Source organism: Bos grunniens, chromosome 14 (assembly GCF_055505025.1).
Source record: "Bos grunniens cultivar Pamir isolate PY7600 chromosome 14, Bosgru_T2T1.0, whole genome shotgun sequence".
NCBI lineage: Eukaryota > Metazoa > Chordata > Mammalia > Artiodactyla > Bovidae > Bos > Bos grunniens.
The window spans coordinates 54,242,722-55,205,802 of NC_141178.1; the positions used below are offsets into that span (position 1 = coordinate 54,242,722).

Here is a 963,081-nt window from a genome sequence, read left to right on the forward strand (position 1 = left end):
CTGAACTCATCTCTCCTATTTCAATAGTTTTGACACTTTACCACAATAGTCTTAAAGTTTTCCTTACCATTAAAAAAAAATAGTTAAGGATGAAATGTTACATGTCTTGAGATTTGTATTTAATCCAGCTAGAGAGAAAGAAGGAGGAAACTGACTGGATCAGCTGTTATTGAGCCTGGGTCATAAGGCTCAAAAGGTCTGTTTATTATGGTCTCTCTTACACAGTTGAAATTTTCCATGATGAAAATTTAAAAGAAAAATTACCTTATTTTTGCTGTTGCTGCAGTCAGTTCTCATCAGTCTCGATGCAAGACCTGTTGCTCAGTCATGTCCAACTCTTTGTGACCTCATGGACTGTAGCCCACCAGGCTCCTCTGTCCATGGGATTTCCCAGGCAAGAATACTGGAGTGGGTTGCCATATTCCAGGGCATCTTCCCGACCCAGGGATCGAACCCGCATCTCCTGAGGCTCCTGTACTGGCAGCCAGATTCTTTACCACTGAGCCATCTAAGGAAGCCCCATAATTCTAGATAGTTGGGTTCTATAAAATCTCTGGGAGACTGAATCAGCAAATACTGAGCCATCTCTCTGGGGGAATCACAGGGTTAAGTTCCTGGCAAGCCTCTCATCCCAGCATGTTTCTCAATCAGAACATAACCTTGTTTTGTTTATGTTTTTGCTTTAAGGACGCTTTTTTAATATATATTCTTGATTCATTAACGTTGGATTCTGGGCCAAGAGCAATGGAACTCATGCCCGAACAGAGCTTACCTAAAACATGTGTTTTCTCCATAGGGCACGTCACAGCCTTCTTGCACTTGTGGACACCAGATAGCATTTCAGCACTACATGTGGGGGGCATTTTAAACAGAGAAATCAGCAACAGAACACATAAAAATGTGATAATTGGCATTTGATATAGACTATGAAAATGATGTAGATATACAGTATGAGTTGGAGAAGGAAGTGGTAACCCACTCCAGTATTCTTGCCTGGAGATTTCCATGGCCAGAGGAGCCTGGCAGGCTACAAACCATGGGTCTCAAAAACTTAGACGTGACTGGGTGACTAACACACACATACAGTATGAGAGCTGAAACAAGGCAGTGTGTGGCCATCAGTTCAGTTCAGTTCATTCGCTCAGTTGTGTCTGAATGTTTGCGACCCCATGAATCGCAGCACGCCAGGCCTCCCTGTCCATCACCAACTCCCGGAGTTCACCCAGACTCACATCCATTGAGTCAGTGATGCCATCCAGCCATCTCATCCTCTGTCGTCCCCTTGTCCTCCTTCCCCCAATCCCTCCCAGCATCAGAGTCTTTTCCAATGAGTCAACTCTTCGCATAAGGTGGCCAAAGTACTGGAGTTTCAGCTTTAGCATCATTCCTTCCAAAGAAATCCCAGAGCTGAGCTCCTTCAGAATGGACTGGTTGGGTCTCCTTGCAGTCTAAGGGACTCTCAAGAGTCTTCTCCAACACCACAGTTCAAAAGCATCAATTCTTCGGCACTCAGCCTTCTTCACAGTCCAACTCTCACATCCATATATGACCACAGGAAAAACCATAGCCTTGACTAGACGGGCCTTTGTTGGCAAAGTAATGTCTCTGCTTTTTAATATGCTATCTAGGTTGGTTGTAACTTTCCTTCCAAGGAGTAAGCGTCTTTTAATTTCATGGCTGCAGTCACCATCGGCAGTGCTTTTGGAGCCCCCAAAAATAAAGTCTGGCACTGTTTCCACTGTTTCCCCATCTATTTCCCAAGAAGTGATGGGACCAGATGCCATGATCTTCGTTTTCTGAATGTTGAGCTTTAAGCCAACTTTTTCACTCTCCACTTTTACTTTCATCAAGAGGCTTTTGAGTTCCTCTTCACTTTCTGCCATAAGGGTGGTGTCATCTGCATATCTGAGGTTATTGATATTTCTCCCGGCAATCTTGATTCCAGCTTGTGCTTCTTCCAGCCCAGTGTTTCTCATGATGTACTCTGCATATAAGTTAAATAAGCAGGGTGACAATATACAGCCTTGACGTACTCCTTTTCCTATTTGGAACCCAGTCTGTTGTTCCATGTCCAGTTCTAACCATTGCTTCCTGACCTGCATACAGCTTTCTCAAGAGGCAGGTCAGGTGGTCTGGTATTCCCATCTCTTTCAGAATTTTCCACAGTTGATTGTGATCCACACAGTCAAAGGCTTTGGCATAGTCAATAAAGCAGAAATAGATGTTTTTCTGGAACTCTGTTACTTTTTCCATGATCCAGCAGGTGTTGGCAATTTGATCTCTGATTCCTCTGCCTTTTGTAAAACCAGCTTGAACATCAGGAAGTTCACAGTTCACATATTGCTGAAGCCTGGCTTAGAGAATTTTGAGCATTACTTTACTAGCATGTGAGATGAGTGCAGTTGTGTGGTAGTCTGAGCATTCTTTGGGATTGGAATGAAAACTGACCTTCTGCAGTCCTGTGGCCACTGCTGAGTTTTCCAAATTTGCTGGCACATTGAGTACAGCACTTTCACAGCATCATTCAGGATTTGAAATAGCTCAACTGGAATTCCATCACCTCCACTAGCTTTGTTCGTAGTGATGCTTTCTATGGCCCACTTGACTTCCCATTCCAGGATGTCTGGCTCTAGGTCAGTGATCACACCATCGTGATTATTTGGGTCGTGAAGCTCTTTTTTGTACAGTTCTTCTGTGTATTCTTGCCATCTCTTCTTAATATCTTCTGCTTCTGTTAGGTCCATACCATTTCTGTCCTTTATCGAGCCCATCTTTGCATGAAATGTTCCCTTGGTATCTCTAATTTTCTTGAAGAGATCTCTAGTCTTTCCCATTCTGTTGTTTTCCTCTATTTCTTTGCAATGATCGCTGAAGAAGGCTTTCTTATCTCTTCTTGCTATTCTTTGGAACTCTGCATTCAGATGCTTATATCTTTCCTTTTCTCCTTTGCTTTTTGCTTCTCTTCTTTTCACAGCTATTTGTAAGGCCTCCCCAAACAGCCATTTTGCTTTTTTTCATTTCTTTTCCATGGGGGTGGTCTTGATCCCTGTCTCCTGTACAATGTCATGAACCTCATTCCATAGTTCATCAGGCACTCTATCAGATCTAGTCCCTTAAATCTATTTCTCACTTCCACTGTATAATCATAAGGGATTTGATTTAGGTCATACCTGAATGGTCTAGTGGTTTTCCCTACTTTCTTCAATTTGAGTATGAATTTGGCAATAAGGAGTTTATGGTCTTAGCCACAGTCAGCTCCTGGTCTTGTTTTTGCTGACTGTATAGAGCTTCTCCATCTTTGGCTGCAAAGAATATAATCAATCTGATTTTGGCGTTGACCATCTGGTGATGTCCATGTGTAGAATCTTCTCTTGTGTTATTGGAAGAGGGTGTTTGTTATGACCAGTGCGTTTTCTTGGCAAAACCATATCAGACCTCAATTAAGACTTGCACCTCCTTCAGCAACTCAGATTTTCCCCTAGTCTGCCCTTATATATCACTACCATCACTAAAGTGTTTGAATATTGATTTGAGGGTTATAAATAAATTTTAAGAAGTGTATTTGCAAATACAGAATTCATGAATAACAAAGTGATAGCATAGTGATTAACACAATGTAACTTACAAGTGTTCCTTTCTCTTTTTGTAGGTACAGACTGAGATGCTGAATTACTCAATAAAATTTTATATGAGTCCTGTGGTTCTCATATAAGTGAGTTATGTTAGCGAAATATATCAGACAGTAATGTGCAGGTGGGGCTTCTCTGGCAACTCAGTGGTAAAAAATCTGCCTGCAATTTAGGAGATGCAGGTTCGATCCCTGGGTCAGGAAATGGCACCTCACTCCAGTATTCTTGCCTGGAGAACCTGGTGAACAGAGGAGTCTGGTGGGCTACAGTCCCTGGGGTCACAAGAATCTGACATGATGTAACAACTACACCACCACCACCACAACCAATGTGCAAATGAAACAGGTGTCATTTGTAGTTGGTTATAAGTGGTGGTGGGGTTATAGAAAGTTGAACATAACTTCCTAGCCTGTGAGGAAATTAGATTTAACTTAATTGTTTTAAAATTTTGGGGTAGTTCCCTAGCGGTCTAGTGGTTAGAATTCCATTGCTGTGGACCAGGTTCAGTCTCTCAAAAAGAAGGAAATACTCTCTTAGACCAATACTATTCATGAGTCCAAAATTGTATGAGAGGCAACAAAAAATCTGGCTTCAAATTCTTGCCAACCCACCTAATACCTGTGTGAACTAAGGTTAAAACATGCTCAGTTTCCTCATTTTAAAAGTGGAGTCATCACACCCATGTCACAGAGTCGCTGAGAAACATTTTTCCAGCCCTGGGGCCAAGCAGGAACTCTTGTTGTTGTTTCGTTGATAAATCATTTCTGACTCTTTGCAACTCCATGGACCACCTCTGTCCGTGGGATTTCCCAGGCAAGAATACTAGAGTGGGTAACCATTTCTTTCTTCAGGGGATCTTCTTGACCCAGAGATTGAACCCACGACTCTTGCATTGCAGGTGGATTCTTTACCACCGAGTTAGCAGGGAAGAAGGGACTCTGTCAAAAGGTAATTCTCTCTGAGATGCAGGGGGATGTTGTATCCAACAGCCTGCTAATTGCACTTTACCTCAGTCTCAGATAAAGAATATGCAAATAGGACTTCCTTGGTGGTGCAGCAGATAAGAATCCACCTGCCAGTGCAGGGATGTGGGTTCAATCCCTGATCTGGAAGATCCCACATGCCTTGGAGCAACTAAGCCTGTGCACCACAACTATTGATTCTATGCTCTAGAGCCCGGGAGCTGAAACTACTGAGAGCCCCTGTGCTGAAACTAACTGAAGCCCATGCACCCAAAGCACAAGCTCTGCAACAGGAGAAGCCACCAGAGTGAGAAGCCTGTGCACCACAACTCGAGAGTAGCCCGCAATCTCTGAAACTAGAGAAAGCCTGCGCACAGCCATGAAGACCCAGGACAACCATAAATAGAGTGTACATGTCAAAAATAATTTTTTTAAGTACAAAAAACAGTATGCAAATCATCCTGAATTCCCCTTTAGTGATCCATCACAAATATTCCATTCAGGAGTCAAGGTTTTACTTGTGAACATGAAGCAGAACACTGATTCCACAGTATTTGTCAGCATTCATCCAACCCTTTCTCCTCTTTCCCAGCATTTCCATTTGTCTTCTTCGTCCTTTCTCCATATTAAGCAGCACTTTCGTTCTTCTGTTTGTGCACAGGGATGGGATGTAGCTACGATGTGGTGTCTGGTGTGCAGGGAGATGATTAAAGGATTTTCTTCCTGGCCTTTTAAGTTTAAAAGCACAGGTGCACACGTGCTCAGTCACTTCAGTGGTGTCCAACTTTGTGTGACCCTGTGGACTATAGCCCACAGGCTCCTCTGTCCATGGGATTCTCCTGGCAGGCATACTGGAGTGGGTTGCCATGCAATGAAATGACAGAACCTGGTGATAGTTTGGGGTATAAGGGACTTTATAGAGAGAAGAGTTAAAGGTTCTTTAGGGGATTCTAGCTTTGGAGATTAGAAGAAAGATGGTATTATGGGTAGACTTAGGAACATATTAAAAGGATGCTGGTTTGTAACAGGAAAATGTTGAGCACAGTTGCAAAGGTTAAATTTGAAATAATATTGGTACCTCTAGTTATGTTTTTTTTCCTCCTTTTTTATTAAAAAAGGTCATAGATTAGGGGGGAAATAGATGAATATCCCTAATGGATAATGAGAATGTACAAATAAAAAGAAAAATACATTTCCAATAGAAAAATGATCAACTCAATGGCCAGTGATTCACCAAAGAAGACACCTAAATGGCCAATCAATGTGAAAAACTTTCAACCACACAGACCATTAAAGAATTGTGAAATGTAATTAATAATTTAATATAGATGTTCAGGATAGACTTTAGCCATAATTATGTTGCTTCTTTGGAGAAATGGTTCTTTTCCCATACAAAATTAGAGCTGAATGTACTTAGAATGTACTTTGAAGCTGTGAGTCTGTGCTCTGGCTCATGGAAGTGAGAACCTGAGAGGGCAAAAGAGGCAGGGAGCCTGGCTGGAGCACAGTAGGCTGATGTGACTTAACAGCTGATCCAAAAATGTGATGACAAGAGCTGACAATTGGAGGAATTAACAATGACGATATCAAGTGAAAAAGATAGTCTTTTAAAATTGAAATAATAGATCTCATTTCTGAAAATGAAAAAAAAAGTGAAATATAAATCTTCTAAACCAGCTGGGCTTCCCAGGTGGTGCTAGTGGTAAAGAACCTGCCTGCCAGTGCAGGAGACATAAGAGATGTGGGTTTAATCGCTGGGTTGGGAAGATCCCCTGGAGGAGGGCATGGTGACTCACTACAGTATCTTGTCTGGAGGATCCCATGGAAAGAAGAGCCTGGTGGGCTACAGTGCAGAGGTTCGAAAAGAGTCAGACACAACTGAAGTGACTTAGCACCGTGCAAAAAATTCCTATAGCATGCTAGATTCCAATGAGCGACAGTTTTATTAACACGAACACAACATGAATGAAGTGATAATTCCTCGTGAGTAGAGGAGGGCTCCCCAGATGGTGCAGTAGTAAAGAATCTGTCTGCCAAGCAGGAAACGCAAGAGACGCAGGTTCAGCCCCTGGGTCAGGAAGATTCCCTGGAGAAGAAAACGGCAACCCACTCCAGTATTTTTTCCTGGAGAATCCCATGAACTGAGGAGTCTGGCGGCCTATAGCCCACGGGGTTGCAAAGAGTTGGACATGACTGAAGCGACTTAGCAGACACACACGCAAATCAATTAGCCAGGAATCCATTAGCGCAATAATCCAGCCAAGGAAAAGCCAAGGGAGCAACAGACAAATACAGAAAAGCTCCAAAGGTGCATGCTTTTAGGTACATGAGTGCAGAAGCGCTCATGTCTAGGAAATGGAATTTGGCTTGACAATCCTAGAGGACACCCTAGGGATACAGAAGAAAATGATAGACCCTGTTAAAGAAAAAGTGTCAGAAGAAACAGTAGAATTTCCCCAACTCTATTTGGAATTTAGTGGAAAAATTAAGAAACTGAATAATGAAGAAACTTCATTTCATCTGCTTTTTGACTCAGTGTATTTTATGAAAAATCTTAACTTTGCAATAGTAGTTGCAGTTAATTTTCTAGTCTCCATCTTATACTGCAGATTATTTTAGTGACTGAATAAAGCTTAGAATCCTCAGTGTTTCCTCATTTTGCAGACTGAAATTTCTGAAGCCATGTTACCATGTTACTACATGGAGTGAAATTACAGGGCCTAGAGCTCTCAATTATATATGCTTTTAACATAGAAATAATTTTTTTTTTTTTTTTTTAAGAATTCTAAGGAGAATCTAAGGGCTTCCCTGGTGGCTCAGTGATAAAGAATCTGCCTGTCAATGCAGGACATGCGGGTTCAACCTCTGGGTCAGGAAGATCCCCTGGAGAAGGAAATGGCAACCCACTTCAGTATTCTTGCCTGGAAAATTTCATGGACAGAGTAGCCTGGCAGGCTACAGTCCATGGGGTTGCAGAGTCGGCCATGACTGAGCACCCATGCATACGTTCGATGAAACCTAGTTCACTTTATATTTTCCCTTGTTCCCATGACTGATGGCAGAGGACTAGATGGTTGGATAACGTCACCAACTCAATGGATATGAATTTGAGCAAACTCTGAGAGACAGTGAAGGATAAGGGAGCCTGACTTGCTGCAATCCATGGGGTCACAAAGAGTCCAGCCCAATTTAGCTAGTGAACAAGACTGACGGAAAAAACCTATTGATTTCTTCTGAAGTTCCACTAGGTGGTGCTACAGTGAGATTAATCATGACTTTTTTTCTCTAATCAGTAGTTCTCAAACTTTAGTCTTATTTTGAAATTGCAAGCGCTGTTTATTTTCTCCAATTTCTTAATTATGTCATTACCAATTAACAAAAACAGGTCACCTCACTGCTTCTCTGGTGCTAATGTAATGTAATACTAAGGAGGTGAATGCGAAAATGTTAGTTGCCCAGTCGTGTTGCCTGTTTACAACCCGGTGAACTGTAGCCCACCAGGCTCCTCTGTCCCTGGGATTTCCCAGGCAAGAATACTGGAGTGGGCTGCATTTCCTCCTCCAGGGGATCTTCCTAATCCAGGGATCAAACCAGCATCCCCTGAATTTGCAGGTGGATTCTTTGCTACTCAGCCATTAGAAAATCCATTAATGTAAAATACTACTCAAAGCTTTGATTGGGTAGACTAAACATTCTAGTTTCTAAATTGATAATATTTTGGTGACATTAAGTGATCACAGAAATGTTATTAACTGGAAATGAGAAAAAAAAAATCTTCCAGGAGCAGAGGAAGAATTTCTAGTGGACATATTATAAAGTCATAGTGGGACACAGAAATAAAGGCTCCATTTGATTAACTTCTAGAACACTTCTATTCAAGGCATTCTTTACATATATTAAGTTTTTTCTATGATAAGTTTGTTTCTGAAATGTTGGCTTGCAGGATCTCAGTTCCCAACCAGGGGTTGAACCCAGGCCATGGCAGTGAAAGCCCAGGATTCTAACCATCATGCCACCAGGGAATTCCCACCCATTGTTTTATAGCAGTTTTATAGAGAGATAATGAGGGCTTCCATGGTGGCTTAATGGTAAAGAATCTTCCTGCAAGGAGGAGATTCAGGTTTGATCCCTGGGTCAGGAAGATCCCCTAGAGAAGGAAATAGTAACCTACTTCAGTGTTCTTGCCTGGGAAATCCCATGGGCAGAGGAGCCTGGCAAACTACAGTCCATGGGGTAGCAAAAGAGTCAGACACGACTGAGCAACTACACAACAACAACAATTTACATATAAAATCATTCACCCATTGAAAGTGTTCAATATGTTCAGCCTATTCACAGAGTTGTGCCCCACAGTCAAGGTTTGGCAAATGTTTCCTACTGAGTCTTTCCTTCTCTCTACATGATACGCACCAAGGTCTTCCAAACTTAGCATTTAACACTTGGGCCAAATAATCATCAGCTGTCCCATGCATCATAGGATGCTCAGCAGCACACCCAGCCTTTAACCACAGGCCAGTAACACACCACTCAACCCCAGTTGTGACAACGAAAAATCCTCAGACATTGCCAAATGTCCCCAGGGGTACAAACACATTCCAGGTTGAAAAACTACTGATACGGATGATGCATTCTCTTCCAGATGAACTTTGTCCCCTCAGTTCCTGGTTTTGTTTTCAATGGTCTGTTTAGACACAGCTCTCCAGTCCTCTTGCCTGGAAAATCCCCTGGGCGGAGGAGCCTGGTAGGCTGCAGTCCATGGGGTCGCTAAGAGTCGGACACGACAGAGCAACTTCACTTTCACTTTTCACTTTCACGCATTGGAGAAGGAAATGGCAACCCACTTCAGTGTTCTTGCCTGGAGAATCCCAGGGACGTGGGAGCCTGGTGGGCTGCCATCTATGGGGTCGCACAGAGTTGGACACAACTGAAGTGACTTAGCAGCAGCAGCAGCAGCAGCAGCACGTGACATGGTCTATTCCACACAGATTTTGGGGGGACCAGTGTCCCCAGGTGGCCCCCCGTGGACAGAATCTAACACAGTTCCAGGCCAGCTCTTTCTCACAGGTGCAGCCAAGATCTTGCCCTTGGAAGCGCTTGTCTGTTACCCTCGCAAATTCACAATGGGAACAGCCGCTCTCCTCTCTTCCTAGCCCAAGAGCGGGTAACCTGTAGGTCTCTGCCCAGTGTTCTCCAGTCAAGAGTCAGATAGCAGTCTACTAAGTTCCGCTAACCACAGGGATGTCCGTCACACCAGTTCTCGGGGGACCCCACTGAAGACTGACTTGCTTAAGTATGAAGTCATCTCCACTTTTGACCCTGTTACAGCCTAGATGAAAATAAAGCATTCCAAGTCAGGAGCCAGTTTTCACATAATGACGTCGATGTTACTGCAGAGCAGTTTGTCTCCCAATTCATTTTGGTATCTGCTATCTAAGAACCTCGGGAATCTAGTAAACTTCTACTTTTTCATTCTGTTCCACGTTTAACAATGTCACGAATCGTGACATAATTTATAGGGTATTTTACTGAATACAATATGTAACTGTTAAAAAAACTGCTCTTTGAAAAAATGCTCACAACAGAATAGTGATTGAAGAAAGAGCTATAGTAAAACTATGTATAGTTCTAGACAAAAGGCTAGTAGGAATTGTACTTAAATGTTATTTGTAACAGTCTATAGATGGCAGTCTATAGATGACTGATGCTGAAGCTGAATCTCCAATACTTTGGCCACCTGGTGCAAACAACTGACTCATTGGAAAAGACTCTGACGCTGGGAAAGATTGAAGGCAGGAGGAGAGGGGGACAACAGAGGATGAGATGGTTGGATGGCATTACCAACTCGATGGACATGAGTTTGAGCAAGCTCTGGGAATTGGTGATGGACAGGGAAGCCTGGTGTGCTGCAGTCCATGGGGTCCCAAAGAGTCAGACACAACTGAGTGACTGAACTGAACAGAACTGAAGACAGATGGCAGAATTATTTTCTGTTTTAAAATATTTACTTATTTATTTTTGGCTGTGCTGGATCTTCATGGCTGTGTGGGATTTCCTCTAGTTGCTGAGAGAGGGGGCTACTCTCCAGTGGTGGTGCTCGGGCTTATCATTGGGGTGGCTTCTCTTGTTGAAGAGCACAAACTCTAGAGCTTGGGCTCAGTAGTTTGTGGCCACAGGCTTAGTTGTCTGATGGCATATGGGATCTTCCCAGACCAGGAACTGAACCCATGTCTCTTGTGTCTCCTGCATTGGTATGCAGATTCTTGACACTGAGTCACCAGGGAAGCCCTATTTTCTTTTTCATATTTTTTTCTCTACAAATTTTCTACTGTAAGCCTGTGTTCATTCTTAATGGGAAAAAAATGTTATATGAAAATAAAACATGCAAAGTTTAGGCATATTCACATTTTCTTCCTCTTTTAAATATTTTTAAACTCCAGCACAGGCTTCCAGAAATTTTAATCGATTTCTTCTTTTTCAGAGAGCTTCTCTTTGTCTCAAAAATGAAGTTCAAATTCCTTTGTGTGATCTTCCAGGCCTGTCACCAGCCTCTTGTCTCCTCATGAGTCTTTCTGTTCCCTCTGTGCACTGATAGGTACTTCTGCAGTAGGGACCTTGAAAACTTTATTTACTAAACTTCCTTGGAAGCTAACTGGCTTCTAGTGCCTTCTAACAATGAGATACTAATGGAAGACCGGCAGATGGGAGCAGAGGAAAAGAGACTCCCTTATTCTTCATCATATCAATCTCCTGAGACTTCCCCAGTGGTCCAGTGGCTAAGACTCTGCGCTCCCAATGAAGGGAGGCCCAGGTTCAATTCCTGGTCAGGGAACTAGATCCCACATGCCACAACAAAGAGTTGGCAAGCTGCAACTTCAGATTCCACATGCTGCCACCAAAAGATCCCACATGCCACCCAGTGCAGCCAAATAAATAAATTAAGTGTTTTAAAAAAATATCCCTTAAACAGCAGCAGTCAGTGAAAGAGTGTCCTTGTTGTTTGTTGTTCAGTCAATCAATCATGTCTGATTCTTTTTGACCCCATGGACTTCAACACACCAGGCTTCCCTGTCCTTCACCAACTCCCAGAGCTTGCTCAAACTCATGTCCATTGGTGATGCCATCCAACCACCTCATCCTCTATCATCCCCTTCGCCTCCTGCCTTCAATCTTTCCCAGCATCAGGGTCTTTTCCAATGAGTCAGTTCTTCCCATCAGGTGGCCAAAGTATTGGAGCTTTAGCTTCAGCATGAGTCCTTCCAATGAATATTCAGGACTGATTTCCTTTAGAGATGACTGGTTTGATCTCCTTGCAGTCCAAGGGACTCTAAAGAGTCTTCTCCAGAACCACATTTGAAAGCATCGATTCTTCAGGGCTCAGCCTTCTTCATTGTCCAACACTTAACATCCATACGTGACAACTGGAAAAAACATAGCTTTGACTCTACAGACCTTTGTTGGCAAAGTGATATCTCTACTTTTTAATATGTTGTCTAGGTTTGTCATAGCTTTTCTTCCAAGGAGCAAGTGTCTTTTAATTTCATAGTGGCACTGTTACACACTGGGCACAGCCCCTTCTTCAGTCTCAGCACCAGGGCTCAGGCACCACTCCACAGGCCTAACAACTACCACCTACCACTGAAGGGACCATATGATTTTACCAGTGCACATGGAGCCCTCAGTCCCTCTGTAGTTTCAGCACCAGGACAGGGCTCCTCTGAGAACCAGCTAGGTGTCACATCCCCATAGATCTGTTATGTAGTGACACCACCTAGTCCCTTTATTCTTCCAGTCTTGGGGGCTGGTAGGTGCTTCCTGCAGTTACTAATTTTCTTTTCTATTTTTTTCAAGTTTTATTGAGATATGATTGACATATAGCACTGTGTATGTTTAAGGTGTGCAGCATGATGACTTGACTTACATATATTGTGACACAAGCACCACAATAGGTTTAAACATCTATCATCTCATATACATACAAGTGAAAGAAGAAAAGAATTCTTTTTCTGTTGTAATGAAAACTCTTAAAATCTACTCTCTTCAGTTCAGTTCAGTCTTTCAGTCGTGTTTGACTCTTTGAGACCCCATGAATCGCAGCACACCAGGCCTCCCTGTCCATCACCAACTCCCGGAGTTCACTGAGACTCATGTCCATCGAGTCAGTGATGCCATCCAGCCATCTCATCCTCTGTCATCCCTTTCTCCTCCTGACCCCAATCCCTCCCAGCATCAGAGTCTTTTCCAATGAGTCAACTCTTCTCATGAGGTAGCCAAAGTACTGGAGTTTCAGCTTTAGCATCATTCCTTCCAAAGAAATCCCAGGGCTGAGCTCCTTCAGAATGGATTGGGTAGATCTCTTTGCAGTCCAAGGGACTCCCAAGAGTCTTCTCCAACACCACAGTTCAAAAGCATCAATTCTTTGGCTCTCAGCTTTCTTCACAGTCCAACTCTCACATCCATACATGACCACAGGAAAAACCATAGCCTTGACTAGATGGACCTTTGTTGGCAAAGTAATGTCTCTGCTTTTGAATATGCTATCTAGGTTGGTCATAACTTTCCTTCCAAGGAGTAAGCGTCTTTTAATTTCATGGCTGCAGTCACCATCTGCAGTGATTTTGGAGCCCCCCAAAATAAAGTTTGACACTGTTTCCACTGTTTCTCCATCTATTTCCCATGAAGTGATGGGACCGGATGCCATGATCTTTGTTTTCTGAATGTTGAGCTTTAAGCCAACTTTTTCACTCTCCACTTTCACTTTCATCAAGAGGCTTTTGAGTTCCTCTTCACTTTGTGCCATAAGGGTGGTGTCATCTGCATATCTGAGGTTATTGATATTTCTCCCGGCAATCTTGATTCCAGTTTGTGTTTCTTCCAGTCCAGTGTTTCTCATGATGTACTCTGCATATAAGTTAAATAAGCACGGTGACAATATACAGCCTTAACGTACTCCTTTTCCTATTTGGAACCAGTCTATTGTTCCATGTCTAGTTCTAACCGTTGCTTCCTGACCTGCATACAGATTTCTCAAAGGCAGGTCAGGTGGTCTGGTATTCCCATCTCTTTCAGAATTTTCCACAGTTGATTGTGATCCACACAGTCAAAGGCTTTGGCATAGTCAATAAAGCAGAAATAGATGTTTTTCTCGAACTCTCTTGCTTTTTCCATGATCCAGTGGATGTTGGCAATTTGATCTCTGATTCCTCTGCCTTTTCTAAAACCAGCTTGAACATCAGGAAGATCACGGTTCATGTATTGCTGAAGCCTGGCTTAGAGAATTTTGAGCATTACTTTACTAGCATGTGAGATGAGTGCAATTGTGAGGTAGTTTGAGCGTTCTTTGGCATTGCCTTTCTTTAGGATTGGAATGAAAACTGACCTTTTCCAGTCCTGCAGCTTTCAAAATAATCACACAGCAGTATCAACCATAGTTATGATACCATACATTATGCCACTTCATTCTTTTCTTTTTTCTTTTTTTTTTACTCAGTTTTTTCAACACTCTTGCAAAGAAAAATCTGCATTAAATTGTCTATATTTTGGAATGCCCAGTGTCAATTTTCCTAACTGGTTCCTGACATCACTCATCGCAAATGCTTAAATTCTACTGGCCAGAAGTCAGTCATGAAGCACCCAACTCAAGAGGTATCCTGGGAGCTGTGACCTAACTGCTCCCATGTCCAGCAAGAACATAGATCAGGGTAGTACTGCTTCCAGCAGTCCTTACAGCATGCCTTCAGAGAGGCATGAAGTTAACTACCAGGCAAAACCAGACAATTGGGATATCTTTTAAAAAACCGAAAAAGGTACAATTATCTAAAGAAAATTTAGGTATTTATAACTGAATATCTGAAATTAGCTTGTTTTTGAACTGGATATTGACTGTAGCTCTAATTTCCTCAAGACTGAGACCTATAAAGGGAGTTTCCTGGTGAGCTCATTGTTAGGATGCCAGACTTTTACTCCTGCAGCCTGGGTTCAACCCCTGCTCGGGAAACTGAGATCCCACAAGTGGTGTGGCACAGTCAAATTAAAAAAAATATATTGAAAAAAATTAGGACCTATAAAGCAATACATTGGACCATAGTTTTCAAAGTATGTTCAACAGCCTAGATAAGGTTTGCCCTGAGACGAAACATAAGCATCATTTATCACACTGATCATCCTGTAGTGAATATTAGAATACAAAAAGATCATAATTTGAAACTGTAATAATATGTTAATACCTCTCTCTTCTGCTCAACTCTGACCATAAGTATTTTCATGGTAAAAATATCAATTTGGGGGGCAATAAATTTGCATTCTTATATTGCTTTCTAAAGTTCAAGGCATGTACTACATGTGTCTATAGGAATAATAAAATATTCAAAATGAGTACATGGTATTTTATTTACATAAACTTTTTCAAGAAAAACATTTGTCAATAGCTGGATTTGAAATTTTTAAATTGTTACTATTTCTATTAGCTTAAAAGTTTTTTCAAATCCCACATCTGTACAACAAAAGGCAATTTAATGTGTCATTAATTAAGAGTTAGTTTCTAAAAGTAGAATGACACATCTGTAATGCTTGTGGTCCTAGAGTCTAGAAGGATTTCTGGCACAAAGTAGGTGCTCAAAGTTGAGCTTCCCTAATGATTCAGATGGTAAAGAATCTGCTTGTAATTCAGGAGACCTGGTTCGATCTGGGTTGAGAATGCCTGGGTTGAGAAGGTCCCCTGGTGAAGGAAATGGCAACCCACTCCAGTACTCTTGCCTGGAGAATTCCATGGACAGAGGAGCCTGGCAGGCTATAGTCCATGGGGTCGTAAAGAGTCGGACATGACTGAGCAACTAACACACACACACACACACACACACACACACAGGTGCTCAAATATTTGTTGAATGAAAGATAGTTGAATCCAAAAATGTTAAATCTGTGATTGCCAGTTATATACTTAAAACTCCAAAATCCCCAAATCTGCCCTGTTCTTAGATAAAAATTAAGTCATGTTATATATATTTTTTCTTTTTGGCCACACCACGTTGCTTACAAGATTCGAATTCCCCAACCAGGGTTTGAACCTGGGCCCCCAGGTTTTTTGCAGTAGTATCCCAGATCATATCATATTATATTATAGCAGAATCTTCCCGTCTCTCAAAAAGTCCTCCCCCCACCCCAGGTATTTCAGAGAGGCCCAGGCAGGTGTTACACAGGCCCACAGATCAGCGGTGGGGTGTAGAGGGGCAGGACAGTGCCCTCACTGTGCCTCTATTGGTTCATCCAGACAATTGCCGCAGCGTCAGGTGGTCTGCCTGCCTGAGCATCTGTGCTCCTCCCACTCTCAGGTGTGCTCTGGGCCCACTCTCGTTTCCATGGTCCCGGGCTCCCATGTACAGCACAGTGCAGCCAGCTTCCCATGTCAGAGACAGGAAGACCCCTTCTCTCCCACTTGTTATGTCCAGTTAAGGAGACCCCCACAGCAGAGACTTTGGGCTTTTAAATATTTTTAATTATTTAATTAATTAAATAAATAAATATATTTAATTATTTAGACTTTTAAATATTTAGTGAGAAATCTTGGAGTTCACCATCCCCAAAAGGAACATTCTTCTATTCTTCTATGTAGATCTTTGTACTCTTCACTGATTATGTCCTCAGAATAAATCTCTGGGTTGAACTGCAGGTCTTTCCCTCCCCCGCAACTCCCCCACCCCTCTGCCCCGCCCAGGGCTTTTGACTGTGGATTACCAAAGAAATCTGCAAAGGTTGCCAGGTCATCATTCCACCTGGAAACTGGTGCTGATTTCCTAATGCATTTTTCAGCAACCATTTACATCTTCCTTTTTAATCAATTGCAATCTGATATACTAAAACAGCATTTCCTTGTTTCATCTTGTTTACTAGGATTTATGTAAGCTTCTTGGAGATGCATGAATGTCAGGTTTTTAAAAAATGTATTTTGGAAAACTTTATGAAAATTCTAATTTCATGTAGTAGAAACTTAAGCACATAATATGTGGAGTATTATTTGAACTTGGTTGATTTACATCACTGATTTTCAGCACTAACTCACAGGGCAAGGCCAAGTAAACACTTTCCAGAGTTGGTTTTGGTTATTTACAGTGCTGGGCAGTGTACTAAAGGTCAGCATTATGTAAACAGACTGTGGGCGCCTGATCACCTCCTTCCTTCTAAAAACTTCACATGCAGATATTTGTTCCTAGTCCCAGAATGAGACAACCTAAATAAATAGTTTTCATATAACAGGAATATTATGTATTAACATTTATCAATGAAAAAAGACAAATTGGCATATTTTCCTAGTCTTAAAAAAAAGTTAGTCACTCAGTCGTGTCTGACTCTTTGCAACCCCGTGGACTGCAGCTCACCAGGCTCCTCTATGCATGGGATTCTCCAGGCAAGAATATTGGCATAGGTAGCCATTCCCTTTTAATCAGATGTTAAATAATTTAGGTCAGGAAATGGCCTCCTTCATATAAAAATCCTTTCTCAATCATCACTCTGCAGTTGTCATTCTTCTTATTAGGGTCACTTAGGGAAGCAACTTTTCATCATGGTATGTACCACAGGTATGTATACATAGCAACATATGTTCATTTTACTTTTCTACCTTATACAAGCACTTTCATGACAAAGATTTTTGCATTTCCTAATGGATATAGTTAGCCATATGCTGCTGTCACAGAAAATATTACAGGAGAGAAAGCAAATTTTAAGGGGATGAAGCTTATACTTAAGATATTGTTGTTCAGTCGCTCAGTCTTGTCCCATTCTTTTGCCACCCCATGGACTTGCCAGGCTTCTCTGTTCATGGGATTTCCCGGGCAAGAATATTGGAGTGGGTTACCATTTCCTCCTCTGGGGATCTTTCCAACCCAGGAGTTGAACCTGCTTTGCATTTCCTAATGAATATACTGTTAGCCTTATAGTTGCCTGTATAGTCTCCTGCTTTGGAGGGTGGATTCTTTACCACTGAGCCACCAGGGAATTTTTAGGTAAGATAAATATCTCATTTTTAGGTAAGAAAAATAGATGGAAAGATTCTCTATAGTTTATGTTTTGAAATAAGCTGTTTTAGCTCCATGATTCCAAAATAAAGTTTCATGGGACCTTGCCCAGTGCCTAACACATAAAAGGCACTTTACAGTTATTTGTAAAATGAATTACTGCTGCTGGAAGGTGTTTAAATGATCTCTCTCAAAAGACTGGAGCAGACATAACATATGAAGAGCTTAGTATGATCTCTGTGACATGGTTAATGTGTGTGTATGTCTTTGTAATATAAAATCCCATCTAAGCTACATGGTGATCATCAGTTCTGCATTTCAACAGTATTTTTTTTTCTTGTTCAGTCGCTTTAGTCATGTCCAACTCTTTGTGAGACCATGAACTGTAGCCTACCAGGCTACCTTGTCCATGGAATTTTTCCAGCAAGAATACCAGAGTGGATTGCCAGGCCCTCCTCCAGGGGATCTTCCTGACCCAGGAATCGAATCCACATCTCCTGTGTTGCAGGTGGATTCTTTACTGCCGAGCCAATGGGGAAGCCAACAGTATTGAATCGAGGCAAATGATTTCTTGAGGAGAATGTGGGTTGAAGTTAGGATCTCAGTGTTAGCTTTTTATATTCTATATTATTTATAATACTTATAATTTGCAACTGAAATTGCAATTACTTTACTAAGTAGCAGAGACATGTGGTCCCAGGTTTTGAGCTAGTGTTCCTCAGAGATTTGATGACTCCTTCAACCCACTGCCATCTGCAAGACTTTTTTTGTAAGTCACTTTGATGAAATGAGGTTTAGGGCAATCTTAATAGCCTACAAATTCCAGTTATACATCCAGAGCCTCATAAAACAGGTCTGCATGCCTATGTGAACAAAATACAGGCTGCCAGATATTATGTTATCTGATGTGGACATGGACTATTGTTACAATCACTTCTTCCTTAACTAGAGTGTATTTTAATAGGACAGAACAAAAAACTACCTACTAAGGATGTGAATTCCTAAATTTAAGCTAAGCAGAACTTAACAGTATGGGTGCAGTTGCTCAGTCATGTCTGACTCTTTGCGACCCCATGGACTGCAACACACCAGACTTCCCTGTCCATCATCAACTCCCAGAGCTTATGAACACTCATGCCCATCGAGTCAGTGGTGCCATCAACCATCTCGTTCTCTGTCTTCCCCTTCTTCTCCTACCTTCATTTTTTTCTCAGCATCGGTGTCTTTTCCAATGAGTCAGGTCTTCACAACAGGTGGCCAAAGTATTGGAGCTTCAGCTTCAGCATCAGTTCTTCCAGTAATATTCAGGACAGATTTCCTTTTTTTTTTTTTTCCAAGAAACAAGATTATTTAGTAAATCTCTTTTGGTTGGTTTAGAGGGTCAGACAGCTCAGAGATCTCCTTGATCAACATGACAGCTCATCAGGATGGAAGGCAAAAATCATGCGAGTTTCAGAGTTATAAAATCTGTAGGTGAGGGAGATAAAATAGACTGGTTTCAGTCAGTGTTTCTCAAAATTGCATTATGCTAAGAATCCTCTGGAATGTCTGCTACAAACCCAGATTTACAGACTTCTTACAAGGAGATTCTGATTCACATCTCCTACAAGATTGGACATCTCACTAGGTAAATAATCTAATGTTTGGCCTAGTTTGGGAAATAACTGTTTTATTGTTTGTTGAGTAGAAAAGCTGGACAAAAACTCCTGTCTGGGTCAGTGATCATCAGAGCTTGCAAAAAATCAGTTCATGGGGCTTCCCTGATGGCTCAGTGGTAAAGAATCTGCCAGCGAATGCAGGAAACATGGGTTCGATCCCTGATCTGGGAAGATACCACATGCCATGGAACAATTAAGCCCGTGTGCCACAACTATTGAGCCTGTGCTCTGGAGCCCAGGGATTGCAACTACCAAAGCCCAAATACCCCACGGCCCATGCACCGAGATAAGAGAAGCCACCACAGTAAGAAGCCCGAGCACTGTAACAAAGAGTAGCTGCCACTCATGGCAACTAGAGAAAAGCCCGTGCAGCACACAAGACCCAAAACTAAATACATAATTAAAAAAAAAAATCAGTTCATGACTGCAAGTCAGCAGCAAAATATAGAACTTCTATAGCCACTCCCAACCACTATACATCTTTAAAGAAATATAATACTTATAAATATGTGTGTGTGTTAAGTCACTTCAGTTGTGTCCGACTCTTGTGACCTCAGGGACTGTAGCTCTCCAGGCTTCTTGTCCATGGAATTCTCCAGACAAGAATACTGGGGTGGGCTGTCATGACCTCCTCCAGGGGCTCTTCCTGACCCAGGGGTCACACCTGCACCCCTTATGTCTGACTGCATTGGCAGGAGGGTTCGTTACCACCTGTGCCACCTGGCAAGTCCTACTTATATATAAATATATATTAAACACACGCGATGTACATACTGAATCTGACAACGAACACATCTTGAATCAACATACTGATGCTTATCTGATACCCTGCACTTTTATTTACTACAACACCCTTTCACATATATTATCTCATTTTGACTTGACTCTAGAAACATCCCTTTGAGGTAACTGACAGATCCAGAAAGGAGCCAGGCAGGTGGTTAGAGTCACATCTGGTGACAAACAGAATCAGAGTCCAACTCTAGCTTTCTGACTCTGAAGTCTGGGGCCTTTTCCCTGATCACAAGAATGATTGTATCATTTGTTACCACTAACTGTGAGAAGCAGCATGTGATTGGGTTCTGTGAGTTCAGATGAGCCAAAGATGTGCACTTGAGTAAGGTGATGTATTCTAGGACTCGTTTCTGGCTGTTGGGCTTTCAATGTAATCAAGGTCAAATTCTGTGTCCCAGGGGGAGTGGTCAAGTGATCACAAGTTCCTAACATGCCAGCGGCTCAGGTAGGCAGATCCTTCAGGCAAGAATGGGGTTTGGTCATCTTGTCCAGCACTCAAGACCTGAGTGTCATTAGATATCACAGCAGTAATCTCAAAGATTACTTTGCCAACAAAGTCCATCTAGTCAAAGCTATGGTTTTTCCAGTAATCGTATATGAATGTGAGAGTTGGATCATAAAGGCAGCTGAGCACCAAAGAATTGATGCTTTTGAATTGTGGTATTGGAGAAGACTCTTGAGAGTCCCTTGGGCAGCAAGGATATCAAACCAGTCAATTCTAAAGGAAATCAGTCCTGAATATTCACTGGAATGACTGATGCTGAAGCTGAATCTCCAATACTTTGGCCACCTAATGTGAAGAACTGACTCCTTAGAAAAGACCCTGATGCTGGGAAAGATTGAAGGAAGAAGGAGAAGGGGTCAACAGAGGATGTGATGGTTGGATGGCATCACCAACTCAGTGGATGTGAATTTGAGCAAGCTCTGGGAGTTGGTGATGGACAGGGAAGCCTGGTGTGCTGCAGATCATGGGGTCGCAAATAGTTGGACATAAGTGAGAAACTGAACTGAATTTCTTGAGACCCAATTTCCTCATTTCTAAATAAGGTTAATAGTATCCACAGTGCAGCACTGTTGTGAAAGTAAAGTTAAGGTACATTAAAATATGGAGCAGAGTATCTAGGAAAGTGATATTATTAGTAGGATTTAATATTTTCTCAAAGACTTTATTTGTACTCATGATAACAGCTCATTGACCCAATCATTCAATGATAAATTAAGATAATCTGGTTTCCACAATTTAAATTCATATGAGAAATAAAGCTTCCCTGGTGGTTCAGTGGTAAAGAATCCACCTGATGATGAGGAGACATGGGTTCAATCCCTGATCCAAGAAGTCCGCACATGCTGCCGACCAACTAAGCCTGTGCATCACAACCACTGAAACTGTGACTACTAGCTGTGTGATTTTAGGCAAGTTACTTAACTCGTCTGTTCCTTGTTTTCCTCAATTATAACATGGAAGTGATAGAGTCTATCTTGTATGATTGTGGTGAAAATTAAATGAATTAATATTTGTAAAGAGCTTAGAATATTGTTTGCCAGACATAAGGATATATAAGTTCTTGTTTAAAGAAATGAGCTTTCATCTAGGTTTTAACACAGGTAATTTTCAAATGAATGATTGACACCAGTATAAGAGATAATATTCCTAACAAAAGGAACAAATATTTGCTTTTAGTAGGCCACATGATCCTTAATGTGCAGCCACAGACCTGTTTGTGTGGTTCAAAACCAGACCAAAACCTCCCAGTTTACACACCTCAGTCCACAGATGTGGCGATCCTAAAGTGCAGAGAGAAGCTAGGTCCTTCTCTTCATACTGTTCATGGGGTTCTTGAGGCATGAATATTGGAGTGGTTTGTCATTCCTTCCTCCAGTGAACCAAGTCTTGTTAGAACTCCCCACTATGACCCATCTGTCTTGGGGGGCCCTGCATGGTATGGCTTGTAGCTTTACTGTGTTACACAAGACCCTTTGCCACAACAAGTGTTCTCCAGTATTTTTGCCTGGAGAATCCCATGGACAGAGCGGCCTTGTGGGCAATGGTCCATAGAGTCGTGAGGAGTCCACACAACTGAAGTGACTTAGTGGGCACGCACGCACTCTAGAGGAGGAAGGAGGCAGCTGTTCTCCCTCCTGAAAGGGGCTTCTCCTTAGACCTCCATACCTTTGGTTTGTAAATAAAATCTCCCCAGGAGCCAAAGAGATCCAGTAGTCTCCCTTTGATTCTCAGCTTCTACTATTCAGAGCTGTCTCCTGGTTCACAGGTAAGCCATTCCAGTCTTCCTGGCACTTTGCGACCTCATGGACTACGGTGCGCCAGGCTTCCCTGCCTCCACTGTCTCCCAGAGTTTGCTCAAACTCATGTCCATTGAGTCAATGATGCCATACAACTGTCTCACGCTCTATTGCCCCCTTCTCCTCCTGCCTTCAGTCTTTCCCAGCATCAGGGTCTTTTCCAAAGAGTCAGCTCTTTGCATCACGTGGCCAAAGTATTGGAGCTTCAGTTTCAGCATCAGTCCTTCTAATGAATATTCAGAACTGTGATCTAGCTTTCTCCAGGAGATTAGCTTTCAGGTTAGAGTAATTAACTAGAACACAGTTACATATCTAATTCTCATGGTACGTGAAGATGTTTCTGTGAGTCTAGGGCTTTTTACAGGAATACTAAGCAATCTCAGAAAGTTTAATTTCCCCACAAACATATCCCCACTAAGGACAAAAAGTACCACAAAGAAATCTTCAACAGCATTCAGTCATCGTATTTTTAGCAGTATTATTGATACTGCCAATTTTAAACTTTTACATGTAAATTATGTGACTAAAACATCTAAGTCATTATGCTAATATCAATAAGTGGTAAGATTTCCAGTGTAAGAAAACAGAGTTGCAAATATAAAATCAAAGATCAGTAACAACAGGCCAATCTTAAGTTCCACTGGGAAAAATCAGTTTGAATTCATGATGTAGCTTCTGCTTTTTAAAAAATGCATTTTTGGGCTTCCATGGTGGGATAAAAGTCTACCTGCCAATGCAGGAGACAAGGATTCAATCCCTTATCCAGGAAGATCCCACATGCTGCGAAGCAGCTAAGCCCATGCGCTGCAACTACTGAAGCCCATTCTCCTACAGCCTGTGCCCTGCAACAGGAGTTGTTTGGTAGCTAAGTCGTGTCTGCCACTTTGCAATGCCATGGACTATAGCTCATATAGAGCTCCTGTGAACATTTTTCACATGTCTTTTGTTGAACACATGGTACATCTTTGTTGAACATATGTATTATACATGTATAGACACATATTTTGCTGTACCTGTGTTATACATATGTAAATATATGTAGGAGTGAAATGGCTGGTCATAAGGCATGAATATTTTTAGCTTTAGTAAATACTGACAACCAGTTAATGAGATAAATCAAGCATTTATTGTAACTTTCCCATAAAAACTGAACTTCAGGTTAACAAAATAGTTGAGAAGGGTAAGTTCCTATTCATAGAAAGGTGACTTCTAGTTAAGAAAATTAGAAAAACGACCATTTTATCATCCATAATAAAGTTATGGGCCTAAGCAAGGATTGTCTCAGCAAATGCTAAAACTCATTGGGTAAATGGAAAACTTTACAATAGATGGATCAGGGTGACAGCATGTAAGCAAACTGATCAGTATCAGTATACCAAAAGGACAGCATGGATATTACACAAAGATGCAATGATCCCAAGACGAGTCACCTCATGAAATGATCTTGCCAGAGGAAGATTGTACCTAGATCTAATCAAACATCTTGATCTACTTATGCTTAGGAAATGTAGGGAAAAGAGGAACAATTCAATGATACCACAAGGAGGCAATCAGTCACCTCATGAAATGATCTTGCCAGAGGAAGATTGTACCTAGATCTAATCAAACATCTTGATCTACTTATGCTTAGGAAATGTAGGGAAAAGAGGAACAATTCAATGATACCACAAGGAGGCAATCAGCCAAATCTAGAACATGGTAAATCCTAAGGAACATTGAACTGGTTACTCCAACAAACTAATGATATTTAATTAAAAAAAAACAAAACAGAAAGTACATATACACAATGGAATATTACTCAGCCATAACAAGGAATGCATTTGAGTCAGTTCTAGTGAGGTGGATGAACCTAGAGCTTATTATATAGAGTGAAGTAAGTCAGAAAGAGAAAGATAAATATCATATTGTAATGCATATATATGAAATCTAGAAAAATGGTACTGAAGAATTTATTCACAGGCAGCAATGGAGAAACAGACATAAAAAATAGACTTACGGACATGGGGAGAGAGGAGGAGAGGGTCAGATGTTTGGAAAGAGTAAGTGGAAACTGACATTACCATGTGTAAAATAGATAGCCAATAGGAGTCTGCTGTATGGCTCAGGAAACTCAAACAGGGTCTCTGTATCAACCTAGAGAGGTGGGATGGGGAGGGAGATGGGAGGGAAGTTCAAAAGGGAGGGGATATATGTATACCTATGGCTGATTCAACTTCGCTGGTGGTTCAGACGGTAAAGCGTCTACCTGCAATTTGGGAGACCTGGGTTAGATCACTGGGTCATGAAGATCTCCTGGAGAAAGAAATGGCAACCCACTCTAGTACTCTTGCCTGGAGAATTCCATGGATGCAGGAGCCTGGTAGGCTATAGTCCATGGGGTCCCAAAGAGTCAGACATGACTGAGCAACTTCACTGGGATGGCTGATTCATGTTGAGATTTGACAGAAAACAACAAAATTCTGTAAAGCAATTATCCTTTAATTAAAAAATAAATTTAAAAAATTAAAAAACAAAAAATCAGAAAAACAAAAAGAGAGGTACTTTTGACACTTAGGCTGACCAACCAAATGCAGGGCATATATTTATGCTGATCCTAATTTGAATAGCTTTAAAAAGATATTTTTGAGATAATTAGGGAAATTTAAATGCAGACTAGATATTAGATGGTATTGGGGAATTGTGGCTAATTTCCTTAGGTGTGAAAAAAATGGTATCTTGATCATGCATAAAAGAAAAAACTGCACATTTAAGTATTTACCAGGAAAATGATTCTTTAAAATATAGGAAACCTTTAAAATGTTACTGCTTATTTAAAAAGTGGAAGAGGCAGATAAAACAAGATTGGCAAGATATCTGTGATTGCTGAAACAAGTTGTTCATTAGTGTTCGTTAGTAGTCTATGTATGTTTAAAATTTTCCAGCATAAATATTACTTTAAATTTTTTAAGATAAATTTACATCAGAGAACAAATGTATGGATTCAAACATAAAAAGGAAAGGGGCAGTGGGATGAATTGGGAGACTGGGACTGACACATATACGCTAGTGATACTATGTGTAAAATGGACAACTAATGAGAACCTGATGTACAGTTCAGGGAACTCTACTTGGTGCTCTATGGCAACCTAAATGGGGAGGAAATCCGAAAAAAAGGGGATATATAATATATGTAGCTGATTCACTTTGCCATACAGCAGAAACTAACACAACATTGTAAAGCAGCTATGCTTCAATAAGCATTAATAATAAAATGAGTTTACATCATTCCAAGTGATATAGGATCAAATTGTGTGTCAGAGGAGAACTATGCATTGTGTCGACTCTAGAGCACTCCCTCTGGATTATCTGATTCTGATTCTATCTAGGTTATTTCTCAACATGGTAAATTATAGCTCTTTGGTGGCAATGGCAACTCTTGTTTAAGAGCACGCAAATGCTGCCCTACCTGGTACAGTTTCAACTGGTCTCCTGCCCTCATGGTGGAAGAAGTTAGTTTTGTCCCCAAACTTTGCATGTACACATGTGCTCAGCTGCTTAGTACTGTCTGACTCTGCAACCCCATGGACTGTAGCCTGCCAGGCTCCTCTGTCCATGGGATTCTCCAGGCAAGAATACTGGAGTGGGTTGCCATTTCCTTCTCCAGCGGATCTTCCCAACCCATTTCCATACCCTTCATTCCATATAAATGTGTGCTGTTTTGATTTGTCCTTTGAGTTTGATTTGTCTCTGTCTGGTTCTCTGCTTCTAAGTCAAATAAAAACTTCGTATCTGTATGAGAGTCATAATTTTACCCCCTTTTGAAAGCTATCTTTATTTATTTATGGCTGTGCTGGGTTTTCGTTGTTTTTGTGCGGGTTTTCTCTACTTGTGGCGAGTGGGGCTACTCTTTGTTATGGTGCACAGGCTTCTCATTGCTACAGCTTCTCTTGTTGAGGAGCATGGGCTCTAGAATGTGCGGGCTTTAATAGTTGTGGTGTATGGGCTTAGTTGCTCTGTGGCATGTAGGATCTTCCCAAACCAGGGATTGAACCCATGTCCCCTGCATTGCCATGTAGATTCTTATCCACTGCACTGCCAGGAAAGTCCTGAAGGTTATCTCTTAACAGTGATAATAAATAGTATTTATCTCTTTTTTGTGAAACTGAAAATAAAATAAATTCATTGGTATACTTATGAATTATTACATGTAAATAAATAGTTGCTAAATAATTTCAGAGTGAATTGTGAGTTAGTTGTACACATATTAACTGGCTTTTCCCTCCATGTTTGTTTTTATTTTCTCATGCCACTAGTTCCAGAAACACTGCTGGAATCTTTATATAGGAGGCCTGGATGCATGTGCGGTAAGCTCACCAGAGTAACATAGGAGCAAAGCAAAAGTGAAACCATTTCAAAATAAAGAGTGAGTAACTGACAGAAAATTTGTGGCAAAATTCTAAAATGTTTCTTCGGATCTAAGATACATGGTCGAAACACAGCTGGGTGGTCTGCATTACTTAGCAAAAAGTAAGCAAATTTTTCTGTAGGAGTCTACTCCACTGCTGCTGCTGCTGCTGCTGCTAAGTCACTTCAGTCATGTCTGACTCTGTGCGACCCCATAGACGGCAGTCCACCAGGCTCCCCCATCCCTGGGATTCTCCAGGCAAGAACACTGGAGTGGGTTGCCATTTCCTTCTCCAATGCATAAAAGTGAAAACTGAAAGGGAAGTCGCTCAGTCGTGTCTGACCCTCAGCGACCCCATGGACTCCAGCCTTCCCAGCTCCTCCATCCATGGGATTTTCCAGGCAAGAGTACTGGAGTGGGGTGCCATTGTCTACTCCACTACTCCTCCACATTTCTTTTCTTTTCTCTCTTAGTTTTTCTTCAAAGGCACTAACTGCAGGTGCTGGAATTGTTTCATATTTTGACCACAGAGATGCTCCACTACGTCTGTACCTCTGGGTTATTAGGAACCATGTCTCTTGGTCACCTGGGCTCCATGTTGCTTCCACTTTCACCAAATTTAATGGTTATCCATCAACATCAGTCAATAAAAATTCTTTTGGGTTTTTCCTATGAGAGTTCTACAAATACAAACCTAGCCAAATCAGACTCCATACACCACAAAGCTCAGTTTCAAAAACGGATGCTACAGCTATGATACTATAGCTATGTCCATGATCTCTTGGTGAATTTTTTTTGCAGTGCCACATGGCTTTAGGGACCTTAGTTCCTGACCAAGGATGGATCCCATACACCCTGCACTGGGCGCATGGCATCTTTTAACCCCTAGACCACTAGGGAAGTCCCTCTGAATGAACTTTCTGCCCTATTTCAAAACAGCAGATGCTAATTACTAGAAACAACTAAAAGAATGTATTTTTTTTTAATTGGAAGAGAAGAAAATATTCCATGTGTACATTATCTTGTTCGCTTACTTTTAAACTCTTTAAGCTCCCAGAGAAAACTGGCTTCCTTTGGATTTTTCATTATTCAGAGTTCCAAGTAAGGCTCTGCAAAGTCTACCCCTTTGGACTAGTACTTAACTTCCAGATTCCACCTCTTTCTCTCACCTGGCAAACCTTCCCAATGCCTCCATTAAGGCTAAGCAAAGACCCTCTCTTTATGAAGCCTTCCCAGATACCCTAAGCAGGGTCAGGAAGCCCTCCTCTGTGTTCTCTATGGTACTTTCTCTCTAACCCTTTCATGACAGTTTTCACATTGAATGGTAAACCTCTCCTCCAATAGCTTTCTATCTCACTCTAAATGAAAATCAAAGCTTGGCACCTCCAGCCCTCATTTACCATAGCTTACTCACTGAATTTTGATTATTTACTTCACTGACTTCCCAAGCCTGGCCCCCATCTGCATCTCAGGGACCTCTGGTCCAACTTCCTCCCCTCTTGCAGGTGTTATTCAAACATCACTGTGGGTTCAACCCTCCTTCAGAGCTTTATGTTTCCCCAAAACGCTTATCACCACCTCCCTGACTCTGTTTTACTGCTTATTTATCTCATTCCTCGTCTAATCTCCCTCCACAAAAATCAAAGCCCCCAAGACGAGGGTTGTATCTGTTTTGTTTGAGAATGGACCCTCAGTACCTGGAACAAGATCTGGACACAGAAGGTGCTCAATAACTAATTTTTTTCATGAATGAAATGGCAGTCTCTCTCACCTCCCATTGGACATCATAAAGGCAAAGATTTGGTTTTATTTGTTTGTGAGATTTTAGTATTTATCTGTCACATAGTATATATTCAATAAAAATTCAACTCATGAGTTCTCCCTCAGGGAGACGGGTCAGTTCTGGGATAGTTGCAAAAGACAAAGATCAAGGAAAGACCAATTTAATGGCCTTTCTGGTTTCCGCATCACTTCCCTGCTCCATCTTCATAAAGAGGGATCACTTAGATGAGGTCATATGAGGACTTTGGACTCTGTTGAGTGACCAGACATGATAATGGAGCATAACACAGGATGTATGTAGTGTTTACAAAGATTTTCCTTGGCACTTTCTAGTCCTTGATTATTAAAAATCAGAGACATCACTTTGCCCACAAAGGTCTGTATAGTCTAAGCTATGGTTTTTTCAGTAGTCATGTACGTATGTGAGAGTTCGACCATAAAGAAGGCTGAAGAACTGATGCTTTCAAATTGTAGTGCTGGAAAAGACTCAGAGTCCCTTGGACTGCAAAGAGATCAAATAAGCCCATCCTAAAGAAAATCAACCTTGAATATTCTATGGAAGCACTGATGCTGAAGTTGAAGCTCCAATACTTTGGCTACATAATGTGAAGAGCCAACTCACTGGAAAAGATCTTGATGCTGGAAAAGACTGAAGGCAAAAGAAGGGGGAAGCACAGGGTAAGATGGTTAGATACCATCACCAACTCAATGGACATGAATTTGGGTAAACTCCGGGAGATAGTGGAGGACAGGGAAGACTGGTGTGCTGCACTCCATGGCGCTCAGAGTCGGACACAACTTAGTGACTGAAAAAGGACAGTCATTTATTGGTGTATATCACTAACAGAGTAAGCCACCAAAGAACTCAGAAGACTTTGCCTGAAATGGGAGGAAGGGGAGGAGCAGTGAGTCAGTTAAGGTGCCCTTTGGGGATGTGTATTTTGGAAACTACTGATTCAACAACACACCTTGGAGAAGGGAATGACCGCCCACTCCAGTATTCTTGCCTGGAGAATTCCCATGGACAGAGGAGCCTGGGGGGCTACAGTCCGTGGGGTCGAAAGAGTCTGACACTACTGAAACCCCTTTAGCACGCACGCACGATGAAACACAGGTTGAGGTGAGGAGTCAGTGAGAAGCATTAATAGAAGGGTAGGGAGAAGGACTCCTCTGCGAGCCCGCCACTGAGACGCGAAGTGGTGGTTCTAAGGCTCCTTCCAGCTCTAGGACAAGGTAGGATTGTAAGACGGAAGGAAGGGAGGGAGGGAGTGAGAGAAGAAAGAAGGAAGGAATAATGGAGGGAAGAAGGGAGGAAGGAAGAAAGAAAAAGGAAAGGAAGGACGGAAGGGAGAGAGAGGTAGATGGGGGGTGGGGCGGAGGGAAAGAAGGAAGAAAATGGAAAAAATAAAGTTCTCTAGCTGACTAGTTTTAAAACATCGCCACCGATCACCATCAGCGGAGGCAAACACACTATGTCATCTTCTTGACGCTGAGCACCAGTGACTTCCTTTCTGGGAAGGCAGGGGTTACTACCTGGGGCTTGCAGAGCCCTGAGCCCCGCAGGGCACCACGTGGTTCGCTCTAAGAGACCGCGGGGCGCACCCCTCCGGGCGTGGCAGGCCGTCCGCGGAGGAGGGGCAGGAGGCCCGCGGGCGCTCTCCTTGGCTCCCCGGACCACCGCAGGAGAGGGCGGCGGGCATGGCGGAGGCGCGGCCGGGGCCGGCGGGGCTGCAACTCAGCGCGCTGCCCGACCACTCGCCGCTGCTGCAGCCCAGCCTGGCCGAGCTGCGGCGCCGGGCCGGGGCGGCGGGCGCTCCGCTGGCCGGGTGGCTGCTCAGCGACGCCTTCCTGCTGCGGTTCCTGCGCGCCCGGGACTTCGATCTGGACCTGGCCTGGCGGGTAAGGGGACCTTCCCGCCGAGCCCCATCCGGGTGACGCGCCGGGAAGCCGAGGCTGGGCCGGGACCCAGACCGATCCCTCGCCGGGACCCGTGCCGGGAGCCGGGGGCTGCGAGGGCCGTGTAACCTCGGCCCGGACGCTCCCGGGGCGCACCGGGCGGTGACAGCGGGTGTCCTGAGAAATCCCGCGCTGGTCCTTCCAGTTTCTCCAGGGTCGTGGAAACGGGAAACCTCTAAAAGAGTTGGCGCCCTCTGGGGTGAGGGCCTATTTGACCCCAAGCAGTGAAATTCTGCTCTTGGATGAGTCTCCCGAACCTATAAAGTTTTTCGGAAATGCCTTACTCTCCGCGGCAGAGCAGCAGAGATAAAAGATAATGACCTCTGAGATGTGGGAAGCCTAAATTTATTTCATCTCAGCAGATAACTCGACGTGTGGGAGAAATGAAATTGCCAGGAAAACTGAAGATCTGAAGCCAAATTCTAGCAAAAGAGTATTGGTAATAGTAATACTCAAGTCAAGGCATTAAAGCGGTGCAGAGTATTTTCAGCGGAAGGGTCGGGATGAGGCTTCTCCTTTGTGTTTCCAGGTGTGATACACCGGGTTGAGAGCAGGGTGGTGGGAAGACAGAAATCAGAAAGAGGGGTGCGACCTTGAGTTGTGTCACTTTGGACTTAGCATCCGCATTTGTTAAGTAACGGGTAAAAGGCGTCCAGAGATGGCTGGTTTCCAGGTCTGATCATTGACTGGTTTAACAGAACAGGACGTACCAGCGCAGTGACCGCTCAGCAGCTGAACTTGATGGAGCCCTTTCTCCAAGCTGCTAGCTCACCCACAGCGAGCTGGGAGGCAGAGAAGTGTTAAGTGCAGCGTCCCAGAGGTCTCAGTATGGGGATTTTTGCTGTTGATAACTAATTTTTAATTGAAAAAGTACAATAAGTACAGATGCTTTTATTTTAATCCACAAAGAGTAAGCAATGCAAAATAAGTTCCTAAAAGTAACTTTCTAAAGCACAAAATCCCTCACCCCAGACCTTAGTTTACAAACCATCTACCCAGTCGCATTTGTGTTTACCTACCTCTTACCTGTCCAGGTAGAATACAGTCCACAAGCATATGTAGGCTTCCCAGGTGGCCCTAGTGGTAAAGAACCCACCTGGCAATGCAAAAGACAAAAGAGTCCTGGGTTCGATCCCTGGGTCAGGAAGATCCTCTGGAAAAGGGAATGACTACCCACTCCAGTATTCTTCTTGGAAAATCCCATGGACAGAGGGAGCAACCTAGTGAGCTACAGTCCATGTGGTCACAACGAGTTGGATACAACGGAGTGACTAACACTTTTCAAGCATATGTATGTGTTTTACATTTTGCCTTTTTAACCTAACTTAAAAAGCAGAGACATTACTTTGCCAACAAAGGACCGTCTAGTCAAGGCTCTGGTTTTTCCAGTAGTCATGTATGGATGTGAGAGTTGGACTATAAAGAAAGCTGAGCACCGAAGAATTGATGCTTTTGAACTGTGGTGTTGGAGAAGACTCTTGAGAATGCCTTGGACTGCAAGGAGATCCAACCAGTCCATCCTAAAGGAAATCAGTCCTGAATATTCATTTGAAGGACTGATGTTGAAGCTGAAACTCCAATACTTTGGCCACCTGATGTGAAAAGCTGACATTTGAAAAAAGACCCTGATGCTGGGAAAGATTGAAGGTGGGAGGAGAAGGGGATGAGAGAGGATGAGATGGTTGGATGCCATCACTGACTTAGTGGAATGAGTTTGAGTAAACTCCAGGAGTTGGTGATGGACAGGGAGGCCTGGCGTGCTGCAGTCCATGGGGTCGCAAAGAGCTGGACATGACTGAGCAACTGAACTGATCTTAGAGATCACCCTATTTCAACATGTATATTATTCTTTTTGGGGCTGTGTACTGTTTCATTGTCTCAATTTATTCTATTAAAATGTATTAACCAGTCTCCTGTATTGGACATAGGATTTGTCGTCAGACATTGGCAGTGCTGTCATGCACATGCTGTTCATTTCTACATTCAGTGATTACTTTTTGAATTCCTACCGTTTGCTTGGCAGTTCACAAAAGACAGAAACCGAGACAAATGGGGCTTCTTCCGTCACCAACTGAGTCTGATAGTATGTGTCTGTCTTTGTATAAAAATAGGAAAATCCTTACAAGATAAGTTCAGAACTTGAACAGCTGATGTACTGTGTGCATTCTCAATGTTGATAAATAAACCAGTTGTCCTCCAAAGTGTTTCCATTATTTTATCACTTCTATATTACATAGTGGTGTCTTTCCTCATATTATCACCCGCTGTGTCATCATACTTTATGATCTGTGTGTCAACCTGCTAGGCGATTAACTGTTTCCCATTATTATTATAATATGTTTAATTATAATTTGTTTAATTATAAATGAGGTTAATCATCTTTCATATAGTTAACATTTTAAAATTCCTTTCTAATTAACTGCTTGTTTTGCTATTTGTTTTATTCCACTTCGCTTACATAAAATACAAAACATCTTATTCATAAAATATCTTCTTGTATTAAAGAAAATAGGCTGTTGGCCTAGTTTCTGTCTTTTGACATTGTTAGTGCTATTTTCTTTCTGTACAGAATTTTAAAGTTTTTATGTCATCAAATATATTGATTTCATTGTTCTGTGATTGCTTCTAGTTTCATAAGCTCTTCTGCAAAATTTTCTCTAGTAATTTATGGCTTCACTTTTTATGTTGGGGTTGTCGATCTACTGGGCTTTAGTTTGAACTTAGGAAGCAAATAAGAGCCTGCCTATTTCCTTTGTTTGTCAGATGGCTACCTAGGTGTCCTGATATTTACTCACTTGCTACTAAATATGAAGAAACAATCTCAGTTTCCATGATAAGTATAGTTCAAATGGTACATTAAACATGTATAGTAGCTAACAATTAAAAGTGTATGATTTACAGATTTCATTTTGGTCGCATTAAGAAAATAATTTTATTTATTTGTTTATTTTTGGCTGTGCTGGGTCTTTATTGTTGTGTGGGCTTTTCTCTATTTTGGGAAGCAGGGGCCACTCTCCAGTTGCAGTGTGTGGGCTTCTCACTGTGATGGCTTCTCTTGTTCTGGAGCACGGGCTCTAGGGCGCTCAGGCTTCAGTAGCTGCAGGGCAAGGGCTCAGTAGTTTCAGCTCCCATGCTTTAGAGCACAGGCTCGATAGTTGCGGCACACGGGCTTAGTAGCTCTGCAGCATGTGGGATCTTCCTGGACCAGGGATCAAACCCAGGTCTCCTGCACTGGCAGGTGGATTCTTTTTTTTTTTTTTTTTTTATTAATAGGAGCTGATTTTAAGTATTTTGGAATGAGTTCATCATTCTTAGGCTGAAGGCTTTGAAAATTGATGCCTCCTTTCTATAGAATTTTTGCTTTGTATGTACTTGAGGCTTTGTACATACTTATGTTATAGCACATGCTATGTTATAATCATTTACTTTCTTGTCTGTTTTACCTAATTTGTATAAAATACAAATTTGTGTTAAGATCAGCTGCTTTATCTTATTCATTTTACATCCTCAGCTCCAAAACAATTTATGACACATAGTAAGTACTCAAAAAAGGGCAGGTGGATTCTTTACCACTGAGCCACCAGCGAAGCCCTCATTTTGGTTGCTTTTTAAAAGTAACATCTAAATAGAAGATGAAATAAAATTATCTCCTGCCTCTGTGTTATGTTTTTCCCATATTATTTATTTTCCTGAATTGTTTTCATTGCATCATGTCCTTGAGGACCTGGCTAACTGGACCTTGTCCAAATTGACTGGAAAGGAATCAAGTTTCTGTGAACTCTTTGCCCTATTTTTCTGCCAACTTGAAAGGAAAGAGGGTTAGAGTGTGAAACTATTTCTTCATTTTCCTGCAGAAAAGCAGTTAATTCAATTCACATTGCTTTATTTAAAATATAAAAGCTGTATAGTTTTAGTGTTTGAAGAAAACAAGTTTTAATGAAGTTTCTCATTATTCTAGTTTTTGTATTTGAAGTTATAACAAATTAGTGATTATTTAGAATTCTAATAACTTCTAGAGTGCCAGTTACTTTAGTGAGGAGCATTTGTGTGGATTATCTCATTATTTTCCTATTTTAGAAGAAACTGAGGCATAAAGAGTAAGTAACTTGTCCAGAATAGCAGCTGTTGAGTGGTAGAGCAAGAATCTGAACTTGAGTTGAACTCAGGGTAGCCTGTACTCTTAAGTGCACTACACTTGCCTCATGTGTTTGAAACAACTAGCTGTTAACCTCTGTCTGTCTTGTATATTCTTGTGAATTCTTGTCTTTCACAAGTGAATATTCCTCTTTATATTTTTGTTTCATGTGACATGACTTTTTATTCTTTAATTATTTTTATAGTTTTCCCAAGACTTCAAAGTTTTCAGAATTCCATTGACTCTCCCTACTAATTTCCCACTAAATGCAGCTTCTTTTTTTTTAATTTTTATTTTTAAATATTAATTTATTTATTTTAATTGGAGGCTAACTACTTTACAATATTGTAGTGGTATTTGCCCTACATAGGCATGAATCAGCCATGGGTGTACATGTGTTCCCCATCCTGAACTCCACTCCCACCTCCCTCCCCATCCCTCAGGGTCATCCCAGTGCACCAGCCCTGAGCACCCTGTCCCATGCATTGAACCTGGACTGGTGATCTGTTTCATATATGATAATATACACATTTCAGTGCTATTCTCTCCTACCCTTGCCTTCTCCCACAGAGTCCAAAAGATTTTTCCTTACTTCTGTGTCTCTTTTGCTGTCTCGCATATAGGGTCATCGTTACCATCTTTCTAAATTAAATATATATGCATTAGTATACTGTATTGTTCTTTTTCTTTCTGACTTACTTCACTCTGTGTAATAGGCTCCAGTTTCATCCATCTCATTAGAACTGATTCAAATGCATTCTTTTTAATGGCTCAGTAATATTCCATTGTGTGTATGTACCACAACTATCTTATCCATTCATCTGCCAGTGGACATCTAGGTTGCTTCCGTGTCCTGACTGTTGTAAACAGTGCTGTGATGAACATTGAGGTACACATGTCTCTTTCAGTTCTGGTTTCCTTGGTGTGTATGCCCCACAGTGGGATTGCTGGGTCGTATGGTAGATGGAGAAGCTCTATATAGTCAGCAAAAACAAGACCAGGAGCTGACTGTGGCTCAGATCATGAACTCCTTATTGCCAAATTCAGACTTAAATTGAAGAAAGTAGAGAAAACCACTAGACCATTCAGGTATGACCTAAATCAAATCCCTTATGATTATACAGTGGAAGTGAGAAATAGATTTAAGGGCCTAGATCTGATAGATAGAGTGCCTGATGAACTATGGACAGAAGTTGATGACATTGTACAGGAGACAGGGATCAAGACCAACCCAAGGAAAAGAAATGCAAAAAAGCAAAATGGCTGTCTGGGGAGGCCTTACAAATAGCTGTGAAAAGAAGAGAAGTGAAAAGCAAAGGAGAAAAGGAAAGATATAAGCATCTGAATGCAGAGTTCCAAAGAATAGCAAGGAGAGATAAGAAAGCCTTCCTCAGCAATCATTGCAAAGAAATAGAGGAAAACAACAGAATGGGAAAGACTAGAGATCTCTTCAAGAAAACTAGAGATACCAAGGGGACATTTCATGCAAAGATGGGCTTGATAAAGGACAGAAATGGTATGGACCTAACAGAAGCAGAAGATATTAAGAAGAGGTGGCAAGAATACACAGAAGAACTGTACAAAAAAGATCTTCACGACCCAGATAATCACGATGGTGTGATCACTGACCTAGAGCCAGACATCCTGGAATGTGAAGTCAAGTGGGCCTTATAAAGCATGACTACGAACAAAGCTAGTGGAGGTGATGGAATTCCAGTTGAGCTATTTCAAATCCTGGAAGATGATGCTGTGAAAGTGCTGCACTCAATATGCCAGCAAATGTGGAAAACTCAGTAGTGGCCACAGGACTGGAAAAGGTCAGTTTTCATTCCAATCCCAAAGAAAGGCAATGCCAAAGAATGCTCAAACTACTGCACAATTGCACTTATCTCACATGCTAGTAAAGTAATGCTCAAAATTCTCCAAGCCAGGCTTCAGCAATACGTGAATCATGAACTTCCAGATGTTCAAACTGGTTTTAGAAAAGGCAGAGGAATCAGAGATCTAATTGCCAACATCCGCTGGATCATAGAAAAAGCAAGAGAGTTCCAGAAAAACATCTATTTCCGCTTTATTGACTATGCCAAAGCCTTTGACTGTGTGGATCACAATAAACTGTGGAAAATTCTGAAAGAGATGGGAGTACCAGACCACCTGACCTGCCTCTTGAGAAACCTGTATGAAGGTCAGGAAGCAACAGTTAGAACTGGACATGGAACAACAGACTGGTTCCAAACAGGAAAAGGAGTACGTTAAGGCTGTATATTGTCACCCTGCTTATTTAACTTATATGCAGAGTACATCATGAGAAACACTGGACTGGAAGAAGCACAAGCTGGAATCAAGATTGCCGGGAGAAATATCAATAACCTCAGATATGCAGATGACACCACCCTTAGGGCAGAAAGTGAAGAGGAACTAAAAAGCCTCTTGATGAAAGTGAAAGTGGAGAGTGAAAAAGTTAGCTTAAAGCTCAACATTCAGAAAATGAAGATTATGGCATCTGGTCCCATCACTTCATGGGAAATAGATGGGGAAACAGTGGAAACAGTGTCAGATTTTATTTTTTAGGCTCTAAAATCACTGCAGATGGTGACTGCAGCCATGAAATTAAAAGATGCTTACTCCTTGGAAAGAAAGTTATGACCAACCTAGATAGCATATTCAAAAGCAGAGACATTACTTTGCCAACAAAGGTCCATCTAGTCAAGGCTATGGTTTTTCCTGTGGTCATGTATGGATGTGAGAGTTGGACTATGAAGAAAGCTGAGCACTGAAGAATTGATGCTTTTGAACTGTGGTGTTGGAGAAGACTCTTGAGAGTCCCTTGGACTTCAAGGAGATCCAACCAGTCCATCCTAAGGGAGACCAGTCCTGGGTGTTCATTGGAAGGACTGATGCTGAAGCTGAAACTCCAATACTTTGGCCACCTCATGCCAAGAGTTGACTCATTGGAAAAGACTCTGATGCTGGGAGGGTTGGGGGCAGGAGGAGAAGGGGACGACAGAGGATGATATGGCTGGATGGCATCACCAAGTCAATGCACATGAGTCTGAGTGAACTCCAGGAGTTGGTGATGGACAGGGAGGCCTGGCGTGCTGCGATTCATGGGGTTGTAAAGAATCAGACACGACTGAGTGACTGAACTGAACTGATGGTAGTTCTATTTCCAGTTTTCTAAGGAATCTCCACACTCTTCTCCATAGTGGCTGTACTAGTTTGCATTCCCAGCAATAGTGTAAGAGGGTTCCCTTTTCTCCACACCCTCTCCAGCATTTATTGCTTGTAGACTTTTTGATAGCAGTCATTCTGACCGGTGTGAGATGGTACCTCATTCTGGTTTTGATTTGCATTTCTCTGATAATGAGTGATGTTGAGCATGTTTTCATGTGTTTGTTAGCCATCTGTATGTCTTTTTTGGAGAAATGTCTGTTTAGTTCTTTGGCCCATTTTTTTTATAGGATCATTTATTTTTCTGTAATTGAGCTGCAGGAGCTGCTTGTATATTTTGGAGATTAATTCTTTGTCAGTTGCTTTCTTTGCTATTATTTTCTCCCATTCTGAAGGCTGTCTTTTCACCTTGCTTATAGTTTCTTTCATTGTGCAAAAGCTTTTAGGTTTAATTAGGTCCCATTTGTTGATTTTTGCTTTTATTTCCATTACTCTGGGAGGTGGGTCATAGGGGATTCTGCTGTGATTTATGTTGGAGAGTGTTTTGCCTATGCTTTCCTCTAGGAGCTTTATCATTTCTGGTCTTACGTTTAGATCTTTAATCCATTTTGAGTTTATTTTTGTGTATGGTGTTAGAAAGTGTTTTAGTTTCATTCTTTTACAAGTGGTTGACCAGTTTTCCCAGCACCACTTGTTAAAGAGATTGTCTTTTCTCCATTGTATATTCTTGCCTCTTTTGTCAAAGATAAGGTGTCCATAGGTGTGTGGATTTATCTCTGGGCTTTCTATTTTGTTCCATTTGTTTTTTGTCTTTGTGCCTACTGTCTTGACTGTAGCTTTGTATTATAGTCTGAAGTCAGGCACGTTGATTCCTCCAGTTCCATTCTTTTTTCTCAAGATTGCTTTGGCTATTCGAGGTTTTTTGTATTTCCATACACATTGTGAAATTATTAGTTCTAGTTCTCTGAAAAATACTGTTGGTAGCTTGATAGGGATTGCATTGAATCTATAGTTTGCTTTGGGTGGTATACTCATTTTCACTATATTGACTCTTCTGATCCATGAACACGGTGTATTTCTCCATCTATTTGTGTCATCTTTGATTTCTTTCACCAGTGTTTTATGGTTTTCTATATATAGGTCTTTTGTTTGTTTAGGTAGATTTATTCCTAAGTATTTTATTCTTTTAGTTGCAATGGTAAATGGAATTGTTTCCTTAATTTCTCTTTCTGTTTTCTCATTGTTAGTGTATAGGAATGCAAGGGATTTCTGTGTGTTGATTTTATATCTTGCAATTTTACTATATTCATTGATTAGCTCTAGTAATTTTCTGGTGGAGTCTTTAGGGTTTTCTATGTAGAGGATCATGTCATCTGCAAATAGTGAGAGTTTTATTTTTCTTTTCCAATCTGGATTCCTTTTATTTCTTTTTCTTCTCTGACTGCTGTGCCCCAAACTTCCAAAACTATGTTGAATAGTAGTGGTGAGAATGGGCACCCTTGTCTTGTTCCTGACTTTAGGGGAAATGCTTTCAATTTTTCACCATTCAGGATAATGTTTGCTGTGGGTTTATCATATAAGGCTTTTATTATGTTGAAGTATGTTCCTTATATTCCTGCTTTCTGGAAGGTTTTTTTTTTTTTTTTTTTTTAAGTGGACGTTGAATTTTGTCAAAGGCTTTCTCTACATCTATTGAGATAATCATATGATTTTTATTTTTCAATTTGTTAATGTGGTGTATCACATTGATTGATTTGTGGATATTAAAGAATCCTTGCATCCTTGTGATAAAGCCCATTTGGTCGTGATACATGACCTTTTTAATATGTTGTTAGAATGTGTTTGCTTGAATTTTGTTAAGGATTTTTGCATCTATGTTCATCAATGATAATGGCCTGTAGTTTTCTTTTTTTGTTGCATCTTTGTCTGGTTTTGGTATTAGGGTAATGGTGGCTTCATAAAATGAGGTTGGCAGTTTACCTTCCTCTGCAATTTTCTGGAAGAGTTTAAGTAGTATAGGTGTTAGCTCTTCTCTAAACTTTTGGTAGAATTCAGCTGTGAAGCCATCTGGTGCTGGGCTTTTGTTTGCTGGAAGAGTTCTGATTACAGTTTTGATTTCTGTGCTTGTGATGGGTCTGTTAAGATTTTCCATTTCTTCCTGGTTCAGTTTTGGAAAGATACTTTTCTAAGAATTCATCCATTTCTTCCAAGTTGTCCATTTTGGGGGCATATAGTTGCTGGTAGTAGTCTCTTATGATCCTTTCTATTTCTGTGTTGTCTGTTGTGATTTCTCCATTTTCTTTTTTGATTTTGTTAATTTGATTCTTCTCCCTTTTTTTCTTGATGAGTCTGGTTAATGGTTTGTCTATTTTATTTATCTTCTCAAAGAACCAGCTTTTAGCTTTGTTGATTTTTGCTGTGGTCTCCTTTGTTTCTTTTTCATTTATTTCTGCCCTAACTTTTATGATATCTTTCCTTCTACTAACCCTGGTGTTCTTCTTTTCTTCCTTTTCCAGTTGCTTTAGGTGTACAGTTAGGTTATTTATTTGATTTTTTTCTTGTTTCTTGAGGTAAGCTTGTATTGCTATGAAGCTTCCCCTTAGCACTGCTTTTACTGAGTCCCATAGGTTTTGGGTTGTTGTGTTTTCATTTTAATTCATTTCCATGCATATTTTGATTTCTTTTTTGATTTCTTTCGTGATTTGTTGGTTATTCAGATGCGTGTTGTTTAGCTTCCATATGCTTCTATTTTTAATAGTTTCTGCCACCCCCCACCCCCAGTAGTTTACATCTAATCTTACTGCATTGTGATCAGTAAAGATGCTTGGAATGATTTCAATTTTTTTGAATTTACCAAGGCTAGATTTATGGCCCAGGATGTGATCTATCCTGGAGAAGGTTCCGTGTGCACTTGAGAAAAAGGTGAAACTCATTGTTTTGGGGTGAAATGTCCTATAGATACCAATTAGGTCGAAGTGGTCCATTGTATCATTTAAAGTTTGTGTTTCCTTGCTTATTTTCTGTTTAGTTGATCTATCCATAGGTGTGAGTGGGGTATTAAAGTCTCCCACTATTATTGTGTTACTGTTAATTTCCCCTTTCATACTTGTTAGCATTTGTCTTACATATTTCAGCGCTTCTGTGTTGGATGCATATATGTTTATAATTGTATCTTCTTCTTGGATTGATCGTTTGATCATTATGTAGTGTCCTTCTTTGTCTCTTTTCACAGCCTTTATTTCAAAGTCTATTTTATCTGATATGAGTATTGCTAGTTCTGCTTTCTTTTGGTCTCTATTTGAGTGAAATATCTTTTTTCCAGCCCTTCACTTTCAGTCTGTATGTGTCCCTTATTTTGAGGTGGATGTCTTATAGACAGCATATATAGGGTCTTGTTTTTGTGTCCATTTAGCCAGTCTTTGTCTTTTAGTTGGAGCATTCAACCCATTTACATTTAAGGTAATTATTGATAACTATGATCCTGTTGCCATTTACTTTGTTGTTTTGGGTTCGAGTTTATACACCTTTTCTGTGTTTCCTGTCTAGAGAAGATCCTTTAGCATTTGTTGAAGAGCTGGTTTGGTGGTGCTGAATTCTCTCAGCTTTTGCTTGTCTGTAAAGCTTGATTTCTCTTTCATATTTGAATGAGATCTTTGCTGGGTACAGTAATCTGGGTTGTAGGTTTTTCTCTTTCATCACTTTAAGTATGCCCTGCCATTCCCTTCTGCCCTGAAGAGTTTCTATTGAAAGATCAGCTGTTATCCTTATGGGAATCCCCATGTGTGTTATTTGTTGTTTTTCCCTTTCTGCTTTTGATATTTGTTCTTTGTGTTTGATCTTCATTAGTTTGATGAATATGTGTCTTGGGATGTTTCACCTTAGGTTTATCCTGTTTGGGACTCTCTGGGTTTCTTGGACTTGGGTGGCTATTTCCTTCCCCATTATAGGGAAGTTTTCAACTATTATCTCCTCAAGTATTTTCTCATGGCCTTTCTTTTTGTCTTCTTCTTCTGGGACTCCTATGATTCAAATGTTGGGGGGTTTGACATTGCCCCAGAGGTCTCTGAGGTTGTCCTGATTTCTTTTAAATCTTTTTTTCCTCTCTGCTTCATTTATTTCCACCTTTATATCTTCCACCTCACTTATCCTATCTTCTGCCTCAGTTATTCTACTGTTGGTTCCCTCCAGAGTGTTTTTGATCTCAGTTATTGCATTATTCACTATATATTGACTCTTTTTTATTTCTTCTAGGTCCTTGTTAAACTGTTCTTGCATCTTCTCAATCCTTGTCTCCAGACTATTTATCTGTAACTCCATTTTGTTTTCAAGATTTTGGATCATTTTTACTATCATTATTCTGAATTCTTTTTCAGGTAGACTCCCTATCTCTTCCTCTTTTCTTTGGTTTGGTGGGCGTTTATCATGTTCCTTTACCTGCTGAATTTTTCTCTGCCTTTTCATCTTGTTTGGATTTCTGTGTTTGGGGTGGCCTTTCTGTATGCTGGAAGTTTGTGGTTCCTCTTTATTGTGAAGGTTCCTCCCTGTGGGTGGGGTTGGACAAGTGGTTTGTCAAGGTTTCCTGGTAGGAATTTTGCATCAGTGTTCTGGTGGATGGAGCTGGATCTCTTCTCTCCGGAGTGCAATGAAGTGTCCAGTAGTGAGTTTTGAGGTGTCTATGGGTTTGGTGTGACTTTGGGCAGCCTGTATATTAATGCTAAGGGCTATGTTCCTGTGTTGCTGGAGAACTAGTGTGGTATGTCTTGCTCTGGAACTTGTTGGCTCTTGGGTAGAGCTTGGTTTCAATGTAGGTATGGAGGCTTTTGGATCAGCTCTTGTCGATTAATGTTCCCTGGAGTCAGGAGTTTTCTGGTATTCTCAAGTTTTGGATTTAAGCCTCCTGCCTCTGGTTCAGTCTTATTTTTACAGTAGCCTCAAGACTTCTCCATCCATACAGCACCAATGATAAAACATCTAGGTTAATGGAGAAAAGATTGTCCACAGTGAGGGACACCCAGAGAGGGTCACAGAGTTACATGGAGAAGAGAAGAGGGAGGAGGGAGATAGATGTGACCAGGAGGAGAAGAAGTGGAGTCAAAAGGGGAGAGAGCAAGCTAGCCAGTAATAATTTCCTTATGTGCTCTCCACAGTCTGGATCCCTCAGAGATGTTCACAGAGTTATACAGAGAAAAGAAGAGGGTGGAAGGAGACAGAGGTGGCCAGGAGGATAAAAAGGAGAATCCAAAGGAGAGAGACAGATCCAGCCAGTAATCAGTTCCCTAAGTGTTCTCCACAGCCTGGAATACCCAAAGAGATTCACAGAGTTAGGTAGAGAAGAGAAGCGGAAGGGAGGAGATAGAGGCGATTTGGGGGCAAAAACGGAGAGTCAAAAGGGGGAGAGGGCAATCAGGCCAGTAATCACACTCCAAAGTAAAAATGGGTACTGAAGATTTGATTCTTAAAGGTTCAAAATTGATAACAAATACCAAAAAGCAAAAATTAAAAATCTAGAGTAGAGGTTAAAGTCTCAAAAATACAATATTAAAAAAAAATCACAAAAATTATAAAAAATATATATGAAATTTGCTTTAAAATGAAAATTAAAGGAGTAATGAAAGACTTAAAAATATAAAAAGTTTAAAAAATGATAATAGTAAAATATATCTAGGAATTTTTCTGGTGCTGTTGCCGGCAGTGTGGGATCAGTTCAGTTTCAGATAGTTCCTTGTTCCAGCTTATACTTCTTCTTGAGGTCTATATGCCCCTTCCAATGTAGTCTGTGCTAACTACACGGTTTTAGTCTGTCACACCTGTCCCTTCTGAAGTGGTTCTCTCTGTTTATTTTGGCTTCTGTTAGCAAATCTCTTCAATGTCTAATTTCCACCCTGACACAAGGGGGCGAAGGTGGTCACTTATTTAGGCTCACTTGTTCAGTTGTGCTGTGGGGACGGAGGAACACTGCAAATATCACTGGTGTGTGTGGGGAGTGCTTGCAGTGTCTGGGCCACACTGCGTTTGCGCCCACTCCCAGTGTGGGCTTTCCCTGTCTGTACTGCTCAGGCTCCAGGTTGCTCTGCAAGGGAATTGTCTAAAGTGGGCTCTGGGTTGCGTGTACTTCCCAGGTCTAAGCTGCTCAGGTTCAGATTCTTGGGTACTCCATAAAGGCACAGACTCAGTTGGGCCTGGGTTTTGTGCCCTTCCCAGGTTCGAGCAGCTCAGGTGACCAGGTGCTTGGCGAGCGCACGCTCCCCAGGTGGGCGGTGCATCTTGTCACCTCCCCCATGCCAACCGCTCGGTTTCCTGAGTATGCAGTGGGAGCGCCGTCTCAGGTGTGCCATATGTCTCCTCTGGGGAGCTGATCTCTGGCTGTGACCCTCCTGGCAGATGTCCACCATCCGGGAGCCCAGGAAGACTTGGTTAGCAACTTGGGAGCCTGCTCACAGTTTGCTAGAGGATGCCATCTCTGGGGCCGAGATCGCCCCTTGCCTTCTGGCTCTGGCTGTCGCTTGCCTGCCTCTCTGCCTTCCGGCGAGGATGGGCCAGTCCACAGCCGGCTAGCTCTCCTCTGGTATTCGTTCAGTCCTTTGTTCTGTGAGTGAGCCCAGCAGTGCCTTAGGTTAGAGCTTTTTTCGGGAAGCTTCTCTCTCTCTCTCTTTCTTTTTCTCTCTCTCCAGCTATCCCACAGTTTGGATTGCTATCGCAGTTAGCTCCCTCAGATTGTCCTCAGGGCATTCAGACCCAGTCCTTACTCTAAGCAATGCAGCCCGTGCCTCCCTGTCCAGCCCCCACTTGCTGGTGGCTGACGCGAGCATCTGGGCTACTTCTACTCTGGGAGTTGTGGTTAGGTGTGTAATCTGTGGGTTTTATTTATTTATTTTCTCCTCCCAGTTATGTTTCCCTCTGAAATTCCAAAACTCCCCACAGACCCGCCAGTGAGAGGGTTTCCTGGTGTTTGGAAACTTCTTCTCTTTCATGACTCCCTCCCCGGGATGGGTCTCTGTCCCTAATTCTTTTGTCTCTCTTTTTATCTTTTATATTTTGTCCTACCTCCTTTCAAAGATAATGGGCTGCCTTTCTGGGTGCCTGGTGTCCTCCGCCAGCATTCAGAAGTTGTTTTGTGGAATTTACTCAGTATTCAAATGATCTTTCAACGAATTTGTGGGGGAGAAAGTGGTCTCCCAGTCCTATTCCTCTGCCGTCTTAGGGCCGCCCCCTAAATACAGCTTCTTTTGTAAAGTTTACCTTACAAGAGTCAGTTTCAGTCTCCACTCTGCTCCTGATAGTTACTGCCCTCCCATTAATGTGTAATTTCTTCAAACTTGGACGTGAGTCTGAGTGAACTCTGGGAGTTGGTGATGGACAGGGAAGCCTGGTGTGCTGCGATTCATGGGGTCGCAATGAGTCAGACACGACTGAGCGACTGAACTGAACTGAACCCACAAAATGGGGTAACCATAGTTACCTCTCAGAATGGTCATGAGCAAGAATTGAAATGATACTATTAAATGCTAGAAAAGTGGCACAAAGATGGTTGTAACTTTATTTGAAAGTGTGTACTCTGTTATGAAGCATGGTTAAGATAAGCTGTAACTTTTAAACTTATTTATTGCTAATGGTGGTACAAAACAGGCACCTTTGGGGAATAAATATTCACTTGCAGCTGGGTTTTTTTTTTGTTGCTGTAGACTTTATGTGGTTTGTTGGATAATTGCTGAGTAGCAGTTTACATAATTTTATGTAATTTATTTATGTAAGCTGGACCTTTGAATTTATCAGTGAAAAGGTAATAATCAAAGATCCAGGTGTAGAGCTGTCAGTTTGCAAAAATTAAGTGTCAAAAGGATGAGGGTGATTTGTACATCTTCCAACACATCTGGTTTAATCATATATTTATTTATTCTTTCACTCAATACATGTACCTATTTCCTGAGTGCCCAGCATTCTGCAGAGATCAATGAGCTGAAGAACCCACCTCTCTTACTTAAAAGAACGCTTTTAATAAAGCTATATTTTTTTTATTATTCCATGGGAAAATAAACATCTCTTTTAAAAAAAGTATTACTTTATTTTTGGCTTTGCTGCATCTTTGTTGCTACATGTGGGCTTTCTCTAGTTGTTGTAGGTGAGGCCTACTCTTCTTTGTGGGGCATGGGCTTCTCTTCGAGGTGCTTTCTCTTGTGGAGCATGGGCTCTGGTGCACGGGCTTCAGTATTTGCAGCACGAGGGCTCAGTAGTTGTGGCTCTTGGGCTTAGTTGCTCCACAGCATGCAGAATCTCCCCAGACCAGGGATCGAACCTGTGTCCCCTGCATTGGCAGGTGGATTCCTATCCACTGCGCCACCAGGGAAGTTCAAATTGTTATTTCTTTATTGGAGCTCCTACAGTGCTTCTGGTGTTTTGCTTGAGTCAAAGTTTAAAGAACTGTTTTTACATCCGAGGGAAGTATCAAAAAAGTGATGAGCATTGAAGATGCTATTAACACTTATTCCCATGCCCACTAAGACAGGAGGAGGAAGAGAAATTCATCTGGTGCATAGAATGAATGCATTAGGACCTACAATGTGTCTTTTGTTCTTGCTGCATTTGGAAACTTCTTTTTAGGTCACCAATTATTTCTTTGTTGGCAAATTTACTGACTTTTTTCCTTTCTAACCTCTCTGTTGCATTTAATTCTTAGTAACATTAAGGCAAGTTTATTAAATACAAACTTGACAGAGTGAGAGAAAGAAAGAGGGAAACAGAGAAGCAGAGCAAAACAGATGCTGTTTCCCTCCTGTCTGTGCATCATGACACCAGTTCTCCTGTGGTGCAACCAGATTCTCTTTTCCTCCAGCCATTCCCAGCCATTTACATCCCCCCAAGGCTTGGTTTTTTAAACTTGTAGGTTCTCCTTCAGATCATTGCTACTTTGTGAATACAGTTATCATGTTTATTCCAATGACTCAAAAGCAAAATTTGTCCTGTCTTATGATCTGAACTTTGATTCTACATTGCTAATAGATCTCTTTAAACTCAACACAAATATATTGTCATTTTAGAAAAACTGAAAATCATAAAGAGATCTATTGAAATATAGTACATTTTAAAAGTGTAATTTGAGGTAAATATTCTCTACCATGGACATCCCAGGTGGCAGTAGTGGTAAAAACACCCTGTCCCTGCCACCCCCACCACAATGAAAGAGACAGATGCAGCAGACTCTGGTTTGATCCCTGGGTCAGGAAGATTCCCTGGAGGTGCAAATGGCAACCCACTCCTTGCCTAGGAAATCCCATGGACAGAAGAGCCTGGCAGGCTACAGTCCATGGGGTTGCAAAGAGTTGGGCATGACTAAAGTGACTTAGCACGCACCTGGTATCTGGATCCCAAAAAGCAAAAAAAGAGGCTTCTTACCCTAGCACAGTGTCACTTCTGTCAAAGGGAGATGAGAGGCCAGCTCAGCTTCGAGAGGAAGGAATCACTGGACTCCACCACCTGGTGGAATTGGGACATATGTACACTGGATGGAGGGCATTTTAAAATATTTATTTATTTATTTTTGACTGTACCATGCAGCTTGTGAGATCAGTTCCCTACCAGGGTTCAAACCCGAGCCCCCTGCACTGGAAGCAGGGGGTCTTAACCAGTGGACCACCAGGGAAGTCCCTGAAGGAAGGCATTGTTGACAGCTGTCACTGGGAGTCTCTTTACCATAGGAGACAAATAAAAATTCCTCTCCTTTGAGTTTGTGACTAATTCCTATCACCCAATATTTTGGATGAAGAGTGCTTTTCGTTTTTGCAGCTAAATAGATACCCCAGGTTAAAATCCTATCATAATGGATTTTGTGATCTAGAGTTCTATTAGCTTGGCAAGGGCCCTACATGATGCCAAGACTTTCCTATCACTCTTATAAAAGGCTTACCAGGTGTGCTATCTGTAAACAATTTTTATTTTATTTTTTAGTTACTGAAAAACTACTTTAAGTGGAGAGCAGAATGTCCAGAAATAAGTGCAGATCTCCACCCTAGAAGCATCCTTGGCCTCCTGAAGTCAGGCTATGTCGGTGTCCTGAGAGCCCGAGACCCCACCGGCAGCAAAGTTCTGATTTATAGAATTGGTAAGTCACACACTTCTCCTCTTTTCTATTTTTCTTGACTGCCATATCAGAAGCTTCCATGAGTTTATATTTAAGAGTTTAGCTTTTTAACTTTTAACTTGGGTTTTGTTGTTGTTGCTTAGTCATTAGGTCATTAAGTCATTAAGCAAGGCTCTCTTGGTGGCTCAGTGGTAAAGAATCTGCCTGCTAATTCAGGAGACAGGGTTTTGATCCCTGATCTGGGAAGATTCTACATGCCTTGGAGCAACTGAGTCCATGTGCCACAACTACTGAACCTGTGCTCCTAAGCCCGGGAGATGCAACTACTGAGCTTAAGTGGTGTCCCAGTTACTGAATCCCGAAGGTTCTAGAGCCTGTGCTCAGCAACAAGAGAAGCCACCATAGCGAGAAGCCCACACAACACAACTAGAGAGCAGCCCCTGCTCACCACAAGTACAGAAAAGCCCAAGCAGCAACAAAGACTCAGCATAGCCAAATAAATAAATAAATAAAGTTGTAAAAAACAAAGAGCAATCCCATTGTGCCTTCCTAGGAATACCTCTGATTATTGCTTCTGTTTCTTTGTCTTCATAATTTTCCATGCTATTATACACTACCCATTAACATCTAAATCTGTTAGGGTCAGCCAAAATTCCCTCCTCAATCCCATGAGACCCTTTGGCCTCCAACCCAGCCACCTCCCCACACTTCCCATTCTCAGCCACACTTTTTAAGTTAGTCATGTTCACCACTCACATTTTCTCATAGCTCCTCTCAACATCCCCTGGACTAGTTCCACTCCCATCTTTCTGCTGAAATGACCTGAGCAAATCATCAGTGATCATCTTTTCACAGCAAACCTCTTCCTCTCTGATACCACAGTCTCCTGGTGTTTTCTCCCAACTTAACTGACTATTCTTAGTCTCCTTCACTGGCACTACATATTCTACTTCAAATTCTGAAATTCTTTTAGACATTGGCCCCAGCTTCCTCTTCTTAGCTATATATCTCTGTACTACAACAGAGAGAACCGTTAAGTCCACAATAATCACTGCCATAGGCCTAGATATAACCACAAAATCCCTGAGATTTGTATCTTCAGCCCATCCTCTCTTTGTTTCTCAAAGCTCCAGACAACCAGTTCCCTGTCTCAACTGTACCCGCCTGGACATTTCACCAGCACGATTTTAATGTGTTCAAAACTACCTATAATCTTTCCTTCCCCAAACACAACAAATGGTACCACCATTCTACCCGATTGTCCAAGCCAGAAACTTTGGTATTTTTAGAATTTTACCTTTCTTTAGTCATAAATCTTTTCCCTCCCTTCATCTTGTTAGGTATTGCATGAAACTTTTAATCTGAAGATTTGCATCTTTTTCCAGCTTTGGAAGAATTTTCCTTTCCCCTCTGTTGCCTATTATCTGTGTTTTTTGTCTTCCAGAACTCTGATGAGTTGGATTTTGAAACTTCTGTATCTAGCTGCCCATCTCGTACCTTTTTATTCATACATATTGACTTCTGGCTCTCCTATGCTAAAACTGAGAGAATTCCTCAGCTCGATATTCCAGACCTTTATTCACTTGTTGGCTGTGTGTTTTCTGACATTTGTCCTATTAACAGAGATTTGCTCAAATTGTCATTTTATTTCCAAGAACTCAATTGATTCTTTTTCATAATAGCCTCTTCTCATAGTAATAGCCTAGGGCTTCCCTGGTGGCTCTGACAGTAAAGAATCTGCCTGCAATGCAAGAGAGCCAAGTATGATCCCTGGGTCAGGAAGATCCCCTAGAGGAGGGCATGGCAACCCACTCCAGTATTCTTGCCTGGAGAATCCCATGGACAGAGGAGCCTGGGGGGCTACAGTCCATGGGGTCGCAGAGTCGGACATGACTGAGTGACTAACACACACACAGTAATAGCCTACAGTATCTTTATTTTTCCCCACTGAAACTATTTTGTTTCCTTTACCTTTTCTTGTTTTATTAGCTGTCTCCTTCTATTGTAATGCCTTTGTCTATTGAATTGGATCCTTTCTTCTTTTGTGTGTCAGTGTTTTTAAAAATGTTATAATTCGTAGTGGTTGCATATCTTTTTAATAGATCGCCTGCTTGCCTATCCATTACTGTCACTTTTGCCCACCATGGCCTCCCCCAGGACTAGTGGGGGAGGGGAGAGGATAAGAATTCAGCAACTCCTTAGCACAGGTATTCCTTGTTTTTCCTGGGTGGCTACCCTAGTGCTTCTTGACTTGACTTTCCAAGACCACACTCACTGTTCTAGCCTGTGTGGACATGACCGCTACACGCTGCTCATCATGGAGGGGTGTCAGAGAGAATCTACCTGCCTGTCTCACGCATTTCCCTTAGCAACAACCTCTGTGGTTACCATAGGACCCTGGCTACTCTTGGTAATCCAGAGCCTTGCTTTTCCCATTCTCAATACCTTTGAGTGTGGAGCATATCCAGAGGCATTCCCACCTTCAGCCACAGCTCCGTCCTGCATATTTTGTGCTGTAGTTTCATCTGGCCATCAGACACAGCCTGCATTCACTCTTTTATTTTCCCCATGCCCTTAGGAATCTGTTCTTCTTCTTCTTTTTTTAATGTGGACAAGGAGACACATGTGTGATCCCTAGGTCAGGAAGAGCTCCTGGTGAAGGGAACGGCAACCCTCTCCAATATTCTTGCCTGGAGAATCTCATGGACAGAGGCGCCTGGTGGACTATAGTCCATGGGGGTCACAAAAAAGTAGGACACAACTGAGTGACTAACACTTTCACTTTTTTTTTTAAAACGTCTTTATTGAATTTGTTACAATATGGTTTCTGTTTTATGTTTTGGCTTTTGGACCCCAACGCATGTGGGATCTTAGCTCCCAGGGATTGAACCCTCCCCTGCTACACTGGAAGGCAAAGTCCTAACCACTGGACAACCAGGGAAGTTGAAAGAATCTGTTTTTTACTAGGGATTTGAGGGAGGGAGGGAAAAGCAGGCTCATGTTCTTGGACCACCAATTTGATCTGTTATTCTATTCATGATCTTCGTATATGTATTATTTCTATTGATCTTGAAATCTAAAAAGAATCCATTTCCTTCTGTAAATCTTTCTGATCCTTTATTCTTCACACAGTACTGAGATATAAGTTTTTACATTTTTTTTTTTTTCAGCACACTGGGACCCAAAAGTTTTCACAGCTTATGATGCATTTCGTGTGAGTCTCATCACGTCGGAGCTTATTGTCCAGGAGGTAGAGACACAGCGAAATGGAATCAAGGCTGTCTTTGATTTGGAAGGCTGGCAGTTTGCTCATGCCTTTCAAATTACCCCCTCTGTAGCCAAGAAGATTGCTGCTGTTCTCACAGTAAGTGTGTAGTCTATTCAGGATTGTTTTGGTTCCATCGCTCACTCGTGTGACCTCATGAACTGCAAGCACACCAGGCTTTCCTGTCTTCACTGTCTCCTGGAGTTTGCTCAAACTCATGTCCATTGAGTCGGTGATGCCGTCCAACCATCCCATCCTCTGTCATCCCCTTCTCCTCCTGCCTTCAATCTTTCCCAGCATCAGAGTCTTTTCCAACGAGTCAGCTCTTCACATCAGGTGGATAAAATATTGGAGTTCCAACTTCAGCATCGGGTTGATTTCCTTTAGGATTGACTGGTTTGATCTCCTTGCTGTCCAAGGTACTGTCTTCAGGATAATGCTTCCAAATATTAAATATAAATTTAGTTGTGTGTTAAAGAGAAGGGATAGTATATTTATTGGGCTTCCTTGGTACCTCAGCTGGTAAGGAATCTGCTTGCAATGGAGGAGACCCTTGTTTGACTCCTGGGTCAGAAAGATCCCTGAAGAAGGGATAGGCTACCCACTCCAGTATTCTTGAGCTTCACTGGTGGCTCAGACAATAATGCAGGAGACCTGGGTTTGATCCCTGGGTTGGCAAGATCTCCTGGAGGAGGGCATGGCAATCCACTCCATTTATTGGGCTTCCCAGGTGATGCTAGTGGTAAAGTCTCTTTCTGCCAAGAGACTCGGGTTCAATTCCTGCATCAGGAAGATCCCCTGGAGTAGGAAGTGGTTCCCTACTCCAATATTCTTACCTGGGAAATCCCATGGACGGAGGAACCTGGTGACCTATAGTCCATGGGGCTGCAAAGAGTCAGACAAGACTGAGCGACTGAGCACAATCACACACATAACTACATTTATTAGAAAATTAAATAAAATTTTAGAAGAGATACATAGAATTCAATAATGGTAAGAGGAAGTAAAATTATTATTTCAAAAAGAAAGACTGTTGCAACAAACTGAAAATATGTTCAAAATTTCAAACCACAGAATTCATACATTTAAACAAGAATGTGATGACTTGATCTGTCATTAAAATTTTGTTCCTAAATTAAAAATTGACTCAAAAAATAATATTGATAACAATGATAATATACAACAAAGTGTCATATAGGTTTGGTTGGTATAGATTGAACAGTTCATTCCAGAAAATAAGTCTTAAAAATGGCCATCATCTTTGACCCAGTAATCCTACTGTGGAAATCTAGCCAAGGAATAATCTTAAATATAGCAAAGACTTTGTGTATAATAATGATGGTTTACTCTGTGCTGGATACTTTACTGAATGTTTTAAATGCATTACCGTTTAATGGCTACACCAAAAGCTTATGACATATGACTATTTTTTTCCATTTTACACATTATTTTACTATGTCAGAGAGGTGACATGCTGCTGCTACTGCTAAGTCACTTCAGTCGTGTCTGACTCTGTGTGACCCCATAGACGGCAGCTCACCAGGCTTCCCCGTCCCTGGGATTCTCCAGGCAAGAACACTGAAGTGGGTTGCCATTTCCTTCTCCAAAGCATGAAAGTGAAAAGTGAAAGGGAAGTCGCTCAGTCGTGTCCGACTCTTCGCGACCCCATGGACTGCAGCCTACCAGGCTCCTCTGTCCATGGGATTTTCCAGGCAAGAGTACTGAAGTGGAGTGCCAGTGCCTTCTCCGAGAAGAAAATTAGAAACAGCTTATTTATCCAGAAATAGGAAAAGGGTTACTTGGACGATGATACAGCCACTTGACAGATTATAGCTTCAATATTTAAAACCCACTATGTTTACAAAAATTGTGTTATGTCTGTGAAACAAAACAGGGTGTAAATTATTTAGAGAGCATAATGGAAATTATGTTTAAAATAAAATTATTCATAGAAAGAACCTGAAAGGAAAAGTGACAATTTGGTAACACATCTCTAAAAGCTGTGTGTTGAAAAAAAAAAAAGAAAAGAATTTTGCATAAAAGAACCTTGGCAGGAAAAAATTAACAACACATCTTTGGTTAGGGAAACTGCTGATAATGTTTTTCTGTCAATTCTTAACTTTGTAACCTTAGAAAAAAGCTGATATTACTTTGATATGAAAGACTTATACCTGTGTCAAAAGTTTAAAAGTGAAAAAAAAGTTTAAGTGTTTGTTTATTGTACTTTTTCTTTTGAAGGAAACTTTTATGAAAGTTTTTTTTCCTCAAAATAAAAATTTGAAGGGAAAAGTTAAATATAAATATACAAGCGACTCACTGATTTTTCAAAAGCACATTTATATGTGATTGGGGGAGACATGTTCTGTGTCTTATTTATGAAATATGCATGTATTTCTTTAAATACTTTGCCTAAGTTACATGGTGAAAACTTTTCTTACTCTAGGGACAGCAAACTATAAATTAGGCTATTGTGTTGATGGCATAATTTTGAAAATTAAATCACACTTTAGGTATTGCTGTACATTTAGCAAGTGTTCAAAAAAGGGGTTTGTTGATAGGATCACATATTGATTTATGTTTTGTTATTAATAAGACATTTTCTTTATTTTCAAAAGGATTCCTTTCCATTAAAAGTTCGTGGTATCCATTTGATAAATGAGCCAATAATTTTCCATGCTGTCTTTTCCATGATTAAACCATTTCTGACTGAAAAAATTAAGGAACGGGTGAGTAAAACATTTTCAAATCACAATTCTTCTGTATTATATGTTCCACTCCTTTTAAAATTTAAGAATAGCTCTCTTATTACCACCCTTCCCCTGACACACACAGAGCATTATCCAAGTGTTTTGAATATTTAATAATCCAACTACTTTTATAAATAAAAATTTCTTTTTAATTAAAATCAAATACCGGATCTCCCATACATGGTTGGTGAGACTGCAAAATGATATATTCCCTATAGAGGGAAGTGTGGCCATAGTTATAAAAATTACAACCTTCACATTTCTGAGATTTTTTTCCAAAGATATACTCATGGGGCTTCCCTAGTGGCTCAGATGGTAAAGAATTCACAGGCTAATGCAACAGACACTGGTATGATACCTGGGTCAGGAAGATCCCCTGGAGGAGGGCAGGGCAACACATTCCAGTATTCTTGCCTGGGAAATCCCATGGACAGAGGAGCCTAGTGGACTACAGTTCATGAGGTTGCAGAGTCAGACACTACTTAGCAATAAAACAACAACAAATACCTGCTCATAAACAAAATTATATATACAATTCATTGTAGCAAAAGATTGGAAACTATCAAGTGTATCATGAGGGAACTGGTTAAATAAGCTATGATACATCCACACAATGGAACACAGTACGACTTGCAGGATGTATTGGGAAGTGAAATAAGACCATGCAGAATAATGTTTATGTTATACTACCTTTTGTATAAAAAGGGAAGACATCAGAAACTATAGTTTTATTTGCATAAAAGTTATCCTCAAAAAGGATATACAACAACCAAATTGTTTACTCAGTATAGAACAGAAGCGAGTTATGGATGGAGTGGATGAGGTTAGGGTTGGGAGCAAGACACTGTCTTGCTGTCTTTTATCTTGTTTTGATTTCTAGCCATGTGAATGTATTATTTATGTAAATAATAAATGTACTTATATTAGACATGTGTAACTGAAAACCGCAGTACCCAAAGTGTGTGACTTAATGTCATGTTAGTTAAAGCAAAGAGATTTGATGTTTTATTACCTATCTTGTGGAGTCTTAGCTCAGGTGGTATCACTTGGAATTTTTCAAGTGTTCACGATAGAATCTGAGTTCCCCAAAATGGCAACCATTCTTCTGCATGAATCTGTAAAGGATAATTTTTTTTTTGTTTGGCCATGCCACATGGCTTGTGGGATCTTAGTTCTCCCACAAGAGATCAAACCTGTGCCTTCTCCAGTGGAAGTTCAGAGTCTAACCACTGGATCTTTCCAAGGAATTCCTTTAAAGGATAATTTTTAGAGCATAATATTTAGACAAATGTTGGCAACATCTAATGCAAGGACACAAACAGGTTTTAAAGGCTTTGATGATTTAAATCTCAAAAATTACTTAAATATAAGTACTGATAATGTGAGTAATAACATATTTGGAATTTTAGAAAGTATATTCTTTCGGATTCTGAAAATGTATTATCTTGCATCTTCTCAGAAAATTATGACCATAGAGCTTCATTTGAGGTTTTCCAGTAGGTATTTCTGTCTGTCTTTAAGAGGAACCACCCCTATTCTTTCATTTTTATAAAAGTCAATTTTTTGTTCATTTTTTCCTCTCTTCAATATAGTTTGATAATAGCTGGCCATCTCTGTAGAACTCTGAAAGACATAAAAATAAGTATTTCTATTTTGAGTTATATTTTGGATCACAAAAACCCCAAGATATAGCAATAAATTGAACCTAATAAACAGGATAATATGAGCAAGAAAAGAAGAAAAATTTAAAATTGAGAAGTTAAGTGGAGCATTTCAGTGGAAGTTAATTGACATGAAACAGATTTGCCAAAATGAGGAGGGTGAGGAAGACCAAATCTTGCCACTTTCTCCCTTTAAATGTTTTGGCAATACTCTGTGAATGATCTTATTTCCTCTTTCTTGAAGTGATAGTAGAATTTTTGAATTAAACATTTCTGAAAAAATCAAGAATTGGGACTGTGAGGTTCCTGAGTACAAGAAACTTGTTTCATTCCTCTTTCAGTCTTTGTATCCTAGCACATGAAGTGAAAGTGGAAGTCTTAGTTGCTCAGTCATGTCCTACTCTTTGCGACCCCCCTGGACTGTAGCCCGCCAGGCCCTTCTGTCCATGAAATTTGCCAGGCAAGAACACTGGAGTGGAGAGCCATTCCCTTCTTGAGGGGAACTTCCCGATCCAGGGATCGAATCCAGGTTTCCCATATCGCAGGCAGATTCTTTACCATCTGAGCCACCAGGGAAGCCTCAACCCTAGCACATCAGTTCAGTTCAGTTCAGTCCAGTCGCTCAGTCCTGTCCAACTCTTTGCGACCCCCATGAATCGCAGCACGCCAGGCCTCTCTGTCCATCACAAACTCCCGGAGTTCACTCAGACTCACGTCCATCGAGTCAGTGATGCCATCCAGCCATCTCATCCTCTGTCGTCCCCTTCTCCTCCTGCCCCCAATCCCTCCCAGCATCAGAGTCTTTTCCAATGAGTCAGCTCTTCGCATGAGGTAGCCAAAGTACTAGAGTTTCAGCTTCAGCATCATTCCCTCCAAAGAAATCCCAGGGCTGATCTCCTTCAGAATGGACTGGTTGGATCTCCTTGCAGTCCAAGGGACTCTCAAGAGTCTTCTCCAACACCACAGTTCAAAAGCATCAGTTCTTCAGTGCTCAGCCTTCTTCACAGTCCAACTCTCACATCCATACATGACCACAGGAAAAACCATAGCCTTGACTAGACGGACCTTTGTTGGCAAAGTAATGTCAACCCTAGCACATAGCAGGTGCTTATTAGAAGATTGAATTTACACATGAACCCTAGCAGATAAGTAAAGGTTGTTTATATATTTGTAACAAGATGTGCTTTTAATCAAAGTTTCCAAGTCTTTAACTTCAGGACATTATATGATGAATTTATATAGTTTAAAATGTTTGAAAATTTAAGTTCTCAACCATCATAATTACTCTTAATTTATTATCCAAAGACTATCTGTCAACTGTACCACATAAATTATTCCCCACATACCTAGTTGTGTGCTCAAATGTATGCTTTTGATAAGAACTAATAAAAAGAAATACACTTTTATCATCTACAGAACTATTTCAGGATATTCCACCTTTTGCTAAGAATCACCAATACATTAGTAGGGAACAGAAGGTATAAAATAATTTCCAAAAATTATTTATTATTTATTTCTGGCTGTGCTGGGCCTTTGTCGCTGCGCAGGCTTGTCTCTAGTTTCGGTGAGCAGGGGCTACTCTCTAGTTGTGGTGCATGGGCTTCTCACTGCAGTGGCTTCTCTTGCTGCAGAGCACAGGCTCTAGGGTGTGGGGGCTTCAGTAGTTGTGGCTCCTGGGCTCTGGAACACAGCTCAATAGTTGTGGCACATAGGGTTAGTTGCTCCTTGGCATGTGGCATCCTCGTGGACCAGAGATCAAACCCGTGTCTCCTGCATTGACAGGTAGATTCTTTACCACTGAGCCACCAGGGAAACCCCCTGATAAGAACTAATAAAAAGAAGTACACTTTAATCATCTACAGAACCATTCCAGGATATTCGATCTTTTGCTAAGAATCACCAATACATTAATAGGAAATAGAATGTATGAAATGATTTTATTTAGTTTTAAAAATCTACTTTTGAAAGAAAAAGTATCTTTTTATAAATTCTGAATAGTTATAAGGATGCAAATATAAGAAAATAGTAAGATGAGCAGCTTCATCAGCTGCTGCTGCTGCTGCTAAGTCGCTTCAGTTGTGTCTGACTCTGTGCAACCCCCTAGACAGCAGCCCACCAGGCTCCCCCGTCCCTGGGATTCTCCAGGCAAGAACACTGAAGTGGGTTGCCGTTTCCTTCTCCAATGCATGAACCTGAAAAGTGAAAGTGAAGTCGCTCAGTTCTGTCCGACTCTGAGCGACCCCATGGACTGCAGCCTACCAGGCTCCTCCGTCCATGGGATTTTCCAGGCAGAAGTACTGGAGTGGGGTGCCATTGCCTTTTCCGTCTAAACATAAGTAAAATTATTGGCTTCATAAGCAGAGGGACAAATGATGCAGATACTACATCATTTGTCCCGACATACTACATGTTCTTCTGTCTTAGATGTGATGAGAATACCTCGTTTTATGATGTTGAGTTTCTGCTGGAAATGCCTCTGCTATACTGGGAGGCAGAGGGCATATCTTCTAAAACATTTTGTCTGTTTCAGATTCATATGCATGGGGACAACTACAAGCAAAGCTTACTCCAGTATTTCCCAGACATTCTTCCACTGGAATACGGTGGTGAAGAGTACTCCATAGAGGACATCTGTCAGGAGTGGGCAAATTTTATAATGAAGTCGGAAAATTATCTCAGCAGCATTTCACAGACGGTTAAAGGAGAAGAAGTTACTTGATGTGAAAGGTTTCCTGATTAAAAATTCATGACTGAGATCCTATCTGGTTATATGAATGAAAGGAAGGGAATCTTTAAATTAATGCTTTTCTGATTTTTTTTTTTTAATGTAAAAATCTTTTAACTTGAGCAACGTGGGTATTTGGGAAACTTCTTTACTTTTTAAGTATCTTTTCTTTACCTTAGAAGTAATTAAATGTTAGTATACCTTAAAAGCATAGAAGAGGTTCCTTTTTTGGCATTTGAAAGAAAGTTATCTCTGAAGTACCGTCATGTGTACATTTGTGTTTACAGTTTTATTTTTAAAAACTTTTCTGGTTATATAGGTTTAATTATAAATGAATACATAGTCCACTGAAGAGAAATATTAGCACAAATCAACTGACTATAAAAATCTATTCACACTTTTTTAGGTGTGTCAGATGAGACTATAATTCAGATTGAAGTCTGAGTACAGTTTTACATAGTTATTTCCACGGGCCACCAAGCTAGTTCACCTCAGGGAAATTCTATTTAGCATATCTGCACAATAGAAACTTTTGAATGAAGTCCATATGCAATAAACTATTATACGCTGCATCAGGTCTCTATGAAATTATTCATGTTGATACAATTAACTCCATAGAAATTCAGAGATGGAATAATATTTGGTTGCCATATACATGGACTCTATTTTTAACTAAACAGTAACATGACTACACAAGGGGAAGGAAATGTTTACATTGTAAAACCAGTCAGTTACATCTGGAACTTTTCAGACTATGCATGAAATAATTTAGGTTTTACTATATTATCAGAACATTCTAGCCAAATCCTACAATTCATATTCACTTAAAAAAATCAGTAGTTAAAATGTGCTGTTTGTACTGTAGCTATGTTAATGCATATTTCATTTATTGAGAAAGATATGTCAATATAACTTTCAATTTATGACAATTTTTACAGTATAATTTTGAATTTTATTTTAAACCTAATGAAAGAACACAGGATACAAAATTTGTTAAACATGTTTTAGCTTAGTTGGGTTTCAACATTAATCATACAATATTAGCTTTGTGAAAGACTATGTAAAGGCTGTTTTTCTTTATAAGAAAATTATTCTAATCAGATGAGTTGGTACTTATGATTCTTTGTACATACATCTGTAAAAAATCAAATGATTATGAATGTTCTTTAGAGAACGTCTTTGTGATTTAGCATTGGGAAGCTAACTGTACATTATAATTTTTGTTAAAAAAATTAGATCATGCTTGTTTTCTAAAAAATGTAAAACTTTTATAAAATCATAAATTTAAAACTGTTTAATTAAAAATAACAGCAGAATAAAAACACTTAAAAAGTGTAAATAACAGCAACAACAAAAAGCTCTAGTTTACCCAACTTTTATTCTTACATGGTTTACATCACAAAGTTCCACTTCATTCACATTTTGGGAACTTAAACCACTTTCTTCTGACTCTATAAAGGAATGATTACTTTAGCACAATAGATAGTATTTTTAAATGTCTTTTAAATATTATTCATGGGTGATGTTATTAACAGTAAATAGAATTAAAGTAAGTCAATCAACAGAAGTACATTTCATGATAGGATTTTGAATTTTTTATGGAATGCAGTGATTCACTGAGGAACATTACAACAATGTAAAATAAACAAGCAGTTTTATAAGGTGGCACGATAAATCACTATTGAATTGTCTCTATTACTTTACAGTAATTGCACCAGAAGTGCCTTTTAAAAGACTAACATGTGCTCATTGTTACTGAACTGCAAGATAATGTTTGTTCGAATATTGTTCAAAACAAAATAAAGATTTTTCACTCAAACTATAGCTGTTGGTTGTCCATTTTTAAATAAGAATACTAGGTATTCTTTTTCAAAAACTGCTTTTCCTTACAGAAAAGCTTAAGAAAAAAGTATCATCCATCTAGTTGTCCTCAATTTCAATTGCAGACTGGTTCCCCCACTTCCACCACCGCTGCTCAGTTCAATACCACTTTCCCCGGTGTTGTTATGCTTAAAGGGACCACAGATTAATTTCATAAAATTAAGCCATGCATACTTTCAAAAGTTAAAACTTAAGTGATAAAAGCCAGAGTATATCACTTCATCAGATAATTTGATTTGGAAACTATCAGCCCAGATCATGATTTCAGATTATCAATATATTTCCCTTATGGAAATAACACAGAAGTCCTAGAGCAAGTAATAGTTTTGCTACCCACCTAAATCAAGCCAGCAGCTCACAAAACTGGTCAAACATACAAACCTCAAACTCAGCAAACTAGTAAGGTGATGTCTGAAATACTTTTGCTAAGTTGCTCAGGCTCCTCTGTCCATGGGATTCTCCAGGCAAGAATACTGTGGGTTGCCATTTCCTCCTCCAGGGGATCTTCCCAACCCAGGGAATCTTCCCAACCCAGGGATCAAACCTGCATCTCCTGCATTCCTAAGAGATACAAACCTCCACTTAGAAAATAAATAAGACATAGAGATGTCATATATAACATTTTATTGTAATAAATTTGTATGGAGTCAGATGGTTACTAGATGTATTGTGGTGAACATTTCCTAAGGTATGCAAATATCAAATCACTTTGATCACACTTAACATACTCTTGTACATCAATTGTATTTCAAGAAATAAAGGCCTTTTCTTCTAACTCCAGGATCAGGGTCATCTATGAGTCTATTTTATCTTTCTTATTAGATTACTAGTACATATTTCTGTTCCTTCATATTTTAAATAATATTTTATGTTGGACACTGTGTTTAGCTGTAGAGTAACATCTGTAGGTAATATCTCAGATCAGCGACAGCTCTTCCTTTCCTTGATTTGTCAGGTATCACGAGAGCCTAGTAAATCCATCAGGTCTTGAGCTGGGTTGTAGATTTGAGGATTCAGGCTATCTCAGGTTCATTCCCATTCTTCATGATTGATCCACTTGGGTTTTATGGTGTCTTGGATGTTCTCCTTTTTCTTAACAATTCCTTCAACAGATGTTTTAGTGGTGGCAACTGTGTGTATGTGGGGGTGAAGTGGGGTCACTGCCATGACTTATTTCTCTTTATTTCCCCCTTTATCTCCTTCTTTCCCTTCACTGTCCTCTCTTGAAGGGACACTACCCGCTTGTCAAAGCAGCTGTTTTGTCCTCAGAAACAATACTTACCTGAAGTTGCCATCTCTGGCTCCTTCCTGACAGCCAGTACTAACCCTTTAAGAGGGCTTCCCAGGGGTAGGGCTTCAGCCATAAAGAACCCACCTGCAAATGCAGGAGCTGCAGGAGACACAGGTTCCATCCCTGGGTGGGGAAGATCCCCTGGAGGAGGAAATGGCAACTCGCTCCACTATTCTTGTCTGGAGAATCCTCATGGACAGAGGAGCCTGGCGGGCCATGTTCATAGGGCTGCACAGTCAGACACTACTGAGCTCCTGAGCACAGGCATACACAGCCTTCCAAGACCTAGCCTGTGCTCAGTATCCTGGCATTTCATGTTTGACATTTTCTTTCAGGGCTTGGTTTTGCCTATGCTTTGTCTAAATTACTTGCTCCTCTTTCCTCCTTTTCAAAGAGGAAGCCTTGCATCCTCTGCTCTCAGCATCGGAGTCTTGCAGCAGTGGAGAAAACTTGCTGGAGTTTGCTACTTAGCAGTCTTTCTGTTAATTTGATGTTTGTGGTGCCCTCCATCTCCAAGTATTGTTAAAGGCGTATATCATGTGTAACTTTATTTTAAACTCCTTGTATATCTCATGGTTTTTCTTAAGATCTGTAGACAGATTCTGGCTTAGGCAGTTGACATAAGTCTCTGGACACCAGCATAACTTATCTGTTATTTCTTATTGGTATAAAATTAACTCTGTTGATGTGCCATATGCCAAGCTGCTTCAGTCATGTCCATCTCTTAGTGACATTATGGATTGTAGCCCACCAGGCTCCTCTCTCCATGGGATTCTCCAGGCAAGAATAATGCAGTGGGTTGCCATTTCCTCCTCCAGGGGATCATCTTGACCTAGGGATCGAACCTGCTCCTCCTCTCTTACAGCTCCTACATTGGCAGGTGGGTCCTTTACCATTAGCACCACCAACTCTGTTGATAACCAGCTCCAATTTATTAATTTTCATGCATTCTAAATATCAGTTAATTATACAATGTATTCATTCTTTTATTTATAATGATTTAAGTTGCACTTAATATTTCACTATTACAAGAGAATGCTACAAAGAACATACTTGTATATGTTTATTTATTCACACATGCAGGCATTTCTCTAGGGCAAATACTAAGTCTAAAAAACGCTGTGTTATACACTATGTGCACCTTCCCTTTTACCACATATTGCCTAATTGCTCCCAAAAACAGTTGTAATACTTTACAATTCTACCAGCAGTGTTGAGACTTCTTGTTTTTCTACACCCTTATTATCAAGGGTACACTTTTTTACACTTCTGTCATTCTGATGGATGTGACATACTATCTTGTTGTAATCTGCATTTCCCTGATGACTAGTGAACCTTTGTCTTTTCATATTATTTTCCTAGTTTTCTATTAGGTTGTTATTCTTTCTTGTTCATTTAGTTCTTTGTACATGCTAGAAATAAACATCTTTGAAATTCTGTATTTTGTAAATATATCTTCCAAATTTGTGCCTTATCTTCAATTCATTTAGTTAAACAGAAGTTTTAAAATTATAACATCATTTAATCTACCAATTTCTTCCACTAACATGTCGTTTTTTAGAAATATGTTTTCTGAAATTCCATCAACGTCATGGACACACAGTCCTATATTTTCTCATCAAAGTATAACAGTTTGCCTTTTATGTTTGTATCTTTACTCACCTAGAGTTTATTTTTGTGTATAATGAGAGGTAATACTTTTTTTCCTATGTGGACAGACAATTGCTCACAACTTCATACTGGTACAGTTTCCTCATCTGTTCATCTGAGTTCAAAACAAGCCAAATATGTAGGGCCTTTCACAAACACATCCATTCAGCTTATCGCTCACCACGCCCTTCCAGAGCAGCATTATTATCTTAACAAAGCATACGACATATTGCATTCTCTCTTGAAATACATTCTCTTCACAAATCCTGTTCTCTCTTTTCCTTACAAAACTGCAAACTTCTAAGACGAAAAAACAAGGCATTGCCCAATTAATCTTTGCATCCTCTATATTTGGCCTTGAGTTGATTATCAAATACTCTTCTATTCTGATTTTCACCCTTATAGGTGGGAACTCCCAGTATAAGCCATATCTTTATATTTTGGTTTTCACATAGAAAGAAAAAGCTTACCTTTCATCTACTAGCCCACCAAAACAAGTTCAGTGTTTCTAAATCTCTTTTCAAATTTGAAACAGAAACCTCAAAAAAACTTTTAGTGATTAGGAACCCAAGTCACCCTTTGTGCCCTGTTGGAGAACAGTCTGCTAAAGTTAGGAGGCACAGTGTGCGGGCCTGGCCTGGACTTGTTTTTGTCGTGATGCCAGGAGTGGGCCCCTCCTTGACCCAGTTCTGAGCTGAGGCGATGCTCGTGGGCGTGTTCACATCTATCCGGCTTTCCTCATCTTCTCTTCGTTTGGTCCAGAAGCCTCTACCTGCACGCAAATGGCAGGATGCGGAAACTACCTCCCAAGTCACCAACCATCCCTGATGGAAAGCGGGGGTGTCCAACTCCGCTGCCAGCATTCCTCAAGACGACTTTGGCACAAAGTTCTCAGGCGACTTCTAGAACCTCTCGCCAGCCTCCCCCGCTGCCTGGTTACCAATCAGGTCAGGCTGGAATCCAGCGCTCCCCACTCGACCGCGGGACCCTGCGCCCCAGTTAGTTCCGGGTGACTCCAGGTCACGTCGAGGAAACAGCTGAAAGGGCGGGCTCGAGTACGCGGATCCCACCGCACTTTCCTGAGCCCCCGCAGACGCCGCGGGGCGGGCTGGGGGCCAGGGGTCCGGGCGGCCGCGGAGCGATGGGGTAGGCGCGGCCTCTGCGTCCCCGGAGTCGCCCGCCCTTGCGGCCCCAGCGCACATGCGCCCGGACGGCCTTTCCCATAGGCCCCCGCGGCGGAGCACCGCCCCCGCCCGACGCCCTCGAGCGGCCGGGTGACAGCAGCTGCCTCACTCTGCTGCTCGCCGGTAGTGCCTTTGAAAGCCGGCGGGAGGCGGCGAGCGCAATGGCGAGACTGGGTCGCCTGCTGAGCGTGTTGGGTCTGGTTCTGTGCGGGGCGACGGGCCTCAGTCTGAGCGCCCCTCCCGCGCCTACCCCCAAGAAGCCCATCATCGGTAAGGAGGCGGCCAGGGCTGGGGCTGGGGCTGGTGAGCCGGGAGCGCGCCCTGGGCGCTTCCAGCTGCTGAGCTTCGGCAGGTGCGTCCGGTCCTGGAAACATCCAAGCCTAGGGATAGGATGTGTGACTTCCTAGCCCAGGGGTCAAACCCTCATTGAGATCCTGCTGAAATATACCTAGGTAATGCTCGTTGATTTCCCGCACATCCTTAACTCTTAAAATTGAAAGGGAGGAGCATGCACCGTGAAGAATCCTGAGGATGGTTTTTGTGTTTGTACTCATCTAGGAATTTCTGCGGAGAAGGCAATGGCAACCCACTCCAGTACTCTTACCTGGAAAATCCCAGGGACGGGGGAGCCTGATGGGCTGCTGTCTATGGGGTCGCACAGAGTCGGACACGACTGAAGCGACTTAGCAGCAGCAGCAGCAGCAGCAGCAGCAGCAGCAGGAATTTCTGCTAACTAAACCTTCTGTATTCATGCATTATCTTTATTAAAATTTCACTGGTTGAGGGCTCATTTCGAGGAAAAATGCAAAATCGAATTGACTAGATAATTGGGAAATTATGGTATACCTGGCCTTTGTCCTCTTTGGCAGCGGAGGGCAGCCGTGGCTCCTGTGATCCTAGTAGCAATTCTGTTTTGTGTTAAAGTAAAACAAGTCATTTTTCTTTTTCAACACACTTAATGTTCTATAAAGGGAGTAAAATCAATTTGAATCGCCAGAACAAACATTTAAGACTGGGGCAAGGGAAAGCAACCCTGGAGAAATCAGCTCGTATTTGAAATGTGCAAAAAAGTAATTTGTGGGCGAACAACTAGAATTGATTTCATTTTAGCTGGTAGTATTGTTATGCCTTTCATTCTGTTTTTTTTTTTTCCCTTTATTTCCCACGAAAATGGGCACTGTATTCTGTAACTAAATAGAAAGTAGTTGAGCATTTTTTTCATGGATATTGGTAGTGTCCATTTTTATGTATGTTGTATATCAATATTTGGAACTTGGGATGCATTATTTCATAATCTATGTAAAATAGTGGTTAAAATCTTCAAAGGGAATTAACTCAAAATGAAATCCTATGTAGGTTTACTGGGTGGCTCAGTGATAAAGAATCCGTCTGCCAATACAGGAGATGCAGGAGATTCAAATTTGATCTCTGGGTCAAGAAGATCCCCTGGAGGAGAAAATGGCAACCCACTCCATATTCTTGCCTGAAGAATCCCATGGACAGAGGAGCCTGGCAGGCTACAGTCCATGGGGTGGCAAAGGGTCAGACATGACTTAGCAACTGAGCACATTGCAAAACAAAACTACACAGGATGCTTTATATTTTGATTACAATGTTTGTTCCATGTTATCTGGTAAAATATATGTGCATTTTACTATATGTAATCTATACCTCAGTAAATCTGAGTAAAGGTCCTTCAAAAACAAAAAAACGGATGCAGAGAGACCTTTTAAAGGGCTATTAGAATAATCCAGGTTGGGGGAGGGGTAGGCAGGATGTTTGTTGCTTGGATTAAGATGGTGTTGATGGTGTTGGAGAAACATGCATAGAGAATTTTTTCACTCTTTTACTTTGTTGTCAAGGAAACTATGTGCGTGTGTGTGTGTGTGTGTGTGTGTGTGTGTGTGTGTGTGTAGGGAGGGGCCTTCTGCTGGATTTAAGGATCAGTACTCTGACATAGATTCTAGCTTGTGCCAAAGAACCTGGCTTTGGGGGCTTATTTGGCCTCCCTGATGTGGCAAGAAGGAAGCTACTTACAATTCAGATCAGCCTCCACTACTCCTTTCCCAAATCCTATAGATATCCTTTCAGGAGAAGCTTCATGTTTAATTCTGTGAATTAAATGAGTGAAGAAGTGACATTTCTAGGGTGATACGTTTCAGTTTCTAAGCAGGAAAAAAGGACATTACTTGAAATGGAAACTTTATTTTTTTTGTAATTTAGGAATATTAATGCAAAAGTGCCATAATAAGAACATGAGAGCCCTGGGAAAATACTACATTGCTGCATCCTACGTGAAGTTTCTAGAGTCAGCTGGTGCAAGAGTGGTACCAGTAAGGTACGATGCGATAGTTTTTACACTGAATTAAAAAAACTGCAACTGCTATTTCCTCTCTAAAGTTATCTTTTATCTCTAAAATGAATGCTTTCTCTCCTGCGATTGCATTATTCAAGCACATTAATGTTATACCTGGTTTTTGCCCTAAATCTAATGTTTAGAGTCTCTCATTAAGTTGTTCAAAGTGTGAAGCTACATGTTTCTATCATATCATTAGAGCTGTGTCATGTGTATTAGATAGAGAATGAAATAAGTTCCTTTACTCCAGAAAAGGTGATACTCATCAGATATTACAAAAGCAATGGAGTAAAAGCACTTCTAGATTCACCAGCTTCGTTCTATAATATTAGTGTAAAGAAACATGTAGGGAATCAAGGAATATTCTAGAAGAGGACTTTTCAGAGACCTTCCCACGCCACTTTAGAAGTTTGGAAATGACTAATACAGCACTATTGCTTTGATATTAATTGCAGGTATTGTGACTTTAAAGGAGCTACATTATTTTTGTGGTTTAATGATCTAAGGAACAATAAAATGACTCATGTCATATTTATGACATGATAAATGATTCATGTCATTTTGATTTGGAAAGACTTGAATTTTTTTTTTAACAAAAGCCTTGTTGTTGTATTGATATTATCTTATCACCCCAAAATAGTGTATTTGAGGGTCTTCTCGCACCCTCACCTAATCCATTATAAGTGGTTTCACACATAAAACACAACTGTTTGCTCAGGAAAACCTGTTACTGTAAATAATTTCACATGAAAAATGGTAACAAAAGTAGAACATTAATACTCAAAATGCAAATGCTACAATTTTGAGAATAGTATCACAAAATGGTTTTATGTTTAGATGAACATTTGCTTTTGACATTAGTCTTCAGTTTTTTCATAGCAGTCTAATTTTTTCAAATGAAATCTTCTTTGGAACTTAACAGCAGAGTTTTAGAGCTGAGTTGGAGGTTCTGGACAGTCCTCAAGACAACTTGCAAAGTTTTGATCCTGGAAGCTTTTTCTGTAAGCTGTTCTTTTAGAAAATAGGTTTAATAACATGGGTGGGAGGTGGGAGAGACAAAAGACAGGTAGGCCAGTTCAGAGATGTGAGTGGGTTAGGTGTGAAGCAAGGAAGGCTTGGCTTAGAGCAGTGGTTGTAGAATTGCTAGGTAAATGTCTTTAAAAAAAATCAATAAGACTTGATGACTACTAGGATGAAAAGGCACAGGGAGGAATAGACAAGAATGACAGAGGTTTTGAAACGGAAAGTGTTGAAACTGATGACTTGCAGAATACTGGGATTTATGACTGAGATGCTGAAAACATGGCATACAGGTTAATTTCCAGCTTGGATTCCCAAAGTTCATTTTAAGGTATATTGCTCAGAATTAGAATCATGTGATTCTATAAAAGCAGAGTAATACGTGGCAGCTAAATTCCCAGAGCAACCTGCAAAGGATTGCCTAATATGGAATGAGTCGTGATCACACTGATGATGTTGGTTGGTTTATTTCTGAATTTCGGGTGCTGGGCACTGACTGCTATAGTTCAGAGGGAAAGAGGAGGTGGACGAGAGGAGACCTCAGCAGAATCCTTGAGCAGGCGAAGGCATTTGTGTTTGGTGCCCTTCCTCCTGTCTGGCCTTCACCCTCTGGTGCCCGGTGCACTCAGGTTATTATAATCTCCTGCCCTAGAACTGGAGGGACCCAGAGGATGTCTGCCTCCTGAGAGGTGGCATGTGGCAGCCCACTGGCACTTTTGGTCAAAAATCTGTTTCATTGGTAGTGTTTAAGGTATGTACAAATCAGGAGACTTCATAAAAGTCTGAATTTTTGGCCTTTATTTTTTTTTAACACAGTTTTCTGGAGCTAATTTTGAACAGAGCACGAGCTGTCCATTAGCAGCAGTGCCTGTTGCTCCTTTTCATGCTCCGAACCTGTCATTTGCCATCATTCCTAGATGTATGTTGTTTTCTTTAAAGAGAATTTATTGAGGGAGTCTTGCATTTCAAGAAAGTCTGACAACATGCAAATGTCATCTGTGTTCAAAGAACGTGCCCTGGTCTGTTTTGCCTTCACGGTCTCTGAGACACCGAAGTTTGTGACCCCCGTCCCCAACCCACAGTTAAGCCCCTTAATAGTGATGCACTGGGCCCCCAAATTCAGGCATGGACAACGTGGGAACTGTTTTTTAGAATGAGTGAAATGACCAGAGCTCAGCTGCAAGGCTACCTGGCAGGAGTCCCTGGAGAGCAGCTGATTCATCTCAATCCGTTCGCGCTCCTGATGGTGGTAGTTGCCCATCCTGATTTAAATGTCCATGGGGAAGCTTCTGTGTCCCGACTGGTCCCCTCTTTGTTGACATAATCTGGGTAGTTTCACCTGGCAGAACACTGGGACTCAGCGGTTTCCCCGGTGGTCCCACAGCTAAGACTCCGTGCTCCCAGTGCAGGGGGTCTGGGTTCCATCCCCGATCAGGGAGCTAGATCTGATAATGCTGCAACTAAAACCTGATACAGCCAAATAAATAAATATTTTAAAAAAAAAGAATTATTTTCACCTGGCTTTTAAATATTAATGTGGTAGCTTCATTTAGAGACTTACTTTCTTCAGTTTTGGAAATGGATGTTTTGTAACTATTTTTATCATTTTCAGGCTTGATCTTAAAAATGAAGAGTATGAAAAGCTTTTCAAATCTATTAATGGGTAAGTTGTCAACATTGGTTTAAGACGGTATATGAGGTCTAAGTGATGCAAAAGAGTATGTATGAATACAATATATGTTTCTAGGTAACTGTTTTTCAGTGGTATAAATGTTAGTTTTCTGAGTTATTTTATAGAAATTATTTTGTTGAGCGATGCAAAAATCCTGCAGAGAGAAGGCAGGTTAGAAAATAAATGTTATATAGTAGATAACATTTTTTTTTAATGTGTAACATAATTTTTATTCTTTTAATGCTTGTCTTAAAGGCTTTGAAGCCACTTTGGAGGCCATGACATACTGCTTGCTTAGGGGATTTATGTCTGAAGACTGAAGATATTAATTGGTTATCTTTCAGAAGGTGATTTGAATAGAATTTGGTAAAAAGTTTTATATCCTCTAGCTTCATCACAAAAGATATGATTGCTTAGCTCACAGAAAAAAATCATATGAAAAAATGTAAGACGTATTCATAATTAAAGGAGAGCTAATTATAACAATTAAAAACCACCAGGTTGGCAGAAAGCAGAAAATGTGCTGATGTGCTAAGGTGAGGGTATGAGGAAATAGTGTTCTTGTACTTTATTTGTGGGAGTTGTTGATGCGAATAAGATACAAACAGTCTACATTAAGGAACAGAAGAAAGTTTTCTTTAAGCCATACTGAGGACTATAGCCCAGGAAGAAAGTGCTTCAGAAAAACACTGTGTTATATCTTGACGGATCAAAGAATGTACATCAAACATGACAGGGTTACATTCCTTCCAGGTTTCAACAGAGACGTGGCCAGCAAGTCAGCATGACCTTAATGTCTGGCAAGGGAACCTTATCTTGGAAGGACCACTAGCATGGGCATCATAGGAAGGGCAGCCATTTATCCCTATCTTCAGAGCGGACTTTTCTTTAACTTCTAGATAATGCATTCTTTTCTTAATGATTAAAGCAGAGGTACAGTACATGTTTGATGGGCCATAGACAGACTGTTCTTATTAGCATAAAGTTCAAGTCAAATCATGTATAAGTCAGAATGACTTCCCCATACTAGCTCATGCTAGCTCATAGTAGGTGAAAATTTCTTCTATCAGGGTGGAAGTTAGATAGTCTTTTGGGGGCAGTTTTATAATCTTTTGAAATTAAAAATACACATACCATGTGTCACAGGAAATGCTTCAGAAGCAATTTTATTTTACAAATATAATCCTCTCCTTTAACATGTACACACTACTATATGTGAAATAGGTTACCAACAAGGGTCTGCTGTACAGCCCAGGGATCATACTCAATATTTTATAATAATCTGTAAGGGAAAAGAATCTGGAAAAGAAAACCTAGTCACTTTGCTGTACATCTGAAACTAACACAGCATTGAAACTTGACTATATTTCAATAAAAAGTAAAGCAAAAAAGATATAGTCCTGTCTTACATGATGACCTGGGCCCAAACATATGTACTGTCGTATTGTTTGAAATACCCCTGATTTGGAACCCATCCACCCACCCCAGTTGGGAACTGGGTTAAAAATAAACTATACTCATATGATAGAATATGGTTAAAAATGAGGGTGTCTGTAGATGATGCCCTGAATCACTGTTGTAACCTGAATAGTGTGGTATTGTTACACGAAACAAGCAGGGTACACAGAGGTGTGTGTAGTGTACTCCCATTTGCTTTTGTTTTTGAAGTTGGGGTGAGGAGACATGCATAATATATATCAGATTAACCCAGCAAATCTTAATGATGGTTATTTCTGCTTGGGAGTGGAATAGAGGGAGTCTGTCTTACTGTAAAGCTTTTATTAAAAGAACTTTTAAAAATTAAAAATAATTGCTCATTTTTTTAAAAAGCTATGTTCAAAGTGGTCATTTGCATTCAGGTCAGTTTAGATCAATAAGTATTTAAAATCGGTTCAATTTAGTGAAATATTTACAATGCCTGTTACGTGCAGTGTACTTTGGCATGGACAAAGATAAGTCCAGGAGAGACCATGAGATAGAACCTCGAAAATAAAGTGAGCACGACTCTCCTCTCACTTTAAGAACCACTTTTACTGAGCCCTGTTATGCCATGAACCCTGTACTGTTTTGGGGGGACGGTGCAGAGATGAAAAGGTGGATCCTTGCTTTCAAGGTGTTTGCCAATCAGGAGGGACAGTCAAGTTTTACTTTTGAATGAACTGAGGTTAAACATGCCAAGTTCATTCAGAGGCAGCTTTTCAAATACCGACTCAGTAAAAAGGGGGAGCTGCTAATGAGTCTTCATTAAGGCACTTTCCTGCTCGGTTTTGTGACAGATGTTCTGCCTTATAGTTTTGGTGTTTCCTACCAGACCATGACCTTACCAACAGCAAGAATTGCCCATCTCTGACTCTCCAGGCTAATACCTATTACTGAGTGAACAACAGTCTCAAAAGTGATATTTCTTACATCTCAAATTCATATTTAAGTACTTTTTAAAAATTTTAATATATTTTGTCCAACTTTTGTAATCTGTTTAGAATGTCCTTAGTTACTTTAAGAGCTCTTTAACTTGAAAAGTTGAAATAAAAATATAAATACTTTTCTATATATCTCTTCTATTGGTAGAGTCCAGTAGTCAGATGTTTGTGACGCTCTTCTTTTTTTTCTGAGAAGTTTTTTAGAATTGTCATAAACATGTATAATATCATATAAGAAATGAATCGCCAGTCCAGGTTCGATGCAGGATACAGGATGCTGGGGGCTGGTGCACTGGGATGACCCAGAGGGATGGTATGGGGAGGGAGGTGAGAGGGGGGGTTCAGGATGGGGAACACATGTACCCCTGTGGTGGATTCATGTTGATGTATGGCAAAACCAATACAATATTGTAAAGTAATTAGCCTCCAATTAAAATAAATAAATTTAAATAAAAAAGAATTGTCATTGTGTTCTTTTTCAAAATTTTCTGATGCCATTCTTATTTCTGAAGAGAACTCAGGGAAATAATAATAAATGAAAATTTTCATGGATATTGAGTTCTAGCCTATTGTATTTTTATGACTATTTCATTCTTTATGGTTATAGCAATTTTTTTGTGTGTGTGTGAGCCAAGACTGACTCATGGCTGTGAACCTGCAGTTGATTTTGGCATCTCTGATCATCTTAATTTAAACCTATTAATAGCTACACTTAGAATTTTATTTCTACTTGATTGCTAGCTCTGCCTATTCTTCCCTTGCCCCCAATTTCTTTTACTTTAACTTATCCATACTCTATTTCAAAAATAGACTTGTTTATCCAAGAAGTCTGGTAGAATATGCACAAATGCACTGTTAACTGCAGTAGTTTACACATAGGTGAGATTGTAAGTGTTTTATATTTTTTTGCCAATTTTTTCTCACTTTCTGTAGTGCTCTGGCTGCTTGTGTAATCAGGAAAGGTTGTTTTAAAATAAAAAAAGTGTTGATTTTCTGGGAGGGAGGAGAGGTTGAAATGCACCCTCTTTGATGTTGTTTCAGAGTCCTTTTCCCTGGAGGAAGCGTTAACCTCATGAGGTCCGGTTATGCTCGCGTGGCCAAAATGTTTTACAACTTGTCCATAAAGGTAAGTCTCAGTTATTTCTTATTATTCCAGGTGAGTTTTTGTAATTTTCCAAAAGGGTAATTGTTTTTTAAAGCACGTGGTGATACTTCCTTCACCACTCTGTAGTCTCATCACCCCTTTAACATTTGAGGTGCTGGTTCTTTTCCACCCTGTGGCAGCTCTCACCTATTTTCTGTGTGTTTCATTTAATTCTGGACTCCAGGGAACCCTCCAGTTCTGCTGACCAGCCCTCTGTACTCAGGCTCATTAACGTGAACCAGGCACTCACAGTGGCTGAGTAAGCAGTGTCTATTATGTACTGGGCGTTGTTCATAGGTCGTTAATTCTCATCTCCCCTCGCAAGCTGCCCTCAACTCATCCAGTCCTGTTTGACCTTGGACCCTAAGGCTCCACATGCAGTGACTTGTGGAGCCTCTCAGCTTCTCTGTAACCTCACATTGCACTTGCCTTTGCATCATACCTCAAATTCTTGGGATTTCTCCCTGGAACTGTTAGCAGCAATTTTCTAATTAATCTTGCTGGCCCTGCCATCTACCCAACCTTAAATAATTCCCTTAAGAAACTGCCTTTGGCATGTGAGATACTTGATGGAAAATGTTGACTGGCTTGGCTCAATGACCTGTAGCCTTTTATGGTCTTTGAGTGAAGAGTGTGCCCACAGCCCACCTTTTGCAGCCTTTGTTTGTGCAGGTACCTGCAGTCAGACTGGTGTTTCTAGAACATATCCTATGTCCTACTTTCAAATCTGCTTTGTCTGTTTCTTTCTATCTCGTCTTGGCATTTGTGCCTTAGCCAGCTTTCAGGGCTAAGGGTTGTGCGCCTTATGGGGAGGTGTCCCTCTAGCCCTGCTGGAATGGCATCCTTCTGCTCAACTTTTAGTGTATTTTGTGGCTGTTGATCAGTCACTAAGTCATGTCCACCTCTTTGTGACCACATGGACTATAGCCCGCCAGGCTCCTCTGTCTGTGGGATTTCCCAGGCAAGAATACTGGAGTGGGTTGCCATTTCCTTCTCCAGGGGATCTTCCCGACCCAGGGATTGAACCCTCATCTCCTGCATTCTTTACCACTGAGCTACCAAGGAAGCTCTCTGAGATTAAAGGGCTTTTATCTCAGAGACTCAAGATCTTGGAGTTAGCTGTTGATGTCTCATCAGATTGCATGGTTCTAATACCCTTCGAGGCATTCCTCGTTTTATACCATATGGTTCTGTGTACTTAGTACCTGCTCAGTGGACATTTTTTGAAAAAACTAATGAGCAAAATTGAAATTTAACAAAATTATAAGAAGAATGACTTAAAAATGCATTTGGGAAGCATATATATGAATATTATAAAGTAACTCTTCCTTTCGTAAATAGAGACTTGTGTAACCTGGTTTGTTCAATTAAAAAAAAACAAAGGAGTCACCTAACTGCCCAACCCATAAGACACAAAAGGTCTATTTGACAACTTGAAGATTTCAAAGCAAAGGAAAAAGCTTAGCAATCTTGAACTTCCATTTAGGTGTAGCCACTGGGGTCCACAAGCCCTCAGAAGAAGCAGCCTTCAGAAGTGATTTCTGTTAGATCTGTATGGTTCCACTCTGTGTCTTTTGTTCTGCTGATCACAACAAATAAAAGATGTGGTCCCAGCAAGTGGGGATATAACATGTAGTCCAGAAATCCAGTTTGGTACCTATGGAAACAGCAGTTCTGTCTTCTTTTGTGTTTATTGTTAACTGAATGTCGTAAGACCTTTCAACATAGCATATGCAATTCTAACTTCTACAAGTAAAAACTTCCTAGATTTGTATATGAAGGATAAAAATCATATCTTGAAGTAGAAAATATAAGAATTAATATTGTTCTATATTTTTCTTACTGAGGAACAGAAAAAAATTCCTTAACATTTTCTGGAGTTACTGGAGTAGGAAGTGGCAACCCACTCTAGTATTCTTGCCTGGAAAATCCCATGGACAGAAGAGCCTGGTGGGCTACAGTCTATGGGGTTGCAAACAGTCGGACATGACTGAGAGAATGAGCGCACACACACACACACACACACACACACAGTTAGGTTATATTTTACAGTCTATGCAGGAAAACCACGGTTTTTAAGGAAGTTACAAAACCCATTTTTGTAACTATAAGTACATATGGGTTTAATCTTTAATCAGAAAATTCAGTCACCAGAATACTTTTTTCCCAGTCACACTAGTTGTTTCAGTTCCCTCTGAGAACCCTAGTATGCTTGTACTTCTTTGTTTACTGTGTGAAAAGTCGTTAACTTTTGCTTGCTGACTGTTCCCTTCCTTCCAAATTATGGCTTTCATCAGATTAAACCTGATTGGCCGAAGGCTGTTACTATAAATTCTGAGATAATGGAGGGAAAGGAAAACCTCCATTCAGAGTAGTTTCAAACCTGGACAGTCATTTAAAACAATAGGATTTGTACAAAATGTATAAGTAGGCATTTATCTAGCATCATCTTCCATATTTACAGTCCCTAAAGTATAACATGTGTTGTTTGGTAGTTGACTGGCAGATGTCTGTCTCTTTCCCAGCACAACTGAGTCTGGATAGTTTGGTAAATTAAACCTTAAGTGTTATGAGGGTGCTTGGTCTACAGACAGATGAAGTGATAACCAGCTGATAGAAAAGAAAATGCTGGCCTACTACTACTGATCTTGGAAATTCCTTAGAAATCTATGTGTGACTTAGGTGCCCATCTTGTTAGGACAAACTGAATGTATAAATTTTATTATGAAAAGTTTGAATAAGCTTAGTTTTTATCTTTACTCTGCAAAGAGTTTTGGCGAAGGAGACTATTTTCCTGTGTGGGGCACCTGCCTTGGATTTGAAGAGCTTATTTATCTGGTCAGTGGAGAGAGCTTATTAACCCTTACAGATACTGTTGGAATTAAACTGCCACTGAACTTCTCTAGAGGTAAGAATTTTTTTTTTCTGCTCCTTCAAAAGGGTAGTAACTGGGTATGATTAGTAAGTTGCAAATATCCAAGTCAAAAAATAATTGTAACATTTGTTAATTTTTAACTTATTTACACAGGCTTAAGGTGTAACTCTTTGTACTAAGTTATAAAGATGGCTTAAGGGATTTTGCATGTTTATAACTTACTGCTTCTAGTGATATCAGGACCATGCATGATGAAAAACTCTAAACCAAGACCTGGCTTTGAGTTCTAACTTTGTTACTTTGCCTCGGGGAATCATTTAACCTGTCTTAACTTTTACAAATTATTTCTAAAAGCATTTACTTTTTGTGTTTTTTGTTTTTTGTGAGGGTTAAATAAGACAGTGTTTTCCAGGTACTATGCTCAGCACTTTAAACATAACTCTCATAAATGTTAGCTTCAGTCATATCTAACTCTTTTCAACCCTATGGACCATAGCCCACCAGACTCCTCTTTCCATGGGATTTTCTAGGCAAGAATCCTGGCGTAGGTTGCTAGGCCCTCCTCCAGGGGATCTTCCTGAGCCAGGGGTTGAACCTGCATTTCCCCCTTGGCTGTGTACTGTGTTTTGACCCCAACTGGGGTGTACTCCATTCTAGTATACCATCTGGAGGCAGCTCAGGCTCCAGGTAAAGGTCATCTCCCTGACCAGACTACCCTTACATCAGGGACCAGCCTCTAGTCATGCCCCAAGGCTACTCACACTTCTGATCAACTGGCCATGAGTTTGGGGATACCCATGGGTTTAGTGAAGCTTCCCGGGTGGCTTCCCAAGTGGGAAGCTTTTTTTTTTTTTTGAAAGTGGGCTAGGCTCAGGGCTGGGTGGGGTTGGGGTTCAGGGGCTGTGATGTAACTAAGGCCAAGAGAGGGTGCCTGGGCAGGGGGCTGTAGGTGCTCTCCCTCTCCTCCTGGGTGGATAGTCCTCACTTGTGCCAACTGCCGAGGCACCTGGGGCCCTGGCCTCAAGTGCAGCGGCACTGGAAGTGAGGGCGGCGGGCCCGAGTTCAAGGAGGAGGTGGCCAACAGCCCATGTTCAACTGAGTTCAAAATACGCATGTTTCCTGGGAGAAACCACTGTAATTGGTGAAATCCTCGATGGGGGAGGGGCATGGGGCAGCAGAATGGAGGAGGCAGTGAAATAATCTAATTATCATACCAATAAAATGTTCTTATAAGGAAACATCGGCCTGTAAGTGATGACAGCAGTGAATTATAAAGCAGCGTGTCTCCGTGGGTAGGGCTGATCTCTGTACTCTTCATTGAGTACGGAGAGCTTTCCAGGTAGCTCTAGTGCTAAAGAACCCACCTGCCAATGCAGGAGATGTAAGAGACGCGGGTTCAATCCCTAGGTTAGAAAGATTCCCCTGGAGGAGGGCCTGGCAACCCACTTCAGTATTTTTGCCTGCAGAATCCCCATGGACAGAGGAACCTTGGCGGGCTACGGTCCATAGGATTGCAAAGAGTCAGATGTGACTGAAGCAACTTAGCACACACTCACACACAGGTTTAATAATGCACTGGAATGACTGACAGAGCTCAGAAAGGGCCGTGTTTGCAATAAGAGTTTTGCTGTAAAGGATTCACATGGGCTGAGGTCTGGAGGGAATGCAGAACCTCCTGCCCTCTTTCTGTTGACTCAGGGCACGTCACCCTCCTGGCACATCAATATTTCACCAGCCAAGTGGCTCCAGGGAGCTTCGGTGCTCACAGTTTTTATTGGAGGTTCATTGTGAAGGCATGATTGATTACATCACTGGCCATGTTATTGAACTGAGTCTCTAGTCCCTGTCTGTCCCATCCCTGGAGATCAGGCTGGCTCAAAGTCAGATTTACTCTTGAAGTCCATTTCATATCCATATCCATATGCTGCAGATTCAGGTAAAGCCAGACCTGCTGTAATCACGTGGTCAGTCTTTCTGGTCACCAGCCTCATCCCAAAGCTGTCCAGGGGCCACCTTATGCCACCTCATGAGCATCACAAAGACATGCCCATCCTTCGCGAATTTCCTTAAAATTTCCAAGGGTTTTAAAAGCTCCCATTCGGGAACCCAGGACAAAGACCAGACAAATTTCTTTATTTGCCAGTTTGTGTAAATAGATACTGATTCTTGGGAGTTCCCTGGTGGTCCAGTGTTGAAGAATCCACCTGCCAATACAGGAGACACAGGTTTGATCCCTGGTCTGGGAAGATCCCACACGTCACGGAGCAGCTAAGCCTGTCCTCCACAGCCACTGAAACCCGTGTGCTGTAGAGCCTGTTCTCCACAATGAGAGAATCCACCCACAATGCAAAGTCTGCGCACAACAACCAGAAAGTAGCAAGCCCACCCCACCCCAGGCTCCTGCCCACCGTGTATCCAGAGAAAGCCCACCCCACCCCGGGCTCCTGCCCACTGTGTATCCAGAGAAAGCCCACCCCCACCCCTGCTCCCGCCCACCGTGTATCCAGAGAAAGCCCTCAGGCAGCAGCAAAGATGCTGCACAGCCAAAAAATAAAACTAAAAACAAAAAAGATGATTCTTGTAGGTTACTTGATCTCAGAATCATCAGAATTGAATTCTACCAACCTTTCTTGTTCTCTTACAGATTTTGGTTGGAAAGCAGTAGTTGTTATTCCCAGAACTTATAAAATGCTCTATACTTTTCACAGGTCTTTCTCACATTCAAATAGTGCAAAAATCATATGGGAAATATATGTCTTGGGTCAGTTTCTTTGGGTTGTGTGTGTTTGAAACCGAGTTTATACAAACCAGGAATGAAATTCACTGAAATAAGGAACCAGCAGATTTTGATGATCTGGGGCATGTGCCCAACATGATGCCCAGCATGATGATCTGGGGTTCTCACGGACCGTTAGCATCCTGAATGACAGGCTCATTTGAGGACAGCTGACGCTGGGGCCTTGATTACCATCAGGAGTTTCTTATCCTTTTGCTGCTGTATGTCTGTGTCAGACTCCAGAGTTTTCAGGGAAGTAAAATGCTTCTTTTGATCTGCTAGTGGTTCGTGACCTGGTTTGTGTTCTTTTCCACATTGTTGGTATTTTTAACCATTTAAGTCCCAGATACTTTGAAAATGTATTGGAAGTTCTAGATCCTTTCCTGAGCAAACAAATATATACACATGTGGACAATTTTACCTATTTTTCAGCCCTGTCTAGAGAACTCAAGTTAAAATCCTGCTCATTATCATGTCCAAAGAATTTTAGTTATTTATGTTGCAATTCTAGAAGAAAGGTACGTAAGTATGGAACATATTTGGAACTGTGTGTTGAACTTATTTTGTGCCTGACTAGAATACTCCTGTGGAAATGATGTGTTTGCAAATCATTTCGTCATCTTGATTGTGTCTTCACAGTGGCCTCTCTCTGGCTCTGACTTCAGTGGATTTTATTTTTTTCCTGCGTTTGAATAATTTCTCTTGGGCTTAAATTTTTTCAGGTACATTGCAGAGCAGAATGTTCCAGAATTTTCCTGCTGACTTGCTGTTGTCATTAGCAGTAGAACCTCTGACCGCACATTTCCACAAGTGGAGCCTCTCCGTGATGGTATCTCATTTATTATGCAGTGAAATCCATGCTAAATTTAGATTTACTGCAGAAGTAATCATTTTGGTTCTATTTTTACACTTTAGAATTTTACGAAGAATGAAAAGTTAAAGGCGTTTTTCAGTATATTAACTACAAATACAGATGGCAATATTGACTTTATTTCAACCATGGAAGGTATGTATCACTGCACATGTACACTTTGTTTTATTATATTTATGAATTTTGATTTTATATTTCTCTTATGAATAAAATCATTTAAAATCTCTCTTAAAAATAAAATCATGAATAAAACTTTGGGGACTGAAGTTGGAAGTTCGAGCATTATTGGAGAAAAGAGGCCCATGTTTTGCTCAGGTTCCAAATCAGTTGTGGTTTACCTGGGTCACCTTCTAGGTCAAGGTGATGAAATGGAAGGGAGGTGAAGACTATGGGGAGGATCAATGAAGCTAAATGGAGAAGATGACTTCTGTTTCTAGCAACATTGCAGATTAAGTACATGCTCCAGACAACAACAAAAAATGTGATTGGCATGCAGAAAAAAATCTCCCTAAATGCATTGATGAAAGGACAGTAAGGGTATTTAGGTCCTAAACTCCAGGAGTTAAATGGAGCATTTAAACCAGCATTGTTACTGAATCAGGAGAACTTGAGGTGAAGCTCAGGAGCGCCCTCTCTGGAGAGTACCCCCACGGAGCAGGACCCGAAAGGCTGGACCCTCAACGAATCCTGCGTGCAGAACTGCTCAGAGCTAAGAGCTCATTGAGAGCTGAGACTGTGTCTTATTCTTTGTGTTTCTAGGAGATGTTGAATGGATGACTAATTATGTAAATGGAGGAGATTTGGCTTGGAAATTAGGGCGTCAGTTTTCCGTGTTGGTTGTGTTTCTGGCTGTGTCATTATACCAGGCTCATTTGAAAATTTTATCTTCTGAACACTTCCTGATACCTGCTAGATAGAAACACTGAAACACTGGAGGTGCTCTTATTTGCATATTTCCTTCCTATTCTTGATACTTTTGTTCTAAATTAGTGAGGACAGGGCCCGGTTCCTACCTTGTCAGGAACCTGTATTGATCTTTCAGTGATGTAGTTTACAAAAAAAAAGAGAGTGAATCTCAACTTGTTTCTGAATTTCAGTGTGTATCTCTGTCTAAACATTCATCTGTCTATCTACTTTTCTATCTATCTGAAAAATCTTTGTTACAGTTTATCACTTGTTGTTCAGTTGTGAAGCTGTGTCCGACTCTTTGTGACCCATGGACTGCAGCATGCCAGGCTTCCCTGTCCTTCAGTATCTCCTGGAATTTGCTTACCATTGAGTTGGTGATGCCATCTCATCCTCTGTTGTCCCTTTCTCCTCCTGCCTTCAGTCTTGCCCAGCATCAGGATCTTTTCCAGTGAGTCAGCTGTTCCCATCAGGTGGCCAAAGTATTGTAGCTTCAGCTTCAGCATCTGTCCTTCCAATGAATATTCAGGACTGATTTCCTTTAGGATTGGTTTGATCTCCTTGCAGTCCAAGGGACTCTCAAGAGTCTTCTCCAACCCCACAGTTCAAAAGCATCAGTTCTTCGGCATTCAGCCTTCTTTTTGGTCGAGTTTTTACATCCATACATGACTACTGGGAAAACCATAGCTTGACTATATGGACCTTTGTCAGCAAAGTACTGTCTCTACTTTTTAATATGCTGTCTAGGTTTGTAGTAGCTAGGGTGTTTCTTATCCTAAATAGTACTTTTCGTATCTCAAAGAAATATATTAGAAGATCTGTCTTCCAGTTATCTGTGTGTAGCAATTGATTTTCTAGTCATCTAGCCAATGGGTCTCCTGCTGGTGTCACCACATGTGCTCCCAGACAGAGAAAGAGAGTATATTACAGGGAGGTAGGAGGTGACCAGTGGGAGAGGGATGGAGTAGTGACCACAGCTACTTGGTCTTAGGTTCTCCTCTTGTGAACCTTGCCCGAGGAAGGGTAGGATACAGTAGGTTTCTTTTCTGTGATGTGCTCTCTCCTAGCAGAGTCTCATGGGATACAAGAGGACAGTGCTCTTTTTCCTGGATACCTGTACTTTCAGATCACTCGTTCCTCCAAGTATTTTCATATGGTAGTTAGGGTTTTAATTTCAATGCAAAAGTAATAGAGGATTTCTTTTTCAATTAACACACTATTGACTGGGGGGTTTTTTGCAGAAACTAATGCCTGTGGCCAGAGATTTGTTATGTAAGTGAATATTAAAACACTCCAGTCAGTAATGTTTGGGTAACAAAAGATGTATTAATACATTTCTGGTCAATAAATTGTTAAAATGAGGAAAGGCATACGTGTGAAGAAAAAAATGAGATCAGTATGTAAATTTCTCAGAAAACAAATATCACACATATTCACGTTTTTAAAAGTTACAGAATTTTAAAAACACACTTAGAAGTAGGCGAGTAATATAGTGACATCCTGGGTACCTTTCTGTAAGTTTCAAGAACTTTCACATTTATGTGGCCATTCGTATTTCATACAGTCCATGGGGTCGCAAGAGTTGGACATACTTATTTCATATTTACTTTTTCCTCTTACTAAAATATCTTTTGGAGTAAATCCTAGGGATCATATCATTTTTATATATAAAAGTAGTTAATAATTCTAAGAATAAGTGAACTATAGTAGCAAAAATCTTTCAAATTTAAACTTCTTAAAAAAAACTATTTAAAAATTGATTCACTGAAGTCATGAACCATTCCACAGACCATGAGAGAGGCACAGTGTACGCTGAGACAAACTAGCTAACCTATAAAGACACCAGAGATGCTAGCATAGTTCATTCTCACATGAGTAAGTCATTATATTGGAGGGGATGAAGATGTGGTGTGAAGTGAGGGGAAAAGAAACCCATTGTAGAAGAAACTTGTCACTAATCAGATGTACCCCTGACTATTGAACTGGTCTGTATTCAGAGGCTCAATTATTCCACTCTGCTCTGATCATGCTTACTCCTTGGAAGAAAAGCTGTGAGAAACCTGCTGCTGCTACTGCTGCTAAGTCACTTCAGTCGCATCTGACTCTGTGTGACCCCATAGATGGCAGCCCACCAGGCTCCCCCGTCCCTGGGATTCTCCAGGCAAGAACACTGGAGTGGGTTGCCATTTCCTTCTCCAATGCGTGAAAGTGAAAAGTGAAAGTGAAGTCACTCAGTCGTGTCCGACTCTTAGCGACCCCATGGACTGCAGCCCACCAGGTTCCTCCATCCATGGGATTTTCCAGGCAAGAGTACTGGAGTGGGGTGCCAAAGAAACCTAGACAGTGTATTAAAAAGCAGAGGCGTTACTTTGCCAACAAAGGTCCATATAGTCAAAGCTATGGTTTTTCCAGTAGTCATGTATGGATGTGAGAGTTGGACCATAAAAAAGGCTGAGTGCTGAAGAATTGATGCTTTTGAACTGTGGTGTTGGAGTAGACTCTTGAGAGTCCCTTAGACTGCAAGGAGATCAAACCAGTCAATCCTAAAGGAAATCAGTCCTGAATATTCATTGGAGGTACTAATGCTAAGACTGAAGCTCCAGTATTTGGCCACCTGATATAAAGAGCTGACTCACTGGAAAAGACCCTGATGCTGGGTAAGATTGAAGGCAGAAGGAGAAGGGGACGACAGAGGACAAGATACTTGGATGGCATCACCAACTCAATGGAGATGAGTTTGAGCAAACTCTGGGAGATGGTGAAGGACAGGGAAGCCTGGCTTGTTGTAGTCCATGGGGTCGCAAAGAGTCGGACACAACTGAGCAACTAAATGACGAACAACAACAACTCTGATCACCTAGTAAAGTAAATCATATTTCAGATTATAAAAAGTTGTGCATGCGTGCTAAGTTACTTCAGTCATGTCTGACTCTTTCTGACCCCATGGGCTGTAGCCCATCAGGCTCCTCTATTCATGGAATTCTCCAGGCAAGAATACTGGAGTGGGTGGGTAACCGTGCCCTTCTCCAGGGGATCTTCCCGACCCAGAAATTGAACCAATGTCTCTTATGTCTCTTGCTTTGACAGGCGGGTTCTTTTACACTAGTCACCTGGGACTCTCATAAAAGGTTATAAGTCAGTTAAATACTGTTATTATGAACCTCACATTGACTGTGAATTGAAATTCTTTGTGATAATAATATGCACAGTTTTACTATGTCTGACATTGTGGGCTATAAAAGTAACATTTTACACAGAATATACAACAGAATTGTAACATCTTAGACCATTGTTACCACTTAATACTCACCAGTCTGTTCTTTGTGCAGGATACCGGTATCCAATATATGGCGTCCAGTGGCATCCGGAGAAAGCTCCTTATGAATGGGGGCAATTACGAGGCATTTCCCATGCACCTAATGCTGTGAAGGCCGCATTTTATTTAGCAGAGTTCTTTGTGGCTGAAGGTAATTTGAGGCAGAGGTTATAATTTTATCACTCTAGTGTGGTTCTGAAGGAAATTGCCCTCGTCTGAACTTTTGTGTATTCTATAAATGTTCTGTAGGTTTAACTTAAGAAAATGAATTTGAGAGCCCTGAAATTGAGATATTAGTAATTTAAATCAAATCAGGACCATTATTTCCGTTAACAGTATTGCATTCTCTAAAGTGGGTTGAAATCTTAACAGCATAAAGATTGTTTCTTTTTTCTGTCTTTCTTGATTCCTTTTTTAAAGATTTTTTTCCCATTAGTGTTGGGTTTTCCTGGTGGCTCAGTGGTAAAGAATCTGCCTGCCAGTGCAGGAAATCTGGGTTCTATCCCTAGGTGGGGAAGATCCCATGGAGAAGGAACTGGCAACCCACTCCAGTATTCTTGGCTGGAGAATCCCATGGACAGAGGAGCCTGGCAGGAGGCAGTCCACAGGGTCGTAAAGGGTTGGATACAACTGAGTAACTAAACAACAGCCATCATCATTACTCTTCTTTGGAATAATATTTTAATTGTGACATTATCTGAGAATTAGATCTTATTTTTCCGAGACAGTTATATGAGTTGAATCTATACTCATCAGTCTGTGGATTTAAATCTCCCTGTCTATAAGTATTGGCACATTGGAGAGTTAATACGCTTTGCCTGCTTTTTCATGTTGGAAACACAGATGTAGTCACACAGTGTTATGTTTGTGGGTAATTGAGAATTTGGTGCTAGATGCTTGAGGTTTAGTTGAATGATGTGGGTGTGAGACAGAGCTACAGATGCAGCTCGCCAAGGATGGGGCATCCCTCAGGCGAGGCGTGGGCATGGGAAGACTTGGCCTTCTCCATCCGAGCTTTCCCTGAGGTTTATCACCCCTCTGTTCACACTGGCAGGTATATACTGCATCCTGAGTTCACCGTGGTTTAAGATTATGCTCAGTTGAATGGGTTATTTCTTGACAAAACCCCAAATTAAAAATAAAAATCCAAAAGTTCTCCCATGGGCAGTATTAGTCCTAAGAAACATTTTTAGGTCACGTATGTAGAAGTGAATGAGGACAGCGGTGGGCAGGGCATGGTTTTCTCCAGCACTGTCACAGGCTTGACTCCACTGTCTTCATCTTCCAATGCCCTGTTTCTAAAAAAAATGCCAGAAAAGCCCATATTGCTTTATTTTGACTTTAAGGTAAGGTCTGAGCCTTCACCCCCTCACATTCAAACTTCAGCTTCGCTGACTTCTTCGTGCCTCCTTCCATTTCTAATTTCCGCCTCTCTTCTCCCCACTACCAACACACCTGCCTCGGCTATACAGTGTCTCCCTCCTCTTTACTCTTGAACCGTCTTCAGGAAGTTAGTCTATAAAAAATGATGTAATATTCGTAGTTTGTACTCATGCATGGAGTAAACAATGTATGATTTATATACAGAATGTATCATGTTCAATCAAGTGAAAGTGTTAGCCACTCAGTCCTGTCTGACTCTCTGTGATCCCATGGACTGTATGTAGCCCACCAGGCTCCTCCATCCATGGAATTCTCCAGGCAAGAATACTGTAGTGGGTTGCCATTCCCTTCTCCAGGGGATCTTCCCAACCCATGGATTGAACCTGCGTCTCCTGCATCGCAGGTGGATGCTTTACCGTCTCAGCCACCAGAGAAATCCCTGTACGTTGCAGTGGGGCAGGTCACTTAGTATACAAAGTACACAGCAATGGGATCCTCTAGAATTTGTCGTTAATACTGACATAGCACATGACAATAATAGGTCACTCTTTATGTGCAGCTTTCAGGGAATAGTTTAGGTACAGTTTCTGCTTTGATTGCTGATGGAGGAGTTGGAGCTTCTTCCTTGATGTCGTAGGCAGGTTTTCCTCCTTTTTTGGTCTATAAGACTAGAGTGATAAATCAACTGCAAAGACTCTTCATTTTAGAAGATTATTTCCAATTATGGTTGTGAGTAGCCTAAGTAAAGAAGAAGCAAATAAAAGATTGGGGCTTCCCTGGTGGTCCAGTGGCTAAGACTCTGCTACCAGTGTTAACAAAAATGTTAACAGTATCCACTTCTGTATGGGAATCAGACTAGGTTGCTTGAGAGTTAGGACATTGCCTGGTGAACATTTACATCTCCAGGAGAGGTGTCAAGCCTTGTGCAAAGTAGGTACTTAGTAGGTGCCTAGTAGGTGTTTGAATGTAGCAAGAACAGAGCACCACGTAGGGTCTGGTGCAGAGCAGGTGTGGCTGCTGTCAGGGAATGCTCCTCCAAGTCAGGTACTGCTTTGTTTGGGGGAAATTTTATAAGACATTTTTTCCTTTTTGCTGGCCTTGTCCTGCTAAATAATGCTGATTAGAGGAAGGAACATCATAAAGTAGCCTTTTGAAAGTTGTACCCCATCTTCTTAAAAACTAATCCTTTCTTTGTCTTGCAGCTCGGAAAAGCAATCACCATTTTGAATCTGATGTTGAAGAGACCAAAGCACTAATTTATCAGTACCGTCCAACTTACACTGGAAACGTTTCTTCATTCCAGCAAAGTTATATATTTGATTGAAAGGCTTCACTGTATTAACAGGAATTCTGATTAACTCCCTGAGTAAACTGTTATAATAATGAAAAATGTGCTACTCATGGCAGTAGTAGGTCACAGAGATGCCTTTTCTGTGATGTTACTGGCTCTGATTCTTCATTCAGTATTTTTGTGTATCACATTTGATAATCAGTGAGACAGATAAATAATCATAGTGTGTTTCATGGAAAAGCTTTGTATTATTTAAAGATTAGGAAATAAATTTATTGAAGATACAGATGTTTTATTTTTTCTGATTCTGGCAATACCACTCCCTAAGCCTTCCACCTACCTCATCCTTGCTGAAGACTGTTTTTATTTTTTAATTAATTTTTATTGAGGTATAGTTAACATACAACATTATATGAGTTTTAGGTGTGCAACATATTGATTTGATATTTTTAATACATTACAAAATGTTTGCCACAGTCTAGTTACCATCTCCATAGAATGTTGTTACAATATTATTGGCTGTATTTTCTGTGTGTACATTACATCCCCCTGGCTTACTTATTTTGTAACTGGAAGTCTTTATCTCTTAATCCTTTTTACCTACTTTGCTCAGCCCTCTGTCTTTCTCCCCTCTGGTGACCACCTGCTCATTCTCTGTAACTGTTCCTGTTTAGGTATGTTTATTCATTTGCTTTATTTTTTTCAATCCTAAATATAACTGAAATCATACAGCATTTGTCTTTCTTTGTCTAACTTCTCTCACTTAGTGTAATAACCCTCCAGATCCATCTGTGTTGTCACAAATGGCAAGATTTCGCTCTTTTTTATGGCTGAGTAATCGTGTGTGTGTGTGTGTGTGTGTGTGTGTGTGTTGTACAGACATATATTTCTGTTTCTGCTGTTTCAAATCCATAGTTGAGGCAGAGTTGTGTTTTGAACTTTTATCTCCCAGTGTTCACCATAGTAGTTCCTCAATAAATGTTTGTGACTATTCATGAATGTATCTTTTTTCCATGGAAAATGATTCAAATGCTGTCATATATTTGCTCAGGTATATTTTTATCTATTAGTCTGTGCTTCCCTCTTCCACCCCTTACCATCTCATATACCCTCAAAAACACTTGAAGTTTGGAAATACCTTGAGGGCAACCAAGCAGTTAAAAGAGAGAATTTTTTTTTTTTTTTTTTTGAGCTGTTTCTGGCAGCAGGTAAGTATCTGCTCTCCTTGATCTGGAGATACTGCTGGAGAGGGGAGCATGGGAAGCTGAGTGATTGGGCAAGATGCTGGGGAAGATGAGGAATGATTTGATGTGCAGATAGGAGCAATAATCTGAAAAGACTGGATCAGACCATAAGCTTTGGGCAGTAAGGCCACACAGAACATAGAAATTAGAGGTTAACACATTTAATCACTTGAGAAGACCTTAACAGAAGTATGGGAGATTTAGTTTCTGTCCATGAGCATGAAGATTGAGTGTTGTCTTCTCAAATGTGCCATTTCTGACTAACTTCACATCTTTTATCAATCGGAAAAGATAGTGACACAGTAATCTTGCTGGAGAATCCCGTGGACCAAGAAGCCTGGCTGGGCTATAGCCCATGGGGTTGCAAAGAGTCGGACACGACTGAGTGACTTAGCAGCAGCAGCAACGACACTGTTATTACTCACCCTCCCTGGGCTAGCCCATCTGTTGAATTATAGATCTGCTCATTTCCAAAGTTCCCTAGTAACACTGAATCCAGATGGCATTGTAACTCATGGTGCTGTATCAGCCATCTTCCTGCCCGTGAACACTGGCTTCTTACTGCTTGCCATAGTTCTCACTGTGATGGTGACCACAAATGCAGGAAAAGGTGGACTGTTGATTTTTTTCTTGACTCATTACATTTTCCATTTTCCCCAACCGTGTTATGTTTATGCTGGACGCAACTTAATTCCAAAAGCAGAATCTCTTGCAAAGTTTTCAGCCCTCCTGCCTTCCCCACACCACCGCTAGGGTGTTCAGCAAGAGGTCTAAGGGTGAATGAGAGAAGTTTTTTCAGGAAAGGTGTGTGTTCCATGTCAGCGTGGCTGGAGATGACCCAGGGCAGCCTGATGTTGCTTCATTAGTGGAGCCAGCGGAGGACGTGGCTGAGAAGGGTCTGCTGATGTTCGTGAGCATCAGTCAGGAAGCCCTGGGAGTAGACGGGTGGCCACCGCTGGAGAACTGACACCCAGGGAACCTGGGGAAGGGGTGCCAGCGGCCAGAGGCATGGAGGCTGGCAGATGGGTGTTGCCACTCTGCTGCTTTTGGGTTCTGTAAACTAGGTGACACTGTAGTTGGAGAAGGAGCAGCCAGTACACGGGCGCATATGGCGGTTCCAGCCCAGGGCTGGCGAGTCTCCAGCAGCCGATCTCTGAACTTGCCCTGTGCCCATCATGAGAGTCACTGGGAACCAGCAGGTCAAGGGACACCCCTGGTGGTCCAGGGGTTAAGGCTCTGTGTGTCCAGTGCAGGGGGCCTGGTTTCAATCCCAAGTAGGGAAACTTAAGATTCCACATGCTGTGTGGTGCTGCCAAAAAAAAAAAAAAGCATTTGACATCACCATTCTGAAACCCAAGTAAGATGGAGAGTATTGCAAGAGGGCATCAGAGGGCAGACACACTGAAACCATACTCACAGAAAACTAGTCAATCTAATCACACTAGGACCACAGCCTTGTCTAACTCAATGAAACTAAGCCATGCCCGTAGGGCAACCCAAGATGGGTGCGTCATGATGGAGAAATCTGACAGAATGTGGTCCACTGGAGAAGGGAATGGCAAACCACTTCAGTATTCTTGCCTTCAGAACTCCATGAACAGTATGAAAAGGCAAAATGATAGGATACTGAAAGAGGAACTCCCCAGGTCAGTAGGGGCCCAATATGCTACTGGAGATCAGTGGAGAAACAACTCCAGAAAGAATGAAGGGATGGAGCCAAAGCAAAAACAATACCCAGCTGTGGATGTGACTGGTGATAGAAGCAAGGTCCGATGCTGTAAAGGGCAATATTGCATGGGAACCTGGAATGTCAGGTCCATGAATCAAGGCACATTGGAAGTGGTCAAACAAGAGATGGCAAGAGTGAATGTAGACATTTTAGGAATCAGTGAACTAAAATGGACTGGAATGGGTGAATTTAACTCAGATGACCATTATATCTACTACTACGGGCAGGAATCCCTTAGAAGAAATGGAGTAGCCATCATGGTCAACAAAAGAGTCTGAAATGCAGTACTTGGATGCAATCTCAAAAACAACAGAATGATCTCTTTTCGTTTCCAAGGCAAACCATTCAATATCACAGTAATCTAAGTCTATGCCCCAACCAGTAACGCTGAAGAAGCTGAAGTTGAACAGTTCTATGAAGACCTACAAGACCTTTTAGAAGTAACACCCAAAAAAGATGTCCTTTTCATTATAGGGGACTGGAATGCAAAAGTACAAGGTCAAGAAACACCTGGAGTAACAGGCAAATTTGGCCTTGGAATACAGAATGAAGCAGGGCAAAGACTAATAGAGTTTTGCCAAGAAAATGCACTGGTCATAGCAAACACCCTCTTCCAACAACACAAGAGAAGACTCTACACATGGATATCACCAGATGGTCAACACCAAAATCAGATTGATTATATTCTTTGCAGCCAAAGATGGAGAAGCTCTATACAGTCAGCAAAAATAAGACCAGGAGCTGACTGTGGCTCAGATCATGAACTCCTTATTGCCAAATTCAGACTTAAATTGAAGAAAGTAGGGAAAACCACTAGACCATTCAGATACAACCTAAATCAAATCCCTTATGATTATACAGTGGAAGTGAGAAATAGATTTAAGGGCCTAGATCTGATAGATAGAGTGCCTGATGAACTATGGAATGAGGTTCGTGACACTGTACATGAGACAGGGATCAAGACCATCCCCATGGAAAAGAAATGCAAAAAAGCAAAATGGCTGTCTGGGGAGGGCTTACAAATAGCTGTGAAAAGAAGAGAAGTGAAAAGCAAAGGAGAAAAGGAAAGATATAAGCATCTGAATGCAGAGTTCCAAAGAATAGCAAGAAGAGATAAGAAAGCCTTCCTCAGTGATCAATGCAAAGAAATAGAGGAAAACAACAGAATGGGAAAGACTAGAGATCTCTTCAAGAAAATTAGAGATACCAAGGGGATATTTCAAGCAAAGATGGGCTCGATAAAGGACAGAAATGGTATGGACCTAACAGAAGCAGAATATATTAAGAAGAGGTGGCAAAAATACACAGAACTGTACAAAAAAGATCTTCATGACCCAGATAATCATGATGGTGTGATCACTGACCTAGAGTCAGACATCCTGGAATGTGAAGTCAAGTGGGCCTTAGAAAGCATCACTATGAACAAAGCTAGTGGAGGTGATGGAATTCCAGTTAAGCTATTCCAAATCCTGAAAGATGATGCTGTGAAAGTGCTGCACTCAATATGCCAGCAAATGTGGAAAACTCAGCAGTGGCCACAGGACTGGAAAAGATCAGTTTTCATTCCTATCCCAAAGAAAGGCAATGCCAAAGAATGCTCAAACTACCACACAATTGCACTCATCTCAAACACTAGTAAATAATGCTCAAAATTCTCCAAGCCAGGCTTCAGCAATATGTGAACCGTGAACTTCCTGATGTTTAAGCTGGTTTTAGAAAAGGCAGAGGAACCAGAGATCAAATTGCCAACATCTGCTGGATCATAGAAAAAGCAAGAGAGTCCCAGAAAAACATCTATTTCCGCTTTATTGACTATGCCAAAGCCTTTGACTGTGTGGATCACAATCAACTGTGGAAAATTCTGAAAGAGATGGGAATACCAGACCACCTGACCTGCCTCTTGAGAAATCTGTATGCAGGTCAGGAAGCAACAGTTAGAACTGGACATGGAACAACAGACTGGTTCCAAATAGGAAAAGGAGTATGTCAAGGCTGTATATTGTCACCCTGTTTATTTAACTTATATGCAGAGTACATCATCAGAAACGCTGGACTGGAAGAAGCACAAGCTGGAATCAAGATTGCCATGAGAAATATCAATAACCTCAGATATGCAGATGACACCACCCTTATGGCAGAAAGTGAAGAGGAACTCAAAAGCCTCTTGATGAAAGTGAAAGTGGAGAGTGAAAAAGTTGGCTTAAAGCTCAACATTCAGAAAACGAAGATCATGGCATCCGGTCCCATCACTTCATGGGAAATAGATGGGGAAACAGTGGAAACAGTGTCAGACTTTATATTTCTGGGCTCCAAAATCACTGCAGATGGTGACTGCAGCCATGAAATTAAAAGACGCTTACTCCTTGGAAGGAATGTTATGTCCAACCTAGATAGCATATTCAAAAGCAGAGACATTACTTTGCCAACAAAGGTCTGTCTAGTCAAGGCTATGGTTTGTCCTGTGGTCATGTATGGATGTGAGAGTTGGACTGTGAAGAAGGCTGAGTGCCAAAGAATTGATGCTTTTGAACTGTGATGTTGGAGAAGACTCTTGAGAGTCCCTGGACTGCAAGGAGATCCAACCAATCCATTCTGAAGGAGATCAGCCCTGGGATTTCTTTGGAGGGAATGATGCTGAAGCTGAAACTTCAGTACTTTGGCCACCTCATGTGAAGAGTTGACTCGTTGGAAAAGACTCTGATGCTGGGAGGGATTGGGGGCAGGAGGAGAAGGGGATGACAGAGGATGAGATGGCTGAATGGCATCACTGACTCGATGGACGTGAATGTGAGTGAAGTCCGGGAGTTGGTGATGGACAGGGAGGCCTGGCGTGCTGTGATTCATGGGGTCACAAAGAGTCGGACACGACTGAGCGACTGAACTGAACTGATTCTGCTTGAAAGTTTCTTAAAATCCTCTGAGAGAAAAAACTACTGTGCTTGCCAGGCAGCTCTCCTGGCACCATCCCATCATCATGACTCCCAGAGCAAGGGACCTGTGGTTGAGCCAGGAATAGGGAGGTACAGGGAGGCACCTTGAAGGAGAAAAGTGGGAGGCAGGGACCGTGGAGCTCCCAAAAGGCTCAGAGTGGCCTGCAGGCATGGCCCTGCCCTGGCTGACTCCTCCCCTTATGAAACACTGAGGTGGTCCATCCTGGGACCTGGGCCCACATTTGACCAGCTCCGGGTATGGGCTGCTTCACCTAGAAAGCACTTCTGCCCCCAATGGGTCTCAGGCACTGGAAAGGGGCTTAGACAGCTTGGAGGAAGGTACTGCTCAGTCTGGGGACCTCTGAGGAGACAGGTCTGAGCAGGGACTTCACTCACCTGAGGGCGACACCACCTGGCTCATAACGGGCCCAGGGCCAGCTGTGGCTGAGAGGGTTAAGTAAGAGGCCTTAGAAGGTTTGTTTCTGAGCACAAGTGTGGATGCCATACTCCTCACCGTGGTCGAAGAAGGCAGCCCTCAGTGTCCCAGAACTCTTGCCTTGGGCCTGTTCAAGGTTGTAACCAGGAAAGGTTAATTTTGAATTTATGCTGGATCTGCTTCTGTGACTTTAACCCTCATCTTGCCGCTTTTGTTAATGAAACAAAGTGTTAGTCACTCAGTCATGTTGGACTCTTTGTGATTCCATGGACTGTAGCCTGCCAGGCTCCTCTGTCCATGAGATTCTCCAGGCAAGAATATTGGAGTGGGCTGTCAATTTTTATAAACATACATAATGTCCAGCCTCAGGGAGATAACCTCCACCCACCTGTGAAGCACTGTGAGGAAGTGAGACTAACACATCCCCCCAGGCTGAGGCTTGCCATTCTAGGGGACATTTGCAAGGACTGAACAGCCTTTTTACTTCTTTCCTCACCTCCCACCATCTCTGATCCATAAAGGAACCTGGCATTCAGGCCCAGACAAGATGGTTATTTTGAGGACCTAGCCTGCTATCTTCTGGGTCAGCTGGCTCCCGAATTAAGTCCCTTCCTTGTCTCAACCACTTGTTGGGGAGTTACTGGCTTCTTATGCAGTGAGCAGAGCGGGCTTGGACTCGTAACAAGTCAGCTTCTCTTATTCCTAGAGGTGGTTTGTCAGTTGAAACTCATTTACTTCCAGTCTATGGCAACCCACTCCAGTATTCTAGCCTGGAACATCCTATGGACAGAGGAGCCTGGCAGGCTATGTAGTCCATGGGGTCGCAAAGAGTTGGACACGACTGAGCGATGAACACTTTCACAGTTCCTGGTGTCCAGCAGGGCTTTTCAAACTTGTGTGCACTGGAGTCACTTAGGGGTCTTGTTAAAGTGATTCAGTTAAGATTCTGATTCAGTAGGTCCAGGGTTAAGCCTGAGGATCTGCACTTCTAATCAGTTCCCAAGTGAGAAATGGAATATTTCCTGCCATGTCAGTAAACAAAGGATGTCACGGTCATCAGCAATTGCAGCCACCACTGCTGGGGACCCAGTGAATCCTGAGGGAGCTCAGGAAGGAAATAAAGAGTACCTGTTCTCTAGCAGCCATCAGTCAAGGCTATGGGTTTTCCAGTGGTCATGCATGGATGTGAGAGTTGGACTATAAAGAAAGCTGAGTGCTGAGGAATGCTTTTGAACTGTGGTGTTGGGGAAGACTCTTGAGAGTCCTTTGGACTGCAAGGAGATCCAACCAGTCCATCCTAAAGGAGATCAGTCCTGGGTGTTCATTGGAAGGACTGATGCTGAAGCTGAAACTCCAATACTTTGGCCATCTGATGCGAAGAACTGACTCATTGGAAAAGACTCCGATGCTGGGAGGGATTGAGAGCAGGAGGAGAAGGGGACGGCAGAGGATGAGATGGTTGGATGGCATCACCGACTCAAGGGACATGAGTTTGAGTAAACTCTGAGAGTCGGTGATGGACAGGGAGGCCTGGCATGCTGCAGTCCATGGGGTCACAAAGAGTCGGACACGACTGAGCAACTGAACTGAACTGAGGAGCCATCAGACTGCTGCCACTCCCTTGGTGAGCCCTGAGGAAAGTCAGGATGTGAAAACACAGGACACTGGCCCCAGATAGCTGAGGTGCATATCAGAGGAATGATTTCAGTGAACCCAGATTCTTGTGTCTTCCTAAATACAGAAAAGCACTAAATTCCTTCATTCAGAGATATCTGGTTTTCTTTAATTAACAATCATCTTTTGACATTCAGACTACCTGCCCTTTGTTGCAAAACTTCCATATAACCTGGCTCTCCCCGTCCCCAACCTTGTTCTCTCAGGATTATTTGAGATGCTGTCTCCCGGGCTTGAAGTCCTAAAATTTCCTGCCAAATAAAACGTAACTCTCAGCTTTTAGGTTGTGAATATTTTTTAAGTCCACAAGAGAAAGATTTTTCACTCCTTAGAAACAGAAATTTTGTTATTATTTAGCTTGTACCTTTATTCAAATTTTCTTCTAAAATTCCATGTAATATTTTCATTCTCATAGCTTAAAATTAATGGAAATTTTTTGCAGTAATGAATCAGGAACACTAGAGGTCAGGAGAGAACCAGCTAACCTGATGTTTAACAGGTTGTGTGAACATTCAGCATTTTAGGGTAGTGAATTTTATTTGGCTTCCTGATGCAAAGAGCCGACTTATTGGAAAAGACCCTAATGATGGGAAAGATTGAAGGCAAAAGGAGAAGGGGGTGACAGAGGATGAGATGGTTGGATGGCGTCACCGACTCAGTGGACATGAGTTTGAGCTAACACTGGGAGATAGTGAAACACAGGGAAGCCTGGCTTGCTGTAGTCCACGGGGTTGCAAAGAGTCAGACAGCGCTGAGCGACTGAACAAAACAGGATTCTATGGGTCATTTGGTTGGGGCAGCTAGTGAGTTAACTAACACCCAGGTGCCCCGCCTGAGGCCCAGGTACTTCTGGAGCAAACCAATGAGGCGCTGAATTCATGCAGAGGGTCTTAATTCAGTTTTGCATCTGTGAACAATGGGAGTTAGGGGCTCCTTTCCAATTATATGGTGCTGTGTATCATTTGGGATTATTGTAGAAGTGTGTCTCAGCCTTTCCTACCTGTTTTTTTTTTTTTTAAACACACCAAAAACATTTTGTATTGGGGTATAGCCAATTAACAAACTTGTGGTAGTTTCAGGTGAACAGCAGAGGGACTCAGCCATACATGTACATGTTTCCATTCTCCCCCGAACACTCCTCACATCCAGGCTGGCTCATAACATTGAGCAGAGTTGCATGTGCTATACCATAGGTCTTTGTTGATTATCCATTTTAAACATGGCAGTCGGTACATGACTGTCCCAAAGTAGAGTGTGGTGTGGAGTTAGCACCTAATTTTTATTCCATGTTTGCAGAGTTTTTTGTTTTAGCATCTATATCAAATAATCATTTTTCCCCTACTTATTTACAAGGCTGTCTCTAATATATTAAATTATTGTAAATGCTATTTTGTACTATTTTGTTTCCTTGATTTCTGCTTATTCTTTTTTTTTTCTTTTTTTAAATTGGAGGATAATTGCTTTACAATGTTGTGGTTTCTGCTGTACATCAACATGAATCAGTCATAATTTTATATATATATATATATATATATATATATATATATATAAAACCCCTGCCTCTTGAGCCTTTCTCCCATCTCACCCCTCTAGGTTGTCACAGAGCACCAGGTTGATGCAAGTCTCCCTATGTTTATTATGGCAGTAGTACTAATTTAGTTATAATGGCTTAGTAATATATTTTAATGTATGGCTAATCTTTTGTTTTTTTAAATAATTTGTTTTGATGTACTTTCCTTTTTTTATAGTAAATGAGTTTGAGGATTGGAAAAAACTTAGAGCATTTAGCTTTTTTTCATAAAGCAGTATACAATGCATCTTTTATATCTCTTAATTTAGTTAAGTAGTTTCATTTCTTATGATGAGTTTTCTTAGGTGTTTCCTTGTCTATTACTATTGCTCAGTGGAGTCTGTTTATCTACTTTCTTAAATGCAAAGTTTTAAACATACATCTCTTAAACTCATCAGAATAGGATGTATTTAAAAATTTTTTATTTTATTTTATTTTTTAATTATTTATTTATTTTTGGCTCCTCTGGGTCTTCGTTGCTGCACGTGGGCCATCTCTAGTTGTCGTGAGTGGGGGCTACTCTTCACTGCAGCGCACAGGCTTCTCGTTGCGGTGGCTTCTCTTGTTGGAGAGCACAGGCTCTAGAGGCTCAGGGCTACAGTAGTTGCAGTTCATGGGCTTAGTTGCTCCCCAGAATGTGGAATCTTCCCAGACCCCATGACTTGAACCCATGTCCCCTGCACTGGCAGGCGAATTCTCATCTGCTGCACCACCAGGGAATTCCTGGATGTATTTTAAAATTTTTAACAGCATTAAAAAATTTTTTTTTGGAAAGAGTAATAGGTACTTGACATACTGGCAGTCCACTCACATTTGTGAATTTTGTATCTGTTCTTTTCACTGAGCCATTTGTAAATTCTAGTGAATTTTATTTTATTTTTTTTTCCTCTAATTTTATTTTATTTTTAAACTTTACATAATTGTATTAGTTTTGCCAAATATCAAAATGAATCCGCCACAGGTATACATGTGTTCCCCATCCCGAACCCTCCTCCCTCCTCCCTCCCCATACCATCCCTCTGGGCCGTCCCAGTGCACCAGCCCCAAGCATCCAGCATCATGCATCGAACCTGGACTGGCAACTCGTTTCCTACATGATATTTAACATGTTTCATTGCCATTCTCCCAAATCTTCCCACCCTCTCCCTCTCCCACAGAGTCCATAAGACTGTTCTATACATCAGTGTCTCTTTTGCTGTCTCGTACACCGGGTTATTGTTACCATCTTTCTAAATTCCATATATATGCGTTAGTATACTGTATTTATGTTTTTCCTTCTGGCTTACTTCACTCTGTATAATAGGCTCCAGTTTCATCCACCTCATTAGAACTGATTCAAATGTATTCTTTTTAATGGCTGAGTAATACTCCATTGTGTATATGTACCACAGCTTTCTTATCCATTCATCTGCTGATGGACATCTAGGTTGCTTCCATGTCTTGGCTATTATAAACAGTGCTGCGATGAACATTGGGGTACACGTGTCTCTTTCCCTTCTGGTTTCCTCAGTGTGTATGCCCAGCAGTGGGGTTGCTGGATCATAAGGCAGTTCTATTTCCAGTTTTTTAAGGAATCTCCACACTGTTCTCCATAGTGGCTGTACCAGTTTGCATTCCCACCAACAGTGTAAAAGGGTTCCCTTTTCTCCACACCCTCTCCAGCATTTATTATTTGTAGACTTTTGGATCGCAGCCATTCTGACTGGTGTGAAATGGTACCTCATAGTGGTTTTGATTTGCATTTCTCTGATAATGAGTGATGTTGAGCATCTTTTCATGTGTTTGTTAGCCATCTGTATGTCTTTTTTGGAGAAATGTCTATTTAGTTCTTTGGCCCATTTTTTGATTGGGTCGTTTATTTTTCTGGAGTTGAGCTGTAGGAGTTGCTTGTATATTTTTGAGATTAGTTGTTTGTCGGTTGCTTCATTTGCTATTATTTTCTCCCATTCTGAAGGCTGTCTTTTCACCTTGCTAATAGTTTCCTTTGATGTGCAGAAGCTTTTAAGGTTAATTAGGTCCCATTTGTTTATTTTTGCTTTTATTTCCAATATTCTGGGAGGTGGGTCATAGAGGATCCTGCTGTGATGTATGTCGGAGAGTGTTTTGCCTATGTTCTCCTCTAGGAGTTTTATAGTTTCTGGTCTTACGTTTAGATCTTTAATCCATTTTGAGTTTATTTTTGTGTATGGTGTTAGAAAGTGGTCCAGTTTCATTCTTTTACAAGTGGTTGACCAGATTTCCCAGCACCACTTGTTAAAGAGATTGTCTTTAATCCATTGTATATTCTTGCCTCCTTTGTCGAAGATAAGGTGTCCATATGTGCGTGGATTTATCTCTGGGCTTTCTATTTTATTCCATTGATCAATATTTCTGTCTTTGTGCCAGTACCATACTGTCTTGATAACTGTGGCTTTGTAGTAGAGCCTGAAGTCAGGTAGGTTGATTCCTCCAGTTCCATTCTTCTTTCTCAAGATCGCTTTGGCTATTCGAGGTTTTTTGTATTTCCATACAAATTGTGAAATTATTTGTTCTAGCTCTGTGAAGAATACTGTTGGTAGCTTGATAGGGATTGCGTTGAATCTATAAATTGCTTTGGGTAGTATACTCATTTTCACTATATTGATTCTTCCAATCCATGAACATGGTATATTTCTCCATCTATTAGTGTCCTCTTTGATTTCTTTCACCAGTGTTTTATAGTTTTCTATATATAGGTCTTTAGTTTCTTTAGGTAGATATATTCCTAAGTATTTTATTTTTTCCGTTGCAATGGTGAATGGAATTATTTCCTTAATTTCTCTTTCTGTTTTCTCATTATTAGTGTATAGGAATGCAAGGGATTTCTGTGTGTTGATTTTATATCCTGCAACTTTACTGTAGTCATTGATTATTTCTAGTAATTTTCTGGTGGATTCTTTAGGGTTTTCTATGTAGAGGATCATGTCATCTGCAAATAGTGAGAGTTTTACTTCTTCTTTTCCAATTTGGATTCCTTTTATTTCTTTTTCTGCTCTGATTGCTGTGGCCAAAACTTCCAAAACTATGTTGAATAGTAATGGTGAAAGTGGGCACCCTTGTCTTGTTCCTGACTTTAGAGGAAATGCTTTCAATTTTTCACCATTGAGGATAATGTTTGCTGTGGGTTTGTCATATATAGCTTTTATTATGTTGAGGTATGTTCCTTCTATTCCTGCTTTCTGGAGAGTTTTTATCATAAATGGATGTTGAATTTTGTCAAAGGCTTTCTCTGCATCTATTGAGATAATCATATGGTTTTTATTTTTCAATTTGTTAATGTGGTGTATTACATTGATTGATTTGCGGATATTGAAGAATCCTTGCATCCCTGGGATAAAGCCCACTTGATCATGGTGTATGATCTTTTTAATGTGTTGTTGGATTCTGATTGCTAGAATTTTGTTAAGGATTTTTGCATCTATGTTCATCAGTGATATTGGCCTGTAGTTTTCTTTTTTTGTGGCATCTTTGTCAGGTTTTGGTATTAGGGTGATGGTGGCCTGATAGAATGAGTTTGGAAGTTTACCTTCCTCTGCAATTTTCTGGAAGAGTTTGAGCAGGATAGGTGTCAGCTCTTCTCTAAATTTTTGGTAGAATTCAGCTGTGAAGCCGTCTGGACCGGGGCTTTTGTTTGCTGGAAGATTTTTGATTACAGTTTCAATTTCCATGCTTGTGATGGGTCTGTTAAGATTTTCTATTTCTTCCTGGTTCAGTTTTGGAAAGTTGTACTTTTCTAAGAATTTGTCCATTTCTTCCACGTTGTCCATTTTATTGGCATATAATTGTTGATAGCAGTCTCTTATGATCCTTTGTATTTCTGTGTTGTCTGTTGTGATCTCTCCATTTTCGTTTCTAATTTTGTTGATTTGATTTTTCTCCCTTTGTTTCTTGATGAGTCTGGCTAATGGTTTGTCAATTTTATTTATCCTTTCAAAGAACCAGCTTTTGGTTTTGTTGATTTTTGCTATGGTCTCTTTTGTTACTTTTGCATTTATTTCTGCTCTAATTTTTAAGATGTCTTTCCTTCTACTAACCCTGGGGTTCTTCATTTCTTCCTTTTCTAGTTGCTTTAGGTGTAGAGTTAGGTTATTTATTTGACTTTTTTCTTGTTTCTTGAGGTGTGCCTGTATTGCTATGAACTTTCCCCTTAGGACTGCTTTTACCGTGTCCCACAGGTTTTGGGTTGTTGTGTTTTCATTTTCATTCGTTTCTATGCAAATTTTGATTTCTTTTTTGATTTCTTCTGTGATTTGTTGGTTATTCAGCAGCGTGTTGTTCAGCCTCCATATGTTGGAATTTTTAATAGTTTTTCTCCTGTAATTGAGATCTAATCTTACTGCATTGTGGTCAGAAAAAATGCTTGGAATGATTTCTATTTTTTTGAATTTACCAAGGCTAGCTTTATGGCCCAGCATGTGATCTATCCTGGAGAAGGTTCCATGTGCACTTGAGAGAAAGGTGAAATGCATTGTTTTGGGATGAAATGATCTATAGATATCAATTAGGTCTAACTGGTCTATTGTATTGTTTAAAGTTTGTGTTTCCTTGTTAATTTTCTGTTTAGTTGATCTATCCATAGGTGTAAGTGGGGTATTAAAGTCTCCCACTATTATTGTGTTATTGTTAATTTCTCCTTTCATACTTGCTAGCATTTGTCTTACGTACTGTGGTGCTCCCGTGTTGGGTGCATATATATTTATAATTGTTATATCTTCTTCTTGGATTGATCCTTTGATCATTATGTAGTGACCTTCTTTGTCTTTTTTCACAGCCTTTGTTTTAAAGTCTATTTTATCTGATATGAGTATTGCTACTCCTGCTTTCTTTTGGTCCCTATTTGCATGGAAAATCTTTTTCCAGCCCTTCACTTTCAGTCTGTATGTGTCCCCTGTTTTGAGGTGGGTCTCTTGTAGACAACATATGTAGGGGTCTTGTTTTTGTATCCATTCAGCCAGTCTTTGTCTTTTGGTTGGGGCATTCAACCCATTTACATTTAAGGTAATTACTGATAAGTATGTTCCCGTTGCCATTTACTTTATTGTTTTGGGTTCGAGTTTATACACCGTTTTTGTGTTTCCTGTCTAGAGAATATCCTTTAGTATTTGTTGGAGAGCTGGTTTGGTGGTGCAGAATTCTCTCAGATTTTGCTTGTCTGAAAAGCTTTTGATTTCTCCTTCATACTTGAATGAAATCCTTGCTGGGTACAATAATCTGGGCTGTAGGTTATTTTCTTTCATCATTTTAAGTATGTCTTGCCATTCCCTCCTGGCTTGAAGAGTTTCTATTGAAAGATCAGCTGTTATCCTTATGGGAATTCCCTTGTGTGTTATTTGTTGTTTTTCCCTTGCTGCTTTTAATATTTGTTCTTTGTGTTTGATCTTTGTTAATTTGATTAATATGTGTCTTGGGGTGTTTCTCCTTGGGTTTATCCTGTTTGGTACTCTCTGGGTTTCTTGGACTTGGGTGATTATTTCCTTCCCCATTTTAGGGAAGTTTTCCACTATTATCTCCTCAAGTATTTTCTCATGGTCTTTCTTTTTGTCTTCTTCTTCTGGAACCCCTATGATTCGAATGTTGTAGCGTTTAATATTGTCCTGGAGGTCTCTGAGATTGTCCTCATTTCTTTTAATTCGTTTTTCTTTTATCCTCTCTGATTCATTTATTTCTACCATTCTATCTTCTAATTCACTAATCCTGTCTTCTGCCTCTGTTATTCTACTATTTGTTGCCTCCAGAGTGTTTTTATTTCACTTATTGCATTATTCATTATATATTGACTCTTTTTTATTTCTTCTAGGTCCTTGTTAAACCTTTCTTGCATCTTCTCAATCCTTGTCTCCAGGCTATTTATCTGTGATTCCATTTTAGTTTCAAGATTTTGGATCAATTTCACTATCATTATTCGGAATTCTTTATCAGGTAGATTCCCTATCTCTTCCTCTTTTGTTTGGTTTGGTGGGCATTTATCCTGTTCCTTTATCTGCTGAGTATTCCTCTGTCTCTTCATCTTGTTTAAATTGCTGAGTTTGGGGTGTCCTTTCTGTATTCTGGCAGTTTGTGGAGTTCTCTTTATTGTGGCGTTTCCTCACTGTGTGTGGGTTTGTACAGGTGGCTTGTCAAGGTTTCCTGGTTAGGGAAGCTTGTGTCGGTGTTCTGGTGGGTGGAGCTGTATTTCTTCTCTCTGGAGTGCAATGAAATGTCCAGTAATGAGTTATGAGATGTCTATAGTTTTGGGGTGACTTTGGGCAGCCTGTATCTTGAAGCTCAGGGCTGTGTTCCTTTGTTGCTGGAGAATTTGCTTGGTATGTCTTGCCCTGGAACTTATTGGCCCTTGTGTGGTGCTTGGTTTCAGTGTCGGTATGGAGGCATTTGATGAGCTCCTGTCAATGAATGTTCCTTGGAGTCAGGAGTTCCCTGGAGTCAGGGTTTGGACTTAAGTCTCCTGCTTCCGATTATCGGTCTTATTTTTACAGTAGTTTCAAAACTTCTCCTTCTATACAACACCATTGATAAAACATCTACATTAAAGATGATAAGTTTCTCTACAGTGAGGGTCACTCAGAGAGGTTCACAGGGTTACATGGAGAAGAGAAGAGGGAGGAGGGAGTTAGAGGTGACCCAAATGAGATGAGGTGAATCAATAGTGGAGAGAGTGGGCTAGCCAGTAGTCACTTCCTTATGTGCACTCCACAACTGGACCACTCAGAGATGTTCACGGGGTTATACAGAGAAGAGAAGAAGGAGGAAGGTAACAGAGGTGGCCAGAAGGATAAAAGGGGGGAATGAAAAGGAGGGAGACAGATCCAGCCAGTAATCAGTTCCCTAAGTGTTCTCCACCGTCTGGAACACACAGAAATTCACAGAGTTGGGTAGAGTAGAGAGGGGTTAGGGAGGAGACACAGGCGACCTGGTGGAGAAAAAGGAGGGTCCAAAGGGAGAGAGAGCAGTCAAGCCAGTAATCTCACTCCCTAGTGAAAAATGGGTCCTGAAGATTGGGTCCTTAAAGGTACAAAATTGGTGACAAATACATAAAAGCAAAAATTAAAAATCTAGAGTAGAGTTTGGAATTTCAAAAATACGACGTTAAAGAAAAGAAGAAGGAAAAGAAAGAGAGAAAGAACGAACAAACAAAAACAAACAAGGTCGCGAAAATTATAAAGAAAGTACAGGTACACAATTGATAACTAATACCAGAAAGCGAAAATTAAAAATCTAGAGTAGAGTTTGGAATTTCAAAAATACGATGTTAAAGAAGAGAAGAAGGAAAAGAAAGAGAGAAAAAACGAACAAACAAAAACAAACAAGGTCGCGAAAATTATAAAGAAAGTACAGGTACAAAATTGATAACTAATACCAGAAAGCAAAAATTAAAAATCTAGAGTAGAGTTTGGAATTTCAAAAATACAATGTTAACAAAAAAAAAAAAAAAAGAAGAAAAATAAAGAGAGAAAACAAACAAACAAATACGAACAATGTCACAAAAATTATAAAGAAAATACAGGTACAAAATTGATATCAAATACCAAAAAGCATAAATTAAAAATCTAGAGTAAAGTTTGGAATTTCAGATATACAATGTTATATAAAAGAAGAAGAGAAAGAAACAGAGAAGAAGAAGAAAAAAAAAAAAAAGTCACAGAAATTATATAAAAAAAACTATAGGTACAAAATTGATAAAATATACCAAAAAGCGAAAACTAAAAATCTAGAGTAGAGTTTGGAATTTCAAAAATACAATGCTAAAGAAAAGAAGAAAAAAACAAAAACAAAACAAAAAAAAACCAAGGTCAAAAAATTATAAAATATATATATATGAAGTTTGCTGAAGAAGAAAAAAATAGGGTCTTTTTTTTTTTTTTTTTTGCAAAGTAATAGGTTATAAAAGTGAAAATTAAAGGAACAATAGAGGACTTAAAAAATTTTTTTTTAATTAAAAAAAAATAGAAAGAATGATCGTAAAAATAATAAAAATATATCTAGGACTTTTTTTTTTTTTGTGGGTGTTGTGGGTTCAGTTCATTTTTGGCTAGTTCCTTGGTCAGATTTCTATTTCTCAAGATCTATAGGCCCCTTCCTATGTAGTCCGTAGTAACCACAGGGTTTTGATCTATTGCCTGTAGCTTCCAAGGCGTTTCCCTCTGTTATATCTTCTTCTGTTTGCTAGTCTCTTCAGTATCTGGTTTCCGCCCTGACTCAAAGGGCACGGTGGAGGACACTTTTTTTTTTTTTTTTTTTTTTAGGCTTACTTGTTCAGTCGCGCTGTGTGGAGGGAGGGAGGAATGCTCCTTTCGAAGAGTTGGGTTGCTTTTCTGGGTGCCTGATGTCCTCTGCCGGCATTCAGAAGTTGTTTTTGTGGAATTTACTCGACGTTTAAATGCTCTTTTGATGAATTTGTGGGGGAGAAAGTGTTCTCCCCGTCCTACTCCTCCGCCATCTTGGCTCCTCCTCTAGTGAATTTTAAACTGATTCTTGAGGGCTTATTGCATTTTATTTATATACAATGTATGTATAAATATCTATAATTATATTATGCATAAATATAGCAGTGTTATTAATTTACCTTTTCTTTGTATACATATATATATATATATATATATATATATATATGCATTTTCCACATTCAATATGTGGATTCTTTCCTAGAAATGGAGTTGAATGTGCATGTTAAATAAATGAGGGCTGAATCAATTGGATATTTAAATGGTGCAATTAGAGTAGCATGGTTAAAGTTTACAGACATCTGCATATATGTGTGCGTGTGTGTTAAGTCACTTTAGTCATGTCCTACTCTTTGCGACCATATGGACTGTAGCCCGCCAGGTTCCTCTGTCCATGAGATTCTCTAGGCAAGAATACTGGAGTGGGTTGCCACGCCCTCCTCCAGGGAATCTTCCCGACCCAGGGGTCGAACCCATATCTCTTATGTCTCCTGCATTCGTAGGTGGGTTCTTTACCACTAGTGCCGCCTGAGAAGCCCTTACAGATGTCTACTTTACATAAATAAAAGCATTCCAAGACTTGATAGGCTGGTCACAGCCTGTAATTTTCTGGATGGCATTTTCTCAAACCAGCTATTTACAGGTACGATCAGATGTGTGTGGATTCTCGTTGCTCTGGTACTACAATTAAGCTTTTACCTTTTCTTTCAAAGGTAGGGGTCTTTGAAACAGAAGGGTCTGACAAACTATACAGTGCCTGTAGGGCACTGTGTTGAACTGTAGTTTTAAGAAACAGCTGAGGCTGTGCAAGTGACCGTGTGTCAAGATATTACAGCTCAGGTCTCATCACTTCTCACTAAGGCCTTGAGAATTCTGTGAACCTTGCCAGGTCTCTGCCTTGGGTCATTTTAACGTGCTTCCCTTCCAAAGTCTGTCTGTTAATTTTGACTTTTTTCCCTCTGTAGGAGTTCCTGTATTGTGATGACATAATAGTCATTTACTTTCCCTTTTGTAATAGAAAATTTCTGTTTTACAAAGTTTTTGTTTTGATATATTCTGTCTTAAATGAAAACTTCAACTATTATACAAAGAATTCCTGTATATCCTTCACACAGATGGCCCACTTGTTAACATTTTACACATTTGTATTTTCACTCTCTCTCCTTCTCTGCTTTGTGTATGTGTGTGCAAGTAGGTGTGTATGTGCACACACACATATACTCTTCTAACCACATGAGATTAAATTGCAGGTGTGTTGCCTCTAATCCCTGGTAAAGAACCTGCCTGCCAATCCTGGAGACTTAAGAGATGCAGGTTGAAGCCCTGGGTTGGGAAGATTCCCTGGAGGAGGGCATGGCCACCCAGTTCTGTATTCTTGCCTGGAGAATCCCCATGGACAGAGGAACCTGGTGGGCTACAGTCCATCAATATTGAGTTGGTCAAAATGTCCATAACATCTTATGGGAAAACCTGAACAAACTTTTTGGCTAGCCCAATACTTTAATATATATTTTCTAAAAACAGGACTATTTTCTTAAATAATACTGTGTAATTGTCACACCAACAGACTTTGTTAAAATGTTGCCAATTGTCCTGCTATCCTTTGTTATGGCAAATGAAAAAAAAAATGGGGGGCCTGGGATCTAATCCAGAATCACATGCGACATGCCATTATTAATGTCTTGTTAGTATCCTTTAGTCTCTTCCTCAGTCTTTGCCTTGCATATGTGAGTGCTAAGTTGCTTCAGTCGTGTCTGACCCTTTGTGACCCTATGGACTGTAGCCCACCAGGCTTCTCTTTCATGACCTTAAGTTTGTGAAGACTGTAGGTGAATTACTTTGTGGAAGCTTTCTTTAATTGTAAAAAATCCTAAATCTTCAACTAGTTCCAAAGACATGAATTTTAACTTGCAATCGAGTTCTTGTTACCTTAATTTTCCAAGATGTAAACTGAAGTCTTTTACCTCCTAATTATTATAAAGAAGTCAGTGTTCAGTTCAGTTCAGTTTCAGTCGCTCAGTCGTGTCTGACCCCATGAATCGCAGCACGCCAGGCCTCCCTGTCCATCACCAACCCCCGGAGTTCACCCAGACTCACGTCCATCAAGTCAGTGATGCCATCCAGTCATCTCATCCTCTGTTGTCCCCTTCTCCTCCCGCCCCTAATCCCTCCCAGCATCAGTGTCTTTTCCAATGAGTCAACTCTTCTCATGAGGTAGCCAAAGTACTGGAGTTTCAGCTTTAGCATCATTCCTTCCAAAGAAATCCCAGGGCTGATCTCCTTCAGAATGGACTGCTTGGATCTCCTTGCAGTCCAAGGGACTCTCAAGAGTCTTCTCCAACACCACAGTTCAAAAGCATCAATTCTTTGGCACTCAGCCTTCTTCACAGTCCAACTCTCACATCCATACATGACCACAGGAAAAACCATAGCCTTGACTAGACGAACCTTTGTTGGCAAAGTAATGTCTCTGCTTTTGAATATGCTGTCTAGGTTGGTCATAACTTTCCTTCCAAGGAGTAAGCATCTTTTAATTTCATGGCTGCAGTCACCATCTGCAGTGATTTTGGAGCCCCCAAAAATAAAGTCTGACACTATTTCCACTGTTTCCCCATCTATTTCCCATGAAGTGATGGGACCGGATGCCAGTGTACAAAGGCACAAACATGGGGAGGGAACTGACATCTGCTGGGTACCTGCAAAGTCGCTGGACTGAGCAGTGATACACATTTCATTTAATCAGCACATCCATCCTGTTGCATACATGACTATTATTGCTACCCCACATTTTGCAAATGAGGAAACAGATGCTCAGAGATTGTAACCTGCTCGTAAGAAAGATAATATTGAGAGTAACTCTGAATGTGGGCATAGAAGCCCAGGCCTTAGAAAGGTGAACAAATAGCCAAATAAAAGGGAAATTCAGGTGGATGTCATCATTGAGCATTTAACTTTTCTATTTCAACCACATAGTATCAGCAAAAACAAACAAAAAACTGTAATGATGAAAAAAAAAATCCCAGGGTGACAGTTTGATCCCTCCACTGAAAAGACCTCTAACAACTAATTCATCTGACTGGTACCCACAGAATCCAGTCACTTCTCACCACTCTTGCCACCCCTTTTGTGGTCAAAGTCACCCCGTCTCTCACCAGGAGTATTGCAACAGTCTCCTTATCCACCACCTGTTCCTACTGTTGCTCCTCCAAGAGTCTCTTCCTTAACAAAGGAGCCAGAGTGATTTTCTTGCGTCATTTTTTTTTAGATTCTACATATAAGTGATGTCATATGATATCTGTCTTTGTGGGACTTATTTCACTTAGTATGATTATCTCTAGGTCCGTCTATGTTGCTGCAAATGGCATTATTTCATTCTTTTTCACGGCTGAATAATATTACATTTTATCTATGTACCACATCTTTATCCATTCCTTAATCCATCGTGATTCTTTTTTTTTAAATTTTATTTATTTTTAATTGAAGAATAATTGCTTTACAGAATTTTGTTGTCTTCTGTCAAACCTCAACATGAATCAGCCATAGGTATACATAGGGATACATATATCCCCTCCCTTTTGAACCTCCCTCCTATCTCCCTTCCATCCCACCCCTCTAGGTTGATACAGATTTTTTTTTTAAAGAAATATTTATTTATTTATTTGGCTGTGTCAGGTCTTAGTTGTGGCACTTGGGATCTGTGGGCTCCAGAGCACATGGACTTAGTTGCTCAGTGGCATGTAGGATCCTAATTCTCTGACCAAGAATTGAACCCATGTCCCCTGTGTTGCAAGGCAGATTCTTAACCACTGGGCCGCCAGGGAAGTCCCCACAGTGATGCTTGAGAAACCTGCATGTGTGCTCAGTTGCTTAGTTGTGTCTGACTCTTTGCGACCCCACAGAGTGTAGCCCACCAGACGCCTCTGTCCATGGGATTCTCCAGGCAAGAATACTGGAGTGGGTTGCCATGCCCTCCTCTGGGAAACCTGGGTCCCCTCATATTACTCTTCTGCTCAGAACTCTTCAGCTACTTCCTAACTCACTCATAGTACCTGCCGACCTTGTGTACTGGCCTCTGAGGTCTCAGTGATCTGGCATCATCTCTCTCTTCACTCTACGCTGGCTACCAGCTGTCCCAACCTCCTTTCTGGGTCTTCCTGTCCCAGCTGCTTCCACACATGAGCTTTGCACTCAAGCTCTCTGGTCTGAAATGCACTCCCCCTCCTGCCAACCACCATCGAGCTGCTGGCTCACATGCTGCTTTCCTTCCTCCCTTTCCATCTTTACTGAAATGTCACCATCTGAATGATCCTCTCCTGATCAAGCTACACAAAACTGTAACTCTTGTTTTGGCGCTGCCTCCTCTCATTTCCTGTTTTATTTGGTTCCACAGCATATTTTTCTGTGATGTCATTTTATTTTCTTGCTCGTGTCATTATTTTCTGCCTCGTCACTTGGAACATAATTCACGTGAAAGTGAGGACTCTTTAGGGCTTCCCAGATGGCACTAGTAGTAAAGAACTTGCCTGCCAGTGCAGGAGACATAGGAGACTCAAGTTTGATCTCTGGGTCAGGAAGATTCCCTGGAGGAGGGCATGACAACCCATTCCAGTACTCTTGCCTGGAGAATTCCACGGACAAAAGAGCCTAACATGCTACAGTCCAAGGGTCACACAGAATCGGACGTGACTGAAGTGACTTAGCATGCATCACCTAGAACATAATTTACATGAAGGTGAGGACTATTTTTGTCCTACATCACTGCGTGTGGTTGATGCTGATTAAATAATCAATGAAGGGCTGTGTGTTCAATGATGAAAAACTTCTGACTGGGCTGAACTTTGGTATACAATTCACCAGTAATGGACTTCAGGGGTGAAATTTAGTATTTTTAAAAAATTTTATTTATTTGGTTGCGTTGAGTCTTAGTTACAGTGTGTGGGATCTTTTGTTGTGGTGCACGGGCTTCATTGCCCCCAGCAGCATGTGGGATCTTAGTTCCTGGACCAGGGATTGAATCCGGGTATTCTGCATTGCAAGATGGGTTCTTAACCACTGGACAGTCAGGGAAGTCCTGAATTCCAGTATTTTAAATGGAAATTTTGACTATACTTCACTTTTGCTTTATGCATGCATTTTGCAACTTCACTCCCTGAGTATGAGTTGACTCCACTATAGAAGACCATGGCCATGTGGCCCCTTTCATAAAATAAAGAACAAAAACCTGGCAACTCAAAGGTCTGTAAAGCCTCTGACGACCATTGGTAAGTAAATGCTGGTGTCAAGTGCCTCAGACATCAATATACTGAAAAGTGTCCTGGGTTCATTTTCAATTTGAATAATTCAGTAAGTTTCAATTTGTTTCAATAAGTTGAAATAAGTTTCAGTTTGAATAATTCAACCCCCTCAAACACGAAGCTTTCTTGCTTCCAACTCAAAACCCCTGTCAGCCCAGCACCATACACAGAAAAGAACATAAATCCAACTCCATAAAGCACTGAGGAGTAATAACTGATGTTTTCATTCTGTTTTTTTTATGAGGCTACAGAAGAGGTGGAGGGTGCACAGTCACAAATACATTCAGATTTCCTACCACTCTCTGTAGCTATCGTTCATCTTTAAAGTTCTGTAGTCACTTCAATCTCCTTCCCTTTCTGCTCAGACTTTTTCCTCTTCCTCCTCAGTTACCCATCCTGCCCCTAGTCTTCTTTCTTCCATGCATCTCATGACATTTGTAGATCAGTGATAACTCATGTAGATCAATGAAGCTTTTTTTTTTCTTTTTTTTGGGCAACAACCCTGCTTCCACACTGGGCACAGTAAAGGGGGAGATGGGGGAAGGAGGATTTTCCTCTCCCTCAGGCACAGGCTGGGCTTCTCCATTGTTGGTTTTTGTTTAGTTGCTCAGTCGTGACTTTTTGCAACCCCATGGACTGTAGCCCACCAGGCTCCTCTGTCCATGGGTTTCCCAGGCAAGAATATTGGAGTGGGTTGCCATTTCCTTCTCCATGGGATCTTCCTGACCCAGGGATCAAACCTGTGTCTCCTGCATTGACAAGCGGATTCTTTACCACTGAGCCACAAGGGAAGCCCATCTCTGGTAGTATAGTGAATTCTCTCTCTACTTAGCTGTGCTCAATGCCCCCGGCTCTTGCCCTTCAGCTTGCACCACATTTGCATGAACTCCTGAAGAGCAAAGAGGACGAACATCTGAAGGATCCCCTACTGACAATTAAGCATGCAACAGGCTGTGCCTTCACCACGCCCATCTAATTGTGGTTCATTTGCCTAATACTAAAATGCTCTCAGGTCTACACAAGCCATCTGCTTTCTCCCCAGATTCACTAAGCCCTGATGCATTAAGTATCTATAACACTATTTCTCTCCTTGTCATTAAAGATGGGTATGTGCTATGCTTAGTCGATCAGTCATGTCTGACTCTTGCGACCCCAGGAACTGTAGCCAGCCAGGCTCCTCCTCTGTCCATGGGCATTTGCCAGGCAAGAATACCGGAGTGAATTGCCATTCCCTTCTCCAGGGGATCTTCTCAACCTAGGGATCGAACCTAGGTCTCTTGCATTGCAGGTGGATTCTTTACTGTCTGAGCCACCAGGGAAGCCCAAAGATGAGTATGTGCTCGTGTAAATACCAGTTGGAAGGGTTGAGTCCTTTCTCAGATCTGTCAGTCGTGCTGTTTGCTCTATTAGAGAAGGAAATGGCAACCCACTCCAATGTTCTTGCCTGGAGAATCCCAGGGATGGGGGAGCCTGGTGGGCTGCCGTCTATGGGGTCGCACAGAGCTGGACACGACTGAAGCAACTTAGCAGCAGCAGCAGCTGTTTACTCTGTTATTATTGTGGGTTAGTCTACTTTTGGCACAATTTTACAGCATCATCGAATTTCTACATTAATATTTAGATCTCACATGACAGATTTAATGATCTTAGTTCACACCCCAATGATGTAGGCTTAACTTCATGGTTCACTTGTTTTTGCTGTTTACTTTCCTGAGTTTCAGCCAAACTAAAGAAACTATGAAAACAGAGTCCGATGACCTGTGAAGGAAAATGCCACCTTTCTTGGTAAAAGAAAACCTGGATTCTTCTAGGTTGGCACCTTAGGAAGGGACTCTGCATGTGGGACTGGAGGAAGTGTAGACCCTGGCACCTCGGCTCCTCCCCCTGTGAGACCTGAGTCGCCCTGGCTTCACAGATGCCGCCTGCTCTTGGAGGCTTTTACTCAAAGTAAGAATGGGATCTCTTCTCCCAGTATCCCATGACACTGCTGACTGAAGATGAAAACATTTTGTTTATTTATTACCAACTTGAATTTTCCTGAGCAGATTGTACAAGGAGAGGCTACAAAGTCTTCTTCTTTGGTCTATGACCCCAGCCCCCCAGCCCTGTCTCCCCAAGACAACCTGTGTAACTGGTTTCTCTGCATCTTCTAGGCTGAGACAAATACAGGATATAGAACATGGCACACACCACCACAAGTGACTCTGCCTCCGGCTGTGTCTTAGAACTACTCCAGCATACAGAGTTCCTCATTCTTTTCTCTCTCCCTTTTAAATACTTTATTTACTTATTTTTTGCTGTGCTGGGTCTTTATTGCTGCACTCTGGTTTTCTCTGGTTTCGGCCAGCGGGGCTACTCTTTAGCTGACAGTGTGCGGGTTTCTCATTGTGGTGGCTTCTCTTGTTGCAGAGCTCCGGCTCAGGAATTGTAATGCACGGGCTTAGCTGCTCTGAGGCCTGTGGAATCCTCCCAGACCAGGGATTGGACCTGTGTCCCCTACATTGGCAGGTGGACTCTTATCCACTGGGCCACCTTCATTATAGAAAAGAAGTCCCTCATTCTTTTCTGTAATGACCACTGCATAGCTCTACCATAATTAATTTAGCCAGTTTCCAAGCACTTGCGTTGTTTCCAGTCTTTTCCTATTACCAAAACTGCTTCAATAAAAATAGTGAAGAACAACTTTTTTGCATATATGTGGCATCTGTAAGACAATTTTCTGGAAACTGCTGGGTCGATGAATTGGTGCATCTTTAAGGTTAGTACCTAGTGCCAAATTTACACTAAATATTTTCATGCACACCCTCCACCCCAGCACACACGAGTAATGTATACATTCAGCAAGAGTTTACAAAAGGCTTGGGAGCAACGTAAGGAACTAAACCTAGTAACCTAAATTTAGATAGCTCTTTATGAGCTGTGGCTCACTATTTTTTAATTGAAGTTTTTAAGAGTAATTTTTGGCTTTGTTGCAAGACTTGTGGGATCTTGATTCCCTGAGCTGGGATCAAAACCGAGCCCCCTGAAGTCTGGACAACTGGACCTTCAGGGACTCCTTCCCTGTTCTTTAGTTTGTGGTCCATTAGAGACAGCCTTCCTGACTATAACTGCTTGTGCAGAGCAGAACCTCTCAGCAAGGTTGGGGAGTTGTTTTTCTTCTCCTCACCTTCTGTACATCCTTCAACTTCTCTGAGCCAGAAGGTAACACAAGATGCCTTAGGTAATAAAAGTCAGGAAATAGGAAATCTAGTGTTCTTCCTGTCTCCATTGTCTCAACACCAACATCTGGCCCAACTAGGTCTGATGTCCAAGGCTGAGTATGAGGAGTAGGTGGGTAGCAAAAACCCTGGGACCACAAGGTCCTTTGCTATTGTTTAGTCTCTTAGTTTTGTCCGACTCTTTGTGACTCCATGGGCTGCAGCATGTGAGGCTTCCCTGTGCATCACCGTCTCCCAGAGCTTGCTCAAACTCATGTCCATTGAGTCTGTGATGAAGTCCTGGAAGATGGAAAAGGGAAAAGGGATGAGGAAGGAGAGTCTTCTCTCCTGATAGGAGAGGGAGGCTCTATGCTGCTCTGGGTGTATTGTGGGTGATGTCACTGTTGGCTTGTATATATTTGTAGGGCTGTGGAAAGATGCCACTGAAGATAGTTTCTATTCTTCTATGGGATCTTAAAAGGAAGATAATTTCCTTGGTTCCAAATCCTTGAATTTTATTAATTATTGGTGAAATTCTAATATAACAACTACTAATTACAATAAAAAAAAAAACCCTGGACAAAACTAACTGTAATAAAAGATGGTCAGGCAGCGTTTGCTATGTGGTTATCATGTGTGCTTGGGTGCTAAGTTGCTTCAGTGGTGTCGGACTGTTAGTGACCCTATGCACTGTAGCCATCAGGCTCTTCTGTCCATGGGATTCTCCAGGCAAAAATGCTGGAGTGGGTTGCCATGCCCTCCTCCAGGGGACCTTCCTGACCCAGGGATCGAATGCTCATCTCCTGCATTGGCAGGCTAGCTCTTTACCACTAGTGCCACCTGGGAAGCCCGTGGTTATTATATTCCTTTCCTTTCCTTTCTGGGCCACAGCTCAAATCTCTTCTCTGCTTTCCTTGCTGTTTGGTGAGGTCCTTGTGACTACGTTCTGGACAGAGGAAAGTAGGCAGAAGTCCCAGGCACTGTTTCCAGGCCTGGCCCCTAAAAATCCGCCCCCCATCATGCCTCCATGACATCACTTTTTCTGTCTTTCTTTCTTTCTCCATTTGACCAGCTGGAGGTGAAAGGCTTCCAGGCTTTAGGTCACAGGAAAGCCAGAGCACAGAATGAGTCTTGGGTCTGAATTCTTCTTCAAGAGAGCAACTCAGGAAAGCCTAAGATTTGTAGCCTCCAACTTATCAACTAAACACCACCACCACCAAAATAGGGGGACGCTAGTTCTCTCCTTGGACTGATATCTGCTGGCAGGTTACTGTAACATCCAGATACATATGTGCTTCCAGGCAAGAAAGCATGAAAGTAGAATTCAAACTCACAGTAGAGCTTTCTCCAGCTTAATTTATTTATTAACAGGAAAGTAGAATTTATTGGTGGGCATGAGTAAGGAGGGGCCAATGCCAAGCTCTCATGAGTGTAGGGCCCACCATCAGTCCAGAGGGCCAGGGTTAGGCATTGACCCCACAGTCAATGGGATGACCTGCTTTTCTGCCACCATGTTTTCAAATTCATCCGCATTCAGCTCCACTGCTTGGAGATTGAGATCTTCTGGTACCCGGGGAACTTGAACTTGGCCCTGTGAAGGGCCTCCGTCACGTGCTCCTTGCTCTGCAGCTTGGTGTGGATGGACATTACAACTTGGCCAATGTTGATCCTGGCCACTGCGCCCTGGGGTTTCCCAAAGGCACACATTTGTCTGGAGCATAGACTGGGGGTACCATGCCAGTCAGGAATGTCCACTGGAAGGGGTTGTCTCCAAGGTCTCTTAGGGCAACCTGTACGGGCAACAGGCTGCCTGCACTACCAGGGAGGCTTTTCTTTGCAGCTATGCCCCAACTTTAAGTAAAAAATTTTACCCTGAGTTAGAAGGGCTCAGATAATTCTGCATAAAACTTCTTGAGTGAAAGTCACTCAGTCGTGTCCTACTCTTTGTGACCCCATGGACTATAGGGTCTATGGGGTTCTCCAGGCCAGAATATTGGAGTGGGTAGCCTTTCCCTTCTCTAGGGGATCTTCCCACCCATGGATCGAACCCAGGTCTCCTGTATTGCAGGTGGATTCTTTACCAACTGAGCTATCATGGAAGCCCCAAAACTTCTTTAAATAAAAACCAATATAGAAGTCTACTTTGCAAACTAGAAGGTACTTCTAAGAAGAGTAAACTCTACTTCAGTGGCCCCCACTCTCAGACAATGAGAGTTACAGCTGATAAAAGCCATGGCCCTAAGAACAGCTTGTTGGCTTTCATCAAGGGCAAGGAAGAGGGAGAAGGAGGGTGTTGAAAGGGACAGAATGGTGAGGGAAGGCTCATGTTCATGGGGATTCACTAATATGTCAGGGCCTGTGTTGACTACTTTCCATGTATTTTCTCACTTAACAACCAAATGGAGTTGGTGTCAGCCTCCTTTATTTATTTATTTTTTTACTTTACAATATTGTATTGGTTTTGCCATACATCAACATGCATCCGCCACGGGTGTACATGTGTTCCCATCCTGAAACCCCCTCCCACCTCCCTCCCCATACCATCCCTCTGGGTCATCCCAGTGCACCAGCCCCAAGCCTCCTGTATCCTGCATCGAACCTGGACTGGTGATTCATTTCTTATATGATATTATACATGTTTTAAAGCCATTCTCCCAAATCATCCCCCCACCCTTCTCCCACAGAGTCCAAAAGACTGTTCTATACATCTGTGTCTCTTTTACTGTCTCGCATACAGGGTTGTTGTTACCATCTTTCTAAATTCCATATATATGCATTAGTATACTGTATTGGTGTTTCTTTATGGCTTACTTCACTCTGTATAATAGGCTCCAGTTTCATCCACCTCATTAGAACTGATTCGAATGTATTCTTTTTAATGGCTGAGTAATACTCCATTGTTTATATGTGCCACAGCTTTCTTATCCATTCATCTGCTGATGGACATCTAGATTGCTTCCATGTCCTGGCTATTATAAACAGTGCTGAGATGAACATTGGGGTACACGTGTCTCTTTCAATTCTGGTTTCCTCGGTGTGTATGCCCAACAGTGGGATTGCTGGGTCATATGGCAGTTCTATTTCCAGTTTTTTAAGGAATCTCCACACTGTTCTCCATAGTGGCTGTACTAGTTTGCATTCCCACCAACAGTGTAAGAGGGTTCCCTTTTCTCCACATCCTGTCCAGCATTTATTGCTTGTAGACTTTTGGGTCTCAGCCATTCTGACTGGCTTGAAATGGTACCTCATTGTGGTTTTGATTTGCATTTCTCTGATAACGAGTGATGTTGAGCATCTTTTCATGTGTTTGTTAGCCATCTGTATGTCTTCTTTGGAGAAATGTCTATTTAGTTCTTTGGCCTATTTTTTGATTGGGTCGTTTATTTTTCTGGAGTTGAGCTGTAGGAGTTGCTTGTATATTTTTGAGATTAGCTGTTTGTCAGTTGCTTCATTTGCTATTATTTTTTCCCATTCTGAAGGCTGTCTTTTCACCTTGCTTATAGTTTCTTTTGTTGTGCAGAAGCTTTTAAGTCTAATTAGGTCCCATTTGTTTATTTTTGCTTTTATTCCCAATATTCTGGGAGGTGGGTCATAGAGGATCCTGCTGTGATGTATGTTGGAGAATGTTTTGCCTATGTTCTCCTCTAAGAGTTTTATAGTTTCTGGTTTTATGTTTAGATCTTTAATCCATTTTGAGTTTATTTTTGTGTATGGTGTTAGACAGTGTTCTAGTTTCATTCTTTGACAAGTGTTTGACCAGTTTTCCCAGCACCACTTGTTAAAGAGATTGTCTTTTCTCCATTGTATGTTCTTGCCTCCTTTGTCAAAGATAAGGTGTCCATAGGTGCGTGGGTTTATCTCTGGGCTTTCTATTTTGTTCCATTGATCTATATTTCTGTCTTTGTGCCAGTACCATACTGTCTTGATGACTGGCTTTGTAGTAGAGCCTGAAGTCAGGCAGGTTGATTCCTCCAGTTCCATTCTTCTTTCTCAAGATAGCTTTGGCTATTCGAGGTTTTTTGTATTTCCATACAAATTGTGAAATTATTTGTTCTAGCTCTGTGAAGAATACCGTTGGTAGCTTGATAGGGATTGCATTGAATCTATAGATTGCTTTGGGTAGTATACTCATTTTCACTATATTGATGCTTCCGATCCATGAACATGGTATATTTTTCCATCTATTAGTGTCCTCTTTGATTTCTTTCATCAGTGTTTTATAGTTTTCTATATATAGGTCTTTAGTTTCTTTAGGTAGATATATTCCTAAGTATTTTATTTTTTTCGTTGCAATGGTAAATGGAATTGTTTCCTTAATTTCTCTTTCTGTTTTCTCATTGTTAATGTATAGGAATGCAAGGGATTTCTGTGTGTTGATTTTATATCCTGCAACTTTACTATATTCATTGATTAGTTCTAGTAATTTTCTGGTGGAGTCTTTAGGGTTTTCTATGTAGAGGATCATGTCATCTGCAAATAGTGAGAGTTTTACTTCTTCTTTTCCAATTTGGATTCCTTTTATTTCTTTTTCTGCTCTGATTGCTGTGGCCAAAACTTCCAAAATGATGTTGAATAGTAGTGGTGAGAGTGGGCACCCTTGTCTTGTTCCTGACTTTAGGGGAAATGCTTTCAATTTTTCACCATTGAGGATAATGTTTGCTGTGGGTTTGTCATTTATAGCTTTTATTATGTTGAGGTATGTTCCTTCTATTCCTGCTTTCTGGAGAGTTTTTATCATAAATGGATGTTGAATTTTATCAAAGGCTTTATCTGCATCTATTGAGATAATCATATGGCTTTTATTTTTCAATTGTTAATGTGGTGTATTACATTGATTGATTTGTGGATATTGAAGAATCCTTGCATCCCTGGGATAAAGCCCACTTGGTCATGGTGTATGATCTTTTTAATGTATTGTTGGATTCTGATTGCTAGAATTTTATTAAGGATTTTTGCATCTATGTTCATCAGTGATATTGGCCTGTAGTTTTCTTTTTTTGTGGCATCTTTGTCAGGTTTTGGTATTAGGGTGATGGTGGCCTCATAGAATGAGTTTGGAAGTTTACCTTCCTCTGCGATTTTCTGGAGGAGTTTGAATAGGATAGGTGTCAGCTCTTCTCTAAATTTTTGGTAGAATTCAGCTGTGAAGCCATCTGGACTTGGGCTTTTATTTGCTGGAAGATTTCTGATTACAGTTTCAATTTCTGTGCTTGTGATGGGTCTGTTAAGATTTTCTATTTCTTCCTGGTTCAGTTTTGGAAAGTTGTACTTTTCTAAGAATTTGTGCATTTCTTCCACATTGTCCATTTTATTGGCATATAATTGCTGATAGTAGTCTCTTATGATCCTTTGTATTTCTGTGTTGTCTGTTGTGATCTCTCCATTTTCATTTCTAATTTTATTGATTTGATTTTTCTCCCTTTGTTTCTTGATGAGTCTGGCTAATGGTTTGTCAGTTTTATTTATCCTTTCAAAGAACCAGCTTTTGGCTTTGTTGATTTTTGCTATGGTCTCTCTCTCTCTCTTTTTTTTTTTTTTTGCATTTATTTCTGCCCTAATTTTTAAGATTTCTTTTCTTCTACTAACCCTGGGGTTCTTCATTTTTCCTTTTCTAGTTGCTTTAGGTGTAGAGTTAGTTTCTTGAGGTATGCCTGTATTGCTTGAGGTATGCCTGTATTGCTATGAACTTTCCCCTTAGCACTGCTTTTACAGTGTCCCATAGGTTTTGGGTTGTTGTGTTTTCATTTTCATTCATTTCTATGCATATTTTGATTTCTTTTTTGATTTCTTCTGTAATTTGTTGGTTATTCAGCAGCATGTTGTTCAGCCTCCATATTTTGGAATTTTTAATATTTTTTTCTCCTGTAATTGAGATCAAATCTTACTGCATTGTGGTCAGAAAAGATGCTTGGAATGATTTCAATTTTTTTGAATTTACCAAGGCTAGATTTATGGCCCAGGATGTGATCTATCCTGGAGAAGGTTCCATGTGCACTTGAGAAAAAGGTGAAATGCATTGTTTTGGGGTGAAATGTCCTATAAATATCAATTAGGTCTAACTGGTCTATTGTATCATTTAAAGTCTGTGTTTCTTTGTTAGTTTTCTGTTTAGTTGATCTATCCATAGTTGTGAGTGGGGTATTAAAGTCTCCCACTATTATTGTGTTATTGTTAATTTCCCCTTTCATACTTGTTAGCATTTGTCTTACATATTGCGGTGCTCCTATGTTGGGTGCATATATATTTATAATTGTTATATCTTCTTCTTGGATTGATCCTTTGATCATTATGTAGTTTCCTTTTTGACTCGTTTTACAGCCTTTGTTTTAAAGTCTATTTTGTCTGATATGAATATTGCTACTCCTGCTTTCTTTTGATCTCTATTTGCATGGAATATCTTTTTCCAGCCCTTCACTTTCAGTCTGTATGTGTCCCCTGTTTTGAGATGGGTCTCTTGTAGACAACATATATAGGGGTCTTGTTTTTGTATCCATTCAGCCAGTCTTTGTCTTTTGGTTGGGGCATTCAACCCATTTACGTTTAAGGTAATTATTGATAAGTATGATCCCGTTGCCATTTACTTTATTGTTTTGGGTGTGAGTTTATACACCGTTTTTGTGTCTCCTTTCTGAAGAATATCCTTTAGCATTTGTTGGAGAGCTGGTTTGGTGGTGCTGAATTCTCTCAGCTTTTGCTTGTCGGTAAAGCTTTTGATTTCTCCTTCATATTTGAATGAGATCCTTGCTGGGTACAGTAATCTGGGCTGTAGGTTATTTTCTTTCATCATTTTAGGTATGTGTTGTCATTCCCTCCTGGCCTGAAGAGTTTCTATTGAGAGATCAGCTGTTATCCTTATGGGAATCCCCTTGTGTGTTATTTGTTGTTTTTCCCTGGCTGCTTTTAATATTTGTTCTTTGTGTTTGATCTTTGTTAATTTGATTAATATGTGTCTTGGGGTGTTTCCCCTTGGGTTTATCCTGTTTGGGACTCTCTGGGTTTCTTGGACTTGGGTGATTATTTCCTTCCCCATTTTAGGGAAGTTTTCAACTATTATCTCCTCAAGTATTTTCTCGTGGTCTTTCTTTTTGTCTTCTTCTTCTGGGACTCCTATGATTCGAATGTTGTGGCATTTAATAATTGTCCTGGAGGTCTCTAAGATTGTCCTCATTTCTTTTAATTAGTTTTTCTTTTTTCCTCTCTGATTCATTTATTTCTGCCATTCTATCTTCTAATTCACTAATCCTATCTTCTGCCTCTGTTATTCTACTATTTGTTGCCTCCAGAGTGTTTTTGATCTCATTTATTGCATTATTCATTATATATTGACTCTTTTTTATTTCTTCTAGGTCCTTGTTAAACCTTTTTTGCATTTTCTCAATCCTTGTCTCCAGGCTATTTATCCATGATTCCATTTTTATTTCAAGATTTTGGATCATTTTCACTATCATTATTCAGAATTCTTTATCAGGTAGATTCCCTATCTCTTCCTCTTTGGTTTGGTTTGGTGGGCATTTATCCTGTTCCTTTATCTGCTGGGTATTCCTCTGTCTCTTCATCTTGTTTATATTGCTGATTTTGGGGTGTCCTTTCTGTATTCTGGCAGTTTGTGGAGTTCTCTTTATTATGGAGTTTCCTTGCTGTGGGTGGGGTTGTATTAGTGGCTTGTCAAGGTTTCTTGGTTAGGGAAGCTTGTGCCGATGTTCTGGTGGGTGGAGCTGTATTTCTTCTTTCTGGAGTGCAATGAAGTGTCTAGTAATGAGTTTTGAGATGTCAGTGGATTTGGAGTAACTTTGGGCAGCCTGTATATTGACACTCAGGGCTGTGTTCCTGTGTTGCTGGAGAATTTGGGTGGTATGTCTTGCTCTGGAACTTGTTGGCCCTTGGGTGGTGCTTAGTTTCAGTGTAGGTATGGAGGCGTTTGATGAGCTCCTATCGCTTAATGTTCCCTGGAGTCAGGTGTCCTATGATGTTCTCAGGATTTGGACTTAAGCCTCCTGCTTCTGGTTTTCAGTCTTATTTTTATAGTAGTCTCAAGAATTCTCCTTCTATACAGCACCATTGATAAAACATCTAGGTTAAAGATGAAAAGTTTCTCCACAGTGAGGGATACCCAGAGAGGTTCACAGAGTTACATGGAGAAGAGAAGAGGGAGGAGGGAGTTAGAGGTGACCCGAATGAGGTGAGGTAGAATCAAAAGAGGAGAGAGCAAGCTAGCCAGTAATCACTTCCTTATGTGCAATCCACAGTCTGGACCACTCAGAGATGTTCATGGAGTTATACAGAGAAGAGAAGAGGGAGGAAAGAGACATAGGTGGCCAGGAGGATAAAAGGGGGGAATAAAAAGGAAAGAGACAGATCCAGCCCGTAATCAGTTCCCTAAGTGTCCTCCACCATCTGGAATACACAGATTCAGAGAGTTGGGTAGAGAAGAGAAGGGGGAGGGAGGAGACAGAGGCGACCTAGTAAAGAGAGAGGAGAGCCCAAAGAGGGAGAGAGCAGTCAAGCCAGTAATCTCACTCCCAAGTAAAAATAGGTACTGAAGATTGGGTTCTTAAAGGTACAAAATTGATAACAAATACTAAAAAGCAAAGATTAAAATTCTAGAGTAGAGTTTGGATTTTCAATAATACAATATTAAAGAAAAGAAGAAGAAGAAAAAAACAAAGTCACAAAAGTTATTAATATATATATATATATATATATAAAGTTTTATATATGTGAACCGTGAACTTCGTGATGTTCAAGCTGGTTTTAGAAAAGGCAGAGGGACCAGAGATCAAATTGCCAACATCCACTGGATCATGGAAAAAGCAAGAGAGTTCCAGAAAAACATCTATTTCTGCTTTATTGACTATGCCAAAGCCTTTGACTGTGTGGATCACAACAAACTGTGGGAAATTCTGAAAGAGATGGGAATACCAGACCACCTGATCTGCCTCTTGAGAAATCTGTATGCAGGTCAGGAAGCAACAGTTAGAACTGGACATGGAACAACAGACTGGTTCCAAATAGGAAAAGGAGTTTGTCAAGACTGTCTATTGTCACCCTGTTTATTTAACTTATATGCAGAGTACATCATGAGAAATGCTGGACTGGAAGAAACACAAGCTGGAATCAAGATTGCCGGGAGAAATATCAATAACCTCAGATATGCAGATGACACCACCCTTATGGCAGAAAGTGAAGAGGAACTCAAAAGCCTCTTGATGAAGGTGAAAGAGGAGAGTGAAAAAGTTGACTTAAAGCTCAACATTCAGAAAATGAAGATCATGGCATCCAGTCCCATCACTTCATGGGAAATAGATGGGGAAACAGTGGAAACAGTGTCAGACTTTATTTTCCTGGGCTCCAAAATCACTGCAGATGGTGACTGCAGCCATGAAATTAAAAGACGCTTACTCCTTGAGAGGAAAGTTATAACCAACCTAGATAGCATATTCAAAAGCAGAGACATTACTTTGCCAACAAAGGTCCATCTAGTCAAGGCTATGGTTTTTCCAGTGGTCATGTATGGATGTGAGAGTTGGACTGTGAAGAAAGCTGAGAGCCGAAGAATTGATGCTTTTGAACTGTGGTGTTGGAGAAGACTCTTGAGAGTCCCTTGGACTGCTAGGAGATCCAACCAGTCCATTCTGAAGGAGATCAGCCCTGGGATTTCTTTGGAAGGAATGATGCTAAAGCTGAAACTCCAGTACTTTGGCCACCTCATGTGAAGAGCTGACTCATTGGAAAAGACTCTGATCCTGGGAAGGATTGGGGGCAGGAGGAGAAGGGGACAACAGAGGATGAGATGGCTGGATGGCATCACTGACTCGATGGACGTGAGTCTGAGTGAACTTCAGGAGTTGGTGATGGACAGGGAGGCCTGGCGTGCTGCAATTCATGGGGTCGCAAAGAGTCGAACATGACGGAGCTACTGATCTGATCTGATATGAAGTTTGCTTTAAAAAATAGTCTTTTTTTTTTTTGAAAAGTAATGGTTATAAAAATGAAAATTAAAGGAGTAAAGAGGACTTAAAATTTTTTAAAAAAAGTTAAAAAAAGAAAAAGAAAAGAATGATCATAAAAATAGTAAAAATATATCTAGGACTTTCTCTGGTGTTGTGAACAGTGTGGGGTCAGTTAATTTTCAGATAGTTTCTTGGTCCGGCTTATATTTCTCAAGATCTATAGGCCCCTTCCTATGTAGTTGGTACTAACTACAGGGTTTTAATCTATTGCGCCTGTCACTTCCAAGGCGGTTCCCTCGGTTTTAGTTTCTGTTTGCCGGTCTCTTCAGTGTCTGATTTCCACCCTGACAGAAGGGGGCGTTGGTGGACACTTTTTTAGGCTCACTTGTTCAGTCACGCTGTGGGGAGGGAGGGACGCTGCAAAGAAATAACACTGGCGTGTGCTCCTAGTGTCTCAGCAACACTGGGCTTGCCCCCGCTCACAGCGCATGCACCCTCCCTTCCCACACAGCTCAGGCTCTAGGTTGCTCCTCCGGGAACCGTCCGAGGCCGGCCCTGGGCTGAATGCACCTCCCAGGTCTAAGCCGCTCAGGTTCAGGCACTCCGGTAGTCCTCAGAGGCGCAGACTCCGTTGGGCCTGCGTTTTGTGCCCTTCCCAGCTCCGAGCAGTTCGGGTGATGAGGTGTTTGGCGAGTGCAGTCACTGCAACTTATCGCCTCTCCTGTCCCTGCCGCTCGGTTTTCTGGGTGTACAACTGGCGTGCCTTCTCAGGCGGATGACTGTCCAGAACCCCAAGGAGTCTTAGTAAGCAAAGAAGCCTGCTTGCAGTTTGGTAGATAATGTCTCTCTGGGGCTGCGATTGCCCTCTTCCGGCTCTGGCTGCCCGTCACCAGAGGGGGATGGTCTGCAGCCGGCTAGTTCTGTTCCGCCCTTTGTTCTGTGCGCGGGCCTGGCAGTGTCTTAGGGCTTTTTGCGTGGTAGCTATCCCACAGTCTGGTTTGCTAGCCCAAATTAGTTCTCTCTGATTACCCTTGGGGGCATTCAGGTCCGATCCTTACTCTAAGCAATGCAGCCCGCGCCTCCCTGCCCAGCCCCCTCTTGCTAGTGGCGGGCACAGGCGTCTCTGGTGCTTCTCCACTAGGGGAGTTACCGTTGGGCTCGTAATCTGTGGGTTTTAATTATTTACTTATTTTTCCTCCCTATTATGTTGCTCTCTGTGCTTCCAAGGCTTGGCACAGACTTGGCAGTGAGAGTGTTTCCTGGTGTTTGGAAACCTCTCTCTTTTTAAGACTCCCTTCCCCGGACGGAGCTCCTCCCTACCTCTTTTGTTTCTTTTTTTGTCTTTTATATTTTTCCTACCTCCTTTCGAAGACAATGGGCTGCTTTTCTGGGTGCCTGATGTCCTCTGCTGGCATTCAGAAGTTGTTTTGTGGATTTTACTCAGCATTTAAATGTTCTTTTGATGAATTTGTGAGGGAGAAAGTGGTCTCCCTGTCCTATTCCTCTGCTATCTTAGGACCACCCCCTATCAGCCTCCTTTAATGGGAGTGGGATATGGACAGCATAGTAAAAGGCAGAGACATTACTTTGCCAACAAAGGTCCATCTAGTCAAGGCTATGGTTTTTCCAATGGTCATGTATGGATGTGAGAGTTGGACTATAAGAAAGCTGAGTGCAGAAGAATTGATGCTTTTGAACTGTGGTGTTGGAGAAGACTCTTGAGAGTCCCTTGGACTGCAAGGAGATCCAACCAGTCCATCATAAAGGAGATCAGTCCTGGGTGTTCTTTGGAAGGACTGATGTTGAAGCTGAAACTCCAATACTTTGGCCACCTGATGCGAAGAGCTGACTCATTGGAAAAGACCCTGATGCTGGGAAAGATTGAGGGCAGGAGGAGAAGGGGATGACAGAGGATGAGATGGTTGGATGGCATCACCGACTTGATGGACATGGGTTTGGGTGGAGTCCGGGAGTTGGTGATGGACAGGGAGGCCTGGCATGCTGCGGTTCATGGAGTCACAGAGTCGGATATGACTGAACAACTGAACTGAACTGAATAGCATCTCCTCATCAACTGCCCACTCCCTTGTCCTCTGAAGATGTTTACAGACAACCCTGCCTGCAACTCAGGGAAACATTTTTTGTCCCAGGACCCTTGTCCCTAAAGGAATTGTTCAATTAAGAGCTCCCAAAGCATCGCATTAACTGATGATATCCAGTCTTCTTTAATTTCTTGTCACCATGACGACAAAGACAGAATCAGGCACCACTGATGCTGACACTTAAGTCTGTGTTTGTCTTTATCAGAGCCATTTAACATCACCATTCAAGGAGTCATCAGCTTTTGGGGAAAGTAATTTTTGAAAACAGACTTAATGAGGTCATTTCTACATCATCTGGAAGCAGAAATGTCTTTTATGATTGAATTTCCACTTTCAACTTATTGACTAATGTCAAGGATTATTATGTGTCTTGGTGAGATGAGCAAACACATACTTTGCTCTGTGTGGATGAAGGTGTATTCTCAGAGGATTAGAATGAAATTAAATTTCTGTTTAAGTAAGAGGTATAGGACAGTGCTCCTGTTCTTTGCCAACCATTTTGGCTTTTGAAGATGCATGCTGTTCCTAGTATTTACTGGTGTTACCCAAAGAGACAGTATTGGAGATAACTTGACTTACCCCTGGGACTCTATGCCATTCACTGACTTCATAGTGGGTATATCTCCACTTGCATGACTTACAAGGCTCTGAATCTGGTGACTCCTCCCTGTTCCACATCTCCCAGCCTGTTTTCACGTTTCTCTACCATACTCACTACACTCTAGCTATGGAGGGCTTGGTTAAGGTCCTTGCTGGCATCCACCTCCTTCCCAACTCAGTCTTTGCAGTTGCAATTAAATCAGAGGTGTCACACTTGGCCACTCTATCCAAGATACTCATTCCACGTCTGTTCACTCTCTACCACATCAGTCTGTTTTGTGTTTTCATGGCACTTACCATAATGTGAATTCATTCTCAATGTGTTCATTGGTTTTCTCCAAGTTTACATACCATGTGATTGTTGGATTTGTCTTTGCTCATCAAGATGTGAACTCCTAGAGGACTGCTAGAGACCAAGTCCCTGGAAATTTTCCTTTGTCATTAGGAAATGATATAATTGAAAATGACTGTCAGTCAGCATTTCTTCACCTTCTCTTGTAAGAAGGATGACTTCCCAGACAAACACTGGTAAATGTTACTGAAGTCCCTTAGAGTTGGAGCAAAGATCTAGCTGACTCCCCGGAGTATAACCGTTCAAGACACAGAGAATCATGATATGAACTCCTTGGATGGAGGAATCATGGCTGTTTGGCTCAAGGCCAATACCAGTGTCTGGCCCAGAGTCTGGCACATTATAAATGTTCACTATCTACTTGTTGAAAGATTAAATAAAACTGCAGTAAGATCATTCCTCTGGGTAAACTTGGAGGATCTCAGAGGATGGGAGAGGTTCCAGAAAATGGGCTATCCATGTGAGAATTTTCAAAAAAGTGCAAGAAAGTAGATTTCACAAATCTTAAACTGATGAATTTAGTGAAAATCTCAAGGAAGACACTAAGATGTAACTTATAAAATCCTGTAAAAACCAATTGTGGTCTTTAATAACTAATACAAATTCAAGTCAGATATATTATTTCTTTTTCATAAAATTAATAGACTAGACTAGAGAGGAGATCAAGAAAATGATAAGTCTGGCTTTCAGAATGGTACTTTACCTAAAAGTAGGATCCCAGATCCTAAGGAGGCATTTGAAGCCTGCCTGATGGGAATAACATGATAATTTGTCAGTAATCACTGTCTAACTTACCTTATTCAACAATTTTTAGACTCTGGATAAAAAGATATTTGAGCATTTTGTAAGTCACATGAATTTGAGAAGAATAACCAATATAGTTTGGTTAAAAAAATTGGAATTTAAAAGTATATAGTCATATTCAAATGACTGGCTGAATCTAACAAAATTAAGTTTAATAAGAGTCAATGTAAGTACCTGAAATTGAGTCTAATAAACCTGTTGGAGGGTTTAAGCTAGAGGCAGGTTGGGGCATTTTCACTTAGCTGTAGTAGCATATGTTGAGGAGGGACTTTAACCTTATAACTCCAGGTGAAGGAAGAATTAATGGGAATAAACAGGGTCATATGATGGCCAGAAAGGCTAACACGATTTGTATTTATAAAGCACTGAGAAAGCTCACAGTGTAGTTAGGGTTCAACGTGTAATTGCAGAAGGAGGATCAAAGTCCTTAGAGTATAGAAAGACTGAGTCTGCCAAGTAGATTCGGAGTCTTCAACATAGTAAGTACTCCATAACTGTAAATTGAGTAGGTTTTTAGGGAAATAACATTTGATTTGGGTCTTGAAGTTTGAGTAAAATACATCTAGCCTTCAAGGCAATATATACTTACAGTAAAGGGCTCCCAAATAATAGAAGCAAGAGAAGTCAGGGGAAACATGTGGGCAAAAGCATGAAAGAGACATAGAAGGTATGCAAAAGGAAATAGTAAGAGGCGAGGTTGATACTGTTAGGTGGGTCAGATAATGGAAGACCTTACACACCCAGCCGAGGAGTTTGGATCTCATTTTTTATATTTCAAGATTTTAAATAGAGTGATAAAACAATGCTCAGGTTTATTACTTAGAACTATATTGAAAGCAGAGTTTTTAGGGAAACATGGAAGTTCTAAGCTCCTTATGGAGGCTGTCAAATTAAAAGACAATGAGGGCTGGAACCAAGGGCAGCGGCAGCGGAACTGGAGAGCTGGACTAAGAGATGATATTTGAGCCATTTTCACACATGTGAAAAAATGGAGAAAAAATAAAATTCAACATATGCTTAGAGTAGGGAAGGGATACATGCTCGTCTGTTGCTTAAATTCATAGCTGTGGGATGTCCCTGGCGGTCCACTGGTTAAGACTTCACCTTCCAATGCAGTGGATGAGGGTTCGAGCCCTGGTCAGACAGCTAAGATCCCACAGGCCTTTTGAGTAGAACACCAAAACATAAAACAGCAGCAGTATTGTAACAAGTTTAATAAAGACTTAAAAAGAATGGGCCACATCAAAGAGATCTTGAAAAAAAATTCATAGCCATGACTAGGTTATAAGAATATCTTACATGATTTCTGTGTGTCCAGCTAGGAGGCATAAGAATTTAAATGCCTATTTAAGGGAAAAGGCAATAAGATTAGCAATTTTAATTTTGCTTCATTTTGCTTGTAAGCCTCCGGGTGCTCTGAGACTTGACTACATTCCTTTTTTTTTCTTTTTTTTTGAAAAATGGAAAAGGGGAAAAACATTATTTTTTAGGTTGTTGTATTTTCATCTCTAAGGGTAGAATCTGGATCATACCACTGAAACAAGCCCTTTCCCTACTTTTTAAAGAAACTTACTTTTAGAATTACAGAAATATTGCAAAAGTAGAGTTTCCATGCATCCCATTGCTTCTCCCTCTTTTTTCCTGCAGATGAACTGAAAACATGAGTTGCTAACCAATCGGTTCAAGACAAATTTACTCACTGTTCTTGACAGAATCCCAGGGCACAGGCTTCAGGCCAGATGCTTAATACTCTCTTATACAATGTAAATAACAGTATTGCCTTGAATAATCTCTCTGAAGATTACTCTGATGTTAAAGAGATTTTACTCCCTGATTGAGGTGGGGTGAAAGTATTTTTGGTAACCTGACCTAGAAACAGCACAGAAATCAACAGTGGGCAGGTCTCCGGGGAGGAAGGAGGGAGCAAGTGGGAGTTTAAGAAGAAGGGGCCCACCAAGGCCACCCTTCTCCAGGGGAGCTGACCTTAGAACAACCCCAGGGCCTCTGGTACCTTGAGATGAACTTAAAAAAATTATTTATTAATTTGGTGGCATCAGGTTTTAGTTGTGGTGTACCAGCTTAGTTGCTCCATGGCACATGGGATGGGATCACAGCTCCCCAACCAGGGACTGAACCCATATGCCCTGTGTCACAGGACAGGTTACCGCTGGGACCACCAGGGAGATCCCTGAGACGTACCTTTAAGCTTTCTCTTTTGCTGCCGAACAAAATCTTGGCTTTCTCTGCCCACTGAAGCTGAATAAAAAAATATGGAGACAGAGTTTGGATGTAATAGAAAGGTGGCTTTAATTCTCAGCTGGTAGAGAGGGGAACACAGTAGATTCATGCCTCAAGAACTGTGCCCTCGCTCCATAGGAGTCTCAGTTCAGTTCAGTTCAGTCGCTCAGTCGTGTCCGACTCTTTGTGATCCCATGAATTGCAGCACACCAGGCCTCCCTGTCCATCACTAACTCCCAGAGTTCACTCAAACTCACATCCATCAAGTTGGTGATGCCATCCAGCCATCTCATCCTCTGTCGTCCCCTTCTTCTCCTGCCCCCAATCCCTCCCAGCATCAGAGTCTTTTCCAATGAATCAACTCTTCGCGTGAGGTGACCAAAGTACTGGAGTTTCAGCTTTAGCATCATTCCTTCCAAAGAACACCCAGGACTGATCTCCTTCAGAATGGACTGGTTGGATCTCCTTGCAGTCCAAGCGACTCTCAAGAGTCTTCTCCAACACCACAGTTCAAAAGCATCAATTCTTCGGCGCTCAGCTTTCTTCACAGTCCAACTCTCACATCCATACATGACCACTGGAAAAACCATAGCCTTGACTAGATGGACCTTTGTTGGCAAAGTAATGTCTCTGCTTTTGAATATGCTATCTAGGTTGGCCATAACTTTCCTTCCAAGGAGTAAGCATCTTTTAATTTCATGGCTGCAGTCACCATCGGCAGTGATTTTGGAGGCCAAAAAAATAAAGTCTGACACTGTTTCCACTGTTTTCCCATTTATTTCCCATGAAGTGATGGGACCAGATGCCATGATCTTCGTTTTCTAAATGTTGAGCTTTAAGTCAACTTTTTCACTCTACTCTTTCACTTTCATCAAGAGGTTTTTTAGTTCTTCTTCACTTTCTGCCATAAGGGTGGTGTCATCTGCATATCTGAGGTTATTGATATTTCTCCGAGCAGTCTTGATTCCCACTTGTGCTTCTTCCAGCCCAGCGTTTCTCAGGATGTACTCTGCATATAAGTTAAATAAGCAGGGTGACAGTATACAGCCTTGACATACTCCCTCGGGGCTGATTATATAAGACGAGGGCTCACAGTCAGGAGTTGGGGGTGAGGAACAAAGATGTTAGGATCTTGCTCAAAACCAGTCACAGGCTGGCGTCTGTAACCCAATAATTGATCCTGGCAGTTCCGGGGCTCTGCAGCCTTCATTCTGGTATGTAAAAAGAGGAACTACAAGGGGAAGAGGGTGTTGTAAGGGTAAGTAAGCAAAGGACAACAGGTGAGAAATGAAGCTCCTGCAGAGTTAGGGGGCAGAAAAGCAAACTTTGTTACAGACATGCCGAGTTAGGAGCAGTTAAAGTAAAAACAAACTAGGAATGTTCAGTCCTGCTCACTGTTCCCTTTGTCTTCTTTGTTCTCAGAAAAAGGAAAGAAAAAACTCATTCCTCTTTTTCCTTTTCACTGCTACACTTTCTGGAATGGAATTCTCTGATTTATCATCAAACCTTAGTAAAATTTATTCATTACAAGGGCTTGTTTCAGTTTAGCCTAGGAATTGAAAAAGAGCCTGATTTCCTGCTCTGGAGAGAGGTTGCCTGGAGTGGACTGTGAGGAAGAGAGAAGTTACCAGAAAGTTAGGGTCACTGGCAGAGTGGCCCAGAGCAGCTGTCTGCAAAGAGCCCCCAGTAGCACCTGTGTGGATGGATAGGGCATGTGAACCCTCCCCGTTCAGTTCAGTTCAGTCACTTAATTGTGTTCTACTCTCTGCGACCCCATGAACCACAGCACGCCAGGCCTCCCTGTCCATCACCAACTCCCGGAGTCCACCCAAACCCATGTCCATCGAGTTGATGATGCCATCCAAACATCTCATCCTCTGTCGTCCCCTTCTCCTCCTGCCTTCAATCTTTCCCAGCATCAGGGTCTTTTCCAATGAGTCAGCTCTTCACATTAGGTGGCCAAAGTATTGGAGTTTCAGCCATGCTCAGAAATACATGGGGGAGGGACTGCGTTTCTTATAGTCAGGTAGCCTGAGATGTAACTTTCATTTGTGTATGAAAGAGAGGGCTTCCCTGGTGGCTCAGAGGGTAAAGCGTCTGCCTACAATGCAGGAGACCTGGGTTTGATCCCTGGGTCAGGAAGATCCCCTGGAGAAGGAGAAGGCAACCCACTCCAGTACTCTTGCCTGAAAAACCCCATGTATGGAGAAGCCTGGTAGGCTACAGTCTATGGGGTTGCAAAGAGTCGGACACGACTGAGCAACTTCACTATAACCCCTTGAAATCTGAAGAATGAAGGAACATACAAGATGCATGCCTTTCCTAATTTTATTATAATGAATACAGATTGGAATGGGGAAAAATCTTTTTAAAAACAGTAGTCATCTTTTACTTCAATGTACATTTTTATTCATAATTGAAAACAATAGCCTATTATACTGCTAATTTATTGTAAGAGTCTCCAGAGTCAAAGGGTCCATAGAGACATAAAAAAAGGTATGCAGTTTCTATTAAATAACACTTTCTGGTCACTTTAGAATATGAGTATAATATACAGGTATTATATGCACAGAAATGTAAAAAGGAATTGTGAAAACAAGTCTTGTTAATAGTTTGTATAAGAAAAAAGACATTCATTTTTCACAGGCTACCAACATCATATAGGATGATTCCTAACAGAATTTGACTTTTTTCATTGATTTACCTGGTAGCTCAGAGATCTGTAGAAAAGAAGTTAATATACAATGAAGTCACTACACAGTGTTAGGGGGCAGTAGAAATTCATACTGGTACAAAATATTATCCCATATTTATACACGAAGTTGAAGTGTTGAGACTGAGATACACATTGGTGGCAAAGTTTTTTTTTAAATGATGTTTTTAAAAAATCTGATAGGTTAAAAACATGTAGAAATACATAGGCCATGTCCTTATGTCCTCTTACCAGCAGATCCTTGCCTTTGAAATGGAGCAAAATGCTTTAAGTACTTCCCATATTTTCCATAAGATGGCAGAGTTGATGTTACCAATGTGAGGACAGACTAACTTGAATTCTGTTAGTTACAGCGATAAAGAGACGTAGAGGCATTCTCACCATTTCAATACTGCTCTGCCGCTTTCAATAAATATAATATTGAGTTAGTTAGAAATAATACTAAAGAAATAATTACATGTCGTGTCATTTCTGCAACTATGCTTTCAGCCTTGCATTTTCTCCTTTACTGTCCCCTTACTTGCCTGCTCTGCATTTTATTTAAACAGTGATCTATCAAACTAGAAACCCTATGCTACCACCCCCGGATGATCAGAGATGAAGCAAGAAAATCACTTGAGTGAGTAGCGACTGTGATTGCTTTTGATTGTGAGGAGCTTTGATGTGAATTCAGAGGCCCTTCAGACTGGCTTTGGTTTGTCTGAGGGGGTGACAGCAGTCCTGGCATTTGTGACTCAGGTCGTGAGTGGTAGGGGGCTCATTTGGTCCATTTTGCTCTTTTCATCCAGAGTCACAACAGAAAAGATGGCACAGGTTGGCCCAGATGGATGGGGCAGCCTCTGAGCTAGTGAAACCTCGGTATTATAGTGTGGACAGGTATCCTTTTTAGAGGCTGGACCCCAGGAAAGCAAGTTACCAGCTACCTGAAAGCTATTGGGATTTCTTCTGTAAACTTCTCAAGGCAAAGATGTTTTTGTTACTACTCCAGCTTCTTGTGCAAAGTAGATGCTGAGCCTTTGCTGAGTCATAGGGAGAAACAGTGAGGTTGTGAGCTGGGACCTGGAATCTGGAGGAAGCAAAGCCCCAGTCCCCCCACCTCGCGAGGGTCTGGCTTGTGCAGAGCACGAGCAGGCGTTGGTTCAGGGCTGTGAGGTTAGTACTCTTCTTCATACTCTTGACTGTGAGCTCCCTGTGGGCAAACCCTGTTATGATCTTCCTTCATCTCTCTAGTGTCCACCCAGACCATCACACGCAGCAGGTGCTAAGACGTGTGTTTTGAAAAAGAAGCAGCAGCTATAGCTAAACACCAGGGGATGCTGGTATGGCTTCAAGGAGGTCATCTAATCCTGTCTCTCCAGAGGAGCTGGTGTACCAAATGCTAGGATGGTCCCTACCCAAAGAGAAACTTCAAGAGCAGGAGTATCTTCTAGATATTGTCAACTTTATACACCAAAGTGCATATCAGACTTTTCATGAATGAAGAAGTAACAACACATCCCAGTTTGCTATATGCTGCTGTTATCAGAAAGAAGAGCTCTGACAGGCCAAGGATGCACCAGGAAGAAGTTTGTTTTGGTGAACGGAGAAGGAGGGTAACCCCTCCCATGGAAAAAGCCTGCTACACTCATGCTTTCTGCAAAAGCTTACCTTGTCTGTGAAACATCTCCAGGACTTTGCTATCCTTGCAACTGAAAATATCAGGCCATCCTACCTAGTAGAAGAGATATTTTGGGAACCACAAGATGGAGGAAAATTTATTGAAGGGGAGAATGCCAGAGAACTAATACCAAGAACCACAATCTTGAAAATCTCTTCATTTTTTTCCCCAGAGAGAGGATCTTATTAGAACATGGCTCCTATTCAGAATATTCAGGGGATATCTTTGATGTTACTGAGACTTTAACCTTCTGAATACCCAAGTGTTTTTATTTTACCCATTTTGGATGGTGAGTTTTTTGAAATAAAATTTATGTACCCAATTATTTAAGAAGAACTTGTTCACCACAGGGCCAATGTATAAAGTTGTGCAGGTTATATGGAGCACAGCAGTGCCACATTTTAAAGTGTTTCCATTCAAATTAAGGACATTAAAGATCTGTGTGGTTATTTGAAAATTTTTCTGGTAGATGACAAAGTAAATAAGCAAAAATCAATACTATAATTTTAGGACAAATGAAAGGACAGTATCTTGACTAAGGGGTTCCTAATTTGCAATAAATGTTTTTATTGATAATCTGGATTTATCACTGTATGAACAAAATGCTATTCTTTGAAGCAATACATTGTTACCCACAGACTCTACTAAGTGCATTCATTCTTACCTTAAATGTCTCCAGACAACGGTGCTGTAGAATTTTTTATATTAGTTCTCTACCTCTGTTCTTTTAGTTTGGGAGAATATGTTAAATTATTGTATTTTTGCATATTGTATACAATGCTGCTGCTGCTGCTGCTGCCAAGTTGCTTCAGTCATGTCCGACTCTGTGCAACTCCAGAGATGGCAGCCCACCAGGCTCCCCGGTCCCTGGGATTCTCCAGGCAAGAACACTGGAGTGGGTTGCCATTTCCTTCTCCAGTGCATGAAAGTGAAAAGTGAAAGTGAAGTCGCTCAGTCGTGTCTGACTCTCAGCGACCCCATGGACTGCAGCCCACCAGGCTCCTCCGTCCGTGGGATTTTCCAGGCAAGAGTACTGGAGTGGGTTACCATTGCCTTCTCTAATTGGATACAATACCCATGTTTAATTTTTAATTTTTACTTGAAAAATACATGAAATGTCATGACATGAAAATGTCATTAAAATAATTAAAATTGTGTGTAAATTGACTCAATAGTATTAAAAAAGAGGGTTGAAGAGCTTTTCCATGGGAAAAACTCAGGAGTTTCAGAATGTGGGTTTTGTAACATTTATTGGGGTAGTCAAAGACTGTTTCTGTTTGTTTCTTGGTTCTCAGTTCTGCTGTGGGCAGAGGTTGCCAGGTAGCAGAGTTCTTGTCTCATATAAAGGAGTCTCAGAAAAATCTGAAAGGAAAGCACAATTGAGAAGACAATGTTTTCTTGCCTTTTTACCTATAAAGGCAGAAATTCCTTAAGTGTTTTCAGATTGGGATGGTCTCAGCAGCAGTTCTCACCTATACATTTCTATCAGGAGATGAGCAATAACTTTGTTATTATGAAAGAGAATAAAATGTATTTTTGCTTTAGAAAATTAGTACTTTTCACTTCAAATATTCCCCTAAGGACTTAGAAGTATTTTGAAGTGCTAATGCCCAAATTCCCTTTGAGTTATATAGGAGGAAACTGGAGTAGCTATGTCTTTATGAGAACATAAGAACGTAACCTTATTACAGTTGTCATGGATGCTAAGAATATCCTGTGCTACCCTAAGCATCCATCATGTGGTGTCTTAGATTTGCAGGGGAACTTTAATGAAAGCTCTCCACTTTCTTAAGAGGCTTTAATTATCTTGTGGCCCCATATTTACAGATATGGACATGTGAAGATCAGGCAGAATTTATATTATTCAAGGAGAGTCGTCAGCCATGGGCCCTGAAGCAAAAGAGGAAAGAATAAAACAGGATCGGAAGACCCCCTTCTCGACCCTCCCCTGAAACTTCCTTCTTGACAAAGATTGATGGGACCAATGTGACTCAGGCTCAGAGACTTCAGAGCCAAATCCTTGTAAGCCTGACAGCACAGAAAGAACTTTCCAGAGGGCAAAGAGATTTCGATTTCTGGGTGAACTTTGGATATTTGAGTAATCAATGGCTCTTCTTTGTGATGTTAAAAAAACCCAAAGATCAATCTTTTTTCCCCCTTAACTCACCACATTAAACAAGTGGTTTAAAAATAATAAATAAAGTGAAATTAATGAGTTTTGCTTGCCCTATAAAAACAAGCGTGCCATATGACTTGCCCCAGATTCTAATGTCTAAAGTTACTTAACCTGGTGCTCTATATATTATATTTTGCTTTAAAATATGTAGCACAGGAAAGAAATTTTGTTACTTAGAGTGATGACAAAAATGAAAACCCATAGAAAAACCTAAATAAATAGTTCTAGGCATTGGTTGAATACATGGGTTAAATGTGACAGTTTAGAATAATAAATACCCTGGACAATGCAAAGAAAAGTCTGCTCAACACAAGGCAAGTTATGACGAGGGAAGCAGAAGCTGATTACCATTCACATGTAGAATATTCTATTTGTACCACCATGATCTGAGTGCTGTAGTGTACTGACTTCAATGACAAGGCTCTTAGTTTCATTTTACACAGGAGACCCAAGAAAACTGTTCTGTTAGGAGTGCATTCACTGACTGCTAGTTTAGGTTTAAAAGAGAGTTAAGACACCAGAAGAACAATTCCCTCCCCTCTTTTTTTTTTTTTTTTTAAAGAGGTTTAAAAGAAAGGAAACCGTATGAAGCAGTTAAAAAGTGACCTGAAGCAATTACTTACAAAACCACTTCCTCAAGAATGAAAGTCTTGAGAAGAGCCTGATATCTGGTACTGTAGTTGAAAGGAAACTCTCTGTCGGTTGACAAAAAAGGCAGGAGAAGGCTCGACTGGGGCAGATAGAATCATATTTCTTTAGAATAAAGAAAGAAGAAGGGAGGCAGGACAGAGCAGTTCTGTCTTTTGGGAAGTGAAGAGCAGCTGTCTGAGGTCTGAGATGTTTTTTGGTCCTGTGAAGACAAAGTGACAAGAGGCAAGGCCACTGGTTGGGACTCGCTGATGCTCAGATACAGGCAGAGGAAACGTGGAGTGGGAGGAGCCATCAGCCAGAGCCCAGATGAAAAAAATCATAAGATTTCCATCAACAGCCAAGGGATGGTTCAGTCCAGACTCATGATAGCCAATGACCACCCAATGGAAAGAAAAGAAGGCTGGACCGACAGCTTGTCTAGCAGACTGGGTAGGAGGAGGGGCAAGCCTCGGCAGATACCAGCCTCCATCTGTCTCCTCATCCCTGAACTGAGCAAACCAATGGCTGAGGTCCTTTCAAGGCAACAGCCTGATCTTGCAGAGAAAAGAATATACATCTCAGGCATCTTTCTTCTTTTAGCTCTCAATCCCTAAAACAATTTTATACTATTTATCCTTCAGGAACATGGCCCACATGTACATTATTTAAAAAAGGACGTGCTCAGTGAAGTTGGTGTGTGTATGTGTGTGTTCAGCATGGAAAAGTGGACCAATCTTATCTTGGTGATCAGTGTCAGCAGCCAGCTTTGCAGGTACAAGGTATGAGGGACTATAACTAACACTTTTCAGCAACAGAAATCATTTTGAGGAATATTGTTTAATGAGTGGTACCTGGAAGGTTTCTCTCTGTTTCTCTGTCACTCATACACACACACACACTCACTGACTCACAGAGTCTTGGAGGAACATATGATAAAATCTAATTACAAAAACAGTTTAGGATTTCCCTCAACTGTATGTATCCTTAGAGAAACAGACTACCAAGTAGTTTAAAATACACCCTTTGTCTCCACGGGTTTCCACATCTGCCCGTCTGGAATATGGGTGCAGGAACGGGGAGGGGGGTGACTGTTTTTACTGTTTGTGTCACCTTATTTAAGGGACTTGAGCTTGGAGGATTTTGGTTTCTGTGAGGGCTCCTGGAACCAGTTTCTCATGGATACAGAAGGATGACTGTACCCATTCGTCTCTAGCCAATATTATGTTCTTAGAGGTTGAAAGGAAACGCAAGCCCAACTTTTACTGAGAGAAAATAACAGAAAAGGAAGGGTCATATATTTTTCACTTGAATGTCCTTCCCCATCTCCCTAATCACCAATGTCCATTACATACTTGGTGAATTGAATGAAAAGAAAATAATGGCACACCCAATCAAATCAGGAGAAAAGGCGCTGCCACAAGAAGAGTTATGATCATAGAAGAATTAACGTATGTTTGTAGCAGAACAATGAAAACCAAGCAATACATTAGATTGCAATTTAATTTCCAGAGAAGGAAAGTTAAAATATATTCTGCAGAATTATGGGAAACATAGAAGGATCTTGTGTCATAGGTTTATTATTTTATTTCTAAGAAGAAAGGCAGAAAGATGAGGTAGAATTCTCATTTCACAGAGTTGATAATTTCTCACAGTATTGAAGAATATATGTATTTTTTAAATAATGCATTGTAATCAAAGTAAGTGAAAATATTCTTCCAAAAAAACCATGCCCACTAGTCTGAACTGTGTGTCAGAGACTGCTAAACATTCTTCAGTATACATTTCCCTTTGTTACTAAGAAATCAAACCCCTAAATTTTAGATGAGCACAAGGCCACGGCTGATTAAGACTACAATTTCTAGCTTTCCTTGCAGATGAACTTGGGATGAACCAAGTAGTGTGTGCAACATGTGAGACGCATCCTTAAGTGAAAGAAGCACCATTCTCTGTCCCCTTTTTAGCTGGAGTACAAAAACAATGGTTGGAACTTTGGCAGCCATCTAGAATCATGTTATGATCTTGAGAATGGCAGGAGACATACTGAAGCAATGAGAGAGGAGGAGCCTGGGTCCCTGTCTCTAGGGAACCCAAGTCCAGGTCTTCGCTGACTATCTCCAGGATTTTGAAATATGAAGAGATATAGACCTGGATCTTATTGAAGTCACTGCCAGTTTTCTTTTCTGTCATTTGTAGGTAACAGTGCTGCTGCTGCTCTTTAGTTGCTTAGTTGTGTCCGACTCTTTGTGACCTCATGGACCATAGCCCTCCAGGCTCCTCTGTCCATGGGATTCTCCAGGCAAGAATACTGGAGTGGGTAGCCATTCCCTTCTCCAGGGGATCTTCCCAACCCAGGGATCAAACCCAGGTTTCCTGCACTGCATGCAGATTCTTTACCATCGAGCCACCTGGGAAGCCCTAGGTAACCCTGCTGCTGCTGCTGCTGCTAAGCCACTTCAGTCGTGTCCGACTGTGCGACCCCATAGACAGTAGCCCACCAGGCTCCCCTGTCCCTGGGATTCTCCAGGCAAGAACAATGGAGTGGGTTGCCATTTCCTTCTCCAATGCATAAAAGTGAAAAGTGAAAGTGAAGTCGCCCAGTCGTGTCTGACTCTTCGAGACCCCATGGACTGCAGCCTACCAGGCTCCTCCGTCCATGGGATTTTCCAGGCAAGAGTACTGGAGTGGGGTGCCATTGCCTTCTCCGTAGGTAACCCTAATCCTAACAAATACAGACTGGCAAGGTTGACTGCCAAAGCAATTCTATGAGAATAACTAGATAATTGGTTTCTTCAAACTGTTGTAAAAATAACTTAATTCTAGAGAGCAAAGGAAAAGTGTGTGCTAAATGGAAAATGGTCCAAGTTTTCAGTCAATCAAAGAAACAAGAACAATAACCCCAAGTTAAGGACTGATGCGTCCAAATCCAAATTAGGTAGAATTTCAGATTTGAATTCTTCCCTCCATCTTCCTCCCTCCTCTCATCTTTCTCTTTCTTTTCTTCTTTACTCCTTCCTTTCTTTTCTTCTTATTTCTCCTTCTTCTTTTTACTTAATTTAGTTATCAGATTCAGGCCAAAACATATTTGGAATTCTTTGAATATTTCAGTATCTCATGTATTTCTTGCTCTTTATATGCCTGCAACTCCATGAAAGATGATTTATGTATCACTTGGCACCAAACTTCTCTACAAATATCCATATTTAAGAAGATGTACCTACCTTCGAGTAATGGAGTTTTTTTTTTTTTCACTTCAGTTCAGTGCAGTTCAGTCGCTCAGTCGTGTCCGACTCTTTGTGACCCCATAAATCGCAGCACGCCAGGCCTCCGTGTCCATCACCAACTCCCGGAGTTCACCCAAACTCACGTCCATTGAGTCAGTGATGCCATCCAGCCATCTCATTCTCTGTCGTCCCCTTCTCCTCCTGCCCCCAATCCCTCCCAGCATCAAAGTCTTTTCCAATGAGTCAACTCTTCGCATGAGGTGGCCAAAGTACTGGAGTTTCAGCTTTAGCATCAGTCCTTCCAAAGAACACCCAGGACCAATCTCCTTTAGAATGGACTGGTTGGATCTCCTTGCAGTCCAAGGGACTCTCAAGAGTCTTCTCCAACACCACAGTTCAAAAGCATCAATTCTTCGGTGCTCAGCTTTCTTCACAGTCCAACTCTCACATCCATACATGACTACCGGAAAAACCATAGCCTTGACTAGACGGGACCTTTGTTGGCAAAGTAATGTCTCTGCTTTTGAATATGCTGTCTAGGTTGGTCATAACTTTCCTTCCAAGGAGTAAATGTCTTTTAATTTCATGGCTGAAGTCACCATCTGCAGTGATTTTGGAGCCCCCCAAAATAAAGTCTGACATTGTTTCCATTGTTTCCCCATCTATTTCCCATGATGTGATGGGACCAGATGCCATGATCTTCGTTTTCTGAATGTTGAGCTTTAAGCCAACTTTTTCACTCTCCACTTTCACTTTCATCAAGAGGCTTTTGAGTTCCTCTTCACTTTCTGCCATAAGGGTGGTGTCATCTGCACATCTGAGGTTATTGATATTTCTTCCAGCAATCTTGATTCCAGTTTGTGCTTCTTCCAGCCCAGTGTTTCTCAAGAGGTACTCTGCATATAAGTTAAATAAGCAGGGTGACAATATACAGCCTTGACTTACTCCTTTTCCTATTTGGAACCAGTCTGTTGTTCCATGTCCAGTTCTAACTGTTGCTTCCTGACTTGCATATAGGTTTCTCAAGAGGCAGATCAGGTGTTCTGGTATTCCCATCTCTTTCAGAATTTTCCCCAGTTTATTGTGATCCACACTGTCAAAGGCTTTGGCATAGTCAATAAAGCAGAACTAGATGTTTCTCTGGAACTCTTTTGCTATTTCCATGATCCAGCAGATGTTGGCAATTTGATCTCTGGTTCCTCTGCCTTTTCTAAAACCAGCTTGAACATGTGGAAGTTCACGAGTCACCTTTTTCCACTTAGCTCACAATAAAGAAATTAAGGTTTTTCAGGATGAAAAGATAAATGCTGCCCACAAATTGTGAATTTTTTGAGAATGGTTTTTTGACGAATTATTTACTTATAAATACATTCTTCTAATATTTCAGATACATTCACTCCCTTTCTGCATTTCACACTATGCAGTTGTGTGAGCAGTGATTCCCTTTATCAGTTCTACTTTTGGGCATAATATCCTTAAGTTACAGGCTTATTTATTTATCATGAATATTTGAACAGGGAACATAGGTAGACCTTCAATCCAGCAAAGGTTACAGATGACTCTTAAATAGGAAGGAAATAAGAAAAAGAGACATTCTAAGTTTTAAAAGATCAATTACTGATATTATTTCCTACTTAATTCAATTATCCATTGGAAGAGCTACTAACTTGGGCTAAAAGGTCGAGTCAGAACATTTGAATTCTAATCAACTGCAGAAGTTCTCCTATTTACATACTATGTAACTCTGAAATGATAAGCGAGTATTTCCTTTGAGAAATACTTAGCCAGAATGTTTACTCCATACTGAATCCACATTTTGGGAAATTATACATTTTAAAATTAGGTGTGAAGTGAAGATCTGTTTATTCTTGGCAGGATTCCTTTCTAATTTACGAAGATTGAAATGAGCAATTTTGGTTTTTACTTCCTCCTCAGTTTAGCAGAGTCACGATGGTTCTCTCCAGCTTTGCATTGTATATTTCAGCTGGTGTCGATGAAGACAAATTCCTCTCAGTCATGAGTGGTCCATCCATTAAGTGAGACAGATGGTAGTCTTGCCATAGTTTGCCAGATTCAGCATCTTAAAACTGGCTGCCTCCCTTACCTAGGTCTACAGGAAACGTGTGCTATGTGCTAAGTCTCTTCAGTCGTGTCCGACTCTTTGTGACCCCATGGACTGTCACCTGCCAGGCTCCTCTGTCCATGGGCTTCTTCAGGCAAGAATACTGGAGTGGACTGCCGTGCCCTCCCCCAGGGCATCCTCCCCCAGGGCATCCTCGTGTCCTTTATGCCTCCGCAAGTGGCAGTGGGCTCTTTACCACTAGTGTCACTACACTACTACAGGAAATAGTAGGGCTTATTTTTCTGGAGGGAAAAAGAAGGAAGTCAGTGTTTTCCTAGGCAGGATGTCAAGTTATCTTCAAAACAGGTAAGCCAATAGCCTCTCAGCTTGGAGTGATGGACACAAGTTTTTGTTTCAAGGACACATACCCTGACGTTGTACAGCAGGTGGCAGGCTAAGACACTTGTGGATGTACTATCTTAGAGCTTTTCCTAAGAGAAATTTCTCCTTTTTTTTTTTTTTTTAAAATAATACCTTCACTTTATTCCAGCCTTCCCAGGTGCTTCTCTATCCTTGGACAAAGGCAGAGAAGAAAACAGAAGTCTTTAAGATAACATTTCAATGCAGCTGAGAAGAAACCAGGTTCTATAAGAATAGTAGAAAATAAAGAACGCTGAATCATTATCTGCACTGTGACCTTTGGAAACTGACCCGAAGGAAACTGACATCGAACATCATTCGATGAGCAGCAGGGGAATAGCCCTTTCTGCATCTTTCTGCCCCAACTCCAGGCAGATAAAGCGAAATCAGAGAAATCTGTCTGAGGCTGTTCCATACCCCATATGTATTCTGTCTCTTGGGAACTTTCTAATTCAGCCCCTCCTCTGCTGTAATTCCCCTGCTTTACTTCTGCTACCTTGAAAGTAAATTAGAAAGCATCTTAACTGCACAACGGCTGCAGAAGACACTTATAAAAGGAAAAGTCATTGATGCGAGATGGAAGACGCAGTCTGGGGTAGGGGTGGACAAAGCTCACAAGACACAATGCCAGGATGGTTCCAAGAGGGAAAATAAAGTGGTTTTAACTTTCCCCATCTCCATTCTAATCAGCACTCATGACCGTGAGAACTGCTAAGGGGCGCATGGGCACTGGGTGTCCCATCTCCAGCTTTACTGGGGCCATTTCTGAGAAGAGAGCTTGAACCTGAAGCTGGATCATCATCTAGGATGAGGAAATTCTATCCAATGGACCCAGGCTAAAAATACATGTTCATTTTCCCTCACTTTGACCAGACACACACTTGCACACAGAGAAGTCAAGATGAGGCAGGAACGTACATAACAGTGAACGTGTCTTTGTCGAAAGTGCTGGCGCGTGATGCATGGTGCAGCGTGGATTCTCTAAAACAGGAAGCTGCAAAAGCTGGAAATGCTCACTTCTAAGAGGCAGGAAGGGGCTTCCCTGGTGGCTCAGCGGTAAAGAATCCTCCTGCCAATGCAGGAGACAGAGGCTCCATCCCTGGGCTGGGGAGATCCCCTGGAGAAGAAAAGAGCAAACCACTCCAGTATTCTTGCCTGGAAAATTTCATGGACAGAGGAGTCTAGTCCAGGGCTACAGTCCAGGGTTCACAGAGTCAGACATGACTGAGCGACTGAACAACAAAGAGGCAGCAAGCTTGACAGTTTTGTGTCGGAATTACCCAGATCAAGGAGTGGCTGCTGAGTGCTACTGCACAAGCCTGTGCATCTTTTCATCCATTGGTCTTAAGAAAGCATAACTTCTAAAGACTGGTGGGACCAGGAGAGGTATGGAGGAGCTCCAGGGGAGGGAGAGCAGACAGGGGACCTATCTGGTTTGCTTCTGATGAGTGGCAACTTTCCTGGAACTTTAGAATTATCATTATGGATTGACGGCATTGGGGTTTGAAACAGTGATAATTTCAATGAAGAAAGATTAAGAACTAAAAACACACATACCATATCAAGTAGTTCCATATATTGAATATCCATAGAAAGATGACTAATAAAAGGATTTCCTCCTCAAATCTGCAGTTAGACAAGATCTAGGACTCTGCAGTGCTTCGTAGAAGTATGTTCAAATTTATATGAAGGCAACGCAAGTTAGTGTGGTAATATTTTGTGAAGTGTTCACTGTGTTTTGTTTGTGTGTGTGTGTATATGTGTGGAGGGGATGAAATGACAGTTTAAAATATTTAAATGTTAATTTTATTCTTCTGTCTTACTGATTTTCTACATTTTTTTTTACATATTCTATTAGCTTCCTCTCTAGTAATACTATGCATTCATCTTGGATTTGAAGGTAAAAATTACTTGTAAATTAAGAAATGCGCTGTTGAGTGAATATTATTTCTAATCTCTTAAATATGGGCAATTTTTTCAAGCTATTTTTTAGGAAACTTGCAAGAGTTTGGAGTTTGCATGAGGTTTTCACAGTACTTGAATGGGTAGCAAGAGCTCCAGACAGGATCCAACTTGTTGCTCTGACATGACAGTGAGAACTGCCTCTTTTAATTGTGGTACATTTCCAACTAATCTTCACCTTACCCTTGGGAGGGAGGGATTGTTGTTATACTTACAGATGAGGAATTCTCTAGGGCTGAGACACTCTCCAAGACCACAGGGGTGGGCTGGGGACCCAAGCCCCTCCCTGTCTTTGTCCTCCAGTTTCTCCTTCCTTGGGCCACAAAACATGCCCTCTGGACACCGCAGGACTCTGGATACATCAGCAAATCCCCGAGGATTCACCTCTCTCAACTGTACAAGGTGACTTGGACTGGTCTTTCTCCCCACTCCCTGCTACCTCCTGTTCATTTTTAATTTGGGTTTATTCAGTGGAATGAAAAGTGATGGGATTCAGTGGGTGTCAGCTGACTGATGGGAGACAGAGTCCAGAGGAGGCTGTGAGTCTAGCAGGCCTCCAGAAAGCCCACATTGTTTGTCAAGAACCAGGGCGGACTTTATTGCATAAATTCTCAGTCTTAAGGCGATCTCATAAGATATATGGACTTGGAAGAAGAAGTAGGAAACGAAAGCCTCTATAGAAATACAAAAAAGTAGACACCATTTAAGATGGGTTGTAGACCGACTTAGAGGTTCATGGGCCAGGTTAACAACTTCTGGATTAAGTAGTGCATGTACCCAATTTCATGGCCTCTAGGAGGACCAGTCCTGGTTGTTACATGAAGTGAGCAAAGCTTATTTTGATGTGGGAAATAGTAATTGAAAGATAAGAATGGAAAAATGTGATGAGTTTTCAAGACAGTCCTTTTCTTCCATGGGAAATTATGTTTCCTGTATTACTTTCTTGGTTATTGGAATAGGTTAGAAGAAAGAAAAGTTGATGAAGAACCAATAGAAGTATATATACTTCTTTAGAAGTATATAGAGAACTCCATGCCATTTTGATACTTTTTTGGAATATATTAAGAGCAACACTTCTGATTGCAGATTTATGGTTGTGATTTCTGTCCCATGAACCTATAAGCTGTATATGTAGGTCTGGGTGCCAATGGCAGGTCTGGGATAAAGGGTAGAATATCTGAACCTCAGAGATGCCCAGATTCCCTCCAAAGGGCAAAGATGTACTACTGGTCATTTCACTCTTTCTTACACCCATGATATATAATTTTTCAGAACACAGGAAGAACAAGATGTCATTCACACATCTGAACATTTAGATTGCCATACTATTAATCTGGGTTTTGGAAAGTTGAGAACAAAGGAGGACTCCCTGTTTTGTCTGGTGGTGGTGAACAATTGATCCATACTCAGTCTGAAAGCCTGATCTACTCTCCGTACTCATTTATCAGCTGTCATGGCATCTAGCTTGCTGCTGAGAAACCCTGGGTGACATCTACCATGTGAACTCTTTCAGGTCTGGGGTCACCGCAGGCAGCAATGGGGACCTGACACCTCAACTCTACAAACCCACATTTCTCTTAGAATTGACTGTGGAAGGTTTTCACAGAATGTTTCTTTCATGTCGCATGCCTCACATTAAATATTGTTAAAAAACTAAAAACCGATTCTGGGGGTACAATTTACAAGTCTTCATATAAGAAGGAAACGACTGAAAAAATACCCACCCAAGCACCTACAACTCATCTAGCGAACAAGGCTACTAATACGTAGGCGGTGCCCGGAGAACTCCGTGACTTGTGGAAAAGCGGGGAGGTGCGGTCCACCCTCTGGAAGGAAGTGAGACGTGCTGATGCAGAGAGTGCTGTCAGTGGTGCTTGGCTTCCTAAGTCAAATTCGGCAGCTGCGTTTCAGAGTCAGTGTCGTTACTTATTTCGACCTAAAACAGAAAATATGAATGGCTTTAAAAGACTTCAAAATTGAAAATGAAATTTCCTTTCTATTTACCCGGGCTTTATAAAAGGCAAAATGTGACTTGTGCTGTCTGGGTTCCTGGCTGTAGAGTCAGCAACCAAAACACCAGGGTTCCCTGCTTTTCAGATCAGGGTGGGTGAGCAGGTGTAAACATCAGAGGGTGGAACTTGGCTTCCTGGGAAGGAAGTGCCAGCCATAAGAAGATAAGGGGGTGAAGTAAGGGTGTTGTCTTTGGTGACCTTGGGGTAAAGATGACAGGGTGGTGTTGTCTCCAAACAGCCAGATATGCCCCTAACCTAACCTATAGGCTTCTGCTAGTTGACTGCTCAAGAATCATAAACACATAGGTGGCTTTCACACCACCTATGGCCCTTACATACATCCCACTCTGTGTGGTTAATTAAAAAAAATACTTTAATTTATTTATTTTTCACTGTGCTGGCTCTTCCTTGCTGCGAGCAGGCTTTTCTCTAGTTGCGGTGCACAGACTTCTCACTGTGGTGGCTTCTTTTGTTGTAGAGCACGGGCTTTAGGGTACATGGGTTTCAATAGTTGTGGTGCCTGGCTTAGTTGCTCCTGGACCGGGGATCGAACCCGTGTCTCCTGCATTGGCAGGTGGATTCTTTACCACTGAGCCACCAGGGAAGCCCTGTGATGGTTAACTTAATGTGTCAACTTGGCTAGACCATAGCACCCAGATATTTGGTCAAACACCAGTCTAAAAGTCACTGTGATGGCATTTTTTTTTTTTTAAAGCGATTAACCTTTAAATCAATAGACTTTGAGTAAAGTAAATTCTCTCCATAATGTGGGTGGATTGTGTTCAATCAGTTGAAGGTGTTAGAGAAAAGACTAAGGTCCCTGGAGGAAGAAGGAATTTTGCCTCCAGACTGCCTTTGGACTCAAGATGCAATGTCAACTCTTCCTGGCTCTCTAGTCTGCCTGCCTACTCTGCAGATTTAGACTTGCCAGCCCCATAATCACATGAGCAAATTTATTAAAATCTCTCTCTCTCTCTCTACACACACACACACACACACACACCCTATTGATTCTGTTTCTCTGGAATACACACTCTCATCTCCAGTCGTCCTTGTCTCCACACATTTGATAAAGATGCTGCACCTTTCAGACTCTGTACCAGTAATTAGCCTTGGGAAAGTGAGGGCTTTAGTTACAGCATCTTCATACAGTATCAGCTTCAACACAGTGTCTGCTACATGATTGACACCTGGCAAATATTTGTTGCATACTTCTGCTCTGTTTCTCTCTTGTGAGAAGTCTTAGCTGGTCCAAAACTACTTATCTTTGAGGTCAGTGGATATTTCTTCTCCTCCTTGAAGTCCCCACTTCCACCTCAGCGGTGTTGCTTGCTCATACTGCTCATGGCAACTCACACACTATGACTGGACCCCACGTGGGGTGAACAGCATTCAGCCTCACAAGCAACTGTTTCACTCAGCTCCATAAGTTTTCTCCCTCCAACTAAATTATAAGCAGGGTGCCAGTGGAGACCGTCTTTCATGTTTATTTTATCTCCCCATCCAGCAGTTCTCTCCCATTAACTCAGTTTGATGACTCTCTCTATGACTTGGAATATAGACTTTTTAGTCATAACTTGAAATAGCTGAAAAAAAGATCCAGCTTTCCAGTTTTGCCTTTTGGTAGCCACCCTTATCCCTGTAAATTCTGTTCCCTTCTCAGTCATCAGGGGTGAGACCCCTCCGTTCCCTCCTTACTACTTATCACATTTTCTGTGCCCTCCTATTTCTCTACATTCTGAAAGATGTAGCCCAAATGTCTAGCCCTTTTGCCCCACTGCAGTTTAACAAGGAAAGATAAAAGGGTGAAATTAAATGGTGGAATTTTTGTGGCTTTATAAATCTTTTAGTCCGAAGATTTATTTGAGAGTCAAGTTATGGAGGTTTATTCATCCATCCAACAGATGACTCTTCTAGAATGGGATAGACAGTGGAGGAGGATGTTTTCCTTGTTAGCAAATAGTATTGGTGGTGGTGGGGGTGTGTGGTCAGGGGAACATCTAGGTACCTGCTCATATCGTTTTTTTAAAAAATCTTTTAAATTTTTACCTTTTTTAAAAAATTAATTTTTATTGGAGTATAGTTGATTTACAATGATGTGTTAGTTTCTATTATATGGCAAGGTGACTCAGCTATACGTATACATATATCTCTTCTTTTTTGGATTTCCTTCCCATTTAGGTCACCACAGAAAACCGAGTACAGTTCTCTGGGCTATACAGCACATTCTCACTTAGTTGTCTGTCTTATCAATTCAGTTCAGTTCAGTCGCTCAGTCGTGTCCGACTCTTTGCGACCCCATGAACTGCAGCACGCCAGGCCTCCCTGTCCATCACCAACTCCCAGAGTTCACTCAGACTCACGTCCATCGAGTCGGTGATGCCATTCAGCCATCTCATCCTCTGTCGTCCCCTTCTCCTCCTGTCCCCAATCCCTCCCAGCATCAGAGTCTTTTCCAATGAGTCAACTCTTCGCATGAGGTGGCCAAAGTACTGGAGTTTCAGCTTTAGCATCATTCCTTCCAAAGAAATCCCAGGGCTGATCTCCTTCAGAATGGACTGGTTGGATCTCCTTGCAGTCCAAGCGACTCTCAAGAGTCTTCTCCAACACCACAGTTCAAAAGCATCAATTTTTCGGCACTCAGCTTTCTTCACAGTCCAACTCTCACATCCATACATGACCACTGGAAAACCATAGCCTTGACTAGATGGACCTTTGTGGGCAAAGTAATGTCTCTGCTTTTCAATATGCTCTCTAGGTTGGCCATAACTTTTCTTCCAAGGCGTAAGAGTCTTTTAAAATTTCATGGCTGCAGTCACCATCTGCAGTGATTTTGGAGTCCCCAAAAATAAAGTCTGACACTGTTTCCACTGTTTCTCCATCTATTTCCCATGAAGTGATACCAGATTCCCATGAAGTGATACCAGATGCCATGATCTTCATTTTCTGAATATTGAGCTTTAAGCCAACTTTTTCACTCTCCACTTTCACTTTCAAGAGGCTTTTTAGTTGCTCTTCACTTTCTGCCATAAGGGTGGTGTCATCTGCATATCTGAGGTTATTGATATTTCTCCCGGCAATCTTGATTCCAGCTTGTGCTTCTTCCAGCCCAGCATTTCTCATGATGTACTCTGCATATAAGTTAAATAAGCAGGGTGACAATATACAGCCTTGATGCACTCCTTTTCCTATTTGGAACCAGTCTGTTGTTCCATGTCCTATATGTAGTATCAATAATGTATATATGACAATCCACACCCCCAATTCATCTTACTCTCACTTCCCTACATTTATCTTTCATGTGATGAAAGTGAAAGAGTGAAATGAAAAAGTTGGCTTAAAATTCAACATTCAGAAAACTAAGATTCTGGCATCTGGTCCCATTACTTCATGGCAAATAGATGGGGAAACAGTGACAGACTTTATTTTTTTGGGTTCCAAAATCACTGCAGATGGTGACTGCAGCCATGAAATTAAAAGTTGCTTGCTTCTGGGAAGAAAAGTTATGACCAGCCTAGACAGCTTATTAAGAAGAAGAGACATTACTTTGCAACAAAGGTCCATCTAGTCAAAGCTACGGTTTTTCCAGTGGTAATGTATGAATGTGAGAGTTGGAATATAAAGAAAGCTGAGCACTGAAGAATTGATGTTTTTGAACTGTGGTGTTGGAGAAGACTCTTGAGAGTTCCTTGGACAGCAAGGAGATTCAACCAGTCCATCCTAAAGGACATCAGTCCTGAATATTCATTGGAAGGACTGATGCTGAAACTGAAACTCCAATCCTTTGGCCACCTGATGCGAAGAACTGACTCATTGGAAAAGACCCTGATCCTGGGAAAGATTGGAAGTGGGAGGAAAAGGGGATGAGAGAGGATGAGATGGTTGGATGGCATCACCGACTCAATGGACATGAGTTTGAGTAAACTCTGGGACAGGGAGGCCTGGCGTGCTGCAGTCCATGGGGTCACAAAGAGTTGGACACAACTGAGCAACTGAACTGAACTGAACCTCTGCTTATAACTATTTTCTTTTTTTAAAAAAAACTTTTATTTATTTTATTATCTGGCTGTGCTGGGTCTTTGCTGCACGTAAGTTTCCTCTAGTTGCAGTGAGTAAGGGCTACTCCTTGCTGCAGTGCACAAGTTCTCATTGTGGTGGCTTCCTTGTTACAGAGCACAGGCTCTAGGGCATGTGGGCTTCAGTAGTTGGGGCTCTCAGGCTCTAGGGCACAGGCTCAGTGGTTGTGGTACATGGGCTTAGTTTTTCTTGGCAAATTGGATCCTCTTGGACCAGGAATCAAACCAGTGTCCTTTGCATTGCAAGATGGGATCTTAACCACTGGAGCACCAGGGAAGCCCCATATAGGTACTCTTTTCTGCTCTGGGGATTTAGCAACATTTACTGAAAAAACAGTGAAGTAGGCTGAGACTGTTCCAAGGATTCCTGGTAGGAATTCTGGAGTGTTTCCTCAGGCATCGGGAAATATGCCTGCAAGGAGTTTTCTAAGAAGACAGTAAAGCAACTTTGAAAGCAGGCATTGACAGGAAAGCTTGTTGACAACCATGCCTAAAGTTTTTATTAACAGATGGATTTTTAAAAATCAAACATATATAGAAGTAAAGAGAATGCTATTATGAATCCTTGTTTACTCACCATCAGAATCAACTAAAATAAAAATGATCTAATTAAGTTTCAGGTATTCACGCAACATTTTTATTTTTTTAGCTAGAGTATTTAAAAGCAAATCTTAGACATCATATCATATGTGTCTCTTACGGGCACATCCAAGTGATGATTCCCTAGCTCAGTGATTTTTCCTTGTTGTTCTTGTTTAGTGGCTAAGTCATATCTGACTCTTTTGCATCCCCATGGACTGTAGCCTGCAGGCTCCTCCATCCATAGGATTCTCCAGGCAAGAATACTGGAGTGGGTTGCCATTTCCTTCTCCAGGGGATCTTCCCCGATCAGGGATCTAACCTGAGTTTCCTGCATTGATAGGCGGATTCTTTACTACTGAGCCACAAGAGAAGCCCAATAGGTCTTTCAAATCTCTTTTAAATTTTATGAGTTCCCTCACCCCCACATTTTTTTTTCTTCCCATTTTCCCTATGCTATTTCCCACATTCTAGATTGCTTGATTACTTCCTTGTGGTGAAGTTTAACTTACTCTGTTATTGTATTTTTACACTTTCAGTCCAAGATCAGTTAGTCCAAGATATTTCATAGATGGTGCCATGTCTTCTTGTTGCATCGCCTCTGGAGGTGGTGATGTCTAGTTGCCACTCTTTTAATGATGGATCAATTAGTCTAGGCTGAACAGTTTGAGTTTGGGGATCCTTAAAAAAATTTTTATTTTTTTTTTAGCAGATGTTTGTAGATAAGTTAGCAGTTGCCTGAGGGTAACTACCCTCAAGGCAGAATGAAATCAAATGATAAGACAGTGATGTTATTCCAAAGTTCATCTCCTGATGGTCCTATCATTGTCTCTTTTTCTATTGCTTTTTTAAGTCTCACTGTGTCACTTCTGGGGTGTGTGTGCTGTGTGTGTGTGTGCTTGACTGTTTTGTACATTCTTTCTTTCCTTTTTTAAGTAAACAATCTCAAATTTTTATTGTCTTCATAATATAACAAAATATGAAGCTCAAAACTGGATCAATTGGCCCTTTCTCTTATCTCCCCCCAGATCAAAAATGCTTGCATCTCTTAACAGTCAGCATTCTCCTAGATCTACTTCCCAGGTGGCTCAGCAGTAAGGAATCTGCCTACAGTGTGGGAGACTCAGGTTCGATCCCTGGGTGCGGAAGATCCCCTGGAGGAGGAAATGGCAACCCATTCCAATATTCTTGCCTGGAGTATCCCATGGATAGAGGAGCCCAGCGGTTTACAGTCCATAGCGTTGCAAAGAGTCGGACACGACTGAATGACTAATACTAGATCTGCAGTTGGGCTCAGCACATTCAAGCTTCAGTACAGCCTTTATTGTAGTTTTAGCCTTTTTCTGGAAAATTGGCTGAGTCTGCCCACCATAGGCGCTCTGCTTCCTGTCATAACGCCACTTTCCCTGTGCATACAGAGAATCCTTGCCTTTCTTGTACTGTGTCACTCTGTGCAGCTGGCGCTTGCCACACTTTGTACAGAAAGTCTGGCAGGTTTTAGGAACATTCACCACCTCTGCAAGAGCACTGTCGGCATAGAAAGAAGCTTTCTTATGTCTTGTTTCTTCCCAGAACCTGTCATAACTTGCAACTTATACATATTTTTGATGTGACTATAAAGTGAAAGATACGTATTTGACATTAAACTTGGTTTATGTTCATTATCTTTAATTTTAAAATCAGTGGATACTTCCTCTTGGGGACAGGGCCAAATGAAGCTACCTTTATTCATGCTGATTAATTTTTTTGGGGGGGAGATGCTCTGTAACTCCACACCTCTACAGAAATGAATTTTCATGCCGTTCACACCGATGACAAGTACTGAGAAAAATCCTGAGTTTCTTGGAAAGACAGGAATTGATAACTTCCCTGGAGGGTACCGTTTGGATATGAGCTTTCTCATTTTGGAAAAGGTTTTATGTGAACCAGGCTCCATAAGCTCTGGGGGCAGTGTGCAAGGTCGTGTGTCAAATAAGAGGACCCCTGTGTCTCCAGGGAGGCACAGGACAGATAACTGAACATGGGCAAGGAGCCTCTCTTGCATGTGGCCAGCTGCAGCGCTGGTGGCCACGTTCTTGCCTAGTAGACAGGGGTGCATCGACTGGCCAGAGTAGGAATGAGTCACAACTGTGTGAGCTGTATAAACACAGCCATCTCACTGCTACTGGTCAAATAACTACACATTTCCCCGGTGGCTCAGACAGTAGAGAATCTGCCCGCAATGCAGGAGACCCGGGATAGATCCTTGGATCAGGAAGATCCCCTGAAGAAGGCAATGGCAGCCCACTCCAGTATTCTTGCTTGGGAAATCCCATGGACAGAGGAGCCTGGTGGGCTATACAGTCCATGGGGTCACAGAGTCGGACATGACTGAGTGACTGAGCAGCAGCTGTAGGATATGTTCTCATATAGTCCCCAAAAGGGATAATCATCACCTAGGATGGATCAGAATGTCATGAATGCCGAGACTGGGGGAAGGAACTCCAAGCCAGGGAGAACAGTGAGCCCTGGGTGCTGCCCGCTGGGTGCCAAGTAAGGCAGGCAGGAGGGGACACCAGCTGTCCTTGGGGACCACACAGAGGGGCTGAGTGCTTTATTATTTAGTGCTCTGGAGGCTTGAGGCCACCCTGCAGGGTTAATGTGCACAAAGAGCTACCTTTCCAGGGACTGATGGGAACAGAACTGCACGCTCAGTAATGGGAAAAGTGAGCCAGTCATTGCTCCGAGCAGGTCATCAGCACCTGGCTCTGTGTAGCATAGAGACAGACACACAGACACCTAGATGAATATGAAGGTGTGAAAGCCAATTGAGGACGAGTCAAAATAGGATCCAGCCAGAGAGCTATCATTTTATTAGTCTTCAGTTGTTCGGTCAGGAAGTGGAGGAGTGATGGGATGAATGGTGGTTCCCTGGCTGCAGTTTACTGATACATTGCTGGAGGTTGTTGGCTTTTACTTATTATTATTTTGTAAATGTATTTTTGTGTCTTTTATTTTTTAATTAATTTTTATTGGAGTATAGCTGCTTTATAATTGTATTAGTTTCTGCTGTACAGCAAAATGCATCAGCCATGTGCTGTGCTTAGTCACTCAGTCATGTCTGACTATTTGGACCCCATGGACTGTAGCCTGCTAGACTCCTCTGTCCATGGAATTCTCCAGGCAAGAGTACCGGGGTGGGTTGCCATGCCCTCCTCCAGGGGATCTTCCAGACCCAGGGATCGAACCCATTGTCTTCCGCATTGCAGGAGGATTCTTTATCACCTGAGCCACCAGGGAAGCCCAGCCATACATGCACGTATGCCCTCCTTTATTGGATTTCCTTGCCATTCAGGTCACTCCAGAGCACAGAGTAGTTCCCTGTGCTATTCAGTAGGTTCTCATTAGTTATGTATTTTATAGGCAGTATCAATAGCGTATATATGTCCATCCCAATCTCCCAATTCTTCCCACTGCCTCCCTCTCCCACTTGGTATCCATACATTTGTTCTCTATGTCTGTGTTTATTTCTATTTTGCAAACAGGATCATCTATACCGTATTTCTAGATTCCACAAACGTGTTAATCAGAGTTTGAAAGCACATCATTCTTACCTCCCTGCCTTCTACACACTCACACACAACCCCCTCTGAGTTGTCCTCCCAGCTGGTTTCTAATCTAGATGCTGTAAATTCAGGATGGCTTGGCACCAACCTGTAAGGATGCCGATACCAAACATCTGTTCTCAGGAAAGAGCAGATGGACGTGACCACCTCTGGCTCCATCCAGCAGCCCAGCTGTCAGAGGAGGATTTCCTCTGAGTCTGCACTGTGAAGGGTGGACATACAGGGGGAACTGACTGCAGTGCTGGCCTGAAATGGGGGTCAGTGTGTTTTCCAGAACTTGGTTGCAATAGCAGACAATCAATGGTAGTCACATGGCATGTAACAATTTTTGTGAAGAAAAGTCAGCCTCCTGCAAAGGCAATCAGACAAATCAAGATACCAGAGAAAAGTCAAGTTCTTATTTGGAAATCTGAGGAAAAGATTGGCTAAAAGCAACAGGAGAAGCTTTTTCCATCAAATTTTCTCAACTGCAGTCATGGGGAATCTTCCCTGTGGAAATTTCTAACATTATCAAATCTCTCTACTTCTCTTGGAAAACTTAGTTCTAAAACTCCACTGCTGTCTATCTTTGATAAGCTGCTTTGCTCTGATTATTTTTATGTGAAGAGTTATTGCTACACGGGGCTTCATTTTCCCACCACCTAGTCCCTGACCATTATGATGGTTTTTACAAACCTTGAAGTATTTCAGTTGCTCAAGATGATGCTCCTTGATTATCTGTATCTCTTTTAGAGCAGCTTGGGTTTATGCCAAACTATGTTTCTTCCTGGGGCTTCCCTGGTGGCTCAGATCGGAAAAAATCTGCCTGCAATGCAGGAGACCTGGGTTTGATCCCTGGGTAGGAGAGATCCCCTGGAGAAGAAAATGGCAACCCACTCCAGTATCCTTGTATGGGAAATCCCATAAACAGAGGAGCCTGGAGGGCTACAGTCCATGGGGTCACAAAGAGTTGGACACAGCTGAGCAACTAACACTATATGCCTATATATGCCTAAGTTTCTTCCTGAGAGGTGTAGCTGCTTCTATTAACCCTCTACCTCTGGTGGTACTGTTGCTTCCACCATAAGCTGCCCTGAAGCTGTCCTCTTCAAACCACAGATGACCACATGAGCAACCCTTGCACTGGTCCTTCCCCCATCATGAAAGGTGGTGTAGCAGTAGCAATGGAGGAGACCATGGTAGAAACCCCGGATGTACTTATGTTGAGAGTTAACCTCCCCCCACCCCGACTCACAGCCATGGCAAGATAACGGACCCCAGCATAGGCTCCCCTTGACCTCCAAGCCAGACTCAGATGACAATCACTGGAAGCATCTCTATAGCCTTAGCCATAAAGAACAACATCGTTTAGATGGTGAAGCAATGGCTGCTGGGGATCTCAGAGCATCCTCACCAAGAGCCAAGATTCCTTCTCTGCTTAAACATCTGCTTCCTTGTGGGGTTGCTGACTTTATGTGAGAACTATGGCAAAGGCCAGATTGGATAGGCACAGATTTCAACTTTATCCTGTGCAGAGTGGCCAAGCAGATGAGACCCCATGTAGGGAACACTCGTTTTCTTCTTTTTCTCTTGATAAACTCTTCATCTTCTTATCAAAGTCAGCTCAGACATCACAGCTCAGTGGTGTCTTCTCTCCCCAAGTGAGAAGTAAACATTCCCTCTTCTGTAAAAACTTCCCTTGGGGTCACCATTTTGTATCTGCTTATTTCTATGTAGGCTTCCTCTCCTGGATCATTAGCTGCTGGAGGTTGAAGCTCAAAGATCACTCATCATTTTATTATTAACAAAAATAACTTTTTGTTATTTCCAGCCCAGATCCTGGTACACAGGTTGTAAGTGATCAATACACAGTTGTAAATGGAAGTAAACCAATTTATTTAACCAGTGGGTCATGATAGCTTGATGCTGTTACTTTTTTCTAAAAAAAATAACTTTTTATTTTGTACTGGGGTATGGTCCATTAATAATGTTGTAATAACTCAGCCATACTTATATATGGATCCATTCTCCTCCAAACCCCCTTCCATCCAGGCTGCCACATAACATTGAGCAGAGTGTTACCTTTTTAAAAAATTGAAATATAGCTGATTTACAATGTTGTATTAGTTTCAGGTGTTGAGCAAAGTAATTCAGATGTGTGTGTGTGTGTGTGTGTGTATATACCCACACATATGTATAATATGTATACACATTATATGTACATATGTAAGTATTTATATATTATATATAATCCTTTTTCAGATTCTTTTCCCTTATAGATTATTACAAGATATTGAATGTAGTTTCCTATGCTGTATAGTAGGTCCTTCTTGTTTATCTATTTTATGTATAATAGTATTGGTTATTATGTATAATAGTATAGTTATTATGTATAATAGTTTCTGTTAATCCCAAACTCCTAATTTACTCCTCCCTCACCTTTCCCTGTTGGTAACCATAAGTTTGTTTTCTGTGTCTGAGTCTGTTTTCGTTTTGTAAATAAGTTCATTTGTTGATGCCGGTATTTTAAAGAGAGACAAAGCAGGAAAGACCAAATCCATATGTGAATTGCCACCCCATCGCATCACCCCAGGGCACATAGTCACACACAGGTGGACTGTGGGCCCTGGAACCAGACACTTTATGATTGTGAGCAGTGACACAATCAAACACAAGAATGGGGGCTCCCTGTGCAAGTCTACAGTGAACGGATTGTCTGTGACCATCCATCTAAAGTCGACAGTTACCTGTCTACATGTGCTTGAGAATATGACCAAGATTCTTCCGGTTCCCTTCATGAAGGAGCTTTTCCATAAACATGGATTTGTACTCCATGGAGATCAGAGCCTTAATGAAGCTTAAAAGCCAGGGTTCACGCATGCCCTGCCCCTAACAATTTAGTGCAGAAGATTGGCTTTTCCTCTAGTCTGTTGCTGGTACAAGGGATATGGCATCACTGCGCAGGTTACAATGGAACCCAAAACAAGGGCTTTTTAAAGAACAATCAGGCAGGCTGACTGATGCCAGCTGGATCAACTGTGCCATGTTTGCATACCTGAGGGGAGAACCCGCACCGACCTCTTAAATTGTTTCCTGCACAACGATTTTATTTTGGGTTTAGTTTGATCTTGCAGATTCCTGCTTCCTTCACGGTTGAAGGCATTCCATATTCATCTGGCATAATGACACGCATCATCTATCAAAGCAGAAACTTGTTCTCTTGTTTCCTGCAGCTTGTAGCTGATGCCACCTTCAGCTGAAAAGTGTGGGAGGTCAGCAGTGAACAGGGTAGTTGATGTAACTAGAGATTATCACGCTAAGTGAAGTAGGTCAGGAAGAGAAGGACGAACGCCGTAAGATATCACTTACATGTGAAATCCAAAGTGTGGCACAAACGAACCTATCTATGAGACAGAAGCAGACTGATGGAGAGCAGGTTTGTGGTTGCCAAGGCGGGGAGGGGGTCGGGGAGGGATGGACTGGGAGTTGGGGTTGGTAAATGCAAACTATTGCATTTAGAATGGATAGACAACAAGGTCCTAATGGATGGCACAGGAAAACTATATTCACTATCTCGTGATAAACCACAATGGAAAAGAATATTAGAAAAGGACGTCTGTATGTGTATAAGTGAGTCGCTTTGCTGTATAGCAGAGATTGGCACCACGCTGTAAATCAGCTATTGTTTTTGTTGTTTTAGTTGACTCTTTGCGACCCCATGAACTGTAGCCCACCGGGTTCCTCTGTCCATGGGATTTCCCAGGCAAGAATGTCGGGAGTGGATCTTCCAGCCCCAGGGACTGAACCTGTGTCTGGTGCTTGGCAGGTGGATTCTTTACCACTGAGCCACCAGGGAAGCCTACTATACTTCAATTTTTTAGGAAAAGCCCTTACAAGGGAATGGAGTTGATCACAGCCTTTTAGGTAATCTTACCAGGATGTTTCATGCATTCTGGATTCACAGAGCTGGAAGGGACCTTAAGAAACAGAGACAGAAGTCACGTGCCTCTGGGCCATCCCACTAGACACCCTTTTCAGGCACATGGATGAGCGAGTGTCATTCAAGAAAGGAGATTCCATTACCATCAGTAATCAATTACTGTGTTTAATAACTTCCCCTAATAAAAAGATCTTTCTTACATCCAACCAACATCTTTCATACTGCAATCTCTCTGCTGAGTTACTCTTCAGAGTGGGGATGAAAGAAATCATTCATCATCCTCTTTTCACATAGCAAGTGTATAGAAGACGGTCCAAGTCACTGCTCGGCATTGTTTCAGTTCTTTTCTCACTTCCGATGCTCCGGTCATCTTTGTTACTGTACAATCCCTGCCAAGTTCCCCACATGCACAGATACCCACTTCTGGGGTAGATCATTCATGAGCACTCAATAGCATGAGTAATGAGGTGGTGGTTGCTTGGTTCTGGAATGTGACGTGGGGTGAATGCTTTTCCAAATTGGATTTGCTTTGAGAAACCAACATATATTTAAACATCTATCACGTGACTGGCACTGTGCTGATTTGTGTAACATGTGAGCCTGTGTTTCCTTTAGCTCACTCTGCTGGAATAAAACTAATTCCACATGGGGACGTGGAGGAGCCATACAGCCTTCTAGAGGCTTCCGCCCGCAAAAAAGCTGGGGGAGGAATTGCAGATTTGGGCAAAGAGGCAGCTGGTGAATCCTTTCATATATATTTCTTATACTAGTTACCAATTTCCTCTGTCATCAGGAAATTACAGAGCATTGGCCCGAAAGAACAGGAAGGTCATCTGAGCAAGTCTACAATGTCATGGTGAGAGTGTCTCACCCAAGAAAGACCCCAGCTCCACCTCTTACTACTTGAGAGACTTTGGGAATATCGCTTATCATCTATGAATCTCAGGTTTCTTATTTATAAAATGGACTATTAGTACATTATTTTCATGAGGATGAAGTGAGATAATAGTGCAAATTGTACACGGTAGCTACTGTTTTATATAGTTGTCTAGTTGCTGCTTAGAGTTTTCTAGGAATGCAGTCATGGTATCTATTTTCTTGTTTTTTAGTATTTTATCAGTCAAGTGACTGTGACTCCTTCCTTATACTCAACTGAAATCTGTCAAGTTTGAGGTGTTTTCATTGTAGTTGTTGACTTTCTTCTGATTAATCATTTGAGTACTAGGTGGACTTCTCTGGTGGCTCAGATGGTAAAGAATCTGCCTGCAGTGCAGGAGACCTGGGTTTTATTTCTGGGTCAGGAAGGTCCCCTGGAGGAAGACATGGCTACCCACTCCAGTAGCACATGGGCCTGTGTTTCCTTTAGCTCACTCTGCTGGAATAAATACTACCCACTCCAGTAGTCTTGCCTAGAAAATTCCAAGGACAGAGGAGCCTGGCAAGCTACAGTTCATGGGGTTGCAAACAGTTGGACATGACTGAAAGACTAACACTTTTTTTTTCCTTTTGAGTACTAGGCACAGTCATAAGCAGCTTTAGAGATGCTCTTTATACTGTATTCCATTTAATCCATCCTCCCTCCTCCACCCAGTTGACAGAACCAAGTCTATTCTCAGAGACATGAAAGAAGGCCCCTGGGATCACACAGTTAGAGCCTGGATCCTAACCTAGTCTTATGCTCCCCCAAGACACATATTAAGCCTCTGTTTTGTACACTAAATCACCCTTTCTTCCCCCAATTTGGCAATCTAATAACAAGAAAAATAAAGCAAAACTATCATTTAAGAAACTTAAATCATTGTACTACTTGAAATCCTTTTTGGAATGAACAATAATAATGATAATGTTGGGTTACATGTGAAAGGTGTGTTTCAAATATGAGTGGAAAATTAAACCAATGATTAGTAGTGGTAGGTCCAAATTATTTCAGGTTTGGTTAGTTTTGGCCAAGTTAGAAGGATTAATATTTTCCATCTCATCACACCTTTACTTACAGATGAACAGGCTTTAACGTAACATGATCCTGGCAGTAGGAGTGTGCATCAAGTCCACCTATGAAATCAACTGCAAATACAACATAGCCCGACATGAATAAGTGTGCAAATTCACATAATAGTAGATGATTTAAAAAGAACACATAAAAAGCTAACAAAAATATTTATCACACAATGGAAGAATGTGTATTTAATCTAAAGACTGTTCAAAATATTATCAGTGGTCAAAACATGGGGAAATTTAAAACAAGTTTTTTAATGGAGGATAATTGTTTTACAATGTTGTGTTGGTTTCTGTCATATATCAACATGGATCAGCCACAGGTGTACATATGTGCCCTCCCTCTGGAACCTCCCTCCCACCTCCCACCCCATTCCACCCCTCTAGGTTGTCACAGAGCACCTGAAAAAAATGGGGAAATTTGAAGAAACACACACAGAATTTGGGATCTTAGGGACTGAAAAATCACAGTTGTTACTGGCTTTAGTAAAAAATGAAGTATACTAAATAGTATTAGATTTTAAATAATGTGCTTGTCCTTAGGCATACAAATATGCCCTTTCCCCTCATATATCAAAAGATATACCTTTTCTTCTTGTTGCCAGAAACCATTATGTTTTCCTTAAGAATATTTATTGCATTATTAGAAAGACCTTTGAGAAGTCACAAAATCTATGTCCTTGCCCTCTGTCTTCAAGCCATTCCTGACAAATAAGCACCTGCATTTTGCAGAGAAAGTTTCAGCTTCTCTCCGGTAGTGTGGTACTTGCCTCACACTGTATAGACTCACTAATTTTGTTAATATTCTTTCTAATCTGTTTCCACTTTGATCAAAATCTCAATCTTTCTTTTGCAAACTTAATGTCCATGGTTAATCTTAGCTCATTTCTCCTGTTTTTTTTTTTTTTTTTCCTGCTGTAGTCCATTAAAGCTATTAATTAGGTCATATCAAGCTCTGGTTATATTATAGTACTCTAACATTAACTCTAACATATACATCTATGTGGATATATAGGAACACCCTGAGCTTGGTATGTGTGTGTGTTTAGGTACACAAGATGTGAATATTTTATCATATTCTCCACTCAAAACAGGCATGCTAGTAAACTGTGATTTTGAGAAAGATGAATTAGCCTAGAAGTTCAGAGGGGCCAAGAAAAGCCCATCCTTTTCCTACCAAGGCACATAAGTCACCTGGACGCAACCTTAAGGAGAGAAGTAGTCAGAGAAGAGTCAATCTGAGACACTAAAATGATTTTCCCAGGACTTCCCTGTTGTCCAGTGGTTAAGAATCCACCTGCCAATGCAGGAGACACAGGTTAGATCTTTCCTTAGGGAAGATCCCACAATGCCTTGGGGCAACTAAGCCTGTAAGGTGCAACAAGAGGAGTCCTGGGATGAAAAGCCCTTGTGCAGCAAGAAGACCCAGTGCAGCAAAAAAAAAAAAAAAAATACTTTAAAAAATTCTTCTATTAAAAAAGGAATCTTGTCAGAGAGAACTACCAGTGTCTAAAGGGGTCATTTAGTCAGATTAGATTAAGTTTTTATTAGATTAGATATTTAATCAAATATCCAACCCCTGACCTTGTTGACCAGTGGGTGAAAATTTAGAAGGAAAAATCACATGATCAATTAACATTATTGATTAAAAATTGAATGGTCCTAAAAGAAAAAGTTGGGTGGTACTATAATTTATTGAACTGATATGGAAAATATTTTCATAGTTAAAGATACTATGACTTACAGAGGCACCTTTGGAAGTTGAAGGGTATGTTAAAAGAAACAAAATTATAAAAACATACATTCATGAATAAAATTATTCAATTAAAAAATTATTTCAAAATAAAATTATTTATAAAAATGAATATTAAAATCAACATACATATTTATTAAAGCAGAATAAAAAGAAAACATATTCATTTGAACATTAAAATGTAACATTAACATAATGATTATTTTTGGTATAAATTCAGGTACTGCCATGAATCTGCTCCATGGTCCATGTCTGTCTGTAATATACCACATCACTGATATTTTGGGGGAAAATATACACATATCTTTTCAATATGGTTTTATTATTTTTATAAATTTATTTACAATCTTATTCAACATTTCTTTTTATGATTAGTAAACTTGAAATTGCTGATATCTTGATTGCCTCTGCAAATCATAGTATTTTTAACTATGAAAATATTTTCCGTATCAGTTCAGTTCAGTCGCTCAGTCGTATCCAACTCTGCAACCCCATGGACTGCAGCATGCTAGGCTTCCCTGTCCATCACCAACTCCCAGAGCTTGCTCAAACTCATGCTGATAAATGCCAAGCAAATTTGCTACAGAAAGGACAGGTCTCATATAGTTTAGCCCAAATACTTTCCCAAGCACTGCAATTTTACCTCCATTTAGCACATCTTTCTGTGCCAAAAATTTTACAAGACACAAAATAACTTGCATTTATTTATGGTACTTTTTAGATCTTCTCACAAATTAACTTTTTTCCATTTTGGTGCAGAATATAAATTTGTCAAATAAAATGCAGCTCTGTCAAAAGAGTCTTTTCTCAAGTCAAGAGATTTCAAAAGGGAACTATGAAACTGAAAATCAAATTTCATATAACATTTGAACTCTCAATATTTAATTTGTCCAGTTCGCTTGTTTTGTGAACATAAATTTCTATGTTTTCTTTTTTTTGTAAGCTTTCACTTATTACCATTTACTAACAAGTTCAAAAGATGATTTTGGGGGTGCTTCATTTGTTGAATAATTTGACTTAAGTTCTTCAACTGATCTTGAATGCGGTGCAGCTAAAATGTGGAAGACTCATTTATAAAATGCTCACAGTCATCTGGATTAATTTACGAAGTAGTTCTTTAAAGACAGAAATGACCCTAACTGATTGATGAAGAGAAGCCAAGAGAGAAAACATTCTGTCATCCCAAAGACTTTGTTTTGTTTGCTTATTTTCAACATCAATTGCATTACAAAAATATACTCAGGGAAATGCAAACCAAAACCACAATGAGATTCTACTTTATATTCACTAAAATGGTTATAAAAATCAGATAATAAATGTTGGTAAAGATGTGGAGAAATGGGAACCCTCATGCACTTCTGGTGGTAATGTAAAATGTTGCAAGACTGGTGGTTCTTAAAAGAGGAAATACAGAGTTACCATGCATGCATGCATGCTCAGTCATGTCTGACTCCTTGCGACCCATGGACTGTAGCCTACCAGGCTCCTCTGTCCATGGGGATTCTCTAGACAAGAATGCTGGAGTGGGTTGCCATGCCCTCCTCCAGGGGATCTTCCTGACCCAGGGATCGAACCCATGTCTCCCACATCTCCTGCATTAGCAAGTGGATTCTCACTCCTAGGTATATACCCAAGAGAAATGGAAACATACGTCCACACAAAAATTTGTACACAAATTTTTAAACTCTCAATATTTAGTTTGTCCAGTTTGCTTATTTTGTGAGCATAAATTTCCATGTTTTCCTTTTTTGTAAGCTTTCACTTATTGCCATTTACAAAAAGATTCAAAAGATGATTTTGAATCATTTTGGAAACAGCATTATTCATCATATCCAAAAGGTGGAAAAAGCAGGTAATTAAGAAACTGAAAACATCAAGAATCTTTTATGGGTAGAACAGAACAATGTTGTTTTTGACAACAGAAACCTGATATTTCCATATTAGAAAAATAGTTTTTTAAGCACACACTGACACTCCCCATTTGCCAGCGTAGGAATACAGTTTAAGTCAAGAGGTAAACTGAAGTGTTTATAGATTTTAAAGTTTTTAAAAATGATGCTTTAAAAAATGAAGTTGTTCTTTGACCCAACGAAATACTTGAAAACAGCTCAGTAGGAAATAACCAGCTTTTTAAGCTTTCAGAGTGGTAGCTGTATCACACTGTTAAGAAAGTGAAGTGACTGCATTCTAAAAGTCACCGTAATGAGAAAGATGTGAGAACAGAAGCTGCTGAATCAAGGAGTTGCTCCAGTAGAAATAAGGAGATGAATCGCAATGAAACCCGAGAAGTAGCAGAGGAGGCATAGATGGGTTTTCAGAAATATTAGAAAAGGAGAATTAGAAACAAAACATGAAATCTGAAGCAATCACAGCAAGAGCACCATTTAAGGGTCTTTGGCAGAAGAGTGGCCTTGGAGGAGACGAGGAAGACAGAAGGTAGGGGGGTTGTACACAACTTGCTGAGTGACCTGCAGGATAATTGACTTGAATTCTCTGCTTATTAAAGTCTTAAAATGTAGAACAGAAAAATCAGCACAATTAAGAGCTGGCATCAATGGTGCAGAAAAGCCGGCTACAGAGAACATTGCCCTCTTCACCCATTCTCGGAAACTGAGGTGTTACTATAAAAGATCCCTTGGGGAGAGCCCACAGCCTAGAAACCCCATTGTTCGTAGTCCTTTCAAATGTATTTCCTGTGCCAACTTCCAACCACAGAGCCAAGTGACTTCTTGGAACAAATTATGTTACTTTCAATGGAACATTTTTGCGGTTATTCACTTTCCCCATGGCAGATCCCAGACAGGGGCTTTCACTGACCTGGAGGAACTCCAAAGCCACTCTGGATTTACAGCATCATCTTACTGTACAAACACAGAACTGTTTTCCACTTGTTGGGCTTCCCTGGTGGCTCAGACGGTAAAGAATCCACCTGCAATGCTGGAGAACCGGGTTCCATCCCTGGGTCAGGAAGATCCTCTGGAGAAGGGAATGACTACCCACTCCAGTATTCTTGCCTGGAAAATTCCATGGACAGAGGAACCTGGTGGGCTACAGTCCATGGGGTCGCAGGGCATGACTAACACTTTCACTTTTCTTTTTTTTCCACTTTTCCACTTGTAAGAGATTCACAACTGAGTCTTCTGTTTGACTACAGGGAACTTTTGGTCATCAGTGAGGTTTCCAATAGATAACTCAGTACTACTGACTCAGGGCTTCATCCAGACACTGTAATCCTGACTGACACCTAAAGCAAGACAGGCCATTTTCAGTGAGCACTCAAGCTATCATTTATGTCCCAGGTTTAACTAGATTCACCTTGGTGGCTGAATTCACCCAGGTAAAGAACTCGCCTGACGATGCAGGAGATACAAGACATGTGGGTTTGATCCCTGGGTTGGGAAGATCCCCTGGAGAAGGGCATGGCAATACAGTCCAGTATTCTTGCCTGGAGAATCCCCATGGACAGAGGAGCCTGGCAGGTTACAGTTCATGGGGTCACAAACAGCTGGACACGATTAAGTGCGCACACACACACCCAGCAAAGAATGAACCAGAATGCATGCATTTTTTTTCTGATCCAGCTCTGTTGCACACTGCCTTGTCTCTGATTGGGAAACACGGAGACACTCTACCATTGCATTTAGCTCAGAGAAATGGAAAGACTTGGGAGGATGAGGATCAATTAACAGATTTCTCTGAGCCTGCTTCTTGCTCTATCATTGTTCCCACTATGTCGTTATGAGACTATTCTAATAAGCATTTATTTTATAGGTCGCCAGCAATACTGCTTAAGGGAGCACTGCTCAGGCTTCTATTCAAATATGGGGGCCTTACATTGTGATTTACTCGTTCTGTGATAGGAATTCATAAGAGAAAAGCCAGGGCAGATGCTCGACATCCACTGAGTTCATGCAGAGAGGCCCTTAACAGACCACAGGGAGGATTTTGCAGACCCCCGTAGGTAATGAAGGCTTTTAGGAGAGACCAGTGATTTCTGAGGGAGCTGGCAACTGAACTCTGCCTGTGTTACTAGGGAACGAGCTGGCCCACAGCATCGCTGATCTGCTGCCTCCCCCTGTCTGAAGAATCTGAGCTTTCAGAGGGCATGACCCGCTGTGCCAAATCGCAGACCATGGTGGGGCAGCTCACATCACACAGAGTGGGTACAGGCATGGTGCCCCCATGGGTCTGCTGTAGCTGGTGAACTTGACCATGCCCTGAAACGCTGCTGACCCCCAGAGGAGGTGGTTAAGGCTGTGCAACCGCCTGCCAGAAATAACTTTAGGAATGTTAAGAGCTGTTCAAACTGGTAGATGACAGCCCACAGGCAAGCTTTATAAATGTTCATGATTGTTCTCTAATGCAGGAAATTTACCATCCTCTCCCCACCCCACCTTTCAGAAAGCACTGGGAACTGAAGAAGGGAAACTTCTCACATGGGACCCCTGAGACACTCAGGGAGAAGTCAGCCTCACTGGAAGGGCAGAGTCTGCCACCTTAGAGGCGGCCTTGGCCAGGTCTGTCTTCCAGCACGTTTACCTCTTTTTGCCTGCTATCAGCCATGCAAGATGGACTCATCTCACTTCATCTGGTCCCCCTCAGGCAAAGGCACGGATGTGAAAAACTGATACAGCGCAATGACTCAGATGGCACTATGGCCTGGGAAACACCGAGAGGTGTCACTGGGAGAGTCTGGAGGGTCTGGAAGAAACTACACGTCTGTCTGGGGGCCCCAGTCCTTCCTCCTCTTGGGGGGTCGGGGTGGGGAGGCAATAAGAGGCCAGCTGTCTTCAGCTGGGGAGTGCATGCCCCAGGGGATGTGAGGACTTCCCAAATGGTGTGTAATTTAAGGTGGAGGTGGAAGTGTTAGTTGCTCAGTCGTGTCCAACTCTTTGCGACCCCATGGCCTGTAGCCCACCAGGTTCCTCTGTCCATGGAATTCTCCAGGCAAGAATATTGGAGTGGGTTGCCATGCCCTTCTCCAGGCAACCTTCCCGACCTAGGGATTGAACCTGTGTCTCCTGCACTGCAGGCAGATTATTTACCATCTTAGCCACCCAGGAAACCAATTTATGGTTCAGTTCAGTTCAGTTCAGTCGCTCAGTCGTGTCCGACTCTTTGCGACCCCATGAATCTCAGCACGCCAGGCCTCCCTGTCCATCACCAACTCCCGGAGTTCACTCAGACTCACATCCATTGAGTCAGTGATGCCATCCAGCCATCTCATCCTCTATCGGCCCCTTCTCCTCCTGCCCCCAATCCCTCCCAGCATCAGAGTCTTTTCCAATGAGTCAACTCTTCTCATGAGGTGGCCAAAGTACTGGAGTTTCAGCTTTAGCATCATTCCTTCCAAAGAAATCCCAGGGCTGAGCTCCTTCAGAATGGACTGGTTGGATCTCCCTGCAGTCCAAGGGACTCTCAAGAGTCTTCTCCAACACCACAGTTCAAAAGCATCAATTCTTCAGTGCTCAGCTTTCTTCACAGTCCAACTCTTACATCCATACATGACCACTGGAAAAACCATAGCCTTGACTAGACGGACCTTTGTTGGCAAAGGAATGTCTCTACTTTTTAATGTGCTATCTAGGTTGGTCATAACTTTCCTTCCAAGGAGTAAGTGTCTTTTAATTTCATGGCTGCAGTCACCATCTGCAGTGATTTTGGAGCCCAGAAAAATAAAGTCTGACACTGTTTCCACTGTTTCCCCATCTATTTCCCATGAAGTGATGCGACCAGATGCCATGATCTTCGTTTTCTGAATGTTGAGCTTTAAGCCAACTTTTTCACTCTCCACTTTCACTTTCATCAAGAGGCTTTTAGTTCCTCTTCACTTTCTGCCATAAGGGTGGTGTCATCTGCATATCTGAGGTTATTGATATTTCTCCCGGCAATCTTGATTCTAGCTTGTGCGTACTCTGCATATAAGTTAAATAAGCAGGGTGACAATAGACAGCCTTGACGTACTCCTTTTCCTATTTGGAACCAGTCTGTTGTTCCATGTCCAGTTCTAACTGTTGCTTCCTGACCTGCATATGGGTTTCTCAAGAGGCAGGTCAGGTGGTCTGGTATTCCCATCTCTTTCAGAATTTTCCACAGTTTATTGTGATCCACACAGTCAAAGGCTTTGGCATAGTCAATAAAGCAGAAAATAGATGTTTTTCTGGAACTCTCTTGCTTGTTCAATGATCCAGCGGATGTTGGCAATTTGATCTCTGGTTCCTCTGCCTTTTCTAAAACCAGCTTGAACATCTGGAAGTTCATGGTTCACATACTGCTGAAGCCTGGCTTGGAGAATTTTGAGCATTATTTACTAGCGTGTGAGATGAGTGCAATTGTGCAGTAGTTTGAGCATTCTTTGGCATTGCCTTTCTTTGGGATTGTAATGAAAACTGACCTTTTCCAGTCCTGTGGCCACTGCTGAGCCAATTCCAAAAGTGTTATTCCAAAATGTGTGTGTCCTGAAAAGGTACCTTTGGCCATTCTGGCCATTCTGGTCCTGGGTTCACTCATTCTCTTCCACAGCTATCTACTTTCCGTTTGACTGAAGGCATTTATCTCAACCATCTGGAGAGGCACTCATCTTATTGCACTTCCAGGGTAAAAGGCTCCAGGTCACTAAACCAAAGGGAAGTTTTAATTTCTTATGAGGGATGATAAAGTAACAGCTACTAATGACAAGGTAGGTAGCTTCCAAAATAATTGAAGGAGGACATAATTGATTTATCACTTGTAGTACTTTAAAATAATCTAACAATTTTTATTGAATTATAATTTACAATGTCCTGTTCGTTTCAGATGTACAGCAAAGTGTTTCAGTCATACACATATATTTATATATAGATATATATCTTTTTATAATTTTTTCCATTATAGGTTATTACAAGACATTGAGTATAATTCTTTGTGATATATAGTATATCCTTGTTGGTCATGTATTTCATATATATTAGTGTGCATATTTTAATTCCAAACTGCTAATTTATCCTTCCCTAAAAAATAATTTTTTGACATATACTTCAACCACTTTATAATTCCCATTTATCCTATCTGCTTTCCTCCTTTATTTTTTCTCTTTTGTGTTTACCACTGTTTACCATGTTGTACTGTATTTTGGGCTTTCCTTGTGGCTTAGTGGTAAAGAATCTGCCTGCCAATGCAAGGAGACCCAAGAGATGCTGTTTCGATCCCTGGGTTGGGAAGATCATCTGGAGAAGGAAATGGCAACCTTCTCTAGGTTCTCGCGTGGAAATCCCATGGACAGAGAAGCCTAGCAGGCTGTGGTCCATGGGATGGCAGAGTTGGACATGACTGAGCAGGCACACACGCACTATATATTTTACTTAAAAAAAAAAACAAACTCATTTGATATCTGACTCCTTCACTATAATTTAAGTTTTATGAGATAAAAATTTTTATCTGATCTTGTCTGGCTTTATTCACTGCTATCTCCCCAGAACTTAGAACAGTGCCTGGTACAAGGTAAGCTCTCAAAACTATTTGGGGAGAGAAGGAATTAACACAATTGAGTGACATTGCTGTAACAAATTTCCTCCCATTCTTATATTGAAATGAGGTAAAAAGTACCTCAGGTACCTATTATATTCTAGCAATAACTAATATTCATCTATGAATACATGAACTAATTGAAACAAAACCACCCTGTCCATTTTATTAAGAGGTACCCTTCCAATAAATATTTCATTTTATGTTTAAGACTTGTTCATCAATATCTGCAATAAATTTACGTTTGCTCAGTTCTAAAGTGTCAGTAGCTCACTCGTGTCTAAATCTTTGTGATCCCATGGACTGCAGCCAGACTCCTCTGTCCATGGAATTCTCCAGGCAAGAATACTGGAGTGGGTTACCATTTCCTTCTCCAGGGGATCTTTCCAACCCAGGGATTGAACCTGGGTCTCCAGCATTGCAGACGTATTCTTTACCATCTGAGCCACCAAGGAAGCCCACCATTGTTCTAAAGATAAGCTTCAAATGCGAAATCTGATTTTGCCAAAATAAGGAAGGCACATTTTTTATTTTTAAAGATCATACCCATAATATTTGTCATATCACACTCTGTTACATTTGATTGTTATTTGTTGTTGTTTAGTTGCTGAGTTGTGTCTGACTCTTTGTGACCCCATGGACTGTAGCCTGCCAGGCTCCTCTGTCCATGGGATTTCCCAGGCAAGAATACTGGAGTGGGTTGCCATTTCCTTCTCAAGGGGATCTTCCCAATTCAGGGATAGAACTCACATCTCCTGCATTAGGCAGACCTTGGCAGGAGGATTCTTTATCACTGAGTCATCAAGGAAGCCATTTGATTGAGCTAGATTTTAATAATGGCGGATTATTAATTAGATGTTCATTTTATAGCCATATAAAATTTTGCAACTATTAAAAGTAAACAGTTATTTTTTTTGGTGGGGGCATTGTTTTCACAATTGTGTAGTATTTGAATTACATCCTAAAATTCTGTTATTGTAATGATAAGCTTTACATTGAATTCTTGCTAATGAGACATTTGATTTGGTTGGTGCTAGTGGTAAAGACAATGGCACCCCACCCAGTACTCTTGCCTGGAAAATCCCATGGACGGAGGAGCCTGGTAGGCTGCAGTCCATGGGGTCGCTAAGAGTCGGACACAATTGAGTGACTTCACTTTGACTTTTCACTTTCATGCATTGAAGAAGCAAATGGCAACCCACTCCAGTGTTCTTACCTAGAGAATCCCAGGGATGGGGGAGCCTGGTGGGCTGCCGTCTATGGGGTCGCACAGGGTTGGACACAACTGAGCGACTTCACTTTGACTTTTCACTTTCATGCATTGGAGAAGGAAATGGCAACTCACTCCAGTGTTCTTGCCTGGAGAATCCCAGGGATGGCGGAGCCTGGTGGGCTGCCATCTATGGGGTAGCACAGAGTTGGACACGACTGAAGCAACTTAGCAGCAGCAGCAGCAGCAGTGGTAAAGAACTCACCTGCCATACCTGCCAGTGTAGGAGACTAAGAGATGTGGGTTTGCTCCCTGGGTTGGGAGGGTCCCCTGGAGGAGGGCATGACAACCCATTCCAGTATTCTTGCCTGGAGAATCCATTGGACGGAGGAGCCTGGTGGGCTACAATCCATAGCGTTGCAGAGTTGGACATGACTGAAGTGACTTAGCATGCACTCTTGAGCCATTCTTGTTTTTTAGCTTTTAACTGGCATTGTTTTATTCTCTAGTCCTTTTTCCTCATAGTAGCACAGACACTGAGGGGAAATCACTCTCTTTTTTCTTGGTATTTCAAATCACTCTATGGGATTCTTTGTACGTAATACATCCCCTTTGTACAAAGTGCGCAGAGTGACATTTCCCCAATGCTTTCAGTGTTTTTCCTTTAGGTGCATGGGTACACTTATTCTATGACACTATTTGAATAGAAACTACAAAATTTCTGTTTTGTATTCTATAAATCTATACAGTTTTTCTGTAAGGATACCATGGACAGTCTGTAGCATTTTGTCTTGATTCTTGTGCAAGGGGAACCTGGTTATAGTGTCCCTACAAGGTGCTGTGATAATAAAGCATCTGTTGCTGTAATTTCTTCTCTCACTCTTGACTGCTAGAGTTGTATTATCTTTATAAAAATGCCTAGGACATACCGGCTCCCACAGCCTTCTTCCTCAATGTACATATACACTTTTTAGTTTTCATTTTCTCATATTCAAGAAGAAAGAACCTAGGTCCTTTTCTTTTTCCTTTTTAATTTTCATCTTTAATCGTATATTTGCTTTTATAAAATTAGTTTTTGTTGGCATAGAATTGCCTCCCCATGTTGTTTGTTTCTGCTGTACAGGAAAGTGAATCAGCTGTATGTTTACATATATCCCCTCTTTTTTTTTTTAAATTGTTTTCTATTCCCTTTAAAGTGCTTCCCAGGTGGCACAGTGGTAAAGAATCTGCTTGCCAATGCAGGAGATGCAGGAGATATGGCTTCAACTCCTGGGTCGGGAAGAGCCCCTGGAGTAGGAAATGGCAATCCACTCCAAGTATTCTTATTTAGAGAATTCCATGGACAGAGGAGCCTGGTGGGCTACAGTCCATGGGGTCGCAAAGAGTCAGCCAGGGCTGAGCACGCAAGCATGCACGCACAAACAGTCCCTTTAAAGTTACTCAGGTTTTTAAAGTCACAGAAGTTGTACTCCTTTCCTTTTGTAGATACACTGCTAACCCTTTGGTTCCTCTTCATCAGTAATTGGGTGGAATGGCTGCTTACTATTAACAACTGCAATTTGGCTTTCCTGAAGTCTCTTTCAAAGTTTTTATAAGTTTCAATTACCGTATGCTCAGAATCAGGGGTGGCTGAAGGCCTTTGCGTCATTACTATTAGGCTCATTCAGAAGAATATTTTATTCTAGAGGAAAAAAGATTTTTAAAAATTCTGAAAACACCTCCCTTTTCTATTTTTGGAGCTCCCTTTTCATTTTTTATTTGGATGAATTTCCTCTTTTGTTTTTCTCATGGGTCCACATTTCTGAAGGCAGATGTTCCCATAATTAGAGCACACAGTTTCTTTCCACTTTAAAATTTTCCAGGAGTATATAATACTTAAACAATGGCACAGTGAATTTCTAAGATCTGTTTGGGGTCAATAAAGCAGAATGGAATGACTCAGAGAAAAAATATTAAATTAAAAAGGTAAGGGCTAAAAACAGCTCTAAGAATTCATCTAAACAGGTACATATTCCCCCCTTATACAATGCATTTTTCTTAGTTATTCAATGTTTCCCCAATATATTTTTATCATTCATTTAAATCTAGCTAATGTTTTATTTTGCTCTATAAATCAAGTGACAAATATTTGTTGACTTTGAAGTCTCTATAATTCAGTTTTTCCTGTCTGCTTCTACAATTTTGAACATTTCCCCTTTGAATATTCTTTTTCCTTTTAAAAATAGCCTCTATTATTACTTTTGGTTTTCCAATTTCTAGGATAGACTCCATCCCCAAAATGCCATTTCTTCTGAGATCATTTTATAAGTTCTCTTTCTATGAATGACTATTCAAAGAAAATTGAATCTGATCATATTCTTCCCAAGATTAAATCTTTTCATTGATTCCACATCATTTATCAAAGCATCCCAGCTGTTGAGACCTGAGTAGGTACAGCTGACAGGATAGTGATTCCCTAATTCCCTGGTGTGTGTTTGGTGGGACGGGGGGCCATGCTCATACCCACATGCTTGCTGAGCAAGACTAGGGGTAGCTAGTGGTCTGGGTGGTCATTTATTGCTGGGAAAAAGTAGCTTATTTGTCACAGTGTGCCTCATAAATTTTGACTTTTCTCTATAAGTGCCAAGATATAAAATAGGTTGGGACTCACTTGCCTGGAGAATCCCAGGGACAGAGGAACCTGGTGGGCTACAGTCTATGGGGTCACAAAGAGTCAGACACTACTAAAGTGACTTAGAGTTAACAATGGTATAAGACAGAATCCAAGGTCCCGCAAAGACTGACCCTGTTCACTTAGTGAACTGAACACACCCCATATTCATCACTTCCTGAGTACCCCATGGTTTCCCCACACTGGTTTGACATATCTTTTTGCCAGCATTTTAATGTCCTCTTCCTTGTAATTTTCTTCATATAAGACCATGTTCTCATGCTCTGAGAAGCCATGCTTGATGCTCTGACAGGTGATTAGCCTCTGCTGATTTTTTTCTGTGCCTCTGATTCACTTTATGCAGACCATGATCTGCGCTTCACTCGTTCATCATTATTTACATACCTGGCTCACTTATTGGATGTGAGATCTCCTAAGAAAGGGACCAAGGCTTACTGATCTCTGTATCCTTGTGGGTCTAATACATAGCAGTCTTTCAGTAACTGTTTCTTGAACTAATGAATCAAATGAATAAAGGATTAGCTACTTAAACTTGTTTAAGTCTTAAAATTAAACAATAGTATTCTGGATCTGGACTATACTTTCAGACACCGAAAGGTCAATGACTATAGAACAAGAAGAGATTTTGGAAAATGCCAAATCTAGTTGGGCACTGCAAGAATTTGCAACCTACCTAGAATATAGAAAGAACACAGAATACCATCAGGAGATATGGTTGAAAGAAGATAAGCGGAATGTCAACAGAACATTTGAGTCGCGTGGGAAGACATTAAAATGTTTTAGAGGGTTAGTGACTATAAAGCCAACCAGAAAGAGATTCTTGATAGGAGTAAAGTCTTGCGTCTACTCAAATCTAATGTCATCTGAGTCCCAATGCTGTGGGCTGCTGAATTAGTTACATTGGAAGGATATGGCATGAGATGTCTTCTTGTTCCACCAACTATTTTAAAAAGCTCTGAAAATCCATTCCCTGTCCATGGAATTCTCCAGGCAAGAATACTGGAGTGGGTTGCTATTCCCTTCTCCAGGGGATCTTCCCTCCCTGGAGATCAAACCCAGGTCTCTTGCATTGCAGGCAGATTCTTTACCTTCCGAGCCACCAGAAAAGCCCTTAACATGCAGCAAAATCAAATCATCTGAGATGTTTACTTAATAGAGAAATAGATTCCAACATTTATTTCAATATTTATTCACCGTGGTGGTTCCACCATTTTGAACATGTGACTTCCAAAGCTTCTATGCTGGTCTGTAACCAAGAGGCAGAAAGGGGAAGAACATGGAGAACCACATAGGGGAGGATTTGGAGGCCAAGCCTGGAAGTGGGGGTGTCTCTTCTGCTCACATTCCATGATCTGGAATTCAGTGTCATGGGACACCCAACTGCAGGGAGCTTGGGAGATGCAACCCAGCGGTCTGCCAGAAGAAGAATACACAAATGGCAAATAGCTGGCAAGCCCCTGACACAAGCACATATTTTCAAGCTTGGCAGCTGACTGAACTGTATACAGCAAAGAAAGATGTTCTCAGGGTATCCCATTCACTCTAATATAGACTTTGTGTTCTTCTTATAATCAGAGAGAGAGAGCAAGAGCAAACAAAAGAGAAGAGAGACAGAAGACAGCAAGAGCAGACATGGGTTTGATACCTGGGCCAGGAAGATACCCTGGAGGAGGGCATGACAACCCCCACCAGTATTCATGCCTGGGAAATCCTATGGACAAAGGAGCCTGGCAGGCTACAGTCCATAGAGTGGCAAAGAGTCAGACAGGACTGAGCGACTGAGCATGCACGCACAGCTTTATTCATAAGCTGAAGAAAAAGATTCAAGGAGAGGAAGAAACTAGGATGGGGAAGGGAAAAAGAGATAAAGCCAGGGAGGCGGAGAGAGAACCATTAATGATGCCAGCTGCCTGAATACGTGGGAAGGACGCACAGAGGAGCCACAGGAGCCCCAGGACAGAGTGAAGGTCCCCCTCTTCTGTGTCAGCAAGAAGAAAATCATGGATAAATATGGACAGCTCTGATGGGAAAGAGACCCGAGGAGCCTGTGGGAAGCCATGTCTGCTGGCTTGCCTTCTCTATATCTTAGAGTGTCATGCTGTCAGTGCAGAGCAGAGGAGGACAAAGATGCCACAGTTACATCACCTGTCTGGGCTTCATGTCCTCATTCCTAAAATGAGAGTAAGGACTCCAAAGTTGCAGTGTAGGGAGCTCTAAGGCTGCAGTTTTCACGGACCAGGAGACGCCATTGATTTGGAATGCGTGAGAGGAAGCAGAGCGGGCCCTCACACACGTGCCCTCGTGGGGCAGCCTCAGGGCCAGTGGGTAAGGCACATGCTTCTCTGCTGCTCAGGGACCAATCACTGGACAGCTCAGGGATGGCTGGAGAGAAACAAGGGCTCAGTTTACCCATGGTAGGGCTGGCTGAGCAGCTCAGTTGGACGACTGAGAAGGGTGGGGATGAGTTGGGATGGGGCTACTGACTTTAGAATTAAAATGAAAATACAAGGGACCATGTCAGAATACTGCTAGCTCCTCTGTCCCTTGGGTTTCTAAATTTTCCCACTAATAATGCATTATTATTGAATAAATAATAAAAACTATTGCCCAGGATCCACATAAAATCCTTACATTCGCCCCACCCCTTTCTTTTTCTTACTGCATTTAGGATGCCATGAGGATGTGAACTTTCTTTTTTTCTGTTGTTCCCTCATAATCACCTCTGGCTCCCAAATCTCTCATCTTCCATTCTGTACCACCTGGATGGCAGATCCTTCAGTCTTCCTTCTCAGGGAAGGGCGTGCCCCACAGCTTGGACTCTTGGTAACCATAAAAACCTGGGAGCTCCAACCTGTCTGACCCCGGTTGTAGGGAGATGAGATCATGTCTCTTTTGAGTTGACAGGCATCTGTGTAGAGGGCTTGCCTTAAGGGGTGAAGCTGGTCTTCACACTGCCTGGGCTGTTAGTCTGGAGCAGAGAGATGAGGATGTCTTGAATAGCAACCTGATATTTACCATTTGAAATGCATGAAGAAAAGGTGATGCACTTGATGGTGCCTTGAAATACTCCTGGCTCTGGGCGTCATCCACAGGGCTGTGATGTTAGAGCTAAGTGCTTGGGGGCCCCTAATGGGAGATTCTATTAGTTAATGGGCACAGAGCTAGGTATTGGCAGAATGAGGACCAATTTCATTTAAAAATTTTCTAACATACAGTTTCAAGTGGAAACACAGAAAAATTAAACCCGTTTCTGACTGTCTAGGCACCATTTCACTGTGAGGTTAGCCCTGACTTTGGAGCTGGTTTTAGTATTTGCTATCGACTTCATGGAGAGTCCCTCCTTGACTTACTGGTTTGGGGAGCTGGGTGTTGATGACATCCCTCTTGAGAGACATTGGGATGTGTAAAATCCCCCAACCATGAAATCACTGATGTCTTTGACGCTGACTCTGGGCTCTTTCTTCAGTCTTGAGGCTGGGCAAGTACAGGGCTTGTAAGCCTGTGGGGTGCAGCCCAACAACCCTCAAACATACACATATTTCAAAGCTCACAAAATAAAGAAACGTTTTCTCTTCTGAGGATCATTCAGGCCTCTGCTGCTTTCTCTCTCTCCTCTACTGCCTGACTTCTGGGTCACATTATTTTTCTAAGGCTTTTCCAGACATCACAAAATGAAGGAAGTGAAACTGGAAATTAACACTCAAACTAGTCAGTTTCCCTCCCATTAGCTTCTCCGGTAAACTCTTGGCAGGACCTAAGTTCACATCATTGCTACGGTACTATCACCTTGCTCTCTTAACAGGAATTCACAGAAAGACAAGCAAATACATGAGCACTAGCCTATGGGAAGCCTCAAGGACAGCAGATATGCAATTATTTTTCCAAAGCTTGTGCTTCTTTCCAATACAAAGTTTCCCAAACTACATTAGCAAGGGTCAAACAGTTGTATGAAGAGGTATTTTGAGATTTTAAAAATAAAATACTGAACCCACATCTGGGGAATTTGTTTTCTTTTCAAAAACTAACACTTAGGGTTTTCAACTATACATTTCTCCAGCCATTCAACATATACATAGTAGGCTGGGCTTTGCAAGCCCAACAGATGCTCCATTCGCAATTTGCAACCTAATGTCAGATGAAGCAGTGCTAGCAAAAGATCCTCTGAAAAAACCTGACTATATTTATAAAGTTAATACTATTTGTCTGCGTCTTTGCTTCTCCGCCACACTTCCTTGAATTAAAAAAGCTATTTTTAGTAAAACTGACAAGACAGTAGCCATCCCACAAGTTCATTTTCAGCAGTAAATGGTTCACAAACAAGATGTTGACATGTTTTTACTATTACAGGTTCCAAATACCCTGGTCTCACAAAAGTGTTCAAAGAGATTGACAGATATTAAAAAAAGAAATAAAAAATGAAACAGATATAAATAGGCTTTTTCATGAGAATGAATGATGAACAGTATTGACCCTACTTAGCAGCACTCTTGCTTTTGTGAGCTTTTTATTTCATTGTCTTTGACCTGCAATCATAGTCTTTATAGGAAATGGCGAAAGAGTCTGAAAGGTAACTAAGATGGGTGGCTGGAAATAAATGTTTCCTCAAGCATTTATTACCCTTCAGAAATGTCCATCAGCTGAAATGTTAGTCCCATAGAACCACTTAAGCACTGCAGAGGAGAGAGGCAGGTAGTTATTAATTTTTAAGGATGGCTGACAGCTTTCAGTCCATGAGAAAGGCTTAACTTTGCATTTTGAATAATGCAGAGATTTTCATTAGTTAGAATAGGAATCGAAATGATAAATGTTATTTTGTCTGCCAAAATACTATGACTTTACATTGTCTATTTGCAGTTACCTTTCAGAAGAAGCTTTCCAGAAGTATGCTTAGATAAACTGAAAGGCTACCAGTATTGTTTTCTTATTTGATGTTTACATTCTGGAAACAAAATTCAAAGGACACATCTTGATTGGAGGTTGGTAATGCTCTCTCGCTAGCTCAATGGTGGCTCCAAAGGGCAGTTCATTATTACCTGACAGCTAAGTGTTGGCATAAATTGCACTAGTCTATGGGATCAATGCAATCAGTTTCAGACATTTCTTTTTGCTCACATCTACCTTCTGAAGACTCTGGGACAATTTAATTACAACTGCACTTAGAGTCCTACTTCTTTCCATAAAAAAATGTAAGATTACCCTCACTTTGAGAACTATCAGACTAAAAGGTTTGTGATTGCTTTTTACTGTCATCTTGCTTCCAGCCAATTATCATGTCAAGTTCGTCTGGGGCGTATTTACTTCATTTTGAGCACCCAAGACCCTTCTGGCTCTAAGTATTATTTGAATTGATGGTAACACAACTACTTTATCTGGATGTCTCTTGGTAACTTAATGTATGATCCTAGTAACAAACACTAGAATTAAACCATTAATAGAATAGGCTGCTAGCAGCTGCTTCAATGACAGTTTCATGGGCATTAAAATAGCTGATTCAGAGATTTCTATACAGAAATGTAAGGTAGTTAAAGACTCTAAAATCAATGAAACCATAATGTCTGCCAGTAGCATGCTGATTCATATACATGGACATTATTATGCCGTAAAAGGCTGAAAGAAGGTCAAAAATGTTTTACTCAATTTAGATGAATCTTCTATTTTGCATGTCATTTTGCATTTCCAAATTTAGCTTAAAATCACAAGCTTCAAGGAAAAGTCCTTTATGTGTTTATTCTACTAGATAAAAGACTATTGATTAATCTGCCTGCCCTCACACAAGAAGGTAGGATAAATGAAGAATTGGCATCATTTGAGAACCTCTGATCAGTTCAGTGAGGAGAAGAAAGAAGATCCTTTTGGTACCTGCTCAAAAGTACTTTATAAGGTATCCAGCTGGGATTTATCAATCAATGTATTAATATCATGCTTTGTAGAAGCATTTATACAGCCCCAACTCTAATAATTTTGTAAGGTCCCAATTCCAGTTAAAATTGTCCTTGCTCAACTGGTTGTTTTTGGCTGTGCAGACTGTCTTAGCTGTGCACTGGAAGCATTCTGCTGGTTTTCAGTACGTAAACTTTGTAAGATTGCAGAACTACTACTGGAACACCTGAAAATATAACTTTTGAAGTTAACCTCATAGTTGGAAGTGTTGTCGTTACAGCAGCACTTTTGAAATGTCAGAAACTTTCCATATCAATTAGCATTATAAAAGAGAGCCACAAGCAGGCACAAAAGAGATGATGTGGAAAAAAAAAAGAGATGATGTGGTATGTTTGCATATTTTCACTGCCTGGTGAGTTTAATCTCAAGGTCTAGTATTTCTCCAAAGGAATATTTCATGCAAAGATGAGCTCGATAAAGGACAGAAATGGTATGAACCTAACAGAAGCAGAAGATATTAAGAAGAGATGGCAAGAATACACAGAAGAACTGTACAAAAAAGAGCTTCACAACCCAGATAATCACGATGGTGTGATCACTGACCTAGAGCCAGACATCCTGGAATGGGAAGTCAAGTGGGCCTTAGAAAGCATCAGTACGAACAAAGCTAGTGGAGGTGATGGAATTCCAGTTGAACTATTCCAAATCCTGAAAGATGATGCTGTGAAAGTGCTGCACTCAATATGCCAGCAAATTTGGAAAACTCAGCAGTGGCCACAGGACTGGAAAAGGTCAGTTTTCATTCCAATCCCAAAGAAAGGCAATGCCAAAGAATGCTCAAACTACCACACAGTTGCACTCATCTCACACGCTAGTGAAGTAATGCTCAAAATTCTCCAAGCCAGGCTTCAGCAGTATGTGAACCATGGACTTCCTGATGTTCAAGCTGGTTTTAGAAAAGGCAGAGGAACCAGAGATCAAATTGCCAACATCTGCTGGATCATAGAAAAAGCAAGAGAGTTCCAGAAAAACATCTATTTCTGCTTTATTGACTATGCCAAAGCCTTGACTGTGTGGATCACAATAAACTGTGGAAAATTCTGAAAGAGAAGGGAATACCACACCACCTGATCTGCCTCTTGAGAAATTTGTATGCAGGTCAGGAAGCAACAGTTAGAACTGGACATGGAACAACAGACTGGTTCCAAATAGGAAAAGGAGTTCCTCAAGGCTGTGTACTGTCACCCTGTTTATTTAACTTATATGCAGAGTACATCATGAGAAACGCTGGACTGGAAGAAACACAAGCTGGAATCAAGATTGCCAGGAGAAATATCAATAACCTCAGATATGCAGATGACACCACCCTTATGGCAGAAAGTGAAGAGGAACTCAAAAGCCTCTTGATGAAAGTGAAAGTGGAGAGTGAAAAAGTTGGCTTAAAGCTCAACATTCAGAAAACGAAGATCATGGCATCCGGTCCCATCACTTCATGGGAAATAGAAGGGGAAACAGTGGAAACAGTGTCAGACTTTATATTTCTGGGCTCCAAAATCACTGCAGATGGTGACTGCAGCCATGAAATTAAAAGACGCTTACTCCTTGGAAGGAAAGTTATGACCAACCTAGATAGCATATTCAAAAGCAGAGACATTACTTTGCCAACAAAGTTTCGTCTAGTCAAGGCTATGGTTTTTCCTGTGGTCATGTATGGATGTGAGAGTTGGACTGTGAAAAAGGCTGAGTGCTGAAGAATTGACGCTTTTGAACTGTGGTGTTGGAGAAGACTCTTGAGAGTCCCTTGGACTGCAAGGAGATCCAACCCGTCCATTCTGAAGGAGCTCAGCCCTGGGATTTCTTTGGAAGGAATGATGCTAAAGCTGAAACTCCAGTACTTTGGCCACCTCATGTGAAGAGTTGACTCATTGGAAAAGACTCTGATGCTGGGAGGGATTGGGGGCAGGAGGAGAAGGGAACGACAGAGGATGAGATGGCTGGATGGCATCACTGACTCGATGGACGTGAGTCTGAGTGAACTCCGGGAGTTGGTGATGGACAGGGAGGCCTGGCGTGCTGTGATTCATGGGGTCGAAAAGAGTCGGACATGACTGAGTGACTGATCTGATCTGAGTATTTCTTCCATTGACTAAATAAATCCTCTTTGTTAACTGGATTCCAGTTCATACACCATGAGCTGTACCTATTTGGTGGTAAGAATTTACTCTTTTGCAATTATGTTATAGAAAGAAGTTGTAACAGTTAACTAGACACTGACCCTCATTTTTTAAAAAAAGAGTCAACTTTACAACCCAGACAGTAACTGCAGGGATATAACCAAATCCCCAGGATGGTTGGTTATGATTTATTTATCTAATAATAATTTATTTTTAAAAAGCAAATTTAAGGTTTTTGGTATGACATGAGCCTATAATGAAATTGTGCCAAGAAGTGCCTTATAGATTGGCAGGTGTTCCATAAATGCCAGTTTTTGGCCTCTGTTGCTAAGGTTCTTTCCACATAACTTCCAGTAATATGTCTTTTTGTTTTGTTTTTTTTAGTGTTCTGCTAAAATGTGACTACTTATTATCATTCCATTAATTGTTTTTCAGCATGTCTCTCTCTTTATTTACATCTTACATTGAAGGTTGTCATTTTTGTTTCCTTTATGGAGCTTATATACATATGTAGTGCTTGATATATTGTATTATCCTATTGATGTTATTGCTATTAGTCAGATTTCAAAATTCTGCAGCCAGCATACTTATAACTGGTGATAGATAAAGCAACCCTAATTTTCTACTCTGAAAGACATTTAGGTCTCTGATGAAAAGTTACTAAAATGATACAGCAGCAATCCGTGGGCATCTCTGTCTCTCCACATTCTTTTGCATGACTTGGATTGAGGGCTTCCATACTTGGTGCCATCTTATTTGTGTGCAGGATAGTTTGTAAATGTTTGATTGTAACTTTACTCTGTTGATTTTAATCATTTAAAATTCCAAATATAAAAGATTTCATGATCCTGTAATGATTAGTTTTGGAAGCTAATCTCATGCAAAATAAACCCAGAAGCAGATAAAATAATACTTACAGGTATCCTCTTCTTCCATGAAAATACTGATCACATAACAGGCATACACAAAACCAACCAACTGCAAAGAAGAAAAAAAAGTCTTGAAAATCTAGGACAAATGTCCATAATTAAGGAGACTGTATAATCAGTAGATAAAGAATATACAGTAATATCATCTATGAATTTGTAACATTTAGAAAAAAAACTTAAATGCTATTTAAATATTTTAAAATAATAGCTATGATTTTTGAGAAGGAAATGGCACCCTACTCCAGTACTCTTGCCTGGAAAATCCCATGGACGGAGGAGCCTGGTAGGCTGCAGTCCATGGGGTCACTAAGGGTCAGACATGACTGAGCGACTTCACTTTCACTTTCATGCATTGGAGAAGGAAATGGCAACCTACTCCAGTGTTCTTGCCTGGAGAATCCCAGGGACGGGGGAGCCTGGTGGGCTGCCATGTGTGGGATTGCACAGAGTCGGACATGACTGAAGTGACTTAGCAGCAGCAGCAGCTATGATTTTAAAGAAACTTTTTCATTTTTACTTAGGCTTAATGACTTTCTAAAGTAGTACACAGAAATGGGAAAAATTATAGATATATTTTACTTAGATTTTGATTTGGAACAAATTACAGATATTTCCCTTAGATTTTGATTTGGTTTTTCCAGTTCTTATATTTTAAAATCACCACAGGTTATTCAGAACATACATATTTAAGTTTTTACTATTTGTAGAGCAATTTGTAGCACTTTTCATTATTACTACAACTATTTTAATGTTTAATCACCACAAGGGGAATCAAAATATGTTCATTGTAAATTAAATACCAATCATTTATTTAATTATGGAAAATGCTTTGAAAATGTAAATTCTAATTAAGTGTTAAATTGCTTTGTTAATTATAAATGGCCAGCTGCAAACACCAGGTATGCCGATGCTGCTTAGTCACTTCAGTCGTGTGCAACTCTTTCTATGGACTGTAGCCTGCCAGGCTCCTCTGTCCATGGGATACTTCAGGCAAGAATACTGGAGTGGGTTGCTATGCCCTCCAGGGGATCTTCCTGACCTAGGGATCAAACCTGGGTCTCCTGCATTGCAGGCAGATTCTTTACGGCTAAGCCACCTGGGAAAATGCAAACACCAGGTATATTGTTCTTCTTTCTTGACTGCTCCTACTTTGTTTCTGCATCTCCTCCTTTTCCTAATTAGTAACTATTTCAATCTGCTCTTTGGAACTCAGGGAATGTTTCAGAGGCTGAAGCCATTTTCTCACAAAGAAACAGGGACATGAAAAGGCTTTTGTACCCAAGGGGGCGCCACAGGATCCTGCTTGGTTTCAGGGGCTAGGATGTGTGTGTGTGCCCATAGTTGACAGGGTAAGGCCTTCTGAAGACAGCTGGACCCCACCCAAGAGAACAGTATACTTTGAGTTCTTCTGCAGCCAAGTCAGAGGGGGGCTCCTATTCCTTCACAGGCTACGGCTAGTACTTTAGAAATACATGTGACTTTCCGACATGCAGTCCAGGTGAGGCTGTGTGAGTGTGTGCTCAGTTGTTAAGGCATATCCGACTCATTGCAACCCCATGGACTGAAACCTACCAGGCCCCTCTGTCCATGGGATTTCCCAGGCGAGAATCCTGGAGTGGGTTGCCATTTCCTCCTCCAGGGGATCTTTCTGACCCAGGGATCGAACTTGCATCTCCTGTGTCTCCTGCATTGGCAGGCAGATCCTTTACCATTTAGTCACCTGGGAAGCCAGAGTCAAACCACGCATTATTTATTGTTAAAAGCTTGTTTTTCTTCAGTTTTTAGAAAATAAATAAATACATAAATAGAAACAGAAGTAATATTTTCTCCTTACGTTCCCAGGTGTTATCGTGTTCACTCTTTTCAATACACATGTTCTACTTTGGATTCCTTGATGTAGCTCTTTGGATGAATATGCCCTACTGTGGGGAACTGACTTTGACGATGGCCCACTAGCTTGAAGAGCAGTTCAGTGAGTTCAGGTGCCACGAGTCCTAGTGACATAAATAGGCAGCTCACATTTCCTTTGAACACTAAAGAGCTAGACAAAGTGACAGCCAAACAAATCAAGTCTCTTCGTGTGCAGTGTGACCAGGATGACTGATACTCTGGGTCTCTTCTCCTCACTTGGCAAGGAGAAGGTTAGTAGAAGACTGAATGAATCATGTTACAATAAGAACAATCCTGAACTGGTTTTGTTACTTTGCTTACAGACCAATGTTTAGATGCTACACCGTTTGCTTAATCTTGGCAGTTGCATATTGAATAGTTAGCCCATAGTTGCTTGATAGCTTAGGTAATCCAATAATTTTTCCCACACAGTGAACTCAGGTAAATTAAATCTCACAAATCATTATTTTTCCATTTACGTAGGTGCAAGATAAGCAAAATGTTTTGATTGAGTGTTGTAGGACTTTTCTAGTATAAAGTTAAGGCTTTCATGATAGCTCAGTTCTCCAATGAATAATACTTTTCTACTTTCCTAACAGACTATATATCTTTACAAAAAATCTAACACTTCTACTTACACATTTATGTTGATTTGAAGTAAGATAAATTATTGTTTTATCTTCATTGATATCTTTTGAGATGACAATGATGCTGATATTAGCCTATTATTAGCCTCTCTGACAGGGAACGTATTTTTTTTTTTTTTTAGCATTGGCTCATTCCATTTGGCATGCTGGATCCATCTGCATTTACTAGTTGGTTCATTGGCATTTCCTGGAAGGAAGGCCAGAGTATTGACTAGAAGGGCCCATGAGAACACACTTGGTGAGTTCAGTGCTGAAACACTGTTTTCACATATCAATATGCAGAGCTAATCTGACAGGGTTGAAAAAAATCCCATCCTGATAGAGAAATTTTAACTTAAAATGAAGTCTATCCCACCTCCTCTGGTTTGCCCTTCCAGTTGTTACAAGAGACCTGGAAAATAGTAGCTGTTAAAATGCAAGTTAGAAAGTTCTGATTCCATCATTTGAGTAAGTTGAAATTTAGGGAGAGGTTTGGGGTTAGGATGAGACATTGAGCAGTTAGTAGGACTACATAAGAAGATGATCATAGATGTACTTTTAAAAAAAGTTATTTATTGATTGATTTTTGTCTCACTGGGTCTTCGTTGTTTGCACTGGGGCTTTCTCTAATTGTGGCGAGTGGGGATTACTCTTAGTTGTGGTGTGTGGGCTTCTCATTTTGGTGGCTTCTCTTGTTGCAGAGCAGAGGCTCTATGCTCACGGGCTTCAGTGGTTGTAGTATGTAGGCTCAGTAGTTACAGCGTGCGGGCTCTAGTGTGTGTGGGCTTCAGTTGCCATGGTATATTAGCCTACGTGAATCTTCCCAATCAGGGATCGAGCTCATGTCCCTTGCATTGGCAGGAGGATTCTCAGCCACTGTACCACCAGAGAAGTCCATAGATGTACTTTTATAAAGGCAAAAGAAGCAAACTCAGTTGAATAATTTTTCAAATAAAATTTTCAAAAAGTATGTTTTTATTTAAGTCTTGTTTATCTTGTATTTCTTCCCTGCATTTTAGGACCATAGATTATTTTTAAATTATTGGGTTAACTGTGTTTCTGAAAAGATTGTCTATATACTTAAGATTATTGGTCAATATATTTATTACTCTTTTTCCAAATGAGCCTTTTAAGTAGCAGAAAATAAGATGAGGTTCTTAGTTATACTGGCATCACACTATTTTCCCCTAGTTGGTGAAAATTTTTTTGTTAATGAAATGTGAGAACACCCAGTTTTAAAGAAACAGAGCAACGCATAGCATAGCAACAGAAAATTTGCAGATCCAATTGTTTATTAATGGATCTTAATAATATCCTGACATATGAAACAAAAGGAATTTTGGGTAATTGAAATATGCAATACCATTAGCTGGAAACAGAAAGATAAAGACCTGCCATATTGGCAATATTAGATTACTGTCCAGGTCTTCAAACAGAATTTGCCAGTCATAATCTCAATATTATAACAAATGAATTAATTAAAACATATCCTTTTACTTTTGCTTCATTGATTGGCATACTAATAAATTATTTACTCCCTAAATTACTTTTGCTCTCATGATTAACCAAACTGCTATTTCATTAATAATGCTATTCTCATGAGAACATGTCTAGACACCATGTTAATCACTGATTTGTAGACGGCTGACTGTTGTGTAGTTCTTGGTTTCCCAGAATATGAGTTGAAATAGTCCCCATGGCTTTCTGCTTATCTCTAAGAAATGGAATAAAATACATTCTTGCCAATAGCAAAGACACAAAATAAACAACATCAGGATAATAATCCTGATTATTTCTGCTTCAAATAAAGTTTTGAAAGAGTCATTCATTTTAAAGACATCTTTTTTCTCTTCTGTTAAAGACATCCATCTCTATGGTTATAACATTCAAATGATTTTCTCCTTCTGACTGCATAAATTCCATCTTTTTCAATATATTAAATGGATGCAAATGGCCTAAGACTAGATTCCAGCACCTATGTGTGTGTGTGAAGGGATTGATTAGTTTTTGCAAGTAGGATTTGTGTAGAAAATTGATTTGTTTGGGCTGCAAGCCTTTAGGGCTTCCCAGGTAGAGCTAGTGGTAAAGAATCCATCTGCCAGTGCAGGAGACACAAGAGATGTGGGTTTAACCACTGGGTCAAGAAGATCCCTTGGAGAAAGAAATGGCAACTCCCTCCAGTATTCTTGCTGGGAAATCCCATGGACAGAGGAGCCTGGCAGGCTTGTATAAGGATTGACAGGATTAGATTTCACTCATGCAGGACAGCTAACCATGGTCTGTGTGTCCTGCTAATTGTGAGTCTTGGTAAGAATAAGTCAAAGAATGAAAATTTCTACAAGCCTGAGTGTCTTGTGTATGTACTCAGTCTCTTCAGTCGTGTCTGACTCTTTGAAACCCCATGGACTGTAGCCTGCCAGACTCCTCTGTCCATGTGATTCTCCAGGCAAGAATATTGGAGTGGATTGTCATGCCCTCCTCCAGGGGATCTTCCCCACCCAGGGATGGAACCTGAGTCTCCTGAGTCTCCTGCATGACAGACTGATTCTTTACTGCTGAGCCAGTGGGGAAACCCCTGAGTGTCTTAAGGGATCACTTTTCATTGGAGTGGATGGTGAGAAAAACTCATTTAGGGAATGCAGAGAGGAAAACTTGTTCAGTACTTGCCTTAGGAGAGAATTGGGAGATTTGAGGGAAGCCAGAAGGATTCATGAGCAAAAATAAGTCCCCAATACTGTCCCAAATTTCCCACCACTCACACCAACATTTAAGCCCTAAAGCTTAAGAGAATCTGTAAGGAAGGAGGGAAGTTTTTCTATTTAACAAACAGATTCTAAATGGCTCTTTGTTAGTCCAAATTTTTCCTCAAGTCCAAAAGGACTTTATAAAAGTTTTGGCCCAAGTCCCTCCCACGGGATGCAGGCAGAGGCTGGCATGCTTAGCTCTTAGCTTCTGTGTCCCTACAGACGTCATTAAGTTGAACATTTGTGAGTAGAAAGCATCTGCATGTAATTTATTTGGGTTAAGGTGTTAAGTTACTTATAAAAGAAACCATAGCTACCTAATGTCAGAATGTGCAGGATTTGGGATTTTACTCTATGTATAATCTAACAAGTTAGCCCATTACTTTTTCGTGGATGCTGGGCCAGAGATGAAGGACTTGACTACTCAGGGTACAGAAGCCAGAATGAACTTCACATTTCTTTGCTGTACTCCCCACATGGGCCATGATGGCCCCCTGCATACATAGAAGGTCATATTGCAGGAGAGGAATCCTGAGTTCCTTTTAAAAAAATATTTTTATTTTTTAATTTGGCTGCGTCAGATCTTAGTTGGGGCATGTAAGCTCTAATTCCCTGACCAGGGATCAAAACCAGGCCCCTTGCACCGACAGCACTGAGTCCTAGCCACTGGACCACCAGGGAAGTCTCTTAAGTTGCTTTTTAAAAGTAAATCATTCCTCTAAGTTTAAAAAGGGCAAACAATAGAAAAATTTGCAAAAAACATAGATACCTAAGCCATATAGAAGGAAATAAAACTAATAAACTGTGGAATGATATCATACATCAGACATAAAGGAAATCACATGAAGACTACAAGGAAGCTATGTTGTCACCATATTTTACAACACTTCTTAAAATTTTTGTGGGTGTGTGTTAACAAAGATGATCAGATTGACATTCTCACATACTACATTTGGAAGAAGTTGGCAAACACTATATAAACTCTTTCACCCAGTAATTTTACCTCCAAAAACCGATCATACTGGAATATTTAAAAAGTTTCTATAGTGATTTTTTGAGTTACTTTTCTAGTAAGAGGAAGCAAGCCTACTCTTTGTCAAAGGTGGGATGGAGGAGAAGTTACCTCATCTGTAAAGACTGTTAGCTTGAAAACACAGCCCTGAGTAAGGCTCAGGCAAAGAGCAGTAATAAATCTGGAGGTCATCAGTGTGTCTACGGATGGTGTTTAAAGCCACATGACTTGATTAGATCACTAAGGAAGTGAGTGAAGGCAGAGAAGAGGTTCAGGGATGAAGACCTGCAACATTATTACATTTACGGGTTGGCAAGATGCCAAAGAGGCAGCAAAAGGGACTGAAAAGGACTGGCCCAAAGGATGGGGGGATACATGAAAGCCAGGGCAGTTGGCCGTGGCCAAGGCCTCTGACAGGTCAAGGACAAGGAGCACTGTGTTACTGACCAGTGGGTTGGGTAAGGGCCTCACACATGGCTCCGTGGCAAAGACTCCACCTGCCAATGCAGGAGACATGGGAGACACAGGTTTGATCTCTGGGTTGGGAAGATCCTCTGGAGCAGGGCATGGCTACCCATTCCCGTATTCTTGCCTGGAGAATCCCATGGACAGAGGAACCTGGTGGACTACAGTCCACGGGGTTGCAAAGAGTCAGACACAACTGAAGTGACTTAGCACTCATACAAACATTTGAAGTACATGAAAAATAGCTACAGGTGTTCCTGAATACATGCCACTTCCTTCACTGGGGAGAGGAGAAATACGAATAACATGATGGAATATGAATTTTCCAGTCACTTTATCAAAGTGATCAGTGGTTTTCATAACTCCAAACCTCGCTGCAGTCTGAATGCAGCTTGCCCTCTCGTTGATAGATGACAGAAGGTCCAGAAACGTGACAGGTGGTTAATCACTTGGAAACCTTCCGATTCTCTCCTTTAGGAGGGGTGAAGGCTCACCTTTGCGCAGTGGCTCACCCTCTGCATTGGGCTGGACACGGACATTTCCCTCCTTCCTAAGGAGTTATTAAAAGACTCTGAGGCTGAAGAACAGGCTGCAGGTGGACAGTCTCACCACAGAGTTGTGTAGACACATTGCTTTCTCCAGGGCTCCCAGCAGGGTGTTTTTGTGCACACCCATGTCTATCTGTTTTCTTCTGTGTACCCAGCAGCACAGAAGTCTAGGAACTTAGGTTCCTCAGGGGACGAGGGCCTGGGTTCTCATTTATTTAGATAACTATGGGGAGAATTTCCTTGTAATCCCAGTAACTCCTAACCTATTTGTTTTTTAATCAAGCTGCTCACACTTATCCTTCAGGAATCCAGAATTTGTGATGCCTGTTTATGGAAGTGTCCTATGCCAAATGAAGCCTGAAATTATTTGAAGACATTTGGTTCACTCTCCTAAGAGTCCCACTGGCACCCTGGGCTTCAAATGAATCAATGAATATGGAAATAAGTTGTTTCCTCTACAATGACCATAAAAATGCACAACGGCAACAGCATCGCATTACTCTGGGCTTTGGGGATTTATTGCCCTTATGTATAGGAGAAGCACTCGTGTAGACAGTCAAAATGGAAAACAAATGGTTTGCTGGCTTCTACCAAGGAAGATAAGCTTTTTAATGACATGCTTTTGTGATGCAGATGCTCTGTACAAGCCAGCTCAGCAATATACGGAGGACACACAAGTTACTCTGACTTGCAAAGAGCATTGTTCTCAGTGCATTTCTGATGTCAAGTCATAGAGGAACAACAGCGTTGTTCAAACACGGCAAACAAATAGACTTATTTAAGTAGCTCGTATCTGGGACTTTTCTAAGTGTCCCCTGCCAAGCTTAATAATTCTTCACTGTGTGTGCTCTGTGCTCAGTCACTTCAGTTGTGTCCAGCTCTTGGCAACCCCATAGACAGTAGCTCGCCAGGTTCCTCTGTCCATGAGATTCTCCAAGCAAGGATACTGGAGTGGGTTGCCACGCCCTCCTTCAGGGGATCTTCCTGACCCAGGGATTGAACCTGCGTCTCTTACGTCTCCAGCATTGGCAGGCAGATTCTTTACTAGTGCCACCTGGGAAGCAATTCTTCAGTGGTATCATGTAAATAGTTTACTAGGGTCATAGTACCTGAGTGTTATGAAGTAAGCTGAAGAAAAATGTTTCTATTAAAAATATGTCTTCTAATATTTACACACTTTACAATCCTAAACATAGAGCTAAAAGTCAGTTTGTAAAGGTATGAGATGAACCTATAAATGTAGTTTGGACCTAAACAGTTGTTTTGTGACAGTGTCAGAATGTGAGGGGTAGGGTCTTGGGTGAGCCTAAAAGGGGACTATTAGCTGCTGCCTCTTCCGTACCTGACTCTCTACATGGAGTCAGGCCCAGGGAACTGGAGTGAAAACTGCAGTTGGGCAGGAGCCCTCTGTCCGTGTCCACTCAGACTGGCCTCAGGCTTGCCTGTTCCATCTTCTGTCCCTGTTCTTGAGCTGTTGACTTCACTCTCTAACAACTCAGACCTCTAGTTCTCAGGACACGTTTTTGAACCTGCCCTCTAGCTTACCAGAGCATTATGACTTTTTGTGCTTCTCAGGGTCAAGGGTGGGTACCCTCAATATCTCAGGAGAGACATGCCTGCCAATACACCCTCAAATCCAGCTTGCTGGTAGACCACACAACCCGATAGTTGGGATGTCCACCTCCAGGTCTCATGTATTGAGAACAGAGATCCCAAGAACACCCACTGAAAGGCAGCAGATGGCAGAGCAGCCATGCTCCAAGCCCCATCTTAGGCAGCCAGGCGTCACCCCAGGGGCATGCAGATCTGCATGTCTGTCCACTGCCAGCCACTTCCCACCAAGGAGCTGGCTCATCAGCAGTGGAATCAAATGGCAATGTCTGGAGCCCTGTCTATTGTGGACACTGCTCCCACCATCTGGGGACAGTCATGCAACCTCAGTAAACTTTTATAGATGGAGTTGTATGTGGATATATAGATTTTATAGAGCTCAGGAGAACCCAAAAGAAAGACAGACATTTCTCTGCCTGGATGTATTTGTGGAATTTGAGGGGAAGGATTTTGCAATATGAAAGTCTGCTTGTCTGTAACAGAAATGGGGTTTTCACAGGCTTCTTGATTTGTCTGACGGATGTATTGGAAAGTTCTGCCTAGTGAAATGTGGCAGATGCTGTGATCCACTTGACTGAATTAGTACACGGAATCAATTCCACCTAAATTCCACCTTCTTGAACAGGAGACCAAATGAGACTGATGATGCTGTTGCCCAGCTCTGAGAAGGTCCCAGAGTGTTCTGTGTGAGGTACTAAGTGTACTAGCCTTTGTAACTAATGAACCTTTGAGTGAAGCAGATGCGGAGCCTGGGACCTGCCTAGACTTCAGTGTTGTGCAGCAGATCCCCTCTGTTCCACTCAGGGCCAGGGGGTGGGGAGGATCCCATGTCATGGACCACCTGACCTCCTTTGATGGTCTCAGTGAAACGGTAAAGAACCTGAATGCCAATGCAGAAGACATAAGAGATGTGTATTTGATCCCTGGGTCAGGAAGATCTCCTGGAGGAGGGTGTGGCAACCCACTCCAGTGTTCTTGCCTGGGAAATTCCATGGACACAGGAGCCTGGCGTGTCCATAGGTCAAAGAGTCAGACACAACTGAAGCCACTTAGCACACACAGCACGCACACCATCACTTTCCTTGTCTTCCTGCACCCTCCTTGGTTCTGAGCCTCTATATCTCTTCTCTTTTGACTGCGAGAACAACTTCAAAGTCCTCAGGGCCAATGATGCTCTTCAGAGGGATTCCAAGGAGCTCCATCTAATGCTTGGGGAATCCACAAGAGGCCACACTCGCTGCTGGGGTTGCTCCAATTATCCAGTTCTCAGGATGAATTTCAGCCTTGTTACTGGAATCCAGTGCTTTCCTTACAGTTAATGGTTTTGCTGGTCAAGAGTTCAGCTTTGTGGTTGGAGAGATCTCAGTTCAAATATTGACTTTTCCAATACCATCTGAACAAACTTTGGCAAGATATTTGACCTCTCTGAGCCTCAGTTTCCTCCTCTGTAAAATGGGGATAATGATCATTTTACTTCACTGATTATTATGAGGATTACTGAATAATGGATGCCTAGTGCTTAGCCCAGGGCTTAGCTGAACACCATATTTCCACTAATTCATTAAGCCCTTATATCTTTAAGAGCTAAGTTCTATCATTATCTTAATTCTATGGAAGAGAAAACTGAAGCACAGAGGTTAATCAATTTGTTTCCAAACCATTTAGGTAGGAAGTTATATTCTGACTCTGTAGTTCATGATGTTGATCCCTTTCCTTACTACTACTGTATACACAATTCTTCTAAAATCCAAAGCAGGCACAAACTCCTTTATGGTACAATCCCAGGAAGATGGTATAATTTTTTATAATAATCTTACATGGGATTAAGTGTGATCCAACTATTCACTCACCACATTGCGCACCATATAGTCTGTTCTTTTAAAATGATGATCTAAACTTTCCATAGCATTTTTAAAGCCTGAAAAGTGTAAGAGTTGAGTCAAAAGCATAAAATAGTTCCAACATAATTGTGTCTATAATCTAGATTTTTCAGACTTTATTTTTAGTTTTATAAAACTAGTGGTAAAGAACCTGCCTGCCAATGCAGGAGACATAAGAGACATGGGTTTGATCCCTGGGTCAGGAAGAGCCCCTGGAGGAAGAAATGGCAACCCACTTCAGTATTCTTGTCTGGAGAATCCCATGGACAGAGGAGCCTATAGAGCTATAGTCCATGGGGTCACAGAGTTGGACATGACTGAAGTGACTTAGCATGCATGCATTTCCAATTCAATGGGAAAGAGTCATCATTATTCTTTATAATATGTTGAAATGATTAGAAGTGAAGAGGTTTTCACTAATGTTACCCATTTTCTAATTGCCCAAACTAAGATTTTTTTTTTTTTCTAAGATGATTTTGGATTATAGTATTTTACTTCAGAAACCAGTAAAATTTCTAGATGCTTTGCAGATCTAAGATATACTTTTTTTTAAATTATTTTTTTATTTATTTTTGGCTATGCTGGTCTTCACTGCTGCTGCACGCACAGACTCTTCTCTAGCTGCACTGAGTCGGGGCTACTTGCTAGTTGCGGAGCATGAGCTTCTTGTTGCAGCGGCTTCTCTTGTTGTGGAGCACAGGCTCTTGGGCACGTTGGCTTCGGTAGTTGTGGCACATGGGCTCAGCGGTTGCAATTCCTGGGCTCTAGAACACAGGCTCAAAAGTTGGGCTTAGTTGCTCTGCGGCATGCAGAATCTTCCTGGACCAGAGATGGAGCCCATGTCTCCTGCATTGGCAGGCAGATTCTTTACCACTGAGCCACTAGGGAAGCCCTAAGTTATGCTTTAAAAGAATCTTTGTAGAAATACTGTGCCCACAAAAATCCTAAGTAAAAAAAAAAAAAACAGGTAATACTTTTTGTAATTTTGAGTGAAAATAAATGGCACCTCTGCTTCTATTTCAGGTGTTTAAAAATGAGAATAGTTGACAATAGCTGACTATTGGTTTCCTCTTCCAGTTCTCAGACTAAAATTGTTACACTGTATGGACATCCCAGGAGGAAGGCATTAAAGGTTGGTTCAGTGGTAATTAAAGGTGGTCTCCCTACTATGCCTTGAGAGGTAGAAATTGTATGAGAAGAGGCTTCGGTGCTACATAAACTCAGTGGGAGAGAATGGTGTTCAATGAGCCTTAAAAATAGGGTTAAGGTTCCTCGAGGTCCCTCCAGGCATTGCCCTCAGAATCACTAACAGAAAGTATCTCTCCCCTACCACGTTTGGTAGTTTTCTTATTTTCTATATGATGGAAGCTGAGCTGAGAGGATGATCTCATTTATTGTAGAGAATCCTAGAGAATATTGGAATGGTTGTATATTATATAGCTCTTTCTATGTAATAATCAGATACTTCAAGAGAGATTCTATCTTCTTATATTGTATGCTGCATTGGATATTTCATTAAAAGAGACCTATGTAACCATTTGTAGCAACATCTGAGTATTTACTAGGTACTTAGTGCTAAGTTCTCAAGAATTTAACTTTCACAACATATTTGCAAAGTGAGTAGTAGTTTCTCTCCTTTGTGGATGAGGAAATGAAGGATCAGAATAACTAGCTCCAGGTTACATAGCTAGTTAGTAGTAGAATCAGGAATCAAGCACATGTCATTAGTCTACAAAGGTCGATGGCATAGTTCAGGCTGTCTCCACATTCACTGGGTGAGACCTGAGACGATGAAGATGTTGGTTTCATCAGAGCGTCTCTTTTACTGATGGAAGCAGCATGCCTGGCCAGTGGCTTTATGTTGCCCTCCCTACAGGCTTAGCATCCCAACCATTCTTGCTCTTTGATGGACGGAACCAAGCCTGAACCTGTATCACTTCTCCTTCTCCTTTCTTTGCCCCCTTCTTAGGTCACAAAGTAGAGCAGGACCTTAGTGCTCACGCCTTATCAATAAGAACAAATGAATTTGAACTTCCTCAGCTTCAACCGTGGCTTCATCTCCCCCTTTCAAGCTTACCCCCAGCCTCACCCAGACCTCAGCTTTCTTTCCAGAACTGGGCCCATTCTGGTTTCACATCTCACTCGTAGTCTTCAGGGATTCTTCTCACATAGTAACAAGTCCTGACAGATTCCTTTCAACCCATCTCAGTAAATCAGTTTATTTTCTCATACACAGTTTCCTGTCTCTTCAAATGAGGAGGATACATTAATAGATTGTTTCCATAGGTTTTTCCTACAATAAACATTTTTGATCCCATGGAAGTCCCCAGTCTAACTCAACACAATTCTTATTCTTTTCTAGCACTTTGTTGAACGTAAGACAACGTGAACCAATTAACATATACACAGACACACCCGATTGTATTTTTTTTCTTCACATATTCCTTCATTCTTTTTTAATGAATCTGAGGATAAGGAATCTTTCCTTTTTAAAGGATCACTCCCGTCTCCCTGATGTTTTTTCTTATCTTGATTTCCAAAGATCTTTCTTTTGCTCTTTTGGGCTTGTCTCCAATATCTCCTTTTCACAGACTCTTTTCCTTCTGCCTTCAAAAATGTTTAGTTCTCCCTTATCTTACAAAAATGTCACTTGATTCTGTTATGTCTTACAGCTTCCTCCTTCCACCCACAAACGTCTGAAATGAATGTTGTTATCAGCTGCCTGCTTTCCTCTGCTTTTCATTCCTTCCTTAATTCACTGCGATTTGGCTTCTGGCCCTACTTTTCTGCTGAGATTGCTCTTTTAAAGGTTAGCAGTCTACATTTTGTCAAATCTAATGGTCTTTTTATCCATCCAAATTCACAGAGAATTGACATGAAACTCCAAGTAGACTGTGGGTGTTCAGTTCTGCCGGGCACCCCAGCATCTGTATCCCACCTGCCTCTGGACTTCAGTGGCCCCAGTGCCCAGAAGCGACACTTGGCTGGGTGACAGTGGACCAAAGGGTTGGGTTCATGGTGGGGCTCAACACCGAATTCCTTTCTGATGACAGCAACAGGGTCCTGTGTGGGTGTGATGTTGATCTGCCCTTGTGTAAAAGGGCAGAAGCTGAGACAACCCCAGCCTTACACAAAGTCAGAGTGGGAAAAATCTGCCTGGAATCTGGGGAGGAAAGGCTGACTCCAAAGCAAACTTTCATTTCATCCCACCCCGCCCCCTTCCCTCCCGTATCCACCTGTCTGTTCTCTCCAACTTAAAATCTGCCTCTTCTGGTCAACTAAATGCTGTAAGTAACTTTCCAGAAAAAACCTCTTTAAAGGGAGCTGACAGCTGGGAGGCATGCCCTTTTGTTCTTCCTTCTTCTTGGCGAGGATGTTGATGTGATAGACTTCACTCTGGCTGCCCTGTTGTGATCATGAGGTGCTTTCAGGATGAAAATGGAATGATCTGAGATCAGATGAGGAAGGAAATATTAAAAAAGACTGATTCTCAGATGACCATGGAGGCACCATTATAGGCCTGCTGTGCCTGCTGCCAGATCCCTCTCAGATGAGAGTAAAACAAATCTCTACCTCCTAAATGGACTTCCCTGTGGCTCAGATGGTAAAGAATCTGCCCACAATCCCAGAGACCTGGGTTTGATCCCTGTATGGGGAAGATCCCCTGGAGAAGGGAATGGCTACCTACTCCAGTATTCCTGCCTGGAGAATTCCATGGACAGAGGACCCTGGTGGACTATAGTCCATGGGATTGCAGAGAGTTGGGCATGACTGAGTGACTTACACTTACCTTCTAAACAGCTATTATTTGGGCTTAAAAAAATATATATAGCTAAATTCAATTATGAGCTGGTATTATAATGCACATACTATTTCTGGAACTGATATCAGCTATTGCCACCAGAGTGGGGAAGTGATATACCCTTGTTTTGGGGCTGGGAGGAAAATTTAAATTTTACAATATTCCCTTGGGCTCTTTTTAGAGTTTTCATTCTAAGAAAATGACAACTGCAAAAAACAAATAAACAATAACAACAAAACACAACACAAAAAGCAAACAACTGAAACAGAAATAATAGTACTATGAGAAATGACTTCCTGTGAGTGTTCAAGAAAAACACCCTTCGAATTTTCAATCCCTGCTTTCACACCCTTTGAGTGATATTTTCTTTTCATTAAAGATGAAAGTGGACCCAGCTGCATTCTATGAATTTAATCAGATATTTGTATATGAATGGAAATTAGCATGCATAATTGACATTCAACCCAACTCTGATTTCCTGTCTTGCCTTCTGCAGGATTTTACATCAGGATCACTACGCAAATAATTAAAGTTGCAGCATTTTTGCCACTGAAATCAGATCTTCAAGATTTTGAATTCATATCTGTGACTGATAACAAGTGAACAAATGGCTAAGGAAGAAATGTATTTTATACTATGTATCTTTGTATATGTGGAATCTAAAAAAGAAATGATACAAATGAACTTATTTACAGAACAGAAACAGAGAATGAATTTATGGTTGCCAGAGGGGAAGGAGGGATATTCATAGAGTTTGGGATCGGCATGTATACACTACTCTATCTAAAATGGATAACAACCACAACATTGTTAATTGGCTATACTCAAATATAAAATAAAACTTTTAAAAAATAAAATAACTTTTGGGAAAAAACCACGTGTCTTTGTTGGATATTGACAGAAATTAATCTACCTAATTGCAATGTTGGATTTTCACTGGGCATGCCATTTTACAGCAAACATACGAGAAGGCACAAATCTTTACATGTGATCAAAATGCAATGAATCAATGTCATTCAAGAATCTTCTCCTTACACAAACATCTCCACTTGTCTTTCAAGGCTATGTTCTACTATAAAGTTGATCTTTTTTCTGGTTGGGGAAATTTTTTCCTCTTTTACCCAAATGTTCCATACTTTCTCATCATTCCAACCTGTTGATTGTGGATCCTTCCAGAGTCAGAAGGGTGCTTCCTCTTTTACCTTTCCCAGTTGCATATGTCTTTATGCACACACACGTGTGCACACACACACTATACATTTTAAAAGTGGAATGGAATCTACTGAGTATTAGAAGCCCTCCCTTTATTTTGTATGGCAGGTAACTGACCTGCAAAGCTAGTTATCACTGCCTAACACATCTTATTACCGTTTCTTTACCATTTTATGCTTGTATGTCTCAACTTTTCAAATTAATGACAGACTCCTGGAGGGAGGGGTATCATCTTTTTATTTATTTCAGGAAGTTAATAGAAGACCATACACACACACACACACACACACACACACACATATGATATACTATATAATGTATATATATGATATTATACTATATATATATATGTATAAGTAGGGATAGGATGAGATGGTTAGATAGCATCATCAGCTCAATGGAGATGAACTTGAGCAAACTCCAGGAGATAGTGGAGGACAGGGAAGTGTGGCATGCTGCAGTCTATGGGGTCACAAAGAGCCAGACACAACTTAGCTACCAAACAATAACAACATATATTATATGTATATATATGAACAAATAACTACATAATTTTACATTTTACCATATGAAACAACTGGGGTTTTGACATGAGAGAATTGTTTCTTCCTAATCTTTACCATTTCTTTCCTTTACACTTGAATTTACTTTCACTTGAGTTAGAGTGACACACCTGGCTTTGTTTATTTATTTTCTTTTGGAGTATATTTGTATCTATATTTCCAAGCATATAATTTGAGCATTTTACCAGGAGGCTAATAACCACAGCCAGAAAAATATAAAGATACATCTTATTTACACATCATTAAATCAAGAAACATTTTCTCACATCAGTTAATATGACAATAGTTTTTAAAACATCTGCCTTTTTCCCCCCATGGTGCTAATGTGAATTTAATCAAAGTCTAGAAAGGAAGCAGATTTGGAAAGGGATTTTTGTAGAAGTCATTTGAAATGTTAACTTTTCTATGTAAGGCTCTGACTATAATCTTATCTTGATTACCTAGCTGCTTCCTTTCCCCCTCACTTCTTATTTTTTTAATTCTGAAAGGTTTTACCTTACATGATACCTAGAGCTGTCTCTTCTCAGAAAAGTAATTAAATGATTTAACAAAGAACTATTAAAATAGATTTAATCCTTGTTAAAATGGATAGAAGCCACCTATGGAATCTGTTGTAACCTTTACCTCCTACGTGTTCATCAGCTCTAGTTTTGTTATTTTTGCTTTTGCTGCAGCTTTAATCCTGTGAATAGAAGGATTTTAAATCTGCTTTCACTTACTGATGGATTCTCAAATAATTTTCAGCCTGGACCTTCCTGACACCCTTTCTCTTCTATTTCATTCAATGAATACTATCTATGTGTGTGAAGACGGAAGGAGGAAGGGAGAGTGGAGGAAGAAGAAGAGGAAGTGGGAAAGAGTGGGCTCTAGAGAAAGAGAGGGAGGGAGTGATGTACTTAAGATAGAAACCATGTCAGAGGGCGTTGGTAGGAATTTTACTTGCATTTTAGGAAAAGCAAAATCCTCATGCAAACTGGCCAAATAAGGATGACATTTTGTCTCTGCTTAAAAGACCAAATAGCAATAGTATTTCAGTAGTTAACAGTGACATCAAACTGGCTCTCTTTGTCCCCCATCTCCCCTCTCTCCTCTGCTTTTGGCTTCCAGAAGGCTCCAGTGTCTGTTTTCTTCCACATAGCTCCCTCTCAGATAGTCTCCGATGCCTCATTGGCATTAAAGAGTGAAAAATCAAAGCCCTATGTTGGTCTTCAAAGGATAAAACAATAAAGGTATTAAGCCACTTAATGATCTTAAAGGGATCAAGGTTGCAAAATGTCACATTAACTAGCCATGGGGAAGAGCTGGATCTAGTGATGACAGAGGTGATATGATGACAGACTGCATACCCCAAAACGGTAGCACACACTTTCCTTCTGGGTGAGAAGGCCAGCCCTGTTGGGAGGGGAACCTCAAATCCTGTGTCCCTAGTTGGTGAGCATATAAGCTCACATGGCAAGAACATGGACACCCGAAGGGCACTCCAATTAGAAGAGAGGAAAACTCAGCTGATGAGTTGAAATGATAATTGTCTGTGCTTGAATACATTTCCAACCTGGAGGGTTCTTCTCCACAGGGAGAAATTAAACACTTTACTTGTGGGCAGAGAAATGACCTTCCAATAAACTGGACAATAACTCATGGAATGTATATCAGTTGAAAGGAAGAACTGGTCTGAGCAGTAAGTTTTCATCTGCATCTTGTGCGTAGGCTGTAGGCTTGAGTGAGTCAACTATCTACATCTACAACTATATATCATCATTGTGCAAGTTAACTAAGAGGAGGGAAATTAGAAACCGAACTCTCAGTGCTCATTTGCTAAAGATCACTTTGGTGGCCAGTATACTGGTGGTGCTAGCAGTAAAGAACCTGCCTGCCAATGCAGGAGAAATGTAAGAGACGTGAGTATGATCCCTGGGTTGGAAAGATCCCTTGGAGGACGGCATGGAAACCCACTCCAGTATTCCTGCCTGGAGAATCCCATGTTCAGAGAAGCCTGGTGGGCTACAGTCCACAGAAGTCACAAAGAGTCGGACACAACTGAAGCGGTTTAGTACACACGCACGCATACTTATTTACTATCAGAGCTTCAACATGTTTCCATAATCCCCTTTGAAGTGTTTTAAAAAGTTTAGTAATGTTGGCCTGCTGTCTTTATAAGGGCACTTATTGAAACATTTTAATGCTGCTTCAGATCAATGGATTCAAGAAGGATAATGTGAATCCAACCGCTAGAACTGTCAGCTAAGCTGATGTTCTATTCAGCTGAAAACCATGCTTAAGTTATTCTTACAGCCACTGAAACACACCACACTTTAATTGGGAAGGTGACTATATAATGCTTATTAATACATATTTTCAACCAAAATCTTATTAAAGGAAACAAAGTTAGTTTTCAGTATGCCATGCCATGTGGTTTCTCAAGATGAAATTAGAAATATTAATGATGAATTTTTTCTGTTTTCAAACTCAAAAAACAAAAACAAAAAGTGAAAAGAATATACTCTTCATAAAAATTAACTCAAAAATTAGTTCACATATCTAAGTGTAAAACACAAAATTATAAAACTCCTAGAAGATAACATAGGAGAAAATCTAGGTGACCTTGGATATCATATCTTGGTAGATCCAACATTGAAGGCACAGTCCATTATAAAAGTAATTGATAAAATGAATTTCATGAAAGTTAAAATTTTCTGTTATGTAAAATACACTGTCAAGAGAATAAGTATACACACTATAGCCTTGCAAAGAAAATATTTCTTCAGACTTTTTCAGACATGTGGAAAAAATATTTGCAAAAGACACATCTGACATAGATAGGACTGTTAGTCAAAGTGTACAAAGAACTTTTAAAACTCAGTATTATGAAAATGAACAATCCCATTGAAAAATGGGCCAAAAACCTGAACAGATGTCTCAGCAAAGAAGATTCATGGTTGGCAATATGCATAAAGAAAGATGGTCAACAGCATACGTCATTTAGTTCAGTTCAGTCGCTCAGTCGTGTCTGACTCTTTGCGACCCCATGAATCTCAGCACGCCAGGCCTCCCTGTTCATCACCAACTCCCAGACTTCACTCAAACTCATGTCCATCGAGTCAGTGATGCCATCCAGCCATCTCATCCTCTGTCATCCCCTTCTCCTCCTGCCCCCAATCCCTCCCAACATCAGAGTCTTTTCCAATGAGTCAACTCTTTGCATGAGGTGGTCAAAGTACTGGAGTTTCAGGTTTAGCATCAAATTAAAACAGTGAGATGCCATGACACATCTATTAGAATGGCCAAAATCCAGAATTCTGACAACCCCAAATAGCAACAAGGATGTGAATTCCTATAGGAATTCTCATTCATTGCTGGGGAGTGTGAAACAGTGCACTTGGAAACAGTTTGGTAATTTCTTGCAAAACCTAACTTGCATTTGACCCAGAACCATATTCCTACTTTGGGTATGTACCAAAAGGAGCTGAAAGCAGGTCCACACAAAATCCTGCACATGGATATTTATATCAGTTTTATTTATAATTGCCAAAACTTGAAAGCAACCAAGATGTCCTTTAGTAGGTGAATGTGGTACATTCAGATAATAGGATACTATTCAGCACTAAAATGAAATGAGTTGTGAAGACATGAAAAGACGTGAAAGAATCTTAAACACATATTCCTAAGAGGAAGAAATCAATCTGAAAAAATGACATACTATATAATTCCTATCATATGAAGTTCTAGAAAATGAAAAATTATGGAGACAATAGGGCTTGCCAGGTGACTCTGTGGCAAAGAATCTTCTTGCCAATGCAGGAACATGTGTTTGACCCCTGGGTTGGAAAGATCTCCTGGAGGAGGAAATGGCAACCAACTCCAGTATTCTTGCCTGGAGAATTCCATGGACAGAGGAGCCTGGTGGGCTACAGCCCATGGGACTATAGTCGAAATGATTGAGTGACTGAGTACATGCTCATACATGGAGGCAAGAAAAGGGTCGGTGCCTGGGAGGCAGGGGTGAATAGATAGAGCAAAGAGGATTTTTAGGGCAATGAAATTACTTCGTATGACACTTCAATGATCAATACATGTTAAACATTTGTTAAAACTCACAGAATGTACGGGCTTCCCTGGTGGCTCAGACAGTAAAGCGTCTGCCTGCAATGTGGGAGACCCGGGTTCGATTCCTGGATCAGGAAGATCCCCTGGAGAAGGAAATGGCAATCCACTCCAGCACTCTTGCCTGGAAAATCCAATGGACGGAGGAGCCTGATAGGCTACAGTCTATGGGGTCGCAAAGAGTCGGACACAACTGAGTGACTTCACTTTCGACAGAATGTACAACATTAAGAGTGAACTCTAATGTACACTCTGGACTTTGTATGATCATGACATGTCAATGTAGCTTCATCAATTGTAACAAATGGACCAATCTGATGTGAGGGTGTTTTTTTTTTTCCAAATTAATAAACTATTTTTTTAGAACATTTTTAGGTTCACAGTAACAATGAGCAGAAAGGTCAGAGATTCCCATATACCACTAGTGTGGGATTTTGGTAGTGGGGAGGTCATGCATATAGAGAAGTAAGGGGTATATGGGAAAGTTTTGTAGCTTCTGCTCAGTTTTGTTGTGAACCTAAAACTTTCCTGAAAAATAAGGTCTATAAAAAAACTTATAGTAAAACAGTCAGATTTTTAGTTACCAGAAAGGGAGAGTAGGAGAGTGGATTAAATGAAGGTGGTCAAAAGGTGCAAATTGCCAGTTAAAAGATAAATAAGTATTGATAATATAATGCATGTGCATTATGATGACTACAGTTAACATTGCTGTATGGTATACTTGAAAGTTGCTAAGAGAGTAGATCTTAAAAGTTCTCATAATAAAAAATAAACCTTTCTGTGTGTCTATATGAGATGATGGATGTTAACTATTATTATTGTGCTAATCACTTCATAATATACATAAGTCAAGTTATTATGTTGTAGGTCAAGTTATTATTATACCTTAAACAATGCTGTATGTCAATAATATCTCGATAAAACTGAATGAATAAATAAAGTCTATTAAAAAAGTCAATATGATGCATAAATTAAATATATACAGATTAAACCACAGAAAGGAATGATTTTCAATGTGACACTTCAGTTGAATTTGAATAGTCTAGCCCCGGTACTTGGACCTTTAGCCACACTCCCACTTCTGGTATTTAGTAGATGTTGTATTCTGTCCGTTGACTTGTAGGATGGAGTGACCGGGAACAGGAGTCTCTAAGCTGACAGTCCCATGGGGAAAATGCCTGAGCCACCTACATCCCGGGTTTCCTGCACTGCAGACAGATTCGTTACCATCTGAGCCACCAGGTAAATTATAAAAAAATAAGGGTGATAATACTAATATCTAGCCCATGAATGGAATTTCCCTTTGGATTAACCGGGTTATTATAAGTGAAGGGATTGGTAGCGTCTGGCATGGGGTAAAGCATTACACATGCATCTTAGGAAGGGCCTGGAGATCCAGGGCTCTAAGAAGCCTCCAGAGTTCAAGGAGTTTTTGTGACATCTGCTTCTAGACAAAGGAACAGTTCTCCAGGGGGTGGGATCACGGTGGGATGGACCTGACACCAAGTTGACCCCCAACCTCCTGGAGAACAGCCTGCCAACCTCCTGGAGAACAGTCTTCTCTGCTCAGTGGGAGCAGGATAGGCAATTCACGGGGCCATGCCTGGCACTCAGCCCCCTCATCTGGACCCCTAGACAGCTCTCAGGTCAATGTCTCCAGTTCAACAACAACAAAAATGGCAGAGGTCAAGCTTTCAACGATTGCAGCGGTAACCGCGTTTGGGGAAGCTGAGTCGTTTCAGGGGTTAATATTTTGCCACCAGCAAGACTCTCAAGTCAGACAAGGAAAATTACACAGTTAGGTTTTGCTTTTCCTGGGAGGATATATTAACTGATAAGAGAAGGATTATTTGATTAATCAAGATATTATCTCCATTGGGATTTTATAGGTAGAATTCTTTTACAGAAAGAAATGTAAACCTAACAAAGTAATATATCCTTCCCTTCAAATATCTAATCCATTTACTGCCTTACTAAAAAACCTCCCAGCATTCTGAAACACCAGAAAAAACTGGGAAAGTTGATTCAAAGCAAATTACTGCTCATATCTGATCCTCAGCTGAAATGCGAAGTCTCCTATTAGATGTTTTTATCTTTCTATATGTTGATACCATCATTTAAAAGAAAAATAAACCTTCTTTCATTTGTTCATTAGGAAAATGGATATTGTGTTGTGAATATAAAAATAAACCGATTTTGGTAGGACTAAGTAACTGACCATTTTAGCACTAAATTTTTAACCAGTGGGTGAGGAGTCTCACTCTAAGTGAAAATGTATGTGTGCTTTTTCAGGTGGTAGCACAGGTGATCAGGTGATGAAGGTCCTTACTGTGGGGTCTCAGGGAAAGCTGCCCCCCCCCCACCCCAGCAGCCTAGGTCCTTGTCCTGACACTGCGTCTAGGAACGGAGTTCCAGTCAGCTTCCCTCCCCACAGCCTGCTCTCCCTGCGTGCTTGCTCAGTTATGTCCAACTCCAAGAACCAATGGACTGCAGCATGCCAGGCCTCCCTGTCCTTCACTATTTCCCTGAGTTTGCTCAAATTTGTGTCCACTGAGTCAGTGATGCCATCCAACCATCTCATCTCTGTTGCCCCCTTCTCCTCCTGCCCTTAATCTTTCCCAGCATCAGGGTCTTTTCTAATGAGTTGGCTCTTCGCATGAGGTGGCCAAAGTATTGGAGCAACAGCTTCAACATCAGTCCTTGGAATGAACATTCAGGGTTGCTTTCCTTTAGGATGGACTGGTTTGACCTCCTTGCTGTCCAAGGGACTCTCAAGAGCCTTCTCCAGCACCACAGTTCGGAGGCATTAATTCTTCGGTGCTACAGGACTGGAAAAGGTCAGTTTTCATTCCAATCCCAAAGAAAAGCAATGCCAAAGAATGCTCAAACTACCGCACAACTGCACTCATCTCACATGCTAGTAAAATAATGCTCAAAATTCTCCAAGCCAGGCTTCAGCAATATGTGAACCATGAACTTCCAAATGTTCAAGCTGGTTTTAGAAAAGGCAGAAGAACCAGAAATCAAATTGTCAATATCCGCTGGATCATCGAAAAAGCAAAAGAATTTATACATCGTTTTTGTGTTTCCTGTCTAGAGAATATCCTTTAGTATTTGTTGGAGAGCTGGTTTGGTGGTGCAGAATTCTCTCAGCTTTTGCTTGTCTGAAAAGCTTTTGATTTCTCCTTCATATTTGAATGAGATCCTTGCTGGGTACAATAATCTGGGCTGTAGGTTATTTTCTTTCATCATTTTAAGTATGTCTTGCCATTCCCTCCTGGCTTGAAGAGTATCTATTGAAAGATCAGCTGTTATCCTTATGGGAATTCCCTTGTGTGTTATTTGTTGTTTTTCCCTTGCTGCTTTTAATATTTGTTCTTTGTGTTTGATCTTTGTTAATTTGATTAATATGTGTCTTGGGGTGTTTCCCCTTGGGTTTATCCTGTTTGGGACTCTATGGGTTTCTTGGACTTGGGTGATTATTTCCTTCCCCATTTTAGGGAAGTTTTCAACTATTATCTCCTTGAGTATTTTCTCATGGTCTTTCTTTTTGTCTTCTTCTTCTGGGACCCCTATGATTTGAATGTTGTAGTGTTCAATATTGTCCTGGAGGTCTCTGAGATTGTCCTCATTTCTTTTAATTCGTTTTTCTTTTATCCTCTCTGATTCATTTATTTCTACCATTCTATCTTCTAATTAACTAATCCTATCTTCTGCCTCTGTTATTCTACTATTTGTTGCCTCCAGAGTGTTTTTAATTTCATTTATTGCATTATTCATTATATATTGACTCTTTTTTATTTCTTCTAAGTCCTTGTTAAACCTTTCTTGCATCTTCTCAATCCTTGCCTCCAGGCTATTTATCTGTGATTCCATTTTGATTTCATTTTGGAACAATTTCACTATCATTATTCAGAATTCTTTATCAGGTAGATTCCCTATCTCTTCCTCTTTTGTTTGGTTTGGTGGGCATTTATCCTGTTCCTTTATCTGCTGGGTATTCCTCTGTCTCTTTATCTTGTTTAAATTGCTGATTTTGGGGTGTCCTTTCTGTATTCTGGCAGTTTGTGGAGTTCTCTTTATTGTGGTGTTTCCTTGCTGTGTGTGGGTTTGTACAGGTGGCTTGTCAAGGTTTCTTGGTTAGGGAAGCTTGTGTCGGTGTTCTGGTGGGTGGAGCTGTATTTCTTCTCTCTGGAGTGCAATGAAGTGTCCAGTAAAAAGTAAATGGCAACGGGATCATACTTATCAGTAATTACCTTAAACATAAATGGGTTGAATGTCCCAACCAAAAGACAAAGACTGGCTGAATGGATACAAAAACAAGACCCCTACATATGTTGTCTACAAGAGACCCACCTTAAAACAGGGGACACATACAGACTGAAAGTGAAGGGCTGGAAAAAGATTTTCCATGCAAATAGGGACCAAAAGAAAGCAAGAGTTGCAATACTCATATCAGATAAAATAGACTTTAAAACAAAGGCTGTGAAAAGAGACAAAGACGGTCACTACATAATGATCAAAGGATCAATCCAAGAAGAAGATATAACAATTATAAATATATATGCACCCAACACGGGACCACTGCAATATGTAAGACAAATGCTAACAAGTATGAAAGGAGAAATTAACAATAACACAATAATAGTGGGAGACTTTAATATCCCACTCACACCTATGGATAGATCAACTAAACAGAAAATTAACAAGGAAACACAAACTTTAAACGATACAATAGACCAATTAGACCTCATTGATATCTATAGGACATTTCATCCCAAAACAATAAATTTCACCTTTTTCTCAGGCACACACGGAACCTTCTCCAGGATAGATCACATCCTGGGCCATAAATCTAGCCTTGGTAAATTCAAAAAAATAGAAATCATTCCAAGCATCTTTTCTGACCACAATGCAGTAAGATTAGATCTCAATTACAGGAGAAAAACTATTAAAAGTTCCAACATATGGAGGCTGAACAACACGCTGCTGAATAACCAACAAATCACAGAAGAAATCAAAAAAGAAATCAAAATATGCATAGAAACGAATGAAAATGAAAACACAACAACCCAAAACCTGTGGGACACTGTAAAAGCAGTCCTAAGGGGAAAGTTCATAGCAATGCAGGCATACCTCAAGAAACAAGAAAAAAGTCAAATAAATAACCTAACTCTACACCTAAAGCAACTAGAAAAGGAAGAAATGAAGAACCCCACGGTTAGTAGAAGGAAAGAAATCTTAAAAATTAGAGCAGAAATAAATGCAAAAGAGACCATAGCAAAAATCAACAAAGCCAAAAGCTGGTTCTTTGGAAGGATAAATAAAATTGACAAACCATTAGCCAGACTCATCAAGAAACAAAGGGAGAAAAATCAAATCAATAAAATTAGAAATGAAAATGGAGAGATCACAACAGACAACACAGAAATACAAAGGATCATAAGAGACTACTATCAGCAATTATATGCCAATAAAATGGACAACGTGGAAGAAATGGACAAATTCTTAGAAAAGTACAACTTTCCAAAACTGAACCAGGAAGAAATAGAAAATCTTAACAGACCCATCACAAGCACGGAAATTGAAACTGTAATCAAAAATCTTCCAGCAAACAAAAGCCCAGGTCCAGACGGCTTCACAGCTGAATTCTACCAAAAATTTAGAGAAGAGCTAACACGTATCCTACTCAAACTCTTCCAGAAAATTGCAGAGGAAGGTAAACTTCCAAACTCATTCTATGAGGCCACCATCACCCTAATACCAAAACCTGACAAAGATCCCACAAAAAAAGAAAACTACAGGCCAATACCACTGATGAACATAGATGCAAAAATCCTTAACAAAGTTCTAGCAATCAGAATCCAACAACACATTAAAAAGATCATACACCATGACCAAGTGGGCTTTATCCCAGGGATGCAAGGATTCTTCAATATCCGCAAATCAATCAATGTAATATACCACATTAACAAATTGAAAGATAAAAACCATATGATTATCTCAATAGATGCAGAGAAAGCCTTTGACAAAATTCAACATCCATTTATGATAAAAACTCTCCAGAAAGCAGGAATAGAAGGAACATACCTCAACATAATAAAAGCTATATATGACAAACCCACAGCAAATATTATCCTCAATGGTGAAAAATTGAAAGCATTTCCCCTAAAGTCAGGAACAAGACAAGGGTGCCCACTTTCACCATTACTATTCAATATAGTTTTGGAAGTTTTGGCCACAGCAATCAGAGCAGAAAAAGAAATAAAAGGAATCCAAATTGGAAAAGAAGAAGTAAAACTCTCACTATTTGCAGATGACATGATCCTCTACATAGAAAACCCTAAAGACTCCACCAGAAAATTACTAGAACTAATCAATGATTATAGTAAAGTTGCAGGATATAAAATCAACACACAAAAATCCCTTGCATTCCTATACACTAATAATGAGAAAACAGAAAGAGAAATTAAGGGAACAATTCCATTCACCATTGCAACAGAAAGAATAAAATACTTAGGAATATATCTACCTAAAGAAACTAAAGACCTATATATAGAAAACTATAAAACACTGATGAAAGAAATCAAAGAGGACACTAATAGATGGAGAAGTATACCATGTTCATGGATTGGAAGAATCAATGTAGTGAAAATGAGTATACTACCCAAAGCAATTTATAGATTCAATGCAATCCCTATCAAGCTACCAACGGTATTCTTCACAGAGCTAGAACAAATAATTTCACAATTTGTGTGGAAATACAAAAAACCTCGAATAGCCAAAGCTATCTTGAGAAAGAAGAATGGAACTGGAGGAATCAACCTGCCTGACTTCAGGCTCTACTACAAAGCCACAGTTATCAAGACAGTATGGTACTGGCACAAAGACAGAAATATAGATCAATGGAACAAAATAGAAAGCCCAGAGATAAATCCACGCACATACGGACATCTTATCTTTGACAAAGGAGGCAAGAATATACAGTGGATTAAAGACAATCTCTTTAACAAGTGGTGCTGGGAAATCTGGTCAACCACTTGTAAAAGAATGAAACTAGAACACTGTCTAACACCATACACAAAAATAAACTCAAAATGGATGAAAGATCTAAACGTAAGACCATAAACTATAAAACTCCTAGAGGAGAACATAGGCAAAACACTCTCCAACATATATCACAGCAGGATCCTCTATGACTCACCTCCCAGAATATTGGAAATAAAAGCAAAAATAAACAAATGGGACCTAATTAAACTTAAAAGCTTCTGCACATCAAAGGAAACTTTTAGCCAGGTGAAAAGGCAGCCTTCAGAATGGGAGAAAATAATAGCAAATGAGGCAACTGACAAACAACTAATCTCAAAAATATACAAGCAACTCCTACAGCTCAACTCCAGAAAAATAAACGACCCAATCAAAAAATGGGCCAAAGAACTAAATAGACATTTCTCCAAAGAAGAAAAACAGATGGCTAACAAACACATGAAAAGATGCTCAACATCACTCATTATCAGAGAAATGCAAATCAAAACCACTATGAGGTACCATTTCACACCAGTCAGAATGGCTGCAATCCAAAAGTCTACAGGCAATAAATGCTGGAGAGGGTGTGGAGTAAAGGGAACTCTCTTACACTGTTGGTGGGAATGCAAACTAGTACAGCCACTATGGAGAACAGTGTGGAGATTCCTTAAAAAACTGGAAATAGAACTGCTTTATGATCCAGCAATCCCACTGCTGGGCATACACACTAAGGAAACCAGAAGGGAAAGAGACATGTGTACCCCAATGTTCATCGCAGCACTGTTTATAATAGCCAGGACATGGAAGCAACCTAGATGTCCATCAGCAGATGAATGGATAAGCAAGCTGTGGTACATATACACAATGGAGTATTACTCAGACATTAAAAAGAATACATTTGAATCAGTTCTAATGAGGTGGATGAAACTGGAGCCTATTATACACAGTGAAGTAAGCCAGAAAGAAATACACCATTACAGTACACTAACACATATATATGGAATTTAGAAAGATGGTAACAATAACCCTGTGTACGAGACAGCAAAAGAGACACAGATGTATAGAACAGTCTTTTGGACTCTGTGGGAGAGGGAGAGGGTGGGATGATTTGGGAGAATGGCATTGAAACATGTATAATATCATGTATGAAACGAGTTGCCAGTCCAGGTTCGATGCACAATACTGGATGCTTGGGGCTGGTGCACTGGGACGACCCAGAGGGATGGTATGGGGAGGGAGGAGGGAGGAGGGTTCAGGATGGGGAACACATGTATACCTGTGGCAGATTCATTTCGATATTTGGCAAAACTAATACAATATTGTAAAGTTTAAAAATAAAATAAAATTAAAAAAAGAAAAGAAAAAGCAAGAGAGTTCCAGAAAAACATCTATTTCTGCTTTATTGACTATGCCTAAGCCTTTGACTATGTGGACACAATAAACTGTGGAAAATGCTGAAACTCCAATACTTTGACCTCCTCATGCAAAGAGTTGACTCATTGGAAAAGACCCTGATGCTGGGAGGGATTGGGGGCAGGAGGAGAAGGGGCGACAGAAGATGAGATGGCTAGATGGCATCATCGACTCGATGGATATGAGTTTGAGTGAACTCTGGGAGTTGGTGATGGACAGGGTGGCCTGGCGTGCTGTGGTTCATGGGGTTGCAGAGTCAGATATGACTGAGTGACTGAACTGAACTGAACTGAAGCTTTCTTTATGGTCCAACTCTGACATCAGTACATCAGAATAGGAGAATTGCATGGTGATGTTTAAAAGAAAGCCCTCACATACATGATAACACTGCCCTGATCACAAAAGGGTTCCAAAGCACGGGCAGGACTTAGGGCACTGGATGGATCAAAGTCACAGCTCCATGGTATCATCAATACATTATTTTATGTCTGAAATCCAGCCAGGTCTGGAATTAATCTGAGCAAAAATTCTCTTTTGTCTAAAACATCTACTTTGGTATAAATTGTTTCTCCCTGAATGACTGAGATAAATGCCTCCTTGATCCATTTCCCTTTGCTAGTAAAGTCCTAGCTTGTAATGGAAGCAAATATCGAATCATGGGGGAGGAAATGAAAGCAAACCAAAAATGAATGAAAAGGCAACATGAAAAGGACAAATATGCTCCCATCAGTATGATAAAATGAGTTTTGCTTTCATTAAAGTTAAAAGTTCTTAGGCTGCACCACAGAGGGTTATTTAAAACTGTTGTAAAGCTCAAGTGTTTGTAATTTGGCTTTTTTTTTTTTTTCCTCGTGAGAACATCTGCTTCCTTTTCTAATAGTCACATCTCTGCTTTTTTTTTTTTCCTTTAAAGATGCTTTTCAATCTCCAGACACCCTGGTCTTTTAATGCTTTCTAGTCAGATCCAGGATATTCTTTTCAGAATGACACGAGAATAGTGTACAAGGTTTCCTGTCAGTTTAATGATTTAGGTGCTGATTTGTTGATATGTCTTAAAGCCATTTTATTCTTTCCCAGCTGAATGTATTACATTTCTCTGTGCATGGGTTTGTGAATTTATGTATAGACTTTCAGCGTAAATATATGCATACATGTATGACAAAGTGATCAATTTCACTTTGGGAGATGGCTCAAGAAGACTTTTATTCTGTGCTTTTGGACTGTGAGTGAAGCGTGGTTATTTAAAAGATGTAATATGCTGCTTTAAATATCTGAGTTTAACACCAGGCAATTGGATTTGTCATCATCAACTAACACTTCTTGCTAGTGGGCAGTGCACTTTAGTGTGAAATTTATCATGGCTGCTCATTATTCCTGGAATCTTGAGTTTCCTTCCAAACTTGACTGTGGTTCATGGGCTAGCAGTCAGAGATGTAGGGTCTGTATTGCTGGAGGCTGGAGGCTCCCATTTGAGTCTCGAATTCAGAGACTCAACTGGGAGCCACTGGCTTGTTAATTCTCAATTCTCTCCTCCATCTCTTATTTTTTCACTGGACTTTCTGGTGCGTCTTAGTTTAGTAAGTGTATAAGTCAAATAATGATTATACCAAACATCATGTATTGATGATAACTTTGTGCCGCGCACAATGTTGAGGGCTTTATACATTATCTCAGTTCAGTTCAGTTCCTCAGTCATGTCCGACTCTTTGCAACCCCACGAACTGCAGCACACCAGGCCTCCCTGTCCATCACCAACTCTTGGAGTTTACCCAAACTCATGTCCATTGAGTTGGTGATGCCATCCAACTATCTCATCCTCTGTCATCCCCTTCTCCTCCTGCCCTCAATCTTTCCCAGCGTAAGGGTCTTTTCAAATGAGTCAGGTCTTTGCATCAGGTGGCCAAAGTATTGGAGTTTCAGCTTCAACATCAGTCCTTCCAATGAATATTCAGGACTGATCTCCTTTATGATGGACAGGTTGGATCTCCTTGCAGTCCAAGGGACTCTCAAGGGTCTTCTCCATCACCACAATTCAAAAGCATCGATTCTTCTGTGCTCAGCTTTCTTAATAGCCCAACTCTCACACCCATACATGAATGCTGGAAAAACCGTAGCCTTGACTAGATGGACCTTTGTTGGCAAAGTAATGTCTCTGCTTTTTAATATGCTGTCTATGTTGGTCATAACTTTCCTTCCAAGGAGTAAGCATCTTTTAATTTCATGGCTGCAATCACCATCTGCAGTGATTTTGGAGCCCCCCAAAATAAAGTCAGCCACTGTTTCTACAGTTTCCCCATCTATTTGCCATGAAATGATGGGACCGGATGCCATGATCTTAGTTTTCTGAATGTTGAGCTTTAAGCCAACTTTGTTACATCCTCTTTTACTTTCATCAAGAGGCTTTTTAGTTCTTCTTCATTTTCTGCCATAAGGGTGGTGTCATCTGAATATCTGGGTTATTGATATTTCTCCTGGAAATCTTGATCCCAGCTTGTGCTTCATCGAGCCTGGCATTTCGCATGATCTACCCTTCATATAAGTAAATAAGCAGGGTGACAATATACAGCCTTGACATACTCCTTTCCTATTTGGAACCAGTCTGTTGTTCCATGTCCAGTTCTAACTGTTGCTTCTTGATCTGCATACAGATTTCTCAGGAGGCAGGTAAGGTGGCCTCGTATTCCCATCTCTTTAGTACTTTTCCAGTTTCTTGTGATCCACACAGTCAAAGGCTTTGGGGTAGTCAATAAAGCAGAAGAAGATGTTTTGAACCACAAGGGAAGTCCTAATTACTCTTTCTTTGATTTGTTGTTGTTTAGTTCCTCAGTTGTGTGTCTGACTCTTTGTGACCCCATGAACTATAGCCTGCTAGGCTCCTCCGTCCATGGAATTCTCCAGGCAAGAATACTGGTGTGGGTTGCCATTTCCTTCTCCAGGGGATCTTCCTGACTTGGGGATCGAACCCAAGTCTTCTGCATTGGAAGGCAGATTCTTTACCTATGTGTCACTCTTACCTCTTCCTTAATTGAGAGGTGTTTGGTGTGAAGGAGTGAAGGGTCTGGATTGTCTAATATGGTTCCGTTGGTATACACACACATACATAGGCACCTGTTTACATGCACACGTGTGGATACACATATAGCATGGATACACATACACAAAACACATGCACACAGACATATACACATTCCCTGGTGACTCAGACGGTAAGGAATCTACCTGTAATGTGGGAGACCCAGGTTCCATCCCTGGGTCAGGAAGATCACCTGGAGAAGGGAATGTCTGCCCACTCATGTATTCTTGTCTGAAGAATCCCATGGATAGCGGAGCCTGGTGAGCTACAGTCCATGGGGTCGCAAAGAGTCGGACACAGCTCAACAACTAACTGTTTCACTTCACTTTCATGCACAATATAGACACTTAAACATGGAATTTTCCACTCCTGTATTTTTGGAGGAAAAGCAACCACTTTAAAGCTCTTTTCAGAGTTTATGGAAAAAGTAACTTGGGCCACCTTCCCTCCTGAACTGAGAACCCAAACTGCACTTGTATCATCCAGCTTCTCTGTGGAGTAGCCTGTTCTTTTCTGTGTGTTCTCATGTCTGTGTTCTTTCCATTTCATCATGTTGTTGATTTGTGTCCTCTCTTGCCTAAAAGCTATACATCACTCAATAATACCTTTTCCAATTCCAGGATGATTTTCAGGGACCTTTAAAGACTCTTGAGTGTATTTCATTTAGAACTAAGACTTCCCCATGATTTTCAGGATCCGTGTGCCTGGAAGGAAGGGAAACTCAGATATTCCAACAAATGGTAAATAGTTCCCTTCTTTTTTCCCCAGAAAAAGTTTAATAGTATTTTCACTTAAACTTTTTCTTTCAGGTTTTTAATATCTGACCCCTTTTCAATTAATCAGTTTTTTAAATCTCTTTAATTTTCTTTTTAAGACTTTTTTTTAATCTGGACCATTTTTAAAAGTCTTTAATTTGTTACAATCTTTATTATTATTATTATTTTTTTGACTGAGGCATGTGTGATCTTAGCTCCCTGATCAGAGATTAAAACCCACACCGCTCTGCATTGGAAGGTGAAGTCTTAATCACTGGACCACTAGGGAAGTTCCTCTTTAATTTTCAACACTTAAATTTTTATTTTATCTAAATCATGATCATGAGAATCATGACTTCCCACGTGACTTTGCTATGATCTCATTCATTGGTTCTATACCATATTTTCCTTTTTCTTCTTGTGCAAAGTACTCATTGTCTTCTTTATAGAACAGAACTACTTTACACCTGTCATCTACATGGGAAGTTTCTTCTTTCCTTTGACTGTGTTGTACATGAAGCATAGGCTTCCCCTATAAACGGGCAAGCCAAATGAATTGTTTTATAGCCGTAAAATACAAAGGGGCAGCTGTCTAGTTTTATTAATATTGTTTTTATTTTTGGATTCCTGACAGTATATTCACTTTTTGACAATCAGTATCAATAGCCAAACTGAACCACAGATCAAACAAACTGTAGTAAACACAATATAGTAAATGCAGACATTTAGTTAGGACAAGCACAACTTTATACCACAAGGAGCAGTTGGATACCATATGGCTATCAGGAGAGCTGATCTGTTTCACAGGTGACAACAGAGAAAAAATGCATTCTGGCAATGTGGGCTTCCCTGAGGGAACTACCCCATCGTTACAGAGCACCCTGTGTGTGTGGATGCGACCATCTGCGGAATGACAGTCTATGTCCGTGTTGAACTAAAGCAGCACTTTGAGGACTCTCAGCGAATGAGGTTTGTGTGTGTCCCAACAACCTGCTCTAGGCCCCATGGCACCACTGCCCAAGGCACATGTTTATGCTGAAGTCATAAGGGCCCTTGGAATTCCTATACACACAGCTGTTTAGGAAGTCACACCCAACAGATGACTGTCATGCAAGATGAACTTTTTTGCCCTGCCCATGCTCAGTTTTGAGCAGGCATTTGGTGTAATTCCTGATCTGAAATGAGGCTACCCTGGTGATTCAGTTTCAGGAAAACTCCAGTATCTCTGTAGAATTAAAATCACCTGTAATGGAAGTATCTGGGTTCTCATCTTGGGCGTATGGATCGAACATTGTCTAAGTGTTGCGGTGAGTTGCATGCAAGAACACAAGTCATCTTCGATGGCTCCTCCTACTTAGCTGCAACCCAAGGTCCAGTAGTTTGGCCTGGACTACTGGGCATCAGAGGATTCATTGACAGTTTTCCCCTGTAGACCACTGACCTCAAATCAGCAGGTAAGTAAATGCGGGCAAGCACCATGGATTATCCTCAGTACCCGTTCAAACACTGCCAGGGTCTGACCATGAACTTGTTAGGCAAGAAAAGACAAGAGTGAGCCCACCATGGTGAATTAGAGACTCCCTCTGCTGGGCCACTTAGTCCTGCAGGGCTGAGCCAGGTCCTTACAAGGTGCCTTGGTCCAAGTTCTCAATTAGTTGTTAATGTAAATGGTTCGCAATATTAAAATAAAGTAGAAATAAGGGAGGGAAAGGCAATTTGGCAATGATAGCGCCTAAGCGTACACTATCTTATTAATCTTCTCAACACGCTGATGAGGTACGTGCTATGATTTCATTTTACAGATTGGAAGAATGAAGCCCAGAAGGACTGTAGACCCTGCCTGAGGTCACAAGTAAAGAAGAGGCTGAAGTGAGCTCACATTTGGCCTGCCCAGAGTCCCTCCTCATTCGTTATGGCATCACCCACCACACACCAATGTTGGGAAAGGAGTCATTGCTTTCCTATCACAAATTTTGCTTCTTGCAAAATTTAAAAAGCTCCTTATTGTTTCAGGGTTCTACTTTACAGTCAGCATTTAAAAAGACTGGTGAAATACCATCGTCCACCTATCCCCACTCATAGTCTGCCGTTCATAATAATTCTGACATTTCTGAGGTCATTCCTCTTCCTCCCCTCAACACAGATGTTCATTCAAAATGAAAAAGCAAAATGGCAACAAATGTCAAGTGCAACCCAATTTTTTCAAAGAACCGAGAGAGCAAAGCTATTAACAATTTCATTCTCCTCTGCCCTTCTGTTCCCTGGTTCCCTGGGCTGCATCCTCTGTGCCTCTGAACCAGCAGCACTGGAAGCAGCTCCTACTGCCCCCCACCTGGGACATGGCACTGTCTCTGCAAATGGGAATGGAACTGCAAATGCGTCTCTTAATGTAAATGTAAATGTGGGTTTCTGTAAATTCAAGATTCACCAATAGCTTGTGTAGTACTGGAGATTGCTGGGAAAGATCTAGTAAATTCTGTATTATTACTGATAAAGAAAGCGAGCAGGAGTGGGGAAGGGTGGGGGGAAGGGATAGCTAGGAAGTTTGGGATGGACAGGTACACATTGCTATATCTAAAACGGATAACCAACATAGACCTACTGTATAGCACGAGGAACTCTCTCAATGTTATGTGGCAGCCTGGATGGGAAGGGGGTAGAATGGATACATGTATATGTCTGGCTGAATCCCTTCACTGTCCGCCTGAAACTATCATGAAATTGTTAATTGGCTATGCTCCAATACTAAATAAAAAGTTTAAAAAATAAGCAAAAAAACAACCACCAAAACAGAAAGGGGGCAGGGATAGGAGCATAAAAGCTCATTATCTTTAAAGCAATTTATTTTATTTTGTATATTGGCTTATTTTAGATTACTTTAATTATTTTATTTATTATTGTAGTATAATTTCTTTACAATGTTGTTAGTTTCTGCTGTACAGCAAAGTGAATCAGCTATATGTACACATATATCCCCTCTCGCATGAGCCTGTTTCCCACTACCCGCCCCCCTACCCCCGCAATCCTATCCCTCTAGGCTATGTTTATTTATTTGAATTTGATTAAATTTAACTGAACTCCTTCCAGTAAAATGATATTTTACTTGAAGTAAGGGTATAGAAGAAATTAACTGAAATAAGAAAATCTTGCTCTTTAATAGGGCACTGAACTTTCTCTTAAGTTAGAAAATAAGCAGCAAGAAAATGATGCTTTGTTATGTACCGTTCACATTTCACCACTGGCATCACTAACTATGCGCACAAACACATAATTAAATCATGCCATCCAGTATTGAAAAAGCAGCATCAGAATGCTACTCTTTAAAATTTGAATTTAAATATGTGAATCAAATCAACCCTTCATTTGTAAAAATAGAAAAACTGAACCACTTGTTACACTTCTTATGCTTTTGATAAATCTTGCCCTGGTTGTCTAGTCATTGATTTCTAAGTAAATTCATTTGTCAAAACTCCTTTATTTCCTGCCTCTCTGTTAGGCATTCATCATTTACTGGACGAAACACACAGGCCTTCTCTCCTCACCCTTTACACATCACTTTAGTGGTTTTGATCTTTCTTCTTTGATAGCTGCATGATCATGTATGGATTTTTAAAAACTCAAGTACTGAGTGACATTTTTCTGTCTTCTGGGTTATAATCAAGTCTTAGAAATCTGACATTATGAATTCACTGTGAATCTTCTAAAAGGACCAGAGGTCCTGGTTAGCTGTATGTGGATATGAATCACAAAGGCATATTTTTATTAAATGAAATGATAGAATATAGAAAACAGAGTGAATGTCATGTTTAATAAAATTAAATTGAATTTGGTATCATGTTGGATGGGGGTGAACAAAACCTGTCTTTCTCTGGGTGATTTTAACATAATGTTCAATTCTACTTAGAAAGTCCTTTTCTCTGATTTTTATTTCACATCTTCTGGGATAACCATGATAAGCAAAAATAATGAATACAGATGCTACATCTCTTAGTTAGGAAGTTTCAGTCTTGTTCCGATCCCATTTCTTTACCCCTTTTGGGTCTTGTTTTCACTCTGCCTGTGTCCAGTACTTCAGGAGAGAACTTAGATGCTGGTCCCATTGGTGGGGGAGGAGCAGACCTAAGGAAAACCTGAGTCTTTCTAATGGAACTTCTTGTTTGGGGGGAGGAGTGATGGGGTGGAGGAAGGGGAATAAAAATGGGTGAGAAGGCAGCTGTCTTAGATACAGAATTGTTTTATCACTTCAGCAGCAAACCAATGAGCCTATTATTAAAATAAGAAGAATAACGTTTTAAAAGACATATAACCAGTGTGGGGAAGAGAATTGAAAACATGTAAGCACTGAAGGCATCCTTAACTTTGGACACCTGCCTTTAAAAAAAAAAATGGGGGTATAGTTGATTTACAATGTTGTGTTAGTTTCTACTGTACAACAAAATGAATCAGCTACCAGTATACATGTATTCCCTCCCTGTGGACCTCCTCCACCAACCATCCCACCCAGCTAGGGAGTCACAGAGCACCGAGCTGAGCTTCCTGAGCTGCACAGCTGGTTTCCACTAGCTAGTCACCTTACACAAGGTACTGTATATTTGTCAGTCTTAAACTCCCAATTCATCCCATCCCCCTTCCCCAACTCATGTCCACACATCTGTTCTCTATGTCTGTGTCTCTACTGCTGCCCTAGAAATAGGTTCATCTGTACCATTTTTCTAAATCCTACATATGCATGTTAATATATGATATTTGTTTTTCTCTTTCTGACTTACTTCACTATGTATGACAAACTCTAGGTCCATCCACATTTCTCCAGATGACCCAATTTCATTCCTTTTTATGGCTGAGTAATATTCTATTGTGTATATGTACCACATCTTCCTTATATATTCATCTGTTGATGGACATTTAAGCTGCTATTCTGGCTATTGTAAATAGTGCCTCAATCCAATTTTAAAAAATGGGCAGAAGGTTTAAATAAACATTTCTCCAATGAGGACGTACTGATGGCCAAGAGGCACATGAAAAGATCATGAATTATTAGAGAAATATAACAAAAACTACAATGAGGTGTCACCTCACAACATCAGAATGACCATCCAAAAAATCTAAAAACAATAAATGCTGGAGTAAGTGTGGAGAGAAGGGAAGCCTCCCACTCTGTTGGTGGGAATGTAAATTGACACAGCCACTATGGATAATAGTATGGAGGTTCCTTAAGAAATGGGCTTCCCTTGTGGCTCAGCTGGTAAAGAATCCGCCTGCAATGCAGGAGACCTGGGTTCGATCCCTGGGTTGTGAAGATCCCCTGGAGAAGGGAAAGGCTACTTGCTCCAGTATTCTGGCCTGGAGAATTCCATGGACTGTATAGTCACGAAGAGGGGTCGAAAAGAGTCGGACATGACTGAATGATTTTCACTTTCACCTTTTCCTTAAGAAATGAAAAATAGAGTTACCATATGATTCTGCAATCATACCCCTGGGCATATACCCTGAGAAAACCATAAGCAAAAAGACAGTGACCTTTTGAGTAATTTTAAAACACCCCAGATAGTCCTTTTTTATTTCCTATTGTTTTGTTGCTGTTGCTTAGTCGCTCAGTCACTTGCCACTCTTCGTGGCCCCATGGACTGTAGCCCATCTGGCTCTTCTGCCCATGAAATTTTCCAGGCAAGAATACTGGAGCAGGTTGCCATTTCCTCCTTCTGAAAATCTCCTCGACCCAGGGATCCAACCCACGTCTCTTGCATCTCCTGCCCTGGCAGGTAGATTCTTTACCACTAGCACCACCTGGGAAGCCCATATGTATACTTATGGCTGATTCACGTTGTTCATGGCAGATACCAACACTGTAAAGCAATTATCCTCCAATTAAAAATTAAGATAAACAAGGACTTTGAGCCGCCCCCTCCACCTGTTCCCCGCCCCCCACCCCGCCAACAAACAGTGTCTGGGGAGGGCAATGAATGAGGATCATCTTATGACACAAAAAGTTCCTCTACTCCATTCTTGACTTAAAAATAAGCATTTTCTTGAACCTTGATTTCCCATTTTGTCACCAATGTTAACCTAAAACTTAAGTAAGTCTCTCGAATGTATGCAGTTCATCTGTAGTTTTCTGAAAGGAATCTGAAATTCCTACTGTCCCCCCAAATAAATCATCCTTCTTGGACATGAGAAGAGACTGTTGCTATGGAGTTATTTTATTCTGTGGATACATTCACTTTCTATCCAGCTTTACATGCAGTAACCCTGGAGAGATCCCCGATTATCCCTTCCATAAATAATGGAATCAGGTCTTTAGAAAGCTCAAGGCAAAAATGTAAATAAATCGAGATGCAAAAAGTCTTTCAGACCAAGGAGGTGCCGTCTGATCAGCTAGACCAGGGATCTTCATGTTTGAGGCACTTAAACTGGTGTTTCAGCTTTTGCCCTGACAGTTACCATTTCTACATTATTAATTTGGCATACAAATAGCCTTTTACTGTGAAACTGCAAAGTGTCTCAAACCACTTCTTGGTTACAGGTTTCATAAAGTTTGGGACCCCAAATGACTAATGAGATCCTCCTCAAGCTTTCTTAGTTCTCACATGGCATTGCATTTGAGCAAAGAGGAAAGGTCATGAATTTGCCTGAGAACACCAGTAGGCACAGGAGTGAGACTAGAGGGCCAGGGGCTCCCTGTTACAGCCGCTGCTCAATTTAGAAGGAGACACAGGTCAGAAAGAATCTTGAAAAAACTCTATTATTTCCTATTGCCACTGTAGCAAGTGATCAGAAACTTACTTGCTTACAGCAACACAAATTTATCTTCTTTCAGTTCAAGAAGTCGGAAGTTCAAGATGAGCTTCCCAGGATAACACCAGGGTGCTATGGGCTGTGGTACTTCCTGGAAGCTCTTGAAGAGTATCTCTTTCTCTGCCTTTTCCAGCTTCTAGACTCTGCAGGTCTTCCTGGGCTAGGCCCCCTTTCATCTTCAGAGCCAGCAATGACAAGTTAAATTTTCATGTCTCTTCTCTCTGACTCACTCTTTCACTTCCTTCTTCTATCTTTAAAGGCCTTCCTACACTGTTGGTGGAAATGTAAACTGGTACAGCCACTATGGAGAACAGTATGGAAGTTCCTTAAAAAAACTAAACATAGAACTACCATATGATCCAGCAATACCATTCCTAGGCATGTATCTGTAGAAAGCCATAATTCAAAAAGAAACATGTATCCCAATGCTCACAATAACCAGGACATAGAAACAACCTAAATGTCTGTTGACAGAGGAATGGATAAGGAAGATGAGCTACACATATACAATAGAGTGTTACTCAACCATGAAAAAGAAGGAAATAATGGCATTTGAGGCAGCAGGAATGGACTTAGAGGTTGTCATACGGGGTGAAGTAAATCAGACACAGAAAGACAAATATCTTATGATATAGCTTATATATAGACTCTAAAAAAAGGTATAAATGAACTTATCTACAAAGCAGAAATGGAGTTACAGTTGCAGGAAGCAAACTTTTGGTTTTCAGGGTATAAGCAGGGGAGGGAGTAAGAAGGGATAAATTGGGAGATTGGGATTAGCATACACACTGCTACTGCTGCTGCTAAGTCGCTTCAGTCCTGTCCGACTCTGTGCAACCCCATAGATGGAAGCTCGCCAAGCTCCCCTGTCCCTGGGATTCTCCAGGCAAGAACGCTGGAGTGGGTTGCCATTTCCTTCTCCAGTGCATGAAAGTGAAAATTGAAAGTGAAGTCGCTCAGTCGTGTCTGACTCTTTGTGACCCCATGGACTGCAGCCTACCAGGCTTCTCCATTCATGGGAGTTTCCAGGCAAGAGTACTGAAGTGGAACACATATGCTACTTCTACCCATTTTCCTTGTTTTCTACAGAACCGGTCTAATTATAAAACAGTATTATACTTAAGAGAACCTCCAACCGTCCACCATTTGGCATCCTCCAATGGATACCGTGGCCATGCACTATCACATAGGAAGATCAGGTGTGTCTTCTTTAAGCCCTGGGGATCAAATCTATCCCAGGTTTTCAGGATACAGTTCAAAAGGAGTGAGGCTGGAATTGTTAGCTTCCATCTGTAAGAGAGGAAAAAAAGAGACCAGCGCCATCTTTCTACCGGAGGCGTCCCTCCTTGCTCTAGATGGGGGTGTAGACAGATTTTACATCAAAGCTTTTCTTTCCTGGTCGGACTTAATCTGTCTCTTACCAATGCAGGCGCTGTACTCGTCCCTCCTGGTTCTACCACCAAGACAGGGTGGGGATGCACCAGGGGTAGACCTGATGGCATCCCTAACTCATGTACAGCTCTTCACCATTAAAACCTTGCTTGCCTCTGATGCCACCCAGGGTGCAATCAGAGTAACCTTCCGGAATGCCTCCCAGGCTAAACCGCTGGGGGAAGCATTCATCACCTGAGTGTCTGTGTACAACCCTGAGTATATTCAGGGTGAGTATACTGACATATACACACTACTATATATAAAATCAATAAATAGTAAGGACTTACTGAATAGCAAAGGGAACTCTACTCAATGCTCTATAATGACCTATATGGGAAAAGAATAAAAAACAGAGTGGATGGATATATGTATATATAAATGATTCACTTTGCTGTATACCTGAAACTAACACAACCTTGTAAATCAACTAAAGACCTTGGTGATTATATTGAGTTCACCTGTATAATCCATGATGCTCTACACATTTCCAGGGTTTTAATCTTATTTACATCTGCAAAATCCCTTGTGCCATGTCAGGTAACATTTTAACAGGTTATGGGATTAGGATATACACATCCTTAGTGGGCCATGATTCTTCCTACTGAAATACCTGGCTTCAGTAGATATTAGAGCATTCTAACTTGAATTTTCAGTTTGAAAGTCCCTGGGGGACATGCAAGCTGGTATTGCATGAAAGTATATGCATGGCAACCCCTGAGGGACTATGAGGCTGAGATGCTGTTCACAGCTGTTCAGGTGATTCTTCTTTCTCAAATATCTTCACAAAGTCACATATTCAGTGCTGACTTTTTTCCTTCCTTCATCAAAGTCATATTTTTCTTTTTTGTGGGTTGAGTCATCAGCTTTTTAACGTAGAAATTGGGACTGAAAAGGGTATGTAATACTGTTTAAATGATCGGAGAAATCACCTTGTAGTATCTGCTCTGCTTAGAATTATAAAATTTATTTGTGGAACTCCTTTCATCCTGGAAAGTCAATCAGCACTGGGATGCAATGTTACCATCAGTCTGACTCTTAGGCAGTGTGATCCTCTGGAGGTCTCTCTCTTTTTTGAAAAAAAAAAAAAAAAATTTTTTTTTAAATTTATTTTGGCTGTACCAGGTCTTACTTGCAGCCTGCAGGATCTAGTTCCCCCACTAGGGCTCAAACCCTGGACCCCCTGCATTGGGATCTTGGAGTCTTAGTCACTGGACCACGAGGGAAGTCCCTGGACATCTCTGCCTAGAAACATTTTTTTGAAACACTAAAGAATATAGAGAATAGGGTAAAAGGACAGAAAACTGAAGAAAGAAGTTCTCACTTTCTCTTTTATTGCTTTTTTCCCTGATCCTCTAGACTTAAATAAAGCAAGCCCTAGAGGAAAGCTCAAATCATGGGTTACAATGAAAAATTAACCTCTTAGAAAGCCCAGTTGACGTCTGTGGTGAAACTGAAGAGATCAAGTTAAACAGTGGTATCTGCATTATAAACTCTAAGTGTATAACAAGGTCACAAAGTAAGTCAACGTCCTTTTGAGAGCTCTCTTTTTTGTGTGAAACTAATAACTGAAGGATGATGTGGGTTAGGGAAGATGGAGGCAGGAAACATTTCCTCCTCCCCCCTACCCCAGTGATGACAGTAAAGCTTGGTTATATTCACAAAAGCCATTCCTTCATTCAAAAGTACTTATTGAGGATTTCCCTGATGGTCCAGTGGTTGAGAATTTGCCTGCTAATGCAGGGGACTCAGATGCGATCCCTGGTCGAGGAAGATCCCGAATGCTGCAAAACAGCAAAGCCCACAGGCTATGAACCCGCTCACCGCAACTAGAGAGAACTTGTGTGCAGCAATGAAGACCTTGTGCAACCAAAAATAAAAGAAATTAAAAAACAAACAAACAAAAACCCAACATGACATAGAGAGCTTTACTGTCAGATTCTGTCTGATAGGCATATGAGGGTGGATCAGATGGTAAAGAATCTGCCTGCAACGTGGGAGACCTGAGTTCTGTCCCTGGGTCAGGAAGATCCTCTGGAGAAGAAAGGGGCAACCTACACCAGTATTCCTGCATGGAGAATTCCATGGATAGAGGAGCCTGGTGGGCTACCGTCCATAGGATCAGAAAGAGTCAGACATGACTGAGTGACTAATTTTCACTTTCACTTTCATATTTTGGAAACGGATGAAATTATGTTGGAAACATCTACTTTCTGCAGTACAGGTGTGGAGCCGGGTCCCAAGAACCCTTATACATAGAAATAAGGGGAAGCCCCATGCATACTGAAATCCTCCCCAAGTAATTCAAAGATAAGAAAATTAGTGACAAGTCACTTATTTTCCTGCCATTAGAGGAGTGCTTCTTATCCTCAGGAATACAAATATCATGGTCTGGCTCAAGCTGAAAGACAATGTATATTTACATTTCACTCAAACGATTGGAGATTGGTGTCTCAAACGCTAAGTTTATTCCCTTGGATATGATCATCAATTATTTTGTGCAAATTGGATGCGTGATGGCTTTTGCTACCTGTTATACCTAAGAATTGTGTCTTTTTGTGAGAAAGTTAAAAAAATTTTTATTTTGTATTGAAGCAGACTTGATTAACAATCAACTTGTTATTGTTGTGTTAATTTCAGGTATACAGCAAAGTGATTCATTTACATATATATATATATATATATGTATTCTTTGGGGAGTCTGGGATGCACATGTACACACTGCTATATTTAAAATAGATAACCAATTAGGACCTACTGTATAGCAAAGGAAATGTTGCCCAATATTCTGTAATAACCTAAATGTGAAAAGAATTGGAAATTGTACCTTATAAATGCTAAAATTTTCATATATATATATATATAGAGAGAGAGAGACAGAGAGAGAGAGAGAGAGGCAGATGCAGGGGCTGTGGGTGCAGTCGACATAAGGGCATAAGCCCTCTTGGAGGAGGTCACCATTAACCCTATCACAGAGCTGCCAGAGCTTACACAGGACTGGGGAAAGAGACTCTTGGAGGGCACAAACAGAACCTTGTGTGTACCAGGACCCAGGAGAAAGGATCAGTGACCCCACAAGAGACTGACCCAGACTTGCCCATGAGTGTCCAGGTGTGGGTTGATGGTGGCTTGCTGAAGGGTCAGGGGCACTGAGTGAGGCAGTGTATGCGGGGGACCTTTTGAAGGAGTTCCCCATTGTCTTCCTTACCTCCACCATAGTTTAGCCTCAGGTCAAACAACAGGGAAGGAACACAGCCCCACCCATCAATAGAAAATTGTATTAAAGATTTACTGAACATGGCCCCATCCATCAGAACAAGACCCAGTTTCCTCCTCAGGCAGTCTCTCCCATCAGGAAGCTTCCATAAGCCTCTTATCCTTCTGCATCAGAGGGCTGCTGCTGCTAAGTCACTTCAGTCGTGTCCAACTCTGTGCGACCCCATAGACAGCAGCCCACCAGACTTCCCCATCCCTGGGATTCTTCAGGCAAGAACACTGGAGTAGGTTGCCATTTCCTTCTCCAATGCATGAAAGTGAAAAGTGAAAGTGAAGTCATTCAGTCGTATCCAACTCTTAGCGACCCCATGGACTGCAGCCTACCAGGCTCCTCCATCCATGGGATTTTTCCAGGCAAGAGTACTGGAGTAGGGTGCCATTGCCTTCTCCGTGTCTAGGATGAAACCTGGGCAATAGGATTGCAGAAAGCTCCCATGTGGTTCTAATGGACAACCAAGGCTGAGAACTCCTGCCTTCAGGGAATGCAAATTGTTGAATGTGAAGGGTTACATTTATTCTCTCTCTCTCTCTTTTTTTTTTTCCTGGCCAAACCGTGCAGCTTGCAGGACCTCAGTTCCCTGACCAGGGACTGAACCCAAACCAGGTCAAAGTGTGGAATCCTAACCACCAGGCCACTAGGGAACTCCCAAAGTAATGATTATTCTAACAACAACTTCCAAATACGGGTTTCCCACATCTCACCTCCGTGATAACTCACATTACCTTTTACTTTTGGAAATGTGCCAGTATTCCAAAAGCCTACGTTTACAAACTGGAAAATGAGGTCAAAGCATGTTCAGATTTCCACCATTCATTTTCCCTCTGAACCCAACCAAAGAATGAAACACTAAGGAAATGAAGGGAAATTATCCTGAGACACAAAACTCAGGCAGCACAAACAGCTCAAATACCACAAGAGAAGCTACCATCAGAGGGCAGACAGACTGAAAACCACAGTCACAGAAAACTAACCAAACTGATCACATGCACCACAGCCTTTTCTAACTCAATGAAACTATGAGCCATGCTGTGTAGGGCCACCCAAGATGAACAGGTCATGGTGGAGAGGTCTGACAAAACAAGGTCCACTGGAGAAGGGAATGGCAAACCACTTCAGTATTCTTGCCTTGAGAACCCCATGAACAGTATGAAAAGGCAAAATGATAGGACACTGAAAGATGAACTCCCCAGGTCAGTAGGTTCCCAGTATGCCACAGGAGCTCAGAGGAGAAATAACTCCAGAAAGAATGAGGAGATGGAGTCAAAGCAAAAACAACATCTAGCTGTGGATGTGACTGGTGATGGAAATAAAGTCCAATGCTGTAAAGAACAATATTGCATAGGAACCTAGAATGTTAGGTCCATGAATCAAGGCAAATTGGAAGTGGTCAAACAGGAGATGGCAAGATTGAATGTCGACATTTTAGGAGTCAGTGAACTAAACTGGACTGCTGCTGCTGCTGCTAAGTCGCTCAGTCGTGTCTGACTCTGTGGGACCCCATAGACAGTAGTCTACCAGGCTCCCCCATCCCTGGGATTCTCTAGGCAACCCACAGTGGAGTGGGTTGCCATTTCCTTCTCCTAAACTGGACTGGAATGGGTGAATTTAATGGGTGAATTTAACTCACATGACCATTATATCTACTACTGTGGGCAAGAATCCCTTAGAAGAAATGGAGTAGCCGTCATAGTCAACAAAAGAGTCCAAAATGCAGTACTTGGATGCAGTCTCAAAAATGACAGAATGATCTCTGTTCATTTCCAAGGCAAACCATTCAATATCACAGTAATCCAAGTCTATGCCCCTACCAGTAATGCTAAGAAGCTGAAGTTGAATGGTTCTATGAAGACCTACAAGACCTCTAGAACTAACACCCAAAAAAGATGTCCTTTTCATCACAGGGGACTGGAATGCAAAAGTAGGAAGTCAAGAGATACCTGTAGTACAGGCAAATTTGGCCTTGGAGTACAGAATGAAGCAGGGCAAAGGCTAACAGAGTTTTGCCAAGAGAACGCACTGGTCATAGCAAACACACTCTTCCAACAACACAAGAGAAGACTCTACACATGAACACACCAGACGGTCAACACCAAAATCAGATTGATTATATCTTTGCAGCCAAAAATGGAGAAGCTCTACACAGTCAGGAAAAACAAGACCAGGAGCTGACTGTGGCTCAGATCATGAACTCCTTATTGCCAAATTCAGACTTAAAATGAAGAAAGTAGGGAAACCATTCGACCATTCAGGTATGAGGTAAATCAAATCCCTTAGGATTATACAGTGGAAGTGAGAAATAGGTTCAAGGGATTAGATCTGATAGACTGAGTGCCTGAAGAACTATGGACAGAGGTGCAAGACATTGTACAAGAGGCAGTGATCAAGACCATCCCCAAGGAAAACAAATGAAAAAAGGCAAAATGGTTGTCTGAGAAGGGCTTACAAATAGCTGAGAAAAGAAGAGAAGCTAAAGGCAAAGGAGAAAAGGAAAGATGTACCCATTTGTATATATATATAGAGTCCCAAAGAACAGCAACGAGAGATAAGAAAGCCTTCCTCAGTGATCAAGGCAAAGAAAAAGAGGAAAACAATAGAATGGGAAAGACTAAGAGATCTCTTCAAGAAAATTAGAGAAACCAAGGGAAATTTTTATGCAAATTTGGGCACAATGAAGGACAGAAATGGTATGGACCTAACAGAAGCAGAAGATATTAAGAAGAGGTAGCAAGAATACACAGAAGAACTATACAAAAAATATATTCATGACCCAGATAACCACAATGGTGTGATCACTCACCTAGAGCCTGACATCCTGGAATGCAAAGTCAAGTGGGCCTTAGGAAGCAGCACTATGAACAAAGCTAGTAGAGGTGATGGAATTCCAGTTGAGCTATTTCAGATCCCAAAAGATGGTGCTGTTAAAGTGTTTCACTCAATATGCCAGCAAGTTTGGAAAACTTAGCAGTGGACACAGGACTGGAAAAGGTCAGTTTTCATTCCAATCCCCAAAAACGGCAATGCCCAATAATTTTCAAACTACTGCACAATTGCACTCATCTCACACTCTAGTAAAGTAATGCTCAAAATTCTCCAAGCCAGGCTTCAACAGTATGTGAACCGTGAACTTCCAGATGTTCAACCTGGCTTTAGAAAAGGCAGAGGAACCAGAAATCAAATTGCTAGCATCCATTGGATCATCGAAAAAGCAAGAGAGTTCCAGAAAAACATCTATTTCTGCTTTATTGACTATGCCATAGCCTTTGACTGTGTGGATCACAACAAACTGTGGAAAATTCTTCAAGAGATTGGAATATCAGACCCCTTGACCTGCCTCCAGAGAAATCTGTATGCAGGTCAAGAAGGAACAGTTAGAACTGGACATGGAACAACAGACTGGTTCCAAATCATGAAAGCAGTATGTCAAGGCTGTATATTGTCACGCTGCTTATTTAACATATGCAGAGTACATCATGAGAAATGCCAGGCTGTATGAAGCACAAGCTGGAATCAAGAATGCCAGGAGAAATATCAATAATCTCAGGTATGCAGCTGATACCACCCTTATGGCAGAAAGCAAAGAGGAACTAAAGAGCCCCTTGATAAAAGTGAAAGAGGAGAGTGAAAAAGTTGGCTTAAAACTCAACATTCAGAAAACTAAGATCATGGCATCTGGTCCCATCACTTCATGGCAAATAGATGGGGAAACAGTGGAAACAGTGAGAGACTTTATTTTGTTGGGCTCCAAAATCACTGCAGATGGTGAGTGCAGCCATGAAATTAGAAGACGCTTGCTCCTTGGAACAAAAGCTATGACCAACCTAGACAGCATATTCAAAAGCAGAGACATTACTTTGCCAACAAAGGTCCATCTAGTCAAAGTTATGGTTTTTTTCAGTAGTCATGTATGGATGTGAGAGTTGGACTATAAAAAAAGCTGAGCACCGAAGAATTGATGCTTCTGAACTGTGGTGTTGGAGAAGATTCTTAAGAGTCCCTTGGACTGCAAGGAGATCCAACCAGTCAATCTTAAAAGAAATCAGTCCTAAATATTGTTTGAAAGGACTAATGCTGAAGCTGAAGCTCCAATACTTTGGCCACCTGATGCAAAGAACTGACTCATTTGAAAAGACCCAGATGCTGGGAAAGATTGAAGGTGGGAAGAGAAAGGGATGACAGAGAATGAGTTGGTTGAATGGCATCACCAACTCGATGGACATGAGTTTGAGTAGGCTCCAGGAGTTGGTGATGGACAGGGAAGCCTGGTGTGCTGCAGTCCATGGGGTCACAAAGAGTCAGACACAACTGAGTGACTGAACTGAACTGAATCAAGAGAGAGAGAGTCCATCACTATCTTCCCTCAGCCAGTAACCCATCTAAAGGAGCTAAGGATCTAACCAGTAACCCATTTAAAGCTGGATCCAAAGGATAAATTTTCTCTGGGTAAAACTTAAGTAGACCATATTTGGGGGCAGAATAACATTTACACATTCAATAAGATAATTGTGGAATAATCTGAGAATCACCCTAGCTACATAATTTTACTTGTTTGTATCTTCCATTTCTTATTAAATTTTCACTAAACCTACAAGTCTCTTTCTAAATGTCCCAGCTGTCTTCCTTGAGATTTCCATTCAGAGAAAAACTCCGAATGATGCAAATTGACTTAATGGTCATTTTGATACTATTGCACGTTTATAAATACTAGGATTTAATTACTTCCTCCATATCATTTTAAATCCTAACAAGTGTTAAGAATCAAGAGGGCTTATTCTTACTCTTACCTCTCATTAGCTCTTAGGCTTTACTTTGCATGTCGCAGACATTTCGTAAACACTTACAGACTATATGGCCAAATCAGCTTAAAAAATTTGAGTTCAAGGTCTCTCTTGATATCAACCCCCACAAGCATTCTGCAGCTCCCTGCTACAAGATTCCCTCTGGTGAGCTGGGGCATATTGCATCATGTTTAAAGTAAATTGCTTTTGTAATTTCAAATTGTTTTTGGCAAAAGAGGCAAAGTGAATTAGCTCAGTGTCTTTTGTTTCTCATTAACCATAAAGCATATTGAATTTAGAAAAATTGTGTGAATATGATATGATAGTACATTACATTTTGTCAAATCTAGCTGCTCCAAAAGTTGTTCTGTTACAAATCAGGAGACAGATGGAAGGGGCTTCCCAGACTGCGCAGTGGTAAAGAATTTGCCTGCTAATGCAGTAGACCCCAGAGATGTAGGTTTGATCCCTGGGTCAGGAGATCCCCTGGAGTTGGAAATGGCAACTTGCTCCAGTATTCTTGCCTGGAGAATCCCATGGACAGAGGAGACTGGTGGGCTACAGTCCATGGGGTCAAAAAGAGTTGGAAATGACTGAGTACACACACAGATGGAAGATGCAAAATCCTGACCTACAGATAAAAATAGTATTTCTGGCCACCAAAACGCCAGGAAGTTTGACTACGATAATATAATACCATACATATTGCTTTCATATTCAGATAAAAATTTTCCACCAAACAATTAAAGTTCACTTTGAGATTATTCTAAAACCTTACTGAAATTTTCAGGTGGGGAGGGGATTCTTTAAATTGCCCAGTGTGGATTGCGGGGGTCTTTGTTTCCCACACATTTACGTTACTGAACAGCCACAGCTCAGTTCAGCAGTTGTGATCATCACTTAACCATGAATCATGGATTCAAACATATCACGAAGTAATGTTTTAAACTTCACTGGAGATGGTGTTACCTTCCCCATCTCACGATGATGCACGGAATCAATCAACTTCAAACATCTTAAATAAATTGCAAGTTTGTGAAGACAGAAAGAAGATAACATTCATTAAAAATAAATGCCCAGTTCATTACCCACAATGTCACTTACAAGGTCCTAACAGTGCAGAAGCTGTTAGGATGTTTTCCTTGCTAATGTTTTCTTGGAAAACAACTAGTGGAATCTTGCCGGAATGTCCCACGAAGGCAGGACTGTGAGTCTAGACTTTTCTGTCTAGAATTTCTGTCGAATGCCATTTGACAGAAATTGCATTTACTCCCTTTAGTGTTAAATGTCCCTGTCACACTTTAACTTTCTAGGCAAACTCATTGTTTATTAAAAGGTTGAACTTTAACTGTCTGCTCAACAATTCATATAGATATTAGTGCCTTTAACTCCCTGAATGGGTCCTCCATCCATAGGATTCTCCAGGCAAGGATACTGGTGTGGGTTGCCATGCCTTCCTCCACTGAACTGACTAAATGCTGCTTAAATTTCTAGGCAGGGCACTGAGTCCAGATTCTTAAATATCCCTGGACATTACTTTATGCCAGAGCCTTCTCTTTACTATGGACCTTACCACGGAGATCATTGGAAGACATCAGAGCAAAGCTATGAGGTAGACACAGAGAGAAGCCCTGCCCAAACTCCAGTCATTCCTGAGCCAGGTCTGCCTGATGCCAGCCCTGATCCATGCAGATGACTTTGTTCTCTGCTCTCACTGATGTCAAAAAAATCCGTCAATTCTAGGTACTTGACATGAGCAGCTGCTGCTTTGCCTTCTGATTTTGTTCAAAGAGAAATTTTTTTTTACGAAAAATATTTTTCATGATTTACTGGAAATAATTGTAATTCATCACAGTATAAGTTTAAGGTATATTGTGTGATGGTTGAGTTACATATATCATAAAATGATTACCATAATAGGTTTAGTTAACATCCATTATAATACAGATACAATAAATGGAAAAGGAAAAAAAAAATTCTCCTTGTGATGAGACACACAATCTACTGTCTCAACAGAGCTCCTGTATGTCATATGGTAATAGTAAGCATAACCATCATGTTGTTCATTACATCCCCTCTACTTATGCATCATAAGCTGAGGAGTTTACACTTTTTGACTGGGGGCTTCCCTGATGGCTCAGCAGGTAAAGAATCTGCCTGCCATGCAGGAGACACAGGAGATGCGGAGGAGGAAATGAAAACCCACCCCAGTATTCTTGCTGGGAAAATCTCATGGACAGAGGAAGCTGGTGGGCTACAGTCTATGGGGTCACAAAGAGTTGGACACAACTGAGCACATGGCACATACCTTTTGACTATTTTCCTCCAATTCCCCTTCTTCCCATGTAAAAAGGAACTTTAAAGATGGTCAGAGAAGGCCAGACTGACATTACACAACTCAGTATTGAAACTTTTGAATGAAAAATAGAACTGTACTGAATAAATCTGCTAAATCTTTCTTCTTTCTGTTACAGATATTTATGCATTAGAAACCTATAATAAAAGGATATATTAGAACATTTATTTTAGACATAGGGGTTGAGTGAGAATTTAGTTTTATTTTCTAGCACCTTATTTCCAGTAATACAACTACTTTTATCATTGGATATATCACTATTTAATGGTTGTAAGCCATGATGGTGAAACTACATTCAAGAAGTCAGAGGGAAAAAAAAGATAATGGAGACTCTAAGAAGGAAAGGAACTAATTTACCTTCAGAAGAATTTATGGAAAATTATGTTAATCAAGTCCTTGTTACGTTCAGGGGTGTATATGAAGTGTGTTCACATTTATTATTTGATTTTTCAACCCCTTAGTTAATGCTATGTATGATTTATATTCATACTTGAGTTTAATATTAAAACTCAGATTTAATTCTAGTACATAGGACTTCCCTGGTAGCTTAGCTGGTAAAGAATCGCCTGTAATGCAGGAGACCCGGGTTTGATCCCTGGGTTGGGAAGATCCCCTGGAGAAAGGAACGGCTACCCACTCAGGTATTCTAGCCTGGAGAATTCCATGTATAGTCCATGGGATTGTAAAGAGTCCGACACAACAGAGTCACTTTCACTTTCACTTTTTTCCACATAGAAGTTGGTGCTGGCTGTTGGCTGTCAGTCAGGAGCCTTGGTTTCTTTCCACATGGGATTCCCCATGAAGCTGCGTGAAATTCCCCATAGTATTGTATCTGGGTTCCAAGAGTGAGTGTTCCAGGAAAAAGTCAGTGGAAGCTTCCAGTCTCTTAAGGTCTGGCTACCAAAGCTGACATAAAACCATTTCCTCTGTATTCTATTGTCATAGTAGTGAGAGGGCTGTCCCAGACTCAAGGGGAGGGGACAAATACCCCACCTCTCAGTGGGAAAGCATCAAAGAATTTTTGACTACTTCCAGTCTGCCCTGTTCAGTTGCTAAGTCATGTCCGACTCTTTGCAACAGCATGGACTGCAGCACACCCAGCTTCCCTGTCCTTTACCATCTCCTGGAGTTTGCTCAAATTTATGTCCATTGAATCAGTGATGCCATCCGACCATCTCATCCTCTGCCAACTTCTTCTTTTGCCTTCAATCTTTCCCAGCATCAGGGTCTCTTCTAAAGAGTTGGCTCTTCAGGTGGCCAAAGTATTGGAGCTTCAGGATCACTCCTTTCAATGAATACTCAGGATTGATTTCCTTTAGGATTGACTGGTTTGATCTCCTTGCAGTCCAAGAAACTCTCAAGAGTCTTCTCCAGTACCACAGTTCAAAAGCATCAGTTCTTTGGCGCTCTGCCTTCTTTATATCAATCTTAAATCAATCTGCTGTAGTAACTTGATTATTTCAGACTATGATCACTAAAAGGGAATTTAGAGGTAATCTACTCTATTGGTTTCCAAATTAAGGTGAATGATGAACTGCTGGTGCTCAAAGAGAAAATATTAGAACTTCATTACTTTTTTGGGTACATTACCATACAATATAGTAGAATTTTTGTTTTGATATACAGCTATATAAATTTTAGTTCATTAATAGATTTGAACAGCTACCACTGCAACCAAGATACAGAAGTTTTTTTTTTTTTTATCATTTCAAAAAATTCTCTTATGCTATTTATAATTATGCCCTTACTTCACCCATGGGAAACACTGATTAATTTTCTATGACAACAGTTTCCTTTATTTTGAGAGTGTCAAATAAATGGAATAACAGAGTGTGTTACCTTTTGAATCTAATTTTTCACAATGTATCTCAGAATCATCTAAGTTGTTGCATGTTGGTAGTTTGTTCTTTTTTTACTTCTGAGTGGCACTGCATTGCATTAATACACCAGTTAATCCCTAAAGGAAATCAGTTCTAAATATTCATTGGAAGGATTGATGCTGAAGCTGAAGCTCCAATACATTGGCCACCTGCTGCGAAGAACTGACTCATTGGAAAAGACCCTGATGCTGGGAAAGATTGAAGCCAAAAGAAGGGGATAACAGAGGATGAGATGGTTGGATGGCATCCAGTCAAAAAACATGAGTTTGAGCAAACTCTGGGAGATAGTGAAGGACAGGGAAGCCTGGCATGCTGTAGTCCATGGGGTCACAAAGAGTCGGACCCGACTGAGTGACTGAACTGAACTGAATATACCAGTTGGTTTATCTACTCACCTATTGAAGGATGTTTCGATTGTTTCCAGTTTTAGCTGTCACAAATAAAAGTGGTATGGACATTCATGTACAGAGCTTCATTATATTTTAATCCATATATTAAAAATATATACCTGAGGTATGTTTAAAAATGGGCATAATGTATTGGTATAGTAATACAAGTTTATAATATATGTATAACTTGTGTGTGAGTCCTCACTAACTTAGTGGTAAAGGTATGTGATCAAAAAGTCTGGAGATTGGGACTTCCCTGGGAGTTCAGTGGTTATGACTCTGAGCTTCCAATGCAGGGGGTCCAGGTTTGATCCCTGGTCAGGGAACTAGATCCTACATGCTGCAACTAAGAGTTCACACACCGAAACTAAAGATCCCACGTGCCACAACTAAGACCTGGCACAACCAAATAAATAAATGATTATTTTTTTAAAAGTCTGGAGATTGTGTTGCTAACGGTTAAATGGGATGACAGATGCATTGGGCTTCCTTATACTGTACTTTAAACTCTTTTGTTTTAAAAATCTACATAATACAAAATTTTAAATATTTGTAGACCTCTCTCTGGTCCAGGGGCTTCTCTGCTGGCTCAGATGGTAAACAATTTGCCTGCAACGTGGAAGACCCAGGTATGATCCCCTGGAGAAAGGCATGGCAACCCACTCCAGTATTCTTACCTGGAGGATTTCACGGAGAGAGGAGCCTGGCGGACTGCAGACCATGGGGTCACAAAGAGTCAGCCAGGACCGAATAGCTAACACACAGACACACACACTCTGGCCCACTGTACTCCCATGACGGATGAAGAGCTGAGACCGGGGGTATCATGGACTCAGGAGCAGATTGGCAGAGAGACACCCAGGTCTCCTGCCTCTTCCCAGTGTGTCATGCTGCTCACAACCAATGTAGGTGAAATAACAGATTACATATGATTTTAAATTAACTGTATATATTCTCACATTCTAGCATTTGATAACCACATATTTGGATGAATCAATATTTTTAAGAAACACACATGAGAGCAAGCTGAGGTCAGCGACAGGATTCTTATTCCGTCTTCATTCTTCTTATTCCCCTGGCACACTAGACAGGTATAATGCAGGGAAAACAAATTAGCAGGCTTGTGAGAACAGAAAGTCCTCACTCTCTTTTTCTGGTGTGTGAAGAGATCCTATTCCTTTTTAGCCTTTTGCTACTAACCCCAGCAACTTGTAGAAAAACAAGGATAAAGACTACCAGGAATATGACTGCTAACCTGAGGCAAAGGCTTCCTAGGTGGTACTAGTAGTAAAGAACCTGCCTGCCAATGCAGGAAATGAAAGAGATGCGGGTTAGATGTTTGGGTTGGGAAGATCCCCTGGAAGAGGGCATGGCAACCCACTCCAGTATTCTTGCCTGGAAAATCTCACGGACAGAGGAGACTTTTGGGCTAGGCTCCATAGGGTCACAAAGAGTCGGACACAACTGCAATTCGCATACATGCACCCTGATGTAAAAGAGTCTAATTTGTCTGAAACCAGCCCCTGCCATGCTTCGACTTCTTTACTGTCACTGGTTTGGGTTGGGAAACTGTTTACACACTATTTACTGTTATTTATTTATCTATTATTTCCCTGTAATTTTTGCTGTAAAAGGAAAACTAAACTACATGGATCAGCTTAGTTTGGCTTTTTTTTTTTTTCCCAAACAGTATCGTGCTTGTGCTCAATCGTGTCCAACTCTTTGTAATTGCATGGACTGTAGCCCGCCAGGCTCCACTGTCCATGGGATTTTCCAGGCAAGAATACTGGAGTGTTTTGCCATTTTCTCCTCCTGGGGATTATCCCAACCCAGGGATTGAATCCATGTCTCCTGTGTCTCCTGCATTGGCAGATGGATTCTTTATGCTGAGCCACATGGGAAGCCCTTTGCTTGGCTAAAACCTACCAAATAACCGTTCTTCTTTCCCTTCCATTCTTAGATTTTGATGGTCAATTAAAGATAATGGAAAGGGCTTTCCTGGTGGTCTAGTGGTTGAGAATCTGCCTGTTAATGCAGGGAACACCATTCTATCCCTTGTCCAGGAAGGTTGCACATGCTGTGGAGCAACTAAGCCCATGCGCCACAATTACTGAAACCCTGAGCACTAGATCCCATGTTCTGAAACAAGAAAAGCCAGCACAATGAGAAGCCCTCGCACTGCAACTAGAGAAACCCATGCAGCAACGAAGACCCAGTGCAGTCCAAAATAAATAAATATTTTTCAAAAAGATAAAGGGGAAAGACTGGACTTCAGACATAGTAGACTTGTATGCAATTCAGCCAAGGAGCCCAGACTTGAAACACAGGACTCTAGCTCCTTACAATTCCGCAAGTCTCAGCTACTCAAATTCTCACTTACTTCCTCTGTTTTACCTACAGTACGAAGAGAGCATTGTATTTCCAATAAATAATGTATAATTAATTAGCATTTCCAAAAGCATAGTACCCTTCACATATAATTGTCTTCTCTGTACTGAAACAGCAGGTCCTAATGAGATCAGGGTTTTGTCTTGGAGCAGTCAGGTCCTGTTATTCGGCAATTATGAAGTGCTTAGGGATACAACTCAATTTTTCTGGGTTCATCCATCTAAAAGCAACCTTATTACTATGGAATGGATAGAATTTTTCTACATGGGGAATCTTATTTAACAAAGTTAGAGACAAAAGACCCTTGCTGTAAGGAAATTTTAATATGCACTGCCGTAGAGAACTTCATAATTCTGAATTAAATAGAACAGAGAAGTCAGTAGAGAGACTGCTCACATTTTTGAGTATGGCTTTGTCTGCTATTGTTATAAATACTCAATATTGACTAGTCTATTCAACTAGTTTAAATAAATAGAGGTTTGTTTTTTTTTATTCCTTAGACAAGATTTTTAAATATATATATATGTATACACACAGACACTTGTTACAGATAAGCTGTTATTCTAATGTGTGCTAAGTTGCTTCAGTTGTGTCCAACTCTTTGTGACCCTTTGGACTTTGTAGCCCACCAGGCTTCTCTGTCCATGGAATTCTCCAGGCAAGAATACTGGAGTGGGTTGCCACTTCCTCCTTCAGGGCATCTTTCCAACCCAGGGACCGAACTCACATCTCTTATGTCTCCTGTTATTTTAATACCTATTTTATTTATGCCTTATGGCCTCAAATAACTGTAAGCTCTTTTCAATGATGTATCATTCTCTTAAGTTAGAAAATGAGGCTTAAGTGATGCAGGTCACTGAAGTGCAGTATCTACTTAGGCAGTTTCAACCTGATGATGGGAGATAAGCAGAGCAGGGGTTTGAGTTGGTAGCGTGGTGATGTTTGTGGAGGAGGAGGTCTGAGACAGGATCACATATTTTGATGTAGGAAGAATCTTTTGCTACAATTCACCTTCAAGGTTGTTATTGATATGCCTGCAAAATATTTGTTCTTTGTGCTTTTTCATGGTGTGACTGCACCTGTGTCCTTCATTCCCTTGCTCCAGAACTCTCTGTAACTGATGGGGCTGTCTGAAATTGACCAGCAGTCAGGGGACTTGAGCCAGTGGGTATGATGGCTTTACGCTCTATAGTAGCAGCATGGAGTGATCAACTCTGTCACCTTACACTTCATCACAATATGATTTCTTCAGCTGGCTACACAAAGGGTTACCTGGAGGAGGTTTTCACACACTATTCTCTGGACCTCATTTCATACCCAGTCATGAAGTTCTCCAGAGAGCGAGACTCAGAAACTCAAGAATCTATCAAAACATTCCTGGGTAATTCTGACTGGCAGCCCCTTGTTGATCACAATTTCAATTGGCTGGTTTAAGTGGTTCAAGTAGAGCCATGTAGAATGTAAAGATCACACACATATACACTATCATAACTAATCAAATTAAGTGGATCAGTTAATCTAATGGATTTTATATCATGATAGCATCTGGGCACCTTTTGGCAGTAGACTATAGAGATTAGAGAGAAAATGATATTCCTACTTCCTCCATAATAGCCCAGTTGCATGTATATACTGTAGGATGGATTTACCTCAGCCACCTGTTGAATCTAGAATATAAGGCACTTATGATTTTCACCTAAATGTATATCTAGTAAAACTGGAAAATGCATAGGAATTAAAAGTAAGGTCACTAAGCTTGGTAAAGCGTGTTGATTATTACTTAGGGAAATCTACTTCCTAGTTGGTATTTCAAAATTTCCTTAAATTTGCTACAATGAAACCCATGAATTGTTTCATTTATCAGAGGAGATGGTGTGAGGAGGGGATGGGAGTCCATGGATTTGGTTTTTTTTTTTTTTTAATTTTAATTTTTTTAAAATTTTATTTTTAAACTTTACAATATTGTATTAGTTTTGCCAAATATCAAAATGAATCCGCCACAGGTATACATGTGTTCCCCATCCTGAACCCTCCTCCCTCCTCCCTCCCCATACCATCCCTCTGGGTCGTCCCAGTGCACCAGCCCCAAGCATCCAGTATCATGCATCGAACCTGGACTGGCGACTCGTTTCATATATGATATTATACGTATTTCAATGCCATTCTCCCATATCATCCCACCCTCTCCCTCTCCCACAGAGTCCAAAAGACTCTTCTATACATCAGTGTCTCTTTTGCTGTCTCGTATACAGGGTTATTGTTACCATCTTTCTAAATTCCATATATATGTGTTAGTATACTGTATTGGTGTTTTTCTTTCTGGCTTACTTCACTCTGTATAATAGGCTCCAGTTTCATCCACCTCATTAGTACTGGTTCAAATGTATTCTTTTTAATGGCTGAGTAATACTCCATTGTGTATATGTACCACAGCTTGCTTATCCATTCATCTGCTGATGGACATCTAGGTTGCTTCCATGTCCTGGCTATTATAAACAGTGCTGCGATGAACATTGGGGTACATGTGTCTCTTTCCCTTCTGGTTTCCTCAGTGTGTATGCCCAGCAGTGGGATTGCTGGATCATAAGGCAGTTCTATTTCCAGTTTTTTAAGGGATCTCCACACTGTTCTCCATAGTGGCTGTACTAGTTTGCATTCCCACCAACAGTGTAAGAGGGTTCCCTTTACTCCACATCCTCTCCAGCATTTATTGCTTGTAGACTTTTGGATCGCAGCCATTCTGACTGGTGTGAAATGGTACCGCATAGTGGTTTTGATTTGCATTTCTCTGATAATGAGTGATGTTGAGCATCTTTTCATGTGTTTGTTAGCCATCTGTATGTCTTCTTTGGAGAAATGTCTATTTAGTTCTATTTGATTCTAATCTTATTAATATCTTTGTTATGTCATATGGGAGACCTAGAGAAAGTCACAATCTCCTTTCTTGTTTTTTTTTTCCCACTTGGGATGTTTGGTCAAATCATCTCTATAGTCTCTTTGGGATTATATCCCGTGATTATAATCATCTATGAAGCAACTGTCAGAATTGTATTGTCCTCTGTTCCACTGGTGTTTACCCATTAGGTAGGTGATGCTACACCAACTGGAGATGATAAGTGATGCGTAGCATCAGAAATCAACGGGCTAGTGCAAAGCAGAGGTCTCTAAGACCACAGGGAGGGTTGTTGATGGAAGGCCTCATGGTAGTTATAATTGGGTCAGGGCTGTAAAAAGACCATTTAAATCGGTGAAAGGAATGAAGAGGGCATTCCAGGCCAAGCAAGAAGCCAGGAAAGTGGAATATACAAGCCCTGCAATCAGTCTTTCCATCCCCCACCATGAAAGAGCAACTGAATCTCCCCAGGAAGTAAACCTCTCTCTTTTGCACTCCCAAAGCACATTGCAACTATTATTATTATGGCAGTTACCACCATCTTTTTTTCCTGTATTTTCTTCTTCCCTTAGACCACAGGCCCATTTTCCACTCACCTTTATATTGTCATGATCCAGCAGATACTGAGTCTCTGGTAGACTGAATATCTAACAAATACGTGACATGAATGGATAGGGAAGATGACGAAGATGCTGGGGAGGTGAGGCGGGTGGAGGGAATGGCACGGTCCATTCCGAGAGGGACTCAGTGCTCATTCTCCCAGCAATGGGGAGTGTCGCTGACCGATCACTTTTGGGAAAGTACTCACAGCTAAAGAACGCTGTCTCATCACAGGTGAGGGAGGGGTCCATATGCAATGGCTGGTTAATGTAGGAGTAAAAAAATCCTCAGCCTCCTTCCCTCAAAGTGAGCAGTTTTTGAAGGGCTCTGACCATTCCGGAGCTCCCTGGGGGACTGGTTGACATCTCTGCTGAGATTTCATTGTAGTTCACGTGTCTTTGTTCTGTCCTTCTTGCCCCACTACATCCCATCTGCATCCAAAGGACACGCCCCATTAAACTTCTGGGTGTAGATTTCCACCTAGGAGTCTGTTTCTCACAGAATCCAATCTGAGATGGCCAGGGGGAGTTTAGTTTATATAATCCTCCTACTACAGAGGATGAGGTTGGAACAACAATGCCTTAAGCCCAAATGACATCTCTGCAGGAATTAGAAGGAGTTGCCTTTACTCATCTATCAGAAAATTATGGCCCTGAATATACAAACCTGTGTGATTATAAAGGCAGGAGGTGCTCCCACAGTTCAATGGTACTTTACGATGGTTAGAGGCAGCCTTGAAGTGGAAAGGTAGATTTGTGCTTCATCAATGAAAGGTTTTTCTAATCCGTTTGTGCATTTTTATCTTCTCAATGCTACACTCTTATTTTTGCTGAAGTTCAAGAGTGGTAATATGATGTCAGCTTTTAACCCAAATTTAAGCAATGGTTCTTTTCATGGCTGCTCTATTTGAATTTGTTATCAGGCTTCAACACCATACCATTCTTGAAATAGATACTTGTGAGTTTTCTATTCAGTGTTATATGCACTTATTAATATTTGTACTGGGCATTACAGTGTCAAGGGGAAAATGGTTTATGGTTTCTGTGTATTTATATATTTGTTCACTGGGGAATATCTTCAGCAGAAGGGTGACTCTCTTAAATATGGTCCTTGGGAATCCTTGGGCTACACATGACACCATAAATAACTTGAACATTTAGCCCAAAGATGGCAAGAACAATGTGACAGAGCACCCTGCCAAGTCTGTGCAGAAAAAGAGATCTGAGAAATAATTCCCAAAGTTGGTTCCAGCATAAGTCTTTCTTAGATTCCCCTAGATTAGTTGATTTTATCCTTTGATGCTTTCCTTATAATACTAAACCACAGAAAAGTAGCACGTATGTTACACACATGCAAGTTGGACCATTAGGGTAAAATGCTTTAAAGATTAATTAACATAAAACTTTGTTGTTGTTTAGTCACTAAGTCATGTCCTATTCTTTGCGACCCCATGGATTACAGCCCACCATGCTATTCTGCCATTGGATTTTCCAGGCAAGAATACTGGAGTGGGTTGCCATTTCCTTCTCCAAGGGATCTTTCTGACCCAGGGATCAAACCCGAGTCTCCTGCTTGGCAGGTGGATTCTTTATCACTGAGCCATCTGGGAAGCCCCAACATAGAATTTACCTCATGTTAATGCTTTTTTGAAACAATGTTTTCACATGTAAGAATCAACTGCTTTCTATTTTTGTACTATTATCAATAGAATTTTTTTATGTCATTTACTCAGAAGCTTTCAAATATTCTATCTCCTTCCAGTAGGAGGAAATAAATTATACTCACCATCAAGAGGGTAAAGTTGGCAATAGAACAACCACTGTAGGTCAGTGGGTGCCTTTTTCTTTTGAGAATATGCTCCATTTTGATAGCAGAAGGATTTGGCCACCTTGTCAATCCAATTTAAACTTCACAGAGGGTCATAAGTTAGTAATGAGAAACTGGGTTTTCACAGTTGCATCCTGGAGGAATTTTTTTTTTCCTCCAGCCTAATCTGTAGCATTGGTCATCAGCTTCTGTATAATGGCTTCTCACTAGCAAGGCTACTGGCACATTGCCCCCAAAAGTACAGCGTTTCTGGGTTTCCATTTTTAATGAGCAGTAAATGAGAAATGCATTATTATCTCTAGTTTCTCTTTTCAGTAACACTGTGTCGCTTAGTGAGGTTGATTTATGGGCACATGAACACAAGGACCTGGCCATGTGGATTTCTTAGGAATCTTCCACCAGTTGTGTCCTTCAAATGAGAGGAAGATGGAGCTTAGGGAGGACATTTTTAACAACAATACATTATCTTTTATCATCTAAACTAATGTTGATGTGCTGAAGATGTGGGTCAGGCAAAGAGGCAAGTGTCTTTCACTTTACAGTAAGTCTCCTACATGAGTGAGTGAGTGAAGTCGCTCAGTCGTGTCCGACTCTTTGCGACCCCATGGACCGTAGCCCACCAGGCTCCTCCGTCCATGGGATTCTCCAGGCAAGAATACTGGAGTGGGGTGCCATACTGACCTTCAAGTTGCAAATTTTCAAAGATAGGAACGTGTGTGCCAGGCCCTGTATGTCAGCTACTGTACTGTACTACTGTACTTTCCAGGATACTGTACTGTAAGATGAAAAATGTTTTATTTTTGTGTTTGTTTTTTACATACCTACTATTTGTGTGAAAAATATTATAAACCTATTAAAGTGCAATAGTATATAGCTGATTGTGTTAGCTGGGTACCTGGGTAAACTTTGACGGACTCACAAATGAATTGGACTTACGGACATGCTCTCACAGCTGAACTTCTTCATACGCAGGGGACTGAGTGTGATATATAATTTAGAAATTCAGGACCACTTCAAAAATAATGATGTGCTTCAAAATGAGATTGGAAGCCGTATTATATCTCCAATTCTATTTCTTGTTAAGAAGAAGTCCTCCGCAAACCACGTAAGGTTACCTATTACATTGATGGAAAGCACGAACCAGCAATCAACTGCTCTTTCTTCTTCTAAGGTTACAATCTTTGTGGTCAGAAAATTTTTCTAGTGATGAGAAAGACATTTAAGTGCTTTGAGTATTAAATGTGAACTTTGAGATGGGACAAGACCTCAATCTCGATATAGTGAAAAAGGAAATACAAACACAAACAAAAGAGAAAAGAAAAATCCACTACCACCCTGTCTCTATCACAGTGATTATGAAGCATAAAGCTTTGCCACCCAGCCTGGAGGGGAGGGGAGTTTGGGGAGAATGGATGCATGTACATGTATGGCTGAGTCCCATCACTGCTCACCTGAAACTGTCACAACACTGCTAACAGGCTACGTTGTTGCTGTTCAGCTACTCAGTCATGTCCGACTCTTTTGCAACCCCGTGGCCTGTAGCCTGCCAGGCTCCCCTGTCCATGAGATCTCCCAGGCAAAAGTAATGGAGTAGGTTGCCATCTCCTTGTCCAGGGGATCTTCCTGACCCAGGAATCAAACCTGTGTCTGCTGCATTGCAGGCAGATTCTTTATCACTGAGCCACCAGGGAAGGCCTAATCAGGTATACGCCAATACAAAATAAAAAGTATAAAAAGAAAAACTTTGCCACAGATTATCATCTCCTTGGCAGTGAGATATTTGGGAGTTGACTTTGCCAGTTATAAAACAAAAGGAAACATTTACTATCAATGGAGATGGGAAAGACATTCTTCTAGGCAACAGTTGGTATCATTTTTAGAACTGTCATTTTACAGAAACCAAAAGCTCAAACTCTGTAACTCATTATTACAAAAGATAATTTAGGCTTTGAATCTTGCAGGTGTGTCAAGGTAAAATGCAACCAGCATGAATTAAAACACTCTTGTTTATGCCTATGATAGATTCAGGAGAATAAAAACTACCAGGAAACACATATTGCAAAGAAAATTAAACAATACTAAAGGTGTTGTAGACTCAGATTGCTTCAAATTATTTAGCTAAATACTCACATCCATGTTTCTGTTTGTTTACTTAGAGTTTCTTCTTCACGGATTGTTACAGCTCCCTAATATAGTAGTCTTCCATTAAAGCATATCCTCAGATCTCACCTACTCCAGGAAGCATTTTTGAAATTGATATTGCTTTCTTGTAATTCTCCCCCTCACCTCTACTGGCTGGTTTTTAACCTGCCCCTCCTTCATTCCCACCTTAATATGTGGGCTCACCAGAGTTCTGCCTTTGATCAGGTCTTCTTGTTTTACATGTTCTCCCTGGTCATGTAATAACCTTTCATGCCAACTAACCTCTGGTCCGAAGCGGTCATCCTGCATGCTGCCGGATGGCTTGTGGACCCTCTCAGCGAGCATGTCTAATATCACACACCTGACGCACTCCCTCCCCAACCTGTTCCAAGTTCCGCATCCTCTCCTCTACCTTGCTAATGATGTTACGGTCAAGTGAGTCATTCTTCTCCCTCCCTTTCCTTTCACTGAGACTCCAAATCTTAATTAAATCAGTCCCAGCCAAAGCATTTCCTTTCATTTCCCAAGCCATGTTCAAACTCTCATCATCTCTGTCTAGACCATTTAAACAGCTTCATCTTTTTGGTGTTGCTATGGCCAGATCAGTTTCTCTTTATCTCACACACCATGTCATTATCTGATACCTACAAAACAAACATGACTCTCTTTATTTCTCCATTTCAAACCTCCATTGGCCCTCTTTTGACCATGGGATTAAACACAAATTTGTAAGTCTGGAAAAATGTATTTGTTAGGAAGTACCCTTAGCCAACAATACATGAACCGTGAACTTCCAGATATTCAAGCTGGTTAGAAAAGGCAGAGGAACCAGAGATCAAATTGCCAACATACGCTGGATCATCGAAAAAGCAAGAGAGTTCCAGAAAAACATCTAGTTCTGCTTTATTGACTATGCCAAAGCCTTTGACTGTGTGGATCACAATAAACTGTGAAAAATTCTGAAAGAGATGGGAATACCAGACCACCTGACCTGCCGCTTGAGAAATCTGTATGCAGGTCAGGAAGCAACAGTTAGAACTGGACATGGAACAATAGACTGGTTCCAAATAGGAAAAAGAGTACGTCAAGGCTGTATATTGTCACCCTGCTTATTTAACTTATATGCAGAGTACATCATGAGAAACGCTGGACTGGATGTAGCACAAGCTGGAATCAAGATTGCCAGGAGAAATATCAATAACCTCAGATATGCAGATGACACCACCCTTATGGCAGAAAGTGAAGAAGAACCAAAGAGCCTCTTGATGAAAGTGAAAGACGAGAGTGAAAAAGTTGGCTTAAAACTCAACATTCAGAAAACTAAGATCATGGCATCCAGTCTCATCACTTCATGGCAAATAGATGGGGAAACAATGGAAACAGTGACTGACTTTATTATTTGGGGCTCCAAAATTGCTGCAGATGATGACAGCAGCCATGAAATTAAAAGACGCTTACTCCTTGGAAGGAAAGTTATGACCAACCTAGATAGCATATTCAAAAGCAGAGACATCACTTTGCCAGCAAAGGTCTGTCTAGTCAAGGCTATGGTTTTTGCAGTAATCATGTACGGATGTGAGCATTGGACTATAAAGAAAGCTGAGGGCCAAAGAATTGATGCTTTTGAACTGTGGTGTTGGAGAAGACCCTTGAGAGTCCCTTGGACTGCAAGGAGATCAAACCAGTCCATCCTAAAGGAAATCAGTCCTGAATGTTCATTGGAAGGACTGACGTTGAAGCTGAAACTCCAATACTTTGGCCACCTGATGTGAAGAACTGACTCTGAAAAGACCTTGATGCTGGGAAAGAGTGAAGGTGGGAGGAGAAGGGGACAACAGAGGATGAGATGGTTGGATGGCGTCACCGACTCATTGGACCTGAGTTTGAGTAAACTCGTGGAGTTGGTGATGGACAGGGAGGCCTGGTGTGCTGCAGTCCACGGGGTCGCAAAGAGTTGGACGCTACTGAGAGACTGAACTGACTGAACTGACCCTTAGCCATATGGTTACTATATTTCAGCTTCATAACTGCACCCAGTCACCTTGGTCTTTTGCTATTCCTGGCTCCAGACAATATTTTCCTAAGACAATTAAAAAAAAAATCAATACTGCTTCCCCTTCCTTGTCTTTTCTTTCATCTAGCAAGGCCTCCCCCAAACTTTTAATACTTTTCCTTATTGATAAAAAATAAAATTTGCTAATGTGACTATTTGAAGCTTACTTTTAAAATTTATAAACTATTGTGCAAGCTTTGGGGTAGAATGTTTTTAAATCCTATCAGCTTATTCTCAGAGGCAAAAATGTGGCTTTACAGTTTCAGAGTTGATAAAAATCATTCATAAGTCCAATAGTAATGGATAGAAAGAAATCTTGTCCCCAGTAATTTCTCTTAAAAAAATTTCCATCTTCATCCAGTCCACAGAGGAAGCACAAATTACTCCAATAAATTCTTTTCTTCCTTCAATGACATGACTATTTCTAATGGCATGGAATACAGAAACCCATAACCCCAAAGAAGAAACTGTTGCTACTGTGACTGAAAAATGAATCAATGCTGTCTATGATTCAGAACAAATTAAAATGAAAATTAGGTGCTAAATGTTCTGTTATGCAAAGTGGTGATGATTAAGGAATATATTTTACTTACTATTATGAGAATTTCCAAACATAGAATTAGCGTAGGGAGAATAGTGTAAATGAATTCTCATTCTCAGCAATCAATGTCAACAATTAGTAAATTTTTGTCAATTGTGAATCATTTATCTCCCACAATTATATTTTTCTGGAATATTTTAAGGCAAATTCCAGTCATCACACTGTTTTATTTGTGAATATTTCAGTTTTAAACTGAAACTTAAAATATTTTTAAAAATATTCACAACAATACCATCATATTACCTAATAAAATTAGCAACAATTCCTTAACTACCATTGTTATTAACATATATCTGTATTGCCATTATTATTAAATCATTATTAACAATAATATCTTACTATCTCATCCAATCTGTTTTCAGATTTCTTCATTTATCCTATAAATAGCTTTCTTTCTTATACTTGTTTACTCAAATTAGGACTACATATTACAACTGGTTGATTTTTTAAAGATTTTTTATGTGGATCCTTTTTTAAAGTCTTTATTGAATTTGTTGCAATACTGCTTCTATTTTATGCTTTGGTTTTTTTGGCCTCAAGGCATGTGGGATTTAGATCCCCCATTAGGGATCAAACCTGCATCCCCTGCATTGGAAGGCAAAGTCTTAACCACTGGACTGCCAGGGAAGTCTCCCAAATGATTTTTGACAAAAGTGCAAAAGCAATTTAATGGAGAAAGATGGCTGTTTCTACAAGCGGTGCTGAAACTATCCAGAGGCAAAAATTAATCTTGGCCAAAATCTCACACCTTATTAAAAAATTAACTCAACATGGATTAAGGAGTCTAATGTAAACCATAAAATCATAAGACTTATAGAAAAAAAAGTATAGGAAAAAGTCTTTTGAGTCTATGGTGTTGCAAAGACTTCTTAGACTTGACATCAAATATATGATTCATAAAAAAAATTTGATAAACTGGGATCTTGTGAACATACAAAACTGTTCTCTGTGGAAGATCCAGTTAAGAGGCTGAAGAGATAAGCTATGGACAGAGAGAAAATATTTGTAAGTTACATATTCAACAAAGAGGCTATATCTAGCATCCATAAAAAAAGCTGTCAAAATTCAATAGTGAAAAAAATCCAATTAAAAAATGGACAAAAGATAATAACAGATATTTCACTGAAGAGGATGTACAGATGGCAAATAAGTTCATGAAAAATTATTCCACATAGACTGTAGCCTACCAGACTCCTCTGTCCATGGGATTTTCCAGGCAATAGTACTGGAGTAGATTGCCATTTCCTTTCCCAGGGGGTCTTCACAACCCAGGGCTTGAATCCGGGTCTTCTGCATTATAGACAGACGTTTTACTGTCTGAGCCACAATGAGCCATCAAAGACATGCAAATTAAAACCATGAGATTTTACCACATATCTGTAAGAATGGTTAAAATAAAAATGGTAAAAACACAAAATGCCTTTGAGGAAGCAGAGAAACTAGATCAGGCATACATTGCCAGCAGGAATGTACAATGGCATAGCCACTCTGGAAAACAGTTTGATAACTTCATTTAAAACTATATATGCAGCTACCATGCAACCCAGCAATTACCCTCTAGAAATTACACCCAGGAAATGAAACCTCTGGTCACATAAAAACCTGTGCATAAGTCTTCACAGTAGCTCTATTTTCAACAGCAAAAATTGGCAAACAATCTGAATATCTTTCCACAGAAAAATGGTTAAACAAAGAGTTATGTATTCTTAGCAAGCAATCTTACTTTCACAGCAATAGAATTATGCTCAGTGAGAAAAAGCCAGTCCCAAGCCCTTGAGTACTTTATGAATCCATAACATTTTTGAAGTACCATTATAGAAATGGAGAACAGATTTGTAATTGCTAGAGATTAGGTATTGAGGTGCAGGAGAGGGGTAAAGGGTTTTCTAGGAAGCCCAGTGGTAAAGAATTCCCCTGTCAATGCAGGAGACACTGGTTTGATCCCTGGGACAGGAAGATTCCCTGGAGGAGAAAATGGTGACCCATTCCAGTATTTTTGCCCGGAAGATTCCATGGACAGAGAAGCCTGGTGGGCTACAGTCCCTGGGGTCAGAAAGAGTCAGACACGACTAAACAATTGGGCACACACAGAGGGGGAGGGAAGGAGGGAAGTGAGCGTAGGTTAGAAAAGAGCAATGGGAGGGATGCTTCTGGTGATGGAAATGTTCTGTGTCTTGACTGTTCAGTTCAGTCGCTCAGTTGTGTCTGACTGTTTGTGACCCCAAGGACAGCAGCATTTGAGGCTTTCCTGTCCACCACCAACTTCTGACCTTGCTCAAACTCACGTCCATCGAGTCAGTGATGCCATCCAACCATCTAATCCTCTGTTGTTCCCTTCTTCTCAGGACTTCAATCTTTCCCAGATCAGGGTCTTTTCAAATGAGTCAGTTCTTCGCATTAAGTGCCCAAAGTATGGGAGCTTCAGCTTTACCATCAGATATTCCAATGAATATTCAGGACTGATTTCACTTAGGATTGACTGGTTGGATCTTCTTGCAGTCCAAGAGACTCTCAAGAGTCTTCTCTAACACCACAGTTCAAAAGCGTCAATTCTTTGGAGCTCAGCTTTCATTATAGTTCAACTCTCACACCCATACATGACTACTGGAAAAACCATAGCCTTGACTAGATGGACTATTGTCAGCAAAGTAATGTCTTTGCTTTTTAATATACTGCCTAAATTGGTCATGGCTTTTCTTCCAAGGAGCAAGGGTCTTATAATTTCATGGCTGCAGTCACTATCTGCTGTGATTTTGAAGCCCCCCAAAATAAAGTCTCTCACTTTTCCATTGTTTCCCCATCTATTTGTCATAAAGTAATGGGACTGGATGTCACGATCTTAGTTTTCTGCTTGTTGAGTTTTAAGTCAACTTTTTCACTCTCATCTTTCATTTTCATCAAGAGGCTCTTTAGTTCTTCTTTGCTTTCTGTCATAAGAGTGGTGTTATCTGTGTATCTGAGGTTATTGATATTTCTCCCAGCAATCTTGATTCCAGCTTGTGTTTCATCCAGCCCAACATTTCGCATGATGTACTCTGCATATAAGTTAAATAAGGAATGACAATATACAGTCTTGACGTACTTATTTCCCGATTTGGAACCAGTCTGTTGTTCCATGTCCATTCTAACTGTTGCTTCCTGACCTGCATACAGATTTCTCAGGAGGCAGGTTAGGTGGTCTGGTATTCCTATCTCTTGACTGTAACAATGTCCATATCCTAGTTATAATATTGTTATGCAAGATACACTTCCCATTGCAGAAAAGCAGCTACAGGTATACAGACTCTTCCTTTATAAATTCTTACGATTCTAAGTAAATCTACACTTAGCTTAAAATTTTAATGAAAAATGTAAAGAAGAAACTAAAGGTAATCTTTCATGGGAGAAAATAAATATGCAGTTTCCAAGTCAACAGCACATAGATACATGGATAAATTCTTAAGGAGGACCAGAAGTATTTAAAATTATCAAGTTAAAAGAAGTCAGGAAAAGAGAAAAGAAAGCAAAATTAATACCTGCCTATCCACCCACACACTGTTCATGGGGTTCTCAAGGCAAGACTACTGAAGTGGTTTGCCATTCCCTTCTCCAGTGGACCACGTTTTGTCAGAACTCTCCACCATGACCCATCTGTTTTGGGTGGCCTTACACTGCATGGCTCATAGTTTCCTTGAGTTAGACTAGGGTGTGGTGCATGTGATCAGTTTGGTTAGGTTTCTGTGATTGTGATTTTCATTCTGTCTGCCTCTGATGGATAAGGATAAGAGGCTTATAGAAGCTTCCTGATGGGAGAGGCTGACTGAGGGGAAAACTGGATCTTGTTCTGGTGGGCAGGACCATACTTAGAAAATCTTTAATCCAATTTTCTATTGATGGGCGGGGCTGTGTTCCTTTCCTGTTGTTTGAGCTGAGGCCAAACTATGGTGGAGGTAATGAAGAAAATGGCTACCTCCTTCAAAAGGTTTCCACTTTAAGTGGAAAATTCTTAAAGAGATGGGAATATCAGACTACCTGAACTGCCTCCTAAGAAATCTGAATGTAGGTCAAGAAGCAACAGTTAGAACTGGACATGGAACAACAGACTGGTTCCAAATAGGAAAAGGAGTACGTCAAGGCTGTATATTGTCACCCTGCTTATTTAACTTATATGCAGAGTACATCATGAGAAACACTGGGCTGGAAGAAGCATAAGCTGGAATCAAGATTGCTGGGAGAAATATCAGTAATCTCAGATATGCAGATGACACCACCCTTATGGCAGAAAGCAAAGAAGAACTAATGAGCCTCTTGATGAAAGGGAAAGAGGAGAGTGAAAAAGTTGGCTTAAAACTCAACATTCAGAAAACTAAGATCATTGCATCAGGTCCCATCACTTCATGGCAAATAGATGGGGAAACAATGGAAACTGTAAGAGACTTTATCTTTTTGGGCTCCAAAATTACTGCAGATGGTGACTGCAGCCATGAAATTAAAAGACCCTTGCTCCTTGGAACAAAAGCTATGACCAACCTAGACAGCATATTAAAAAGCAGAGACATTACTTTGCCAACAAAGATCCGCCTAGTTAAAGCTATGGTTTTTCCAGTAGTCATGTATGGGTGTGAGAGGTGGACTATAAAGAAAGCTGAGCACAGAAGAATTGATGCTTTTGAACTGTGGTGTTAGAGAAGACTCTTGAGAGTCCCTTGGATTTCAAGGAGATCAAAGCCGTCAATCCTAAAGGAAATCAGTCCTGAATATTCGTTGAAATGTCTGATGCTGAAGCTGAAGCTCCAATACTTTAGTCACTTGATGTGAAGAACTGACTCACTTGAAAAGACCCTGATGCTGGGAAAGATTGAAGGCGGGAGGAAAAGGGGATGACAGAGGATTAGATGGTTGTATGGCATCACTGACTTGACGGACATGAGTTTGAGTAAGCTGCAGGAGTTGGTGATGGACAGGGAGGCCTGGCGTGCTGCAGTCCACGGGATCGCAAAGAGTTGGACAGGACTGACTGACCCACCCACATACATACCTATCTACGTGCATACACACCCAGTATGGTAAATAAAATTGTGAAATAAAAAGGTCAAAGCCTGCCCAATAATTAGAAATGTATTAAAAGACAGATATCTCATCTCCTTCAGATTTTACATTTCCTGAGTGAGAAAAAGGAATGACTTGTGGGTGTTCTTAAAACAAATTGGATTCAGGATCCAAACTGAAACCCAGTCCCCCTAATTCCCATGCTCACATGCTATAAAAAACAAAAACAAAAACAAAACAAAACACTTTTACTCCAGAAATGACCTACTCCACCAAATATCTCCCATTAGACTCACTGGCCTGCCTTGTGATAGCCTCAAATCATAAAAGAAGGGAAATGTGCCTGAAAACAGAATTACATTTTTCTCTGGAGTAAAGACCCTTCTGTATTTCAAAGGTCATTTATTTTTCAATTTTGCCATTTTTCAATTTCTCCACTTGTGGCTGTGGGAATCTATCCTGAATGTAAAACTCATGAACGTGATTACTCAAGCAAGCAGCCGACTTCCTAAATTTCTGTCTTCTAAAGTGAAGTCTCTTCCCCAGCCCTCAGGGGCAGGTTGGAGTTTGTGATCCTTGAACTTAGAGGGTTGACCTTCACCTTGGGGTTCCTGAGGAAGACACCATAAAGAATGTGATCACTAGATGAGAGAGATCAAGGACTCTGGATTTAAGTTATTATTAGTCTATTTCCTTTTACCATCATCAAAATAAGTGAAAGGGTAAAAAATCAATGTATTAATTCTAGATGCAACTTGGAATTACAAGACGTAAGTTTGCTGCCCATGAATGCCATTTCTGAGCTGTGTCATCAAGAGTAAATTATTTGCTCACCCTAGGCTTCAGTTTCTTCATCTGTAAAATACATAGCTACTAAAATTTGCTAAGATCGTGAGATGCAGTGGAGTGGGAAAGCCTCCAGCCTTTAACAGGTATTGAACACATTTTTCAAAAATTGAATTTGAATTATTTTGAAAAGGCTTAAATATAGTAGTAGTGGAACCACTTAATTACCTATAAAATTATTTTCCCATGAAAATTTCAGGTCATGTATTTCCCTCACACATACGTGTTTCTGGGACTGCTTACCTAAGCAGTGTGATTAGTAACATCTGACAGTTACAGTAGACAACAGTAGATGGTGTGCTGAGGGAAATAGCTGATGACTTAGGATAACTGTTGAGTCAAATTACTATTATAGAATGTAGCTGAAAGACATTCAGACCAATGAAGCCAGAGGTCGCTGTTCATGAGTTCTACGGAAGAACAGCTAAAGCACATGGTTCATCTATTTCAAGGGCAGTGGGGCCTAGAACAAAGAGGGGTGATATGCAAACAGCAGGAGTGACCAAAGAAATTGATAAGCAGGTGCAAATATCAAAATAAGCAGTTGTTTATCCTGAAGGAAAAGTAGGAAGAAAGGGAAAATATAAGCAGTTGCTATAAAAACATTAGTCGCTAAGTTGTAGTCTTTATACATAAAGTGGACTGAAAATACTACTCAAAATTACACGGAAACTGAGAGTGGAAGTCTGGAATTAAAGTGTAAAGGACTTTATGTCTTTATTGTGTTCAAAGTGAAGTTGCTCAGTCATGTCTGACTCTTTGCGACTCCATGGACTGTAGCCCACCAGGCTTCTCCATCCATGGGGTTTTCCAGGCAAGAATACTGGAGTGGGTTGCCATTTCCTTCTCCCGGGAATCTTCCCCATCCAGAGATCGAACCCAGGTCTCCCTCACTGCAGGTATATGCTTTACCCTCTGAGCCACCAGGGAAGCCTATTGTGTTCAAAAGGAAGATAAAAATATAAATTCGGAATTTTAAATTAATTACATATATGTATCTTATCTTTAAGGATAACTACTGCAAGGCCATAAAAAGATATTTAACTCCTTAACTAGCAGAAGGGAGTGAAGAGAAAGAAGAAAATTGATGGATCTCACAAAAAAGCAGGTAAGATGAAGCGAGAGGAAAATGTGTTAAGTAGAAGGAACAAAACAAGAAAAATTTTAAAAATCTGTTATCTTTATGTCATAATTCTATATCCATTAATTAGATAAAAACTCTAAGGGGAAAGTTACTGATCCATTTTCAGACAATGGCTACCTTTGAGGAAGGATGAAGGAAGCAAGAGAAAAAGGCGGTTTGGTGATACTTGTTGCTGTTTAGTTGCTAAGTTGTGTCTGACTCTTTTGTGATCCATGGACTGTAGCCCTCCAGGCTCCTCTGTGCATGGGATTCTCCATGCAAGAATACCGGAGGGGGAAGCCATTCCTTTCTCCAGGGGATCTTCCTGACCCAGGAATTGAACCCAGGTCTTCTGCATTGCAGGCAGATTCTTGACCACTGAGCCACCAGTGAAGCCCTATTTGGTGATAACTGCAAAATTTTATTTGAAAATTTCTGAAACAAAAATGGCAAAGTGTTAGTATTTGTTCAATTTGGGTACAAAGGTCTCTGTTATATTATTTTCTGTTAATTTGAAATATAACACAATAAAAAGTCCACAAATTATATATGTTCACAAGGGCATAGGTGTACAAATTAAAAAAGAAAATCCACCCTTTGTTGTAAAGAAGTTTAATAAATGAAATACTAGATTTATTAAATATGTCTGGAGTGATATGCATCTTGAGGAAGTCCTAGTTACAATTTTGGGAAGGGTAATCAGTGTGCCCATTTCACTTGCTTCCCATCTGAATCCCTCCATCCTTCAGAGGCCAGACTTTGGTCTCATCTCATGTCTGCTTGGCTTAATGTAGACAACTGGAAATAAACAAGATATTGTTCTGGTGATTTTGGAAGATGCAACAGTGTTCCTGAAATTCTCCAGAATTAACTGATGTTGGAAAAAAAATCCCATGATGCCCCACCCTGTAAGTCTTTTGACCTATGTCTTGATTTCCAGTTCACTTTACTGGGAATTCGTTTAGGAATAGATCTCATTTTGTAATATTATAAACAGAATGCCATCACAATAGGTAAGTGGCAGGGTGGTTGGCTTGGTATTTGTTGAGAGAAGTGTGGCCTCAATCCACAGTCCTGGTGAATTTAACCATGGTCCTAGGCTACCTATTACAGACAGCGCCTCTCAGAGCGCCTACATAAACACCCTCCTATATGCAGATGTGTAATAGGAAACGGCAACCCACTCCCCGTGTTCTTGCCTGAAAAATCCCATGGACAGAGGAGCCTGGTGGGTTACAGTCCAAAGGATGGCAAAGACTTGGACATGACTGAGTGTCTAAGCACACACATGCACATTACCACCATTAATCAAATTGTGGTCTAGTTTTGTGTGCAGAATAGTGGCTTAACCGCCTTCTCCACAGAACAATTAAAGAGCAAGCCCATTGAAAAATCCAGAAGAAACAATAGGTAGAAGATACCGTTATCCAACTTCTGTTAACCACAGGGGAGCTTTCAGTCTCTAAACAAACTGCACTGGAGAGCACACTGGTCTCTCTTTAAGTGACCCTGAGTGACCTTATGAGATACACTCTTCTTTTGCTTGGAGGACCAACCTGTTGGGGGAAGTCACACTGTTGCTAATGGACCGTCTCTAGGATGACAGCCTGTCCAGTGATGCCTTTAAATTTTTGTTAGGTTCAATGCACGTGTCTGTGTGTGTGTGTGTGAATGAAGTAAGAACTAGAGTTCTCTCATCTTATTAATTCTGCTTCCTTTCTATACCAAATTATTAAATAAATCCCACAGTGTTCATAACCGGAACACACTTGTTCCTCTGCATGGCACAAGACAGGCTGAGATGGGAACCCATGGCTCAGCTCATCCTTGGAAATCTACATGCTAAGAGAAGGTGTTCTCTGCAAATTCCAGATCTATCTCTTGATGCTTGGGGGCATCGTTAGCCTCCAGGTAAGGAATTCAGATTGACTGCCTGCTGTTGGATAAGTGGGAAGGAGAGAATGTGTGTGAGATTTGAATAGTGCACACAGTAAGCAAAAGGGGGACCTCCTTGGGTCCTGGGACAGGAATCCAGGTTACTCATATTTGCAGCCTCTAAGTAAGTGGTACTCATACACGTCTGAGAATCAAACTTGCCTACAGATTTTGTTAGATACACAAACTCCTGGACCTTGCTCTCCTGAAATTTTGATACAAAGGCAAATTGATACATACACAGAAGGTACAGAATGAAGGCTGGTAGGGATTGATGGATGGATGGAAGGGAGGATGGATGGAAGGATGGGTGGATGGATGATGGATAAATACTTGAATGAAAGAAGTAGAAAGGACAGTAAAAGAAGAAGCAGAAGCTAAGAGCCTATGAGACTATGGCAACAGGCAAATGCTGTGTTCAGGAGGTCTCTCTGCCTTCACTCTCCCTCTGTCTCCACAGTCTATTGTAGACCTATTCTGCATTTCCACAGAGTTAGACTCTTCTTAATGCTGCAAAGATAAATTATTATAGCACCTTAGGGATGCAGGCAACTGTCAAGACGTGTCACCTTACTGGCAACTATCCCCCAGATAAATAACAACTATGGCTTCCCGGGGTGCACTAGTGGGAAAGAATCCGACTGTCAATGCAGGAGACATAAGAGATGTGGGTTTGATCTCTGGGTTGGAAAGATCCCCTGGAATAGGAAATAGCACCCCACTCAAGTATTCTTGCCTGGAAAATTCCATGGGCATAGGAGCCTGGCAGTCCACTCAGTCCATGGGTTCACAAACAGTCGGACATGACTGAGTGGCTGAACATGCTGCACATGAAAGATGAGAAAGAAAATGATGCCAAGGGGAGGCTTGATGTTGAAGAGGTCTCCAGTTCTCATGCTTACCAACTTTTCCATTTCCTTCCCCGGCTCCTCACTCACCTCAAGAAACACTTTCATAGATATCAGCCCAGTATTTCAGGTATGTTTGTTCGGGGAAGGAACTATAAATTTTCATGAGAGTAGCTTCAAGTTTAAAGACTATTTTCTAAATACTGTTACCGAGTTCCGTTTTTGCTTGATGACACTTTATTTATTAAGAGCATTTATCGGTGACAGTTGAATGGATTTTTCTTGTACTTAAACACCACATCGGAAGTGAAAAAGGAATTTCCTGTGACATTTGTCTCATGCTCTATATGATATTTATTGGAATCAGACTAGAATCTACACATGTTAAAAATAATCACCTCATTGTGAGGCCATTTACTGCTAGTGAAACCACCTTATTTTCTGGAGAGAAATAATATGCTGTGTGTGCAAAGGCTACTACTAATGGAAGCAAAAAAAAAAAAAAAAAAACAACCCCACAAGAGATGATAAGAGAAAAAGGGCAAAGCTGCCCTCAGCACTGAGCTCACTTGTTTTCCTAGTAGTTACCAGAATTCTAAAAGAGGTTCTTTTTAAAAAAAGATAAAAAAGGAGATATTCAAGTATGTCTAAAATGGTAAAATGAATGACTCTCAAGAATTGCTTATATACTTAAAAAGATTTAGATAATAAAAGGGCATCATGCTGTTGCTACTTCTTAATTAATGATATTTCCCTTCCCTCGGGCTCAAACTCCAGCAAGGATAGGAATTCTTTAACCCTAAAATGTCAGGTTTGATGAGGTTCATGGATTTTCTGGGTAATGTTATTGAGGACACACTGCTTAGATGTTCTTAGGGTTGAAAATGAGCTGTTAGAGGTGAGGTCCTCTCAGGTCTCAGAGAAGCAGCTCCCAGGCATTCACCCAGCTTTACCTGGGAAAGGAGCAGTCCCACTGCGCACTTCCTGCCACTAGTAGCCATGCTGTGCCCATGATAATTCCCACAGATAATTGACCTGCAGCAGGGGAGTGGCCTCAAAGAGACCAGACAGCCAGCTTATAAACTGGCCTGTGACCCGACCTACAGCCTAGCACCAAAAGGGGTGGGGGGCGGTGAGCCAGTATGATGCATCCTCTTAGAACTTCAAAATCTGTGCACATCCTTAGTACCTCGTGAGAGCTGAGGCCAGAGGGTTGTGATCTGGAGAAGGGCTGGGGGCGCCATGTCTGCAGTGAGTTGAAGGTATGAAGGAGTGGTAACTATGAGCAGGCTGAGGAAGTCAATGGCTAGAGGAGAAAACGTAGGATGGGTTAGCAGGAAGGACAGCAACACCATGGACAGGGCGGTGGGTCAGGGGTCACATCTATTATTTTCCACGGTGTTCACCTGAGTCCAGTTCTCCCTGGACTCTTAGGAGAACGTTTTATTTTTTTTCTTCTCCTCAGTCAACCATGCTTTACTTGAAAAAGCATCAAAGTCCTTCTTTTTCTTGCGCTTCCCTGATGGCTCAGATGGTAAAGAATCTGCCTGCGATGTGAGAGACCTGAGTTCGATCCTCTGGGTTGGGAAGATCCCCTCGAGAAGGGAAAGGCTACCCACTCCAGTACTCTTCCCTGGAGAATCCCATGGACAGAGGAGCCTGGTGGGCTACAGTCCATGGGGTCGCAAAGAGTCAGACACGACTGAGTGACTAACACCTTCACTGTTTCACTTTTCTTTTTCTCACAAGCAAATGTGTCATTAGACAAACTCACTGCAAAATGCCACAGTGAAGGCTCCACAGATGAATTTTAAACGTTTGTGTCTCTGAAATTCCAGTTCAGGTTCTGATGCTATCTGAAAGCAGAGCATGCCTGGAAACCTTTTTTAGCCAAAAAGAAGCAAAGCAAAAAAGCAATGACCTCAGGATACATCTTGTTAACAGAGGCACAAAATAAATCAAGATGAAGCACGTATGCTCACGGGCACAGTTCAGAGTTGCAGCGGCTGGACTGTGAAATGCTGAGTGTGGTTCTCGGGAAAAGAACTTGGTAGGGCCACACTCATGGTTTGGGGTTCCCACTTCCTCTATACCAGCTTGATGGAAAACGAAAGCTATTTTCTATTTTCCCCCTTTTAAAGGCAAAAATCCTCTTGGGATTTATTTTGATTAGCGAAAATTAATGTAGGTCTTTAGAAACAGTGAAGCGGCATAAAGCAAACTTTTGACAAGCAAAGGATCCTTGTATTCGACTTGATTTAAAAAACTGAAGGCAAAAGGAGAAGGGGGTGGTAGAGGATGAGAAGGTTAGATGGCATCACTGCTTCAATGGACCTGAATTTGAGGAAACTGTGGGAGACAGTGGAGGGCAGAGTGACCTGGTGTGCTGCAGTCCACGGGGTTGAAAAGAGTCAGACACGACTTAGCAACTGAACGACAACAACGACGTTGTCAGTTTCACGTGGTTCAGCCTGACACTGTGTTGTATGGGTACCGTCTTGGGCCTGCAGAGAACATGGAGCCTGGCATCTTCTGCCATTTTCCCTTATCTCATCTGAAGCTTCACTAAGTCATTATGCATCCCTGAACCATGCTGTTTCATGTTTCTCCAAAATTGTTTACATCATTCCCTCTGAATGAATTGCTGCTCCCTAACTTTTCAACCTGTAAATTCCTACTCCTCTTTCAGGATTTATTTCAAGTACTAGCTTATCTGGGAAACCTTCCCTGATTTCCTCAGATTTAATAGATCCCTTCTTCACTCCTCTCTTCGACCATACCTAGTCCTCTAATGTGCCACACTAAACTACTCTTCTCTGTTAAAACTCTGTCCAAAAGTTACCTACGGACTTCCCTGCTGGTCCAGTGGTTAAGACTTTCAAAACATAAAACAAAAAAACCAAAAAGGAGCAATATTGTACAAATTCAATAAAGACTTTAAAAATGGTCCACATTAAAAAAAAAAAATTCTTAAAAAAGAAAGCCTACCTAAAAGCCCATGAGATCCCTGAGAAAAAGGACCATGTTTTTATTTCAATTTCTGGCACAAATCAGTACTCTGTAAATGTCTGCTCTTACGTCTTTATTGATTTTTTTGGTTGCATGGCATGTGGGATCTTAAGTTCCCCAACCAGGGATGGAACCTGAGCCTCCTGCAGTGAAAGTGCAAAGTATTAACCACTAGATGGCCAGGGAAGTCCCAATGTGTGCTTTTAATTAACCTAAAACAATTGATATTTTAGAATATGATCCCAAATAACTAAAAATTTAAAAAAACTAAGGCATGGGTTTCCCCGGTGGCTCAGTGGTAAAGAATCCACCTGTCAATGCAGGAGACATGGGTTCGATCCCTGGTCCTGGAGGGTCCCACATGCCGTGAAGCAACTACACCTGTGCACCACAACCATTGAGCTCATGCTCTAGAGCCTGGGAACTGTAACTATCGAGCCCACATGCCGGGCTACTGGAGCCCAAGTGCCCTAAAGCCTGTGCTCTGCAGGAAGAGAAGGCACTGCAATTAGAAGCCTGAAACCACAATGAAGAGTAACACCCACTTGCCTCAACTAGAGAAAAGCCTGTGCAGTAACGAAGACCCAGCACAGCCAAAAATAAATCAATAAATAAAATTAAAAAAAAAAATCAAAAACACCTCTTTTATGGTAACCCCATCACTTACGTGTTAAGTGAAATAGCTTGGAAGAATAGAAGTAAACCCTGATAATTTGAAGTTTAAGACCCTAGACAAAACTTATATTCAATATTTCCACTGAAATAATTGTTGAACATAATGACTGAATTATAACCAAGTGAACAAATAGCCTGGCCTTTGGAATAACAGCTCAGTTGTCAGTACATGTATCTATCCTTCCACAAAGAGTCTGAGAACAATTCAAATTACTTTCTTTCTTCGGAAATCCACTGAAAATACTGGCCTCGAATGGACTCTGGGGCAAGGTAGAGACAGTAACCCTTTTCAAGTAGAGAAGTTAATAATCACATTTGCATTTTAGAATCATGTAGAGAATAGTCCAAAGAGGGAGAGACAACAGTCAGTATGACTGGTTAAGGACTATTCAGAATCTGAATTAAGGCAGAGATGGGAAAGGGAAGACAGAGAGAGAGATTTAGAAGTACACACAACAAAGCCACCATATTTTCATATACATGTAGATATAATCAACAAGATTTACTGTCAAGGCCTTTTGGTAAAATAATGTTAATTTTTCTGGAATTTGTGTTATGAATAAGGACAATGTTTCCTCACAAAGACTTCAATCTTTATAATGAGTGGAAGTCAAAACAGCTACTTATGTTTTTCCTTCTGGCTTACTTCACTGTGTATAATAGGCTCCAGTTTCATCCACCTCATTAGAACTGATTCAAATGTATTCTTTTTAATGTCTGAGTAATACTCTATTGTGTATATGTACCACAGCTTGCTTATCCATTCATCTGCTGATGGACATCTAGGTTGCTTCCATGTCCTGGCTATTATAAACAGTGCTGCGATGAACATTGGGGTACACGTGTCTCTTTCCCTTCTGGTTTCGAGACAGCAAAAGAGACACTGATGTATAGAACAGTCTTATGGACTCTGTGGGAGAGGGAGAGGGTGGGAAGATTTGGGAGAATGACATTGAAACATGTAAAATATCATGTAAGAAATGAGTTGCCAGTCCAGGTTCGATGCACGATACTGGATGCTTGGGGCTAGTGCACTGGGACAACCCAGAGGGATGGTATGGGGAGGGAGGAGGGAGGAGGGTTCAGGATGGGGAACACATGTATACCTGTGGTGGATTCATTTTGATATTTGGCAAAACTAATACAATTATGTAAAGTTTAAAAATAAAATTAAATTAAAAAAAAACAACAATAAAAAAATCATTTAAAAAAAAAAGAAAGAAAAAAAAAAACAGCTACTTAAAATGAGCAAATTCTTACCATGAGGAATTACCACACTGTCATGAAAGTGAAAGTCGTGTCTGACTCTGTGACCCCATGGACTGCCTGCCAGGCTCCTCTCTATGGGATTCTCTAGACAAGAATACTGGAGTGGGTGGCTGTTCCCTTCTCCAGGGGATCTCCCAAACCCAGGGATCAAATCCAGGTCTCCCCAATGCAGGCAGATTCTTTACTGTCTGAGCCACCAGGGAAGCCTTCATACTGTTAAGAGTTCTCTATTAAAGGAAGATGTCAGCACATTTTCCACTGTAACAGCCAGGGAGCTAGGGGTATATGGAAAATACCAAGAATTTTTCATTTGAGGTGTAGCGTCATTGTATCCATTTTCTAGAAAGTCAGATATTCATGTTTTGCTTATAAACAAAAACAACAACAAAATAAATGGTATAAGTCACGGCGTATATGGAATTTGTCCTAATGGACAGGTTATATGTCTTCATCTACACACTGAAGAATTTCTTTTCTGTTAGCCCTTGAGGTATGGAGTAAAAGCAAATTCAACAATATTTAAACAACATATAGGATTTTGATTAAAAAAAAAAAAAAAAAGCCTGAGTTGTTGGCTGTTGCTGCTGCTGCTGCTGCTAAGTCACTTCAGTTGTGTCCGACTCTGTGCGACCCCATAGACGGCAGCCCACCAGGCTCCCCTGTCCCTGTTTTTTTTTTTTACTTTACAATATTGTAGTGGTTTTGCCATACATTGACATGAATCCGCCATGGGTGTACATGTGTTGCCCAGTCTGAACCCCGCCTCCCACCTCCCTCCCCATCCCATCCCTCTGGGTCATCCCAGTGCCCCAGCCCCGAGCATCCTGTATCATGCATCGAACCTGGACTGGCGATTCATTTCACATGTGATAATATACATGTTTCAATGCCATTCTCCCAAATCATCCCACCCTCGCCCTCTCCCACAATGTCCAAAAGACCGTTCTATACATCTGTGTCTCTTTTGCTGTCTCGCATACAGGCCTTTGAAAGACCCTACATAGGGCTTCCCTGGTGGCTGAGTGGTAAAGAATCCACCTGCCAATTTAGGGGACACACGAGTTTCATCCCTGGTCCAGGAAGATCCCACTTGCAGCAGGGTAACTAAGCCCGTGCACCACCACTACTGAGCCTGTGCTCTAGAGCCCGTGCTCCACAAGAGAAGCCGCTGAAATGAGAAGCCCACGCACCGCAACTAGAGAAAAGCCCCCGATGCAGTGAAGACCTAGCAAAGCCACTGAAATGAGAAGCCCACGCACCGCAACCAGAGAAAAGCCCCTGATGCAGTGAAGACCTAACACAGCCGAAAATAAATAAAATTTTAAAAAGAGAAAGACTCTACAATATTAACACAATTTAAAATTGTAGTTTAAATTATGGGCTGATTCTCAATTCAGTACCAAGTGATTTGCAGAAATAGCCACCTGCTTGCTCAGGATAGAAAATGTGGTGTCATCATTGGTTCCTTTCTTTCCTCTTTCTTCCCCCACATACAAACAAGCATTAAAAACTATTCATTCTACACTTCTAGTGGTCTTTTCATCCCCACCAACTCGTGCAAGACTATAACACTGGCCACATTTGCAGCTTCTCCATCAAGAGGTAGAACCGACTGTATTGCCCCCATCCTCGAATCTGGGTTGGTCTTTGGCCAGTGTGATACTGCAGAAGTGAGATTTGAGGTAATACATTCAAAACTAGGGCTCAAGAGACCTTGCAGTTTTCACTAGTATGCTCTTGGAACCCTGTGACTGCCTTGAGAAGATCCGTTTTATCCTCACAATGACATACAAGAAGCAGGTACTACTATTATCCCCGCTTTAAAGATGAAGAACCTGGAGCACAGGGAGGGTAAATAACTTGGCTGAGGTCACAGAGCTCAATATTGATCATCAAGACCAATCACTGCCTAGAATCAGACCCAGGTGTTCTGACTCTAGAACCTACAGTCTTAAAAGCCACACTCTTGGCAGAGATTAAATGCTGTGGTCAACCAAGGATGAATAGTATCTCCTTGCTATTGGTCAGAGGAGGAGCATGGACCTATCACGTTAGGTAACATTTTCCAGAGTTGCAATTACTTGTTCAAAACTATGTCTTTCTCAAGCAGAGCAAGAAGAGGACCCCCTTATATTCCAGGGATATTTTTATGTATCCCTGGAAAGGTACTGGGCATAGAGCAGATGTTTGAGAGAACTATTTCCCTTTCAGAATTCTTACATTAAAGGTCCTTTAATTTGAGAAGGTACCATAACTTTTTCAAATACAGGATCGTGGTATTTATTTAGTGAGTTTTCCTCTTCATTCTGGTTGCTAAGGAAGTTCTTAATTATCATGCTTAGTTATTGCAGGTTTTCTCAACCAGTAGATTTTGATCTCTCTGATTCTTTATTATTTCCTTTGTTTTATTGATAGCTGTTTTTGGTCTTTTTATTTTTGTGCTTTTATTATTAGCAGCCTGAGTTTTTTGGGGAGTAGACAGGATATGAAAAGATCTGCAAAACCAGAAGTGATAATATTTTTGGTTTTTGTTTAGCACAGAGAATTGGAAATGGAATATATTTATTGCTTAAGTGATGCCATGCCTTTCAAAGAAAGAATAAGTTTATTTCCTCCAAGTCACAGTGGAGGAGCATTATGTAATATTGGCTCAGTGGGTAAAAAATCCAACTGCAATACAGGAGAGAGAGGAGATGCGAGTTCGATCCTTGGTTTGGGAAGATCCCTCAGAGAAGGAAATGGCAACCCACTCCAGTATTCTTGCCTGGAGAATCCCATGGGCAGAGGAGCCTGGCGGGCTACAGTCCATGGGGTCACAAAGAGTCGGACATGACTGAGCGACTAAACACACACACACACACACACACACACACACACACACACACACAGATACAGAATCATTTTAAGAAAATTGGTTTTCTTCCCTTCTCTCTCCTTTGTTGTTGTGTTCAGTCTGTTCATAAGGGGTTAATCCTTATTTCCAGCCCATAAAGGTCAATCAGCTAAACCATGGGTTCTCTACTGTCCTGCTTTGGGTCGGGTTGGACAGCAGCTGTGGTCTGAGAGCTCACCCACGGAAGCATATGCTCACAATTGCCCTCCAGGGTCATGGCTCTGACAACTGCATTCAGACTGTTCACATGTGCCAAGCACAGTCCAGCCTTTAACATATTAAGAAGTAACCAAATCATTAGGGTTTCATACTTCACTGGCACCATGCAGGTTACGGACTTTTCTCAAAGGGTAAAAGCTTCTGCTGCTTTCTTTAGTTCAGTAATAAATATTTATAGGATTACCAGCCCATTGTCGATGGGATAACCAAATGCATTCTAATGCAAAACTGCTGGCTGCTTATCTAGCTGTTTGACAGAAAGCAATTACATGACCAGTTCTCTTTTTTGTGCCCTTCTGTTACAGCTCCCTGGATCACTCATGATGGGCTCTCAGTAGGTGTTATTATTATTTTTTTTTCAACTTTTCCAGGCATTTGTTGTAATCAAGGTTAGATGCATTCACTGTTGTGGGGTATACCATAAGTACTAGGATATATATTATTACTGTTTATGTCCTGATACGAAAACATTTTTTTTTTTCCAACACCATAGAAAATCTTACTTAAAATCCAGAGAATTCTCTAGGCAAGAATACAGGAGTGGATAGCCATTCCCTTTGCCAGGGGATCTTCTCGACTCAGGGATTGAACCAGAGTCTCCCTCACTGCAGGCAGATTCTTTACTATCTGAGCCACCAGGGAAGCCTACTTAAAATCATCTACAGCTAATTAATTATGTCTTTGTTTCCAGTAAGAGATAGCACCTTAGATGATCTGTGTATAATAATATTATAAGAAGATCTTATCATTTATGTAATACTTTTTTTTTTTTTTTTTCTGGAAGAGTTCCATACATCCTGTGGCTCTCGAACTAATGTATTGTTATGGGCATTCTGGTACTTGTGACATTATTATCAGCTAAACTTTACTGAATGCATATTGTGGGCCAATCACTGGGCTTCAGTCAGTCAGTTCAGTCGCTCAGTCATGTCCAGCTCTTTGCAACCCCATGGACTGCAGCACGCCAGGCCTCCCTGTCCATCACCAACTCCTAAGGCTTACTCAAACTCAAGTCCATTGAGTTGGTGATGCCATTCAACCATCTCATCCTGTCGTCCCCTTCTTCCGCCTTCAATCTTTCCCAGCATTAAGGTCTTTTCAAATGAATCAGTTCTTCACATCAGGTGGCCGAAGTATTGGAGTTTCAGCTTCAGCATCAGTCCTTCCGATGAATATTCAGGACTGATTTCCTTTAGGATGGACTGGTTTGATCTCCATGCAGTCCAAGGGACTCAAGAGTCTTCTCCAACATTAAAGTTCAAAAGCATCAATTCTTTGGCGCTCAGCTTTCTTTATAGTCCAACTCTCACATCCATACATGACTACTGGAAAAACCATAGCTTTGACTAGATGGACCTTTGTTGGTAATGTCTCTGCTTTTTAATATGCTGTCTAGGTTGGTCATGGGTTTGATCCCTCGGTTAGGAAGATCCCCTGGAGAAGGGAAAGGCTACCCACTCTAGTATTCTGGCCTGGAGAATTTCATGGACTATGCAGGCCATGGGTCACAAAAAGCTGGACATGACTGAGCAACTTTCACTTCACTTCACTAGGTTGCTCATAACTTTCCTTCCGAGAAGTAAGCGTCTTTTAATTTCATGGCTGCAATCACCATCTGCAGTGATTTTGGAGCCCCCCAAAATAAAGTCTGACACTGTTTCCACTGTTTCTCCATCTATTTGCCATGAAGTGATGGGACTGGATGCCATGATCTTAGTTTTCTGAATGTTGAGTTTTAAGCTAACCTTTTCACTCACCTCTTTCACTTTCATCAAGAGGCTCTTTAGTTCTTCACTTTCTGCCATAAGGGTGGTGTCATCTGCATATCTGAGGTTATTGATATTTCTCCTGGCAATCTTGATCCCAGCTTGTGCTTTATCCAGCCCAGCATTTCTCATGATGTACTCTGCATATAAGTTAAATAAGCAGGGTGACAATATACAGCCTTGACGGACTCCTTTCCCTATTTGGAACCAGTCTTGTTCCATGTCCAGTTCTAACTGTTGCTTCCTGACCTGCATACAGGTTTCTCAAGAGGCAGGTCAGGTGGTCTGGTATTCCCATCTCTTTCAGAATTTTCCACAGTTTGTTGTGATCCACACAGTTAAAGACTTTGGCATAGTCAATAAAGTAGAAATAGATATTTTTCTGGAACTCTCTTGCTTTTTCAATGATCCAGCAGATGTTTGGCATTTTATCTCTGGTTCCTCTGCCTTTTCTAAACCCACCTTGAACTTCTGGAAGTTCATGGTTCATGTACTGTTGATCCCTACATATATAATCTCCAAGCCTTGCAATTATCTGGCAAAAAGGACACCATTAGTATCTTTACTGATGACAAATTGGAACTTCTTAAAGTTTACCCAGTGAAAGTGAAAGTCGCTCAGTCATGTCCGACTCTTTGTGACCCCATGGACTATACAGTCCATGAAATTCTCCAGGCCAGAATACTGGAGTGAGTAGCCTTTCCCTTCTCCAGAGGATCTTCCCAACCCAGGGATCAAACCCAGGTCTCCCGCATTGCAGGTGGATTCTTTACCAGCTGAGCCACAAGGGAAACCCAAGAATACTGGGGTGGGTAGCCTATCCCTTCTCCAGCAGATCTTCCCAACCCAGGAATCAAACTGGGGTCTCCTGAACTGCAGGCTGATTCTTTACCAACTGAGCTATCAGGGAAACCCAAAGTTTATGCAGGATATGGTTAAGCCAGAATTCCAATCCAGGTATGTTTCTTTATGTGCTGCATTCTCAGTTGCTAAGTCATGTCCAATTGTAGCCTGCCAGGCTCCTCTGTCCATGGAATTCATTTCCTTCTCCAGAGGATCTTCCCAACCCAGAGACTGAAACTGCATCTCCTGAATTGGCAGGCAGATTCTTTATCACTGAGCTACCTGGGAAGCCCACCATGAAAGCTAGGAGTATTATAAATAAGATAAGGCTGCCACTATATTCTTCACTCACAATTCCAAACAGTTGTCCCAGAAGTTCTCCTATCCCATCTCTATGTGCCATTAGCATCTTGTGGTAGGCAGTGTGACATCTTGATACCAAGGACACTGCCTGTCCAACATCAGTAATTCAGTCAAATAGCACAACGTATATAATTCACATATACATTGAACCTTGGGCTTCCCTGGTAGCTCAGATGGTAAATAACCCACCTGCAATGCAGGAGACCTGGGTTCGATCCCCAGGCCAGGGAAGATCCACTGGAGCAGGAAATGGCAACCTACTCCAGTATTTTTGCCTGGAAAATCCCATGGACAGAGGAGCCTGGGGAACTACAGTCCATGGGGTTGCCAAGAGTCAAACACGACTGAAGAGACTTAGCACATGCATACCCTGGGGAGCAGGTGGCAATCCCCTAGGAGTGTTCAGTTAGGGCAAGGTTTTACTACAAGGTCTTAATCACCTCCAAGTGGCACCTCCTCCAATAGACAAAATGGAAGGTACTTAAAAATATATTATTCTAGGTAGAATAAAAACAATTCAGTACTACACTGTTAAATTCAATTATTCTTAATCATTTATTCATTCCACATTTATAATAGAAAATGTTAATTATGATTTTTCCTATGTCTAGTGTAAGTAACTGCAAAATGACTTGAATTTGTAGTATCTATCTCCATTCCTTGTGTATATATTTGGAGGGATTAAATTTTCTCTAGTGAGTTGATAGCATTTGAGTTAAGCCCTTTTCTCTTTTTGAGGGAGCCAGTCTTCCTGCAGGAAGCATGCATTGTCTGCCCTCTGTCACTTAATTCTGTCTGGGTCCCATGGGGGCAGGGGCCTGCCTGCCCAGCTGTGTGGTGCCTAATTTGGGAAGCAGGGTTTAGAAAGCCCATTCAGTTGCCTATTTAAAGCCATGCTCTTCAATTGGATTTATGAGGGATAAAGCTCATATTCAGATTTCCACCTGTCTGTTTCTTGTATTGTTTTCCTGCTTTATTTTAAATTTAAAAGGATTAATGTATTACCTAAAAAATCCCCTAAAATAGGATAATATCTCTATTCAATGCAGTATTAATTTTAGCAGGAAAGAAAAACAGTGAAAGATTGGATGTTCAGATGTTGACTAGCTTTGCATTTCTGGGATAAATCTCTCTTGGTCATAGTATATAACAAAAACAGCTTTATTGAGATGTAATTGCCATAGCATACAATTAGCCAGCTACCAGTGTACAGTTTAGTGATTTTTGGTATATTCACAGAGTTGTGCAAATATTATCCCAATCTAATTTTAGAATATACACTTCTCTCCAAACATTCAAGAGGAGGAGATTATGCAAGGGCATAAACAGAAGAAAAAGAGAATTATTAGGGGTCACCTTAGGATCCATCTGGGGAGTCTGCCTGCAATGTGGGAGACCTGGGTTCGATTCCTGGGTCTGGAGGATCCCCTGGAGGAGGAAATGGCTACTCATTCCAGTATTCTTGCCTGGAGAATTCCATGGACAGAGGAGTCTGGCAGGCTACAGTCCATGGAGTCCCACAGAGACGGAAATGATTGAGTGTGCACACACACACACACACACACACACACACACACCCATATCATGGCTAATACACTTCCAAACACAAGATCCTGTCAGCAAAACACCAGTCAAAAATGTCTGTGGTGGCCTAAAGATTATGGGGATGGTTGGAAGGTCATCTTCTGTGATACTCAGGAGGCAGAACCAGGGCCAATAGATAGAAGTTCCAACGTGATGGATTTTGGATCTACAAACTAAATTAAATCTACAAATCATGTTTTACACTTAGAGCAGCCCAATACAGTGAGTCCCCTACCACAAATGAGTTCTGTTCCGAGAGTGTGTTCGTAAGTCCAATTTGTTTGTAAGTCCAATAAAGTTAGCTTAGGTATGCAACCAATACAATCAGCTATTTAGTACTATACTGTGATAGGCTTATAATACTTTCCACACAAATAATACATAAAAAACCCACAAAAATAAAGAAAACATGTTTTACCTGACTACCTTGAAAAGTATAATAGTACAGTACAACAGCTGGCACACAAGAGTTGGCATTGAGTGAACAGGTAAGAAGAGTTATTGGAGGAGGGACAGGAGGTGGGAGATGGTAGAGCTGAAGAGTCATCAGCAATAAGAGACGGAGGGCAAGCTGCAATGTCACTCATGCTTGATGTGATTGGACATGTGAATACATGTTCATATCTTTGAAAGTTTGCAACTTGAAGGTTTGTATGTAAAGGGACTTACTGTAATAGATGGGGCTACCTGGATGGGTAATGAACACCCTGTTCAAGCAGAGGCTGCATCGCCATTCATCAAGGATGTCACAGACTTGCACTGGCCAATAGAAATACACAGCGAGCTGCATCTGTGATTTTAAATTGTCTACTACCCAAAAGCCAGCCAGGGTCAGGCTGGTTTGAGTATGACTTGAGCGAAGACCGCATCTGCCTGACTCCATCTCTGTATGTGTCCCTCTATTTTTTTTTTTAAGTCGTTATTCATTTTGTGCCAATATTGCTTCTGTTTTATGTTTTGGTCCCTTGGCCACAAGGCATGTGGGATCTTAGGTCACTGACCAGGGATTGAACCTGCACCCCCTGCATTGGACGGCAGAGTGTAACCACTGGACTGACAGGGAAGTCTCTGTATCTTTCTATTTTACAGAAGTTTTGTCTCAGGTAGTCACTCTCCACATGGTGACTGCCTACATCCGCAAATGCAAACCCTCCTAATTCAGCAGTCTTGTGGGAAAGAATTGATATTTCCTAAAAGTTGAGAACTGTTGAAGTGAGTCCCAAAGATCTGCTTTCCTGACACGACTTTTCCTGAACCAGTCACTGGATCCAATGATGATACCTGGGTCTCATGTCTGACCCTGGGGCTGGTGAGGTGAGGTCACCTCACCCCACGTGAGCCCAGCTTCTCCACACACAGGGAAAAATGGGTGTGTGACTCTCTGAACAGAGCAATTGAGGTGCTGTTATCAAAGGTTGGGAGTGTGGAAGCTGGCAAGCCAAGGCAGATGTCCACTTTTTTCCTCTGTCCAATAGATGTACAATTGAGGAATCTCACAATCTGAAGCTTTTTACTTGTATGAAATTGTGAAGTAGATAGGAAAAATGTGCAAACTGACTCTTTAGAACTCTAATATCCTGCCAAAGCATACACTAAGTGATACATTTGTATTTAACATTAAACCATTTATATTATAAATATTGTATTTTGTTTTATGTATTAATAAAACTTCCTCAATAAGCACAGTAGTTTTGGGATACATCAGAATCTAGTTTGATGCACTCTCCCCAGTCACTGAACACAGAAAATTGTTGGTGTTTAGTTGCTCAGTCATGTCTGACTGTTTTGTGACTCCACGGACTGTAGCCTGCCTGGCTCCTCTGTCCATGAAATTTCCCAGGCAAGAATATTGGAATAGGTTGTCATTTCCTTCTCCAGGGGATCTTCCCCATTCAGGAATCAAACCTGAATTGGCAGGTGGATTCTTTACCACTGAGCCACCTAGGAAGCCCACAAGAAATTAGGCAGGCTATTTATTTAATGTCCAGTGTGTTCATATGTAAATTAGTCTTGAAAACATTACACAAGATAATACTTCAAAGAATGATGCCCAGGCACCTCGTACACACCCAGTTAATGATAGCTATGATTTCTTTTATTATACCATTGGGTTTAAAATCCTTTACAGCCAAGCCTTACAACCCAGTTTTCTATTTATTTAGATTAGCTTAACTGATTAATTAAAGTTGTTGTGTATCCTGAAGATTTTAATTGTGCATGTTTCATTGTCTGAATGACTTCCTGATTATCCTTGCTACTAAGTAACAATAATGCATTGCAAATATTTGCTTGAATTTTATATAAACCAATTTTAAATGAAAGAGCTATTTACATTAATCAATTTAAATAAAGAACACCACTTCCTTGTGGTTTTCTTGCTATCAGTTTTACTTTTAGTCAAATGTGAAGGGCTAATACTGCAATAATTGCTTTAAGTCATTATGAAATGACAATCAATTGTGAACCATTAGAAAGTCAGGGTTTTCCAGTCTGAGAAGGCATATCTTCTACTTCTATAGGATGCTTCTTTTAGGCTCTGTAAGTCTTGTGATATTTTAGCAAATATTTCTCTATTAAAACTATTTTTTTAAAAAACCTATGTTTGGTTCCCACTATTTCTTATGTCAAGATAAAATTCACCAGTGAAACAAAATTCCCAGACTCTCATCTTGGAAACAAGTAGAATCATCTACCCTACTTCTCGAACACAAACCTCAAGCTCCATCCTTATTTTTTCCTTTTCTGCACATGCCACTTTTCTCTTCCTGTAAGAACTATCATCTACACGTTTCCATCCATTGAGCTACCACCCACGTCCAAACCATCATCTTCTTCCTGGCAACCTATTGGAAGAGCCTACAAATTAGCTTCTTTCCTTCCCCTCTTGTTGTTGTTCAGTAGGAAAGTAGTGTCTGACTCTTTGCAACCCCATGGACTGCAGCACACCAGGGTTTCTTATCTTTCACTATCTCCTGGAGCTTGCTCAAACTCATGTCCATCGAGTTGGTGATGCATCCAACCATCTCATCCTCTGCCGTCCCCTTCTCCTGCCACCTTCAATCTTTCTCAGCATCAGGGTCTTTTCCGGTGAGTCAGTTCTTCACATCAGGTGGCCAAAGTATTGGAGCTTCAGCTTCAGCATCAGTCCTTCCAATGAATATTCAGGGTCAATTTCCTTTAGGATTGACTGGTTTGATCTCCTTGCAGTCCAAGGGACTCTCAAGAGTCTTCTCCAGCACCACAGTTTGAAATTGTCAATTCTTCGGTGCTCAGCATTCTTTCAGGTCCAATTCTCATATTTGTACATGACTACTGGAAAAGCCAAAGCTTTGACTATATGGAAGAAAGTAAGGAAAACTACTAGGTCATTCAGGTATGACCTAAATCAAATCCCTTATGATTATGGAAGTGGCAAATAGATTCAAGGGAGATCTGAGAGAGTGCCTGAGGAACTATGGACTGAGGTTCATAACGTTGTACAGGAGGTGTCGACCAAAACTATCCCAAAGAAAAAGAAATGCATGAAGGCAAAGTGGCTGTCTGAGGAGGCCTTACAAATAGTCGGGAAGATCTCCTAGAATAGGAAATGGCAACCCTCTCCAGTATTTTTGCCTGGAAAATTATATGTATCTTAAAAATGTTAAGAGCAAGGATGGTGTGAAGATTCATCATGTGTCCACATCTAAACCCATTTATTCTGTCAACACAGCCCCTCCCCCAGCCTCTGTATAGAAGCAGACACCTCTGCTCTCTTGGGCTTTACCGCCCCTGCTTCCCACCTCATAGTCACTTGCCAAGTCCTAGTAATGTTTATTGGGCCTATCCTCAATGATTTCCATTCTCACTGACACATCCTAACTTTCACTCAGCCTGTATTTCCCAAAATGTTTCCTTTAGAAAATTATCTGGGAATGCAGTAATTTTTTTTTTTTTTAAGATTAAAAACAAGTTTTTTAAAATACAGATTTCCTTTATGTGGGCCATTTTTAAAGTCTTTATTTAATTTGTTATCATATTGCTTCTGGTTTATGTTTTGATTTTTGACCACAAGGCATGTGTGATCTTAGCTCCCTGAGCAGAGATCAGACCTGCAACCGCTACATTGGATGGTGCAGTCATAACTATGGGACCACCAGGAAAGTCTCTAAAAACATTTTTAAAGTTTCTTTTTGAAATAATTTCAGGCTTACTGAAACATAGAAGAAAAAAATCAATCAAGTATTCCTGTATACCCTTCAATCCAGAGTCCTTAAATGTTAGCAACTCATGCAGCCACAGTACTATAATAAAAAACCCAGTAAATTAACGTGGGTACATGTACACAAGCATAATGCTGCTTTCTAATCCATAGACATTATTCAATTTCCAACTGTCCCACAAAGATCTGTTGTCTTGTTTTTTGTTTTGGCATCATTGTCATGTTTCTTTGGTCTTCTTTAATCTAGAAGAGTCCCTCAATCTTTGTTTTCCATGATTTTTTTTTTTAACAGCAGGATTTCTCACAAATTTTAATATGCTGATGTTCACTGTAATCTCCAAGGAGTGGATATAACATGACCTCAGTCAAACTTCTGTCACCATGGACTCTTTCTTGAGGTTCAGTTTGTAGGATAGGTGTTCCAAGGACACTCTGGGACATATGGGCCCAGACTATGACCAGCCCATTCTGATATGTGTTCCTCCTATGGCATCCACCCTACACACACCTCTCAGAATAGTCTCCCTAGTTCAAAGTTGTGTGTACATCATTACCTGCTTATAAACCTTAAATAGCTTGAATTCATTTAGGGTAAAGTCCAAAGCCTTGAAATTCAAATTCCCCTCACCCAAACTTTCTTTCCAACTTGAGTCACTACCTCTGTGGGCACCCTAGTTGCTCAAATCAAAGTGAAGTAACCCATGGTTCCTCTGATTTCTTATTTTTATTTCCCTACTTATGCTAGTTCCTCTGTTCAGAACACATATGAGAATTCACCGAAGCTCTCTCTGTTGCAGGCTCCAGCTGCAGCAATTGGAACTCTGAACCCTGGTTTCCTTTGAGCTTGCTTTTGAGTGGTTATAATAAGAATCCATCAAAACCCATGTCTGGATCTCTCTTTGGCCAACACAACCTTATTTCCTGGGACTATGAACTCCAGAAGGAGTTTTCCTGCCCTCTGTATAGACAGGCAACCCACTGCTTGTTTTTGTTCTGATGTATGCCTCTGGTTTTATACTTTGTGATATGCCTTAATATAGAAAAGAAAAGTGAAAGGCAAAGGAGAAAAGGAAAGATATATCCATCTGAATGCAGAGTTCTAGAGAATATCAAGGAGGGATAAGAAAGCCTTCCTAAGTGAGCAATGCAAAGAAATAGAGGAAAACAATAGAATGAGAAAGACTAGAGATCTCTTCAAGAAAATTAGAGAAACCAAGGGAACATTTCATGCAAAGATGAGCACAATGAAGGACACAAATTGTATAGACCTAACAGAAGCAGAAGATATTAAGATGAGGTGGCAAGAATACACAGAAGAGCTATACAAAAAAAGATCTTCATGACCCAGGTAACTTTGATGGTGTGAAAACTCACCTAGAGCCAGACATCCTGGAATGTGAAATCAAGTGGGCCTTAGGAAGCATCACTACAAACAAAGCTAGTGGAGGTGATGGAATTCCAGCTGAGCTATTTCAAATCCTAAAAGATGATGTTGTGAAAGTGCTGCATTCAATATGCCAGCCAATTTGGAGAACTCAGCAGTGGCCACAGGACTGGAAAAGGTGTTTTCATTCCAATCCCAAAGAAAGACAATGCCAAAGAATGTGCGAACTACCACACAATTACACTCATCTCACACTCTAGCAAAGTAATGCTCAAAATTCTACAAGCTAGGCTTCAACAGTATATGGACTGAGAACTTTCAGATGTTCAAGTGGATTTAGAAAAGGGAGAGGAACCAGAGATCAAATTGCCAATATCCATTAGATCACTGGATCATAACAAAAAGCAAGAGCATTCCAGAAAAACATCTACTTCTGCTTCACTGAGTATGCTAAAGCCTTTGACTGTAGGATCACAACAAACCGTGGAAAATTCTTAAAGTGGTGGGAATACCAGTTCACCTTATCTGCCTCTTGAGAAATCTGTATGCAGGTCAAGAAGCAACCATTAGAACTGGATACAGAACAAGGCACTGATTCAAAATTGGGAAAGGAGTATGTCAAGGCTGTATATCGTCACTCTGCTTATTTAACTTATATGAAGAGGACATCATGTGAAATGCTGGACTGGATGAAGCATAAATTGGAATCAAGATTGAAAGGAGAAATATCAATTACCTCAGATATGCAAATGACACCACCCTTATGGCAGAAAGCAAAGAAGAACTAAAGAGTGTCTTGATGAAAGTGAAAGAGGAGAGTGAAAAAGCTGGTTTAAAACTCAGCATTCAAAAAACTAAGATCATGGCATCTGGTACCATAACTTCATGGCAAATAGATAGGGAAACAATGGAAACAGTGACAGACTTTATATTCTTGGGCTCCGAAATTACCATGGATGGTGACTGCACCCATGAAATTAAAAGACCCTTGCTCCTTGGAAGAAAAGCTATGACCAACCAAGACAGCGTATTAAAAAGCAGAGACATTGCTTTGCTGACAAAGGTCCATCTAGTCAAAGCTGTAGTTTTTCCGGTAGTCATGTATGGATGTGAGACTTGGACCGTAAAGAAAGCTGAGTGCTGAAGAATTGATGCTTTTGAACTGTGGTGTTGGAGAAGACTCTTGGAGAGTCCCTTGGACAGCAAGGAGACCAAATCAGTCCATCCTAAAGGAGATCAGTCCTGAATATTCATTGGAAGGACTGATGCTGAAGCTGAACCTCCAAGGCTTTGGTCACCTGATGTGACAAACTGACTCTTTGGAAAAGTTCCTGATGCTGGGAAAGATTGAAGGCAGGAGGAGAAGGTGATGACAGAAGATGAAATAGTAGGATGGCATAACCTACTCGATGGACGTGAGTTTGAGCAAGCTCTGGAAGTTGGTGATGAACAGGAAATCCTGGTGTGCTTTAGTCCATGGAGTTGCAATGAATTGGACACAACTGAGTAACTGAACGGAACTGAAGTGATTATTTTTATGTGGGCCTCCCTGGTGTCATGGGAGAAGGCAATGGCACCCCACTCCAGTACTCTTGCCTGGAAAATCCCATGGATGGAGGAGCCTGGTGGGCTGCCGTCTATGGGGTCGCACAGAGTCGGACATGACTGAAGCGATTTAGCAGCAGCAGCCCTGGCGTCTCAATGGTAAAAAACCTATTTGCAATGCAGGAGATATGAACTCAATTCTTCGGTCAGGATGATCCCCTGGAGGCAGGCATGGCAACCCATTCCAATATTCTTGCCTGGACAGGAAATCCCATGGACAGAGTAGCGTGGTGGGCTACAGTCCATGGGGTCACAAATGAGTCAGACACAACTTAGTGACTAGATGACAACATTTTTTTTAATGTATCCTGAAAAGTAACTGTTTCAATTTTCATAACTATTAATTATCCCTGTGGTGGCAACAATGGATGCTTCTGTAAGCCCACCAGGAACTCACTTGGGATGTCCTTGAAATATTATAGTTTTGTCCTTAAAAAAAGAAAGAGTTCATTTTCAAGAGTCAAACATTTTGGGTGGGGGGGAGTAGGGTGAAGCAAAATATCACAGCTTTCCCATATGCTACTTTCTTTTGTGAGCCCAGTAGCACTTAGACTCTGAATTGTGGAACTCTCTCATTTTCTGCCATGTTATGGTCCTTTAATTTCCTGCCTGATCTCCTCTGGTATCATGGGTAGAACCACAACAAATTTGAATTCCTCCTCTCATGTCCACACCTCCTAGCACAGTGCTTTGTAGAGTGTAGGGGTTTCCTTTGTGTATATATATACACATATTTTTTTGAATGGATGTTGTACTGTCTGTTTTCATTTAGAAAGAATACAAAAAGTGACAAGATTTTCTTTATGTGATGACTTAGAGGGCTGGGATGAAGATGTTGGGGGAGGTTCAAGAGGGAGGGGATGTGTGTGCACATATAGCTGATTCACATTGGTGTACAGCAGAAGCTAACACAACAGTGTAGGGCAATTATACTCTAAACTAAAAAATAAATTTTCTGTGTACAGTCTATACTCAATTTTGTCTTCTAAAGGAAGACAGTAAATGTTTTTGAATTAACTTTTGTTTTAATGAAAACTGCCTTTTTTCAACTCAATAATTATTCCTACCTAAGGCTAAAGAGGAAACCTCTGTAAACATCTGAATGACATTAAATTACGCTAAGTAAGCATCACTAAAATTAACTTCCTTGTTTCTAATTTCTCCATAAGCCTACAGTCACAATGTTTGCCTTGATTAATTATTAAACATATCTCAGATTTTCTAAATTAATGGTTTTGTGCTAGATATGATTTCTCATCAAGCTTTACATTTCTCTGGTAAAATCATATTTAAGTCTACCAAATGTCATAACTCACTTCTGCATTTAATAATCAATGTTTGGCAGATTATTTGAAACTAGTAGAGCAGTAATAATATATGAAGACCTGCAAACATGTCTGGGATAACCATGAGCATTTAGGCCTCCGGAGACTAAATTGTATTGTTTGGAAATCATGTGAATTTGTGTTTGGAAACATAAATGTCTGTGATGACTGATTAACATACAGAATAAAATCCAATCATACACATACCATTAAGGAGAATGCTATAGTATAAGAGGAATACGAATTTTAAATGTTTGCATATTCAAACTATGGGTTTGAATAACTATGTGTACAAGTGACAGATAACATTAGGGGCTTCCCTGGTGGCTCAGAGGTTAAAGCATCTGCCTACAATACAGGAGACCCGGGTTCAATCCCTGGGCCGGGAAGATCCCCTGGAGAAGGAAATGGTAACCCACTCCAGTATTCTTGGCTGGAGAATCCCATGGACAGAGAAGCCTGGTAGGCTACAGTCCACGGGGTCGCAAAGAGTTAGACACAACTGAGCGACTTCATTCACTCACTATAGATTTATGTAAGACCAGACATCTAATAAGGACCCAGATGTTTTCAAAACATGGATATATATATATATATATGTAGACAAAATAGATGATGAATTGCTTAAATTCCACTTAGGGTTTTATCAGTGGGCATGGGAGGTCTTTCTACATTTGAATTGTAAATCTGAAATATTTGCTAAATATTGTACACATATCTATAACAGATAAAACTATTAAAAGTATCTATATGATTGGTATTAGTCAGCCATAAATAGGCTTCCCAGGTGGCGCTAGTGGTAAAGAACCCACCTGCCAATGTAGGAGACATAAGCGACAGGGGTTTGATCTCTAGGTCGGGAAGATCCCTTGGAAGAGGAAATGGCAACTTACTCCAGTGTTCTTGGGAAATCCCATGGACAGAGGAGCCTGGCGGGCTACAGTCCATAGGGTCACAAAGAGTCGGACACAACTTAGCTACTAACACTAATTTTTTTTTTTCACTTGTACATTTTGATGATTAAACGAGTTCGTATTTGCAAAGCACTCAGAGTAGCTCTAAGCATATACTAACAGTTTGTTAAATAAATGAAATGTTATTTCAGAAATAAGACCCCCCCCCCCCCCCCCCCGCCCCGCCAAGGAAACTCACTTTTAATGATATTTGCATTTTGGGAGTGGGCTTCCTAGGTGATGCTAGTGGTAAAGAACCTGCATGCCAATGCAGGAAATATAAGAGATGCAAGTTGAATCCCTGGGTTGGAAAGATCCCCTGGAGGAGGGCATGGCAACCCACTCCAGTATTCTTGCCTGGAGAATCCCATGGACAGAGGAGCCTGGTGGGCTACAGTCCACAGGGTTGCAAAGAGTCAGACATGACTGAAAAGCAACTTAGCATGCATTTTTGGAGGGATACAATTGATAGGAATTGGAACTCATTTCAAAAGCTTACTATTTGACTTGATTCTTATACTGTGTGAGCATACGTTACTGAATTAGCAATAATATTATTAGCTCCCGTGACTAAGCCATGTATTCTAAGCAGATGGAATAGATACTTGCACAGCCTTTTTTGGTTGTTTGCACTTTCTTTTTTTAATTTAAATTTATTTGTTTTTAATTGGAGGATAATTGCTTTACAATGTTGTGTTGGCTTCTGCCATACATTAACATGAATCAGTCATAGGTATTCGCAAGTCCCTCTATCTTGAGCCTCCCTCCCACCTGTTAGCCCATCCCTCCCCTCTGTCACACAGCATGAGATTTGAGCTCCTTGCTGTATGATGCAGGGAGCTCAAATCCAGTGCTCACACAGCCTTTTGAGAACACAGATTCTGTAGGATACCTTGTGGTCTACTGTTATCATTTACCATTCTCTCTTGACTTTTCATTTATCTTAAGCTGAAGGTGTCTGATATGAAAGACAGAAAATAGTGATGAGTGCTGATGACGGGACTAGATAGACGCAATGCAAAGAACACGGGCATGATGGAAAACCAATTCTCAGGGTGCTCTGATCCCCAGCTCTGATCCTGGTGACAACCTCCAAAGACGTTAAAGAATGAGACTCATCACCTATCAGATATGAAGGAGAATATCTTGACAGTGAGGGTTCCAGACAATATGTATATAAAATCAGCTCCAAAGAGTTGAAGACAAGGTGAGTTTAATGCGATGTAGATAAGGTTGAGTTTTAAAGGTTTAGAGATTAGCATTTGTCTACTATTTATAAAAATTAGCACCTTTAAAATACCTTGTTCAATAGTTAACATAAATATAATATGGATCTGTTTAGCCACAAATAAGGAATCCTAAAATTTAAAAAGTGCCTTAGATTACATACTCACTATTACTGACCTGTCGACCTCGGGACTGGGCAGTCCACTAAGACGACGTATCTAGTAATAACTAAGTGTACAGTAATAGGGAAGATGTAAGAGCCTCCAAATGATCAGCATCTTCTCTCTGGCTCCAGCATTTTGTCTGTGCATTCATCCATGCCAGTTCTTGATCAATGAATTCTTCTTGTTGTGTTTACTTACTTCAGGCTTTGTAATCTCTTGTCTGTTGGTCATTTATTCATTCATATTCACAAGAACTCATAAATATTTAGTGTCATCGCTCTGCTAGTCTCTGGGACCATGGAAATGAACAGGATTTAAAAGGACACTGTTCTATCCTTCAAGGAACTTTTATTCTGGAAGGTAGACAGACCAAAGACTCAGTTAAACTCTATTAACGGTGTGCTTATATGGCAGGACACCTGTAATGTACATCCTGGGGATGCACGAGCTGGGCAGGTCTAGGAAATGTTCTCAGTGACACATGTACACACTATTTACTATAACACCTGTGTGATAGTTACAAAATAGATAATTATGATGCACAGTTGATATTATGTTATACTATATATCATATGTTAGATATATTGTATATATTATATATACCCAAAATCATTATATTTAGATGAGGTCAAACAATACTAGTGTCCATCAATAGGGGGCCATTAAAATAAACAATGAAACAGAGATGTGCTGATATGGAAATAGCTCCAAAATATCTAATAAGTAAAAAATTGGAAAGTTTCAGAGAGGTGCATATCATAGGCAGTCTTTTGTGGGGCAAATAAGAACATAGAATCACATTTTGTTATATTTGCATAGACACTTTGGAATCCTATGCATAACCCTAAACAAACAAACAAAACAAAATGGGTTGGGCTGCCCAGTGGGGAGCAGAAAGAGGGGATCCAGGCAAGTGGGGACAGGAAGGAAGATTTCACTGCACTTAATTCAAAAAGATTTTTATCTCTTTGAATTAAGTGAATGAATTATCTATTTATCTAATTATCTATTATTGATCTATCTAATTATCTATATAAACCTATCCTGGAACTTTCAGAGGAAAGATGTCTCATCGTGGACTGTGACCAGTGGATGAAGAGTTGGGGGTGGGAAGAAGAAATGTACCATAGGTAGATTATTCAAACACTTCCATCTCAACTTGCCAGAGAGCTGCTGCCCTGAAACCCTCCTCTGCCATCCTAGCCTCCTCTGTTGGCTCCTCCCTTCTGTGAGGAGTTAAGAATCTGTTCAAGTTCAATATCTGTGAACTTCTAGATATTCTGGCACCTCCAGCAATTGTAAGGGTAACCCTTGAAGCAGTAGGGCCCCTGGGACTCTGCCCCATCTCAGAGTCCTTTGCCTGTTTACCTAGCAGTTACCCAAGCGGCACGGGCTGTTAAGTCTTACAACCATCAGCCCTTGTTTTTCCCCAGAAATAAGACTGACATGTTAGCACATGCTAAGTGACTGATACAGGAAGCATTTACATATCATTGGATTTAAAAAAAAAATCCAAGTTCTAATCATTGTAAACATATTCATATGAAATAGAAAATACAAGAAAACCATATGCAATCAACCACAACAATAATACATAGTTATTTTGCTGTGAGACAAAGTCAGGATACCTTTCATTTTAACATAAAAAAGAAAAAATATTGAAATTGTTGTCTGGCAGGTATATTACACAAGAAAAGTCAGAGATCAGCAGCTAATATTTTTACTGCTGCAAGGCTGAATAATATAATGAGGCTTATGTGTGCAGTGGACAGTTCTGAACGTTCAGTAAACTAATATGCCGAGGAATTGATTCATGAATGACAAGTACTTTTAGGTGGCAACATACACTTTATTTAGTGCTTTTCTCTAATGTAGTTTTCTATGTGTCAGTTCAGTTTCTTATCAAATAAATACTTACACCTTGCTGTTCATTTGAATTGGAGTTACTATGGAGAAACGACTTTTTGATTCTACAGCATTCTGCTGCATTATGAAAACTTGGAAATCATGTCATCACTCCACAAAATGGTTTAGCAATTTTCTGTTAATGTTTTTAAAGAAGGGGAATCTGTTCATATATGAATGATTCTAGAAAAATGTTTCAATGTTAAAAAATTCACTAAGAACCTTTAGAATCTAAAATATGATAGAGTACTGTTTCACCTTACAGTAGGTTGAAAACATTTTAAAGAAAATTTGCCTCCATGTTTGTTTTTTTTTTTAATCCAAAGATTTAAACATATATTTTGCCACAATTCCATAGGTAACTTCCAGGAGAGTAAAGAAAGACCAGAGAATACAGAAAGATTGATAAACATATATTGACAAGTGATGACAAACATACAGAAACCAAGAATAATCAGATTCCCTGTTACATCTTTGAAAGAAAATTCCTTATCATTGAGGTCCAGCCTCTTTCTTTGAATTCAGTGTAGAATTTGCTTTTCATTGAACTAGGACACTAAAAGATCTTTGGAGTTTTATGTTCAAGTCTTTAGTCTTTCTAGAAAATTATGATTCAAACATGCTCTAAAATACTATTTTAGACCTTAACATATGTGGTTTAAAGAACAATAATTAATACATTCTGTAAAGGAGGAAAAGACTAGCACACTGATGGCTCCAAATGAGCCATGGCTCCTAGTATGTTCACCTTTCTAGAGGCCCCTCCCACAATAATGCTGGGCTTGATCACATGATTTGCTATAGCCAATGGGACATTAGTAGGCTTTACTCTCAAGAAGAGGCTAGATAAATGCTTGCATGTTGGGCTTCTTTTATTGGAACCCAGCTCACTGGCTGTAAGAAAGCTTCTCAAGTTTTCTTCGAAAAGACAAGCCATGTGGAGGAGAATGTGGGTCAACAGCCAGCCCCAGACATATGAGTGAGGACATCTAGGATAGTGTAACCCCAGCAAAGCTCCTGGTTGAAAAGTTTACATGAGTGACCCTAGCCAGTATCCTATGAAGCAGAACTGCCTAGATTCCTCACCCACAAAACTCAAAGCAACATAATGATATTGTTTTCTGTAATTATATTTTGGAGTGGTTTGTTAGACAGCAGTAGATAATGGTTACAGTAAGTGTTACAAGGACTCCTAAAGTTCTTTCTGGAAATGATTCCAAGTCCATTCTTCATTGACATACACCTCTTACACTTCTATCATCTATTTATTTATTATTGAACCTGAATCTCTTATTCTGACTCTAACCCATTGGAACAGAAGAACTGGAATGGTTGGTTCATGTGAAAAGCACTGTGAGAATGACTATCATATATTGACTCAAAAGAACACCAAATCCTTGTTGGATCTCAAAGAAAAAGACTTCTTGATGATGGTATATACCTTAAATTAATTCCATTCCACAGTGTGATCAAACTGTGGGTGGGGCAGTCTGGTGGAAAGAAAATATCTTTAAGGAATTCCCAGCACATAGGCTTTGTGTGGTCTTTTCAAGCCATTTCCTCTCTATTTCTCTCAATGGAACTGTATCCTCACAACTGATTTTAGGCACTAAAATGTGTAGGACTCTCTGGAGGAATTTGTTTTCTTAAGGAATAATTATTGGAAATATGAGTTTTATTAGATTGAAAAAGACATTGGGCATATTTACATCCTCTTTCTCTAGAATGAATGAGAATTAGTAAAAGAATGCATTAGGAATAGTAACTGTAGTAGAAATGTATTAGGAGAAGAACCCATGGTACCGAATGGACAGTCACCATTTCTGGAGGACAGTGATTCTATTCCACTGAATTATGTGGATTGCATCTCAAGTTAGAAACTACAGTAACTAACTGGTTCTAAAAAAATGTCTGGATATCAAGAGGAAAAAGACATAAACTGCCATCAAGCATAACAAACGTTAGCATCATTACTGTTATTTCCATTGTTTAAAGGATGTTCTCTGTGTACTTATCTATGGCATTATCTACCAGGAGAGCATGGATGGAAGGTTTAGATACAAAATGACGTTAAAGAGAGTCCAGATCCGACAGTGACACAGATGTGATACTTACAGAGAGTAGGATTTGGACGGCACTGTGGATGACCTCCAGGTACTGGAAGTCCACAATGCAGCCGGTGACAGAGACATACGTGTAATCGTCCGTCATGCCGTGGGCTGACGGGGGCAGTACTCTTCGGACACAGCCGGGCCCGTGTTCCCGCCACCATGACCGATGCACAGAGATGTTGAATGTCATTAGGTCTGTATCCTAGGCGGGCAGGAGACAAGACAGAGAAAGGAGATAAACATATTACATCACATCTTCGGCTTTCACCTTAGGAAGAATTCAGGATGAATGAAATTCCTGAAATGGTTTAAATTCCAGGTAAAGAATGACGAAAGACAAACCTAACATGACTGCATGTGTCATACGAATGAAATAGCTTATTTTCATATGGGTTATAGTTATTCAGTGGGGAGATGTAATTCTTTGAATGATAACACTATAAGGTTAGCACAACATCGAAAATTCAGAGATGATATATTTGTTTAAAAATTCATATGCCTATTTATTTAGTTTTTTTATTGGACTATTGTTGATTTACGGTGTTGTTTCAGTTTCTGCTGCACACCAAAGTGACTCAGCCACATGTGTACATATATCTCCTCCTTCTTGAATTTCCTTCCCATTTAGGTCTCCACAGAGCATTGAGTAGAGTTGCCTGTGCTATACAGTAGGTTCTCATTACTTCTCTATTTTATAAACAACATCCCCGTGGACTGTAGCCCACCAGGCTCCTCCGTCCATGGGATTCTCCAGGCAAGAATACTGGAGTGGGTTGCCATTTCCTTCTCCAGGGGATCTTCCTGACCCAGGGATCGAACCCAGGTCTCCCGCATTGCAGGCAGACGCTTTAACCTCTGAGCCACCAGGGAAGCCCTTAAACAACATCAGTAGTGCATATATGTCAATTCCAATCTCCCAATTCATCCCACCTCTCCCTTCAATTATATTGTCCACACTGGAATTTTCTTCTCTGTTTTCTTATTGCTCCATTGCCACTGGTATCACCATCATGGTAACGTGTACTGAGAGAGTTTTTTTGCCTGCGAGACATTGTTCTAAGCACTTTCCATATATTATGCGTTCATACAGGTATCATCGTCCTAACTTACAGTAGTTGAATAATGGTCCCCCCAAATCACATTTATATCCATCTCCCTGGAATCTGTGAATTCTACCTTATACAGCAAGAATAGGACTTTGTAGCTATGATTGTGGTAAGGATCATGAAATGGGGGGATTATTCTGGATTAACTGATGGGCCCTAAAGACAATCACGTTTCCTTTTAAGAGGGAAGCAAAGGGATGCTAGACACAAGGAAGAACAGAACAAAAGGGTGACCATGGAGGCAACAATTGGAGCGATGTGGCCACAGGAATGCTGACCACCACCAGAAGCTGGGAGAGACAAGAGAAGATTATCCCTAAAACTCCAGGGGGAGCCTGGCCCTGGCAGCATCTTGATTTCAGTCCAGTGAAACTGATTTCAGACTTCTGGCCTCCAGAACTATGAGAATATACACTTCCATTGTTTAAGACACCAGGTTCATGGTAGTTGTTGTATAGCAATCATAAAAAAAAAAAAAAAAATTAAAGCAGATGAGAAAAGTTGGTCACAGAAAGGAAAAATAAAGTGCCCAACCTCATTAATAAATCAATCAAAAGAACTTCCTATGTATGGTGGGGTTTCCCTGGTAGCTTAGCTGGTAAAGAATCTACCTGCAATGCAGGAGACTCTGGTTCCATTTCTGGGTTGGGAAGATACCCTGAGAAGGGATAGGCTACCCACTCCAGTATTCTTGGGCTTCTCTGCTGGCTCAGACAGTAAAGAATCCTCCTGCAATGCAGGAGACCTGAGTTCAATCCCTGGGTTAGGAAGATCCCCTGGAGGAGGGCATGACAACCCACCCAGTATTTTTGCCTGGAGAATCTTCAAGGACAGAGGTGCCTGGCGGGCTTCAGTCCACGGGGTCACCAAGAGTCAGGCATGACTGAGTGACACAGCACACAGCACAGCATGTAGTGGCAGACCCAGAACTCGATCCCATGCGGTCTGTACTTTCAGCTGTGATGTGGTGCTTTCCCATTCCTCTGTTCCCCTGCCCAACCCTTTACAATTCCTCAGACCCTGAAGGGAGCTAGTTCCTCCCTCTTTAGTTGTTTTCAGAAAATGCCACCACAGCCGAGCAAAAGAACAAAGAAGGCAAGCCTTGACTTTTCCATATCAAAAGAGACTTCCAGAAACTCCTAACAGAGACACCCGTGCAGATGTTTAAACCTCAAGAGTAGCCTTTTCATATCTGCAAAGTGTCAGCTATGAAGGACTAAGGTTATAATGTTTTTGTCATAAACAATACTTTAAAAAGAACAGATGAGGAACCAGACTCTTGGCTCCCAGATAAAGTAAAGATTACAGCTGCTGATGTGGAGCAGGAAGGAGGGAGGGTGAGGATGGACAGAGGGCAAGGGCGCCTACCTACCACAGTTGGTGGACTGGGACACAGATCTGCTGGGGAACGGAGGATCCAGGAGCCGGGGATTGGGTCCATTCCCAGCCTCCACTCCCAGCGAGCTTGTCATCACTAGTGCCAGGGGGACGTGTTGAATGGGTACCACAGATGGCTCTTGTTCAGCCACTCAGGGGCCACCCACTGATTGTGCACCCACAATGATGCTCTGTACATCCCTGTGCTACTTAGAGAACTGTCCTTACCTGAGTGGCGTAGGACACTCCTAAGGAAGAGACACTGGGTTTGGAACTCTGCAGACTTACAGGACACTGGTGTGAAATGGAAAGTTCTTGAACTTCTAGGTGGCTGGTCCTGAAAACCAGTGTGGGAGCCCCCAGAGCAAGGACAGTGGAGGACCCTGTCACCCGTTGCTCTGCTGTATGTGATACCCACATTGTGAGGTGAGAACATTTCCAGTTCACGTAGTAGGCAGTTACTCCACAGTTTTAGATTTTCCTCAACTCAATTCAAAGTACCATTATAAGTATGCCTGTGATTAGATCAATAATAAAACATGTTCTTTTTTTTTTTTTTGGTGTTGGTTTGCTACAAATATCATTCAGTTACCTTCACAGTTACAGCATTTTATGGATAATAAGACATTTTACATCATCCTGTTTTTAGGTGTTGGTTGGCTATATGTATCATTTGCAGTTACCCTCTGGAGGGAAAGTATTATAGAAAAATAATTGCTTTCGCTAGTGAATTCAGTTTCACGCAAGGCAATTTACCTGCAGGCAAACTGCATGCTACCCTCTTTGCTAGCCATCAGATTTAATCTCTTGGAGTTAGTCTTGGTCACTGCAGACGAACTATTATTTTTGATTTTAATAGACTTCATTAGGTTCAGGATAAATTAGTGTTATCTCAAAACTCATAGCAATCTCTACTCTTTAAGCATTCTTACCCTTACCTCTTGCCTTTTCTAATGCAGGACTGACTGTAAGTTCCTTTTAATATGACTTTGACTAAAATTTATTTTACCCAAATAAAAAAAAGTGAATTTATGAACTAATGATACATATTTGTTACACTCATAGAAATGTCTCAGTGTGGTTCTCAATTTGTTGGGACTACAATATATTTATGGGCTTCCCAGGTGGCTCAGCAGTAAAGAATCTGCCTGCAATGTAGGAGACTCAAGTTCAATCCTTGGGTTCATCCTGGAGAAGGAAGTGGCAATCTGCTCCATTATTCATATCTGGAAAATTTCATGTGTAGACGAGCCTGGCAGGTGACAGACCTCGGGGTCGCAAAGAGTCAGACACAACTGAGTGATTGAGCATGCACACACACACACATAATATATTTATAAACTCTACTATTCTTTGCAATGACTGTATAAAATTTGAATGAGAACATCAGTAGCATCAAGTGATATTTAAAATTCAAGCCTCTCACTTAAATTTGGTATAAAATTTTACTACAAGTTTGTATATGCTTTCTATCTCCTTTAGCAGTTAGATTTCAAACATTAAACAACACCTTAACACATAATAAACTCAATTTCCTATGAGAGGCATGTCAGAGAAAATGCAACTCAGAAAACTGCAACTTTTAAATAAAGAAAAGTAAACAAAGAAATAAATGCAGAAAATGTATAAGATTGTTCATTTTTTTGACACTTTTGGTTATATCAAAACTGTCAGTTCTGAAATACACAGGTAAGTGCTAAAATAATATTAAAAATAATTATAAATAATTAAATTGAAGAAAGTGGGGAAAACCAGTAGACCATTCAGGTATGACCTAAATCAAATCCCTTATGATTATACAGTGGAAGTGAAAATAGATTTAAGGGCCTAGATCTGATAGATAGAGTGCCTGATGAACTATGGAATGAGGTTCGTGACACTGTACAGGAGACAGGGATCAAGACCATCCCCATGGAAAAGAAATGCAAAAAAGCAAAATGGCTGTCTGGGGAGGCCTTACAAATGGCTGTGAAAAGAAGAGAAGTGAAAAGCAAAGGAGAAAAGGAAAGATATAAGCATCTGAATGCAGAGCTTCAAAGAATAGCAAGGAGAGATAAGAAAGCCTTCCTCAGCAATCAATGCAAAGAAATAGAGGAAAACAATAGAATGGGAAAGACTAGAGATCTCTTCAAGAAAATTAGAGATACCAAGGGAATATTTCATGCAAAGATGGGCTCGATAAAGGATAGAAATGGTATGGACCTAACAGAAGCAGAAGATATTAAGAAGAGGTGGCAAGAATACACAGAAGAACTGTACAAAAAATATCTTCATGACCCAGATAATCACGATGAAGTGATCACTGACCTAGAGCCAGACATCCTGGAATGTGAAGTCAAGTGGGCCTTAGAAAGCATCACTACGAACAAAGCTAGTGGAGGTGATGGAATTCCAGTTGAGCTATTTCAGATCCTGAAAGATGATGCTGTGAAAGTGCTGCACTCAATATGCCAGCAAGTTTGGAAAACTCAGCAGTGCCCACAGGACTGGAAAAGATCAGATTTCATTCCAATCCCAAAGAAAGGCAATGCCAAAGAATGCTCAAACTACCACACAATTGCACTCATCTCACATGCTAGTAAAGTAATGCTCAAAATTCTCCAAGCCAGGCTTTAGCAATATGTGAACTGTGAACTTCCTGATGTTCAAGCTTGTTTTAGAAAAGGCAGAGGAACCAGAGATCAAATTGCCAACATCTGATGGATCATGGAAAAAGCAAGAGAGTTCCAGAAAAACATCTATTTCTGCTTTATTGACTACGCCAAAGCCTTTGACTGTGTGGATCACAATAAACTGTGGAAAATTCTGAAAGAGATGGGAATACCAGACCACCTGACCTGCCTCTTGAGAAATCTGTATACAGGTCAGGAAGCAACAGTTAGAACTGGACATGGAACAACAGACTGGTTCCAAATAGGAAAAGGAATACGTCAAGGCTGTATATTGTCACCCTGCTTATTTAAATTCTATGCAGAGTACATCATGAGAAACTCTGGGCTGGAAGAAGCACAAGCTGGAATCAAGATTGCCATGAGAAATATCAATAACCTCAGATATGCAGATGACACCACCCTTATGGCAGAAAGTGAAGAGGAACTCAAAAGCTTCTTGATGAAAGTGAAAGTGGAGAGTGAAGAAGTTGGCTTAAAGCTCAACATTCAGAAAACAAAGATCATGGCATCTGCTCGCATCACTTCATGGGAAACAGATGGGGAAACAGTGGAAACAGTGTCAGACTTTATTTTCCTGGGCTCCAAAATCACTGCAGATGGTGACTGCAGCCATGAAAGTAAAAGACGCTTACTCCTTGGAAGGAAAGTTATGTCCAACCTAGATAGCATATTCAAAAGCAGAGACATTACTTTGCCAACAAAGGTCTGTCTAGTCAAGGCTATGGTTTTTCCTGTGGTCATGTATGGATGTGAGAGTTGGACTATGAAGGCTGAGCACCGAAGAATTGATGCTTTTGAACTGTGGTGTTGGAGAAGACTCTTGAGAGTCCCTTGGACTGCAAGGAGACCCAACCCGTCCATTCTGAAGGAGACCAGTCCTGGGATTTCTTTGGAAGGAAAGATGCTAAAGCTGAAACTCCAGTACTTTGGCCACCTCATGCGAAGAGTTGACTCACTGGAAAAGACTCTGATGCTGGGAGGGATTGGGGGCAGGAGGAGAAGGGGATGACAGAGGATGATATGGCTGGATGGCATCACTGACTCGATGGACGTGAGTCTGAGTGAACTCCGGGAGTTGGTGATGGACAGGGAGGCCTGGCATGCTGCCTGGCATGCTGTGATTCATGGGGTTGCAAAGAGTCGGACATGACTGAGTGACTGAACTGACAAATAATTCATGTTATTAATTGTTATTTCTTGGAAATAACATTCTTGCTTAAATGCTATTTCTTGGAGTCAGAATATTATCTGAGAATTTAAGCACACCATGGTTAAGAAAATTGACATAGATAATGGTATTTGGATTTATGTGAGTATATATGATTACCAAGGGACAGTGTGTAAAACAAGGAGAAAGAAAGCAAGGAGAGAGACAAGAAAGATGAAGGGTTTGGGAGATATCAGGACAACCTGGGAAAAGAGAGCATGTCAAGGTCAACTCGAATAAGAACTTAAGGGAAGTTGGTAAAGCCAGAGACGAAACAGAACATATTGAATTTTCTGTTTGGTGGGCCAATGGGGACTTTACAAATACATGCCAGAAGAGCACTGGGAGTGAAAAATTGGATTTCAAGGAATTGAGGGGATTGAGAAGAGAGATTTGGTGTTTTTCATGAAGTTGGGACTCCAGGTAATAAGAACATGGGATGCCAGCTTCCAGGGTGAAAAAGGAGAACAAGGGTCAATCCATACACCTGCTCACACCCACCAGATTATGACTTAAAAGAAAATTATTTCAGAGTATCTGCTTTTCCCTGAATATCTACCCAACTAAATACTAAATGTTTAAAAGCCCTTTCATCTCAACCTTGAATCTCCAAGTTGTTCCTATTTTCTTAAAGTACTCAAGTTAAGAAAAAAAGCCTTCTAGCATTTTTTGAAATGTTCATTATGAGGTAGACATGACTGCCCACTTTTATTGGCAGTAAGTGTAGTCACAGTATTGGAACCAGTTCACATCCTGAAAAATTCAATATTCACTTTCTATTATAGTAGCTGCTGCTGCAGCTAAGTCGCTTCAATTGTGTCCGACTCTGTGAGACCCCATAGATGGCAGCCCACCAGGCTCCTCCATCCCTGGGATTCTCCAGGCAAGAACACTGGAGTGGGTTGCCATTTCCTTCTCCAATGCATGAAAGTGAAAAGTGAAAGTGAAGTCGCTCAGTCATGTCTGACTCTGTGCGACCCTATAGACAGCAGCCCACCAGGCTCCTCCATCCATGGGATTTTCCAGGCAAGAATACTGGAGTGGGTCGCCATTGCCTTCTCCCTATTATAGTAGACCACTATATAATTTTTCATTAATCAAAGATCTAGTCTCTCTCTTAGTCTTTGTTCTTTTAATTATCTACTTTTTTGGTATGTGTTTAATTTAATCTTAGCTGCTGCTGCTACTGCTGCTAAGTTGCTTCAGTCGTGTCCGACTCTGTGCGACCCCATAGACGGCAGCCCACCAGGCCCCACCGTCCCTGGGATTCTCCAGGCAAGAACACTGGAGTGGGTTGCCATTTCCTCCTCCAATACTAATCCTCTCTGTTTCTAGAAATGGACTCACAACTATTCATAATCATTTTTCCCCCTTCCTCCTTAGTTGTGACTGAAAGGGTCCTTAAAACCAGTTTCGTATGGCTATCTACTCTCTTTGTCTTTTCACTTTCTTTTGTCATAAACCAGCCCATGTGGAAGTGAAAATGTGACCTTGAAGAGAAGTACACATGTATTTAAGAAAATAGATTTTGCTCAATTTTAGAGTTAGCTTTGAGTTTACATTTATATAATAAAATTCATGTCAGTTGAAACTTCTTTTGAAATACTGTTTATCTCAGAATAAGAATTAGAAAAGTGAAAACAACTGTACTACACTTCTAATAATTTTCTTTTCAGTGAAGCATCAAATATTTCCAAGAGTACTGTAGATTAATAATAAAGGATAAACACTGTGCTTGGTAGAGAGGTTTAAGTGTGTGGAGCCCATTACACAAAGACTTAGCATCAGTTCAAATATATCAAAAACTCTATGCTATTTTCCTATATTAAAAGCAACTCTTAGAGATAAACTTCAAAGGTTTTCCATTGGAAAGTGTTAGTCATTTGCTGTTGCTTTCTTAAAGAACACTTCCTGTAAGCCATGAGCATGTCATAATTATTTAGGACTATGCCACTGGTGTCGAATATAAAGAACAGCAGAGTGAGGAGCAGACATGGATCATTTTGATTTTCTATTTTTCATCCTTACAACTAGGTACTTCTAGGGCTTTCCCATTGTTTACCATTGATCAGAAGCCAGAGGCAGAGCTAAGAGTAATCAGGCTTTTTGTCTTCAATCTTGACCTTAATTCCCTAGACTGAACCACTTCAGGAAGTTGTGAAGTCTCATCCATCTATTAGATGGATATGTATGGAGTTTCTAAAATGAGCTATGCACTGGGATTTAAGTGAACATTAGATCTTATTCTTGCCCTCATGGAACTTATATTCTAGTGGAGAAAATAAGTAACAAAGTAAACAGTTAAGTAGACAAAGTAATTATACATTGTAAAAATTAATATAAAGGGAATAATGTGATGGAGAGTGACTGTGTTGAAGCTGGAGTTATTTCATACAAGGTGGCAGAGGAGGCCTCTCTGATGGTTGATATGTAGGCTAAGGCCTGTTGTTTGAGGAAGAACCAGAAGATGTGAAGATTTGCAGAAAGAGTGTCACATGCAAACAGAACTGCTAGTACAAAGCCCATGAGATGGCAAAGAGTTTTAGGTGTTCCAGGGACTGACTGAGGGTCCACGCAGATGGAGGGAAGCTGAAGTGAGCACAGAAGTGGTATAAGAAAAGATTGAAGATACAGGAATAAGTTATGATAGAGGCTGGGGTGGTGGTGGATGAACTGGGAGACTGGGAGTGACATTATACGCTAACAATACTGTGTAAAGAATAGATAGCTAATAAGAACCTACTGTATACATCAGGGAACCCTACTTAGTGCTCTGTGGCCACCTAAATGGGAAAGAATCCAAAAAAGAGGGGGTATATGTGTATATATACACACATATGCACATATACACACATATGTGTAGCTGATTGACTCTGCTGAATGCAACAGAAACTAACACAATGTTGTGAAGCAACTATACTCCAATAAAAATTAACTTCAGAAAAAGAGTCTGAATTTTACTCAAATCCAGGTGGGAGGTCAAAGACTGATAGCACCTGCTTTGCATTTTTTTTGAAGATGATTCTAAGAATTGTATAGGGACTGGATTTGCCTGGAACAAAAGTGGAAGATAGTAAGGTGGTTACTATAGCAGGTCAGGGAATCCGGAGAAAGATGGCAGCTTCATAGGGGCAGAACAGAGAGCGGAGACATATTTTGCAGGTAGAAGAGAGTGTGGAGACAAGAAGAGATGGATGCAGGAGGATTCAAGTTTCTGATTGAGCCCATCTGCTGAAGGCAACTCTCTGAAGAATAGGGCAGCTCTGAGCCATCAGCAGCCAGTAATTCAACAGCTAGGGAGTGGGCACCTCAGCCCTGTAAAGGGGGAAAGGACAAAAATAACATTTACCAGTGTATTTTTATCAATTTGCCATTTCAAGCCATTTTCCTTAAATGTGGGTTAAAACAAATACGTAATCACACTAAACGGTGTTGGAAATAAGGATTTTTAGTGTAAGAGAAAAGAGACAGTTACGAGATCAAGGAAAAACAAGTGTAAATACTGTGATTTGGGAAACAAAAAATCTAATGCTCTTCATGTTGGTAGCATAAATTTTAGTAATATATTTCACCATAATTATTTCTTACTTTAGAAATAAGAATTAAAATATTGCCCATTATGAATTAATCTTGTTCAGTTGCTAAGTTGTGTCCGACTCTTTGCGATCCCATGAACTGCAGCATGCCAGGCTTCCCTGTTCTTTCTTATCTCTCAGAGTTTGCCCAAACTCAAGTCCATTGAGTCGGTGAATTAATCTTAAAATGGATGAAATCAGTTCATTTAAATTCCATCCTGATGTTACCTACACAACTTCTATTACCATGTTCTGAGTTGAGGCTCTAGTACATTCAGTCATACTGCTAACTATATAATTTTCATTAAAATGGATAATGTTTGCATTCATTTATTTTGTTCTGATCTTTTAATTCATTCATTTGAGTACCTTAGTCCTAGAATAAAGAGTAGTTGATAAAAATAACTCTATTGCTGAGTCTTTTTGTTTGTTTGTTTTGTTTTTATTTTTTTTAATTTTATTTTATTTTTAAACTTTACAATATTGTATTAGTTTTGCCAAATATCGAAATGAATCCGTCACAGGTATACATGTGTTCCCCATCCTGAACCCTCCTCCCTCCTCCCTCCCCATACCATCCCTCTGGGTCATTCCAGTGCACCAGCCCCAAGCATCCAGTATCGTGCATCGAACCTGGACTGGCGACTCGTTTCATACATGATATTATACATGCTTCAGTGCCATTCTCCCAAATCTTCCCACCCTCTCTCTCTCTCACAGAGTCCATAAGATTGTTCTATACATCAGTGTCTATTTTGCTGTCTCGTACACAGGGTTATTGTTACCATCTTTCTAAATTCCATATATATGCATTAGTATACTGTATTGGTGTTTTTCTTTCTGGCTTACTTCACTTTGTATAACAGGCTCCAGTTTCATCCACCTCATTAGAACTGATTCAAATGTATTCTTTTTAATGGCTGAGTAATACTCCATTGTGTATATGTACCACAGCTTTCTTATCCATTCATCTGCTGATGGACATCTAGGTTGCTTCCATGTCCTGGCTGTTATAAACAGTGCTGCGATGAACATTGGGGTACATGTGTCTCTTTCCCTTCTGGTTTCCTCAGTGTGTATGCCCAGCAGTGGGATTGCTGGATCATAAGGCAGTTTTATTTCCAGTTTTTTAAGGAATCTCCACACTATTCTCCATAGTGGCTGTACTAGTTTGCATTCCCACCAACAGTGTAAGAGGGTTCCCTTTTCTCCACACCCTCTCCAGCATTTATTGCTTGTAGACTTTTGGATCGCAGCCATTCTGACTGGTGTGAAATGGTACCTCATAGTGGTTTTGATTTGCATTTCTCTGATAATGAGTGATGTTGAGCATCTTTGCTGAGTCTTTTATTTATATTTGTATCTAGATTAGCTGAATTTTAGGATTAGTACAGTTTTAGTTTATAAGTGTATATATCCACTGTTTTATTTAAAGGATTAATATAAGCTCTATTTCCTTAGTCTTTGAAGGTTCGGTACTGTAGGCATGGCACTTTAAACATGTAAGTAAAATTGTACCACTGCTAAAAAAAAAATGTGATGTTAAAATTGAACTGAAAATATCAAAGTGTACTCACAATTTAAAATCACTGTATAGAATGTGTGTGTGTGTGTGTGAACTCTGGCCACTGGAATGGCTTAGAAACAGTGTTACCCCAATAGCAATGAGAACTTCTGGTTCATGTTCTCTAAAACAACCCCTCACTAAGATGAACCAAGGTAATTCCTTGGAGAAATGCTAAATCCAGCTGTGATACAGGAAGCAATAAGCAGATTGTGGAACATTTTTTGAGCTAGAAATAAAGAAAATTTAAAAATGTATGGGTTATGGTATATGAAAGGATGTAGGAGCCAGTATGAGGGGTCAATAACTGGCTAAAGTTGTGATAATTTGAACATTAAAAAGAATAATGATTGAGGCCAATGAAACACACTGAGTTAATGAAAACCTGTGATTCCATAATACTCAAAAAAAGAAAGGCAGAAAAACTCACTGGTAATAGTTAAAAGAGCTATATAACACCTTCTCTGAGATATCCATTCAATTTTGTTATGACTGCTTTACAAAACAAAGTTTATTAATTATAAAAAACAAATCTTGTTTGAAAAATGAGTGACTAAGGGAAACAATTAAGCATTTATTTTGCCTTTCCAGAAGGCATTATGTTTCAAGATAACCAAGTCAATTAAGTAAAGCTATATAACTGATGTCAGTTAAACAAAGATAGAAGAAAGGAAAGAATTTTTTTAAAATTACAAATTATAATGAAACTATTTGATTCTTATAAGGATTTAAGGATTTGGGCTTCCCTGGTGGCTCAGACAGTAAAGGATCTGGCTCCCATGCAGGAGACTCAGGTTCAGTCCCTGGGTCGGGAAGATTCCCTGCAGAAGGGAACAGCAACCCATTCCAATATTCTTGCCTGGGAATCCCATGGACAGAGGAGCCTGGTGGGCTATAGTCTATGGGATCACAAAGAGATGGACATAACTGAGAGATCAACACTTATAAGGATTAGTGATTGATAGCAAAAAAAAAAAAAAATTAAAATTAAGTAGTTAATTCATGTAGTGCCAAAGTACATATCACAATTTTCTTTTTTAGTCAAGTACTACTACAGAACAATATATTAAAAAATTACATTTCAGAACTTGTGAAATATACATAAAATGAAATTCAGGGGAAATTTTATGGCATTAAGTATTCAGAGTAGAAAAGAAGAAAGCCTGAGAATTAATAAACAAAGCACACTGTTCAAAAATTTAAAAAGTATATCAAGTTAAGACTAAAGATGTTAGAAGATGTAGATACAGATTTAATTAACAAATATTTGTTATGTGTCTACACTGTACTGGGACCTGGGACTAATCTACGAACCAAACAGACAAAATCTCTGCTCTAGTGAAGCTAGCATTCTAGTACAAGAAGACAGACTATAAATATAAGCAAAAATAAAGTCTCTTTCATGTTAGAAGATGAGTATTTATTAAAAAGAGTGGAGGAAGGACAGCCAGAAAGATATAAAAGCAGAAACTAATCAAAGATACAGTAGAAAGGATCAACAAAGCACAGATTTGTTTCTTTAAAAATCCAATAACATTAATAATGCCCTGGTAAGGGTGATCAAGCTTATATTACTTGTCATTGTCCAGCTGGCATGGTGTGTGCTTAATTGCTCAGTCACGTCCAGCTCTTTGCTACCCCATGGACTGTAGCCCACAAGACTCCTCTGTCCATGGAATTCTCCAGGTAAGATACTGGAGTGGGTTGCCATGCCTTCTCCAGGGGATGTTCCCTACCCAGGGATTGAACCCAGGTCACCCGCATTGCAGGTGGATTCTTTACTGTCTGAGCCACCAGGGAAGGTGGCATGGCAGCCACTCAAATACAGGACAGTGATCAGTCATAAACAACATAAGGTGGCAACATCTAGAAGTTTAAATAGGCATGCCTGTGATTCTGCTACTTTACCCTTCTGAATATACCTAGCTCACACGTACAACTGTGCATACATGTAAGCATGTTCATAGCATTGTTTGAAACAGTAAATCTTGGGAGCAACCTAAACATCTATTGAAGATTGAGAAATTGGCATTCATACAAAGAAATGCTATGTGAAGTAGAAAATTCCCTGGTGGCTCAGTGGTAAAGAATCTGCCTGCCAATACAGGAGATGCAGGTTTGATTCCTGGGTTGGAAAGATTCCTTGGAGGAGGAAATGGCAACCCACTCCAGTATTCTTGCCTGTAGAATAGACAGAGGAGCCTGGCAGGCAACAGTTGCCAAAGTCAGACATGACTGAGCACACACACACACACACATACACACACACACACAGAGCGAGTGGGGGAAACACAGCGAGAAGTTTACAAAAGTCTGCAATTTGCAGGAAAACTTCTGCTGTTCTTTTAAATGTCAAGCTCCCCTCCTCTCATCCGTGTTTACTGTGAAGCTGTCCATTCATTAGCCATGTCTTATTTTATGCTACTATTGATGTGCATCAGGTCTACAGGGCAGAACCAGGGATCTCCCTGCAAAAACAGCCTTTCAAAAGCTGAGCATCTGTGCATTGAATGCAACCACATTTTCAACGCAGTGAAAAACCCATTTCATGCCAGGGATGCCTCAAATATTATTTGTGAAAGTGTAATGTACATTCCAGGTACTGACATTTATGGTATGCATTTGCTGCACCTGACGACACTAAGATTTGCCTACCGATAATTCTTTAACCATAAGGATACATTTTGTTTGTAATCTATGAATTTTAAACACCTGTAGTTTACTTAGCTAATTACCAAGCCCACTCAACACATCTGGCTTCTCTGTCTTTGTGTTAATCAATAATTATTTGATTACAATGTTATGCCTTTTATGCTAATTAGGATTTTGAGACCATAAAATTGTGCTACCTTTGTGCTTCCTGCTGGTACTAATGTGTTATATTTATAGTTTGTTGTGTTCATAATTCATGCTGCATGTGCATGCATGCACACATTTTACTTCATTTGCACAACAGAAATGTTTCTGTTCAATCTGTTTTTTGCTAAATTTGCCATCTGAAAAGAAGATCCTTGCTTATTTTAAAATTTTGGTTGGAAAATTCCTTGTTTGCAAAAAATAGATGTTTGTTTTAATGTGATGAAGTGAAGTGAAAGTCACTCAGTCATGTCTGACTCTTTGCGACCCCATGGACTATACAGTTCATGGAATTTTCCAGGCCAGAATACTGGAGTGGGTAGCCTTTTCCTTCTCCAAAGGATCTTCCCAACCCAGGGATGGAACCCAGGTCTCCCACATTGCAGGCAGATTCTTTACCGGCTGAGCCACAAGGGAAGACCCTTTAATGAGATAGGATTCTTTTAAAGAAAATAAAAAGGCAAGGTCATACGATCCTTCTGTTGTTCAGTTGCTAAATTGTGTCTGACTCTTTGCGACCCCATGGACTGTAACACGCCAGGTTTTGCGGTCCTTCACCATCTCCCAGAGTTTGCTTAAACTCATGTCCATTGAGTCAGTGATGCCATCCAACCATCTCATCCTCCACTGGCCCCCTTTTCCTTTTTCCCTCAATCTTTACCAGCATGAAGGTCTTTTCCAGCAAGTCACACCAAATGGCCAAAGTATTGGATTTTCAGCATTAGTCCTTCCAATGAGTACTCAGGGTTGATTTCTCCTAGGATTGACTGGTTTGGTCCCCTTGCTGTCCAAGGGACTCTCAGGAGTCTTCTCCAGCACCACAACTTAAAAGCATGATCCATTTAGTTGTTCCCTTTTTGAAAGGTAGCTGAATAAATAGAGTAATATTGGTATTTTTGACCTGTGGATGTGGCTGCTGGTGTGGTTTAAAACCCTCGGCAAAAGAAGACTATTTTTCTTAATTGCTTCCTTTGCTCAAATAATTGTGAAGGCTGGAAAGAGGTCTGATTAATTGTAAACTTGGATGTGGTAAAAACCTCTCTGGCAAGTTCTTCTCTCTCACCATCAATCTCAAGTTGTAGAGTAACCACCTTGGACGGCTTGCAGGAGACAGTGTCTCGGGGTCTGGAAGTTTCAGAGACAAGGATTCAAATACAGCTCTGGCTGGATTTCCACTGTAGCTGTGCCTGGGTGTCAGCCCATTCTTATTGCTTGGCCCTTCATTTGGGTCTTCCCATTCCATGCAAATCTTAATGTGTATATGTGTGCACATGTGTGCAAGGGGACTATTCATTTGCTGTGGGGCAGGAGCTAAACTGAGAATAAAAGCCCACATCTATCCATGATATTCATTTTGAGGATATTGTCTGTCTTTCTGCCTCCATTGATCCTCTGCCATGACTGGGAAGTAATCACATCAAGTATGGAGATGCTTAATTCCATTTTATTGTCTCTCTGCCCTTCATCTCAACAAGATTAATTGTCACTAGACAGATATCCCACAAGTATATAAGGTCCAGTGGCCATAAAGCACATTGTTTATTTTATCACTATTTAATTCTTTTGGTAGGAGAATAATATTTAAGGTTTTTCTTTTTTACCCTGTGGCTAATTATCAGGGTAAATTTCTGACTGTCCTAAGGAACTCAAGGTGCTTCCAAACTATCAATCAATACACATTATAATGTGAGTTCTTAACAGCAAAGATTAATCTCAATAATTTTAATTCCCTTAAATGAAGTAAAGACCACTTTGAGCTCCTCCTTAAAGTTTACTTTGAAACTTTCCAAAGAATTTGTTGTTCTGTCGCTCAGTCATGTCGGACTCTTTGCGACCCCATGGGCTGCCCTTTTCAATTTGCAGATCATGAGGACCTATCAATTTCTGTTGTCCTTAAAGATGGCAGCTACTCTTAAAATACCCAGCTTTTCCAAAAGCAGACTTAGCTACACTTTCCATAAGTACCTAGTTGAAGACACATTATATTATCCAAAGTAGAATACAGGGGTCGAACCCGTGTCTCCTGCACTGGCAGGTGGATTCTTTAGCACTGAGCCACCAGGGAGCCCTACTATATAACAGATAATTACATTAATAAATTTAAAGATCTCATTAGGTCACAAGAACTTCTTTGAGAATGAATGCATAAATTTTTCCTGCTTATCTCTTTAACAGAAATGCTATTTATAGTCTTTGTTTTCTATGCATCATAGTGCAAAAGTTTCATATTTTCATCATTAGTACTTCATGACCTAAAAATATATAAGCTATATTAATTACAATATATTGATGAATGAGGAGCAAAGATGTTTAGAATTACTTTAATTTAGAGCCATTGATATAGAAAATGACTCACAGTCTGATATAGTTTTCCTTTAAGAATGATGCTTTGAGCATCTTGTCAACCAATGACAAGGCCTGATGTCATCTTAGTTGTTATTTGAGAATTAGCATTGTTCATCAGAGAGCTTCCCTAGTGCCTTAGACAGTAAGAATATGACTGCAATGCAGAAGACCCAGCTTCAATCCCTGGGTCAGGAAGACACTCTGAAGAAAGGAATGGCTACCCACTCCAGTATTCTTTCCTGGAGAATTCCATGGAAAGAGGAGCCTGGTGGGCTACAGTCCATGGGGTCACAAAGAGTCAGATGTGACTGAGTGACTGACACTTCTCATATTGCCCATCAGAAGCTCCATGCATACTGAAAGGTGTGGTGCAGGATAACAGTTTGGTATTGAGGATGGTGGTCCAATCAGTAACCAGAATATTCCCATGCAGTCCCTGAAGCTGAAAAATCTCATCAGTCAAGAGTTCAGCTCTTTATTTCTGAGTCTGGAAATGAGATATGCAGTTTTTGAAGAAATCTAGCATGAGAAGAGGGTTCTGTCCCTGGGTGGAGAAGATCCCCTGGAGAAGGAAATGGCAACCCACTCTAGGATACTTGCCTGGAAAATTCCATGGACAGAGAAGCCTGGTCGGCTACAGTCCATGGCGTCACAAAACAGTTGGACATGACTGAGCACAGCACACAGAACTGTAAAAGTTTGTTTGGAGACTTTCCAAAAATATATCAAATAGGAGAAGATATTTTCTTCTTTTTACTGTCAAAACTATTATATGTTTAGAGGTGTCTGTGTCCTCAGTGAAGGGCAGTGTTCTTAGGACCATATCTAGCTGGAGAATAAGACCCCATATTAGCTGTGCCACACACCTTGCAAGTGAATCTGAAAGCACAGTTTGCCTGATCATGTGTGTTAGTTGCTCAGTCGTGTCCAACTCTTTATGACCCCATGGACTGTAGCCTGCCATGTTCCTCTGTCCATGGAATTCTCCAGGCAAGAATACTGGAGTGGGTTGCCATTTCCTACTCCAGAGTATCTTCCCAGCTCAAGGATTGAACTCAGGTCTTCTGCATTGCAGGCAGATTCTTTACTGTCTGAGCCACCAGGGAAGCACCTGCCTGATCACAGACGCACTGTAAAACACAAAAACCTCAATTTGGGTAGCGGACTATTGGCTGACTTAAAAAAATTTTTTTTAACTTTAATCAAAGAAGAATTGAAATAGTAGGACAGGCACTTGTACTCTCTCTGTATCCTTAAGTAATTTCATTTTTCTTTACCTCTGGAACATTGTCTAATTCTAGGCCATGTGCCAAGTAGCAGTACTATTACACTTTAGACAAGCTACATAAAACTTCAATTTAAAAGTCCAGGTAGTTCCCTTATATTTGAAAATTGAGGCAGCCTTCAGCAAAGGACTGTGCTCTTTGGCACATCTGCCTTTCCTTCATATTTTTAAAATTTCAGCTTCTAGATATGACTTGGTGAGGTAAATATTACCTGTAGGCAGATAAAGCCATGAAAAAAATTGGAGAATATGGTGTGACATAAATTCTATAAGGGCAGAAACTTCCCAATGATCCCTTCCCCAGGATCTCACATTATATCAGAAACCATATATGTGCTAGTATGTGCTAGTCCACGGTCCTCTGCAAAGATCCACAAAGAAGGGAGGGATGGATGCGTAATACCTACCAGATGCGTTCTGGGTAAGGAAGGACTGACCGCACATAACTCAGAAACTCAGAAACAGATCCATTCTCTGTGTCCAGGAGAACAGAATTTTATGGGGATGTTCAGTAGACCTAGAATCCATGGGTCAGAGCCATGCATTATATACAATTAATAAAAGACAAAATTTGAATTACAATATAATAATTTCATTGAGGATTTTGTAGCTATTGAATGATTTATAGCATTCTTTGTCATTTATTTTACTTATGACCATGAATTCTGTCCTCAAATTCAGATACTTTATAATAGAATGCACTATACAATGCAATGCACTACACTCCTGCAATGCAGGAGACCCAGGTTTGATCCCTGGGTTAGGAAGATCCCCTGGATCTCCAGGGGAAGATCCCCCCTGGAGGGGGGAAAAGTAACCCAGTCCAGTATTCTTGCCTGGAGAATCCCCATGGACAGAGGAGCCTGGTGGGCTATAGTCCATGGGATTGCAAAGAGTTGGACACTACTGAGCAACTAACACTCACTCACTCATACAATGCAAATTTATTTATTAACATTTAGAAATAAAAATGTTCCTATAATTTACTGTGAATGCATAAATGTGTTAGGGCCATCATTTCATCATAAATACCAGGTATGGTTATCAAAAACATTCTGGGCCATTTATATAATTATTCTCAATATCAAAAAAGATTCCACTTTGGGGATGTGTAAATTACAGCTTCTTAGTTTGATAAATACCTAATTTGGTCATAATTACACATAAAATGAGGGCTTTGCTTCACTGTTTGTGTGTGAATTGTGACAATTTTTTGCCAGGTCAATTCTTTCATCTGATAGGAATGTATTCAGATTAGAGAGTCAACCAACCCACAGTATTAGTCTTGGTGATGGTTGAAATTTACCTGTCAGGTAAGTGAGTGAAGTTGCTCAGTCGTGTCTGACTCTTTTCAACCCCATGGACTGTAGAAGCCTACCATGCTCCTCTGTCCATGGGATTTTCCAGGCAAGAGTACTGGAGTGGGTTGCCATTCCCTTCTCCAGAGGATCTTCCTAACCCAGGGATAGAACCCGGTTCTCCCGCATTGTAGGCAGACGCCTTACTCTCTGAGCCACCAGGGAAGTCAAAGTATACCTGTCAGGCAAAGTATAACACAAATGGATTATTTGTGGACATACTGCTGAGAATCAATTGAGAACAAAGCCAGAAGCTCAGAGTAAAAAGAAAAAAAAAAGCTAGACAAGATCTCAGCTGAGTGTAGAACAGTGATTCATAAGACTAGGTCATCCCAGAAGGTTTCAAAGCTTGTCCTGTGTATTAAAATGTCAACGGTTAGTTCCCAAGAGAATGTAACCAGGCTCCTAGTCAAGGCAAATTTGTCAATGAAGAGAATTAAAGGACGTGATCGACAAGTAGAGGGTCCATTTTTAGAATGCTAGTTACTTCTGATGGTTCTTAGATTTTTAATGGAGTATGGTCCTCTCTCCCTTTCTCCTTCACTCGTGTTCCTGACTTTACTCCCTGCAGCACAGGTCTCTTCTCCCACAACTCAGAAAAGCAGAATAATGTGGAAGAGACACATGGGAGCTCAACCTATACAAGAAAGAAGAAGGAAAGACAGATTCCAAATGAGTCTTCTCTAAGTTTCCACGTCATACACGAGCTAAACATAGCATTGCAAAAAATTCTGAGGGTCACACTATGCCCAATATTTACTGGAAGGCAGTCATAATGTCCTGATCTTCCTGGACTTATGAGGTGGGAGTGGCATGCATGCATGCTCAGTTGTGTCTCACTCTGCAACCCCACTTCCTCCTCCAGAGGTTCTTCCCATAGCACAGGGAACTATACTTAATATTTTGTAATAATTTAAAAGGGAAAAGAATCTGAAAGAAATTGATATATGTGTATTTATCACTGAATCAATTTGCTGTACACCTGAAATGAATACAGCATTGTAAATCTACTCTTCTTTAATTTAAAAAACAAAATGTAAAATAATATACACAATTTAATATCAAATGGTCAATTCTGAATGCATTAAAGAGTTAAATATAAAATATAAACCGTAAAAATTAGAAGAAAAACATGAAGATTTATCTTAGGGTGGGTAAGTACTATGCAAACAAAAATATCAAAGAAAGAAAAAAACATGATAAATAGACTTGACAAGTTTGCTTTAGATGACAGCTAATGAAAAGAAGAACTGGTGTTGGAATAAAGAAATTGACTGACTTGCACCTGTGTTATGGTAGGATACTTTGAAAAATGATTTTGCCACAATTGAATATTTTTAACCACAAGTTAAAAGGCATCATATTTATGTAAATTATACCATGTTTACACAGATAAATTGGCTTACTACATTGAAGAAAACTGCTACTTGAATTAAACAAAATGCATTAAAATGTCTTTTTTTTTTCTTCCATTTTTTTTTAATTTTTAAAATTAAAAAAATTTCAGGTATACACGGGCTCCCCATCCTGAACCCTCCTCCCTCCCCCCTCCCCATACCATCCCCCTGGGCCGTCCCAGGGCACCAGCCCCAAGCATCCAGCATCGTGCACTGAACCTGGACTGGCATCTCGTTTCATACATGACATTTCACATGTTTCAATGCCATTCTCCCAAATCTTCCCACCCTCTCCCTCTCCCACAGAGTCCATAAGACTGTTCTATACATCATTGTCTCTTTTGCTGTCTCGTATACAGGGTTATCGTTACCATCTTTCTAAATTCCATATATATGCGTTAGTATACTGTATTTATGTTTTTCCTTCTGGCTTACTTCACTCTGTATAATAGGCTCCAGTTTCATCCACCTTATTAGAACTGATTCAAATGTATTCTTTTTAATGCCTGAGTAATACTCCATTGTGTATATGTACCACTGCTTTCTTATCCATTCATCTGCTGATGGACATCTAGGTTGCTTCCATGTCCTGGCTATTATAAACAGTGCTGCGATGAACATTGGGGTACATGTGTCTCTTTCCCTTCTGGTTTCCTCAGTGTGTATGCCCATCAGTGGGATTGCTGGATCATAAGGCAGTTCTATTTCCAGTTTTTTAAGGAATCTCCACACTGTTCTCCATAGTGGCTGTACTAGTTTGCATTCTCACCAACAGTGTAAGAGGGTTCCCTTTTCTCCACACCCTCTCCAGCATTTATTATTTGTAGACTTTTGGATCACAGCCATTCTGACTGGCGTGAAATGGTACCTCATAGTGGTTTTGATTTGCATTTCTCTGATAAGGAGTGATGTTGAGCATCTTTTCATGTGTTTGTTAGCCATCTGTATGTCTTCTTTGGAGAAATGTCTATTTAGATCTTTGGCCCATTTTTTGATTGGGTCATTTATTTTTCTGGAGTTGAGCTGTAGGAGTTGCTTGTATATTTTTGAGATTAGTTGTTTGTCGGTTGCTTCATTTGCTATTATTTTCTCCCATTCTGAAGGCTGTCTTTTCACCTTGCTAATAGTTTCCTTTGATGTGCAGAAGCTTTAAAGTTTAATTAGGTCCCATTTGTTTATTTTTGCTTTTATTTCCAATATTCTGGGAGGTGGGTCATAGAGGATCCTGCTGTGATGTATGTCAGAGAGTGTTTTGCCTATGTTCTCCTCTAGGAGTTTTATAGTTTCTGGTCTTACGTTGAGATCTTTAATCCATTTTGAGTTTATTTTTGTATATGGTGTTAGAAAGTGTTCTAGTTTCATTCTTTTACAAGTGGTTGACCAGATTTCCCAGCACCACTTGTTAAAGAGATTGTCTTTAATCCACTGTATATTCTTGCCTCCTTTGTCAAAGATAAGCTGTCCATATGTGCGTGGATTTATCTCTGGGCTTTCTATTTTGTTCCATTGATCTATATTTCTGTCTTTGTGCCAGTACCATACTGTCTTGATAACTGTGGCTTTGTAGTAGAGCCTGAAGTCAGGTAGGTTGATTCTTCCAGTTCCATTTTTCTTTCTCAAGATCGCTTTGGTTATTCGAGGTTTTTTGTATTTCCATACAAATTGTGAAATTATTTGTTCTAGCTCTGTGAAGAATACTGTTGGTAGCTTGATAGGGATTGCATTGAATCTATAAATTGCTTTGGGTAGTATACTCATTTTCACTATATTGATTCTTCCAATCCATGAACATGGTATATTTCTCCATCTATTAGTGTCCTCTTTGATTTCTTTCACCAGTGTTTTATAGTTTTCTATATATAGGTCTTTAGTTTCTTTAGGTAAATATATTCCTAAGTATTTTATTCTTTTCGTTGCAATGGTGAATGGAATTGTTTCCTTAATTTCTCTTTCTGTTTTCTCATTATTAGTGTATAGGAATGCAAGGGATTTCTGTGTGTTGATTTTATATCCTGCAACTTTACTATAATCATTGATTAGTTCTAGCAATTTTCTGGTGGAGTCTTTAGGGTTTTCTATGTAGAGGATCATGTCATCTGCAAATAGTGAGAGTTTTACTTCTTCTTTTCCAATTTGGATTCCTTTTATTTCTTTTTCTGCTCTGATTGCTGTAGCCAAAACTTCCAAAACTATATTGAATAGTAATGGTGAAAGTGGGCACCCTTGTCTTGTTCCTGACTTTAGAGGAAATGCTTTCAATTTTTCACCATTGAGGATAATGTTTGCTGTGGGTTTGTCATATATAGCTTTTATTATGTTGAGGTATGTTCCTTCTATTCCTGCTTTCTGGAGAGTTTTTATCATAAATGGGTGTTGAATTTTGTCAAAGGCTTTCTCTGCATCTATTGAGATAATCATATGGTTTTTGTTTTTCAATTTGTTAATGTGGTGTATTACATTGATTGATTTGCGGATATTGAAGAATCCTTGCATCCCTGGGATAAAGCCCACTTGGTCATGGTGTATGATCTTTTTAATGTGTTGTTGGATTCTGATTGCTAGAATTTTGTTTAGGATTTTTGCATCTATGTTCATCAGTGATATTGGCCTGTAGTTTTCTTTTTTGTGGTATCTTTGTCAGGTTTTGGTATTAGGGTGATGGTGGCCTCATAGAATGAGTTTGGAAGTTTACCTTCCTCTGCAATTTTCTGGAAGAGTTTGAGCAGGATAGGTGTTAGCTCTTCTCTAAATTTTTGGTAGAATTCAGCTGTGAAGCCGTCTGGACCTGGGCTTTTGTTTGCTGGAAGATTTTTGATTACAGTTTCAATTTCTGTGCTTGTGATGGGTCTGTTAAGGTTTTCTATTTCTTCCTGGTCGAGTTTTGGAAAGTTGTACTTTTCTAAGAATTTGTCCATTTCTTCCTCGTTGTCCATTTTATTGGCATATAATTGTTGATAATAGTCTCTTATGATCCTTTGTATTTCTGTGTTGTCTGTTGTGATCTCTCCATTTTCATTTCTAATTTTATTGATTTGATTTTTCTCCCTTTGTTTCTTGATGAGTCTGGCTAATGGTTTGTCAATTTTATTTATCCTTTCAAAGAACCAGCTTTTGGCTTTGTTGATTTTTGCTATGGTCTCTTTTGTTTCTTTTGCATTTATTTCTGCTCTAATTTTTAAGATTTCTTTCCTTCTACTAACCGTGGGGTTCTTCATTTCTTCCTTTTCTAGTTGCTTTAGGTGTAGAGTTAGGTTATTTACTTGACTTTTTTCTTGTTTCTTGAGGTGTGCCTGTATTGCTATGAACTTTCCCCTTAGGACTGCTTTTACTGTGTCCCACAGGTTTTGGGTTGTTGTGTTTTCATTTTCATTCGTTTCTATGCAAATTTTGATTTCTTTTTTGATTTCTTCTGTGATTTGTTGGTTATTCAGCAGCGTGTTGTTCAGCCTCCATATGTTGGAATTTTTAATAGTTTTTCTCCTGTAATTGAGATCTAATCTTACTGCATTGTGGTCAGAAAAGATGCTTGGAATGATTTCTATTTTTCTGAATTTACCAAGGCTAGCTTTATGGCCCAGGATGTGATCTATCCTGGAGAAGGTTCCATGTGCGCTTGAGAAAAAGGTGAAATTCATTGTTTTGGGATGAAATATCCTATAGATATCAATTAGGTCTAACTGGTCTATTGTATCGTTTAAAGTTTGTGTTTCCTTGTTAATTTTCTGTTTAGTTGATCTATCCATAGGTGTGAGTGGGGTATTAAAGTCTCCCACTATTATTGTGTTATTGTTAATTTCTCCTTTCATACTTGTTAGCATTTGTCTTACATACTGCGGTGCTCCCGTGTTGGGTGCATATATATTTATAATTGTTATATCTTCTTCTTGGATTGATCCTTTGATCATTATGTAGTGACCTTCTTTGTCTCTTTTCACAGCCTTTGTTTTAAAGTCTATTTTATCTGATATGAGTATTGCTACTCCTGCTTTCTTTTGGTCCCTATTTGCATGGAAAATCTTTTTCCAGCCCTTCACTTTCAGTCTGTATGTGTCCCCTGTTTTGAGGTGGGTCTCCTGTAGACAACATATGTAGGGGTCTTGTTTTCGTATCCATTCAGCCAGTCTTTGTCTTTTGGTTGGGGCATTCAACCCATTTACGTTTAAGGTAATTACTGATAAGTATGATCCCGTTGCCATTTACTTTATTGTTTGGGGTTCGAATTTATACACCATTTTTGTGTTTCCTGTCTAGAGAATATCCTTTAGTATTTGTTGTAGAGCTGGTTTGGTGGTGCAGAATTCTCTCAGCTTTTGCTTGTCTGAGAAGCTTTTGATTTCTCCTTCATACTTGAATGAAATCCTTGCTGGGTACAATAATCTGGGCTGTAGGTTATTTTCTTTCATCATTTTAAGTATGTCTTGCCATTCCCTCCTGGCTTGAAGAGTTTCTATTGAAAGATCAGCTGTTATCCTTATGGGATTTCCCTTGTGTGTTATTCGTTGTTTTTCCCTTGCTGCTTTTAATATTTGTTCTTTGTGTTTGATCTTTGTTAATTTGATTAATATGTGTCTTGGGGTGTTTCGCCTTGGGTTTATCCTGTTTGGGATTCTCTGGGTTTCTTGGACTTGGGTGATTATTTCCTTCCCCAGTTTAGGGAAGTTTTCAACTATTATCTCCTCAAGTATTTTCTCATGGTCTTTCTTTTTGTCTTCTTCTTCTGGAACCCCTATGATTTGAATGTTGTAGCGTTTAATATTGTCCTGGAGGTCTCTGAGATTGTCCTCATTTCTTTTAATTCGTTTTTCTTTTATTCTCTCTGATTCATTTATTTCTACCATTCTATCTTCTAATTCACTAATCCTATCTTCTGCCTCTGTTATTCTACTATTTGTTGCCTCCAGAGTGTTTTTAATTTCATTTATTGCATTATTCATTATATATTGACTCTTTTTTATTTCTTCTAAGTCCTTGTTAAACCTTTCTTGCATCTTCTCAATCCTTGTCTCCAAGCTATTTATCTGTGATTCCACTTTAATTTCAAGATTTTGGATCAATTTCACTATCATTATTCGGAATTCTTTATCAGGTAGATTCCCTATCTCTTCCTCTTTTGTTTGGTTTGGTGGGCATTTATCCTGTTCCTTTATCTGCTGGGTATTCCTCTGTCTCTTCATCTTGTTTAAATTGCTGAGTTTGGGGTGTCCTTTCTGTATTCTGGCAGTTTGTGGAGTTCTCTTTATTGTGGCTTTTCCTCGCTGTGTGTGGGTTTGTACAGGTGGCTTGTCAAGGTTTCCTGGTTAGGGAAGCTTGTGTCGGTGTTCTGATGGGTGGAGCTGTATTTCTTCTCTTTGTTCAGTAGCGCTGTGGGGAGGGAGGGAGGGATGCTGCAAACAAATAACACTGGCGTGCGCTCGCAGTGCCTCAGCCACACTGGGTCTGCCCCCGCTCACGGCGCGTGTAGCCTCCCTGCCCACACTGCTCGGGCTCTAGGTTGTTCCGCCGGGAACAATCCGAGGCTGGCCCTGGGTTGCATGTACCTCCCAGGTCCAAGCCGCTCAGGTTCAGGCACTCGGGTAGTCCTCAGAGGCGCAAACTCAGTTGGGCCTGAGTTTTGTGCTCTTCCCAGGTCCGAGCAGCTCAAGTGATGAGGTGTTTGGCGAGCGCCAATGCTGCGACTTATCGCCTCCCCACCACTCGGTTATCTGGGCGTAAAACCAGCGCACCTTCTCAGGCAGATGTTAACCGTCCAGACCCCCAAGAAGTTTTAGTTAGCAAAGAAGCCTGCTTACAGTTTTATAGATAATGTCTCTCTGGGGCTGCGATTGCCCCCTTCCGGCTCTGGCTGCCTGTCACCGGAGGGGGAAGGTCTGCAGCCGGCTATCTCTGTTCAATTCTTTGTTCCGTGCGCGGGCCTGGCGGTGTCTTAAGTTGGGGCTGGCTTTTCGCGTGGTAGATATCCCACAGTCTGGTTTGCTAGCCCAAATTATTTCGCTCAGATAGTGCTCAGGGTATTCAGGCCAGATTCTTACTCTAAGCGATGCAGCCCGCGCTGCGCCTCCCTGCCCAGCCCCGGCTTGCTAATGGCGCGTGCAGGCGTCTACGCTGCTTCTCCGCTGGGGGAGTTACCGTAGGACTTGCAATCTTCGAGTTTTAATTGTTTATTTATTTTTTCTTTCTGTTATGTTGCCCTCTGTGCTTCCAAAGCTCGGCACAGATTCGGCAGTGAGAAGGTTTCCTGGTGTTTGGAAACTTCTCTCTTTTTAAGACTCCCTTCCCGGGATGGAACTCCGTCCCTCCCTCTTTTGTCTCTTTTTTTGTCTTTTATATTTTTTCCTACCTCCTTTCGAAGAGTTGGATTGCTTTTCTGGGTGCCTGATGTCTTCTGCCGGCATTCAGAAGTTGTTTTGTGGAATTTACTCGACGTTTAAATGCTCTTTTGATGAATTTGTGGGGGAGAAAGTGTTCTCCCTGTCCTACTCCTCCGCCATCTTGGCTCCTCCTCTGCATTAAAATGTCTTTTAAAAACTTCGTCAATCAATAATTGGTTTAACTGTATTTTTCAGAGTTTGGTCAACTAGATTGATGTCCTTAGGTGTGATCACAAAATTAAAGTACTAATGAATTATTTATTTGTAAAATATGTACAGTTGATATCTTCAAGGATGTAACAAGAAATGATCCTTCCATTTACCACAGCTTTTTTTTTCTGCGGTTGTTTTACAAGTAGTAGTATAGTTGGTTAGTATACCATACTAACCAAGAAAATCGTGACTGTAGGTTAAGGAGCCTAAGAGATAATAGAGAAAAAGTCATGTTTTAGAAAAGTCATAAACTTTATTCTTATACCTGTAAATTTTGCCGTCTGATTCACCATCAGAAAGATTTTTTTGGGGAAAATCATTGTTTGTCTAGTAAAGTTAAAAGGTTTGAAGTTCTAGTTACAAATCAAATTTTCTGTACTCATGCAAAAAAATGCAAATTTATAAGAAAATAACTAAAATAAATACTGTTTAATAAGAATCTAATTCTGTGTATGTAAGTATTGACACTTTTAAATTAACTCAGAATCTGAAATTAGTGGCTTGATCAAATTAGCTACGTAATGGCTATTCATCATTTGGTATCGTAAAAATACAACTTTACTTACAATGAACTATATAACACAATAAAACACACAGCTTTAGTTTTTAAAAAAAGACTCTAGTACTGTGATGTTAATCTTATTAGGTAGAAATCACTAATTGATGAAGCAAAGAGTTAAGTACAGGCAGTGATAAAAATCACTTTTCAACTTTGAGAAGCTTAATGGGGAATATTCTCATGCTTCTATGAAAATGACTCAGTGAAGTATTTTCAAAATATAATAAAACACTTTAGCTAGAAAATGAATATCCTTTCTGCAGGTAAGTGTGACCATTTAACAACTGAAGCCACAGAATGTCTGATTGAAAGGTGTCCTCTTCACATTTCACATTCTGGGTGTGACACTATTTTAGCGGTAGTCAAACCCTCATTTGCAGTTAAGTGTGAAAGTGATTGAACCCCCATCTTCTGCATGGCAGGCAGGTTCTTTACTGAGCCACCAGGGAAACCCATTTGGAGTAAAACTCAGTGCTATCTCCTGATCAAATGTTCTTTTGCTACGGCAATTTTAAAGTAGAATTGAAACCATAATACTATAACTGTGGCCATAGCATCCTTGCTAATTTTGTCATTAGACACAGCTTCAGTAGCAGGTGTTAATTTCTAGGTAAATTTCAGCTAGGCTTCTTGAAGGATGATTCCTAACAGCTGCTATCCTCTACGCTTATTTTTTTTTCCCGAAAATTCCAGTTCCCAGGCCAAAGGGAGCAGCTTTCCATGTGTCTATTAGTGTTCCGATGCCAGTTCTTCAGGATGATATTAATCTCTATGCCACAGATTCATGTATTTTTTAATCTACTTCAAGAACAAAAAGGATATAATGGCCCATTAGGAGACATTAAATCCTGATCATTTCATTAATGTTCTCGCTAATATGTGTTCTATAAAGTTGCTCACTTTTATAACCAAGATTCTAGTGTCATGGGTTAATGAGCCACATAGCTTCTAATGCTGTACATCTGCCATCAATCCATTATCAGGAAAGGACTCATCCATCGCCGTAGCAGATGGATTAGAAATCCTGCAGGGGTAAATCAACCCCCATTCTTTTCATCTCTTTTTTTTTTGAGTTTTCAAAAAAATTATTTTATTTTTGGTTGCGCTAGGTCTTTATTGCTGCACAAGGGTTTTCTCTAGTCACAGTGAATGGGAGCTACTCTTCGCTGTGGTACCTAGGCTTCTCAGTGTGGGGGCTTCTTTTGTCACGGAGCACAGGCTCAGCAGTTGCGGTGCACAGGCTTAGCTGCCCCAAGGCATGTGGAATCTTCCCGGACCAGGGATTGGACCCACGTACCCTGCACTGGCAGGTGGATTCCCATCCACTATACCACCAGGGAAGTCCTAACTCCCATTCTATACTGCTATGTCTTAAAGATGTGCAGAGCATTTCCACATACAATCACATTTCATTCTTAAATCCAGTCTTTAAAGTCGGGAGGATGTGAATCAATACCCTCATTTGTTTGGAGCACCTGGCAGGGAAGCACAGCATCTTCTGTATCATTGACCAAAAAGATGGGTTGGACAGGGTCTCTTCTTATTGGGAAGGTCACTGGCTGACTCTGAAGGGATGTGGGGGGGTGGGGGAAGTAATGTGTATATACTCAGTCAAAAAGACACTGGGTGACCTAGCTCTGATTTTTGGATGGGGAGTCTGTGTTTGAACTACAAAGCAGGCACATGGCAGGGGAGGGGGGCAGATGCAGGCTGCTGACTCATTCCTCATCTTTTCCACTGTGACTTATGCCCAGTTCTTTGGAGGCACCAATTCTGACAACTTCTACATCAGATTCACAGCAGACAGCAAGGTCATTGAGCCTGTTTCTTTATTCCCCACCCCTGCATGGCCCTGGCCTCAAAAGAAGTTGACTCCCCTCAGCTCTGGTGTGTCCTGACTGTTTTCTAAGGTAAACTTGTTCTTCTATGAGGTGGTTGTCCAAAGGAAAGGCATGAAACCCAACTCTGAAAGGCAGATGGGAGAGAAAATTTGCTGCAAAGACTAAAACTACTTTTCATATCTGTGAGAGCACCATAATCGCTTTTCCTGGACATTGTCACAGCAGCATAACCAGAAAAACAACAACCGATAGCTAACACATACGTAGCACTTACAGAGTGCCAGCCATAATTCTTAGCACTTAATGTATTTTAACTGACAAACCACAAAACGGACCTCCCACATGGCTCAGTGGGTAAAGAACCTGCCTGGAATGCAGGAGAGGCAGAAGTCATGGGTTCCATCACCAGGCCAGGGACGTGCCCTGGAGAAGGGCATGACAACGTACTTCAGTATCCTTGCCTGGAGAATCCCATGGACAGGAGACTGGCGGGCTACAGTCCACACGGTCATAAAGAGTCGGACATGACTGAAGTGACTAATTTGTAAAATGTGAGTAACAATAACCTTCTATGCTTGTAATATTATATGAAACAACCCATATAAAATATTTAGCATAAAGAAATTCAGTGGTTTTCTTTCCAGCTAATTTTTTATCTTAATCAAAATAATATAAATACGACATAGAAAATAAAACAATTGCTAAAGACTTTTAAAGAAAAAGCAGTCCTTTCTATTTTGAGTTAAAGCTATCTTAGGGTTTTGTTTTTCTTAGAAAAATTATATACACTAAAAAATAATACTGTCGTCATTTAAGTAAAGGTTTACTCCTTCAATAAACCAGTCTGAATACAAACTTCATACTTGTTTTTAATAAATGAAAACAAATTATGGTTTGTGCAAACTGTTACATAAGAAATGCCATACTATGGTATGAAAAATTGGTCTATTTCTAAAATAAAAAATGGGGACATATCTGGCAAATTATATTGCTTGTTGATCCATAAACTTGCATAGATCAAATACCCCAATACAAGAGTTAAATATCTAATACTATATTTCTAAGGAAATATTACACTATCTGGAAATATTGAAACTGTGATCTGTCAAGATCTAGAGGCTTAAGTATAATTCTGCTTTGAAATAAATATTTATAATAACCACCTGATCCTAAAAAATTCCAAATACATTACAATTAGCTTTCAGGCTCTCTCAAAAACTGATTAAGCTTTCTATAGAAGCAATAAACTAAAACTCCATCTGCATTATTAAATTTAGTAACAGAAAGAGAGCTTCTATGTAACAAAATCTTATTTACTGACACACATAAACTGTAAAACTGTTTACTTCAATCTGTTCTTGGTTTGGGAGCTAACAGATTTTAACCTATGAAATTTCATTTAGAGGATATTCCTACTAATTAAATAATATCCAATTCATAATATATGTGCTATGTTACCAAATGTGAATATTAATCTCAGTAGTTATTAGTGAAATTATTAGTGAATCTCAGTAACTATTTAATAGAAAGCAGTGATCAAGACCATCCTCAAGAAAAACAAATGCAAAAAGGCACAATGGTTGTCTGAGGAAGCCTTACAGATAGCTGAGAAAAGAAGAGAAGCTAAAGGCAAAGGAGAAAAGGAAAGATATACCCATCTGAATGCAGAGTTCCAAAGAATAGCAAGGAGAGAAAAGAAAGCCTTCCTCAGCGATCAATGCAAAGAAATAGAGGGAAACAATAGAATGGGAAAGACTAAAGATCTCTTTAAGAAAATTAGAGATACCAATGGAACATTTCATGCAAAGATGGGCACAATAAAGGACAGAAATGGTATGGTGCTAAAAGAAGCAGAAGATATTAAGAAGAGGTGGCAGGAATGCACAGAAGAACTATACAAAAAAGATCTTCATGACCCAGGTAATCACGATGGTGTGATCACTCACCTAGAGCCAGACATCCTGGAATGTGAAGTCAAGGGGGCCTTAGGAAGCATCACTATGAACAAAGCTAGTGGAGGCAATGGAATTCCAGTTGAGCTATTTCAAATCCTGAAAGATGATGCTGTGAAAGTGCTGCACTCAATATGACAGCAAATTTGGAAAACTCAGTAGTGGCCACAGGACTGGAAGGGTCAGTTTTCATTCCAATCACAAAGAAAGGCAATGCCAAAAATGCTCAAACTACTGCACAATTGCACTCATCTCACATGTTAGCAAAGTAATGCTCAAAGTTCTCCAAGCCAGGCTTCAACAATACATGAACAATGAAATTCCAGATGTTCAAGCTAGATTTAGAAAAGGCAGAGGAACCAGAAATCAAATTCCCAACATCAGCTGGATCATGGAAAAAGCAAGAGAGTTCCAAAAAAACATCTATTTCTGCTTTATTGACTATGCCAAAGCCTTAGACTGTGTGGATCACAGCAAACTGTGGAAAATTCTTCAAGAGATGGAAATACCAGACCACCTGATCTGCCTCCTGATAAATCTGTATGCAGGTCAAGAAGCAACAGTTAGAATTGGATATGGAAAAACAGATTGGTTCCAAATCGGGAAAGGAGTACGTCAAGGCTGTATATTGCCACCCTGCTTATTTAACGTATATGCAGAGTACATAATGAGAAATGCCAGACGGGATGAAGCACAAGCTGGGATCAAGATTGCTGGGAGAAATATCAATAACCTCAGATATGCAGGTAACACCACCCTTATGGCAGAAAGTGAAGAAGAACTAAAGAGCCTCTTGATGAAAGTGAAAGAGGAGAGTGAAAAAGTTGACTTAAAGTTCAACATTCAGAAAACTAAGATCATAACATCTGGGCCATCACCTTATGGCCAATAGATGGGGAAACAATGGAAACAGTGACAGATTTTATTTTTTTGGGCTCCAAAATCACTGCAGATGGTGATTGCAGCCATGAAATTAAAAGATGCTTGCTCCTTAGAAGAAAAGGAGCATATTAGATATGCTAGATAGCATATTAAAAAGCAGAGACATTACTTTGCCAACAAAGGTCCATCTAGTCAAGGCTATGGTTTTTCCAGTAGTCGTGTATGGATGTGAGAGTTGGACTATAAAAAACGCTGAGTGCTGAAGAATTGATGCTTTTGAAATGTGGTGGAGAAGACTTTTGAGAGTCCCTTGGACTGCAAGGTGATCCAACCCGTCCATCCTAAAGGAAATCAGTCCTGAATATTCATTGGAAGGACTGATGCTGAAGCTGAAACTCCAATCCTTTGGCCACCTGATGGGAAGAACTGACTCATTTGAAAAGACCCTGATGCTGAGAATGATTGAAGGTGGCAGGAGAAGGGACGACAGAGGATGAGATGGTTGGATGACATCACGGACTCAATGGACATGAGTTTGAGTAAGCTCTGGGAGTTGGCGATGGACAGGGAAAAGTGGCATACTGCAGTCGATGGGGTCACAAAGAGTCAGACACAACTGAGCGACTGAACTGTACTGAATTATTAGTCACATTGTGCTTTCTCAAAGATATTCGTATTTGTTGGATAGATAACACAGGAGTTGGTAAAATGTGCATTCAAAGTATTGTTAACTTTGTCTATTGCAGATTTTTACTTAGGGAGCTATATCTTTATGTTGCATTATTGGAGAAGAAAGGAGATATTTAATTTTATTAATTTATCAAATACAATAAATCTCTAATATGTGAAAATGAATGATGTAGTACTATGCTTTAGATGTAGTTAAAGTTTTCATCTATTGAATTCTACAAATACCAGTCAGTGTCTATTATGTGTAAGCATTGTTACATATTACAAGAGAGTCAAAATGAAAACTGTACCATATTGCTCTCTTATTAAGATGCAATACTGAAAACATACTGACAAAAACTATAGTAAAGGGATATATATCAAAAACATAATCCATAGAATGGAGAAGACAGGATAGAAGATAAAGATCACACAGTTTTGGAAGGTAGAAGGAAATAGATGAGCGACATCAGTAGGAAAAGATAGAGACAGACTTGAGTTATACTTTTAGAGTCATAACCAGCATCTGTTAACTTCTGAAGCGGAGGCAAAGAGGGTGGTTCTGAAATTGGCAGCCTGGGTGGAATCTGTCTGAGAAGCAGTTAGACCTCTGATGTCTTCTGCGTGTCCCTCTTCCCCCCAGAGCCTAGAGATGCATTCCCTAGAGAGGGTAAACAGAGGCTCTAGGTCTGGCAAATGCTATACCGAGCAGGGGGCTTTCCAGGGGGTGTGAGTGGAAAAGACTCCACCTGCAGCAGGAGCTCAGTCACTAAAGAGTCTGACTGCAATGCAGGAGACCTGGGTTCAATCCCTGGGTTGGGGAGATCCTCTGGAGAAGGAAATGGCAACCCACTCCAGTATTCTTGCCTGGAGAATTCCATGGACAGAGGAGCCCGGCAGGCTACAGTCTATGGGGTCACAAGAGTCGGACACGACTGAGTGACTAAGTACAGCGCCCATGCAGCAGATGCCAGACATGAGGGAGACCCCAGTTCGATCCCTGGATGGGGAAGATCTCCTGGAGAAGGAAATGGCAACCCACTCCAGTATTCTTGCCTGGGAAATCCCACAGACAGAGGAGTCTGGCAGGCTACAGTCCCTGGGGCCACAAGAGTTGGACATGAGTGAGTGACTAAGCACTCACACACACACAGCTGATATCATGGTCAAATGCATGCCAAATAAGTAATGCAAAGTCCCCCAGCCCCTGTCCCTAACCTTAATTGGTACTCAAGAGACTAACTCCCAGATCCCTTCCCTCTAGATAGAAACTAGAAGATGTTCCCCCCGACCCTGCCCCCCTGGGGAATTTGATCTATTTCTGAGCTTCCCAGGTGGTGCAGCTGTTAAAGAATATGCCTGCCAATGCAGGAGTCTCAGGAGATGCAGTTTGATCCCTGGGCTAGGAAGATCCCTTGGAGTAGGAAATGGCAACCCACTCCAGTATTCTTCCCTGGAGAATCCCACAGAAAGCGGAACCTGGTGGGTCACAGACTATGTGGTTGCAAAGAGTCAGACATGACTGAGTGAGGGAGCTTGCATGCACTGGTCTATTTCAAAGCAGAAAAGACAAATACACTGACACCTGGAATTCTTGAAGAAATGGTACCACATAGGGCAATTCCCAGTGTAGCTGAGAGCTGAGATACCCAATGATGAAGGCAGCTTGGCCAATCAGACGTGAAAGCCCTCACTGTTATCATGCACAAAAAGCCCGGGATGAGGAAAACCTGAGGAAAAGCTCTCAAAGATAAAGATTCAAACTAACAAACAGAAAAAAGTAAAGTCATTCCAAGAAAACAGATTATGCAGGGAGAAAAAAAATCTAAAACAAAACACTTAGGAACATGTACAAACCCCAAATCGATGCTATTAATGCAGGACACTCAAGTTCAAAAATAGAGCATCTGAAATTAGTAACATAACAGCTCACATGGAAATCCAGCAGACAGATCAGAAGATAAAGTTTTAAGAAATCATCCTGAAAGTAGAGTAAAAAGACAAATGAATGGAGAATAGAGAAAAGGCAAGAAGCTAGAAGATTAGTCAAGAATACGCATTGTTTGAGTGATAAAAGTTCCCATTAGAACATGGAGGATGTACAACGGGGAAGCAAGAAAATTAGCAACAAATGATATAAGAACATTTCCCCAAAATATAGGTCATAAGTTTCCAGAAAGGGCCCGCTAAACATTGGGCATGAGATGCCTTGTTAGTGAAGAGCCGCCTGTTTCCCAGAACTCATTCATCACCGGGTCTGGTGATGCCCTGAAGGGCTCTGAGAATCCCTTGAGCCAGACCATAATTTAACTCTCAGTGCCTTGAAATATCAAAGACTAAATCCTGGAGCTCTGGGTGATAATTTAATTGAAAAATATTAAAGCAATATAAGAAAAAATCTCCAGACAGTTGCATATTATTTAATAATCCCCTTAAAGAAAAACAGGAGGTGGGGGTTGGTCCATAATGTCATCTTTATGCAACTTTGTATAACATTCATCATCCAAATGTGATGTACCTTCTGGGGCTATTAACATCTATGGAAATAGTGTTTGTCATTCCAAATGGTGCCAAGTGCTGCCAATGAAAAAATGAGTAATTCTTAAGGATTTTCATTCCATTTGACCAAATTAATGTTCTCAGCAACAGACAAGCCATACGATATGTTCGTCAGAATTTTCAGACCCTTTAACTCTGAATTCAAATGGAAACCTTTCCCAAACAAAGCTTTCAGTTCAGTCCAGTTCAGTTGCTCAATCGTGTCCAACTCTTAGAGAACCCATGGACTGCAGCATACCAGGCCTCCCTGTCCATCACCAAATCCCAGAGTTTACCCAAACTCATGTCCATTGAGTTGGTGATGCCATCCAACCATCTCATCCTCTGCCGTCCCCTTCTCCACCTGCCCTCAATCTTTCCCAGCATCAGTGTCTTTTCAAATGAGTCAGCTCTTCACATCATGTGGCCAAAGGATTGGAGTTTCAGCTTCAACATCAGTCCTTCCAATGGACATTCAGGACTGATTTCCTTTAGGATTGACTGGTTTGATCTCCTTGCAGCCCAAGGGACTCTCAAGAGTCTTCTCCAACACCACTGTTCAAAAGCATAAATTTTTCAACGCTCAGATTTCTTTATACTCCAACTCTCACATCCATACATGACTACTGGAAAAACCATAGCCTTGACTAGATGGACCTTCGTTGGCAAAGTAATGTCTCTGCTTTTCAATATGCTGTCTAGGTTGGTCATAACTTTTCTTCCAAGGAGTGTCTTTTTATTTCATGGCTTCAGTCACCATCTGCAGTGATTTTGGAGCTCCGCCCCCCTCAAAAAAATAAAGTCTGCCACTGTTCCAACTTTTCCCCATCTATTTGCCATGAAGTGATGGGACCGGATGCCATGATCTTTGTTTTCTGAATGTTGAGCTTTAAGTAAATTTTTTCACTCTCCTCTTTCACTTTCATCAAGAGGCTCATTAGTTCCTCTTCACTTTCTGCCATAAGGGTGGTGTCACCTGCATATCTGAGGTTATTGATTTTTCTCCCAGCAATCTTGATTCCAGCTTGTGCTTCATCCAGCCCAGCATTTCTAATGATGTACTCTGCATATAAGTTAAACAAGCAGGGTGACAATACACAGCCTTAACGTACTCCTTTTATGATAACTCCTGTTTAACTTCCTTGATTCCTTCCTTTCATCTTCTATTCTCAATACTTATTTAATTAATCTCTATTTTTACAATTGAGACTAAACAGAAACAAAGGAGAATTCTTGATCAAGATGGTGGTTCGAACAAATATATATGTGTGTGTGTGTTAGTCGCTCAGTTATGTCTGACTTTTTGTGACCCCCATGGACTGTAGCCCCCCAGGCTCCTCTGCCCATGGGATTCTCTAGGCAAGAATACTGGAGTGGATTGCCATTTCCTTTTTCAGTGGATCTTCCCAACCTAGGGATCAAACCTGTGTCTCCCACTTGATAGGCAGATTCTTTACCAGGGAGCCACCTGAGAAGCTCAACATTAAGAGTTTTAAGAAAAGCATGCAGGCATGCAAGGATGCAGCCAGGTTCATTCTTCTGGGAGGAAGGTGAGGAGAGTCTCTTTCTGGGATATCTGACAGCTGAAGAGCAAAGCCAGATCTACCCTAATATGGAGGACAGGCCAAAATGAGTCATGGAATTTGTCGAGAGTTTTTGAGCAATCCCTCTCCAAAGACAGGAGACAGACACCACAACAAAGTATTTGGAAGAAAGCGACATCCTGGCAAAGATAGCTCTCTTTCTCCAGAGAAAAGATCATCATTTATTCCCACAGAAAGCAGAGATAAAATATTATAACCATCAAGACTTTGTAAAAAATAATCTTTGGGGAATTGAAAATATTAGGATATAAATAAAAAGCTCATTTAGAAATGTTTAGACAATGAAGTTAAAGAACTCTCCCAAAGAAATTCCAAAGAAGTTTAAAACAGCTGTTCAAGAAAAGTACATGAGTTTTACCACATATTATCTGCAGATATCATTTTTTTTTCTTTTCAGATACCATTTTTATAGCCATGATAAAATAAACACTGAATAAAAAAATAATCAGATCAAACAAAACAAAATTCACCTTACTCATTTGTGATAGAAGATGCAGAAGCCTCTATTTAATGATTATCTTGCTGAAATGGTGTGTTGATCTTAAAAATCCAACTTAGAAAGTGCTACTGAAGAAAATGAAAGTGTGCTTCAGGGAATACCTAGTGAAAGATGACCAAAGCGGTGGGTATTATGAGATTAAGCAAATTGTCTGACTTAGTTAACTGTGGTTTTAGGTAATACATTTTTAATAAATTAAAGTAATGAATGTATGTACTTCCTGCAAGGTAGAGGAAATTAAATTTAGTAGCTCTGTCATGGAACAATACCCCTGTCCCCCCAGCCCTGAAAATAATGAGTTCCTTTGGAATATATTATCCTAATGGAGCTCAGTCGCACGATCCTATGGAATGAAAAGAATGAAATATTGGTGCAAATGGAAGCAATCATTAATGCTGACAACATGTTTCAGTGCAGCCTAACTCCCTGTGGTTTTTTTATTTTTAATTCTTCTGTTACTACACGGTTTCATTGAAGTTTACATCGATACGTTGCGGGGGTCTTAATAGTTGTTAAATTTGTCTTAGGAATCAAAATGAAACAACCAGCTAAGCTTTCCCAGAACAAAATGCTGGAAACAAAACCTAAAATGTTGCTAAGTGGATTCTAAAACAACAGAACCATTTAAGAGACAAATTTAAAATAGGGCCATCTAGAATTTTCAAAAGTGGATCTGTGGCTAATGATAGAACATAGGAGACAAGTTAAAAGAGTCTTTAAAATAAAGTGCTGATCCCTGACTCAAACTTGCAACATATAAACCATCTAGAAAACTCCAAAAACCATGTTTGGCCCAGTCATTGATGTTCATCCTTGCTAATACAAGCAAAATAATTACTAGTTTGATCAGAAAACAAATTGTCCACAGGCACTTAGTCTTTGTATACACACTATCTGCAAAACAGTCTAACTTTCAAGATCAAAAGAAACAAACATTTGCTTCTAAAATGTCCACAATTCCCACATTAAGATACATTCCCAATTAATTTGACACCCTCCCCATTTTTTTTTTTTAATTATAATAGTATGGCCTTCTGTCTTAAACAGAGTGATTTTTTGAGTGGAATGATACCAGTAGTATTGGTTTAGAAGTTGTATTTTTACGTCAAATATAATATACAAACAACATATTCAAATTCTGAAATGAGCATAGGCAGTCATGGCAGAACTGAAGATTGTTTTCATTGGATTGATAGTCTAAATTCATTCAACATTCTTCAGTTGCAGTACTTCAAGTGCAAAGGGTTTATGGAGATAACCTAGAAGGGTGTGGACCTCAAGATGTTTATCATCTAGACACAAAGACAAGCATGTAAAGAATCAAACGGGTTAACAGAGAAGAAAGGAGAAATCTCTGCAATGGTCACACAAGCCTACATGGCTGCTGTTCACCTATGCGGTGCTTACGTGGAGTTTGAAGAACAAGATGAACCAGTGAACGGCTGCAGCTCTGTGTACACAGGAGCAAGTGCTTACAGGAGCATTCCACCCTGTAAGTTACTGCTTTGGAACCACAATGTCAGTTCTAAACAGGCACACATTGGGAGCCTTCCTGGAGGAGGTGGCCTTTGGATTTGGAAGAATGGGCAGCATCTCAGTAGAGAAATCTTGGAAATACAGTCTGTTTCTCACTCTGGCCCATTTTCCAGGGATGGAAACCGGGCTCTAGAGACTCCTCTTGAAGAAAGGTCATCTGAGAAGCCAAGGTGATTTTTCACGTCATCTTGCCCACCCAGGACGCTGATGCTCAGGCCTCTGCATGTTTGGCGCCCCCATTTAATTCCTCAATACCGAAAATAGAATTTTACTTCTATCTCCATGCAGTCTGAGCACAGCAGGGACACAAAATCGCCGATCTGTTGGGAGTTTCACTTGGACTGCATCAAACTGGCCCCTGTGTTTCTCAGCTGTCCATCCATTTGAAGGACCTCCATGTTTCCACAATCCATAAAACATGTAATGACTAAATCTGAGATTCTTCTAATTGAGAGTTAGACAGCATGACTAAAGCATACATGACCACAGTAAACTGTTGGGTCCAGGCTGGGCATTTTTGACAAATGCCTGGTTATGCATAGTGAAGAAGTGAACATCAGACACAGCACCGAATGGTGACTCCATGGGTCTGATGCCACGTTTTAAAACGCCCAGATGGCCAAATCCTCACATCCACAGCGTTAGAGCAGCATGATGAATCAAAACGAGAGAAAAGATGCTGGGGCCCAAAAACGGTTAGAGTACAGTGATAAAAAGCTTACAACCCAAGCAACACACAGGGATTAATAAAAGGTAAATCTGGCTGGATTTAACGCTGACCTTCAATGAAATAATTTACTTTTTAGCGGCCACAGATGGGTTTATAGGGGCAAAAGTCTAGCTATGCATAATTTTACAGCTAAGAGAAAGGATCAAAATGCAAACATAATATTTAGAATTAATTTGTTTCTGGCCAAGAGCACCACGGAGCAGTTAGAGTCCATAAAGGAAACAGATGGAAAACAATGGTATAAAAATACAGTATTTTCAGTTCAGAAAATATGATCTGATACTGGCTATTTTTTTTCTAATTTGCCTGTGACAGAAAAAGTCTACCATCTCCAAACTATGTTTGTTCATGAATCAATCAACAAAACACAAAATGACAACAAAACAGTCAACTGATCATTGTTTTAAAAATGTGAGAGACGTTTCTTTTTAGAAAAAGAAACACCGGGGAAACACGTGGACGTCAGATCGCGTACCTGAGCTTTTTCGACAGAACTTGTTATTTTTTGCATCTCCGTCTTCTCTGCCAAAGGTGCTGATTAATAGGTGATCCAAGGTTTAAATAATGCATGTCTACCAAATTGACCATTCTGATTGAATTAGGGGGTGAATAGGAAAAGAGATTATATTTCTGGGAGTCTGTACAGTATTTCATAGTTCATAAAACACTTCCACATTTGAGTGAAATTATCCTGAGGCAATTCTGGAAGATATCATTTCTCCATTTTTTAGCTCAGAAAATTGCAATGCAGGTTGTAACAACCTGACTCCCAGCACTGGCATTTAAGCGGTAGACATGTACACCTTTTCTGAATTATCAAGTAAATCCCAACCAAAAATGCTACTTCAGAGATTTCTTCTTCCCTCCCCTCATTTCCACACTTTCTCCAGTTGACTCTTTAGCATCACAGAGCAGTGACCTCAACTACCTACTCACTTCGAATTTTAAATCACCAGCAAGTGATTAAGTAACTGAGTAGAAAAAAATCTGCTCTAAAAATGTCAAGATATTGAGTAATAATTCATAGATTACCCATCTTCCCATTTGGCATAGTGGATAACTTTGAGTATCATAAAATCCTGTAAATTTACCTTTCTGAGGTTTTCTTCCCCCCCAGAACCCACAGTTCCTGACTGACTAATAATAATTATGAGAGTACTAATAACAGCCAAGCAAACTTAAGATCTTCCTTTATCAATACCCACTGACAGGACAAGGATGAGTAGACCATGGAAAAAGGATGTTAGGTAAAGATCTTAAGTTCAACTAACAGACTCCTCTTTCTCCTCCCTTCCTCCCTCCCCCAACAAAAGTAGGAAAGCGGGTGGAAGAGAAGCAGATATTTAGAAGAATCCCATATGCAAGGCTTCCCAATTAATTACAGCACCAACCATTTCATCAGAGGCTCCACCATATCACAAACAGTTGATTTCAATAGCACTAATTCCATTTTGAAGGGAAATGCCAAAGAAAGACTTTTTAACTGATCATCATTCACGGTTTAATATAGATTCTCAACGTTACTGACTTAGAATTAAAAGTGAATTATAATAGAAATCCAGCAATGTGCTTTATAAGAAGGCAGCAAATCATATCAATTTCCTTGAACATGTTTGACTTTTTTTTCAACAATACTGTGGGGCTGTATCAAATTTCTAATTTGCAAAAAGTAGGAAGCAAAACTGTGAAAATGATTTGAGGATAAATTATTAAGAAATGGTGTGTAAATATCCTGAGGAAGATCACAAGGAATCTAGTATGGGTCTCATAACAAGAACATCTGCATTTATTTCTCTGACTGGGTTCCCAGATGAAGAATACATAGAAATGATCATTCAGGACTAGTTCTTAAACTGGTAAACTCTTAGGCAATATTCTTATTCTTTAGGTAGAAAGAAATCTGAACAACAGATAAGTGGCTTAGAAACTACTTACATCATAGGCCCTCAATTGTTGTTGTTTAGTTGCTAAGTCATGTCCAGCTCTTTGTGACCCCAACGCACCAGATCCTAAGTCTTTGACTGCAGTGCGCCAGGCTTCCCTGTCATTCACTATCTCCCAGAGTTTGCTTAAACTCATGTCCACTGAGTCAGAGATACTATACAACCATCTCATTCTCTGTCTCTCCTTCTCTTCCTGGCCTCAATCTTCCCAGCCTCAGGGTTTTTTTCCCAATGAGTTGGCTCTTCACATCAGGTGGCCAAAAGTTTCAGCATACTGGAGCTTCAGCCTCAGCATCAACCCTTTCAATGAAGAGTCAGGGCTGATTTTCTTTAGGACTGACTGGTTTGATCTCTTTGCGGTCCAAGGGACTCTTGAGAGTCTTCTCCAGCCTCAAGTCCCTCAGTGATGCTCATTAATAAATTGATGTTAATCACAGGGGAGGTTTATAGGGAAGGGCTGCAGGGTTTCAGCTTTTCATCTGTTCTCTATAGCATTTACCCAATTACTTATATTTCTTAAGTAAAGAGGTAGAGGGCATACTCCCCCTTCTTCTCCATTTATAGTTGAAGATAACTTAGTATTCGATGAACTAATTAGATTAGATTAGTAAATATGGTGAATCAAAATTGTCTTCACATGATGTAGCCATGGGCTGAAATCTACCAAGTTCGTGTTTAATCGGAAAAATATTAGGTCTTACACCTGACTGTACACAGTGGGGACTACGTAGCCTAAGAGACCTAGGGATTCAATTCAATAGGAATCACATATGAGTCATGAATATAGCATCAAAAAAAGCAAACTGATCCTAGGCTGAATTAGTAATAGCAAAACATCTAGAAGTGAGAGGGTGGCAATGCTCTGCCCTGTGCTATAGGGAGCACTCAATTCTAGGTGTCTCTCTGCAAGATGATCCATGAGCATGAACAGGAACTTAGGACAATTGTGATACGGCTCATTCTTTATCCTAAGCAGTGAGTGGAAAATGAAATTTCTCTTCCAACATTTGAAGGTTCTGATATTTAAAAATGAGATTTAAGAAAAGCACTTAACTTTTTTTTTTCTTTATAATGGGCATAAATCACACTATTCTATTGTCTCCATCTGTGAAAAAAGGGAACTTTCTCCCACTGTTTTTACCTCACCGTTTCCATCTTCTTTCCATTTCCCAGTTTACACTGATTTAATGTGTTGTTTTAGATCCAGTTTACGGTTGAATTATTTTACTACAATATTTGAATGTTTGAGATGAATTAATGAAAAAAATGGACAAAGATCTCTGCCCTTAAGGTCTGTATCTTCTAGCATTTGGGAGGTGCTAGAGGTTCAGAGGAGGTGGTGTTGTTGGATTGAGACTACAACAACAAAAACATAATAAATAAGCAAATTATTAAGTGTGTTAGAAAGTGAAAAATGATATATAAAAAAGAGAAAAAAGAGTTTATTGGGGGTGGAGGAAGTTTGCAACTTTATATAGGGGGTGATGAGGATATTCCCATTAAGAAAGAGGTGTCTGAGATGGTCTTAGGAAGGGGAAGCCGAGAGACATGAGAATAACTCTTGGAAGAAAAGAGCAGAAGAAACCACATGTGCAAAGGCCCTGAGACAGGCAGGTTCTCAGTGTGGAAAACACAACGAGGCTAGTGAGGCTGGACCAGTGAGCGAGTGGTAGGACAGAGGATTAAGAGGCTAGAAGGGATGCTTCTAAAATCATGCAGGACCGTGTAGGCTGCTGTAAGGACTTGGTTCTTAGTCCAAGTAGAATAAGGAGCCACGATGGCTCAGATGGTAAAAAATCCGTCAGTAATTTAGAAGACCTGGGTCTGATCCCTGGGTTCAGAAGATCCCCTGGAGAAGGGAATGGCAACTCACTCAGTATTCTTGCCTCACTCAGTAGAATCCCATGGACAGAGGAGCCTGGCAGGCTACAGTCCATGAGGTCACAAAGAGTTGGATATGATTGAGCGACTAACACTTTCAGAGCATAGGACTAACCCAAGTTCTAACCCATGTTAGAGCCCATGTTCTAACCCAAGTCTTAGAAGGATCACTCTGGCTGCAGTTTTGAAAATAGACTGCAGAGAGACAAGTATGAAGAGATTGAGATCAAGTCTCTTCCATTTATTCCCTAGTAAAAGTAAAAAATGAAGCAATTTAACAGTGCTATTTTGCATTTATTGTACACTTTTAAAATTTTTTACTAGGAAAAAAGTATAACAGAGCCTATCAGAGAAATCATTGAAGTATATGACTGGAGCAAGTGTTGAGAAATAATCTATTCCACCTTGCCTCAATCAGATTGTATCTCAGTAAATGATTTCAGAAATGTATGAATCTGTTTTACCTTAGAATAGTTCTAGCAAAAGAAATTTCACAGTGCCTTATAATCCTTACACCAAAGCTTCACAGATGCCCCATTCAGAAATGCCTTCCTTGTGGCAAATAAGACTTCTTCATTCTACAAATTACAACTTTTTTTCTCTCTCTTTTTGAAGATGGGAACTTTAAACAAAGTATACTAAATGTAGAATCAAAACTCCTGTTTTTCTAATACCAGGATTCTAATCACACTGGCATACAATGTAGCGTTTGTCAGATCACTTCTTTCTATGTACAAATTAAGTACCAGATGCAGACCTTCCTTTAGCTCCTGGGAAGAAATGAGCTGTACAAGTCTGAGATATAATTAGAATCTTTGTTGGTATTCTTCTCTTCTCATTAGAAATGGAGAATTAATCCAATCCCTTACTAGGATTTTAACTCAGCAAGATGGTGTATGTTGCCCATAGATATGAAATCTTCAGGGAGCATTAGTCATTAATTCTGAGTCAGGGGGAAAAAAAATACCACTCTGAATTCACCAAAAGCTTTTAATCCAGATTTAAATTCCTTCTCACTCTATTACAATGAGTGACCTTTAAGGAAGAAATCCTGGCAGTAATTTAAAAGAAGTTTAAGGAAACAGTTCAATACAGCTAACATGGACCTCCTTAAAAAATACACTTCAGGTGTTACAGTGAAGAAAATGAGATATTTAACTGACTGAAATTTTACTTGATGACCATGAAAATTTAAAACGCAATAGCTCAAGTTTCCCAATTTAAAAAATATCCCTTTCATTTGTAACCGTTTTTCTTAAGGCGGCAGCAATAGCTAACATCACGCACAGCATGGAGTCCATGTTGACCATATCTGAAACAGTTCAGCTTCCCTCCTGCTTTCCCAAGGATTGTTACTAAAATCCACCTGCTCTTAGCTCCAGGCTCAGTTGTGTCTTTCTTGTCAATTATTCCTTCTGCCCTTCTAAGTCCTCACTGGGTACTGTGGATTCCATTTTCAGAAATGCCCAATATTCTTTTTTTTTTTTTTTTGGCCTTACTGCAAGGAATGCAGGGTCTTAGTTCCCTGGCCAGGGATGGAACCTGCGCCCCCTGCATTAGAAGGGTAGCCTCTTAACCACTGGTCTGCCATGGAATTCCCCAGAGGATGAGATGGTTAGGTGGCATCGTCAGCTCAATGGACACGAGTTTGTGTGAACTGGGAGATAAGGACAGGAACATGAAGGAGTGAAGGACAAGGAAGCCTGGCGTGCTGCAGTCCATGGGGTCACAAAGAGTTGGACACAACTAAGTGACTGAACAGCAACATTGCTCTGGATCCTCTGATCGTTTCCCACTTTGCCTCATTTCTCATCAGCCTGGATCATCTCAGTGCTGTCCTCACTGGCCCTTTGCATATGGTTTCCTCTCCAATTCATTCTCCATGCTGTTTGCATACTTATTTTCTTAAAGCTTTGCTCTTATTTTTTGTTCAAGTATCACTGAACCTTCCCCAGATGGCATGCACATGGTACATTCTTCATATCAACACATGAATTTCCACACCTGTAAATAAATATGAATTTCTTTCTCACATTATCTTTTTATTTCTGATGCCTAGTGTTAGCGATGTGTATAACATCTACAGTGTTTTGTGTCATGTAAGACAATATTATGTAGGCACCGAGAGACGATTCATCTCGAATTAACATTATCTGTGTGTACATATGGTACAGTACTGCAATGCAGTTTTTCTTCCTTATGATTTTCCTCTTAATATTTTCTTTTCTCTAGCTTGCTTTATAGTAAAGGGACAGTATGAACACAACTACAAAATTAATAGTGTTAGTCAACTATTCATGTTATAGGTAAGACTTCTGGGTCAGCAGTAGGCTATTTATTAGTAGTTAAGTTTTGGGGGTGTTGGGTGTTCTTTGGAAGGAATGATGCTAAAGCTGAAACTCCAGTACTTTGGCCACCTCATGTGAAGAGCTGACTCACTGGAAAAGACTCTGACGCTGGGAGGCATTGGGGGCAGGAGGAGAAGGGGACGACAGAGGATGAGATGGCTGGATGGCATCACCGACTCGATGGACGTGAGTTTGAGTGAACTCCAGGAGTTGGTGATGGACACGGAGGCCTGGCGTGCTGCGATTCATGGGGTCACAAAGAGTTGGACACGACTGAGCGACTGAACCGAACTGAACTGAAATGTTTTAAGGGTAGATTTTCATCTGCATTGGAGTCAGTGCCCCCACCTCCCACCTTGTTCAAGGGTCAACTGTGGTCTCTTTCCTTCACTCAAGGCAAGTGGCCTAAAATGAAGCAGTGTGGGCATGCTGAGTCTCTTCAGTGATGTCCCACTCTTTGTGATCCCATGGGCTGTAGTCCGCCAGGCTCCTCTGCCCATGAAATTCTCCAGTCAAGAACACCAGAGTGGGTCGCCATGCCCTCCTCCAGGGGATCTTCCCGACCCAGGGGATGCATCTCTTACGTTTCCTGCATTGGCAGGTGGGTTCTTCACCTCTAGTGCCACCACAAAACCCAGAACACACAGGCTCTGATGGACTTGTTAAGAATTTAACATTTTTAAATACACCAATTTTTTTTCGTCTTTGGATAAAACTCCCAAACAAACCAACAACAAAATCATAAACTTACGTTTAAACTTTAAAAATTTGTGAGATCTGGGGACATTTGGAAATCTCCATGAAGACATTCAAGAGCCCTTTGCTTCCTTTTACTCCCCTCACCCCCATGGTGAGAGCCCCCACCACTGCATCAGCCCCCACTCCCAGCTCGGCTTGTCTTCCTGCACGTGGAACAGGTTTCGAAGAGAGACAATGGGATGAGCATACCTCACCCTCTTACATTCCCTAGCCAAGCACTGAGGACCCTCCAAGATGCACTTGAGTCAGTCTCTTTACCATAACACCTGCCTCCCTGCTGAAAACACTTCCCTGAAGGAAGGGATGGTGTGTAAGACCAGGTAGAGAAGCTACTTAGCTTCAAGTGCTTCTTATGAAAATAAAGCAAACATCGAACTACCTACTCGAAGCCATGGAAGTCTAAGATACTTAGACTTAGGGAAGGTTTTCAAAGGCCTCTGGGAGTTGGATGACTTGGTCCTCTGTGATAAGACGGCAGGGGCTGGGTGTCTGAGACCCTCCTGCATGAGAGTGGGGAACACAGCCTTATCTTCATAATTTAGTCCCTGGTTTCTAGTTATTATATGGTCCCAAGCATCAGGGAACACAACAGAAACGGGTGGCTCCATTAGCAAAGATGGCCTCACCTACCCCTGTGCTCTGATGCTCAGGACTTTGCACCTTTCAGAATGCAGTTTATTCAGACAAATCCAAGCAGCTGCCCTATCAGTGGAATGTTTAGCTCCTGTGAAATGCATGCAGCTGTCAGGGAAAACCTTCTTGGCGCTTCAAACAGAAGCGAAAGGGACTGGCTGGGGCCACCCCTGTCCCAAGTCTGGGTTCCTCCCCATCCGGCTTCTAGACAACTGCCCAGTGCTGCCAGTCTGGCGGCCCGAGACAGAGAAGGATGCCTCTGTGAAGGCGTGGTGGCCAAATACCTCGTGCTTTTCAGCCAAGTTTGGAAAATGTCCCAGACTGTAAATCTGCCTCAGCATAACAGCTTGTACTTCAGAGAAGGAGGCTTTCAAGGGAGACAGTGAGAAGAGCCACAGTTACTCATGGAGGGAGGGTGACATTTCTTCCCTCTTTCAGGGACAAGTGTTTGCCTTGTCAAACTCTGCCCCTCGTCACTGTAGCTGCTGGTGGATGTGCGAGGTCAGGAGGGGACCACTTGGCACAGGAGCCCTGCTGGGGGAGACTTGTAGCTGGTGCCCACGTCTAGTCAGCCCCTAAGGAGGAGGTGCTTACAGTGGCCAGAGGGATCCCAAGGGGAACAAGGCCAAGGAGTCTTCTCCACTCTCTCTTCCTCATCGCCGCCTAGTATCTGTTTTCCCTTTTTTGCTTTTGTTTGTTTGTTTCTTAATGTGAAGACCAGGCAACCAGATGCCAGAAAACTGAGAATAGAATGTGCAAAATCTAAAAAGAATGCATGTTGCAGTTGTTACTTGACATGTTTAAAGGGACTTAAAAACATGAAAAGGAATTTTAAATAATACAAATTCTTTATTATTAGGTTTAAAATTAAGGATCTTATGGTGTTCTACATCTTAACAGGAAAAACCAAGCCATCTCATAACCATGCTATCTGAAAAATGGATGACAGCGCTGAAATCTTTATTTTTGAGATAAGAAAACTTTGTGGAGAAAGATAATACATTAAGCTTTGTGTGTATGTGGGTGTGTGTGCACAACAGAAAGTGAACTTGCTCTTTATGATTCCCTTTATGTGCTCTCTGTGTATCCCGGTGTTTTCTTTCATAGCACTTCTAACATTGGTAATTTGATGTTTATTTTGGATACATTATATCTCAAGACAAGCTATCCACTCTTTTTTTTTTTTAATTCTCTCCTATATTACCAATGTCTCTAGTCGATGGTTTGGAATAAGATGAAAGTGAAAGTGAAAGTCACTCAATCGTGTCTGACTCTTTGCGACCCCATGGACTATACAGTTTATGGAATTCTCCAGGCCAGAATACTGGAGTAGGTAGCCTATCACTTCTCCAGCGGATCTTCCCGACCCAGGAATCGAACCAGGGTCTCCTGCATTGCAGGCAGATTCTTTACCAACTGAACTATCAGGGAAGTCTCTAGTCCATGGTTTGGAATAAGATAAATTTGCTAAATCAATGTTGCACCAGTGAATGAGTGAATGAGTTTTGACTGTTATTGGGTGGAAATAATATTCAGCAAGCATCTACCATGACAAACACTCTACTAGGTAATTATGCCTATTTATCTCCTTTAATCTTCCTTATGATTCTGAAAGATTCATATTATCAGCTCCCTTCTAAAGATGAAGAAATGGAAGTTCACAGAGATTATCTGAACCATCTCTGTCTGTTTGGGTCCAAGGTTACTATTACTTGGACAATGACAGACTTTCTCTGATGCTGCCCTGAGTGAAAACAGATGCCAACTCAGTGTAAATGTGACTTTTATAAGAAGTTCGGTAATTCTGGGATGCACTCTCATGAGGAACTGAATTCTCTGGCACTGGAATTATGGAGTCTGCCTGACCACCTGTCAGGAACATATAATAGAGAAGACAGGAAAGGAAGTTGAATTGGAAAAACTCTAATGTTCCTCTCCGTGCTCAAACTTTAATTTACTGTCTAGCCATATGCTGAAGTGGCAGAATAATACAGTTCTTCCCCCCATTTGGCATTTCTCCCTTTTTCTTTTCCTTTTAAAGCAGATGGTTGCTATTGTGCTTGTTGCCCCAGGAGAAGGATACGCAGAACAACAATTGGAAAGTCTGCTATCTTTTGGCTTTTCTGTTTTCAAAAGCCTAAGCCTTTAGGGGAAGCTGGAAGCTTAGGGGCACAGATGAAATATGTGAAAGAAAAAAAAAAAGATCACAGCTCCCCGACTGGTTTGAAAAGGATAATCCAGACTAGTGAATTAGAATTAGATGAACAAAGTGTAGACTGCTTAATGACCAGCGAGGTACTTACTTGATACCTCAGAGAAAGATACCCTGCAGCTTCCTTCTTGGGTAGATCCACGTGGAAGCTGAACCACCCCAAAAAGGGCTTAAGGGGCTTGAGAATACAAGAGACCACATCCGTTTTCAGGTAAAATTGTGAGGAGATAGGAAAACCCAGCAAAATGTTGTCTGTGAGGAGCGTCCAGGCATGCTAGCTGAAGAAGGCACTGGGTGGCCCCAGGTTGAAAGGGACACAGCCCCAAGCAGGTGTTGAACTGGTGACTACTGGAGGCAGCCGGCTAAGTGGCTTCTTTAAGGCAAACTGTCTCTTGAAAGGAGAGCTGAGTGGTTCACCACTAAGGCTTCCGTGACCGCCATTGTTCTTTTTTTTTTTTAATGTAATGAATTCTTAGAATAGTGTGGCTATGGATATGGGGTAGGTTCCTGAGTAGAGTTCTGGAGAAAGGGAACAGAAGGGGCGAAGGGATTATAATACTGACAAGAAGCGCCTGGGTTAAGTGAGCAGCCAAGCATGGGAACAGGTTATCCTAAAGACTTAGCAGTCACAGTGTTGGGATAAGTCATTTCCCCCTCACCTCACCAGGTAGAGAAGCTTACCTCTTCAAATACAGGAGTCTCCCACTTTTCAAAGATTCATTTTATGCCATTTTTGCTTTCATGAAAGACCTACACTAGTACCTGTTTTTGCGAGCCAAAAGATATTCAAAGAGGAAGTATTCAGCCTTTGTTCAGCAGTGAGCTGAGCCTTTGCAGGGGCTTCCCAGGTATTTCAATGGTAAAGAACCCACTTGCCAATGCAGGAGACACAAGAGACATGGGTTTGATCCCTGAGTTGGGAAGATCCCCTGGAGAAGGAAATGGCAACCTACTCCAGTACCCTTGCCTGGAGTATCCCATGGACAGAGCAGCATGGCGGGCTACAGTCCCTGGGGTTGCAAAGAGTCAGACATGACTGAGTGACTGAGCACAAGAACAAGAGCTGTTGTAGAGGCAGTGGGTACCCCGAGCAGTGAGCATGGCTCTGCCACACTCCTTCCAGGGGACCATACTGAGCCTCTCGGCATCTAGCTGCCAGAGCTTTGAACCACGCCTGTGAGCACCTGTGCTTTATCTTGATTTATCTTGAGCATGGAGAAGGTGATGGCAACCCACTCCAGTACTCTTGCCTGGAAAATCCCATGGACAGAGGAGCCTGGTAGGCTGCAGTCCATGGGGTCGCGAAGAGTCAGACACGACTGAGCGACTTCCCTTTCACTTTTCACTTTCATGCATTGGAGAAGGAAATGGCAGCCCACTCCAGTGTTCTTGCCTGGAGAATCCCAGGGACGAGGGAGCCTGGTGGGCTGCCGTCTATGGGGTCGCACAGAGTCGGAACTGACTAAAGTGACTTAGCAAGGCAAGGCAATCTTGAGCCACTGTTAGCAAGACGTGTCCTAAGGTGATAGCTTCTTCACTTTACAGCATTTTACCTTATGAAGGGTTTCCTAGTAAGCCTCTAGTTTCAGAGAGCAGGGGAACTTGTATACAGTTTTGAAGATATCCTTTGTACTGATTTCATTAGGCACTCAATTAAACCTCTCAGGACAAGTGTCTGAATGTCGTATGACTGCGAATAGCAAGGACGCTTAGAAAAAAATAAAATTTCCCACTTGAGTAAAAGGATAAGCAAAGAGAAATTAATGTTCTTGAACTTGCTGTGTTAAAAGGAAAGAAAGAGGGAAGTCTCAGTGATTTATTTAAAGTGATTGTTATTGATCAATTTTCAAAAGTGAGTGAACCAAAGAGGTGCTTCAGAAATAAAAAATTAAAGCTTATTAAATTCAATTTTCTCCATGGCAAGGAATAGAAAGTTAATGAAACTGAATAAAAAGGAGGGTACTTTTTAAGTCAGTGACTAAAAATGAGGACTGAAGACTTTTTAATATGATTTTTTTCTAAACTAAATGGCATAATAATAGAGACTCACAAAAAAGTCTCAGGGCTTCCCTGGTGGCTCAGTGGTAAAGAATCTGCCTGACAATGCAAGACATGCAGGTTTGATCCCTGCATCAGGAGATCCCCTGGAGAAGGAAATGGCAACCCTATTCCAGTATTCTTGCCTGGGAAATCCCACGGACAGAGAAGCCTGGTGGACTACATTCTATAGGGTTGCAAAAGAGTCAGACATGATTTGGTGACTAAACAACAATAGAAAATCTCACCCAGGTCTCAGTCTTCATGAGTCCATTTTGCTCCCTTGAGCTCTGGTGAGTTTAAACTCTATATTCCCCATATGGAGAGGATATTAAAATCCTTTCCCACATGTTGTCATAAATCTCACTAATGATGGGCCTAGGCTTGCCTGGAAGGAAAACCCTCACTGGAGGTAGGAGCCTTTACAGCAGCCTGACACCCTGGTACCAATTTTTCCAGTACACTGGGACTTGAGGCGGTTAATGCAGAACAGTATGTTGCCTTCCTGCCGCACACTTGAGAATAAAAGTGGGTACAGGTAGCCCTACATCCGTCTCTCATAGAGCTGTCAGCTGCAGGGCCAGCTATCCGCATCTAAAGTTTTGCTGGGATGGGTTGGCTCCACAGAACTCAGTCTATACTCCTCCTCCCACCAAGTCCTACATGCAGTTAACAAGGTGACAGGAAGGGAGAACGATCACCTTGTCAGGAGAGCAGAGATTGGAAGGGATGGGGCAAGAGGTACTTCGCTTCCCTCGATCTGAGGAAGGAAAGTTCCAAGGAAATAGCTCTGTAAAGACGTGCCTACAAGAATGGAAGTCTGACACCTCTTTCCTGTGGGGGAGGAGAGCACAGGGAAGAGAGAAAACACGGGGGTTTCATTGGCAGACTGGGTCCCCGACCACCTTCCTCCTCCTTCCTCTCGGCCACCCCTGAGTGTCCAGTTCTTGAAATGGATCCTGAGCGTGCCTGTGGGCCTCAGGTTGGCGGTGGATGACAGAGGAGATTGGGAAGTACCACACATACTTCGGGGGAATTAGGGTAAAGCTGCCAGTGGGGGTGGGTCAGGAGATCAGGTCATATCTCACATGTTTCACGCCTAGGGGTCTGCTAGGAATGGGACCCTTATCAGTGAGGCTTGTTAGAGACACTCCATCCATCCTTGTCACAAACTACATACAAGCCGGTGTGACCATCCAAAAAGGAAATGGGACATCACCCTAGGCAGTCCATGAAGATCTCTCACGTATGCACCTCTTCTCCCTAAACCAGCCTCTGTGACATACACACGGGAGAGTCTCGAGAGAGCCAGACTGAAACCCTTCCACTCCACATAATGGAGGGCAGGGCAGAATGGAGAAAAGAGCTATAAAATGTTTATGAGACTCTGAATTTTTAAGAACTCTAAGTGACTGATTTAATCACCAAATAAAACTGAAAACTTAAGGATTCTAACCATGATTTTAAGATTGGCTCACTGAATAAATAGGAAAGACAGGGTTCAACAGAGCACATTTGGAACAATAATTGATAAACGAGAGTTTTATTTTTATAACCCAGCTCTTTTTTTCTTAATAAACCAGTTACTCATTATAAAGTGTTAATAATCCCATTTCCTGCTGCAAGTAAGTCAGAAAGAGAAAAACAAGTATTGTGTATTAATGCATATGCAGAATCTAGAAAAATTGTACAGATGAACCTATTTCTAGGGCAGGAATAGAGATACACGTGTAGAGAATGGACATGTGGGCACAGAATGGGGAGGGGAGGGTGGGGCAAGCTGGGAGATTAAGATTAACATATATACACTACCATGTGTAAAAGGTCTGTATAGTCAAAGCTATGGTTTTTTCCAGTAGTCATGTATGGATGTCAGAGTTGGGCCATAAAGAAGGCTGAGTGCTGCAGAATTGATGCTTTTGAACCGTGTTGCTGGAGAAGACTCTTGAGAGTTCCTTGGACAGCAAGGAGATCCAACCAGTCAATCCTAAAGGAAATCAAGCCTGAATATTCATTGGAAGGACTGATGCTGAAGCTGAAGCTCTAGTTCTTTGGCCACCTGACGTGAAGAGCTGACTCATTGGAAAAGACCCTGACTCTGGGAAGAATTGAAGGCAGGAGAAGGGGGCAACAGAGGAAGAAATGGTTGGATGGCATCACCAACTCAATGGATATGAGTTTGAGCAAACTCCAGGAGACAGTGAAGGACAGGGAAGCCTGGCATCCTGCAGTCCTTGGGGTTCCAAAGAGTCGGATACGACCAAGTGACTGACCTTTAAGTATCTGTTTTTTTCTAATCTAACAGCATGTTCTAACAGCATGTTCTTTGGAGTCAGGCAGATCTGGGTATAAATTCCTATGCTTCCACTTATTAACTCCATATCCTTGCATTGTGACCTACCCTCTCTGAACTTCCGTAAAGTGGGGGTCAAGGTTATCAAGCTACCTCACAAGAGAGTTGTGAGCATCAGGTTCAATGGTCTCCGTGTAAACCCTGGCACTCTGCCTGGCATGGAAGAGGCAATTTCTGAATGTACATTCCTCTTCCAGTCCTGATGAGGGTAGCTGAAAACCTCCCTTCATGCTGGCAGTCTCCTCCTGAGAATGATTGCAACAGAATGGCAGGAAATGCATTCTTTGTGGGTGGGTACTTTAAATAAATAAAGCTAACGGACAGAGTCATAGGAAGAACGATGTCAAATAAATCCTCTCTTTTCTCATTTAAAAATGAATTCAGAATCAGAGTCCATAGGTTATTACTAGAAGGCACAGTTGTCCTCACTGTGGTCAACTGATGGAGACCAAGATGGAATGCACCCCCTGTCCCACCTCCATGGGAACCTCCTGCCAGGCCAGAGTCATCTCCTGCCTCACCCACCAGTTCATGGGGCCCCAAAAGAGTCTGACACGACTAGGGACTAAAGAGCAACAATAGCAATGTGCATGATAATCACTTGAGGTAGGTGGGTTATGTGTTCTTAACCTTGTTTCACAAGTGAACAGACTGAAACTCAGAAACATTCACATGAAAAACTTCTTCATTCCCAGACAAAAGCGAGACCAAGACCACACGGTTTCCTGGAGTTTCCAGGAAGCCCATGGAGAAGCTGTGTGTGGAACCTACATGTCTTAACAGCTTAGTCCAGGATGTGATGAGGAGAGTACAGGGGGAGAACTGGATGCCTGGGAATAAAGCGATGGATGGTGTGGATGAGCCTTGCAGCACATGTCGACATGCAGTTCTTGCTCCTCATCTGCGATAGCAAGATGAGGGGGATGACTGGACACTTGCTGGTTGCCTACGGTTTATCTGTCTCTCCCTCACTTCTTTCCCAGTAACTGCTTTTGGGGATTCACGTGATTTTGGAGAAGCCAAGCGCATTACACTGGGATGGGACACATGGCCGGGAGAAGTCAGTCAGCATGCTCCTTAACTCAGTGATTGGTTTTTGCAGACATGTGACCCAATCCAGTTGAGTGAGCCTGTCCCAGGTCTTCCTGGAACTGTGAGACAAAGGCGTGATGCCTCCCTCTAGATGATGTGGAGAGCGGATCCCAGGCCACGGACTGCTGCAGCCCGCTGTTTTCTACCACAAGGGAAGCCGTTCTGAAGAAAACACCAGGAAAGGAGGGAAAACTAAGAGACATCTGAAAACGCAGAGTCAGGACCCCAGTTATCTTATACTCCCAAGAATCAAACAGAGCTTCCCAGGTGGTAAAGAACCTGCCTACCGATGCAGGAGATGGCAAGAGAATCGAGTTCGATCCCTGAGTTGGAAAAATCCCCAGAGGAGGAAATGGCAACCCACTCCAATATTCTTGCCTGGGAAAGCCCACGGACAAAGATGCCTGGCTACAGTCCATGGGTTGCAAAGAGTCGGACATGACTGAACGACTGAGCACACACAAGAATCAAAGTATTACTGAAGCCTGACCCATGCGCAACATCTCAGTTATAAACGCCAATGGATTCTTTCTTCTCATTTAGGTTAGTTAAGTTTGATGTTACTTGCAAAACAAAGGGCTCTGACATAGAAAAGTATACTGGTGTGTCATCATAAATAATTTTTATTTTGTCAGCTTTTAAAATAAAATCCTGATAAGAATACATACAATTTGGAACCACATAGCTCCCTAGTATTCTTCCAAAATGATTCTACCCCACTTAAGCAACTCTCTGATGTTATTAGGGAGAGATTTATATGGTGCTTACTTGTCAGTATTCAAAAGTCAATAAAATTTTTGCATAAAATTTTCAGTTTTAAACACCTAAGTCTTAAACTATTTTCAAAAGCACTTGAAAGATGTAACAGGAAGTTCTTGGGCATAAGTAGATTTTTTATTTAAGGCAAAAAAAAAAAGTCAGGCAGGCTCTCAAAAATCTCAACTCACCAAGAGAAGTAAGATGCATTCTTATCTGCTCTCATCATGAGTGACCTGACTCCCACATAAAAGTGTGTGTAAATGAAGATAGCACACTAAAACATCTTTGAAAAGACGAGAGTCTAGAAAAAAATAACATGAATTTATTGAAAGCCACTAGACCAAGCTCCCTTTCTACATGACAACATTCATCACACTGCTCTTCCTGCACAAAAATAATTGTAAATGTTCAGTGTTGGAGGACTGGGACCAACATGTACCCACTCATTTGGGTTTTGCTTATTTGCTTTTTAAAAAAATTATATATATAAGATTCCAAATTGTGGCATCAATATAATAAGATTCTTGGTAATAAGCAAGATTAATCTACCAAAATTTAGAGGCAAGATAAATCTAGATACTTGAGTAAAACATTTATTTGGAAAGGTATTTCTGTGTGTATGTGCATGAGGTAGAGTCTCCCAGAAATGATAGATGATTGGGGACTAGACTTAGAAACAGATGGAAACCAAGAAAATTACAGAAGGACAAAAATCAGGGAATAGGACCCACAGTTCCCATATTTTAACTTATCTAGAACTCCAGCCCTGGGATTTAAAAATCTACAACCATTTCCTCCTAATAGGAACATACATTACGGCACGTGTGCACACCCAGTTGCTCAGTCGTGTCCAACTCTTTGCAACCCTATAGACTGTAGCCCGCCAGGATCCTCTGTCCATGGGATTTCCCAGGCAAGAATACTGGAGTGGGTTGCCATTTCTTACTCCAGGGGAACTTCCCAACCCAGAGGTCAAACCCATGTTTCTTGTGTGTCCTACATTGGCAGGCAGGTTCTTTATCACTGAGCCACAGAAAAGTCCATTTCCAAAAGAAAACTGAGGCACTGTTAGAGGGGACCACCTCCGGGCTAGCCAAAGCAGCATACATTTTCACATTTTCACTGTAGGAACTATAGATCCTCGGATCCCAAGGCAAAGTCCTGCAGTCTCAGACAGACACAGAATGCTAAGGAGTTAGCAGTATAATAACTACATCGTGCTTTGTGTAGAGGTCTAAAGCATTGGGTCTAGTAGTATTTATCTCAAGTATTTACGCCAATGCTATCTAAGGCACAGAGACTGAATAGAAACAGTTCCTTAGAGAAGATGTCTATGGTTAGATATTCTTTATACTGTGTGCTCGTGCTTAGCTGCTCAGTCGTGTCTGACTCTTTGTGACCCCATGGACTGTAGCCCACGAGGTTCCTCTGTCCATGGGATTCTCCAGACAAGAATACTGGAGTGGGTTGCCATGCCCTCCTCCAGGGGATCTTCCCAACCCAGGGCCCAAACCCATTGCAGGTGGATTCTTTACCATTTGAGTCACCAGGGAAAATGCTTGTGGATGCCAGTCCTGTTGTTCTGGCATTTAAAGAGATGGAGACAAAGACAGGCATCATATGCTATCCTTTATATGTGGAATCTGAAAACATAATACCAGGTTGGCCAAAATGCCCATCTGTTCCAAAGTCATCCTGCCGCCCAAAAGTGTGGCAAAATTATAAGTGAAAAGAGACTGTGGTTCTTAAACAATTTGAACAAATGATTTTGCAAACTTTAGTGAAACATCATGTGAGCACATTGCTAGGACCCCTCCCAGCACCTTGAAAGGGGCCTGGGCAGTGAGGATTCCTGAAACAAGCTCATTAAATCTAAAGGAAATCCTCTTTTAGATGAAAGTCACAATTTGTTGTATTCTTTAAGTTGGTGAGTCAGAAAATAATAAGCAAATAAATGGTAAGCTCTAAAAGAGCTTCAGACTCATGGAAGGGAAATCTCTGAGCATATCTGAGGAGGAGCAAGAGAAGATGAAGGACCATCTTTAGGGCATATTAGGCTTCAAATGTTTTACTCCAGCACTTCTCAAACTTGCATGTGGACCTGGGGATCTGGTTAAAATGCAGACTTTTTATTTATTTTTTTATTTTCTGTACAATTTTTTTTTTTTTTACTTTACAATATTGTATTGGTTTTGCCATACATCAACATGAATCTGCCATGGGTATACACGTGTTCCCCATCCTGAACGCCCCTCCCACCTCCCTCCCTGTACCATCCCTCTGGGTCATCCCAATGCATCAGACCCAAGCATCCTGTATCCTGCATCGAACCTGGACTGGCAATTCGTTTCATATATGATATTATACATGTTTCAATGCCATAAAATGCAGACTTTTGACTGAACAGTTGTGGGGCAGAGCCTGAGAGTCTACATTTATAACCAGTTCCTCAGTGTCCCTAGTGACATTCTTAAGATCACAGAGTCGAAAGATCTTAATAGTAGTTTAAATGGTGATTTCAAGTTCCTGAAATTAAAAGGAGAGGTAGTGGTGGTGTGTGTGGGGGTGGCTTCCCTGGTGGCTCAGTGGTAAAGAACCTGCTTGCCAATGCAGGAAACATAGGTTCAATCTCTCATCGAGCAAGATCCCACATGCCTCAGAGCAACTAAGCTGGTGCATCATAACTATTGAGCCTGTGCTCTAGAGCCTGGGAGCTGCAACTTTTGAGCCCCATGCTGCAGCTACTGAAGTTTGTGTGCCCTAGAGCCCATGCTCTGCAACAAGAGAAGCCACGACAATGAGAAGCCCACACACTGTGGCTAGACAGTAGCCCCCACTTTTCACAACTTGAAGAAAAAGCCTGCACAGCAACAAACCCCCAGCACAGCCAAAAACAAATAAATCAAATTATTGAAAAGAAAAAGAGGGTTGGAGTTGAGAAATTTTGGTTGTCATCAGCATAAGTTCATCTAAGCAGTAAGTGTACTCAAGAGACGAGAAAAGAGCCAGGGACTGAACTTCAGGACACCCTGGTGTTTAGAGCATCCTTTCTCAACTGGAGTTCCTCATATAAACCAGAGAACACAGACAATTGTTATGGTGTATTCTCTCCATCCTAAGGACGGCATCTAACTAATCTATTTGAGGTGCATAAAGGAGAGGTTACATCCACAGATGCCTTTGACCAGCAGGGCTTTGTGCTCTGGGGAACTCCAGCTGAGAAATCCTGACTTAAAATATTAAAAAAAGGGGAAAGGATCCATCACAGGAGACGGAGATAGACAGGCTGGGAAGTCAGAGTAATATCAAGAGCCCCAGGTTTTGTGGAAACTCAGCAAGAAAAATGGGACAAGAATGAGGAAGAAAGACAGTGTTTATTAATCACTGAACAGTCTTCTGAGCACATTCACACAACGTCTCCCAATGTGTTTTGCCTGTAGTAGGTGTCCAAAGAATTTTGCATGAAAGCACTAACCAATCTATTAAATATTTCATAAAAGTGAAATAAAAATAACTTTGGGCCATTCACCAGATTGTAAATGTTACAAGGGCAGAATTTCTTATTAACTTTTTTAATTCCCAGCACAAAGAACAAAGTGCAACTCCATAAAAATCTATTGTATGAATGATTCAAAAGAGTCTGAAGATCAATGGATATCAGGTCTATCTGAGGGTAAAAGGAAAAGATGACTCCAGTGAGAAAAGTAATAAAAGAAGAGTAACTTCCAAATAAAAGGGGGGAAAAAAACCACAGTAGAATTGTGGAGTCAGTCCCAGCTGGATTCAATAGTTGGGGTGATGAAGAAAAAGTGTGTTTTTCCTCAAAACACACACACACACACACTTTTTTCTCCTTAAATTTTTAAAACAATTAATTAATTTTACTTTTAGTTTTGCTAGGTCTTTGTCGCTGCATGTGGGCTTTTCTGCAGTTGTGAAGAGCAGGGGCTATGCTAGTTGTGTTGCGAGGGCTTCTTACTGTGGCAGCTTCTCTTGTTGCAGACAATGGGCTCTAGGGTGCACCAGTTTCTGTCATTGTGGCTCAGGGACTCATTGGGCTTAGTTGCTTCGAGGCGTGTGTGATCTTTCTAAAGCAGGACCAGGAATCGAACCCATGTTCCATGCCTTGGCAGGTGCATTCTTATCCACTGTACTGCCAGGGAAGTCCTAAACACATATTCGAAGAAGCTGAGAAAGAGGCTGTACATCATCTCTGGCTGGGAAGATGTTGAGGATGTTGACAGAGAACAGAGTTGAGATGCTTTTGTCCACCCCTGGTTCGGATTGCCTGGAAAGACTGTGGAGCAAGGCTGCAATCTGTAGAAACCACAGCAGGTAAACGTGACAGCTCAGAGTGTGTGGACAGGGAGTTGCTGCTGCTGTCACTTCAGTCGTGTCCGACTCTGTGCGACCACATAGACGGCAGCCCATCAGGCTCCTCCATCCCTGGGATTCTCCAGGCAAGAATACTGGAGTGGGTTGCTATTTCCTTCTCCAATGCATGAAAGTGAAAAGTGAAAGTGAAGTCGCTCCATCGTGCCTGACTCTTTGCGACCCCATGGACTGCAGCCTACCAGCCTCCTCCATCCATGGGATTTTCCAGGCAAGAGTACTGGAGTGGGCTGCCATTGCCTTCTCTGGGGGACAGGGAGTGGGGCTGGCTTAATATTCCTCAACTGACTCGAGCTCCTGTGTAGTATGGAAGACACCAGAAATTACAGTTTTCTCTCGGGAGAGGGGAGCTGTGAGAGCTGAGAGTTCAGGTGGGTTCATTTTAGTATGAGCAAAGAGATCCTGAATCCAAAGGCTGATGGACAGGCCCCTCAGGATTCACACAAATGACCTTGACTTGCACTAGTCAGAGTGGAGAGGGGCCTGCTCAGCAGTGGTGGGTGCTGGGCTCCCAGGAGCCGGGCCTGGTTAAGTGATCACACAGGGGGTTACACCAGCAGGGCCTGAGCAGGAACACAGGCAGGACTTCCTGGTTAAGACAGATGCACCGATTTCAGCAGAGACCAGCCAGAGGACAGTCAGGGCTAGGGGCCAGTGAAGGGAACCAGCCAGCACCTCGTGCCAGGCCAGGGCCCCTCTCCTACCATCTGGACATCAGGAGGATAGGACGCTGCCCCTTCAGACAGCAGCCACCTAGGGGAGGGGCGGCGGGGGGTCGGGGGGAACAGGTCTGTAGGGTGAAGCTGCCTCAGTGCACATTCACCCAGCAGCGATGACCTGGACTGAAATAAACTGAGGGCTGCTAAATTTCCATTTGCCCCACATCCTTGGCCCTGCCCAGGGAAGCAGAGGCTGAAGAGCAGATCACAAGAGAAAATAAAAGAGCATCATTCATTTGTTCTTATGAACCCAGTATGTTAACAATGCAAACTGTCCACTTGGAGGTCCTGGAGCCATGAGAAGAGCAGCTTCAGATCCAAGTGGTGGCCTGGGGCTCAGACAGAGAAGGGCATGACTGTCCTCAACAGTCATAACAGCTCAAGATTGCCCAGCCTGATTGGGCAGGAGTAGGGGAAAGAAAACAGGGGAAGGTCCAGCTCAAAGCATGAGCCGCTGACCAGGAAAGAAAGCTGACCGATCCGGAAGATGGTACCCATGCTTCCAATCTGCTGTCAACTCACTGGGTAGTGTAAGTGTGCTTGTTACAATCCTAAAATTCGGAGCTCCTATTTCCCTCTGTTGCCTCTGCTAAGCATCTGGAAATGCACTAGAGGGAGGCAGAAATACTGTGTGCACATCGCCCAGGCTGTTCAGTGACAGTGTGCCTTTGGCAGGAGTCGGTGGGGAGAGGGAAGTCCCCAGATGCCCAGCGGAGTCCCACGGACAGACCCTCAAGCTGGCTGACCCTGGCAGCTCTCTCTGTCCTCCAGTCTTCCCTCTTCTCCTTTTGGAGGGATGTGGTCATGGAAGGTGTGGAGGAAAGCCTCCAAAGACAGGTCTGCATAGTGTCTGAGTAACTACTACACATGCCCACATCCAGAATCATGTTAAGACCCTGAACTTTTCATCTCTAATTATCTTTGCTAGATTCCTTTCTTTTGTGAATAAAGAACAGTTGATCACATTTGCCTCTTGTCCTGGACTATGAGATCTGCCTTTAATCATTTCACTAGCAGTTTTGATATCACATTCGCCTGATACATTAAAGCTTCCAAAATGCCTCCCAATAAAGTTTTCCAGGTCATCATCTCTACTAATGTAAGGCCAAGCATAATTAGGTTCTTTACTTTTCTAAGAAAGGAAAAAAAAAGGTTTAGTTTTTAAATGTATAATGTATAACTCACATGCGAATACCTCCTCACTATCCACATACATAATTAATCATAGACGATAAAACTAATGGTGTGTTCAGTGGTGTTTCCTTCTGAATCTACTCCAGATATTCTGTGTTAATGTCCACTACTTGACAGTCCCTTGGACTGCAGGGAGATCAAACCAGTCAATCCTAAAGGAAATCAACCCTGAATATTCACTGGAAGGACTGATGCTGAAGCTGAAACTCCAATACTTTGGCCACCTGATGCAAAGAACGGACTCATTGGAAAAGACCCTGATGCTGAAAAAGACTGAAGGCAGGAGAAGGGGTGACAGAGGATGAAATGGTTGGATAGCATCACCGACTCAGTGAACATGAGCTTGAGCAAATTCTGGGAGATAGTGAAGGACAGGGAAGCCTTGACTGCTGCAGTTAGTTCATGGAGTCACAAAGAATCGGACATGACTTAGCGGCTGAACAACACAACAGCAACAAGACTTTGTGAGGTGTGGCCATAAGATCAAGTATTTTGCTTTAACAGAAAGAACAGAAGGAAAGTCCTTTGTTCAAGGTCAATCACCAAATTAGCACTGAAACCCTGCCTAAAACCCAGGTCAAGGGATCCTTACTTCTGTGCTCAATCAGGAAACCATGTTGCCCCCTAAACCACAGAGAGGCTCCAGTGCAGCTAAGCAGGCAGATTCCCCTGAGGAGCTCAGCCAGCCCACCACTGGGACAACTGTGTCCTCACCCTCAGGCCAGAAATCAGCATCACTAAATAGGTGACGGCTTCCTTGGTAGCTCAGCTAGTAAAGAACCCACTTGCAATGCAGGAGACCCCGGTTCGATTCCTGGGTCAGGAAGATCCGCTGGAGAAGGGATAGGCTACCCAGTTCAGTATGCTTGGGCTTCCCTGGTGGCTCAGTTGGTAAAGAATCCACCTGTAATGTGGGAGACTGGGTTCGATCCCCGGGTTGGGAAGATCCCCAGGTTGGGAAGATCCCCTGGAGGAGGGCATGAAACCCACTCCAGTATTCTTGCCTGGAAAATCCCTATGGACAGAGGAGGCTGGAGGGCTACAGTCCATGGGGTCACAAAGAGTCTGACATGACTGAGCGACTAAGCACAAATAGGTGACAGGACCACGAGGAAGCAGTCCCCAGCTCCATCCGGCACAGCACAGTGCATTGGAAAACCTCAGGCTCAGAAACCCATCGTCATCACAACAGAAAAGCACAGGTGCAATGCAGCCAGGAGTCACATTAATCTATGACACATCAAGAGTTTTTACATGCAAGCCTGTAAGGTAGTTCGCTTGTAGCATCCCATTTCATCCATACAAAACATTGTGAGGTACACACCATCAACTGGTAAGTGCCAGAGCCAGGACCTGAGCTCAGATCTGACTGCACTGTTAGAGCAGGGAAGGTGAACCCATCAGAGCAGGTCATTGATACTCACGGGGACCAGAGAGACAGACCCCAGGATGTCATCTCAGAAACCGGCTTAGCAGGGACCAGGAGATGAAGTAGAGTGTGTGTCCCTCGTGTAACATCTTGGCTCTGGTACTAATGTCGTGACCTTGGCATAATCAAGCCCAATGTCAAGGTGTTTCCATGGAAATATGAATGGCTTCTGACAGAATGGATAGTTGGAGGGTGAAAAATGATGAATTCCACATGGGAGAGGGGTTACAGGGATATTCCTCTCACATGGGCTGGACCGCTCACTTTTTATCACTCTGTTCTCCCCATCCTGGCTCCATTTTTAGAGTCTTGAATAACCCCTGCATTTCAGATACACACTGAGGTGTAAATATGCAGAACTCTCTGACACTTAAAAATATGTCCTTAGCGAAGTAGGACAGGTTAGAATTACAGTGTAGCCTGGAGGCAGAAGGGAGAGCCACGAGTAGGTAATACTTCACTTCCTGAAGTTTCAAGGAAGAGTTTACCAGCCAACTGCTGCTCAGGGAGGAGAAAATTACTTACCAAATCAACAAATGCACAGGCTAGAAAACAAATAAATTATTTCAGCACTACTTCAAAAACTCATATTTCATCAATGATAAATCACTGAGTGGAAGGGAACCTATGAACACCGGGCTTATTTTAAAGACTCAATATATGACTCAATATCTTCATGGTGTGATAGATTCATTTATTCAAAAGTGCACCAGTCAATTATTTGTATGAGTAACCTTCATTTGCATATAATGCATCAAGCAGTGATACATTAGAACTCTGAGCATCTACTGCCTCAGTTCCCCAATGATAAACTCAATTAATTTCTTTCTAGAAAAAGCAAATAAGTAAATCGACTGTTTCCAAAGTTTACTGAAGAATCTTGCACTACATCCTCAAGATCAAATTAAATTTTTGCCAGAGGATGGTGTGCTGTGTTTATGATGCTCACCACATAGCTGTCACTTGTCTGGGCATCGAATAAGATCCCTTTAAGGCAAGGGAAGATTAAGAGGCTGTCACAAGTTCACCCCAAAGCCAGCTCCATAGAACTGCATCTTTGCAGTGATGATCACAATTTTGTGACAGTATACTCTCTGAATGCGACACAGAGCACATTCAAATTTAATTCCAAAGCCAAACACAAGTGCTTGGGATTATTCATGCCTTGGCTGCCCTTCATTAATGCAAATAATTAAAAAAGCTGATGATAAACAGAAAGGCACATGGATGGCTGAGATAAACCAAGAGATCTGCCTTCTCTTCCATCATTGTGTTTTCTTTTGTCCTTTTGGTTACTTGAATATTTACAGAGCTGTCTCCATTCGTGCCGCTTAATGACTGCCAAGGGAAGGGGTCAATAGTTTTATCTTGATCCCTCAAATGAGGAGCCTCAAAACTCTGAGACACAGCCTTGGTCAAGGTCACCCCAGAAGGGGCAGAAGACAGAGAAAATGGCACTGCTTGTGTGTCCTCCTGCGGGGTTTTTTCTAGTGTACCATCTTCGTGGTATATTTCACAGATCGCAGCAGGCACCTTTCACTAATTCAACAAGTATTTACTGAGAGTTCATTGCATCTGTGTGTGGGGAACTATTTTATATTTTAGGTACTGCAGACAGAACGATGAACAGCCTAAAGATCTTGTCTCCATGATATGAACAGACTGATCATGAAACATGTAAACCATTAAAGTTTCTCCTTGTACTTCTTTCAACTTTCTACCCATAGGAGAAATGAACTGTAAGGGGATGGGCTTTGAACATAAAAGATGATAAAAGGAGGACTGCTTGCTTATTTGTGGGAGTCCCAGTTTCCTGTTACTGAGAATTAACTGTGGGCACACAGAAAGATGGGCTTTGCTTCTTCTATAATGCATATGTAAAGTGGATCCAAATGAGTATAATTAAATGTGGAATATTGACCAACCAGTCTATTAAAGTGAATATTATTGAATATATGCTACACTACATTATTTCAGTTTTTAAAATGGATTCTGACATCTTAAGAGGTTTCATTGTACACCCATGAAATATTTACAAAACTGTTCTCAGCCGTTGATAAATAATAGCAAATTTCAGACATGCTTAGATAGCAATTTTGAAAGATAGAATTCCATATTTAGGCAGACCTTTAAGATAGTATGAACACTGAAATGTTTTAGATACTGTTTCTAGCCTGAACAAAATAGCCGAAACAATTAAAGTTATAAACATAATAAACTGCAGTATAGCTTCATATGTTGGAAACTGACCTTTCTAATGCTTGAGTTTAGAAAACACAAAGAATATCCTTTATTTAAAAATGATTCTCTTATACAAACAGATTTTAATAGAATCATCAATTATTTGGTAATATGTTAATTTACTAGCCACTTCCATTGTCTTTCCTTATAAATTTCTCTATCTGCCCTGAACAGTCTCAGCTGGAGGCAGCCTCACAAACACAGCACTCTATCTCAAGCTTCTCTTAAAAATGAGAAAAAAATTGCTGAGGGCCATGGTTAAAAGAGAGCTGATAGGAAGCATGAGAACTATAATTTGGGGACTGCTTGGGCTAGACGTTTTAGAGTAACCGTGAAGAACACTCTTATTCCACTTCACAAATTCATAGCCTGAAACAACATTCTTTCAGTTCAGTTCAGTTGCTCAGTCGTGTCTGATTCTTTGCGACCCCATGAATCGCAGCATGCCAGGCCTCCCTATCCATCACCAACTCCGGGAGTTCACTCAGACTCATGTCCATCGCGTCAGTGATGCCATCCAGCCATCTCATCCTCTGTCGCCCCCTTCTCCTCCTGCCCCCAATCCCTCCCAGCATCAGAGTCTTTTCCAATGAGTCAACTCTTCGCATGAGGTGGCCAAAGTACTGGAGCTTCAGCTTTAGCATTATTCCTTCCAAAGAAATCCCAGGGCTGAACATTCTTTGGGGAAAGATAGTTTTCAAAGAGGGTTTCCCTGGTGGCTCAGTGGTAAAGAATCCACCTGCCAATCCAGGATATGCAGGTTCGATCCATGGGTTGGAAGATCCCCTGGAGATGGAACTGGCAATCCACTCCAGTATCGTTGCCTGTGAAATCCCATGGACAGGGAGCCCAGTGGACTATGGTTCATGAGGTTGTAAAAGGGTTGGACACAACTTAGCGACTAAGCAACAACAACAATTTTTAAATATCAATTCAGTTTACAGAATGAGGTTCTAATTTGTGAGGCTGGTTGCCCTGAGTCACAGAAGAACCTCAAACATAGAATTTTAGAATTCTATGACTCTCACTTACTTTCTTAGCTAAATGTTTCAGAAATTTTGCAAGCCACAGAAGTATTCTCAAGCTTAGAAATCTATGTCCTGATTTTCAAGGCTGAGCTCAGAACAAGTTGCTGAGTCAGATTTTCTAAATTGGAGAACAGGGAGTATAACGGAGAATCAATGGGAGGCATGGTTCAGAATGGCAAGCAGCATCAGCGGCAGAAGGTTCCTGCTGCTCTGCATGGTGGCAAGGCCACTGCTCAGGTGAGGCAGCCTCCATCAGCTCTCAGCTGCCAGCTGTTCCCTGAGGTCCACTCCCTGAAGCCATCCCACAGGCAGCTAGAGCCATGAGGTTTGGTAAGTGCGTGTGCATGCTAAGTCGCTTCAGTTGTGTCTGACTCTTTGCAACCCTATGAACTGTAGCCCACTAGGCTCCTCTGTCCATGGGATTTGCCAGGCAAGAATACTGGAATGGGTTGCCATTTCCTTCTTCAGCAGATCTTCCCAACCCAGGGATCGAACCCATGTCTCCTGTGTCTCCTGCATTGGCAAGAGGATTGTTGACCACTGTACCACCTGGGAAGCCCCTTGGGACCTGTACTTTTTGTAATAATTTCTTTATGCATACCCTTAAATTTTTATTTCCTTGAAATGAAATTTAGGTCTTTTCAACTTTGAAATCTCAATACCTATATTAGTAAAAGATGCTTACTCCTTGGAAGGAAAGTTATGACCAACCTAGACAGCATATTGAAAAGCAGAGAAATTACTTTGTCAACAAAGGTCCATCTAGTCAAGGCTCTGGTTTTTCCAGTAGTCATGTATGGAAGTGAGAGTTGGACTATAAAGAAAGCTAAGAATTGATGCTTTTGAACTGTGGTGTTGGAGAAGACTCTTGAGAGTCCCTTGGACTGCAAGGAGATCCAACCAGTTTATCCTAAAGGAAATCAGTCCTGAATATTCATTGGAAGGACTGAAGCTGAAACTACAATCCTTTGGCCACCTGATGCAAAAAGCTGACTCATTTGAAAAGACCCTGATGCTGGGAAAGATTGAGGGCAGGAGGAGAAGGGGACGACAGAGGATGAGATGGTTGGATGGCATCACCAACTCAATGGACATGGGTTTGGGTGGACTCTGGAAGTTGGTGATGGACAGGGAGGCCTGGCATGCTGTGGTTCATGAGGTTGCAAAGAGTTAGACATGACTGAGCGACTGAACTGAACTGAACTGATGCACTGAATTGTGTTCTATCCTAAAATTCATACATTAAATCCCTGAACTTCACTGTGATAGTGTATATAGAGAGGGTCTTTGGGAAATAGTTAGGTTTAAATGAAGTTATGGGATGGAACCCTCATGATGGAAATAATACCATTATTAGAATAGACACCAGATCTCTCTCTCTTTCTCTTTCTTTCTCTGCATCTGAGGAAACATCAAGAAGGTGACTGCCTACAAGTCAGAAGAGACATTCGTCAGAACCTAACTATGCTGACACCTTGATCATAGACTTTGAGCCTCCAAAACTGTGAGAAAATACATTTCTGTTGTTTAAGCCACCCAGTCTATGGTATCTTGTTAAGGCAGCCTAAGCTGCCTAACATGGGCTTCCCTCGTGGCTCCGATGATCAAGAATCTGCCTGCAATGCGGGAGACCTGGGTTTGATCCCTGAGTAGGGAATATTCCCCGGAGAAGGGAATGGCTCCTCATTCCTGTATTCTTGCCTGGAGAATTCCATGGACAGAGGAGTCTGGCAGGCTACAGAATAGGGGGTCACAAAGAGTTGGACAGGATTGAGAGACTGACACTTTCATTTTTCAAGTTGACTAACACAAGTATCTAACAGAAAAAAACTGCGTAAGAATCTTGAATAAATCAAGGTGGGACTACTATTGCGGAGAACACAAATCATAGTGACAACAGGAGATTCAGTTCTATGTGCCAAAATGAAGAATATCACATTCCTCCCTTCTGATCTTTCAGTCTCATTTTATAAACAGATAGTATATCAGGTCTGCATATCAGACCTGAGAGTTAGGCTGGCTCTGGCACTTTCTAGTGGTAGGACCATAAGCGATTCATCTGTGGCTGTTCCCCTCCCTGTAAAGGAGGGTCAGCGAGGGTATCCACCTCAGAGGTTTGTTTGGACGACGGAAGGTATAAAGCTTAGAAAAGCTCTGGCAGAAATTACTGTCTCAAAAAAAAAAAAAAAAATGGTATCGGTAGCTCTCACCCACCCACACCACTATAGCAGGGGCAATCGAATCAACAGCCAGTGAATCGGCATGTATGACACTGTTTATTCCTGGTTTATCCCAAATAGTCTATCTCCTTAAAAATCTCCTCAGAAACACTTTGGCTAATTGTCTGATTGGAAAGGAGGTTAGCTGTTTTTCATGCTTTCCTTCTAATCTTAACATCTGAGAATCAGAAGCTTTTCTTATTCTTCTAAATAAAGGTTATCCTTCCTCTGAGAACAAATAGTTCAGTCCATCTGTCTGGCAGTGCTTTGGTGAAGCTGCAGGAGGGCTAGTATGAGCCTTTAAGTAATGTTCACCAACTGGTTTAAATTGTGTGTGTTTTTAAAAAAAATTTTTTTTTCCTTTTTGGCCATCCTGCTCAGCATGCAAGATCTTAGTTCCTTGATCAGGGATAGAATCCACGCCCCTGCAATGGAAGCACGGAGTCTTAATCACTGGACCACCAGGGAAGTCCTTCTTTTTTTAAAAAATAATTGAAGTATAGTTGATTTGCAAAGTGTTAATTTCTGCATACAGCAAAGTGATTCAGTTATACATATATATTCTTTTTAAAATCTTTCTCCATTATGCTTTATAACAGAATGTAAAATGTAGTTCCATGGGCTATACAGTGGGGCCTTGTTGTTTATCCATCTTATGTATACTACTTTGCACCTGCTAATCCCAAACTCCCATCCCATCCCTTTCCCACCCTCCCCCTTGGCAATCACAAGTATGTTCTCTATGTCTGCCAGTCTGTTTCTGTTTTACAGCTAAGTTCCCTTTTGTCTTATTTGAGACTCCACAAACAAGTGATATCATATGTTACTGAGCTAACTTCTAACTTTCTCTTAAGAGACAGCTTGGACAGTTAGTTGAATATCGAAGGCCAAAGTTCTAGATGAGACAATTTCATATAAAGTACTGAATGACGTTACTGGGCTGCCATGAAAATTGCCAAGTAATATTCCTCCCAAACTTATCACATCGAGACAATCCTCTACCAGTGACACTTAATGAGGTGAATACTAGACATTATGCAAAGTGCTCCCAGACAAGACTTGAAAATTGTTACTTCTCTTTGATTCCTTAGGTGTCTTTCTTTAGCAATTAAAGCCAGAAAAAGGTAAAGATGTGGCACCTTTTTTAATCGTGCAAATATGAATATAAAATGTGCATAAAAATTAAATTATAAATTGAAGAAAAAGAACATGTATCAGTGTTATTCTGGAAAAAAAAACACCACTTTTTCCCAAGGGGGAATAATTCTGCAAATGTATTCTCTTTTCTTTTCAAAAAAGATGTTTTTCTTTTTGCAGGTACTGGTGGAAAACCAGAATTAATTCAAATGAAGGTTCATTAAAAAATACACATCTTTTTGGCATTCTCTGGACGTTTTAAACAATTTGAAAGGTTTCACTGAGATCCTATAAAAGCTACATGATGCAGCACGCCTGTTCCCCCGAGAAGATCCAGAGCAGCATGGCTCCAAGATGCCACGATTGTTCGTGTTGTCATTTCTGCTTTCTCCTGTGGGCTCTCTAACATTTAGCTTGACTTTCTCCATCCTTTCCTGAGTAGATCCTATGTTTCAAGGGTTGAGGAAAGAGAATGAAAAGGATGAAGAATGAGCTCTGTCCGCACCAATCCACTGAAAACCACTATCACTGAAGGTTTCAATAATCTTTGTCACCAAGTCCATCAAACCTAAAGGATCCTTTCCAGCTTCTGGTGTAAGCAGGTGTCTTCTGGTCACCAATGACAAAACACAACTCAAACTGTAACTTTAGAAAAATAAAACAACATTTATTGCTCACAAAATGTAGACGTCCCAGCCTTCTGGCTTTTGCCTGTTGCTCCAGTGAAATTCCTGCATGGGGGTCCCAGTGGCCTGGATGGCTCACTGGTCAACCCTGTCTCAGGGAAGTCACATGCTCATTGTTTGCACCTGGACCTAATACAATCGGCTATATAGTACTGCACTGTAATGGGTTTATAATACTTTTCACACAAATAATATACAAAAGCTAAACACTAAAATAAAGAAAACATCTTTAATCTTATGGTATGGTACCTTGGAAAGTACTATAGTACAATACAGCAGCTGGCATACAGGGACACATTGGCATCTTTGAAAGTTCGCAACTTGAAGGTTTGAATATAGGGGATTTACATAGCTTTACTTTGGAACTTTGCTCCTTAGGAAACCTGGATTAGGACACAAGACCATCTTTCTCTGACCATGGCATATCCTTAGGGTATCTCCTATGTCACTTCTCTTATAACACACATTCTTCTGGGAAGAAACCATCCACTCCCAAGATTTCAATCACCAACTGTAGTCCAATAACTCCCACGTCTCCATCTCCATTCTGAGCTCCAGCTCCACAGAGCCGGTTCTTAACGCACATCTCTCCTTGGAAGGCTTACAGGTGGTTTCCATGTAGCCTCAGCATGCCCCAAACTTATCCACATGTCAAATCCAAACTTCTTCTCTTCCCTTGATATTTCCTCTGCTAGAGAATGACACCACCAGGTGTCCAGTTGCCTGAATCAGAAACCTTGAGCCACTTGATCCCTCCCCACCTCTTACTCCTCACTACTCACATCCACTTTCTCACCAGGCTCCAGGTTCTATCTTCTAAATACATCTTGGCCCCAACAACTTTATCCCATTACTACTCCATAACCTCTCCCAGCCATCCTCCTAGCTTGCCTGCATTCCTCCGGTTCATTTTCTAGAGAGCAGTCCCTCTATTTATTTTTATTTTTTCCCGAACTTCATTGACCTATAGCATTGTGGAAGTTCACTGTGTACAATGTGTTGATTTGACACACTTGTATACTGCAAAATGACTCTCAAATGGATGCTGTGGGGTAAGAGGATGGGGAAATACCAGTTGAAAAAGCACAAACTTCTGGTCAGAGGAAGAACAGGAGCAGACTTTGAGACCCTTTAAAACATGGATCTCCAAGTCTTTTTGTTATTTCAGGTAAAAAACATCCTCAGTGAGGCTGACCCTGACCTTGATGCCCTCTGCCCTGGCTGTGTCTCAAGGTTCATTTCTTGCCTCTCAGCAATCTAGGAGACTAGGCTTCAGCCCCGCTGAGTGTTTATTTTCTCATGGCTCCACATCCTCTCTTACCTCTGAGTCTTCACATAAAACTGCTTCCACTGCTTCTTCATCTAGATAACTTCTACTCATCTTCCAGAGCTCAGTCTCGTTGTCATTCCTCCTGGAGGCCCTCCTTTATTTCCACCCTTTCCCCACTCTAGGTCAGTGCCTGCCTCACCTGCACGTTTGCTCTCAGCACTTATGGAGCTGAATCACACATACCTTCCAGTTCTTTTCTTTCTAAAAAGGGGTAGGTCGTCTGTCCACCTTGCTCATGATGGTTTTCCTCAGAACCTGGCCCAGGGGCTGGTCCAAAAATACCCCTAATGTACAAGCCTCTTTGTAAGTAGTTTTACCGCCTTGTGTTTTGTGCCAAGTCCCAGAACATCCAGGATTTTTCTCCTTAGAATTTCAGACAACTGTTCTGCACAGTCTTGCTTCTGCAGACTCTTTGAGCAGTCTTCCTTAAGGTCACAAGAGATGGTATTAAAATGGTTTCAAATAATTGTACTCCCAGGTAGAATATACTATTGACTATTTCTAAGAAATATTACCACATAGACATGAATGCTGCTGTTATTATATATTGCAAAGCTTGTTTCCTTTTGGTCTTATAAGTAAAAAAATTATCAGTCTTAAAGAATTGATTTCACAGCAAATGAGTAAATTAAACAGTCATCAGTTTAGCTTGCCAGGGACTGTGTACAGCGAGCTAGGCTACAAGTCATTTTTTTATTCATTTATGACACTTTGAGCTGGTATTCATGACTGCCCCCCTCACCGCCAACATGGCTCTCAATCTTGGAGGTTTTATTGTGTGATTGACCTAAACTATTGTACCTTTAATAGCATTTTTGATTATTATAATTTTTGCTTGTGTGTTTTTATTTTATTCCCTGTTACTTTGTGTGATCACAGGCATTATATTTTTGCTCTGTTTCCAGTTTATTATCTCATGAAAAGAAGTTACTGATGGCAATTTTTAGGGTTATAAAATGTAATACGGGTTCATATCATAAATGGCAATTTTTAAATGGAATAGATTTCCAAAGAAATCAACTTTATGTAAAAGCTAAGCCTGTTCAAAATGGATAAATACAATGGCTTATTATAAACATTAGGAACATATAAATTAACTTCTGTGCTTTATGGTCAGAACAAGCTATTATAGGCTCAGTCAGGGCATTTTTATGTCTAAGCATATTATCTCCTACATTAGTTTTCTTTAGTATCTTAAATGACTTTTTCGGAGCTGGGTGAATGAAAGAAACGGCTCCAGAAGCACAGATTCAAAGCCTAACACTGGTTTTGGCAGCACTGTTTTTCAGGTTCATATAGATGTATAAAAAATACATTATTAATAGAAGTGAATTAAATCTCTTAAAAAATCACTTTCTAAGTCTTATTGTCTTAAAACCTTTGAATTGAGTTAGTGTGGCGGTTGAGGGGATAAAACTGTGGAAGAAGCTAGGAAGTGCTGGAGTGCTGGTTCCAGGATGCAAGCTCCCTGCCCAACCAGGTCTTCCGGATGTTTCCAGAAATGTGTGCCTCATAACACAGACCTTCTTTCAGAGGAAACCAACCAGATGTTTAAGTCTCCCTCTTGGGCACCCCACTCCCCACGCACACCTAGAATTTCATCATTATAATTACTGTCATAATTATTGAAGGATATGGATCCCTCTGACCTTGGCTGGAAGGCTTCACCCTGCTCTTTGTGGAGCCTTGTACCAAGGTCACAGGAGTGGAGCCCTGTACAAAGGTCGCAGGACAAAAGTCTCTAGAACTGACCAAACCCCATAGCAACTGTTGCTATGAGTCTCTGGATCTAAACCTGCCAGTTCCCTGACCACATCTTAGGTAAAATATCCACCCTGTTACCCACCCTATAGCATCTTAAGCTGAAAGAAAGTGTTAGTCTCTCAGTCGTGTCTGACTCTTTGTGACACCATGGACTGTCGCCCACCAGGCTCCCCTGTCCATGGAGTGGGTCCTGGAGTGGGTAGCCATTCCATACTCTAGGGGATCTTCCCAACCCAGGGATCGAATCCAGGTCTCCCATTGCAGGTAGATTCTTTACTGTCTGAGCCACTGGGGAAGCCTAGCATCCTAACCAATCATCTAATGCCAACATTCCGGTAAGAATTTCTCTGTCTTGAGGCTATAAACATTTGGCTGCTGCTGCTGCTAAGTTGCTTCAGTCATGTCCGACTCTGTGCTACTAGTCTGCAAAAGGGTTTGACTCTCCCTCGAGCTGGCCCACTGTTCTAACAGCATCTCCCACTCTAATAAACTTTATTCTCCTCTGATTCTACCTCATGTCTGGAAATTCTTTTCCAACCCACACATTGACCATGATGCTCTTTATTTAGTAAGGGCACCCTGTGAGGACCTGAATGGGAAACAGAGCTGAGCCCCACTTGTACCATTCAGATATAAGCATCGAGATGCACACCAAATGCTCTGGAGGCTGTAACTATAACCTGTGATTAGAACATTTCCTGCAGATTTCTCTAAAAAGAAAGGTCAACAATCTCCTGTCAATCAACATGTTGTGTTCTTGTTTAGTCACTAAGTCACGTCCAACTCTTTTATGACCCCTTGCCAGACTCCTCTGTCCATGGGATTTCCCAGGCAAGAATACTGGAATGGTTTGCTATTTCTCTTCCCAGGGCATTTTCCTGACCCAGGGATCGAACCTGAGTCTCCTGCATTTTGGCAGGTTTTTTTTTACCACTGAGCCTGCATCTAATTTCCTAACACGATGAGAAAAACACCCTTTATTTTTAATTCATTGAAACTGACATACATACATATATGTATGTGTTCAGTTCAGTTCAGTTTAGTCACTCAGTTGTGTTTGACTCTTTGTGACCCCAATGACTGCAGCACACCAGGCCTCCCTGTCCATCACCAACTCCCGGAGTTTACCCAAACTCATCTCCATTGAGTTGGTAATGCCATCCAACTATCTCATCCTCTGCTGTGCCCTTCTCCTTCTGCCCTCAATCTTTCCCAGCATCAGGGTCTTTTCCAATGAGTCAGCACTTCACATCAGGTGGCCAAAGTATTGGAGTTTCAGTTTCAACATCAGTCCTTCCAATGAACACTCAGGACTGATCTCCTTTAGGATGGACTAGTTGGATCTCTTTGCAGTCCAAGGGACTCTCAAAAGTCTTCTTCAATACCACAGTTCAAAAGCATCAATTCTTTGGTGCTCAGCTTTCTTTATAGTCCAACTCTCACATCCATACATGACTACTGGAAAAACCATAGCCTTGACTAGATGGACCTTTGTCAGCAAAGTAATGTCTCTGCTTTTGAATATGCTGTCTAGGTTGGTCATAGCTTTTGTTCCAACGAGCAAGCATCTTTTAATTTCATGATGCAGTCACTATCTGCAGTGATTTTGCAGTCCCCCCCAAAATAAAGTCTGCCACTATTTCCACTGTTTCCCCATCTATTTGCCATGAAGTGATGTGTATACATGTGTATGTAAATGTTATGGGGTACATATACACAATGGAATATTACTCAGCCATTAAAAAGAAAATATTTGAATCAGTTCTATGAGGTGGATGAAACTGGAGCCTATTATACAGAGTGACATAAATCAGAAAGAAAAACACCAATACAGTAAAATAATGCATATATATGGAAATTAGAAAGATGGTAACGATGACCCTATATGCAAGACAGCAAAAGAGACACAGTCTTTTGGACTCTGTGGGAGAAGGCAAGGGTGGGATGATTTGAGAGAATAGCATTGAAACATGTATATTCTCATATGTGAAAGAGATCTCCAGTCCAGGTTCGATGCAGGAGACAGGGTGCTTAGGACTGATGCACTGGGATCACCCTGAAGGATGGGATGGGGAAGGAGGTGGGAGGGGGATTCAGGATGGGGGACACATGTACACCCATGACTGATTCATGCCAATGTATGGCAAAAACCACTACAATACTGTAAAGTAATTAGCCTCCAATTAAAATAAATTTATTTATTTATTAAAAAAATAAATGTTATGGGAAAACCCAAATGAACTTTTTGGCTAACCCTGTGTGTGCTTTATATATACAAAATGCTTCATCTGAAAAGATTTTGGTATGCATTTCAAAGTAATGTTTCAAGATTTAGTTATAAAGCAGAATGCCATTTTGAGAACAGTAATACTTCTGGAAAGTAGAATATTAATTTCATGTAAATAGGTCTTCAGATTAACTAGGAAATGCTTCTGAAAAATTTTAGGGGTGAAACAAGGACTTGAGCCTCAGATGATTTGCATCACAAAGTCACACTAACGGCAAGAGCAGTGGTTGAGAACAGAAACCCCAGAATATCTTTAATTGTTTAAAACAAACCTGATGCTCAGCAGTAATGATATCCTTTACTTATTAACACAGAAAAATTCTATTTAGAAATGTGGGTCTTTGAACTTTCAGAGAACCCATATCTTCATATAAATTTGGTTAATTCTTTCATCTTCAGTAAGTGTAATTTTTGACTTAAAAAGTGAGGATTTTAAAAATTCTGTGTGTTTGTGTAGACCATCTCTTTACATCCTGGTTATTTTAAGATATTTATCCTCATTCATCTTTAAATAAAACTTCAGAAAACCAAACTGTCTCCCTATACTAACCCCTTTCCAAAAGCAGCATGGTTCCATGACATTTATCAAAAGAGGATTCATAAACAGTGTCATTCATATATTATCTGGTAAGAGTTTTTGCGTCTCAAAAACAAAAACAAAAAAATAGTAAAAGCTTGAGTTATCTGGAAGATTTGGGGTTAAATTTGTCTGAAGTATGAACATACAATATCTTCAAAGAACTGCAGACCCAGCTGTACCCCAGAATTGTCCTTATTTTTGTGCTACCCAACTCTGTGACCTGAATCCAGAGAGGAGTGACTCACAGTTAAGCCATCACCAAGCTCTGTTCTTCTCCTGCCCAGTGGTTCTTAATTAGTCTTGGAATCAGACCATCAAGAGACTGCTATGACTCGCCTTAGGTGAATGATAACCTAATCAAGCAAAGTTAGAGACATTTCCCACAAGTACTGTTTGCTATATAATCCCCCTCTGGGTGTTCCATTAACCTAGCTAATGAGAAAATGCAACAAAATCCACGTGTTCCGGAAAATAATATAGCTATGGATGGTCTGCCTGCCTCCCAAAGTACAGAGCTGAATGCAGATAACTGCATAAACAATTAATTATGCAAACAAATTAATTGGTAATGAGTTATGACTAGTCCGTTTTGTGCTTGACTCTCCACTACAGGCTGCAGGCAGTAAAGACCTTCCCAGTGCATGCTCATTTCTGAAGAACCATTTAGAAAAGCAAAGGGTCTTCAGAAAGAAAATGCTAAAATCCATTATAATTTTTATGTATTTTATAAAATACATTATAATTTATAATGATTATAATTATAATCATTGTGCAGCCATTACTTTGCATTCAGTAATAACCAAAAATAACTGACCTATAGTCATCCTTCCCATAGACTTCATCATATGAACATTTGATTCACTTAGTTTTTCAAAAGGTTTCTAAAAGTTGTAATTCTGAATTTCTAGGAAATGTGGGATACATGTATACAGTAAGATATAGGGATAAACAGAGGGCTTCCCAGGTGTTGCTAGTGGTAAAGAACCTGCCTATCAATGCAGGAGACATAAGAGACACAAGTTCGATCCCTGGGTCAGGAAGATCTTCGGGAGGAGGAAATGGCAACCCACTCAGTATTCTTGCCTGAGAAATCCCACAGACAAAGGAACCTGGTGGGCTATAGCTCATGGGGTTGCAAAAGAGTCAGACACAACTGAGCGACTGAGCACTCAGCACACAACTCCTCAGACAGAAGACTATAAGAACTTGAAAGATTTGTAGCCTAGAAGAAAGCTCCATCTAAATTTTCCTGTTATCTGTCCTTCTACACATTTTCATGAAAATAATTTTGTGATTTACATGTTCAAAAGTAAGTGATTCAGATAAGCAACCCCTTTCTGGACTTATATCTTGCTTTATCCGTGACATATTTAACTTGCTGAATCGTATTTTACTGCTCAAAAAACACTTTCCTGTGGTTATGAATTTAGAGCTGGATTAGCATTAGGCTGTTGAGTAACAGTTTTCCTGAATGCCAGTGGTTCTCCCCACCACTTATTAAAAGCCTACAGACAGCAAATGAGCTACAAAGCATTGGTGGGTTGCTGAAAGTGGTTTTCTTATCATGATTATTTATTTCATGTCTAATTTCTAAGCTGCAGCTGACATGGAAGAATTCAGCTTTCCTGACAATCACCCCCCAAACTTTCTGTTCCTTAGGATGGTGTTTACCTACCAATACAGGATGTTTCCCAGGTGACTCAAGGCTAAAGAATCTGCCTGCCAATGCAGGAGATGCAGGAAATACGGGTTCCATTCCAGGGTCAGGAAGATCTCCTGGAGAAGGAAATGGCAATCCAGTCCAGTATTCTCGCCTGCAGAATCCCCATGGACAGAGGAGCATAGTGGGTTACAGTCCATGGGGTCACAAAGAGTCAGACACGACTGAGCACACGCACACAGCAATACAGTGTGCCTTTATTCACAAAACGATTAAGGCACTTTGTAAAATTTCTTCCATGTTGCAAAGCTTTCTGTTAGTGCAATTTCATAACCTGACTCGGGAGGTTCTCTTATACTGTAAGAGAGGTTATCAAACATTGGTGGCTTGTGAATCATCTGAGTACCTTGTTAAGGTGCAGATGCTGGTTCAATAGGTCTGGGGCAAGGCCAAGCCTCTGCATTTCTAGTAAGTTCTCAGGTAATGCTGATGTGCTGGTACAAGGACCACACTTTGAGAATGGAGTGCCTATATATATGTGTGTGTATATATATATATATATATATTGGAGGGCCACTATATATATATATTTGTGTGTGTGCAAGCTAAGTCGCTATAGTTGTGTATGACTCTTTGCAAACTATGGACTGTAACCCACCAGGCTCCTCTGTCCATGGTATTCTCCAGGCAACAATACTGGAGTGAGTTGCCATGCCTCCTCCAGAGGATCTTCCCGACCCAGGAATGGAATTTGTCTCATTATGTTTCCTGCTTTGGTAGGTGAATTCTTTACTGCTAGCACCACCTGAAAATTAAAAGATGCTTACTCCTTGGAAGGAAAGTTATGACCAACCTAGACAGCATATTGAAAAGTAGAGACATTACTTTGCCAACAAAGGTCTGTCTAGTCAAGGCTATGGTTTTTCCAGTGGTCATGCATGGATGTGAGAGTTGGACTGTGAAGAAAGCTGAGTGCCGAAGAATTGATGCTTTTGAACTGTGGTGTTGGAGAAGACTCTTGAGAGTCCCTTGGACTGCAAGGAGATCCAACCAGTCCATTCTAAAGGAGATCAGTCCTGGGTGTTCTTTGGAAGGACTGATGCTAAAGCTGAAACTCCAGTACTTTGGCGACCTCATGCGAAGAGTTGACTCATTGGAAAAGACTCTGATGCTGGGAGGGATTAGGGGCAGGAGAAGGGGACGACAGAGAATGAGATGGCTGGATGGCATCACCGACTCGATGGACGTGAGTTTGAGTGAACTCCAGGAGTTGGCGATGGACAGGGAGGCCTGGCGTGCTGCGATTCATGGGGTCGCAAAGAGTCGGACATGACTGAGCGACTGAACTAAACTGAGCACCACCTGGGAAGTCCTTATTAGGACTGGTCAATAATGCACATTTAGAAGGGTCTCTGACTAGGAGTCAAACAATCTAAGGACACTCATATTTTGATGAAGCCATAATTTCATTCTTAGATATTTTCACAAAGTAGAACATGTTATTAATATATTATCCTGTAAGCTGTCATAACTTTAGAAAGTTAATGAAAGTGAAAGTGTTAATTGCTTAATCATGTCCAATCCCATGGACTGTAGCCTGCCGGACTCCTCTGTCCATGGGATTCTCCAGGCAAGAATATTGGAATGGGTTGCCATTTTCTCCTCCAGGGGATCTTCCCGACCCAGGAATCAAACCCTGGTTTCCTGCACTGCAAGTAGATTCGTTACCATCTGAGCCACTAATGGGAGCCACCAAAGTTAGCCAATGAACTGGCTCTTCTTTTGGACTGGATAAGAATAATCCATAATTACGTTTCAGTGCCTTTCCAGGTCGCTGTTTATAATGCATATGGACAGAAGATTCAACATAAAATAAGTGGCATGTTTCACCTCCTGAAAACCTGACCTTTGCATTTTTCTGTGTGTTCTTATTCTTTAGTTCCCCTTGTACAGGATACAAGGACCTCGTCCCCAGACCCCTGACACTGGAGCCCAAATGCTGGGAGGCCTCATTCTGCAGTACTATTTCCACCATCATTATGCTCCAGAATGAATTAATGACAAATGCCCAGGACTTACAGCACTTCTCCTCTGCAAGACAAAGTTGGCCTGGAAGTCTGTTTAGCCTCATCTAATAAGTGGTTCCAGAGGACTGAGGATTCCTTGGGATGGAATATGAAAGGCAGATAAGAACATTCTCTGGAGAAGCCTCCTAATTGCTTAGCTTTCTTATTTTGTTTCCTTGCAGGAAACTGCAGACTGAGAACCACTCATTTTCGGCAGTCATCTGATTAGTGTCTTTGTACTGGAGTTTTCCTACGGGGAGAAGAAGAGCAGAAATCACTTGTTCCAGCGGGATCTGCAGACACAGGCAGCTCATTTGCTCACACATCCTCCTGCACGGGTGCTGTATTCTTTTCACAGCTTGGTTGGTCCATATACAATAAAGAATATTGTAGGGAACTCTTTGAGCAGCCTCGGGGATGCTCCTCAAAGACTCCAGGTGATGAAAAGGAAGAAAAGGTCTTTTGGTTAAACACTGAACTTTATTTTTTTTGAATTTATTTATTTTTAATGGAAAGATAATTACTTTATAATGTTTGGTTTGATTTCTGCCACACATCAACATACACCATACATCAACATAGGTGTACATATGTCCCCTCTCTTGAATCTCCCTCCCACCTCCCACCCCCACCCCTCTAGGTTGTTAGAGCCCTGGTTTGAGTTCCCTGAGTCATATAGCAAATTTCCATGGGCTATCTGTTTTACTTACGGTAGTGTATATTCTGCCATGCTATTCTCTCCATTCATCTCACCCTCTCCTTAATTAGAGGAAACAATTTATTTTATGTCTGGAAACAGTGTCAGACTTTGTTTTTTTGGGCTCCAAAATCACTGCAGATGGTGATTGCAGCCATGAAATTAAAAGACGCTTACTCCTTGGAAGGAAAGTTATGACCAACCTAGATAGCATATTAAAAAGCAGAGACATTACTTTGCCAACAAAGGTCCTTCTAGTCGAGGCTATGGTTTTTCCAGTGGTCATGTATGGATGTGAGAGTTGGACTGTGAAGAAGGCTGAGCACCAAAGAATTGATACTTTTGAACTGTGGTGTTGGAGAAGACTCTTGAGAGTCCCTTGGACTGCAAGGAGATCCAACCAGTCCATCCTAAAGATCAGTTCTGGGTGTTCATTGGAAGGACTGATGCTGAAGCTGAAACTCCAATACTTTGGCCACCTCATGCGAGGAGTTGACTCATTGGAAAAGACCCTGATGCTGGGAGGGCTTGGGGGCAGGAGGAGAAGGAGATGATAGAGGATGAGATGGCTGGATGGCATCACAGACTCGAAGGATGTGAGTTTGAGTGAACTCTGGGAGCTGGTGATGGACAGGGAGGCCTGGTGGGCGGCAATTCATGGGGTTGCAAAGAGACGGACACGACTGAGTGAGTGAACTGAACTGAACTGATGCCTGGCCTTAGCTTTTGCTTTTTAACAACTTTTTGTACTACAATCATAAACTTGAAACCACAGTTTTCTAAAACATACTAAATTCACATTTTTAATAGAGGAAACTGATAGATGTTGATATGTGTACAAAATGAAAAAAGTTACATTTTTATATAACACAAGGAAGTTAATTCATGACAAAGGAGCAAAAAATTCAACTTTAAACAATTATAATTAGGAGAGTATACTGCAGAGTTCATTGTGATGGAGTGAGCATTGCTAACTATTGTGTATTTTTTAAATATCAATTTATCATCACTAATTACTATCATTATACAGTATGAACATAAGATTAATGGGGATTTCTGAGTTCTCTAATGAGGTCCTTTGTAGCAAAATTTATACCAGTGACATGATTTCCTTTTGTTAGGATATTAGCATAATTAATTCAGTTCTCTAATTATGAGGAAGGCCCTAAATAGAGATAAAAGTTTCCTCAATGGAAGTATGCCCACTAAAATGCTACCATAGACATAGCTGAAATTCACAATGAGTGATTTGTCTCAAAGTAGAGAACTTCATGTCCAGCTTGAGACTTTTATTTTCTGGGACCTGCCAGGGATATGAATTTTCAAGTTCAACATTGTTCAGAGATTTCTGTTTTTTAAATGAGCAATTTACTCTGGTAAATTTCATCTTTTGAGGGTACAAAGAGAGACTTACTTTAGTATCCATTTCAAATTATTGTGAATAAAGTGCATTAGGAAAATTCTGACAGGAGCCATTGCTACACACAACTTGTGTGTATGTGTGTGTTTACAGGGTGAACCCTTTGTATCATTTTTGTAATCTGTGAAAAATGAAAATTTCGCTTTCTTGCATCATTCACCCTGAGACACTGATACAGAATAGTTTGAAGATTGCTGCCTCACAGATTAGAAAATGAATACTGTAAATAATTAGTAATACGATTGGAAATTTGGCCTTCCCCAACCATAGTTCTCAATTTCCATCTATTTCTGAATCTGTAAGAAGGAAAAAAATGGCCAGAAGTGTGTGTTTTCTTTTTTTAACTCCCACCTAGGTCATCTTCAGTTGTAGCTGCTTCAGTTCCCTACCATGGGGCTCAGTTCTCACTGCGGTGCACACACCGAGTGTGCCAGTGTGGGCACTGGTCTCGTCCATGTAGACAGGATGGTCAGCCGTCAAATGTTTTCTCTTGCATTTTCCCAGATGACACCGTGGCTTCTGCTAACATTCCATCACTGATTACCATCACTAAGAGATCATGCTGAGGGACTAGGGATTCAACTTTCTGAGGTAGTTCCCAAATGTGTCTATACACAGTTCTCGTGCAGACAGATGTCCCTGCGGTCACCATCTGGGAGACAAGGAGACCTTCCTTCAAAAACCACCAGCCCTGACTTTGGGATTTTTAATCTCAAACTTTATGAGACAATTTTAAATTAATATATTCCCAGAATTTCTTTATGTGCATGACTATTTCATACTAGAATTTGTGGGAATCTCAGAATAAAAAATATACAATTGAGACAGGTTACAACTTGGAGACAATCTCATGCAGCTTGTCATGTATTTAAAATATTTAAAAATAGCTTTCAAGTGTATCTTCCTTTTGCTTTATTGTTTGTAAGCTTTATGTACTTATTTTATCTCTGCATGTCCTTGATACCTAAGGTCTTTGGAGAAGCTGTTTGGTTTGGCTTTTCCTTCCTATCCCCACACTCTAGTGGTTGAGACAGAGCCACCTGACCCATCAGATAACGGGAATCCCCAGGTTCTGTCTGTTTAGTATGGATTCTTTTTGTGAGCTGAGATTCTACCTAATACAGCACCTGGAGCTTCTTCTTGCCCCTTTCACTCTCCTTCTTTTTCCTCCTGTTTCTCCCTGCATGTCCATCACACTATCCTAAGGCTGTTACAGCAGGCCTGCCATTCTTGCTTGGTTTGTGGAGTAACTCCATCCACTCCCTCTCCCTCTCTTGCCCTGCTTCTTAAAAGACACTTTTAAGAGACCTTTGATCTTGAATCTATGCCGACATACCCTTGCCCCTTCACAGCTCTGTCCCTCCCCTCCCGCTCCTCCTGGTGTCTCCCCACCAGGGACCACCTCTTCCCATCGCTGGGAGGTGCAGCCACCGCATTCCGTACAGTGTCTGTAGAGAAGAAAAGCACTTCTCTACGTAATTACATTTCTAATCCCTTGGTTTCAGTGAAGCATACATTCCTAAATCCATGCTAATTTCTCTCTTTGAGAAGGGAGAGGTAAGAGAGGGTCCCAGCTCTGTAAGTAAAGCCTCCATCTTCCTGGTTTTACTGCCTGCCTTGGCTGCACTCTCTGAGATGCTGAGGGACAGAGGACGGAGGTGACCTTGAATGACAGGTGCCTCTTCTCAGGAGGCTCACAGCTTCTCCATGTCTTCTCACATTCAGACTAGGTAAGGGCAGGTCTGGACTTCCCTGGTGGCTCAGACAGTAAAGAATCTGAGAATCTACCTGCAATGCAGGAGACACAGAAGATGAAGGTTTGATTCCTGGGTCGGGAAGATCCCCTGGAGGAGAGCACGGCAACCCACTCCAGTATTCTTGCCTGGTGAATCTCATGGACAGAAGAGGCTGGTGGGCTACAGTCCATAGGGTTCCAAAGAGTCGGACAGGACTGAAGTGACTGAGCATGCACTCAAGGCTTGGTCTAAGTGGGCTTCTACCAGGCAGGGCTCCTGCTGGTGCCCCCCAAGCCAGGCACATCTGTCTCCAATCACACTGCTGGGTTACATGGCAGAAAGCGTGTCAAAGGCAGGCTTCACTTTTAGCGCTTGTGTTCACAGGACCTCGGCCCACAGGAGGCACTTCCTGGACATCCTCGCTGCCCACACGCCATCCCTCCATTGTCTGTGGTGCGCCTCTCTAATGTCAGACACTGACACCTACCCTGTGGGGCTGTTACATGGATCAGAGTTAGTATAGGCGAGACTGACATTCAGTGACCACTGTTACTGCTGCTGCTTTTACTCTCTCAATAACTCTTTTCCACTGTAAGAAACATGGGATGTGAGGAAGTCAGGACTATGGCTGTGGACACATAACCCGTGATCAGACAGACGACTGAGGTACTAGGCATTGTAATGACTCAGGACCCTGAAGTGGTGCGGCATGCAGTTATCGATAGCGACGTGAAAGAAACAGTCATATGGAAAAGAAGGAGAAGAGGAAGTGGTAATCCCGTAAGTACTTTGGTGTTCATGCTTTAAAATCTTCTGAAATAATAATGCTGGAAACAGCCTGTGAGATTTGAACAAGTTTCTCCACCTGACAAGAGACAGAAGAAACCAAGGCTGGGAAAGATCAGGTCACTGGCTCGGGCCCCCAGTTATTAGGAGGCTGAGTGAGGATCTGGAGGCAGGAATAGCAGGCTCCTGGGTTCCTGCTTCCACACCACACTTCACAGCCTCTGCACATTGCAAACAAAGGATCAGAGAGCCTCCCCTCTGCCCCTGCAGCCCAGGGCCACTCTGCCTCCATTTCCCGGGTAAGCGCTGCAGAGAAGATGGAGACGGAGCACTGCCCCCTGGTAGGGCAAGTCTGCTGGAGGCATATTTTCTTGAATTCCTTTGAGTAGTCACGGCGTGAATTCACTCTCACCTGTGGAATCCATAATCCCTCAGGGGCATTTAAACCTAACACCTACTTACAGATTTCTGTAAATGAACTGCTGTTGAAGCTAACTTATTCAAACACCTGTTCTACTTCAACCCTGCTGAAGCTTTCAGTTTCCTGCCCAGAACTGAAGGAAGGGAACCATGTAAAATTCATGTTAATGTATGTATTTTCAATTTAATACTCTGGACTAAAATTTCTCAGTTATGGTTCCTCAAGGGTTAGGTTAACAAGTACTTCAATTTTTAAAAATCATGTTATGGCACCTAATAAAACTTATAAGCTTTTGCACAGAAAATTCTAGTAAAAAGGGACACAATAGGAGCAGACCTGAGCTGGCAAAGAGAGGTCATTAGTGACCACTGAAAGTGCAGTGTTATCGGAAACGCAAGGACCCTTTTTCTTCTGGGGACCAAGTGGGAGGTTTGCAAGTGGACATAGTGGAAAAAGATCTGTCCTCCTAGAAACTTGTCTGTGAAAGGAGAGATACATGGCCAGATGTAAAGGAAAATTGCCCTTCTCTTAACATGGGAGACAAGGATTGAGACTTGAGGCTTGTTTTTTTTTTAATAATTTTATTTATTAGTTAGTTATTGTGGGTTGGACTGGGTCTTCATTACTGCGTGCAGGCTTTCTCTAGTTGTGGCAAGCAGGGGCTACTCTCCAGTTGAAATGCACAGACTTCTCATTGAGGTCACTTCTCTTGTTGGGAAGCATGGGCCTTAGGCACACAGACTTCAGTAGTTGCAGGGCATGGACTTAATTGCAATAGTTGCAGTTGCTCCGTGGCATGTGGGATCTTCCCAGACCAGGGATCGAACCCATGTCCCCTGCATTACAAGGTCGACTCTTAACCACTGGACCAACAGGGAAGCCCTTGAGGTTTCTTTATATGATAAAAAGAAAGATCTAGCACTGGCGGTGGAGAGAGGAGGAAAAACAAAAACCCAGGAAGGAAAGACACGACTTCCAGAGGAAGCAGAAGGTGTTAGGCAGAGGTTTATCTCTTTTTCTAAATCAGAGAGAAAAAAAAGTGATTACAGAGAGAAAGGAGGTAAAAAAAGAAGAAGGGAGAGAAAGGCGGTCAGAACTGGTTGCCTCTGTTTCTACTTTGAAACAAAAAGTGAGGACTCCTGCTAAACTGGGGGTGATGAGGTTCGGGTTTAAGACTTGAGTAAAGTAACAGAGGCAGGAGCACTGGGATGGACAAGGCACCGTGTTCTGGATATGATGGTGTTGGTGACTTGATGAATATATTTGGAGAAATCTAGAAATACTTTTTTTTTTAGGGTCAGATCTTCCATCAGCTTTTGAGAAGGAAAGCTTCATTATGACACAATTATGAAGTGCTACTTTTAATGAAGAGTCTCTGCTCTCCAACACTAATTAGGTTAAATCCCATTATAATTGTCAGCTGAATGGCTTACACCTCATTTTACTGCAGAACATCATTTTATATTCAGAGGGAAGAAAGGCCACCCTACAGTATGTTTCTACAGTTCAGACTCCACTCCTTGCTTAAACAATTATCTAATGTAATTACATTAGAGTTATTAGTATGCATCTTTTAAAGAATCAAAAAATGAATCCAACTCTTGGGTGCAGATCCACACATTAAGTCTCAGAAACTCAGATATCTAATGAAATGCAGTGAATTTGAAATACTGTAATTAGTACTTCTCAGTCTAAAAGAACATGTGTGGTCCCCAAATTCCTGGGTCCATCACAGTCTAACACTTAGAATTTTTTTTACTGGGTGATAATAAATTTATATTGAGCTCTTTGTCCTCCCTCGATCTTCTTAATCAATGCAAAACATTTTTAACTACTTAGCCTATATATGCTATTGCATAGCAATGATGTCTAATATTTATTGTCTACAATGTGCCCGCATTGTTCTAGGTGATCTTACTAGTATTCTCTCATTTCATACTCCTGGCAATCTTATGAGGTAAGTGCTAGTATCATGAGGATAAGGATATTTTCCATTGTGTTTGTGGCTACATCCCTACCACCTACAACAGTGTCTGGCACACAGTAGGCATGCAAAACATATTTACTTAATAAATGAATCTGCGTTTGATGGATGAGGAAACTGAGCCTTAGAGATGCTAACTCACCTCTGTTATAGGCTAAGGTTGGAGCAAATTCAAAGAGCAAACCTGGGAAAAGCACTTAACATAGGGTAGTCGTGAGGAGGAAATGCATTCACACACATGAGTTGTTAGGACAGAGCCTGGAAGCTAATAACACTGTCTGGGAAATTTGCCAATATTGTTGGAATTTGTCAACATACTTTCCATTGTTCAGTAGCTCAGTCATGTCTGACCCTTTGCAACCCCATGGACTGGAGCAGTCCAGGCTTCCCTGTCCAATGTCCAGAGTTTGCTCAAACTCATGTCCTTTGAGTCGATGACGCTATCTAAACACCTCATTCTCTGTCATCTCCTTCTCCTTATGCCCCCAGTCTTTGCTAGCATCAGGGTCTTTCCCAATGAGCCGGCTCTTCATATCAGGTGGCCAAAGTACTGGAGCTTCAGCTTCAGCCCAAGTCCTTCCAATGGATATTCATGGTTGATTTCCTTTAGGAATGACTGGTTTGATCTCCTTACTGTACAAGAGACTCTCAAGAGTCTTCTCCAGCACCAAAGTTCAAAAGCATCGATTCTTTGGTGCTCAGCCAACATTACTAGAGTTATCCATTTACTCTCTGTCAAACCCCACTGCCAGTCACTGAGCTAGAGTCTTCCATAAATTAGGTTGTACACAAACATGATGGAGGTGGAAAATGTTTTCAAAGAGATATTTTTGAGACATTAGTGAATGATGTGCTTGATGTATGTATTTATTTTTAAATTTTTATTGGAGTATAATTGCTTTACAATGTTATGTTAGCTTTTGCTGTACAGCAAAGTGAATCAGCTCTGTTTCCTTACCATCTAGGTCACCACAGAGCACTGAGTAAAGTTCTCTGTGTTCTACAGTCAGTTCTTATTAGTTGTCTGTTTTACACATAGTATCAATAGTGTGCTTGTGTTGATTATAGTCTCTCAATTCATCCCACCCACCGCCCTTTTCCCCTTGGTATCCATAGATCTGTGTCACTATTTCTGCTTTGTAAATAAGATCATCTATGTCACAAATTATTTGCTTTAATAAAAGTAAAAGAATTTAAGCCATACATTCAACATTCACTCAACAAACATCATCAAGGACTACTGTTTCAGGTCCTCTGCTGGGTGTTTACAATAAAATGTTGACAAAAGACAAAAAAAGACAGTCCCTGACCTCATAGAAGTCACTCTGGGATGGAATGAGTCAACAATATAGGCCTTTTTTTTTTTTACAATCTTGAATGGAAAGTTACCTAAAACCATGACTTATGCATGAGAAAACTATAAAAACTTTTTGATAACTGGAACCCAAATTAAAGTGCTAACTGATTAAAAGCAGGACCTTGGCCAAAACGTTAAGAACATAGCATATGTGTGCTGCTGCTGCTGCTAAGTCGCTTCAGTCATGTCCGACTCTGTGCGATGCCATGGACTGCAGCCTACCAGGTTCCCCCGTCCCTGGGATTCTCCAGGCAAGAACACTGGAGTGGGTTGCCATTTTCTTCTCCAATGCATGAAAGTGAAAAGTGAAAGTGAAGTCACTCAGTCGTCTCCGACTCTTAGCGACCCCATGGACTGCAGCCTGCCAGGCTCCTCCGTCCATGGGATTTTCCAGGCAAGAGTACTGGAGTGGGTTGCCATTGCCTTCTCCAAGCATATGTATAGATTAGAGTAAATAAAATGGTAATGAAAGGATGATTACTCACTAATATTTGGAAGAGAATGACAGAACAGCTTAGAAGAATCACTTACCATGATTTAGCATTGCATAGTAAGAAGAGACATGCCACATCCAAGAATGAAACATTTAGATGGGAAATGAGAAACAAACAAAAAAACTGGTCATGATAAAATCGGTTAGATAATGGGATAATTTATCGAGAAACATTCTATTTTCAAATACAGATAATGACAAAATGTGCAAAATCTGCTATGCAAACCACATGTAAGCCCAGGGGGGAAAATATTAACCATGCATTTTCTTGTGCAGTCACATATACGAGCACTTCATTCCACATTGAGATGATGACATTTTAGCGTTTCAGTGACATGAACTTGGATTCAGGCACAGCCTCCTCTCCAGGCCCCACTACTCATGAGGCGGCTTCCTAAAGTGGATGTGTGAGAGAGCTTTATGGTCTTCATCAAGTCCTTTGACCTTTGTGGCCTTCAGCATCCCCATCTGTGAAGCAGAAGCACGCCTAGGCTCACAGTGCATTTAGAGAGGGCCCACAGTGATTCAGAGGGCAGGATGCCTAATGGATCCGGGAAGCTACGGTACTAAAGGACTCTGTGTATTGAGTGCCTGGTAGAAGGCATCTTGTTCACACCATTTTATTTCACCTTTTCACAGCCTGTGAAGTGGGTGCTATTGTTAGGTAGGTAGAATAGGGAAAAGGAGTCCAAAATGGCGGTGGCTAAAAGACAAGGGAAAAGCCCGCGAAAATAGACAAAAGAAGGTCCGAGGACCAGAGTGAGGACCTCAGGTAAAACAAACAACACTCCTGGCTGGCCCAATTTACATAAGACAGGCCCAGGGAGAGATAAACATATAAAAAGAGGAGCCAGAGCTAGCTCTCTCTCCCGCGCGCTGGGGCGCTCTTCTCCTCGTGTCTTTGGATCAACGTGCCCTCAAGCCTCAGAGATGGGTTTTCCTGCTATCTTCTAAATAAAATAGAGCTGTAACACTGAGCTGTAACACTGATTTGCCTAAGAGCTATAACATGGTCCATTCGAGACCTAAGAGCTATAACACGGTCTATCCAAGACCTGAGAGCTGTGACACGCCAAGGGGGCTTTAATGTCCGTCACTCGAAATCTTTGTTGTGACGAGACAAAAACCAAAGAACATACACTTGCGTGACACTATCATTTTAAAGGATGAGGAATCTGTGTTTCTGTGGGACTCAGGGGCTTGTCCAAGTGCTCATGGCTACTCAACACCTGGAAGTACCCCTCTGCCTCCAGAATCTTCTTCCTGTCCTCTGGGCCCTGTTACCTCCCACAAAACAGGTCTTTCCTTCAAATCTCCCTGAAAGCAGCATCCTAAGGATGACAAAAGACATGCCCTTTCCTATCTTGATTTTACCAGAGATATGACTTTTTCAGTAATAAGGAGTTTTTTAAATTTGTCAAGAGCTGTGAAAAGGCAAGCTGTTGTAATCACTGCAATCATGATCGTGTCATCATCTTGATGAGCAGTCATATCAAAGTCTGTGTCAGCTTCCCTTTAAAGCATACAAAACTAGAAGAATTCTGCTATCTTTTTCTCTGGACTGCTTCCCACCCCAGATCTCAAGTTCTCCATACTTTAAGAGATACACTCTTCCCACCACCCTTTCCATTGCTCAGCGAAAGGTCCTCAACAACCAGCATCCTCGGTCCCAACCATGTCTAAGGGGAAGAAAACCTGATTGCCTCTTGAAACAGGTCACAATAGTCTACCAATAACTCCTATACCAGTCCAATCTGCCTAGGACACATGCATTTTAATCACTGAGTCAATGTAGCAATAATAGCGTTTGCAGAGGGCACTGACTGAAGAACTGATGCTTTTGAACTGTGGAAGACTCTTGAGAGTCCCTTAGACAGCAAGGTGACCAAACCAGTTACTCCTAAAGGAAATCAGTCCCTGAATATTCATTAGAAGAACTGATGCTGAAGCTGAAGCTTCAATACTTTGGCCACCTGATGTGAAGAGCTGATTCATTGGAAAAGTCCCTGATGCTGGGAAAGATTAAAGGCAAGAGAAGGAGCAACAGAGGACGAGATGGTTGGATGGACATGAGTTTGAGCAAAGTCCAGGAGATAGTGAAGGACAGGGAAGCCTGGAGTGCTGCAGTTCATGGGTTTGCAAAGAGTTGGACATGACTTAGTGACTGAACAACAACTGTTGCTTACAGATACATTTAGAGCATATTTAATTTAGTGAGGTGATGTTATCTGTATTTCCCAAGTAGAGAAACTCAGTTTTAGAGAAAATAATTGGTACAGAGTCTTTCTGCTGCCAAGTGGCAGGCCACCCCCACAGAGCTTCTCATTCATGATTGCACATCCTGTCTACTATCACTCACAGCTGCTTGCAGGCACTGCCCTTCTTTTGAGGATAACTTTCCTCCTTGGCTCTTTCCTAGTTCTGGCCACCAGCCCATCCTTCCTTGGAGCCATGGCATGTACAAACCATTCGGTTAGAGATGTAACAAACCAAAAGCTTGCTAAATATTCCTTTGTATGTCACTGACATGATGAACAGAGTTACTGTTAAATTTGGCAACACAGAAGTGAGAGTGGATGACTTACAGTCTCAAATGTGTATTTACGGAAAAATGCTTTCAGCCAAGTGTGTGTGCTCAGTCACTCAATCATGTCCGAGTCTTTATGACCCTTTGGACTGTAGCCTGTCAGGTACCTCTGTTAATGGGATTTTCCAGGCAAGAATACTGGAGTGGGTTGTGAATTCCTACTCTGGGGAAATCTTCCTGACCCAGGAATCAAACCCTTGTCTCCTTCCTTGTAGGCAGATTCTTTACCATTGAGTCACCAGGGAAGCCAAAGCTTTCAACCAAAGTATATATATATTTTTCATTGCTTCATTTAATGTGTGGTGGGTACCATTTTCCGCACTTTACACAGACTAGGTCATTTAATTCTTAGTTCACCCTAAGAGGAAGATGTCACTATTAAGTGCATTTTATAGATAAGAACACTGAGGCATGGTGAGGTAACTTCTCAAAGAGCCAGCTAGAAGTGAGACACAAACCTCAGGAGTGTGTTCCCAGAGTCTTGGCCTTGAGACCTGATGACCTACTCCCTGTCTCCCACAGACCTCCCTCCTTCTTTGGGGAATCCTGCAGAGGCTGGCATTGAATGAGAGTTGTTCAGTTGCTAAGTTGTGTGGAACTCTTTGCGACCCCAGGGACTGTAGCATGCCAGGCTTCCCTGTCCTTCACCATCTTCTGGAGTTTGCTCACTCATATTAATTGAGTTGGTGATGCCATCCAACCATCTCATCCTCTGTCACCTCCTCCTCTTGCCAGCAATCTTTCCCAGGATCAGGGTCTTTTCCAATGAGTTGATTCTTTGCATCAGATGGCCAAAGTATTGGAGCTTCAGTTTCAGCATGAGTCCTTCCAGTGAATATTCAGGGTTGATTTCATTGAGTATCAGCAGCTGTGTGTAGAACAGACATCTGACATTCCACATGACCTCATGCTTCTGATGCTTTCTCAGTGTCTGTGCCCCAAAGGTCACTTGACATATTTGCTCAGTAAGAACAATCTCTAGAATCTTCATTGATCTGAATTCAGCCTCTCCATTTGTGGGAGTTATTGAGCCCAGCATAAAATATGAGTTTATATCATGAACAAAGAAATCCATTTCCGCATTTCCATTTAAATGAGGCTTCTCTCCATGGAAATCAATGGAAACTGAGTGGCTCTGAAGGGCCTGCCTGAGATGTACTAATAGAATCACTGGTCACTCCTTCCACTTACTGTGTTGGAAGCAAGAAACTCCAGGTGGTGCCTATACCCCTGTGGGGAGGGTGGGCTTGAGAGCTAAAGAACATGGACATATCTCAAGGGCTAATGAGCTAGAAAGCTAGTCTTCCTCCAAATTAAGCATACCACAAGTATAGGACTCATGAGTTGTGGTCCTTGTGCAAATTATTTAAATTTCCATGGCCTCAGTTTCCTTATCACAGGGTTGCTGTTTGGATTCTGTTGCATTAACATATGTAAAATGTTTGTAACGATGCCTGACATTAATGTAAAAATGTTTAATAACTATGCTTTGTCTTTGCTGCTGAGTTCCCTAAGTGGATACATAATGGGAAGAGTGATAAAATAGAGGTCATGGCTTAAAATAGATCCACAAGGGGAAAGAGCAGGGATATGGCAGCTTCCAATTCCTTCTCATCCTTCAACACCCTTGTCATATGTCATATTTTCTTAGAAGCCCTTCTCAATTCCTTAGGCAAACTACAGTGCTACTTCTCTTGCAACTTACACACTCTGTTTATTTCACCATCAGAATAGTTGTCAAACTTATCACAACCTGACGAGGCAGGAACTATTACTGTCTCCATCTTCAGATGAGGAAACTGAAGTCAGATGTTAAACAATCTGCTTGAGTTACAGAGTCGGTATGCGGGAGACAGACCTCAAATGGAGCAGAAATACAGTGACTGGGTGACTGACAAGGGCTTAATTTTCAAAACATATAAAGAGCTTAAACAATGCAATAACAAATAAATGCAAACAACCCAACTGAAAAATGGGCAGAAGATATAAATAGACGATTCTTCAAAGAAGGCATGCAGAAGACATGGCCAATAGGCACATGAAAAGATGCTCATCACTGCAAATTGGAGAAATGAAAATCAGAACAACACTAAGGTATCAATTCACACCAGTCAGAATGGCCATCATCAAAAAGTCTACAAAAATAAATGTTGGAGAGAGTGTGGAGAAAAGGCAACCATCCCACACTGTTGGTGGGAATGTAAATTGGTGCAGCCATTATTAATAGTGGTATGGAGGTTTCTCAAAAACCTAAAAATAGAGTTGCCATATGATCCAGCAATGCTACTCCTGGGCATATACTCAGACAAAACTACAATTCAAAAAGATATACATTCCCCTATAGTCATTGCAGCACAATAACCAAGACATTGAAACAACCTAAATTTCCATCACAGATGAGTGAATAGAGGCTGTGATGTATATATTCAATGGAATATTACTCAGCCATTAAAAAGAATGAAATCATGTCATTTATAGCAATATGGATGGACCTAGAGATTATGACACAAATCTTAGTAAGTCAGAAAGAGAAAGACAAAGATCTTATGCTATCACTTATATGTGGGGCCTAAAATATGACACAAAAGCAGACTCACACTGGAGCCTATTATACAGAGTGAAGTAAGCCAGAAAGAAACACACCAATACAGTATACTAACGCATATATATGGAATTTAGAAAGATGGTAACAATAACCTTGTATACGAGACAGCAAAAGAGACACTGATGTATAGAACAGTCTTTTGGACTCTGTGGGAGAGGAAGAGGGTGGGATGATTTGGGAGAATGGCACTGAAACATGTATAATATCGTATATGAAACGAATCGCCAGTCCAGGTTCGATGCAGGATACAGGATGCTTGGGGCTGGTGCACTGGGACAACCCAGAGGGATGGTACGGGGAGGGAGGAGGGAGGAGGGTTCAGGATGGGAAACACGTGTATACCTGTGGTGGATTCATGTTGATATATGGCAAAACCAATACAATATTGTAAAGTTAAAAAAAAAAAAAAAGCAGACTCACATAGAGCACAGACTTGTGGTTTCTCAGAGGGCAGGGTGGGGAGAGAGGGAAGGATTGGGAGCTTGGGATTAGCAGATGCAAACTACAATATATAGAAGGGATAAACAACAAGGTCCTACTGTATATCAAGGTCCTATGGTATATCATTCAATATCCTGTGATAAACCATAATGGAAAAGAGCATGTAGAAGAATATATATCTATGGATAACCGAGTCACTTTGCTGTACAGAAGAAATCAGCACAACATTGTGATCAACTATACTTTGATAAAATTTAAAAAAATAAAATAATTTGTTTTAAAATTAAAAAAAAAGAAATTCAAAGTGATTGCTTTTATATAACTCACTGTAGTACACCACCCTAATTAGCTCTTAATCAGAAAAATCCAAGCAGGCATCCAGTTTTCACCATTTCTTGGCCATATGACCTTGAGCAAACTTTAGGTTTTTGACCTGTTAAATGTGAATCATGGTGTCTATTTCTTGGTACTGCTGTGAAAATTAAACGAGATAGCACTTGCCAAAAACCAGTATGAATTAATCAACTGAAGCTTTTATTAGAACTATCTACTATGTCTACATCTGGATCCCAGCTTTGTATCTTCAACACAATGTCCAGCATGTTGTGGGTGCTGATGAACAAATGGTTGGATGAAAGAATGAAACATGAGGGTTTCTCCGGTGGTCCAGTGGTAAAGGATCCGCCTGCCAATGCAGGGGAAATGGCTTCAACCCCTGGTCTGGGAAGATTCCCATACTTAGGGGCAGCTAAGCCCATGCGCCACAGCTACAGAGCCTGAGTGGCCTAGAGCCCGTGCTCCACAAGAGAAGCCACCGTAAGGAGAAGCCCGTGCACCACAGCTAGAGAGTAGCCCCTGCTCGCTGCAACTAGAGAGAGCCCATGAACAGCAACTAAGACCTAAGGCAGCCATAAATACATAAATAAAAATTTAAAAAATTTGTTTCAAAGAATGAAATATGAAAGATTAAGTCAGGCTGAGAATATTAAGCTCTGAAATACAATATCACATCAAAGTAATGCTATCTATCAGTTGTTCAGACTATGGATAGTATTATTATTTTAATATAAATATATGCTCTGCTGGACATTTATGGAGGAATGAAGGTAGGAGAAATCATACAAATATAAAAGTTAGACATAGCTATAAACTTTATAAATGGCTATATTGATTGGTTAATATTCCCAGGTACTCAAACAATGTCTGTACAAATGCATATTTTTTCTTCTAATCACAGTATCCATTTGCACTTACATGATCTAGAAGCACCTATTCATTATGTTACTGAAAAATCTACCATCAACCATTCATATTCATAACATTTTTGTTATGACTATTGTTCCTCAAACAAGTACCCTGTCATTTGGCATATCCTGATGGTTCATGTAAATTTAAAGTGGTGTGAATTTTTTTCCTGCATCATTGATCTCATAGGAGAATAAGAACATCCTCCGTCATCTGCCAGGCTAGTGATAGAAGAGGGGGCCCTATGACCCCATCGCTATCATCCGGACGGAAACAGAGGTTTTCCTTTACTACAGCTAATGGTCTCTGTTATGGGACTTTCTTTTCCTTCCTATGCCTCTGTCTATAGAGATAAACCTTTTTTCTTGTTCTTTTCTTCTCTTCTGGGCCCTTGGACCCTTTGCATAGCTTACAGCCAACAAAAGTTTCCTATATTTTCATCATTCTGTTGAATATTTTCTGTTTTAAAAAAAGGAAATATTGACTCTGAGACCATTAGTCCCAAAGCACAATGATAATTACAAGGTCAATAAGGGAGAGAGGTTAAAAGAAGTATGTTTATAAATCCTGTGAGGCCAGATCCATGAATTTTCCCCATTTCTCTTCTCCAGGATGTCTTTCTGTCTTCCTTTAAGTCCTTTGATCCTGGTTCAGAGCCTGGTCACCTAAATGGTATCCTTGGAGATTATTATCTGCTTCCAAATCTAGACTTCTATGTTACATCTGTCTGGATTGTACACAAACACATGTATATTGATTTAGTTAAGACTTCCTTAGGGAGGAAAATGCCATAGTGGTTCTATACACACATTTATTTCGAGGAAGAACTTCCTGATTTTAGGTTGTTTGATAATATCTGAATGCAGTTGTCAATATTAGCACTAGGTTGATATTCTTTTTTCCCCTAAGCATCTTATTTTTATTTATTCATTTACAGAATGAAAGATTCCTTAAATTAAAAGAAAGAGAATAACATAGGGAAAGAAGGAAGGGGAAGATGAGTGTGTTAGCAGATCAAAGACCTCAAGAGTTCAGCAGCAATAATGAGGGAGAGAAGGTGATGAATGGGAGTTCTAGATTAGACATCTGGAGAACTGTTAAAAGCAGACTACCGAAGGGGAGTCAGTTGAGACTCCTTGTCTCCACTGGTTCAGATGGACTGTAGTTTATCCTCAGTTAATATCCAATTATGCTGTTTTCTCTCCCAGCCTCACTTCATCCATGAATTTCTAGATTCAACAGTTAAAAACAAGTTACCTCATTGTGAACATTTTAATTCAATCTTACACAGGGAATAAAATTACAGCTAAATTAATGAACTCAAAATAGGTCACCAACTTAAAACATAAAACTGTGAAATATTTAGTGAAATTAAAGTCACATTTTATGGCAGCACAAAAAAAAATTAAACATAAAAATTGTTCTCTGTACTATGGCCTCCTCTCTCCCCACATTGTGTATATGCATTAGGCATTGACCAGATCTCTGTATTAAAAGGCAGAGACATCACTTTACCAACAAAGGTCCATATAGTCAAAGATATGGTTTTTCCAGTAGTCATATACAGATGTGAGAGTTGCACAGTAAAGAAGGCTGAGCGCTGAAGAATTGATGCTTTCAAATTGTGGTGCTGGAGAAGACTCTTGAGAGTCCCTTGGACAGCAAGGAGATTAAACCAGTTAATCCTAAAGGAAATCAACCCTGCATATTCATTGGAAGGACTGATGCTGAAGCTGAAGCTCCAACACTCTGGCCACCTGATCTGAAGAGCCAACTCATTGGAAAACACTCTAATTCTGGGAAAGATTGAAGGCAGGAGGAGAAGCACAACAAAGGATGAAATGGTTGGATGGCATTTGTTTGAGCAAATTCCGTGAAATAGTGAAGAACCAGAAAGCCTGGAGTGCTGCAGTCCATGGGGTTGCAAAGAGTCAGACACGACTTAGTGACTAAACAACAACAGATGTCTCCCATGGGCAGGAATACTTGCTCAGCCATAACAAGCAACATTCTCCCAGCATCAACAAGACAACTCTTTAAAAGATAACATTCCTTTTGGATCTTGTAAGGGGTCACATAACCCACCATGATAATACAAATTTGGATTGTGTAAACTCAATAATACATTACTTGATGTATAGTCTTCTGTATCAAAAAGCTTATATAACTGTGCTTTTGATAGTAGGCACATTTCTCAGAGCTTTTGGAGATGCTCTTCCTGGGTTATAATCCTCAAATCTGGCTTAAATACAATTTTTCAATTCTTTCTTAGATGTACTGATTAATTTTCATTGACAGTTTGAAAAGAAGATAATCATCAGTATCTAGGGCTAGCAAAGAATTCTTAGACTTGACAGGAAAAGTATTATCCATAAGAAGAAAAAACTGACAAGTTGGATCTCATCAAAATTAAAAACATTTGCTCTGTTACAGAGTGTGTTAAGAGGATGACAAGAAAAATTACATACTGGAAAAAATTTGCAAACCACATATCTCACAAAAGATAGTATCTAGAATTTACAAAAAAGTGTCAGAGCTTAACATCAGAAATTCCAATAAATCCAATCAGAAAATGGGCAAAAGACATGGAGAGATATTTCACCAATGGCAAATAAGCAAATGAGAAGATATTCAGCAGCATTAACTACTAAGGATGTGCAAATTAAAACCACGAGATTGCATTATACACCTTCCAGAATGGTTAAAATAAGTAACAGTGACAAGACCAAATGTTAGTGAATATACAGAGAAACTAGATCATTCAAGCATTCATAGTGGGGAGTAAAACGGTACAGCCATGCTACAAAATAGTTTGACAGTTTTACATGAAACTACAGATGTAAATACCAAATGATCCAACAGCTACACACCTGGACATCTATCCCAGAAAGATTTCACATTGAAAGAAATGAAAAGAAGTAAAAACATATTCACAAATACCTGTACACAAAAGTTCATAGCAGCTTCACTCATGATAGCCAAGAATTGGAAACAACCTGGATGTCTGTCATTGTGTGAATGGTTAAACAGACCGGTGCGTCCATATCATGGAATAAATACTCAGCAAGCAAAAAGAATCAACTACTGATACATGTAACAACTTGGATGAATCTCCAGAGAATTATGCTTGATGAAAAGTTATATACTGGGTGATTCCATTTATATAACATTCTTCAAACAAACAAAAAACATGACAAACAAGTGGTTTCTAGACATTAACAAAATCACTCGGAAATCACTGCAGGTGGTGACTGCAGCCATGAAATTAAAAAATACTTACTCCTTGGGAGAAAAGCTATGACCAAACTAGACAGCATATTAAAAAGCAGAGACATTACTTTGCTGACAAAGGTCCATCTAGTCAAGGCTATGGTTTTTCCAGTAGTCATGTATGGATGTGAGAGTTGGACTATAAAGAAAGCTGAGCACTGGAGAATTGATGCTTTTGAACTGTAGTGTTGGTGAAGACTCTTGAGAATCCCTTGGACTGCAAGGAGATACAACCAGTCAATCGAAAGGAAATCAGTCCTGACTGTTCGTTGGAAGGACTGATGCTGAAGCCGAAACTCCACTACTTTGGCCAGCTGATGCAAAGAACTGACTCATTGGAAAAGACTCTGATCCTGGGAAATACTGAAGGCAGGAGGAGAAGGGGACAACAGAGAATGAGATGGTTTGATGGCCTCACTGACTCGATGGACATGAGTTTGAGCAAGCTCCAGGAGTTGTTGATAGACAGGGAAGCGTGGTGTGCTACAGTCCATGGGGTTGCAGAGAGGTGGACACGACTGAGCGACTGAACCGAGACATTAACAATGGGAGGGAAGCACGTATGTCTGTAAAAGGTGCCATGGGTGATCTTTGGTTATGGAACTACTCTTTATTTTGATTGAACCAATCTTAATATCTTGTTGTGACATTGTACAATAGTTTTGCAAGATGCAACCTCTGGAGGCAACTGGGCAAAGGATATATCAGCTCTTTCTGCATTATTTCTTACAATTCTATTGCATCTACAATTGTCTTAAAAGAAAAAAATAATCAAATGTGGTTTTCAAAGGATATTTATTACATAGTCAAGTGCTCTTATTATAACATGTGAAAAAGCAAAATATGAAAATATTTTAAGTAATGACAAATTTAGAGTATATCTATTTTATATATGTGCTAAGCTGTGTATATACTATGTAAATGTGCCTACACATAAACAAAATCTATATATATGTTGAGCTTAACAAATGGGAATGCTGAAATACAAGTGGTGGAAGGGAGAAAGAGTTGTTTCTTCATTCTAATTCAATACATTTTTAAGTTTTTAAAAAAATGTTTATATATTACATTTATAATCAGCAATAACAAAAATAAGCCAGCTTAAGTCGTGGCCACCCATTCAACTCATATTGGGTTGCCCAAAAAGTTCGTTCCAGATTTTTCTATAAGACATTACAGGAAAACCTGAACAAACTTTTTGGGCCAACCCAACACTTGAAAACTTCAGACCTTTTCTAGCAAAGTATCAGAAGAAATGGGAATTTACTGACAATCTGGATCTGATATTAAATAAATTATCCTTTCCTACTCTCCAAACTGATGGCTTTTATAATTAATGGGCTAATTTAACTGCAAATCTTCAAGTCAGTAATATTAATTAAAAAGAAGACATGTAAATGACCTTCCAAAAAGGACTTATCTCTTAATTTGCCCACAAATGAGCACTTGCGATTACTTCTTAATCAATACCAGGAAGCTGGCTAGAATTAATGCCAGGTCTCTGAGTTTCAGCCACTTTTAAGAGCACTCAAGATCACCGCATGCAGACTGTTCAAGGCTGGCCCTATATTATCCTTTAATTTACCTGACCTTTCAGGCAGTGAGTGAATTTAAGGCCTTTATAGGCTTGGCCTGAGTAACTGGCAACTTTCATTACTTTAATCATTGAACAAAAGCTTTGGGAAATGTCAGCCTTTTCTATGCCATTGTTTAATATGTTAATAAGATCATTACTATCTGCCTTTGTTGAGAAGGGGTCTGATACATAAAAAGTGGTAGGAGGCTGGAGGTGGATGGAGATGAATAAAACTTAATTTTTATTTCCAAAAAAATCAGAGTTACTTCCTCACTGTCTTCCTTCTTGCATTAGTTGTAACATAAATGTAGTTGTAGCAGTTCTCTAAGAATCTCTATGTGTGCATGCGTGCTCAAGTCGTGTCTGACTCTTTGCAACCCCATGCACTGTAGCCTAATAAGCTCCTCTGTCCATGGGATTTCTCAGGTAAAAATACTGGAGTGGATTGCCATTTCCTCCTCCAGGGTATTTTCCCAACCCAGGGATTGAACCCACATCTCCTTCACTGGCAGGTGGATTCTTTACCATTCTACCTAGGAAGCCCTAAGAATTGATACTAACAGGCAAAATGCATTGGCTTCTTATGTCAGATTTGAGTTGAAAGTCATCACAGAATGTGAAAATCAAATATATTCCAAATGACCCCTGACATCCCTTACATTGATTGACCACAAAGACTTGCTAATACAATTTGTCTATAACACATCCCTGTGAGAAATGGATATTTCCTGACATATCAGTAAACAAAGGAGGTCACAGTCATCAGCAATTGCAGCCGCTTCCTATGATGAGCGCTGAAGAAACTCAGCATGTGAAAACCCATGAAACCGGCCTCAGAACCTGAGGTGCATATCAAAGGAATGATCTCAGTGAGCCCAGATGCTTGCATCTTCTTATACAGAAATGCGCTAAATTCCTTAACTTTGGATATCTGGTTTTCTTTCATTAAAAATCATCTTTTGGCATCCAGACTGCCTGCCCTTTGTTACAAAACTTCTATATAACCTGACTCCTCCTCTCGCCTCTTCGAAGCAGTTCCCTCAGGGTTACTAGAGATGCTGCCTCCTGGACTTAAGTCCTAAAATTCCCACAGAATAAAACATAACTCTCAAATTTTAGGCTGTGAAAAAATTTTAAGTCCACACCTGCAGTTCTTCCTTTCAGGGCTAGCCTTAGGTTAGTTCACTTGCTTTCTCAAGCATGTTGTTCACTTTTTTTTTTTTCCACATCTTAAGCATTTTGTAAGTAGCTTTTGGCAGTAAAGAAACACTTTGTAGGAGGTCCCTTTGTCTTGTCACTAACCTTGAACCAAGCACCTCCACACTCTACTCATTTCAGGTCCTAGCACACTTTTCAAATCTTGATTATACAATACCTTGCCTATTCTGTTGGTTCTTTCCATTGATCAGAGGAGTAGAAATGAGGACTAAGTATTTAATAGATGACCAGAGCTCTTCCCTAACTTCCCCTTCAACAATCTCAAAAACAAACTGTGAGTAAGATTGCACCTAAAGGAAGCTCAGGAGCAGTCCACAGGCCTGTGCACAGACTGGACGCAGTGCAGATGGTGACATTCTGATCCCCCATCTCAGTGGTTACCTGGACTTACTTCCTTTCTTCCCTTGAGAACTTTCATGGCCGAACACTGAGTCCACTGTTCTCCCATCCCCACCCCCCCAGATTATCGGCATTCTGATTAAAAGCAGCTTTTTTCTACCAACTTTTGTCAGTATTGATTTTTTTTTTAAGTGGCAAGCAGCCAGACCTGGTTCGGTAACACTTACCAATTTGTCAATAGTTAGAAAGACCCTTAAAAACACTGGCATGTATTTTCAATATGTTTTGCCTGTATGTATCAGCTGTTCCAAGCTTGAATGTTTCCCTTCTCCTGAAAATATAAGTGACTCAGTGCAGGAATTGCCAAGTTGAGTTCAGCTAATGTAGGTAAATATTCGCATCTATCTGATGGCAGCACAACAGCTGTCCACTATCATTTTCTCATGAGATCACTGGTTACAGTTTCCTGCCAACTAAGTATAGGGTTTCTCCAAGCTGGAGCCTGAGGTCTAACAAGCAACATTAGAACCAAATCAGAATGTTATTAGGGGCTTCCCAGGTGGCTCAAGTGGTGAAGAATCCACCTGCCAATGCAGGAGACACGGGTTCGATCTCTGGATGGGGAAGATCCCCTAGAGTAGGAAATGCCCACACACTCCGGTATTCTTGCCTGGGAAATCCCATGGACAGAGAAGCCTGGTGGGTTACAGTCCACTGGGTTGCAAAGAGTCAGACACGACTGAGCATGCACACACATTATAGCAACACACACATACAGAACGTTTATTACTTCAACAGCCCTACTGTAAAAAAAAGTGTGGCATATCTATTTTATTGCTTGCCTTTTTTTCTAATGAAGGGAAAAGTGATGCAAAATAAATAAGTGGGAAAAATACTGAATAAAATAAAAATAAATAAGCGGAAAAAATCTAAAAAGACAAGCCACCACAATTAATTCTCCACTGGAAGTGGGGCACTCACAATAATCATGCCTGTTTTCAGAGACAGATGGATGGACAGTAGCTCTCAACTGGCTCAGTTCTTAGCTACATCCTCCTCGCCTTGCTCACAGCTGGGTTGACCGCTCAGGCAGCTTCTGGATTCCAAAAGGTCATTTAAATGCTTCCAAGTCCACCCCTGACTCACACCCTGACAATGTTCATGGATATGGGTCTGACATTCTATGTTTGACTCTCCTTTTAACCACGAATATAGTGTGTGTTCACAGACTTAACTTCTCAGAGACGTTTTACCCTGGTCTTCAGAATGGGATGAAGGGGACACCAGGCAGGACTAAACTTGGTGACATGGCTGGAGCTGTTGTCTATTGCAAAGGTTCCTTGGCAGGCATGAGGATGAGGCTAATCAATGAGTTATGGGCTTCCCTGGTGACTCAGAAGGAAAAGAATCTGCCTGCAACGCAGGAGACCCAGGTTCGACCCGTGCATTGGGAAGATCCTCTGGAGAAGGGAAAGGCAACCCATTCCAGTATTCTTGCCTGGAGAATCCCATGGACAGAGGAGTCCAAGGGGGTGGGCTACAGTCCATGGGGTCACAAAGAGTCAGACACAACTGAAGCTACTTAACACACACAGTCTGGTGTCAGCTCTTTGGACAGAGTTTTGTTTCTTCATAAATCTCCCATGTCTCAGGCTTTCAGGCTGCTGCAATAGGAACACTCCTCAGTGGTGGAGAAGGAAGGTGTGAATACAGTAACATGTTTGGCCCAGTTTTTCTTTGTTTTCTTCCATTTTGTGATTCTTTTATACACCAGAAGAAACTGTGAACAATGGATGTGATCTTAGTCTTGGAGATGGCAGCCTGGGATTAAAAACTATATTTGCCAGACATCAGTTGTCTGACCAGGAATAAATTATTTATCTTCTCTAAACCTTGCATTTTCTTATCAATTAAGGGGAAAGACCACTTCCTTTGGAAGACTGATGGCAGGGTGAAATGAGCACCCTCTGGGAACTTGCCTGGTAACACAGAAAACCCTCAAACCCTTGCTTCCTTTGTTTCTTTCCCCTGGTTTCTGCCCTCTGTACTGTCTTTCTCATTCTGGATGAACCCTAGCACCTAGTGTCAGGGTCCTTCGAAAGTTCTTTTCTCAGTGGGATAGTAATTAAAAAGTGTGATATATAATAAAAAATATATACTTGGTATTTGTCAGTTCCTGGAACAGAGATTCTAAAACCTTTGGAATTTCCTGAGATAAGAGTGTCTTTTGTGGTTCACAAGGAGCCCCTTTCCATCTTACCCGAGTTTATGTTAAAGAGGTGACTCTTAGGAGACAAAAGTCCTAGATAGCTTCGGGGAGAGAGCTGGTTGCTGAAGGAAGGAACCACACAATTAGAAGGTTGGAACTTTCAATCCCACTCTCTCTGTGTGCATGCTAAATCACTTCAGTTGTGTATAACTCTTTGAGACCCCATGGACTGCAGCACGCCAGGCTTCCCTATCCTTCACCATCTCCTGGAGTTTGCTCAAACTCACATCCATTGAGCCAGTGATGCCATCCAACCATCTCATCCTCTGTCGCCACCTTCTCCTCCTACCCTCCATCTTTCTCAGCATCAGGGTCTTTTCAATGAGTTGACTCTTTGAATCATGTGGCCCAAGTATTGGAGCTTCAGCTTCAGCATCACTTCTCCCAAAGAATATTCAGAGCTGGTTTTCTTTAGGACTGACTGGTATGATCTCCTTGCTGTCTAAGGGACTCTCAAGAGTCTTCTCCACCACCACAGTTCAAAAGCACCAATTTTTCGGCACTAAGCTTTCACTATGGCCCAACTCTCACCTCTATACATGACTACTGGAAAAACCATAGCTTTAACAAGATGGACCTTTGTCGGCAAAGTGATGTCTCTGCTGTTTAATATAGTGTCTTGATTTGTCATAGCTTTTCTTCCAAGAAGCAAGCATCTTTAATTTCATGGCTGCAGTCACCGTCCACAGTGATTCTGGAGCCAAAGAAAATAAAGTCTGTCACGGTTTCCATTTTTTCCCCATCTAAATTGGACTTAAAAGCATGCTCTGGGAGCAGAACTCCTTTGTATGCAGGGGACATACTGTACTGTCTCCTCTGCCACTGCCACGACCCTAATCCAAGCCACCCTTATTTCTTCCCTAGATCACCAGAATCGTCTGTCTATGGGTCCTCTTGCTTCTCTTCTTGTTTCCTACGTGACAGCCACACCAAGGTTGATCCTGTCATTCTCCTTCGCTCCAACTTCTATTGGGCTCCCATTACATTGAGGATAGATCCAGATTCTTACCATGGCCCATGAAGTTCCTACAGGATCTCACCCCTACTTAGCTCTCCACACTCACAGCATGTTGGGGACATAACACAGCATCCCTGCTGTTTCTGGTACACACTGAGCATCGTTCTATGTCGGGGATCTGGCATTTTCCTGTATCTTGGCATGGCTTGCTCCTGTCTGCCACTTGGGCCTCTAAACTCCATCTTCCCATGAAGTCACCCTCTATTCCCTTATTCTGCCTTTTTTTTTCTCTTGATAGCACTTAACACAGGATATCACATCATGAATTTATTTGGTTATATATTACGTCTCTTTCACTACAATAAAAGCTCCATGAGAGCAGGTCCTTTTCATCTCCCAGTTGTATTCTCAGCACCTACAATAAAACCTGGCACAGAGAAGATGCTCAATGAATTTGTTGCATTAAAATGTCTGACTCCAATGCTGAGAAAAGAAAATACTTAATACAATTGGAACTTCTTTTAAAGAAGATTCCTTAAAAAGATTATCTCTTGAAAAACATGTAGAAAATGAACATTTTTCAGTAAGCATTATGTCTCTGGCACATTTACACCAGCATTATTTCCTGCCTTACATGACTGACAAAGTGTTTTGATGACTGCTGTCATGTTTTGTAAAACCCCTTTAGGTACTTGAAGGAAAATACAAAATAAATGCAAAGTAATAATAAACCACCTCTCTGTTTGGTATTCATAATAATGTACATGAGGCTTTTGATGATTTAGTGAAAAATAAAGTAGGGGGTTTCTAAAGGTAAAGGGATAGATCAAGTCCAAATCATTACAGTCTGATCCAGGTGGCAAGGGGCCTTGGTGAGTAAACCCATCTTGATTGAAACCTTGGAAATTCATGTCCTGATGATGTCTTTCAACAACGGTGATAGCCTTCTAGATTCAAGGCATTCTGTTAGCTGCTACCATTATTATACTCCAATCTAATCTTTAGTCAAACAGATAAAACCTTGATTTTATTGTCTACAACACAGCTATCTCTTAATAAGCCAATATTTTCCCCCTTCTGAAAGTATATATATATATATGGACAGAGGAGTCTAGCAGGCTATGAAGACTGCAAACCATGGGTTGCAAAGAGTTGGACACAACTGCAGCACACACACACACACCCCCCCACACACACACATCACTCTAAAATACTATAGACAAAGAATGAACAAGGAAACCGTGTGATTTAAATAGTCACCCAAAGCCAAGACAGTGTAATTAAAAGCTTACATGTGTTTGCCAGGAGTGTTTTTCTATTGCCTTATGTGTCAAGACAGTAGGTCTGCCGAGCCAAGGAAGAGCTGTGTTGGTCTTTAATGTAATATTTTAGAAGTTGCCCATTCATGTGAACTTTAATCTTATTGATTTTTTTAAATTAAGAAAAAAGCTCTCTGGGTAAAGACAGAGTTGTGGCTTAATATTAATATTCGTTGTTGTTCAGTCGCTCAGTTGTGTCCAACTCACTGCAACCCCATGGACTACAGCATACCAGGCTTCCCTGTCCTTTATCACCTCCCAGAATTTGCTCAAACTCATGTCTATTGAGTGGATGATATCATCCAACCATCTCATCCTCTGTTGACCCCTTCTCCTCCTGCCCTCAATCTTTGCCAGCATCAGGGTCTTTCCAATGAGTTGAAATGATAAATTTCTAGAATTCTATATTTTGCTTTTAATATCTGATATGGGAGATAAAAATTAGTTTATCAAAAGGTCATCTTGTTTTCTCCTCTTGAGGAAAACACGGGGGAAATGATTAAAGAAAACACAAAGGCTTCCATTAATTTGTAAAGAAGTTTATAAATCTCATCAGAGGGGCAAATAGAGAAAAAGTTTAAGGCAGAGGAAAGAAGGTATTTGTCTTAGTTTTCAGATTGATTTCATTACTAACAATGACACACATAAAGACTCAACTTGTCTCTTGTCTGGTAAACTAAACTCATTTAAAATATATAGTTACTATTGGCATCTACAATTTCAAAAGAAGAATTATGATTACAGCCCTGATTTGCAACATTTAAGCCTGCTAGGAATTCTTGGAGAAGTTGATAACATAAACACTGGGAATAAATTTAAAAGTATAACAAAAGTCCATTTTTTGGGGTAGAGTTCCAAAAATGATCAATCCTAGGCTATACTTTGTCATATTTCAATTATGAGATGCTATACTTGATGCATATTCTTCCTATAGAAGTCACCCCCAGGATACTTTATGGTATCAAATTCCACCAAGTGCTAAGGCTTCCTTCATTTTACTTTTTTACAAATTCAAATATGAAGAAATCATTACTGAGTCAATCCCAAAAGGGAAAAGAAGTGGAAAGAAATTACACTAATAAAAATGGGATTTCCCTTTAATCACCTTCTTATGAAGAAGAGCAAAGTAAACTTCCAATGCAGGATGAAAGTGATCACACCCCCGAGATGGCACAGGACTAAAGAAATATATGGCCAATGACTTCCTCCTATGAGAAACAAAGACCATCACCATGCTCTCTCAGGGACAAGTGCATTAGAGCACCGAGTGATGCAAAGATGCTTAATGGTCCCAGGGCAGGTGCATCGCCCTTTCTGACAGTGCTCATTTGCATATGCACATTTAATCCCAGCAGGAGGTGTGCATTCAGGGGTCCCTCAGGGCAGAAATACAGACACTCTCAGGTAAAATCAGTTCTTCATAAACTTTATAAGCTCATTCCAAAACTCCAGTTGTCAATGAACAGCTTTCCAGATTGACATCTTAAATCAAGAAAATGTCACACATGTACAGTAACTGGCCTAATCTTTTCTGTAAATTGCTGCCTGTGGTTTTCAAAAACATAGTAAATTGCTGGCAATTGACAATGTGTCTCCCTGCATGGCTAACTTCACTTCTGCACAGTTAACAAATCAGTCTTAAATTATTCATCAGATCACCCAATGTCTAGGCTCTTCTGACTGCCATTGATTTCAGGGACCAGTAGCCTGCATGCCTTTTATACTAAAGTGAAATGCACACAATGTTCTGGGCATATAAAATTAATTGCATGTAGGAAATAACAACTATCCTCTGTCTCAGGATCTCACTTAAGGGTGAGGGCAGCTTACTACACAATCAGTGCTGCTGCTGTTCTCTGCTGCCTCGAAGCAGGACAGAGCCTTGTCGTACACTAATACTTAAAATAGCCTTAATGACCCTGATAATTCAAATACATGGAGGAAGTGTTTTCTCTATTAATTCTACAATTAAGGACAAGTGCAAAATGACAAACTATATGTACAAGCTAAAATACAGATGGTCCATGCAGAAATGATGCCATCAAACCATTGCATTTTTGTTCTAGAAAAAGGGTCAAATCAACTCTTCAGACATCTTGACAAATTGAATTTTGGTTGCTAAAATGAGTGTGGGGATAGAGTGCTTGTTCTTTAACTCAGTGCCATTTTTCTTTTGGCAGCACAAAGAGGATTTTGCTGGAAGCGTGTTTGTCCTTCTTTGAAATACTTTTTAAATCACTGACTGGCTCTAAGTTAAACAGTGCAGTTGTGCAAGGAAATAGCCTCATATTTGAGGATCATATTTGTCTATTTAGGTCTTCCCTGATGGCTCAGCGGGCAAAGAATCTACCAGCAATGCAGGAGACACAGGAGACTCTTGTTTGATCCCTGGGTCAGGAAGATCCCCTCGAGTAGGAAATGGCAACCCACACCAGTATTCTTGTCTGGAGAATCCCATGGATTGAGGAGCCTGGTGGGCTACAGTCTAAAGGGCCAAAAAGAACCCAGTACAACTAAGAAGCTAAACACGCAGTACGTATGCTACAGTCTGTGAATCATTCATTCATTTTGTCTGTTGATGTTCAGGAAAATTAACTCCAGACCATCTCAAAAGGATATCTAGCATTCTGGTATTTTCTCCCAGCTGTGCCTAAACAGATCATTTTCAGGCCACTGGTAATCAAGTATAACCCGAAAGCTCCCTTGTGGTCCTTACATGACCACCTTCTAAGGGTAGTGACCTTGGCTCTGATTCATGTAACCCTATGGAGTTCTCTCTCCAATATATGCTGGGCCAGAGGAGAGTCTGGGAAAAGAGTACAGGATGGAGGTGGGTGGACTGACAAAATTCATTATAGGAAGTTGAAAACAAATAGCAGCTCAAAGCACTTTTCTCTCCAATGGTAAATCAGTAACAGCATTTGTGTCTATGAAGGTCAGCATGGTATTTGTTCTTTCCTGAGGGTGTACAATCCTCATCCCATCTTCCTTAGGAAACCTTACCTGATCCTGGTGATACTGTGTTGCTTGTTCTATGGTATAAGAGTCCTTTTCAATTCATTATCCTAATACTGGTTACATTCTCTTGCTATTACTTATTTAATGTCTGTCTTTCCTCTGGTAAGAACATTTTATGAGGCAGAAATAGGATGGAGCCCTAGTGCCTGGCACAGTGCTTTGGACCAAGTAAATGCTTGCTTAGTAAAAAGTGGCTTAAACACATTTTCTAATCTGAAAGAAGTCTGTGTGGGAAATTCAGGGCTAACATAAAATCTCCATGGAGTTAGTGTCCCAGGCTCCTTTTTTCTTTGTACTCAATTATTCTCATGCATGGCTGATATCCCTAAGGTTACCTCATGGTCTAAGATGGCTGGCACCTCTCTGGTAGCAGCATATGGGCCTCAAAGAAGTTTATGTCCTAATTCTCAGAGCCTGTGAGTATGGTACCTGATATAATTGACGTGGGGCTTCCCTGGTGACTCAGACAGTAAAGAATCTGCTTGCAATGCAGGAGACCCGAGTTTGATCTCTGGGTTGGGAAGATCCTCTGGAGGAGGAAATGGCAACCCACTCCAGTATTCTTGCCTGGAGAATCCCATGGACAGAGGAACCTTGTGGACTACAGTCCAAAGGATCGCATAGAGTCGGACGCAACTGAAGCGACTTAGCATGTATGCAGGGAAGAATTAGCCAGTGTGGAGACCGTGACATCAGCAGTGGCCGTTACCAGGGACTGGAATAGACTAAGCCGGGCATGAGGTCAGGATCTCTGCAAACTTCACCATCAGCTCAGGGTTGGCTATAGAAGCTGACTACGTCCTCTCTTTTCTCCCTGAGGAGTGGAGTCAAGGGAAGGGAAGAGAGAGAGGTGACCAAGGCCTTAGGCATGTCAGCTTTACTGAGTGGAGAACAGATTTGACCCAGACAGGAGACTAATTTTCCATGACCATACTTGTACACAGAATCTGTTACCCAACGTAATAAGCAATGGGAATAGGGTAAGAGACAGAACAGTTGGGAGATGGTTTATTCAAAGAAGCACAGCCATTTCATGACTATAATCCACTGAGCTGAGATAATAGCCCAGTTATTCAATTATATTTGCACAGGCTTTGTTCAGTAACTCTTACTCTGCAGCAATAAACAGAGCCGCTCTTGATCAAATAATATATCCATCTGTTCTTTTGACAAAAATATTTGAACTTCTACAGAAGGGTACAAGGTTATCACACAAACTTGTGATTACAAACTCCAAACACCGCCCAGGCTGCAGCAATTACTTAGTTATTGCGGTTTCTATACATCATTGGACTATAACATAGCAGCAAATTGGATTTTTTGAGCAAAGGGTTTCAAAATGTTTGTATTTGATGAAATCTATGAAAATATAATACTGAGTTTAGACGTGCTTATAATTTTCTTTACAGTGGAAAAGAAGCTATGGGGGAAACAATTATCTTACCACACAAAGAATACCAAAGATGTTATTTTCAGAAGTTATGTTTATTTAGACCCAGACCAAGGGAAAAAGTATAGTTTAAGTCCGTTGGAATACGAAATGCATAACTATATTTACACCGCCTTGCTACTTTTTAAAAAAATATAAAATAATTGCATCACTTAGGGAAAGGACTGTATAGGAAACAAAAACAAACATTTGCAAGTTTTGGGGCTTCATTTTGATTTAATGCCCAGAATCAGATTGTGATGGTTCTTCCTTTATACATTTTTAATAACTGGATAGATGTTCACCGCCACCTCAGTTGTCCCTTTCTGCATGAATATTATAAAAATATTCTTTCAGGACATCATGATAAGTATATACCAATATATTAGTTCAGAACTGAAATAGTTTGTTATTCTAGTAAACTGAAAGTTTATGCATTTTTCAAAGATTCTTATTGGTATAGATATGCTATTCATCTCATGAAACAGTAAAATATCATTCTTATAGTTTCAAATGTAGGTATACATTTGCCATGGTTCTTGGATGCTATTCCTATATCATTTGCTGATATAATATTATTCTCAAATAAAGATACTTTGTATCCTAGCTTCAGTCCTCCATAAACATCACATTTCAAGATTCTTTTTGAAAAATGTTCAAGGAGGAAGAAATTCAAAGGAAAGGATAAATGCAAGTTTAATACTCATTACTAGATTCAATAAGTTGTATTTATTTAAAGAAAGATATATACTACGTCTTTAGGGGCTTCCCAGCTGTCTCAGTGGTAAAGAATCTATCTGCCAATGCAGGAGATGCAAGTTTGATCCCTGGGTTGGGAAGATCCCCTGGAGGAGGACATGGCAACCCATTCCAGTATTCTTGCCTGGGAAATTCTATGGACAGAGGATTCCATCAGGATACAGTCCGTGGGGTGGCAAAGAGTCAGACATGACTGAGTGACTGAGCATGCACGCACATATTCTACGTATCACTGATTTTGTTTGAAACTGCCCACAGAAAAAGAATTCTTTAGAGACATAAAAATATTTAGAATGCTTATTAAAAATAATGGAGGGGCTGTATGCAGCTGAAGGGGAGAGACAGTTTTGTTTCCTATGCAATAACTGGTACATGGAACTCTGAATTGTCTAAAAGTTTCCTACTTGAATGTGCCTGACCAAACCAAAGTTAGTGGAAGAATTCATCCTTGAAGGAAAGGGAATCTTGATGAAGAGAGAGATTTTTCTCAGTAAGTATAGAGGAACAATTCAGGCTGGGTAATAAGAATGAACCTTGAAAAAGAAGGATGATGTCATTGACCCTGCCAGACTGCTCCGGTGAAATACTCGACTGAAGAATCTCACGAGAGAAGAGAACCCTTGTGAGTGAATGGTGACGATTTAAGTCAAAAGAGGACAAGAAAGTGCTATTATTGCCATTTGGAGAAATGGCTTAAATTTCTTTAAGAATCAAAATATCCACAAATCAGGTACTATGGAAAACAAGCAGCCGTTAAGACAGGATAGACAGGATACAGAGAAACAAATGTAGGTAGTTTTCCTTTTATGCGAAGGCAACGTGAACACAGGTACAGAGGAGGTGTCAGGGAGGGTTCACCTGTCTCCCTTTCGGGCTTCTTCCTAAGGTTTAGGAGACTCTTGGTCAAAGCTCATAGTTAATAAAAGTCTTCAGAGAATTTCTTCATATTCTTTTTTTTAAGACTCCCTTCCCGGAACAGAGCTCCGTCCCTCCCTCTTTTGTCTCTTTTTTGTCTTTTATATTTTTTCCTACCTCCTTTCGAAGACAATGGGTTGCTTTTCTGGGTGCCTGATGTCCTCTGCCAGCATTCAGAAGTTGTTTTGTGGAATTTACTTGGAGTTTAAATGGTCTTTTGATGAATTTGTGGGGGCGAAAGTGTTCTCCCCGTCCTATTCCTCTGCCATCTTAGCTCCTCCTCCATTCACATTCATTTTTCACATCTAGATTATGCTCATGCACCGTAGCACACAGTCAGAATTCTAGGAAAATGTAACACACTGAAAATTCTCTAGGATCAGTAATGAGTAAATTACATACATTTTTCAGGAAATGACAGTTAGAAGAAATACTAACCTAAAGTTTCTATAATTTGGAGTAATCGAAAAGATGCCTTAAGGCATCAGTTTAATTTTGGAGGGATTAAAAACAAATACAACAAATATAACTTATCTTTCAGTATCTTTAAATGTAACAAATGAGTTGGGTTTTCATATTTGCATTCTGAATGGATGCCTAGGAAGAAAAAAATGATTTCAAGTCTGCTTCCAAAGAAGCAGCAATAACTTATTAATTGTACCCTTGGTGATCTTAAAGTACAGCATGAAAAACTGCCTTGGAGACTCCAAAGACGCATAAAGTTCCTCCCAGGGGGAGCAGGAGAGACAGCAGCAGAATCTAGCTACAGAAGTATTTCAAAAATGCTATTTACATGTTGAAGGAAAGGGTTTAATTAATCGTATTACAGCTGCGAAGTTAATATGCAGATCTGGGGTCCTAGCACAAGGGACTGTTACATACTTTTTAAACAAGTCACTCAATCCTACATATTCCTCTTTTACAGCTCTTGCATAGTAATAAATATATGTCCCACAGGTTTGCAGAATGAGGATCGAGATGTCTGTTAATTTTTCACTAATAAGAAAGATGATGATGCTGATGGCAATTATAAGAACCACTTTTTACTGAAACCTCACAATATTCCAAGATCCTTTCTAAGTTCTTTGTATGAATTACAAACAATTTCAACAACCTGGCATGCTGTAGCCCATGGGGTCGCAAAGAGTCAGACACGACCTAGCGACTAAACAACAGTAAAATTAATGCTGTGGTTTTTCCTCATTTTGCAGAAAAGGAAACTGAGATTCCAGTAGATTATGAAAGTACAGGCACTTTTGGTCACCTACCCATAGTCATCCCCAATCTCACCATATAGGCACACATTTCCTAAAACAGCACATCCATTTCCTTCAAGTTCTAGAATCCAGGGAGAATGTCCAGGGAGACCCTCAGGACACAGGGACAAAAGCATGATGCCAAGCAAAAGGAAAATCTGAAGGTTGTGATCAAGAGTCTCCATAAGAGGCCAGAGGTATGATCACTCATGGTCAGCGAGTACATTATTAGTTTACAAGAATGGTTCAGTAGTGCCTGTCATTGGAATAACACCCAAATCCATAAAGATGTTGTGGAAATTAAGCTGAATCTGGTGTTTGGAGAAAGATTCACCATTTTACAATGGACATTCTGGGCAAAAATCAAAGTAGAGTGAGGCTTTTATTAATCTATCCAAGTATATAATTCCAAGAAATGACTTCATGAACTAGAAGGAGAGGGAGGACTCTGGAGAGTATATAAAGTATATAAAGACGCACATGTGAACAAGGATTATTTTATGAAATAGGGTACCACCTGGGAAAATGGCAGAGGTTCCTGGGTTTATCAAGGGTCCTTAATGCTGCTCTAGTTTTCAGAATAGATTCCCGACAGACTGGAATTGAGATTCACCTGTGGCTAGCCAGGGAGCAATTCCCAGGCTTGGAAACAGGAAACAGAAAGAGATCAACAGAAAACCTTTAGGCCTTTTGGAATCGTCTGTCTTTTTAATGATCTAGAATACTTGGTGGCCTGCTTAATGGCATTTGCATGGGTCATAAAATGAATAACTGGGACCTTATACCCACATTTTAAACTCTGAACCCAAAGAAATGAGGGGCAAAAAATCCTTGATGTTTTTCAAGGATTCACATTGAAATTCATGTGAAATTCACATTCACATCATTCACATCAATGTTAGAAAGCCAGTTACAAGAAACAGTTCACAAAGGTCATCTTGGGCAGTAGAGCAAAATCAACTTTTGTGGGACAAATCACTGATACTATAATTTTAATTAAAAATTTTTTTTAAAAAATCACATCACATTTGAAGCTTACCTGAGTTTCTACTTGGTAACAATGCTAAACACCAAACAAACACTGATTACTATCATTATTGGTGATGCTGGTCCTGTTTTTATATTTCACAGACTTTTGGGATTCAGCGATTTGCCTAAGGGCCCATGGTTTATAAGTGCTACAGACAAGATTTGAATGAAAGGCTTATGATTTGAAATTTAGTCTTTTTCAACACACTATGATGCCAAATCCATAGAACAAATTTCCTCTGGTCTAATTTATTCCAAACCAGTTGACAGAGAAGAAAATAAAAGATGATTTCCATCCAGTGAAATAAAAACATGATTTAAACTGACCATTCAAATCAAGAAACAGAAAATGTTAAGGGGTGGAAAATGCTATGCTTAACTTATTATTCACAATTATTTTATTCACAATATTTGCATTTTTAAATTACTTTATAATCTGCATGTTACAGATGATAACTGAGCACTGATTTAAGTCCTTTTTTCTGTCTTAGAAATTAGTGGTGAAATGCAATTAATAGCACAAATACTAAAGGTAGATGTTGGTGCATTTCTATGTAATTCAGTTTTAGGAATGTCATTTTTGGTTCCTGAATACATTTGCCAATGTAAGAAAATGATGACAAGTTCTAATTATAAAATTATTATAGTGTGGAACAATCAACTCTGAAGGTTCTAGAGAAAACCCTTCAGGGATCTTTGCTCTTAGCTACATCAAAAATTCTTTATTACCCTATGGACTTCAATGGAGCCTAACGATTCTAAAAGTCTCTGTGCTGGTCAAGGCAAATGTTTCTAAGATCTAAACCACAAATGCTACTTAAAGAAAATCTGACATTATTATGCAACAATAGAATAAGCTGGCACAAAGATAGTTGAAGACAAGAAACCTAGAAAAATAGGTTAAAACTTTCTTATTTTTTTTGTAATTATACTGTTAAGTTTCTTCTCTACGATTTCAAATGACAACTGCAATGAGAAAAATACTTAAGAAACATAATGAGAAATTTAACCTAAGGTGCTATTCCATTTGGGTGGTAATCAAAAGATAGTTCTGCAAGAGTCATAATGAAAATTGTGTGTTTTGCTGACACGAGTTCTAGACAGACAGAAATAACATTTGTATCATGATGCATAAAGACAACTCTGATCAGGATTCACAGAGGAGTCAACACACTGATGTACATAGTTGTTAGTAAACATACGCTCCCTTTAAATATAATGAGTATTTCCTTCTCTGTCAAACTTTTTTCTCAGAATTGATATTCAAGCAAAGATGGCAACTTGCTATTCATATCTGTTACATTTTGGTCAATGCCTTTCCCCACTTTAAACACAAGAAATGTTTAAAGCCATTTTTTCACTTAACATTTGGGGCTTGTGGTCACTGGGATGAGAGGCTTTTTAAAACTGGACATGAGTATATACTGGAAGCTGAGTCCCACTGCAGCTTAGCAAAATAAATTATAAGGCTACTGTTTTGGAGTTTCATTGTTATTAACATGCTCCCAAGGTCATTCTTTTCTAAATGATATCCAAACTCTTTTTTGAATAGTATTCCATTTGTAACATTGTTTTGATTACTATATATACTTAGTATTCCATTTGTAATGCTGCTTAGGTTACTCTATATATGCATATTTATTAGTATGCCATTTGTAATGTTGCTCTGATTACTATATATACTTAGTATTCCATTTGTAATGCTGCTTAAGTTACTGTATATGTGCATATATATTAGTATTCCATTTTTAATGTTATTTAGATTGTTATATATACTTAGTATTTCATTTGTAATATATGTACACTGTAAAGATGTATATATATTAGTATTCCATTTGTAATGTTACTTAGATTATTTATTAGTGCACTTTTTTTAAAAGTGTACTTTAAAACCATCATGAACTTACCTTAGAGAGCCCACCTACTTCCAAATAGAAGCAGATAATAAACACATTCCAGGTGACCCACAGGGCAGTCCATACTGTATACTGGAAAGAAAGGGTGGGGAGGGGAGAGAAAAAGAAGAAAAATGTGGAGATGAAAGGAATGTATACTCAATAAGTCGATAATAAAAATGTCAATAAATCTGTCTTCTGGGATGAAACAGGGCATGCTCAGAAGAGTGCTCCTTATGGGGTCCCCTAAGATTTCTAGAAATTAAAAATCCAATAGTTTCTACTGCTTTCAGTAGATGTCAATAAAACTAGATTTATTTTGAAAGTGCTTTGCTGGCTTGCAGATGCAAGTGAAATCCAAGTGCTGGTTCGATTTCTGTTTTCTGAGAACTAACTTTTCCAAGGGTTACAATTATGCAAATTTTCTGTGGGCTATCTAGTCAGCTAGTCAGTAGTGTTCAACTTTTTGTGACCCCATGGACTGTAGCCCACCAGGATCTGTTCATGGGATTCTCCAGGCAAGAATACTAGAGTGGGTTCCCGTTCCTTCCTCCAGGGGATCTTCCCAAACCAGGGATCAAACCTGGGTCTCCCTCATTGCAGGCAGATTCTTTACCACCTCAGCGACCAAGGAAGCCCATCTAATCAGCTAGCTAGCTTTTAGTTACAATATTAAATCATCACGGTTTTAGGAATATTAGTCAAAACCCTTCACTTCCATATCACTGAATTAGAATCATGTGGAAAAATGGATATGTGGAGTAAAATTAACCAGCTTTCAACTGTTGGACTATTTTATTGAATGAAATGTATGCCCCTAATATAATGATAGGCTATAACATGAGCATGTAAAATATTTTTTAAAAGCATAGAAATTAATAGCTAGGATTAAGGATGAGCAAATAAGCAACATATTTCCATAATGGGAAAATAGCTTCCAATTACATCCCCAAACTCTCGAAACATGCCAGCCTTACTGATTAATTGGTTTTATGAATGCATTGTGTATTAGGAAATGCCTTTCTCAAGAGTATTAGTCAGACTGAATTAAGGTAACCTCAGATCAAGAGTCATCAAAGGAGATGGTCTTAGGGTTCAATTCATCCAGTCACTTTCTTTTTCTTTTTTTAATTTTTTATTTTTAATCGGAGGATGATTGCTTTACAATGTTGTGTTGGTTTCTGCTGTACAACAACATGAATCAGCTGTAAGTATACATATATCCCCTCCCTCCCTAGCCTCCCTCCACTAGCCACCCATCCTCCCCTTCTAGGTCATCACAGAGCACTGAGCTGAGCTCCCTGCGTCATACATCAGCTTCACCTTAGCTGTTTACACATGGTAGTGCAGACATGTCAAGGCTCCTCTCTCAATTCGTCCCACCCTCTTCTTCCCCGCTGTGTTCACAAGTCTGTGCTCTTCATCTGCATCTTTATTCCTGCCCTGTATATAGGTCCATCTGTACCATTCTTCTCTGAGAAGGCAATGGCACCCCACTCCAGTACTCTCGCCTGGAAAATCCCATGGACGGAGGAGCCTGGTGGGCTGCAGTCCATGGCGTGCTAAGAGTCGGACACGACTGAGCGACTTCACTTTCACTTTTCACTTTCATTCACTGGAGAAGGCAATGGCAACCCACTCCAGTGTTCTTGCCTGGAGAATCCCAGGAATGGGGGAGCCTGGTGGGCTGCCATCTATGGGGTCGCACAGGGTCGGACACGACTGAAGCGACTTAGCAGCAGCAGCAGTACCATTCTTCTAGATTTCATATACCTGCATTGATATATGATATTTGTTTTTCTCTTTCTGCATCCAGTCATTTTCTCAAGCAGACAAAGACACTAAGGTCTGGAAAACTGACATATAGGACAGCTTGAATGAGGAAGGAATTTGCCACAGCAGCAAAATGAATACACCAAATACAATGGGTTGCTTATTTTATTTTACATAGATTTTACAAAAATCTATGAATTCTTAAATAGACATACTAATTCAGTTATTGCTTTCTACTGTTAAATCATGATAAATGGTGAAATAACTTATTGTTAATATTAAACTAAGTATTAAAATAATTTATTAATATTAGTTTCTTCTATGCTCTGCCAAATAATAGGCTCATGAATTTTAAACACTATAAAACAGCCATATCCTTACTAGAAGCCTTATCAGAAGCTTTTAAATTTTTTCTAAAATTCAATTTACATTTTTTATCTTTATCATTTATGATTTTTAAAGAGTAATACATTTATAATAATGAGTTAAGGCTCCAAAGTCACTAGAACTATAGAGGAGTTGGAAAATATGCCAAAAAGTTAACATCAGTTAAAATATACATTGAGGCTTTTGGTATTTGCAGATACTGTTGATCTGCTGATATTTTCTGTTAAGGAGTCTTCCAGTGTGAGTGGGTCATACATGTTTTCTTAAAAATGCACCAAATACATTGAAATGCACTTTTCTGACCCACAAATTATTCTTGTGAAAACTTAAAATAGCTAACCTACATCCTCAATGTATGCTTTTTGCAAACTGATAAAGTCATAAAACCACAACAAATTTTTAAAGATGTTACTAATAAGATGGCATCTGGTATTGGACATTTTTCATTCTACATAAGTCTAATTATGGAGATAATTGAGTGAAAGAGCAGTGCAGACCACTAAGTCATGAGGAAAAATCTAGGGATAAAGGTTAAGGGGTGGACATAAAATAAAGCAGGACTAAAGTAAGAAAATGAATCAAATTAACTGCAAAACCACATAGTTCTTAATTATTAGGACTGCAAACCTATACCCCAAGTATTCTTTTAGAAAAGTAAATCAACTCAGAGTTACAGAAAATGAATATTGAGGCAAATCTATTTAAAGTCAAGGCACAAACTTCATGATGGAAGTGTATTCTGATACATCACAAGTTGTACTCTTGATGTCACTTCTGAACATTCAAAGATAAATTGATCAGGCTGAGTACTATAGATTCCAACTGTCAGCTCTGAAATTCCTAACAATAACAACAGTTATTACTGAGCTGCTTTCGATGGTTCCTTTCTAAGCACTTTACATAGATTAAGTCATTCAGTCATCACACTAAGACCAAGGTAGAGAGGTAATCATTTGATCATGTAGTTAGTGTGAGACTTGGGACAGCACTCTGGCAAGAGCTGGAGTGCTTAGGCATCAAATGATAAGCTTCATTTGAAAAAATTTTAGGAAAAGGACTACAGGTTAATTTGCAAGTTAACACTTTCCCAAATTTTCCATTTTATAAAATGATCAATTCACCAATTTATCAAAAATTTACTTCATTCATACATATTTAATAACCAGTTATATTTTTGAAATGATTTCTTATTTTGCTATTAATGTGTCATGCATTATATAGACATCGGGATTTTTAAAAGTAATATTGTAAGTTTCTTTATTCTAATACATTGGCCTGTTGAGAACAAAAAATATCAGTATGGTTGAATTTTGGATTGCTTTGAGATGGAAACTTCATACCTCAGTGTGCACCTGAGACCCAAATCTGTACATAGAGAAAAAAGGAAGGATTTCTAGCGGCACTAATAACACATCCAAAGGAATTTTGCTGAGGTAGAAAGTATCAGGACAACATATGGTATAAGATACTGGCTATCCTCCTTGTCATCTTTTTGACGAGGATTAATTTCTTTTTAGGACTTCCCTGGTGGCTCCGTGGTAAAGAATCTGCCTGCTAATGGAGACACAGGTTTGATCCCTGGTCCCAGAAGATCCCCTGGAGAAAGAAATTGCAACCCACTCCAGTGTTCTTGCCTGGAAATCTCATGGACAGAGGAGCCTGGTGGGCTAGAGTTCATGGGGTTGCAAAGAGTAGGTCACAATTTAGTGACTGAACAACAACAAACTTATTTATGCAATTGAAACTAGAATTTTTAAAAAAAGAGATACATTCCATTTTTAACAAATATCTTTTGGTCATCATGGAGTATGCCTACAAACTCAGACAGTCACATAGATATACCTGCAGTATAGAAGACGTAACTTCTCAAAGTAAAGAAAAATTCACTCTGCATAATTATTTACCCATCTATTTACCCATCATCTCCATATAATCTATCAACTATTTATCTATCCTACTTTGCTTATGTTCAGTACACATACTTTAAATCCTAATTTAATTAGACAGTGCCTATAAAGATGAAAACCCATTTATGTTGTTCTATGTGGCTTCCAGGATATTGCATAGTTTTATGAGTATATTTCAGCATTTTTTAATTGAAATGAACTTTAGAAGTCTCCCAGTATATTTTTTTTCTCATTGAGCAATTAGTCTATAACATAAATTATTTTTTACTTCCTTAGCTTGTTTTTCAATTACCAAGAAGACCATTCATTAATTCATTCACATGTGTATCAATTAGATATAGTAGTATCACAATATGTTATGCTTATTTTTTAAAAAGGATCTGTTTCTTGCTCACTCATTGTTCTAACAGTTTTTGGAGTTTAGTATACATGTCCAGGGGGATTTAAATCTGAGACCCTTGAATATGAACCTAATACTCTTAATTGCCATTCTAAACAGCAACTCTGGTGGAAGATTTATGATGACATAGTAGGGATATTTCCCTATGTACAGAGTGCATGTGTGTTCAGTCATGTCTGACTCTTTGTGACCCTTTGGACTATAGCCTGCCAGGCACCTCTGTCCATGGGATCTCCTAGGCAAGAATACTGGAGTGGATTGCCATTTCTTCCTCCTGGGTATTTTTCTGACCCAGGGATCGAACCCATGTCTCCTGTGTCCCCTGCATTGGAAGGCAGATTCTTTACCCACTGAGTCATCTGGGAAGCCCCATATTTCGCTGTATAATTATTCAAATGAAAGCAAGTTGCAGTTCTTTGGATGTGGACCTTTGTATAAAAGTCCAAAGAACTAACTTATGGATGTAGCATACTTACTTGGCTTTCTTTTCTTTCCTTTTTTTTTTTTTTTTTTAATTTTTAGAGGAAGTTTGGGGTTACTTTTAATTCCAGTGTTCGGAGAAGGCAATGGCACCCCACTCCAGTACTCTTGCCTGGAAAATCCCATGGACAGAGGAGCCTGGTAGGCTGCACTCCATGGGGTCGCTAAGAGTTGGACACGACTGAGCAACTTCCCTTTCACTTTTCACTTTCATGCATTGGAGAAGGAAATGGCAACCCACTCCAGTGTTCTTGCCTGGAGAATCCCAGGGACGGGGGAGCCTGGTGGGCTGCCATCTCTGGGGTCGCACAGAGTCGGAAAGGACTGAAGCGACTTAGCAGTAGCAGTAGCTTAACAGTTAATTCCAGTGTTAATCTGTATTCAAAAACTATCAAGTTAGCTAACATTTCTGCCTTTAAAGTAATGTAAAACTTCTTGATTGTTATTACCCATGAAATAATAAAGATTTAAATAATTCTAGGGCAGAATCTCGGGGCTTCCCAGGTGGCGCTAGTGCAAAAGAACACACTTGCCAAGGCAGGAGATGCAAGAGTCGAGTGTTTGATCCCTGGGTCAAGAAGATCCCCTGGAGGAGGAAATGGCAACCCACTCCAGTATTCTTGCCTGGAGAATTCCATGGACAGAGAAGCCTGGTGGGCTACAGTCCCTGGGGTCACGAAGAGTCAAACACAATTGAGCGACTGAGCACACACAGACTCCAATAAGAGTTTAATATTATGCATACTAAAGTCTTTCATGCTGCAAGTCCAACTCTGTGAAACATCTTTCTAGTAGATCATATGGTGGCTTTGCAGAGGTTCTCTTTCAGGGAAGAAGAATAAAGCAGGAACTGTTTAGCCCTTGCAGTCAGCCGAGGGACAGAAATGCTCTCCTGTACCCGGGGTAGCAAGTTCGAGCACAGAGTCTGCTGTGAGCTGGCTACCTTCACCTCTGTGTGATACGATGAAAGATACTCCCAAAGTGAGTTTTGAGACTCAGAGAGTTGATGCATTTATAGAAAAAATTATAACTTTCTTATTTTTGATAGGAGTGATTGAATTAAACCAAAACAGGAAGATGGCATGCTTCTAAGTCTTTTGGTTTTCTTCTAGTGACACAATCACTCACATCACAAGAAAATATTCACTAATTCTACTGAACACTGTATATTTATTCAGGTTCAGTGAGCATTTTAGAGTGTGTTACTCCTCATTACAATTCCTTACATTTGCTTGGTATTTCTCATAACCTACTTATACATATATGTAGCCTAAAATATTCCCTTCTAGAAAAGAGAACTAATTACTGAAAATCACTTCCAGTCAAATGTGGAGCACAGAATATTCCTTATTAAATTTTCCTACAATGGAGGATGTGCTGACAATGTATGTGATAGTTTGGAGCATGGGTTTGTTTCAAATTTATCTTCACAAAGTTGAGAAATGTTTAGCAATATATAGTATGCTGTAAATTAGGGGATACGTATGAAATAAAGGAGATCAGTCCTGGGATTTCTTTGGAAGGAATGATGCTAAAGCTGAAACTCCAGTAGTTTGGCCACCTCATGCGAAGAGTTGACTCATTGGAAAAGACTCTGATGCTGGGAGGGATTGGGGGCAGGAGGAGAAGGGGACGACAGAGGATGAGATGGCTGGATGGCATCACTGACTCGATGGATGTGAGTCTCAGTGAACTCCGGGAGTTGGTGATGGACAGGGAGGCCTGGCGTGCTGAGATTCATGGGGTCACAAAGAGTCGGACACAACTAGCGACTGATCTGATCTGATCTGACGAAATAAAGGTGGCTCAGATGGTAAAGAATCTGCCTGCAATGCAGGAAACCTGGGTTCGATCCTTGGGTTGGGAAGATCCCCTGGAAACAGGAATGGCTACCACTCCAGTATTCTGGCCTGGAGAATTCCGTGAGTCCATGGGGTTGCAAAGAGTCAGACATGACTGAACGACTTTCACTTCACTTCATGAACTAAATGCACATGCATTTATTACACGAGTTAAAGCTAAGCTGCTTTTTCTCAGTTAGTAAATAGTTATGGCTAGGCAAGTTTGTTTTTTAGTGTTAGTGACACACATGATTGAAATGATAGTTAATGCACATTTACAGATCATCTAACATCAAGACCACAGGTCATCCTCTACTGAAACTCATCTTAAATTTCCTTGTGAATCTTGATTTCAGTTACACTATGCATCTCACACTCATAGTCATGTTGTTTGCTTTCGTTGTAAACATTCACTGAGCCTTCTTCCCCACAGATAATCATCTCTCCACAGAATTCAGTAATGAAGGCCAGTACAGCCAAGCCATATTATATCAGAAAGAACAACTGAAATAATGTTTTCTTCTCCTAACAGTTTTACAGTGTTTATATGAAAACACAAGTTAAAAATAAGACTTACCACCACAATATATCGAGGTCTGTACTGAATGGTTCCAAACAAACCCAATATGACGACAATTATATGTAGAAAATTGCCAAGAATGGGCGCCCACTGGAAGCCAAGGAAGTCAAAGATCTGCCTCTCTAATGCTGAGAGCTGCAACAAAGCAAAGAGAGCCCATGAGTATATAACCTGTGCACCATCAGACCACGTTAATGTTGGCTTCACGGTTGGAGAAGGCGGCAAAGTCAATTTCAATTGCACTTATGGACACTGTTATCACTAAGATTGTGACACCCATTTCATGTACCGCTTTATTCAATGTCTCTCAGAAAATACACTAAAATTACTTTGAATATCAGGACTTCAATTATAAATAGATTTTAAGCCTTTCTGGAGCGCTAGAGATATATTCCTGAAATCCTTTGCTATAGTAGTAAATCTTTTATGATATCGTATTTTCTAATATTAACCTAAAAATGACTGGCTTAGTTATAACATACTTAGAACAGTAACTCTAGGCTTCAATGCCAGTGCTATTAATATTTGGGAAAACAAATAAAAATAAGAAAAACTACCCCCATTTCAATTATCAAATCTTTTTTTTTCTTTCTTTAGATTGTCATTGATTATAATGACTAGTCACTTTTTCAAAATGAAGCTTATTTATTTACTTTTGACTTATTTATATTCATGATGATAACTACTTTTTCAAAATGAGCTTACTTATTTATCTACTTTAGTTCCCAATCTAACACTGGAGTGTCATAGTTCCTTTGAATGATGTTTTATTGAGATAATATATTTACATGAACATTCATGTTCAATTAGGTATGGGTGTGTGTGTGTGTTCATTGCTCAGTCGTGTCTAACTCTTTGCGACCCCATGAACTGTAGCCCAGCAGGTTTCTCTGTCCATAGAATTCTCCAGGCAAGAATACTGGAGTGGATTGCCATTCCCTTCTCCAGAGGAACTTCCCAATCCAGGGATCGAACTCTGGTCTCCTGCATTGCAGGCAGATTCTTTACCGTTTGTGCTACTGCTGCTGCTGCTGCTAAGTCGCTTCAGTCGTGTCCGACTCTGAGACCCCATAGATGGCAGCCCACCAGGCTCCTCTGTCCCTGGGATTCTCCAGGCAAGAATACTGGAGTGGGTTGCCATTTCCTTCTTCAATGCATGCACGCATGCTAAGGCGCTTCAGTCGTGTCTGACTCTCTGTGACACTGCGGACGGCAGCTCATCAGGCTCCTCTGTCCATGGGATTTTCTAGGCAAGAATACTGGAGTGGGTTGCCATTTCCTTCTCCATTTGAGCTACAAGGAAGTACTATTCAATTAGGTTAATCTTTTCTAAATACCCAGATAAAAATTATAGGGTAATGACAATTTTAGACATGTCACAGTTTATTATATTTTCATTAGATACAATTACATTTTTAAGCAATTCTAAAATATACTAAAGTATACACTTATACTCTTTATGATGAAACAGATGAATTTCACATAGTCCAGTGAATGTCAACAATGTCATTATCATGTACAAATAATATTTATTATGCTTTATATCTAGAAATTTTATAATCCCACCTGCTGTGTTTGGACATGGACCTTAATACATCTGAAGCATTCTTCTACATTAACTTTGATAAAATAGTAATTCTGAGAAAACGACCCATTGATCAACCATCCTGCAGGCACTAGAAACTGCAGGTTTGAAAAGAAAATGGTACCCTAGGTATTTTTTTTTTTTAGTTATGTGGCTGGTGTATGCCTGAATAACTTTAATTTCCTTGGACATAAAGAAATGTCCTCTATCCAGGAAGCTGAATTTACCTTGGTTTAGATTCACCTTCAATAAGATGTGGAGGAGAAAGAGAAACGAGCAAATACCTCAAGACAACCACACCAGAACCACATTCATTTCATGGGTATTTCCTGATCATCAGTGATTTGTCACCAACCCTTGCACTCACAAACGGGAGGATGTACAGGAATGGCTAAAATTCAAAATAATCAGAGCAAGGTAAGAAGCAGCACCGAGTTTTCAACCCCCTTCTTTTCTGCTCCTGACTGTAAATAGTTTCCAAGAACCTTCCCCTAAAAATGCAGCATTCTACTTATTGGCCCATCAGTGATGTAAACATGTGGGGTTTTGTATCCAAACAGGATGGATGTGCTCAGAAAAGAAAAAAAAAACAAAATCCTGAAGAGCAACTGCAGGCAATTTATTGTGAAAAGCAACCCGATTTTAAAGCCATCGTGCATCACAAATACCTTTAAAGTGAACTTTTCAAACAGAAAAACCCATTTTCTTTTCTGTCAGAAGACACATGAATAGCATTCTCTTTTATAATATTAAAGAAAATACACAGTGAAAGGGAAGCCAAATTAACACCAGTCATTAGAAAATCTGCACTCTTTATGAAGACACCCTGTTTCTCTACTTATTAATACTTATTCTCTGATAACTTAAAATGGATTTACAGTGATTTGAAATCAAAGCACAAATAAAAGGTCATAAACAAACAACAAACAAATAAGGAGGTCATATCAAGAACCAGGCGAGAGACAGCTAAAACAACTATACAAATCATGAAAATTAGATTTGAGTATTGTGTTTAAAAAAGTCAACTAACAAAGACAAAAAGTCCTCTAAAGGTGAACAAAATACCATTGCATTCTGTATTAGTTATTTTATCTAATTTCCATGTTCGGCTATTAAGCCATTTAGTTTAGAGGCAAACATATTCTCTTTGGGCTTCCCTGGCAGCTCAGATGGTAAAGAATCCACCTGCAATGCAGGAGACCTCAGGTTCGATCCCTGGCTTGGGAAGATACACTGGAAAAGGGAAAACAGCTACACACTTCACTGTTCTTGCCTTGAGAATTCCAGGGACAGAAGAGCCTGGCAGGCTACAGTCCATGGGGTCGCAGAGTCAGACACAACTGAGACTTTCACATGTTCTCTTACTGTCATCGTCTTTAGAGACAGCACTTTTTGCCTTAGAGCTTGGTATTAATAATGATGACTGAGAGCCACAGAATAAAACTAAATTATATCATGGTTGCTTTGTTAACTCCAAAACGTATATATTTTAGAAACATGTCTGTCAAAATGGTCTCATCAATAGTGTGCTGAAGCTGCTGGTGCAGGCTGGGGAGGGTAGATCAGGTACATCTCTTCCCAACTCCTCTATCAATGATGTTGCTTTGGGAACCTGACTTTGCCCAGTGTATTTGCTACACGGACTTCCCTGACAGCTCAGTTAGTAAAGAATCCACCTGCAATGCAGGAGACCCTGGGTTCGATTCCTGGGTCAGGAAGATCTGCTGGAGAAGGACAGGCTACCCACAACATGGACATCAGGAAGCATTAAGAAATCAAGGTCTTGTTTATTTGTAACGAGAGCCTATGGTTAAATAGTTACCTCTGCACCACTGAACATGGCACTTAGAAAACAGTGGTTCTGACTCAGAACAGCAGAAGGAAGTCATCGAATGTGTGATGCAGCATCAAGAGGAAGCATCTGGCCCATATGACAGCAGAGGATGGACAGCTCTGTAGAGACGCCATAGCAAAGAAGAGAATGAATGAGACCCTGGAAGAACCTGAGTTTTAAACCAAGATAGAGAATTCAAGAAACTAGATAGGGAACAAACAATCCAGAGGAAAGCAAAACTATCTGGTCCCCAGTTTAAAAACAGAACAGGAAGCAGTGGCGTAAAGAGCTTTTCTAGGGGACAGGTCAAGTGGGTAAGACTCTGGAAGTTCTAAGAACGTGATGGAAGAAAATATGGATCTATTCCTAACCAGTTAAAAATACAGACAGACAGAATCTGAATAAGATGGAAGGAAGGAAGGAATGCAAGGAGACCAAATAAGTGATGCAAAGGAAGTATGGTTCAAAAGTACCAAGAAAATTAAAACTGGGCATGGTTTTGAATGTAGAGATGAAGAAATCATAGAAACATTCTCCTTGGATGGCAACACCGGAACTATAAGGAGAGAAATGTAACCCTACATCATACTTGGGATGGTGTGGGAATTATCTCATACTCATTATAATAAAAATGTAACTTGGCTTGTAACTTTCAGAATCCAATTGTAGAAAGCTTGGAAGTCTTCATTATGATTATGAAAATATAAGTGTAATTTGACCCTATAAAGTATAACAGAACTGAGAAGGGGCTGAATATTCTATGTAAATGCTGTGTATATGGCAAGGGGAAGGGGTATGTTTTAAAATTCTTTCTGCAGGTCAGGAATTTCCTTCTGTCAGGCTCCAAGGTAAAAATGTTTCCTGTAAACATATGAATCATTAACTGCACCTCAAATTAACCACCAATACTCCCAATAGCACAATAAAGGTCCCTATTTCCTTATTATGCCCAGACAATGTAGATAGAAACAAACAGGGGCACATGTAAAATACAGCAATTTTTCTTTCTTTTTTTTTTTGAGTATAGTTCCTTTACACTGCTGTGTCAGTTTCTGCTGTACAGCAAAATGAATCAGCCTTACATATACATATATCCCCTCTTTTTTGGATTTCTTTCCCATTTAGGTCACCCCAGAAGGCAATGGCACCCCACTCCAGTACTCTTGCCTGGAAAATCCCACGGACAGAGGAGCCTGGTAGGCTGCAGTCCATGGGGTCGCTAAGAGTCGGACACGACTGAGCGACTTCACTTTCACTTTTCACTTTCATGCATTGGAGAAGGAAATGGCAACCCACTCCAGTGTTCTTGCCTGGAGAATCCCAGGGATGGCAGAGCCTGGTGGGCTGCCGTCTCTGGGGTCGCACAGAGTCGGACACAACTGAAGCGACTTACCAGCAGCAGCAGAGCATTGAGTAGAGTTCCCTGGGCTGCACAGTAGGTTCCCATTAGTTATCTATTTTCTACATAGTATCAATAGTGTATATATGTCAATCCCAGTCTCCCAATTTCTCCCACAGCACCCTGCCCCCCGCTCTTGGTATTCATACATTTGTTCTCTACCTCTGTGTCTCTATTTCTGGTTTACAAATATGATCATCTACACTGTTTTTCTAGATTCCATGTACATGTGTTAATATATGATACTTGCTTTTTTCTGTCTGACTTAGTTCACTCTAAAATACAGTAACTTTCTTATCCACATATTATGTTTAACACAGTGTTTTGCTTAATAGCTCATAATTATTATAAATTGTGGAAATGTATTTATACTTAATTAAAGAGCTATAAAAACTCCAGGTGACCAGATATTTTCCTAGGCATTTCCTAGTTGGATCTACATAATATGCTTCTATCTAAACAAAACCTAGGTAGGAATGCTCGTTCTTAAGAAGTGAATATCCTTGGAGGCTGAACTTCACAGTGAGAAAGGTGAGCTCCCTTTAACTTCCATTTCTCTTGGACTTTTCCCTGATCAACAGAGTCAAACACAATAAAATAGATCAAACCAGTGTTCCTCATGTTAGTTGCATTATAGGAAGGTATTTGATCAAAGGATGGTTTCCTAAAACACCAAAATTAAAGCTTTTTGTATGATTGATACTCTCTTTTATATAACCTCTAGGAATTCAGGAAGTTCATCTTTCATAAAAAGGGAGAATGCAAAAGCTCTAATTAACACTCCTACTAGCTAAGCTGGAGCTTCCCAGGTGGCGCAGTGGTGAAAAGACCGCCTGCCAATGCAGGAGATGCAAGAGAAGCGGGTTTGATCCCTGTGTTGTGAAGATCCCTTGGAAGAGGAAATGGCAATCCACTCTAATATTCTTGCTGAGAAATCTCATGGACAGAGGAACCTGACAGGCTATAGTCCATGGAGTTGCAAAGAGTCAGACACGACTGAGCATGTATGCATTAGCTAAATTGATACATTCCAGACCATTTCAAATAACTTTTGGTAGAAGAGGTTCATCTTTGTCTGGAAGGTCAGCGTAGCCCTTAGCTCTACCACCATCATCCTTGCTTCCTTTGTTCTAGAATCTCATAGCTACTCAATCTCAATGGACTTTTCACGCTCAAGATTGATGATTCAAAACTTCTGTGTTCATAGACCTGGCCGAGACCAAATTACAAGTTTATGTTTTAAGCCATAATCTGAGAATACTTTTTCATGGCTCTAAAAAAAATAAATAGAAAGGTCAGTAGCATTTTTATCATGAGCCTACTTATAGAGATGTGTCACAAAAAGTCCTAATAACCTGCAGATTTACCACTATGTCAAAGCAGGTGCTGTTTTGGAGAGGATTCTCTTGCCTATAGACAGGTAACCAAGGCTTAGGATGTGCACAGACTGTGATGGACCTAGGAATTTCAGATACAGCCTGTTCATGATTTGGTTTACCCAATGAGGAAAGCAACTGTGTTAAGGGCTTCACAGTTTCTGCATGATTTAGTATTATTTTTGGTAGCAGTTAGAGGGCAAGAGCTATTATTCCAGTGAAACCAGAAACCAATAATTTAGTGAAATGAATAAAGTAAAATCAAGTTGCAGTGGCCTGAATGTCTACTAATGCATTTGCAGCTAGGGGAGGCAGAACCATGAGAGCTCAGAGGAAGAGTGTTTTCTTAATGTCAAGTGTCTGTTGAAATTTGTTTGTTGAATTAGCTTTATTTGGGTACTGTCTCCAGAACCTCTGAAAAGGCTTCTTGAATTCTGTCAATATATTTTGAATCCCTGTATCTCAAGGAAATTGATGAGCACTTTCTACTCTTACAATTCAATCAGAAAGATATAAACTAGTTGGTCAAGTAAGCACTTTTGGGAAATCAGAAAACAACCACGTGTTGTGTTGCAAGTCTATTTTTTGAAGAAATAAGGAACTGTGGGTAACATACCAAGTTTCCTGTTTAAAAAGGAACAGATATTGCACTGCCCATGGACGGATTTATGGAGACCAGTGAGCTGAAAGATTCATGTGAAGGGCCTTTATGAACCACAGATTCAGTCGGGAAAATTCTTTAGCGTATCTCATACACTGACTCAGCACGTCAACTGGTTGAGTGACAACTATTTCACCAATTTCTCAGTGTGGCAAAGAAGCCACCTAATTGAAAAAAAGTGCTCTAAAGCCTGAAAGAAGAGTAATACAATGAATGGGACAGTACTTAAAGCTTACATTTTCCCATATTCATTAATCTAATTTGATGCTAACAAAATAGGATAAACATTATTATCCTTATATGAAGAAACATATAACAGTTTCTTGGAACAGTCAGCTGATAAGCATCAGAGAGCAGTCTAGTGTCTTTATGCCCTGATCCTACATCCTTTCTCCCATAATACTCTGAAATCATGCAACAAAATATACACTGTTTAATGAGGTTAAATTTTGAAATGAGCTCTCTCACAAGAGATAGAAATAATACAGGGAGTGCAGTGGGATGTTTCATGATGTGGTGCTCCTTCTGGGGCTTCCCAGGTAGCGTTAGTGGTAAAGAAACTGCCTCCCTGCCAATGTGGGAGACCTAAGAGACATTAGTTTGATCCCTGGGTTGGGAAGATCCCCTGGAGGAGGGCTTGGCAACTCACTTCAGTTTTCTTGCCTGGAAAATCCCATGGACAGAGGAGCCTTGCTGGCAACAATCACGGGGTCGCAAAGAGTCAGACACGACTGAGTGACTAACACAAACACAACAATAACTTAGCCTTGTCTAACTCAATGAAACTATGAGCCATGCCATGTAGGGCCACCCAACATGGACAGGTCATGGTGGAGAGGTCTGACAAAACGTGGTCCACTGGAGAAGGGAATGGCAAACCACTTCAGTATTCTTGCCTTGAGAACCCCATGAACAATATGAAAAGGCAAAAAGATTAGGACACTGAAAGAGGAACTCCCCAGATTGGTACGTGCCCAATATGCTATTGGAGATCAGAGTAGAAATAACTCCAGAAAGATTGAAGAGACGGAGCCAAAGCAAAGACAACACCCAGTTGTGGATATGACTGGTGATGGAAGTAAAGTCCGATACTGTAAGAATAATATTGCATAGGAAGCTGGAATGTTAGGTCCATGAATCAAGGCAAATTGGAAGTGGTCAAACAAGAGATGGCAAGAGTGAATGTCGGCATTTTATGAATCAGTGAACTAAAATGGACTGGAATGGGTGAATTTAACTAAGATGATCATTATATCTACTACTGTGGACAAGAATCCCTTAGAAGAAATGGAGTAGCCATCATAGTCAACAAAAGAGTTCAAAATGCAGTACTTGGATGCAGTCTCAAAAATGACAGAATGATCTCTGTTCATTTCCAAGGCAAACCATTCAATATCAGAGTAATCCAAGTCTATGCCCCAACCAGGAATGCTGAAGAAGCTGAAATTGAACGGTTCTATGAAGACCTACAAGACCTCTAGAACTAACACCCAAAAAAGATGTCCTTTTCATTATATGGGACTGGAATGAAAAAGTAGGAAGTCAAGAGATACTTAGAGTAACCTTCAAATTTGTCTTTTGAGTACAAAAGGAAGCCAGTCAAAGACTAATAGAGTTTTGCCAAGAGAATGCATTGGTCATAGCAAACACCCTCTTCCAGCAACACAAGAGAAGACTACACATGGACATCACCAGATGGTCAACACCAAAATCATATTGATTATATTCTTTGCAGCCAAAGATGGAGAAGCTTTATACAGTCAGGAAAAACAAGACCAGAAGCTGACTGTAGCTTAGACCATGAACTCCTTATTGCCAAATTCAGACTCAAATTGAAGAAAGTAGGGAAAACCACTAGACCATTCAGGTATGACCTAAATCAAATCACTTACATTTATACAGTGAAAGTGACAAATAGATTCAAGGGATTAGATTTGATAGACAGAGTGCCTGATGAAGTATGGACAGAGGTTCGTGACATTGTACAGGAGACAGAAATCAAGACCATCCCCAAGAAAAAGAAATGCAAAAAAGCAAAATGGCTCTTTGAGGAAGCCTTACAAATAACTGTGAAAAGAAGAGAAGGAAAAAGCAAAAGAGAAAAGGAAAGATATACCCATCTAAATGCAGAGTTCCAAAGAATAGCCAGGAAAGACAAGAAAGCCTTCCTCAGTGATCAATGCAAAGAAATAGAGGAAAACAATAGAATGAGAAAGACTAGCAATCTCTTCAAGAAAATTAGAGATACCAATGGAACATTTCATGCAAAGATGGGCACAATAAAGGACAGAAATGGCACGGGCCTAACAGAAGCAGAAGATATTAAGAAGAGGTGGCAAGGATACACAGAATTATACAAAAAATATCTTCATGACCCAGAAAATCATGATGGTGTGACCACTCACCTAGAGCCAGACATCCTGGAATGGGAAGTCAAGTGGGCCTTAGGAAGCATCACTATGAACAAAGCTAGTGGAGGTGATGGGATTCCAGCTGAGCTATTTCAAACCCTAGAAGATGATGCTAAAATCCTAATGTGATGCAAATCCTAAAAGTGCTGCACTCCATATGCCAGCAAATTTGGAAAACTTAGCAGTGGCCACAGGACTGGAAAAAATCAGTTTTCATTTCAATCCCAAAGAAAGGCAACGCCAAAGAATGCTCAAACTACCGCACAATTGCACTCATCTTACACCCTAGTAAAGTAATGCTCAAAATTCTCTAAGTCAGGCTTCAACAGTATGTGAAACGTGAACTTCCAGATGTTCTAGATTTAGAAAAGGCAGAGGAACCAGAGATCAAATTGCCAACATCTGTTGGATCATCAAAAAAGCAAGAGAGTTACAGAAAAACATCTACTTCTGCTTTATTGACTATGCCAAAGCCTTTGACTGTGTGGATCACAACAAACTGTGGAAAATTCTCAAAGAGATGGGAGTATCAGACCACCTGACCTGCCTTTTGAGAAATCCATATACAGGTCAGGAAGCAACAGTTAGAACTGAACATGAAACAACAGGCTGGTTCCAAATAGGAAAAGGAGTGCATCAAGGCTGTATATTGTCACCCTGCTTATTTAACTTATATGCAGAGTACATCATGAGAAACGCTGGGCTGGATGAAGAACAAGCTGGAATCAAGATATCAATAACCTCAGATATGCAAATGATACCATCCTTATAGCAGAAAGTGGAGAACTAAAGAGCCTCTTAATGAAAGTGAAAGAGGAGAGTCAAAAAGTTGGCTTAAAGCTCAACATTCAGAAAATGAAGATCATGGCATCTGGTCTCATCACTTCATGGCAAATAGATGGGGAAACAATGGAAACAGAGGCAGACTTTATTTTCTTGGGCTCCTAAATCACTGCAGATACTGACTGCAGCCATGAAATTAAAAGACACGTGCTCCTTGGAAGAAAAGTTATGACCAATCTAGACAGCATATTAAAAAGCAGAAGCATTACTTTGCCAACAAAGATCCATCTAGTCAAAGCTATGGTTTTTTCCAGTATAGTCATGTATGGATATGAGAGCTGAACTATAAAGAAAGCTGAGCACCGAAAAATTGATGCTTTGGAACTGTGGTGTTAAGAAAAGACTCTTGAGAGTCCCTTGGACATCAAGGAGATCGAACCAGTCAATCCTAAAAGAAATCAGTCCTGAATATACATTGGAAGGACTGATGTTGAAGCTAAAACTCCAGTCCTTTGGGCACTGGATACAAAGAACTGACTCATTTGAAAAGACCCTGATTTTGGGAAAGGTTGAAGGCAGGAAGAGAAGGGGACGACAGAGGATGAGATGTTTGGATGGCATCACTGAGTCAGTGTACATGAGTTTGAGTAAACTCCGGGAGTTGGTGATGGACAGGGAGGCCTGGAATACTGCAGTCCATGGGATCGCAGAGTCGGACACAACTGAGTGACTGAACTGAACTGATTGACTACTAGGGATTATATTAACAATTTCTCATATCAACCCAGTTAGCTTAACTAAGTACGCAAAGTTTCAAACTGTAGGGTTTAATTTTCTGAAATGAGGCTTTTAAAATTGAGTAAACTTTAAAAATATCTCTTTTGGTAGCACACAGTTTGAAAAAAAAATTCTTACATTTTACCAACAGGTTCTTGTCCAGAGAGGCATTTTCATACTTCTTTGCTAGCCCTGAAGATACCGAAAGAGACATAAAGCGAACCATGCCATGAAGAAACCAGGTGATGAGCACTCTGCTTCCTCTTTTCATACTGAGTCAGTGATGCTCTGGGTAAGAATTTCACAAAAATTAGGCAGGAGGTAATAATCTGTCAGTATTTGTTTGAAGATGTCCCTTGATGTCTAAAGAGGACGATTACATCATTTGATTAAGCTTCTAAGTATGCTTCCCCTGACAGAAATTATCCTGCAGCCTAACTCCTCCAACTTTGCCAGGTTGAAGCTGACCTTAAAAAACACAGTTCCAGTTCATGAATAGCTCAAGCCAGGAAGAAGGCAACTATTTTAGCAAAAGCCCAAAGTACCAATTTGTTACAGAACAGTGATTGAAGATTAAATTTCAACCCTCCAGTGGAGCCATAATGGATCCAAGAACACTAAAGTTGAACCCCTAGGCTGGTGACCTATACAAGCCCACAAACAGCTGGTGGGAACATGCCTGCTGTGGCATTTAAGACTCCCATGGAGGTTTGGCTGAAATGGCAACCCAGCATGAGAAGACAGAGAGAAGGTTATGGATGGAAAGTTTCCCTAAGGGCCTTTTCACATTTTTATTTGTTGTGGTGATCACCTGTAAAATTCCTTTTTTAAAAGAATTCCTTTAAGGTATACATTTCATTTGGGAAGGAAATTAAATGTTTCTTCTTTAGAAAACAATATGGGGAAAAACTTGAATATGTCAAAGTATTTATGCTATACAGAAGCCATTCTCACCTGAAAATCAGAATGTACAACAGACCTTTAAGTGATAATCAGTTGATGGTGCTAAAGCAGGTGAACTTCAGCTGTTCATTTTCCTTTTGATAGTTCTCTTTGTTTTTCTCCTGCCACTCTCCGTTTACAATGCAGCAGCTGCTGAGTGTCCCATTGCTGTTCATATCCTGGGAAAGATGCAGCAACCCACTGTGGCCCGTGTCCCTAACTACAGAACTAGTGAAAACCCTAGACAACGACTGAGGCGTTTCTGGTGTACACTTGTATTTTGTTTTCTTCTTCACAGTTATCACTAGCCAATAGCTATGGTTTAATTGATGAAATCGCCTTCATCAGCTATGTTCAAATAACCCACAGGGAGGCAGAAAAAGAAAAATGAAAAATAATGTGAACAGAAAACACAAAATAAAATTTTAGATTTTAATCCTTAATATATCAAGAATCACATTAAAGGTAAACAGTCTACATATGCAAATTGAGAGAGAAATGAGAAAAGTGGGTTACAAACCATGACTGTCTTTATGGCATCTATAAGCAACTCACATTAAATGCATGACATAAGCATACAGCTCACTGTTTTCAGTGCAGCATGAGGATCTTTGTCTTTTACTGTCCAATTATATTTATTGTGATTAATGATATATTTGGATTTGTTTATATTATTTGGATTTGTTTATATTGTTCTTGCTTTGTATTTTTGTTTCTTACCATTTCTAGGATTTTACTTCTACTTTCATCCCTTCTTTTGAAATTTCAGTTTTTTTCCCATTTCATTTTATCCCCTTATTAGTTTCAAGGCTTTCTTTTATGCAAATAATCAACCTAGACTTTTTAGCATATATACATAAATTATCATTGTCTGAAGTTAATAATCATCTGTTCCTTTTCTCAAACAATACAATCTTAGAACACTATAATTTCCCAAATCAGTATTTTTGCATACAGCTTTATATCTTGACATTGTTATTGTTATTATTTTATTTAATCAATATTTAAGTCTGATTTACCCATATATATATATATACCTGCTTCTTGCGCCTCATTTCTCAGACATTCTCTATGGGAAAACTTCTCTTTCCTGAAGAATATACTTTTATTTATTTATATTTTTTGAAAAGATTTTTTTGATGTGGACCATTTTACATGTCTTTATTGAATTTGTTACAATATTGCTTCTGTTGTTATGTTCTGGATTTTTGGCGGTGGGGCACATGTGATCTCAGTTTCCTGACCAGGGATCAAACCCACATCCCCTGCATTGGAAAGCGAAGTCTTAACTATAGTGGTTGTAAAGTCTTAACCACTGCATTGCCAGAAAAGTCCCTGAAGAATATACTTTAAATTTGTTAAATTGAGAGTCTGTTGGTGGCAAATTCTTTCCATTTTTCTTCACTTGAAAGTATCTTTATTTCATTCCAACACTTAAAAACATTTCCCATTAAATTTATTTTACTTTCTGCATAATGAAAATATGTTGGATCCCAAAGGTGCTAGTTAGAAGTGAGCTATTGTTTAATCATGTTTCCTCTGAAGGCAATGTCTCCTCCATATCTCTCCAATAGATTTAAAAATCTCTCTACTTTCTTGAAGCTTTGAGGATTGACTCTGATGTATTTTTGTGTCTTTTCATCTATCTTCCTTGGTAAATTTTGGTCTTCCATAACGTGATGATTGATGTGATGTTTTGCATCAGTTCTGGAAAATTCTCAGCTAAAATCCTCTCTAAATAGTTACACTTGTATTCTGCCTCTCTTCTTTTTTTCCCTTCCAGAACTCTATTCAGGAACACAGAACTTCTCATTCCATCTTCCTGTCCTTTAATCTTCTATATTTTCTAACTCTTGTTTTTCTGAATTGCATTCTGTATAATATCTTCACAAATTATTTTCCCATTCATTATTTTTCTCCACTGTTTTAAATCTGGTAAACCCACTCACTGAGTTTTTAAAAAAATTAATGTTATATATGCATGTATGCAAAGTCCCTTCAGTCATGTCTGACTTTTTGCGATCCTGTAAACTGTAGCCCACCAGGCTCCTCTGTCTATGGAATTCTTCAGGCAAGCATCCTGGAGTGGGTAGCCATTCCCTTCTCCAGAGGATCTTGCCAACCCAGGGATCAAACCCAGTTCTCCCGCATTGTAGGCAGATTCTTTACTGTCTGAGCCACCAGGGAAGCCCCAATATTATGTATATTTTTCTATTCATTCTATTTGATTTTTTTCAAATACTTCGTCATTTTGCTCTTTCCTTAGCTCAAACCTCTCTTTTACTTGGAGCATTTCAATTTATGCTTCTTTCCTGTTCTGTGCCTGACAGGAGTTTGTGAGTTTGATTCTGTTATTTGATTAATCATTGTGAGTTTAATCTTTGTGAGTTTGATTCAGTTACTTGATTAATCCTTGATTTACAGGTATGGTCCCTTGGTTCTTTGTATATTCTGAATTGTTTACTGTGAATCTAGTGCCTTGGAACTTTATCTTTGGGAAATTTCATGATTTATTTTGATGACATATTAACCCCTCTCCCAACCCAAAGGATTTTCTTTTCTTTTGGATTTTTATTTGTATTTGCATCTCTCAAGTGGTGTGAATTTAGTTTACAAATCCTTGTGAGGACTAATCTATTTTAATGAATATCGAGGAGCTGTTTTAATTTTTTTTCCACCTAAGACTAAGGTTGTTGTTGTTTGGTCCTTATGTCCTGTCTGACTCTTTCGGACTATAACCCATGAGGTTCCTCTGTCCCTGGAATTTCTCAGGCAGGAATACTGGAATGGGTTGCCATTTCCTACTCCAGGGAGTCTTCCCGACCCAGGGATTGAGCCCAGGTCACCTGTATTGGCAGATGGGTTCTTTACCACTGAGCCACCTGCAAAGCCTGAGACTAAGGCTAGAGGCAGACAATTTTGCTTGTTTGTTGGGAATAGGTTTTGCTCTACTTCTCACCTTCACTTTGAGGTTATATCTGAGTGGGCTTCCAGTTTTATGAGAAGGGTCTTCTGTTAGACTCCCAGATTGGAGAGTCATTTGGAATTTGTCTCTTTTTCTCCATTCTTTGAGTTTTGAAAACGAAGTTCAAGTTTAGAAGAACTTAGTTTCTTGTTAACTCACTGATGCAACTGAAACATCTTTTAAATCTGACACTCACAATTGTTTTTTAACAGCAGTGATGTTCAGGGAAATTATTCTACCATTCTGGCAGAAATACATCTTCCAAAGATATTTCTGATCTCAAATAATATATTGCCTCTATTATGTGTTCCTCTTACGGAATTTAAAGAAGTCTTATTTCAAGGAAACAAAATTCCACTGATATGCTTTATTAGGGAACTAATGACATAGGTCCTCTCTATTCTGAGGCAAAGTAGGAACTTGAACACATTTCATTTCCATCAAGCAGTATTACTGTTTAATGTTAAATATTGGAACAAATAAGAAATCTTTGAAAATAGTGATTGAAATTTGATTTTTCATTACTGAATTATGCATTTTTAGAAACTCAGGAATCAGCCTATGTTAAGTCGAAAAACTAACGCATGCTGTTTGTCATCATGCAAATGTTAGAGGGCAAAACAGTCTGAGGCATAAGATATAATATTTAATAATCCAGGGCTTGGGTCAGCTTATATTTGTATCAGACGGCACACATGCAAAGAGTATAGCAGTATTTTGCATATTGTAGCTCTACAATAAATATCTGTCAAACAAGATTCTCTTTTCTTTTTGACAAAGAGAAATTGCTGTGAAAATATTTGGTGGGACATCTTGGTTTAAATCATGATAGACTGAGTACATAAAATGGGCATTTACATGAGTTGGAGGAAATAAGGCAAGTGGTTTGACAAGTGAAGTGAGAGAGGTAACTCCTGAGCTGGGAAACAAGGACATGAATAATGGAACAATTTTCATGGTATATTTCTGCATTAATGTGATAAAAATGGTAATACGAGCCTGATTATTCTCCCCTCAGTTATTGACTGCTACATAACTTGTACACGGAAGGAGACTTGGAGTTTTTATTTCTTTGTCTCCAGCACAACCAGCACCATCTGTTTTTCCTCTTATAGCCATCTCTCCATGGCAACATGTATCGATTTACCAGCAAGATTGCAACTGTATGGCCAACTTTATGTAACTCTGTACTGCCAACCATGAATCCAGCAATTTTCTTTCTCTACCTTGGTTTTCACAGTCACCCTCCAGTGACTGCGTTGCTGCATTTTAGGGCACTCTACACAGAGGGGAGAGTAGTGTTTTTTAGTGAAAGGTGCCTTTTATCCCAGCAGCTATCTCAGGGCCAAAACGTCTCCAGCAGTTGTTTTGTGAAAGTTAAGACCCGGCTGGCAACTAAAAGTGTACGTACTTGTCAACAGCATTCACTGAGATCTCAGTGTATCAAACCAGACAAAAGATATGCCAGAAAGCTGGCATTAAGTTCAAAAATGGCATGTTCCTTTTCCATTGGGCCCATGTTGTGCCATTCCTGACTGGCACGGCGATTTAATGAGACCTGGATGCTTCTTTGGTCATTGAATAGTGCCATCCGTCACAACAAAAAATGAATGAATTGCTCATCAAGACTGGACTTTCTTTCATCTTTATGGTTGAACTAAGAAGAGCTTGCAGGCATTGCACTATGACAGATAGCCAATGCAAGGAAACCACTGAACTCCATCAAGAGATTATCTGATGCATGTTGTGAGCAGCTTGGCAAAATTATAAACTGGCATTTTTCCAGTGGAAATCTGGAGTTAGAATATTCTTTTTATTCTCATAAGTACTAAATCAATTAGAATAAATCTTCAAGGAAGCAAGAAAAGGGAGACATATTAATACTTAGAAAGTAAAACAGAAAATATTAGAACTGATTGTGATATGTAAAAGTAGCCCAAACTACGTTCAGCGAGGTCTTTATTCTGTACTTCCTCAACAGCTGCATCTGTGGCTCTATACTATTTAGCATGTGTTGAATTCAGCAGTTGTATATTGGGTAAATGAATTACACTCTGGATTAAAGCACAAGGAACTCAATGGAAAGACCCACATCCTCAACTACTTAGGTATTTTGCAGATAGTAAGACTGATTGAAAACATGTGCAAAGAAACGTGATCAAAAGATTGCTTTTCCACCCAAATAGAGTAAAGGTATTCCATCACAAGAGAGATGTTACTCAAGCCAATGGTTCAGGATCAAATAAAATGGACATGACAAGCAATATCTCGGATCTCAAGGTTTGGCTAACAATATTTCAGGAATAAACATATTTTGCACATTTTCCACCTGATTTCTGCATCCAACAGTCTTCTTGCTGAAACTCCTGGGAAAGTGATGGTTTGGTTTTTACAATGAAGTACCTCTTTTATCTCTGCAAATCAAATTACAAATTTATTTCCAAAGAGTTCAAAACACCTGTTCAAATGTAATAGATTTCTGTCCTCTCTGATCTTTGTAGGTTGAGCTAAAAGCTAATGTCAGAAACAAGCCCTATTCCAGCACCAAACACTCAGGCAATATAATGCTAACTTGTCTTGGCTTTTAAGATCCTTCTCTTATTTTCTCTTCTATAATAATTACTAAGGCACAGATAGGCATCATTTCCACAGCTGTTTTGATTTTCCTCTTTGTCATAGTTCAATTGCACTGATATTTCAAACCAACTAGTCCATGGCTTAAATAACAACAAAACAAAACCCCTATGACAATATAACACTGTGTCATGTGTGTTTATATAACACACACACACACACATATAACAGTGTTATATAACACTGTGTTATATATTTAGTCAAGGACTAAGTATGGGGCCACCACCCAAAGCCAACAGTCAAGTTGAAGAGATGGAAACAACATCAGCCATACAAATACTGAAGAGCAGTGAAGGAAGGAAATAAGAGCATGACAGAGGCAACATCAGAAACCTCCAAAAGATCATTAGTAGCTTTGAAGTGCTTCTGGGCAACAGAGTCAGGACTTATAAATGAAATAAGGAATTTACATCGTTTTCCTTGGCCAGCCAAAGACACATTTGACCTGTTCTTCTTGTGCATACTCATTCTCCTCCTCATCTTCTGTACAAAGGAGATCCTATTCTAAGAATCTTTAAAAATCCCTTACAATGTATAGCACATCTAATTTTAGAGGAACACATTAAATGCACCAGTCTTTTTATTTGTATAAAATGCAACTTTCATTTTTGCCTCAGAGAAGTTTAATAAATAGGATGTTTCCTTTGAGAAACTTCTCTTTAAAAATTATTTCTACTCTTCATCTCCAGACAAGCATTGTTTAAAGTAACTGTCTCACTGCTTGTACAGAAGGTCTCAAATTATAAAGTTCAATTCATCCAACATCCATGATGTTCCAGGAACCAATCTAGGCAATGCCAGAGATGAAAATACAAAAGGAAAGAAATCAGTATTTTCTTAAAAGGGCTTGAAAACCTAATAGGAGCCATAGAGTCAAGTTCCTAAATGATGGAGCAGAATGAGATGAATGACATAAAAGAAGTGAAAACCAAGTGCTGTCCTAGCTCGGGGAGGAGATGAAATTACAGCTTTTTGAGTGCTGTCCACATTTTTCAAAGGAAAAGGGAAAACTGGTATGAAAATGAAAGAGTAAACGCCTTGTTAAGGCTGTGGATTGACAGCAAATAGTGAAGCAAAAGAGAAATGTTTATCAACAAAAATGACATGATTGGAGATATGAGCAGAAGGGCAATGCATGTACACATACAAACTATAATCCTAAGAGTTTTCTAATAACTAGTTGGTCTGCCACACTAGTCCTTATCTCACTAGTAATAGCATTTCCTCCTGGTTTAATTTGTGTATTCTTTCTTTCACTAAACACATACTGGGTGATCTGCTAGACTCTCGAGGTACAAGGTGAGTGAAAGGACACTCTTTTCATGAATCTTGCATTTCTAGAAACATGAGGCTGCCACAAGACAAGCATGCAGATGTGAGTACATGTATATATTTGTACATGTAAATATAACCTCTCAAGTATTTGAATAAAATTAATTCAAAGACACTTATCTAGAAGTAAAGATCATTTAAGAGAGAAAAGAGAGACAGAGAGGGAGAGAAACCTGGAAGGGGCGGGGGGTGGGGAGACTAGGAGAGAGATGAGAAGAGAGCCCATCTGGATAAAGGAAAGGAGTCAACAAGCCAGCATAAGAAAAAGAGAATTTGTTTGCCGTCAGTCAAACGATTGCAACATGGACTCGTGTTGTCAGATTTCTGAGCAGAATTTTTCCTTCTCAGGTGAAAATACAAAATGTTGAAATGTCTGTATCAGCAGATAGCTGATTCTACCTAATACCATCCTTTACAAACTTCAAGGCTGTAGGCAGAAAGATGAAGGGACATACCTGTTGCTGAAGCTAGATTTCATACAAGATGAAAACAAATACAGGATTTTAAATTAGAAAAGAAAATAACTTGGGTAGTAGAGAGGCCAGAAGAAAAGGGCTACAGTGGGGAACAGACTACCCAATTGGATTTCAAGAGGTGGATGTCACTTGATAAAGGAATTTCCTAACAACACTTTTTACTGAGTGTCTGATGAGGGCAAGAGCTGTTCCTGAAGGGCCCTATGAATCTGATGAATCAGATTTTAGGGAACATTGTGGAGCTTTTGGCTTTCCTAGTGGCTCAGATGGTAAAATTCTGCCTGCTATGTAGGAGACCCGTGTTCGATCCCTGGGTCAGGAAGATCCCCTGGAGAAGAGAATGGCCCACTCCAGTCTGTTTGCCTGGAGATTTCCATGGACAGAGGAGCCTGGCAGGTTACAATCCATGGAGTCACAAAGAGTCAGACACAACTAAGCAACTAACAGCTTCACTACAGAGTTTGCAAGAAAAATGAAAGTATTAACCAAATCTGTAAAAATGTATTCATTCTTACAGTCAATGAAATATTTGCAAAACCTGCTTAATTTCTCTAAAGGGAGTCTTAGGTAGAGTGGACTTTTGCAATTAAATATGTGGAGAGAAGCATGAATGACTGAAAAATATTACTATTGAGGTTTCTTGTTTTCCTGTCATTTATTGAAAATTGTATTATAAAAAACAGGTACTTTCTAAGAGGAAATTAAACCATCTATACTCAACACTTTGACTAGCTTACAGTTCTCTTTCCCAAATTTTTTTTTGTTTATCTTTTGTGTATATTAAAAATTATAAACAAACAAAATGCATCGTTACATCTGACTTTTTCACTTAACATGATATAAAATTTTGTGTTATTAGAGTTGTTGTAACTGTCTGGGGAGGCCTTACAAATAGCTGTGGAAAGAAAAGAAGCAAAAAGCAAAGGAAAAAAGGAAAGATATAAGCATCTGAATGCAGAGTTCCAAAGAATAGCATGAAGAGATAAGAAAGCCTTCCTCAGCAATCAATGCAAAGAAATAGAAGAAAACAACAGAATGGGAAGGACTAGAGATCTCTTCAAGAAAATTAGAGATACCAGGGGAACATTTCATGCAAAGATGGGCTCTATAAAGGACAGAAATGGTATGGACCTAACAGAAGCAGAAGATATTAAGAAGAGGTGGCAAGAATACACAGAATAACTGTACAAAAAATATCTTCATGACCCAGATAATCACGATGGTGTGATCACTCACCTAGAGCCAGACATCCTGGAATGGGAAGTCAAGTGGGCCTTAGAAAGCATCACTACGAACAAAGCTAGTGGAGGTAATGGAATTCCAGTTGAGCTATTTCAAATCCTGGAAGATGATGCTGTGAAAGTGCTTCACTCAATATGCCAGCAAATTTGGAAAACTCAGCAGTGGCCACAGGACTGGAGAAGGTCAGTTTTCATTCCAATCCCAAAGAAAGGCAATGCAAAAGAATGCTCAAACTACTGCACAATTCCATGCATCTCACACACTAGTAAAGTAATGCTCAAAATTCTCCAAGCCAGGCTTCAGCAATACATGAACCATGAACTTCCAGATGTTCAAGCTGGTTTTAGAAAAGGCAGAGGAACCAGAGATCAAATTGCCAACATCCACTGGATCATTGAAAAAGCAAGAGAGTTCCAGAAAAATATCTATTTCTGCTTTATTGACTATGCCAAAACCTTTGACTGTGTGGATCACAATAAACTGTGGAAAATTCTGAAAGAGATGGGAATACCAGACCACCTGACCTGCCTTTTGAGAAACCTGTATGCAGGTCAGGAAGCAACAGTTAGAAAAGGACATGGAACAACAGACTGGTTCCAAATAGGAAAAGGAGTATGTCAAGGCTGGATATTGTCACCCTGCTTATCTAACTTCTATGCAGAGTACATCATGAGAAACGCTGGGCTGGAAGAAGCACAAGCTGGAATCAAGATTGTCGGGAGAAATATCAATAACCTTAGATATGCAGATGACAGCACCCTTATGGCAGAAAATGAAGAGAAACTAAAAAGCCTCTTGATGAAAGTGAAAGAGGAGAGTGAAAAAGTTGGCTTAAAGCTCAACATTCAGAAAACAAAGATCATGGTATCTGGTCCCATCACTTCATGGCAAATAGATGGGGAAACAGTGGAAACAGTGTCAGACTTTATTTTTTGGGGCTCCTAAATCATTGCTATGGTGACTGCAGCCATGAAATTAAAAGACGCTTACTGCTTGGAAGAAGGTTGTGACCAACCTAGATAGCGTATTCAAAAGCAGAGACATTACTTTGCCAATAAAGGTCCGTCTAGTCAAGGCTATGGTTTTTCCTGTGGTCATGTATGGATGTGAGAGTTGGACTGTGAAGAAGGCTGAGCACCAAAGAACTGATGCTTTTGAACTGTGGTGTTGGAGGAGACTCTTGAGAGTTCCTTGGACTGCAAGGAGATCTACCCAGTCCATTCTAAAGGAGATCAGCCCTGGGATTTCTTTGGAAGGACTGATGCTAAAGCTGAAACTCCAATACTTTGGCCATCTCATGTGAAGAGTTGACTCATTGGAAAAGACTCTGATGCTGGGAGGGATTGGAGGCAGGAGGAGAAGGGGATGCAGAGGATGGCTGGATGGCATCACCGACTCAATGCACATGAGTCTGAGTGAACTCGGGGAGTTGGTGATGGACAGGGAGGCCTGGCATGCTGCGACTCATGGGGTCGCAAAGAGTCAGACATGACTGGGCAACTGAACTGAACTGATCTGTAATTTACTGAGGTACATTCTATTTCACCAGCGTGACATGCCATAATGTGTGTGTGTGTGCTCAGTTGCTAAGTCATGTCTGACTCTTTGTGACCCTATGGACTGTAGCATGCCAGGCCACTCTGTCTATGTGACTTCCCAAGCAAGAATACTGGAGGGGTTGCAATTTTCTTCTCCACGGTCTCCTCCCAGATCAGGGATTGAACCTATGTCTCCTGCATTGGCAGGATCTTTACCACTGATCCACCAGGGAAGCCCTATGCCATAATTTACCTAATATTTTTATTTCAGTGGGGACTTTTTTCAGTAACATGCACTGAGCATTTACAAGTGCCAGGTGGGCTGTGGGTGGCACATGGACGCAGGGACAAATGGGACTCAGAGCTAGCCCTGGAGTGGTGTGAGGACCCACCCAGAGGGGCGGCAAGGTGTTCTGATGGCAGTGACCCTGGCTGGGGAAGGGCTGAACCGAGTCTTGACAGGGAGGTAACAGACTAGAAACCTAATCTACTTCTTTAAGATTACTGTCCTTCTTAACCAATGTTCCCAAGTCCTGTATTCATATTTGGCAAACTGTGAACTATGTTTCAAACAGTAAAATACTTGAACATATTTTCAATTTATTTACAAAAGCTCAACTTTAACAACAGCAGGTTTACTTTGCAGACTCAGGAAGAATAAGGGGATTATCAGAAAAAATATTCATCACCATTTGGTCACTGCAGAAACTGAATTTCTGTTCACTTATGTCCAGGAAAGAGCAAAAGAGTAGGCAGGTAGTATGGACAGGTGGTGCAAGATGAACAACCCAAGGGATCACAGACCAACAGAGGTTGTGTTTTTACCTTCAGCTCTAAGTAAAAGGTTTAGAAACTAAGACTTCATACATTCTAAGTGTGGAATGTGGACCTGTGAGCTGGTGAGTACTGGTTAGTGCACAGAACGCCATGCCCCACGGAGAACTACAGAGTCTGAACCTGTATTTTAACATGATTCCCAAGTGACTTGTATGCTCATTCAAATCTGAGAAGCAGTGCCCCAGAGACCACCTCCATTGTGACAACATGCCATGCAGAGTGCCAATCCTTGTGGTTATAGAAACAGCAAACCCGGGACCCTCCTTACAGCCTAGAGCCCAGTGGGAGCCGACCCTTTATATTGTGTTTGCTTGCGGGTGATCAGAGAAGCAGTTTTATCACATGTTTAGACCATCATTGAGCTGGTGGCTAGGCACCAATTAAGTAATGGCCTTGAAATTCTACAAGCATTTTAAAGCCAATTCAAACAATAGAAATGTAATCACTAAAATCGCAGGATACAGCCTTCTGTTTCTCATCAGCACCAGCCTAGTGACCTCTTGAGTTTTTCCTTTCAATGAGAAATGAATAAACAGGAAAAAGTTCCTGATTGTCAACTGAAGCTGCCGTAAGCCAGGGCCTCATTTTGACTAATTATTGATGATATTCCTCCTGACACAATGTTCTTTTAGTTATCTTTGTCTCTGACAAACACATACAGGAGAAAATTGAACCTCTCAGGGCTGGAGGCAAGGAGATATGGTCCTGTGTTAATAACCCATCAGGAGCTACCAGAGGGAGATGAACCACGGGGAGACCTCTCCAAGGACAAGGATGAAGTCACCATGCTACCAACAGTAGAAGATTTAAGATTTGTCTGATCACTGGGGACACGAGCAAGTCACTCAAAATGTATCTAATCGTAGCAGCTGCTGGTGCCATTGTGGGCACAACTGTACCTCATTAACAACTTCACCCTCATCTGACTTCTTTGCATGTGTCCCTCAATCTGTCTTTAGACCTTAGACAACAGGGACGAAAAGGGTTGTCTCTGATGCAGGCTCAGCTGTGCCAGATACTCACAAGTCCACTTTCCTCCCTGGCATCACACCCCAGATAATAGAATATTCATTGTTCATTTAAAACCATATGCTCCACTGGCACAAATCCCATCATTTAATTTTTAAAGCCAAGGTGGATCTCCTGATACCCGCTGTCAGAATACCAGGGATGGTGTGCTGAGTGTAATGGAAAGACTGAACCGTTACTTCATATTTCTTTTTGTTATCTTTGCAATATTTTGTAAGTTTACGCTTAAATAGAATGAAATAAATATAAAATATTTCATCCAGAGCAATCTAGAGACTTCTGATTTAAAACAGTGCCTAGTTCAATATTCATGACATGGCCTTTCCGAATTCACCCAATGATAATGAAGAAGACACCAAAACAGTGAAAATTCAGAGAATGGCATCACAGACCAAGGGCCCAGGACAGAATCTGGGAGAAATAATCACCGATGGGACTGGGTCCAAAAGCACAACTAACACCCATTTGTGCTTTGTTGTTTGGAAACCACACAAACCTGCAATTGTGAATATAGATACCCAGGTGCCCCCACGACCCTCACTTGGGTATCTCACCATGTGCGCCTGAGATCAGAAACGCAAGATTCATAGCATCTCTAAAACTAGCTTCTGCTTGCTTAGGTATAAGCCAATGGAAAACATCAGCTTTGCCCCCATGAATGCTTTTTCCTACATCCATTCCAACTAGGAAGCTCAGAAAATGGGTGGGATTGCAATATGAGTGGCCTGATGAAGGTCGTGAATCTTACCGTCTAATTCTGATATGGATACGGGCATGAGAGTAATGCATTAACCTACTGTAGATACAAGTAGAAACAGAAGCAGTCCTGGAAGCAGTGCATCCGGGGAATGTAGTTTTTCTATATTGCATGACCCCTCAGTTCAGTTCAGTAGCTCTGTCATGTCTGACTCTTTATGACCCCATGGACTGCAGCATGCCAGGCCTCCCTGTCCATCACCAACTCCTGGAGTTTATTCAAACTCATGTCCATTGAGTCGCTGATGCCATCCAACCATCTTATCCTCTGTCCCCCTTCTCCTCCCGCCTTCAATCTTTCCCAGCATCAGGGTCTTTTCAAATGAGTCAACTCTTTGCATCAAGTGGCCAAAGGATTGTAGTTTCAGCTTCAGTCCTTCCAAAGAATATTCAGGACTGATTTCCTTTAGGATGAACTGGCTGGATCTCCTTGCAGTCCAAGGGACTCTCAAGTGTCTTCTCCAACACCACGGTTCAAAAGCATCAATTCCAGGGTGCTCAGGGCTGGTTCACTGGGATGACCCTGAGGGATGGGATGGGAGGGAGGTGGAAGAGGGGGTTCAGGATGCGAACACATGTACATCCATGGCTGATTCATATCAACGTATGGCAAAAACCACTATAGTATTGTAAAGTAATTAGCCTCCAATTAAATAAATTAATTTTATTTGAAAAAAAGCATCAATTCTTTGGTGTTCAGCTTTCTTTATAGTCGAACTCTCACATCCACACATGACCACTGGAAAAACCATAGCCTTGACTGGACGGACTTTTGTTGGCAAAGTAATGTCTCTGCTTTTTAATATGCTGTCTAGGTTGGTCATAACTTTTCTTCCAAGGAGTAAGGGTCTTTTAATTTCATGGCTGCAATCACCATCTGCAGTGATTTTGGAGCCCAAAAAAATAAAGTCTGTCACTGTTTCCGTTGTTTCAACCCATCTATTTCCCATGAAGTGATGGGGCCAGATGCCATGATCTTTGTTTTCTGAATGTTGAACTTTAAGCCAACTTTTTCACTCTCCTCTTTCACTTTCATTAAGAGGCTCTTTAGTTCTTCTTCACTTTCTACCATAAATGTGGTACTATCTGCATATCTGAGGTTATTGATATTTCTCCTGGCAATCTTGATTCCAGCTTGTGCTTCATCCAACCCAGTGTTTCTCATGATGTACTCTGCATATAAGTTAGATAAGCAGGGTGACAATATACAGCCTTGACATACTCCTTTCCATATTTGAAACAAGTCTGTTGTTCCATTTCTAGTTCTAACTGTTGCTTCCTGACCTGCGTACAGGTTTCTCAAGAGGCAGGTCAGGTGGTCTGGTATTCCCATCTCCTTCAGAATTTTCCACAGTTTATTGTGATCCACACAGTCAAAGGTTTTGGCATAGTCAATAAAGCAGAAACAGATGTTTTTTCTGGAACTCTCTTGCTTTTTGATGATCCAGTGGATGTTGGCAATTTGATCTCTGGTTCTTCTGCCTTTTCTAAAACCAGCTTGAACATCTGGAAGTTCACGGTTCATGTATTGCTGAAGCCTGGCTTGGAGAATTTTGAGCATTACTTTACTAGCGTGTGAGATGAGTGCAATTGTGCGGTAGTTTGAGCATTCTTTGGCATTGTCTTTCTTTGGGATTGAAATGAAAACAGACCTTTTCCAGTCCTGTGGCCACTGCTGAGTTTTCCAAATGTGCTATCATATTGAGTGCAGCACTTTCACAGCATCATCTTTCAGGATTTGAAATAGCTCAGCTGGAATCCCATCACCTCCACTAGCTTTGTAGGTAGTGATGCTTTCTAAAGCCACTTGACTTCCCATTCCAGGATGTCTGGCTCTAGGTGAGTGATCACACCATCATAATTATCTGGGTCATGAAGATCTTTTTTGTACAGTTCTTCTGTGTATTCTTGCCACCTCTTCTTAATATCTTCTGCTTCTGTTAGGTTCATACCATTTCTGTCCTTTATAGAGCCCATCTTTGCATGAAGTGTTCCCCTGGTATCTCTAATTTTCTTGAAGTCTTTCCCATCTATTGTTTTCCTCTATTTCTTTGCATTGATCACTGAGGAAGGCTTTCCTATCTTTCCTTGCTATTCTTTGGAACTCTGCATTTAAATGGGTATATCTTTCCTTTTCTCTTTTGCTTTTTCCTTATGTTCTTTTCACAGCTATTTGTAAGGCCTCCTCAGAGAGCCATTTTGCTTTTTTGCATTTCTTTTTCTTGGGGATGGTCTTGATTCTTGTCTCTTGTACAATGTCATGAACCTCTGTCCATACTTCATCAGGCACTCTGTCTGTCAGATCTAGTCCCTTAAATCCATTTAGGTCATACCTGAATGGTCTAGTGGTTTTCCCTACTTTCTTCAATGTGAGTCTAAATTTGGCAATGAGTTCATGATCTGAGCCGTAGTCAGCTTCCGGTCTTGTTTTTGCTGACTCTATAGAGCTTCTCCATCTTTTGCTGCAAAGAATATAATCAATATGTTTTGGTATTGACCATCTGGTAATATCCATGTGTATAGTCTTCTCTTGTGTTGTTGGAAGAGGGTGTTTGCTATGACCAGTGCATTCTCTTGGCAAAACTCTATTAGCCTTTGTCTGGCTTCATTCTGTACTCCAAGGCCAAATTTGCCAATTACTCCAGCTATCCAGCAGCAAAAGGCCTGTGTGCCTGTGAAAAATCAGGCTTGAATGACTGTTTATACTTAAGGAAATATATTTTAAAATAATAATTAGTCATTTGGATTGCTCAGATTGGCAAAATACTTAAAGACTGACAGTATTCAGCATTAGTGAGGGTGTGAAGCAACAATCATATTTATATATTTTTGGCGTGATTTATATAGTGCCTTTTTGAAAAGTATTTGGATCTTGCATTAATTCAATAAATACTCATATACCTTTGATTAATTAATTTTATTTCTAGGATTATATCTGACTAAAAGACATTTTGCACACATATGCAAAGGGCTCTGTGTATAAAGATACACAGAGCAGTGTTCAGCATAATAGTAAAAAAAAAAAAAAAACTAGAAAGAAAATTAAGTGTGGGAGGCAGGTTCAGGAGGGAGGAGACATATGTATACCTGCAGCTGACTCATGCTGATGTATGGCAGAAACCAACACAATACTGTAAAGCAATTATCCTTCAATTAAGAAAAGGAAAGAAAAAAAAAAAGAAAGATTGTTGAGAAAATTTTCACATAAATTATTGCATATCAGTCCCATGAGGCTATTAGAAAGAATGCAATAGATTTATATTCACTAAGATAAGAGATGTGCTCATTGTAAAACACCAGATTTAAAAAGTAAGTTGTGGAACAGTATGTTTTCTGTACATTATTCAAGTAAGAAAATTTAAAGGTTGGTGTATATACCTATTTATTTTAGTGTGCATAATATACATTCATCTTTGGACTGTAGGAAATATGCGCTATATACGAGACAGCAAAAGAGACACTGATGTATAGAACAGTCTTATGAACTCTATGGGAGAGGGAGAGGGTGGGAAGATTTGGGAGAATGGCATTGAAACATGTAAAATATCATGTATGAAACAAGATGCCAGTCCAGGTTCGATGCACGATACTGGATGCTTGGGGCTAGTGCACTGGGACGACCCAGAGGGATGGTATGGGGAGGGAGGAGGGAGGAGGGTTCAGGATGGGGAACACATATATACCTGTGGCGGATTCATTTTGATATTTGGCAAAACTAATACAATTATGTAAAGTTTAAAAATTAAATAAATTGAAAAAAATAAAAATAAATAAATAAATAATGTGATGCATAGTGGAGATCTGGGAAAATATACAAGCAACTTTAAAGAAGTTAAACCTTGAGGAACCTTATTTCAGGGAAAAATAAGGCTAAAACGGAATCCTAATTATTTGTGCTCTACAACTCTATGTTATCTATATTTTTGAAATGAGTATTTAAAGTTTTGTGAGGAAAAGTAAAAAAAAAAAAATAAGGCCTTAAGGATATATAAAAGTATAAAGCTTTAAACTGGTTATGTCTGAATGTTCAGATTCTGGATTTAAGTTTCTTATAATATTTCTGTATTTCCCAATGTTCTATAATGAAGATATAATATCATCATAATCACAAAAAATTATCTTTTAAATTTAGCATGCAATTTTGATCCTAACATCATAGTAAAGAAGAAAACATAACTTGCAAAAAAGCACACAAATATTAACAGGAATTCTGTTTGGTTGATGACACTCCCAGATAATATTACTATTTTGGTGTTCTCCTATTTCACTGCACTTGAGAAATTTTCTATATGTTATAATTTTGCACTATGAACAATAGATACAAAAAAAATAAACGAAAACTTTCAAAACTCTGGGATATGTGGGCCAAAACAGTTATATATTACCAAACATATAAAATAGAAGGAACGTTAAAATGGTAAAAGAATTAAATTCAGGAAATTAGTTTGAGAATTTCAGTTTTCTATGTACCAAGGGTGTTACATATTGGCAAAAATTTTGCCAAAGTATCTTATTAAAGAGTCTATCTACAGCAGATTAAAGATCAGCATTTTCTCTGGGTGCTAAAAGTATGGTGCCCAGGAACTGTCACATTCTAGACCAATGTGACAGACAATTCTAGCATCTACGGTCATGCATGCTCAAACCCTTTCTGTGATTACACTAATCTCAGTGGGGCTCTGCAACCTGATGGACAGAGTCTCCTATGGGGCCTTCAGTGCCACCTCTGAACCACTGCTTACATAGAAACTGAAGGCATGATCCATAAAGCTAAGTTTTCAGAACTCTCTTCCATGTTCCTTCTGGAATGGACATGGAAGGAAAATAAATGATCCCTTAATTCTCTAAACATTAAACAAGCCAGGTGGACCAAAGCAAGGTAAATAGCCTGGAATGCTAGCAAAAGCCAGTAGGTGACAAACTGACTCAGCAAAATGACTTGAGTGAGGAACTAGCAGCATCGCTGGGAGTCTCAGGCAGAAGAGGGCTTGCTGCAGAAGAAGTAGAGAAGAAAATTCCACTGCCAAAATATGAAACAATCCAAACCCTATCATTTACAGCCTTAGAGAAGACATTTATAAAGCAAGAGTAGGATGCTCTAAGGAAGAACTAGAAACACAGTAATGAACTTTCAGAAATTTAAAAATATAGCAATAATAGAAAACTCATTAAGTAGGATAAACCTGAGAAAATATTTCAGAAAATATAATTAAAAATAAGACAATAGGAGAAAAAGGATGAGAGATACAATAACTAAATAATAAGAGTTCCTAAAGAAGCAAAAACAACAACAAAAAGAAACCCAAATAATTTAATAAAATATCTCAGTGCTCAAGAATAAACTTCTAGATGAGACCTCCTCCTCTTCAACCAAGGGCTCAGCAAGATGGGTGAAAGTCATCCTCACAAGCTCCATCATTTTGATGTTTCAGGACAAAGAAGAAGAAGTTATCCTTGCTTTTCTTTGCTTTTGGGGAGTGGGAGGTTATATAAATATACAAACAAAGGACATAAACTCACAATGCACTGGACTTCTTCATGGTTTCAACAAATGAAAGGAATTCCTTTAAAGGTTAGGTAGCGTTTGATGATATATATATATATATATATTTATGTATGTATGTATATAGAGAGTCAAACACAAATGAGTGACTGAACACACACATATATATTTATACATAATCATATCATATATATAATTATACATATATAAAATACACAGACACATGTGTGTGTGTGTGCTCAGTTGTTTCAGTCATGTCCGACTCTTTGCAACCCTATGGAGATGGCCCACCAGGCTCCTCTGTCTATGGGATTCTCCAGGCAAGAATACTAGAGTGGGTTGCCATGCCCTCCTCCAGGGGATCTTTCCAACCTGGGGATCGAACCTGTGTCTCTTATGTCTCCTGCATTGACAGCCAGGTTCTTTACCACTAGTGCCATCTGGGAAGCACACACACACACACACACACATCTATATATATTCTAAGTCACTTCAGTCGTGTCTGTCTCTTTGTGACCCTATGGACTGTAGCCTGCTAAGCTCCTCTGTCCATAGGATTCTCCAGGCAAGAATACTGGAGTGGGTCACCATTTCCTTCCCCAATCTCTTTCTCTCTCTCTCTCTCTCTCTCTCCCTATATATATATATATATATATATATATATATATAGGAGAAGGCAATGGCACCCCACTCCAGTACTCCTGCCTGGAAAATCCCATGGACAGAGGAGCCTGGTAGGCTGCAGTCCATGGGGTTGCTAGGAGTCGGACATGACTGAGCGACTTCACTTTCACTTCTCACTTTCATGCATTGGAGAAGGAAATGGCAACCCACTCCAGTGTTCTTGCCTGGAGAATCCCAGGGACGGGGGAGCCTGGTGGGCTGCCGTCTGTGGGGTCGCACAGAGTCGGACACGACTGAAGTGATCAGCATAGCATAGCATATATACACATGCTGCTGATTTTCCAGGCCAGAGTACTGGAGTGGGGTGCCGTTGCCTTCTCCAAGACACTGAATAATGATCCATCAGAAGATTACGATTTTTAACAACTGGCAAATGGTTAGAGGTAATTATGCAGGTGAGGATTGGGTTGAGAGTGATGGGAGAAAATGAAAAATACTAAATCCCCCTTTTTTATGGTGGATATTAATTGCTAATTGCATAAAGCTAAAAAAACCCAGCCAGAAGTAGCTCAAGCATGTTATTGACTGATTTGGAAATAAACACAAAAAGAAACAATTAAAAGATTTATAAACTTTCCTTTTGAGAGCAGGAATTAGGAATCAGGCAAGAGATGGATATTTTCAATGTTGTTGAATTAGTTGACTGTTAAATTTTATAAATGTATGTATTATACATATACACCTTATATATATGGTACATATGTTATACATTATATTATATATCATACAAATATTATATATTCATTTATAGATTATATATACATATTTATATGTGTATATAAAACAAAGTTATAAATGTATAACTTTGATTAAAAAATTTTTTAAAGCCATAACAGTTGTTATGAATATTCATTGGAAGGACTTATGCTGAAGCTGAAAGTCCAATACTTTGGCCACCTGATGCGAAGAACTGACTCATTTGAAAAGACCCTGATGCTGGGAAAGATTGAGGGCAGGAGGAGAAGTGGACGACAGAGGATGAGATGGTTAGATGGCATCAGCGACTCAATGGACATGAGTTTGAGTGAACTCCGGGAGCTGGTGATGGACAGGGAGGCCTGGCATGCTGTAGTTCATGGGTTCACAAACAGTCAGACATGACTGAGCAACTGAACTGACTGAACTGAGCAGTTGTTATATACATAACAATAGGGTTTATAGTTCTTAACTAAAAGCTGACACATTTATTAACACAAAATGAAGCAATGCATAGACAATTTGTTGCCTTTTCTTTTGAATGTGATTGACACATACAACATACATTAGAATGCTAATTTTAAAAAATTTGAAAAATGCATTCAGGTTGTTCAAAGTTTTCCTGTGATTGATCAAAAGAAATCCTTTGAATGTTTTTAATATCTGCACATAATATACCTCTAATCTTGGTGATTTATAGGGAGAGTATGACAATAGGCCAGTTTCAGACTGCAGAAAAGCTGAAATGAATGCTTACAGTTGTTTTCTGCCAGTTTTACAACTGACTCTTTAGATGTTTCAGGTAAAGCCTTTAGCTTTCCTTCAGTTTGGGATATTTACATTTTGCTGTCCCCATAACTTTATCTTTGATGATTCAATTGTTCCTACTGAGTTATCATTCAAGAAATTAATTCTTCAGAATGTCACGTTTGTGAAGTGATGTTGCTAACTGCATGCAAGCTCAAAAGGAATTCGTGATCAGTTTGGATAGTTCTGGAAGCAACGTAAGAATGATGTACACAGTTTAGCACACAGACACAGAACTCAGTAGGTAGAAAGAACAAGGAGCCCTGCTAACATAATTTGCTGAACATCCACTGACTGTCTCTCAGGAGGACCCACAGTGTTCTGGGTGCTTGGCGGATATAGTGGGAGTATATGAACAAATATTTAATATGCACAACAGTGAGCGGAAAATGAAAGAGGGTATGGGATAAAGTGGTTAAGGAGATGCTGCTGTCTATTTCACTACTGGCTTAAATATAATATGCATCAGTTTAATCTTTCAAAATTAATATAATTAGAGATCTACTAGAAATTGAGGTAGTACGAAAAACTCTTCACAGAAAATGTGCTATGTCATGTAGAGGAACATATTGTTGGCACAAAAAGGCAGAAAACAACAGTAATTTTAACTGAGACTACAGAGGCTGAAATTATAGTTAGTGCTTTGGAATATATGAAATTTGTCACCCACAGAAAAATCCTCCTAAAACATGAACTCCAACAGTATCTGTTTTATGGCTGAAAATTAGTAATATGAATTTATAGCAATACACACTCTGAAACTACTTTCTTTTGGAACTCTGTTTAAGATTTATTTTACCCTCCCCCCCCCAAAAAAAAACCAACTATTCGGCTACATCATAACAAGAACTACCTTTGCCAATGACATGTTTAACTATCAAGCCAGACCTACAATTTTCTGAAGTTCCTCAGGGCTTTGTTTTCCTGCCACTTCCCCTGGTGCTGTGACACCTGCTCTCCCTCAGGGGAGGTGACTCCTGGCAGAGACCCTGGACTCAGGGACGTTGGGCTGTAATCACAGTTACCATCACTACGAGGGGCAGCAAAAAAACCACACTGCTCTGTCCTTGAACTCGGCTTCTCTGAGGTTGGGTCTAAGAGTGAAAATTATCCTGCACTTCCTGAGTATCTTTCAAAAGCAACCTGATCAAAGGTGCCCCAGAAAGCAGAAGTCAGCTCTCAAAAGTCACCATCTTCACTGCATAGCAGCAAGGCTCTTATACATTTTCAAACAGAATGTATCTTCTGAGAGTCCTAAAAAAAAGTCTTACCTACAGTTGTTCCTCAGTATCCAAGGGGGATTGGTTCCAGGACCCCTGCCCATGGGATCAGGCAGTACTGTAGTATCTACTGAAAATAAATCCATCTATAAGTGAACCCACACAGTTCAAACCCAAAGAGTTCAAGGGTCAACAGAGCCTCTATGAAACTACACACTAACATACAAAGGAATTGCTGATTGAGAACTGTTGGATGAAAAATATAAAATAGGGAAACTGATGAGAGAATTGCTAGCTATAACAAGATACAAGATGCAGTTAAGGAGAAGTGGCCAGGAGCAATGAAACCAAACTAAGAAAAGGAGAATCCTCCTGGGAATATTTTGTTTCTTACTGAAATCTTTTAAAATCACTTTGTTTTTGTTGCTACATCGTGTTCAGTCACTACGTTGTGTCTGACTTTTTTTGTGACCCAGTGGAGTGCAGCACACCAGACTTCCCTGTCCTTCACCATCTTCCAGAGTTTGCTCAAATTCATGTCCATTGAGTCAGTGATGCCATCCAGCCATCTCATCTTCTGTTGCCCCCTTCTCCTCTTGCCATCAAGCTTTCCCAGCATCAGGGTCTTTTTCAATGAGTGGGCTCTTCGCATCAGGTGGCCAAAGTATTAGCGCTTCAGCTTCAGCATCAGTCCTTCCAATGAATATTCAGGGTTGATTTCCTTTAGGATTGACTGTTTTGATCTCCTTGCAGTCCAAGGGACTCTTAAGGGTGTTCTCTAGCACCACAACTTGAAAGCATCAATTCTTCAGTGCTCAGCCTTCTTTATGGTTCAACTCTCACATCCGTACATGACTACTGGAAAACCATAGCTTTGATGACATGGACCTTTGTCAGCAAAGTGATGTCTCTGCTTTTTAATACTTAACGGCACATTAAAGAGATGCTGGGCACTTTACAGCAGTGGCAGCAAGAAGGGTGAAGTGCTTTAGAACCCCAAGAACTTCTATTGGGTTTCCTCTTCTAGGCAAAATAAACAGAGAAGTGTGTAGGTGGAGGAAAAACCATATAAAATACAAAGTTGTCTTTAAAAAAAAACTTTGCCAGTACACCCTAAGTAAAGTCAGCATATTTACTTAACAAACACAACTTCAGAACAAATTCCTTATCTCTTTCTTCCAACTAGACTGCTGTCCTGGGACCCCACTTATCTAGAAATTTGGGAGCAGCCCCTGCTCAGTTAAAAACAATCAATTACAGAATGAGTTCCTTCTAAGTCTGACTGCCAGGAAGTATTAGCATTTTGTCTTCATTCGAAATGTGCCCCACTCAGAATTTATTCTAAAGTAAAGGCATAAGGTGGGCTTCCCAGGTGGCTCAGTGCTAAAGAACCCACCTGCCAAGCAGGAGCTGCGGGTTCAATCCATTCAGGAAGATCCCCTGGAGAAGGAAATGGCAACCCACTCCAGTATTCTTGCCTGGGAAATTCCATGGACAGCAAAGCCGGGTGAGTTATAGTCCATGGGGTTGCAAAGAGTGAATACAACTGAGCGACTGAGCTCTCACGCACACACATGTATTTATACATATGACATATATCATATGACACATAGATGAGTGATGCATACAATACTGGGGCTTCAATAGGATGAGAAGTATGTGGATTTAACTCAGTGCTCATCTGTGAGCTCCGTCAATCAAAGACAGTCCAATTCCAAGTTTTATAAATAATGCTACTCATAAACAAAGCATGCACACAAATCAATTTGAATTTCAATATACAGCTGCAATGAGCAGAATGTTATTTGTCTAGCTGTGTTTCACAAGAAGCTGCTTATAAATATTTCCTTTGGGACCATTCTGTGGTACTTTCAGAAAAATCAGAAAACATACAAAGAAAGAAACAACAAATGGAATGTTACTACATTTCTGCCACAAAGAAAGAAGCATTTTCCTGACGGAGGAGTGACAGCCACGTGGAAGTGGAAAACAGGCATCTGTTGAACCAGAGGTTCTCAAAGTGTGGTCCAGGAGACACAGTGTCAATACATGGAAATTCTTCCAACTTCTGTTAGAAAAAGAAATATCCACTCAATACTGGAGTGGGGCCCAGCACCCCATTTTAGCAAGCCTTCCAGGTAATTCTGTTGTTATTGTTCAGTCACTTAGTCGTGTCCGAATCTTTGAGACCCCATAGACTGTAACCGACCAGGCTCCTCTGTGGGCTTTTCCAGGTAAGAAGACTGGAGTGAGGAGCCATTTCCTACTCCAGGAAATCGAGTAGTTGGGCTTTCTGAACCAGGGATCAAACCCAGGTCTCCTGCATTGCAGGCGGATTCTTTCACTGCTGAGCCACCAGGGAAGCCCAAAGTGGTACAATTCAGTTCAGTTCAGTTCAGCTCAGTCACTCAGTCGTGTCCGACTCTCTGCGACCCCATGAATCGCAGCACGCCAAGTCTCCCTGTCCATCACGAACTCCCGGAGTTCACTCAGACTCACGTCCATCGAGTCAGTGATGCCATCCAGCCATCTCATCCTCTGTCGTCCCCTTCTCCTCAATTACCACACACTAAATGAAGTATCGGAGAAGGTGATGGCACCCCACTCCAGTACTCTTGCCTGGAAAATCCCATGGACGGAGGAGCCTGGTAGGCTGCAGTCCATGGGGTTGCTAGGAGTCGAACACGACTGAGCGACTTCACTTTCACGTTTCACTTTCATGCACTGGAGAAGGAAATGGCAACCCACTCCAGTGTTCTTGCCTGGAGAATCCCAGGGACGGGGAGCCTGGTGGGCTGCCGTCTCTGGGGTCGCACAGAGTCGGACACAACTGAAGCGACTTAGCAGCGGCAGCAGCAAATGAAGTGTGAGTTGGATGATTTCATAACTCAGCAATATCCACAATGTGAAAGAAAAGTTGCACTACAGAGTTCTGCCAGAGGGGGAGCTGTTCTATTCACTACTGTCCCTGTTGGCTGTTCTTATCTTCATCCAGTGTTTCATCGCGCACTAACCTTCAAAGGAAGAAATTCTTTCCACATTCGGTTGCTGTTTAGCTCATAGCTAGGTATCCTGAGTGTATCCGTTTGAACAGACATTGGAATCAGTCTGCTAAGGGAGAAAAGCTTTCATCTTTAATAAAGATTGGCAGATCCAAGGCAAGAAAGTCATCAAAGGATAAGGAGAGTCCAGAAAACTCAGGACCTGGGCCAAGCTCCGTCCACCTTCCTTATTTCCATGAAGTTGCCATGGCAACAAATGATGCACCTGAAGGTAGGGACCAGCATTGCCGGGAGGCCAGCATGACCCTCTGTGGACCCCTCATTCTCCAGTGCTCTCCCATTCTCACTTTCAATCTGCCGCCTTTCTTTCATGTCTAAAACCTTGTAAATTTAGATGATACTGCAGAATAGCTATTATCATAACTTTGTTTTCCATGGTTTCATAGTGGAGTTCTGTTTGCGCAGAGTCCAGAGAGAAAAGACTTCAAAAATCTAGGCATAAGGAGGAGGGGGTGGGGGAAAGATGGATTGGGAGTTTGAGATTAGGATGCAAGCTATTTTATAGAGAATAGATAAAGAACAAGTTCTACTGAATGGCACAGGGAACTATATTCAACATCTTATAATAAACCATAATGGAAGAGAATATGAAAGAGAATATATATGTATATATATATACATATATATGTACAGCTGAATCACTACTGTACAGCAGAAATTAACACAAGATTATTAATTATATTTCTTTAAAAAAAACTTTATTGATGTGGACCATTTTTAAAGTCTTTATTGAATTCATTACAATATTGCTTCTGTTTTACGTTTTGGTTTTTTGACTGTGAAGCATGTGGGATCTTGGCTCCCTGACCAGGGATTGAACCTGTGCCACCTGCATTGGAAGTGTACCAGGGAAGTCCCTCAACTGTATGTCAATAAAATAAATATTTTAAAAATCTAGGCATAATTAAGATTTCTAGGAATATAATGTGAACTACCAATTTATGCCTGTGGATTTTTCCTGTCTTTATAAGTAATGATCAGGGTCTCAAGGAAAAGGGAGAACAATTAAAAGTTTAAGAAGCTCCAAAAAAAAAAATCATCTATAAAGGAAAGAAGCAGTGGAGAGAAGGCAGAGCTTTAACTGAGGTTTCAAAATTGAGAAACTCTGTCCCCCAAAGATACTCATGTTCCTCAGAGACCGATTCTCCCCACCCAAGTGCCTGAAACTGGTTTGGGAAGTAGAATCTGAAGATGACCACATCAGGGCCCCTGACTCAGGCACTAAGGTGACTCCAACTCATATGATAAAATAGGAGAATTTGGAGAGGGCTGTCACCATATGGAATTCCAGTCTAATTTCTCCAATTTGTTCCACTGAAGCTGGGCAATGCTATACATACTCTCCTAAAGACACCAGTTGTTAACAGCTTTAATTATTACAGGTAAAGAGTCCATCTTTTTACATTTTTCCCCTTGAGATAATCACAATTGAACTAGGAGTAAGTAAAGTCACATTTTCTGGGAAGACTTTCCCAAACAAACTATAAATTACAGCTCCCTGCCTAGACTCCCCTTTTATTTCCTGTTTCTTTTCTTCTGTGGTACATTTTTTCATTCCAAAATTATATATTTTATGTATTTATTTGATTTATTTTCTCTGTCCCCCACCTAGAATATCAGAGGTTTTTGTTTAGCCAACCGTTGTATCCAAGGTAGCTAGAAGAGTCGATGACACAGGGCAGATTCTGAATGATTTGTCAAAAGAATAAACAAATGACTATTCCACAAGGCGGAATTTCCTAGATTCAAAATGCTGATTCATCCATGCTGGAAAGGAAAGCATGAAATCCAACAGCGATCTGGGATGTGGAAGATTTTTCATACACAGGCCCTCAAATCTCACTACCGCCATCAACCTGGACACTACCTAGACTGAGGAGGAGATTCCAGAAGCCAATGGGGAGAGCTCCCACCGTCTTAGGCTACTTTAGTGAACTTTCTCACAGAACGGAATTGAAAGGCAGAACCAGATCACCAAGTGATTACAGTCATGTATGCCTGACTCTCTGTGACTCCATGGACTGTAGCCTGCCGGGCTCCTCTGTCCCTGGAATTCTCCAGGCAAGAAATACTGGAGTGGGTTGCCATGCCCTCCTCAGGGAATCTTCCTGACTCAAGGATTGAACCTGCATCTCCTACGTCTCCATAATTGCAGGCAGATTCTTTACCACTGAGCCACCAGGGAAGCCCGATTACAACCTATAGACTTCTAATTGGACTCAGTACCAAAATAGTTCCAATATGGTGCCTATCTGGAGATGCTGAAATGCTGACACAAACACACACCCTACAAAGCTATGTATCATCACAAAACCAATGCAAAATGCTGAGCCTGTCTGCCAGGGACACTAATTCTTCAAGAGATTAGCTTCCTAGCTCTATGAAAACATGGATAATTAGAGCATCATGTTTATTATGCTGTAGCTAGCAAAGCACACATTTATTATAATGCAGTTTTCCCCCCTTGGGGCTCCAGTACAAATATAGACATTACACTTTGGACTGGATCATGAAGGCATGGAGACTCAGTCTGGGCAGTTAAGCAGGGGATGCCTGGCAGAACCAGATCATATCCTTGGCATGGGTGAACAGCTCTGTCTTTCTGCCAGGCTTCGATGTCACCTCCGGGTGCCATGAGGCTCACCTTCACTTTCATCTCACAGTCATGATCAGTGTGATGACAAGGTACATACAAGATGATCATCTCATTTCTCACGGACATCACTAAAAAAACCCAGAGCCTAATAGAGCTAAGCCAAGCAGAGATCACGATAGAAAGCATCACACCAGGGGCTTTAACCAGAGAAAAGATGCCAGAGACAGAAGAACGTGTCCATGGGGGCTCACAAGTAAATTCTAAATGACAGAGGATTTCCCCAGACACACGGAGGTGAGGTATATTAAGTTCCTGCTTCATTACTGTCATCTGAGAATACGGGGCGGTCATGATGACATTTGGCAGGAGGCGCAGCACCTGGGGCTCAGCCAGACTTCCAAGGGGGAGCGTGATTGTGCAGCTGAGAGCAGCATTTCCCCCAGGAAGGTGGGTAGCGATGCACATGCCCAGCGGTCCAGAGTCTGGCCATTTTCCTTCAATCTGTCTGTTCCTCTGCAATCAGACCAGGCACCATCTGAGCAGGGTGTTGGGAGAAAAACACCATCAGCCAGACATTACCTTCACATCATCTCTATGTCAGTGCCTCTTAAACTACATGGTGGGTGCCTTTATTCCTTTATTGCTTTACTCACGAAAAAAAGTATTACACCACCTACTCTGTGGACTTTGTTGATGGCTCAGTGGTAAAGAATCCACTTGCCAACGCAGGGAAAATGGGTTCAGTCCCTGAGTTAGGAAGATATCCTACAGAAGGGAAAGGCTACCCACTCCAGTATTTTTGCCTGGAGAATCCCATGGACAGAGGAGCTATGGGGTCATGACCCCATACGGTTCATGGGGTCACACAGAGTCGGACTTGACTGAGTGACTTAGCATGCACACATGCACCTACTCTGCATCATTCAGTGGGCTTCGGGTGCAGAAGCTCAAGATGCCTGTCCTTGAAGAGCCTGAGATTGTTGGGGAAACTGATGTGTGATTACCTCCTTACAGTACATGGTGAGAGTGCTGCCACTGTGATTAAAAAATTAAAGATAAAAGACCCAGTGGCAGGGCTCTGTAACAACCTAGAGGGGTGGGAAAGGGTGGGAGGGGGAAGGGAGGTTCCAGAGGGAGGGGACACATATTCACTGGTGGCTAATTCATGTTGAAGTCAAACCAATATTGTAGAAATCAAACCAATATTGTGAAGCAATTATCCTTCAATTAAAAATAAATAAATAAATAAATAAAGATCCAATGGCCTGGGGGTGCAAAAAGGGAGCAACTAAGGCTATTTTAAGTATGGAAAGAAATAACATATGAGAGAAGCATGGACAGAATTCATATGATGCTTGAGGAGAGGTCCCTCACATAAGTACCACAGTATGAGATATGTTAGGCAGATTGAGTATGGTGACTGAAAACAGAAAGAGATGGAAAGACAAAAGGCACTTAATGTTCATAATCACCCAATGTTCATGACTTACTAAAGGGACATGAAGAACTGTCAGGTCTCTGGTGAGCTGTGGGTGTGGATAAGGGGTTGGTTACTGCAGCTCACATTTCAGAGGCATCTCCTGTACAAGAGTAACTGGTTCCCTTCAACATGCCTAATCATTCCTTCCCCCCATTTCATTGCTCAATTCTTTTCAGCATTGTTCCATTTGTTTGCAGTCCTAAATTCTGTGACTTTATTGTAGTCGATGCAGTTAATAAAAGCAAACTTGTCAGTGCAATGTGATCAGAGGAGGACTACAGCCAAGCCAGGTGAAACCCAGACTGGCTGCTGCTAGAACTTGTAGAGGAAGCTTCTAGCATCATGACCAAGGTACCGAGAGATTTGTTTGCTTCATGTGAAAACATCAAGAGCTCAGCTTGATAGTTCTGACTCCAGTGCTTGTTCTGTACATGGCTTATACATCTCATTATCCCTCCAGCCTGTGCTGAAAGTGTAAAAGGATGTGTCTACTTTATGGTAGGAGACAGGAAGGGCTTGCCTGGTGGCTCAGTGATAAAGAATCCTCCTGCAATGCAGGAAATGAAAGAGACTGAGTTCGATCCCTGGGTAGGGAAGATCCCCTGGAGGAGAGCATGGCAAACCACTCCAGTATTCTTGCCTGGATAATCCCATGGACAGAGGAGCCTGGCAGGCTACAGTCCGCCATTGGGTCGCAAAGAGTCGGAGGTGACTGAGGCAACTTAGCACTCATGCAGGAGGTAGAAAAGAGGAACATGCCAGTAAGATTTGTCCTGAATAATTTGAAGTTCAACTACCGAAGGTCTTAGTGGGTTTTGGGTAATGTTTTTTCCTTTTAAATTAAAGACACTTCAAGGTGATCATGTAAGAATGCCACTCTCACTGCATCCTGATTTGCTTTCTTGAATAGGAGAGAAAAGGGTTGAATTACAGAAGAGGCCAGGGATTGCACTCAACGCCCGGTAGCCTGTTGGAGTGTGTTTAGGTGTATGTGATAAAGGAGAACTAGGTTAGACCTGCTGATCTAGCAGAATGTCTCACTATCAGACAGCCCTGATTTTAATTCTTTCACTGCCGCTATGACTTTGGTCAAATTACTCAGCTTCTACATACCTTGTTTTTCTTATCTGAAAATTGGAAAGACAGTATCTACCATTTGGGGGAATAAAATGATAAAAAGTGTAGGCACTCTATCTATGACTTACTGACTCTTCGTTCCTGAAGTATGCTGAACAATCAGTGTACAAACTAGAAAGTTTTGGGTCGCAAATAACAGAAAAGCCGACTCAAACTGGCGTAGACCACATGGAATGTACTGGCCCCATAACTGAAAAATTAAGATGGTCAGCCTTCACGGGTGTTATCATCTTTTGACTACGATGGTCACCAGGAGCTTCTTACTGGGCATCCCTTAAGACTGCCTTCAATAGTGCCTAAGTGCCTTTTTATTATAAGGTGCTCCAGAAGAATGAGCTTTGGGAGAGAGAGAAAGGGAGAGAGAGAGGGGTATCAGTACGTCAATATCACTCAAACGATACGGATGCTACAGAGGAAGAGTGATTGATGGTATAGACTAGATGCCAGGGAGGCAACCAAAAGTCCACTGCAGGAACAGTAACACTGGCAGTATAGAGCCCTTATGGAAACTTTCCACGTTACATTTATTCTACAAAAAATATTTACATTTATTCATATATCTATGTATACACATTATACTGGGAGAGAGATGTTAGTCCAAGGAGAAGGAAGAGAAGCCATAGGTGCAGTTCCATAACCTCTTGGACGAGAAGTGTGGGATTCAGGAAGGGTTTTTATCTTGCCTTTAGAATCCATTTGATTTAATCCAGTTGCTTTCTTCTTTTCATAAAATCACACAGATACATATAATGGCCAATAAAGAATAGATTTATTTTCCTCACTAACACATGAACACATACATACTACCACCACCACCACCAAAAACCCCGATGTTAAATCCTTCATAAACAACCAATTTCATATTGATATCATCAAGTGAAGTCTCAGACCCAGCAAGAATCCTGAGGATTCATTATACTCTTGACATTTCCAAAGCAGTTTCATACTTGAGGCATGAACACTTCTGACTAATGTTTATTATTGGATCTTGACTGGATTGGAGAGGTACACATATTAATACATCTTCTAAAACATGAGTTCTTAACCTGTCCATAGCATTTGCCAAAAAGAAAATATTTTTCACATTTGAAATATAGGAAAGAAAACTGAGGGTCCATGAATTAAATCCCAAATACATAGTAAATGATCCGCTAACTATATAGGGATTGTGTACCCTGAAATGTTCAGAACAGTCACAGATTCAAAAACCTTGCCTTGCTGTTTCAAATGGGATAGTATGTCACCATTGATACTTTGTAAAGATACTATTTGGTCAAATGTACACAGGTGTACTCATGTTCAGCCATGTTCAACTCATTGCGATCCCATGGACTCTATCCCACCAGGCTCCTCTGTCCGTGGGATTATCCAAACAAGAATGCTGGAGTGGGTTGCCATTTCCTCCTCCAGGGGATCTTCCTGACCCAGGGACTGACCCGGTGTCTCTTGTGTCTCCTGTACTGAAGACAGATTCTTTACCAACTGTGCCACCTGGGAAGCCCATGAACACACATTATAAGGAAGGGATTTATGAAATTCTCTACTGCAGTTCAGTTCAGTGCAGTTCAGTCGCTCAGTTGTGTCCGACTCTTTGCGACCCCATGAATCGCAGCATGCCAGGCCTCCCTGTCCATCACCAACTCCCGGAGTTCACCCAGACTCATGTCCATCGAGTCAGTGATGCCATCCAGCTATCTCATCCTCTGTCGTCCCCTTCTCCCCCTGCCCCCAATCCCTCCCAGCATCAGAGTCTTTTCCAATGAGTCAACTCTTCGCGTGAGGTGGCCAAAGTACTGGAGTTTCAGCTTTAGCATCATTCCTTCCAAAGAAATCCCAGGGCTGATCTCTTTCAGAATGGACTGGTTGGATCTCCTTGCAGTCCAAGGGACTCTCAAGAGTCTTCTCCAACACCACAGTTCAAAAGCATCAATTCTTCTGTGCTCAGCCTTCTTCACAGTTCAACTCTCACATCCATACATGACCACTGGAAAAACCATAGCCTTGACTAGATGGACCTTTGTTGGCAAAGTAATGTCTCTGCTTTTGAATATGCTATCTAGGTTGGACATAACTTTCCTTCCAAGGAGCAAGCATCTTTTAATTTCATGGCTGCAGTCACCATCTGCAGTGATTTTGGAGCCCCCCAAAATAAAGTCTGACACTGTTTCCACTGTTTCCCCATCTATTTCCCATGAAGTGGTGGGACTGGATGCCATGATCTTCGTTTTCTGAATGTTGAGCTTTAAGCCAACTTTTTCACTCTCCACTTTCACTTTCATCAAGAGGCTTTTGAGTTCCTCTTCACTTTCTGCCATAAGGGTGGTGTCATCTGCATATCTGAGGTTATTGATATTTCTCCCGGCAATCTTGATTCCAGCTTGTGTTTCTTCCAGTCCAGCGTTTCTCATGATGTACTTTGCATATAAGTTAAATAAGCAGGGTGACAATATACAGCCTTGACGTACTCCTTTTCCTATTTGGAACCAGTCTGTTGTTCCATGTCCAGTTCTAACTATTGCTTCCTGACCTGCATACAGATTTCTCAAGAGGCAGATCAGGTGGTCTGGTATTCCCATCTCTTTCAGAATTTTCCACAATTTATTGTGATCCACACAGTCAAAGGCTTTGGCATAGTCAATAAAGCAGAAATAGATGTTTTTCTGGAACTCTCTTGCTTTTTCCATGATCCAGCGGATGTTGCAGTTAGACGGGAACAAATGCTCCTGTAATTGTTGTCTATTGTGTTACATAATGACTCCTGAAGATGTTATGGGAGAGATTCCTTTGTGGAGATTGTACTTCGGACATTTGAGTTTACTTTATCCACCATACTGTGTACATTTTATAACTGTTGATATTTTCCTTTTGCTTTGACCACTGGAAGCTATGACCACACAACCAGGCATGTGACTACACTGTAAGGAAAAATGGCAGAAAAAATCTGAGCTTGGTGCTGTTTTCTTTTCCTACTCATGTCCTCTCTCCAACTAAATAGTTCAACAAATATTTCAACCAAATATTCCAACAAATTCATGTCCTCTCTCCAGCCAAATATTCCAACAAATATCACAACAAATTCATGTAGTGATAATACTAATATTTTTAGGAGATGTTTCAAATCCCTTTTGGAATGAAGTGAGATGTATAAGAATAAATAAGAAAATATGGGCTGGAAGATAGATTAAATATGACTTTCAATTATTTATATGGTCAAGATGGAGGAGCTCTTCCAATGAAACTTTTGATATAAATCCCTCTGTGTGCGTGCTGTGTGTTAAGTCACTTCAGTTGTGTCCAACTCTGTGCGACCCCGTGGACCATCACCCTCTGTCCATAGGATTCTCCAGGCAAGAATACTGGAGTGGGTCGGCATGCCCTCCTCCAGGGGATCTTCCCAACCCAGGGGTTGAAGCCGCGTCTCTTATGTCTCCTGCATTGGCAGGCAGGTTCTTTACCACTAGTGCCACCTGGGGAGCCCATAAATCCTCTAACTAGCATCAAATCGCAGCCCATTCCAAAGAGGAGCAAGTGGCAGGTGTACTAAGCAGAAGAAAAGGAGGGGATCACCCCAGGGGATGACTTGGCAGGTTGACCAGGAACAAGGGCTCCTTCTGACATTGTCTTTTCCTCTAGTTATAAAACTGCCTGTTCTATCACTGCCTCCTCCTCCCACCACTCAGTATCTGTTTCCCTTGAAATGTCAATTTTGAAAAGGTTACAATTCACTCTTAAGTATGCCTCCCTGAGTAAGTATTTGAAAAGGAATGTAATCAGCTCTCATGAAGGGGTTTTGAAGCAAAATCCTTGATACATGGCTCCCCACAAAAGCTAATCTCAGTGTAGCTGGGGGCTCACAGTAGGAATACAGCTATTGCTAATCAAAGAAATTTATATGGAATCATTTACCCTCTGAGGATCTCTCCACCACACCCTCCCCCCCACACACACATACACATACAGTAGTCTCTGGAAAGAATGAGGTGACAGAGCAAGAGATAGTTATATGTGGGCTATTTCTTACAGACTTTCAGTAAAATCAGTCTTTATGCATAATGAACACATCTTTAATACAACCATTTACATCACCAAACAAATGCAGCTCTTAAACCAGGATATCTCAATAATTCTCTGAAGGCCTGTATTCATTTCATAAAATCTCAAGATATACCAAGGATTGACAGTGAACAAATAACATGCATGAGGTGGACAGAGTACTCTTAACAATGAAAAGTGAAAAGCAGTACAATAGGTGAATGTCAGACCTTTGCAAAGAAGCCAAAACAAATTTGAAAAGTTCTGGATAGCTCCCTTAGAAGGATGGGGTGAGCCTGGAGATTTCAAATAACTGAAGAATGCCACAGGGGTTAATTGATGTCAGTAGTGCAAGGCTGAGAAAGCCACTCACTGTGGATGGAAGATGAATAATTTGTTCCATTCAGGGCTATTTTCTGAATGACCTGGGCTGATTCCCATCAGCAGACAGAATTAGTTATCTCTGCCCATGTGTCCCTTCAGGGCCTGCTCATTTTTCAATCCACTGCCATTTGGTTGAGTTATTCCCTAAATGAATCAATCACTAATTCATAATTAGATCCAATGACAGCATAAATCTCTGTAGTGGAAAACTCTGGAAATGATGACATGAGTCTGAAGACAAATCAGACACACAGCATGTTTGTTATTCTTAAAACCCATTGAATCTTGGCTTAAAAATCATGGTCAAGATATATTAGCTAGATTTTTGAGGAGTCTGATGTGATAAATTGAATATTTCTTCCATTCATTTATCCTTGCTTTTCGTACACATCCACAGTGACTATTCTAGAATAGTAGGATTTATCAATGTCACTGACATAAAGGGTCTTGTCATCAATTCTGTGTTAGAGGGAATATTATATGAAAGCAACTGTTGCTACTTTCAGGCCAGATCATCATGCTCAAGGACCAAAGCCATACAGGAGAAATTCCCTGGGACTGTTAAAACTCTAGAAAATACGGACTATAAAATGGTAGGACTGGCTAAGCCAGCTGAATCTCTAACTTGTCCTCCTCTTTTTGAGGCTTGGAGAAGTCTCAGACTCTAGAGTAGTGTTACTGTATCACAATGATTCTTCAAATTCTTGCCCACTGTACATCCAGTTCAGCTGGCAGTACACATACGTATAGGAAACAAAGTACTATTGATGTATCACTTTCTTACCCTCTGCCAAATAGGATACGCAGAACTCTAGTGCCTTTGTTGTAACCCAAAGATCTCATGGGAATGCTATGACCCCGTAGGGAGTGAGCCTTCCCATTTCCCTTTCCCTGTATCAGGAAAATATCTTCCAGGCCTAAAGGTTTTGATTTCTAGAAGGCAACAGTCCACACTGGTGGGTTATTTATTAATAATTACTCTCTTTCACAATTTGCTAGCTGTTCCTTGCTCACTGCACTGCCTACTTTGTGCCTGTTTTGGTGAGTCTAATGGATATTGGGGGGTTTCCTGGTGGCTCAATGGTAAAGAATCTGCCTGCCAGTGCAGGAGACAAGGGTTGGGAAGATCCCCTGGAGAAGGAAATGGCAACCCACTGCAGTATTCTTCCCTGAGAAATCCCACGAACAGAGGAACCTGATGGGCTATAGTCCATGGGGTTGCAAAAGAGTTGGACACGACTTAGCGACTAAACAACAGTGGATATTGAGAAACACAGTCAATACGGAGAAATATGGCCACTGCTGCTGGGATCCAAGGACCTGCGTTCCCCAGCCCTCTCCCACTGAACAAGTGTGGAGATGATTACAGGTCTCGTGTCTGAATATGAAGAGATCTTACCACTGAACAAAACCTAGACTGCTGCCTTTCTAGGCTCTTTGCTTCCTATTCACTCTCAGACCCACAAGAGGACAAGGGTAGCCATGCAACTTGAATCACTTGCTTCCTGACAACTGTCTGATCCAGGGAACACATGCCTAATCTCAACCGAAACATGGAGAACTTCTCATCACACATTCAATACGTTTTAACAGCAATTATGGCATTGAAGAATTCAGATTTCCCAGGACCAAGAGAGAAAATGTTATAGAAAACTGTAACTAAAATCTCATCCATGAATAAAGATGCTGATGACATCAGCTGGAGATGTTTTCTGGCTTCTAGAATCCTTCTTTCTTGAACTGACAACCCCTAAGTACTCTGCGTTAATGAGTCTTCTGAGATAAACTGGAACTGATGTGGAGAATCAGAGGCTGCAATCCAGGTCCAGATCCTGTATGCTCTTTTTGCCCATCATTCAGCTATGTTGCCAACAATTAAAGCAACTCAAGATGACTGGTGAGTGGGGTGAACAGACTTGCTAACTGCGTTTAATTCAACATGGATTTATAGGTGGCCTCAGCCGTTTTTTGCAGGTCATTTAAGGGAATGTCTGTATGTCTCTTAGAGACACATGGGATTTACTGTCCATTCACTATGATCACACATATGGCCATAGAAGGACTCCTCTATGGCTCCAGAAGTTTCCTGCTCTCACTGCTAAGCCCTTGCTCAATGATCCACATGCTCCCAGGCAACAAAAGTTAGAAAACACTACAGATTACATAACTATGTAATCACAAAGATTAATTGTTCCTCCAAACACAACATTTAAAAACAGCTGGTGTGTGGTCTCTCTACCCACAGGTTATCTCAGAATCATGAAATCAGAGCAGGAAGGGACATTGAGAGAACAATCCCTCTGCCCTTCAGGTAGACTACAGCTAAGTCATCCCAGACAGAAGTACATTTGCCCTAATTTCAAGGAGCTCCAGGGACAGAGCTCTCATGACTTTCTAGTCTGAATAGAGATAAAGCCTTTCTTACAGCTAAACAATATCTCCCTTTAGAGCTGAAGTCTATTCATCGTGTCTGGCTGCCCTTTGAGATGCAGAAGGGCATCTAACAATCTTTATACCTCATACTCCACACAAATGGAAATCAGGTTCTTCCTTGAGGACTCTATTTTCCCCAAGCTTCTGAAATATTAAAATCACTTTATGACTTTCACTTGCTTCTCAAAGTTTTCTCTATTTCTTCTTAGTTCTTAAATCCAGGTTTAGATATTATTTTCATGTAAAGTCAACTTGTTCTTGTTCAGTCACTAAGTCATGTCTGACTCTGCAGCCCCATGGCCTGCAGCATGCCAGGCATCCCTGTCCTTCAACATCTCCCAGAGCTTGCTCAAACTCATGTCCATTGAGTCAGTGATGCTATCCAACCATCTCTTCCTCTGTCATCCCTTTCTCTTGCTTTCTATCTTTCCCAGCATCAGGCTCTTTTCCAATGTGTGGGCTTTTCATATCAGGTGGCCAAGGTTTTGGAACTTCAGCTTCAGCATCAGTCCTTCCAGTGAATATTCAGGACTGATTTCCATTAGGATGGACTGGTTGGATCTCCTTGCAGTCCAAGGGACTCTCAAGAGCCTTCCCCAGCACTACAGTTCAAAAGCATCAGTTCTTCGGCTTTCAGCCTTCTTTGTGGTCCAATTCTCACATTTGTACATGACTACTGGAAAAATCATAGCTTTTACCATACAGACGTTTGTTTAGCAGAGTGATGTCTCTGCTTTTTAATATGCGATCAAAGTTTGTCAAAGCTTTTCTTCCAAAGAGCAAGTGTCTTTTAATTTCATAGCTATAGTTACCATCCATAGTGATTTTGGAGCCCAAGAAAGTCTAACTAGACCTGAATAAAATACAAAGTCTCTGTGTTGCCCAGAATGGTCACTCCTAGTCACATGGGTATGTGAAATGTGGTGAGTGTGACTGAGAAATGGAATATTTAATTTCATTTAGTTGTAGTTTATTTAAGTTTAGATTAAAAGTTTAGATTGAAAGACTGGCTACAATGTTTGGAAGACTTGAAGTATATTTGGAACAACTTTGGTTTGTCAATCTCCTTTTTCACATGTAAGTTCTATGACATAAATAACATTCAAGTATTGTTGATGAAAATTCAGCACCTGCTTTGAGATATCTTTTAGTGTATAACACACAGGGGACTTTTGGAGACTTCAAATAAAAAGAATTTAAGCATTTCATTAATATTTTTATATTGATTCCATGCTAAAATTACAATGTTTTGGCTATACTGGATGTTATAGACTGAATATCTGTGTCCCAGCCCCAACATTTCACATGGTGAAGGCTTGATCTTCAATGTTACAGTATCTAGAGGTGGAGCTGGTGGGAGGTAATCAGGTCATAAGGATGGAGCCCTCACCATGAACCAACCTGGCCAGCACTCTGATCTCAGACTTCCTGCCTCCAGAATAGTGATAAACAAATGAATGTTGTCTAAGTGACTCAGTATATGGTACTTTGTCATGGCAGCCAGAGCTGTCTAGGACATTGGGTTAAATAAAAAACATTATCAAAGTTAATTTTACCTTTTTTTTTTTTTTTTTTTACTATTTTTTAATCTAACTAAATCACAATCCTGAAAAGAATTCCTTAACAAGTGTTCTATCTCTGATTTTATTTCCTCTCATAAGCTTCATGAATCTGCAGGATTGAAGGTAGAGAGAGGAAAGGAAGGAAGTTGGAACAGCAGGATTTTAGATGTTGTGTCACAAAGTCATGATGAGAAGTGGCCAGAGGAAGAGATTTTAAGGTTGTCTTCATGTTCGCAGGCTGCTTCCCTGGTGGCTCAGTGATAAAGAATCTGTCTGCAATGCAGGAGATGTGTGTTCGATCCCTTAGTCAGGAAAATCCCCTGGAGAAGGAAATGGCAACTCACTTCAGTATTCTTGCCTGGAGAATCCCATGGACAGAGAAGCCTGGTGGGCCACAGTCCAAGGGGTCACAAAAGCGTCAGAAATGATTGAGCCACTGGGCAACAACAAAAACCATGGTCTCAATGCTCCAGCAAGTGACAAATCAAAGAATATCTAATGTACACAAATAAGTTGGTGTGAAGGTTTTTGTTTTTGTTAGTCTTATTTCAAATTTTGCCTACGATAGATATAAAATGGGAGTCTGCAAAAAAAGGGAAAAAGCTGACAAAGGCGTGTTATGAGTCCACAGTCATCTGGCTGGTCTGGGAAGGCCTTGAAGTGCAGAGGGCTGCATAACACGGGTGGGAAGTGTGCGCACAGGATGGGGCTGGAGACAAGAGGCAAGTCACAAAGGGAAGAGGTCTTGGCAATTTGAAGATTTAGGAAGCTATTTTGAACGCAACTGGCTATGAAAAGACGAGCGGCATTATTAGGTGGTGCCATCGGTAAAGAGTCCACCTGCCAATGTAGGAGATGTAAGAGATGCAGGGGGTCAGGAAGATCCCCTGGAGGAGGGCATGGCAACCCACTCCAGTATTCTTGCCTGGAGAATCCCAAGGACAGAGGAGCCTGATGGGCTAGAGTCCATGGGGTCACAAATAGTCAGACACAAATCACACACATACAAGACTTGCAAATGATTTTTTAAAGGATTACCTGGATTTAGTAGGATTAGTGCTGAGAAGGGGACCATCACCAGACACAGCTTTGTTCAGGAGGGGAGATGACCATGCAGAGATACCCACAAAAGGTGGACTTGGGGTGATCGATGCTCCCTTCTTTCACCTTATGTTAAAAGCCACTTTTTATTTCCTCCTGGAACCCCTCTCTGGTGTCCTTTAATGATACCCAAAGAACATGCCTTGTGTGCACCCCCTGTGACTGTAGGCATTAATACTGTATGTGCTCTCATGGATTCTGATCTTCTGAGAAAATAAAGTGTGTAATGACTAGCAGTTTTTCTTTGATGTGATGTGTATTCATGACAGCACCATTTTACGGGTCAGGAAAGTGAATCTGGTCTGTTTTAACAGAGAAACTCCTAGGAGGATAAAAGCAGAAGACATGAGACTTCTACTTCCAGACCTTTTAATGAATCATCCTGAGAATTTTAGCAAGTCACCTTTCCCCTCCAACTTTTCCTCGACATTATGCAACACTAACTTTTGTTACTGCACTTGCTTTTACCATCATGTGCCATCAATTTCATCTATCTAATATTAATATTAGAGGCTTCCTGAGGGTGGGGACTGTGTCCTCAACTTTTCTTGTGTTTTCTAGGTTTTGGTACAAAGCGCTACATGAAATATTGCACAGTCCCTTTTTTTTACCCTTAGGAAAAATATGTTGACCTTGCACATTGTTAAAGCTGTTAAATATTAGAATTTGGATGCTAAAATGAATCTCAAAGATTGACTAGGAAATCCCGTCATGGTAGAATTGACAAAGCTGGGAGCCAAGCATCAATGTCACTTCTAAATCCTGTATCTAGTTAGCAGACAACTATAGCCCGAATCTAGGTCACTAGAAGATTTGCTTCTTTATGCTGTTTTAGCAACAGCAGAGATAATTTAGGTGGACATTTAAGAGCAACTCAAATACACAAACAAAAATATTTTAAAATCTCTCATTTTAGTTTTAAAGAACTGTGTTTAACAGTCCTTTAAAACTTTAACAGTTTTACAGTTTAACAGTCCCATTACTTCATGGCAAATAGTGGGGGGCGGGGGAGTGGAAGCAGTGACAGACTTTATTTTCTTGGGCTCTAAAATCACTGTGGATGGTGACTGCAGCCATGAAAGGAAAAAATGCTTGCTCCTTGGGGGAAAAAAGCTATGACAAACCTAGTTCAGTTCAGTTCAGTCGCTCAGTCGTGTCCGACTCTTTGCAACCCCATGAATCGCAGCATGCCAGGCCTCCCTGTCCATCACCAACTCCCAGAGTTCACTCAAATTCACGTCCATCGAGTCAGTGATGCCATCCAGCTATCTCACCCTCTGTCGTCCCCTTTTCTTCCTGCTCCCAATCCCTCCCAGCATCAGAGTCTTTTCCAATGAGTCAACTCTTTGCATCAGGTGGCCAAAGTACTGGAGTTTCAGCTTTAGCATTTCCTTCCAAAGAACACCCAGGGCTGATCTCCTTTGGAATGGACTGGGTAGACCTCCTTGCAGTCCAAGGGACTCTCAAGAGTCTTCTCCAACACCACAGTTCAAAAGCATCAATTCTCTGGTGCTCAGCTTTCTTCATAGTCCAACTCTCACATCCATACATGACCACTGGAAAAACCATAGCCTCGACTAGACGGACCTTTGTTGGCAAAGTAATGTCTCTGCTTTTCAATATGCTATCTAGGTTGGTCATAACTTTTCTTCCAAGGAGTAAGCGTCTTTTAATTTCATGGCTGCAGTCACCATCTGCAGTGATTTTGGAGCCCCCCAAAATAGTCTGACACTGTTTCCACTGTTTCCCCATCTATTTCCCATGAAGTGATGGGACCAGATGCCATGATCTTCATTTTCTGAATGTTGAGCTTTAAGCCAACTTTTTCACTCTCTTCTTTCACTTTCATCAAGAGACTTTTTAGTTTCTCTTGACTTTCTTCCATAAGGGTGGTGTCATCTGCATATCTGAGGTTATTGATATTTCTCCTGGCAATCTTGATTCCAGCTTGTGTTTCTTCCAGCCCAGCGTTTCTCATGATGTACTCTGCATAGAAGTTAAATAAGCAGGGTGACAATATACAGCCCTGCTTATTTAACTTCTATGCAGAGTACATCATGAGAAACGCTGGGCTGGAAGAAGCACAAGTTTGTGACATTGTACAGGAGACAGGGATCAAGACCATCCTCATGGAAAAGAAATGCAAAAAAGCAAAATGGGTGTCTGGGGAGGCCTTACAAATAGCTGTGAAAAGAAGAGATGCAAAAAGCAAAGGAGAAAAGAAAAGATATAAGTATTTAAATGCAGAGTTCCAAAGAATAGCAAGAAGAGATAAGAATGCCTTCCTCAGTGATCAATGCAAAGAAATAGAGGAAAACAACAGAATGGGGAAGACTAGAGATCTCTTCAAGAAAATTAGAGATACCAAGGGAACATTTCATGCAAAGATGGGCTCGATAAAGGACAGAAATGGTATGGACCTAACAGAAGCAGAAGATATTAAGAAGAGGTGGCAATAATACACAGAAGAACTGTACAAAAAAGATTATCACGACCAAGATAATCACGATGATGTGATCACTCACCTAGAGCCAGACATCCTGGAATGTGAAGTCAAGTGGGCCTTAGAAAGCATCACTACAAACAAAGCTAGTGGAGGTGATGAAATTCCAGTTGAGCTATTTCAAATCCTGAAAGATGATGCTGTGAAAGTGCTGCACTCAATATGCCAGCACATTTGGAAAACTCAGCAGTGGCCACAGGACTGGAAAAGGTCAGTTTTCATTCCAATCCCAAAGAAGGCAATGCCAAAGAATGCTCAAACTACCGCACAACTGCACTCATCTCACACACTAGTAAAGTAATGCTCAAAATTCTCCAAGCCAGACTTCAGCAATATGTGAACCATGAACTTTCAGATGTTCAAGCTGGTTTTAGAAAGGAACCAGAGGAACCAGAGATCAAATTGCCAACATCTCCTGGATCATGGAAAAAGCAAAAGAGTTCCATAAAAACATCTATTTCTGCTTTATTGACTATGCCAAAGCCTTGACTGTGTGGATCACAACAAACTGTGGAAAATTCTGAAAGAGATAGGAATACCAGACCACCTGACCTGCCTCTTGAGAAACCTATATGTAGGTCAGGAAGCAACAGTTAGAACTGGCCATGGAACAACAGACTGGTTCCAAATAGGAAAAGGAGTATGTCAAGGCTGTATATTGTCACCCTGCTTATTTAACTTATATGCAGAGTATATCATGACAAAGCTAGACAGTGTATTAAAAAGCAGAGACATCATTTTGCTGATGAAGGTCTGTATAGTCAATGCTATAATTTTTCCAGTAGTCACTTACAGATGTGAGAGTTGGACCATAAAGAAGGCTGAATGCCAAAGAATTGATGCTTTTGAACTGTGATGCTAGAGAAGACTCTTGAGAGTCCCTTGGACAGAAAGGAGATCAAACCAATCAATCCCAAAGGAAATAAACCCTGAATTGGGAGGACTAATGTTGAAGCTGAAGCTCCAATACTTTGGCCAACTGATGCTAAGAGCCCATTCACTGGAAAAGACTCTCATGCTGGGCAAGATAGAAGGCAGGAGGAGGAGGAGACAAGAGAGGATGAGATGGTTGGCTGGCATCACTGGCTCAATGGACATGAGTTTGAGTAAGCTTCAGGAGATGTTGAAGGACAGGGAAGCCTGGTGTGCAGCAGTCCATGGGGTTGCAGAGTCAGATATGACTTAGTGACTGAACGACAACATTTTCCCCAATAATTGTGTTCCACAGGAAATGTACTTGATGCGAAGTCAGCCGTCTAGTTCAGCTTCTTTCAACATTTTATATACATATGTATATTTTCAAAATGAACTTTACAACACCAGTACAACAGCAAATACTGTGATAAAATCTTTTACTTAGTGAGTGTCCCATACGCTCTGCTGCCATGGCCTTTGTGTGTGTGTGCATGTGTGTGTGGTTAAACTTGTTTCTCAACACTTATTGGGAAGCTAGTTGTCACTTGCTGATAATGTACCATCTGTTCAGCAAAAACGAAATACATGAAAAATAAAAGTTTTGCTGATCAGAAAGGAAAGCCAAGAGGAGGCTGAAACTCAGGAATTACCTGCATTTAAACATACGGTTACATACATGGACGCCCTAGGTGAGAGGAATGGTTTTAAATGTAACAGTAGCTCAGACACAAGTAGTAGTATGAGCAGTCTGTGTGTTCACTGCACATGAAGGAGATTTCCCAGCATCCGTCTCTGCAGTGTGGACACCACCCTTTAGGACCTGCCTCTGTGGGAGTCCTGCGAAGTACCTATTCCCTCAGTGTTGCTTCCAGATGAAAGAATAAGCAAGTCTAAGACTAGAATCTGACATCAAGGGAGGTGATTTGGGGGATTAAAAATCAGAAATGAATATCAACCTGAAACAAAACTGACAGTAAAGTTGAAAAAGAAGTCAGAGGAATCTAAAACCCCAAATCCTTTAAAACCAAGGGGAACATTGCCACATATTGGGTCCTGTTTCTGTGACCTGATCCCAGGAGGGAGAGATGAGAACATGCTTCTAAGTTTTCATTAAATATTTGAAAGAGAAGACTGTGTAAAAGAAATGAGCTAAGAGCATTAGAGGGATGAGCTGGTTAGGAATATCAGGGGTTAGTTGGCTAGGGCAATGGACTCCTTCCAAGTCTACAATCTCCTGTTGATAGCTACAAATTCATCAGCCTGACAGTTACAATAGTTCATTCATTAAATCAATCATCCATTGATCATTTTAGTGACTCTCACAGATAAGAACTTGTCAAATCAGGATGGTCTCAGTTCCCCAGAATTTTATGGTGTAAAAAAGAAAGTTGATTCACTCATTCATTTTGGCTAGCAGAGTTATATCTATTGAGCATTAGACCTTTGCCAGGCACCATGCAAGACACTGGCAACTTAACCATGAGCAAGTGAAAGTGAAAGTGTTAGCTGCTCAGTTGTATCTGACTCTGAGACCCCATGGACTGTAGCCTGCCAGGCTTCTCTGTCCATGGGAATCTCCAGGCAAGAATACTGGAGTGAGTTGCCATGCCCTCCTCCAGGGGATCTTCCAGACCCAGGGATGGAACCCAAGTCCCTTACATCTCCCACATTGGCAGCCAGATTCTTTACCACTAGCACAACCTGGGGTCCCTTACTGGACCTTAGTTTACTCAAGGGCAAGATTCACATTCACATTATTTTTATTTTCTAATACCTGATACATGGTTTTTCCCATGTAAGTTCCTTAGAAGTGACTTAATAAAATGTGTAAGAGTTTCAATATGAATGAATCTAGTAATAGAGATTGACAGGTAATGTAATATTTAGGAGTGTCATGATAAGAAAGAAAATGCCTAGTAGAATAATCAACGCCAGAGGAGAGAGTTAATAGCAATTTTCAGACACAGCTTAATGGAAAATGGCATATTTCTGGAATAGTGGACCTGAATCTCAGGGCAGTGTAGATCTTACATTTCTGGCACCTGGAGGCTTGTGGTGCTTAGAAATACGAATGCAAACACTGCTGTGATTCAGTAAGAGACCAAAGATCAGGAAGAAGTCTTCCCTGATGGCTCTTCGGGTAAAGAATCTGCCTGGAAAGCAGGAGACACAGGAGATACAGGTTCGATCCCTGGGTTGGGAAGAGACCCTGGAGAAGAATATGGCAACCCATTCCAGTATTCTTGCCTGAGAAATCTCATGGACAGAGGAGCTTGGTGGGCTACAGTCCAAAGGGTGGCAAAGAGTCGGAAATGAATGAGTGACCACACACACAGTCAGGAAGACCAAATCGAAGGCTGACTTTGTCAAGCCAGGGTTATGCAACACTGGCAACAAAGGAAGGAAGCATGTGGAGCACAGACAGAAATGAAAGTGACAGATAAAGGATGGCGAGAACAAGGGCCACAGATCCCGCTGGAGGGGACCCTTCACCCGGACAGATGGCACCGTGGGTGGTTGCAGTTACTTGAGACAGTAAAGCAGGGTCTGAGGTACAAATGATAAAGTGAGGTGAAGGATAGGATGAGATGAGTCTCTAAGTGCTTTTCTCAGCCTTGAGGAAGATTTTCTTGACAAAAATCTGCTCACTCCCTTCCCCTGTTCCCTTTGATCAGCACTCTATTCTTCATGCTCATCACACTTATTTCAGCAAAGTCCTTCAGCTGTCCTTCCCTTGTGCTGAGTCCTTGTGCTCCCCCTACAAGTCTCTAAGGGAGACCCTACAGAGAAAGCCACCCCTTCCCCACAGACAGGACAGAACTGAACATTCTCAGACGGAACCATGCCTGACTGTGGGGAGATGTGAATGAATTCCCCCCACCAAAAAGCCCTTCTTTAAAATGTATATATCTGGCTGAGTTCATTTGTTGTCCACCTGAAACTATCACAACATTGTTAACTGGCTGTATCAGTGCCAAAGAATTGATGCTTTTGAACTGTGGTGCTGGAGAAGATTCTTTAGAGTCCTTTGGACAGCAAGGAGATCAAACCAATCAATCCCAAAGGAAATCAGTCTTGAATACTCATTGGAAGGACTAATGCTGAAGCTCCAATATGCTGGCCACCTGATGTGAAGAGCCGACTCATTGGAAAAGATCCTGACGCTGGGAAAGACTGAGGGCAGGAGAAGGGGGCAACAGAAGATAAGATGGTTGGATGGCACCACCGCCTCACTGGATGTGAGTTTGAGCAAACTCTGGGAGATAGTGAAGGACAGAGAAGCCTGGTATGCTGCAGTCCACAGGGTCACAGAGTCGTACATGACTGAGTGACTGAACAAATAAAAAAAAGTTTTTGAAAAGATTAATGCATAGAATTCAAGTTTTATGACTCCTGAAGTGGAGTGCGACATGATTTTGTTTTATTTTCTAGTGGCCTTCTTCCTCCTTCGGTCAAAGAGCTCACATAATTTAAACTTGCTTCTGTTTAATACATACTTATTATCTATTTGTGTAGATATATGTGAGTTTTATAGTAAAGTTCAGTTTTCAGGTGCTGAATATTTTGCATTAAGCATGGAAATAAAAAATGTCTACTACAAAAAAACAAACTTCCATAAAAAAAAAAACCCTTCGAATTGTGCAGAGGCACGAGGGTGCCCTGGGGTACTGACGATAATAAAGTTCTCTCTTTTCTTCTGGTGTTTGTTACATTAGTGTGGTTTGAAAAAAGTGAAAGTGCAGGTCACTCAGTCGTGTCTGACTCTTTGCAGCCCCAGGGACTGTACCCACCAGGCTCCTCTGTCCATGGGATTTTCCAGGCAAGAATACTGGAGAGCATAGCCATGCCCTTCTCCAGGGGATCTTCCCAAGCCAGGGATCAAACCTGGGTCTCCCGTATTGCAGGCAGATTCTTTATCATCTGAGCCTCGAGGGAAGCCCACTAGTGTGATTACTTTGTGAAAGTTTATTCCATTGCATGCTTATGATCAGTATATATTTCTGAATGTATGCTATACTTCAATAAAACGTAAACTTAAAAAAATCTTACTGAAAAATTCATGCTGAAATATCTCTAATCTGAAAACAAACCCATAACAAAGTTCATGTGAATATGAGGGCCCCAACTGAGTTGTGAGAACCATGGGGAACTAGCTCTTCAGTGTGGTAGAATATGGACCACATCATCTTGGAAGAATGCTCTGGAGTGGGCTAAGCATTGGGAGCACAGTATTTTGGGTTCTCCCGACAAACTCATGCAAGAGGCATGCAGAGCTGGTCCCCAGCATAGGAGCGGCTTGGCATATGGGTCCACCTGCAGTTTCAGGAGCCCACAACCCAGACAGAGAGTGGATGGGACATTTGTGAGGTGCATGAAGGGAAACTGGTGGTCATGCCTCAGCTTGAGGGAGCTAGAAAGTAAAGGAAGACTCCAGAAGCAATGCCCACGTTGGAGGAAGGAGGGACAGAGAGACTCAAGAGCAAAGAACTGAAAACTGAGCAAAAAAAAGTCCTTCAGCCATGAAGCATGGCTAGAATGATTCAGCTTTACTATCTTCAAGGATCACTTCCTCATCCTTATGGTTCCTCTTTGCATTTGTAGCATGGCCTACCTACTCTCTAACCAAAATCTCCCCGTGTTTTTAAGACCTGCTTTCTCCCCAGCCCAACACACAATCATCAGTGACCATCTAGAGAAAAAGGCATAAAAGGAATGATTTCCTAGAAATAATAATACATCACATTCCCTGTGGAAGCCCTATCACTACATTGGGACAGATGTCTGTTTTAGCTGATCCTGAAAAACAACACACCGAGATGTTGTTCAGCACTTTTAACACCATGGAACGAAAACATGGGTCTTTGATGATGAGCAGCAGAATCATCATCAATGCTGAGCACCAATGATGAGCCAGCAGAATCTCCCCAAAGGTCACTGGATGGACTCTCATCCCTCTTCTCCTACACGTCCTTTCAGCAAGCCCTTACTCTGTCACCGGTCCTGGCAGTGGGCAGCCCTGAATAGGCACGGTTACTTTTAGAGTCCACATGAAACAGCTGATCATTTGGTACAACTGGTGGATGTGGAAGCAGGTTTGTAAGAGAAAGGAGGAGAGGGTGATATTAATGTCTCCTCCATCTATCCTGGGGCACTTTTTATTGTTCATTTTTTATTGGAGTATAATTGCTTTACAATGTTGGGTTAGTGTCTGCTGTACAATGAAGTGAATCAGCTATATACATATATATATATATATATATATATATATATATATATATATATATATATATTCCCTCCCTCTTAGACCTCCTCCGATGCCCGTCCCCCACCCCTCTAGGTCATCACAGAGCACTGAACTGAGATCCCTGTGCTATACAGAAGCTTTACACTAGCTATCTATTTTATACATGGTGGTGTATATATATCAGTCCTACTCTCTCAGCTTATTCCACCCTCTCAGCCCAACCCTGTGTCCACAAGTCCATTATGCATGTCTGCATTTCTATTCCCACACTGCAATAGGTCCATCTGTATCATTTTTCTAGTTTCCACATATATGCATTAATATATGATACTTGTTTTTCTTCTTCTGATTTACTTCACTCTATATGACAGACTCTAGGTCCAACTACATCTCTACAAATAGATACTATGCTTTTAAAAAGGAGACAAAGAAGGAAATAAATGATGGCAACTTTGTTATTCTCAACCAGTGGGAATAATGTTAACAATTCTGGGAGGGTGATGACATTCAGTAGAAAGCCTTGTAAGGACCTGGGAGTGGGCATCATGCAGACCACAGTGGTAGGAGGAACTCATCTGACAGGCATGTCAATCATTTCTGCCTGCTTTATAGGAAATTGACTGGGAAGAATCCCATCAAATGACTATTGGCTACAGGGGAAAAGTGAAACATGATTATTCTCTTATGTAAACAGTATTTATCAAGTGTCTACTATGTGCAGAACAAGATAGTTACTGAGATACTGGTTATGTTGTGCTATGCTTGGTTATGTTGCTCAGTCAACTGGTTATGTTGCTCAGTCATGTCGGACTCTTTGCGATCCTATGGGCTGTAGCCCACCAGGTTCCTCTGTCCATGGGATTCTCCAGGCAAAAATACTGGAGTGGGGTTGCCATGCCCTCCTCTAGGGGATCTTCCTGACCCAGAGATTGAACCCACGTCTTTTATGTCTCCTGCATTGTCAGGTGGGTTCTTTACCACTAGCGCCACCTGGGAAGCCCACTGACTATATTAGTTTTCCATAAGTCCCAGCGAGTAATCCAGAAACCACAAGCAGTGTTTTCCACTTTGTTCACATTCCAGACTCAAATCAGAAATCCTCATCCATCTGCTTGTATCCACACTATCCAAGATTGTTTCAATTTTGTAAAGTGAAGCCGACAAACACATTGTAGAAATATTTCTTCTAACCACTCACACACTTTGGAAAACAATGGGAAATTATTCACACAGTGCAAAATTATCTTTATTCAGAAGATCACATCAAGCAGCATGTTCACAATCAAAAACGTTTTACATTTGCAATAAACACCAGTCATTTATGCAGGAGCTCTGCCGGGTTGGTAGATATTTTTATGGCTTCATTTTGCTTCTGTCAAAGAAATGGAAGAGATGGTTTTAACCTATTATCAATTCCACATGAGGTGTAGGAAAGGGAAATGCAAAGCATTAGAAAGAGGTCAGAGGGAGAAGAGGGACCTCCAGTATTCCCTATAAATGAAGTAGATTCAGACATGGCCAAACCACACACCATCTTTAATTTCTAACCTTATAAAACAGAGAGAAACGTGTATGTCTTAAGTCACACATGCACACACATCCTGATGCAACTGCCTGTGGATTCTCAGGAAGTGCAATTTTCGTTGCTGTTGTAGTGAAAGTGAAAGTCGCTCAGTCATGTCTGACTCTTTGTGACCCCATGGACTATATAATCCATGGAATTCTCCAGGTCAGAATACTGGAGTGGGTAGCCGTTCCCTTCTCCAGGGTATCTTCCCAACCCAGGGATTGAACCCAGGTATCCCACATTGCAGGCGGATTCTTTACCAGCTGAGCCACAAGGGAAGCCTTAGAATGTTGGAGTGGGTAGCCTATCCTTTCTCCAGGGGATCTTTCTGACCCAGGAATCAAACCAGGGTCTCCTGCATTGCAGGTGGATTCTTTACCACCTGAGCTATAGGGAAAGCACCCAGAATTAATTACATCATGCAGTTTTCTCCTTTCAACCAGCAGCTGATGAGTCACAATCTCCACTGGAAATAACACAGGTCAGTAAGATGGTATGGAGGCTGAATTAAACCCCCCACCAAATATTCTCGCACTAATCCTCAGATCATTGGGATGTATTATTTGTATAACAAAAAAAATTCTTCGCAGATGTGATTGAAGATTTTAAAATGAGAAGAGTGGCCTGGATCATCCAGGTGTGTCCAGTCTAAAAGCAGAGGAGCTCTGCCAGCTGTCATCAAGGGGAGATGTGACTATGTAATGATGGCCAGAGAGATGAGGCTTTAAAGAGGAGGGCACAAGCCAGAGAATATGGATGGCCTCTAGAAACTGGAAAAAGCAATGGAACAAATTCTGCCCTGGAGTCGCCATAAAGGAACCAAGTCTGGCGGTACCTAGGTTTTAGGCCAGTGAGAACTATAAGTGACTTCAAACCTACAAAGCTGTTAACGAAATAAATTTGGTTATTTTAAGCCTTTGTTTTGTGATAATTTGTTACAGCAGCAATAGAAAATTAATACATATGAGCTGGCAAATAAGGGTGTCTTGGTGCTAATATCTCAAATAAATTGCACACAGCCGTTTTGACTAAGATGTCAATGATACTACTGGAGGTGTGTCTGGGTGTATTTGGCAAAAAGATTGTTAAAATGAGGTCATAGCACTTGATTTCAAAAACGTTTCAGCAGGTGCCTACTACAGGGTAGGGAATATTCATTGCTTTTCAATGGTAATTAATAGTCATATAAAGCTTCTGTTTTAATTATGAAAGCATTGTTGAGGGTGTTACCCTTTATTTCCCTCAATATATCCTAAATGATACACCAAATGGGAAATTTCTCTTGGAGAAATGTTTCTCATAATGAACTGTTGCATCTATTCTTCTAAGATCATTTCACGTGTATGACTTATTCCCACATATATTTTCTAAGTAGGAGTCAGATCTATCTTGTTATTGGTTGCCTTTCAATACTTTGTGCTGGGTAAAAGGGATTCACTCAAAATTATTTGTGAGGGGAGTGAATCAAAGGCTAACGCTTGACTATGTTTTGTGCACAGTCATAGCAAGGGCCTTTGTTGCCGTATTGGCTTTATTCTTGTTTTTCTTTCTTGGCCATTTTTAAATTTCTTTTTTTCCAGCTGCACTGCATTTGTCTTGTCTGCTCTCAAAGGACTTAGATTGTGGGGGAAAAGACTACTTGCATACTAACTATGATAGAAGGAAGAAGCACTGACAGTCAAATGTTACAGGAAGCTAAAGGAAGAAGTGGCTAAAAGTAACTGTTCAGGGAAGAAGGGCTTCTAAAGAGAAGGAGCGTGTGACTTCCCTGGGGGTCCAGTGGTTAAGAATCTGCCTTGCCATGCAGAGGACTCAGGTTTGATCCCTTGTCAGGGATCTAAGATCACACATGCCAAGGAACAATCAGGCCCATGCGCCACAACTACTGAGCCCCTGGGCCACAACTAGAAAGTCCATGTGCTACAATGAAAGATCCCACGTGCTGCAAATAAGACCCAACACAGCCATGTAAATAAATAAATAGATAGAAAAAGATAAAGAGAAGGAGTGTCACTAACACAGACAGCTATTTGGAGGACACTGAATCTGGTGTTATTGACACATAAGCTAGTGGGAGAAAAATCTGGAAAAGACAGTGGAATGAATACCACGGTAAAGGATGATGCTGGCTACACTCAGGGATTATGGAAGTGTACCATAGGCAACAGGAGATACTGAGGGTCTTGAGAAGACTAACCTATCTATTTCTGTGTTTCAGGAAAACAAAACAAAGGAACATAAAACTCTTATGACAACATAATGGACAGTTTTGAGAAATGGGAAGTAGATAGCAAAGGCATCAACTTGAATGTTATCACAATAATCCAGGAAACAAACGGTAAGCACCAAAACATAGCTGGCTAGCAATTGGGTCCAGGGAAACTAAAGAAATTGAATCAACAAGACACAATCAGTGACTGGAACTGAGGACTGGGACAGAGGAGAAGAGAACATGATGACAGTGTGGTGACACATTGAGTAAAAAGTAATAGGAATACAAGAAGAGAAAGAGGTGCTGAAGAGAAGATAATAATGCTGAATATCTCCTATATATTGAGTGACAACCATTTGCCAAGTTCCGTTTTAGACGTTTTATGTAGAGGGTTATTCTACAAAGTCAGTTTTATAGTCTTCTTTTTATTGTTACGCAAAAACTTTCAGTATCTTCTCCAACATCCTGCAGCAATTAAGAGCCAGAAATCAAACCCTGGTCTATTCACGTACAAAGGTCATGGTCTTTAAGCTGTTCTTCACAGTCCAGGTTCACTTTGGACACATTGAACTTGAAAGCCAGGAGAATGCCCATGCCGAGAAAGCTGTTGCCAATGTTCTTGGGTGCCCAGGAGAGTAATGATAGCTCGAAATTTCAAGTCATCTTGAAATGATGGTGGTAAATGGTAGCTGGGGAAGCATCTGATGGAATTTCAGGAGGACCCAGGAGAACAGAGAAGACCAAGAATGTTACTCCTTTAGGTAGATGGAGAAAGTGAAAGTCAGAGGGGAAACTGAGAGTAGAAAAAGTGAGACGTGAACAGGGAGAGCGTAGTGTCACAGAAGTCAAGAGGGGGCATGTCAAGGAGTGGGTAGTCAGCTAGAATAAACTAGAAAATTACAGGAGGAGGGAAAATGACAAGAGGTCACTGAATTTTGCAAAGGGGAATCCATCAGGAGCTCTGGCAATCAACAAGTACCGAGAGAGCCTGGGTTGGGTGGTGAGGAGTAGTAAAGACATAAAGCCTGTTCTTCATGACATTTAGCAGTGACAGGAAGACTAGATATGGGACAGAGGATGTAGAAACAAGGAGACTTTTTTCTGTATGTTTTCATATCTACAGGAAGGCTTCTTTGGGTATAATGAGGCAGTGGAGAGGGAAGACTATGAACGTACGAGAAAGAGACGGATTTTCCTCACTGTCTCGGGGGATCACTTGGTGGGATGCAATGGGAAGGATGATGCTTACTGCTGGGTTATATCCCTCTGGAGGCCACCTGTGGGACTGCAGCAGTTGCTACAGAATGGACATGTCTATGTCATGTCTATGTCCGTATGTCATGTCTATGTCTGAACTTCCAGATGTTCAGGCTGGTTTTCGAAAAGGCAGAGGAACCAGAGATCAAATTGCCAACATCCGCTGGATCATCGAAATAGCAAGAGAGTTCCAGAAAAGCATCTATTTCTGCTTTATTGACTATGCCAAAGCCTTTGACGGTGTAGATCACAATAAACTGTGGAAAATTCTGAAACAGATGAGAATACCAGACCACCTGATCTGCCTCTTAAGAAACCTGTATACAGGTTAGGAAGCAACAGTTAGAACTGGACATGAAACAACAGACTGGTTCCAAATAGGAAAAGGAGTATGTCAAGGCTGTATATTGTCACCCTGCTTATTTAACTTATATGCAGAGTACATCATGAGAAACGCTAGGCTGAAAGAAGCACAAGCTGGAATCAAGATTGCCAGGAGAAATACCAATAATCTCAGACATGCAGATGACACCACCCTTATGGCAGAAAGTGAAGAGGAACTAAAGAGACTCTTGATGAAAGTGAAAGTGGACAGTGAAAAAGTTTGCTTAAAGCTCAACATTCAGAAAACTAAGATCATGGCATCTGGTCCAATCACTTCATGGCAAATAGATGGGGAAACAGTGGAAACAGTGTCAGACTTTATTTTTCTGGGCTCCAAAATCACTGTGGATAGTGACTGCAGCCATGAAATTAAAAGATGCTTGCTCCTTGGAAGGAAAGTTATGACCAACCTAGACAGCATATTAAAAAGCAGAGACATTACTTTGCTGACAAAAGCTCATCTAGTCAAGGCTATGCTTTTTCCAGTGGTCACGTATGGATGTGAGAGTTGGACTATAAGGAAAGCTGAGTGCTGAAGAATTGATGCTTTTGAACTGTGGTGTTGAAGAAGACTCTTGAGAGTCCCTTGGACTGCAAGGAGATCCAACCAGTCCATCCTAAAGGAGATCAGTCCTGGGTGTTCATTGGAAGGACTGACATTGAAGCTGAAACTCCAATACTTTGGCCACCTGATGCGAAGAGCTGACTCATTGGAAAAGACCCTGATGCTGGGAAAGATTGAAGGAAGGAGGAGAAGGGGACGACAGAGGATGAGATGGTTGGATGGCATCACCGACACAATGGACATGGGTTTGGGTGGACTCCAGGAGTTGGTGATGGACAGGGAGGCCTGGTGTGCTGTGGTTCATGGGGTCGCAAAGAGTCAGACATGACTGAGTGACTGAACTGAACTGAACTGTCTGTATCTATGGCATGTTGAGACATTTAAATCCTCTTTAACTCAAACATGATATCCAGCTAGGTTATTTGGTATGTGGGCTTCCCTGTTGGTTCTAATGGTAAAGAATCTGCGTGCAGTGCAGGAGAACCAGGTTTGATCCCTGTGGTGGGAAGATCCCCTGGAGAAGGGAATGGCTACCCATTGCAGTATTCTTACCTGGAGAATCCCAGAGGAGCCCAGTGGGCTACAGTCCACGGAGTCGCAAAGAGTCGGACAGGACTGAGCAACTAACACTTTCACTTTTCACATATTGGTATGTAAAATGCATCCACTGAGAAAAATGCTGTCTGTCAGACATGACTCATCATCACTTAGCATAGCGATATCATTAGCAAATACCAGGGATAGTTGCTCAAGTTTATGGTTTTATTTTGCATACATATAGTAGCACTGATTTGAATACTTACGTACAGGAAGTGTAAACCCAGCAGCCTCTGTTTGCTACAGAAATTGATTTCAGCTTTTAAGTGAGCAATCATAAGACAAATATTTAGAGTACTAGAGGAAGAGTATCTGCCAAGGTTTAGTCTCATCGTACAGAATACACAACAGCAAGAATGCACATTTTGCATCATGGCCAGTCATCACGGGTGGAAAGCATAGCAAACAGTTTGACTCCAGAAGGGGCCAGGGTTCCATCCCTGGTGAGGGAACCAGATCCCACCTGCCACCACTATGAGTTCGCATGCTGCAAATAAGACCCTATTTGATCAAATAAATAAATAAATATTAAAAAAGAAAAGGAGCTACAAGAGCAATAAAAGTTTAGAATCAGCAACAAACAAGAGAAATGGGAGACCCGGAAAAGACACAAGTTAGTAGAAAGCATTGTAACTCGGAGGGAGTTGAGAAAGCAAATAAAGTTTAGCAAAAGGAACTTATCAACCTTGAAGAGAAAGCCCAAAAGGAACACAATCCAGGCAGCACCCTAGATTACTTGGTCCCCAGAAGATCGATTTTATAAGGAGAGAAGAGACAAGTCTTAGAAGGACTGAGTAGGGCAATGGGGGTCAGGGTAGGTGGTGGGACCTTCAAGGGCCACTCTTGGAAAGTCAGGGTGTGATTTCTTACACTGCATCCCCTTCTTTCATGTATTCAATACATTTTCATCCTATATTCATAAAAAAGACTAGGAAATTTGCGAATAATACAGATATGTCATAAATGATCTTTGCCTTCCCTAAACTCTCAGTTTAGTCTAGTTGGGAAACAGTTAAAAAAAAATACAATAAATGGAATAACTAAAAAAAGGAGGGTTTCCCTTGTGGCTCAGATGGTAAAGAATCTGCCTGCAATGCAGGAGACCCAGGTTCAACCCCAGGGTCAGGAAGATCCCCTGGAGAAGGGAAAGGCAACCTGCTCCGGTTTTCTAGCCTGGAGAATTACATGGACAGAGGAGCCTGGCGGGATACAGTCCATGGGGTCACAAAGAGTTGGACATGACTGAGTGACTAACACCAGAAAAAGGAACATGTGTAAGAATCTGTTTATATGCATGAAATCAGCATAAGAGAACAACTGATATACTCTCAGATTTTCTGAAAAGCTGAAGCATTTTGCTTTTGTCTAGCAGTCCCATTTGGCACAGCAAACACCACTTCCTCCCTGATAGTGGCCTGGGAGTCATCTCCCTGCTCCCAGGATGAACTCTATCTGGACGTTCCCTTCCTGGTGTCTTTGGGCTTCTGCCTTCTCTGATTCTCTCTAATGACATCCCTCTCCTACTTCATCCAAACTCATCTGCCTCCATCCTGACATCAAACACAGCCTATTCATCAAGGCTCAAACACAGAGTCATTTCCTTGACCAAATCCTCCCCACTGCTGTGTCTTTCTCTTTCATCCTTCCCGCTGCTACATGGTGCAGCAGTTGTTCAATCTTGAAGTCATGTCCAACTCTTTGTGACCCCATAGGCTGTCGCTGCTTCCACTTTTTCCCTTTCTGTTTGCCATGAAGTGATGGGACCAGAGGGCTTCCCTGGTGGTTTAGCAATAAAGAATCTGCCTGCAGTGCAGGCTACAGAGGAGAACCGGTTCAATCCTTGGGTCAGGAAGATCCCCTGGAGGAGGGCATGGCTACCCACTCCAGTATTCTTGCCTGGGAAATCCCATGGACAGAGGAGCCTGGCGGGCTGTAGTCCATAGGGTTGCAAAGATTCGGACACCACTGAAGTGACTGAGCATGCACGCCCAGCACGATAGGACCAGATGTCATGATCTTAGCTTTCTTTAATGTTGAGTTTTAAGCCCAGTGTTTTACTCTTCTCTTTCAGTCTCATCAAGGTGCCACAGGGGTAGTATCTAATTGTCTTCTGATCATTTCTTACGTTTCTGAATAAGGCCTGACATTTTCTCTTAGGATTGAAACCCATGTAGCATTTGTCCTCAGTTAAGGAAGGCATGATAAAAGAGCTTTCCATTGCTGAAATAAACCTCCAAAAAAGCTGATACGATTCAAAGAGCACAGGATTAAAGAAGCAGCATATTTGGATTCAAATCCAGATTCTGGCACCAGGAATTACCTTTACCAGGGCTCAGATGGCTTATATGCAAAATATAGGGTTGAGGATGACAATGTTCTCTGGCACTCCAAAATCCCTAGGCTCTGCGACCTTCTTCAGAGACAAGTGGTACACACATTCAGATCCATCCAAACACACTTCTGTGTGAATGCTTATTCACTGATGTTAGTGTCAACCTTCAAACGTTAGGTCTGATCTTCCTCTTGAAATAAATCATCAATTCCCCCCTCCTGTTATCAGTTCTTAGAAGATGCTTCAACCATGACAAGACATAATAAAAAGAAAGATTAATTGGTGAACTGAAAAATCCTTGCCGTGACAAGGACACAAAAAGGAAAAAAAAAAAAAAAAGACAGAGGGGAACAAAAAGACCAGAGATAGGACATTGCTTTCTTTCGCAGTCCTTGTTGATCTCAAGTTTCAAGGTTTTATTAGTGGGATGACAAGCTGACATCCTTAAAAATATACTGACTAAATTGTTAACAAAGAGAAATATATAAGTCCTACTCTGGCCGTTAACTGACTTTGATTAAAGCATCTATTTATAGTGACTTTCAACTTCCTAGGAGATACGATGCTATAGCCTTTGCCACTTTATCTGCCCTCCCAGTGATACATGAAACATCATTTTCTTCTATTTATATTAAGTCAACATAAATAAAATTGAATTCTGCTCAAAGACATTAAATGAAACACCTCTCAAATAAATTTGAGATACCATGAGTATTGAAAAGTTAGATTTGGGAATCATTCAATGGCATTCTGTCCTAGAGAGGCAGCAAAAAGAACAGAAGTTCCAGCTTCTATCTTCAAAAAGTGTGACACTTGCAGCTGACTTTCACCAAGGTCTCATCATGGGCCAGGGAAGGTCTTTCCATACTTACTGTAGTCCTCCATGTAGATACCCTACTACTTCCATCTTAGTTGTGCTCAGGACAATCATATGGCATAATCTGACATCTGCTACAGAATATGTATTAACAAGGAATCCTTTCCTGGGGTTCAGTAGAGAATCAGAATTGATAAAAAGTGGGAGAACATACAATAAAGAGGATTAGAGGAGAAAATCCACTTTCTACAAAAGGAGACATTTGACTCAGTCTTAAAATTGTTATTGGGTATAAATAAATGATATTAAGTGGGAAGAACATTCCAGAAAAAAATTATATATATGATGAGAAAAGCCCTATCACAGTAATGATCACAGTTGTACCAGGACTGCTGCCTGTCAGTTGTCCCCACTCTGCTGTAAGATTCATCAACTCTGAGGCTCTGCCTTGTTTCCAGCTACAATTTAAAGTCCTAGGATATAGTAATAGAAGTTTAATAAAAGGAAATACATGTATCACTTAGTAGCCTGAGTTACTGGCCCAATTCTATATTCATCATAAAGACCTTTGCCATGTAACTTTTCAGTTCATCCCTAAAATGGTAGACTATATTTTGCCACTCTGTTATGGACTGAATGACTGTGTTCCCCCAAATTCATATGTTGACCCCCTAACCTTTAACATGATGGTATCTGGAGGTGATGTCTTTGGGAAGTAATGCAATTAATTTCAGGTCATGAAGGTGGGACCCTTGTGATGTAATTTTGACCTTCCATGAAGAGAAAGCTCTCTCTTTCCAGGCACAAGCAAGGAGGAAATGCCCTGCGAGTACACAGTGAGAAAGATGCTACCTACGAGCAAGGAAGAGAGCTCTGACGAAGGACTGAATCTGCTTATGCCTTGATCTTGGACTTCCTGGGCTCTAGACCCATGACAAATAAACATAAATAAGTAAATCTGTTGTTTAAGCCATTCACGCTATGGTATTTTGTTACAGCATCCTGAGTTGACTAAGACACACTCATGACTGTGGACCTAGTCATGTGATTTGCTTTGTCCAGTGAGATTGAACCAGGATGACGCAAGCAGAGGATTGAAATGTACTTGCTTTGTCCCTCATGCTTCTGCTGATACCACAAGAAACAGGCAGCACAGAGCTTCAGATGGTAGAATGCAAGGGCTGGACAGGTAGTTAGACAAATATAACTCATGTAATTTGAAGCATTATGGTGCTGCACGTGTTTGACAGTAGAGTTGGAAGTATGAATAAAATGAAGACAGAGCAGTTAAGGGATAGTCATCATAACCAAATTGAAAAGTTTACATTTCAAGAAGAAGTCTGAGGAGAAAAGCAATTGTATTATCCAATCTTTACAATGGAGTTAAAATAAATAAAAAACTAAATAAAGCATTCTTCAGACCAATTCTGCCTTGTTTAGTGAAAAGTGTTGAAATTTGCTATCTTTTATTAAAAAAAAACTTTTTTTGTTGAAGTATAGTTGATTTGATGGTGCTAGTGGTAAAGAACCCACCTTCCAACATACAGGAGACATAAGAGACACAGATTCAATCCCTGGGTTGAGAAGATCCCCTGGAGGAGGGTATGGCAACCCACTCCAGTATTCTTGCCTACAGAAACCCCATGGACAGAGGAGCCTGGCAGGCTACAGTCCATAGGGTAGCAAAGAGTCAAACATGATTGAAGTGACTTAGCGTATGTCATACCACATAATTTGCAAAGCTATGTTAATATCTGCTGTACAGCAAAGTGGTTCAGAGATATGGAGATATATATACATCATATTCTTTTCCATTATGGTTTAATCACAGGATTTTTTTTATTGTTTCATACATGAAACTGTTTGCAACACAGGAATTGAGACACAGATGTAGAGAACAGACTTGTAGACACAGTGGGGGAAGGAGAGGGTGGGGTGAACTGAGAGCATAGCATTGACATATATACACTACCACGTGTAAAACAGATGGCTAGTGTGAAGCTGCTGTATAGCACAGGGAGCTCAGCTCGGTGCTCTGTGATGTACTAGATGGATGAGATGGGGTAATGGAGGGGTGCGAGAGAAGCATATGTATACTCACAGCTGGCTCACTTTGTTGTACAGGAGAAACTAACAGAATATTGTAAAGTATTTATATTCTAATAAGAAATAAAATAAAATGAAATATGTTATCTTGTGTTATTTTTTTGACAAAGCAACAACGGACCTTATTTTACAATGTGTTATATAACAACCCTGGCTAAATATTATTCTCAAGTCAGCCCAAAGGCTTGATAATTACTAGCCTTCCTTACTTGTGATGGTAGTCTATAGTCATAATCAGTGCACATCTGTTATACACACACACACACACACACACACAAACCTGGCAATGTTCTAAAAATCAAATAAAAGGAACTAAGCAACATCAGAGGACTCAAGTGCATGAATACCAAGTAAAGTAGCTTTCCCACCTTCCCCTTAATCACTCAGCCACTTCAACAGTAGTTACCAGCAGGCTTATTGATGCTAATCCTAAGATTTTGTAGTTAATAAGCCCAAGTTGGCAATGACAGAAACTCAGTCTGCAGAAATCAGTAGACTAAATTCCCTAGGGCTGGGAACTCAGAGAAACATAAATATCCCGGGGCATTGGAATCAAAACCCCAACTGCACAGCACAAGGCTCCTGGATTTCAACATCAAGTTCAAATTTGGCTCTTAGTGTATTTTATCAGGGATACTTTGGGCCTATGCTAGATATGGAGGGTCCTCTCCTAACTAGAACTGGTCTCTGTGAAATAAAATGATAGTCTATAGTGTGTTTCCATTGAAAACAAGCCTGAAACCAAGAAGGGACTAGGGGGTTGGAAGTAAATTACAGGGTTAGGAGACCATTTTCTACTCCTATTGTAAGAGTTTATTCTAAATTAAACTGCCTGCAAGGCAACAAACAACAGCTATGACTCTAAAACTTCTGCTAAGAGCTTGAAAAGAAAATTCAAGGAATACCTAGAAATCACTGCCCATATACCTTATATCCCACAGAACTCTGCATCAATAATTACTATTTGTTTTTATTGTGAAAATGGAATATATATCCTGTCTTCCATTATCAGGTATAAGTCTACAAGTGAGACAGACATTCTATGTTTAGTAGTTCATTTTGCTACAATTTGTCATTCTCTTGTCTTTCCTTCAAATTCTACATTTTTACAACTAAGAATGATTAAATTACATATTTTGGAAGTCTTTTTGTAATAGCTGTCAAAAAGCACTTCAAACACTTAGAATTTTGTCATGGTAAGATAGAAGGAATTTATTTTAGCCTGAAGCAGAAAAAACAACTTCTTTTTCAGATTATCAACTCCTTAGTTGGCAGCTGTATCATTAGGGAAATGTCTTTTTTTTTTAAGACCTTGAACTTCAATGCCTTCTTAATTGCGAAACTCATTAAGTGTTCAGAAATGACATTATTCTCTAAAGCTCATACCCATTAAGCAGAGCATACCCATTGTAGCTATTAAGATTCCAGGGAATCACTGCACCGGTGAGGAACCAGGAAAGTAGGGGGCCAGAACAAAATGAAAACATTTCCACTTAGAAAATAATTGCATAAACAATATAGAGCAAATGAAACTTCTGCTCCCACCAAAATGGAGCTAAAGCCAGTCTAATCTAGTCTAATCAAGTTGGACAACTTATCTTAGCTCTGTTTTTCTGAAGGAAGGTCTCTAGTAGCCTTTCAGAAGTCTCCCCATACTCCCTGACACCAGTGAAAGCCACTCTTCACGCTCTCTATCCTGTTGTTGTTCAGTCACTAAGCTGTGTCTGACTCTTTGTGACCCCATGGACTGCAGCAAGCCAAGTTTCCGTGTCCTTCACCATCTCCTGGCATTTGCTCAAACTCATGTCCATTGAGTCAGTGATGCCATCTCTTGAGTAAATGCATGTGGGAGTAAATGCATGAATGGATGAACACGAGCTTGGAAAAAGCATCGCAGACTTCCTTCTAAACATGTTTCAGCCAGAACCAGTGGGCAAGATGGTGGTCTAGGGAATTCCTTTCTCTACGGTACTCTCCTTCCGCTGGAGCTCTCTTCATCTCTAATCACCCAGCAAGGAGGCTCTGGACAAGCTTGACATCAAGTACTTTCAACATCATTCAGGCAGAACTGAGGTAGAGAGCTGAAATTCACTGGAATTATTAGAACATGTGACTTTCTCCCATATATACTGTGAAGCTATGGTAAGAATGGGCTTTCCTGGTGGCTCTCTAGACGGTGAAGAATCTGCCTGCGTGCAGGAGACTGGGGATTGATTCCTGAGTCTAGAAGATTCCCTGGAGAAGGGAATGCCTATCCACTCCAGTATTCTTGCCTGGAGAATTCCATGAACTAGAGGAGCCTGGCAGGCTACAGTCCATGGGGTTGCAAAAAATCAGACTCGAGAAGATGGCGGAGGAGTAGGACGGGGAGAATACTTGCTCCCCTACAAATTCATCAAAAGAACGTTTAAACGCCGAGTAAATTCCACAAAACAACTTCTGAATGCCGGCAGAGGCCATCAGGCACCCAGAAAAGCAACCCAAGTCTTCGAAAGGAGGGAGGAAAAAATATAAAAGACAAAAAAAGAGACAAAAGAGGGAGTCACGGAGTTCCATCCCGGGAAGGGAGTCTTAAAAAGAGAGAAGTTTCCAAACACCAGGAAACCTTCTCACTGCCGAATCTGTGCTGAGCCTTGGAAGCACAGAGGGCAACATAACAGGGAGGAAAAATAAACAATTAAAACCCGCAGATTGCGAGCCCTGTGGTAACTCCCCCAGTGGAGAAGCAGTGCAGACGCCTGCACACGCCACTAGCAAGCGGGGGCTGGGCAGGGAAGCGCAGCGCAGGCTGCATCACTTAGAGTAAGGATCTGGCCTGAATACTCTGAGCGCTATCTGAGCAAAATAATTTGGGCTAGCAAACCAGACTGTGGGATATCTACCACACGAAAAGCCAGCCCTAACATAAGACACCACCAGGTCCATGCAGGGAACAAAGGACTGAACAGAGATAGCCAGCTGCAGACCATCCCCCTCCGGTGACAGGCAGCCAGAGCCGGAAGGGGGCAATCGCAGCCCCAGAGAGACATTATCTATAAAACTGTAAGCAGGCTTCTTTGCTAACTAAAACTTCTCGGGGGTCTGGATGGTCAACATCTGCCTGAGAAGGTGTGCCGGTTGTACACCTAGATAACCGAGCGGTGGGGAGGCGATAAGTCGCAGCAGTCGTGCTCGCCAAACACCTCATCACCTGAGCTGCTCGGACCTGGGAAGGGCAAAAAACGCAGGCCCAACCGAGTCTGTGCCTCTGAGGACTACCCGAGTGCCTGAACCTGAGTGGCTTGGACCTGGGAGGTGCAGGCAGCCCAGGGCCAGCCACGGATGGTTCCCGGCGGAGCAACCTAGAGCCTGAGCAGTGTGGGCAGTGAGGCTACACGCGCCGTGAGCGGGGGCAGACCCAGTGAGGCTGAGGCACTGCGAGCACACGCCAGTGTTATTTGTTTGCAGTGTCCCTCTCTCCCCAGCGCGACTGAACAAGTGAGCCTTAAAAAAAAAAAAAAAGTGTCCACCACCACCCGCTTTGTGTCAGGGCGGAAATCAGACACTGAAGAGACCAGCAAACAGAAGAAGCTATAACAGAGGGAACTGCCTTGGAAGCGACAGGCAATAGATCAAAACCCTGTGATGTTTTATCAATGGTGCTGTATAGAAGGAGAAGTTTTGAAACGTAAAAATAAGTAAAAATAAAACCGATAACTGGAAGCAGGAGGCTTAAGTCCAAACCCTGACTCCAGGGAACTTCTGACTCCAAGGAACATTAATTGACAGGAGCTCATCAAATGCCTCCATACCTACACTGAAACCAAGCACCACACAAGGGCCAACAAGTTCCAAGGCAAGACATACCAAGCAAATTCTCCAGCAACAAAGGAACACAGCCCTGAGCTCCAAGATACAGGCTGCCCAAAGTCACCCCAAAACCATAGACATCTCATAACTCATTACTGGACACTTCATTGCACTCCAGAGAGAAGAAATACAGCTCCACCCACCAGAACACCGACACAAGCTTCCCTAACCAGGAAACCTTGACAAGCCACCTGTACAAACCCACACAGAGCGAGGAAACGCCACAATAAAGAGAACTCCACAAACTGCCAGAATACAGAAAGGACACCCCAAACTCAGCAATTTAAACAAGATGAAGAGACAGAGGAATACCCAGCAGATAAAGGAACAGGATAAATGCCCACCAAACCAAAGAGGAAGAGATAGGGAATCTACCTGATAAAGAATTCCGAATAATGATAGTGAAATTGATCCAAAATCTTGAAATCAAAATGGAATCACAGATAAATAGCCTGGACACAAGGATTGAGAAGATGCAAGAAAGTTTTAACAAGGACCTAGAAGAAATAAAAAAGAGTCAATATATAATGAATAATGCAATAAATGAAATTAAAAACACTCTGGAGGCAACAAATAGTAGAATAACAGAGGCAGAAGATAGGATTAGTGAATTAGAAGATAGAATGGTAGAAATAAATGAATCAGAGAGGATAAAATAAAAATGAATTAAAAGAAATGAGGACAATCTCAGAGACCTCCAGGACAATATTAAATGCTACAACATTCGAATCATAGGGGTCCCAGAAGAAGAAGACAAAAAGAAAGACCATGAGAAAATACTTGAAGAGATAATAGTTGAAAACTTCCCTAAAATGGGGAAGGAAATAATCACCCAAGTCCAAGAAACCCAGAGAGTCCCAAACAGAATAAACCCAAGGCGAAACACCCCAAGACACATATTAATCAAATTAACAAAGATCAAACACAAAGAACAAATATTAAAAGCAGTAAGGGAAAAACAACAAATTACACACAAGGGAATTCCCATAAGGATAACAGCTGATCTTTCAATAGAAACTCTTCAAGCCAGGAGGGAATGGCAAGACATACTTAAAGTGATGAAAGAAAATAACCTACAGCCCAGATTATTGTACCCAGCAAGGATCTCATTCAAATATGAAGGAGAAATCAAAACCTTTTCAGACAAGCAAAAGCTGAGAGAATTCAGCACCATCAAACCAGCTCTCCAACAAATACTAAAGGATATTCTCTAGACAGGAAACACAAAAATGGTGTATAAATTCGAACCCAAAACAATAAAGTAAATGGCAACGGGATCATACTTATCAGTAATTACCTTAAACGTAAATGGGTTGAATGCCCCAACCAAAAGACAAAGACTGGCTGAATGGATACAAAAACAAGATCCCTACATATGTTGTCTACAAGAGACCCACCTCAAAACAGGGGACACATACAGACTGAAAGTGAAGGGCTGGAAAAAGATGGTCCATGCAAATAGGGACCAAAAGAAAGCAGGAGTCGCAATACTCATATCAGATAAAATAGACTTTAAAACAAAGGCTGTGAAAAGAGACAAAGATGGTCACTATATAATGATCAAAGGATCAATCCAAGAAGAAGATATAACAATTATAAATATATATATGCACCCAACACGGGAGCACCGCAATATGTAAGACAAATGCTAACAAGTATGAAAGGAGAAATTAACAATAACATAATAATAGTGGGAGACTTTAATACCCCACTCACACCTATGGATAGATCAACTAAACAGAACATTAACAAGGAAACACAAACTTTAAATGATACAATAGATCAGTTAGACCTAATTGATATCTATAGGACATTTCATCCCAAAACAATAAATATCACCTTTTTCTCAAGCGCACACGGAACCCTCTCCAGGATAGATCACATCCTGGGCCATAAATCTAGCCTTTGTAAATTCAAAATTTGAAATCATTCCAAGCATCTTTTCTGACCACAGTGCATTAAGATTAGATCTCAATTACAGGAGAAAAACTATTAAAAATTCCAACATATGGAGGCTGAACAACACGCTGCTGAATAACCAACAAATCACACATGAAATCAAAAAAGAAATCAGAATTTGCATAGAAACGAATGAAAATGAAAACACAACAACCCAAAACCTGTGGGACACTGTAAAAGCAGTCCTAAGGGGAAAGTTCATAGCAATGCAAGCATACCTCAAGAAACAAGAGAAAAGTCAAATAAATAACCTAACTCTACACCTAAAGCAACTAGAAAAGGAAGAAATGAAGAACCCCACGGTTAGTAGAAGGAAAGAAATCTTAAAAATTAGGGCAGAAATAAATGCAAAAGAAACAAAAGAGACCATAGCAAAAATCAACAAAGCCAAAAGCTGGTTCTTTGAAAGGATAAATAAAATTGACAAACCATTAGCCAGACTCATCAAGAAACAAAGGGAGAAAAATCAAATCAATAAAATTAGAAATGAAAATGGAGAGATCACAACAGACAACACAGAAATACAAAGGATCATAAGAGACTACTATCAACAACTATATGCCAATAAAATGGACAACGTGGAAGAAATGGACAAATTCTTAGAAAAGTACAACTTTCCAAAACTGGACCAGGAAGAAATAGAAAATCTTAACAGACCCATCACAAGCATGGAAATTGAAACTGTAATCAGAAATCTTCCAGCAAACAAAAGCCCAGGTCCAGACACCTTCACAGCTGAATTCTACCAAAAATTTAGAGAAGAGCTAACACCTATCCTGCTCAAACTCTTCCAGAAAATTGCAGAGGAAGGTAAACTTCCAAACTCATTCTATGAGGCCACCATCACCCTAATACCAAAACCTGACAAAGATCCCACAAAAAAAGAAAACTACAGGCCAATATCACTGATGAACATAGATGCAAAAATCCTTAACAAAATTCTAGCAATCAGAATCCAACAACACATTAAAAACATCATACACCATGACCAAGTGGGCTTTATCCCAGGGATGCAAGGATTCTTTAATATCCACAAATCAATCAATGTAATACACCACATTAACAAATTGAAAAATAAAAACCATATGATTATATCAATAGATGCAGAGAAAGCCTTTGACAAAATTCAACATCCATTTATGATAAAAACTCTCCAGAAAGCAGGAATAGAAGGAACATACCTCAACATAATAAAAGCTATATATGACAAAACCCACAGCAAACATTATCCTCAATGGTGAAAAATTGAAAGCATTTCCTCTAAAGTCAGGAACAAGACAAGGGTGCCCACTTTCACCATTACTATTCAACATAGTTTTGGAAGTTTTGGCCACAGCAATCAGAGCAGAAAAAGAAATAAAAGGAATCCAAATTGGAAAAGAAGAAGTAAAACTCTCACTATTTGCAGATGACATGATCCTCTACATAGAAAACCCTAAAGACTCCACCAGAAAATTACTATAGCTAATCAATGAATATAGTAAAGTTGCAGGATATAAAATCAACACACAGAAATCCCTTGCATTCCTATACACTAATAATGAGAAAACAGAAAGAGAAATTAAGGAAACAATTCCATTCACCATTGCAACAAAAAGGATAAAATACTTAGGAATATATTTACCTAAAGAAACTAAAGACCTATATATAGAAAACTATAAAACACTGGTGAAAGAAATCAAAGAGGACACTAATAGATGGAGAAATATACCATGTTCATAGATTGCAAGAATCAATGTAGTGAAAATGAGTATACTACCCAAAGCAATGTATAGATTCAATGCAATCCCTATCAAGCTACCAATGGTATTCTTCACAGAGCTAGAACAAATAATTTCACAATTTGTATGGAAATACAAAAAACCTCGAATAGCCAAAGCGATCTTGAGAAAGAAGAATGGAACTGGAGGAATCAACCTACCTGACTTCAGGCTCTACTACAAAGCCACAGTTATCAAGACAGTATGGTACTGGCACAAAGACAGAAATATAGATCAATGGAACAAAATAGAAAGCCCAGAGATAAATCCACGCACATATAGACACCTTATCTTTGACAAAGGAGGCAAGAATATACAATGGATTAAAGACAATCTCTTTAACAAGTGGTGCTGGGAAAACTGGTAAACCACTTGTAAAAGAATGAAAAAGAACACTTTCTAACACCATACACAAAAATAAACTCAAAATGGATTAAAGATCTAAATGTAAGACCAGAAACTATAAAACTCCTTCAGGAGAACATAGGCAAAACACTCTCCGACATACATCACAGCAGGATCCTCTATGACCCACCTCCCAGAATATTGGAAATAAAAGCAAAAATAAACAAATGGGACCTAATTAAAACTAAAAGCTTCTGCACAACTAAGGAAACTATTAGCAAGGTGAAAAGGCAGCCTTCAGAATGGGAGAAAATAATAGCAAATGAAGCAACCGACAAACAACTAATCTCAAAAATATACAAGCAACTCCTACAGCTCAACTCCAGAAAAATAAATGACCCAATCAAAAAATGGGCCAAAGAACTAAATAGACATTTCTCCAAAGAAGACATACAGATGGCTAACAAACACATGAAAAGATGCTCAACATCACTCATTATCAGAGAAATGCAAATCAAAACCACTATGAGGTACCATTTCACACCAGTCAGAATGGCTGCAATCCAAAAGTCTACAAGCAATAAATGCTGGAGAGGGTGTGGAGAAAAGGGAACCCAATTACACTGTTGGTGGGAATGCAAACTAGTACAGCCACTATGGAGAATAGTGTGGAGATTCCTTAAAAAACTGGAAATAGAACTGCCTTATGATCCAGCAATCCCACTGATGGGCATACACACTGAGGAAACCAGAAGGGAAAGAGACACATGTACCCCAATGTTCATTGCAGCACTGTTTATAATAGCCAGGACATGGAAGCAACCTAGATGCCCACCAGCAGATGAATGGATAAGAAAGCAGTGGTACATATACACAATGGAGTATTACTCAGCCATTAAAAAGAATACATTTGAATCAGTTCTAATGAGGTGGATGAAACTGGAGCCTATTATACAGAGTGAAGTAAGTCAGAAAGAAAAACACCAATACAGTATACTAACGCACATATATGGAATTTAGAAAGATGGTAACAATAACCCTGTGTACGAGACAGCAAAAGAGACACTGATGTATAGAACAGTCTTATGGACTCTGTGGGAGAGGGAGAGGGTGGGAAGATTTGGGAGAATGGCATTGAAGCATATGTAATATCATGTATGAAACGAGTCGCCTGTCCAGGTTCGATGCACAATACTGGATGCTTGGGGCTGGTGCACTGGGACGACCCAGAGGGATGGTATGGGGAGGGAGGAGGGAGGAGGGTTCAGGATGGGGAACAAATGTATACCTGTGGTGGATTCATTTTGATATTTGGCAAAACTAATACAATATTGTAAAGTTTAAAAATAAAATAAAATTAAAAAAAAAATCGGACTCGACTGAGCGACTAACACTTTCACTTTCACAATAAAAATGCTGGCTATATCAGATTTTTGTGCCCCTTGGGAGGGTGCATAAGAGAAGCATTATCAGTAGCCTTATTTAAAACAGCTTATCTCTTCTTTTGTGTATTTATAGTTTTCTTCCTTTCCTTTTATATTTACAGATTATAAGCAGTATGCACAACATTTTACGTGGTTCAACAGGCATGATGATTTTAATAGAAGCATATAACCACAAATGATACAAAGAAAAGGCCTCCCCAGGCTCATTGCTCAGTTACTAAACTGACAATTCCTTGCTTAGACCAAATTAATGGGCCCAATCTGGACTTATCCGTGCTGCACAGTGAGCCCTGAGCTGGCGCTGGGACTCCATTGCTAAAGAGCTCCCAGGCTTGGGAGTCAGCCCTTTGGTTACGTTGTTAGTTGTGTGACTGTGGGTGAATTACCTCACCCTTATGAATCTCAATTCTCTTATCTACAAGTTAGGACTCTCAGTTTATAGAACTGTTGAGATATTAAGCAATCTGGGTAAATAGCTTAGTATAGTGCAAGGTCAGCCAGTAAATAATAGGAAAAATATACTCTTTGAATGCTTCAGCGTTTTTTCCACTTATTAAAAAAAATCTAAAGCACATTTTTGTCCCACAAGAATATATTTTAAGTATATTTTTATATATTCTCTACTTAATTAGTCCCTACTTTGGCACCCCCTGTAACACTTGCATTATTGATCAAATGAATTTATTGAAAAAAGCTAATTCAGTACTAAAGATACATACCTGTGTAATTCTCAAACACAGTGCTGTTTTTTAAAAATACTTAATTAAAGTTTGTGCTCATTTATTTATTTCTAGTGCTTAATTATAGACTTTCTTTCCTTCCGCAGGTATTTGTTGCTATTTAGTTGCTAAGTTGTGCCCAACTCTTTTGCTACCCCATGAACTTAGTCCACCAGGCGCCTCTGTCCATGGGATTTCCCAGGCAAGAATACTGGAGTGGGTTGCCGTTTCCTTCTCCAGGGGATCTCCCTGACCCAGGGATCTAACCCCAGTCTCCTGTGTCTCCTGCATTGGCAGGCAGATTCTTTACCACTGAGTCACCAGGGAAACCCCTTGTGCTGGTATAGTGTCTATTTTCTGACTACATATCAATGCTCTTAGTCTATTAATTTCAATCTGTCATTCAAAGCTAACCTCAGTTTTTGATTCAAAAATATTTACTAAAGATTTACATAGCTCACATATAATTGGTCATGAAACAGTTACAAGAAAACTGCAGTGCAGCAAGCAGTTTTAACTATAGCTGCTGTAGCAAAATATGTTAATGGATTGTGAGAGATGGGAAGTAACAATAGAATAAAGGGTTTCGGATAACGGATAATGGAGGGAGAGATTTTCAAGTAAACCTCAGACCAGACTTGCTCTTTCCCTCCAAAATTGCTACCAATTAAATTACTGATAGCATTTTCTGCTATTCACAGGCAGCTGCAAAAAGCATAATTGCAAAAATTGGTTGAAAATTGTACTTCCGACATTTTTACAGATTTGTAAAATAACAAGTCAGAACATTTGAACTAGTTACTACAAAAGAACAAGAGTTGGAAGATATGCTTTCAGACTACAGTTTAAGAAACTGTAGATGGAGTTGAGTAACATCTTGAAGTTATCATGTCAACTCTGATACCAAGAAGAAAACAATATGGTAGAGCATGGACATATATAGAGTACATGGTAAGACAAGAAGAAAACCAGGACTACAGAAGACTCATTCCTTCCCTAAGAAACTGGTTCACAGATTTGAGGTAGGACTTGGGCATTTATCTTTATAAAGTGTCACAGGTAATTCAGGTATAAAACCAAGTGGTACCAAACTCCATCATTACACTTACTAAACAATTACTACACTCCACTGCTGGAGAGAAGCAACTCATCACATATTTTTTGTTGAAGCCCATCATTGACCACTAGGATCTACTAACATCCCTGACACATCTTTATTCTTTCCTTATTGGCTTAACTTCTTGGGGAAGTTTTCTACAATTTTTTATGTCTTCTCTTCACCTACTCAAGCTATTGCAATGCATGGTCTATATTCATAACTCCAGTTACATTGGTCTCATTAAAATCATTCATGACTTTCTTAATGAATAAATGGAATGAAAGTTTTTAGTCCCCAGTGCTTTGGCTTCTTCCCTTAGAAGTAACTGACATTATTGATTACACTCTCTTTAAAACAACCACATTCATTTATCTCTCCTTTTCGCTTACTCCAGGAACTTCTCTTTCTTTTCCTGCAGTTTAGTATGTGGTACCCAGGGCTCTATTCTTAGCCCCCTTATCTTCCAACTGTAGATGCTTTTCTTGACTGATCAAGGAAATGGGAATAATGCTCAGAAAATTCTCATTAGCCTAGATTTTATTTCCTACAGTTACTCAAATAGGACTTTATATCCAAGATGGAATTATACCACCATCTTTTCCCTCCCACATATGACATCTGCTCTGCTTTTCCTCTATTTTAGTGATTTTTAATGCTTTTTAAATTTTATGCAGACTGCAGGAAATTGCTAATATCAGTGTAACTAAATCTTTTGTTGTTGTTTAGTTGCTAAGTGGTGTCCAACTCTTTTATGACCCCAGGGACTATAGCTTGCCAGGCTTCTCTGTCCATGGGATTTCCAAGGCAAGTATACTGGAGTGGTTTGCCATTTCTTCCTCGAGGGCATCTTCCCCACCCAGAGATCAAATCCGAGTCTCCTGTATTAGCAGGCAGATTCTTCAACACTGTACCACATAAGAAGACCCATGAAAGCTTAGAGGCCATTATTTATGTTTGCCTCAAGCAAGAAATTGAAAAAGGAAAAAAGTCTAGGATGTCTTTCAAAAGACAATTCAGAGCAATGGTTAGTTTGATAAGGCAAGAGAAGTCCTTATATTTAGTTATTTCCAGAACATCTAACGCATGAATGGGTAGGGAAAAAAGTAATCTAGGCATGATAAAAAAGGAGACCACATGGGCAAAGGCTAGACCAATAGTTGACCATTGGCCTGTAGGATCCTCTGTGCTGTGCCCGTGCTTTCAATTGTTCGGTAATGTTTAGAGGAAATCATACATTGCCAGAGCATAGGCTAGGTAGTCAATTTCTTAGGACTATGGTGCCACTTATAATAGCCTAGCAGGCTACAGTCCATGGGTTGCAAAGAGTTGGACATGACTGAGAGACATCACTTTCACGTTCACACAGTTTAGGAAACATGAACTGATGACTTTTCTTTGGATATTTACTATTTATTTTTCCTTGTGACATGGAGGTAGGGAATACGTGAGTGTTCAATTACCCTCTAAAGATGCTAGTTCATCAAGGTTGGTTCTTAGCAAGAAGTTCAGAAAATGAGAAAGGGCATAGTGTGTTGAAAATCCACAGTCTCAGTGTCATACTATTAGCCACTATTTATCATGTGTTTATTTTATGCTGGCCCTATACATGCATCTTTATTTTTTAAATATTTATTTATTTACTTGGCTGCTTTAGTCTCAGCTGTGGCACACAAGGTATTCATCGAGGCATGTGCGATCTTTTAGCTGCAGCATGGGTGATCTAGTTTCCTGACCAGGGATCAAACTGGGGTCCCCACATTTGGAGCATAGAGTCTTAACCACTGGACCACCATGGAAGTCTCCCTCTTGATTCTTATAACATCCCTGAGACAAAGGTATTATTATCTGGCATTTTCATTAAAAAGTAATAAAAGTGAGCTTCAGCGAGTTTAAATAACTTTTCCAAGGTCAGGCAACTAGCAATGACTCCCTGAGGCATGATTTTTATTCAGGTGTGTTTGACTTCTGTACCCTTCTTCTTTCTACCATAACCTGATACACTGCCTCTCCCATGATACTGTTGTGAACTGATTGATGGACTGGGCATTCCTTTGGACCCATGGGTCGATTTTATACTTTACGAGGCACATGTAAATGTTCAGATTTCTGTTTTTCAGTGAGCTAACACATTCCCATATTCCTAAATTTCTGCATGAGGACTTATTCTTAGTACTTCCCATGGCCCTTCTTCCCACCTGATCTTCTGAAAAAAGTGTCTCTTAATCATGCACAATATGATTGCTTGATCCCTCATTGTCACCTGTATTCATTATCATGCCTTCCTCTCAAAGAGCACAGTCATGTAAATTGCCACTGTATCAACTAGAGAACTAGAACCAGTATGAAAAAACATATTAAGAGATGCAATGCAAGCAACTGGCTTATACCATCGTGAGGTTCAGATCGGTAAATCTGAAATCATTAGGACTAGGCCATCATGAAAGGGAAGTTATAAACCATGGATGGGAAGGGGGAAAAGTGGAATTTCTTCTCTTTGGGGAAGCCCAGCTGTTTCTAAGGGCTTTCAACTGATCAAATGAGGCTCATCCAGATTATTCAGGATAATCTCTCTAACTTCAAGTCAACTGATTGTGAACTCTAATTACATCTATAAAACACCACCACAGTAACACCAAGATCAGTGTTTGAATAACTACAGACTATACCTTGACAAACTGACACAAGGAAAAGACTATCAGAGCAGCAGACTATATTTATTATACTAAAAATCCTCAGGGGGGGAGGAGCCAAGATGGCGGAGGAGTAGGACGGGGAGAACACTTTCTCCCCCACAAATTCATCAAAAGAGCATTTAAACGTCGAGTAAATTCCACAGGACAGCTTCTGAGTGCCGGCAGAGGACATCGGGCACCCAGAGAAGCAACCCAACTCTTCGAGGGGAGGTAGGAAAAAATATTAAAAACAAAAAAAGGGAGACAAAAGAGGGAGGGACGGAGTTCCATCCCGGGAAGGGAATCTTAAAAAGAGAGAAGTTTCCGAACATCAGGAAACCTTCTCACTGCCGAATCTGTGCCGAGCTTTGGAAGCACAGAGGGCAACATAACAGGGAGAAAAAATAAATGAACAATTTAAAACTCGCAGATTGCGAGCCCTACAGTAACTCCCCCAGCAGAGAAGCAGCGCAGACGCCTGCATCCGCCATTAGCAAGACGGGGCTGGGCAGGGAGGCGCGGCATGGGCTGCATCGCTGAGAGTAAGAATTTGGCCTGAATACCCTGAGCGCTGTCTGAGCGAAATAATTTGGGCTAGCAAACCAGACTGTGGGATACCTACCACGCGAAAAGCCAGCCCTAACCTAAGACCGCCGGGCCCGCGCACGAAACAAAGGACTGAGCAGAGATAGCCGGCTGCAGACCTTCCCCCTCCGGTGACAGGCAGCCAGAGCCGGAAGGGGGCAATCGCAGCCCCAGAGAGACATTGTCTATAAAATTGTAAGCAGGCTTCTTTGCTAACTAAAACTTCTTGGGGGTCTGGACAGTCAACATCTGCCTGAGAAGGTGCGCCGGTTTTACATCCAGATAACCAAGTGGCGGGGAGGCGATAAGTCGCAGCATTGGCGCTCGCCTGGGAAGAGCAAATTGGCGCTCGGACCTGGGAAGAGCACAAAACGCAGGCCCAACTGAGTCTGCGCCTCTGAGGACTACCCGAGTGCCTGAACCTGAGCGGCTTGGACCTGGGAGGTGCATGCAGCCCAGGGCCAGCCTCGGATTGTTCCCGGCGGAACAACCTAGAGTCCGAGCAGTGTGGACAGGGAGGCTACACGCGCCGTGAGCGGGGGCAGACCCAGGGTGGCTGAGGCACTGCGAGCCCACGCCAGTGTTATTTGTTTGCAGCATCCCTCCCTCCCTCCCCACAGCGCGACTGAACAAGTAAGCCTAAAAAAAAAAAAAAAAAAGTGTCCTCCACCGTGCCCTTTGAGTCAGGGCGGAAACCAGATACTGAAGAGACTAGCAAACAGAAGAAGATATAACAGAGGGAAACGCCTTGGAAGCTACAGGCAATAGATCAAAACCCTGTGGTTACTACGGACTACATAGGAAGGGGCCTATAGATCTTGAGAAATATAAATCTGACCAAGGAACTAGCCAAAAATGAACTGAACCCACAACACCCACAAAAAAAAAAAACACAAAAAAGTCCTAGATATATTTTTATTATTTTTACGATCATTCTTTCTTTTTTTTAATTAAAAAAAAAATTTTAAGTCCTCTATTGTTCCTTTAATTTTCACTTTTATAACCTATTACTTTGCAAAAAAAAAAAAAAGAAAAAAAAAAAAGACCCTATTTTTTTCTTCTTCAGCAAACTTCATATATATATATTTTATAATTTTTTGACCTTGGTTTTTTTGTTGTTGTTGTTTTTCTTTTTTTCTTCTTTTCTTTAACATTGTATTTTTGAAATTCCAAACTCTACTCTAGATTTTTAATTTTCGCTTTTTGGTATATGTTATCAATTTTGTACCTATAGTTTTTTTTTATATAATTTCTGTGACTTTTTTTTTTCTTCTTCTCTGTTTCTTTCTCTTCTTCTTTTATATAACATTGTATATATGAAATTCCAAACTTTACTCTAGATTTTTAATTTATGCTTTTTGGTATTTGATATCAATTTTGTACCTGTATTTTCTTTATAATTTTTGTGACATTGTTCGTATCTGTTTGTTTGTTTTCTCTCTTTATTTTTCTTCTTTTCTTTTTTTTTTTTTAACATTGTATTTTTGAAATTCCAAACTCTACTCTAGATTTTTAATTTTCGCTTTCTGGTATTAGTTATCAATTTTGTACCTGTACTTTCTTTATAATTTTCGCGACCTTGTTTGTTTTTGTTTGTTCGTTCTTTCTCTCTTTCTTTTCCTTCTTCTTTTCTTTAACGTCGTATTTTTGAAATTCCAAACTCTACTCTAGATTTTTAATTTTTGCTTTTATGTATTTGTTACCAATTTTGTACCTTTAAGGACCCAATCTTCAGGACCCATTTTTCACTAGGGAGTGAGATTACTGGCTTGACTGCTCTCTCTCCCTTTGGACCCTCCTTTTTCTCCACCAGGTCGCCTGTGTCTCCTCCCTAACCCCTCTCTACTCTACCCAACTCTGTGAATTTCTGTGTGTTCCAGACGGTGGAGAACACTTAGGGAACTGATTACTGGCTGGATCTGTCTCCCTCCTTTTCATTCCCCCCTTTAATCTTCTGGCCACCTCTGTTACCTTCCTCCTTCTTCTCTTCTCTGTATAACCCCGTGAACATCTCTGAGTGGTCCAGTTGTGGAGTGCACATAAGGAAGTGACAACTGGCTAGCCCACTCTCTCCACTATTGATTCACCTCATCTCATCTGGGTCACCTCTAACTCCCTCCTCCCTCTCTCTTCTCCATGTAACCCTGTGAACCTCTCTGAGTGACCCTCACTGTAGAGAAACTTATCATCTTTAATGTAGATGTTTTATCAATGGTGTTGTATAGAAGGAGAAGTTTTGAAACTACTGTAAAAATAAGACCGATAATCGGAAGCAGGAGACTTAAGTCCAAACCCTGACTCCAGGGAACTCCTGACTCCAAGGAACATTCATTGACAGGAGCTCATCAAATGCCTCTATACCGACACTGAAACCAAGCACCACACAAGGGCGAATAAGTTCCAGAGCAAGACATACCAAGCAAATTCTCCAGCAACAAAGGAACACAGCCCTGAGCTTCAAGATACAGGCTGCCCAAAGTCACCCCAAAACTATAGACATCTCATAACTCATTACTGGACATTTCATTGCACTCCAGAGAGAAGAAATACAGCTCCACCCACCAGAACACCGACACAAGCTTCCCTAACCAGGAAACCTTGACAAGCCACCTGTACAAACCCACACACAGTGAGGAAACGCCACAATAAAGAGAACTCCACAAACTGCCAGAATACAGAAAGGACACCCCAAACTCAGCAATTTAAACAAGATGAAGAGACAGAGGAATACTCAGCAGATAAAGGAACAGGATAAATGCCCACCAAACCAAACAAAAGAGGAAGAGATAGGGAATCTACCTGATAAAGAATTCCGAATAATGATAGTGAAATTGATCCAAAATCTTGAAACTAAAATGGAATCACAGATAAATAGCCTGGAGACAAGGATTGAGAAGATGCAAGAAAGGTTTAACAAGGACCTAGAAGAAATAAAAAAGAGTCAATATATAATGAATAATGCAATAAGTGAAATTAAAAACACTCTGGAGGCAACAAATAGTAGAATAACAGAGGCAGAAGACAGGATTAGTGAATTAGAAGATAGAATGGTAGAAATAAATGAATCAGAGAGGATAAAAGAAAAACGAATTAAAAGAAATGAGGACAATCTCAGAGACCTCCAGGACAATATTAAATGCTACAACATTCGAATCATAGGGGTTCCAGAAGAAGAAGACAAAAAGAAAGACCATGAGAAAATACTTGAGGAGATAATAGTGGAAAACTTCCCTAAAATGGGGAAGGAAATAATCACCCAAGTCCAAGAAACCCAGAGAGTACCAAACAGGATAAACCCAAGGAGAAACACCCCAAGACACATATTAATCAAATTAACAAAGATCAAACACAAAGAACAAATATTAAAAGCAGCAAGGGAAAAACAACAAATAACACACAAGGGAATTCCCATAAGGATAACAGCTGATCTTTCAATAGAAACTCTTCAAGCCAGGAGGGAATGGCAAGACATACTTAAAATGATGAAAGAAAATAACCTGCAGCCCAGATTATTGTACCCAGCAAGGATCTCATTCAAATATGAAGGAGAAATCAAAAGCTTTTCAGACAAGCAAAAGCTGAGAGAATTCTGCACCACCAAACCAGCTCTCCAACAAATACTAAAGGATATTCTCTAGACAGGAAACACAAAAACGGTGTATAAACTCGAACCCAAAACAATAAAGTAAATGGCAACGGGAACATACTTATCAGTAATTACCTTAAATGTAAATGGGTTGAATGCCCCAACCAAAAGACAAAGACTGGCTGAATGGATACAAAAACAAGACCCCTACATGTGTTGTCTACAAGAGACCCACCTCAAAACAGGGGACACATACAGACTGAAAGTGAAGGGCTGGAAAAAGATTTTCCATGCAAATAGGGACCAAAAGAAAGCAGGAGTAGCAATACTCATATCAGATAAAATAGACTTTAAAACAAAGGCTGTGAAAAGAGACAAAGAAGGTCACTACATAATGATCAAAGGATCAATCCAAGAAGAAGATATAACAATTATAAATATATATGCACCCAACACGGGAGCACCACAGTACGTAAGACAAATGCTAACAAGTATGAAAGGAGAAATTAACAATAACACAATAATAGTGGGAGACTTTAATACCCCACTCACACCTATGGATAGATCAACTAAACAGAAAATTAACAAGGAAACACAAACTTTAAACGATACAATAGACCAGTTAGACCTAATGGATATCTATAGGTCATTTCATCCCAAAACAATGAATTTCACCTTTTTCTCAAGCGCACATGGAACCTTCTCCAGGATAGATCACATGCTGGGCCATAAAGCTAGCCTTGGTAAATTCAAAAAAATAGAAATCATTCCAAGCATTTTTTCTGACCACAATGCAGTAAGATTAGATCTCAATTACAGGAGAAAAACTATTAAAAATTCCAACATATGGAGGCTGAACAACACGCTGCTGAATAACCAACAAATCACAGAAGAAATCAAAAAAGAAATCAAAATTTGCATAGAAACGAATGAAAATGAAAACACAACAACCCAAAACCTGTGGGACACGGTAAAAGCAGTCCTAAGGGGAAAGTTCATAGCAATACAGGCACACCTCAAGAAACAAGAAAAAAGTCAAATAAATAACCTAACTCTACACCTAAAGCAACTAGAAAAGGAAGAAATGAAGAACCCCAGGGTTAGTAGAAGGAAAGAAATCTTAAAAATTAGAGCAGAAATAAATGCAAAAGAAACAAAAGAGACCATAGCAAAAATCAACAAAACCAAAAGCTGGTTCTTTGAAAGGATAAATAAAATTGACAAACCATTAGCCAGACTCATCAAGAAACAAAGGGAGAAAAATCAAATCAACAAAATTAGAAACGAAAATGGAGAGATCACAACAGACAACACAGAAATACAAAGGATCATAAGAGACTACTATCAACAACTATATGCCAATAAAATGGACAACGTGGAAGAAATGGACAAATTCTTAGAAAAGTACAACTTTCCAAAACTGGACCAGGAAGAAATAGAAAATCTTAACAGACCCATCACAAGCATGGAAATTGAAACTGTAATCAGAAATCTTCCAGCAAACAAAAGCCCAGGTCCAGACACCTTCACAGCTGAATTCTACCAAAAATTTAGAGAAGAGCTAACACCTATCCTGCTCAAACTCTTCCAGAAAATTGCAGAGGAAGGTAAACTTCCAAACTCATTCTATGAGGCCACCATCACCCTAATACCAAAACCTGACAAAGATCCCACAAAAAAAGAAAACTACAGGCCAATATCACTGATGAACATAGATGCAAAAATCCTTAACAAAATTCTAGCAATCAGAATCCAACAACACATTAAAAACATCATACACCATGACCAAGTGGGCTTTATCCCAGGGATGCAAGGATTCTTCAATATCCGCAAATCAATCAATGTAATACACCACATTAACAAATTGAAAAATAAAAACCATATGATTATCTCAACAGATGCAGAGAAAGCCTTTGACAAAATTCAACATCCATTTATGATAAAAACTCTCCAGAAAGCAGGAATAGAAGGAACATACCTCAACATAATAAAAGCTATGTATGACAAACCCACAGCAAACATTATCCTCAATGGTGAAAAATTGAAAGCATTTCCTCTAAAGTCAGGAACAAGACAAGGGTGCCCACTTTCACCATTACTATTCAACATAGTTTTGGAAGTTTTGGCCACAGCAATCAGAGCAGAAAAAGAAATAAAAGGAATCCAAATTGGAAAAGAAGAAGTAAAACTCTCACTATTTGCAGATGACATGATCCTCTACATAGAAAACCCTAAAGAATCCACCAGAAAATTACTAGAAATAATCAATGACTACAGTAAAGTTGCAGGATATAAAATCAACACACAGAAATCCCTTGCATTCCTATACACTAATAATGAGAAAACAGAAAGAGAAATTAAGGAAACAATTCCATTCACCATTGCAACAGAAAGAATAAAATACTTAGGAATATATCTACCTAAAGAAACTAAAGACCTATATATAGAAAACTATAAAACACTGGTGAAAGAAATCAAAGAGGACACTAATAGATGGAGAAATATACCATGTTCATGGATTGGAAGAATCAATATAGTGAAAATGAGTATACTACCCAAAGCAATTTATAGATTCAACGCAATCCCTATCAAGCTACCAACAGTATTCTTCACAGAGCTAGAACAAATAATTTCACAATTTGTATGGAAATACAAAAAACCTCGAATAGCCAAAGCGATCTTGAGAAAGAAGAATGGAACTGGAGGAATCAACCTACCTGACTTCAGGCTCTACTACAAAGCCACAGTTATCAAGACAGTATGGTACTGGCACAAAGACAGAAATATTGATCAATGGAATAAAATAGAAAGCCCAGAGATAAATCCACGCACATATGGACACCTTATCTTCGACAAAGGAGGCAAGAATATACAGTGGATTAAAGACAATCTCTTTAACAAGTGGTGCTGGGAAATCTGGTCAACCACTTGTAAAAGAATGAAACTGGACCACTTTCTAACACCATACACAAAAATAAACTCAAAATGGATTAAAGATCTAAACATAAGACCAGAAACTATAAAACTCCTAGAGGAGAACATAGGCAAAACACTCTCCGACATACATCACAGCAGGATCCTCTATGACCCACCTCCCAGAATATTGGAAATAAAAGCAAAAATAAACAAATGGGACCTAATTAACCTTAAAAGCTTCTGCACATCAAAGGAAACTATTAGCAAGGTGAAAAGACAGCCTTCAGAATGGGAGAAAATAATAGCCAATGAAGCAACCGACAAACAACTAATCTCAAAAATATACAAGCAACTCCTACAGCTCAACTCCAGAAAAATAAATGACCCAATCAAAAAATGGGCCAAAGAACTAAATAGACATTTCTCCAAAAAAGACATACAGATGGCTAACAAACACATGAAAAGATGCTCAACATCACTCATTATCAGAGAAATGCAAATCAAAACCACTATGAGGTACCATTTCACACCAGTCAGAATGGCTGCGATCCAAAAGTCTACAAATAATAAATGCTGGAGAGGGTGTGGAGAAAAGGGAACCCTTTTACACTGTTGCTGGGAATGCAAACTAGTACAGCCACTATGGAGAACAGTGTGGAGATTCCTTAAAAAACTGGAAATAGAACTGCCTTATGATCCAGCAACCCCACTGCTGGGCATACACACTGAGGAAACCAGAAGGGAAAGAGACACGTGTACCCCAATGTTCATTGCAGCACTGTTTATAATAGCCAAGACATGGAAGCAACCTAGATGTCCATCAGCAGATGAATGGATAAGAAAGCTGTGGTACATATACACAATGGAGTATTACTCAGCCATTAAAAAGAATACATTTGAATCAGTTCTAATGAGGTGGATGAAACTGGAGCCTATTATACAGAGTGAAGTAAGCCAGAAGGAAAAACATAAATACAGTATACTAACGCATATATATGGAATTTAGAAAGATGGTAACGATAACCCTGTATACGAGACAGCAAAAGAGACACTGATGTATAGAACAGTCTTATGGACTCTGTGGGAGAGGGAGAGGGTGGGAAGATTTGGGAGAATGGCAATGAAACATGTAAAATATCATGTAGGAAACGAGTTGCCAGTCCAGGTTCGATGCATGATGCTGGATGCTTGGGGCTGGTGCACTGGGACGGCCCAGAGGGATGGTATGGGGAGGGAGGAGGGAGGAGGGTTCGGGATGGGGAACACATGTATACCTGTGGCGGATTCATTTTGATATTTGGCAAAACTAATACAATTATGTAAAGTTTAAAAATAAAATAAAATTAGAGAAAAAAAAATCCTCAAAGATGATGCTGTTAAAGTGCTGCACTCAATATGCCAGCAAATTTGGAAAGCTCACCTGTGGCCACAGGACTAGAAAAGGTCAGTTTTCATTCCAATCCCAAAGAAGGGCATTGCCAAAGAATGTTCAAACTACTGCACAACTGTGCTCATTTCACATGTTAGCAAAGTAACGCTCAAAACCCTTCAAGCTAGGCTTCAACAGCATGTGTACTGCAAACTTCCAGATGTACAATCTGGATTTAGAAAAGGCAGAGGAACCAGAGATTAAGTTACCAACATCCACTGGATCATAGAAAAAGCCAAGGAATTCCAGAAAAACATCTACGTCTGCTTCATTGAGTACACTAAAGCCTTTGACTGTGTGGATCACAACAAACTGTGGAGAATTCTTAAAGAGACATAAATACCAGATCACCTTACCTGCCTCCTAAGAAACTTGTATGCAGGTCAACAAGCAATGATCTAACAGGTCTAAACTGGACATGGAGCAACAGATTGGCTCAAAATTGGGAAAGAAGTATGTCAATGCTGGATATTGTCACCCTGTTTATTTCACTTATATGCAGAGTATATCATGAGAAATGCCAGACTGGATGAATCACAAGCTGGAATCAAGATTGCTTGGAGAAATTCCTGGGAGAAAACCTCAGATATGAAGATGACAGCAAAGAGGAACTAAAGAGCCTCTTGATGAAGGTGAACATGGAGAGTGCAAAAGATAGCTCAAAACTCAGCATTCAAAAAATGAAGATCATGGCATTCAGTCCCATCACTCCATGGCAAATAGATGGGGAAACAATGGAAACATTGACAGATTTTGTTTTCTTGGGCTCCAAAATCACTGTGGACAGTGACTGCAGCCACTAAATTAAAAGAAGAAAAGCTGCTCCTTGGAAGAAAAGCTATGGCAAACCTAGACACTGTATTAAAAAGCAGAGACATCACTTTCCCAACAAAGATCCACCTAGTCAAAGCTATGGTTTTTCCAGTAGTCATGTATGGATGTGAGAGTTAGACCATAAAGAAGGCTTACCACTGAAGTATTAATGCTTTGAGTTGTGGTGCTGCAGAAGACTCTTGAGAGTCCCTTGGACTGCAAGGAGATCAAACCAGTTGATCTTAAAGGAAATAACCCCCAAATATTCATTGCAAGGACTGATGTTGAAGCTGAAGTTCTAACACTTTGGCCACCTGATGTGAAAAGCCGACTCACTGGAAATGACCCCGATGCTAGGAAAGATTGAGGTCAAGAGAGAAGGTGACAACAGAGGATGAGATGGTGGGATGGCATTACCAACTCAATGGACATGAGTTTGAGAAACTCTGGGAGATAGTGCAGGACAGGGAAGTCTGGCATGCCACAGTTCATGGGGTCAGAAAGAGTTGACAGGACTTAGCAACTGACCAACTCTATTTTAACTGGTTCTCCTCCCCACTCGTTCTTCCACAGTGTCTTTCCTTGGAAAAAGGATGTGAAATGCCAGTCATTGTTTACTGAGCCTTAAGACAATCACAAGGAGCAATAAGAGCCAGAGAACTGCCATGGGAAGATTAACAATGTCCTTCCCATTTTCCTCTATGAGTGTTTGTGAAACTGTAACAAAGGATATTACTTTTTCACATGTCCTGAGGTCAATGACACTATGTCAAAAATCAAATGCAAATGAGCAAGACACCTCACTCAGCTTGTGGAGAGCTCTACCAGAGATGAAACCAGCATCCAAGCTTAATTTGATGCAATATTTCGAATTACCATGAGGGGATGCTCCAAATATTTAATACAATATCTGCCGAAGCACCAAGTATTCAGATGAAAGAATTTATACACAAAAAAAATCTAAAGGAAGAAGGAGGAGGAGGAAGAGGATGGGAGTAAGATGAAGAAAGGAGGAAAACCTATGACCCTGAGCTCAGCATGCAATGAACTGACTCCTTACACAACTTTCCATCTTTGAGATCAACAGATTCTAACTTACAGAGGTTTCCTTTCTTCTTGCCTCCAATGTCAACCTCCCCTTCCTGAAAGTCTCTTCTCTTACAGCATCCTTTTATCAGTCTCGGCTGAGTCTCTGCCTGCATGACTTTCTCAGTCTCCTCTGCTGCTTCATTTTATTCTGCCCCTTCAATGCTGGTGTCCCTACGACTCCATCCTCAGTACTTTTTACTTTCTTCTTTGCTTATCTTGGGTGATCGAATCCTCTCTCCCAGGTTTAACCATATACCAACAATTTCCTAAATTTTCTTTCATCTCCATCCCTGGCCTCACCCCTAAGCTGACACTCTCATTTGTACTGCATATTTTTGGCTAAAAAGCCTACAACTACTTTCTAATTAACATTGACTTATTGTCATCACTCAGCCCTGCCCTCCACCCATATTTCATAAATCAGTTAAATCATTATCAATCCCCTGCTCACTCAAGCTAAAACACTTTCTTTCAGACTCCAGATCAGATCTGTCATTAAATCTCTCAAGTTGACCTCCAGAATCATGCTCAAATCCATTGTCTCTTCTCTTTTCCCCAGGGCCATCGCCTTGTTTAGATTTTAGTCTCTTCTCCCTGAATAAATGCTACAGTCTCTTGATCTCTCCTGTTCTACACTCTCGTCCCTTCCAGCCATCGTCTATACCACTGCTCTGTATGGTAAAGGGTCACAAAGTGATGTTCCCATAGGTCCACTGTGTTCTTGGCTTAACACTTTTGCTGAATAAGACTCCAACTGCTTGATGTAGAATGCAAAGGTCCCTAGAAAGCTGACCCCAATATGTAAAACTTAACCCCTATTGCCAACCATCTAATTTGGCAGACAACACACGTAGTGAGCACACAGTAAGTATCTGCCTGATGAATGAACGATCTTTAAACAGGATCTGACACATCTGTGATATAAACAGGTTATTTCCTCTCAGTGTGGAGAATGAGAACCTTCCTACAGTCTTGGTGGCAATGTAAGTTGGTGCGGCCACTATCGAAAACAGTATGGATGTTCCTTTAAAAAAAACAAAAATAGAACTACCATATCACCAAGCAGTCCCTCTCCTTGGCATATATCTGGGAAAAAAAACTAATTCGAAAAGATACATGCACACCAATGTTCACAGCAGCATTATTTACGATAGCAAAGACATGGAAGCAACCTAAGCGTTCATCAATAGACAGATGTATGTGATGCATTCAGAAAGATGTGGTACACGTATACAATGGAATATTACATATTTAGCCAAAAAAAAAGAATGAAATAATGCCATCTGCAGCAACATAGAGGGGCTTTCCAGGCGGCTCAGTGGTAAAGAATCCACCTGCCAATGCAGGAAATGCAGAAGACTGAGGTTCAATCACTGGCTTGGGAAGATCCCCTGGAGGAGGAGGTGGCAAGCCACTCCAGTATTCTTGCCTGGAGAATTCCATGGGCAGAGGAGCCTGGTGGGCACAGTCCTTGGGGTCATAAACACTCGGACACAGCTGAGCAACTAAGCACACAGGCAGATGCACCTGGAGGTTATCATACTAAGAGAAGCAAGTGAGAGAAAGACAAATATTATATGGTATCACTTATATGTGAAATCTAAAAAAATAATACAAATGAACTCACAAACATAGAAAACAAACTCACAGTTACCAAGGGGGAAAGGAGGAGAGAGGGACAAATTAGGACTATGGGATTAACAGATACACACCACTATATATAAAATAAACAACAAAGATTTACTATATAGGACAGGGACAATACTCAATACCTTGTAATAACCTATAATGGAAAAGGTTCAGAAAACATACATGTGTAACTGAATCGCTCTGCTATATACCTGAAATGAAAACAATATTATAAATCAACTAGACTTCAATTGAAAAAAATGTTATTTCCTCTGTACGTGGTAAAAACAAAAATAATCTGTTTGACTTGAAACTATACACACACACCCCATGTAGATTTCCATAGTCTCTTAGGATGGATTTTAGGAAAATGCATCTGAGATCTGACCCACGGATTCTTACTTCCATCATTACCAATGTTTCTGTAAGGTTTTGGTCTGCATTCTGATGTTGCAGGGGCAGATGGGTAAGCAGGAGTTGCCAGGCTGTGCATCTGTTGTGACAAAGGACCTTACCCTGGGGCAGTCAAGACCCTGTCTTCTGCTGACCCAATGGCTCTGCCTGGCAGGGACCATCAGTTCATGTTGGGTCCACAGAAATAGTTAATTAATATATAATTTGCTGAGTCCAATGATAGCATTGTGCACAGGGTTTATTTATCCTGGATGGATGGGAGGGGCTGTTGTCACTAAGTCCATAGCCCAGTTAAAGGCCAGTCCACACTAACATGCAGTCCCTGTGCCAGGGCCATTGATGCCCAAGCAATGGCTGGGCCTGGTTGCCTATGACTGGAGGCCTCACAGCTTTGGTTATTTCTATGGATTTCTAGATGAACTGTAGTAAAGCTACCCCAAACATTTTCATTCTTTTTTATTCCATCAGTTATCAAATCAATGGACATTTTCCAAATGCTGCCATGAAACCGCCTCTGTTCTAGTGGATGCACGTGTAAAGTTTGCATTTCAAGCAGCTTATGGTTGTGTCCGGGGTGGCAGAGATGGACAGTTAATAGAGAATGGGTAAAGTCCAGTGACAGAGTCATGCACCAAAATTATGTCCATATGAGATGAATACATCCCCTAACCTGGGGCCTTCTTAGAGAAAGTGCCAGCTGAAAAGGGATCTGAGTGGATGAGTAAGAAGTGGCTAGAAAAAGGGAGGAGGAAATGGGAGAGAACGTGGAGGTCATAAGCAGTGTGGTGCATGCAAGTGATTGCAAGTGACTGAGTGTTGATGCAGCGTCAGGTACGAGAGGAGGAACAGTTGTGGAGGATATCTCGAAGAATTATTAACATCATCGGTCCAGTGGTTAAGATTCCGTGCTTCCGCAGCAGGGACGTGAGTTCGATCCCTGGTTTGGGAACTAACATACCACATGCTGTTGGGGCCACTAAACCCACGCGTCACAGCTATTGAGCCCCTGAGTCACAACTAGAGAAGCCTGTGCACCACAGTGAAGATCCTGCATGCCAAAACTAAGACCTAATGCAGCCAACAACATAAATAAGTATTAAAAATAAAGTGCATATGAACATCTACATCAAGGAAGAATTTAAAATTATCTGTCACAAAAATCAATCAATAAAAATGAAATGGCAGTGATATCATGATTATAAATATGAAAAGCATGAGAGAGGTTGGGTTTTAAATCATTATGGTCAGGCATCCAGATCGTATGCTGCTGCTGCATCGCTTTAGTTGTGTCTGACTCTAGTGACACCGTGGACTGCAGCCCACCAGCTCCTCCGTCTATGGGATTCTCCAGGCAAAAGTACTGGAGTGGGGTGCCATTGCCTTCTCCGATAAAAAGAGCTACATAGTAATAAATCATAACAAGGTAATAAAGCAGAAATCATAACAATGCAAATAATGTTATGGGTTGTCGTGATGGTCTAAGGTCAGCATCCATATGAGGTAGGCATTGTCCACCAATTCAGTCTCAAAGAGGTTAAGTAATTTCTCAAAACCACGCAAGCAGTAGATGGTAGCATTCAACATCTGTTCTGACTGCAAAGCCTAAACCTCAGACCCATTGTGCTATGCGTTCTCCTCTGAATTCAAAAACCTAGATTTTTTTATACCCTATATAGTAACCATCAATCCAGGAGAAGAGGGTGGCTCATGATCTCTTGGGATTAGCAACTTCTCTTCTCTTAGGTCCCCTTCCGTATCTCTTTCCAAGTCCCTGGGGAGTTATTCTATTCTGCTCACTCCTCAGTTTTGTCTCTGTAAGTTCCGTACTCTATAGCCACTGAGAAAAAGCATCCACGATGCTCGCTCCCTCCTGCCCCCGGAGTCTATTTCTCATCACTATTCAGGACTCCAGAAGTCCATGACTTTGGTGTGTGGCTTCAAAGAAAGTCCCAAAGTTATTCAAGAAATGGTTTTTCTGGGTTCACTTCAGAGCTGTCCTTTAAATAGAAACCTAGGGTTTTTCTCAACAAGCCCTGAGGCATCTCTCCTCTGGGACTGTTTTAAAAGTGTCTTGACTTTTCCTCACATTGAGAGATGTTGGAAAATCCCAAAGTCAAAGTCGTTTTTAAAACCTTTCCCATTGATTTTAAAGAACTACCAGGTTGAGAAGCATTGTGGAAAAATGCTACTTTTCTACTACTAATAAAGATGTTTCATAATAAAGATGATAACACTAACAGTAGTATGTATTGACAGTTTACCTAATGCTGCTCACAATGCTAAGTTCATGGTTACACAATTTGTGGTGTAAGACTAGGATGGGAAGGCAGGTCTGAGCAGCTTCAAGGTATGTAAACACATATATGCCTTGTGTTCATTTTATATTTAATGGGCCATCCGTATAGTATGGGCTTCCCTTGTGGCTCAGCTGGTAAAGAATCTGCCCACAATGTGGGAGAACTGGGTTCAATCCCTGGGTTGGGAAGATCCCCTGAAGAAGGGAACAGCTACCCACTCCAGCTTTCTGGCCTGGAGAATTCCATGGGCTGTATAGTCCATGTGGTGGCAGTTAGTCAGACACGACTGAGTGACTTTCACTTTCACTATATAGAATACATAAAAATTAGCACACTGCTGGGCTTTACCTTCTTTACATTCCATGATAATGTACAGTTATCTGAGCAATGGCCACTTGAGTTTGTGACCTTGACTTTGTATTCTATAACGTGTCATAGTGGGTGCGTGCTAAGTCGTTTCACTCACATCTGACTCTTTGAGACCCCATGGACTATAGACCACCAGGTTCCTCTGTCCATGGGATTCTCCAGGCAAGAATACTGGAGTGGGTTGCCATTCCCTCCTCCAGGGAATCTTCTTGACCCAGGGCTCGAACGCACGTCTCTTATGTCTCCTGCTTTGGCAGGGGGTTCTTTAACTAGCACCCCCTGGGGAGCCCATGGCTAAAAGCATGCATGAGTGAGCTCTGGGCCTGGACAGCCTTGGCCCAAATACTGGCCCTACCTTTAACCAGCTGAACAGCTGATTCTACTAGTTACCCTTTACCTAATGTCTCTGTTCCTCAGTTTTCTCATCAGTTAAATGGGAAGAAGAAGAATAATAGCACCTTACAGAGTTCATTAAATTACTACACGTGAATAGTGCTTAGAACAGAGTCTGGCATGTTGTAAGAGCTATACACATTTTGGTTTTTTTCATCATTATATTCATTGGAAGGACCAATGCTGAAGATGAATATCCAATACTTTGGCAACCTGATGTGAAGAGCTGACTCCTTGGAAAAGGCCCTGATGCTGGGAAAGACTGAAGGCAGGAGGCAAAGGGGATGACAGAGGATGAGATAGTTGGATGGCATCACTGACTCAATGGATACGAGTTTGAGCAAGCTCCAGGAGATGGTGAAGGACAGAGGAGCCTAGTGTGCTATAGACCATGGGATTGTAAAGAGTTGGACATGACTCAGCGACTGAACAACAACAACATCATTATATATACCTAACTGAGGCAGTGCTCAATGGTGGGGATTCCAGGAATCATGGAGGCCTGCTGAGGAGACACTTTGGATGGCTAGCTCTTTGCCACATTTCTAGGATCACGCTACATTTGTGGTTATTTGGTTCTGAAGTTTTAGCTCACACAGTGAGTGACGTGTCTTAGCAGTTCTCAGAGGGATGGGGGTTGGTGTTACTTTCTAACAAGAATTTTGGAATGTGTGTGTAGTGCATTTTTACTTGCCCCAAGGAAAGGGGAAGCCCTTCTCATGGATAGTGGCTGAAAACCACAATCATTTCACACTGCCCACAAGAGAGGGCGGCCCCCCACATGGCAGCAACATTCTATGGAGGAACATTGAGGAAGCAGGACACAGTCCAGGGTGATGGTATATAAAAGGTTTTATCATAAAGTCAGAGAGAAAAGGACAACAGCAAGTTTCCTTTAAACTAGAAAACGGAAGCAGACAGAGGCTATTTGTAGAGTACATGTGGCAGCCAGTGGAATTCAGGGGTTGAGTGTGAAGATCCCCCCACACAATATTTAGTCTAGCAATTCAGGTCCAAGGCTGCAGGCAGGACACACTTAAAAAACACTCTGGTATAATTATTGTTGTGTCAGAATACATAAGCTTATGAACAAGGAATAAAAATAAAAAAGTAAAACAAACATGGATTTTAAAAATGTTGCTATAATAGTAACTGTATGATTTTTCTTTCAAGATTAAAAATACGGTGAAAGATCCATAAATGAAAAATTGACAAACATGTAATGCCATTCTAACCACAGGGATGAGGATGAAGCTGGTGTGAAAAACAGTCTTGGACTGGAGAGCAAGCAAAGAAAGGAGATAAATGACAAGCAAAAATATGGCCTCAGCTTCCTCCTTTTTAAGAAAAGAAACATGTTTTTAGAAGTATTAGCACAAACTGATTTTATATCTTTGACGTGTCCTTCTAATTTATATAATGCACTTTTACCTTTTCATGTCGAGATCTCTAAGAGTTTACCACTCCAGTATTCTTGCCTGAAGAATCCTAGGGATGGAGGAGCCTGGCAAGCTATAGTCCATAGTGTCACAAAGAATCGGACACGACTGAACAACTAACACTTTATGATAAAGATAAAACAAAAGTACACACTCAAAAATGCAACACTTCTAAAATCTATGTCTTTGACTTGCATTGTTCCTTCAGTGGTGATATTTACCTGTATGTTATTCTCTCTGAAACTCTAGACATCTGGCTTTGACCTGTCTGCACTTTTAATTGGAATGAATATGAAACTCTCTTTTCAAACACTCAGGAGTTTTCCTACTTCCTATTCGAAGTGACATTTTCTTCCCTTGGTGGTAACTTATTATTCTGCTGTTTGCTATACTTTCACCCACTGTCCTTGTGCTTCACTTTTTACAAAAGCACTTTTTTCTTTCCCTGAACCACACAGTATACGGATGCATTTTACAATTTATCTTTTTTTCCTACAGAACAATTTTTGTTTCAGATCTCAGGAGCATCTTAGATCTAAGAGAGGATGATCACAAAAACTTGATTATTTCCCATCCTTTCTCTTATTATATCATCCACAAAATACAAGAAAGCATAGAACATGCCTCCATTTATCCTTCCTGTTTATCAATTTCAGATTTTGTCAGTACAATAAAAGTATGATATTCATGTTTATTTTTTATTCTGTGTTTTCTATTTAAGATGCCTCTACTATAAAAATGATCTGTCATTTATGTATCAGTCTTAGCTCACAGAAGTTAGTATCCTAAGTACAAATTAGGTTCTGAAAACTATTTAATATACATATTTTTCTAATATTTCCTTGATCTCCTTTATTTGAGTCTGTCTCTCTGCCCTCATTCTTAGAATGTTATTCCTCTTTTCCTCAACTGCCAGCCTGCGTTATGTTACATTGGCCAAAAAGTTTGTTTGGGTTTTTCCATAAGGTGTTATGGAAAACAAAATTTTTGGCCAACTCAGTATTTCATGGGAGTCACGATTGTTTCTTTTTTTACTGCTGAACTCCTCTTTCCCATCTTCTTTCTCTTTCAGACTCTCTAAGTTCTAAAGTATATATCTCTCAGGAGTTCCCTTCACACAATAAGGCAAGTACCCTTATCTCCCAGAAATATGATTTTTCCCCCTAAAGGAAACTCAATAGATGAAAGTATACAAGGAAGGGGTGTAAGCACTGTTCTGTTGGGAGAACTGTCTCCTGGGCTCTGTGGCTGTGATGGGAGAGCTGCTGTGCCCTCAAGAGCTATGAAATCAATGAAAATAACAGCTCGAGATATTCTTTCTCGAGGTAACTTGAGTCAGCCCACAGGTCTCATTCATCCCATCACCAGGCAAAGGATATGCTCTTGTCACTGTCCTTGGCAAGAGGTCCAAAAGATACTGGAGTGCGCGTGTGTGTGTGTGTGTGTGTGCGCGCACGTGTGTGTGGGCATGTATTTAAGCCCATCCCTGCTCTCATCCCAGTCCTGGCAAGAAGCCTGTGCTCTCATGGTGCTCATCTCCATGTTTATTTCTCCACATGATGGATACTCAGTATTTTTAACCAGCTGTTTCCTCCCCACATGAATATTTCCTGCGCTGACTTTTCCCTCTGCCCGGGAGATCTTTAATAGTTTCCTCTGATTGCTCTTGTATCTCTCCTATGTTTCCCCAGTCAAAGCTGCCTCTGTATTTGCAGTCAAACCACACATATCCTTCCATCCTAAAGTAACAGTGCACTCCCTCCCCTCTCCTTTCCCTTTGTCTTGGTGGACTGATTCATTTCAGAATTCCTGTGATTGCTTTACAGTGTCAGAGAACATAGAATATTATTCATGAAACAAGAAACAGGGACAGACAGATATATGTAAAAAAATTAATTACTCCAAATGTTTTATGTAGAGAGAGGGTACGATGGCTTTTGAATTACTATAGAAACAAACAGGAGCTATACAACATGTGAGGTTTTCTAACCATCTTTCACCAGCAAAGATACATGTTTGTACTCTATGCTTCCATGATAATAGTTGCAAAAAATGTGCAGACTCAACTTTTCTAAATTCCATCTGAATAAGGTAGACAATCTGCTACCCTGACACTTCCCTCTGTGTTTCCATATATCTATTTCTCAGTGACAACATGCCATGAAACAAGACGTGGTTATAAAATTTCAAGCCTCTTAACTTGATAGTGGGATACAGCAGCAAAATGCTTCTTCAAATTGGTCTTAATCAGAGCTTCCCAGGTGGCTCAGTGGTAAAGAATCTGCCTGCCAATGCAGAAGATTCAGGTTCAATCCCTGGGTTAGGAAGATCCCTTGGAGAAGGAAATGGCAACCTACTCCAGTATTCTCATCTGGGAAATTCCACAGACAGAGGAGCCTGGAGGATTACAGTCCACGGGGTCACACAAGAGTCAGACACGACTTGGCGACTAAACAACAATAACAAGCCTAACCGGAAACTGTGAGCCATAAACTATAATGATAATAATTAATATCTATGGAACACGTATCATGTCCCAGGCATTCTTCCAGATAACTGACTTCTTTTGTTTCATTTTATCCTAATCCTAAATTCAGGAAGGTGTTATTCCAGAGTAGAACTTGCTGTGAGTTGGAGTGATTTGCTCAACTTCACAAAGAGAAACCCCTTTGATTGGACCTGATCGTACTTCATGCTCTTTTCTTAAGCACTACTGTCTACAGTGATTTATATTGATCAGTTAAAAGGTTTGCTTGTATTCTTTAGCATTATTTTTTTCTCCTTTTAAATCTATGTGAGTTTTCATAGGGCCCTGAGACAGCATCAACTGGGGGAATCCATCACAAACAAGGCACTAGAAGATGAGCCTCTGGGGTCAGGCAGTCCCGGAAGAGGGCACAAGCTCAATCTCACCATGGAGTACGAGATGCTTGTGAACTTCCAGGATGCAACAAAAGACAAAGTGAAATAGGTTTAAGGAGAGGAGAATAACAATTACTGATGTGGTTGTCAACTGTTTGTGTTCCCCCAAAGCATCTGCAGGAGCTTGTTAAACCACATGTGTTCCTATCTACCCCAAGGCATGTGGTTTCAGAGTCTTTAAGGTAGAGTCTAGGATTCCAAAATTTAACATGCCGAGTGGCTACATGAAAGGGGCAGATGAGTACAAGGTTTCTTTGGGGATGATGAAACATACTTTTTCCTTTTCTAATTACTTTTATTTTTGATTTGTATTTTAAATTAATTTTTATTAGAGCATAGTTTATTCATAATATGTTAGTTTCAGATTTACAAGAAAGTGAATCAGCTGTACATATGTATATACCCACTCTTTTTTAGATTCTTTACGCATAGAAGTCATTACAGAATATTGAGAAGAGTTCTCTGTGCTACACAGTAGCTCCTTATTTTTAGTTAGTAGTAGTGTAGATGAATCTCCCAATTCATCCCCCTGCTTTGCCCCTTGGTAACCATAAATTTGTTTTCTACATCTACAAGTCTATTTCTGTTTTATAAATAAGTTCATTTGTACCATTTTTTAGAACGCAAATGGGACCCCAAAGAAAGCAGGAGTAGCAATACTTATATCAGACAAATAGACTTTGAAATAAAGACTGTGATAAGAGACAAAGAAGGACACTACATAATGATCAAAGGATTAATTCAAGAAGAAGATACAACAATTATAAACATATATGCACCCAACATAGGAGCACCTCAATATGTAAGGCGAATGCTAACAAGTATGAAAGGGGAAATTAATAGTAACCCAGTAATAGCGGGGCACTTTAATATCCCACTCACACCTATGGATAGATCAACCAAACAGAAAACTAGCAATGAAACAAAAGCTCTAAATGATACAATGGACCAGTTAGACCTAATTGATATCTATAGGGCATTTCACCCAAAAACAACAGAATTCACCTTTTTCTCAAGTGCACATGGAACATTCTCTAGGACCAATCACATACTGGGCCATAAATCTAGCCTTGGAAAATTCAAAAAAACTTGAAATCATTTCAAGCATCTTTTCCAAATACAGTGCAGTAAGATTAGATGTCAACCCATGGACTGCAAGGAGATCCAGCCAGTCCATTCTAAAGGAGATCAGTCCTGGGTGTTCTTTGGAAGGACTGATGGTAAAGCTGAAACTCTAGTACTTTGGCCACTCATGCGAAGAGCTGCCTCATTGGAAAAGACTCTGATGCTCGGAGGGACTGCGGGCAGGAGGAAAAGGGGACGACAGAGGATGAGATGGCTGAATGGCATCACCGATTCGATGGACGTGAGTTTGAGTGAACTCTGGGAGTTGGTGATGGACAGGGAGGCCTGGCGTGCTTCAATTCATGGGGTCGCAAAGAGTCAGACATGACTGAGCGACTGAACTGAACTGAACAGGGAAAAAACTATTACAAATACAAACATACGGAGGCTAAACAACACGCTTCTGAATAACCAACAAATCATGGAAGAAATAAAAAAGGAAATAAAAATATGTGTAGAAACATGAACATGAAACATGACAACCCCAAACCTATGAAATTCAATAAAAGCAGTGCTAAGAGGGAGATTCATAGCAATACAAGCCTACCTCAACAAGAGAAACATCAAATAAACAACCTAACTTTACATCTAAAGCAACTAGAAAAAGAAGAAAAGAAGATCCCCAAAGTTAGTAAAAAGAAAGAAATCATAAAAATCAGAGCAGAAATAACTGAAAAAGAAATGGAGGCTATAGCAAAAATCAACAAAACTAAAAGCTGGTTCTTTGAGAAGACAAACAGACAAACAATTAGCCAGACTCATTAAGAAAAAAAAGGGAGAAGAATAAAAAAAAATTAGAAATGAAAATGGAGAAATCACAACAAACAACACAGAAATACAAAAGATCATAAGAGACTACTATCAGCAATTATATGCCAATAAAACGGACAACTTGGAAGAAATGGACAAATTCTTAGAAAAGTATAACCTCCCAAAGGTGAACCAGGAAGTAATAGAAAATCTTACCAGACCCATCAAAAACATGGAAATTGAAGCTGTAATCAAAAATCTTCCAACAAACAAAAGCCTAGGACCAGATGGCTTCACAGGTAAATTTTACCAAAAATTTAGAGAAGAGCTAACATCTATCCTACTCAAACTCTTCCAGAAAATTGCAGAGGAAGGCAAACTCCCAAACTCACTCTATGAAGCCACCATCACCCTAATACTAAAATCAGACAAAGATGCCACAAAAAAAGAAAACTACAGGCCAGTATCACTGATGAACATAGATGCAAAAATCTTCAACAAAATCCTAGCAAACAGAATCCAACAACATATTTAAAAGATCCACATAAGAGTGATACCATATGATACTTGTCTTTCTCTGTCTGACTTACTTCATTTAGTGTGACAATCTCTAGGCCCATTCATATCACTGCAAATGGCATTATTTCCTTCTTTTTATGGCTCAGTAATATTCCATTGTCTATATGAACCACAGCATCTTTATCCATTCCTCTGATGATGGACATTTAGGTTGGTTCCATGTCCTGGCTATTGTAAATAGTGCTGCAAGAAGCACTTGGGTACATGTATCTTTGAATTATAATTTTCTCAGATATATGCCAAGGAATGGGATTGCTGGATCATATGGTAGTTCTATTTTTAGGTTTTTAAGGAATCTACATACTGTTCTCCATAGTGGCTGTATAAATTTATATTCCCACCAACAGTGTTGAAGGTTTTTCCACAGTCTCTCCAGTTGTTTACTGACTGCAGACTTTTTGAGGATGGCCATTCTAACTGGTGTGACGTGATACCTCACTGTAGTTTTTATTTGCATTTCTCTAATAATTAGCAAAGTTGATCATAGTTTCCTGAAATAGTGCATGTATAAAATATTCATGCAATATTTTAAATTAGGTTACCATGATTATTGCAAATCTCTGTAAACATACTAAAAACATTAAACTGTATCCTTTAAAAGGGTGAACCTTCTTACACATAAATTGCATCTCATGAAAGCTTTTGAAAAACAAAACTCACATGCAGAACTGACCACACAGATACAGCATTCCAGGCAAGCCCCTCTGACTACAGCTCACAGACGCCCACGAAGAACAGGGTTAGAATGGATTAATTCTCTGAGCTGGAAGAGGTGTGGTTTTTTCATTCATTTCAGAAAAGTAAAGTAGTTTATGACAAAGACAGAGAACATATTTAGAAAATGAACTTAGAAAAACATAGAAAATAAATTTACCATGACCAAAGAAGAAAGGGAGGGAGAAGAATAAATTAGGAGTTTGGAATTCATAACAAACTACTATATATAAAGCAGACATACAACAAAGAATTACTGTATAGTACAGGGAACTATATGCAATTTTATAATAACCTATAAGGAAAAGGAGTCTGCAAAAGAAAAAAATATATTCACAGACACACATATACATGTACAATTGAGTCACTTTGCTGTACACCTGAAACTATCACATATTGTAAGCAACTATACTTCAATTAAAAAAAAAATTAGTTCATGACAAAGATAGAAATCTCCAAAGGAAACGGGGTCTCTATTCTCTTTTTGCTCCTTTTAATTCTTTGTTCCTTCTTTCCACTTTTTTATCTGGAGAGGAGTGGAATAAATGAGCACGTTTTAGTATCTTGTCTACTGGCTTTTTTAGCTATGCCTATTTTTATTATTTTTATAATCAGCCCTCTAGGGATTACAACTTATCATGATCAACCTTGAATTCATATTACATATAATGTAAAAAATTTTAATTGACTTTTTAAAAATTTAAGAGAGAAGATAATCTTTTATATTAACCCTTTATTCTTCCCTGTATCAAGGTTATTTACTCCTTATTGTAGATATAAATATCCATCTGGCATCATTTCATTTCAGTCTGAAAAACTCTCTTTAGCATATTTGATAGGGTGAATCTGCCAACAATTATTTCTCTTATCTTTTGTTTATCTGAAAATATTTTTATATAACCATTATTTTAGTGATTTCTTTTATTTTTTTCATAAAATTTGTTGTTGTTTAATCTCTGTCATGTCTGACTCTTTTGCAACCCCAGGGACTGTAGCCCCCCAAGCTCCTCTGTCCGTGGGATTTCCCAGGCAAGAACACTGGACTGGGTTGCCATTTCCTTCTCCAATACAGAATTTTAGATAGACAGTATTATATAGTTTTTGTGTTTCAGCACCTCAAAGGTTTTTTTTTTTCCCACCTCCATTGTTTCTTACAATGTCATATTTATTATTATTCCCTGCAGGTATTGATCTTTCTTTTTTTCTGGCTCCAAGATCACACTGTCTTTTTTCACTTCCCATCCCAGCTCCCAGCCTCTGCTTACTCGGCAAAACTCCCAGAGAGGGAATTACTAGGTACAGAGGACTAGTGTTTGGAATGATGTTAAATTAAAATATAACATGCCAGTCCAAGAGCTGTCCAGCATGGACTAGTCTCTCCTAGTCCCAGCAAAGACAGATCTTCTTTGGCTGACTCCTTTATGCTTCCTGACTAGCCACAGAAACTCATCTCATGTCTACCAGCTTCTCTGGTATTATATCTTTAACATTTCTTTGTGCTCACAATTCTTTCATGTCTTAAAAAATTTTTAATTGTTTTTGTTTGTATGTTGGCCTGGTGATTTCTGAGTTTTATTACATGAATGAAGATCTTGCTTATCCTTTTTGCATCCAAACTGGAAATGGAACTCCTCTCTGTTTCATGGAGCTGAAAATCTGACTAAAGGGATACAATAGGACTGGGTAGGGAATGCCAGGCAATAAGTGAATGATAAGAATAGTCAGTCCCCCAAGAGTTCAGAGGAAGTAGGGTTGCCAGATACAGTACAGGACAGCCAGTTAAACTTGAACTTCATATATGCAAGATTTAAATTTTTAGTACAAGTATAGCCCAAATATTGCATATTCCATTATTAGACTGAAAAATGTCCCTTGTTTATCTGAAACTCAAATTTAACTGGACATCCTATATTTTTCATAATTTGTCCTTAGGAGGGAAGAGCCCCCAGTAGAAGAAAAAAAGGCTCTGGAAGCAAGTGAAAATTGAGTCAGGCTGTTAAGAAGGGCTGAAATGATAAAAATTTGCCATGTAGCACATGTACAGATAAACAGTGGAAGAAATAATCAGAGAAATGTGCTAGGTTCAAAACCCCTGATGATTCTGAATGCCAATCTCAAAAGAAAGGACCCTATTTTGCTGGCAAAGATGAATAAAAAAAGATTCTCTGTATATCTCTTATTGTTGACCTCTTCAAAGGTAACAGTAGTAATAAGAATCAATTTTACGGTATAGGTCTTCCATAGCAAAGCCCTTTTCAGATTTTATAGGGCTTTTTGCTTCAATAAGATCCCATTTTCCTTTTAATGCTTTTCCTCAGGTTTTTTTTTTACAGCCTTCATTTGTTCAGGTATTAGAAATGATGACGGCTCTACCTTCAGAAATGTGAAATAAATAAGGCTTTCTATGTCTGCCAAATAAATGAAAATCTAGATGGTGTAGAAATTGACAAATGCCAAACAATGGACTTGTAACCATGTTTATTCGAAGCATCTTGCTGTACTTCAGCGCACAATTGCAAATCATCCTTTCAAGCTCTTCAGAATCTCAGACCTGCCAAGAACTAATTAACTGCTCTGACGGTGGGAAGATGTGGCAACATAAGGAAGAGTTTCTGAATGACTGTAAGGTATTTAATTTGAATAAAAGGAGAATTTAAAAGCAGCAGTGAGTAAGAGTGGTAGCAGATAGAGAATGCCTGTATTAAAGATTCTTGTCTGGCTTCAAAAGTGTCCCCTGGAAATTTATATCAGGATGAATGCTTTAAAGTGTGAGCCAGCCCTCCCTAGCAGACAGCCAATGACAGAAGAAGACAGTGACTTTGTGTTGGTGCAGCTTTTATTTTCTTGGACTCTAAAGTCACTGCGGACAGTGACGGCAGCCATGAAATTAAAAGACATTTGCTCCTTGGAAGAAAAGCTATGACAAATCTAGACAGTGTATTAAAAAGCAGAGACATCACTTTGCCAACAAAGGTCTGCATAGTCCATGTTATAGTTTTTCCAGTAGTCGTGTTCGGATGTGAGAGCTGGACCATAAAGAAGACTGAGAGCCAAAAGATTGCTGCTTTCGGACTGTGGTGTTAGAGAAGACTCTTGAGAGTCCCTTGGACAGCAAAAAGATCAAACCAGTCAATCCTAAAGGAAATCAATCCTGAATACTCTTTGGAAAGACTGATGCTGAAGTTGAAGCTCCAATATTTGGCCACCTGATGCAAAGAGCCCACTCGTTGGAAAAGACCCTGATGCTGGGAAAGATTGAGGGCAGGATGAGAAGGGGGTGGCAGAGGATAGAATGGTTAGATAGCATCACTGACTCCATGGACATGAATTTGAGTGTACATATCAAGGATTTTTTTTTTTTTACCAGTAACTTGAATGTTTTATGATACATGAGAGAATTTCTTTCCTAAATAGTATCCTGAAACTTCTTATAAAACTTAATTTTAACAGAACTTATAAGGTATAAGAAAAATAAAACATCTACATAATTATCACCAAGACTGAACAGATGTTAACATATTGCAATTTGCTCTAGATCATTTTTTTTAAGAAATATGATGTTACAGACATTGCTAAAATGTTACTTTCATCCTGTACTGCCTTTCTCTCTAGAAATATCTTCTAGAAGTTGATGTGCTCCTATGCATGTTTTTGAATTTCTACAATATAAATAAATTCATCAATAAATAATATGTGTGTTTTTAAGATTTATGTAATTGAAATCCAACTGCACATATTTTTAATAGCTTGTTTTTCTCCCACTTTTTATAGATGTCTATCTAAGGGAAGCTAAATGTGCTCAAGGAGATATGTATGAGGATTTTCACTTAATCACTGTATGCTAGTAAAACAAAAAATGAAAACAAGGCAATTGTTCCTCTCCTGTGCAACGTTTACATAAATGTGATTTATGAAATGGAATGCCATCAAAGATATCCAAGAGTTAAAGTGGATCCATAAGATCTACACCACTTTATGGAACTTAAGTTCTATTTTTTCATTTCTCAAAATGCATTTAGGCCAAGCAAAGCAATGAACATAAAGTGAGTTTTTACAATAGTAGGATTTTGTCTGCTTCTGCTTAAGATTGAGCCCTTGGTAATATAAAATATTGAAGGACTTAGTACATAAAAATTCTTAGTGTTATCACTGATGAGGGGAAACAAAAACTGTTTCAGTATTTTCTTTATCTAATGTGTGTGCTCGTTCGCTCAGTCGTGTCTGACTCTTTGCGACCCCATGGACGGTAGCCTGCCAGGCTCCTATGTCCATGGAATTTTCCAGAAAAGAATACTGGAGTGGGGTGCCATTTTCCTCTCCAGGTGACCTTCCCTACCCAGAGATCAAATCCATGACTCCTGCATTAGCAGGTAGGTTCTTTGCCACTAGAGCCACCTGGGAAGCCCTAAACATCTGCTCTATCTGCAGTTCATGGGTTTAAGCCTACGATGCAGAGAGCAGAAAGATGCAGGATTTTGACACTAAATTAAATCAATATGTTACCAAATTCTCATTCAGTTCTTGTCGCTGACTCCACTATAAGCTCAGGATAAAGTAAGTCTCTCTCTCATTCTTAGTAAATCAGTTGCATTCACTGTACTTGTGTATAGCAATTAGATCAGTGATGCTGTTCAGAGGACTGGTCTTTGTTGCTATCTGGTCTGATCAAGTTAGTTCCAAAAAGACTTCAGATGACTCATTCGTATGCAGACCAGAATTTCCAAACTGGCAGCTCTAACGACCACAACATTGGAACTGCCATATATAGATGACAGTAAATTACTTTTGATATTACCTCCAGCCTATTAAAGCTACAGTGGTATGAGAATAATGCATATGTGCATATTGCTACCGTCAGTAGGTACCCAATCAATAAAACAATATTGCTCCATATTTCAGCAGAGCAGAGGCTTGATAAGGTAATGGTAGCCTGAAATATGTTAACAAATATATTTAGTAAAACCTCTATTAATGAAGATGAGACTGCTATGAACTGGGAGAGCCACAAGGCATGCTGGGACCTGTGCAGCTCAGAGCTGGAATTCTGCTGCAAACTTTCTTGTGGCTGAATCTAGAAAGGAAGTGGAGTGTGAGTCAGATAGTAAGTACTGAGCCATCTGATTGAGTTGATGAGGCAAGATATCTGTGACCTGCTAGAATAGGTCAGGTCGTCCTGTTGGCTCTTCATGTGCACAGCAATCTTCCTTAGTGAGCTTATGACAACAGTAGACTTGCAACTCTTTGTAAAATTAGGTGATTAAGGTTTCTTTCTCCTGCCAGATGCTTAGTTGGATAGAAAGGATTGTGCCTCTCTTGTCTTTTACATAACCCCAGTGCCAAGCAGCGGTTCCCTGAACACATAATAATATAGTCATAAAAAACAGTTAAAGGGGTCTGAGGGGAAGGGGCCCAGTGTAGAAAAGGCAGGTCTTCTTTGTGCCTGCATTCCACCTCTGAGCAGTCCAGCAGAAGCTGTGAGTCAGTGATTCCAGGGGAGCCCCAGACTGCAGTTCAGAAAATAGGTCTGGCTTCAGGCCATTTGGTTCATGTTCAATGGTAGTATTTATAAGCTGTGTGACTTTGAGCAAGTGATTTAGCTTTCTTAAGTCTCCACTTCCCCATCTGCAAGATGGATGTGGGTTTTATACATTGCTTTTAAGAATGAGATAATCCAGGATAGTACCTGCTCAAAACATGATTTCTATTATTACCATTATTATTTAAGATGAGAATTCATTGGAAAGGAATGAGAACTGATAGGAAATAAGAGGGCATGACACAACATCCAGTCATTGGTACTGGTTTAGGATGACACTCCAGACTCAGGGACGTGAAGTCTCAGATGGAATCACTAGCATATTTCAGAAAGTAACCCAGATTTATGGTCAAGACTTATACAGAGGTGATAGACCGGGAGAGAATGATGACATTCTAGGTCTTGATGGCTTGAGAATAAGCAACAGAACCCTGGGTTGGATGAGAATAAGTTTGATTACTGGGAAGAATGTAGAAACCCAACAGATATACACTAGATTTTGGGATTAGGGCTGCCTTATGTCAAATTAATGATTCCATTTTGAGACACTGGCAAAGAGAGAGAAAACAAGTCAGGATCTGACAAATTCATTCTGGTGGTGCCAATTACTATAGGAAAGGTTATTTAGAGACATAAATATAACATTTAAGCAGAACTGAACTTTGAAGAACATTGGAAAGGGGAATGACCATATGTTTATTATCCATTTATTTAAATTAAATCACAACAAAGTAGAATCAGTGTGGATAAACACAGACATACCTCAAAGATATTATAGGTTTGGTTCCAGACCACCACAATAGAGCAAATATTCCAATAAAATGAGTCACACTTCTTTTTTTGGTTTCCCAGGGAATATAAAAGTTATATTTATACTATGCTGTATTCTTATATGTGCAATGGCATTATATCTAAAAAACACAATGTGTATACCTTAATCAGTTCAGTCACTCAGTCGTGTCCAACTCTTTGCAACCCCATGAATCACAGCATGCCAGACCTCCCTGTCCATCACCAACTCCTGGAGTTCACTCAGACTCATGTCCATCAAGTCAGTGATGCCATCCAGCCATCTCATCCTCTGTTGTCCCCTTCTCCTCCTGCCCCCATTCCCTCCCAGGACCAGTCTTTTCCAATGAGTCAACTCTTCACATGAGGTGGCCAAAGTACTGGAGTTTCAGCTTTAGCATCATTCCTTCCAAAGAACACCCGGGGCTGATCTCCTTCAGAATGGACTGCTTGGATCTCATTGCAGTCCAAGGGACTCTCAAGAGTCTTCTCCAACACCACAGTTCAAAAGCATCAATTCTTCAGTGCTCAGCCTTCTTCACAGTCCAACTCTCACATCCATACATGACCACAGGAAAAACCATAGCCTTGACTAGACGGACCTTTGCTGGCAAAGTAATGTCTCTGCTTTTGCATATGCTATCTAGGTTGGACATAACTTTCCTTATCCCTTAATATGAGCCATCATATGAGCTTCAGTGAGTCAGACAGCTTTTGCTGGTGGAGGAAGACCTTGCCTCGATGCTGATGGCTGCTGACTGGTCAGGTGGTGGTTGTTGATGGCTGTAGCAATTGATGGTTGCAGCAATTTCTTGAAATAAGACAGTGATGTTTGTGGAGCCCCAAAACAATTAGAATAGCAACATCAAAGATCACTGATCATGCACCATCATAATAAATACAATAATAATTAAAAACTTTGGACTATTATGAGAATCACCAAAATTTGATACAGAGATACAAAGTGAGGAGATACTCTTGGCAAAACAGAGCTGATAGACTTGTTTGATAAAGGATTGCCACAAATCTTAAGTTGTAAAAAATGTAATATCTGCTGGCACTTCCAAATTATGTGTTCTTGACCAACCTAAAAGTGTAATTGCTGTGTTCTCTGGTGACCCAACATGTGGCCTCAAGACTCTCAGTATAGAGCACTGGCCTCTCCCAACAAATGTGGTTTGGCAAAAAAGAGAGAACGAACCTATTTGCCTTCCCTGATCTACATTAACCCCTCAGCACTGAAATGAGAAAACTGGAGGCCGATGAGTTGAAACCACTTTCTTCTTAAAATCCCAAAGTCCACTACTGCACCTTTCCTGGTTAGTATATTTCACATATATAGAGTCTATTCATGATCCTCTTTTCTATTTCTAGTCAATTAACCTTATTTTGGGGCTTCCCAGGCGGCTCAAATGAATCCGCCTGCAAATGCAGAAGACACAGGTTTGGTCCCTGGGTTGAGAAGATCCCCTGGGGAAGGGAATGGCAACACACTCCAGTATCGTTGCCTGGGAAATCCCATGGACAGAGGAGCCTGGCAGGCTGCAGCCCATGGAGTCACAAAGAGTCGGACATCTTTTTTTTTTTTTTTTTTTAGAGTCGGACATCTTATTTTTACACAGAAAACCTTGTTTTTATATAAAATAAACTTAGGCAAGGTATCAGATATTAAATTAAATAATTAATTAGATGATCTTTCCAGAAATCAGATGACTAGTTGTTCATAGAGCCAGTACGCTGGGAAAATACTAAGTGCCTGAGGCTGAATCCACTGACCATGTAAGAAAAGGCAAATGGGGGCAAATATAGAGTAAACTCAAAAATAAAAGCTCCTTTCAATGAAGGAAACATAATATTTGTGCATTACAGGTACTCTCCCTAATGTAAACAAAGTCATGAAAATAAAAGGACATAAACACAACCTACTTTAGCAGCTTTTAAGAGAGATCCAGAGCATCCAAATTATCTGCCCTCAAAGTCCTGTAAATTCTAAACAGTAAAAATAATAGTTAACGGGGACTTCCCTGGCAGTCCAGTGCCTAAGACGCCAGGCTCTCAAGGAAGGGGGCCTGGGTTCTATCCCTGATCAGAGAACCAGACCCCACATGCCGCAACTAAGGCTTGGCACAAGAAAGTACATTTTAAAAAATAGTTAATGAAATTGGTAATGCCTTATTGTAACTTCCATATGGACTTCAGATAAATTTGTGACACATTAGGGACAACTGTACTTTTGTATCAAGTACTTATTACAGACAGAACTCAAAGTAAGTGTAAGTGTTAGTTGCTCAGTCGTGTGTGACTCTGTGATTCCAAGGACTGTAGCCTGCTAGGCTCCTCTGTCCATGGGATTCTCCAGGCAAAGGTACTGGAGTGGGTTGCCATGCTCTCTTCCAGGGGATCTTTATGACCCAGGGATCAAACCCATGTCGCTTATGTGTCCTGCATTGACAGGAAGCTTCTTTACCACTAAGGCCACATGGGAAGTCCCGCACAGTTTAAAAGGAAACACCAGTGTGTAAGGTTTCAGGATAATTTAAAATGCCTACAGGAGAACGTCTTTGTTTTCATAAGATTGTTGACTATGGCTGTGATTTCTTTGGTACAAAATCCCTGGTTAGGAAATCTCTCATATTTTTCTTTCTAGGAAAGTACATGACTTTTTTTATGATACAGTTTCTAAGAAACACACAGAGGTAATAAGAAGAAAGCACTGCCTAGAATCTAACTTGGATGAGGCTGAGGTACGAGGAAACAAGAGCTATCTTTCCAGACAGAAGCAATAAGTAAGTGCCAAGGTCCTGAGGCAGCAGTGAGTTAGGCACCTTTTAGGAACAGAAATATATCTCCCATGACTGCTGCATTGTAGACCTGGAGAGCAGGAGAGAGGTTAGAGCCAGGTCAAGTGGGGTCTTACAGGTTAGGAGTTGAGATGGAATTTAAGTCCCAAGGGAAGTCATTTAGGGGGAGTTAAGGACAGGGATGTGAAGAACTCACTCTTTGGAAAAGACCCTGATGCTGGGAAAGATTGAGGGCAGGAGGAGAGGGGACAACAGAGGATGACATGGTCAGATGGCATCACTGCCTTGATGGACATGAGTTTGAGTAAGCTCCGGGAGTTGGTGATGGACAGGGAAGCCTGGTGTGCTGCAGTACCTGGAATCGCAAAGAGTCGGACATGACTGAGCGACTGAACTGAACTACACTGAAGGACAGAGAAGCCTGGGATGCTGTAGTTCATGAATTTGTGTGCACAAAGAGTCAGACATGCCTTAGTGACTGAACAACCACAACAAGCAAGAAAATGAATGATTTAACCTTTTAAGGTTACAGGAAATCAACCCTGAATATTCATTGGAAGGACTGATGCTGAAGCTCCAATACTTTGGCCACCTGATGTGAAGAGCCCACTCACTGGAAAAGACCCTGATGCTGGGAAAGAATGAGGGCAAAAGGAGAAGGGGACAGCAAGAGGATGAGATGGTTGGATAGCATCACTGACTCAATGGATATGAATTTGAACAAACTCCAAGAGATTGTGATAGACAGGGAAACCTGATGTGCTGCAGTCCATGAGGTCACAAAGAATCAGACACAACTGAGCAGCTGAACAGCAACAACAACTTTTAAAGTGATAGTATCTTTTCTCTTTGAATTAGTTTTATTTAAGTAAATTGTGTAACTAAACTCAGGACAGGAATTGTTTCTGATTCAGCTCTGACACCTCCATATCATCCGATTCATTACAGGCTGAGAATAAATGTTTACAAAATGAATAAGATGGCTTGCTGAATGAAGAAATGAATATACAGGAAGAACCATCAATGTGGACAGAGTTCAAAACACACCCTGAAATAATTCTGGCCACAATGTAAGTCTGAGTGGATAGGAAAATACTTTAAAATAGTATACATTTATGATTTATTGTTGAAGATGTAATTAGCCCCTGAATTTTTTTCCTTTTTCAAAAGTTTGTTTATTCTGTGGTTGTTGTGTTAACATTCTTGTTTTATTTAAGTGTGTTCTTGCTGATTAGTATGCATTTATGTAGCCAGGATAATTAGGTTGAATTACATCAATTGGGAGAGGTTAAATTCTAGTAATTATACATTTGCAATTTGGAGTATAAACCTAATGATGGTATATAACTTGCAATGAATACGATAATGGCAATTTAAGAAAGATGTTAAGAGTCCAGGATACTGTTGACTTAAGCAATCTATTTAGTCTATAAAAATATTTGCATTTGAATGGACTAAATAGACTATAAATTTTTAGTCTATAAAAAAAATCCTATTTTATAGTTGAAAATGCTATGTTGTATCTGTCTTTAAAATGGTTTCCAACAGGAAGAAAGTTAATTAGAAACTACATTAGAAAATGTAAATTCCTTCTACATATGAAACTCACTGTATTGAAATGACCATTCCATCTTCACATCTGAGCTACAGCCTCAGGTAATTTTGCAAACAAATTGCAAGCTGCATTATTAAAAAGTGCTATGATAAATAACATAGGTATATCTTTATTTCAAGTACATTTAGGCATGTGGAGTCTCATTGATATCAAGAAAGAATTTACTTGTGGCATTTTTCAGTCAACACTGAATCACTGGTAAGTTTAGTTGACCATAAGCTAATTTGCTTTCCCAACATAAGTTATACTTGAAGATCCTCCTGACCCATCATGGAGGACTTTTCTAATAGCATTTAGAACATCATTAGGATATGTCTATGAACATCTTTAAATATAACATTCTAACTAGCATTACATGTCTAACAAATGTCAAAATGGTTTTGAACAAAGAAAAAACAGAAGGCCCACGTAGTGACTAATTTTTTTAAATGTTACTTTATGAATCAAATACTAGTGATTACTCTTTTTAACTATTTTCTGTGTGAATCCAAATACACACATACATGTACATCTATACCTAGAGAGACTATATAGTAGTAATTATTTGATAAAATGTGCTATTATCAAGAGTAATTTTATTGACTTCATAATGTAAGAGGAATCAAGGGATATACCAGCTTTGCCATTTTTAATTTGAGAATCCTTTCTAAATACTGCAGCTCTCATTTATTTTTGAATACAATTTAATTTAGAATAATTGAAGATTTACAGAAAGGTCAGAAAAATACCACAAAGAGTTCCCATATACCCCTTACTTTTTGATTTTTGTACTGGGATATGGAGACATAGATGGGTAACTAGATTGCTAGATCTCTATAGTTAGATAGATTTAGATAGGTAGACACAAACACACACAACACAAGGGTATGATCACATATAAATAAACTTATTTAGGGGCAAAGAATCAGCTTTAAGGGACAAAGAGAATGAGCAAATCACCACGAGTTAATATAGTTTTCCATATTATGACATAGTTTTCAGCTATCGCAAAATTTAGTCCAAGGACATGAACTTTAATAAGAAATTTTTCATTCAACAGGCCCGTGGTATATTTTAGGATATGTGGGGCTTCCCAGGTGGCTCAGTGGTAAAGAATCCAGCTGCCAGTGTAGGAGATGCAGGAGTTTGATCCCCTGAAGGAGGAAATGGCAACATGCTCCAGTATTGCCTGGGAAATCCCATGTTACAGTTCATGGGGGTTGCAAAAGTTGGACAAGACTGAGCATGAATGCACACTCTAGCTTCCATAATATAGGTTATAATAGGAATGTTGTGTTTCTGTTAAGTAGCTCTGCTTTGTAAGATGGATTGCATTGATTCTCAACATTTTCCAAGGTAATACCAATGCTAATTGCTAATAAGCCTTATACTATGCCTAAAATAGATTTTAAATTTGCTGGGTTCTATTAAAGTGAATTTTAATGGAGCAAACTCATTTTTATTGCACAATTGGTTGTTCCTACTTATAAGGAAACATAGCTCTGAGTAGAATTATAAAAATGCTAGTTTTCCCTTGAAGGAGCTCAAAATCTACAAGGAGAAACAGAAAAGAAGGACAAGAGATTCAATAAAAGGCCTAATATGAGATGCACTGTTAAGAGTTGAGCCCATAAAAGGCTGTGGGAGCTTTGAGAAAACATGCAGTTGAAAGAAGCAGTTGTTAGACTCTGAGAGCAATTAGAATGTTCTGGGTACTCAGCAATATGGGAGAAGGTGGTTGCATGAAAAGAAAAAGGTATGGGGGCTTCCCTGGTGGTCCAGTGGTTAAGACTTCACCTTTCAATGCAGGTTATGCAGATTCGATCCCTGGTTGGAGAGCTAGGATTCCACATGCCTTGCAGCCAAAGAACCAAAAACATAAAACAGAAGCAATATTGTAAAATTCAATAAAACTTTAAAAAATGGTCCACATAAACAAAATCTAAGAAAAAGTTATGAAGCAAGGTTTGCAAAGCTGGCCTACAGAATGCCTGTGTCCTGTGAAGAGGCTAGTTGTCAAATGGATGGACAATGTCTTAGAAGCATCAAAGATGTTCCACCTGACAAATGCAAGCTGTTCTACAAAGGCAAAGACCTGGAACATCATCCTCCTCAGCTGCTTTTTCCAAATCAAGATGACCAGCAGAACATACATTCTTTCTGACCTTCCTAGGGACAGCCAGTTCAGGATCTGCTGCTCAAATACCAACAGCCATTATTCACACCATGAAGGGCTGAGTCAGTGACCTCCAAATCCAGCCACCCACCATGCTCCACCCGTCACACTCCAGAGCAGCCACCTATCATGCTCCATTTCCACCAGCAGATATGTTTGGACATGTTTGTATTTCTTAAAAGCCTTATTCTTTTGTGATAAACATGATTCCTCTTAACAAGATCTTGTACACACACTTCCTCTCCATACTTTTTCTGACTCCTTAGGTCTGGCAAATGTTTTTGTTGAGATAGGAGTAGGAGCATGCAATCAAGTGAAAGGGCTGAACATAAGACATGGACTCTTTCACAAACAGCAGCCTCCACTAAGTAGCTGAAGAACACAGAGATTAATCTTGACAGAGTCAGACTTGCAGATACTTAGACAGGGAGATAGCGATACACTTGAAGTTGTCTACAGTAGTGCTATAGTTTTTGTTTCTAGACGAGAAACAAAACTAGAGCATTTGAAGATCAGATTAAACTGGACTAATACACTAACCACTGCCCTGTGGGACCTACCGATAGACACAACCCAAGTCAGAGAGACAGAAATCTATAGGTAATCAACAGTGAGCTTCGGACGGCATGGTGGCTTAGGTAATCTTGGCCATGTGTCTATTCTATTCACTTGAGAAAGACTTGAATAAATCTTCCCTGAAAAATAATGAATTGGGTATAAGCAAGTGCTAATGACCATGGTAAGAAAAAGTAACTTACAGTACAAGGCAGACCCAAATTATTTCATAGTATGCCTATACATGACTAACTTAATATACTAAAAGCCGTGGTATAAATTTGAATCAATTGTAAAGTGTGCTTAAATCATGCTTTTCTCAATACTTTTTAGCAATAGCTATTGACCTAGAAGAAAGAACTCACAGCTAAAAAGTAAGAAAATAGCTTTTTGAATGAAATTAGGAGTTGTCTTGAGGAAAAGTAAGAACTATAGGAACTTCCCTGGTGGCCCAGTGGCTGAGACTCCAACACTCCCGGTGCAGGAGGCCTGGGCTCGATCCCTGGTCAGGAAACTACAGATCACACGTCACAACTAAAAATAGATCCCACATATCACAAAAAAGATGGAAGATCCCACCTGCTGCAACTAAGACCTGGCCCAGCCAAATAAATAAATAAATATTAGAAAAAATTATAAACTATAAGTGGAAATCACAGTGTGCTCAATTACATTAAAGTCAATTACTCACGTGCCTCTGCAAAGTTGAAATTTAAAAAGAGAAACACTAGGTAAACCACTGCATCCCCTGAGAAAGTCACATGATCACAGTTGAAGAGGCCTTCAAAGTGACCATGCTCATTGAAAGAACCTGCTCTATCACCCATCATGCAAATGGATTATCTCAGCTCTGAGTCCAGTATCAGAGAACTTGATACTGCGTGGGATTTTTCATGGCATTTCACTCTGTGTAAACATTCTAATTTAATTTTAAGTCCTCCTTCCCAGATGTAGATCTCATCTTCTGTGTGATTTTGCTGTATCCTTCTGAACATGATGAATGAGTTGCATTATTCTACTGAGTAGACAATAAGTAATATTAGTCACTTAGTCATGTCCAACTGTTTGCGACTCCATGGACTGTAGCCTGCCAGGCTCCTCTGTCCATGGGGATACTCCAGGCAAGAATTCTCCAGGGATCTTCCTGACACAGGGATCAAACCCAGGTCTCCCACATTACAGGCAAATTCTTTACTGTCAGAGCCACCAGGGAAGCCCCAAGGATACTAGAGTGGGTACCATTCCCTTTGTCTCAGATGGTAAAGAGTGGCCCACATAGGTGTTCAACATTCTTAACTAGTAATTGAGGTATCCTGGAAAATAAAGCAAGCACGTGTATGTGTAAATAGGATGCATAATAAATAGTGTTCAACTGAACAGCGGTGTCAGCTTCATGTCCCTTTAGTTTTTTCAACTTCAGATATTTTTCCTGGAAAACGAGAGGTCATTTCTGAAGCTTCCTAGCTTGCTTCCAGTTGTAATATCCCATGAATCTGAATACTGTTTAATTAAGTTTCAAATGCTTTTTTATAACCATGTCCATAAGGTACAGAAAAGAACCCCTTTGGTTATTAAGGTTTTTTTTTAAAAAAAAAACCATTTTCCGAAGACTCAAGAATACTTGACCATGAATGATGCTAAGTAATCTATTTCCACTGTTTGAAACACTCAGTTTTTAGAATTCTACAAAGTGTTTTTACGGCAGATTTTAGCACAGATCTCTCCATCAAACATCTACTGAATAGCATGAGTCTAGAAGCAGATTGCTCACATGGTGCTTATTACCACTTTGCATTTTCTGGATGAGCTGCTGGCCAACTAGCTAAGTTAACTGCTGCTTGAAATGTTCTGAGAGTGTTAATCAATAACAGAAAACGGCAGATGACATGGATATTGGGATTTCATCATGCATCACTTTCACATTTGTTTGAACCCAAATTTTATTTTGCAAACTCAATAACTTTTACCTTAACTTTCTGCCTAGCTTCAAGTGTTTTAACCTTTCCTTGTAAATTATCAGATATAAGTAGTGACCAAACTGGCTAAAGGTCACTTCAAAGGAGGGAATTGTTAATGTTATTCTGGGTCTGGAAATGTATTATATCTGAGAGAGAGAAATAGAGAGAGTATAAACTGTGTCTAGGGTGGGACTGGTGAGGGAAACACACAGAACTCAGTGTCTTTTTCAAACACTGTTTAGAAATATGTATTTCCTTCACGTAGTAGCAATATACATATTCTAGCAAATAGTGAAGGTGAACTAGAATTTCATTAGCTCACTCAATCCTAGTAGTAGTAAAAGGCTCTTTATTCCAACTAAAGATTGCAATGCTTTGAATAATAACAATACACCTTGGTCATATAATTTATAAAGATGGTGACACTGCAGATTTAATGAAGTTTTAAAGTACAATTTGATACACTAAAGAAAGTTTTAGTCTCCATTTTTGATTTGTAAGATTACAGCATTCTTCATGAACTAACCAAGGACAGCCAAGTGGAGAGAAAGAAACGAATGAAATAAAGACAGCACAACAAATTGATCATCAAAAGCACAATAGAATTATCCTGCCTACCCCATCAAGGATACAGGGGACAATAAGAAAGCACTAAAACTCAACAGTAACCTGAATACAAAGAATATTGAAATTAAAAACACATTATTTTGTTTTGCTTTCAGTTCAGTTCAGTTCAGTCCCTCAGTCGTGTCCGACTCTTTGTGACCCCATGAATCACAGCACTCTAGGCCTCCTTGTCCATCACCAACTCCCAGAGTTTACTCAAACTCATGTCCATCGAGTCAGTGATGCCATCCAGCCATCTCATCCTCTGTCGTCCCCTTCTCCTCCTGCCCCCAATCCCTCCCAGCATCAGGGTCTTTTCCAATGAGTCAATTCTTTGTTTTAGGCTCTGGTATTAGTGTGGATACACATATTATTGGAGAAGGAAATGGCAACCCACTCCAGTGTTCTTGTCTGGAGAATCCCAGGGATGGGGGAGCCTGGTGGGCTGCCATCTATGGGGTCACACCGAGTCGGACTTGACTGACGTGACTTAGCAGCAGCAGCAGCAGCACACATTTATTAATATCTTCCTGCTAAGATTCTCTTCAGTCAAAACCATTTATATCCACTATTGATGGAGAGTTGTCTCATTGGAAAAGACCCTGATGCTGGGAAAGACTGAGGGCAGGAACAGAAGGGAGCAATAGAGAATGAGACGGTTGGATGGCACCACAGACTCAATGGACATGAGTTTGAGCAAACTCCAGGAGATAGTGAAGGACAGGAAAGCCTCACATGCTGCAGTCTATGGGGTCACAAAGAGTCGGACACAGCTGAGTGAATGAACAGCAACAACTGATGGTAATAAACCCAGTAAGGAAGGGCCGCGTGAGGGTGATGCTCCTTGGTGGTCTGTGTCATGTGATGGCTTACTATGCTTTATTAAATTTCAGTAAAGACAAGCTGTTCTGACAACTCAGTAAGACATAAACTCATGAAGACGTAAAGGGAGGAGGTAGGGGACTCCTGGCAGTCATTCCTTTTCTAAACCATAGACAAAAGAAAGTGAAAGAAAAGAAAGTGAAGTCGCTCAGTCGTGTCTGACTCTTTGCGACCCCACAGACTGTAGCCAACCAGGCTCCTCTGTCCATGGGATTTTTCCAGGCAAGAATACTGGAGTGTGGTGCTATATCCTTCTCCAGGAGATCTTCCCCACCCAGGGATTGAACCCAGATCTCCCGCAATTGTAGGCAAACGCTTTACCGTCTGAGCCACTATAGACAAACCTTACCGTATTTAAATACTTAAAACTCACTCATTCTGAAGACACAATCTGCCTCTCTCAATCACATATACATGACTCAAAGGCTGGGGGGAAAAAAGAAAGGAAAAAGAAACAGAACTCAAGTGCATCTCAAAGCTTATTGTTAGTTTTATGACAGAACTCAATGAAATCCAAGAGAACAAAGACTGTAGGTATATTCAACATAAATGGACAAATTCGCCCTAAAAGCGCCAGCACATGGCCATGGATGTGAAATAGATCATTTTTGACAGTCCTGAGTGCTTCATGGGCTCTAAATATTTTATGTCTTCCCCATTTGTGAACGCTTCCAGTCAAATACAGATACAGAGTGGAATACAGCAGGCTGATGCCTGGGAGTCAGATGCAGATTTAAGAGACTATAGATAGAGTAAGCCTGGCTTCTAATCTTAGGCTTGTTTTCATTCACTAAGAATTTCATGACGTATTTGTCAACACATCCCTGTGCAATCTTGAAAAAGGATGAAGAAGAGGGGATCCCATAATTTTTTAAGCACTGCTTCTAAACACCAGTTGCTTTTCACTTAAATGAAGCTGTCTGACCCCTGATAAGAAAAGCATTTTGTTTCAATGCCATTCTCCCAAATCTCCCGACCCTCTCCCTCTCCCACAGAGTCCACAAGACTGATCTATACATCAGTGTCTCTTTTGCTGTCTCGTACACAGGGTTATTGTTACCATCTTTCTAAATTCCATATATACATGTGTAATATCATGTATGAGACAAGTCGCCAGTCCAGGGTCGATGCACGATGCTGGATGCTTGGGGCTGGTGCACTGGGATGGCCCAGAGGGAGGGTATGGGGAGGGAGAAGGGAGGAGGGTTCAGGATGGGGAGCACGGGTATACCTGTGGCGGATTCATTTCGATGTTGGGCAAAACTAATACAATACTGTAAAGTTTAAAAATAAAATAAAATTTAAAAAAAAAGGAAAACACAAACCAATAAATCTCATTCTTCCTACCCAGAAAAAAAAAAAAAAGAAAAGCATTTTGTGAGTTCCGACAGGCTTCAAATATTCAGTTTTTTACAAAGATCACATTACGAACATCCTCACATGGTAAATCTTTGCGTTAGGAAGTATAAACTTTATAAAAGAATAAAGACAACTCACATAATTTGAAAATTCCAAGATAACATTTGCTCCTTCAACAGACATAGCATAGGACAATTTTAAGGTCAGACAAGGGACTGTGTTCTCATTGTCAATAGTGACAAAGAAGAAAGAAAAGTGGAAAAACTAACAAAATGGAGTTTGGAGATTTTTCTGTGCATTAAAAAAAAAAAATCCATACTATAGCATATCCCTTATAATAACCAAAGGTTTTCTTAATTTGAGGACTCCTTCATTTGGTGGCACAATCCAACCTAACCCAGAAAGAAACTAGGTAAAGCTTTTATCCTCCTTGTGAGAATTCTGACACAGTTTGCTGCAGAAATCCTAACGTGTTTGATTATGGAATTTGAAGACTCCGCTGGGGTTTATACAAAATTCAGAGTGTGTGTGTCGTCACATTTCTGAAACCTGGAAAGTTCTGAATTCTTAAACCCATCTCATTCTAAGCTGTTTGGATGAGAAACTGTGGATCTCTAGTAAAAAATTTTAATAGGATCTTTCACAAAACTTAAATCCTATATATGAGATGATCACAATCCAGTGCCATTATTAACCAATATACGTTCACCTACAAACAAACTCCAATAGAATTAACAGGTAAATACTGAAAAATAAGTTAGTTATGGAAAGTTGTCAGATACGAGATCGACATTCAAAATTTCTTCTACACAAGAAATAAGAACATAAGAATAAAGTGGAAATTATTCAAATGAGCAAAGTGAGAATAAAATACCTAGGGATTATTGCAACCATGTGTATAAAGAATGCATACAACCTTGTAGACAAAACTTCTTCTTTTAAAACTTTATTCACTCTACTGACAGATATAAAAGATCTGAATGAAGGAAGAGTTAAACTCTGTTCACTGATAGAGAACTCTGCACTGCAAATATATCAAATATTGTACATTTATAATAAAGGGGGCTGTGGTTCAGTGGTTAGGACTTGGCACTTTCACTCATGGGGTTGGGGTTTGATTCCTGGTAGGGGAACTAAGATCCTGCAAGCCATGTAGTGTGGCTAAAAAAAAAAAAAAATAGACACAAAGACAACTCATAATATTGGAAGATAAAATTATTTCTTTTAAATAGGGGGTGACTCATCTAATATATCATCTAATATATCAAGACATACAGAAAAGAAAAAAGAAAATAAAACAAAATACCATAGCTGCAGTGGTAAAAAGAGTATGGAGCTTAATTACCTGTTAAAATCAGTATCTCTGTGTGCTACTTCTTCAAAGAAGAATAAAAACCTTAGCTCTTTGCTGGAACCAGTGAGACCTACCCTGTATTCAAAACTGTAACCTTAATGACAAGCAAGAGGTAAACACAAATAGACTACAAAAGAGACAAACCAAAGCTGAGTGTTTTTACACCTTCTCAGCAGATGAAGCCTCAGAAATAGAGGTGGATACACGGCAACAGAGGCAGGCTCCACCTCAGGGATGATGCTGACAGCAAAGTGTGCGTGTGTCATGGGAGCTCTGAAATAAGTCAGGATGTTTGGAAAAGGAATTTTGTGCAATTTTATTCATCACCTCGCAAGTAATAAACTCATGTAATAGCCACAAACTGATCTGCCTGCTTCTGGCACCCCCCAGTCAGATTAATCTTCCTGGAACACTGCATGTCAGGAGAGCAAGAATGTCTGAGGGGAAAGATATTTCATTCTGCCTTTATTTCATGGTCCTTAGTACCGGCTTGATACAAAAAAGAAAGGAGAGTGTAGCCACTAGACAGTTACTGAGGAGCTAGGGAGACTTTTATATACATATACATATAGTTATACTTATATATAACATTATATATACCTTTATATATAATTACATATAATAGTTTATTTGTATATTTGGTTATATATATGTACAGTTGTGCATGCATGTTAAGCTGTTTCAGTAATGTCCAACTCTCTGTGACACCATGGACTACAAACCTCCAGGCTTCTCTACCCATGTGATTCTCCAGGCAAGAATACTGGAGAGGTTTGCCACACCCTCCTCGAGGGGTTCTTTCCAACCCAGGAACCAAACCCACATCTCTTATGACTCCTGCATTAGCAGGCAGGTTCTTTGGTTACCACTAGCACCACCTGGGAAGCCCCATATATGTGCAATTATATATATATATATATAATTTTATATTTATATATATAGGCAAGTGTGTGTATATATATACACACACACACACACAGTAAGTTCCCTACATATGAAAGAGTTCTGTTCTAAGAGCGAGATCATAAGTTCAATTTGTTTGTTAGTCCAACAAAGTTAGCCTAGGTACCCAACTAACACAATTAGCTACATAGTACTGTACTGTAAAATGTTTATAACACTTTTCACACAAATAATACATAAAAACAAACAAAAAATAAAACATTTTTAATCTTACAGTACAGTACCTTACAGTGTACCAGGTACATCACTGCTGCCTTTATGCTTGCTTCCAGATATTCTGGGCTTGAAATAAGCATACTCTACTATTGTCCTCTGCAAAGGACCGTACAGTAAAGTACACAAAAGTAAAATCACTTGTAGACGATGCACATATGTGACAATGGACACCAGACATGTAAACTACCTTATCAGTTTGGACATGTGAATGCACATTTGCATCTTTGAAAGTTTACAAGTTGAAGGTTTGTATGTAGGGAGCTTAGTGTATATTCATACATTTGAGCATGGACATGTATGTAGGGAAACTCACAATAGAAGAAGTCTGTAGACAAAGGAGATATGATGACAGTGAGATGGAAAGGATTGGATCGAGAGCAGTTTGAGACTATGACCAAGGACAGGAGGCAGGAATCTTATTTCCTAAGACAGAGTGAAAGTGACACTCTTGTCAATATATTGGCTCAACTGGTCCCTCGCATATCTACTGATAAAAATGCTGCCTTGTCAGCTGCAAACCCTGTCTGAATCTTGACCAGCTTTTCATCATCAGTGAAGGTTGGACACAGATCCTTTGATTGACATTAATTTCTGAGCGAGATCAAAGAAATCATAAAATTCACACCTGAAGGGCACCTTTAGTTGGGGATGGATTTTGTCCCACTGTTTACCTTCTGGGTCCTTTTGGTGTGCAGTATGGAAGGTAACTAAGAAGACTAACAAATCGATACTGGAGATAATGATGTTTTCCTAATTCAAGAACTGCCCTGACCTTGGACTTGTGTGAAGGAGTAAATAAAATGCACATTTCAGGGAAGGCAGAGCATTCAATCTCAGTTATAAAGAAGGAGGCAAAATTCAATGAAAAAGTGGGTTCTGAATTTCTTTTCATTAAAATCAGCATTGTAGTGTAAGCAAAACACTCTTTCTTCTCATATTAATATCTGCTTCCCAACAGAGTAAGTAAAACAACAAAAACAACGATAAACCAAGACTGGAACAACAGCTGATCTGTGCAGAAAAGTAAAATGCTTTCCCTGTATGAATGCATGTTCATAATTCAACAGCAAACAAACAAACAAAAATGTGTCTCTGTTGACTGCGGCTCAAGTTGGTGGCAATGGTTGTTCTATGCAAATAAACGAATGAAACCGTGAAATGCGAACATCTTCAATAACATCCGCCTGCAAATGTTCTGAACACTCAGTGTTTGAATCCAGTGCAGCTAAGTACAAATGTTAACACTTCTGCCTTAAATGGAGTGGAGTACTGAGTCTTCCAAGTCTGACACAGCGAGTGATGTGAGGCAGAGCAGTCTGTGGTAGGTGCATCTTTTTCTTCTCAGAATGAAGGCTGAAATACGGAGACACTTGAAGGAAATCTATTCCTTCGCCAAAATAATGCTGGTATTTGTCATTTGCTTCCAGGCTCGAACACCTGCTAAGTTTAATCTTTTAAAGAACTGAAAAGCATGGGCTGGCAAGGATCAAAATTATACTAACAGAGAAACAGAGGCTCTATGGTACTTAACAGTCTTCTAAGAGCCTGCATCTCCCTTAAAATTTCTGAACCAAGAGTATTCTTAACAGTGTTCTTTGCAGTGTGAAAAGGGTCTTCATTTCATAATCCAGAGGACCTGGGCCCTCAGCCCGGTGCCTTACCCACCAGTTGTACAAATGTGGACCACAGCCAGAATCATCATTTACTTTTCACATCATTCTCCCCTGAATAAAATCTTTCAAGCGCTCCCTAGTGACCTTGGATAAAGCCTAGTACGTACACGCACGCTAAGTCATTTCAGTCATGGCCAACTCTCTGCTACCCTATGGATGGTAGCTCTCCAGGCTCCTCTGTCCAAGGGATTCTCCAGGCAAGAATACTGGAGTGGGTTGCCATGCCCTCCACCAGGGATCGAACCCATGTCTCTTACGTCTTCTGCATTGGCAGGCGGATTCTTTGCCACTAGCACCACTGGGAAGCCCATAAAGCCTAGTATCCTGACTTAACTTGTCCTGGAAGGTCATGCATGGTTGGCCTCACCCACCTCTCCATTCTAAAGCTGGGATCTACCCCTGCCAGTATCCATCCTTCAGCCACATTGGATTCTTTCAGTTCCCAAGTCACTGCTCTGGCACCCGAGGATTAGCAACTTTGGGGATCTGAGCCATCCCAAGCACTATGGCATTCTCATAGTGGCTGCTTCTGACACTGGCTTCAAGGGTGTTTGATAAGTGGACACAAAGAAGAGAGATAATACAGTAGGTGATACGAGATGATTCTGGGTGATAGACTGCATGGCAGCTACCAGACTCACTAGTGTACGGGTAAGTCACAGGAAGGGGAAGTGAGGGCTCATGGCAGTTGTAATGGGCATAGTGTAAATGTCACTTTATTTGTGAACACAAATGTGAACTTAGCACACTGATTCCCATCACAAAGTATGGCTAAAGAAAGAGACAATAGCAACTGATTTTATTTATTCCTTCAGCTAAGGATTGGGCACTTACCTATGGAAAGATAAACAAGAAAAATGTGAAACTTGCTCAGAGAAGGGTGTGAAAGGAAGAGAAGTGAGGGAAGCAGGGTGACAGGGTAGAAGAAAGGGAGGGCCTGGAGCCCAGCGTGGTCATTTCTCCTGCTGGTGTTGTTCAGTTGCTAAGTCATGTCCGACTCTTTGCAACCCCATGGACTGTAGCATGCCAGGCTCCCTTGCCGTTCACTATCTCCCAGAGCTTGCTCAAATTCATGTCCACTGAGTCAATGATGCTAACTAACCATCTCATCCTCTGCTGCCCTTGTCTCATTTTGCCTTCAATCTTTCCCAGCATCAGAATCTTTTCCAATGAGTCAGCTCTTCACATCAGGTGGCCAAAGTATTGGAGCTTCAGTTTCATCATCACTTCTTCCACAGTATATTCAGGGTTGATTTCCTTTGGGATTGACTGGTTTGATCTCCTGTTAGTCCAAGAGACTTTGGAAAGTATTCTCCAGAAGCTCAATTTGAAAGCATCAGTTCTTCAGCACTCAGGCTTCTTTATAGTCCAACTCTCACATCTGTACATGACTACTGGAAAAACCATAGCTTTGACTATAAGGACATTTGTAGGCAAAGTGATGCTATCTGGGCTTGTCATAGCTTTTCTTCCAAGGAGTAAGCATCTTAATTTAATGGCTGCAGTCACTATCCACAGTGATTTTGGAACCCAAGAAAATAAAATCTATGCACCCACTTAAGGGGTCCATGAAGTATTTTCAAATTAGGGAGCATTATATACCAAACAATTAGTGTACATTTACCAGAGAAAACGTGGAAAGTTAGCAACACAGGAAGATTAAAAATAATGACCCAAGGTCCTTGCAAAGTAAACCAAATGATGTTAAACCTCTGCTGTGCTTTCTTCTAGCCTTTTTTGGACATGTGTAGTTTTTAGATTTATTTTTAGGTTTTAATATAGTTGACAACTTACTCCTTTTACAGCAATTTCCCAAGTTATCATATATTCTTCCTACACTTCAATTTCAATAATAATATTGATTCCATCAGGAAGACAGAACATTGTATATTTACCCACATACCCTATATGAATATTAAAGTTCTTTCCAGTGTTTTACATATAAAAATAGTCATCATACATACTTAAGTTCACAAGATCTAAGAGTTACCGGAGGACTCCCAAAATGTGGTCTTTACTGCTCTCACAAACCTAGACAGCATATTGAAAAGCAGAGACATCACTTTACCGACAAAGCTCCGTATAGTCAAAGCTATGGTTTTTCCAGTAGTCATGTACAGATGTGCGAGTTGGACCATAAAGAAGACTGAATGCTGAAGAACTGAGGCTTTCAAACTGTGGTGTCGGAGAAGACTCTTGAGAGGCCCTTGGACTGCAAGGCAATCAAACCAGTCAATCCTAAAGGAAATCAAGCCTGAATATTCATTGGAAGGACTGATGCTGAGGTTGAAGCTCCAATACTTTGGCCACCTGATGTGAAGAGCTGACTCATTGGAAAAGACCCTGATGCTGGGAAAGATTGAGGGCAGGAGGAAGGAGTGGTAGAGGGTAAGATCGTTGGAAGGCATCACCGACTCAACGGACATGAGTTTGCAAACTCCAGGAGATAGTGAAGGACAGGGAAGCCTGGCATGCTGCAGTCCACAGGGTCACAAAGAGTCAGACACGACTGACTGAACAATGACAACTGTTCAGTGACTCACATAACTTAGAATTTCACAGACCCTTGCTTGCAGAGGAAGACAGGAGAACATAGCCTGTAGCATTGATAAGTCAGTTTGAGTCTGTCCACAGTGCAGGATGTCCAAGTTCACAGCTAAAATGGAGCCTGTATATCAAGAAAACATCTCCATATTCCTTTATCTGTGTATACCTGCAGGCCTAGGGGAATTTCTTCTGCAGAGAAAATGAAACTTTTCTTTCTTCTACTAACAGTGTTAAAGCTTTGTTTCTTGCTACTCAGGAGAAATTTTATGAAGATTCCTTGAGGGAAGTTCAAATAAGTCAGCCATACCTATTTTCTTGTTTTTGTGTGTGTCCTGTGAGATATTATAGGTCAGTAATGATCTAATGGTTTTTCACATGCTTTTAGGCTCTTCTGCCAAAAGAAAGAAATTCTGCATGTGTCCATACTAAGAATATTGAAAATTTCACATCTAATAACAGCAATTTCTAATCATACATCTCTTCTTTCTAATGTATTTGCCTCTCTTCATTTGCATCTCCATTTCTTCTCTGCAAATACGTTCATCAATACCATTTTTTTTTAGATTATATATTTGTTTTTCTCTTTCTGATTACTTGGACACAATGGGGAGAGAGTGAAAGGGAAACATGGAGAAAGTAGTATTCACATATATACACTATCATGTGTAAAATTGATAGTTGGTGAAAAGTTGCTGTACAACACAGGGAGCCCAGTCTGGTGCACTGTGATGACCCAGGGGGTGGGATGGGAGGAACGGAGGGAGGCTCAAGAGGGAGGGGATATATGTATAATTACGGCTGATTTGCACTGTTATATAGCAGAAACCAACACAACATTGTAAAAAGTAAAAAACCAAAAAATTTTTTAAAGTAACTCATTTGCCTCTATTTTAAAATTAAGCAATGAAACTTACAGTGATTGGAAAATCATACTGAAGAATGTAAAACAATCTTTCATTTATTTTAGCACATTTTATTGAGATTTAAATATAATTATTAATTCATTTAAATATGTATCCCTCCTTTTGGTGTGTCCCACACATCAAATTGCATTTCTTCCCACTTCACAGGGATCTTAATTTCTTAATTCAGTTTGTACAAAATCTAGTACTTTTGAGAAATGTGAACAATGCTAACTGCCAGGTCAAGGGCATCAGTTCAGTAGCCTGTGACATTGCCATTCATTCTACAATAAAGTAGATTTCTGATGCTTTACTATTTGTATGAAAATCTACTTGACATTTATATCATTGTTGTTTTAGGAAAATGGTCAATGTGTGAGAACTCCTAATTAAGTGACCAAACTAGGACTTCTGGTAAAGGAAACTGTCTCTAATTTCTATGTATTAATATAATTGCTTTCAGTTCAGTTCAGTCACACAGTCATGTCTGATTCTTTGCAATCCCATCGACTGCAGCACATCAGGCTTCCCTGTCCTTCACCAACTCCCAGAGCTTGCTCAAACTCAATTCCATCTAGGCAGTGATGCCATCCAACCATCTCATCTTCTGTCGTCCCCTTCTCCTCCTGCCTTCAATCTTTCCCAGCATCAGGGTCTTTTCCAGTGAGTCAATTCTTCGCATCAGGTGGCCAAAGTATTGGAGTTTCAGCTTCAGCATCAGTCTTTCCAATGAATATTCAGGATTGACTTTCTTTAGGATTGACTGGTTGGATCTCCTTGCAGTCGAAGGGACTCTCAAGAGTCTTCTCCAACACCACAGTTCAAAAGCATCAATTCTTCAGCACTCAGCTTTCTTTATGGTCCAACTCTCACATCCATACACGACTACTTGAAAAGCTGTAATTGCTTTATTGTGTATTTAATAACTAATAACAAAAACATGAGGACTAGAATCTATTGATTGTTACGTAAAATTTCCTTATTTATTAAGCTGGCACTCACAGCTGTTTTACAACTGCTTAAACTGACAAGAAGTAATGTAATGGCTTTATTCTCTCTCATTTGAAATCTCCATATTAAACACTATTTAAATAAATAAAAGATGTCTCTATAGTTTAGACTCTTCTCAGAAAATACTTTATGTAAAGTTCACAACCCTGAATTCAGTTCTACTCGAGCAAAAATAAAACTTCACCCGATTGCCTTAATTAGAATGTAGCTGGAAGACTTGAGGTAAATTATGAGTGAGAGAAGACTTTTAAAGAGCTTTTTATGGCACTTTAAAATCTCCATTTATTAGTGAGGATGGGGATATGCTGGCTTTTCCACATACCCGCTGGTGGACCAGATATTCAGATACATAATATTTGAAGGGCAATTTGATAATCTGTTACATTATAGCTTAAAAATGTTCATACATGCTGTAAGGCAGAAAATTCCCTTTAGGAATTTATCTTGAAGGGAAAAAAAAGCAAGGGCAAGCAAAAAGATTTACATCTAAAAATATTTATCCCAGTGCTTTTTAAAAATAATGTCAAAACATTAAGAATGAAAGAGAGAAAATTACATGTTAAAAATTATATTAATAGGATGTTCATATAAAGGCAAGTTGTGTAAAGTGTTTAATGACTAGGGAAAATACTGTCAATACATTTTTAAATGAAGAAGGCCTAAACAATAGTTTTTGTAGCATAATATGAAATTTTAAAACACTTACCCTTAATGTATATTATACAAAAAAATCCCTGAAATGATATACACCAAAATATCATTGTTTCTCACCAGAAAGGTGATTTCTTATATTTTAAAATGCTTTTTATATTTTCTACATTTCTAATTAATATATATTACTTTGCAATCTCTGATAATAATACATATTAATTTCTAAGCATGTTGAGGTTAAAAGAGTGAGCTTTGTCTTTGGGCCATTTAGTTGTACTTACATATGGACATAACCAATTAAAATTTAGTTGGCCCTAATGGTAAAGACTTTATCTTTTTGGGCTCCAAAATCACTGCAGATGGTGACTGCAACCATGAAATTAAAAGATGCTTACTCCTTGGAAGGAAAGTTATGACCAACCTAGATAGCATATTCAAAAGCAGAGACATTACTTTGCCAACAAAGGTCCATCTAGTCTAGGCTATAGTTTTTCCAGTGGTCATGTATGGATGTGAGAGTTGGACTGTGAAGAAAGCTGAGCACCGAAGAATTGATGCTTTTGAACTGTGGTGTTGGAGAAGACTCTTGAGAGTCCCTTGGACAGCAAGGAGATCCAACCAGTCCATTCTGAAGGAGATCAGCCCTGGGTGTTCTTTGGAAGAAATGATGCTAAAGCTGAAACTCCAGTCCTTTGGCCACCTCATGCAAAGAGTTGACTCATTGGAAAAGACTCTGATGCTGGGAGGGATTGGGGGCAGAAGGAAAAGGGGACAACAGAGGATGAGATGGCTGGATGGTATCACTGACTCAATGGACATGAGTTTTTTTTGTTTTTAATTTTCTATTAAACATTTATTTTTCCTTTTATAAAATATAAACATCAAGGGAGAGTTTCCTATATGTCTCATTTTATTTCTCCACTCTTCTCCCGTAGCATATTGGGCATCTACCAATCTTGGAGTTCAACTGTCAGTGTCATATCTTTTTGCCTTTTCATTCTGTTCATGGGGTTCTTTTAATTTTTAATTTAATTTTATTTTTATTTTATTTTTATTTTTTCCATATTTAGACCAAAATTTGGTTTTTATTTTTTATTTATTTTTTTTAAATTTTATTTTATTTTTAAACTTTACAAATTGTATTAGTTTTGCCAAATATCAAAATGAATCCGCCACAGGTACAGATGGCTAACAAACACATGAAAAGATGCTCAACATCACTCATTATCAGAGAAATGCAAATCAAAACCACTATGAGGTACCATTTCACACCAGTTAGAATGGCTGCGATCCAAAAGTCTACAAGCAATAAATGCTGGAGAGGGTGTGGAGAAAAGGGAACCCTCTTACACTGTTGGTGGGAATGCAAACTAGTACAGCCACTATGGAGAATAGTGTGGAGATTCCTTAAAAAACTGGAAATAGAACTGCCTTATGATCCAGCAATCCCACTGATGGGCATACACACTGAGGAAACCAGAAGGGAAAGAGACACGTGTACCCCAATGTTCATCGCAGCACTGTTTATAATAGCCAGGACATGGAAGCAACTTAGATGTCCATCAGCAGACGAATGGATAAGAAAGCTGTGGTACATATACACAATGGAGTATTACTCAGCCATTAAAAAGAATACATTTGAATCAGTTCTAATGAGGTGGATGAAACTGGAGCCTATTATACAGAGTGAAGTAAGCCAGAAAGAAAAACACCAATACAGTATACTAATGCATATATATGGAATTTAGAAAGATGGTAACAATAACCCTGTGTACGAGACAGCAAAAGAGACACTGATGTATAGAACAGTCTTATGGACTCTGTGGGAGAGGGAGAGGGTGGGAAGATTTGGGAGAATGGCATTGAAACATGTATAATATCATGTATGAAATGAGTTGCCAGTCCAGGTTCAATGCACGATACTGGATGCTTGGGGCTAGTGCACTGGGACGACCCAGAGGGATGGTATGGGGAGGGAGGAGGGAGGAGGGTTCAGGATGGGGAACACATGTATACCAGTGGACATGAGTTTGAGTGAACTCTGGGAGTTGGTGATGGACAGGGAGGCCTGGCGTGCTGCGATTCATGGGGTTGCAAAGAGTTGGATATGACTGAGTGATTGAACTGAACTGAACTGAATGGTAAAGAACCTGCCTTCCGATGCAGGAGACCTAAGAAACATGGATTCAACCCCTGAGTTGGGAAGATCCCCTGAAGAAGGACATAGCAACCCACTCCAGTATTCTTGCCTGGAGAATCTCATGGAAAGAGGAGCCTGGCGGGCAATAGTCTACAGATTAGCAAAAAGTCAGACATCACTGAAGCAACTTAGTACACAGGCAGCACACAGTTATTTTAAGCAATAACTATCAGTGGAATTTGTAAGGAATTATTTTTTTTACTTCATATATCTACTTGCCTTTAAAAATATATATATTTGATATGGACCACTTTTAAAAGTCTTTATTGCATTTGTTATAATACAATATTGCTTCTGTTATATGTTTTGGTTGTTTGGCCCTGAGGCATGTGGTTTCTTAGCTCCCCAACCAGGGATGGAACCTGTATCCATTGCACTGGAAGGTGAAGCTTTAACCACTGGCCTGCCAGGGAAGTCCCAACTCTTTTTATTTTATATAGGACCCATTTGTCCAACATTTCAGTCCCCTCATGTCATAACTGTCAGCATGTGGTTTTTGGTAAAGGTGAAAATAAAGGAAGCTGTGCTGGAGAGATTTTATTGTGTCTACAACCTTTAGTTGTTAGAATCTGATGTTGCTCTGAATCAGACACTGGTTATTAGGCCCCTGGGAAAAACCACTTTGAATTATCAGGAAGCCAAGCCCTGGCGGCCAATAAGGTCCCCACACCTCCAGTAACTGAAGGCGGCCATAAAAGAAACCAAACACTAGGGGAGAATTTCAAAGCCTGAATTGTCTCACTTCAGAAGCTACAGGCATTAGAAATGACTGAAAACTGTCAACTTATAAGAAATCTCCATTTTATTTTCATCCCGTTTTTATCCCTTCTTCCTCCTGTCCCCATCTTCCATCCTGCCATCTGCTGCTCCAAGCTCAGTATTTTCAAGCACTCTCCTGGCTCATGTCTGCCACTGGGAAAGACAGAATATCTTGATGTGTAAGAATAAATGACATGTATCAGAGCTCCAACAGTGTTAATACATGGTCTATGAAAAACAGGGGGAAAGAGAGGTATTCAATGATTAGCTCATTTATTCTGTTAATCATAGGATAAAAAAAAATAGATACACATAGGTATAATTAATTTTCAAGAAAGGTCTATAGACTGAATGCTTCCTAAATTTAATTATCATGTAACCCTTTTCATTATAAACATATTCAGGACTCATGCTTTCCAAAAGGCATTTTGAAATTCTTAAGCCTAAATGCAGTGGTATTTCCTTATAGGTCTCTATGGAATGAATGGCTTGATCATGATGTATCATAACTTCTTTATTTACCTATATCAGGTGCAGGGACAGAGACTTGGGGGAGAAGTGGTCCCTTTCCAAAATTTTCCCCAAATATGCATCGCTGGATGTTTATCTTAAAATAAACCATGGTTCTGATAAAGCAGAACACTCCTACCACTTAGCAGGACCTATGCAGGGCTGAAAAGCTTGGAGCCACGTTTTCAGCTACTTCCAATGTTACTGCATCCACTGCATTCCCTGACTGCTCCCCTTGGGAGGAGAGCTTCATCATTTGTGTTTTCATGTCACAATTCGCCCAAGCCTTTCTTCCTGGTTTCTTTACTCTCTCTCTCTCTCTCTCTCTCTCTCTCTCTCTCTCGCCCCTCATGAAATTTGAGAGCAGAGTCCTTGACTGACTCACTTCAGTAGCACTCTTAGCATCCTGCAAAATGACTTTTATATCTTGGATTCCTCTTCAACATTGCTGAATAAATAACAAATAAGAGAAGAAATAAGGCTAAGACACTCATGACTCAGTGATACCAATAGGGTTTAAATCTTGATCAGTTTTGAGACTCAGCTCAAGTGTCAGCTCCCAAAAGACAGAGCTCTGATTTTCTTAGAAAGAGTAGAGCTCTGCTATAGTGTCAGTACAGATCTCTACCGGAGGACTTATTCCAGGGTGTGATGGAGTATTTTATGTGCATTTCCTTCATTAGATCTTATTCTTGTCACCCTGGTGTGGTCCACACTAAACTCACACAGACTACAAGCTCCATGAAGACAGAGGGCATATCTGACTTGCTTGTATCTGTATCACTAGGACTCGGCATTGACTCTTGCATTTGGTAAGTACTCAAAAAAAAAAAAATGCTACATAAGTGAACTGAAGATTAAAAATCAAAGGCACAAAAGGATGACAGGGTATTGAGGGGAATGTTCCATGCCTTTGCTTGACTTTTATGTTCACCAAAGATTTAGTTTCAAAAGCCACAAAAGGGAGAAGCTATAGATATTTCCATCAAGGAAAATTTTAATTCCTCTTATCTAACTAATTTCATTCATTAAATTTAATGTCAAATGAAATTTAAAGTAATAACCCCCAAATTTGGGATTAGCTTAGAGAAAAATACCTGTCATCACATAAAGAAAAAGTATAATAGATATCTAAGTTTCTATTTCTGATAGAGCTTTTTAAATGGTTTTATTGCATTTAGAGATTATGAAATGACTCTAAAGTGCAAATAAAGTTACCCAAACCTGTGAAGACTGTTTTTGCTGCAACTTTGCCTGCATCTTTTTCTAGTAATTTAAGAGATGGATATTTAGAATTGCATTATTATTTTACTAGCATCTGTAACTACTTTGCCATTTGTATTTTTAAGCCTTTATTGTTGTAGAACAGCAAAATTGAGAAGGTACAGAGATTTCCTATATACCCTTTGCCCTTATGCCCTTATGCCCTTACCCATAGTTTCCCACATTACCAGCATTTGCTACAAATGAACCTATTTTTTCCCATTCTTAACCTAATTCTAGGAGCTGATCATTTCTGTTCCCTACCTCCTACCAAGAGACTGTCTATAACCTGAGCTAATAAACTGAACATTTGGTAGAAATTGGTGCTTCTACTCAGAGATGGCCCTCACACTTGTGATCTGAAATTTAGCAGGGAATGATCTTCAATGACTCTACATTTTCAGTTGTACTGAACAAAAATCAATTAAGACTGAATTTGAATAAAGAAGTCCCCCAAATAGTTAAGTTACTCTTAAAAGAGCCAGAACATTTATTAAACTTTCATAAATATAAAATGCTCTGTCAAAATAATTCAGTGAGGATTTAACTAATTTAGTTTGGAATTAAGAAAGCAACAAACCACCCTGAGTGGGTTGACATTTCCTTCTCCAAAGTTCAAGTTGAGAGAAGCAAATGTTTGGAGGAATATGAAATCTACATGCTACATTCAAATCACGTGGTCCAGACTAAGGAGTGTAAACTGGGATGTGCTTCTCTTCAATGATGCATTATAAGCTCAAAGACAACAGGAAAAAATATATGTGCGATATTATGACAGACATCAAACAACATGCTGATGTACAGATTCTGTCACAGATTAATTTGAAACATGGGCCCTTAAGTCCCTCAATATCAAAAGGGTCTTCTAGACTACAGATCTAAACCACTCCACAGTCCACTCCTCTAACATAGAAGTAGTTCATTAAAATGATTGTCTAGCTCCTTAAAAAACTGAAAAAGAGCTGACATATGACCCAGCAATCCTATTCCTGAGCATATACCTAGAGAAAACTGCAATTCAGAAGGACATATGCACTTCCGTGTTCATTACAGCACTATTTTACAACAGTCAGGACATGGATTCAATGTAAATGTCCATCAATAGAGGAATGGATAAAGAAAATGCGGTACATATATACAATAGAATATTACTCAGCCACAAAACATGAACAAAATTGTGCCATGTGCAAAGACGTGGAGGATCTAGAGACAATCATACAGAGTAAGTCAGAAAGAGAAGAACAAATATTTATTAATGCATGTATGTGGAATCTAGAAAAATGGTATAGATGAACATATTCACAAAGCAGAAATACAGACACAGACGTACAGAACAACCATATGGACACCACAGGGAGGAAAGGGCAATGGAAGGAATTGGGAGATTGGGATTAACATATACACACACACACACACACACACACACACTATTGATGGTGTTTAGTTACTAAGTTGTGTCTGACTCCTTTGTGACCCTGTGGACTATATAGCCCATCAAGCTCCTCTGCCCATGGGATTTCCCAGGCAAGAATACTGGAGTAGGTTGCCGTTTCCTTCTTCAGGGAATCTTCCCAACTCAGGTATCAAACCCGTGTCTCCTGCATTGGTAGGTTCTTTATCAATGAGCTACCTGGGAAGCTCCACAATATTGGTATTATGTATAAAGTAGATAACTAATGAGAAACTACTGCCTAAATGGGAAGGAAATCCAAGGAAGAGGGGATATAGGTACACGTGTGGCTGATACACTTTGCTGTACAGCAGAAACTAACACAATATTGTAAAGCAACTATACTCCAATAATGAAAAAAAGATTGTGTAGTTGTAAGGAAATAATTTCCCTATTTCCTGAAGTTCCTTCAGTGACAAAAGAGCTCTTAGGCTAAGTTTTCCCTTGACTGGAAAAGCAGGACTCAGCTGGGAAATTAAACAAAACCACTTCTAAAGGAATTTCTAGTCTGACAATTTCAGACTTCTGTGGAACCATCATAATGATTCCATTTCCCTTAGTATTTTTACATCAGAGACCTTCTTTGTGAATTTTTATGGCTTATTTTGAGTGACTTGGCTATCTTTTGGGGACAAGCAAATTGAAGAGACTATAAAGAGAAATGATCAAATTAGAATCTTTTTGAGGATAAAACCATGCAGTCAACATTTGGTTCTCCATTAGTTTTCTACTATTTATTTATTTCTTTTGCTAAAAATGATTTTCTCTCATATACTTAAATATCTAAAGGGTTTTGACATGGGATAACTACATGTCAGTTATAGTTTAATTGGGTGGATATAGTTCTTAGAACAAGTTAATTAACTTTTTCCTTTTTATATGCCTTTCTTTTGGTTGTCCTTACAGCATCTCAAGCAGATAATTAAGCATTCTCTAAGGCACTTTTACAGTCCTTGTTACCATCGATTGCTAACAAGACTTAGCAGAAAATAAATCACCATTTTTTTTTAGGGTACCTGAAAACATTACAAAAAATCCTTTGTTATTTTAGAATACAAGAAAATCAATCGCTACAGCAATAATGCTTTTCAGATACAAGCCTGAAGTAAGAACAAACATAAAGATGTTACTTGTTTCATTTTGTGACAGTTTAATCTATTTGTTAAAAGAAACTCTGACCTAAAATTATGATTGTTTCCCCACTATTTGCCTCTCCAAATTCACAATTCTGAATATAATACTGGTTTATTTTTGGCCACATATCTAGTCAATTTAACATAAACCATTTCAGTCAGAGCTCAGGGAAAATAACAGAATATAGTTGACATAAATAAAATGCCATTAACATGTTTATTTTGAATATAAGCTATATTTAACTTAAACAGTGGAGATACAAGTGAAAAAACCATGAGATGCACCTTAATTCTTTATGTTCTTTGTTAAATACATTTAGAGAATTCGTTTTCAGGTCTCTCATTTTTAAAGAAGACAGGCTGATTAAAGATTAGAATTAGAGTAATCCAACCAGGAATTACTCTGACTCAGACTGTCTTTGTATATGATATAAGAAAAGTCTTCTAATGAAAGGAACACTGCTTCCAGGAAGCATTTATATATAATGCAGTCATAAACATGTTTGTTAAATGTTAAGAGTATTTTATCTCCCTATCTTTCTAGCATCAACTTTTTCTTGAATCATATTTCTGTGCCATTTCTCAGTCAGCCAGTTTCACACCATATGGACTCATTTTGCACTGTCTGCCTGTACTGGCGGCCTGCCTCATCAGGGTCTACAAGAACCTACTAATTATTCAGCACACACCTGGACTTCCATCCCTTCCATGATTCTCTCCCACTACCCCTCTCCAAACAAATATTTATAATTCTATTCCTCCAGTTCTAATTCAAGGCAGTTTCTTTACCCTCTTACTTTAGAAATATACCCATTCTCAAATGCAACATTTCCATTTGGACTTCTTTTAAGGACATGCTTAAGAATGGATCAATTTTCTACATCTGTTACTCTATCTCCGTTTTGTAAATAACTTTATTTGTACCATTTTTTTAGATTCTACATATAAGCTTTATCATATGTCATTTATTTTTCTCTGACTTACTTCACTTGGTATGACAATCTCTAGGTCCACTCATGTTCCTGCAAATGATTTCACTCTCTCTTGTGGCTAATATTCCATTGTATATATGCACCACATCATTATCCATTCTGGTTACTGAGAGGGAGGAATAAATTGGGAGATTGGGATTGACATATACACACTGCTATACATAAAATAGATAACTAGTAAGGACCTACTGTATAACATAGGAAACTCTACTCAGTACTCTGCAATGACCAATATGGAAAAAGAATCTTAAAAAAGAGTGGATATAAAATAAGAAAGCTGTGGTACATATACACAATGGAGTATTACTCAGCCATTAAAAAGAATACATTTGAATCAGTTCTAATGAGATGGATGAAACTGGAACCTATTATACAGAGTGAAGTAAGCCAGAAAGAAAAACACCAATACAGTATACTAACGCATATATATGGAATTTAGAAAGATGGAAACAATAACCCTGTGTACGAGACAGCAAAAGAGACACCGATGTATAGATCAGTCTTATGGACTCTGTGGGAGAGGGAGAGGGTGGGGAGATTTGGGAAAATAGCATTGAAACATGTATAATATCATGTATGAAACGAGTCGCCAGTCCAGGTTCGATGCACGGTACTGGATGCTTGGGGCTGGTGCACTGGGACGACCCAGAGGGAGGGGAGGGGAGGGAGGAGGGTGGAGGGTTCAGGATGGGGAACGCGGGTATACCTGTGGCGGATTCATTTCAATATTTGGCAAAACTAATACAATATTGTAAAGTTTAAAAATAAAATAAAAAAAAAAGAGTGGATATAAAATAAGACTGGAACAGTTACCAGTGCAGCCACAGCACGCACACTGGAGTAAGCCGGATATGATGACCGTGCCCATGTGGAACACTAATGCCTACAGCTCTATAGGAGCACATTAACACACAAAGGTGGTCCAAGGTACATTCTCAGCAGTGAATGGGTTCTTCTGAGAAAACAAAGGGAAAAAAAATCTCTGGGAGGCAGAACCAAAGGCAGCAAGCTCTGCATACAGAGACATTCTCTGTGCACAAAAAAATTTACCAATATATCATCTCTGTCTTAATGACATTTATCAGCAATGATTATTTTGTACCTAGTAATCATCAGTGTCAGGATTCTTACTACCTCAATTTTTCTTCAAAAAACTCTTCAAATTATTATTTACATTTTAGCTGGGGATATCGAATCTGATGGACAACAAGTGACTTATTCCAGCCAGCAAGCAGTGGAATGAGGATCAGAGCCCATCTGAGAACCTCAAAGACCTCTATTCATCAGCCCTGGTGTCTTCAGTGACTCCTCCACTGGTTAATAGCAGAATCTGGTAGTAATCTACAAAGGTCTAGGACACTTCCAGTTTTTGAGGACCTTAAAATATATTTTATCGATTCACTGGAAAAGACCCTGATGCTGGGGAAGTCTGAAGACAGGAGGAGAATGGGGTGACAGAGGGGATGAGATAGTTGGATGGCATCATCAACTCAATGGACATAAGTTTGAGCAAACTCTGGGAGATTGCAAAGGACAGGGAAGCCTGGCATGCTGCAGTTCATGGGTTCACAAACAGCTGGACATGACTTAGTGACTGAACAACAACATATATTTTTAGCACCTCTAAATCCAGATTTCAAAAAATTATGGCACACTTAAACTTACATTCAATGTTAATAATTTTGACATAATATAATCTTGTTTGTATATATTAAAACCTACATGTACAGCATCCCTGGCATAATAAATAACTGGACTAAATGGCCATCTTGACACCATTCTGTTGATGGATAGAAATATCACCAGTAGCTCCCATCAAACACAAGGGTGCATATCAACTCTACAGGTACCACCTCATACAAAAGTCTCTAGCTCAGGCGCATCTTTACGACCAACAGGTACTTTCTGAGGATCCAAGATGGTACTTATTACCTATGCTCCGCATTACCTACATAGTGGGTGAGCTAACTGATATGGGCAGAATATAATTTCTTCTTACCAACTTCAGCAACTTCTGAAATAATATCTTAACATGGACACAGTTAACAAAGAACAGAACAAAGCAAGCAAACTGGAAAGCAACTAAGGAAAGCTAAAGTCAGAATTGTTTCTGTGCTACATTGTTGCATCTATGGAAGGTCTCCATGAAACATCACTTGAGGCAGTTTTACCAAGGCTCTTAGCTAAGGAAATGCACTCTACTCAACCACACACAAAGAATCAAGCAGAAAATGGTGCAACCTGGAGCCAATCAGAAGTGTTCTATTGTGAAGAAAATGTATTTTTAAAAGGTGATCTTCCCATATGCAAAAGGCCACCTTAAAGATAAATTTGTCTATCACTGTGTCAATGGCTGCTGGCTACTACTGACTTTATAAATATCTAATCAGTTTAAGATTACAGTTTGACCATGAAAAAAGTAGATTCTCACTCTAAATACATTCTGAAATAATTAGTTTTTAAAAAGTTTCCCCTTAGCTCACTGACAGGTGGAGTAATAGGCTTACTGAAAGAAATTAAGAAGGATTTCTTTAAAAATATCCATGTTTAAATTTTCCAACCATACATTTTATCCTCATTAAACTGGAAACTGGGATAATTAAGTCAATGTATGTCTTTAGTGGTAGACCCAGTGTTCTCATCACTGTCCTAAATGGACAAGATTTTCACTTTCACTGTATGTTACAGAGCTTACTTGGTCAGATATTAATCTGACATTTCCAATCTGCTTGAATGCTCTTGATGATTTATCATAATGATGCAAGTAAATTTTTAGAGAATATGCAAAGCTGTGGTAGAGATGGTACTGCTCATATCCGAGATGGAAAATAAGGTGAACACTTATATTAACTCCTGTTGGTGTGGCCTCAAGACTTGTGTTGGAAAACTTCTGAGATAATATCCTTTTTCAATGAGAAAGAGCATGTAGTTGATTAGCAATGTCTCCCATGAGTGCAAGACAGGAGAGATGGGACAGTTGCCATGTGGTCGTCATTCATGATTTTTAATTTTTTTTAGGTCACCAAAGTAGGGCATTCAAAATCAAGTTAAAAATATAAGGCTCCACGAGAATGTCAACCAAATCTGGATAGCTGATATTTTGCCCTTAAATTCTCAGTTACTAGGCACCGCATGTGCTCATCCTTGCATTCAGAATACTTTCCACATTTCAATTTTGTCATCATGTTTCATGGTCACACCAAGGAAAAGACTCATAATCTTAAAAATAAATTAAAATACTGTTTATTCAAACCACATTTTTCTGCTGAGAAAGCACAAATTTGAGAAGGAATTACTATCATTAAAAAAAACTTATTTAAATATTTAATGATGTATCTTATTCAACATTCAAAGCAAAGAAAATATGTAACTTTATGACATTTTGCCCTAAAACAAAATAACTTACATACCGTAGGTTTCTAGAGATCTTTATTAGTTTCATTATCTAAATGTTATCTGCAAAAGCTATGATAAGGAACTTATTGTCCTCTTTGACTAGCCAAATATCAATTCCTATGAAATCACAGCTGCAACAACAGACCTTAAGGCAGACTCATATCCATCATGACCTATTTCTGCACCACTCTGCATGACAGTGAAGTTAGAGTTCTAGAAGCTTGAACTTATACCTCAGTTTCAGTTCAGTTCTTTTCAGTTGCTCAGCCATGTCCGACTCTTTGTGACCCCATAGGCTGTAGCATGTCAGGCTTCCCTGTCCATCACGAACTCTCAAACTCATGTCAATAAAGGTGGTGATACCATCCAACCATCTCACCCCTTTCTCCTCCTGCCTTCAGTCTTGCCCAACATCAGGGTGTTTTCCAATGAGTCAGTTCTTCGCATCAGGTGGCCAAAGTATTGGAGATTCAGCTTCAGCATCAGTCGTTCCAAATGAATATGCAGGACTTATTTCCTTTAGGATTGACTGGTTTCATCTCCTTGCAGTCCAAGGGACTCTCAAGAGTCTTCTCCAACACCACAGTTCAAAAGCACCAATTCTTTGGCACTCAGCTTTCTTTATAGTTCAATTCTCACATCCATACATGACTACTGGAAAAACCACAGCTTTGACTAGACATTCTTTGTCGGCAAAGTAATGTCTCTGCTTTTTAGTATGCTGTCTATGTTGGTCATAACTTTTCTTCCAAGGAGCAAGTGTCTTTTAATTTCATGGCTGCAGTCACCATCTGCAGTGATTTTGGAGCCCCCCAAAATAAAGTCTGTCACTGTTTCCATTGTTTCCCCATCTATTTATCATGAAGTGATGGGACCAGATGCCATAATTTAAGCTTTTTGAATGTTGAGTTTTAAGCCAACTTTTCACTATCCTTTTTCACTTTCATCAAGAGGCTCTTTAGTTCCTCTTTGCTTTCTGCCACAAGGGTGGTATTATCTGCATATATGAGGTTATTGATATTTCTCCCGGCAATCTTGATTCTAGCTTGTGCTTCATCCAGCCTGGCATTTCTCATGATGAACTCTGCATATAGCTTAAATAAGCAGGGTGACAATATACAGCCTTGATATATGCCCTTCCCAATTTGGAATCAGTCTTGTTGTTCCAAGTCCAGTTCTGTTGCTTCTTGACCTGCATACAGATTTCTCAGGAGGCAGGCCAGGTGATATTCCCGTCTCTTTAAGAATTTCCCACAGTTTGTTGTGATCCACATAGTGAAAGGCTTTGGCGTAGTCAATAAAGCAGAAGTAGAAGCTCAGTTTACCACATACTAACTACATGACTTCATAGCTTTACACTATTCAATTAATCTATGTCTCAGTTTTCCCCATATACAAAAATGGAACATTGGTACCTATGTCATGGGATTCTTATAAGGATTACATTATGTAATTATGAAGCATACTGTAAGCATCCAACACACACTTGCTACTAAATGATGAGGAAATGCAATCTAGTTCCCCATGGAGAGTAGATTCACACCCCTAGGCAGGTGCAGAGAGAGAGAGCAGGACTTCTCTTGAGAGCCAAATTCTCTCACAACCTTTTCAGCTGATATAGGAAAATGAACTCCACCCCCAGGCAGATGGTGTGTGGTCTTCTCCAAATAAACTGCTTCCCCAAAGATTAAACCTGTAGGGGTTAGAGCCTCCTCCTGCTCCACCCATCACATACACACTTAGACTCTACTTACGAAAAACTCTCATACACTTAAAACTAAGAGATCTACATCCTCACTCAAAGCTGAATGATATATATGTTTCACAGCTTACTTAACTCTCAGTATAAGGAGGAAAGATAGTCATGGGCATTTTAATTTTTTTATATTTAAAACCTTTGTATGAATAAATTTTTAAAGAAAGAATGAAAAAAATCTTCAAATCACCTTTAATAAAACATATACTAATTCAAATATAAAAACTCTTTTTTCCAATGGAAAACAAAATCTTTTTTTATTGCTTATATTCCTGGTTTTGAAGATTTTGAAATTCCTATGAAATTCACAAAATCCTTTGAATGGAGCTAACTGCTCATCAATTTCCATGAACCTGGAACATAGTCACTTTGTAAATTCTAATTCCAAATGTTAAATACATCTTTAATCTTTAATACAGCTTGTCAAAATGCCTCATTTTTCTTGCCTTTGAATTGTAAAAATGTAATTCTTTTGACAACTGTCAAGATTTATAATTTGGTTTTTGATCAATCCGAAAGATTTTCCATGCCTACATTTTGGAGCTCCTTTTTATAACTTTTCCATATAAATCATACCCACTGATTCAGAACTCTGAGAATGGTACCCAACAATTTGTGAAATATTAGCGGGTTTTCTCATTAAAATTAAGAACACAACTTGGAGGGTGACTGTTGTCATAACTATTTATCACTTTTTTTGGAAATTCTGGCCAGTGTTATAAGGCAAGTAATAGAAACAAGATCTCGAGTTTCTTTCAAGGAAAAGATAGAATATGAAGTCAAGACAACTGACTATAAGTACAATGAAATAAAGCATTACGTTTTAAAGTTAAAAAAAAAAATAACAACTGACTGAGAAACTGTTCCCATTAATATGATGATTCAGTAAAATGTCATGTAAAAGATGGATGCACAATAATCAATGGCACTTCCTGCGAAAGTATTATTAGAAGAAAGATCTGATTCCCAATAGTAATAAAAATATAAAATATTAAAAATTACTATAAAGAAATATGCTTGCTTTATATTTAAAAAACTACAAGCATTAATAAGACTTTAAAGAAGATTTGAATAGAATATAGATCCATCCTTGTAAATAAAAAGACAGACTATTACAAATCAGCCAATTCTTCCAAAGTTAGCTTAACATTTCAATATAATTTCAATCAAAGGTAAATTAAGTTTTAAAAAATTTAACCACCCAAATCTAAAAAATATATAAGAATAACTATAGAAATTTTGAAGTGCCAATTATAAAATAAATATTTACAATCCATTAAAGCAGAAAGCGCAGAAGAATCGATACTTTAGAACTGTGGTGTTGTAGAAGACTCTTGAGAGTCCCTTGGACTACAAGGAGATGAAACCAGCCAATCCTAAAGGAAATTAGTTCTGAATATTCTGAATATTGAAAGGACTGATGCTGAAGCTGAAATTCCAATACTTTGGCCACCTGATGTGAAGAACCAACTCACTGGAAAAGACCCTGATGCTGGGAAAGATTGAAGGCTGGAATAGAAGGGGATGACAGAGGATGAGATGGTTGGATGCCATCACTGCCTTGATGGACATAAGTTTGAGCAAGCTCCAGGAGTTGGTGATGGACAGGGAGGCCTGGTGTGCTGCAGTTCATGGGGTCGCAAAGAGTCGGACACGACTGAGTGACTAAGCACACAATTTACAAAATGGCTTAAAAAAGACATAAAAAATTTAAAGTAAGAGTGATTAGTATCCTACTTATTTTTTTACAGCAAAGTTTTAGCCTTATGCTTTGTATCTTGTGCAACTTATAATCTTACTTTCCTGTTTTGAAACGAATTTTGGATATCATATAAATTTTATATATTTCTTAAATTTAGAGAGAGTTCCTCTTAAGAGACCAAACAGTTCATATATTACAGCAGACAGTAATTCTAGTGAGGCACAGCCTTTCTTGTTTTAAGATGCTGAAAATGTATTCAACAAAATTATTTACATGCCTTAAATATTTACTAGTTGCCCATATCAACAAACATTTAATGAATATGTTGCATGTACTTAGCTATGTGTTAGTATTGAGAACAGAGATTAAATATAAGCCTTATTTCCCTAAGAAAGACGCTGGAACAATATTTCATTAAGCATTTGTGGTGACTAAGATAAATTATCCTTGGTTATACTGTAGTGAGCAATATTGATCGAAGAACTTATTGGAGAAAGGAGACTCATAAATTTCGAACAATTGGATACTGGTTCAAAATAATTTATAGTCAAGTAATAACTTGTATGGTGTAAATTATTCATACTTTGTTAGTTAAGAGAAGGGATAAATTAGTGAGCTTGTAAAGGAAGAAAGCTTCATCAAGAATACTTAAATTTGGACTTAAAAAATGAACAGGATTAAGGTAGGGAGAATGGGTAGTGGGTGGAACTGAGAAAAGCACGAGAGAGGAGCATTGGTAAGATGGAAGGGGGGTGTCAGGAAGTGGGGGGCATAGAAGGGTGTGACCAGAATATGTGGAAATGCTTCTTAGAGTAACAGATTAAAAGTTTGTAATGAGAGTAAAATACACTATTTTATTAGCTCATGATTGCTTCTATACCATATTTGCTTATTCCCCCATGGTTCTAAAGTATAATATAGATCAGGTCACTAATATGTATTTGACTAAAACATGATAATTTGGCTAAAACATGTTAATAAAATGTTAGCATGTTTTGTAGTTGTTGTTCAGTCACTCAGTCATGTCCATCTCTTTGCAACCCCGTGGACTGCAGCACACCAGGCTTCCCTGTCCTTTACCATCTCCCAGAGCTTGCTTAAACTCATGTCCACTGAGTCAGTGATGGGATCCAACCAACTTGTCCATTGTTGTCCCCTTCGCCTCCTGCCTTCAATCTTTCCCAGCATCAGGGTCTTTTCCAATGAGTTGGATCTTCACATCAGGTGGCCAAAGTATTGGAGCTTCAGCCTTCAGTTCTTCCAATGAATATTCAGGATTGATTTCCTTTAGGACTGACTGGTTTGATTTCCAAGGGACACTCAACATTCTTCTCCAACACACAGTTCACAGGCATCAAATCTTCAGCACTCAGGCTTCTTTATGGTCACATCCATAGATGACTACTGGAAAAACCATAGCTTTGACTATAAGCACCTTTGTTGGCCAAGTCAAATGCATATTAGTGACCTGATATATATTATACTTTAGAGCTATTAGGGAACAAGCAAATATGGTCTGGAAGCAGCCATGAGGTAAGTAAACCCAAGGTGGGAAAAACAGTAGACTACCTGGCCAGAGAAATAAAATTGACTGAGTGAAATAACTGAGGCCATAGCAGACCTATACACCATGTATAATACCCAAAGAAAGCCACATCAAAGATTTGAGAGCAGCTTTTGGAGAGAAGAAAAAGAGGTTGTATGATTCTTACACTCCTGTGACCAAACAAAAATGATGAACAATATCCCCTATATGCAGATTCTAAAAAGAAATGATACAAATGAAATTATTTACAAAGTAGAAAGCAACTGACAGAGAACAAACTTATGGTTGATGGGGGGAAGGGACAGTTAGGGAGTTTGGGATGGTTATATACACACTGCTATGTTTAAAATAGATAACCCACAAGGACCTTTTGTATAGCACAGGAAACTCTGCTTCATGTTATGTGGCAGCCTGGATGGGAGGGGGCTTTGAGGGAGAATGGATTATGTATGGCTGAGTCCCTTTGCTGTCCACCTGAAACTATAATAACATTGTTAACTGGCTATTCTCCAATATATAAAGTTTTTAAAAAATGATGAATTGTGGCAGTCAGACTCAGATGGCCCGCCAAAAGCCCAGCCTCCTTGTTCTCATATCTTTGTATAATCTCCTCCCCTTACCTGTAGGCTAGACTAGTGATTTGCTTCTAACCAGCAGAATAAGGCATAAGAGATAGCATACCAATTCTGTGGTTAAGATACATAAGACTGTGACTTGTGACATTCTCTCCCTTACTGGCATTGATAGATGCTATAAATGGTTAAGGGTAGGGAAGTTTAGCAGTGAGTGAGGGGAGGGAAGTTCTTATAAATGCGCATAGTTGTATGGTCAAGACTCAGAATATACAAGACTCACTTCCCTGAATGAATGATACAAAGACTCAAGTGCTAGTGAGAGAGATGAATGACTAGTCAAAGGAAATCTTCCTTTACATATTTTTTCAAACTTCTTTTCACAAAGCTCAGAAGCACACTTTTTGCTAGTAGGACTTTTTCAGTTATGAATTAGTCCAATTTTTATATTTTGCCTCAGTATTAGAAAGGACTCAGTATTATTTTTCCTCTTTTGTTTGGAAAGAATGTAATTCAGACAGGCTCACCTACATTTAAAAAATAAAAAAAGTGGTGTGGTCTGTTAGGCCACTCATTCTTTTCAGGCAGGGTTACATTTTTTTCCTTCTATCTTTTGCTTTATTTAAGTATTTTTACTTGTCTGCTTTTTATATATCACACGTATTTCTCTAAGATAAAAATTGTAGAATAGAAATATATAGCATTTGCCCATTCATTACATTTTTCCCAATTCTTTTAAAAATATTCACAGAAATCCTAGTATGTACAAGATGCTGTGCACAAAGGCATATCAAGGAGAGAAATTATGATTATTTCAAAATAAGATCAAAACTAAGATTTGAGTCTCTGTAACACGAGGTGTGATCACTCACCTAGAGCCAGACATCCTGGAATATGAAGTCAAGTGGGCCTTAGAAAGCATCACTATGAACAAAACTAGTGGAGGTGATGGAATTCCAGTTGAGCTATTTCAAATAATGAGAGATAATGCTGTGAAAGTGCTGCACTCAATATGCCAGCAACTTTGGAAAACTCAGCAGTGGCCACAAGACTGGAAAAGATCAGTTTTCATTCCGATCCCAAAGAAAGGCAATGCCAAAGAATGCTCAAACTACCGCACAATTGCACTCATCTCACACGCTAGTAAAGTAATGCTCAAAATTCTCCAAGCCACGCTTCAGCAATACGTGAACCGTGAACTTCCAGATGTTCAAACTGGCTTTAGAAAAGGCAGAGGAACCAGATCAAATTGCCAACATCCACTGGATCATCGAAAAAGCAAGAGAGTTTCAGAAAAACAACTATTTCTGCGTTATTGACTATGCTAAAGCCTTTGACTGTGTGGATCACAATCAACTGTGGAAAATTCTGAAAGAGATGGGAATACCAGACCACCTGACCTGCCTCTTGAGAAATTGTATGCAAGTCAGGAAGCAACAGTTAGAACTGGACATGGAAAAACAGACTGGTTCCAAATAGGAAAAGGAGTACGTCAAGGCTGTATATTGTCACCCTGCTTATTTAACTTATATGCAGAGTACATCATGAGAAACGCTGGACTGGAAGAAGCACAAGCTGGAATCAAGATTGCCGGGAGAAATATCAATAACCTCAGATATGCAGATGACACCACCTTTACAGCAGAAAGTGAAGATGAACAAAAAAGCCTCTTGATGAAAGTGAAAGTAGAGAGTGAAAAAATTGGCTTAAAGCTCAACGTTCAGAAAACGAAGATCATGGCATCTAGTCCCATCACTTCATGGGAAATAGATGGGGAAACAGTGGAAACAGTGTCAGACTTTATTTTGGGGGGCTCCAAAATCACTGCAGATGGTGACTGCAGCCATGAAATTAAAAGACGCTTACTCCTTGGAAGAAAAGTTATGACCAACCTAGATAGCATATTCAAAAGCAGAGACATTACTTTGCCAGCAAAGGTCCGTCTAGTCAAGGCTATGGTTTTTCCAGTGGTCATGTATGGATGTGAGAGTTGGACTGTGAAAAAAGCTGAGCGCTGAAGAATTGATGCTTTTGAACTGTGGTGTTGGAGAAGACTCTTGAGAGTCCCTTGGACTGCAAGGAGATCTACCCAGTCCATTCTAAAGGAGATCAGCCCTGGGATTTCTTTGGAAGGACTGATGCTAAAGCTGAAACTCCAGTACTTTGGCCACCTCATGCGAAGAGTTGACTCATTGGAAAAGACTCTGATGCTGGGAGGGATTGGGGGCAGGAGGAGAAAGGGACGACAGAGGATGAGATGGCTGGATGGCATCACTGACTCAATGGACGTGAGTCTGAGTGAACTCTGGGGGTTGGTGATGGACAGGGAGGCCTGGCATGCTGCAATTCATCGGGTCGCAAAGAGTCGGACACGACTGAGCGACTGAACTGAACTGAAACAGTCCAGATAACCTACATTTGGGGGAATGTGTTTGTAATCATTTTTGCCCATCTTTCAAGCATACTAATGAAATAATTTGATTCTTTTCTTCCTAATCAGTTTTGTAAAGCAAATTTGCTGAAATATCTGTGTGTATATGTTGGGGAATAGAAGTCACCCACTTGTAGCTCACAGCTAGGGCTGCACTTGCTTGTATCCCCAGCATTTGCACAATCCCTGGCAAAGCCGGCATTGATCAAGTATTTATTGAATAGGATGGAGTAGGATAAAATTGATACTTGGCTCTTAGACTTTACTATTTGTAATTTCTTTGTTTAAATTGCAAACTGATTCCATATTAATGATGCCCATGTACAAGTTATCAATGTGCAATATGTATAAAATTAATTTCTGTGTCCTTTCCCTTTTGTAGCTATAACTTACTGAGTTTGTTTTTCTCTTACCTATACCTGTGATTGGGAGAAGGCAATGGCACCCCACTCCAGTACTCTTGCCTGGAAAATCCCAGGGACGGAGGAGCCTGGTAGGCTGCAGTCCATGGGGTCGCTAAGAGTCGGACACAACTGAGCGACTTCACTTTCACTTTTCACTTTCATGCATTGGAGAAGGAAATGGCAACCCACTCCAGTGTTCTTGCCCGGAGAATCCCAGGGACAGGGGAGCCTGGTGGGCTGCCGTCTATGGGGTTGCATAGAGTCGGACAGGACTGAAGTGACTTAGCAGCAGCAGCAGCATACCTGTGATCTCCAAATGACCAGCTTTTGAAAACCAAGAATGTTCTTGTTTGTATGGGAATAATTTATTCACATTTGGTTCCACCCACCAATTTTATTAACATTGAAATGTGGTGTAATCTCAGGCACTTTGTTATAAAAGGTGTATATAGCAGAAATCTGCTTTGCATTAATAAAAGTCCTTATTAATGCAAAATATTTTCACATTATAAAAATTAGTGAGGCAGAAATGTAAATGTGGTCCTCCAAAGATGCAAGAACTTGAGTTCACTGGAATGTAAGTATTTCTTGAACTCCTGTAAAACTTTTGTTGAATATACTGACCCTGCAGATTTATAAACTTGAAGTTATTCTATTGCTGGTCTAGCAGCTGTAAAAATTAATTAATCATAATTGAAAATGTAGGAAATGTCCATAATTTTTTCTTCATTTACTTCTCTAAATAAGTGAAAAGAGATAACCTATGTGATGTTATATTTACAAAGATAAAATCATAGGGTTATTAAAAAGAGAGTAATCCACATAATTTTAAATATTAAGATTCACTTTTGCATTTCACAAAGGGCTTCAGATAAATAATGAAATGTGGATTCCCCTAAAACATTCAGGGTACATGGTGTAAAATAATATATTTGTATAAATGGTGCATAAACAGAAATATTATCGGTGCTTACGTTACTTAATCTATACTTTTCAACATTTTAATTTTGGATCTGTGCAAATAATGAAAGCTTAGATCCCCTTTCTACATTACATTATGAGCAAACTGTTATACACTGAGATATATTCCAGTGATATTTTTTCTTATACACTTAACCTTATACAAGGGGAAGTAGGCTAAAAGATAAATCTTTACAATCAAGAAAACATAAAGCCAGGTTTATTACAGCTGTTAGCTTAGTCAGTTTTTGTTGGGTAATGATCTGGTCTTGTCTGAACACTTAACTTGTGTGAGTCTGCTTGCCACTTAGGCCACATGGCTGTATCACTCTTCTCATCTCTGATGTCTACCCACCTGCCTTTTCCATCATTTACTGATGACACTACTATCGGTCCCCAGCCTTCCATTCTACCCAAGGGTTGCCATAATCTGGGGAATTTCAGGGACTGTGGAAGGGCCCACTGGATGTGGTGGTTCCACATGCCACCTCTGGACAGATTGCTCAGTCTTCTCCATCTCTGGCCCTCCTCCTGCCTGACGGGAAGCCCACAGCTCTGCTGACCATGGAGTCCTGTTCCATCTCTTTATGGGGATTCCATCATTCTCTGGCTTCTTTATTGTATGCCTCTGGCCCATGCTTTCTCTGTATCTACAATAACTACTTCTAGTCATTTTCCACGGAGAAGCCAATTTATAAAAATTATAGCATCTACCATAAAGGAAGGCTCTCAATTCACTAGGCTTCAGTGTGACCTCAGTTTTTTTTTTTCCCTTCACTCTGCATGAGCACAAGGAATCTTGCTCATCCGAGCCTGCCCCCTACTTCTGCTTGGGGTCCCATCCTCTCCTGGCTGTTTAGGAACCTTGTTTACTTTATTATCCCTCTCCCTCTTCTATCATCCACTGGCAATCTCCCAGTCTCCAGACTCTTAAAGGAAGCCCCTTTCAATGATTACATAAGTCATTTACATTTTCTTTCAGGTTTAGCACACTCTCCATTCTCCTTTTTTTATATAATTATCACCTGCCTGAATAAATCTCAGAAATAAATACGTATTTCATGTAATGAAAAGTGGAAAAAAGTGGGAAGTGTTTAGTCACTCAGTCATGTCCAACTCTTTGCGACCCCATGAGCCCCATAGCCCTCCAGGCTCTTCTGTGCATGGGATTTCACAGATATGAATACCAGAGTGGGTTGCCATTTCCTTCTCCAGGGGATCTTCCTGACACAGGGATTGAACCCGGTCTCCTGCATGACAGGCAGATTCCCTACTGTCTGAACCACCAGGGAAGCCCTGTAATTTCATGTAGTAAGCTCATCTTATCTTCTGAAAGAAATTAAACACTCCAACAACAGGAACAAAAACTGGAGTAGCTTTATCCCATATAAATTGTGTCTATAATTTTTTTAAGATTACACCATGTGGCTCATATAATCTTAGGTCCCTGACCAGGTATTGAACCTAGGCCCTCAGCAGTGAGAAAATGGAGTCCTAACCACTGGACCGCCAAGGAATTCCTGTGACTATAATTCCTTATATTAAATAGCACAACCAATTCTGATCTTCAAGAAGATACATTAGAAACTGCTGAGAAATCAAAATGAAGATAACAATAAATAAAACAGCACAGTGACAGTTCTTTCTGCTAATAGCGAACATGCTTCAGCTTATTTCTCCAAGGTGCCAGGAGCAAATTACTACTTACATGAGACTGAAGAATTTGAAATAACCTTTCTATTGAACCTTGTGATATATTCGCTTTAATTGTTACCCTTCTTATCTGGAAATCTTTAAATTACTATCTTCTACCTTCAGTTGTGTCATACCATTGGTATCAGACATTCAGTATCTCACACGAAATCTGCCTGTGGCTTGGAAGGGCAGTGACCTTGCTGAACTGAGAAACCTCTGGATTCAAATGCTGCTTGCTTATGTTGATGTTGCGGTTTAGAGCTGCCCTTATGTTTACTTAATGTGGAGGTTTATATACGGGAAAAGGTAAGAAGGGTGGAATGTCATTTCAATTTACATCCATCTGCACAAATAGAGGGCAGTAAACTCCTTACCACCTCACTCAACAACTGTTAGTCTGTTTCCCAACACCTCCAAGTTTGTGCGTTTCCCACACACAAGATCCTTTTGATTCCATGGCTATCTTCTTTTCTGCCTTTCTTCTGCCTTTGTCGTAGCATCAACGAGAACGGCTGAGCCGAAGGATGCTGGCAGACACCCCATAACGGACTAGAGACCGAGGATGTGACAATAAACCGGGTTCTGTCCACTATAACCATAGGTGCTGAGAGTTCGCTTTATATAAACTTTATCATCCATTTTCCAAGGACGGAGGGGGCTGGTACTGTGATCGAGTGGAGAGAGAGCTAATTGGGAGTCAAGAGACCTAGTTCCACTCTGAGATCCAAGATAGCTGTGCTCTTGTGACTCGGAGCAATTTGCCACATCACTCTATTTCAATCGTTGTCCCTGTAAATTGGATATACTACTCATCACCTCCAACCCTCCACAGAATTTGGAGGTCTAAATGAGTTATTGCCTGTGGAGTAGGTTGTGTTCCTGAGGAAGAAGAAGTACATACTTTAAGACAGAAACACTTTCATTTAAACAAAATAACCCAATACCATCATACTCTCGCTCTGCAAAACAACCAAATGTGAATTTTAGAAGTTTTGGAGTTGTTTTTTTTTTTTTTAAGGAACTAGGTAATTAAAGGCATAGATGGGATGCTGAATTTTATTTTCTCCTCTAATGAAATGTCAGAAGGGTAGCAAGGATCAGTATCTTTAGAGCAACAAAGGCAATGGTATCTGCATGAAACACTAAAATCGGAAAGATTGTGAAGGACACCGCTGATAAAGGAAATACTATTTCTGAGCTGGGAGTTTTAAGATGAATCCTCCAGAACACACCCAAAAATACCCCAAATATTCCAGTACTCAACATAATATATTATGGGCATCTGTGGTACACGCCATCAGATTGCTAGAGACTATATATATTATTGCCTGTTCAAGGGCTCCATCCTCTCTCCCTGAACGATAAGCTGAGATGATAGTGGTTTCAGAATCACCATCAATGAGCATAGATAATGTCAAATGAAGTCATTCTAACCTGGCGCCCAGGAAACAAAGTTACATCAGGAAGTTTCTCTGAGTGGTCCATGGGGATATTTTCCTGACGGTAATCAACACAAGAAAGGTCATGGGGGCAAAGTAAATGAAGGACTTGTTCTGGGAGTAAAGTGTAAACCCATTTGATTTAGTTTCTTGAAGAACAGATAGAGTAAGTACCACTAAACATGGAGGACTTAATATAAAGCATGTTCTGAAAATTAAAATAAAATGAAGTAGGGTCTCAATAAATTGTTGCTAATATTGTAAATCTAATACATATGTATGTATGTAATATAACATATATATATAATGTACATCCTTAAGAGAATAAAATATAATGTATATCCTTAAGAGAATAAAACAAAAGGTGGGATTTCTACTGTTAAAGAATAGTTTATATCCAGGACAAACAAATGATGCTGAAGTTTCAACCTGAAGAGTCTACTCCAGTGCCATTCTACAGAAATGTAATAAATCACATATGTAACATTAAAGGGCTTCCCAGGTGGCTCAGCGGTAAAGAATTTGCCTGCAATGCAAGACTTGCAGGAGACACAGGTTCAATCCCTGGGCTGGTAAGATCCCCTGGGGAAGGAAATGGCAACCCACCATTGAAACCTCAGATTATGGGAAAATGTTTGACTTTAGGTATTGTAACAAAATTGCATGTGAAAACCAACAACGCAGATGATTAGACACTGAGACACCGGTTACCATATCAAGGCATTGCCACCTCATGGACTGTCTTCTGAATGTGTGCTCAGTCACTCAGTTGTGTCCAACTCTTTGTGACCTCATGGACTGTAGCCCGCCAGGCTCCTCTGTCCATGGGATTCTCCAGACAAGAACACTGGAGTGGGTTGCCATTTCCTTCTCTGGAATAACAGAGCAGTCTTCTCTAAAGAGAGCATCCCTACCCACTCAACTTCTTTTATAATCTGAGGTTTCGATAGTGATTCTCACTGTGACAGGTGAAATTCTAGCCATGTTCAATTAACATGTCTTTTTTTAAAGGTAAACATTTTACTAAGAATAGGAAGATGATAAATGTGTCACATCATGAAGAAGCTCACCAAAAATATATGTGGAGAAATATTTTTAAATATAAACAGATAAGCTATTTAAATGTGTTTATAAAACTCATCACCACACATTCACATGGCCCTTCTGCTATTCAGAACAGACCTTGAACTGAAGGAGCAGTTCCTCTGAGAGAGAATGCAAATAAGCATTTGTATCAGCTTTTGACTTAAAATAAGCCTCAAGACCTGCAGCAAACAAAATTTAAAGCTAATGCATTAAATTGTGATGGTTAAAGTTTTTTTGAATCTCCAAAGTATTAACATGAAGGACTCAGAAGAGGTGAGAATTCATGTTGACAGAAGAACCCCTTTACCTTTCAGAGGAGGTGAATTCTGTCAGAAGTGGGATGGATAGTCTGTGTCAATTTTTCCCACCCCAGGAGGTTCATTCCCCTCCTCACATTCAGGATGGATACTACTTTTCCTTCTCCTGAATCTAAACTAGTTTGATGGCTTGCTTTGATGATGGATTGCTTCCAAGTGCTTTGTAAGCGGGCCTGGAAGCTTCAGTTGTCATTCTTTTGGATACCTAAGTGGTCAGGTAAGGCATGCTACTCCACTTACATATTTTTTGTTAGCTTCTTTATCATGTGGCACATTGATCATTGATGAGGAGTCTGTGTGAGACAGAGGTCCAGCCAGGCCTCTGATGTTCCAGCCACCCCAACTAAGGCAGCAGAGATGTGAATACAATTTTACTGGGTCAGTCAGCCTGACTTGAGACTCCAGATGACAACAGTCACAGATATGACCCAAGGAAGGACAAGCAGAAAACCAGTCCAGATTGCTGAATCATGGGCAAATAAATGGTTGTTGTTTTATGCCAACACTAATCTAGGATGATTTGTTACATAGCAATAGATAACTGATACAAGCAGGCAATTGAGTATAAGCAGGCAAGAGACTTGGCTAATAGAAGAAGTTTATGAGAAGCTGTCTCTTATCTTACCACTCCCCTACAAAGAGTCCTAGTGTGGTCACATGAGAATCACAGAAGCCTATGTAGATTTTCCTTTGGAGAAGAAGTGACTGATGGTTGATAAGACCTATGCTGGCTTTCTGGGTAAAGACTAAAACAGTAAGCTTCCTGGGAAAGACTTCAAAGGCAGACTAGAGAAGCATCAGTCTAAAATAAAATATGGCCAGACATATCCAGACAGAGAGGACTTAATCTTCTGAACTTCTAGCCCCAGTGGAGTTAGGGAAGTGCCCGGGACTCCAACAGGTGTGTGTGACCTTCTCCAGCCGTGGATACAACAAGCACAGGGATAGCTTAGCAAAGTCCAGCAGCTCCAAAATATCATTGTGAATGACAGAAAGGGTGAAGGATGACCACAGTCCAGATGGCCCTCTCCCCAACGGCCTTGAAACACAGTCCTTGGCCTCCAAACGCCACACTGGAATTTAGATGCCACTTGCAGAGAGAAGTGGGGCTATGAGGGGAGGTAGGAAAGGTGGGGAGAACACAGCACTGGTTACCCGAAAGTTACCAGAGTTGCCAGTCTTCTCCAGAAGTGATTCCAGAGGGAAGGAACTTGGATTATGAAATTTAACATTTATGAAAAATACTGTGTTCCTTGGCCACTTGATTCTTGGGTTACCCATATGCATTGCGTTTATCTATAGTTTGTGAATTTTTTATCCCTACCCTATCACTTCGGAGAAGGAAATGGCAACCCACTCCAGTATTCTTGCCTGGAGAATCACGTGGACAGAGGAGCCTGCTGGGCTGCCGTCCATTGCGTCGCAGAGAGTCGGACTCGACTGAAGCAACTTAGCTTGCATGCATGCATTGGAGAAGGAAATGGCAACCCACTCCAGTGTTCTTGCCTGGAGAATCCCAGGGACGGGGGAGCCTGGTGGGCTGCCGTCTGTGGGGTCACACAGAGTCGGACACGACTGAAGCGACTTAGCAGCAGCAGCAACCCTATCACATATTTGTCTATGATTTTTATAAGATCTGGGAAATAGCCTCTTTTCCTCCATGGTAAACAGAAGTTAATTTTGGCAGCTTTGGTAGAGTATTACCAATTCATTTTGTTGATATTTCCGACTCTTCTGGAGTAACATTCCTTAGCTTCTAAATACTTTTACTAGTTTTATATGGTATTGTAAACACTGAAGGAAATTAAAGACCATTTTGGTCCATTATGCTGCTAGGATGTGTGTGTACATGTGTGTGTGTGTGTGTGTGTGTGTGTGTGTGTGTCTACAGGTTTATGTGTTGGCATGTGTGTGCCCTCCCATAAATACTGACGTTGCTAGGCTATTAATAGTTGCAACCATGGCGTATATGCAGCAGTGCAGTAACTGTTAATGTTGTTATGGGTCTTCCATAATTAGTAACTTTTATAACATCTTTTTCTTACAAGCTTCTATAATACCAGTAAAATTTGAATCCTTAAATTCTTTGCCATTATTAAAAAATAGAAAAGACAGTTACCAAAAATAGTAGTATCTAATTTACAAGGATGTTTTTCTCACCCAAAAAATATGTATAAGACCAAATGATACCATATTGAAAGAATTTCCAATGAGGCAAGAATTTCCTCAAACACCAAAGACTGGGATTGACACATATACATTACTATTGATAAAACAGAAAATAGCAAGGGCCTGCTGTATAGCACAGAGGCCTCTGCTCTGTGCTCTGTAATGACCTATATGGAAAAAGAATCTTAAAAAGACCGGATATATGTATACATATAGCTGATTCACTTTGCTGTCGAGTAGAAACACAAAATTGTAAGTCAACCATACTCCAGTAAAAATTAATTTTAAAAAAAGATGGAATATCATGTGATATTACAAAAAAAAAACCTTTTCTTTTTTGGTGACTTTGCATTCTGGTGTCATTTCCTAGCCAATATGCTTAATTTATACTCTCTATGAAATATGGACTCAGATTCTATTGAAACAGAAGAGAGGGTTCTGCACTGTAATAACCTTTCTTAACCTTTTACTAATTTTTCTGCCAAAAAATCAACACCTATGCACCTGGTCAATACGAATATTTATGTTGCTGCTAGAGTTAAGGAGGCTGACAATGCTCAATACAAAATCAAGTTTTCTTATCTTCAAATCAGATATTTTATTTCTTGCATTTTTAGAGTGGAGTGAGAATAGTTTTATTTCAATCTAGTCTGCAGGTTTTAAAAAGCAACACATGAATTATGATAAAGAAAATGGAAAGAAAATTACCAAAGACAGTTGCTTTTCTATTCGCCTTACCAAAGAGAGGCAACACTTTGACAGCTAATCAACATAGACTTTTTTTTTTTCCTGCTATATCTGTCCTTTACCTGAATGACCTATTAATTTTAATGGTTTGCTGGACTCCCATTTAATGGTTCAATGAATATAATACATTTGTGCTTTTCTTTGCATAATGAAGTGGCCAACTAAGCAAGATAATTTTTTGAAGTTATTTAGCTCTAAACAATTCAAATATTTCAACTTTGCATTATAACTGTAAAACTTATCTAAATTCTGTCCTTAAAGTTAAAAACTAGCTCTAAAAGTGAGCTTCACTGGGCTACAAAATGATCCATCAAATTATACACATCTTTAAAAAGTTGTACTTAGCAAAATGCTCTTTATGATTGTATAAAAATTTACTATTTCTGTATGCTACACGTTTATCTAGTTTTGAATTACTCTGAGATCAGGTAATTGCCAACAAACTTCACTGTTCAGAGTAAAAATATTCAATACTAACTATTTTTAAAAGTATAGACTTGTCCTACAAATTTCCTTGTAGTTTTATTTTATTAGAATGTTGAATTTTTCACAGTTCTGACATTTTATCCATCTTAAATTTTTTCTACTAAATATTTTTAGGGGTTTTAATTAGAACTTTCTCATGCTGTCTAATGATTTTTTAATGATTGCTGTTGCTAGTAAGAGAGGGTCAGAGATTAATGTGCCAAAAAGGAATTACCTCAGTTGGGCCAGATAACTTCATTCCATGAAACATGAGAAAATGTTGGTAATATGTTGACACTATGTATTTCTCCCAAGTGAATCTTGAATTTTTCACACACACACACACACACACATTCATTTTCATACAACATTAAACAATGTGTGACATTAAAAACCGCCATTGTAATCTTCAGATTAAATCTCAAAGATTGGCACTTGATCTTATTTTTATCATTTATTTTTACTAAAACCTGTTTTAAAGTCATATTTATAGACAGTTCACTTCTTATCCTTAAGATTTCCTAATTTTTCTATTTTGTTCAATTTCAGTGTATCTTTTCTCCCTTCATTGTGTCCAAATTACTTTTCTGCATATTAAAGGCTGACTTCCCTTTTCTTTAATGCTCTTCTTTCATCTATTCATCTCAAGGTATAACCTTAAGTGCTCATCCTTATTTAATGTTGTTGCCTGGTTTTGACTTTTTATTCCACACCCTGAATTTGATCGTTATTTCCATCAACAAAGTTAGTGTTACTTCCTTTAAGTTCCTTCTAAGGAATGTTTTAAACAAAGCCACCCCTTTGAATGTTAAGGCTTTAACAGAGACGCTGCCTCCCCAGGGCAACCCAGGAAACTTTCAATGGTGCCAAGAGAAAAGACGCATGCACTGGCACAGACAATTGTGGCTTCCAGGCTGGCTATTCCTGCAGGGGCAAATCAGCCGTTTCTTAGACTGAACTGAATTCCATTATTCTCAAAAAAAAAAAAAAAAAAAACTAGGCAAAGTAACATTATCTAAGAAAAGCCATTACTGCTACTGTGAAATAAATGATACTAAAGCAGCCTGGAAACTTAATCGCATTCCTCTCAACCACTAAACTATATCCGGAACCATTTAATAAACAGTTATTCTGCTTTTTTTGCATATTTTTTCTTTGATCTCCATCTGTACTGCATTCCTGTATACAGACACGCTGCGTGCTCAGTCATTTAGCTGTGTCCAACTCTTTGCGGACCCAGGCTCCTCTGTCTGTGGGATTATCCAGGCAAGAATACTGGAGTGGGTTGCCATGCCTGCCTCCAGGGGATCTTCCCGACCCGGGATCGAACCTCGGTCTCCTGTGTCTCCTGCATTGGCAGGCAGATTCTTTACCACTGCACCATCTCAGAAGCAGGTATGCTATACAAATTTATTCTGAGTTTCTCTTGTCTGCCAATACGTTTATTGTAAGATGTCAGGAAGAGGAAATGAGATAATCATCCAGTGATATTAAGCCCTTTCTATACACTAAAAAAGAGAGCTGCCCAGAGCATCCCTCAGCTCAGCACAGCTGTGGCTGCCCAGGAATAGCCAGACAGGTTCTCCATCGCCAGGCCCTCTTGCTACGGAAATAATCTCTACCAGTACCTCTTCTCCTCAGTGAAATACCAGGAAGGACATTTTCACTTTTATTTCTCCCTGCTTCTCTTCTGCACAGGAAAAGGAATCAAACTCCAGGTGACAGCCTGCAATCTTGGGGCCCTTCTTCTTTGCTGGGTGGAGGTAAGGAGTTCAGGTGCAGGACTTAGGCTTGTTGTGAGACTCTGGATGTGATTCTTCTGTGGATGAAACTGCTCTGGTTGAGGGTTTTTGAATGTCTAGTTTCTGCATAGCAACCTCCATCCCCGTTGGCTAGAATTCTTTAGGCAGAGTATCTCTCCTTGGCAGTTTCTCTACTGCAGCTAAGCAGAAGAGACCAATGTCAGCCATACCTGCTCTAGTTCTGTCTCAAGTTCCATCAAAAAAGTCTCTGCTTAGGAGGAAAAGGCACCAGTCCTGCCCATCAAGAAAGTTGATAACTCAACTTCTCCCTTGACCACAGAGTTTTTGGTTAACTAGATATTTCCTTACAACTGGAAGGACCAGACAGTGGAAAAGGGATGGCATGTCTTCTGCCCTGCAGCATGCTTAGCATAATGGACAGCAGACAGATCAGTTTAAATCTCCATTTGGAGACAAGATACTTAGGGAAGTTGTGCAAACTCACTGAGCTCTGATGTCTTTATTTTAAAATTAGGATAATGCAACCTTGATGGCTGTTTTAAAAATTAATTTAGATAATGATTGTAAAGTGCCTGAAGCAGAACTTGGTGTGCAAGATAACGGCCAGGATTTGATAAAAGTAGCTAATTAGGTGTGAACTGCAATTAATGGCAACCAACTCTAGTGTTCTTGCCTGGAGAATCCCATGGATGGAGAAGCCTGGCAGGCTACCATTCATGGGGTTGCAAAGAGTCAGACATGATTGAGCAACTAAGCACACAATTAGTCCACTTAGGCGCAAAAGTTTTCCTCAAATACTGAGGGTTTTTTGGCAGCCACATATTACTTTGTTGGATGTGAACAGACAATAATCAAATATTATAAACATTTTGGCTATTATTTACAAGTGAACAAAGATAAAGCAATCTAGCAGGTTTTATATGTAAAAAATGATCAATATAAATTATTTAACCTGGAAAAAAAAACACTTTTAGGGGTCCTAAAATACGTTAATAAAAATGAAGGCATCTTATTCAATATGTACAACTTTTACAATGACATTTATAATGTAAATGCTGATTCACAGAAATGATATTATATATTCTTTTAGTCTGACATTAGCAAGTGAAGGTCTATAACAATTTAAAAGCAAATATTTGGAGAAATTATTAAATATCTTTAAGAATTAGTGTTCTATGATAAGACAACAATTTTTTTCTGATACTCCAGGATATCATTAAATAGCAAGGCCATGATATGGGTTAAATTTATCTAGGCTAAAAACACCAGGCCCAATGGAAGAATACTAGGAAAGTAACTTTTTTATTTATATAAAAGAGAAATCTTTTTGTTGCCAGATATTTACCTAGGCAACAAGAAACCATAAGCAGAGTTATTGCTTCTCCTTTTTCAAGATAAGACAGAAAAGTACACGGAACATTATGCCTAAAATTATAACTACTGCTAATCTTACTATAGTCATGTGGCAGTTTAGAATGAAAATCAGTGCAGATTTAACTTAGCCTGATGCCTTCATTTTCCAGATACAGAATGTGGTTAAGTGACTTTCCCAGAGTGCCATAGCAGCAAGAAAACAAGTGCCAAAGTGGGGGATATAATCACAGCAGGCAGGTTTGTGCATTTTTCCCTCCAAATTGGAGGCAGGATCATTCTGAAGAGGAACAAAGGTGATGATGGGCAAAACGCGGTCTCTATTCACCTGTGACCTTCATAAGAGAATGGGTCTTTTCTGAATGTGATGCCAATGCCAATGCCAAAGGATCTATAGATATGTAATATCATTGTAGTTTGTTGTAAGAGACCTTCTGGAAATTATAAATGCAATTACTACATAGAACATGTGTTTGACAGTGTTTTGTATATTGTTTCTGTTTAGTCGCTAAGTCGTGTCCCAACTCTTTTGCGACCCCATGGACTGTAGCCTTCCAGGCTCCTCTGTCCATGGGATTCTTCAGGTAAGAATACTGGAGTCAGTTGCCATTTACTTCTCCTGGGAATCTTCCCAACCCAGAGATTGAACCAATGTCTCCTGCCTTGGCAGGTGGATTTTTTACCACTGAGCCACTGGGGAAGGCCAAATGCATGATAGTCCCAAGGAATAAAGGACTATTCTTCACCATTTGGACCAGGAGGGGTCTCCAGCTCCCCTGTCTCCCTTAACAAAGGAAGTCAGCTGAATATTGATGGAGTTTAACCAGAAGTTAGAAGAGGGAGTGATTGCACATGCAGATTGGTAAAAATATTATTAAAATATTCTTGTCTAGGGGAGAACTTATGAGCATGTACGTATTCGTTGATACTAACCAATTATCATTTGGAAGAGGAAATGGCAACCCACTCCAGTGTTCTTGCCTGGAGAATCCCAGGGACGGTGGGGCCTGGTGGGCTGCTGTCTATGGGGTCGCACAGAGTCGGACACGACTGAAGCGACTTAGCAGCAGCAGCAGCAGCAACCAACTATCATAGCTTGGAGAGAACACTGAGCCTGGAGCCAGGAGACTGGGTTCTAGTCCTCGCTGTGTATCAAATTCTCTCTCTTCCATCCATCAGAGACCTTGACTGGAGTGAGTTCATTTAATTTAGCTCTTTATATAAATGTCCATGTCACTTACTTTAGGGCAGACATAGAAAAACAACGTACCTTTACATTACTAAACAACACCTCATTTCCTTGTTCTACTTAATTTATGAAGTATTTTTCCTTTACTAAGAATAAAGCGCCATCCTAGTCAAACAATTCTTTGTAAACCTAAAGGATTAGATGTTTGACTCCTGGGGGCAATGAAGGAAACAATAGCAGGGCATCCTCCAATAAAGTGGTCACATACATGCTTGAAGTTTCAGGCAGAGAAGGAGTAAAATTTGGAGCCTGAATTTGATTGGCAAGATAAAAATGTCTTGGTGAATGGGGAGAAAATGGATTTCAGCATTCTTAAAGGTTCTCCTACAAAGAAAAAGTAAGTAAAAATTTTAACTACAGGAAAAATTGTCAGTGACAAGGGGAAGAAAAAGCAAACTCAAGTTCCAAACATTCAGAAATGATAAAGGGTCTTGTAAAGTATGGAAATAGTGCTTTATTCACCTTTATGATTCTAGAGAATGTAACATGGAATAAAGCATACATAATTTATGTTTTAATTACAAAACCAAGTAATTGATATTTTTAAAAACGGAGAACCTCAAAAGGAGATCACATTGGATTTTTTTTCAATAGGCCCCATAAGAAGTAAATTACAAAGTCCCTATTTGTGCCTTACAGGGAAAAAAAAATCCATTACCATTTGCTCTTTATTGGCATAATAGTTCTTCAGAATGGCTTACAACTGAGCTTGTATTTCACACATGAACGTTTGATTGAGCTCACCTGTTGTGATCAGCTTTAAGTGCCCACATTTTAGGAGCAGCTGAAACCAAGGCTTTTACTATAATGTTTTAAAATAATTGAGGGAGCTTTTCCTTTGTTTCGCCCTCACTTTATCTCACATGAATGTTAAACAGAAATTACTCAAGTTTGGGAACTCGGGGGTTGGTACTGAAAGACTGCTTGTCTCCCAGCATTGACACGGTCACTCCTACTTGCTTCTTGTAACAAGGCTCTCCTGAGACCAGCAAAGGAGCTACCAGCCCTGTTCAGGGCCACCACTGTGGAATTCCCGCCTCATTAGTTGGGTTGTGAGGGTCTTATCTTTTGATAAGCCAGAAGAGGCAGATACCCCTAGAATGCTCTAGCCCATATCCCCATTGTCATCTGGCTGGATAAAGAGATGGAAAAGCTCATCATATGAAAGTGGTAACTAAGAGGAACAATTCACTTATGGCAAAAAGTGGTTCAAGTCCAAAAGAAGTCCAAGTCATCGTCTTGGTTATCCTATTGAGGCATGCAAGTGAGTTCATTTATCTTTTGAAAGTGAAAAATATTTATTGATTTAAAAATCTTCTCATGACATCCTGGCTCAGATTAAAGGCTACAGTGTCTATTTTTCTGTCTTCTGTCAGAAGTCTACCTAAGCCATTTCAAACAAAAATGTTCTGTCATGTTTTTAAACTATGTTAACATACCAGTCATCAAGCTCCTTCACCAAACAATTTTGCTATTTAATAATCTTTGCTGCAAACAGTTTTCCCTAAATATAGTTAGCTGCCTCAGACACTGAGATATAATGGCTGGAGGTACACAGAGACTCAAGACCTAGCTCTATTAACCAATGAGACCTGCCTGGGTCCCGTTACCCTCAACTATATTGTAGGAATGTGAGCTCGAGGAGATAACCAACAAGAGTTCCTGGTGGAGAAGCTGTGCCAAAGGAAATACAGGTTATTTCTATCCATGTTACATTTAGAGTTCATCACTGCATATTCTCTGCTCCATACGCAGTAACACAGAATGGCACATTAATATCCATCATGCACTGGAAAATGGTCACCATTTCACCATTTCTTTTCTGCCTCCTAAAGTTGCATGTGTGTGTGCAGAGCCCATTGAAAACAACTACAGTGTTTTTCATAATAGAGCAAAATTTTTAAAAGAAACAGATGTTAGATTGAAAACAGTTCTGAGAAACAAAGCATTTAGAAGAGAAATAAGCCTTTGATAATTTTTAAAACCCTAAATAAGGAATTTGGAAGGCTTGTTTTCAGGGAAGAATAAGAGATAGAGGAAAAGTTGTGTTATGTGTATGAAACTATGCTTTCTTGTGTGTGTGTGTGTGTGTGTGTGTATCTGTTTGAGAGAGAGGAAGAGACAAAGGAGAATTTTTTTAAAAAAGAAGACTGTGCATGTTCTCAGCAATCAACACTTTTTTCATAATAGAAATGAAAATTTAGTCCTAATTAGATGCTAATTAGGTAGCAAAATGTGTTTTTATTCTATTGTTAACTTTCCATTACATTAACCTTCTCATCAAAACTTATGTTTATATACTCAAGTATTCTAACGAGAGAACTTCATGGAAGAAGTTTAGAAAGCTTTATCTGCATAAAATGTAGGTCTTTGTACAGGGTTATCATATTGTGCTTTATAGATACAGATATGAGAAGAAATTGGCAACCCACTCCAGTATTCTTGCCTGGAAAATCCCATGAACAGAGGAGCCTGGCGGGCTACAGTCCATGGGGTCACAAAGAGTTGGACACGACTGAGCAACTAAGCACAGTACAGGGTTGACATTCACTAGTCCTAAGGTTTTATCTGCTCTTATAAATCAAAATCCCACTGAAGCTCAGAAAGCTGAATAAAGGACGTGGGGCTCCCTAGCCTGATTAACATCTGGATTCACTGTGACCCCAACTTTAAGCTCTTTCCACAGCACGCTTCCTGGAATCAGAGGCATGACGTGTGGTTCACATTTGTTCATTTCCAGGGCAAGATAGCTGTCGGTTTCAAACATGTTTTCAAAGGAAAAATCTGCAGTGCCTACAAATATCAACATGCAGTATTTGTACCACACTTCACAGTGTTCATAGACCTGATATAACTGATCTTCACACTGTGAGCAACATAGGTCTGATCACATTGCTCCTATTTTAAAGGTGACAGGTTCGAATCTCTGAGCTAAAATGGCTTGCTTATGATCAAATTTGCTGAGGGGTAAAAAAATGATCTGGTTAATTCAAAACCTACATGATTAACTTTAAATGCAACATTGAGAATCATTCATTTCAAATAATGCATCTCAACAGAGGAACATGTTTTATTTAGGGTGGTAAGAACAGGATATTTATACATCAGAAACAATGAAAATGAACTATTCAAAAGATGGATAAACCCATGAAAAAAGGGAGCAAAAGTTGTAAAATGCTGCCAATAAACCATGAAGCTCTCTTTACGAGCATGGAGGTTTTGGTGGTGGTAGTGGTTTAGTCTCCAACTCATGTATGACTCTTGTGGCCTCGTGGACTGTAGCCCACCAGGCGCCTCTCTCCATGGGATTTCCCAGGCAAGAATACTGGAGTGGGTTGCCATTTCCTTCTCCAGAGCATCTTCAGTTGGGATTATCTTTCCTTGGGTCAGTGAAGCCTGTTTTCAAATGATACAGTCTATTCCACATAAATGGAGTAGGCAGGTAACATGCTTTAACATTGCTGACTCAAGTTAGGTTAAAATGCCTGATTTTAACACCCATTTGCTTGAAGTTCCACTAACTTGGGCTTGTAGATTCCTTTCAAACCTCCAATCCTTCTCCCCATTCCTGCCCCTAGGATTGCTTAATTTGCCAAGATTTTGTTTACTGGCTGGAATGGTGAAACTATAAAGAAAAAAATCATAAAAACTGACTGCCTCAGTGTGCAATTTGCCACTAAGAAGCCCTCATTTCATGGTTCAGGCTCACAGTTGGAAACTAGCAGTAACTTTCCCAGGAGGGAAAGAACTCCTCATTTTGCTTAAAGCTGCTCAACAATCCTTCTTAGGCTATACTCCTGAAATCTCAGACACCTGAGAAATGCATCACTCCTGGGGAAACCAAAGCATAATTTTAACTTTGTCTGCAAACTGAGGCAAATTAGAGTTAGGCTGCCATTGCCAATATTAATGAGTTATATACTCAGATGCTGTAGAAGGTCTGTAGCCAAGCAATGAATATACTGTAAAAGGAATTTTTAGTGAATAGCACTAACACAAAGTCATTTTATTCCAAAGCTGGCCATCAATACACTTTTCATTTTGAGAACTGTATTTGAAGGGTGGCTTTCTAAGCTCAAGAAGTATAATTTCTATAAAGGACATTGGAAGTCAAGTCTAGAATGTACTGAAGTGACAATGAACACCTTTGTTACACTTGCAGATGTGTCTGTCTACAAGTACCTTTGTAGATGGACAGCTGCAATTAATGACAATTCATTTCCTCAGTGCAATAAAATGTAACGATCTTCATTTTAAGGAAGTTTTTTATTTCTTCACTTTCATTGCAACCTTACATCATAATGATTCATTATCTCAACTGTAAAGGTGTTTCATTGGAACTAAACCATACGTCTGAAATAACTCATCCAAAAGCCTTGGTTTAGGAGGGTTCTAAGCATCCAAAGTGGTAGGATACAAGGAGACACAGGAAAAAATAGCTGTGTGTAATCTCTCCTCTCTCAATGAGAATAAGAGTACCCCAAAATATTGCTAAGTAGGCAAGACTTCTAACATTTACTCTAAGAATTCCATCAGCTATGAAGTCATATTGATTTTTAAAGCAAAGTTAGGAGAATTAAGTTGTTGTTGTTCAGTCACTAAGTTGTGTCTATTTGTTACCCCATGGACTGCAGCACACCGGGCTTTCCTGTCCTTCACTATCTCCTGGAGTTTGCCCAAACACATGTCTATTGAGTCAGTGACGCCATCAAACCTTCTCATCTTCTCTCACCCCCTTCTCCTCTTGCCCTCAGTCTTTCCCAGCATCAAGGTATTTTCTAACTAGGAAAATTTCCTAATCCATATTTTACTTATTTGATAATAGAACATGCAACTTAAAACATTTTTGGAGTGCATGCAGAACACCAGTTGAGAGCACACAGGAGTATCTGACCAGCAGAAAAAAATATATAGAACCATGCAAAACTCGGTAGGAAGAAGGAACTAGGGGGAGAAACAGAAGTGTTACTAGGACTGGACCTGCCTTTGGCAGGTGGGAGAACTGAAGAAGGGGTCTGCTCCCCGTATCGGGGCAACTATCTAGGTCAGAGGAGAAACATTTAAGGATGAGAATGAAACAGCTGATCTGTGGCAGCCTAAATGGAGTGAGAATCAGAAAGTTCTTGCTGCAGTCATATGTACCCCAGACAGGGACACAGGTCCCCTAGAAGGCGCAGCAGCTTGGAGCTGGAGCTTAAGGATTGTGGAGCAATCCGAGCATGAGCGCTGCTGTTGACTGCGGAGAGATAGACCAAGGGGATGTGAGGGAGGAGATTGTGGGGAAATGCCTGTAGGCGAAAGCCAGGCAGCCATGAAAGCAAGGCGATACTGCTGAGTCACAGGTAGGGTGTGGAGCCGTCACCATAGCCTCTCTCTCCCCACACGCCAGCATTGGCAGCTGAACAACAGAGAGGCTGGCCCATCAAGCACCTGACACACAGAACTACAGAGAAGGACCCCACCCAGGGTGCCCCTTTAAGTGCCTGATGCACTGATCTATACAGGAGGACCCCAGCCAGCATGCCCCTTTAAATGCCTGATGCACTGATCTGTACAGGAGGACCCCAGCTGGGGGGGCGGGGGGAGGCCTGTATTTGCCTAACATGGAACAACAGAGAAGGACCCTAAGTAAGGGAGCCCTCTAAGAGCCTGAACAGGCAGAGCTAGAGAGAAAGACTAGCCAAAAAGGCGTTCTGATCGACAACTACCAGAGGCTCGAAAAAAACTTAGATAGGGCCATAACTCCAACAATCGAGGCAGTCTGTGTCCCTCGCACTTCCAGGGTACCCATGACGCAAGCAGCTGCACCAACTTCACTTTCAATCCTCACTGGGGCAGACCTGCCACAGGCAAAAAAAAAAAGTCCTGCATCTATGCATGCAGGGTTACTTCAGTCGTGTCCAACTCTTTGCAACCCTGTGGACTGTGGCCTGCCACTCTTCTCTGTCAGGGGGATTCTCCAGGGAAGACTACTGGAGTGTATTGGCCAATACTGGTTGCCATACCCTTCAAGAGCACTATATATCCTGATCCCCTAGCTGCCAACTCCCCTGAGTACCTGGTGCTGTCGGAACCCCTGCAACCCAAGCAGCTGCACCACCTCTGCACCTGACCCACACTCGGGCAGACCCAAGTTCTCCAGGGCAGCCTCAGGAGCAAACCCCAGTGGAAGGCCCACATGCAGAGGTGGAAATAAAACCACAATGGAAACCCAGGAACAGCGTGGCTGAGGAAGAAGACCTAAAACCTTCCCACCAGTTGTATAAGCTGCAGATTAAATCCACATGATCAACTAGATAGCCTCTGTGTCTACAGACTATATAAAAGGACACTGAGAGCTCCCACAAAAGAAAATGCACTAGTTCTCATAGCTGTGAACACTGGAGGCAAGAACACCCAGGAGTAGGGCCAGATTAGAATCTCAGTTGCCCCCACAGCAGGTCCAGAGTAGCACAGTGTTGGAGGGCATCCTAGGGAGGTGAGAAGGACTATGACTCCCAGAGAGGGAAAGGACCCTGACAGCAGTGACTAAAGGAAAACATTTATTATTCTTGTTTTGACTTGTTCTGCAGTTTCTCTTGTATTTTTCTTTTTCTTTTTTTCTTTTCTTTTTTCCTCCCCCTCCCTGCCCCGCATTGTAGTTGTCAATTTCATTGGCACTATGAAATCTAATTAAGCCTTTGAGTTTTTTCTTCTTTTTTTTTTCAATCACACTTTTTATTGTTGTTATAAACCTCTAGCTCTACCTTGGGCTTTTGCAGTTCTATGGAGTTTTCTTTTCTTTTTTTTTCTTTTTTCAATTTTTAATTTTTAAAAACCTATTATTATTTTTTCTACATTTATTCCTTTGTTTGCTTTTCCTACTGAACTTTTCACCTTGCAGTTAACCTTTGATGTATATAAATCTTCTTTATCTATCTCTATTTAGCTTTGCATATCTATTATTTTTTTCTTTTCTTTCTTTCCTTTCCTCTCAACATATTTGTTAGTTTTGTTTTCATTGCTTTATTCCCCAGTGGGCATCTTGCTTTAGTTTTGTTTTCCAGTTTGCACTTCAGTTAGTTTTGTTCATAAATGGTAGATATAATTTTTTGTTTCCTTTGTTCACCAGGTCAGCCTATTGTACTTTATTTTTGTGGACTGTTTTGATTTTGCTTATGGATGTGTATGTGTATATTCCATTATTTTAATCATTATTTGCCTGATTTTGTAAATGCCATTAGTTTGGGGTTCATCTTTGGTTTCCAATTTGGGGTATGTGTTTTAATCTCACTTAGTACCATAACAAACTACCTGTGGGATCTTTGTTCCTGATGAGAGATCAAGCCCTGAGTCTTTGGAGTGGGAGCACTGACTCCAAGACCCTAGACTACCAGAGAACTAACCGTAGGCAGTATCAAATAGTGAGAATTCCCACAAAAGAAACCACTTGAATATAAGACCCAGCATCACCCAACCACCAGTAGAACCCTGTGCAGGATGCCTCATCCAAACAACAAACAAAACAAACATACAAACCCAATCATCATTCCAATCAGACAGGATTACCACCATCAGAGGAAAAACAAACAAAAAAGTTAGCATGTCACCCAATCCAAAGATTACACAAACCACTGCACCAACCTGAGGTGGGCAGAAACCAAAAGGAAGAAAGAATTTAACCTTGAAGCCTGGGAAAAGGAGATCTCAAATACAGTAAGTTAAAAAAAAAAAAATGAAAAGGCAGAGAAATAATGCACAAATGAAGGAACAAACTAGAAACACAGAAGTCCAAATAAATGAAGTGGAAATAGGCAAACTACCTGAAAAAGAATTCAGAATAATGAGAGAAAGGATGATCAAAAACTTTGAAAACAGAATGGAGAAAATGCAAGAATCAATTAACAAAGACCTAGAGGAATTAAAGAATAAACATATAGAGACAAATAACACAATTACAGAAATTAAAAATACTCTAGAAGGAATCAATAGCAGAATCTCTGAAGCAGAAGAAAGAATCAGCGAGTTGGAAGATAAAATGGTGGAAATAACTTCTGAAGAACAGAAAAAAAATAAAAACAATGAAACGAACTGAGGATAGTCTCAGAGACCTCTGAGAAAATATCAAATGCCCCAACATTTGAATTATGGAGGTCCCAAAAGAAGAAAAGTAAAAGAAAGGGCATGAGAAAATTTTTGAAGAGATTATAGTTGAAAATTTCCCCGAAATGGAAAAGGAAATAGTCAATCAAGTCCATGAGGCACAAAGAGTCCCATACAGGATAAACCCCAGGAGAAACACACCAAGACACATACTAATCAAACTAATAGAGACTAAACACAAAGAAAGAATACTGAAAACAGCAAGGGAGAAGAAACAAGTATCATACAAGGGAAATCCCATACATTTAACAGCTGATGTTTAAGCAGAAACTCTGCAGGCCAGAAGGGAATGGCGGGATATATTTAAAGTACTGAAAGGGGAAAATCTACAACCAAGATTACTCTACCCGGCAAGGATATCGCACAAAATCAAAGGAGAAATCAAAAGCTCTACAGACAATCAAAAGTTAGAGAATTCATTACCACCAAACCAGTTTTACAATAAATGTTAAAGGGACTTATATAGTCAAGAAGTAAAAGAGAAGAGAAAGACCTACAAAAACAAACTCCAAACAATTAAGAAAGTGGCAATAGGAACATACAAATCAATAATTACTTTAAATGTAAATGGATTAAATGCTACAACCTATAGACACAGATTGGATAAAAAAAAATAAGACCCATATACATGATGTCTAAAAGAAACCCACTTTAGACCTAAAGACACATATAGATTGAAGGTGAGAGGATGGAATAATACATTCCATGCAAATGGCAAGCAAAAGAAAGCAGGAGTAGAAACACTCTTATCAGACAAAATAGACCATATAATAAAGACTATTTCAAGAGATAAGGAAGGATTCTATATAATGATCAAGGGATCAATCCAAGAGAAAGACATAGCAATTGTAAATATTTATGCACCCAACATAGGAGCACTTCAATACAAAAGACAAACACTAACAGACATAAAAGGAGAGATCGACAGTAACACAATAATAGCAGGAGACTTTAACACCCCACTCACATCAATGGACAGATCATCAAAACAGAAAATTAATAAGGAAACACAAGTCTTAAATGATATGTTAGATGAGATGGATCTCATTGGTATCCTCAGGACATTCCATCCAAATGTAGAAGAATACAACTTCTTCTCAAGTGCACATGGAACATTCTCCAGGATAGACCACATCTTGGGTCATAAATCAAACCTTAGTCAATTTAAGAAAATTGAAATCATATCAAGCATCTTCTCTGACCACAACTCAATGAGACTAGATATCAATTACAAGAAAAAAACAAAATGTAAGAAACACAAACACATGGAAATTAAACAATACATTTCTAAATAACCAACAGGTTACTGAAGAAATCAAAAGGGAAATAAAAAAATTTCTAGAAATGAATGACAATGAAAACACAACCTAAAACCTGTGGGATGCAGCAAAAGCAGTTCTAAGAGGTTAAGTTTATAGCAATTCAATCCTACCTCAAGAAACAAGAAAAACATTGAATAGATAACCTAACTTTACACCTAAAACAACTGGAAAAAGAACAAACAATCCCCAAATTTAGTAGAATGAAAGAAATCATAAAGATCCAAGCAGAAATAAATGATAAAGAAATGAAAGAAACACTAGTAAGGATTAATAAAACTAAAAGCTGGTTCTTTGAGAAGATAAGCAAAATTGACAAACCTTTAGCCAGATTCATCGAGAAAAAAAGAGAGAAGAATCAAATCAACAAAATTAGAAGTGAAAAAGGAGAGGTTACAACAGACAATGCAGAAATAGAAAGGATTATAAGAGACTATTATGAACAACTATATGGCAATAAAATGGATAACCTGGAAGAAATGGACAGATTTTTAGAAAAGTTCAATCTTCCAAGACTGAACCAGAAATAAATAGAAATTTTGAACAATCCAATTACAAGCTCTGAAATTGAAGCTGTGATAAAAAAAATCTCCCAAAAAACAAAAGCCCAGGACCACAGGAGAATTTTATCAAACATTTAGAGAAGAGCTAATGCCTATCTTTCTAAAACTTTTTCAAAAAATTGCAGAGGAAGGAACACTTTCAAACTCATTCTATGAGGCCACTATCACCCTGATACCAAAACCAGACAAAGAAAATACAAAAAAAGAAAACTATAGGCCAATATCACTGATGAATATAAGTGCACAAATCCTCAACAAAATTTTAGCAAACAGAATTCAGCAGCACATCAAAAAGCTCACACACCATGATCAAGCTGGGTTTATTCCAGGGATGCAAGGATTCTTCAAAATATGCAAATCAATCAATGTGATACACCATATTAACAAATTGAAAAATAAAAAACATATGAACACTTCAGTAGGTGCAGAAAAAGCCTTTGACAAAATTCAGCAGCCATTTATGATTAAAACTCTTCAAAAAATGGGCATAGAAGGAAACTACCTCAACATAGTAAAGGCAATATACGATAAGCCTACAGCAAACATTCTCAACAGTGAAAAACTGAAAGCATTCCCCCTAAGATCAGGAACAAGACAAGAGTGTCCGCTTTTCCCACTATTACTCAACATAGTTTTGGAAGTCCTAGCTACAGCAATCAGAAAAGAAAAAGAAATAAGAGGAATCCAGATCAGAAAAGAAGTAAAGCTCTCACAGTTTGCAGATGACATGATACTGTACATAGAAAACCCTAAAGATAGTATCATAAAATTACTAGAGCTAATCAGTGAATTTAGCAAAGTTTCAGGATACAAAATCAATACAGAGAAATCACTTGGATTTCTGAATAAAACAATGAAAAATCAGAAAGAGAAATGAAGGAATCAATTCCATTCACCATTGCAACAAAAAGAATTAAATATCTTAGAATACACTCGAGCCCTTGGCTGCGCCAGCGCAGGAGGGCCTAGAGGAGCTATCCCACGTTGAAGGTCAGGAAGGGTGGCGGTGAGGAGATACCCCTCGTCCAAGGTAAGGAGCAGCAGCTGCTCTTTGCTAGAGCAGCTGTGAAGAGATACCCCATGCCCAAGGTAAGAGAAACCCAAGTAAGATGGTAGGTGTTGCAAGAGGGCATCAGAGGGCAGACACACTGAAACCATACTCACAGAAAACTAGTCAGTCTAATCACACTAGGACCACAGCCTTGTCTAACTCAATGAAACTAAGACATGCCCGTGGGGCAACCCAAGATGGGCAGGTCATCATGGAGAAATCTGACAGAATGTGGTCCACTGGAGAAGGGAATGGCAAACCACTTCAGTATTCTTGCCTTGAGAACCCCATGAACAGGATGAAAAGGCAAAATGATAGGATACTGAAAGACGAACTCCCCAGGTCAGTAGGTGCCCAATATGCTACTGGAGATCAGTGGAGAAATAACGCCAGAAAGAATGAAGGGATGGAGCCAAGGCAAAAAGAATACCCAGCTGTGGATATGACTGGTGATAGAAGCAAGGTCCAATGCTGTAAAGAGCAATATTGCATAGGAACCTGGAATGTCAGGTCCATGAATCAAGGCAAATTGGAAGTGGTCAAACAAGAGATGGCAAGAGTGAATGTCGACATCCTAGGAATGAGCGAACTGAAATGGACTGGAATGGGTGAATTTAACTCAGATGACCATTATATCTACTACTGCGGGCAGGAATCCCTCAGAAGAAATGGAGTAGCCATCATGGTCAACAAAAGAGTCTGAAATGCAGTACTTGGATGCAATCTCAAAAACAACAGAATGATCTCTGTTCGTTTCCAAGGCAAACCATTCAATATCACAGTAATCCAAGTCTATGCCCCAACCAGTAACACTGAAGAAGCTGAAGTTGAACGGTTCTATAAAGACCTACAAGACCTTTTAGAAGTAACACCAAAAAAGATGTCCTTTTTATTATAGGGGACTACAATGCAAAAGTAGGAAGTCAAGAAACACCTGGAGTAAAAGGCAAATTTTGCCTTGGAATATGGAATGAAACAGGGCAAAGACTAATAGAGTTTGCCAAGACAATGCACTGGTCATAACAAACACCCTCTTCCAACAACACAAGAGAAGACTCTATACATGGACATCACCAGATGGTCAACACCGAAATCAGATTGATTATATTCTTCACAGCCAAAGATGGAGAAGCTCTATACAGTCAGCAAAAACAAGACCAGGAGCTGACTGTGGCTCAGCTCATGAACTCCTTATTGCCAAATTCAGACTTAAATTGAAGAAAGTAGGAAAAACCACTAGACCATTCAGGTATGACCTAGATCAAATCCCTTACGATTATACAGTGGAAGTGAGAAATAGATTTAAGGGCCTGGATCTGATAGATAGAGTGCCTGATGAACTATGGAATGAGGTTCGTGACATTGTACAGGAGACAGGGATCAAGACCATCCCCACGGGAAATAAATGCAAAAAAGCAAAATGGCTGTCTGGGGAGGCCTTACAAATAGCTGTGAAAAGAAGAGAAGTGAAAAGCAAAAGAGAAAAGGAAAGATATAAGCATCTGAATGCAGAGTTCCAGAGAATAGCAAGAAGAGATAAGAAAGACTTCTTCAGCAATCAATGAAAAGAAATAGAGGAAAACAACAGAATGGGAAAGATTAGAGATCTCTTCAAGAAAATTAGAGATACCAAGGGAACATTTCATGCAAAGATGGGCTCAATAAAGGACAGAAATGGTATGGACCTTACAGAAGCAGAAGATATTAAGAAGAGGTGGCAAGAATACACAGAAGAACTGTACAAAAAAGATCTTCACGACCCAGATAATCACGATGGTGTGATCACTGACCTAGAGCCAGACATCCTGGAATGTGAGGTAAAGTGGGCTTTGGAAAGCATCACTACGAACAAAGCTAGTGGAGGTGATGGAATTCCAGTTGAGCTATTTCAAATCCAGAAGGATGATGCTGTGAAAGTGCTGCACTCAATATGCCAGCCAATTTGGAAAACTCAGCAGTGGCCACAGGACTGGAAAAGATCAGTTTTCATTCCAATCCCAAAGAAAGGCAATGCCAAAGAATGCTCAAACTACCGCACAATTACACTTATCTTACATGCTAGTAAAGTATTGCTCAAAATTCTCCAAGCCAGGCTTCAGCAATATGTGAACCATGAACTTCCTGATGTTCAAGCTGGTTTTAGAGGAACCAGAAATCAAATTGCGAACATCCGCTGGATCATGGAAAAAGCAAGAGAGTTCCAGAAAAACATCTATTTCTGCTTTATTGACTATGCCAAAGCCTTGACTGTGTGGATCACAATAAACTGTGGAAAATTCTGAAAGAGATGGGAATACCAGACCACTTGATTTGCCTCTTGAGAAATCTGTATGCAGGTCAGGAAGCAACAGTTAGAACTGGACATGGAACAACAGACTGGTTCCAAATAGGAAAAGGAGTACGTCAAGGCTGTATATTGTCACCCTGCTTATTTAACTTATATGCAGAGTACATCATGAGAAATCCTGGGCTGGAAGAAGCACAAGCTGGAATCAAGATTGCCACGAGAAATATCAATAACCAAAGATATGCAGATGACACCACCCTTATGGCAGAAAGTGAAGAAGAACTCAAAAGCCTCTTGATGAAAGTGAAAGTGGAGAGTGAAAAAGTTGGCTTAAAGCTCAACATTCAGAAAACGAAGATCATGGCATCTGGTCCCATCACTTCATGAGAAGTAGATGGGGAAACAGTGGAAACAGTGTCAGACTTTATTTTGGGGGGCTCCATAATCACTGCAGATGGTGACTGCAGCCATGAAATTAAAAGATGCTTACTCCTTGGAAGGAAAGTTATGACCAACCTAGATAGCATATTCAAAAGCAGAGACATTACTTTGCCAACAAAGGTTCGTCTAGTCAAGGCTATGGTTTTTCCTGTCGTCATGTATGGATGTTAGAGTTGGATTGTGAAGAAGGCTGAATGCCGAAGAATTGATGATTTTTTTTTAATTTTATTTTTAAACTTTACAATATTGTATTGGTTCTGCCATATATCAAAATGAATCCGCCACAGGCATACATGTGTTCCCCATCCTGAACCCTCCTCCCTCCTCCCTCCCCATACCATCCCTCTGGGTCGTCGCAGTGCACCAGCCCCAAGCATCCAGTACCGTGCACTGAATCTGGACTGGCAACTCGTTTCATATATGATATTATACATATTTCAATGCTATTCTCCCAAATCATCCCACCCTCTCCCTCTCCCACAGAGTCCAAAAGACTGTTCTATACATCAGTGTCTCTTTTGCTGTCTCGTATACAGTTGATGCTTTTGAACTGTGGTATTGGAGAAGACTCTTGAGAGTCCCTTGGACTGCAAGGAGATCCAACCAGTCCATTCTGAAAATCAGCCCTGGGATTTCTTTGGAAGGAATGATGCTAAAGGTGAAACTCCAGTACTTTGGCCACCTCATGCAAAGAGTTGACTCATTGGAAAGGACTTTGATGCTGGGAGGGATTGGGGGCAGGAGGAGAAGCTGACGACAGAGGATGAGATGGCTGGATGGCATCACTCAATGGACACGAGTCTGGGTAAACTCCGGGAGTTGGTGATGGACAGGGAGGCCTGGCGTGCTGCGATTCATGGGGTCACAAAGAGTCGGACACGACTGAGCGACTGAACTGAACTGAAGGAGACAAAAGAACTATACACAGAAAATTATAAGACACTGATGAAAGAAATCAAAGATGACATATACAGATGGGGAGATATTGCATGTTCCTGAGTAGGAAGAATCAATAGTGTAAAAATGACTATACCAGCAAACACAATCTAGATTCAATGTGATTGCTATCAAATTGCCAATGGCATTTCTCACAGAACTAGAGCAAAAAAAAAATCACAATTCATATGGAAACACAAAAGACCTCAAATAGCCAAAGCAGTCTTGAGGAAGAAGAATGGAATTGGAGGAATCAACCTTCCTGACTTCAGATTATACTACAAAGCTACAGTCATCAAGACAATATGGTACTGCCACAAAAATAGAAATATAAATGAATGGAACAAGATAGAAAGCCCAGAAATAAACCCATGCACCTATGGGTGCCTTATTTTTGACAAAGGAGGCAAGAATATACAATGGGGCAAAGACAGCCTCTTCAATACATGGTGCTGGGTAAACTGGACAGCTACATGTAAAAGAATGAAATTAGAACACTTCCTAACACCATACATAAAGATAAACTCAAAATGGATTAAAGACCTAAATGTAAGTCTGGAAACTATAAAACTCTTAGAAACATAGGCAGAACACTCGATGACATAAATCCAAGTAAGATCCTCTATGACCCACCTCTTAGAGTAATGGAAATAAAAACAAAAGTCAACATGTGGGACCTGATTAAAGTTAAAAGCTTTTGCACAGCAAAGGAAACTATAAGCAAAGTGAAAAGACAACCCTAAGAATGGGAGAAAATAATAGCAAATGACACAACTGACAAAGGATTAATTTCCAAAATATACAAGCAGCTCACACAACTCAGTATCAGAAAAACAAACAACCCAATCAAAAAGTGGGGAAAAGACCTAAACAGACATTTCTCCAAAGAAGACATACAGATGGCTAACAAACACATGAAAAGATGCTCAACGTCACTCATTTTTAGAGAAATGCAAGTTAAAATTACAATGAGATATCACCACACACTGGTCAGAATGGCCATCTTCAAAAGGTCTAATAACAGTAAATGCTGGAGAGGGTATGGAGAAAAGGGAACGCTCTTGCACTTTTGGCAGGAATGTAAATTGATACAATCAGTATGGAACAGTATGGAGATTACTTATAAAACTAGTAATAAAACCACCATATAACTCAGCAGTCCCACTCCTAGCCATATATCCCGAGGAAACCAAAATTGAAGCAGACACATGTATCCCATTATTCACTGCAGTGCTATTTTCAATAGCTAGAATATGGAAGCAACCTAGATGTCCATCGACAGATGAATAAATAAAGAAGTTGTGGTACATATACACAATGGAATATTACTCAGACATAAAAAGGAACACATTTGAGTCAGTTCTAATGAGGTGGATGAACCTAGAACCTATTATACAGAGTGAGTAAGTCAGAAAGAGAAAGATAAATATCATATTCTAACACATATATACAGAATCTATAAAAAATGGCACTGAAGAATTCATTTACAGAGCAACAGTGGAGAAACAGACATAGAGAATAGACTTATGGACATGGGGAGAGGAGAGGAGAGGGTGAGCTGTACGGAAAGAGTAACATGGAAACTTACACTTCCATATATAAAATAGACAGCCAATGGGAATTTGCTGTATGGCTCAGGAAACCCAAACAGGGGCTCTGTATCAGCCTAAAGGGATGGGATGGGGAGGGAAATGGGAGGGAAGTTCAAAAGGGAAGAGATATATGTATACCTATGGCTGATTCATGTTGAGGTTTGACAGAAAACAACAAAATTCTGTAAAGCTATATCCTTCAATTAAAAAATACATTTAAAAAAATTTTGCTTTTCAAAATTCATCTAAAGTTTGACAGCCCTTTATGGTAACCACTATTTATCTGGAACAAAAAGAGACTCTGGTATTTAACTCTCATAATCAGCTCCACTGTGACTCTCTTTCTAGTGATACTTTCACATAATCCACAGTTATCTTCCTCCAATTTTCTAGAAACAGATTTCTAAGTCAAAGGAAATATATGAATTCTACATTTTAAGAAAATGTCTTGTTAAGTTGCTTTCCAGAATTTGCCTATTCTACCATCAGGAATGGGCTTCCCAGGTGGCTCTGGGGTAAAGAATCCACCTGCCAATGCAGGGGATATGGGTTCAAGTCCTGGGTCAGGAAGATCCCCTGGAGGAGGAAATGTTTGGAAACACACTCTAGTATTCTTGCCTGGAGAATCCCATGGACAGAAGAGCCTGGTGGGCTACAGTCCACAGGGTTGCAAAGAGTCAGACACACACATAAGCTACATTCCTTTTTTGAGCCTCTGTCCTTGAGATTATACTTGTCTGTAATTTGAATTTTTTTTTAATCTTCTGTTAACACTTTTATTTCATTCTTTTGCTATTGTAAACTTTAAGACAGATCACTTCTTTCAAAGGTTACCATCACTTTCATATCAAAATCTATTTTTATTCATTTAGCACACACATTTTTAGTAACAAAGTCTGTTAGACCCTAATGGTGCAGAAGTAAAAAAAACACATGAGACATTGGTAATGGAATATGTTTGATTCTACCTGTACATCTAGCTAAACATATTCAACTTGTTTCTCAAAATGAAACAAGAGCTCATTTTAGTCTCCCCTTAGTACTGAAAACTTCATTAGTGTGCCATGATGGACATAAATACTAGATACTCTTTTAAAAATAAACATCTTCATGAAAATTGGATTTAACGAACTATTAACTATAGCCCATACTTGACAGAGAATGTTACAAAAAGTAATCTATCTCTGTCTTTATGTGTGTTCTGCTCTTCTGTAAATACTTCATGAAGTTGTGGTTTTATGAGAGTATAATTGGTCGCTATCTAAGACAACCTGGAAACATAAAATAAAAATTAATCAAACAACAATACCTCTTTAGGATGAGGCCAGCATACCAGCAAGCATATAAAACTCAAATTTATCTATCAAAACTCTGCCAGGATCCTCAGTCCATGGGGACTCTACAGGCAAGAATACTGGAGTGGGTTGCCATTTCCTCTTCCAAGGGACCTTTCCAACCCAGGAATTGAACCCACGTCTCCTGTGTCTCCTACATTGTAGGAGGATTCTTTACTCACTGGGCCATCAAGGAAGTCCACAAGAAAGTACATCCTTGGTTAAATAAGATTGACTGCTCAGGATATTTAATTTTGACACAAAATGTGTAGTGTGAATATCTACCACCAGATAAATGTCTAAAGATATCCATTCAGCTGACAACTTTCTCCTCCTTCAAGCATAAAACATATATTTTGTTAGAATCACAAAAAGGAAATACAATAGGACCAAAGTTCAAAAAAAATAATGAACTAACCCTCTATCTATTTAAAAAATACTATTAAAACAAGATACATATAATAATTATATTTTGTCTTTTAGAGAAATAATAGTAAAAATTAATAATGCACCTTCTGTATATAACTAAATATTACTTAAAGTTTATACGTCTGTGTAATATAAATACAGCTTTCATTTTTCTTTTTCTTTTTAAGCACTTGCTTAAATAGATAAAGGGAAAAGATACACACCCAGATCTACAGTCTTCATAAATTCTTTGTTCTAACCTACCGGGCCACTCAGCTAATCAATATGACTTTTTTTAATCTCGGGAAATATAATCAGAGTGGAAAGCCAGTTTATGTTGATTGGATAAAACCAGAACTAAGTTATATTTTTGATATACATTTCTACATCAAGTATTAAAGAACAAAAAAAACAGGAAAGCAAAAGTATTTTGATAAACTTCTGTCGAAGAAGCAAAAGGGAGCCTAGTCTGCAAGAAATAAAGAAGGGTAGATAAATCACTGAAGATAATTTACCACAGAAACCAGGAGGAAAGTTTAGAAACTTTCAGCATTCTCACTAGTGCCTAAAAAGAATAGGCAAAAATTAAAATCAATTACAGTATGCAATGTAACAGATTTGTGTGAACTAAGGAATGAATTAAAGAATATTAAAATTACTACAAAATACAAAAGCTGATTTAAAATCCAGGTTGAAGAGTAGAAATTTACAGTTCAGAATTTATACTGCAGAAAATAAAACCAAGGACTGGAGCACATAAAAAGCTCTCCCAGAATTTAGAAGAAAAGTCAAAGATATTACAAGAAGAAAACTGTGGTTAAATATGGAGGGCAGAAAATGGCAGCCTTGAAGTTGCTCCTGAGGAAGAACCAATAACTTAAGTAGAAGTCATGTAAAAAAAAAAATGGAACTAAGTCTTCTTTCTGGAAATCAACAAAAGTGTTCTCACTATGCATGCAAGCACTAATTTCACTCCAGCCAAAAAAAAAAAAAAGCAACCTCAATGTAGATGAATCTTAAAAGGACAAAGAAAAATAAAATAAAATGAAATAACAGTACAAACAAAGACAATGGGAAGAGGAGGGATGAAGGGAGAAAGAGAATTAAGAAAACAGCCTTCAAAACAATGACAACAACAACAACAAATAACAAAGTATGTTGTCTGGATCTGGCTTCCCTGGGGCATTAAATTCAGAAGGACAGAAGCATAATGTTGACAGAGGCTCATGAACAAGACGGCATAGTGAGTTGTCAGCCGCATTATTACTGCTGTATTAAACTAACAGAAGGGTAATAAACCAAGTTATGCTAGGGCTCCGGACACATCACATTTATGTGCTCCTGTTTACAAATGTTCTTTGAGATTTACTACAGGCAATCTTGAAAAGAAACAAATCTACAACTCAGGCCTCAGATAAGACCAGATTGGTGGGTTTGCCTTAACTGGGTTTAAATCTCAGAGGAAATAACTGCAAGGTGCTCTGTGCAGCCTGGGGCAGTTGGACTCTGCAAAACTCCCGCACCGTTTCTTCTGGATCTGTTGCACTACCAGCCACACAAAAATATGTTTCTTAAACCACATCCTGCTCGTGATTCAAATATAATGTTTTGTAATTTTCATGATTATTTGTTACAATAGGTAGTATTGGTTTCGTTCTTGTTAAGATTCCTTAACTAACAATATCGAACATAGTGCTATGAGAATTATTAGTCAAAAAGGCTCTATTTTCCATTCAAAAAAGTCAAGTTGTTAAATAAATCAACACAATTAAGGAATGCATGACTGTATGCATGTGTACTTAGTCACTTCAGTCGTGTCTGACTCTTTGCGGCCCCATGGACTGTAGCTCCCCCAGGTTCTTCTATCTATGGGATTCTCCAGACAAGATTATTGGAGTGGGTTGCCATGCCCACCTCCGGTGGGAGGGGGATCTTCCCAACCCAGGGCTCAAACCCACATTTTCTGCAGCTCCTGCATTGCAGGCAGATTCTTTACCACTGAGCCACCAGGGAAGCCCACTCAAGGAATATACATATATATATATATACATATATATATATATATATAGTGAATCCAAATATATATATATTATATATATATATAGCTGATCTGTTGAAAACACATGTCAATGTTTCTTTTACACTGAAGACTAAAAATATACCCTGTAAAAAATATTTTTGTACTCAATCAAGAACGTATGAATGTTAAAAAATTAATCTTCCTGAATTAATTCTGTCTAAAATCAATATATGATATATAGTTATATATTTAATATGATATTCAAAGAAAGATATTCAAAGATATAGAGTAATGATATTCAAAGAAAACCAAGATAATAAGAAAATGCATTAATATGTAAAATACTAATTGTCTTCCATAAACAATAAAGTTACAGGCAGTATTTTTCTTCCTGAGTTTTCTTTACCCTCTTTTTTAATGAGTACACTTTTATTGAATACTTTTAAAAATATGGAGAGCAAATATGCAGATGCAAAGCTCACACTACTCAGATAAATGCAAATTAAAACAACACTAAGATACAACTTCATACTCAGAAGATAAATACAAATTAATTCTCAGAAGGTTCTGAGTGATGGTATAGCAATAAGCACTCTGCAATCCTGTAGGAAGCAGTGCAAATTATAACATTAGAACTTGGTAAACTTGAAGTTTTTTGTTTATGTTATTTGTCTATTTCCCTCCTATAAGTTTACAGATTGCTCAGATGGTAAATTATCTGCCTGCAATGCTGGAGACCCTGGTTGGATCCCTTGGCTGGAAGATCCCCTGGAAAAAGGAATGGCTACCCACTCCAGTTTTCTTGCCTGGAGAATTCCATGGACAGAGGAGCCTGGTGGGCTACAGTCCATGGGGTCACAAAGAGTCAAACACAGCTGAGCGACTAACACACACACACAAGCTTAGGGAAATTCTTGTAGCAACTGAATTTGTAAGAATAAAAAGTAGAAACAACATAGATGTCCATTCCTCTATATAGAATATTGTACAGAAATTAAAATAAACTAGAGCTTCATATTGATGAATAAATCTCAAAAAGAGTAGGTTCAGCAGAAAAAGCAATAGTAGTGCTTTACTGCACATATTTAAATTTTATTCACTAATATTTAAATAAAGCTTAAATATGCAAAACATACCATACTACTTATGAGTACATAAATATAAAGTATGAAAAGATTACTGGGAAAAGCTGGTGCTCTGTGACAACCTAGAGGGGTGGGATGGGGAAGCAGGTGGGAGTGTGTTTTTAGAGGGAGGGAATATATGTATTCTCATGGCAGATTCATGTTGATGTATGGTAGAAACCATCACAATATTGTAAAGCAATTATCACCCAATTAAACATAAAATAAAATTTAAGAAGATTACTGGAAAAAATAAACACCAAATGCTGCCATTTGGAGGATGGGAGAGAATAGGTTTAGCAAGAAATGTACAGGTGTTTCAGATTTTTCTCTATATTTTTCTACATGTTTGAAAAAATATCAAAATAATAACACCCTATAATAAGATCAAATCTTTTTAATTTAAACAATCCTCAATGACAAAAATGAAGAAATATGATTTGAAAAACAAAGTATCTAGACTTTGATTTTTAGATGGCACCTATTTTGATTCTTCACCCTCTGATATCTTTAGAGTTACAGAGCAGTTCTTTGTTAGATCTGTTTTTTAACAACAAATCACAACTAAGCTCTACTTATTTGTCTTGAAGCGCAGCCTGGACAATGAATCTGCAAATAAAAGGTTTAGAACACATATATTTTAATTAACCAAAGCAGGTTAATGAAAAACTTTAAAGTGAGCTATACAATTGAAATATCCCATAGGAAATAAAACTAGTATGGGAAGACGAGAAGAGTCGGATTCCCTATAATGGTTTTGGGTCAAGTCAGTCTGGGTGTGGGCTCCTAAAGAGGGAGTTTGTCCATCCACTGCAATCCTATGATTTCCTGAACACGGGCTTTATTGGTTTTCAAGGCCAGGTATTTAGGGGGCTCGACTTTCCTGTGCAGGATTTCTGGGTGGAGCCAGAATATCTCACTCTTCAGGGAAGTGTGAGAGATCTATCTCTGTGATCTCTTCCGCTTGTGGCTTCCACGGCCGGGATTTTTTTTGTCCTTTGCTGAGACTCTCTCTGCCTCTCCTACACGTCCTGATGCTATCCTTCCACGCTTTGTTGCGGAAGCTCCGTTCATTCAGTTTTCAAATCCCTTTCTGAGGGGATCATTCCATATGTAGTTAGAGATTTGTCCTATCCATGGCAAGAGGTGAGTTTGAGATCTTCCTACACTGTCATCGTAAACCCTCTCCTACAAAATCTCCAAGCTATAGAAGTTAAATGATTTGGGAAAAAAAGACTTTCATAGAAGTTTTATAATTACCTTTAAGGCATTGCTCTAAGTCTCGATTTGCTAATTGACTTTTTGTATGTTAAAAAGACTAAATCTATTAATATACACTTTAGGTAATGCCCTAATTTGTTTCAGTGCTTTCATTTAACAGGAATACAACAGAGCACATACAGAAAACTATTCATTCACTCATTAGCATGCTCAATAAACATTGGCTTTTCCTTATTCTCCAATAGGTTTTAAAGAAAATGATACATTAAAAATTTTAAACTCACACAAACCTCTACCGAAGGAAAATCAAATGAGAAATATCCTCTGAGCAACCATTCCCCATTATTATGGTACAGTGCATCATTCTACATAAGTTGCATAATTTCTAACCAGTATTGAAAAACAGAAAGACAATAAGAACTAATTAAACACCTTTCTAATTTCAGACTAGCAATTCATTTCTTCTGCTTGCAAAAGAAAATATGTCTTTCTTTCAAGTAGCACTAGTCATTGAGGTAGTAGATTTTCCAATAGACTTTATTATAAATATTGGCTTGCCTAGAAGTTAGCTGATGGACTAGACACAAAACAATTTTTCTCTAATCTCTGGCATTTTCATTTCATGACTCCAGTCAGAAATGGTCATCTCCTTTCTCTGACAGTTTAAGGAACTTGAAACATATAGTTTTACATTGTAATTTTTAAAAAATATATTTTATCTACCCAAATAATAATCACTAACATTTGAGTAGCACTTTGGGATATACTGTCATACAGCTGATATATGCTCATTTAACGGGGCAGGATTGCAGCTTCACACAAATCTTCAAAGAGAAGAACAGTTCCAAGGACAACATTGAAGACCAGTACATTGAAGAGACAGACTGACTGTTCATAGTCCCAGATAGTTAGGTCGCATCCACTGTTCCTACTGTGAGGGCTGAGACAAGACAAAATTGGAACTGTAGATGAAAAAGCTAGACACAATCAAGAAAGTGATCTCCAGTGATAAGACCCTGGCCATCATCATGCTGATTCACTGAGAATCAAGAGAATTCTTGTTAAGAGAATTGTCAAGAGAGTCAAAAGTCCGAAGATACCTTAGGAGTGCACAGAGGCAGCCCCAGGAAATGAATGGGAACATCATCCCCAAGTATGTGCTCCATGGCACTTTGCCTTCACAGGTTCTTCAGAACAGTACTCAGTTACTACAGCATCTTTTAGAGCTTTGCATGCATGCTAAGTCGCTCCAGTCGTGTCCAACTCTTTGCAACCCAATGGACTGTAGCCTGACAGGCTCCCCTGTCCATGGGATCCTCCATCCATGGAGATCCTCCAGGAAAGAATACTAGAGTGGGTTGCCATTTCCTCCTCCAGGGGATCTTGTCAACCCAGAGATCAAATGTGCACCTCTTATGTCTCCTTATTGGCAGGTGGGTTCTTTACCATTAACACCACCTATATATTGTTTTTCATACCCTGATTTCCTGCCCTCCTACACTATTCCTTTATCTTACTCTAAGTGTCCATTTGTTTTTACTGGAACTGTATGCTTTTGCTTTTGTTCTGCAGTTTCTCCTGTCTGCTTCTCATGCAGCTTCCAATGCCTCCTGGGTTTCTCCACCCAGCAGAGAAACTGTCCCTCAGTTTGACACATAGTCCTCTCTCTGCAGCTCCTGTTTCCTATCAAGTGTTGTCTGTGCTTGTTTTCCCCAGTGCTATGTTCTACCCTCCTTGCTCCTGGAATTGACACAAAAGCTCTGGGAACTGTTTGGGATACACTGATATATACATCCAGCTCTTTGGAAGCCATTATAAACATTTGTGTTATACTGAACATTCTGAATTTGTCCCTCTAAAAACTGCCTCCTGCTCTTATTCTGTTCTCTAAATTACATTATACTGCCTAAGAGTGACTCTGATAGCATACTCCTTTGCCTCGTCCCTGGTGCTCATTCATTCATTCATTCACTCACTCACTCATTCCGTATTTATTGAAATGCTCCACTGCAGCATATCTTGTACTAGGTGCTGGAAAGAATCTCAGCCATCAAGAACTATAGGATCCTGTGGAAAAACAGTCCAAAAGATGAGCAAGTTATGGTTCATTACAAAAGGGACCAGAGTGATGCTAATGGTAAAGAACCTGCCTGCCAGTGCAGGAGACATAAGAGACACGGGTTTGATCTCTGGGTTGGGAAGATCCCCTGGAGGAGGGCAGGGCAAGACACTCCAGTATTCTTGCCTGGAGAATCCCATGGACAGAGGAGCCTGGTGGGCTACAGTCCACGGGGTCATACAGAGTCGGACACGACTGAAGCGACTGCACATGCACACGAGCAGGTAATAGAGAACGTGTATTTGACTCATCTTGGAGGGCCCAGGAACGCCTCCTGGAAGAAGATACATGGAAAGTTAAGAACAAACGAAGAACAAGAGTTTTCAAGGTGGAAAGGAGGAAGTGAGCCCTAAAGGCAGAGGAAACCACGTGTACAAAGCCTAGAAGTAGAAAGAAACATTCACAAGTTTGCTCAGTACTGTACCTGGCTGGGAATGGTACAGAAAATCTTTTAAACACTTAACTCGTCACTGCTCACTTCACATTACATCAATTAAAAATAAATAAGTACATACTAATGTTCAGAACATGAATCATTAAGCACATATTTGTACTAAGAATATGAGTCATTAGGTACAACATTTAATAAAATCACAGACCTGCAAGAATTTTCAATAATTCATTTATCTCAACTCCCCTCCCTAAAAATTTTGAGTTAATGAGAGCTATTCTGTTTAAAAGTATAGCGAGAAAGAAAACGGGGCACTTTAGACTAAATAAATAACTTTTTAACTTCATTCAATCATTGTACAAATATTTAATGAGTTACTATTATTGCTAAGTACTTCTTTCAGGACGCTTACTATGCTAATAGAGGGAAGAAAAGACCAACTTAAAAAGCAGTAAACATCTAAATACATCATGTAGCACTTCAAATAGAAACATTAAAGGCAAAGCAGAGCAAATGATCCATAAACGTAAGACCAAGTCACATAAAAAATTTCATTTACTGAAAATGCTGCTGAAATCAAACCAACACTAAAAATTCTTTCTAATAAATGGCATTTGTTATATTTCCTTTACAACTTTCTAAACAACCACAGGTCACAGACTCACTTTCTAGCTTTGGACTCAGTTTATTAGGGATTTCAAGCAATCATAGTAGACTGATGAGAAGTGGCAGCTTGTAGGGGTTATATGCTCTGGCTAATCTAAAGAGCAGCTGTAATCCTGATCCTGGCATTTTCTAACTTGATGAAATTCAGGAGGTTACTTAGCCTTATATGACTCTCATTCCATTTTTTAATAATATGAAGATAAAAATTATAATAATGTTAGTATAAACTCATTGGGTTATTCTGAGACTGCACATGTGTTAATTCATCTTAAATGAGTTAATTCATGCTAAGCTCTTAGAACTGTGTGTGTCTTGACTGTTTTAAACACACGAGCTAGCTGCATTCTAATCCATTAACAGTAAAGACCCTTGCTATTCGGAGGTTTATGAACAATTTCTGCCTTCCTATGCTCTCAAGAGCTATCACGAAAGGGTTCTTTCCTACTCCAAATGGTCAAAAGCTGGCTTCTTTTTAGCAAACCCTGCCTGGTTATGTCCTGATTGCAATTTTCTTTGAGATTAAATCCTCAGGGGTTCAGATGGTAAAAAATCTGCCTGCAATACAGGAGGCCTAGATTTGATCCGTGGGTTGGGAAGATGCCCTGGAGAAGGAAATGGCTATTCACCCCAATATTCTTGCCTGGAGAATCCCATGGACAGAGGAGCCTACAGTTCATGGGGTCGCAGAGTCGGACACGACTGAGTCACTAACAATTTCATCAAGGGCTAAGCACAAGCTGCTTGGGACCCTCCGCCAGTAACCAGCCCAACCACATGTTAATCCCATAGGCAGACGCTCAGTCATTTGCACAATGAACCCGGCTGCTCAGTGCAACAGTGAGCCCATGACCCCATAACCTGGACAGACCACTCCCCCGCTCCTGCCTAGCTGTATCCCCACCCAGGGCTCAGGGACAAGGAAAAGTGTGGTAAAACAGCACTGAGCGCAGGTGAGGTTCTGGGTGTGGGTGACCCTGAGGAGCCGCAGCGTGGCTCACAGACCTGTCACAGAGATGTTCCTAGGCCGGGAGGAGCTTGACATCAGGACGTCAACCGGGAACACTACCAGCAAGCTCCATGCAGGTTTTACACAAGGAACAGAATAGAGGCATAGGAGGCTTTCCCATCGCTGCTCCAGCGACAACACAGGGCAGTGGCACCTCCAGAGAAGAGCGTGCAGGGGTGTCCTACCCCCATAAACCACATGCCACACCCACAGCAGGAGCGCCAGTGAAGTGTCTAAGTGGAGGGATGCTTGCTGGTTTCTAAGAGAAGACTTGTGGCCTCAGCCTGCTTACTCTCCAAAGTGCAGAGTTGTGGGGAGACCAGTCATTGGATGACAGCCACCTGGCCTCTTGACTGGGTGGAGCTTGGGGAATTTGGTCTCCAACTGTTCTCCTCCCCTGGACCAGAGGTAGCAACCCTGGCGAAGTGTCTCTGCTTTTCAGATCCAAATCTCGCCTCTGGGACAGTGGTCCCCAGGCTAGTGTGGGGATCAGGAAGGGTTAATACATCCACTTTACTTACTGACAGACATAGACTGTGCAGTTCAATAGCTCTTCATCAGGGAAAAAGCAAAAAGTGCTATTGTGATCTCTGTCTGTGTCTCAATGATTTCCAAACCAGATGAACACAGAGGACAGAAAGAACGACATTTACTGATCTTGTCCAATCCTAATACTTAGTTTTGTTTTTAAGAAAAAGTGAAAGTGTTAGCTGCTCAGTCATGTCCAGCTCTTTGCATGTAGCCCATGTACAGTCCATGTACAGCTCATGGACTGTAGCCCATGAGGCTCCTCTGTCCATGGAATTCTCCAGGCAAGAATACTAGAGTAGGTAGCCATTCCCTTTCCAGGGGATCTTCTTGACCCAGGGATCAAACCCAGGTCTCCTGCATTGCAGGCAGATTCTTTACTGTCTGAGCCACCAGGGAAGTAGAAAAATAATGTTTAAAGTTTGGAATCTTATCTAAAGTACATGGGAATGAGTAACAGACCTTAAAAGCATAGCTAAAAAAATGGAAGCTCCCCTACAGAATGTCTTTGAACTCTTGTTTGTTTGCTTGGTTACCTACATAAATCAATGAACTCTGTAAGCCTGATGTAAATAATACAATCACATGTGAGCTATTATTCCATATTTATTAATAAATTTGAGAAAATAAGTAGAACAGGCTAGTCACACAGGCAATTGACTTTATAACTCAGAGCATGATTCTTCAGCAACACAAATGCTGAAGACATCTTTTCTTGAATTCACTGTTAAAGGACAATCAGTGTCTAAGGAGCTTGATATGCTGGCTTCAGCAATGCTCATTGCTCAGAAATTACATATTCTACCACTCATATCTCAAAGAATATGTTTAATTTTTTGAACTAATGCATAAAAAATGCAAATGTGGGCTCATCCATATCTATGCTTACATATAATGGAATAAAACTTCTTCTTTTGGCTTACGTAGCATTTTGTACCTTATCAACCACCATTAAAATGCATTAAATGGCTCTAATAATGGTGCACAATTGACCTGCCCAGTACTTCAGCATTCCTAATCATGTCTAATTTCAATCTGGAAATGAAGAACAGTCTCATTATCAAACTATCTTCAGGTCCTTTGAGTATTAAAAAAAAAAAAAGTCAAAGAACATTAATGAGCTTCAACTCTCAATCTTGTAAACTTCTGTACTTCTTGGTGAAACTGTCAGTGACACAATTCCAGCCTTTCCTCCATGTGTGTGCCTGAGACATGAACAACACTTAGGCTTGATAAGTTAGATAGGCTTTTCCATCTGTTATCCCCATAGCATGGCTTCCCCAATGGCTCAGCAGGTAAAGAATCCTCCTGCAATGCAGGAGACACAGATTCAATCCTGGGTCAGGAAGATTCCCTGGAGAAGGAAATGGAAACTCACTCCAGTATGCTTGCCTGGGATATCCCACGGACAGAGGAGCCTAGTGGGCTACAGCCCAAAGGGTAGCAAACAGTCAGACACGACTTAGCAACTAAACACACACACAATCTTCATGAATCTGTAATATAATCCAGTGTGTCCTCTTAAAATATCAGCCAAAATTAGAAACCTGTGCTATCGTCAAAGAACAAACAGCCTGATGACATTTATATGTGTCTTTGACTGTGTGGCGGAGAAGGCAATGGCACCCCACTCCAGTACTCTTGCCTGGAAAATCCCATGGACGGAGGAGCCTGGTGGGCTACAGTCCATGGGGTCGCTGAGGGTCGGACATGACTGAACGACTTCATTTTCACTTTTCACTTTCATGCATTGGAGAAGGAAATGGCAACCCACTCCAGTAATCTTGCCTGGAGAATCCCAGGGACAGAGGAGCCTAGCGGGCTGCTGTCTATGGGGTCGCACAGAGTCGGACACGACTGAAGCGACTTAGCAGCAGCAGCAGCAGCATTTTAAGAGTGTAGACTCTCCTTAATTTCTGAGGAAATCAAATCCCTCTTTTTCTTATTAACTCTGCTGACAGTAACTGGAACTGGGAGGCAACGTCCAGCAGAGGAGAGAGGTGAAGATACCATACTGAGTAGTTTGGGCATTATTTTGCAGGCTTGCCTTTCTTAGAGCTTTACTAAATGTTTTGCCAAACAAAATAATTTTATTACCAAATAATTTGGATATATATATATATATTGTTATTTGGGGAAGACTTAAAGATGTCTTTATCCCAGGACTTCTAAGAGCCTTTTATATGCAAATGAGAATTTTTCAGCAACAAGAATTTTAAATATACCCTATAGAATTTCTAATTTTCTTTTTACTATCGAATTCTTTTCTAAGAGAATACTTCTTTGTAAAACCTAGTATCACAAAACACACTTGAAGTGTGACTTCAGGCAAATGGGAGACATTTAAAGATTTTAATCCTGGGAGTGACACGGTTTGATGTGCATGAAAGATAGATTGCTCTGATGGCTGTGCAAAAAGAGGCTGCAAGGATATCACGGAGGCTGTCAAGACAAGATGATCAAGGTTGGAATGAAGGCAGCAGTAGTTGGGAAGAGAGAAGCATAAAGACTAGGATCTACCTATAAGAAAAAAAATCGGCAGCACTTGATAATTAGTTTAACAAAGGGGTATATTAGAGATACTTTCCAAATTTGAAGTTTTGGGGCTAGGGTGATACAGTGACAACAAATCTAGATGGAGAATAAAGGAGAAGGAACAGCATGAACAGATACTCACGCACATGGAAACTGTAATTCATAAATTCTTTCCGGGACTTCCCTGGTGGTCCAGTGGTTAAGACCTTGCCTTCCAAGCAGGGGGTACAGCTTAGATCCCTGGTCGGGGAACTAAGATCCCAAATGCCTCAAAGCCAAAAAACAAAACTTAAAACAGAAGTAATATTGTAAAGAATTCAATAAAGACTTTAAAAATGGTCCACATCAAAATAAAACTTAAAAAATGTTCTTTCACACCCATACCAACTCTAAAACTTAAGCAGTATACACAGTTTTGTGTATTTTAATGATGAGAAAAATGAGATCAAAATTTCAAATGACTCTACTAAATAAGCTAACACCGCATGCATAACAAGGTGAGATTACCCTCCACCCCTTAAATCATCACACAGTAAAGACAAAATGTTTCTGCATTAAATCTCTGATGGTTCGGGGCTCTGTATATGTTTTGAAGAAACTGCATCAGCCTGAAATGTTCTCAGCCAATTCTGGTTGAGATGTTTCTGGTGCTCGGCTGAATAAATTGATAGAAAGGGGAAGCCAAGAAATGTAACCTGGATTTAGGACTAATGCTTAGATTTATGTCTTCACACCTTTGGGAGCTACTGTATGCAAAGTTTTAAAATATCACTTTGAAAAGTCATATGGTGTTGCTATATTTTAGAGACTACATACATACGTATGACATAGATATATAAGGAACTTTCCTAATATATTCATGGCAGGAGATAAAATATATAATGGTAACATCATACACAGAAACAAATCTATTGAATCTTTTAAAATGTATATGAATGTAGAATGTAGAAATGATGGTCATAAAATACTGTATTAGATGACCCCAAAGGGGCTCCCTAGTGGCCCAAATGGGCTTCCCTGGTGGTTCAGACAGCAAAAGCATCTGCATGCAATGCAAGAGACCTCGGTTTGATCCCTGGGTTGGGGAGATCCCCTGGAGAAGGGAATGGCTATCCACTCCAGTATTCTTGCCTGGAGAATTCCATGGACAGAGTGGCTACAGTCTGTGGGGTCATAAAGAGTCAGATACAGCTGAGAAACTAACATTCACTTTTCACTTTTAAAGTGGCTCTAATGTTGAAATACACATGAAGAATCTGAATGACATTGTTTTAGAAAATAGAGAAAAAGCAGCGTTACTAATATGCCATATAATTGCATATGTGGCTTTAAGTATATATGAATAATTAAAATTATAAATTAAGAATTATAAATAAGCCATAGATCTTCACCTACGTCTCTAAGAGTTAGACATTTAGACAGGCCAAAAATATTAGTTCTTCTTATTGAAAAAGTGGGAGAGTCATGTTTTATGCTGAGTTGGCTTTATTCAGGCTTCTTTGATGTCTGGATCCTGTCCACTCTTCACTACTACCACTGTTTCGTTGACTCAAGAGGTGCCTGACTAGATCCTATCAAAGCTGAAACTGGGAAACCAATGCTGACCTTGAAAGCAAGACAGGCAGTAAAGTAATGTGCAGTTAGGAGTGACACATATGGTACTGACTCTAAATTGCATCACAAAGATTTCAAAGGTAGCTTCTCAAATTGGGAGAAACAAGGTTTCTAGAAAATGAAAAGCTCTATGTGCTGTGACTCGGGGTGTTTACAGGGAAATACTATGGTGGTGTGAAAAAAAAACACTCTAGGCTCGTAAACAGCCTTATGGTCGCATATGGGTGAGACGTTACTTTTGGGAAACAAATCTCCATGGAGCTCTTGAATTTCTGCACATCTTGACAGCGAGACCCTGACTACCCTTTCTCTGGACTATGTTTACAAATATATCTGGGTAGCAAACAGCCTTGGAAGATGGAGACAGTATTTCCCTCCAGGGAAAAGGGCAAACATGTTTATTCCCCATTAATAAAGATCAGCCTCCTTACAGAGGGAAGTGCAAACATGCTTTGGGACCACTTCGAAAGATTCAGAGTCCCTAAGCTCTGGGCTCCTGTTCTTGAATGCGGCCCCCTGTGTGTGGGTAGACGTGGCACTGTTCCCCTGTGGGACCAGGGGCTTAGGATTCGAGTGCACAGATGCTAACACACTGGCTACAGTCACTTCAGTAGCAACCTATCTTCCACCTCTGACTCAGGAGTCTGGAATCTCCTGCCAGCATCCATGTCCCTGTGACAACCCAGCTGGCTATTCTGCGAGTAGGGTGAAATCTCAGACCCTTCACAGTCCTTGAAATTCTAAACATTCCTTCCTTTATGTGTCTAGAATAAAAACAGCTTGGGCTAAGGGATCTTTGGTTCTCTTTCCAGCTCATCAAGTACATATGATTTATATTAAAAATAGAAGTAGCTTTGGCAATAACAATGCTTCTGTTTTATGTTTTTATTCTTTAATAATTTTAAAGTTGTTTTTCCAAAAGAATGCCACATCTAACAGAGTTTTGCTTCCACTTTTCTTACAAATAAATAAATAAACAAAAATCAGAGACCTGTATGCTTTCCATTTATTTTCAAAACACAATCTGATCTAATCAGTTAAAAGTTCACCTCTTAAACAGCTCAGATGAGCTGTGATCAATCTTTTCTCAGACACCTCATGCACACTCACTTCCCTTCTGACACCATTCAAATACAGCTTTAGTTTTGAAGGTTCTCCCAGCAGCTGAAAATGTCTATCAACATGATAACCTCTGACATCTTAAACCAGCTGGTCCATTTTTTATCTGAAGTTTGCATCTATGGCTGTTTCAATTTCAATGATGTTAGCCACAAGATAATGTTATTCTCCACATTTGATAAGTATTCATTCATGTTTGACAAAAATTTCTCTACAAGATTAGGAAATTTGTCCACACATTAATAAGTGTTAACAGAGTTCCTACTATGTTCCAGGAACTGAAATAGATGTTATGATATAAAAATTAACAAAATATGAGTATTGTTGTTCAGTCACTAAGTTGTGTCCAACTCTTTGCAACCTGTGGACTGCAGCACACCAGGCTTCCTTGGCCTTCACTATCTCCTGAAATTCACTCAAATTCATGTCCGTTGAGTCAGTGATGCTATCAACCATCTCATCCTCTGTCACCCACCTTCTCTCCCTACCCTCAATCTTTCCTAGTATCAGGATCTTTTCCAATGAGTTGGCGCTTTGCATCAGGTGGCCAAAGTACTGGAGTTTCAGCTTCAGCATCAGTCCTTCCAATGAATATTCAGGGTTGATTTCCTTTAGGTTTGACTGGTTTGAGCTCCTTGTCATCCTAAAGTGTCCAGTAAAATAGAGGAGTTTACAATTCTCTTATCAGGAGATGAAGGATTGATTCCTTGGGATCCCCTGGAGGAGGGCATGGCAACCACCCCAGTATTCTTTCCTGGAGAATCCCATGGACAGAGGAACCTGGCGGGCTACATTCCATGGGGTGGCAGAGAGTCAGACACAATGACTAAACAGCAAGAGCAGCTATCTCTTACAGCCTCAGTGTCCTAGAAAACAGATAATTTACCATTCATACATTAAAAATTTTGAATAATGGTTGAATGAATGAATATATGGGTACTGGAATGAAGAAATACACACTGAGAAGAATCCAGGCTTTGTATCAAATAGATGCTTTGGCAGCCAGGGGATTTCTGAAACCATTACAGATCAGTAGTGTTAATGAAAACTCATTTCTTTGCAGAAAGTAGAATTTAAATTCTAATTGCATTAAAATCCCTGGGCTAATATTTCTTCCTAAGAGTCCACACGGAAACAATTAAACTAGACTTAAACTAACCCTGTCTAAGGGTCGACATTTTTTTTAGCTTTTGTAAAGCAGGCAAAGGCTCACCTGAGGCACAATTAACCCTTGTCAGGAATTCTTACACTGATGTCACGGGCCTACCTGGGGCTGGACCACACGCTGAGGCTTTGGAGACTTTAATCTGAAAGGCACAGACTACACTACATCTGGGGATTACGCTGTTGATCTGATTTGACTGCTGATCAAGTAATAAGGCAGATGGACTCATTCTTCCTATTGGTCCAGACCTCCGAGTCATCAGTCTGCCTGTCTGTACTAAGAGTAAGTCTGGGTTCCTGAAGCTGGAATACAGTTATTATTATGCAGTGGGTGTTGGTAAAGGCTGAATATCTGAGACTTTATCATTAACTCATTCACTCCAGAATTACTAATGTGGTGCCTATGTTATGGGAGCCAGTAGCTAGGAAGGAATGTAGCGGGAGAATTACAGAGATGAACGGTGTCTTCATGGACCCAAGGAATCTCTGGATCCAAGGAATCTCCAGTGTGGAAGTGAGAAAGGCAGGGACGTGACAAGCTATGTCCTGGTGGAAGGGTGTGAGATCCGAAGTCGTCTCACTAAATAAAAAGCAAGGATCTTCCGCTGGAGGAGGGCATGGCAACCGACTCCAGAATTCTTATTTGGAGAATCCCATGGACAGAGGAGCCTGGCGGGCTACAGTCCATAGGGTCATCAAGAGTCAGACACGATTGAAGAGACTTAGCTAGCATGAATGTCTTCTATCTGTTTATTCAAGATCTAGATCAAATGGCAGTTATCTTTAATGTTGGGAGAAGTGAGGCCTTTTAAGAGGATGATGCTCAACTAATTCTTTCCCCTCAAAGACTCCTCCAGAGAGTCTGAATGACTCGCCCGTCTTTCAGCCTCCTTTTCTGCTCATCTTTGTATTTCATCCATTTACTCCATTAATTCCCAGGAAGGCAGAGGAGACACTGCCTCTCCCTACAAAGCACGTGAAGTTTAATAGGTTGGAATCAGTGTGAGTGAATAAAATGGTCCATGTGATATGGGAAGAATGTGTACAGGACACAGAAAGAAGCTGTCATTTCTACCAAGCGTTGCTGGAAAAGCTTTAGAGGAGACCTTGAGGAGAGCAGTGAGAGAAGAATGGATGCTCACTGGCCAGGCAGGCAGATGACAAACAGGAGGTGAAGCTCAGAAGCATGAGGGGAGAAATAAAAGCATCTCAGTGCCTATGGCCCCACCTTTACCTGACTTTTCTAAAAATCCCTGCTCTGTTAGAAGTCTGACTTGTTCAAGTGGCATAATTCTTTGTTTCCAATATGTTCTCCCTCCCACTCTTCCTGCATCTTTGATCTTTGGTTTCACTCCACCTCCTGGCCTGGTAAGTGTTATCAGCCTTCAAACCTGGTCTCTGACTAACCAAGCAGCTTCATCCTATAGATTCATCCATGACTCTCACTAACCCAGCCTGGGAGGAAGTTCTCTGTCTCCAGCCTGGAACATGACTTCTGCAACCTCGTCTCTTCCATGGTTGCCCAGGACTCCTGCATAGTATCTCAAAATAAATATATCTTCACACAAGTCACTTTATATAAATTTATTACAAAATAAATTACTTTCAGGTAATGGTACTTCCTAGAATCATAAATTCTAAAGGGTTGAAAGGTACTTTTCAACAGAAATTAACATGTAATGGGCACTTGGTAAACCACAGAAACTGTTCCAGGCAATTTCATATTTTTCATATTACTTGGTTGTTCTAACATCACTTCAAATTAAAAACTATGATTTATAGTCTATAAATCAGATACCTGAGGACGGAGAACTCATAATTTGCTCCAAGTGGCACAGCTAGTCAGGGTTCTACAAAGTGACACAGCTAGTAAGTGACTGAGTTAGGGTTCTACCTCCAGTCTCTCCAGCTGTATAATACTTCTCAAAAAAATCTTTATCTGTCTCCAAATCTGTCTATGTCCTATAACTCTGTATCCTGCCTCCTCTCGAAGGCAATATATTTTTATATTTTACCATGATTAAAATATAATGCCATATTCAGTGCTAAAAAGAAATGAGCTACCAAGCCTGAAAACACATGGAGGGATCTTAAATACATAGTATTAAGCAAATAAAAAAAACAATCTGATACAATCATCATGTCTATCATTTCCAGAGTAGTATCTCCAACTACTTCAAACGTTCATCATACAACATGGTTTTCAGTATCCTCGGGTGAGGAAATTCTAGTTTATTAGGGTTTATCTTAAAAGCTGGCTCCACCAGATGAGAACTGCTCAGTGGAAAACTTTGCTAATCTCAGCAAACCTGTAGAGCAATAGAAGATTGTGTTACCTATTTTTAGAAGCCAGAGACACATAGTTGGTTCCCATACAAACTGTGAGCAACTGAAACCTCTGATATTAATGTTGTTAAATACATATTACCTCCTTGGTGCTTGGGTGCTTGATTTACATATACATTATCTTGTCTGTTTCTTTCCATCATGCAAGCCAACAGAAATATCTTTCAATTTTAGTAATGTTACTAAATTTATCTGCAATGTCTAAAAGACTGTCTCATCTTCAAATATGATAAGTATACTTTCTGGAAATAGCAGCCTTACAAAAGAGAGAAAATAGTTTAAGTTGGATGACTTGGCCTTAGTGAACCCATATGATGTCCTAGTTATTACAACATTTTTTAAAAAGTAGTCATCTTATGCTTCCTAATATTAGGGAAGATAAACAGTATACTAACCTAGAGTTGCTTCAATTTATCTTTTCTCAATTTTGGAAATTAGGATCAAGATTGCTGATCTCTGGTAACCTAGTATGTTTTTAGACAGCAATGTATTAAAAAAAAAAAACAACACTGACAGTGAATCTAAAATCATATTTTCCAACTCTTTTTAAGACCTAACAATTCTTCTGTTTGAAACAACCAAATGCTTTCTCACCATCTGATTCCCTAAATATATGAGGAAGAGTCTCTTTCGTCCAATGTAAAGTTCATTCTCTTGGACAATATGGAAGAAATGAAGCATGAGTGGTTCTTGATTTCTCAATTTCATTCTGTAGCCTCATATTTAGCTACCCAGAAATGGACCTATAACATCCTTCTTATTATTCTTGTTCCAACTAGCTTTGCAAAACTACTTAAGTTTCTGAACATTTTTCAAAACACCCCACCATTGTAGGCTTTGTATTATCTGACATTATATTTACACGTTTATTTCTCTTTTTTTCAGAATCTATAATCAGTTATGTACCTTTTCTTTGATTTTTTTTATGTGCATCTCCTTTCAAAAGATTGACTTAAAAGGGATCCAGTTATATCCTCACAGAAATTCTTACTCTTTGAACTCTCCTAGGGTCACTTATAATTGTGCATTTAGGATTTGGATTTTGAAAGTCTCTCATCATTTCCAGAAAATCTCTCTCTTTAGAATCTTTGAACATGGAAATGAACCCCCTTTTCTAAACTTTTTCTAATATCTTTTTTAGAAAAGGTAGGATTCAGATCTGGAGATGCCCAACACTTCTTCTTTTCACTGTGACTTCTAAGTTAACAGCATCATGGGCTCCTGAGGTTCCCACAAGATCTGAAGCACCAGTACGGTTTCCTCTTTGAAAGGAAAAGTGAAAGTCATCAGTTGTGTCCAACTCTTTGTGACCCCATGGGCTGTACAGTCCATGGAATTCTCCAGGCCAGAATACTGGAATGGGTAGCTGTTCTCTTCTCCAGGGAATCTTCCCAACCCAGATATGGAACCCAGGTCTCCCTCATTGCAGGCAGATTCTTTACCTGCTGAGCCAGACGGAAAACTTTACCAGCTGAGCCACAAGGGAAGCCCAAGAATACTGGAGTAGGTAGCCTATCGCTTCTCCAGTGGATCTTCCTGACCCAGGAATCGAATCAGGGTCTCCTGCATTGCAGGTGGATTCTTTACCAACTGAGCTATCAGGGAAACCCTTTCCTCTCTGGATAGAATTAATTCAACAAAAGCTCCTTTTGAGTTATGGAGGACATAGACAAGCCAAGTGCTCTGCTTTCAGTGAGCTGAATTTACAGCAGAAATCTTCATATTAAAATCCTCCACCACTGTGCTCTCCAGAACCAACTTAGAGTTTGTATGGTAAAGCATCACATGTTACTCTGTCTGCAACAGATGTTTGTGCTGGTTCCTCAGGACTGAATGCTATCAACCACTCATTCACTTCTCTAAAGGTCTTTGGCGCTCCTGATTATCACTCATGGTTAGTTTTCTTAGAGAAAGTGAAAGTGTCAGTCACTCAGTCCTGTCTGACTCTTTGCAACCCCATGAACTGTAGACCAGCAGATTCCTCTGTCTGTGGAATTCTCCAGGCAAGATTACTGGAGTGGGTAGCCATTCCCTTCTCCAGGGGATCTTCCCGACCCAAGGATGCAACAACCCAGGTCTCCAGCATTTCAGGCAGATTCTCTACTGTCTGAGCCACCAGGGAAGCCCTCTCTGAAAGCATATTCTTTCTTAAATAAATGCTCCCTTCACTTGACTCAGACAGTAAAGAGGAGCCTGGCAGGGTACAGCCCATGAGGTCTCAAAGAGCCGGACATAACTGAGCACGCATGCAGCGTGAGCATTACTTTCTTAACCTCCCTGCTTGTCTCCAAATTCTTTCACCAGGAGGCAAGAACCTTAAATTCACCAGGAACAGAGGGAAAATACTTCAAAAGGAAAAAGGTCAGTATTCTGATGTCAAATTTCATTCCTCTTGAGGTCAATATTTACAAAGCAGTCAAACAGGACTTCTTAAAATATAAATTGGACCTTGCTTTTTCCTGCAGAAATATCTAAATAGCCTCCTACTGAGCTGAAAGGAAAGAAATTCCACACTCCCTACTGTGGCCCTAGGACCTGTGATGGGTTCCTGTCCACCTCCCACTCCATCTCACCTCTTACATCTCCCAAGCCTAGCTCTCTAGGCATCACTCCCTCTGGAGTTTCAACTCCCCAAACACAAAAACCACATCCTGATGCTGAAGCCTCTACTTACTCTCTGGAATGTTCTTCCCACTGGTCTAATCACAGGCATATCTTCTCATCCTTTACTCTCTCAATTGCCATCTGCTCAGAAAGGCCCTTCCTGGAACTCTTTGTCAAGAGCTGATCCCAATAATCTCAATTTCAGCTCATGCTTGTTCCTTTCATAGCATCCATCCCAACTTATAACTGTTTTGGTCTGTTGGCTTGTTTTCTTCTGTCCTTGAAGAATAGAAGTTCTGTGATAGCAGAGTTGTGTTGTTCTGTTTGCTGTTGCATTTCAAGCACTCAGTAAACCCTTATTTTCCCCATATGTTTCCCATTTCAAATCCTCAGCATGAGTATATAATTTCTTCACAATTTAGAAAAAAAAAATATAAAGTTTTCTTATCATAAAATGTAATGACTTCCACAAGGACACAATGGTATATTCACAACCTACCAAAGCTAGCAAGAATTTATGGCTCCTTCAAACTAATGTCATATTAGAATAGCTCAATTTTAACAGCCATCGTTGGCAGAGAACCAAATAACATATATCAAAAGATACTGGGTCAATGTTTTGTCAGAGAAGCCATTGGGCAAAGAATTGCTGTGAAATGTTCCTTCATATTCCCCTATTAAATCAACTCCCAGATCTGCAAAAAAAATAAGTTTTAACAGTAAGTGATTGTGCAACTCTGACCGACAAGACTGTCTTCCGCCTCTTCTAGACTGTTGCTTTTCACTTTATGAAATCAAACTGCAGTTGTGAAATTAATTCAGTGGATAATGTATTACTTGTGAAATTCATTCAGTGGACAGTGAATTAATTACATATCTGTTTCCAACTCTTATGTAAGTGCCTTGAGGGGAGGAAAAAGTCTTATTCATCTGTGAACTGAATTAAGGTCCTGCACTGTGTTGGATTAAAGACAGCCACAGGAGAATGTAAATTGGTAGAGCCAGTCTGGAAGTTCCTTAAAAAACTAAAAATAGAGCTACTATATGATCCAGCATTCCTGCTCCTGAGAATAAATCCAGAAAAGACAAAAACTCAAATTCTAAAAGATACATGCACTGTAGTATTCATAGCAGTACTAATTTACAATAGTTAAGACAGACATTTTATATGTATATAATGTATATAATGGAATTTTACATACATATAATGGAATGGTACTGTTTTATATATATAATGGAATAGTACCATATATATAATGGAATACCACTCAGCCATAAAAAAGAATGAAACAATGTCATTTGGTACAATATGGAGAGACCTGGAGATTATCATCCTAAGAAAAGCAAGCCAGGCAGAGAAAGATAAATATCATATCTTATTTCTTATATGTGAAATCCAAAAATTACACAAATGAACACATTTATAAACCAGAAATGGACTCACAGATACAGAAAAGAAACATGGTTACCAATGGGAAAGGGGGAAGAGCAAGATAAACTAGGAGTTTGGGATTAACAGACACACACTACCATATATAAACTAGATAAACAACAAGGATTATTGTATAGCACTATATTCCATATCTTCTAATAACCTATACCGGAAAAGAATCAAAAAATTATATATATATATAAAATAAAATATTCAAATAACTTTGCTGTATACCTGAAACTAACACAATATTATACATAAACTATAATTTAATTTTTTTCTTTTTTTTAAATTTTCTTTTTTTTAATATAAATTTATTTATTTTAATTGGAGGCTAATTACTTTACAATATTGTATTGGTTTTGCCATACATCAACATGAATCCGCCATGGGTGTACATGTGTTCTCCATCCTGAACCCCTCTCCCACCTCCCTCCCCATACCATCCCTCTGAGTCATCCCAGTGCACCAGCCCCAAGCATCCTGTATCCTGCATCAAACCTGGACTGGTGATTCATTTCATATATGATATTATACATGTTTCAATGCCATTCTCCCAAATCATCACACCCTCTCCCTCTCCTACAGAGTCCAAAAGAGTGTTCTATACATCTGTGTCTATTTTGCTGTCTCACATACAGGGTTATCGTTACCAACTTTCTAAATTCCATATATATGTGTTAGTATACTGTACTGGGGAGCAGAAGAACTATACAAAAAAGATCTTCACGACCAAGATAATCATGATGGTGTGATCACTGACCTAGAGCCAGACATCCTGGAACGTGAAGTCAAGTGGGCCTTAAGAAAGTATCACTACGGACAAAGCTAGTGGAGGTGATGGAATTCCAGTTGAGCTACTTCAAATCCTGAAAGATGATGCTGCGAAAGTGCTGCACTCAATGTGCCAGCAAATTTGGAAAACTCAGCAGTGGCCACAGGACTGGAAAAGGTCAGTTTTCATTCCAATACCAAAGAAAGGCAATGCCAAAGAATGTTCAAACTATCGCCCAATTGCACTCATCTCACACGCTAGTAAAGTAATGCTCAAAATTCTCCAAGCCAGGCTTCAGCAATATGTGAACCGTGAACTTCCTGATGTTCAAGCTGGTTTTAGAAAAGGCAGAGAAACCAGAGATCAAATTGCCAACATCCACTGGATCATGGAAAAAGCAAGAGAGTTCCAGAAAAACATCTATTTCTGCTTTATTGACTATGCCAAAGCCTTTGACTGTGTGGATTACAATAAACTGTGGAAAATTCTGAAAGAGATGGGAATACCAGACCACCTGACCTGCCTCTTGAGAAACCTGTACGCAGGTCAGGAAGCAACAGTTAGAACTGGACATGGAACAACAGACTGGTTCCAAATAGGAAAACGAGTACGTCAAGGCTGTATTGTCACCCTGCTTATTTAACTTATATACAGAGTACATCATGAGAAACGCTGGACTGGAAGAAGCACAAGCTGGAATCAAGATTGCCAGGAGAAATATCAATAACCTCAGACATGCAGATGACACCACCCTTATGGCAGAAAGTGAAGACAAACCAAAAAGCCTCTTGATGAAAGTGAAAGTGGAGAGTGAAAAAGTTGGCTTAAAGCTCAACATTCAGAAAACAAAGATCATGGCATCTGGTCCCATCACTTCACGGGAAATAGATGGGGAAACAGTAGAAACAATGTCAGACTTTATTTTTTGGGGGCTCCAAAATCACTGTAGATGGTGACTGCAGCCATGAAATTAAAAGATGCTTACTCCTTGGAAGAAAAGTTATGACCAACCTAGATAGCATATTGAAAAGCAGAGACATTATTTTGCCAACAAAGGTCCGTCTAGTCAAGGCTATGGTTTTTCTAGTAGTCATGTATGGATGTGAGAGTTGGACTGTGAAGAAAGCTGAGCGCGGAAGAATTGATGCTTTTGAACTGTGATGTTGGAGAAGACTCCTGAGAGTCCCTTGGACTGCAAGGAGATCCAACCAGCCCATTCTGAAGAAGATCAGCCCTGGGATTTCTTTGGAAGAAATGACACTAAAGCTGAAACTCCAGTACTTTGGCCACCTCATGCGAAGAGTTGACTCATTGGAAAAGACTGATGCTGGGAGGGATTGGGGCAGGAGGGGAAGGGGATGACAGAGGATGAGATGGCTGGATGGTATTAGTGACTCGATGGACGTGAGTCTCAGTGAACTCTGGGAGTCGGTGATGGACATGGAGGCCTGGCATGCTGCGATTCATGGGGTTGCAAAGAGTCGGACACAACTGAGCAACTGAACTGAACTGAACTGGTACTGTATTGGTGGTTTTCTTTCTGGCTTACTTCACTCTGTATAATAGGCTCCTGTTCTATCCACCTCATTAGAAATGATTCAAATGTATTCTTTTTAATGGCTGAGTAATACTCCATTGTGTATATGTACCACAGCTTCCTTATCCATTCATCTGCTGATGGGCATCTAGGTTGCTTTTATGTCCCGGCTATTATAAACAGTGTTGCGATGAACATTGGGGTACACATGTCTCTTTCAATTCTGGTTTCCTCCGTGTGTATGCCCAGTAGTGGGAATGCTGGGTCATAAGGCAGTTCTATTTCCAGTTTTTTAAGGAATCTCCACAGTGTTCTCCACAGTGGCTGTACTAGTTTGCATTCCCACCAACAGTGTAAGAGGGTTCCCTTTTCTCCACACCCTCTCCAGCATTTATTGCTTGTAGACTTTTGGATAGCAGTCATTCCGACTGGCATGAAATGGTACCTCATTGTCTGACACTCTTTCCATTAAGACTGTCCTTAAGGGTTGTGTCCCTTTCCCACCCCTGCAAGGGGAGGTCTATGCAATTGCACTGACCAGTGAAAACGGCAGAAGTGATGACATACATGGTGCTCATTTCCTGAACCTAAACCTCACAAGCCTAGCAGCTCCCCCTTCCTGTCTCTGGAAACACTCACTCTTGGTGCTGAGCTTCCCTGTGAGAAGTTGGACTACCTTGCTGGGGAAACCACAGAGAAAGGCCTTATACCTACCTAGAGGATGGGAGATGTCCTGCCGAGCCCTCCGTTTGAGCCAACTTCATGAAAATAAAGGGCACGTGTAGGAAGCTTTCTTGCATATTACAGGTCAGGTGCTGCCAAACTATGGCCTACAGCACAGATGCATGATTTTGTCAATTAAATGTTAGAACTCAACCACGGTCATTTGTTTTCATAATTTCTGGAGCTACTTTTACATTTCAGCAGCAGGGTTGAGAAACTGTAATATAAAATGTGTCCCACAAAGCCTAAAATATTTACTATCGGGCCCTTCACAAAAGAGATTGTTCACCCCTATTCCAGACCATGCCACACACCTCCAAATGACCCTATATGACACCACACAGAGCAGAAGAATCTCGCAGCCAAGCTCTGCCTATATTTCTAATCTCTGAAAACCATGCTGTTGTTGTGTTCGTCATGCAGGTGTCAGACTCTTTGCAACCTCATGGACTGTAGCCTGCCAGGTTTCTCTGTCCATGGAATTCTCCAGGCAAGAGTATTGGAGTGGGTAGCCATTTCCTTCTCCAGGGGATATTCCAGATCATGGAGGATAATAAAATGGTTGTTGTTTTAAACCACTTGTTTTAGGGTGAATTTTTAATACAATAATTGAAAGTTGAAACATAATTCATAACCTGGAAATGTGACTTTATTGTATAAAACCTGTGACATGTTCAACAGCTTTGGAATCAGACAGCAGAAAGAAGCTAGAAGTGCTTCAAGGAGAATGTTAGTGGAAAGAAAGACTTTGAAACATGGTGTTTATAAAAGCTGCAAGAGCCTTGAAAAGACTACTGGTGAAGCCTTGAGGGACAATGAAAATATGCTATCGGAGACTGGAGAACATGGGATACTTCTACTGTATTGGCAGAAAGGTTGGCATTAGTGTCTGGTGTGATAATGAAGAAAACACAAAAGGAACTGGATGAATTTGTGAGCCTGGCAGAGAAGATTAACAGGCAGAACAGAGAAAGAGCCAGCTGGCTTCTAGCTACTGAGAGTAAAACAAGAGAAGATAGATGAACTAAAGGAGGAATTGTTGAGTTTGTGAGCAGGATTTACAGGAAATATAATGAAACCAAGGCTGCCTGGTTTTTGTCGCAGAGTCAGACACGACTGAGCAACTGAACTGAAATGAGGGCTGCTTGGATATGAAAATAAAACTGTTTCTCATACTGGTCTGGCCTAGCATTAGACTTCACAAAGCCAGAAATGGCCTCAGAGCAAAGGTTAAATCCAGGCTACTGCTTGTAAAATTTGCCATGGGGTAAATAAGCTCATGGGTGTTTCTTTGTTCAGACTTCAAAAAATTTGAGGGCAAGCCTAATAGGGCTTCTAATAACCTTAAGGGTTATCCATCTTAGCCCCTCTCTGCAAGGAAAGAAGGCCTCTATGAATCATAGGATGTGTTTAATAAACTCTTTCAACTAGATAAAAAGGCTTCTTTGTTTCATAAATAATCTGTGGCCAGAAGTTGGACAACAGTCCTTCCATAGAAAGTGGCCCCATCTTCCCTTAAACCTAGGGATGCTCTGTAACTACACAGAGCAATAGAATATGGTAGAAGCTATATTGTGCCAATTTGGGGGCTTGGCTTTTATGACACTAGAAGTTTCTTGTTCCTGTCTCTTGGGTCATCTACTTTTGTAGCTCCAAACTACCATGCAAGACCTCCAACTACCCTGTTCAAGAAAGCATGTGAAAAGGTCCTGAACCCAAGGCTTTCTCACTTGAATGAAGCCATCTTTGACCCTCCAGCAGAGCCACTCACTGGAGAACACCATGGAGGCCACACAGAGAACTGCCCAGCCAAACTCTGCCCAAGTTTTGGCCCACAAAATCCTGATACATAATCAAATGAGTGTTGTTTTGGCCTTACCAGATTGCTCAGTGGTACAGAATCTGCCTGCCAATGCAGGAGATGCAGGAGCCGCAGTTTTGATCCCTGGGTCAGGAGATCCCCTGGAGTAGGAAATGGCAAACCCACTCCAGTATTCTTGCCTGGAGGATCCCATGGACAGAGGGTTGCACAGAATTGGACACAACTGAGCACACACACGCATGCATGTACAGCCTGTCATGCAAAAATTCCAGATATTTAGGTTAGTTCTCCATATTGTACCAATGCTTTATTATACTGGTTCTTGAAATCACAGGGCCGGGAGATTCCAGGCATCCAGTTCTCCCAGCCTTTCAAATCCGCTGAATAGCTTATAGACCTCACATCTAAGGAAGGGCCAGCACCATAAAAAGGGATAAAAATCCAATGAGGCAAAGCCATTACTTGCCAGCAGTTTGGTGATGGATAACTGTAATTATTCTCTAAAATGAGATTTGAAAATTTTCTGTGGCTTTTAGTTACTCATTCTAAATACTTTCAAATAATGAGCCTTGAGCCTAAAGTCATAGGTAAAGCATTTAATGACGTACATTTGTATTTCTATCAAGACTTCAGAATGCCTATCTGTCTAAAAATAGGAGAAAATTTATGCTGCTTATTTTAACTGAATGATAATAGGTATGGCTAGGAAAAATGATATATCAAGTTAATGCTGAGTAAATTCTCTTCCAAAATGACTGTTTATACCTAACTTCAGGACAAGATCAGATAAATGTGACTATTTCAGTAAGGATTTCAGTAAGGATATCCACAGTATTTCTGAAATGACATTAAACCTCCCTTAAGTAGCCCCTGCTACACCTATGAAGAATACTGAATTACTGCCTTATTATCATTAAAAATTCATGTCATATTTCCAGATTGTATTCATTTGGCCAATGGGACATGCACTGCAATGAGTTAGTACCAGACTCACCTGAGCTATAAAAATAAATAATAACTACATGATAATCTTCTGATGTACAGCCTAGAATCGTTTAACATCTAGGGTCATAAAAGGTGAAACGAACCACAGATTCAAAAATGCCAATGAGTACTTGAAGGAAATGTCCTTTAGAGACAGGTAACTCTACCTTTTTTAACACAATTAAAAAAAATTAATTTCTTAGGGGAAAAGATAGTTAAATGACATATTTCTATACTAGTGTCATGGGAGACCTGAAAATATTTTCAGGAGTATTAGTTTGTGCACCTTCAAAAATCATCTTGTAAATTGCACTAGAAAAACTTTTCATAAAGAAATGAATAAATGAAAATCCGAACAGAAACATAGAGTCCTGTCAAGTAGATGAAACAGAGGCTTGTGATTGCAGACTTCAGTTCACCGCACAGTTCATTTATAGCTTTAGACAGGTCCTCAAGTCACAGAACCTTCTCAGCCTTCAGTCTCTCTTACACAGAATTAAAGGATCTTATTACCTATGTCACGGAATCATTATGATGAAAAATGAGAAAACTGTATGGAAATTTTCCATAAAAAATTTTTTCTTGAAAATCACAAGCCACTATGCAGATTATATTATCATTAAATATTACATTACATTATATTATTCATCAGTCTAGTTGAGAAAGTCATCCCAAATTACATTCAGGTATGTTCTCTTTAACTTGAGGTTTTGAAATTTTGGTTCCAATTTAGCTTATGTTTAATGATGTCTGAGCCACTAGGAAAGCCTGGTGGTTCAAAATGGACACGACTTAGGTGACTTAGCAAGCACAGTTCTGAGGATGAGTTTCGTTTTTACACAAAATATCAACTCAGAAAATACCACGCCTCACTTAATAATAAAGGATATGTAGAAGAGAAATACTATGTCCTCCTAGAAGTCTAAAGCATATACTGTTAAAACATTCTTGCTGACCTTTCACAGAGTCTGTTAGGCAGAAACAAGGGGTTAAGAATGTAATGGACTGGGAAACACTTTCTTATTTCTGAAGCATTTATGATTTCACACATTCCTTTTCCAAAGTCCTTTTAACAGCTCTGACATGAGGTTCCATTGAAGTTTCAGAAGGAATGTAGACAGGTTGAAAGGCACACAAGTAAAAAGGCTTCCTATTAGAATCAAAATGGAAACAAGTCCTTAATTGTTCCCTTCAAATTCATATCACGATCAGCCTGAGCATGTTTCTGCCCAGGTCATTCAGCTGGGGAATTCCCTGACTTCAAAGCTATCTCCTCTGAGAAGAGACATCAGCTGAATCCTATCTGAAGACAGAGTTAAAAATGAAAAAAAAAAGGATTTTTTTTTAATAATTCTAAAAGAACTCTTCCAAAGCACTGTTTAATTGGTCTTTCACAAACAAAGATACACAATAACCTACAGGTCCTGGAGCTATAAACTCCTTGTTAAAAGTCCGGTTGGGAGATATTTGCTTCTAATGCTCATTAACACACTTTATAGCTCATCCAGGATAAAAATCAAACTCCTTCCCAGAGCTGATAAGAAAGAATTATTCAAGCTTTCCCAGCTCTGAAAGCAGAACAAAGGCTTCCTACGCTCTGCGCTTTCTTCTTTGGATAGTTTTTTTCAGAAAAAGAAGTCGGATGTTTGAAGCAATGTTCCTTCCAGCCATGTAGCCATTGCGCAGGCATTTGTTGTCTGTTTCACGTCAGGTTCCATGCTGATGCTACGAGGCACGTGAGGGATGGTTCCCGCCTTCAAGGAGTTCATTCACCTACCCGCAGGAACGATTACCATGTGATTCACAAATTATAACATAGTGGGGTGAGACCTGGCAGAGATGGGAGTCAGAGATCCCAGGGCATCTGTCCAAGCAGAGTTGACACATAAGCTGGGTCTTGGACATGTAGGAGTTAGCTGGAGCCGGGGGGCAGTCAAGGGGAGAGCAGGTATGAAGGGGCACAAACCACCCCAGTACTTTAACAGGGCTATGCTGAGGGCTTGGAAGGTGGGGAAAGAAGGGGACAAGAGGGAGCTAGGGGAGTGAGCAAGTGGATCTCTGGGATGTTAAGGTCTTCTTTTGCACAAGATACCTGGCACAATGAGGACTGCTTTCATGGCATGTGGTTATTTTTTCCCCAGAAGGCTGAGCAGACAGGAAAGCTCTGACATAATAATCACATCATCTCTTTACACACTGAAAAGGGAAAGAAAGAAATATTGCTACCCATTGATTCTCATGCTTTACTTGTAATAGGACTTGTCTTATTATGGGCATTTTGATACATTTAAGCTTATTAAAAGGTAAAGGAAAACAATGTCTGAAATAACAGGTTCATTAAGCAAGAAAATGAGAACCATAAACAAGGCAAAGGATATTAAACTATTTTGCTTTTCATTGAACTTGCGAATTCTGTAGAAGGCAATGCTGAGCTTAGTGAGAAGTAATTCAAAAAGTAAATTATTTTAGTAATAGACTGGTCGACTGACACTATTTTCTAGCTGTACTGCACTAAATGTCATTTAACTGTTCTAATGAATGTTTAGGCCACAGGTACAACTGACAAGCAGTTCTCTATGTGTATGTATGTGTGTGTGTGCTCAGTCATGTCTCAGTCGTGTCCTTCTCTTTGTGACGCCGTGGACTGTATGTAGCCCACCAGGTTGCTCTGCCCATAGGATTCTCCAGGCAAGAATACTGGAGTAGAGTGCCATTCCCTTCTCTAGGGGATCTTCCTGACCCAGGGATCTAACCAGTGTGTATGTCCTCTGTCTCCTGAATTGGCAGGAGGGTTCTTTACCACTAGTGCCACCTGGGAAGCCCAAAGAGTTCTCTGTAAATAAAATAAGCCAGCATAATAGATGGATCAATGCACAATGCAACACTGTATTACGCTTGGTGATGTGCTAAAGTGAAAGTGAAAGTCACTCAGTCGTGTCTAACTCTTTGCCACCCCATGGATTATACAGTCCATGGAATTCTCCAGGCCAGAATATTGGAATGGATAATCTTTCCCTTCTCCAGTAGATCTTCCTGATCCAGGAATCAAACCGGGGTCTCCTACATAGCAGGATTTTTACCAACTGAGCTATCAGGGAAGCCCAATGTGCTAAGGACTGAACCAAAAAGAAAAAAATTCATTATTAAGATTATTGCTTCAAAATAACATAACTTTTTAAAAGCTCTATAAGGAAAACTACTACTGTTGAAAGAAATTAAAGAAGACATAAATAAATGGAAAGATGTCCCATGTTCATGGATTAAAAGACTTAATATTGTTTAAATGTCCAAAGGATTCTACAGATTCAATGCAACCCCTATAAAAATCCCCATAACATTTTTTCAGGAACAGAAAAATTTATACTAAAATTTATATGAAATTTGAAGTGACCTTGAAGAGCCAAAACAATCTTGAAAAAGAACGGAACTGGAAGACTCATATTTCGTGATTTCAAAACTTACTGAAAAGCCACAGAAATCAAAATTGAGTTATACTGGATTAAAAACAGACATATAGACCAACAGAATAGACATTCCAGAAATAAACTCTCACATACCTGGTCAAATGATTTTCAATAAGGATGCCAAACTTGTTGAATGGGGAAAATGATCAACAAATAGTGCTGGGAAAACCTAATACCCACCCGTAAAAGAATGAAATTGGGCCCTCATCTAAAACCACATACAAAAACTAACTCAAAAAGGATCAAAAACTTAATGCAAGAATTAAAACTACAGTATGTTTGGAAGAAAACACAGGGTAAGAGATTTATGATATTGGATTTGGCAATGATTTCTTAGATATGAAACAAAAGCACAGGCAACTGAAGAAAAAATAAATTGAAAATAAAAATTTAAAACTTGTTTGCATCAAAGGACACTATCACTATCAACAAAATCAACCAAGTAGGAGATATCGCCACAGAACAGGAGATACTTGCAAATCATATATATGATGAAGGATTAAAATCTGATGTGTGTTTGTGTGTTTGTGTGTGTGTGTGTGTGTGTGTGTGTGTTTATTCTGGAGATGGAGTACAAAACTCAATAACAAAAATCAAACAACCAATTCAAAAATGAGCAAAGGATTAGATCAGACATCCATCCTAAAAATATATACGAAGACCAACAAGAACATGAAAAGATGCTCAACATCATAATCACTGAATGTGCTCAGTTGCTCAGTTATATCTGACTCTCAGGCCCCATGAACTGTAGCCCACCAGGCTCTTCTGTCCATGGGATTTTCCAGGCAAAAATACTGGAGTACGTTACCATTTCCTTTTCCAGGGGATCTTTCCAACCCAGGAATCAAGCTCACATCTCCCGCATTGACAGATGGATTCTTTACCACTGAGCCACCAAGGAAGTCCCTTATCTTTTGCAAATATTTTCTCCCCATCTATGTTGTCATCTGTTTTTAATAGCTTAACTAATTTTCTCATTTATCTTTACATGATCTTCAAAACTTAGAAGGTCCCTCATTTAGTATTCGGAGAAGGCAATGGCAACCCACTCCAGTACTCTTGCCTGGAAAATCCCATGGACAGAGGAGCCTGGTGGGCTGCAAGTCCGTGGGGTTGCTAGGAGTCAGACACGACTGAGCGACTTCACTTTCACTTTTCACTTTCATGCATTGGAAAAGGAAATGGCAACCCACTACAGTGTTCTTGCCTGGAAAATCCCAGGGACTGGGCAGCCTGGTGGGCTGCCGTCTATGGGGTCGCACAGAGTCGGACACGACTGAACCAACTTAGCAGCAGCAGCAGCAGCATTTAGTATTTATTCAGCAAGTGTTTGAATATGCCCATTTAAAGTGCTTTCCATTGATAACATGGATTTGCATGAAAACATTTGTTTTGTGCAGGTATATTTTTAAATATTCTAGAGGAATCATTGAGAATAAATTGCTCATATATCTTCACTCACCCTCTAAAGACAAAATTTGAATGTATTTGTAACAGAAACTTGATAGAAAACAAATCAGTCCACTTTCAAAACTGCTGCTTGTTTCACAGAGTTACCTGCATTTAAGTAAGAAGACTGATTCTTTTTCTAACTGGACACCAGTCACCGGTACAAAAAGACTTACACCGTTACACAGCTGCGCTCAACACACATGGCCACATAGCTGATTCCTGCCCTCCCCAAAGGAATCATGCTTGCTTCTTCCAGATGCGCTTAAATTTTGGATGTTAGAAGCAGGTCATCCTTTCATTCCAACTGTCTAAGATAAACAATCTTTAAAAAATATTTCCCTTGCTAAATCAACCACAGTGATGTAAGGATAGTTGGATGACTCCAAGAAAGTGAAAGATCACGCATCTCTTAGCATTTGCAACAAATCCTGAAGAATCCCTGAGGCTACCCTGGAAATTGAGGTCAAGACGTTTAATAGCTAGGTCCTGTGCAGCAAGTCTTCTGAATGAGTGCAACAGAAATCTCTAAATACTACTACTCATGCCATTATGTTTACATTACAATTTGTTTGTAGCACTCTGAAAAACTGACATGTAAGAGCTTTCTATGAATTCCATTTTCAATAGTGTTTTCCTTCCAGCATCCTTTTTAAACAACTGCAACAGTCAAGCAGGGGCTGTTACTTAGATAACATGGGCTAAAACAGATTTTATCTTCCTGTCAGAAAAAAGAAGTATGTCCTATATGATGACTGTGTCTTAAAAATCTATTAAGTCTTCCTCTGTGATCTATTTACACCAGACACCAGGCTCTTCTGCCCCCAGCAAAGTCCTACAAGCTCCGCACAGGTAGAGAAAACAAGCAAGCTGGGCAAATCACCTCACCTACAACTTACATGAGCCACAGCTCTCGAGAGTTAACCTCCTGAAATAAAGATCATTTTTCTTCACAGGAGAATTTTGGGTTCAGTGTTCATGACTACAGATCCTTGTCACATATGAGTTTGCTAACATTAATACAGTGTAAAACACATACTAAAAATATCTGCTGCATAACCTTTCCAAAGTCCCTTACTATCCCTTCTCCCTGGAAACCATAAGTATGTTTTCTAAGTCTGTGAATCTCTTTCTGTATTGTAAGTAATTTCATTTGTATCATTTCTTTTTAGATTCTTCACATAAGGGATGTCTAAACGGATAACCAACAAAGACCTATGGTATAGCACATGGAACTCTGCTCATGTTCCAGCCAGGATGGAAGGGATGTTTGGGGGAGAATGAACACCTGTATATGTATGGCTGAGTCACTTTGCTGTTCTCCTGAAACTACCACAACGTTGCTAATCGGATATTTTGTTGTTCAGTCACTCAGTCGTGTCCACCTCTTTGTGACCCCATGGAATGCAACGCTCCAAGCTTCCCTGTCCTTCACCATCTCCTAGAACTTGCTGAGACTCACGCAGTCCAACCACCTTGTCCTCTCCTCCTGCCTTCAATCTTGCCCAGCATCAGGGTTTTTTCTAATGAGTCAGCTGTTCGCATCAGGTGGCCAAAGTATTGGAGCTTCAGTTTCAGCATCAGTCCTTCTAATGAATATTCAGGGTTGATTTCCTTTAGTATGGACTGGTTTGATCTCCTTGCTATCCAAGGGACTCGCAAGAGTCTTCTCCAACACCACAGTTCAAAAGCATCAATTCTTTGGCGTTCAGCCTTCTTTACGGTCCAACTCTCACATCCATACATGACTACTGGAAAAACCGTAACTCTGACTAGTTGGACCTTTGTTGGCCAAGCAATGTCTCTGCTTTTTAATATGCTCTCTAGATTTGTCATAGCTTTTTTTTCCAAGGAGCAGCATCTTTTAATTTTGTGGCTGCAGTCACCATCTGCAGTGAGCAGTGATTTTGGAGCCCAAGAAAATAAAATCTGTCATAGTTTCCAGTGTTTCCCCATTTACTTGCCATGAAGTGATGGGACCAGATGCCATGATCTTTGTTTTTGAATGTTGAGTTTTAAGTCAGCTTTTTCACTCTCCTCTTTCATCAGGGGACTCTGGTTCCTCTTCACTTTCGGCCATAAGGATGGTATCATCTGCATATCTGAGGTTATTGATATTTCTCCCTGCAATCCTGATTCCAGCTTGTGCTTCACCCATCCCAGCATTTCCCATGATGTACTCTGCATATAAGTTAAATAAGCAGAGACAATATACAGCCTTGAAGTACTCCTTTCCTTATTTGGAACCAGTCTGTTCCACGTCCTATTCTAACTGTTGCTTCTTGACCTGCATACAGATTTCTCAGGAGGCAGGTAAGATGGTCTGGTATTCCCATCTCTTTAAGAATTTTCCACAGTTGGTTGTAATTCACACAGTCAAAGGCTTCAGCGTAGTCAATAAAGCAGAAGTAGATGTCTTTCTGGAGAAGGCAATGGCACCCCACTCCAGTACTTTTGCCTAGAAAATCCCATGGACGGAGGAGCCTGGTAGGCTGCAGTCCATGGGGTGGCAAAGAGTTGGACACAGCTGAGCGACTTCACTTTCACTTTTCACTTTCATGCATTGGAGAAGGAAATGGCAACCCACTACAGTGTTCTTGCCTGGAGAATCCCAGGGACCGGGGAGCCTGGTGGGCTGCTGTCTATGGGGTCGCACAGAGTCGGACACGACTGAAGCGACTTAGCAGCAGTAGCAGCAGATGTCTTTCTGGAATTCTCTTGCTTTTTCTATGATCCAAGGGATTTTGGCAATTTGTTGTCTGGTTCATCTGCCTGTTCTAAATCCAGTTGGAACATTTGGAAGTTCTCAGTTCAGGTACTGTTGAAGCCTAGCTTGTATTGGGGTATAGTCAGCTATGTTCCGATACAAAATGGTTTTGGTGTTAAAAAAATTTTAATTAAAAATTTTTTTTAAAATCTGCTGCAAAGGAAGCAATGCTTTGATTATTGGCAGATATGTTATTTGGCAAGACATAACCATCACAGGGGACCTCGAATGGACAGAGTTCTTTATAACTAAAGATTGCCTATCAAAGAAAGTTCCAAATTCCAATGTAACAAGTTGGGGGCTAGAGGTAGGGGCTTACAGTTAGATCTTCCTTCTGCCAAGGAGGAAGAAGCATGTGGTACAGGCTGGCACTGCAGTTACAGCCAGATCATGATTACTGAACGGAGAATTCCTTTCACAGGAAAGCAGTGGCTTCCTGTCAATAGAATTAAGTCTGTCTCCAGGGGCCCATTAATTTAAAGTCAAGGGCAGGAGTTTGGCTTCTTCACAAGTCTTGAGGTTTTCAGTATAGCAAGAAGGAGGCCTTTTCACTCATTCAGTGCGATGGGAACAATAGAACCCAACTGAAGGCCTGGAAAATGGCAACCCAGACTGCCCCATAAACAAGACTGTGACTCTGGATTAGGTTAGCAGAATAATTTAATACAGCAGGAGCATTTTGGGGGTGCTATTAAATACTGAAACATCTAAAATTTGCCTAGTAATTTAGAAATTTAAAAAAATGAGTCCGATTTTGCCATAGATACTTGATTCAGTATTGCATTACATGCAGAATATTTTAAGTCTTCCCTTCATTCATGGCTTTATTCTGAATGCCTGTATAGGAACCTGAGAGAGAGTTTTTCAGAAGGTGGATGTACTCACTAAAGGATACTTAAAGTCATTCTTACACCAAGAGACAATGAGCAGAAGCAATTTTGATTAAAAAAAAAAGGCATGCATACATTTTATTACAGGTCTTTTTTAATAGGAAGCACTGTTGTGTCTCTCCTCCAGGCCACAGAGAGGGTTTAATCTTGTTGGCAGCAACCTTCTAGGGCTTTGTTCACAGTATCCCCAACAAATGTTTTGCAAATAAATAAGTGAACAAAAGAGTATGGAGGTTTGGAACCATTAGTAGCATGGTATTTGGTCTGCGTGTGAGCTTGCAGCAGTGTAAACAGCTGTGCTAACGTCTACATCCTTCCAGATGTGTTAGGTGCTAGAATTCTCATAGCACGGTCTGAAAGGACAGACTTTCATGCTGCATGGAACCTGAGTGAAACAGGTAAATATTCTCCCAAATAGAAAAACCTTTTCAAGCATTCAGCCCATTGTGTCTATCATTCCTGTCAGTAACATCCACTCTTTGCCCTTGAGCCCCTTATAATTAATACCAGCTTTTTCAAAAGTGCTGACATTTTATGCCCTGAGCACTTGCACTTCCAAAGAAACATTCCGACTTACATCACAGGGAGGTTATATGCTGGCTATGTATCAACACCTGCACTATCATTTTCCTCCTGCTTCCAGAAAAAAAGGGAAGGAAAATCTAAATATTAAAGGAAATTCTGCAAAAAAAAAAGTCTTGTTATTTCAAAGACAACTTCATTATTTAAATGCTTGGAGCCATGAACTAACTTCATTCAGCCTGTAGAAGTGATTTCCTGAAAGGGTGTGTCTGTGCGCGCGCGCGCGCGTGTGTGTGTGTGTGTGCATTCAGTCATGTTCCACTCTTTGCTGTCCCATGGACTGTAGCCTGGCAGAATCCTCTGTCCATGGAATTTCCCAGGCAAGAATACTGGAGCGGGTTGCAATTACCATCTTCAGGTGATCTTCCCAACCCAGGCGCCGAACCCGCATCTCCTGCGTCTCCTGCATTGGCAGGCGGATTCTTTACCACTAACACCACCTGGGAAGCCCTTCCTGAAGGACAATCTCCATTACCTGTTCAATCAATAACAAGGAAAACTTGAGAGAGCTTACCCACATGAGTGTTTTGCATCAATATCATGGATTAAAGCTCCACATCCATAATTAGCTTGGCATAGAGACAGAGAAAAAGTTAAGCAGTTCTCATGTCTTTGCTGGAAATAGTTGGTCATAGGAAGACGGGCAGTAGGAGCTAATTTAAACAAAATAGGTTCCCAGGTCAGTACGTCACTCACCACAGATCCACTTTCATATACCCCTCATTAAATGACTAGCAACCACTCTCCTCCTAATAACTGGAGGCAGAAAAATACATGACAATTAGTTTGGAAGAAGATTCAAATATTCGACTTCAGCTCCTCATGCTTCTTCAGTAGTTTTTTGGATATCATCATTCTTGCAATAATAAACCCAGAACACTTCCCATCTCCCATTTTTTCACGTGTATTTCTAAAAGTAATATGAGGAAGAGGGTGGGGTGGGTGGGATCCTTGTATATTAACCTCCTCTTTCTTCTCCAAAGTTGATCCTATCTAGCTGGATAATAAAGAAGATCCCAGCAGGATGGCTCATTAATCTGAAGACACTCAGAATCGATAGCAATCATCAAATTTTTTGTTTATATAACCCTAATTTTTTTCCTTCAACCCCTCACATATCTCTATGTATCTGACATCAAAAAAAAAAAAAGATGGAGTAGTTACAAAAGATGTTAATTTTCACCGTATTATAATTACATTTAAAAATAAAACTGCCACATTACTCTTTTAAATATATCCATCTCATCTAAATACAGTAGTGAATCCATCAGCAGCTACTAAAACAGACGTGAACTATCATGACTTCAAAAGTCAGAAATTGTATGTAGTTTCTCTCTTTGAATTTACACTGACATTTCACATCCCCCAGAGAATTTCATTCTCATGCATAGGTACTTTTTTCTTAACACTTCCAAACTACTTCACTTCTTTGCAAAAATCTGTCTAAAATTTAGACTTTTACTTTCTGTCACTATCTGTCATTCTTTCTGCCAATACTCACATCAGTATTTTGAATGCTCTTTCTTTGGTCCTCCAAAGAAGGACCAAAGAATGGTCCTTTGTGGTAAACGTCACATAATATAAAACATGCTCCTTTAACCATTTTCAGCTGTACAGTTCCGTGGCACTAAGGACATTCACACAGCTGTGTAACTCTCGCCATCATCCATCTCCCGAATTTTTCACCTTCCTAAACTGAAACTCTGTCCCCATTTAACATTAATTCTCCAATCCCCCTCCTAAAACCCCTGGCCCCTGGCCCCTGGCCTCCACCAACGTACTTTCTGACTCTATGAATTTGACTATTCTAGATAGCTCGCATAAGTGGAATCAAACTGTCTGAACCTAATGTATATTGGAAGGCGTTTTTAAGGTTGACTTAATATATGTCTTGTCTACGGCCATACCACCCTGAACGCGCCCGATCTCATCTGATCTCGGAAGCTAAGCAGGGTCGGGCCTGGTTAGTACTTGGATGGGAGACTTAATATATGTCCTACAAACAGATTGCAGTGTCTTTTTTCTTCCCCTGTGCTAATCTTACACACAGTAATGTCTATATGTCAATGCAAACTTCTAATCCATCCCACCTCCCTTCTGCCTCCTTGGTGTTTACATGTTTGTGCTCTACCTCCGTCTGTGTCTCTACTTCTGCTTTGCAAATTGGTTCACCTGTATTACTTTTCTAGGTTTCACATATATGTATTAATATATATTTATTTTTCTCTCTTGACTTCACTCTTCACTATTTTTTCTTTCTTTCTTCTTTTTTTTTTTTTACTTCTTGGAACCACACATGATGGTGAACTTAGAGATGGGTAAAAGGTCAGTCTGTATTTTGCAGAGTGGGAGGATGGAATTTGAGAACAAGGATGTGGGGAAAGGACCCCATTCCAAACACAGGTGTATTTAAGGCAGATCAATTTTATGGAAGACTGAATGGAAGTTGAGGATCTGGAAGCTGATCCTCCTGAAAGGCTTCACATGCAGGGCTCCCTTCTTGGCCTCCCACTCAAATGTGGTCTCAGGGACTGAAATGATCAAGGAATTGGGAGTCACACTCAGGTGGCGCTAGTAGTAAAGAACCCGCCTGCCAATGCAGGAGACGCAAGAGACACAGGTTCCATCTCTGGGTCGGGAAGACCCCTGGAGGAGGAAATGGCAACCCACTGCAGTATTCTTGCCTAGAGAATCCCATGGACAGAGGAGCCTGGTGGGCTACAGTCCATGGGGTCGCAATGAGTCCAGACACGACTGAAGCAACTTAGCTTGCTGATATGAGAGGGCTTCCCAGGCGGTCCAGTAGTGAAGACTTGGGCTGCCAATCAGGAGATGCAGGAGGTGGAGTTGGATCCCTGGGTAGGGAAGATTCCCTAGAGAAGGAAATGGCAATCTACTCCAGTATTTTTGCCTGGAGAATCCCATGGACAGAGGAGCCTGGCGGGCTACAGTCCATGGGGTCGCAAAGAGTCAGATATAACTGAGCAAATGAGCAGACACTCATACATGAGATGAAAGCACAGGTCTGCCATGGGCTATCAGAATGAACTAAATCAAACTGATTAAACCTCTGGGACCTAGTTTCCTCAACTTATAGAGGAAGCTAATAATACCTGACTTTTGTGAGGATTAGAGGCAATATCTTTTTGAAGTACAGAGCACACTGCACAAAATACAACTGTTTGCTTTGCCCTGTCTGCCCTCCCCCATCGGTAATCCAGCAACCCCCTCTGCTCATCTCCCATCTCCTTCCCAAAATATACATATCTAAGTCAGTTCTGCCTTAAAGTTAGGATATAAAATGGCAGGAAACAAACACTGCATTTTCTACCTGTTTACATGTTCTGTTCTGTTCTTGTTTGATTTGGTTAAGCTTTTAAAATCAGTCATCAAAACATACATCTAAGCAGTAATTCTTCAAGGGCTGAGATCACAGGTATAGCCCAGTGGTGAGATGAATTCAAGGCAAGAAAGAGGCTCTCTGTTGCCCAGAAATTGTACTCTATTGGTTGTTCCTGATTCAGTCTGGGTGCTGGGAGACTTTGATTATGACCTGGATGGATCATTGAAGCCCTCAGGGCCTGGAGAGGGACAGTCCTAATATTCAGTGTTCCTAGGGTACCACCATTGCCCACACCAACCCCCAGCTTCTTGACAGGGTCTGGAGCAGAGGGGTCACATTTCTGGTTAATGATGGGGCTCATACAAGTCTGTGTGGGTCTGATTACACAACTCCTAAGAACAGGCAAATAGAACCAGTCTCTCTGCTCACCCAGTGTTTGATCAGATACTCCAAGTAACGGCAATATCCATGTCTACTTTATTTGACCCTCAGCATCTTAGACTCTGATGCTGGAAAAGATTGAAGGCAAAAGGAGAAGAGGGCTGCAGAGGATGAGATGGTTAGACATGAACTTGGGCAAACTCTGGGAGCTAGTAAAGGACAGAGAATGCTGGCATGCTACAGTCCACAGGAGTCACACAGAGTCGAACAAGACTTAGTGACTGAAAACAACAACAATCTTAGACTAAGCAGCTTACAAACAAACAAATAAAAAATAATAATAATAAAAATAAGAACCAAGCTCTAAGCACTCTAGCACCCACTGTAGAGTGGAAATATCTATGGAATGGAAATACTTTCTAAACGCTTTCCAAACACACTAAACCTCATATAAAATTGCTCTTTTCCATAATTTTAGAATTAATACCTACAATTTGCTTTGTGATGTTTTAAGTACAGGTGTCTTCTCTGTCCTTTAGCCTAACAAAAATGGCTTCCTAACCAAATGGCTTTGAAAAGGTCATATGGAATTTAAATACTTATCAGAAATGGCCAATATTTTGCTTTTAGTCATATGGAATTGAACCCAACCCCATCTACTTTCTTCTTTAAGTACATTTTTCTGTTAACTGAACATTCACTTAAAGTTTTCCACCCCTCTTAACATTTAATTGTCTCTCACACAAACGCATTTTATAAGACAGTATAAAGAGGGTCATCTGAAAAAAAAAAATAAGTGTAGCCTGTTTTATTTTAAGAACACAACAAACAAGTTATGCTGCTAGGTCACCAGGTTGACACCAAGTTGACACTAGGTTGAATCTGTATGAACAATCACTTTCTATTTTATAAAATATCAGCTTTAGAATTTTTCTTATGGCAATGTTTGTGGAAATAACTTATAACTGAGGTGTAATATGCAAGACATATATTTCCAAGCAGCATTGTGGGGTTTATACAAGTTTCGGGGATATTCCATTCTGTCTCTTTCAGAGTTCATCGCTTAGGCATTGCTTGGAATTTTTGGAGATCTACTAATATGTAAATATTGTTCATTATGAATAACTGAAGCTGCATCAAAGAATGAAGAGTATCTCTTGAACTTCCTGCTAAATTATGAGGCAGAACATACTTCTATTTCAGACAATACAAAGAATCTGAATGATACTTATCTACATTTAACCAGAAGTCATACAAACACACAACTTGAAGGATATAAAGTCCCATGCTTGGAGTCTCTGGAGGTAACAGATTCAAGGATTTGGGAGATTACAGGTCTAGGATTAGCATTCATATGACAAACAAGTTTAGTACTTTTCTTTTGAAATATCACTTAGACCCTGTTAACTACCATCTTTATAAAGTGTGCCCTGACCCCAGTAAGCGATGGTTTTATCTTCTGCCATGGATTAGAATTTAATATATTTGCACCTCGGTTTTTCAAACCCTTCTGAATGTGACTTGTATCTACATTATCAAAACAGGAAGCATTTACAGAGAGCAGTTTACCTTCTCAATAAACAGAAGATGCTTTTTACAAGCATATATACTTTATAGAAACTGAAATAAAATTTTTTCAGCAAGTCTTTTTTCAGTGTCATCCTTAGAACCTTCTGAATCATGATTAAACAGATTTGTTTCAATTTGGACATATAACAGATGTGCAAATACTATTATTTTTAAAATTCAAACTCCAAATTTAAATTGACACCATTTTTATAAGACAAAGCCACTTTTGGTATATGGATTGAGCACAGTTCCATAATGGTGGATACTTTGATTTTTAAAATGATACAGTTTTTTCTTTAGCTAAAACATCAAAATATTTTCAAACACATCTGAGTCATAGTAACTTTTGAGATAACCTGGAGCAAATAATAAAGGCCTTTAAATTTCAATATATAGTTGTTTATATGATTGATTCACTTTTCCCAAGAATGACGCAAAATAATGTCTATTTTATTATGAAAGTAAACAAATACCTCCTGCCATTTGTTAATGGACTATCCAGCAACACACTCCAGTATTCATTTTTGGAGAATCCCATGAACAGAGGACCCGGCGGGCTACAGTCTATATGGTCACACAGAGTCAGACATGACACTAATAGGCACACACATACACAGGTAGACCTTCAGCTGTGAAACGCAAGGCTTTTCAGCAGATCTGCACGTTCTGTTTCTAAATCTTCTCATGTGCTTGCTTATTTCCCTATCTTGGCTGATACTATCTTTTTATAGTAGCTGACTTACCACCTAGACTCAAGCTCTTTGAATTACAAGATCCCTGCTTCTCATTTGTTGCCTATAGTCAACTGATTGCCAAGTCCTATTGATTTTATTTCCACCATGAACCATGAGGATGACCTTTCACGTAGAGTACAATTATTCTAGTTGACCATTCTCATATCTCTTCCAAAGATGCTGCCATATACCCATAAATGTCCATATCCAGATGTGCACCTGGCAGAATAATCTTCCTAAAATACAGTTCTTGATCATGGCCTTTTCTGACAAACCATCAAACTCTTCAAGTTGCCATATGAATTTAACTTTTAATTCCTTAAGTCAAAATTAAGGCTTTCCGTAGCCCCAGACTCAGCTGTCTTAACAACCGTGCTTACCTTGTGTCCCAGCTGGAAGGAAATATTAATACAAATTATTCCTTACAAATACCAAGTTTGAAGTTGCCATATTGTCCTCAGACATGAAGACTGAGGAAACCTGGGTGGCTGAGGGGTCTGTCAGGTGAACAAGCCTTTGAGGTACAATTGAATAGACCACTTGGAGCTATCACCAGGAAAAAATAAACCAAAAAGGTATGGGCATGCATGCTCAGTCACTAAGTCATGTCCAACTCTTGCAACCTTACGGACTGAAGCCTGCCAGGCTCCTCTGTCCATGGGATTTTCAAAGCAAGAATACTGGAGTGGGTGGCCATTTCCTCCTCCTGGGCATCTTCCCAACCCAGAGATCAATCTTACATCTCTTGCATCTCCTGAATTGGCAAGCGGATTCTTTACCACTAAGCCATCTGGGAAGCCCATCAAAAAAGCATATTTTTCTTTAAATAATTTTTAGAGCAACTAGCTGCTCCCACAGCTACCTGAGAATACAACCTTTGGCTCTGGTGTCAACATAATTATCCAGCCAAATCTGCCCTATCTGCTCATCTAAGACCACAGCTTTCAACTCAATACTATGTTCTCCTGACCTGTTAAACTTATCTCTAAGCCTGAGCACCACCATCAGTTCTGACCAGCTCTATTTGCCTCATTCTATCTCCCCATGACCCTGCCTTAACCCCAATGCCCTGATGCACCTCTCCGCCCAATTTAAATTCAGCCAACACAGTCCTACTGTACAACCCAACCCAACCCAGAACATTCTAGCTAGAAGTGTTCTCTCTCTTTGCCTCTAAGAACACTGTACAATTCACATAAGATTTCCCACATTCTGCCTAGAGTTGTTTTTTCTTTTCTCTACGTGTTTAATAACACGACAACTTGAGGCCAAGCTTATGCTTTTGGCATCTTCCACAAAACCCAAAACAGTGCTTGCACACAAAAGAATCCTAATGCATACTTGTGAAGTTAAATAGAATTTAATCACAAATGAAAAATATATTTCACCCTTTACTGCATATTTAAGTATGTACCTCTTTTTCCTACCAGATTATTAGGATTTTTTCCTGCTAGTATTTATAGTGTCAGGTACATGAGAGTGCTCTAGAAAAATGCATGTGGAAGGGAGGAGAGGAAAGAAATAAGGAAGCAAAGACACATAAAGAGACAGAAAAGGAAGGCAGGAGGGAGGGAGGGAACAAAAAGGGACAGACAGAAAAGAAAGAAGGAAAGAGAAAAGGAAGAGGAAATGAAGTGGAAATAAGAAAGTGAAGAGGAAATAAAGTGAACATTTTATACACGAAATTTTGGCTTGTTGGTCTCACTGAATTTCAGAACAGTGAAGCCATTTGTGCTATCTTTTTATTTTTTTTATTTATTTATTTATTTTTTTGTGCTATCTTTTTAATGGAACGGAGGGAATTAAAACAAAGGGGAAAAGCTGTTTCTTTTAAAGTGATTAGGTAAGACAGCACTTAAAATGGAATTCCAGGGACTTCCCTAATAATCCAGTGGTCTGGATTTTGCCTTCCAATGCAGGGGGTGTAGATTCAATCCCTGGTCAGAGAACTAAGATTCTACGTGCCTTGCAAGCAAAAACAAACAAACAAACAAAAACATAAAGTAGAAGCAATATTGTAACAAATTAAATAAAAACTTCAAGAATGGCCCACATCAAAAAAAAAATGGAATCCCATGCAGGTGGTCAGTATGTCACCAGGAGACACAGCTGCTCAGCTACCCAAGGTCTCGGGGGAGGGGAGGAGAGGTGACCAGCAGATTGACCTGGATGGGCCCTCAGCTCCAGAGGCTCAGCCATGTGAACTGTGTCTCAGGCATGGTGTGTGTATGTGTGTGTGTGTGTGTTAGTCACTCAGTCGTGTCCAACTCTTTGTGACTCCATGGTCTGTCCATGGAAATCTCTAGGCAAGAATACTGGAGTGGGTTGCCATTCCCTTCTCCGGGGGTTCTTCCTGACCCAAGGATTGAACACAGGTCTCCTGCATTGCAGGCAAATTCTTTACCACCTGAGCTACCAGGGAAGCCCGTAAATTTAGAGTCTAGCTCAGTGTAAAGTGAAACTGATAATTGCTCAGTTGTGTCCAATGGACTGTAGCTACCAGGGTTCTCTGCCAATGGAATTCTCCAGGCAAGAATACTGGAGTGGGTTGCCATTTCCTTCGCCAGTGTCTCAGGAGGGTATTCAAAATACCAAGCTCACAAAAGTCAAAGTGGTAGACTTAGGATGCAACATGACTCTTCTGATGTACACTCAGAAAATAAAAAAGAAACTATGGCATAACTGATGAGGCCATGACCCACACACAGTCTTCTGTGGACACACCTGTATGGGTTGGCCAACATTAAAGTGAATATTTCTTGGTGAACGCTGGGATCAGAACCAGGCATGTTTGTCATAGGATCTGAAAAGGTAATATCATGAATCTAGGATCATTTGCAGTGTCTATCTGCTTAAGGTGTCATTCATCCTGAACATGGAATTCTATTATCTGGCTCTTTGGCCAAACATATCACTCCACTAAAACTAACAGTTATTGAATGATCAGTGTCAAAATTCTGACACTCTGAGGCTTCTTTTTCTATGTTCTGTGGCCAATCAATACCTTTCTCCACCCCATTCCCCCATACACACACACTGCCTTCTGATGATTGGCATGGATAAGGCCTGTATTCATCTTATGAAAATATTCAGTCAGGTATTTCTTTGGCTGGGAAAAACTATCTCATTAAGGCTTTCATAGCTCTGCTCGTTCTTATTGCATTTTGCTTTAATAGTTCAACTTATGGAGCTGTTTGATTGCTCTTAATTCTAAGCTCTTGGGACATACCCAATTATTACCCACAACCACATACAGCCAAAGGTAAAAAAAAGTCCTCCTTTCGAAAACTCAAGAAGTCTGAAGGTCATCAAAAGGTACAAACTTGCACTTACAAAATAAATGTCCTGATAATGTAACATGCAGCATGGTGACTGAAGTGAACAATACTGTGTTGTATATTTGAAAGCTGCCATGAGAGGAGATCTGTAAAGTGCTCATGACAAAACAAAAGGGTAGCTGTGTGATGATGGGTGTTAATTAGACTTATCATGGGGATCTTTTCACAATATATATCTAGTAACGCCATCACGCTTACAGCCTGTAATTTATAGGCTCTCAAACAGGCATTTTTAGGGAACATGCAGAGAGAGACTATTGGCTTCCATTGTCTCTAGAAAGGCTTCCATTGTCACTTGCCCTTTGAAAAAACTGTGGCATCTACAGGACATGAAAGCAACTTAGATGTCCTTCAACAGATGAATGGATAAAGAAGTTGTGGTACATATATATATATATATATATATATATATATATATATACACATACATACATACATACACAATGGAATATTACTTAGCCATCAAGAGGAAAAGAGCCTGATGCTAGGAAAGATAGAAGGTGGGAGAAGAAGGGGACAACAGAGGATGAGATGGTTGGATGGCATCACTGACTCGATGGACGTGAGTTTGAATAAGCTCTGGGAGTTGGTGATGGACAGGGAAGCCTGACGTGCTGCAGTCCATGGGGTCATAAAGAGCCAGACACAACTGAACTGAACTGATAAAAAGGAACCAATTTGAGTTAGTTCTAGAGAGGTGGATGAACCTAGAGTCTGTTAATACAGAGTGAACTAAGTCAGAAAGAAAAAGACAAACATCAAATAGTAAAGCATATACACGGAATCTAGAAAGATGGTGCTGATGAACCTATTTGCAGGGCAGCAATAGAGACTCAGAAATAGAGAACAGACTTGTGAACACAGCAAGGGAAGGAGAGGGTGGGACTAATTGAAAAGTAGCGTTGAAACATATACACTACCATGTGTAAATAGCTAGCTAGTGGAGTTGCTGCACAGTGCAGGAAGCTCAGCGGGGGCTCTGTGATGACACAGTGGGGTTGGATGGGGAGCAAGTGAGAGGGAGGTTCAAGAGGGAGGAGAGACATGTGTATACCTATGACTGATTCATGTTGATGTATGGCAGAAACCAATACAACACTGTAAAGCAATTATCCTCCAACTAAAAATAAATTTTAAAAAATAGTGGCATTTAGGGGTGCATTTGTCAATAAGAAACAACAAAGGCAGTGAGCACTCTGTGAGCTGTTCTGGTACACGTTTATTCTAATTAACAACTGTATTCCACACTGAGATGAGTTTTTAAGGTAGATGCAGTTTTTGCAATATCCTTCTGTCAAAATTATATCCACATATGTTATGAAATTGGGCTTCCTGGTGATTCAGTGGTGAAGAATCTGCCTGTGATGCAGGAGATGCGGGTTTGATCCCTGGGTTGGGAAGATCCTCTGGAGAAGGGAATAGCAACCCACTCCAGTATTCTTATCTGGAGAATCCCCATGGATAGAGGAGCCTGGTGGGCTACACTTCATAGGGTCACAAAGAGTCAGACATGACTGAGCAACTAACACACACAACATATTATGAAATGCCCTAACTCTAGTTCTATTTTCTCCTAAAACCCAATTTCTGCTGAATGATCTCTAACCATTAAACCTTTAAAGTCATATTTAATAGAAATATGTTTTCAAAATAGTTACCAGCAATAAAAATGGATTTGTAACTCTGAGGATTGATAGATTTAAAAATGCCTTAAATTTTGTATAATCAAGGGTGAAGGATGTACTATGTTAAATATGATGCTAAGAATACACTGTTTATGGAGAAACTGTTCTGTGCCAGGCTATGTGCTATTTCCTTTCCAGACGCTCCTTCTGGTCATTGAAATATCCCATAGCTATTTCACTTCACTGACCCAAAGTCACATGGCAAATGAAGCTCAGAACCTGAGATTTAACCACATTTCCCTCCCACTCTTGCAACTATAACTGAGACTTCCCAAAGCAAAGTCTGGGTCACCTAAGAATGGATGTTCTTGTGATTCATTAAGTAGCTTGTGCTGACCTATGACCTTCACCATGGACAACCATACACCAAGGACACAATCACAGCAGGATGCTGTGACTCTAGGCAAGTTAGAATGGAGGCAGACATTTTCCTACGGCATCCAGTGGTGCTTAAACACTTTATAAGTGAAACAATTAAATCCAGACTATTAGTCCCAGAGTGGTTATGTCATCAGCCCAGGGCCAGGTCAATTAGCAATAGTAAAACTACCCTTTTACACCTGCTGGCTCTCAATGCCTTGTGCTTTCCTCATTCTAATTGCATAGTTACATTTCTGCAAATACGTGTTAAGTGTCTGTCTGCCCGTGCGAGGTAAATCAGCTTTGATGATTCCACTATGCATTTGAAAATAGCTTCTCTGGCACTGTTTTAGGACAAAGTGAACTGGACCTCCTCTGTCCCCTGATGGGGATGGCAGAGCACTCATAACTTCTGGCATTGTTTTCCTTTCTGCTGATTACATGCTTACGCAGATGGATTTGGACACGTAGACAACTCCTCAGCAATGCATTTTCATGCCATCCCCTGGGATATATTTCTGTAGCTGACTATGCTTGCCCTGTGGGTGTGTGAGTATGTTTTGGTGTCTTAGTCGTTCAGTCGTGTCTGACTCTTTGTGACTACATGGACTATAGCCTGCCAGGCTCCTCTGTCCATGGAATTCTCCAGGCAAGAATACTGGAGCCATTCCCTTCTCCAGGGGATTTTGTTGACCCAGGAATTGAACATGGGTCTCCTGCCTTGCAGGTGGATTCTTTACCATCTGAGCCACCAGGGAAGCCCATGTTTGCCCTATTCTACTTTAAATATAAAATCAATGATTTGCCCAAGTTCCTGTAACTGGCTGGGGACAAATGAAGTCTGTTCCTTTTTATTCTTTCCTACAAATTCTGAAAAAGGCAGCTCTAATCACACTTAATTTTAAAATATGAAATCAGAAAGAGAAGATTATTAGATACTCCCTTGAAAATTAAACCTATAAAATTGTAACAACTTTTGTGATTCTATGTTGATTATTTTTATTCCATGCATTTATAATCCTGTAATACTAAATTAAAGCATTAGATTTTGCGTTTTAGATGTTGTATTATTTTTATTAATCGATCAATATTTCCAATATGTATTTTACAAGATTCTGCAATCCTAATATCTTAGAATTTGAAGTTATTTTTCAAGTTTAAACTTTTGAAAAATAAGTTGATTCCAACCTAAGATGCTTTATATTCAATTTGAGAGAAAGCACTCAAGGAGAGTGCCTGTCAGTGCTATGAGTGAGGAAGTCAACTATTTTCTCATAGCTTCCACATCATGCATTTAAGTTCATTCACCACATTAAGCTACAATTTCCAAAAGGGTCCTTATTTCAAGGCAATTTTTTCTGCAATTAACATGATCTGGTCCCAGATAATGCTCATCTGGGTACCTTGAAGCATAGTTAGGTGTTAGTAAACACCTGTTTTAGGGGGAGAATCTTATTTAAAAAAAAAAAATGAGTGGACAAAAATTGCATCATCAGTCATTGGCTGTTTTTCAAGAGTCCTGTGACCACTTCAGAAATTGGAATAGGAAGCCAAACTTACGGTGGAATTCTTCCAAGGTCATTAGTCTCATCCAGGGATCATTCAACAGTTTCACACATTTCATTTTAATTGTCACAGAATCCATGACCAAAGAACACAACTGTTTTCAAAAGAAACAGTAAATCAGCCATCAGAGAACACATTTCCCCAGTTGTCCTTGAAATCTACACCTTATTTTTAATAGTTCAAAATCAGGACCAAGGCACAAAACTTCTTCACTGCAAGCTCCCTCAGCCACTCCAGCCCCGGCAGCAGCTCAAGTGATGTGCGACATGAACGTGTTACCATGCCATGGCTTCTTCAGAGGCACAAGCGGGAGGAGTGAAGAGTCCAGACCTCTGTGTCCCATCCCTACTGTAAAAAAGAAACCCCAGGCTTCTTCAGAGGCACAAGCGGGAGAGTGAAGAGTCCAAACCTCTGTGTACCATCCCTTCTGTAAAAAAGAAACCCCAGGCTTCTTCAGAGGCACAAGCAGGAGGGGTGAAGAGTCCAAACCTCTGTGTACCATCCCCACTGTAAAAAAGAAACCCCAGGGATGATGAGCAAAACAAAACATGAATCTTCTGACAAAGATGTACTAGATACTGTTTTCTTGTGATCAGACTGAACCCAAACATCATTATTTTCCTCTACTGCATTTGTTTGCTAAGAAGAAAATAAACTCTGTGACATGTTCTCTGGAGATGTACTGTTAGCTTTTCTCACCTCTGAAACAATGCAGGGGACAGGATTCACATCTTTAGGTGACGAATATTCATTAAGTGCTTTCTGTGCGCCTGGCACTAGGGCAAAAGCCAGAAATCGCTATCAAATTTCCAGTGGACAATATTGACATCCCTGCGGGGCTCAAACATGGGCCACTCCGCAACTCTAACAGAGGATATAGTTGGTTAAAATGATAGTTTAAAATTCATGATTATATTTTCCTTGTTACTGATACAGCTTCTAAAGAGAAGCGAAAGAGAAACCGAGCTTTTGTGTAATGGACTTTAATTACTTTTCTGCTTAGCACCAAAAAATAATGCCTAGTCTTTGAAATACAACCTGTAGATTTTCCTTTGATAAAAAGGACGGCAGAAGAAGTTGGGAACCCAGCTGAGGAAAGAAGAAAGGTGCCTTTTATCCACGTGGTTTAGGGGACTAGAAGAGACTAGTCAAAGCATAGAAAGTGCTTTCTTCCTAATGAATAGATGACCCACATGAATGCCCCTGGTCTACCCACTTGGCAAACCTGACGGAGAAACACCGCCAAGCCATGCCACCATGAATAGCTTCGTTAGAGAATTCTGAGCATGGCAAGGGGGCAGTCCTTGAACATGTTTTTATTCATCTTGGAAGCCTTGTAGGGTAATTAGGCAAGAGAGAACACTCAGACTGAGTAAGGAGTGGTATTCAGACTGTTTGTAGGATAGCCTGTGGTAGCAGCTGTTGAAAACCACAATAAGGCAGAAATATAACCCTACTGGAGAGGAGGTGAGGAGGAGCATGGATGGGGATGCACCTGAAGGTTTGAGAGTGAGTGGTTAGGGTAGCTCAGGCCTGACTTTCATTCAGTGTATGAGAAGCCATTAGTGACATAAGGACTTCAAGTGACTCATAGGAATCAGAATAACTACTGTGAGGAATGGCAATGCACACTCTTCAGAACAAAAAAATAATTCCCCTGAAAGCTGTATGTTGTTGTTGTTCAGTCACTAAGTCATGTCCGACTCTTTATGACCCCAGGAACACTAGGACAGCAGACTCTCCTGTCCTTCACTATCTCCTAGGGTTTGCTCAGATTTATGTCCATTGAGTCAGTGATGCTATCTAACCACCTCATCCTCTGCCACCCGCTTCTGCTTTTGCCTTCAGTCTTTCCCAGCATCAGGGTCTTTTCCAATGAATCAGCTCTTTGCAGAGTTGTATGGGTCTAGCTAGATGGTAGACTCCAAGTATCTACACAACAGTGTTATTTTCTTCATAACATTCCAAACCAGAGTACAAGTGGAAGGAAGGCTGGACTGATTCAAGGATGGTGACTTGCAGGGTAGCTGTAGCAGACTGATAAAGGGCAGTGAAAGGATGGATGAAAGAAGAGCTGAACTCCGTATTCACAGGAAATGTAGAAATGGAAAGTGTTCCAAAATGAGAAAATAAATTAGGAGAAAAGGAAGGTGACAAGGGATTTGATGTGGAATTTTGATGAGGCTGAGAAGCGGGGGTGGTGGGAATTGACGTTGAAGGAATGGAACAGAATACAAGACGTTAGAGCCTGGACAGTTCCCAGTGACACCCGGATGTGATTAAGACACAGGATGACTATCAGGAAGGGAATAGGTCCCTGGAGAAGGATATCTTTGCCATCCTTCATGAAGTAAGAACTCAAACCTCCCAGGGTTTCTAGTGAGGAGAACTGTGAGGACCAGGGGAGCCAGCCCTGATGCATTGACACCTGTTCGCCTGTGACTTTCGCTGCCACACGCCTCTGATCTCTTCTCGCCTCACTTCGCTGCACCAAGTAAAGACTCAATTATGTCTGACTCTGTTGAGAGCACTTCTGAAATAGTAAGACTATTAAAGATTTAGTGAGACAAAAGGGAAATTGGTAGAGGACCATCAAAACCAGATACTCTTCTTTTCTTTTTGCTTGGCTTTTCACTTTGTTTTATTTTTACTGCAATTCCAGTGTGCCAGCTTTGGTTCCCCCTACATGGAGATCTTCCTGTCTCATTCCCTGTTCCAAGGAAGTCATTAAGACTCCTTACACCTTGGTTCCCTCACATAATAAAATGGTTAAGCCTTTCAGATCTATGCCACACAACTTGTGAGAATCAACTCAATAAGATGAATCCTAAAGCACATTAGAAACTTTTATTGTTATAAGATGCACTAGGTTATCACTAATTTATATTATCTCCCATTAAAATATTTTGATAATGTAAAAAAATTTTCATAAAGTATAATCTTTACAATTAAACTATAATCGTGACTTTTACTTCCTGGAAGACATGGCAGATAAACTCTAATTTTGTAACTGTATAGAGCAATACAAGCTCATTTCTTCTGCAGTTTACACCCTTTCCCAAAGTGCAAGCCTCTGACCATCTGACCTCCTCCCTCCCTCTACTGGAAAAATTAAGTTGTCCAGAAATCTGGTTGAAGTTATCATTGTCAGCATCATCAGGGTCATCATTGTTAGTGCTTAGAGCCTAATACGTTTCAAAGAAAAATCATAAATCTTTACTAGAGAGAGAGAGAGCTCAGACTAACTCACAGAAACCTGCAGTGGGACAAGGAGAACCCTATCAAAGTGGACAGCACTTTTAGAAGCCATAATTCTTAATTATAGGATCCTCCAAGTGCTCCTGGGAGTATTTCCAATGGCTGAGTCACCAAAAATAAAGAAGAGGCAATGTAGAAATGGTTCTGGTTTCTAATTCCTCGGGACTCAAAGTTCTAACTAATATGGAACATCAATTTTTTTATCCATTTCAATATCCAGTTCACCTCTTTAAACTAGCATTTCAGGGTGAGATTGAGATTTCAAATTTTCCCCTTCAACCTCTATTTTTGGGTAATGTCACTGGTCATAGATGTAATTAGAGCCAAGAATCAAGAACCACCATGCACCTCCCTATTTGATTGGCATCTCTCATTGCAAAATATGCTGTTCTTTTGACACACACCACTTCTTTTCAGGAAATGCCTATCAAAAGAGATGCAAAAGCAATTTCTTGAAAGTCAGCAACCAAAAAAGTCTTTTCACAATAATATATATATAAATGTGTACATTCTCATATTTTCAACATTATCAGAAAATAGGTTCCCAACATGTATCAGTTCCCAAAGCACTGTAAGATCCAGATGATTATTCATGTCTTTTTCCCATTCACGAAGTCATAATATATATTTTCAGGGCTGCCTTAAGTTTTCTAGAAAGGGAAAGCCATTGACCACGTGCACATATCATCGCAGTACTACTTATAATACCAAGGACAGGGAAGCAAGCTAAATGTCCATCAACAGATAAATGGATAAAGAAGATGCGGGACATGGGTACAATGGAATATTCCTCAGCCATATAAAGGAATGAAAGTGTGTCATTTACAGAGATGTTGTCAATTGTCATTGCTATCGACTGTCATACAAAGTGCAGAAAGTCAGAAAGAGAAAAAAATAAATAATAAACACATGTTAAATCTAGAAAAATGTTAAAAATGATCTTATTTGCAAACCAGAAACAGACAAAGACATAAAGAACAAACGTATGGACAACAAAGGGGGAAGGGGTTGGGGTGGGACGAATTGGGAGATTGGGGTTGACATACACACACTATCAGTATTATGTATAAAATAGATAACGAATGGGAACCCACTGCACAGCACAGGAAACTCTACCCAAAGCTCTGTGGTGATCTAAATGAGAAGGAAATCCAATAAAGGGGAGATATATGTATACGTAAGGCTGATACACTTTGCTCTACAGCAGAAACTGACGCAGCAATGTAAAGCAACCATCTAGTCTACCAGGTTTCATTTTCATCCTTCCCTACATTTCTTATCAGTCTTTGCAGTACCACTCACTAAGTAATCCACTTTACTTTCTTTGTTTTGTAACGCCTTCTTCAATAATCACTAACTTCTAAACTATGAAGAAAATTTCTGGGAACACTCTTCTGTTTCATAGGTCTATTTCTGTGCCTAAACCAGAAAACTCTATAGATTAATTTGCCTTTTACTACATCTATGCTTGCTATGGAGATGTTTCTCTTAAATAATATTTAAATTAAAAAAAATTTACTAATGTTTTCTTCAAGTGAAGTGAAAGTAAAGTCTCTCTGTCATGTCCAATTCTTTGTGACCCTATGGACTGTAGCCTATGAGGATCCTCCGTCCATGGGATTTTCCAGGCAAGAATACTGGAGTGGGGTGTCATTTCCTTCTCCAGGAGATCTTCCCAACCCAGGGATTGAACCCGGGTCTCCTGCATTGTAGGCAGATGCTTTACCATCTGAGCCACCAGGGAAGTCTTTCTTCAAGTGAACTTTAGAATAATTTCTTTGAATTTACAGAGTTTCCTTGTTAGATTTTGACTTAATATCATTAAACATATGAATTAGATTTCAGAGAATTCATACTTCCATATATTGAATATTTTTAAAATAAAGCAATGACCATTCTGTTTGCATGCTGAAATCTTTATTCTTTATGAGGCTTGGTGGTCTTATGTTCATAGGCCTGAACAACAGCTACTAAGTCTACTATCAGAATGAACATTTATTTGCTTATAATATACTCTTTCTCACTATAATTGGCACTTTATAATGGTTAGTATATTAGGGGAAATTCAAAATCTAAGTGAGAAGAAGCAAAAGTACACATTTAAGGAATAATAATGATTCAATGAACCAAATGTCTGCTTTCTGACCCCAATGCAACTTCTCTGCTTCACCAAAAATATTCTTTGGTGGTTGACTATAAATTCTCTAAACCTTTCAAATTATTTATGTGAAAAATATGCCTTGTCATTTTCCCATTTGATGTTAAAAATTAAAATTTATGATAAACTGTAAAAATCTCAATAAAAAACTTACTCTGGCTGAATCAGTTCAGGTCAGTGACTCAGTCGTGTCTGACTCTTTGTGACCCCATGGACTGCAGCACCCCAGGCTTTCCATCACCAACTCCCAGAGCTTGCTCAAATTCATGTCCATCAAGTCAGTGGTGCCATCCAACCATCTCATCCTCTGTCGTCCCCTTCTCTTCCTGCCCCCAATCCCTCCCAGCATCAGAGTCTTTTCCAGTGAGTCAACTCTTCACATGAGGTGGCCAAAGTATTGGTGCTTCAGCTTCAGCATCAGTCTTTCCAATGAATATTCAGGACTGATTTCCTTTAGGACTGACTGGTTTGATCTCCTTGCTATCGGAGGGACTCTCAAGAGTCTTCTCCAACACCACAATTCAAAAGCATCAAATCTTTGGTGCTCAGTTTTCTTTATATTCCAACTCTCACATCCATACATGACTCCTGGCTGCTGATTTTGGCTGAATAGGACACTTTTTAAGCTCCTTTTATTTATTCCACCTGTACTATTTTTGTTTCATGATTGATTTGGTTTTAATTACTAGAACTATACATTTTAACAGTAGCAATGAAATTAAAATTGAACATGATTTTTATTTTTTTCTAATTAGAAATTAAACTTTTGACTGAAGTCTGTCCCTGCTTTTCCATTTGAGAGGATAATCTCATTACCATCCATACCTACCTTTATCAAATTACATTCCCCAGACAGGGGTAAGTGACATATCAGTAAGATTATAATTTCATTTGTTGCTTCTCCTTTAATTTAATTTTGATAATACATCTGTTCCAAAAAGGGCTCTTCTTATCTACTTTGAATTAAAATAATAGAATTATGTTTGATGTTATAATAAACATCTTTTTCATGTTTATTGCAGGTTACCTCTCCGGAGGGATTCCCCCCACCCCTGCCAACTGACATACAAACACCACCCTTCCATCACACATGTAAATTCAGGTTCAACTGGATGATACAAATGAAGCCTCTGGTCAAGCAACAACATGTCACAACTGATACAAGATGTAAAAATCATTTTGCCACTCAGATTGCATTAATGACAGGGAAATAATTCTTCTTCTGATTATAATTTTTGACAGATAGCACCTTCATTCCTCAAATTTCTAATTTAGAATTACCTGATCAACATTCAAGTTCAAAGTCACACTTTTTTTAGCTAAAAATATATGACAAATTGATAATGAAATACAGTGGAGAAATGCTGCAAAGGCAATAAAATCATGCCTTTCTACATCTACATATTGGACAATTGGTGTCACATGCCCGTGCGTGCATGCGCAGTTACTCAGTTGTGCCTGACTCTTTGCGACCCCATGGACCATAGCCCACCAGGCTCCTCTGTCCATGGAATTCTCCAGGCAAGAATACTGGAGTGGCTTGCCATGCCCTCCTCCAGGGGATCTTCCCCACACAGGGATGGAATCCATGTCTCCTGCATTAGCAAACAGATTCTTTACCGCTAAGCCACCTGAGAAACCTATCATGTGTCCAAGAGTAACTTAAAAAACTTTTGATATATTAAATGTGGAAATTACTGTAAAGTCTATTAAATAAAGGAACAAAGAATACATGGGGTAATATACAGGGAGACTTTCCTTTCTGAATGACTATTAACTTCTAAATTCACATAGCTTTTGTTTTTCTCAAATTATGACTACAGATCCTATCCGTACATGAAAAAGTGTAATGATAAAATTCATTTACGTTAAACTCTTCTGTGAAGGGGGAAATGTTCAAAGGAACTGCACTTCAAACATAAAATATTAATAGATAACTAACAAGGACCTATTATAGCACAGGGAACTCTACTCAATACTCTGTAATGGCTATATGGGAAAAGAATCTAAAAAAGAGTGGAGATATATATATATATATACATATATACACACACACACACACAGAATATATACACAGAATATATACACAGGCAAGAATACACAGAAGAACTGTACAAAAAAGATCTTCACGACCAAGATAATCATGATGGTGTGATCACTGACCTAGAGTCAGACATCCTGGAATGTGAAGTCAAGTGGGCCTTAGAAAGCAGCACTGTGAACAAAGCTAGTGGAGGTGATGGAATTCCAGTTGAGCTATTTCAAATCCTGAAAGATGATGCTGTGAAAGTGCTGCACTCAATATGCCAACAAATTTGGAAAACTCAGTAGTGGCCACAGGACTGAAAAAGGTCAGTTTTCATTCCAATCCCAAAGAAAGGCAATGCCAAAGAATGCTCAAACTACCACACAATTGCACTCATCTCACAGGCTAGTAAAGTAATGCTCAAAATTCTCCAAGCCAGGCTTCAGCAATATGTGAACCGTGAACTTCCTGATGTTCAAGCTGGTTTTAGAAAAGGCAGAAGAACCAGAGATCAAATTGCCAACATCCGCTGGATCATGGGAAAAGCAAGAGAGTTCCAGAAAAACATCTATTTCTGCTTTATTGACTATGCCAAAGCCTTTGACTGTGTGGATCACAATCAACTGTGGAAAATTCTTCAAGAAATGGGAATACCAGACCACCTAACCTGCCTCTTGAGAAACCTGTATGCAGGTCAGGAAGCAACAGTTAGAACTGGACATGGAACAACAGACTGGTTCCAAATAGGAAAACGAGTATGTCAAGGCTGTATATTGTCACCCTGTTTATTTAACTTATATGCAGAGTACATCATGAGAAACGCTGGACTGGAAGAAACACAAGCTGGAATCAAGATTGCCGGGAGAAATATCAATAACCTCAGATATGCAGATGACACCACCCTTATGGCAGAAAGTGAAGAGGAACTAAAAAACCTCTTGATGAAAGTGAAAGTGGAGAGTGAAAAAGTTGGCTTAAAGCTCAACATTCAGAAAACGAAGATTATGGCATCGGGTCCCATCACTTCATGGGAAGTAGATGGGGAAACAGTGGAAACAGTGTCAGACTTTATTTTTCTGGGCTCCAAAATCACTACAGATGGTTACTGCAGCCATGAAATTAAAAGATGCTTACTCCTTGGAAGGAAAGTTATGACCAACCTAGATAGCATATTGAAAATCAGAGACATTACTTTGCCAACAAAGGTCCGTCTAGTCAAGGCTATGGTTTTTCCTGTGGTCATGTATGGATGTGAGAGTTGGACTGTGAAGAAGGCTGAGTGCCGAAGAATTGATGCTTTTGAACTGTGGTGTTGGAGAAGACTCTTGAGAGTCCCTTGGACTGCAAGGAGATCCAACCAGTCCATTCTGAAGGAGATCAGCCCTGGGATTTCTTTGGAAGGAATGATGCTAAAGCTGAAACTCCGGTACTTTGGCCACCTCATGCGAAGAGTTGACTCATTGGAAAAGACTCTGATGCTGGGAGGGATTGGGGGCAAGAGGAGAAGGGGACGACAGAGGATGAGATGGCTGGATGGCATCACTGACTCGATGGACATGAGTCTGAGTGAACTCCCGGAGTTGGTGATGGATAGGGAGGCCTGGCATGCTGCGATTCATGGGGTCGCAAAGAGTCGGACACGACTGAGCGACTGATCTGATATATATATACTGATTCACTTTGCTGTACACCCAAAACATAACACTGTAAATCAACTGTACACCAATAAAACGTTTTTTAAAATAGTAGATGAAGCAGTCATAGAAAGGTGGACTAGTGGGTGGAAAAGAGAGACCAGTGAGTGATGGATGGCCCAGAGATGATGGAAGGCCTAGTTGCTGGTCATATTTTGGGATGGGTGAGAGTAAGAAATGGGACAGAGAACAAGGTATAACAGCCTGGAAGGTCTGAAGGAGGTGGAGAAATGTATGGAAATCACTGCAGTTTGGAAAGTCAGAGAAAGTTGAAGACCCTCTCGAAATCAGTGATAATTTATAGCAGCACCAATAAACCCAGAGCTTCCCCAGTGGCTCAGATGGCAAAGAATCTGCCTGCAATGCAGGAGACCTGGTTTCAATCCTTGGGTTGGACAGATACCTTGGAGAAAGGAATGGCTACCCAACTCTAGTATTCTTGCCTGGAGAATCCCATGGACAGAGGAGCCTGGCGGGCTACACAGTCCATAGGGTTTCAAAGAGTCAGACATGACTGAGTACATGCACGCACATGTGCGTGGGCACACACACACACACTCATACACACACACACACACACAGTCCAAGTGCAGATAAACGTCATCGACTTGTTTCCATGAGTTGCTTACATGAAAGCACCTAAGTACCTCAATTGTGCACTGAAATGAACTGGTTTCTATCCAGTTAAGAACACAGATCAGGCTCCTAACCCACCCACCACTGAAGGGTCAACCTTGCCTCTTCATGTCAGGATTGTTTCTTTAGTCAAAATCACTGACTAGCTGGGCTACATGTACTTGTTAGAGATTCATGAACTGATCCATGCTGGGAATTTGCCAAGAACAGTAATATTTGAAAATGATAGTTTAATAGAGATTCATTCATTTAAATTATACAAGTTCTGTCATAGTAAATTGTAATATAAATAGAGGATTCCTGAACAGTATTATCTCTGGTCCACAGAGAGTTCCTTCACTGAAATGGGATGGTGTCGTACTGTGCCTTCTGCATTTGAGCGTGGGTACATGAGAATTGTTCATTTAAAAATATTTCTGCATCTTCTTTCATACAAATAGGAAGAAAATACAGTCAAGGATACTGACCATTACATTTCTATACTTCTTTACATGAAACATGCTCAGATAAATTTTATATTCTTCTTATATCTTTTCAAGGTAAGGGTTATATGCTGCTTTGTCAGAAACTAAATCATGAACAATTTATCACAAAGGGAATAGTCTGCACAATTTAGGAAGCTCAGAGGCAAATAATGATCCAATGACAACACTCTGTTGCAGACATCTGGTATGATCATTTTCTTTCTTTAAACCATCTTTGTTCAGTGGAGGCAGGAGAATAAGAGTTGGGGATTAACTTATACAAATTACTACATAAAAAATAATCAACAAGAACTTACTGTCTAGCCCAGAGAACTCTACTAAATATTCTGTAATAACCTACATGGGAAAGAACCTGAAAAACAATAATATATGTGTATGTATAACTGAACCATGTTGCTGCACACCTGAAACTAACACAATACTGTAAATCAACTATACTCCAGTATAAAATTTGAAAAAATTTAAAAGGTATTTTTAAAAATCTTTGCTCTACTTTAGGCTCAATTTGATTCCATAAACATTAATTATCAGCAGGATACCAAGAACTTGGCTAGACATTTGGGATGCATATATAAATAAGTACCTTATCTTGCATTTAAAAAGTGTGTGAGCTACCACAAGTCTTGGAATGGAAGGGTGTACACCATAAATAAATACGCCCACATGCAGAATACACAGATTCAATTTTCTAGGAGAAAAGTTATGTCTAATTTAGTCTTTCTTTCCAATATGCAAGTATAGAAAATTGAGTTGATAAATCATGTAAAATCCTAAGTGAAGAAAACTGCAATTGCTTTCAAGCTTCCTAGTACAGATATTTCCATGGGGTGTGTGTTAACCTCGTCTATCAAGTCCAGATAGGGGCTTCCCTGATAGCTCAGATGGTAAAGAATCTTCCTGCAATGCAAGAGACCCAGATTCAATCCCTGGGTCCAGAAAATTCCCTGGAGAAGGGAATGGCAACCCACTCCAGTATTCTTGCCTGGAGAATCCCATGGACAGAGGAGCCCTGTTCTGGGCTAGGGGTTGTAAAGAGTCAGACACGACTGAGCAACTGAACAACACATCAACTCCAGAGGAAAAGGGACTGAATGGGGATGGATTCTGAAGGCCCTCAGGTGTCAAGTTTCATTCACAATTCAGGAGGTGGCATGAAAAAGAGGCAGTGGTGCCACAGAGAGCTGTAAAAGCCACTAGAAGGGGAACTCTAAATCCTACTGCAGAGCCCAACTGGGGACACAAAAGAGAGACCAGGATGGAAGTCAGGGAACCTCTGATGAACTGCTCCCCAAAATCTACTCCAGCCTCTGCTGGTTTAGGCTCAGACTCTTAAACTCTAATTCTCATTCCAGGGACACCTTAAGAGAATCTATTAATAATAGTTACTAATAATGGGATATCCCAAAGCTAGTATTTCCAAGAGAAAGCAGATGGCTTTGTTTGTAACTGAGCACAACATACATTTGTATTTTCTATAAACTTTCCTTCATATCATAAAATACACAACTCAGTAGAAGCATTATTTTGCCAAGATTTCACACCCAGCAATTTCAGATCAATGGCTTAGAAGACATCCATTCTCGATTTTACAGTGATCTTGTCTTCTCCTGTGAATATCTGTATTTTGGTGGCTTTAGCATTTGTGAAGCCTGGGCTATATCAGGAGAAAGATTAAAGGAGAAGTTTTATGGTGCATATTGAAGAGTGCTAGGACAGTGTCTCTTTATTTTCCATCAACAGTAGTGTACTTGAAATTATGGAGTCATTCTAGTGCAGTCCTGGACCAATGCTTTAAATCACTGTGTTGCTACTTTTCACTAAGAAATCTGAAAACTAAAAGGTCAGTTTCTCCGCCAGCTTATTCACAGATGCATGTCTAAACCACTGAACTCAGATGTCACTGAAGCCATTTGTACCAAACTTATCTAGGAATTTTGACTGACTTCTATTTAAATAATTACGTATATGGGATTTTCCCATTTGGGGAGTGTATTTTTGCATCTCATTCATATTTTACCCTTTTCCTCTTGGTAAAATCCTACTGACTGTGTATCATTGTTGCTGGGTCTTGAATGAGCCCTACTCTCTGAAACTAAGCACCATACATCCACCATCTTAACCAGAACAGCAAAGACAACACTAAAGAAAATACAAAAAGACTGGACATCCTTCTAGTGGAAAACCACTAGACCATTCAGGTATGACCTAAATCAAATCCCTTACTGTTATACAATGGAAGTGACAAATAGATTCAAGGGATTAGATCTGATAGAGTGCTGGAAACACTATGGATGGAGATTCGTAACACTGTATAGAAGGCAGTGATCAAAACCATTCCCATGAAAAAAAAATGCAAAAAGGCAAAAAGGTTGTCTGAGGAGGCCTTACAAATCGCTGAGAAAAGAAGAGAAGCTAAAGGCAAAGAAGAAAAGGAAATAAATATACATCCATCTGAATGCAGAGTTTCAAAGAATAGCAAGGAGAGATACGAAAGCCTTTCTAAGTGAGCAATGCAAAGAAATAGAGGAAAACAACAGAATAGGAAAGACTAGAGATCTCTTCAAGAAAATCAGAGATACCAAGAGAACATTTCATGCAAAGATGGACACAATAAAGGACAGAAATGGTATGGACCTAACAGAAGCAGAAGATATTAAGAAGGGGTGGTAAGAAATCACAGAAGAACTATAGAAAGAGATCTTCTGACCCAGATAACCATGATGGTGAGACCACTCACCTATAGCCAGACATCCTGGGGTGTGAAATCAAGCAGGCCTTAGGAAACATCACTACGAACAAAGCTAGTGGAGGTGACAGAATTCCAGTTGAGCAATTTCAAATCCTAAAAGATGATGCTGTTAAGTGCTGCCCTCAACATGCCAGCAAATTTGGAAAGCTCAACAGTGGCCACAGGACTGGAAAAGGTCAGTTTTCATTCCAATCCCAAAGAAAGGCAATGCCAAAGAATGCTCAAACTACCAAAGAATACTCAAATTATGAGTGCATAATTGCACTTATCTCACACGCTAGCAAAGTAATGTTCAAAATTCTCCAGCTAGGCTTCAACAGTACATGAACAAAGAACTTCTGGATGTCTAAACTGGATTTAGAAAAGGCAGAGGAACAAGAGATCATATTGCCAACATCCGTTGCATCGTAGAAAAAGCAAGAGAATTCCAGAAAAACATCTACTTCTGCTTCACTGACTACGCTAAAGCCTTGACTGTATGGATCACAAGAAACTGTGGAAAATTCTTAGACATGGGAATCATCAGACCCCCTTATTTGCTTCCTGAGAAATCTGTATGTAGGCCAAGAAGCAACAGTTAGAACTGCACAGGGAACAGTGGACTGGTTCTAAATTTGGAAAGGAATATGTCAAAGCTGCATATTGTCACCCTGCTTATGTGAAATGCCAGGCTGGATGAAACACAAGCTGGAATCAAGTTTGCAGGGAGAAATATCAATACCCTCAGACATGCAGATGACACCACCCTTATGGCAGAAAGTGAAGAGGAATCAAAGAGCCTATTGATTAAAGTGAAAAAGGAGAGTGAAAAGCTGGCTTAAAACTCATCATTCAAAAAACAAAGATAATGGCATTTGGTCCCATCACTTAATGGCAAATAGATGGGGAAACAATGGAAACAGTGACAGACTTTGTTTTCTTGGGCTCCCAAATCACTGTAGATGGTGACTGAAGCCATGAAATTAAAAGACACTTGCTCCTTGGAAGAAAAGCTATGACCAACCTAGACAGCATATTAAAAAGCAGAGACATTACTTTACTGGCAAAGTCATCTAGTCAAAGCCCTGGTTTTTCCAGTAGTCATATAAACATGTGAGAGTTGGAGCATAAAGAAAGCTGAGCACCAAAGAATTGATGCTTTTGAACTGTGATATTGGAGAAGACTCTTGAGAGTCCCTTGGACTGCAAGGAGATCCAACCAGTCAATCTTAAAGGAAATCAGTCCTAAATATTCATTGGAAGGACTGATGCTGAAGCTGAAGCACCAATACTTTGGCCACCTGGTGCGAAGAAATGACTCATTGGAAAAGACCCTGAAGCTGGGAAAGATTGAAGGTGGGAGGAGAAGGGGACGACAGAGGATGAGATGGTTGGATGGCATCACCAGCTTGATGGATATGAGGCTGAGCAAGCTCCAGGAGCTGGTGATGGACAGTGAAGCCTGGGGTGCTGCAGTCCATGGGGTCACAAAGAGTTGGATGTCACTGAGTGACTGAACTGAACTGAATGTCCCTCAGGGACACCACCTTCTTCCCCTAAATCCTCTTCACAGGGATTATAATGACCAAAAACTAGACAAATTCCCAGAGTCCCACAAACACAATTTTCTGAGCCAGTCAGCACCAATGCTATGTTAAGAAGAGACCTCCTTTCCATACTCTTTCAGGGACCACCCTTTCCGGTTTGAAAGTCATCCGGAAGTAGAGGAAACAGGTAGCATTCTGGACTGAGGTCTCAAGATCTAAGAAAGGAAAAGTAGAATAAGGAATCCATAGTGAACAGTTAGGGAGGTGCTGTAGCTTTCCCAAGTATAAGAAGAATATCTCACTACTCTAATTTTCGTATATCAATCTTAATAATTCTTGCTACTTTTGTGCTGCTTGCTGTATGACTTCTCTTTAAATCAACACATTATTAAAAATAGACAAATATATCTCCAAAGACATCAAAGAATTTCATGGGCTTGTTATACTTATTCCCAGAGTACATAAAACACAAAATTTTAAAAAGCAAAATGTTTGCCTACATATCACCAAAAATGTAGACTATTTTAAGTCATGGCTTGAAATTAAGCACTTTTCAATCTTTAAGTTTTGGCAAGTGTAAGCATAAATAGCATCACTTTATTTGAAAATTCAGGAAACAAAAACATTCCAGAATATTGGTTTCAGGGAGGTATGTAATGAGCACGGCTTCCATTATATTTGGTGTGGTTTCAGCAGCTCTGGTTTGAGTGCTATCATAGTTCTCTTCTCTTCTCTTTTGATCTGCAGAGCCATTAAGGCACCACACGCATCTTCCTTAAACAGGTCTGTGTCCATGTATATATATATTCTGTCAAACCATTTGCCTAATAAACACAGCATTTGAAACTCTAAGGGGGATTACGTAGGTGTATTCCCTATAGCCTGAAATCCTCAGAACAAATGAAAAGCAAAGCCAGACCTTGAAAGGAAAATCATCTAATTACCTGTTTTTCAGGAGTCCATGAGAAATTTATTAGCAATCAATTGGTCATTACAGAGAATGGACATTACAGTTAACAAGACGGAAGAAATGGTCTCTGCACTAACATGCTTTCTACTGAAAGGACAAAATGCAGAGCTGACTTAAAGGTGTGCTTAGCCACTCAGTCGTTTCCAACTCTGTGAGTCCATGTACTGCAGCCTGCCAGGTTCCTCTGTCCACGGAGATTCTCCAGGCAGGGATACTGGAGTGGGTTGCCATGCCCTTCTCCAGGGGATCTTCCCGACCCAGGGATCAAACCCAGGTCTCCCAAATTGCAGGCAGATTCTTTACCATCCGAGCCACCAGGGAAGCTGACTTAAAGGCTGAAAGTGAAAAGTGAAAATCACTCAGTTGTGTCCAACTCTTTGCAACTCCATGGACTATACAGTCCATGGAATTCTCCAGGCCAGAATACTGGAGTGGGTAGCCTTTCCCTTCTCCACAGGATCTTCCTAACCCAGGGATCGAACCCGACTTAAAGGCTGCTGACAGTGAAATGTCTGCAGTCATCAAAACGAGGTACTAGGAAAGCTAATTAGCAGGTAACTGAAATACGTAAAGATAATTTTTATCAAATGAGAAAAACACAAAATTCAGAGCTTTAAAGTGTTCAGAGGGAATCTACACTGAACACTTAAACATATGTTTGAATGAAGAAACACACCAGAGAAATGCAAAGATCTTATTTCTACAATTATATGCAATGAGTTTTGACAAATGTCCACACCCCTTTAGCCAACAATCCAACAGAGATAGACCTTTCTCCATTCCCACTTGCCACCTTCCACAGCTTCTTCCTCCTCCGCCACCCTTAAGGAACCACCATTATTATTTCTATTCCTATAAAAGTTCTTGAACTTAAATATATTATACAGTAAGAACTCCCACGTCTTTTTCTAGAAGATTATGTCTGTCTCCTTTCCTTCATTACAGTATTTTTGAAACTCACGTTCATATTATTGAGTGCATCAGCAGTTAATTCAGAAATTTGGGGATATTTGGGTTGCTTGTAGTTTGTGAATATTTTGAATAAAGCTACTATAACAATTGTGTAAAAGGTTTTGTCTTGATGTATATTTTTTCTGTGTAAACACATAGGAGCGGAATTCTGGAATCGAGTAAGGATATGTTTAAATTTCTGAGAAATTTCACATTTCTTAAGTTTCTCTTTTTACAGTCTTCCAACCATATATGAGCCTTCCAGTTGCTCTACACCCTCACCATCATCTGTGTTGTCAGTCTTTTAATAGCTAAGAAATAGTATTTCATTGTAATTTTAACTTGATTTTCCTGATGAACAATAACTGTGAGAATTTTTTCATATGCTTGCTGGCATTTGTATATGTCCTTGAATGTTTCTCTCTTCAACTCCTTTGTCTATTTTTAAATTCAGCTCTTATCTTTTAATTATTGGTTTGTATTAGTTCTTAAAATATTCTAAATGCAAGTCCCTTCTTAGGAAGGTGTAATGCAAATATTTTCTACATATGTCTTGTCTTTTCATTTACAAAGTTTGTCTTTGGGTGAACAGAAGTTTCTTATTTAATGACGTACAATTTATCATCTTTTTCCTTTTATCTTTTGCACACTGTCTCTGCCTGTTCAAAGGTTGCAATGCTATTCTCTCAAGTTTACTTTCAGAAAGTCAGAAGCTCAGCCTTTATGTTTATGTCTATGATCCATCTCAAATTAATTTTTGTGAATGGAATTAAATAGAGGTCAAAATTCATATTTTTTCATATGTCTATCCAATATTCCAGCACCATCTGTTGAAAAGGTTTTCTTTACTCCCTTGAATTGTCTTGGTGCCTTTGTCAAAAGTTAATAGACCAATTGCATGCAGGTCTGTTGTACATCCTTTACCCTAATTAGTATCATAATGTTTTTAGTAAAATATAAGAATTTTACAGCAGTATAATTCCATCTATTTGAACCACCTTTTTCATATATTTTATATCTATATGTTATATAATACCCATAATACAATGCCATTATTTTTATTGCCTTTTAAAGAGATAAAGAAAAAACACTTATCCAACTATTTATAATTTCTGATGCTATTCTTTGCTCTTTGTGGCCCAGCTCCAGCCAGTGTCTTGAGATGTAACTTCATCAGCTCCTCCTTTCTCACCATGCATCTCATTCTCTGTTACCTGCTCCACAAACTTCAGCTCTGACCTCCAACACCTGCCTCTTCACATCAGCAACACCTCTGTTGTCTGGGTGGGCTCTAGACCCTGCTTCTCATTCAGAAAGTACCATGTAGAGTCTTCCCTTTGTCAAAGTCATAGTCCTGCATTACCTGTTGCCTGGTGCCTGAGAACCACTGTCTTAGCTCTTCTGTCCAGTGTTACAATTGTTTATGTTAAAGAGAAAATTCAGTACCAGTTACTTCATCTGCCAGAAGCAGAAGTTTACAGGTAATTAAAGAAGGATTTTAAAAATAAATAAAGTGAATTGCATTCAAGTATACATCCCAAATCCATGCTGTACTGTGATCAGTCACTTCAGTCATGTCTGACTCTTTGTGACCCCATGGACTAAAGCCTGCCAGGTTCCTCTGTCCATGGGGTTCTCCAGGCAAGAATACTGGAGTGGGTTGCCATTTTCTACTCCAGGGGATCTTCCCAACCCAGGGATTGAATCCTTGTCTCCTGTGTCTTCTATATTGGTAGGCAGATTCTTTACCAATATACCTATACATCACCACAAATCTGCCCAGATCTAAGTTTAATTCTCCAGTAAACCAGAAGCTTTCAAAAATACAAACCTCTTTCTGTCCATTACAAATTAGAAATTACTACACAGACCCAGAAGATACCTGAAGAAAAAGGTATCTTGTTTATATAATATTCTATCCAATTACTGTTGACAGATTCATTAAGAATTTAGCTAAAACACATCTGCTTTTCAATTTCAAAAAATTAAGTTGTTTTATCCTTGATTTCAAAAGTAGTTGGTTTGGGGGCATTTCAAAATTGAAATTCACTGATCAATAAAATTTACCTATTACTAGCAAATAATTAAATTATACAAATCAAGAGAAAAAACAAGCAAGTCAAAGATCAAAGGAATAGAATCTTTTGTGGTAAAGTATGGAGTATTATAAAAATAAAATTCAGAAAAGTGATGAGAAAATAGCATTTTATTCACCATTGCATGGAAATACTAAGTGAATTCTAAAGCATAGACACATTAGCTGAAGTCCAAAGAGAGAGTCAAAATTTTATTGTGATGACTGACTTGAACAAATTGAAACTATTCTAATGAATAAAGCGTTCAAAATTACCATCCTCAATAACTTATGCATGACTGCTAGTAATTATAAATTCCTGGCCTTTTAATTTTAACCTTTCTTAGCACTCTATTGAATATTGCCTGAAAGAAATAGATGAACTAATAAATTGGAAAATTTGCCAACCTAACACAAAAAAGTGATTTTAATAGACAAAACTGAATATGGAGGTAAATATAAAATGAATATGAAGCATATACATACTTTATAGCATACCATCTCTCATTTTTATAACTGGTCATTAGGATAGAGCTTGAGGTAATCAGAAATACAATTATTGCTTCATTTCTAGTTTTTCTTCATAAGTCTAGCAATGTTGCCTAGCAATGTATAGCCTTGTCACCACTCAAAACTACTTCTCTTTAATTACTAATTAAAAAAAATAAAATTCAGAACTGACATAATATACTAGTTACATGTCATTCTCTCAAATATGAATTTTCCCCCCTACATTTCTAACATATTGGGTCTTATTTAAATTCAAGAAAAAGACACCCTGATTTTCTACACAACTAAGTTTCAGCCTCAAATAGTTTATCATTTTTAAGCATCTAAAAAAGTCATGGGAAAACCTAAGAAGAAAATGAATGATAAGCTTCAAATTCAGAAGAGTGAATATTATTCAATGTCCATCACTCAACATATATTCAAGACTAAAATAAATTTAAACTAAAATTTAAATTAATGTAATTTACATTAAAATAATTAAAATAGTAATAGGAACAGTTTACTAATAATGGAATTATATTAGAAATATCATAACACTACAAAACTTATACCTTGTGATTCATAAAATTATATAAACAACACTTTAAATATAAACTATAAAAGGTTTTCCTACTCCTTTAGCACAAATAATATTTGTCCCCTTTTACAGCACTTACCCTGTTCTTCACCAAAACTGGTCTTTAAATTGGAAATGGCAGGATTTATATAATTTTAAAAAAGAAAGAAGTCAGTCTATGACTGTGGAAGTAAGGGGCTTACAACTTGAGAAAAATGGCAGAAAAAAATTCAGATTTACCTACTCAGTCCTAGTTAAATGAAGATGGAACATGAAATAATATTCCAAACACCTTAAAATAAAATTGAGCTCACAAAATATGTAAAGCAACCAGAGACTTCCCTTCACACACTTCCCCCCACTCCTCCGCCTCCCCCTCCCCCCGCCCCGACCCACACACACTGCCCCAGAGCATCCATCTAAAAAGTAATGGTCTTTACAGTACAGGTCTCAGGCCCAAATGAATAGTATCACAGTACAGAATCCTAGAGTTTAGTATCATCACAGCTGATTCGGGGCAATCAGAGATCAAACACAGCACCCAACTTCACTAGTGATTAGTGAAGGATGCTGACAAAGATGCTCTTTGAAAATTCTAGCCAGGCTCCTCTGAGCCTGCTTCTTGAATAGGCCAGTCAACTTTGGCCTACAAGGACTTGAACAAACACTAACACAGTTTCTAACAGCTCAAGGCTGTGTCCCAAGGATGACCCTAATTTCCCTTAAAGTGCCTGCCTGAGAAAACTCAAGGTTGCTGCAAGAGTTTAGTGTCTGTTCCAGCCAACACCTGCAAAGAAAGCAGGATTCAATCATACGCAGCGGTCAGCAAACCCTTCCCATGGACCAACTATCCCTTGCCATTTTTTATAATTTTTCACTTCCCCAACTCTACAGAGCACCCCTCTCACCCACTCCCTGGATTCTCATCCCCCTTTAAAATGCCACATTTCCTCTGTACAAATCCCAGTGGAGCTCAGTTCCCTGGACCCATTCCCTATTGTAATACCACATCACTGCTTTACTCTTTAACAGTACAAGAAACAACAGGCACACTTGCAACTATGAAAAACCCTGAACTATCACAGCTTCAGAAAATCCTTTTTCCCAAAAGGGATGCAATTTGGTGTTAAGAGTAACAGATGAGTACCAAGTACGTCTAGTGCAAGCTACCCCAGGGAAAATAAGTTGACGGCCCTCTTAGTTTTCATATTTCATTCTTCATGCAGATAAAAAACTTACAGGACTAACTCCCACTCTCTGGCCACCTGTACCACTTAAATTTCAGGTTTATTTATTTATAACAGGTAATTAATACAGAGAATACTCTATTAAATAAAGACAAACTTAGATATGCGATTCTTAGTTTACCTTTCTGTTACTTGGAATGTCTGCAGGATGTCTGATGGAGATCAGCAGTGATCCAGGAAGTCCTTAAGAAGGAAGAAGGATGCTGCTGCTGCTAAGACCCTGTTAACTCTTCCTCCTCTATAGAGGGTTTTGCTGCTGCTGCTGCTAAGTCACTTCAGTCATGTCCGACTCTGCACAACCCCATAGACAGCAGCTCACCAGGCTCCCCCGTCCCTGGGATTCTCCAGGCAAGAACACTGGAGTGGGTTGCCATTTCCTTCTCCAATGCATGAAAGTGAAAAGTGAAAGTGAAGTCGCTCAGTCGTGTCCTACTCCCAGCGACCCCATGGACTGCAGCCTACCAGGCTCCTCCATCCATGGGATTTTCCAGGCAAGAGTACTGGAGTGGGGTGCCATTGCCTTCTCTGATAGAGAGTTTTAAGAGACCCATAACTGTGACCTCAGAAGCACAGTCATGCTACAATGGCATGAAAACCCCATTTGGGCAAGTATCTCAAGAGGAGCAGGTATAGGGGTGAGACTCATGAGATTTCATCTACTTTCAGCAAACTGCAAGAATATATGAGTAAATAGTTAATTTACTATAAGCCAGTTTTATATGAGAAATATAGTTTTGTTGGCATTAATAGAGAGGAATGGCAAGAACTTGTAATAGACATACATCTTGATTTCAGGAAGAAAATACACACAACCCCCTCATGATTCTTATAAAGAAAAAATAATTGTGGTGCATAATGGAATTTTGGTGTGAATTCATGAATTAATTGATGATGAAACTATTATAATCAAATATTTATCACTTAGATGGCTAGTCATCGTAAGCTAAAACTTGCTACATAGTTAGGGTCTATTTTTGGCTTTATTCTGTACAAGGCGTCTTTGTTCTGGGTATGAAGAATGACTAGATAAAAGCACAGAAGTGACATATTAGGTGATACAAAGTGAAAACGAACCTAATTCTTACTGAATAACAGATCTTGAGTAATTAGAATTCAAGAGGTGCTTAGATGGTTTGTATGATTTGGCTGAAATCAATACAATAATATAAACAGACATAATAAATACACTACCACATTTGGATTTTAATCTAATAAATCTTTAAGTATAGAACAGGGGTTGGCAAACTGTGGCCCAGGAGCCAAATCTAGCCTACCACCTATTTTTGTAAAGAACATAAAATTGAAACACAACCACACTCAAGGATTTATGTCATGTCCACAGTTGCTTTCTGGCTACAAAGGCAGAGTGAAGTAGCTGTCACAGAGGCCAGCTGGCCTGAGAAGCCTCAAGTATTTATTATCTGGTTCTTTACTGAAAAAGTTTGCCCCCTCTGATGATGGAAATTCTGATTGCCAATGGTTGATGTGAATAAGATTGGAATTTTTAATGGTCAGCTGATAAAAATCAAGAATGATAAACACAGTCTTCAGTTATATTCATAAAAATAACAGTAACAGCTGTGACTAGGTCAGAAGTTAGCCTCAATCACTAAGGCTCCAGGTGCTTTTTTTTTTTTTTTCATGGAGAACTTTATTAAATAACATATTCACCATTTCGTTTCACAACCTTCTGTCATTCTTCAGGCAACCTCACAATTCCATCTTCCCCAAATATTTTTATCTTTTTGGCAAAGCTGCATGGTCAAGCCATAGTCAGAGGACAGTGTCAGGTTCTAAATGTCCCACCATAACAAGGACAAAAGAAAACCTGTCCAACCCTGAGGAAAGTAATCAGAATGGGGATCGTCAGTAAATGAGTTGTACGAATAACATTACAGGAAGCTAATGGGTCTCTCCACTCCTTTGGAGGACAGAGCAGATACCAATGGGTGAATTTTCAAGGCTTTAGCTAAGCATCACGAACTCTCTTTCTGAATGTTCCATGTTGGCTGAGTGTTGAAGAATTGATCCTTTTGAACCTGTGGTGTTGGAGAAGACTCTTGAGAGTTCTTGGACTGCAAGGAGATCAAACCAGTCAATCCTAAAGGAAATCAATCCTGAATATTTATTGGAAGGACTGATGCTGAAGCTGAAGCTCCAATACTTTGGCCACCTGATACAAAGAGCTGACTTATTAGAAAAGACCCTGATGCTAGGAAAGATTGAAGGCAGGAGGAGCAGAGGAGGACAGAAGATGAGACGGTTGGATGGCATCACCACTGAGGGATGCAATGGACATGAGTTTGAGCAAGCTCCGGGAGATGGTGAAGGACTGCAGTCCAGTGGGTGGAAAAGAGTTGGACCCGACTGAGCAACTGAACAACAACATGTCCAACAAGATATTTGTCTACTTGAGGAAGTGATGACTTCTTGTCTTTGACATTCCTATCAGAGAACCCAGATGGAGATTCAGTGCTTCTTGGTGGGATGCTGGTTATCATTTTAGGGAAGACTTTCTCACTGTGCAAGACTTCCTATTCACTGAAGGATCATCTCTGCCCTAAATGCCAGTAGCACCTCATCCCTCCCCCACTCCCATCACCAAGGCAACCAAAATGTCACCACACAGGTCCCAATGCCCCAAGTGAGCAGAAGGGTGAAGAACGAGGGGAGATGAGATGCTGTGGGAATTCCAAAGGAAAGGAGTGACCTACTGAACTTAGGACCCACTTCCACTCCAGAAGACCATATGTTCATTCCCTCCTTTATTCACGTGCACCACAAACATTTACTGAGCACTTCTTATCTCAGAGCACTATGATCCCATTGTTTCATATGAGGCTGGCTGGAGGGCAGACTTTTTTCTACCATTTAACCACCAGTCACTGCCTCTGCTATTAGCCACACATTTTTATGAATTGCTCGGCTGAGCCCTGCAAGCAGAGTAACCCAGCCTTCAACCACAGCCAGGAGGCAAGCTGCCTGGGGCTCACCGCAGATCCTTGTGGACTTTCCCTAAGTGTGGTAGAGCAGAAAGCTGACAACCACAGGAGTTCAGCAACACAGCTCACCCTCCGAAGAAACAGGAGAGTGGAAATTAATTCTCTCTCTTCTCAGAAGAAAGGGCTTGTGGTGGATGATCTCTAAAACATCACTTTTAAAAAAGGAAAAAGACTCTATGTCCTTTCTAGTGCTATTATACAAATGGACCAATGGACCCCTTAGTATCCTGAAAATATTAAGATACAACCCTCGGACTTGCATCATATAACTTTATTTATTCTTTATTTTTAATCTATTGTATTCTTTGACTCTTGAGAGTCCCTTGGACAGCAAGTAGATCAAGTCAGTCAATCTTAAAGGAAATTAACCCTGAGTACTCATTGGAGGGATACTCACTGATACTGAAGCTGAAGCTCCAATAATTTGACCACCTAATGCAAAGAGCTGACTCATTGGTAAAGACCCTGATGCTGGGAAAGATTGAGGGCAAGAGAAGTGGGCAACAGAGAATGAGATGGTTGGATGGCATCACTGACTCAGTGGACGTGAGTTTGAGTAAACAGTTGGAGATAGTGTAGGACAGGGAAACCTGGTGTGCTTCAGTCCATGGGGTTGAAAAGAGTGGGACACAACTTAGCGACTGAACAATAACTTAGTTTCTTGTGCAAGTGAAAGTCACTCAGTCTTTGTGACCCCATGGAATTCTGTAGGCCAGAATACTGGAGTGGATAGCCTTTCCCCTCTCCAGGGGATCTTCCCAACCCAGGGATTGAACCAGGGTCTCCTGTATTGCAGGTGGATTCTTTACCAGCTGAGCAACAAGGGAAGCCCAAAAATACTGGAGTGGGTAGTCTATCCCTTCTTCAGAGGATCTTCCTAACCCAGGAATCAAACCAGGGTCTCCTGCATTGCAGGTGTATTCTTTACCAACTGAGCTATCAGGGAAGCCCTTCTTGTAGTTTCTTGTAAAAAGTATATATTTGGGTCTTCTTACTTCATATGATTTTACAGTCCCTATGTTTACACCAATAACATTCACTATAGTCATTGGTGTGGTTGAATTAAAATCTACCATTTTCTTAAAAAAAAATAAAATAAAATACAACCCTTGGTAGTTCTTTACTACATGGAAAATAGAGCATTATGAAAACATTACATTCTTGACCTGGATAAAATCATATTGAAATTCTTACCTCACCGTAACTTGCATGCCTCCTAATACTACCAGGCCAGAGCCGGTGTTTGTTTAATGCCTTAGCTCTTAGGCACACCCTGCTACTGGATCCCAGACAACCATACCAAGATGTTTTCCATTTGCTCCTTGAGTCAGTCCCATGTAAAGCTTTCTTTCTGAAATTCCCAGTCTCTGGGTCTGCCACAAACCTTGGGCTTAAAGACAACAGTAAGAACAAATAAGTCAAAGAGCTGAGTGCAATAAAAGAGAAAACCCCTCATTTGTGGCCCTCTCTTGCTGTTATGAGCTATTCTGTTGAAAGTCTGGGTCACAGTAAATCTTATTCATGCTGCATTCCAACCCTGGCAGAAGCACATCTGCTGAGATTTATCATTTGACCTTTGTCTCTGCATTGTTTCTAACTAAAACTAAAACAGCTTGTAACTACTTTGGAAAAAATGTTAGAGTGAATACTCTGAATATGTTTCATGTTTGATGCTAAGAGAACAGGAGAAATATGTATGTTTTTATGAGTGACATCTAAAAATATTAATTAGGTTTTTAAGACCAGTTTTTAAGCTTATCACAAATTTTCAAAAGAACAGGAAGAATAAATGATTTCACAAGGCTTTCTAAACTTCCCTACTATAATACTAATATCACATTACGTGCTCAAAATAAAAACTTGATATCTGGGTTACCAAACAATGGAGAAAAGCATGAAGTCCTCCACATGAAGTAAAATAAAATTAAACTGTTTTGGATTATTTGTGCTGTGCTGTGCTTAGCTGCTCAGTCATGTCTGACTCTGTGATTTGTACTTCAATGTTAAGTATTACTTTTTGTTTTACTTAATCTAAAGTACATAGAAAATTTTAGAAGATAAATGGGTCAGTTTTGCTTCAAGTTTTCTTTTTTATGACTTCTCATGAAATAGTGAATCTGATGAGAATGTTTAATTATGTACATGCTGGGGTCTTTCATACAGAGGCAGTCAGCAACATTAATGAGATTATCAAATGCCACAAGAGTCAAAGTTGTTGACCTAAATTAACTTACAATTGAGTATAATTGACATTATAAGGCTGTGATAGGAAAAACATATCTGTGGGTGGACCCACATAGCTTGTAAGTGCTGAAATCTTCAGAAATGTGATAATAAAGTCTACATATTTGTGTATTAAAGATGAATGTCCCAAAGCTTGTTTTTAGAGCCTGTACACTTTGTTATGATGTATGAATAAACTAGAAGAGGATATCTCCTTCAAAAAGGAACATGGTCAAAGATAATTAGGACTGTATACCCAGCTTCACAGTAGAATGAAAAAAAAAACAATGGACCATTCCAGAGATATATTGTCTCATTTTTCTCAAAGCAATTTTCTAGGGAATTGGAATATGAGAAACTATAAGATAGAGAGAAAATTCCATAAACTGGGCAATTTTCAGTTTACCAAAGAGCTCTGTTGCTAAGAAGTGTTTGAATGTGGTTGTATGGCCCTCATTGGGGTTGAAAATAGCTTTTGGAAGCCTAGGTAAGCTGATGTACAATAGTATTGCCATATTAGGAAAGTTTCAAGCTATACTTATCCACTATGGACAGGGGGCTTATTGAACAATGGTCTTCTAGATTGCAGAATTAAAGGGAATATATCTGTCTACATATTACACCAATCCTATGATAGTAGAGGTGACCTTTGACCCCCAGGGCAGTAATGACAGTGACAGATGTTGTATAGGGGATGCTTTTCAGACAGCAGCAAAGAGGGTTCATGTGACCAGATAAGAAAACAAGTGTAGGCCCACATTCCAGAAATCAAATTACCTGGGCACAGATATGCTAAGGTAGTTCACATTACCTATTTGAAAGAAGGCATTACTCAAGTCAGTCTCCCTGGGTCAGACTTTCCCAGGTTTCGATATCATCTAAATACAATGGATAGCGAACACAAATAAGCTTTGTCAGCAGAGTACAAAGAATCTGAGTCTAGACATTCACAATGCAGAGCTTGATTCCCTCCTCTGCTTTGCTCATGTATGCTCCGTCACTGAAGTCATGTCCGACTCTCTGTGACTCCATGGACTGTAGCCCAACAGGCTCCTCTGTCCATGGAATTCTCCAAGCAAGAATACTGGAGTGGGTTGCCGTTCCCTTCTCCTTGGGATCTTCCCAACCCAGGAATCAAACCCGGGTCTCTGTCATTGTGGGGAGATTCTTTACCATCTGAGCCACCAGGGAAGCCCCACAAAAGGGCTAAGGAAGAGAGAATTTGCTCTTTCTGCCTGAGCTAGAACATCTATCTTCTCCTGTCCTTGGACGTCAGTCTTCCTGGTTCTCCAGCTTGCCAACAGCAGGTGGGGCCTTCTCAACCTTCATGATCACATAAATCAATTCCTGTAATAAATTTCCTCATGTACATTTATAATACATGTGTATTATACATGTATTATAAAGATATACAAATACACATTATAATGGTTCTAGTCCCCTGAAGATATACAAATACACATTATAATGGTTCTAGTCCCCTGAAGAACACTAATACAGGCTGAATCAGTCCTTTCAGACAAAAGTAGCCTCAATCTATTCTATTCTTTAAATCATCACAGAAACAATTTCCAAAATCTCCTTCCAGTAAAGATATACAAATACACATTATAATGGTTCTAGTCCCCTGAAGAACACTAATACAGGCTGAATCAGTCCTTTCAGACAAAAGTAGCCTCAATCTATTCTATTCTTTAAATCATCACAGAAACAATTTCCAAAATCTCCTTCCAGTAAAGATATACAAATACACATTATAATGGTTCTAGTCCCCTGAAGAACACTAATACAGGCTGAATCAGTCCTTTCAGACAAAAGTAGCCTCAATCTATTCTATTCTTTAAATCATCACAGAAACAATTTCCAAAATCTCCTTCCAGTAAACTTCACAACTTATTCAGATAAAAGTGATACTGAGTTTGATCATGCCAGCCATTTGGTAGAAGAGTATAATTATAGAGTAGTCACCACCATGGCTTTACACTGGAGTGAAAAGCAAATGGAGTGGTAGAAAGAAACACACATCTACTCTTAAGCTCCTACTTGAGAGCAGGAGCTTGACTACTTGACTACTCTCAAGTAGTCATTTTAAACAATGATTTGGGAAGTAGACAGTTAAGGACTGATCACCTGTGCACCTAAATTAATGTCAAACTGGTTTTCTGTAATAGCACCTTTTATGCACCTGTTTTAACCACCGCGCACTGCCATAAGGTGAGAGTTTCTGATACCACTTTTCTCTTATGTCAAGGAAGTGGCTGTTTTGGAAATTTCACATGGCTCCTTCCTCAGCTACATGGGTGGGAAAGTCCAGATCATAAAACACTGCTCCAGGTGGCCTCTGAGAGCCTCCATAAGAGTGTCACGCTCACAAAAATACAACTGAGGAGAGCATTCACGACGTGACACAGGCAGATGGTGGTCACAGGAGCAGCAGCGCAGACACCATTAGGCTGTAATTTTATCGTCATAATGGACAGCTGAACAGATAAAGCTGCAGCTGGGGTCGGCAGAGGGAGGGTCTCCAGGCTGAACGCCAGTATGTCAGCCTCAGTGTCTGCATCTTTGTCTGCAGGAAGAGATGGATGCGGAAAGCACGAGCAACAGATGTAACCAAACACGGTGCTAAGTTATCATCAATTGCATCTTATTATATGAACAGGCCCAGTGCAATAATATAGGTTAGAAGCACAAGCTGGCAGTTGTCAGATCTTGGGAAGCGCCAAGAAAGCCTGGGAACCAAGCAGGCAAGGAGCAATAAGGGACCATCTTATAAGGTGTCCAAGTGTCTCTTGCTGTATTATTAGCATCTTGCCATATCATCTTTTATTCTTTCTGCTTCTAAGAAATAGAGTTTTACGTGGACTCCCCTGGTGGTCTAGTGGTTAAGAATCCACCTGCCAACCCATGGGATATAGATTCAACCCCCGGTCCAGGAAGATCTCACATGCTGTGGAGCAACTAAGCCCATGCACCGCGACTACCGAAGCCTGCACGCCTAGAGCCTGTGTGCGCCACGACGAGAAGCCACCGCAGCGAGAAGCCAGAGCGCCGCCACGACGAGAAGCCACCGCAGCGAGAAGCCGGAGCGCCGCAACTGGAGAAAGCCCCAGGGCAGCAACACAGGCCCAGCGAAGTAAAAAACGAAAATTAATTGTCAACTAATTAATTTTTAAAAAGAAATAGAGTTTCACACATATGACTTAAAGTCTTAACTGTAACCAATTGAAGGGCTGAAGATGACATACCTACTATTCTGTCAATATTGGCTCAGTAACAGGTGGATCAGAATAGGTGGAGAAGGACAATGATTCCAGGGATGAAGGAAACAGAGATGGAAGCAGCAGAAGATGGGGTGGGGAGGAGGGTATTTTCCTTTCAGCATTCTGCAACAGTTCCTTGTGATGCTAATAATCCACCATTAAGCTAAACAATCCAAATATCTTCATTTGTCTTTCTGAACAATTTCTGAATTAGCATTCCCTTGAAGTTGAACTATACATTTCTCAAAATGTTTCACTCTGAGAAATATGAAACTATCACCTTTTTTTTGTTTGTTTAAATATATCTGATCAACACTGCCTAGACAGGATTGCTACATATCATGCTTACATTTACGCATTGCAATATTTGCTGCTTAAAGAATATTACACTGCTGATTTGGCTTTTGTCTGTTGTTTATTACTGTTCAAATTCTTATCTCCAGGACTTTCTTGCAAATTGTTACTGCTGCATGCAATGGAGTTTATACATGAATATGTAGTTTAACCCTGTCAAAAACATCATTCCCCCTATATTTGAATGTGATGGGAAAAAATAAGTCCAATTACCAAGAACTCCCAGAAATGTCCAAGGATTTGATTCCTCGGGGTTACAGATGAAGCTTATGAAATCTGCCCTGACTTACTGCACTATTTTTTCACTCATATTTACTGCAATCCAGACAATCTATTCCTAGTATCATCTGACTTTCCACTGCTATATTGGGTTAAGTTATATCACATTAAATGCTGCCTTTACAGCACTAATTTCGTCATGCGGCTGTGAATTCCCCTCCATAAGGTGAGCCTCCGGTACTCACTTCAGCACCTTGGAGAAAACTGTGGCTACTTGTCCATGAGTGTAATTCTGATGCCTGTGGAGCGATGGTTCTCTGCTCCTTTTCCGTTCATTACAGGTCATGCTTTATGCAGGCAATGCAGGAGAAACTGGACCCAAATCTAAACTTCAGATGACTTAATTAAACATAATGCAAAATACATATTAAATAAAGAAGTGTATTTCTACTCATAAAAAAGAGCTTGAACTACCATTCTCCGGAAGGACATTTTAAACTTTTCATTGTTTTTTTTAATCAACATTTAAAAATCAAACTAAATTTTATGATGACTAAAAATATAAAAAATATAAAACTTAGATGTCTAAAATATGTTTAATTATCTCTTCAGCTTTAGTATGGTCCTCTAAAACATGCAAATAATATAATTTCTTCAATACAACGGAACAAAAATAAAGCATCATGAATTAGAATCCATCCACATTTTTAAATACCAAGCTAGTTTATTATTAATAAAGAAAAATAAACCAAGAAAAACAATATCTTGTACTTGTGTTGTCTTGAAAGAAAACTGAGCCATTATTTATATCTTAATACCCCCAAATCCCTGCCTTCCAGTAAAAGTATCATCAGTAGTCAAGGAGTTAAAAAGTGTGTACAAAGACACTCTAGGACTAGTCAAACTAACATATTAATAATAGATGACCAATGTGCCTCTGTATGGTGTAGTCCGTGAAATGTTACAAAACGTGAAGTCTCCCACTTGTGAAACGCTTCAACAGACAGATCCCTGAGGATGACTCCATCTATATTCCCAACCACAGCTCTCTTTTAGATGAAAAGGCTGTGAGGAACCTTTGCAGGCTTCCTAATGGGTCAGTGGCTTTATCTAATGCTTTCCCCTAATTGGCTCTGCATTTAAGACACTCAGTCAATGATGTGGCTGCAATATTTAGATCTTTGGCAATCATACCCTCCAAGGCCAGGAAAGAGTTTCCCATCAGAAAGCAAAAAGGATTCATGGCTTCAAGTCTTAGAGAGAGAGAGAGGATAGTTGTTAGTAGAGGTCCCAATGGTATTAGAAGATTCTATCTGGACAGTGCAAGCATTGTCAGAAGTGGTTCATCTGTTGAAGAAAGTAGAGCATGCAAAAACTGTAGAATATCTGGTGTGTATAAACCTTGCATTTCATTCCTTTGTTTCAGGATAAATTGGGGTGTCTCCTGAGAGACTCTAAAAATACCTATCCATCATGAAGAGAGCCACCTCTACTAACAGAAATGGAAGAGAAAAGAAGTTTGCAATGCTGCTTCATGTTACTTAAGTCACTTTGATCATGGTTTAAAAATCACATTTTATGTAAAGAAACAGCTTGCTTAAATAACTACTCTTTCCAGCAGGTTTGGCCTGAACCCATAGAAACAACTCTCTTTTTAAATTCAGTCTTAAGGTAACACACAAAAAAAATTGTTATCCTCATTTCTGATGGCTTAGTTGTTGTTCAGTTACTGAATCGTGTCTGCCTCTTTACGACCCATGGACTGCAGCACGCCAGGCTTCCCTGTCCTTCACTATCTCCCAAAGTTTGCTCAGACTCAAGTCCATTGTGTTGATGATGCCATCCAACCATCTCATCCTCTATCTCCCCTTCTCCTCTTGCCCTCAATCCTTCCCAGCATCAGGGTCTTCCCATGAGTCAGCTCTTCTTATCAGGTGGTCAAAGTATTGGAGCTTCAGCTTATGCATCAATCCTTCCAATGAATACTCAGGGTTGATTTCCTTTAGGATTGACTGGTTTGATCTCCTTGCTGTTTAAGAAACTCTCAAGAGTCTTCTCCAACACCACAATTCAAAAGCATCAGTTCTCTAGCACTCAGCCTTCGTTATGGTCCAACTCTCACATCCATACATGACTACTGGAAAAACCATAGCTTTGACTATATGGAACTTTATCAGCAAAGTGACATCTCTGCTTTTTAATATGCTTTTTTGGAATGGCTTAAGCCATATACTAATATACGATTTCAATATATAGCAGAATGTCTCCATATTTTAGTTTTCACATCAGTAAATGGAAAAAAATATCAACATCTGCTTCATGGAGGTGCTATAAGAAAGAAACAAGAGAACTTAGGGGCAACAGGGTTTTATTCAAAATTGTAACAATGATTACTTTTTAAAATTCAGGAAATAAACTTTATGAGCCAAACATATTTTAGTGTGCTCTCAAATATTCTTTCCTGAAGAATTCCATGGACAGAGAAGCCTGGAAGGCTACAGTCTGCAGGGTCGCAAAGAGTCAGACACGACTGAGCGACTAACACACACACAAACAAGCAAATCACCTTTTCCCAATCTCCTGCAAGATCCAATATTTAGTATTTCAATGTGGGGACAATAGAAAATTGAAGTTCATCCCAACCCTGGTGGAAGAGGGCATTTTGCTCTTTTTGTCATTGACTGAAGGACGTCACAGCCCTGGGGAAGATGTGAGGACCAACAAGTAGACAGGTGGGGCAGCTGGGCTCAGAAGAAAGTCCTCCTTCTGCCCCAGGAATCCAGCATCACTGATCAGGCGAAACAACTTTCCTCTCAGTGGGGGATTCTAGAGTCTAGTCCAGAGGTCCCCAGTGTCTGAGATCTAATGCCTGGTGATCCTAGGTGGAGCTGATGTAATCATAATAGAATACAGTGCACAATAAATGCAACATCCTTGAATTATCCCCAAACCACCCCCAACCCCCAGTCTGTGGAAAAACTGTCTTCCAAGAAACAGGTCCCTGGTGCCAAAAAGGTAGGACTGCTGGAGTCACCCAGAAATGAAACCATGATCAACTCTGGATCATTTAGTCACAAACCAGTTATCAACTCCAATGTTTCAGGAGGTCCGAAAGCTTTTGCAATAAAAGGAGTTCATAGTGGAATTTTTGAAAATAAAAACTTCTCCATTGTGTATACAATTTTGCACAGGCACTGGAAGCATTAAATAAAACATTTAGGTTAGGAAATATACTTTTTACTCAAGCATTAATTAGTTCCATTAAGAGCTTATAAATCAGTTCCCTACATGTCCAAGAAAAAAAAAACAGGCTTTCTTCTGTGAGTGCCCCATCCCAGTGGCAGTTGGTAAATCATTAGTAACTGGTTCTGGGGGGTGAGAGGAGGGCCCTGATTGGAGTTTGTGTATCTCTGTGATGTGAATACGTACACCATAATAGATTTTGAGCTACCAAAATGATGTCACTGGCTGCAGAATTGGAAAGTGATGCTGAGCAGCACAGTATTACACAGAATTTCTACCACACCATCATAGATGTAAGATCACCCCTGAAGTACAGACAACAGAGCAGTGCAGTAAAATAATTAGGAAGGACTGAATTTGCAATACTTATTACTTCTGCTTTAATATAATTTAAAATTTATATAACTATACTAATGTTTAATAAAGGCTGCACTTAACAACTGGCTCACAGAATTTCTGGAAACATAACAGTAAATTTTCCCCAGTTGATATGATCTGGCCCTAGTACGATACTGCCTCCAGCTGCTACTCATCATCCAGATAAAAGGCAAATATATAGAAGACAGAATAGAAATCAAGCATGAGAAGTTCCACTTAAATATAAGGAGGATTTGGCTACTTGTAAAATTTTCCATTCTCAGAGAAAGTTTAAGAACCAACATCAGGGTCTTCGGTATTGAAGATTCAGACATTGACTTGTTACAGTGATAAAGACAGATCTAGAGAGAAGGCAATGGCACCCCACTCCAGTACTCTTGCCTGGAAAATCCCATGGATGGAGGAGCCTGGTGGGCTGCAGTCCATGCGGTCGCTAAGAGTTGGACAGGACTGAGCGACTTCACTTTCACTTTTCACTTTCATGCATTGGAGAAGGAAATGACAACCCACTCCAGTGTTCTTGCCTGGAGAATCCCAGGGATGGGGGAGCCTGGTGGGCTGCCGTCCATGCGGTCACACAGAGTCAGACACGACTGAAGCGACTTAGCAGCAGCAGCAGCAGACCATTTCTTAGAAAACAATGAGAGCTGCTCAATCATGTCCAACTCTTTGTGACCCTATGGCCTGTAGCCTACCAGATTCCTCTGTCCATGGGATTTCCCAGCAAGAATACTCCAGTGGGTTGCCACTTAAGGACCCCTCAAAGCTAAGATATGATACCTTTCATAAACTATAATTTGAAAGAGCTCCCTCATTAAGCATTTATATTTTAAATATAAATTGATAACGAGTTGCCACTAATGAGAATTTTATATTTCCCAGTTTCTTAATTATGATCAGTCACAGCTAGTTATCAGGACAGGAAACACAACTTGAGTACAGAGCATTCCACTCTGTACCTTAATTAACCAATTAACCAATCAACCTCTGGTGCCTGGGGTTTCCCACATGCAAGCACTTATTACACCATATATTAATCAATACCAAACTCCAACCATGTCTCTAATGACTGCAATAGAGAGAAACTGTCAGAAATAAATTTAAAACTCATCATCCCATCCATTGAGTTCCTATCTCTTACAAGAATCTGATAGCTACAAGCATATTCCAATACCTCTTGGAATAGCTACAATCCTATTTCAATACCTGTTAATAAAGGAACTGGGCCTCTGTATGAAGCCATTCTTAGTGCAAGTACCTGTAGACAGAGTGAAGAAACTCAAACATTTAATTCTACTTAATGAAATTAATCAGGAAAACCATTCTAAGGAGTGGTCCTCTATGCAGGGAAAAAAAAATCTAGAAAAACAGAACAAGTTCATCAACATTGCCATGATCTTGCCCCTCCTTCATTTAACAAAAGACCCTTTAATTTTTGCAGTCAGAGCCCTTGTTAGTACCACCACTCCTGCTTGCTCACCGGCCTTCACCCTCATCTCTGTTTCCCAATAAACAGATGTGTGTGTGCTGTGTCTTCATTCGTGTCCAACTCTTTATGACCCCCTGGACTGCAGCCCACCAGGCTCCTCTGTTCAGGCTCCTCAGTATTCTCCAGGCAAGAATACCGGAGTGGGTTGCCACGCCCTCCTCCAGGGGATCTTTGAGACCCAGGGATCAAACCCATCTCTTCTGTCTCCTGCATTGGCAGAGGGTTTCTTTACCATTGCCCCACCTGCCGCTGCTACTGCTGCTAAGTCACGTCAGTCATGTCCGACTCTGTGCGACCCCATAGACGGCAGCCCAACAGGCTCCTCTGTCCCTGGGATTCTCCAGGCAAGAATACTGGAGTGGGTTGCCATTTCCTTCTCCAATGCGTGAAAGTGAAGTCGCTCAGTCGTGTCCGACTCCTGGCGACTCCATGGACTGCAGCCTACCAGGCTCCTCCGTCCATGGGATTCTCCAGGCAAGAGTACTGGAGTGGGGTGCCATTGCCTTCTCCATTGCCCCACCTAGGAAACCCTAATTCAGATAATTCTCCAAATTAAGGAACTAGGGATGCTCTTAAGAAAAGTTAAACAGAACAATCTACTAGTTCAAGGATTTCACCTTCCCTAATTCCGTGAGCCAATAAAACTCAAGGTTTTCATCTGATTTTTTTTTTTTTTTTACTATGCCCATCTTCGGAGAAGCCAATGGCAACCCACTCCAGTACTCTTGCCTGGAGAATTCCATGGATGGAAGAGCCTGGTAGGCTGCAGTCCATGGGGTCTCGAAGAGTTGGACATGACTGAACAACTTCACTTTCACTTTTCACTTTCATGCATTAGAGAAGGAAATGGAAACCCACTCCAGTGTTCTTGCCTGGAGAATCCCAGGGACTGGGGAGCCTGGTGGGCTGCCATCTATGGGGTCACACAGAGTCAGATACGACTGAAGCGACTTAGCAGCAGCAGCAGCAGCAGCATGCCCATCTTAAAATATCTGTTCTCCAATACTTTACCTACACCTACAAAGAATTTAACAAAGAGTGGATACATGTATATGTATAACTGATACACTTTGCCATACAGTAGAAAGTAACACAGCATTGTAAGTCAACTATACACAGACAAAGGTTAATTCAAAAAAGAATGTTTCATTAAAGGACATTTAGGGTCTATCTCCTGTTTTATTTTAGTATCTGCCAAATATATCAAATAAAAATGTAAATTAGATAGTTTGTGCTATATGTCATTTGTTTGTTCCACTATTTAACTGGCATTTTGAATACAAATCTTTGAGGAAGTGCTATCTTTTAGTCTAATGTTGCATTCTGTTATAAATGCATGAAGATTCATACACATTAACATCAATTAGTGTAAATGTGCATTAAAAGCATGAATTTTTGATGCACCTAAGAAAGAAGGTCCACTTTAACTTCATCAAATATTTGTCAAATAGTTTCCCAAAATTGACACTCAAAATATCTTCAAAACTGTGTGAAAAATCTCGTTTCAAAATTAATGTCAAAATTATTTTGAAGTGTAACATAAACAGTATTATAAGAAAATCAAAATAAGCAATTAAAACGATAGCCATTTGTGGTTTTCTTCTTAACCTTGTCATTTTCTGTCTAAATTACTAAAAATCCTAGTTTACCTAATAATGAGCTTTACTTTTAAAATGATTAATACATTTATTCTGCTATTTCATGTCATCTCCACAATGATACTCATCAGCTAACTTTCAAAATGCGACACTAAAAGGGACCCAGTTCTTCAGCCCCGTGCCAGAGTGCTCCTCATGGCAAGTGGATAGAGTTGGATTTCTGCCCAACATATAACACCTGTGCTCACACAACACACGCATCTTTCTATTAAGACTCTGATAAAATATGCTCTGCTTCTTATCTTCCTGGATTCCTCAATTTTGCTGGTCATCTATCTGTTCCACTTTTCTTTACATCACAATTATCACTTCATTCTTTGGGACCTTGGGAAGAATGGAAGGTAGATGCTTCTATGATTTGTCATCTTGTTGTGAAAGCCCTCAAATTTTGTGTTTTCCATTCTTATTTTTATCTAAAGAGTACTTTTTATTAAGCATTTGAATCCTGCTTTTTAAAGCAAGATATACTTCACTGATGAAAACAAATGCTTAAGAAAATTGTCAAAAGATACATAAATAATCCTGCTTTATTTTCTACTTTTGCAAAGAAGCCACACAGTTATATTAATATGTATCTCATGCCAAAATCTTAAGTAATATTAACTCAAAATTTCTTATGCTTACATTTGAAATTCTTCTTTTATATAATCTGGATAATTGTTCAAATGCTTCCTTGAGGCCCAAAATGGACATTGTAAAATTCGTGAGAGAAAAATGAAAAAAACACAGACAAAGCAGTTCATTTTTTTAAAAAAGGAAGTACTATTAAAGTTCTGGGGAAAGAAAGCAATTTATTTTTAAGCATCTTATAATTAGGATTATCCTCTTGGAAATAATCAGAATGGAAATGATTTTGTTAAAACTAGGGACAATTGTCCAGGATGGGGAACACATGTATACCCATGGCTGATTCATGTCAATGTATGGCAAAACCACTACAATATTGTAAAGTAATTAGCCTCCAATTAAAATAAATTAATTAAAATTAATTAATTAATCAATTTTAAAAAACCAATAGCACTTGATATGTGCTTCCCCGATGGCTCAACAGTTAAGAATCCATCTGTAGTGCAGGAGACACTGGAGATGAAGGTTCAATCCCTGGTTGGGAAGACTCCCCTGGAGGAAGGCATGGCAACCTATTCCACTATTTCTGCCTGGAGAATCCCACAGACACAGGAGCCCGGTGAGCAAAAGTCCATGGGGGTCACTCAAACATAAGAATTTGTGGGGAAAACAATTCAACACAGAAGCCCATAAGAACACATTTCTTAAGCAAATTTGATACTCTGTACACATAAATAACAAAAGAGCTACAAAGGGATTTCTGTTTGTAGAAAAACGGCTAATGCAGAATATTGTAATGATTTTAACACCTATCACATTTTAACGAAAGTCTCTTCATTAGACAAACATTTAATTTCCCTAACCATTTCTAAGTTTTGTAAGATGAACCAGACGGTTTAAATGTAGAAAAAGAATAGAAACTAAATGATTACAAATTATATTGTTCAGGAGAAGAGAAAAAGCTGTTAAAAAACATCTTAAGACAAAAGTATCAGTTTATCTATGTAGTAAAATAAATGTATTTCTGCATTTACTGCCAGATATCTATGATAACTGAGTGGTTCATTTCATAAAACTTAGTTTAAAAACATGTTACCACAACTACGCCACCAGGACATCTCTCAACACCTTTTGTCTCAACATCGCAGTGACACATGTGGTCACAGATGGTCTGAATGTGGAGTAGAGAGAAAGTTAACTGATTTTTCACAATGAGAAAGAAAAATCACTAGCTTGATTTCATTTGACAGGACGTTCTCTAAAATAAAAACATAGAGGCCATCGTGGTGTTAAAAGTTGCTTGTTTTTTTTATAAATCCTCTAAAGATTCTGTTACTGTGAATATGGAAAGTAAGAGTTGGGAATTTTCAGTCCTCATAAAAATATGGCAGTCACCTATCCATAAAGTGATGCAATGCAAGATGCAATCAATCTCTCCTGGTAGTGTCCACCTCAGAGAAGGCAATGGCACCCCACTTCAGTACTCTTGCCTGGAAAATCTATGGACGGAGGAGCCTGGTGGGCTTCAGTCCATGGGGTCGCTAAGAGTCGGACACAACTGAGCGACTTCACTTTCACTTTTTACTTTCATGCCTTGGAGAAGGAAGTGGCAACCCACTCCAGTGTTCTTCCTGGAGAATCCCAGGGATGGGGGAGCCTGGTGGGCTGCCGTCTATGGGGTCGCACAGAGTTGGACACGACTGAAGTGACTTAGCAGCAGCAGAAATGTCCACCTCCAGGGACAAAGCTGCCCCTGTGATGTGGGGAAGATGTTGAAAGTTCTGTGGGTACAATCCCAAGCTAAGTTCAACACTTTACCGAGACAACTCTAAGCTGCAGCACTGTTTACAATAGCCAGGACATGGAAGCAACCTAGATGTCCATCTGCAGATGAATGGATAAGAAAGCTGTGGTACATATACACAATGGAATATTACTCAGCCATTAAAAAGAATGCATTTGAATCTGTTCTAATGAAGTGGATGAAACTGGAGCCTATTATACAGAGTGAAGTAAGTCAGAAAGAAAAACACCAATACAGTATACTAACGCATATATATGGAATTTAGAAAGATGGTAATGATGACCCTATATGTGAGACAGCAAAAGAGACACAGATGTAAAGAACAGACTTTTAGACTCTCTGGGAGAAGGCGAGGATGGGATGATTTGAGAGAACAGCATTGAAACATGTATATTATCATACGTGAAACAGATCACCAGTCCAGGTTCGATGCATGAGACAGGGTGCTCATGGCCGATGCACTGGGATGACCCTGAAGGATGGGATGGGGAGGGAGGTCGGGTCGGGGGGGGTGGTTCAGGATAGGCAACACATGTACACCCATGGCTGATTCATGTCAATGTATGGCAAAAACCACTACAATACTGTAAAGTAATTAGCCTCCAATTAAAATAAATTAATTTTTTGAAAAAGAAAAGAAAATGGCTTGGAAATGCATGTGGAGGAAATTCTGGATTTAGAAACATGCCATTAAGACTCCTTTAAATGCGGCAACTAAAACAGTTTACTAAAAGCACACGATCAAGTGTTTCACATGTATATAAACATTATTCTAAAACAAGCAAAATTAAAAGCAGGCTTCAAAAATGTGTCTAAAGTTCTTGGATGACTTCATGAATCTGTTACCTGGAACCATTTTTTCAGAAAAGATTTACTTTGCACAGTTTTCCATAGGTATGCTTTTCACATTCTCTCCAAGCTCATCTAGCAAAACTAGGAATATGAATGTGAAATGTGAGGCAAACATTCAAATGTGTTCGAAGTTAGAAGCATAGTAAGGATGGGAGATGGCCAGAGCAGTGCAGTAAAGGAAGCAGAAGGAGACTGATTTTTTACAAACCAAAACTCATTCAAATACACTAGCCTTAAAATGGTAAATTCTCTCTAATGATATCCCCCATCTGGGAGCGGGGAGGTCAGAAGCCGAGTGAATGAGATACTAAAAACCTTTCATTTGTTTCTTTAACTTTTAGAGGGAGTTAATGGGCCATCTTTTAATGGTCCACACAGTGACTTAGTCATCAGCACTCAGCTTCTCTTCAGCAAATGTGTCCTCTGAATGCCATTCCCCCTCAACACCCACACTTCCTTCAGTTGCTTCATAACCCCACCTTCCAACAGTTGGTGGGAGCAGAAAAAAACACGAGAGGGGAAAAAAGACAGCTGGATTTAGTGGAAAGAACACTAGATCTGGGAGTCCTACCCGGTGGTAGGCTGGAGGAGGCTCACACCAGCTCATCAAGTTAAACTTGGAATTTAATGAGCCAGCTGTTAACCATTATTTTAAAATAAATAATAAAAACTTTAAGTCAATTGCATTAAAAAACAGAGGGACTAAAATATCTTAAGCACATCCTTTCCTCATTATTTTACTGTGTTTTACTTTCTTTATGCTGTTGAGGTTATTTATACTTATTTGAGGGCTTCCTTGGTGACTCAGATGGTAAAGAATCTGTATGCAGTGCAGGAGACCCAGGTTCGATCCCTGGGTCAGGAAGATGCTCTGGAGAAGGGAATGGCCACCCAAGTCAGTATTCTTGCCTGGAGAATTCCATGGACAAAGGAGTCCATGGGGTGGCAAAGAGTCAGACACGACTGAGTGACTAATACTCTGCACTTATCGCGTGCTTATTTTATCTGTATGATGGAAGGACTTTGTAATAGTCTATTTCAAATTGGCCAGCGTGGGAGTATTTACACCAAAGAAATAGGCAAGTGCTAAAAATCAGGGTGTAACACTGTTTTGTTGATTGTCTAGACTTAAGAAAATGATAGAGAACTTTTTTCTAGCAATGTGTCTTAAACTTAAAATGTGTCAGGTCATTATATTCCCAATAGCACAAAAGAGCTGAAGCAACCCAATCAAAAAGTGGGCAAAAGACCTAAATAGACATTTTTGCAAAGAAGATACACAGATGGCCAACAGACACATGAAAAGCTGTTCTGCATTGCTAATTATTAGAGAAATGCAAATCAAAATCACAATGAGGTATCGCTTCACGTGGGTCAGAATGGCCATCAACAAAACGTCTACAGATAATAAATGCTGGAGAGGGTGTGGAGAAAAGGGAACCTTCCTACACTGTTGGTAGGAATGTAAATATAGAAGTTCCTTAAAAAAAAAAAAATAGAATAACCATATGATCCAGGAATCCCATTCCTGGACATATATCCAGAAAAAAAAATGAAAACTCTACTTCAGAAAGATACATGCACCCTGACGTTCACAGAAGTACTGTTTACAACTGGCAAGACATAGAAGCAACCGAAGTATCCATCAACAGATGAATGGATAAAGAAGATGTGGTATATATATATATATATATATATATATATATATATACACACACACACAATAGGATATTACTCGAGCATTAAAAAGAATGAAATAATGCCATCTGCAGTAACATGGATGCAACTAGATATTACCATACTAAGTGAAGTAAGTCAAACAAAGACAAATATGATATCACTTATATGTGAAATCTTAAAAAATAATACAATTCAACTTATTTACAAAACAGAAACAGATTCACAGACATAGAAAATAAACTTAAGGTTACAAAAGGGGCAAAAGGGTGGGGCGGATAAATTAGGAATCTGGGATTAATGGATACACAGTACTATATATGAGATAGATAAACAAGGACTTACTCTATAGTACAGGGAACTCCATTCACTACCTTGTAATAACGTATAATGGAAAAGAATCTGAAGCTGTACCCCTGAAACGGACACAGTGTTGTAAATCGACTGTGGTTGATTTGTTTATTTTTTTTTATTTTAATTTAAAAAAAATTATACATGTGTTCCCCATCCTGAACCCTCCTCCCTCCTCCCTCCCCATACCATCCCTCTGGGTCGTCCCAGTGCACCAGTCCCAAGCATCCAGCATCGTGCATTGAACCTGGACTGGCATCTTGTTTCATACATGACATTTCACATGTTTCAATGCCATTCTCCCAAATCTTCCCACCCTCTTCCTCTCCCACAGAGTCCATAAGCCTGTTCTATACATCAGTGTCTCTTTTGCTGTCTCATATACAGGGTTAAAAAAAAGAAATGAAGAAAATAATTTTCCAGTACTTGAAAACTATTACCCAATTCAGCAAAGAATCTGCATATGCTGGAAGAGGTCACGGAACAGACCTGACCTCCAGGTGACTCTCAAGAGGGACTCCAGGCAATGGGAGGCTCCCGCTCTCCCAGGCCTTGGAATGCAAGTCCTGCCCACCATGCCCTCGGTAGAGGCTGAAACCATTTCAAGGATGCAGCCTTGACAGCAGTGTGCTATTGAGACCATCCAGAAAGAAGACATCACTGAACCTAGAAAAGGGTTCATCAGATTCACAGAACAAAAGAGATCCTGCCAGAATTAACTGGCTATGTAGAACTTACAATCAAGGGTACTGCATATTTTATTATTGTGTGTGTGTGTGTGTGTGTGTGTGTGTGTGTGTGCATGCGCGCGCGTTCAGTCGTGTCCAACTCTTTGCAACCCCATGGATTGCAGCCTGCCAGGCTTCTCGTCCATGAGATTCTCCAGGCAAGAATACTGGAGTGGGTTGCCATTTCCTGCTCCATGGTATCTTAACCCAAGGATCGAACCCATGTCTCTTGTGTCTCCTGCATTTGCAGGTAGATTCTTTACCACTAGTGCCGCCTGAGAAGCCCTATTTTATTATTATTAATTGTCAAACAGAGTGCTGTGTGTTCAGTCGTTAAGTCGTGTCCAACTCTGTGACCCCACAGACTGCAGTACACCAGGCGTCCCTGTCCTTCACTATCTATCTCCCAGAGTTTGCTCAAATTCATGTCCTTTCAGTCGGTGATGATAACCTAACCATCTCATCCTCTGTTGCCCCCTTCTCCTTTTGCCTTAAATCTTTCCCAGCGTTAGGGTCTTTTCCAATGAGTCGGTTCTTCAAATCAGGTGGCCAAAGTACTGGAGCTTCACCTTCAACATCAGTCCTTCCAATGAATGTTCAGGGTTGATTTGCTATACATCCTTAATAGACATAATATTTATAACATATTATGTAATAATGTAATATATACATATATGTTTTGTTTGTCCAAGACCTAATCACCAAATGTTTACCATCAGTCCTTTGTCTCTACTATCTAAAAACTACTAATTTGAAGAAGTCGTTGAACTCTATGAGCATCACCTTCCTCTTCTGCAAACTAGAGAAATGGGTTGCCTTCCTCAGAGGGTAATTTTAAGGGTAAAATAATGTTCATGTAAAAACCCGATATGGATCACAAATGTTAATTTACCATCATCAATTCAGCCATATGTTTCCCCTCCTAATACAGGCACTCCTAAAGAACTGCAGGATTTGCAAAGATGAATCATGTTTGCTCCTTATCCTCAGGCTGCTTACAGTCTGGTAATGTGTCAATCACTAAAAATATCGTAAGAGGATGACATGTATTCTCACAGAGGAAAAGGCAATATACTGTGCAATTAAAGGAAAAGAAGTGATTGATTTTACCTGGAGCACCAGGGAAGACTCCACAGAGAAGGTGGAAATTTTAGATAAGCTTTGAGGAGTAAGTTGCATTTCTATCAATTAAGGTGTATGTGGAAGATGGAGGCATTCCAGGCTGATACATGAAATACCAAACACATTAACATCAAAACAAGTACAATATCAACTAAGGACATCATAACTGCATTGAAAAATCTGCTGTATCAAAAACCCTTACATATCATTTGTGTATAAAACAGAAAGAATGATGCCACTATAGATTATACAACCCAGTGTGCCTATCTACTATTTTGCATACTCAAAGGCTGACTAAATATTTCTTGTTTTCCCAGCGTATAAGCCATGTCCACTTCTAACAACCAAAGTGTAAATTATCCTCTGTCTTTCCTTCCTTAATGAAAGAAAGCATTCGTGTTCCAGCGAATTTTAAAATTATTTTTCAGGAAAACTCTAGAAAATACATCCTATTTAACAGGACAGAAGGAATGTTCCAGAGATTTAAGGCAAAGGAGTCACTGATTTCAGATCTATAAATATATAAATTATGCACATATTATGTAAACAATGAAGAGAACCTCTAAAGTGAGGGTTTAATGGGAGAGTCAAACACTGAGGCAAGGGAAAAGTGAAACCTCTTAAAACATTCATGGGTACAAGGACTAACTATTAAAGAAAGAGCATTATTTTATCCCTCAGTAAACGAGTCTTGCAAGGGTTGACCTTATGCAGTCAAGCTCACCAAAAACCTTTTTCCTTCTGATAGTCAAAACAGGCTAGCTAATGTTGGTGACTTTGAAAAACAACACTTGGAAGAAAGCTTGACATAGCATCTAAAGAGTCTGTCGTTAAGTGTAATAAAAGGGAGATGTCTATGAATCTCTCACACATAGAAGTCTCACACATCGGTCTGTGGCCTTGACCTCGAGCGACTATGCAAGAGACCACAGGGCCAGTCTAGGTCCCAACAGGACATATGTCAAGAGAAGTGTTCGTCCCACACTGAAAGCCCTTTCACTCTCCGCTCTGGTCCCCAACTTCCCACTCCACGCACTCCCTGGCAAGCCACCACGCCTTCTGTCCCACAAGACAGCTGTCAGTCTGTCGCTGTCTGAACACGCCACATTTCAACAAAATCTACAGAGAAATTGGAAGGTTGGAGGCTGAAACCTGTTTCAAAACACACACAGCGCGACCTCCTATCCTTCCTGGAGATCCAAGCCTCCTCAAACACCCGCTTTCAACCGCGTTTAAGGTACGAATATCTCACTCTTAACTAAGACTTGGGGATGGGGGCGCGACCCCGTCTCCCCAAGACTGGGCATTCCCACGCACCTTCTGATGACACCACGTTACTTGAAACCATCCCGAGAAGAAAGAGCCCCCAAGCCCCCGTGAAACTTCAGCTGGAAGGCGGAGGGGCTAAAGCCCGCTGGTCAGCCCAGGGGCGGAGGAGTCGCTCACTCCCCCGGGCGCCCCGGGGCAGTAGCCCCTGGACCGCGTGGCGACGCCGGGCGCCCGGGGCCCCAGGGAGACCGCGCCCTCGCGCAGGGCAGGGCCACAGGGCGATTGCCCGCGGCTGGCCGGAAGGGCGAGGGCCGACGGAGGGAGCCGGGGCAGAAACTCACCAGCTGCAGCGCGCAGAGGCCGATGAGCGAGCAGCGCCCGGTGCAGCAGCCCATGGTGCTCGCGGCGTCCGAGCGGCGCGCGCCGCCTGAGGTCCGCGTCGTCCGGCGCCGCCGCCTCCCGACTCCGGAGCGGCCCCCTCTCGGCGCTCGCTCGCCCGGCCCCGGCTCGCGCGCCCCGCGGCCGCCGCTCTCCGCTCCCGGGGCCGGGCTCGCGCGCCGCCTTTGTTAGTTTCCCGGGCGGGCAGAGGTCAGTGCGGCGCGCACGACCCGAGCGTCTGGCTGGGGTCCCTGCGGCCCGCGGGGCAGGTCTGCTTCTTGGGGAGGGGGAGCCGGGCGAGCGGGGTGGGGGCGGACCGGAGGGAGGGAGGCTACAGATGGTGAGTGGGTGGAAGTATGTTTAGGGGAGGGGAGTGTGTGTGGGGGAGTGGGCGTCTGAAAAGTGGAGTGGGCTGTGTGTGCGCGCGTGTGTATGTCGGTGTGTGCTTGTGTGTGTGTCTGTGCGCGCGCGCTCGTGTGTGTTTGTGTGTGTGTGTGTGTGTGTGTATGTGTGTGTGGCGGAGGGGATGAATGAAAGGGAGTGGCGGGGGGAGGATCGGCCTGTCTAGTTAGGAGTCTGGAGAGAGGAAGAGAGAAAGAGAAAGAGAATGAATATGAATGAGCGTGAACGGGGGCGACGGCTGGTGCGGGAGACCCTCGGCGCGGTTGGAACTGGGGAGACCCGGGCGGGGCTTTCTGGCCCGGGGCTGTGCTGGATGTTGGGAAGGTGGTCCAGGGATGTACGAAGCAGGGGGCCGGGTTTGACTTTGATGCCCGGAGGTGCAGAGGGTGGGAGTTGAGACCTCTCTGTGGAAGACGATCCCGGAGGCGAGAAGCCGAGCGCAGCGCCAGGCCGAGCTCCAAGACGCGGGTTGCCGGCTCGGGCGCGTCCACTCGGCCGGCCCTGGGCGTGGGGCTCCGGGATCTCGGGGCCAGGGTCGCCCCCGGCCGCTGCGATCGGCTACCCCGGAGGCCGCCCCTGCTGGAGTCTCCGGGACGAGTTGACCGAGTTGGATCCGGCAGAGGCGATGCGGCGGCAAAGAGATGCGCTGGTACGGAGCGCGGGGAGAGAGTCGGAACCGCGAGGAGACCCGGCGTAGGATTCTCAACTAAAAGGATGTTAGAAATTGTCACCAGGCGTGAAAGATAAGGACGCGTGGATTTTCTAGGAATGAGAATGTTTCCGGCTTGAAGATAAATATGATTTCTTCCCAGAGATAATTAAATTGTTTGAAAGGAGCTTGGAAATAAGCCCTGATCCCGGATAGTTAAGATCCAGGACTAACTCTCCAAGAACACCAAGGAGGCTCTGTTGCTCGCTCGCTCTCCCCTAGTAGGTTAAAGGCGAGGAGTTCTGCGGAAGATTCAGTTTCTTCAGGCTCAGTGTCAGTTTTCACGCGCACTTTTGCTATCTGGTGAAAGAACGCACGGAGCTTGCGCACCTGGAAGAGCAGAACAAGCCTCCTGGCCGATCGTCTCCAAAGAGGCTCTGCGGAACTTGGCACAGAAACCCCATCCTAACCCAGTGCTGCCCTCCTGGGTCCTTAGTGGTAGGTTAATGAGAGGAGAAAGATCTCTGCGTTTTTAAAAATTCACTCCATACAGGGAAACTGCTCAAGCCATGCCTTCAGGCATTACAGGGAGTTGTGGTTTTATTTGTCTTGAAATTAACTGGCTCTTGCTGAACCGTTCCTTCAGGACTGATGTTTGTAACTTAAAACATAGTTCCCAGGAAAATCGCTGCATGGTGGCTCTGAAATGGTAGTAGGGACACACGAATAACCTGAGGATTTGGGTCAAGGAGAGGATAAAGCACATTTGTTGTTAGGTTGCACCTCTGTCCATTGTCTCGGAGAAGGGGGTTAATAGAGTCAGAAGCTTAAAAAAAACCAAAACCAACATTTAAGACATTCGAGATCAAGGATTATGAGGACATGCTGCTTCTAAGCACAATAAACAGCCATCACCTTTCGTGATGAATGAAACCAACAGGAAAGAATAGGCACTGACAGATAGGTACGTTAGCATACAAGAAGTGATGGCGCAGAAATTCCAGACTACTGACCCCTCTAAAACTGAAGGAGGCAGCCAAAGAGAAAGGGCATGAACTACCTGCAACTTCCAGAAATTATCATAGCCTCTTCACCATCAGGGATTTCGATGAATGATGATAATAAACATAATGGTCCTTCCTTCCCTCCACATTTACATACGTTCACCCAAATATCCTTTTTTTCATCACTTTATTTTTCAAGAAGTACCAAATGTGCAGCTAAGATGAACTGGATCCTTGCCAGGCACCAGGCTAAGTGCTTTACATATATTCATTTATTCCATCCTCACAACAACCTATGAAGTACGTGCCATGAGCCTCCCCAGTGAAGAGATGTGAACTGGGAACAGGCATCCAGTGGTTACTGAATGGATGAAGAGAAAGGGAAAGCCAGGTCATCTGACTCAAGAGCTCCTGGATTTACACATTCACTGCGCTGCCTTTGAATCTTAGGACACGAGTGACACCTGCAGAGGAGCTAACTGTTTGCTGGGAAGGAGACATAATCATTTGCATTGGCCCCACCTCCAGAGCCAGTGGCACCATCCTGGTGTGATTCCAGGGGACCAGGGTGGTCCTCCTGCACCTTTTCCCTTCCCACTGCCCCATTTACCGACGGAACCAGATTAGAGTCTTCCTTGTAATAATTTAAGACAGTTGCAAAATGGTTTTGGCTTTGAAAGAGAGGAAGAGAGAAGACACAGAGATAGCACAACGCTAGGGAGAAGTCTAGAAAGTGTGTGAGACTACCTGCTTGTCACTGCGGCCTCTCATCTTTGTTTTCTAAAGTGATTTGCATCATGAGCTAAAAATCGTCCTCGCCCCCTTCTTTGTTTTGTTTCTTCCTCAGTGTCACCCTCAAGTATTTCTTTCTTGTTTCTTTTGCCAATTGCTTATGTCAAAAGCGATGCTCGCTGCCAGGTTTGCAAAGCCAAGTGATACATTCTGTCCCTTCCCTTCTAGGGCTTGGAGGTGGAAAGGGAGAGCAGATGGGTCAGGGAAGCTGAGCCCACCTGGGACTGAGCACTGTCATCAAGTTTTCTCCCTCAATGAGGGATGCTAAGGGAATGCTCTGATCTCTTGGGGAGGGGAGAGGCGAAGAGAGTAGAAAGTGACTGAACAATGGAAAAGGTTGGGGCCTAGGGAGGATTTTGGAAAACCTGATGGAGAAAGAAATTATAATCTACAGAACAGCCTGTACCACTTCCTCACTGTAGAATCTCAGACAAGTCACTTTGCTTCCTTGTTTTCCTGTGTAAAGTCAGCGTGATGTGACTTGCCCTGTAGGACTAAGCCTGACATTTGTTCTTCATCCTCCACCTACCTGTGTCTGGCTCCCTCGCTTCATGCAGATCTTAGCCTCATGTCACATCCTACAAGGCCTTCGCTGACCACACTGTCTGATGTAACACCCTAGCCAGCCTATTGTATTTTCTATTAAAACAGTGATTTGTTTATGATTTCCCATCTCCCCCACTCAAAAGCAATGCTATTTCTCCAGTGCTTACAATAGTTGAATTTATTATTTCTTGAATGAAAAATATAACCTGTGCACATTTTTAGCATAATATTTCTCACACAGTAGGATATATATGTATACACACATGTATGCTGCTAAGTCACTTCAGTCGTGTCCAACTCTGTGTGACCCCATAGACAGGAGCCCACCAGGCTCTCCCGGCCCTGGGATTCTCCAGGCAAGAACACTGGAGTGGGTCGCCATTTCCTTCTCCAATGCATGAAAGTGAAAAGTGAAAGTGAAGTCACTCAGTCGTGTCCGACCCTCAGCAACCCCATAGACTGCAGCCTTCCAGGCTCCTCCGTCCATGGGATTTTCCAGGCAAGAGTACTGGAGTGGGGTGCCATTGCCTTTAGAGCACAGTAAATACCTGTATTATACATATACGTATAAACATGCACACATACCCTAATGACACTCAAATCTATGTTTTTGTCTTTAGTCTATCTTTTCTATTTCTCAGTTTCTTGGTAAAATTCCTTTTGAGAAACTCAAGTCCTGCTCCCCTTAAAGTTGAGAGAGAAGCAAATTATTTACACATGGGGAGAGTAACATACCTGGGTTAAGAGAGCACCCCTAGAGAACAGATCCAAAAGTGCAGATTTTCAGACTGCATAATAGAGTCCACAGGTCTTTCAAATACTAGGATTTGAGACACCAGCTTGTAGGAACTAAAGTTCCTCCTTAATCATTTCACTGCTTGTTTTTCTTTCTTCTTTCTTTCTTTTTTTTTTTTTTTTTGAAGCCTTCCTGTTTGGCACTTTCGTTTGCATGAAATGGTGTTCAGACTGATAAGTGTTTTCCTATCTCCACTGAGAAAAGTTCCTAAACATGCCACTAAATAAGTGTCTTTTCCTGCTTGATTTGGGTGGGGGTGGGGCCCTCCTTGGCACAAGAAAATTAAAATCCTCCACACCTCCTGCTGCCACTGACTAAACTTCATGGATATCTGACAGATATTGAAAGGACAGCATGGCTGCTTGGTGGGAGCAAAGATAATGTTCACACTAGAGTGAAACTGGAGACCTACATGTGGAACGTGTGAAGCACGGTCGTGAAGACTGCGGTACATTAGTGTGCTGTCCAATGCCTGTTGAGGCCACAATCAATTCTAGTTAGAATTGATTCACTTGTTATGCATAGCAAGGAATGCCCCAGTATGCTGGGGACACCAGAGAGATGGCAGTTATAATTTCAATAGTTCCTTACTCCCTACAAAGAGAGATCCTTCTTGCTATAAGCACTTTACATCAAAGCTTTAAAAGTGACCCACCCTCAAGGGGCTGTTTTATTAGGAAGTAAAGTGAGAAAGAAGTGGCAGATGGATAGGGTGTGTGGAAGTGTTTTTAAGAACACCAGAAAGGCTTGAGGATGCGAGAATTACAAAAGGAGAAAGAATAAGAAAATTTCTTTGAAGCATTTTGCTTCAAGAACTGTTAGTAATAAGTAGTTTAAAAATTTGAAAAGGATGATTTGGGTTAAAAACTAAGCCTCAATTAATATTTACCTATCATACGCTTTATTGGTCTAACAACACTGATTCTGTGCTTACTATTATCATAACTACTACTACAGTGATATACATATAGGATGTTTCTAATATCATGCACTGAGACGCCCCTCCTGACACCAGGAGCTCAAGCGTGTCTCACTTAGTAGTTTATTGCCAAACATTGGTAACCACTGGGGATTTTTATGCAACAAATGCCACTGCGTGCATACTATGTCAGAGCCCTCATATCAGAGACTCGAACACTTCCTTCCTACTATTAAAATCTGCTCTCCTGCCCTCTGCTTTTCTGAAGATTCCAGAAAATCAGATTAGACTTCTCTGCATGGCAGCTTAGCTAGACCCCAACAAAGAAAGAGAAGCTGGCATGACTGAAAGCAAAAAGATAACATTAATACAAAGTCAGTGAACCCTGATGCCTCACAACTTGTTCTTTGTATGTATGTATTATCCATCTATCTATTGGATTACATTGTGTTCCAAAATAAAACAATTTTTTCTGCTATTTTTAAACCAAGGATGGTAAATATTTTTATCCATTTCAGCATCATACATGGAAAGCATATCTCTACAAAATGATGAACTTTTGCAGCAGATCTGCTCACATCTATCTGGTTCCAGAATCAGTCTTATATTATTATATAATATCACGCACTATCATATAATGTCATATTTTATTAAATAATGTTTCCCTAAGATGTTAACATTAAGGAAAACATATGGGATCTCTGTAATTTACTTTTCTTGTAACCTAATATTACTTTAAAATAGTTAAAAGTAAGAAATAATCATATAAAATATGCTACACATGTAACATCAGATCAGATCAGTTCAGTCGCTCAGTCGTGTCCGATTCTTTGCGACCCCATGAATCGAAGCACACCAGGCCTCCCTGTCCATCACCAACTCCCGGAGTTCACTGAGACTCACATCCATCGAGTCAGTGATGCCATCCAGCCATCTCATCCTCTGTCGTCCCCTTCTCCTCCTGCCCCCAATCCCTCCCAGCATCAGAGTCTTTTCCAATGAGTCAACTCTTCGCATGAGGGGGCCAAAGTACTGGAGTTTCAGCTTCAGCATCATTCCTTCCAAAGAACACCCAGGGCTGATCTCCTTTAGAATGGACTGGTTGGATCTCCTTGCAGTCCAAGGGACTCTCAAGAGTCTTCTCCAACACCACAGTTCAAAAGCATCAATTCTTCGGCGCTCAGCTTTCGTTATAGTCCAACTCTCACATCCATACATGACCACAGGAAAAACCATAGCCTTGACTGCATATGCAACACTGAACAGTAGTCCATCTGAAATGTAAAACCTAATATAAAGTAAATTAGCTTAGGCTTATATGCAGCAAACTATTTTTTAGTAATATATAAATTATGGATTTTTTATTTGTCCATGGTATTATACTATGCATATATGATCCCCCCCAAATATACCAATGTGCATAAGTATTAACGTGTGTGTTAGTAGCTCAGTTGTGTCTGACTCTTTGTGACCCCATGGACTGTAGTCTGCCAGGCTTCTCTGTCTATTTGGATTCTCCAGGCAAGAATACTGGAGTGGATTGCCATTCCCTTCTCCAGGGGATCTTCCTGACCTAGGTATTGAACCTGCATCTCCTGCTTGGCAGGTATTTTCTTTACCACTTACCTAACTGGGAAGCCCAGTTTGTTTCATAATCCACCTTTTATTGGCCCTTCCCCTTCTTGGTTTCATGTCCTACTTCCTTCTGTAATTTCCAGGAACCATCTTCCAAACAAACTGCTTGCATTTGAATTTTTATCTAAGGATCTATTTCCATAAAAGTCCAAACCAAGACACACTTACACTCACCTGGTGTTCCATTCTTGGCACTGGTATCTTGAATGCAGAATTGGTAAGATTCAACTCAATTTTTTATACATGAAACTTAGTGATTCTTTAAATTGATTTCATAAAAGTAACAAAAGGATGAGCAGATGATGAGTTAACCAACAGCATAGGATCAGAACAGCAGGCAGCTCACGGTCATTAGCCTAAACACCATGGTGTACTGTGGGCCATCACGGTATACTACATACTAGAAATTTCACACTGAGATGCTGACTTGAGTTTCCTATTTCCTCCCCACTAAGGATTAGCATCACTCTTAGCAACAGGTGACTGCAAGAATGAACAGTTTGATCACATCTGTATTTCTCATCCAGCGTTGGTGTGTTCTGCCAAGCCTACTTCTAGATATGCTGTAACGATGATCTCCAATGAGGTCAACTTGCCCTTGCATCAAAACTCTTATTCTAATTATATGCCAATTATGCTCAGTCTCTGCTTGTGTGTAGCTCAAAATCTACTTTCAGTACGAAGCTACCATTTCTTATATTCAGAAAAAGATCCTTCTGACAAGGGTTACCTTCTGCTTGCCTCTCACTTGTCCCTTACACCTCCTGGGGCTTCTTTTTCTATTTGGAAGAACTTGGTTCTTTGTGAGGCCTCATTTTGAAGAGCAAAGATGAGCCTATATGTCCCTATTCCTTTTGGTAGAAAGTACAACTTCTGGATGCCGTTGAAGCCTGAAATGGAAGCAGAAGACTAATACACCTGTGGTACTTGCTAACGCTTCAGTGCAGAGGTTGGACTGCTTTCCTGTTTCATTCCAGTCATGTGATGACATACTGATCAATGAGTTGGGTTTTCTTTCTTGAGTCTCATTGGATAAAAGGCATTACCATGGTTGAAAGATGGAGAAAGAGGCCCATCTCAGAGACAGTTAAGCTTGAACCTTTGGGAATACATGTCAACGCCCATTAGAAATAAAAAAGCTACCAGAAGAACACAGTATCATGGTTCATCTACCATAAATGCTTTCTATAAATGACTGCTCTAGGTAGACAGTCTCCATAGCATGAACCACCCCTTCAACTGGGCATCATTATATGTTAACATTAATGCTTTGCCCAGATTTATAGTGCTAAGGTGTTGTTCTACCTTTTAATATACTTGCTTCTCAAAATAGCCACAGAGATATCTAGAATAAGCAACTAACACAGCTAGTCAGTGACTGTGAATCTCTTTTCCTGCCTAGTAGCCATCACTTACCATCATCATGATCCCATGATAACTGTTCTATAGACCATTGCTAAGTAAGTGATAAAGGATTCTGACTTTTGCTATTCCTTTAGCACAGTAGGGAAAGTGTAGGGAGAAGAAATATTAACATATTTAACTGTTTAAAGGTTCAGGATGGGAAACACAGGTATACCTGTGGCGGATTCATTTCGATATTTGGCAAAACTAATACAATATTGTAAAGTTTAAAAATAAAATAAAATTAAAAAAATAATAAATACTATGTCTTATTTCCTTCTATCATGGTAGAAAAAAGAAGAGGAGATAATCATAAGAACACTAAGAAATCTGTCACATCCATGAATCATAATAGGTAGGGAGATTTGAAAACTTAAAAAAAAGAAAAAGGAGTTGACAGTAACCTTCACTTCAAACACAGTTATATCCCAAAGCACAGGCATAGTGTGACAGAATCCTCAAGGACTGCTTTAGTTTGTCACAGACAGCAGTCCTGGCTCATTCTTTGTGTTTTCCCTGTTCCTAGTCTAGTTCCTAACTTTAAAAATGTTTGTAAGGGACTTTCCCTGTGGCCCAGTGCTTAAGAATCCACCTTGCAATGCAGGGGACATGGGTTCAATCCCTGGTCAGGGATCTAAGATCCCATGTGCCATGGAGCAACTGAGCCCACGTGCTTCAGCAGCTACTGAAGCCCACACTCCCAACTAGAGAGTCCATGCACCACAACGAAAGATCTCACATGATGCAATGAAGATCTGACATGGACAAATAAATATTTTTTGAATGAATGGATGTGTAAGTGGACAGTGGTGGGGAGAGATTTCTGCTGAGCACCGGTCGGGATGATTGAGGATGCTAATCCAAAAAGTTATGCACAAACATTTGCTACCAGAAACTTTTGCCCTTTATCCCTGTCCAAGGAGGGTCTCATGTTTACACCCTCTGCCTGAGGCTTCTTGAGATGCCCATGAAAATACATCTTTTAGATCAGCCTGCCACTTCCTCAAGTGCTGGCTGACCCTATTTCTGATACAAGTGCTTCAGAAGATTTCTGTCTGCTGTTTCCTTTTGTATGAATGCCATTGAATATTTTATAGTATCGTTGGTGTTTCTAGCAAATCCTATTTTCAATATATCCTTGAAGAAACAGACATAAAGATGATCTCATTTTAAATTCATGTATGCTTATATCTCATGCTAGGAAATAACATCCTTCATTGAAATGGAAGCAGTTTATGTAAAACGACTAAGTTACTAAGTATTTGTAAGCAAACTGAGAGGAAGAATTTTATCTAAATGCTCTGCAGAAGCACAGTGCAGTTGAAAAAGCACAGCCTTTTTATCATAACCAACATATGAACCTGCTATTAATCTATGTAAATTTAACTTATTCTGCAGAAAGTAGGAGTGGATCCTCTGAGCTTAACCTGAAGAAGACAGGCAATTTTTTTCTCTCATTATTACTTGATCTAAGTCACAGGGATTCAGGCAAAATTTCCTGTCATTACTATGCAGTCTAAGTTGTATGGTGACGATAAAGGTAAATACAACAAATACCCTATAACACTCCACCATCATTTGCCATCTTAAGCATAAACATCATTAAGTAAATGAAGTCGTTCAGTTGTGTCCGACTCTTTGCAAACCCATGGACTTAGTCTGCCAGGCTCCTTCATCCATGGTATTTCCCAGGCAAGAATACTGGAGTAGGTTGTCATTTCTTTCTCCAGGGGATCTTCCTGACCCAGGGATCGAATCTGGGTCCCTCGTTTTGCAGGCAGACTCTTTACCATCTGAGCCACCAGGGAAACACCTGTAAACATCATTAGACAGTTTAAAAAAGGAAATGCAAATGGCTTAGTCTTCATGTTAAAAAGCAAATGATAATGCTAAACTTGTCCTTGAATGAGAAAGGAAAGCTCAAGGCACTCCAAGCAGCGTTGTACCCATAAGTCTGGCCTCAATCTTAAGGTTCCTTACTTTTTCAAATGGGCTTCCCTGGTGGCACTAGTGGTAAAGAACCCACCTGCCAGTGCAAGAGACATAAGAGACGAAGGTTCGACCCCTGGGTTGAGAAGATCCCCTGGAAGAGGGTGTGGCAATCCACTCCAGCATTTTTACTTGGAGAATCCCACGGACAGAGGAGCCTACAGGCAACAATCCATAGGGTCGCAAAGAGTTGGACATGACTGAAGCAACTTAGGTGCATTTTTTTTAATGCCTGGAGCAAAAGCCTGTCTAGTGATGTGCAGCAGCTCTGCCCAGAAGACAGTCTTATTTCTAAAGTGAAAATGAAAGTGAAGTCGCTCAGTTGTGTCCAACTCTTTGCAACCCCATGGTTGGTAGCCTACCAGACTCCTCCGTCTATGGGATTTTCCAGGCAAGAGTACTGGAGTGGGCTGCCATTTCCTTCTCCAGGAGATCTTCCGGACCGAGAAATTGAACCCGGGTCTCCCGCGCTATAGGCAGATGCTTTACTGTCTGAGCCACCAGGGAAGTCCTTATTTCTAAAGTGTTTAGCTAAAAAGGGCCTGGATTCTTCACCCTGGTCTACTTGTCAGATATTTCTCAGCCCAGGGATGCAAGTTTCAGGACAGCAGACCAGGTTGAATTTTACCTTCCCTATAGAGGAGATGCAGGAGATGTGGGTTCAGTCTCTGAGTTGGGAAGATCCCCTGGAGGAGGAAATGGCAACCCTCTCTAGTATTCTTGTCTGGGAAATCCCATGGACAGAGGAACCTAGAGAGCTATAGTCTATGAGGTTGCAAAGAGTCAAACATGACTGAGTGACTAACACTTCCACTTTCTTTCTCCCTGGCTTGCTGAGCCGTGGTTCAGCTGTGCAGTAAGGTCTTAGGATGGTTTACAAGGCTGCTTTTCATCTGTCTTCATCTCCTACTGTTTCTCCCTGGCACGATACTCCAACAAGGAGTCTAACAATATCCAACAAGGTTTCTCCCTCCACTACCAAGCTCCAAAAGGGCACAACACCTCTCCCCAGGGAATTCACCATCAAATTCAAGGATCAACTCCATGTCCACTGCTCTATCTCTGTGAAGTCTTATCTACCTGCGCCTCTTCTACCCAACTTCGCCAACCCCTCCTTCAGGTCTTCAATTGAAGTGAAGGTCACCCAGAGGGGCAGAATTGGATGAAATTAGATAGACATGAGATCAGAGACCCTGAAGACATGACTAATGTCCGTATCTCATGGAAGCAGCATTAACAGCATTTGACTAAATCAACATGTAAACATATGTATCTGGAAAACAAGAGCTAGTAACATCTGGTAAAGCCTCCCAATGCCCATTGCCTGGACTTGAATCTTACTCAACCAGCTCCATGGCCTTGAGAAAATTATATTACTTCTCTTTCCTTCTCTGTGAAATGAGAATCTTGATAAAGGTTTTAAACAGAAAGTGTTATGAGAATCAGATGAGTAAATTAGCATAAACCCATTGGATCTGCTCCAGACCCACAGTGAATAGATGGTACGAGCTAGGTATTATTTTGATTAGTACAATTTTTAAAATTCTCTTGATTTTAATTGAGAATTGATGTTGGGTTTAGATACATAATTTATTTTGGTTTTGCTTTGTTTTTGTTCATCATTTTATACTTGTTTTTCTCTTTCTTTTGGAAGAATTTAAGCAATGAAAATAAAGAAAATCATCAGGAAACACTTTTTTTGTACACTTAATATGGCTCAGGGCTTCCTTGGTGGCTCAAACAGTAAAGAATCTGCCTGCAATGCAGGAGACCCTGGTTCAATCCCTAGGTCAGAAAGATCCCCTGGAGAAGAAAATGGCAACCCACTCCAGTATTCTTACTTAGGAAATCCCATGGACAGGGGAACCTGGTGGGCTACAGTCCATGGGGTCACAACGAGTCGGACACCACTTAGTGACTAACACACAATACAGCCCATGCTTCTTTTCAAATGATGATTTGATTTTTTTATATACTTAAGGGTACATATACAAACACATGATAATCATTTAGAAATAATTTCGTTGGGTTAAGAGTTTATCTCATATTCTGCCCACACTCTTTGAAAAAGAGATTTCAATAAAGTATTTTGAAATGGATAAAGCAAATAAGATTATGTTTATTTAGATAGCATGAAACTCTTACTTCTTTTTGTTACCAGTTCTTGCTCTTACAAGTCTGTATGTTCTTTTATACAGGGCTCTTTTCCCTGCACTTCTTATTAAAAACATGTGGGAATGTAAATAACAGTAGCTCTTCAGATGAAACTGCAAAGTGAAATGTATTCTGCGCTTTGTGGAGCTTTACTCTTAAAACAGCAAGTGGGAGATTTCAAGACTGGAGGTCTATTTATTAACAGGCTGCTTAGGCCAGCATTTGTACTGTCCTTTCCTGGAAATCTTACTAACTCAACAGTAGTCAATCCATCATAGCTGCACAAAGGAGGCGATGAAAAGCATGCCTGTCTCCTGCACTTGAAATTGAAATTAGCCTGATTGGATTGCACAAACAGTCCTCTGCCGTCAGCCCTGCTTGACTTCAAAGGATTCATATGCGTGGAAAAAGAAAATCCAAAGCTACAAAGAGTTGAGAATGTGGAGCAAATAATGTCATTTCTTTTACTTAAGGCTTAAATTACCAAGCAAAACAAAAACAGAACCAAAGAAACCAAATCCTTGCTGTTTCCAAACAATTAATTTTAAAGCTGTATTTATGTGATTAGTCTATTTATTTGTCATTTAATAGCTATGTTGTGTGCTTGTGCTAAGTCACTTCAGTCATATCCAACTTTTTGTGACCCAATGGACTATAGCCCACCAAGCTCCTCTGTCCATGGGATTCTCCATGCAAGAATACTGGAGTGGGTTGCTGTGGCCCCCTCCAGGGGATCTTCCCGACCCAGGGATTGAACCCACATCTGCTGCGTCTCCTGCATTGACAGGTGGATTATTTAACCATTAGTACCACCTGGGGTGGCTCTAAATGTTACTACTGCAGTTTAAGTCAGTTATCTTTATGAACCTTTTGAAATCCATCTTGCTTTGATAAGTGAAGAAAATAAATATTCCTGAATTTCTGCTGTGCATGTTTACCATTTACAGTGGGCATGGCAAATATGTGTGTGCAGGGCCAGGAAGGAAGTGTAGTAATGGAGGCTGCCTGGATGGGAAATGTGATGAACTTGTTTAAAGGGGAAGACATTACTCAGAATCAGCCAACTGTTGCCTTGCAAGGAGTGGGGATCACATTGCCTATTCTGAAGACTGCCAAGAGGAGGCTGAAAAATGCAGTTTTATATTTTACCCCCAGGTTTTCCACAATTGCAATTAATTAGGAAATTAAAACATTGCATGGGAAACAAAACAAATGAGTCACATTTGTCATATTTCATCAAGAAATCAGTTGTGAGAATGTATGGAGCCAAAGATGGAAAAGTAGGGTTGTTTGAAAATTAGTCACTACAAGCAATCTCTGTTTCCTCTAAGTTGGAGGAGTGAAAATGTTGCCCAGAGATCAATGGCAGGTACTTCAGACCTTCAGATGTCCAAGTTCAGCTTCTTAAGCAGAAGTCTAGCAAGTGGTCCTTCTGAGGCTGGGTCATTACTGCTGTTTTTGAAGCTGCCACCGTGAGGACTCATGTGTCAACTGCTCCAGCTGCAGCTAATATTGTCATTACTTCCTGAATTGTTCCCATTGCTGCCACTGTGGCCTCTATCACAGGAATCCCCTGGTGCTGCTGCTGCTAAAATCCATATTGTCTCAACTTCCAGAGCTGTTGCTGTTACAGGATTATTATCATTGCAGCTACCACTCAGGACAGCTTTAGAGGAAGTAGGGAGAGTCACTTCTTCCCTCCTCCAGCTGTGTGACTTACAGTCAGGTCCTCCCACAGGCAGATGACAGAGGAACGACATGCCAATTTCATTAAGAGTATGCATGCCAAATTCTCCTGAAAATGTTAGAAAACTAGGTTGGCATATATATATATATATATAAACCCCACAAGTAATATAGAATAATAGCATTGCTTTTATCTAGTCATGCAGGAAAGCTTGAACAATAGAAATTCTTTTAATGTCATTTACTACATTAACATTAAAAGAGGGGAATCATTGGATTATGTCAGAAGATATGAGAAAAAAATATATATGCTAAAATCCAATGTTCATGTATATTAAAAGTTTTTTACCAACCTAGGAATAGAAGAGTCAGACATGAACTTAACAACTGAAGAATAGGAACGGAAGACAACTTTCTTAACCTGATATATTTTAATCTATAGCAAAACCATCAATATTATCATATTTAATGTTTAAATCAGTATTTTCTGTAAAAATTAAGAAAAGGAAAGAGATGGCTGCTGACTTGCTTATATTTATTGTTGTTCTAGAGTTATTGGCAAGTGCAGTAAGACCTTAATAATTAGGACCTTCTTTTCAAACCAAGTTGTTAGGTAGATGGTTAGGAAACTGCCAGTTTTGTGGAAAAACACAAAAAAAACACACAGGAAAAACATTCAAATGGGATAAATAAATTTCCTTTCCTCTTTTGAAAAAAAAAGACAAGTCAGTGACTTGGCCCATGATACACTGAGTTAGATACACAGAAAAAAAGAGAATGTGATTAAATAGCTTCTCATTTGGTGCGTTTGTTTATGTATCCTGCCTTGAGGATAAGGCAGTGAAGCACAATCAATCACTGATTTTAATTCCCTTTATTGTGTGACAGACAGATGAAAAGGGAAGCGCACTGAATGAAGGAGTTGGTTAGTCAGGCTGTGCACCATCTCCAGCCCCAGATGGCACTCACATCCTGTGTTCTTTGCCACATGACTAAGCACGGCTAAGCTCCACCTCACAGGGTCCGTGCAGTTCACAAAGCACTTCCCCTACGAGATGCAATTTAAAAAAGACTAAACATCTCCCTCTTTACGTATGTGAATAAAGCCATGAAATTCATTTTCATGGATTACATCATAAAATGTCCTAAATTCTGTATTCTGTATTCTAAAAATTGCAAGATCAACTGTAGTTGCCTGTGATATCACCTGGCACTCCATGATCAAGAGTGTATTTACTAATACTTTTCATTATAACATGGTTGGCAATTCCTGGTTCTCTCTCTTTCTAACTAAACAGACACTGATCAGAACTTATACTATAAAGTGAATGAAATTATTATGTAGAGATGTCGTTTAGTCACTAAGTCATGTCTGAACTCTCTTGCCACGCCATGGACTATAACCTGCCAGTATCCTCTGTCCATGGGATCTCCTGGGCAAGAATCTTGGAGTGGGTTGCCATTACCTCCTCCAGGGAATTTCCCCACCCAGGGATTAAAACAGAGTCTATTGCCTAGACAGGCAGATTCTTTACCTCTGAGCCACCAAGGAAGCCCTATGTAGATATGAGGATAATGATTAATTTTTTTTCATTAAATTGAGTGTTTTCTATAGGAGTAAAACCTAAACAAATAATTTTTATTAAAGATTTGAAATGTCTTAACTTTATGCCCAACAGTAATACAGCCCTCCCTTGAACACCATGACGACCAGGAGCCCCAAATCTCCACATTATCGAAAATTCTAGTATAACTTTTAGTCAGTTCTCCATATCTTGAGGCTCCTCCTATACCAAGGTTCCTCCATATCCTCGATTCCACATCTGTGGATTCAACTAGCAGGGGATCTTGTACTGCTATAATATTTACTTTTGAAAAATATTTCATGTAAGTGGACCCACGCAGCTCAAAACCATGCTGTTCAGAGGTCAACTGTACACAATTTTAAAAGCCTTTTATTCAGCACCCAAATTTACTACCCAAGCACCATCCATTCTGAAATCCACTAGTTTGAGAAATTGTTTCTTCAAGAAACTTCTTCAAAATGCTTGACTTTTCCTGGAAATCCATACATATAGCCTCTTATCCTGGACATCCGTCAATATAACATCAATATCACTGGTTTAAAAAGTAATGTATTTGGTGACTAAATAAAGATGCCTTCCTCCAGACAACCTTCTCTGATGCTCAAGGGGCTGCAAACCCTCCCTTCTAGCCCCTGCTCTCCCAAGTTCTCCACCTCTCACCAGGCACCAAATACCCAAAAGGCAGTTATTGTTTCTCTGCATCTTATCCAGCTGACTGACTGCTTGAGGAGCAGAGTCATGACTCACTCCATCCCTGTATCTCCCAGGGTCGAGGTCAGTGCCTGGTAACTGAGTTTAATAAAATGAAAAGGATACTTGAAGAATCCTCCTATTAAAATAAAATCCACTTTTATATCCTTTGCCACTGAATCTCTGGATACTTCTGAACAGTCCAAAGCACTTTTAAAACATTCTATACTGCTCTGTGTTTGGTTTTTTTATCTGATGGTCAGTCACGTGAAGCCACAAGAGGAGACACAAGAGAGCTTCAGGAAAGTGAGGTTTATTATACACATAGGTCCCACATACCATGCAGGGCCATGTTCAGAGACCTCACTGGTGAGGAAGTAAAAAACAGGAGGGAGGGGAAAGCTTTGACTAGACACTTTTGGGAGGATTCCCAGGGAAAGGCAAGGCAAGTCCAGGCGAACAGTTAAGGACTGGCTTGTTTGAATCTATTCAGCAGAATCCTAGCTTTAGGGATAGTCCCTAGCTGCCAGTTACCTGGCTCTGGGGTGATGGAGGCAGAGACATATTGCCTCCTAGGAGCCTTCCTGGTGGTGCAATGGTAAAGAACCTGACTGCCAATGCAGGAGACATAAGAGACACAGGTTCCATCCCTGGGCCGGGAAGATCCTCTGGAGGAGGGCATGGCAACCCACTCCAGTATCCTTGCTTGGAGAATCCCATGGGCAGAGAAGCCTGGTGGGCTATAGTCCATGAGGTCGCAAAGACTAAGGTCAGACACAACTGAATGACTGAGCACAGTGTTCAGAGGCCCACAGAGGAGGGCGGGCTCTGGGTTGATTAGTTTAGATATCAAAGGCCTGCCTTGGGTTGGGACCTTTAGTTCCAGAAAGGGCAACCTCTCACCAGCCAGAAAAGTTTTTAAGATGCCAGAACATCATTTATATATATATATATATATATATATATATATATATATATAAAATTAAATATATAAACAATCCTCACATCCTTATGGCAAGTCTCATGCCGGTCAGGAAGCAGGGTTCATGCGGGTCTGTCATTGCTTTCAGGGTCACAGCAGTGTCTTTCTCGCCATCGCTCCTGGCCTTTCCCAGTTTGAAACCTCCTGGGCGGCCTCCCACTTACTTTCCATCCCCACATCAGGTGTTATGAAGACTAATGAGAATAGCAAAGGGCAGCAGAGAATTTAGCAGTTTTGCCAAGCTGGCACAGGTACATTATATGGAAGAGTGACGAGGGGTTTGAGGTGTGAGGCTCTCTCTCCAACTTGTTCATTTCACAGCTCCTTTTCCCTCTGCTACCACATGCGAAAGAAGTCACTTATGGAGTCCTGTGGATTGGACCAACTGCATCCTAGGATCGGCTTCCCAGGTGGCTCAGTGCTAAAGAACCCACGTGCCAATGCAGGAGATGCAGGTTCAATCCATGGGTCAAGAAGATCCCCTGGAGGAGGAATAGCAACCCACTCCAGTATTCTTGCCTGGGAAATCCCATGGACAGTGGAGCCTTGTGGGCTACAGTTCTTAGGATTGCAAAGAATCAGACATGACTAAGTGACTAAGCACACACACACACACACATCCTGGCATCACAGTGGAGTCTCTGGTCCCAGACCTCGAGCAGTGCCGACAATGGAGCCAGTAGAGGCAATTTCTCCGTTTTGACTTCTTCCTGAGCCTCACCAGCCCGACTAGGATGCTCTTTTCCACCAGGACTCTCCACTCTGACAGGTCACCTGTGCTGAAAACTATGCTTCCATGCATCTGTCAGTTCTGCCAACTGCCCCCAAAGCAAGTGCAGTCCTGGACTGTTCTGTTCTGTTTCTGGGCACTCCTTCCCTCCACCCCACACAGATTCTCTACTGTGCTGCTGCTACCACGCTTCACCCCTGCACTCCTTGAAACCACTGCTGACTGGCCCTGATCGGCCCCGACACACAGGTATTCTCATTGGTGGAAGGGGTCAGCTAGGAGACCCCTCTCAGTGATTTTTCTCTTCGGGGATATTGTAGGACATCACTCATTATTTCATGATTGATACAATGTCCATGGTTTTTCCAGTAGTCATGTACAAATGCGAGAGTTGAACTATAAAGAAGGCTGAGCACCAAAGAATTGATGCTTTTGAACTATGGTGCTGGAGAAGACTCTTGAGAGTCCCTTGGACTGCAAGGAGATCCAACCAGTCAATCCTAAAAGAAATCAACCCTGAATATTCATTGGGTGGACTGATGCTGAAGCTGAAGCTCCAATACTTTGGCTACCTGATACGAAGAGCCAGCTCATTAGAAAAGACTCTGATGTTGGGAAAGATTGAGGGCAAAAGGAGAAGGGGCGACAGAAGATGAGCTGGTTTGGATGGCATCACTGATTCAATGGACATGAGTTTGAACAAATTCCGGGAGTTGGTGAGGACAGGGAAGCCTGGCATGCTGCAGTCCATGGGATTACAAAGAGTCAGACACAACTTAGTGACTCACCAACAATTCAGTGTTTTATCTATTGCAAGGATTACATCATAGAAAGTTTGTCTTCCCCCAAACATTAGTGCACTCTTTGTTTTTTACTTTAAAAAGTTATTTTGTATCAAATTGGAAGGTAGACTAAAGAAAAAATGCCCATAAATCAATTATTATTATTTACACTCTTCTAGAATGTTTTAATAAAAGCCTCTAACCTGAAAATTATTTTGCTGAGGCTCTTTGTCTGAACCAGTAACTGTGATGTCAGAATTTGGTGCAAGCTGTTGAAACCTGTTTCCAGTTTAAAGTCAAGTGCATTGAGAATATAATCTAAAGAAAATTAACTCTGAAATTTATAACTTTTACAAAGTAAAAACCGCACAAAAATTAAAATCTATTTTGGTGTATATAAAATAGAACAAACTTCCTGCAGTTCACACTTCAAGGACAAATGGTGGGAAAACATACAGCCAGGTCCAAGGTTGCAGGTACATTCTCCAGCCTCGAAAAGACCCTGGATACCAGGATTAGAATGGGACTGAAACTTATTGCAATCAATAATAATAATCATAAAAAGTGCGTCCCTATAACTCCACGGAAATACTTTCCATAAATTTTCACTTAATGGAATTGAACTGAAAGTGGTTCCAAGGCATTCATAGCATTCTTATTGTCATGTGGGGACACAGTGCAAAAGCCCCCTTAAACATCGGACCTCAAGGTCAAAGAGAGGAGAGAGACTGCCTTTGTGTTCCCTCTAGTCCTGAAACGTGGCAGTGTGCTAAGTGGCTGTACTGATGGAAGGGGAGAAACAAAGATATAAGACAGCAGACGTCGTCCCCAGGAAAAGCAGACAGAACAGGCATTAAAGCAAATGATAAATGTATCGAAAGGACAAGGAAAAATAGCTCTTTTCTCTTACCGTAAATAAAGTAGCTAGCAAAAAAGGCGTACCCACAATGGAAGACGCTCCTGTAACGTGTGACATTATTTTCATCAATGACACATTTCTCTTTGACTCTGTATGCCAGACAATTGTTACCCAATTAAAAGTAAGAGAGTGTGTGAGAAGAAAAGGGAAAACAAATATTAAGGAGAACGATCAAGCTGCTTTGGTGGAAGTAGAAGGGCACCAGTGACTGCTTTAAATCACCATCTCAGATCTTATAGAGATAAAGCCTTGAAACTCCCATTTCCTTTTCTACCCCATAAATTGATTTGAGGAATAATGAACTGCTGTTTGTGAAGCACTTATATCTTTAAATAATGATTGTAATAGGAAGGCAGATGAGGGTCGAAGGAGGAAGTCTTTTCAGAGCTGAACAGGTTTCAGCCAGTGACATCATCTCTGAGATTTTGGTACTCAGGCTAGGGTGATTTCTGATACCTGGACCTCGTCTCTTGGGAAGCAGCTAAGAGTCATCCACTACCAGCCTCAGACACGGCGTGCTTGATCTCCCCATCACATCAAAGCTGCCACTCAGCTCTCTTTCAGGAGGTAAAACCAAGGGTCATTTGTATGTCCTCACCCCCCAAAAATTGAAAATGAGTTAACTCTGTCAATCCACATGGAAAGAAAAATGCATGGGATTCCATTTGTAGCCACCATGATAGGATATTGAAAAGATAAAACCTGTCTGGTTTCTTGGTTATCAAAAAGAAAAAAAAAAAAAATCAGATAAATTGCAGCCAGCCAATATAGGAGTGTCAGAAGCCTCTAAACCGCCAAGTTGTTTATATTTTCTGTGATGCTCTTAACGTTAAATTAGAAAAGATACTAAATAGCATTGGAACTGACAGAGTATAGAAACTGACATCAACAAAACTACTCAGAAATAAAAGGAAGTCTTAGTTTTAAATGTCAAGTCCAAATTGATCTGTAGACAGAGACTCCCTCCTGGAAAAAAAAAAAAAATGCAGCCAAACGTTCATCATCAGAGACAAAAGATGAGCCTGGCAAACTCATCATAGTGGCAGTGAAGTGTCTGATAAGCCACAGGACAGTGACAGAGCTCTCTGCTAAGGAGCAGTCTGAGGCTCGCCCCTCCACCTGCCAACTGCAGGGAACGTGAACATCTCTTAACAGGAAATGTGCAGGGGGTGGGAAAATGAAGGAGCGATTCACTGAGTGAGACAGAAAGCTCCAGATCAGTCAAAAGCACTGCCTGAAACCCTTGGAGTTGGTTATATGCCAACGCCCAATGATGCAGCAAAAAAAAAAAAAAAAAACAATCTGCAGTCAACTGCTCAGAAAAGATCAACATGCAGCACACCTAAAACTTAGCTGTTTATTTAAAACCCAACACATCTAGGGCAGGGCAAGACTGACCAGCCTGAGCCAAATGCCACCCACGAGAGAGATAACAAGTGCTGAAGAGCAGATCAACCGTCTCTTCCTGCCAGACTCAAATTGTCCTTGCGGATTAAGCCCTGTTCCAAGGGTCTGGGCTTTTATGTAGGGTTTAGATGTGTTGGCTTACATGTGTAGTTCTGAGTCCAAGTCTTCTTTTTGAACAAATTTTACTCCAGGTTATGTAGAGAATTGGGGCCAGAAATCATATATGCTCCAAGATTCAAAATAGGATAGTAAGCTTGACAAGAGAGAGGTTTGTGAGAATGGTGGAGATGCCTTGCAGAAACCCCGCATCAGGAGAACTTCCTGACGGGGCTCACAGGCCCCAGCTGCTGCTTCCAAGTGCTCTTGGCTCCCGAGCTGAGTCCCTGCTTCCCCCCGACTTCTCCTATCAGTGACTGAGGATGGCAGGACTTCTCAGCAGACCATTCATGCCAGGTGTGGGGCTCCCCCATCCTGGCTTGGGCACTTGTGTTAGTTTGGTGACACCACCCCAGAACCACACAGTGGTCTGAGGCTCTTTCTTCTCAGTCCCTCCTCTCTCTTCTGCACTCACAGGAGCCAGCCCTGCAGGACAGTGGAAAGGCTCCTTTCTCCTACTCCTATCCCGTCCCTCTTTACTCTGCAGGGTACTTCCTCAATTAATTGTCTAACCATGTCTAAGCCTGCCTGGTAACTGCTTCTTTGAGGGCTTGGCCTGGCATAAGCTCATATCTGCAAACCATAGACAGCCATCAGTGTCTGATTCTACCAGATAGATTCCAGCCACTAAATAGACAAGAGTGGTTTACCAAGATGTTTGTTTAGCGTTAGGAAAGCACAGCATGGGTTTCATAACTGGTAGTCCCGTAAGATTTACATGATTTTCTTTCTCAACAGGGTGACTACAGTGACACATGAGGGAAAAGCAGGAGACATTCGTATTTTCATAAGGCATCTGGCGATGTTTCGGGTATGACTGCATTTGGTGTAGGAGCACCGTGTGGTGACTGACCCTGACTGAGCTCATCAGAGACACTTCAGATGGGGGACTCCCCTGGTGGTCCAGTGGTTAAGACTTTGCCTTCTAATACAAGGGATGTGGGTTTAGTCCCTGGTCAGGGAGCTAAGGTATCACGTGCCTCGTGGCCAGAACCAAAACATAAAACACAAAGCAATATTGTAATAAATTGAATACAGACTTTAAAAATGGTCCACATCAAAAGAATTTCTTTTTTTTAAAAAAGGACACTTTAGAGGGAAGCTGAGAGGGGTACATGAGGGAGGCACACTCAGGGAAAATGGAGAAAACAGAAAAGATTCAGCAGACTAACAACTGCCACTCACTAGGGCACTTCCAGAACATTCACAATGCACCAGACAGTGTATGAGGGCCTCCCAGTGGTAAAGAACATGCCTGCTAGTGCAGGAGACATAAGAGATGCTGGTTCAATCCCTGAAGGAGGGCATGGCAACCCACTCCAGTATTCTTGCCTGGAGAATCCCATGGACAGAGGAGCCTATCGTCCATACAGTCGCAGAGTTGGACACGTCTGAAGGGGCTTAGCATGCACACAGGCAGTGTATAAAACTATGTATATATGCTATGTATCATATTGCATATATGCATATATCATATTGCATATGTAGCAATATATGCTATGTATCATGTTGTTGTTTAGTCACTCAGTCATGTCTGACTCTTCTGTGACCCCATGGATCATAAGCACCATTGGTTAAGAGCTGAGAAATAAACCAGGGCTGTCACAGTACTAACTACAACACCAAGCCCTGTGCTAGCTACAACACCCTGCCTCCTGTCTCTGGGGAAGGAGTTCAAGTTCAGCGTGACCAGATTTTGATATGCAGTCTCATATACACTATGGTGGGAAACAAGGGTCCCTCTCTAAACAGTTTGAGGTCTATATTGTGTGCTTTGCTCAGTTCCTCAGTCATGTGCGACCCCCTGGACTGTAGCCTGCCAGGCTCCTCTGTCCATGGAATTTCCCAGGCAAGAATACTGGGGTGGGTTGCCATTTCCTACTTCAGGGGATCTTCCTGACTCAGGAATCAAACCCTCATCTCTTGTGTCTCCTGCATTAGCAGGCAGATTCTTTACCCATTGCACCACACTGGAAGCCCCAGTATGCAAAAAGACCTTCCAGGCCTTCTTTTACAGGCAACCAGCGTCATCTACAGGGCAGTACTCGAAAGTGCAGGTGAATGTGCTCTGGGTCTCTGGCTGCTCTCCAGCCATGCACACAGATGCCTCATTAATTAGGTAGTATCAGACAAAGAGTGACTCACTAGACATGGTTGGGCTTGGAGAGGGTATGGTATAGGATAGGTGGTGAGATCACTTCCTCGTAATGCCACATTGTAGCACACGTCACATGCTCTCTTCCCAGCAACTGGGCACACTTCTGATTTTACTTTTAATCATGGTAGACAGTTCCACAGAAGCTCAGCCTGCTTTTGTGCTTCCAGCATCCAAACTCATCACGCACCTGCATGTCTTGCTCTCATCTCATAAGATCTTATCCAACTTTTTTGGGATCCCATTTCAGCCTGTGCTTGTATGCAGCTTTGTTGTTGTTCAGTCACTAAGTCGTGTCCGACTCTTTGTGACCCCATGGACTGCAGCACACCAGGCTTCCCTGTCCTTCACTATCTCCTGGAGTTTGCTCAAACTCATGTCCACTGAGTCAGTGATGCCATCCAACCATCTCATCCTCTGTTGTCCCCTTCTCCTTCTGCCTTCAATCTTTCCTAGCGTCAGGATCTTTTCCAATGAGTCTGCTCTTCACATCAGGTGGCCAAAGTATTGGAGCATCAGCTTCAGCATCAGTCCTTCCAATGAATATTCAAGGTTGCTTTCCTTCAGGATTGACTGGTTTGATCTCCTTGCAGTCCAAGAGACTCTCAAGAATCTTCTCCAACACCACAATTTGAAAGCATTAATTCTTTGGTGCTCAGCCTTCTTTATGGTCCCACTTTCACTACTGAAAAAACCATAGCCTTGACCACACAGGTCTTTGTCAGCTAAGTGATGTCTCTGCTTTTTAATCCCATGTCTAGGACATGGACTAGAGGGAGATGGTAAATCCTAACTGTGGTCTGGATACCAGTTGCGTCAGGGAGGACCGTAGCTTGCTCCACTAAATCTGCCTGTATAAAACTCTTTGATAGCAACTGTAGCCAATCCCACCTTGAAAATGTGGTGACAGAGTGGACTTAGTGAGGGACAAGATGCAATCTAAAGGGTGAAACAGGCTGTACTATAGCAATGCCACGTGGCTCACCTCAGTGTTAGCCTCCCCTCAGTGGACAGTGGCACCTGGACTCTGATTCACCTGGGTGTACCCAAACATGCCAGCCTGAATCAGTGCACGGTGCTCCAGGGCCTTCTGAGATGCCAACGGAACTTGTTTGGTCAGTCTTAGGCACAGTCTAAAGCCACACCATTGGAAGTGACCTTCGGCCAATGACCAATGGGAGATGAATTTCAGTGGATAAAGGCTGCTGTTTCCTGACTTTCATGAGGACATTTCCAAAAAATGTTCTCTTCATTTCTCAGAGGTTCTGAATGAATTGCCCAAATGCCTTTACCAGTGTCAACAATGGGGGTTGGTGGTTTAATCTCTAAGTCATTGTCTGACTCTTGCGACCCTGTGGACTGTAGCCTGCCAGGCTCCTCTGTCCTTCGGATTTTCCAGGCAAGAATACTGGAGTGGGTAGCCATTTCCTTCTCCAGGGGATCTTCCAACCCAGGGATCGAACTCGGGTCTCCTGCATTGCTAGTTGATTCTTTACTGACTGAGCCACCAGGGAAGCCTAACCATACTGCACGTTTTTAGTGACTTTCCTCCTTCGGTGTCTTTCTGTCTCCCTCTCTTCCTTACTTCTGCTTCCTGAGTTAATCTGTCAGGCAAATTACCTGCCCTAAAACCCCCTTTCAAGCTCTATGTTAGAGGAAACCAAACTAAAACACAAAATGTCTCCAAAATCTTCACATTTCCTGCTTTATGACGAACGTGCTCACTCTGGCTGTAGGTGTAGCTGGATCGAATATTGGGAAAGGAATGTTTATTATTTAGAGCCCAACGGCAGTGTAAGTCTGGGATTTGTGCCAGGTTTCAAATTTCTATTGCTTTGCAGAATCTTCACCTTAAAACTTGGAGATGCTGAAAATCCACCGTCACAGTCAGATGAGTTATTGCTCCTGGAATTTTTAAGTCGTTCAGATAACGTATTTTTAGAGAAAATCTACCCCAGAGCAAAATTGGAAGCATTGGAGGGAATATATGTTCCAAGCCTATCATTTTTCACCTTTCAAATTCCCTGACGCATCCAGTTCAAGCTATCATTGATATTGCTTTGGGGCATTCCAAGTCATCCCCGGTGAGAAGTCGGCTACAAACTCTAACTACTCTCTAAGAAACGTGAAGTTCAAGCAGTTGTCTAAGAGCTCAGATCAATGAGTCATGAAGGCGCTAAGTGGGGTAGCTCACCTCCTCTGAACTCCCAGACCCTGCATTCAACAGCGAGGAATGCCAATGGATACTCTCCGAGGCACTCTGGTTAAAATAACACTTAGCACTTAGTGGTTTCGAGTCTCAAAGTATTTACTGAAACCTTGGGCATTCCATTGCCAATCCTTTGAAATATGTGGCATTACCCTCATCATTCTAAATAGGGGGAAACAGGCTAAAATCAGTTATTTAATAGCACAGCACTCAAATATGCAAAAATTGGAATTCAGTAGTTTCCGAGTTCCAAATTATCTCCTTTGTTTGTTTAAGTTTGATTAATTCAATTCAGACTGATGTTTCACCCATTAATTTTTTTTTTTCCTATGTGCTATTTCCTTCTGTGTTCCAGAAGCAAGTGATATCAATAGTTCTTTGAATGGGAAGTTTGGGCTTCAAACTCTTGAGAATGAAGGATGTTCTGTTGCACTCAACAGGCCATGGAGGTTCTGGAGATTTCAAAACAATTGTTGAAGACAGTAAAGGAATATTTACTAATCCTTATTTATCTCAAATAGACAAAGGTGGAGGTGCCAGACAGAAAGAGTGGGTTGACAGGTAGGAACAGAGAGTGGAAATGATAACTTACTGTGTGTCCACAAATAACTCAAAATTAGGGCACCATTCCTGTACCTTTCCATTTAGAGTGCTCATTGCAGAATGTGCAAAAAGAATTCATTTTTTTTTCTATATTACAAAATTTTCTTTGAAAGATGGTTACAATTGTAAGAATGTTAGCATAAGTGATGCCACTGATGCCATCCTGGGCCCATACAGTTCCTCCTGTCCTTTCACTGACCCTACCCAGGTCTATTGGCTTCCCAGGTTGCTCAGTGGAAAAATAACCTGGCAATGCAGGAGACATGGGTTTGATCCCTGAGTCTGGAAGATCCCCAGGAGGAAAACATGGCAACTCAGTCTGGTATTCTTGTCTGGTGAATCCCATGGGCAGAGAAGCCTGGTGGACTACAGTCCATGGAGTCGCAAAGGGTAGGACCCAACTGATACAACTGAGCACGCACATACCCCCCCAGGACTATCCCGGTTCCAAATCACTTCTTTGTCTTCAGGGGGTTTGTAGTTAATAGATATTGTTTAATAGTCAACAGAACCAGATGACCTCTGTGCTGTTAGTCCCCAAACAATGAAGAAGACCATGTTCTCAGTGCCCAGAAGGCTAGGTGTGTCTGTGAACGCTAAGTCGCTTCAGTCGTGTCTGACTCTGCAACCCTGTGGACTGCGTTTCCCCAGGCTCTTCTGTCCATGGGATTTCTCAGGCATACTGAGAATACTGGAGTGGGTTGCCATTTCCTCCTCCAGGGGATCTTCGCAACCCTGGAATCAAACCTGCATCTCTTATGTCTCCTGCATTGGCAGGTCTGTTTGCCATTAGTACCACCTGGAAAGCCCGCAAGGCTAGGTACTCATTCATAAATCTTAACTTAGGAATGCACATTCTGTTTTCAAGTACGTACCACCATACCCTAGGATAACTATAAAATCTGTCCCAATGGCCCCTAAGTGGTGCAGCTGTGAAGGCTCCTAGATGGTTGTCCACCAGACCCTCGTTCCACTTGCTCTCCCTTTGAGTAACTAACCATATATAAACTGACCCATCGATTGTACACAGCTGCCTGCCTCATTTTTCAGTCTTCAGAGACCTTATCACTTTGGTGGGCACTTTTCATTCCCTCAATCCTCCAACCAAATGAATACATGAATTAAACTATTTTTAAATGATCTTTTCACACAGATGTAATTTCTGCAATTCTGGGCATAGCTACATCCCAGGAAAAGTAACTGTTTTCTCAACCTAGATAGATCTAATGAAAGCTAAAAAGTCTGGAAGAAAAGAATTATATGGATATAAATTATCATAATGTTTGACATCTGTATGACATGTTCTCAAAATCTTCCTGGGATGCTTATTAAAAAGGCAGGCTTCTGGACCCCATTCAGAACCACCAGATCAGAATGTTGTAGAGTCGAGTCCAGTTCTGTAAACCTCTAACCTCCATTCTCACCTTCCCCTCCAGCACTCATGACTCACCAGCCGAATCCTAGGAAGTCTGGAGAAAGAGAAGTCTGCATAATCTCCATGTTTGGAAAGCAGTAAGTTGCATGAAGTCTGATTTATAAAAGTATGCTAAAGTTGGGGTATATCTTTCTCATACACCAGCAAGTCCACACATCGGTGCCTGCTGACTTTGCTGCAATAGAGCTGTGCTTCCAAGGCTGAGGTCTCAGTTCCTCTTGGTTTCATCCTCAGCACCATCACCCACACCAGGACTACTGCTTAGCTACATTTAAACCCTTGTTGTGGCTCTCGATCCCTGGGTTGGGAAGAGTCCCTGGAGAAGGAAAACTCCTTCAGTGTTCTTGCCTGGAGAATCCCATGGGCAGAAGAGCCTGGCAGGTTACAATCCAAAGGGCCACAAAGGGTTAGACATGACTGAGCAACTGAACGACTGTGCATCACACATGTGGCTCCTCAGAGGCTGCAGCCTAGGGCATGCACACAGTCATGGGGGTTGACAGCTATACCATCAGGATTCTCTTTGAATGTCTCTGTCTCTTGTTGTTCATTGTTGTTCAGCTGTGTCTGACTCTTTGTGACCCCACGGACTGCAGCACTCCAGGCTTCCCTGTCCTTCACTATCTCCCAGAGTTTGCTCAAACTCATGTCCATTGAGTCAATAATGCCACCAACCATCTCTTCTGCCACCCCTTTCTCCTCCTGCCCTCAATCTTTCCCAGCATGAGGGTCTTCTACAATGAGTCGGCTCTTTGCCTCAGATGGCCCGAGTCCTGGAGCTTCAGCATCAGTCCTTCTGATGAATATTCAGGGTTGATTTCCAAAAGGATTGACTGGTTTGATTTCTTTGCAGTCAGAGAGACTCTCCAGCACCACAGTTCAAAATCATCAATTCTTCATTGTCTACCTCTGATTGTATCAGGGGTACCTTTGAGGCTGTGCTAATAGCTGACAAATAGCTCTATTGTTTTCAGTAATGACCTGGGGCATAAATTTACCAATAGTCTGATATCTTTTGTAGGGATATTTTTCGAAGTCAGTATTGAGTTTTGTCCTGACCTATGCTATGCTATGCTAAGTCACTTCAGTCGTGTCCGACTCTGTGCGACCCCATAGATGGCACCCCACCAGGCTGCCCCGTCACTGGGATTCTCCAGGCAAGAACACTGGAGTGGGTTGCCATTTCCTTCTCCAAGGCATGAAAGTGAAAAGTGAAAGTGAAGTCGCTCAGTCGTGTCCGACTCTTAGCGACCCCATGGATTGCAGCCTAACAGGCTCCTCCGTCCCCGGGATTTTCCAAGCAAGAGTACTGGAGTGGGGTGCCATTGCCTTCTCCGGCCCTGACCTAGGGAGGCCTTTTTATTTTTCCTTCTTTCTCTGGTAAATTAGCCAGACTTCGGTTTAGCCTGCTGTTTTGATAAGGTTACCCATCTCCTCTTAATTGTTGTTGTTTAGTCGCTGAGTTGTATCTGACTCTTTTGTGATCTCCCTGGACTGTAACCCCCGTTGTCCATCTTGGCTTTAAACCCACAGGAGTGAGATTTCACCTTTATCATTTAAGTTTTTCACATATATTTTAATTGTTTGCGTGCTCAATTGTGTCCCACTCTTTGAGACTCCGTGGACTGTAATGCTCCAGGCCCCTCTGTCCATAGGATTTCCCAGGCAAGAATACTGGAGTGGGTTACCGTTCCCTCCTCCAGGGGATCTTCCCAACCCAGGAATTGAACCCACATCTCCTGCATCTCCTGTATTGGCAGATGGATTCTTTACCACTGTACCACCTGGGAAGCATTCTTGTATTAGAATCTTGCAAGTCATCCAGTTTTAATTTGTCATCCATTTCATTCAGAGACCTTATGCTAACACAGTAACTAAAGACTCAGGATAAAGATTCTAGCATATTCTTGGGAAGTGAGAAAGCCAACTTGACTGGAATAAGAAGGTACAGCTTAAATAAGTAAGAAATAAGACAGAAAACAGAATGAGGCCATGATCAGCAATGTTACAATATCTGAAACTAGGTTTATCTTAAATCAGGAAAAATGAAACCATTGGAAACTTCTGAACAGAAATTGATAGTATTCACATAATAAAGAGTGGCTGTAGTATGCTGGCTGGATTGTATCAGGAAACATGGTGTACAACATGTAAAGTGAGCTACACAATAATTGCACAGTGGAAATGACAAGTATATAAAAGTAGATCTTGGGAATGAAGTGGATACAAGACAGGAAAGAATAAGATGAGCCAAAGATGACTTGGAAGTCTGAAGTCTAGGTGACTGGGAAAAGGATGATGTTATTAAAAGGTGACATTTGTGGGGAGGGCAGGGAGATGGTATTTAAAAGATAAGGAACCCATCCTCACATTACCATGGCAGGAATTAGTTCCAGGTGGGCTTCCCAGGGGGCGCAGTGGTAAAGAATCTGCTTGCCAATGCAAGAGACACAGGTTCGATCCCTGTGTTGGCAAGATCCCCTGGAGAAGAAAATGGCAACCCACTCCAGTATTCTTGCCTGGAAAATTCCATGGGCAGAGGAGTCTGGCGGCTACAGTCCATGGAGTCGCACAGAGTCGGATAGGATTGAGCATGCTCACATGCACGTGGGCTTGATTTCAGCTTTGAAAGATAATTTTTCCTTCCTATGATAAAGCAAAATCTAAACTTACTAATCCACATAGAGACCAGCAGATGGCTCAGTATGCAATATTCAAAGAGTCTGATTCCGGGGAGCATTGGGAAGAGAAGCTGTTATCCCGGGGAACAAGATAAAATAATAATTTCTGTGACTCTACTCAATGTAACAGATCAGACAGATTGGTTGTTGGAGTCAGGGGAATGTTACTTGCACTGGATTTGGAAAATACAACTATCCAAAGTGAAAGAAATACTGACAATGAGAGCTTTTCTAGCAGAAGCCGTACCACAAAGGGGTAAAGGCAAGAGGAATCATTCTACAAGGCAATTTATTTATTGAGTGGTTTACAGAACAGACTAAGGCTAATTCAGTTCAGTTCAGTAGCTCAGTCGTGTCCGACTCTTTGCAACCCCATGGACTGCAGCACGTCAGGCCTCCCTGTCCATCTCCAACTCCCAGAGTTTACGCAAACTCATGTCCATTGAGTTTGTGATGCCGTCTAGCTATCTCATCATCTGTCGTCCCCGCTAATTACATAAGTGAAATCAGTAAGCCAGGGAAAGACATCGTGTTTGGCTTCAAAGACCCTAGAAGTGTGTGGTTGTCACTGCTCCAATTCTTGCCACTGGTTGGCAGCCATCTGTCTTTGATACCGATGACTCAGTGGCTAAAGAAGTCTCCTGCAATGCAGGAGACGGAGACCTGGATTCAATCCCTGGGTAGGGAAGATCCCCTGGAAAAGGAAATGGCAACCCACTCCAGTATTTTTGCCTGGAAAGTCCCATGGACAGAGGAGCCTGGCAGATGACAGTCTGTGGGGTCACAGAGTTGGACATGACTGAGCAGAGAGAGAGAGAGGGTATTTGGTGCAGAGTGTGGGAAACAAGCCAATGTGAGCAGACTACTGAATCTGATGTCAGAGGTACACGGTTTAATAATAAGCTGAGGTTGCTTGTGCAGTTATTAATATTATTGCTGAGAATGTGATATTTGGCTTGATATTGGCGCAGAAGAGAAGACACAGACGGAGGGTGTTTTTATTTTTGTTTTTGTTTTTTAACTCGGGTGGATTGCCATTTCATCATCCAGGGGATCTTCCTGACCCAGGGATCCAACCCACGTCTCTTGTGTCTCCTGCATTGTCAAGCATATTCTTTACCACTGCACCTCCTGAGAAGCCCAAAATACTTCAATTAAAAAAAAAATACTAATGCCTAGCTATAAAGAGAAGCACTAAGGTCACAGAACAAGCTAGCTTCCATACTACTGCAAGCATAAACTCACCCAGTAGTCAAATATTCAAACTCATTTTTTACAAAATATGTATCAAGAAATAATGGTTTTCATCTTTATACCATCAATGATAGTAAGCAACTTAGCTGTATTAATGTATTTATAAACTCACTATAAAATGTAAAGGAGCAACATCTCTCAATATCAATATATTATAGCATATAATAAAGGAAATTTTAGGAGGATGCATAGGCAGCTATTTATTCAGTTCTTGATATTCCATTAAATTATTCAAGTCACAAAAGCTCTAACAAGTGCTTCCCAGCAGAGAAGGAAAAAATAAGAAAACCTAACTGAAGGTTTGTTTCATTTTAAAAATAATATGCATTGTATTATTTCAAGTTTATTGATAACCATCTGAATTGAGTCTTTTCTTCAACCTTAGAAAAGAGTAGAAATTCCCATGGGAAATTTTCTCAGCTTTCCTCAAGCCTGGAAAACTTGGTTTTATATAGATTAATAACCTTAGAATTTTATCCTCAAAGTAATATTTAATAGCCTGATGGATGGTGGTATAGAGGAAGTGATTTCTGTGAAACGCTTTTATTTATTTGTTTTCAGCGAAAGAGACTTCATATAATTGTAGTCTCCCCTCTGCAATGTAGTTTCTATTATTCTCTGAGTTTATCATGAAGAATAATGATGCTTTGATTAAAAAAGGAACATCACCACTGCTGCAGTTAGACCTCACCAAGGGCAGGCCAGCACATCTTTCTCTTACTCTTTTCCCCATAAACATGACAGAGAGAAATGGTAAAATACATCAGATTATGACAATCGTGCAAGGACTGCACTATGTCTTCGGTTCCTCATGAAACATTCACAAAACGTTTCTAACCATCGCCAGACGTGTATTCATTCATCCTAAGTTTTTCTCCTTTATAAAAAAGGTAGAAATATGCTACAAGAGGCAAAGTCTATCTAAGCCTTTAGCCCATCAGCCCAGAGTTATTAATCCATTAGCATGACTCGAAGATCTAAGTAGAAAGAGCAACATAAAAAATTCAGTGTATGCTATACTTCCTTCCCATGCTTTTCCATTGCAATCACAGCTCTGGTTCAGTCTCTTATGGTGCCCAGCCCGATTGCAACGTGCTTCTAGATTTGCCTGTTTTTATGCCTCGTGTTTCATCATTCTTCACATGCTCCAGGAGCACTTCAGATCTCTAATGTGTTTTGCCACTGCCCAGGCTTCCAGGCATTCTCAGTTGTTGACTTTCTCTACCCCACAGGGTCTATCCTCTGTTCCCCATTCTGCTTTCAATTTCCTTCGATTTTTAAGTCCATCTGGGTTTTGCCTTTTCCGTCATCCTGTTATTCTGAGATTTATGCTGTTTCCTGTCCAAATTATGTCATTGTGATTTGTTGAAAACTTTTCATTGAGAAAACTTGAAAGTTTTCAGTGGGTTCAAGATAATTCATCTTGCAGAAGTATTTATATGAATCTGTTCTAAAACACTGAAATTTCTCATCTCTCTTTCATCTTTAGTGATATTTCCTTCACAGTATTTCCAATGAGACAATTTCTGGTACTTTCAAGGGCTGAGATTTTATATACCTCTAATCACTTTAAACATAGAAAAGGCAATGTGATTCACAATGTATCATCAGAGTATTCTTGAACACTGGAAATGTTTCTGGGCAAAGTGAAGCACACGGTTTCCTAAACTGATATCGATCTTCCTTTCAAGGTTATTATTAATGTAAAGGACTGTGAATATCTTCTATATATGGGGTTCTGCATATGATCACGAGAAGTTATGTAAGTGCTGACTTAGTTATATAGGCCTGTTTACTATCTACATTTGTAAATTGTCCATAGGGGATAGTTTTCTCCTGGCCTTTGTGCAGAAAATGATGGTGTGATATAAATCCAATGATATAATTTTTGTTCTGATTTTAAATAAAATAGGTGTACAAACCCAAGTCTGAGCAGAAACTGGCTTTTCTACTCCCTTTACCCATTTTTCTTATTGAAGCAAAATTTTGAAAGCCGCATAGGCGCATTCATTCAACAAAATAGAATTTGTTGTTGAAAGCTACTCTGTCCCAGAGCATATACTAGGCTAGATGGTATCTGTACACAGCCCTTTATTCAAGCTCTTAGGACCAAATATGCTCCTGAATGCAGAATTTTCCAAGTTTTAAGAAGGTAAAACAGTGCATTCATCTTCTCTTTCAAAATACTCCCAGGGGAACCCTAAACAGTATCCTATAATCAAACACATTAATGTGTCAGTGATGAAAATCATGACTATTCACTTAGGAATAACAAAGTTTATAAATGGTCTCACATCAACACAGACAAAGTTTTGCAGCCAAATGAGTTATAGAGACAATTTTTATCTTTTACAGCTTTGGGGGTTTCATAATTGTGAAGGCCTACAGAGCTGTGGTGTTTAATGAAATCTAGAACACAGTTTCTGCCCTCAAGGAACCCAACAAGAGTTAATATTTAGTTAGTTCACACTGGTAGGCTTATACTGGAATTGATATATTGAAAAGTTTCTTTTCCCAGTTATTAAGTGGCCATTGTTCCAAGCCATTCAAGGACTCTTCTCTCCAAACCACCCATTTCCTAGACCTGGTACCCTCCTGCACCTACTGAAACCTACCAACTGGAGGGGAAACTCCTGGCTCCACAGGGAGTCTCAGTGGTTGGTGACTGAGCTGTAACACTTGTTCACAGTTTGAACGTCACTCCTGATATCATATGGCTTCCCTGGTGGCTCAGACAGTAAAGCGTCTGCCTACAATGCGGGAGACCCGGGTTCGATTCCTGAGTTGGGAAGACCCTCTGGAGAAGGAAATGGCAATCCACTCCAGCACTCTTGCCTGGAAAATCCCATGGATGGAAGAGCCTGATAGGCTACAGTCCATGGGGTTGCAAAGAGTCGGACGCCACTGAGCGACTTCACTTCACTTCCTGATATCATAGAACAGTGAATTTCTCCCAGGATTTTCACAGAATGAGGAGAGGTTGGGAGAATGATGGAGTTCCACTTTCTTTCATTTTTAACTTTCATAGATCAGAGGCTTAGATAAGTAGAAAGTCAATGAAATTATCTATGACCTTAAGTCTCTACTAGTCCAAGAAGGACAACAGTCCCCAAGAGGGCAGCCCGGGAAAGAGCGACCCTTGGAAAGAGTGTTCGCGTGATCCCTTATCACGGGCTTTTGTAGTTATATTCAATGTCATTTACCTCAGACATAAGAAATTCCATATACACTCAGTTTTTTTCAACATATGTTAATTTTCACCATGGCATAATTGAAAGAGAACATGATGAAAGACCGGTTGTTGAGAACTTCTCCTTTTTAGAAATAATGTCCCTGGAACTTAGCTTTTATTTTTCACCTTTAAAACAAGTATATTAATTCCTATTTGATGCCAGCCTGTTTGTGAAAATTGAGATGTCATATATTGCAAAGTTGATACAAGACATTACTACTTGATATTTATGAGATTAAAAAATGACTCAGAGATTCCTGTTGTTGTGTATTTTCCATTAAATTTGATAAGCACTGATGGTATACTCATAAATGAAATGTATTGATTTGTACCCACCCTGACCAGCTGGCTAGAGGTCAGTGATGTGAGTGGATACTGATTAGGGCTTTCATCAAAAAATTGCTCCCTATTCTAATTTAGTGTGAGAGGCAGTGAGACATAGTAGTTAAGAGAGTGGGTTCTGGAATATGACTGTGTGTGTGTTAGTTGCTCAGTCATGTCCGATTCTTTGTGAACCCATGGACTGTAGTCCGCCAGGCTCCTCTGACCTTGAAATTCTCCAGGCAAGAATACCGGAGTGAGTGGCCATGCCCTTCTCCAGGGGATCTTCCTGACCCAGGGATCAAACTCAGGTTTCCTGCATTGCAGGCAGATTCTTTACCATCTGAGACACCAGGGAATATTACTGCATTATTTTAAATTCCAATTCTGGCACTTAGTAGCTGGAGCAAGTTTACATAATCTCTTTGTTCTTTAATTTCCTTAATGGTAAAATAAGGATAATAATTATACCTATCTCATTCCCAGGTAGCGCTAGTGGTAAAGAACATACCTGCTAATGCAGGAGACGCAAATATACTGAGTGACTGAGCACACAATCACACCTCTCATGATATTGTTGTGCTGTGCTGTGCTTAGTCACTCAGTTGTGTCCGATGCTTTGCAACCACATGGACTGTAGCCTGCCAGGCTCCTCTGTCCATGGGGATTCTCCAGGCAAGAATACTGGAGTAGGTTGCATGCCCTCCTCCAGGGGATCTTCCCAGCCCAGGGATCAAAGCCAGGTCTCCCATACTGCAGGTGGATTCTTTACCATTTGAGCCACTTCCTCAAGGAAGTGCCGTAATATTGTTATAATTATCCAAAGATTTAATGAAAGCTAGAGTTCAGCACATTTCCTAGCTTTTCCAAATGATGGCTGTTACTGGAAGGATGCCTCCCCCCAGGGAGAGCCCTGGCTACAAGCTGCTACTTCTCAGTTACTGTGGTGGTGTGAACTGGGCTGGTCAGTCTGCTGCCTTAGAGACTGAATGTACTCAGTTTCTCCAGGGCCCTGCCATCAAGGCAACTCCTTCTATCCAAAAGACACAGACATGCACAGGAACTTGAGCTCAGCCTGTCATCATCTGCTCAGATGTAGTGTGTTTGCTGAGATCAGCTTGGAAAGCCTGTCTGTGTACATAACCTGTCACCCATTCAGCTTGACCACAATTTGTCTGACTCCTTGTCGTGGTTCATCTTCTGTGTTCAGTTCTGGCCTTGGGGTTTATACCGCTCAGAAATATCCTGAAGGGCTTTGCCAAGACTACTTGACAACAATCACCTGGCTTACTGCAGCACGAGCACTTTGTGGAGTTGGGGGCACCTGATTGAAATTCACTTACTCCATCCCCGAGAAGTAATATTTTCAGTTTATTTCACACAGACAACACTTTTTCAAATTCAGAGTGAATGTCTGTTTCCATAGCACAGGTAATTTATTCCAGTTACTTAAGATTGGACTCTAAATCCATGTGCCATTGGTAATTTAGGATGGATATAAGGAAGAATTTCCTGAGAGCCTTATGGGTTATTAAACACTGAAATGGGCTACAGAAGAAAATTGAAAGACCCTCTTCCTTCAAAGGTCCTTAAAAATGGAATCAATGAACATTATCCACTGTGGGCTAAGGTGGACCCATATGAAGGCAAGGATATGGAATAGATAACTTCTCAAGGTCCTTTACTGGGCTGACATTCTATGACTCATGCTTTAAAATCAATGATCTGTGTTGAGAAAAATTATATCTTATCGGTTTGGGAAGAAAGCAAACATAAAATATTCTAGAGGCAGTGATAAGCATTTATCGTGAACTAAACCAACACTGCGGACTTAGAAGATATTTACCAAGTTTGACTGATTGCGAATGTGGCAGTGATACTACCATCTTGGGGGGGAAACTACAGCTTTTAATATAACCCTTAAAACTCATGCAGTGAGAATGGAGAAACCCTTTCAAAAATATATTTATTTGCTGTCTACATTCAGTAAACTGGAGAGAGATTAGAAACCCTCCAAAATGCTGTCCCTGCATTCATATTATAAAAGAAACTAAAGATATAAATGGCTCTCAAAAATTGTACCATGCCATTTTTAAATGGCATGTAGCCTATTTATTTTTCTATACTCACAGGTTACTTAGGCATTCTCCATTTAGCTTGGTTGCACCTCAAATTTTTATGCTTTGGGAAATAAAAATGCGTTTTTCTTGATGAACAACATTGATATATTTGTTTGCCTGTTTAGCCTCCAAAACATATTTAGCCCTCTATGGTTATGCTGCTTTAATATTAACAATAAAAAATGAGTAAATGGGAAATAGGTGCTTTTCATTCCATTTCTTCATCTTGGATATTTGAATTGAAGGAGATAGGACATTTATGTAGAAACACTACAAAGAACTTCTGGGCATTTTTAAAGGATTTGGTACTTGCTATGACACTGAGTATCATTTGTAATTTCATTAATGTTTTTGACATTTTTTTCCTATGGATAAGTATGTCGTTATCACTAAATTTTCATTTAACTTTGATGGCATTCCTGTTTCTATTTATTTGTTAAGCAATTATGTTTCAGACACTGTGCTGGCTACTGGCACATAATATTAATAGCAATAGAAAAGATGAGGTTCTGTTTTTATGCATCTTACAATCCACTAAAAGAGACACAGTGATGAGAAAAGGGAATTCTAGTTACTTAGGACCAGAAAGCTTGGCAACACTTAAGAGCTGCAGGTAGAAGATAAGATATGTAGCTAATTAAGGAACTAAGGGGATTTCCAGGCAGAACTCTGAAACATTGACTATCCTAGCTATGATAAAATAGTCTTGCCTGCTAGAAAATTTAAAAAGAAAAGTAGAAGTTGATCGGTTTTCAAGCAGAATTTAGGGAACATATAAAGTACCCAGGACAGTCTTTCTAGACAGGAAGAGATTCTCAAAGTCAGAAATGGCCATAGGGCATAAGTCAAACCCCAGGGAGTAAGACTAGGTCTCTGGGCAAGGTTGAAGTCAGGATAAGGCTGTATGACCCTTTTTTTAATACTTCATAAAGATGTAAGGGAATGCCTTATAGATCCTCTTTGTTAGGAAATAGTATTTTTAAGACTTTTAGGAATTAAAAAAAATTTTTCTAAGACCTCACAAATTGCCCAAAGTAGGTAACTGGTTGCCTTGGGGAGTAATAAGAGTATGGGTTTGGTCTAGTCCAGTGAAATATAATTCCGATGTATTAGACAACTACAAAACTTCAGGAGATGTGCGCTGGGTGAAAGACTGTTAATTAAAACCGACACAGACACTAAAAAGTGAAAAAAAAGAAAAAAGGTAACTTTGGTATTTGGTCTCCTAACAGTTTATGGACAGGAAGTTGGATGAGACAACGACACAGCTGCAAACCTGACATATTTTTTTTTATGGAAAAGGACCAATGACTCAAATTCATGAAAAAGTGAAAAGTGAAAGTGTCTGACTCTTTGCTACCCCATGGATGATATCCCACCATGTTCCTCTGTCCATGGGATTTCCCAGGCAAGAATACCAGAATGGGTTGTCATTCCCTTCTCCAGGGGATCTTTCCCACCCAGGGATCAAACCCAGATGTCCTGCATTACAGGCACATTTCTTACCTTTTGAACTACCAGGAAGGCCCATGAAGGGTGGATCCAAATACCACTGAGACTCTTTTCCAGGAATTAGGGACGAGCTCTAACCAAAAAACTGGCAATACCTACCTATCCAGTTGCAGAGTTGCTATGAATCAGCTATGTGCCTAGAATTTTCCCACATTTAAGGTGAGTATCTATTGTGCTGCCCCAATCCTGTGGTATATTCCTGATCTTTTAAATTAGCATCAGTGGATGGATAAGGTGTGCGGGGCTCAAGGGCCACAAGTATGAGTGCACAGTGCTCAATGTTGTGTGAGCAGTGGAAAGGAAAAGAGAACTCTATGTTCTGCAGAAAAATTACATCTCAACTAGGTTTTAGATCTTAGCTGTGCTGAAGCACGGCTGGGCTGAGGAGGTGGGGCAGGGAAACATGAGAAGCCGAGCCAGACTTGGACTTGCAGGTGAGACGATAGATGGAGGCAGGTTTGAGGAGCCAGAAAAGCAGCGTTGCCTATAAAAAATCATGTCTTTTGGTTTGGCTTCTAGTCAGGTTTATCTTTCCTTGTATACTAGGGAACTCGTTAACTGATGTAACTATAGCCATCTCTGTCTGAACTTTTAAAAATTTCTCCATTCATGTGTCTTTGAACTCATTAAAAAGATGCTCTGCCTCATTTCTCTGGAGACATTACTACTACATTCCGAAAGACCTTGGTCGTGGACTACCTCCCAACCCAGTGAAAACTACGCAGGGTGCTATGGAAAACAGGGTTATAATTTTATAAGATCCCTCAATGAGCCTAAGTAGAGTCAAGTAGATAAAACGTTGGTGTGCACAGTGCAAGTACAAAGAGTATATAAAAATGTTCACCAAGAACAAGAACATTTTCATTTCCCTTGAAATAGACTGATTCTTCTTTGACCATGGTAATAAGTAATTCATACCTGGCATTTGAAAAAATCCCAGTGGATCAGTGAAGACTCTGAATCAGCAATCACACTTCTGTAAGCCAGGCATTTTGTGACGGTCCCCTACTCCTGAAAATACTAGCCATAGCTACGCTCCAATAACCAAGCCTTCTCAGCTAGAGATCAATGTCTCCCTAAAAGGTCCTCTTCTATACATCATCAATCCAGGATTCAATCCCAAGCTTCTACAAATCCTATGTGAGATCAGCAGTTGATTTATTCAGAGATTGCATTTTGCAAATGCAGTTTTTCTTTGTCTAATAAGCAACAAGCTCACTTTTCTGTTTTAGATTTTGAGTGATGATTTTTTTCTTTGACATCATTGGTAAAACTCAAGCAGTATCTTTGTTCCCTATGTTTCCCCTGGAGTCACAAGCCATCAGAAAATGAGCAACCCATGGAAACAGCCTTCCAAGTCTAGACTCACTAATCATAAGCCTCTGATTATGCCCTTGCCAAGTGCTGTGCTCTCATCTTGGAAAGTAATTATGCCAGTTATCAGGATAAAGATGATACCATGGACAGAAGTTTCTTTGTAAAAACAAGAGACTAGACAATTTTGGCAGGAGGGCTACAAAAGACATACCATGCCATCTCTCCCTCTGAGTGTCAGAATCGAAATGGGGAAAATATGAAATGTTACCTGAGCCTGTGAGGCAGGTGATAATCTGCCACACCCCTATCTTCTGTTCCTTAGAACCAAGATAGCCAGACCTCTTATCTCTACTATCTATCTAAATATATATTTTCCTATATAGCCAGAGAAGAAAGAGCCAAAAGTTCTAAAGAATGGGGATTTATGTTTTTAAAATCTAAGCATCTTAGGAAAGAAGAATATTAAAGAAGAAAGATGAAGGTTATAAACTATTGTAATTATAACATTAGTCACTAGAAAGTATAGTCTGGGAGTCTTTCCAGTATAAAAATAACCTATCCTGTGCTTTAGAGACATTTGGAAAGTGAAACTATGTAACTGTGACTTAATAGACATCACCCCTTACTGGATATGGCTGGCCTGAAACAGATTAACATGTCTTATGTTTAACCAGTTCTTTAATTGGTTTAATTCAATCTCATGAGAACAAAACATTTTAATTTCCCTAGAAAAACATCAATTGCTTTCTGGCCACAGTAGCAAGTAGCTAACTATCAGATCTGGTATTAAATTTCAGATCTGGAAAAGACTTCCAGCTTCTAGTCTCAGTTCTTTTTGTTGTTGTTGTTTACTTATCTTTCTATTGAAGGATAATTGTTTTACAGAATTTTGTTGTTTTCTGTCAAAGCTTAGGGCTCAGGTGGCTCAGAGAGTAAAGCGTCTGCCTGAAATGCAGGAGACACGGGTTCGATCCCTAGGTCGGGAAGATTCCTGGAGAAGGAAATGGCAACCTACTCCAATATTCTTGCCTAGAAAATTCCGTGGATTGAGGAGCCTGGTGGGCTACAGTCCACGGGGTCACAAAGAGTCAGACACGACTGAGTGACTTCGCTTCACTTTATACATATATCCCCTCCCTTTCGAACCTCCCTCCCATCTCCCTCCCCATCCAACCCCTCTAGGTTGATACAGAGCCTCTGTTTGGGTTTCCGGAGCCATAGAGCAAATTCCCATTGGCTATCTATTTTACATGTGGTAATGTAAGTTTCCATGTTACTCTTCCATACATTTTACTCTCTCCTCTCCTCTCCTCATGTCCATAACTCTATTCTCTATCTGTTTCTCCATTGCTGCCCTGTAAATGAGTTCTTCAGTACCATTCTTCTAGATTCCATATATATGTGTTAGAATGTGATACTTATCTTTCTCTTTCTGACTCACTTCACTGTTTATAATAGGTTCTAGGTTCATCCACCTCTTCAGAACTGGCTCAGATGCATTTATTTTTATGGCTGAGTAATATTCCATTGTGTATATGTACCACAGCTTCCTTATCCATTGATCTGTTGATGGACGTCTAGGTTGCTTCCATGTTCTACCCGTTGTAAATAGTGCTGCAATGAACAATGGGATACATGTGTCTGTTTCAATTTTGGTTTCCTCAGGGTATATGCCTAGCAGTGGGATTGCTTGGTCATATGATGGTTTTATTACTTTTTTAAGTAATGGTTTTATTAGTTTTTTAAGGAATCTGCATACTGTCTTCCATAGTGGCTGTGTCAATTTACATTCCCACCAATAGTGCAAGCACGTTCCCTTTTCTTCACACCCTCTCCAGAGACTAGGAGACTTTTTAATGATGGCCATTCTGAATGGTGTGAGGTGATATCTCACTGTAGTTCTGATTTGCATTTCTCTAATAATGAGCGATGATGAGCATGTTTTCATGTGTTTTTGTTAGCCATCTGTATGCCTTCTTTGGAGAAATGTCTGTTTAGGTCTTTTTCCCACTTTTTGATTGGGTTGTTTGTTTTTCTAGCATTGAGTTGTATGAGCTGCTAGTATATTTTGGAAATGAATCCTTGCCAGTTGTTTCATTTGCTATTACTTTCTCCCATTCTAAGAGCTGTCTTTTCACTTTGCTTATAGTTTCCTTTGCTGTGCTTTTCCTTTGCTGTGCTTTTTAAGTTTAATCAGGTCCCACTTGTTTACTTTTGTTTTTATTTCCCTTACTCTAGGAGGTGGGTCATAGATGATCTTGCTTTGATTTATGTCAAGTGTTCTGCCTATGTTTTCCCCTAAGAGCTTTATAGTTTCTGGTCTTACATTTATATCTTTTTTTTTTTTTTAACTGTACATAATTGTATTAGTTTTGCCAAATAATCCATTCTGAGTTTATCTTTGTGTATGGTGTTAGGAGGTGTTCTAATTTCATTCTTTTACATGTAGCTGTCCAGTTTCCCCAGCACCATGTATTGGAGAGGCTGTCTTTGCCCCATTGTATACTGTTGCTTCCTTTGTCAAAAATAAGGTACCATGGGTGCATGGGTTTATTTCCAGGCTTTCTATGTTGTTCCATTGGTCTATATTTCTGTTTTTGTGCCAGTACAATATTGTCTTGATGACTGTAGCTTTGTAGTCTAATCTAAAGTCAGGAAGGTTGATTCCTCTGGCTCCATTTTTATTTCTCAAGACTGCTTTGGCTATTCAGGGTCATTTGTGTTTCCATATGAATTGTGAAATTTTTTGTTCTAGTTCTCTGAAAAATGCCATTGTTAATTTGATAGGGATCTCACTGAATCTGTAGATTGCATTTGGTAGTATAGTCATTTTCACAATATTGATTCTTCTGACCCAGGAATACGGAATATCTCTCCATCTGTTTCTGTCATCTTTGATTTTTTTCATTATTGTCTTATAAATTTCTGGGTACAGTTCTTTTGTCTCCTCAGGTAAGTTTATTACTAGATATTTAATTCTTTTTGTTGCAATGGTGAATGGGGTTGATTTCTTAATTTCTCTTTCTGATTTTTCATTGTTAGTATATAGAAATGCAAGTGATTTCTGTATATTGATTTTGTATCCTGTGACTTTGCTAAATTCATGGATTAGCCCTAATAATTTTCTGATACTATCTTTAGCATTTTCTATGTACAGTATCATGTCATCTGCAAATAGTGAGGGCTTTACATCTTCTTTTCTGATCTGGAGTCCTTTTATTTATTTTTCTTCTCTGATTGCTATAGCTAGGACTTCCAAAACTATATTGATTAACAGTGGTGAAAATGGACACCCTGGTCTTGTTCCTGATCTTAGGAGGAACGCTTTCAGTGTTTGCTGTAGGCTTATCAAATATGGCCTTTACTATGTTGAGATAGGTTCCTTCTATGGCCATTTTTTGAACAGTTTTAATCATAAAAGGGTGCTTAATTTTGTCAAAGGCTTTTTCTGCATCTATTGAGATGATCATATGGTTTTTATCTTTCAGTTTGTTAATATGGTATATCACATTGATTGATTTGCATACATTGAAGAATCCTTGAATTCCTGGAATAAACCCAACTTGATCATGGTGGATGAGCTTTTTGATGTGCTGCTAAATTCCGTTTACTAAAATTTTGTTGAGCATTTTTGCATCTATGTTCATCAGTGATTTGGCCTGTAGTTTTCTGTTTTTGTGTTGTCTTTGTCTGGCTTTGGTGGCCTCATAGAATGAGTTTAGAAGTGTTCCTTCCTCTGCAATTTTTTGAAAGAGTTTTAGAAGGATAGGCATTAGCTCTTCTCTAAATGTTTGATAGAATTCTCCTATGAAGCCATCTAGTCCTGGGCTTTTGCTTTTTGGGAGATTTTTTATCACAGCTTCAGTTTCAGTGCTTGTAGTTCAGTTATTCATAATTTATATTTCTTCCTGGTTTAGACTTGGAGGATTGAACTTTTCTAAAAATCTGTCCATTTCTTCCAGGTTATCCATTTTATTGCCATACAGTTTTTCAAAATAATCTTTCCTAATCCTTTGTATTTCTGCATTGTCTGTTGTAAGCTCTCCTTTTTCATTTCTAATTTAGTTGAATTGAGTCTTCTCTCTTTTTTTCTTCATGTGTCTGGTGACAGGTTTGCCAATTTTTTTAACTTCTTAAAGAACCAGCTTTTAGTTTTATTAATCTTTACTATTGTTTCTTTCATTTCTTTTTTGTTTATTTCTGCTTGGATCTTTATAAATTATTTCTTTCCTTCTACTAATTTTTGGGTTCTTTTGGTTTTCTTTTTCCAGTTGTTTTTGGTGTAAAGTTAAGTTGTATATTTGATGTTTTTCTTGTTTCTTGAGATGGGATTGTGTTGCTATAAACTTCCCTCTTAAAACTGCTTTTGCTGCATCCCATAGGTTTTGAGTTGTGTTTTCATTGTCATTTATTTCTAGACATTTTTTTATTTCCTTTTTGATTTCTTCAGTAACCTGTTGGTTATTTAGAAACGTATTGTTTAATCTCCACGTGTTTGTGTTTCTTACAGTTTTTTTCCTTGTAATTGATATCTACTCTTATAGTGTTGTGGTCCAAGAAGATGCTTGATATGATTTCAATTTTCTTAAATTAACTGATATTTGATTTGTAATTGAAGATGTGGTCTATCCTGGAGAATGTTCCATGTGCACTTGAGAAGAAGTTATATTCTTCTACATTTTGATGGAATGTTCTGAAGATATCAAAGAGATCCATCTTATCTAATGTATCATTTAAGACTTGTGTTTCCTTATTAATTTTCTGTTTTGGTGATCTGTCCATTGGTGTGAGTGGGGTGTTAAAGTCTCCTACTATTATTGTGTTACTGTCAATTTCTCCTTTATGTCTGTTAATGTTTGTCTTACGTATTGAGGTGTTCCTATGTTGGGTGCATAGATATTTACAATTGTTATATCTTCCTCTTGGATTGATCCCTTGATCATTATGTAGTGTCCTTCCTTATCTCTTACAATATTCTTTATTTTATTGTCTATTTTTTCCGATATGAAGATTGCTACTTCAGCTTTCTTTTGCTTCCCATTTGCATGGAATGTATTATTCCATCCTCTCAGTTTCAGTCTATATGTGTCTTTGGGTCTGAAGTGGGTTTCTTGTAGACAGCATATTTATGGGTTTTGTTTTTGGTTGGAGCATTTAATCCATTAACATTTAAAGTAATTATTGATATATATATATATATATATATATATATGTTCCTATTGTCATTTTCTTAATTGTTTGGAGTTGATTTTGTAGATCTTTTTTTCTTCTCTTGTATTTCTTGACTATATAAGTCCCTTTAACATTTGTTGTAAAGCTGGTTTGGTGGTATTGAATTCTCTTAACTTTTGCTTGTCTGAAAAGCTTTTGATCTCTCCATCAATTTTGAATGAGATTCTTGCCAGGTACAGTAATCTTGGTTGGAGATTTTCCCCTTGCAGTACTTTAAATATATCCTGCCATTACCTTCTAGCCTGAAGGGTTTTTCTGCTTAAAGATCAGCTGATAAGCGTATGGGGTTTCCCTTGTATGTTACTTGTTGCTTCTCCCTTGCTGCTTTTAATATTCTTTCTTTGTGTTTAGTCTTTGTTAGTTTGATTAGTATGTGTTTTGGCATGTTTCTCCTTGGGTTTATCCTATATGGGACTCTGTGCCTCTTGGACTTGATTGACTATTTTCTTTTCAGTACTAGGGAAATTTTCAACTATAATCTCTTCAAAAATTTTCTCATGCCCTTTCTCTTTCTCTTTTTATTCTGGGACCCCTATAATTCGAATATTGGTGCATTTGATATTGTCCCAGAGGTCTCTGACACTATCCTCAGTTCTTTACATTGTTTTTACCTTATTCTGCTCTTCAGAAGTTATTTCCAACATTTTATCTTCCAGCTCATGGATTCATTCTTCTGCTTCAGATATTCAGCTATTGATTCCTTCTAGAATATTTTTATTTTCAGTAATTGTGTTGTTTGTCTCTGTATGTTTAATCTTTAATTCTTCTATGTCTTTGTTAATTGATTCTTGCATTTGCTCCATTTTGTTTTCAAGGTTTTTGATCATCTTTACTATCATTATTCTGAAGTCTTTTTCAGGTAGTTTGCCTATATCTTCTTCATTTATATGAACTTCTATGTTTCTAGTTTGTTTCTTCATTTGTGTAGTATTTCTCTGCCTTTCATTATTTTTTTTAACTTACTGGGTTTGAGGTCTCCTTTTCCCAGGCTTCAGGGTTGAATTCTTTCTCCCTTTTGATTTCTGCCCTCCTAAGTTTGGTCCAGTGGTTTGTGTAAGCTTCATATAGGGTGAGATTTGTGCTGAGTTTTTGTTTGTTTGTTTTTCCTCTGATGGGCAAGGCTGAGTGAGGAGTAATCCTGCCTGCTGATGACTGGGTTTGTATTTTTGTTTTGTTTGTTGTTTAGCTGAGGCATCCTGCACAGGGTGCTTTTGGTGATTGGGTGATGCCAGGTCTTGTATTCAAGTGGTTTCCTTTGTGTGAGTTCTCAGTATTTTGTACTCCCTAGGGATAGTTCTGTGGTAGTTTAGGGTCTTGGAGTCAGTGCTCCCACTCCAAAGGCTCAGGGTTTGGTCTCTGGTCAGGAACAAAGATTCCAAAAATGGTTTGTTATGGCTTTTTTTATTTTTAAACTTTACATAATTGTATTAGTTTTGCCAAATATCAAAATGAATCCGCCACAGGTATACATGTGTTCCCCATTCTGAACCCTCCTCCCTCCTCCCTCCCCATACCATCCCTCTGGGTCGTCCCAGTGCACCAGCCCCAAGCATCCAGTATTGTGCATCAAACCTGGACTGGCGACTCGTTTCATACATGATATTTTACATGTTTCATTGCCACTCTCCCAAATCTTCCCACCCTCTCCCTCTCCCACAGAGTCCATAAGACTGTTCTATACATCAGTGTCTCTTTTGCTGTCTCATACACAGGGTTATTGTTACCATCTTTCTAAATTCCATATATATGTGTTAGTATACTGTATTGGTGTTTTTCTTTCTGGCTTACTTCACTCTGTATAATGGCTTTAAGTGAGATTAAAACCAATATCCAAAAATTAGAAACCAAAGATGAACCTCAAATTAATGGCAATTATAAAATCATGCAAATAATAATTAAAATAAAGAGATATACACATATACATATACACCCATGAGCAAAGTCAAAACAGTCCAACAAAAATAAAGTGCAGTAGATTGACCTGGTGAACAAAAGAAATCAAAAACTATATTTACCAGTTAAGAACAAAACTAACTAAAGCACAAAGTGGAAAACAAAGGTAAAGCACAGTGCCAAGTGGGGAATAAAGCAATGAAAACAATACTAACAAATATGTTGAGAGGAAAAGAAAGAAAGAATAGATATGCAAAGTTAAATAGAGGTAGATGAAGAAGATTTATATACATTAAAGATTAACTGCAAGGAGTGAAGAACAGTAGGAATGGCAAAGAAAGGAATAAATTTAGAAAAAAATATAATAGGTTCAAAAAATTAAAATTATAAAAAAGAGAAAAGAAGAAAAAAAAAACGGGAAGAAGAAAGAAAAAAGAAAAAAAGGAAAACCCCACAGAACTGAAAAAGCCTAATGTAGAGGCAGAGGTTTACAACAACAGTAAAAAGTGTGACTGAATATACACATATACATATACACCCGTAAGCAAAATCAAAACAGTCCAACAAAAACAAAGTACAATAGATTGTCCCAGTGAATAAAGGAAACCAAAAATTATATCTACCAGAACAAAACTAACTAAAGCACAAACTGGAAAACAGAACTAAAGCCAGGTGCCAATTGGGGAATAAAGCAATGAAAATAAAACTAACAAAAATGTTAAGAGGAAAGAAAAAAAGGAAAGAAAGAATAGATATGCAAGGTTAAATAGAAGTAGATGAAGAAGATTTATATACATTAAAGATTAACTGCAAGGGAAAAAGAACAGTAGGAATGGCAAACAAAGAAATAAAAGTAGAAAAATATAATAGGCTTAAAAAATTAAAAATTAAAATTATAATAAAGAGAAAAGAAAAAAATGGAAGAAGAAAGAAAAAAGGAAAATTCCACAGAACTGCAAAAGCCCAATGTAGAGGCAGAGGTTTATAACAACTATAAAAAATGTGACTGAGGGAAAAAAAAAGCTCAAAAGCTTAATTAGATTTCACAGTGCCAATAAAATCAACAACTACAACAGAGGGGGGAAAAAGGAAAGAAAAAAATCTAAAAGAATCTACAGGTCAAAACATAAGAATAATGTTTTTCTCGTGTCACTGCTGTCAGTGTCCTTTCCCTTGCTGGGAATCACAGTCCACTTCCCCTCCCTAGGATGCCCTCCAGCACTGTGCTGATCTCTGGACCTGCTGTGGGGGCAGCTCAGATTCTAATCTGGTCCTACTCCTGTGTGTTCTTGCCTCCAATGTCCACAGCTATCAGAACGAGTACCTTTTCATTTGTGGGAGCTCTCAATGACCTTTTATATATTCCATAGACACAGAGTCTGCTTAGTTGATTGTGTGGATTTAATCTGCAGCTTCTACAGCTGATGGGAAGACTTTGGGTCTTCTTCCTTAGCCACACTGCCCCTGGGTTTCAATTGTGGTTTTATTTCCACGTCTGCACGTGGGTCATCCACTGGGGTTTGCTCCTGAGGCTCCTGAGACTGCAACACTATCGCCTTGTTTCCATGGCTGCCCGGCTTTCCTCCACAGGCATTTCCCACCACAATCTCCTCCCTCACACCCCCTTCATCCTTCTCTCTGCAGTCAACAGCAGCCCTCACCCTGAGATTGATTGCTTCACAATCCTTAAGCTCTAGCTCCCAGCCGCTGTACCTTGCAGGGGACTTGCGTCCTTGTCCGGGGTATGTATGGCTGCAGCAAGGACTGTCTGGTTCTCATTCTATTTAGGCGGCCACAGATCTGCTGTTTCACTCTCAGCCTTAAATGTTTCTCCTCTGGCTCAGACAATTGTCCCCATGTGGGGATCAGACCCCTGCTTCAGTTCCCCCACTGGCAGAGGGCAGGTCCAGTCCTACTAAGACTCCCATTTTTCCCCCTAGTCCCTTTGTCCTACTGAGTTTTGCATGGTTCTGTATGTTCTTTTCCATTGATCAGGCCCTCCTGTCCACTCTCAGCTGGTGTTCTGCATGCACTTCTGCGTCTGAAGGTGTATTCCTGATGTATTGGTGGAGAGACATGTCCTCCACGTCCACCTACTCCTCTGCCATCTTGTTCTCTAGACTTGGTTTTATGTGAAGGTTCATGGTAAACTGAGAAGTTAGCTGAGAAGAATCACCATAGACAACTCTCACATCTAGGGAATGTGGATAATGAGCAATACAAATGACTATAATGAAAAATTATATACAGTCCATTGGGTTGCAAGTGTCGGACATGACTAAACCTAATCTATAATGAACAATACAAATGATCTCATGGACTGTAGCCCACCAGGCTCCTCTGTCCATGGAATTTTCCATGGCAAGAGTACTGGAGTGGATTGCTGTTCTTTTCTCCAGGGGATCTTCCCGACCCAGGGCTGGAATCCTGGTGTCCTACATTGCAGGCAGACTCTTTACCATATGAGTCACCAGGGAAGCCCACAAATGACTGTAAGGACCCATAATCCTGCAGGAGAGGGGGGATTTTGGAGGGACAATTATAGTGTGAGGGAGAGTAGAAAACATCACCCTGTAATGAGAGAGGAAGCTGGACAGAACTGACTGAAGGAAATATATTCCTCTTAGAGTAGGACCCAGAATACGATGATAAAATCATCAGTTATGAATGCTAGGTCAATGAGACCTCTGTGCTGCAAGTTTTCCACCTAACTTTTCAAAGACAGAAAAGTCTTATAAAAAATTGTTCTTTTTAAAGTTACAAGCATATCTATTAAGAAGTCTACTTTTCTTTTGACAGCTGAGGGTTAAAGTGAGAGATGAGGCAAGAATTCTTTTTGCTCTGAGATATGAAACAAAGTCATGCTGACTTTTGGAGGGGATGTTTCTGTTTGTTAGGTGATCCCACAAAGAAGAGACTGTCTTTATTCCAAAATTATATAATGAAAATTCTTGGCCCTAGTTAGCCTCTCCTTGATTATTAATAGCATATAGCAATGTCAGAGAAATCCCGCTCCCCAACTCCCATGAACTTCATGTTTGGTTAAACTAATCCAGAAAGGAGGCACTTTCCTGGAATAGAATTATCAGCCTGTTTCTCCCTTCTGTTAAACTGACACCTCTGGCACAACCTGTCACAGGGCTCATGAATGCTCAAGTAAATACCATAGGTTTTGATCACATATTTTGCTACTAACAGAATTGCAAAAAACCAGAAACCCATTGAAGACTGAATGAAGGAATAGAAGTGTTCAAACTGGGATTTGAAGAATTATTTAAATATCTTCTGCTAATATATTTTCTTTTTCTTTTTTTTTAGCTCTTTAAAAAATATATTGGAGTATAGTTGATTTACAATGTTGTATTAGGTTTTACTCTACAACAAAGTAAATCAATTATACATACACATGTATTCACTCTTTTTTTAGATTACTTTCCCTTAGAGATCATTACAGTGATTGAGTAACAGAGTATACACATTACAGTGAATTGAGTAGAGTTCCCTGTGCTATACAGTAGGTCCTTATTAGTTATTTATTTTATATTTCCTGTCAAGTTAAGAAAAGCTAAAAATAGATTTAGCAAAAATTAAAATATTAAAGACATTAAAGAAAATAAAAATAAATAAGGTAAAAGAGAAATTTTAAAAATTCAGAAGAACTTAAAACTTGCTGAAATACATGAGAAGGAAAATGCAAAACAAAACAACAAAACAAAACAAAAACAACCCAATACAATTTCAAGTGGGTAGTTGAAGATACCCATTAGGCCATTTAATGTAAGTAAAAGCTTAGAAGAAGGCAATATAGTCAGATAAAGTAATGCAAAATGAATATTATTCAAAAGACTAGATTAAATAAAAGCAAAAAGGGTAAAAAAAATTGAATGATTCAACAATAATATTTCAGATTTAGTACCATGACACAGTAGCATATGTCCTTATAACAAAAAGCCAGTGAACACAGCACAGAATACTTTTCCTTTATATATGTGCAAAAAGACTTTATATTCTAAATTTTTAATAAAGATTGCCAATTTTTGGAAAGTTAAAATGATCCAGTGTGTGTGTGTTTGTGTGTGTGTGCTCAGTCATGTCTGACTCTTGGTGACCCCATGGACTGTACCCTGCCAGGCTCCTCTGTCCATGGAATTTTCTAGGCAAAAATACTGGAGTAGGTTGCCATTTCCTTCTCCAGGAAAATGATTCAATATAAAAATCTAACTTTGTTTAGTTAACATATTTATCACATTTATAATAGTAAAGTAACATTTAACTAAAAGTTTGAGTACCATAGAGTCACACTTGTCAGCTCCTCCTGCTGGGTGGATCTTATCCCCACTGTTCACTCAAGGATTTCTCTCCCACACTTTCCTTCTGTATCCTGAATCACTAAATTGTTCCTATCAGTATTCAAACATACTTTACTATTTCTCATACTGTAAAAGAGCCTCTAACCAGTAAAGCACTCATATCCAGAAATGGAAACAGTATTTACAAATCAATGAGGAAAAAAGTACTAAACAAAGAGAAAAACTGCAAAAATGTATGAAGTGATACTTCTCAAAGGCAGCGTCCAATTTGCCTACCATCACATGCCTTCGTTGGTTGGCCTTCAATGAAAGGCAATTTAAAAGCTGTGTCACAATTGATAAATTGAAAGTTTTTAAAAAGTATTATGTAAAGGCTGAAAAAATTATCCAGCAAGTGAACTCAAATATAGTTCTGAATAAACAAACTAAAAATAAACTGTATAGGTTTGCTTGGCTATAATTAGTTCATATGTGTGTTTTTTGTAATCCAAGAATTTCATTCCTAGGTAAAGACATACATATGTTCACCAAAAGTCACATACAAGAAAATGCATGACTAGAAATTAGGAAATCATGACTGGTACATGGCAGCACTATGTATAAAAGTCCAAAATTGTACAATTCCTTTCAATACCATGATAAATAAGCTGTAGTATATTCAGATGAGAAAAATTAAATGGTGATGAGAAAGAAAATGCTACAACCACCAATAAGTGTTAATCAAAAAGTGAATAGCAATCACAAACATAATGCACAGCAAAGGAAATCAGACACAAAAGAGAAGCCAGCACTATGGTGTCGCACATGAGCATAAGGGTCACCCTTTGGGAGATAATTGGTGACTTCATGGAGCACTGAGGGTTTCTGGAAGGGGGTGGTAGCCTATTCTTTGATCTGCAGGCTGCTGCTTCTGAAAGTTCATCAAGAGGTATTTTTAAGATACACGCGTTTTGTTAACTATATGCTTAAATAAAAAGTTACAAAAAAAGAAAACTTGACCCCATAACACCCTCAACTACCACACATGCATATAATCTTATATAATAAGCCTTCTCCAATTAGTGCTCTGGACTTGCTGTGTTTACTGTATCCACTTTCTCACAGTTTTCTCTGTAGAATCCATTCCAGTCGGTCTTTTGTACCCATTTTCAGTGGGACCAAGGATGACCCTAAACCAATGGCTAGTTTTCTGTCTTCATCTTACTCACCCTCCCAGTGGCCCTTGCCACATTGATCATCGTTCCTGAAAGATTTTTATCCTTTGGCTTTGTGACACTACATTCTTCCCAGTGGCCACTCCTTTGTAGTATCTCTTGCTCAGTATAGCAAATAAAACCAGGAAAATGACATTGCTAGAGTTCATACAACACTACAAACTTCAAATTACCTGTAAGTACAGAAAGAAATGCCTATTTTCAGCAGTGCCATCTCTCAGTGCTGTAGATGAGAGATGGGGTGGAGGGGCAGAGGAGGGCTTGGAAAAACTGCTGAGGAAGAGGGAAGAGGAGAAGAAATGGCCATACACCTGCCCTTCAAGCAAGAGAAAGTCCACTGTAAGTGTGAAAATACTGAAAAACACTTCTGATAAATCAGAGCACTGACAGTGGAGAAAGGACATAACAGTGTGTGGAGCTCACGGTGATATGATTGAGAGGCATTTTTTCTGAAGGATGAGGTTATAAGAAAGAGAGTGATGTTTAGGGGATACTGGAAGGCAAAGGGAAAAAAGAAGCAGGATGGGGAAATGTGATCATACTAGAAAAAAAAAAGAATAAAAAATAAAATCAAGGGCATACAATCTGCATTCAAACTAACAAAATAAACAATCCAAATGAACAATCCAGAAGAATTTCCTTCTCTTGAAACAGAAAACTTAATCCATTTCACTAGCATCTTGTCCACAAACTGCAGCTGTAAGCTGTCTGCATCTACACACTCCACTACTACAGGAGGGAAACAGTGGGAATCAGACGTTTGCTCTCCCAGGTGAAAATCCTCTCTCAGGAAACCAAGTAAAAACAAGAAAACTCTAATACAACATTCCAACCTGAATTAAATATCCCCAAACAAGCATATGTGGACAAGAAGAATGATACATACATGCATATACATATATATATATGTAATATGATATATACATATCATTCTGCTTTATATATATATATAAAACCCTGGAGAGGAGATTGGCAAACCACTCCAGTATTCTTGCCTGGAGAATCCCATGGACTGAGGAGCCTGGTGGGCTACAGTCCATTGGGTTGCAAAGCATCAGACATGACTGAATGACTAACATTTTCACTTTCATATATATATTAAGGAAGAAAGGAAATAAAAATTGAACTCAATGAAGAAGGAGGAAGAAGAAGAAGAGGAAAAGTTTGAAGACAAGGGGGGAATTATAACAGCAATGATGACTCAGTTGTGAAGTAGCTTAGGGAGAATAGGTTTAAACAAACATTTAATAAGAGACTTTGGACAAAAGTAGTAAAGTAAGCAAGAGAATGAAAACAAGTTTAAAAAATAAGTAAAAAAATGAGAAGTAGATGGTTTAAAATGGAAGAGGTAAATACAAAAACATCATATAATATGGAGTCTGATAATGAAAAACAAACAATAAAGCAACCGGTATTTAATTCTTTAATAAAAAAATTCCTGGAAATAAAATAAGAACACTTTTTAAATATGGAAAGACACCCAACAAGTACCTGAGAACTTTTCTTGAGACTACTATAGAGAAAAAGTTGAAAGCCGTAAGTCACTCATAGGCAATAAGACACTTGGTTCAATTGTTAACCTACTGGGATGAGCATCAGACCTGCCAGCAAGACTCACTACTGCTCTGCTTCATGATCTGCCTGCCCCCACACTAGGAACACTGCTAGAAATCTGTCCACCTCAGTATTATTCAAAATCCCCAGGTGGTCTCCTGTCATGTATGCCCAGGACCTCTGGTCCATTTCTCTGGGCCTGGAATTCAAAGCCCCACAACTCACCTTACTTCTCATTTACCTGAGAGAGTAATGAACCTCTGGATTGACTAACAACCACTCACTGTACTGAAGTGTGTTTGGACATATGAAACCTTTAAAGGAGAGAGAGCTGATTGGGTTAGACCTTAACAGTGGTTAACTTCAAGATGTATGTTAATAAATCTATAAGACTTAATTGATTCTAAAAAAATCTTTAGGATTTACAGGCAAGTCCTTTTGACTTACAGGCAAAAAGATCAATAATTTAGAAGGACAACAGAACTGACTGATGTTAGATTTCTTTAAAGCAACATAAAAAGCTAAACAACAATAGAAAGTATTTTCAATGAAAAAGATGTGAATCAAAGATTTTGCACTATGAAAAACTGTCATTCAACTATCAAGGCTGTAGAAAAATAATTTAACATTTTAAACCCATGTTATACTGCATTCTCAAGATCTCCTGGGCTTCCCAGGTAGCACTAGTGGTAAAGAACCTGCCTGCCAATGCGAGAGACATGAGATGTGGGTTCCATCTTCCCTGGTGGCTCAGATGGTAAAGAATTTGCCTGCAGTGCAGGAGATCTGGGTTTAATCCCTGGGTTAGGAAGATCCCCTAGAGAAGGAAATGGCAACCCACTCCACTATTCTAGCCTGGAGAATTCCATGGTCAGAGGAGGCTGGGAGCTACAGTCCATGGGGTTGCACAAAGAGTCAGACACGACTGAGTGACTAACACACGCACAAGATCTCCCTGGAGAATCTTCTAGAGGATGAGCCAATCCAGAGATAACTGGTGTGTCTTTCCATCTTCTAGCCATTGTCTTTTACTAAGCAGAAATTTTTAAATAAAATTCTGCTTATTATTTATCTTATGGATTATGCCTTCGGTATAACTAAAAAGTTATCATCATGCCCAAAGTCATGGAGGTTTTTGCTTATGTTATCTTCTAGGTGTTTCATAATTCTGTGTTTTACATTTAGGTCTTTATTTTGAGTGAATTTTTGTGAAAGGCATTTATAAGGTCTGTATCTAGATTTATTTTCTTCTGCATGTGTATGTCCCAAAATCATTTGGTGAAAAGACTATTTTTGCTCCATTGTATGTTCTTTCATCAAAAATCTATTACTATATATATATGTGTGTGTGTGTGTGTGTGGTTCTATTTCTAGGCTCTGTCTTCTGTATCATTGATTTATTTGTCTGTTTTTTCACCAATACCACACTGTCTTGATTACTGTGGGTTAGAGTAAGTCTCAAAGTCAGGTAGCATCAGCCCTCCAACTTTGTTCTTCTCCTTAAATATTGAACTTGCTCTTCTGGGTCTTTGCTTCTCTATATAAATTTTGGGGCAAGTTTTTTAATATCCATGACATACATGTTGAATTTTGATTGGAGTTGCATGGAATCTATAGATCAACTTGGGAAGAACTAACTTCTTGACAATATTGGGTCTTCCTATCCATGAACATAGAAGAATTAAATTTTTTATTGGAAAAAAAGTCAACTAAGTTTGAAACAAGGACTGAAAAATAGAGCTGTTGACTAATTTTTTTTTCTCTAATTTTATTTTATTTTAAACTTTACATAATTGTATTAGTTTTGCCAAATATCAAAATGAATCCGCCACAGGTATACATGTGTTCCCCATCCCGAACCCTCCTCCCTCCTCCCTCCCCATACCATCCCTCTGGGCCGTCCCAGTGCACCAGCCCCAAGCGTCCAGCATCATGCATCGAACCTGGACTGGCAACTCGTTTCCTACATGATATTTTACATGTTTCATTGCCATTCTCCCAAATCTTCCCACCCTCTCCCTCTCCCACAGAGTCCATAAGACTGTTCTATACATCAGTGTCTCTTTTGCTGTCTCGTACACCGGGTTATTGTTACCATCTTTCTAAATTCCATATATATGCGTTAGTATACTGTATTTATGTTTTTCCTTCTGGCTTACTTCACTCTGTATAATAGGCTCCAGTTTCATCCACCTCATTAGAACTGATTCAAATGTATTCTTTTTAATGGCTGAGTAATACTCCATTGTGTATATGTACCACAGCTTTCTTATCCATTCATCTGCTGATGGACATCTAGGTTGCTTCCATGTCTTGGCTATTATAAACAGTGCTGCAATGAACATTGGGGTACACGTGTCTCTTTCCCTTCTGGTTTCCTCAGTGTGTATGCCCAGCAGTGGGGTTGCTGGATCATAAGGCAGTTCTATTTCCAGTTTTTTAAGGAATCTCCACACTGTTCTCCATAGTGGCTGTACTAGTTTGCATTCCCACCAACAGTGTAAAAGGGTTCCCTTTTCTCCACACCCTCTCCAGCATTTATTATTTGTAGACTTTTGGATCGCAGCCATTCTGACTGGTGTGAAATGGTACCTCATAGTGGTTTTGATTTGCATTTCTCTGATAATGAGTGATGTTGAGCATCTTTTCATGTGTTTGTTAGCCATCTGTATGTCTTTTTTGGAGAAATGTCTATTTAGTTCTTTGGCCCATTTTTTGATTGGGTCGTTTATTTTTCTGGAGTTGAGCTGTAGGAGTTGCTTGTATATTTTTGAGATTAGTTGTTTGTCGGTTGCTTCATTTGCTATTATTTTCTCCCATTCTGAAGGCTGTCTTTTCACCTTGCTAATAGTTTCCTTTGATGTGCAGAAGCTTTTAAGGTTAATTAGGTCCCATTTGTTTATTTTTGCTTTTATTTCCAATATTCTGGGAGGTGGGTCATAGAGGATCCTGCTGTGATGTATGTCGGAGAGTGTTTTGCCTATGTTCTCCTCTAGGAGTTTTATAGTTTCTGGTCTTATGTTTAGATCTTTAATCCATTTTGAGTTTATTTTTGTGTATGGTGTTAGAAAGTGGTCCAGTTTCATTCTTTTACAAGTGGTTGACCAGATTTCCCAGCACCACTTGTTAAAGAGATTGTCTTTAATCCACTGTATATTCTTGCCTCCTTTGTCGAAGATAAGGTGTCCATATGTGCGTGGATTTATCTCTGGGCTTTCTATTTTATTCCATTGATCAATATTTCTGTCTTTGTGCCAGTACCATACTGTCTTGATAACTGTGGCTTTGTAGTAGAGCCTGAAGTCAGGTAGGTTGATTCCTCCAGTTCCATTCTTCTTTCTCAAGATCGCTTTGGCTATTCGAGGTTTTTTGTATTTCCATACAAATTGTGAAATTATTTGTTCTAGCTCTGTGAAGAATACTGTTGGTAGCTTGATAGGGATTGCGTTGAATCTATAAATTGCTTTGGGTAGTATACTCATTTTCACTATATTGATTCTTCCAATCCATGAACATGGTATATTTCTCCATCTATTAGTGTCCTCTTTGATTTCTTTCACCAGTGTTTTATAGTTTTCTATATATAGGTCTTTAGTTTCTTTAGGTAGATATATTCCTAAGTATTTTATTCTTTCCGTTGCAATGGTGAATGGAATTGTTTCCTTAATTTCTCTTTCTGTTTTCTCATTATTAGTGTATAGGAATGCAAGGGATTTCTGTGTGTTGATTTCATATCCTGCAACTTTACTGTAGTCATTGATTATTTCTAGTAATTTTCTGGTGGATTCTTTAGGGTTTTCTATGTAGAGGATCATGTCATCTGCAAATAGTGAGAGTTTTACTTCTTCTTTTCCAATTTGGATTCCTTTTATTTCTTTTTCTGCTCTGATTGCTGTGGCCAAAACTTCCAAAACTATGTTGAATAGTAATGGTGAAAGTGGGCACCCTTGTCTTGTTCCTGACTTTAGAGGAAATGCTTTCAATTTTTCACCATTGAGGATAATGTTTGCTGTGGGTTTGTCATATATAGCTTTTATTATGTTGAGGTATGTTCCTTCTATTCCTGCTTTCTGGAGAGTTTTTATCATAAATGGATGTTGAATTTTGTCAAAGGCTTTCTCTGCATCTATTGAGATAATCATATGGTTTTTATTTTTCAATTTGTTAATGTGGAGTATTACATTGATTGATTTGCGGATATTGAAGAATCCTTGCATCCCTGGGATAAAGCCCACTTGATCATGGTGTATGATCTTTTTAATGTGTTGTTGGATTCTGATTGCTAGAATTTTGTTAAGGATTTTTGCATCTATGTTCATCAGTGATATTGGCCTGTAGTTTTCTTTTTTTGTGGGATCTTTGTCAGGTTTTGGTATTAGGGTGATGGTGGCCTCATAGAATGAGTTTGGAAGTTTACCTTCCTCTGCAATTTTCTGGAAGAGTTTGAGCAGGATAGGTGTCAGCTCTTCTCTAAATTTTTGGTAGAATGCAGCTGTGAAGCCGTCTGGACCGGGGCTTTTGTTTGCTGGAAGATTTTTGATTACAGTTTCAATTTCCATGCTTGTGATGGGTCTGTTAAGATTTTCTATTTCTTCCTGGTCAAGTTTTGGAAAGTTGTACTTTTCTAAGAATTTGTCCATTTCTTCCACGTTGTCCATTTTATTGGCATATAATTGTTGATAGTAGTCTCTTATGATCCTTTGTATTTCTGTGTTGTCTGTTGTGATCTCTCCATTTTCGTTTCTAATTTTGTTGATTTGATTTTTCTCCCTTTGTTTCTTGATGAGTCTGGCTAATGGTTTGTCAATTTTATTTATCCTTTCAAAGAACCAGCTTTTGGTTTTGTTGATTTTTGCTATGGTCTCTTTTGTTTCTTTTGCATTTATTTCTGCTCTAATTTTTAAGATTTCTTTCCTTCTACTAACCCTGGGGTTCTTCATTTCTTCCTTTTCTAGTTGCTTTAGGTGTAGAGTTAGGTTATTTATTTGACTTTTTTCTTGTTTCTTGAGGTGTGCCTGTATTGCTATGAACTTTCCCCTTAGGACTGCTTTTACCGTGTCCCACAGGTTTTGGGTTGTTGTGTTTTCATTTTCATTCGTTTCTATGCAAATTTTGATTTCTTTTTTGATTTCTTCTGTGATTTGTTGGTTATTCAGCAGCGTGTTGTTCAGCCTCCATATGTTGGAATTTTTAATAGTTTTTCTCCTGTAATTGAGATCTAATCTTACTGCATTGTGGTCAGAAAAAATGCTTGGAATGATTTCTATTTTTTTGAATTTACCAAGGCTAGCTTTATGGCCCAGCATGTGATCTATCCTGGAGAAGGTTCCATGTGCGCTTGAGAAAAAGGTGAAATTCATTGTTTTGGGATGAAATGACCTATAGATATCAATTAGGTCTAACTGGTCTATTGTATCGTTTAAAGTTTGTGTTTCCTTGTTAATTTTCTGTTTAGTTGATCTATCCATAGGTGTAAGTGGGGTATTAAAGTCTCCCACTATTATTGTGTTATTGTTAATTTCTCCTTTCATACTTGTTAGCATTTGTCTTACGTACTGTGGTGCTCCCGTGTTGGGTGCATATATATTTATAATTGTTATATCTTCTTCTTGGATTGATCCTTTGATCATTATGTAGTGACCTTCTTTGTCTCTTTTCACAGCCTTTGTTTTAAAGTCTATTTTATCTGATATGAGTATTGCTACTCCTGCTTTCTTTTGGTCCCTATTTGCATGGAAAATCTTTTTCCAGCCCTTCACTTTCAGTCTGTATGTGTCCCCTGTTTTGAGGTGGGTCTCTTGTAGACAACATATGTAGGGGTCTTGTTTTTGTATCCATTCAGCCAGTCTTTGTCTTTTGGTTGGGGCATTCAACCCATTTACATTTAAGGTAATTACTGATAAGTATGTTTCCGTTGCCATTTACTTTATTGTTTTGGGTTCGAGTTTATACACCGCTTTTGTGTTTCCTGTCTAGAGAATATCCTTTAGTATTTGTTGGAGAGCTGGTTTGGTGGTGCAGAATTCTCTCAGCTTTTGCTTGTCTGAAAAGCTTTTGATTTCTCCTTCATACTTGAATGAGATCCTTGCTGGGTACAATAATCTGGGCTGTAGGTTATTTTCTTTCATCATTTTAAGTATGTCTTGCCATTCCCTCCTGGCTTGAAGAGTTTCTATTGAAAGATCAGCTGTTATCCTTATGGGAATTCCCTTGTGTGTTATTTGTTGTTTTTCCCTTGCTGCTTTTAATATTTGTTCTTTGTGTTTGATCTTTGTTAATTTGATTAATATGTGTCTTGGGGTGTTTCTCCTTGGGTTTATCCTGTTTGGTACTCTCTGGGTTTCTTGGACTTGGGTGATTATTTCCTTCCCCATTTTAGGGAAGTTTTCCACTATTATCTCCTCAAGTATTTTCTCATGGTCTTTCTTTTTGTCTTCTTCTTCTGGAACCCCTATGATTCGAATGTTGTAGCGTTTAATATTGTCCTGGAGGTCTCTGAGATTGTCCTCATTTCTTTTAATTCATTTTTCTTTTATCCTCTCTGATTCATTTATTTCTACCATTCTATCTTCTAATTCACTAATCCTGTCTTCTGCCTCTGTTATTCTACTATTTGTTGCCTCCAAAGTGTTTTTAATTTCACTTATTGCATTATTCATTATATATTGACTCTTTTTTATTTCTTCTAGGTCCTTGTTAAACCTTTCTTGCATCTTCTCAATCCTTGTCTCCAGGCTATTTATCTGTGATTCCATTTTAGTTTCAAGATTTTGGATCAATTTCACTATCATTATTCGGAATTCTTTATCAGGTAGATTCCCTTTCTCTTCCTCTTTTGTTTGGTTTGGTGGGCATTTATCCTGTTCCTTTATCTGCTGAGTATTCCTCTGTCTCTTCATCTTGTTTAAATTGCTGAGTTTGGGGTGTCCTTTCTGTATTCTGGCAGTTTGTGGAGTTCTCTTTATTGTGGCGTTTCCTCACTGTGTGTGGGTTTGTACAGGTGGCTTGTCAAGGTTTCCTGGTTAGGGAAGCTTGTGTCGGTGTTCTGGTGGGTGGAGCTGTATTTCTTCTCTCTGGAGTGCAATGAAATGTCCAGTAATGAGTTATGAGATGTCTATAGTTTTGGGGTGACTTTGGGCAGCCTGTATCTTGAAGCTCAGGGCTGTGTTCCTTTGTTGCTGGAGAATTTGCTTGGTATGTCTTGCCCTGGAACTTATTGGCCCTTGTGTGGTGCTTGGTTTCAGTGTCGGTATGGAGGCATTTGATGAGCTCCTGTCAATGAATGTTCCTTGGAGTCAGGAGTTCCCTGGAGTCAGGGTTTGGACTTAAGTCTCCTGCTTCCGATTATCGGTCTTATTTTTACAGTAGTTTCAAAACTTCTCCTTCTATACAACACCATTGATAAAACATCTACATTAAAGATGATAAGTTTCTCTACAGTGAGGGTCACTCAGAGAGGTTCACAGGGTTACATGGAGAAGAGAAGAGGGAGGAGGGAGTTAGAGGTGACCCAGATGAGATGAGGTGAATCAATAGTGGAGAGAGTGGGCTAGCCAGTTGTCACTTCCTTATGTGCACTCCACAACTGGACCACTCAGAGATGTTCACGGGGTTATACAGAGAAGAGAAGAAGGAGGAAGGTAACAGAGGTGGCCAGAAGGATAAAAGGGGGGAATGAAAAGGAGGGAGACAGATCCAGCCAGTAATCAGTTCCCTAAGTGTTCTCCACCGTCTGGAACACACAGAAATTCACAGAGTTGGGTAGAGTAGAGAGGGGTTAGGGAGGAGACACAGGCGACCTGGTGGAGAAAAAGGAGGGTCCAAAGGGAGAGAGAGCAGTCAAGCCAGTAATCTCACTCCCTAGTGAAAAATGGGTCCTGAAGATTGGGTCCTTAAAGGTACAAAATTGGTAACAAATACATAAAAGCAAAAATTAAAAATCTAGAGTAGAGTTTGGAATTTCAAAAATACGACGTTAAAGAAAAGAAGAAGGAAAAGAAAGAGAGAAAGAACGAACAAACAAAAACAAACAAGGTCGCGAAAATTATAAAGAAAGTACAGGTACAAAATTGATAACTAATACCAGAAAGCGAAAATTAAAAATCTAGAGTAGAGTTTGGAATTTCAAAAATACAATGTTAAAGAAAAGAAGAAGGAAAAGAAAGAGAGAAAAAACGAACAAACAAAAACAAACAAGGTCGCGAAAATTATAAAGAAAGTACAGGTACAAAATTGATAACCAATACCAGAAAGCAAAAATTAAAAATCTAGAGTAGAGTTTGGAATTTCAAAAATACAATGTTAAAAAAAAAAAAAAAGAAAAGAAGAAAAATAAAGAGAGAAAACAAACAAACAAATACGAACAATGTCACAAAAATTATAAAGAAAATACAGGTACAAAATTGATATCAAATACCAAAAAGCATAAATTAAAAATCCAGAGTAAAGTTTGGAGTTTCATATATACAGTGTTATATAAAAGAAGAAGAGAAAGAAACAGAGAAGAAGAGAAAAAAAAAAAAAGTCACAGAAATTACATAAAAAAAACTATAGGTACAAAATTGATAACATATACCAAAAAGCGAAAATTAAAAATCTAGAGTAGAGTTTGGAATTTCAAAAATACAATGTTAAAGAAAAGAAGAAAAAAACAAAAACAACAACAACAAAAAAAACCAAGGTCAAAAAATTATAAAATATATATATATGAAGTTTGCTGAAGAAGAAAAAAATAGGGTATTTTTTTTTCCTTTTTTTTTTTGCAAAGTAATAGGTTATAAAAGTGAAAATTAAAGGAACAATAGAGGACTTAAAAATTTTTTTTTTAATTAAAAAAAAAAAAAGAAAGAATGATCGTAAAAATAATAAAAATATATCTAGGACTTTTTTGTTTTTTTTTTTTTGTGGGTGTCGTGGGTTCAGTTCATTTTTGGCTAGTTCCTTGGTCAGATTTATATTTCTCAAGATCTATAGGCCCCTTCCTATGTAGTCCGTAGTAACCACAGGGTTTTGATCTATTGCCTGTAGCTTCCAAGGCGTTTCCCTCTGTTATATCTTCTTCTGTTTGCTAGTCTCTTCAGTATCTGGTTTCCGCCCTGACTCAAAGGGCACGGTGGAGGACACTTTTTTTTTTTTTTTTTAGGCTTACTTGTTCAGTCGCACTGTGGGGAGGGAGGGAGGGATGCTGCAAACAAATAACACTGGCGTGGGCTCGCAGTGCCTCAGCCACCCTGGGTCTGCCCCTGCTCACGGCGCGTGTAGCCTCCCTGTCCACACTGCTCGGACTCTAGGTTGTTCCGCCGGGAACAATCCGAGGCTGGCCCTGGGCTGCATGCACCTCCCAGGTCCAAGCCGCTCAGGTTCAGGCACTTGGGTAGTCCTCAGAGGCGCAGACTCAGTTGGGCCTGCGTTTTGTGCTCTTCCCAGGTCCGAGCGCCAATTTGCTCTTCCCAGGCGAGCGCCAATGCTGCGACTTATCGCCTCCCCGCCACTCGGTTATCTGGATGTAAAACCGGCGCACCTTCTCAGGCAGATGTTGACCGTCCAGACCCCCAAGAAGTTTTAGTTAGCAAAGAAGCCTGCTTACAATTTTACAGATAATGTCTCTCTGGGGCTGCGATTGCCCCCTTCCGGCTCTGGCTGCCTGTCACCGGAGGGGGAAGGTCTGCAGCCGGCTATCTCTGTTCAGTCCTTTGTTTCGTGCGCGGGCCTGGCGGTCTTAGGTTAGGGCTGGCTTTTCGCGTGGTAGGTATCCCACAGACTGGTTTGCTAGCCCAAATTGTTTCGCTCAGATAGCGCTCAGGGTATTCAGGCCAAATTCTTACTCTCAGCGATGCAGCCCACGCCGCGCCTCCCTGCCCAGCCCCGGCTTGCTAATGGCGGATGCAGGCGTCTGCGCTACTTCTCTGCTGGAGGAGTTACTGTAGGGCTCGCAATCTGCGAGTTTTAAATTGTTTATTTATTTTTTCTCCCTGTTATGTTGCCCTCTGTGCTTCCAAAGCTCGGCACAGATTCGGCAGTGAGAAGGTTTCCTGATGTTTGGAAACTTCTCTCTTTTTAAGATTCCCTTCCCGGGACGGAACTCCGTCCCTCCCTCTTTTGTCTCTTTTTTTTTGTTTTTAATATTTTTTCCTACCTCCTTTCGAAGAGTTGGGTTGCTTTTCTGGGTGCCTGATGTCCTCTGCCGGCATTCAGAAGTTGTTTTGTGGAATTTACTCGACGTTTAAATGCTCTTTTGATGAATTTGTGGGGGAGAAAGTGTTCTCCCCGTCCTACTCCTCCGCCATCTTGGCTCCTCTCCCTGACTAATATTTTTGATGATTTTTGCCTTTTTCCTTACCCCAGTTATTATAGATTAGCATATTCTGTTTTTCCAATTAGAAAACATTTTTCAAAAATGCCTTTGTCATCCTTTTATGTTGTCCGTGGAGAGTTTGCCTCTTTTCATCATTCTTGGGTTAAATAAGAGCACCTAGGATGGCAGGGAAGGTGAGGAATAAGAGTCTTTCTCTGCATAGCAACAACTGGTATCAGCATTTTGTTTTTTGTTGTTGTTGTTGTTGTTGTTGTTTTGGTATCAGCATTTTGAAAAACCCTTTCCTCAAAGGAGAGAAGAGTAGGGGTTCCAAGCATGAGCTTCAGGAGCCAGATGGAAACTGAGTCCCAGCTCTGCCCAGTGATCAGTATGTGACTGTGAGTGAATGATTTCACCTCCACAAGTTTCATTCAGTTCCACTAGCTATGTAGGGAGGATCATAAAAGAACGTTCATTTTGCTTTGTTATAAAAAGTTAATGAGATGGAATGCTTGTTACATGAGAACAGTCAATAAACTATACCTTTACTTTTTTATTCACCTCTCTTATTGACTTCAAATACTCCGTGGATTTATGTAGCTCATTTTGTATAAAAGTATCAAAACCCAAATACTGATATAAATACACAATAAATAATTAAGAAAGGATTATTCACCTCATCAAACGGAGCACAGTAAGACCTTCCTAAATTACAAACTACTGCAATACATTTACTTTTTGTTAATAAGTAATTCCCAAGACATTTTAAATGAGCACACACACACACATATAAAGACAATCAAGCAATTAAGATTCATATGCATGAAGAATATACACAACACATTTACAAAAATGTCAGTCATCCTCAATAATGCTAAAGCAGTTTTACACTTTATTATGCGCAGCAGTGCCTTCATTCTAGATTATAATCAGCTAGAGAACAGGCAAAGGCTATATTTAACTTGCCTTCTTACTTGCCTTATATTTGTATACATTACTAAAAAAATATTAATGTCAACAAGCTGACTTTAAGCTTTCCAAAGTTTCTCTAAACTGATCCTGTTACGCAAGTATGTAATACAGAGAAACAAAAAAAGTCCTTTCTGTGCTAGAATCTGCTTCTCCCTCCAGGTCACTCTAAGTGCTAGGGCACAGTGATTATCCTTCCTCAGGGCTGGATGGACCAGGTTGTCTAGATTTGGTGAGAAGACAGGAAGCCTGGTTGGAGCAGTTGCCCAGGATCAAGAGGACCTGAAAAAGAGAAAAGTGCTCAGCTGGTCATTGTATGGTTGATGAATACAAGTGAAAGTGGTTTTGAAAAATGTGCTCTTGACTTAAAAAAACATTAATTCTGGTTTTATTTTAAACTTGCCATGAGGAGACAAAGCAGAGGTCTCCTGGCAAAAAATTCAAGCGAATGCAGAAGCTTTTCCTGTTCAGTATCAGAATGAAGGAGGGGACATCCACTCTGTTCTTAGCCCTTCACCTCCAAGCTCCATCTTGAGGCTGCATCATTGTTTGTACATGAAGAGGCATCCTGTTTACCTAGGCCTGAAAAGATGCCCTGGAGAAAACAAAACATTGATGTGGATTTAAAGGACAGCGGAAACAATAAAAAAACGTAAAAGGTCAATTGATCCAAAGTCAGGCAGCCAGAGCTTGCCCTCCCCTCCATGTTGGGAGACCAGTACAAAGAGCACTGGAAATGACTGGCAGGAAAACAGTCCTTTTCCCTTGAGTGCAAGGGTTTGTCTCAACCAAACACCCTCACTTAGGAAAATCTTTCCTGTCCTCTGCACAGTGTCTTCACTTTTTAATCAAATCATTCTTCAGGTAAAACTGTCACATGCAGATGATTGATTACATTGGTTCCTTGAAGAAAGAATAGTTTCTTGAAGCATATCACTAGTGCTAACGAACCCTCCTGCCAGTGCAGGAGACATAAGAGACTCAAGTTCAATCCCTGGGTCGGGAAGATCCCCTGGTGGAGGGCATGGCAACCCACTCCAGTATTCTTGCCTGGAGAATCCCATGGCAGAGGAGCCTGGTAGGATACACTCCATGGGGTTGCAAAGAGTCAGACATGACTGAAGTGACTTAACATGGATGCATGCATCCTGTTTTAGGTTCACAGGAATGATCTTATACTGGCTAAAATAGAAAGGCAGTTGCTAATTTCCAGACACATAGGAATTGAATGAATGAAAGTGATATACACATGATGCTTTTTTTCTTTCTACAGAGTAGAGTTTCTTTTCACGGAATGCAAATTTATCTGTTTATATTTTCTTAGAGGCCAGTTCTACTTTTACAGCCAATGAAGCACTAGCTGATGTTTGCTGACCTTATCTTTTGAGCTCTAGCTGCATCTTCATTCCCTTCTTTGCTCTAATTTGGGTTACCTATGTAAGGTGAAATAATCCACCAATTCTATGTAGAGTCACATTGCATCTATTTCTGCATGTACGTGTGTGTGAGACTGGTTATGTTTACAGTGTACCTATATTCTTAGCGAATTAACAAACAAGCATAACACCTAGAGCCTTCAAAATGTCAAAATGATATCAAAATCCATTTAAATAGCTTTAAAGTGGATGTTATTATTTTCCCATCATTATGATTGCATTTGTTTGAGTTTCAATGTTACTCTGAGTCTTGGGAAAATTGTTGCTTTTATCACAGTACTTGTAATTCCACAGGGCAGAAAAGAGAAAAGGGGAAAGAAAATAGGGAAGGTTAGGAAAATGTACCTAACCATGATATATTTAGGAAAAGGTAATGTAGACAGAGAAGCCTGGAGTGCTGCAGTCCATGGGGTCGCAGAGTGGGACACAACTTAGTGACTGAACAACAACAAATGTAGACTGTTAACTGTGATGCATTTGGTTGTAAGATTTACTTTGAAAACAACTATTAGACTTTCATTTGTAATGTTGGCATTAGAAAGCTTAGAAGTATATTTTTATTTCCTTAATTTTTTTAGTTTGTAGGAAATTTTTTCTCATTTAGTTTGTCTTTATTGTGGAAAAAGTGTGAGTAAGTAATCTAAAATACATAATGGAAATTTGGAAGACATAACTAAAATCTCAATGTCTTAGGTATCTATAAATCTGACATGGCTCATAATAGGATAGAAAACAGGACTATTCTTAGCCTGACCTCTAGTGTTATCAGCAAATAAGTGTGGATTCCGACTGTATTAAACAAAAAAAAAGTTTCCAAAGAAATACATACCCACAGTTGTTTTTTTTTTTTTTAATCATAAAAAAATTCATCCTTAGTGAGTAAATACTGAGCATAGACAAATCAACCCAGAAGAAGCTTGGAGGTTAACACCATTTGATAGAAGAAACACCAGAGCCTGATACTTTCAAGGATCACAGAATTAATCTAAATTAGTTTATGGAGCTGCATTCCAATCTTTGCACCCACACTGGCCATAAATCTGTTTTACCACCATGGGAAAATAATTAACAGCCTTTAATCCCGGCCATCACCTCTCCTTGGGCCCTGCCATGGCTAAGATGTAGGTGCACTCACTCGTTGCCTGCTTGGAAGTTGGTGGGCAAGTTCAAGTTAGTCCAAGGGCACAGCAGAAAGGGCCGGAGAAAGGATTTATTCTCTACTAATTCCATTCTGAGTTCAGAGTTGTCTGACTTTTCTCCAGTCAACTGAGACAATCTTAGTAATTATCCACCATTTTACAAGACATCCCCAAATACAGCTCTTTGATTCAACCAACTCTCTCTCCTTTCTGGTAGGAGGAAACCTTTTTGTACAGTAGAAGCCCTATAAAGCTCTCATCTATGACTTCAGGTGGTATGTTCTTGGCAGATAAAGAAGAGAATTGTATTGTTTGCTTGTTTTTCTTAAAATCCTAAAATCTAGCTCTTCTCATCTCCTTTGTATTATATACTATTGTGTGTTAGTTGCTAAGTCATGTCCAACTCTGTGATCCCATGGACTGTAGCCCATCAGGCTCCTCTGTCCATGGAATACTCCAAGCAAGAATACTGGAGTGGGTAGCCATTCCTTTCTCCGGGGGATCTTCCAGACCCAGGGATTGAACCTAAGTTCAATCTTGCACTGCAGGCAAATTCTTTACCATCTTAGTCACCAGGGAAGCCTGCTTATACACCCCCAAATCTGCATTACTTAATTTATGAATTTTCTACTTCTTTTGATCCTGAATTCAGTCAATTTATAGTTTCCCAGTGATGACTGGTTAGCTTTAGATGTTGGATTATTCAATGTTGTTCCCTATTTCCAAACTAATAAAGATATTTACTCCCTAAATCAGGAGATTATCACTAGGTTATTCTAAAGTACTTTTGACAAGATGTAACCTATTAAGTTATCTGCATATCTGAGGTTATTAATATTTCTCCTGGCAATCTTGATTCCAGCTTGTGCTTCTTCCAGCCCAGCGTTTCTCATGATGTACTCTGCATATAAGTTGAATAAGCAGAGTGACAATATACAGCCTTGACGTACTCCTTTTCCTATTTGGAACCAGTCTGTTGTTCCCTGTCCAGTTCTAACTGTTGCTTCCTGACCTGCATATAGGTTTCTCAAGAGGCAGGTCAGATGGTCTGGTATTCCCATCTCTTTCAGAATTTTCCACAGTTTATTGTGATCCACACAGTCAAAGGCTTTGAAAGTGAAAGTGAAGTCGCTCACTAGTGTCCCACTCTTTGCGACCCCGTGGACTATAGCCCACCAGGCTCCTCCGTCCATGGGATTCTCCAGGTAAGAATACTGGAGTGGGTTGCCATTTCCTTCTCCAGGGGATCTTCCCAACCCAGGGATCAAACCCAGGTCTCCCACATTGCGGGCAGATGCTTTAACCTCTGAGCCTTTGTCATAGTCAATAAAGCAGAAATAGATATTTTTCTGGAACTCTCTTGCTTTTTCAATGATCCAGCGGATGTTGGCATTTTGATTTCTGGTTCCTCTGCCTTTTCTAAAACCAGCTTGAACATCTGGAAGTTCACAGTTCATGTATTGCTGAAGCCTGGCTTGGAGAATTTTGAGCATTACTTCACTTGCGTGTGAGATGAGTGCAATTGTGCGGTAGTTTGAGCATTCTTTGGCATTCCCTTTCTTTGGGATTGGAATGAAAACTGACCTTTTCCAGTCCTGTGGCCACTGCTGAGTTTTCCAAATTGTCTGGCATATTGAGTACAGCACTTTCACAGCATCATCTTTCAGAATTTGAAAGAGCCCAACTGGAATTCCATCACCTCCACTAGCTTTGTTCATAGTGATGCGTTCTAAGGCCCACTTGACTTCACATTCCAGGATGTCTGGCTCTAGGTCAGTGATCACACCATCATGATTACCTGGGTTGTAAAGATCTTTTTTGTACAGTTCTTCTGTGTATTCCTGCCACCTCTTCTTAATATCTTCTGCTTCTGTTAGTTCCATACCATTTCTGTCCTTTATCGAGCCCATCTTTGCATGAAATGTTTCCTTGATATCTCTAATTTTCTTGAAGAGATCTCTAGTCTTTCCCATTCTGTTGTTTTCCTCTATTTCTTTGCATTGATTGCTGAGGAAGGCTTTCTTATCTCTTCTTGCTATTCTTTAGAACTCTGCATTCAGATGCTTATATCTTTCCTTTTCTCCTTTGCTTTTCACTTCTCTTCTTTTCACAGCTATTTGTAAGGCCCCTCAGATAGCCATTTTGCTTTTTTTTGCATTTCTTTTCCATGACACCACTCTTATGGCAGAAAGTGAAGAGGAACTAAAAAGCCTCTTGATGAAAGTGAAAGAGGAGAGTGAAAAAGTTGGCTTAAAGCTCAACATTCAGAAAACGAAGATCATGGCATCGGGTCCCATCACTTCATGGCAAATAGATAGGGAAACAGTGGAAACAGTGTCAGACTTTATTTTTTGGGGCTCCAAAATCACTGCAGATGGTGACTTCAGCCATGAAATTAAAAGATGGTTACTCCTTGGAAGAAAAGTTATGACCAACCTAGATAGCATATTCAAAAGCAGAGACATTACTTTGCCAACAAAGGTCCATCTAGTCAAGGCTATGGTTTTTCCTGTGGTCATGTATGGATGTGAGAGTTGGACTGTGAAGAAAGCTGAGTGCCAAAGAATTGATGCTTTTGAACTGTGGTGTTGGAGAAGACTCTTGAGAGTCCCTTGGACTGCAAGGAGATCCATCCAGTCCATTCTGAAGGAGATCAGCCCTGGGATTTCTTTGGAAGGAATGAAGCTAAAGCTGAAACTCCAGTACTTTGGCCACCTCATGGGAAGAATTGACTCACTGGAAAAGACTCTGATGCTGAGAGGGATTGGGGGCAGGAGGAGAAGGGGACAACAGAGGATGAGATGGCTGGATGGCATCACTGACTCGATGGACATGAGTCTGAATGAACTCCGGGAGTTGGTGATGGACAGGGAGGCCTGGCGTGCTGCGATTCATGGGGTTGCAAACAGTCAGACACAACTGAGTGAGTGAACTGAACTGAACCTATTAAGTTTATTTTTCAGCAGAAGTTTGAGCAGCTCATATTCTAGTTACCACTCAGTTTCTTACTTTGGGAATATTTATGAGTTGATTAAACAAAGTCTTGCTTAGCAGTTGTCTAATTATCAATGGTCTTAAAATAACACAATTCTCATTGTCTTAAGTGTTAATTCTCTTGTCTCTTAGGGTACTGATAGGAACATTTGAATTTAAAAATAAAAAAGCATTTTTGGGGATATTGTCAAAATAAATTTGTAATAAAACCTCACAAAATTTTTGACGGAGCAATTGCCAATGATGAATGCTGAGTGTATATTTGAGTGTTGGCGGCATTTAGAAAGTTTGCCATGATTAAAGGAACAACATACATGATAAAGATATTATTTGAATGAATACTAACTCTCAGAAGGAAACAGTGGTGATTAGGGTCCCATGTCCCTGAATCAGCTTAGCTGCTGTCCCTTTACCTGCTCCTCCTGAGCTCCTTGATTCCTATCTCTTTTCCAAATACGAGGTTCAGCACTCTAGCCATTCTGTGAACTCCTCCACTACTATTCTGATGAATCTCCCTTGACTTTCACCATTGCTCTCTCTTGCTTGTATCAACAGGTTAGCGACACTGCAGACAACAAGCAAAAACTGAATTAACTTCTGGAAAAATAGGGCACATAACAATGACAAAAATCCTATCCATAAACCTAGAGGGGAATATAGCACTCCATAGAATGAAATGGCTAGATTAGCTAAAATCAAATTCATATGAATACATACATAAATGTAGGTGACACTCATGGTAAAGAACCCACCTGCCAGTGCAGGAGACATAAGAGAAAAGAGACCTGGGTTTGATCCTTGAGTGGGAAGATCCCCCTGGAGGAGGGCATGGCCATCCATGCCAATATTCTTTCCTGGAGAATCCCCTGGAGAGAGGGGCCTGGTGGGCTACAGTCCATGGCATCCCAAAGAGTCAGACATGTCTGAGGAATCTTAGCACATGCTCACACACACGCACACACACACACACACACATACACACACATATAAATAATACGTGTCTCATCCAAAATCTAATTCCTATATGTAGTATAGGAAGACTCCTGACTGCTTTGGGAGATTTGCATTGCTTCTGCCATGCAGAATGAGAGATATTCTAGACCCTAAGGTAAGAAATGTCAGGCCATAGCACTCTCTGAGGCAAACATGGTCATCATAACAAGCAGCGGGACTGGCACAATAAGCCCATTTGACTCACAGTGTTGCTACAGTCAATTGAACATGAATTTCCTGGAAGAAAATCAGAAATCAAAATGAAAATTGAGTTCTGGGACAAAAGTCTGTCTTGAGCTACTATAATAAATAGAGTTGGTCCTCTCTTGATTCCCAGGCCTGAAATAGTTCACAGACAACATGAATAAAAGAAAGCAAGAGAGACTTCAAAACGAACCTTGCAACCAAGCCTTTATATATACCTTGTGAAATTGGTCCTAACCATAATCAAAGGGTCCTAAAGCTATTTACCAGAGTAAGTCTTTAACGGAATGGAAATACTGAATATTTCAAGGGCTATCAGGCACTGTCTCAGAGCTAATTCCTGGGAACTCAAAACAATGCTGAGCTTATTTTCAGTGTAGCTTTTTTTTTAAGGTGTAGACTTTCAGAGCTCTTGGCACTTGCCAGGCTCTTCATGGACATTGAATTTCAACCTTGTCTCAGAAGTCTGTGAACCGATTGAAGATGTTTTCAATCTCTTAGGTTTTCAGGATCAAGGAGGAAATTGTTCTCTCCCCAAAGCTAGAATTACCTTTGGGATGTTTTTGTTTTGTTTCCTCTATAGACTTCATAGCTCTTCCATACTACTCAAAGGATTAAAAAAAAAAAAAAAAATATATATATATATATATACACATCTTCTGTAGTTCTTTTCATATGTAGTGTTGTCTGAAAAACTTATTCTGCCTTAATACAAAACAAAATCTCATATATATATATATATATATATATATATATATATATATATATAAAAACTATGTTGGGATGAAAATCTTAAAGGATTTGGAGAAAAGATGGAGAAGAGGTATTTTTTCTCAGTTTTGTTTTATGAAATATGAAGACCACGAAGCAAGGTAACTATAAAGATAAATATTTAAAGAAATTGGAGTTTTAGAGTGCCTTCTTTAATTTCTCATTCTTAATTTTCTGTGAAATTTTTAAGTGAATATAATAAGTTTAAGTTTTCCTCCAAACTTTTATTTTTGTCCCATTTGCTATGACGTAATTTGTATTTCCACACACAGCAAACTGGCTGTAATTCACAAAGAAAATATAGCCTGAATTATAATCAAATAATTTTCATGTAAATAATATGAAGAAAGCCCCCACATCATTCAGAGACCCGACTGATTTGTCTGCAGGAAGATGAAATAGCAAATGTTGCTGTAAGGAGCTGGTAAGAAAAATCTGGATGGTAACACTAGCATCTCATTTCCCTGAAATTTGAAATGATTTAGCTTTTAATATTTTTCTCCTGTCCAGGATAGCTCAGAAGCCTCTAGGAATGTCTGATCAGCTATGTAGGCTTAATTTTCATTGTGGTGACCCTGTGCTACCAGGTCTTCTGAGCACAGATTTGGAGTCAGGTTTCTAACGACTTCTTTGTAATTACTGTGATGCCACTAGAAATATGTTGATCTTTTGGACCAAGAAACTCAATACCTGAAGGACAGTGATTTTCATGGGGTAAGCACTCTTTTCCTGAGCTGTTAAAAAAAAACAGTGTCTGCTATGTCACACTGTACTTTCTTTTGAAACACGATAAAAGAATTTGGATGACAGATCCCAATGAAACATTAATTCCATCAGTATTTGAAATATTAATCAGGATATCTTTATAGATTAAAAAATGTGTTCAGAATGCAAAAAAAATATTGCAGTCAGTACACAAGTTGTTTATATTTAATTTATCTTTTTCCTCCTATTGAAGCTTACAGAGAATTGAGAATATAAACATGGAAGAGGAAGAACAAAGAGGGACTTTTTATCATTCCTAATTGATCAGCTAAATATTTATATGAAGTTATCAAACAACTGAGTCTGACCAGCATAACGATTTCTGAAAACAGCTTTTCTAGACACTGAGATTCTTTTACAGAAAATTAATAACATGGAAAAATTGTATTTTAATACTGAAGGTTTAGAATGTAATAACCTGGTGAATCAGATATCTATTATTTATTTTTGTATTGATATCTTGACTTTTAATGCTTAAAATTCACTTAGAAGGTGCAGAATTTCTCTCAGAAACTGGTATATCTGTGTTTTTAATCATCTGTAAAGGTGGATTGAATGTGCATACTGATGTCTGTTGAAAATTATGTCTTTGGGGATAAAATTCAATCTAAAGAGTACTTTTTTTTTACTATAGAAAAACTAAAAATCACAAGTCATTGATTTAATAAACATAAATTGTTTTCTCGAATTCATAATTCTTTTCCAAATTATACTCAGTTTACACTTAATGTTTGGATTTTGCCAGAAGACAAAGGCCAGTATAAAATATAATGTTTTAAGCAATATACCCTATTACAGAAAATATAGAATTTCTGAAACAAGGGAACCACAAGAAAGGGTGAACTTTAGCAATGCAATTACCTTGATGCCTCAGGCATGTAATAACATAGCAGTCAGGGCTTTATGTGTATCATTTTAAACATATGGATTAGTGTGCAATGTCACCCTGAGAAAACTCCTTCATAAGAGAAGTTCAAAACCTACTGTCTAGAAAAATGCGATCTCCAGTGAGGGAGAGCTGATTCTCTATTTTACTGCTAAGACTGAAAGAGAGAATTCAGAAGTCTTCCTTCAAGTGCAGTTCCTATAGTAACCCTAATTTACACTCCTTATTCAGCCTTTGATTCCCCCAAATAACACCTTGTGTGTTCAGTGGTTCATTGGTTTCTGAATCTTTGTACCACCAGGCTACTCTCTGTCCATGGATTCTCCAGGCAAGAATACTGAAGTAGATTGCCATTTCCTTCTCCAGGGGATCTTCCTGACCCAGGGATCGAACCCATGTCTCCAACATTACAGACAGATTCTTTACCATCTGAGCCACCAGAGAAGCCTGAAGCCCAGTCAGCCTTTCAGTTCAGTTCAGTCGCTCAGTTGTGTCCAACTCTGTGACCCCATGAACACCAGCACACCAGGCCTTCCCGTCCATCACCAACTCCCGGAGTTTACCCAAACTCATGTCCATTGAGTCGGTGATGCCATCCAACCATCTCATCCTCTGTCATCCCCTTCTCCTCCAGCCCTCAATCTTTCCCAGCATCAGAGTCTTTTCAAAAGAGTCAGCTCTTCGCACCAGGTGGCCAAAGTACCAGAGTGTCAGCTTCAACATCAGTCCTTCCAATGAACACCCAGGACTGAGCTCCTTTAGGATGGACTGGTTGGATCTCCTTGCAGTCCAAGGAACTCTCAAGAGTCTTCTCCAACACCATAATTCAAAAGCATCAATTCTTCTGTGCTCAGCTTTCTTTATAGTCCAACTCTCACATCTGTACATGACTTCAGCCTTTAAATTCCACCAAAATAACATCTTGACCACATGCTAATATTGTTCACATAATACTGTTATGTATTTAGTGTTTTGATTTCTCCAGTAGTCATGTATGGATTAGAGAGATGGACCATAAAGAAAGCTGAATGCCAAATAATTTATACTTTTGAACTGTGATGTTGGAGAAGACTCTTGAGAGTTCCTTGGACTGCAAGGAGATCAAGACACTCAATCCTAAAGGAAGTCAGTCCTGAATATTCATTGGAATGACTCATGCTGAAGCTCTAATACTTTGGCCACCTGATGTGAAGAACTGACTCATTGGAAAAAACTCTGAGGCTGGGAAAGATTGAAGGCTGGAGGAGAAGGGAATGACAGAGGATGAGATGGTTGGATGACATCATCAACTCTCTGGACATGAGTTTGAGCAAGCTCTGGGAGTTGGTGATGGACAGGGAAGCCTAGTGTGCTGCAGTCCATGGGGTTGCAAAGAGTCAGACATGACTAAACAACTGAACTGTTTTGTGAAAAAATGCTCAAAATATGGATAAATTCTATATTCAGTCACAAAACACTATCAATTTAAAAGTTTTAATTCATAAAATAAATAATCTATATATTTTCTGGCCTAAAACTATTTTTTAAGTGATTAAAGCCATAATGATTTAGAAGCCAACAAAAGACTCTTCAAACCTTAAAGCAGAAGTTTAGGAATTAAGATATCTGAATTATCATTCTGATTTGTTCATTAACCTTCAGCAAGACATTATCCAAGGTAAGTAATTTAATCCTTTTCCGTTTCAATTTTCTCATTTGTAGAATGAAAGAGTTGAACATGAATATTTCTTGGGTCCCTTACACATCAATTAATGTATTTGAAGTACAGACCATTGAAGAATTTGAAAATTCCCCATATCCTAGAGAATTAAGACAGTATGAAACAGTGTTGCAGTTTCTGGAGTGGACCAGGGCTCTGGGACTGACAACATGCCTACTTACACCTTTGTCAGCAGGAGCAAAAACTGAGCCCATTCCTTTGCTGGTAGGTGTCTATAGAAGTCTCAGCTTCATCATTGAGGGTGCAGGCAAAGCACACAGCCTCCAAGAGCATGTCCTCCTCTCCCAGTAGGAATTGAGTTGACAGGCATACTGGAACTGACAGTGTGATGCCTCTAGAGCATCTACACTCTTCTCAGGGGAGTAGAAACATCCCCAGCTACCACTCCTGTCCTTGGCTCACACTCAGCCTTTCCACCACCACCTACTTTGAAATGACAGAAACCAACTTGGTTCTGCTCACTTCTGCTGTCCTCAGAAGCTGCTATCTTAAGAAGCCCCAGATTGGGGACATCAGTCACCCTCAGTCTCTGATGGCCTCTTTTCTTTCCTCCTTGCCCACCTCTAAACCTTCTTGTGCCCTCTGGAGCTCACCTTCCATCATCCGCACATCTCCCTGCATTCTTAGCCTCTTTTCTAAATGCTCCCATCACGTTCCTGATGTGAGAAAAACTGCTTCTCCCCTGAGGACCTTACCTCCTTCAGCCTCTCAAGTGGAGGCTGTGATTCCTTCTGCTTGTATGCCATGCTGGAAACTGTGGCAGGGGGTGGACTTCTTACTTCTTAGTTTCAAACTATTCTCCTTCCCTTCCTTCTAAAGGTTCATTAAGCTTTGAATTTCACAAATCAAATAATTATTTTACAACATTTTGGTTTGTTTTTTTAATTTCCATTAATTTTTATTGATTCTAGACCTTAGCTCCCACCATGGGTTTTCTCTTGCTTTACTGCTGCTAAGTCACTTCAGTTGTGTCCAACTCTGTGCAACCGCATAGACAGCAGCCCACCAGGCTTCCCCATCCCTGGAATTCTCCAGGCAAGAACACTGGAGTGGGTTGCCATTTGCTTCTCCAATGCATGAAAGTGAAAAGTGAAAGTGAAGTCGCTCAGTCGTGCTCGACTCTTAGTGACCCCATGGACGGCAGCCCACCAGGCTCCTCCATCCATGGGATTTTCCAGGCAAGAGTACTGGAGTAGGTTGCCATTGCCTTCTCCGTTCCTTGCTTTAATTCTTAGCAATTTCAGGATACTTGTACTAATCTCTCCCATACTCTGGCCTCTCCATTGCTTGATCTCCTTTCCACAGTGACTTTGTGTATCCACTTTTCTCAGACACTCTCATGGCCACGCCCAAAATCTTGTCATTACCAATAACAATAGAACAAAATGGCAGCCTCTGCTCAAATCCTCGGAGAAGGCAATGACACCCCACTCCAGCACTCTTGCCTGGGAAATCCCATGGACAGGGAAGCCTGGTAGGCTACAGTCCATGGGGTCACTAAGAGTCGGACACAACTGAGTGACTTCACTTTGACTTTTCACTTTCATGCATTGGAGAAGGAAATGGCAACCCACTCCAGTGTTCTTGCCTGGAGAATCCCAGGGATGGAGGAGCCTGGTGGGCTGCTGTCTATGGGGTTGCACAGAGTCGGACATGACTGATGCAACTTAGCAGCAGCAGCAGCAGCAGCTCAAATCCTAACCAATAAGGACATAAAAATAAGGACAATCAGCTTCCCTGTTCAACAACAGACAGGGCTATGTGTCCTGAGACACTGAGAATTCAGACTGGCCCAATCTACTCCCCCTGTTGAAACATAAAAGGTGGAGCCACAGGGTGTCTCCTGTTCTTGATAGAGAGCCAAAGAAAGATGTGTATTAAGATTTGTACCATTTACACCTGTGCTATTCTAACATTAAACTATAAAAGCCACAAATGTTCTAATATACTGTGTAAGCACTGAAGGAAAAAAAAGGAAAAGAAAAAAGAAGGGTGATGGTAGGAGTAGAAGACTCTGATGTTACTTCTATGCTAAAAACTAAAAAAAAAAAGAAATACACACAAAAATAGCTCCAAGTTAAATCCACTCCAGGCAACAGTGATTTGAATTTACCCTTTGAAAGCAACTTAAATGAGATTGACCAGGTTAGTGTGTTCAAATTAGGGCTGTGATTATCTAGGTTATTTAAATTCAATTTTTGAATGCAAGTTATTGTCCAAATGCAAAGGATTTCGTTTACTCTAGCAAAAGAGCTCTATTTGCTAATTACAGGCTTAATGTTAAATTGGGTCCTATTTCTCTGCAGCAGTAAAGTAATCAGAGGAGAGTCCCATGCCTCTATTAAACATTTACATTAGAGCTGCCTAATTACGCCAGGATTTGTTTGGGTAGCACTGGCAGATGTTCTGAAAGGCTGTGGAAAACACAGTCCCTGTTCCATAGGAGATGGGCACCCACTTATGAGCATCTTGACATCAGAGCAGGATAAGCAAGTGCATGAAATCAAGAAACAAAGCAGGTGCTTCTTAACATAACTCATTACAATAGTGTGTTTGAGCACCTGTAATGAAGGTATTTATTCTTCATCTGCCTCAGGGAAATATTGCAAGAAATCACAAAAAGAAGCCCAGAAAACTTTAAGCATTCAGTGTTGTAGAAACAGAAAGCTATTTAAATTACCATAATCAGAGTTTAATGTTGAAAAAAAGTCCACATAGGCTCCTTTTGTGGCAACTGATGACACATTTCCTAAGCTCTTTTTATCTTCACGAAGACATGATATTTGTAACGCTATGAGATTTTACTAATAAAGCCCTGGTGGTTTGCATTTGAGTAGAAGGCAATGGCACCCCACTCCAGTACTCTTGCCTGGAAAATCCCATGGACAGAGGAGCCTGGTGGGCTGGGGTCACTAAGAGTCAAACATGACTGAATGACTTCACTTTGACTTTTCACTTTAATGCATTGGAGAAGGAAATGGCAACTCACTCCAGTATTCTTGCCTAGAGAATCCCAGGGACGGGGGAGCCTGGTGGGCTGCCGTCTATGGGGGTTGCACAGAGTCGGACACGACTGAAGCGACTTAGCAGTAGCAGAAGTTACCAAGTGTGTCACTGCCCTCAAGAGAGTTCAGCAGGCTCTATTTCCTTTACTTTTTTACATTTATCGTGCATTTTATTTCTATTATTATTACATCAGCTCCACATCAGATCATTAGTCATTGGATCTTGGAGGTTCGAAACCCCTGCCATAATCTTTATGCCTGCCTACTACAGACTGGTAGCATTGACAGAAACAATGGGCTAATTAACAGAATTGCCGAACTGATTAGAAAACAGCAAACTAGTGAAGTCAAGGTTGCTGGCAGAACCACTGACTCACCTAGGATGTTTTACATCATCATCCTGTATTGTGAAATAATGCTAGATTATCCCACCACCCATTCCATTCCTTTGACAGGAGGGGAAGTGAGGAATTTTAAAAAAAGGGTTTGTAAAAGATGTTTAGTATCTCCTGTATTTCCCTTACAATGCCTGAAGGGTTAATCGTGGGTCACAGTTAACAAGACAAGCCAAAAAGGAAAAATCAGGACTGTCCAAGTGACTAGTTCATGCACAAAGAAATAAGCTCTGGGTCCAGGTTTACTCCATGCCTTCTCCTGCCCCGCTGCTTGAGGCCCCAGATTCCTCTATAATAAGCTCCTTTCTCAGGCTGGGGGTATTCCCCAGGCTCTCTGAACACCCTCTGTTCAGAACATGCTTGTTCTTATCCATTTTCCTAAGAGGATGCTCAAACCTAGTCTTCCCTGTCTGTCCAGCTCTCTCTCTGACAAACAGTTTGGATGGTTTGCCTGAATTTCATTTGAAATTCTTCCCCATAAACCTACTCTTTGGGTGACCTTCTCCCCACAACGAGGTTCCACATAGTGCAGCTCACACAGGACTGACCTCCCCTGGATATGCACCCACTTTCCATTGAATCTGACCACATTCCTGATACAGTTCAGGGCAGCCATATTCTCAGGAAAAGGGTTCAGATAACACTTATTGGTAGAAATATTTTAACGGGGGGCTTTTGGAGGCAAAAAGTTAGTCTTTAACAAGTTATCAGTTGGACTAACAGTACGCAGCATTGGTTTGAGCAGAAACTCCATTTTCTTCTCTAAGCACGGTTAGGGCTTTTCTATGATGTGCAGAATTCATTGTTTTAGCCTCTCAATCTGAAAATGCTCAGAGAGGACATCAAGGAAAATCCTCACTGTGGATTTTTGTTGTGGTTATCTTAATTTATTACACTATGATCAGCCTCCCTCGTGTGCTTGGTTTTGTCACCATCTTTTGCTGTTCAGTTGCTCAGTTGTATCCGACTCTGTGATCCCGTGGACTGCAGCATGCAAGGCTTCCTGGTCCTTCACCATCTCCCAGAGTTCGCTCAAACTCATGTCCATTGGTTGGTGATGTCATCCAACCATCTTGTCCTCTGTTGTCCCCTTCTCCTCCTGCCTTCAATCTTTCCCAGTATCAGGGTCTTTTCTAATGAGTCAGCTTTTTGCATCAGGTGGCCAAAGCATTGAAGCTTAATAATGACAATAAAAGTTGCCACTGGGTGCAGACCATTTACCAGCCATTAGAATACGTTTTTTTATTGAATGCTTTTATTTTTACATGATTTATAATGACATATTATTTCCCTTTTACTCAATTAGTGTAGTTAGTTTAATAAATTATATAATTTTGTTGCTTCTTTCAATTTGAAAAATTAATACAATTTGCAAAAACAATACAACTTATATGTTTCTACAAAATACCCTTGGGCTCATTTAGGTAATCCTTTACATAGAATTTTTGTGACTACATTCACAAATGAGAATGATTTATAATGTTAATTTCTTGAATGTATATTTTTGTCATAAATGTTACATTAGTTTCTAAAAATTAGAGGCAGCTTTGTCTCTATTTCTGTTTTCCAGGACAAATTATAGAAGCTATAGGTTATTATGTGTTCCTTGAATGGTTGATTAAAAGTGCTTAAGTAGACTATCTTGGTGGTGACTTCTTTTGGAGAGAAGTTTTCATCTATCATTCTATTATTTTTAATGGTTATTGAACTATTCCAGTTTTCTATTTCTTACTGGCCAATTTTAGCAAACAAAAGATTCAGTTACAGTTATAAGAATTGCTGCTCTGTAAGAGGTGGGTTTCTTTTATTCTGAATTTTGCATATTTATTTAAAATTTTTTTTCCAGATAAATCTTACTAGAGAATTGTCTATATTAGTTGTCTTTTAAAAATAGATTGAATTTTGTTAATGCTTTACTTTTTTGTCTATTTCACTGATTTTTTCCTCATATGTTAATTATTGCCTTCTTATATAGTTTTTAAAAATATTTCATTTTCAAATTTTTCTCATTTTTCTAGATTTTTAAATTTTTGAGTTGAAGCCTCAGCTAATTTGCTTTCAATCATCCTTGTTTTCCGTTGCTTTTACATCTATGCTGCTGCTGCTGCTGCTGCTAAGTCGCTTCAGTCGTGTCCGACTCTGTGCGACCCCATAGACGGCAGCCCACCAGGCTCCGCTGCCCCTGGGATTCTCCAGGCAAGAACACTGGAGTGGGTTGCCATTTCTTTCTCCTTTACATCTATAAATTTGACTATATATATATCAATTTACCTCCAAAATTATGATGTGCAGTACTTTTATGATCTTTTAACTATATTTCATAATTTGAGCCTTTGACCCATTGATTTTTGAACATAGTATAATGGGTTTTCAGTTATATCGTATTTTTTTATCCTTTTCACTTCTGATATTTTTATATTGTGGTAGCTATTGGAGGCATTAGGCAGGTGAGTCCTTGGTTTGCATGGACATCGAGGCAAGTGGTATTTGGAGGGCAGCCTACTCAGGTGTGCAGAAAGAGGAGAAAGGGAAAGATGGCTGGAGACTGGCAGTGGAAGGCAGCCGAAGTGGACAGCACCAGGTACTATCAAGTGAACTCTGGTTCAGTTCAGGTCTTCTGCTGGCCTGACAAACTTAATTTCTGATTTCAGAATGAAACTGTGCAGTTCAGGTTTCTGTGGCCTTGGATCTTGGCAGAGGTGGTACCGGAGTTCCAGGGTTGGGTGCCAGAACCCTGAATTGCTAACTTGGGGCCTTTGGTTTCCTGGAAGGCGAGAGGCTTGCTGCTTAAGCACGAGCAGTTCACTCTCACAGTCTGACCTGGGGCAGTCCTGCACCTGCAGAGCCTTTGGGACTGGGCCGGAATTTTCGCCCTGGCTGGGCCCCTGGGGAAAGGCAGTACCTCACTGTGACCTTGACTAGGGTATCCTGGAGGCGTCCATGAGGATTGAGATTTGTTTGATAAGTGGCAAGTGCCAGACTCCTTAAGAAGGAGCCTGCAATGAGAGGCTGGGGCACCTGGGGCATTCAGCTGTTTCTCATCCAGGATTCTCCTGCTGGTCTCTACAGAAATCTCAAGAGATCACGCGAGCTCACGCTTCCTCGGCCTGGTTCCACTGTCCTCTGAGTAGCCCCAGATACTCAGGGCTTCCCAACCCATCTTCTCCCTGCCCCTCCATCAGGACCCACACTTACTTCCCTTCACCCACTGAAACCACCAAAGCGCACGCTGGGGGCTCCAGCTGCACACTTCCTGGAAAACCCTGTACTCCACCCACGCAGACCAGGCCCCAGGCCCCAGCCTGCCTCTACCCACGGGTGGTTTGAGTGGATGTAGAGCAGCATTTGGAGCCTGAGAGGCTCAGCTCTGCAGGAAGAGGGGAAGGAGGAAGACTGCGGGAGTCTGGTGACGGAAGGCGGTCAGAGCTAACAGCACCGGATATTATCAGGTGAGCTCCCATTCAGGTCTCTGCTGGCCTGACACAACTTAGTCTCTGGTTTTGGAATGGAACTGTGCATTCAGGTTGCTGTTGACTTTGGATCTTGGCAAAGGTGGGATTGCGGTTCCCAGGTTCCATAAGAAACCCGAGTTGCTATCCCAGGGCCGGTGGTTTCCTGGAAGACTTGCTGCCCAAGCATGCACAGTTCACCCCTCACCCCCAATTTTGATCTTGGGCTGTCCTGTCCCTGCACAGACTTTGGGTGGGGCACTTGGTCCCCCACACCTGGCTGGGCCACTGTGACTCTGAGTAGAAAATCCTGGTGGTGTCAGTGAGGACTGGGACCTCAGGGTTCACCAGAGTGGTACATTTGTAGAATTTATTAGAATTGATGAACCTACATAGATATATCCTTATCACTCAAGGTCTGTAGTTTACCATTATGATTCACTCTTGGTGTTGTACATTTGATGGGTTTGGACAGAGATATAAGGTCCTGTATAAGCGACTTAGCAGCAGCAGCAGCAGCAGCATCCATCATTATAGTATCACCCAGAGTGTTTTCACTTTCCTAAAATTCTGTGTTGTACCTATCCCTCCAACCACCCACCCCTGGAAACCACTAGTCTTCTCAGTGTTCAGTTTTGTCTTTTTCAGAAAGATCAGAGGTGTTTCCCCAGTGGCTCAGATGGTAAAGCATCTGCCTGCAATGCAGGAGACACAGGTTCGATCCCTGGGTCAGGAAGATACCCTGGAGAAGGGAATGGCAACCCACTCCAGTATTCTTGCCCAGAGAATCCCATGGACAGAGGAGCCTGGTGGGCTACAGCCCATGGGGTTGCAAAGAGTCAGACATGACTGAGTGACAAACACTGAAAGGTCAGATGGTTGAATCATACAGCATGCAGGCTGTTCAGATTGACTTTTTCATTAAGTAATATGCATTTAATCTTTCCTCATGTGTTTTCATGGCTTGGTAGCTCATTTCTCTTTAGTGCTGAATAATATTCCGTTGACTGGATGTACCACAGTTTATTCACCTAGTGAAGAACATCTTGGTTGCTTCCTAGTTTTCTCTATAATGAATAAGGCTACTCAGATATTCATGAGCATGTTTTTGTGTGTACATAAGTTTTGGGTAAATACCAAAGAGCATAATTGCCAGATCATATGGTAAAAGTACGTTTAGTGTTTTAAGAAACAGTCTAACAGTGTGGCAAACTGAGTGTTTCTTTTTGCATTTCCACTGACAGTGAATGAGAATTCCTGTTGCTCTCCGTCCTCACCAGCATTTGGTGTTGTTTGTGTTTCAGATTTTGGCCATTCTAATAAGTGTGCAATGGCATTTTGTTTTAATTTGCATTTTCCTGATGACAAATAATGTGAAGCTTCTCCTTACATGTTCACTTGCCATCTGTATATCTTTGTTGGTGAGGTGTCTTAAAGTCTTTGGTCCATTTTAAAATTGGATTGTTAGTTTTCTTACTGTTGAGTTTTAAGAGTTCTTTGTGTATTTGGACAACAGTCCTTTATCAGATGTGTCTTGCAAATATTTTCTTTTAGTCTGTGGTTTGTCTTTTCATTCTCTTTACAGTGTCCTTAATAGAGCTGAAGCTTTTAATTTTAATGAAGTACAACTTTTGAATTATTTTTCATGGACTATGCCTTTGATATTATATCCTAGACTGCTACTGCTGCTATATCCTAGACTAGACAATTTAATTGACTTTAATGAAAATATTTTGTGGAGTGGGATTATAGGAATAGTTAACAGTTTTAATTTCATTACCCTTTTTTGTTCTCATAACAAGCCCCTGAAATATTATTAACCTTAGTTTTAATTTTTTAAGTTAAAAATTAAAAAATAAAATTTGGGGGGACCACACAGCATGTATGATCTTAGTTCCCTAAATGCAGGGGGTATGAGATTGAACCCATACCCCCTGCATTGAAGCACAAGTCTTACTAATCTGAAGCTGAGTTGGATTAGGTACACTCCAATAAAAAGTGGTGCAGGGATCTCCCTAGTGGTCCAGTGGTTCCTATTCATGAGCTAAAATCCCTTATGCTTCACGGCCAAAAACCAAAACATAAAACAGAAGCAATATTGTAAAAAATTCAATGAAGATTTTTTAAATGGTCCACATTAAAAAAAAAAAAACTGAAAAGAAAAGTAGTAAAGCCATGATTCTAATCCAATTCATTCTAGCTTTTAACTACTACATTAGTCACTCTAAAATGTTTTTTAACTAGAACATCCCTTTTTCTCAAAATAGTATCCATGCTCTTTTTATCGAAATGTTTCCCAATTTCATTTCTCATACTATTATCTAGATCCCTAATAAATAAAACAGACCAGTCTAGCTGGTGTGGTTCAAGTTTAGAACTCTAGGGTCCCCAAGACAAAATGAAGAGCAATCACTTTTTTTTTAATATTTTTTGAATCTATTTATTTTTTAATTGAAGGGTAATTGCTTTACAGGATTTTGTTGTTTTCTGTCAAACATCAACATGAATCAGCCATAGGTATACATATGTCCCCTCCCTCTTGAACCTCCCTCCCGTCTCCCTCCACATCCCACCCCTCTAGGTTGATACAGAGCCCTGGTTTGAATTCCCTGAGACATACAGCAAAAGTGCTTACTAGACACTACTTTGAGAAGTATGAGCAGGCTCCACACTGTCAAGTGAAGTTAAACGCAAGGGAAACAGCAGTAATGCGCTGTCCGGGGGCCCAGCAGCCCAGGCACTTTTCCCTTCTTGAGTTCAGACAGTTGAGACAAGCTAACGGTGCCAAGTCCAGTGACAGAAGAAGTTCTCTTCACTCAGCTTCCAAAGAGAAAGTGAGCGGGGGCCACTTATTATCCAGCTTGATGAGCTAACAGCAAAGAGGCTGGAAAAAGCAGAATGCAAAAGAGGAGAGTTTTCAAAACATTTTTTAAAAATGTTAGACTCTGTTCTCTTAACCATATGCTACCCTCACATGCACTGAGAATTTCACAAAGAACTTGAGGCAATACTGCCACTACCCAGGAGTTCCTCACCCAGGGCAGCAATCAACAGATGGGGGACTGTAGGTTTCCGGTTGTCTGTACTAAGGCACTCTGTGTAGCAAAGTCCTCAGATCAATGTTATTTAACATGACCTACTTGGATATATCTCACTTTTTGAACATTTTTCCTCCCTGTGTTGCTTTGCAGAAACATATTGCAGCCTTGTTTCATTTTCACTGCTTTTACTCAACTCCAGCATGGCTAACAACTGATGATGAAATGACTTTCTTTTCAACCTAGAATTTACCAAGTATCCTTTGAGAACTGGAAGCAGCTACACTCCATGCATTCAGTCTCCTGATTCTCGGTGAAGAACAAGAGGATCCAGTATTGTGTAGAGGTCCTTCTTTGTCATCTGATGATGGGATGATGGCTGTTTTGGTGATGACTTTCCAAAACTGTGTTAGTACTTGTAGTCAAAACTCTGAATTTCCATCCTGAATGGTAAAGAGATCGTCAGGTGATGTCAAAAATTCATATGTAGATTCACTTCATCTTTTTCTCTGTAATTTGCTTTAAGTGATGTGAGTAGACCAGAGGCTTGAAAAAATGTTCAAATATGGCTGCGAACAGAACTAAGAAATGATTCAAAATAATAATCCATATGAGACCCAGCTTGGAACCCCTTCCTGGGATCCAGTTGTCCGTTGTTGATGCTGGTAACTACCACATGCAGCATAGTAAGATGTGTTAAAGCTGGAAGAAGCAGAGGGGAGTAACTGCAGACAGACTGTGCACAGTAAAAATGTCTATGTTTTAACAGCTTTAGAGCTGCAATGTTATTTGATTAATTTCAAACTTTTAAGCTGGATCTCTTGGGAAATATCAGAAGTTGCTTAAATATCATTTTCATGTACCTTGAGAGGGAATTATTCCAAAATGTTCTGCTCTGCTTATTTATAATCCACATGTGCTCTGTAAACAGTCACGGCTGCTTGCTTGAAAAATAAGCACCAACCTGGATTCTAAAGTAAACAAATGATTTTTTTATGAGAAAATGTTACAACATGATGGGAAATGGCAAGTCTGGTTAAAGTGTTCTAAGGCCTTCTTAATTATTCTTTTACACATGAGGAATTTTTTTTGAATCTTAGAAGGTTATTTTTAATGAAATTTAAATATATGTGCTTTTTCATGAAAAAGGAATATTAGACCCAAATTGCCAATGATTAATTCATAAAGAATTACTAATATCAGAAAAGTATAACAGATTTTCTTAAGGTTTATACTATGTTTTTATATAGCTTTTATGACATATAAAATATTGCTGGATTATAAAAATTAAGGACCTGCATTATTTTCCAGGGCTATACTTCTGTTTAAGTCATCTGTACTCAACACTGAAAATGAGACACGGTATTCACATCACTTCACTTGTATTTGCTAGACAGAGGAGCCTGGCGGGACTACAGTTCATGGGATCACGAAAAAGTCGGACATGACTTGGCGACTAAAACAATAACAATTTGTATTTACTAGTATATTTCTATTACTAAATATCACCATACTCATATGATTTACCTTCATAGAATGACGATCAGAAAGACAAGAACAATCAGGAAAGTTATAGTATCAGGATGACCTATCTTCCCATATGGTGGACACAAATTGATGTTTTAGATTAATATATGCAAAAAACAATCTATTTGCTTTGGAAAATGGTCAGTAGACATCATTCTCTACTCCCTTAAAACCTTGAGCATTTAACTTAAAAAATACATTTCTTTTACTTACAAAAAAACATTTGATTCTAAAACATTTGTCAATAAAGGAGTTTCTTAATAGCATCCAAATAAAAGTATTTGTTAATTAGTCATTTTAAACTTGCTACTTGATTGCATTTGCATATGCTTATCTTCTCTTATTGTTACGAACCTGGAATTATTTAAGCCCACTGTCAACATTTTCTCCACACACAGGCAGAGTTCACTGAGCAAACAGTAAGTGGGATATTAGAAGTGGTGAGAGTGGGTACCCTTGTCTCAATCCCAATCTCTGAGGAAAAACTTTCAACCTTTCACTGTTTAGTGTGAAGATAGCTATGGGCTTATCATAATTAGCCTTTATTATTATTGAGTTACATTCCTTTTATACAGCATTCATGGAGAGTTTTTATCATGAAAGTATGCTTAATTTTGTCAAATGCTTTTTTTGCATCTATAAAGATGATTATGATTTTTATCTTTCATCTTATTAATGTGATTGATTTGTATATAATATACACAATTATATTATAAAAATTACATAACATGCATATTATATAAATATATGCATGTTATATATTATATATTAAAATATATATATAAAATATATATAAAATATATAATATATAACATATAAAAAATTGTAGAAAATAATAAATGGACTGTCCTTGCATCCCATGGGTAAATCCCACTTGATTGTGGTGTATGATCCTTTTAAAAGGCTGTTGAATTTTATTTGTTAATATTTTGTTGAGAAATTTTCCCTCTCTATTCATCAAGGTTGTTGGCCTGCAGTTCTCTTTGCTTGCAGTGTTCTATTTTGGCTTTGGTATCAGGGTAATGCTAACATCATAAAATGAATTTGGGAGTACTCCTTCATTTTCCAACTTTCAGAAGAGTTTGAGAAAGATTGGCGTTAATTCTTTAAGTGTTTGAATTCACTAGTGAAGTCCTATGGTTGTGGGCTTTTCTTTGTTTGGGAGGGTTTTAATCACAAATTCAGTTTCCTTACTTGTTATTCGTCTGTTTGGTTCTGAAATTGTTAAATAATGTAATAGAGTAAAGGCTATAATCCAGTGTTTCATAGGATAAACTGTTGGCATTATGGATACAAAGTTACTAAATGTATTTATGCAAAGCAGGATCTATTCAAGCAGTCAGTGAGGATATAAGAGTTTTCCAGATAGTGTGAAGCAGGACTAGCCACCTGGTTTTTTTCTTTGGGGCTTCCCTGGTGTCCCAGTGGTAAAGAATCCACCTGCCCATGCAGGAGATGAAAGTTCTCAAAGACCCCCTAGAGAAGGAAAGGGAAATCCACTCCAGTGTTCTTGCCTGCACAATCCCACGGACAGAGGAGCCTGGCGGGCTACAGTCCATGGGATCACAGAGTCAGACATGACTAAGCACACACAAAATTCTTTTCTGAATAGTCTGAGATTTTGTACAGCAGTCTTTCTCGAAATGTTGGTATAATGTGTGAATAAAGTTTAGTAACTGTAGGGGAAAAGGCAGCACCAAATAAACCACTAAAATATTACAGTTAAATAAAGGAAGATCTCAGCCGTAGCTGTGGCCAGTGTCTCTTCGAATGTGGCCAACAGACCACTGTGGATGTATCAACTAATTTTAGATCATATTAGACAGAAATTTCAAAATTTACCTATTTTATGCTTTATACCTTTATAACTAGTATATCATACACAATTTTACTGACACTATTGCTTAGAGGATGGCAAAAAGAAGCTGTGCTGTGTTGATCCATCCAACAAAGATAACATAATCAAAATGGTTATGCCCAGTGTCGTAAGGCCTATGGATAAAACCAGGAAGAAAATATATGAAGGAATAAGTTTGACAAACAATGTCTCCAATTGTTGATTTCCCCGAAGAAGTACTCTAGCTTTACTAAAACTCTAAACATTCTTTTGTTTCTAACCAAATTTTTGCCTTGTGATGCTTAGCCTTGGGAGAGAGTAAGTAGTATATCTTGATACAGTCACCCGTGGGTATCTGCAAGAGACTGACTCCAGAAACCCTCCATACAGAAACTCCAGGTCCTCAAGTCCCCTGAACAGAATGATACAGTGCAGTGGACCCTCCGTATTTAAAGAGTCTGCATCTTTGGATTCAACCAACTGTGGATCAGAAGTGTTCAAATCTGCGGGATTCAGAACCTGCAGAGGGCCGACTGCATACAACAGTTTGCACTGAAAAAAAAGTGAAGTGAGTTTAAAAATGGTCATTTACTCAGGGAAATGCAGAGCTGATTTCCCTACCCATAGACAAAAGGAAAAAACAACTCTGTCATACAGGTATTTTTATTTTGTGGCACAGACTTAGAAGCTGAAGAATTTCTTTAATAAAGAATATTGTAGGGCTTCCCTGGTGTCTCAGAGGTAAAGAATCTGCCTGCCAATGCAGGAGACAAGGGTTTGATCCCTGATCTGAGAAGATCCCACATGCCTCAGAGCAATTAAGCCCATGCACCCCAGTGTTGAGCCTAGAGCCTGTTCTAGAGCCCAGGAGCTGCAAATACTGAGGTCATGTGCCCTAGAGCCTGTGCTCCACAACAAGACAAGTCACTGCAGTGAGAAGACCATGCATCATAACGAATAGCCCCTGTTTGCCACAACTAGAGAAAGCCCATGCAGCGAAGACCCAGCACAGACAAAAATAAATAAAATTATTTTTAAAAAGAATATTGTATAATCTTATACTTCTTTTCTTTCTCTTTACCACGCAAAAGAGAGTTGTTTGCATTCATTAGTACATTTTTTATTGTTTCAAAGGAATAATGTGATGGAGCACTATTAAAACTTCAGTTTGGGAGAGAGTTTGAGTCTTCATTCTAGTCTCTGAACAACATTTTCATAAGTAACATAAATATAGCACTATTTATGTTTGTAATTTTCTCCTAGTGATTTTCAGCAGTTTACTACATTTTTTATACCATAATATACTTCTTGCTTTCTTAGAAAGAAAATAAAAGAAGGATCAAGGAATATTTCCTGGTAAATTTGTAATTATTTTAGTTTTTATTGGGGAGGTAACAGAAAACATTTCTGATATCATAATTGGTTATGATAAAGACAGATAGTAGGATGAAAATGAATCACCTATTACAAACGGAACTCACTGAAATGCTTTATTGAAGCAAAGAGTCGAAACAACTGAATCTATGAAATATGAAATATCCAATACAAAGCTGTGTATTTGGATGTGTGTGAGTGCGTGGAAAGACAGGGTGGGGATATAACTAGTATATTCAAACATGTGCATTACCTTTTTTTTACTTGAAGCATAGTCAATGTACAATGTTACAGGAGAACAACATGGTGATTCACAATTTTTAAAGGTTTTACTCCTTTTATAGTTACATTGACAATATTCCTTTGATTTACACTATATCCTTGTATCTTATTTATTTTAGACACAGTACCTGGAACTTTTTAACTCCTTACCCTTGCCCCTTGCCCCTCCTCCCTCCCCTCTCTCCACTGGTAAGCACTAGTTTTCACTAGTTTATAGAGAGGCTCTAACAGGTTCAGTCCCATACACGGTCCACATGGTCTCACAAAGCATTTCTGTCTCAAGGCTCTATCCACTGGGATAATGAGCACACCTGGAATGCCGGGGGAGTCTAAACCAGTGAGGGATGCTTACAGACCCATGGAACCAGAGGCCAGTTGGGGCCACAGGGAAACAGAACAATGTCATCATGACATACCTAACCAGTGCCTTCATGCCAGCTAGAAGGGTTTCTTGTGAAGAAAAAGTAAATTGTTTTGCTTAAGGTTTTTGTTGCCTAGGTAAATACCTGCTGGGGAAAATTTCTCTTTTTATGAAAATCACTTTTCACAAATATTCCCAAAATCTACATTGTTCATCATTGGTATATTTAACTCATGCACTCTATTATTTAAGAGAGGAAATTATAACCTGTTAGCATAGAATTCTGAAATGTTAATTAGTTTTCCCTATGTATTTTCCAAGAGCCATGTAGAAGTTTTGTACTGGCTTAATACTAGGGGAAAAAAATGTGATGTCTATTTGCTACAATAATTTTTCTAAATGGAAAGCTAATTTTTTTTCTTATGAGTTACTTTGGAACATTGTAAGTACCTTTTCAGAATAATAATTTTTATGTTTTTATCTTTGATATATAAAAGCTATAATTTTTTTAAACCTTTATGCTATCTTCATCTTTACTAGTTGGAGACTTCATTTGGAACCAGGATTTATTTCATGATTTGGAAACTTTATTTTGTTTTTCCAGGTAAATTTTTGTTCATAAGGCTTCTTCCCTGGCTATTCAAGTCCTGATGAATATGGTAAATGATCACAAACAAGCCAAACAAGAAAACTAATTTTTATTCACACCTAATCAGTTGCTCTTAACAAACCCTCAGTCTATGCTCGTACTATGCATGCCAAGTTGCTTCAGTCTTGTCCTACTCTTTAACCCTATGGACTATAGCCTGCCTGGCTCCTCTGTCCATGGGATTCTCCAGGCAAGAATACTGGAGAGGGTTGCCATAGCCTCCTCCAGGGATCTTCCCAACCCAGGGATTGAACCCAAGTCTCTTATGTCTCCTAATTAGGCAGGTGGGTTCTTTACCACTAGTGCCACCTGGAAAGCCCACATATTGCTCATGAAGTGTTATTCTAAGCATTTCACACTCTATTACCTGTAACTTTCAAACAACTGGTACAGTTAAGCTACCCTAACTTAAAATTAAGAACCCAGGACTCAGTGGACTTAAATAAACTTTTCGATTTCTCACAGTTAGGTCATCTCTGAACTGGGACTCAACCCAGCTCTGTCTATATCTGAAGCACACAGATCTCCTCTGCCATATGACAGTGTTGGACTCACACGGTCCAGTCACTTACTAGCAAAGAATTCTGTGGCCAAGCGAGAAGCCAGCTTCTCAGTTAATTAATGGGCAGCAGAAATTTCCTAAACCTGCCAAATGCATGGCTCTTTGATAAAGCTAGGAGAAAGACTTCCCCACTGGCTCAGTGGGTAAAGAATCCACTTGTAATGCAGGAGACACAGGAGAAGTGAGTTCAATCCCTGGGTCAATCCAAGATGATCCCCTGGAGGAGGAAATGGAAACCCGCTCCAGTATTCTCTCTTGAAAAATCCCATGGACAGAGGAGCCTGGCAGGCTATAGCGTCACAAAGAATCAGACACAACTGAGAGACTAAGCTCATAAGAACTTCTAAGACAAGCCTGAAGTGGATTTACTTACTTCGATGCTGGTGGGAAAGCTGTGACACAGCTGACCTGTCCTCTGAGATCCCAGCTGGGGGAAGAAGGCTTTCTCCCTAGAGATTGTAAACACAAACTCATGGAACCAGAAGCTGGTTGGGGCCACAAGGAGACACAACATCATCATGACATGTCTGAGCAGTGCCTTCATGCCTTAAACCCCCGCAGCAGAGGAATAGGACCTGCAGAATGCTTGCACTCACCATTCTTAATGGTAAGTTTGAAAGTGCAAGTCTCACAGTCGTTTCCAACTCTTTGTGACCCCATAGGCCAGAATACTGGAGTGGGAAGCTTTTCCCTTCTCCAGGGGATCTTCTCAACCCAGGGATTGAACCCAGGTCTCCCACATTGCAAGCGGATTCTTTACCAGCTGAGCCACAAGGGAAGCCCAAGAATACTGGAGTGTGTAAAACTTCCAGCTTTATTTTATAGTCTTATGGCTTCTCACAGGATAGCTCAGTCTTAAACAGGATAGCTCAGTCTTAATGGTAAGTTTAAGACTGAGCTATCCTGTGAGAAGACATAAGACTATAACATAAAGTTGGAAGTTTCCTCTGCCTGAAACTAACTTCTGTAGGTTGAGGTAGAAGATGAAAAACGCAAAGCAATGGTTTTCCATACCGTTTACAAAGCTACTCTTGAAGAACACATCAATTTAAACAGTCTCTGCTGTACACGTAAGAAATCATGCATTATTATTCATTTCAGGATTCAGGAAGGGCTCAGTGTTGATGAAACATTAACCCATCCCTCTGCCTAAAATTTCATGAATAAACATTTTGATTATGAGGGAAATTATAAATGCTTTTCTACATCCACATTCCTTGAATGGATATAGCCATGCAGAACAGAAGAAAATTATTCAATGTCTTTACTCTTCCAAAGAACAAAATACCTTGCTTATTAAGTTGCTTCCTGATACAATTTCATAGTTGCATAGAATCCAATTAAATTTTCAGGCCCCTTGGAGATCACTTAAAGCAATGTAGTCGTGCAGTATCTTAGAGAATTACAGTTATTTTTCCAATGCTTTTCCTATGAATAAAATGGATATTCAGCTCCATCTGAGAAAAGCAATTGCCTTTATAGCCCCTGTAATGGATAAACATCTGGAGGCAATAGTTATCTGCCCAGTTCTGTATGCCTTTTGCTTTAGGATATAGACAGGGAGATTCATTGCTGCCACCTCAAGAAAAGGCACTGGGAACCTGGCATCATGGTAATTTTCCTGAGATGTTATGGGGAGACCATTTGGATGTCCACTATACTTTGAGGATTTAAGGTTTATTAGGTGAAGATATTAGTGGACAGGCTTCCCAGGTGGCTCAGTGGTAAAGAATCTGCCTGCCAATGCAGGAGACGCAGGAGACGTGGGATTGACCCCTGGGTCTGAAAGATTCCCTGGAGGAGGAAATGGTAACCCACTCCAGTATTCTTGCCTAGGAAATTCCATGAACAGAGGAGCCTGGTGAGCTATAGGCCATGGGGTCACAAAGAGTCAGACGTGACTGAACACATACACATATATGGACAAAAGGGTCCTTCATCTACATAGTTCTTATGAAAGGAGTTAAATGAGATTGCTAACTTGGTGATGGAAATAAGGATATAATCCAGGCTGTGAAATAAGGTAAAATTAAGGTGGTACCTGCAACTGGGGAATGGGTGAAAATGATAACAGAAAAACATAGGAAGAAGGAATTTAAATGAGAAGAAAATTTATTGTAATATAATGAAGGAAGAAGAGGAAATACAGCATGAAGTAAAAGGAAAAATTATGAAATCCTTTGGATAAGAAAGATAAATTCATGCAGAAGTAGTATTTCTAAGTTGACATGGAAAAATCCATTTTAAAAAGAAACTATTGTGTTCACTTTGAGGTATAGATGTCACTACCTCTGTGTATTTTTATATTATTTTGTGCATGAACTTTGGGTGCTGAGACAAATCAGACTTGACAATTCATTATTTTTGTAAAGCTCCTTATGCAACAACATCCACTCTGAACAACTCATAAAATACTACATTATGGACTATTATTTCAGATATATTATACCATAATAAATCCAATAAATTTTAAATAGGTATTATAACTGTTGTCTTTTTAATACCCCCATGATATAACTCTTTAAATACAGCTTCAAATAAATTATTTCTTATTCAATTATTTGGAGGAATAAATGAAGAAAATACATAAGTATTTTGTTGAATTTGGAATTTTAGAGAGTTTATTTGTTCTCTTTCAATTTGACTGATTTGTTTCTTACATCTGCTTAATCTAAAATCTAAATCTTACTTCAGTGTTTAAAATTTGTTAAGTATATAGTTTCAGCAAAAGTTTTTTTTTTTCTTTTTCAATCAGCTGTTAAAATCCTGATATTACCATGTGTTCAAGTTCATGATTCCTCGGAGAATGATATTTATATTTCTGCATTAATTTGACAGTGGAGGAATAGTTTGCCTAAGAGCTTCATTAATGCAAAACAAACTACTTTGTTTCAAATTATTTTAATATTAATAATGATAAACCTTAAAGTGTGCACATTTCAGTAAAATTCAAAGGTGATGAAAATGTCAATATATATTATTCACATATAAACAAATCATTCATGTTTTCACAACGCTAATCTTTGAGGAACCACTAGTATTTATATGATAAAAATGACTGAACAGAATATATATGCAAGGGGAAAAATGACAGTAAGCTTGATTTCATAAGTACCAAATAAGTGATGACATCATTAATACAGAATCAATTTTCAACAGGAGATTTCATAGCCAATTTAAAAAATGGCCCCATAGATTTAACAGCCAATGGTTAACAGGGAAAAGAAGATAATTTTTATTACTCATTTTTCATTCAACAAAAAACATTTTGTGTCTGCTTTGTGTCCAACTGTGTGCTAGATACAGAGATTACAAAAGTAAGTAAGATTTAGACTCTGATTACAAAGCAATTAAGCTATAGGAATTCATGGACTGTATTTAAACCACTTTCTAAAACACACAAAAAATTGTCATACATTTTGGTCTACAAATTAAAAATAAGAATAAAATTATATATTAATATTTTTGTGAAGGTGGTCATACCTGATTGCAGGGTCCCTCTAAAATTCGCATTGGGCCCTGTAATATCTGGATTATTTTTCATAGACATTCAAATTATTGTTTAGCTTTGTGTTTTGTAGACAATCATGATTATCTTTCTAATCAATGTGCCTATGGCAACAGCTCCTTACACATAGTAGAATATATATAAATATTGTTAAACAAGTGAAATAAACAATTAATGACTACTGAATGTTGATATTTTAAAATATTCCTCCTGAGACCTTGCAAGCTGATACAAAATAATTTCATTATGTAAATGTAAGGCAAATTAAAATTATCTGAGATAAAAAGTAATTACTGAGAGCCCTGTCTGGGAAGAATGAATGATCTGATTAAATCTGACCACTTTACTTTCTGTGAAACATAATTTAGCAGATCTGCATATGAATAGAAAGAAGAAAATTAAATCTATTTACTTAAAATGGAAAATTCTGAAAGAGTTCACAACTGAAATGATCTCTCTAGTCAAAAAACACATCTTCTGCAATTTGTGAAACATTTAATGTGTTGTAGGAGAAGGTGTCATTTGAGTCAGGACTTGCCTGGCACTGAGCCATTTTGTTATTTACCTACGGTGAGTCCCAAGTGTTGGATTATAAACAGGAACATTCACCACCAACTCTCCTTTTTACCCAAATTCTGATCTGGGTGTTTAAGCAAATGCGCTTTAGTTGAAGCCTTGAATAATACAGGTTCTGCGCTCTGATTACCGTGCAATATGAGAGTATTACTGCGTTAAAATCCCATACAGCCCTCCAGTCCCCCATGATAAAGTCCACACTCACAGATTTCTGCCTGACTCTCCTGTGCCTTTCTACCCTCCATCCTCAACTGCTCCCTCCATGCCTGTGATGATAATAACAGAACCTTCTCAGAGGGCTTGTTTCACATGTAAAACCTACAGAGTACCAAGTAGAATCCTGGCACATAGTAGGCACTCAGCAAATATTGGCTGTTATTGTTCTAATCATCAACTCAGAAAAAAACTTGAGGGGGATTCCATAAAGAAAGGTGTTTTTCTTCTCTCAAAGAAATGTATCTGTGCTTCCTACAAAATAATAGTCATGTAAGAGGTGATTGATGGAGAAGGAAATGGCAACCCACTCCAGTGTTCTTGCCTGGAGAATCCCACGGACGGAGAAGCCTGGTGGGCTGCAGTCCATGGGGTCGCACAGAGTTGGACACGACTGAAGCGACTTAGCATCAGCAGCAGCAGAGAGAGGTGATTGAAGTTACGGTAATTTATTTTGGAGTCAGAATGAGATGAGTCACAGAATGGGGCTTTATCTTAGAGACTGTTCTGCACTGGTTCCGGAATATCTCTGCCTTCCTCATTCCCTCCCCCTTCTCAATCTAGAGACATTTCCTGGGTACAGTGATTGAGGAAGCAGTGGGTGGCTCTTCACAAGCCATGGAGAATGTGGATTCTCTTCAGAGATGAGAAATAGGAGCAAGCTGGCGAGTGACATGCCTTAGCCTTTTAACTCATGATGTACTTAAGAGGTGCATTTTTCTTTCTCATAGTAAATATAACAGTATAAACTTGATATTCACTAAACTGACATCATGAGTCATGTGGTTCAGTCTCAGAACAAAGAACACACAGATAACCACTATATGCAGTTACAAAATAACTCGTGTCTTTTCGTGTTTTTCTCATGTGGTGGATCGTGTACACAGTCCATGGCATTACTTAGCTTTTTTCCTTTTTTTTTTTTTTTTTCATATAAATCTCTTAAGCCTCAGGCTTATATTTACCTTTCCCTAAATTTCTTCCCTAGTCTGATCTTGCCTATCTCTTTTTTCTACTTTTCCCTCCTTATTTCAATCTGTAATGTAAAATTCAAAAGGTTGAATATGGTAGAGAAGAGGGGGAAAGCTGATGTAGGAAGGCTAGCCTACTTGTTGATGGACAAATGGCAGAATGCATGGGATGGTGGCACTTGGGTATATTCTGCCTGCTGCCATAGTTTTGCCACACTGTTTTCTCCTTCCCCAAAGCATTCTCATGTTTTAGATTTACCTCTTACTGGTCAGATCAAGGATCAAACAATACATGTGTCCACTGTAATCACAGTCCTTTATCTTGTCATGTTCCATTGTCCTTATCAGACTTCCCTGCTCTTCACCAGTCTCAAGTAAATTAGCATATGTCCGTTCATTTCAGGTCACATTTTCAAGTCCTCCATGATTTATGGGCTATACAGTGTTAATGCAGTTTAAATCGCAAATGTAAGTACACTTATATTAACATTTAATATGATTAAACTCTGAATTAATTAAAGTATTTCCTCAACTACTCTAAATAACCATCTTCTTGTCTTGCACATTTGGTAATCTCCATCTTCTCACCACTGTTCTTATATGCTCTTCCTTACCAAAACCCTTCATCTTCTCCTTTTTACCAAACACACTTTTGTTCATGTTGAAGGCTCATTTCAACTGTTTCCGCTGAAGGCTTCCTTCTTTTTAATTTCACGATAATTCCTCTATTCTCACAAGTGAAGCATTAATAATTTATACTATACAAGATGTCACTTGACAGGAAATTATTATGTACTAATTACTAATTGTTTTTACTTTATAAGCCTCATTTCCTCAATAAGATTGTGAGATCTTCAATCAATGGAACTTAGTAGAGTATAAATAAAGAAGGTTTATCTTAATTACCACAAATGATGAATAAAATGTCTTTCTGATGTCTTGTTTAGGAAAAATATATTTATCCTTACTTTGTCCTTTAGTGCCTAAGACTTGAGTGGATACATACAGAGTATGCAACAGATATTTGTTGATTTGCTATGGCAAATACATAAATAACTTCATTACTTATATTTTAATAACATAAAAGAATATGATACTGCTCACTAAAGATGGTATTTACCTGTAATACATGAACTGTGTATGTTATGTGAGTTCTTAGGAAGAAGAGTTCTATATAACATTTTTTTTAGAAAAAGCATACAATGGAGAAAAGACAATCTCTTCAACAAATGGTGCTGGGAAAACTGGTCAACCACTTGTAAAAGAATGAAACTAGATGACTTTCTAACACCATACACAAAAATAAACTCAAAGTGAATTTAAGATCTAAACATAAGACCAGAAACTATAAAACTTCTAGAGGAAAACATAGGAAAAACACTCTCCGACATAAACCACAGCAGGATCCTCTATGGCCCACCTCCCAGAATATTGGAAATAAAAGCAAAAATAAACAAATGGGACCTAATTAAAATTAAAAGCTTCTGCACAACAAAGGAAACTATAAGCAAGGTGAAGACAGCCTTCAGAATGGGAGAAAATAATAGCAAATGAAGCAATGGACAAAGAATTAACCTCAAAAATATACAAGCAACTCCTGCAGCTCAACTCCAGAAAAATAAATGACCCAATCAAAAAGTGGGCCAAAGAACTAAACAGACATTTCTCCAAAGAAGACATACAGATGGCTAACAAACACATGAAAAGATGCTCAACATCACTCATTATCAGAGAAATGCAAGTCAAAACCACAATGAGGTACCATCTCATGCCAGTCAGAATGGCTGCGATCCAAAAGTCTACAAGCAATAAATGCTGGAGAGGGTGTGGAGAAAACGGAACCTTCTTACACTGTTGGTTGGAATGCAAACTAGTACAGCCACTATGGAGAAGAGTGTGGAGATTCCTTAAAAAACTGGAAATAGAACTGCCATATGACCCAGCAATCCCACTGCTGGGCATACACACTGAGGAAACCAGAATTGAAAGAACACGTGTACCCTGATGTTCATTGCAGCACTGTTTATAATAGCCAGGACATGGAAGCAATCTAGATGTCAATCAGCAGACGAATGGATAAGAAAGCTGTGATACATATACACAAGGAATATTGCTCAGCCATTAAAAAGAATACATTTGAATCAGTTCTAATGAGGTGGATGAAACTGGAGCCTATTATACAGAGTGAAGTAAGTCAGAAAGAAAAACACCAATACAGTATACTAATGCATATATATGGAATTTAGAAAGATGGTAATGATGACCCTGTATGTGAGACAGCAAAAGAGACACTGATGTAAAGAACAGTCTTATGGACTCTATGGGAGAGGGCGAGGGTGGGATGATTTGGGAGAATGGCATTGAAACATGTATAGTATCATATGTGAAACGAATCGCCAGTCCAGGTTCAATGCATGATATAGGATGCTCAGGGCTGATGCACTGGGATGACCCAGAGGGATGGGATGGGGAGGGAGGTGGGAGGGGGGTTCAGGATGGGGAACACATGTACACCCATGGCAGATTTATGTCAATATATGGCAAAACCAATAGAATATTGTAAAGTAAAAAAAATAAATAGATTAAAAAAATTTTTAAGAAAAAAACACATAACATTGAACTGATGCTAAAGAGTTTTTCCCCTAATCTAAGAAATAAAAATGTAAGTTTCTCAAGATAGAATTCAAGAAGTGATTCCCAAACTTTAGCAGAATCAGAATCTCCTGGAGGGATGTAAAAGATTAAACAAGTTGCTGAGTTGACCCCCAGGGCATGGTCTACCTTTAAAGATGTTGAGATTCAAAACTTTCCTAGCATAACAGAGAGAAAGGAATGCAAAGGTTTGGGTAATAGGAATATTAGAAACAATAAGCCCTTTTCTCCAAATGCTGGAAAAAATGAACACTGTAATCAAAGAACAGGCTTTGCATATGAGTAGAATTTAATCTTTAATATTTATAGATTCAATTCTTACACAGCAAATAATTATAAAAGTGTCAGCAATTCCCAGTGTGGATATTAGTTTTTAACTGTGTCCACAGTTAGGACTTCTATTTCCTAAATGAGTATATTTCTATAAAAGTGTAATTTAGCAGTCAAGTTCCCAGACTTTATTTTTGTCAAAATTAGTATTTTTAACATTGCTCTGTTTTTCTTCCTGTAAAATGGAGACGACACCTGACCTTTGATCATCAAATACCGTATTCTTTACCTGAAAGTGTCTCTGTCCCTCATCACTAACCTCACTTGGCATCTTGTCATTTACAGTTTTAATATCACTCCTTCAGCAAAGTCTTCCCATGCCACTTGAATTTATCCTTTATGGTTTTGACCACAATGAAAATTGGTTAATGGTGATGAGTGCTTAATGTCGCTCCACTTCATTAGGCTGGTTATGAGAGCAGAGGTCATTTTTGTATTGTTAATGGCATCCCCTCGGCGGATGCTCAGAATATACCTGAAGGATGGATGAGTGTGTGTCACATAAAGCACCTGACACAAGCAGATAGGCAATAAACGATAGCTAATACTATATTCATCATTTGTATTCTTATAATTTTTGTAATCTACTGTAAAGTATTCAATAAAAATCTGCCATGGTGTTATTTTTGTGCAGTGACCTTTTTTGTGCTATAGAGATTAGAGATTACAGCATAAAATTAAAGGGCAAATTTTATCACTTCATCAGATGAATATGTTGGGTCTTATTTACTGGCAGAGTTTTATAGATGTAAAACTTCTCAGAATAGTAAGTTTCCCTTTGTTCCGAAGCTAAAAAAAAAAAAAAAGTTGATATTCTCTTTAGTTTATACTCAGAGTTAAATATTGTTTTTAAACTATTCACTGTTGACTGTAGGCAAGATCAACAAAAACATGGTGAAAGATCCACTTTGCTTGTTCAGACAACCTCGGTATCTGTATGACTTACCACAAACTTACCACAGAGAGTTAGAGGTTATAACCCAAACCGAAGTGGCCAAGAAATGGGACCTTTTCCACCAGCTTCCTTGTCCCAGGCAGGCCATTTCCAGTCTGTTTGTACCTATGGAAACTCATCTGGCATCCTCCTAGCCCAGGTCATTGTTTGCAAAAGGAGAGGTTAACTCTTGCAAAAATAACTCCCTTAAAATCCTTGACTCCGACTCCAAAGGATTCATACAAAAGTGCCATAAAAGAAAGAGAGAGCCCATGGCTTTGGTCTTTGGAAAAGCAAAGATACCTGGGTCCCACTGCCCCCTACACTCTGAGGCAGAGGTAATTTTCTGGAGCAACCAGAAGAGATTTTCTCTCCATGGGTGACTTTTTCTCTCTCTGAAATTGCCTGTGGATATGAACTGCTGAAATTCTTTACTTAATGGCTAATGTGTATTAAATGCTTGCATGTGTACTAAGTGGCTTCAGTCGTGTCCGACTCTGGGCGAGCCTATGGACTGCAGCCCTCCGGCTCCTCTGTCCATGGGATTCTCCAGGCAAGAATACTGGAATGGGTTGCAGTGCCCTCCTCCAGGGGATCTTCTGGACCCAGGGATCAAACTCGTGAATCTTATATCTACCTGCACTGGCAGGTGGGTTCTTTACCACTCGCATCACCTAGGAAGCCCATTGAATGCTTACACTGTGCTATTTATTTATATAATTTAATGTTTTACAATTACGTTATAAGGTAACTACATATCCTCGATTTTCAGAATGACTATTATCCCTGATTTCAAAGAGAGAAAACTGAGGCACAGCAAAGTGAAATAAATTATAACTTATATGTTCTGCAACTAATAAATGAGGAACCAGACTTAAATAAAGCTGTTCCAACCCAGAATGTCCACTCTTTACTGATAGGTAACACAGCCGGAGGAAAGTGGTGACAAGCAGGAATTTACCTTTCTCTCCAACTTGTGTATTTATATATAAATAGAAAACATATAAATTTATTTGACTGGTCAAAAGCAAATGCTGTGCTCTTCCTGTGCAGTCAAACAACAGAATGGGCTGAGATAACGGATGTTCAGGAAGGACTTAATGAAAGAGGTGAGCTTAAGAGGTGAATGTGCTTATAAGGCAGAGGTGATGTGCTGGAGACACTGACAGAGCCCCTCCAAGTAGAGGAGCTGGTGGGCAAACATAGGAAAGTGTGAACCAGCTTGTCCTCCCAACAGCAAGGCCAGGATACTGACTGTGGGGAGGAGTTCTCTAGATGCTGACTTCACTTCTCTTCTTCAGGTTGGAAAGCACACCTTCTGCTTCCTGTGCCTAGATGTTAAAGGGTGGGGCAGAGGCTTCCTCCAACATGTGTCACTTTTTTAAACCAAAATTTCCCAGGGAGGAAAAGATTACTCTAGACACAGTTCTGTTGAATGAGTAAATGGTTGCATTCAAGTATAAGGATTTCTGGGTTAAATAAGAAAGAATGGTAGAGAATTAAAATGTCTGCTCTTGATTTGGTTTGGAGACAGCTAAAGGGACATTTCTACTTTCTTAAAATGCTTTTGTGGTTTCTAATTATAAAATTTCTTCTAAATAGGCTGACATTTTAATTCAATCAGCTAGAATGCTCGTTAGATACAAGATCATGAATTAATATAAATGCACAAAAAGTCCATGTGCATGCATGCTAAGTTGCTTCAGTGGTGTCTGACTCTGTGTAGCCCTGTGAACTGTAGCCTGCCAGACTCCTCTGTCCATGGGATTCCGCAGGCAAGAATACTGGAGTGGGTTGCCATGCCCTTCTCCAGGACCTTCCCGACCCCGGGATTGAACCCACCTCTCTTATGTCTCCTGCATTGGCAGGTGGGTTCTTTACCACTAGTGACACCTGGGAAGCCCCAAGTAGTCCATTCCTGAAGTTAAATGCAGCTTGTATATAACTCAAAATAAAAATATTAGTAAAACTTTTTTTTCTGTGGTAACTATATTGTTTATTATGCCTGGAGCTCAGGCTGAACTAATCTGTGCTGAATTTATTGAAACATAAAATTTAGAGTAGCCAGTATAACATTTAAACTTGTAAGTGAAACAATCTTCAGTTCAGTTCAGTCACTGTCGTGTCTGGCTCTTTGAGACCCCATGGACTGCAGCACGCCGGGCTTCCCTGTCCATCACCAACTCCCAGAGCTTGTACATGTCCACCTTATGTCCATGAAGTTGGTGATGCTATCCAACCATCTCATCCTCTGTCTTTCCCTTCTCCTGCCTTCAATCATTCCCAGCATCAGGGTCTTTTCCAATGAGTCAGTTCTTCACATCAGGTGGCCAAAGTATTGGAGCTTCAGCTTCACCATTAGTCCTTCCAATGAATATTCAGGGTTGATCACCTTCAGGATGGACTGGTTTGATTTCCTTGCAGTCCAAGGGACTCTCAAGAGTCTTCTCTGACACCATAGTTCAAAAGCTTCAATTCTTTTGTGCTCAGCTTTCTTTATGGTCCAACTCTCACATGCTTGCATGACTACTGGAAAAACCATAGCTTTGACTAGATGGATCTTTGTTGGCAAAGTAATGTCTCTGCTTTTCAGTATACTCTTTAGGTTTGTCATAACTTTTCTTCCAGGGAGCAAGCATCTTTTAATTTCATGGCTGCAGTCACCATCTGCAGTGATTTTGGAGCCCCCAAAAATAAAGTCTATCACTGTTCCATTGTTACCCCTTCTATTTGCCATGAACTGATGGGACCAGATGTCATGATCTTAGTTTTTTGGATGTTGAGTTTTAATCCAGCTTTTTCCCTCTTCTCTTTCACTTTCATCAAGAGGCTCTTGAATTCCTCTTTGCTTTCTGCCATAAGCGTGGTGTCATCTTCTTATCTGAGGTTATTGATATTTCTCCCTGCAATCTTGATTCCAGCCTATGCTTCATCCAGTCCGTGTTTCTCATGATGTACTCTGCATATAAGTTAAATAAGCAAGGTGACAATATACATCCGTGATGTACTTCTTTCCCAATTTGGAACCAGTCCATTGTTTCATGTCTGGTTACAACTGTTGCTTCTTGACCTGCATATGGATTTCTTAGGAGGCAGGTAAGGTGGTCTGGTATTTCCATAGCTTTTAAGAATTTTCCAAGTTTGTTGTGATCCACACAGTCAAAGGCTTTAGTGTAGTCAATGAAGCAAAAGTAGATATTTTTCTGGCATTCTCTTGCTTTTTCTATGATCCAATGGATGTTGGCAATTTGATCTCTGATTCCTCTCCAGTTTCTAAATCCAGCTTGAACATCTGAAATTTCTCAGTTCATGTGCTGTTAAAAGCCTAGCTTGGATAATTTTGAGCATTACTTTGCTAGCGTGTGAGATAAGTGCAATTGTGTGGTAGTCTGAATATTCTCTTGCATTGCCTTTCCTTGGGATTGGAATGAAAACTGAGCTTTTCTGGCCCTGTGGCCACTGCTAAGTTTTCCAAATCTGCTGGCATATTGAGTGTAGCACTTCAACAGCATCATCTTTTAGGATTTGAAATAGCTCAACTGCAATTCCACCACCTCCAGTAGCTTTCTTTGTAATGATGCTTCCTAAGGCCAACTTGACTTTGCACCCCACGATGTCTTTCTCTAGGTGAGTGATCACACCACTGTGGTTATCTGGCTCATTAAGATCTTTTTTATATAGTTCTGTATATTCTTGCCACCTCTTCTTAGTATCTTCCGCTTCTGTTACACTGAAACACTCATAATTTCATGTATAAAAGCTGATTGATAGAATTAAATATAACAAATTAAAATAACTGGCATCTGTGTTTGCTCTAACTCTAGTTTGTGTCTGAAAGCATTATTGTTATAGTAACCAACTTCATCATACTCAAAAATAACAGATTTTCAAAAAATATTCTATTAACCTGAAAAATTGAGTTACTTTCTGCTGTCTTATTAGTAATCAATAGCAATAAATGCTGTGTTAGTTATCTTTTTGAGATCCTCTGAGAACAAATGAAAGAGAGCTTATAAAAACAAAAGTTAATTAACTTGTCCTAAGGAGAGGCAATGGCATCCCACTCCAGTACTCTTGCCTGGAAAATCCCATGGATGGAGGAGCCTGGAGGGCTGCAGTCCATGGGGTCGCTGAGGGTCGGACACGACTGAACGACTTCACTTTCACTTTTCACTTTCATGCATTGGAGAAGGAAATGGCAACCTACTCCAGTGTTCTTGCCTGGAGAATTCCAGGGACGGCGGAGCCTGGTGGGCTGCTGTCTATGGGGTCACACAGAGTCGGACACGACTGAAGTGACTTAGCAGCAGCAGCAGCAAGGATTATATACATCCAATTAAAGTATAAATAAAATTATTTTAACTCACCTTAAGTTGTTTGGTATATGATAGATAATTTACACAAGAGTAAGAATAAGCAATTTTTTTAAAAAGGAACTTTAGAACCAATCAGTTACCTTACTTAACCTGGTTCCCTTAAAAAGTATGTCTTCTAGTTGGATAATTTCTCTTTATTTTCCCCTTATATTATTCCTTCTTAGAAAATGGCCTTACTTTTTCCACAATTAAAAAGAATCTTTTTTTTTAATCGAAAAAAAAAAAAGAAAATGGCCAAATGGCCCAAAATAATCCATAGGAATGCACAGAAAAGGTCTCTGACTTTGCAAAGATGTTCAGGGAAAATAGAATCATTATGAAAGTTATTTGCAAGTCTGAAATCTTCACAAACTGCTGGATAATATCCCTCTATACCTCTTATTTAATTTCCCAACTCAGTCTTAACTTCCTGGTTGAAGAACTCAGCCAAGATCCTCTTTAATAATTGTAAGATCCTTAAACAAAAAAAAATTGTTAAAAAAAAATTTTTTAATGACTAATAACTATAGAATTGTTTTAGTGAACTACTACATAAGAAAAAAAAGTTGTCACCCGAAATACTCTCTGTGACACCGATGTGAATTAAAGGCCTATAGTCAAAGTAATATGGAAAAGATACTGTACATTAGCAAACTTTTTATGTCTTATGATGTTATATTTTGTCATATTGTCTCTGATCTTTTCATGGGAAACAGCCAAAGAGAAGGGTATTGTACTTTTTAAATTATCTACTTGTTCTAGACCAAGCAATTTGAATATAGAGTTTGTATCATCACCAAAGATTAGATTAGATTAGATTATGTCTCAATATGCTTAGTCACTCAGTCTTGTCTGACTCTTTGCAACTCCATGGACTGTAGCCCACCAGGTTCCTCTGTCCATGGCATTCTCCAGGCAACAATACTGGAGTGGGTAGCCATGCCCTCCTCCAGAGGATCTTCCCAACCCAGGGGTTGAAACCAGGTCTTCCACATTGCAGGCAGATTCTCTACCATCTGAGCCCAGGGAAGCCCTTGAATACTGGAGTGGGTAGCCTATCTATTCTCTGGGGGTTCTTCCCGACGCAGGGATCAAACCAGGGTCTCCTGCATTGCAGGCATCTGAGCCACTAGGAGCATGCAGAAATGAATCCAAGAAATAATGAGTATTACGTCTCTTAATACTGCCATCTAAAAGACTGAGGGCTTCCCTGGTGGCTCAGCTGGTAAAGAATCTGCCTGCAATGTGGGAGACCTGGATTTGATCCCTGGGTTGGGAAGATCCCCTGGAGAAGGAAACAGCTACCCTCTTCAGTATTCTGGCCTGGAGAATTCCATGGACTGAATAGTCCATGGGGTTGCAAAGAGTCAGACACGTGCATTTTAGACTTCCTTAGCACTCATATGCCCACCATGCTTTCCTATTCGGTCAAAGCTCAGTACTTACCACTACTCTATGCCTTAAATCTCATTTGATGACTTGGCCCATTTGAACTGGGAATTAAATCTGTCTCTCTCAGAGATACGCAAGAGACCACTCCACTCTTACAGCAGAGTGGAACGATCCCAAGTGGAATAGTACTTAATTTACAATTTCATAGAAGCGGTTTAACAAATATTGTAGTCCTGATTTCTACATCTAGCTGGAAGGCAAAAAGCACTCACCAGACTGCTTTTCTGATTGTAATAATGAGAATAAGCCAAAGAAGCTGTAAAATCACACTAAGCCTTGTTGGAGTCACCAGTATCCAATTTTGCCTACTGGCAGAAACAACTAGGAAAACATTTGGAACAATTGGACACAATTATATGAAACAATTGACTTTATACATTGGATGGCAGGCAGTGCAGGGCTTTGCTCCTTGGAAAATTAAAATTAACAGAGAAGCTTATAAGTTGCCCTGAGGTTTTTCATGGAGGCACTTTCAAAAGCAGTTTATAAGAGCATACCATGGAGATTTTGCTGAATTGAGGAGACAGACATTGCATTTTGATTAAGCCCTAGCAGCCAAAATTTTAAGGACAGAGGATTGGAGAAGAGAGGGAGCTACACAGAGAAAGAGCCCTAGAAATCTGCACAGAGTTCAGCCATTTGAATGTGTGGCTGAACATTAATTTGTTCACATGTGACAACCCACCCCAGTATTGTTGCCTGGAAAATCCCATGGACAGAAAATCCCATGGTGGACTACAGTCTAGGCAGGGGGTCACAAAGAGTCCAATGTGACTGATCACACACACATACAGCATAAATACCCTGAAGTCAGGCTAAGACATACTGTTAATTTATAATATAAATACTTCCTAGAAATCACTCAGAACTAAAAGATGTTCAAGTTACAACCTGCCATAGAAGAGATGCCTCAGTGAGCAATCATGGTAGAGACATCAGGATGATCATATTTCACCAATAGGTTAATTTATACCTACAGCAAACCTAGCTCAGACCCACCCAAAAAACACCTTGGAAAAAAGCTTCAAAAGGATCAAGCTATTCCACAAATAACTCGACTGTCAAAACTAACTTTAGCATTTTTTTTTAAAGAAAGACACAACACTCCAAGAAAAGTGCAATAAAGTGACTAGCACCCAATTAAAACTTACTAGAATATGAAAAAGCAGGAAAATCTTACCCAGAACTAAACAGAAAACGACTATTGAAATAACTAAATATGACAGAGCTGGTGGGATTCACAGAAAAAGGCTCTAATACAGCTATTACAAATATAATGAGGGGTTTTTTTTAATGTAAACCTAAACACAGAGGAGAATTTATAAAAAATGAACCAGATATTACTTTTACACAAGAAAAGTGTAAAATGGGAATTGAAAAACATTTTCAATGTTTCATAGTTTATTCAGATCAGATCAGATCAGTCGCTCAGTCGTGTCTGACTCTTTGCGACCCCATGCATCGCAGCACGCCAGGCCTCCCTGTCCATCACCAACTCCCGGAGTTCACTGAGACTCATGTCCATTGAGTCAGCGATGCCATCCAGCCATCTCATCCTCTGTCGTCCCCTTCTCCTCCTGCCCCCGATCCCTCCCAGCATCAGAGTCTTTTCCAATGAGTGAACTTTTCGCATGAAGTAGCCAAAGTACTGGAGTATTAGATACTTATAAATACTTTCAGTAAACTTAAAGACAAAGCAATATTAAATAGATGATAAATAATAGATACATAGGTAGATACACAGATAGATAGACAATAGATAAGAGAGAAAAGCAACTTTAAAAGTTAAATAAAGCCTGGACAACCTGTCGGAAAGTGCAAAGCAGTCCAGCATATATGTAATTACTGCTAAGTCACGTCTGAAGTGACGCAGCAGCAGCAGCAGCAGCATGTCACTCGTGTCCGACTCTGTGCAACCCCATAGACAGCAGCCCACCAGGCTCCTCCGTCCCTGGGATTCTGCAGGCAAGAACACTGGAGTAGGTTGCCATTTCCTTCTCCAATGCATGAAAGTGGAAAGTGAAAGGGAAGTTGCTCAGTCGTGTCCGACTCCTAGCGACCCCATGGACTGCAGCCTACCAGGCTCCTCCATCCATGGGATTTTCCAGGCAAGAGTACTGGAGTGGGGTGCCATTGCCTTCTCCGATATATTTAATTAGAGTCCCCCAAATGGAGGAAAGTCAAAAATTATTTGAAGAAATAATATTGTTTAACCTTATTATTGGAGTCATAGTTATTTTTGTTAATTCTTTGGGATCTTATAAACGAAAAAAGCATATCATCAATGGACAAAGTTTTCTTTTATCATAGTCTGAATTGTTTTTTCTTTCTTGTTTGCTTTTACTGGAGTAGCTTGGACATCCAGTATAATATTGAGTCAGAATGATAGGAGAGAAGATCCTTGCTTTGTACATGATCAATGGGTGGGGTGGAGTAGATCAATGGTTCAATTTCTCGCCAATAAGTATGATGTTAGCTGAAGGTTTTCTTAAATACTCTTTATCAAATTGAGGAATTTCCTCTCAACTCTAGTTTTCTGGGTGTTAAATTTTGTTATCTTTTTCTGTATCAAATGATACAAGCTCATGTTTTTTCTTGAGCCTATTGTTAAATGGATTTTACTGATTAATTTTTGAATGTTGAATCAGTCTTACATAGCCAGAATAAATTCCAATTGGTTGTAATATACAATTATTTTCATATATTGTGGGATTATTGAAGATTTTTACATTCATGAGAGATACTGGTCTGCCCTTTTTCTTTCTTATAACATCTTCATCTAGTATCATTATCACAAGGATTCTGAATAGAATGAATTAGGAAGTATTCACTTTGTTTCTATCTCCCGGATGAAACTGTAGAGAACTGGTATCACTTTTTCCTTAAATGTTTTTTTAGAAAACACTAGTAAAACCGCCCAAGCTTCGTGTTTTCTTTATTTGGAAGGTTTTCAATTATTGCTTTAATTTCTTTAACAGATATGAACCTATTCAGATATTTATTTCTCCTTGTGTAAGTTTTGGTAGCTTGTGTTTTTAAAGCAATTGGTTCATTTTATCTAAGTTATCAAATTTGTGGGCATAGAGTTCTTTACAGTATTGTTTTATAATTATTTTAACATTTAATATACTTTTAATATTATTTAAATATCTTCATTATTCATTACTAAAATAATAATGTTTTATTATTCTTTTAATACCCTCTTATATTTTTGGTATTAGCCACTTATGAATTCTCTTTTTTTCTTTTGGTAACCTAGCTAGAGACTTACTAATTATTTTCCTTTTTTGTTTGTTTGTTTGTTTTTACAAAGAACTAGCTTTGGATTCATTAATTTTTCTCTATCACTTTCCTATTTATATTTTCATTGATATTTACTCCATTTTTTATCATTTCTTTTCTTCTGCTTGCTTTAGACATACATGATTCTTCTTTCTCCAGTTTAACAGGATGAAAGTATAAGATTTTAGATCATTCTCCTTTTCTGAAAGTCATTCAATGTCATACATTTTCTTCAAAGCACTGCTTTCAATGTATCACACAAATTTTGACAAGTTGTATTTTCCTTGTTATTCTGCTCAAAATACTTTAAAATTTCTCTTGAGATTTCTTAGACCCATGGATTTTACATATGTTGTGTAATTTCCAAATATTTGGGGCTAGTCATCTTTCTAGTTTAATTCTATCGTGTTCTGAAACATATTTTGTATGATTTCTATTTATTTTAATGCGAAGTATTTTTTATAGTCAAGGGTGAGGTCCATCTCGATCTATTCAGCCTTCCTCTTCACTTCACAGTAAGACCAGACTTGCAGTGTTTGAGCATAACATTAACAGTCCAGATTAAAGCTCAAACACCACTGCAGAGCTAACATTTCCCTCCAGGGTGTCTGCATGCTTGAGGGGAGAAGTACTCTACCCAAGGGCTGGGCTGCTCCTCCATCACACTGTTACACCCTCCACACTAGACTCCATGCTCCTTCAGTATAATGTGATTCAAGTGTTGAGCGCTCAGAACCTTTTCAGACAGATGTTATCAGTTTCTTGTCACAGTTTCCTCAGTAAATTTGCATAGTACAACAGTTGCCACTGGAAATAAAGCGCAATCAACTGAGAAACAACTTGTGTTTGTCTTTGAGATCAGGGAATATATCTGTGTAAGGGAAGGATTTGCCCTTTATTGTGCTAAAAACACTTCTGTTCCACCGTTTTTGAATTTTCATATACAAATCAGGATATACTTCATATATATATATATATTCATGTATCAAATTAAAGTATACATTAATGTATAAATAAGGTGATATATGCCAAATATTTTATATATCAGATTAGAGTATATGAAGAAAGCTGAATGCCGAAGAATTGATGCTTTTGAACTGTGGTGTTGGAGAAGACTCTTGAGAGTCCCTTGGACTGCAAGGAGATGCAACCAGTCCATTCTGAAGGAGATCAGCCCTGGGATTTCTTCGGAAGGAATGATGCTAAAGCTGAAACTCCAGTACTTTGGCCACCTCATGCAAAGAGTTGACTCATTGGAAAAGACTCTGATGCTGGGAGGGATTGGGGGCAGGAGGAGAAGGGGAAGACAGAAGATGAGATGGCTGGATGGCATCACTGACTCGATGGATGTGAGTCTGAGTGAACTGCGGGAGTTGGTGATGGACAGGGAGGCCTGGCGTGCTACAATTCACGGGGTCGCAAAGAGTCGGACACGACTAAGCCACTGAAGTGAACTGAACTGAACTTTATATATACACATTGTTGTTGTTGTTGTTGTAATGTTGCTAAGTGGTGTCCAACTCTTTTGTGACCCCATGGACTATAGTCCACCAGAGTCCTCTGTCCATGGGATTTCCCAGGCAAGAATACTGGAATGGGTTGCCATTTCCTTCTCCAATATACACTTTCTTTGCATATATATTTTAATCTAATAAATATCTACTTTTCAATTTATCAGGTTAAATATATACACATATATTTTTCCTCCCCTTGATCCGCCCCCCCACCCTGCGACCCCGCCCCGCGATTCCTCTCTAAATGGCATATTCTCTCTTTCCTTGCTTTTTCCAATCAAAAGAGTTGGGGTCAAACCTCTAATACTTATGGTTGTATTTAAAGGGTCATAAGAGGTCATAACTCTCAGTATTACAATTAAAACCGAATGGATAAGTTTTTAAAAGTCATAACTATTTTAAAAGTCATTAGAAATCCAAGGATGCATTCAATTTTTTTTTTTTGGTTTGTTTCCTAGCTTCTTTTTTTTTTTAATTTTATTTTATTTTTAAACTTTACAATATTGTATTAGTTTTGCCAAATATCGAAATGAATTCGACACAGGTATACATGTGTTCCCCATCCTGAACCCTCCTCCCTCCTCCCTCCCCATACCATCCCTCTGGGTCCTCCCAGTGCGCCAGCCCCAAGCATCCAGTATTCAATTTTAAATGAACTAAATTTCAGAGAGAAATGAGTATTTCCTAAGGGGCGGGGGGTGGGGGGGGGGAGAAGAAATTACTGGTTACTCTATATAGTTTATATTTCTATAATGGGGATAGATTTTGAATAAAACAATAAAGGTATCAAAAATTTTTCAATAGATGAATAAAAACCAAGTGTGGAAACTAAGCTTGGTTTACCCACAGTCCATTAAATACAGGTCTGATTTTCTGAACCATTGCTTCAGTCAACCAGCTATATTCCAATTTGTGTCTGTGTTTGACTGGAAACAGACACAGATAGGGAAGGTATAAAATATTTAAAGTTCATGGTGCACTTAGGACTGTCAGAATGATCCATCTTGCACACACAGCCCTGTGCTATGGCTTTTAGGTCAGAATTACCCATTGATGTTAGCTGTAGCTACAGCTTATAATCATTTAGTTACATCATAAAAGTAACAATAAACTTTGATATATATTAAAGTTCCTTCTGTTTCTTATCCTTCAGGTCATGTGCAAGTGATTTATAGTGGCAGATTATGTTCTCTGCAGGAATAATTTTTAAGTATTAAAAACACCTAAAAAATATATTTATAGTTTGAAGTAGAAAATTACCTTCACATTACCCCCCACCTCCAAGCCCATTTAATTCTTACTGATGTTGTGTCTTGCTGTGTGGTCAGAGTGAACTAAACTTGTGTTTATTCAGATTTCTAATGAGCCACATTAAGGTTTTTCTTCATGGACCACGAGGAAAATTATCATCACTGTCCTTGCATGCTGGCACTGCCCCATATCAGTAATGCATTCACATGACTAGGCTGAGCACATTTGAAAAAGGAAATGAATGGGTATCAGAGTCTCTTAAAGCAGGATCTCCAGGAGATCCAAGTTAATGTAATGTTAATTTCCATATCCTTTGCATTTATATTTCTGGTGAGATTTTGTCTATGTGGTGTTTCATGTGGCAATTATATCTTGCTTCAGGGATTTGTATTTTTCAGTCCTTCATTTATAGTTACGTATCACCACTACTGGGCTTCCCTGGTGATTCAGTGGTAAAGAATCTGCCTGGAATCCGTCTGCCAATGCAGGTTTGATCCCTAGGTCAGGAAGATCTCCTGGAGGAGGAAATGGCAATGCACTCCAGTATTCTTGCCTGAGAGATCTCATGGACAGAGGAGCCTGGTGAGCTACAGTCCCTGGGGTCACAAAAGAATCAGACACGACTGAAAACTAAACAACATCACCACCACCACCTGCCTGCCCCAGAGGGCCCCCACCCCAAGTACAGTTTGGTAATTCATAAAGAATGTCATGGGCTTTCAAATCAAAAACTGAAGCTATAAAATGATGTTAGGATAATGGAGTAATTTGTACCTTAAAAATCTTATTTAATCTGTTAAGTCACTTTCTTAATGAATCACAAAAACCTGGAAAGTTTTGTATTATTATGCATTACTGTCCTCAGTTTGAAGAGAGTTCTTTTGTTGTTGTTGTTACTGTGATTAATTTGAGCCATTGATGGTATTGGCAGGCATCAAAAGCCCTAGCTAGTTTTTACAATTTATTAACAGTAATGTAAAAATGATTTGATAAAGACATTGTCGTATAACCTCAATAAGTTGCTATAAGTGCTAAAGTTAGGGACAAAACAAATAAAAAGTTAAGGCCAAACAATCTATATCCCAGGGCTCCCTATTCCTTCCCATTACTATGACATCTTTTTAAATGCTTATTAATGTAAATTTACTTTTGAAAGCTGCTTAAGGATTTGAGATTCCCTGGTGGCTCAGACAGTAAAGCGTCTGCCCACAATGCGGGAGACCTGGGTTCGATCCCTGGGTGGGAAGATCCCCTAGAGAAGGAAATGGCAACCCACTCCAGTACTCTTGCCTAGAAAATTCCATAGATGGAGGAGCCTGGTGGGCTACAGTCCATGGGGTCACAAAAAGTCGGACACAACTGAGCAAATTCACTTCACTAAAGGATTTGAGAAACCTCTTGAGGTGCCTTGATTTAACCCGAGGTATTTCAAAGTAAGGATAAGATTTTCGTTATCATTTTTGCACTTGACTTCCTTTGTTCTAAAACAGGAACATGCAAATGTTTTTCTGGTAAAAATCCAGAAAGTAAATATTTGAGGCTTTGTAGCTCTGTGATTCCGTCTCAACCACTCACCTCTACCATTGTAGTGCAAGAGCAGGTCACAGACAATACATTAACTGACAGGTGTGTCTGTGTGCCAATAAATCTTTATTGACAAAAAAGGACGCAACCTGGATTAAGCCCACAGAACACCACTTTGTATACTAATACATTCCTGATTAAGGATGGTTCAATCAAATTTGTGCTAAACCAGAGTTTTATTTTTATGGACACTCATGAAAAATCATATAAATTGAAAAACTATTTGCAAATGGAAAAAGATCAGATCAGATCAGTCGCTCAGTCGTGTCCGACTCTTTGTGACCCCATGAATCGCAGCACGCCAGGCCTCCCTGTCCATCACCAACTCCCAGAGTTCACTGAGACTCACGTCCATCGAGTCAGTGATGCCATCCAGCCATCTCATCCTCTGTCGTCCCCTTCTCCTGCCCCCAATCCCTCCCAGCATCAGAGTCTTTTCCAATGAGTCAACTCTTCGCATGAGGTGGCCAAAGTACTGGAGTTTCAGCTTTAGCATCGTTCCTTCCGAAGAAATCCCAGGGCTGATCTCCTTCAGAATGGACTGGTTGCATCTCCTTGCAGTCCAAGGGACTCTCAAGAGTCTTCTCCAACACCACAGTTCAAAAGCATCAACTCTTCGGTGCTCAGCCTTCTTCACAGTCCAACTCTCACATCCATACATGACCACAGGAAAAACCATAGCCTTGACTAGACGAACCTTTGTTGGCAAAGTAATGTCTCTGCTTTTGAATATGCTGTCTAGGTTGGAATTAAAGTCTTTTTAAAGAAGTCACATAAAATTCAACTGATTGATATATTACTAAAAGAACTAGAGTGTTCTATAATTGTCATTAGAAATGCAGGCATTAGAAATTATCTGCTCTGACATGTGGACTGTATATATACAAGGATTTGGCATCTTTGGGAAATGCTGTGACCTGCAGTCTCATAACTACTAGGTGTTGAGCTAAAATCCAACTAGTATGTCCTCTGTTTTTATCCTCTTTGTATATTATGTTACCTTTTAAATATTAAACTAACAGCTTTATGGTATTTTTAATAGCTATATGTTCTGGCCTTTAAAAGTTAATATCCAAGAAAATGTAAATTAAATCAGATGCGCACAAGTGAATTAATAAAGCCTCTTTGTGACTTAAGTAATGCTGGCACTTTCTCTTTCACACGTCTTTTCTCCAAGGACATGAAAAGTATAACTCTCTGAAGATTAAATGTAATTATTAAAGAGAACTGTCACTGAAGGTTAAGTGTAATGATTAAAGAGAACAAATGACAAGCCTAATGCAGGAAAGAATCTTGCCTTTCAGGTAATGTTTGTGTCCAAAGGCAAAGTGTACAGAAAAAAAGTCTAATCCTCTTGAATAAAGAAGGGCCAACTTCATGATGAAAAAAAAATATCATAGAAATGAATGATTATGGTGGTTGGTTTAGTCAGTAAATCATGTCTGACTCTTGCAACCCCATGGACTATAGCCTGCCAGGCTCCTCTGTCTATGGATTCTCCAGACAAGAATACTGGAGTGGGTTGCCATTTCCTTCTCCAAGAATGATTATAAAATAAGGAAATGCCAGTGGGGGTGGTACTGGGGTTAACAGCAATGTTGGCTTCTCACAGTTTCATCTTGAAACATAGGAGTTTGATTCGTGCAGCTGCCAGAAAGTGGGCAGAGATAGCCCAACCCTTGTCAATGTAAATGAAGCCGCATTGCTTCCCCATGGGTTGAGTGTGCACTGTCGGCCCCACTCACAAGGGGCAGCCTGGACCAGGAACAGACATTCCATTCCTTCTTCTATTTTCTGCCTCTCTCAATGAACTTTATGAACTCTAAGGGTAAATCGATGCCCCTAATACAGCAAACATTTATTAAATGCTACTTGATTTTTATGTAAAATTTCTTGGGGAACCAGACCTAAGTCAAAATGTTTAGTCGTTTTCCATGTAATTTTTAATAAGATGACAAACTGTATTTTCCTTAAGGCTACAATGAGTTCTGCATCTCACAAGCTCTTCCTATAATGTGCCATTAACATTTTTCTCACCCATTTGAAAAATGCAAAATACAGTATATTCAAAGGGTTCTATGAGAACTTATTACTATACACTTGGGCTTCCCTGATAGGTAAAGAATCTACCTGCAATACAGGAGGCCCTGGTTTGATGGGTCAGAAAGATCTGCTGGAGAAGGGATAGGCTACCCAATCCAGTACTCTTGGGCTTCCCTTGTGGCTCAGCTGTTAAAGAATCCACCTGCAATGCAGGAGACCTGGGTTCAATCCCTCGGTTGGGAAGATCCCCTGGAGAAGAGAAAGGCTACCCACTGCAGTATTCTGGCCTGGAGAATTCCATGGATTGCATAGTTCGTGGGTTTGCAAAGAGTCGGACATGACTGAGTGACTTGGAGAAGGAAATGGCAACCCACTCCAGTACTCTTGCCTGGAGAATCCCATGGATGGAGGAGCCTAGGAGGCTACAGTCCATGGGTTTGCAAAGAGTCGGACACAACTGAGCAACTTCACTTTTGTTATTTTTGAGAACATTGAAGCTCAAATCAATAGTACTTAAATTCTAAATTTATAATGCCTTATTAAATTGTCACTATCCTATCGTTACACATTTAACATCATCATATTTATTTAATGGTATGTTTCAAACATGTAATTAAAATAATTTAACCTGTCTATAAAAATGTAATTTAATAAATTACCCTGGCTATTTAAATGCATGCTAATCAGCAAGAGATTGCTTAAGCATAATAAGAAAATTAATACCGAGAAATAGAGAATGAACAAACTTCTGGAAAAGGATAATTTCAGAGACTAATTACATCTCCAACAATAAATCATAAATGCATGCTAATGGAAAAACTTAATCCTTTCCATTGAGATTTTAGAGGTGGCCAGAATTGTCCAATATGTGTTTTTAATCCTATTCACATGAACGCTGCTTTTCTTGTATTCAGTCATGTATTCAGTAATGCATTCATTTTTCATGTATATTCTAAACATTCACTCCTGATCATAATTCCATTATAAATAATGTATTAGGGTTCTCCAGAGAAACAGAACTAATAGGATATGCATATGTGCATGCTGCTGCTAAGTCGCGTCAGTCATGTCCGACTCTGTGCGACCCCATAGACGGCGGCCCACCGGGCTCCCGTCCCTGGGATTCTCCAGGCAAGCATACTGGAGTGGGTTGCCATTTCCTTCTTCAGTGCAGGAAAGTGAAAAGTGAAAGTGAAGTTGCTCAGTCATGTCTGACTCTTCGCAACCCCATGGACTGTAGCCCACTAGGCTCCTCCATTCATGGGATTTCCCAGGCAAGAGTACTGGAGTGGGTTGCCATTGCCTTCTCTGGCATATGTGTGTATGTATGTATATATTACTGGCTCATGGGATTATGATGACTGAGAAGTCAGCACCAGGAGAGTCAATGGTAGAGTTTCAATTCTAGTCCAAGTACAAAGCAGGAGAAAATTAGCATCTCAGCTCAAAGGCAGAGAGTTTTAGTCCATTCTGGCCTTTCTGGATTGAATGAGGCCCACTCACTTTGTGGAAGAAAATTGGCCTCAGCACATCACCAGTTCAAATGTTAATCTCATCCAGAAACACCCTCACAAATACACCTAAAAATAATGTCCAGCCAAATATCTGGGCACCCTATAGCTGAATCAAGTTGACACAGAAAATTAACTCCCACAAGTAGCTGAGTGGAAGAGAAATCAATTAATCAAAACCTGTTCTTGTTATTTGCTTTTCCTTTACTTTTCTTATAGTTGCTCCATTGTGTTTTTGTTTGCCAGGTACAGAGATTGCCATTCTACCAGTTTAAGATAACCACATACTGACAAAGGACTCTTTTTTCACTTACCTTTCCAGTTTTCTATTTGATCTCAAAAGCAGCTGTGTTATTTGTGTTAACCCACTTCATCAATTGTGGACATATTTTTGGCCCAATCTTCGATAATTGCTGGACTTCCCTTGTGGCTCAGCCAGTAAAGAATCTGCCGTCAATGCTGGAGACCTGGGTTTGATCCCTGGGTTTGGAATATCCCCTGGAGAAGGAAATGGCAACCCGCTCCAGTATTCTTGCCTGGAGAATCCAATGGACGGAAGAACCTGGCAGGCTATAGTCCATGGGGTCGCAAAGAGTTGGACACGACTGAGCAACTTCAAATCAGTTTTGACAATTGCTATCAAATGACTTATCAAACACCCTTGTTTAAGGTATAGTTACCAGATATACTATGCAGAAATCAGAGAGAGAAAGAACAAATGAGATCTTGTCCTTGTCCTGGAGAAATGAGGTTAGGAAAAGATAAGAGACACAACCAAAATAAGTTCGTATCTAAAATATATAAAGAACTTCATTATCAAAAAACAATTTAAAAATGGGCAAAGAACCTAAATAGGCATCTTTCTGAAGAAGATGTACACACAGCCAACAGACATATGAAAGGTGCTAATCATCAGGGGTTGTCAATCAAAACTGAAATGATGTATCCCCTCCCATCTGTCAGAATGACTATCATCAGAAAGACAAGAAATAATGTTTCGGCAAAGATGTGGAGGAAAGGGAACCCTCATTCACTGTTGGGGAAAATGTAGTAAATTGGTTACAGTCACTATAGAAAAAAGTATGGAGATTCCTCAAAAGAATTAAAAATAGAACTGCCATAAGAGCCATCAATATCACTCCTGGATATTAGTGAAAAAAACAAGTAACTCAAAAAGATACATGCACGCCAATGTTCACAGAGTGTTATTCACAATAGAGAGATATGGAAGCATCCCAAGTATCCGTCAACAGATGAACAGATAAGAAAATCATGGTATATATACAATGGAATATTACCCAATCACAAAGAAAGAACAAAATTTTGCCTTTTGTAATAATATGGATGGACCTGGATGGCATTATGCTTAGTTAAAATAAGTCAGGCAAATAAGATACTGTAGCTTTTCACCTGTATATGGAATCTAAAAAATAAAGCAAACACACACATATAGCAAAGCAGAAAAGGACTCACAGATACAGAGAACAAACTGGTGGTTACTACTGAGGGGAGGGGGAAATTAGGTGAAGGGATTAAGAGACACAAACTACTAGGTTTAAAATAAGTTACAAAACTGTAATGTAGACCCCAGAGAATATAGTCAATATTTTATAATAATTTTGTATGAGTATAATCTGTAAAAATATAGCATTACTATGCTGTGCACTTAAAACCATTATAATATTGCACTTCAATTAAAAAAAAAAATCTGTTCCAGACCTTGAGATGCTCAGTGGCTAGTTTGCAAGGGAATATTTACCAAAATAGCAGTAATTCAAAATTAAAAGGGATATGATTGTTTTAAAAGATAAGTCAGGTTAAGTCACTTTCACCACTTAAAACTCAACCATGGCTCCCCAAGAGATTTACATGAAAATCCAAATTCCTAGCCTTGGTCTAGACCATCTTCCATAGCTCTCTGACTGTACCACATTTCTTTGTCCTCTGCTATGGCTCGGGCAAAAGTGTTCATTCCAAAGGATGCCAGATTCTCTGTTGCCCCAGGATCCTTGCTCTTGGTGTCTTCGCTCTGCCTGGAAGGCTGCCTCTTGGTTATAGGCAGCAGTTCTTTCAGGTGAGAAGGAAGCCGTGAGAAAAGTGAAAAGTGAAAGTATTAGTCTCTCAGTCGCCTCCCACTCTTTGCGATCCCATGGACTGTAGCCTGCAAGGCTCCTTGGTCCTTGAGATTCTCCAGGCAAGAATATTGGAGCAGGTTGCCATTTCCTGCTCCAGGGAATCTTCCTGACCCTGGGATTGAACCCGAGTCTCCTGTATTGGCAAGCGGGTTCTTTGTCACTGAACCGCCAAGGAAGCCTATCTCTCTCCATATAGTTATAGATACATAGATACAGATGAATCAAGCTATGAATAGGAATCTCTTTTTTCTTGTTTCTCTGCTGCTGCTGCTAAGTCGCTTCAGTCATGTCCAACTGTGCGATCCCATAGACGGCAGCCCACCAGGCTCCCCGTCCCTGGGATTCTCCAGGCAAGAACACTGGAGTGGGTTGCCATTTCCTTCTCCAATGCATGAAAGTGAAAAGTGAAAGGGAAGTCGCTCAGTCATGTCCGACTCTTAGAGAATACTTAATACAGAAAGGATTCGAGAAAACCTCAAGGTGAGTTGTTCCTTCTGAGACAGAGGGTGAGTGTGGAATATAGAGGTAATAAGTAGCAGTGCAATTACTTAATGGGCTTCCCCTGTGGCTCAGATGGTAAAGCATCCTCCTGCAATGCAGGAGACCTGGTTTGATCCCTAGCTTGGGAAGATCCCCCGGAGATGTGAATGGCAACTCACTCCAGTATTCTTGCCTGGAGAGTTGTATGGACAGAGGTGGGTACTTAATAGATCCCGAATATATTCTTTTTTTTTTTACGAATTTAGCTTTTATTCAAAATTAAATAAGCAAAAGCAAAAATTTTAAGAAACTTTTTACAAATTACTTACATAAAAGAAAGTTAAGAGGGACAGTCACAAGTCTGCAACAAATAATTACAAAAGTATCTAGGGCAGCATGAATACAGACCATGTCACAGCATAGTGACCTAACTGTAATATGAATAAGGCATAGCTAACATTTGCACCAAGACCAGGATTAAAAAAAAAACAAAACATACTTTAAAAACTTAGTTCTACATTAAGCTTCTTTTCCCTCAGATCTTTAATGGGTTTATACTATGTAATTTTTTTAAACAAACACATCATGTCAAACTATAAATTACACAGATGGGCAGTTAATGTGAAAAGCACCCCCCCAAAATGTACAAATGAACTGGTACTGAACTGAGTTCTCCATTTACCTTTATGTACAGTTAAGTGTAAACCATATTTTCACAGTTTTAAGTGTTTTATGAATAGATGCACAGTACCAAGTCAGGTTTGCAGTTGTTCCTGAAAACTGGCTCTAGGTTCTGCATCCGATGCCCGTCGGCTATTGGGATGCAAGTATTTACATAAATAAGAAACCGTGTCATAGTCAATGGTCAAGACGGTTCAGCAAGAGCGGTATTTCCGACAAAGGGGGATACTCAATACCATAGCTTAAATACTTGTGCAAAGTAAGCATTAGGACAGAGAAATCTGAGGCAAATTCAATTTGCAAAAACTTGTATCGCTACTGTTGTAAACTTGGGCAATAAATGACCCTCGGCAAGTACTGCTCTCTATGGCTTTTTTTTTCTTTTAAAATTTTAAAGCCAGAGAAAATGCACTCATACTACCCACACGTGCAGAGACACACACACGCACGCACCCACCCCACATACACACACAGCTCTCATTTCATTTAGAGTATGGTACATAGTGCAACTTCATCACAATGTAGAGGTTTAACACACATTCAGTGTGTGTTTTTCTGTGCAAGTTCTTAGTGGTCTAAATCCTAGTTGAAGGTATTCGTTTGCAGAACCACATGACTCAGGAGGTTGAAGAAAAAGAAAAAAGAAAACGAACAGTTTCCTTACATTTCTCAAACCAGCACTGGATGTGCAAAGGCAGCGGACAACCTGGCCGTCACCCCAGCCAGATTGTGAAGCCAGATTCTTCAGCACTTTGGATCAATGCCTGGGCGGGAGGAAACCTGCAGGCAATCCCTAATGGACCGGCCTGGTGTTGGTGGCTTCTTGCTGTCCTTCCTGTTGACCCCCGCTATCAGCTGTCGGTTTTGTCAATGAAGTCATTGAAAGAACGGTTGACAAAGATACAGCATATACTGACTTATTTTTCCAGAGACCAATCTAAGTAACCAACTGCTTGGATCCTCCTCTGAATATATTCTTCTATTTTTAAAGATAACTGTTGCCAAGTGGGCTGGGATTGTCCTTTGCTTAGTGACTTAGGCTTAGCAGAAGCCTCGCGGTTCAGACCTTGATGCCGTGAACACCATTTTCATCCCATTCTCGTGTTGCTCTTGACTAGAAACAGTCTATTAGCATCTACAAGGCACAGTTACAGAGTGATGGCTTCCCTCACTGGTGTTTGCAATGTAAGGCTCTCTTATTATGAAAGATCACCCCAAAATAAATCTTCAGGCAGTTCATGTTTGAAATTGAATAAGAAACACTCAGGCAGCATACTCTATCTATCGATACTCTTGCTAACGGCTGCCCTTTAATTCTTCCATTGTTCAAATTAAATACCTTGCGGCCATTCAGAAACCGTGAACTGTGTTGCCAACATCCCACTGCCGCCAAAGCAGTTAATTAGCTCCTGATGGGTCTGAACATCTAAGAGTGAAAGAGGATTTCTAATTGCCTTTGGAAGTGCAATCAGTTGCTTAAATGGCTTTCATTCAGCGCGTACAAGTTCTACACCATTTAGGTTTTCCACTATCTGATACAAATAGAAAATTTTATGCTTCATATTCCTCATGGTGGCATCGTTATCATTCTTTTAGCTGGATAAAAGGAAAACCAAAGTGGATCTTACTGTGGCAAACTGCTCTATAAAGTCTGAATAAGACTTCTCTAAGGCAGGTCTATAACCTGAAATTTATTCTTATTGATACTGATACCTGCAAAGCAGTCAAATCTGAAGAATATACTGAAAAAACCTTCTTATTGTCTTTTGACAGTAAAACAAAGTTCGTTATTTTAATATTTATACTGACCGTGAAGAATTTCAACAGTGTTTGAAATTGGCAGGTGGATTTCTCTGATCAATTTTCTATTTTCCTATATATACATTATATGACAATTAAACAGGATGCCTTTGGATTTTTTCCATATTATTTTTATCCTTTACAGCTCAACTCAATTTTTTTTTTTAAAACTCCTTTGAAGTCCTGTGATGCGTAGCATCTGTATTTGTCTCTTGTGACCTCTTATTTTCAACCAGGTTTAGTGTTACTTCCTCAGGTAGTCTTATCAGCATGTTTTGAGACTAGAAATCATGTCTTCTTATCTTCTCTTTGGAACACACTGTTTTATTTTTCATAAATAAGAAAACAACCCTGTTGTTCTAAAACCCATCTTTCTCTCTAGAGTCAGAACAATGTCTTTAATATTTCCTTGGATTTTCCATCTATTCATAGGTTCAGTTCAGTGGCTCAGTCATGTCAGATTCTCTGTGACCCCATGGACTGCAGCATACCAGGCTTCCCAGTCCATCACCAACTCCTGGATCTTGCTCAAACTCATGTCCATCAAGTCGGTGATGCCATCCAACCATCTCATCCTCTATCATCCCCTTCTCCTCCTGCATTCAATCTTTCCCAGCGTCAGGGTCTTTTCCAATGAGTCAGTTCTTCACATCAGGTGACCAAAGTATTGGAGTTTCAGCTTTAGCATCAGTCCTTCCAATGAAGTCCTTCCAATCCTTTTCTTTAGGATTGACTGGTTTGATCTCCTTGTAGTGCAAAGGACTCTCAAGAGTCTTCTCCAACACCACAATTCAAAAACATCAGTTCTTCAGCACTCAGCTTTCTTTATAGTCCAACTCTCACATCCATACATGACTACCGGAAAACCCATAGCTTTGACTCTGTGGACCTTTGTTGGCAAAGTAATATCTCTGCTTTTTAATATGCTGTCTAGGTTGGTCATAGCTTTTCTTCCAAGGAGCAAGTGTCTTTTAATTTCATTCATATGTAGCCCAACTCAATTTTCCATAGAAATAAATAAGACAAATTAGAAGCTAAAATGAAATCATAGTTACTTCTCTTTCTTATTTAAGTTTCCACTAGGCACATTAGTAGGCACAAATGCTAACTCCAGAGGATGGCCACCTTCTAGAGAAACCAAGTCAAGGTGCAGTGGTCAGAGGGAGAGTTGGTGTCTAAAGGGTCAGTGAGTCTGATGTGTTGGCTGAAGAATAGAAGCAAGGGGATCAGTGGGAACTGTCTTGGTCAGGGAGGCCTCCCACAATAGACAGGGAAGAGGGAAACAGGAAACAAGAATCCCAGCTATATCAGCCAGTGGTCAGGGTACCATGTGGGTTGGAATTCAAGCCACGGCCCAAAAGTAGTAAGGGCAGAATAATCTTAAAAAAAAAAATGCTGGCTGAGGGGATTAACACCCAGCCCAGTCCTGTGATGTGAACCAAGCCAAAGATCAGGAAACTGTAATCTGTGGAGCCCCCCTGGGGCTACAAGCACAGAGGCTGGCTGCGCTAAGTTATTGGAGATGAAGTTGTTGATTTACTGCAGCGGCCAGCAGTTGTGGGGGAACAAGAGTGAGAAACAGAAACATCCTTAATGTTCATGACAATGGAGCAAAAAATAGAGGAAAGTAACACTGCTCTTCTCTCGTCTCCTCCCCACAAACCGCAGCATTTCTTGTCTGTTCAGGAGATTGTCTGTGTCAGTAGACCCATAAAACCTTGTTAACTTTCCCATGAACACTGCGGGTTGCACTCAGAAATTTGCATGTTTGACTAGAGTTGGAGAAGCACTATCTTAATTCTTCTCTTCTGGTCAAAATTTAATTTCCTTTTAGTTGTTTATTAAACTAGATGTTCAGACATATCATGATGGCAAGAATAGCACCAAGGAAATTTCATGACACACTGAAGACCTGTACTATGTAACTTCAGTCATGTCCAACTCTTTGCGGCCCCACGGACTATAGCCTGCCAGGATCCTCTGTCCATGGGATTCTCCAGGCAGGAATACCGGAGTGGGTTGCCATTTTCTCCTCTAGGGGATTGAACTCTTGTCTCTTACATCTCCTGCATTGGCAGGTGAGTTCTTTACCACTAGTGCTACCTGGGAAGCCCCATACTGCCTTCCATCTCCTAGGAGCACAATTCACATTGTACTGATGTGAATGGCACTTTCTAGTGCTATACTACCTGTTTGCCCTGGGCAAACTTGGGTTGATTCAAATAGAAAAATATCATGTTAAATTGTATCAATAGATGATGTAGTTAATAGAGTTGCATAAAGGTGTGGTCATGAATAATAGCTCTGTGACTTGAGTCCCTGCAGGTAAATCACCATTCTGTTTAGTGTCTTACTGAGGACTGGACAAGTTACTGAAACTCTATGCCTTAATTCAGCTCAACGATAATAATACATGGGCTTCCCTGGAGGCTCAGATGGTAAAGAATCCACCTGCAGTGCAGGAGACCCTTGTTTGATTCCTGGACTAGGAAGATCCCGTAAAGAAGGAAATAGCAACCCAATCCAGTATTCTTGCCTGGAGAATCCCATGGACAGAGGAGCCTGGTGAGCCTCCGTCCATCAAGTCGCAAACAGTCGGACATGGTTGAGCAACTAAGTACATACTCACATAATAAGACATACAAAACTGAAAGGAGGCTTCGATGAATCAAAGCAAGCTGTGTGTTTAGAAGTGTGCCTGACACATGGCAAGCCCTCCATAAACATTTGTTATTAGTATCACTGTAGGTTCCAGTTATGATGAAGAAGGAATTCATAGGGCCTGGACTCCATCTTAGGCCTGTTCATGCTGATCATGCTCGGCCACCTTTCCAATGGACTCTGAATTCTGTGTTTAGTGCCTATGAAAACAACAGAAGGATAAGACCCCCTCCAGACCGGGGAACCTTGAATCATATCTAGGTTACTCATCGCCTAAGAGAAAACATACACTAATCACCCCTTGCTCTAGACAGGCCATAAATTTTTCTGTATCTATTGGAGTGTAACCTCAGGTTTATTGATTATTGGCTAATTGTTTGACTGTTTGAGCACAGAGCACATAAATCATGGGGTTATTTGGATTATATTTTCCTTGGTTTATGTAAGTCTCAAGGAATTTGGAGTGGTGGGTTCAGACACGTACACCTGGGGTATAAAAGATTTTCACAAATGCTGGTCGGGGTCCTTGGCTAAGAGGAGACTCTGCCTTGGGCCCACTGGTGTAATAAATTGCCCTCCACTCTCTGCACTGTCCTTCTGAGTGAGTTTGTTTCCCGGAACACGTGGCTACAACAATGAATTTGCCAATAAGATTTGCTTTAGCATCAGCTTAAAGCATTTCACTGTTCCAAGATCAAATAAAAAGGCTTAACTTTTTAGAACCAGGTCAGTGATACTTATTTTATATGAATATTGGGCCCCTGAAAAAGAAGATGTGTATGAAAACATAAGAAAGCATCAAGAGAATGAATTGCTTTTTCAGTCAGATGGGATTTAGGCCAGAGAAGTTTGCACATCTGAAGACTTGTGGGAAAGAAGTGAATGACTGCTGCATTTTTATTATGTAAACTTTGTTATGGGTGTGCACATTTTCACAGTAGGTGCAAGTTTCCCATGTATCTCAAAAAGAAGATGAAATACTTCTCTCACTTCCCCTATTTTTTCTTTTTGGTAATTTATATGTTACTTTCCTCTCTTTGTCTCTGTCTCCTTTCACCTCTTTCATAAATAACATACAGCTTTCCTCTGTCATTCTAAAGGGGTTGAGGGGACTTTAAACTAAATTGATACAGCTATAAAGCAGGAAACGAGAGGCGAGGGAATAACCTGTGACTTTAGAATGGAAAGATATGTGATTGGACTGCAAATGTAGAGGCAGCTTCATTGAGATGAAATATAGGAAAGGTCCAAGAACTATCAGAGAAAAGTTACAGATCTGCTGGGCAGAGGGAAACACCAGTGGGAGAATTTGTTCCTGCGGAGGGGTGTGGGGGGAAACAGCTGGTTAGAAGGTTAGAGTATCCGTCACGTGGGGAAGTACACAGGGCTGACCTAGGTAAGAACGCACGCTCCTCGCCAGGGCTGGAATGAGGGCAAGGATGAGTGGAGATTCACAGACTCACACATACCCATACACGCATGTGTGCACAGATGGACACACACCTTTTAAGGATTTTCTGACAAGAACTGGGCCAATAGCACACGCATGCTCTCCTGGCAGTGAAGAAACCATTAACTCGGTGAATGGGGTGACTGACCCATCCATGCACATCACTGCAGGAGCACCTGAAGGATGGGGCAGCCACGTGTTGTTTTCATGGTTCCCATAAATTAGGCACCGATGGATTTGCCATGAGCCCTCTCTTCTGCCACACCTCACCATGTACTGTGATGTTCCTGCTCACAACCTCTGAAGGCAAGGAACCTGAGCCCAGGTCCTGCTACCAGCATTTGGACTGATTTCTTTGCTCTCTGTTGCTCACATACTGGCTGTGAAATAACTTCTATGTAGATGGTAATTTAAGGCTGTTGTTTGCACACTCCCAAATCTCTAGTATTAAGGATATTGGAAACAGCATTACCTGCAGAGAGAGGTGTAGGCTTCATAGGCAACCATGAGAGCTGCAGAGGACATCTTGCAGATGTTCTTACAGGTTTCAAGAAGCATCCCAGAGAAGCAGAAGGAGCTGGGAAGTTGGAGCTAGTGAATGGAACACAGAAACTAGGGGGAGAAGTGATAAGAATAGTTGTGACACCTGATGCAATATATACAGAGGGGGGAAGGTATAAAACCAACTCTGGGTAGTTCAAAATCTGAGGTGTAAGAGACATGGTGGGCGTATGGGAACTGGGAAAGAGACCAGCTCCCTAGTAAATCAGGAACTGAGAAAACACCAAAGAACAGCTTTTTGGTTGCCTAACATGAATCCAATCCAGGGAGATGAACTAGCATTCATGAACTGAAAGAAAAAACATGAATCTTTTTCAGATTAATAGAAAGGTCTAAAGAGGAACATTATAAAATACCAGCATTATGGACTGGGCCACACTGAGAGAATATGAACACTAAAAAGAAGAAGTGGTACAAGGAGAGAGTCCATGTTTCATGGTAACTTCTGTGTGACATAATATGACAAACAATGGAGAATTATCTGGCTTTAGTGGACATAAAATCTTATTATATCTGAGATCCTCCTGTGACCTGCAGGAAAAATTGCTGTACAGGAAACAAGACTGGGGGAGGAATAGTTCAGATTATATGTGTATATGATATGTCTTTTGGGGAGAAATTATGCAAAAATTAAATCACATTAGAGGTAGTAAGTGAAAGAGCAGTCTAAGACCATAATAATAAATGATACTAATGAAAAAAAAAAATCATAGATTAGACACTCCTCCAAGGAAGGTCTAAAAACGGCCAATAAACACACGCAAAGTTTCTCATGTCCTAAGTCTTCAGTTCAGTTCAGTTCAGTCACTCAGTCATGTCCAACTCTTTGTGACCCCATGAATCCCAGCAGGCCAGGCCTCCCTGTCCATCACCAACTCCCGGAGTTCACGCAGACTCACGTCCATCGAGTCAATGTTGCCATCCAGCCATTTCATTCTCTGTCGTCCCCTTCTCCTCCTGCCCCCAATCCCTCCCAGCATCAGAGTCTTTTCCAATGAGTCAACTCTTCGCATGAGGTGGCCAAAGTACTGGAGTTTCAGCTTCAGCATCATTCCCTCCAAAGAAATCCCAGGGCTGATCACCTTCAGAATGGACTGGTTGGATCTCCTTGCAGTCCAAGGGACTCTCAAGAGTCTTCTCCAACACCACAGTTCAAAAGCATCAGGTCTTTGGTGCTCAGCTTTCTTCACAGTCCAATTCTCACATCCATACAGGACCACCGGAAAAACCATAGCCTTGACTAAACGGACCTTTGTTGGCAAAGTAATGTCTCTGCTTTTCAATATGCTATCTAGGTTGGTCATAACTTTCCGTCCAAGGAGTAAGCGTCTTTTAATTTCATGGCTGCAATCACCATCTGCAGTGATTTTGGAGCCCCCCAAAATAAAGTCTGATACTATTTCCACTGTTTCCCCATCTATTTGCCATGAAGTGATGGGATCAGATGCCATGATCTTTGTTTTCTGAATGTTGAGCTTTAAGCCAACTTTTTCACTCTCCACTTTCACTTTCATCAAGAGGCTTTTGAGTTCCTCTTTACTTTCTGCCATAAGGGTGGTGTCATCTGCATATCTGAGGTTATTGATATTTCTCCCAGCAATCTTGATTCCAGCTTGTGTTTCTTCCAGCCCAGTGTTTCTCATGATGTACTCTGCATATAAGTTGAATAAGCAGAGTGACAATATACAGCCTTGACATACTCCTTTTCCTATCTGGAACCAGTCTGTTGTTCCATGTGCAGTTCTAACTGTTGCTTCCTGACCTGCATAGAGGTTTCTCAAGAGGCAGGTCAGGTGGTCTGGTATTCCCATCTCTTTCAGAATTTTCCACAGTTTATTGTGATCCATACAGTCAAAGGCTTTAGCATAGTCAATAAAGTAGAAATAGATGTTTTCCTGGAACTCTCTTGCTTTTTGATGATCAAGCGGATGTTGGCATTTTGATTTCTGGTTCCTCTGCCTTTTCTAAAACCAGCTTGAACATCTGGAAGTTCACAGTTCATGCATTGCTGAAGCCTGGCTTGGAGAATTTTGAGCGTTACTTTACTAGCGTGTGAAATGAGTGCAATTGTGTGGTAGTTTGAGCATTTTTTGGCATTGCCTTTCTTTGGGATTGGAATGAAAACTGACCTTTTCCAGTCCTGTGGCCACTGCTGAGTTTTCCAAATTGGCTGGCATATTGAGTGCAGCACTTTCACAGCATCATCTTTCAGGATTTGAAATAGCTCAACTGGAATTCCATCACCTCCACTAGCTTTGTTCATAGTGATGCTTTCTAAGGCCCACTTGACTTCACATTCCAGGATGTATGGCTTTAGGTGAGTGATCACACCATAGTGATTATCTTGGCCGTGAAGATCTTTTTTGTATAGTTCTTCTGTGTATTCTTGCCACCTCTTCTTAATATCTTCTGCTTCTGTCAGGTCCATACCATTTCTGTCCTTTATCGAGCCCATCTTTGCATGAAATGTTCCCTTGGTATCTCTAATTTTCTTGAAGAGATCTCTAGTCTTTCCCATTCTGTTGTTTTCCTCTATTTCTTTGCATTGATCGCTGAAGAAGGCTTTCTTATCTCTTCTTGCTATTCTTTGGAACTCTGCATTCAGATGCTTATATCTTTCCTTTTCTCCTTTGCTTTTCGCTTCTCTTCTTTTCACAGCTATTTGTAAGGCCTCCTCAGACAGCCATTTTGCTTTTTTGCATTTCTTTTCCATGGGAATGGTTTTGATCCCTGTCTCCTGTACAATGTCACGAACCTCCGTCCATAGTTCATCAGGCACTCTATCAGATCTAGTCCCTTAAATCTATTTCTCACTTCCACTGTATAATCAAAAGGGATTTGATTTAGGTCATGGTTGAATGGTCTAGTGGTTTTCCCTGCTGCTGCTAAGTCACTTCAGTCATGTCCAATTCTGTGCGACCCCATAGATGGCAGCCCACCAGGCTCCCCCGTCTCTGGGATTCTCCAGGCAAGAACACTGGAGTGGGTTGCCATTGCCTTCTCCAGTGCATGAAAGTGGAAAGCGAAAGTGAAGTCACTCAGTTGTGTCCAACTCTTAGCGACCCCATGGACTGCAGCCTACCGGGCTCCTCTGTCCATGGGATTTTCCAGGCAAGAGTACTGGAGTGGGGTGCCATTGCCTTCTATGAGTGGTTTTCCCTACTTTCTTCAATTTAAGTCTGAATTTGGCAATAAGGAGTTCATGATCTGAGCCACAGTCAGCTCCTGGTCTTGTTTTTGTTGACTGTCTAGAGCTTCTCCATCTTTGGCTGCAAACAATATAATCGATCTGATTTTGGTGTTGACCATCTGGTGATGTCCATGTGTAGAGTCTTCTCTTGTATTGTTGGAAGAGGATGTCTGCTATGACCAGTGCATTTTCTTGGCAAAACACTATTAGTATTTGCCCTGCTTCATTCCGTATTCCAAGGCCAAATTTGCCTGTTACTCCAGGCATTTCTTGACTTCCTACTTTTGCATTCCAGTCCCCTATAATGAAAAGGGTATCTTTTTTGGATGTTAGTTCTAAAAGGTCTTGTAGGTCTTCATAGAACCGTTCAACTTCAGCTTCTTCAGTGTTACTGGTTGGGGCATAGACTTGGATTACTGTGATATTGAATGGTTTGCCTTGGAAACGAACAGAGATCATTCTGTCATTTTTGAGATTGCATCCAAGTACTGCATTTCAGACTCTTTTGTTGACCATGTTGGCTACTCCATTTCTTCTGAGGGATTCCTGCCTGCAGTTGTAGATATAATGGTCATCTGAGTTAAATTCACCCATTCCAGTCCATTTTAGTTTGCTGATTCCTAGAATGTCGACATTCACTCTTGCCATCTCTTGTTTGACCACTTCCAATTTGCCTTAATTCATGGACCTGACATTCCAGATTCCTATGCAATATTGCTCTTTACAGCATCAGACCTTGCTTCTATCACCAGTCACATCCACAGCTGGGTATTGTTTTTGCTTTGGCTCCATCCCTTCATTATTTCTGGAGTTATTTCTCTACTGATCTCCAGTAGCATATTGGGCCCCTACTGACCTGGGGAGTTCCTCTTTCAGTATCCTATCATTTTGCCTCTTCATACTGTTCATGGGGTTCTCAAGGCAAGAATACTGAAGTGGTTTGCCATTTCCTTCTCCAGTGGACCACATTGTGTCAGACCTCTCCACCATGCCCGCCCATCTTTGGTGGCCCCACAGGGCATGGCTTAGTTTCATTGAGTTAAACAAGGCTGTGGTCCTAGTGTGATTAGATTGACTAGTTTTCTATAAGTATGGTTTCAGTGTGTCTGCCCTCTGATGCCCTCTTGCAACACCTACCGTCTTATTTGGGTTTCTCTTACCTTGGACGTGGGGTATCTCTTCACGGCTGCTCCAGCAAAGCACAGCCGCTGCTCCTTACCTTGGACGAGGGGTATCTCCTCACCGCCACCCCTCCTGACTTAAGTCTTCAGGAAAGTACAAATCAAAACCACAACAAGCTACTACTTGGCTCCCACTAGGATGGCTAGAATCAAATAGATAATAGCAAGTGTTGGTGATGATGCAGAAAACGGGAACCATTGTACATAGCTGGTGGAAATATAAAATGGTGCAGTCATTTAAGAAAAAAAGTTCATCCACTTTTCAAAAAGAGTAAACATAGAGTTACCATTTGATTCCATTCTTAGGTATGTATCCAAGAGAAATGAAATCATACATCCACATGAACCCTGTTCTGTAAATGCAAATATTTACAGAACAGCACTGTTCATTGTAGCCAAAGGTAGAAACAACCCAAGTGTTTCCACAAGGTTGAGGCAATGACCAAAACCTTAGAAAAGATGCTGTTAACAGTGGCAGTGAGGTTCCAAGCATTACCTCCAAAGCACAGGGTTTTATAGTTTATTTTTTAGAAGGCACTGGAAAACTGCATGGAATCTATAGAAAGGATTTAATGTCAAATGGGTTGTTTCTGTATTTGGCTTTTACTATAGGAGAGATAAAGATTAGATGTGTATATTTGTCTCAAATTGTTAAGGACTTTTCATATTGCTCCAAAAATTTGGACTTTAGTCTGAGTTTGGGGAGCCACTATCTCAGGGATTATATCATTAAGATGGGCTGGAAGCAGGATGTAAGATAGGTAAGAAACAAAAGAGACAGGAGTCAGCAAGATCAGCATATGCCTTAACTTTTAGAATAAACTCAGGGTAAAGAAACCAAAGCCCAAGCTAGGCCAGTTATCACTGGAAAGCAAGACAGGGAATAGGGTTTGAAGTGCATTTTGGAGGAGAATCTGACAAGAGTTAGTAACAAATCCATTTTGATGTATATGGAAATGTTTTCTAAGTTGAATGACCAGGTGATTATGACGTATCAATTGATTTATGAAATCTAAGTGGAGACAGAGTGTTGAGGGTGGCAATAATGTCTGTGCTGTTTAGCTAAAGTATGTGATTGCATTAGGGATTCTCATTGCAGAGAGAGGTCACAAATGGAGATCAAATCAGATTTGAAATTTTTTTGTTTTATAATTGAAGCTCTATGAAAGGATTATGTCACACAAGTTGAGAGCAGAAGAGATATCAAAATAGGGCTGAAGACAAAGTCCTAGGGACAATACTATTTAAGAGATGAGATAAAGAAAATGAACTAGTGGAGGAGGCTGTAAAAGCAAGATAGGTGGACAAGCAGGTGAGAGGCGCAGTGGAGGAATCCCACGGACTGTAACCCACCAGGCTCCTCTGTCCATGGAATTCTCCCATCAAGGATACTGGAGCAGGCTTCCATTTCCTCCTCCAGGAGATCTTCCTGACAAAGAATTTGGAGGATCGTTTAAACCAAAGTTGACAACAATCCTGAAAAATATTTTGCTGCTACTTAAATATCTGATGGTATCCTGTGATGGTCTTCTTGATGAAAGAGAACATGCTGGAAAAATCCAGTCCCCTCACACACACCCAGACTGAATCTCAGGAGCACAATCATCTTTTATTTTCTCTTTCTTTCAATTGAACCACTAGCCAGAATATCCCATTCCCTGGCCCTGCCAGGTAAGATAATTCTCTGTAATTAATTTTAATAAGCACTTAACCATTTACAATATCTAAAAGGCAATAATTATCTTCAATACACTGAGGACCCACCTGCATTTCTGACAGGCAGTTGGCATCGCATGCTGTACTTGGGGCAGGACTGTAGCATTTGATGAGCTTGAGATTGGAGACTGGAATTTCTGATATACACAATTAGTTTCCAAAGTGACGCAGAACATGCTAAGGAATTGAAGAGGCCTCTGCCTTCTTTTTCAAATAGCACAAAACCCCTCAGAACTATGGGGGTCAGTCTAGGAAATAAAGGACAGCAATGGTCACTTAGAGATGACACAGAGGAAAATATTTGATGAGGTGTTTGTTACACACTGAGGCAACATAACCAATATACAATGGTTCCATTTGTTTCTATAAGAGACATTTATATAGGTAAATTCATCTTTTCAAAAACATTTACGATGGTATATGCTTTCAGAGGATAAAGCAGTATTTTCTGCTTTGTGAAAAATAGTGTTACAAATGTGAAGAATCATGGTAAAATTTCCACATGGCTTAACCACTACATTATTACTTTAATGTTTTGCTATTAACCTCATTGAAGTTGACTTTTTCCCAACAAGATAAGATATCTGCATTTTCAAATGTAATGACAAACAAATACATTTGTAATTCACTAATTCACAAAGAGCTAGGGAGATCAAATCAGTCAACCCTAAAGGAAATCAACCCTGAATATTCATTGGAAGAACTGATGCTGAAGCTGAAGCTCTAATACTCTGGACACCTGATGCGGACAGCCGATTCATTGGAAAAGACCCTGATGCTGGGAAAGACTGAGGGAAAATGAGAAGAGAGCGGGAGACAATGAGATGATTAGATAGCATCACAGACTCAATGGACATGAATTTGAGCAAACTCTGGGAGATAGTGGAAGACAGAGGAACCTGGCATGCTGCAGCCCATTAGGTCGTGAAGAGTTGGACATAGCAACTGAACAACAGCAACATGGGAGATGTGGTTTATTACAAAGCTGTATTTATATATCATTTTCAATCTTATTGCTGCATATTTTATATAACAATCACATCCTCTTTACATATAGCATATCACTCTCAACAGAAGTTGCACTTAACCCATATATATCATAGTTCTTGATCCCCAGTCACAATCTAACCATGAGAGTAGAGTTGAGGAGAATGACAAAATAACACAGTAACAATAAATCTTTTGGGGTCTTGGAAATATTAGTAAATGTGAGAAATTAACTTTTGTAACTTACTAGGTTTCTAGGAAGACAACTGGCTCACTGAGGGATTGGTTGGTCCATCCCATCCTTAGGAGTTGGTGATGGACAGGGAGGCCTGGCGTGCTGCAGTTCATGGGGTCGCAAAGAGTCGGACACGACTGAGCGACTGAACTGACTGAATGATAATTTTCATTTTTATTTTTGTGACCAACTATTGCATCTTCAAATTGTGACTTTATAAAATTTAAAACATTTTAGCAATAACACATCCATGTGTAAGTCCAAACTCTCCAGAATCAGACATCATCTCTAAGTCATCCATAAACCTCATCATGTACTGCTGTCTTTCTTTCATTAATATACAGAGAGCATCTACTGTTCAGAACACATACTTTTTATATGCTTTGAAGTCATGCCTTTATTATTCTGCCTAATTATATTCCATCCTTCAAGGACAAGCTCAAGAAACACCTACCCAGAAATGGAGATTCCCTCAAGCATGATTATTCTCTAGCATCTGCCTCTAATCTCCCATTGCATGTTTGCCCATCTTTATTATAACACTTGTTTATCTGTTTACATAATCGTCTGCTCCCCAGCACAATAACCAGACATCAAGTTCTATGAGAGTAGAGATTTCTTCTAATTCACCTTCATATCCCCAGAGTCTACATGCGTGTGGTACATTATGTGTTAATGACTTAAGAATGCTGTTTACTGGGAGTTCTGTTCTTTCTGAAATTTCATGGAGACTACTTGGGAGAAGTTCTTAGAATATACACCTATCTTAATATTTAGAAAATAGAGTGGATAACAAGTGCATGAATACCTGCAAGGATAGCCAGTAGCAATGCATGAATAGTAAGTTACCAAGTACAAGACAGAATCTGTGTAGAACATGAGCTGTTAAAGTATACGTAAGGAAAATTAGAGAGGCAGTATGGCCAGTGAGGCTAAGAACATTCAACCTGAAGTCAGTTGAATACTTTGTTTGAACTGTGGCTTTGCCACTCACCAGCAGAGCTAAGCTTTAACCTAAATTTCAGTTTCTTCTCCTGTAAAATCCTTTGGGGACTGTCTTGGTCCATTTTGGCTTCTATAATAAAATATCACAGGTTGGGTGATTTATGAACAACAGAAATATATTTCTTAGAGGTCTGGAGGCTGGAAGACTGACTAGGATTCTGGCATGGTTGGGTGATGGCTCTCTTCCAGATTACACACTGTTTGTATCCTTGCGGCAGAAAGGGCTAGAGAGCTTCGGAGGGGGATCTCTTGTTTAAAAGCACTACTCCCATCCATCAGGATTCCACCTTCATGACCAATCACTTCCCAAAGGCCCCACCTCTTAACACCATCACATCGGGTGTTAGGATTCCAGTGTGTGAATTTGGTGGGGGATGAGGGATATGGGACAGAAACATCCAGACAATAGCAAAGGGTGACTGATAAGATAAATATCCTATGGAGTGCTTGTCCAAGTGCCTGGCACATGCTACATGCTAAATTATAGGTATTAGTGTTATTATTCCTTTCATGTATAATTTTATTTTCCATCATATTTCTGTTCTTTTGTGTTTTCAAAAATGCATATCTGAGGCTTAAATTACTAAATATATCCATGATCACTCCTTTAAAAACATAATCTAAAATATTTTGAATGATGAGAACCTTTAAATTTTAGTGACATATAAACACCATCTCATATATTAATTTGGGATAGAGATGAGCAAGAACAATGGGCTAGACCAAAACTCTGATGGTCTATAGTAGCTTTTGTAAATGGGGGCACATTTTGCCCTGTTTTTTTAATCTGGAAAATAGAGATAAGAAATCCAAATCTAACTACAGATAGATTATAAGGAATAGCAAGTAGGAAAATAATAACAAAGCACTTAGTATTCTTCAAAGTGTTGCAAGGTAATATCATATTTGAACTGTGGTTTTTCCACAAAAGAAATAGTAAAAAAAAAAAATTAATCAATAAACTAAGGGCATAGTTCATTGAGTTTAAAAATGGGCCTGAAAATATGATCTGAGACACACTGCAAATTAATCTTAAGTGCCACCCTTTTGTGAATACTGCCCAGTGCCTTGAGTAAATAATTAACACAGTGGCATTAATGCCATCGGGAGGTGGCAGCAGAGACAGATATGAAATCAGGTAGCAACTGCATCGTGGTCCAATATGGGGACCAGTGGCACAGTGGTAAAGAACCTGCCCGCCAACGCGGGAGATGAAGGAGGTGCAGATTCCATCCCTGGGTCAGGAGATCGCCTGGAGAAGGAAATGGCAACCTGCTCCAGTATTCTGGCCTGGAAAATTCCACGGACAGAGGAGCCTGGCGGGCTACATTCCATGGGGTTGCAAAAGAGTTGGAAATGACTGAGCACACACGTACACACACACACACACACACAGTGGCCCTGGACACACACAGCATCAGGTTATCAGGTGTTCTGCAAACTAAGGATGATTAGCTTCTTCCAACTGCATCAGAGTTGTTGTTAGGATTGAAAAGCATAGTAACAGATTTTTATACACCTGTCTGCTTTGTAGAGAAAGCAATGAAAACAGGATAAGATGAAGGGTTATGAATAGCTAATAGAAACTCCCTGAGAAGTTACAGTGAGAGGAACTTAAATGGAAGCTAAAAAAACAAATAACATTCAGTAGTTTAGTTATGTGGTGCTGGACTTAGTCACTGAAGAGGAGACATTCATAAATGCTTATGAGGTGACCCTGGAGGCTGGAGGAAGGCTCCGTCTACCAACCAAGTCCCAAGGCTGGAGTCATGGTAGAAGCAACACGTCATCATGGAAAGAGCAAGAGCTAGAAGGCAGGTGTGCCTGGCTAGGAATCCTGCTTTGGGGAATTACTGTGATCTGTCTGTCCTTGATGAGTCTCAACATCTCTGTAAGTAAAATGAGGATAATAATATTTATCTTATGGAAGGCTGTGAGGACAAAAGGAGATAATGCCTGTTTAGTGATTAACCTACAGTCACACTCTAAATAAGGCTAGTGTTAATCCCTTGGAACTGGGTAGACTCAGTGACCTGTTCTTTTCCTCATTCACCTTCATTCTTGCAGGAAACTGCATAGATCAAGCTTCTGTAGATGAGTTCATCATTCTCATTTATCATCAACAACATATTCCCTGTCTATTTTGTCACAAAAAAAGAGATATGTTAAATGTCTGAGAACTTAAAATTGATAGAACAATGTATTGTAAATCTATTGACCTAATCCCTGACCGTGTAGACATCATCAGTTTTACACTTGTGACTTTTACCACTTTTCAGTTACTCTCTCTTACTGATAAAGTGTTCTGGAAATAATGGAAGAAAGGGAACCTCCCCTGCCTTTTTCTTTTAAGCTCTCCGTTTCAAATCTGAAAACTGCTGTTCTATATTCTTTGCAGGGTACATTGTGGGATTACTTTTTGGGCATGTATTGGAATGTATTTATGATAATATTAGGAATGCCACTCAAAAACACTATTCTTTAACTTGGGTAGCAGAGTTTTACTTAATTTATATAACTTTGAAAAACATGCTCATTTTCAAATTGAGATTTGTGTGAAGATAACCATATATGTTAAAAAAAACTAGAAAGAATCTAGTAACTTTCAGGGTTTACTATTTTGCATATATAAAGTCTTGGAATAAGAATATACTTTGGGGGACTTCCCTGGCAGTTCAGTGGTTAAGACTTTGCCTTCCAATGTAAGATGTTCGGGTTCCATCCCTGGGAGCTAAGATCCCACATGCTTCAGGACCAAAAAAAAAAAAAAACCCATAAAACAGAAACAATATTTTAGTAAATTCAATAAAGATTTTTAAAATGGTCCATATCAAAAAATCTTTTAAAGTTTTAATGTATTTTAAACTTTATTTTCAATTATTTTATGAAGCTTAAAGCAGAATGCTTAGTTTACACAAAGCTGTAGTTTGGGGAAACACTAGACTTCCCTTCTGTATGACGCTTGGCTTTGTGACCACTAAGCACCTTTGTCCTGTCTAGTGCTGCAGCATCCCCAGTGTGTTTCTCCTTTTTGAGGTACGATTTTTCATAAAGACTGAAGAAGTCATGCAGGGTGGTGGAAATGTCAGTTGAACTGGACAGCCTTCTGCAAGATTGGCATGAAATGATGCCTGAGGCTAACCAACAGGACTCTCTCTCCTGTGATTTGTAAACATGATTAAAATAATGCCTATACAAAACAGAAAAAAAAAAAAAAAACTAATTGGGGCCAATTCATCTGTCAGCACCCAGGTTTGGTAAATCCAGTGACTTATATCACTTAAGACCCAGAGTCTTTCTGATTTATCTCTTCCTTCACAGACTCATCTTTTTGAGCATCCTCCTTGCTTGGTCTCAAGATGTCTACTCAGTTCCAGGTCTCACAAGACAATGTGATTCTGTAGAGTGGAGATTATATGGCTCAGCTGGACCACTCACCTCTGCCTATTAAGCTTGGTCATGTGGCTCAATAAATGCACACCAACTATAATTGTATTGCTCTAGATTTTCAAATACTCTGATTTATTTTTCAAATCTCTGGAAATATCCTAAGTACAATATTCTACCAATTTGCAATGCCTTTTGAAGTTGTTCTTCAAAAGAATACTTTTCAGTGACTCTTTTGGTAGCAGTTTTAGAGGGAAGAGAAAAATATCTTTTCTCCACTGCTCAGAAATCCCACATGTCTGTCTTATTTTACGTTTATCTCTATACAGAATCCCCTCCAGCTTGAGCAGCTGTAACTAAAATTGCCTATTTGATGCTGCAGTGGGGTTTTGCTTTTTCACTCTCTCGTGCCCACTTATGTCTAAGATATAAGGATCTTCATTAAGTGTTTGAGGAATTAGGAATTAAAAATAGATTGAATGAGGAAAGGCAATTATTACAATATAAGCACTAGAGAGTGCTTACTGTAAACATCAATGTGGACATGATTTCTGCAAAAGAGAAGGACATGTATAACTAAGATTTAGAAAAACGAGCGACTGCGGTATTAAAGCTGCATTAAAAATACCACTATCTTGGGGTTCATAAGATTTGGCTCAGAGGGTTATGAGAATCCCTCAGGCACACATTCTTAACAATGAACAATTGACATTTTTCTTGTGGGTCTCTCATTTTTTTTTTTTTTTTTTTGCTTGTTACAAATTCATTCCATCAACACTAGTCCTGGTAAGAATACAAAGGTAGAAACTGTCTCTACTCTTGGTGTGCAGTATAGTAGAAAGCATATCAAATTTATAGGTGTATAGGATTGCTGCTGCTAAGTCGCTTCAGTCGTGTCCGACTCTGTGTGATCCCATAGACGGCAGCCCACCAGGCTCCCCTGTCCCTGGGATTCTCCAGGCAAGAACACTGGAGTGGGTTGCCTTTTCCTTCTCCAATGCATGAAAGTGAAAAGTGAAAGTGAAGTCGCTCAGTCGTGCCCAACTCTTAGCGACCCCATGGACTGGAGCCTACCGGGCTCCTCCGTCCATGGGATTTTCCAGGCAAGAGTGCTGGAGTGGGGTGCCATCATCTTCTCCGATAGGATTAGAGGAAACTAAATTTATTTTTCAGTCAAGCATGTTCATTTTATCAATGCAAAGATGGAAGTTTGGAGAGATCCAGCTAACCCATACTATTTTAATAGCACGTTGACCATTTATTCTGTGTTGTCTTATTTAATGGATCCAACAATTCTATGAAATAAGAGTCCCAATTTATGGATCAGGGAACTGAAATTCAGCAAGCTTAAGTAACTAGTCCAAGGTCACACAGCTGTGCTTCTCATTAGCTATGGGATGATCTCTGTTGACTCCCAGATGAGCGTTCATTCCACAGCACTGGCAGCCAGTGCCCAGACTTCTGGAACAGCCTAAGTGGAGAATCTGGAAGCCAGGTTTCAGGCAGAGAAGTTTTAGGTGGCTTTTGTGTGCAGGATGTGAAGTATGAGTCTATTCATTTAACAGCTTTCGTAAGTATGCTTAACTGTTTATAAATGCAAACAAATGAAAAATAGAAAATTATGAAACTGTATCTGATTAAATAAACTGCTTTACACTAGACCACTAATTTCATTCTAAGCAGCTGATATTCCTACTGTAGCATAACCAAGTTGTATGAGGAGGAGGTCAGGGATACCACAATTAATAACTCCAATGCTATTTATTGTTTTTTCTTTCTGTCCAAATGATGTTGAGAGTACAGAGTGTCCTTATGAAGTCATGAAAGACAAACAGGGTTCCTGCAGAAAGAGCCAGATTGTGCCGGAAAGAATGCCTGCCATCAGTTGTCATCTTGACAACAGATTCTGGTTAATACATTACATGTCTGCAATGAGTTCAGCAGAAAGCCTCTGTAGCTTTCCATGCTCAAAGCAAGGACTATGCATTAATTCTTTTACACATGCATTTACTCAATGTGTCATCATGATGGAACTCATATGATTAGCAGGTTGCAATTATGGCAGGAAATATGGGAAGAGTTCTAAGTATTCCCTTTCAAAGAAGCAGAGTTAAAATGTGTTTGGTAACATAATTGCAGTAGATTGGACTAAATTAGCTCCTCCTCTTTCTAGAGGTAAAAGCTTCATTTTTCTATATCATTTCATATAATTAGTCTTCTAGCCAGAAATGTTTTAGTTTTGTTCAACATTCTCTCATTTACTGTCTTTTTTCCCAGGGGAGTATTCCCTAGCATCTTAATAACTACAATAGAGTGGCCATGCTCTGCTTAATGGGCATGAGCTTTAGAGAATAATTTCATTTCTGAATACTTAACACGTTTCACAATTAAGAAAGTGTTTAAGTTCAAAGTCTTATTTTTAAAAAGTCATTTTCTTAACCATAACATAGCCATCTGATTTAGTAATCCAAATTGTCTTTTCTTCTAATTTAGGATTCAAAGACATTAATTTATTCCTATTTCTTCATGACCTTGAGATAATCCAAAATGTGAAATGCTATTTGATTACCAGCACAGAAAACTACTCTATGTGTATGTATGCTTTTGCACATGTGTATAGACCTATAAAAATAGTAAATACAGTATAAGGTAAAATATACCCTGCAGATACAGTAATCTGTATCTATGTCTATACACACATATACATATATAGTGCTTTGTCTGATGGTTGTCAACTGTCCATATCACATATTGAATTATGCCAGTTATAAGATAGCTATGTGTACTATATTACATATAGTATAGTCTCTATATCTAGACCTACTATGATTATATAATACATATTATAATGTATATAGACATGTATTCATGTATATAGTGTCAGTCACTCAGTCATGTCCGACTCTCTGCAACCCCATGGACTGTAGTCCACTAAGACTCCTCTGTCCATTGGATTTTCCAGGCAAGAATATTGGAATGCGCTGCCCTGCCCTCCTCCCGATCTTTCTGATTCAGGTTTCAAACCCACGTCTCCTGTGTCTCCTGTACTGACAGACAGATTCTTTACCACTGTGCCACCTGGGAAGCATGCACACATTTTCTGGGTGGATAGAAGCATTTCCCACTAGAACCCAAACAACTGCCAACGTGACTAAAGCATTGAAAGAAATAACCACCAGGTTTGGACTCCCAGGATTCCCACAACACGATAATGGTCCAGCATTTGGGTCTCAAGTGACAAAGGGGATAATGAGATCCCATGTGACCAGGGCACACAGACCACATCAGGACACACTTTCGTACAGGCTGGAGACTTAGAGAGCTGCACTTTGAGGAAACATCTGCAGGTGACCACGTTTCTCTTGCTGATATGTGCGCCATGCATCCTGTGTTGTCTCAGGTCCTTTGTTTCCAAAAGTTAGACAAATGGGGGTCTCTCAGAGCTACAAACACGTAGGGTTGAAGCCTGGGAACAACCAAACACACGTAAGGTGGCTGGGGGCCGTTTCACTCCTCTCCCTGGGGTCAGAATGATGCCCACATCCCCAGGAAGTAGTCACAGATGCCAGCCCTGTGCCCTCAGTGTCCTTCAAGAATGAGGAGCCAGACAAAAGGCAGAGGAGACACACGCCACCAGCCTACCCCATGAACAGATCCCAAGAAACGAAAACAGAATCTGGGCAATAAAATCAAGACTAACCTTTCTCTTTCTCTTTTGGGCTTTGTCTAGTTTCATTTGCTCAGAGTGTGCTGTGTGCAGAGGCCTCGCACCTGGCCCTTCAGACCAGAGTTCCTGGTGCCAAATGGTGGCACCAACACCTCAGCCCAGCTGTAGAGACACCATGATTCAAGACGTCAGTGGTGCTTCATGAGAACTGCCCCCAGCACGAGGTCCCTCCAAACCAGCCCTGCCCACAGCCAGGGTGGTTGGGGAGCGGGGAGTGTGTGCCCCAGAGCTTGAACTGGCACCTCTCCATTCTGTGATCAAAACCTAAAGCCTTCCTCTACTTCTCAATGGAATTTGGTCTTGTTCTATTGGCTCAAATGCTCCTAGTCAAAAGGACCCATTCAGGAGGGTAGGTAACCCTTCCACAACTGTTACATCTGCCTTTCTAGCATACATGTCAACAGGGTACAGGCTTTTTAGGATGCCTGCAGAAGCAGAATTTGATTGCTTTCCAAATATAAGAGCAGCTTGTGTTGAATTTTTTAAATGATTTAAATATTTTCTTGTATACAGTTTAAGCTGTCATTGTGATGAACCTAAATAGTACGATTAAATAAAAAGCCACATCTATGGTTTAAATTTCCAACTATAGTCTTCAAATGCATGCTGTCGCTCTTGAAGCTTTCTGACTACCATGAAGGGTCTCTACTGGTCCTTATGGCTTAGATCTTGGAAATGCTGCCTGAACTAGCAGATTCTTATACAATAATCCTAACGAAAAATCCAGTGAGGCCCATTTTGTAAAGAAAAAAAAAAGCACTGATTCAGTTAAGCAGTAAGATATCCCTGGAGGATTTCCTCTAACACCCTCAGAAATGGCTTCTATTTGTTCTACAATATAAATACTGTGTAGTTAGAACTTGTCACATCTTACATCAATAGCTGTGTCTGTGGACCACACAGTGCATTTCTTATACCAAGTTCAATACCTATAAGCTAGTACTTCTCCTTTATAATGTGCTAATAATTGCCCAAGTGTCTTCTATCATATACAGATTATAGGATAATTTGGACTTTACAAATAGAATCATTATGTATATTATGTTATGCTTATTTCAATCCACTTTGCATCTTGCAATTTGCATTTGCTTTATTTCCTTCTCTATAACCTAATTTGAAATAGATAGCAAATTAGACCAGAGAAGGTACAGCCTATGGAATTGGCAACAGGCAGCCCATTTTTCTGCTGGGATTAAGTTCCTCACTGTCACTCCCACTTCTCTTGTACCTCTACCAGTCACTTCCTCTGTTGCATCAAACACCACCAACACAGGGCTGTTGGTCATAGCAGACATTTATTGAAGACTGTAACAAAAGATGGCAGAACAGCACATGATGAATGAGAATTTATCTTGAACATTAGACATCATGATCTTTAACCATCTTCTTGACAGAGAATTTATCATTGGTCATCTCTTCTTCTGTCACCATTCTAATTGCCCTCATTCAGCATCTCTCTGATTTCATGTTTATAACAGAACTGTATTGAACAGGTCTTTGCAAACACAATTGAATAACTACACTGAAATATATTGTCTCTGCCAATTTTATTTCGTACTATATTCTCCCTCCAGTCAACATACGGGAATAAACATTTTTTAAGTGAAATTAAATGTTTTGTCTGTGTAATTCATTTACTTCATAGTTTCAATTCAGGAATACAAATATGAAAGGATTATATTTTCTCCAATAACTCCTTCCCTAATTCTTCTGTGTTACATCCCTATTTCAATTTCCTTAGTACACGATACCTAGAGTCTGGACCAACTTTAACTGTTAAAACTTGATTGTCAAATCACCATCTTATATTGCTCCCTGGCCAAGCCAACCACACTTGTGGCTTGTGGCTTGAGGGTTTTCTCCTCTTCCCACACTTCCTTCCCCAGGCTCTGCCACCTAAGCAAGGGGCAGGATGGAGCCGTGGAACACATCTGAGTGAGACTGAAGCTGGAGGGAGGGTAGAGGTAATCTTGCTCTCACTCCTCTCTGATCTCCCTGAGGGTCTGTGGACGTGATGGTGTCCACAATTATCCACTTTGCTCACATGCATCAACAAAACCAGCATGCCTTTCTTATTAATCTGAAATCATTTCAGTCTATGGGAGTTAGGTCACTGTTTGCCGAAGTTAAAGCATTGAGAGTAGGCTATGACTGCTAAATGTCAGTGAAAGCATTGCTATGTTCCAAAGAAAACAGCTTTCATAATGTTCAGTGCAATATGTTGCTGTGGCTTTTGAAAGGAAATGCAAATGTACAAGTGGGATTCTTGATGGAGCAAGCATATGTATCATAAGGTCATTCTAGAATAACAGTATGTAGAACAAATAGTACACCTGTAAACTTCATTAAGACTGTCAATTACCCTGCAGTGAGGTTAATTCTTGTATTTAATGGATACGCCCTTACTGTTACAGCAATAGTTGAGAAACGTCAATGAAGAGGTAATGGGACATGAAGAATTTTAGTGACATTTGCAGTGTTTCAAAAGACTATAAAAGGGAACCACTAAGTACGTTGATGGGCATGTCACACTGTTTTCCTTAACACAATGGCAATGTACGACTTCAAGCAGTTTGATACAATAGTTAAGAATATATCATGAAATTAAATGGTCACTGATGAATATTTAGCCCAAGGGCCTTGCAGGAACAGAGTTTATAATACAATTATGCAGCACTACCTTCTGAAATATTATAGAGGAAAAAAAAAGAGTTATTGAATTGCCATACGAACTTGCCTCTGTAACTCATTTGACAAGAATCACATACTTAATGGCAGAGCTAAAACATTTCTCTTTACACAGAGGAAGTTCACTGCACATTTGATTTGTAGTTTGACTGGTGTGTCAGTCTTAGGACATCCACCAGAGACTAGATCTCCTATGCTGAAGGAGAAAGGCTGAGAATGAGAATAAACAGAATGATGGGGAAACCAAACGAACTATGTAGGGAAAGATGGAAAAAGGAATTGGCTGAAGCCTAAACGGCCAGCTTGAACCATAAAGTAACCTGGAACAGACAAGTCATTCATTTGGATAATAAAACAAAGACAGGAGGAGGGCCTGGGACTTTCTGACTTTAAGGAGCTGTGACATCACATCTAGACTGTCTTATTAATGGATTTCTTGTACACAAGAGACTATCCTGAAAGCCATGGTTTTAGGGTTTCTCCGTGATACACAAGACAACCTACTATGAACCAATTCATCCACATTTTAATTTAGAACTCATGAGCATGGCAATTGGGAACATAAAAATACACCAGGTAGTCAGCTTCTGTTCTCAAAAAGTTTTCTACATAATGAGAAACATAAACAATTTAATAAATAATGATCCAATGTGAAAGTATTATAAGGGACTTCTCTTAGAATTCTGGCTACATAAAGCAAGAGTGTTAAACCCAAGGATGAACAATGGTCTCCAGAGGAAAACATAATAGGTTTATAAGTTTAAGAACTTATAAACTTACAATTTTAAGACCTAGAGGGAGTGGGATGGGAGGGGAAGGGAGGCTCAAAAAGAAGGTATGTATATATACCTGTGCCTGTGTGTGCTGAATCACCTTAGTTGTGTATGACTCTTTACATCCCTATGGACTGTAACCCACCAAGCCCCTCTGGCCAGGGGATTCTCCAGGCAAGAATACTGGAGGGGGCTGCCATGCCCTCCTCCTGGGGACCGTCCTGACCCAGGGATTGAACCTGCACTGTGTCTCCTGCATTGGCAGGCCAGGTTCTTTACCACTGGTGCCACCTGGAAGCCCTATACATATATACAATTAAGACTGGTTCAAGTTGTACAACAGAAACCAACACAGCATTGTGATTACCCCCAATAAAGAAAAAAAGAACTGTGTTTAAGAACCAAGAGGATATAGCCTTAATATTTCCTATTTAATATTGATATTCACATATGAGGGTGTTTATGACAAACCACAGTTAAGAAAAGCAATGTTTTTCCTATCTCCTGTGATGAATTTGTATTGATTTGCCCATTTCCATCCCACACTCTTTTTCCAGATTCTTTTACCTATAGTTATACTTGTGATTGCATGTGATCATGAATCAGAATGTGAATCACTGTCCTTAAAAGGTGATCTTGAAGAGAAATGCTCTAAATAAAACTGAGCTATATAGACCAGAGCAACTGTGACAAGCCTTCTTGATGGAGATCCTTCTAAGGTACCTTGAAGTTAATCTTCCTGAGCAAATATAGATAAATGTGTTTCTCAAATATAAGACACTTTTATGATCCATGTGTATTATTTAACTCAGAGCCAGTACTGACTCAAAAACATGCTTCAAGGAATGGTACATATGCTTCTGGAAAAAATCCCCTTAAAAAAAGTATACTGCTAGGAGAAAAAAAAAAAAAGGTGCTAAGAAGTCTCCGAAGAAAAAAACTACATTCCTAAACAGACTTTAGGAACAAAATTCTATTTGTTTGAGCTGTTTAAGATGATTTAGCCCTGTTCCCAGAACAATGTGCAGTGGTGTAATAGCATCATTTCTTAATGGGGCATCTCATGTTTTATCTTGTACAAATAATTAATCATTTAATTGTTGTCCAATAATTACACAATTAACAGAGAAAAGCTGTGTTTGAAACATTAGAGGGCATTGTGAGTCTGAGAACAGTCTGCTGTACTTCCTAGCAGCATGGGAGAGCAAAAGCCTGAGTAGCGACTTGTGCTTCAACATTAACTGAGATACTGCGGCAGGACGTGCAGTTATTTTTCCTGCTTATGGTTTTAATTTTACATTTGAAGACAATAGAAACAATCAGGTGGCAAATTCTATCTCAGTATAAAAGGCAGAATTCCAGGTCCCCAAAATCAATGACTGTCAATCAGAACGTAGACACTGGGTGATCTGATGAATAATTTAAGACTGATTTGTTAACTGTGCAGAAGTGAAGTTAGCTGTGCAGGGAGACACATTGTCAATTGCCAGCAATTTACCATGTTTTTGAAAACCACAGGCAGCAATTTACAGAAAAGATTAGTCCAGTTACTGTACACGCGTGACATTTTCTTGATTTAAGATGTCAGTCTAGAAAGCTGTTCACTGACAACTGGAGTTTTGGAATGAGGTTATAAAGTTTATGAAGAATTGCTTTTACCTGAGAGCGGCTGTATTTCTGCCCTGAGGGACCCCTGAATGCACACCTCCTGCTGGGATTAAACGTGCATATGCAAATGAGCGCTGTCAGAAAGGGCGACGCACCTGCCCTGGGACCATTAAGCATCTTTGCATCACTCAGTGCTCTAGTGCACTTGTCCCTGAGACAGCATGGTGATGGGCTTTGTTTCTTTGAGCTGATACTGTTTTGAAGAAAACAATACAAATGCACTTTGTGTAGCTTAAGCCATTTCAATAGATATAATTTATCCTGCACCAGAATTCTTATTTTTAAAAGTTGCTTTTCAAAAGAATATGGTATGAGCAAAATAGAAAATTCCTCCCTGGATACCACAACAATAATCACTGTAGGCAAGATCCACCAATGAACAATAAAATTAATGGGAAAGCCTTAGGGAGAAACAGGTTATCTGCATCAGAGAAGGCAATGGCACCCCACTCCAGTACTCTTGTCTGGAGAATCCCATGGACAGAGGAACCTGGTAGACTGCAGTCCATGGGGTCGCTAAGAGTCGGACATGACTGAGCGACTTCACTTTCACTTTTCACTTTCATGCATTGGAGAAGGAAATGGCAACCCACTCCAGTGTTCTTGCCTGGAGAATCCCAGGGACGGGGGAGCCTGGTGGGCTGCCGTCTATGGGGTCACACAGAGTCGGACACGACTGAAGTGATTAGCATAGCATAGCATAGGTTATCTGCATAGCTTCAGAGTGTTTACCTCCAAACACTTGCTTGGGTCTTAACCCATATTTTTTATGTTGCCTTCACTAAAGGAGGGGCTTCCTTGGTGGTTCAGATGGTAAAGAATCTGCCTGCAATGCAGGAGACCCAGGTTCAATCCCTGCATTGGGAAGATCGCCTGGAGGAGGAAATGGCAACCCACTCCAGTGTTCTTGACTAGAGAACTCCATGGACAGAGGAGCCTGGTGGGCTACAGTCTGTAGAGTCACAAAGAGTCGGAAATGACGAACTAAGCCAGTAACATTTTCACTTTTATTTTTTCCACTGAAGGAGGTGAAACTTAATTTTCTTTCCTTTTGTATGAACTACAGTTAGTGACGTTCCACCAAAAAACAGAATATGAAAAGGGGAAAATGGAAACTTTCCTATGGAGAAACCCTATCAGACAGAACCCTACCCAAACGACCCAGGTTAGTGTCATCAAAGACAAGCCATGTTGGTATCATGGGCCTCCTGATATGGAGTAATGTTTCTTCACTTCTGTGACATCCTTCCCCCAGATTCATAATCCTAGTCTAATAATGAGGTCAATGGAGTTCTGCCAAGAGAGTGCACTGGTTGTAGCAAACACCGTCTTCCAACAACACAAGAGAAGACTCTACACATGGACATCACCAGATGGTCAATGCCGAAACCAGATCAATTATATTCTTTGCAGCCAAAGATGGAGAAGCTCTATACAGTCAGCAAAAACAAGACTGGGAGCTGACTGTGGCTCAGATCATGAACTCCTTATTGCCAAATTCAGACTTAAATTGAAGAAAGTAGGGAAAACCACTAGACCATTCAAGTGACCTAAATCAAATCCCTAATGATTATACAGTAGAACTGAGAAATAGATTTAAGGGACTACATCTGATAGACAGAGTTCCTGATGAACTATGGACGGAGGTTTGTGATATTGTACAGGAGACAGGAAGCACCCCATCCACAAGAAAAAGAAATGCAAAAAAGAAAAATGGCTGTCTGAGAAGGCCTTACAAATAGCTGTGAAAAGAAGAGAAGCAAAAAGCAAAGGAGAAAAGGACAGATATAAGCATCTGAATGCAGAGTTCCAAAGAATAGCAAGGAGAGATAAAAAAGCCTTCTTCAGCAATCAATGCAAAGAAATAGAGGAAAACAATATAATGGGAAAGAGTAGAGATCTCTTCAAGAGTATTAGAGATACCAAGGGAATATTACATGCAAAGATGGGCTCAATAAAGGACAGAAATGGTATGGACCTGACAGAAGCATAAGATTTTAAGAAGAGGTGGCAAGAATACACAGAAGAACTGTATAAAAAGGATCTTCACGACCCAGATAATCATGATGGTGTGATCACTCACACTCACCTAGAGCCAGATTCCTGGAATGTGAAGTCAAGTGGGCCTTAGGAAGCATCACTATGAACAAAGCTTGTGGAGGTGATGGAATTCCAGTGGAGCTATTTCAAATCCTAAAAGATGATGCTGTAAAAGTGCTGCACTCACTATGCCAGAAAATTTGAAAAACTCAGCAGTGGCCACAGGACTGGAAAAGGTCAGTTTTCATTCCAATCCCAAAGAAAGGCAATGCCAAAAAATGCTCAAACTACCGCACAATTGCACTTATCTCACACGCTAGTAAAGTAATGCTCAAAATTCTCCAAGCCAGGCTTCAGCAATGTGTGAACTGTGAACTTCCAGATGTTCAAGTTGGTTTTAGAAAAGGCAGAGGAACCAGAAATCAAATTGCCAACATCTGCTGAATCACGGAAAAAGCAAGAGAGTTCCAGAAAAACATCTATTTCTGCTTTATTGACTATGCCAATGCCTTTGACTGTGTGGATCACAATAAACTGTGAAAAATTCTGAAGGAAATGGAAATACCAGACCACCTGACCTGCCTCTTGAGAAACCTCTATGCAGGTCAGGAAGCAACAGTTAGAACTTCACATGGAACAACAGACTGGTCCAAATAGGAAAAGGAGTACTTCAAGGCTGTATATTGTCACCCTGCTTATTTAACTTATATGCAGAGTACATCATGAGAAACGCTAGGCTGGAGGAAGCATAAGCTGGAATCAAGATTGCCAGGAGAAATATCAATAACCTCAGATACACAGATAACACTACCATTATGGCAGAAAGTGAAGTAGGACTAAAGAACCTCTTGATGAAAGTGAAAGAGGAGAGTGAAAATGTTGGCTTAAAGCTCAACATTCAGAAAAATAAGATCATGGCATCTGGTCCCATCACTTCATGGGAAATAGATGGGGAAACAGTGGAAACAGTGTCAGACTTTATTTTTCTGGGCTCCAAAATCACTGCAGATGGTGATCGCAGCCATGAAATTAAAAGACGCTTACTCCTTGGAAGGAAAGTTATGACCAACCTAGACAGCATATTAAAAAGCAGAGACATTACTTTGCCAACAAAGGTCTGTCTAGTCAAGGCTATGGCTTTTCCAGTGATCATGTATGGATGTGAGAGTTGGACTATAAAGAAAGCTGAGCACTGTTGATGCTTTTGAACTGTGGTGTTGGAGAAGACTCTTGAGAGTCCCTTAGACTGCAAGGACATCCAAGTAGTCCATCCTAAAGGAGATCAGTCCTGGGCGTCCATTGGAAGGACTGATGTTGAAGCTGAAACTCCAATACTTCGGCCACCTGATGGGAAATGCTGACTCATTTGAAAAGACCCTGATGCTGGGAAAGATTGAGGGCAGAAGGAGAGGGGGATTACAGAGGATGAGATGGTTGGATGGCATCACCGACTCAGTGGACATGGGTTTGGGTAGACTCCAGCAGTTGGTGATGGACTGGGAGGCCTGGTGTGCTATGGTTCATGGGGTCGCAAAGAGTCAGATATGACTGAGTGACTGAAATGACCTAAATTACGAGGAAACATCAGAAAAACCCAATGAAGGACATTCTACAAAATACTTCATGTTTTGAAAAGATGCTCAACATCACTTATTATCAGAGAAATGCAAATCAAAAACACAATGAGGTACCATTTCACACCAGTCAGAACGGCTGTGATCCAAAAGTCTATAAGCAATAAATGCTGGAGAGGGTGTGGAGAAAAGGGAACCCTCTTACACTGTTGGTGGGAATGGAAACTAGTACAGCCACTATGGAGAAGAGTGTGGATATTCCTTAAAAAACTCGAAATAGAACTGCCATACGACGCAGCAATCCCACTGCTGGGCATACACACTGAGGAAACCAGAATTGAAAGAGACAAGTGTACCCCAATGTTCATCGCAGCACTGTTTATAATAGCCAGGACATGGAAGCAACCTAGATGTCCATCAGCAGATGAATGGATAAGAAAGCTATGGTACATATACACAATGGAGTATTACGCAGCCATTAAAAAGAATACATTTGAATCAGTTCTAATGAGGTGGATGAAACTTGAGCCTATTATACAGAGTGAAGAAAGCCAGAAAGAAAAACACCAGTACAGTATACTAACGCATATATATGGAATTTAGAAAGATGGTAACAACAACCCTGTATGTGTGACAGCAAAAGAGACACAGATGTATAGAACCGGTCTTTTGAACTCTGTGGGAGAGGGCGAGGGTGGGATGATTTGGGAGAATGGCATTGAAACATGTATAATGTCATATGTGAAATGAATCACCAGTCCAGTTTTGATGCATGATACAGGATGCTCAGGGCTGGTGCACTGGGATGACCCAGAGGGATGGTACGGGGAGGGAGGTGGGAGGGGGGTTCAGGATGGGGAACACGTGTACACCCGTGGCAGATTCATGTTGATGTATGGCAAAACCAATACAATATTGTAAAGTAATTAGCCTCCAATTAACATAAATAAATTTATATTAAAAAAAATACTTCATGTTTTTCAAAAGTCTCTATGGCAGGTTCATAAAATATCAGGTAAAGATTTTAAAACTGTTACTAAATAAAACGTAATACCCTAGGTTGGATCCTGGAATACACAAAAAAATTAAAACAGATATTAGTGGAAAAATTGTTGAAACACATTCTAAATTTATTCTCCAGGCTTATATTAAGTTATTAAATTCTTCAGTATTTCCCAGAAGTTTAAACCTGTAAACTAGGGTTCTTATTATAATTTCTACACTGAAACTGCATATGCCAACTGTCATTATTTAAAATACCAGTTGAAGTTTTGTTTTCTATGAGAAACAAGTCAATCAATATGTTCTTCCTGTTTAGCAAGGAACTATATCTGAACACTTATACTTACAGATTCTTCTGTCTTACACTATTTACTATTCAAATCTGATACTTTGCTTCCTCTAAATTTTTCTCAAAAGGGGAAAGAAAGAAGATTGTTTTAAAAAATTACTTTTTTATCTTTGACCTTGATTTTCAAGAGTTAAATGTAAAATGGTAGATGTGATGATTAAAGTTAACCACTGAAGTGGTTTGTGACTAGAAACTATTATTCAACAATCATCCTGAGTCTACTCAGGGTTTTTATTTAATTTGTGATTTCAAAAGACACAATTCTTTGTTTCAACAATCATCAGAGATGACATTACACTGTACAAGATGAATTACACACCCAGGTAAGTGGACAGGCAAGATGCATATGAATTGGCTGATGATATTTTATTTACTTTTAAAACACTATTTTGAAGACGGACAAATTCAACTCTGAGGTTCTTCATCAGCTGGTCTTTCAGATAATGCTCCTTTTCTCGGACACAATACTCTTTATCTTAAAAACAAGCCATAATATAAACTTTTTAAATGTACATTTGTTTTATAGTCTTTGCATTTATATACGTGTTTGTGCATATGTGTACAGTTTAATATATTACTAGCATTTTTAATGAAATTCCTATTACTGATGAACTAGCGTCCCCCCATAGCCTCAGCATTGTGAAGTGCTGCGTCAAGGCCTACAATGACACTCGGCTTCCTTACGAGTACAGCAAAGTTTTAAAGCCCTTTGTTCTCTTCAGTTCTGCAAGTTTGAAAATATATTCTATTAGATTGAAGCAGAGTTTGAAGAGCAAAGCGTGCACGAATACAATTTTGGTGCAAAGTTCTTAATTAGGAGATAGGATTTAAATGGCCCTGAAGGATTTTGACAGAGAGAATAAATTCATGCCCTTATTGGAATGGAAATTCTACTCAAATTTAATTAAAACACGTCCCCGTCAGTTTTTTTCCTATCCGAGGGGAAATGTCCCATTTCTATCTCATCCTTCAATGGGAAGCCAAGGACCTGAGCAGAGTGGCCCTCGGCCACAGGAGGGATCAAGGTGGCTCCTGAAGGATTCTCAGATGATTCATACCAAGGATGCCAAGTTTAGGGCAGGAGCGGGAATCGGCAACCTGTCCCTGCTAATTCCAAATTCTCACTCTACCTTCTAATAGCTGGATGTCTGAGCAAGTTATCTAACTTCCCTGGACTTCTGTTTCTGCGTCTGTAAAAATTAGTTCAAACCTCTCAGGACTGCAGTGGACACTCCTCGAAGGATAAAGTTTATTATGTAACACATCTTTGTTGTTCTTATTTTATAATATTTGAGAAATTAAAAATAAAGTCATTTCTGAGGATATGCATCCCTACTCATCTTATTCTCCATGTAATTGCCTCGTCGATGATGCCTTCTATGTTTCTACTACCAATTTCATTTCTCATCGTTTCAGAGAAATGAACTTCCTAATCAATGCTAGACTTCTATTTTGAAAACCTCACATTTTTGGATGGAGTTTCCGAGTGTGAAAAAGTCAAATTACATCTGTAGTCCTGACTTTTCCCTGAATTTCCATGTTTCTTGCAATGAGAAGAATAATAGTGCCTGAATTCCTTGTCATCAATGCAAACTAAGTAGGCAACTGCACCATCTCTAGCTTTGCTATTTTCCGTCCGCCTTCTGCCTTTAGACAATTTGAACGAGCTGTGAGTTCTTTGGGAACAGGGACTGCTGCTTGCATCTCTGTTCATACAACCTGAGCAGAGTGGTAGGTGGTCAGTAAATCGTTGTCAAGTAAGGGAGTGAATGAACAATTGAAGAATGAAGAGCTTTTCTAGTTGAAAAGGATAAGGACAACGGAAACAGACGGGAAACAAAACTAATAATAAAACGTATTACCAATCGTTCCCTCTTTAGCTAAAAATATTGTTTGGGGCTGGGGAATTGTGATGGAGAATGCCAAGTTTTCAATTCTGTTAATAATTAACTTACCTCTAGTACCCATTTCTCAATCTGTGAAATAGTTATTCTCCAAATATTTTATATCATCACAAGGGCTTCTTGAGATAACCTCAAGAAGTAGAAATAAAGGGTTTACCTATTTCAAAAATTTCAGACTCAAATAAGCTAGCAAAACAGGATGCAGAATAGAGCTTTGTATCTGTCTTATGGTGCCGTGGCCTCTTTTGTTCCTATTCACCTTCAAAATTGCCAGCTGAGACATTTAAATACTAAATACTATTTAAATACTGATGCAGTTCTAGAAGATAACATGCTTAGACAGTAAAAAGTCCTTGTTGAGTATATAGTGTTTGCTCCAGACCTAGAACTAAAACATGAAAGTCCCTGTCTAGATAGACCTTGTACCACCCACAGCCCACCGCTGTATACCATGCTGAAGATGAATTTATGTATTTCTAATATTTATAGTTTAAAGCAATTATATAATATCTATATAGCGCTGAATCATTTCCAACATACTTCAGTTCAGTTCAGTTCAGTCGCTCAGTTGTGTCTGACTCTTTGCGACCCCATGAATTGCAGCACGTCAGGCCCCCCTGTCCATCACCAACTCCTGGAGTTCACCCAAACTCATGTCCATCCAGTCGGTGATGCCATCCAGCCATCTCATTCTCTGTCGTTCCCTTCTCCTCCTGCCCCCAACCCCTCCCAGCATCAGAGTCTTTTCCAATGAGTCAACTCTTCGCATGAGGTGGCCAAAGTACTGGAGTTTCAGCTTTAGCATCATTCCTTCCAAAGAACACCCAGGGCTGATCTCCTTTAGAATGGACTGGTTGGATGTCCTTGCAGTCCAAGGGACTCTCAAGAGTCTTCTCCAACACCACAGTTCAAAAGCATCAATTCTTTGGCTGAAGATGAATTTATGTATTTCTAATATTTATAGTTTAAAGCAATTATATAATATCTATATAGCACTGAATCATTTCCAACATAATTAGACTTTAGTAATCTTTATTTTTTGAAAAAATACAACATTTAAATATTCTCACATCTTACGAACTTGCAATTCATTTTATAACCTTACAAATCACCATCATTAATTTCTACTCAAGATATGATAAATTTCAAGTTCAGCAACACATAAAATGGAAACAATGCATGTGCCCACAACACAGCAAAGAGGCACAAAACCAAGATCAACAAGTACAATGACAGCTAAAAACGTTTTGAAAAGGGCAAGAGTATATGAAACCTACTCCATTTCAATTATGAAATTAAAAGCCCAGAGGACCATGATCAAACACAGTGATGATCATTAACACCAAGAGACAGGGGTCCAGAAGAATGCAGTGTATCTCCTGAGGATGTTTGTGTCTGGTCTATGTGAGTGACAGCCCCCTGGCTTGCAGGCACTCCACCCCAAGTGCTTCAATCACTCACATGCTGTAAAACTCATTCTTAAAAACTTCTTAAGAGGATCCATTTTCCCTGTATTATTGTCAAATCCACATTCAAAACAGAAAGCAGAAAAACTTTGAAATATGTAATGGCAATTGCATTCACATCTCAGGGGTGTTATTTCTTACAATGGGTAGTAATATGTTCTACCTTGCCATCTTCAAAGTCTTTAAAATGCCATCTCCTGTCATTCTGAAGGAGATATTCTAAAATAATCTGAAAAAGAAAGTCTATCCCCATAAGTTTTCTAAAATTCTGGGCACTTGCTATCAGAAAAAATTACTTTAAATGAGGTTGTTGTATTGATATTGCTCTTGGTTTTTAGGCATATTTAAGTCATTATTGTGTGTCAGTCACCATACTAGGCTTGGGGAAAAGTGGCCCCACTCCTATACACGAAGGAGAAGGACAATTAACCCCTCTGTTTAAGAGCTCTAGTAAAGGTGGCAATGGTGACCATAACAAGGATCCTTCTTAACTGGGGTTAAAGGAGATCCAGGAGGGCTTCCTGGATGAAGTGACATCTAGCTTAAGATCAGAAGGATGAGAAATCAACAAAATGAAGAGGAAAGAGAAGACCATTTCAAGCAGAGAAAACAACTTATGGTAGGACTTAGAGGTAAGAAAGATCATGGGACTGTTTGAGTGTTTTGTTTTGTTGTTTTATTGAGCCATGCGGCAGATAGGATCAGAATTTCCCAACTAGTGATGGAATCTGTACCCACTGCTGTGAAAGCTCAAAGTCTTAACCCCTTGACTGCCAGGGAAGTCTCTCTGGTCCAAGATCTGCTTCTCCTTCCTCCTCCCTGTTAGTATCTGTGATTTCACCTTTCAGGTTTGGGTGTTGTTAACACCTCAACTGCTGCTGGATTCCTTGTGCTGATGGGAACATCTGTGGTTCTGTAAACCCCGCTACACCCTGGTAATTATTTCCTTTGTAAATTAAAAGTTTCCTTAAAATATTCTAACCTGTGGGTGCCATCTCTTTCCCCTTAGGGTCGATCCTGACTGATCCAAATGTCAAACTTTTATATCCTAATGTTTAAAAAGGAACTTAGACTCACAGACATAGAAAAACAGACTTGTGGTTACTAAGGGGTAAGGCAAATATTTTTTTTTAACAAAAGGAACTTAAAGCACAACATTCTCATTAAAGAGGTTAGCTTGTTATATTGTTTTGTGGAGTTTTTGCTTTGTATTTTTTTTTTTTCTATCTTGCCTAGAAAATCCCATGGACAGAGGATCCTGAAGGGCTACAGTCCATGGAGTCACAAAGAATGGATGTATGATCCCCTGGAGAAGGGAAAGGCTACCCAATCCAGTATTCTGGCCTGGAGAATTCCATGGACTGCATAGGTTATGGGGTCGCAAAGAGTTGGACGTGACTGAGCGACTTTCACTTTCACTTTGGTGACTAAAAAGGAAAAAAAAAGCATTTTTACTTATTTTTAAAATTTATTTTATTCAAATATAGTTGATTTACAATGTTGTATTTATTTCTGCTTACAGCACAGTGACTCAGTTATACATTATATTTGTATATATATATAAAATGTTTATTTTTTTCATATTCTTTTCCATTATGGTTTATGTGTTGTTTTGTTTGTAAGGCAGTATTTGAGACAGCCAAATCCTTCAAAATGGCAGACCTAGACCCTGGTGGCTCAGATGGTAAAGAGTCAGGCTGCAGTGCGGGAGACCTGGGTTTGATCCCTGGTTTGGGGAGATCCCCTGGAGAAAGAATGCAACTCGCTACAGTGTTCTTGCCTGGAAAATCTCATGGATGGAGGAGCCTGGCAGGCTGCAGTCTATGTGGTTACAAACAGTTGGACACAACTGAGCAACTTCACTTTAGACAACTGGAAACTATACATTGTTTATCTGCCATTCTATTTGTCTGAATATCATCCATCCATCCCAAAGTTATGTTTGAGATTTCTAGGGCTCTTTGTAAAGTTAAGTGAATCAGATGTTTCACTCATAAAGTCAATGGAAAGGAAAACCATAGGGCAATTATCTTTCATTACTGTTGAAAACTAAGTAATGGCTGCACACTGATTTTAAATATCAATTCACCTTTTATTCTGAATAGCTTTTGTTACATTTTTTTTTCCCCAAAGTACTTCCTGAGAAATTAATATGTATCTGTAAGGGCATTGTTCTACATCATTCATACCACCTAGCATGCCGCGAGGTAAAGAGCAAGTGATTAATAACTGCTGGCTGATTAATCTGTTCACATAATTAATTGTTTGTGCAATTGACAGTTCTATAGTTATGTATGCAGGCAGGTCATCTTTACCTTTATTAACTCTGAAAAATGTGACCTTTTTGCATTGCCTCATTAGATAGATTAAAATAACACTCAGTGAGGGACTATGTGGTAAATACCACTTATAGGAAAGGTCTTTCTTCACCCTTTTCCCACCCTCATAATCAATTCACGCATTTAAATATCTGAAGACTTAGAAATGATTTTCTGAGACTTAATCCAAAAATATCAGTTTAGATAGGAATGAAAGGTTGCTGGTGCAAGCTATGTGCTATGCCGAGATTTGTGTCCTCTGGAGGAGAGGGATTCGATCCGGGGATCAGAGACGAGGCCTGACCACTTGGAGCTTTTGTGCAGCAAAGTTTTATTAAAGTATAATAGAGACAGTGGAAGCTTCTGACACAGACATCAGAAGGGGACAGAAAGAGTGCCTGCTTGCTAGTCTTTAGCAAGGCATTTTATGTCTGTTAGCAAGCTGCTACTCAGATAAGAGACCCACCTCAAGGCTAAGAAAGTTTCCCCAAGCCCCTCTCCCGAAGTCTGTATTTTTGAGACAGGATGGCACCAGGTGTGTCATCCCTTGGCCATAAAACAATTGACATGGACACTGGTTTGTTGAGCCGTTATCAGCCCAAGGTTTGAGGAAAGAAACAGAGTTAGTCTTAGGTAGAATCATTTTTAAGAAAGGCAGATTCCAAAGCAAATACACTTTCATTAACATAGCTTAAGAAAACATTTCCATAAGAAAAACGGTATTGGTTAGCTCAAGGCAGAAGCAGGTGTAGCCAACACAGAATTAAAAGAAGGGCCTTTTGATTTTGTGTAGAAAAGGAAAAAACATCTGCCACTTGCAGTTTATTTCCGCCTGCCACTTGGGGACCTCTGGCCTTCCTACCTGTTACCCTCTCAGGAGATATGTTTCAAACTAAAAAGTCCTTATTAAGCTGACAAGAGTTTTTCTGAACATACAACTGTAAAGTTAATTTATGTGTTTCTAATATTTATTAAAAATCATTGTAATATCCATTCTTTTGTTGTTGTTGTTCAATCTGCTAATTTTGGGGAAAGTTTTTAATGCAACAAAACCTAAATGAGGTATTCCACCTGTAACTGGCATATAGGAACATGGGAAAGACCCTCACTCCTAAAAATACAACCACAAGTCACTAGGCAAACAATCTATACAGTGGAACCTTGCTGTGTAGCCATCCTGTGCATAACAGTTCACATCTGCTAATCTCAAACTCCCAGTCCTCCCCGCCCCCAACCTCCTCCCCTTGGAAACCACAAGTCTGTTCTCTCACTTTTGTAGATAGACTCGTTTGTGCCATAGTTCAGATTGCACGTATAGGTCATATCATTTGGTATTTGTCTTTCTGACTTACTTCACTTATGAAAATCCATGTTGTTGCAAATGACATTGTTTTGTTCTTTTTAACTGTAATATCCATTCTTAACAGACTTATCTGTATTGTTAAGTTGAATACTTTGGAAAACTATTCTAATTTTTTAAATTATCATTTATGACCTGAGCCCATATGGCATTTAATAATCCTAAAAATTGTCATCAGCAATAGGATTCAACAGATGATAAGCTTGACAGCTTTTGGAGTTGTTACAGAGCAACAAATGTAGTGGAAATAACGTACATGCTCATGTAAAGTAACAGACATCCCCGCATACATGCGCCCACACACAAAAGGAACTTTAAAAATAATGCCATAGGGCGGAGCCCCTGAAGCTCCCTGGACCACTGCGCCTGGTGGTCCAGCCTCCTCGTCCTCACTCCCACCCTCTCTTCCTAGCAGTGGGAAGCCCACCAGAGATGCCAGAAATATGCTTACAAAAATGGCAGCATTCTTGGCTGCATTGTTTAACCTCCCTCTCTGGATCAGCAATCAGATTTGTGTGTGTGTGTGTGTTTTCTCAGTATTTAATATTTTGTTGGAAAAACAAGGTGACTGACATCCAGCCTAATATTCTGAATTCCCCTTCTCCAGGGGATCTTCCCAACCCAGGGAGTGAACCCAGGTCTTCCACACTGTAGGCAGATTCTTTACCATCTGAGACACCAGGGAAGCCCCAATATTCTGAATAATTATCTTCATTCTAGACATTCAGATAATACTGAGCAGAACTACCTAGAAGGGCAGATGAAGTCAAAACCAGGTGCTAGCCATCATAAATAACGAGACCACAAATGCTGTTGAAAACCTTTATAAGAAGGTGAAAATTCTTTACTGGGTTATGACAGGACCTTAAAATCTAGAGAAAAGGGCCAAATACATCAGAACAACATGAACTCAACCTTGTAATAAAGCGATGTTTATGAGCTCAGAAGAAAATAAAGACTTCCTTACTGTGGGATTAAACACCAAAGAAGGGAGAGACCAACTACACTGAAAACAGTTAAATCCTCTCAGGATGTTCATGACAATTATCTGGAGTGTGCAGGTCAGTTTATGAAAGCAGGTGATGACACATAAGTCACACTAGACAGCTTGAGATGGCTGCTTGTAAACTATGACCCTGAAGACCCCATTTACTTGGGAGAAGATTTAAGAATGATGTAAACCAGGGCTAGTGGGTAGAGGAACAGGGTGGTATTGAGCCAAGAAACTGTGAGGGTTTATTACTATTATTACTATTATTTTTCTTTATTTATTTACTTATTTTTATTCAAGGATAATTGCTTTACAATGCTGTGCTGGTCTCTGACATACAACAGTGCAAATCAGTCATAATTTCCAACAAAGTCCTTTCCTCTTGAGCCTCCCCACCTCCATCCCACCCCTGTAGGTCATCCCAGGGCTCCAAGCTGCCTTCCTTGTGCTATACAGCAGCTTCCCGCCAATTATCTATTTTACACATGGTAGTGTACAGATGTCAGTGCTACTTCCTCAATTTGTCCCACCCTCTCCTTCTCCTGATGTGTCCATAAGCCCATTCTCTACATCTGTATCTCTGTTTTTTCCCTTTTTTTCCCATCAGTTCTATTTTTCTAGATTCCATATATATATATATACATTAGCATATGATATCTGTTTTTTCTGGAGAAAAGTGTAGGCACATACGTATATATATATGACATTACTATATATATATAATCAAGAATACATTCTAATATTCTTCATGACTGCTGCCAAAGCCTCAGTTTACAGTCGTCTCTATGAAAGAGATATATGATATCTGATATATGATATCTGTTTTCCTCTTTCTGACTTACTTCAGTCTGTATAACAGGCTCTAGGTTCATCCATGTCACTACAACTGACTCAAATTCACTCCTTTTTAATGGCTGAGTAATATTCCATTGTATATTTTTGTGTGTATATATACATATATGCCACATCTTCTTTATACATTCATCTGTCGATAGATACCTAGGTTGCGGAAGACTTCTGGTTTATGGATGCGTTTAAAATGTACACCTGTAGTCTTCTATGCCTGAAGTCTTAGTGCTGGGGAGATGCCTGGAAACTCTAACTGAAGAAGCAAAAGATTCCAGACATGCCAACACAAAAGGGACTTTCAATGCCCTTCCTTCCGCAGCCTCCCCCTGCACCAAAAAAAAAAAAACACCACTTGATCTAAGATTCTCTACCCAGAATCCCTTGGAACTGAAAATGTATCTATTCCACCCCCCTGTGAAGGATTTGGGTTGCTGTTCTGATTTTGCAGTCTCCTTTCCCTATGCTAAAGCTACAACTTGTTTATCATCTCCATCCATATGGTTATGTACACAGATACCAACCTGATTGACCTGAGAATCTACTAAAGAAAACAAGCAAAGTGAACAAAAATAAAGATCCACAAACAAACTTAAAAAATCTGTGGACACCCATGAAAGAACAAGTATCTAACATGGCACTGAGAACGGATTGCTGCATCTCCAAAGAGAGCCCTGGGGTGGGTCCCAGTGACTGAGTCTTTCTAGGTGAACATCCAAATTAGAAATCTTTCATAGAGGTGACTGTAAACTGAGGCTTTGGCAGGAGTCATGAAGAATGTTAAAATGTATTCTTGATATATTAATGTTAGATATATACAGTAATGTCATATATATATATATATATAATGTCATATATATATATATATACACACACACATACATTTTTCTCCAGAAGAAAAAAAATTTTTTTCTGGAAAAAAAGGATTTTTAAACAGTGATCAGAGTGAGAAATATTGTTGTCTATTTCTGATCAGATACTCATGGTCCATCACTGGGAAGATAAAGCAGTTGAATTTACTAAAAGTTAAATTAAAAAGTTGCATTTTAAACAGATTGGCTTAATGAAAATTCTGGAGGAAATATTGATTGTCAGGTGTTTCAAGATGTGTATTTAAATTGTAATATGACATAAATAACCTGCATCGTCCCTGCATATACCATTTCTGTCTAATAATAATTCCACTTGATTATTTGTAATTACCAGTATTTCTTGTAGAAGAGGGTAGAATAAAAACACTGCTTGTCCTAATATTCACTAGTAAAATCACATTTTGAAAGTATCTTGACTCTTGACTATGTTATTTATATACATAGTTCTGATTAAAGATTGTTTTTTTTAACCAAAATGAGCAATTTTCACTTAGCCCTTGCTCTCTCTTTTCTAAATATATTTAACACTTCTTGAGGTCTATTCTTCACAATTAATATTTATTTACATGAGTATTAACAGTGTTCTATAAACATGCCTTTTAAAATGCTCTACAAATTTGCTCATTGTTAGGTATGACTATCCACTAAATAATACATTAATGATTATTAAATGATTCTTACATTAGTATCATTTTAATGCTTTTTTAAATCCATACCACCTAGTTTAGGGCCACTCTTAGAAATTTCTAAATGATATTTATACCTAATAAAACTCTTTCAACCACATAATTATAGTTCTTCTTATTCTCATCCTGTTGAGAGGTGAGAACTTTTTTGTGTGTTTCATGACTTGCATGAAGCAGTTTTAAAATCATTTCTTTTTAGTCTGATGTAGCCATGATTATACTGACAAAATAATTTGAATACAAGGTTTTGATAAAATTAATTGAACACATTAGAAAGTGTTGAATGCTTAATTAAACTTTCAAGTCAGAAATTAAAAGGCCAAATAATTTATGAATGAATGGTTTATGACTGAAGTGTGCTGCTTCTTACTATCTTTAATGTTAAATTTTGCTAGTGGATAATAACAAAATCATATACTCAACCAAAACTGTTTCCCAAAGCACATTCACAAATGTTTCATTCTAATTTTACTGACTCTCCCTTCTGTTTAAAGTTTCTGGAAAAAACAAATTTAATTTCATTTTTCACTTGATTTAGCGAGAATATCCAAGTACATCATAATCTATAGCCTTTCAATAAGCTTATTTTAAAGTTATAAATGATGAATCTCTCATGTTTATCTTGTTGCTAATTTTAATTTTAGCCCAGCTAAAATTAAGCTGGGCTCTCTGTGCACACATGGCAAGTCCTGGCAGACAATAAAGATGAGTGTCTCGTTTACCCATTTGCAGTGAAATAAATTCTTGAAGACTGTAGGTTTTAGGTTTTATATTCCAACAGAACCTGAATGTAAGACAGAAAGCAAAGTTTGAAACATGTAATAACAACTTCATTCACATCTATCTGACATATTTCTTAGTATTTGATGATAAAATCTAGCTAAAAAAATTTAGTGTGTGAAAAGTCATTATAATGCTATCTCACATAATTCTGTAGGGAAAGCGGTTAAAACAATCTGCAAAGGCATGATAGCACATACCAGCTTCCTGAAATTCTAGGGAAAGAAAGCTGGATGCTCTAGACTTGTACAAATGTGAGAAGACAAAAACATTTACAAACGTGTTTATACGTTAGACATATTTTTAAGCCAATCACTGTGCCAGGTTTTGCGGAAAGCAGTTACGAGCAAGGTAGACCGAGCCCCAACTCCTCTACAGAAGGGGCAGGACAATTAAACATACCCTCTGATGAAGAGCTCCAGGGCAATGAATGCATACGTACAGGTGCAGAGTTATACTATGTTCCTCAGAAATCACCCTGGAAATGGACTTTAGTGCTCTGCTGTCGTTGTTCAGTCACTAAGTTGTGTCCAACTCTTTGAGACCCCATGGACTGTAGCCCACCAGGCTCCTTTGTCCATGGAATTCTCCAGGCAAGAATACTGGAGTGGGTAGCCATTCCCTTATCCAGGGAATCTTCCCAATCCAGGGATCAAACCCAGGTCTCCTGCATTGCAGCCAGATTCTTTACCGTGTGAGTCACATGTTAGAAACTAAGTACTTAGAACTAGCCATGAAGTAGAAAACACTGGGAGTATTTGCAACAGAGGAAATCCATCACATAGAAAGAGTTACATAAGGAATGACAGAATCTGGTAAACAAAATGAGAGGGAAGGAACCCAGACATTAGCTACCCAGAAAGAGCAGGAAGCCACTACCACCCTTGGGTGGGAGGGACTCGGTGCCAGGGTCCTGGGCCCCAGAGCAGGAACACTTGACCTAAACTGGGGGAAAGAGTGGGGATCTCAGGAGGGCTTCCTGAGGGAAGTGATATCTAGGCTGAGACCTGAAGGATGAGTAGAAGTTAGCAATGTGAAGATGAGAGAGACTGTCTGAAGCAGAGGAAATAGCTTATGTGAAGATTCAGAGGTGAGAAAGAGCATGAGATCCTAAAGAAATAAAAGTTCAGCAGAGATGGAACCCAGACCCTTAGATTGTTGAGAGATGAGAAATGAACCTGAAAATGTAGATAGAAGGTAAGTGCAGACTCCATAACGTTAAAGAATATTTATATAAGGACAACAAAAAGCCTTTGAGAGATGTGTTTTACAGGGATTACCTTCTCAAGAATATGCTGGAGGGTTGCAGGAGCAGTAGAAAGATGGCTTAGTGAACCTGTGGCAGTGGAGGTGGGATCACGCAGAGGAGGTTAAAGTGCATTTAGACATAGAATTGTCGAGTCCTGATGGGAGACCTGGTGTAAATAGTGAACAGTAAGAGCGAGAGAGGGAATGAGGATTCCAGCTTTCTGATGAAGACATCTGGATGCATGGTGATGTCATTCACTGAGAAAGGAAACACCAAGGGAGAGCAGTTTGGGTATGGCTCATGGATAAGTGCGGGGCATGTTGAGTTGGAAATACCTGTAAATTTTCCAAGGACAGAGATCCCATTAGACCTGGCTCCCTGGAGGTGGAGATCCAGGAATCATCAGATTACATCTTATCATTTTATACATATAAAATGGTTTGTTACATAACAGAAATTTTGACAGTAGATGATGTCTCCCTGGTAGAATGGAAGTTGTGACAAGACAAAGGACCCAGCGGGAACCCTGGGGAGAAGAAAGATAGTCCCATGTCCTAGCCCAGGTCCCCAAGAAGCAGAGCCAAAGCCATTCCCCACTCTGTTGGAGGGTGTGGGGCACCATAGCAGGGCAGGAAGTATAAGAGAAAAGTAGGAGTAAAGTAGGAAAGGCAAGGGATGTTCCTGGTGGTCAAGTGTCTAAGACTTCGCCTTCCAGCGCAAGAGGTGCAGTTTTGATCCCAGGTCGGGGAGCTAACATCCCACAAGCATCTCAGCCAAAAAGCCAAAACATAAAACAGAAGCAGTATGGTAACAAATTCAATACAGAGCTTTAAAATTTTTTGGAAAGGCAGGAAAGCAAACACAGTGGCGCATTACCTGGCTGGTCCCAGCCCCACAAGAAAATCCAGCCCAGTGCTGAGTCATGAGATTCCCACAGACGGCAGACCCCACCTCTGAAAGCTTCTGTCTGTCAGGTTCATAATTTCATCAAATGTCTGAGCCCAGGTTAAAAGAGAGCTATTGAAGGGCCCTGTAACTACAGATCATGTATGCTTTGTTTATAGCGCTTATGATAAGTGACCTTTTATTATAATTAGTTGTAAGTGGGATTTTCCTGGGTATCCCATGGTTAGGACTGACTTCTTGCTTGCACTGCAGGGGGCTGGTGGGAGAACTAAGATCCCTCACGCCATGCAGCCAAAAAAAAAAAAGAAAGAAAGAAAATTTCTTGAACTGAACAAAAATGAAAATACAACATATCAACTTAAAAAATTATTAACAAATAACTAAATATAATGATTGGTTATAAGTATTTGTGTCTTTCTGTTTATCTGTCAGTCTTTCATTTAAAAAATAGTAAATTTTTTTAACTTGGAGGATGAATTAGTGGGCTTCAACTCACAAATAAGGCCAGAGGCAGTTAAACAGAGATTGGTTTCTCTAAATGCTGGCAAATGTCAGGTAGATGTTGAGTTCCAAATTAGCTGTCAGAAGTGTGGCTGGAGCCCTAATATTATTTTGCTTATTATTTTATTTCATGAACCTGGTCAAGAGGGAACAGTATCAGTCTTGATCTGAGATTTTTAATAAATAATATCTTTGTATTTAGATAATGAAAAATTAGCAAGCACACAAGTAACAGTGATGATTGTCTAAAAACAACATTCTCTTTAAATAAAAATTCCTTTTTGCCACGTCTTTCTGCTTTGTATGTTTGTGGGATCTTCACTGAGACCTTATACTCCTCTTTAAATTCACAGAATATCTATGGTAAACAAGGAGATATATATGCTTAAAATTAAAATTCATTTTAAAGTATTTTCTGATTTCCCATCTGTTTCAGCAAAAAATAAATTCTTTTCTGAAAGGAAAAGGGAATGTTTTTGCAAGGTTAATTTCCTCAGAGAAAAGTGGAGTTTTCAGAACAATTTTAATGTTTTTTATTTTTCTCTAATTTATAACTTACAATTGAATTTTATTCATATTTTATATTCATGTTTGCATGATAAAGAGATGCTCTGTCATTTTTAAACACCTCTTTATCACCTGAATTGTTGGAGGAAGAGCACCAGGGGAAAATGTAGAGTAAGGTTCGATGCAGGATACAGGAAGCTTGGGGCTGGTGCACTGGGATGACCCAGAGGGATGGTATGGGGAGGGAGGTGGGAGGGGGGTTCAGGATGGGGAACACATGTACACCTGTGGCGGATGCATGTTGATGTATGGCAAAACCAATACAATATTGTAAAGTAAAAAAAAAATAATAATAATAATAATAAAATAATAAAATCTCATATTGGATCAACTTTCCTAATTCTCCCATAGTGGAAGTGTTCATTGCTCAGTTGTGTCCAACTCTGCGACCCCATGGACTGTAGCCCTCAGGCTCCTCTATTCACAGACTTCCCCAGGCCAGACTACTGGAGTGGGTAGCCATTCCCTTCTCCAGGGCATATTCAGCACTTATTAGCAGTGGGAGACAACCATCTTCCTTGTGGAAGGTTTGGAATGAATACTTTATCACAATTTTCAGCTTTTCGTGGGACCTCAAGAATGTCATCTCATGCTTTTTTTTTTTAGTGGGATCACCTCTGTAATGAAAGTTTATGCCTTCAATGATAAGAAAAATCATGTGAATTTTCTCATAACAGAGTCAGCATTAGCTTGGCTGACAGGTGACCCAAACCCTGTCTTCTCACTTTGGATCCAGCAGCTTAGTCGAAAGCACTGTCAGGCATATGCTGAGTCACTGTCATTGCTTCATAAATGGTAGGACAAAACCATCTTTTTTTTTTCTTTTCAGTCTATCTATTTGCAAAATATTTCTGAGGATGTTTTAAAAATCCTCATTTGGATTTTCTTTTCAATTCCTTTTAGGTTTTTAAATTTACTTACGTCTGTGATCCATTTTTTAGTTAATCTTTTGCATATGGTGCAAAGTACAACCAGTTGTTTTGCTCTTTTGTTTTGTGCAGAGGTACACAAATTTTTTCTAGGCCACACAGCATGTGGGATCTTAGTTCCCCTCACCAGGGATCGAACCCATGCCGCCTGCATTGGAAGGCGAAGTCTTAACTACTGGGCCACCTGGGAAATCCCTCTGAGGATGCTTTAAAGAGGGTCATTGCGCGGGGTAATGAGGAGTGGCTGGTAGCTGCCAATCCCCATTTCCCATTTCTAAAATTGCCGATAGAAGACAGGAAATATGGGGCATTACACTACCATTCTAGGGGCCAATTCCTACATACCAGACCCCTGTCAAGCACCACATACATGTTACCTTCCTATGTTATTCTACATAGCACATGGAGAAAGGTAGGATTATTATTGTACCATTTTCTCAAGAGAATGAAACTGAGTCACAGGTTCTTAAGAGAGTCAGGTCAAATCCAAAACATCAACATGTAGAATCTCTTTAGATTTCTCAACAGTGGAAGACAGAGGACAGTGAAGGGATGCCTTCAAAATTAAGCAGGAAAAATATTTCTAACTTAGATTATACACCAAGGCAAACTATGAATCAAGCAAGAGCAGAACAAAGACATTTTCAAGCAAGAATAGTCTCAAAGCAAAACACCATTTCTTAAGAAGTTGTGGCTAACAAAAGTGTAACGGTAAAATGGAAAAGAAAAGGGAAACTCGTGGGCTACAGGAGATGAAAAATGACAGAGAAGTGCTTTCTCTACTCATCTTATATCTACACTGGACTGTAACTGACTTAGGACAATGGAACAGCAGCAAAAGTGACGCCAACAGAAACAAAAGAAAGTTCTTGTGTATTAGAGCCCCCTCGTTATGCTCCTGGCACCCTGTGCCATATCCTTGGTGAGAACGTTTGAGCCTGCCTGACAAATGATGAAGAACACTTTCCAGTCAGGCCCCTAGTTCAGGTGCCCAGCTGGCTAACCCCAGAAGCAGAGGCCCCTAACTCAATACCCTTCCGACCTTGGAGTGACCACCACTGAGACACGGGACAGAGCCCAGTCCAAACTGCTGACCCACAAAAATTAGAAGTCATATAAAAGGTAGTTGTTCTAAAAACAACTGAGTTTGGGGTGGTTTTTATGCTGTAAAACATACTGATGAGCCGTTGGAAGCTAGATGTGGGGTGTTGCCCAAAGAAACATAGAGAAAGGTAGGATTATTGTACCATTGTTTTAAGAGAATGAAACAGTCACGGATTCTTAAGAGAGTCAGGTCAAATTCAAAACATCGACATGTAACATCTCTTTAGATTTCTCAACAGTGAAAGACAATGGACAGTGGAGGGCTGCAGAAAGAAATGGTTAAAATATATGACCTTGGCTTTAAGACTAAGCAGAAGCTAGAAAAACAGTGAAGGAGCTGATGGCAAAACTGTAAAAGTGGCAACCTGAGTTAGAGATAGGACAGCAGTGGACAAAACTGACACCTGCAACAACTTGGAAAAGGGGAAATACGTGATGGGCTTTGGGATTTGCTGAGGAGACAATCTTCCAAGTGACATTTCATTCCTTTTTCATAGATGTGGGAGGAGGGAGATGAATTAAGGAAAAATTTAGTTTTTATTGTTGTTATTGCAAAGTTTTTTTGATTTTTGTTTTTTATTGAAGGATAATTGCTTTACAGAATTTTGTTGTTTTCTATCAAACCTCATGATTGGATGGCATCACCGACTCAATGGACATGAGTTTGAGTAAACTCTGGGAGTTGGTGATGGACAGGAAGGCCTGGCGTGCTGCAGTCCATGGGGTCGCAGAGTCAGACACGACTGAGGGACTGAACTGAACTGACTGATCAAACCTCAACATGAATCAGCCATAGGTATACATCCCTCCCCTTTGAACCTCCCTCCCATCTCCCTCCCCATCGCACCCCTCTAGGTTGATACAGAGACCCTGTTTGAGTTTCCTGAGCCATACAGCAAATTCCTGTTGGCTATATATTTTACATACGGTAATGTAAGTTTCCATGTTACTCTTTCCATACATCTCACCCTCTCCTCCCTTCTCTCCATGTCCGTAAGTCTATTCTCTATGTCTGTTTCTCCCTTGCTGCCCTGTAAATAAGTTCTTCAGTACCATTTTTCTATATTCCGTATATGTGCATTAGAATATGATATTTATCTTTCTCTTTCTGACTCACTTCACTCTGTATAATAGGTTCTAGATTCATCCACCTCATTAGAACTGACTCATTCATTTGTTTTTATGGCTGAGTAATATTCCACTGTGTATATGTACCACAACTTCTTTATCCATTCATCTGTTGATGGACATCTAGGTTGCTTCCATGTTCTAGCTGTCGTAAATAGTGCTGCAATGAACAATGGGATACATGTGTCTTCTTCAACACTGGTTTCCTCAGCGTATATGCCTAGGAATGGGATCATTGGGTCATATGGTGGTTTTATTCCTCATTTTTTAAGGAAGGTACATACCATCTTCCATAGGGGCTGTATCAATTTATATTCCCATCAACAGTGCAAGAGCATTCCCTTTTCTCCACACTCTCTAGATCATTAATTGTTTGTAGATTTTTTGATGATGGCCCTTCTGCCCAGTGTGAGGTGATATCTCACTGTAGTTTTGATTTACATTTCTCTAATAATTAGTGACATTGAGCATCTTTTCATGTGTTTGTTAGCCATCTGTATGTCTTCTTTGGAGAAATGTCTGTTTAGGTCTTTTTCCCACTTTTTGATTGTATTGTTTGTTTTTCTAGCAAAGAGTTGTAGGAGCTTCTTGTGTATTTTGGAAATTAACCCTTTGTCTGTTGTTTAATTTGCTATTATTTTCTCCCATTCTTAGGGTTGTCTCTTCACCTTGCTTATAGTTTCCTTTGCTATGCAAAAGCTTTTAAGCTTAATCAGGTACCACTTATTTACTTTTGTTTTTATTTCCCTTACTCTAGGAGGTGGATCATAGAGGATCTTGCTTTGATTTACGTCAAGTGTTCTGCCTATGTTTCCCTCCAAGAGTTTTACAGTTTCTGGTCTTACATTTAGGTCTTTAATCCACTTTGAGTTTATCTTTATGTATGGTATTAGGAAGTGTTCTAATTTCATTCTTTTACATGTAGCTGTCCAGTTTTCCCAGCACCATGTATTAGAGAGGCTGTCTTGCCCCACTGTATACTGTTGCTTCCTTTGTCAAAAATAAGGTACCCATGGGTGCATGGGTTTATTTCTGGGCTTTCTATCTTGTTCCATTGGTCTATATTTCTGTTTTTGTGCCAGTACCATATTGTCTTGATGACTGTAGCTTTGTAGTCTAATCTGAAGTCAGGAAGCTTGATTCCTCCAGCTCCATTCTTCTTTCTCAAGACTGCTTTGGCTATTCAGGGTCTTTTGTGTTTTGATATGAATTGTGAAATTTTCTGTTCTAGTTCTATGAAAAATGCCATTGGTAATTTGATAGGGAATGCATTGAATCTGTAGATTGCATTTGGTAGTATAGTCATTTTCACAATATTGATTCTTCCTACCCAAGAATATGGAATATCTCTCCATCTGTTTACGTCATCCTTGATTTCTTTCATCAGTATCCTATAATTTTCTGAGTACAGTTCTTTTGTCTCCATGCTGCTGCTGCTGCTAAGTTGCATCAGTCATGTCTGACTCTGTGCAACCCCATAGACGGCAGCCCACCAGGCTCCCCCGTCCCTGGGATTCTCCAGGCAAGAACACTAGAGTGGATTGCCATTTCCTTCTCCAATGCATGAAAGTGAAAAGTGAAAGTGAAGTCGCTCAGTCCTATCTGACTCTTCGAAACCCCATGGACTGCAGCCCACCAGACTCCTCCATCCATGGGATTTTCCAAGCAAGAGTACTGGAGTGGGGTGCCATTGCCTTCCCCATTTGTCTCCTTAGGTAAGTTTATTCCTAGATATTTGATTCTTTTTGTTGCAATGGTGAATGGGATTGATTCCTTCCTTTCTCTTTCTGATTTTTCATTGTTAGTATATAGAAATATAAGTGATTTATGTGTATTGATTTTGTATCCTGCAACCTTGCTAAATTCACCGATTAGCTCTAATAATTTTCTGATACTGTCTTTAGGGTTTTCCATGTACAGTATCATGTCATCTGCAAACAGTAAGAGTTTACTTCTTCTTTTCTGATCTGGATTCCTTTTATTTCTTTTTCTTCTCTGACTGTTGTAGCTAGGACTTCCAAAACTATGTTGAATAACAGTGGTGAAAGTGGACACCCTTGTCTTCTTCCTGATCTTAGGGGGAATGCTTTCAACTTTTCACTATTGAGAAAAATGTTTGCTTAGGCTTATCATATTTGGCCTTTACTATGTTGAGGTAGGTTCCTTCTATGCCCATTTTTTGAAGAGTTTTAACCATAAAAGGGTGCTGAATTTTGTCAAAGGCTTTTTCTGCATCTATTGAGATTATCATATGGTTTTTATCTTTCAATTTGTTAATATGGTGCATCACAATGATTCGTGTATATTGAAGAATCCTTGCATTCATGGAATAAACTCAAGTTGATCATAGTGTATGAGCTTTATGATGTGTTGCTGAATTCTGTTTGCTAAAATTTTGTTGAGTATTTTTGCATCTATATTCATCAGTGATATTGGCCAGTAGTTTTCTGTTTTTGTGTTGTCTTTGACTGGTTTGGTATCAGGGTGATGGTGGCCTCGTAGAATGAGTTTGGAAGTGTTCCTTCCTCTGCAATTTTTTGAAAGAGTTTAGAAGGGTAGGCCAGAGAAGGCGATGGCACCCCACTCCAGTACTCTTGCCTGGAAAATCCCATGGATGGAGGAGCCTGGTGGGCTGCAGTCCATGGAGTCGCTAGGAGTTGGGCACTACTGAGCGACTTCACTTTCACTTTTCACTTACATGCATCGGAGAAGGAAATGGCAACCCACTCCAGTGTTCTTGCCTGGAGAATCCCAGGGATGGGGGAGCCTGGTGGGCTGCAGTCTACGGAGTCACACAGAGTCGGACACGACTGAAGCGACTTAGCAGCAGCAGCAGCAACAGAAGGGTAGGCATTAGCTCTTCTCTAAATGTTTGATAGAATTCTCCTGTGAAGCCATCTGGTCCTGGGTTTTGTTCTTTGGGAGATTTTTATCATAGCTTCAATTTCAGTGCTTATAATTGGGTTGTTCATAATTTCTGCTTCTTCCCAGTTCAGTCTTGGAAGATTGAACACTTCTAAGAATCTGTCCATTTCTTCCAGGTTATCCATTTTCTTGCCATAGAGTTGCTCATAATAGTCTCTTATAATCCTTTGTATTCTGCACTGTCTGTTGTAAGCTCTCCTTTTTCATTTCTAATTTTGTTGATTTGATTCTTCTCTCTTTTTTTCTTGATGATTCTGGCTAAAGGCTTGTCAATTTTATTTATCTTCTTAAAGAACCAGCTTTTAGTTTTATTAATCTTTACTATTGTTTCTTTCATTTCTTTTTCAATTATTTCTGCTAGGATCATTATGATTTCTTTCCTTATACTAATCTTGGGGGGTTTTTTTTGTTGTTGTTGTTCTTCTTTTTCCAGTTGTTTTAGGTGTAAAGTTATGTTGTCTATTCAATGTTTTTCTTGTTTCTTGAGGTAGGATTGTTTTGCTATAAACTTCCCTCTTAGAACTGCTTTTGCTGCATCCCATAGGTTTTGAACTGTGGTGTTGAAGAAGACTCTTGAGAGTCCCTTGGACTGCAAGGAGATCCAGCCAGTCCATTCTAAAGGAGATCAGTCCTGAGTGTTCATTGGAAGGACTGATGCTAAAGCTGAAGCTCCAATATTTTGGCCACCTCATGCAAAGAGTTGACTCATTGGAAAAGACCCTGATGCTGGGAGGGATTGAGAGCAGGAGGAGAAGGTGACAACAGAGGATGAGATGGCTGGATGGAATCACCGACTCGATGGACACAAGTGTGAGTGAACTCCGGGAGTTGGTGATGGACAGGGAGGCCTGGCGTGCTGCAATTCATGGGGTTGCAAAGTCAGACACGACTGAGCGACTGAACTGAAACTGAACCGAACTGATAGGTTTTGAGTTGTCATGTTTTCACTGTCATTTGTTTCTAGAAGTTTTTTGATTTCCCTTTTGATTTCTTCAGTAACCTGTTGGTTATTTAGAAACATGCTGTTTAATCTCCATGTGTTTTTGTTTCTTACAGTTTTTTTCTTGTAATTGATATCTAGTCTCATAGCATTGTGGTCAGAGAAGATACTTGATATGATTTCAATTTTTTAAAATTTACTTAATTTTTTTTGTGACCCAAGGTGTGGTCTATCCTGGACAATGTTTCATGTGCACTTGAGAAGGTGTATTCTTCTGCATTTGATGGAATGTCCTGAAGATATCAACGAGATCCATCTCATCCAATGTATCATTTAAGAATTGTGTTTCCTTATTAATTTTCTGTTTTGGTGATCTGTCCATTGGTGTGGGTGGAGTGTTAAAGTCTCCTACTATTATTGTGTTACTGTCAATTTCTCCTTTTATGTCAGTTAGTGTTTGTCCTGTGTATTTCGGTGCTCCTATGTTGGCTGCATAGATATTTACAATTGCTATATCTTCCTCTTGGATTGATCCCTTGATCATTATATAGAGTCCTTCCTTATTTCTTGTAGTCTTCTTTATTTTAAGGTCTATTCTATCTGATATGAGGATTGCTACTCCAGCTTTCTTTTGCTTCCCATTTTCATGGGATATATTTTTTAATCCTCTCACTTTCATTCTATATGCAACTTGATCTGAAGTGGGTTTCTCGTAGACAGCATATATATGGGTCTTGGAGAAGACTTTTGAGAGTCCCTTGGACTGCAAGAAGATCCAACCAGTCCATCCTAATGGAGATCAGTCCTGGGTGTTCATTGGAAGGACTGATGTTGAAGCTGAAACTCCAATACTTTGGCCACCTCATGAGAAGAGTTGACTCATTGGAAAAGACCCTAACAATGGAAAGGATTGGGGGCAGGAGGAGAAGGGGACAACAGAGGATGAGATGGCTGAATGGCATGACCGACTCAGTGGACATGGGTTTGGGTAGACTCCTGGAGTTGGTGATGGATAGGGAGGCCTGGCGTGCTGCAATTCATGGGGTCACAAAGAGTTGGACACGATTGAGTGACTGAACTTATGCTTTTGTATCCATTCAGCCAGTCTGTGTCTTTTGGTTGGAGCATGTAACCCATTTAGATTTAAAGTAATTATTGATATGTTTGTTCCTATTGCCATTTTCTTAATTGTGTGGGGTTGATTTTGTAGATTTTTTTTCTTCTCTTGTATTTCTTGACTATATAAGTCTTTTTAACATTTGTTGTAAAGCTGGTCTGGTGGTACTGAATTCTCTTAACTTTTGCTTGTCTGAAAAGCTTTTGATTTCTCCACCAATTATGAATGAGATCCTTGTCAGGTACAGTAACTTTGGTTGTAGATTTTTCCCTTTCAGTACTTGAAATATATCCTGCCATTCCCTTCTGGCCTGCAGAGTTTCTGCTGAAACATCATCTGTTAAGCAATGGGGTTTCCCTTGTATGTTAGTTGTTGCTTCTCCCTTGCTGCTTTTAATGTTCTTTCTTTGTGTTTAGTCTTTGTTAGTTTGGTTAATATGTATCTTGGCATCTTTCTCCTTGGGTTTATCCTGTATGGGACTCTGTGCCTCTTGGACTTGATTGACTATTTCCTTTTCTATGTTGGGAAAATTTTCAACGATGGTCTCTTCAAAAATTTTCTCTTACCCTTTGTTTTTCTTTTCTTCTTCTGCTGCTGCTGCTGCTGCTAAGCTGCTTCAGTCGTGTCTGACTCTGTGCGACCCCACAGACAGCAGCCCACCAGACTCCGCCGTCCCTGGGATTCTCCAGGCAAGAACACTGGAGTGGGTTGCCATTTCCTTCTCCAATGCAGGAAAGTAAAAAGTGAAAGTGAAGTCGCTCAGTCGTGTCCAACTCTTCAAGGCCCCATGGACTGCAGCCTACCAGGCTCCTCCGTCCATGGGATTTTCCAGGCAAGAGTACTGGAGTGGTGCTTCTTCTTCTGGGACCTCTATAATTCGAATGTTGGTGCATTTGATATTGTCCCAGAGGTCTCTGAGACTATCCTCAGTTCTTTTCTTTCTTTCTTTTTTTACTTTATTCTGCTCTTCAGAAGTTATTTCTACCATTCTATCTTCCAGCTCACTGATTCATTCTTCTGCTTCAGATATCCTGCTATTAATTTCATTAATTGTGTTGGATGTATGTTTATTCTTTAATTCGTCTAGGTCTTTGTTAATCGATTCCTGCATTTTCTCCATTTTGCTTTCAAGGTTTTTGATCATCTTTACTACCATTATTTTGAATTTTTTTCCGGTAGTTTGTCCATTTCCTCTTCATTTATTTGGACTTCTGTGTTTATAGTTTGCTCCTTCATTTGTGTAGCACTTCTCTGCTTTTTCATTATTTATTTTTTAACTTATTGTTTGAGGTCTCCTATTCCCAGGCTCCAAAAAGAAGAATTCTTTCTTCCTTTTGATTTCTGCCCACCTAAGGTTGGTCCAGTGGTTTGTGTAAGCTTCTTATAGGGTGAGATTTGTGCTGAGTTTTTGTTTGTTTGTTTGTTTTTCCTCTGGTGAGCCAGGCTGAGTGAGGTGGTAATCCTGTCTGCTGATGATTGGGTTTGTATTTTTGTTTTGTTTGTTGTTTAGATGAGGTGCCCTGCACAGGGTGCTACTGGTGGCTGGGTGATGCTGGGTCCTGTATGCCAGTGGTTTCCTTTGTGTGAGTTCTCACTATTTGATACTCCCTAGGGTAAGCTTTCTGGTAGTCTAGGGTCTTGGAGTCAGTGCTCCCACTCCAAAGGCTCAGGGCTTGATCTCTGGTCAGGAACGAAGATTCCAATTATTGTGGCATTAAGTGAGATTTGAAAAAGGAAAGCTCCACAGAACTGCAAAGGCCCAGCATAGAAGGAGAGGTTTATAACAACAATAAAATGTGTGACTGAATATACACATATACAGTTCAGTTCAATTCAGTTCAGTCGCTCAGTTGTGTCCGACTCTTTGTGACCCCATGAGTCGCAGCAGACCAGGCCTCCCTGTCCATCACCAACTCCCAGAGTCCACCCAGACCCACGTCCATTGAGTCGGTGATGCCACCCAACCATCTCATCCTCTCTTGTCCCCTTCTCCTTCTGCCCCCAATCTTTCCCAGAATCAGGGTCTTTCAAATGAGTCAGCACTTCCCATCAGGTGGCCAAAGTATTGGAGTTTCAGCTTCAACATCAGTCCTTCCAATGAACATCCAGGACTGATCTCCTTCAGAATAGACTGGTTGGATCTCCTTGCAGTCTAAGGGACTCTCAAGAGTCTTCTCCAACACCACAGTTCAAAAGCACCAATTCTTCAGTGCTCAGCTTTCTTTATAGTCCAACTCTCACATCCATACATGACCACTGGAAAAATCATAGCCTTGACTAGACGGACCTTTGTTGACAAAGTAACATCTCTGCTTTTTTTTTTTTTTTTTTTTTTTATTTTTTTAAAAAAAATCACATGCTCCCCACATCTCTGCTTTTTAATATGCTGTCTAGGTTGGTCATAACTTTCCTACCAAGGAGTAAGCATCTTTTAATTTCATGGCTGCAATCACCATCTATAGTGATTTTGGAGCCCAGAAAAATAAATTCAGCCATGGTTTCCACTCTTTCCCCATCTATTTGCCATAAAATGATGGGACCAGATTTCATGATCTTAGTTTTCTGAATGTTGAGCTTTAAGACAACTTTTTCACTCTCCTCCTACACTTTAATCAAGAGGCTCTTTAATTCTTCTTCGCTTTCTGCCATAAGGGTGGTATCATATGCATATCTGAGGTTATTGATATTTCTCCCGGCAATCTTGATCCCAGCTTGTGCTTCCTCCAGCCCAGCATTTCTCATGATGTACTCTGCATATAAGTTAAATAAGCAGGGTGACAATATACAGCCTTGACATACTCCTTTTCCTATTTGGAACCAGTCTGTTGTTCCATGTCCAGTTCTAACTGTTGCTTCCTGACCTGCATACAGATTTCTCAAGAGGCAGGTCAGGTGGTCTGGTATTCCCATCTCTTTCAGAATTTTCCACAGTTTATTGTGATCCACACAGTCATAGGCATTGGCACAGTCAATAAAGCAGAAATAGATATTTTTCCGGATCTCTCTTGCTTTTTCAATGATCCAGCGGATGTTGACAATTTGATCTCTGGTTCCTCTGCCTTTCCTAAAACCAGCTTTAACATCTGGAAGTTCACAGTTCACGTATTGCTGAAGCCTGGCTTGGAGAATTTTGAGCATTACTTTACTAGCATGTGAAATGAATTCAATTGTGTGGTAGTTTGAGCATTCTTTGGCATCGCCTTTCTTTGGGATTGGAATGAAAACTGACCTTTTCTAGTCCTGTGGCCACTGCTGAGTTTTCCAAATTTGCTGGCATAGTGAGTGCAGCACTTTCACAGCATCATCTTCCAGGATTTGAAATAGCCCAACTGGAATTCCATCTCCTCCACAAGCTTTGTTCATAGTGATGCTTCCTAAGGCCCACTTTACTTCACATTCCAGGATATCTGGCTCTAGGTGAGTGATCACACTCTCATTATACACCCATAAGCAAAATAAAAGCATTCCAACAAAAATAAAGTACAATATATTGACCTGGTGAACAAAGGGAACCAAAAATTATGTCTATCAGAACAAAACTAACTATAGCACAAACTGGAAAGCAAAACTAATGCAAGATGCCAATTGAGGAATAAAGCAATGACAAGAAAACTAACAAATATGTTGAGGCTAAAGGAAAGAAAGAGATGAAAGAAAGAATAGATATACAAAGTTAAAGAGAGGTATATAAAGAAGATTTTTATATATCAAAGATTAACTGCAAGGGTAAAAGAACAGTAGGAAAAGCAAAGGAATAAATGTAGAAAAAATAATAATAGGTTTGAAAAATTAAAATTAAAAAAAGAGAAAATAAAAAAACTCCCCAGAACTGTAAAAGCCCAACATAGAGGCAGAAGTTTATAATAACAATAAAAAATGTGACTGAGAAAAAAAAGAAAAAAAAAAAACTCAAAAGCTTAATTAGATTTCATAGTGCCAATAAAATCAATAACTACAATGGGGCGGGGGGAGGAAAACAAACAAACAAACAAAAAGCAAAAGAATCTACAGAACAAGTCAAAACATAAGAATAATGAATGTTTTTCTTGTGTCACTGCTATCAGAGTCCTTTCCCTCGCTGGGAGTCACAGTCCACCTCACCTTCCTAGGATGCCCTCCAACACTGTGCTGACCTGGGGGCAGCTCAGATTCTTTTTTTCTTTTTTTCAAAGGCAATTAATTTAATGGAGAAACAATAGTCTTTTCAACAATGTCCAAATACTAAAAGATGATCCTATTTTTTTAATATAAATTTATGTATTTTAGTTGGAGGCTAATTACTTTACAATATTGTATTGGTTTTGCCATACATCCACATGAATCTGCCACGGGTGTACACGTGTTCCCCATCCTGAACCCCCCTCCCACCTCCCTCCCCATACCATCCCTCTGGGTCATCCCAGTGCACCAGCCCCGAGCATCCTGTATCATGCATCGAACCTGGACTGGTGATTCATTTCACATATGATATTATACATGTTTCAATGCCATTCTCCCAAATCATCCCACCCTCGCCCTCTCCCTCAGAGTCCAAAAGACTGTTCTATATATCTGTGTCTCTTTTGCTGTCTCGCATACAGGATTATCAATACCATCTTTCTTATATATACCAATTCCATATATATGCATTAGTATACTATATTGGTGTTTTTCTTTCTGGCTTACTTCACTCTGTATAATAGGCTCCAGTTTCATCCACCTCATTAGAACTGATTCAAATATATTCTTTTTAATGGCTGAATAATACTCTATTGTGTATATGTACCACAGCTTGCTTATCCATTTGTGTGCTGATGGACATCTAGGTTGCTTCCAGTCCTGGCTATTATAAACGGTGGGCAGCTCAGATTCTAATCTGTTCTTACTCCTCTGTTCTTGCCTCCAATGTCCACAGCTATCAGAACTAGTACATTTTCTTTTGTGGGAGCTCTTAGTGACCTTCTCTGTTCCACAGACACAGAGTCTGCCTAGTTGATCATGTGAATTTAATCTGCAGCTTGTACAGCTAGTGGGAGGGTTTTGGGTTTTCTTCCTTAGTCACACTGCCCCTGGATTTCAATTGCAGTTTTATTTCCATCTCTGCATGTGGGTTGTCCACTGGGGTTTGCTCCTGAGGTTGCCCTAGAGGACTGGGTTTGCCTCTGTGAGGGCCAGGTGTGGAGGTGGTACAGCTGCTTGGGTTGCAGGGGTTCTGGCAGCACCAGGTACTCAGGGGAGTTGGTGGCTAGGGCAGCAGGAAATATAGTGTTCTAGAAGGATATGGCAACCAGTATTGACCCATACGCTCCAGTATTCTTGCCTGGAGAACCCCCTCCCTGACAGAGAAGGCTGGCAGGCCACAGTCCACAGGGTCACAAAGAGTCGGACACTACCAAAGCAACCCTGAGCTTGTGCATAGGCACAAGACTTTTTTTGCCTGTGGCAGCTCTGCCCCAGTGAGAGTTGAGCGTGAAGGTGGCGCAGCTGCTTGGCTTGTGGGGACCCTGGCCGTATGCAGGGACACGGACTGCCTCTGCTGCAGGAGTTATGGCCCTATCAGAGTCTTTTTTCGAGCCTCTTGTAGCTGGCAATCAGAAGGCCTCTTCGGCCAGTCTTTCTCCATAGCTCCCCCCATTCAGTCACTTAGAGGGCTTCCTTGCCTGGCGTCCTTCTCTGTTGTTCAGCACATCAGGCTGAACACATAGAGGGCCCCTGCAGCTCCCCCCCGGGTCCTACTCTGTAGATCGGCATGTCAAGCAGTTAAAGGGGCACCCTGGGTGGGTGAACTACTCTGTAGTTCAGTTCATCAGGCGTTTAATGGTCCAGCCTCTCTATTGTTCAGTTGCCCATGCTGGAGTGTGGAGAGAGAGAGAGGCTATGGTGATGGCTCCACTCCCTTTGCATGACTCATTAGTATAACGTTGCTTCCATGGCTGCTGGGTTTTCCGCCACAGGCATTTCCCACCACGATCTTCTTCCTCACATCCCCTTGATCCTTCTCTCTGCAGTCAACAGCAGCCCTCACCAGGGATTGCTCCACAATCCCTAAACTTCAGCTCCCAGCCACTGTGCAGTTAGGGTATGTATGGCTGCAGCTTGGACCATCTGATTCTCATTCCATTTAGGCTGCCACAGATCTGCTGTTTCACTCTCAGCCTTATATGTTTCTCCTCTGACTCAGACAATGGCCCCGACATGGGGATCAGACCCCTGCTTCAGTTCCCTCACCCACCGAGGGCAGGTCCAGTCTACTAACATTCCTGTTTTTCTCCTTAGTTTCTTCATCCTACCGAGTTTTGCATGGGTCTGTATATTCTTTTCTGCTGGTCAGGTACTCCTGTCTGCTCTCAGCTGGTGCTCTTCATGCACTTCTGTGTCTGAAGGTATGTTCCTGATGTATCTGTGGAAAGAGATGTACTCCACGTTCACCTACTCCTCTGCCATCTTGTTCTCTATTCAAGATTTAGTTTTAAAGCAGAATTTAGAGGGAATTTAAAAGCCTCAGTACCAACTGAGAAAATAAAACTTTCTCACATCCCACTTCACCATGCAGTAAAATTCTTAATGGTGATGACCAAATCAAAAACATGGCTATAAAAAAAATTAAGATCTACAAACGATTTAGAGTAGTGTCGAGAAATGCCTTTCGACTAGGTAGAAGGGCTTCTAAGAAATTTAAGCAAATGTTTTACCCAAGCATAAAAGCCACCAGCTTCCATTTAGAGGCACTAACATTGTTCAGATTGCATGAGGACATTTAGACTCTCAAAATTTCACTAGCAGAAAGCAAATTGAGATAGCCACTCACCTACAACAATGGCCTTTTTTTTTCTTTTCTGAAGTGAGGGACATTTCAGAGAAGGAATCAAAAGCCCAAGAAATAGAACCAATAGCTCCAAAGAGCAATGGATCAGGAAGCCTGTGATTCACTGGGAGTAGCTACTATGGTGTGATGTATCTATATATAGCATGGTACAGTGCAGTACGGTACTATGTAATCTATTTAGCGATGCCGCTGTCTGGCCTGAGGGTGAGGACAGAGTGGCCCCTATGGTGGGCTACATGCTCTCTGTCTGGCCGAGTACCTCAGGGGAGGTCCGCCTGCTTCAGCTGAACTGGCACCACCACAGGATCTGGGGACAACACGGTTTCCTGATAGAGCACAGAAGCAGGGATCACGTGACCTGGCCTTTAGGTAAGGTTTCAGTGCTAATTGGGTGATTGACCTTGGACAAACCACTTTCCTTCTCTTCTTTCTATTAAAGCAAAAGAATTGATCTTCTGGCCAAACTTCACAAAGATGTAGTGAAATTTAATGGAGACTATCTGGAGCAATTTCAGAGGGAAACACCATAGAGATTATAGTTAGTTTTACAATCTATAATTAAGTCTATAAATAGTGAGGAGGTATCCACACCTGAATTACACATTTTAAAATGGTGCTTCACTTAAAAAAAAAAAAATCTCTCTAAAGAAAAAGAAGACCAATTACTGGGTCATATTTGTAGAGATGATGAGCTGGAAAATACAAAGGTCATGGCCTTGGATGCAGCATTAACCTTGGGTTCTCCAGTGAGATAACAAAGCTGCTGGTGAAGGATAATCTACATAGAAGATGCTCTGGACTAAAGGCAAAAGAGACTTAAACTGTAACTTACAAAGAAAAGGTATGAAGGGTATTTCCAGACTAAAGGATTTGGGGCTTAATACAACTCTGGATAGGGGGATTTCATGAGAAAATATTAAATGATGAGAGCCCTTGAGAAATTTTGGGGAACCCCTTTCCTTGAACATCCTCTTACATTTTTCCAGTCCATGTTCCTCAATCTAGGCAGAATAAGATGGTTGGGAGCACAGCTAGGGCAGAAGTTCAGTTCAGTCACTCAGGCGTGTCCGACTCTTTGAGACCCCATGAATCGCAGCACGCCAGGCCTCCCTGTCCATCACCAACTCCCGGAGTTCACTCAGACTCACGTCCATCAAGTCAGTGATGCCATCCAGCCATCTCATCCTCTGTCGTCCCTTCTCCTCCTGCCCCTAATCCCTCCCAGCATCAGAGTCTTTTCCAATGAGTCAACTCTTCGCATGAGGGGGCCAAAGTACTGGAGTTTCAGCTTCAGCATCATTCCCTCCAAAGAAATCCCAGGGCTGATCTCCTTCAGAATGGACTGGTTGGATCTCCTTGCAGTCCAAGGGACTCTCAAGAGTCTTCTCCAACACCACAGTTCAAAAGCATCAATTCTTCAGCGCTCAGCCTTCTTCACAGTCCAACTCTCACATCCATACATGACTACTGGAAAAACCATAGCCTTGACTAGATGGACCTTTGTTGGCAAAGTAATGTCTCTGTTTTTGAATATGCTATCTAGGTTGGTCATAACTTTCCTTCCAAGGAGTAAGCGTCTCTTAATTTCATGGCTGCAGTCACCATCTGCAGTGATTTTGGAGCCCAAAAAAATAAAGTCTGACACTGTTTCCACTGTTTCCCCATCTATTTCCCATGAAGTGATGGGACCGGATGCCATGATCTTCGTTTTCTGAATGTTGAGCTTTAAGCCAACTTTTTCACTCTCCTCTTTCACCTTCATCAAGAGGCTTTTTAGTTCCTCTTTACTTTCTGCCATAAGGGTGGTATCATCTGCATATCTGAGGTTATTGATATTTCTCCCGGCAATCTTGATTCCAGCTTGTGTTTCTTCCAGCCCAGCGTTTCTCATGATGTACTCTGCATATAAGTTAAATAAGCAGGGTGACAATATACAGCCTTGACATACTCCTTTTCCTATTTGGAACCAGTCTGTTGTTCCATGTCCAGTTCTAACTGTTGCTTCCTGACCTGCATACAGATTTCTCAAGAGGCAGGTCAGGTGGTCTGGTATTCCCATCTCTTTCAGAATTTTCCACAGTTTATTGTGATCCAAACAGTCAAAGGCTTTGGCATAGTCAATAAAGCAGAAATAGATGTTTTTCTGGAACTCTCTTGCTTTTTCAATGATCCAGCGGATGTTGGCAATTTGATCTCTGGTTCCTCTGCCTTTTCTAAAACCAGCTTGAACATCAGGAAGTTCACGGTTCATGTATTGCTGAAGCCTGGCTTGGAGAATTTTGAGTATTACTTTACTAGCATGTGAGATGAGTGCAATTGTGCGGTAGTTTGAGCATTCTTTGGCATTGCCTTTCTTTGGGATTGGAATGAAAAATAGACCATTCAGGTATGACCTAAATCAAATCCCTTATGATTATACAGTGGAAGTAAGAAATAGATTTAAGGGCCTAGATCTGACAGATAGAGTGCCTGATGAACTATGGAATGAGGTTTGTGACATTATACAGGAGACAGGGATCAAGACCATCCCCATGGAAAAGAAATGCAAAAAAGCAAAATGGCTGTCTGGGGAGGCCTTACAAATAGCTGTGAAAAGAAGAGAAGTGAAAAGCAAAGGAGAAAAGGAAAGATATAAGCATCTGAATGCATAGTTCCAAAGAATAGCAAGGAGATATAAGAAAGCCTTCCTTGGTGATCAATGCAAAGAAATAGAGGAAAACAACAGAATGGGAAAGACCAGAGATCTCTTCAAGAAAATTAGAGATACCAAGGGAACATTTCATGCAAAGATGGGCTCAATAAAGGACAGAAATGGTATGGACCTAACAAAAGCAGAAGATATTAAGAAGAGGTGGCAAGAATACACAGAACTGTACAAAAAAGATCTTCATGACCCAGATAATCACGATGGTGTGATCACTGACCTAGAGCCAGACATTCTGGAATGTGAAGTCAAGTGGGCCTTAGAAAGCATCACTACAAACAAAGCTAATGGAGGTGATGGAATTCCAGTTGAGCTATTTCAAATCCTGAAAGATGATACTGTAAAAGTGCTGCAGTCAATATGCCAGCAAATTTGGAAAGGGCAGAAGAGGGTGGGACAAATTGGGAGAGTAGTATTGACATATACTGGCTCAGTAAAAAATCTGCCTGCAACACAGCAGACGTGGGTTAGATCCCTGGATCATGAAGATCCTCTGGAGAAGGGAATGGCAACCTACTCCAGTCTTCTTGCCCGGAGAATCGCATAAACAGAAGTACAGTCCAAGGGGTCACAAAGCATTGGACACAACTGAGTTACTAACACTTTCACGTGTAAAATGCATAGCTAATTGGGAAGCTGCTGTATGACACAGGGAGCTCAGCTCCTGTGAGCTGCATAACAGCTCACAGTTATACAGCTGCAACAGCTGTATAACAGCTATATAGTGTAACTGTGTAACAGTTATACAGCTCCTCACAGCTGTATAACACAGGTCATCTCAGCTAGCTGTGATGACCTAGAGGGGTGGGATGGAAGGGGATATGTGTATACATATAGATGATTCACGTTGTAGCACAGCAGAAATCAATACAACATTGTAAAGCAATTATCTTCTAATTCAAAACCAACAGAAAAAAAAAAATAAAAGATGCTGTGAAACTGTGGGATTAACGAGGGCATTCGCACAGCAGTCCAGAGCCTATTCAGTCATTGCCTTCTCAAGACACTTTCACACTGTAATCCTCTGAGCCTTGGAATTTTTCTTTTTTGGTCTTTCCCATTCAATTCCTCCAATCGAACTCTACTGAGAACAGTAGAGTGGAGCACATTTGAGTGTCAAATGCGTGTTTAATGTTACTAGCTTTTTAGGGACTTCCAAATCCTCAATAGAGGCAATTTAGATGAGACAGAGCTCCATGGATTAGAGTAATTGCAGAACACACTTATATTACCCAGCAAGTTGACAGCAGATTAGAAGCACAGGTACCATCTTCTGGGTCGGTCAGCTTCCCTCTCTGGTCAGGGGCTCCTGCTGTGAGCTGGGCCTTCCCCTATTTCCCTCCTCTACCCCTGCCCAGTCAGGCTTCACCACCTTGAGCTGTTATGACTATTGAGGATAGTTGTGCTCTTTTCTGTCTGAGTCTCAGGCTACCACTTGGTTTCTGTCTAAAGCTGCTCTTCTCATGGCCCCAGGACCTCAAAGAGGATAGTTTGCAGTGTTAACATACCTGGTTCATAAAAACAAATGAATGACACCTTTTATTTTCTCTTGTCATCTGCTCCTCACCAGCCTCCACTTCCCTGGGCAAGGCCGAGGAGGTGGGGCAGAGGCAAACTTGGTGGCCACTCAGTGTATTGCAGTCCAGGTCATCACTGTGGGTACACGCCCACTGGTGCTGCTTCACCCTACAGACCTGTTCCTCCCCACCCGCCGCCGCTCCTCCCCCAGGTGGCTGCTGTCTAAAGGAGCAGTGGCCAGTCCTCCTGATGTGCAGATGGTAGGGGAGGGCCCCTGGCCTGGCCCAAGGTGCTGGCTAGTCCCCTGCACTGGCCCCCAGTCCTGACTGTCCTCTGGCTGGTCTCTACTGAGATGGGTGCATCTGTCTTAACCAGAGAGTCCTGCCTGTGTTCCTGCTCAGGTCCTGCTGGTGTAACTCCCTGTGTGTTTGCTCAGCCAGGCCCAGCTCCTGGGAGCCCAGCACCCGCCACTGCTGAGCAGGCCCCTCTCCAGCTCCGACTAGTGCAATTCAAGGTCAAGGTCATTTGTGTGAATCCTGAGGGGCCTGTCCATCAGCCCTTGGATTCAGGGTCACTTAGCTCATGCTAAAATGAGCCCACCTGAGGCTCCCAGCTCACCCAGCTCCCCTCCCCCTATAGGAAACTGAAATTTCTAGTGTCTTCTGTGCTACACAGGAGCCCAGGCTGGCTGAGGAGCATTAGTTCAGCCCCTCCCTGTCCACACATTCTGAGCTGCCATTTCTTTGAAATAAGTATTTCTTCTAGTGTGTGCTGCTACTGCTACTGCTGCTAAGTCACTTCAGTCGTGTCCAACTCTGTGTGACCCTGTAGACAGCAGCCCACCAGGCTCCCCCGTCCCTGGGATTCTCCAGGCAAGAACACTGGAGTGGGGTGCCATCGCCTTCTCCAACTGTGTGCTAAGTTGCTTCAATTATGTCCAACTCTGTGCGACCCTATGGACTGTAGCCCACCAGTCTCCTCCATCCATGGGATTTTCCAGGCAAGAATACTGGAGTGGGTTGCCATGCCCTTCTCCAGAGAATCTTCCCCATGTCTCCTGCATCTCTTGCATTGACAGCAAGGTTCTTTACCACTAGCACCACCTGGGAAGCCATATCAGTAATTCCTAAAGTAGTTGTAACTGAGTCCATGTTCCTAACTTTATATTCCCTTTCTTTTTGTAAAAGTTAAAAAATAGAAACCTTAATTAAAATAGCAATGGTTCCAAATTGGGGAAGGAGTAGGTCAAGGCTGTATATTGTCACCTTGCTTATTTAACTTATATGCAGAGTACTTCATGTGCAATGCTGGGTTGGATGAAGCACAAGCTGGAATCAAGATTGCAGGGAGAAATATCAATACCCTCAGATATGCAGATGACACCACCCTTACCACACTTATGGCAGAAAGTGAGAGAAACTAAAAAGCCTCTTCATGAAAATGAAAAAGGGGAATGAAAAAGTTGACTTAAAACTCAACTTAGAAAGCTAAGATCATGGCATCCAGTCCCATCACTTCATGGCAAATAAATGGGGAAACAGTGGAAACAGTGACAGACTTTATTTTCTTGAGCTCCAAAATCACTGCAGATGGTGACAGCAGCCATGAAATTAAAAGACGCTTGCTCCTTGGAAGAAAAGCTATGACAAACCTAAACAGCATATTGAAAAGCAGAAACATTACTTTGCCAACAAAGGTTCGTCTAGTCAAAGCTATGGTTTTTCCGGTAGTCATGTAAGCATGTGAGAGTTGGACCATAAAGAAAGCTGAGCACTGAAGAATTGATACTTTTGAACTGTGGTGTTGGAGAAGACTCTTGAGAGCCCCTTGGACTGCAAGGAAATCAAACGAGTCAATCCTGAAGGAAATCAGTCCTGAAGATTCATTGGAAGGACTGATGCTGAAGCTGAAACTCCAATACTTTGGCCACCTGATGTGAAGAACTGACTCATTGGAAAAGACCCTGATGCTGGAAAAGATTGAGGGCAGGAGGAGAAGTGGATGACAGAGGATGAGATGGTTGGATGGCATCACCCCAACTCAATGGACATGAGTTTAAGCAAGCTCTGGGAGTTGGTGATGGACAAGGAAGCCTGGTGTGCTGCAGTCCATGGGGTCACGAAGAGTAGGACACGACTAAGTGACTGAACTGAACTGAATTGAATCAAATAGAGTCAGGAGGCCAAAAGAGGGTGCTATCGTTACACATGACCAAGGCAGGGTCCAACAGGGAGTAGAAGGACTTTCTCATCTCACCTGGAAAAACTTCAACCAATGGGGGCTGCCACAACTCAGCCAATGAAAACCCACTCTGCTTTCAGCTCTCATTTCCTCCAGTGGTCTCTTTGTTTACCACGGCCTTCCCAGATTCCCTTTGCTCTGTTCCTTGTTTTGCAGGAACTTGTATGTTGTTCCCTGTAATTGCAGACTCTGAATCACAACTCTTTGCTGATCCCAAATAAACCCATTTTGCTAGAGAAATAACTGGCAGTCTATTGGTATAAGGTCAACACCTTAACAATGCTCTTGCTTTATCACTTCCATCACAGGAGTCATCTCTTCCTCCTACCTTCAGAGGGACTGAATTTGCTACACAATAATCCTCTACACATATCCAGGCTTTAGATTCAACCATAATATTAGCACATAACTAATATTTAATGAATTGGGCTGTCTTCTTTATGTTGGGAATAGAGCAGTTCATAAAACAGTCAAAGTTCCTGCCCTCATAGGGTATAACTTCAGTGATGACCAAGCATTCTTTGCTTTATTTTTATTAATTAAATAATAAACTCAATGTTCCTGCATTTATGCAAAATTCATTGGGTTCTTATAACATGCAAAGCAGGTTGAAATATATTGTATATACGAGTGTTTTTGAAGGAATGCTCATTAACAAATAATCAAAAAATTAGACTTCTTACTAAGTCAACACCTGATCATACTAAATATTGATATATTTAGTGCAAATTATTTCAAAATGAATATAAGGAAAGAAAGGGAGAGAATGGGAACTTTCAGTTTATTTTTTATTTTTAAATTTTATATATATAATTGAATATATTTTTTTGAATTGAATATAAGGTGAATATATCTGTAGTATTGATACCTGCTTTGCATTGGATCTATAAATATTTTCCTTAGTGTGTATATAAATGTCTACATTTTTAAAATTAATTTTTATTGGAGTATGGTTTAGTTGCTTTACAATGTTGTATTTGTAGTCTTCATTTTTGTGGAACTATTGCATAAAAGAAAAATATTAGAGAAGATGCTGTAACTGAATCTTACTTTTATACTCTACCTGCCTACAAATTTTGGACTGTGCTTCTCGATAGCAATAAAGAAAAAGACAAAGTGAAAAGGTGATACTTCTTTTTTAACCTTAATTTCTAACTAACCCTGCCTAGGTCATAACAGAATCTAAATCAATTTTACTATAACTAGAGTCTTTCTTGGAGAAGCCAATGGCACCCCACTCCAGTACTCTTGCCTGGAAAATCCCATGGATGGAGGAGCCTGGTGGGCTACAGACCATGGGGTCACGAAGAGTCGGACACGACTGAGCGACTTCACTTTCACTTTTCCCTTTCATGCATTGGAGAAGAAAATGGCAACCCACTCCAGTGTTGTCGCCTGGAGAATCCCAGGGACAGGGGAGCCGGGTGGGCCGCCGTCTATGGGGTTGCACAGAGTCAGACACGACTGAAGCGACTTAGCAGCAGCAGAGTCTTTTCTAGATATGGACTTTTTTCTGTTTTAGAGAAATGAGTTTTGTTGTATAAATGCGTGTGAAGTGTGCAATTGTGCTGGGTGGTGCACACATGCAACAAAAGATAGAGGGAAAAGACACATTTTGCAAAGCTATATCCAAGTGGCACATCATATATATAGTTTTTTCCCTGGGTTCTTCTATTTGGCTAGTTGAATGTCATTTTGCCTCTATTCCTCTGAGGCAGCGACATGGTGAGGGTGCATTGTAATGGATAGGACTGTCAAACCCTCTGAGTATTTAGATATGGCACCAGTGAATTACACTGACAAAGGGCTGCTTATAGGAAAGTGTGATTGCTTTTTTCTATTACTATTCTTTTGAGTGTAAAGGAAATGGGTTGGTAGTTAAAGAACAATGATGCGTTTTTCCCCTTCCTCCCTGCAACCATCTCTTCTTGTGTGTTGCTTAGCTACAATTGACACAGACCTCAAGGCTTTTGTTCACAGGCTTTCAGTCTAAGGATGAACTCTCTTCTTCAGTTAGCTTTAAATAATCCAATATGGCAAAGATAAGGTGCTTGGAAAATAGGCTCATCATGCAGATGCTATAGATGAGAATGACCACATTTGCTTACTAGAAACCTAGAGGACAAAGACTTGAAATAAAAATGTTACCTTGTTGTCTTGCTCAGTGTGATATTTCCAATAAAAGCATTTTTCACGAATTTACTGACTGACTTGCTATCTTCTCCTTAAAGGTGAATTTGAGAAGTCAGCCCTTCTCCCTTAGGAAGCCTGCTTTTTTTATTTGCAAGGGATCTGGGCTTCCCTGGTGGCTCAGATGGTAAAGAATCTGTCTGCAATGCAGGTGACCTGGGTTCAATCCCTGGGTCAGGAAGGTCCAGCATTCTTGCTTGGGAAACCCCATGGACAGAGAGAGCCTTGTGGGCTACAGTCCATGGGGTTGCAAAGAGTCAGCCACAGCTGAGCAACTAACACTCATTTCTTTCATTGTAAGGGAGCCAGTCTCTTTAAGCAACAGAAAATAGCTTGCAGGCTTACAGTCTCGAACTTTTTCCTCTTACAATGTTTCGGAGTCACACAGCATCATCACAAATATCATCTCCAAGTAGTTCCCACTCCAAACCTGCCCTGCACGTTACCTTTGAGATGTATATTTCTAGAACCTTTTCAATTTTCTGAGCAGCTTAAAACAGCAAAACAAAATGACGGTAATCATGCTGTTTACTCCTTTAGTATCCTGGCTTTCTGAAGAGTTAACAGTCACTTCGGATTCCTGTTCTCTGGGTACTGCAGTTGCCAGGTTCAACCATTTTGTCTGGATAGAACCCATAATAGTACTCAGATTTCTTTGGGGAGAGTAAATCCAAGTGTCCGCTTCTCCTTGCAGAAATACCAGTCAAAGAGACTTTCTTTCCCTGCATCTGACCACATGATGAATATCTCCTGGGAATCTGCATCTCGACTAAATGATGGAGAGGGAATGATGGAGGTATGTCATTTCTCGTGTAGTAGGTGAAGATCTCCTCCCAGGCAGTGTCCTGTTGTATACAGGTGTGTGTTTGGTTTATTTCTCCCTTGGTTTCTTCCTGTTTCCAAGTCTACTATGCTACCTTGTATCAATTCTATGAGGCTCTACTCATAGGGCTCCACACACACCCTAAGATCCATCCTGGCACACAAATGCCTTTTGTTCAAGTTAGAATTAATTTCTGTTCATGACAGAGAACTCTGAGTCTGAATTTTCTAGAAAAGGAAATAACCAAAATCCTAGGGGGCGGTGTGCTTGACCCAGTCGTCAAAATTTGAACATTCACAGTTAAGCTAATGAATAATTCAAGTGTGGTATGACCAATGATGTAGAGTGAAAAAAGTTCACACAGTGTCTTCAGTTCAGTTCAGTTCAGTCGCTCATAGTTATGTTTTCATGGACACTTTTACCTTCACGTAAAATTGTTCATGTGCTGCCTTCATTCTCAGGAAATTTGAAATGTTAAATCTATGTGGGACTGGTAGAAAGAGCTCAACCAAATTTGCATAATGCCAAATGCCCTTGGGCTTCCTGGCATCCTACTTCACCTGGTGAACAGGAGTTTTTTATTTTGGTTTTTCTTTCTTTCTTTTTTTCTTTCTTTCTTTTCTTTTTCTTTTTTCTTTTTTGGAGAGCTTATCTGGCAGCTAGGTACTCTTAAGAAATCTTTCTATGCCCAACAGTATTCCATTCTTTCCTTCAGCTGTTCTTCACGGTGGTTTAACATTGCTGTTGTTCAGTCACTCAGTCCTGTCTGACTCTTTGTGATACCATGGACTCCTGCACGCCAGGCTTCCCTGTCCTTCACTATCTCCTGGAGCTTGCTCAAACCCATGTCCACTGAGTCGGTGATGCCATCCAACCATCTCTTCCTCTGTCATCCCCTTTTCCTGCCTTCAAACTTTCCCAGCATCGGGGTCTTTTCCAATGAGTTGGTTCTTTGCATCAGGTGGCCAAAATATTAACATTAAACTGCGTAAAACTATGTAAAATGGAAGTTTTAGCACCAAGATTATATTGATTTGATAGTACAGATAAATAAGATTGTGATACTAGAAGCCTGTTTAGAATCTTTTCTAAAAATATTGCTTACAGTGACATTGTAACACTAAATATGAATATGAGCTTGGAAATTTCTACTCATTTCTGAATGAGTTTATTAAAAAGGATTTTTTAAAAATAGGTATCTACTCAAATAAAACACCAGGAAGTACAGGATATAGCATGTTTCTGCATTGCTGCTGCTGCTGCTAAGTCGCTTCAGTCATGTCCAACTCTGTGCAACCCCATAGATGGCAGCCCACCAGGCTCGCCCGTCCCTGGGATTCTCAAGACAAGAACACTGGAGTGGGTTGCCATTTCCTTCTCCAGTGCAAGAAAGTGAAAAGTGAAAGTGAAGTCACTCAGTTGTGTCAGACTCCTAGCAACCCCATGGACTGTAGCCCACTAGGCTCCTCCATTCATGGGATTTTCCAAGCAGTTTCTGCATTACCATATTGAAAAAAAACAAAACAAAACAAAACTCCTCTGACCTAAGCAGTAAATAAGAATATATTTGCTTATATAACTGAGATGTGCATATATGGATACATCATTAGACACCTACAGCTTGATCCCTAGGGTTATGATGTCATTGGGGATTTCTCTCTGTCTTTCTAATTCTCTTAGTGCTTCCTTTCTTTCTGCTGGTATTACTAGAAGTCCAATGTGCTATACATGTTGCAACATGGTGCAGGATATTAAATTAAAAAAAATAAAGTCATAGGACTTCCCTGGTGGCTCAGTGGTAGAGAATCTGCCAATGCAGGAGATGCCAGTTCGATCCCTGATCCAGGAGACCCCACATGCCGAGGAGCAACTAAGCCCATGGGCCACAACTACTGAGCCTGTGCGCTAAAGCCCTGCTCCACAAAAGAAGCCACTGCAATGAGAAGCTGGCACTCTGAACCTAGAAAATAGCCCATACTCGCTGCAGCAAGAGAAAAGCCCTCACAGCTGCAAGGGCACAGCGCAACCCCTCCAAAAAGTTATATTAATCAATTAAAAAATAAATAAGGTCATAAAACTCAGAGCTTCGTGTAAAGGTGCTTTCGGCCTGTCAGGTGGTGGTCACTTACAACACTACAAGTAGGATACACAACAGGGAGTGAGCCATGCTGTAAACAGATGGCGTGGAGAAGAAAGCCTGGTGTTCATCTCTTCTCTGGGCCTTTTTGAGTAAATGTCACAGCCACCGTCCTTCTCCCAGGGGCTGGGAAAATTCGAGTGTTGAGACGAGTTCACAACACGGATGCAGGTAATTAGGCTTTCACTGTAGTCCATTTGGTATTGGATGACTCTGTTCGCGATGCCTCCGAGGGCTGTGAGCCTCAACACGCACTAATGTGAAAAAGCCTCCTGCCATCTGAAGAAAAGTGCTCAAATGAGCCCATTTTGTGGTAATGCATTTCCCGTGTCTCCCAGGTCCCCAGTGCAGCCTCGGTGATGCTAATGGTAGCTTTTATCCCCTTTTCCACATACACGCATTTCCTTGACAGGTGGTAACGCCGACCACATTTTGTTTTCCCTGTAGTTACATTCAGATGTACATCTGGGCCTTGTTATTTTGGATTTGTTTTTAAATTAGAGAGGAGACAATTTGTTTGACATTTTTTCCTCTTGCTTTCAATAATATCTTTAGTTGCTTTAAAGCACCCACACAGAAAAAAGTACTTTTTCCTGCTGCTCAGTGGAAATTATACTCTGAAAAAGAGTCCCAGGAAACCGAGGAGTTTCTCAGGTATCCACATGGGGACAGAAGCAGGAGTGCACATTTATTAATTGCCTCTTTCATGCCAGCCTCAGTACAGTAAGTCCTCTACACTGTTGTTCAGTCGCTATATCCAACTCTTTGTGATCCCATGGACTGCACCGCACCAGGCTTTCTTGCCCTTCACCACCCTCCAAAGTTTGCTCAAACTCATGTCCATTGAGTCGGTAATGCCATCCAACCATCTCGCTCCTTCTCTGTTGCCCCCTTCTCCTCTTGCCCTCAATCTTTCCCAGCATCAGGGTCTTTTCAGTCTTTGCATCAGGTGGCCAAAGTATTGGAGCTTCACCTTCAGCATCAGTCCTTCCAGTGAATATTCAGGACTGATTTCCTTTAGGCTTGACTGGTTTGATCTCCTTGCTGTCCAAGGAACTCTCAAGAGTCTTCTCCAGTACCACAGTTCAAAAGCATCAATTCATTGAGTCCTCTACATATGAACCTTCAAGTTTAGAACTTTCAAAGATGCGCACGTGTGTTCCTTCAAGGCCAGACGTGAGTGACATTGCAGCTTGCCTTCCATCTCCTACTGCTGGCGATTCTTCAGCTCTGTCTTCTCCACCTTCCCTCCCTCCTCCAGTCCTTCTTGCCTGCTCACTCAGTGCCTGCTCCTGTGTGCCAGCTGTTGTATTGTACTACTGTACTTCACAAGGTACTGAACTGTAAGATTTAAAATGCTTTCTTTATTTTTTGCATTTAATTTTTAGATATTACTTGTGCAAAAAGTATAAACCACTATAGTACAGTACTATATAGCTGGTTTTTGGAAAAGGAAATGGCAACCCACTCCAGTGATCTTGCCTAGAGAATCCCAGGGACGGCGGAGCCTGGTGGGCTGCCATCTACGGAGTCGCACAGAGTTGGACACGACTGAAGCGACTTAGCAGCAGCAGCAGCATATAGCTGGTTGTGTTAATTGGATAGCCAGTCTAACTTGCACTTATGAACAAATTGGACTTAGGAACACACTCTCAGAATGCAAGGCATTCGTATGTAGGGGACTTAGTGTACTTATGGCTCTGGTCCTTTCGTTCTTAATCTTCTGCCTACCAGTCTTCTGGACTGGGGTCCTAAAACCTGCTGAACAGATTCTCCCCAACTGAACGGCCCACAGTGCTTGCCTGAGTCTCCCTGAAAGCTGCACTGGGTCTTCCATTTCCCTGACTCTCTCTACGCCAGTCTCCACCTGTCCCATCACATTCTTGGCCACCGTCCCTCAAAAGCTAACCTGATCTAGCCAAGCTACACATTTGCAAATAAAGCTGCACAATCTTATGCCCTTAAGCTGACTTTTATCAGCAAGACTGCAACCAAAAGTGGAGTCTGGTTGCTCTCCTCTCAAAAGCCAATAAGAAGGTAAGGTTGATGGAAAGGAAAGTTTGCTTTATTTTGGATGCTGGGGGGAAGGTGATCACTTGTCCAAAGTCCAACTGCCACCCCCACCCCACCCCCTGTGATGATCAGGGGGCAAGAGCTCTTACAGACAGTGAGGGGGCTACATGCAGAAACAGCACAGTCAGCTCTGACAGTCATCTTCAAATTGCTGATTGGTGGTCTGACCAACACCAACTTGACTGTTTTAGGTACAGTCAGTCTTCAGTTCCAGAGTTGGTTTGTTCCCATTTCCTCGAGGCTGATTATCAGAATTGTGGCAGGTTAAGTCATGATTACAGTCTGGTCATCATATAATTACTTCTTCCACCGGATGGGGGTTTCAGTATCTTTGAGACAGCTCAGATTATCTACAGCCCTTGAGGAGAAACTGAAGTCCTCAGTTTGCTTCATGACTAAACTACTAGTCTTGTTGGACTGTTCTGCTTTGCCTTTGCATTTTCTCACTTTTCTTATTTAACTTACTCTTTGGCTGAATTTTTTTTCACAGGCAAAAGGCAAGCTGAAGGTATTAGAGGGGGAAAGACCATAGGGTCCTGCTCCATCTCAATACCACTAGTGATTCCGTGAACGTGAGATTGATATTTCAAGTAGAAAAAAATATGAAAGAGTCAAATATTTGTTAGTGTCATAGGTCACATCCCATAGAAACAAGACACTGAGGTAGAGATTTGCTGCCTGAAGTTGATTGGGAAATGTTTTCAGAATCAACATGCCTGAGGGATGAAAGAAGCAAAATTGATCAGACAGAATGTGTTGGATTTTTATTGCTGCCATGACAAACTGCCTTTAAAATAAATATATTCTTGCTTTTAAAATATAATATGTAAGATATAAGTTATCTACCTGGGACCTCGGAAATAATTGTTGTTGGATAAATTACAGCTATTATAAGACATACTGTGGTATAATCCCAATTGTTCACTTGGCTCTTCTGCTAAATGACTGTAAATTAAGAACAGGATACTGTCTCATGGGCTTCCTTGGTGGCTCAAATTGTTAAAAAAAAAAAACAAAAAACAATCTGCCTGCAGTTCAGGAGACCCGGGTTCAATCCCTGGAGCAGGAAGATCCTCTGGAGGAGGGAAGGCCAACCCACTCCGGTATTCTTGCTTGGAGAATCCTATGGACAGAGCAGCCTGGTGGGCTACAGTCCATGGAGTTGCAAAGAGTTGTACTCGACTGAGCAACTAACACTTTCATTTTTTTTCACACTGTCTCATCCATCATTTCATACTTAGCTCTCAGAACAGTACCTGGCATGAAAGAGTCTGTTTAAGGTTTGTTGATTGGGTAGATGGTTGATCAAGTGGCTCTGAATACATGAATGAATGATGTCATTTCCATTCTTAATTCCTTACTGAAGTCGCCTCTTTTATATATATATATATATATATATATATAATTTTATTTATTTATTTATTTTTGATTATGCTGGGTCTTCGTTGCTACTCGAGCTTTTCTCTATTTGAGGTGAGTCACGGCTACTCTCCAGTTACTGGGTGTGGTTGGAGTACTCTCTAGTTGGGGTACTCTCTTTTCAGTGACTTCCCTTGTTGCAGAGCAAGGGCTCTAGGCACACGGGCTTCGGTAGTTGCAGCTCGCAGGCTCTGGAGCACAGGCTCAGCAGTTACAGTGCATGAGCTTACCTGCTCCAAGGATGTGGACTCTTCCCTGAACAGGGATCAAACCTATGTCTCCTGCAATGGCAGGCAGATTCTTTACCACTGAGCCATTAGGGAAGACCGTAAGTCTCCTCTTACAAATCTTCTATGATATCTTCTCAACAGGACTCTCAAAACTTACCTGCCCAGTACAAGGTCCCCATTTCAACTAGACTGATCTCCTTATTTCCTCCAATCTAAAAATACTGAATACTATAATTTAATCTCACCCCACACCTCGTTTTATGCCTTCCCTCCCCATCCAAATCCAGCCCAGAAATCAAGAGCCAGGTTGAGTCCCACCCGCCCGTGGAGACTTCCCACCTCATTCCTCTGCCAGATGTTTGTCAATTTTGAATTCTCATTTTGCTGCACATCTGTAACACTTATTCTGCACTCTGATTTAATAACTTCTGCTGTTGTTTGTGTTTTATCTTGTTAATCATAATGAGATCAGATGTTTCTAAGCTCTTTAAAGGCAGAAAGTACATGTCATATCCTCTTTCATCTTTTCTGAGTTTTTCCCCGCATTTCAACAACTCTGCAATCAGAATGCATTTTACAATAAATGGAGGTTCAATCATCTTAGGATTGAGTGGCAGTGTGTTCTTGTAGAGAGTGTTTGAGTCTGCTTCTGTCAGATATTACCAATCTGGAACTACTTTGTGTGTGTTTGTGTGTTAGTCTTGTCTAACTCTTTACGACCCCATGGACTGGAGCCCTCCAGGCTCTTCTGTCCATGAGATTTCCCAGGCAAGAATGCTGGAGTGGGTAGCAATTTCCTCCTCGAGGGGAACTTCCTGACCCAGGGATTGAACCCAGGTCTCCTGCATTTCAGGCAGATTCTTTACAATCTGAGTCACCAGGGAAGCCCCAAAATACTTTAGATTAAACCTACAGTGTATATTCAAACCACATAGATGAGTGAAGACCAAGCTTACCTTTTCAAGTGAGATTTATTTTCTTCCCTTGCCCAGTGGTAAGATTGAGACATGTAACTTCCCCTGTGCTTTTCTGTCAGGCTTATTTCTTCTTTACTCTTATACCAAGTTTATAACATTCGTCTCAACTTTAAGCAGGGTCTCCCACTACTCTCAGCACTCTTTTCCTTAATTGAAAATAAACTAATACACATCACAAATGGTGGCATGTTAGAGTCAATTAAATATCATATTACTTTCTATGCCCCAAGTGCTTGACATAGTATTATTAGATTAATGTGTACATGCTGAATTGAATTACAGTCACTGAATGCTCTTTTTCTTTTTATTCCACAATCTACCTCTGTCAAATCCACTTCCTTTTGTTTATTTAACACTTCCCTTTGCTTACTATCTGGATTTTAGGTAATAAGCTTGAGTTAGTGTAGACTAGCACAGGTTGCTTTCCTTTTTTTAAAGTTTATTTATTTATTTATTTGGCAGCCTCAGGTCTTAGTTGCTGCACATGGGATCTTTGTTGCATCTTGCAGGATTTTTCACTGGGGCACAGACCCTCTAGTTGTGGGGCTCCGGCTCAACAGTTTCCGAGTTCAGACTTAGTTGCTCCATGGCATGTGGGATCTTAGTTCCCTGACCAGGGATAGAACCCGTGACCCCTGCACTGCCAGGCAGATTCTTAACCACTGGACCACCAGGGACGTCCCTAGCACAGGTTACCTCTGCATCTTGGGTTTTCATCTTGGCCCTTCTTTTGCTTTCTACCTCTCATACCTCATATATGTAACTTAACCTCTTTAAACTTCAGTTTGCTCATTTGCAAAATGCAGGTGACTGTGGTACTGCCAAAGAATGATGTGAGATTTAATTTAGAAACTCACATAAAGTCTTCAACCTAGTTTCAGATTCAATGTAACGCTGGTTGATCCTTAGTATGTTTTTAGTCAAGTAATACATAAAAGTCCTTCATGCATACCAACAAAAATAATAATGCATATGAGGTTCTCATTATGTCTCAGTCAGTCATCTTGCCTCGGTTTCTGCTTCTGAGAGTAGGGGTGACAGTAGTTCTGATTTTCTAGGCTGTTGTGAGGATGAAGTGGGATAATACATTGAAAACGCTTACCGTCCTGTGAGGCATGAGTTGCTGGTACCTCCACCATGATCTCATTTCTTCCCCATCACAGCTCTTCAATATTGGTGCTACGGTTGCCTACATTTGTAGACCAGAGTTGGCAGATGTTGTTCCAGTGCACTCAGGGCTGTCTGGGCCAGGATTCCAGCCCAGGCCTGGCTGGCATTAGAGTCTGAAACTCCACCACTTCCAGCTACCAGTGGACTGTAACTGTCAAGTGCGTCCTTCAAGCCATTCCGGCTCGGCACAGACCAAACTCTTGATCAAATATGAACATAAAAAGAGGCATTGAAAGGGATGTGGAGTCATCTCTATAACTTGGAAACAGGCGAGGTTAAAAGTATGGTTGTAGTTTAAGCTGAGAACGAATGGATATGATATAAATGTGAATTTAGCAAGTTGAAGAAAATAAGCATGCAATAAAGGGAAATTTTTAAGTAGGAACTTCTGTATTTCCACACTTCTATATAATAAGTGGCCAGAAATCTCTTTACTTTGTCATCTCTAAAGACATGTCAATTGTGCGGGATGTCAGTTGTTTGCCTTTCTCTATTTAAAGTGTCTTTTTATATTTTGAGAGTCTTGATAAAAGTCTCTAGCAGCCCTTTTTCAGTAAATGGGTACTTTTCTTGCATGATTAAATGGTTCCTTTATCTGCCTAGTACCTTCTAACCAAACCAGAGAAGACTAATTGCCTGGAAATTTCTTGTCCATCATGTCTTATCCTTAAGTATATTAGAGCATATTGTTAATTACTCTGTTAGAATTTATCAGGCACTAGGAAGCATTAGTAGATAATTATCAAGTTCTTTAATCTCCTGAGCTTAAGCATCAGTACAAAGCCTTTTAAAATGCCCTTATTTTATAATTATTAATCTTGAAGAATGCTATCTCTTTTTACAGAAATTTGATATTTATATTTGAAGAATTAGTGACTTTGAATTTGCATAATATCCCCCACATAATTGGGCTTCCCGGTGGCGTGAGTGGTAAAAAAATCCACCTGCCAATGCAGGAGACTTAAGGACTACAGGTTCAATCCCTGGATCAGGAAGATCCCCTGGAGGAGAAAATGGCATACCATCCCAGTATTCTTGCCTGGAAAATTCCATAGGCAGAGGAGTCTGGTGGGCTACCATACATGGAGCCGCAAAGAGTCAGACACGACCAAGCACCCCATATAATTATTTAGGAACTTCTAAGAAGACCAGCTCACAGATAATTTGGGACTCTCATTTATCAAAGTTATTAGTAAACATCAGACAAAGTTGTTTTAGTGTAGGAAGGCACTAGCCATTATGTCCTGAAAATACAGGTTTAGGATTTCTTTCATTCACTCAATTATTGACTCACTTAACATATTTTGTTTGAGCACTTAGGAAGTGCTAGGCAGTGGGACATAGCAGAGAAAAAGACAGATAAAATTACTACTCAAATGATGTTTATTCTACATTTTCTCATCAGCTACCTTATTTTACTATGGTACCAATGATTTTCCAGCCAAAATATCATTTTCTGATATATATGATGAAACTACTTTTAATGTTCAGTTGCCACACTGAAACATTTCTCCATAAATCCACATTTAAGATCTTGTTTTTGAGGAAGTGGCATTTTGACAGAGGATGAGAAATCTCCGGAGTAAAGAGACCAGGTCCTCAGTTCCTTAGAGATGAATGTCAGCATGTTCGAATAGTTCAAAACCAAATGTTGCTTCATTTTTAATTTGATAATTAATACTAAGAAATTATTTCAGCAGGTAGAATATCAAAGAAAACTGGAAAGGGTATTTTATCTTGACATAAAGTTGGCTTTGAACTCTCAAAAAGCAGATTGTACAGAGTTTATTCACACTGATGTTCAGCAGGGAGCCTGGAGGAAAAGCTCCCGTAGGGTGGCTTCTGGGGTAACCAACACGATGCTTGCCTGTGTCTTGAAGGACTTTCAGCTCCAAATAAATAAAACACTTGAGTTGAAGGGACATTATATGCCAACTACTCTAATCTCCATAGCTGATATTCAGAAGAACTGGTCCAAAGGGCAAGTACTCCTATACCATGCATTATGAACTATATTTCTTATAATCCCAATTTAAAATTATTTTTTATCATGCTCTAAGTTGATTCAGTCCACGTAAAGGTTTGACCATGAAGAAATATATATTAATTTGTCATTTAATAAAGAAATTAGTAAACCTCCCCTCATGGAAATCAGTCTGAAGAAATTCAATGGATCTACATATTTTCAATATTATTTAAATAAAAGCAGAGGAGATATGTAAAGGTGTAAACAATAGACCATAAGTGAAAGTGTTAATTGCTCAGTTGTGTCCAACTCTTTGTAACCCTATGGACTGTAGCCCTCAAGACTCCTGTCCATGGGATTCTCCAGGCAAGAATATTGGAGTGGGTTGCCATTTCTTTCTCCAGGGGATCTTCCTGACCCAGCGTCCAAATCCAGGTCTCCCGCATTTCAGGCAGATTCTTTACCATTTGAGCCACCTGAGAAGCCCCAATTGACCATAAGAAATTAATTAAATAAATAATGATGCATCTCCCTGAAGGATTATTGTCTTCTATAACTTCACTTTTAAAAAGATGATTATTTTTAAATATTGTAAAATGCAGAGAATACTAATGACATCGTGGGAAGTTAGAAAAGCAGAATGCAACACTTCCATATTGGGAGTCAATATTGCGTTGGTCAGAGGGGGTTATCATATAGTGGGCAGCAACAACCTAACATCTCAATGGTTTAGGACAATAAAAGTTTGTTACTCTTCACAACTGGTCTATTGCATGTTCTGTGGCCACTGCCCCATGGGCTGTCCATGATCCTTTTTGTTGTTCAGTCTCTAAGCCATGTCCAACTCTTTGTGACCCTATGGACTGCAGCATGCCAGGCCTCCCTGTCCCTCACTATCTTCCAGAGTTTGACCAGGTTCATGGCCATTGAGTCAATGATGCTTTCCACTCATCTCATCCTCTGCTGCCCTCTTGTCCTTCCACCCTCAATCTTTCCCAGCATCAGGGTCTTTTCCAATGAGTCAGTTCTTCCAAACAGGTGGACAAAATACTGGAGCTTCAGCATCAGTCCTTCCATTGAATATTCAGAGTTGACTTACTTTAGGATTGATTGGTTTGATCTCCTTGCTGTCCAAGGATTCTCAAGAGTCTTTTCTAGCACAATTTGAAAGCAATTTTTCGGTGGTCAGCCTTCTCTATGGTCCACCTCTCACATCCATACGTGAGTACCAGAAGACCATCAGATCAGATCAGATCAGTCGCTCAGTCGTGTCCGACTCTTTGTGACCCCATGAATAGCAGCACGCCAGGCCTCCCTGTCCATCACCAACTCCCGCAGTTCACTGAGACTCACATCCATCGAGTCAGTGATGCCATCCAGCCATCTCATCCTCTGTCGTCACCTTCTCCTCTTGCCCCCAGTCCCTCCCAGCATCAGAATCTTTTCCAATGAGTCAACTCTTCACATGAGATGGCCAAAGTACTGGAGTTTCAACTTTAGCATCATTCCTTCCAAAGAAATCCCAGGGCTGATCTCCTTCAGAATGGACTGGTTGGATCTCCTTACAGTCCAAGGGACTCTCAAGAGTCTTCTCCAATACCACAGTTCAAAAGCATCAATTCTTCAGCGCTCAGCCTTCTTCACAGTCCAACTCTCACATCCATACATGACCACAGGAAAAACCATAGCCTTGACTAAACGAACCTTTGTTGGCAAAGTACAGACCACCATCCTTTATCCCATCTTATTCTCCACCTTTGATGGAGTAGAAATGAATGACATCGTTCCCTGAACCACCAGGCAATTCAGTCTAGTTTCTGCCTGTTCTGTAAACATTTGACTATCCACTATCAGAAATCATCAGATGTGTCAAGGTCAAATATCAGGCAAACTAGCATCTAGAGAATAAGCAGACAAAAGAAGGTCTTGCTCTGGAAATGACTTACAGGAGTACGTGGGTGGGGGAGCTTGGCTGAGCCTGGTTATGTCTGCTGGGACTCAGAGTACTTGCTAAGATGAGCTTAAAATTGCTGTCTGTTTGCCTGACCCATCACCCTGCCAGTGTGTCTGACTCCAGGTCATAGTTTATATTGTATTGTCAGTTTCAGTCCTATTGCTAATATTACTTATGCAAGTCCAAGAGGGTTGCATCTCAGATCATGTGATGTAAATTGTCCAGCTTACTGCCGCATAGACACTTTATGGAGTTGGGGGCACTTGACTGAAAATCTCTTGCTCCGGCCCAGAAAAGTAACATTTTCAGTTTGTTTCACATAGACAGCACTTCTTCAGATCCTATGTGGATGTCTGTTTTGTTAGAAAAAGTAATTTATTCCAGTTACTTAGGATTGAAACTCAAAATCTATGCACCACTGGTAATTTAACATGATATAACAAAACTTTTATGAGAATCTTATGGATTATTAAACACAGGGCTTCTGAAGACAATCGTAGGATCTCTCCATGCCAAGTTCTTTGGTTCTCTGTGGAGTCAGGGGAACTGAATATAGTTGCTTCTCAAGGTGCTTCCCAGGCCTGTGATTTTAAGATAGGAACCATAAATCAATATGCTAAGTTGAGGAAAATGACATCATATCAGTTGTGAAGAAAAGTCTACAGTGTTCTAGATCAGCATTTATCATGCACTGAGCAAATGTGCTTCCTTAGCAAAGACCCAGGTTCTTTGATTATAAAGATTGCAAAAATGCAGCACACTTGAAAAAAAAGTTTAAGTATATGGAGCATTTAGTACATTAAATGTGGCAAAGATGGGGAAAGTCTTTCCTTAAAGGAAATCATTGCAAATTCGAAGTGTAATTCTAATTAAATCCTTGTTTAACTGCGAAATTATAGTTTAAAAAAATCATTCGAAGGGTTAGAGCAAAAAAAAAAAAAAAAAAAAACTATGATGAAGTATAGCTGAGCATTGAAGAATTAATGCTTTCAAATTGTGGTGCTAGGGAAGACTCTTCAGAGTCCCTTAGACAGCAAGGAAATCAAACCAGTCCTAAAGGAAAACAACCCTGAAATATTCATTGGAAGGACCAATGCTGAAGCTGAAGCTCCAGTACTTTGGCCACCTGATACGAAGGGCTGACTCATTGGAAAAGACCCTGATGCTGGGAAAGATTGAGGGCAGAAGGAGAAGGGGGAGACAGAGGATGAGATGGTTGGATGACATCACAGACTCATTGGACATGAATTTGAGCAAGCTCTGGGAGATGGTGAAAGACAGGGAATCCTTGCGTGCTACAGTCCACAGGGTCACAAAGAGTCAGACACAACTTAGTGACTGAACAACAATTCCTGAGTGTACAGTTAGCCTTCCTTGCCTACTTTTGGGCACACTGACAAAGAAAAGACTTCTCATATTCACCCATCGTCTTTTAAATCTTTTAAAGAATTTCTATTGATGATGCAACTCTGTCCATCTTGAAAACGTTGCTTTTTTAATAAAATGCTCATTGAGTAAGTTTCGTCCTGTGTCTGAAATCATGTGGAATTTACCTATTATAAGAGTTTAAAAGGTAAATATCTTTACTGTGTTGCCATTGACATCAAGAGCATTATTTTTTTTAATTCTCCACTCATTCCCAGACTTCAAGAACGAACTTATGGTTGCTGGAGGGAAGGATGGGGAGAACGGATAGTTAGGGAGTTTGGGATTGACATGTACACGTCGCTATATTTCAAATGGATAACAAACAAGGACATATTGTATAACACAGGGAACTCCACCCAGTGTTATGTGGCAGCCTGGATGGGAGGGGAGTTTGAGGGAAAATAGGAACATGTATATATATGACTGAGTCCTTTTGCTGCTCACCTGAATCTATCACAACACTGCTATGTGCTCAGTTAGGTCCAACTCTTTGCAACCCTATGGACTGTAACCCACCAGGTTCCTTTGTCCATAGGATTTTCCAGGCAAGAATACTGGTAATGGGTTGCCATTCCCTTCTTGAGGGGCTTTTCAGATGCAGAGATTGAACCTGGGTCTCCCACATTGCAGACATATTTTTTACCTACTGACCCACCAGGGAAGCCCGTAATCAGCTATACTCCAGGAAAAAAAAATTTTAAATATTCTTCCAGTCTTTGAGTTGGCCTCAGTGGTTCACTTGGTGCTTTCCACTCTCTGCTCCGAGACACTGCCCTTTAGAACACTTCATCCCACTGCTGAAACAAGCATAGCTTGTTTGTGCTAAATGATGAAAAAGAACCCTGTGGGACCCATCTGCCATGTGTTCCCAGCTCCCTAATCCAGTATTTCTGCTGTTACATTTCCCACTTAATGCTACATTTACAACTAAGCAAGAATAACTTTTGCTCTGGTCTAGTGGAGCTTTCTCACAATGATCAGGTCACTGTATTTTTCAAAACTGTGTGATATTCTCATCGATTTTAGTTAAATGAAGTCAAGTGATTCATCTTTAAAAAAAAATCATGTCTAAATATCCACAGCACACATGATTTGGCTGAGTTTAGAATCTTTACACCAGGAAGGTCAATGACAACTGAAGTTTGAACTCAGCTGGAAAAATACAGCTATTCTTTGTCTGACCCCTACTGTTTGCCACAAGTAAGTGTAAGCATTGAAAAAGACAAAAGAAAAAACTCGGCAGTTTCTTTTTCAAAATGGTGTTTTGTTTCATTCAAAACAAAAACAAAAAACATGTTCAAGAATAATAATTTGCCTTCACTAAACGATATATTAAGCACACAAACATACAAGGAACCTGAGATATTTTCAAATTCAGCCTTTGAATCTGATGGAAGGGAAATTTAAGAAAGAATCTGCAGGGTCCACTTCTTTTTCCCTCACTCCAGTGGTCTCTAGTTTGTTCTACAGAAGCAGGAAGATAATCTGGATTTTCAGACCCGCCCACCATTACCCAGTCAGCACCCCGAAGAACATCACCGTCATCACCAGGACAAGCAATAGCACCCACCAGGACCACGTCCCTTCTTGAGAAACAGGTGCTGTCTCTTCCTTGAAACCTTGAGGACAGAAGCTACTGAAGCAAAGTGAAAGACAGAGAGAGGCTTAGAATTCTGTTTTAGTCCAACCCCAGTGCACAATTTTTTGCTTTCCTTATGTCAAACTGAAGTTGCTGCTTGGTCATTGTCCATCCCAACCACAATTTATATGGCCTTCCTTTCTGAAGTACTGGTTGTTGTTGTTTAAGATCCCATGGACTCTAGTCTACCAGACTCCTCTGTCCATGGGATTTTCCAGATGAGAATACTGGAGTGGGTTCCCATTTCCTTCTCCAGGGAATCTTCCCATCCCAGGGATCAAACCTCCATCTCCTGCACTGACAGGCAAATTCTTTACCACTGAGCCACCAGAGCATCTTACAATTCAAGCAGTTATGTTTTCTTTGCCATTATCTCTGCTTGGGGATAATCTCTTCTTGTAGTTGGAAGTTTTCTAATGATTTGCATGGAATGTTACACTGTGAAATTATCAACCAGTGGCTTATATTTTTCTCCATTGTCTTCAAAAACTAAAGGGAACAAACATTTCACTGCTTTTGCTGGTTTGTGGTTCACTGGATTTCTTTCCCATATGACATGCAGCATCCATTACTTTTGGTCTCTTTGACCCTTCATTCTTCACACTATGCCCAATTTAATTTTTCACATCTGCTTTCTTAAAACACTTTATTCAAATATGCTTCACACAAGGCTGAACTCAGCCAGTTCATAGATGTTTTCCCAAAGGTGTGTGTCTAGTTTTAGATCTCCAAATAACTCAATTTCATTTCCAAATTAATAAGAACATTTGTCCTAATTAATTTCTCTAATTCTAAACCAGGAAATCGCCTCTCAGGTGTTCTAAGATACTTTCAACAAGACATGACCTTTCAGATAGCTAGTTTAGCAGAAGTCTACAGAGCTGGTGGCCCAATTACACTCAGTTCTTTCACTGGGAATACTGCAAAGTGGCTCAAAGAAGGTCATGTGTGAAAGTAGAATAATTATTAATGTCTGTTCTCTTGTGTCTCTATCTACAAAATTGAATATTTGGAATAGAAAGACTTTTTAGAAATAATGGGAAGTACTTTTATTAAAATTCTTCAAATACTTTGCAGGATATATATGCATTTAAAATTGTTTGCTGTGTTTTGAAGTCTGCCAGAATCAAAAGCAGTAAATAGATGCTAGTGTATATGTGCATGCTCAGTCATGTCCAACTCTTTTGAGGCCCATGGACTGTAGCCCACCAGGCTCCTCTGTGCATGGGATTTCCCAGGAGAGAATACTGGAGTGGGTTGCCATTTCCTTCTCCAGGGGATCTTCCAGACCCAGGGATCCAATCCGAGTCTCCTGCATTGCAGGCAGATTCTTTAACACTGGTGCCACCTGGAAAGCCAAATAGATGCTGGAAGTAATCATACCTAATAATACTGGCAGACACATATAGCACATTTTATGCCAGGCACTGCTCAAAGTGCTTAACATACATTATCTTGCTTAGCCTTCTACCAACTCTATGAGGTCATCACTAGTATTTTACATTTTACAGATGAAGAAACTAAAATGAAGAAGTTGACAGAAATCAAACCAACATTGTAAAATAATAATCAATCAATTAAAAATAAATAAATATAATTTTAAAAAAAGAAGTTGAGTGACTTGCAATGTCACACAGGTACTTCATAGCCAAGCTAGGTTTTAAACCCAGGTAGTATGGCTTCCAAGTCTGTGCACCTAACCTCTGTGTTCACAGTCTCTCTGCTATTGAGAAATGTAATCTTCACCACAGGCTTTTCAGGTGGCTCAGAGATAAAGAATTTTCCTGCCAAGCAGGAGATGGGGGTTTGATCCCTGGGCCGTTAAGATCCCCTGGAGAAAGAATCAGTAACCCACTACAGTATTCTTGCCTGGAGAATTCCATGGACAGAGGAGCCTGGTGGGCTACCATCCATGGGGTCTCATGGAGTCTCAGATACGACTGAGAGACTAAACAACAACAGCTTTCACCAAAAAAATACATTGAATAAGGGGACTGGAAAAAGGGAAGTACGTCAGTATTCACTCTAAGGCATTTTCCTACAAATTTGTCACATCATTTAATAAGTTATGGGATTGGAGAAATTAACTAACTTCTTTTTCTTGGCTAGAAAAATTTCTCAGTGGTATTTGCTAATCATGCTGGGATTATTAATGTCATCATAATCAACTGAAAAACTAAAGAAAAATAAACCACAAACCACTTGGTTTTTTAAATAAAGTTAAGCAACTATTTTTTTTTCCTGCTTAAATAACCATCTAGTTTGAGTGTTATTAAGTTGTGGTCTACTTTGATAATGGCATAAAGCCTGATCCAAAAACAAATGCTAATATGTGACTGTTGGTTTCATGCTTTATTTCTGAGGAAGCAAGGTGCCAGTCCTATGACTGAACTTCTCTTGTTTTAGATCTCTCTGGATCCAAGCACTGTACAGCTTCTATAGATTTCATATAAACCACACTGTCCATTGGGGCTTCCCTGGTAGCTCAGATGGTAAAGAATCTGCCTGAATGCAAGAGATGCTGGTTCCATCCTTGGGTTGGGAAGATCCCTTGAAGAAGGAAATGGCAATCCAGTATTCTTGCCTGGAGAATCCCGTGGACAGAGGAGCCTGGCAGCCTACGTAGGGTCACACAGAGTCGGACACAACTGAAGCAACTTAGCAGGAACACACTGAGTGATATAGAAGTTCTGTGAAATTTTAATTCTGGAAGACTTTTAATGAGTGGAGAATATTTACAGAATTCAGATTTATTTTCATGATATTTCCACTAAAACAGGGTTGAATATTTCTGCCACTGATTTAAATGAAATGTTTAGTTTCTCGGCATTATATATATTTGTGTGTTCATTTTCCATCAATTCAACAACTGGACTCAAAATTAACATTCAAATATATCAGCACCAAAGAAAGTACATTTTCTCATAGTTTTCCATAATGACGAAAATCTCTCATGCAAATATAAAGCTAGATTCTCCCTGAAGTTAAATAAGTCATTTGTTTAAAAAAAGTATAAAACCTTACTTACCACTTTTCTGAGGTTGATTCACAGGCTAATGTGTAAGTTCTTTTATGTCCTTCATGAATATAATAGAAATGCAAGTTTTGAATTAGAAAGTAAATACGGGGATTAAAAAAAGATTATCTGAAAAATCCATTCATTTCATTGGAAGAGCATCATTAAATGGCTTCCCAGGTGGCTCAGTGCTAAAGAATCCATCTGCCAATGCAAGAGATGCTACTTTGATCCCTGGGTTGGGGGATCCCTGAAGTAGAAAATGGCAACCAAACAGTATCCTTGCCTGCAAAATTCCATGGACAGAGGAGTCTGGTGGGCTACAGTCCATAGAGTGGCAAAGAGTCAGACACGACTGAGCACAGCACAGCACATAATAAATATATATTACTATTTTCCACACAAGGGTTTTTTCTGTTTGAATAATGACAAAGCATAAAGTACAAATTTCAAAACACTTTCAACTAAAAGCATGATGCATAGGCTTGGCAGAGGAACAAGAGAAATTTTGTACACTAGATTAGCAACAGATTAGTTCCATAAACATGTTAATTCTCTGACAGTTGAAGAGTCCCAGTTTAGAGCTGAGATACTCAGAGCTGACCAGAAAACAATTTCTTCCAAAATACACAGAAATACCTTGTGAAAACAATGGATGGTAAAATGTAAGAACTGACATGGAATATGTCAGTAGCAGTTAGGAGCATCACATACACTATTGTATATTTTAGCTTTGATTTTTCAAATATAGGACTGACAAAAGCTGTTTTTCCCTCATTGCAGTTATCACCAATCATGAAAGGATGAAAATGTCTAGGCATTTCTTAAAGAAGCAATCATTCATCTGATCTCCTTAAAGAAATTTTCTGTCCTCAAATTTGCCCCTGTGTATTTGTTGAGTGAACAGCTATTTGTCAGCCACTATGCTAGCTGATTATAGACAGAATGGTAAATAAGATATGGTACCTGACCTTACAGACAAAAGCTAATATTTATAGGATGTAGTCGAAGGCAATGGCACCCCACTCCAGTACTCTTGCCTGGAAAATCCCATGGACAGCAGAGCCTGGTAGGCTGCAGTCCATGGGGTCGCTGAGGGTCAGACACGACTGAGCGACTTCACTTTTGCTTTTCACTTTCATGCACTGGAGAAGGAAATGGCAACCCACTCCAGTGTTCTTGCCAGGGACGGGGGAGCCTGGAGGGCTGCAATCTATGGGGTCACACAGAGTCGGACACAACTGAAGCGACTTAGCTTAGTCATATATACATGCAAAGTATGATTAAATGTGTCTATAAAACAACCACACATTATTGGAATGGCTTATGTCTGGGGAAAAAAAACCCAAAAAATGTTATTTTACATTTTTTATTACAGAGAAATTATTTTAAAATCATGGCTTAAAAAGGTAAGATTGAAAAGAAGTGAGCCAAAAAACACTAAAAAATGTTTTGAGAATGAAATGTCTGTAGATTCTTTGAAAAGTTCTGACATGGAAATCTAGAAAGCCATGGTTTAGTTGCTAAGTCATGTCCAACTCTTGCAACCCTATGGACTAGGAACCTACCAGGCTCCTCTGTCCACAGGATTCTCCAGGCAAGAATATTGGATTGGGTAGCCATTTCCTTCTCCAGGGTGATCTTCCCAACTCAGGAATCAAACCCAGGCCTCTTGCGTTGCAGGCAGATTCTTTACTGACTGAACTGCAAGGATGTGTAAGTCTGTGAGCCTGTCAAGGAAAGACATAAGAAAGCTCTAGTATGGGCTTTGAAATTGTTTGAAAGCCAGAGCAAAAGCTAAGGCACAGTTGGAAACTGCCATTTAAGGCATGAAAGTCATGCCCTAACATACATGCAAAGCCCCTTAGCAAAGGACAGGAAATGTATTGGTTCAAAGAATTTAAGGAAGTTTTTGATCAGTCATTAGCTGCCCACTAAGTTAAGCAATCCATCTAGTCAAAGCTATGGTTTTTCCAGTGGTCATGCATGGATGTGAGACTTGAACCATAAAGAAAGCTGAATGCCGAAGAATTGATACTTTTAAACTATGGTGTTGGTGAAGACTCTTGAGAGTCCCTTGGACTGCAAGGAGATCAAACCAGTCAATCCTAAAGAAAATCAGTCCTGAATATTCATTGGAAGGACTGATGCTGAAGCTGAAACTCCAATACTTTGGCCATCTGATGCAAAGAACTGACTCATTGGAAAAGACCCTGATGCTGGGAAAGATTGAAGGCAGGAGGAGAAGGGGATGACAGCATGAGATGGTTGGATGGCATCACCGACTCAATGGACATGCATTTGAGCAAGCTCTGGGAGTTGGTGATAGACAGGAAAGCCTGGCATGCTGCAGTCCATGGGGTCACAAAGAGTCAGACACAACTAAGCGATTGAAATGAAGTTAACCGAGCAGAGATGTCAGTGGTTGCACATAACAAAGGTTATGTATTTTACAGAATTAGCTAATTAAGTCATTAAACAAAGACCAACAACAAAAACTGATGGTAAAGCAGGGGTATAATTTCCAGAAAATACAATGTGTAGTGAATTTCAACAATATATCTATGTTAATGCCTTGGGGATGAAGAGGAAGTTTTTGAAATCCTGAAGTGTATACTTTTCTATCCCCCAGCACCATCAAGGAACTAAAGCCATTATGCCTGTTTTTCCTCCTTGCCAGTCATGACTGGAAGCCCACTCTTGCTCTCCCTCTCTTTTCTCCAAAATTTTCTGGCTTTTAAGACCATGTGATAAAAATGATACTGCTTGTAAATCCTCATTTTTTCTGTCCTCTGTGGATCCCAGATCATCATCCTACATTTCTCAATGACTTTAGCTCATGGATCAATATTCTCCCATAGGATTGAGATTTCCTTCTTAAAACAAAAAAACAAACAAACAAAAAAACCTTTATTTTGTATTGGAGTATAGCCGATTACCAATGTTCTGATAGTTTCAGATGGACAGCAAAGGGACTCAGCCATACATGTACATGTATCCATTCTCCCCCAGACCCCCCTCCCATCCAGACTGCCACATAACAATGAGCTGAGCTCCCTGTGCTATACAGTAGGGCTTTGTTGGTTATCCATTTTAAATATAGCAGAGTGTACATGTCCATCCCAAACTCCCTAACTATACCATACCCTCATTCTTCCCCCATGGCAACCATAAGTTTGTTCTTTAAAGCTGTTTCTGTTTTCTAAGTTAATTTGTATCATTTCTTTTCAGATTCCACATATAAGGGATGCTTATAAGATTTCTTCTTCTCTGTCTGACTTACTTCATTTAGTATGGCAGCAGTCCATGGGGTCGCAAAGAGTTGGACATGACTGAGCGACTTCACTTTCACTTTTCACTTTCATGCATTGGAGAAGGAAATGGCAACCCACTCCAGTGTTCTTGCCTGGAGAATCCCAGGGACGGGGGAGCCTGGTGGGTTGCTGTCTATGGGGTTGCACAGAGTTGGACACGACTGAAGCGACTTAGCAGCAGCAGCAGCAGCAGCAGCAGCAGGTCTATTCATGTTGCAGCAAATGGCATTATTTCCTTCTTTTTAAGGCTGAATAATATTCCATTGCGTATATGTACCACATCTTCTTGATCCATTCCTCCATTGACAGACATTTAGGTTGCTTCCATGTTGTCCCTGGGCTTCCCCAGTGGCGTAAAGAATCTGCCTGCAATGCAGGAGACCAGGGTTCGATCCCTGGGTTAAGAAGATCCCCTGGAGGAGGGCATGGCAACCCACTCCAGCATTCTTGCCTGGAGAATCCCGTGGACAAAGGAGCCTGGCAGGCTACAGTCCATAGGGTCGCAAAGAGTCAGACACAACTGAAGCGACTGAGCACCCAGGCATGTGTGTTGTCATTATTGCAAACAGCACTGTAATGAACACTGGGGTGCATGCATTCTTTTGGGCCACCATTTTCTCTCTGCTCAGTGCTCAGCCTGCAGCCACGATCATCAACAAAAGCCCTGACTGTAATGCCTGGAAATAAACAGCCAGAGACTTGGAGACATTCATCTGACCAAAGCTGCTGCTTCTACTTGAAAAATGAAAGATGAAAGGTCTTTTTGTTCTATAATGGAGAGGCCCACTGAAGATGAGCATCAGTGCCTACTTGTATTATTTAGACCCTTGCTCTCTTAATAAACGAAATGCATTGACTATATGGTACCCACTCACGTTCCCCACAATGTCTTGTAAATAAACCAACCAACCAACAAATATAAATAAGCCAAAGGAGTGGGAGGTCCCAGGGTAAACAAACAAAAAATTGCAGCTCCCCCAATAGAGTCAACTCTGGTCCATAGCAATTCAGATTTACTTTTTGTGAACTGTCTCCAGGAGATGGACTTCGTGTGCTACCCTAAGGTAGCATTGTGTGATTTTTCTAGCTTAGTTTAATTTCAGTTCTGAATACAGGTCATTATCAAAATGCACAGGACTGAGTTTGCCCTAGCAGAAGAGCACTATTCACTAATTACAGGTTTAATGTTAAATTAGGTCCTGTTTCTCTGCAGCAGTGAAGTAATCAGAGGAGAGTCCCATGCCTCTATTAAACATTTACATTAGAGCTGCCTAATTACTCCAGGATTTGTTTGGGTAGCACTGGCAGATGTTATGAAAGGCTGTGGAAAAATGCAACTGCTGTTTAGTAAGAGATGGGCACCTTGATATCAGAGCGGGGGACACGAGTGCACATGTAGATCAAAAAACTCACCAGGTCTTTTTTAATATAATTCAGTAGAGTGGATCATCTGAGCACCTGTGATGAAGCTATTTGTCATTCATCTGCCTCAGGAAAATATTGTAAAGGTTCACAAAGGAAGTCCAGTAAACTTGAAAACTTCCACAATTGAATGTTATGGAAACAGAAGGTTATGTAAATTATCATCATCAGAGTTTTTAAATCTCATTTTTAAAAAGGAATGAACCCATTTGAATCTCCATTGTGCCAACTGACAGTACATTTCCCAGGCCTTCTTCATACAACATAAGGCATGAGATTTGAGAGACTATGAGACTATGCTTGTTTTAAGCCCTGGTGGTTTGGAGTTGAGTGGGTGGCACCCTGCCAACCATGTCTACAGAACAAAGGAGTGAACAGAGCTGGCTCTGTTTTCTGTTTTTCCTCCCACACTGGGGTACTTGGGGGGCAGGGTGGTAAACTACGGGCCAGACAAGTGACAGATGGTATGTTTACTCCAATGAGAATTGCTAGTCAGGAGGCTCTTCCCACCCCTCATGCTCCAGAGCTGCCCTGGCTCCACATCCTCCCAACACTGCTCCAGGAAGGCTTGCCTGAATGGCCGACCTTGGCACTAACCCTGAATCTGGCAGATGGCCTTGCTTGACTTACTGTAGCTCTGGGTTAACATCGGATATTTCCTCTCTCTAGGAGGTATTCCAGGACATTAAAACTACTTCCCAGCAGTACTAAGTAGTTCTTAGACTCCCAGCACGGACCTTCCCTTTCTTTGAAGTCAGATTACTCCTGAAAAAAGACAAATTATGTTTACGGCTGGGAGAATAAAATTCTCCCTTATAGGCAATTTTGGGAAAAATCCAATGATGTGATTCCACTTCCCTTCCAGCCTACCTTCCCATGTTGCTGGCTTCCTACTGCTAACCTTCCTGCCATGCTCTTGTCATTATCCCCCTTCCTACCCCATTCAGAGCTTGTTCCTCTGATTTTATAGATATGAAAGAGAAAATTCCTTGAAGACAGTGGCTGATCTGTTCCCAGCCTCTAGCACTATGCCAGAATATAATAGGAATGTAATAAATGCTTATTGAATAAGTTTTGAAAGGGCTATATGAGATCGAGAAAATAAGGAGAAAGAATCAGGACTGTATGTGTAACATAATGTATATTCCCAAAGGCAGCAACAGAGATGCAGACATAGAGAACAGAATTACAGACACGGGGGGTTGGGGAGTAGGAAGGAGAGGATGGGATGAATGGAGAGAGTAGCATGGAAACATACACTACCATATGTAAAATAGATAGCCAGTGGAAATTTGCTGTATGCCTCGGGGAACTCAAACTGGGGCTCTGTGACAACCTAGAGGGGTGGGATGGGGTGGGAGGTGGGAAGGAGGCTCAAGAGGGAGGGGACATATTTCGGGGAGCGAGCTCCGCCCCTGGCAAAGGTCATGAGGAAGGAGGCTTGGCATACGCAAAGGCGGGATCAAGCCTCAGGAGTCTCCCTGGAAATTCTCGAGCAATCTACCCCCAAAACCAGAGTCTGCCTACTTTCTGCTTTGTGCTTTCACCTACACCTTTGACTTTACGGGGGGCTGTCCCCCACTACCTCTCTGAAAAAAGAGTTAGCTTACAGCTCCAGTTAATAATTCCTGGGTGTGACAGTGTTTCAACCTACAAACTCCCTTGGAAGTCCTCTAGCCTGCCTGAATAGGTTTTTCCGGCCACATGTGATTGTTCAGAGCCTCCCAACTGTGAGAGGCAGGAGATGTTCTAAACTGTCTAAACACAGATTCTTTTGAGTAGTTAAAAGATTGATTAGAAATTGTATTGGTGAAGGGATTTTCACTTGTTGGGCCAATGTTTGCTGCTAAGTTTCCATATCCCTTACCTGCTGTGTCCCTGGCAGTGTATTGATTAATAGAATTGGTGTAAGTAGTAGCTTTAATGTTTGTAACCTGGGACCCTTGAGTTAATTCTTTTTCTTGTTGTAGCCCACCACACCTTTGCTCTGTAGGAATGCAACTTTATCTAATGCTTTTGGAGGGTGGCTCCTGACCAATCACCTTTAGAGAAAAGTAAGTTTTCTGAAGAAAAGGTCTTAAAATGTTAACAGGCCTCCGGGCCAGAAGATGATGCAAATCACCTAAGCTTTTGCATATGATAAGTTTGCAGGAAGAAAGCCTGGTTTGCTGTAAGACTCTACCCCTTCCCCCCTTATCCTCTATGCATAACTTAAGGTATAAAAACTACTTTGGAAAATAAAGTGCGGGCCTTGTTCACCGAAACTTGGTCTCACCATGTCGTTCTTTCTCTTACCTTCTGGCTGAATTATTCAGCCTCTTTTCTCCACTGAATTTCCTCACTGAGCTATCCTCATTCTATTACTCTTTATATCCTTAATTAACGTTTAATTAAGCAGTTGTTTCCTGATCCTCGCCGACGCCGTCCCCGCTTCGAATACCCTGGATCAGCCGGGGCTGGTCCCCGGCAACATATGTATACCTATGACTGAGCCATGTTGGTACATGGCAGAAACCAACACAATATTGTAATTATCCTTCAATTAAAAATAAATAATTAAGAAAAAATACAACAACAAAAAAATACAAGAGCTCCAGATATTAAATGTCTACACTCCTCTTCAATGTGTTGCTGCTGTTTCCATCAAAAGGTAGAGCCTATCTCTTGATCCGCCTGGAATCTGGACTGACTCTGTAGGTGTCTTTGGCCCATTGAACATAAGCTAAGGTACATCCTCTCCATTACAAAGCCTCGTCCTTAAAAGATTCTGCAGATTCAGCTCTTTCTCTCTTGAAAACCTGAAGCCAGTGCATTCTGAAAAAGCTAAGTATAGTTTCCTGATGGTGTTGGTTTAGTCACTAAGTCGTGTCCGACTCTTGCAACCCCATGGACTGTGGCCTGCCAGGCTCCTCTGTCCATGGGATTCTCCAGGCAAGAATCCTGAAGTGGGCTGCCATTTCCTTCTCCAAGGGATCTTCTCAACCCAGGGATCAAACCCGGGTCTACCTGCATTGCAGACAGATTCTTTACCATCTGAGCCACCCTTATTCCACAGACAATTTGAAGCTAAGATGAGTTGAACTACTGAATGCCACACAGCTAGACATTGGTAGAATCAGGATTCAAATCCAAGCAATTAACACATTTTATTCATGTTTTTCAAATTTTTTTTCAGCAATGAATGCCTTTTATAGAAACAATACCCAGATCCCTAATACATTAAATTGACAAACCCAACTACTGTGATTTGACTGGTGTGTGGATGCTGAGAAACCCCCACAGAGCCCTGGGATCTGGGGACTAAGCAAAGATTACTCACTCACTAAGATATCCTACGTGGTGTGCATGGAATGACTCAGCAGTATCAAGGGCACAGAGCTCTTAGGAAAAACATAAGTGACTGAAATGGAAGAGCTGCACAGCTGGGAGCCCCTAGAAGGTTTTTCATTGTCAGTTCATCCAAAGCAAGCTCCTCCCACTTCCACTGAACCATTTATAATGCAAGCAGAAGGCCCCTTCCCCCAGCTTCCTAAGACAAAAGAAAGTGTTGGTCATCCACTCTCCAGCCAGGTTGGCTACTAGAGAAGACATGTGAGAAAGAGGATCAGCAGCAAGAAATTGCCCCAAAGAGATGTTTTGAAATAGACTGTGTATATACATACACACACACACACACACACACACACACACACACAGGACTCCTCCAGGGGTTTGATCCGATAGCACCACCACCTTGGGGAATGAGGCTGTGTACCCAGCCCCTCACCTGGATGACTGAAGGTCTGAAGGTGTAGCACTACCTGGTTTGTTGTTCAGTTGCTCAGTCGTGTCTGACTCTTTGCAACCCCATGGAGGCAGAACACCAGGCTTCCCTGTCCTCCACTATCTACCGGAACTTGTTAAAGTTCATGTCCATTGAGTCGGTGTTACCATCTAACCACCTTATCCTCTGCAACCCTCTTCTCCTTTTGCCTTCAATCTTTCCCAGCATCAAGCCTTTTTCCAATGAGTTGGCTCTTCACAGCAGGTAGCCAAAGTATTGGAGCTTCAGCATCAGTCCTTCCAGTGAATATTCAGGGTTGATTTCCTTTAGGATTGACTGGTTGGATCTCCTTGCTGTCCAAGGGACTCTCCAAGAGTCTTCCCCAACACCACAGTTCAAAAGCATCAATTCTTCAGCTTTCAGCTTTCTTTATAGTCCAACTCTCACATTCATATATGACTACTGGAACACCCATAGCTTTGATTAGACAGACCTTTCTCAGCAAAGTAATGTCTCTGCTTTTTAATGTGCTGCTTAGGTTTGTCATAGCTTTTCTTCCAGCAGCACTAACCTTCAGTTCAGTTTAGTTGCTTAGTTGTGTCTGACTCTTTGCAACCCCATGAACCGCAGCACAGCAGCCTCCCTGTCCGTCACCAACTCCCGGAGTTTGCCCAAACTCATGTCCATTGAGTCGGTGATGCCATCAAATCATCTCCTCCTCTGTCGTCCCCTTCTCCTCCTGCCCTCAATCTTTCCCAGCATCAGGGTCTTTTCAAATGAGTCAGCTCTCCGCATAGGTGGCCAAAGTATTGGAGTTTCAGCTTCAACATCAGTCCTAACAATGAACACCCAGGACTGATCTCCTTTAGGATGGACTGGTTGGATCTCCTTGCAGTCCAAGGGACTCTTAAGAGTCTTCTCCAACACCACAGTTCAAAAGCATCAATTCTTTGGCACTCAGCTTTCTTTATAGTCCAGCTCTCACATCCATACATGACTACTGGAAAAACCATAGCCTTGACTAGAGGGACCTTTTTTGACAAGGTAATGTCTCTGCTTTTTAATATGCTGTCTAGGTTGGTCATAACTTTTCTTCCAAGGAGTAAGAATCTTTTAATTTCATAGCTGCAAACACCACCTGCAGTGATTTTGGAGCCCTAAAATATTAAGTCTCTCACTGTTTCCATTGATTCTCCATCTATTTGCCATGAAGTGATGGGACTGGATGCTATGGTCTTGGTTTTCTGAATGTTGAGTAATAAGCCAACTTTTTCACTCTCCTCTTCCACATTCATCAAGAAGCCTTTTAGTTCTTCCTCACTTTCTGCCATAAGGGTGGTGTCATCTGCATATCTGAGGTTATTGATATTTCTCCTGGCAATCTTGATTCCAGCTTGTGCTTCTTCCAGCCCAGCGTTTCTCTTGATGTACTCTGCATATAAGTTAATTAAGCAGGGTGACAATATACAACCTTGAAGTACTCCTTCTCCTACTTGGAAACAGTCTATTGTTCAATGTCCAACTGTTGCTTCCTGACCTGCATACAAGGTTCTCAAGAGGCAGGTCAGATAGTTTGGTATTCCCATCTCTTTCAGAATTTTCCACAGTTTATTGTGATCCATATAGTCAAATGCTTTGGCTTAATCAACAAAGCAGAAGTAGATGTTTTTCTGAAACTGTCTTGCTTTTTCGATGATCCAATGCATGTTGGCAATTTGATCTCTGGTTCCTCTGCCTTTTCTAAATCCAGCTTGAACATCTGGAAGTTCACGGTTAGCGTACTGTTGAGTCTGGCTTGGAGAATTTTGAGCCTTATTTTGCTAGCGTGTGAGGTGAGTGCAATTGTGTGGTAGTTTGAGCATTCTTTGGCATTGCCATTCCTAGGGATTGGAATGAAAACTGAGCTTTTCCAGTCCTATGGCCATGGCTGAGTTTTCCAAATTTGCTGGCATATTGAGTGCAGCACTTTCACAGCATCATCTTTTAGGATTTGAAATAGCTCAACTGGAATCCCATCACCTCCACTAGCTTTGTTCATAGTGATTCTTCCTAAGGCCCACTTGACTTCACATTCCAGGATGTCTGGCTCTAGGTGAGTGATCACACCATGTGATTATCTGAGTTCTGAAGATCTTTTTGTACGTTCTTTTAATATCTTCTTAATGTCCTTGCCACCTCTTCTTAATATCTTCTGCTTCTGTTAGGTCCATACCATTTCTGTCCTTCATTGAGCCTATCTTTGCGTGAAATGTTCCCTTGGTATCTCTAATTCTCTCGAAGAGATCTCTAGTCTTTCCCATTCTATTGTTTTCCTCTATTTCTTTGCACTGATCACTGAGGAAGGCTTTCTTATATCTCCTTGCTATTCTTTGGAACTCTGCATTCAAATAGGTATAACTTTCCTTTTCTCCTTTGCTTTTCACTTCTCTTCTTTTCACAGGTATTTGTAAGGCCTCCTCAGACAAACATTTTTCTTTTTTGTATTTCTTTTTCTTGGGGATGGTTTTGCTCCCTTCTCCTGTACAGTGTCACAAACCTCTGTCCATAGTTCATTAGGCACTCTGTCTATCAGATCTAGTCCCTTAAATGTAATTCTCACTTCCACTGTATAATCATAAGGGATTTGATTTAGGTCATACTTGAATGGTCTAGTGGTTTTCCCCACTTTCTTAAATTTAAGTCTGAATTTAGCAATAAGGAGTTCATGATCTGAGCCATAGTCAGCTCCCGGTCTTGTTTTTGCTGATTGTATAGAGCTTCTCCATCTTCAGCTGCAAAGAATATAATCAATCTTACTTCGGTGTTGGCCATCTGGTGACATCCATGTGTAGAGTCTTCACCTGAAGACTCTTGTTGGAAGAGGGTGTTTGCTATGACCAGTGTGTTCTCTTGGCAAAACTCTATTGGCCTTTGCCCTGCCTCATTCAGTATTCCAAGGCCAAATTTGCCTGTTACTCCAGGTGTTTCTTGACTTCCTACTTTTGCATTCCAGTCCACTATAATGAAAAAGACATCTTTTTTGGGTGTTAGTTCTAAAAGATCTTGTAAGTCTTCATAGAACTGTTTGACTTCAGCTTCTTCAGTGTTACTGGTCAGGGTATAGACTTGGATTACCATGATATTGAATGGTTTTCCCTGGAAATGAACAGAGATCATTCTGTTGTTTTGGAAGATAACCTTACACTGCCTTTATTCAGGGCATCCTACTTGGGTGTTGCAAACTTTTTACTTGACATCGCTATTATCTTTGGGTCTCAGTGGTCTATGTCAACCTCTGTTTCCATTTTCATTGCCTTTCTCAACTTCAGCCATTCTGATGTTCAATGATGGAAATGGTCATTTTCTTGGAAACTGGAATTTTCAGATTACATTTGAGAGCTGTCATTTTACTGAAAGAGGCTTTGCCGCTCAATGAGGGCTCAGAGAATTTAGCTGGGTTTCTTTGATGCACGTATGAAAATGGTCATCCCTTTGGCCTGGTAATTAGATGTTTTTGGTGATTACTTTCTAGATCGGTGTTGGTGCTCATAGTTCTCAGGAAGGGAAGCTGCTGACCCTCCATCCTGTACTCTGAATGACAGAGTTTGGCAAGTAGTGCTTCTCAGGTGGCTCAGTGGTTAAGAACCCACCTGCCAATGCAGGAGATGCGGGTTCAATCCCTGGGTCAGGGAGATGCCCTGTAGAAGCGGGTGGCAACCCACACCAGTATTCTTGCCTAGAAAATCCCATAGACAGAGCAGCCTGGCAGGCTACAGTCCAGGGGGTCACAAAGAGTCAGACATGACTGAGAGACTGAGCACATACAGTGCAAGACCCAGTAGTCCATATGCACAATTTTTATATTTTTTTCTGTAATCATTTACTAAGGTGAGCCCCACAAATCAGAGGTAAAGATATACAATTTTGTTGAGAAAGAAATGTAAAATGAGTTCATAATATGAGATATGCATTGTAACTTCCTTTTTGAGATTCAGTTTCCAAACATTCCTGAAACCAGTAACAGTCAATATTCCAGATTTATTAAAGCTGGGAGATGTAGAGGGGAAACATGTGCATACATGAAGTGCACAAATTTTTAAATTCTACTTCTTCATCAATGTATACACTTCTAAAATAGGCCATATAACATATATTTGATCCATTACTAAAGTGCTTTACTTCACTTTGAAGCAACATCTCTTGGGAAATGTCACAGCTTCTTTAAAAATATTTTTCATGTACCTTAGCTGGGAATCCTTCCAAACTGCTCTGCTCACCTATAATCCACACCTGTTCTGTAAACAACTATGACAGTTTGCTTGGAACATAAGCATCAACTTGAATTCTAAAGTGACCTCAGGTGATTTCTTCATCAGAAAGGGAAAATATTAAACCTATTACAATAGTAATAGAACTTATACAAAGTTATTTTACTTATGGAAGAGAAAAACACTGCCTTAGATTAAAAAATTTCTTTTAGTGGCAAATAAATTTAGTTTAAGACTTTTTAATAGAACCCTAAAGTGAGAATTCAGAGTTAATTATTCCTATCAAAAAATCACTGTGCAGTTCACTGAAGATTTTTGCCATAATTTAATAGGTGTAGCTCCTATCAAACTTAAAATATTACTTAAGATATAAAACTGAAGATAAGATAGAATTCCATCTACATGAACTCTAGAAAGAATAAATATGAATAAATCTGATCTATGGTGAAGCACTGTCAAGCACATCAGTGGTTGTCTGGCTTTGAGAATAGATGTATAGGGAATAATTGCTTGAATCTATTTGCCACTTCCACTGTATAATCATAAGGGATTTGACTTAGGTCATACCTGAATGGTCTAATGGCTTTCCCTACTTTCTCCAATTTAAGTCTGAATAAGGCATTCATAAGCTGAGCCACAGTCAGCTCCCAGTCTTGATTTTGCTGACTAAATAGAGTGTTTCCATCTTTGGCTGCAAAGAATATAATCAATCTGATTTCAGTATTGACCATCTGGTGATGTCCATGTGTAGAGTCTTCTTCTGTGTTGTTGGAAGAGGGTGTTTGCTATGACCAGTTGCATTCTCTTGGCAGAACTCTATTAGCCTTTGTCCTGCTTCATTCTGTACTCCAAGGCCAAATTTGCCTGTTACTCAGGTATTTCTTGACTTCCTACTGTTGCATTCCAGTCCCCTATAATGAAACGGACATCTTTTTTGGGTGTTAGTTCTAGAAGGTCTTCATAGAACCATTCAGCTTCAGCTTCTTCAGCATTAGTGGTCGGGGCATAGACTTGGATTACTGTGATATTGAATGGTTTGCCTTGGAGATGAACAGAGATCATTCTGTTGCTTTTGAGATTGCATCCGAGTAAGGCATTTTGGACTCTGTTGACTATGATGGCTACTCCATTTCTTCTAAGGGATTCTTGCCCACAGTAGTAGATATAATGGTCATCTGAGTTAAATTCACCCATTTTAGTGCATTTTAGTTTGCTGATTCCTAAAATGTCAATGTTCATTCTTGACATCTCCTGTCTGTTCACATCCAATTTGCCTTCATTCATGGATCTTGATTCATGCCTGGGCTCTTTTGAGGGAGGTGACCATTATCTTCATTACTCCACCATAGTTTGGCCCCAGGTAAATAGCAGGGAGGGAATACATCCCAACCCATCAACAGAAAATTGATTTAAAGATTTACAGAGCATGGCCCTGCCCATCAGAACAAGACCCAGTATCCCTTTCAGTCAGTCTATCCCATCAGGAAGCTTTCATAAGCCTCTTATCCTTCTCCATCAGAGGGCAGACAGACTGAAAACCACAATCACAGAAAACTAACCAATCTGATCACATGGACCACAGCCTTGTCTAACTCAAAGAAACTATATGACGTGCTGCATAGGGCCACCCAAGACGGACAGGTCATGGTGGAGAGTTCTAACAAAATGTGGTCCACTGGAGAAGAGAATGGCAAACCACTTCGGTAATCCTGCCTTGAGAACCCCATAAACAGTATGAAAAGGCAAAAAGATAAGACACTTAAAGAAGAACTCCCCAGGTTGGTAGGTGCCTAATATTCTACTGGAGATCAGAGGAGAAATAACTCCAGAAAGAATTAAGAGATGGAGCCAAAGCAAAAACAACACCCAGTTGTGGATGTGACTGGTGATGGAAGTAAGGTCTGATGCTGTAAAGAGCAATATTGCATAGGAACCTGGAATGTTAGGTCCATGAGTCAAGGGAAATTGGAAGTGATCAAACAGGAGATGGCAAGAGTGAACATTGACATTTTAGGAATCAGTGAACTAAAATGCACTAAAATGGGTGAATTTAACTCAGATGACCATTATATCTACTACTGTAGGCAAGAATCCCTTAGAAGAAATGGAGTAGCCATCATAGTCAACAAAAGAGTCCAAAATGCAGTACTTGGATGCAGTCTCAAAAACAGAATGATCTCTGTTCATCTCCAAGGCAAGCCATTCAATATCACAGTAATCCAAGTCTATGCCCCGACCACTAATGCTGAAGAAGCTGAAGCTGAATGGTTCTATGAAGACTTTCTAGAACTAACACCCAAAAAAGATGTCCGTTTCATTATAGGGGACTGGAATGCAACAGTAGGAAGTCAAGAAATACCTGAGTAACAGGCAAATTTGGCCTTGGAGTACAGAATGAAGCAGGACAAAGGCTAATAGAGTTCTGCCAAGAGAATGCAACTGGTCATAGCAAACACCCTCTTCCAACAACACAGAAGAAGACTCTACACATGGACAGCACCAGATGTCAATACTGAAATCAGATTGATTATATTCTTTGCAGCCAAAGATGGAGAAGCTCTATATAGTCAGCAAAAACAAGACTGGGAGCTGACTGTGGCTCAGATCATGAATGCCTTATTGCCAAATTCAGACTTAAATTGAAGAAAGTAGGGAAAACCACTAGACCGGTGATTCAGGTATGACTTAAATCAAATCCCTAACAATTATACAGTGGAAGTGAGAAATATATTTAAGGGACTAGATCTGATAGACAGAGTGCCTGATGAACTATGGATGGAGGTTTGCGACACTGCACAGGAGAAGGGAGCAAGACATTTCCCAAGAAAAAGAAGTGCAAAAAAGAAAAATGGCTATCTGAGGAGGCCTTACAAATACCTGTGAAAAGAAGAGAAGTGAAAAGCAAAGGAGAAAAGGAAAGATATAAGCATCTGAATGCACAGTTCCAAAGAATAGCAAGAAGATATAAGAAAGCCTTCCTCAGTGATCAGTGCAAAGAAATAGAGGAAAACAATAGAATAGGAAAGACTAGAGATCTCTTCAAGAAAATTAGAGATACCAAGAGAACATTTCATGCAAAGATAGGCTCAATAAAGGACAGAAATGGTATGGACCTAACAGAAGCAGAAGATATTAAGAAGAGGTGGCAAGAATACACAGAAGAACTGTACAGAAAAGATCTTCATGACCCAGATAATCACGATGGTGTGATCACTGACCTAGAGCCAGACACCCTGGAATGTGAAGTCAAGTGGGCCTTAGGAAGAATCACTATGAACAAAGCTAGTGGAGGTGATGGGATTCCAGTTGAGCTATTTCAAATCCTAAAAGATGATGCTGTGAAAGTGCTGCACTCAATATGCCAGCAAATTTGGAAAACTCAGCCGTGGCCATGGGACTGGAAAAGCTCAGTTTTCATTCCAATCCCTAGGAACAGCAATGCCAAAGAATGCTCAAACTACCGCACAATTGCACTCATCTCACACGCTAGCAAAATAAGGCTCAAAATTCTCCAAGCCAGACTCAACAGTACGCTAACCGTGAACTTCCAGATGTTCAAGCTGGATTTAGAAAAGGCAGAGGAACCAGAGATCAAATTGCCAACATGCACTGTATCATCGAAAAAACAAAAGAGTTTCAGAAAAACATCTGCTGCTCCTGCTAAGTCACTTCAGTCATGTCCAACTCTGTCTACTTCTGCTTTATTGACTATGCCAAAGCTTTTGACTATATGGATCACAGCAAACTGTGGAAAATTCTTAAAGAGATGGGAATACCAGACCACTTGACTTGCCTCCTGAGAAATCTGCATGTAGGACAAGAAGCAACAGTTAGAACTGGACATGGAACAACAGACTGATTCCAAATTGGAAAGGGACTATGTATATTGTCACCCTGCTTATTTAACTTATATGCAGAGTACATCATAAGAAATACTGGACTGGATGAAGAACATGCTGTGATCAATTTTGTTAGGAGAAATATCAATAACCTCAGATATGCAAATGACACCACCCTTATGGCAGAAAGCAAAGAGGAACTAAAGCCTCTTGATGAAAGTGAAAGAGGAGAGTGAAGAAGTTGGCTTAAAACTTAACATTCAGAAAACGAAGATCATGGCATCTTGTTCCATTGCTTTGTGGCAAATAGATGGGGAAACAGTGAGAGACTTTATTTTTTAGGGCTCCAAAATCACTGCAGATGATGACTGCAGCCATGAAATTAAAAGACGCTTACTCCTTGGAAGAAAAGTTATGACCAACCTAGACAGAGCATATTTAAAAGCAGAGGCATTACTTTGCTAACAAATTTCCATCTAGACAAAGCTTTGGTTTTTTCCAGTAGTCATGTATGGATGTGAGAGCTGGATTATTAAGAAAGCTGAGCATCGAAGAATTGATGCTTTTGAACTGTGGTGTTGAAGAAGACTCTTGAGAGTCCCTTGGCCTGCAAGGAGATTCAACCAGTCCATCCTAAAGAAAATCAGTCCTGAATATTCATTGGAAGGACTGATGCTGAAGCTGAAGCTCCAGTACTTTGGCCACCTGATGTGAAGAACTAACTCATTGGAAAAGATCTTGATGCTGGGAAAGATTGAGGGCAGGAGGAGAAGGGGACAACAGAGGATGAGATGGTTGGATGGCATCACCAACTCAATGTACATGAGCTTGAATAAGCTCTGGGAGTTGGTGATGGACAAGGAAACCTGGCATGCTGCAGTCCATGGGGTCACAAAGAGTCAGACACAACTGAGCAACTAAACTGAACTGAACTGAACTGTAAGAAATAATGGGGAGGGGCCCAAGTGAACTGTTGGGGGTGATAAAAAGAAGTGTTCTGTATCTTCACTGCAGTGACGGTTCCATAAGTGCATACATTTGTCAAAATCCACTGAATATTAGAAGGGGTACATTTTATTAAATCTGAATTAGGCTTCATAAAAATAACCCTCCCTCCAAAGAACAAAACAAAGATATACACAATATTAAACCAAGATATATCTCTGACTTAATTTTGAGAATCATACATGAAATCTTTAATATCTCCCCAAATTCTCCATATTTATTATTTTTATTTCTCTTTTCTGCCATGCTCCATTACTGACCTCTACTGAGCATTAAGTAGATTTTACAAAAAAATTTAGAAGTCTTTTCTTAATAGATTTCCTTCCTACTAGTTAGCCATTCCCTTTCCTGGTGATCTTCTCTACCCAGGAATCAAACCCAGGTCTCCTGCATTGCAGGCAGATTCTTTACTTGTCTGAGTAATCAGGGAAGCCCCTACTCATTACTATTTCTTCACAAATATATGTGCTTATTAAAACTATTTTATCTAACTAATATGGTTCTATTAGAATCTCTAGTAGAGCAACTTACAAGGTCAGGGTAACCATGTGTCCACTGGAAGTACCTAGTGGATTTCAAACTTATTTGCCTTGGGGTGGAGTCTATCCAAATCATTCTCATCTCTTCCCAAAGAGCTTTACTTTTTTATTATATTTTTAAAATACATTTCCTGTCTTCAAAAACACTAGATCTGTATTAGTTTCCAAGTATGGTTTTAGCAAGTTACCACAAAGTCAATGGGTCAACACAAGACAAATTTATAACTTTACAGTCCTGGAGGTCAGAGGTCAGAAAGGAATTTTGCTGTGTTAAAGTCCACATGTTAGCAGGGCCATATTTATTCATGGCAGCTCTAGGGCAGAATCTGGATTTTTGCCTTCTCTGGTTTCTAGAGTCCCCCTGGCTTGTGGCCCCTTCTTGCATATTCAAAGAGTATTACTCTAAGGAATTCCCTGATGGTCCAGTGTTTAGGACTCTGCACTTATACTACTGAGGGCCTGGGTTCAATCCCTAGTTGGGGAAGTAAGACCCTGCAAGTCACACAGTATAGCAAAAAAAAAAAAAAAAAAAAGTCATCAGTCCAACCTTCACTTCCATCATAACATGTCCTTCTCCTGCTCCTATCTCTGTGATTACTCTGGTACCCTCCAGATGACGCAGGATATTCATCCTATCTCGACATCCTTTACTTACTCACATCTGCAAAGTGCCTTCCTTTGTATAAGGTATCATACTCGTAGGTTTGGAGGGTTAGGGCATGAACAACTTTGGGAGACGATTTCACTTCCCACAGTATCCAGAAGCAATTGGTTATAAATTGCCCTCTTAAAAACCAAAAGAACTCAAAAACAAACAGCCCAACCTAGTCTGCAGTGGAGGAACTCAGGCATGAACTTTGGCTCTGTTCCTGTTAGTGGAAGACCAGCTGGCCTTATTATAACCACTTCCTTACTTGCTCAGGTGTATGAAGAGCATGTACGGTAAAAAAAATTTCAATTTTCTCAAAATTAGATTTTAAAAATAGACTTAGTTCAAATAGTGTTTTTTTTTTAACCAAAGCCTGAAGAATCTCCCATAATTTTTTAACTTGATGCCAAGATCAACAAGGCATCTCTTTGTAGAAATCACTGCTATCCTTTCATATTTTGTAAGGCTTTCTACTGGAATGTTAGTATACCTTTCCTCTCTGATGATCAAATGAATAAAAGCTGTTTTGTAGCAAAAAAGAAAAAAAAAATTTAATAGTGGGTCAAAAGTTTGACTAGACATGTCTCCATGTAAGATATGCAACTGACCAACAAGCTTATGAAAAGATGCTCATCATCATTCAGTTCAGTTCTGTTCAGTCGCTCAGTCGTGTCCTACTCTTTTCAACCCATGGACTGCAGCACGCCAGGCTTCCCTGTGCATCACCAACTCCCAGAGCTTACTCACACTCATATCCATCGAGTTGGTGATGACATCCAACCATCTCATCCTCTATCGCCCCCTTCTCCTCCAGCCTTCAATCTTTCCCAGCCTCAGTGTCTTTTCCAATGAGTCAGTTCTTTGCATCAGGTAGCCAAAGTATTGGAGCTTCAGCTTCAGCATCAGTCCTTCCAGTGAATGTTCATGACTGATTTCATCATCATTAGCTATAGGGAAACACAAATCAAATCCACAACAAGACCATTTCACACCTACTACCAGGACTTCTGTTTTCCCATTTTTTGGCCGGGGCTTGTGGCATATGGAATCTAAGTTCCCCAACCAGGAATCAAAGCCACATTCCCTGCATTGGCAGGGAGGAGTCCTAACCACTGGACTATCAGAGAAGTCAATGGGAATATCAATGGTTGTTTGAAGAAATGGAAAATAATAAGTATCACCAATAATGTGGAGAAATTGTAACCCTCATGCTTTGCTGAAGGGAATGTAAAATGATGCAGCCTCTGTGAAAAGCAGATTGATGATTCTTCAACAAGTTAAATACAGAATTACCCAATGACTTAGCAATTCTACTCCTACATATAAAGCCAGAAAAACTGAAAATAGTTGTTCAAACAAAACTTGCATATTATTCACAGCAGCACTATTCACAATAGCCAGAAGATTGAAGAAATCAAAATGTTCATTAATGGATGAATGGATAAAAAAAAATATATCCTTAAAATAGAATACTGTTGAGTCATAAAATGGAGTGAAATATTGATACATGTTACAAGGTGAATGGATGAAACTTGAAAACATGCTAAGTGAAAGAAGCTGGACACAAAATGCCACATATGACTGCACATAATTACATGTCTTCGAAATACTCAGAATAAGCAAATCCAAGAAAATAGAAAGAAGCTCAGGGGTTGTCAGGGGCTTGAGGGAGTCAGGATGGAGAGTGACTAATAAATGGGTAAGTGATTTCTGTTTGAGGTGACAAAAAACTCTGAAGCTGGACAGTGGTGATGGTTGTACAACACTGAGAAGGTACTTGATGCCACTGAACTATACATGTTAAAATGATAAATTTTAGCGTGTGCTAAGTCACTTCAGTCTTGTCAGACTCTTTGCAACCCTATAGACTGTAGTTCACTGGGCTCCTCTGTCCATGGGATTCTCCAGGCAAGAATATTGCAGTGGGTTGCCATGCCCTCCTCCAGGGGATCTTCCAGACCCAGGAATCAAACCCATGTCTATTACATCTAACCAGGAGTGGTAGAAGGGTTCTTTACCACTAATGCCACCTGGGAAGCCCTCCAATGCAGGGGACACAGGTTCAATCCCTAGTCGGGCAACGAAGCCCACGTACCACAAACTTGAGAGAAGCCCATGTGCAACAACTAGAGAAAGTCCACACGCCACATCTAAGCCAAATTACAGCCAAATTAATTAATTAATTAAAAGAATAAGATAAAGGAGTCCCTAAATGTCTAAATGTTTCAAAGGTCCTGTGTCCTTGGAAAAAAAAGAGAGATGGTATAAGAGACAGGAAGTTGCAGAGACCCCGCTATGGAGGGGGAAGACTAGGACAGGAAGCGTTAGTCCCTCAGTCATGTCTGACTCTTTTGTGATCCTATGGACTGTAGCCCAGCAGGCTCCTCTGTCCATGGGATTTCCCAGGCAAGAATACTGGAAATGGTTGCCATTTCCTTCTCCAGGGTATCTTCCACACCCAGGGATTGAATCTGTATCTCCTGCAATTGCAGGTGGACTCTTTACCATCTGAGCCACCAGGAAAGGACAGGAAGGAATTAGTAAAAAAGTAAAGCTGTGTGTGTGTGTGTGTGTGTGTGTGTGTTTGGCTTCAATAGCCACACCAGGGATGGTTTGAGGAGGAAGAGCTGACCCAAGGGGGAAGCAGCACCTGGGCTGAGACTGCCGTGGTTGAAAGAGAAAGGACATCACAGCCCCTTTCAGGAGGGAAGGCGGATGAATCTGGCCATGCTGTCACCATAATCTGTGTTCCCCAGGTATGATCAAAAAAGACCACTGTACGCACTGGAGGGAGTTTAGCTAGTCCTGAAAGAATGTCTTTTTCGCTGTAATGACTGTATAGATTTCTTGCATTTGCATTTCCTTGTGTTCTAAATATATACATAGTGTCAAACACTCAGTATCACAACTTTGTTGCGACAAGAAGGAGGACAGAATAAGCTACATTGTTACCACCAGACTCACACTGCATGGACCATAGGCATGCCCTGGAGCTACTACATGGATCTGTGTGAGCTGGTGAAGACTTTAGGTGAATGTTGGAGATTAGAGAAATACTGTTTATGATGGTTCTGCAAGAAATTGGCCTTGGCTTTTCTCAAACTTTGCAGGACCTTGTGATACAAATTCTTACAACATTACAAAACCTAACTTTGGGGGCAAGGAACTTGTCTGCTGGTACATCTAGCGAGGAGAGCATGCATGCGTGCTCAATCATGTCCGACTCTTTGAGATTCCGTGGACTGTAGCCCACCAGGCTCTTCTGTCTATGGAATTTCCGAGGCAAGAGGACTGGAGTGGGTTGCCATTTCCTCCTCCAGGATCTTCCTGACTTAGGGATCGAACTGGCATCTCCTGGCATCTCCTGTATCTCCTACATTGGCAAGTGGATTCTTTACCACTGTACCACCTGGGAAGCCTCCAGATAGAAGAGCAGTTTCTTCAAAAAATGTGAAGGGAGAAAGGTTAACATTTCATGCCCAGACAAGCACAGGCTAGAGCTCCCCAGATGCAAGAGGAAAGAAGAGTCCATAGGATTATGTAGTAGAAGTATCAGGCTTCTGTATATTATGAATACCTAGCGTGGCACAGGTCTAATACAAAACTTTCTTTAATCATAGATTGTATCATTTTAGGCCCGGGGTTTTCCTTTTATGACAAGAAAAAAAGAGTTTGCTTTTGATAGAGTAAGTTTATCCTTCTAAAGGAAGAATAATACCATATGTAAAGTAGATAACCAGTGCAAGTTCAATGCATGAAGCAGGGCACTCAGAGTCCATGCTCTGGGACAACCCAGAGGGATAGGGTGGGGAGGGAAGTGTGGTTCAGGCTGGGGGGACACATGTACATCCATGGCTGATTCATGTCAATGTATGGCAAAAACCACCACAATATTGTAAAGCAATTATCCTTCAATTAAAATAAATTAGTTAATTTAAAAAATAAAGGAAGAATAATATCTTTATCATTTTCTTCCCTAAAGTATGTGTTTCAGAAAAAATTTTAAAAGAGTAATATTTTCTATTATTATTTTCCCACACTGAGTTTCAGCAATTTTCAAAGTATTTCCTGTTTTTAGTCTTGTAATCCACTTACACCCTCCTCAGGGAAAAAGATGATCAAGAGATATTTCTTGGCAAATGCTCTGAATTTATTCCAGGTTTGTTTTGTAAAAAAAAAAAAAAAAAAAGGCATTCTGGAACATATTCGTTGGTAGAAATGAAGCAGAGATGGTAGAAACAAGCTTTTTTAACGAGACCCAATTCCACAAGTAGACCATATTGAAATGCTACTAAGACAGGAAATCAAAACAGAACTGAGTGTTAAGAATTATTAAGAACACTGTGTGTGTACGTGTGTGTGTGTAGAAAAAGAGAGCTATCCTTACTCAATTTTTTTTAATGTACATTTTCTTTTGGAACTGGAAAGCAGTATTGATTTGTTCGATCCCTGGGTTGGGAAGATTCCCTAGAGGAGGGCATGACAACCCACTCCAGTATTCTTGCCTGGAGAATCCCATGGACAGAGGAGCCTGGTGGTCTATAGTCCATAGGGTCACGAAGAGTCAGACACAACTGAAGCGACTGAGCACCCATGCACATTTTTATTTACCCCGGAATTGTTTTCCCCAAGGAGCAGGAAACAATGTAATAGAAGATTTGTTTATATTAATCACTCTTGAATTAATAAACTACTTATAAACTCATGTTGCTATGGATACAAGTGTGATAAATATTTATTTTTATTTATTTATGTATTTGTCTGTGCCAGGTCTTAGTTGCAGCATGAGCGATCTTTAGTTGCAGCTTGTGGACTCTTAGTTGTGGCGTGTGGGATCTAGTTCCCCAACCAGGGATAGAATCTGGGCCCACTGCATTGGGAGCACCGAGTCTTAGCCACTGGACCACCAGGGAAGTCCCAAGTGTGATTTATTAAACATAAAGATATCCTAACAGTGTCCCCAACTTCAAATCCAAATGCTGGTGAAAACTAAAAGCAACAGCTATCCGTAATGTTTAGTCTAACTTCAGAATTCATTCAAGAATTGGGTGCAAGCATAAATGAAAGTCATGAAACGTGATTGGACATCATTGCCAGTACAAGGCATGTAAAGGAGACATCAGACCACAGGGTTAAACATTGTTGCTTCTAAAATGGGATCATAAATGAAGGGGGCTAGGAGGTGAGAAGACAAAGATCACTGGGCCAAAGGGCCATTGAGAAGGCTTCATGGAGTGGCAGTTGATGCTGACCCTGAGAAGTAAATATTTAGAGATAAGTAGGAATGAAAGAGGGCTTCCCTGGTGGCTCAGACTGCAAAGAATCTGCCTGCAATGTCGGAGATCTGGGTGGGATCCATGGGTTGGGTAGATCCCCTAGAGGAGGGCATGGCAACCCACTCCAGTATTCTCACCTGGAGAATCCCTGTGGACAAAGGAGCTTGGTGAGCTACAATTCACGGGGTCGCAAAGAGTTGGATATGGCTGAGCAACTAAGTACAGCTCAGGAATGAGAGAAAGAAATTCTAGACAGAGGAAGCAGAATATGCAAAGCGACAAAGAGAGAAAAACATGGAATGTGCAGCCTTTGGGAAAAAGGTACCAGTTTGGAAAAAGCCAGTGTTATGTGAAGGAAATTACTCATAGCAGGTAAAATATGGCTGAAACTGTTTCATTTTATATATAGTATGTCATTTAATCCTCACCACAATCGTCTGAAGTGGTTACTATTTTATCATGATACTGAAATGAGGAAATTAGAGCACAGGGGATTAAAGATTTTGTTTGACCATCTGTTTGTAGTTAAACATGTATGCAGAGTGAGTGTAGACCCTACTAACTTACAGTATTGGAGTTGTTCAGTGATTAATCAGCAATTTAAGTACTTGCAGTGAGATGTTTTTTGATCAATTCATTCCTTATTTTCACTTAAAATGTTTATTATTAATGAAGGTGTTGTACAGCTTTATTTAAAAAAAAATAATAAATTTGAGGTTCTCCAGGTGGGAGGGTATAAAGCTGACATTCAAACACAGGAAGTACAATTCAGCACCTATATGCTTGGTAGCAGCATCATATTTTACCTCAAGCTGAACTCGGCACCTTCTGCCTTAAGGTGTGCTTCTCCTTCTTCGATCTCAGTTTTTTAAGCTGCATCCATCCACCCAGGCTCTTTCCTGGTGACATAGTGGTAAAGAACCTGCCTGCCAGTGCAGGAGAGTTGGGTTCCATCCCTGGGTCAGGAAGATCCCCTGGAGAAGGAAATGGAAACCCACTTCAGTATTCTTGCCCGGAGAATCCCATGGACAGAGGAGCCTGGCGGACTATAGTCCGTGGGGTTGCAAAGAATTGAACATGACTGAGTGACTCAACAACAACAATCCAAAGAGGGGTTGACACCAGAAATTAGGCACCATCTTGGCTCCTTCCTCCCATTATTTCCACATCCCATCAATGGCTTAATCTGGGCTTGTCCAGCTCTGCACAGCTCTCAAGACCTTGCACTTCTCTCCATCACTGCACTCTCCTATAGTCCAGGTCACTCATCACAGCTTACCTTATAGATAGCCTCCAGCCTCCAGTCTTGCTTCCCTCTGAGCAGTGGTTCTCAAATGTGGAGCTTAAACATCTCCTGGGAGCTTGTCAAAAATGTAGATTCTTAGGCTCTTCCCAGATCTACTTGGAGGTGTGATTCAGCAAAGGGTGTTCTAACAAGCTCTCCAAAAGATGCTAGTACACACTAAACCTTGAGGACCACTCTCTCAAGTGATCTTTCTACGCTGCAACCTGGGCACACCTTCCAACTGCAAATTAGATCAAGCTCTTTTCATTTATTTTTTATTTAAATTTATTTATTTTAATTGGAGGCTAATTACTTTACAATATTGTATTGGTTTTGCCATACATCCACCTGAATCTGCCACAGGTATACACATGTTCCCCATCCTGACCCCCCCTCCCACCTCCCTCCCCGTACCATCCCTCTGGGTCATCCCAGTGCACCAGCTCCAAGCATCCTGTATCCTGCATCAAACCTGGACTGGCGATTCATTTCTTATATGATATTATACATGTTTCAATGCCATTCTCCCTCTCCCTCCCTCCCACCCTCTCCCTCTCCCACAGGGTCCAAAAGACTGTTCTATACATCTGTGTCTCTTTTGCTGTCTCGCATACAGGGTTATCATTACTATCTTTCTAAATTCCATATATATGCATAGTATACTGTATTGGTGTTTTTCTTTCTGGCTTACTTCACTCTGTATAATAGGCTCCAATTTCATCCACCTCATTAGAACTGATTCAAATGTATTCTTTTTAATGGCTGAGTAATACTCCATTGTGTATATGTACCACTGCTTTCTTATCCATTCATCTGATGATGGACATCTAGGTTGCTTCCATGTCCTGGCTATTATAAACAGTGCTGCAATGAACATTGGGCTACACGTGTCTCTTTCAATTCTGGTTTCCTCAGTGTGTATGCCCAGCAGTGGGATTGCTGGGTCATAAGGCAGTTCTATGTCCAGTTTTTTAAGGAATCTCCACACAGTTCTCCATAGTGGCTATACTAGTTTGCATTCCCACCAACAGTGTAAGAGGGTCCCCTTTTGTCCACACCCTCTCCAGCATTTATTGCTTGTAGAGTTTTGGATTGCAGCCATTCTGACTGGCGTGAGATGGTACCTCATTGTGATTTTGACTTGCAATTTTCTGATAATGAGTGATGTTGAGCATCTTTTCATGTGTTTGTTAGCCATCTGTATGTCTTCTTTGGAGAAATGTCTATTTAGTTCTTTGGCCCAATTTTTGATTGGGTCATTTATTTTTCTGGAATTGAGCTGCAGGAGTTGCTTGTATATTTTTGAGATTAGTTGTTTGTCAGTTGCTTCATTTGCTATTATTTTCTCCCATTCTGAAGGCTGTCTTTTCACCTTGCTTATAGTTTCCTTTGTTGTGCAGAAGCTTTTAATTTTAATTAGGTCCCATTTGTTGATTTTTGCTTTTATTTCCAATATTCTGGGCGGTGGGTCATAGAGGATCCTGCTGTGGTTTATGTCGGAGAGTGTTTTGCCTATGTTTTCCTCTAGGAGTTCTATAGTTTCTGGCCTTATGTTTAGATCTTTAATCCATTTTGAGTTTATTTTTGTGTATGGTGTGAGAAAGTGTTCTAGTTTCATTCTTTTACAAGTGGTTGACCAGTCTTCCCAGCACCACTTGTTAAAGAGATTGTCTTTTCTCCATTGTATACTCTTGCCTCCTTTGTCAAAGATAAGGTGTCCATAGGTGTGTGGATTTATCTCTGGGCTTTCTATTTTGTTCCATTGATCTATATTTCTGTCTTTGTGCCAGTACCATACTGTCTTGATGACTGTGGCTTTGTAGTAGAGCCTGAAGCCAGGCAGCTTGATTCCTCCAGTTCCATTCTTCTTTCTCAAGATTGCTTTGGCTATTCGAGGTTTTTTGTATTTCCATACAAATTGTGAAATTATTTGTTCTAGCTCTGTGAAAAATACCATTGGTAGCTTGATAGGGATTGCATTGAATCTATAGATTGCTTTGTGTAGTATACTTATTTTCACTATATTGATTCTTCCGATCCATGAACATGGTATATTTCTCCATCTATTAGTGTCCTCTTTGATTTCTTTCACCAGTGTTTTATAGTTTTCTATATATAGGTCTTTAGTTTCTTTAGGTAGATATATTCCTAAGTATTTTATTCTTTTTGTTGCAATGGTGAATGGAATTGTTTCCTTAATTTCTCTTTCTATTCTCTCATTATTAGTGTATAGGAATGCAAGGGGTTTCTGTGTGTTGATTTTATATCCTGAAACTTTACTATATTCATTGATTAACTCTAGTAATTTTCTGGTGGAGTCTTTAGGGTTTTCTATGTAGAGGATCATGTCATCTGCAAAAAGTGAGAGTTTTACTTCTTCTTTTCCAATTTGGATTCCTTTTATTTCTTTTTCTGCTGTGATTGCTGTGGCCAAAACTTCCAAAACTATGTTGAATAGTAGTGGTGAAAGTGGGCACCCTTGTCTTGTTCCTGACTTTAAGGGAAATGCTTTCAATTTTTCAGCATTGAGGATAATGTTTGCTGTGGGTTTGTCATATATAGCTTTTATTATTTTGAGGTATGTTCCTTCTATTCCTGCTTTCTGGAGAGTTTTTTTTTTTTTATCATAAATGGATGTTGAATTTTGTCAAAGGCTTTCTCTGCATCTATTGAGATAATCATATGGCTTTTATTTTTCAATTTGTTAATGTGGTGTATTACATTAATTGATTTGTGGATATTGAAGCTCTTTCTTGTGCTGATTAATTTTTAAACATTTCAACTTCAGTGTTGTTTCTTCACCCTACTCAGTAAGAGATCCTTGTGCATTCACTTTCCACCCCCACACTTCCCTATCAGAGGACTGATCACATTTGACGGGATTGCTTATCTATCTGTCTTTTAGCTGCACGCTCTAGAAAAGCAGGTGTGGAGTTTGTCCCGCACATCACATATCCCTAGCACCTCATCACTCATGAAGGATAAGGAGAAAGAAAAGAATGGATGACATGACAGCTAGGGTTGTATCTTAGAAAATGTGAATGTCAGATTAGAAAGTTAGAAGTTCAGTAGAATGGGGAGTCATTGGACAGTATCTGTGCTGGCAGCCAGGAGGGGAGTAGTGGTCAAAAAGCTCAAACCACCAGCAGAGGATGACTCGTGAGCTGTGGTATGGAGGTCAGATTGGGCAGAATGAGGGAGGCAGAGAACAGAGAATGCTCAAAATGGAAAGCAAGTGAAGACCTGAAATACAGAACGAGTTTGATGGAAAAAGGGACAGAATTGGTCCAGCATTACTTGACTTTGGATTATCTGACCAGAGCAACCCAGAGGTGATACAACCTGAAAGATACTGCTGATTCAAATCCAAGTGAATCAAAAGATGGTGATGCTATAAGCAAAATAATAATAATAAGTGTTGAGGTAAACTAAGTTCTGACAGAAGGATTTATAAGCTTAGATGTGTTGCATTCAAGGTAACCATTAGTTACCTAGATAGAAGGTTCAGTATAGGGATTTCCCTGGTGGTTCAATGGTTAACACTCCAGGCTCCCAATGCAGGGGGGCCGGGGTTCGATCCTTGGTCAGGGAACTAGATCCCACATGCCGCAACTAAGACCTGCATAGCCAAAAAAACAAAAAGTGGGCTTCTTGGACCTAACCTTAAAAAAAACTTTCAGTGTAAAGGTTCAGTGAGGGGAGGTGTCTCAGGAGAAAGAGTGGGCAAAAGAAGCAGGCTTGGAAGGCATCTGTGGAGAGTTCAGGGGTGAAGCCACAGGGGGTCTGGCGTTGGTTGATAGCTAGTGATAGAAGGAACGTGAAGGAAAGACCAGCTACTTTTTTAAGAATGAAGAGGGACAGACTTAAGAATCATTATTAGCACACATAAAAGTAAAAAAATAAAAATTGTAAACCCAGCAATTGAAACATTAAGAGTAAGCAATGTTTCTTACTTTCGTCCCATTCCACAAAGAAAATAACACCAAAATGCTTACCAGGCACCCCACCACCAGACTTTCCCTTTGCTTATTCATACAGAGTCAAAGGCTCCCCTAGGGGTCCACCCCCATCTCAGAAATCCACACCCTTCCAATTCATTCTCTAGGCACATTTAAAACATACTAGAGGGAAAATGGATTTCTGATCTCAGAAGCATACAAACCCACAATTATAATTGTATAGAGGGAAACATAAAACATTCATGCACTGAATTTACAGGGCTAAAGTACCTTATTAAAATGCAGCATTTTTAATCCATACACTCAAATATTCAAATGTCAGTTTTTAATGGAGGAATATAATTATAAGCATTATATTAATTAAGCTTTCAAAGACTTCAGATTGTTGATTTGATATGCAATTTGGGTTACTTTACTTTCCTATAAATATTAAGAACAAAAAATAATTGTACTGAGGAGTCTATAAAAGCTTTTATGAACTTAGCCTGTCCAGTGGTAAGAGAGTTGTAAGTATCCAGTAAGGACACTTGGATCATTAGAGAAGACCACACTCTAACAATTGGGAGAATTGCCTGATAAATCAGCTCTTTGAACCATATACAGAAAGGAGATAAAAAACATTTTTGACTCATTCTGATTGAGTCTCTGAATCTTTGTAGTCACCATATTGTATCCACTGAAATGTGTGTGTGTATATGCTCAGTCGCTCAGTCGTGCCCAACTCTTTGCGACCCCATGGACTTTAGCCCTCCAGGCTCCTTTGTCCATGGAATTCTCCAGGCAAGAATCCTGAAGTGGGTTGCCATGACCTCCTCCAGGGGATCTTCCCGACCCAGAGATCAACCCTGTGTCTCTTATGTCTCCTGCACTGGCATGCAAGTTCTTTTCCACTAGTGCCACCTGGGAAGCCCCTTTGTAGGGCAGCTTCCCCAAAATGATTTTCAAAACTGTAAGGTCAGACACTTCACATTTTTTAAGCATCTGGCCAAGGATCTCATTTATTTTTCCACTTTACCATGAGCAGACTATCTCAGTTATGAAGATATTTAAAATACTAAAATTTTCCTTACAGAGAGCAAAAGGTGGGTTAAATTTCATATTTACCATATCTACTTTAGGAAGATAAGAATGTTCCTATGTTGATTATACTGAAACTAGCTTGGTGAAAACTTTCCTAAATAATCTGAGCTACTTTTATATAAATGCTATTTTAAAAGTATATGACCATTTACAAAGCACTCTTAAATATATTTTCTGAACAATCATGGGAGAAAATAGGAAATCCCATTTAACAGATTAGAAAATTGAGGCTCAGAAGAATTTAATAACATATTTAAAGTTACAGAACTTGAAGAAGAGCAACAGATATATGAATTTTGATACATTTGCTTCTTTCAGAGGAAAAAAATTAATTTTTGATTGTTAGTATTTAATTCATTAGCCAAGGCAAGCATCTTGCCATTAGCTCTCATCTTCCTATCTCTCACTAGATTATTATACAAAACACTAGCTCTGTAGAACTGGATTGAATTCTCACAGGAGAGATTCATGGATGTGGTTAAAAACTACACAAACCATCAACACTTCTGCTTCAGTCACCTACGTATATAAGTCTTTTCTGTGTGTTTTAGAATGCACAGTTGTCAAACTGTTTCATTCACTTTATTTGTCTGGAAATTAATATTTGTGTATCTTTCCATCGCTAATGCATCCCCGTGATCGTCTACACTGAAGCTGCCTTTAGAGGAGACAAACTATAAATGTAAGTCATAGTATTCAAAGGCAAGAAAAGGCCATAAGCCATCATTTGAGAACACACAATAAAAAGTAGCAGTTGATGATTCTTAGAAAGCTAACATTTTTCAAACCTGAGGAGTTTTTTTTTTTTTAATGATCAAGAGTGTGGCAACAAGTTCAGAGTATTTGAATACTTTGAGTAAAAAGAGTCTGTGTTATCTGGGCAAAAAATGGTTTTGATTTTAGTTGCTAAATCGTGTCCCAATCTTTATGACCCCATAGACTGCAGCTCACCAGGCTCCTCCGTCCATGGGATTTTCCAGGCAAGAGTACTGGAGTGGGGTCCCATTGCAGTGAGTCATAATTCTTTTTTCTTTCCCTCTCCACTCACTTATGGTCACTTCCCTTTCCTCCTCCTTACTTCCCCACCCTTGTCAAAGTCAAACCAAACTTAGCTGAAATGGCTTTTTATTCTGAATCATCTGCGCTGGATCAATAGCCTTCAAAGGAACAAAAATGTTTTCTTCCTCCTCAAAACCTCATTCTGCTTTTATTCCTATACTCATTGCTTTGCTAAGAAAACAGTCTCATTTTAAGATTAAATTTACTTGCAGATATTCAAAACAGCCAAGTGTGATTAGTTCTCAAAACCAACACCAATTCGGCATTTCCAGGAATGAACGAAAGCAATATTACCAATTCTGTAGCAGCTAATGCATGCGTGCTCAGTCGTGTCCAACTCTTTGCGACCCCATGGACTGTAGCCCTCCAGGCTCCTCTGTCCGTGGATTCTCCAGGAAAGAATACTGGAGCAGGTTGCCATTCCCTCCTTCAGAGGATCTTCCTGAACCCACATCTCCTGAGTGTCCTATTTTGGCAGGTGGATTCTTCACCACTGCGCCTCCTGGGCAGCTAATAGTCTTTAACTTTAAAAAAAAGTAAAATAAAATACAGACATTATATACAATATAGAACTGTCAAAAGTTCAGGTTTGAACCCTGAGCTGCCACCATTAGCTCTTTAACACTGAGCAAATCACTTAACCTCTCTGAGTGTCAGTTATCCTAGCTATAAAATGAGGATAATAATGGGTTTCCTTATAGCTATTGTGAAGATTAAATGAAATTAATTACCTTGAAATACTTACCTCAGAGGCTGGTCTTATGAAACACTAACCAATAATTTTAAGTCAAATGCTTTTTACTTTAAACTGTCACTTCCAAACACTTTGAACTTTGGAAAGTACCAAAGCTTTTCCAAAGATCAATTCCATAGCTGTGTGTATAAGTATACAACATAGTTAGTTTGTTCTAAACTATTTCACATGAAACAGTCTCTCTTGTTTGTGTATATGACTCAGTTAATCTGGAAGCTGGTGTGTCCATGAACTAGGACGAGGGTTTTGAGCCCTATTATCATGCATGACCAAAAAGAGATCAAAGCAGCCTTTATTTTCCTCTCTGAAATGTAATACAAACCGACGGACCATAAGCAGCCATTTCTGCCTTCTGTGCCAGTTCCAAGGAACACACCACGCCTCCTGGCCTTCCCCTGACCCCAGTTCTCAGATGGTCCCTCTAGGCAATGATGGAAATTTACTCCCCAGCTCACAATGCTTCGGTCTCTTCGATTTTCTTCCAAGATCTGCTAAGTGAGAAGTGTCAAACTTCCAGGTTCCTTTCAAAACGTTGAACACTACTTGTTTAAAAAAGAAAACAGAAAGCTACCTCAGATTCCTGCCTCTGAGAATCAGCTGTTAGGCCCACCACACAGTGTCGAATGGGGTACACCTCTCCGGGAAAGGGACAGCTGAAGATGACTCCAGATTTGGTTGGGGTGAGTGGACCCCTAAGACATATCTGATTTTTTTCAGTGTCAGGCGGCTTCTGAGCTCATCATGGCGAGGAGTTACTTTCAATTCAGTCTTGGATAAACTTTTTGGAAATTACATTGTCTTGGGCAAATTGTATATGATAGGCAGTAGTGGGGAGAGGACCTGCTCTCATCTAATAATAATGTTTGTAAAAAATCCTTTGGGGACTTAACAAAAAGATTTCTTATTTTTTTCAAAATTCAGAATAGTAAAGACAGTGAGATCAAACGATGAATGTTCAGTATCTCCTGATTTGCTCTAAGAGTTGCCTCTTTGGTGTTAAATTCATGGATGAATCTAGCATTTCCACTGTAACTCTGAATTCAGTCTGGAGTTAAGCCTCACTGATGTTTTGTGTGTGCAGAAGCTGAGCAACTTACCCGAAAATTTCCAAAAGCCAGTTATTCTTTTATTATTATTATTATTTGAAGAATAATTCGAGTAGGGTTGCCAGACTTAGCAAATAAAAACACAGAACTCCTGTATTCTGCAGTTCAAATTTAATCAAGTGTCCTATATTTTATATGTAAGCCTAAGTTAGAAAAAAAATTTTAAATGAAACAAAAAACTAAGAATCATAATGATCACTTAAACCTAGGCTGGGCAGGGGCTGGTGTCAGATTCATTGACATTAAGAGATTTTTCAATAAGGCAGGCACAGAGGTACTGGATCCTAATTCTGCAGATAAAAGATACCCAAATAGAACCAAAGAAACTCATTTTAATACAGGCACCTATCTATAATGAAGTGCTTAAAATTTTACAAGAAAATACCAGTATTTTCTTGTAATAATACATAATAATAATTATGTATTAGAGACATAATAATATTAGGTATTAGAAAAACTGAAAAGTGTTATGAAACCAAGTTAACCAAGTCCAAATGGCTAAGAAACGTGAAATAAATAGGAAAATGCAAAAAAGTAACTGATATATTGTTATTTCCCTCAAGATGACACGGCAAGTGCCCAACTGGAAAAGTGATGGCATTTTACTCCATTTAAAATGGCTTTCAATGGGGTCATGGGGATCTAGACACAGCCTAAGAATATGTTGAAGGTTATTTGAGAACAGGACCTTCCTGACATATTTTTAACATCCTTTACCTTCAACCTTTGTATCCAATATGCTTAGGCGTGTCTTCTGTAAAACAGCACCTGTCAATATTTGTTTTTAATTGGCATGTTTAGTTTATTTGCTTTATGTAATTACTGACACATATTTCTTTCTACTACCTGTATCTATTTCTGCAGTTTGTCCCTTACTTTTTTGGTGTTTCATCTTAATCAGCTTCCAAACAAGAATTTTAGGGTCATAGCAATCTGTAAAGATGACCAACAGCATCAAATCATTTGATCATTTTTTCTTTAGTGTATCTCTTGCAACACTGTCTCCTGGGTTTATTTTTAAATGCTCCATGCAAAATTCTTCTCAGTGAGGAGTTTTGCATGGCAAAAAAAGATCAAAGCCTTACATGCCTGAGAATATTTATTTCATGTCTTGAGATTTAAATTACAGTTGCTTCAATATAAAATTCATATGTTTTCTAAGATTTTTTTTCTTCAGTGCTTTTGAGACACTTCTCCACTCTCCATAAAAATCTGGTTTTTGTTCTTCTGTATCCGTCTCTCTCTATGTGTAGGTTTTAGAATTTCCTTTGTCTTGTAGTGAATATAAGATGTGGATGTGTTTTCTTATCTCTTCCCTTTGGTACTCTATGTATCTTTACAATCTAAGGCTTATTTGGTTTCTTTAAAAAATTAATTCTGCAAATTTTATTTTTTTATAATTTATAAATATAGGGACAAAATGAGAAATGAAAATGTATTTACTTGTATTTCTTCTTTAAATATTTCCTCCTCTCCATTTTTAATTTCTATCTCTTTCTGGGACAACATTTTAATGAGATATTCTTCTATCCTCCATATTATAGAATTTTTAAAAATAATTTTTATTTCTTTGCCCTTTCTTCCCTTTTGGGAGATTTTTCCAAGTCTAGTGTTCCAATTGACTAATTCATTCCTTGGCCATGTCCATTCCATTACTCTTCACACTAATGTATGCTTTATTAAAAGTACATTTAGGGAGATAGCTTGTTTCTCATTGTCCTTTTCTTATTGCTAATAAGTTTCCTGAGCTTATTTTTCACGCTTATGAGGCTATGTTTAAATTATTGGTCCATCCGTTCTGGGAGTTCTGCCTCTTATAGAAACTGTAACAGTTTTTCTTTGAAATATTCCTCCATAGTCTTATTACATTGTTGGCTGAGCTCCTGTTGGCCTTGACCCTATAGGGCAGTGTGTCAGACAAGACCCCAGAGAACAGTGACCTCGGTGAGCTCAGAGGAGTGGAGGGGCCCTGGGTGGAGCACCCCAACCACTAACCCACATCCGTCAACCAGCCCTCCTGCCTCAAAACAGCCCCTCAGCTCAGCTTCTTCATTCTCACAGCCCCGCCCACTCCATCCACCCCACCCCAGCCATCCCACCCACTCTGCCCACTCCCAGCGGTGGGGCCTGGGAAGGAAGGTCTCTAAAAGATCCTTCTCCACCAGGTGGTTTGGAGGGACAGAGGCAGGGAAAGAGAGCACTGACCATAGTCCCTACTTGTTTTTCTCAATTCTTTTTTTAAAAAATTCATTTATTTATTCATTTATTTTTGGCTGTGCTGGGTCTTGGTTGCCTCTCCAAGTTTCTCTAGTTGCAGTGAACAGGAGCTTCTCACTGTGGTGGCTTCTCTCATTGCAGTGTATGGGCTCTAGGGCATGCTTCCGTAGTTGCCAACTCCCTGATCCTAGAGCACAAGCTCAGTAGTTGTGGCGCGCGGGCTCAGTTGCCGCCCTGCATATGGGATCTTCCCGAATCGCACCCATGTCTCCTGCACTGGAGGTCGATTCTTTACCACTGAGCCACCAGGGAAGCCCTATTTTTCTCAGTTCTTTAGCCCAAGACATCCAGGCTGCCCTGATTTTCCTCCCCAAAATCCTGGAACCAGAGCTCTAAGTTTCTACAGGTGGCCGGGCAGGCACTGTCACCCAAGGGAAAGCAAGCAGAACAGAGAACTCTATTAGCATCCTTTCTACTTCCTCCTCCTGCCACATCAGCATCACCACTGCCTCCCACCACTCCCCAGGCCCTCCCCACCCACCCCCCACCCTGTGGTTTCTTAGGTTTTCTTGGTGGTGTTTTTTTTTTCCACCATTCCCTCAGGGTGGACCTCTTCTGGGAGTTACAGTAAATTAGAACTTTGTAGAAACTGGAAACTTTTCACTCTAGTTACTTAATACATTCAAATGAATGTGTACACATACTTTTGTACACAAGCACAGTGAAACATCCTCCCCTGAGTTGTCTAGGGCCAGCAGAAGAAGGCAGGACAGATTGGGGAGAGAACACCCCCCACCCCCATCCCCACCCCCCAGTCATTCTCAGCCCAGGATTCAGCATGGGAGGGCAATGATACTCTTTCGTTATGAGATTATGAACTTCAAGGAGCTGTTTGAGGTGGAGTGCTGAGAACATGCATTTGAAAATAATGTTTGCCCAGCAACATTTTAGGCACCTGGCATTTTGTTGAGATTTACTGGGTGCACTTCCTTATTTTAGGAGGATATAGAAAAAAACAAAGCAGATTTTTTTCTTTTTAAGTGATTCAGGTGTTCAGAAGTCTTCCCAGGTGGCGCTAGTAGTAAAGAATCTGCTTGCCAAATGCAGGACATATAAGACACACAGGTTCGATCCCTGGGTTGGGAAGATCCTCTGGAGTAGGAAATGCCAAGCCACTGCAGTATTCTTGCCTGGAGAATCCCATGAACAGAGGAGCCTGGTGGATGACAGTCCATGGGAACCCAAAGAGTCGGGACATGACTTGAGCGCACACAGCAGTAGCAGCTGGTGTTCAGAAGGCATTTGGTTCCATGGATCTGCAGCTTTGGGGGTGTTTGGGCCACACTTCAGTTTACCAAGGACAGTGGGAGCCATGGCAACAGATGGAATTCTTGAGAGAAGACACTAGAGTAAGAGGAAGAGAAGATGGAGGCTAGAACAGTGGAGGGGCCCACCATCAAAAAGCAGATGGGGAGGTACATGCTACATGCTAAGTCACTCAGTCGTGCCCAACTCTTTGTGGTCCCATGGACTCTAGCCCGCCAGGCTCCTCTGTCCATGGGTTTCTGGACAAGGCAAGAATACTGAGTGGGTTGCCATTTCCTTCTCTGGGGGATCTTCCCGACCCAGAGATCGAACCCACATAATTGGAGAGCAGCAAGAGGGAACAGGAAACCATGAGCCGGGGCTTTGTGGAGCCAGGGAAATGAAGGGGTTTACAAAGAACAGCCACAAGCATCTAATACCCTGGTCAGGTCAAGTACAACCAGGGATGAAGTGTCCTTGATTTTTATGAACAAGGAGGTTATGGAATTCAAAATGTTAGAAGCAGAAAGCAAATTTCTGCCAGGAGCCGGTGAGGCATTCCACTCGTGACAAAGGTCATGAGGAAGGAGGCTCGGCATACGCAAAGGCGGGATCAAGCCTCAGGAGTCCCCCCGGATATTCTCGAGCATCTACCCCCAAAAAACCAGAGTCTGCCTACTTTACTGCTTTGTGCTCTCACCTCTGACTTTACTGGGGGCTGTCCCCCACCACCATCTCGCTCTCTCTGTCAAAGAGTTAACTTACAGCTCCAATTAATAAAGTTCTTGGGCAACTAGGAGTGTTTAAATCCAAACCCCTCAGATGGCTCTCTAACTCACCTGACAAGTTTACCCAGACTCCTACAGCTATGCATACGATTGTTTACTGTCTCCCAGAGACTAAAAGTTTAGAGCCTCTCAGAGAGTTAGAAACTGTCAGAATAAAACTAGTAAAAGATTTCATTGATGAGCCAATGCTTGTTGCCAAGTTTTCACATCCCCTGAATTGTATCCTTGAATGTGTATTAATTAATATAGTTGGTATGTAGAAAAAATAAGTAGTGGCCTTGGTGTTAGTAACTTTAGACCCTTAAGGTAATAAATTCTTTCCCTTGTTGTAAACCCATTACACATCCGCCCTATAGGAATGCAATTTTATCTTCAGAAGATGGCGCCAAACCTTAAGATAATTACTCTTAGAGAAAATAAGTCTTACGGTTGATAAGTCTTTGTCAAGAGTCATAAAATGTTAATAAGCCTTCTGGCCAGAAGATGATGTAGATCACCTAAACCATTTGTATACGATTTGCAGGAAAGAAACCCTGGTTTTTGATAAGGATCAAAAACTGCTGACTTTGCATCCCCTATTATCCTCTATGTGTAACTTAGGGTATAAAAACCCCTGTTGAAAATAAAGCTACGGGCCTTGCTCACCAACGCTTGGTCTCCCCATGTCATTCTTCCCCTTAACTTCCAGCCGAGTCTCCATCTGGAGCTCGGATATCCTCTGCGACCATTTATTTGCCTGGGCTTCTAAGACCCACTCAAGAAGGTGTCCAAGGTGGGGCACCTTCCGCTATTCGAGAGGGCTCCTGCGGCCTCCGTGGTCAGAGCTAACCTGGTGTCACGGGTTATATTGATTTTCCGCGTAAACCAAGCTACTCAGCTTCTTTTCTCCACTGAATTTTCCTACTGAGCTATCCTCATTCTATTACTCTTTATATCTTTGATAAATAAATAAATAAATAATCGCCGAAGCCGTCTCTCCTTTGAATACCCTGGATCAGCCGGGGCTGGACCCCGGCAAATTTCAACTAGGGGTAACCTGACAGTAAAGTAGACAGCAAGTATGAACAACCGTTCCAAGATATTTGGCTGTAAAGTGGAGGAGATAGGAAGGAAATGAAGGGGTTTTGTACATTAAAGAACTGAGATTGTTCAAATGACTCAGGCAGCAGATCTCAAACATAGCCACCTGGGAAGCTTTAAAACAGACCTGTGAACAGGACATGCTCACAGATATGGTGGCTCAGGTGTTAGTACATTTTTGAAAGCTCCCTTAGGCAAGTCTAATGCAGCCTGATTTGGAGTTCCTGGTCTGAGGGAAGGACCCAGGTGAGAAGGAAAGAGAGAAAATATGAGAGAAAAAAGATAGGATCCCCTGTCGGTCCAGTGGTTAGAACTTGGTGCTTTAACTTTGAGGGCCCAGGTTTAATCCCTGGTTACCTACTCAGTGGGAGAAGGCAATGGCACCCCACTCCAGTACTGTTGCCCGGAAAATCCCATGAATGGAGGAGCCTGGTAGGCTGCAGTCCATGGGGTCACTGAGTCAGACACGACTAAGCAACTTCACTTTCACTTTCCACTTTCATGCAATGGAGAAGGAAATGGCAACCTACTCCAGTGTTTTTGCCTGGAGAATGCCATGGACGGAGAAGCCTGGTGGGCTGCAGTCCATGGGGTCGCACAGAGTTGGACACAACTGACGTGACTTAGTAGTAGTAGTAGTACCTACTCGGTGGGTAAAGAATGGGCCTGCAAAGAAGGAGACACAAGAGACACAGGTTCTTTCCCTGGTATGGGAAGATTCCTTAGAGAAGGAAATGGCAACCCACTCCAGTATTCTTGCCTGGAGAATTCCATAGACAGAAGGATCCTGGCAGGCTATAGTCCACAGGGTCGCAAAGAGTTGGACACAACTGTAGAGACTGAGCACAGCACAGTACACCCTTATATAATATATAAATATACTTATGTACTATAACTATAGCTTGCTTGTACAACATACATTTGAAAACATAAAAGGGAGGAAAAAAGGGGAAAAATGTATATACAGTTTAAAAGGACTAAATGAAAATAAATAAAAATGTTAACAGTGAGATGGTGGTTCATTTTTTCCTTTTATTTTATCAAAAAGTCAAATATTTCTGTAATTATAAAAGGCAGTGAAAGTAAAAGTGAAAGTGAAGTTGCTCAGTCGTGTCCGACTCTTTGCGTCCCCGTGGACTGTAGCCCGCCAGGCTGTTCCGTCCATGGGATTGTCCAGGCAAGAACACTGGAGTGGGTTGCCATTTCCTTCTCCAATTTAAAAGAAAATAGTTTCCTCTAAATGAACTTTGCGCCTTCAAGATGGATTAGTCTAGAAGGGAAGTAATATTCTGAACTACAGAACATATTGGCCATGTATCAGTACAAGGCACATAATGCAAACAGCAACTCCAATGAGTCACTTTCTTTCTGGCTTGTTTTAAACTGTGAGATAGCTATCAGGCCTAATTATGTGAATTTATAAATATTTACTCTCAAGACAAGTTCCTTATGTTGATAATGTTGACTCAGTAAATGCAAGTTGACATTGATATATTACAAGACTTCCTTTTTGAAAGGGTTAGGTATCATATTGAAAGAGCTTCATGCAAAAGAGCAATAAGAAAGCAAGCAAGAAGAGCTTCTCTGACTACCCAGGTTTAACTTACAACCTCTCCAAACACACACACATTTTCTGTCTCCCCTTCCACCTTATTTCCCTCTATAACACTTGTTGACATAGTATCTGTACCACTGGAATGTGTGAAATCCGATATACACACATATACACAGGTATTCATGTGTCTTTGGTATAGATTAATTCAGAAATTCTGATTTACCTGGTCTGTGGTAGGATGCGGGTGTTGCTATTTTTTGAAGCTCCCAAAATGACTCTTACCGACAGCCAGGCTTCCACATCATCAACTCAGTTAAGCCCAGATGGAATTTTGGGAGCCTTGCCCCTCGTTCCATGAATATTAAGACATTCTCTGGCTGTTGACATTCCTGCCACTGCTGGCCCCAGCCATCCTGAATACCTGATTGTTTAATTTCCTGACACGTCTGTTTTCAGCGTCTGCCTTTTTGTGTCCCTTTGGGGAAATTTAACTGTACTAGCCAAGTGAAATGGAGAAGGCAATGGCACCCCACTCCAGAACTCTTGTCCGGAAAATCCCATGGACAGAGGAGCCTGGTAGGCTGCTGTCCATGGGGTCGCTAAGAGTCGGACACAACTGAGCGGCTTCACTTTCCCTTTTTACTTTCATGCATTGGAGAAGGAAATGGCAACCCACTCCAGCGTTCTTGCCTGGAGAATCCCAGGGACGGCGGAGCCTGGTGGGCTGCCGTCTATGGGGTCGCACAGAGTCAGACACGACTGAAGTGACTTAGCAGCAGCAGCAGCAGCCAAGTGAAAATGAAAAAAATAGGTGCCTATGGTCCTTTGAAAAATAATAAAGGTCAAATCACCTCTCTTAGGTACTTCAAAAAGGGAAAATTAAGGAAAATACCTTTGATGGAAAAGTTACACCTGTAAGAATTTGTCAAGGGCTGCTTGAAAGTATTGAATGGTGAGTCCAGGGGTGCAGTTGGCAAGAGCACCATAATGAGGCTGACCAGAAACCCAGGAGCTGCAGCTGGCCGAGTTCATGCAGGGCTGCTGTGGGATTGTTCCTCAGGGATTATGAAGCAGCAGGTAGCAGGGCTACAGGTGAAATAAACCCAGATGACATAAACTTTTCACAAAAAATCACTTTCTCAACCAGCATCATTTTTTGTCAAGTTTTGTTTTTGAAATAATTATAGACTTAAAGGAAACTGCAGAGATAATAGAGAGGGCCCACATATGTTTTATTCGGTTGCCATGGGTGATTGCATCTTGTCTAACTTCAGTCTAATATCAAACCCAGTAAACCCACTGGTACATTGTGGGTGTCCAGTTCTATGCTGTTTTTTCGTCACCTGTGTAGACTCATGTACCATCACTGCAACTGAGGTGTAGAAATACCCCATCGTTTTCATTTCTCTGGGATAAATGCCCAGGAGTATGATTGCTAGGTCTTCCTGATGGATTGACCTTTCTATCCTTATGGTCCTCTCTGTACCTGGTAATTCTCTTTGCTCTCAAGTAAGCTTTATCTGATTTTTTTGGACTAATGTTTGCATGCTATATCTTTTTCTACTCTTTTACTTGTTATGGTTGAACTAAATGTATTATAGACAGCATATAATTCTCCCATCTTTTAAAACAAAGAAAAATTAATAGATTTATATTTTTAGAGGTTTTATTTTAATAGGAAAATCTTGCAGTGAGTAGAGAATTCCCATATACCCTCTCTCTTCGCATTCTCCCCCTCCCTCACCCCAATTCTCCTATTATTAACATTTTGCTCTAGTTTGGAACACTTGTTACAATTGATAAACCAATACTGATACATTATTATTAACAAAATTTCATCCCTTACATGAAGGTTCTCTTATGTGTTATACATTCTATGGTTTTGACAAATGCATCATGTTATGTCCCTACCATTCCAGTGTCATGAAAAATAGTTTCACTGCCTGAAAAATATCCTTTGCTCCACTTCTCATTCCTACCCCACCCCATGCTCATTGATCACTGATCATTTTATTGTCTCTATAGCTGTGTCTTTTTCAGGATGTCCTGTAGTTGGAATCATACAGTATGTGGCCTTTTCAGATTGGCTGTCTCTAATTTACAATATGCATTTACTATTCCTATGTGACTTTTTATGGCTTTGGTAGTTTGTTATTTTAAACATGGAAGAGTTACAATTCCATCATATGGATGTATCACAGTTTGTTTATTCATTCATGTTAAAGGACATCTTGGTTGCTTCCAAGTTTTGGTAATTATGAACAAAACTTCTATACATGTTTGTATGTAGTTTTTCATGTATACATATGTTTTCAACTCATTTAGGTTAGTACCAAGGAAAATTACATCTAGTCCATCCTCCTGGAAGGAGAAATCTGCTGGTCAGCCCTATCTGAGAGGAGGAAGTCAATGTATTGCTAATCTGTAGCTACTGATTTTTTTTTTTTACCATGATCATAATTTCTTTCAAGCTACTAAAGTGGGCTTCCCTGGTAGCTCAGTTGGTAAAGAATCTGCCTGCAATGCGGGAGATTCGATCCCTGGCTTGGGAGGATCCCCTGGAGAAGGAAATGGCAACCCACTCCAGTATTCTTACCTGGAGAATTTCACAGACGGAGGATCCTGGCAGGTTACAGTCCATAGGATGGCAAAGAGTTGGACATGACTGAGTGACTAACACTTAATTTCTTTTAATTATCATATGAATGCATCAACTGTGTTTTCTTTAGCCAAACAATGAAGATGGGGTTAGCCTGGAAAGACAGAGTATCTTTTTCATATTATCAGTCATCCAACATTAACTGAACTATTATAGGATCAAGAGTGATAAACTAAATTTAGTTTTAAAGCTAAAGATAATCTCTGTACAAGAGATTTAAAACAAGTAAGTAGATCCTATCACTCAACACACATTTCTCCATCACATTGCCATATTTTGGTGATAGGAATGAAGAGACTTTTTAAAGTATAACTCGACTCTCTTAAAGAATCATAAACTGTATAACTGTAAAAGAAAATTGAGAAAATTAAATGAAATTAACAGAAAAATGGGCTTCCCAGGTGGCACAGTGGTAAAGAATCTGCCTGCCAATGCAGGAGATGCAAGAGATGCAGGTTAGATTTCTGAGTCAGAAAGATCCCCTGAAGGAGGAAATGGCAAAATTCCGTAGACAGAGATACCTAGTGGCTGCAGTCCATAGTGACTGAGCACATAGACACACAACTGAAAAATAGCTTTCAAATGAGATCAAATTTCAATAAGTAACATAAATATAGCAAATTATTAGTTCTGATTAGATTTTTAAAGTGTAACTCTATTTTAAACTCTTGCATTTGATATAAGCAGTTTTGCCTAAGGTTAGTATTTTTCTTTAGCTGTCAGTAGTCAGTTTGTTAAATTACAGATAGGCAATAGAAATTCCAAATACGAAGACAGAGTATATTCATTGGTTTCTAAGTTGTTAATGTTTATACTAGCTTTATCTCAGGAAAAGGTGACTTTGTTACCTCTTGCATAATTTAAGTCTGTGCCATTTTCGGCGTATTTTGTACAACTGAAAGTAAAATATGTTTTTCATTGCTTAAAGTAAACAATGGCAATATAAATATTGTAGATTCATCATGAAAGTGATCTAAACTTTAATAGAAAGGAAAGTCTTCAGGAATACTAAAAAGTGCTGACTTGTATTAATATAACACAATGCAAAAGTCATTCAGGGAAATATGCAAATTTCACCCATCAGTCTCGACAATCCCAACCTTTTACGTTATTAATAGCATTTGAAGTCTGCTCTGAATCTGCTTTGTGAAAGTGAAGTCAACGTGTTAGTTTCTCAGTCTTGTGTGAGTCTTTTCGAGCCCATGGATGGTAGCCCACTAGGCTCCTCCGTCCATGGAATTCTCCAGGCAAGAATACGGCAGTGGGTTGCCATTCCCTTCTCCAGGGGAATCTCCTGACCCAGGAATCAAATCCGGGTCTCCTGCATTGCAGGTGGATTCTTTACAGTCTGAGCCACCAGGGAACCTGCTTCGTACCCCATTTCAATTCTCCCCACACCTTCCCCTTCTCAGCCATTCACATGAACTGCCCCATCAGGATTAACCCCATGTCCTAGAGGCTAACGCCCTGCATGTCATGTCTTGTACTTCCAAGGGGCAGGACAGCCTCCGGTTGACCCAGTACAAGAAATGGGACTGGCATCTCTAGCCGAGCTCACCAGGGTCTTCCACTGATGCTTCCTCCCTCCTTTCCAGTGTCTGCTTATTCTAAATAACCAAGAAAGACAGAAAACACATTCCCTAGAGGATCACTTATTTATTCCATAAACATTTGAGTACCTACTATGTGAGGCAAGTAGAGGAACTTCAAGAATCCCCCAAATTTGTAAATACCACCCTAACCTATGGTTTTTCCCTTAAAACACAGTATAGTGGCCTTTTCCTTTTTCTCCCTTGAAGATCTCTCTAAAGTCCTAAGAAAAATTTCGAAGAAAATAAATATTTCTAAGACTGTATTTTTTAATGGAAATTTGTGAGATGCACCCCAGTAAAATTACCTTTCCAAATTTTGAAAATAATAAAGTTGATAGTTAGATATTAAAACAATTCTTATGTTAATTGTAACTATTTGTCCACTGCCTAAGATAAATTAGTCAAAGTTTAAATGAAATCATTTGTTACATAATCATCAAAAACAGATTGAAAACAGTTATGGCTGAGGTCAGAGAAATCTCTTGAAATGACATCATAAATGTCCTTTTCTTGTTGCTCCATTAGACCACAGAATGTTCCCATCCAGGATGTGAATGTTCTACACAAAAATTTCACCTTGCACTCTAGTTTATACAGAACTTTCCATTTTTAGCTAAGGGTTTTTTTTCTTTTTTTCTTTTTAGGCATTTCACTTCCATCATCAGCATTAGCAGTAATTTTCTTTCTTGGCTACTTTTCAAAATGAAATAGAATTGATTTTGCCTCACGAGTGTTTCTGAATATGGGACAATGACTCAGCGTAAGAAGCTAAGTCATGACAAGATTGCTAAATGAGCTAGGAGCATCGTTCAGGAGCTGAGTAGCTCATTCAGGAATATCAGCCTGCCTGTACCTAAAATATTCAACTGTATGCATCAGTCAAATCTGAAATTCTTTCAAGTTATAGACCAGGGAGCCTTCAGTTCAGTTCAGTTCAGTTCAGTCTCAGTCATGTCCAACTCTTGGCAACCCCATGGACGGCAGTAGGCCAGGCTTCCCTGTCCATCACCAACTCCCAGAGTTTACTCAAACTCGTGTCCATTGACTTGGTGATACCATCCAACCATCTCATCCCCTGCCATCCCCTTTTCCTCCCGCCTTCAATCATTCCCAGCATCAGGTCTTTTCAAATGAGTCAGTTCTTCGCATCAGGTGGCCAGAGTATTGGAGTTTCAGCTTCAGCATCAGTTCCTCCAATGAATATTCAGGACTTATTTCCTTCAGGATTCACTGGTTTGATCTCCTTGCTGACCAGGGGACTCTCAAGAGTCTTCTCTAACACCACACTTCAAAAGCATCAATTCTTTGGTGCTCAGCTTTCTTCATAGTCCAACTCTCACATCCATACATGACTACTGGAAAAACCATAGCTTTGACTAGATGGACCTTTGTTGGCAAAGTAATGTCTCTGCTTTTAAATATGCTGTCTAGGTTGGTCACCACTTTTTTTCCAAGGAGAAAGCGTCTTTTAATTTCATGGCTGCAGTCACCATCTGTAGTGATTTTGGAGTCCAAGAAAATAAAGTCTCAGGGAGCCTTATGAATGGTTAAAACCATGAATTTTAAATCCAAGTATGTATACATTGATCATATCCAATTTCTGCTAATTTGATTTACATCCTTTATGCTCTCCATGAAGTTGTATGATCTAAGACTCCTCCCCTTGTGCCCTACGGTAATACAAAGCTTCCCCTACCTACTTTTGTTTTTAAAGTATTCATTTATTTATGTATTAATTTGGCTGCACTGGGTCTTCGTTGCAGCACTCAGGCTCAGTAGTTGCGGTGCACAGGCTTATTTGCTCCATGTCATGTCATGTCCCCTGCATTGCAAGGTGGATTCTTAACCACTGGTACCACCGGGAAAGGCCCCCTGCCTACTTTTAAGAATTTGTAGATCAAAAAAAAAAAAAAAAGAATTTGTAGGACCTCAGTAAAGTTTTAAATGTCTCAAAGAGGACATGTTTGAATAAAAACAGAAAGAACTGGGTTCAAGTCTTGGCCATTTACAAGCTGTGTGACTTCTGGAAAGTTGCTTAGCTTCTCTGAGCATGTATCCCCCTTTCAGTGGGGATGAGGGCACTTCCTTTGTGAGATGTTTGAAAATGACCCAGAGTAAGTGCCTGTGGAGATGGTCATGGAGATGCCCCACACAGACTGCCCTTCAAGAGATGCTGCTAGGAGGAGCTCAGTGTACCAACCACTCTGATGGCCACATATTTGGCTTTGCTGTGGCATTTACATGAAGGTCATTCCTTCCAGCCCAAGACAGAACAAGGCAGGGGTGTTAGAGCTGGGCCGTTTGATGTCTAAAGGTCAAACTCTGCTGGATTTTCATTGGCCTGGCTGAGATTTTTCTCAGAGCTGCTTTAAACAACCTGTGACTATTTCTACCCAATCATCTTTCCTTTTCTCTCTCTATGCACAGCAGTCAGACCTCATCACAGCCTGAAGGGGCTCCCTTCTCCTCAGCTATCTAACCCTTCATCCTGCACACGTGTTTCCCTCAATATACCTCCCACATGTCTGACTGTGGCTTCACATCTGCCTCTCACAGGACTCTGACATGCTGCCTTTAATGAAGACGAATAGGACCTTATACAAGAGTCCTGAGTGGCCTAGTATTTCTTGTCACTAGGACATAGACCACATGGCAGCTTCTCCCTAACTTTACTTGTGAGTAGCTGGTTCAACATTAGCCATGCTTGAAAATTTCTGGTCCATAGCTGCTCTTAGCTTTTGACCTCCAAAGCACATATACAAACTGCCCAGCATGGTTTTGTCTGTCCTCGTCAACATTCTTCACTCCACACTTGTGTCAGGTTCTTTATGACCCTACCACACCCCACCCCATCACTATTTCAGCTCCTGAAACTTTCCAGGCTCCTGGAAATACATGTACAGATGACCTCAGGAACTATAATCTCCCTACACTAGCACTACCAAGGAAACAAGAACTCAGCTGTGCAACTGCCCAGACTGCCTCCAAGTTTGTGTCACAATCACCAGCATAGTGTGGAGGGAAACGCTTGTACTCTAGACTCAGACTGCCAGGTTCAGACCGTGAACCTGCCACTTATGAGACATGTGGTCTTGACTATGAGAGTGTGACTTGGAGTCGCTGGTACCTCAGTTCCTTTGTTTTGTAAAAATAAGACAACAGACACTTGGTGTTCATTGCTCATTAATGTTTACTATGATAAGTATAACCATAAAATATTTTTCCAATAAACTAGGATGCTTTTATGAATTTTTGTTTTTAAATATGGATGTGGTTTTAGAGAATAAAGTTAAGGGAGTGTGTTTCCTACATCTGTTCATTTACATAAGTTTCACAGTATTAGTAAAGCCATATCAGAGGGTATACTGTCTGAATATAAGTAATTCAGTAGCAACATATTAACCAACTCATAACAGTTAGATGGAAAAAAAATAAAGAGTTAAAGAAAAAATAGAGAAGAAATGGGAAGAAAGAAAATTAGACAAAATAATATTCAGGACAAGGATAAAGATAAGGTGTTAATATAGAAGGATGTTTATTACTGAATTTGTTATGTAATATAGCAGAAAAAAAACAGTAATCTGGCTATAAGGAAGTGCTTCTCAACATTTTTAAAACAGGTTTATTGAAGTATAACTGACATGTTAAAACCTGTATTTATTTAATATATACAATTTGATGAGTTTGGATTCATATTCATGAAACCACCACAGTGAAGTCAACTTGTTAAAACAATGATGGTCCCCTACTCTGTGAGAAGCCTTTTTAGATATTTCTTTTTCTGTACTCATCCGCCCATCCCATGAAAATGTAATACAACAGATATGTATTTAAGCAGTTTGGCCATTTGGAGATGACTGTTGTGTAGCCATTTGATGTGAAGAGCTGACTCATTGGAAAAGACTCTGATGCTGGGAAAGACTGAAGGCAAAAGAAGAGTGTGGCAGAGGATGAGATGATTGGATGGCATCATCAATTTAATGGACTTGAGTTTGAGCAAACTCTGGGAGACAGTGAAGGACAGGGAAGCTTTGCATGCTGTAGTCCACAGAGTCACAAAGAGTCAGACAGGACTTAGTGACTGAACAGTAACAACAAATTGTAAGATCTAAATTTTTTTACCCCCAAAAACCAATTTCCTTTCATTGGAGGCAACCTTGCCCTTGCTGAGAAGGCATCTGGTAAGGCACCTTGAGTTCTAGTACTGGGTTAACTGATTAATCAACCTTTGCAAGTCACTCTCGCTCTCTGAGATTTCTCATTTATAAAATGAAGAGGTTGAACAACACACTCTAGAAGACATCAGCAGTTCTGGATTCCTGACTTGTCTGTGGTTCACAAGGACCCCCAGAGACTGACTCATCCTGTCCTCCCCACTTTCTCATCCACCCACCTTTGCAGGCTGAAGAAGAAGGCAACACACTCTGTTACCATTGTTAGTATGGGTGTCAGTCTCCCTCCAAAATGACATGAGCTCCTGGAAGACCAAGTTCACTGCATTTGGTAGAGTAGCTGCCAGGAAAGGGCACTTGGTTGATTCTGTAGAATGGACTACACAGTGCATGTACAGGTGGAAGCAGATGAAGTTGCCGACATTAGCCCTTTTTGACATCAAAATACAGGCTAACTCAGGCACTATGGAATTAAATGACACCTGCCTTGTACTGCAGCTCATGGGCTAGTATCCGGCATTTCAAGAGATCAAGTAACATATAAAGAACGAAGAAAAGTTGACAATAAGAGAGGGGGAAATAAAGATGTCATTCTGTTACCAGTTTTATATTTCTTCAACAGAGCTTAGAGTAGATTGATCTCCCCTAAATCCAGCAAGTTAGTTAATGAGCTTGGCTCAGATTGGGCATATAGGAATATTGCCATTGAAAAATCTTATGCTCTTTATAGTATAAATCTGTCATTAACAAATAAAAAGGAAACAGTTGCTCACATTTGAAGAGCACTTCCTAATTTCCAAGGGACTTTCTCCTTGAGTATTCCATTGCAGGCTCCAGCAAATTTTCATCTAGTGCCAAAGGCAGTCAAACTAAATCAACTGAAGCAGTAATAGCATCATTCCATTGTCAACCACATTTTTATCTTGTGTAGATATCTTAAGTTTTATCCTCACAGACTAGTTGAGAGTATTCAAAGTTGCCATGGATATAAGATAGCCATAGAATCCATTTGTCATTTCTCATCTTCAGCCACTAACCCTGTGAATAGACTAAGAAAATGTAAGAAACCGGTGCCACTAGCAATGCCCAAGGCTTAATGCAAGAAGTAGAGGGAACTGGATCTCCCTGTGCAGACGTTCTTAACCGTAGGTATGCGAATACCTAAAATTGACTAAAAAACTATGGCTATGATAATGTTTCTCATGCCATTCCGTAGCTTTCATCAGATGATGAAGGCAGACAGGCTTCATGATTATAGCCCACCATTTACATATAGATAATGGAGTCTGGAGAGGCCAAGGGAACGTCTTGGGGTTCCACAGTACTAGTAAAGGCAGAATTGGACTTGTGGCACTTCTAGTTAAATATTCTTTTCCCTTGTCACTCAAATGTCTTCAGGAGGGACTTCTCTGGTGGCTAGGCACTCCCAATGCAGGAGGCCCGGGTTCTATCCCTGGTCAGGGAACTAGATCACACGTGACAGAACTGAATTTGCCTGCTTCCAGGAAAATCCTGCATGCCACGACCAGGACTTGGTGCAGCTAAATAAATAATGTATTTTTTTAAAATTTTTTAAAATGTATTATTTTTAAAAAAAATGTATTTTTTTAAAAAGCCTTCAGGAGCCATACATTTTTTAACTTCAATCAGGGAATAGTCATATCCGTGTGTTTCTGAATTAGAATATGAAAGACTCTTGCATATGCCTGTCTCATATATCCTAAGGTTCTAGTGTTTCATTGCAATGAGTTAGCATTATCTTAATTATACAATCTCAGCAGTGAAGTGCACAGAAAATGAGTCATTTCAGCAGGAGAAAATCTGGTGGGTGCACATTAAAATTTTGAAAAGAATTGTTAATGCTCCATGATTACAGATTAGTACGTACATTCGGTTTCCTAGGAAATGGTTAGGGCAGATGCCATTATTGAAGAATTAAGAAACCGGGAACAAACCTCATTTGTAACCTGAAGAGCCTTAATGCATACAGAAAGCAGCAATGAAGATGCTGGAAAAGCTTATTCAGGTAAATGTCAAGGACAAAATTTTAAAAGGCCAGAATCCCAGAGTTACAAGTAAGAAATAGGAAATGTTAGTAGAATTTGGGAAATAAGATTCCCCTTAGTTTTTGTATGTGGGAATTTGCTCAAATGATCTGAAAATTACTTTTAAAACAATATATAGTTATCAATATCTTTAAAAGTACTTAATTAGTACCTAAAAATATAGTTATAAAAGACATAGTTATCTTATCAAAACACAAGCAATTAATTGATTGTCTAACTTACATAAGACTAGGGAAACTGGTTTAAAAAAATAGCATTTTACACCTTATCTGTTTTTAACCCTTCATCTTGGTTCCTTCCTCACACAAATCTTCAGATGCCATATCTTTTTCTCACATCAAAATTAGCTTTCAAGAAAAAGGTCACAATACTAAAAGACAAAGCCTTGACAATTTTGTCATGTTTTTATGGCAAACTGCTAAAATCTCAAAGATTACAGGGAAATAAAACCCCTAAAACATAGGTTGTTGTTTAATCACTAAGTCATGCCTGACTCTTTGCAACCCCATGGACTGTAGCCCTCCAGGCTCCTTTGTTCATGGGATTCTCCAGGCAAAAATACTGGAATGGATTTCCATTTCCTTCTCCAGGGGATCTTCCTGACCCAGGGATCGAACCTATGTCTCCTGCGTGGCAGGGAGATTCTTTACCTCTGAGCCACCTGGGAAGGCCCAAAGCACAGGTTACCCTATTAGCCAATGTCCAAAACAAGTAGGATGTGGATTCAAAGAAAAGGAAGCACCAGCTTCAAAATGGAGGACACAATGAGTGCATTTTCTGGTTACCAGGCAGCTAAGTTTCTCCACGTGTTGTAGGAGGCCCTGCTCCCCAATCTTCCAAAGCCTTCCTGGTCACCCTGGAGGGGACCACACAGAGAGGAAGGCCTTGGATGCCAAGATTGCCCATCTTAGAGAGGGCACTGGCGGATGCTGAGGTTGAGCATGAGCACTGGCCCTTGGACTCCGGTGGCTTGCTCCCTAGAAGAAAAGAAAAGGCCTGATCATGGCTGTGGCCGGAAATCCACAGATGGGAAGACATGGACCTCTGGAAACCTTTTTTGAAAAAACTTTTTGGCCACGCCAGAGGCATGTGGGAATCTTAGTTCCCTGAAGAGGGACTGAACCCGTACCCCCTGCATTTAAAGTGTGAAGTGTTAACCACTGGACCACCAGGGAAGGCTCTGGAAGGAAGCCTTCCTTACAGCTCTTTTAACTCTACTGGGACACTGTGAGTGGGACGAATTGGAGATGAGGAAGTAAGTAGATGGGGGGAGGAAAGGTCAGACACCACATGGGGAAATCATCCCTTAGTCATCATCCCTGGATCGATTCCGCAAAAGTGGGGGAGACACCACTTCCTGCTCTAGGTTCTGACTCCAGCTCTTGGCCGTCTAGGACACAACTGAAGCAAAACAACTGCAGAATTATGGCCTTGGGTACCGGGGAGCCTTTTGGATCTTGGAATCTTAGAGAAGGTATCACAAAATGTTCTATTGGCCACCATCGACCTGCCCCGCCCGGCCAGCCTACCTTGTGTAGGCTGTGGTTGTGTTGAGATGGGAACAGATCTAATTACAACCTGCTTATAGTTAGGACTGAAAGAAACCCCCTCCACTCCTGCTAGAATAACTGAGAAGAGGGGCACACCAACTGGAGGGAGGGCTTTCTGAATGAGGAGAGTAGTGGGCCCCAGAGGTGGATAGCATCAGTCATGCTTCCCTGGCTCTGTGGAGGGTTGGTAGGACCTTCCCTCCCCCAACTCCCAATAGAACATTTTTGGCCAGTCTCTCTGGCAAGGGGCCTTATTTATTTGCAGAGTTGTTATTCTGCAAGATCTGAGCCAGAGGCAGGCCAGGATTTTTTTTGCCAGTCATGCTGAGTCTGCCCTTCTTCCACCCTTCCACCTTGTATTTTTACTGTGAGTCCCCAAGTGTGGGGCTAGGATGAGGCGGGGCTTTCTATTACTCCATGGAGATTCTTCCTAATAACTCCAGGCCTTTTCACCTCCTTTCTAAGCCTCAGCCATGGAAGGCATTTTATCTCTGTGTTCCATGGAAGGCATTTTATCTCTGAGTTCACAGCATCTCACAGGTTGAAAATCTCTCAGCTGGTTGTATTAATGGGCCGGGGAGAAAAGGCCAAGGGATAAGGGACCAGTAGGCACCCACACTCTGCACACCCCCCTTTTCCTGTGTGCCAACAGGGGCACCTAGATGGAACAGGGTTACTATCACACCATCATGGACAGCTTTGAAGGGGGAAGGTCACTGGAGATTAACAGAAGGAGTGGGGCATCTTTCTTCGATGCCTTGAGGCAAAGGCTGGTAAGAGACTGGGGGGCCTATGACAGTGCTTGGTGATGGTCACCCCCCTCTACAACTGCCTGCATGCACAGCAGAAATTAGACCGGAAAAAGCATAATTCAGTCTGAGTTGCTGCTTATACGGATCTGCTGCTTCTGAGAATCTGAATTTGAGTCTAATGAGTCCTGTGATAGATCTTTAATACTGGAAGTTGCTCCTTCTCACTTGAAACTTGACTTTCTTTTCTTTTTTTTTTTTAATTAATTTTTTTGGAGTACAGTTACTTTATGAAGTTGTATTAGTTTCTGCTGTACAGCTAAGTGACTCAGCTGTATGTTTACCACATATCCCCTCTTTTTTAGATTTCCTTCCCATTTAGGTCACCACAGAGCACTGAGGGTAGGGTTCCCTGTGCTCTAACATTAGGTTCTAATTAGTCATCTATTTTATTCATAGTTTCAATAGTATATGGGCTTCCCAGGTGACACAAGTGTTAAAGAAACCACCTGCCAATGAGGGAGACATAAGAGACACAAGTTTGATCCCTGGGTGGGGAAGATCCCCTGGACGAGGGCATGGCAACCAACTCCAGTATTCTTGCCTGGAGAATCCCATGGACAGAGGAGCCTGGCGGGCTACAGTCCATGGGGTCGCAAAAAGTCGGACACGACTAAAGAAACTTAGCACTCATACACACATGTATACTATCAAGCTTTTGACATTTGATTTCAGTTTTCTCAAGTTTAAGAAAATAAAAAAACACTCTTTTGGTCAAAATATCTACACTTAGTCTTTTACACAATTGCTTCTAGGATAACTTTTGATAGCTTCACTCCTAGATTCTTTTGCACTGGAGCTAAAAAATTACATGCAAAGAGGATACCATCGGGGGCTCCCCTGGTGGCTCAGACAGTAAAGAATCTGCCTGCAATGTGGGAGACCCAGTTTCGATCCCTGGGTTGGGAAGATCCCCTGGAGATGGGAATGACAACATACTCTTACTAGTACTCTCGCCTGGTGAATACGATAGACAGAGGAGCCTGGAGAATTAACTACAGTCCATGGGGCCGCAAAGCGTCAGACACAGCTGAGCGGCTGACACACACACAAGGATGCCATCAACAAGCAAAGAAAATAGAATCCCATAATTTGACACAGCTTCTTGGAAAGGATTTCACTGTTTTACTAGATATATGTGCTTTCTGGTACTGGGAGGAGTAGCTGTAGTGAACATCTAGAATATTGGTGTCTCTGTCTCTAACTCAAAGGGATTTGCCAAGAGAAATGAATTCATCAAGTGATGAAGTCAGCGCTGAAGCTGTTCCATGAAGAATTAAGAGAATCCTCAGCTCTACTAGTGTACAGTCATCATATAATGATAAACAATCACTTTTAAAAGCAATGGATATCATACTTCTTAAAATAAAGAAATACTGTAGAATTTCAAATATATTACAGTGGGCTTTAGGTGAATAAAATCTTGTTGCATTGGTACAAAGAGACACTCCCTGTTTTCCATGCTAGCACGTTTTTGGCAAAGTCTCTTAGGGTTTAATTTTTGGTACAGGCTCAGTAATGTTTATCATGTGCTTATGAAATTGCAGGATAGGTTCAAGTCAGAATGATGACAGTATAAAGAGGGCTGGGCCAATAACAATTTTATGTAAAATATGCATGATTTTCCATCAGGTGTCAAGAATTCAGGGCTTCCCTGGTGGCTCAGTGGTAAAGACTCTGCCTGTCAACTCAGGAGATGCAGGTTCGACCTCTGGGTTGAGAGGATCCCCAGAAGGAAAGGGCTACCTACTCCAGTATTCTTGCCTTGGAAATCCCATGGACAGAACAGCCTGGCAGGCTACAGTCCATAGGGTCGCAAAGTCATACACAACTCAGTGACTAAATAACAGCATCAAGAATTTAAGTTGGCTAATTGATTCCAGTTGCATGTCGTAATAACACTATTTATTGTAAGGCAAATACATCTGCTTTATGTATCCAGACTTGATGAAATTGGAGGATCCCAGAAACTAGCTTCAGGATACTTTTCTTTGGATAAGGAACCCATTTCTACGTCCTTATGGCCACTATAGTTTAAGTAAAATTATCTTGAAAATAAACTGAATCTTTGGGACCCTTCCACTCCCTTTTTCTTTTTCTTGATTTCTCTAATACTTTCTAAAGACTCCTAAATCACACAAATATTTCTTTTTATATACCATACAATCACCAGGCCTATAATCAGTAGTTATTCTCTAATTATTTGACTTCTCTCCATGTTTAAGTTCCTTTCTGGTCTTAATTTTTAGATGTAAGTAGAATCAATTAATTCTATTACTTCCTTAGACTAGGAGACTTAAGACCTAGATGATAGATTACTTATAGATGATAGATTACTTATAGAGAATAGATGCTATTTTTTTTATTTTTTAGGAAGAGAATTTGGCACGAAATACCACAAATTCTGATGGAAAATGTAAAGAATTGAAATGAAAAATGAAACTATAGGTTTCTTAGCTAGTATGTTTTCAGATTATTTTTCCATATCACAACGCAGTATTTCCAATTCTGATCTATTTTTGACTAGATTTAAAATGCCTTCTTATAGAAATACATTCCATGTATTTATAAGATAGACACTAGCCAGGTTCATTTTTCTATAGTAATATAAAGACAAGCTGTTTGATGAAAATGACAGTACATTTACTTTTTGAGATATAACTCATATGGGAATAATTGCTTTGAGAACACTTTGAGTACAGAATGCCTTAAAAGTGTTCTTGTATTTACAGACATGTCCTTCATTGCAACACATTCTACTAATGCAAAATGAAAATACACAACTGAATCATCATGATACGTTGACATTCATTTTTTTTCACTTGAGCAGAATTTACTATGATAAATAATGATAGAGAAATACTTATTTTTAGTTTGCAATAATAGAATTTTATATTAGCAAGACTGCATGTAAATCAGAGCCACTTTCTAGTAAGCAGGTAAAATGCAACTTTAAAACACTAGGTTTTCATAAGTCCAGAAATATTTAATTTGGAAAGCATTTAACTAGAGACTGTGAAGGGTCAACATGAGGGAAAAACAACTAGGACAAATCTTGCCCTCAAGTTCTCACTTGCAAATCCCAGTGGTGAAACCAATGGGAAGTTTATGAAAATACCTGAAAGGCACATTTGGCCTAGTTCAAAAGCTCTATTAAGTTAGTATTTTAATACATTGTCCTAGTTAAGTCTTGTCTTTATGGTCCTTTTAACATTGCTTCATCCAGGGTTCATTCATAGCTGACTCAGAAATCACAGAAAGGAGAATAGGCTCCTGTTAAGGAGAGCTGCAACCCTTAGTTTCAAAGGTACCTTGACTTCCTAACCTTCTTCACCTCGATGCTGAGAAAAGGATTTCTGTAAAGAAATTCATGGGTCCAAGGTAAGCTTTGTGTTTTTTAATACTCATAATAGGTAAGTATATACAGCTGTAAATATATATAACTGACATTATTTGTATGTGTTTGTGTGTGTTGTTGCTCAGTCATGTCCATTTTTTTGTAGCCTGCCAGACTTTTCTGTCCATGGGATCTCCCAGGCAAGAATATTGGAGTGGGTTGCCGTTTCTTTCCCCAGGGGATCTTCCCAACCCAGGGATCAAACCCACATCTCCTGGGTCTCCTGCATTGCAGGTGAATTTTTCACCTACTGCACCATCAGGGAATGCCATGAATATTATTATAAGTTTTATTTTATAATAGTGAGCATATAAATATCATTGTAGCTGCTTCTTACATTACATGAAGGAAGTCAGGAAATCTCTAACTTCCCCTGATCTCTGTTTACAAAGCCTCTATTTTGGTCTGGTACTGGCTAAGATAACCAGCTATGTATCTTATCAGTGGTACCAGGTTTCTGGAAATACAGGAAAATGGTTTCACTGTATTCTGAAATATAATGATGGTTTCTGGAAAACATCATTCCATGACATCTTGGAGTCTGTTATCAGAGAAAGTTGATTTCTTCAAAGAAGTGGACCTTGCTAAGTAACCACCATCAAGTTTTTTCAGACCTATCTTTGCAGTTGGGCCAAGGAGGCTTTCAAGGGACATCTGCTAAGAGAAGAAGGAGCCAGTGAGACATTCTCTGCTCAAAACTGAACCTTGTCCTTGGAAGGAGAATTCTGACCATAGACTCTGGAGCCAGATGGAACCATATCGCATCCCTGCTCCATCACTTACTAGCTCTGTTACCTACTTAATTTAACCTCTCTGGGCCTATTTAACTCACACTCAAGAAACAGACACCACAAGGATTTTTGTCAGAATTTAAGAGTTCAAGTATCTTCAGCATTGTCTGCTCAGCTCATTTCTCATAATAATTTTATATTAAGCTCTTTCACTTAGATTTGTCTCTTAGTCCAGCTCTCCACCCTCCTCCACCCAATGAAATAACGATTAAGGGATTTGGATGAGAAAGGGATTAAGGGATTTGGTTAACAGATTTGGATGAGAAAAAGGGAGGGTGAAGGCAGAAGGAGATGCCATGAGATAAAAACTGAACAAGCTGCTTCAGTAGAAACCCTGTGAGCTCTGCTGCCCTGCTCTGTCTTGATAACTATCTAACATAATTTCACAAAAAGGAGAGAGAAGCCGTCTCATTATGCAGTGCGACCCTCCCCTGGGCTTCTGTGAATCCAGAAGAGGCCGGTGAGGCCAAGGACCTGACAGTGCACAGTGGCAGAACTGGAGAAGAAGGATAAAAGCAGGTTCCACTCTGCAACCTTGGCTCTGGTTCCTTGGCGCTCTTAAGACACTCCCAGGCGGTGCTCTGAAACATGGTCAAGAATTGGGGGAGAGTGTTAAGTTATCAGAAATGTATCAAATCACTGAACAGGTCTGGCTTGTCTGTTGCATCAGGCATTGTGTTGGCGACTGGCGACACAAAGATGATGACAGACGATGTGACTGATCTCAAGCTCCTATCTGGCTCGTCTAGGGATCCAGATATTATTAAGACCACGTGTGGTCAGAAGCAGCTGAAGGCCTAGGCTACTTGCCCCTGCACGGGGTGGGTGGGTGGGGGGGGACCCACGGTGGGGACATCAAGGGAGAGGAATGAAGACGTC

At 40.3% G+C, this 963,081-nt stretch overlaps 3 protein-coding genes, 2 long non-coding RNA genes and 2 pseudogenes across 12 annotated transcripts; 4 read left to right on the plus strand and 3 right to left on the minus strand.

Moving 5' to 3' along the window:
• Positions 1 to 30,112: 30,112 nt before the first annotated feature.
• Positions 30,113 to 60,075, plus strand: TTPA (alpha tocopherol transfer protein). Of its 3 annotated transcripts, none has more exons than XM_086336857.1 (5): positions 30,113 to 30,420; positions 47,726 to 47,879; positions 51,029 to 51,222; positions 53,739 to 53,849; positions 58,062 to 60,075. In XM_086336857.1, the coding sequence occupies exons 1-5, from the start codon at positions 30,220 to 30,222 to the stop codon at positions 58,248 to 58,250; spliced, it is 849 nt and encodes a 282-aa protein (XP_086192983.1). In that variant the 5' UTR covers positions 30,113 to 30,219; the 3' UTR covers positions 58,251 to 60,075. The 3 variants fall into 3 exon arrangements, 2 of the variants coding, with proteins under 2 accessions (XP_086192983.1, XP_086192982.1); XR_015140817.1 differs by having other exon boundaries at positions 30,124 to 30,420; positions 51,029 to 51,542; XM_086336856.1 differs by lacking the exon at positions 53,739 to 53,849 and having other exon boundaries at positions 30,123 to 30,420.
• Positions 60,076 to 62,337: 2,262 nt separating this feature from the next.
• GGH (gamma-glutamyl hydrolase) lies at positions 62,338 to 86,576 on the plus strand. 2 transcript variants are annotated; one of them, XM_086336854.1, is made up of 9 exons: positions 62,338 to 64,025; positions 66,486 to 66,600; positions 69,251 to 69,301; positions 72,772 to 72,856; positions 75,644 to 75,782; positions 79,248 to 79,354; positions 79,441 to 79,531; positions 83,632 to 83,769; positions 86,204 to 86,576. In XM_086336854.1, the coding sequence occupies exons 1-9, from the start codon at positions 63,869 to 63,871 to the stop codon at positions 86,323 to 86,325; spliced, it is 1,005 nt and encodes a 334-aa protein (XP_086192980.1). In that variant the 5' UTR covers positions 62,338 to 63,868; the 3' UTR covers positions 86,326 to 86,576. The 2 variants fall into 2 exon arrangements, with proteins under 2 accessions (XP_086192980.1, XP_086192981.1); XM_086336855.1 differs by lacking the exon at positions 62,338 to 64,025 and adding an exon at positions 64,330 to 64,532.
• Positions 86,577 to 114,584: 28,008 nt separating this feature from the next.
• Positions 114,585 to 114,710, minus strand: LOC147359445 (small nucleolar RNA SNORA70; annotated as a pseudogene).
• A 28,598-nt stretch (positions 114,711 to 143,308) lies between these two features.
• NKAIN3 (sodium/potassium transporting ATPase interacting 3) lies at positions 143,309 to 693,835 on the minus strand. 2 transcript variants are annotated; one of them, XM_086336859.1, is made up of 7 exons: positions 693,623 to 693,835; positions 410,687 to 410,824; positions 403,334 to 403,414; positions 285,421 to 285,618; positions 182,004 to 182,064; positions 159,895 to 159,964; positions 143,309 to 145,645 (listed from the first exon to the last, which is right to left on the minus strand). In XM_086336859.1, exons 1-7 carry the CDS (start codon positions 693,674 to 693,676, stop codon positions 145,636 to 145,638), a joined length of 612 nt encoding a protein of 203 aa, XP_086192985.1. In that variant the 5' UTR covers positions 693,677 to 693,835; the 3' UTR covers positions 143,309 to 145,635. The 2 variants fall into 2 exon arrangements, with proteins under 2 accessions (XP_086192985.1, XP_086192984.1); XM_086336858.1 differs by lacking the exon at positions 159,895 to 159,964 and having other exon boundaries at positions 693,623 to 693,810.
• On the minus strand, positions 663,722 to 693,533 carry LOC147359447 (uncharacterized). Its single transcript, XR_015140818.1, has 2 exons — positions 693,330 to 693,533; positions 663,722 to 664,079 (listed from the first exon to the last, which is right to left on the minus strand). It is a non-coding gene; the product is annotated as an uncharacterized LOC147359447 (long non-coding RNA).
• An 82,066-nt stretch (positions 693,836 to 775,901) lies between the features above and the next one.
• On the plus strand, positions 775,902 to 781,791 carry LOC147359448 (uncharacterized). 4 transcript variants are annotated; one of them, XR_015140820.1, is made up of 3 exons: positions 775,908 to 776,949; positions 780,234 to 780,453; positions 781,299 to 781,791. It is a non-coding gene; the product is annotated as an uncharacterized LOC147359448 (long non-coding RNA). The 4 variants fall into 4 exon arrangements; XR_015140822.1 differs by having other exon boundaries at positions 780,234 to 780,395; XR_015140821.1 differs by having other exon boundaries at positions 775,902 to 776,949; positions 780,141 to 781,791.
• Positions 781,792 to 831,999: 50,208 nt separating this feature from the next.
• On the plus strand, positions 832,000 to 856,273 carry LOC147359449 (glycoprotein-N-acetylgalactosamine 3-beta-galactosyltransferase 1-like; annotated as a pseudogene).
• Positions 856,274 to 963,081: the final 106,808 nt, after the last annotated feature.

What these genes read in the sequence shown, in the direction of transcription:
- GGH (XM_086336854.1), top strand. Translation starts at nt 63,869, where the DNA reads ATGCGGAAACTACCTCCCAAGTCACCAACCATCCCTGATGGAAAGCGG. An exon ending in GCTGCCTGGTTACCAATCAG is followed by an intron (nt 64,026 to 66,485) that starts GTCAGGCTGGAA and finishes TTTGTAATTTAG; the next exon opens with GAATATTAATGCAAAAGTGC. An exon ending in TTTACAACTTGTCCATAAAG is followed by an intron (nt 72,857 to 75,643) that starts GTAAGTCTCAGT and finishes TACTCTGCAAAG; the next exon opens with AGTTTTGGCGAAGGAGACTA.
- TTPA (XM_086336857.1), top strand. Translation starts at nt 30,220, where the DNA reads ATGGCGGAGGCGCGGCCGGGGCCGGCGGGGCTGCAACTCAGCGCGCTG. An exon ending in AGATTGCTGCTGTTCTCACA is followed by an intron (nt 51,223 to 53,738) that starts GTAAGTGTGTAG and finishes TATTTTCAAAAG; the next exon opens with GATTCCTTTCCATTAAAAGT. An exon ending in CTGAAAAAATTAAGGAACGG is followed by an intron (nt 53,850 to 58,061) that starts GTGAGTAAAACA and finishes TGTCTGTTTCAG; the next exon opens with ATTCATATGCATGGGGACAA.
- NKAIN3 (XM_086336859.1), bottom strand. Translation starts at nt 693,676, where the DNA reads ATGGGCTGCTGCACCGGGCGCTGCTCGCTCATCGGCCTCTGCGCGCTG. An exon ending in AAGTAGGTGGGCTCTCTAAG is followed by an intron (nt 285,619 to 403,333) that starts GTAAGTTCATGA and finishes CTGCCCGCCTAG; the next exon opens with GATACAGACCTAATGACATT. An exon ending in CCGTCCAAATCCTACTCTCT is followed by an intron (nt 182,065 to 285,420) that starts GTAAGTATCACA and finishes TCTTCTTTGCAG; the next exon opens with TTGGTTGGTTTTGTGTATGC.